Source organism: Macaca fascicularis, chromosome X (genome assembly GCF_037993035.2).
Source record: "Macaca fascicularis isolate 582-1 chromosome X, T2T-MFA8v1.1".
NCBI classification, from domain to species: Eukaryota; Metazoa; Chordata; class Mammalia; order Primates; family Cercopithecidae; genus Macaca; species Macaca fascicularis.
This window is the reverse complement of record NC_088395.1, coordinates 67,041,199-68,194,631: the sequence shown is the minus strand read 5'-3', so window position 1 is coordinate 68,194,631 and position 1,153,433 is coordinate 67,041,199.

Here is a 1,153,433-nt window from a genome sequence, read left to right as displayed (position 1 = left end):
GTTTCATCTGAGGATATTTCCTTTTTCATCATAGCCCTCTTTGGGCTTCCAAATATCACTTTGCCCATAACAGAAGAACTGTCTTAGTGAAAGGCTTCTTGAGGGGAAAGCTGTAACTCTGTGAGATGATTTCACAGAACACAAAGAAGTTTCTCAGAAAGCTTCTTTCTCTTTGTTATCGGAGGATATTTCCTTTGGCCCTATAGTCTTCAAAGGGATCCGAAATATCTGTTCTCAGATTCCACAGAAATAAGGCTAGCAAAGAGATCCACGAAATACAGATGTAACTCTGTGAGTGGAAGTCACACATCACAGAGCAGTTTCTCAGAAAGCTTCTTTCCAGATTTCATCTGAGGATATTTCCTTTTTCACCATAGCCCTCTTAGGGCTCCCAAATATCACTTTGCCAATTACACAAGAACTGTCTTAGCGAAACCCTTCTTGAGTGGAAAGCTGTAACTCTGTGAGATGATATCACAGAACACAAAGAAGTTTCTCAGTAAGCTTCTTTCTCTTTTTTATCGGAGGATATTTCCTTTGACCCTATCGTCTTCAAAGGGATCGGAAATATCTGTTCTCCGATTCCACAGAAAAAAGGCTAGCAAAGAGATCCACGATATACACATGTAACTCTGTGAGTGGAAGTCAGACATCACAGAGCAGTTTCTCAGAAAGCTTCTTTCCAGATTTCATCTGAGGATATTTCCTTTTTCACCATAGCCCTCTTTGTGCTTCCGATATCACATTGCCAATTCCACAACAACTGTGTTAGCGAAAGGCTTCTTGAGGGGAAAGCTGTAACTCTGTGAGATGATTTCACAGAAAACAAAGAAGTTTCTCAGAATGCTTCTTTCTCTTTGTTATCGGAGGATATTTCCTTTGACCCTAAAGTCTTCAAAGGGATCCGAAATATCTGTTCGCACATTCCACAGAAAAAAGGCTAGCAAAGAGATCCACGAAATACAGATGTAACTATGTGAGTGGAAGTCACACATCACAGAGCAGTTTCACAGAGAGCTTCTTTCCAGATTTCATCGGAGGATATTTCCTTTTTCAACATAGCCCTCTACGGGCTTCCAAATATCACTTTGCCAATTCCACAAGAACTGTCGTAGCGAAAGGCTTCTTGAGGGGAAAGCTGTAACTCTGTGAGATGATTTCACAGAACACAAAGTTTCTCAGAAAGCTTCTTTCTCTTAGTCATCGGAGGATATTTCCTTTGGCCCTATAGTCTTCAAAGGGATCCGAAATATCTGTTCTCAGAATCCACAGAAATAAGGCTAGCAAAGAGATCCACGAAATACAGATGTAACTCTGTGAGATGAATTAACAGAACACTAAGCAGTTTCTCAGAAAGTTTCTTTCTCTTTGTTATCAGAGGATATTTCATTTGTCCCTATAGTCTTCAAAGGGATCCGAAATATCTGTTCTCAGATTCCACAGAAATAAGGCTAGCAAAGAGATCCACGAAATACAGATGTAATTCTGTGAGTGGAAGTCACACATCACAGAGCACTTTCTCAGACAGCTTCTTTCCAGATTTCATCTGAGGATATTTACTTTTTCACCATAGCCCTCTATGGGCTTCCAAATATCACTTTGCCAATTCCACAAGAACTGTCTTAGCGAAAGGCTTCTTGAGGGGAAAGCTGTAACTCTGTGAGATGATTTCACAGAACACAAAGAAGTTTCTCAGAAAGCTTCTTTCTCTTTGTTATCGGAGGATATTTCCTTTGGCCCTATAATCTTCAAAGGGATCCGAAATATCTGTTCTCAGATTCCACAGAAATAAGGCTAGCAAAGAGATCCACGAAATACAGATGTAACTCTGTGAGTGGAAGTCACACATCACAGAGCAGTTTCTCAGAAAGCTTCTTTCCAGATTTCATCTGAGGATATTTCCTTTTTCACCATAGCCCTCTATGGGCTTCCAAATATCACTTTGCCAATTCCACAAGAACTGTCTTAGCGAAAGGCTTCTTGAGGGGAAAGCTGTAACTCTCTGAGATGATATCACAGAACACAAAGAAGTTTCTCAGAAAGCTTCTTTCTCTTTGTTATCGGAGCATATTTCCTTTGGCCCTATAGTCTTCAAAGGGATCCGAAATATCTGTTCTCAGATTCCACAGAAATAAGGCTAGCAAAGAGATCCACGAAATACAGATGTAACTCTGTGAGATGAATTAACAGAACACTAAGGAGTTTCTCACAAAGCTTCTTTCCAGATTTCATCTGAGGATATTTCCTTTTTCACCATAGCCCTCTATGGGCTTCCAAATATCACTTTGCGAATTCCACAAGAACTCTTTTAGCGAAAGGCTTCTTGAGGGGAAAGCTGTAACTCTGTGAGATGATTTCACAGAACACAAAGAAGTTTGTCAGAAAGCTTCTTTCTCTTTGTTATCGGAGGATATTTCCTTTCGCCCTATAGTCTTCAAATGGATCCGAAATATCTGTTCTCAGATTCCACAGAAATAAGGCTAGCAAAGAGATCCACGAAATACAGATGTAATTTTGTGAGTGGAAGTCACACATCACAGAGCAGTTTCTCAGAAAGCTTCTTTCCAGATTTCATCTGAGGATATTTCCTTTTTCACCATAGCCCTCTATGGGCTTCCAAATATCACTTTGCCAATTCCACAAGAACTGTCTTAGCGAAAGGCTTCTTGAGGGGAAAGCTGTAACTCTGTGAGATGATATCACAGAACACAAAGAAGTTTCTCAAAAAGCTTCTTTCTCTTTGTTATCGGAGGATATTTCCTTTGGCCCTACAGTCTTCAAAGGGATCCGAAATATCTGTTCTCAGATTCCACAGAAATAAGGCTAGCAAAGAGATCCACGAAATACAGATGTAACTCTTTGAGTAGAAGTCAGACATCACAGAGCAGTTTCTCATAAAGCTTCTTTCCAGATTTCATCTGAGGATATTTTCTTTTTCACCATAGCCCTCTATGGGCTTCCAAATATCACATTGCCAATTCCACAAGAACTGTGTTAGCGAAAGGCTTCTTGAGGGGAAAGATGTAACTCTGTGAGATGATTTCACAGAACACAAAGAAGTTTCTCAGAAAGCTTCTTTCTCTTTGTTTTCGGAGGATATTTCCTTTGGCCCTATAGTCTTCAAAGGGATCCGAAATATCTGTTCTGCGATTCCACAGAAATAAGGCTAGCAAAGATGTGTACGAAATACAGACGTAACTCTGTGAGATGAATTAACAGAACACTAAGCAGTTTCTCAGAAAGCTTCTCTCCAGATTTCATCTGAGGATATTTCCTTTTTCAACATAGCCCTCTATGGGCTTCCAAATATCACTTTGCCAATACCACAAGAACTATCTTAGCGAAATCCTTCTTGAGGGGAAAGCTGTAACTCTGTGAGATGATTTCACAGAACACAAAGAAGTTTCTCAGAAAGCTTCTTTCTCTTTTGTTATCGGAGTATATTTCCTTTGGCCCTATAGTCTTCAAAGGGATCCGAAATATCTGTTCTCAGATTCCACAGAAATAAGGCTAGCAAAGAGATCCACGAAATACAGATGTAACACTGTGAGTGGAAGTCACACATCACAGAGCAGTTTCTCAGAGAGCTTCTTTCCAGATTTCATCTGAGGATATTTCCTTTTTCAACATAGCCCTCTACGGGCTTCCAAATATCACTTTGCCAATTCCACAAGAACTGTCTTAGCGAAAGGCTTCTTGAGGGGAAAGCTGTAACTCTGTGAGATGATTTCACAGAACACAAAGAAGTTTCTCAGAAAGCTTCTTTCTCTTTGTTATCGGACGATATTTCCTTTGTCCCTATAGTCTTCAAAGGGATCCGAAATATCTGTTCTCAGATTCCACAGAAATAAGGCTAGCAAAGAGATCCACGAAATACAGATGTAACTCTGTGAGATGAATTAACAGAACACTAAGCAGTTTCTCAGAAAGCTTCTTTCCAGATTTCATCTGAGGATATTTCCTTTTTCACCATAGCCCTCTATGGGCTTCCAAATATCACTTTGCCAATTCCACAAGAAATGTCTTAGCGAAAGGCTTCTTGAGGGGAAAGCTGTAACTCTGTGAGATGATTTCACAGAACACAAAGAAGTTTGTGCGAAAGCTTCTTTCTCTTTGTTATCGGAGGATATTTCCTTTCGCCCTATAGTTTTCAAATGGATCCGAAATATCTGTTCTCAGATTCCACAGATATAAGGCTAGCAAAGAGATCCACGAAATACAGATGTAACTCTGTGAGATGTACTAACAGAACACTAAGCAGTTTCTCAGAAAGCTTCTTTCCAGATTTCATCTGAGGATATTTCCTTTTTCAACATAGCCCTCTATGGGCTTCCAAATATCACTTTGCCAATTACACAAGAACTGTCTTAGCGAAAGACTTCAGGAGGGGAAAGCTTTAACTCTGTGAGATGATTTCACAGAACACAAAGAAGTTTCTCAGAAAGCTTCTTTCTCTTTGTTATCGGAGGATATTTCCTTTGTCCCCATAGTCTTCAAAGGGATCCGAAACATCTGTTCTCAGATTCCACAGAAATAAGGCTAGCAAAGAGATTCACCAAATGCAGATGTAACTCTGTGAGTGGAAGTCACACATCAGAGAGCATTTTCTCAGAAAGCTTCTTTCCAGGTTTCATCTGAGGATATTTCCTTTTTCACCATAGCCCTCTATGGGCTTCCAAATATCACTTTGCCAATTCCACAAGAACTGTCTTAGCGAAACTCTTCTTGAGAGGAAAGCTGTAACTCTGTGAGATGATTTCACAGAACACAAAGAAGTTTCTCAGTAAGCTTCTTTCTCTTTGTTATCGGAGGATATTTCCTTTGGCCCTATAGTCTTCAAAGGGATCCGAAATATCTGTTCTCAGATTCCACAGAAATAAGGCTACCAAAGAGATCCACGAAATACAGATGTAACTCTTTGAGTGGAAGTCAGACATCACAGAGCAGTTTCTCAGAAAGTTTCTTTCCAGATTACATCTGAGGATATTTCCTTTTTCACCATAGCCCTCTATGGGCTTCAAAATATCACTTTGCCAATTCCACAAGAACTGTATTAGTGAAAGGCTTCTTGAGGGGAAAGCTGTAACTCTGTGAGATGATTTCACAGAACACAAAGAAGTTTCTCAGAAAGCTTCTTTCTCTTTGTTTTCGGAGGATATTTCCTTTGGCCCTATAGTCTTCAAAGTGATCCGAAATATCTGTTCTCAGATTCCACAGAAATAAGGCTAGCAAAGAGATCCACGAAATACAGACGTAACTCTGTGAGATGAATTCACAGAACACTAAGCAGTTTCTCAGAAAGCTTCTCTCCAGATTTCATCTGAGGATATTTCCTTTTTCACCATAGCCCTCTATGGGCTTCCAAATATCACTTTGCCAATACCACAAGAATAATCTTAGCGAAAGCCTTCTTGAGGGGAAAGCTGTAACTCTGTGAGATGATTTCACAGAACACAAAGAAGTTTCTCAGAAAGCTTCTTTCTCTTTGTTATCGGACGATATTACCTTTGGCCCTATAGTCTTCAAAGGGATCCGAAATATCTGTTCTCAGATTCCACAGAAATAAGGCTAGCAAAGAGATCCACGAAATACAGATGTAACCCTGTGAGATGAATTAACAGAACACTAAGCAGTTTCTCAGAAAGCTTCTTTCCAGATTTCATCTGAAGATATTTCCTTTTTCACCATAGCCTTCTAAGGGCTTCCAAATATCACTTGGCCAATTCCACAAGAACTGTCTTAGCGAAAGGCTTCAGGAGGGGAAAGCTTTAACTCTGTGAGTTGATTTCACAGAACACAAAGAAGTTTGTCAGAAAGCTTCTTTCTCTTTGTTATCGGAGGATATTTCCTTTGGCCCTATAGTCTACAAAGGGATCCGAAATATCTGTTCTCAGATTCCACAGAAATAAGGCTAGCAAAGAGATCCACGAAATACAGATGTAACTCTGTGAGTGGAAGTCACACATCACAGAGCAGTTTCTCAGAGAGCTTCTTTCCAGATTTCATCGGAGGATATTTCCTTTTTCAACATAGCCCTCTATGGGCTTCCAAATATCACTTTGCCAATTCCACAAGAACTGTCTTGGCGAAAGGCTTCTTGAGGGGAAAGCTGTAACTCTGTGAGATGATATCACAGAACACAAAGAAGTTTCTCAGAAAGCTTCTTTCTCTTTGTTATCGGACGATATTTCCTTTGGCCCTATAGTCTTCAAAGGGATCCGAAATATCTGTTCTCAGATTCCACAGAAATAAGGCTAGCAAAGAGATCCACGAAATACAGATGTAACTCTGTGAGATGAATTAACAGAACACTAAGCAGTTTCTCAGAAAGCTTCTTTCCAGATTTCATCTGAGGATATTTCCTTTTTCACCATAGCCCTCTATGGGCTTCCAAATATCACTTTGCCAATTCCACAAGAAATGTCTTAGCGAAAGGCTTCTTGAGGGGAAAGCTGTAACTCTGTGAGATGATTTCACAGAACACAAAGAAGTTTGTGCGAAAGCTTCTTTCTCTTTGTTATCGGAGGATATTTCCTTTCGCCCTATAGTTTTCAAATTGATCCGAAATATCTGTTCACAGATTCCACAGATATAAGGCTAGCAAAGAGATCCACGAAATACAGATGTAACTCTGTGAGATGTACTAACAGAACACTAAGCAGTTTCTCAGAAAGCTTCTTTCCAGATTTCATCTGAGGATATTTCCTTTTTCAACATAGCCCTCTATGGGCTTCCAAATATCACTTTGCCAATTCCACAAGAACTGTCTTGGCGAAAGGCTTCTTGAGGGGAAAGCTGTAACTCTGTGAGATGATTTCACAGAACACAAAGAAGTTTCTCAGAAAGCTTCTTTCTCTTTGTTATCGGAGGATATTTCCTTTGGCCCTATAGTCTTCAAAGGGATCCGAAATATCTGTTCTCAGATTCCACAGAAATAAGGCTAGCAAAGAGATCCACGAAATACAGATGTAAACCTGTGAGTGGAAGTCACACATCACAGAGCAGTTTCTCAGAGAGATTCTTTCCAGATTTCATCGGAGGATATTTCCTTTTTCAACACAGCCCTCTATGGGCTTCCAAATATCACTTTGCCAATTCCACAAGAACTGTCTTAGCCAAAGGCTTCTTGAGGGGAAAGCTGTAACTCTGTGAGATGATTTCACAGAACACAAAGAAGTTTCTCAGAAAGCTTCTTTCTCTTTGTTATCGGAGGATATTTCCTTTGACCCTAAAGTCTTCAAAGGGATCCGAAATATCTGTTCTCAGATTCCACAGAAAAAAGGCTAGCAAAGAGATCCACGAAATACAGATGTAACTCTGTGAGTGGAAGTCACACATCACAGAGCAGTTTCTCAGAAAGCTTCTTTCCAGATTTCATCTGAGGATATTTCCTTTTTCACCATAGCCCTCTATGGGCTTCCAAATATCACTTTGCCAATTCCACAAGAACTGTCTTAGCGAAAGGCTTCAGGAGGGGAAAGCTATAACTCTGTGAGTTGATTTCACAGAACACAAAGAAGTTTCTCAGAAAGCTTATTTCTCTTTGTTTTCGGAGGATATTTCCTTTGGCCCTATAGTCTTCAAAGTGATCCGAAATATCTGTTCTCAGATTCCACAGAAATAAGGCTAGCAAAAATGTCCACGAAATACAGACGTAACTCTGTGAGATGAATTAACAGAACACTAAGCAGTTTCTCAGAAAGCTTCTCTCCAGATTTCATGTGAGGATATTTCCTTTTTCACCATAGCCCTCTATGGGCTTCCAAATATCACTTTGCCAATACCACAAGAACTATCTTAGCGAAATCCTTCTTGAGGGGAAAGCTGTAACTCTGTGAGATGATTTCACAGAACACAAAGAAGTTTCTCAGAAAGCTTCTTTCTCTTTGTTATCGGACGATATTTCCTTTGGCCCTATAGTCTTCAAAGGGATCCGAAATATCTGTTCTCACATTTCACAGAAATAAGGCTAGCAAAGAGATCCACGACATACAGATGTAACTCTGTGAGTGGAAGTCACACATCACAGAGCAGTTTCTCAGAGAGCTTCTTTCCAGATTTCATCGGAATATATCCTTTTTCAACATAGCCCTCTACGGGCTTCCAAATATCACTTTGCCAATTCCACAAGAACTGTCTTAGCGAAAGGCTTCTTGAGGGGAAAGCTGTAACTCTGTGAGATGATTTCAGAGAACACAAAGAAGTTTCTCAGAAAGCTTCTTTCTCTTAGTCATCGGAGGATATTTCCTTTGGCCCTATAGTCTTCAAAGGGATCCGAAATATCTGTTCTCAGATTCCACAGAAATAAGGCTAGCAAAGAGATCCACGACATACAGATGTAACCCTGTGAGTGGAAGTCACACATCACAGAGCAGTTTCTCAGAGAGATTCTTTCCAGATTTCATCGGAGGATATTTCCTTTTTCACCATAGCCCTCTATGGGCTTCCAAATATCACTTTGCCAATTCCACAAGAACTGTCTTAGCGAAAGGCTTCTTGAGGGGAAAGCTGTAACTCTCTGAGATGATTTCACAGAACACAAAGAAGTTTCTCAGAAAGCTTCTTTCTGTTTGTTATCGGAGGATATTTCCTTTGGCCCTATAGTCTTCAAAGGGATCCGAAATATCTGTTCTCAGATTCCACAGAAATAAGGCTAGCAAAGAGATCCACGAAATACAGATGTAACTCTGTGAGATGAATTAACAGAACACTAAGCAGTTTCTCAGAAAGTTTCTTTCCAGATTTCATCTGAGGATATTTCCTTTTTCAACATAGCCCTCTATGGGCTTCCAAATATCACTTTGCCAATTCCACAAGAACTGTCTTAGCCAAAGGCTTCTTGAGGGGAAAGCTGTAACTCTGTGAGATGATTTCACAGAACACAAAGAAGTTTCTCAGAAAGCTTCTTTCTCTTTGTTATCGGAGGATATTTCCTTTGGCCCTATAGTCTTCAAAGGGATCCGAAATATCTGTTCGCAGATTCCACAGAAATAAGGCTAGCAAAGAGATCCACGAAATACAGATGTAACCCTGTGAGTGGAAGTCACACATCACAGAGCAGTTTCTCAGAGAGCTTCTTTTCAGATTTCATCGGAGGATATTTCCTTTTTCAACATAGCCCTCTATGGGCTTCCAAATATCATTTTGCCAATTCCACAAGAACTGTCTTAGCCAAAGGCTTCTTGAGGGGAAAGCTGTAACTCTGTGAGATGATTTCACAGAACACAAAGAAGTTTCTCAGAAAGCTTCTTTCTCTTTGTTATCGGAGGATATTTCCTTTGACCCTAAAGTCTTCAAAGGGATCCGAAATATCTGTTCTCAGATTCCACAGAAAAAAGGCTAGCAAAGAGATCCACGAAATACAGATGTAACTCTGTGAGTGGAAGTCACACATCACAGAGCAGTTTCTCAGAAAGCTTCTTTCCAGAATTCATCTGAGGATATTTCCTTTTTCACCATAGCCCTCTATGGGCTTCCAAATATCACTTTGCCAATTCCACAAGAACTGTCTTAGCGAAAGGCTTCAGGAGGGGAAAGCTATAACTCTGTGAGTTGATTTCACAGAACACAAAGAAGTTTGTCAGAAAGCTTCTTTCTCTTTGTTATCGGAGGATATTTCCTTTGGCCCTATAGTCTTCAAAGGGATCCGAAATATCTGTTCTCAGATTCCACAGAAATAAGGCTAGCAAAGAGATCCACGAAACACAGATGTAACTGCGTGAGTGGAAGTCACACATCACAGAGCAGTTTCTCAGACAGCTTCTTTCCAGATTTCATCGGAGGATATTTTCTTTTTCAACATAGCCCTCTATGGGCTTCCAAATATCACTTTGCCAATTACACAAGAACTGTCTTAGCGAAAGACTTCAGGAGGGGAAAGCTTTAACTCTGTGAGATGATTTCACAGAACACAAAGAAGTTTCTCAGAAAGCTTCCTTCTCTTTGTTATCGGAGGATATTTCCTTTGTCCCCATAGTCTTCAAAGGGATCCGAAATACCTGTTCTCAGATTCCACAGAAAAAAGGCTAGCAAAGAGATCCACCAAATACAGATGTAACTCTGTGAGTGGTAGTCACACATCACAGAGCATTTTCTCAGAAAGCTTCTTTCCAGATTTCATCTGAGGATATTTCCTTTTTCACCATAGCCCTCTATGGGCTTCCAAATATCACTTTGCCAATTCCACAAGAACTGTCTTAGCGAAACTCTTCTTGAGGGGAAAGCTGTAACTCTGTGAGATGATTTCACAGAACACAAAGAAGTTTCTCAGTAAGCTTCTTTCTCTTTGTTATCGGAGGATATTTCCTTTGGCCCTATAGTCTTCAAAGGGATCCGAAATATCTGTTCTCAGATTCCACAGAAATAAGGCTAGCAAAGAGATCCACGAAATACAGATGTAACTCTTTGAGTGGAAGTCAGACATCACAGAGCAGTTTCTCATAAAGCTTCTTTCCAGATTTCATCTGAGGATATTTTCTTTTTCACCATAGCCCTCTATGGGCTTCCAAATATCACATTGCCAATTCCACCAGAACTGTGTTAGCGAAAGGCTTCTTGAGGGGAAAGCTGTAACTCTGTGAGATGATTTCACAGAACACAAAGAAGTTTCTCAGAAAGCTTCTTTCTCTTTGTTTTCGGAGGATATTTCCTTTGGCCCTATAGTCTTCAAAGGGATCCGAAATATCTGTTCTCAGATTCCACAGAAATAAGGCTAGCAAAGATGTGTACGAAATACAGACGTAACTCTGTGAGATGAATTAACAGAACACTAAGCAGTTTCTCAGAAAGCTTCTCTCCAGATTTCATCTGAGGATATTTCCTTTTTCACCATAGCCCTCTATGGGCTTCCAAATATCACTTTGCCAATACCACAAGAACTATCTTAGCGAAATCCTTCTTGAGGGGAAAGCTGTAACTCTGTGAGATGATTTCACAGAACACAAAGAAGTTTCTCAGAAAGCTTCTTTCTCTTTGTTATCGGAGGATATTTCCTTTGGCCCTATAGTCTTCAAAGGGATCCGAAATATCTGTTCTCAGATTCCACAGAAATAAGGCTAGCAAAGAGATCCACGAAATACAGATGTAACTCTGTGAGATGAATTAACAGAACACTAAGCAGTTTCTCAGAAAGCTTCTTTCCAGATTTCATCCGAGGATATTTCCTTTGTCACCATAGTCCTCTATGGGCTTCCACATATCACTTTGCCAATTCCACAAGAACTGTCTTAGCGAAAGGTTTCTTGAGGGGAAAGCTGTAACTCTGTGAGATGATTTCACAGAACACAAAGAAGTTTCTCAGAAAGCTTCTTTCTCTTTGTTATCAGAGGATATTTCATTTGGGCCTATAGTCTTCAGAGGGATCCGAAATATCTGTTCTCAGATTCCACAGAAATAAGGCTAGCAGAGAGATCCACGAAATACAGATGTAATTCTATGAGTGGAAGTCACACATCACAGAGCAGTTTCTCAGAAAGCTTCTTTCCAGATTTCATCTGAGGATATTTCCTTTTTCACCATAGCCCTCTATGGACTTCCAAATATCACTTTGCCAATTCCACAAGAACTGTCATAGCGAAAGGGTTCAGGAGGGGAAAGCTTTAACTCTGTGAGATGATTTCACAGAACACAAAGAAGTTTGTCAGAAAGCTTCTTTCTCTTTGTTATCGGAGGATATTTCCTTTGGCCCTATAGTCTTCAAAGGGATCCGAAATATCTGTTCTCAGATTCCACAGAAATAAGGCTAGCAAAGAGATCCACGAAATACAGATGTAACACTGTGAGTGGAAGTCACACATCACAGAGCAGTTTCTCAGAGAGCTTCTTTCCAGATTTCATCGGAGGATATTTCCTTTTTCAACATAGCCCTCTACGGGCTTCCAAATATCACTTTGCCAATTCCACAAGAACAGTCTTAGCGAAAGGCTTCTTGAGGGGAAAGCTGTAACTCTGTGAGATGATTTCACAGAACACAAGTAAGTTTCTCAGAAAGCTTCTTTCTCTTTGCCATCGGAGGATATTTCCTTTGGCCCTATAGTCTTCAAAGGGATCCGAAATATCTGTTCTCAGATTCCACAGAAATAAGGCTAGCAAAGAGATCCACGAAATACAGATGTAACTCTGTGAGATGAATTAACAGAACACTAAGCAGTTTCTCAGAAAGCTTCTTTCCAGATTTCATCTGAGGTTATTTCCTTTTTCACCATAGCCCTCTATGGGCTTCCAAATATCACTTTGCCAATTCCACAAGAACTGTCTTAGCGAAAGGCTTCTTGAGGGGAAAGCTGTAACTCTGTGAGATGATATCACAGAACACAAAGAAGTTTCTCAGAAAGCTTCTTTCTCTTTGTTATCGGAGGATATTTCCTTTGGCCCTATAGTCTTCAAAGGGATCCGAAATATCTGTTCTCAGATTCCACAGAAATAAGGCTAGCAAAGAGATCCACGAAATACAGATGTAACTCTGTGAGATGAATTAACAGAACACTAAGCAGTTTCTCAGAAAGCTTCTTTCCAGATTTCATCTGAGGATATTTCCTTTTTCAACATAGCCCTCTATGGGCTTCCAAATATCACTTTGCCAATTCCACAATAAATGTCTTAGCAAAAGGCTTCTTGAGGGGAAAGCTGTAACTCTGTGAGATGATTTCACAGAACACAAAGAAGTTTGTGCGAAAGCTTCTTTCTCTTTGTTATCGGAGGATATTTCCTTTCGCCCTATAGTCTTCAAATGGATCCGAAATATCTGTTCTCAGATTCCACACATATAACGCTAGCAAAGAGATCCACGAAATACAGATGTAACTCTGTGAGATGTACTAACAGAACACTAAGCAGTTTCTCAGAAAGCTTCTTTCCAGATTTCATCTGAGGATATTTCCTTTTTCACCATAGCCCTCTATGGGCTTCCAAATATCACTTTGCCAATTACACAAGAACTGTCTTAGCGAAAGACTTCAGGAGGGGAAAGCTTTAACTCTATGAGATGATTTCACAGAACACAAAGAAGTTTCTCAGTAAGCTTCTTTCTCTTTGTTATCGGAGGATATTTCCTTTGTCCCCATAGTCTTCATAGGGATCCGAAATATCTGTTCTCAGATTCCACAGAAATAAGGCAAGCAAAGAGATTCACCAAATGCAGATGTAACTCTGTGAGTGGAAGTCACACATCAGAGAGCATTTTCTCAGAAAGCTTCTTTCCAGGTTTCATCTGAGGATATTTCCTTTTTCACCATAGCCGTCTATGGGCTTCCAAATATCACTTTACCAATTCCACAAGAACTGTCTTAGCGAAACTCTTCTTGAGGTGAAAGCTGTAACTCTGTGAGATGATTTCACAGAACACAAAGAAGTTTCTCAGTAAGCTTCTTTCTCTTTGTTATCGGAGGATATTTCCTTTGGCCCTATAGTCTTCAAAGGGATCCGAAATATCTGTTCTCAGATTCCACAGAAATAAGGCTAGCAAAGAGATCCACGAAATACAGATGTAACTCTTTGAGTGGAAGTCAGACATCACAGAGCAGTTTCTCAGAAAGTTTCTTTCCAGATTTCATCTGAGGATATTTCCTTTTTCACCATAGCCCTCTATGGGCTTCAAAATATCACTTTGCCAATTCCACAAGAACTGTATTAGTGAAAGGCTTCTTGAGGGGAAAGCTGTAACTCTGTGAGATGATTTCACAGAACACAAAGAAGTTTCTCAGAAAGCTTCTTTCTCTTTGTTTTCGGAGGATATTTCCTTTGGCCCTATAGTCTTCAAAGTGATCCGAAATATCTGTTCTCAGATTCCACAGAAATAAGGCTAGCAAAGAGATCCACGAAATACAGACGTAACTCTGTGAGATGAATTAACAGAACACTAAGCAGTTTCTCAGAAAGCTTCTCTCCAGATTTCATCTGAGGATATTTCCTTTTTCACCATAGCCCTCTATGGGCTTCCAAATACCACTTTGCCAATACCACAAGAACAATCTTAGCGAAATCCTTCTTGAGGGGAAAGCTGTAACTCTGTGAGATGATTTCACAGAACACAAAGAAGTTTCCCAGAAAGCTTCTTTCTCTTTGTTATAGGAGGATATTTCCTTTGGCCCTATAGTCTTCAAAGGGATCCGAAATATCTGTTATCAGATTCCACAGAAATAAGGCTAGCAAAGAGATCCACGAAATACAGATGTAACCCTGTGAGATGAATTAACAGAACACTAAGCAGTTTCTCAGAAAGCTTCTTTCCAGATTTCATCTGAAGATATTTCCTTTTTCACCTTTGCCCTCTAAGGGCTTCCAAATATCACTTGGCCAATTCCACAAGAACTGTCTTAGCGAAAGGCTTCAGGAGGGGAAAGCTTTAACTCTGTGAGTTGATTTCACAGAACACAAAGAAGTTTGTCAGAAAGCTTCTTTCTCTTTGTTATCGGAGGATATTTCCTTTGGCCCTATAGTCTTCAAAGGGATCCGAAATATCTGTTCTCAGATTCCACAGAAATAAGGCTAGCAAAGAGATCCACGAAATACAGATTTAACTCTGTGAGTGGAAGTCACACATCACAGAGCAGTTTCTCAGAGAGCTTCTTTCCAGATTTCATCGGAGGATATTTCCTTTTTCACCATAGCCCTCTGGGGGTTCCAAATATCACTTTGCCAATTCCACAAGAACTGTCTTAGCGAAAGTCTTCTTGAGGGGAAAGCTGTAACTCTGTGAGATGATTTCACAGAACACAAAGTTTCTCAGAAAGCTTCTTTCTCTTAGTCATCGTAGGATATTTCCTTTGTCCCTATAGTCTTCAAAGGGATCCGAAATATCTGTTCTCAGATTCCACAGAAATAAGGCTAGCAAAGAGATCCACGAAATACAGATGTAACTCTGTGAGATGAATTAACAGAACACTAAGCAGTTTCTCAGAAAGCTTCTTTCCAGATTTCATCTGAGGATATTTCCTTTTTCACCATAGTCCTCTATGGGCTTCCAAATATCACTTTGCCAATTCCACAAGAACTGTCTTAGCGAAAGGTTTCTAGAGGGGAAAGCTGTAACTCTGTGAGATGATTTCACAGAACACAAAGAAGTTTCCCAGAAAGCTTCTTTCTCTTTGTTATCAGAGGATATTTCATTTGGCCCTATAGTCTTCAGAGGGATCCGAAATATCTGTTCTCAGATTCCACAGAAATAAGGCTAGCAGAGAGATCCACGAAATACAGATGTAATTCTGTGAGTGGAAGTCACACATCACAGAGCAGTTTCTCAGAAAGCTTCTTTCCAGATTTCATCTGAGGATATTTCCTTTTTCACCATAGCCCTCTATGGGCTTCCAAATATCACTTTGCCAATTCCACAAGAACTGTCTCAGCGAAACTCTTCTTGAGGGGAAAGCTGTAACTCTGTGAGATGATTTCACAGAACACAAAGAAGTTTCTCAGTAAGCTTCTTTCTCTTTGTTATCGGAGGATATTTCCTTTGGCCCTATAGTCTTCAAAGGGATCCGAAATATCTGTTCTCAGATTCCACAGAAATAAGGCTAGCAAAGAGATCCACGAAATACAGATGTAACTCTGTGAGATGAATTAACAGAACACTAAGCAGTTTCTCAGAAAGCTTCTTTCCAGATTTCATCTGAGGATATTTCCTTTTTCACCATAGCCCTCTATGGGCTTCCAAATATCACTTTGCCAATTCCACAAGAACTGTCTTAGCGAAAGGCTTCTTGAGGGGAAAGCTGTAACTCTGTGAGATGATTTCACAGAACACAAAGAAGTTTGTGCGAAAGCTTCTTCTCTTTGTTATCGGAGGATATTTCCTTTCACCCTATAGTCTTCAAATGGATCCGAAATATCTGTTCTCAGATTCCACAGATATAAGGCTAGCAAAGAGATCCACGAAATACAGATGTAACTCTGTGAGAAGTACTAACAGAACTCTAAGCAGTTTCTCAGAAAGCGTCTTTCCAGATTTCATCTGAGGATATTTCCTTTTTCACCATAGCCCTCTATGGGCTTCCAAATATCACTTTGCCAATTACACAAGAACTGTCTTAGCGAAAGACTTCAGGAGGGGAAAGCTTTAACTCTGTGAGATGATTTCACAGAACACAAAGAAGTTTCTCAGAAAGCTTCTTTCTCTTTGTTATCGGAGGATATTTCCTTTGTCCCCATAGTCTTCAAAGGAATCCGAAATATCTGTTCTCAGATTCCACAGAAATAAGGCTAGCAAAGAGATTCACCAAATGCAGATGTAACTCTGTGAGTGGAAGTCACACATCACAGAGCATTTTCTCAGAAAGCTTCTTTCCAGACTTCATCTGAGGATATTTCCTTTTTCACCATAGCCCTCTATGGGCTTCAAAATATCACTTTGCCAAATCCACAAGAACTGTATTAGTGAAAGGCTTCTTGAGGGGAAAGCTGTAACTCTGTGAGATGATTTCACAGAACACAAAGAAGTTTCTCAGAAAGCTTCTTTCTCTTTGTTTTCGGAGGATATTTCCTTTGGCCCTATAGTCTTCAAAGTGATCCGAAATATCTGTTCTCAGATTCCACAGAAATAAGGCTAGGAAAGAGATCCACGAAATACAGACGTAACTCTGTGAGATGAATTAACAGAACACTAAGCAGTTTCTCAGAAAGCTTCTCTCCAGATTTCATCTGAGGATATTTCCTTTTTCACCATAGCCCTCTATGGGCTTCCAAATATCACTTTGCCAATACCACAAGAACAATCTTAGCGAAATCCTTCTTGAGGGGAAAGCTGTAACTCTGTGAGATGATTTCACAGAACACAAAGAAGTTTCTCAGAAAGCTTCTTTCTCTTTGTTATCGGACGATATTTCCTTTGGCCCTATAGTCTTCAAAGGGATCCGAAATATCTGTTCTCAGATTCCACAGAAATAAGGCTAGCAAAGAGATCCACGAAATACAGATGTAACCCTGTGAGATGAATTAACAGAACACTAAGCAGTTTCTCAGAAAGCTTCTTTCCAGATTTCATCTGAAGATATTTCCTTTTTCACCATAGCCCTCTAAGGGCTTCCAAATATCACTTGGCCAATTCCACAAGAACTGTCTTAGCGAAAGGCTTCAGGAGGGGAAAGCTTTAACTCTGTGAGTTGATTTCACAGAACACAAAGAAGTTTGTCAGAAAGCTTCTTTCTCTTTGTTATCGGAGGATATTTCCTTTGGCCCTATAGTCTTCAAAGGGATCCGAAATATCTGTTCTCAGATTCCACAGAAATAAGGCTAGCAAAGAGAACCACGAAATACAGATGTAAGTCTGTGAGTGGAAGTCACACATCACAGAGCAGTTTCTCAGAGAGCTTCTTTCCAGATTTCATCGGAGGATATTTCCTTTTTCACCATAGCCCTCTATGGGCTTCCAAATATCACTTTGCCAATTCCACAAGAACTGTCTTAGCGAAAGGCTTCAGGAGGGGAAAGCTATAACTCTGTGAGTTGATTTCACAGAACAAAAAGAAGTTTGTCAGAAAGCTTCTTTCTCTTTGTTATCGGAGGATATTTCCTTTGGCCCTATAGTCTTCAAAGGGATCCGAAATATCTGTTCTCAGATTCCACAGAAATAAGGCTAGCAAAGAGATCCACGAAATACAGATGTAACTCTTTGAGTGGAAGTCAGACATCACAGAGCAGTTTCTCAGAAAGTTTCTTTCCAGATTTCATCTGAGGATATTTCCTTTTTCACCATAGCCCTCTATGGGCTTCAAAATATCACTTTGCCAATTCCACAAGAACTGTATTAGTGAAAGGCTTCTTGAGGGGAAAGCTGTAACTCTGTGAGATGATTTCACAGAACACAAAGAAGTTTCTCAGAAAGCTTCTTTCTCTTTGTTTTCGGAGGATATTTCCTTTGGCCCTATAGTCTTCAAAGTGATCCGAAATATCTGTTCTCAGATTCCACAGAAATAAGGCTAGCAAAGAGATCCACGAAATACAGACGTAACTCTGTGAGATGAATTAACAGAACACTAAGCAGTTTCTCAGAAAGCTTCTCTCCAGATTTCATCTGAGGATATTTCCTTTTTCACCATAGCCCTCTATGGGCTTCCAAATACCACTTTGCCAATACCACAAGAACAATCTTAGCGAAATCCTTCTTGAGGGGAAAGCTGTAACTCTGTGAGATGATTTCACAGAACACAAAGAAGTTTCTCAGAAAGCTTCTTTCTCTTTGTTATAGGAGGATATTTCCTTTGGCCCTATAGTCTTCAAAGGGATCCGAAATATCTGTTCTCAGATTCCACAGAAATAAGGCTAGCAAAGAGATCCACGAAATACAGATGTAACCCTGTGAGATGAATTAACAGAACACTAAGCAGTTTCTCAGAAAGCTTCTTTCCAGATTTCATCTGAAGATATTTCCTTTTTCACCATTGCCCTCTAAGGGCTTCCAAATATCACTTGGCCAATTCCACAAGAACTGTCTTAGCGAAAGGCTTCAGGAGGGGAAAGCTTTAACTCTGTGAGTTGATTTCACAGAACACAAAGAAGTTTGTCAGAAAGCTTCTTTCTCTTTGTTATCGGAGGATATTTCCTTTGGCCCTATAGTCTTCAAAGGGATCCGAAATATCTGTTCTCAGATTCCACAGAAATAAGGCTAGCAAAGAGATCCACGAAATACAGATTTAACTCTGTGAGTGGAAGTCACACATCACAGAGCAGTTTCTCAGAGAGCTTCTTTCCAGATTTCATCGGAGGATATTTCCTTTTTCACCATAGCCCTCTGGGGGTTCCAAATATCACTTTGCCAATTCCACAAGAACTGTCTTAGCGAAAGTCTTCTTGAGGGGAAAGCTGTAACTCTGTGAGATGATTTCACAGAACACAAAGTTTCTCAGAAAGCTTCTTTCTGTTAGTCATCGGAGGATATTTCCTTTGTCCCTATAGTCTTCAAAGGGATCCGAAATATCTGTTCTCAGATTCCACAGAAATAAGGCTAGCAAAGAGATCCACGAAATACAGATGTAACTCTGTGAGATGAATTAACAGAACACTAAGCAGTTTCTCAGAAAGCTTCTTTCCAGATTTCATCTGAGGATATTTCCTTTTTCACCATAGTCCTCTATGGGCTTCCAAATATCACTTTGCCAATTCCACAAGAACTGTCTTAGCGAAAGGTTTCTAGAGGGGAAAGCTGTAACTCTGTGAGATGATTTCACAGAACACAAAGAAGTTTCCCAGAAAGCTTCTTTCTCTTTGTTATCAGAGGATATTTCATTTGGCCCTATAGTCTTCAGAGGGATCCGAAATATCTGTTCTCAGATTCCACAGAAATAAGGCTAGCAGAGAGATCCACGAAATACAGATGTAATTCTGTGAGTGGAAGTCACACATCACAGAGCAGTTTCTCAGAAAGCTTCTTTCCAGATTTCATCTGAGGATATTTCCTTTTTCACCATAGCCCTCTATGGGCTTCCAAATATCACTTTGCCAATTCCACAAGAACTGTCTTAGCGAAACTCTTCTTGAGGGGAAAGCTGTAACTCTGTGAGATGATTTCACAGAACACAAAGAAGTTTCTCAGTAAGCTTCTTTCTCTTTGTTATCGGAGGATATTTCCTTTGGCCCTATAGTCTTCAAAGGGATCCGAAATATCTGTTCTCAGATTCCACAGAAATAAGGCTAGCAAAGAGATCCACGAAATACAGATGTAACTCTGTGAGATGAATTAACAGAACACTAAGCAGTTTCTCAGAAAGCTTCTTTCCAGATTTCATCTGAGGATATTTCCTTTTTCACCATAGCCCTCTATGGGCTTCCAAATATCACTTTGCCAATTCCACAAGAACTGTCTTAGCGAAAGGCTTCTTGAGGGGAAAGCTGTAACTCTGTGAGATGATTTCACAGAACACAAAGAAGTTTGTGCGAAAGCTTCTTCTCTTTGTTATCGGAGGATATTTCCTTTCACCCTATAGTCTTCAAATGGATCCGAAATATCTGTTCTCAGATTCCACAGATATAAGGCTAGCAAAGAGATCCACGAAATACAGATGTAACTCTGTGAGAAGTACTAACAGAACTCTAAGCAGTTTCTCAGAAAGCGTCTTTCCAGATTTCATCTGAGGATATTTCCTTTTTCACCATAGCCCTCTATGGGCTTCCAAATATCACTTTGCCAATTACACAAGAACTGTCTTAGCGAAAGACTTCAGGAGGGGAAAGCTTTAACTCTGTGAGATGATTTCACAGAACACAAAGAAGTTTCTCAGAAAGCTTCTTTCTCTTTGTTATCGGAGGATATTTCCTTTGTCCCCATAGTCTTCAAAGGGATCCGAAATATCTGTTCTCAGATTCCACAGAAATAAGGCTAGCAAAGAGATTCACCAAATGCAGATGTAACTCTGTGAGTGGAAGTCACACATCACAGAGCATTTTCTCAGAAAGCTTCTTTCCAGACTTCATCTGAGGATATTTCCTTTTTCACCATAGCCCTCTATGGGCTTCAAAATATCACTTTGCCAAATCCACAAGAACTGTATTAGTGAAAGGCTACTTGAGGGGAAAGCTGTAACTCTGTGAGATGATTTCACAGAACACAAAGAAGTTTCTCAGAAAGCTTCTTTCTCTTTGTTTTCGGAGGATATTTCCTTTGGCCCTATAGTCTTCAAAGTGATCCGAAATATCTGTTCTCAGATTCCACAGAAATAAGGCTAGGAAAGAGATCCACGAAATACAGACGTAACTCTGTGAGATGAATTAACAGAACACTAAGCAGTTTCTCAGAAAGCTTCTCTCCAGATTTCATCTGAGGATATTTCCTTTTTCACCATAGCCCTCTATGGGCTTCCAAATATCACTTTGCCAATACCACAAGAACAATCTTAGCGAAATCCTTCTTGAGGGGAAAGCTGTAACTCTGTGAGATGATTTCACAGAACACAAAGAAGTTTCTCAGAAAGCTTCTTTCTCTTTGTTATCGGACGATATTTCCTTTGGCCCTATAGTCTTCAAAGGGATCCGAAATATCTGTTCTCAGATTCCACAGAAATAAGGCTAGCAAAGAGATCCACGAAATACAGATGTAACCCTGTGAGATGAATTAACAGAACACTAAGCAGTTTCTCAGAAAGCTTCTTTCCAGATTTCATCTGAAGATATTTCCTTTTTCACCATAGCCCTCTAAGGGCTTCCAAATATCACTTGGCCAATTCCACAAGAACTGTCTTAGCGAAAGGCTTCAGGAGGGGAAAGCTTTAACTCTGTGAGTTGATTTCACAGAACACAAAGAAGTTTGTCAGAAAGCTTCTTTCTCTTTGTTATCGGAGGATATTTCCTTTGGCCCTATAGTCTTCAAAGGGATCCGAAATATCTGTTCTCAGATTCCACAGAAATAAGGCTAGCAAAGAGAACCACGAAATACAGATGTAAGTCTGTGAGTGGAAGTCACACATCACAGAGCAGTTTCTCAGAGAGCTTCTTTCCAGATTTCATCGGAGGATATTTCCTTTTTCACCATAGCCCTCTATGGGCTTCCAAATATCACTTTGCCAATTCCACAAGAACTGTCTTAGCGAAAGGCTTCAGGAGGGGAAAGCTATAACTCTGTGAGTTGATTTCACAGAACAAAAAGAAGTTTGTCAGAAAGCTTCTTTCTCTTTGTTATCGGAGGATATTTCCTTTGGCCCTATAGTCTTCAAAGGGATCCGAAATATCTGTTCTCAGATTCCACAGAAATAAGGATAGCAAAGAGATCCACGAAATACAGATGTAACTCTGTGAGTGGAAGTCACACATCACAGAGCAGTTTCTCAGAGAACTTCTTTCCAGATTTCATCGGAGGATATTTCCTTTTTCAACATAGCCCTCTCCGGGCTTCCAAATATCACTTTGCCAATTCCACAAGAACTGTCTTAGCGAAAGTCTTCTTGAGGGGAAAGCTGTAACTCTGTGAGATGATTTCACAGAACACAAAGTTTCTCAGAAAGCTTCTTTCTCTTAGTCATCGGAGGATATTTCCTTTGTCCCTATAGTCTTCAAAGGGATCCGAAATATCTGTTCTCAGATTCCACAGAAATAAGGCTAGCAAAGAGATCCACGAAATACCGATGTAACTCTGTGAGATGAATTAACAGAACACTTAGCAGTTTCTCAGAAAGCTTCTTTCCAGATTTCATCTGAGGATATTTCCTTTTTCACCATAGTCCTCTATGGGCTTCCAAATATCACTTTGCCAATTCCACAAGAACTGTCTTAGCGAAAGGTTTCTTGAGGGGAAAGCTGTAACTCTGTGAGATGATTTCACAGAACACAAAGAAGTTTCTCAGAAAGCTTCTTTCTCTTTGTTATCAGAGGATATTTCATTTGGCTATATAGTCTTCAGAGAAATCCGAAATATCTGTTCTCAGATTCCACAGAAATAAGGCTAGCAGAGAGATCCACGAAATACAGATGTAATTTTGTGAGTAGAAGTCACACATCACAGAGCAGTTTCTCAGAAAGCTTCTTTCCAGATTTCATCTGAGGATATTTCCTTTTTCACCGTAGCCCTCTATGGGTTTCCAAATATCACTTTGCCAATTCCACAAGAACTGTCTTAGCGAAAGGGTTCAGGACGGGAAAGCTTTAACTCTGTGAGATGATTTCACAGAACACAAAGAAGATTGTCAGAAAGCTTCTTTCTCTTTGTTATCGGAGGATATTTCCTATGGCCCTATAGTCTTCAAAGGGATCCGATATATCTGTTCTCAGATTCCACAGAAATAAGGCTAGCAAAGAGATCCACGAAATACAGATGTAACACTGTGAGTGGAAGTCACACATCACAGAGCAGTTTCTCATAGAGCTTCTTTCCAGATAACATCTGAGGATATTTCCTTTTTCATCATAGCCCTCTATGGGCGTCCAATTATCACTTTGCCAATTCCACAAGAACTGTGTTAGCGAAAGGCTTCTTGAGGGGAAAGGTGTAACTCTGTGAGATGATTTCACAGAACACAAAGAAGTTTCTCAGAAAGCTTCTTTCTCTTTGTTATCGGAGGATATTTCCTTTGGCCCTATAGTCTTCAAAGGGATCCGAAATATCTGTTCTCAGATTCCACAGAAATAAGGCTAGCAAAGAGATTCACCAAATGCAGATGTAACTCTGTGAGTGGAAGTCACACATCACAGAGCATTTTCTCAGAAAGCTTCTTTCCAGACTTCATCTGAGGATATTTCCTTTTTCACCATAGCCCTCTATGGGCTTCAAAATATCACTTTGCCAAATCCACAAGAACTGTATTAGTGAAAGGCTTCTTGAGGGGAAAGCTGTAACTCTGTGAGATGATTTCACAGAACACAAAGAAGTTTCTCAGAAAGCTTCTTTCTCTTTGTTTTCGGAGGATATTTCCTTTGGCCCTATATTCTTCAAAGTGATCCGAAATATCTGTTCTCAGATTCCACAGAAATAAGGCTAGGAAAGAGATCCACGAAATACAGACGTAACTCTGTGAGATGAATTAACAGAACACTAAGCAGTTTCTCAGAAAGCTTCTCTCCAGATTTCATCTGAGGATATTTCCTTTTTCACCATAGCCCTCTATGGGCTTCCAAATATCACTTTGCCAATACCACAAGAACAATCTTAGCGAAATCCTTCTTGAGGGGAAAGCTGTAATTCTGTGAGATGATTTCACAGAACACAAAGAAGTTTCTCAGAAAGCTTCTTTCTCTTTGTTATCGGACGATATTTCCTTTGGCCCTATAGTCTTCAAAGGGATCCGAAATATCTGTTCTCAGATTCCACAGAAATAAGGCTAGCAAAGAGATCCACGAAATACAGATGTAACCCTGTGAGATGAATTAACAGAACACTAAGCAGTTTCTCAGAAAGCTTCTTTCCAGATTTCATCTGAAGATATTTCCTTTTTCACCATAGCCCTCTAAGGGCTTCCAAATATCACTTGGCCAATTCCACAAGAACTGTCTTAGCGAAAGGCTTCCGGAGGGGAAAGCTTTAACTCTGTGAGTTGATTTCACAGAACACAAAGAAGTTTGTCAGAAAGCTTCTTTCTCTTTGTTATCGGAGGATATTTCCTTTGGCCCTATAGTCTTCAAAGGGATCCGAAATATCTGTTCTCTGATTCCACAGAAATAGGGCTAGCAAAGAGAACCACGAAATACAGATGTAAGTCTGTGAGTGGAAGTCACACATCACAGAGCAGTTTCTCAGAGAGCTTCTTAACAGATTTCATCGGAGGATATTTCCTTTTTCACCATAGCCCTCTATGGGCTTCCAAATATCACTTTGCCAATTCCACAAGAACTGTCTTAGCGAAAGGCTTCAGGAGGGGAAAGCTATAACTCTGTGAGTTGATTTCACAGAACAAAAAGAAGTTTGTCAGAAAGCTTCTTTCTCTTTGTTATCGGAGGATATTTCCTTTGGCCCTATAGTCTTCAAAGGGATCCGAAATATCTGTTCTCAGATTCCACAGAAATAAGGATAGCAAAGAGATCCACGAAATACAGATGTAACTCTGTGAGTGGAAGTCACACATCACAGAGCAGTTTCTCAGAGAACTTCTTTCCAGATTTCATCGGAGGATATTTCCTTTTTCAACATAGCCCTCTCCGGGCTTCCAAATATCACTTTGCCAATTCCACAAGAACTGTCTTAGCGAAAGTCTTCTTGAGGGGAAAGCTGTAACTCTGTGAGATGATTTCACAGAACACAAAGTTTCTCAGAAAGCTTCTTTCTCTTAGTCATCGGAGGATATTTCCTTTGTCCCTATAGTCTTCAAAGGGATCCGAAATATCTGTTCTCAGATTCCACAGAAATAAGGCTAGCAAAGAGATCCACGAAATACCGATGTAACTCTGTGAGATGAATTAACAGAACACTAAGCAGTTTCTCAGAAAGCTTCTTTCCAGATTTCATCTGAGGATATTTCCTTTTTCACCATAGTCCTCTATGGGCTTCCAAATATCACTTTGCCAATTCCACAAGAACTGTCTTAGCGAAAGGTTTCTTGAGGGGAAAGCTGTAACTCTGTGAGATGATTTCACAGAACACAAAGAAGTTTCTCAGAAAGCTTCTTTCTCTTTGTTATCAGAGGATATTTCATTTGGCTATATAGTCTTCAGAGAAATCCGAAATATCTGTTCTCAGATTCCACAGAAATAAGGCTAGCAGAGAGATCCACGAAATACAGATGTAATTTTGTGAGTGGAAGTCACACATCACAGAGCAGTTTCTCAGAAAGCTTCTTTCCAGATTTCATCTGAGGATATTTCCTTTTTCACCGTAGCCCTCTATGGGTTTCCAAATATCACTTTGCCAATTCCACAAGAACTGTCTTAGCGAAAGGGTTCAGGACGGGAAAGCTTTAACTCTGTGAGATGATTTCACAGAACACAAAGAAGATTGTCAGAAAGCTTCTTTCTCTTTGTTATCGGAGGATATTTCCTATGGCCCTATAGTCTTCAAAGGGATCCGATATATCTGTTCTCAGATTCCACAGAAATAAGGCTAGCAAAGAGATCCACGAAATACAGATGTAACACTGTGAGTGGAAGTCACACATCACAGAGCAGTTTCTCATAGAGCTTCTTTCCAGATTTCATCTGAGGATATTTCCTTTTTCATCATAGCCCTCTATGGGCGTCCAATTATCACTTTGCCAATTCCACAAGAACTGTGTTAGCGAAAGGCTTCTTGAGGGGAAAGGTGTAACTCTGTGAGATGATTTCACAGAACACAAAGAAGTTTCTCAGGAAGCTTCTTTCTCTTTGCCATCGGAGGATATTTCCTTTGGCCCTATAGTCTTCAAAGGGATCCGAAATATCTGTTCTCAGATTCCACAGAAATAAGGCTAGCAAAGAGATCCACGAAATACAGATGTAACTCTGTGAGATGAATTAACAGAACACTAAGCAGTTTCTCAGAAAGCTTTTTTCCAGATTTCATCTGAGGATATTTCCTTTTTCACCATAGCCCTCTATGGGCTTCCAAATATCACTTTGCCAATTCCACAAGAACGGTCTTAGCGAAAGGCTTCTTGAGGGGAAAGCTGTAACTCTGTGAGATGATATCACAGAACACAAAGAAGTTTCTCAGAAAGCTTCTCTCTCTTTGTTATCGGAGGATATTTCCTTTGGCCCTATAGTCTTCAAAGGGATCCGAAATATCTGTTCTCAGATTCCACAGAAATAAGGCTAGCAAAGAGATCCACGAAATACAGATGTAACTCTGTGAGATGAATTAACAGAACACTAAGCAGTTTCTCAGAAAGCTTCTTTCCAGATTTCATCTGAGGATATTTCCTTTTTCACCATAGCCCTCTATGGGCTTCCAAATATCACTTTGCCAATTCCACAAGAACTGTCTTAGCGAAAGGCTTCTTGAGGGGAAAGCTGTAACTTTGTGAGATGATTTCACAGAACAGAAAGAAGTTTCTCAGAAAGCTTCTTTCTCTTTGTTATCGGAGGATATTTCCGTTGGCCCTATAGTCTTCAAAGGGATCCGAAATATCTGTTCTCAGATTCCACAGAAATAAGGCTAGCAAAGAGATCCACGAAATACAGATGTACTCTGTGAGATGAATTAACAGAACACTAAGCAGTTTCTCAGAAAGCTTCTTTCCAGATTTCATTTGAGGATATTTCCTTTTTCAACATAGTCCTCTATGGGCTTCCAAATATCACTTTGCCAATTCCACAAGACCTGTCTTAGAGAAAGGTTTCTTGAGGGGAAAGCTGTAACTCTGTGAGATGATTTCACAGAACACAAAGAAGTTTCTCAGAAAGCTTCTTTCTCTTTGTTATCGGAGGATATTTCCTTTGCCCCTAAAGTCTTCAAAGGGATCCGAAATATCTGTTCTCAGATTCCACAGAAAAAAGGCTAGCAACGAGATCCACGAAATACAGATATTACTCTGTGAGTGGAAATCACACATCACAGAGCAGTTTCTCAGAAAGTTTCTTTCCAGATTTCATCTGAGGATATTTCCTTTTTCAACATAGCCCTCTACGGGCTTCCAAATATCACTTTGCCAATTCCACAAGAACTGTCTTAGCGAAAGGCTTCTTGAGGGGAAAGCTGTAACTCTGTGAGATGATTTCACAGAACACAAAGAAGTTTCTCAGAAAGCTTCTTTCTCTTTGTTATCGGAGGATATTTCCTTTGGCCCTATAGTCTTCAAAGGGATCCGAAATATCTGTTCTCAGATTCCACAGAAATAAGGCTAGCAAAGAGATCCACGAAATACAGATGTAACTCTTTGAGTTGAATTAACGGAACACTAAGCAGTTTCTCAGAAAGCTTCTCTCCAGATTTCATCTGAGGATATTTCCTTTTTCACCATACCCCTCTAGGGGTTCCAAATATCACTTTGCCAATACCACAAGAACTATCTTAGTGAAAGGATTCTTGAGGGGAAAGCTGTAACTCTGTGAGATGATTACACAGAACACAAAGAAGTTTCTCAGAAAGCTTCTTTCTCTTTGTTATCGGAGGATATTTCCTTTGGCCCTATACTCTTCAAAGGGATCCGAAATATCTGTTCTCAGATTCCACAGAAATAAAGCTAGCAAAGACATCCACGAAATACAGATGTAACTCTGTGAGTGAAAGTCACACATCACAGAGCAGTTTCTCAGAGAGCTTCTTTCCAGATTTCATAGGAGGATATTTCGTTTTTCAACATAGCCCACCATGGGCTTCCAAATATCACTTTGCCAATTCCACAAGAACTGTCTTAGCGAAAGTCTTCTTGAGGGGAAAGCTGTAACTCTGTGAGATGATTTCACAGAACACAAAGCAGTTTCTCAGAAAGCTTCTTTCCAGATTTCATCTGAAGATATTTCCTTTTTCACCACAGCCCTCTATGGGCTTCCAAATATCACTTTGCCAATTCTACAACAACTGTCTTAGCGAAAGACTTCCGGAGGGGAAAGCTTTAACTCTGTGAGATGATTTCACAGAACTCAAAGTAGTTTCTCAGAAAGCTTCTTTCTCTTTGTTATCGAAGGATATTTCCTTTGTCCCCATAGTCTTCAAAGGGATCCGAAATATCTGTTCTCAGATTCCACAGAAATAAGGCTAGCAAAGAGATCCACGAAATACAGATGTAACTCTGTGAGTGGAAGTCAGACATCACAGAGCAGTTTCTCAGAAAGCTTCTTTCCAGATTTCATCTGAGGATATTTCCTTTTTCACCATAGCCCTCTAAAGGGCTTCCAAATATCACTTTGCCAATTCCACAAGAACTGTCTTAGCGAAACCCTTCTTGAGGGGAAAGCTGTAACTCTGTGAGATGATTTCACAGAACACAAAGAAGTTTCTCAGTAAGCTTCTTTCTCTTTTTTATCGGAGGATATTTCCTTTGGCCCTATAGTCTTCAAAGGGATCCGAAATATCTGTTCTCAGATTCCACAGAAATAAGGCTAGCAAAGAGATCCACGATATACACATGTAACTCTGTGAGTGGAAGTCAGACATCACAGAGCAGTTTCTCAGAAAGCTTCTTTCCAGATTTCATCTGAGGATATTTCCTTTTTCACCATAGCCCTCTATGTGCTTCCGATATCACATTGCCAATTCCACAACAACTGTGTTAGCGAAAGGCTTCTTGAAGGGAAAGCTGTAACTCTGTGAGATGATTTCACAGAACACAAAGAAGTTTCTCAGAATGCTTCTTTCTCTTTGTTATCGGAGGATATTTCCTTTGACCCTAAAGTCTTCAAAGGGATCCGAAATATCTGTTCGCAGATTCCACAGAAAAAAGGCTAGCAAAGAGATCCACGAAATACAGATGTAACTCTGTGAGTGGAAGTCACACATCACAGAGCAGTTTCTCAGAAAGCTTCTTGCCAGATTTCATCGGAGGATATTTCCTTTTTCACCATAGCCCTCCATGGGCTTCCAAATATCACTTTGCCAATTCCACAAGAACTGTCTTAGCGAAAGTCTTCTTGAGGGGAAAGCTGTAACTCTGTGAGATGATTTCACAGAACACAAAGAAGTTTCTCAGGAAGCTTCTTTCTCTTTGTTGTCGGAGGATATTTCCTTTGTCCCCAGAGTCTTCAAAGGGATCCGAAATATCTGTTCTCAGATTCCACAGAAATAAGGCTAGCAAAGAGATCCACGAAATAAAGATGTAACTCTGTGAGATGAATTAACAGAACACTAAGCAGTTTCTCAGAAAGCTTCTTTCCAGATTTCATTTGAGGATATTTCCTTTTTCAACATAGTCCTCTATGGGCTTCCAAATATCACTTTGCCCATAACAGAAGAACTGTCTTAGTGAAAGGCTTCTTGAGGTGAAAGCTGTAACTCTGTGAGATGATTTCACAGAACACAAAGAAGTTTCTCAGAAAGCTTCTTTCTCTTTGTTATCGGAGGATATTTCCTTTGGCCCTATAGTCTTCAAAGGGATCCGAAATATCTGTTCTCAGATTCCACAGAAATAAGGCTAGCAAAGAGATCCACGGAATACAGATGTAACTCTGTGAGTGGAAGTCACACATCACAGAGCAGTTTCTCAGAAAGCTTCTTTCCAGATTTCATCTGAGGATATTTCCTTTTTCACCATAGCCCTCTATGGGCTTCCAAATATCACTTTGCCAATTCCACAAGAACTGTCTTAGCGAAAGGGTTCAGGAACGGAAAGCTTTAACACTGTGAGTTTATTTCACAGAACACAAAGAAGTTTGTCAGAAAGTTTCTTTCTTTTTGTTATCAGAGGATATTTCCTTTGGCCCTATAGTCTTCAAAGGGATCCGAAATATCTGTTCTCAGATTCCACAGAAATAAGGCTAGCAAAGAGATCCACGAAATACAGATGTAACTCTGTGAGTGGAAGTCACACATCACAGAGCAGTTTCTCAGAGAGCTTCTTTCCAGATTTCATCGGAGGATATTTCCTTTTTCAACATAGCCCTCTACGGGCTTCCAAATATCACTTTGCCAATTCCACAAGAACTGTCTTATCGAAAGGCTTGTTGAGGGGAAAGCTGTAACTCTATGAGATGATATCACAGAACACAAAGAAGTTTGTCAGAAAGTTTCTTTCTCTTTGTTATCGGAGCATATTTCCTTTGGCCCTATAGTCTTCAAAGGGATCCGAAATATCTGTTCTCAGATTCCACAGAAATAAGGCTAGCAAAGAGATCAATGAAATACAGATGTAACTCCGTGAGATGAATTAACAGAACACTAAGCAGTTTCTCAGAAAGCTTCTTTCCAGATTTCATCTGAAGATATTTCCTTTTTCACCACAGCCCTCTATGGGCTTCCAAATATCACTTTGCTAATTCCACAACAACTGTCTTAGCGAAAGACTTCAGGAGGGGAAAGCTTTAACTCTGTGAGATGATTTCACAGAACTCAAAGTAGTTTCTCAGAAAGCTTCTTTCTCTTTGTTATCGACGGGTATTTCCTTTGTCCCCATAGTCTTCAAAGGGATCCGAAATATCTGTTCTCAGATTCCACAGAAATAAGGCTAGCAAAGAGATCCACGAAATACAGATTTAACTCTGTGAGTGGAAGTCAGACATCACAGAGCAGTTTCTCAGAAAGTTTCTTTCCAGATTTCATCTGAGGATATTTCCTTTTTCACCATAGCCCTCTAAGAGCTTACAAATATCACTTTGCCAATTCCACAAGAACTGTCTTAGCGAAACCCTTCTTGAGGGGAAAGCTGTAACTCTGTGAGATGATTTCACAGAACACAAAGAAGTTTCTCAGTAAGCTTCTTTCTCTTTTTTATCGGAGGATATTTCCTTTGGCCCTATAGTCTTCAAAGGGATCCGAAATATCTGTTCTCAGATTCCACAGAAATAAGGCTAGCAAAGAGATCCACTATATACACATGTAACTCTGTGAGTGGAAGTCAGACATCACAGAGCAGTTTCTCAGAGAGCTTCTTTCCAGATTTCATCTGAGGATATTTCCTTTTTCACCATAGCCCTCTATGTGCTTCCGATATCACATCGCCAATTCCACAACAACTGTGTTAGCGAAAGGCTTCTTGAAGGAAAAGCTGTAACTCTGTGAGATGATTTCACAGAACACAAAGAAGTTTCTCAGAAAGCTTCTTTCTCTTTGTTTTCGGAGGATATTTCCTTTGGCCCTATAGTATTCAAAGGGATCCGAAATATCTGTTCTCAGATTCCACAGAAATAAGGCTAGCAAAGAGATCCACGAAATACAGACGTAACTCTGTGAGATGAATTAACAGAACACTTAGCAGTTTCTCAGAAAGCTTCTCTCCAGATTTCATCTGAGGATATTTCCTTTATCACCACAGCCCTCTATGGGCTTCCAAATATCACTTTGCCAATACCAAAAGAACTATCTTAGTGAAAGCCTTCTTGAGGGGAAAGCTGTAACTCTGTGAGATGATTTCACAGAACACAAAGAAGTTTCTCAGAAAGCTTCTTTCTCTTTGTTATCGGAGGATATTTCCTTTGGCCCTATAGTCTTCAAAGTGATCCGAACTATCTGTTCTCAGATTCCACAGAAATAAGGCTAGCAAAGAGATGCACGAAATACAGATGTAACTCTGTGAGTGGAAGTCACACATCACAGAGCAGTTTCTCAGAGAGCTTCTTTCCAGATTTCATCGGAGGATATATCCTTTTTCAACATAGCCCTCTACGGGCTTCCAAATATCACTTTGCCAATTCCACAAGAACTGTCTTAGCGAAAGGCTTCTTGAGGGGAAAGCTGTAACTCTGTGAGATGATTTCACAGAACACAAAGAAGTTTCTCAGAAAGCTTCTTTCTCTTTTTTATCGGAGGATATTTCCTTTGGCCCTATAGTCTTCAAAGGGATCCGAAATATCTGTTCTCAGATTCCACAAAAATAAGGCTAGCAAAGAGATCCACGAAATACAGATGTAACTCTTTGAGTTGAATTAACGGAACACTAAGCAGCTTCTCAGAAAGCTTCTCTCCAGATTTCCTCTGAGGATATTTCCTTTTTCACCATAGTCCTCTATGGGCTTCCAAATATCACTTTGCCAATACCACAAGAACTATCTTAGTGAAAGGCTTCTTGAGGGGAAAGCTGTAACTCTGTGAGATGATTTCACAGAACACAAAGAAGTTTCTCAGAAAGCTTCTTTCTCTTTGTTATCGGAGGATATTTCCTTTGGCCCTATAGTCTTCACAGGGATCCGAAATATCTGTTCTCAGATTCCACAGAAATAATGCTAGCAAAGACATCCACGAAATACAGATGTAACTCTGTGAGTGGAAGTCACACATCACAGAGCAGTTTCTCAGAGAGCTTCTTTCCAGATTTCATAGGAGGATATTTCCTTTTTCAACATAGCCCTTCATGGGCTTCCAAATATCACTTTGCCAATTCCACAAGAACTGTCTTAGCGAAAGTCTTCTTGAGGTGAAAGCTGTAACTCTGTGAGATGATTTCACAGAACACAAAGAAGTTTCTCAGAAAGCTTCTTTCTCTTTGTCATCGGAGGATATTTCCTTTGGCCCTATAGTCTTCAAAGGGATCCCAAACATGTGTTCTCAGATTCCACAGAAATAAGGTTAGCAAAGAGATCCACGACATACAGATGTAACTCTGTGAGATGAATTAACAGAACACTAAGCAGTTTCTCAGAAAGCTTCTTTCCAGATTTCATCTGAGGATATTTCCTTTTTCACCATAGCCCTCTATGGGCTTCCAAATATCACTTTGCCAATTCCACAAGAACTGTCTTAGCGAAAGGGTTCAGGAGGGGAAAGCTTTATCTCAGTGAGTTTATTTCACAGAACACAAAGAAGTTTCTCAGAAAGCTTCTTTCTCTTTGTTATCGGAGGATATTTCCTTTGGCCCTATAGTCTTCAAAGTGATCCGAAATATCTGTTCTCAGATTCCACAGAAATAAGGCTAGCAAAGAGATCCACGAAATACAGATGTAACTCTGTGAGTGGAAGTCACACATCACAGAGCAGTTTCTCAGAGAGCTTCTTTCCAGATTTCATCGGAGGATATTTCCTTTTTCAACATAGCCCTCTACGGGCTTCCAAATATCACTTTGCCAATTCCACAAGAACTGTCTTAGCGAAAGGCTTCTTGAGGGGAAAGCTGTAACTCTGTGAGATGATTTCACAGAACACAAAGAAGTTTCTCAGAAAGCTTCTTTCTCTTTGTCATCAGAGGATATTTCCTTTGGACCTATAGTCTTCAAAGGGATCCGAAATATCTGTTCTCAGATTCCACAGAAATAAGGCTAGCAAAGAGATCCACGAAATACAGATGTAACTCTGTGAGATGAATTAACAGAACACTAAGCAGTTTCTCAGAAAGCTTCTTTCCAGATTTCATCTGAGGATATTTCCTTTTTCACCATAGTCCTCTATGGGCTTCCAAATATCACTTTGCCAATTCCACAAGAACTGTCTTAGCGAAAGGCTTCTTGAGGGGAAAGCTGTAATTCTGTGAGATGATCTCACAGATTACAAAGAAGTTTCTCAGAAAGCTTCTTTCTCTTTGTTATCAGAGGATATTTCCTTTGACCCTAAAGTCTTCAAAGGGATCCGAAATATCTGTTCTCAGATTCCACAGAAAAAAGGCTAGCAAAGAGATCCACGAAATACAGATATAACTCTGTGAGTGGAAGTCACACATCACAGAGCAGTTTCTCAGAAAGCTTCTTTCCAGATTTCATCTGAGGATATTTCCTTTTTCACCATAGCCCTCTATGGGCTTCAGATATCACTTTGCCAATTCCACAAGAACTCTCTTAGCGAAAGGCTTCTTGAGGGGAAAGCTGTAACTCTGTGAGATGATTTCACAGAACACAAAGAAGTTTCTCAGAAAGCTTCTTTCTCTTTGTTATCGAAGGATATTTCCTTTGGCCCTTTAGTCTTCAAAGGGATCCGAAATATCTGTTCTCAGATTCCACAGAAATAAGGCTAGCAAAGAGATCCACGAAATATAGATGTAACTCTGTGAGATGAATTAACAGAACACTAAGCAGTTTCTCAGAAAGCTTCTTTCCAGATTGCATCTGAGGATATTTCCTTTTTCACCATAGCCCTCTATGGGCTTCCAAATATCACTTTGCCAATTCCACAAGAACTGTCTTAGCGAAAGGCTTCTTGAGGGGAAAGCTGTAACTCTGTGAGATGATTTCACAGAACACAAAGAAGTTTGTCAGAAAGCTTCTTTCTCTTTGTTATCGGAGGATATTTCCTATGGCCCTATAGTCTTCAAATGGATCCGAAATATATGTTCACAGATTCCACAGAAATAAGCCTAGCAAACAGACCCACGAAATACAGATGTAACACTGTGAGTTGAAGTCACACATCACAGAGCAGTTTCTCAGAAAGTTTCTTTCCAGATTTCATCTGAGGATATTTCCTTTTTAACCATAGCCCTCTATGGGCTTCCAAATATCACTTTGCCAAATCCACAAGAACTGTATTAGCGAAAGGCTTCTTGAGGGGAAAGCTGTAACTCTGTGAGATGATTTCACAGAACACAAAGAAGTTTCCCAGAAAGCTTCTTTGTCTTTGATTTCGGAGGATATTTCCTTTGGCCCTATAGTCTTCAAAGGAATCCGAAATATCTGTTCTCAGATTCCACAGAAATAAGGCTAGCAAAGAGATCCACGAAATACAGATGTAACTCTGTGTGTTGAAGTCACACATCACGGAGCAGTTTCTCAGAAAGCTTCTTTCCAGATTTCATCTGAGGATATTTCCTTTTTCACCATAGCCCTCTATGGGCTTCCAAATATTACTTTGCCAATTCCACAAGAACTGTCTTAGCGAAAGGCTTCTTGATGGGAAAGCTGTAACTCTCTCAGGTGATATCACAGAACACAAAGAAGTTTCTCAGAAAGGTTCTTTCTCTTTGTTATAGGAGGATATTTCCTTTGGCCCTATAGTCTTCAAAGGGATCCGAAATATCTGTTCTCAGATTCCACAGAAATAATGCTAGCAAAGGGATCCACGAAATACACATGTAACTCTGTGAGATGAATTAACAGAACGCTAAGCAGTTTCTCAGAAAGCTTCTTTCCAGATTTCATCTGCGGATATTTCCTTTTTCACCATAGCCTTCTATGGGCTTCCAAATATACTTTGCCAATTCCACAAGAACTGTCTTAGCCAAAGGCTTCTTGAGGGGAAACCTGTAACTCTGTGAGATGATTTCACAGAACACAAAGAAGTTTCTCAGAAAGCTTCTTTCTCTTTGTCATCGGAGGATATTTCCTTTGGCCCTATAGTCTTCAAAGGGATCCGAAATATCTGTTCTCAGATTCCACAGAAATAAGGCTAGCAAAGAGATCCACGAAATACAGATGTAACTCTGTGAGATTAATTAACAGAACACTAAGCAGTTTCTCAGAAAGCTTCTTTCCAGATTTCATCTGAGGATATTTCCTTTTTCAACATAGCCCTCTATGGGCTTCCAAATATCACTTTGCCAATTCCCCAAGAACTGTCTTAGGGAAAGGCTTCAGGAGGGGAAAGCTTTAACAATGTGAGTTGATTTCACAGAACACAAAGAAGTTTGTCAGAAAGCTTCTTTCTCTTTGTTATCGGAGGATATTTCCTTTGGCCGTATAGTCTTCAAAGGGATCCGAAATATCTGTTCTCAGATTCCACAGAAATAAGGCTAGCAAAAAGATCCACGAAATACAGATGTAACTCTGTGAGTGGAAGTCACACATCACAGAGCAGTTTCTCAGAGAGCTTCTTTCCAGATTTCATCGGAGGATATTTCCTTTTTCAACATAACCCTCTATGGGCTTCCAAATATCACTTTGCCAATTCCACAAGAACTGTCTTAGCCAAAGGCTTCTGGAGGGCAAAGCTGTAACTCTGTGAGACGAATTAAAAGAACACTAAGCAGTTTCTCAGAAAGCTTCTTTCTCTTTTTTATCGGAGGATATTTCCTTTGACCCTAAAGTCTTCAAAGGGATCCGAAATATCTTTTCTCAGATTCCACAGAAATAAGGCTAGCAAAGAGATCCACGAAATACAGATGTAACTCTGTGAGTGGAAATCACACATCACAGAGCAGTTTCCCAGAAAGGTTCTTTCCAGATTTCATCTGAGGATATTTCCTTTTTCACCATAGCCCTCTCAGGGCTTCCAAATATCACTTTGCCAATTCCACAAGAACTGTCTTAGCGAAAGGCTTCAGGAGGGGAAAGCTTTAACTCTGTGAGTTGATTTCACAGAACACAAAGAAGTTTGTCAGAAAGCTTCTTTCTCTTTGTTATCGGAGGATACTTCCTTTGGCCCTATAGTCTTCAAAGGGATCCGAAATATCTGTTCTCAGATTCCACAGAAATAAGGCTAGCAAAGAGATCCACGAAATACAGATGTAACTCTGTGAGTGGAAGTCACACATCACAAAGCAGTTTCTCAGAGAGCTTCTTTCCAGATTTCATCGGAGGATATTTCCTTTTTCAACATAGCCCTCTAGGGGCTTCCAAATATCACTTTGCCAATTCCACAAGAACTGTCTTAGCGAAAGGCTTCTTGAGGGGAAAGCTGTAACTCTGTGAGATGATTTCACAGAACACAAAGTTTCTCAGAAAGCTTCTTTCTCTTAGTCATCGGAGGATATTTCCTTTGTCCCTATAGTCTTCAAAGGAATCCGAAATATCTGTTCTCAGATTCCACAGAAATAAGGCTAGCAAAGAGATCCACGAAATACAGATGTAACTCTGTGAGATGAATTAACAGAACACTAAGCAGTTTCTCAGAAAGCTTCTTTCCAGATTTCATCTGAGGATATTTCCTTTTTCACCATAGTCCTCTATGGGCTTCCAAATATCACTTTGCCAATTCCACAAGAACTGTCTTAGCGAAAGGTTTCTTGAGGGGAAAGCTGTAACTCTGTTAGATGATTTCACAGAACACAAAGAAGTTTCTCAGAAAGCTTCTTTCTCTTTGTTATCAGAGGATATTTCCTTTGTCCCTATAGTCTTCAAAGGGATCCGAAATATCTGTTCTCAGATTCCACAGAAATAAGGACAGCAAAGAGATCCACGAAATACAGATGTAACTCTGTGAGTGGAAGTCACACATCACAGAGCAGTTTCTCAGAAAGCTTCTTTCCAGATTTCATCTCAGGATATTTCCTTTTTCACCATAGCCCTCTATGGGCTTCCAAATATCACTTTGCCAATTCCACAAGAACTGTCTTAGCGAAAGGCTTCAGGAGGGGAAAGCTGTAACTCTGTGAGTTGATTTCACAGAACACAAAGAAGTTTGTCAGAAAGCTTCTTTCTCTTTGTTATCGGAGGATATTTCCTTTGGCCCTATAGTCTTCAAAGTGATCCGAAATATCTGTTCTCAGATTCCACAGAAATAAGGCTAGCAAAGAGATCCACGAAATACAGATGTAACTCTGTGAGTGGAAGTCACACATCACAGAGCAGTTTCTCAGAGAGCTTCTTTCCAGATTTCATCGGAGGATATTTCCTTTTTCAACATAGCCCTCTACGGGCTTCCAAATATCACATTGCCAATTCCACAAGAACTGTCTTAGCGAAAGGCTTCTTGAGGGGAAAGCTGTAACTCTGTGAGATGATTTCACAGAACACAAAGAAGTTTCTCAGAAAGCTTCTTTCTCTTTGTCATCAGAGGATATTTCCTTTGGCCCTATACTCTTCAAAGGGATCCGAAATATCTGTTCTCAGATTCCACAGAAAAAAGGCTAGCAAAGAGATCCACGAAATACAGATATAACTCTGTGAGTGGAAGTCACACATCACAGAGAAGTTTCTCAGAAAGCTTCTTTCCAGATTTCATCTGAGGATATTTCCTTTTTCACCATAGCCCTCTTTGGGCTTCCGATATCACTTTGCCAATTCCACAAGAACTCTCTTACCGAAAGGCTTCTTGAGGGGAAAGCTGTAACTCTGTGAGATGATTTCACAGAACACAAAGAAGTTTCTCAGAAAGCTTCTGTCTCTTTGTTATCGGAGGATATTTCCTTTGGCCCTATAGTCTTCAAAGGGATCCGAAATATCTGTTCTCAGATTCCACATAAATATCGCTAGCAAAGATATCCACGAAATACAGATGTAACTAAGTGAGATGAATTAACAGAACACTAAGAAGTTTCTCAGAAAGATTCTTTCCCGATTTCATCTGAGGATATTTCCTTTTTCACCATATCCCTCTATGGGCTTCCAAATATCACTTTGCCAATACCACAAGAACTATCTTAGCGAAAGGCTTCTTGAGGGGAAAGTTGTAACTCTGTGAGATGATTTCACAGAACACAAAGAAGTTTCTCAGAAAGCTTCTTTCTCTTTGTTATAGGAGGATATTTCCTTTGGCCCTATAGTCTCAAAGGGATCTGAAATATCTGTTCTCAGATTCCACAGAAATAAGGCTAGCAAAGAGATCCACGAAATACAGATGTAACTCTGTGAGATGAATTAACAGAACACTAAGCAGTTTCTCAGAAAGCTTCTTTCCAGATTTCATCTGAGGATATTTCCTTTTTCACCATAGCCCTCTATGGGGTTCCAAATATCACTTTGCCAATTCCACAAGAACTGTCTTAGCGAAAGGCTTCTTGAGGGGAAAGCTGTAACTCTGTGAGATGATTTCACAGAACACAAAGAAGTTTGTCAGAAAGCTTCTTTCTCTTTGTTATCGGAGGATATTTCCTATGGCCCTATAGTCTTCAAATGGATCCGAAATATATGTTCTCAGATTCCACAGAAATAAGCCTAGCAAAGAGAACCACGAAATACAGATGTAACTCTGTGAGGTGAACTAACAGAACACTAAGCAGTTTCTCAGAAAGCTTCTTTCCAGATTTCATCTGAGGATATTTCCTTTTTCACCATAGCCCTCTATGGGCTTCCAAGTATCACTTTGCCAATTCCACAAGAACTGTCTTAGCGAAAGGCTTCTTGAGGGGAAAGCTGTAACTCTGTGAGATGATTTCACAGAACACAAAGAAGTTTCTCAGAAAGCTTCTTTCTCTTTGTTATCGGAGGATATTTCCTTTGACCCTAATGTCCTCCAAGGGATCCGAAATATCTGTTCTCAGATTCCACAGAAAAAAGGCTAGCAAAGAGATCCACGAAATGCAGATGTAACTCTGTGAGTGGAAGTCACACATCACAGAGCAGTTTCTCAGAAAGCTTCTTTCCAGATTTCATCTGAGGATATTTCCTTTTTCACCACAGCCTTCTATGGGCTTCCAAATATCACTTTGCCAATTCCACAAGAACTGTCTTAGCGAAAGGCTTCTTGAGGGGAAAGCTGTAATTCTGTGAGATGATCTCACAGATTACAAAGAAGTTTCTCAGAAAGCTTCTTTCTCTTTGTTATCAGAGGATATTTCCTTTGACCCTAAAGTCTTCAAAGGGATCCGAAATATCTGTTCTCAGATTCCACAGAAAAAAGGCTAGCAAAGAGATCCACGAAATACAGATATAACTCTGTGAGTGGAAGTCACACATCACAGAGCAGTTTCTCAGAAAGCTTCTTTCCAGATTTCATCTGAGGATATTTCCTTTTTCACCATAGCCCTCTATGGGCTTCAGATATCACTTTGCCAATTCCACAAGAACTCTCTTAGCGAAAGGCTTCTTGAGGGGAAAGCTGTAACTCTGTGAGATGATTTCACAGAACACAAAGAAGTTTCTCAGAAAGCTTCTTTCTCTTTGTTATCGAAGGATATTTCCTTTGGCCCTTTAGTCTTCAAAGGGATCCGAAATATCTGTTCTCAGATTCCACAGAAATAAGGCTAGCAAAGAGATCCACGAAATATAGATGTAACTCTGTGAGATGAATTAACAGAACACTAAGCAGTTTCTCAGAAAGCTTCTTTCCAGATTGCATCTGAGGATATTTCCTTTTTCACCATAGCCCTCTATGGGCTTCCAAATATCACTTTGCCAATTCCACAAGAACTGTCTTAGCGAAAGGCTTCTTGAGGGGAAAGCTGTAACTCTGTGAGATGATTTCACAGAACACAAAGAAGTTTGTCAGAAAGCTTCTTTCTCTTTGTTATCGGAGGATATTTCCTATGGCCCTATAGTCTTCAAATGGATCCGAAATATATGTTCACAGATTCCACAGAAATAAGCCTAGCAAACAGACCCACGAAATACAGATGTAACACTGTGAGTTGAAGTCACACATCACAGAGCAGTTTCTCAGAAAGTTTCTTTCCAGATTTCATCTGAGGATATTTCCTTTTTAACCATAGCCCTCTATGGGCTTCCAAATATCACTTTGCCAAATCCACAAGAACTGTATTAGCGAAAGGCTTCTTGAGGGGAAAGCTGTAACTCTGTGAGATGATTTCACAGAACACAAAGAAGTTTCCCAGAAAGCTTCTTTGTCTTTGATTTCGGAGGATATTTCCTTTGGCCCTATAGTCTTCAAAGGAATCCGAAATATCTGTTCTCAGATTCCACAGAAATAAGGCTAGCAAAGAGATCCACGAAATACAGATGTAACTCTGTGTGTTGAAGTCACACATCACGGAGCAGTTTCTCAGAAAGCTTCTTTCCAGATTTCATCTGAGGATATTTCCTTTTTCACCATAGCCCTCTATGGGCTTCCAAATATTACTTTGCCAATTCCACAAGAACTGTCTTAGCGAAAGGCTTCTTGATGGGAAAGCTGTAACTCTCTCAGGTGATATCACAGAACACAAAGAAGTTTCTCAGAAAGGTTCTTTCTCTTTGTTATAGGAGGATATTTCCTTTGGCCCTATAGTCTTCAAAGGGATCCGAAATATCTGTTCTCAGATTCCACAGAAATAATGCTAGCAAAGGGATCCACGAAATACACATGTAACTCTGTGAGATGAATTAACAGAACGCTAAGCAGTTTCTCAGAAAGCTTCTTTCCAGATTTCATCTGCGGATATTTCCTTTTTCACCATAGCCTTCTATGGGCTTCCAAATATACTTTGCCAATTCCACAAGAACTGTCTTAGCCAAAGGCTTCTTGAGGGGAAACCTGTAACTCTGTGAGATGATTTCACAGAACACAAAGAAGTTTCTCAGAAAGCTTCTTTCTCTTTGTCATCGGAGGATATTTCCTTTGGCCCTATAGTCTTCAAAGGGATCCGAAATATCTGTTCTCAGATTCCACAGAAATAAGGCTAGCAAAGAGATCCACGAAATACAGATGTAACTCTGTGAGATTAATTAACAGAACACTAAGCAGTTTCTCAGAAAGCTTCTTTCCAGATTTCATCTGAGGATATTTCCTTTTTCAACATAGCCCTCTATGGGCTTCCAAATATCACTTTGCCAATTCCCCAAGAACTGTCTTAGGGAAAGGCTTCAGGAGGGGAAAGCTTTAACAATGTGAGTTGATTTCACAGAACACAAAGAAGTTTGTCAGAAAGCTTCTTTCTCTTTGTTATCGGAGGATATTTCCTTTGGCCGTATAGTCTTCAAAGGGATCCGAAATATCTGTTCTCAGATTCCACAGAAATAAGGCTAGCAAAAAGATCCACGAAATACAGATGTAACTCTGTGAGTGGAAGTCACACATCACAGAGCAGTTTCTCAGAGAGCTTCTTTCCAGATTTCATCGGAGGATATTTCCTTTTTCAACATAACCCTCTATGGGCTTCCAAATATCACTTTGCCAATTCCACAAGAACTGTCTTAGCCAAAGGCTTCTGGAGGGCAAAGCTGTAACTCTGTGAGACGAATTAAAGAACACTAAGCAGTTTCTCAGAAAGCTTCTTTCTCTTTTTTATCGGAGGATATTTCCTTTGACCCTAAAGTCTTCAAAGGGATCCGAAATATCTTTTCTCAGATTCCACAGAAATAAGGCTAGCAAAGAGATCCACGAAATACAGATGTAACTCTGTGAGTGGAAATCACACATCACAGAGCAGTTTCCCAGAAAGGTTCTTTCCAGATTTCATCTGAGGATATTTCCTTTTTCACCATAGCCCTCTCAGGGCTTCCAAATATCACTTTGCCAATTCCACAAGAACTGTCTTAGCGAAAGGCTTCAGGAGGGGAAAGCTTTAACTCTGTGAGTTGATTTCACAGAACACAAAGAAGTTTGTCAGAAAGCTTCTTTCTCTTTGTTATCGGAGGATACTTCCTTTGGCCCTATAGTCTTCAAAGGGATCCGAAATATCTGTTCTCAGATTCCACAGAAATAAGGCTAGCAAAGAGATCCACGAAATACAGATGTAACTCTGTGAGTGGAAGTCACACATCACAAAGCAGTTTCTCAGAGAGCTTCTTTCCAGATTTCATCGGAGGATATTTCCTTTTTCAACATAGCCCTCTAGGGGCTTCCAAATATCACTTTGCCAATTCCACAAGAACTGTCTTAGCGAAAGGCTTCTTGAGGGGAAAGCTGTAACTCTGTGAGATGATTTCACAGAACACAAAGTTTCTCAGAAAGCTTCTTTCTCTTAGTCATCGGAGGATATTTCCTTTGTCCCTATAGTCTTCAAAGGAATCCGAAATATCTGTTCTCAGATTCCACAGAAATAAGGCTAGCAAAGAGATCCACGAAATACAGATGTAACTCTGTGAGATGAATTAACAGAACACTAAGCAGTTTCTCAGAAAGCTTCTTTCCAGATTTCATCTGAGGATATTTCCTTTTTCACCATAGTCCTCTATGGGCTTCCAAATATCACTTTGCCAATTCCACAAGAACTGTCTTAGCGAAAGGTTTCTTGAGGGGAAAGCTGTAACTCTGTTAGATGATTTCACAGAACACAAAGAAGTTTCTCAGAAAGCTTCTTTCTCTTTGTTATCAGAGGATATTTCCTTTGTCCCTATAGTCTTCAAAGGGATCCGAAATATCTGTTCTCAGATTCCACAGAAATAAGGACAGCAAAGAGATCCACGAAATACAGATGTAACTCTGTGAGTGGAAGTCACACATCACAGAGCAGTTTCTCAGAAAGCTTCTTTCCAGATTTCATCTCAGGATATTTCCTTTTTCACCATAGCCCTCTATGGGCTTCCAAATATCACTTTGCCAATTCCACAAGAACTGTCTTAGCGAAAGGCTTCAGGAGGGGAAAGCTGTAACTCTGTGAGTTGATTTCACAGAACACAAAGAAGTTTGTCAGAAAGCTTCTTTCTCTTTGTTATCGGAGGATATTTCCTTTGGCCCTATAGTCTTCAAAGTGATCCGAAATATCTGTTCTCAGATTCCACAGAAATAAGGCTAGCAAAGAGATCCACGAAATACAGATGTAACTCTGTGAGTGGAAGTCACACATCACAGAGCAGTTTCTCAGAGAGCTTCTTTCCAGATTTCATCGGAGGATATTTCCTTTTTCAACATAGCCCTCTACGGGCTTCCAAATATCACATTGCCAATTCCACAAGAACTGTCTTAGCGAAAGGCTTCTTGAGGGGAAAGCTGTAACTCTGTGAGATGATTTCACAGAACACAAAGAAGTTTCTCAGAAAGCTTCTTTCTCTTTGTCATCAGAGGATATTTCCTTTGGCCCTATAGTCTTCAAAGGGATCCGAAATATCTGTTCTCAGATTCCACAGAAAAAAGGCTAGCAAAGAGATCCACGAAATACAGATATAACTCTGTGAGTGGAAGTCACACATCACAGAGAAGTTTCTCAGAAAGCTTCTTTCCAGATTTCATCTGAGGATATTTCCTTTTTCACCATAGCCCTCTTTGGGCTTCCGATATCACTTTGCCAATTCCACAAGAACTCTCTTACCGAAAGGCTTCTTGAGGGGAAAGCTGTAACTCTGTGAGATGATTTCACAGAACACAAAGAAGTTTCTCAGAAAGCTTCTGTCTCTTTGTTATCGGAGGATATTTCCTTTGGCCCTATAGTCTTCAAAGGGATCCGAAATATCTGTTCTCAGATTCCACATAAATATCGCTAGCAAAGATATCCACGAAATACAGATGTAACTAAGTGAGATGAATTAACAGAACACTAAGAAGTTTCTCAGAAAGATTCTTTCCCGATTTCATCTGAGGATATTTCCTTTTTCACCATATCCCTCTATGGGCTTCCAAATATCACTTTGCCAATACCACAAGAACTATCTTAGCGAAAGGCTTCTTGAGGGGAAAGTTGTAACTCTGTGAGATGATTTCACAGAACACAAAGAAGTTTCTCAGAAAGCTTCTTTCTCTTTGTTATAGGAGGATATTTCCTTTGGCCCTATAGTCTCAAAGGGATCTGAAATATCTGTTCTCAGATTCCACAGAAATAAGGCTAGCAAAGAGATCCACGAAATACAGATGTAACTCTGTGAGATGAATTAACAGAACACTAAGCAGTTTCTCAGAAAGCTTCTTTCCAGATTTCATCTGAGGATATTTCCTTTTTCACCATAGCCCTCTATGGGGTTCCAAATATCACTTTGCCAATTCCACAAGAACTGTCTTAGCGAAAGGCTTCTTGAGGGGAAAGCTGTAACTCTGTGAGATGATTTCACAGAACACAAAGAAGTTTGTCAGAAAGCTTCTTTCTCTTTGTTATCGGAGGATATTTCCTATGGCCCTATAGTCTTCAAATGGATCCGAAATATATGTTCTCAGATTCCACAGAAATAAGCCTAGCAAAGAGAACCACGAAATACAGATGTAACTCTGTGAGGTGAACTAACAGAACACTAAGCAGTTTCTCAGAAAGCTTCTTTCCAGATTTCATCTGAGGATATTTCCTTTTTCACCATAGCCCTCTATGGGCTTCCAAGTATCACTTTGCCAATTCCACAAGAACTGTCTTAGCGAAAGGCTTCTTGAGGGGAAAGCTGTAACTCTGTGAGATGATTTCACAGAACACAAAGAAGTTTCTCAGAAAGCTTCTTTCTCTTTGTTATCGGAGGATATTTCCTTTGACCCTAATGTCCTCCAAGGGATCCGAAATATCTGTTCTCAGATTCCACAGAAAAAAGGCTAGCAAAGAGATCCACGAAATGCAGATGTAACTCTGTGAGTGGAAGTCACACATCACAGAGCAGTTTCTCAGAAAGCTTCTTTCCAGATTTCATCTGAGGATATTTCCTTTTTCACCACAGCCTTCTATGGGCTTCCAAATATCACTTTGCCAATTCCACAAGAACTGTCTTAGCGAAAGGCTTCAGGAGGGGAATGCTTTAACTCTGTGAGTTGATTTCACAGAACACAAAGAAGTTTGTCAGAAAGCTTCTTTCTCTTTGTTATCGGAGGATATTTCCTTTGTCCCTATAGTCTTCAAAGGGATCCGAAATATCTGTTCTCAGATTCCACAGAAATAAGGCTAGCAAAGAGATCCACGAAATACAGATGTAACTCTGTGAGTGGAAGTCACACATCACAGAGCAGTTTCTCAGAGAGCTTCTTTCCAGATTTCATCGGAGGATATTTCCTTTTTCAACATAGCCCTCTATGGGCTTCCAAATATCACTTTGTCAATTCCACAAGAACTGTCTTAGCTAAAGGCTTCTTGAGGGGAAAGCTGTAACTCTGTGAGATCATTTCACAGAACACAAAGAAGTTTCTCAGAAAGCTTCTTTCTCTTTGTTATGGGAGGATATTTCCTTTGACCCTAAAGTCTTCAAAGGGATCCGAAATATCTGTTCTCAGATTCCACAGAAAAAAGGCTAGCAAAGAGATCCACGAAATACAGATGTAACTCTGTTAGATGAATTAACAGAACACTAAGCAGTTTCTCAGAAAGCTTCTTTCCAGATATCATCTGAGGATACTTCCTTTTTCACCATAGTCCTCTATGGGCTTCCAAATATCACTTTGCCAATTCCACAAGAGCTGTCTTAGCGAAAGGTTTCTTGAGGGGAAAGCTGTAACTCTGTGAGATGATTTCACAGAACACAAAGAAGTTTCTCAGAAAGCTTCTTTCTCTTTGTTATCAGAGGATATTTCATTTGGCCCTATAGTCTTCAAAGGGATCCGAAATATCTGTTCTCAGATTCCACAGAAATAAGGCTAGCAAAGAGATCCACGAAATACAGATGTAATTCTGTGAGTGGAAGTCACACATCACAGAGCAGTTTCTCAGAGAGCTTCTTTCCAGATTTCATCTGAGTATATTTCCATTTTCACCATAGCCCTGTATGGGCTTCCAAATATCACTTTGCCAATTCCACAAGAACTGTCTTAGCCAAAGGCTTCTTGAGGGGAAAGCTGTAACTCTGTCAGATGATATCACAGAACACACAGAAGTTTCTCAGAAAGCTTCTTTCTCTTTGTTATCGGAGGATATTTCCTTTGGCCCTATAGTCTTCAAAGGGATCCGAAATATCTGTTCTCAGATTCCACAGAAATAAGGCTAGCAAAGAGATCCACGAAATACAGATGTAACTCTGTGAGATGAATTAACAGAACACTAAGCAGTTTCTCAGAAAGCTTCTTTCCAGATTTCATCTGAGGATATTTCCTTTTTCACCATAGCCCTCTATGGGCTTCCAAATATCACTTTGCCAATTCCACAAGAACTGTCTTAGTGAAAGGCTTCAGGAGGGGAAAGCTGTAACTCTGTGAGTTTTTTTCACAGAACACAAAGAAGTTTGTCAGAAAGCTTCTTTCTCTTTGTTATCAGAGGATATTTCCTTTGGCCCTATAGTCTTCAAAGGGATCCGAAATATCTGTTCTCAGATTCCACAGACATAAGGCTAGCAAAGAGATCGACGGAATACAGATGAAACTCTGTGAGTGGAACTCACACATCACAGAGCAGTTTCTCAGAAAGCTTCTTTCCAGATTTCATCTGAGGATATTTCCTTTTTCACCATAGTCCTCTATGGGCTTCCAAATATCACTTTTCCAATTCCACAAGAACTGTCTTAGCGAAAGGGTTCAGGAGGGGAAAGCTTTAACTCTGTGAGTTTATTTCACAGAACACAAAGAAGTTTGTCAGAAAGTTTCTTTCTCATTGTTATCCGAGGATATTTCCTTTGGCCCTATAGTCTTCAAAGGGATCCGAAATATCTGTTCTCAGATTCCACAGAAATAAGGCTAGCAAAGAGATCCACGAAATACAGATGTAACTCTGGGAGTGGAAGTCACACGTCACAGAGCAGTTTTTCAGAAAACTTCTTTCCAGATTTCATCTGAGGATATTTCCTTTTTCAACTTAGCCCTCTATGGGCTTCCAAATGTCACTTTGCCAATTCGACAAGAACTGTCTTAGCGAAAGGGTTCAGGAGGGGAAAGCTTTAACTCTGTGAGATGATTTCACAGAACACAAAGAAGTTTCTCAGAAAGCTTCTTTCTCTTTGATTTCGGAGGATATTTCCTTTGGCCCTATAGTCTTCAAAGTGATCCGAAATATCTGTTCTCAGATTCCACAGAAATAAGGCTAGCAAAGAGATCCACGAAATACAGACGTAACTCTGTGAGATGAATTAACAGAACACTAAGCAGTTTCTCAGAAAGCTTCTCTCCAGATTTCATCTGAGGATATTTCCTTTTTCACCATAGCCCTCTATGGGCTTCCAAATATCACTTTGCCAATACCACAAGAACTATCTTAGTGAAAGCCTTCTTGAGGGGAAAGCTGTAACTGTGTGAGATGATTTCACAGAACACAAAGAAGTTTGTCAGAAAGCTTCTTTCTCTTTGTTATCGGAGGATATTTCCTTTGGCCCTATAGTCTTCAAAGGGATCCGAAATATCTGTTCTCAGATTCCACAGAAATAAGGCTAGCAAAGAGATCCACGAAATACAGATGTAACACTGTAAGATGAATTAACAGAACACTAAGCAGTTTCTCAGAAAGCTTCTTTCCAGATTTCATCTGAGGATATTTCCTTTTTCACCATAGCCCTCTATGGGCTTCCAAATATCACTTTGCCAATACCACAAGAACAGTCTTAGTGAAAGGGTTCTTGAGGGGAAAGCTGTAACTCTGTGAGATGATTTCACAGAACACAAAGAAGTTTCTCAGAAAGCTTCTTTCTCTTTGTTATCGGAGGATATTTCCTTTGGCCCTATAGTCTTCAAATGGATCCGAAATATCTGTTCTCAGATTCCACAGAAATAAGGCTAGCAAAGAGATCCACGAAATACAGATGTAACTCTGTGAGTGGAAGTCACACATCACAGAGCAGTTTCTCAGAGAGCTTCTACCCAGATTTCATCGGAGGATATATCCTTTTTCAACATAGCCCTCTACGGGCTTCCAAATATCACTTTGCCAATTCCACAAGAACTGTCTTAGCGAAAGGCTTCTTGAGGGGAAAGCTGTAACTCTGTGAGATGATTTCACAGAACACAAAGAAGTTTCTCAGAAAGCTTCTTTCTCTTAGTCATCGGAGGATATTTCCTTTGGCCCTTTAGTCTTCAAAGGGATCCGAAATATCTGTTCTCAGATTCCACAGAAATAAGGCTAGCAAAGAGATCCACGACATACAGATGTAACTCTGTGAGTGGAAGTCACACATCACAGAGCAGTTTCTCAGAAAGCTTCTTTCCAGATTTCCTCTGAGGAAATTTCCTTTTTCACCATAGCCCTCTATGGGCTTCCAAATATCACTTTTCCAATTCCACAAGAACTGTCTTAGCGAAAGGCTTCTTGAGGGGAAAGCTGTAACTCTCTGAGATGATATCACAGAACACAAAGAAGTTTCTCAGAAAGCTTCTTTCTCTTTGTTATTGGAGGATATTTCCTTTGGCCCTATAGTCTTCAAAGGGATCCGAAATATCTGTTCTCAGATTCCACAGAAATAAGGCTAGCAAAGAGATCCACGAAATACAGATGTAACTCGGTGAGATGAATTAACAGAACACTAAGCAGTTTCTCAGAAAGCTTCTTTCCAGATTTCATCTGAGGATATGTCCTTTTTCAACGTAGCCCTCTAGGGGCTTCCAAATATCACTTTGCCAATTCCACAAGAACTGTCTTAGCGAAAGGCTTCTTGAGGGGAAAGCTGTAACTCTGTGAGATGATTTCACAGAACACAAAGTTTCTCAGAAAGCTTCTTTCTCTTAGTCATCGGAGGATATTTCCTTTGTCCCTATAGTCTTCAAAGGAATCCGAAATATCTGTTCTCAGATTCCACAGAAATAAGGCTAGCAAAGAGATCCACGAAATACAGATGTAACTCTGTGAGATGAATTAACAGAACACTAAGCAGTTTCTCAGAAAGCTTCTTTCCAGATTTCATCTGAGGATATTTCCTTTTTCACCATAGTCCTCTATGGGCTTCCAAATATCACTTTGCCAATTCCACAAGAACTGTCTTAGCGAAAGGTTTCTTGAGGGGAAAGCTGTAACTCTGTTAGATGATTTCACAGAACACAAAGAAGTTTCTCAGAAAGCTTCTTTCTCTTTGTTATCAGAGGATATTTCCTTTGTCCCTATAGTCTTCAAAGGGATCCGAAATATCTGTTCTCAGATTCCACAGAAATAAGGACAGCAAAGAGATCCACGAAATACAGATGTAACTCTGTGAGTGGAAGTCACACATCACAGAGCAGTTTCTCAGAAAGCTTCTTTCCAGATTTCATCTCAGGATATTTCCTTTTTCACCATAGCCCTCTATGGGCTTCCAAATATCACTTTGCCAATTCCACAAGAACTGTCTTAGCGAAAGGCTTCAGGAGGGGAAAGCTGTAACTCTGTGAGTTGATTTCACAGAACACAAAGAAGTTTGTCAGAAAGCTTCTTTCTCTTTGTTATCGGAGGATATTTCCTTTGGCCCTATAGTCTTCAAAGTGATCCGAAATATCTGTTCTCAGATTCCACAGAAATAAGGCTAGCAAAGAGATCCACGAAATACAGATGTAACTCTGTGAGTGGAAGTCACACATCACAGAGCAGTTTCTCAGAGAGCTTCTTTCCAGATTTCATCGGAGGATATTTCCTTTTTCAACATAGCCCTCTACGGGCTTCCAAATATCACATTGCCAATTCCACAAGAACTGTCTTAGCGAAAGGCTTCTTGAGGGGAAAGCTGTAACTCTGTGAGATGATTTCACAGAACACAAAGAAGTTTCTCAGAAAGCTTCTTTCTCTTTGTCATCAGAGGATATTTCCTTTGGCCCTATAGTCTTCAAAGGGATCCGAAATATCTGTTCTCAGATTCCACAGAAAAAAGGCTAGCAAAGAGATCCACGAAATACAGATATAACTCTGTGAGTGGAAGTCACACATCACAGAGCAGTTTCTCAGAAAGCTTCTTTCCAGATTTCATCTGAGGATATTTCCTTTTTCACCATAGCCCTCTTTGGGCTTCCGATATCACTTTGCCAATTCCACAAGAACTCTCTTACCGAAAGGCTTCTTGAGGGGAAAGCTGTAACTCTGTGAGATGATTTCACAGAACACAAAGAAGTTTCTCAGAAAGCTTCTGTCTCTTTGTTATCGGAGGATATTTCCTTTGGCCCTATAGTCTTCAAAGGGATCCGAAATATCTGTTCTCAGATTCCACATAAATATCGCTAGCAAAGATATCCACGAAATACAGATGTAACTAAGTGAGATGAATTAACAGAACACTAAGAAGTTTCTCAGAAAGATTCTTTCCCGATTTCATCTGAGGATATTTCCTTTTTCACCATATCCCTCTATGGGCTTCCAAATATCACTTTGCCAATACCACAAGAACTATCTTAGCGAAAGGCTTCTTGAGGGGAAAGTTGTAACTCTGTGAGATGATTTCACAGAACACAAAGAAGTTTCTCAGAAAGCTTCTTTCTCTTTGTTATAGGAGGATATTTCCTTTGGCCCTATAGTCTCAAAGGGATCTGAAATATCTGTTCTCAGATTCCACAGAAATAAGGCTAGCAAAGAGATCCACGAAATACAGATGTAACTCTGTGAGATGAATTAACAGAACACTAAGCAGTTTCTCAGAAAGCTTCTTTCCAGATTTCATCTGAGGATATTTCCTTTTTCACCATAGCCCTCTATGGGCTTCCAAATATCACTTTGCCAATTCCACAAGAACTGTCTTAGCGAAAGGCTTCTTGAGGGGAAAGCTGTAACTCTGTGAGATGATTTCACAGAACACAAAGAAGTTTGTCAGAAAGCTTCTTTCTCTTTGTTATCGGAGGATATTTCCTATGGCCCTATAGTCTTCAAATGGATCCGAAATATATGTTCTCAGATTCCACAGAAATAAGCCTAGCAAAGAGAACCACGAAATACAGATGTAACTCTGTGAGGTGAACTAACAGAACACTAAGCAGTTTCTCAGAAAGCTTCTTTCCAGATTTCATCTGAGGATATTTCCTTTTTCACCATAGCCCTCTATGGGCTTCCAAGTATCACTTTGCCAATTCCACAAGAACTGTCTTAGCGAAAGGCTTCTTGAGGGGAAAGCTGTAACTCTGTGAGATGATTTCACAGAACACAAAGAAGTTTCTCAGAAAGCTTCTTTCTCTTTGTTATCGGAGGATATTTCCTTTGACCCTAATGTCCTCCAAGGGATCCGAAATATCTGTTCTCAGATTCCACAGAAAAAAGGCTAGCAAAGAGATCCACGAAATGCAGATGTAACTCTGTGAGTGGAAGTCACACATCACAGAGCAGTTTCTCAGAAAGCTTCTTTCCAGATTTCATCTGAGGATATTTCCTTTTTCACCACAGCCTTCTATGGGCTTCCAAATATCACTTTGCCAATTCCACAAGAACCGTCTTAGCGAAAGGCTTCAGGAGGGGAATGCTTTAACTCTGTGAGTTGATTTCACAGAACACAAAGAAGTTTGTCAGAAAGCTTCTTTCTCTTTGTTATCGGAGGATATTTCCTTTGTCCCTATAGTCTTCAAAGGGATCCGAAATATCTGTTCTCAGATTCCACAGAAATAAGGCTAGCAAAGAGATCCACGAAATACAGATGTAACTCTGTGAGTGGAAGTCACACATCACAGAGCAGTTTCTCAGAGAGCTTCTTTCCAGATTTCATCGGAGGATATTTCCTTTTTCAACATAGCCCTCTATGGGCTTCCAAATATCACTTTGTCAATTCCACAAGAACTGTCTTAGCTAAAGGCTTCTTGAGGGGAAAGCTGTAACTCTGTGAGATCATTTCACAGAACACAAAGAAGTTTCTCAGAAAGCTTCTTTCTCTTTGTTATGGGAGGATATTTCCTTTGACCCTAAAGTCTTCAAAGGGATCCGAAATATCTGTTCTCAGATTCCACAGAAAAAAGGCTAGCAAAGAGATCCACGAAATACAGATGTAACTCTGTTAGATGAATTAACAGAACACTAAGCAGTTTCTCAGAAAGCTTCTTTCCAGATATCATCTGAGGATACTTCCTTTTTCACCATAGTCCTCTATGGGCTTCCAAATATCACTTTGCCAATTCCACAAGAGCTGTCTTAGCGAAAGGTTTCTTGAGGGGAAAGCTGTAACTCTGTGAGATGATTTCACAGAACACAAAGAAGTTTCTCAGAAAGCTTCTTTCTCTTTGTTATCAGAGGATATTTCATTTGGCCCTATAGTCTTCAAAGGGATCCGAAATATCTGTTCTCAGATTCCACAGAAATAAGGCTAGCAAAGAGATCCACGAAATACAGATGTAATTCTGTGAGTGGAAGTCACACATCACAGAGCAGTTTCTCAGAGAGCTTCTTTCCAGATTTCATCTGAGTATATTTCCATTTTCACCATAGCCCTGTATGGGCTTCCAAATATCACTTTGCCAATTCCACAAGAACTGTCTTAGCCAAAGGCTTCTTGAGGGGAAAGCTGTAACTCTGTCAGATGATATCACAGAACACACAGAAGTTTCTCAGAAAGCTTCTTTCTCTTTGTTATCGGAGGATATTTCCTTTGGCCCTATAGTCTTCAAAGGGATCCGAAATATCTGTTCTCAGATTCCACAGAAATAAGGCTAGCAAAGAGATCCACGAAATACAGATGTAACTCTGTGAGATGAATTAACAGAACACTAAGCAGTTTCTCAGAAAGCTTCTTTCCAGATTTCATCTGAGGATATTTCCTTTTTCACCATAGCCCTCTATGGGCTTCCAAATATCACTTTGCCAATTCCACAAGAACTGTCTTAGTGAAAGGCTTCAGGAGGGGAAAGCTGTAACTCTGTGAGTTTTTTTCACAGAACACAAAGAAGTTTGTCAGAAAGCTTCTTTCTCTTTGTTATCAGAGGATATTTCCTTTGGCCCTATAGTCTTCAAAGGGATCCGAAATATCTGTTCTCAGATTCCACAGACATAAGGCTAGCAAAGAGATCGACGGAATACAGATGAAACTCTGTGAGTGGAACTCACACATCACAGAGCAGTTTCTCAGAAAGCTTCTTTCCAGATTTCATCTGAGGATATTTCCTTTTTCACCATAGTCCTCTATGGGCTTCCAAATATCACTTTTCCAATTCCACAAGAACTGTCTTAGCGAAAGGGTTCAGGAGGGGAAAGCTTTAACTCTGTGAGTTTATTTCACAGAACACAAAGAAGTTTGTCAGAAAGTTTCTTTCTCATTGTTATCCGAGGATATTTCCTTTGGCCCTATAGTCTTCAAAGGGATCCGAAATATCTGTTCTCAGATTCCACAGAAATAAGGCTAGCAAAGAGATCCACGAAATACAGATGTAACTCTGGGAGTGGAAGTCACACGTCACAGAGCAGTTTTTCAGAAAACTTCTTTCCAGATTTCATCTGAGGATATTTCCTTTTTCAACTTAGCCCTCTATGGGCTTCCAAATGTCACTTTGCCAATTCGACAAGAACTGTCTTAGCGAAAGGGTTCAGGAGGGGAAAGCTTTAACTCTGTGAGATGATTTCACAGAACACAAAGAAGTTTCTCAGAAAGCTTCTTTCTCTTTGATTTCGGAGGATATTTCCTTTGGCCCTATAGTCTTCAAAGTGATCCGAAATATCTGTTCTCAGATTCCACAGAAATAAGGCTAGCAAAGAGATCCACGAAATACAGACGTAACTCTGTGAGATGAATTAACAGAACACTAAGCAGTTTCTCAGAAAGCTTCTCTCCAGATTTCATCTGAGGATATTTCCTTTTTCACCATAGCCCTCTATGGGCTTCCAAATATCACTTTGCCAATACCACAAGAACTATCTTAGTGAAAGCCTTCTTGAGGGGAAAGCTGTAACTGTGTGAGATGATTTCACAGAACACAAAGAAGTTTGTCAGAAAGCTTCTTTCTCTTTGTTATCGGAGGATATTTCCTTTGGCCCTATAGTCTTCAAAGGGATCCGAAATATCTGTTCTCAGATTCCACAGAAATAAGGCTAGCAAAGAGATCCACGAAATACAGATGTAACACTGTAAGATGAATTAACAGAACACTAAGCAGTTTCTCAGAAAGCTTCTTTCCAGATTTCATCTGAGGATATTTCCTTTTTCACCATAGCCCTCTATGGGCTTCCAAATATCACTTTGCCAATACCACAAGAACAGTCTTAGTGAAAGGGTTCTTGAGGGGAAAGCTGTAACTCTGTGAGATGATTTCACAGAACACAAAGAAGTTTCTCAGAAAGCTTCTTTCTCTTTGTTATCGGAGGATATTTCCTTTGGCCCTATAGTCTTCAAATGGATCCGAAATATCTGTTCTCAGATTCCACAGAAATAAGGCTAGCAAAGAGATCCACGAAATACAGATGTAACTCTGTGAGTGGAAGTCACACATCACAGAGCAGTTTCTCAGAGAGCTTCTACCCAGATTTCATCGGAGGATATATCCTTTTTCAACATAGCCCTCTACGGGCTTCCAAATATCACTTTGCCAATTCCACAAGAACTGTCTTAGCGAAAGGCTTCTTGAGGGGAAAGCTGTAACTCTGTGAGATGATTTCACAGAACACAAAGAAGTTTCTCAGAAAGCTTCTTTCTCTTAGTCATCGGAGGATATTTCCTTTGGCCCTTTAGTCTTCAAAGGGATCCGAAATATCTGTTCTCAGATTCCACAGAAATAAGGCTAGCAAAGAGATCCACGACATACAGATGTAACTCTGTGAGTGGAAGTCACACATCACAGAGCAGTTTCTCAGAAAGCTTCTTTCCAGATTTCCTCTGAGGAAATTTCCTTTTTCACCATAGCCCTCTATGGGCTTCCAAATATCACTTTTCCAATTCCACAAGAACTGTCTTAGCGAAAGGCTTCTTGAGGGGAAAGCTGTAACTCTCTGAGATGATATCACAGAACACAAAGAAGTTTCTCAGAAAGCTTCTTTCTCTTTGTTATTGGAGGATATTTCCTTTGGCCCTATAGTCTTCAAAGGGATCCGAAATATCTGTTCTCAGATTCCACAGAAATAAGGCTAGCAAAGAGATCCACGAAATACAGATGTAACTCGGTGAGATGAATTAACAGAACACTAAGCAGTTTCTCAGAAAGCTTCTTTCCAGATTTCATCTGAGGATATGTCCTTTTTCAACATAGCCCTCTAGGGGCTTCCAAATATCACTTTGCCAATTCCACAAGAACTGTCTTAGCGAAAGGCTTCAGGAGGGGAATGCTTTAACTCATAGTTGATTTCACAGAACACAAAGAAGTTTGTCAGAAAGCTTCTTTCTCTTTGTTATCGGAGGATATTTCCTTTGGCCCTATAGTCTTCAAAGGGATCCGAAATATCTGTTCTCAGATTCCACAGAAATAAGGCTAGCAAAGAGATCCACGAAATACAGATGTAACTCTGTGAGATGAATTAACAGAACACTAAGCAGTTTCTCAGAAAGCTTCTTTCCAGATTTCATCTGAGGATATTTCCTTTTTCACCATAGCCCTCTATGGGCTTCCAAATATCACTTTGCCAATACCACAAGAACTGTCTTAGTGAAAGGCTTCAGGAGGGGAAAGCTGTAACTCTGTGAGATGATTTCACAGAACACAAAGAAGTTTCTCAGAAAGCTTCTTTCTCTTTGTTATCGGAGGATATTTCCTTTGGCCCTATAGTCTTCAAAGGGATCCGAAATATCTGTTCTCAGATTCCACAGAAATAAGGCTAGCAAAGAGATCCACGAAATACAGATGTAACTCTGTGAGTGGAAGTCACACATCACAGAGCAGTTTCTCAGAGAGCTTCTTCCCAGATTTCGTCGGAGATTATATCCTTTTTCAACATAGCCCTCTACGGGCTTCCAAATATCACTTTGCCAATTCCACAAGAACTGTCTAAGCGAAAGGCTTCTTGAGGGGAAAGCTGTAACTCTGTGAGATGATTTCACAGAACACAAAGAAGTTTCTCAGAAAGCTTCTTTCTCTTTGTTATCGGAGGATATTTCCTTTGACCCTAAAGTCTTCAAAGGGATCCGAAATATCTGTTCTCAGATTCCACAGAAAAAAGGCTAGCAAAGAGATCCAAGAAACGCAGATGTAGTTCTGTGAGTGGAAGTCACACATCACAGAGCAGTTTCTCAGAAAGCTTCTTTCCAGATTTCATCTGAGGATATTTCCTTTTTCACCATAGCCCTCTAGGGGCTTCCAAATATCACTTTGCCAATTCCACAAGAACTGTCTTAGCGAAAGGCTTCAGGAGGGGAATGCTTTAACTCTGTGCGTTGATTTCACAGAACACAAAGAAGTTTGTCAGAAAGCTTCTTTCTCTTTGTTATCGGAGGATATTTCCTTTGGCCCTATAGTCTTCAAAGGGATCCGAAATATCTTTTCTCAGATTCCACATAAATAAGACTAGCAAAGAGATCCACGAAATACAGATGTAACTCTGTGAGTGGAAGTCACACATCACAGAGCAGTTTCTCAGAGAGCTTCTTTCCAGATTTCATCGGAGGATATTTCCTTTTTCAACATAGCCCTCTATGGGCTTCCAAATATCACTTTTCCAATTCCACAAGAACTGTCTTAGCCAAAGGCTTCTTGAGGGGAAAGCTGTAACTCTGTGAGATGATTTCACAGAACACAAAGAAGTTTCTCAGAAACCTTCTTTCTCTTTGTTATCGGAGGATATTTCCTTTTAACCTAAAGTCTTCAAAGGGATCCGAAATATCTGCTCTCAGATTCCACAGAAAAAAGGCTAGCAAAGAGATACACGAAATACAGATGTAACTCTGTGAGTGGAAGTCACACATCACAGAGCAGTTTCTCAGAAAGCTTCTTTCCAGATTTCATCTGAGGATATTTCCTTTTTCACCATAGCCCTCTATGGGCTTCCAAATATCACTTTGCCAATACCACAAGAACTGTCTTAGCGAAAGGCTTCAGGAGGGGAAAGCTTTAATTCTGTGAGTTGATTTCACAGAACACAAAGAAGTTTGTCAGAAAGCTTCTTTCTCTTTGTTATCGGAGGATATTTCCTTTGGCCCTATACTCTTCAAAGTAATCCGAAATATCTGTTCTCAGATTCCACAGAAATAAGGCTAGCAAAGAGATCCACGAAATACACATGTAGCTCTGTGAGTGGAAGTCACACATCACAGAGCAGTTTCTCAGAGAGCTTCTTTCCAGATTTCATCGGAGGATATTTTCTTTTTCAACATAGCTCTCTCCGTGCTTCCAAATATCACTTTGCCAATTCCACACGAACTGTCTTAGCGAAAAGCTTCTTGAGGGGAAAGGTGTAAGTCTGTGAGATGATTTCACAGAGGGCAAAGAAGTTTCTCAGAAAGCTCTTTCTCTTTGTTATCGGAGGATATTTCCTTTGGCCCTATAGTCTTCAAAGGAATCCGAAATATCTGTTCTCAGATTCCACAGAAATAAGGCTAGCAAAGAGATCCACGAAATACAGATGTAACTCTGTGAGTGGAAGTCACACATCACAGAACAGTTTCTCAGAAAGCTTCTTCCCAGATTTCATCTGAGGATATTTCCTTTTTCACAATAGCCCTCTATGGGTTTCCAAATATCACTTTGCCATTTCCACAAGAACTGTCTTAGCGAAAGGCTTCTTGAGGGGAAAGCTCTAACTCTGTGAATTGATTTCACAGAACACAAAGAATTTTCTCAGAAAGCTTCTTTCTCTTTGTTAGCGGAGGATATTTCCTTTGTCCCTATAGTCTTCAAAGGGATCCGAAATATCTGTTCTCAGATTCCACAGAAATAAGGCTAGCAAAGAGATCCACGAAATACAGATGTAACTCCGTGAGATGAATTAACAGAACACTAAGCAGTTTCTCAGAAAGCTTCTTTCCAGATTTCATCTGAGGATATTTCCTTTTTCACCAGAGCCCTCAATGGGCTTCCAAATATCACTTTGCCAATTCCACAACAACTGTCTTAGCGAAAGGCTTCTTGAGTGGAAAGCTATAACTCTGTGAGATGATTTCACAGAACACAAAGAAGTTTCTCAGAAAGCTTCTTTCTCTTTGTTATCGGAGGATATTTCCTTTGGCCCTATAGTCTTCAAAGGGATCCAAAATATCTGTTCTCAGATTCCACAGAAATAAGGCTAGAAAAGAGATCCACGAAATACAGATGTAACTCTGTGAGATGAATTAACAGAACACTAAGCAGTTTCTCAGAAAGCTTCTTTCCAGATTTCATCTGAGGATATTTCCTTTTTCACCATAGCCCTCTATGGGCTTCCAAATATCACTTTGCCAAATCCACAAGAACTGTCTTAGCGAAAGGCTTCTTGAGGGGAAAGCTGTAACTCTGTGAGATGATTTCACAGAACACAAAGAAGTTTCTCAGAAAGCTTCTTTCTCTTTGTTATCGGAGGATATTTCCTTTGGCCCTATAGTCTTCAAAGGGATACGAAATATCTGTTCTCAGATACCACAGAAATAAAGCTAGCTAAGAGATCCACGAAATACAGATGTAACTCCGTGAGATGAATTAACAGAACACTAAGCAGTTTCTCAGAAAGCTTCTTTCCAGATTTCATCTGAGGATATTTCCTTTTTCACCATAGCCCTCTATGGGCTTCCAAATATCCCTTTGCCAATTCCACAAGAACTGTCTTAGAGAAAGGCTTCTTGAGGGGAAAGCTGTAACTCTGTGAGATGATTTCACAGAACACAAAGAAGTTTCTCAGAAAGCTTCTTTCTCTTTTTTATCGAAGGATATTTCCTTTGGCCCTATAGTCTTCAAAGGGATGCGAAATATCTGTTCTCAGATTCCACAGAAATAAGGCTAGCAAAGAGATCCACGAAATACAGATGTAACTCTGTGAGATGAATTAACAGAACACTAAGCAGTTTCTCAGAAAGCTTCTTTCCAGATTTCATCTGAGGATATTTCCTTTTTCACCATAGCCCTCTATGGGCTTCCAAATATCACTTTGCCAATACCACAAGAACTGTCTTAGTGAAAGGCTTCCTGAGGGGAAAGCTGTAACTCAGTGAGATGATTTCACAGAACACAAAGAAGTTTCTCAGAAAGCTTCTTTCTCTTTGTTATCGGAGGATATTTCCTTTGGCCCTATAGTCTTCAAAGGGATCCGAAATATCTCTTCTTGATTCCACAGAAATAAGGCTATCAAAGAGATCCACGAAATACAGATGTAACTCTGTGAGTGGAAGTCACACATCACAGAGCAGTTTCTCAGAAAGCTTCTTTCCAGATTTCATCTGAGGATATTTCCTTTTTCACCATAGCCCTCTATGGGCTTCCAAATATCACTTTGCCAATACCACAAGAACTGTCTTAGCGAAAGGCTTCTTGAAGGGAAAGCTGTAACTCTTTGAGATGATTTCACAGAACACAAAGAAGTTTCTCAGAAAGCTTCTTTCTCTATGTTATCAGAGGATATTTCCTTTGGCCCTATACTCTTCAAAGGGATGCGAAATATCTGTTCTCAGATTCCACAGAAATAAGGCTAGCAAAGAGATCCACGAAATACAGATGTAACTCTGTGAGTGGAAGTCACACATCACAGAGCAGTTTCTCAGAAAGTTTCTTTCCAGATTTCATCTGAGGATATTTCCTTTTTCACCATAGCCCTCTATGGGCTTCCAAATATCACTTGGCCCATTCCACAAGAACTGTCTTAGCGAAAGGCATCTTGAGGTGAAAGCTGTAACTCTGTGAGATGATTGCACAGAACACAAACAAGTTTCTCAGAAAGCTTCTTTCTCTTTGTTATCGGAGGATATTTCCTTTGGCCCTATAGTCTTCAAAGGGAACCGAAATATCTGTTCTCAGAATCCACAGAAATAAGGCTAGCAAAGAGATCCACGAAATACAGATGTAACTCTGTGAGTGGAAGTCACACATCACAGAGCAGTTTCTCAGAAAGCTTCTTTGCACATTTCATCTGAGGATATTTCCTTTTTCACCACAGCCCTCTATGGGTTTCCAAATATCACTTTGCCATTTCCACAAGAACTCTCTTAGCGAAAGGCTTCTTGAGGGGAAAGCTCTAACTCTGTGAATTGATTTCACAGAACACAAAGAAGTTTCTCAGAAAGCTTCTTTCTCTTTGTTATCGGAGGATATTTCCTTTGGCCCTAGAGTCTTCAAAGGGATCCGAAATATCTGTTCTCAGATTCCCCAGAAATAAGGCTAGCAAAGAGATCCACGAAATACAGATGTAACTCCGTGAGATGAATTAATAGAACACTAAGCAGTTTCTCAGAAAGCTTCTTTCCAGATTTCATCTGAGGATATTTCCTTTTTCACCATAGACCTCTATGGGCTTCCAAATATCACTTTGCCAATTCCACAAGAACTGTCTTAGCGAAAGGCTTCTTCAGCGGAAAGATGTAACTCAGTGAGATGATTTCACAGAACACAAAGAAGTTTCTCAGAAGCTTCTTTCTCTTTGTTATCGGAGGATATTTCCTTTGGCCCTATAGTCTTCAAAGGGTTCCGAAATATCTGTTCTCAGATTCCACAGAAATAAGGCTAGTAAAGAAAGCCACGAAATACAGATGTCACTCTGTGAGTGGAAGTCACACATCACACAGGAGATTCTCAGAAAACTTCTTTCCAGATTTCATCTGAGGATATTTCCTTTTTCACCATAGCCCTCTATGGGCTTCCAAATATCACTTTTCCAATTCCACAAGAACTGTCTTAGTGAAAGGGTTCTAGAGGGAAAAGCTGTAACTGTGTGAGATGATTTCACAGAACAAAAAGAAGTTTCTCAGTAAGCTTCTTTCTCTTTGTTATCGGAGGATAATTCCTTTGGCCCTATAGTCTTCAAAGGGATCCGAAATATCTGTTCTCAGATTCCACAGAAATAAGGCTAGCAAAGATATCCACAAAATACAGATGTAACTCTGTGAGATGAATTAACAGAATACTAAGCAGTTTCTCAGAAAGCTTCTTTCCAGATTTCATCTGAGGATATTTCCTTTTTCACCAGAGCCCTCTATGGGCTTCCAAATATCACTTTGCCAATTCCACACGAACTGTCTTATCGAAAAGCTTCTTGAGGGGAAAGGTGTAAGTCTGTGACATGATTTCACAGAAGGCAAAGAAGTTTCTCAGAAAGCTCTTTCTCTTTGTTATCGGAGGATATTTCCTTTGGCCCTATAGTCTTCAAAGGGATCCGTAATATCTGTACTCATATTCCACAGAAATAAGGCTAGAAGGAGATCCACGAAATACAGATGTAACTCCGTGAGATGAATTAACAGAACACTAAGCAGTTTCTCAGAAAGCTTCTTTCCAGATTTCATCTGAGGATATTTCCTTTTTCACCATAGCCCTCTATGGGCTTCCAAATATCACTTTGCCATTTCCACAAGAACTGTCTTAGCGAAAGGCTTCTTGAGGGGAAAGCTCTAACTCTGTGAATTGATTTCACAGAACACAAAGAAGTTTCTCGGAAAGCTTCTTTCTCTTTGTTATCGGAGGATATTTCCTTTGGCCCTATAGTCTTCAAAGGGATCCGAAATATCTGTTCTCAGATTCCTCAGAAATAAGGCTAGCAAAGAGATACACGAAATACAGACGTAACTCCGTGAGATGAATTAACAGAACACTAAGCAGTTTCTCAGAAAGCTTCTTTCCAGATTTCATCTGAGGACATTTCCTTTTTCACCATAGCCCTCTATGGGCTTCCAAATATCACTTTGCCAATTCCACAAGAACTGTCTTAGCTAAAGGCTTCTTGAGGGGAAAGCTGTAACTCTGTGAGATGATTTCACAGAACACAAAGAAGTTTCTCAGAAAGCTTCTTTCTCTTTGTTATCAGAGGATATTTCCTTTGGCCCTATAGTCTTCAAAGGGATCCGAAATATCTGTTCTCAGATTCCACAGAAATAAGGCTAGCAAAGAGATCCACGAAATACAGATGTAACAATGTGAAATGAATTAACAGAACACTAAGCAGTTTCTAAGAAAGCTTCTTTCCAGATTTCATCTGAGGATATTTCCTTTTTCACCGTAGCCCTCTGGGAGTTCCAAATATCACTTTGCCAATTCCACAAGAACTGTCTTAGCGAAAGTCTTCTGGAGGGGAAAGCTGTAACTCTGTGAGATGATTTCACAGAACACAAAGAAGTTTCTCAGAAAGCTTCTTTCTCTTTCTTATCAGAGGATATTTCCTTTGGCCCTATAATCTTCAAAGGGATCCGAAATATCTGTTCTCAGATTCCACAGAAATAAGGCTAGCAAAGAGATCCACGAAATACAGATATAACTCTGTGAGATGAATTAACAGAACACTAAGCAGTTTCTCAGAAAGCTTCTTTCCAGATTTCATCTGAGGGTATTTCCTTTTTCACAATAGCACTCTAAGGGCTTCCAAATATCACTTTGCCAATTCCACAAGAACTGTCTTAGTGAAAGGCGTCTTGAGGGGAAAGCTGTAACTCAGTGAGATGATTTCACAGAACACAAAGAAGTTTCTCAGAAAGCTTCTTTCTCTTTGTTATCGGAGGATATTTCCTTTGGCCCTATAGTCTTCAAAGGGATCCGAAATATCTGTTCTAGATTCCACAGAAATAAGGCTAGCAAAGAGATCCACGAAATACAGATGTAACTCTGTGAGTGGAAGTCACACATCACAGAGCAGTTTCTCAGAAAGCTTCTTTCCAGATTTCATCTGAGGATATTTCCTTTTTCACCATAGCCCTCTATGGGGTTCCAAATATCACTTTGCCATTTCCACAAGAACTGTCTTAGCGAAAGGCTTCTTGAGGGGAAATCTCTAACTCTGTGAATTGATTTCACAGAACACAAAGAAGTTTCTCAGAAAGCTTCTTTCTCTTTGTTATCGGAGGATATTTCCTTTGGCCCTATAGTCTTCAAAGGGATCCGAAATATCTGTTCTCAGATTGCACAGAAATAAGGCTAGCAAAGAGATCCACGAAATACAGATGTAACTCTGTGAGTGGAAGTCACACATCACAGAGCAGTTTCTCAGAAAGCTTCTTTCCAGATTTCATCTGAGGATATTTCCTTTTTCACCATAGCCCTCTATGGGCTTCCAAATATCACTTTGCCAATACCACAAGAACTGTCTTAGCGAAAGGCTTCTTGAGGGGAAAGCTGTAACTCTTTAAGATGATTTCACAGAACACAAAGAAGTTTCTCAGAAAGCTTCTTTCTCTTTGTTATCAGAGGATATTTCCTTTGGCCCTATACTCTTCAAAGGGATGCGAAATATCTGTTCTCAGATTCCACAGAAATAAGGCTAGCAAAGAGATCCACGAAATACAGATGTAACTCTGTGAGTGGAAGTCACACATCACAGAGCAGTTTCTCAGAAAGTTTCTTTCCAGATTTCATCTGAGGATATTTCCTTTTTCACCATAGCCCTCTATTGGCTTCCAAATATCACTTGGCCCATTCCACAAGAACTGTCTTAGCGAAAGGCTTCTTCAGGTGAAAGCTGTAACTCTGTGAGATGATTGCACAGAACACAAACAAGTTTCTCAGAAAGCTACTTTCTCTTTGTTATCGGAGGATATTTCCTTTGGCCCTATAGTCTTCAAAGGGATCCGAAATATCTGTTCTCAGAATCCACAGAAATAAGGATACCAAAGAGACCCACGAAATACAGATGTAACTCTGTGAGTGGAAGTCACACATCACAGAGCAGTTTCTCAGAAAGCTTCTTTGCACATTTCATCTGAGGATATTTCCTTTTTCACCATAGCCCTCTATGGGTTTCCAAATATCACTTTGCCATTTCCACAAGAACTCTCTTAGCGAAAGGCTTCTTGAGGGGAAAGCTCTAACTCTGTGAATTGATTTCACAGAACACAAAGAAGTTTCTCAGAAAGCTTCTTTCTCTTTGTTATCGGAGGATATTTCCTTTGGCCCTAGAGTCTTCAAAGGGATCCGAAATATCTGTTCTCAGATTCCCCAGAAATAAGGCTAGCAAAGAGATCCACGAAATACAGATGTAACTCCGTGAGATGAATTAACAGAACACTAAGCAGTTTCTCAGAAAGCTTCTTTCCAGATTTCATCTGAGGATATTTCCTTTTTCACCATAGACCTCTATGGGCTTCCAAATATCACTTTGCCAATTCCACAAGAACTGTCTTAGCGAAAGGCTTCTTCAGCGGAAAGATGTAACTCAGTGAGATGATTTCACAGAACACAAAGAAGTTTCTCAGAAAGCTTCTTTCTCTTTGTTATCGGAGGATATTTCCTTTGGCCCTGTAGTCTTCAAAGGGTTCCGAAATATCTGTTCTCAGATTCCACAGAAATAAGGCTAGTAAAGAAAGCCACGAAATACAGATGTCCCTCTGTGAGTGGAAGTCACACATCACACAGGAGATTCTCAGAAAACTTCTTTCCAGATTTCATCTGAGGATATTTCCTTTTTCACCATAGCCCTCTATGGGCTTCCAAATATCACTTTTCCAATTCCACAAGAACTGTCTTAGCGAAAGGGTTCTTCAGGGAAAAGCTGTAACTCTGTGAGATGATTTCACAGAACAAAAAGAAGTTTCTCAGAAAGCTTCTTTCTCTTTGTTATCGGAGGATAATTCCTTTGGCCCTATAGTCTTCAAAGGGATCCGAAATATCTGTTCTCAGATTCCACAGAAATAAGGCTAGCAAAGAGATCCACGAAATACAGATGTAACTCTGTGAGATGAATTAACAGAATACTAAGCAGTTTCTCAGAAAGCTTCTTTCCAGATTTCATCTGAGGATATTTCCTTTTTCACCAGAGACCTCTATGGGCTTCCAAATATCACCTTGCCAATTCCACACGAACTGTCTTAGCGAAAAGCTTCTTGAGGGGAAAGGTGTAAGTCTGTGAGATGATTTCACAGAAGGCAAAGAAGTTTCTCAGAAAGCTCTTTCTCTTTGTTATCGGAGGATATTTCCTTTGGCCCTATAGTCTTCAAAGGGATCCGTAATATCTGTTCTCATATTTCACAGAAATAAGGCTAGAAGGAGATCCACGAAATACAGATGTAACTCCGTGAGATGAATTAACAGAACACTAAGCAGTTTCTCAGAAAGCTTCTTTCCAGATTTCATCTGAGGACATTTCCTTTTTCACCATAGCCCTCTGGGAGTTCCAAATATCACTTTGCCAATTCCACAAGAACTGTCTTAGCGAAAGTCTTCTGGAGGGGAAAGCTGTAACTCTGTGAGATGATTTCACAGAACACAAAGAAGTTTCTCAGAAAGCTTCTTTCTCTTTGTTATCAGAGGATATTTCCTTTAGCCCTATAGTCTACAAATGGATCCGAAATATCTGTTCTCAGATTCCACAGAAATAAGGCTAGCAAAGAGATCCACGAAATACAGATGTAACTCTGTGAGTGGAAGTCACACATCACAGAGCAGTTTCTCAGAAAGCTTCTTTCCAGATTTCATCTGAGGATATTTCCTTTTTCACCATAGCCCTCTATGGGGTTCCAAATATCACTTTGCCATTTCCACAAGAACTGTCTTAGCGAAAGGCTTCTTGAGGGGAAATCTCTAACTCTGTGAATTGATTTCACAGAACACAAAGAAGTTTCTCAGAAAGCTTCTTTCTCTTTGTTATCGGAGGATATTTCCTTTGGCCCTATAGTCTTCAAAGGGATCCGAAATATCTGTTCTCAGATTGCACAGAAATAAGGCTAGCAAAGAGATCCACGAAATACAGATGTAACCCTGTGAGTGGAAGTCACACATCACAGAGCAGTTTCCCAGAAAGCTTCTTTCCAAATTTCATTTGAGGATATTTCCTTTTTCACCAGCCCTCTATGGGCTTCCAAATATCACTTTGCCAATTCCACAAGAACTGTCTTAGCGAAAGGCTTCTTGAGGGGAAAGCTGTAACTCTGTGAGATGATTTCACAGAACAGAAAGAAGTTTCTCAGAAAGCTTCTTTCTCTTCGTTATCGGAGGATATTTCCTTTGGCCCTATAGTCTTCAAAGGGATCCGAAATATCTGTTCTCAGATTCCACAGAAATAAGGCTAGCAAAGAGATCCACGAAATACAGATGTAACTCCGTGAGATGAATTAACAGAACACTAAGCAGTTTCTCAGAAAACTTCTTTCCAGATTTCATCTGAGGATATTTCCTTTTTCACCATAGCCCTCTATGTTCTTCCAAATAACACTTTGCCAATTCCAAAAGAACTGTATTAGCGAAAGGCTTCTTGAGGGGAAAGCTGTAACTCTGTGAGATGATTTCACAGAACACAAAGAAGTTTCTCAGAAAGCTTCTTTCTGTTTGTTATCGGAGGATATTTCCTTTGGCCCTATAGTCTTCAAAGGGATCCGAAATATCTGTTCTCAGATTCCACAGAAATAAGGCTAGCAAAGAGATCCACGAAATACAGATGTAACTCCGTGAGATGAATTAACAGAACACTAAGCAGTTTCTCAGAAAGCTTCTTTCCAGATTTCATCTGAGGATATTTCCTTTTTCACCAGAGCCCTCTATGGGCTTCCAAATATCGCTTTGCCATTCCACAAGAACTGTCTTAGCGAAAGACTTCTTGAGGGCAAAGCTGTAACTCTGTGAGATGATTTCACAGAACACAAAGAAGTTTCTCAGAAAGCTTCTTTCTCTTTGTTATCGGAGGATATTTCCTTTGGCCCTATAGTCTTCAAAGGGATCCGAAATATCTGTCCTCAGATTCCACAGAAATAAGGCTAGAAAAGCGATCCACGAAATACAGATGTAACTCTGTGAGATGAATTAACAGAACACTAAGCAGTTTCTCAGAAAGCTTCCTTCCAGATTTCATCTGAGGATATTTCCTTTTTCACCATAGCCCTCTATGGGCTTCCAAATATCACTTTGCCAATTCCACAAGAACTGTCTTAGTGAAAGGCTTCCTGAGGGGAAAGCTGTAACTCAGTGAGATGATTTCACAGAACACAAAGAAGTTTCTCAGAAAGCTTCTTTCTCTTTGTTATTGGAGGATATTTCCTTTGGCCCTATAGTCTTCAAAGGGATCCGAAATATCTGTTCTTGATTCCACAGAAATAAGGCTAGCAAAGAGATCCACGAAATACAGATGTAACTCTGTGAGTGGAAGTCACACATCACAGAGCAGTTACTCAGAAAGCTTCTTTCCAGATTTCATCTGAGGATATTTCCTTTTTCACCATAGCCCTCTATGGGCTTCCAAATATCACTTTGTCAATTCCTCAAGAACTGTCTTAGCGAAAGGCTTCTTCAGGGGAAAGGTGTAACTCTGTGAGATGATTTCACAGAACACAAAGAAGTTTCTCAGAAAGCTTCTTTCTCTTTGTTATCGGAGGATATTTCCTTTGGCCCTATAGTCTTCAAAGGGATCCGAAATATCTGTTCTAGATTCCACAGAAATAAGGCTAGCAAAGAGACCCACGAAATACAGATGTAACTCTGTGAGTGGAAGTCACACATCACAGAGCAGTTTCTCAGAAAGCTTCTTTCCAGATTTCATCTGAGCATATTTCCTTTTTCACCATAGCCCTCTACGGGCTTCCAAATATCACTTTGCCGTTTCCACAAGAACTGTCTTAGCGAAAGGCTTCTTGAGGGGAAATCTCTAACTATGTGAATTGATTTCACAGAACACAAAGAAGTTTCTCAGAAAGCTTCTTTCTCTTTGTTATCGGAGGATATTTCCTTTGGCCCTATAGTCTTCAAAGGGATCCGAAATATCTGTTCTCAGATTGCACAGAAATAAGGCTAGCAAAGAGATCCACGAAATACAGATGTAACCCTGTGAGTGGAAGTCACACATCACAGAGCAGTTTCTCAGAAAGCTTCTTTCCAAATTTCATTTGAGGATATTTCCTTTTTCACCAGCACTCTATGGGCTTCCAAATATCACTTTGCCAATTCCACAAGAACTGTCTTAGCGAAAGGCTTCTTGAGGGGAAAGCTGTAACTGTGTGAGATGATTTCACAGAACATAAAGAAGTTTCTCAGAAAGCTTCTTTCTCTTTGTTATCGGAGGATATTTCCTTTGGCCCTATAGTCTTCAAAGGGATCCGAAATATCTGTTCTCAGATTCCACAGAAATAAGGCTAGCAAAGAGATCCACGAAGTACAGATGTAACTCCGTGAGATGAATTAACAGAACACTAAGCAGTTTCTCAGAAAACTACTTTCCAGATTTCATCTGAGGATATTTCCTTTTTCACCATAGCCCTCTATGTTCTTCCAAATATCACTTTGCCAATTCCACAAGAACTGTCTTAGCGAAAGACTTCTTGAGGGGAAAGCTGTAACTCTGTGAGATGATTTCACAGAACACAAAGAAGTTTCTCAGAAAGCTTCTTTCTGTTTGTTATCGGAGGATATTTCCTTTGGCCCTATAGTCTTCAAAGGGATCCGAAATATCTGTTCTCAGATACCACAGAAATAAGGCTAGCAAAGAGATCCACGAAATACAGATGTAACTCCGTGAGATGAATTAACAGAACACTAAGCAGTTTCTCAGAAAGCTTCTTTCCAGATTTCATCTGAGGATATTTCCTTTTTCACCAGAGCCCTCCATGGGCTTCCAAATATCACTTTGCCAATTCCACAACAACTGTCTTAGCGAAAGGCTTCTTGAGTGGAAAGCTGTAACTCTGTGAGATGATTTCACAGAACACAAAGAAGTTTCTCAGAAAGCTTCTTTCTCTTTGTTATCGGAGGATATTTCCTTTGGCCCTATAGTCTTCAAAGGGATCCAAAATATCTGTTCTCAGATTCCACAGAAATAAGGCTAGCAAAGAGATCCACGAAGTACAGATGTAACTCCGTGAGATGAATTAACAGAACACTAAGCAGTTTCTCAGAAAACTACTTTCCAGATTTCATCTGAGGATATTTCCTTTTTCACCATAGCCCTCTATGTTCTTCCAAATATCACTTTGCCAATTCCACAAGAACTGTCTTAGCGAAAGACTTCTTGAGGGGAAAGCTGTAACTCTGTGAGATGATTTCACAGAACACAAAGAAGTTTCTCAGAAAGCTTCTTTCTGTTTGTTATCGGAGGATATTTCCTTTGGCCCTATAGTCTTCAAAGGGATCCGAAATATCTGTTCTCAGATACCACAGAAATAAGGCTAGCAAAGAGATCCACGAAATACAGATGTAACCCCGTGAGATGAATTAACAGAACACTAAGCAGTTTCTCAGAAAGCTTCTTTCCAGATTTCATCTGAGGATATTTCCTTTTTCACCAGAGCCCTCTATGGGCTTCCAAATATCACTTTGACAATTCCACAAGAACTGTCTTAGCGAAAGGCTTCTTGAGGGGAAAGCTGTAACTCTGTGAGATGATTTCACAGAACACAAAAAAGGTTCTCAGAAAGCTTCTTTCTCTTTGTTATCGGAGTATATTTCCTTTGGCCCTATAGTCTTCAAAGGGATCCGAAATATCTGTTTCCAGATTCCACAGAAATAAGGCTAGCAAAGAGATCCACGAAATACAGATGTAACTCCGTGAGATGAATTAACAGAACACTAAGCAGTTTCTCAGAAAGCTTCTTTCCAGATTTCATCTGAGGATATTTCCTTTTTCACCATAGCCCTCTATGGGCTTCCAAATATCACTTTGCCAATTCCACAAGAACTGTCTTAGCGAAAGGCTTCTTGAGGGGAAAGCTGTAACTCTGTGAGATGATTTCGCAGAACACAAAGAAGTTTCTCAGAAAGCTTCTTTCTCTTTGTTATGGGAGGATATTTCCTTTAGCCCTATAGTCTTCAAAGGGATCCGAATTATCTGTTCTCAGATTCCACAGAAAGAAGGCTAGCAAAGAGATCCACGAAATACAGATGTAACCCTGTGAGTGGAAGTCACACATCACAGAGAAGTTTCTCAGAAAGCTTCTTTCCAAATTTCATTTGACGATATTTCCTTTTTCACTACAGCCTTCTATGGGCTTCCAAATATCACTTTGCCAATTCCACAAGAACTGTCTTATCGAAAGGCTTCTTGAGGGGAAAGCTGGAACTCTGTGAGATGATTACAGAGAACACAAAGAAGTTTCTCAGAAAGCTTCTTTCTCTTTGTTTTCGGAGGATATTTCCTTTGGCCCTATAGTCTTCAAAGGGATCCGAAATATCTGTTCTCAGATTCCACAGAAATAAGGCTAGCAAAGAGATACACGAAATAAAGATGTAACTCCGTGAGACGAATTAACAGAACACTAAGCAGTTTTTCACAAAGCTTCTTTCCAGATTTCATCTGAGGATATTTCCTTTTTCATTATAGCCCTCTATGGGCTTCCAAATATCACTTTGCCAATTCCACAAGAACTGTCTTAGCGAAAGGCTTCTTGAGGGGAAAGCTGTAACTCTGTGAGATGATTTCACAGAACACAAAGAAGTTTCTCAGAAAGCTTCTTTCTCTTTGTTATCGGAGGATATTTCCTTTGGCCCTATAGTCTTCAAATGGATCCGAAATATCTGTTCTCAGATTCCACAGAAATAAGGCTAGCAAAGAGATCCACGAAATACAGATGTAACTCTGTGAAATGAATTAACAGAACACTAAGCAGTTTCTAAGAAAGCTTCTTTCCAGATTTCATCTGAGGATATTTCCTTTTTCACCATAGCCCTCTGGGAGTTCCAAATATCACTTTGCCAATTCCACAAGAACTGTCTTAGCGAAAGTCTTCTTGAGGGGAAAGCTGTAACTCTGTGAGATGATTTCACAGAACACAAAGAAGTCTCTCAGAAAGCTTCTTTCTCTTTCTTATCGGAGGATATTTCCTTTGGCCCTATAATTTTCAAAGGGATCCGAAATATCTGTTCTCAGATTCCACAGAAATAAGGCTAGCAAAGAGATCCACGAAATACAGATATAATTCTGTGAGTGAATTAACAGAACACTAAGCAGTTTCTCAGAAAGCTTCTTTCCAGATTTCATCTGAGGATATTTCCTTTTTCACCATAGCCCTCTATGGGCTTCCAAATATCACTTTGCCAATTCCACAAGAACTGTCTTAGTGAAAGGCTTCTTGAGGGGAAAGCTGTAACTCAGTGAGATGATTTCACAGAACACAAAGAAGTTTCTCAGAAAGCTTCTTTCTCTTTATTATCGGAGGATATTTCCTTTGGCCCTATAGTCTTCAAAGGGATCCGAAATATCTCTTCTAGATTCCACAGAAATAAGGCTAGCAAAGAGATCCACGAAATACAGATGTATCTCTGTGAGTGGAAGTCACACATCACAGAGCAGTTTCTCAGAAAGCTTCTTTCCAGATTTCATCTGAGGATATTTCCTTTTTCACCATAGCCCTCTATGGGCTTCCAAATATCACTTTGCCATTTCCACAAGAACTGTCTTAGCGAAAGGCTTCTTGAGGGGAAATCTCTAACTCTGTGAATTGATTTCTCAGAACACAAAGAAGTTTCTCAGAAAGCTTCTTTCTCTTTGTTATCGGAGGATATTTCCTTTCTCCCTAGAGTCTTCAAAGGGATCCGAAATATCTGTTCTCAGATTCCACAGAAATAAGGCTAGCAAACAGATCCACGAAATAGAGATGTAACTCCGTGAGATGAATTAACAGAACACTAAGCAGTTTCTCAGAAAGCTTCTTTCCAGATTTCATCTGAGGTTATTTCCTTTTTCACCATAGCCCTCTATGGGCTTCCAAATATCACTTTGACAATTCCACAAGAACTGTCTTAGCGAAAGGCTTCTTGAGGGGAAAGCTGTAACTCAGTGAGATGATTTCAAAGAACCCAAAGAAGTTTCTCAGAAAGCTTCTTTCTCTTTGTTATCGGAGGATATTTCCTTTGGCCCTGTAGTCTTCGAAGGGTTCCGAAATATCTGTTCTCAGATTCCCCAGAAATAAGGCTAGTAAAGAAAGCCACGAAATACAGATGTCACTCTGTGAGTGGAAGTCACACATCACACAGGAGATTCTCAGAAAACTTCTTTCAGGATTTCATCTGAGGATATTTCCTTTTTCACCATAGCCCTCTATGGGCTTCCAAATATCACTTTTCCAATTCCACAAGAACTGTCTTAGCGAAAGGGTTCTTCAGGGAAAAGCTGTAACTCTGTGAGATGATTTCACAGAACAAAAAGAAGTTTCTCAGTAAGCTTCTTTCTCTTTGTTATCGGAGGATAATTCCTTTGGCCCTATAGTCTTCAAAGGGATCCGAAATATCTGTTCTTAGATTCCACAGAAATAAGGCTAGCAAAGAGATCCACGAAATACAGATGTAACTCTGTGAGTGGAAGTCACACATCACAGAGCAGTTTCTCAGAAAGCTTCTTTCCAGATTTCATCTGAGGATATTTCCTTTTTCACCATAGCCCTCTATGGGGTTCCAAATATCACTTTGCCATTTCCACAAGAACTGTCTTAGCGAAAGGCTTCTTGAGGGGAAATCTCTAACTCTGTGAATTGATTTCACAGAACACAAAGAAGTTTCTCAGAAAGATTCTTTCTCTTTGTTATCGGAGGATATTTCCTTTGGCCCTATAGTCTTCAAAGGGATCCGAAATATCTGTTCTCAGTTTGCACAGAAATAAGGCTAGCAAAGACATCCACGAAATACAGATGTAACCCTGTGAGTGGAAGTCACACATCACAGAGCAGTTTCTCAGAAAGCTTCTTTCCAAATTTCATTTGAGGATATTTCCTTTTTCACCAGCCCTCTATGGGCTTCCAAATATCACTTTGCCAATTCCACAAGAACTGTCTTAGCGAAAGGCTTCTTGAGGGGAAAGCTGTAACTCTGTGAGATGATTTCACAGAACACAAAGAAGTTTCTCAGAAAGCTTCTTTCTCTTTGTTATCGGAGGATATTTCCTTTGGCCCTATAGTCTTCAAAGGGATCCGAAATATCTGTTCTCATATTCCACAGAAATAAGGCTAGCAAAGAGATCCACGAAATACAGATGTAACTCCGTGAGATGAATTCACAGAACACTAAGCAGTTTCTCAGAAAACTTCTTTCCAGATTTCATCTGAGGATATTTCCTTTTTCACCATAGCCCTCTATGTTCTTCCAAATAACACTTTGCCAATTCCAAAAGAACTGTATTAGCGAAAGGCTTCTTGAGGGGAAAGCTGTAACTCTGTGAGATGATTTCACAGAACACAAAGAAGTTTCTCAGAAAGCTTCTTTCTGTTTGTTATCGGAGGATATTTCCTTTGGCCCTATAGTCTTCAAAGGGATCCGAAATATCTGTTCTCAGATTCCACAGAAATAAGGCTAGCAAAGAGATCCACGAAATACAGTTGTAACTCCGTGAGATGAATTAACAGAACACTAAGCAGTTTCTCAGAAAGCTTCTTTCCAGATTTCATCTGAGGATATTTCCTTTTTCACCAGAGCCCTCTATGGGCTTCCAAATATCACTTTGCCATTCCACAAGAACTGTCTTAGCGAAAGACTTCTTGAGGGGAAATCTGTAACTCTGTGAGATGATTTCACAGAACACAAAGAAGTTTCTCAGAAAGCTTCTTTCTCTTTGTTATCGGACGATATTTCCTTTGGCCCTATAGTCTTCAAAGGGATCCGAAATATCTGTTCTCAGATTCCACAGAAATAAGGCTAGAAAAGAGATCCACGAAATACAGATGTAACTCTGTGAGATGAATTAACAGAACACTAAGCAGTTTCTCAGAAAGCTTCTTTCCAGATTTCATCTGAGGATATTTCCTTTTTCACCATAGCCCTCTATGGGCTTCCAAATATCACTTTGCCAATTCCACAAGAACTGTCTTAGTGAAAGGCTTCCTGAGGGGAAAGCTGTAACTCAGTGAGATGATTTCACAGAACACAAAGAAGTTTCTCAGAAAGCTTCTTTCTCTTTCTTATTGGAGGATATTTCCTTTGGCCCTATAGTCTTCAAAGGGATCCGAAATATCTGTTCTTGATTCCACAGAAATAAGGCTAGCAAAGAGATCCACGAAATACAGATGTAACTCTGTGAGTGGAAGTCACACATCACAGAGCAGTTTCTCAGAAAGCTTCTTTCCAGATTTCATCTGAGGATATTTCCTTTTTCACCATAGCCCTCTATGGGCTTCCAAATATCACTTTGTCAATTCCTCAAGAACTGTCTTAGCGAAAGGCTTCTTCAGGGGAAAGCTTTAACTCTGTGAGATGATTTCACAGAACACAAAGAAGTTTCTCAGAAAGCTTCTTTCTCTTTGTTATCGGAGGATATTTCCTTTGGCCCTATAGTCTTCAAAGGGATCCGAAATATCTGTTCTAGATTCCACAGAAATAAGGCTAGCAAAGAGATCCACGAAATACAGATGTAACTCTGTGAGTGGAAGTCACACATCACAGAGCAGTTTCTCAGAAAGCTTCTTTCCAGATTTCATCTGAGGATATTTCCTTTTTCACCATAGCCCTCTACGGGCTTCCAAATATCACTTTGCCATTTCCACAAGAACTGTCTTAGCGAAAGGCTTCTTGAGGGGAAATCTCTAACTATGTGAATTGATTTCACAGACCACAAAGAAGTTTCTCAGAAAGCTTCTTTCTCTTTGTTATCGGAGGATATTTCCTTTGGCCCTATAGTCTTCAAAGGGATCCGAAATATCTGTTCTCAGATTGCACAGAAATAAGGCTAGCAAAGAGATCCACGAAATACAGATGTAACCCTGTGAGTGGAAGTCACACATCACAGAGCAGTTTCTCAGAAAGCTTCTTTCCAAATTTCATTTGAGGATATTTCCTTTTTCACCAGCACTCTATGGGCTTCCAAATATCACTTTGCCAATTCCACAAGAACTGTCTTAGCGAAAGGTTTCTTGAGGGGAAAGCTGTAACTCTGTGAGATGATTTCACAGAACACAAAGAAGTTTCTCAGAAAGCTTCTTTCTCTTTGTTATCGGAGGATATTTCCTTTGGCCCTATAGTCTTCAAAGGGATCCGAAATATCTGTTCTCATATTCCACAGAAATAAGGCTAGCAAAGAGATCCACGAAATACAGATGTAACTCCGTGAGATGAATTCACAGAACACTAAGCAGTTTCTCAGAAAACTTCTTTCCAGATTTCATCTGAGGATATTTCCTTTTTCACCATAGCCCTCTATGTTCTTCCAAATAACACTTTGCCAATTCCAAAAGAACTGTATTAGCGAAAGGCTTCTTGAGGGGAAAGCTGTAACTCTGTGAGATGATTTCACAGAACACAAAGAAGTTTCTCAGAAAGCTTCTTTCTGTTTGTTATCGGAGGATATTTCCTTTGGCCCTATAGTCTTCAAAGGGATCCGAAATATCTGTTCTCAGATTCCACAGAAATAAGGCTAGCAAAGAGATCCACGAAATACAGTTGTAACTCCGTGAGATGAATTAACAGAACACTAAGCAGTTTCTCAGAAAGCTTCTTTCCAGATTTCATCTGAGGATATTTCCTTTTTCACCAGAGCCCTCTATGGGCTTCCAAATATCACTTTGCCATTCCACAAGAACTGTCTTAGCGAAAGACTTCTTGAGGGGAAAGCTGTAACTCTGTGAGATGATTTCACAGAACACAAAGAAGTTTCTCAGAAAGCTTCTTTCTCTTTGTTATCGGACGATATTTCCTTTGGCCCTATAGTCTTCAAAGGGATCCGAAATATCTGTTCTCAGATTCCACAGAAATAAGGCTAGAAAAGAGATCCACGAAATACAGATGTAACTCTGTGAGATGAATTAACAGAACACTAAGCAGTTTCTCAGAAAGCTTCTTTCCAGATTTCATCTGAGGATATTTCCTTTTTCACCATAGCCCTCTATGGGCTTCCAAATATCACTTTGCCAATTCCACAAGAACTGTCTTAGTGAAAGGCTTCCTGAGGGGAAAGCTGTAACTCAGTGAGATGATTTCACAGAACACAAAGAAGTTTCTCAGAAAGCTTCTTTCTCTTTCTTATTGGAGGATATTTCCTTTGGCCCTATAGTCTTCAAAGGGATCCGAAATATCTGTTCTTGATTCCACAGAAATAAGGCTAGCAAAGAGATCCACGAAATACAGATGTAACTCTGTGAGTGGAAGTCACACATCACAGAGCAGTTTCTCAGAAAGCTTCTTTCCAGATTTCATCTGAGGATATTTCCTTTTTCACCATAGCCCTCTATGGGCTTCCAAATATCACTTTGTCAATTCCTCAAGAACTGTCTTAGCGAAAGGCTTCTTCAGGGGAAAGCTTTAACTCTGTGAGATGATTTCACAGAACACAAAGAAGTTTCTCAGAAAGCTTCTTTCTCTTTGTTATCGGAGGATATTTCCTTTGGCCCTATAGTCTTCAAAGGGATCCGAAATATCTGTTCTAGATTCCACAGAAATAAGGCTAGCAAAGAGATCCACGAAATACAGATGTAACTCTGTGAGTGGAAGTCACACATCACAGAGCAGTTTCTCAGAAAGCTTCTTTCCAGATTTCATCTGAGGATATTTCCTTTTTCACCATAGCCCTCTACGGGCTTCCAAATATCACTTTGCCATTTCCACAAGAACTGTCTTAGCGAAAGGCTTCTTGAGGGGAAATCTCTAACTATGTGAATTGATTTCACAGACCACAAAGAAGTTTCTCAGAAAGCTTCTTTCTCTTTGTTATCGGAGGATATTTCCTTTGGCCCTATAGTCTTCAAAGGGATCCGAAATATCTGTTCTCAGATTGCACAGAAATAAGGCTAGCAAAGAGATCCACGAAATACAGATGTAACCCTGTGAGTGGAAGTCACACATCACAGAGCAGTTTCTCAGAAAGCTTCTTTCCAAATTTCATTTGAGGATATTTCCTTTTTCACCAGCACTCTATGGGCTTCCAAATATCACTTTGCCAGTTCCACAAGAACTGTCTTAGCGAAAGGCTTCTTGAGGGGAAAGCTGTAACTCTGTGAGATGATTTCACAGAACACAAAGAAGTTTCTCAGAAAGATTCTTTCTCTTTGTTATCGGAGGATATTTCCTTTGGCCCTATAGTCTTCAAAGGGATCCGAAATATCTGTTCTCAGATTCCACAGAAATAAGGCTAGCAAAGAGATCCACGAAGTACAGATGTAACTCCGTGAGATGAATTAACAGAACACTAAGCAGTTTCTCAGAAAACTTCTTTCCAGATTTCATCTGAGGATATTTCCTTTTTCACCATAGCCCTCTATGTTCTTCCAAATATCACTTTGCCAATTCCACAAGAACTGTCTTAGCGAAAGGCTTCTTGAGGGGAAAGCTGTAACTCTGTGAGATGATTTCACAGAACACAAAGAAGTTTCTCAGAAAGCTTCTTTCTCTTTGTTATCGGAGGATATTTCCTTTGGCCCTATAGTCTTCAAAGGGATCCAAAATATCTGTTCTCAGATTCCACAGAAATAAGGCTAGAAAAGAGATCCACGAAATACAGATGTAACTCTGTGAGATGAATTAACAGAACACTAAGCAGTTTCTCAGAAAGCTTCTTTCCAGATTTCATCTGAGGATATTTCCTTTTTCACCATAGCCCTGTATGGGCTCCAAATATCACTTTGCCAATTCCACAAGAACTGTCTTAGTGAAAGGCTTCCTGAGGGGAAAGCTGTAACTCAGTGAGATGATTTCACAGAACACAAAGAAGTTTCTCAGAAACCTTCTTTCTCTTTGTTATTGGAGGATATTTCCTTTGGCCCTATAGTCTTCAAAGGGATCCGAAATATCTGTTCTTGATTCCACAGAAATAAGGCTAGCAAAGAGATCCACGAAATACAGATGTAACTCTGTGAGTGGAAGTCACACATCACAGAGCAGTTTCTCAGAAAGCTTCTTTCCAGATTTCATCTGAGGATATTTCCATTTTCACCATAGCCCTCTATGGGGTTCCAAATATCACTTTGCCATTTACACAAGAACTGTCTTAGCGAAAGGCTTCTTGAGGGGAAAGCTCTAACTCTGTGAATTGATTTCTCAGAACACAAAGAAGTTTCTCAGAAAGCTTCTTTCTCTTTGTTATCGGAGGATATTTCCTTTCGCCCTAGAGTCTTCAAAGGGATCCGAAATATCTGTTCTCAGATTCCACAGAAATAAGGCTAGAAAAGAGATCCACGAAATACAGATGTAACTCCGTGAGATGAATTATCAGAACACTAAGCAGTTTCTCAGAAAGCTTCTTTCCAGATTTCATCTGAGGATATTTCCTTTTTCACCATAGCCCTCTATGGGCTTCCAAATATCACTTTGACAATTCCACAAGAACTGTCTTAGCGAAAGGCTTCTTGAGGGGAAAGCTGTAACTCTGTGAGATGATTTCACAGAACACAAAAAAGGTTCTCAGAAAGCTTCTTTCTCTTTGTTATCGGAGGATATTTCCTTTGGCCCTATAGTCTTCAAAGGGATCCGAAATATCTGTTTCCAGATTCCACAGAAATAAGGCTAGCAAAGAGATCCACGAAATACAGATGTAACTCCGTGAGATGAATTAACAGAACACTAAGCAGTTTCTCAGAAAGCTTCTTTTCAGATTTCATCTGAGGATATTTCCTTTTTCACCATAGCCCTCTATGGGCTTCCAAATATCACTTTGCCAATTCCACAAGAACTATCTTAGCGAAAGGCTTCTTGAGGGGAAAGCTGTAACTCTGTGAGATGATTTCACAGAACACAAAGAAGTTTCTCAGAAAGCTTCTTTCTCTTTGTTATGGGAGGATATTTCCTTTAGCCCTATAGTCTTCAAAGGGATCCGAATTATCTGTTCTCAGATTCCACAGAAAGAAGGCTAGCAAAGAGATCCACGAAATACAGATGTAACCCTGTGAGTGGAAGTCACACATCACAGAGAAGTTTCTCAGAAACCTTCTTTCCAAATTTCATTTGACGATATTTCCTTTTTCACTATAGCCTTCTATGGGTTTCCAAATATCACTTTGCCAATTCCACAAGAACTGTCTTATCGAAAGGCTTCTTGAGGGGAAAGCTGGAACTCTGTGAGATGATTACAGAGAACACAAAGAAGTTTCTCAGAAAGCTTCTTTCTCTTTGTTTTCGGAGGATATTTCCTTTGGCCCTATAGTCTTCAAAGGGATCCGAAATATCTGTTCTCAGATTCCACAGAAATAAGGCTAGCAAAGAGATACACGAAATAAAGATGTAACTCCGTGAGACGAATTAACAGAACACTAAGCAGTTTCTCAGAAAGCTTCTTTCCAGATTTCATCTGAGGATATTTCCTTTTTCACCATAGCCCTCTATGGGCTTCCAAATATCACTTTGCCAATTCCAGAAGAAGTGTCTTAGCGAAACGCTTCTTGAGAGGAAAGGTGTAAGTCTGTGAGATGATTTCACAGAAGACAAAGAAGTTTCTCAGAAAGCTCTTTCTTTTGTTATCGGAGGATATTTCCTTTGGCCCTATAGTCTTCAAATGGATCCGAAATATCTGTTCTCAGATTCCACAGAAATAAGGCTAGCAAAGAGATCCTCGAAATACAGTTGTAACTCCGTGAGATGAATTAACAGAACACTAAGCAGTTTCTCAGAAAGCTTCTTTCCAGATTTCATCTGAGGATATTTCCTTTTTCACCAGAGCCCTCTATGGGCTTCCAAATATCACTTTGCCATTCCACAAGAACTGTCTTAGCGAAAGACTTCTTGAGGGGAAAGCTGTAACTCTGTGAGATGATTTCACAGAACACAAAGAAGTTTCTCAGAAAGCTTCTTTCTCTTTGTTATGGGACGATATTTCCTTTGGCCCTATAGTCTTCTAAGGGATCCGAAATATCTGTTCTCAGATTCCACAGAAATAAGGCTAGAAAAGAGATCCACGAAATACAGATGTAACTCTGTGAGATGAATTAACAGAACACTAAGCAGTTTCTCAGAAAGCTTCTTTCCAGATTTCATCTGAGGATATTTCCTTTTTCACCATAGCCCTCTATGGGCTTCCAAATATCACTTTGCCAATTCCACAAGAACTGTCTTAGTGAAAGGCTTCCTGAGGGGAAAGCTGTAACTCAGTGAGATGATTTCACAGAACACAAAGAAGTTTCTCAGAAAGCTTCTTTCTCTTTCTTATTGGAGGATATTTCCTTTGGCCCTATAGTCTTCAAAGGGATCCGAAATATCTGTTCTTGATTCCACAGAAATAAGGCTAGCAAAGAGATCCACGAAATACAGATGTAACTCTGTGAGTGGAAGTCACACATCACAGAGCAGTTTCTCAGAAAGCTTCTTTCCAGATTTCATCTGAGGATATTTCCTTTTTCACCATAGCCCTCTATGGGCTTCCAAATATCACTTTGTCAATTCCTCAAGAACTGTCTTAGCGAAAGGCTTCTTCAGGGGAAAGCTTTAACTCTGTGAGATGATTTCACAGAACACAAAGAAGTTTCTCAGAAAGCTTCTTTCTCTTTGTTATCGGAGGATATTTCCTTTGGCCCTATAGTCTTCAAAGGGATCCGAAATATCTGTTCTAGATTCCACAGAAATAAGGCTAGCAAAGAGATCCACGAAATACAGATGTAACTCTGTGAGTGGAAGTCACACATCACAGAGCAGTTTCTCAGAAAGCTTCTTTCCAGATTTCATCTGAGGATATTTCCTTTTTCACCATAGCCCTCTACGGGCTTCCAAATATCACTTTGCCATTTCCACAAGAACTGTCTTAGCGAAAGGCTTCTTGAGGGGAAATCTCTAACTATGTGAATTGATTTCACAGACCACAAAGAAGTTTCTCAGAAAGCTTCTTTCTCTTTGTTATCGGAGGATATTTCCTTTGGCCCTATAGTCTTCAAAGGGATCCGAAATATCTGTTCTCAGATTGCACAGAAATAAGGCTAGCAAAGAGATCCACGAAATACAGATGTAACCCTGTGAGTGGAAGTCACACATCACAGAGCAGTTTCTCAGAAAGCTTCTTTCCAAATTTCATTTGAGGATATTTCCTTTTTCACCAGCACTCTATGGGCTTCCAAATATCACTTTGCCAATTCCACAAGAACTGTCTTAGCGAAAGGCTTCTTGAGGGGAAAGCTGTAACTCTGTGAGATGATTTCACAGAACACAAAGAAGTTTCTCAGAAAGCTTCTTTCTCTTTGTTATCGGAGGATATTTCCTTTGGCCCTATAGTCTTCAAAGGGATCCGAAATATCTGTTCTCAGATTCCACAGAAATAAGGCTAGCAAAGAGATCCACGAAGTACAGATGTAACTCCGTGAGATGAATTAACAGAACACTAAGCAGTTTCTCAGAAAACTTCTTTCCAGATTTCATCTGAGGATATTTCCTTTTTCACCATAGCCCTCTATGTTCTTCCAAATATCACTTTGCCAATTCCACAAGAACTGTCTTAGCGAAAGGCTTCTTGAGGGGAAAGCTGTAACTCTGTGAGATGATTTCACAGAACACAAAGAAGTTTCTCAGAAAGCTTCTTTCTCTTTGTTATCGGAGGATATTTCCTTTGGCCCTATAGTCTTCAAAGGGATCCAAAATATCTGTTCTCAGATTCCACAGAAATAAGGCTAGAAAAGAGATCCACGAAATACAGATGTAACTCTGTGAGATGAATTAACAGAACACTAAGCAGTTTCTCAGAAAGCTTCTTTCCAGATTTCATCTGAGGATATTTCCTTTTTCACCATAGCCCTGTATGGGCTTCCAAATATCACTTTGCCAATTCCACAAGAACTGTCTTAGTGAAAGGCTTCCTGAGGGGAAAGCTGTAACTCAGTGAGATGATTTCACAGAACACAAAGAAGTTTCTCAGAAACCTTCTTTCTCTTTGTTATTGGAGGATATTTCCTTTGGCCCTATAGTCTTCAAAGGGATCCGAAATATCTGTTCTTGATTCCACAGAAATAAGGCTAGCAAAGAGATCCACGAAATACAGATGTAACTCTGTGAGTGGAAGTCACACATCACAGAGCAGTTTCTCAGAAAGCTTCTTTCCAGATTTCATCTGAGGATATTTCCATTTTCACCATAGCCCTCTATGGGGTTCCAAATATCACTTTGCCATTTACACAAGAACTGTCTTAGCGAAAGGCTTCTTGAGGGGAAAGCTCTAACTCTGTGAATTGATTTCTCAGAACACAAAGAAGTTTCTCAGAAAGCTTCTTTCTCTTTGTTATCGGAGGATATTTCCTTTCGCCCTAGAGTCTTCAAAGGGATCCGAAATATCTGTTCTCAGATTCCACAGAAATAAGGCTAGAAAAGAGATCCACGAAATACAGATGTAACTCCGTGAGATGAATTATCAGAACACTAAGCAGTTTCTCAGAAAGCTTCTTTCCAGATTTCATCTGAGGATATTTCCTTTTTCACCATAGCCCTCTATGGGCTTCCAAATATCACTTTGACAATTCCACAAGAACTGTCTTAGCGAAAGGCTTCTTGAGGGGAAAGCTGTAACTCTGTGAGATGATTTCACAGAACACAAAAAAGGTTCTCAGAAAGCTTCTTTCTCTTTGTTATCGGAGGATATTTCCTTTGGCCCTATAGTCTTCAAAGGGATCCGAAATATCTGTTTCCAGATTCCACAGAAATAAGGCTAGCAAAGAGATCCACGAAATACAGATGTAACTCCGTGAGATGAATTAACAGAACACTAAGCAGTTTCTCAGAAAGCTTCTTTTCAGATTTCATCTGAGGATATTTCCTTTTTCACCATAGCCCTCTATGGGCTTCCAAATATCACTTTGCCAATTCCACAAGAACTATCTTAGCGAAAGGCTTCTTGAGGGGAAAGCTGTAACTCTGTGAGATGATTTCACAGAACACAAAGAAGTTTCTCAGAAAGCTTCTTTCTCTTTGTTATGGGAGGATATTTCCTTTAGCCCTATAGTCTTCAAAGGGATCCGAATTATCTGTTCTCAGATTCCACAGAAAGAAGGCTAGCAAAGAGATCCACGAAATACAGATGTAACCCTGTGAGTGGAAGTCACACATCACAGAGAAGTTTCTCAGAAAGCTTCTTTCCAAATTTCATTTGACGATATTTCCTTTTTCACTATAGCCTTCTATGGGTTTCCAAATATCACTTTGCCAATTCCACAAGAACTGTCTTATCGAAAGGCTTCTTGAGGGGAAAGCTGGAACTCTGTGAGATGATTACAGAGAACACAAAGAAGTTTCTCAGAAAGCTTCTTTCTCTTTGTTTTCGGAGGATATTTCCTTTGGCCCTATAGTCTTCAAAGGGATCCGAAATATCTGTTCTCAGATTCCACAGAAATAAGGCTAGCAAAGAGATACACGAAAAAAAGATGTAACTCCGTGAGACGAATTAACAGAACACTAAGCAGTTTCTCAGAAAGCTTCTTTCCAGATTTCATCTGAGGATATTTCCTTTTTCACCATAGCCCTCTATGGGCTTCCAAATATCACTTTGCCAATTCCAGAAGAAGTGTCTTAGCGAAACGCTTCTTGAGAGGAAAGGTGTAAGTCTGTGAGATGATTTCACAGAAGACAAAGAAGTTTCTCAGAAAGCTCTTTCTTTTGTTATCGGAGGATATTTCCTTTGGCCCTATAGTCTTCAAATGGATCCGAAATATCTGTTCTCAGATTCCACAGAAATAAGGCTAGGAAAGAGATCCTCGAAATACAGATGTAACTCTGTGAAATGAATTAACAGAACACTAAGCAGTTTCTAAGAAAGCTTCTTTCCAGATTTCATCTGAGGATATTTCCTTTTTCACCATAGCCCTCTGGGAGTTCCAAATATCACTTTGCCAATTCCACAAGAACTGTCTTAGCGAAAGTCTTCTTGAGGGGAAAGCTGTAACTCTGTGAGATGATTTCACAGAACACAAAGAAGTTTCTCAGAAAGCTTCTTTCTCTTTGTTATCGGAGGATATTTCCTTTGGCCCTATAGTCTTCAAAGGGATCCGAAATATCTCTTCTAGATTCCACAGAAATAAGGCTAGCAAAGAGATCCACGAAATACAGATGTAACTCTGTGAGTGGAAGTCACACATCACAGAGCAGTTTCTCAGAAAGCTTCTTTCCAGATTTCATCTGAGGATATTTCCTTTTTCACCATAGCCCTCTATGGGCTTCCAAATATCACTTTGCCAATTCCACAAGAACTGTCTTAGCGAAAGGCTTCTTGAGGGGAAAGCTGTAACTCTGTGAGATGATTTCACAGAACACAAACAAGTTTCTCAGACAGCTTCTTTCTCTTTGTTATCGGAGGATATTTCCTTTGGCCCTGTAGTCTTCAAAGGGATCCGAAATATCTGTTCTCAGATTCCACAGAAATAAGGCTAGCAAAGAGATCCACGAAATACAGATGTAACTCTGTGACTGGAAGTCACACATCACAGAGCAGTTTCTCAGAAAGCTTCTTTCCAGATTTCATCTGAGGATATTTCCTTTTTCACCGTAGACCTCTATGGGCTTCCAAATATCACTTTGCCAATTCCACAAGAACTGTCTTAGCGAAAGGCTTCTTCAGGGGAAAGCTGTAACTCTGTGAGATGATTTCACAGAACACAAAGAAGTTTCTCAGAAAGCTTCTTTCTCTTTGTTATCGGAGGATATTTCCTTTGCCCCTATAGTCTTCAAAGGGTTCCGAAATATCTGTTCTCAGATTCCACAGAAATAAGGCTAGTAAAGAAAGCCACGAAATACAGATGTAACTCTGTGAGTGGAAGTCACACATCACACAGGAGATTCTCAGAAAGCTTCTTTCCAGATTTCATCTGAGGATATTTCCTTTTTCACCATAGCCCTCTATGGGCTTCCAAATATCACTTTGCCAATTCCACAAGAACTGTCTTAGCGAAAGGGTTCTTGAGGGAAAAGCTGTAACTCTGTGAGATGATTTCACAGAACAAAAAGAAGTTTCTCAGAAAGCTTCTTTCTCTTTGTTATCGGAGGATAATTCCTTTGGCCCTATAGTCTTCAAAGGGATCCGAAATATCTGTTCTCAGATTCCACAGAAATAAGGCTAGCAAAGAGATCCACGAAATACAGATGTAACTCTGTGAGATGAATTAACAGAACACTAAGCAGTTTCTCAGAAAGCTTCTTTCCAGATTTCATCTGAGGATATTTCCTTTTTCACCAGAGCCCTCTATGGGCTTCCAAATATCACTTTGCCAATTCCACAAGAACTGTCTTAGCGAAAAGCTTCTTGAGGGGAAAGGTGTAAGTCTGTGAGATGATTTCACAGAAGGCAAAGAAGTTTCTCAGAAAGCTCTTTCTCTTTGTTATCGGAGGATATTTCCTTTGGCCCTATAGTCTTCAAAGAGATCCGTAATATCTGTTCTCATATTCCACAGGAATAAGGCTAGAAAGAGATCCACGAAATACAGATGTAACTCCGTGAGATGAATTAACAGAACACTAAGCAGTTTCTCAGAAAGCTTCTTTCCAGATTTCATCTGAGGATATTTCCTTTTTCATTATAGCCCTCCAAGGGCTTCCAAATATCACTTTGGCAATTCCACAAGAACTGTCTTAGCGAAAGGCTTCTTGAGGGGAAAGCTGTAACTCTGTGAGATGATTTCACAGAAGGCAAAGAAGTTTCTCAGAAAGCTCTTTCTCTTTGTTATCGGAGGATATTTCCTTTGTCCCTATAGTCTTCAAATGGATCCGAAATATCTGTTCTCAGATTCCACAGAAATAAGGCTAGCAAAGAGATCCACGAAATACAGATGTAACTGTGTGAGTGGAAGTCACACATCACAGAGCAGTTTCTCAGAAAGATTCTTTCCAAATTTCATTTGACGATATTTCCTTTTTCACTATAGCCCTCTATGGGATTCCCAATATCACTTTGCCAATTCCACAAGAACTGTCTTAGAGAAAAGCTTCTTGAGGGGAAAGCTGTAACTCTTTGAGATGATTTCACAGAACACAAAGAAGTTTCTCAGAAAGCTTCTTTCTCTTTGTTATCGGAGGATATTTCCTTTGGCCCTATAGTCTTCAAAGGGATCCGAAATATCTGTTCTCAGATTCCACAGAAATAAGGCTAGCAAGAGATCCACGAAATACAGATGTAACACTGTGACATGAAGTAACAGAACACTAAGCAGTTTCTCAGAAAGCTTCTTTCCAGATTTCATCTGAGGATATTTCCTTTTTCACCATAGCCCTCTGGGGTTTCCAAATATCACTTTGCCAATTCCACAAGAACTGTCTTAGCGAAAGGCTTCTTGAGGGGAAAGCTGTAACTCTTTGAGAAGATTTCACAGAACACAAAGAAGTTTCTCAGAAAGCTTCTTTCTCTTTGTTATCGGAGGATATTTCCCTTGGCCCTATAGTCTTCAAAGGGATGCGAAATATCTGTTCTCAGATTCCACAGAAATAAGGCTAGCAAAGAGATCCACGAAATACAGATGTAACTCTGTGAGTGGAAGTCACACATCACAGAGCAGTTTCTCAGAAAGCTTCTTTCAAGATTTCATCTGAGGATATTTCCTTTTTCACCATAGCCCTCTAAGGGCTTCCAAATATCACTTTGCCAATTCCACAAGAACTGTCTTAGCGAAAGGTTTCTTCAGGGGAAAGCTGTAACTATGTGAGATGATTTCACAGAACACAAACAAGTTTCTCAGACAGCTTCTTTCTCTTTGTTATCGGAGGATATTTCCTTTGGCCCTGTAGTCTTCAAAGGGATCCGAAATATCTGTTCTCAGATTCCACAGAAATAAGGCTAGCAAAGAGATCCACGAAATACAGATGTAACTCTGTGACTGGAAGTCACATATCACAGAGCAGTTTCTCAGAAAGCTTCTTTCCAGATTTCATCTGAGGATATTTCCTTTTTCACCGTAGACCTCTACGGGCTTCCTAATATCACTTTGCCAATTCCACAAGAACTGTCTTAGCGAAAGGCTTCTTCAGGGGAAAGCTGTAACTCTGTGAGATGATTTCACAGAACACAAAGAAGTTCCTCAGAAAGCTTCTTTCTCTTTGTTATCGGAGGATAATTCCTTTGGCCCTATAGTCTTCAAAGGGATCCGAAATATCTGTTCTCAGATTCCACAGAAATAAGGCTAGCAAAGAGATCCACGAAATACAGATGTAACTCTGTGAGATGAATTAACAGAACACTACGCAGTTTCTCAGAAAGCTTCTTTCCAGATTTCATCTGAGGATATTTCCTTTTTCACCAGAGCCCTCTATGGGCTTCCAAATATCACTTTGCCAATTCCACAAGAACTGTCTTAGCGAAAGGTTTCTTCAGGGGAAAGCTGTAACTCTGTGAGATGATTTCACAGAACACAAACAAGTTTCTCAGACAGCTTCTTTCTCTTTGTTATCGGAGGATATTTCCTTTGGCCCTGTAGTCTTCAAAGGGATCCGAAATATCTGTTCTCAGATTCCACAGAAATAAGGCTAGCAAAGAGATCCACGAAATACAGATGTAACTCTGTGAGATGAATTAACAGAACACTAAGCAGTTTCTCAGAAAGCTTCTTTCCAGATTTCATCTGAGGATATTTCCTTTTTCACCAGAGCCCTCTATGGGCTTCCAAATATCACTTTGCCAATTCCACAAGAACTGTCTTAGCGAAAAGCTTCTTGAGGGGAAAGGTGTAAGTCTGTGAGATGATTTCACAGAAGGCAAAGAAGTTTCTCAGAAAGCTCTTTCTCTTTGTTATCGGAGGATATTTCCTTTGGCCCTATAGTCTTCAAAGGGATCCGTAATATCTGTTCTCATTTTCCACAGGAATAAGGCTAGAAAGAGATCCACGAAATACAGATGTAACTCCGTGAGATGAATTAACAGAACACTAAGCAGTTTCTCAGAAAGCTTCTTTCCAGATTTCATCTGAGGATATTTCCTTTTTCATTATAGCCCTCCAAGGGCTTCCAAATATCACTTTGCCAATTCCACAAGAACTGTCTTAGCGAAAGGCTTCTTGAGGGGAAAGCTGTAACTCTGTGAGATGATTTCACAGAACACAAAGAAGTTTCTCAGAAAGCTTCTTTCTCTTTGTTATCGGAGGATATTTCCTTTGGCCCTATAGTCTTCAAAGGGATCCGAAATATCTGTTCTCAGATTCCACAGAAATAAGGCTAGCAAAGAGATCCACGAAATACAGATGTAACTCTGTGAGTGGAAGTCACACATCACAGAGCAGTTTCTCAGAAAGCTTCTTTCCAGATTTCATCTGAGGATATTTCCTTTTTCACCATAGCCCTCTAAGGGTTTCCAAATATCACTTTGCCATTTCCACAAGAACTGTCTTAGCGAAAGGCTTCTTGAGGGGAAAGCTCTAACTCTATGAATTGATTTCACAGAACACAAAGAAGTTTCTCAGAAAGCTTCTTTCTCTTTGTTATCGGAGTATATTTCCTTTGGCCCTAGAGTCTTCAAAGGGATCCGAAATATCTGTTCTCAGATTCCACAGAAATAAGGCTAGCAAAGAGATCCACGAAATACAGATGTAACTCTGTGAGTGGAAGTCACACATCACAGAGCAGTTTCTCAGAAAGCTTCTTTCCAGATTTCATCTGAGGATATTTCCTTTTTCACCATAGACCTCTATGGGTTTCCAAATATCACTTTGCCAATTCCACAAGAACTGTCTTAGCGAAAGGTTTCTTCAGGGGAAAGCTGTAACTCTGTGAGATGATTTCACAGAACACAAAGAAGTTTCTCAGAAAGCTTCTTTCTCTTTCTAATCGGAGGATATTTCCTATGGCCCTATAGTCTTCAAAGGGTTCCGAAATATCTGTTCTCAGATTCCACAGAAATAAGGCTAGTAAAGAAAGCCAAGAAATGCAGATGTCACTCTGTGAGTGGAAGTCACACAACACACAGGAGATTCTCAGAAAACTTCTTCCCAGATTTCATCTGAGGATATTTCCTTTTTCACCATAGCCCTCTATGGGCTTCCAAATATCACTTTTCCAATTCCACAAGAACTGTCTTAGCGAAAGGGTTCTTGAGGGAAAAGCTGTAACTCTGTGAGATGATTTCACAGAACACAAAGAAGTTTCTCAGTAAGCTTCTTTCTCTTTGTTATCGGAGGATAATTCCTTTGGCCCTATAGTCTTCAAAGGGATCCGAAATATCTGTTCTCAGATTCCACAGAAATAAGGCTAGCAAAGAGATCCACGAAATACAGATGTAACTCTGTGAGATGAATTAACAGAACACTAAGCAGTTTCTCAGAAAGCTTCTTTCCAGATTTCATCTGAGGATATTTCCTTTTTCATTATAGCCCTCTATGGGCTTCCAAATATCACTTTGCCAATTCCACAAGAACTGTCTTAGCGAAAGGCTTCTTGAGGGGAAAGCTGTAACTCTGTCAGATGATTTCACAGAACACAAAGAAGTTTCTCAGAAAGTTCTTTCTCTTTGTTATCGGAGGATATTTCCTTTGGCCCTATAGTCTTCAAAGGATCCGAATTATCTGTTCTCAGATTCCACAGAAATAAGGCTAGCAAAGAGATCCACGAAATACAGATGTAACTCTGTGAGTGGAAGTCACACATCACAGAGCAGTTTCTCAGAGAGCTTCTTTCCAGATTTCATCGGAGGATATTTCCTTTTTCAACATAGTCCTCTATGGGCTTCCAAATATCACTTTGCCAATTACACAAGAACAGACTTAGCGAAAGGCTTCTTGAGGGGAAAGCTGTAACTCTGTGAGATGATTTCACAGAACACAAAGAAGTTTCTCAGAAAGCTTCTTTCTCTTTGTTATCGGAGGATATTTCCTTTGGCCATATAGTCTTCAAAGGGATCCGAAATATCTGTTCTCAGATTGCACAGAAATAAGGCTAACAAAGAGATGCACGAAATACAGATGTAACTCTGTGAGTGGAAGTCACACATCACAGAGCAGTTTCTCAGAAAGCTTCTTTCCTGATTTCATCTGTGGATATTTCCTTTTTCACCATAGCCCTCTATGAGCTTCCAAATATCACGATGCCAATTCCACAACAACTGTCTTAGCGAAAGGCTTCTTGAGGGGAAAGCTCCTACTCTGTGAATTGATTTCACAGAACACAAAGAAGTTTCTCCGAAAGCTTCTTTCTCTTTGTTATCGGAGGATATTTCCTTTGGCCCTATAGTATTCAAAGGGATCCGAAATATCTGTTCTCAGATTCCACAGAAATACGGCTAGCAAAGAAATCCACGAAATACAGATGTAACCCTGTGAGTGGAAGTCGCACATCACAGAACATTTTCTCAGAAAGATTCTTTCCAAATTTCATTTGACGATATTTCCTTTTTCACTATAGCCCTCTATGGGCTTCCAAATATCACTTCGCCAATTCCACAAGAACTGTCTTAGCGAAAGGCTTCTTGAGGGGAAAGCTGTAACACTTTGAGATGATTTCACAGAACACAAAGAAGTTTCTCAGAAAGCTTCTTTCTCTTTGTTATCGGAGGATATTTCCTTTGGCCCTATAGTCTTCAAAGGGATCCGAAATATCTGTTCTCAGTTTCCACAGAATTAAGGCTAGCAAGAGATCCACGAAATACAGATGTAACACTGTGAGATGAATTAACAGAACACTAAGCAGTTTCTCAGAAAGCTTCTTCCCAGATTTCATCTGAGGATATTTCCTTTTTCACCATAGCCCGCTGAGGTTTCCAAATATCACTTTGCCAATTCCAGAAGAACTGTCTTAGCGAAAGGCTTCTTGAGGGGAAAGCTGTAACTCTTTGAGATGATTTCACAGAACACAAAGAAGTTTCTCAGAAAGCTTCTTTCTCTTTGTTATCGGAGGATATTTCCCTTGGCCCTATAGTCTTCAAAGGGATGCGAAATATCTGTTCTCAGATTCCACAGAAATAAGGCTAGCAAAGAGATCCACGAAATACAGATGTAACTCTGTGAGTGGAAGTCACACATCACAGAGCAGTTTCTCAGAAAGCTTCTTTCCAGATTTCATCTGAGGATATTTCCTTTTTCACCATAGCCCTCTAATGGCTTCCAAATGTCACTTTGCCAATTCCACAAGAACTGTCTTAGCGAAAGGCTTCTTCAGGGGAAAGCTGTAACTCTGTGAGATGATTTCACAGAACACAAAGAAGTTTCTCGGAAAACTTCTTTCTCTTTGTTATCGGAGAATATTTCCTTTGGCCTTATAGTCTTCAAAGGGTTCCGAAATATCTGTTCTCAGATTCCACAGAAATAAGGCTAGTAAAGAAAGCCATGAAATACAGATATAACTATGTGAGTGGAAGTCACACATCACACAGGAGATTCTCAGAAAGCTTCTTTCCAGATTTCATCTGAGGATATTTCCTTTTTCACCATAGCCCTCTATGGGCTTCCAAATATCACTTTGCCAATTCCACAAGAACTGTCTTAGCGAAAGGGTTCTTGAGGGAAAAGCTGTAACTCTGTGCGACGATTTCACAGAACAAAAAGAAGTTTCTCAGAAAGCTTCTTTCTCTTTGTTATCGGAGGATAATTCCTTTGGCCCTATAGTCTTCAAAGGGATCCGAAATATCTGTTCTCAGATTCCACAGAAATAAGGCTAGCAAAGAGATCCACGAAATACAGATGTAACTCTGTGAGATGAATTAACAGAACACTAAGCGGTTTCTCAGAAAGCTTCTTTCCAGATTTCATCTGAGGATATTTCCTTTTTCAACAGAGCCCTCTATGGGCTTCCAAATATCACTTTGCCAATTCCACAAGAACTGTCTTAGCGAAAAGCTTCTTGAGGGGAAAGGTGTAAGTCTGTTAGATGATTTCACAGAAGGCAAAGAAGTTTCTCAGAAAGCTCTTTCTCTTTGTAATCGGAGGATATTTCCTTTGGCCCTATAGTCTTCAAAGGGATCTGTAATATCTGTTCTCATATTCCACAGGAATAAGGCTAGAAAGAGATCCACGAAATACAGAAGTAACTCCGTGAGATGAATTAACAGAACACTAAGCAGTTTCTCAGAAAGCTTCTTTCCAGATTTCATCTGAGGATATTTCCTTTTTCACCATAGCCCTCTATGGGCTTCCAAATATCACTTTGCCAATACCAGAAGAACTGTCTTAGTGAAAGGCTTCTTGAGGGGAAAGCTGTAACTCAGTGAGATGATTTCACAGAACACAAAGAAGTTTCTCAGAAAGCTTCTTTCTCTTTGTTATCAGAGGATATTTCCTTTGTCCCTATAGTCTTCAAAGGGATCCGAAATATCTGTTCTAGATTCCACAGAAATAAGGCTAGCAAAGAGACCCACGAAATACAGATGTAACTATGTGAGTAGAAGTCACACATCACACAGCAGTTTCTCAGAAAGCTTCTTTCCAGATTTCATCTGAGGATATTTCCTTTTTCACCATAGCCCTCTACGGGCTTCCAAATATCACTTTGCCAATTCCACAAGAACTGTCTTAGCGATAGGCTTCTTGAGGGGAAAGCTGTAACTCTGTGAGATGATTTCACAGAACACAAAGAAGTTTCTCAGAAAGCTTCTTTCTCTTTGTTATCGGAGGATATTTCCTTTGGCCCTAGAGTCTTCAAAGGGATCCGAAATATCTGTTCTCAGATTCCACAGAAATAAGGCTAGCAAAGAGATCCACGAAATACAGATGTTACTCTGTGAGTGGAAGTCAAACATCACAGAGCAGTTTCTCAGAAAGCTTCTTTCCAGATTTCATCTGAGGATATTTCCTTTTTCACCATAGCCCTCTATGGGGTTCCAAATATCACTTTGCCATTTCCACAAGAACTGTCTTAGCGAAAGGCTTCTTGAGGGGAAAGCTCTAACTCTGTGAATTGATTTCACAGAACACAAAGAAGTTTCTCAGAAAGCTTCTTTCTCTTTGTTATCGGAGGATATTTCCTTTCGCCCTAGAGTCTTCAAAGGGATCCGAAATATCTGTTCTCAGATTGCACAGAAATAAGGCTAGCAAAGAGATCCACGAAATACAGATGTAACCCTGTGAGTGGAAGTCACACATCACAGAGCAGTTTCTCAGAAAGCTTCTTTCCAAATTTCATTTGAGGATATTTCCTTTTTCACCAGCCCTCTATGGGCTTCCAAATATCACTTTGCCAATTCCACAAGAACTGTCTTAGCGAAAGGCTTCTTGAGGGGAAAGCTGTAACTCTGTGAGATGATTTCACAGAACACAAAGAAGTTACTCAGAAAGCTTCTTTCTCTTTGTTATCGGAGGATATTTACTTTGGCCCTATAGTCTTCAAAGGGATCCGAAATATTTGTTCTCAGATTCCACAGAAATAAGGCTGGCAAAGAGATCCACGAAATACAGATGTAACTCTGTGAGATGAATTAACAGAACACTAAGCAGTTTCTCAGAAAGCTTCTTTCCAGATTTCATCTGAGGATATTTCCTTTTTCACCAGAGCCCTCTATGGGCTTCCAAATATCACTTTGCCAATTCCACAAGAACTGTCTTAGCGAAAAGCTTCTTGAGGGGAAAGGTGTAAGTCTGTGAGATGATTTCACAGAAGGCAAAGAAGTTTCTCAGAAAGCTCTTTCTCTTTGTTATCGGAGGATATTTCCTTTGGCCCTATAGTCTTCAAAGTCATCCGAAATATCTGTTCTCAGATTCCACAGAAATAAGGCTAGCAAAGAGATACACGAAATACAGATGTAACTCCGTGAGATGAATTAACAGAACACTAAGCAGTTTCTCAGAAAGCTTCTTTCCAGATTTCATCTGAGGATATTTCCTTTTTCACCATAGCCCTCTATGGGCTTCCAAATATCACTTTGCCAATACCACAAGAACTGTCTTAGCGAAAGGCTTCTTGAGGGGAAAGCTGTAACTCTTTGAGATGATTTCGCAGAACACAAAGAAGTTTATCAGAAAGCTTCTTTCTCTTTGTTATCGGAGGATATTTCCTTTGGCCCTATAGTCTTCAAAGGGATGCGAAATATCTGTTCTCAGATTCCACAGAAATAAGGCTAGCAAAGAGATCCACGAAATACAGATGTAACTTTGTGAATGGAAGTCACACATCACACAGCCGTTTCTCAGAAAGCTTCTTTCCAGATTTCATCTGAGGATATTTCCATTTTCACCATAGCCCTCTATGGGCTTCCAAATATCACTTTTCCAATTCCACAAGAACTGTCTTAGCGAAAGGCTTCTTGAGGGGAAAGCTGTAACTCTGTGAGATGATTTCACAGAACACAAAGAAGTTTCTCAGAAAGCTTCTTTCTCTTTATTATGGGAGGATATTTCCTTTGGCCCTATAGTCTTCAAAGGGATCCGAAATATCTGTTCTCAGATTCCACAGAAATAAGGCTAGTAAAGAAAGCCACGAAATACACATGTAACTCTGTGAGTGGAAGTCACACATCACACAGGAGATTCTCAGAAAGCTTCTTTCCAGATTTCATCTGAGGATATTTCCTTTATCACCATAGCCCTCTATTGGCTTCCAAATATCACTTTGCCAATTCCACAAGAATTGTCTTAGCGAAAGGGTTCTTGAGGGAAAAGCTGTAACTCTGTGAGATGATTTCCCAGAACACAAAGAAGTTTCTCTGGAAGCTTCTTTCTCTTTGTTATCGGAGGATAATTCCTTTGGCCCTATAGTCTTCAAAGGGATCCGAAATATCTGTTCTCAGATTCCACAGAAATAAGGCTAGCAAAGAGATGCACGAAATAGAGATGTAACTCTGTGAGATGAATTAAGAGAACACTAAACAGTTTCTCAGAAAGCTTCTTTCCAGATTTCATCTGAGGATATATCCTTTTTCACCAGAGCCCTCTATGGGCTTCCAAATATCACTTTGCCAATTCCACAAGAACTGTCTTAGCGAAAAGCTTCTTGAGAGGAAAGGTGTAAGCCTGTGAGATGATTTCACAGAAGACAAGGAAGTTTCTCAGAAAGCTGTTTCTCTTTGTTATCGGAGGATATTTCCTTTGGCCCTATAGTCTTCAAAGCGATCCGTAATATCTGTTCTCATATTCCACACAAATAAGGCTAGAAAGAGATCCACGAAATACAGATGTAACTCCGTGAGATGAATTAACAGAACACTAAGCAGTTTCTCAGAAAGCTTCTTTCCAGATTTCATCTGAGGATATTTCCTTTTTCATTAGAGCCCTCTATGGGCTTCCAAATATCACTTTGCCAATTCCACAAGAAGTGTCTTAGCGAAACGCTTCTTGAGGGGAAAGCTGTAACTCTGTGAGATGATTTCACAGAATACAAAGAAGTTTCTCAGAAAGCTTCTTTCTCTTTGTTTTCGGAGGATATTTCCTTTGGCCCTATAGTCTTCAAAGGGATCCGAAGTATCTGTTCTCAGATTCCACAGAAATAAGGCTAGCAAAGAGATCCACGAAATACAGATGTAACTCTGTGAGTGGAAGTCACACATCACAGAGCAGTTTCTCAGAGAGCTTCTTTCAAGATTTCATCGGAGGATATTTCCTTTTTCAACATAGCCCTCTATGGGCTTCCAAATATCACTTTGCCAATTCCACAAGAACTGTCTTAGCGAAAGGCTTCTTGAGGGGAAAGCTGTAACTCTGTGAGATGATTTCACAGAACACAAAGAAGTTTTTCAGAAAGCTTCTTTCTCTTTGTTATCGGAGGATATTTCCTTTGGCCATATAGTCTTCAAAGGGATCCGAAATATCTGTTCTCAGATTCCACAGAAATAAGGCTAGCAAAGAGATCCACGAAATACAGATGTAACTCTGTGAGTGGAAGTCACACATCACAGAGCAATTTCCCAGAAAGCTTCTTTCCTGATTTCATCTGTGGATATTTCCTTTTTCACCGTAGCCCTCTATGAGCTTCCAAATATCACGTTGCCAATTCCACAAGAACTGTCTTAGCGAAAGGCTTCTTGAGGGGAAAGCTCTAACTCTGTGAATTGATTTCACAGAACACAAAGAAGTTTCTCCGAAAGCTTCTTTCTCTTTGTTTTCGGAGGATATTTCCTTTGGCCCTATAGTCTTCAAAGGGATCCGAATTATCTGTTCTCAGATTCCACAGAAATAAGGCTAGCAAAGAGATCCACGAAATACAGATGTAACCCTGTGAGTGGAAGTCACATATCACAGAGCAGTTTCTCAGAAAGATTCTTTCCAAATTTCATTTGATGATATTTCCTTTTTCACTATAGCCCTCTATGGGCTTCCCAATATCACTTTGCCAATTCCACAAGAACTGTCTTAGCGAAAGGCTTCTTGAGGGGAAAGCTGTAACTCTGTGAGATGATTTCACAGAACACAAAGAAGTTTCTCAGAAAGCTTCTTTCTCTTTGTTATCGGAGGATATTTCCTTTGGCCCTATAGTCTTCAAAGGGATCCGAAATATCTGTTCTCAGATTCCACAGAAATAAGGCTAGCAAGAGATCCACGAAATACAGATGTAACACTGTGAGATGAATTAACAGAACACTAAGCAGTTTCTCAGAAAGCTTCTGTCCTGATTTCATCTGAGGATATTTCCTTTTTCACCATAGCCCTCTGGGGTTTCCAAATATCACTTTGCCAATTCCACAAGAACTGTCTTAGCGAAAGGCTTCTTGAGGGGAAAGCTGTAACTCTTTGAGATGATTTCACAGAACACAAAGAAGTTTCTCAGAAAGCTTCTTTCTCGGGGCGGAGCAAGATGGCCGAATAGGAGCAGCTCCAGTCTCCAACTCCCAGCGCGAGCGACACAGAAGACCGGTGATTTCTGCATTTTCAACTGAGGTACTGGGTTCATCTCACTGGGGAGTGCCGGACGATAGGTGCTGGTCAGCTGCTGCAGCCCGACCAGCGAGAGCTGAAGCAGGGCGAGGCATTGCCTCACCTGGGAAGCGCAAGGGGGAAGGGAGTCCCTTTTCCCAGCCAGGGGAACTGAGACACACAACACCTGGAAAATCGGGTAACTCCCACCCCAATACTGCGCTTTAGGAAACAGGCACACCAGGAGATCATATCCCACACCTGGCCGGGAGGGTCCCACACCCAGGGAGCCTCCCTCATTGCTAGCACAGCAGTCTGTGATCTACCGGCAAGGCAGCAGCGAGGCTGGGGGAGGGGCGCCCGCCATTGCTGAGGCTTAAGTAGGTAAACAAAGCTGCTGGGAAGCTCGAACTGGGTGGAGCTCACAGCAGCTCAAGGAAACCTGCCTGTCTCTGTAGACTCCACCTCTGGGGACAGGGCACAGTAAACTAAGACACACAGACACCTCTGCACAGACGCAAACGACTCTGTCTGACAGCTTTGAAGAGAGCAGTGGATCTCCCAACACGGAGGCTGAGATCTGAGAAGGGACAGACTCCCTGCTCAAGTGGGTCCCTGACCCCTGAGTAGCCTAACTGGGAGACATCCCCCACTAGGGGCAGTCTGACACCCCACACCTCACAGGGAGGAGTACACCCCTGAGAGGAAGCTTCCAAAGCAAGAATCAGACAGGTACACTCGCTGTTCAGAAATATTCTATCTTCTGCAGCCTCTGCTGCTGATACCCAGGCAAACAGGGTCTGGAGTGGACCTCAAGCAATCTCCAACAGACCTACAGCTGAGGGTCCTGACTGTTAGAAGGAAAACTATCAAACAGGAAGGACACCTACACCAAAACCCCATCAGTACATCACCATCATCAAAGACCAGAGGCAGATAAAACCACAAAGATGGGGAAAAAGCAGGGCAGAAAAGCTGGAAATTCCAAAAATAAGAGTGCATCTCCCCCGGCAAAGGAGCGCAGCTCATCGCCAGCAACGGATCAAAGCTGGACGGAGAATGACTTTGACGAGATGAGAGAAGAAGGCTTCAGTCCATCAAATTTCTCAGAGCTGAAGGAGGAATTACGTACCCAGCGCAAAGAAACTAAAAATCTTGAAAAAAAAGTGGAAGAATTGATGGCTAGAGTAATTAATGCAGAGAAGGTCCTAAACGAAATGAAAGAGATGAAAACCATGACACGAGAAATACGTGACAAATGCACAAGCTTCAGTAACCGACTCGATCAACTGGAAGAAAGAGTATCAGCGATTGAGGATCAAATGAATGAAATGAAGCGAGAAGAGAAACCAAAAGAAAAAAGAAGAAAAAGAAATGAACAAAGCCTGCAAGAAGTATGGGATTATGTAAAAAGACCAAATCTACGTCTGATTGGGGTGCCTGAAAGTGAGGGGGAAAATGGAACCAAGTTGGAAAACACTCTTCAGGATATCATCCAGGAGAACTTCCCCAACCTAGTAGGGCAGGCCAACATTCAAATCCAGGAAATACAGAGAACGCCACAAAGATACTCCTCGAGAAGAGCAACTCCAAGACACATAATTGCCAGATTCACCAAAGTTGAAATGAAGGAAAAAATCTTAAGGGCAGCCAGAGAGAAAGGTCGGGTTACCCACAAAGGGAAGCCCATCAGACTAACAGCAGATCTCTCAGCAGAAACTCTACAAGCCAGAAGAGAGTGGGGGCCAATATTCAACATTCTTAAAGAAAAGAATTTTAAACCCAGAATTTCATATCCAGCCAAACTAAGTTTCATAAGTGAAGGAGAAATAAAATCCTTTACAGATAAGCAAATGCTTAGAGATTTTGTCACCACTAGGCCTGCCTTACAAGAGACCCTGAAGGAAGCACTAAACATGGAAAGGAACAACCGGTACCAGCCATTGCAAAAACATGCCAAAATGTAAAGACCATTGAGGCTAGGAAGAAACTGCATCAACTAATGAGCAAAATAACCAGTTAATATCATAATGGCAGGATCAAGTTCACACATAACAATATTAACCTTAAATGTAAATGGACTAAATGCTCCAATTAAAAGACACAGACTGGCAAACTGGATAAAGAGTCAAGACCCATCAGTCTGCTGTATTCAGGAGACCCATCTCACACGCAGAGACATACATAGGCTCAAAATAAAGGGATGGAGGAAGATTTACCAAGCAAATGGAGAACAAAAAAAAGCAGGGGTTGCAATACTAGTCTCTGATAAAACAGACTTTAAACCATCAAAGATCAAAAGAGACAAAGAAGGCCATTACATAATGGTAAAGGGATCAATTCAACAGGAAGAGCTAACTATCCTAAATATATATGCACCCAATACAGGAGCACCCAGATTCATAAAGCAAGTCCTTAGAGACTTACAAAGAGACTTAGACTCCCATACAATAATAATGGGAGACTTCAACACTCCACTGTCAACATTAGACAGATCAACGAGACAGAAAGTTAACAAGGATATCCAGGAATTGAACTCATCTCTGCAGCAAGCAGACCTAATAGACATCTATAGAACTCTCCACCCCAAATCAACAGAATATACATTCTTCTCAGCACCACATCATACTTACTCCAAAATTGACCACGTAATTGGAAGTAAAGCACTCCTCAGCAAATGTACAAGAACAGAAATTATAACAAACTGTCTCTCAGACCACAGTGCAATCAAACTAGAACTCAGGACTAAGAAACTCACTCAAAACCGCTCAACTACATGGAAACTGAACAACCTGCTCCTGAATGACTACTGGGTACATAACGAAATGAAGGCAGAAATAAAGATGTTCTTTGAAACCAATGAGAACAAAGATACAACATACCAGAATCTCTGGGACACATTTAAAGCAGTGTGTAGAGGGAAATTTATAGCACTAAATGCCCACAAGAGAAAGCAGGAAAGATGCAAAATTGACACTCTAACATCGCAATTAAAAGAACTAGAGAAGCAAGAGCAAACACATTCGAAAGCTAGCAGAAGGCAAGAAATAACTAAGATCAGAGCAGAACTGAAGGAGATAGAGACACAAAAAACCCTCCAAAAAATCAATGAATCCAGGAGTTGGTTTTTTGAAAAGATCAACAAAATTGACAGACCACTAGCCAGACTAATAAAGAAGAAAAGAGAGAAGAATCAAATCGACGCAATTAAAAATGATAAAGGGGATATCACCACCGACCCCACAGAAATACAAACTACCATCAGAGAATACTATAAACACCTCTACGCAAATAAACTGGAAAATCTAGAAGAAATGGATAATTTCCTGGACACTTACACTCTTCCAAGACTAAACCAGGAAGAAGTTGAATCCCTGAATAGACCAATAGCAGGCTCTGAAATTGAGGCAACAATTAATAGCCTACCAACCAAAAAAAGTCCAGGACCAGATGGATTCACAGCTGAATTCTACCAGAGGTACAAGGAGGAGTTGGTACCATTCCTTCTGAAACTATTCCAATCAATAGAAAAAGAGGGAATCCTCCCTAACTCTTTTTATGAGGCCAATATCATCCTGATACCAAAGCCTGGCAAGGACACAACAAAAAAAGAGAATTTTAGACCAATATCTCTGATGAACATCGATGCAAAAATCCTCAATAAAATACTGGCAAACCGGATTCAGCAACACATCAAAAAGCTTATCCACCATGATCAAGTGGGCTTCATCCCTGGGATGCAAGGCTGGTTCAACATTCGCAAATCAATAAACATAATCCAGCATATAAACAGAACCAAAGACAAGAACCACATGATTATCTCAATTGATGCAGAAAAGGCTTTTGACAAAATTCAACAGCCCTTCATGCTAAAAACGCTCAATAAATTCGGTATTGATGGAATGTACCTCAAAATAATAAGAGCTATTTATGACAAACCCACAGCCAATATCATACTGAATGGGCAAAAACTGGAAAAATTCCCTTTGAAAACTGGCACAAGACAGGGATGCCCTCTCTCACCACTCCTATTCAACATAGTGTTGGAAGTTCTGGCTAGGGCAATCAGGCAAGAGAAAGAAATCAAGGGTATTCAGTTAGGAAAAGAAGAAGTCAAATTGTCCCTGTTTGCAGATGACATGATTGTATATTTAGAAAACCCCATTGTCTCAGCCCAAAATCTCCTTAAGCTGATAAGCAACTTCAGCAAAGTCTCAGGATACAAAATTAATGTGCAAAAATCACAAGCATTCTTATACACCAGTAACAGACAAACAGAGAGCCAAATCAGGAATGAACTTCCATTCACAATTGCTTCAAAGAGAATCAAATACCTAGGAATCCAACTTACAAGGGATGTAAAGGACCTCTTCAAGGAGAACTACAAACCACTGCTCAGTGAAATAAAAGAGGACACAAACAAATGGAAGAACATACCATGCTCATGGATAGGAAGAATCAATATCGTGAAAATGGCCATACTGCCCAAGGTAATTTATAGATTCAATGCCATCCCCATCAAGCTACCAATGAGTTTCTTCACAGAATTGGAAAAAACTGCTTTAAAGTTCATATGGAACCAAAAAAGAGCCCGCATCTCCAAGACAATCCTAAGTCAAAAGAACAAAGCTGGAGGCATCACGCTACCTGACTTCAAACTATACTACAAGGCTACAGTAACCAAAACAGCATGGTACTGGTACCAAAACAGAGATATAGACCAATGGAACAGAACAGAGTCCTCAGAAATAATACCACACATCTACAGCCATCTGATCTTTGACAAACCTGAGAGAAACAAGAAATGGGGAAAGGATTCCCTATTTAATAAATGGTGCTGGGAAAATTGGCTAGCCATAAGTAGAAAGCTGAAACTGGATCCTTTCCTTACTCCTTATACGAAAATTAATTCAAGATGGATTAGAGACTTAAATGTTAGACCTAATACCATAAAAATCCTAGAGGAAAACCTAGGTAGTACCATTCAGGACATAGGCATGGGCAAAGATTTCATGTCTAAAACACCAAAAGCAATGGCAGCAAAAGCCAAAATTGACAAATGGGATCTCATTAAACTAAAGAGCTTCTGCACAGCAAAAGACACTACCATCAGAGTGAACAGGCAACCTACAGAATGGGAGAAAATTTTTGCAATCTACTCATCTGACAAAGGGCTAATATCCAGAACCTACAAAGAACTCAAACAAATTTACAAGAAAAAAACAAACAACCCCATCAAAAAGTGGGCAAAGGACATGAACAGATATTTCTCAAAAGAAGACATTCATACAGCCAACAGACACATGAAAAAATGCTCATCATCACTGGCCATCAGAGAAATGCAAATCAAAACCACAATGAGATACCATCTCACACCAGTTAGTATGGCAATCATTAAAAAGTCAGGAAACAACAGGTGCTGGAGAGGATGTGGAGAAATAGGAACACTTTTACACTGTTGGTGGGATTGTAAGCTAGTTCAACCATTATGGAAAACAGTATGGCGATTCCTCAAGGATCTAGAACTAGATGTACCATATGACCCAGCCATCCCATTACTGGGTATATACCCAAAGGATTATAAATTATGCTGCTATAAAGACACATGCACACGTATGTTTATTGCAGCACTATTCACAATAGCAAAGACTTGGAATCAACCCAAATGTCCCTCAGTGACAGATTGGATTAAGAAAATGTGGCACATATACACCATGGAATACTATGCAGCCATCAAAAAGGATGAGTTTGCGTCCTTTGTAGGGACTTGGATGCAGCTGGAATCCATCATTCTTAGCAAACTATCACAAGAACAGAAAACCAAACACCGCATGTTCTCACTCATAGGTGGGAACTGAACAATGAGATCACTCGGACTCAGGAAGGGGAACATCACACACCGGGGCCTATCATGGGGAGGGGGGAGGGGGGAGGGATTGCATTGGGAGTTATACCTGATGTAAATGACGAGTTGATGGGTGCAGCACAGCAACATGGCACAAGTATACATATGTAACAAAACTGCACGTTATGCACATGTACCCTACAACTTAAAGTATAATAATAATAAATAAATTAAAAAAAAAAAAAAAAAAAAAAAGAAAGCTTCTTTCTCTTTGTTATCAGAGGATATTTCCCTTGGCCCTATAGTCTTCAAAGGGATGCGAAATATCTGTTCTCAGATTCCACAGAAATAAGTGTAGCAAAGAGATCCACGAAATACAGATGTAACTCTGTGAGTGGAAGTCACACATCACAGAGCAGTTTCTCAGAAAGCTTCTTTCCAGATTTCATCTGAGGATATTTCCTTTTTCACCATAGCCCTCTATGGGCTTCCAAATATCACTTTGCCAATTCCACAAGAACTGTCTTAGCGAAAGGCTTCTTGAGTGGAAAGCTGTAACTCTGTGAGATGATTTCACAGAACCCAAACAAGTTTCTCAGACAGCTTCTTTCTCTTTGTTATCGGAGCATATTTCCTTTGGCCCTGTAGTCTTCAAAGGGATCCGAAATATCTGTTCCCAGATTCCACAGAAATAAGGCTAGCAAAGAGATCCACGAAATACAGATGTAACTCTGTGAGTGGAAGTCACATATCACAGAGCAGTTTCTCAGAAAGCTTCTTTCCAGATTTCATCTGAGGATATTTCCTTTTTCACCATAGACCTCTATGGGCTTCCAAATATCACTTTGCCAATTCCACAAGAACTGTCTTAGCGAAAGGCTTCTTCGGGGGAAAGCTGTAACTCTGTGAGATGATTTCACAGAACACAAAGAAGTTTCTCAGAAAGCTTCTTTCTCTTTGTTATCGGAGGATATTTCCTTTGGCCCAATAGTCTTCAAAGGGTTCCGAAATATCTGTTCTCAGATTCCACAGAAATAAGGCTAGTAAAGAGATCCACGAAATACAGATGTAACTCTGTGAGTGGAAGTCACACATCACACAGGAGATTCTCAGAAAGCTTCTTTCCAGATTTCATCTAAGGATATTTCCTTTTTCACCATAGCCCTCTATGGGCTTCCAAATATCACTTTGTCAATTCCACAAGAACTGTCTTAGCGAAAGGGTTCTTGAGGGAAAAGCTGTAACTCTGTGAGATGATTTCACAGAACACAAAGAAGTTTCTCAGTAAGCTTCTTTCTCTTTGTTATCGGAGGATAATTCCTTTGGCCCTATAGTCTTCAAAGGGATCCGAAATATCTGTTCTCAGATTCCACAGAAATAAGGCTAGCAAAGAGATCCACGAAATACAGATGTCACTCTGTGAGATGAATTAACAGAACACTAAGCAGTTTCTCAGAAAGCTTCTTTCCAGATTTCATCTGAGGATATTTCCTTTTTCACCAGAGCCCTCTATGGGCTTCCAAATATCATTTGCCAATTCCACAAGAACTGTCTTAGCGAAAAGCTTCTTGAGGGGAAAGGTGTAAGTCTGTGAGATGATTTCACAGAAGGCAAAGAAGTTTCTCAGAAAGCTCTTTCTCTTTGTTATCGGAGGATATTTCCTTTGGCCCTGTAGTCTTCAAAGGGATCCGAAATATCTGTTCTCAGATTCCACAGAAATAAGGCTAGCAAAGAGATCCACGAAATACAGATGTAACTCCGTGAGATGAATTAACAGGACACTAAGCAGTTTCTCAGAAAGCTTCTTTCCAGATTTCATCTGAGGATATTTCCTTTTTCACCATAGCCCTCTATGGGCTTCCAAATATCACTTTGCCAATTCCACAAGAACTGTCTTAGCTAAAGGCTTCTTGAGGGGAAAGCTGTAACTCTGTGAGATGATTTCACAGAACACAAAGAAGTTTCTCAGAAAGCTTCTTTCTCTTTGTTATCAGAGGATATTTCCTTTGGCCCTATAGTCTTCAAAGGGATCCGAAATATCTATTCTCAGATTCCACAGAAATAAGGCTAGCAAAGAGATCCACGAAATACAGGTGTAACACTGTGAAATGAATTAACAGAACACTAAGCAGTTTCTCAGAAAGCTTCTTTCCAGATTTCATCTGAGGATATTTCCTTTTTCACCATAGCCCTCTGGGGGTTCCAAATATCACTTTGCTAATTCCACAAGAACTGTCTCAGCGAAAGGCTTCTTGAGGGGAAAGCTGTAACTCTGTGAGATGATTTCCCAGAACACAAAGAAGTTTCTCAGAAAGCTTCTTTCTCTTTCTTATCGGAGGATATTTCCTTTGGCCCTATAGTCTTCAAAGGGATCCGAAGTATCTGTTCTCAGATTCTACAGAAATAAGGCTAGCAAAGAGATCCACGAAATACAGATGTAACTCTGTGAGATGAATTAACACAACACTAAGCAGTTTCTCAGAAAGCTTCTTTCCAGATTTCATCTGAGGATATTTCCTTTTTCACCATAGCCCTCTATGGGCTTCCAAATATCACTTTGCCAATACCAGAAGAACTGTCTTAGTGAAAGGCTTCTTGAGGGGAAAGCTGTAACTCAGTGAGATGATTTCACAGAACACAAAGAAGTTTCTCAGAAAGCTTCTTTCTCTTTGTTATCGGAGGATATTTCCTTTGGCCCTATAGTCTTCAGAGGGATCAGAAATATCTGTTCTACTTTCCACAGAAATAAGGCTAGCAAAGAGACCCACGAAATACAGAAGTAACTCTGTGAGTGGAAGTCACACATCACACAGCAGTTTCTCAGAAAGCTTCTTTCCAGATTTCATCTGAGGATATTTCCTTTTTCACCATAGCCCCCTACGGGCTTCCAAATATCACTTTGCCAATTCCACAAGAACTGTCTTAGCGATAGGCTTCTTGAGGGGAAAGCTGTAACTCTGTGAGATGATTTAACAGAACACAAAGAAGTTTCTCAGAAAGCTTCTTTCTCTTTGTTATCGGAGGATATTTCCTTTGACCCTATAGTCTTCAAAGTGATCCGAAATATCTGTTCTAAGATTCCACAGAAATAAGGCTAGCAAAGAGATCCACGAAATACAGATGTAACTCTGTGAGTGGAAGTCAAACATCACAGAGCAGTTTCTCAGAAAGCTTCTTTCCAGATTTCATCTGAGGATATTTCCTTTTTCACCATAGCCCTCTATGGGGTTCCTAATATCACTTTGCCATTTCCACAAGAACTGTCTTAGCGAAAGGCTTCTTGAGGGGAAAGCTCTAACTCTGTGAATTGAGTTCACAGAACACAAAGAACTTTCTCAGAAAGCTTCTTTCTCTTTGTTATCGGAGGATATTTCCTTTCGCCCTAGAGTCTTCAAAGGGATCCGAAATATCTGTTCTCAGATTGCACAGAAATAAGGCTAGCAAAGAGATCCACGAAATACAGATGTAACCCTGTGAGTGGAAGTCACACATCACAGAGCAGTTTCTCAGAAAGCTTCTTTCCAAATTTCATTTGAGGATATTTCCTTTTTCACCAGCCCTCTATGGGCTTCCAAATATCACTTTGCCAATTCCACAAGAACTGTCTTAGCGAAAGGCTTCTTGAGGGGAAAGCTGTAACTCTGTGAGATGATTTCACAGAACACAAAGAAGTTTCTCAGAAAGCTTCTTTCTCTTTGTTATCGGAGGATATTTCCTTTGGCCCTATGGTCTTCAAAGGGATCCGAAATATCTGTTCTCAGATACCACAGAAATAAGGCTAGCAAAGAGATCCACGAAATGCAGATGTAACTCCGTGAGATGAATTAACAGAACACTAAGCAGTTTCTCAGAAAGCTTCTTTCCAGATTTCATCCGAGGATATTTCCTTTTTCACCATAGCCCTCTATGGGCTTCCAAATATCACTTTGCCAATTCCACAAGAACTGTCTTAGCGAAAGGCTTCTTGAGGGGAAAGCTGTAACTCTGTGAGAGGATTTCACAGAACACAAAGAAGTTTCTTAGAAAGCTTCTTTCTCTTTGATATCGGAGTATATTTCCTTTGGCCCTATAGTCTTCAAAGGGATCCGTAATATCTGTTCTCAGATTCCACAGAAATAAGGCTAGCAAGAGATCCACGAAATACAGATGTAACACTGTGAGATGAATTAACAGAACACTAAGCAGTTTCTTAGAAAGCTTCTTTCCAGATTTCATCTCAGGATATTTCCTTTTTCACCATAGCCCTCTATGGGCTTCCAAATATCACTTTGCCAATTCCACAAGAACTGTCTTAGCGAAAGGCTTCTTGAGGGGAAAGCTGTAACTCTTTGAGATGATTTCACAGAACACAAAGAAGTTTCTCAGAAAGCTTCTTTCTCTTTGTTATCGGAGGATATTTCCCTTGGCCCTATAGTCTTCAAAGGGATGCGAAATATCTGTTCTCAGATTCCACAGAAATAAGGCTAGCAAAGAGATCCACGAAATACAGATGTAACTCTGTGAGTGGAAGTCACACATCACAGAGCAGTTTCTCAGAAAGCTTCTTTCCAGATTTCATCTGAGGATATTTCCTTTTTCACCATAGCCCTCTATGGGCTTCCAAATATCACTTTGCCAATTCCACAAGAACTGTCTTAGCGAAAGGCTTCTTGAGTGGAAAGCTGTAACTCTGTGAGATGATTTCACAGAACCCAAACAAGTTTCTCAGACAGCTTCTTTCTCTTTGTTATCGGAGGATATTTCCTTTGGCCCTGTAGTCTTCAAAGGGATCCGAAATATCTGTTCTCAGATTCCACAGAAATAAGGCTAGCAAAGAGATCCACGAAATACAGATGTAACTCTGTGAGTGGAAGTCACACATCACAGAGCAGTTTCTCAGAAAGCTTCTTTCCAGATTTCATCTGAGGATATTTCCTTTTTCACCATAGCCCTCTATGGGCTTCGAAATATCACTTTGCCAATTCCACAAGAACTGTCTTAGCGAAAGGCTCCTTGAGGGGAAAGCTGTAACTCTTTGAGATGATTTCACAGAACACGAAGAAATTTCTCAGAAAGCTTCTTTCTCTTTGTTATCGGAGGATATTTCCTTTGGCCCTATAGTCTTCAAAGGGTTCCGAAATATCTGTTCTCAGATTCCGCAGAAATAAGGCTAGTAAAGAAAGCCACGAAATACAGATGTAACTCTGTGAGTGGAAGTCACACATCACACAGGAGATTCTCAGAAAGCTTCTTTCCAGATTTCATCTGAGGTTATTTCCTTTTTCACCATAGCCCTCTATGGGCTTCCAAATATCACTTTGTCAATTCCACAAGAACTGTCTTAGCGAAAGGGTTCTTGAGGGAAAAGCTGTAACTCTGTGAGATGATTTCACAGAACACAAAGAAGTTTCTCAGTAAGCTTCTTTCTCTTTGTTATCGGAGGATAATTCCTTTGGCCCTATAGTCTTCAAAGGGATCCGAAATATCTGTTCTCAGATTCCACAGAAATAAGGCTAGCAAAGAGATCCACGAAATACAGATGTAACTCTGTGAGATGAATTAACAGAACACTAAGCAGTCTCTCAGAAAGCTTCTTTCCAGATTTCATCTGAGGATATTTCCTTTTTCACCAGAGCCCTCTATGGGCTTCCAAATATCACTTTGCCAATTCCACAAGAACTGTCTTAGCGAAAAGCTTCTTGAGGGGAAAGGTGTAAGTCTGTGAGATGATTTCACAGAAGGCAAAGAAGTTTCTCAGAAAGCTCTTTCTCTTTGTTATCGGAGGATATTTACTTTGGCCCTATAGTCTTCAAAGGGATCCGAAATATCTGTTCTCAGATTCCAAGAAATAAGGCTAGCAAAGAGATCCACGAAATACAGATGTAACTCCGTGAGATGAATTAACAGAACACTAAGCAGTTTCTCAGAAAGCTTCTTTCCAGATTTCATCTGAGGATATTTCCTTTTTCACCATAGCCCTCTATGGGCTTCCAAATATCACTTTGCCAATTCCACAAGAACTGTCTTAGCGAAAGGCTTCCCTTGGGGAAAGCTGTAACTCTGTGAGATGATTTCACAGAACACAAAGAAGTTTCTCAGAAAGCTTCTTTCTCTTTGTTATCAGAGGATATTTCCTTTGGCCCTATAGTCTTCAAAGGGATCCGAAATATCTGTTCTCAGATTCCACAGAAATAAGGCTAGCAAAGAGATCCACGAAATACAGGTGTAACACTGTGAAATGAATTAACAGAACACTAAGCAGTTTCTCAGAATGCTTCTTTCCAGATTTCATCTGCGGATATTTCCTTTTTCACCATAGCCCTCTGGGGGTTCCAAATATCACTTTGCTAATTCCACAAGAACTGTCTTAGCGAAAGGCTTCTTGAGGGGAAAGCTGTAACTCTGTGAGATGATTTCCCAGAACACAAAGAAGTTTCTTAGAAAGCTGCTTTCTCTTTCTTATCGGAGGATATTTCCTTTGGCCCTATAGTCTTCAAAGGGATCCGAAGTATCTGTTCTCAGATTCTACAGAAATAAGGCTAGCAAAGAGATCCACGAAATACAGATGTAACTCTGTGAGGTGAATTAACACAACACTAAGCAGTTTCTCAGAAAGCTTCTTTCCAGATTTCATCTGAGGATATTTCCTTTTTCACCATAGCCCTCTATGGGCTTCCAAATATCACTTTGCCAATACCAGAAGAAATGTCTTAGTGAAAGGCTTCTTGAGGGGAAAGCTGTAACTCAGTGAGATGATTTCACAGAACACAAAGAAGTTTCTCAGGAAGCTTCTTTCTCTTTGTTATCGGAGGATAATTCCTTTGGCCCTATAGTCTTCAGAGGGTTCCGAAATAGCTGTTCTAGATTCCACAGAAATAAGGCTAGCAAAGAGACCCACGAAATACAGATGTAACTCTGTGAGTGGAAGTCACACATCACACAGCAGTTTCTCAGAAAGCTTCTTTCCAGATTTCATCTGAGGATATTTCCTTTTTCACCATAGCCCTCTACGGGCTTCCAAATATCACTTTGCCAATTCCACAAGAACTGTCTTAGCGATAGGCTTCTTGAGGGGAAAGCTGTAACTCTGTGAGATGATTTCACAGAACACAAAGAAGTTTCTCAGAAAGCTTCTTTCTCTTTGTTATCGGAGGATATTTCCTTTGGCCCTATAGTCTTCAAAGGGATCCGAAATATCTGTTCTCAGATTCCACAGAAATAAGGCTAGCAAGAGATCCACGAAATACAGATGTAACACTGTGAGATGAATTAACAGAAAACTAAGCAGTTTCTCAGAAAGCTTCTTTCCAGATTTCATCACAGGATATTTCCTTTTTCACCATAGCCCTCTATGGGCTTCCAAATATCACTTTGCCAATTCCACAAGAACTGTCTTAGCGAAAGGCTTCTTGAGGGGAAAGCTGTAACTCTTTGAGATGATTTCACAGAACACAAAGAAGTTTCTCAGAAAGCTTCTTTCTCTTTGTTATCGGAGGATATTTCCCTTGGCCCTATAGTCTTCAAAGGGATGCGAAATATCTGTTCTCAGATTCCACAGAAATAAGGCTAGCAAAGAGATCCACGAAATACAGATGTAACTCTGTGAGTGGAAGTCACACATCACAGAGCAGTTTCTCAGAAAGCTTCTTTCCAGATTTCATCTGAGGATATTTCCTTTTTCACCATAGCCCTCTATGGGCTTCCAAATATCACTTTGCCAATTCCACAAGAACTGTCTTAGCGAAAGGCTTCTTGAGTGGAAAGCTGTAACTCTGTGAGATGATTTCACAGAACCCAAACAAGTTTCTCAGACAGCTTCTTTCTCTTTGTTATCGGAGGATATTTCCTTTGGCCCTGTAGTCTTCAAAGGGATCCGAAATATCTGTTCTCAGATTCCACAGAAATAAGGCTAGCAAAGAGATCCACGAAATACAGATGTAACTCTGTGAGTGGAAGTCACACATCACAGAGCAGTTTCTCAGAAAGCTTCTTTCCAGATTTCATCTGAGGATATTTCCTTTTTCACCATAGCCCTCTATGGGCTTCCAAATATCACTTTGCCAATTCCACAAGAACTGTCTTAGCGAAAGGCTCCTTGAGGGGAAAGCTGTAACTCTTTGAGATGATTTCACAGAACACGAAGAAGTTTCTCAGAAAGCTTCTTTCTCTTTGTTATCGGAGGATATTTCCTTTGGCCCTATAGTCTTCAAAGGGTTCCGAAATATCTGTTCTCAGATTCCGCAGAAATAAGGCTAGTAAAGAAAGCCACGAAATACAGATGTAACTCTGTGAGTGGAAGTCACACATCACACAGGAGATTCTCAGAAAGCTTCTTTCCAGATTTCATCTGAGGTTATTTCCTTTTTCACCATAGCCCTCAATGGGCTTCCAAATATCACTTTGTCAATTCCACAAGAACTGTCTTAGCGAAAGGGTTCTTGAGGGAAAAGCTGTAACTCTGTGAGATGATTTCACAGAACACAAAGAAGTTTCTCAGTAAGCTTCTTTCTCTTTGTTATCGGAGGATAATTCCTTTGGCCCTATAGTCTTCAAAGGGATCCGAAATATCTGTTCTCAGATTCCACAGAAATAAGGCTAGCAAAGAGATCCACGAAATACAGATGTAACTCTGTGAGATGAATTAACAGAACACTAAGCAGTTTCTCAGAAAGCTTCTTTCCAGATTTCATCTGAGGATATTTCCTTTTTCACCAGAGCCCTCTATGGGCTTCCAAATATCACTTTGCCAATTCCACAAGAACTGTCTTAGCGAAAAGCTTCTTGAGGGGAAAGGTGTAAGTCTGTGAGATGATTTCACAGAAGGCAAAGAAGTTTCTCAGAAAGCTCTTTCTCTTTGTTATCGGAGGATATTTACTTTGGCCCTATAGTCTTCAAAGGGATCCGAAATATCTGTTCTCAGATTCCAAGAAATAAGGCTAGCAAAGAGATCCACGAAATACAGATGTAACTCCGTGAGATGAATTAACAGAACACTAAGCAGTTTCTCAGAAAGCTTCTTTCCAGATTTCATCTGAGGATATTTCCTTTTTCACCATAGCCCTCTATGGGCTTCCAAATATCACTTTGCCAATTCCACAAGAACTGTCTTAGCTAAAGGCTTCTTGAGGGGAAAGCTGTAACTCTGTGAGATGATTTCACAGAACACAAAGAAGTTTCTCAGAAAGCTTCTTTCTCTTTGTTATCAGAGGATATTTCCTTTGGCCCTATAGTCTTCAAAGGGATCCGAAATATCTGTTCTCAGATTCCACAGAAATAAGGCTAGCAAAGAGATCCACGAAATACAGGTGTAACACTGTGAAATGAATTAACAGAACACTAAGCAGTTTCTCAGAATGCTTCTTTCCAGATTTCATCTGCGGATATTTCCTTTTTCACCATAGCCCTCTGGGGGTTCCAAATATCACTTTGCTAATTCCACAAGAACTGTCTTAGCGAAAGGCTTCTTGAGGGGAAAGCTGTAACTCTGTGAGATGATTTCCCAGAACACAAAGAAGTTTCTTAGAAAGCTGCTTTCTCTTTCTTATCGGAGGATATTTCCTTTGGCCCTATAGTCTTCAAAGTGATCCGAAGTATCTGTTCTCAGATTCTACAGAAATAAGGCTAGCAAAGAGATCCACGAAATACAGATGTAACTCTGTGAGATGAATTAACACAACACTAAGCAGTTTCTCAGAAAGCTTCTTTCCAGATTTCATCTGAGGATATTTCCTTTTTCACCATTTCCCTCTATGGGCTTCCAAATATCACTTTGCCAATACCAGAAGAAATGTCTTAGTGAAAGGCTTCTTGAGGGGAAAGCTGTAACTCAGTGAGATGATTTCACAGAACACAAAGAAGTTTCTCAGGAAGCTTCTTTCTCTTTGTTATCGGAGGATAATTCCTTTGGCCCTATAGTCTTCAGAGGGTTCCGAAATAGCTGTTCTAGATTCCACAGAAATAAGGCTAGCAAAGAGACCCACGAAATACAGATGTAACTCTGTGAGTGGAAGTCACACATCACACAGCAGTTTCTCAGAAAGCTTCTTTCCAGATTTCATCTGAGGATATTTCCTTTTTCACCATAGCCCTCTACGGGCTTCCAAATATCACTTTGCCAATTCCACAAGAACTGTCTTAGCGATAGGCTTCTTGAGGGGAAAGCTGTAACTCTGTGAGATGATTTCACAGAACACAAAGAAGTTTCTCAGAAAGCTTCTTTCTCTTTGTTATCGGAGGATATTTCCTTTGGCCCTATAGTCTTCAAAGGGATCCGAAATATCTGTTCTCAGATTCCACAGAAATAAGGCTAGCAAGAGATCCACGAAATACAGATGTAACACTGTGAGATGAATTAACAGAAAACTAAGCAGTTTCTCAGAAAGCTTCTTTCCAGATTTCATCTCAGGATATTTCCTTTTTCACCATAGCCCTCTATGGGCTTCCAAATATCACTTTGCCAATTCCACAAGAACTGTCTTAGCGAAAGGCTTCTTGAGGGGAAAGCTGTAACTCTTTGAGATGATTTCACAGAACACAAAGAAGTTTCTCAGAAAGCTTCTTTCTCTTTGTTATCGGAGGATATTTCCCTTGGCCGTATAGTCTTCAAAGGGATGCGAAATATCTGTTCTCAGATTCCACAGAAATAAGGCTAGCAAAGAGATCCACGAAATACAGATGTAACTCTGTGAGTGGAAGTCACACATCACAGAGCAGTTTCTCAGAAAGCTTCTTTCCAGATTTCATCTGAGGATATTTCCTTTTTCACCATAGCCCTCTATGGGCTTCCAAATATCACTTTGCCAATTCCACAAGAACTGTCTTAGCGAAAGACTTCTTGAGTGGAAAGCTGTAACTCTTTGAGATGATTTCACAGAACCCAAACAAGTTTCTCAGACAGCTTCTTTCTCTTTGTTATCGGAGGATATTTCCTTTGGCCCTGTAGTCTTCAAAGGGATCCGAAATATCGGTTCTCAGATTCCACAGAAATAAGGCTAGCAAAGAGATCCACGAAATACAGATGTAACTCTGTGAGTGGAAGTCACACATCACAGAGCAGTTTCTCAGAAAGCTTCTTTCCAGATTTCATCTGAGGATATTTCCTTTTTCACCATAGACCTCTATGGGCTTCCAAATATCACTTTGCCAATTCCACAAGAACTGTCTTAGCGAAAGGCTTCTTCAGGGGAAAGCTGTAACTCTGTGAGATGATTCCACAGAACACGAAGAAGTTTCTCAGAAAGCTTCTTTCTCTTTGTTATCGGAGGATATTTCCTTTGGCCCTATAGTCTTCAAAGGGTTCCGAAATATCTGTTCTCAGATTCCGCAGAAATAAGGCTAGTAAAGAAAGCCACGAAATACAGATGTAACTCTGTGAGTGGAAGTCACACATCACACAGGAGATTCTCAGAAAGCTTCTTTCCAGATTTCATCTGAGGTTATTTCCTTTTTCACCATAGCCCCCTATGGGCTTCCAAATATCACTTTGTCAATTCCACAAGAACTGTCTTAGCGAAAGGGTTCTTGAGGGAAAAGCTGTAACTCTGTGAGATGATTTCACAGAACACAAAGAAGTTTCTCAGAAAGCTTCTTTCTCTTTGTTATCGGAGGATATTTCCTTTGGCCCTATAGTCTTCACAGGAATGCGTAATATCTGTTCTCAGATTCCACAGAAATAACGCTAGCAAAGAGATCCACGAAATACAGATGTAACTCTGTGAGTGGAAGTCACACATCACAGAGCAGTTTCTCAGAAAGCTTCTTTCCAGATTTCAATTGAGGATATTTCCTTTTTCACCATAGCCCTCTATGGGGTTCCAAATATCACTTTGCCAATTCCACAAGAACTGTCTTAGCGAAAGGCTTCTTGAGGGGAAAGCTCTAACTCTATGAATTGATTTCACAGAACACAAAGAAGTTTCTCAGAAAGCTTCTTTCTCTTTGTTATCGGAGGATATTTCCTTTGGCCCTATAGTCTTCTAAGGGATCCGAAATATCTGTTCTCAGATTCCACAGAAATAAGGCTAGCAAAGAGATCCACGAAATACAGATGTAACTCCGTGAGATGAATTAACAGAACACTAAGCAGTTTCTCAGAAAGCTTCTTTCCAGATTTGATCTGAGGATATTTCCTTTTTCACCATAGCCCTCTATTGGCTTCCAAATATCACTTTGCCAATTCCAGAAGAACTGTCTTAGCTAAAGGCTTCTGGAGGGGAAAGCTGTAACTCTGTGTGATGATTTCACAGAACACAAAGAAGTTTCTCAGAAAGCTTCTTTCTCTTTGTTATCGGAGGATATTTCCTTTGGCCCTATAGTCTTCAAAGGGATCCGAAATATCTGTTCTCAGATTCCACAGAAATAAGGCTAGCAAAGAGATCCACGAAATACAGATGTAACTCTGTGAGATGAATTAACAGAACACTAAGCAGTTTCTCAGAAAGCTTCTTTCCAGATTTCATCTGAGGATATTTCCTTTTTCACCATAGCCCTCTGGGGGTTCCAAATATCACTTTGCTAATTCCACAAGAACTGTCTTAGCGAAAGGCTTCTTGAGGGGAAAGCTGTAACTCTGTGAGATGATTTCACAGAACACAAAGAAGTTTCTTAGAAAGCTTCTTTCTCTTTCGTATCGGAGGATATTTCCTTTGGCCCTATAGTCTTCAAAGGGATCCGAAGTATCTGTTCTCAGATTCTACAGAAATAAGGCTAGCAAAGAGATCCACGAAATACAGATGTAACTCTGTGAGATGAATTAACACAACACTAAGCAGTTTCTCAGAAAGCTTCTTTCCAGATTTCATCTGAGGATATTTCCTTTTTCACCATAGCCCTCTATGGGCTTCCAAATATCACTTTGCCAATACCAGAAGAACTGTCTTAGTGAAAGGCTTCTTGAGGGGAAAGCTGTAACTCAGTGAGATGATTTCACAGAACACAAAGAAGTTTCTCAGAAAGCTTCTTTCTCTTTGTTATCGGAGGATATTTCCTTTGGCCCTATAGTCTTCAGAGGGATCCGAAATATCTGTTCTAGATTCCACAGAAATAAGGCTAGCAAAGAGACCCACGAAATACAGATGTAACTCTGTGAGTGGAAGTCACACATCACACAGCAGTTTCTCAGAAAGCTTCTTTCCAGATTTCATCTGAGGATATTTCCTTTTTCACCATAGCCCTCTATGGGCTTCGAAATATCACTTTGCCAATTCCACAAGAACTGTCTTAGCGATAGGCTTCTTGAGGGGAAAGCTGTAACTCTGTGAGATGATTTCACAGAACACAAAGAAGTTTCTCAGAAAGCTTCTTTCTCTTTGTTATCGGAGGATATTTACTTTGGCCCTATAGTCTTCAAAGGGATCCGAAATATCTGTTCTCAGATACCACAGAAATAAGGCTAGCAAAGAGATCCACGAAATACAGATGTAACTCCGTGAGATGAATTAACAGAACACTAAGCAGTTTCTCAGAAAGCTTCTTTCCAGATTTCATCCGAGTATATTTCCTTTTTCACCATAGCCCTCTATGGGCTTCCAAATATCACTTTGCCAATTCCACAAGAACTGTCTTAGCGAAAGGCTTCTTGAGGGGAAAGCTGTAACTCTGAGAGATGATTTCACAGAATACAAAGAAGTTTCTCAGAAAGCTTCTTTCTCTTTGTTATCGAAAGATATTTCCTTTGGCCCTATAGTCTTCAAAGGGATCCGAAATATCTGTTCTCAGATTCCACAGAAATAAGGCTAGCAAAGAGATCCACGAAATACAGATGTAACACTGTGAGATGAATTAACAGAACACTAAGCAGTTTCTCAGAAAGCTTCTTTCCAGATTTGATCTGAGGATATTTCCTTTTTCACCATAGCCCTCTATGGGCTTCCAAATATCACTTTGCCAATACCACAAGAACTGTCTTAGTGAAAGGCTTCCTGAGGTGAAAGCTGTAACTCAGTGAGATGATTTCACAGAACACAAAGAAGTTTCTCAGAAAGCTTCTTTCTCTTTGTTATCGGAGGATATTTCCTTTGGCCCTATAGTCTTCAAAGGGATGCGAAATATCTGTTCTCAGATTCCACAGAAATAAGGCTAGCAAAGAGATCCACGAAATACAGATGTAACACTGTGAGGTGAATTAACAGAACACTAAGCAGTTTTTCAGAAAGCTTCTTTCCAGATTTCATCTGAGGATATTTCCTTTTTCACCATAGCCCTCTACGGGCTTCCAAATATCACTTTGCCAATACCACAAGAACTGTCTTAGTGAAAGGCTTCCTGAGGGGAAAGCTGTAACTCAGTGAGATGATTTCACGGAACACAAAGAAGTTTCTCAGAAAGCTTCTTTCTCTTTGTTATCGGAGGATATTTCCTTTGGCCCTATAGTCTTCAAGGGGATCCGAAATATCTGTTCTTGATTCCACAGAAATAAGGCTAGCAAAGAGATCCACGAAATACAGATGTAACTCTGTGAGTGGAAGTCACACATCACAGAGCAGTTTCTCACAAAGCTTCTTTCCAGATATCATCTGAGGATATTTCCTTTTTCACCATAGCCCTCCATGGGCTTCCAAATATCACTTTGACAATTCCACAAGAACTGTCTTAGCGAAAGGCTTCTTGAGGAGAAAGCTGTAACTCTGTGAGATGATTTCACAGAACACAAAGAAGTTTCTCAGAAAGCTTCTTTCTCTTTGTTATCGGAGGATATTTCCTTTGGCCCTATAGTCTTCACAGGGATGCGAAATATCTGTTCTCAGATTCCGCAGAAATAACGCTAGCAAAGAGATCCACGAAATACAGATGTAACTCTGTGAGTGGAAGTCACAGATCACAGAGCAGTTTCTCAGAAAGCTTCTTTCCAGATTTCATCTGAGGATATTTCCTTTTTCACCATAGCCCTCTATGGGGTTCCAAATATCACTTTGCCAGTTCCACAAGAACTGTCGTAGCGAAAGCCTTCTTGAGGGGAAAGCTCTAACTCTGTGAATTGATTTCACAGAACACAAAGAAGTTTCTCAGAAAGCTTCTTTCTCTTTGTTATCGGAGGATATTTCCTTTCGCCCTAGAGTCTTCAAAGGGATCCGAAATATCTGTTCTCAGATTCCACAGAAATAAGGCTAGCAAAGAGATCCACGAAATACAGATGTAACTCCGTGAGATGAATTAACAGAACACTAAGCAGTTTCTCAGAAAGCTTCTTTCCAGATTTGATCTGAGGATATTTCCTTTTTCACCATAGCCCTCTATTGGCTTCCAAATATCACTTTGCCAATTCCAGAAGAACTATCTTAGCTAAAGGCTTCTGGAGGGGAAAGCTGTAACTCTGTGAGATGATTTCACAGAACACAAAGAAGTTTCTCAGAAAGCTTCTTTCTCTTTGTTATCAGAGGATATTTCCTTTGGCCCTATAGTCTTCAAAGGGATCCGAAATATCTGTTCTCAGATTCCACAGAAATAAGGCTAGCAAAGAGATCCACGAAATACAGATGTAACTCCGTGAGATGAATTAACAGAACACTAAGCAGTTTCTCAGAAAGCTTCTTTCCAGATTTCATCTCAGGATATTTCCTTTTTCACCATAGCCCTCTATGGGCTTCCAAATATCACTTTGCCAATTCCACAAGAACTGTCTTAGCGAAAGGCTTCTTGAGGGGAAAGCTGTAACTCTGAGAGATGATTTCACAGAATACAAAGAAGTTTCTCAGAAAGCTTCTTTCTCTTTTTTATCGGAGGATATTTCCTTTGGCCCTATAGTCTTCAAAGGGATCCGAAATATCTGTTCTCAGATTCCACAGAAATAAGGCTAGCAAAGAGATCCACGAAATACAGATGTAACTCTGTGAGTGGAAGTCACACATCACCGAGCAGTTTCTCAGAGAGCTTCTTTCCAGATTTCATCGGAGGATATTTCCTTTTTCCCCATAGCCCTCTATGGGCTTCCAAATATCACTTTGCCATTTCCACAAGAACTGTCTTAGCGAAAGGCTTCTTGAGGGGAAAGCTCTAACTCTGTGAATTGATATCACAGAACACAAAGAAGTTTCTCAGAAAGCATCTTTCTCTTTGTTATCGGAGGATATTTCCTTTGGCCCTATAGTCTTCAAAGGGATCCGAAATATCTGTTCTCAGATTCCACAGAAATAAGGCTAGCAAAGAGATCCACGAAATACAGATGTAACTCTGTGAGTGGAAGTCACACATCACAGAGCAGTTTCTCAGAAAACTTCTTTCCAGATTTCATCTGAGGATATTTTCTTTTTCACCATAACCCTCTAGGGGCTTCCAAATATCACTTTGCCAATTCCACAAGAACTGTCTTAGCGAAAGGCTTCCTGAGGGGAAAGCTGTAACTCTGTGAGATGATTTCACAGAACACAAAGAAGTTTCTCAGAAAGCTTCTTTCTCTTTGTTATCAGAGGATATTTCCTTTGGCCATAAAGTCTTCAAAGGGATCCGAAATATCTGTTCTCAGATTCCACAGAAATAAGGCTAGCAAAGAGATCCACGAAATACAGATGTAACTCTGTGAGTGGAAGTCACACATAACTGAGCAGTTTCTCAGATTGCTTCTTTCCAGATTTCATCGGAGGATATTTCCTTTTTCAACATAGCCCTCTATGTGCTTCCAAATATCACTTTGCCAATTCCACAAGAACTGTCTTAGCGAAAGGCTTCTTGAGGGGAAAGCTGTAACTCTGTGAGATAATTTCACAGAATACAAAGAAGTTTCTCAGAAAGCTTCTTTCCCTTTGTTATCGGACGATATTTCCTTTGGCCCTATAGTCTTCAAAGGGATCCGAAATATCTGTTCTCAGATTCCACAGAAATAAGGCTAGCAAAGAGATCCACGAAACACAGATGTAACTCTGTGAGTGGAAGTCGCACATCACAGAGCAGTTTCTCAGAGAGCTTCTTTCCAGATTTCATCGGAGGATATTTCCTTTTTCAACATAGCCCTCTATGGGCTTCCAAATATCACTTTGCCAATTCCTCAAGAACTGTCTTAGCGAAAGGCTTCTTGAGGGGAAAGCTGTAACTCTGTGAGATGATTTCACAGAACACAAAGAAGTTTCTCAGAAAGCTTCTTTCTCTTTGTTATCGGAGGATATTTCCTTTGGCCATAAAGTCTTCAAAGGGATCTGAAATATCTGTTCTCAGATTCCAAAAAATGAGGCTAGCAAAGAGATCCACGAAATACAGATGTAACTCTTTGAGTGAAGTCACACATCACAGAGCAGTTTCTCAGAAAGCTTCTTTCCAGATTTCATCTGAGGATATTTCCTTTTTCAACATAGCCCTCTTTGGGCTTCGAAATATAACTTTGCCAATTCCACAAGAACTGTCTTAGCGAAAGGCTTCTTGAGGGGAAAGCTCTAACTCTGTGAATTGATTTCACAGAACACAAAGAAGTTTCTCAGAAAGCTTCTTTCTCTTTGTTATCGGAGGATATTTCCTTTGGCCCTATAGTCTTCAAAGGGATCCGAATTATCTCTTCTCAGATTCCACAGAAATAAGGCTAGCAAAGAGATCCAGGAAATACAGATTTAACCCTGTGAGTGGAAGTCACACATCACAGAGCAGTTTCTCAGAAAGCTTCTTTCCAAATTTCATTTGACGATATTTCCTTTTCACTATAGCCCTCTATGGGCTTCCAAATATCACTTTGCCATTTCCAAAAGAACTGTCTTAGAGAAAGGCTTCTTGAGGGGAAAGGTCTAACTCTGTGAATTGATATCACAGAACACAAAGAAGTTTCTCAGAAAGCTTCTTTCTCTTTGTTATCGGAGGATATTTCCTTTGGCCCTATAGTCTTCAAAGGGATCCGAAATATCTGTTCTGAGATTCCACAGAAATAAGGCTAGCAAAGAGATCCACGAAATACAGATGTAACTCTGTGAGTGGAAGTCACACATCACAGATCAGTTTCTCAGAAAACTTCTTTCCAGATTTCATCTGAGGATATTTCGTTTTTCAACATAGCCCTCTATGGGCTTCCAAATATCACTTTGCCAATTCCACAAGAACTGTCTTAGCGAAAGGCTTCTTGAGGGGAAAGCTGTAACTCTGTGAGATGATTTCATAGAACACAAAGAAGTTTCGCAGAAAGCTTCTTTCTCTTTCTTATCGGAGGATATTTCCTTTGGCCCTATAGTCTTCAAAGGGATACGAAATATCTGTTCTCAGATTCCACAGAAATAAGGCTAGCAAAGAGATCCACGAAATACAGATGTAACTCTGTGAGTGGAAGTCACACATCACAGAGCAGTTTATCAGAGAGCTTCTTTCCAGATTTCATCTGAGGATATTTCCTTTTTCAACATAGCCCTCTATGGGCTTCCAAATATCACTTTGCCAATTCCTCAAGAACTGTCTCAGCGAAAGGCTTCTTGAGGGGAAAGCTGTAACTCTGTGAGATGATTTCACAGAACACAAAGAAGTTTCTCGGAAAGCTTCTTTCTCTTTGTTATCGGAGGATATTTCCTTTGGCCATAAAGTCTTCAAAGGGATCCGAAATATCTGTTCTCAGATTCCAAAAAAATAAGGCTAGCAAAGAGATCCACGAAATACAGATGTAACTCTGTGAGTGGAAGTCACACATCACAGAGCAGTTTCTCAGAAAGCTTCTTTCCAGATTTCCTCTGAGGATATTTCCTTTTTCAACATAGCCCTCTTTGGGCTTCCAAATATAACTTTGCCAATTCCACAAGAACTGTCTTAGCGAAAGGCTTCTTGAGGGGATAGCTGTAACTCTGTGAGATGATTTCACAGAACACAAAGAAGTTTCTCAGAAAGCTTCTTTCTCTTTGTTATCGGAGGATATTTCCTTTGGCCATAAAGTCTTCAAAGGGATCCGAAATATCTCTTCTCAGATTCCAAAAAATAAGGCTAGCAAAGAGATCCACGAAATACATATGTAACTCTTTGAGTGGAAGTCACACATCAAAGAGCAGTTTCTCAGAAAGCTTCTTTCCAGATTTCATCTGAGGATATTTCCTTTTTCAACATAGCCCTCTTTGGGCTTCCAAATATAACTTTGCCAATTCCACAAGAACTGTCTTAGCGAAAGGCTTCTTGAGGGGAAAGCTCTAACTCTGTGAATTGATTTCACAGAACACAAAGAAGTTTCTCAGAAAGCTTCTTTCTCTTTGTTATCGGAGGATATTTCCTTTGGCCCTATAGTCTTCAAAGGGATCCGAATTATCTCTTCTCAGATTCCACAGAAATAAGGCTAGCAAAGAGATCCAGGAAATACAGATTTAACCCTGAGAGTGGAAGTCACATATCACAGAGCAGTTTCTCAGAAAGCTTCTTACCAAATTTCATTTGACGATATTTCCTTTTCACTATAGCCCTCTATGGGCTTCCAAATATCACTTTGCCAATTCCACAAGAACTGTCTTAGCGAAAGGCTTCTTGAGGGGAAAGGTGTAACTCTGTGAGATGATTTCACAGAACACAAAGAAGTTTCTCAGAAAGCTTCTTTCTCTTTGTTATCGGAGGATATTTCCTTTGGCCCTATAGTCTTCAAAGGGATCCGAAATATCTGTTCTCAGATTCCACAGAAATAAGGCTAGGAAAGAGATCCAAGAAATACAGATGTAACTCCGTGAGATGAATTAACAGAACACTAAGCAGTTTCTCAGAAATCTTCTTTCCAGATTTCATCTGAGGATATTTCCTTTTTCACCATAGCCCTCTATGGGCTTCCAAATATCACTTTGCCAATTCCACAAGAACTGTCTTAGCGAAAGGCTTCTTGAGGGGAAAGCTGTAACTCAGTGAGATGATTTCACAGAATACAAAGAAGTTTCTCAGAAATCTTCTTTCTCTTTGTTATCGAAAGATATTTCCTTTGGCCCTATAGTCTTCAAAGGGATCCGAAATATCTGTTCTCAGATTCCACAGAAATAAGGCTAGCAAAGAGATCCAAGAAATACAGATGTAACTCTGTGAGTGGAAGTCACACATCACAGAGCAGTTTCTCAGAGAGCTTCTTTCCAGATTTCATCGGAGGATATTTCCTTTTTCACCATAGCCCTCTATGGGCTTCCAAATATCACTTTGCCATTTCCGCAAGAACTGTCTTAGCGAAAGGCTTCTTGAGGGGAAAGCTCTAACTCTGTGAATTGATATCACAGAACACAAAGAAGTTTCTCAGAAAGCTTCTTTCTCTTTGTTATCGGAGGATATTTCCTTTGGCCCTATAGTCTTCAAAGGGATCCGAAATATCAGTTCTCAGATTCCACAAAAATAAGGCTAGCAAAGATATCCACGAAATACAGATGTAACTCTGTGAGTGGACGTCAACATCACAGAGCAGTTTCTCAGAAAGCTTCTTTCCAGATTTCATCTGAGGATATTTTCTTTTTCACCATAACCCTGTATGGGCTTCCAAATATCACTTTGCCAATTCCACAAGAACTGTCTTAGCGAAAGGTTTCATGAGGGGAAAGCTGTATCTCTGTGATATGATTTCACAGAACACAAAGAAGTTTCTCAGAAAGCTTCTTTCTCTTTGTTATCGGAGGATATTTCCTTTGGCCATATAGTCTTCAAAGGGATCCGAAATATCTGATCTCAGATTCCACAGAAATAAGGGTAGCAAAGAGATCCACGAAATACAGATGTAACTCTGTGAGTGGAAGTCACACATCACAGAGCAGTTTCTCAAAGAGCTTCTTTCCAGATTTCATCTGAGGATATTTCGTTTTTCAACATAGCCCTCTATGGGCTTCCAAATATCACTTTGCCAATTCCACAAGAACTGTCTTAGCGAAAGGCTTCTTGAGGGGAAAGCTGTAACTCTGTGAGATGATTTCATAGAACACAAAGAAGTTTCTCAGAAAGCTTCTGTCTCTTTGTTATCGGAGGATATTTCCTTTGGCCCTATAGTCTTCAAAGGGATCCGAATTATCTCTTCTCAGATTCCACAGAAATAAGGCTAGCAAAGAGATCCAGGAAATACAGATTTAACCCTGTGAGTGGAAGTCACACATCACAGAGCAGTTTCTCAGAAAGCTTCTTTCCAAATTTCATTTGACGATCTTTCCTTTTCACTATAGCCCTCTATGGGCTTCCAAATATCACTTTGCCAATTCCACAAGAACTGTCTTAGCGAAAGGCTTCTTGAGGGGAAAGGTGTAACTCTGTGAGATGATTTCACAGAACACAAAGAAGTTTCTCAGAAAGCTTCTTTCTCTTTGTTATCGGAGGATATTTCCTTTGGCCCTGTAGTCTTCAAAGGGATCCGAAATATCTGTTCTCAGATTCCACAGAAATAAGGCTAGCAAAGAGATCCACGAAATACAGATGTATCTCCGTGAGATGAATTAACAGAACACTATGCAGTTTCTCAGAAAGCTTCTTTCCAGATTTCATCTGAGGATATTTCCTTTTTCACCATAGCCCTCTATGGGCTTCCAAATATCACTTTGCCAATTCCACAAGAACTGTCTTAGCGAAAGGCTTCTTGAGGGGAAAGCTCTAACTCTGAGAGATGATTTCACAGAATACAAAGAAGTTTCTCAGAAAGCTTCTTTCTCTTTTTTATTGGAGGATATTTCCTTTGGCCCTATAGTCTTCAAAGGGATCCGAAATATCTGTTCTCAGATTCCACAGAAATAAGGCTAGCAAAGAGATCCACGAAATACAGATGTAACTCTGTGAGTGGAAGTCACACATCACAGAGCAGTTTCTCAGAGAGCTTCTTTCCAGATTTCATCTGAGGATATTTCCTTTTTCACCATAGCCCTCTATGGGCTTCCAAATATCACTTTGCCATTTCCACAAGAACTGTCTTAGCGAAGGCTTCTTGAGGGGAAAGCTCTAACTCTATGAATTGATATCACAGAACACAAAGAAGTTTCTCAGAAAGCTTCTTTCTCTTTGTTATCGGAGGATATTTCCTTTGGCCCTAGAGTCTTCAAAGGGATCCGAAATATCTGTTCTCAGATTCCACAGATATAAGGCTAGCAAAGAGATCCACGAAATACAGATGTAACTCTGTGTGTGGAAGTCAGACATCACAGAGCAGTTTCTCAGAAAGCTTCTCTCCAGATTTCATCTGAGGATATTTTCTTTTTCACCATAACCCTCTATGGGCTTCCAAATATCACTTTGCCAATTCCACAAGAACTGTCTTAGCGAAAGGCTTCTTGAGGGGAAAGCTGTAACTCTGTGAGATGATTTCACAGAACACAAAGAAGTTTCTCAGAAAGCTTCTTTCTCTTTGTTATCGGAGGATATTTCCTTTGGCCATATAGTCTTCAAAGGGATCCGAAATATCTGTTCTCAGATTCCACAGAAATAAGGCTAGCAAAGAGATCCACGAAATACAGATGTAACTCTGTGAGTGGAAATCACACATCACAGAGCAGTTTCTCAGAGAGCTTCTTTCCAGATTTCATCGGACGATATTTCCTTTTTCAACATAGCCCTCTATGGGCTTCCAAATATCACTTTGCCAATTCCTCAAGAACTGTCTCAGCGAAAGGCTTCTTGAGGGGAAAGCTGTAACTCTGTGAGATGATTTCACAGAACACAAAGAAGTTTCTCAGAAAGCTTCTTTCTCTTTGTTATCAGAGGATATTTCCTTTGGCCATAAAGTCTTCAAAGGGATCCGAAATATCTGTTCTCAGATTCCAAAAAAATCAGGCTAGCAAAGAGATCCACGAAATACAGATGTAACTCTGTGAGTGGAAGTCACACATCACAGAGCAGTTTCTCAGAAAGCTTCTTTCCAGATTTCCTCTGAGGATATTTCCTTTTTCAACATAGCCCTCTTTGGGCTTCCAAATATAACTTTGCCAATTCCACAAGAACTGTCTTAGAGAAAGGCTTCTTGAGGGGAAAGCTCTAACTCTGTGAAATGATTTCACAGAACACAAAGAAGTTTCTCAGAAAGCTTCTTTCTCTTTGTTATCGGAGGATATTTCCTTTGGCCCTATAGTCTTCAAAGGGATCCGAATTATCTCTTCTCAGATTCCACAGAAATAAGGCTAGCAAAGAGATCCAGGAAATACAGATTTAACCCTGTGAGTGGAAGTCACACATCACAGAGCAGTTTCTCAGAAAGCTTCTTTCCAAATTTCATTTGACGATATTTCCTTTTTCACCATAGCCCTCTATGGGCTTCCAAATATCACTTTGCCAACTCCACAAGAACTGTCTTAGCGAAAGGCTTCTTGAGGGGAAAGCTGTAACTCTGTGAGATGATTTCACAGAACACAAAGAAGTTTCTCAGAAAGCTTCTTTCTCTTTGTTATCGGAGGATATTTCCTTTGGCCCTATAGTCTTCAAAGGGATCCGAAATATCTGTTCTCAGATTCCACAGAAATAAGCCAACAAAGAGATCCACGAAATACAGATGTAACTCCGCGAGATGAATTAACAGAACACTATGCAGTTTCTCAGAAAGCTTCTTTCCAGATTTCATCTGAGGATATTTCCTTTTTCACCATAGCCCTCTATGGGCTTCCAAATATCACTTTGCCAATTCCACAAGAACTGTCTTAGCGAAAGGCTTCTAGAGGGGAAAGCTGTATCTCTGAGAGATGATTTCACAGAATACAAAGAAGTTTCTCAGAAAGCTTCTTTCTCTTTTTTATCGGAGGATATTTCCTTTGGCCCTATAGTCTTCAAAGGGATCCGAAATATCTGTTCTCAGATTCCACAGAAATAAGGCTAGCAAAGAGATCCACGAAATACAGATGTAACTCTGTGAGTGGAAGTCACACATCACAGAGCAGTTTCTCAGAGAGCTTCTTTCCAGATTTCATCTGAGGATATTTCCTTTTTCACCATAGCCCTCTATGGGCTTCGAAATATCACTTTGCCATTTCCACAAGAACTGTCTTAGCGAAAGGCTTCTTGAGGGGAAAGCTCTAACTCTGTGAATTGATATCACAGAACACAAAGAAGTTTCTCAGAAAGCTTGTTTCTCTTTGTTATCGGAGGATATTTCCTTTGGCCCTAGAGTCTTCAAAGGGATCCGAAATATCTGTTCTCAGATTCCACAGAAATAAGGCTAGCAAAGAGATCCACGAAATACAGATGTAACTCTGTGAGTGGAAGTCACACATCACAGAGCAGTTTCTCAGAAAGCTTCTTTCCAGATTTCATCTGAGGATATTTTCTTTTTCACCATAACCCTCTATGGGCTTCCAAATATCACTTTGCCATTTCCACAAGAACTGTCTTAGCGAAAGGCTTCTTGAGGGGAAAGCTCTAACTCTATGAATTGATATCACAGAACACAAAGAAGTCTCTCAGAAAGCTTCTTTCTCTTTGTTATCGGAGGATATTTCCTTTGGCCCTAGAGTCTTCAAAGGGATCCGAAATATCTGTTCTCAGATTCCACAGAAATAAGGCTAGCAAAGAGATCCACGAAATACAGATGTAACTCTGTGTGTGGAAGTCACACATCACAGAGCAGTTTCTCAGAAAGCTTCTCTCCAGATTTCATCTGAGGATATTTTCTTTTTCACCATAACCCTCTATGGGCTTCCAAATATCACTTTGCCAATTCCACAAGAACTGTCTTAGCGAAAGGCTTCTTGAGGGGAAAGCTGTAACTCTGTGAGATGATTTCACAGAACACAAAGAAGTTTCTCAGAAAGCTTCTTTCTCTTTGTTATCGGAGGATATTTCCTTTGGCCATATAGTCTTCAAAGGGATCCGAAATATCTGTTCTCAGATTCCACAGAAATAAGGCTAGCAAAGAGATCCACGAAATACAGATGTAACTCTGTGAGTGGAAATCACACATCACAGAGCAGTTTCTCAGAGAGCTTCTTTCCAGATTTCATCGGACGATATTTCCTTTTTCAACATAGCCCTCTATGGGCTTCCAAATATCACTTTGCCAATTCCTCAAGAACTGTCTCAGCGAAAGGCTTCTTGAGGGGAAAGCTGTAACTCTGTGAGATGATTTCACAGAACACAAAGAAGTTTCTCAGAAAGCTTCTTTCTCTTTGTTATCAGAGGATATTTCCTTTGGCCATAAAGTCTTCAAAGGGATCCGAAATATCTGTTCTCAGATTCCAAAAAAATCAGGCTAGCAAAGAGATCCACGAAATACAGATGTAACTCTGTGAGTGGAAGTCACACATCACAGAGCAGTTTCTCAGAAAGCTTCTTTCCAGATTTCCTCTGAGGATATTTCCTTTTTCAACATAGCCCTCTTTGGGCTTCCAAATATAACTTTGCCAATTCCACAAGAACTGTCTTAGAGAAAGGCTTCTTGAGGGGAAAGCTCTAACTCTGTGAAATGATTTCACAGAACACAAAGAAGTTTCTCAGAAAGCTTCTTTCTCTTTGTTATCGGAGGATATTTCCTTTGGCCCTATAGTCTTCAAAGGGATCCGAATTATCTCTTCTCAGATTCCACAGAAATAAGGCTAGCAAAGAGATCCAGGAAATACAGATTTAACCCTGTGAGTGGAAGTCACACATCACAGAGCAGTTTCTCAGAAAGCTTCTTTCCAAATTTCATTTGACGATATTTCCTTTTTCACCATAGCCCTCTATGGGCTTCCAAATATCACTTTGCCAACTCCACAAGAACTGTCTTAGCGAAAGGCTTCTTGAGGGGAAAGCTGTAACTCTGTGAGATGATTTCACAGAACACAAAGAAGTTTCTCAGAAAGCTTCTTTCTCTTTGTTATCGGAGGATATTTCCTTTGGCCCTATAGTCTTCAAAGGGATCCGAAATATCTGTTCTCAGATTCCACAGAAATAAGCCAACAAAGAGATCCACGAAATACAGATGTAACTCCGTGAGATGAATTAACAGAACACTATGCAGTTTCTCAGAAAGCTTCTTTCCAGATTTCATCTGAGGATATTTCCTTTTTCACCATAGCCCTCTATGGGCTTCCAAATATCACTTTGCCAATTCCACAAGAACTGTCTTAGCGAAAGGCTTCTAGAGGGGAAAGCTCTAACTCTGAGAGATGATTTCACAGAATACAAAGAAGTTTCTCAGAAAGCTTCTTTCTCTTTTTTATCGGAGGATATTTCCTTTGGCCCTATAGTCTTCAAAGGGATCCGAAATATCTGTTCTCAGATTCCACAGAAATAAGGCTAGCAAAGAGATCCACGAAATACAGATGTAACTCTGTGAGTGGAAGTCACACATCACAGAGCAGTTTCTCAGAGAGCTTCTTTCCAGATTTCATCTGAGGATATTTCCTTTTTCACCATAGCCCTCTATGGGCTTCGAAATATCACTTTGCCATTTCCACAAGAACTGTCTTAGCGAAAGGCTTCTTGAGGGGAAAGCTCTAACTCTGTGAATTGATATCACAGAACACAAAGAAGTTTCTCAGAAAGCTTGTTTCTCTTTGTTATCGGAGGATATTTCCTTTGGCCCTAGAGTCTTCAAAGGGATCCGAAATATCTGTTCTCAGATTCCACAGAAATAAGGCTAGCAAAGAGATCCACGAAATACAGATGTAACTCTGTGAGTGGAAGTCACACATCACAGAGCAGTTTCTCAGAAAGCTTCTTTCCAGATTTCATCTGAGGATATTTTCTTTTTCACCATAACCCTCTATGGGCTTCCAAATATCACTTTGCCAATTCCACAAGAACTGTCTTAGCGAAAGGCTTCTTGAGGGGAAAGCTGTAACTCTGTGAGATGATTTCACAGAACACAAAGAAGTTTCTCAGAAAACTTCTTTCTCTTTGTTATCGGAGGATATTTCCTTTGGCCATATAGTCTTCAAAGGGATCCGAAATATCTGTTCTCAGATTCCACAGAAATAAGGCTAGCAAAGAGATCCACGAAATACAGATGTAACTCTGTGAGTGGAAGTCACACATCACAGAGCAGTTTCTCAAAGAGCTTCTTTCCAGATTTCATCTGAGGATATTTCGTTTTTCAACATAGCCCTCTATGGGCTTCCAAATATCACTTTGCCAATTCCACAAGAACTGTCTTAGTGAAAGGCTTCTTGAGGGGAAAGCTGTAACTCTTTGAGATGATTTCATAGAACACAAAGAAGTTTCTCAGAAAGCTTCTTTCTCTTTCTTATCGGAGGATATTTCCTTTGGCCCTATAGTCTTCAAAGGGATCCGAAATATCTGTTCTCAGATTCCACAGAAATAAGGCTAGCAAAGAGATCCACGAAATACAGATGTAACTCTGTGAGTGGAAATCACACATCACAGAGCAGTTTCTCAGAGAGCTTCTTTCCAGATTTCATCGGAGGATATTTCCTTTTTCAACATAGCCCTCTATGGGCTTCCAAATATCACTTTGCCAATTCCTCAAGAACTGTCTCAGGGAAAGGCTTCTTGAGGGGAAAGCTGTAACTCTGTGAGATGATTTCACAGAACACAAAGAAGTTTCTCAGAAAGCTTCTTTCTCTTTGTTATCAGAGGATATTTCCTTTGGCCATAAAGTCTTCAAAGGGATCCGAAATATCTGTTCTCAGATTCCAAAAAAATCAGGCTAGCAAAGAGATCCACGAAATACAGATGTAACTCTGTGAGTGGAAGTCACACATCACAGAGCAGTTTCTCAGAAAGCTTCATTCCAGATTTCCTCTGAGGATATTTCCTTTTTCAACATAGCCCTCTTTGGGCTTCCAAATATAACTTTGCCAATTCCACAAGAACTGTCTTAGAGAAAGGCTTCTTGAGGGGAAAGCTCTAACTCTGTGAAATGATTTCACAGAACACAAAGAAGTTTCTCAGAAAGCTTCTTTCTCTTTGTTATCGGAGGATATTTCCTTTGGCCCTATAGTCTTCAAAGGGATCCGAATTATCTCTTCTCAGATTCCACAGAAATAAGGCTAGCAAAGAGATCCAGGAAATACAGATTTAACCCTGTGAGTGGAAGTCACACATCACAGAGCAGTTTCTCAGAAAGCTTCTTTCCAAATTTCATTTGACGATATTTCCTTTTTCACCATAGCCCTCTATGGGTTTCCAAATATCACTTTGCCAACTCCACAAGAACTGTCTTAGCGAAAGGCTTCTTGAGGGGAAAGCTGTAACTCTGTGAGATGATTTCACAGAACACAAAGAAGTTTCTCAGAAAGCTTCTTTCTCTTTGTTATCGTAGGATATTTCCTTTGGCCCTATAGTCTTCAAAGGGATCCGAAATATCTGTTCTCAGATTCCATAGAAGTAAGGCTAGCAAAGAGATCCACGAAATACAGATGTAACTCCGTGAGATGAATTAACAGAACACTAAGCAGTTTCTCAGAAAGCTTCTTTCCAGATTTCATCTGAGGATATTTCCTTTTTCACCATAGCCCTCTATGGGCTTCCAAATATCACTTTGCCAATTCCACAAGAACTGTCTTAGCGAAAGGCTTCTTGAGGGGAAAGCTGTAACTCTGTGAGATGATTTCACAGAACACAAAGAAGTTTCTCAGAAACCTTCTTTCTCTTTGTTATCGGAGGATATTTCCTTTGGCCCTATAGTCTTCAAAGGGATCCGAAATATCTGTTCTCAGATTCCACAGAAATAAGGCTAGCAAAGAGATCCACGAAATGCAGATGTAACTCTGTGAGATGAATTAACAGAACACTAAGCAGTTTCTCAGAAAGCTTCTTTCCCGATTTCATCTGAGGATATTTCCTTTTTCACCATAGCCCTCTATGGGCTTCAAAATATCACCTTGCGAATTCCACATGAACTCTCTTAGCGAAAGGCTTCTTGAGGGGAAAGCAGTAACTCTGTGAAATGATTTCACAGAACACAAAGAAGTTTCTCAGAAAGCTTCTTGCTCTTTGTTATCGGAGGATATATCCTTTGGCCCTGTAGTCTTCAAAGGGATCCGAAATATCTGTTCTCAGATTCCACAGAAATAAGGCTAGCAAAGAGATCCACGAAATACAGGTGTAACTCTGTGAGTGGAAGTCACACATCACAGAGCAGTTTCTCAGAAAGCTTCTTTCCAGATTTCATCTGAGGATATTTCCTTTTTCACCATAGCCCTCTATGGGTTTCCAAATATCACTTTGCCAATTCCACAAGAACTGTCTTAGCGAAAGGCTTCTTGAGGGGAAAGCTCTAACTCTGTGAATAGATTTCACAGAACACAAAGAAGTTTCTCAGAAAGCTTCTTTCTCTTTGTTATCGGAGGATATTTCCTTTCGCCCTATAGTCTTCAAAGGGATCCGAAATATCTGTTCTAAGATTCCACAGAAATAAGGCTAGCAAAGAGATCCACGAAATACAGATGTAACTCCGTGAGCTGAATTAACAGAACACTTAGCAGTTTCTCAGAAAGCTTCTTTCCAGATTTCATCTGAGGATATTTCCTTTTTCACCATAGCCCTCTATGGGCTTCCAAATATGACTTTGCCAATTCCACAAGAACTGTCTTAGCGAAAGGCTTCTTGAGGGGAAAGCTGTAACTCTGTGAGATGATTTCACAGAACACAAAGAAGTTTCTCCGAAAGCTTCTTTCTCTTTGTTATGGGAGGATATTTCCAATGGCCCTATAATCTTCAAAGGGATCCGAAATATCTGTTCCCAGATTCCACAGAAATAAGGCTAGCAAAGAGATCCACGAAATACAGATGGAACTCCGTGAGATGAAATAAGAGAACACTAAGCAGTTTCTCAGAAAGCATCATTCCAGATTTCATCTGAGGATATTTCCTTTTTCACCATAGCCCACTATGGGCTTCCAAATATCACTTTGCCAATTCCACAAGAACTGTCTTAGCGAAAGGTTTCTTGAGGGGAAAGCTGTAACTCTGTGAGATGATTTCACAGAACACAAAGAAGTTTCTCAGAAAGCTTCTTTCTCTTTGTTATCGGAGGATATTTCCTTTGGCCCTATAGTCTTCAAAGGGATCCGAATATCTGTTCTGAGATTCCACAGAAATAAGGCTAGCAAAGAGATCCACGAAATACAGATGTAACCCTGTGAGTGGAAGTCACACATCACAGAGCAGTTTCTCAGAAAGCTTCTTTCCAAATTTCATTTGAGGATATTTCCTTTTTCACCATAGCCCTCTATGGGCTTCCAAATATCACTTTGCCAACTCCACAAGAACTGTCTTAGCGAAAGGCTTCTTGACGGGAAACCTGTAACTCTGTGAGATGATTTCACAGAACACAAAGAAGTTTCTCAGAAAGCTTCTTTCTCTTTGTTATCGTAGGATATTTCCTTTGGCCCTATAGTCTTCAAAGGGATCCGAAATATCTGTTCTCAGATTCCATAGAAGTAAGGCTAGCAAAGAGATCCACGAAATACAGATGTAACTCCGTGAGATGAATTAACAGAACATTAAGCAGTTTCTCAGAAAGCTTCTTTCCAGATTTCATCTAAGAATATTTCCTTTTTCACCATAGCCCTCTATGGGCTACCAAATATCACTTCGCCAATTCCACAAGAACTGTCTTAGCGAAAGGCTTCTTCAGAGGAAAGGTGTAACTCTGTGAGATGATTTCACAGAACACAAAGAAGTTTTTCAGAAAGCTTCTTTCTCTTTGTTATCGGAGGATATTTCCTTTGGCCCTATAGTCTTCAAAGGGATATGAAATATCTGTTCTCAGATTCCACAGAAATAAGGCTAGCAAAGAGATCCACGAAATACAGATGTAACTCTGTGAGTGGAAGTCACACATCACAGAGCTCTTTCTCAGAAAGCTTCTTTCCAGATTTCATCTGAGGATATTTCCTTTTTCACCATAGCCCTCTATGGGCTTCCAAATATCACTTTGCCAATACCACAACACCTGTCTTAGTGAAAGGCTTCTTTAGGGGAAAGCTGTAACTCAGTGAGATGATTTCACAGAACACAAAGAAGTTTCTCAGAAAGCTTCTTTCTCTTTGTTATCGGAGGATATTTCCTTTGGCCCTATAGTCTTCAAAGGGATCCGAAATATCTGTTCTCAGATTCCACAGAAATAAGGCTAGCAAAGAGATCCACGAAATACAGATGTAACTCTGTGAGTGGAAGTCACACATCACAAAGCAGTTTCTCAGAAAGCTTATTTCCAGATTTCATCTGAGGATATTTCCTTTTTCACCATAGCCCTCTATGGGCTTCCAAATATCACTTTGCCATTTCCACAAGAACTGTCTTAGCGAAAGGCTTCTTGAGGGGAAAGCTCTAACTCTATGAATTGATTTCACAGAACACAAAGAAGTTTCTCAGAAAGCTTCTTTCTCTTTGTTATCGGAGGATATTTCCTTTCGCCCTAGAGTCTTCAAAGGGATCCGAAATATCTGTTCTCAGATTCCACAGAAATAAGGCTAGCAAAGAGATCCACGAAATACAGATGTAACCCTGTGAGCGGAAGCCACATCACAGAGCAGTTTCTCAGAAAGCTTCTTTCCAAATTTCAATTGAGGATATTTCCTCTTTCATCATAGCCCTGTATGGGCTTCCAAATATCACTTTGCCAATTCCACAAGAACTGTCTTAGCGAAAGGCTTCTTGAGGGGAAAGCTGTAACTCTGTGAAATGATTTCACAGAACACAAAGAAGTTTCTCAGAAAGCTTCTTTCTCTTTCTTATCGGAGGATATTTCCTTTGGCCCTATAGTCTTCAAAGGGATCCGAAATATCTTTTCTCAGATTCCACAGAAATAAGGCTAGGAAAGAGATCCACGAAATACAGATGTAACTCTGTGAGTGGAAGTCACACATCACAGAGCAGTTTCTCAGAGAGCTTCTTTCCAGATTTCATCGGAGGATATTTGCTTTTTCACCATAGCCCTCTATGGGCTTCCAAATATCACTTTGCCAATTCCACAAGAACTCTCTCAGCGAAAGGCTTCTTGAGGGGAAAGCTGTAACTCTGTGAGATTATTTCACAGAACACAAAGAAGTTTATCAGAAAGCTTCTTTCTCTTTGTTATCAGAGGATATTTCCTTTGGCCCTATAGTCTTCAATGGGATCCGTAATATCTGTTCTCAGATTCCACAGAAGTAAGGCTAGCAAAGAGATCCACGAAATACAGATGTAACTCTGTGAGATGAATTAACAGAACACTAAGCAGTTTCTCACAAAGTTTTTTTCCAGATTTCATCTGAGGATATTTCCTTTTTCACCAAAGCCCTCTATGGGCTTCCAAATATCACTTTGCCAACTCCACAAGAACTGTCTTAGCGAAAGGCTTCTTGAGGGGAAAGCAGTAACTCTGAGAGATGATTTCACAGAACACCAAGAAGTTTCTCAGAAAGCTTCTTTCTCTTTGTTATCGTAGGATATTTCCTTTGGCCCTATAGTCTTCAAAGGGATCCGAAATATCTGTTCTCAGATTCCACAGAAATAAGGCTAGCAAAGAGATCCACGAAATACAGATGTAACTCTGTGAGTGGAAGTCACACATCACAGAGCAGTTTCTCAGAAAGCTTCTTTCCAGATTTCATCTGAGGATATTTCCTTTTTCACCATAGCCCTCTATGGGCTTCCAAATATCACTTTGCCATTTCCACAAGAACTGTCTCAGCGAAAGGCTTCTTGAGGGGAAAGCTGTAACTCTGTGAATTTATTTCACAGAACACAAAGAAGTTTCTCAGAAAGCTTCTTTCTCTTTGTTATCGGAGGATATTTCCTTTGGCCCTATAGTCTTCAAAGGGATCCGAAATATCTGTTCTCAGATTCCACAGAAATAAGGCTAGCAAAGAGATCCACGAAATACAGATGTAAACTCCGTGAGATGAATTAACGGAACACTAAGCAGTTTCTCAGAAAGCTTCTTTCCAGATTTCATCTAAGGATATTTCCTTTTTCACCATAGCCCTCTACGGGCTACCAAATATCACTACGTCAATTCCACAAGAACTGTCTTAGCGAAAGGCTTCTTGAGGGGAAAGCTGTAACTCTGTGAGATGATTTCACAGAACACAAAGAAGTTTCTCAGAAAGCTTCTTTCTCTTTGTTATCGGAGGATATTTCCTTTGGCCCTATAGTCTTCAAAGGGATATGAAATATCTGTTCTCAGATTCCACAGAAATAAGGCTAGCAAAGAGATCCACGAAATGCAGATGTAACTCTGTGAGATGAATTAACAGAACACTAAGCAGTTTCTCAGAAAGCTTCTTTCCAGATTTCATCGGAGGATATTTCCTTTTTCACCGTAGCCCTCTATGGGCTTCCAAATATCACTTTGCCAATTCCAAAAGAACGGTCTTAGCGAAAGGCTTCTTGAGGGGAAAGCTGTAACTCTGTGAGATAATTTCACAGAACACAAAGAAGTTTCTCAGAAAGCTTCTTTCCCTTTGTTATCAGAGGATATTTCCTTTGGCCATAAAGTCTTCAAAGGGATCCGAAATATCTGTTCTCAGATTCCAAAAAAATCAGGCTAGCAAAGAGATCCACGAAATACAGATGTAACTCTGTGAGTGGAAGTCACACATCACAGAGCAGTTTCTCAGAAAGCTTCTTTCCAGATTTCCTCTGAGGATATTTCCTTTTTCAACATAGCCCTCTTTGGGCTTCCAAATATAACTTTGCCAATTCCACAAGAACTGTCTTAGAGAAAGGCTTCTTGAGGGGAAAGCTCTAACTCTGTGAAATGATTTCACAGAACACAAAGAAGTTTCTCAGAAAGCTTCTTTCTCTTTGTTATCGGAGGATATTTCCTTTGGCCCTATAGTCTTCAAAGGGATCCGAATTATCTCTTCTCAGATTCCACAGAAATAAGGCTAGCAAAGAGATCCAGGAAATACAGATTTAACCCTGTGAGTGGAAGTCACACATCACAGAGCAGTTTCTCAGAAAGCTTCTTTCCAAATTTCATTTGACGATATTTCCTTTTTCACCATAGCCCTCTATGGGCTTCCAAATATCACTTTGCCAACTCCACAAGAACTGTCTTAGCGAAAGGCTTCTTGAGGGGAAAGCTGTAACTCTGTGAGATGATTTCACAGAACACAAAGAAGTTTCTCAGAAAGCTTCTTTCTCTTTGTTATCGGAGGATATTTTCTTTGGCCCTATAGTCTTCAAAGGGATCCGAAATATCTGTTCTCAGATTCCACAGAAATAAGCCAACAAAGAGATCCACGAAATACAGATGTAACTCCGTGAGATGAATTAACAGAACACTATGCAGTTTCTCAGAAAGCTTCTTTCCAGATTTCATCTGAGGATATTTCCTTTTTCACCATAGCCCTCTATGGGCTTCCAAATATCACTTTGCCAATTCCACAAGAACTGTCTTAGCGAAAGGCTTCTAGAGGGGAAAGCTCTAACTCTGAGAGATGATTTCACAGAATACAAAGAAGTTTCTCAGAAAGCTTCTTTCTCTTTTTTATCGGAGGATATTTCCTTTGGCCCTATACTCTTCAAAGGGATCCGAAATATCTGTTCTCAGATTCCACAGAAATAAGGCTAGCAAAGAGATCCACGAAATACAGATGTAACTCTGTGAGTGGAAGTCACACATCACAGAGCAGTTTCTCAGAGAGCTTCTTTCCAGATTTCATCTGAGGATATTTCCTTTTTCACCATAGCCCTCTATGGGCTTCGAAATATCACTTTGCCATTTCCACAAGAACTGTCTTAGCGAAAGGCTTCTTGAGGGGAAAGCTCTAACTCTGTGAATTGATATCACAGAACACAAAGAAGTTTCTCAGAAAGCTTGTTTCTCTTTGTTATCGGAGGATATTTCCTTTGGCCCTAGAGTCTTCAAAGGGATCCGAAATATCTGTTCTCAGATTCCACAGAAATAAGGCTAGCAAAGAGATCCACGAAATACAGATGTAACTCTGTGAGTGGAAGTCACACATCACAGAGCAGTTTCTCAGAAAGCTTCTTTCCAGATTTCATCTGAGGATATTTTCTTTTTCACCATAACCCTCTATGGGCTTCCAAATATCACTTTGCCAATTCCACAAGAACTGTCTTAGCGAAAGGCTTCTTGAGGGGAAAGCTGTAACTCTGTGAGATGATTTCACAGAACACAAAGAAGTTTCTCAGAAAGCTTCTTTCTCTTTGTTATCGGAGGATATTTCCTTTGGCCATATAGTCTTCAAAGGGATCCGAAATATCTGTTCTCAGATTCCACAGAAATAAGGCTAGCAAAGAGATCCACGAAATACAGATGTAACTCTGTGAGTGGAAGTCACACATCACAGAGCAGTTTCTCAAAGAGCTTCTTTCCAGATTTCATCTGAGGATATTTCGTTTTTCAACATAGCCCTCTATGGGCTTCCAAATATCACTTTGCCAATTCCACAAGAACTGTGTTAGCGAAAGGCTTCTTGAGGGGAAAGCTGTAACTCTTTGAGATGATTTCATAGAACACAAAGAAGTTTCTCAGAAAGCTTCTTTCTCGTTCTTATCGGAGGATATTTCCTTTGGCCCTATAGTCTTCAAAGGGATCCGAAATATCTGTTCTCAGATTCCACAGAAATAAGGCTAGCAAAGAGATCCACGAAATACAGATGTAAATCTGTGAGTGGAAATCACACATCACAGAGCAGTTTCTCAGAGAGCTTCTTTCCAGATTTCATCGGAGGATATTTCCTTTTTCAACATAGCCCTCTATGGGCTTCCAAATATCACTTTGCCAATTCCTCAAGAACTGTCTCAGCGAAAGGCTTCTTGAGGGGAAAGCTGTAACTCTGTGAGATGATTTCACAGAACACAAAGAAGTTTCTCAGAAAGCTTCTTTATCTTTGTTATCAGAGGATATTTCCTTTGGCCATAAAGTCTTCAAAGGGATCCGAAATATCTGTTCTCAGATTCCAAAAAAATCAGGCTAGCAAAGAGATCCACGAAATACAGATGTAACTCTGTGAGTGGAAGTCACACATCACAGAGCAGTTTCTCAGAAAGCTTCTTTCCAGATTTCCTCTGAGGATATTTCCTTTTTCAACATAGCCCTCTTTGGGCTTCCAAATATAACTTTGCCAATTCCACAAGAACTGTCTTAGAGAAAGGCTTCTTGAGGGGAAAGCTCTAACTCTGTGAAATGATTTCACAGAACACAAAGAAGTTTCTCAGAAAGCTTCTTTCTCTTTGTTATCGGAGGATATTTCCTTTGGCCCTATAGTCTTCAAAGGGATCCGAATTATCTCTTCTCAGATTCCACAGAAATAAGGCTAGCAAAGAGATCCAGGAAATACAGATTTAACCCTGTGAGTGGAAGTCACACATCACAGAGCAGTTTCTCAGAAAGCTTCTTTCCAAATTTCATTTGACGATATTTCCTTTTTCAACATAGCCCTCTATGGGCTTCCAAATATCACTTTGCCAACTCCACAAGAACTGTCTTAGCGAAAGGCTTCTTGAGGGGAAAGCTGTAACTCTGTGAGATGATTTCACAGAACACAAAGAAGTTTCTCAGAAAGCTTCTTTCTCTTTGTTATCGTAGGATATTTCCTTTGGCCCTATAGTCTTCAAATGGATCCGAAATATCTGTTCTCAGATTCCATAGAAGTAAGGCTAGCAAAGAGATCCACGAAATACAGATGTAACTCCGTGAGATGAATTAACAGAACACTAAGCAGTTTCTCAGAAAGCTTCTTTCCAGATTTCATCTGAGGATATTTCCTTTTTCACCATAGCCCTCTATGGGCTTCCAAATATCACTTTGCCAATTCCACAAGAACTGTCTTAGCGAAAGGCTTCTTGAGGGGAAAGCTGTAACTCTGTGAGATGATTTCACAGAACACAAAGAAGTTTCTCAGAAACCTTCTTTCTCTTTGTTATCGGAGGATATTTCCTTTGGCCCTATAGTCTTCAAAGGGATCCGAAATATCTGTTCTCAGATTCCACAGAAATAAGGCTAGCAAAGAGATCCACGAAATACAGATGTAAACTCCGTGAGATGAATTAACGGAACACTAAGCAGTTTCTCAGAAAGCTTCTTTCCAGATTTCATCTTAGGATATTTCCTTTTTAACCATAGCCCTCTACGGGCTACCAAATATCACTTCGTCAATTCCACAAGAACTGTCTTAGCGAAAGGCTTCTTGAGGGGAAAGCTGTAACTGTGTGAGATGATTTCAGAGAACACAAAGAAGTTTCTCAGAAAGCTTCTTTCTCTTTGTTATCGGAGGATATTTCCTTTGGCCCTATAGTCTTCAAAGGGATATGAAATATCTGTTCTCAGATTCCACAGAAATAAGGCTAGCAAAGAGATCCACGAAATGCAGATGTAACTCTGTGAGATGAATTAACAGAACACTAAGCAGTTTCTCAGAAAGCTTCTTTCCAGATTTCATCGGAGGATATTTCCTTTTTCACCGTAGCCCTCTATGGGCTTCCAAATATCACTTTGCCAATTCCAAAAGAACGGTCTTAGCGAAAGGCTTCTTGAGGGGAAAGCTGTAACTCTGTGAGATAATTTCACAGAACACAAAGAAGTTTCTCAGAAAGCTTCTTTCCCTTTGTTATCAGAGGATATTTCCTTTGGCCATAAAGTCTTCAAAGGGATCCGAAATATCTGTTCTCAGATTCCAAAAAAATCAGGCTAGCAAAGAGATCCACGAAATGCAGATGTAACTCTGTGAGTGGAAGTCACACATCACAGAGCAGTTTCTCAGAAAGCTTCTTTCCAGATTTCCTCTGAGGATATTTCCTTTTTCAACATAGCCCTCTTTGGGCTTCCAAATATAACTTTGCCAATTCCACAAGAACTGTCTTAGAGAAAGGCTTCTTGAGGGGAAAGCTCTAACTTTGTGAAATGATTTCACAGAACACAAAGAAGTTTCTCAGAAAGCTTCTTTCTCTTTGTTATCGGAGGATATTTTCTTTGGCCCTATAGTCTTCAAAGGGATCCGAATTATCTCTTCTCAGATTCCACAGAAATAAGGCTAGCAAAGAGATCCAGGAAATACAGATTTAACCCTGTGAGTGGAAGTCACACATCACAGAGCAGTTTCTCAGAAAGCTTCTTTCCAAATTTCATTTGACGATATTTCCTTTTTCACCATAGCCCTCTATGGGCTTCCAAATATCACTTTGCCAACTCCACAAGAACTGTCTTAGCGAAAGGCTTCTTGAGGGGAAAGCTGTAACTCTGTGAGATGATTTCACAGAACACAAAGAAGTTTCTCAGAAAGCTTCTTTCACTTTATTATCGGAGGATATTTCCTTTGGCCCTATAGTCTTCAAAGGGATCCGAAATATCTGTTCTCAGATTCCACAGAAATAAGCCAACAAAGAGATCCACGAAATACAGATGTAACTCCGTGAGATGAATTAACAGAACACTATGCAGTTTCTCAGAAAGCTTCTTTCCAGATTTCATCTGAGGATATTTCCTTTTTCACCATAGCCCTCTATGGGCTTCCAAATATCACTTTGCCAATTCCACAAGAACTGTCTTAGCGAAAGGCTTCTAGAGGGGAAAGCTGTAACTCTGAGAGATGATTTCACAGAATACAAAGAAGTTTCTCAGAAAGCTTCTTTCTCTTTTTTATCGGAGGATATTTCCTTTGGCCCTATAGTCTTCAAAGGGATCCGAAATATCTGTTCTCAGATTCCACAGAAATAAGGCTAGGAAAGAGATCCACGAAATACAGATGTAACTCTGTGAGTGGAAGTCACACATCACAGAGCAGTTTCTCAGAGAGCTTCTTTCCAGATTTCATCTGAGGATATTTCCTTTTTCACCATAGCCCTCTATGGGCTTCGAAATATCACTTTGCCATTTCCACAAGAACTGTCTTAGCGAAAGGCTTCTTGAGGGGAAAGCTCTAACTCTGTGAACTGATATCACAGAACACAAAGAAGTTTCTCAGAAAGCTTGTTTCTCTTTGTTATCGGAGGATATTTCCTTTGGCCCTAGAGTCTTCAAAGGGATCCGAAATATCTGTTCTCAGATTCCACAGAAATAAGGCTAGCAAAGAGATCCACGAAATACAGATGTAACTCTGTGAGTGGAAGTCACACATCACAGAGCAGTTTCTCAGAAAGCTTCTTTCCAGATTTCATCTGAGTATATTTTCTTTTTCACCATAACCCTCTATGGGCTTCCAAATATCACTTTGCCAATTCCACAAGAACTGTCTTAGCTAAAGGCTTCTTGAGGAGAAAGCTGTAACTCTGTGAGATGATTTCACAGAACACAAAGAAGTTTCTCAGAAAGCTTCTTTCTCTTTGTTATCGGAGGATATTTCCTTTGGCCATATAGTCTTCAAAGGGATCCGAAATATCTGTTCTCAGATTCCACAGAAATAAGGCTAGCAAAGAGATCCACGAAATACAGATGTAACTCTGTGAGTGGAAGTCACACATCACAGAGTAGTTTCTCAAAGAGCTTCTTTCCAGATTTCATCTGAGGATATTTCGTTTTTCAACATAGTCCTCTATGGGCTTCCAAATATCACTTTGCCAATTCCACAACAACTGTCTTAGCGAAAGGCTTCTTGAGGGGAAAGCTGTAACTCTTTGAGATGATTTCATAGAACACAAAGAAGTTTCTCAGAAAGCTTCTTTCTCTTTCTTATCGGAGGATATTTCCTTTGGCCCTATAGTCTTCAAAGGGATCCGAAATATCTGTTCTCAGATTCCACAGAAATAAGGCTAGCAAAGAGATCCACGAAATACAGATGTAACTCTGTGAGTGGAAATCACACATCACAGAGCAGTTTCTCAGAGAGCTTCTTTCCAGATTTCATCGGAGGATATTTCCTTTTTCAACATAGCCCTCTATGGGCTTCCAAATATCACTTTGCCAATTCCTCAAGAACTGTCTCAGCGAAAGGCTTCTTGAGGGGAAAGCTGTAACTCTGTGAGATGATTTCACAGAACACAAAGAAGTTTCTCAGAAAGCTTCTTTCTCTTTGTTATCAGAGGATATTTCCTTTGGCCATAAAGTCTTCAAAGGGATCCGAAATATCTGTTCTCAGATTCCAAAAAAATAAGGCTAGCAAAGAGATCCACGAAATGCAGATGTAACTCTGTGAGTGGAAGTCACACATCACAGAGCAGTTTCTCAGAAAGCTTCTTTCCAGATTTCCTCTGAGGATATTTCCTTTTTCAACATAGCCCTCTTTGGGCTTCAAAATATAACTTTGCCAATTCCACAAGAACTGTCTTAGAGAAAGGCTTCTTGAGGGGAAAGCTCTAACTCTGTGAAATGATTTCACAGAACACAAAGAAGTTTCTCAGAAAGCTTCTTTCTCTTTGTTATCGGAGGATATTTCCTTTGGCCCTATAGTCTTCAAAGGGATCCGAATTATCTCTTCTCAGATTCCACAGAAATAAGGCTAGCAAAGAGATCCAGGAAATACAGATTTAACCCTGTGAGTGGAAGTCACACATCACAGAGCAGTTTCTCAGAAAGCTTCTTTCCAAATTTCATTTGACGATATTTCCTTTTTCACCATAGCCCTCTATGGGCTTCCAAATATCACTTTGCCAACTCCACAAGAACTGTCTTAGCGAAAGGCTTCTTGAGGGGAAAGCTGTAACTCTGTGAGATGATTTCACAGAACACAAAGAAGTTTCTCAGAAAGCTTCTTTCTCTTTGTTATCGTAGGATATTTCCTTTGGCCCTATAGTCTTCAAAGGGATCCGAAATATCTGTTCTCAGATTCCATAGAAGTAAGGCTAGCAAAGAGATCCACGAAATACAGATGTAACTCCGTGAGATGAATTAACAGAACACTAAGCAGTTTCTCAGAAAGCTTCTTTCCAGATTTCATCTGAGGATATTTCCTTTTTCACCATAGCCCTCTATGGGCTTCCAAATATCACTTTGCCAATTCCACAAGAACTGTCTTAGCGAAAGGCTTCTTGAGGGGAAAGCTGTAACTCTGTGAGATGATTTCACAGAACACAAAGAAGTTTCTCAGAAACCTTCTTTCTCTTTGTTATCGGAGGATATTTCCTTTGGCCCTATAGTCTTCAAAGGGATCCGAAATATCTGTTCTCAGATTCCACAGAAATAAGGCTAGCAAAGAGATCCACGAAATACAGATGTAACACTGTGAGTGGAAGTCACACATCACAGAGCAGTTTCTCAGAGAACTTCTTTCCAGATTTCATCGGAGGATATTACCTTTTTCACCTTAGCCCTCTCGTGGCTTCCAAATATCACTTTGCCAATTCCACAAGAACTGTCTTAGCGAAAGGCTTTTGAGGGGAAAGCTGTAACTCTGTGGGATGATTTCACAGAACACAAAGAAGTTTCTCAGAAAGCTTCTTTCTCTTTGTCATCGGAGGATATTTCCTTTGGCCCTATAGTCTTCAAAGGGATCCGAAATATCTGTTCTCAGATTCCACAGAAATAAGGCTAGCAAAGAGATCCACGAAATGCAGATGTAACTCTGTGAGATGAATTAACAGAACACTAAGCAGTTTCTCAGAAAGCTTCTTTCCCGATTTCATCTGAGGATATTTCCTTTTTCACCATAGCCCTCTATGGGCTTCAAAATATCACCTTGCGAATTCCACATGAACTCTCTTAGCGAAAGGCTTCTTGAGGGGAAAGCAGTAACTCTGTGAAATGATTTCACAGAACACAAAGAAGTTTCTCAGAAAGCTTCTTGCTCTTTGTTATCGGAGGATATATCCTTTGGCCCTGTAGTCTTCAAAGGGATCCGAAATATCTGTTCTCAGATTCCACAGAAATAAGGCTAGCAAAGAGATCCACGAAATACAGGTGTAACTCTGTGAGTGGAAGTCACACATCACAGAGCAGTTTCTCAGAAAGCTTCTTTCCAGATTTCATCTGAGGATATTTCCTTTTTCACCATAGCCCTCTATGGGTTTCCAAATATCACTTTGCCAATTCCACAAGAACTGTCTTAGCGAAAGGCTTCTTGAGGGGAAAGCTCTAACTCTGTGAATAGATTTCACAGAACACAAAGAAGTTTCTCAGAAAGCTTCTTTCTCTTTGTTATCGGAGGATATTTCCTTTCGCCCTATAGTCTTCAAAGGGATGCGAAATATCTGTTCTAAGATTCCACAGAAATAAGGCTAGCAAAGAGATCCACGAAATACAGATGTAACTCCGTGAGATGAATTAACAGAACACTAAGCAGTTTCTCAGAAAGCTTCTTTCCAGATTTCATCTGAGGATATTTCCTTTTTCACCACAGCCCTCTATGGGCTTCAAAATATCACTTTGCCAATTCCACAAGAACTGTCTTAGCGAAAGGCTTCTTGAGGGGAAAGCTGTAACTCTGTGAGATGATTTCACAGAACTCAAAGAAGTTTCTCAGAAAGCTTCTTTCTCTTTGTTATCGGAGAATATTTCCTTTGGCCCTATAGTCTTCAAAGGGATCCGAAATATCTGTTCTCAGATTCCACAGAAATAAGGCTAGCAAAGAGATCCACGAAATACAGATGTAACTCTGTGAGTGGAAGTCACACATCACAGAGCAGTTTCTCCGAAAGCTTCTTTCCAGATTTCATCTGAGGATATTTTCTTTTTCACCATAACCCTCTTTGGGCTTCCAAATATCACTTTGTCAATTCCACAACAACTGTCTTAGCGAAAGGCTTCTTGAGGGGAAAGCTGTAACTCTGTGAGATGGTTTCACAGAACACAAAGAAGTTTCTAAGAAAGCTTCTTTCTCTTTGTTATCGGAGGATATTTCCTTTGGCCATATAGTCTTCAAAGGGATCCGAAATATCTGTTCTCAGATTCCACAGAAATAAGGCTAGCAAAGAGATCCACGAAATACAGATGTAACTCTGTGAGTGGAAGTCACACATCACAGAGCAGTTTCTCAAAGAGCTTCTTTCCAGATTTCATCTGAGGATATTTCGTTTTTCAACATAGCCCTCTATGGGCTTCCAAATATCACTTTGCCAATTCCACAAGAACTGTCTTAGCGAAAGGCTTCTTGAGGGGAAAGCTGTAACTCTGTGAGATGATTTCACAGAACACAAAGAAGTTTCTCAGAAAGCTTCTTTCTCTTTGTTATCGGAGGATATTTCCTTTGGCCCTATAGTCTTCAAAGGGATCCGAAATATCTGTTCTCAGATTCCACAGAAATAAGGCTAGCAAAGAGATCCACGAAATACAGATGTAACTCTGTGAGTGGAAGTCACACATCACAGAGCAGTATCTCAGAGAGCTTCTTTCCAGATTTCATCGGAGGATATTTCCTTTTTCAACATAGCCCTCTATGGGCTTCCAAATATCACTTTGCCAATACCTCAAGAACTGTCTTAGCGAAAGGCTTCTTGAGGGGAAAGCTGTAACTCTGTGAGATGATTTCACAGAACACAAAGAAGTTTCTCAGAAGGCTTCTTTCTCTTTGTTATCGGAGGATATTTCCTTTGGCCATAAAGTCTTCAAAGGGATCCGAAATATCTGTTCTCAGAGTCCACAGAAATAAGGCTAGCAAAGAGATACACGAAATACAGTTGTAACTCCGTGATATGAATTAACAGAACACTAAGCAGTTTCTCAGAAAGCTTCTTTCCAGATTTCATCCGGGGATATTTCCTTTTTCAACCTAGCCCTCTATGGGCTTCCAAATATCACTTTGCCATTTCCACAAGAACTGTCTTAGCGAAAGGCTTCTTGAGGGGAAAGCTGTAACTCTGTGAGATGATTTCACAGAACACAAAGAAGTTTCTCAGAAAGCTTCTTTCTCTTTGTTATCGGAGGATATTTCCTTTCGCCCTAGAGTCTTCAAAGGGATCCGAAATATGTGTTCTCAGATTCCACAGAAATAAGGCTAGCAAAGAGATCCACGAAATACAGATGTAACTCCGTGAGCTGAATTAACAGAACACTTAGCAGTTTCTCAGAAAGCTTCTTTCCAGATTTCATCTGAGGATATTTCCTTTTTCACCATAGCCCTCTATGGGCTTCAAATATCACTTTGCCAATTCCACAAGAACTGTCTTAGCGAAAGGCCTCTTGAGGGGAAAGCTGTAACTCTGTGAGATGATTTCACAGAACACAAAGAAGTTTCTCCGAAAGCTTCTTTCTCTTTGTTATGGGAGGATATTTCCAATGGCCCTATAATCTTCAAAGGGATCCGAAATATCTGTTCCCAGATTCCACAGAAATAAGGCTAGCAAAGAGATCCACGAAATACAGATGGAACTCCGTGAGATGAAATAAGAGAACACTAAGCAGTTTCTCAGAAAGCTTCTTTCCAGATTTCATCTTAGGATATTTCCTTTTTCACCATAGCCCCCTATGGGCTTCCAAATATCACTTTTCCAATTCCACATGAACTGTCTTAGCGAAAGGCTTCTTGAGGGGAAAGCTGTAACTCTGTGAGATGATTTCACAGAACACAAAGAAGTTTCGCAGAAAGCTTCTTTCTCTTTGTTATCGGAGGATATTTCCTTTGGCCCTATAGTCTTCAAAGGGATCCGAAATATCTGTTCTCAGATTCCACAGAAATAAGGCTAGCAAAGAGATCCACGAAATACAGATGTAACTCTGTGAGTGCAAGTCACACGTCACAGAGCAGTTTCTCAGAGAGTTTCCTTCCAGATTTCATCGGTGGATATTTCCTTTTTCACCATAGCCCTCTATGGGCTTCCAAATATCACTTTGCCAATTCCACAAGAACTGTCTTAGCGAAAGGCTTCTTGAGGGGAAAGCTGTAACTCTGTGAGATGATTTCACAGAACACAAAGAAGTTTCTCAGAAAGCTTCTTTCTCTTTGTTATCGGAGGATATTTCCTTTGGCCCTATAGTCTTCAAAGGGATCCGAATATCTGTTCTGAGATTCCACAGAAATAAGGCTAGCAAAGAGATCCACGAAATACAGATGTAACCCTGTGAGTGGAAGTCACACATCACAGAGCAGTTTCTCAGAAAGCTTCTTTCCAAATTTCATTTGAGGATATTTCCTTTTTCACCATAGCCCTCTATGGGCTTCCAAATATCACTTTGCCAATTCCACAAGAACTGTCTTAGCGAAAGGCTTCTTGAGGGGAAAGCTGTAACTCTGTGAGATGATTTCACAGAACACAAAGAAGTTTCTCAGAAAGCTTCTTTCTCTTTGTTATCGTAGGATATTTCCTTTGGCCCTATAGTCTTCAAAGGGATCTGAAATATCCGTTCTCAGATTCCATAGAAGTAAGGCTAGCAAAGAGATCCACGAAATACAGATGTAACTCCGTGAGATGAATTAACAGAACATTAAGCAGTTTCTCAGAAAGCTTCTTTCCAGATTTCATCTAAGAATATTTCCTTTTTCACCATAGCCCTCTATGGGCTACCAAATATCACTTCGCCAATTCCACAAGAACTGTCTTAGCGAAAGGCTTCTTCAGAGGAAAGGTGTAACTCTGTGAGATGATTTCACAGAACACAAAGAAGTTTTTCAGAAAGCTTCTTTCTCTTTGTTATCGGAGGATATTTCCTTTGGCCCTATAGTCTTCAAAGGGATATGAAATATCTGTTCTCAGATTCCACAGAAATAAGGCTAGCAAAGAGATCCACGAAATACAGATGTAACTCTGTGAGTGGAAGTCACACATCACAGAGCTCTTTCTCAGAAAGCTTCTTTCCAGATTTCATCTGAGGATATTTCCTTTTTCACCATAGCCCTCTATGGGCTTCCAAATATCACTTTGCCAATACCACAACACCTGTCTTAGTGAAAGGCTTCTTGAGGGGAAAGCTGTAACTCAGTGAGATGATTTCACAGAACACAAAGAAGTTTCTCAGAAAGCTTCTTTCTCTTTGTTATCGGAGGATATTTCCTTTGGCCCTATAGTCTTCAAAGGGATCCGAAATATCTGTTCTCAGATTCCACAGAAATAAGGCTAGCAAAGAGATCCACGAAATACAGATGTAACTCTGTGAGTGGAAGTCACACATCACAAAGCAGTTTCTCAGAAAGCTTATTTCCAGATTTCATCTGAGGATATTTCCTTTTTCACCATAGCCCTCTATGGGCTTCCAAATATCACTTTGCCATTTCCACAAGAACTGTCTTAGCGAAAGGCTTCTTGAGGGGAAAGCTCTAACTCTGTGAATTGATTTCACAGAACACAAAGAAGTTTCTCAGAAAGCTTCTTTCTCTTTGTTATCGGAGGATATTTCGTTTCGCCCTAGAGTCTTCAAAGGGATCCGAAATATCTGTTCTCAGATTCCACAGAAATAAGGCTAGCAAAGAGATCCACGAAATACATATGTAACCCTGTGAGCGGAAGCCACATCACAGAGCAGTTTCTCAGAAAGCTTCTTTCCAAATTTCAATTGAGGATATTTCCTTTTTCACCATAGCCCTGTATGGGCTTCCAAATATCACTTTGCCAATTCCACAAGAACTGTCTTAGCGAAAGGCTTCTTGAGGGGAAAACTGTAACTCTGTGAGATGATTTCACAGAACACAAAGAAGTTTCTCAGAAAGCTTCTTTCTCTTTCTTATCGGAGGATATTTCCTTTGGCCCTATAGTCTTCAAAGGGATCCGAAATATCTTTTCTCAGATTCCACAGAAATAAGGCTAGGAAAGAGATCCACGAAATACAGATGTAACTCTGTGAGTGGAAGTCACACATCACAGAGCAGTTTCTCAGAGAGCTTCTTTCCAGATTTCATCGGAGGATATTTGCTTTTTCACCGTAGCCCTCTATGGGCTTCCAAATATCACTTTGCCAATTCCACAAGAACTCTCTCAGCGAAAGGCTTCTTGAGGGGAAAGCTGTAACTCTGTGAGATTATTTCACAGAACACAAAGAAGTTTATCAGAAAGCTTCTTTCTCTTTGTAATCAGAGGATATTTCCTTTGGCCCTATAGTCTTCAATGGGATCCGTAATATCTGTTCTCAGATTCCACAGAAGTAAGGCTAGCAAAGAGATCCACGAAATACAAATGTAACTCTGTGAGATGAATTAACAGAACACTAAGCAGTTTCTCACAAAGTTTTTTTCCAGATTTCATCTGAGGATATTTCCGTTTTCACCAAAGCCCTCTATGGGCTTCCAAATATCACTTTGCCAACTCCACAAGAACTGTCTTAGCGAAAGGCTTCTTGAGGGGAAAGCAGTAACTCTGAGAGATGATTTCACAGAACACCAAGAAGTTTCTCAGAAAGCTTCTTTCTCTTTCTTATCGGAGCATATTTCCTTTGGCCCTATAGTCTTCAAAGGGATCCGAAATATCTGTTCTCCGATTCCACAGAAAGAAGGCTAGCAAAGAGATCCACGAAATACAGATGTAACTCTGTGAGTGGAAGTCACACATCACAGAGCAGTTTCTCAGAAAGCTTCTTTCCAGATTTCATCTGAGGATATTTCCTTTTTCACCATAGCCCTCTATGGGCTTGCAAATATCACTTTGCCATTTCCACAAGAACTGTCTCAGCGAAAGGCTTCCTGAGGGGAAAGCTGTAACTCTGTGAATTTATTTAACAGAACACAAAGAAGTTTCTCAGAAAGCTTCGTTCTCTTTGTTATCGGAGGATATTTCCTTTGGCCCTATAGTCTTCAAAGGGATCCGAAATATCAGTTCTCAGATTCCATAGAAATAAGGCTAGCAAAGAGATCCACGAAATACAGATGTAACTCCGTGAGATGATTAACGGAATACTAAGCAGTTTCTCAGAAAGCTTCTTTCCAGATTTCATCTAAGGATATTTCCTTTTTCACCATAGCCCTCTACGGGCTATCAAATATCACTTCGCCAATTCCACAAGAACTGTCTTAGCGAAAGGCTTCTTGAGGGGAAAGCTGTAACTCTGTGAGATGATTTCACAGAACACAGGGAAGTTTCTCAGAAAGATGCTTTCTCTTTGTTATCGGAGGATATTTCCTTTGGCCCTATAGTCTTCAAAGGGATCCGAAATATCTGCTCTCAGATTCCACAGAAATAAGGCTAGCAAAGAGATCCACGAAATACAGATGTAACTCTGTGAGTGGAAGTCACACATCACAGAGCAGTTTCTCAGAGAGCTTCTTTCCAGATTTCATCGGAGGATATTTCCTTTTTCAACATAGCCCTCTATGGGCTTCCAAATATCACTTTGCCAATTCCACAAGAACTGTCTTGGCGAAAGGCTTCTTGAGGGGAAAGCTGTACCTCTGTGAGATGATTTCGCAGAACACAAAGAAGTTCCTCAGAAAGCTTCTTTCTCTGTGTCATCGGAGGATATTTCCTTTGGCCCTATAGTCTTCAAAGGGATCCGAAATATCTGTTCTCAGATTCCACAGAAATAAGGCTCGCAAAGAGATCCACGAAATACGGATGTAACTGTGTGAGATGAATTAACAGAACAGTAAGCAGTTTCTCAGATAGCTTCTTTCCAGATTTCATCTGAGGATATTTCCTTTTTCACCATAGCCTTCTATGGGCTTCCAAATATACTTTGCCAATTCTACAAGAACTGTCTTAGTCAAAGGCTTCTTGAGGGGAAAGCTGTAACTCGATGAGATGATTTGACAGAACACAAAGAAGTTTCTCAGAAAGCTTCTTTCTCTTTGTTATCGGAGGATATTTCCTTTGACCCTAAAGTCTTCAAAGGGATCCGAAATATCTGTTCTCAGATTCCACAGAAATAAGACTAGCAAAGAGATCCACGAAATACAGATGTAACTCCGTGGACGAATTAACAGAACACTAAGCAGTTTCTCAGAAAATATCTTTCCAGGCTTCATCTGAGGATATTTCCTTTTTCACCATAACCCTCTATGGGCTTCCAAATATCACTTTGCCAATACCACAAGAACTGTCTTAGCGAAAGGCTTCTTGAGGGGAAAGCTGTAACTCTGTGAGATGACTTCACAGAACACAAAGAAGTTTCTCAGAAAGCTTCTTTCTCTCTGTTATCGGAGGATATTTCCTTTGGCCCTATAGTTTTCAAAGGGATACGAATTATCTGTTCTCAGATTCCACAGAAATAAGGCTAGCAAAGAGATCCATGAAATACAGATTTAACCCTGTGAGTGGAAGTCACACATCACAGAGCAGTTTCTCAGAAAGCTTCTTTCCAAATATCATTTGACGATATTTCCTTTTTCACTATAGCCCTCTAGGGGTTCCAAATATCACTTTGCCGATTCCACAAGAACTGTCTTAGCGAAAGACTTCTTGAGGGGAAAGCTGTAACTCAGTGAGATGATTTCACAGAACACAAAGGAGTTTCTCAGAAAGCTTCTTTCTCTTTGTTATCGGAGGATATTTCCTTTGGCCCTATAGTCTTCAAAGGGATCCGAAATATCTGTTCTCAGATTCGACAGAAATAAGGCTAGCAAAGAGATCCACGAAATACAGATGTAACTCTGTGAGTGGAAGTCACACATCACAGAGCAGTTTCTCAGAAAGCTTCTTTCCACATTTCATCTGAGGATATTTCCTTTTTCAGCATAACCCAATATGGGCTTCCAAATATCACTTTGCCAATTCCACAAGAACTGTCTTAGCGAAAGGCTTCTTGAGGGGAAAGCTCTAACTCTGTGAATTGATTTCACAGAACACAAAGAAGTTTCTCAGAAAGCTTCTTTCTCTTTGTTATCGGAGGATATTTCCTTTGGCCCTATAGTCTTCAAAGGGATCCGAATTATCTCTTCTCAGATTCCACAGAAATAAGGCTAGCAAAGAGATCCACGAAATACAGATGTAACCCTGTGAGTGGAAGTCACACATCACAGAGCAGTTTCTCAGAAAGCTTCTTTCCAAATTTCATTTGACGATATTTCCTTTTTCACTATAGCCCTCTATGGGCTTCCAAATATCACTTTGCCAATTCCACAAGAACTGTCTTAGCGAAAGGCTTCTTGAGGGGAAAGCTGTAACTCTGTGAGATGATTTCACAGAACACAAAGAAGTTTCTCAGAAAGCTTCTTTCTCTTTGTTATCGGAGGATATTTCCTTTGGCCCTATAGTCTTCAAAGGGATCCGAAATATCTGTTCTCAGATTCCACAGAAATAAGGCTAGAAAAGAGATCCACGAAATACAGATGTAACTACGTGAGATGAATTAACAAAACACTAAGCAGTTTCTCAGAGAGCTTCTTTCCAGATTGCATCTGAGGATATTTCCTTTTTCAACATAGCCCTCTATGGGCTTCCAAATATCTCTTTGCCAATTCCACAAGAACTGTCTTAGCGAAAGGCTACTTGAGGGGAAAGCTGTAACTTTGTCAGATGATTTCACAGAATACAAAGAAGTTTCTCAGAAAGCTTCTTTCTCTTTTTTATCGGAGGATATTTCCTTTGGCCCTATAGTCTTCAAAGGGATCCGAAATATCTGTTCTCAGATTCCACGGAAATAAGACTAGCAAAGAGATCCACGAAATACAGATGTAACTCTGTAAGTGGAAGTCACACATCCCAGAGAAGTTTCTCAGAGAGCTTCTTTCCAGATTTCATCGGAGGATATTTCGTTTTTCACCATAGCCCTCTATGGGCTTCCAAATATCACTTTGCCAATTCCACAAGAACTTTCTCAGCGAAAGGCTTCTTGAGGGGAAAGGTGTAACTCTGTGACATGATTTCACAGAACACAAAGAAGTTTATCAGAAAGCTTCTTTCTCTTTGTTATCAGAGGATATTTCCTTTGGCCCTATAGTCTTCAATGGGATCCGTAATATCTGTTCTCAGATTCCACAGAAGTAAGGCTAGCAAAGAGATCCACGAAATACAGATGTAACTCTGTGAGATGAATTAACAGAACACTAAGCAGTTTCTCACAAAGTTTCTTTCCAGATTTCATCTGAGGATATTTCCTTTTTCACCAAAGCCCTCTATGGGCTTCCAAATATCACCTTGTGAATGCCACATGAACTCTCTTAGCGAAAGGCTTCTTGAGGGGAAAGCAGAAACTCTGTGAGATGATTTCACAGAACACCAAGAAGTTTCTCAGAAAGCTTCTTTCTCTTTGTTATCGGAGGATATTTCCTTTGGCCCCATAGTCTTCAAAGGGATCCGAAATATCTGTTCTCAGATTCCACAGAAATAAGGCTAGCAAAGAGATCCACGAAATACAGATGTAACTCTGTGAGTGGAAGTCACACATCACAGAGCAGTTTCTCAGAAAGCTTCTTTCCAGATTTCATCTGAGGATATTTCCTTTTTCACCATAGCCCTCTATGGGCTTCCAAATATCACTTTGCCATTTCCACAAGAACTGTCTCAGCGAAAGGCTTATTGAGGGTAAAGCTGTAACTCTGTGAATTTATTTCACAGAACACAAAGAAGTTTCCCAGAAAGATTCTTTTCTTTGTTATCGGAGGATATTTCCTTTGGCCCTATAGTCATCAAAGGGATCCGGAATATCTGTTCTCAGATTCCACAGAAATAAGGCTAGCAAAGAGATCCACGAAATACAGATGTAACCCTGTGAGTGGAAGTCACACATCACAGAGCAGTTTCTCAGAAAGCTTCTTTCCAAATTTCATTTGAGGATATTTCCTTTTTCACCATAGCCCTCTATGGGCTTCCAAATATCACTTTGCCAACTCCACAAGAACTGTCTTAGCGAAAGGCTTCTTGAGGTGAAAGCGATAACTCTGTGAGATGATTTCACAGAACACAAAGAAGTTTCTCAGAAAGCTTCTTTCTCTTTGTTATCGTAGGAAATTTCCTTTGGCCCTAGAGTCTTCAAAGGGATCCGAAATATCAGTTCTCAGATTCAATAGAAATAAGGCTAGCAAAGAGATCCACGAAATACAGATGTAACTCCGTGAGATGAATTAACGGAACACTAAGCAGTTTCTCAGAAAGCTTCTTTCCAGATTTCATCTAAGGATATTTCCTTTTTCACCATAGCCCTCTACGGGCTACCAAATATCACTTCGCCAATTCCACAAGAACTGTCTTAGCGAAAGGCTTCTTGAGGGGAAAGCTGTAACTCTGTGAGATGATTTCACAGAACACAAAGAAGTTTCTCAGAAAGCTTCTTTCTCTTTGTTATCGGAGGATATTTCCTTTGGCCCTATAGTCTTCAAAGTGATATGAAATATCTGTTCTCAGATTGCACAGAAATAAGGCTAGCAAAGAGATCCACGAAATACAGATGTAACTCTGTGAGTGGAAGTCACACATCACAGAGCAGTTGCTCAGAGAGCTTCTTTCCAGATTTCATCGGAGGATATTTCCTTTTTCAACATAGCCCTCTATGGGCTTCCAAATATCACTTTGCCAATTCCACAAGAACTGTCTTAGCGAAAGGCTTCTTGAGGGGAAAGCTGTAACTCTGTGAGATGATTTCACAGAACACAAAGAAGTTTCTCAGAAAGCTTCTTTCTCTTTGTTATCGGAGGATATTTCCTTTGGCCCTATAGTCTTCAAAGGGATCCGAAATATCTGTTCTCAGATTCCACAGAAATAAGGCTAGCAAAGAGATCCACGAAATACAGATGTAACTCTGTGAGTGGAAGTCACACATCACAGAGCAGTTTCTCAGAAAGCTTCTTTCCAGATTTCATCTGAGGATATTTCCTTTTTCACCATAGCCATCTATGGGCTTCCAAATATCACTTTGCCAATTCCACAAGAACTGTCTCAGCGAAAGGCTTCTTGAGGGGAAAGCTCTAACTCTGTGAATTGATTTCACAGAACACAAAGAAGTTTCTCAGAAAGCTTCTTTCTCTTTGTTATCGGAGGATATTTTCTTTGGCCCTATAGTCTTCAAAGGGATCCGAATCATCTGTTCTCAGATTCCACAGAAATAAGGCTAGCAAAGAGATCCACGAAATACAGATGTAACTCTGTGAGTGGAAGTCACACATCACAGAACAGTTTCTCAGAAAGCTTCTTTCCAGATTTCATCTGAGGATATTTCCTTTTTCACCATAGCCATCTATGGGCTTCCAAATATCACTTTGCCAATTCCACAAGAACTGTCTTAGCGAAAGGCTTCTTGAGGGGAAAGCTGTAACTCTGTGAGATGATTTCACAGAACACAAAGAAGTTTCTCAGAAAGCTTCTTTCTCTTTGTTATCGGAGGATATTTCCTTTGGCCCTATAGTCTTCAAAGGGATCCGAAATATCTGTTCTCAGATTCCACAGAAATAAGGCTAGCAAAGAGATCCACGAAATGCAGATGTAACTCTGTGAGATGAATTAACAGAACACTAAGCAGTTTCTCAGAAAGCTTCTTTCCAGATTTCATCGGAGGATATTTCCTTTTTCACCGTAGCCCTCTATGGGCTTCCAAATATCACTTTGCCAAATCCACAAGAACGGTCTTAGCGAAAGGCTTCTTGAGGGGAAAGCTGTAACTCAGTGAGATGATTTCACAGAACACAAAGAAGTTTCTCAGAAAGCTTCTTTCTCTTTGTTATCGGAGTATATTTCCTTTGTCCCTATACACTTCAATGGGTTCCGAAATATCTGTTCTCAGACTCCACAGAAATAAGGCTAGCAAAGAGATCCACGAAATACAGATGTAAGTCTGTGAGTGGAAGTCACACATCACAGAGCAGTTTCTCAGAAAGCTTCTTTCCAGATTTCATCTGAGGATATTTCCTTTTTCACCATAGCCCTCTATGGGCTTCCAAATATCACTTTGCCAATTCCACAAGAACTGTCTTATCGAAAGGCTTCTTGAGGGGAAAGCAGTAACACTTTGGGATGATTTCACAGAACACAAAGAAGTTTCTCAGCAAGCTTCTTTCTCTTTGTTATTGGAGGATATTTCCTTTAGCCCTATAGTCTTCAAAGGGATCCGAAATATCTGTTCTCAGATTCAACAGAAATAAAGCTCGCAAAGAGATCCACGAAATACGGTTGTAACTGTGTGAGATGAATTAACAGAACACTAAGCAGTTTCTCAGAAAGCTTCTTTCCAGATTTCATCTGAGGATATTTCCTTTTTCACCATAGCCCTCTATGGCCTTCCAAATATCACTTTGCCAATTCCACAAGAACTGTCTTAGCGAAAGGCTTCTTGAGGGGAAAGCTGTAACTCTGTGAGATGATTTCACAGAACACAAAGAATTTTCTCAGAAAGCTTCTTTCTCTTTGTTATCAGAGGATATTTCCTTTGGCCCTATTGTCTTCAAAGGGATCCGAAATATCTGTTCTCAGATTCCACAGAAATAAGGCTAGCAAAGAGATCCACGAAATACAGATGTAACCCTGTGAGTGGAAGTCACACATCACAGAGCAGTTTCTCAGAAAGCTTCTTTCCAAATTTCATTTGAGGATATTTCCTTTTTCACCATAGCCCTCTATGGGCTTCCAAATATCATTTGCCAACTCCACAAGAACTGTCTTAGCGAAAGGCTTCTTGAGGTGAAAGCGATAACTCTGTGAGATGATTTCACAGAACACAAAGAAGTTTCTCAGAAAGCTTCTTTCTCTTTGTTATCGTAGGAAATTTCCTTTGGCCCTAGAGTCTTCAAAGGGATCCGAAATATCAGTTCTCAGATTCAATAGAAATAAGGCTAGCAAAGAGATCCACGAAATACAGATGTAACTCCGTGAGATGAATTAACGGAACACTAAGCAGTTTCTCAGAAAGCTTCTTTCCAGATTTCATCTAAGGATATTTCCTTTTTCACCATAGCCCTCTACGGGCTACCAAATATCACTTCGCCAATTCCACAAGAACTGTCTTAGCGAAAGGCTTCTTGAGGGGAAAGCTGTAACTCTGTGAGATGATTTCACAGAACGCAAAGAAGTTTCTCAGAAAGCTTCTTTCTCTTTGTTATCGGAGGATATTTCCTTTGGCCCTATAGTCTTCAAAGTGATATGAAATATCTGTTCTCAGATTGCACAGAAATAAGGCTAGCAAAGAGATCCACGAAATACAGATGTAACTCTGTGAGTGGAAGTCACACATCACAGAGCAGTTGCTCAGAGAGCTTCTTTCCAGATTTCATCGGAGGATATTTCCTTTTTCAACATAGCCCTCTATGGGCTTCCAAATATCACTTTGCCAATTCCACAAGAACTGTCTTAGCGAAAGGCTTCTTGAGGGGAAAGCTGTAACTCTGTGAGATGATTTCACAGAACACAAAGAAGTTTCTCAGAAAGCTTCTTTCTCTTTGTTATCGGAGGATATTTCCTTTGGCCCTATAGTCTTCAAAGGGATCCGAAATATCTGTTCTCAGATTCCACAGAAATAAGGCTAGCAAAGAGATCCACGAAATACAGATGTAACTCTGTGAGTGGAAGTCACACATCACAGAGCAGTTTCTCAGAAAGCTTCTTTCCAGATTTCATCTGAGGATATTTCCTTTTTCACCGTAGCCATCTATGGGCTTCCAAATATCACTTTGCCAATTCCACAAGAACTGTCTCAGCGAAAGGCTTCTTGAGGGGAAAGCTCTAACTCTGTGAATTGATTTCACAGAACACAAAGAAGTTTCTCAGAAAGCTTCTTTCTCTTTGTTATCGGAGGATATTTCCTTTGGCCATATAGTCTTCAAAGGGATCCGAATCATCTGTTCTCAGATTCCACAGAAATAAGGCTAGAAAAGAGATCCACGAAATACAGATGTAACTCTGTGAGTGGAAGTCACACATCACAGAACAGTTTCTCAGAAAGCTTCTTTCCAGATTTCATCTGAGGATATTTCCTTTTTCAACATAGCCATCTATGGGCTTCCAAATATCACTTTGCCAATTCCACAAGAACTGTCTTAGCGAAAGGCTTCTTGAGGGGAAAGCTGTAACTCTGTGAGATGATTTCACAGAACACAAAGAAGTTTCTCAGAAAGCTTCTTTCTCTTTGTTATCGGAGGATATTTTCTTTGGCCCTATAGTCTTCAAAGGGATCCGAAATATCTGTTCTCAGATTCCACAGAAATAAGGCTAGCAAAGAGATCCACGAAATGCAGATGTAACTCTGTGAGATGAATTAACAGAACACTAAGCAGTTTCTCAGAAAGCTTCTTTCCAGATTTCATCGGAGGATATTTCCTTTTTCACCGTAGCCCTCTATGGGCTTCCAAATATCACTTTGCCAAATCCACAAGAACGGTCTTAGCGAAAGGCTTCTTGAGGGGAAAGCTGTAACTCAGTGAGATGATTTCACAGAACACAAAGAAGTTTCTCAGAAAGCTTCTTTCTCTTTGTTATCGGAGTATATTTCCTTTGTCCCTCTACACTTCAATGGGTTCCGAAATATCTGTTCTCAGATTCCACAGAAATAAGGCTAGCAAAGAGATCCACGAAATACAGATGTAAGTCTGTGAGTGGAAGTCACACATCACAGAGCAGTTTCTCAGAAAGCTTCTTTCCAGATTTCATCTGAGGATATTTCCTTTTTCACCATAGCCCTCTATGGGCTTCCAAATATCACTTTGCCAATTCCACAAGAACTGTCTTATCGAAAGGCTTCTTGAGGGGAAAGCAGTAACACTTTGGGATGATTTCACAGAACACAAAGAAGTTTCTCAGCAAGCTTCTTTCTCTTTGTTATCGGAGGATATTTCCTTTGGCCCTATAGTCTTCAAAGGGATCCGAAATATCTGTTCTCAGATTCAACAGAAATAAAGCTCGCAAAGAGATCCACGAAATACGGTTGTAACTGTGTGAGATGAATTAACAGAACACTAAGCAGTTTCTCAGAAAGCTTCTTTCCAGATTTCATCTGAGGATATTTCCTTTTTCACCATAGCCCTCTATGGGCTTCCAAATATCACTTTGCCAATTCCACAAGAACTGTCTTAGCGAAAGGCTTCTTGAGGGGAAAGCTGTAACTCTGTGAGATGATTTCACAGAACACAAAGAATTTTCTCAGAAAGCTTCTTTCTCTTTGTTATCAGAGGATATTTCCTTTGGCCCTATAGTCTTCAAAGGGATCCGAAATATCTGTTCTCAGATTCCACAGAAATAAGGCTAGCAAAGAGATCCACGAAATACAGATGTAACTCTGTGAGATGAATTAACAGAACACTAAGCAGTTTCTCAGAAAGCTTCTTTCCAGATTTCATCTGAGGATATTTCCTTTTTCACCATAGCCCTCTGGGGTTTCCAAATATCACTTTGCCAATTCCACAAGAACTGTCTTAGAGAAAGGCTTCTTGAGGGGAAAGCTGTAACTCTTTGAGATGATTTCACAGAACACAAAGAAGTTTCTCAGAAAGCTTCTTTCTCTTTGTTATCGGAGGATATTTCCTTTGGCCCTATAGTCTTCAAAGGGATCCGAAATATCTGTCCTCCGATTCCACAGAAATAAGGCTAGCAAAGAGATCCACGAAATACAGATGTAACTCTGTGAATGGAAGTCACACATCACAGAGCAGTTTCTCAGAAAGCTTCATTCCAGATTTCATCTGAGGATATTTCCTTTTTCACCATGGCCCTCTATGGGCTTCCAAATATCACTTTTCCAATTCCACAAGAACTTTCTTAGCGAAAGGCTTCTTGATGGGAAAGCTGTAACTCTGTGAGATCATTTCACAGAACACAAAGAAGTTTCTCAGAAAGCTTCTTTCTCTTTGTTATCGGAGGATATTTCCTTTGGCCCTATAGTCTTCAAAGGGATCCGAAATATCTGTTCTCAGATTCCACAGAAATAAGGCTAGCAAAGAGATCCACGAAATGCAGATGTAACTCTGTGAGATGAATTAACAGAACACTAAGCAGTTTCTCAGAAAGCTTCTTTCCAGATTTCATCGGAGGATATTTCCTTTTTCACCGTAGCCCTCTATGGGCTTCCAAATATCACTTTGCCAAATCCACAAGAACGGTCTTAGCGAAAGGCTTCTTGAGGGGAAAGCTGTAACTCAGTGAGATGATTTCACAGAACACAAAGAAGTTTCTCAGAAAGCTTCTTTCTCTTTGTTATCGGAGTATATTTCCTTTGTCCCTATAGTCTTCAAAGGGATCCGAAATATCTGTTCTTACATTCCACAAAAAAAAAGGCTAGCAAAGAGATCCACGAAATACAGATGTAACTCTGTGAGTGGAAGTCACACATCACAGAGCTGTTTCTTAGAAAGCTTCGTTCCCGATTTCATCTGAGGATATTTCCTTTTTCACCATAGCCCTCTATGGGCTTCCAAATATCACTTTGCCAATTCCACAAGAACTGTCTTACCGAAAGGTTTCTTGAGGGGAAAGCTGAAACTCTGTGAGATGATTTCACAGAACACAAAGAAGTTTCTCAGAAAGCTCCTTTCTCTTTGTTATCGGAGGATATTTCCTTTGGCCATATAGTCTTCAAAGGGATCCGAAATATCTGCTCTCAGATTCCACAGAAATAAGGCTAGCAAAGAGAAAACTGAAATACAGATGAACTCTGTGAGTTGAAGTCACACATCACAGAGCAGTTTCTCAGAAAGCTTCTTTCCAGATTTCATCTGAGGATATTTCCTTTTGCACCATAGCCCTCTATGGGCTTCCAAATATCACTTTGCCAATTCCACAGAAACTGTCTTAGCGAAAGGCTTCTTGAGGGGAAAGCTGTAACTCTGTGAGATGATTTCACAGAACACAAAGAAGTTTCTCAGAAAGCTTCTTTCTCTTTGTTATCGGAGGATATTTCCTTTGGCCCTATAGTCTTCAAAGGGATCCGAAATATCTGTTCTCAGATTCCACAGAAATAAGGCTAGCAAAGAGATCCACGAAATACAGATGTAACTTTGTGAGATGAATTAACAGAACACTAAGCAGTTTCTCAGAAAGCTTCTTTCCAGATTTCATCTCAGGATATTTCCTTTTTCACCATAGCCCTCTATGTGCTTCCAAATATCACTTTGCCAATTCCACAAGAACCGTCTTAGCGAAAGGCTTCTTGAGGGGAAAGGTGTAACTCTGTGAGATGATTTCACAGAACACAAAGAAGTTTCTCAGAAAGCTTCTTTCTCTTTGTTATCGGAGGATATTTCCTTTGGCCCTAGAGTCTTCAAAGGGATCCGAAATATCTGTTCTCAGATTCCACAGATAGAAGGCTAGCAAAGAGATCCACGAAATACAGATGTAACTCTGTGAGGTGAATTTACAGAACACTAAGCAGTTTCTCAGAAAGCTTCTTTCCATATTTCATCTGAGGATATTTCCTTTTTCACCATAGCCCTCTAGGGACCTCCAAATATCACCTTGCCATTTCCACAAGAACTGTGTTAGCGAAAGGCTACTTGAGGGGAAAGCTGTAACTCTGTGAGTTGATTTCACAGAACACAAGGAAGTTTCTTCGAAAGCTTCTTTCTCTTTGTTATCGGAGGATATTTCCTTAGGCCCTATAGTCTTCAAAGGGATCCGAAATATCTGTTCTCAGAATCCACAGAAATAAGGCTAGCAAACAGATCCACGAAAAACAGATGTAACCCTGTGAGTGGAAGTCACACGTCACAGAGCAGTTTCACAGAGAGCTTCTTTCCAGATTTCATCTGAGGATATTTCCTTTTTCACCATAGCCCTCTATGGGCTTCCAAAATCACTTTTCCAATACCACAAGAACTGTCTTAGTGAAAGGCTTCTTGAGGGGAAAGCTGTAACTCTGTGAGATGATTTCACAGATTACAAAGAAGTTTCTCAGAAAGCTTCTTTCTCTTTGTTATCGGAGGATATTTCCTTTTGCCCTATAGTCTTCAAAGGGATCCGAAATATCTGTTCTCAGATTCCACAGAAATAAGGCTAGCAAAGAGATCCATGAAATACAGATGTAACTCTGTGAGTGGAAGTCACACATCACAGAGCAGTTTCTCAGAAAGCTTCTTTCCAGATTTCACCTGAGGATATTTACTTTTTCACCATAGCCGTCTATGGGCTTCCAAATATCACTTTGCCAATTCCACGAGAACTGTCTTAGCGAAAGGCTTCTTGAGGGGAAAGCTGTAATTCTGTGTGATGATTTCACAGAACACGAAGAAGGTTCTCAGTAAGCTTCTTTCTCTTTGTTATCGGAGGATATTTCCTTTGGCCCTATAGTCTTCAAAGGGATCCGAAATAATTGTTCTCAGATTCCACAGAAATAAGGCTAGCAAAGAGATCCACGAAATACAGATGTACCTCTGTGAGATGAATTAAGAAAACACTAAGCAGTTTCTCAGAAAGCTTCTTTCCAGAATTCATCTGAGGATATTTTCTTTTTCTCCTTACCCTCTATGGGCTTCCAAATATCACTTTGCCAATTCCACAAGAACTGTCTTAGCGAAAGGCTTCTTGAGGGGAAAGCTGTAACTCTGTGAGATGATTTCACAGAACACAAAGAAGTTTCTCAGAAAGCTTCTTTCTCTTTGTTATCGGAGGATATTTCCTTTGGCCCTATAGTATACAAAGGGATCCGAAATATCTGTTCTCATATTCCACAGAAATAAGGGTAGGAAAGAGATACACGAAATACAGATATAACTCTGTGAGATGAATTAACAGAACACTAGGCAGTTTCTCAGAAAGCTTCTTTCCAGATTTCTTCTGAGGATATTTCCTTTTTCACCATAGCCCTCTATGGGCTTCCAAATATCACTTTGCCAATTCAACAAGAACTGTCTTAGCGAAAGGCTTCTTGAGGGGAAAGCTGTAACTCTGTGAGATGATTTCCCAGAACACAAAGAAGTTTCTCAGAAAGCTTCTTTCTCTTGTTATCGGAGGATATTTCCTTTGGCCCTATATTCTTCAAAGGGATCCGAAATATCTATTCTCAGAATGCACAGAAATAAGGCTAGCAAGGAGATCAACGAAATACAGATGTAATTCTGTGAGATGAATGAACAGAACACTAAGCAGTTTCTCAGAAAGCTTCTTTCCATATTTCATCTGAGGATATTTCCTTTTTCACCATAGCCCTCTATGGGCTTCCAAATATCATTTTGCCAGTACCACAAGAACTGTCTTAGCGAAAGGCTTCTTAAGGGGAAGCTGTAACTCTCTGAGATGATTTCACAGAACACAAAGTAGTTTCTCAGAAAGCTTCTTTCTCTTTGTTATCGGAGGATATTTCCTTTGGCCCTATAGTCTTCAAAGGGATCCGAAATATCTGTTCTCAGATTCCACAGAAATAAGGCTAGCAGAGAGATCCACGAAATACAGATGTAACTCTGTGAGTGGAAGTCACTCATCACAGAGCAATTTCTCAGAAATCTTCTTTCCAGATTTCATCTGAGGATAATTCCTTTTTCACCATAGCCCTCTATGGGCTTCCAAATATCACTTTGCCAATACCACAAGAACTGTCTTAGCAAAAGGCTTCTAGAGGGGAAAGCTGTAACTCTGTGAGATGATTTCACAGAACACAAAGATGTTTCTCAGAAAGCTTCTTTCTCTTTGTTATCGGAGGATATTTCCTTTGGCCCTATAGTCTTCAAAGGGATCCGAAATATCTGTTCTCAGATTCCACAGAAATAAGGCTAGCAAAGAGATCCACGAAATACAGATGTAACTCTGTGAATGGAAGTCACACATCACAGAGCAGTTTCTCAGAAAGCTTCTTTCCACATTTCATCTGAGGATATTTCCTTTTTCACCATAGCCCTCTATGGGCTTCCAAATATCACTTTGCCAATTACACAAGAACTGTCTTAGTGAAAGGCTTCTTGAGGGGAAAGCTGAAACTCTGTGAGATGATTTCACAGAACACAAAGAACTTTCTCAGTAAACTTCTTTCTCTTTGTAATCGGAGGATATTTCCCTTGGCACTATAGTCTTCAAAGGGATCCGAAATATCTGTTCTCAGATTCCACAGAAATAAGGCTAGCAAAGAGTTCCACGAAATACAGATGTAACTCCGTGAGATGAATTAACAGAACACTAAGCAGTTTCTCAGAAAGCTTCTTTCCAGATTTCATCTGAGGATATTTCCTTTTTCAACATAGCCCTCTATGGGCTTCCAAATATCACTTTGCCAATTCCACAAGAACTGTCTTAGCGAAAGGCTTCTTGAGGGGAAAGCTGTAACTCTGTGAGATGATTTCACAGAACACAAAGAAGTTTCTCAGAAAGCTTCTTTCTCTTTGTTATCGGAGGATATTTCCTTTGGCCCTATAGTCTTCAAAGAGATCCGAAATATCTGTTCTCAGATTCCAAAGAAATAAGGCTAGCAAAGAGATCCACGAAATACACATGTAACTCTGTGAGTGGAAGTCACACATCACAGAGCAGTTTCTCAGAAAGCTTCTTTCCAGATTTCATCTGAGGATATTTCCTTTTACACCATATTCCTCTATGGGCTTCCAAGTATCACTTTGCCAATTCCACAAGAACTGTCTTAGCGAAAGGCTTCTTGAGGGGAAAGCTGTAACTCTGTGAGATGATTTCACAGAACACAAAGAAGTTTCTCAGAAAGCTTCTTTCTCTTTGTTATCGGAGGATGTTTCCTTTGGCCCTATAGTCTTCAAAGGGATCCGAAATATCTGTTCTCAGATTCCACAGAAAGAAGGCTAGCAAAGAGATTCACGAAATACAGATGTAACTCTGTGAGATGAATTAACATGACACTAAGCAGTTTCTCAGAAAGCTTCTTTCCAGATTCCATCTGAGGATATTTCCTTTTTCACCGTAGCCCTGTATGGGCTTCAAATTATCACTTTGCATATTCCACTAGAACTGTCTTAGCGAAAGGCTTCTTGAGGGGAAAGCTGTAACTCTGTGAGATGATTTCACAGAACACAAAGAAGTTTCTCACTAAGCTTCTTTCTCTTTGTCATCGGAGGATATTTCCTTCGGCACTATAGTCTTCAAAGGGATCCGAAATATCTGTTCTCAGATTCCACAGAAATAAGGCTAGCAAAGAGATCCACGAAATACAGATGTAACTCTGTGAGATGAATTAACAGAACACTAAGCAGTTTCTCAGAAAGCTTCTTTCCAGATTTCATCTGAGGACATTTCCTTTTTCACCATAGTACTCTATGGGCTTCCAAATATCACTTTGCCAATTCCACAAGAACTGTCTTAGCGAAAGTGTTCTTGAGGGGAAAGCTGTAACTCTGTGAGATGATTTCACAGAACACAAAAAAGTTTCTCAGAAAGCTTCTTTCTCTTTGTTATAGGAGGATATTTGCTTTGGCTCTATAGTCTTCAAAGGGATCCGAAATATCTGTTCTCAGATTCCACAGAAATAAGGCTAGCAAAGAGATCCACGAAATACAGATGTAACTCTGTGAGTGGAAGTCAAACATCACATAGCAGTTTCTCAGAAAGCTTCTTTCCAGATTTCATCTGAGGATATTTCGTTTTACACCATAGCCCTCTATGGGCTTCCAAATATCACTTTGCCAATTCCACAAGAACTGTCTTAGCGAAAGGCTTCTTGAGGGGAAAGCTGTAACTCTGTGAGATGATTTCACAGAATACAAAGAAGTTTCTGAGAAAGCTTCTTTCTCTTTGTTATCGGAGGATATTTCCTTTGGCCCTATAGTCTTCAAAGGGATCCGAAATATCTGTTCTCAGATTCCACAGAAATAAGGCTAGCAAAGACATCCACGAAATACAGATGTAACTCTGTGAGATGAATTAAGAAAACACTAAGCAGTTTCTCAGAAAGCTTCTTTCCAGAATTCATCTGAGGATATTTCCTTTTTCACCATACGCTCTATGGGCTTCCAAATATCACTTTGCCAATTCCACAAGAACTGTCTTAGCGAAAGGCTTCTTGAGGGGAAAGCTGTAACTCTGTGAGATGATTTCACAGAACACAAAGAAGTTTCTCAGAAAGCTTCTTTCTCTTTGTTATCGGAGGATATTTACTTTGGCCCTATAGTATACAAAGGGATCCGAAATATCTGTTCTCATATTCCACAGAAATAAGGCTAGCAAAGAGATACCCGAAATACAGATATAACTCTGTGAGATGAATTAACAGAACACTAGGCAGTTTCTCAGAAAGCTTCTTTCCAGATTTCTTCTGAGGATATTTCCTTTTTCACCATAGCCCTCTATGGGCTTCCAAATATCACTTTGCCAATTCAACAAGAACTGTCTTAGCGAAAGGCTTCTTGAGGGGAAAGCTGTAACTCTGTGAGATGATTTCCCAGAACACAAAGAAGTTTCTCAGAAAGCTTCTTTCTCTTGTTATCGGAGGATATTTCCTTTGGCCCTATATTCTTCAAAGGGATCCGAAATATCTATTCTCAGAATGCACAGAAATAAGGCTAGCAAAGAGATCAACGAAATACAGATGTAATTCTGTGAGATGAATTAACAGAACACTAAGCAGTTTCTCAGAAAGCTTCTTTCCATATTTCATCTGAGGATATTTCCTTTTTCACCATTGCCCGCTATGGGCTTCCAAATATCACTTTGCCAATTACACAAGAACTGTCTTAGTGAAAGGCTTCTTGAGGGGAAAGCTGTAACTCTGTGAGATGAATTCACAGAACACAAAGAACTTTCTCACTAAGCTTCTTTCTCTTTGTCATCGGAGGATATTTCCTTTGGCACTATAGTCTTCAAAGGGATCCGAAATATCTGTTCTCAGATTCCACAGAAATAAGGCTAGCAAAGAGATCCACGAAATACAGATGTAACTCCGTGATATGAATTAACAGAACACTAAGCAGTTTCTCAGAAAGCTTCTTTCCAGATTTCATCTGAGGATATTTCCTTTTTCAACATAGCCCTCTATGGGCTTCCAAATATCACTTTGCCAATTCCACAAGAACTGTCTTAGCGAAAGGCTTCTTGAGGGGAAAGCTGTAACTCTGTGAGATGTTTTCACAGAACACAAAGAAGTTTCTCAGAAAGCTTCTTTCTCTCTGTTTTCGGAGGATATTTCCTTTGGCCCTATAGTCTTCAAAGAGATGCGAAATATCTGTTCTCAGACTCCAAAGAAATAAGGCTAGCAAAGAGATCCAAGAAATACACATGTAACTCTGTGAGTGGAAGTCACACATCACAGAGCAGTTTCTCAGAAAGCTTCTTTCCAGATTTCATCTGAGGATATTTCCTTTTACACCATATTCCTCTATGGGCTTCCAAGTATCACTTTGCCAATTCCACAAGAACTGTCTTAGCGAAAGGCTTCTTGAGGGGAAAGCTGTAACTCTGTGAGATGATTTCACAGAACATAAAGAAGATTCTCAGAAAGATTCTTTCTCTTTGTTATCGGAGGATGTTTCCTTTGGCCCTATAGTCTTCAAAGGGATCCGAAATATCTGTTCTCAGATTCCACAGAAATAAGGCTAGCAAAGAGATTCACGAAATACAGATGTAACTCTGTGAGATGAATTAACATGACACTAAGCAGTTTCTCAGAAAGCTTCTTTCCAGATTCCATCTGAGGATATTTCCTTTTTCACCGTAGCCCTGTATGGGCTTCAAAATATCACTTTGCCAATTCCACTAGAACTGTCTTAGCGAAAGGCTTCTTGAGGGGAAAGCGGTAACTCTGTGAGATGATTTCACAGAACACAAAGAAGTTTCTCACTAAGCTTCTTTCTCTTTGTCATCGGAGGATATTTCCTTCGGCACTATAGTCTTCAAAGGGATCCGAAATATCTGTTCTCAGATTCCACAGAAATAAGGCTAGCAAAGTGATCCACGAAATACAGATGTAACTCTGTGAGATGAATTAACAGAACACTAAGCAGTTTCTCAGAAAGCTTCTTTCCAGATTTCATCTGAGGACATTTCCTTTTTCACCATAGTACTCTATGGGCTTCCAAATATCACTTTGCCAATTCCACAAGAACTGTCTTTGCGAAAGGGTTCTTGAGGGGAAAGCTGTAAGTCTGTGAGATGATTTCACAGAACACAAAGAAGTTTCTCAGAATGCTTCTTTCTCTTTGTTATAGGAGGATATTTGCTTTGGCCCTATAGTCTTCAAAGGGATCCGAAATATCTGTTCTCAGATTCCACAGAAATAAGGCTAGCAAAGAGATCCACGAAATACAGATGTAACTCTGTGAGTGGAAGTCACACATCACATAGCAGTTTCTCAGAAAGCTTCTTTCCAGATTTCATCTGAGGATATTTCCTTTTACACCATAGCCCTCTATGGGCTTCCAAATATCACTTTGCCAATTCCACAAGAACTGTCTTAGCGAAAGGCTTCTTGAGGGGAAAGCTGTAACTCTGTGAGATGATTTCACAGAACACAAAGAAGTTTCTGAGAAAGGTTCTTTCTCTTTGTTATCGGAGGATATTTCCTTTGGCCCTATAGTCTTCAAAGGGATCCGAAATATCTGTTCTCAGATTCCACAGAAATAAGGCTAGCAAAGAGATCCACGAAATACAGATGTAACTCTGTGAGATGAATTAAGAAAACACTAAGCAGTTTCTCAGAAAGCTTCTTTCCAGAATTCATCTGAGGATATTTCCTTTTTCACCATACCCTCTATGGGCTTCCAAATATCACTGCCAATTCAACAAGAACTGTCTTAGCGAAAGGCTTCTTGAGGGGAAAGCTGTAACTCTGTGAGATGATTTCCCAGAACACAAAGAAGTTTCTCAGAAAGCTTCTTTCTCTTGTTATCGGAGGATATTTCCTTTGGCCCTATATTCTTCAAAGGGATCCGAAATATCTATTCTCAGAATGCACAGAAATAAGGCTAGCAAAGAGATCAACGAAATACAGATGTAATTCTGTGAGATGAATTAACAGAACACTAAGCAGTTTCTCAGAAAGCTTCTTTCCATATTTCATCTGAGGATATTTCCTTTTTCACCATAGCCCTCTATGGGCTTCCAAATATCACTTTGCCAGTACCACAAGAACTGTCTTAGCGAAAGGCTTCTTGAGTGGAAAGCTGTAACTCTGTGAGAAGATTTCACAGAACACAAAGTAGTTTCTCAGAAACCTTCTTTCTCTTTGTTATCGGAGGATATTTCCTTTGGCCCCATAGTCTTCAAAGGGATCCGAAATATCTGTTCTCAGATTCCACAGAAATAAGGCTAGCAAAGAGACCCACGAAATACAGATGTAACTCTGTGAGTGGAAGTCACTCATCACAGAGCAATTTCTCAGAAAGCTTCTTTCCAGTTTTCATCTGAGGATAATTCCTTTTTCACCATAGCCCTCTATGGGCTTCCAAATATCACTTTGCCAATACCAAAAGAACTGTCTTAGCAAAAGGCTTCTAGAGGGGAAAGCTGTAACTCTGTGAGATGATTTCACAGAACGCAAAGAAGTTTCTCAGAAAGCTTCTTTCTCTTTGTTATCGGAGGATATTTCCTTTGGCAATATAGTCTTCAAAGGGATCCGAAATATCTGTTCTCAGATTCCACAGAAGTAAGGCTAACAAAGAGATCCAAGAAATACAGATGTAACTCTGTGAATGGAAGTCACACATCACAGAGCAGTTTCTCAGAAAGCTTCTTTCCAGATTTCATCTGAGGATATTTCCTTTTTCACAATAGCCCTCTATGGGCTTCCAAATATCACTTTGCCAATTCCACAAGAACTGTCTTAGTGAAAGGCTTCTTGAGGGGAAAGCTGTAACTCTGTGAGATGATTTCACAGAACACAAAGAAGTTTCTCAGAAAGCTTCTTTTCTTTGTTATCGGAGGATATTTCCTTTGGCCCTATAGTCTTCAAAGGGATCCGAAATATCTGTTCTCAGATTCCACAGAAAAAAGGCTAGCAAAGAGAACCACGAAATGCAGATGTAACTCTGTGAGTGGAAGTCACCCATCACAGAGCAGTTTCTCAGAAAGCTTCTTTCCAGATTTCATCTGAGGACATTTCCTTTTTCACCATAGCCCTCTATGGGCTTCCAAATATCACTTTGCCAATTCCACAAGAACTGTCTTAGCGAAAGGCTTCTTGAGGGGAAAGCTGTATCTCTGTGAGATGATTTCACAGAACACAAAGAAGTTTCTCAGAAAGCTTCTTTCTCTTTGTTATCGGAGGATATTTCCTTTGGCCCTAGAGTCTTCAAAGGGATCCGAAATATCTGTTCTCAGATTCCACAGAAATAAGGCTAGCAAAGAGATCCACGAAATACAGATGTAACTCTGTGAGTGGAAGTCACACATCACATAGCAGTTTCTCAGAAAGCTTCTTTCCAGATTTCATCTGAGGACATTTCCTTTTTCACCATAGCCCTCTATGGGCTTCCAAATATCACTTTGCCAATTCCACAAGAACTGTCTTAGCGAAAGGCTTCTTGAGGGGAAAGCTGTAACTCTGTGAGATGCTTTCACAGAACACAAAGAAGTTTCTCAGAAAGCTTCTTTGTCTTTGTTATCGGAGGATATTTCCTTTGGCCCTATAGTATACAAAGGGATCCGAAATATCTGTTCTCATATTCCACAGAAATAAGGCTAGCAAAGAGATACCCGAAATACAGATATAACTCTGTGAGATGAATTAACAGAACACTAGGCAGTTTCTCAGAAAGCTTCTTTCCAGATTTCTTCTGAGGATATTTCCTTTTTCAACATAGCCCTCTATGGGCTTCCAAATATCACTTTGCCAATTCCACAAGAACTGTCTTAGCGAAAGGCTTCTTGAGGGGAAAGCTGTAACTCTGTGAGATGATTTCCCAGAACACAAAGAAGTTTCTCAGAAAGCTTCTTTCTCTTGTTATCGGAGGATATTTCCTTTGGCCCTATATTCTTCAAAGGGATCCGAAATATCTATTCTCAGAATGCACAGAAATAAGGCTAGCAAAGAGATCAACGAAATACAGATGTAATTCTGTGAGATGAATTAACAGAAAACTAAGCAGTTTCTCAGAAAGCTTCTTTCCATATTTCATCTGAGGATATTTCCTTTTTCACCATAGCCCTCTATGGGCTTCCAAATATCACTTTGCCAGTACCACAAGAACTGTCTTAGCGAAAGGCTTCTTGAGGGGAAAGCTGTAACTCTGTGAGAAGATTTCACAGAACACAAAGTAGTTTCTCAGAAAGCTTCTTTCTCTTTGTTATCGGAGGATATTTCCTTTGGCCCCATAGTCTTCAAAGGGATCCGAAATATCTGTTCTCAGATTCCACAGAAATAAGGCTAGCAAAGAGACCCACGAAATACAGATGTAACTCTGTGAGTGGAAGTCACTCATCACAGAGCAATTTCTCAGAAAGCTTCTTTCCAGTTTTCATCTGAGGATAATTCCTTTTTCACCATAGCCCTCTATGGGCTTCCAAATATCACTTTGCCAATACCAAAAGAACTGTCTGAGCAAAAGGCTTCTAGAGGGGAAAGCTGTAACTCTGTGAGATGATTTCACAGAACGCAAAGAAGTTTCTCAGAAAGCTTCTTTCTCTTTGTTATCGCAGGATATTTCCTTTGGCCCTATAGTCTTCAAAGGGATCCGAAATATCTGTTCTCAGATTCCACAGAAATAAGGCTAGCAAAGAGATCCAAGAAATACAGATGTAACTCTGTGAATGGAAGTCACACATCACAGAGCAGTTTCTCAGAAAGCTTCTTTCCACATTTCATCTGAGGATATTTCCTTTTTCACCATAGCCCTCTATGGGCTTCCAAATATCACTTTGCCAATTCCACAAGAACTGTCTTAGTGAAAGGCTTCTTTAGGGGAAAGCTGTAACTCTGTGAGATGATTTCACAGAACACAAAGAAGGTTCTCAGTAAGCTTCTTTCTCTTTGTTATCGGAGGATATTTCCTTTGGCCCTATAGTCTTCAAAGGGATCCGAAATATCTGTTCTCTGATTCCACAGACATAAGGCTAGCAAAGAGATCCACGAAATACAGATGTAACTCTGTAAGGTGAATTAACAGAACACTAAGCAGTTTCTCATAAAGCTTCTTTCCATATTTCATCTGAGGATATTTCCTTTTTCACCATAGCCCTCTATGGGCTTCCAAATATCACTTTGCCAATTCCACAAGAACTGTCTTAGTGAAAGGCTTCTTGAGGGGAAAGCTGTAACTCTGTGAGATGATTTCACAGAACACAAAGAAGTTTCTCAGAAAGCTTCTTTTCTTTGTTATCGGAGGATATTTCCTTTGGCCCTATAGTCTTCAAAGGGATCCGAAATATCTGTTCTCAGATTCCACAGAAAAAAGGCTAGCAAAGAGAACCACGAAATACAGATGTAACTCTGCGAGTGGAAGTCACCCATCACAGAGCAGTTTCTCAGAAAGCTTCTTTCCAGATTTCATCTGAGGACATTTCCTTTTTCACCATAGCCCTCTATGGGCTTCCAAATATCACTTTGCCAATTCCACAAGAACTGTCTTAGCGAAAGGCTTCTTGAGGGGAAAGCTGTATCTCTGTGAGATGATTTCACAGAACACAAAGAAGTTTCTCAGAAAGCTTCTTTCTCTTTGTTATCGGAGGATATTTCCTTTGGCCCTAGAGTCTTCAAAGGGATCCGAAATATCTGTTCCCAGATTCCACAGATATAAGGCTAGCAAAGAGATACACGAAATACAGATGTAACTCTGTGAGGTGAATTAACAGAACACTAAGCAGTTTCTCATAAAGCTTCTTTCCATATTTCATCTGAGGATATTTCCTTTTTCACCATAGACCTCTATGGACTTCCAAATATCACCTTGCCAATTCCACAAGAACTGTCTTAGCGAAAGGCTACTTGAGGGGAAAGCTGTAACTCTGTGAGATGATTTCACAGAACACAAAGAAGTTTCTTAGAAAGCTTCTTTCTCTTTGTGATCAGAGGATATTTCCTTTGGCCCTATAGTCTTCAAAGGGATCCGAAATATCTGTTCTCAGATTCCACAGAAATAAGGCTAGCAAAGAGATCCACGAAATACAGATGTAACTCTGTGAGATGAATTAACAGAACACTTAGCAGTTTCTCAGAAAGGTTCTTTCCAGATTTCATCTGAGGACATTTCCTTTTTCACCATAGCCCTCTATGGGCTTCCAAATATCACTTTGCCATTTCCACAAGAACTGTCTTAGCGAAAGGCTTCTTGAGGGGAAAGCTGTAACTCTGTGAGATGATTTCACAGAACACAAAGAAGTTTCTCAGAAAGCTTCTTTCTCTTTGTTATCTGTGGATATTTCCTTTGGCCCTAGAGTCTTCAAAGGGATCCGAAATATCTGTTCTCAGATTCCACAGATATAAGGCTAGCAAAGAGATCCACGAAATACAGATGTAACTCTATGAGGTGAATTAACAGAACACTAAGCAGTTTCTCATAAAGCTTCTTTCCATATTTCATCTGAGGATATTTCCTTTCTCACCATAGCCCTCTATGGACTTGCAAATATCACCTCGCCAATTCCACAAGAACTGTCTTAGCGAAAGGCTACTTGAGGGGAAAGCTGTAACTCTGTGAGATAATTTCACAGAACACAAAGAAGTTTCTTAGAAAGCTTCTTTCTCTTTGTGATCAGAGGATATTTCCTTTGGCCCTATAGTCTTCAAAGGGATCCGAAATATCTGTTCTCAGATTCCACAGAAATAAGGCTAGCAAAGAGATCCACGAAATACAGATGTAACTCTGTGAAATGAATTAACAGATCACTAAGCAGTTTCTCAAAAAGCTTCTTTCCAGATTTCATCTGAGGATATTTCCTTTTTCACCATAGCCCTCTATGGGCTTCCAAATATCACTTTGCCAATTCCACAAGAACTGTCTTAGCGAATGGCTTCTGGAGGGGAAAGCTGTAACTCTGTGAGATGATTTCACAGAACACAAAGAAGTTTCTCAGAAAGCTTCTTTCTCTTTGTTATCGGAGGATATTTCCTTTGGCCCTATAGTCTTCAAAGGGATCCGAAATATCTGTTCTCAGATTCCACAGAAATAAGGCTAGCAAAGAGATCCACGAAATACAGATGTAACTCTGTGAGATGAATTAACAGATCACTAAGCAGTTTCTCAAAAAGCTTCTTTCCAGATTTCATCTGAGGATATTTACTTTTTCACCATAGCCCTCTATGGGCTTCCAAATATCACTTTGCCAATTCCACAAGAACTGTCTTAGTGAATGGCTTCTTGTGGGGAAAGCTGTAACTCTGTGAGATGATTTCACAGAAGACAAAGAAGTTTCTCAGAAAGCATCTGTCTCTTTGTTATTGGAGGATATTTCCTTTGGCCCTATTGTCTTCAAAGGGATCCGAAATATCTGTTCTCAGATTCCACAGAAATAAGGCTAGAAAAGAGATCCACGAAATACAGATGTAACCCTGTGATTGGAAGTCACACATCACAGAGCAGTTTCTCAGAAAGCTTCTTTCCAGATTTCATCTGAGGATATTTTCTTTTTCACCGTAACCCTCTATGGGCTTCCAAATATCACTTTTCCAATTCCACAAGAACTGTCTTAGCGAAAGGCTTCTTGAGGGGAAAGCTGTAACTCTGTGAGATGATTTCACAGAACACAAAGAAGATTCTCAGAAAGCTTCTTTCTCTTTGTTATCGGAGGATATTTCTTTGGCCCTGTAGTCTTCAAAGGGATCCGAAATATCTGTTCTCGGATTCCACAGAAATAATTCTAGCAAACAGATCCACGAAATACAGATGTAACTCTGTGAGTGGAAGTCACACATCCAGAGCAGTTTCTCAGAGAGCTTCTTTCCAGATTTCATCGGAGGATATTTCCTTTTTCAACATAGCCCTCTATGGGCTTCCAAATATCACTTTGCCAATTCCACAAGAACTGTCTTAGCGAAAGGCTTTTTGAGGGGAAAGCTGTAACTCTGTGACATGATTTCACAGAAGACAAAGAAGTTTTTCAGAAAGCTTCTTTCTCTTTGTTATCGGAGGATATTTCCTTTGGCCCTATAGTCTTCAAAGGGATCCGAAATATCTGTTCTCAGATTCCACAGAAATAAGGCTAGCAAAGAGATCCACGAAATACAGATGTAACTCTGTGAGATGAATTAACAGAACACTAAGCAGTATCTCAGAAAGCTTTTTTCCAGATTTCATCTTAGGATATTTCTTTTTCAGCATAGCCCTCTATGGGCTTCCAAATATCACTTTGCCAATTCCACAAGAACTGTCTTAGCGAAAGGCTTCTTGAGGGGAAAGGTGTAACTCTGTGAGATGATTTCAGAGAACACAAAGAAGTTTCTCAGAAAGCTTCTTTCTCTTTGTTCTCGGAGGATATTTCCTTTGGCCCTATAGTCTACAAAGGGATCCGAAATATCCGTTCTCAGATTCCACATAAATAAGGCTAGCAAAGAGATCCACGAAATACAGATGTAACTCTGTGAGATGAATTAACAGAACACTAAGCAGTTTCTCAAAAAGCTTCTTTCCAGATTTCAACTGAGGATATTTCCTTTTTCACCATAGCCCTCTATGGGCTTCCAAATATCACTTTGCCAATTCCACAAGAACTGTCTTAGCGAAAGGCTTCTTGAGGGGAAAGCTGTAACGCTGTGAGATGATTTCACAGAACATAAAGAAGTTTCTCAGAAAGCTTCTTTCTCTTTGTTATCGGAGGATATTTCCTTTGGCCCTGTAGTCTTCAAAGGGATCCGAAATATCTGTTCTCAGATTCCACAGAAATAAGGCAAGCAAACAGATCCACGAAATACAGATGTAACTCTGTGAGTGAAAGTCACACATCACAGAGCAGTTTCTCAGAGAGCTTCTTTCCAGATTTCATCGGAGGATATTTCCTTTTTCAACATAGCCCTCTATGGGCTTCCAAATATCACTTTGCCAATTCCACAAGAACTGTCTTAGCGAAAGGCTTCTTGAGGGGAAAGCTGTAACTCTGTGACATGATTTCACAGAAGACAAAGAAGTTTCTCAGAAAGCTTCTTTCTCTTTGTTATCGGAGGATATTTCCTTTGGCCCTATAGTCTTCAAAGGGATCCGAAATATCTGTTCTCAGATTCCACAGAAATAAGGCTAGCAAAGAGATCCATGAAATACAGATGTAACTCTGTGAGTGGAAGTCACACATCACAGAGCAGTTTCTCAGAAAGCTTCTTTCCAGATTTCACCTGAGGATATTTACTTTTTCACCATAGCCGTCTATGGGCTTCTAAATATCACTTTGCCAATTCCACGAGAACTGTCTTAGCGAAAGGCTTCATGAGGGGAAAGCTGTAATTCTGTGTGATGATTTCACAGAACACGAAGAAGGTTCTCAGTAAGCTTCTTTCTCTTTGTTATCGGAGGATATTTCCTTTGGCCCTATAGTCTTCAAAGGGATCCGAAATAATTGTTCTCAGATTCCACAGAAATAAGGCTAGCAAAGAGATCCACGAAATACAGATGTACCTCTGTGAGATGAATTAAGAAAACACTAAGCAGTTTCTCAGAAAGCTTCTTTCCAGAATTCATCTGAGGATATTTCCTTTTTCTCCTTACCCTCTATGGGCTTCCAAATATCACTTTGCCAATTCCACAAGAACTGTCTTAGCGAAAGGCTTCTTGAGGGGAAAGCTGTAACTCTGTGAGATGATTTCACAGAACACAAAGAAGTTTCTCAGAAAGCTTCTTTCTCTTTGTTATCGGAGGATATTTCCTTTGGCCCTATAGTATACAAAGGGATCCGAAATATCTGTTCTCATATTCCACAGAAATAAGGCTAGGAAAGAGATACACGAAATGCAGATATAACTCTGTGAGATGAATTAACAGAACACTAGGCAGTTTCTCAGAAAGCTTCTTTCCAGATTTCTTCTGAGGATATTTCCTTTTTCACCATAGCCCTCTATGGGCTTCCAAATATCACTTTGCCAATTCAACAAGAACTGTCTTAGCGAAAGGCTTCTTGAGGGGAAAGCTGTAACTCTGTGAGATGATTTCCCAGAACACAAAGAAGTTTCTCAGAAAGCTTCTTTCTCTTGTTATCGGAGGATATTTCCTTTGGCCCTATATTCTTCAAAGGGATCCGAAATATCTATTCTCAGAATGCACAGAAATAAGGCTAGCAAGGAGATCAACGAAATACAGATGTAATTCTGTGAGATGAATGAACAGAACACTAAGCAGTTTCTCAGAAAGCTTCTTTCCATATTTCATCTGAGGATATTTCCTTTTTCACCATAGCCCTCTATGGGCTTCCAAATATCATTTTGCCAGTACCACAAGAACTGTCTTAGCGAAAGGCTTCTTAAGGGGAAGCTGTAACTCTCTGAGATGATTTCACAGAACAGAAAGTAGTTTCTCAGAAAGCTTCTTTCTCTTTGTTATCGGAGGATATTTCCTTTGGCCCTATAGTCTTCAAAGGGATCCGAAATATCTGTTCTCAGATTCCACAGAAATAAGGCTAGCAGAGAGATCCACGAAATACAGATGTAACTCTGTGAGTGGAAGTCACTCATCACAGAGCAATTTCTCAGAAATCTTCTTTCCAGATTTCATCTGAGGATAATTCCTTTTTCACCATAGCCCTCTATGGGCTTCCAAATATCACTTTGCCAATACCACAAGAACTGTCTTAGCAAAAGGCTTCTAGAGGGGAAAGCTGTAACTCTGTGAGATGATTTCACAGAACACAAAGATGTTTCTCAGAAAGCTTCTTTCTCTTTTTTATCGGAGGATATTTCCTTTGGCCCTATAGTCTTCAAAGGGATCCGAAATATCTGTTCTCAGATTCCACAGAAATAAGGCTAGCAAAGAGATCCACGAAATACAGATGTAACTCTGTGAATGGAAGTCACACATCACAGAGCAGTTTCTCAGAAAGCTTCTTTCCACATTTCATCTGAGGATATTTCCTTTTTCACCATAGCCCTCTATGGGCTTCCAAATATCACTTTGCCAATTACACAAGAACTGTCTTAGTGAAAGGCTTCTTGAGGGGAAAGCTGTAACTCTGTGAGATGATTTCACAGAACACAAAGAACTTTCTCAGTAAACTTCTTTCTCTTTGTAATCGGAGGATATTTCCTTTGGCACTATAGTCTTCAAAGGGATCCGAAATATCTGTTCTCAGATTCCACAGAAATAAGGCTAGCAAAGAGATCCACGAAATACAGATGTAACTCCGTGAGATGAATTAACAGAACACTAAGCAGTTTCTCAGAAAGCTTCTTTCCAGATTTCATCTGAGGATATTTCCTTTTTCAACATAGCCCTCTATGGGCTTCCAAATATCACTTTGCCAATTCCACAAGAACTGTCTTGGCGAAAGGCTTCTTGAGGGGAAACCTGTAACTCTGTGAGATGATTTCACAGAACACAAAGAAGTTTCTCAGAAAGCTTCTTTCTCTTTGTTATCGGAGGATATTTCCTTTGGCCCTATAGTCTTCAAAGAGATCCGAAATATCTGTTTTCAGACTCCAAAGAAATAAGGCTAGCACAGAGATCCACGAAATACACATGTAACTCTGTGAGTGGAAGTCACACATCACAGAGCAGTTTCTCAGAAAGCTTCTTTCCAGATTTCATCTGAGGATATTTCCTTTTACACCATATTCCTCTATGGGCTTCCAAGTATCACTTTGCCAATTCCACAAGAACTGTCTTAGCGAAAGGCTTCTTGAGGGGAAAGCTGTAACTCTGTGAGATGATTTCACAGAACACAAAGAAGTTTCTCAGAAAGCTTCTTTCTCTTTGTTATCGGAGGATGTTTCCTTTGGCCCTTTAGTCTTCAAAGGGATCCGAAGTATCTGTTCTCAGATTCCACAGAAAGAAGGCTAGCAAAGAGATTCACGAAATACAGATGTAACTCTGTGAGATGAATTAACATGACACTAAGCAGTTTCTCAGAAAGCTTCTTTCCAGATTCCATCTGAGGATATTTCCTTTTTCACCGTAGTCCTGTATGGGCTTCAAAATATCACTTTGCATATTCCACTAGAACTGTCTTAGCGAAAGGCTTCTTGAGGGGAAAGCTGTAACTCTGTGAGATGATTTCACAGAACACAAAGAAGTTTCTCACTAAGCTTCTTTCTCTTTGTCATCGGAGGATATTTCCTTCGGCACTATAGTCTTCAAAGGGATCCGAAATATCTGTTCTCAGATTCCACAGAAATAAGGCTAGCAAAGAGATCCACGAAATACAGATGTAACTCTGTGAGATGAATTAACAGAACACTAAGCAGTTTCTCAGAAAGCTTCTTTCCAGATTTCATCTGAGGACATTTCCTTTTTCACCATAGTACTCTAGGGGCTTCCAAATATCACTTTGCCAATTCCACAAGAACTGTCTTAGCGAAAGGGTTCTTGAGGGGAAAGCTGTAACACTGTGAGATGATTTCACAGAACACAAAGAAGTTTCTCAGAAAGCTTCTTTCTCTTTGTTATAGGAGGATATTTGCTTTGGCCCTATAGTCTTCAAAGGGATCCGAAATACCTGTTCTCAGATTCCACAGAAATACGGCTAGCAAAGAGATCCACGAAATACAGATGTAACTCTGTGAGTGAAAGTCACACATCACAGAGCAGTTTCTCAGAAAGCTTCTTTCCAGATTTCATCGGAGGATATTTCCTTTTTCAACATAGCCCTCTATGGGCTTCCAAATATCACTTTGCCAATTCCACAAGAACTGTCTTAGCGAAAGGCTTCTTGAGGGGAAAGCTGTAACTCTGTGACATGATTTCACAGAAGACAAAGAAGTTTCTCAGAAAGCTTCTTTCTCTTTGTTATCGGAGGATATTTCCTTTGGCCCTATAGTCTTCAAAGGGATCCGAAATATCTGTTCTCAGATTCCACAGAAATAAGGCTAGCAAAGAGATCCATGAAATACAGATGTAACTCTGTGAGTGGAAGTCACACATCACAGAGCAGTTTCTCAGAAAGCTTCTTTCCAGATTTCACCTGAGGATATTTACTTTTTCACCATAGCCGTCTATGGGCTTCCAAATATCACTTTGCCAATTCCACGAGAACTGTCTTAGCGAAAGGCTTCATGAGGGGAAAGCTGTAATTCTGTGTGATGATTTCACAGAACACGAAGAAGGTTCTCAGTAAGCTTCTTTCTCTTTGTTATCGGAGGATATTTCCTTTGGCCCTATAGTCTTCAAAGGGATCCGAAATAATTGTTCTCAGATTCCACAGAAATAAGGCTAGCAAAGAGATCCACGAAATACAGATGTACCTCTGTGAGATGAATTAAGAAAACACTAAGCAGTTTCTCAGAAAGCTTCTTTCCAGAATTCATCTGAGGATATTTCCTTTTTCTCCTTACCCTCTATGGGCTTCCAAATATCACTTTGCCAATTCCACAAGAACTGTCTTAGCGAAAGGCTTCTTGAGGGGAAAGCTGTAACTCTGTGAGATGATTTCACAGAACACAAAGAAGTTTCTCAGAAAGCTTCTTTCTCTTTGTTATCGGAGGATATTTCCTTTGGCCCTATAGTATACAAAGGGATCCGAAATATCTGTTCTCATATTCCACAGAAATAAGGCTAGGAAAGAGATACACGAAATACAGATATAACTCTGTGAGATGAATTAACAGAACACTAGGCAGTTTCTCAGAAAGCTTCTTTCCAGATTTCTTCTGAGGATATTTCCTTTTTCACCATAGCCCTCTATGGGCTTCCAAATATCACTTTGCCAATTCAACAAGAACTGTCTTAGCGAAAGGCTTCTTGAGGGGAAAGCTGTAACTCTGTGAGATGATTTCCCAGAACACAAAGAAGTTTCTCAGAAAGCTTCTTTCTCTTGTTATCGGAGGATATTTCCTTTGGCCCTATATTCTTCAAAGGGATCCGAAATATCTATTCTCAGAATGCACAGAAATAAGGCTAGCAAGGAGATCAACGAAATACAGATGTAATTCTGTGAGATGAATGCACAGAACACTAAGCAGTTTCTCAGAAAGCTTCTTTCCATATTTCATCTGAGGATATTTCCTTTTTCACCATAGCCCTCTATGGGCTTCCAAATATCATTTTGCCAGTACCACAAGAACTGTCTTAGCGAAAGGCTTCTTAAGGGGAAGCTGTAACTCTCTGAGATGATTTCACAGAACACAAAGTAGTTTCTCAGAAAGCTTCTTTCTCTTTGTGATCGGAGGATATTTCCTTTGGCCCTATAGTCTTCAAAGGGATCCGAAATATCTGTTCTCAGATTCCACAGAAATAAGGCTAGCAGAGAGATCCACGAAATACAGATGTAACTCTGTGAGTGGAAGTCACTCATCACAGAGCAATTTCTCAGAAATCTTCTTTCCAGATTTCATCTGAGGATAATTCCTTTTTCACCATAGCCCTCTATGGGCTTCCAAATATCACTTTGCCAATACCACAAGAACTGTCTTAGCAAAAGGCTTCTAGAGGGGAAAGCTGTAACTCTGTGAGTTTTTTTCACAGAACACAAAGATGTTTCTCAGAAAGCTTCTTTCTCTTTGTTATCGGAGGATATTTCCTTTGGCCCTATAGTCTTCAAAGGGATCCGAAATATCTGTTCTCAGATTCCACAGAAATAAGGCTAGCAAAGAGATCCACGAAATACAGATGTAACTCTGTGAATGGAAGTCACACATCACAGAGCAGTTTCTCAGAAAGCTTCTTTCCACATTTCATCTGAGGATATTTCCTTTTTCACCATAGCCCTCTATGGGCTTCCAAATATCACTTTGCCAATTACACAAGAACTGTCTTAGTGAAAGGCTTCTTGAGGGGAAAGCTGTAACTCTGTGACATGATTTCACAGAACACAAAGAACTTTCTCAGTAAACTTCTTTCTCTTTGTAATCGGAGGATATTTCCTTTGGCACTATAGTCTTCAAAGGGATCCGAAATATCTGTTCTCAGATTCCACAGAAATAAGGCTAGCAAAGAGATCCACGAAATACAGATGTAACTCCGTGAGATGAATTAACAGAACACTAAGCAGTTTCTCAGAAAGCTTCTTTCCAGATTTCATCACAGGATATTTCCTTTTTCACCATAGCCCTCTATGGGCTTCCAAATATCACTTTGCCAATTCCACAAGAACTGTCTTGGCGAAAGGCTTCTTGAGGGGAAAGCTGTAACTCTGTGAGATGATTTCACAGAACACAAAGAAGTTTCTCAGAAAGCTTCTTTCTCTTTGTTATCGGAGGATATTTCCTTTGGCCCTATAGTCTTCAAAGAGATCCGAAATATCTGTTCTCAGACTCCAAAGAAATAAGGCTAGCAAAGAGATCCACGAAATACACATGTAACTCTGTGAGTGGAAGTCACACATCACAGAGCAGTTTCTCAGAAAGCTTCTTTCCAGATTTCATCTGAGGATATTTCCTTTTACACCATATTCCTCTATGGGCTTCCAAGTATCACTTTGCCAATTCCACAAGAACTGTCTTAGCGAAAGGCTTCTTGAGGGGAAAGCTGTAACTCTGTGAGATGATTTCACAGAACACAAAGAAGTTTCTCAGAAAGCTTCTTTCTCTTTGTTATCGGAGGATGTTTCCTTTGGCCCTATAGTCTTCAAAGGGATCCGAAATATCTGTTCTCAGATTCCACAGAAAGAAGGCTAGCAAAGAGATTCACGAAATACAGATGTAACTCTGTGAGATGAATAAACATGACACTAAGCAGTTTCTCAGAAAGCTTATTTCCAGATTCCATCTGAGGATATTTCCTTTTTCACCGTAGTCCTGTATGGGCTTCAAAATATCACTTTGCATATTCCACTAGAACTGTCTTAGCGAAAGGCTTCTTGAGGGGAAAGCTGTAACTCTGTGAGATGATTTCACAGAACACAAAGAAGTTTCTCACTAAGCTTCTTTCTCTTTGTCATCGGAGGATATTTCCTTCGGCACTATAGTCTTCAAAGGGATCCGAAATATCTGTTCTCAGATTCCACAGAAATAAGGCTAGCAAAGAGATCCACGAAATACAGATGTAACTCTGTGAGATGAATTAACAGAACACTAAGCAGTTTCTCAGAAAGCTTCTTTCCAGATTTCATCTGAGGACATTTCCTTTTTCACCATAGTACTCTAGGGGCTTCCAAATATCACTTTGCCAATTCCACAAGAACTGTCTTAGCGAAAGGGTTCTTGAGGGGAAAGCTGTAACTCTGTGAGATGATTTCACAGAACACAAAGAAGTTTCTCAGAAAGCTTCTTTCTCTTTGTTATAGGAGGATATTTGCTTTGGCCCTATAGTCTTCAAAGGGATCCGAAATATCTGTTCTCAGATTCCACAGAAATACGGCTAGCAAAGAGATCCACGAAATACAGATGTAACTCTGTGAGTGGAAGTCACACATCACATAGCAGTTTCTCAGAAAGCTTCTTTCCAGATTTCATCTGAGGATATTTCGTTTTACACCATAGCCCTCTATGGGCTTCCAAATATCACTTTGCCAATTCCACAAGAACTGTCTTAGCGAAAGGCTTCTTTAGGGGAAATCTGTAACTCTGTGAGATGATTTCACAGAACACAAAGAAGTTTCTGAGAAAGCTTCTTTCTCTTTGTTATCGGAGGATATTTCCTTTGGCCCTATAGTCTTCAAAGGGATCCGAAATATCTGTTCTCAGATTCCACAGAAATAAGGCTAGCAAAGAGATCCACGAAATACAGATGTAACTCTGTGAGATGAATTAAGAAAACACTAAGCAGTTTCTCAGAAAGCTTCTTTCCAGAATTCATCTGAGGATATTTCCTTTTTCACCATACGCTCTATGGGCTTCCAAATATCACTTTGCCAATTCCACAAGAACTGTCTTAGCGAAAGGCTTCTTGAGGGGAAAGCTGTAAGTCTGTGAGATGATTTCACAGAACACAAAGAAGTTTCTCCGAAAGCTTCTTTCTCTTTGTTATCGGAGGATATTTACTTTGGCCCTATAGTATACAAAGGGATCCGAAATATCTGTTCTCATATTCCACAGAAATAAGGCTAGCAAAGAGATACCCGAAATACAGATATAACTCTGTGAGATGAATTAACAGAACACTAGGCAGTTTCTCAGAAAGCTTCTTTCCAGATTTCTTCTGAGGATATTTCCTTTTTCACCATAGCCCTCTATGGGCTTCCAAATATCACTTTGCCAATTCATCAAGAACTGTCTTAGCGAAAGGCTTCTTGAGGGGAAAGCTGTAACTCTGTGAGATGATTTCCCAGAACACAAAGAAGTTTCTCAGAAAGCTTCTTTCTCTTGTTATCGGAGGATATTTCCTTTGGCCCTATATTCTTCAAAGGGATCCGAAGTATCTATTCTCAGAATGCACAGAAATAAGGCTAGCAAAGAGATCAACGAAATACAGATGTAATTCTGTGAGATGAATTAACAGAACACTAAGCAGTTTCTCAGAAAGCTTCTTTCCATATTTCATTTGAGGATATTTCCTTTTTCACCATAGCCCGCTATGGGCTTCCAAATATCACTTTGCCAGTACCACAAGAACTGTCTTAGCGAAAGGCCTCTTGAGGGGAAAGCTGTAACTCTGTGAGAAGATTTCACAGAAAACAAAGTAGTTTCTCAGAAAGCTTCTTTCTCTTTGTTATCGGAGGATATTTCCTTTGGCCCTATAGTCTTCAAAGGGATCCGAAATATCTGTTCTCAGATTCCACAGAAATAAGGCTAGCAGAGAGATCCACGAAATACAGATGTAACTCTGTGAGTGGAAGTCACTCATCACAGAGCAATTTCTCAGAAATCTTCTTTCCAGAATTCATCTGAGGATAATTCCTTTTTCACCATAGCCCTCTATGGGCTTCCAAATATCACTTTGCCAATACCACTAGAACTGTCTTAGCAAAAGGCTTCTAGAGGGGAAAGCTGTAACTCTGTGAGATGATTTCACAGAACACAAAGATGTTTCTCAGAAATCTTCTTTCTCTTTGTTATCGGAGGATATTTCCTTTGGCCCTATAGTCTTCAAAGGGATCTGAAATATCTGTTCTCAGATTCCACAGAAATAAGGCTAGCAAAGAGATCCACGAAATACAGATGTAACTCTGTGAATGGAAGTCACACATCACAGAGCAGTTTCTCAGAAAGCTTCTTTCCACGTTTCATCTGAGGATATTTCCTTTTTCACCATAGCCGTCTATGGGCTTCCAAATATCACTTTGCCAATTACACAAGAACTGTCTTAGTGAAAGGCTTCTTGAGGGGAAAGCTGTAACTCTGTGAGATGATTTCACAGAACACAAAGAACTTTCTCACTAAGCTTCTTTCTCTTTGTCATCGGAGGATTTTTCCTTTGGCACTATAGTCTTCAAAGGGATCCGAAATATCTGTTCTCAGATTCCACAGAAATAAGGCTAGCAAAGAGATCCACGAAATACAGATGTAACTCCGTGAGATGAATTAACAGAACACTAAGCAGTTTCTCAGAAAGCTTCCTTCCAGATTTCATCTGAGGATATTTCCTTTTTCAACATAGCCCTCTATGGGCTTCCAAATATCACTTTGCCAATTCCACAAGAACTGTCTTAGCGAAAGGCTTCTTGAGGGGAAAGCTGTAACTCTGTGAGATGATTTCACAGAACACAAAGAAGTTTCTCAGAAAGCTTCTTTCTCTCTGTTATCGGAGGATATTTCCTTTGGCCCTATAGTCTTCAAAGAGATCCGAAATATCTGTTCTCAGACTCCAAAGAAATAAGGCTAGCAAAGAGATCCACGAAATACACATGTAACTCTGTGAGTGGAAGTCACACATCACAGAGCAGTTTCTCAGAAAGCTTCTTTCCAGATTTCATCTGAGGATATTTCCTTTTACACCATATTCCTCTATGGGCTTCCAAGTATCACTTTGCCAATTCCACAAGAACTGTCTTAGCGAAAGGCTTCTTGAGGGGAAAGCCGTAACTCTGTGAGATGATTTCACAGAACACAGAGAAGTTTCTCAGAAAGCTTCTTTCTCTTTGTTATCGGAGGATGTTTCCTTTGGCCCTATAGTCTTCAAAGGGATCCGAAATATCTGTTCTCAGATTCCACAGAAATAAGGCTAGCAAAGAGATTCACGAAATACAGATGTAACTCTGTGAGATGAATTAACATGACACTAAGAAGTTTCTCAGAAAGCTTCTTTCCAGATTCCATCTGAGGATATTTCCTTTTTCACCGTAGCCCTGTATGGGCTTCAAAATATCACTTTGCCAATTCCACTAGAACTGTCTTAGCGAAAGGCTTCTTGAGGGGAAAGCTGTAACTCTGTGAGATGATTTCACAGAACACAAAGAAGTTTCTCACTAAGCTTCTTTCTCTTTTTCATCGGAGGATATTTCCTTCGGCACTATAGTCTTCAAAGGGATCCGAAATATCTGTTCTCAGATTCCACAGAAATAAGGCTAGCAAAGAGATCCACGAAATACAGATGTAACTCTGTGAGATGAATTAACAGAACACTAAGCAGTTTCTCAGAAAGCTTCTTTCCAGATTTCATCTGAGGACATTTCCTTTTTCACCATAGTACTCTATGGGCTTCCAAATATCACTTTGCCAATTCCACAAGAACTGTCTTTGCCAAAGGGTTCTTGAGGGGAAAGCTGTAACTCTGTGAGATGATTTCACAGAACACATAGAAGTTTCTCAGAATGCTTCTTTCTCTTTGTTATAGGAGAATATTTGCTTTGGCCCTATAGTCTTCAAAGGGATCCGAAATATCTGTTCTCAGATTCCACAGAAATAAGGCTAGCAAAGAGATCCACGAAATACAGATGTAACTCTGTGAGTGGAAATCACACATCACATAGCAGTTTCTCAGAAAGCTTCTTTCCAGATTTCATCTGAGGATATTTCCTTTTACACCATAGCCCTCTATGGGCTTCCAAATATCACTTTGCCAATTCCACAAGAACTGTCTTAGCGAAAGGCTTCTTGAGGGGAAAGCTGTAACTCTGTGAGATGATTTCACAGAACACAAAGAAGTTTCTGAGAAAGCTTCTTTCTCTTTGTTATCGGAGGATATTTCCTTTGGCCCTATAGTCTTCAAAGGGATCCGAAATATCTGTTCTCAGATTCCACAGAAATAAGGCTAGCAAAGAGATCCACGAAATACAGATGTAACTCTGTGAGATGAATTAAGAAAACACTAAGCAGTTTCTCAGAAAGCTTCTTTCCAGAATTCATCTGAGGATATTTCCTTTTTCACCATACCCTCTATGGGCTTCCAAATATCACTTTGCCAATTCCACAAGAACTGTCTTAGCGAAAGGCTTCTTGAGGGGAAAGCTGTAACTCTGTGAGATGCTTTCACAGAACACAAAGAAGTTTCTCAGAAAGCTTCTTTCTCTTTGTTATCGGAGGATATTTCCTTTGGCCCTATAGTATACAAAGGGATCCGAAATATCTGTTCTCATATTCCACAGAAATAAGGCTAGCAAAGAGATACCCGAAATACAGATATAACTCTGTGAGATGAATTAACAGAACACTAGGCAGTTTCTCAGAAAGCTTCTTTCCAGATTTCTTCTGAGGATATTTCCTTTTTCACCATAGCCCTCTATGGGCTTCCAAATATCACTTTGCCAATTCAACAAGAACTGTCTTAGCGAAAGGCTTCTTGAGGGGAAAGATGTAACTCTGTGAGATGATTTCCCAGAACACAAAGAAGTTTCTCAGAAAGCTTCTTTCTCTTGTTATCGGAGGATATTTCCTTTGGCCCTATATTCTTCAAAGGGATCCGAAATATCTATTCTCACAATGCACAGAAATATGGCTAGCAAAGAGATCAACGAAATACAGATGTAATTCTGTGAGATGAATTAACAGAACACTAAGCAGTTTCTCAGAAAGCTTCTTTCCATATTTCATCTGAGGATATTTCCTTTTTCACCATAGCCCTCTATGGGCTTCCAAATATCACTTTGCCAGTACCACAAGAACTGTCTTAGCGAAAGGCTTCTTGAGGGGAAAGCTGTAACTCTGTGAGAAGATTTCACAGAACACAAAGTAGTTTCTCAGAAAGCTTCTTTCTCTTTGTTATCGGAGGATATTTCCTTTGGCCCTATAGTCTTCAAAGGGATCCGAAATATCTGTTCTCAGATTCCACAGAAATAAGGCTAGCAAAGAGATCCACGAAATACAGATGTAACTCTGTGAGTGGAAGTCACTCATCACAGAGCAATTTCTCAGAAAGCTTCTTTCCAGTTTTCATCTGAGGATAATTCCTTTTTCACCATAGCCCTCTATGGGCTTCCAAATATCACTTTGCCAATACCAAAAGAACTGTCTTAGCAAAAGGCTTCTAGATGGGAAAGCTGTAACTCTGTGAGATGATTTCACAGAACGCAAAGAAGTTTCTCAGAAAGCTTCTTTCTCTTTGTTATCGGAGGATATTTCCTTTGGCCCTATAGTCTTCAAAGGGATCCGAAATATCTGTTCTCAGATTTCACAGAAATAAGGCTAGCAAAGAGATCCAAGAAATACAGATGTAACTCTGTGAATGGAAGTCACACATCACAGAGCAGTTTCTCAGAAAGCTTCTTTCCACATTTCATCTGAGGATATTTCCTTTTTCACCATAGCCCTCTATGGGCTTCCAAATATCACTTGGCCAATTCCACAAGACCTGTCTTAGTGAAAGCTTCTTTAGGGGAAAGCTGTAACTCTGTGGGATGATTTCACAGAACACAAAGAAGGTTCTCAGTAAGCTTCTTTCTCTTTGTTATCGGAGGATATTTCCTTTGGCACTATAGTCTTCAAAGGGATCCGAAATATCTGTTCTCAGATTCCACAGAAATAAGGCTATCAAAGAGATTCACGAAATACAGATGTAACTCTGTGAGATGAATTAACATGACACTAAGCAGTTTCTCAGAAAGCTTCTTTCCAGATTCCATCTGAGGATATTTCCTTTTTCACCGTAGCCCTGTATGGGCTTCAAAATATCACTTTGCCAATTCCCCTAGAATTGTCGTAGCGAAAGGCTTCTTGAGGGGAAGCTGTAACTCTGTGAGATGATTTCACAGAACACAAAGAAGTTTCTCAGTAAGCTTCTTTCTCTTTGTCATCGGAGGATATTTCCTTCGGCACTATAGTCTTCAAAGGGATCCGAAATATCTGTTCTCAGATTCCACAGAAATAAGGCTAGCAAAGAGATCCACGAAATACAGATGTAACTCTGTGAGATGAATTAACAGAACACTAAGCAGTTTCTCAGAAAGCTTCTTTCCAGATTTCATCTGAGGATATTTCCTTTTTCACCATAGTACTCTATGGGCTTCCAAATATCACTTTGCCAATTCCACAAGAACTGTCTTAGCGAAAGGCTTCTTGAGGGGAAAGCTGTAACTCTGTGAGATGATTTCACAGAACACAAAGAAGTTTCTCAGAATGCTTCTTTCTCTTTGTTATAGAAGGATATTTGCTTTGGCCCTATAGTCTTCAAAGGGATTCGAAATATCTGTTCTCAGATTCCACAGAAATAAGGCTAACAAAGAGATCCACGAAATACAGATGTAACTCTGTGAGTGGAAGTCACACATCACATAGCAGTTTCTCAGAAAGCTTCTTTCCAGATTTCATCTGAGGATATTTCCTTTTACACCATAGCCCTCTATGGGCTTCCAAATATCACTTTGCCAATTCCACAAGAACTGTCTTAGCGAAAGGCTTCTTGAGGGGAAAGCTGTAACTCTGTGAGATGATTTCACAGAACACAAAGAAGTTTCTGAGAAAGCTTCTTTCTCTTTGTTATCGGAGGATATTTCCTTTGGCCCTATAGTCTTCAAAGGGATCCGAAATATCTGTTCTCAGATTCCACAGAAATAAGGCTAGCAAAGAGATCCACGAAAGAGAGATGTAACTCTGTGAGATGAATTAACAGAACACTAAGCAGTTTCTCAGAAAGCTTCTTTCCAGATTCCATCTGAGGATATTTCCTTTTTCACCGTACCCCTCTATGGGCTTCCAAATATCACTTTGCCAATTCCACAAGAACTGTCTTAGCGAAAGGCTTCTTGAGGGGAAAGCTGTAACTCTGTGAGATGATTTCACAGAACACAAAGAAGTTTCTCAGAAAGCTTCTTTCTCTTTGTTATCAGAGGATATTTCCTTTGGCCCTATAGTCTTCAAAGGGATCCGAAATATCTGTTCTCATATTCCACAGAAATAAGGCTAGCAAAGAGATACCCGAAATACAGATATAACTCTGTGAGATGAATTAACAGAACACTAGGCAGTTTCTCAGAAAGCTTCTTTCCAGATTTCTTCTGAGGATATTTCCTTTTTCACCATAGCCCTCTATGGGCTTCCAAATATCACTTTGCCAATTCAACAAGAACTGTCTTAGCGAAAGGCTTCTTGAGGGGAAAACTGTAACTCTGTGAGATGATTTCACAGAAGACAAAGAAGTTTCTCAGAGACCTTCTTTCTCTTTGTTATCGAGGATATTTCCTTTGGTCCTATAGTCTTCAAAGGGATCCGACATATCTGTTCTCAGATTCCACAGAAATAAGGCTAGCAAGGAGATCCACGTAATACAGATGTAACTCCGTGAGATGAATTAACAGAACACTAAGCAGTATCTCAGAAAGCTTCTTTCCAGATTTCATCTGAGGATATTTCCTTTTTCACCATAGCCCTCTATGGGCTTCCAAATATCACTTTGTCAATTCCTCAAGAACTGTCTTAGCGAATGTCTTCTTGAGGGGAAAGCTGTAACTCTGTGAGATGATTTCACAGAACACAAAGAAGTTTCTCAGAAAACTTCTTTCTCTTTGTTATCGGAGGATATTTCCTTTGGCCCTAAGGTCTTCAAAGGGGTCCGAAATATCTGTTCTCAGATTCCACAGAAATAAGGCTAGCAAAGAGATCCACGAAATCTTGATGTAACTCTGCGAGATGAATTAACAGTACACTAAGCATTTTCTCAGAAAGCTTCTTTCCAGATTTCATCTGAGAATATTTCCTTTTTCACCATAGCCCTCTATGGGCTTCCAAATATCACTTTGCCAATTACACAAGAACTGTCTTAGCGAAAGGCTTCTTGAGGGGAAAGATGTAACTCTGTGAGATGATTTCAAAGAACACTAAGAAGTTTCTCAGAAAGCTCCTTTCTCTTTGTTATCGGAGGATACTTCCTTTGGCCCTATAGTCTTCAAAGGGATCCGAAATATCTGTACTCAGATTCCACAGAAATAAGGCTAGCAAAGAGATCCACGAAATACAGATGTAACTCTGTGAGATGAATTAACAGAACACTAAGCAGTTTCTCAGAAAGCTTCTTACCAGATTTCATCTGAGGATATTTCCTTTTTCACCTTAGCCCTATATGGGCTTCCAAATATCACCTTGCCAATTCCACAAGAACTGTCTTAGCGAAAGGCTACTTGAGGGGAAAGCTGTAACTCTGTGAGATGATTTCACAGAACACAAGGAAGTTTCTTCGAAAGCTTCTTTCTCTTTCTTATCGGAGGATATTTCCTTTAGCCCTATGGTCTTCAAAGGGATCCGAAATATCTGTTCTCAGAATCCACAGAAATAAGGCTAGCAAAGAGATCCACGAAATACAGATGTAACTCTGTGAGATGAATTAACAGAACACTAAGCAGTTTCTCAGAAAGCTTCTTTCCAAATTTCATCTGAGGATATTTCCTTTTTCACCGTAGTCGTCTATGGGCTTCCAAATATCACTTTGCCAATTCCACAAGAACCGTCTTAGCAAGAGGCTTCTTGAGGGGAAAGCTGTAACTCTCTGAGATGATTTCAGAGAATACAAAGAAGTTTCTCAGAAAGCTTCTTTCTCTTTGTTATCGGAGGATATTTCCTTTGGCCCTATAGTCTTCAAAGGGATCCGAAATATCTGTTCTCAGATTCCACAGATATAAGGCTAGCAAAGAGACCCACGAAATACAGATGTAACTCTGTGATTGAATTAACAGAACACTAAGCAGTTTCTCAGAAAGCTTCTTTCCAGATTTCATCTGAGGATATTTCTTTTTCACCATAGCCCTCTATGGGCTTCCAAATATCACTTTGCCAATTCCACAAGAACTGTCTTAGCGAAAGGCTTCTTGATGGGAAATCTGTAATTCTGTGAGATGATAACACAGAACACAAAGAAGTTTCTCAGAAAGCTTCTTTCTCTTCGTTATCGGAGGATATTTCCTTTGGCCCTGTAGTCTTCAAAGGGATCCGAAATATCTGTTCTCAGATTCCACAGAAATAAGGCTAGCAAACAGATCCACGAAATACAGATGAAACCCTGTGAGTGGACGTCACACGCCACAGAGCAGTTTCACAGAGAGCTTCTTTCCAGATTTCATCTGAGGATATTTCCTTTTTCACCATAGCCCTCTATGGGCTTCGAAATATCACCTTGCCAATTCCACAAGAACTGTCTTAGGGAAAGGCTACTTGAGGGAAAAGTTGTAACTCTGTGAGATGATTTCACAGAACATAAAGAAGTTTCTTCGAAAGCTTGTTTCTCTTTGTTTGCAGAGGATATTTCCTTTGTCCCTATAGTCTTCAAAGGGATCCGAAATATCTGTTCTCTGATTCCACAGAAATAAGGCTAGCAAAGAGATCCACGAAATACAGATGTAACTCTGTGCGATGAATTAACAGAACACTAAGCAGTTTCTCAGAATGCTTCTTTCCAGATTTCATCTGAGGATATTTCCTTTTTCACCATAGCCCTCTATGGGCTTCCAAATATCACTTTGCCAATTCCACAAGAACTGTCTAAGCGAAAGGCTTCTTGAGGGGAAAGCTGTAACTCTGTGAGATGATTTCTCAGAACACAAAGAAGTTTCTCAGAAAGCTTCTTTCTCTTTGTTATCGGAGGATATTTCCTTTGGCCCCATAGTCTTCAAAGGGATCCGAAATATCTGTTCTCAGATTCCACAGAAATAAGGCTAGCAAAGGAATCCACGAAATGCAGATGTAACACCGTGAGTGGAAGTCACACATCACAGAGCAGTTTCTCAGAAAGCTTCTTTCCAGAATTCATCTGAGGATATTTCCTTTTTCACCATAGCCCTCTATGGGCTTCCAAATATCACCTTGCCAATTCCACAAGAACTGTCTTAGGGAAAGGCTACTTGAGGGGAAAGCTGTAACTCTGTGAGATGATTTCACAGAACACAAAGAAGTTTCTCAGAAACCTTCTTTCTCTTTGTTATCGGAGGATATTTCCTTTGGCCCTATAGTCTTCAAAGGGATCCGAAATATCTGTTCTCAGATTCCACAGAAATAAGGTTAGCAAAGAGATCCACAAAATACAGATGTAACTCTGTGAGATGAATTAACAGATCACTAAGCAGTTTCTCAGAAAGCTTCTTTCCAGATTTCATCTGAGGATATTTACTTTTTCACCATAGCCCTCTATGGGCTTCCAAATATCACTTTGCCAATTCCACAGGAACTGTCTTAGCGAAAGGCTTCTTGAGGGGAAAGCTGTAACTCTGTGAGATGATTTCACAGAACACAAAGAAGTTTCTCAGAAAGCTTCTTTCTCTTTGTTATCGGAGGATATTTCCTTTGGCCCTATAGTCTTCAAAGGGATCCGAAATATCTGTTCTCAGATTCCACAGAAATAAGGCTAGCAAAGAGATCCAGGAAATACAGATGTAACTCTGTGAGATGAAATAACAGAACACTAAGCAGTTTCTCAGAAAGCTTCTTTCCAGATTTCATCTGAGGATATTTCCTTTTTCACCATAGCCCTCTATGGGCTTCCAAATATCACTTTGCCAATACCACAAGAACTGTCTTAGCGAAAGGCTTCTTGAGGGGAAAGGTGTAACTCTGTGAGATGATTTCACAGAACACAAAGAAGTTTCTCAGAAAGCTTCTTTCTCTTTTCTATGGGAGGATATTTCCTTTGGCCCTATAGTCTTCAAAGGGATCCGAAATATCTGTTCTCAGATTCCACAGAAATAAGGCTAGCAAAGAGATCCACGAAATACAGATGTAACTCTGTGAGATGAATTAACAGATCACTAAGCAGTTTCTCAAAAAGCTTCTTTCCAGATTTCATCTGAGGATATTTCCTTTTTCACCATACCCTCTATGGGGTTCCAAATATCACTTTGCCAATTCCACAAGAACTATCTTAGCGAAAGGCTTCTTGAGGGGAAAGCTGTAACTCTGTGAGATGATTTCACAGAACACAAAGAAGTTTCTCAGAAAGCTTCTTTCTCTTTGTTATCGGAGGATATTTCCTTTGGCCCTATAGTCTTCAAAGGGATCCGAAATATCTGTTCTCAGATTCCACAGAAATAAGGCTAGCAAAGAGATCCACGAAATACAGATGTAACTCCGTGAGATATATTAACAGAACACTAAGCAGTTTCTCAGAAAGTTTCTTTCCATATTTCATCTGAGGATATTTCCTTTTTCATCATAGCCCTCTAAGGGCTTCCAAATATCACTTTGCCAATTCCATAAGAACTGTCTTAGCGAATGGCTTCTTGAGGGGAAAGCTGTAAGTCTGTGAGATGATTTCACAGAACACAAAGAAGTTTATCAGAAAGCATCTTTCTATTTGTTGTCGGATGATATTGCCTTTGGCCCTATAGTCTTCAAAGGGATCCGAAATATCTGTTCTGAGATTCTACAGAAATAAGGCTAGCAACGAGATCCACGAAACACAGATGTAACTCTGTGAGATGAATTAACAGAACACTCGGCAGTTTCTCAGAAAGCTTCTTTCCAGATTTCTTCTGAGGATATTTCATTTTTCAACATAGCCTTCTATGGGCTTCCAAATATCACTTTGCCAATTCCACAAGAACTGTCTTAGCAAAGGGCTTCTTGAGGGGAAAGCTGTAACTCTGTGAGATGATTTCACAGAACAAAAAGAAGTTTCTCAGAAAGCTTCTTTCTCTTTGTTATCGGAGGAGATTTCCTTTGGCCCTATAGTCTTCAAAGGGATCCGAAATATCTGTTCTCAGATTCCACAGAAATAAGGCTAGCAAAGAGATCCACGAAATACAGATGTAACTCTGTGAGTGGAAGTCACACAACACAGAGCACTTTCTCAGAAAGCTTCTTTCGAGATTTCATCTGAGGATATTTCCTTTTTCACCCTAGCCCTCTATGGGCTTCCAAATATCACTTTGCCAATTCCACAAGAACTGTCTTAGCGAAAGGCTTCTGGAGGCGAAAGCTGTAACTCTTTGAGATGATTTCACAGAACACAAAGACGTTTCTCAGAAAGTTTATTTCTCTTTGTTGTCGGAGGATATTTCCTTTGGCCCTATAGTCTTCAAAGGGATCCGAAATATCTGTTCTCAGATTCCACAGAAATAAGGCTAGCAAAGAGATCCACGAAATACAGATGTAACACTGTGAGTGGAAGTCACACATCACAGAACAGTTTCTCAGAGAGCTTCTTTCCAGATTTCATCGGAGGATATTTCCTTTTTCAACATAGCCCTCTTTGGGATTCCAAATATCACTTTGCACATACCACAAGAACTGTCTTAGTGAAAGGCTTCTTGAAGGGAAAGCTGTAACTCTGTGAGATGATTTCACAGAAGACAAAGAAGTTTCTCAGAAAGCTTCTTTCTCTTTGTTATCGGAGGATATTTCCTTTGGCCCTATTGTCTTCAAAGGGATCCGAAATATCTGTTCTCAGATTCCACAGAAATAAGGCTAGCAAAGAGATCCACGAAATACAGATGTAACCCTGTGAGTGGAAGTCACACATCACAGAGCAGTTTCTCAGAAAGCTTCTTTCCAGATTTCATCTGAGGATATTTCCTTTTTCACCATAGCCCTCTAAGGGCTTCCAAATATCACTTTGCCAATTCCAGAAGAACTGTCTTAGCGAAAGGCTTCTTGAGGGGAAAGCTGTAACTCTGTGAGATGATTTCACAGAACACAAAGAAGTTTCTCAGAAAGCTTCTTTCTCTTTGTTATCGGAGGATATTTCCTTTGGCCCTATAGTCTTCAAAGGGATCCGAAATGTCTGTTCTCAGATTCCACAGAAATAAGGCTAGCAAAGAGATCCATGAAATACAGATGTAACTCCGTGAGATGTATTAACAGAACACTAACCAGTTTCTCAGAAAGTTTCTTTCCATATTTCATCTGAGGATATTCCCTTTTTCATCATAGCCCTCTATGGGCTTCCAAATATCACTTTGCCAATTCCATAAGAACTGTCTTAGCGAAAGGCTTCTTGAGGGGAAAGCTGTAACTCTGTGAGATGATTTCACAGAACACAAAGAAGTTTCTCAGAAAGCATCTTTCTCTTTGTTGTCGGAGGATATTGCCTTTGGCCCTATAGTCTTCAAAGGGATCCGAAATATCTGTTCTGAGATTCTACAGAAATAAGGCTAGCAAAGAGATCCACGAAACACAGATGTAACTCTGTGAGATGAATTAACAGAACACTCAGCAGTTTCTCAGAAAGCTTCTTTCCAGATTTCTTCTGAGGATATTTCCTTTATCAACATAGCCTTCTATGGGCTTCCAAATATCACTTTGCCAATTCCACAAGAACTGTCTTAGCGAAGGGCTTCTTGAGGGGAAAGCTGTAACTCTGTGAGATGATTTCACAGAACAAAAAGAAGTTTCTCAGAAAGCTTCTTTCTCTTTGTTATCGGAGGATATTTCCTTTGGCCCAATAGTCTTCAAAGGGATCCGAAATATCTGTTCTCAGATTCCACAGAAATAAGGCTAGCAAAGAGATCCACGAAATACAGATGTAACTCTGTGAGTGGAAGACACACAACACAGAGCACTTTCTCAGAAAGCTTCTTTCGAGATAACATCTGAGGATATTTCCTTTTTCACCCTAGCCATGTATGGGCTTCCAAATATCACTTTGCCAATTCCACAAGAACTGTCTTAGCGAAAGGCTTCTGGAGGCGAAAGCTGTAACTCTGTGAGATGATTTCTCATAACACAAAGACGTTTCTCAGAAAGCTTCTTTCTCTTTGTTATCGGAGGATATTTCCTTTGGCCCTGTAGTCTTCAAAGGGATCCGAAATATCTGTTCTCAGATTCCACAGAAATAAGGCTAGCAAACAGATCCACGAAATACAGATGTAACTCTGTGAGTGGAAGTCACACATCACAGAGCAGTTTCTCAGAGAGCTTCTTTCCAGATTTCATCGGAGGATATTTCCTTTTTCAACATAGCCCTCTATGGTCTTCCAAATATCACTTTGCCAATTCCACAAGAACTGTCTTAGCGAAAGGCTTCTTGAGGGGAAAGCTGTAACTCTGTGACATGATTTCACAGAAGACAAAGAAGTTTCTCAGAAAGCTTCTTTCTCTTTGTTATCGGAGGATATTTCCTTTGGCCCTATTGTCTTCAGAGGGATCCGAAATATCTGTTCTCAGATTCCACAGAAATAAGGCTAGCAAAGAGATCTACGAAATACAGATGTAACTCTGTGAGATGAATTAGCAGAACAGTAAGCAGTTTCTCAGAAAGCTTCTTTCCAGATTTCATCTGAGAATATTTCTTTTTCAGCATAGCCCTCTATGGGCTTCCAAATAACACTTTGCCAATTCCACAAGAGCTGTCTTAGTGAAAGGCTTCTTGAGGGGAAAGCTGTAACTCTGTGAGATGATTTCACAGAACACAAAGAAGTTTCTCAGAAAACTTCATTGTCTTTGTCATCGGAGCATATTTCCTTTGGCCCTATAGTCTTCAAAGGGATGCAAAATATCTGTTCTCAGATTCCACAGAAATAAGGCTAGCAAAGAGATACACGAAATACAGATGTAACTCTGTGAAATGAATTAACAGATCACTAAGCAGTTTCTCAAAAAGCTTCTTTCCTGATTTCGTCTGAGGATATTTCCTTTTTCACCATAGCCCTCTATGGGCTTCCAAATATCACTTTGCCAATTCCACAAGAACCGTCTTAGCGAAAGGCTTCTTGAGGGGAAGCTGTAACTCTGTGAGATGATTTCACAGAACACAAAGAAGTTTCTCAGAAAGCTTCTTTCTCTTTGTTATCGGAGGATATTTGCATTTGCCCTAGAGTCTTCAAAGGAATCCGAAATATCTGTTCTCTGATTCCACAGATATAAGGCTAGCAAAGAGATCCACGAAATACAGATGTAACTCTGTAAGGTAAATTAACAGAACACTAAGCAGTTTCTCATAAAGCTTCTTTCCATATTTCATCTGAGGATATTTCCTTTTTCACCATAGCCCTCTATGGGCTTCCAAATATCACTTTGCCAATACCACAAGAACTGTCTTAGTGAAAGGCTTCTTGAGGGGAAAGCTGTAACTCTCTAAGATGATTTCACAGAACACAAAGAAGTTTCTCGGAAAGCTTCTTTTCTTTGTTATCGGAGGATATTTCCTTTGGCCCTATAGTCTTCAAAGGGATCCGAAATATCTGTTCTCAGATTCCACAGAAAAAAGGCTAGCAAAGAGATCCACGAAATACAGATGTAACTCTGTGAGTGGAAGTCACACATCACAGAGCAGTTTCTCAGAAAGCTTCTTTCCATATTTCATCTGAGGACATTTCCTTTTTCACCATAGCCCTCTATGGGCTTCCAAATATCACTTTGCCAATTCCACAAGAACTGTCTTAGCGAAAGGCTTCTTGAGGGGAAAGCTGTAACTCTGTGAGATGATTTCACAGAACACAAAGAAGTTTCTCAGAAAGCTTCTTTCTCTTTGTTATCGGAGGATATTTCCTTTGGCCCTAGAGTCTTCAAAGGGATCCGAAATATCTGTTATCAGATTCCACAGATACAAGGCTAGCAAAGAGATCCACGACATACAGATGTAACTCTGTGAGGTGAATTAACAGAACACTAAGCAGTTTCTCATAAAGCTTCTTTCCAGTTTTCATCTGAGGATATTTCCTTTTTCACCATAGCCCTCTATGGACTTCCAAATATCACCTTGCCAATTCCACAAGAACTGTCTTAGCGAAAGGCTACTTGAGGGGAAAGCTGTAACTCTGTGAGATGATTTCACAGAACACAAAGAAGTTTCTTAGAAAGCTTCCTTCTCTTTGTGATCAGAGGATATTTCCTTTGGCCCTATAGTCTTCAAAGGGATCCGAAATATCTATTCTCAGATTCCACAGAAATAAGGCTAGCAAAGAGATCCACGAAATACAGATGTAACTCTGTGAGATGAATTAACAGAACACTAAGCAGTTTCTCAGAAAGCTTCTTTCCTGATTTCATCTGAGGATATTTCCTTTTTCACCATAGCCCTCTATGGACTTCAAAATATCACCTCGCCAATTCCACAAGAACTGCCTTAGCGAAAGGCTACTTGAGGGGAAAGCTGTAACTCTGTTGGATGATTTCACAGAACACGAAGAAGTTTCTCAGAAAGCTTCTTTCTCTTTTCTATCGGAGGATATTTCCTTTGGCCCTATAGTCTTCAAAGGGATCCGAAATATCTGTTCTCAGATTCCACAGAAATAAGGCTAGCAAAGAGATCCACGAAATACAGATGTAACTCTGTGAAATGAATTAACAGATCACTAAGCAGTTTCTCAAAAAGCTTCTTTCCTGATTTCATCTGAGGATATTTCCTTTTTCACCATAGCCCTCTAGGGGCTTCCAAATATCACTTTGCCAATTCCACAAGAAACGTCTTACCGAAAGGCTTCTTGAGGGGAAAGCTGTAACTCTGTGAGATGATTTCACAGAACACAAAGAAGTTTCTCAGAAAGCATCTTTCTCTTTGTTGTCGGAGGATATTGCCTTTGGCCCTATAGTCTTCAAAGGGATCCGAAATATCTGTTCTGAGATTCTACAGAAATAAGGCTAGCAAAGAGATCCACGAAATACAGATGTAACTCTGTGAGATGAATTAACAGAACACTCAGCAGTTTCTCAGAAAGCTTCTTTCCAGATTTCTTCTGAGGATATTTCCTTTTTCAACATAGCCTTGTATGGGCTTCCAAATATCACTTTGCCAATTCCAGAAGAACTGTCTTAGCGAAGGGCTTCTTGAGGGGAAACCTGTAACTCTGTGAGATGATTTCACAGAACACAAAGAAGTTTCTCAGAAATCTTCTTTCTCTTTGTTATCGGAGGATATTTCCTTTGGCCCTATAGTCTTTAAAGGGATCCGAAATATCTGTTCTCAGATTCCACAGAAATAAGGCTAGCAAAGAGATCCACGAAATACAGATGTAACTCTGTGAGTGGAAGTCACACAACACAGAGCAGTTTCTCAGAAAGCTTCTTTCGAGATTTCATCTGAGGATATTTCCTTTTTCACCATAGCCCTCTATGGGCTTCCAAATATCACTTTGCCAATTCCACAAGAACTGTCTTAGCGAAAGGCTTCTGGAGGCGAAAGCTGTAACTCTGTGAGATGATTTCACAGAACACAAAGACGTTTCTCAGAAAGTTTCTTTCTCTTTGATGTCGGAGGATATTTCCTTTGGCCCTATAGTCTTCAAAGGGATCCGAAATATCTGTTCTCAGATTCCACAGAAATAAGGCTAGCAAAGAGATCCACGAAATACAGATGTAACTCTGTGAGTGGAAGTCACACATCACAGAACAGTTTCTCAGAGAGCTTCTTTCCAGATTTCATCTGAGGATATTTCCTTTTTCAACATAGCCCTCTCTGGGATTCCAAATATCACTTTGCAAATACCACAAGAGCTGTCTTAGTGAAAGGCTTCTTGAAGGGAAAGCTGTAACTCTGTGAGATGATTTCACAGAAGACAAAGAAGTTTCTCAGAAAGCTTCTTTCTCTTTGTTATCGGAGGATATTTCCTTTGGCCCTATTGTCTTCAAAGGGATCCGAAATATCTGTTCTCAGATTCCACAGAAATAAGGCTAGCAAAGAGATCCACGAAATACAGATGTAACCCTGTGAGTGGAAGTCACACATCACAGAGCAGTTTCTCAGAAAGCTTCTTTCCAGATTTCATCTGAGGACATTCCTTTTTCACCGTAGCCCTCTATGGGCTTCCAAATATCACTTTTCCAATTCCACAAGAACTGTCTTAGCGAAAGGCTTCTTGAGGGGAAAGCTGTAACTCTGTGAGATGATTTCACAGAACACAAAGAAGTTTCTCAGAAAGCTTCTTTCTCTTTGTTATCGGAGGATATTTCCTTTGGCCCTGTAGTCTTCAAAGGGATCCGAAATATCTGTTCTCAGATTCCACAGAAATAAGGCTAGCAAACAGATCCACGAAATACAGATGTAACTCTGTGAGTGGAAGTCACACATCACAGAGCAGGTTCTCAGAGAGCTTCTTTCCAGATTTCATCGGAGGATATTTCCTTTTTCAACATAGCCCTCTATGGTCTTCCAAATATCACTTTGCCAATTCCACAAGAACGGTCTTAGCGAAAGGCTTCTTGAGGGGAAAGCTGTAACTCTGTGACATGATTTCACAGAAGACAAAGAAGTTTCTCAGAAAGCTTCTTTCTCTTTGTTATCTGAGGATATTTCCTTTGGCCCTATTGTCTTCAAAGGGATCCGAAATATCTGTTCTCAGATTCCACAGAAATAAGGCTAGCAAAGAGATCCACGAAATACAGATGTAACTCTGTGAGATGAATTAGCAGAACAGTAAGCAGTTTCTCAGAAACCTTCTTTCCAGATTTCATCTGAGGATATTTCTTTTTCAGCATAGCCCTCTATGGGCTTCCAAATAACACTTTGCCAATTCCACAAGAGCTGTCTTAGTGAAAGGCTTCTTGAGGGGAAAGCTGTAACTCTGTGAGATGATTTCACAGAACACAAAGAAGTTTCTCAGAAAGCTTCATTGTCTTTGTTATCGGAGCATATTTCCTTTGGCCCTATAGTCTTCAAAGGGATCCGAAATATCTGTTCTCAGATTCCACAGAAATAAGGCTAGCAAAGAGTTCCACGAAATACAGATGTAACTCTGTGAGTGGAAGTCACACATCACAGAGCAGTTTCTCAGAAAGCTTCTTTCCAGATTTCATCTGAGGAGATTTCCTTTTTCACCATAGCCCTCTATGGGCTTCCAAATATCACTTTGCCAATTCCAGAAGAACTGTCTTAGCGAAAGGCTTCTTGAAAGGGAAAGCTGTAACTCTGTGAGATGATTTCACAGAACACAAAGAAGTTTCTCAGAAAGCTTCTTTCTCTTTGTTATCGGAGGATATTTCCTTTGGCCCAAGAGTCTTCAAAGGGATCCGAAATATCTGTTCTCAGATTCCACAGAAATAAGGCTAGCAAAGAGATCCACGAAATACAGATGTAACTCTGTGAGGTGAATTAACAGAACACTAAGCAGTTTCTCATAAAGCTTCTTTCCATATTTCATCTGAGGATATTTCCTTTTTCACCATAGCCCTCTATGGGCTTCCAAATATCACCTTGCCAATTCCACAAGAACTGTCTTAGCGAAAGGCTTCTTGAGGGGAAAGCTGTAATTCTGTGAGATGATTTCACAGAACACAAAGAAGTTTCTCAGAAAGCTTCTTTCTCTTTGTTATCGGTGGATATTTCCTTTGGCCCTGGAGTCTTCAAAGGGATCCGAAATATCTGTTCTCAGATTCCACAGATATAAGGCTAGTAAAGAGATCCACGAAATACAGATGTAACTCTATGAGGTGAATTAACAGAACACTAAGCAGTTTCTCAGAAAGCTTCTTTCCAGATTTCATCTGAGGATATTTCCTTTTTCACCATAGCCCTCTATGGGCTTCCAAATATCACTTTGCCAATAACACAAGAACTGTCTTAGCGAAAGGCTTCTTGAGGGGAAAGCTGTAACTCTGTGAGATGATTTCACAGAACACAAAGAAGTTTCTCAGAAAGCTTCTTTCTCTTTTCTATCGGAGGATATTTCCTTTGGCCCTAAAGTCTTCAAAGGGATCCGAAATATCTGTTCTCAGATTCCACAGAAATAAGGCTAGCAAAGAGATCCACGAAATACAGATGTAACTCTGTGAGATGAATTAACAGATCACTAAGCAGTTTCTCAAAAAACTTCTTTCCAGATTTCATCTGAGGATATTTCCTTTTTCACCATAGCCCTCTATGGGCTTCCAAATATCACTTTGCCAATTCCACAAGAACCGTCTTAGCGAAAGGCTTCTTGAGGGGAAAGCTGTAACTCTGTGAGATGATTTCACAGAACACAAAGAAGTTTCTTAGAAAGCTTCTTTCTCTTTGTGATCAGAGGATATTTCCTTTGGCCCTATAGTCTTCAAATTGATCCGAAATATCTGTTCTCAGATTCCACAGAAATAAGGCTAGCAAAGAGATCCACGAAATACAGATGTAACTCTGTGAGATAAATTAACAGAACACTAAGTAGTTTCTCAGAAAGCTTCTTTCCAGATTTCATCTGAGGATATTTCCTTTTTCACCATAGCCCTATATGGGCTTCCAAATATCACCTTGCCAATTCCACAATAATTGTCTTAGCGAAAGACTACTTGAGGGGAAAGCTGTAACTCTGTGAGATGATTTCACAGAACACAAGGAAGTTTCTTAGAAAGCTTCTTTCTCTCTGTTATCACAGGATATTTCCTTTGGCCCTATAGTCTTCAAAGGGATCCGAAATATCTGTTCTCAGATTCCACAGAAATAAGGCTAGCAAAGAGATCCACGAAATACAGATGTAACTCTGTGAGATGAATTAACAGAACAGTAAGCAGTTTCTCAGAAAGCTTCTTTCCAGATTTCATCTGAGAATATTTCTGTTTCACCATAGCCCTATATGGGCTTCCAAATATCACCTTGCCAATTCCACAAGAACTGTCTTAGCGAAAGGCTACTTTTGGGGAAAGCTGTAACTCTGTGAGATAATTTCTCAGAACACAAGGAAGTTTCTTAGAAAGCTTCTTTCTCTTTGTTATCGGAGGATATTTCCTTTGGCCCTAAAGTCTTCAAAGGGATCCGAAATATCTGTTCTCAGATTCCAAAGAAATAAGGCTAGCAAAGAGATCCACGAAATACAGATGTAACTCTGTGAGATGAATTAACAGATCACTAAGCAGTTTCTCAAAAAGCTTCTTTCCTGATTTCATCTGAGGATATTTCCTTTTTCACCATAGCCCTCTATGGGCTTCCAAATATCACTTTGCCAATTCCACAAGAACTGTCTTAGCGAAAGGCTTCTTGAGGGGAAAGCTGTAACTCTGTGAGGTGATTTCACAGAACACAAAGAAGTTTCTCAGAAAGCTTCTTTCTCTTTGTTATCGGAGGATACTTCCTTTGGCCCTATAGTCTTCGAAGGGATCCGAAATATCTGTTCTCAGATTCCACAGAAATAAGGCTAGCAAAGAGATCCACGAAATACAGATGTAACTCTGTGAGTGGAAGTCACACATCACAGAGCAGTTTCTCAGAAAGCTTCTTTCCATATTTCATCTGAGGACATTTCCTTTTTCACCATAGCCCTCTATGGGCTTCCAAATATCACCTTGCCAATTCCACAAGAACTGTCTTAGCGAAAGGATACTTGAGGGGAAAGCTGTAACTCTGTGAGATGATTTCACAGAACACAAAGAAGTTTCTTAGAAAGCTTCCTTCTCTTTGTGATCAGAGGATATTTCCTTTGGCCCTATAGTCTTCAAAGGGATCCGAAATATCTGTTCTCAGATTCCGCAGAAATAAGGCTAGCAAAGAGATCCACGAAATACAGATGTAACTCTGTGAAATGAATTAACAGATCACTAAGCAGTTTCTCAAAAAGCTTCTTTCCTGATTTCATCTGAGGATATTTCCTTTTTCACCATAGCCCTCTATGGGCTTCCAAATATCACTTTGCCAATTCCACAAGAACCGTCTTAGCGAAAGGCTTCTTGAGGGGAAAGCTGTAACTCTGTGAGATGATTTCACAGAACACAAAGAAGTTTCTCAGAAAGCTTCTTTCTCTTTGTTATCGGAGGATATTTCCTTTGGCCCTATAGTCTTCAAAGGGATCCGAAATATCTGTTCTCAGATTCCACAGAAATAAGGCTAGCAAAGAGATCCACGAAATACAGATGTAACTCTGTGAGATGAATTAACAGAACACTAAGCAGTTTCTCAGAAAGCTTCTTTCCAGATTTCATCTGAGGATATTTCCTTTTTCACCATAGCCCTCTATTTGCTTCCCAATATCACCTTGCCAATTCCACAAGAACTGTCTTAGCGAAAGGCTACTTGAGGGGAAAGCTATAAATCTGTGAGATAATTTCACAGAACACAAGGAAGTTTCTTAGAAAGCTTCTTTCTCCTTGTTATCGGAGGATATTTCCTTTGGCCCTAAAGTCTTCAAAGGGATCCGAAATATCTGTTCTGAGATTCCACAGAAATAAGGCTAGCAAAGAGATCCACGAAATACAGATGTAATTCTGTGAGATGAAATAACAAAACACTAAGCAGTTTCTCAGAAAGCTTCTTTCCAGATTTCATCTGAGGATATTTCCTTTTTCACCATAGCCCTCTATGGGCTTCCAAATATCGCTTTGCCAATTCCACAAGAACCGTCTTAGCGAAAGGCTTCTTGAGGGGAAAGCTGTAACTCTGTGACATGATTTCACAGAACACAAAGAAGTTTCTCAGAAAGCTTCTTTCTCTTTGTTATCGGAGGATATTTCCTTTTGCCCTAGAGTCTTCAAAGGGATCCGAAATATCTGTTCTCTGAATCCACAGATATAAGGCTAGCAAAGAGATCCACGAAATACAGATGTAACTCTGTAAGGTGAATTAACAGAACACTAAGCAGTTACTCATAAAGCTTCTTTCCATATTTCATCTGAGGATATTTCCTTTTTCACCATAGCCCTCTATGGGCTTCCAAATATCACTTTGCCAATACCACAAGAACTGTCTTAGTGAAAGGCTTCTTGAGGGGAAAGCTGTAACTCTGTGAGATGATTTCACAGAACACAAAGAACTTTCTCAGAAAGCTTCTTTTCTTTGTTATCGGAGGATATTTCCTTTGGCCCTATAGTCTTCAAAGGGATCCGAAATATCTGTTCTCAGATTCCATAGAAAAAAGGCTAGCAAAGAGATCCACGAAATACAGATGTAACTCTGTGAGTGGAAGTCACACATCACAGAGCAGTTTCTCAGAAAGCTTCTTTCCAGATTTCATCTGAGGATATTTCCTTTTTCACCATAGCCCTATATGGGCTTCCAAATATCACTTTGCCAATTCCAGAAGAACTGTCTTAGTGAAAGGCTTCTTTAGGGGAAAGCTGTAACTCTGTGAGATGATTTCACAGAACACAAAGAAGGTTCTCAGTAAGCTTCTTTTCTTTTCTATCGGAGGATATTTCCTTTGGCCCTATAGTCTTCAAAGGGATCCAAAATATCTGTTCTCAGATTCCACAGAAAAAAGGCAGCAAAGAGATCCACGAAATACAGATGTAACTCTGTGAGTGGAAGTCACACATCACAGAGCAGTTTCTCAGAAAGCTTCTTTCCAGATTTCATCTGAGGACATTTCCTTTTTCACCATAGCCCTCTATGGGCTTCCAAATATCACTTTGCCAATTCCACAAGAAGTGTATTAGCGAAAGGCTTCTTGAGGGGAAAGCTGTAACTCTGTGAGATGATTTCACAGAACACAAAGAAGTTTCTCAGAAAGCTTCTTTCTCTTTGTTATCGGAGGATATTTCCTTTGGCCCTAGAGTCTTCAAAGGGATCCGAAATATCTGTTCTCAGATTCCACAGATATAAGGCTAGCAAAGAGATCCCCGAAATACAGATGTAATTCTGTGAGGTGAATTAACAGAACACTAAGCAGTTTCTCATAAAGCTTCTTTCCAGATTTCATCTGAGGATATTTCCTTTTTCACCATAACCCTCTATGGACTTCCAAATATCACCTTGCCAATTCCACAAGAACCGTCTTAGCGAAAGGCTACATGAGGGGAAAGCTGTACCTCTGTGAGATGATTTCACAGAACACAAAGAAGTTTCCTAGAAAGCTTCTTTCTCTTTGTGATAAGAGGATATTTCCTTTGGCCCTATAGTCTTCAAAGGGATCCGAAATATCTGTTCTCAGATTCCACAGAAATAAGGCTAGCAAAGAGATCCACGAAATACAGATGTAACTCTGTGAGATGAATTAACAGAACACTAAGCAGTTTCTCAGAAAGCTTCTTTCCAGATTTCATCTGAGAATATTTCTTTTTCACCATAGCCCTATATGGGCTTCCAAATATCACCTTGCCAATTCCACAAGAACTGTCTTAGCGAAAGGCTACTTTTGGGGAAAGCTGTAACCCTGTGAGATAATTTCACAGAACACAAGGAAGTTTCTTAGAAAGCTTCTTTCTCTTTGTGATCGGAGGATATTTCCTTTGGCCCTATAGTATTCAAAGGGATCCGAAATATCTGTTCTCAGATTCCATAGAAATAAGGCTAGCAAAGAGATCCACGAAATACAGATGTAACTCTGTGAAATGAATTAACAGATCACTAAGCATTTTCTCAAAAAGCTTCTTTCCTGATTTCATCTGAGGACATTTCCTTTTTCACCATAGCCCTCTATGGCCTTCCAAATATCACTTTGCCAATTCCACAAGAAGTGTATTAGCGAAAGGCTTCTTGAGGGGAAAGCTGTAACTCTGTGAGATGATTTCACAGAACACAAAGAAGTTTCTCAGAAAGCTTCTTTCTCTTTGTTATCGGAGGATATTTCCTTTGGCCCTAGAGTCTTCAAAGGGATCCGAAATATCTGTTCTCAGATTCCACAGATATAAGGCTAGCAAAGAGATCCCCGAAATACAGATGTAATTCTGTGAGGTGAATTAACAGAACACTAAGCAGTTTCTCATAAAGCTTCTTTCCAGATTTCATCTGAGGATATTTCCTTTTTCACCATAACCCTCTATGGACTTCCAAATATCACCTTGCCAATTCCACAAGAACCGTCTTAGCGAAAGGCTACTTGAGGGGAAAGCTGTACCTCTGTGAGATGATTTCACAGAACACAAAGAAGTTTCTTAGAAAGCTTCTTTCTCTTTGTGATAAGAGGATATTTCCTTTGGCCCTATAGTCTTCAAAGGGATCCGAAATATCTGTTCTCAGATTCCACAGAAATAAGGCTAGCAAAGAGATCCACGAAATACAGATGTAACTCTGTGAGATGAATTAACAGAACACTAAGCAGTTTCTCAGAAAGCTTCTTTCCAGATTTCATCTGAGAATATTTCTTTTTCACCATAGCCCTATATGGGCTTCCAAATATCACCTTGCCAATTCCACAAGAACTGTCTTAGCGAAAGGCTACTTTTGGGGAAAGCTGTAACCCTGTGAGATAATTTCACAGAACACAAGGAAGTTTCTTAGAAAGCTTCTTTCTCTTTGTGATCGGAGGATATTTCCTTTGGCCCTATAGTATTCAAAGGGATCCGAAATATCTGTTCTCAGATTCCATAGAAATAAGGCTAGCAAAGAGATCCACGAAATACAGATGTAACTCTGTGAAATGAATTAACAGATCACTAAGCATTTTCTCAAAAAGCTTCTTTCCTGATTTCATCTGAGGATATTTCCTTTTTCACCATAGCCCTCTATGGGCTTTCAAATATCACTTTGCCAATTCCACAAGAACCGTCTTAGCGAAAGGCTTCTTGAGGGGAAAGCTGTAACTCTGTGAGATGATTTCACAGAACACAAAGAAGTTTCTCAGAAAGCTTCTTTCTCTTTGTTATCGGAGGATATTTCCTTTGGCCCTAGAGTCTTCAAAGGGATCCGAAATATCTGTTCTCTGATTCCACAGATATAAGGCTATCAAAGAGATCCACAAAATACAGATGTAACTCTGTAAGGTGAATTAACAGAACACAAAGCAGTTTCTCATAAAGCTTCTTTCCATATTTCATCTGAGGATATTTCCTTTTTCACCATAGCCCTCTATGGGCTTCCAAATATCACTTTGCCAATACCACAAGAACTGTCTTAGTGAAAGGCTTCTTGAGGGGAAAGCTGTAACTCTGTGAGATGATTTCACAGAACACAAAGAAGTTTCTCAGAAAGCTTCTTTTCTTTGTTATCGGAGTATATTTCCTTTGGCCCTATAGTCTTGAAAGGGATCCGAAATATCTGTTCTCAGATTCCACAGAAAAAAGGTATCAAAGAGATCCACGAAATACAGATGTAACTCTGTGAGTGGAAGTCACACATCACAGAGCACTTTCTCAGAAAGCTTCTTTCCAGATTTCATCTGAGGACATTTCCTTTTTCACCATAGCCCTCTATGGGCTTCCAAATATCACTTTGCCAATACCACAAGAACTCTCTTAGTGAAAGGCTTCTTGAGGGGAAAGCTGTAACTCTGTGAGATGATTTCACAGAACGCAAAGAAGTTTCTCAGAAAGCTTCTTTTCTTTGTTATCGGAGGATATTTCCTTTGGCCCTATAGTCTTCAAAGGGATCCGAAATATCTGTTCTCAGATTCCACAGAAAAAAGGCTAGCAAAGAGATCCAAGAAATACAGATGTAACTCTGTGAGTGGAAGTCACACATCACAGAGCAGTTTCTCAGAAAGCTTCTTTCCAGATTTCATCTGAGGACATTTCCTTTTTCACCATAGCCCTCTATGGCCTTCCAAATATCACTTTGCCAATTCCACAAGAACTGTCTTAGCGAAAGGCTTCTTGAGGGGAAAGCTGTAACTCTGTGAGATGATTTCACAGAACACAAAGAAGTTTCTCAGAAATCTTCTTTCTCTTTGTTATCGGAGGATATTTCCTTTGGCCCTAGAGTCTTCAAAGGGATCCGAAATATCTGTTCTCAGATTCCACAGATATAAGGCTAGCAAAGAGATCCCCGAAAAACAGATGTAACTCTGTGAGGTGAATTAACAGAAGACTAAGCAGTTTCTCATAAAGCTTCTTTCCAGATTTCATCTGAGGATATTTCCTTTTTAACCATAGCCCTCTATGGACTTCCAAATATCACGTTGCCAATTCCACAAGAACTGTCTTAGCGAAAGGCTACTTGAGGGGAAAGCTGTAACTCTGTGAGATGATTTCACAGAACACAAAGAAGTTTCTTAGAAAGCTTCTTTCTCTTTGTGATCAGAGGATATTTCCTTTGGCCCTATAGTCTTCAAAGGGATCCGAAATATCTGTTCTCAGATTCCACAGAAATAAGGCTAGCAAAGAGATCCACGAAATACAGATGTAACGCTGTGAGATGAATTAACAGAACACTAAGCAGTTTCTCAGAAAGCTTCTTTCCAGATTTCATCTGAGAATATTTCTTTTTCACCATAGCCCTATATGGGCTTCCAAATATCACCTTGCCAATTCCACAAGAACTGTCTTAGCGAAAGGCTACTTTTGGGGAAAGCTGTAACTCTGTGAGATAATTTCACAGAACACAAGGAAGTTTCTTAGAAAGCTTCTTTCTCTTTGTTATCGGAGGATATTTCCTTTGGCCCTAAAGTCTTCAAAGGGATCCGAAATATCTGTTCTCAGATTCCACAGAAATAAGGCTAGCAAAGAGATCCACGAAATACAGATGTAACTCTGTGAGATGAATTAACAGATCACTAAGCAGTTTCTCAAAAAGCTTCTTTCCTGATTTCATCTGAGGATATTTCCTTTTTCACCATAGCCCTCTATGGGCTTCCAAATATCACTTTGCCAATTCCACAAGAACCGTCTTAGCGAAAGGCTTCTTGAGGGGAAAGCTGTAACTCTGTGAGATGATTTCAAAGAACACAAAGAAGTTTCTCAGAAAGCTTCTTTCTCTTTGTTATCGGAGGATATTTCCTTTTACCCTAGAGTCTTCAAAGGGATCCGAAATATCTGTTCTCTGATTCCACTGAAATAAGGCTAGCAAAGAGATCCACGAAATACAGATGTAACTCTGTGAGGTCAATTAACAGATCACTAAGCGGTTTCTCATAAAGCTTCTTTCCAGATTTCATCTGAGGATATTTCCTTTTTCACCATAGCCCTCTATGGGCTTCCAAATATCACTTTGCCAATTCCACAAGAACTGTCTTAGCGAAAGGCTTCTTGAGCGGAAAGCTGTAACTCTGTGAGGTGATTTCATAGAACACAAAGAAGTTTCTCAGAAAGCTTCTTTCTCTTTGTGATCGGTGGATATTTCCTTTGGCCCTATAGTCTTCAAAGGGATCCGAAATATCTGTACTCAGATTCCACAGAAATAAGGCCAGCAAAGAGATCCACGAAATACAGATGTAATTCTGTGAGTGGAAGTCACACATCACATAGCAGTTTCTCAGAGAGCTTCTTTCCAGAATTCATTTGAGGATATTTCCTTTTTCAACATAGCCCTCTAAGGGCTTCCAAATATCACTTTGCAAACACCAAAAGAAGTGTCTTAGTGAAAGGCTTCTTGAGGGGAAAGCTGTAACTCTGTGAGATGATTTCACAGAAGACAAAGAAGTTTCTCAGAAAGCTTCTTTCTCTTTGTTATCGGAGGATATTTCCTTTGGCCCTATTGTCTTCAAAGGGATCCGAAATATCTGTTCTCAGATTCCACAGAAATAAGGCTAGCAAAGAGATCCACGAAATACAGATGTAACTCTGTGAGATGAATTAAGAGAACACTAAGCAGTTTCTCAGAAAGCTTCTTTCCAGATTTCATCTGAGGATATTTCCTTTTTCACCGTAGCCCTCTAGGGGCTTCCAAATATCACTTTGCCAATTCCACATGAACTGTCTTAGCGAAAGACTTCTTGAGGGGAAAGGTGTAACTCTGTGAGATGATTTCACAGAACACAAAGAAGTTTCTCAGAAAGCTTCTTTCTCTTTGTTATCGGAGGATATTTCCTTTGTCCCTATAGTCTTCAAAGGGATCCGAAATATCTGTTCTCAGATTCCACAGAAATAATGCTAGCAAAGAGATCCACGAAATACAGATGTAACACTGTGAGATGAATTAACAGAACACTAAGCAATTTCTCAGAAAGCTGTTTTACAGATTTCATCTGAGGATATTTGTTTTTTCACCATAGCCCTCTATGGGCTTCCAAATATCACTTTGCCAATTCCACAAGAACTGTCTTAGCGAAAGGCTTCTTGAGGGGAAAGCTGTAACTCTGTGAGATGATTTCACAGAACACAAAGAAGTTTCTCAGAAAGCTTCTTTCTCTTTGTTATCGGAGGATATTTCCTTTGGCCCTATAGTCTTCAAAGGGATCCGAACTATCTGTTCTCCGATTCCACAGAAATAAGGCTAGCAAAGAGATCCACGAAATACAGATGTAACTCTGTGAGTGGAAGTCACACATCACAGAGCAGTTTCTCAGAAAGCTTCTTTCCAGATTTCATCTGAGGATATTTCCTTTTTCACCATAACCCTCTATGGACTTCCAAATATCACCTTGCCAATTCCACAAGAACGGTCTTAGCGAAACGCTACTTGAGGGGAAAGCTGTACCTCTGTGAGATGATTTCACAGAACACAAAGAAGTTTCTTAGAAAGCTTCTTTCTCTTTGTGATAAGAGGATATTTCCTTTGGCCCTATAGTCTTCAAAGGGATCCGAAATATCTGTTCTCAGATTCCACAGAAATAAGGCTAGCAAAGAGATCCACGAAATACAGATGTAACTCTGTGAGATGAATTAACAGAACACTAAGCAGTTTCTCAGAAAGCTTCTTTCCAGATTTCATCTGAGAATATTTCTTTTTCACCATAGCCCTATATGGGCTTCCAAATATCACCTTGCCAATTCCACAAGAACTGTCTTAGCGAAAGGCTACTTTTGGGGAAAGCTGTAACCCTGTGAGATAATTTCACAGAACACAAGGAAGTTTCTTAGAAAGCTTCTTTCTCTTTGTGATCGGAGGATATTTCCTTTGGCCCTATAGTATTCAAAGGGATCCGAAATATCTGTTCTCAGATTCCATAGAAATAAGGCTAGCAAAGAGATCCACGAAATACAGATGTAACTCTGTGAAATGAATTAACAGATCACTAAGCATTTTCTCAAAAAGCTTCTTTCCTGATTTCATCTGAGGATATTTCCTTTTTCACCATAGCCCTCTATGGGCTTTCAAATATCACTTTGCCAATTCCACAAGAACCGTCTTAGCGAAAGGCTTCTTGAGGGGAAAGCTGTAACTCTGTGAGATGATTTCACAGAACACAAAGAAGTTTCTCAGAAAGCTTCTTTCTCTTTGTTATCGGAGGATATTTCCTTTGGCCCTAGAGTCTTCAAAGGGATCCGAAATATCTGTTCTCTGATTCCACAGATATAAGGCTATCAAAGAGATCCACAAAATACAGATGTAACTCTGTAAGGTGAATTAACAGAACACAAAGCAGTTTCTCATAAAGCTTCTTTCCATATTTCATCTGAGGATATTTCCTTTTTCACCATAGCCCTCTATGGGCTTCCAAATATCACTTTGCCAATACCACAAGAACTGTCTTAGTGAAAGGCTTCTTGAGGGGAAAGCTGTAACTCTGTGAGATGATTTCACAGAACACAAAGAAGTTTCTCAGAAAGCTTCTTTTCTTTGTTATCGGAGTATATTTCCTTTGGCCCTATAGTCTTGAAAGGGATCCGAAATATCTGTTCTCAGATTCCACAGAAAAAAGGTATCAAAGAGATCCACGAAATACAGATGTAACTCTGTGAGTGGAAGTCACACATCACAGAGCAGTTTCTCAGAAAGCTTCTTTCCAGATTTCATCTGAGGACATTTCCTTTTTCACCATAGCCCTCTATGGGCTTCCAAATATCACTTTGCCAATACCACAAGAACTCTCTTAGTGAAAGGCTTCTTGAGGGGAAAGCTGTAACTCTGTGAGACGATTTCACAGAACGCAAAGAAGTTTCTCAGAAAGCTTCTTTTCTTTGTTATCGGAGGATATTTCCTTTGGCCCTATAGTCTTCAAAGGGATCCGAAATATCTGTTCTCAGATTCCACAGAAAAAAGGCTAGCAAAGAGATCCAAGAAATACAGATGTAACTCTGTGAGTGGAAGTCACACATCACAGAGCAGTTTCTCAGAAAGCTTCTTTCCAGATTTCATCTGAGGACATTTCCTTTTTCACCATAGCCCTCTATGGCCTTCCAAATATCACTTTGCCAATTCCACAAGAACTGTCTTAGCGAAAGGCTTCTTGAGGGGAAAGCTGTAACTCTGTGAGATGATTTCACAGAACACAAAGAAGTTTCTCAGAAAGCTTCTTTCTCTTTGTTATCGGAGGATATTTCCTTTGGCCTTGGAGTCTTCAAAGGGATCCGAAATATCTGTTCTCAGATTCCACAGATATAAGGCTAGCAAAGAGATCCCCGAAATACAGATGTAACTCTGTGAGGTGAATTAACAGAACACTAAGCAGTTTCTCATAAAGCTTCTTTCCAGATTTCATCTGAGGATATTTCCTTTTTAACCATAGCCCTCTATGGACTTCCAAATATCACGTTGCCAATTCCACAAGAACTGTCTTAGCGAAAGGCTACTTGAGGGGAAAGCTGTAACTCTGTGAGATGATTTCACAGAACACAAAGAAGTTTCTTAGAAAGCTTCTTTCTCTTTGTGATCAGAGGATATTTCCTTTGGCCCTATAGTCTTCAAAGGGATCCGAAATATCTGTTCTCAGATTCCACAGAAATAAGGCTAGCAAAGAGATCCACGAAATACAGATGTAACGCTGTGAGATGAATTAACAGAACACTAAGCAGTTTCTCAGAAAGCTTCTTTCCAGATTTCATCTGAGAATATTTCTTTTTCACCATAGCCCTATATGGGCTTCCAAATATCACCTTGCCAATTCCACAAGAACTGTCTTAGCGAAAGGCTACTTTTGGGGAAAGCTGTAACTCTGTGAGATAATTTCACAGAACACAAGGAAGTTTCTTAGAAAGCTTCTTTCTCTTTGTTATCGGTGGATATTTCCTTTGGCCCTAAAGTCTTCAAAGGGATCCGAAATATCTGTTCTCAGATTCCACAGAAATAAGGCTAGCAAAGAGATCCACGAAATACAGATGTAACTCTGTGAGATGAATTAACAGATCACTAAGCAGTTTCTCAAAAAGCTTCTTTCCTGATTTCATCTGAGGATATTTCCTTTTTCACCATAGCCCTCTATGGGCTTCCAAATATCACTTTGCCAATTCCACAAGAACCGTCTTAGCGAAAGGCTTCTTGAGGGGAAAGCTGTAACTCTGTGAGATGATTTCAAAGAACACAAAGACGTTTCTCAGAAAGCTTCTTTCTCTTTGTTATCGGAGGATATTTCCTTTTACCCTAGAGTCTTCAAAGGGATCCGAAATATCTGTTCTCTGATTCCACAGAAATAAGGCTAGCAAAGAGATCCACGAAATACAGATGTAACTCTGTGAGGTCAATTAACAGATCACTAAGCGGTTTCTCATAAAGCTTCTTTCCAGATTTCATCTGAGGATATTTCCTTTTTCACCATAGCCCTCTATGGGCTTCCAAATATCACTTTGCCAATTCCACAAGAACTGTCTTAGCGAAAGGCTTCTTGAGCGGAAAGCTGTAACTCTGTGAGGTGATTTCATAGAACACAAAGAAGTTTCTCAGAAAGCTTCTTTCTCTTTGTGATCGGTGGATATTTCCTTTGGCCCTATAGTCTTCAAAGGGATCCGAAATATCTGTACTCAGATTCCACAGAAATAAGGCCAGCAAAGAGATCCACGAAATACAGATGTAATTCTGTGAGTGGAAGTCACACATCACATAGCAGTTTCTCAGAGAGCTTCTTTCCAGAATTCATTTGAGGATATTTCCTTTTTCAACATAGCCCTCTAAGGGCTTCCAAATATCACTTTGCAAATACCAAAAGAAGTGTCTTAGTGAAAGGCTTCTTGAGGGGAAAGCTGTAACTCTGTGAGATGATTTCACAGAAGACAAAGAAGTTTCTCAGAAAGCTTCTTTCTCTTTGTTATCGGAGGATATTTCCTTTGGCCCTATTGTCTTCAAAGGGATCCGAAATATCTGTTCTGAGATTCCACAGAAATAAGGCTAGCAAAGAGATCCACGAAATACAGATGTAACTCTGTGAGATGAATTAAGAGAACACTAAGCAGTTTCTCAGAAAGCTTCTTTCCAGATTTCATCTGAGGATATTTCCTTTTTCACCGTAGCCCTCTAGGGGCTTCCAAATATCACTTTGCCAATTCCACATGAACTGTCTTAGCGAAAGACTTCTTGAGGGGAAAGGTGTAACTCTGTGAGATGATTTCACAGAACACAAAGAAGTTTCTCAGAAAGCTTCTTTCTCTTTGTTATCGGAGGATATTTCCTTTGTCCCTATAGTCTTCAAAGGGATCCGAAATATCTGTTCTCAGATTCCACAGAAATAATGCTAGCAAAGAGATCCACGAAATACAGATGTAACACTGTGAGATAAATTAACAGAACAATAAGCAATTTCTCAGAAAGCTGTTTTACAGATTTCATCTGAGGATATTTGTTTTTTCACCATAGCCCTCTATGGGCTTCCAAATATCACTTTGCCAATTCCACAAGAACTGTCTTAGCGAAAGGCTTCTTGAGGGGAAAGCTGTAACTCTGTGAGATGATTTCACAGAACACAAAGAAGTTTCTCAGAAAGCTTCTTTCTCTTTGTTATCGGAGGATATTTCCTTTGGCCTTATAGTCTTCAAAGGGATCCGAACTATCTGTTCTCCGATTCCACAGAAATAAGGCTAGCAAAGAGATCCACGAAATACAGATGTAACTCTGTGAGTGGAAGTCACACATCACAGAGCAGTTTCTCAGAAAGCTTCTTTCCAGATTTCATCTGAGGATATTTCCTTTTTCACCATAGCCCTCTATGGGCTTCCAAATATCACTTTGCCAATTCCACAGGAACTGTCTTAGAGAAAGGCTTCTTGAGGGGAAAGCTGTAACTCTGTGAGATGATTTCACAGAACACAAGAAGTTTCTCAGAAAGCTTCTTTCTCTTTGTTATCAGAGGATATTTCCTTTGGCCCTATAGTCTTCAAAGGGATCCGAAATATCTGTTCTCAGATTCCACAGAAATAAGGCTAGCAAAGAGATCCACCAAATACAGATGTAACTCTGTGAGATGAATTAACAGAACACTAAGCAGTTTCTCAGAAAGCTTCTTTCCAGATTTCATCTGAGGATATTTCCTTTTTTAACCGTAGCCCTCTTTGGGCTTCCAAATATCACTTTTCCAATTCCACAAGAACTGTCTTAGCGAAAGGCTTCTTGAGGGGAAAGCTGTAACTCTGTGAGATGATTTCAGAGAACACAAAGAAGTTTCTCAGATAGCTTCTTTCTCTTTGTTATCGGAGGATATTTCCTTTGGCCCTATAGTCTTCAAAGGGATCCGAAATATCTGTTCTCAGATTCCACAGAAATAAGGCTAGCAAAGAGATCCACCAAATACAGATGTAACTCTGTGAGATGAATTAACAGAACACTAAGCAGTTTCTCAGAAAGCTTCTTTCCAGATTTCATCTGAGGATATTTCCTTTTTCATCATAGCCCTCTATGGGCTTCCAAATATCACTTTGCCAATTCCACAAGAACTGTCTTAGCGAAGGGCTTCTTGAGGGGAAAGCTGTAACTCTGTGAGATGATTTCACAGAACAAAAAGAAGTTTCTCAGAAAGCTTCTTTCTCTTTGTTATCGGAGGATATTTCCTTTGTCCCTATGGTCTTCAAAGGGATCCGAAATATCTGTTCTCAGATTCCACAGAAATAAGGCTAGCAAAGAGTTCCACGAAATACAGATGTAACTCTGTGAGTGGAAGTCACACATCACAGAGCAGTTTCTCAGAAAGCTTCTTTCCAGATTTCATCGGAGGATATTTCCTTTTTCACCATAGCCCTCTATGGGCTTCCAAATATCACTTTGCCAATTCCACAAGAACTGTCTTAGCGAAAGGCTTCTTGAGGGGAAAGCTTTAACTCTGTGAGATGATTTCACAGAACACAAAGAAGTTTCTCAGAAAGCTTCTTTCTCTTTGTTATCGGAGGATATTTCCTTTGGCCCTATAGTCATCAAAGGGATCCGAAATATCTGTTCTCAGATTCCAGAGAAATAATGCTAGCAAAGAGATCCACGAAATACAGATGTAACACTGTGAGATGAATTAACAGAACACTAAGCAATTTCTCAGAAAGCTGTTTTACAGATTTCATCTGAGGATATTTGTTTTTTCACCATAGCCCTCTATGGGCTTCCAAATATCACTTTGCCAATTCCACAAGAACTGTCTTAGCGAAAGGCTTCTTGAGGGGAAAGCTGTAACTCTGTGAGATGATTTCACAGAACACAAAGAAGTTTCTCAGAAAGCTTCTTTCTCTTTGTTATCGGAGGATATTTCCTTTGGCCCTATAGTCTTCAAAGGGATCCGAACTATCTGTTCTCCGATTCCACAGAAATAAGGCTAGCAAAGAGATCCACGAAATACAGATGTAACTCTGTGAGTGGAAGTCACACATCACAGAGCAGTTTCTCAGAAAGCTTCTTTCCAGATTTCATCTGAGGATATTTCCTTTTTCAACATAGCTCTCTATGGGCTTCCAAATATCACTTTGCCAATTCCACAAAAACCGTCTTAGAGAGAGGCTTCTTGAGGGGAAAGCTGTAACTCTGTGAGATGATTTCAGAGAACACAAAGAAGTTTCTCAGAAAGCTTCTTTCTCTTTGTTATCGGAGGATATTTCCTTTGGCCCTATAGTCTTCAAAGGTATCCGAAATATCTGTTCTCAGATTCCACAGAAATAAGGCTAGCAAAGAGATCCACGAAATATAGATGTAACTCTGTGAGATGAATTAACAGAACACTAAGCAGTTTCTCAGAAAGCTTCTTTCCAGATTTCATCTGAGGATATTTCCTTTTTCACCATAGCCCTCTATGGGCTTCCAAATATCACTTTGCCAATTCCACAAGAACCGTCTTAGCGAAAGGCTTCTTGAGGGGAAAGCTGTAACTCTGTGAGATGATTTCAGAGAACACAAAGAAGTTTCTCAGAAAGCTTCTTTCTCTTTGGTATCGGAGGATATTTCCTTTGGCCCTATAGTCTTCATAGAGATCCGAAATATCTGTTCTCAGATTCCACAGAAATAAGGCTAGCAAAGAGATCCACGAAATATAGATGTAACTCTGTGAGATGAATTAACAGAACACTAAGCAGTTTCTCAGAAAGCTTCTTTCCAGATTTCATCTGAGGATATTTCCTTTTTCACCATAGCCCTCTATGGGCTTCCAAATATCACTTTGCCAATTCCACAAGAACCGTCTTAGTGAAAGGCTCCTTGAGGTGAAAGCTGTAACTCTGTGAGATGATTTCACAGAACACAAAGGAGTTTCTCAGAAAGCTTCTTTCTCTTTGTTATCGGTGGTTATTTCCTTTGGCCCTATAGTCTTCAAAGGGATCCGAAATATCTGTTCTCAGATTCCACAGAAATAAGGCTAGCACAGAAATCCACGAAATACAGATGTAACTCTGGGAGTGGAAGTCACACATCACAGAGCAGTTGCTCAGAGAGCTTCTTTCCAGATTTCATCGGAGGATATTTCCTTTTTCAACATAGCCCTCTATGGGCTTCCAAATATCACTTTGCCAATTCCCCAAGAACTGTCTTAGCGAAAGGCTTCTTCAGGGGAAGCTGTATCTCTGTGAAATGATTTCACAGAACACAAAGAAGTTTCTCAGAAAACTTCTTTGTCTTTGTTATCAGAGGATATTTCCTTTGGCCGTATAGTCTTCAAAGGGATCCGAAATATCTGTTCTCAGATTCCACAGAAATAAGGCTAGCAAAGAGATCCACGAAATACAGATGTAACTCGGTGAGATGAATTAACAGAACACTAAGCAGTTTCTCAGAAAGCTTCTTTCCAGATTTCATCTGAGGATATTTCCTTTTTCAACATAGCCCTCAATGGGCTTCCAAACATCACTTTGCCAGTTCCACAAGAACTGTCTTAGAGAAAGGCTTCTTGAGGGGAAAGCTGTAACTCTGTGAGATAATTTCACAGAACACAAAGAAGTTTCTCAGTAAGCTTCTTTCTCTTTGCCATCGGAGGATATTTCCTTTGGCCCTATAGTCTTCAAAGGGATCCGAAATATCTGTTCTCAGATTCCACAGAAATAAGGCTAGCAAAGAGATCCACGAAATACAGATGTAACTCTGTGAGATGAATTAACAGAACACTAAGCAGTTTCTCAGAAAGCTTCTTTCCAGATTTCATCTGAGGTTATTTCCTTTTTCACCATAGCCCTCTAAGGGCTTCCAAATATCTCTTTGCCAATACGACCAGAACTGTCGTAGTGAAAGGCTTCTTGAGGGGAAAGCTTTAACTCTGTGAGATGATTTCACAGAAGACAAAGAAGTTTCTCAGAAAGCTTCTTTCTCTTTGTTATCGGAGGATATTTCCTTTGGCCCTATAGTCTTCAAAGGGATCCGAAATATCTGTTCTCAGATTCCACAGAAATAAGTCTAGCACAGAGATCCACAAAATACAGATGTAACTCTGTGAGATGAATTAACAGAACACTAAGCAGTTTCTCAGAAAGCTTGTTTCCAGATTTCATCTGAGGATATTTCCTTTTTCACAATAGCCCTCTGTGGGCTTCCAAATATCACTTTGCCAATTCCACAAGAACTGTCTTAGCGAAAGGCTTCTTGAGGGGAAAGCTGTAACTCTGTGAGATGATTTCACAGAACACAAAGAAGTTTCTCAGAAAGCTTCTTTCTCTTTGTTATCGGAGGATATTTCCTTTGGCCCTATAGTCTTCAAAGGGATCCGAACTATCTGTTCTCCGATTCCACAGAAATAAGGCTAGCAAAGAGATCCACGAAATACAGATGTAACTCTGTGAGATGAATTAACAGAACACTAAGCAGTTTCTCAGAAAGCTTCTTTCCAGATTTCATCTGAGGTTATTTCCTTTTTCACCATAGCCCTCTACGGGCTTCCAAATATCTCTTTGCCAATACGACAAGAACTGTCGTAGTGAAAGGCTTCTTGAGGGGAAAGCTTTAACTCTGTGAGATGATTTCACAGACAACAAAGAAGTTTCTCAGAAAGCTTCTTTCTCTTTGTTATCGGAGGATATTTCCTTTGGCCCTATAGTCTTCAAAGGGATCCGAAATATCTGTTCTCAGATTCCACAGAAATAAGGCTAGCACAGAGATCCACAAAATACAGATGTAACTCTGTGAGATGAATTAACAGAACACTAAGCAGTTTCTCAGAAAGCTTGTTTCCAGATTTCATCTGAGGATATTTCCTTTTTCACAATAGCCCTCTGTGGGCTTCCAAATATCACTTTGCCAATTCCACAAGAACTGTCTTAGCGAAAGGCTTCTTGAGGGGAAAGCTGTAACTCTGTGAGATGATTTCACAGAACACAAAGAAGTTTCTCAGAAAGCTTCTTTCTCTTTGTTATCGGAGGATATTTCCTTTGGCCCTATAGTCTTCAAAGGGATCCGAACTATCTGTTCTCCGATTCCACAGAAATAAGGCTAGCAAAGAGATCCACGAAATACAGATGTAACTCTGTGAGTGGAAGTCACACATCACAGAGCAGTTTCTCAGAAAGCTTCTTTCCAGATTTCATCTGAGGATGTTTCCTTTTTCAACATAGCCCTCTATGGGCTTCCAAATATCACTTTGCCAATTCCACAAAAACCGTCTTAGAGAAAGGCTTCTTGAGGGGAAAGCTGTAACTCTGTGAGATGATTTCAGAGAACACAAAGAAGTTTCTCAGAAAGCTTCTTTCTCTTTGTTATCGGAGGATATTTCCTTTGGCCCTATAGTCTTCAAAGGGATCCGAAATATCTGTTCTCAGATTCCACAGAAATAAGGCTAGCAAAGAGATCCACGAAATATAGATGTAACTCTGTGAGATGAATTAACAGAACACTAAGCAGTTTCTCAGAAAGCTTCTTTCCAGATTTCATCTGAGGATATTTCCTTTTTCACCATAGCCCTCTATGGGCTTCCAAATATCACTTTGCCAATTCCACAAGAACCGTCTTAGCGAAAGGCTTCTTGAGGGGAAAGCTGTAACTCTGTGAGATGATTTCAGAGAACACAAAGAAGTTTCTCAGAAAGCTTCTTTCTCTTTGTTATCGGAGGATATTTCCTTTGGCCCTACAGTCTTCATAGAGATCCGAAATATCTGTTCTCAGATTCCACAGAAATAAGGCTAGCAAAGAGATCCACGAAATATAGATGTAACTCTGTGAGATGAATTAACAGAACACTAAGCAGTTTCTCAGAAAGCTTCTTTCCAGATTTCATCTGAGGATATTTCCTTTTTCACCATAGCCCTCTATGGGCTTCCAAATATCACTTTGCCAATTCCACAAGAACCGTCTTAGTGAAAGGCTCCTTGAGGGGAAAGCTGTAACTCTGTGAGATGATTTCACAGAACACAAAGGAGTTTCTCAGAAAGCTTCTTTCTCTTTGTTATCGTGGTTATTTCCTTTGGCCCTATAGTCTTCAAAGGGATCCGAAATATCTGTTCTCAGATTCCACAGAAATAAGGCTAGCACAGAAATCCACGAAATAGAGATGTAACTCTGGGAGTGGAAGTCACACATCACAGAGCAGTTTCTCAGAGATCTTCTTTCCAGATTTCATCGGAGGATATTTCCTTTTTCAACATAGCCCTCTATGGGCTTCCAAATATCACTTTGCCAATTCCACAAGAACTGGCTTAGCGAAAGGCTTCTTGAAGGGAAAGCTGTAACTCTGTGAGATGATTTCACAGAACACAAAGAAGTTTCTCAGAAAGCTTCTTTCTCTTTGTTATCGGAGGATATTTCCTTTGGCCCTGTAGTCTTCAAAGGGATCCGAAATATCTGTTCTCAGATTCCACAGAAATAAGGCTAGCAAACAGATCCACGAAATACAGATGTAACTCTGTGAGTGGAAGTCACACATCACAGAGCAGTTTCTCAGAGAGCTTCTTTCCAGATTTCATCGGAGGATATTTCCTTTTGCAACATAGCCCTCTATGGGCTTCCAAGTATCACTTTGCCAATTCCACATTAACTGTCTTAGCGAAAGGCTTCGTTAGGGGAAAGCTGTAACTCTGTGACATGATTTCACAGAAGACAAAGAAGTTTCTCAGAAAGCTTCTTTCTCTTTGTTATCGGAGGATATTTCCTTCGGCCCTATAGTCTTCAAAGGGATCCGAAGTATCTGTTCTCAGATTCCACAGAAATAAGGGTAGCAAAGAGATCCACGAAATACAGATGTAACTCTGTGAGATGAATTAACAGAACACTAAGCAGTTTCTCAGAAAGCTTCTTTCCAGATTTCATCTTAGGATATTTCTTTTTCAGCATAGCCCTCTATGGGCTTCCAAATATCACTTTGCCAATTCCACAAGAACTGTCTTAGGGAAAGGCTTCTTGAGGGGAAAGGTGTAACTCTGTGAGATGATTTCACAGAACACAAAGAAGTTTCTCAGAAAGCTTCTTTCTCTTTGTTGTCGGAGGATATTTCCTTTGGCCCTATAGTCTTCAAAGGGATCCGAAATATCTGTTCTCAGATTCCACAGAAATAAGGCTAGCAAAGAGATCCACGAAATACAGATGTAACTCTGTGAGTGGAAGTCACACATCACAGAGCAGTTTCTCAGAAAGCTTCATTCCAGATTTCATCTGAGGATATTTCCTTTTTCACCATAGCCCTCTAAGGGCTTCCAAATATCACATTGCCAATTCCACAAGAACTGTCTTAGCGAAAGGCTTCTTGAGGGGAAAGCTGTAACTCTGTGACATGATTTCACAGAACACAAAGAAGTTTCTCAGAAAGCTTCTTTCTCTTTGTTATTGGGGTATATTTCCTTTGGCCCTATAGTCTTCAAAGGGATCCGAAATATCTGTTCTCAGATTCCACAGAAATAAGGCTAGCAAAGAGATCCACGAAATACAGATGTAACTCTGTGAGATGAATTAACAGAACACTAAGCAGTTTCTCAGAAAGCTTCTTTCCAGATTTCATCTGAGGATATTTCCTTTTTCACCGTAGTCCTCTATGGGCTTCCAAATATCACTTTGCCAATTCCACAACAACTGTCTTAGCGAAAGGCTTCTTGAGGGGAAAGCTGTAACTCTGTGACATGATTTCACAGAACACAAAGAAGTTTCTCAGAAAGCTTCTTTCTCTTTGTTATCGGGGGCTATTTCCTTTGGCCCTATAGTCTTCAAAGGGATCCGAAATATCTGTTCTCAGATTCCACAGAAATAAGGCTAGCAAAGAGATCCACGAAATACAGATGTAACTCTGTGAGATGAATTAACAGATCAGTAAGCAGTTTCATAAAAAGCTTCTTTCCAGATTTCATCTGAGGATATTTCCTTTTTCACCATAGCCCTCTATGGGCTTCCAAATATCACTTTGCCAATTCCACAGGAACTGTCTTAGAGAAAGGCTTCTTGAGGGGAAAGCTGTAACTCTGTGAGATGATTTCACAGAACACAAAGAAGTTTCTCAGAAAGCTTCTTTCTCTTTGTTATCAGAGGATATTTCCTTTGGCCCTATAGTCTTCAAAGGGATCCGAAATATCTGTTCTCAGATTCCACAGAAATAAGGCTAGCAAAGACATCCACGAAATACAGATGTAACTCTGTGAGATGAATTAACAGAACACTAAGCAGTTTCTCAGAAAGCTTCTTTCCAGATTTCATCTTAGGATATTTCTTTTTCAGCATAGCCCTCTATGGGCTTCCAAATATCACTTTGCCAATTCCACAAGAACTGTCTTAGCGAAAGGCTTCTTGAGGGGAAAGGTGTAACTCTGTGAGATGATTTCACAGAACACAAGGAAGTTTCTCAGAAAGCTTCTTTCTCTTTGTTGTCGGAGGATATTTCCTTTGGCCCTATAGTCTTCAAAGGGATCTGAAATATCTGTTCTCAGATTCCACAGAAATAAGGCAAGCAAAGAGATCCACGAAATACAGATGTAACTCTGTGAGATGAATTAACAGAACACTAAGCAGTTTCTCAGAAAGCTTCTTTCCAGATTTCATCTGAGGATATTTCCTTTTTCACCATAGCCCTCTATGGGCTTCCAAATATCACTTTGCCAATTCCACAAGAACTGGCTTAGCGAAAGGCTTCTTGAAGGGAAAGCTGTAACTCTGTGAGATGATTTCACAGAACACAAAGAAGTTTCTCAGAAAGCTTCTTTCTCTTTGTTATCGGAGGATATTTCCTTTGGCCCTGTAGTCTTCAAAGGGATCCGAAATATCTGTTCTCAGATTCCACAGAAATAAGGCTAGCAAACAGATCCACGAAATACAGATGTAACTCTGTGAGTGGAAGTCACACATCACAGAGCAGTTTCTCAGAGAGCTTCTTTCCAGATTTCATCGGAGGATATTTCCTTTTGCAACATAGCCCTCTATGGGCTTCCAAGTATCACTTTGCCAATTCCACATTAACTGTCTTAGCGAAAGGCTTCGTTAGGGGAAAGCTGTAACTCTGTGACATTATTTCACAGAAGACAAAGAAGTTTCTCAGAAAGCTTCTTTCTCTTTGTTATCGGAGGATATTTCCTTTGGCCCTATAGTCTTCAAAGGGATCCGAAGTATCTGTTCTCAGATTCCACAGAAATAAGGGTAGCAAAGAGATCCACGAAATACAGATGTAACTCTGTGAGACGAATTAACAGAACACTAAGCAGTGTCTCAGAAAGCTTCTTTCCAGATTTCATCTTAGGATATTTCTTTTTCAGCATAGCCCTCTATGGGCTTCCAAATATCACGTTGCCAATTCCACAAGAACTGTCTTAGGGATAGGCTTCTTGAGGGGAAAGGTGTAACTCTGTGAGATGATTTCACAGAACACAAAGAAGTTTCTCAGAAAGCTTCTTTCTCTTTGTTGTCGGAGGATATTTCCTTTGGCCCTATAGTCTTCAAAGGGATCCGAAATATCTGTTCTCAGATTCCACAGAAATAAGGCTAGCAAAGAGATCCACGAAATACAGATGTAACTCTGTGAGTGGAAGTCACACATCACAGAGCAGTTTCTCAGAAAGCTTCATTCCAGATTTCATCTGAGGATATTTCCTTTTTCACCATAGCCCTCTAAGGGCTTCCAAATATCACATTGCCAATTCCACAAGAACTGTCTTAGCGAAAGGCTTCTTGAGGGGAAAGCTGTAACTCTGTGACATGATTTCACAGAACACAAAGAAGTTTCTCAGAAAGCTTCTTTCTCTTTGTTATTGGGGGATATTTCCTTTGGCCCTATAGTCTTCAAAGGGATCCGAAATATCTGTTCTCAGATTCCACAGAAATAAGGCTAGCAAAGAGATCCACGAAATACAGATGTAACTCTGTGAGATGAATTAACAGAACACTAAGCAGTTTCTCAGAAAGCTTCTTTCCAGATTTCATCTGAGGATATTTCCTTTTTCACCATAGCCCTCTATGGGCTTCCAAATATCACTTTGCCAATTCCACAAGAACTGTCTTAGCGAAAGGCTTCTTGAGGGGAAAGCTGTAACTCTGTGAGATGATTTCACAGAACACAAAGAAGTTTCTCAGAAAGCTTCTTTCTCTTTGTTATCGGAGGATATTTCCTTTGGCCCTGTAGTCTTCAAAGGGATCCGAAATATCTGTTCTCAGATTCCACAGAAATAAGGCTAGCAAAGACATCCACGAAATACAGATGTAACTCTGTGAGTGGAAGTCACACATCACAGAGCAGTTTCTCAGAGAGCTTCTTTCCAGATTTCATCGGAGGATATTTCCTTTTTCAACATAGCCCTCTATGGGCTTCCAAGTATCACTTTGCCAATTCCACAAGAACTGTCTTAGCGAAAGGCTTCGTTAGGGGAAAGCTGTAACTCTGTGACATGATTTCACAGAAGACAAAGAAGTTTCTCAGAAAGCTTCTTTCTCTTTGTTATCGGAGGATATTTCCTTTGGCCCTATAGTTTTCAAAGGGATCCGAAATATCTGTTCTCAGATTCCACAGAAATAAGGCTAGCAAAGAGATCCACGAAATACAGATGTAACTCTGTGAGATGAATTAACAGAACACTAAGCAGTTTCTCAGAAAGCTTCTTTCCAGATTTCATCTGAGGTTATTTCCTTTTTCACCATAGCCCTCTATGGGCTTCCAAATATCTCTTTGCCAATACGACAAGAACTGTCGTAGTCAAAGGCTTCTTGAGGGGAAAGCTTTAACTCTGTGAGATGATTTCACAGAAGACAAAGAAGTTTCTCAGAAAGCTTCTTTCTCTTTGTTATCGGAGGATATTTCCTTTGACCCTATAGTCTTCAAAGGGATCCGAAATATCTGTTCTCAGATTACACAGAAATAAGGCTAGCAAAGAGATCCACGAAATACAGATGTAACTCTGTGAGATGAATTAACAGATCACTAAGCAGTTTCTCAAAAAGCTTCTTTCCAGATTTCATCTGAGGATATTTCCTTTTTCACCATAGCCCTCTATGGGCTTCCAAATATCACTTTGCCAATTCCACAAGAACTGTCTTAGCGAATGGCTTCTTGAGGGGAAAGCTGTAACTCTGTGAGATGATTTCACAGAACACAAAGAAGTTTCTCAGAAAGCTTCTTTCTCTTTGTTATCGGAGGATATTTCCTTTGGCCCTATAGTCTTCAAAGGGATCCGAAATATCTGTTCTCACATTCCACAGAAATAAGGCTAGCAAAGAGATCCACGAAATACAGATGTAACTCTGTGAGATGAATTAACAGATCACTAAGCAGTTTCTCATAAAGCTTCTTTCCAGATTTCATCTGAGTATATTTCCTTTTTCACCATAGCCCTCTATGGGCTTCCAAATATCACTTTGCCAATTCCACAGGAACTGTCTTAGCGAAAGGCTTCTTGAGGGGAAAGCTGTAACTCTGTGAGATGATTTCACAGAACACAAAGAAGTTTCTCAGAAAGCTTCTTTCTCTTTGTTATCGGTGGATATTTCCTTTGGTCCTATAGTCTTCAAAGGGATCCGAAATATCTGTTCTCAGATTCCACAGAAATAAGGCTAGCAAAGAGTTCCACGAAATACAGATGTAACTCTGTGAGATGAATTAACAGAACACTAAGAAGTTTCTCAGAAAGCTTCTTTCCAGATTTCATCTGAGGATATTTCCTTTTTCACCATAGCCCTCTATGGGCTTCCAAATATCACTTTGCAAATACCACAAGAACTGTCTTAGTGAATGGCTTCTTGAGGGGAAAGCTGTAACTCTGTGAGATGATTTCACAGAAGACAAAGAAGTTTCTCAGAAAGAATCTTTCCCTTTGTTATTGGAGGATATTTCCTTTGGCCCTATTGTCTTCAAAGGAATCCGAAATATCTGTTCTCAGATTCCACAGAAATAAGGCTAGCAAAGAGATCCACGAAATACAGATGTAACCCTGTGATTGGAAGTCACACATCACAGAGCAGTTTCTCAGTAACCTTCTTTCCAGATTTCATCTGAGGATATTTCCTTTTTCACCGTAGCCCTCTATGGGCTTCCAAATATCACTTTGACAATTCCACAAGAACTGTCTTAGCGAAAGGCTTCTTGAGGGGAAAGGTGTAACTCTGTGAGATGATTTCAGAGAACACAAAGAAGTTTCTCAGAAAGCTTCTTTCTCTTTGTTATCGGAGGATATTTCCTTTGGCCCTATAGTCTTCATAGGGATCCGAAATATCTGTTCTCAGATTCCACAGAAATAAGGCTAGCAAAGAGATCCACGAAATATAGATGTAACTCTGTGAGATGAATTAACAGAACACTAAGCAGTTTCTCAGAAAGCTTCTTGTCAGATTTCATCTGAGGATATTTCCTTTTTCACCATAGCCCTCTATGGGCTTCCAAATATCACTTTGCCAATTCCACAACAACCGTCTTAGTGAAAGGCTCCTTGAGGGGAAAGCTGTAACTCTGTGAGATGATTTCACAGAACACAAAGGAGTTTCTCAGAAAGCTTCTTTCTCTTTGTTATCGGTGGTTATTTCCTTTGGCCCTATAGTCTTCAAAGGGATCCGAAATATCTGTTCTCAGATTCCACAGAAATAAGGCTAGCACAGAGATCCACGAAATAGAGATGTAACTCTGGCAGTGGAAGTCACACATCACAGAGCAGTTTCTCAGAGAGCTTCTTTCCAGATTTCATCGGAGGATATTTCCTTTTTCAACATAGCCCTCTATGGGCTTCCAAATATCACTTTGCCAATTCCACAAGAACTGTCTTAGCGAAAGGCTTCTTGAGGGGAAGCTGTATCTCTGTGAAATGATTTCACAGAACACAAAGAAGTTTCTCAGAAAACTTCTTTGTCTTTGTTATCAGAGGATATTTCCTTTGGCCGTATGGTCTTCAAAGGGATCCGAAATATCTGTTCTCAGATTCCACAGAAATAAGGCTAGCAAAGAGATCCATGAAATACAGATGTAACTGTGTGAGATGAATTAACAGAACACTAAGCAGTTTCTCAGAAAGCTTCTTTCCAGATTTCATCTGAGGATATTTCCTTTTTCACCATAGCCCTCTAGGGGCTTCCAAATTTCACTTTGCCTATTCCACATGAACTGTCTTAGCGAAAGACTTCTTGAAGGGAAAGGTGTAACTCTGTGAGATGATTTCACAGAACACAAAGAAGTTTCTCAGAAAGCTTCTTTCTCTTTGTTATCGGAGGATATTTCCTTTGGCCCTATAGTCTTCAAAGGGATCCGAAGTATCTGTTCTCAGATTCCACAGAAATAAGGGTAGCAAAGAGATCCACGAAATACAGATGTAACTCTGTGAGATGAATTAACAGAACACTAAGCAGTTTCTCAGAAAGCTTCTTTCCAGATTTCATCTTAGGATATTTCTTTTTCAGCATAGCCCTCTATGGGCTTCCAAATATCACTTTGCCAATTCCACAAGAACTGTCTTACGGAAAGGCTTCTTGAGGGGAAAGGTGTAACTCTGTGAGATGATTTCACAGAACACAAAGAAGTTTCTCAGAAAGCTTCTTTCTCTTTTCTGTCGGAGGATATTTCCTTTGGCCCTATAGTCTTCAAAGGGATCCGAAATATCTGTTCTCAGATTCCACAGAAATAAGGCTAGCAAAGAGATCCACGAAATACAGATGTAACTCTGTGAGTGGAAGTCACACATCACAGAGCAGTTTCTCAGAAAGCTTCATTCCAGATTTCATCTGAGGATATTTCCTTTTTCACCATAGCCCTCTAAGGGCTTCCAAATATCACATTGCCAATTCCACAAGAACTGTCTTAGCGAAAGGCTTCTTGAGGGGAAAGCTGTAACTCTGTGACATGATTTCACAGAACACAAAGAAGTTTCTCAGAAAGCTTCTTTCTCTTTGTTATCGAGGATATTTCCTTTGGCCCTATAGTCTTCAAAGGGATCCGAAATATCTGTTCTCAGATTCCACAGAAATAAGGCTAGCAAAGAGATCCACGAAATACAGATGTAACTCTGTGAGATGAATTAACAGAACACTAAGCAGTTTCTCAGAAAGCTTCTTTCCAGATTTCATCTGAGGATATTTCCTTTTTCACCATAGCCCTCTATGGGCTTCCAAATATCACTTTGCCAATTCCACAAGAACTGTCTTAGCGAAAGGCTTCTTGAGGGGAAAGCTGTAACTCTGTGAGATGATTTCACAGAACACAAAGAAGTTTCTCAGAAAGCTTCTTTCTCTTTGTTATCGGAGGATATTTCCTTTGGCCCTGTAGTCTTCAAAGGGATCCGAAATATCTGTTCTCAGATTCCACAGAAATAAGGCTAGCAAACAGATCCACGAAATACACATGTAACTCTGTGAGTGGAAGTCACACATCACAGAGCAGTTTCTCAGAGAGCTTCTTTCCAGATTTCATCGGAGGATATTTCCTTTTTCAACATAGCCCTCTATGGGCTTCCAAGTATCACTTTGCCAATTCCACAAGAACTGTCTTAGCGAAAGGCTTCGTTAGGGGAAAGCTGTAACTCTGTGACATGATTTCACAGAACACAAAGAAGTTTCTCAGAAAGCTTCTTTCTCTTTGTTATCGGAGGATATTTCCTTTGGCCCTATAGTCTTCAAAGGGATCCGAAATATCTGTTCTCAGATTCCACAGAAATAAGGCTAGCAAAGAGATCCACGAAATACAGATGTAACTCTGTGAGATGAATTAACAGAACACTAAGCAGTTTCTCAGAAAGCTTCTTTCCAGATTTCATCTGAGGTTATTTCCTTTTTCACCATAGCCCTCTATGGGCTTCCAAATATCTCTTTGCCAATACGACAAGAACTGTCGTAGTCAAAGGCTTCTTGAGGGGAAAGCTTTAACTCTGTGAGATGATTTCACAGAAGACAAAGAAGTTTCTCAGAAAGCTTCTTTCTCTTTGTTATCGGAGGATATTTCCTTTGGCCCTATAGTCTTCAAAGGGATCCGAAATATCTGTTCTCAGATTACACAGAAATAAGGCTAGCAAAGAGATCCACGAAATACAGATGTAACTCTGTGAGATGAATTAACAGATCACTAAGCAGTTTCTCAAAAAGCTTCTTTCCAGATTTCATCTGAGGATATTTCCTTTTTCACCATAGCCCTCTATGGGCTTCCAAATATCACTTTGCCAATTCCACAAGAACTGTCTTAGCGAATGGCTTCTTGAGGGGAAAGCTGTAACTCTGTGAGATGATTTCACAGAACACAAAGAAGTTTCTCAGAAAGCTTCTTTCTCTTTGTAATCGGAGGATATTTCCTTTGGCCCTATAGTCTTCAAAGGGATCCGAAATATCTGTTCTCACATTCCACAGAAATAAGGATAGCAAAGAGATCCACGAAATACAGATGTAACTCTGTGAGATGAATTAACAGATCACTAAGCAGTTTCTCAAAAAGCTTCTTTCCAGATTTCATCTGAGGATATTTCCTTTTTCACCATAGCCCTCTATGGGCTTCCAAATATCACTTTGCCAATTCCACAGGAACTGTCTTAGCGAAAGGCTTCTTGAGGGGAAAGCTGTAACTCTGTGAGATGATTTCACAGAACACAAAGAAGTTTCTCAGAAAGCTTCTTTCTCTTTGTTATCGGAGGATATTTCCTTTGGTCCTATAGTCTTCAAAGGGATCCGAAATATCTGTTCTCAGATTCCACAGAAATAAGGCTAGCAAAGAGATCCACGAAATACAGATGTAACTCTGTGAGATGAATTAACAGAACACTAAGAAGTTTCTCAGAAAGCTTCTTTCCAGATTTCATCTGAGGATATTTCCTTTTTCACCATAGCCCTCTATGGGCTTCCAAATATCACTTTGCAAATACCACAAGAACTGTCTTAGTGAATGGCTTCTTGAGGGGAAAGCTGTAACTCTGTGAGATGATTTCACAGAAGACAAAGAAGTTTCTCAGAAAGAATCTTTCCCTTTGTTATTGGAGGATATTTCCTTTGGCCCTATTGTCTTCAAAGGAATCCGAAATATCTGTTCTCAGATTCCACAGAAATAAGGCTAGCAAAGAGATCCACGAAATACAGATGTAACCCTGTGATTGGAAGTCACACATCACAGAGCAGTTTCTCAGTAACCTTCTTTCCAGATTTCATCTGAGGATATTTCCTTTTTCACCGTAGCCCTCTATGGGCTTCCAAATATCACTTTGACAATTCCACAAGAACTGTCTTAGCGAAAGGCTTCTTGAGGGGAAAGGTGTAACTCTGTGAGATGATTTCAGAGAACACAAAGAAGTTTCTCAGAAAGCTTCTTTCTCTTTGTTATCGGAGGATATTTCCTTTGGCCTTATAGTCTTCATAGGGATCCGAAATATCTGTTCTCAGATTCCACAGAAATAAGGCTAGCAAAGAGATCCACGAAATATAGATGTAACTCTGTGAGATGAATTAACAGAACACTAAGCAGTTTCTCAGAAAGCTTCTTGTCAGATTTCATCTGAGGATATTTCCTTTTTCACCATAGCCCTCTATGGGCTTCCAAATATCACTTTGCCAATTCCACAACAACCGTCTTAGTGAAAGGCTCCTTGAGGGGAAAGCTGTAACTCTGTGAGATGATTTCACAGAACACAAAGGAGTTTCTCAGAAAGCTTCTTTCTCTTTGTTATCGGTGGTTATTTCCTTTGGCCCTATAGTCTTCAAAGGGATCCGAAATATCTGTTCTCAGATTCCACAGAAATAAGGCTAGCACAGAGATCCACGAAATAGAGATGTAACTCTGGCAGTGGAAGTCACACATCACAGAGCAGTTTCTCAGAGAGCTTCTTTCCAGATTTCATCGGAGGATATTTCCTTTTTCAACATAGCCCTCTATGGGCTTCCAAATATCACTTTGCCAATTCCACAAGAACTGTCTTAGCGAAAGGCTTCTTGAGGGGAAGCTGTATCTCTGTGAAATGATTTCACAGAACACAAAGAAGTTTCTCAGAAAACTTCTTTGTCTTTGTTATCAGAGGATATTTCCTTTGGCCGTATGGTCTTCAAAGGGATCCGAAATATCTGTTCTCAGATTCCACAGAAATAAGGCTAGCAAAGAGATCCATGAAATACAGATGTAACTGTGTGAGATGAATTAACAGAACACTAAGCAGTTTCTCAGAAAGCTTCTTTCCAGATTTCATCTGAGGATATTTCCTTTTTCACCATAGCCCTCTAGGGGCTTCCAAATTTCACTTTGCCTATTCCACATGAACTGTCTTAGCGAAAGACTTCTTGAAGGGAAAGGTGTAACTCTGTGAGATGATTTCACAGAACACAAAGAAGTTTCTCAGAAAGCTTCTTTCTCTTTGTTATCGGAGGATATTTCCTTTGGCCCTATAGTCTTCAAAGGGATCCGAAGTATCTGTTCTCAGATTCCACAGAAATAAGGGTAGCAAAGAGATCCACGAAATACAGATGTAACTCTGTGAGATGAATTAACAGAACACTAAGCAGTTTCTCAGAAAGCTTCTTTCCAGATTTCATCTTAGGATATTTCTTTTTCAGCATAGCCCTCTATGGGCTTCCAAATATCACTTTGCCAATTCCACAAGAACTGTCTTACGGAAAGGCTTCTTGAGGGGAAAGGTGTAACTCTGTGAGATGATTTCACAGAACACAAAGAAGTTTCTCAGAAAGCTTCTTTCTCTTTTTTGTCGGAGGATATTTCCTTTGGCCCTATAGTCTTCAAAGGGATCCGAAATATCTGTTCTTAGATTCCACAGAAATAAGGCTAGCAAAGAGATCCACGAAATACAGATGTAACTCTGTGAGTGGAAGTCACACATCACAGAGCAGTTTCTCAGAAAGCTTCATTCCAGATTTCATCTGAGGATATTTCCTTTTTCACCATAGCCCTCTAAGGGCTTCCAAATATCACATTGCCAATTCCACAAGAACTGTCTTAGCGAAAGGCTTCTTGAGGGGAAAGCTGTAACTCTGTGACATGATTTCACAGAACACAAAGAAGTTTCTCAGAAAGCTTCTTTCTCTTTGTTATCGAGGATATTTCCTTTGGCCCTATAGTCTTCAAAGGGATCCGAAATATCTGTTCTCAGATTCCACAGAAATAAGGCTAGCAAAGAGATCCACGAAATACAGATGTAACTATGTGAGATGAATTAACAGAACACTAAGCAGTTTCTCAGAAAGCTTCTTTCCAGATTTCATCTGAGGATATTTCCTTTTTCACCATAGCCCTCTATGGGCTTCCAAATATCACTTTGCCAATTCCACAAGAACTGTCTTAGCGAAAGGCTTCTTGAGGGGAAAGCTGTAACTCTGTGAGATGATTTCACAGAACACAAAGAACTTTCTCAGTACGCTTCTTTCTCTTTGTCATCGGAGGATATTCCCTTTGGCACTATAGTCTTCAAAGGGATCCGAAATATCTGTTCTCAGATTCCACAGAAATAAGGCTAGCAAACAGATCCACGAAATACAGATGTAACTCTGTGAGTGGAAGTCACACATCACAGAGCAGTTTCTCAGAGAGCTTCTTTCCAGATTTCATCGGAGGATATTTCCTTTTTCAACATAGCCCTCTATGGGCTTCCAAGTATCACTTTGCCAATTCCACAAGAACTGTCTTAGCGAAAGGCTTCGTTAGGGGAAAGCTGTAACTCTGTGACATGATTTCACAGAAGACAAAGAACTTTCTCAGAAAGCTTCTTTCTCTTTGTTATCGGAGGATATTTCCTTTGGCCCTATAGTCTTCAAAGGGATCCGAAATATCTGTTCTCAGATTCCACAGAAATAAGGCTAGCAAAGAGATCCACGAAATACAGATGTAACTCTGTGAGATGAATTAACAGAACACTAAGCAGTTTCTCAGAAAGCTTCTTTCCAGATTTCATCTGAGGTTATTTCCTTTTTCACCATAGCCCTCTATGGGCTTCCAAATATCTCTTTGCCAATACGACAAGAACTGTCGTAGTCAAAGGCTTCTTGAGGGGAAAGCTTTAACTCTGTGAGATGATTTCACAGAAGACAAAGAAGTTTCTCAGAAAGCTTCTTTCTCTTTGTTATCGGAGGATATTTCCTTTGGCCCTATAGTCTTCAAAGGGATCCGAAATATCTGTTCTCAGATTACACAGAAATAAGGCTAGCAAAGAGATCCACGAAATACAGATGTAACTCTGTGAGATGAATTAACAGATCACTAAGCAGTTTCTCAAAAAGCTTCTTTCCAGATTTCATCTGAGGATATTTCCTTTTTCACCATAGCCCTCTATGGGCTTCCAAATATCACTTTGCCAATTCCACAAGAACTGTCTTAGCGAATGGCTTCTTGAGGGGAAAGCTGTAACTCTGTGAGATGATTTCACAGAACACAAAGAAGTTTCTCAGAAAGCTTCTTTCTCTTTGTAATCGGAGGATATTTCCTTTGGCCCTATAGTCTTCAAAGGGATCCGAAATATCTGTTCTCACATTCCACAGAAATAAGGATAGCAAAGAGATCCACGAAATACAGATGTAACTCTGTGAGATGAATTAACAGATCACTAAGCAGTTTCTCAGAAAGCTTCTTTCCAGATTTCATCTGAGGATATTTCCTTTTTCACCATAGCCCTCTATGGGCTTCCAAATATCACTTTGCCAATTCCACAGGAACTGTCTTAGCGAAAGGCTTCTTGAGGGGAAAGCTGTAACTCTGTGAGATGATTTCACAGAACACAAAGAAGTTTCTCAGAAAGCTTCTTTCTCTTTGTTATCGGAGGATATTTCCTTTGGTCCTATAGTCTTCAAAGGGATCCGAAATATCTGTTCTCAGATTCCACAGAAATAAGGCTAGCAAAGAGATCACGAAATACAGATGTAACTCTGTGAGATGAATTAACAGAACACTAAGAAGTTTCTCAGAAAGCTTCTTTCCAGATTTCATCTGAGGATATTTCCTTTTTCACCATAGCCCTCTATGGGCTTCCAAATATCACTTTGCAAATACCACAAGAACTGTCTTAGTGAATGGCTTCTTGAGGGGAAAGCTGTAACTCTGTGAGATGATTTCACAGAAGACAAAGAAGTTTCTCAGAAAGAATCTTTCCCTTTGTTATTGGAGGATATTTCCTTTGGCCCTATTGTCTTCAAAGGAATCCGAAATATCTGTTCTCAGATTCCACAGAAATAAGGCTAGCAAAGAGATCCACGAAATACAGATGTCACCCTGTGATTGGAAGTCACACATCACAGAGCAGTTTCTCAGTAACCTTCTTTCCAGATTTCATCTGAGGATATTTCCTTTTTCACCGTAGCCCTCTATGGGCTTCCAAATATCACTTTGCCAATTCCACAAGAACTGTCTTAGCGAAAGGCTTCTTGAGGGGAAAGGTGTAACTCTGTGAGATGATTTCAGAGAACACAAAGAAGTTTCTCAGAAAGCTTCTTTCTCTTTGTTATCGGAGGATATTTCCTTTGGCCCTATAGTCTTCATAGGGATCCGAAATATCTGTTCTCAGATTCCACAGAAATAAGGCTAGCAAAGAGATCCACGAAATATAGATGTAACTCTGTGAGATGAATTAACAGAACACTAAGCAGTTTCTCAGAAAGCTTCTCGTCAGATTTCATCTGAGGATATTTCCTTTTTCACCATAGCCCTCTATGGGCTTCCAAATATCACTTTGCCAATTCCACAACAACCGTCTTAGTGAAAGGCTCCTTGAGGGGAAAGCTGTAACTCTGTGAGATGATTTCAGAGAACACAAAGGAGTTTCTCAGAAAGCTTCTTTCTCTTTGTTATCGGTGGTTATTTCCTTTGGCCCTATAGTCTTCAAAGGGATCCGAAATATCTGTTCTCAGATTCCACAGAAATAAGGCTAGCACAGAGATCCACGAAATAGAGATGTAACTCTGGGAGTGGAAGTCACACATCACAGAGCAGTTTCTCAGAGAGCTTCTTTCCAGATTTCATCGGAGGATATTTCCTTTTTCAACATAGCCCTCTATGGGCTTCCAAATATCACTTTGCCAATTCCACAAGAACTGTCTTAGCGAAAGGCTTCTTGAGGGGAAGCTGTATCTTTGTGAAATGATTTCACAGAACAAAAAGAAGTTTCTCAGAAAACTTCTTTGTCTTTGTTATCAGAGGATATTTCCTTTGGCCGTATGGTCTTCAAAGGGATCCGAAATATCTGTTCTCAGATTCCACAGAAATAAGGCTAGCAAAGAGATCCATGAAATACAGATGTAACTCTGTGAGATGAATTAACAGAACACTAAGCAGTTTCTCAGAAAGCTTCTTTCCAGATTTCATCTGAGGATATTTACTTTTTCACCATAGCCCTCTAGGGGCTTCCAAATATCACTTTGCCAATTCCACATGAACTGTCTTAGCGAAAGACTTCTTGAGGGGAAAGGTGTAACTCTGTGAGATGATTTCACAGAACACAAAGAAGTTTCTCAGAAAGCTTCTTTCTCTTTGTTATCGGAGGATATTTCCTTTGGCCCTATAGTCTTCAAAGGGATCCGAAATATCTGTTCTCAGATTCCACAGAAATAATGCTAGCAAAGAGATCCACGAAATGCAGATGTCACACTGTGAGATGAATTAACAGAACACTAAGCAATTTCTCAGAAAGCTGTTTTCCAGATTTCATCTGAGGATATTTGTTTTTTCACCATAGCCCTCTATGGGCTTCCAAATATCACTTTGCCAATTCCACAAGAACTGTCTTAGCGAAAGGCTTCTTGAGGGGAAAGCTGTAACTCTGTGAGATGATTTCACAGAACACAAAGAAGTTTCTCAGAAAGCTTCTTTCTCTTTGTTATCGGAGGATATTTCCTTTGGCCCTATAGTCTTCAAAGGGATCCGACCTATCTGTTCTCCGATTCCACAGAAATAAGGCTAGCAAAGAGATCCACGCAATACAGATGTAACTCTGTGAATGGAAGTCACACATCACAGAGCAGTTTCTCAGAAAGCTTCTTTCCAGATTTCATCTGAGGATATTTCCTTTTTCACCGTAGTCCTCTATGGGCTTCCAAATATCACTTTGCCAATTCCACAACAACTGTCTTAGCGAAAGGCTTCTTGAGGGGAAAGCTGTAACTCTGTGACATGATTTCACAGAACACAAAGAAGTTTCTCAGAAAGCTTCTTTCTCTTTGTTATCGGGGGCTATTTCCTTTGGCCCTATAGTCTTCAAAGGGATCCGAAATATCTGTTCTCAGATTCCACAGAAATAAGGCTAGCAAACAGATCCACGAAATACAGATGTAACTCTGTGAGATGAATTAACAGATCAGTAAGCAGTTTCATAAAAAGCTTCTTTCCAGATTTCATCTGAGGATATTTCCTTTTTCATCATAGCCCTCTATGGGCTTCCAAATATCACTTTGCCAATTCCACAGGAACTGTCTTAGAGAAAGGCTTCTTGAGGGGAAAGCTGTAACTCTGTGAGATGATTTCACAGAACACAAAGAAGTTTCTCAGAAAGCTTCTTTCTCTTTGTTATCAGAGGATATTTCCTTTGGCCCTATAGTCTTCAAAGGGATCCGAAATATCTGTTCTCAGATTCCACAGAAATAAGGCTAGCAAACAGATCTACGAAATACAGATGTAACTCTGTGAGTGGAAGTCACACATCACAGAGCAGTTTCTCAGAGAGCTTCTTTCCAGATTTCATTGGAGGATATTTCCTTTTGCAACATAGCCCTCTATGGGCTTCCAAGTATCACTTTGCCAATTCCACATTAACTGTCTTAGCGAAAGGCTTCGTTAGGGGAAAGCTGTAACTCAGTGACATGACTGCACAGAAGACAAAGAAGTTTCTCAGAAAGCTTCTTTCTCTTTGTTGTCGGAGGATATTTCCTTTGGCACTATAGTCTTCAAAGGGATCCGAAGTATCTGTTCTCAGATTCCACAGAAATAAGGGTAGCAAAGAGATCCACGAAATACAGATGTAACTCTGTGAGATGAATTAACAGAACACTAAGCAGTTTCTCAGAAAGCTTCTTTCCAGATTTCATCTTAGGATATTTCTTTTTCAGCATAGCCCTCTATGGGCTTCCAAATATCACTTTGCCAATTCCACAAGAACTGTCTTAGGGAAAGGCTTCTTGAGGGGAAAGGTGTAACTCTGTGAGATGATTTCACAGAACACAAAGAAGTTTCTCAGAAAGCTTCTTTCTCTTTGTTGTCGGAGGATATTTCCTTTGGCCCTATAGTCTTCAAAGGGATCCGAAATATCTGTTCTCAGATTCCACAGAAATAAGGCTAGCAAAGAGATCCACGAAATACAGAAGTAACTCTGTGAGTGGAAGTCACACATCACAGAGCAGTTTCTCAGAAAGCTTCATTCCAGATTTCATCTGAGGATATTTCCTTTTTCACCATAGCCCTCTAAGGTCTTCCAAATATCACATTGCCAATTCCACAAGAACTGTCTTAGCGAAAGGCTTCTTGAGGGGAAAGCTGTAACTCTGTGACATGATTTCACAGAACACAAAGAAGTTTCTCAGAAAGCTTCTTTCTCTTTGTTATTGGGGGATATTTCCTTTGGCCCTATAGTCTTCAAAGGGATCCGAAATATCTGTTCTGAGATTCCACAGAAATAAGGCTAGCAAAGAGATCCACGAAATACAGATGTAACTCTGTGAGATGAATTAACAGAACACTAAGCAGTTTCTCAGAAAGCTTCTTTCCAGATTTCATCTGAGGATATTTCCTTTTTCACCATAGCCCTCTATGGGCTTCCAAATATCACTTTGCCAATTCCACAAGAACTGTCTTAGCGAAAGGCTTCTTGAGGGGAAAGCTGTAACTCTGTGAGATGATTTCACAGAACACAAAGAAGTTTCTCAGAAAGCTTCTTTCTCTTTGTTATCGGAGGATATTTCCTTTGGCCCTGTAGTCTTCAAAGGGATCCGAAATATCTGTTCTCAGATTCCACAGAAATAAGGCTAGCAAACAGATCCACAAAATACAGATGTAACTCTGTGAGTGGAAGTCACACATCACAGAGCAGTTTCTCAGAGAGCTTCTTTCCAGATTTCATCGGAGGATATTTCCTTTTTCAACATAGCCCTCTATGGGCTTCCAAGTATCACTTTGCCAATTCCACAAGAACTGTCTTAGCGAAAGGCTTCGTTAGGGGAAAGCTGTAACTCTGTGACATGATTTCACAGAACACAAAGAAGTTTCTCAGAAAGCTTCTTTCTCTTTGTTATCGGAGGATATTTCCTTTGGCCCTATAGTCTTCAAAGGGATCCGAAATATCTGTTCTCAGATTCCACAGAAATAAGGCTAGCAAAGAGATCCACGAAATACAGATGTAACTCTGTGAGATGAATTAACAGAACACTAAGCAGTTTCTCAGAAAGCTTCTTTCCAGATTTCATCTGAGGTTATTTCCTTTTTCACCATAGCCCTCTATGGGCTTCCAAATATCTCTTTGCCAATACGACAAGAACTGTCGTAGTCAAAGGCTTCTTGAGGGGAAAGCTTTAACTCTGTGAGATGATTTCACAGAAGACAAAGAAGTTTCTCAGAAAGCTTCTTTCTCTTTGTTATCGGAGGATATTTCCTTTGACCCTATAGTCTTCAAAGGGATCCGAAATATCTGTTCTCAGATTACACAGAAATAAGGCTAGCAAAGAGATCCACGAAATACAGATGTATCTCTGTGAGATGAATTAACAGATCACTAAGCAGTTTCTCAAAAAGCTTCTTTCCAGATTTCATCTGAGGATATTTCCTTTTTCACCATAGCCCTCTATGGGCTTCCAAATATCACTTTGCCAATTCCACAAGAACTGTCTTAGCGAATGGCTTCTTGAGGGGAAAGCTGTAACTCTGTGAGATGATTTCACAGAACACAAAGAAGTTTCTCAGAAAGCTTCTTTCTCTTTGTTATCGGAGGATATTTCCTTTGGCCCTATAGTCTTCAAAGGGATCCGAAATATCTGTTCTCACATTCCACAGAAATAAGGCTAGCAAAGAGATCCACGAAATACAGATGTAACTCTGTGAGATGAATTAACAGATCACTAAGCAGTTTCTCAAAAAGCTTCTTTCCAGATTTCATCTGAGGATGTTTCCTTTTTCACCATAGCCCTCTATGGGCTTCCAAATATCACTTTGCCAATTCCACAGGAACTGTCTTAGCGAAAGGCTTCTTGAGGGGAAAGCTGTAACTCTGTGAGATGATTTCACAGAACACAAAGAAGTTTCTCAGAAAGCTTTTTTCTCTTTGTTATCGGAGGATATTTCCTTTGGTCCTATAGTCTTCAAAGGGATCCGAAATATCTGTTCTCAGATTCCACAGAAATAAGGCTAGCAAAGAGATCCACGAAATACAGATGTAACTCTGTGAGATGAATTAACAGAACACTAAGAAGTTTCTCAGAAAGCTTCTTTCCAGATTTCATCTGAGGATATTTCCTTTTTCACCATAGCCCTCTATGGGCTTCCAAATATCACTTTGCAAATACCACAAGAACTGTCTTAGTGAATGGCTTCTTGAGGGGAAAGCTGTAACTCTGTGAGATGATTTCACAGAAGACAAAGAAGTTTCTCAGAAAGAATCTTTCCCTTTGTTATTGGAGGATATTTCCTTTGGCCCTATTGTCTTCAAAGGAATCCGAAATATCTGTTCTCAGATTTCACAGAAATAAGGCTAGCAAAGAGATCCACGAAATACAGATGTAACCCTGTGATTGGAAGTCACACATCACAGAGCAGTTTCTCAGTAACCTTTCCAGATTTCATCTGAGGATATTTCCTTTTTCACCGTAGCCCTCTATGGGCTTCCAAATATCACTTTGCCAATTCCACAAGAACTGTCTTAGCGAAAGGCTTCTTGAGGGGAAAGGTGTAACTCTGTGAGATGATTTCAGAGAACACAAAGAAGTTTCTCAGAAAGCTTCTTTCTCTTTGTTATCGGAGGATATTTCCTTTGGCCCTATAGTCTTCATAGGGATCCGAAATATCTGTTCTCAGATTCCACAGAAATAAGGCTAGCAAAGAGATCCACGAAATATAGATGTAACTCTGTGAGATGAATTAACAGAACACTAAGCAGTTTCTCAGAAAGCTTCTTGTCAGATTTCATCTGAGGATATTTCCTTTTTCACCATAGCCCTCTATGGGCTTCCAAATATCACTTTGCCAATTCCACAACAACCGTCTTAGTGAAAGGCTCCTTGAGGGGAAAGCTGTAACTCTGGAGATGATTTCACAGAACACAAAGGAGTTTCTCAGAAAGCTTCTTTCTCTTTGTTATCGGTGGTTATTTCCTTTGGCCCTATAGTCTTCAAAGGGATCCGAAATATCTGTTCTCAGATTCCACAGAAATAAGGCTAGCACAGAGATCCACGAAATAGAGATGTAACTCTGGGAGTGGAAGTCACACATCACAGAGCAGTTTCTCAGAGAGCTTCTTTCCAGATTTCATCGGAGGATATTTCCTTTTTCAACATAGCCCTCTATGGGCTTCCAAATATCACTTTGCCAATTCCACAAGAACTGTCTTAGCGAAAGGCTTCTTGAGGGGAAGCTGTATCTCTGTGAAATGATTTCACAGAACACAAAGAAGTTTCTCAGAAAACTTCTTTGTCTTTGTTATCAGAGGATATTTCCTTTGGCCGTATGGTCTTCAAAGGGATCCGAAATATCTGTTCTCAGATTCCACAGAAATAAGGCTAGCAAAGAGATCCATGAAATACAGATGTAACTCTGTGAGATGAATTAACAGAACACTAAGCAGTTTCTCAGAAAGCTTCTTTCCAGATTTCATCTGAGGATATTTCCTTTTTCACCATAGCCCTCTAGGGGCTTCCAAATTTCACTTTGCCTATTCCACATGAACTGTCTTAGCGAAAGACTTCTTGAGGGGAAAGGTGTAACTCTGTGAGATGATTTCACAGAACACAAAGAAGTTTCTCAGAAAGCTTCTTTCTCTTTGTTATCGGAGGATATTTCCTTTGGCCCTATAGTCTTCAAAGGGATCCGAAATATCTGTTCTCCGATTCCACAGAAATAATGCTAGCAAAGAGATCCACGAAATACAGATGTCACACTGTGAGATGAATAAACAGAACACTAAGCAATTTCTCAGAAAGCTGTTTTCCAGATTTCATCTGAGGATATTTGTTTTTTCACCATAGCCCTCTATGGGCTTCCAAATATCACTTTGCCAATTCCACAAGAACTGTCTTAGCGAAAGGCTTCTTGAGGGGAAAGCTGTAACTCTGTGAGATGATTTCACAGAACACAAAGAAGTTTCTCAGAAAGCTTCTTTCTCTTTGTTATCGGAGGATATTTCCTTTGGCCCTATAGTCTTCAAAGGGATCCGACCTATCTGTTCTCCGATTCCACAGAAATAAGGCTAGCAAAGAGATCCACGCAATACAGATGTAACTCTGTGAATGGAAGTCACACATCACAGAGCAGTTTCTCAGAAAGCTTCTTTCCAGATTTCATCTGAGGATATTTCCTTTTTCACCGTAGTCCTCTATGGGCTTCCAAATATCACTTTGCCAATTCCACAACAACTGTCTTAGCGAAAGGCTTCTTGAGGGGAAAGCTGTAACTCTGTGACATGATTTCACAGAACACAAAGAAGTTTCTCAGAAAGCTTCTTTCTCTTTGTTATCGGGGGCTATTTCCTTTGGCCCTATAGTCTTCAAAGGGATCCGAAATATCTGTTCTCAGATTCCACAGAAATAAGGCTAGCAAAGAGATCCACGAAATACAGATGTAACTCTGTGAGATGAATTAACAGAACACTAAGCAGTTTCTCAGAAAGCTTCTTTACAGATTTCATCTGAGGATATTTCCTTTTTCACCACAGCCCTCTATGGGCTTCCAAATATCACTTTGCCAATTCCACAAGAACTGTCTTAGCGAAAGGCTTCTTGAGGGGAAAGCTGTAACTCTGTGGGATGATTTCACAGAACACAAAGAAGTTTCTCAGAAAGCTTCTTTCTCTTTGTTATCGGAGGATATTTCCTTTGACCCTATAGTCTTGAAAGGGATCCGAAATATCTGTTCTCAGATTCCACAAAAATAAGGCTATCAATGAGATCAGCGAAATACAGATGTAACTCTGTGAGATGAATTAACAGAACACTAAGCAGTTTCTCAGAAAGCTTCATTCCAGATTTCATCTGAGGATATTTCCTTTTTCACCATAGCCCTCTATGGGCTTCCAAATATCACTTTGCCAATTCCACAAGAACTGTCTTATCGAAAGTCTTCTTCAGGGGAAAGCTGTAACTCTGTGAGATGATTTCACAGAACACAAAGAAGTTTCTCAGAAAGCTTCTTTCTCTTTGTTATCGGAGGATATTTCCTTTGGCCCTATAGTCTTCAAAGGGATCCGAAATATCTGTTCTCAGATTCCACAGAAATAAGCGTAGCACAGAGATCCACGAAATACAAATGTAATTCCGTGAGATGAATTAACAGAACACTAAGCAGTTTCTCAGAAAGCTTTTTTCCAGATTTCATCTGAGGATATTTCCTTTTTCACCATATCCCTCTATGGGCTTCCAAATATCACTTTGCCAACTCCACAAGAACTGTCTTAGCGAAAGGCTTCTTGAGGGGAAAGCTGTAACTCTGTGAGATGATTTCACAGAAGACAAAGAAGTTTCTCAGCAACCTTCTTTCTCTTTGTTATCGGAGGATATTTCCTTTGGCCCTATAGTCTTCAAAGGGATCCGAAATATCTGTTCTCAGATTCCACAGAAATAAGGCTAGCAAAGAGATCCACGAAATACAGATGTAACTCCGTGAGATGAATTAACAGAACACTAAGCAGTTTCCCAGGAAGCTTCTTTCCAGATTTCATGTGAGGTTATTTCCTTTTTCACCGTAGCCCTCTATGGGCTTCCAAATATCACTTTGCCAATTCCACAAGAACTGTCTTAGCGAAAGGCTTCTTGAGGAGAAAGATGTATCTCTGTGAGATGATTTCACAGAACAGAAAGAAGTTTCGCAGAAAGCTTCTTTCTCTTTGGTACCGGAGGATATTTCCTTTGGCCCTAAAGTCTTCAAAGGGATCCGAAATATCTGTTCTCAGATTCCACAGAAATAAGGCTAGCAAGGAGATCCACGTAATACAGATGTAACTCCATGAGATGAATTAACAGAACACTAAGCAGTTTCTCAGAAAGCTTCTTTCCAGATTTCATCTGAGGATATTTCCTTTTTCAACATAGCCCTCTATGGGCTTCCAAATATCACTTTGTCAATTCCCCAAGAACTGTCTTAGCGAATGTCTTCTTGAGAGGAAAGTTGTAACTCTGTGAGATGATTTCACAAAACACAAAGAAGTTTCTCAGAAAGCTTCTTTCTCTTTGTTATCGGAGGATATTTCCTTTGGCCCTATAGTCTTCAAAGGGGTCCGAAATATCTGTTCTCATATTGCACAGAAATAAGGCTAGCACAGAGATCCACGAAAACCGATGTAACTCTGTGAGTGGAAGTCACATATCACAGAGCAGTTTCTCAGAAAGCTTCTTTCCAGATTTCATCTGAGGATATTTCCTTTTTCACCACAGCACTCTATGGGCTTCCAAATATCACTTTGCCAATTCCACAAGAACTGTCTTAGCGAAAGGCTTCTTGAGGGGAAAGCTGTAACTCTGTGAGATGATTTCACAGAACACAAAGAAGTTTCTCCGAAAGCTTCTTTCTCTTTGTTATCGGAGGATATTTCCTTTGGCCATATAGTCTTCAAAGGGATCCGAAATATCTGTTCTCAGATTCCACAGAAATAAGGCTAGCAAAGAGATCCACGAAATCCAGATGTAACTCTGCGAGATGAATTAACAGAACACTAAGCAGTTTCTCAGAAAGCTTCTTTCCAGATTTCATCTGAGGATATTTCCTTTTTCAACATAACCCTCTATGGGCTTCCAAATATCACTTTGCCAATTCCACAAGAACTGTCTTAGCGAAAGGCTTGTTGAGGGGAAATCTGTAACTCTGTGAGATGATTTCAGAGAACACAAAGAAGTTTCTCAGAAAGCTTCTTTCTCTTTGTTATCGGAAGATATTTCCTTTGGCCCTATAGTCTTCAAAGGGATCCGAAATATCTGTTCTCAGATTCCACAGAAATAAGGCTAGCAAAGAGATCCACGAAATACAGATGTAACTCTGGGAATGGAAGTCACACATCACAGAGCAGTTTCTCAGAAAGCTTCTTTCCAGATTTCATCTGAGGATATTTCCTTTTTCACCATAGCCCTCTATGGGCTTCCAAATATCACTTTGCCAATTCCACAAGAACTGTCTTAGCGAAAGGCTTCTTCAGGGGAAAGCTGTAAGTCTGTGAGATGATTTCACAGAACACAAAGAACTTTCTCAGTAAGCTTCTTTCTCTTTGTCATCGGAGGATATTTCCTTTGGCCCTATAGTCTTCAAAGGGATCCGAAATATCTGTTCTCCGATTCCACAGAAATAAGGCTAGCAAAGAGATCTACGAAATACAGATGTAACTCTGTGAGTGGAAGTCACACATCACAGAGCAGTTTCTCAGAAAGCTTCTTTCCAGATTTCATCTGAGGATATTTCCTTTTTCACCATAGCCCTCTATGGGCTTCCAAATATCACTTTTCCAATTCCACAAGAACTGTCTTAGCGAAAGGCTTCTTGAGGGGAAAGCTGTAACTCTGTGAGATGATTTCACAGAACACAAAGAAGTTTCTCAGAAAGCTTCTTTCTCTTTGTTATCGGAGGATATTTCCTTTGGCCCTATAGTCTTCAAAGGGATCCGTAATATCTGTTCTCAGATTCCACAGAAATAAGGCTAGCAAAGAGAACCACGAAATACAGATGTAACTCTGTGAGATGAATTAACAGAACACTAAGCAGTTTCTCAGAAAGCTTCTTTCCAGATTCATCTGAGGATATTTCCTTTTTCACCATAGCCCTCTATGGGCTTCCAAATATCACTTTGCCAGTACCACAAAAACTGTCTTAGGGAAAGGTTTCTTTAGGGGAGAGCTGTAACTCTGTGAGATGATTTCACAGAACACAAAGAAGTTTCTCAGAAAGCTTCTTTCTCTTTGTTATCGGAGGATATTTCCTTTGGCCCTATAGTCTTCAAAGGGACCCGAAATATCTGTTCTCAGATTCCACAGAAATAAGGCTAGCAAAGAGATCCACGAAATACAGATGTAACTCTGTGAGATGAATTAAGAGAACACTAAGCAGTTTCTCAGAAAGCTTCTTTCCAGATTTCATCTGAGGATATTTCCTTTTTCACCATAGCCCTCTATGGGCTTCCAAATATCACTTTGCCAGTATCACAAGAACTGTCTTAGCGAAAGGCTTCTTGAGGGGAAGCTGTAACTCTCTGAGATGATTTCACAGAACACAAAGTAGTTTCTCAGAAAGCTTCTTTCTCTTTGTTATCGGAGGATATTTCCTTTGGCCCTATAGTCTTCAAAGGGATCCGAAATATTTGTTCTCAGATTCCACAGAAATAAGGCTAGCAAAGAGATCCACGAAATACAGATGTAACTCTGGGAGTGGAAGTCACTCATCACAGAGCAATTTCTCAGAAAGCTTCTTTCCAGATTTCATCTGAGGATAATTCCTTTTTCACCATAGCCCTCTATGGGCTTCCAAATATCACTTTGCCAATACCACAAGAACTGTCTTAGCAAAAGGCTTCTAGAGGGGAAAGCTGTAACTCTGTGAGATGATTTCACAGAACACAAAGAAGTTTCTCAGAAAGCTTCTTTCTCTTTGTTATCGGAGGATATTTCCTGTGGCCCTAGAGTCTTCAAAGGGATTCGAAATATCTGTTCTCAGAATCCACAGAAATAAGGCTAGCAAAGAGATCCACGAAATACAGATGTAACTCTCTGAATGGAAGTCACACATCACAGAGCATTTTCTCAGAAAGCTTCTTTCCACATTTCATCTGAGGATATTTCCTTTTTCACCATAGCCCTCTATGGGCTTCCAAATATCACTTTGCCAATTCCACAAGAACTGTCTTAGTGAAAGGCTTCTTGAGGGGAAAGCTGTAACTCTGTGAGATGATTTCACAGAACACAAAGAACTTTCTCAGTAAGCTTCTTTCTCTTTGTCATCGGAGGATATTCCCTTTGGCACTATAGTCTTCAAAGGGATCCGAAATATCTGTTCTAAGATTCCACAGAAATAAGGCTAGCAAAGAGATCCACGAAATACAGATGTAACTCCGTGAGATGAATTAACAGAACACTAAGCAGTTTCTCAGAAAGCTTCTTTCCAGATTTCATCTGAGGATATTTCCTTTTTCACCATAGCCCTCTATGGGCTTCCAAATATCACTTTGCCAATTCCACAAGAACTATCTTAGCGAAAGGCTTCTTGAGGGGAAAGCTGTAACTCTGTGAGATGATTTCACAGAACACAAAGAAGTTTCTCGGAAAGCTTCTTTCTCTTTGTTATCGGAGGATATTTCCTTTGGCCCTATAGTCTTCAAAGAGATCCGAAATATCTGTTCTCAGACTCCAAAGATATAAGGCTAGCAAAGAGATCCACGAAATACAGATGTAACTCTGTGAGTGGAAGTCACACATCACAGAGCAGTTTCTCAGAAAGCTTCTTTCCTGATTTCATCTGAGGATATTTCCTTTTACACCATAGCCCTCTATGGGCTTCCAAGTATCACTTTGCCAATTCCACAAGAACTGTCTTAGCGAAAGGCTTCTTGAGGGGAAAGCTGTAACTCTGTGAGATGATTTCAGAGAACACAAAGAAGTTTATCAGAAAGCTTCTTTCTCTTTGTTATCGGAGGATATTTCCTTTGGCCCTATAGTCTTCAAAGGGATCCGAAATATCTGTTCTCAGATTCCACAGAAATAAGGCTAGCAAAGAGATTCACGAAATACAGATGTAACTCTGTGAGATGAATTAACATGACACTCAGCAGTTTCTCAGAAAGCTTCTTTCCAGATTCCATCTGAAGATATTTCCTTTTTCACCGTAGCCCTGTATGGGCTTCATAATATCACTTTGCCAATTCCACTAGAACTATCTTAGCGAAAGACTTCTTGAGGGGAAAGCTGTAACTCTATGAGATGATTACACAGAACACAAAGAAGTTTCTCAGTAAGCTTCTTTCTCTTTGTCATCGGAGGATATTTCCTTCGGCACTATACTCTTCAAAGGGATCCGAAATATCTCTTCTCAGATTCCACAGAAATAAGGCTAGCAAAGAGATCCACGAAATACAGATGTAACTCTGTGAGATGAATTAACAGAACACTAAGCAGTTTCTCAGGAAGCTTCTTTCCAGATTTCATGTGAGGATATTTCCTTTTTCACCATAGTCCTCTATGGGCTTCCAAATATCACTTTCCCAATTCCACAAGAACTGTCTTAGCGAAAGGCTTCTTGAGGAGAAAGATGTAACTCTGTGAGGTGATTTCACAGAACACAAAGAGGTTTCGTAGAAAGCTTCTTTCTCTTTGGTACCGGAGGATATTTCCTTTGGCCCTTTAGTCTTCAAAGGGATCCGAAATATCTGTTCTCAGATTCCACAGAAATAAGGCTAGCAAAGAGATCCACGAAATACAGATGTAACTCTGTGAGATGAATTAACAGAACACTAAGCAGTTTCTCAGAAAGCTTCTTTCTCTTTGTTATCGGAGGATATTTCCTTTGGCCCTATAGTCTTCAAAGGGGTCCGAAATATCTGTTCTCATATTGCACAGAAATAAGGCTAGCACAGAGATCCACGAAAACCGATGTAACTCTGTGAGTGGAAGTCACACATCACAGAGCAGTTTCTCAGAAAGCTTCTTTCCAGATTTCATCTGAGGATATTTCCTTTTTCACCACAGCACTCTATGGGCTTCCAAATATCACTTTGCCAATTCCACAAGAACTGTCTTAGCGAAAGGCTTCTTGAGGGGAAAGTTGTAACTCTGTGAGATGATTTCACAGAACACAAAGAAGTTTCTCCGAAAGCTTCTTTCTCTTTGTTATCGGAGGATATTTCCTTTGGCCATATAGTCTTCAAAGGGATCCGAAATATCTGTTCTCAGATTCCACAGAAATAAGGCTAGCAAAGAGATCCACGAAATCCAGATGTAACTCTGCGAGATGAATTAACAGAACACTAAGCAGTTTCTCAGAAAGCTTCTTTCCAGATTTCATCTGAGGATATTTCCTTTTTCAACATAGCCCTCTATGGGCTTCCAAATATCACTTTGCCAATTCCACAAGAACTGTCTTAGCGAAAGGCTTGTTGAGGGGAAATCTGTAACTCTGTGAGATGATTTCAGAGAACACAAAGAAGTTTCTCAGAAAGCTTCTTTCTCTTTGTTATCGGAGGATATTTCCTTTGGCCCTATAGTCTTCAAAGGGATCCGAAATATCTGTTCTCAGATTCCACAGAAATAAGGCTAGCAAAGAGATCCACGAAATACAGATGTAACTCTCTGAATGGAAGTCACACATCACAGAGCAGTTTCTCAGAAAGCTTCTTTCCAGATTTCATCTGAGGATATTTCCTTTTTCACCATAGCCCTCTATGGGCTTCCAAATATCACTTTGCCAATTCCACAAGAACTGTCTTAGCGAAAGGCTTCTTCAGGGGAAAGCTGTAAGTCTGTGAGATGATTTCACAGAACACAAAGAACTTTCTCAGTAAGCTTCTTTCTCTTTGTCATCGGAGGATATTTCCTTTGGCACTATAATCTTCAAAGGGATCCGAAATATCTGTTCTCAGATTCCACAGAAATAAGGCTAGCAAAGAGATCCACGAAATACAGATGTAACTCTGTGAGATGAATTAACAGAACACTAAGCAGTTTCTCAGAAAGCTTCTTTTCAGATTTCATCTGAGGATATTTCCTTTTTCACCGTAGCCCTCTATGGGCTTCCAAATATCAGTTTGCCAATTCCATAAGAACTGTCTTAGCGAAAGGCTTCTTGCGGGGAAAGCTGTAACTCTCTGAGATGATTTCACGAAACACAAAGAAGTTTCTCAGAAAGCTTCTTTTCTTTGTTATCGGAGGATATTTCCTTTGGCCCTATAGTCTTCAAAGGGATCCGAAATATCTGTTCTCCGATTCCACAGAAATAAGGCTAGCAAAGAGTTCTACGAAATACAGATGTAACTCTGTGAGTGGAAGTCACACATCACAGAGCAGTTTCTCAGAAAGCTTCTTTCCAGATTTCATCTGAGGATATTTCCTTTTTCACCATAGCCCTCTATGGGCTTCCAAATATCACTTTGCCAATTCCACAAGAACTGTCTTAGCGAAAGGCTTCTTGAGGGGAAAGCTGTAACTCTGTGAGATGATTTCACAGAACACAAAGAAGTTTCTCAGAAAGCTTCTTTCTCTTTGTTATCGGAGGATATTTCCTTTGGCCCTATAGTCTTCAAAGGGATCCGTAATATCTGTTCTCAGATTCCACAGAAATAAGGCTAGCAAAGAGAACCACGAAATACAGATGTAACTCTGTGAGATGAATTAACAGAACACTAAGCAGTTTCTCAGAAAGCTTCTTTCCAGATTCATCTGAGGATATTTCCTTTTTCACCATAGCCCTCTATGGGCTTCCAAATATCACTTTGCCAGTACCACAAAAACTGTCTTAGGGAAAGGTTTCTTTAGGGGAGAGCTGTAACTCTGTGAGATGATTTCACAGAACACAAAGAAGTTTCTCAGAAAGCTTCTTTCTCTTTGTTATCGGAGGATATTTCCTTTGGCCCTATAGTCATCAAAGGGACCCGAAATATCTGTTCTCAGATTCCACAGAAATAAGGCTAGCAAAGAGATCCACGAAATACAGATGTAACTCTGTGAGATGAATTAAGAGAACACTAAGCAGTTTCTCAGAAAGCTTCTTTCCAGATTTCATCTGAGGATATTTCCTTTTTCACCATAGCCCTCTATGGGCTTCCAAATATCACTTTGCCAATTCCACAAGAACCGTCTTAGCGAAAGGCTTCTTGAGGGGAATGCTGTAACTCTGAGAGATAATTTCACGGAACACACAGAAGTTTCTCAGTAAGCTTCTTTCTCTTTGCCATCGGAGGATATTTCCTTTGGCCCTATAGTCTTCAAAGGGATCCGAAATATCTGTTCTCAGATTCCACAGAAATAAGGCTAGCAAAGAGATCCACGAAATACAGATGTAACTCTGTGAGATGAATTAACAGAACACTAAGCAGTTTCTCAGAAAGCTTCTTTCCAGATTTCATCTGAGGTTATTTCCTTTTCCACCATAGCCCTCTAAGGGCTTCCAAATATCTCTTTGCCAATACCACAAGAACTGTCGTAGTGAAAGGCTTCTTGAGGGGAAAGCTTTAACTCTGTGAGATGATTTCACAGAAGACAAAGAAGTTTCTCAGAAAGCTTCTTTCTCTTTGTTATCGGAGGATATTTCCTTTGGCCCTATAGTCTTCAAAGGGATCCGAAATATCTGTTCTCAGATTCCACAGAAATAAGGCTAGCAAAGAGATCCACGAAATACAGATGTAACCCTGTGAGTGGAAGTCACACATCACAGAGCAGTTTCTCAGAAAGCTTCTTTCCAGATTTCATCTGAGGATATTTCCTTTTTCACCATAGCCCTCTATGGGCTTCCAAATATCACTTTGCCAGTATCACAAGAACTGTCTTAGCGAAAGGCTTCTTGAGGGGAAGCTGTAACTCTCTGAGATGATTTCACAGAACACAAAGTAGTTTCTCAGAAGGCTTCTTTCTCTTTGTTATCGGAGGATATTTCCTTTGGCCCTATAGTCTTCAAAGGGATCCGAAATATTTGTTCTCAGATTCCACAGAAATAAGGCTAGCAAAGAGATCCACGAAATACAGATGTAACTCTGGGAGTGGAAGTCACTCATCACAGAGCAATTTCTCAGAAAGCTTCTTTCCAGATTTCATCTGAGGATAATTCCTTTTTCACCATAGCCCTCTATGGGCTTCCAAATATCACTTTGCCAATAACACAAGAACTGTCTTAGCAAAAGGCTTCTAGAGGGGAAAGCTGTAACTCTGTGAGATGATTTCACAGAACACAAAGAAGTTTCTCAGAAAGCTTCTTTCTCTTTGTTATCGGAGGATATTTCCTGTGGCCCTAGAGTCTTCAAAGGGATTCGAAATATCTGTTCTCAGAATCCACAGAAATAAGGCTAGCAAAGAGATCCACGAAGTACAGATGTAACTCTCTGAATGGAAGTCACACATCACAGAGCATTTTCTCAGAAAGCTTCTTTCCACATTTCATCTGAGGATATTTCCTTTTTCACCATAGCCCTCTATGGGCTTCCAAATATCACTTTGCCAATTCCACAAGAACTGTCTTAGTGAAAGGCTTCTTGAGGGGAAAGCTGTAACTCTGTGAGATGATTTCACAGAACACAAAGAACTTTCTCAGTAAGCTTCTTTCTCTTTGTCATCGGAGGATATTCCCTTTGGCACTATAGTCTTCAAAGGGATCCGAAATATCTGTTCTAAGATTCCACAGAAATAAGGCTAGCAAAGAGATCCACGAAATACAGATGTAACTCCGTGAGATGAATTAACAGAACACTAAGCAGTTTCTCAGAAAGCTTCTTTCCAGATTTCATCTGAGGATATTTCCTTTTTCACCATAGCCCTCTATGGGCTTCCAAATATCACTTTGCCAATTCCACAAGAACTATCTTAGCGAAAGGCTTCTTGAGGGGAAAGCTGTAACTCTGTGAGATGATTTCACAGAACACAAAGAAGTTTCTCGGAAAGCTTCTTTCTCTTTGTTATCGGAGGATATTTCCTTTGGCCCTATAGTCTTCAAAGAGATCCGAAATATCTGTTCTCAGACTCCAAAGATATAAGGCTAGCAAAGAGATCCACGAAATACAGATGTAACTCTGTGAGTGGAAGTCACACATCACAGAGCAGTTTCTCAGAAAGCTTCTTTCCTGATTTCATCTGAGGATATTTCCTTTTACACCATAGCCCTCTATGGGCTTCCAAGTATCACTTTGCCAATTCCACAAGAACTGTCTTAGCGAAAGGCTTCTTGAGGGGAAAGCTGTAACTCTGTGAGATGATTTCAGAGAACACAAAGAAGTTTATCAGAAAGCTTCTTTCTCTTTGTTATCGGAGGATATTTCCTTTGGCCCTATAGTCTTCAAAGGGATCCGAAATATCTGTTCTCAGATTCCACAGAAATAAGGCTAGCAAAGAGATTCACGAAATACAGATGTAACTCTGTGAGATGAATTAACATGACACTCAGCAGTTTCTCAGAAAGCTTCTTTCCAGATTCCATCTGAAGATATTTCCTATTTCACCGTAGCCCTGTATGGGCTTCATAATATCACTTTGCCAATTCCACTAGAACTATCTTAGCGAAAGACTTCTTGAGGGGAAAGCTGTAACTCTGTGAGATGATTACACAGAACACAAAGAAGTTTCTCAGTAAGCTTCTTTCTCTTTGTCATCGGAGGATATTTCCTTCGGCACTATACTCTTCAAAGGGATCCGAAATATCTGTTCTCAGATTCCACAGAAATAAGGCTAGCAAAGAGATCCACGAAATACAGATGTAACTCTGTGAGATGAATTAACAGAACACTAAGCAGTTTCTCAGGAAGCTTCTTTCCAGATTTCATGTGAGGATATTTCCTTTTTCACCATAGTCCTCTATGGGCTTCCAAATATCACTTTCCCAATTCCACAAGAACTGTCTTAGCGAAAGGCTTCTTGAGGAGAAAGATGTAACTCTGTGAGGTGATTTCACAGAACACAAAGAGGTTTCGCAGAAAGCTTCTTTCTCTTTGGTACCGGAGGATATTTCCTTTGGCCCTTTAGTCTTCAAAGGGATCCGAAATATCTGTTCTCAGATTCCACAGAAATAAGGCTAGCAAAGAGATCCACGAAATACAGATGTAACTCTGTGAGATGAATTAACAGAACACTAAGCAGTTTCTCAGAAAGCTTCTTTCCAGATTCATCTGAGGATATTTCCTTTTTCACCATAGCCCTCTATGGGCTTCCAAATATCACTTTGCCAGTACCACAAGAACTGTCTTAGTGAAAGGCTTCTTTAGGGGAAAGCTGTAACTCTGTGAGATGATTTCACAGAACACAAAGAAGTTTCTCAGAAAGCTTCTTTCTCTTTGTTATCGGAGGATATTTCCTTTGGCCCTATAGTCTTCAAAGGGATCCGAAATATCTGTTCTCAGATTCCACAGAAATAAGGCTAGCAAAGAGATCCACGAAATACAGATGTAACTCTGTGAATGGAAGTCACACATCACAGAGCAGTTTCTCAGAAACCTTCTTTCCAGATTTCATCTGAGGATATTTGCTTTTTCACCATAGCCCTCTATGGGCATCCAAATATCACATTGCCAATTCCACAAGAACTGTCTTAGCGAAAGGCTTCTTGAGGGGAAAGCTGTAACTCTTTGAGATGATTTCACAGAAGACAAAGAAGTTTCTCAGAAACCTTCTTTCTCTTTGTTATCGAGGATATTTCCTTTGGCCCTATAGTCTTCAAAGGGATCCGAAATATCTGTTCTCAGATTCCACAGAAATAAGGCTAGCAAACAGATCCACGAAATACAGATGTAACTCCGTGAGATAAATTAACAGAACACTAAGCAGTTTCTCAGGAAGCTTCTTTCCAGATTTCATGTGAGGATATTTCCTTTTTCACCATAGCCCTCTATGGGCTTCCAAATATCACTTTGCCAATTCCACAAGAACTGTCTTAGCGAAAGGCTTCTTGAGGAGAAAGATGTAACTCTGTGAGATGATTTCACAGAACACAAAGAAGTTTCGCAGAAAGCTTCTTTCTCCTTGGTACCGGAGGATATTTCCTTTGGCCCTATAGTCTTCAAAGGGATCCGAAATATCTGTTCTCAGATTCCATAGAAATAAGGCTAGCAAGGAGATCCACGTAATACAGATGTAATTCCGTGAGATGAATTAACAGAACACTAAGCAGTATCTCAGAAAGCTTCTTTCCAGATTTCATCTGAGGATATTTCCTTTTTCACCATAGCCCTCTAAGGGCTTCCAAATATCACTTTGTCAATTCCTCAAGTACTGTCTTAGCGAATGTCTTCTTGAGGGGAAAGCTGTAACTCTGTGAGATGATTTCACAAAACACAAAGAAGTTTCTCAGAAAACTTCTTTCTCTTTGTTATCGGAGGATATTTCCTTTGGCCCTATAGTCTTCAAAGGAGTCCGAAATATCTGTTCTCAGATTCCACAGAAATAAGGCTAGCACAGAGATCCACGAAAACCGATGTAACTCTGTGAGTGGAAGTCACACATCACAGAGCAGTTTCTCAGAAAGCTTCTTTCCAGATTTCATCTGAGGATATTTCCTTTTTCACCATAGCCCTCTATGGGCTTCCAAATATCACTTTGCCAATTCCACAACAACTGTCTTAGCGAAAGGATTCTTGAGGGGAAAGCTGTAACTCTGTGAGGTGATTTCACAGAACACAAGGAAGTTTCTCAGAAAGCATCTTTCTCTTTGTTATCGGAGGGTATTTCCTTTGGCCCTATAGTCTTCAAAGGGATCCTAAATATCTGTTCTCAGATTCCACAGAAATAAGGCTAGCAAAGAGATCGAAGAAATACAGACGTAACTCTGTGAGTGGAAGTCACACATCACAGAGCAGTTTCTCAGAAAGCTTCTTTCCAGATATCAACTGAGGAGATTTCCTTTTACACCATAGCCCTGTATGGGCTTACAAATATCACTTTGCCAATTCCACAAGAACTGTCTTAGCGAAAGGCTTCTTGAGGGGAAAGCTGTAACTCTGTGACATGATTTCACAGAACACAAAGAAGTTTCTCAGAAAGCTTCTTTCTCTTTGTTATCGGAGGATATTTCCTTTGGCCCTATAGTCTTCAAAGGGATCCGAAATATCTGTTCTCAGATTCCACAGAAATAAGGCTAGCAAAGAGATTCACGAAATACAGATGTAACTCTGTGAGATGAATTAACATGACACTCAGCAGTTTCTCAGAAAGCTTCTTTCCAGATTCCATCTGAAGATATTTCCTTTTTCACCGTAGCCCTGTATGGGCTTCATAATATCACTTTGCCAATTCCACTAGAACTATCTTAGCGAAAGACTTCTTGAGGGGAAAGCTGTAACTCTGTGAGATGATTACACAGAACACAAAGAAGTTTCTCAGTAAGCTTCTTTCTCTTTGTCATCGGAGGATATTTCCTTCGGCACTATACTCTTCAAAGGGATCCGAAATATCTGTTCTCAGATTCCACAGAAATAAGGCTAGCAAAGAGATCCACGAAATACAGATGTAACTCTGTGAGATGAATTAACAGAACACTAAGCAGTTTCTCAGGAAGCTTCTTTCCAGATTTCATGTGAGGATATTTCCTTTTTCACCATAGTCCTCTATGGGCTTCCAAATATCACTTTCCCAATTCCACAAGAACTGTCTTAGCGAAAGGCTTCTTGAGGAGAAAGATGTAACTCTGTGAGGTGATTTCACAGAACACAAAGAGGTTTCGCAGAAAGCTTCTTTCTCTTTGGTACCGGAGGATATTTCCTTTGGCCCTTTAGTCTTCAAAGGGATCCGAAATATCTGTTCTCAGATTCCACAGAAATAAGGCTAGCAAAGAGATCCACGAAATACAGATGTAACTCTGTGAGATGAATTAACAGAACACTAAGCAGTTTCTCAGAAAGCTTCTTTCCAGATTCATCTGAGGATATTTCCTTTTTCACCATAGCCCTCTATGGGCTTCCAAATATCACTTTGCCAGTACCACAAGAACTGTCTTAGTGAAAGGCTTCTTTAGGGGAAAGCTGTAACTCTGTGAGATGATTTCACAGAACACAAAGAAGTTTCTCAGAAAGCTTCTTTCTCTTTGTTATCGGAGGATATTTCCTTTGGCCCTATAGTCTTCAAAGGGATCCGAAATATCTGTTCTCAGATTCCACAGAAATAAGGCTAGCAAAGAGATCCACGAAATACAGATGTAACTCTGTGAATGGAAGTCACACATCACAGAGCAGTTTCTCAGAAACCTTCTTTCCAGATTTCATCTGAGGATATTTGCTTTTTCACCATAGCCCTCTATGGGCATCCAAATATCACATTGCCAATTCCACAAGAACTGTCTTAGCGAAAGGCTTCTTGAGGGGAAAGCTGTAACTCTTTGAGATGATTTCACAGAAGACAAAGAAGTTTCTCAGAAACCTTCTTTCTCTTTGTTATCGAGGATATTTCCTTTGGCCCTATAGTCTTCAAAGGGATCCGAAATATCTGTTCTCAGATTCCACAGAAATAAGGCTAGCAAAGAGATCCACGAAATACAGATGTAACTCCGTGAGATAAATTAACAGAACACTAAGCAGTTTCTCAGGAAGCTTCTTTCCAGATTTCATGTGAGGATATTTCCTTTTTCACCATAGCCCTCTATGGGCTTCCAAATATCACTTTGCCAATTCCACAAGAACTGTCTTAGCGAAAGGCTTCTTGAGGAGAAAGATGTAACTCTGTGAGATGATTTCACAGAACACAAAGAAGTTTCGCAGAAAGCTTCTTTCTCCTTGGTACCGGAGGATATTTCCTTTGGCCCTATAGTCTTCAAAGGGATCCGAAATATCTGTTCTCAGATTCCATAGAAATAAGGCTAGCAAGGAGATCCACGTAATACAGATGTAATTCCGTGAGATGAATTAACAGAACACTAAGCAGTATCTCAGAAAGCTTCTTTCCAGATTTCATCTGAGGATATTTCCTTTTTCACCATAGCCCTCTAAGGGCTTCCAAATATCACTTTGTCAATTCCTCAAGTACTGTCTTAGCGAATGTCTTCTTGAGGGGAAAGCTGTAACTCTGTGAGATGATTTCACAAAACACAAAGAAGTTTCTCAGAAAACTTCTTTCTCTTTGTTATCGGAGGATATTTCCTTTGGCCCTATAGTCTTCAAAGGAGTCCGAAATATCTGTTCTCAGATTCCACAGAAATAAGGCTAGCACAGAGATCCACGAAAACCGATGTAACTCTGTGAGTGGAAGTCACACATCACAGAGCAGTTTCTCAGAAAGCTTCTTTCCAGATTTCATCTGAGGATATTTCCTTTTTCACCATAGCCCTCCATGGGCTTCCAAATATCACTTTGCCAATTCCACAAGAACTGTCTTAGCGAAAGGCTTCTTGAGGGGAATGCTATAACACTGTGAGATGATTTCACAGAACACAAAGAAGTTTCTCAGAAAGCTTCTTTCTCTTTGTTATCGGAGGATATTTCCTTTGGCCATATAGTCTTCAAAGGGATCCGAAATATCTGTTCTCAGATTCCACAGAAATAAGGCTAGCAAAGAGATCCACGAAATCCTGATGTAACTCTGCGAGATGAATTAACAGAACACTAAGCAGTTTCTCAGAAAGCTTCTTTCCAGATTTCATCTGAGGATATTTCCTTTTTCACCATAGCCCTCTATGGGCTTCCAAATATCACTTTGCCAATTCCACAACAACTGTCTTAGCGAAAGGATTCTTGAGGGGAAAGCTGTAACTCTGTGAGGTGATTTCACAGAACACAAGGAAGTTTCTCAGAAAGCATCTTTCTCTTTGTTATCGGAGGGTATTTCCTTTGGCCCTATAGTCTTCAAAGGGATCCTAAATATCTGTTCTCAGATTCCACAGAAATAAGGCTAGCAAAGAGATCGAAGAAATACAGACGTAACTCTGTGAGTGGAAGTCACACATCACAGAGCAGTTTCTCAGAAAGCTTCTTTCCAGATATCAACTGAGGAGATTTCCTTTTACACCATAGCCCTGTATGGGCTTACAAATATCACTTTGCCAATTCCACAAGAACTGTCTTAGCGAAAGGCTTCTTGAGGGGAAAGCTGTAACTCTGTGACATGATTTCACAGAACACAAAGATGTTTCTCAGAAACCTTCTTTCTCGTTGTTATCGGAGGATATTTCCTTTGGCCCTATAGTCTTCAAAGGGATCCGAAATATCTGTTCTCAGATTCCACAGAAATAAGGCTAGCAAAGAGATCCACGAAATACAGATGTAACTCTGTGAGATGAATTAACAGAACGCTAAGCAGTTTCTCAGAAAGCTTCTTTCCAGATTGCATCTGAGGATATTTCCTTTTTCACTGTAGCCCTCTATGGGCTTCCAAATATCACTTTGCCAATTCCACAAGAACTGTCTTAGCGAAAGGCTTCTTGAGCGGAAAGCTGTAACTCTGTGAGATGATTTCACAGAACACAAAGAAGTTTCTCAGAAAGCTTCTTTCTCTTTGTTATCGAGGATATTTCCGTTGGCCCTATAGTCTTCAAAGGGATCCGAAATATCTGTTCTCAGATTCCACAGAAATAAGGCTAGCAAAGAGATCCATGAAATACAGATGTAACTCTGTGAGTGGAAGTCACACATCACAGAGCAGTTTCTCAGAAAGCTTCTTTCCAGATTTCATCTGAGGATATTTACTTTTTCACCATAGCCCTCTATGGGCTTCCAAATATCACTTTGCCAATTCCACGAGAACTGTCTTAGCGAAAGGCTTCTTGAGGGGAAAGCTGTAATTCTGTGAGATGATTTCCCAGAGCACAAAGAAGGTTCTCAGTAAGCTTCTTTCTCTTTGTTATCGGAGGATATTTCCTTTGGCCCTATAGTCTTCAAAGGGATCCGAAAAAATTGTTCTCAGATCCCACAGAAATAAGGCTAGCAAAGAGATCCACGAAATACAGATGTACCTCTGTGAGATGAATTAGGAAAACACTAAGCAGTTTCTCAGAAAGCTTCTTTCCAGAATTCATCTCAGGATATTTCCTTTTTCACCATACCCTCTATGGGCTTCCAAATATCACTTTGCCAATTCCACAAGAACTGTCTTAGCGAAAGTCTTCTTGAGGGGAAAGCTGTAACTCTGTGAGATGATTTCACAGAACACAAAGAAGTTTCTCAGAAAGCTTCTTTCTCTTTGTTATCGGAGGATATTTCCTTTGGCCCTATAGTATACAAAGGGATCCGAAATATCTGTTCTCATATTCCACAGAAATAAGGCTAGCAAAGAGATACACGAAATACAGATATAACTCTGTGAGATGAATTAACAGAACACTAGGCAGTTTCTCAGAAAACTTCTTTCCAGATTTCTTCTGAGAATATTTCCTTTTTCACCATAGCCCTCTATGGGCTTCCAAATATCACTTTGCCAATTCCACAAGAACTGTCTTAGCGAAAGGCTTCTTGAGGGGAAAGCTGTAACTCTGTGAGATGATTTCCCAGAACACAAAGAAGTTTCTCAGAAAGCTTCTTTCTCTTGTTATCGGAGGATATTTCCTTTGGCCCTATATTCTTGAAAGGGTTCCGAAATATCTATTCTCAGAATGCACAGAAATAAGGCTAGCAAAGAGATCAACGAAATACAGTTGTAATTATGTGAGATGAATTAACAGAACACTAAGCAGTTTCTCAGAAAGCTTCTTTCCAGATTTCATCTGAGGATATTTCCTTTTTCACCATAGCCCTCTATGGGCTTCCAAATATCACTTTGCCAATACCACAAGAACTGTCTTAGTGAAAGGCTTCTTGAAGGGAAAGCTGTAACTCTGTGAGATGATTTCACAGAACATAAAGAAGTTTCTCAGAAAGCTTCTTTCTTTTGTTTTCGGAGGATATTTCCTTTGGCCCTATAGTCTTCAAAGGGATCCGAAATATCTGTTCTCAGATTCCACAGAAATAAGGCTAGCAAAGAGATCCACGAAATACAGATGTAACTCTGTGAATGGAAGTCACACATCACAGAGCAGTTTCTCAGAAAGCTTCTTTCCAGATTTCGTCTGAGGATATTTCCTTTTTCACCATAGCCCTCTATGGGCTTCCAAATATCACTTTGCCAATTCCACAAGAACTGTCTTAGCAAAAGACTTCTTGAGGGGAATGCTGTAACTCTGTGAGATGATTTCACAGAACACAAAGAAGTTTCTCAGAAAGCTTCTTTCTCTTTGTCATCGGAGGATATTTCCTTTGGCCCTATAGTCTTCAAAGGGATCCGAAATATCTGTTCTGAGATTCCACAGAAATAAGGCTAGCAAAGAGATCCGGGAAATACAGATGTAACTCTTTGAGATGAATTAACATAACACTATGCAGTTTCTCAGAAAACTTCTTTCCAGATTTCATCTGAGGATATTTCCTTTCTCACCATAGCCCTCTATGGGCTTAAAAATATCACTTTGCCAATTCCACAAGAACTGTCTTAGCGAAAGGCTTCTTGAGGTGAAAGCTGTAACTCTGTGAGTTGATTTCACAGAACACAAAGAAGTTTCTAAGAAAGCTTCTGTCTCTTTGTTATCGGAGGACATTTCCGTTGGCCCTATAGTCTTCAAAGGGATTCGAAATATCTGTTCTCAGATTCCAAAGAAATAAGGCTAGCAAAGACCTCCACGAAATACAGATGTAACCCTGTGAGAGGAAGTCACACATCACAGAGCAGTTTCTCAGAAAGCTTCTTTCCAGATTTCATCTGAGGATATTTCCTTTTTCACCATAGTCCTCTATGGGCTTCCAAATATCACTTTGCCAATTCCACAAGAACTGTCTTAGCGAAAGGCTTCTTGAGGGGAAAGCTGTAGCTCTGTGACATGATTTCACAGAATACAAAGAAGTTTCTCAGAAAGCTTCTTTCTCTTTGTTATCGGAGGATATTTCCTTTGGCCCTATAGTCTTCAAAGGGATCCGAAATATCTGTTCTCAGATTCCACAGAAATAAGGCTAGCAAAGAGATCCACGAAATACAGATGTAACTCTGTGAGTGGAAGTCACACATCACAGAGCAGTTTCTCAGACAGCTTCTTTCCAGATTTCATCTGAGGATACTTCCTTTTTCACCGTAGCCCTCTATGGGCTTCCAAATATCACTTTGCCAATTCCACAAGAACTGTCTTAGCGAAAGGCTTCTTGAGGGGAAAGCTGTAACTCTGTGAGATTATTTCACAGAACACAAAGAAGTTTCTCAGAAAGCTTCTTTCTCTCTGTTATCGAGGATATTTCCGTTGGCCCTATAGTCTTCAAAGGGATCCGAAATATCTGTTCTCAGATTCCACAGAAATAAGGCTAGCAAAGAGATCCGGGAAATACAGATGTAACTCTGTGAGATGAATTAACAGAACACTATGCAGTTTCTCAGAAAGCTTCTTTCCAGATTTCATCTGAGGATATTTCCTTTTTCACCAGAGCCCTCTATGGGCTTCCAAATATCACTTTGCCAATACCACAAGAACTGTCTCAGTGAAAGGCTTCTTGAGGGGAAAGCTGTAATTCTGTGAGATGATTTCACAGAACACAAAGAAGTTTCTCAGAAAGTTTCTTTCTCTTTTTCATCGGAGGATATTTCCTTTGGCCCTATAGTCTTCGAAGGGATCCGAAATATCTGCTCTCAGATTCCAAAGAAATAAGGCAAGCAAAGAGATCCACGATATGCAGATGTAACTCTGTGAGTGGAAGTCACACATCACAGAGCAGTTTCTCAGAAAGCTTCTTTCCACATTTCATCTGAGGATATTTCCTTTTTCATCATAGCCCTCTATGGGCGTCCAAATGTCACTTTGCCAATTCCACAAGAACTGTCTTAGCGAAAGGCTTCTTGAGGGGAAATCTGTAAATCTGTGAGATGATTTCACAGAACAGAAAGAAGTTTCTCAGAAAGCTTCTTTCTCTTTGTCATCGCAGGATATTTCCTTTGGCCCTGTAGTCTTCAAAGGGATCCAAAATATCTGTTCTCAGATTCCACAGAAATAAGGCTAGCAAAGAGATCCACGAAATACAGATGTAACTCTGTGAGATGAATTACCAGAACACTAAGCAGTTTCTCAGAAAGCTTCTTTACAGATTTCATCTGAGGATATTTCCTGTTTCACCATATCCCTCTATGGGCTTCCAAATATCACTTTGCCAATACCACAGGAACTGTCTTAGCGAAAGGCTTCTTGAGGGGAAAGCTGTAACCCTGTGAGATGATTTCACAGAACACAAAGAAGTTTCTCAGAAAGCTTCTTTCTCTTTGTTATCGGGGGATATTTCCTTTGGCCCTATAGTCTTCAAAGGGATCCGAAATATCTACTAACAGATTCCACGGAAATAAGGCAAGCAAAGAGATCCACGAAATACAGATGTAACTCTGTGAGTGGAAGTCACACATCACAGAGCAGTTTCTCAGAATGCTTATTTCCAGATTTCATCTGAGGATATTTCCTTTTTCACCATAGCCATCTAGGGCCTTCCAAATATCACTTTGCCAATTCCACAAGAACTGTCTTAGCGAAAGGCTTCTTGAGGGGAAAGCTGTAACTCTGTGAGATGATTACACAGAACACAAAGAAGTTTCTCAGAAAGCTTCTTTCTCTTTATTATCGGAGGATATTTCCTTTGGCCCTATAGTCTTCAAAGGGATCCGAAATATCTGTTCTCAGATTCCACAGAAATAAGGCTAGCAAAGAGATCCACGAAATACAGATGTAAGTCCGTGAGACGAATTAACAGAACACTAAGCAGTTTCTCAGAAAGCTTCTTTCCAGATTTCATCTGAGGATATTTCCTTTTTCACCATAGCCCTCTATGGGCTTCCAAATATCACTTTGCCAATTCCACAAGAACTGTCTTAGCGAAAGCCTTCCTGAGGGGAAAGCTGTAACTCTGTGAGATGATTTCACAGAACACAAAGAAGTTTCTCAGAAATCTCCTTTCTCTTTGTTATCGGAGGATATTTCCTTTGGCCCTATAGTCTTCAAAAGGATCCGAAATATCTTTTCTCAGATTCCCCAGAAATAAGGCTAGCAAAGAGATCCACGAAATACAGATGTAACTCTGTGAGATGAATTAACAGAACACTAAGCAGTTTCTCAGAAAGCTTCTATCCAGATTTCATCTGAGGATATTTCCTTTTTCACCATAGACCTCTATGGGCTTCCAAATATCACTTTGCCAATTCCACAAGAACTGTCTTAGTGAAAGGCTTCTTTAGGGGAAAGCTGTAACTCTGTGAGATGATTTCACAGAACACAAAGAAGTTTCTCAGAAAGCTTCTTTCTCTTTGTTATCGGAGGATATTTCCTTTGGCCCTATAGTCTTCAAAGGGATCCGAAATATCTGTTCTCAGATTCCACTGAAATAAGGCTAGCAAAGAGATCCACAAAATGCAGATGTAACTCTGTGAGATGAATTAACAGAACACTAAGCAGTTTCTCAGAAAACTTCTTTCCAGATTTCATCTGAGGATATTTCCTTTTTCACCATAGCCCTCTATTGGCTTCCAAATATCACTTTGCCAATTCCACAAGAACTCTCTTAGCGAAAGGCTTCTTGAGGGGAAAGCTGTAACTCTGTGAGATGATTTCACAGAACACAAAGAAGTTTCTCAGAAAGCTTCTTTCTCTTTGTTATCGGAGGATATTTCCTTTGGCCCTATAGTCTTCAAAGGGATCCGAAATATCTGTTCTCAGATTCCACAGAAATAAGGCTAGCAAAGAGATACACGAAATACAGACGTAACTCTGTGAGATGAATTAACAGAACACTAAGCAGTTTCTCAGAAAACTTCTTTCCAGATTTCATCTGAGGATATTTCCTTTTTCACCATAGGCCTCTATGGGCTTCCAAATATCACTTTGCCAATTCCAAAAGAACTGTCTTAGCGAAACGCTTCTTGAGGGGAAAGCTGTAACTCTGTGAGATGATTTCACAGAACACAAAGAAGTTTCTCAGAAAGCTTCTTTCTTTTTGTTATCGGAGGATATTTCCTTTGGCCCTATAGTCTTCAAAGGTATCCGAAATATCTGCTCTCAGATTCCACAGAAATAAGGCTAGCAAAGAGATCCACGAAATACAGATGTAAATCTGTGAGTGGAAGTCACACATCCCAGAGCAGTTTCTCAGAAAGCTTCTTTCCAGATTTCATCTGAGGATATTTCCTTTTTCACCATAGCCCTCTAGGGGCTTCCAAATATCACCTTGCCAATTCCACAAGAACTGTCTTAGCGAAAGGCTTCTTGAGGGGAAAGCTGTAACTCTGTGAGATGATTTCACAGAACACAAAGAAGTTTGTCAGAAAGCTTCTTTCTCTTTGTTATCGGAGGATATTTCCTTTGGCCCTATAGTCTTCAAAGGGATCCGAAATATCTGTTCTCAGATTCCACAGAAATAAGGCTAGCAAAGAGTTACACGAAATACAGATGTAACTCTGTGAGATGAATTAACAGAACACTAAGCAGTTTCTCAGAAAACTTCTTTCCAGATTTCATCTGAGGATATTTCCTTTTTCACCATAGGCCTCTATGGGCTTGCAAATATCACTTTGCCAATTCCACAAGAACTGTCTTAGCGAAACGCTTCTTGAGGGGAAAGCTGTAACTCTGTGAGATGATTTCACAGAACACAAAGAAGTTTCTCAGAAAGCTTCTTTCTCTTTGTTATCGGAGGATATTTCCTTTGGCCCTATAGTCTTCAAAGGGATCCGAAATATCTGCTCTCAGATTCCACAGAAATAAGGCTAGCAAAGAGATCCACGAAATACAGATGTAACTCTGTGAGATGAATTAACAGAACACTAAGCAGTTTCTCAGAAAACTTCTTTCCAGATTTCATCTGAGGATATTTCCTTTTTCACCATAGCCTACTATGGGCTTCCAAATATCACTTTGCCAATACCACTAGAACTGTCTTAGCGAAAGACTTCTAGAGGGGAAAGCTGTATCTCTGAGAGATGACTTCACAGAACACAAAGAACTTTCTCAGAAAGCTTCTTTCTCTTTGTTATCGGAGGATATTTCCTTTGGCCCTATAGTCTTCAAAGGGACCCGAAATATCTGTTCTCAGATTCCACAGAAATAAGGCTAGCAAAGAGATCCACGAAATACAGATGTAACTCTGTGAGTGGAAGCCACACATCACAGAGCAGTTTCTCAGAAAGCTTCTTTCTAGATTTCATCTGAGGATATTTCTTTTTTCACCATAGCCCTCTATGGGCTTCCAAATATCACTTTGCCAATTCCACAAGAACTGTCTTAGCGAAAGACTTCCTGAGGGGAAAGCTGTAGCTCTGTGAGATGATTTCACAGAACACAAAGAAGTTTCTCAGAAAGCTTCTTTCTCTTTGTTATCGGAGGATATTTCCTTTGGCCCTATAGTCTTCAAAGGGATCCGAAATATCTGTTCTCCGATTCCACAGAAATAAGGCTAGCAAAGAGATCCACGAAATACAGATGTAACTCTGTGAGTGAAAGTCACACATCACAGAGCAGTTTCTCAGAAAGCTTCTTTCCAGATTTCATCTGAGGATATTTCCTTTTTCACCATAGCCCTTTATGGGCTTCCAAATATCACTTTGCCAATTCCACAAGAACTGTCTTAGAGAAAGGCTTCTTGAGGGGAAAGCTGTAACTCTGTGAGATGATTTCACAGAACACAAAGAAGTTTCTCAGAAAGCTTCTTTCTCTTTGTCATCGGAGGATATTTCCTTTGGCCCTATAGTCTTCAAAGGGATCCGAAATATCTGTTCTCAGATTCCACAGAAATAAGGCTAGCAAAGAGATCCACGAAATACAGATGTAAGTCCGTGAGACGAATTAACAGAACACTAAGCAGTTTCTCAGAAAGCTTCTTTCCAGATTTCATCTGAGGATATTTCCTTTTTCACCATAGCCCTCTATGGGCTTCCAAATATCACTTTGCCAATTCCACAAGAACTGTCTTAGCGAAAGCCTTCCTGAGGGGAAAGCTGTAACTCTGTGAGATGATTTCACAGAACACAAAGAAGTTTCTCAGAAAGCTTCTTTCTCTTTATTATCGGAGGATATTTCCTTTGGCCCTATAGTCTTCAAAGGGATCCGAAATATCTGTTCTCAGATTCCACAGAAATAAGGCTAGCAAAGAGATCCACGAAATACAGATGTAAGTCCGTGAGACGAATTAACAGAACACTAAGCAGTTTCTCAGAAAGCTTCTTTCCAGATTTCATCTGAGGATATTTCCTTTTTCACCATAGCCCTCTATGGGCTTCCAAATATCACTTTGCCAATTCCACAAGAACTGTCTTAGCGAAAGCCTTCCTGAGGGGAAAGCTGTAACTCTGTGAGATGATTTCACAGAACACAAAGAAGTTTCTCAGAAATCTCCTTTCTCTTTGTTATCGGAGGATATTTCCTTTGGCCCTATAGTCTTCAAAAGGATCCGAAATATCTTTTCTCAGATTCCCCAGAAATAAGGCTAGCAAAGAGATCCACGAAATACAGATGTAACTCTGTGAGATGAATTAACAGAACACTAAGCAGTTTCTCAGAAAGCTTCTATCCAGATTTCATCTGAGGATATTTCCTTTTTCACCATAGACCTCTATGGGCTTCCAAATATCACTTTGCCAATTCCACAAGAACTGTCTTAGTGAAAGGCTTCTTGAGGGGAAAGCTGTAACTCTGTGAGATGATTTCACAGAACACAAAGAAGTTTCTCAGAAAGCTTCTTTCTCTTTGTTATCGGAGGATATTTCCTTTGGCCCTATAGTCTTCAAAGGGATCCGAAATATCTGTTCTCAGATTCCACTGAAATAAGGCTAGCAAAGAGATCCACAAAATGCAGATGTAACTCTGTGAGATGAATTAACAGAACACTAAGCAGTTTCTCAGAAAACTTCTTTCCAGATTTCATTAGAGGATATTTCCTTTTTCACTATAGCCCTCTATTGGCTTCCAAATATCACTTTGCCAATTCCACAAGAACTCTCTTAGCGAAAGGCTTCTTGAGGGGAAAGCTGTAACTCTGTGAGATGATTTCACAGAACACAAAGAAGTTTCTCAGAAAGCTTCTGTCTCTTTGTAATCAGAGGATATTTCCTTTGGCCCTATAGTCTTCAAAGGGATGCCAAATATCTGTTCTCAGAATCCACAGAAATAAGGCTAGCAAAGAGATCCACGAAATACAGATATAACTCTGTGAGTGGAAGTCACTCATCACAGAGCAGTTTCTCAGAAAGCTTCTTTCCAGATTTCATCTGAGGATATTTCCTTTTTCACCATAGCCCTCTATGGGCTTCCAAATATCACTTTGCCAATTCCACAAGAACTGTCTTAGCGAAAGGCTTCTTGAGGGGAAAGCTGTAACTCTGTGAGATGATTTCACAAAAAACAAAGAAGTTTCTCAGTAAGCTTCTTTCTCTTTGTTATCGGAGGATATTTCCTTTGGCCCTATAGTCTTCAAAGGGATCCGAAATATTTGTTCTCAGATTCCACAGAAATAAGGCTAGCAAAGAGATACACGAAATACAGACGTAACTCTGTGAGATGAATTAACAGAACACTAAGCAGTTTCTCAGAAAACTTCTTTCCAGATTTCATCTGAGGATATTTCCTTTTTCACCATAGGCCTCTATGGGCTTCCAAATATCACTTTGCCAATTCCAAAAGAACTGTCTTAGCGAAACGCTTCTTGAGGGGAAAGCTGTAACTCTGTGAGATGGTTTCACAGAACACAAAGAAGTTTCTCAGAAAGCTTCTTTCTTTTTGTTATCGGAGGATATTTCCTTTGGCCCTATAGTCTTCAAAGGTATCCGAAATATCTGCTCTCAGATTCCACAGAAATAAGGCTAGCAAAGAGATCCACGAAATACAGATGTAAATCTGTGAGTGGAAGTCACACATCCCAGAGCAGTTTCTCAGAAAGCTTCTTTCCAGATTTCATCTGAGGATATTTCCTTTTTCACCATAGCCCTCTAGGGGCTTCCAAATATCACCTTGCCAATTCCACAAGAACTGTCTTAGCGAAAGGCTTCTTGAGGGGAAAGCTGTAACTCTGTGAGATGATTTCACAGAACACAAAGAAGTTTGTCAGAAAGCTTCTTTCTCTTTGTTATCGGAGGATATTTCCTTTGGCCCTATAGTCTTCAAAGGGATCCGAAATATCTGTTCTCAGATTCCACAGAAATAAGGCTAGCAAAGAGTTACACGAAATACAGATGTAACTCTGTGAGATGAATTAACAGAACACTATGCAGTTTCTCAGAAAACTTCTTTCCAGATTTCATCTGAGGATATTTCCTTTTTCACCATAGGCCTCTATGGGCTTCCAAATATCACTTTGCCAATTCCACAAGAACTGTCTTAGCGAAACGCTTCTTGAGGGGAAAGCTGTAACTCTGTGAGATGATTTCACAGAACACAAAGAAGTTTCTCAGAAAGCTTCTTTCTCTTTGTTATCGGAGGATATTTCCTTTGGCCCTATAGTCTTCAAAGGGATCCGAAATATCTGCTCTCAGATTCCACAGAAATAAGGCTAGCAAAGAGATCCACGAAATACAGATGTAACTCTGTGAGATGAATTAACAGAACACTAAGCAGTTTCTCAGAAAACTTCTTTCCAGATTTCATCTGAGGATATTTCCTTTTTCACCATAGCCTACTATGGGCTTCCAAATATCACTTTGCCAATACCACTAGAACTGTCTTAGCGAAAGACTTCTAGAGGGGAAAGCTGTATCTCTGAGAGATGACTTCACAGAACACAAAGAACTTTCTCAGAAAGCTTCTTTCTCTTTGTTATCGGAGGATATTTCCTTTGGCCCTATAGTCTTCAAAGGGATCCGAAATATCTGTTCTCAGATTCCACAGAAATAAGGCTAGCAAAGAGATCCACGAAATACAGATGTAACTCTGTGAGTGGAAGCCACACATCACAGAGCAGTTTCTCAGAAAGCTTCTTTCTAGATTTCATCTGAGGATATTTCTTTTTTCACCATAGCCCTCTATGGGCTTCCAAATATCACTTTGCCAATTCCACAAGAACTGTCTTAGCGAAAGACTTCCTGAGGGGAAAGCTGTAGCTCTGTGAGATGATTTCACAGAACACAAAGAAGTTTCTCAGAAAGCTTCTTTCTCTTTGTTATCGGAGGATATTTCCTTTGGCCCTATAGTCTTCAAAGGGATCCGAAATATCTGTTCTCCGATTCCACAGAAATAAGGCTAGCAAAGAGATCCACGAAATACAGATGTAACTCTGTGAGTGAAAGTCACACATCACAGAGCAGTTTCTCAGAAAGCTTCTTTCCAGATTTCATCTGAGGATATTTCCTTTTTCACCATAGCCCTTTATGGGCTTCCAAATATCACTTTGCCAATTCCACAAGAACTGTCTTAGAGAAAGGCTTCTTGAGGGGAAAGCTGTAACTCTGTGAGATGATTTCACAGAACACAAAGAAGTTTCTCAGAAAGCTTCTTTCTCTTTGTCATCGGAGGATATTTCCTTTGGCCCTATAGTCTTCAAAGGGATCCGAAATACCTGTTCTCAGATTCCACAGAAATAAGGCTAGCAAAGAGATCCACGAACTACAGATGTAACTCTGTGAGATGAATAACCAGAACACTAAGCAGTTTCTCAGAAAGCTTCTTTCCAGATTTCATCTGAGGATATTTCCTTTTTCACCAGAGCCCTCTATGGGCTTCCAAATATCACTTTGCCAATACCACAAGAACTGTCTTAGTGAAAGGCTTCTTGACGGGAAAGCTGTAATTCTGTGAGATGATTTCACAGAACACAAAGAAGTTTCACAGAAAGTTTCTTTCTCTTTTTCATCGGAGGATATTTCCTTTGGCCCTATAGTCTTCTAAGGGATCCGAAATATCTGCTCTCAGATTCCAAAGAAATAAGGCAAGCAAAGAGATCCACGATATGCAGATGTAATTCTGTGAGTGGAAGTCACACATCACAGAGCAGTTTCTCAGAAAGCTTCTTTCCACATTTCATCTGAGGATATTTCCTTTTTCATCATAGCCCTCTATGGGCGTCCAAATATCACTTTGCCAATACCACAAGAACTGTCTTAGCGAAAGGCTTCTTGAGGGGAAATCTGTAAATCTGTGAGAAGATTTCACAGAACAGAAAGAAGTTTCTCAGAAAGCTTCTTTCTCTTTGTCATCGCAGGATATTTCCTTTGGCCCTATAGTCTTCAAAGGGATCCGAAATATCTGTTCTCAGATTCCACAGAAATAAGGCTAGCAAAGAGATCCACGAAATACAGATGTAACTCTGTGAGATGAATTACCAGAACACTAAGCAGTTTCTCAGAAAGCTTCTTTCCAGATTTCATCTGAGGATATTTCCTGTTTCACCATATCACTCTATGGGCTTCCAAATATCACTTTGCCAATACCACAGGAACTGTCTTAGCGAAAGGCTTCTTGAGGGGAAAGCTGTAACTCTGTGAGATGATTTCACAGAACACAAAGAAGTTTCTCAGAAAGCTTCTTTCTGTTGGTTATCGGGGGATATTTCCTTTGGCCCTATAGTCTTCAAAGGGATCCGAAATATCTACTCACAGATTCCACGGAAATAAGGCAAGCAAAGAGATCCACGAAATACAGATGTAACTCCGTGAGTGGAAGTCACACATCACAGAGCAGTTTCTCAGAATGCTTATTTCCAGATTTCATCTGAGGATATTTCCTTTTTCACCATAGCCATCTAGGGCCTTCCAAATATCACTTTGCCAATTCCACAAGAACTGTCTTAGCGAAAGGCTTCTTGAGGGGAAAGCTGTAACTCTGTGAGATGATTTCACAGAACAGAAAGAAGTTTCTCAGAAAGCTTCTTTCTCTTTGTCATCGCAGGATATTTCCTTTGGCCCTATAGTCTTCAAAGGGATCCCAAATATCTGTTCTCAGATTCCACAGAAATAAGGCTAGCAAAGAGATCCACGAAATACAGATGTAACTCTGTGAGATGAATTACCAGAACACTAAGCAGTTTCTCAGAAAGCTTCTTTCCAGATTTCATCTGAGGATATTTCCTGTTTCACCATATCCCTCTATGGGCTTCCAAATATCACTTTGCCAATACCACAGGAACTGTCTGAGCGAAAGGCTTCTTGAGGGGAAAGCTGTAACCCTGTGAGATGATTTCACAGAACACAAACAAGTTTCTCAGAAAGCTTCTTTCTGTTTGTTATCGGGGGATATTTCCTTTGGCCCTATAGTCTTCAAAGGGATCCGAAATATCTACTCAGAGATTCCACGGAAATAAGGCAAGCAAAGAGATCCACGATATACAGATGTAACTCTGTGAGTGGAAGTCACACATCACAGAGCAGTTTCTCAGAATGCTTATTTCCAGATTTCATCTGAGGATATTTCCTTTTTCACCATAGCCATCTAGGGCCTTCCAAATATCACTTTGCCAATTCCACAAGAACTGTCTTAGCGAAAGGCTTCTTGAGGGGAAAGCTGTAACTCTGTGAGATGATTTCACAGAACACAAAGAAGTTTCTCAGAAAGCTTCTTTCTCTTTATTATCGGAGGATATTTCCTTTGGCCCTATAGTCTTCAAAGGGATCCGAAATATCTGTTCTCAGATTCCACAGAAATAAGGCTAGCAAAGAGATCCACGAAATACAGATGTAAGTCTGTGAGATGAATTAACAGAACACTAAGCAGTTTCTCAGAAAGCTTCTTTCCAGATTTCATCTGAGGATATTTCCTTTTTCACCATAGCCCTCTATGGGCTTCCAAATATCACTTTGCCAATTCCACAAGAACTGTCTTAGCGAAAGCCTTCTTGAGGGGAAAGCTGTAACTCTGTGAGATGATTTCACAGAACACAATGAAGTTTCTCAGAAATCTGCTTTCTCATTGTTATCGGAGGATATTTCCTTTGGCCCTATAGTCTTCAAAGGGATCCGAAATATCTTTTCTCAGACTCCCCAGAAATAAGGGTAGCAAAGAGATCCACGAAATACAGATGTTACTCTGTGAGATGAATTAAGAGAACACTAAGCAGTTTCTCAGAAAGCTTCCATCCAGATTTCATCTGAGGATATTTCCTTTTTCACCATAGACCTCTATGGGCTTCCAAATATCACTTTGCCAATTCCACAAGAACTGTCTTAGTGAAAGGCTTCTTGAGGGGAAAGCTGTAACTCTGTGAGATGATTTCACAGAAGACAAAGAAGTTTCTCAGAAAGCTTCTTTCTCTTTGTTATCGGAGGATATTTCCTTTGGCCCTATAGTCTTCAAAGGGATCCGAAATATCTGTTCTCAGATTCCACTGAAATAAGGCTAGCAAAGAGATCGACGAAATACAGATGTAACTCTGTGAGATGAATTAACAGAACACTAAGCAGTTTCTCAGAAAGCTTCTTTCCAGATTTCATCTGAGGATATTTCCTTTTTCACCATAGCCCTCTATGGGCTTCCAAATATCACTTTGCCAATTCCACAAGAACTGTCTTAGCGAAAGGCTTCTTGAGGGTAAAGCTGTAACTCTGTGAGATGATTTCACAGAACACAAAGGTGTTTCTCAGAAAGCCTCTGTCTCTTTGTGATCAGAGGATATTTCCTTTGGCCCTATAGTCTTCAAAGGGATCCGAAATATCTGTTCTCAGATTCCACAGAAATAAGGCTAGCAAAGAGATCCACGAAATACAGATGTAACTCTGTGAGTGGAAGTCACTCATCACAGAGCAGTTTCTCAGAAAGCTTCTTTCCAGATTTCATCTGAGGATATTTCCTTTTTCACCATAGCCCTCTATGGGCTTCCAAATATCACTTTGCCAATTCCACAAGAACTGTCTTAGCGAAAGGCTTCTTGAGGGGAAAGCTGTAACTCTGTGAGATGATTTCACAGAACACAAAGAAGTTTCTCAGAAAGCTTCTTTCTCTTTGTTATCGGAGGATATTTCCTTTGGCCCTATAGTCTTCAAAGGGATCCGAAATATCTGTTCTCCGATTCCACAGAAATAAGGCTAGCAAAGAGATCCACGAAATACAGATGTAACTCCGTGAGATGAATTAACAGAACACTAAGAAGTTTCTCAGAAAGCTTCTTTCCAGATTTCATCTGAGGATATTTCCTTTTTCATCATAGCCCTCTATGGGCGTCCAAATATCACTTTGCCAATTCCACAAGAACTGTCTTAGTGAAAGGCTTCTTGAGGGGAAAGCTTAAACCCCGTGAGATAATTTCACAGAACACAAAGAAGTTTCTCAGAAAGCTTCTTTCTCTTTGTTATCGGAGGATATTCCCTTTGGCCCTATAGTCTTCAAAGGGATCCGAAATAACTGTTCTCAGATTCCACAGAAAAAACGCTAGCAAAGAGATCCACGAAATACAGATTTAACTCTGTGAGTGGAAGTCACACATCACAGAGCAGTTTCTCAGAAAGCTTCTTTCCAGATTTCATCTGAGGATATTTCCTTTTTCACCATAGCCCTTTATGGGCTTCCAAATATCACTTTGCCAATTCCACAAGAACTGTCTTAGAGAAAAGCTTCTTGAGGGGAAAGCTGTAACTCTGTGAGATGATTTCACAGAACACAAAGAAGTTTCTCAGAAAGCTGCTTTCTCTTTGTCATCAGAGGATATTTCCTTTGGCCCTATAGTCTTCAAAGGGATCCGAAATACCTGTTTTCAGATTCCACAAAAAGAAGGCTAGCAAAGAGATCCACGAAATACAGATGTAACTCTGTGAGATGAATTACCAGAACACTAAGCAGTTTCTCAGAAAACTTCTTTCCAGATTTCATCTGAGGATATTTCCTTTTTCACCATAGCCCTCTAGGGGCTTCCAAATATCACCTTGCCAATTCCACAAGAACTGTCTTAGCGAAAGGCTTCTTGAGGGGAAAGCTGTAACTCTGTGAGATGATTTCACAGAACACAAAGAAGTTTGTCAGAAAGCTTCTTTCTCTTTGTTATCGGAGGATATTTCCTTTGGCCCTATAGTCTTCAAAGGGATCCGAAATATCTGTTCTCAGATTCCACAGAAATAAGGCTAGCAAAGAGTTACACGAAATACAGATGTAACTCTGTGAGATGAATTAACAGAACACTAAGCAGTTTCTCAGAAAACTTCTTTCCAGATTTCATCTGAGGATATTTCCTTTTTCACCATAGGCCTCTATGGGCTTCCAAATATCACTTTGCCAATTCCACAAGAACTGTCTTAGCGAAACGCTTCTTGAGGGGAAAGCTGTAACTCTGTGAGATGATTTCACAGAACACAAAGAAGTTTCTCAGAAAGCTTCTTTCTCTTTGTTATCGGAGGATATTTCCTTTGGCCCTATAGTCTTCAAAGGGATCCGAAATATCTGCTCTCAGATTCCACAGAAATAAGGCTAGCAAAGAGATCCACGAAATACAGATGTAACTCTGTGAGATGAATTAACAGAACACTAAGCAGTTTCTCAGAAAACTTCTTTCCAGATTTCATCTGAGGATATTTCCTTTTTCACCATAGCCTACTATGGGCTTCCAAATATCACTTTGCCAATACCACTAGAACTGTCTTAGCGAAAGACTTCTAGAGGGGAAAGCTGTATCTCTGAGAGATGACTTCACAGAACACAAAGAACTTTCTCAGAAAGCTTCTTTCTCTTTGTTATCGGAGGATATTTCCTTTGGCCCTATAGTCTTCAAAGGGATCCGAAATATCTGTTCTCAGATTCCACAGAAATAAGGCTAGCAAAGAGATCCACGAAATACAGATGTAACTCTGTGAGTGGAAGCCACACATCACAGAGCAGTTTCTCAGAAAGCTTCTTTCTAGATTTCATCTGAGGATATTTCTTTTTTCACCATAGCCCTCTATGGGCTTCCAAATATCACTTTGCCAATTCCACAAGAACTGTCTTAGCGAAAGACTTCCTGAGGGGAAAGCTGTAGCTCTGTGAGATGATTTCACAGAACACAAAGAAGTTTCTCAGAAAGCTTCTTTCTCTTTGTTATCGGAGGATATTTCCTTTGGCCCTATAGTCTTCAAAGGGATCCGAAATATCTGTTCTCCGATTCCACAGAAATAAGGCTAGCAAAGAGATCCACGAAATACAGATGTAACTCTGTGAGTGAAAGTCACACATCACAGAGCAGTTTCTCAGAAAGCTTCTTTCCAGATTTCATCTGAGGATATTTCCTTTTTCACCATAGCCCTTTATGGGCTTCCAAATATCACTTTGCCAATTCCACAAGAACTGTCTTAGAGAAAGGCTTCTTTAGGGGAAAGCTGTAACTCTGTGAGATGATTTCACAGAACACAAAGAAGTTTCTCAGAAAGCTTCTTTCTCTTTGTCATCGGAGGATATTTCCTTTGGCCCTATAGTCTTCAAAGGGATCCGAAATACCTGTTCTCAGATTCCACAGAAATAAGGCTAGCAAAGAGATCCACGAACTACAGATGTAACTCTGTGAGATGAATAACCAGAACACTAAGCAGTTTCTCAGAAAGCTTCTTTCCAGATTTCATCTGAGGATATTTCCTTTTTCACCAGAGCCCTCTATGGGCTTCCAAATATCACTTTGCCAATACCACAAGAACTGTCTTAGTGAAAGGCTTCTTGACGGGAAAGCTGTAATTCTGTGAGATGATTTCACAGAACACAAAGAAGTTTCACAGAAAGTTTCTTTCTCTTTTTCATCGGAGGATATTTCCTTTGGCCCTATAGTCTTCTAAGGGATCCGAAATATCTGCTCTCAGATTCCAAAGAAATAAGGCAAGCAAAGAGATCCACGATATGCAGATGTAATTCTGTGAGTGGAAGTCACACATCACAGAGCAGTTTCTCAGAAAGCTTCTTTCCACATTTCATCTGAGGATATTTCCTTTTTCATCATAGCCCTCTATGGGCGTCCAAATATCACTTTGCCAATACCACAAGAACTGTCTTAGCGAAAGGCTTCTTGAGGGGAAATCTGTAAATCTGTGAGAAGATTTCACAGAACAGAAAGAAGTTTCTCAGAAAGCTTCTTTCTCTTTGTCATCGCAGGATATTTCCTTTGGCCCTATAGTCTTCAAAGGGATCCGAAATATCTGTTCTCAGATTCCACAGAAATAAGGCTAGCAAAGAGATCCACGAAATACAGATGTAACTCTGTGAGATGAATTACCAGAACACTAAGCAGTTTCTCAGAAAGCTTCTTTCCAGATTTCATCTGAGGATATTTCCTGTTTCACCATATCACTCTATGGGCTTCCAAATATCACTTTGCCAATACCACAGGAACTGTCTTAGCGAAAGGCTTCTTGAGGGGAAAGCTGTAACTCTGTGAGATGATTTCACAGAACACAAAGAAGTTTCTCAGAAAGCTTCTTTCTGTTTGTTATCGGGGGATATTTCCTTTGGCCCTATAGTCTTCAAAGGGATCCGAAATATCTACTCACAGATTCCACGGAAATAAGGCAAGCAAAGAGATCCACGAAATACAGATGTAACTAAGTGAGTGGAAGTCACACATCACAGAGCAGTTTCTCAGAATGCTTATTTCCAGATTTCATCTGAGGATATTTCCTTTTTCACCATAGCCATCTAGGGCCTTCCAAATATCACTTTGCCAATTCCACAAGAACTGTCTTAGCGAAAGGCTTCTTGAGGGGAAAGCTGTAACTCTGTGAGATGATTTCACAGAACAGAAAGAAGTTTCTCAGAAAGCTTCTTTCTCTTTGTCATCGCAGGATATTTCCTTTGGCCCTATAGTCTTCAAAGGGACCCCAAATATCTGTTCTCAGATTCCACAGAAATAAGGCTAGCAAAGAGATCCACGAAATACAGATGTAACTCTGTGAGATGAATTACCAGAACACTAAGCAGTTTCTCAGAAAGCTTCTTTCCAGATTTCATCTGAGGATATTTCCTGTTTCACCATATCCCTCTATGGGCTTCCAAATATCACTTTGCCAATACCACAGGAACTGTCTGAGCGAAAGGCTTCTTGAGGGGAAAGCTGTAACCCTGTGAGATGATTTCACAGAACACAAACAAGTTTCTCAGAAAGCTTCTTTCTGTTTGTTATCGGGGGATATTTCCTTTGGCCCTATAGTCTTCAAAGGGATCCGAAATATCTACTCAGAGATTCCACGGAAATAAGGCAAGCAAAGAGATCCACGATATACAGATGTAACTCTGTGAGTGGAAGTCACACATCACAGAGCAGTTTCTCAGAATGCTTATTTCCAGATTTCATCTGAGGATATTTCCTTTTTCACCATAGCCATCTAGGGCCTTCCAAATATCACTTTGCCAATTCCACAAGAACTGTCTTAGCGAAAGGCTTCTTGAGGGGAAAGCTGTAACTCTGTGAGATGATTTCACAGAACACAAAGAAGTTTCTCAGAAAGCTTCTTTCTCTTTATTATCGGAGGATATTTCCTTTGGCCCTATAGTCTTCAAAGGGATCCGAAATATCTGTTCTCAGATTCCACAGAAATAAGGCTAGCAAAGAGATCCACGAAATACAGATGTAAGTCCGTGAGATGAATTAACAGAACACTAAGCAGTTTCTCAGAAAGCTTCTTTCCAGATTTCATCTGAGGATATTTCCTTTTTCACCATAGCCCTCTATGGGCTTCCAAATATCACTTTGCCAATTCCACAAGAACTGTCTTAGCGAAAGCCTTCTTGAGGGGAAAGCTGTAACTCTGTGAGATGATTTCACAGAACACAATGAAGTTTCTCAGAAATCTGCTTTCTCATTGTTATCGGAGGATATTTCCTTTGGCCCTATAGTCTTCAAAGGGATCCGAAATATCTTTTCTCAGACTCCCCAGAAATAAGGGTAGCAAAGAGATCCACGAAATACAGATGTTACTCTGTGAGATGAATTAAGAGAACACTAAGCAGTTTCTCAGAAAGCTTCCATCCAGATTTCATCTGAGGATATTTCCTTTTTCACCATAGACCTCTATGGGCTTCCAAATATCACTTTGCCAATTCCACAAGAACTGTCTTAGTGAAAGGCTTCTTGAGGGGAAAGCTGTAACTCTGTGAGATGATTTCACAGAAGACAAAGAAGTTTCTCAGAAAGCTTCTTTCTCTTTGTTATCGGAGGATATTTCCTTTGGCCCTATAGTCTTCAAAGGGATCCGAAATATCTGTTCTCAGATTCCACTGAAATAAGGCTAGCAAAGAGATCCACGAAATACAGATGTAACTCTGTGAGATGAATTAACAGAACACTAAGCAGTTTCTCAGAAAGCTTCTTTCCAGATTTCATCTGAGGATATTTCCTTTTTCACCATAGCCCTCTATGGGCTTCCAAATATCACTTTGCCAATTCCACAAGAACTGTCTTAGCGAAAGGCTTCTTGAGGGTAAAGCTGTAACTCTGTGATATGATTTCACAGAACACAAAGGTGTTTCTCAGAAAGCCTCTGTCTCTTTGTGATCAGAGGATATTTCCTTTGGCCCTATAGTCTTCAAAGGGATCCGAAATATCTGTTCTCAGATTCCACAGAAATAAGGCTAGCAAAGAGATCCACGAAATACAGATGTAACTCTGTGAGTGGAAGTCACTCATCACAGAGCAGTTTCTCAGAAAGCTTCTTTCCAGATTTCATCTGAGGATATTTCCTTTTTCACCATAGCCCTCTATGGGCTTCCAAATATCACTTTGCCAATTCCACAAGAACTGTCTTAGCGAAAGGCTTCTTGAGGGGAAAGCTGTAACTCTGTGAGATGATTTCACAGAACACAAAGAAGTTTCTCAGAAAGCTTCTTTCTCTTTGTTATCGGAGGATATTTCCTTTGGCCCTATAGTCTTCAAAGGGATCCGAAATATCTGTTCTCCGATTCCACAGAAATAAGGCTAGCAAAGAGATCCACGAAATACAGATGTAACTCCGTGAGATGAATTAACAGAACACTAAGAAGTTTCTCAGAAAGCTTCTTTCCAGATTTCATCTGAGGATATTTCCTTTTTCATCATAGCCCTCTATGGGCGTCCAAATATCACTTTGCCAATTCCACAAGAACTGTCTTAGTGAAAGGCTTCTTGAGGGGAAAGCTTAAACCCCGTGAGATAATTTCACAGAACACAAAGAAGTTTCTCAGAAAGCTTCTTTCTCTTTGTTATCGGAGGATATTCCCTTTGGCCCTATAGTCTTCAAAGGGATCCGAAATAACTGTTCTCAGATTCCACAGAAAAAACGCTAGCAAAGAGATCCACGAAATACAGATTTAACTCTGTGAGTGGAAGTCACACATCACAGAGCAGTTTCTCAGAAAGCTTCTTTCCAGATTTCATCTGAGGATATTTCCTTTTTCACCATAGCCCTTTATGGGCTTCCAAATATCACTTTGCCAATTCCACAAGAACTGTCTTAGAGAAAAGCTTCTTGAGGGGAAAGCTGTAACTCTGTGAGATGATTTCACAGAACACAAAGAAGTTTCTCAGAAAGCTGCTTTCTCTTTGTCATCAGAGGATATTTCCTTTGGCCCTATAGTCTTCAAAGGGATCCGAAATACCTGTTCTCAGATTCCACAAAAAGAAGGCTAGCAAAGAGATCCACGAAATACAGATGTAACTCTGTGAGATGAATTACCAGAACACTAAGCAGTTTCTCAGAAAACTTCTTTCCAGATTTCATCTGAGGATATTTCCTTTTTCACCATATCCCTCTATGGGCTTCCAAATATCACTTTGCCAATTCCACAAGAACTGTCTTAGCGAAAGGCTTCTTGAGGGGAAAGCTGTAACTCTCTGAGATGATTTAACAGAACACAAAGAAGTTTCTCAGAAAGCTTCCTTCTCTTTGTTATCGGAGGATATTTCCTTTGGCCCTATAGTCTTCAAAGGGATCCGAAATATCTGTTCTCAGATTCCACAGAAATAAGGCTAGCAAAGAGATCCACGAAATACAGATGTAACTCTGTGAGTGGAAGTCACTCATCACAGAGCAGTTTCTCAGAAAGCTTCTTTCCAGATTTCATCTGAGGATATTTCCTTTTTCACCATAGCCCTCTATGGGCTTCCAAATATCACTTTGCCAATTCCACAAGAACTGTCTTAGCGAAAGGCTTCTTGAGGGGAAAGCTGTAACTCTGTGAGATGATTTCACAGAACACAAAGAAGTTTCTCAGAAAGCTTCTTTCTCTTTGTTATCGGAGGATATTTCCTTTGGCCCTATAGTCTTCAAAGGGATCCGAAATATCTGTTCTCCGATTCCACAGAAATAAGGCTAGCAAAGAGATCCACGAAATACAGATGTAACTCCGTGAGATGAATTAACAGAACACTAAGAAGTTTCTCAGAAAGCTTCTTTCCAGATTTCATCTGAGGATATTTCCTTTTTCATCATAGCCCTCTATGGGCGTCCAAATATCACTTTGCCAATTCCACAAGAACTGTCTTAGTGAAAGGCTTCTTGAGGGGAAAGCTTAAACCCCGTGAGATAATTTCACAGAACACAAAGAAGTTTCTCAGAAAGCTTCTTTCTCTTTGTTATCGGAGGATATTCCCTTTGGCCCTATAGTCTTCAAAGGGATCCGAAATAACTGTTCTCAGATTCCACAGAAAAAACGCTAGCAAAGAGATCCACGAAATACAGATTTAACTCTGTGAGTGGAAGTCACACATCACAGAGCAGTTTCTCAGAAAGCTTCTTTCCAGATTTCATCTGAGGATATTTCCTTTTTCACCATAGCCCTTTATGGGCTTCCAAATATCACTTTGCCAATTCCACAAGAACTGTCTTAGAGAAAAGCTTCTTGAGGGGAAAGCTGTAACTCTGTGAGATGATTTCACAGAACACAAAGAAGTTTCTCAGAAAGCTGCTTTCTCTTTGTCATCAGAGGATATTTCCTTTGGCCCTATAGTCTTCAAAGGGATCCGAAATACCTGTTCTCAGATTCCACAAAAAGAAGGCTAGCAAAGAGATCCACGAAATACAGATGTAACTCTGTGAGATGAATTACCAGAACACTAAGCAGTTTCTCAGAAAACTTCTTTCCAGATTTCATCTGAGGATATTTCCTTTTTCACCATATCCCTCTATGGGCTTCCAAATATCACTTTGCCAATTCCACAAGAACTGTCTTAGCGAAAGGCTTCTTGAGGGGAAAGCTGTAACTCTCTGAGATGATTTAACAGAACACAAAGAAGTTTCTCAGAAAGCTTCCTTCTCTTTGTTATCGGAGGATATTTCCTTTGGCCCTATAGTCTTCAAAGGGATCCGAAATATCTGTTCTCAGATTCCACAGAAATAAGGCTAGCAAAGAGATCCACGAAATACAGATGTAACTCTGTGTGGAACACACATCACAGAGCAGTTTCTCAGAAAGCTTCTTTCCAGATTTCATCTGAGATTATTTCCTTTTTCACCATAGCCCTCTATGGGCTTCCAAATATCACTTTGCCAATTCCAGAAGAACTGTCTTAGCGAAAGTCTTCTTGAGGCGAAAGCTGTAACTATGTGAGATGATTTCACAGAACACCAAGAAGTTTCTCAGAAAGCTTCTTTCTCTTTGTTATCGGAGGATATTTCCTTTGGCCCTATAGTCTTCAAAGGTATCCGAAATATCTGTTCTCAGATTCCACAGAAATAAGGCTAGCAAAGAGATCCACGAAATACAGATGTAACTCTGTGAATGGAAGTCACATATCACAGAGCAGTTTCTCAGAAAGCTTCTTTCCAGATTTCATCTGAGGACATTTCCTTTTTCACCATAGCTCTCTAGGGGCTTCCAAATATCACTTTGCCAATTCCACAAGAACTGTCTTGGTGAAAGGCTTCTTGAGGGGAAAGCTGTAACTCTGTGAGATGATTTCACAGAACACAAAGAACTTTCTCAGTAAGCTTCTTTCTCTTTGTCATCGGAGGATATTTCCTTTGGCCCTATAGTCTTCAAAGGGATCCGAAATATCTGTTCCCAGATTCCACAGAAATAAGGCTAGCAAAGAGATCCACGAATTACAGATGTAACTCTGTGATATGAATTAACAGAACACTAAGCAGTTTCTCAGAAAGCTTCTTTCCAGATTTCATCTGAGGATATTTCCTTTTTCACCATAGCCCTCTATGGGCTTCCAAATATCACTTTGCCAATTCCACAAGAACTGTCTTAGCGAAAGGCTGCTTGAGAGGAAAGCTGTAACTCTGTGAGATGATTTCACAGAACACAAAGATGTTTCTCAGAAAGCTTCTTTCTATTTGTAATCGGAGGATATTTCCTTTGGCCCTATAGTCTTCAAAGGGATCCGAAATATCTGTTCTCCGATTCCACAGAAGTAAGGCTAGCAAAGAGATCCACGAAATACAGATGTAACTCTGTGAGTGGAAGTCACACATCACAGAGCAGTTTCTCAGAAAGCTTCTTTCCATATTTCATCTGAGGATATTTCCTTTTTCACCGTAGCCCTCTAGGGGCTTCCAAATATCACTTTGCCAATTCCACAGGAACTGTCTTAGCGAAAGGCTTCTTGCGGGGAAAGCTGTACCTCTGTCAGATGACATCACAGAACACAAAGAAGTTTCTCAGAAAGCTTCTTTCTCTTTGTTATCGGAGGATATTTTCTTTGGCCCTATAGTCTTCAAAGGGATCCGAAATATCTGTTCTCAGATTCCACAGAAATAAGGCTAGCAAAGAGATCCACGAAATACAGATGTAACTCTGTAAGATGAATTAACAGAACACTAAGCAGTTTCTCAGAAAGCTTCTTTCCAGATTTCATCTGAGGATATTTTCTTTTTCACCATAGCCCTCTATGGGCTTCCAAATATCACTTTGCCAATACCACAAGAACTGTCTTAGTGCAAGGTTTCTTGAGGGGAATGCTGTAACTCTGTGACATGATTTCACAGAACACCAAGAAGTTTCTCAGAAAGCTTCTTTCTCTTTGTTATCGGAGGGTATTTCCTTTGGCCCTTTAGTCTTCAAAGGGATCCGAAATATCTGTTCTCAGATTCCACAGAAATAAGGCTAGCAAAGAGATCCAAGAAATGCAGATGTAACTCTGTGAGTGGAAGTCACACATCAGAGAGCAGTTTCTCAGAAAGATTCTTTCCAGATTTCATCTGAGAATATTTCCTTTTTCACCATAGCCCTCTATGGGCTTCCAAATATCACTTTGCCAATTCCACAAGCACTGTCTTAGCGAAAGGCTTCTTGATGGGAAAGCTGTAACTCTGTGAGATGATTTCACAGAACACAAAGAACTTTCTCAGTAAGCTTCTTTCTCTTTGTCACCGGAGGATATTTCCTTTGGCCCTATAGTCTTCAAAGGGATCCGCAATATCTGTTCTCAGATTCCACAGAAATAAGGCTAGCAAAGAGATCCACGAAACAGATGTAACTCTGTGATATGAATTAACAGAACACTAAGCAGTTTATCAGAAAGCTTCTTTCCAGATTTCATCTGAGGATATTTCCTTTTTCACCGTAGCCCTCTAGGGGCTTCCAAATATCACTTTGCCAATTCCACATGAACTGTCTTAGCGAAAGGCTTCTTGAGGGGAAACTTGTAACTCTGTGAGACGATTTCACAGAACACAAAGAAGTTTCTCAGAAAGCTTCTTTCTCTTTGTTATCGGAGGATATTTCCTTGGGCGCTATAGTCTTCAAAGGGATCCGAAATATCTGTTCTCAGATTCCACAGAAATAAGGCTAGCAAAGAGATCCAGGAAATACAGATGTAACTCTGTGAGTGGAAGTCACACATCACAGAGCAGTTTCTCAGAAAGCTTCTTTCCAGATTTCATCTGAGGATATTTCCTTTTTCACCATAGCCCTCTATGGGCTTACAAATATCACTTTGCCAATTCCACAAGAACTGTCTTAGCGAAAGGCTTCTTGAGGGGAAAGCTGTAACTCTGTGAGATGATTTCACGGAACACAAAGAAGTTTCTCAGAAAGCTTCTTTCTCTTTGTTATCGGAGGATATTTCCTTTGGCCCTATAGTCTTCAAAGGGATCCGCAATATCTGTTCTCATATTCCACAGAAATAAGGCTAGCAAAGAGATCCACGAAATACAGATATAACTCTGTGAGATGAATTAACAGAACACTAAGCAGTTTCTCAGAATGCTTCTTTCTATATTTCATCCGAGGATATTTCCTTTTTCACCATAGCCCTCTATGGGCTTCCAAATATCACTTTGCCAATTCCACAAGAACTGTCTTAGCGAAAGGCTTCCCTAGGGGAAAGCTGTAACTCTGTGAGATGATTTCACAGAACACAAAGAAGTTTCTCAGAAAACTTCTGTCTCTTTGTTATCAGAGGATATTTCCTTTGGCCATATAGTCTTCAAAGGGATCCGAAATATCTGTTCTCAGATTCCACAGAAATAAGGCTAGCAAAGCGATCCACGAAATACAGATGTAACTCTGTGAGTGGAAGTCACACATCACAGAGCAGTTTCTCAGAAAGCTTCTTTCCAGATTTCATCTGAGGATATTTCCTTTTTCACCATAGCCCTCTATGGGCTTCCAAATATCACTTTGCCAATTCCACAAGAACTGTCTTCGCGAAAGGCTTCTTGAGGGGAAAGCTGTAACTCTGTGAGATGATTTCACAGAACACAAAGAAGTTTCTCAGAAAGCTTCTTTCTCTTTGTTATCGGAGGATATTACCTTTGGCCCTCTAGTCTTCAAAGGGATCCGAAATATCTGTTCTCAGATTCCACAGAAATAAGGCTAGCAAAGAGATCCCCGAAATACAGATGTAACTCTGTGAGATGAATTAACAGAACACTAAGCAGTTTCTCAGAAAGCTTCTTTCCAGATTTCATCTGAGGATATTTCCTTTTTCACCATAGCCCTCTATGGGCTTCCAAATATCACTTTGCCAATACCACATGAACTGTCTTAGTGCAAGGTTTCTTGAGGGGAAAACAGTAACTCTGTGACATGATTTCACAGAACACCAAGAAGATTCTCAGAAAGCTTCTTTCTCTTTGTTATCGGAGGATATTTCCTTTGGCCCTAGAGTCTTCAAAGGGATCCGAAATATCTGTTCTCAGATTCCACAGAAATAAGGCTAGCAAAGAGATCCACGAAATACAGATGTAACTCTGTGAGTGGAAGTCACACATCACAGAGCAGTTTCTCAGACAGCTTCTTTCCAGATTTCATCTGAGGATATTTCCTTTTTCACCATAGCCCTCTATGGGCTTCCAAATGTCACTTTGCCAATTGCCCAAGAACTGTCTTAGCGAAAGGCTTCTTGAGGGGAAAGCTGTAACTCTGTGAGATGATTTCACAGAACACGAAGAAGTGTGTCAGAAAGCTTCTTTCTCTTTGTTATGGGAGGATATTTCCTTTGGCCCTATAGTCTTCAAAGGGATCCGAAATATCTGTTCTCAGATTCCACAGAAATAAGGCTAGCAAAGAGATCCACGAAATACAGATGTAACTCTGTGAATGGAAGTCACACATCACAGAACAGTTTCTCAGAAAGCTTCTTTCCAGATTTCATCTGAGGATATTTCCTTTTTCACCATAGCCCTCTATGGGCTTCCAAATATCACTTTGCCAATTCCACAAGAACTGTCTTAGCGAAAGGATTCTTGAGGGGAAAGCTGTAACTCGGTGAGATGATTTCACAGAACACAAAGAACTTTCTCAGTAAGCTTCTTTCTCTCTGTCATCGGAGGATATATCCTTTGGCCCTATAGTCTTCAAGGGATCCGAAATATCTGTTCTCAGATTCCACAGAAATAAGGCTAGCAAAGAAATCCACGAAATACAGATGTAACTCTGTGATATGAATTAACAGAACACTAAGCAGTTTCTCAGAAAGCTTCTTTCCATATTTCATCTGAGGATATTTCCTTTTTCACCAGAGCCCTCTATGGGCTTTCAATTATCACTTTGCCAATTCCACAAGAACTGTCTTAGCGAAAGGCTACTTGAGGGAAAAGCTGTAACTCTGTGAGATGACTTCACGGAACACAAAGAAGTTTCTCAGAAAGCTTCTTTCTCTTTGTTATCGGAGGATATTTCCTTTGGCCCTATATTCTTCAAAGGGATCCGAAATATCTGTTCTCAGATTCCACAGAAATAAGGCTAGCAAAGAGATCCACGAAATACAGATGTAACTCTGTGAGTGGAAGTCACACATCACAGAGCAGTTTCTCAGAAAGCTTCTTTCCAGATTTCATCTGAGGATATTTCCTTTTTCACCATAGCCCTCTATGGGCTTCCAAATGTAACTTTTCCAATTGCCCAAGAACAGTCTTACCGAAAGGCTTCTTGAAGGGGAAGCTGTAACTCTGTGAGATGATTTCACAGAACACGAAGAAGTTTCTCAGAAAGCTTCTTTCTCTTTGTTATAGGAGGATATTTCCTTTGGCCCTATAGTCTTCAAAGGGATCCGAAATATCTGTTCTCAGATTCCGCAGAAATAAGGTTAGCAAAGAGATCCACGAAATACAGATGTAACTCCGTGAGATGAATTAAGAGAACACTAAGCAGTTTCTCAGAAAGCTTCTTTCCAGATTTCATCTGAGAATATTTCCTTTTTCACCATAGCCCTCTATGGACTTCCAAATATCACTTTGCCAATTCCACAAGAACTGTCTTCGCGAAAGTCTTCTTGAGGCGAAAGCTGTAACTGTGTGAGATGATTTCACAGAACACAAAGAAGTTTCTCAGAAAGCTTCTTTCTCTTTGTTATCGGAGGATATTTCCCTTGGCCCTATAGTCTTCGAAGGGATCCGAAATATCTGTTCTCAGATTCCACAGAAATAAGGCTAGCAAAGAGATCCAAGAAATACAGATGTAACTCTGTGAATGGAAGTCACACATCACAGAGCAGATTCTCAGAAAGCTTCTTTCCAGATTTCATCTGAGATTATTTCGTTTTTCACCATAGCCCTCTATGGGCTTCCAAATATCACTTTGCCAATTCGACAAGAACTGTCTTAGCGAAAGGCTTCCTGAAGGGAAAGCTGTAACTCTGTGAGATTATTTCACAGAACACAAAGAACTTTCTCAGTAAGCTTCTTTCTCTTTGTTATCGGAGGATATTTCCTTTGGCCCGCTAGTCTTCAATGGGATCCGAAATATCTGTTCTCAGATTCCACAGAAATAAGGCTAGCAAAGAGATCCACGAAATACAGATATAACTCTGTGAGATGAATTAACAGAACACTAAGCAGTTTCTCAGAATGCTTCTTTCTATATTTCATCTGAGGATATTTCCTTTTTCACCATAGCCCTCTATGGGCTTCCAACTATCACTTTGCCAATTCCACAAGAACTGTCTTAGCGAAAGGCTTCTTGAGGGGAAAGCTGTAACTCTGTGAGATGATTTCACAGAACACAAAGAAGTTTCTCAGAAAGCTTCTTTCTCTTTGTTATCGGAGGATATTTCCTTTGGCCCTATAGTCTTCAAAGGGATCCGAAATATCTGTTCTCAGATTCCACAGAAATTAGGCTAGCAAAGAGATGCACGAAATACAGATGTAACTCTGTGAGTGGAAGTCACACATCACAGAGCAGTTTCTCAGAAAGCTTCTTTCCAGATTTCATCTGAGGATATTTCCTTTTTAAACATAGCCCTCTATGGGCTTCCAAATGTCACTTTGCCAATTGCCCAAGAACTGTCTTAGCGAAAGGCTTCTTGAAGGGAAAGCTGTAACTCTGTGAGATGATTTCACAGAACACGAAGAAGTTTGTCAGAAAGCTTCTTTCTCTATGTTATAGGAGGATATTTCCTTTGGCCCTATAGTCTTCAAAGGGATCCGAAATATCTGTTCTCAGATTCCACAGAAATAAGGCTAGCAAAGAGATCCACGAAATACAGATGTAACTCCGTGAGATGAATTAACAGAACACTAAGCAGTTTCTCAGAAAGCTTCTTTCCAGATTTCATCTGAGGATATTGCCTTTTTCACCATGGCCCTCTATGGGCTTCCAAATATCACTTTGCCAATTCCACAAGAACTGTCTTCGCGAAAGTCTTCTTGAGGCGAAAGCTGTAACACTGTGAGATGATTTCACAGAACACAAAGAAGTTTCTCAGAAAGCTTCTTTCTCTTTGTTATCGGAGGATATTTCCTTTGGCCCTATAGTCTTCAAAGGGATCCGAAATATCTGTTCTCAGATTCCACAGAAATAAGGCTAGCAAAGAGATCCACGAAATACAGATGTAACTCTGTGAGTGGAAGTCACACATCACAGAGCAGTTTCTCAGAAAGCTTCTTTCCAGATTTCATCTGAGGATATTTCCTTTTGACCATAGCTCTCTATGGGCTTCCAAATATCACTTTGCCAGTTCCACAAGAACTGTCTTAGCGAAAGGCTTCTTGAGGGGAAAGCTGTAACTCGGTGAGATGATTTCACAGAACACAAAGAACTTTCTCAGTAAGCTTCTTTCTCTTTGTCATCGGAGGATATATCCTTTGGCCCTATAGTCTTCAAAGGGATCCGAAATATCTGTTCTCAGATTCCACAGAAATAAGGCTAGCAAAGAGATCCACGAAATACAGATGTAACTCTGTGATATGAATTAACAGAACACTAAGCAGTTTCTCAGAAAGCTTCTTTCCAGATTTCATCTGAGGATATTTACTTTTTCACCACAGCCCTCTATGGGCTTCCAAATATCACTTTGCCAATTCCACAAGAACTGTCTTATCGAAAGGCTTCTTGAGGGGAAAGCTGTAACTCTGTGAGATGATTTCACGGAACAGAAAGAAGTTTCTCAGAAAGCTTCTTTCTCTTTGTTATCGGAGGATATTTCCTTTGGCCCTATAGTCTTCAAAGGGATCCGAAATATCTGTTCTTAGATTCCACAGAAATAAGGCTTGCAAAGAGATCCACGAAATACAGATGTAACTCTGTGAATGGAAGTCACCCATCACAGAGCAGTTTCTCAGAAAGTTTCTTTCCAGATTTCATCTGAGGATATTTCCTTTTTCACCATAGCCCTCTATGGGCTTCCAAATATCACTTTGCCAATTCGACAAGAACTGTCTAAGCGAAAGGGTTCTTGAGGGGAAAGCTGTAACTCTGTGAGATGATTTCAAAGAACACAAAGAACTTTTTCAGTAAGCTTCTTTCTCTGTTATCGGAGGACATTTCCTTTGGCCCGCTAGTCTTCAAAGGGATCCGAAATATCTGTTCTCAGATTCCACAGAAATAAGGCTAGCAAAGAGATCCACGAAATACAGATATAACTCTGTGAGACGAATTAACAGAACACTAAGCAGTTTCTCAGAATGCTTCTTTCTATATTTCATCTGAGGATATTTCCTTTTTCACCATAGCCCTCTATGGGCTTCCAAATATCACTTTGCCAATTCCACAATAACTGTCTTAGCGAAAGGATTCTTGAGGGGAAAGCTGTAACTCTGTGAGATGATTTCACAGAACACAAAGAACTTTCTCAGTAAGCTTCTTTCTCTTTGTCATCGGAGGATATTTCCTTTGGCCCTATTGTCTTCAAAGGGAACCGAAATATCTGTTCTCATATTCCACAGAAATAAGGCTAGCAAAGAGATCCACGAAATACAGATGTAACTCTGTGATATGAATTAACAGAACACTAAGCAGTTTCTCAGAACGCTTCTTTCCAGATTTCATCTGAGGATATTTCTTTTTTCACCAGAGCCCTCTATGGGCTTCCAAATATCACTTTGCCAATTCCACAAGAACTGTCTTAGCGAAAGGCTTCTTGCGGGGAAAGTTGTTACTCAGTGAGATGATTTCACAGAACACAAAGAAGTTTCTCAGAACGCTTCTTTCTCTTTGTCATCGGAGGATATTTCCTTTGGCCCTATATTTTTCCAAGGGATCCGAAATATCTGTTCTCAGATTCCACAGAAATAAGGCTAGCAAACAGATCCACGAAATACAGATGCAACTCTTTGAGATGAATTAACAGAACACTAAGCAGTTTCTCAGAAAGCTTCTTTCCAGATTTCATCTGAGGATATTTCCTTTTTCACCAAAGACCTCTAAAGGCTTCCAAATATCACTTTGCCAATTCCACATGAACTGTCTTAGCGAAAGGCTTCTTGAGGGGAAAGTTGTAACTCTGTGAGATGATTTCACAGAACACAAAGAAGTTTCTCAGAAAGCTTCTTTCTCTTTGTTTTCGGAGGATATTTCCTTTGGCCCTATAGTCTTCAAAGGGATCCGAAATATCTGTTCTCAGATTCCACAGAAATAAGGCTAGCAAAGAGATCCACGAAATACAGATGTAACTCTGTGAGTGGAAGTCACACATCACAGAGCAGTTTCTCAGAAAGCTTCTTTCCAGTTTTCATCTGAGGATATTTAATTTTTCACCATAGCCCTCTATGGGCTTCCAAATATCACTTTGCCAATTCCACATGAAATGTCTTAGCGAAAGGCTTCTTGAGGGGAAAGCTGTAACTCAGTGAGATGATTTCACAGAACACAAAGAAGTTTCTCAGAAAGCCTCTTTCTCTTTGTTATCGGAGGATATTTCCTTTGGCCCTATAGTCTTCAAAGGGATCCGAAATATCTGTTCTCCCATTCAACAGAAATAAGGCTAGCAAAGAGATCCACGAAAAACAGATGTAACTCTGTGAGTGGAAGTCACACATCACAGAGCAGTTTCTCAGAAAGCTTCTTTCCAGATTTCATCTGAGGATATTTCCTTTTTCACCATAGCCCTCTAAGGGCTTCCAAATATCACTTTGTCAATTCCTCAAGAACTGTCTTAGCGAATGTCTTCTTGAGGGGAAAGCTGTAACTCTGTGAGATGATTTCACAAAACACAAAGAAGTTTCTCAGAGAACTTCTTTCTCTTTGTTATCGGAGGATATTTCCTTTGGCCCTATAGTCTTCAAAGGAGTCCGAAATATCTGTTCTCAGATTCCACAGAAATAAGGCTAGCACAGAGATCCACGAAAACCGATGTAACTCTGTGAGTGGAAGTCACACATCACAGAGCAGTTTCTCAGAAAGCTTCTTTCCAGATTTCATCTGAGGATATTTCCTTTTTCACCATAGCCCTCCATGAGCTTCCAAATATCACTTTGCCAATTCCACAAGAACTGTCTTAGCGAAAGGCTTCTTGAGGGGAATGCTATAACACTGTGAGATGATTTCACAGAACACAAAGAAGTTTCTCAGAAAGCTTCTTTCTCTTTGTTATCGGAGGATATTTCCTTTGGCCATATAGTCTTCAAAGGGATCCGAAATATCTGTTCTCAGATTCCACAGAAATAAGGCTAGCAAAGAGATCCACGAAATACAGATGTAACTCTGCGAGATGAATTAACAGAACACTAAGCAGTTTCTCAGAAAGCTTCTTTCCAGATTTCATCTGAGGATATTTCCTTTTTCACCATAGCCCTCTATGGGCTTCCAAATATCACTTTGCCAATTCCACAACAACTGTCTTAGCGAAAGGCTTCTTGAGGGGAAAGCTGTAACTCTGTGAGGTGATATCACAGAACACAAGGAAGTTTCTCAGAAAGCATCTTTCTTTTTGTTATCGGAGGATATTTCCTTTGGCCCTATAGTCTTCAAAGGGATCCGAAATATCTGTTCTCAGATTCCACAGAAATAAGGCTAGCAAAGAGATCCAAGAAATACAGACGTAACTCTGTGAGTGGAAGTCACACATCACAGAGCAGTTTCTCAGAAAGCTTCTTTCCAGATATCAACTGAGGAGATTTCCTTTTACACCATAGCCCTGTATGGGCTTACAAATATCACTTTTCCAATTCCACAAGAACTGTCTTAGCGAAAGGCTTCTTGAGGGGAAAGCTGTAACTCTGTGACATGATTTCACAGAACACAAAGATGTTTCTCAGAAACCTTCTTTCTCGTTGTTATCGGAGGATATTTCCTTTGGCCCTATAGTCTTCAAAGGGATCCGAAATATCTGTTCTCAGATTCCACAGAAATAAGGCTAGCAAAGAGATCCACGAAATACAGATGTAACTCTGTGAGATGAATTAACAGAACGCTAAGCAGTTTCTCAGAAAGCTTCTTTCCAGATTGCATCTGAGGATATTTCCTTTTTCACCGTAGCCCTCTATGGGCTTCCAAATATCACTTTGCCAATTCCACAAGAACTGTCTTAGCGAAAGGCTTCTTGAGGGGAAAGCTGTAACTCTGTGAGATGATTTCACAGAACACAAAGAAGTTTCTCAGAAAGCTTCTTTCTCTTTGTTATCGAGGATATTTCCGTTGGCCCTATAGTCTTCAAAGGGATCCGAAATATCTGTTCTCAGATTCCACAGAAATAAGGCTAGCAAAGAGATCCATGAAATACAGATGTAACTCTGTGAGTGGAAGTCACACATCACAGAGCAGTTTCTCAGAAAGCTTCTTTCCAGATTTCATCTGAGGATATTTACTTTTTCACCATAGCCCTCTATGGGCTTCCAAATATCACTTTGCCAATTCCACGAGAACTGTCTTAGCGAAAGGCTTCTTGAGGGGAAAGCTGTAATTCTGTGAGATGATTTCCCAGAACACAAAGAAGGTTCTCAGTAAGCTTCTTTCTCTTTGTTATCGGAGGATATTTCCTTTGGCCCTATAGTCTTCAAAGGGATCCGAAAAAATTGTTCTCAGATCCCACAGAAATAAGGCTAGCAAAGAGATCCACGAAATACAGATGTACCTCTGTGAGATGAATTAGGAAAACACTAAGCAGTTTCTCAGAAAGCTTCTTTCCAGAATTCATCTCAGGATATTTCCTTTTTCACCATACCCTCTATGGGCTTCCAAATATCACTTTGCCAATTCCACAAGAACTGTCTTAGCGAAAGTCTTCTTGAGGGGAAAGCTGTAACTCTGTGAGATGATTTCACAGAACACAAAGAAGTTTCTCAGAAAGCTTCTTTCTCTTTGTTATCGGAGGATATTTCCTTTGGCCCTATAGTATACAAAGGGATCCGAAATATCTGTTCTCATATTCCACAGAAATAAGGCTAGCAAAGAGATACACGAAATACAGATATAACTCTGTGAGATGAATTAACAGAACACTAGGCAGTTTCTCAGAAAACTTCTTTCCAGATTTCTTCTGAGAATATTTCCTTTTTCACCATAGCCCTCTATGGGCTTCCAAATATCACTTTGCCAATTCCACAAGAACTGTCTTAGCGAAAGGCTTCTTGAGGGGAAAGCTGTAACTCTGTGAGATGATTTCCCAGAACACAAAGAAGTTTCTCAGAAAGCTTCTTTCTTTTGTTTTCGGAGGATATTTCCTTTGGCCCTATAGTCTTCAAAGGGATCCGAAATATCTGTTCTCAGATTCCACAGAAATAAGGCTAGCAAAGAGATCCACGAAATACAGATGTAACTCTGTGAGTGGAAGTCACACATCACAGAGCAGTTTCTCAGAAAGCTTCTTTCCAGATTTCATCTGAGGATATTTCCTTTTTCACCATAGCCCTCTATGGGCTTCCAAATATCACTTTGCCATTTCCACAAGAACTGTCTTAGCAAAAGACTTCTTGAGGGGAATGCTGTAACTCTGTGAGATGATTTCACAGAACACAAAGAAGTTTCTCAGAAAGCTTCTTTCTCTTTGTCATCGGAGGATATTTCCTTTGGCCCTATAGTCTTCAAAGGGATCCGAAATATCTGTTCTGAGATTCCACAGAAATAAGGCTAGCAAAGAGATCCGGGAAATACAGATGTAACTCTTTGAGATGAATTAACATAAAACTATGCAGTTTCTCAGAAAACTTCTTTCCAGATTTCATCTGAGGATATTTCCTTTCTCACCGTAGCCCTCTATGGGCTTAAAAATATCACTTTGCCAATTCCACAAGAACTGTCTTAGCGAAAGGCTTCTTGAGGTGAAAGCTGTAACTCTGTGAGTTGATTTCACAGAACACAAAGAAGTTTCTAAGAAAGCTTCTGTCTCTTTGTTATCGGAGGACATTTCCGTTGGCCCTATAGTCTTCAAAGGGATTCGAAATATCTGTTCTCAGATTCCAAAGAAATAAGGCTAGCAAAGACCTCCACGAAATACAGATGTAACCCTGTGAGAGGAAGTCACACATCACAGAGCAGTTTCTCAGAAAGCTTCTTTCCAGATTTCATCTGAGGATATTTCCTTTTTCACCATAGTCCTCTATGGGCTTCCAAATATCACTTTTCCAATTCCACAAGAACTGTCTTAGCGAAAGGCTTCTTGAGGGGAAAGCTGTATCTCTGTGACATGATTTCACAGAATACAAAGAAGTTTCTCAGAAAGCTTCTTTCTCTTTTCTATCGGAGGATATTTCCTTTGGCCCTATAGTCTTCAAAGGGATCCGAAATATCTGTTCTCAGATTCCACAGAAATAAGGCTAGCAAAGAGATCCACGAAATGCAGATGTAACTCTGTGAGTGGAAATCACACATCACAGAGCAGTTTCTCAGACAGCTTCTTTCCAGATTTCATCTGAGGATACTTCCTTTTTCACCGTAGCCCTCTATGGGCTTCCAAATATCACTTTGCCAATTCCACAAGAACTGTCTTAGCGAAAGGCTTCTTGAGGGGAAAGCTGTAACTCTGTGAGATTATTTCACAGAACACAAAGAAGTTTCTCAGAAAGCTTCTTTCTCTTTGTTATCGAGGATATTTCCGTTGGCCCTATAGTCTTCAAAGGGATCCGAAATATCTGTTCTCAGACTCCACAGAAATAAGGCTAGCAAAGAGATCCGGGAAATACAGATATAACTCTGTGAGATGAATTAACAGAACGCTAAGCAGTTTCTCAGAAAGCTTCTTTCCAGATTTCATCTGAGGATATTTCCTTTTTCACCATAGCCCTCTATGGGCTTCCAAATATCACTTTGCCAATTCCACAAGAACTGTCTTAGCGAAAGGATTCTTGAGGGGAAAGCTGTAACTCTGTGAGATGATTTCACAGAACACAAAGAAGTTCCTCAGAAAGCTTCTTTCTCTTTGTTATCGAGGATATTTCCGTTGGCCCTATAGTCTTCAAAGGGATCCGAAATATCTGTTCTCAGATTCCACAGAAATAAGGCTAGCAAAGAGTTCCACGAAATACAGATATAACTCTGTGAGATGAATTAACAGAACGCTAAGCAGTTTCTCAGAAAGCTTCTTTCCAGATTTCATCTGAGGATATTTCCTTTTTCACCATAGCCCTCTATGGGCTTCCAAATATCACTTTACCAATTCCACAAGAACTGTCTTAGCGAAAGGCTTCTTGAGGGGAAAGCTGTAACTCTGTGAGATGATTTCAGAGAACACAATGAAGTTTCTCAGAAAGCTTCATTCTCTTTGTTATCGGAGGATATTATCTTTGGCCCTATAGTCTTCAAAGGGATCCGAAATATCTGTTCTCCGATTACACAGAAATAAGGCTAGCAAAGAGATCCACGAAATACAGATGAAACTCTGTGAGTGGAAGTCACACATCACAGAGCAGTTTCTCAGAAAGCTTCTTTCCAGATTTCATCTGAGGATATTTCCTTTTTCACCATAGCCCTCTATGGGCTTCCAAATATCACTTTGCCAATTCCACAAGAACTGTCTTATCGAAAGGCTCCTTGAGGGGAAAGCTGTAACTCTGTGAGATGATTTCACAGAACACAAAGAAGTTTCTCCGAAAGCTTCTTTCTCTTTGTTATCGGAGAATATTTCCTTTGGCCCTATAGTCTTCAAAGGGATCCGAAATATCTGTTCTCAGATTCCACAGAAATAAGGCTAGCAAAGAGATCCACGAAATACAGATGTACCTCTGTGAGATGAATTAACAGAACACTAAGCAGTTTCTCAGAAAGCTTCTTTCCAGATTTCATCTGAGGATATTTCCTTTTTCACCATAGCCCTCTATGGGCTTCCACATATCACTTTGCCAATTCCACAAGAACTGTCTTAGCGAAAGGCTTCTTCAGGGGAAGCTGTATCTCTGTGAAATGATTTCACAGAACACAAAGAAGTTTCTCAGAAAACTTCTTTCTCTTTGTTATCAGAGGATATTTCCTTTGGCCGTATAGTCTTCAAAGGGATCCGAAATATCTGTTCTCAGATTCCACAGAAATAAGGCTAGAAACGAGATCCACGAAATACAGATGTAACTCTGTGAGATGAATTAACAGAACACTAAGCAGTTTCTCAGAAAGCTTCTTTCCAGATTTCATCTGAGGATATTTCCTTTTTCACCATAGCCCTCTATGGGCTTCCAAATATCACTTTGCCAATTCCACAAGAACTATCTTAGCGAAAGGCTTCTTGAGGGGAAAGCTGTAACTCTGTGAGATGATTTCACAGAACACAAAGAAGTTTCTCAGAAAGCTTCTTTCTCTTTGTTATCGGAGGATATTTCCTTTGGCCCTATAGTCTTCAAAGGGATCCGAAATATCTGTTCTCCGATTCCACAGAAATAAGGCTAGCAAAGAGATCCACGAAATACAGATGTAACTCTGTGAGTGGAAGTCACCCATCACAGAGCAGTTTCTCAGAAAGTTTCTTTCCAGATTTCATCTGAGGATATTTCCTTTTTCACCATAGCCCTCTATGGGCTTCCACATATCACTTTGCCAATTCCACAAGAACTGTCTTAGAGAAGGTCTTCTTGAGGGGAAAGCTGTAAATCTGTGAGATGATTTCACAGAACACAAAGAAGTTTCTCCGAAAGCTTATTTCTCTTTGTTATCGGAGGGTATTTCCTTTGGCCCTACAGTCTTCAAAGGGATCCGAAATATCTGTTCTCAGATTCCACAGAAATAAGGCTAGCAAAGAGATCCACGAAATACAGATGTAACTCTGTGAGATGAATTAACAGAACACTAAGCAGTTTCACAGAAAGATTCTTTCCAGATTTCATCTGAGGATATTTCCTTTTTCACCATAGCCCTCTATGGGCTTCCAAATATCACTTTGCCAATTCCACAAGAACTGTCTTAGCGAAAGGCTTCTTGAGGGGAAAGCTGTAACTCTGTGAGATGATTTCACAGAACACAAAGAACTTTCTCAGTAAGCGTCTTTCTCTTTGTCATCGGAGGATATTTCCTTTGGCCCTATAGTCTTCAAAGGGATCCGAAATATCTCTTCTCAGATTCCACAGAAATAAGGCTAGCAAAGAGATCCACGAAATACAGATGTAACTCAGTGAGATGAACTAACAGATCACTAAGCAGTTTCTCAGAAAGCTTCTTTCCAGATTTCATCTGAGGATATTTCCTTTTTCACCATAGCCCTCTATGGGCTTCCAAATATCACTTTGCCAATTCCACAAGAACTGTCTTAGCGAAAGGCTTCTTGAGGGGAAAGCTGTAACTCTGTGAGATGATTTCACAGAACACAAAGAAGTTTCTCAGAATGCTTCTCTCTTTGTTATCGGAGGATATTTCCTTTGGCCCTATAGTCTTCAAAGGGATCGGAAATAACTGTTCTCAGATTCCACAGAAATAAGGCTAGCAGAGAGACCCACGGAATACAGATGTAACTCCGTGAGATGAATTAACAGAACACTAAGCAGTTTCTCAGGAAGCTTCTTTCCAGATTTCATCTGAGGATATTTCCTTTTTTATCATAGCCCTCTAAGGGCTTCCAAATATCAATTAGACAATTCAACTGGAACTGTCTTAGCGAAAGCCTTCTTGAGGGGAAAGCTGTAACTCTGTGAGATGATTTCACAGAACACAAAGAAGTTTTTCAGAAAGCTTCTTTCTCTTTGTTATCGGACGATATTTCCTTTGGCCCTATAGTCTTCAAAGGGATCCGAAATATCTGTTCTCAGATTCCACAGAAATAAGGCTAGCAAAGAGATGCACGAAATACACATGTAACTCCGTGAGATGAATTAACAGAACACTAAGCAGTTTCTCAGAAAGCTTCTTTGCAGATTTCATCTGAGGATATTTCCTTTTTCACCATAGCCCTCTATGGGCTTCCAAATATCACTTTCCCAATTCCACAAGAACTGTCTTTGCGAAAGGCTTCTTGAGGGGAAAGCTGTAACTCTGTGAGATGATTTCACAGAAGACAAAGAAGTTTCTCAGAAACCTTCTTTCTCTTTTTTATCGGAGGATATTTCCTTTGGCCCTATAGTCTTCAAAGGGATCCGAAATATCTGTTCTCAGATTACACAGAAATAAGGCTAGCAAAGAGATCCACGAAATACAGATGTAACTACGTGAGATGAATTAACAGAACACTAAGCAGTTTCTCAGGAAGCTTCTTTCCAGATTTCATCTGAGGATATTTCCTTTTTTATCATATCCCTCTATGGGCTTCCAAATATCACTTTGCCGATTCAACTGGAACTGTCTTAGCGAAAGGCTTTTTGAGGGGAAAGCTGTAACTCTGTGAGATGATTTCACAGAACACAAAGAAGTTTGTCAGAAAGCTTCTTTCTCTTTGTTATCGGAGGATATTTCCTTTGGCCCTAGAGTCTTCAAAGGGATCCGAAATATCTGTTCTCCGATTCCACAGAAATAAGGCTAGCAAAGAGATCCACGAAATACAGATGTAACTCCGTGAGATGAATTAAAAGAACACTAAGCAGTTTCTCAGAAAGCTTCTTTCCAGATTTCATCTGAGGATATTTCGTTTTTCACCATAGCCCTCTATGGGCTTCCAAATATCACTTTGCCAATTCCACAAGAACTGTCTTAGCGAAAGGCTTCTTGAGGGGAAAGCTGTAACTCTGTGAGGTGATTTCACAGAACACAAAGAAGTTTCTCAGAAACCTTCTTTCTCTTTGTTATCGGAGGATATTTCCTTTGGCCCTATAGTCTTCAAAGGGATCCGAAATATCTGCTCTCAGATTCCACAGAAAGAAGGCTAGCAAAGAGATCCACGAAATACAGATGTAACTCTGTGAGTGGAAGTCACACATCACAGAGCAGTTTCTCAGAAAGCTTCTTTCCAGATTTCATCTGAGGATATTTCCTTTTTCACCATAGCCCTCTATGGGCTTCCAAATATCATTTTGCCAATTCCACAAGAACTGTCTTAGCGAAAGGCTTCTTGAGGGGAAAGCTGTAACTCTGTGAGATGATTTCACAGAACACAAAGAAGTTTCTCAGAAAGCTTCTTTCTCTTTGTTATCGGAGGATATTTCCTTTGCCCCTATAGTTTTCAAAGGGATCCGAAATATCTGTTCTCAGATTCCACAGAAATAAGGCTAGCAAAGAGATCCACGAAATACAGATATAACTCTGTGAGACGAATTAAAAGAACACTAAGCAGTTTCTCAGAAATCTTCTTTCCAGATTTCATCTGAGGATATTTCCTTTTTCACAATAGCCCTCTAAGGGCTTCCAAATATCTCTTTGCCAATTCCAGAAGAACTGTCTTAGCGAAAGGCTTCTTGAGGGGAAAGCTGTAACTCTGTGAGATGATTTCACAGAACACAAAGAAGTTTCTCAGAATGCTTCTCTCTTTGTTATTGGAGGATATTTCCTTTGGCCCTATAGTCTTCAAAGGGATCCGAAATAACTGTTCTCAGATTCCACAGAAATAAGGCTAGCAAAGAGATCCACGAAATACAGATGTAAGTCCGTGAGATGAATTAACAGAACACTAAGCAGTTTCTCAGAAAGCTTCTTTCCAGATTTCATCTGAGGATATTTCCTTTTTCACCATAGCCCTCTATGGGCTTCCAAATATCACTTTGCCAATTCCACAAGAACTGTCTTAGCGAAAGGCTTCTTGAGGGGAAAGCTGTAACTCTGTGAGATGATTTCACAGAACACAAAGAAGTTTCTCAGAAAGCTTCTGTCTCTTTGTAATCAGAGGATATTTCCTTTGGCCCTATAGTCTTCAAAGGGATGCCAAATATCTGTTCTCAGAATCCACAGAAATAAGGCTAGCAAAGAGATCCACGAAATACAGATATAACTCTGTGAGTGGAAGTCACTCATCACAGAGCAGTTTCTCAGAAAGCTTCTTTCCAGATTTCATCTGAGGATATTTCCTTTTTCAGCATAGCCCTCTATGGGCTTCCAAATATCACTTTGCCAATTCCACAAGAACTGTCTTAGCGAAAGGCTTCTTGAGGGGAAAGCTGTAAGTCTGTGAGATGATTTCACAAAAAACAAAGAAGTTTCTCAGTAAGCTTCTTTCTCTTTGTTATCGGAGGATATTTCCTTTGGCCCTATAGTCTTCAAAGGGATCCGAAATATCTGTTCTCAGATTCCACAGAAATAAGGCTAGCAAAGAGATACACGAAATACAGATGTAACTCTGTGAGATGAATTAACAGAACACTAAGCAGTTTCTCAGAAAACTTCTTTCTAGATTTCATCTGAGGATATTTCCTTTTTCACCATAGGCCACTATGGGCTTCCAAATATCACTTTGCCAATTCCAAAAGAACTGTCTTAGCGAAACGCTTCTTGATGGGAAAGCTGTAACTCTGTGAGACGGTTTCACAGAACACAAAGAAGTTTCTCAGAAAGCTTCTTTCTCTTTGTTATCGGAGGATATTTCCTTTGGCCCTATAGTCTTCAAAGGTATCCGAAATATCTGCTCTCAGATTCCACAGAAATAAGGCTAGCAAAGAGATCCACGAAATACAGATGTAACTCTGTGAGTGGAAGTCACACATCACAGAGCAGTTTCTCAGAAAGCTTCTTTCCAGATTTCATCTGAGGATATTTCCTTTTTCACCATAGCCCTCTAGGGGCTTCCAAATATCACCTTGCCAATTCCACATGAACTGTCTTAGCGAAAGGCTTCTTGAGGGGAAAGCTGTAACTCTGTGAGATGATTTCACAGAACACAAAGAAGTTTGTCAGAAAGCTTCCTTCTCTTTGTTATCGGAGGATATTTCCTTTGGCCCTATAGTCTTCAAAGGGATCCGAAATATCTGTTCTCCGATTCCACAGAAATAAGGCTAGCAAAGAGATCCACGAAATACAGATGTAACTCTGTTAGTGAAAGTCACACATCACAGAGCAGTTTCTCAGAAAGCTTCTTTCCAGATTTCATCTGAGGATATTTCCTTTTTCACCGTAGCCCTTTATGGGCTTCCAAATATCACTTTCCCAATTCCACAAGAACTGTCTTAGTGAAAGGCTTCTTGAGGGGAAAGCTGTAACTCTGTGAGATGATTTCACAGAACACAAAGAAGTTTCTCAGAAAGCTTCTTTCTCTTTGTCATCGGAGGATATTTCCTTTGGCCCTATAGTCTTCAAAGGGATCCGAAATACCTGTTCTCAGATTCCACAGAAATAAGGGTAGCAAAGAGATCCACGAACTACAGATGTAACTCTGTGAGATGAATAACCAGAACACTAAGCAGTTTCTCAGAAAGCTTCTTTCCAGATTTCATCTGAGGATATTTCCTTTTTCACCAGAGCCCTCTATGGGCTTCCAAATATCACTTTGCCAATACCACAAGAACTGTCTTAGTGAAAGGCTTCTTGAGGGGAAAGCTGTAATTCTGTGAGATGATTTCACAGAACACAAAGAAGTTTCTCAGAAAGTTTCCTTCTCTTTTTCATCGGAGGATATTTCCTTTGGCCCTATAGTCTTCGAAGGGATCCGAAATATCTGCTCTCAGATTCCAAAGAAATAAGGCAAGCAAAGAGATCCACGATATGCAGATGTAACTCTGTGAGTGGAAGTCACACATCACAGAGCAGTTTCTCAGAAAGCTTCTTTCCACATTTCATCTGAGGATATTTCCTTTTTCATCATAGCCCTCTATGGGCGTCCAAATGTCACTTTGCCAATTCCACAAGAACTGTCTTAGCGAAAGGCTTATGAGGGGAAATCTGTAAATCTGTGAGATGATTTCACAGAACAGAAAGAAGTTTCTCAGAAAGCTTCTTTCTCTTTGTCATCGCAGGATATTTCCTTTGGCCCTGTAGTCTTCAAAGGGATCCGAAATATCTGTTCTCAGATTCCACAGAAATAAGGCTAGCAAAGAGATCCACGAAATACAGATGTAACTCTGTGAGATGAATTACCAGAACACTAAGCAGTTTCTCAGAAAGCTTCTTTCCAGATTTCATCTGAGGATATTTCCTGTTTCACCATATCCCTCTATGGGCTTCCAAATATCACTTTGCCAATACCACAGGAACTGTCTTAGCGAAAGGCTTCTTGAGGGGAAAGCTGTAACCCTGTGAGATGATTTCACAGAACACAAAGAAGTTTCTCAGAAAGCTTCTTTCTCTTTGTTATCGGGGGATATTTCCTTTGGCCCTATAGTCTTCAAAGGGATCCGAAATATCTACTCACAGATTCCACGGAAATAAGGCAAGCAAAGAGATCCACGAAATACAGATGTAACTCTGTGAGTGGAAGTCACACATCACAGAGCAGTTTCTCAGAATGCTTATTTCCAGATTTCATCTGAGGCTATTTCCTTTTTCACCATAGCCATCTAGGGCCTTCCAAATATCACTTTGCCAATTCCACAAGAACTGTCTTAGCGAAAGGCTTCTTGAGGGGAAAGCTGTAACTCTGTGAGATGATTTCACAGAACACAAAGAAGTTTCTCAGAAAGCTTCTTTCTCTTTATTATCGGAGGATATTTCCTTTGGCCCTATAGTCTTCAAAGGGATCCGAAATATCTGTTCTCAGATTCCACAGAAATAAGGCTAGCAAAGAGATCCACGAAATACAGATGTAAGTCCGTGAGACGAATTAACAGAACACTAAGCAGTTTCTCAGAAAGCTTCTTTCCAGATTTCATCTGAGGATATTTCCTTTTTCACCATAGCCCTCTATGGGCTTCCAAATATCACTTTGCCAATTCCACAAGAACTGTCTTAGCGAAAGCCTTCCTGAGGGGAAAGCTGTAACTCTGTGAGATGATTTCACAGAACACAAAGAAGTTTCTCAGAAATCTCCTTTCTCTTTGTTATCGGAGGATATTTCCTTTGGCCCTATAGTCTTCAAAGGGATCCGAAATATCTTTTCTCAGATTCCCCAGAAATAAGGCTAGCAAAGAGATCCACGAAATACAGATGTAACTCTGTGAGATGAATTAACAGAACACTAAGCAGTTTCTCAGAAAGCTTCTATCCAGATTTCATCTGAGGATATTTCCTTTTTCACCATAGACCTCTATGGGCTTCCAAATATCACTTTGCCAATTCCACAAGAACTGTCTTAGTGAAAGGCTTCTTGAGGGGAAAGCTGTAACTCTGTGAGATGATTTCACAGAAGACAAAGAAGTTTCTCAGAAAGCTTCTTTCTCTTTGTTATCGGAGGATATTTCCTTTGGCCCTATAGTCTTCAAAGGGATCCGAAATATCTGTTCTCAGATTCCACTGAAATAAGGCTAGCAAAGAGATCCACAAAATGCAGATGTAACTCTGTGAGATGAATTAACAGAACACTAAGCAGTTTCTCAGAAAACTTCTTTCCAGATTTCATCTGAGGATATTTCCTTTTTCACTATAGCCCTCTATTGGCTTCCAAATATCACTTTGCCAATTCCACAAGAACTGTCTTAGCGAAAGGCTTCTTGAGGGGAAAGCTGTAACTCTGTGAGATGATTTCACAGAACACAAAGAAGTTTCTCAGAAAGCTTCTGTCTCTTTGTAATCAGAGGATATTTCCTTTGGCCCTATAGTCTTCAAAGGGATGCCAAATATCTGTTCTCAGAATCCACAGAAATAAGGCTAGCAAAGAGATCCACGAAATACAGATATAACTCTGTGAGTGGAAGTCACTCATCACAGAGCAGTTTCTCAGAAAGCTTCTTTCCAGATTTCATCTGAGGATATTTCCTTTTTCAGCATAGCCCTCTATGGGCTTCCAAATATCACTTTGCCAATACCACTAGAAGTGTCTTAGCGAAAGACTTCTAGAGGGGAAAGCTGTATCTCTGAGAGATGACTTCACAGAACACAAAGAACTTTCTCAGAAAGCTTCTTTCTCTTTGTTATCGGAGGATATTTCCTTTGGCCCTATAGTCTTCAAAGGGATCCGAAATATCTGTTCTCAGATTCCACAGAAATAAGGCTAGCAAAGAGATCCACGAAATACAGATGTAACTCTGTGAGTGGAAGCCACACATCACAGAGCAGTTTCTCAGAAAGCTTCTTTCCAGATTTCATCTGAGGATATTTCTTTTTTCACCATAGCCCTTTATGGGCTTCCAAATATCACTTTGCCAATTCCACAAGAACTGTCTTAGCGAAAGGCTTCTTGAGGGGAAAGGTGTAACTCTGTGAGATGATTTCACAGAACACAAAGAAGTTTCTCAGAAAGCTTCTTTCTCTTTGTCATCGGAGGATATTTCCTTTGGCCCTATAGTCTTCAAAGGGATCCGAAATACCTGTTCTCAGATTCCACAGAAATAAGGCTAGCAAAGAGATCCACGAACTACAGATGTAACTCTGTGAGATGAATAACCAGAACACTAAGCAGTTTCTCAGAAAGCTTCTTTCCAGATTTCATCTGAGGATATTTCCTTTTTCACCAGAGCCCTCTATGGGCTTCCAAATATCACTTTGCCAATACCACAAGAACTGTCTTAGTAAAAGGCTTCTTGAAGGGAAAGCTGTAATTCTGTGAGATGATTTCACAGAACACAAAGAAGTTTCTCAGAAAGTTTCTTTCTCTTTTTCATCGGAGGATATTTCCTTTGGCCCAATAGTCTTCGAAGGGATCCGAAATATCTGCTCTCAGATTCCAAAGAAATAAGGCAAGCAAAGAGATCCACGATATGCAGATGTAACTCTGTGAGTGGAAGTCACACATCACAGAGCAGTTTCTCAGAAAGCTTCTTTCCACATTTCATCTGAGGATATTTCCTTTTTCATCATAGCCCTCCATGGGCGTCCAAATATCACTTTGCCAATACCACAAGAACTGTCTTAGCGAAAGGCTTCTTGAGGGGAAATCTGTAAATCTGTGAGAAGATTTCACAGAACAGAAAGAAGTTTCTCAGAAAGCTTCTTTCTCTTTGTCATCGCAGGATATTTCCTTTGGCCCTATAGTCTTCAAAGGGATCCGAAATATCTGTTCTCAGATTCCACAGAAATAAGGCTAGCAAAGAGATCCACGAAATACAGATGTAACTCTGTGAGATGAATTACCAGAACACTAAGCAGTTTCTCAGAAAGCTTCTTTCCAGATTTCATCTGAGGATATTTCCTGTTTCACCATATCACTCTATGGGCTTCCAAATATCACTTTGCCAATACCACAGGAACTGTCTTAGCGAAAGGCTTCTTGAGGGGAAAGCTGTAACTCTGTGAGATGATTTCACAGAACACAAAGAAGTTTCTCAGAAAGCTTCTTTCTGTTTGTTATCGGGGGATATTTCCTTTGGCCCTATAGTCTTCAAAGGGATCCGAAATATCTACTCACAGATTCCACGGAAATAAGGCAAGCAAAGAGATCCACGAAATACAGATGTAACTCCGTGAGTGGAAGTCACACATCACAGAGCAGTTTCTCAGAATGCTTATTTCCAGATTTCATCTGAGGATATTTCCTTTTTCACCATAGCCATCTAGGGCCTTCCAAATATCACTTTGCCAATTCCACAAGAACTGTCTTAGCGAAAGGCTTCTTGAGGGGAAAGCTGTAACTCTGTGAGATGATTTCACAGAACACAAAGAAGTTTCTCAGAAAGCTTCTTTCTCTTTATTATCGGAGGATATTTCCTTTGGCCCTATAGTCTTCAAAGGGATCCCAAATATCTGTTCTCAGATTACACAGAAATAAGGCTAGCAAAGAGATCCACGAAATACAGATGTAAGTCCGTGAGATGAATTAACAGAACACTAAGCAGTTTCTCAGAAAGCTTCTTTCCAGATTTCATCTGAGGATATTTCCTTTTTCACCATAGCCCTCTGTGGGCTTCCAAATATCACTTTGCCAATTCCACAAGAACTGTCTTAGCGAAAGCCTTCCTGAGGGGAAAGCTGTAAGTCTGTGAGATGATTTCGCAGAACACAAAGAAGTTTCTCAGAAATCTCCTTTCTCTTTGTTACCGGAGGATATTTCCTTTGGCCCTATAGTCTTCAAAGGGATCCGAAATATCTTTTCTCAGATTCCCCAGAAATAAGGCTAGCAAAGAGATCCACGAAATACAGATGTAACTCTGTGAGATGAATTAACAGAACACTTAGCAGTTTCTCAGAAAGCTTCTATCCAGATTTCATCTGAGGATATTTCCTTTTTCACCATAGACCTCTATGGGCTTCCAAATATCACTTTGCCAATTCCACAAGAACTGTCTTAGTGAAAGGCTTCTTGAGGGGAAAGCTGTAACTCTGTGAGATGATTTCACAGAAGACAAAGAAGTTTCTCAGAAAGCTTCTTTCTCTTTGTTATCGGAGGATATTTCCTTTGGCCCTAGAGTCTTCAAAGGGATCCGAAATATCTGTTCTCAGATTCCACTGAAATAAGGCTAGCAAAGAGATCCACAAAATGCAGATGTAACTCTGTGAGATGAATTAACAGAACACTAAGCAGTTTCTCAGAAAGCTTCTTTCCAGATTTCATCTGAGGATATTTCCTTTTTCACCATAGCCCTCTATTGGCTTCCAAATATCACTTTGCCAATTCCACAAGAACTGTCTTAGCGAAAGGCTTCTTGAGGGGAAAGCTGTAACTCTGTGAGATGATTTCACAGAACACAAAGATGTTTCTCAGAAAGCTTCTGTCTCTTTGTGATCAGAGGATATTTCCTTTGGCCCTATAGTCTTCAAAGGGATCCGAAATATCTGTTCTCAGATTCCACAGAAATAAGGCTAGCAAAGAGATCCACGAAATACAGATGTAACTCTGTGAGTGGAAGTCACTCATCACAGAGCAGTTTCTCAGAAAGCTTCTTTCCAGATTTCATCTGAGGATATTTCCTTTTTCACCATAGCCCTCTATGGGCTTCCAAATATCACTTTGCCAATACCACAAGAACTGTCTTAGTGAAAGGCTTCTTGAGGGGAAAGCTGTAATTCTGTGAGATGATTTCACAGAACACAAAGAAGTTTCTCAGAAAGTTTCTTTCTCTTTTTCATCGGAGGATAATTCCTTTGGCCCTATAGTCTTCGAAGGGATCCGAAATATCTGCTCTCAGATTCCAAAGAAATAAGGCAAGCAAAGAGATCCACGATATGCAGATGTAACTCTGTGAGTGGAAGTCACACATCACAGAGCAGTTTCTCAGAAAGCTTCTTTCCACATTTCATCTGAGGATATTTCCTTTTTCATCATAGCCCTCTATGGGCGTCCAAATATCACTTTGCCAATTCCACAAGAACTGTCTTAGCGATAGGCTTCTTGAGGGGAAATCTGTAAATCTGTGAGATGATTTCACAGAACAGAAAGAAGTTTCTCAGAAAGCTTCTTTCTCTTTGTCATCGCAGGATATTTCCTTTGGCCCTATAGTCTTCAAAGGGATCCGAAATATCTGTTCTCAGATTCCACAGAAATAAGGCTAGCAAAGAGATCCACGAAATACAGATGTAACTCTGTGAGATGAATTACCAGAACACTAAGCAGTTTCTCAGAAAGCTTCTTTCCAGATTTCATCTGAGGATATTTCCTGTTTCACCATATCCCTCTATGGGCTTCCAAATATCACTTTGCCAATACCACAGGAACTGTCTGAGCGAAAGGCTTCTTGAGGGGAAAGCTGTAACCCTGTGAGATGATTTCACAGAACACAAACAAGTTTCTCAGAAAGCTTCTTTCTGTTTGTTATCGGGGGATATTTCCTTTGGCCCTATAGTCTTCAAAGGGATCCGAAATATCTACTCAGAGATTCCACGGAAATAAGGCAAGCAAAGAGATCCACGATATACAGATGTAACTCTGTGAGTGGAAGTCACACATCACAGAGCAGTTTCTCAGAATGCTTATTTCCAGATTTCATCTGAGGATATTTCCTTTTTCACCATAGCCATCTAGGGCCTTCCAAATATCACTTTGCCAATTCCACAAGAACTGTCTTAGCGAAAGGCTTCTTGAGGGGAAAGCTGTAACTCTGTGAGATGATTTCACAGAACACAAAGAAGTTTCTCAGAAAGCTTCTTTCTCTTTATTATCGGAGGATATTTCCTTTGGCCCTATAGTCTTCAAAGGGATCCGAAATATCTTTTCTCAGACTCCCCAGAAATAAGGCTAGCAAAGAGATCCACGAAATACAGATGTAACTCTGTGAGATGAATTAACAGAACACTAAGCAGTTTCTCAGAAAGCTTCTATCCAGATTTCATCTGAGGATATTTCCTTTTTCACCATAGACCTCTATGGGCTTCCAAATATCACTTTGCCAATTCCACAAGAACTGTCTTAGTGAAAGGCTTCTTGAGGGGAAAGCTGTAACTCTGTGAGATGATTTCACAGAAGACAAAGAAGTTTCTCAGAAAGCTTCTTTCTCTTTGTTATCGGAGGATATTTCCTTTGGCCCTATAGTCTTCAAAGGGATCCGAAATATCTGTTCTCAGATTCCACTGAAATAAGGCTAGCAAAGAGATCCACGAAATACAGATGTAACTCTGTGAGATGAATTAAGAGAACACTAAGCAGTTTCTCAGAAAGTTTCTTTCCAGATTTCATCTGAGGATATTTCCTTTTTCACCATAGCCCTCTATGGGCTTCCAAATATCACTTTGCCAATTCCACAAGAACTGTCTTAGCGAAAGGCTTCTTGAGGGTAAAGCTGTAACTCTGTGAGATGATTTCACAGAACACAAAGGTGTTTCTCAGAAAGCCTCTGTCTCTTTGTGATCAGAGGATATTTCCTTTGGCCCTATAGTCTTCAAAGGGATCCGAAATATCTGTTCTCAGATTCCACAGAAATAAGGCTAGCAAAGAGATCCACGAAATACAGATGTAACTCTGTGAGTGGAAGTCCCTCATCACAGAGCAGTTTCTCAGAAAGCTTCTTTCCAGATTTCATCTGAGGATATTTCCTTTTTCACCATAGCCCTCTATGGGCTTCCAAATATCACTTTGCCAATTCCACAAGAACTGTCTTAGCGAAAGGCTTCTTGAGGGGAAAGCTGTAACTCTGTGAAATGATTTCACAGAACACAAAGAAGTTTCTCAGAAAGCTTCTTTCTCTTTGTTATCGGAGGATATTTCCTTTGGCCCTATAGTCTTCAAAGGGATCCGAAATATCTGTTCTCCGATTCCACAGAAATAAGGCTAGCAAAGAGATCCACGAAATACAGATGTAACTCCGTGAGATGAATTAACAGAACACTAAGAAGTTTCTCAGAAAGCTTCTTTCCAGATTTCATCTGAGGATATTTCCTTTTTCATCATAGCCCTCTATGGGCGTCCAAATATCACTTTGCCAATTCCACAAGAACTGTCTTAGTGAAAGGCTTCTTGAGGGGAAAGCTTAAACCCCGTGAGATAATTTCACAGAACACAAAGAAGTTTCTCAGAAAGCTTCTTTCTCTTTGTTATCGGAGGATATTTCCTTTGGCCCTATAGTCTTCAAAGGGATCCGAAATAACTGTTCTCAGATTCCACAGAAAAAACGCTAGCAAAGAGATCCACGATATGCAGATGTAACTCTGTGAGTGGAAGTCACACATCACAGAGCAGTTTCTCAGAAAGCTTCTTTCCAGATTTCATCTGAGGATATTTCCTTTTTCACCATAGCCCTTTATGGGCTTCCAACTATCATTTTGCCAATTCCACAAGAACTGTCTTAGCGAAAGGCTTCTTGAGGGGAAAGCTGTAACTCTGTGAGATGATTTCACAGAACACAAAGAAGTTTCTCAGAAAGCTGCTTTCTCTTTGTCATCAGAGGATATTTCCTTTGGCCCTATAGTCTTCAAAGGGATCCGAAATACCTGTTCTCAGATTCCACAAAAAGAAGGCTAGCAAAGAGATCCACGAAATACAGATGTAACTCTGTGAGATGAATTACCAGAACACTAAGCAGTTTCTCAGAAAACTTCTTTCCAGATTTCATCTGAGGATATTTCCTTTTTCACCATATCCCTCTACGGGCTTCCAAATATCACTTTGCCAATTCCACAAGAACTGTCTTAGCGAAAGGCTTCTTGAGGGGAAAGCTGTAACTCTCTGAGATGATTTAACAGAACACAAAGAAGTTTCTCAGAAAGCTTCCTTCTCTTTGTTATCGAAGGATATTTCCTTTGGCCCGATAGTCTTCAAAGGGATCCGAAATATCTGTTCTCAGATTCCACAGAAATAAGGCTAGCAAAGAGATCCACGAAATACAGATGTAACTCTGTGTGGAACACACATCACAGAGCAGTTTCTCAGAAAGCTTCTTTCCAGATTTCATCTGAGATTATTTCCTTTTTCACCATAGCCCTCTATGGGCTTCCAAATATCACTTTGCCAATTCCAGAAGAACTGTCTTAGCGAAAGTCTTCTTGAGGCGAAAGCTGTAACTCTGTGAGATGATTTCACAGAACACCAAGAAGTTTCTCAGAAAGCTTCTTTCTCTTTGTTATCGGAGGATATTTCCTTTGGCCCTATAGTCTTCAAAGGTATCCGAAATATCTGTTCTCAGATTCCACAGAAATAAGGCTAGCAATGAGATCCAAGAAATACAGATGTAACTCTGTGAATGGAAGTCACATATCACAGAGCAGTTTCTCAGAAAGCTTCTTTCCAGATTTCATCTGAGGACATTTCCTTTTTCACCATAGCTCTCTAGGGGCTTCCAAATATCACTTTGCCAATTCCACAAGAACTGTCTTGGTGAAAGGCTTCTTGAGGGGAAAGCTGTAACTCTGTGAGATGATTTCACAGAACACAAAGAACTTTCTCAGTAAGCTTCTTTCTCTTTGTCATCGGAGGATATTTCCTTTGGCCCTATAGTCTTCAAAGGGATCCGAAATATCTGTTCCCAGATTCCACAGAAATAAGGCTAGCAAAGAGATCCACGAATTACAGATGTAACTCTGTGATATGAATTAACAGAACACTAAGCAGTTTCTCAGAAAGCTTCTTTCCAGATTTCATCTGAGGATATTTCCTTTTTCACCATAGCCCTCTATGGGCTTCCAAATATCACTTTGCCAATTCCACAAGAACTGTCTTAGCGAAAGGCTGCTTGAGAGGAAAGCTGTAACTCTGTGAGATGATTTCACAGAACACAAAGATGTTTCTCAGAAAGCTTCTTTCTATTTGTAATCGGAGGATATTTCCTTTGGCCCTATAGTCTTCAATGGGATCCGAAATATCTGTTCTCCGATTCCACAGAAGTAAGGCTAGCAAAGAGATCCACGAAATACAGATGTAACTCTGTGAGTGGAAGTCACACATCACAGAGCAGTTTCTCAGAAAGCTTCTTTCCATATTTCATCTGAGGATATTTCCTTTTTCACCATAGCCCTCTAGGGGCTTCCAAATATCACTTTGCCAATTCCACAGGAACTGTCTTAGCGAAAGGCTTCTTGCGGGGAAAGCTGTACCTCTGTCAGATGACATCACAGAACACAAAGAAGTTTCTCAGAAAGCTTCTTTCTCTTTGTTATCGGAGGATATTTTCTTTGGCCCTATAGTCTTCAAAGGGATCCGAAATATCTGTTCTCAGATTCCACAGAAATAAGGCTAGCAAAGAGATCCACGAAATACAGATGTAACTCTGTAAGATGAATTAACAGAACACTAAGCAGTTTCTCAGAAAGCTTCTTTCCAGATTTCATCTGAGGATATTTTCTTTTTCACCATAGCCCTCTATGGGCTTCCAAATATCACTTTGCCAATACCACAAGAACTGTCTTAGTGCAAGGTTTCTTGAGGGGAAAGCTGTAACTCTGTGACATGATTTCACAGAACACCAAGAAGTTTCTCAGAAAGCTTCTTTCTCTTTGTTATCGGAGGGTATTTCCTTTGGCCCTTTAGTCTTCAAAGGGATCCGAAATATCTGTTCTCAGATTCCACAGAAATAAGGCTAGCAAAGAGATCCAAGAAATACAGATGTAACTCTGTGAGTGGAAGTCACACATCAGAGAGCAGTTTCTCAGAAAGATTCTTTCCAGATTTCATCTGAGAATATTTCCTTTTTCACCATAGCCCTCTATGGGCTTCCAAATATCACTTTGCCAATTCCACAAGCACTGTCTTAGCGAAAGGCTTCTTGATGGGAAAGCTTTAACTCTGTGAGATGATTTCACAGAACACAAAGAACTTTCTCAGTAAGCTTCTTTCTCTTTGTCACCGGAGGATATTTCCTTTGGCCCTATAGTCTTCAAAGGGATCCGAAATATCTGTTCTCAGATTCCACAGAAATAAGGCTAGCAAAGAGATCCACGAAACAGATGTAACTCTGTGATATGAATTAACAGAACACTAAGCAGTTTATCAGAAAGCTTCTTTCCAGATTTCACTGAGGATATTTCCTTTTTCACCGTAGCCCTCTAGGGGCTTCCAAATATCACTTTGCCAATTCCACATGAACTGTCTTAGCGAAAGGCTTCTTGAGGGGAAACTTGTAACTCTGTGAGACGATTTCACAGAACACAAAGAAGTTTCTCAGAAAGCTTCTTTCTCTTTGTTATCGGAGGATATTTCCTTGGGCGCTATAGTCTTCAAAGGGATCCGAAATATCTGTTCTCAGATTCCACAGAAATAAGGCTAGCAAAGAGATCCACGAAATACAGATGTAACTCTGTGAGTGGAAGTCACACATCACAGAGCAGTTTCTCAGAAAGCTTCTTTCCAGATTTCATCTGAGGATATTTCCTTTTTCACCATAGCCCTCTATGGGCTTACAAATATCACTTTGCCAATTCCACAAGAACTGTCTTAGCGAAAGGCTTCTTGAGGGGAAAGCTGTAACTCTATGAGATGATTTCACGGAACACAAAGAAGTTTCTCAGAAAGCTTCTTTCTCTTTGTTATCGGAGGATATTTCCTTTGGCCCTATAGTCTTCAAAGGGATCCGCAATATCTGTTCTCATATTCCGCAGAAATAAGGCTAGCAAAGAGATCCACGAAATACAGATATAACTCTGTGAGATGAATTAACAGAACACTAAGCAGTTTCTCAGAATGCTTCTTTCTATATTTCATCCGAGGATATTTCCTTTTTCACCATAGCCCTCTATGGGCTTCCAAATATCACTTTGCCAATTCCACAAGAACTGTCTTAGCGAAAGGCTTCCCTAGGGGAAAGCTGTAACTCTGTGAGATGATTTCACAGAACACAAAGAAGTTTCTCAGAAAGCTTCTGTCTCTTTGTTATCAGAGGATATTTCCTTTGGCCATATAGTCTTCAAAGGGATCCGAAATATCTGTTCTCAGATTCCGCAGAAATAAGGCTAGCAAAGCGATCCATGAAATACAGATGTAACTCTGTGAGTGGAAGTCACACATCACAGAGCAGTTTCTCAGAAAGCTTCTTTCCAGATTTCATCTGAGGATATTTCCTTTTTCACCATAGCCCTCTATGGGCTTACAAATATCACTTTGCCAATTCCACAAGAACTGTCTTCGCGAAAGGCTTCTTGAGGGGAAAGCTGTAACTCTGTGAGATGATTTCAAAGAACACAAAGAACTTTTTCAGTAAGCTTCTTTCTCTGTTATCGGAGGACATTTCCTTTGGCCCGCTAGTCTTCAAAGGGATCCGAAATATCGGTTCTCAGATTCCACAGAAATAAGGCTAGCAAAGAGATCCACGAAATACAGATATAACTCTGTGAGATGAATTAACAGAACACTAAGCAGTTTCTCAGAATGCTTCTTTCTATATTTCATCTGAGGATATTTCCTTTTTCACCATAGCCCTCTATGGGCTTCCAAATATCACTTTGCCAATTCCACAAGAACTGTCTTAGCGAAAGGATTCTTGAGGGGAAAGCTGTAACTCTGTGAGATGATTTCACAGAACACAAAGAACTTTCTCAGTAAGCTTCTTTCTCTTTGTCATCGGAGGATATTTCCTTTGGCCCTATTGTCTTCAAAGGGAACCGAAATATCTGTTCTCATATTCCACAGAAATAAGGCTAGCAAAGAGATCCACGAAATACAGATGTAACTCTGTGATATGAATTAACAGAACACTAAGCAGTTTCTCAGAACGCTTCTTTCCAGATTTCATCTGAGGATATTCCTTTTTTCACCAGAGCCCTCTATGGGCTTCCAAATATCACTTTGCCAATTCCACAAGAACTGTCTTAGCGAAAGGCTTCTTGCGGGGAAAGTTGTTACTCTGTGAGATGATTTCACAGAACACAAAGAAGTTTCTCAGAACGCTTCTTTCTCTTTGTCATCGGAGGATATTTCCTTTGGCCCTATAGTTTTCCAAGGGATCCGAAATATCTGTTCTCAGATTCCACAGAAATAAGGCTAGCAAACAGATCCACGAAATACAGATGCAACTCTGTGAGATGAATTAACAGAACACTAAGCAGTTTCTCAGAAAGCTTCTTTCCAGATTTCATCTGAGGATATTTCCTTTTTCACCAAAGACCTCTAAAGGCTTCCAAATATCACTTTGCCAATTCCACATGAACTGTCTTAGCGAAAGGCTTCTTGAGGGGAAAGTTGTAACTCTGTGAGATGATTTCACAGAACACAAAGAAGTTTCTCAGAAAGCTTCTTTCTCTTTGTTTTCGGAGGATATTTCCTTTGGCCCTATAGTCTTCAAAGGGATCCGAAATATCTGTTCTCAGATTCCACAGAAATAAGGCTAGCAAAGAGATCCACGAAATACAGATGTAACTCTGTGAGTGGAAGTCACACATCACAGAGCAGTTTCTCAGAAAGTTTCTTTCCAGTTTTCATCTGAGGATATTTCCTTTTTCACCATAGCCCTCTATGGGCTTCCAAATATCACTTTGCCAATTCCACAAGAAATGTCTTAGCGAAAGGCTTCTTGAGGGGAAAGCTGTAACTCAGTGAGATGATTTCACAGAACACAAAGAAGTTTCTCAGAAAGCCTCTTTCTCTTTGTTATCGGAGGATATTTCCTTTGGCCCTATAGTCTTCAAAGGGATCCGAAATATCTGTTCTCCCATTCAACAGAAATAAGGCTAGCAAAGAGATCCACGAAAAACAGATGTAACTCTGTGAGTGGAAGTCACACATCACAGAGCAGTTTCTCAGAAAGCTTCTTTCCAGATTTCATCTGAGGATATTTCCTTTTTCACCATAGCCCTCTATGGGCTTCCAAATATCACTTTGCCAATTCCACAAGAACTGTGTTAGCGAAAGGCTTCTTGAGGGGAAAGCTGTAACTCTGTGAGATGATTTCACAGAACACAAAGAAGTTTCTCAGAAAGCTTCTTTCTCTTTGTTATCGGAGGATATTTCCTTTGGCCCTATAGTCTTCAAAGGGATCCGAAATATCTGTTCTCAGATTCCACTGAAATAAGGCTAGCAAAGTGATCCACGAAATACAGATGTAACTCTGTGAGATGAATTAACAGAACACTAAGCAGTTTCTCAGAAAGCTTCTTTCCAGATTTCATCTGAGGATATTTCCTTTTTCACCATAGCCCTCTATGGGCTTCCAAATATCACTTTGCCAATTCCACAAGAACTGTCTTAGCGAAAGGTTTCTTGAGGGGAAAGCTGTAACTCGGTGAGATGATTTCACAGAACACAAAGAACTTTCTCAGTAAGCTTCTTTCTCTCTGTCATCGGAGGATATATCCTTTGGCCCTATAGTCTTCAAGGAATCCGAAATATCTGTTCTCAGATTCCACAGAAATAAGGCTAGCAAAGAGATCCACGAAATACAGATGTAACTCTGTGATATGAATTAACAGAACACTAAGCAGTTTCTCAGAAAGCTTCTTTCCATATTTCATCTGAGGATATTTCCTTTTTCACCAGAGCCCTCTATGAGCTTCCAATTATCACTTTGCCAATTCCACAAGAACTGTCTTAGCGAAAGGCTACTTGAGGGAAAAGCTGTAACTCTGTGAGATGACTTCACGGAACACAAAGAAGTTTCTCAGAAAGCTTCTTTCTCTTTGTTATCGGAGGATATTTCCTTTGGCCCTATAGTCTTCAAAGGGATCCGAAATATCTGTTCTCAGATTCCACAGAAATAAGGCTAGCAAAGAGATCCACGAAATACAGATGTAACTCTGTGAGTGGAAGTCACACATCACAGAGCAGTTTCTCAGAAAGCTTCTTTCGAGATTTCATCTGAGGATATTTCCTTTTTCACCATAGCCCTCTATGGGCTTCCAAATGTAACTTTTCCAATTGCCAAAGAACTGTCTTAGCGAAAGGCTTCTTGAAGGGGAAGCTGTAACTCTGTGAGATGATTTCACAGAACACGAAGAAGTTTCTCAGAAAGCTTCTTTCTCTTTGTTATAGGAGGATATTTCCTTTGGCCCTATAGTCTTCAAAGGGATCCGAAATATCTGTTCTCAGATTCCACAGAAATAAGGCTAGCAAAGAGATCCACGAAATACAGATGTAACTCCGTGAGATGAATTAACAGAACACTAAGCAGTTTATCAGAAAGCTTCTTTCCAGATTTCATCTGAGGATATTTCCTTTTTCACCGTAGCCCTCTAGGGGCTTCCAAATATCACTTTGCCAATTCCACATGAACTGTCTTAGCGAAAGGCTTCTTGAGGGGAAACTTGTAACTCTGTGAGACGATTTCACAGAACACAAAGAAGTTTCTCAGAAAGCTTCTTTCTCTTTGTTATCGGAGGATATTTCCTTGGGCGCTATAGACTTCAAAGGGATCCGAAATATCTGTTCTCAGATTCCACAGAAATAAGGCTAGCAAAGAGATCCACGAAATACAGATGTAACTCTGTGAGTGGAAGTCACACATCACAGAGCAGTTTCTCAGAAAGCTTCTTTCCAGATTTCATCTGAGGATATTTCCTTTTTCACCATAGCCCTCTATGGGCTTACAAATATCACTTTGCCAATTCCACAAGAACTGTCTTAGCGAAAGGCTTCTTGAGGGGAAAGCTGTAACTCTGTGAGATGATTTCACGGAACACAAAGAAGTTTCTCAGAAAGCTTCTTTCTCTTTGTTATCGGAGGATATTTCCTTTGGCCCTATAGTCTTCAAAGGGATCCGCAATATCTGTTCTCATATTCCACAGAAATAAGGCTAGCAAAGAGATCCACGAAATACAGATATAACTCTGTGAGATGAATTAACAGAACACTAAGCAGTTTCTCAGAATGCTTCTTTCTATATTTCATCCGAGGATATTTCCTTTTTCACCATAGCCCTCTATGGGCTTCCAAATATCACTTTGCCAATTCCACAAGAACTGTCTTAGCGAAAGGCTTCCCTAGGGGAAAGCTGTAACTCTGTGAGATGATTTCACAGAACACAAAGAAGTTTCTCAGAAAGCTTCTGTCTCTTTGTTATCAGAGGATATTTCCTTTGGCCATATAGTCTTCAAAGGGATCCGAAATATCTGTTCTCAGATTCCGCAGAAATAAGGCTAGCAAAGCGATCCATGAAATACAGATGTAACTCTGTGAGTGGAAGTCACACATCACAGAGCAGTTTCTCAGAAAGCTTCTTTCCAGATTTCATCTGAGGATATTTCCTTTTTCACCATAGCCCTCTATGGGCTTCCAAATATCACTTTGCCAATTCCACAAGTACTGTCTTCGCGAAAGGCTTCTTGAGGGGAAACTGTAACTCTGTGAGATGATTTCACGGAACACAAAGAAGTTTCTCAGAAAGCTTCTTTCTCTTTGTTATCGGAGGATATTACCTTTGGCCCTCTAGTCTTCAAAGGGATCCGAAATATCTGTTCTCAGATTCCACAGAAATAAGGATAGCAAAGAGATCCACGAAATACAGATGTAACTCTGTGAGATGAATTAACAGAACACTAAGCAGTTTCTCAGAAAGCTTCTTTCCAGATTTCATCTGAGGATATTTCCTTTTTCACCATAGCCCTCTATGGGCTTCCAAATATCACTTTGCCAATACCACATGAACTGTCCTAGTGCAAGGTTTCTTGAGGGGAAAACAGTAACTCTGTGACATGATTTCACAGAACACCAAGAAGATTCTCAGAAAGCTTCTTTCTCTTTGTTATCGGAGGATATTTCCTTTGGCCCTATAGTCTTCAAAGGGATCCGAAATATCTGTTCTCAGATTCCACAGAAATAAGGCTAGCAAAGAGATCCACGAAATACAGATGTAACTCTGTGAGTGGAAGTCACACATCACAGAGCAGTTTCTCAGACAGCTTCTTTCCAGATTTCATCTGAGGATATTTCCTTTTTCACCATAACCCTCTATGGGCTTCCAAATGTCACTTTGCCAATTGCCCAAGAACTGTCTTAGCGAAAGGCTTCTTGAGGGGAAAGCTGTAACTCTGTGAGATGATTTCACAGAACACGAAGAAGTGTGTCAGAAAGCTTCTTTCTCTTTGTTATGGGAGGATATTTCCTTTGGCCCTATAGTCTTCAAAGGGATCCGAAGTATCTGTTCTCAGATGCCACAGAAATAAGGCTAGCAAAGAGATCCACGAAATACAGATGTAACTCCGTGAGATGAATTAAGAAAACACTAAGCAGTTTCTCAGAAAGCTTCTTTCCAGATTTCATCTGAGGATATTTCCTTTTTCACCAGAGCCCTCTTTGGGCTTCCAAATATCACTTTGCCAATTCCACAAGAACTGTCTTAGCGAAAGGCTTCTTGAGGGGAAAGCTGTAACTCTGTGAGATGATTTCACGGAACACAAAGAAGTTTCTCAGAAAGCTTCTTTCTCTTTGTTATCGGAGGATATTTCCTTTGGCCCTATAGTCTTCAAAGGGATCCGAAATATCTGTTCTCAGATTCCACAGAAATAAGGCTAGCAAAGAGATCCACGGAATACAGATGTAACTCTGTGAATGGAAGTCACACATCACAGAGCAGATTCTCAGAAAGCTTCTTTCCAGATTTCATCTGAGGATATTTCCTTTTTCACCATAGCCCTCTATGGGCTTCCAAATATCACTTTGCCAATTCGACAAGAACTGTCTTAGCGAAAGGCTTCTTGAGGGGAAAGCTGTAACTCTGTGAGATGATTTCACAGAACACAAAGATCTTTCTCAGTAAGTTTCTTTCTCTTTGTTATTGGAGGATATTTCCTTTGGCCCTCTAGTCTTCAAAGGGATCCGAAATATCAGTTCTCAGATTCCACAGAAATAAGGCTAGCAAAGAGATCCACGAAATACAGATATAACTCTGTGAGATGAATTAATAGAACACTAAGCAGTTTCTCAGAATGATTCTTTCTGTATTTCATCTGAGGATATTTCGTTTTTCACCATAGCCCTCTATGGGCTTCCAAATATCACTTTGCCAATTCCACAAGAACTGTCTTAGCGAAAGGCTTCTTGAGGCGAAAGCTGTAACTCTGTGAGATGATTTCACAGAACACTAAGAAGTTTCTCAGAAAGCTTCTTTCTCTTTGTTATCGGAGGATATTTCCTTTGGCCCTCTAGTCTTCAAAGGGATCCGAAATATCTGTTCTCAGATTCCACAGAAATAAGGCTAGCAAAGTGATCCACGAAATACAGATGTAACTCTGTGAGATGAATTAACAGAACACTAAGCAGTTTCTCAGAAAGCTTCTTTCCAGATTTCATCTGAGGATATTTCCTTTTTCACCATAGCCCTCTATGGGCTTCCAAATATCACTTTGCCAATTCCACAAGAACTGTCTTAGCGAAAGGATTCTTGAGGGGAAAGCTGTAACTCGGTGAGATGATTTCACAGAACACAAAGAACTTTCTCAGTAAGCTTCTTTCTCTCTGTCATCGGAGGATATATCCTTTGGCCCTATAGTCTTCAAGGGATCCGAAATATCTGTTCTCAGATTCCACAGAAATAAGGCTAGCAAAGAAATCCACGAAATACAGATGTAACTCTGTGATATGAATTAACAGAACACTAAGCAGTTTCTCAGAAAGCTTCTTTCCATATTTCATCTGAGGATATTTCCTTTTTCACCAGAGCCCTCTATGGGCTTTCAATTATCACTTTGCCAATTCCACAAGAACTGTCTTAGCGAAAGGCTACTTGAGGGAAAAGCTGTAACTCTGTGAGATGACTTCACGGAACACAAAGAAGTTTCTCAGAAAGCTTCTTTCTCTTTGTTATCGGAGGATATTTCCTTTGGCCCTATATTCTTCAAAGGGATCCGAAATATCTGTTCTCAGATTCCACAGAAATAAGGCTAGCAAAGAGAACCACGAAATACAGATGTAACTCTGTGAGTGGAAGTCACACACCACAGAGCAGTTTCTCAGAAAGCTTCTTTCCAGATTTCATCTGGGGATATTTCCTTTTTCACCATAGCCCTCTATGGGCTTCCAAATGTAACTTTTCCAATTGCCCAAGAACTGTCTTAGCGAAAGGCTTATTGAAGGGGAAGCTGTAACTCTGTGAGATGATTTCACAGAAAACGAAGAAGTTTCTCAGAAAGCTTCTTTCTCTTTGTTATAGGAGGATATTTCCTTTGGCCCTATAGTCTTCAAAGGGATCCGAAATATCTGTTCTCAGATTCCACAGAAATAAGGTTAGCAAAGAGATCCACGAAATACAGATGTAACTCCGTGAGATGAATTAAGAGAACACTAAGCAGTTTCTCAGAAAGCTTCTTTCCAGATTTCATCTGAGAATATTTCCTTTTTCACCATAGCCCTCTATGGACTTCCAAATATCACTTTGCCAATTCCACAAGAACTGTCTTCGCGAAAGTCTTCTTGAGGCGAAAGCTGTAACTGTGTGAGATGATTTCACAGAACACAAAGAAGTTTCTCAGAAAGCTTCTTTCTCTTTGTTATCGGAGGATATTTCCCTTGGCCCTATAGTCTTCAAAGGGATCCGAAATATCTGTTCTCAGATTCCACAGAAATAAGGCTAGCAAAGAGATCCACGAAATACAGATGTAACTCTGTGAATGGAAGTCACACATCACAGAGCAGTTTCTCAGAAAGCTTCTTTCCAGATTTCATCTGAGATTATTTCGTTTTTCACCATAGCCCTCTATGGGCTTCCAAATATCACTTTGCCAATTCGACAAGAACTGTCTTAGCGAAAGGCTTCCTGAAGGGAAAGCTGTAACTCTGTGAGATTATTTCACAGAACACAAAGAACTTTCTCAGTAAGCTTCTTTCTCTTTGTTATCGGAGGATATTTCCTTTGGCCCCCTAGTCTTCAAAGGGATCCGAAATATCTGTTCTCAGATTCCACAGAAATAAGGCTAGCAAAGAGATCCACGAAATACAGATATAACTCTGTGAGATGAATTAACAGAACACTAAGCAGTTTCTCAGAATGCTTCTTTCCAGATTTCATCTGAGGATATTTCCTTTTTCACCATAGCCCTCTATGGGCTTCCAACTATCACTTTGCCAATTCCACAAGAACTGTCTTAGCGAAAGGCTTCTTGAGGGGAAAGCTGTAACTCTGTGAGATGATTTCACGGAACAGAAAGAAGTTTCTCAGAAAGCTTCTTTCTCTTTGTTATCGGAGGATATTTCCTTTGGCCCTATAGTCTTCAAAGGGATCCGAAATATCTGTTCTCAGATTCCACAGAAATAAGGCTTGCAAAGAGATCCACGAAATACAGATGTAACTCTGTGAATGGAAGTCACCCATCACAGAGCAGTTTCTCAGAAAGTTTCTTTCCAGATTTCATCTGAGGATATTTCCTTTTTCACCATAGCCCTCTATGGGCTTCCAAATATCACTTTGCCAATTCGACAAGAACTGTCTAAGCGAAAGGGTTCTTGAGGGGAAAGCTGTAACTCTGTGAGATGATTTCAAAGAACACAAAGAACTTTTTCAGTAAGCTTCTTTCTCTGTTATCGGAGGACATTTCCTTTGGCCCGCTAGTCTTCAAAGGGATCCGAAATATCTGTTCTCAGATTCCACAGAAATAAGGCTAGCAAAGAGATCCACGAAATACAGATATAACTCTGTGAGATGAATTACCAGAACACTAAGCAGTTTCTCAGAATGCTTCTTTCTATATTTCATCTGAGGATATTTCCTTTTTCACCATAGCCCTCTATGGGCTTCCAAATATCACTTTGCCAATTCCACAAGAACTGTCTTAGCGAAAGGATTCTTGAGGGGAAAGCTGTAACTCTGTGAGATGATTTCACAGAACACAAAGAACTTTCTCAGTAAGCTTCTTTCTCTTTGTCATCGGAGGATATTTCCTTTGGCCCTATTGTCTTCAAAGGGAACCGAAATATCTGTTCTCATATTCCACAGAAATAAGGCTAGCAAAGAGATCCACGAAATACAGATGTAACTCTGTGATATGAATTAACAGAACACTAAGCAGTTTCTCAGAACGCTTCTTTCCAGATTTCATCTGAGGATATTTCTTTTTTCACCAGAGCCCTCTATGGGCTTCCAAATATCACTTTGCCAATTCCACAAGAACTGTCTTAGCGAAAGGCTTCTTGCGGGGAAAGTTGTTACTCTGTGAGATGATTTCACAGAACACAAAGAAGTTTCTCAGAACGCTTCTTTCTCTTTGTCATCGGAGGATATTTCCTTTGGCCCTATAGTTTTCCAAGGGATCCGAAATATCTGTTCTCAGATTCCACAGAAATAAGGCTAGCAAACAGATCCACGAAATACAGATGCAACTCTGTGAGATGAATTAACAGAACACTAAGCAGTTTCTCAGAAAGCTTCTTTCCAGATTTCATCTGAGGATATTTCCTTTTTCACCAAAGACCTCTAAAGGCTTCCAAATATCACTTTGCCAATTCCACATGAACTGTCTTAGCGAAAGGCTTCTTGAGGGGAAAGTTGTAACTCTGTGAGATGATTTCACAGAACACAAAGAAGTTTCTCAGAAAGCTTCTTTCTCTTTGTTTTCGGAGGATATTTCCTTTGGCCCTATAGTCTTCAAAGGGATCCGAAATATCTGTTCTCAGATTCCACAGAAATAAGGCTAGCAAAGAGATCCACGAAATACAGATGTAACTCTGTGAGTGGAAGTCACACATCACAGAGCAGTTTCTCAGAAAGCTTCTTTCCAGTTTTCATCTGAGGATATTTCCTTTTTCACCATAGCCCTCTATGGGCTTCCAAATATCACTTTGCCAATTCCACAAGAAATGTCTTAGCGAAAGGCTTCTTGAGGGGAAAGCTGTAACTCAGTGAGATGATTTCACAGAACACAAAGAAGTTTCTCAGAAAGCCTCTTTCTCTTTGTTATCGGAGGATATTTCCTTTGGCCCTCTAGTCTTCAAAGGGATCCGAAATATCAGTTCTCAGATTCCACAGAAATAAGGCTAGCAAAGAGATCCACGAAATACAGATATAACTCTGTGAGATGAATTAATAGAACACTAAGCAGTTTCTCAGAATGATTCTTTCTGTATTTCATCTGAGGATATTTCGTTTTTCACCATAGCCCTCTATGGGCTTCCAAATATCACTTTGCCAATTCCACAAGAACTGTCTTAGCGAAAGGCTTCTTGAGGCGAAAGCTGTAACTCTGTGAGATGATTTCACAGAACACTAAGAAGTTTCTCAGAAAGCTTCTTTCTCTTTGTTATCGGAGGATATTTCCTTTGGCCCTCTAGTCTTCAAAGGGATCCGAAATATCTGTTCTCAGATTCCACAGAAATAAGGCTAGCAAAGTGATCCACGAAATACAGATGTAACTCTGTGAGATGAATTAACAGAACACTAAGCAGTTTCTCAGAAAGCTTCTTTCCAGATTTCATCTGAGGATATTTCCTTTTTCACCATAGCCCTCTATGGGCTTCCAAATATCACTTTGCCAATTCCACAAGAACTGTCTTAGCGAAAGGATTCTTGAGGGGAAAGCTGTAACTCGGTGAGATGATTTCACAGAACACAAAGAACTTTCTCAGTAAGCTTCTTTCTCTCTGTCATCGGAGGATATATCCTTTGGCCCTATAGTCTTCAAGGGATCCGAAATATCTGTTCTCAGATTCCACAGAAATAAGGCTAGCAAAGAAATCCACGAAATACAGATGTAACTCTGTGATATGAATTAACAGAACACTAAGCAGTTTCTCAGAAAGCTTCTTTCCATATTTCATCTGAGGATATTTCCTTTTTCACCAGAGCCCTCTATGGGCTTTCAATTATCACTTTGCCAATTCCACAAGAACTGTCTTAGCGAAAGGCTACTTGAGGGAAAAGCTGTAACTCTGTGAGATGACTTCACGGAACACAAAGAAGTTTCTCAGAAAGCTTCTTTCTCTTTGTTATCGGAGGATATTTCCTTTGGCCCTATATTCTTCAAAGGGATCCGAAATATCTGTTCTCAGATTCCACAGAAATAAGGCTAGCAAAGAGATCCACGAAATACAGATGTAACTCTGTGAGTGGAAGTCACACACCACAGAGCAGTTTCTCAGAAAGCTTCTTTCCAGATTTCATCTGGGGATATTTCCTTTTTCACCATAGCCCTCTATGGGCTTCCAAATGTAACTTTTCCAATTGCCCAAGAACTGTCTTAGCGAAAGGCTTATTGAAGGGGAAGCTGTAACTCTGTGAGATGATTTCACAGAAAACGAAGAAGTTTCTCAGAAAGCTTCTTTCTCTTTGTTATAGGAGGATATTTCCTTTGGCCCTATAGTCTTCAAAGGGATCCGAAATATCTGTTCTCAGATTCCACAGAAATAAGGTTAGCAAAGAGATCCACGAAATACAGATGTAACTCCGTGAGATGAATTAAGAGAACACTAAGCAGTTTCTCAGAAAGCTTCTTTCCAGATTTCATCTGAGAATATTTCCTTTTTCACCATAGCCCTCTATGGACTTCCAAATATCACTTTGCCAATTCCACAAGAACTGTCTTCGCGAAAGTCTTCTTGAGGCGAAAGCTGTAACTGTGTGAGATGATTTCACAGAACACAAAGAAGTTTCTCAGAAAGCTTCTTTCTCTTTGTTATCGGAGGATATTTCCCTTGGCCCTATAGTCTTCAAAGGGATCCGAAATATCTGTTCTCAGATTCCACAGAAATAAGGCTAGCAAAGAGATCCACGAAATACAGATGTAACTCTGTGAATGGAAGTCACACATCACAGAGCAGTTTCTCAGAAAGCTTCTTTCCAGATTTCATCTGAGATTATTTCGTTTTTCACCATAGCCCTCTATGGGCTTCCAAATATCACTTTGCCAATTCGACAAGAACTGTCTTAGCGAAAGGCTTCCTGAAGGGAAAGCTGTAACTCTGTGAGATTATTTCACAGAACACAAAGAACTTTCTCAGTAAGCTTCTTTCTCTTTGTTATCGGAGGATATTTCCTTTGGCCCCCTAGTCTTCAAAGGGATCCGAAATATCTGTTCTCAGATTCCACAGAAATAAGGCTAGCAAAGAGATCCACGAAATACAGATATAACTCTGTGAGATGAATTAACAGAACACTAAGCAGTTTCTCAGAATGCTTCTTTCCAGATTTCATCTGAGGATATTTCCTTTTTCACCATAGCCCTCTATGGGCTTCCAACTATCACTTTGCCAATTCCACAAGAACTGTCTTAGCGAAAGGCTTCTTGAGGGGAAAGCTGTAACTCTGTGAGATGATTTCACGGAACAGAAAGAAGTTTCTCAGAAAGCTTCTTTCTCTTTGTTATCGGAGGATATTTCCTTTGGCCCTATAGTCTTCAAAGGGATCCGAAATATCTGTTCTCAGATTCCACAGAAATAAGGCTTGCAAAGAGATCCACGAAATACAGATGTAACTCTGTGAATGGAAGTCACCCATCACAGAGCAGTTTCTCAGAAAGTTTCTTTCCAGATTTCATCTGAGGATATTTCCTTTTTCACCATAGCCCTCTATGGGCTTCCAAATATCACTTTGCCAATTCGACAAGAACTGTCTAAGCGAAAGGGTTCTTGAGGGGAAAGCTGTAACTCTGTGAGATGATTTCAAAGAACACAAAGAACTTTTTCAGTAAGCTTCTTTCTCTGTTATCGGAGGACATTTCCTTTGGCCCGCTAGTCTTCAAAGGGATCCGAAATATCTGTTCTCAGATTCCACAGAAATAAGGCTAGCAAAGAGATCCACGAAATACAGATATAACTCTGTGAGATGAATTACCAGAACACTAAGCAGTTTCTCAGAATGCTTCTTTCTATATTTCATCTGAGGATATTTCCTTTTTCACCATAGCCCTCTATGGGCTTCCAAATATCACTTTGCCAATTCCACAAGAACTGTCTTAGCGAAAGGATTCTTGAGGGGAAAGCTGTAACTCTGTGAGATGATTTCACAGAACACAAAGAACTTTCTCAGTAAGCTTCTTTCTCTTTGTCATCGGAGGATATTTCCTTTGGCCCTATTGTCTTCAAAGGGAACCGAAATATCTGTTCTCATATTCCACAGAAATAAGGCTAGCAAAGAGATCCACGAAATACAGATGTAACTCTGTGATATGAATTAACAGAACACTAAGCAGTTTCTCAGAACGCTTCTTTCCAGATTTCATCTGAGGATATTTCTTTTTTCACCAGAGCCCTCTATGGGCTTCCAAATATCACTTTGCCAATTCCACAAGAACTGTCTTAGCGAAAGGCTTCTTGCGGGGAAAGTTGTTACTCTGTGAGATGATTTCACAGAACACAAAGAAGTTTCTCAGAACGCTTCTTTCTCTTTGTCATCGGAGGATATTTCCTTTGGCCCTATAGTTTTCCAAGGGATCCGAAATATCTGTTCTCAGATTCCACAGAAATAAGGCTAGCAAACAGATCCACGAAATACAGATGCAACTCTGTGAGATGAATTAACAGAACACTAAGCAGTTTCTCAGAAAGCTTCTTTCCAGATTTCATCTGAGGATATTTCCTTTTTCACCAAAGACCTCTAAAGGCTTCCAAATATCACTTTGCCAATTCCACATGAACTGTCTTAGCGAAAGGCTTCTTGAGGGGAAAGTTGTAACTCTGTGAGATGATTTCACAGAACACAAAGAAGTTTCTCAGAAAGCTTCTTTCTCTTTGTTTTCGGAGGATATTTCCTTTGGCCCTATAGTCTTCAAAGGGATCCGAAATATCTGTTCTCAGATTCCACAGAAATAAGGCTAGCAAAGAGATCCACGAAATACAGATGTAACTCTGTGAGTGGAAGTCACACATCACAGAGCAGTTTCTCAGAAAGCTTCTTTCCAGTTTTCATCTGAGGATATTTCCTTTTTCACCATAGCCCTCTATGGGCTTCCAAATATCACTTTGCCAATTCCACAAGAAATGTCTTAGCGAAAGGCTTCTTGAGGGGAAAGCTGTAACTCAGTGAGATGATTTCACAGAACACAAAGAAGTTTCTCAGAAAGCCTCTTTCTCTTTGTTATCGGAGGATATTTCCTTTGGCCCTCTAGTCTTCAAAGGGATCCGAAATATCAGTTCTCAGATTCCACAGAAATAAGGCTAGCAAAGAGATCCACGAAATACAGATATAACTCTGTGAGATGAATTAATAGAACACTAAGCAGTTTCTCAGAATGATTCTTTCTGTATTTCATCTGAGGATATTTCGTTTTTCACCATAGCCCTCTATGGGCTTCCAAATATCACTTTGCCAATTCCACAAGAACTGTCTTAGCGAAAGGCTTCTTGAGGCGAAAGCTGTAACTCTGTGAGATGATTTCACAGAACACTAAGAAGTTTCTCAGAAAGCTTCTTTCTCTTTGTTATCGGAGGATATTTCCTTTGGCCCTCTAGTCTTCAAAGGGATCCGAAATATCTGTTCTCAGATTCCACAGAAATAAGGCTAGCAAAGTGATCCACGAAATACAGATGTAACTCTGTGAGATGAATTAACAGAACACTAAGCAGTTTCTCAGAAAGCTTCTTTCCAGATTTCATCTGAGGATATTTCCTTTTTCACCATAGCCCTCTATGGGCTTCCAAATATCACTTTGCCAATTCCACAAGAACTGTCTTAGCGAAAGGATTCTTGAGGGGAAAGCTGTAACTCGGTGAGATGATTTCACAGAACACAAAGAACTTTCTCAGTAAGCTTCTTTCTCTCTGTCATCGGAGGATATATCCTTTGGCCCTATAGTCTTCAAGGGATCCGAAATATCTGTTCTCAGATTCCACAGAAATAAGGCTAGCAAAGAAATCCACGAAATACAGATGTAACTCTGTGATATGAATTAACAGAACACTAAGCAGTTTCTCAGAAAGCTTCTTTCCATATTTCATCTGAGGATATTTCCTTTTTCACCAGAGCCCTCTATGGGCTTTCAATTATCACTTTGCCAATTCCACAAGAACTGTCTTAGCGAAAGGCTACTTGAGGGAAAAGCTGTAACTCTGTGAGATGACTTCACGGAACACAAAGAAGTTTCTCAGAAAGCTTCTTTCTCTTTGTTATCGGAGGATATTTCCTTTGGCCCTATATTCTTCAAAGGGATCCGAAATATCTGTTCTCAGATTCCACAGAAATAAGGCTAGCAAAGAGATCCACGAAATACAGATGTAACTCTGTGAGTGGAAGTCACACACCACAGAGCAGTTTCTCAGAAAGCTTCTTTCCAGATTTCATCTGGGGATATTTCCTTTTTCACCATAGCCCTCTATGGGCTTCCAAATGTAACTTTTCCAATTGCCCAAGAACTGTCTTAGCGAAAGGCTTATTGAAGGGGAAGCTGTAACTCTGTGAGATGATTTCACAGAAAACGAAGAAGTTTCTCAGAAAGCTTCTTTCTCTTTGTTATAGGAGGATATTTCCTTTGGCCCTATAGTCTTCAAAGGGATCCGAAATATCTGTTCTCAGATTCCACAGAAATAAGGTTAGCAAAGAGATCCACGAAATACAGATGTAACTCCGTGAGATGAATTAAGAGAACACTAAGCAGTTTCTCAGAAAGCTTCTTTCCAGATTTCATCTGAGAATATTTCCTTTTTCACCATAGCCCTCTATGGACTTCCAAATATCACTTTGCCAATTCCACAAGAACTGTCTTCGCGAAAGTCTTCTTGAGGCGAAAGCTGTAACTGTGTGAGATGATTTCACAGAACACAAAGAAGTTTCTCAGAAAGCTTCTTTCTCTTTGTTATCGGAGGATATTTCCCTTGGCCCTATAGTCTTCAAAGGGATCCGAAATATCTGTTCTCAGATTCCACAGAAATAAGGCTAGCAAAGAGATCCACGAAATACAGATGTAACTCTGTGAATGGAAGTCACACATCACAGAGCAGTTTCTCAGAAAGCTTCTTTCCAGATTTCATCTGAGATTATTTCGTTTTTCACCATAGCCCTCTATGGGCTTCCAAATATCACTTTGCCAATTCGACAAGAACTGTCTTAGCGAAAGGCTTCCTGAAGGGAAAGCTGTAACTCTGTGAGATTATTTCACAGAACACAAAGAACTTTCTCAGTAAGCTTCTTTCTCTTTGTTATCGGAGGATATTTCCTTTGGCCCCCTAGTCTTCAAAGGGATCCGAAATATCTGTTCTCAGATTCCACAGAAATAAGGCTAGCAAAGAGATCCACGAAATACAGATATAACTCTGTGAGATGAATTAACAGAACACTAAGCAGTTTCTCAGAATGCTTCTTTCCAGATTTCATCTGAGGATATTTCCTTTTTCACCATAGCCCTCTATGGGCTTCCAACTATCACTTTGCCAATTCCACAAGAACTGTCTTAGCGAAAGGCTTCTTGAGGGGAAAGCTGTAACTCTGTGAGATGATTTCACGGAACAGAAAGAAGTTTCTCAGAAAGCTTCTTTCTCTTTGTTATCGGAGGATATTTCCTTTGGCCCTATAGTCTTCAAAGGGATCCGAAATATCTGTTCTCAGATTCCACAGAAATAAGGCTTGCAAAGAGATCCACGAAATACAGATGTAACTCTGTGAATGGAAGTCACCCATCACAGAGCAGTTTCTCAGAAAGTTTCTTTCCAGATTTCATCTGAGGATATTTCCTTTTTCACCATAGCCCTCTATGGGCTTCCAAATATCACTTTGCCAATTCGACAAGAACTGTCTAAGCGAAAGGGTTCTTGAGGGGAAAGCTGTAACTCTGTGAGATGATTTCAAAGAACACAAAGAACTTTTTCAGTAAGCTTCTTTCTCTGTTATCGGAGGACATTTCCTTTGGCCCGCTAGTCTTCAAAGGGATCCGAAATATCTGTTCTCAGATTCCACAGAAATAAGGCTAGCAAAGAGATCCACGAAATACAGATATAACTCTGTGAGATGAATTACCAGAACACTAAGCAGTTTCTCAGAATGCTTCTTTCTATATTTCATCTGAGGATATTTCCTTTTTCACCATAGCCCTCTATGGGCTTCCAAATATCACTTTGCCAATTCCACAAGAACTGTCTTAGCGAAAGGATTCTTGAGGGGAAAGCTGTAACTCTGTGAGATGATTTCACAGAACACAAAGAACTTTCTCAGTAAGCTTCTTTCTCTTTGTCATCGGAGGATATTTCCTTTGGCCCTATTGTCTTCAAAGGGAACCGAAATATCTGTTCTCATATTCCACAGAAATAAGGCTAGCAAAGAGATCCACGAAATACAGATGTAACTCTGTGATATGAATTAACAGAACACTAAGCAGTTTCTCAGAACGCTTCTTTCCAGATTTCATCTGAGGATATTTCTTTTTTCACCAGAGCCCTCTATGGGCTTCCAAATATCACTTTGCCAATTCCACAAGAACTGTCTTAGCGAAAGGCTTCTTGCGGGGAAAGTTGTTACTCTGTGAGATGATTTCACAGAACACAAAGAAGTTTCTCAGAACGCTTCTTTCTCTTTGTCATCGGAGGATATTTCCTTTGGCCCTATAGTTTTCCAAGGGATCCGAAATATCTGTTCTCAGATTCCACAGAAATAAGGCTAGCAAACAGATCCACGAAATACAGATGCAACTCTGTGAGATGAATTAACAGAACACTAAGCAGTTTCTCAGAAAGCTTCTTTCCAGATTTCATCTGAGGATATTTCCTTTTTCACCAAAGACCTCTAAAGGCTTCCAAATATCACTTTGCCAATTCCACATGAACTGTCTTAGCGAAAGGCTTCTTGAGGGGAAAGTTGTAACTCTGTGAGATGATTTCACAGAACACAAAGAAGTTTCTCAGAAAGCTTCTTTCTCTTTGTTTTCGGAGGATATTTCCTTTGGCCCTATAGTCTTCAAAGGGATCCGAAATATCTGTTCTCAGATTCCACAGAAATAAGGCTAGCAAAGAGATCCACGAAATACAGATGTAACTCTGTGAGTGGAAGTCACACATCACAGAGCAGTTTCTCAGAAAGCTTCTTTCCAGTTTTCATCTGAGGATATTTCCTTTTTCACCATAGCCCTCTATGGGCTTCCAAATATCACTTTGCCAATTCCACAAGAAATGTCTTAGCGAAAGGCTTCTTGAGGGGAAAGCTGTAACTCAGTGAGATGATTTCACAGAACACAAAGAAGTTTCTCAGAAAGCCTCTTTCTCTTTGTTATCGGAGGATATTTCCTTTGGCCCTATAGTCTTCAAAGGGATCCGAAATATCTGTTCTCCCATTCAACAGAAATAAGGCTAGCAAAGAGATCCACGAAAAACAGATGTAGCTCTGTGAATGGAAGTCACACATCACAGAGCAGTTTCTCAGAAAGCTTCTTTCCAGATTTCATCTGAGGATATTTCCTTTTTCACCATAGCCCTCTATGGGCTTCCAAATATCACTTTGCCAATTCCACAAGAACTGTCTTAGCGAAAGGCTTCTTGAGGGGAAAGCTGTAACTCTGTGAGATGATTTCACAGAACACAAAGAAGTTTCTCAGAAAGCTTCTTTCTCTTTGTTATCGGAGGATATTTCCTTTGGCCCTATAGTCTTCAAAGGGATCCGAAATATCTGTTCCCAGATTCCACTGAAATAAGGCTAGCAAAGTGATCCACGAAATACAGATGTAACTCTGTGAGATGAATTAACAGAACACTAAGCAGTTTCTCAGAAAGCTTCTTTCCAGATTTCATCTGAGGATATTTCCTTTTTCACCATAGCCCTCTATGGGCTTCCAAATATCACTTTGCCAATTCCACAAGAACTGTCTTAGCGAAAGGTTTCTTGAGGGGAAAGCTGTAACTCGGTGAGATGATTTCACAGAACACAAAGAACTTTCTCAGTAAGCTTCTTTCTCTCTGTCATCGGAGGATATATCCTTTGGCCCTATAGTCTTCAAGGAATCCGAAATATCTGTTCTCAGATTCCACAGAAATAAGGCTAGCAAAGAGATCCACGAAATACAGATGTAACTCTGTGATATGAATTAACAGAACACTAAGCAGTTTCTCAGAAAGCTTCTTTCCATATTTCATCTGAGGATATTTCCTTTTTCACCAGAGCCCTCTATGAGCTTCCAATTATCACTTTGCCAATTCCACAAGAACTGTCTTAGCGAAAGGCTACTTGAGGGAAAAGCTGTAACTCTGTGAGATGACTTCACGGAACACAAAGAAGTTTCTCAGAAAGCTTCTTTCTCTTTGTTATCGGAGGATATTTCCTTTGGCCCTATAGTCTTCAAAGGGATCCGAAATATCTGTTCTCAGATTCCACAGAAATAAGGCTAGCAAAGAGATCCACGAAATACAGATGTAACTCTGTGAGTGGAAGTCACACATCACAGAGCAGTTTCTCAGAAAGCTTCTTTCGAGATTTCATCTGAGGATATTTCCTTTTTCACCATAGCCCTCTATGGGCTTCCAAATGTAACTTTTCCAATTGCCCAAGAACTGTCATAGCGAAAGGCTTCTTGAAGGGGAAGCTGTAACTCTGTGAGATGATTTCACAGAACACGAAGAAGTTTCTCAGAAAGCTTCTTTCTCTTTGTTATAGGAGGATATTTCCTTTGGCCCTATAGTCTTCAAAGGGATCCGAAATATCTGTTCTCAGATTCCACAGAAATAAGGCTAGCAAAGAGATCCACGAAATACAGATGTAACTCCGTGAGATGAATTAACAGAACACTAAGCAGTTTATCAGAAAGCTTCTTTCCAGATTTCATCTGAGGATATTTCCTTTTTCACCGTAGCCCTCTAGGGGCTTCCAAATATCACTTTGCCAATTCCACATGAACTGTCTTAGCGAAAGGCTTCTTGAGGGGAAACTTGTAAGTCTGTGAGACGATTTCACAGAACACAAAGAAGTTTCTCAGAAAGCTTCTTTCTCTTTGTTATCGGAGGATATTTCCTTGGGCGCTATAGTCTTCAAAGGGATCCGAAATATCTGTTCTCAGATTCCACAGAAATAAGGCTAGCAAAGAGATCCACGAAATACAGATGTAACTCTGTGAGTGGAAGTCACACATCACAGAGCAGTTTCTCAGAAAGCTTCTTTCCAGATTTCATCTGAGGATATTTCCTTTTTCACCATAGCCCTCTATGGGCTTACAAATATCACTTTGCCAATTCCACAAGAACTGTCTTAGCGAAAGGCTTCTTGAGGGGAAAGCTGTAACTCTGTGAGATGATTTCACGGAACACAAAGAAGTTTCTCAGAAAGCTTCTTTCTCTTTGTTATCGGAGGATATTTCCTTTGGCCCTCTAGTCTTCAAAGGGATCCGAAATATCTGTTCTCAGATTCCACAGAAATAAGGCTAGCAAAGAGATCCACGAAATACAGATGTAACTCTGTGAGATGAATTAACAGAACACTAAGCAGTTTCTCAGAAAGCTTCTTTCCAGATTTCATCTGAGGATATTTCCTTTTTCACCATAGCCCTCTATGGGCTTCCAAATATCACTTTGCCAATACCACATGAACTGTCTTAGTGCAAGGTTTCTTGAGGGGAAAACAGTAACTCTGTGACATGATTTCACAGAACACCAAGAAGATTCTCAGAAAGCTTCTTTCTCTTTGTTATCGGAGGATATTTCCTTTGGCCCTATAGTCTTCAAAGGGATCCGAAATATCTGTTCTCAGATTCCACAGAAATAAGGCTAGCAAAGAGATCCACGAAATACAGATGTAACTCTGTGAGTGGAAGTCACACATCACAGAGCCGTTTCTCAGACAGCTTCTTCCAGATTTCATCTGAGGATATTTCCTTTTTCACCATAGCCCTCTATGGGCTTCCAAATGTCACTTTGCCAATTGCCCAAGAACTGTCTTAGCGAAAGGCTTCTTGAGGGGAAAGCTGTAACTCTGTGAGATGATTTCACAGAACACGAAGAAGTGTGTCAGAAAGCTTCTTTCTCTTTGTTATGGGAGGATATTTCCTTTGGCCCTATAGTCTTCAAAGGGATCCGAAATATCTGTTCTCAGATGCCACAGAAATAAGGCTAGCAAAGAGATCCACGAAATACAGATGTAACTCCGTGAGATGAATTAAGAGAACACTAAGCAGTTTCTCAGAAAACTTCTTTCCAGATTTCATCTGAGGATATTTCCTTTTTCACCAGAGCCCTCTTTGGGCTTCCAAATATCACTTTGCCAATTCCACAAGAACTGTCTTAGCGAAAGGCTTCTTGAGGGGAAAGCTGTAACTCTGTGAGATGATTTCACGGAACACAAAGAAGTTTCTCAGAAAGCTTCTTTCTCTTTGTTATCGGAGGATATTTCCTTTGGCCCTCTAGTCTTCAAAGGGATCCGAAATATCAGTTCTCAGATTCCACAGAAATAAGGCTAGCAAAGAGATCCACGAAATACAGATATAACTCTGTGAGATGAATTAATAGAACACTAAGCAGTTTCTCAGAATGATTCTTTCTGTATTTCATCTGAGGATATTTCGTTTTTCACCATAGCCCTCTATGGGCTTCCAAATATCACTTTGCCAATTCCACAAGAACTGTCTTAGCGAAAGGCTTCTTGAGGCGAAAGCTGTAACTCTGTGAGATGATTTCACAGAACACTAAGAAGTTTCTCAGAAAGCTTCTTTCTCTTTGTTATCGGAGGATATTTCCTTTGGCCCTCTAGTCTTCAAAGGGATCCGAAATATCTGTTCTCAGATTCCACAGAAATAAGGCTAGCAAAGTGATCCACGAAATACAGATGTAACTCTGTGAGATGAATTAACAGAACACTAAGCAGTTTCTCAGAAAGCTTCTTTCCAGATTTCATCTGAGGATATTTCCTTTTTCACCATAGCCCTCTATGGGCTTCCAAATATCACTTTGCCAATTCCACAAGAACTGTCTTAGCGAAAGGATTCTTGAGGGGAAAGCTGTAACTCGGTGAGATGATTTCACAGAACACAAAGAACTTTCTCAGTAAGCTTCTTTCTCTCTGTCATCGGAGGATATATCCTTTGGCCCTATAGTCTTCAAGGGATCCGAAATATCTGTTCTCAGATTCCACAGAAATAAGGCTAGCAAAGAAATCCACGAAATACAGATGTAACTCTGTGATATGAATTAACAGAACACTAAGCAGTTTCTCAGAAAGCTTCTTTCCATATTTCATCTGAGGATATTTCCTTTTTCACCAGAGCCCTCTATGGGCTTTCAATTATCACTTTGCCAATTCCACAAGAACTGTGTTAGCGAAAGGCTACTTGAGGGAAAAGCTGTAACTCTGTGAGATGACTTCACGGAACACAAAGAAGTTTCTCAGAAAGCTTCTTTCTCTTTGTTATCGGAGGATATTTCCTTTGGCCCTATATTCTTCAAAGGGATCCGAAATATCTGTTCTCAGATTCCACAGAAATAAGGCTAGCAAAGAGATCCACGAAATACAGATGTAACTCTGTGAGTGGAAGTCACACACCACAGAGCAGTTTCTCAGAAAGCTTCTTTCCAGATTTCATCTGAGGATATTTCCTTTTTCACCATAGCCCTCTATGGGCTTCCAAATGTAACTTTTCCAATTGCCCAAGAACTGTCTTAGCGAAAGGCTTCTTGAAGGGGAAGCTGTAACTCTGTGAGATGATTTCACAGAAAACGAAGAAGTTTCTCAGAAAGCTTCTTTCTCTTTGTTATAGGAGGATATTTCCTTTGGCCCTATAGTCTTCAAAGGGATCCGAAATATCTGTTCTCAGATTCCACAGAAATAAGGTTAGCAAAGAGATCCACGAAATACAGATGTAACTCCGTGAGACGAATTAAGAGAACACTAAGCAGTTTCTCAGAAAGCTTCTTTCCAGATTTCATCTGAGAATATTTCCTTTTTCACCATAGCCCTCTATGGACTTCCAAATATCACTTTGCCAATTCCACAAGAACTGTCTTCGCGAAAGTCTTCTTGAGGCGAAAGCTGTAACTGTGTGAGATGATTTCACAGAACACAAAGAAGTTTCTCAGAAAGCTTCTTTCTCTTTGTTATCGGAGGATATTTCCCTTGGCCCTATAGTCTTCAAAGGGATCCGAAATATCTGTTCTCAGATTCCACAGAAATAAGGCTAGGAAAGAGATCCACGAAATACAGATGTAACTCTGTGAATGGAAGTCACACATCACAGAGCAGTTTCTCAGAAAGCTTCTTTCCAGATTTCATCTGAGATTATTTCGTTTTTCACCATAGCCCTCTATGGGCTTCCAAATATCACTTTGCCAATTCGACAAGAACTGTCTTAGCGAAAGGCTTCCTGAAGGGAAAGCTGTAACTCTGTGAGATTATTTCACAGAACACAAAGAACTTTCTCAGTAAGCTTCTTTCTCTTTGTTATCGGAGGATATTTCCTTTGGCCCGCTAGTCTTCAAAGGGATCCGAAATATCTGTTCTCAGATTCCACAGAAATAAGGCTAGCAAAGAGATCCACGAAATACAGATATAACTCTGTGAGATGAATTAACAGAACACTAAGCAGTTTCTCAGAATGCTTCTTTCCAGATTTCATCTGAGGATATTTCCTTTTTCACCATAGCCCTCTATGGGCTTCCAACTATCACTTTGCCAATTCCACAAGAACTGTCTTAGCGAAAGGCTTCTTGAGGGGAAAGCTGTAACTCTGTGAGATGATTTCACGGAACAGAAAGAAGTTTCTCAGAAAGCTTCTTTCTCTTTGTTATCGGAGGATATTTCCTTTGGCCCTATAGTCTTCAAAGGGATCCGAAATATCTGTTCTCAGATTCCACAGAAATAAGGCTTGCAAAGAGATCCACGAAATACAGATGTAACTCTGTGAATGGAAGTCACCCATCACAGAGCAGTTTCTCAGAAAGTTTCTTTCCAGATTTCATCTGAGGATATTTCCTTTTTCACCATAGCCCTCTATGGGCTTCCAAATATCACTTTGCCAATTCGACAAGAACTGTCTAAGCGAAAGGGTTCTTGAGGGGAAAGCTGTAACTCGGTGAGATGATTTCAAAGAACACAAAGAACTTTTTCAGTAAGCTTCTTTCTCTGTTATCGGAGGACATTTCCTTTGGCCCGCTAGTCTTCAAAGGGATCCGAAATATCTGTTCTCAGATTCCACAGAAATAAGGCTAGCAAAGAGATCCACGAAATACAGATGTAACTCTGTGAGATGAATTAACAGAACACTAAGCAGTTTCTCAGAAAGCTTCTTTCCAGATTTCATCTGAGGATATTTCCTTTTTCACCATTGCCCTCTATGGGCTTTCAAATATCACTTTGCCAATTCCACAAGAACTGTCTTAGCGAAATGCTTCTTGAGGGGAAAGCTCTAACTCTCTGAGATGATTTCACAGAACACAAAGAAGTTTCTCAGAAAGCTTCTTTCTCTTTGTTATCGGAGGATATTTCCTTTGGCCCTATAGTCTTCAAAGGGATCCGAAATATCTGTTCTCAGATTCCACAGAAATAAGGCTAGCAAAGACATTAACGAAGTACAGATGTAACTCTGTGAGTGGAAGTCACACATCACAGAGCAGTTTCTCAGAAAGCTTCTTTCCAGATTTCATCTGAGGATATTTCCTTTTTCACCATAGCCCTCTATGGGCTTCCAAATATCACTTTGCCAATACCACATGAACTGTCTTAGTGCAAGGTTTTTGAGGGGAAAGCTGTAACTCTGTGACATGATTTCACAGAACACAAAGAAGTTTCTCAGAACGCTTCTTTCTCTTTGTCATCGGAGGATATTTCCTTTGGCCCTATAGTCTTCAAAGGGATCCGAAATATCTGTTCTCAGATTCCACAGAAATTAGGCTAGCAAAGAGATGCACGAAATACAGATGTAACTCTGTGAGTGGAAGTCACACATCACAGAGCAGTTTCTCAGAAAGCTTCTTTCCAGATTTCATCTGAGGATATTTCCTTTTTAAACATAGCCCTCTATGGGCTTCCAAATGTCACTTTGCCAATTGCCCAAGAATTGTCTTAGCGAAAGGCTTCTTGAAGGGAAAGCTGTAACTCTGTGAGATGATTTCACAGAACACGAAGAAGTTTGTCAGAAAGTTTCTTTCTCTGTTATCGGAGGATATTTCCTTTGGCCCGCTACTCTTCAAAGGGATCCGAAATATCTATTCTCAGATTCCACAGAAATAAGGCTAGCAAAGAGATCCACGAAATACAGATGCAACTCTGTGAGATGAATTAACAGAACACTAAGCAGTTTCTCAGAAAGCTTCTTTCCAGATTTTATCTGAGGATATTTCCTTTTTCACCAAAGACCTCTAAAGGCTTCCAAATATCACTTTGCCAATTCCACATGAACTGTCTTAGCGAAAGGCTTCTTGAGGGGAAAGTTGTAACTCTGTGAGATGATTTCACAGAACACAAAGAAGTTTCTCAGAAAGCTTCTTTCTCTTTGTTTTCGGAGGATATTTCCTTTGGCCCTATAGTCTTCAAAGGGATCCGAAATATCTGTTCTCAGATTCCACAGAAATAAGGCTAGCAAAGAGATCCACGAAATACAGATGTAACTCTGTGAGTGGAAGTCACACATCACAGAGCAGTTTCTCAGAAAGCTTCTTTCCAGTTTTCATCTGAGGATATTTCCTTTTTCACCATAGCCCTCTATGGGCTTCCAAATATCACTCTGCCAATTCCACAATAAATGTCTTAGCGAAAGGCTTCTTGAGGGGAAAGCTGTAACTCAGTGAGTTGATTTCACAGAACACAAAGAAGTTTCTCAGAAAGCCTCTTTCTTTTTGTTATCGGAGGATATTTCCTTTGGCCCTATAGTCTTCAAAGGGATCCGAAATATCTGTTCTCCCATTCAACTGAAATAAGGCTAGCAAAGAGATCCACGAAAAACAGATGTAACTCTGTGAGTGGAAGTCACACATCACAGAGCAGTTTCTCAGAAAGCTTCTTTCCAGATTTCATCTGAGGATATTTCCTTTTTCACCATAGCCCTCTATGGGCTTCCAAATATCACTTTGCCAATTCCACAAGAACTGTCTTAGCAAAAGGCTTCTTGAGGGAAAGCTGTAACTCCGTGAGATGGTTTCACGGAACACAAAGAAGTTTCTCAGAAAGCTTCTTTCTCTTTGTTATCGGAGGATATTTCCTTTGGCCCTATAGTCTTCAAAGGGATCCGAAATATCTGTTCTCAGATTCCACAGAAATAAGGCTAGCAAAGAGATCCACTAAATACAGATGTAACTCTGTGAATGGAAGTCACACATCACAGAGCAGTTTCTCAGAAAGCTTCTTTCCAGATTTCATCTGAGGATATTTCCTTTTTCACCATAGCCCTCTATGGGTTTCCAAATATCACTTTGCCAATTAGACAAGAACTGTCTTAGCGAAAGGCTTCTTGAGGGGAAAGCTGTAACTCTGTGAGATGATTTCACAGAACACAAAGAACTTTCTCTGGAAGCTTCTTTCTCTTTGTTACCGGAGGATATTTCCTTTGGCCCTCTAGTCTTCAAAGGGATCCGAAGTATCTGTTCTCAGATTCTACAGAAATAAGGCTAGCAAAGAGATCCACGAAGTACAGATATAACCCTGTGAGATGAATTAACAGAACACTAAGCAGTTTCTCAGAATGCTTCTTTCTATATTTCATCCTAGGATATTTCGTTTTTCACCATAGCCCTCTATGGGCTTCCAAATATCACTTTGCCAATTCCACAAGAACTGTCTTAGCGAAAGGCTTCTTGAGGGGAAAGCTGTAACTCTGTGAGATGATTTCACAGAACACAAAGAAGTTTCTCAGAAAGCTTCTTTTTCTTTGTTATCGGAGGATATTTCCTTTGGCCCTATAGTCTTCAAAGGTATCCGAAATATCTGTTGTCAGATTCCACAGAAATAAGGCTAGCAAAGAGATCCACGAAATACAGATGTAACTCTGTGAATGGAAGTCACACATCACAGAGCAGTTTTTCAGAAATATTCTTTCCAGATTTCATCTGAGGATATTTCATTTTTCACCATAGCTCTCTATGGGCTTCCAAATATCACTTTGCCAATTCCACAAGAACTGTCTTAGCGAAAGGCTTCTTGAGGGGAAAGCTGTAACTCTGTGAGATGATTTCACAGAACACAAAGAACTTTCTCAGTAAGCTTCTTTCTCTTTGTCATCGGAGGATATTTCCTTTGGCCCTATAGTCTTCAAAGGGATCCGAAATATCTGTTCTCAGATTCCACAGAAATAAGGCTAGCAAAGAGATCCACGAAATACAGATGTAACTCTGTGAGATGAATTAACAGAACACTAAGCAGTTTCTCAGAAAGCTTCTTTCCAGATTTCATCTGAGGATATTTCCTTTTTCACCAGAGCCCTCTATGGGCTTCCAAATATCACTTTGCCAATTCCACAAGAACTGTCTTAGGGAAAGGCTTCTTGAGGGGAAAGCTGGAACTCTGTGAGATGATTTCACAGAACACAAAGAAGTTTCTCAGAACGCTTCTTTCTCTTTGTCATCGGAGGATATTTCCTTTGGCCCTATAGTCTTCAAAGGGATCCGAAGTATCTGTTCTCAGATTCCACAGAAATAAGGCTAGCAAAGAGATCCACGAAATACAGATGTAACTCTGTGAGATGAATTAACACAACACTAAGCAGTTTCTCAGAAAGCTTCCTTCCAGATTTAATCTGAGGATATTTCCTTTTTCACCATAGACCTCTAAGGGCTTCCAAATATCACTTTGCCAATTCCACAAGAACTGTCTTAGCGAAAGGCTTCTTCAGGGGAAAGTTGTAACTCTGTGAGATGATTTCACAGAACAGGAAGAAGTTTCTCAGAAAGCTTCTTTCTCTTTGTTATCGGAGGATTTTTCCTTTAGCCCTGTAGTCTTCAAAGGGATCCGAAATATCTTTCTCAGATTCCACAGAAATAAGGCTAGCAAAGAGATCCAGGAAATACAGATGTAACTCTGTGAGTGGAAGTCATACATCACAGAGCAGTTTCTCAGAAAGCTTCTTTCCAGATTTCATCTGAAGATATTTCCCTTTTCACCATAGCCCTTTATGGGCTTCCAAATATCACTTTGCCAATTCCACAAGAACTGTCTTAGCGAAAGACTTATTGAGGGGAAAGCTGTAACTCTTTGAGATGATTTCACAGAATACAAAGAAGTTTCTCAGAAAGCTTCCTTCTCTTTGTTATCGGAGGATATTTCCTTTGGCCCTACAGTCTTCAAAGGGATCCGAAATATCTGTTCTCAGATTCCACAGAAATAAGGCTAGGAAAGAGATCCACGAAATACAGATGTAACTCTGTGAGTGGTAGTCACACATCACAGAGCAGTTTCTCACAAAGCTTCTTTCCAGATTTCATCTGAGGATATTTCCTTTTTCACCATAGCCCTCTATGGGCTTCCAAATATCACTTTGCCAATTCCACAAGAACTGTCTTAGCGAAAGGCTTCTTGAGGGGAAAGCTGTAACTCTGTGAGATGATTTCACAGAACACAAAGAAGTTTCTCAGAAAGCTTCTTTCTCTTTGTTATCGGAGGATATTTCCTTTGGCCCTATAGTCTTCAAAGGGATCCGAAATATCTGTTCTCCCATTCCACAGAAATAAGGTAGCAAAGAGATCCACGAAATACAGATGTAACTCTTTGAATGGAAGTCTCACATCACAGAGCAGTTTCTCACAAAGCTTCTTTCCAGATTTCATCTGAGGATATTTCCTTTTTCACCATAGCCCTCTATGGGCTTCCAAATATCACTTTGCCAATTCGACAAGAACTGTCTTAGCGAAAGGCTTCTTGAGGGGAAAGCTGTAACTCAGTGAGATGATTTCACAGAACACAAAGAACTTTCTCAGTAAGCTTCTTTCTCTTTGTCATCGGAGGATATTTCCTTTGGCCCTATCGTCTTCAAAGGGATCCGAAATATCTGTTCTCAGATTCCACAGAAATAAGGCTAGCAAAGAGATCCACGAAATACAGATGTAACTCTGTGATATGAATTAACAGAACACTAAGCAGTTTCTCAGAAAGCTTCTTTCCAGATTTCATCTGAGGATATTGCCTTTTTCACCAGAGCCCTCTATGGGCTTCCAAATATCACTTTGCCAATTCCACAAGAACTGTCTTAGCGAAAGGCTTCTTGAGGGGAAAGGTGTAACCCTGTGAGATGATTTCACAGACACAAATAAGTTTCTCAGAACGCTTCTTTCTCTTTGACATCGGAGGATATTTCCTTTGGCCCTATAGTCTTCAAAGGGATCCGAAATATCTGTTCTCAGATTCCACAGAAATAAGGCTAGCAAAGAGATCCACGAAATACAGATGTAACTCTGTGAGATGAATTAACAGAACACTAAGCAGTTTCTCAGAAAGTTTCCTTCCAGATTTCATCTGAGGATATTTCCTTTTTCACCAAAGACCTCTAAGGGCTTCCAAATATCACTTTGCCAATTCCACAAGAACTGTCTTAGCGAAAGGCTTCTTGAGGGGAAAGGTGTTACTCTGTGAGATGATTTCACAGAACACAAAGAAGTTTCTCAGAACGCTTCTTTCTCTTTGTCATCGGAGGATATTTCCTTTGGCCCTATAGTTTTCCAAGGGATCCGAAATATCTGTTCTCAGATTCCACAGAAATAAGGCTAGCATAGAGATCCACGAAATACAGATGCAACTCTCTGAGATGAATTAACAGAACACTAAGCAGTTTCTCAGAAAGCTTCTTTCCAGATTTCATCTTAGGATATTTCCTTTTTCACCAAAGACCTCTAAGGGCTTCCAAATATCACTTTGCCAATTCCACATGAACTGTCTTAGCGAAAGGCTTCTTGAGGGGAAAGTTGTCACTCTGTGAGATGATTTCACAGAACACAAAGAAGTTTCTCAGAAAGCTTCTTTCTGTTTGTTATCGGAGGATATTTCCTTTGGCCCTATAGTCTTCAAAGGGATCCGAAATATCTGTTCTCAGATTCCACAGAAATAAGGCTAGCAAAGAGATCCACGAAATACAGGTGTAACTCTGTGAGTGGAAGTCACATATCACAGAGTAGTTTCTCAGAAATCTTCTTTCCAGTTTTCATCTGAGGATATTTCCTTTTTCACCATAGCCCTCTATGGGCTTCCAAATATCACCTTGCCAATTCCACAAGAAATGTCTTAGCGAAAGGCTTCTTGAGGGGAAAGCTGTAACTCAGTGAGATGATTTCACAGAACACAAAGAAGTTTCTCAGAAAGCCTCTTTCTCTTTGTTATCGGAGGATATTTCCTTTGGCCCTATAGTCTTCAAAGGGATCCGAAATATCTGTTCTCCCATTCCACAGAAATAAGGCTAGCAAAGAGATCCACGAATTACAGATGTAACTCTGTGAATGGAAGTCACACATCACAGACTAGTTTCTCAGAATGCTTCTTTCCAGATTTCATCTGAGGATATTTCCTTTTTCACCATAGCCCTCTATGGGCTTCCAAATATCACTTTCCCAATTCCACAAGAACTGTCTAAGCGAAATGCTTCTTGAGGGAAAGCTGTAACTCTGTGAGATGATTTCACAGAACACAAAGAAGTTTCTCAGAAAGCTTCTTTCTCTTTGTTATCGGAGGATATTTCCTTTGGCCCTGTAGTCTTCAAAGGGATCCGAAGTATCTGTTCTCAGATTCCACAGAAAAAAGCTAGCAAAGAGATCCACGAAATACAGACATAACACTGTGAGATGAATTAACAGAACACTAAGCAGTTTCTCAGAAAGCTTCTTTCCAGATTTCATCTGAGGATATTTCCTTTTTCACCATAACCCTATATGGGCTTCCAAATATCACTTTGCCAATACCACATGAACTGTCTTAGTGCAAGGTTTCTTGAGGGGAAAGCTGTAACTCTGTGACATGATTTCACAGAACACCAAGAAGTCTCTCAGAAAGCTTCTTTCTCTTTGTTATCGGAGGATATTTCCTTTGGCCCTATAGTCTTCAAAGGGATCCGAAATATCTGTTCTCAGATTCCACAGAAATAAGGCTAGCAAAGAGATCCACGAAATACAGATGTAACTCTGTGAGTGGAAGTCACACATCAGAGAGCAGTTTCTCAGAAAAACTTCTTTCCAGATTTCATCTGAGATTATTTCCTTTTTCACCATAGCCCTCTATGGGCTTCCAAATATCACTTTGCCAATTCCACAAGAACTGTCTTAGCGAAAGTCTTCTTGAGGAGAAAGCTGTAACTCTGTGAGATGATTTCACAGAACACAAAGAAGTTTCTCAGAAAGCTTCTTTCTCTTTGTTATCCGAGGATATTTCCTTTGGCCCTGTAGTCTTCAAAGGGATCCGAAATATCTGTTCTCAGATTCCACAGAAATAAGGCTAGCAAAGAGATCCACGAAATACAGATATAACACTGTGAGTAGATTTAACAGAACACTAAGAAGTTTCTCAGAAAGCTTCTTTTCAGATTTCATCTGAGGATATTTCCTTTTTCACCATAGCCCTATAGGGCTTCCAAATATCACTTTGCCAATACCACATGAACTGTCTTAGTGCAAGGTTTCTTGAGGGGAAAGCTGTAACTCTGTGACATGATTTCACAGAACACCAAGAAGTCTCTCAGAGAGCTTCTTTCTCTTTGTTATCGGAGGATATTTCCTTTGGCCCTATAGTCTTCAAAGGGATCCGAAATATCTGTTCTCAGATTCCACAGAAATAAGGCTAGCAAAGAGATCCACGAAATACACTTGTAACTCTGTGAGTGGAAGTCACACATCACAGAGCAGTTTCTCAGAAAGCTTCTTTCCAAATTTCATCTGAGATTATTTCCTTTCTCACCATAGCCCTCTATGGGCTTCCAAATATCACTTTGCCAATTCCACAAGAACTGTCATAGCGAAAGTCTTCTTGAGGGGAAAGCTGTAACTCTATTAGATGATTTCAAAGAACACAAAGAAGTTTCTCAGAAAGCTTCTTTCTCTTTGTTATAGGAGGATATTTCCTTTGGCCCTATAGTCTTCAAAGGTATCCGAAATATCTGTTCTCAGATTCCACAGAAATAAGGCTAGCAAAGAGATCCACGAAATACAGATGTAACTCTGTGAGTGCAAGTCACACATCACAGAGCAGTTTCTCAGAAAGCTTCTTTCCAGATTTCATCTGAGGATAACTCCTTTTTCACCATAGCCCTCTATGGGCTTCCAAATATCACTTTGCCAATTCCACAAGAACTGTCTTAGCGAAAGGCTTCTTGAGGGAAAGCTGTAACTCTGTGAGATGATTTCGCGGAACACAAAGAAGTTTCTCAGAAAGCTTCTTTCTCTTTGTTATCGGAGGATATTTCCTTTGGCCCTATAGTCTTCAAAGGGATCCGAAATATCTGTTCTCAGATTCCACAGAAATAAGGCTAGCAAAGAGATCCACGAAATACAGATATAACACTGTGAGATGAATTAACAGAACACTAAGCAGTTTCTCAGAAAGCTTCTTTCCAGATCTCATCTGAGGATATTTCCTTTTTCACCATAGCCCTCTATGGGCTTCCAAATATCACTTTGCCAATTCTACAAGAACTGTCTTAGCGAAAGGCTTCTTGAGGGGAAGGCTGTAAGTCTGTGAGATGATTTCACAGAACACAAAGAAGTTTCTAAGAAAGCTTCTTTCTCTTTGTTATCGGAGGATATTTCCTTTGGCCCTATAGTCTTCAAAGGGATCCGAAATATCTGTTCTCCCATTCCACAGAAATAAGGTAGCAAAGAGATCCACGAAATACAGATGTAGCTCTGTGAATGGAAGTCACACATCACAGAGCAGTTTCTCAGAAAGCTTCTTTCCAGATTTCATCTGAGGATATTTCCTTTTTCACCATAGCCCTCTATGGGCTTCCAAATATCACTTTGCCAATTCCACAAGAACTGTCCTAGCGCAAAGGCTTCTTGAGGGGAAAGCTGTAACTCTGTGAGATGATTTCACAGAACAGAAAGAACTTTCTCAGTAAGCTTCTTTCTCTTTGTTATCGGAGGATATTTCCTTTGGCCCTCTAGTCTTCAAAGGGATCCGAAATATCTGTTCTCAGATTCCACAGAAATAAGGCTAGCAAAGAGATCCACGAAATACAGATATAACTCTGTGAGATGAATTAACAGAACACTAAGCAGTTTCTCAGAATGCTTCTTTCTATATTTCATCCGAGGATATTTCGTTTTTCACCATAGCCCTCTATGGGGTTCCAAATATCACTTTGCCAATTCCACAAGAACTGTCTTAGCGAAAGCCTTCTTGAGGGGAAAGCTGTAACTCTGTGAGATCATTTCACAGACCACAAAGTAGTTTCTCAGAAAGCTTCTGTCTCTTTGTTACCAGAGGATATTTCCTTTGGCCATATAGTCTTCAAAGGGATCCGAAATATCTGTTCTCAGATTCCACAGAAATAAGGCTAGCAAAGAGATCCACGAAATACAGATGTAACTCTGTGAGTGGAAGTCACACATCACAGAGCAGTTTCTCAGAAAGCTTCTTTCCAGATTTCATCTGAGGATATTTCCTTTTTCACCATAGCCCTCTAAGGGCTTCCAAATATCACTTTGCCAATTCCACAAGAACTGTCTTAGCGAAAGGCTTCTTGAGGGGAAAGCTCTAACTCTGTGACATGATTTCACAGAACACAAAGAAGTTTCTCAGAAAGCTTCTTTCTCTTTGTTATCGGAGGATATTTCCTTTGGCCCTATAGTCTTCAAAGGTATCCGAAATATCTGTTCTCAGATTCCACAGAAATAAGGCTAGCAAAGAGATCCACGAAATACAGATGTAACTCTATGAGATGAATTAACAGAACACTAAGCAGTTTCTCAGAAAGCTTCTTTCCAGATTTCATCTGAGGATATTTCCTTTTTCACCATAGCTCTCTATGGTCTTCCAAATATCACTTTGCCAATTCCACAAGAACTGTCTTAGCGAAAGGCTTCTTGAGGGGAAAGTTGTAACTCTGTGAGATGATTTCACAGAACACAAAGAAGTTTCTCAGAAAGCTTCTTTCTCTTTGTTATCGGAGGATATTTCCTTTGGCCCTATAGTCTTCAAAGGAATCCGAAATATCTTTCTCAGATTCCACAGAAATAAGGCTAGCAAAGAGATCCACGAAATACAGCTGTAACTCTGTGAATGGAAGTCACACTTCACAGAGCAGTTTCTCAGAAAGCTTCTTTCCAGATTTCATCTGAGGATATTTCCTTTTTCACCATAACTCTCTATGGGCTTCCAAATATCACTTTGCCAATTCAACAAGAACTGTCTTAGCGGAAGGCTTCTTGAGGGGAAAACTGTAACTCTGTGAGATGATTTCAGAGAACACAAAGAACTTTCTCAGAAAGCTTCTTTCTCTCCGTCATGTTAGGATATTTCCTTTGGCCCTATAGTCTTCAAAGGGATCTGAAATATCTGTTCTCAGATTCCACAGAAATAAGGCTAGCAAAGAGATCCACGAAATACAGATGTAACTCTGTGAGATGAATTAACAGAACACTAAGCAGTTTCTCAGAAAGTTTCTTTCCAGATTTCATCTGAGGATATTTCCTTTTTCACCAAAGACCTCTAAGGGCTTCCAAATATCACTTTGCCAATTCCACAAGAACTGTCTTAGCGAAAGGCTTCTTGAGGGGAAAGGTGTTACTCTGTGAGATGATTTCACAGAACACAAAGAAGTTTCTCAGAACGCTTCTTTCTCTTTGTCATCGGAGGATATTTCCTTTGGCCCTATAGTTTTCCAAGGGATCCGAAATATCTGTTCTCAGATTCCACAGAAATAAGGCTAGCATAGAGATCCACGAAATACAGATGCAATTCTCTGAGATGAATTAACAGAACACTAAGCAGTTTCTCAGAAAGCTTCTTTCCAGATTTCACCTTAGGATATTTCCTTTTTCACCAAAGACCTCTAAGGGCTTCCAAATATCACTTTGCCAATTCCACATAAACTGTCTTAGCGAAAGGCTTCTTGAGGGGAAAGTTGTAACTCTGTGACATGATTTCACAGAACACCAAGTAGTTTCTCAGAAAGCTTCTTTCTCTTTGTTATCGGAGGATATTTCCTTTGGCCCTATAGTCTTCAAAGGGATCCGAAATATCTGTTCTCAGATTCCACAGAAATAAGGCTAGCAAAGAGATCCACGAAATACAGATGTAACTCTGTGAGTGGAAGTCACACATCAGAGAGCAGTTTCTTTTTTTTTTTTTTTTTTTTTTTGAGACGGAGTCTCGCTCTGTCACCCAGGCTGGAGTGCAGTGGCCGGATCTCAGCTCACTGCAAGCTCCGCCTCCCGGGTTCACGCCATTCTCCTGCCTCAGCCTTCTGAGTAGCTGGGACTACAGGCGCCCGCCGCCTCGCCCGGCTAGTTTTTTGTATTTTTTAGTAGAGACGGGGTTTCACCGTGTTATCCAGGATGGTCTCGATCTCCTGACCTCGTGATCCGCCCATCTCGGCCTCCCAAAGTGCTGGGATTACAGGCGTGAGCCACCGCGCCCGGCCTAGAGAGCAGTTTCTCAGAAAAACTTCTTTCCAGATTTCATCTGAGATTATTTCCTTTTTCACCATAGCCCTCTATGGGCTTCCAAATATCACTTTGCCAATTCCACAAGAACTGTCTTAGCGAAAGTCTTCTTGAGGAGAAAGCTGTAACTCTGTGAGATGATTTCACAGAACACAAAGAAGTTTCTCAGAAAGCTTCTTTCTCTTTGTTATCGGAGGATATTTCCTTTGGCCCTATAGTCTTCAAAGGTATCCGAAATATCTGTTCTCAGATTCCACAGAAATAAGGCTAGCAAAGAGATCCACGAAATACAGATGTAACTCTGTGAATGGAAGTCACACATCACAGAGCAGTTTCTCAGAAAGCTTCTTTCCAGATTTCATCTGAGGATATTTCCTTTTTCACCATAGCTCTCTATGGTGTTCCAAATATCACTTTGCCAATTCCACAAGAACTGTCTTAGCGAAAGGCTTCTTGAGGGGAAAGTTGTAACTCTGTGAGATGATTTCACAGAACACAAAGAAGTTTCTCAGAAAGCTTCTTTCTCTTTGTTATCGGAGGATATTTCCTTTGGCCCTATAGTCTTCAAAGGAATCCGAAATATCTTTCTCAGATTCCACAGAAATAAGGGTAGCAAAGAGATCCACGAAATACAGATGTAACTCTGTGAGTGGAAGTCACACATCACAGAGCAGTTTCTCAGAAAGCTTCTTTCCAGATTTCATCTGAAGATATTTCCTTTTTCACCATAGCCCTCTATGGGCTTCCAAATATCACTTTGCCAATTCCACAAGAACTGTCTTAGCGAAAGTCTTCTTGAGGGGAAAGCTGTAACTCTTTGAGATGATTTCACAGAATACAAAGAAGTTTCTCAGAAAGCTTCTTTCTCTTTGTTATCGGAGGATATTTCCTTTGGCCCTATAGTCTTCAAAGGGATCCGAAATATCTGTTCTCAGATTCCACAGAAATAAGGCTAGCAAAGAGATCCACGAAATACAGATGGAACTCTGTGAGTGGTAGTCACACATCACAGAGCAGTTTCTCACAAAGCTTCTTTCCAGATTTCATCTGAGGATATTCCCTTTTTCACCATACCCTCTATGGGCTTCCAAATATCACTTTGCCAATTCCAAAAGAACAGTCTTAGCGAAAGGCTTCTTGAGGGGAAAGCTGTAACTCTGTGAGATGATTTCACAGAACACAAAGAACTTTCTCAGTAAGCTTCTTTCTCTTTGTTATCGGAGGATATTTCCTTTGGCCCTCTAGTCTTCAAAGGGATCCGAAATATCTGTTCTCAGATTCCACAGAAATAAGGCTAGCAAAGAGATCCACGAAATACAGATATAACTCTGTGAGATGAATTAACAGAACACTAAGCAGTTTCTCAGAATGCTTCTTTCTATATTTCATCCGAGGATATTTCGTTTTTCACCATAGCCCTCTATGGGCTTCCAAATATCACTTTGCCAATTCCACAAGAACTGTCTTAGCGAAAGGCTTCTTGAGGGGAAAGCTGTAACTCTGTGAGATCATTTCACAGACCACAAAGTAGTTTCTCAGAAAGCTTCTGTCTCTTTGTTACCGGAGGATATTTCCTTTGGCCATATAGTCTTCAAAGGCATCCGAAATATCTGTTCTCAGATTCCACAGAAATAAGGCTAGCAAAGAGATCCACGAAATACAGATGTAACTCTGTGAGTGGAAGTCACACATCACAGAGCAGTTTCTCAGAAAGCTTCTTTCCAGATTTCATCTGAGGATATTTCCTTTTTCACCATAGCCCTCTATGGGCTTCCAAATATCACTTTGCCAATTCCACAAGAACTGTCTTAGCGAAATGCTTCTTGAGGGGAAAGCTCTAACTCTGTGACATGATTTCACAGAACACAAAGAAGTTTCTCAGAAAGCTTCTTTCTCTTTGTTATCGGAGGATATTTCCTTTGGCCCTATAGTCTTCAAAGGGATCCGAAATATCTGTTCTCAGATTCCACAGAAATAAGGCTAGCAAAGAGATCCACGAAATACAGATGTAACTCTATGAGATGAATTAACAGAACACTAAGCAGTTTCTCAGAAAGCTTCTTTCCAGATTTCATCTGAGGATATTTCCTTTTTCACCATAGCCCTCTATGGGCTTCCAAATATCACTTTGCCAATAACACATGAAGTGTCTTCGTGCAAGGTTTCTTGAGGGGAAAGCTATAACCCTGTGACATGATTTCACAGAACACCAAGAAGTTTCTCAGAAAGCTTCTTTCTCTTTGTTATCGGAGGATATTTCCTTTGGCCCTATAGTCTTCAAAGGGATCCGAAATATCTGTTCTCAGATTCCACAGAAGTAAGGCTAGCAAAGAGATCCACGAAATACAGATGTAACTCTGTGAATGGAAGTCACACATCACAGAGCAGTTTCTCAGAAAGCTTCTTTCCAGATTTCATCTGAGGATATTTCCTTTTTCACCATAGCTCTCTATGGTCTTCCAAATATCACTTTGCCAATTCCACAAGAACTGTCTTAGCGAAAGGCTTCTTGAGGGGAAAGTTGTAACTCTGTGAGATGATTTCACAGAACACAAAGAAGTTTCTCAGAAAGCTTCTTTCTCTTTGTTATCGGAGGATATTTCCTTTGGCCCTATAGTCTTCAAAGGAATCCGAAATATCTTTCTCAGATTCCACAGAAATAAGGCTAGCAAAGAGATCCACGAAATACAGCTGTAACTCTGTGAATGGAAGTCACACTTCACAGCGCAGTTTCTCAGAAAGCTTCTTTCCAGATTTCATCTGAGGATATTTCCTTTTTCACCATAACTCTTTATGGGCTTCCAAATATCACTTTGCCAATTCAACAAGAACTGTCTTAGCGGAAGGCTTCTTGAGGGGAAAACTGTAACTCTGTGAGATGATTTCAGAGAACACAAAGAACTTTCTCAGAAAGCTTCTTTCTCTCTGTCATGTTAGGATATTTCCTTTGGCCCTATAGTCTTCAAAGGGATCCGAAATATCTGTTCTCAGATTCCACAGAAATAAGGCTAGCAAAGAGATCCACGAAATACAGATGTAACTCTGTGAGATGAATTAACAGAACACTGAGCAGTTTCTCAGAAAGTTTCTTTCCAGATTTCATCTGAGGATATTTCCTTTTTCACCAAAGACCTCTAAGGGCTTCCAAATATCACTTTGCCAATTCCACAAGAACTGTCTTAGCGAAAGGCTTCTTGAGGGGAAAGGTGTTACTCTGTGAGATGATTTCACAGAACACAAAGAAGTTTCTCAGAACGCTTCTTTCTCTTTGTCATCGGAGGATATTTCCTTTGGCCCTATAGTTTTCCAAGGGATCCGAAATATCTGTTCTCAGATTCCACAGAAATAAGGCTAGCATAGAGATCCACGAAATACAGATGCAACTCTCTAAGATGAATTAACAGAACACTAAGCAGTTTCTCAGAAATCTTCTTTCCAGATTTCACCTTAGGATATTTCCTTTTTCACCAAAGACCTCTAAGGGCTTCCAAATATCACTTTGCCAATTCCACATGAACTGTCTTAGCGAAAGGCTTCTTGAGGGGAAAGTTGTAACTCTGTGACATGATTTCACAGAACACCAAGAAGTTTCTCAGAAAGCTTCTTTCTCTTTGTTATCGGAGGATATTTCCTTTGGCCCTATAGTCTTCAAAGGGATCCGAAATATCTGTTCTCAGATTCCACAGAAATAAGGCTAGCAAAGAGATCCACGAAATACAGATGTAACTCTGTGAGTGGAAGTCACACATCAGAGAGCAGTTTCTCAGAAAAACTTCTTTCCAGATTTCATCTGAGATTATTTCCTTTTTCACCATAGCCCTCTATGGGCTTCCAAATATCACTTTGCCAATTCCACAAGAACTGTCTTAGCGAAAGTCTTCTTGAGGAGAAAGCTGTAACTCTTTGAGATGATTTCACAGAACACAAAGAAGTTTCTCAGAAAGCTTCTTTCTCTTTGTTATCGGAGGATATTTCCTTTGGCCCTATAGTCTTCAAAGGTATCCGAAATATCTGTTCTCAGATTCCACAGAAATAAGGCTAGCAAAGAGATCCACGAAATACAGATGTAACTCTGTGAATGGAAGTCACACATCACAGAGCAGTTTCTCAGAAAGCTTCTTTCCAGATTTCATCTGAGGATATTTCCTTTTTCACCATAGCTCTCTATGGTCTTCCAAATATCACTTTGCCAATTCCACAAGAACTGTCTTAGCGAAAGGCTTCTTGAGGGGAAAGTTGTAACTCTGTGAGATGATTTCACAGAACACAAAGAAGTTTCTCAGAAAGCTTCTTTCTCTTTGTTATCGGAGGATATTTCCTTTGGCCCTATAGTCTTCAAAGGAATCCGAAATATCTTTCTCAGATTCCACAGAAATAAGGCTAGCAAAGAGATCCACGAAATACAGATGTAACTCTGTGAGTGGAAGTCACACATCACAGAGCAGTTTCTCAGAAAGCTTCTTTCCAGATTTCATCTGAAGATATTTCCTTTTTCACCATAGCCCTCTATGGGCTTCCAAATATCACTTTGCCAATTCCACAAGAACTGTCTTAGCGAAAGTCTTCTTGAGGGGAAAGCTGTAACTCTTTGAGATGATTTCACAGAATACAAAGAAGTTTCTCAGAAAGCTTCTTTCTCTTTGTTATCGGAGGATATTTCCTTTGGCCCTATAGTCTTCAAAGGGATCCGAAATATCTGTTCTCAGATTCCACAGAAATAAGGCTAGCAAAGAGATCCACGAAATACAGATGGAACTCTGTGAGTGGTAGTCACACATCACAGAGCAGTTTCTCACAAAGCTTCTTTCCAGATTTCATCTGAGGATATTCCCTTTTTCACCATACCCTCTATGGGCTTCCAAATATCACTTTGCCAATTCCAAAAGAACTGTCTTAGCGAAAGGCTTCTTGAGGGGAAAGCTGTAACTCTGTGAGATGATTTCACAGAACACAAAGAAGTTTCTCAGAAAGCTTCTTTCTCTTTGTTATCGGAGGATATTTCCTTTGGCCCTGTAGTTTTCAAAGGGATCCGAAATATCTGTTCTCCCATTCCACAGAAATAAAGTAGCAAAGAGATCCACGAAAAACAGATGTAACTCTTTGAATGGAAGTCTCACATCACAGAGCAGTTTCTCAGAAAGCTTCTTTCCAGATTTCATCTGAGGATATTTCCTTTTTCACCATAGCCCTCTATGGGCTTCCAAATATCACTTTGCCAATTCGACAAGAACTGTCTTAGCGAAAGGCTTCTTGAGGGGAAAGCTGTAACTCTGTGAGATGATTTCACAGAACACAAAGAACTTTCTCAGTAAGCTTCTTTCTCTTTGTTATCGGAGGATATTTCCTTTGGCCCTCTAGTCTTCAAAGGGATCCGAAATATCTGTACTCAGATTCCACAGAAATAACGCTAGCAAAGAGATCCACGAAATACAGATATAACTCTGTGAGATGAATTAACAGAACACTAAGCAGTTTCTCAGAATGCTTCTTTCTACATTTCATCCGAGGATATTTCGTTTTTCACCATAGCCCTCTATGGGCTTCCAAATATCACTTTGCCAATTCCACAAGAACTGTCTTAGCGAAAGGCTTCTTGAGGGGAAAGGTGTTACTCTGTGAGATGATTTCACAGAACACAAAGAAGTTTCTCAGAACGCTTCTTTCTCTTTGTCATCGGAGGATATTTCCTTTGGCCCTATAGTTTTTCAAGGGATCCGAAATATCTGTTCTCAGATTCCACAGAAATAAGGCTATCATAGAGATCCACGAAATACAGATGCAACTCTCTGAGATGAATTAACAGAACACTAAGCAGTTTCTCAGAAAGCTTCTTTCCAGATTTCATCTTAGGATATTTCCTTTTTCACCAAAGACCTCTAAGGGCTTCCAAATATCACTTTGCCAATTCCACATGAACTGTCTTAGCGAAAGGCTTCTTGAGGGGAAAGGTGGCACTCTGTGAGATGATTTCACAGAACACAAAGAAGTGTCTCAGAAAGCTTCTTTCTCTTTGTTATCGGAGGATATTTCCTTTGGCCCTATATTCTTCAAAGGGATCCGAAATATCTGTTCTCAGATTCCACAGAAATAAGGCTAGCAAAGAGATCCACGAAATACAGATGTAACTCTGTGAGTGGAAGTCACACATCACAGAGCAGTTTCTCAGAAATATTCTTTCCAGTTTTCATCTGAGGATATTTCCTTTTTCACCATAGCCCTCTATGGGCTTCCAAATATCACTTTGCCAATTCCACTAGAAATGTCTTAGCGAAAGGCTTCTTGAGGGGAAAGCTGTGACTCAGTGAGATGATTTCACAGAACACAAAGAAGTTTCTCAGAAAGCCTCTTTCTCTTTGTTATCGGAGGATATTTCCTTTGGCCCTATAGTCTTCAAAGGGATCCGAAATATCTGTTCTCAGATTCCACAGAAATAAGGCTAGCAAAGAGATCCACGAAATACAGATATAACACTGTGAGATGAATTAACAGAACACTAAGCAGTTTCTCAGAAAGCTTCTTTCCAGATTTCATCTGAGATTATTTCCTTTTTCACCATAGCCCTCTATGGGCTTCCAAATATCACTTTGCCAATTCCACAAGAACTGTCTTAGCGAAAGGCTTCTTGAGGGGAAAGCTGTAACTCTGTGAGATGATTTCACAGAACACAAAGAAGTTTCTCAGAAAGCTTCTTTCTCTTTGTTATCGGAGGATATTTCCTTTGGCCCTATAGTCTTCAAAGGGATCCGAAATATCTGTTCTCAGATTCCACAGAAATAAGGCTAGCAAAGAGATCCACGAAATACAGATGTAACTCTGTGAATGGAAGTCACACTTCACAGAGCAGTTTCTCAGAAAGCTTCTTTCCAGATTTCATCTGAGGATTTTTCTTTTTTCACCATAGCTCTCTAGGGGTTTCCAAATATCACTTTGCCAATTCAACAAGAACTCTATTAGCGGAAGGCTTCTTGAGGGGAAAACTGTAACTCTGTGTGATGATTTCAGAGAACACAAAGAACTTTCTCAGAAAGCTTCTTTCTCTTTGTCATGTTAGGATATTTCCTTTGGCCCTATAGTCTTCAAAGGGATCCGAAATATCTGTTCTCAGATTCCACAGAAATAAGGCTAGCAAAGACATCCACTAAATACAGATGTAACTCTGTGAGATGAATTAACAGAACACTAAGCAGTTTCTCAGAAATCTTCTTTCCAGATTTCATCTGAGGATATTTCCTTTTTCACCATAGCCCTCTATGGGCTTCCAAATATCACTTTGCCAATTCCACATGAACTGTCTTAGCGAAAGGCTTCTTGAGGGGAAAGTTGTAACTCTGTGAGATGATTTCACAGAACACAAAGAAGTTTCTCAGAATGCTTCTTTCTCTTTGTTATCGGAGGATATTTCCTTTGGCCCTATAGTCATCAAAGGGATCCGAAATATCTGTTCTCAGATTCCACAGAAATAAGGCTAGCACAGTGATCCACGAAATACAGATGTAACTCTGTGAGTGGAAGTCACACATCACAGAGCAGTTTCTCAGAAAGCTTCTTTCCAGATTTCATCTGAGGATATTTCCTTTTTCACCATAGCCCTCTGTGGGCTTCCAAATATCTCTTTGCCAATTCCACAAGAACTGTCTTAGCGAAAGGCTTCTTGAGGGGAAATCAGTAACTCTGTGAGATGATTTCACAGAACACAAAGAAGTTTCTCAGAAAGCTTCTTTCTCTTTGTTATCGGAGGATATTTCCTTTGGCCCTATAGTTTTCAAAGGGATCCGAAATATCTGTTCTCAGATTCCACAGAAATAAGGCTAGCAAAGAGATCCACGAAATACAGATGTAACTCTGTGAGATGAATTAACAGATCACTAAGCAGTTTCTCAGAGAGCTTCTTTCCAGATTTCATCTGAGGATATTTCCTTTTTCACCATAGCCCTCTATGGGCTTCCAAATATCACTTTGCCAATTCCACAAGAACTGTCTTAGCGAAAGGCTTCTTGAGGGGAAAGGTGTAACTCTGTGAGATGATTTCACAGAACACAAAGAAGTTTCTCAGAAAGCTTCTTTGTCTTTGTCATCGGAGGATATTTCCTTTGGCCCTATAGTCTTCAAAGGGATCCAAAATATCTGTTCTCAGATTCCACAGAAATAAGGCTAGCAAAGACATCCACTAAATACAGATGTAACTCTGTGAGATGAATTAACAGAACACTAAGCAGTTTCTCCGAAAGCTTCTTTCCAGATTTCATCTGAGGATATTTCCTTTTTCACCATAGCCCTCTATGGGCTTGCAAATATCACTTTGCCAATTCCACATGAACTGTCTTAGCGAAAGGCTTCTTGATGGGAAAGTTGTAACTCTGTGAGATGATTTCACAGAACACAAAGAAGTTTCTCAGAAAGCTTCTTTCTCTTTGTTATGGGAGGATATTTCCTTTGGCCCTATAGTCTTCAAAGGGATCCGAAATATCTGTTCTCAGATTCCACAGAAATAAGGCTAGCAAAGAGATCCACGAAATACAGATGAAACTCTGTGAGTGGAAGTCACACATCACAGAGCAGTTTCTCAGAAACCTTCTTTCCAGATTTCATCTCAGGATATTTCCTTTTTCACCATAGCCCTCTATGGGCTTCCAAATATCACTTTGACAATACCACAAGAACTGTCTTAGCGAAAGGCTTCTTGAGGGGAAAGCTGTAACTCTGTGAGATGATTTCCCGGAACACAAAGAAGTTTCTCAGAAAGCTTCTTTCTCTTTGTTATCGGAGGATATTTCCTTTGGCCCTATAGTTTTCAAAGGGATCCGAAATATCAGTTCTCAGATTCCACAGAAATAAGGCTAGCAAAGAGATCCACGAAACATAGATGTAACTCTGTGAATGGAAGTCACACTTCACAGAGCAGTTTCTCAGAAAGCTTCTTTCCAGATTTCATCTGAGGATATTTCCTTTTTCACCATAGCCCTCTATGGGCTTCCAAATATCACTTTGCCAATTCCACATGAACTGTCTTAGCGAAAGGCTTCCTGAGGGGAAAGCTGTAACTCTTTGAGATGATTTCACAGAACACAAAGAAGCTTCTCAGAAAGCTTCTTTCTCTTTGTTATCGGAGGATATTTCCTTTGGCCCTATAGTCTTCAAAAGGATCCGAAATAACTGTTCTCAGATTCCACAGAAATAAGGCTAGCAAAGAGATCCACGAAATACAGATGTAACTCTGTGAGATGAATTAACAGAACACTAAGCACTTTCTCAGAAAACTTCTTTCCAGATTTCATCTGAGGATATTTCCTTTTTCACCATAGCCCTCTATGGGCTTCCAAATATCACTTTGCCAATTCCACAAGAACTGTCTTAGCGAAAGGCTTCTTGAGGGGAAAGCTGTAACTCTGTGAGATGATTTCACAGAACACAGAGAAGTGTCTCAGAAAGCTTCTTTCTCTTTGTTATCGGAGGATATTTCCTTTGGCCCTATAGTCTTCAAAGGGATCCGAAATATCTGTTCTCAGATCCAGAGAAATAAGGCTAGCAAAGAGATCCACGAAATACAGATGTAACTCCGTGAGATGAATTAACAGAATACTAAGCAGTTTCTCAGAAAGCTTCTTTACAGATTTCATCTGAGGATATTTCCTTTTTCATTATAGCCCTCTAGCGGCTTCCAAATATCACTTTGCCAATTCCACAAGAACTGTCTTAGCGAAAGGCTTCTTGAGGAGAAAGCTGTAACTCCGAGAGATAATTTCAGAGAACACAAAGAAGTTTCTCAGAAAGCTTCTTTCTCTTTGTTATCGGAGGATATTTCCTTTGGCCCTATCGTCTTCAAAGGGATCCTAAATATCTGTTCTCAGATTCCACAGAAAAAAGGCTAGCAAAAAGATCCAGGAAATACAGATTTAACTCTGTGAGTGAAAGTCACACATCACAGAGCTGTTTCTCAGAAAGCTTCTTTCCAGATTTTATCTGAGGATAATTCCTTTTTCACCATGGCCCTCTATGGGCTTCCAAATATCACTTTGCCAATTCCACAAGAACGGTCTTAGCGAAAGGCTTCTTGAGGGGAAAGCTGTAACTCTGTGAGATGATTTCACAGAACACAAAGAAGTTTCTCAGAAAGCTTCTTTCTCTTTGTTATCGGAGGATATTTCCTTTGGCCCTATAGTCTTCAAAATGATCCGAAATAACTGTTCTCAGATTCCACAGAAATAAGGCTAGCAAAGAGATCCACGAAATACAGATGTAACTTTGTGAGATGAATTAACAGGACACTAAGCAGTTTCTCAGAAAACTTCTTTCCAGATTTCATCTGAGTATATTTCCTTTTTCACCATAGCCCTCCATGGGCTTCCAAATATCACTTTGCCAATTCCACAAGAACTGTCTTAGCGAAAGGCTTCTTGAGGGGAAAGCTGTAACTCTGTGAGATGATTTCACAGAACACAAAGAAGTGTCTCAGAAAGCTTCTTTTTCTTTGTTATTGGAGGTTATTTCCTTTGGCCCTATAGTCTTCAAAGGGATCCGAAATATCTGTTCTCCGATTCCACAGAAATAAGGCTAGCAAAGAGATCCACGAAATACAGATGTAACTCTGTGAGTGGAAGTCACACATCACAGAGTAGTTTCTCAGAAAACTTCTTTCCAGATTTCATCTGAGGATATTTCCTTTTTCACCATAGCCCTCTATGGGCTTCCAAATATCACTTTGCCAATTCCACACGAACTGTCTTAGCGAAAGGCTTCTTGAGGGGAAAGCTGTAACTCTGTGAGATGATTTCACAGAACACAAAGAACTTTCTCAGATAGCTTCTTTCTCTTTGTCATCGGAGGATATTTCCTTTTTCCCTGTAGTCTTCAAAGCGATCCGACATATCTGTTCTCAGATTCCACATAAATAAGGCTAGCAAAGAGATCCACGAAATACAGATGTAACTCTGTGAGATGAATTAACAGAACACTAAGCAGTTTCTCAGAAAGCTTCTTTCCAGATTTCGTCTCAGGATATTTCCTTTTTCACCATAGCCCTCTAAGGGCTTCCAAATATCACTTTTCCACTTCCACAAGAACTGTCTTAGCGAAAGGCTTCTTCAGGGGAAAGCTGTAATTCTGTGAGATGATTTCACAGAAGACAAAGAAGTTTCTCAGAAAGCTTCTTTCTCTTTGTTATCGGAGGATATTTCCTTTGGCCCTATAGTCTTCAAAGGGATCCGAAATAACTGTTCTCAGATTCCACAGAAATAAGGCTAGCAAACAGATCCACGAAATACAGATGTAACTCTGTGAGATGAATTAACAGAACACTAAGCAGTTTCTCAGAAAGCTTCTTTCCAGATTTCATCTGAGGATATTTCCTTTTCCATCATAGCCCTCTATGGGCTTCCAAATATCACTTTGCCAATTCCACAAGAACTGTCTTAGCGAAAGGCTTCTTGAGGGGAAAGCTGTAACTCTGTGAGATGATTTCACAGAACACAAAGAAGTTTCTCAGAAAGCTTCTTTCTCTTTGTTATCGGAGGATATTTCCTTTGGCCCTATAGTCTTCAAAGGGATCCGAAATATCTGTTCTCAGATTGCACAGAAAAAAGGCTAGCAAAGAGATCCACGAAATACAGATGTAACTCCGTGAGTGGAAGTCACGCATCACAGAGCAGTTTCTGACAAAGCTTCTTTCCAGATTTCATCTGAGGATATTTCCTTTTTCACCATAGCCCTCTATGGGCTTCCAAATATCACTTTGCCAATTCCAGAAGAACTGTATTAGCGAAAGGGTTCTTGAGGGGAAAGCTGTAACTCTGTGAGATGATTTCACAGAACACAAAGAAGTTTCTCAGAAAGCTTCTTTCTCTTTGTCATCGGAGGATATTTCCTTTGGCCCTATAGTCTTCAAAGGGATTCGAAATATCTGTTCTCAGATTCCACAGAAATAAGGCTAGCAAAGAGATCCACGAAATACAGATGTAACTCTGTGAGTGGAAGTCACATATCACAGAGCATTTTCTCAGAAAGCTTCTTTCCAGATTTCATCTGAGGATATTTCCTTTTTCACCATAGCCCTCTATGGGCTTCCAAATATCTCTTTGCCAATTCCACAAGAACTGTCTTACCGAAAGGCTTCTTGAGGGGAAATCAGTAACTCTGTGAGATGATTTCACAGAACACAAAGAAGTTTCTCAGAAAGCTTCTTTCTCTTTGTTATCGGAGGATATTTCCTTTGGCCCTACAGTTTTCAAAGGGATCCGAAATATCTGTTCTCAGATTCCACAGAAATAAGGCTAGCAAAGAGATCCACGAAATACAGATGTAACTCTGTGAGATGAATTAACAGATCACTAAGCAGTTTCTCAGAAAGCTTCTTTCCAGATTTCATCTGAGGATATTTCCTTTTTCACCATAGCCCTCTATGGGCTTCCAAATATCACTTTGCCAATTCCACAAGAACTGTCTTAGCGAAAGGCTTCTTGAGGGGAAAGGTGTAACTCTGTGAGATGATTTCACAGAACACAAAGAAGTTTCTCAGAAAGCTTCTTTGTCTTTGTCATCGGAGGATATTTCCTTTGGCCCTATAGTCTTCAAAGGGATCCGAAATATCTGTTCTCAGATTCCACAGAAATAAGGCTAGCAAAGACATCCACTAAATACAGATGTAACTCTGTGAGATGAATTAACAGAACACTAAGCAGTTTCTCAGAAAGCTTCTTTCCAGATTTCATCTGAGGATATTTCCTTTTTCACCATAGCCCTCTATGGGCTTGCAAACATCACTTTGCCAATTCCACATGAACTGTCTTAGCGAAAGGCTTCTTGATGGGAAAGTTGTAACTCTGTGAGATGATTTCACAGAACACAAAGAAGTTTCTCAGAAAGCTTCTTTCTCTTTGTTATGGGAGGATATTTCCTTTGGCCCTATAGTCTTCAAAGGGATCCGAAATATCTGTTCTCAGATTCCACAGAAATAAGGCTAGCAAAGAGATCCACGAAATACAGATGAAACTCTGTGAGTGGAAGTCACACATCACAGAGCAGTTTCTCAGAAAGCTTCTTTCCAGATTTCATCTCAGGATATTTCCTTTTTCACCATAGCCCTCTATGGGCTTCCAAATATCACTTTGACAATACCACAAGAACTGTCTTAGCGAAAGGCTTCTTGAGGGGAAAGCTGTAACTCTGTGAGATGATTTCCCGGAACACAAACAAGTTTCTCAGAAAGCTTCTTTCTCTTTGTTATCGGAGGATATTTCCTTTGGCCCTATAGTTTTCAAAGGGATCCGAAATATCTGTTCTCAGATTCCATAGAAATAAGGCTAGCAAAGAGATCCACGAAACATAGATGTAACTCTGTGAATGGAAGTCACACTTCACAGAGCAGTTTCTCAGAAAGCTTCTTTCCAGATTTCATCTGAGGATATTTCCTTTTTCACCATAGCCCTCTATGGGCTTCCAAATATCACTTTGCCAATTCCACATGAACTGTCTTAGCGAAAGGCTTCCTGAGGGGAAAGCTGTAACTCTTTGAGATGATTTCACAGAACACAAAGAAGCTTCTCAGAAAGCTTCTTTCTCTTTGTTATCGGAGGATATTTCCTTTGGCCCTATAGTCTTCAAAAGGATCCGAAATAACTGTTCTCAGATTCCACAGAAATAAGGCTAGCAAAGAGATCCACGAAATACAGATGTAACTCTGTGAGATGAATTAACAGAACACTAAGCACTTTCTCAGAAAACTTCTTTCCAGATTTCATCTGAGGATATTTCCTTTTTCACCATAGCCCTCTATGGGCTTCCAAATATCACTTTGCCAATTCCACAAGAACTGTCTTAGCGAAAGGCTTCTTGAGGGGAAAGCTGTAACTCTGTGAGATGATTTCACAGAACACAGAGAAGTGTCTCAGAAAGCTTCTTTCTCTTTGTTATCGGAGGATATTTCCTTTGGCCCTATAGTCTTCAAAGGGATCCGAAATATCTGTTCTCAGATCCACAGAAATAAGGCTAGCAAATAGATCCACGAATACAGATGTAACTCTGTGAGTGGAAGTCACACATCACAGAGCAGTTTCTCAGAAAACTTCTTTCCAGATTTTATCAGAGGATATTTCCTTTTTCACCATAGCCCTCTATGGGCTTCCAAATATCACTTTGCCAATTGCACAAGAACTGTCTTAGCGAAAGGCTTCTTGAGGGGAAAGCTGTAACTCTGTGAGATGATTTCACAGAACACAAAGAAGTGTCTCAGAAAGCTTCTTTTTCTTTGTTATCGGAGGATATTTCCTTTGGCCCTATAGTCTTCAAAGGGATCCGAAATATCTGTTCTCCGATTCCACAGAAATAAGGCTAGCAAAGAGATCCACGAAATACAGATGTAACTCTGTGAGTGGAAGTCACACATCACAGAGTAGTTTCTCAGAAAACTTCTTTCCAGATTTCATCTGAGGATATTTCCTTTTTCACCATAGCCCTGTATGGGCTTCCAAATATCACTTTCTCAATTCCACACGAACTGTCTTAGCGAAAGGCTTCTTGAGGGGAAAGCTGTAACTCTGTGAGATGATTTCAGAGAACACAAAGAAGTTTCTCAGATAGATTCTTTCTCTTTGTCATCGGAGGATATTTCTTTTGGCCCTATAGTCTTCAAAGGGATCCGAAATATCTGTTCTCAGATTCCACAGAAATAAGGCTAGCAAAGTGATCCACGAAATACAGATGTAACTCTGTGAGATGAATTAACAGAACACTAAGCAGTTTCTCAGAAAGCTTCTTTCCAGATTTCATCAGAGGATATTTCCTTTTTCACCATAGCCCTCTATTGGCTTCCAAATATCACTTTGCCAAATCCACAAGAACTCTCTTAGCGAAAGGCTTCTTGAAGGGAAAGCTGTAACTCTGTGAGATGATTTCACAGAACTCAAAGAAGTTTCTCAGAAAGCTTCTTTCTCTTTGTTATCGCAGGATATTTCCTTTGGCCCTATAGTCTTCAAAGGGATCCGAAATATCTGTTCTCCGATTCCACAGAAATAAGGCTAGCAAAGAGATCCACGAAATACAGATGTAACTCCGTGAGATGAATTAACAGAATACTAAGCAGTTTCTCAGAAAGCTTCTTTACAGATTTCATCTGAGGATATTTCCTTTTTCATTATAGCCCTCTAGCGGCTTCCAAATATCACTTTGCCAATTCCACAAGAACTGTCTTAGCGAAAGGCTTCTTGAGGAGAAAGCTGTAACTCCGAGAGATAATTTCAGAGAACACAAAGAAGTTTCTCAGAAAGCTTCTTTCTCTTTGTTATCGGAGGATATTTCCTTTGGCCCTATCGTCTTCAAAGGGATCCTAAATATCTGTTCTCAGATTCCACAGAAAAAAGGCTAGCAAAAAGATCCAGGAAATACAGATTTAACTCTGTGAGTGAAAGTCACACATCACAGAGCTGTTTCTCAGAAAGCTTCTTTCCAGATTTTATCTGAGGATAATTCCTTTTTCACCATGGCCCTCTATGGGCTTCCAAATATCACTTTGCCAATTCCACAAGAACGGTCTTAGCGAAAGGCTTCTTGAGGGGAAAGCTGTAACTCTGTGAGATGATTTCACAGAACACAAAGAAGTTTCTCAGAAAGCTTCTTTCTCTTTGTTATCGGAGGATATTTCCTTTGGCCCTATAGTCTTCAAAGGGATCCGAAATATCTGTTCTCAGATTCCACAAAAATAAGGCTAGCAAAGAGATCCACGAAATACAGATGTAACTGAGTGAGATGAATTAACAGGACACTAAGCAGTTTCTCAGAAAGCTTCTTTCCAGATTTCATCTGAGGATATTTCCTTTTTCACCATAGCCCTCTATGGGCTTCCAAATATCACTTTGCCAATTCCACAAGAACTGTCTTAGCGAAAGGCTTCTTGAGGGGAAAGCTGTAACTCTGTGAGATGATTTCACAGAACACAGAGAAGTGTCTCACAAAGCTTCTTTCTCTTTGTTATCGGAGGATATTTCCTTTGGCCCTATAGTCTTCAAAGGGATCCGAAATATCTGTTCTCAGATCCACAGAAATAAGGCTAGCAAATAGATCCACGAAATACAGATGTAACTCTGTGAGATGAATTAACAGAACACTGAGCAGTTTCTCAGAAAACTTCTTTCCAGATTTCATCTGAGGATATTTCCTTTTTCACCATAGCCCTCTACGGGCTTCCAAATATCACTTTGCCAATTCCACAAGAACTGTCTTAGCGAAAGGCTTCTTGAGGGGAAAGCTGTAACTCTGTGAGATGATTTCACAGAACACAGAGAAGTGTCTCAGAAAGCTTCTTTCTCTTTGTTATCGGAGGATATTTCCTTTGGCCCTGTAGTCTTCAAAGGGATCCGAAATATCTGTTCTCAGATCCACAGAAATAAGGCTAGCAAATAGATCCACGAAATACAGATGTAACTCTGTGAGTGGAAGTCACACATCACAGAGCAGTTTCTCAGAAAACTTCTTTCCAGATTTCATCTGAGGATATTTCCTTTTTCACCATAGCCCTCTATGGGCTTCCAAATATCACTTTGCCAATTCCACAAGAACTGTCTTAGCGAAAGGCTTCTTGAGGGGAAAGCTGTAACTCTGTGAGATGATTTCACAGAACACAAAGAAGTGTCTCAGAAAGCTTCTTTTTCTTTGTTATCGGAGGATATTTCATTTGGCCCTATAGTCTTCAAAGGGATCCGAAATATCTGTTCTCCGATTCCACAGAAATAAGCCTGGCAAAGAGATCCACGAAATACAGATGTAACTCTGTGAGTGGAAGTCACACATCACAGAGTAGTTTCTCAGAAAACTTCTTTCCAGATTTCATCTGAGGATATTTCCTTTTTCACCATAGCCCTCTATGGGCTTCCAAATATCACTTTGTCAATTCCACACGAACTGTCTTAGCGAAAGGCTTCTTGAGGGGAAAGCTGTAACTCTGTGAGATGATTTCAGAGAACACAAAGAAGTTTCTCAGATAGATTCTTTCTCTTTGTCATCGGAGGATATTTCTTTTGGCCCTATAGTCTTCAAAGGGATCCGAAATATCTGTTCTCAGATTCCACAGAAATAAGGCTAGCAAAGAGATCCACGAAATACAGATGTAACTCTGTGAGATGAATTAACAGAACACTAAGCAGTTTCTCAGAAAGCTTCTTTCCAGATTTCATCAGAGGATATTTCCTTTTTCACCATAGCCCTCTATTGGCTTCCAAATATCACTTTGCCAATTCCACAAGAACTGTCTTAGCGAAAGGCTTCTTGAGGGGAAAGCTGTAACTCTGTGAGATGATTTCACAGAACTCAAAGAAGTTTCTCAGAAAGCTTCTTTCTCTTTGTTATCGGAGGATATATCCTTTAGCCCTATAGTCTTCAAAGGGATCCGAAGTTTCTGTTCTCAGATTCCAGAGAAATAGGGCTGGCAAAGAGATCCACGAAATACAGATGTCACTCTGTGAGTTGAATTAACAGAACACTAAGCAGTTTCTCAGAAAACTTCTTTCCAGATTTCATCTGAGGATATTTCCTTTTTCACCATAGCCCTCTATGGGCTTCCAAATATCACTTTGCCAATTCCACAAGAACTGTATTAGCGAAAGGCTTCTTGAGGGGAACGCTGTAGCTCTGTGAGATGATTTCACAGAATACAAAGAAGTTTCTCAGAAAGCTTCTTTCTCTTTGTTATCGGAGGATATTTCCTTTGGCCCTATAGTCTTCAAAGGGATACGAAATATCTGTTTTCAGATTCCACAGAAATAAGGCTAGCAAAGAGATCCACGAAATACAGATGTAACTCTGTGAGATGAATTAACAGAACACTAAGCAGTTTCTCAGAAAACTTCTTTCCAGATTTCATCTGAGGATATTTCCTTTTTCACCATAGCCCTCTAAGGGCTTCCAAATATCACTTTGCCAATTCCAAAAGAGCAGTCTTAGCGAAAGGCTTTTTGAGGGGAAAGCTGGAACTCCGTGAGATAATTTCCAGAACACAAAGAAGTTTCTCAGAAATCTTCTTTCTCTTTGTTGTCGGAGGATATTTCCTTTGGCCCTATAGTCTTCAAAGGGATCCGAAATATCTGTTCTCAGATTCCACAGAAATAAGGCTAGCAACGAGATCCACGAAATACAGATGTAACTCTGTGAATGGAAGTCACCCATCACAGAGAAGTTTGTCAGAAATCTTTCCAGATTTCATCCGAGGATATTTCCTTTTTCACCGTAGCCATCTATGGGCTTCCAAATATCACTTTGCCAATTCCACAAGAACTGTCTTAGCGAAAGGCATCCCTAGGAGAAAGCTGTAACTCTGTGAGATGATTTCGCAGAACACAAAGAAGTTTCTCAGAAAGCTTCTTTCTCTTTATTATCGGAGGATATTTCCTTTGGCCCTATAGTCTTCAAAGGGATCCGAAATATCTGTTCTCAGATTCCACAGAAATAAGGCTAGCAACGAGATCCACGAAATACAGATGTAACTCTGTGAATGGAAGTCACCCATCACAGAGAAGTTTGTCAGAAATCTTTCCAGATTTCATCCGAGGATATTTCCTTTTTCACCGTAGCCATCTATGGGCTTCCAAATATCACTTTGCCAATTCCACAATAACTGTCTTAACGAAAGTCTTCTTGAGGGGAAAGCTGTAACTCTGTGAGATGATTTCACAGAACACAAAGAAGTTTCTCAGAAAGCTTCTTTCTCTTAGTTATCGGAGGATATTTCCTTTGGCCCTATAGTCTTCAAAGGGATCCGAAATATCTGTTTTCAGATTCCACAGAAATAAGGCTAGCAAAGAGATCAGGAAATACAGATGTAACTCTGTGAGATGAATTAACAGACACTAAGCAGTTTCGCAGAAAGCTTCTTTCCAGATTTCATCTGAGGATATTTCCTTTTTCACCATAGCCCTCTATGGGCTTCCAAATATCACTTTGCCAATTCCACAAGAACTGTCTTAGCAAAAGGCTTCCCTAGAGGAAAACTGTAACTCTGTGAGATGATTTCACAGAACACAAAGAAGTTTCTCAGAAAGCTTCTTTCTCTTTGTTATCGGAGGATATTTCCTTTGGCCCTATAGTCTTCAAAGGGATCCGAAATATCTGTTCTCAGATTCCACAGAAATAAGGCTAGCAAAGAGAACCACGAAATACAGATGTAACTCTGTGAGTGGCATTCTCACATCACAGAGCAGTTTCACAGAAAGCTTCGTTCCAGATTTCATCTGAGGATATTTCCTTTTTCACCATAGCCCTCTATGGGCTTCCAAATATCACTTTGCCAATTCCACAAGAACTGTCTTAGCGAAGGGTTTCTTGAGGGGAAAGCGGTAACTCTGTGAGATGATTTCACAGAACACAAAGAAGTTTCTCAGAAACCTTCTTTCTCTTTGTTATCGGAGGATATTTCCTTTGGCCCTATAGTCTTCAAAGGGATCCGAAATATCTGTTCTCAGATTCCACACAAATAAGGCTATCAAAGACATCCACGAAATACAGATGTAACTCTGTGAGTGGAAGTCACACATGAAAGAGCAGTTTCTCAGAAAGCTTCTTTCCAGATTTTATCTGAGGATATTTCTTTTATCACCAAAGCCCTCTAAGGGCTTCCAAATATCACTTTGCCAATTCCACAAGAACTGTCTTAGCGAAAGGCTTCTTGAGGGGAAAGCTGTAACTCTGTGAGATGATTTCACAGAACACAAAGAAGTTTCTCAGAAAGCTTCTTTCTCTTTGTTATCGGAGGATATTTCCTTTGGCCCTATAGTCTTCAAAGGGATCCGAAATATCTGTTCTCAGATTCCACAGAAATAAGTCTAGCAAAGAGATCCACGAAACACAGATGTAACTCTGTGAGAAGAATTAACAGAACACTAAGCAGTTTCTCAAAAAGCTTGTTTACAGATTTCATCTGAGGATATTTCCTTTTTTACCATAGCCCTCTATGGGCTTCCAAATAACACTTTGCGAATACCACAAGAACTGTCTTAGCGAAAGGCTTCTTGAGGGGAAAGCTGTAACTCTGTGAGATGATTTCACAGAACACAAAGAAGTTTCTCAGAAAGCTTCTTTCTCTTTGTTATCGGGGGATATTTCCTTTGGCCCTATAGTCTTCAAAGGGATCCGAAATATCTGTTCTCAGATTCCAGAGAAATAAGCGTAGCAAAGAGATTCACGAAATACAGATGTAACTCTGTGAGTGGAAGTCACACTTCACAGAGCAGTTTCTCAGAAAGCTTCTTTCCAGATTTCATCTGAGGATATTTCCTTTTTCACCGTCGCCCTCTATGGGCTTCCAAATATCACTTTGCCAATTCCACAAGAACTGTCTTAGCGAAAGGCTTCTTGAGGGGAAAGCTGAAACTCTGTGAGATGATTTCACAGAACACAAAGAAGTTTCTCAGAAAGCTTCTTTCTCTTTGTTATCGGAGGATATTTCCTTTGGCCCTATTGTCTTCAAAGGGATCCGAAATATCTGTTCTCAGATTCCACAGAAATAAGGCTAGCAATGAGATCAACGAAATACAGATGTAACTATGTGAGAGGAATTAACAGGACTCTAAGCAGTTTCTCAGAAAGCTTCTTTCCAGATTTCATCTGAGGATATTTCCTTTTACACCATAGCCCTCTATGGGCTTCCAAATATCACTTTGCCAATTCCACAAGAACTGTCTTAGAGAAAGGCTTCTATAGCGGAAAGCTGTAACTCTGTGAGATGATTTCACAGAACACAAAGAAGTTTCTCAGAAAGCTTCTTTCTCTATGTTATCGGAGGATATTTCCTTTGGCCCTATAGTCTTCAAAGGGATCCGAAATATCTGTTCTCAGACTCCACATAAATAAGGCTACCAAAGAGATCCACGAAATACAGTTGTAACTCTGTGATTGGAAGTCACACATCACAGAATAGTTTCTCAGAAAGCTTCTTTCCAGATTTCATCTGAGGATATTTCCTTTTTCACCATAGCCCTCTATGGGCTTCCAAATATCACTTTGCCAATTACACAACAACTGTCTTAGCGAAAGGCTTCTTGAAGGGAAAGCTGTAACTCAGTGAGATGATTTCACAGAACACAAACAAGTTTCTCACAAAGCTTCTTTCTCTTTCTTATTGGAGGATATTTCCTTTGGCCCTATAGTCATCAAGGAATCCGAAATATCTGTTCTCAGATTCCACAGAAATAAGGCTAGCAAAGATATCCACGAAATACAGATGTAACTCTGTGAGATAAATTAACAGAACACTAATCAGTTTCTCAGAAAGCTTCTTTCCAGATTTCATCTGAGGATATTTCCTTTTACACCATAGCCTTCTAGGGGCTTCCAAATATAACTTTGCCAATTCCACAAGAAGTGTCTTAGCGAAAGGCTTCTATAGCGGAAAGCTGTAACTCTGTGAGATGATTTCACAGAACACAAAGAAGTTTCTCAGAAAGCTTCTTTCTCTTTGTTATCAGAGGATATTTCCTTTGGCCCTATAGTCTTCAAAGGGATCCGAAATATCTGTTCTCAGATTCCACAGAAATAAGGTTAGCAAAGAGATCCACGAAATACAGATGTAACTCTGTGAGATGAATTAACAGAACACTAAGCAGTTTCTCAAAAAGCTTCTTTCCAGATTTCATCTGAGGATATTTCCTTTTTCACCATAGCCATCTATGGGCTTCAAAATATCACTTTGACAATTCCACAAGAACTGTCTTAGCGAAAGGCTTCCCTTGGGGAAAGCTGTAACTCTGTGACATGATTTCACAGAATACAAAGAAGTTTCTCAGAAAGCTTCTTTCTCTTTGTTTTTCGAGGATATTTCCTTTTGCCCTATAGTCTTCAAAGGGATCCGAAATATCTGTTCTCAGATTCCACAGAAATAAGGCTAGCGAAGACATCCACGAAATACAGATGTAACTCTTTGAGTGGAAGTCACACACCACAGAGCCGTTTCTCAGAAAGCTTCTTTCCAGATTTCATCTGAGGATATTTCCTTTCTCACCATAGCCCTCTATGGGCTTCCAAATAACACTTTGCGAATTCCACAAGAACTGTCTTAGCGAAAGGCTTCTTGAGGAGAAAGTTGTAACTCTGTGAGATGATTTCACAGAACACAAAGAAGTTTCTCAGAAAGCTTCTTTCTCTTTGTTATCGGAGTACATTTCCTTTGGACCTATAGTCTTCAAAGGGATCCGAAATATCTGTTGTCAGGTTCCACAGAAATAAGCGTAGCAAAGAGATCCACGAAATACAGATGTAACTCTGTGAGTGGAAGTCACACATCACAGAGCAGTTTCTCAGAAAGCTTCTTTCCAGATTTCTTCTGAGGATATTTCCTTTTTCACCATAGCCCTCTATGGGCTTCCAAATATCACTTTGCCAATTCCACAAGAACTGTCTTAGCGAAAGGCTTCTTGAGTGGAAAGCTGTAACTCTGTGACATGATTTCACAGAACACAAAGCAGTTTCTCAGGAAGCTTCTTTCTCTTTGTTACCGGAGGATATTTCCTTTGGCCCTATAGTCTTCAAAGAGATCCGAAATATCTGTTCTCAGATTCCACAGAAATAAGGCTAGCAAAGAGATCCACGAAATACAGATGTACCTCTGTAAGATGAATTAACAGAACACTAAGCAGTTTCTCAGAAAGCTTCTTTCCAGATTTCATCTGAGGATATTTCCTTTTTCACCATAGCCATCTATGGGCTTCCAAATATCACTTTGCCAATTCCACAAGAACTGTGTTAGCGAAAAGCTTCCCTTGGGGAAAGCTGTAACTCTGTGAAATGATTTCACAGAACACAAAGAAGTTTCTCAGAAAGCTTCTTTCTCTTTGTTTTTCGAGGATATTTCCTTTGGCCCTATAGTCTTCAAAGGGATCCAAAATATCTGTTCTCAGATTCCACAGAAATAAGGCTAGCAAAGACATCCACGAAATACAGATGTAACTCTTTGAGTGGAAGTCACACATGACAGAGCAGTTTCTCAGAAAGCTTCTTTCCAGATTTCATCTGAGGATATTTCCTTTTTCACCATAGCCCTCTATGGGCTTCCAAATGTCACTTTGCCAATTCCACAAGAACTGTCTTAGCGAAAGGCTTCCCTAGGGTAAAGCAGTAACTCTGTTACATGATTTCACAGAACACAAAGATGTTTCTCAGAAAGCTTCTTTCTCTTTGTTATCGGAGGATATTTCCTTTGGCCCTATAGTCTTCAAAGGGATCCGAAATATCTGTTCTCAGATTCCACAGAAATAAGGCTAGCAAAGAGATCCACGAAACACAGATGTAACTCTGTGAGAAGAATTAACAGAACACTAAGCAGTTTCTCAAAAAGCTTCTTTCCAGATTTCATCTGAGGATTTTTCCTTTTTTACCATAGCCCTCTATGGGATTCCAAATAACACTTTGCGAATTCCACAAGAACTGTCTTAGCGAAAGGCTTCTTGAGGGGAAAGCTGTAACTCTGTGAGATGATTTCACAGAACACAAAGAAGTTTCTCAGAAAGCTTCTTTCTCTTTGTCATCGGGGGATATTTCATTTGGCCCTATGGTCTTCAAAGGGATCCGAAATATCTGTTCTCAGATTCCAGAGAAATAAGCGTAGCAAAGAGATTCACGAAATACAGATGTAACTCTGTGAGTGGAAGTCACACTTCACAGAGCAGTTTCTCAGAAAGCTTCTTTCCAGATTTCATCTCAGGATATTTCCTTTTTCACCGTAGCCCTCTATGGGCTTCCAAATATCACTTTGCCAATTCCACAAGAACTGTCTTAGTGAAAGGCTTCTTTAGTTGAAAGCTGTAACTCTGTGACATGATTTCACAGAACACAAAGCAGTTTCTCAGAAAGCTTCTTTCTCTTTGTTATCGGAGGATATTTCCTTTGGCCCTATAGTCTTCAAAGGGATCCGAAATATCTCTTCTCAGATTCCACAGAAATAAGGCTAGCAAAGAGATCCACGAAATACAGATGATCCTCTGTGAGTGCAAGTCACACATCACAGATCAGTTTCTCAGAAAGCTTCTTTCCACTTTTCATCTGAGTATATTTCCTTTTTCACCATAGCCTTCTATGGGCTGCGAAATATCACTTTGCCAATTCCACAAGAAATGTCTTAGCGAAAGGCTTTTGAGGGGACAGCTGTAACTCTGTGAGATGATTTCACAGAACACAAAGAAGTTTCTCAGAAAGCTTCTTTCTCTTTGTTATCGGAGGATATTTCCTTTGGCCCTATAGTCTTCAAAGGGATCCGAAATATCTGTTCTCATATTCCACAGAAATAAGGCTAGCAAAGCGATCCACGAAATAGAGATGTAACTCTGTGAGCTGAATAAACAAAACACTAAGCAGGTTCTCAGAAAGGTTCTTTCCAGATTTCATCTGAGGATATTTCCTTTTTCACTATAGCCCTCTATGGGCTTCCAAATATCACTTTGCCAATTCCACAAGAACTGTCTTAGCGAAAGGCTTCATGAGGGTAAAGCTGTAACTCTGTGAGATGATTTCACAGAACACCAAGAAGTTTCTCAGAAAGTTTCTTTCTCTTTGTTATCGGAGGATATTTCCTTTGGCCCTATAGTCTTCAAAGGGATCCGAAATATCTGTCTCAGATTCCACAGAAGTAATGATAGCAAAGAGATCTACGAAATACAGATATACCTCTGTGAGATGAATTAACAGAACACTAAGAAGTTTCTCAGAAACTTTCTTTCCAGATTTCATCTGAGGATATTTCCTTTTTCACCATAGCCCTCTATGGGCTTCCAAATGTCTCTTTGCCAATTCCACAAGAACTGTCTTAGCGAAAGGTTTCCCTAGGGGATAGCTGTAACTCTGTGAGATGATTTCACAGAACACAAAGAAGTTTCTCAGAAAGCTTCTTTCTGTTTGTTATCGGAGGATATTTCCTTTGGCCCTATAGTCTTCAAAGGTTTCCAAATATCTGTTATCAGGTTCCACAGAAATAAGGCTAGCAATGAGATCAACGAAATACAGATGTAACTCTGTGAGATGAATTAACAGAACACTAAGCAGTTTCTCAGAAAGCTTCTTTCCAGACTTCATATGAGGATATTTCCTTTTTCAACATAGCCCTCTATGGGATGCGAAATATCACTTTGTCAATTCCACAAGAACTGTCTTAGCGAAAGGCTTCTTGAGGGGAAAGCTGTAACTCTGTGAGATGATTTCACAGAACACAAAGAAGTTTCTCATAAAGCTTCTTTCTCTTCGTTGTCGGAGGATATTTCCTTTGGCCCTAAAGTCTTCAAAGGGATCCGAAATATCTGTTCTCAGATTCCTCAGAAATAATGCTAGCAAAGAGATCCACGAAATACAGATGTAACTCTGTGAGATGAATTAACAGAACACGAAGCTTCTTTCCAGATTTCCTCGGAGGATATTTCCTTTTACACCGTAGCTCTCTATGGGCTTCCAAATATCACCTTGCCAATTCCACAAGAACTGTCTTAGCGAAAGGCTACATGAGGGGAAAGCTGTAACTCTGTGAGATAATTTCACAGAACACAAGGAAGTTTCTTAGAAAGCTTCTTTCTCTTTGTTATCGGAGGATATTTCCTTTGGCACTATAGTCTTCAAAGGGATCCGAAATATTTGTTCTCAGATTCCACAGAAAAAAGGCTAGCAAAGAGATCCACGACATACAGATGTAACTCTATGAGATGAAATAACAGAACACTAAGCAGTTTCTCAGAAAGCTTCTTTCCAGTTTTCATCTGAGGATATTTCCTTTTTCACCATAGCCCTCTATGGGCTTCCAAATATCACTTTGCCAATACCACAAGAACTGTCTTAGCGAAAGGCTTCTTGAGGGGAAAGCTGTAACTCTGTGAGATGATTTCACAGAACACAAAGAAGATTCTCAGAAAGCTTCTTTCTCTTTTCTATCGGAGGATATTTCCTTTGGCCCTATAGTCTTCAAAGCGATCCAAAATATCTGTTCTCAGATTTCACAGAAATAAGGCTAGCAAAGAGATCCACGAAATACAGATGTAACTCTGTGAGATGAATTAAGAGATCACTAAGCAGTTTCTCAAAAAGCTTCTTTCCAGATTTCATCTGAGGATATTTCCTTTTTCACCATAGCCCTCTATGGGCTTCCAAATATCACTTTGCCAATTCCACAAGAACTGTCTTAGCGAAAGGCTTCTGGAGGGGAAAGCTGTAATTCTGTGACATGATTTCACAGAACACAAAGAAGTTTCTCAGAAAGCTTCTTTCTCTTTGTTATCGGTGGATATTTCCTTTGGCCCTAGAGTCTTCAAAGGGATCCGAAATATCTGTTCTCAGATTCCACAGATTTAAGGCTAGCAAAGAGATCCACGAAATACAGATGTAACTCTATGAGGTGAATTAACAGAACACTAAGCAGTTTCTCATAAAGCTTCTTTCCATATTTCATCTGAGGATATTTCCTTTCTCACCATAGCCCTCTATGGACTTCCAAATATCACCTCGCCAATTCCACAAGAACTGTCTTAGCGAAAGGCTACTTGAGGGGAAAGCTGTAACTCTGTGAGATGATTTCACAGAACACAAAGTAGTTTCTTAGAAAGCTTCTTTCTCTTTGTGATCAGAGGATATTTCCTTGGCCCTATAGTCTTCAAAGGGATCCGAAATATCTGTTCTCAGATTCCACAGAAATAAGGCTAGCAAAGAGATCCACGAAATACAGATGTAACTCTGTGAGGTGAATTAACAGAACACTAAGCAGTTTCTCATAAAGCTTCTTTCCATATTTCATCTGAGGATATTTCCTTTTTCACCATAGCCCTCTATGGACTTCCCAATATCACCTTGCCAATTCCACAAGAACTGTCTTAGCGAAAGGCTTCTTGAGGGGAAAGCTGTAACTCTGTGAGATGATTTCACAGAACACAAAGAAGTTTCTCAGAAAGCTTCTTTCTCTTTGTTATCGGAGGATATTTCCTTTTGCCCTAGAGTCTTCAAAGGGATCCGAAATATCTGTTCTCAGATTCCACAGATATAAGGCTAGCAAAGAGATCCACGAAATACAGATGTAACTCTGTAAGGTGAATTAACAGAACACTAAGCAGTTTCTCATAAAGCTTCTTTCCATATTTCATCTGAGGATATTTCCTTTTTCACCATAGCCCTCTATGGGCTTCCAAATATCACTTTGCCAATACCACAAGAACTGTCTTAGTGAAAGGCTACTTGAGGGGAAAGCTGTAACTCTGTGAGATGATTTCACAGAACACAAAGAAGTTTCTTAGAAAGCTTCTTTCTCTTTGTGATCGGAGGATATTTCCTTTGGCCCTATAGTCTTCAACGGGATCCGAAATATCTGTTCTCAGATTCCACAGAAATAAGGCTAGCAAAGAGATCCACGAAATACAGATGTAACTCTGTGAGTGGAAGTCACACATCACAGAGGAGTTTCTCAGAAAGCTTCTTTCCAGATTTCATCTGAGGATATTTCCTTTTTTCACCATAGCCCTCTATGGGCTTCCAAACATCACTTGGCCAATTCCACAAGAACTGTCTCATCGAACAGCTTCTTGAGGGGAAAGCTGTAACTCTGTGAGATGATTTCAGAGAACACAAAGAAGTTTCTCACAAAGCTTCTTTCTCTTTGTTATCGGAGGATATTTCCTTTGGCCCTATAGTCTTCAAAGGGATCCGAAATATCTGTTCTGAGATTCCACAGAAATAAGGCCAGCAAAGAGATCCACGAAATACAGATGTAACTCTGTGAGATGAATTAACAGAACACTAAGCAGTTTCTCAGAAAGATTCTTTCCAGATTTCATCTGAGGATATTTCCTTTTTCACCATAGCCCTCTATGGGCTTCCAAATATCACTTTGCCAATTCCGCAAGACTGTCTTAGCGAAAGGCTTCTTGAGGGGAAAGCTGTAACTCTGTGAGATGATTTCACAGAACACAAAGAAGTTTCTCAGAATGCTTCTTTCTCTTTGTTATCGGAGGATATTTCCTTTGGCCCTGTAGTCTTCAAAGGGATCCGAAATGTCTCTTCTCATATTCCACAGAAATAAGGCTAGCAAAGAGATCCACGAAATACAGATGTAACTCTGTGAGATGAATTAACAGAACACTAAGCAGTTTCTCAGAAAGCTTCATTCCAGATTTCATCTGAGGATATTTCCTTTTTCACCATACCCCTCTATGGGCGTCCAAATATCACTTTGCCAATTCCACAAGAACTGTCTTAGCGAAAGGCTTCCTAGGGGAAAGCTGTAACTCTGTGAGATGATTTCACAGAACACAAAGAAGCTTCTCAGAAAGCTTCTTTCTCTTTGTTATCGGAGGATATTTCCTTTGGCCCTATAGTCTTCAAAGGGATCCGAAATATCTCTTCTCAGATTCCACAGAAATAAGGCTAGCAAAGAGATCCACGAAATACAGATGTAACTCTGTGAGTGGAAGTCACCCATCACAGAGAAGTTTGTCAGAAATCTTTCCAGATTTCATCCGAGGATATTTCCTTTTTCACCAAGCCCTCTATGGGCTTCCAAATATCACTTTGCCAATTCCACAAGAACTGTCTTAGAGAAACGCTACTTGAGGGGAAAGCTGTAACTCTGTGAGATGATTTCACAGAACACAAAGAAGTTTCTTAGAAAGCTTCTTTCTCTTTGTGATCAGAGTATATTTCCTTGGCCCTATAGTCTTCAAAGGGATCCGAAATATCTGTTCTCAGATTCCACAGAAATAAGGCTAGCAAAGAGATCCACGAAATACAGATATAACTCTGTGAGGTGAATTAACAGAACACTAAGCAGTTTCTCATAAAGCTTCTTTCCATATTTCATCTGAGGATATTTCCTTTTTCACCATAGCCCTCTATGGACTTCTAAATATCGCCTTGCCAATTCCACAAGAACTGTCTTAGCGAAAGGCTTCTTGAGGGGAAAGCTGTAACTCTGTGAGATGATTTCACAGAACACAAAGAAGTTTCTTAGAAAGCTTCTTTCTCTTTGTGATCAGAGGATATTTCCTTTGGCCCTATAGTCTTCAAAGGGATCCAAAATATCTGTTCTCAGATTCCACAGAAATAAGGCTAGCAAAGAGATCCACGAAATACAGATGTAACTCTGTGAGATGAATTAACAGAACACTAAGCAGTTTCTCAGAAAGCTTCTTTCCAGATTTCATCTGAGGATATTTCCTTTTTCATCATAGCCCTATATGGGCTTCCAAATATCACCTTGCCAATTCCACAAGAACTGTCTTAGCGAACGGCTACATGAGGGGAAACCTGTAACTTTGTGAGATAATTTCACGGAACACAAGGAAGTTTCTCAGAAAGCTTCTTTCTCTTTGTTATCGGAGGATATTTCCTTTGGCCCTATAGTCTTCAAAGGGATCCAATATATCTGTTCTCAGATTCCACAGAAATAAGGCTAGCAAAGAGATCCACGAAATACAGATGTAACTCTGTGAGATGAATTAACAGAACACTAAGCAGTTTCTCAGAAAGATTCTTTCCAGATTTCATCTGAGGATATTTCCTTTTTCACCATAGCCCTCTATGGGCTTCCAAATATCACTTTGCCAATTCCGCAAGACTGTCTTAGCGAAAGGCTTCTTGAGGGGAAAGCTGTAACTCTGTGAGATGATTTCACAGAACACAAAGAAGTTTCTCAGAATGCTTCTTTCTCTTTGTTATCGGAGGATATTTCCTTTGGCCCTGTAGTCTTCAAAGGGATCCGAAATGTCTCTTCTCATATTCCACAGAAATAAGGCTAGCAAAGAGATCCACGAAATACAGATGTAACTCTGTGAGATGAATTAACAGAACACTAAGCAGTTTCTCAGAAAGCTTCATTCCAGATTTCATCTGAGGATATTTCCTTTTTCACCATACCCCTCTATGGGCGTCCAAATATCACTTTGCCAATTCCACAAGAACTGTCTTAGCGAAAGGCTTCCTAGGGGAAAGCTGTAACTCTGTGAGATGATTTCACAGAACACAAAGAAGCTTCTCAGAAAGCTTCTTTCTCTTTGTTATCGGAGGATATTTCCTTTGGCCCTATAGTCTTCAAAGGGATCCGAAATATCTCTTCTCAGATTCCACAGAAATAAGGCTAGCAAAGAGATCCACGAAATACAGATGTAACTCTGTGAGTGGAAGTCACCCATCACAGAGAAGTTTGTCAGAAATCTTTCCAGATTTCATCCGAGGATATTTCCTTTTTCACCAAGCCCTCTATGGGCTTCCAAATATCACTTTGCCAATTCCACAAGAACTGTCTTAGAGAAACGCTACTTGAGGGGAAAGCTGTAACTCTGTGAGATGATTTCACAGAACACAAAGAAGTTTCTTAGAAAGCTTCTTTCTCTTTGTGATCAGAGTATATTTCCTTGGCCCTATAGTCTTCAAAGGGATCCGAAATATCTGTTCTCAGATTCCACAGAAATAAGGCTAGCAAAGAGATCCACGAAATACAGATATAACTCTGTGAGGTGAATTAACAGAACACTAAGCAGTTTCTCATAAAGCTTCTTTCCATATTTCATCTGAGGATATTTCCTTTTTCACCATAGCCCTCTATGGACTTCTAAATATCGCCTTGCCAATTCCACAAGAACTGTCTTAGCGAAAGGCTTCTTGAGGGGAAAGCTGTAACTCTGTGAGATGATTTCACAGAACACAAAGAAGTTTCTTAGAAAGCTTCTTTCTCTTTGTGATCAGAGGATATTTCCTTTGGCCCTATAGTCTTCAAAGGGATCCGAAATATCTGTTCTCAGATTCCACAGAAATAAGGCTAGCAAAGAGATCCACGAAATACAGATGTAACTCTGTGAGATGAATTAACAGAACACTAAGCAGTTTCTCAGAAAGCTTCTTTCCAGATTTCATCTGAGGATATTTCCTTTTTCATCATAGCCCTATATGGGCTTCCAAATATCACCTTGCCAATTCCACAAGAACTGTCTTAGCGAACGGCTACATGAGGGGAAACCTGTAACTTTGTGAGATAATTTCACGGAACACAAGGAAGTTTCTCAGAAAGCTTCTTTCTCTTTGTTATCGGAGGATATTTCCTTTGGCCCTATAGTCTTCAAAGGGATCCAATATATCTGTTCTCAGATTCCACAGAAATAAGGCTAGCAAAGAGATCCACGAAATACAGATGTAACTCTGTGAGATGAATTAACAGATCACTAAGCAGTTTCTCAAAAAGCTTCTTTCCTGATTTCATCTAAGGATATTTCCCTTTTCACCATAGCCCTCTATGGGCTTCCAAATATCACTTTGCCAATTCCACAAGAACCGTCTTAGCGAAAGGCTTCTTGACGGGAAAGCTGTAACTCTGTGAGATGATTTCACAGAACACAAAGAAGTTTCTCAGAAAGCTTCTTTCTCTTTGTTATCGGAGGATATTTCCTTTTGCCCTAGAGTCTTCAAAGGGATCCGAAATATCTGTTCTCAGATTCCACAGATATAAGGCTAGCAAAGAGATCCACGAAATACAGATGTAACTCTGTAAGGTGAATTAACAGAACACTAAGCAGTTTCTCATAAAGCTTCTTTCCATATTTCATCTGAGGATATTTCCTTTTTCACCATAGCCCTCTATGGGCTTCCAAATATCACTTTGCCAATACCACAAGAACTGTCTTAGTGAAAGGCTACTTGAGGGGAAAGCTGTAACTCTGTGAGATGATTTCACAGAACACAAAGAAGTTTCTTAGAAAGCTTCTTTCTCTTTGTGATCGGAGGATATTTCCTTTGGCCCTATAGTATTCAAAGGGATCCGAAATATCTGTTCTCAGATTCCACAGAAATAAGGCTAGCAAAGAGATCCACGAAATACAGATGTAACTCTGTGAGTGGAAGTCACACATCACAGAGGAGTTTCTCAGAAAGCTTCTTTCCAGATTTCATCTGAGGATATTTCCTTTTTTCACCATAGCCCTCTATGGGCTTCCAAACATCGCTTGGCCAATTCCACAAGAACTGTCTCATCGAACGGCTTCTTGAGGGGAAAGCTGTAACTCTGTGAGATGATTTCAGAGAACACAAAGAAGTTTCTCACAAAGCTTCTTTCTCTTTGTTATCGGAGGATATTTCCTTTGGCCCTATAGTCTTCAAAGGGATCCGAAATATCTGTTCTGAGATTCCACAGAAATAAGGCCAGCAAAGAGATCCACGAAATACAGATGTAACTCTGTGAGATGAATTAACAGAACACTAAGCAGTTTCTCAGAAAGCTTCTTTCCAGATTTCATCTGAGGATATTTCCTTTTTCACCATAGCCCTCTATGGACTTCCAAATATCACTTTGCCAATTCCACAAGAACTGTCTTAGCGAGAGGCTTCTTGAGGGGAAAGCTGTAACTCTGTGGATCATTTCACAGAACACAAAGAAGTTTCTCAGAAAGCTTCTTTCTCTTTGTTATGGGAGGTTATTTCCTTTGTCCCAAGAGTCTTCAAAGGGATCCGAAATATCTGTTCTCAGATTCCACAGAAATAAGGCTAGCAAAGAGATCCACGAAATACAGATGTAACTCTGTAAGAGGAAGTCACCTATCACAGAGTAGTTTGTCAGAAATCTTTCCAGATTTCATTGGAGGATATTTCCTTTTTCACCAAGCGCACTATGGGCTTCCAAAGATCACGTTGCCAATTCCACAAGAACTGTCTTAGCGAAAGGGTTCTTGAGGAGAAAGCTGTAACTCTGTGAGATGATTTCACTGAAAACAAAGAAGTTTCTCACAAAGCTTCTTTCTCTTTGTTGTTGGAGGATATTTCCTTTGGCTCCATAGTCATCAAGGGATCCGAAATATCTGTTCTCAGATTCCACAGAAATAAGGCTAGCAAAGAGATCCACGAAATACAGTTGTAACTCTGTGAGTGGAAGACACACATCACAGAGCAGTTTCTCAGTAAGGTTCTTTCCAGATTTCACCTGAGGATATTTCCTTTTTCACCATAGCCCTCTATGGACTTGCAAATATCACTTTGCCAATTCCACAAGAACTGTCTTAGCGAAAGGCTTCCCTTGGGGAAAGCTGTAACTCTGTGACCTGATTTCACAGAACACAAAGAAGTTTCTCAGAAAGCTTCTTTCTCTTTGTTATCGGAGGATATTTCCTTTGGCCCTATAGTCTTCAAAGGGATCCGAAATATCTATTCTCAGGTTCCACAGAAATAAGGGTAACAAAGACATCCACGAAATACAGATGTAACTCTGTGAGTGGAAGTCACACATCACAGAGCAGTTTCTCAGAAAGCTTCTTTCCATATTTTATCTGAGGATATTTCTTTTATCACCATAGCCCTCTATGGGCTTCCAAATATCACTTTGCCAATTCCACAAGAACTGTCTTAGCGAAAGGCTTCTTGAGGGGAAAGCTGTAACTCTGTGAGATGATTTCACAGAACACAAAGAAGTTTCTCAGCAAGCTTCTTTCTCTTTGTTATCGGAGGATATTTCCTTTGGCCCTATAGTCTTAAAGGGATCCGAAATATCTATTCTCAGATTCCACAGAAATAAGGCTAGCAAAGAGATCCACGAAATACAGATGTAACTCTGTGAGATGAATTAACAGAACACTAAGCAGGTTCTCAGAAAGGTTCTTTCCAGATTTCATCTGAGGATATTTCCTTTTTCACCGTAGCCCTCTGTGGGCTCCCACATATCACTTTGCAAATTCCACAAGAACTGTCTTAGCGAAAGGCTTCTTGAGGGGAAAGCTGTATCTCTGTGAGATGATTTCACAGAGCACAAAGAAGTTTATCAGAAAGCTTCTTTCTCTTTGTTAGTGGAGGATATTTCCTTTGGCCCTATAGTCTTCAAAGGGATCCGAAATATCTGTTCTCAGATTCCACAGAAATAAGGCTGGCAAAGAGATCCACGAAATACAGATGTACCTCTATGAGATGAATTAACAGAACACTAAGCAGTTTCTCAGAAAGCTTCTTTCCAGATTTCATCTGAGGATATTTCCTTTTTCACCATAGACCTCTATGGGCTTCGAAATATCACTTTGCCAATTCCACAAGAACTGTCTTAATGAAAGACTTCTTGAGGGGAAAGCTGTAACTCTGTGAGATGATTTCACAGAACACAAAGGAGTTTCTCAGCAAGCTTCTTTCTCTTTTTTATCGGAGGATATTTCCTTTGGCCCTATAGTCTTAAAGGGATCCGAAATATCTGTTCTCAGATTCCACAGAAATAAAGCTAGCAAAGAGATCCACGAAATACAGATGTAACTCTGTGAGTGGAAGTCACATATCACAGAGCAGTTTCTCAGAAAGATTCTTTCCAGATTTCATCTGAGGATATTTCCTTTTTCACCACAGCCCTCTATGGGCTTCCAAATGTCACTTTGCCAATTCCACAAGAACTGTCTTAGCGAAAGGCTTCCCTAGGGTAAAGATGTAACTCTGTGAGATGATTTCACAGAACACAAAGGAGTTTCCAGAAATCTTCTTTCTGTTTGTTATCGGAGGATATTTCCTTTGGCCCTATAGTCATCAAGGGATCCGAAATATCTGTTCTCAGATACCACAGAAATAAGTCTAGCAAAGAAATCCACGAAACACAGATATTACTCTGTGAGTGGAAGACACACATCACAGAGCAGTTTCTCAGAAAGGTTCTTTCCAGATTTCATCTGAGGATATTTCCTTTTTCACCATAGCCCTCTATGGGCTTCAAACTATCACTTTGCAATTCCACAAGAACTCTCTTAGCGAAAGGCTTCCCTTGGGGAAAGCTGTAACTCTGTGACATGATTTCACAGAACACAAAGAAGTTTCTCAGAAAGCTTCTTTCTCTTTGTTATCGGAGGATATTTCCTTTGGCCCTATAGTCTTCAAAGGGATCCGAAATATCTGTTCTCAGATTCCACAGAAATAAGGCTAGCAATGAGATCCACGTAATACAAATGTAACTCTGTGAGATGAATTAACAGAACAGTAAGCAGTTTCTCAGAAAGCTTCTTTCCACATTTCATCTGAGGATATTTCCTTTTTCACCATAGCCCTCTATGGGCTTCCAAATATCACTTTGCCAATTCCACAAGAACTGTCTTAGCGAAAGGCTTCTTGAGGGGAAAGCTGTAACTCTGTGAGATGATTTCACATAACACAAAGAAGTTTCTCAGCAAGCTTCTTTCTCTTTGTTATCGGAGGATATTTCCTTTGTCCCTATAGTCTTAAAGGGATCCGAAATATCTGTTCTCAGATTCCAGAGAAATAAGGCTAGCAAAGAGATCCACGAAATACAGATGTAACTCTGTGAGCTGAATTAACAGAACACTAAGCAGGTTCTCAGAAAGGTTCTTTCCAGATTTCATCTGAAGATATTTCCTTTTTCACCATAGCCCTCTATGGGCTTCCGAATATCACTTTGCCAATTCCACAAGAACTGTCTTAGCGAAAGGCTTCCCTAGGGGAAAGCTGTAACTCTGTGAGATGATTTCACAGAACACAAAGAAGTTTCTCAGAAAGCTTCTTTCTCTTTGTTATCGGAGGATATTTCCTTTGGTCCTTTAGTCTTCAAAGGGATCCGAAATATCTGTTCTCAGATTCCACAGAAATAAGGCTAGGAAAGAGATCCACGAAATACAGATGTAACTCTGTGAGTGGAAGTCACACATCACAGAGAACTTTGTCAGAAATCTTTCCAGATTTCATCCGAGGATATTTCCTTTTTCACCAAGCCCTCTATGGGCTTTCAAATATCACTGTGCCAATTCCACAAGAACTGTTTTAGCGAAAGGCTTCTTGAGGGGAAAGCTGTAACTCTGTGAGATGATTTCACAGAACACAAAGAAGTTTCTCACAAAGCTTCTTTCTGTTTGTTATCGGAGGATATTTCCTTTGGCTCCATAGTCATCAAGGGATCCGAAATATCTGTATTCAGATTCCACAGAAATAAGGCTAGCAAAGAGATCCACGAAATACAGATGTAACTCTGTGAGATGTATTAACAGAACACTAAGCAGTTTCTCAGAAAGCTTCTTTCCAGATTTCATCTGAGGATATTTCCTTTTTCACTATAGCCCTCTATGGGCTTCCAAATGTCTCTTTGCCAATTCCACAAGAACTGTCTTCGCGAAAGGCTTCCCTAGTGGAAAGATGTAACTCTGTGAGATGATTTCACAGAACACAAAGAAGTTTCTCAGAAAGCTTCTTTCTCTTTGTTATCGGAGGATATTTCCTTTGGCCCTATAGTCTTCTAAGGGATCCGAAATATCTGTTCTCAGATTCCACAGAAATAAGGGTAGCAATGAGATCCACGAAATACAGATGTAACTCTGTGAGATGAATTAACAGAACACTAAGCAGTTTCTCAGAAAGGTTCTTTCCAGATTTCATCTGAGGATATTTCCATTTTCACCATAGCCCTCTATGGGCTTCCAAATATCACTTTGCCAATTCCACAACAACTGTCTTAGCGAAAGGCTTCCCTAGGGGAAAGCTGTAACTCTGTGAGATGATTTCACAGAACACAAAGAAGTTTCTCAGAAAGCTTCTTTCTCTTTGTTATTGGAGAATATTTCCTTTGGCCCTATAGTCTTCAAAGGGTTCCGAAATATCTGTTCTAAGATTCCACAGAAATAAGGCTAGCAAAGAGATCCACGAAATACAGATGTAACTCTGTGAGTGGAAGTCACACATCACAGAGCAGTTTCTCAGAAAGCTTCTTTCCAGATTTCATCTGAGGATATTTCCTTTTTCACCATAGCCCTCTATGGGCTACCAAACATCACTTTGCCAATTCCACAAGAACTGTCTCAGCGAACGGCTTCTTGAGGGGAAAGCTGTAACTCTGTGAGATGATTTCACAGAAAACAAAGAAGTTTCTCACAAAGTTTCTTTCTCTTTGTTATCGGAGGATATTTCCTTTGGCCCTATAGTCTTCAAAGGGATCCGAAATATCTGTTCTCAGATTCCACAGAAATAAGGCTAGCAAAGAGATCCACGAAATACAGATGTAACTCTGTGAGATGAATTAACAGAACACTAAGCAGTTTCTCAGAAAGATTCTTTCCAGATTTCATCTGAGGATATTTCCTTTTTCACCATAGCCCTCTATGGGCTTCCAAATATCACTTTGCCAATTCGACAAGAACTGTCTTAGCGAAAGGCTTCCCTAGGGGAAAGCTGTAACTCTGTGAGATGATTTCACAAAACACAAAGAAGTTTCTCAGAAAGCTTCTTTCTCTTTGTTATCGGAGGATATTCCCTTCGGCCCTATTGCCTTCAAAGGGATCCGAAATATCTGTTCTCAGATTCCACAGAAATAAGGCTAGCAAAGAGATCCATGAAATACATTTGTAACCCTGTGAGATGAATTAACAGAACACTAAGCAGTTTCTCAGAAGTCTTCTTTCGAGATTTCATCTGAGGATATTTCCTTTTTCACCATAGCCCTCTATGGGCTGCGAAATATCACTTTACCAATTCCACAAGAACTGTCTTAGCGAAAGGCTTCTTGAGGGGAAAGCTGTAACTCTGGGAGATGATTTCACAGAACACAAAGAAGTTTCTCAGAAAGCTTCTTTCTCTTTGTTGTCGGAGGATATTTCCTTTGGCTCCATAGTCATCAAGGGATCCGAAATATCTGTTCTCAGATTCCACAGAAATAAGGCTAGCAAAGAGATCCACGAACTACAGATGTAACTCTGTGAGATGTATTAACAGAACACTAAGCAGTTTCTCAGAAAGCTTCTTTCCAGATTTCATCTGAGGATATTTCCTTTTTCACCATAGCCCTCTATGGGCTTCCAAATATCTCTTTGCCAATTCCACAAGAACTGTCTTCGCGAAAGGCTTCCCTAGGGGAAAGTTGTAACTCTGTGAGATGATTTTTCAGAACACAAAGAAGTTGCTCAGAAAGCTTCTTTCTCTTTGTTATTGGAGGATATTTCCTTTGGCCCTATAGTCTTCAAAGGGATCTGAAATATCTGTTCTCAGATTCCACAGAAATAAGGCTAGCAATGAGATCCACGAAATACAGATGTAAAACTGTGAGATGAATTAACAGAACACTAAGCAGTTTCTCAGAAAGCTTCTTTCCAGATTTCATCTGAGGATATTTCCATTTTCACCATAGCCCTCTACGGGCTTCCAAATATCACTTTGACAATTCCACAAGAACTGTCTTAGCGAAAGGCTTCCCTAGGGGAAAGCTGTAACTCTGTGAGATGATTTCACAGAACACAAAGAAGTTTCTCAAAAAGCTTCTTTCTCTTTGTTATCGGAGGATATTTCCTTTGGCCCTATAGTCGTCAAAGGATTCCGAAATATCTGTTCTAAGATTCCACAGAAATAAGGCTAGCAAAGAGATCCACGAAATACAGATGTAACTCTGTGAGTGGAAGTCACAAATCACAGAGCAGTTTCTCAGAAAGCTTCTTTCCAGATTTCATCTGAGGACATTTCCTTTTTCAACATAGCCCTCTATGGGCTTCCAAACATCCCTTGGCCAATTCCACAAGAACTGTCTCAGCGAACGGCTTCTTGAGGGGAAAGCTGTAACTCTGTGAGATGATTTCACAGAACACAAAGAAGTTTCTCACAAAGCATCTTTCTCTTTGTTATCGGAGTATATTTGCTTTGGCCCTACAGACTTCAAAGGGATCCGAAATATCTGTTCTAAGATTCCACAGAAATAAGGCTAGCAAAGAGATCCACGAAATACCGATGTAACTCTGTGAGATGAATTAACAGAACACTAAGCAGTTTCTCAGAAAGATTCTTTCCAGATTTCATCTGAGGATATTTCCTTTTTCTCCATAGCCTTCTATGGGCTTCCAAATATCACTTTGCCAATTCCACAAGAACTGTCTTAGCGAAAGTCTTCTTGAGGGGAAAGCTGTAACTCTGTGAGATGATTTCGCAGAACACAAAGAAGTTTCTCAGAAAGCTTCTTTCTCTTTGTTATCGGAGGATATTTCCTTTGGCCCTATTGCCTTCAAAGGGATCCGAAATATCTGGTCTCAGATTCCACAGAAATAAGGCTAGCAAAGAGATCCATGAAATACAGATGTAACCCTATGAGATGAATTAACAGAACACTAAGCAGTTTCTCAGAAGTCTTCTTTCCAGATTTCATCTGAGGATATTTCCTTTTTCACCGTAGCCCTCTATGGGCTGCGAAATATCACTTTGCCAATTCCACAAGAACTGTCTTAGCGAAAGGCTTCTTGAGGGGAAAGCTGTAACTCTGTGAGATGATTTCACAGAACACAAATAAGTTTCTCAGAAAGCTTCTTTCTCTTTGTTATCGGAGGATATTTCCAGTGGCCCTATATTCTTCAAAGGGAACCGAAAGATCTGTTCTCAGATTCCACAGAAATAAGCGTAGCAAAAAGATACCCGAAATACAGATGTAACTCTGTGAGTTGAAGTGACACATCACAGAGCAGATTCTCAGAAAGCTTCTTTACAGATTTCATCTGAGGATATTTCCTTTTTCACCATAGCCCTCTATGGGCTTCCAAATATCACTTTGCCAATTCCACAAGAACTGTCTTAGCGAAAGGCTTCTTGAGTGGAAAGCTGTAACTCTGTGACATGATTTCACAGAACACAAAGCAGTTTCTCAGAAAGCTTCTTTCTCTTTGTTATCGGAGGATATTTCCTTTGACCCTATAGTCTTCAAAGGGATCCGAAATATCTGTTCTCAGATTCCACAGAAATAAGGCTAGCAATGAGATCCACGAAATACAGAGGTAACTCTGTGAGATGAATTAACAGAACACTAAGCAGTTTCTCAGAAAGCTTCTTTCCAGATTTCATCTGAGGATATTTCCATTTTCACCATAGCCCTCTATGGGCTTCCAAATATCACTTTGCCAATTCCACAAGAACTGTCTTAGCGAAAGGCTTCATGAGGGGAAAGCTGTAACTCTGTGAGATGATTTCACAGAACACAAAGAAGTTTCTCAAAAAACTTCTTTCTATTTGTTATCGGAGGATATTTCCTTTGGCCTATAGTGTTCAAAGGGTTCTGAAATATCTGTTCTAACATTCCACAGAAATAAGGCTAGCAAAGAGATCCACGAAATACAAATGTAACTCTGTGAGTGGAAGTCACACGTCACAGAGCAGTTTCTCAGAAAGCTTCTTTCCAGATTTCATCTGAGGAAATTTCCTTTTTCACCATAGCCCTCTATGGGCTTCCAAACATCACTTGGCCAATTCCATAAGAACTGTCTCAGCGAACGGCTTCTTGAGGGGAAAGCTGTAACTCTGTGAGATGATTTCACAGAATACAAAGAATTTCTCACAAAGTTTCTTTCTCTTTGTTATCGGAGGATATTTCCTTTGGCCCTATAGTCTTCAAAGGGATCCGAAATATCTGTTCTCAGATTCCACAGAAAAAAGGCTAGCAAAGAGATCCACGAAATACAGATGTAACTCTGTGAGATGAATTAACAGAACACTAAGCAGTTTCTCAGAAAGATTCTTTCCAGATTTCATCTGAGGATATTTCCTTTTTCACCATAGCCCTCTATGGGCTTCCAAATATCACTTTGCCAATTCCACAAGAACTGTCTTAGCGAAAGGCTTCCCTAGGGGAAAGCTGTAACTCTGTGAGATGATTTCACAGAACACAAAGAAGTTTCTCAGAAAGCTTCTTTCTCTTTGTTATCGGAGGATATTTCTTTTGGTCCTTTAGTCTTCAAAGGGAACCGAAATATCTGTTCTCAGATTCCACAGAAATAAGGCTAGGAAAGAGATCCGCGAAATACAGATGTAACTCTGTGAGTGGAAGTCACAAATCACAGAGAACTTTGTCAGAAATCTTCCCAGATTTCATCCGAGGATATTTCCTTTTACACCAAGCCCTCTATGGGCTTCCAAATATCACTTTGCCAATTCCACAAGAACTGTCTTAGCGAAAGGCTTCTTGAGGGGAAAGCTGTAACTCTGTGAGATGATTTCACAGAACACAAAGAAGTTTCTCAGAAAGCTTCTTTCTCTTTGTTATCGGAGGATATTTCCTGTGGCCCTATAGTCTTCAAAGGGATTTGAAATATCTGTTCTCAGATTCCACAGAAATAAGCGTAGCTAAAAGATACCCGAAATACAGATGTAACTCTGTGAGTGGAAGTGACACATCACAGAGCAGTTTTTCAGAAAGCTTCTTTCCAGATTTCATCTGAGTATATTTCCTTTTTCACCATAGCCCTCTATGGGCTTCCAAATATCACTTTGCCAATACCACAAGAATTGTCTTTGTGAAAGGCTTCTTGAGGGGAAAGCTGTAACTCTGTGAGGTGATTTCACAGAACACAAAGAAGTTTCTCAGAAAGCTTCTTTCTCTTTTCTATCGGAGGATATTTCCTTTGGCCCTATAGTCTTCAAAGGGATCCAATATATCTGTTCTCAGATTCCACAGAAATAAGGCTAGCAAAGAGATCCACGAAATACAGATGTAACTCTGTGAGATGAATTAACAGATCACTAAGCAGTTTCTCAAAAAGCTTCTTTCCTGATTTCATCTAAGGATATTTCCCTTTTCACCATAGCCCTCTATGGGCTTCCAAATATCAGTTTGCCAATTCCACAAGAACCGTCTTAGCGAAAGGCTTCTTGACGGGAAAGCTGTAACTCTGTGAGATGATTTCACAGAACACAAAGAAGTTTCTCAGAAAGCTTCTTTCTCTTTGTTATCGGAGGATATTTCCTTTTGCCCTAGAGTCTTCAAAGGGATCCGAAATATCTGTTCTCAGATTCCACAGATATAAGGCTAGCAAAGAGATCCACGAAATACAGATGTAACTCTGTAAGGTGAATTAACAGAACACTAAGCAGTTTCTCATAAAGCTTCTTTCCATATTTCATCTGAGGATATTTCCTTTTTCACCATAGCCCTCTATGGGCTTCCAAATATCACTTTGCCAATACCACAAGAACTGTCTTAGTGAAAGGCTACTTGAGGGGAAAGCTGTAACTCTGTGAGATGATTTCACAGAACACAAAGAAGTTTCTTAGAAAGCTTCTTTCTCTTTGTGATCGGAGGATATTTCCTTTGGCCCTATAGTCTTCAAAGGGATCCGAAATATCTGTTCTCAGATTCCACAGAAATAAGGCTAGCAAAGAGATCCACGAAATACAGATGTAACTCTGTGAGTGGAAGTCACACATCACAGAGGAGTTTCTCAGAAAGCTTCTTTCCAGATTTCATCTGAGGATATTTCCTTTTTTCACCATAGCCCTCTATGGGCTTCCAAACATCACTTGGCCAATTCCACAAGAACTGTCTCATCGAACGGCTTCTTGAGGGGAAAGCTGTAACTCTGTGAGATGATTTCAGAGAACACAAAGAAGTTTCTCACAAAGCTTCTTTCTCTTTGTTATCGGAGGATATTTCCTTTGGCCCTATAGTCTTCAAAGGGATCCGAAATATCTGTTCTGAGATTCCACAGAAATAAGGCCAGCAAAGAGATCCACGAAATACAGATGTAACTCTGTGAGATGAATTAACAGAACACCAAGCAGTTTCTCAGAAAGATTCTTTCCAGATTTCATCTGAGGATATTTCCTTTTTCACCATAGCCCTCTATGGGCTTCCAAATATCACTTTGCCAATTCCACAAGACTGTCTTAGCGAAAGGCTTCTTGAGGGGAAAGCTGTAACTCTGTGAGATGATTTCACAGAACACAAAGAAGTTTCTCAGAATGCTTCTTTCTCTTTGTTATCGGAGGATATTTCCTTTCGCCCTATAGTCTTCAAAGGGATCCGAAATGTCTCTTCTCAGATTCCACAGAAATAAGGCTAGCAAAGAGATCCACGAAATACGGATGTAAACCTGTGAGATGAATTAACAGAACACTAAGAAGTTTCTCAGAAGTCTTCTTTCCAGATTTCATCTGAGGATAATTCCTTTTTCACCATTGCCCTCTAAGGGCTGCGAAATATCACTTTGGCAATTCCACAAGAACTGTCTTAGTGAAAGGCTTCTTGAGGGGAAAGCTGTAACTCTGTGAGATGATTTCACAGAACACAAAGAAGTTTCTCAGAGAGCTTCTTTCTCTTTGTTTTCGGAGGATATTTACTTTGGCCCTACAGTCTTAAAGGGATCCGAAATATCTGTTCTCAGATTCCACAGAAATAAGGCTAGCAAAGAGATCCACGAAATACAGATGTAACTCTGTGAGATGAATTAACAGAACACTAAGCAGTTTCTCAGAAAGTTTCTTTCCAGATTTCATCGGAGGATATTTCCTTTTTCACCGTAGCCCTCTATGGGCTTCCAAATATCACTTTGCCAATTCCACAAGAACTGTCTTAGCGAAAGGCTTCTTGAGGGGAAAGCTGTAACTCTGTGAGATGATTTCACAGAACACAAAGAAGTATCTCAGCAAGCTTCTTTCTCTTTGTTATCGGAGGATATGTCCTTTGCCCTATAGTCTTAAAGGGAACCGAAATATCTGTTCTCAGATTCCACAGAAATAACGCTAGCAAAGAGATCCAAGAAATACAGATGTAACCCTGTGAGCTGAATTAACAGAACACTAAGCAGGTTCTCAGAAAGGTTCTTTCCAGATTTCATCTGAGGATATTTCCTTTTTCACCATAGCCCTCTATTGGCTTCCAAATATCACATTGCCAATTCCACAAGAACTGTCTTAGCGAAAGGATTCATGAGGTGAAAGCTGTATCTCTGTGAGATGATTTCACAGAACACAAAGAAGTTTCTCAGAAAGCTTCTTTCTCTTTGTTATCGGAGGATAATTCCTTTGGCCCTATAGTCTTCAAAGGGATACGAAATATCTGTTCTCAGATTCCACAGAAATAATGCTAGCAAAGAGATCCACGAAATACAGATGTAACTCTGTGAGATGAATTAACAGAACACTAAGCAGTTTCTCAGAAAGCTTCTTTCCAGATTTCATTTGAGGATATTTCCTTTTTCACCATAACCCTCTATGGGCTTCCAAATATCACTTTGCCAATTCCACAAGAACTGTCTTAGTGAAAGGCTTCTTGATGGGAAAGCTGTAACTCTGTGAGATGATTTCACAAAACACAAAGGAGTTTCTCAGCAAGCTTCTTTCTCTTTGTCATCGGAGGATATTTCCTTTGGCCCTAGTGTCTTCAACGGGATCCGAAATATCTGTTCTCAGATTCCACAGAAATAAGGCTAGCAAAGAGATCCACGAAATGCAGATGTAACTCTGTGAGATGAATTAACAGAACACTAAGCAGTTTCTCAGAAAGCTTCATTCCAGATTTCATCTGAGGATATTTCCTTTTTCACCATAGCCCTCTATGGGCTTCCAAATATCACTTTCCCAATTCCACAAGAACTGTCTTAGCGAAAGGCTTCCTAGGGGAAAGCTGTAACTCTGTGAGATGATTTCACAGAACACAAAGAAGCTTCTCAGAAAGCTTCTTTCTCTTTGTTATCGGAGGATATTTCCTTTGGCCCTATAGTCTTCAAAGGGATACGAAATATCTCTTCTCAGATTCCACAGAAATAAGGCTAGCAAAGAGATCCACGAAATACAGATGTAACTCTGTGAGTGGAAGTCACCCATCACAGAGAAGTTTGTCAGAAATCTTTCCAGATTTCATCCGAGGATATTTCCTTTTTCACCAAGCCCTCTATGGGCTTCCAAATATCACTTTGCCAATTCCACAAGAACTGTCTTAGCGAAAGGCTTCTTGAGTGGAAAGCTGTAACTCTGTGACATGATTTCACAGAACACAAAGCAGTTTCTCAGAAAGCTTCTTTCTCTTTGTTATCGGAGGATATTTCCTTTGACCCTATAGTCTTCAAAGGGATCCGAAATATCTGTTCTCAGATTCCACAGAAATAAGGCTAGCAATGAGATCCACGAAATACAGAGGTAACTCTGTGAGATGAATTAACAGAACACTAAGCAGTTTCTCAGAAAGCTTCTTTCCAGATTTCATCTGAGGATATTTCCATTTTCACCATAGCCCTCTATGGGCTTCCAAATATCACTTTGCCAATTCCACAAGAACTGTCTTAGCGAAAGGCTTCATGAGGGGAAAGCTGTAACTCTGTGAGATGATTTCACAGAACACAAAGAAGTTTCTCAAAAAACTTCTTTCTATTTGTTATCGGAGGATATTTCCTTTGGCCTATAGTGTTCAAAGGGTTCTGAAATATCTGTTCTAACATTCCACAGAAATAAGGCTAGCAAAGAGATCCACGAAATACAAATGTAACTCTGTGAGTGGAAGTCACACGTCACAGAGCAGTTTCTCAGAAAGCTTCTTTCCAGATTTCATCTGAGGAAATTTCCTTTTTCACCATAGCCCTCTATGGGCTTCCAAACATCACTTGGCCAATTCCATAAGAACTGTCTCAGCGAACGGCTTCTTGAGGGGAAAGCTGTAACTCTGTGAGATGATTTCACAGAATACAAAGAATTTCTCACAAAGTTTCTTTCTCTTTGTTATCGGAGGATATTTCCTTTGGCCCTATAGTCTTCAAAGGGATCCGAAATATCTGTTCTCAGATTCCACAGAAAAAAGGCTAGCAAAGAGATCCACGAAATACAGATGTAACTCTGTGAGATGAATTAACAGAACACTAAGCAGTTTCTCAGAAAGATTCTTTCCAGATTTCATCTGAGGATATTTCCTTTTTCACCATAGCCCTCTATGGGCTTCCAAATATCACTTTGCCAATTCCACAAGAACTGTCTTAGCGAAAGGCTTCCCTAGGGGAAAGCTGTAACTCTGTGAGATGATTTCACAGAACACAAAGAAGTTTCTCAGAAAGCTTCTTTCTCTTTGTTATCGGAGGATATTTCTTTTGGTCCTTTAGTCTTCAAAGGGAACCGAAATATCTGTTCTCAGATTCCACAGAAATAAGGCTAGGAAAGAGATCCGCGAAATACAGATGTAACTCTGTGAGTGGAAGTCACAAATCACAGAGAACTTTGTCAGAAATCTTCCCAGATTTCATCCGAGGATATTTCCTTTTACACCAAGCCCTCTATGGGCTTCCAAATATCACTTTGCCAATTCCACAAGAACTGTCTTAGCGAAAGGCTTCTTGAGGGGAAAGCTGTAACTCTGTGAGATGATTTCACAGAACACAAAGAAGTTTCTCAGAAAGCTTCTTTCTCTTTGTTATCGGAGGATATTTCCTGTGGCCCTATAGTCTTCAAAGGGATTTGAAATATCTGTTCTCAGATTCCACAGAAATAAGCGTAGCTAAAAGATACCCGAAATACAGATGTAACTCTGTGAGTGGAAGTGACACATCACAGAGCAGTTTTTCAGAAAGCTTCTTTCCAGATTTCATCTGAGTATATTTCCTTTTTCACCATAGCCCTCTATGGGCTTCCAAATATCAGTTTGCCAATTCCACAAGAACCGTCTTAGCGAAAGGCTTCTTGACGGGAAAGCTGTAACTCTGTGAGATGATTTCACAGAACACAAAGAAGTTTCTCAGAAAGCTTCTTTCTCTTTGTTATCGGAGGATATTTCCTTTTGCCCTAGAGTCTTCAAAGGGATCCGAAATATCTGTTCTCAGATTCCACAGATATAAGGCTAGCAAAGAGATCCACGAAATACAGATGTAACTCTGTAAGGTGAATTAACAGAACACTAAGCAGTTTCTCATAAAGCTTCTTTCCATATTTCATCTGAGGATATTTCCTTTTTCACCATAGCCCTCTATGGGCTTCCAAATATCACTTTGCCAATACCACAAGAACTGTCTTAGTGAAAGGCTACTTGAGGGGAAAGCTGTAACTCTGTGAGATGATTTCACAGAACACAAAGAAGTTTCTTAGAAAGCTTCTTTCTCTTTGTGATCGGAGGATATTTCCTTTGGCCCTATAGTCTTCAAAGGGATCCGAAATATCTGTTCTCAGATTCCACAGAAATAAGGCTAGCAAAGAGATCCACGAAATACAGATGTAACTCTGTGAGTGGAAGTCACACATCACAGAGGAGTTTCTCAGAAAGCTTCTTTCCAGATTTCATCTGAGGATATTTCCTTTTTTCACCATAGCCCTCTATGGGCTTCCAAACATCACTTGGCCAATTCCACAAGAACTGTCTCATCGAACGGCTTCTTGAGGGGAAAGCTGTAACTCTGTGAGATGATTTCAGAGAACACAAAGAAGTTTCTCACAAAGCTTCTTTCTCTTTGTTATCGGAGGATATTTCCTTTGGCCCTATAGTCTTCAAAGGGATCCGAAATATCTGTTCTGAGATTCCACAGAAATAAGGCCAGCAAAGAGATCCACGAAATACAGATGTAACTCTGTGAGATGAATTAACAGAACACCAAGCAGTTTCTCAGAAAGATTCTTTCCAGATTTCATCTGAGGATATTTCCTTTTTCACCATAGCCCTCTATGGGCTTCCAAATATCACTTTGCCAATTCCACAAGACTGTCTTAGCGAAAGGCTTCTTGAGGGGAAAGCTGTAACTCTGTGAGATGATTTCACAGAACACAAAGAAGTTTCTCAGAATGCTTCTTTCTCTTTGTTATCGGAGGATATTTCCTTTGGCCCTATAGTCTTCAAAGGGATCCGAAATGTCTCTTCTCAGATTCCACAGAAATAAGGCTAGCAAAGAGATCCACGAAATACGGATGTAAACCTGTGAGATGAATTAACAGAACACTAAGAAGTTTCTCAGAAGTCTTCTTTCCAGATTTCATCTGAGGATAATTCCTTTTTCACCATTGCCCTCTAAGGGCTGCGAAATATCACTTTGGCAATTCCACAAGAACTGTCTTAGTGAAAGGCTTCTTGAGGGGAAAGCTGTAACTCTGTGAGATGATTTCACAGAACACAAAGAAGTTTCTCAGAGAGCTTCTTTCTCTTTGTTTTCGGAGGATATTTACTTTGGCCCTACAGTCTTAAAGGGATCCGAAATATCTGTTCTCAGATTCCACAGAAATAAGGCTAGCAAAGAGATCCACGAAATACAGATGTAACTCTGTGAGATGAATTAACAGAACACTAAGCAGTTTCTCAGAAAGTTTCTTTCCAGATTTCATCGGAGGATATTTCCTTTTTCACCGTAGCCCTCTATGGGCTTCCAAATATCACTTTGCCAATTCCACAAGAACTGTCTTAGCGAAAGGCTTCTTGAGGGGAAAGCTGTAACTCTGTGAGATGATTTCACAGAACACAAAGAAGTATCTCAGCAAGCTTCTTTCTCTTTGTTATCGGAGGATATGTCCTTTGCCCTATAGTCTTAAAGGGAACCGAAATATCTGTTCTCAGATTCCACAGAAATAACGCTAGCAAAGAGATCCAAGAAATACAGATGTAACCCTGTGAGCTGAATTAACAGAACACTAAGCAGGTTCTCAGAAAGGTTCTTTCCAGATTTCATCTGAGGATATTTCCTTTTTCACCATAGCCCTCTATTGGCTTCCAAATATCACATTGCCAATTCCACAAGAACTGTCTTAGCGAAAGGATTCATGAGGTGAAAGCTGTATCTCTGTGAGATGATTTCACAGAACACAAAGAAGTTTCTCAGAAAGCTTCTTTCTCTTTGTTATCGGAGGATAATTCCTTTGGCCCTATAGTCTTCAAAGGGATACGAAATATCTGTTCTCAGATTCCACAGAAATAATGCTAGCAAAGAGATCCACGAAATACAAATGTAACTCTGTGAGATGAATTAACAGAACACTAAGCAGTTTCTCAGAAAGCTTCTTTCCAGATTTCATTTGAGGATATTTCCTTTTTCACCATAACCCTCTATGGGCTTCCAAATATCACTTTGCCAATTCCACAAGAACTGTCTTAGTGAAAGGCTTCTTGATGGGAAAGCTGTAACTCTGTGAGATGATTTCACAAAACACAAAGGAGTTTCTCAGCAAGCTTCTTTCTCTTTGTCATCGGAGGATATTTCCTTTGGCCCTAGTGTCTTCAACGGGATCCGAAATATCTGTTCTCAGATTCCACAGAAATAAGGCTAGCAAAGAGATCCACGAAATGCAGATGTAACTCTGTGAGATGAATTAACAGAACACTAAGCAGTTTCTCAGAAAGCTTCATTCCAGATTTCATCTGAGGATATTTCCTTTTTCACCATAGCCCTCTATGGGCTTCCAAATATCACTTTGCCAATTCCACAAGAACTGTCTTAGCGAAAGGCTTCCTAGGGGAAAGCTGTAACTCTGTGAGATGATTTCACAGAACACAAAGAAGCTTCTCAGAAAGCTTCTTTCTCTTTGTTATCGGAGGATATTTCCTTTGGCCCTATAGTCTTCAAAGGGATACGAAATATCTCTTCTCAGATTCCACAGAAATAAGGCTAGCAAAGAGATCCACGAAATACAGATGTAACTCTGTGAGTGGAAGTCACCCATCACAGAGAAGTTTGTCAGAAATCTTTCCAGATTTCATCCGAGGATATTTCCTTTTTCACCAAGCCCTCTATGGGCTTCCAAATATCACTTTGCCAATTCCACAAGAACTGTCTTAGCGAAAGGCTTCTTGAGGGGAAAGCTGTAACTCTGTGAGATGATTTCACAGAACACAAAGAAGTTTCTCAGCAAGCTTCTTTCTCTTTGTTATCGGAGGATATTTCCTTTGGCCCTATAGTCTTCAAAGGGATCCGAAATAACTGTTCTCAGATTCCACAGAAATAAGGCTAACAAAGACATCCACGAAATACAGATGTAACTCTGTGAGTGGAAGTCACACATCACAGAGCAGTTTCTCAGAAAGCTTCTTTCCAGATTTCATCTGAGGATATTTACTTTTTCACCTTAGCCCTCTATCGGCTTCCAAATATCACATTGCCAATTCCACGAGAACTGTCTTAGCAAAAGGCTTCTTGAGGGGAAAGCTGTAACTCTGTGAGATGATTTCACAGAACACAAAGAAGTTTCTCAGCAAGCTTCTTTCTCTTTGTTATCGGAGGATATTTCCTTTGGCCCTATAGTCTTAAAGGGATCCGAAATATCTGTTCTCAGATTCCACAGAAATAACGCTAGCTATGAGATCAACGAAATACAGATGTAACTCTGTGAGATGAATTTACAGAACACTAAGCAGTTTCTCAGAAAGCTTCTTTCCAGATTTCATCTGAGGATATTTCCTTTTTCACCATAGCCCTCTATGGACTTCCAAATATCACTTTGCCAATTCCACAAGAACTGTCTTAGCGAGAGGCTTCTTGAGGGGAAAGCTGTAACTCTGTGGATCATTTCACAGAACACAAAGAAGTTCCTCCGAAAGCTTCTTTCTCTTTGTTATGGGAGGTTATTTCCTTTGTCCCAAGAGTCTTCAAAGGGATCCGAAATATCTGTTCTCAGATTCCACAGAAATAAGGCTAGCAAAGAGATCCACGAAATACAGATGTAACTCTGTGAGTGGAAGTCACATATCACAGAGCAGTTTCTCAAAAAGCTTCTTTCCAGATTTCATCTGAGGATATTTCCTTTTTCACCATAGCCCTCTATGGGCTTCCAAATATCACTTGGCCAATTCCACAAGAACTGTCTTAGCGAAAGGCTTCTTGAGGGGAAAGCTGTAACTCTGTGAGATGATTTCACAGAACACAAAGAAGTTTCTCAGAAAGGTTCTTTCTCTTTGTTATCGGAGGATATTTCCTTTGGCCCTATAGTCTTCAAAGGGATCCGAAATATCTGTTCTCAGATTCCACAGAAATAAGGCTAGCAAAGAGATCCACGAAATACAGATGTAACTCTGTGAGATGAATTAACAGTACACTAAGCAGTTTCTCAGAAAGCTTCTTTCCATATTTCATCTGAGGATATTTCCTTTTTCACCATAGCCCTCTATGGGCTTCCAAATATCACTTTGCCAATACCACAAGAACTGTCTTAGTGAAAGGCTACTTGAGGGGAAAGCTGTAACTCTGTGAGATGATTTCACAGAACACAAAGAAGTTTCTTAGAAAGCTTCTTTCTCTTTGTGATCGGAGGATATTTCCTTTGGCCCTATAGTCTTCAAAGGGATCCGAAATATCTGTTCTCAGATTCCACAGAAATAAGGCTAGCAAAGAGATCCACGAAATACAGATGTAACTCTGTGAGTGGAAGTCACACATCACAGAGGAGTTTCTCAGAAAGCTTCTTTCCAGATTTCATCTGAGGATATTTCCTTTTTTCACCATAGCCCTCTATGGGCTTCCAAACATCACTTGGCCAATTCCACAAGAACTGTATCATCGAACGGCTTCTTGAGGGGAAAGCTGTAACTCTGTGAGATGATTTCAGAGAACACAAAGAAGTTTCTCACAAAGCTTCTTTCTCTTTGTTATCGGAGGATATTTCCTTTGGCCCTATAGTCTTCAAAGGGATCCGAAATATCTGTTCTGAGATTCCACAGAAATAAGGCCAGCAAAGAGATCCACGAAATACACATGTAACTCTGTGAGATGAATTAACAGAACACCAAGCAGTTTCTCAGAAAGATTCTTTCCAGATTTTATCTGAGGATATTTCCTTTTTCACCATAGCCCTCTATGGGCTTCCAAATATCACTTTGCCAATTCCACAAGACTGTCTTAGCGAAAGGCTTCTTGAGGGGAAAGCTGTAACTCTGTGAGATGATTTCACAGAACACAAAGAAGTTTCTCAGAATGCTTCTTTCTCTTTGTTATCGGAGGATATTTCCTTTGGCCCTATAGTCTTCAAAGGGATCCGAAATGTCTCTTCTCAGATTCCACAGAAATAAGGCTAGCAAAGAGATCCACGAAATACGGATGTAAACCTGTGAGATGAATTAACAGAACACTAAGAAGTTTCTCAGAAGTCTTCTTTCCAGATTTCATCTGAGGATATTTCCTTTTTCACCATTGCCCTCTAAGGGCTGCGAAATATCACTTTGGCAATTCCACAAGAACTGTCTTAGTGAAAGGCTTCTTGAGGGGAAAGCTGTAACTCTGTGAGATGATTTCACAGAACACAAAGAAGTTTCTCAGAGAGCTTCTTTCTCTTTGTTTTCGGAGGATATTTACTTTGGCCCTACAGTCTTAAAGGGATCCGAAATATCTGTTCTCAGATTCCACAGAAATAAGGCTAGCAAAGAGATCCACGAAATACAGATGTAACTCTGTGAGATGAATTAACAGAACACTAAGCAGTTTCTCAGAAAGTTTCTTTCCAGATTTCATCGGAGGATATTTCCTTTTTCACCGTAGCCCTCTATGGGCTTCCAAATATCACTTTGCCAATTCCACAAGAACTGTCTTAGCGAAAGGCTTCTTGAGGGGAAAGCTGTAACTCTGTGAGATGATTTCACAGAACACAAAGAAGTATCTCAGCAAGCTTCTTTCTCTTTGTTATCGGAGGATATGTCCTTTGCCCTATAGTCTTAAAGGGAACCGAAATATCTGTTCTCAGATTCCACAGAAATAACGCTAGCAAAGAGATCCAAGAAATACAGATGTAACCCTGTGAGCTGAATTAACAGAACACTAAGCAGGTTCTCAGAAAGGTTCTTTCCAGATTTCATCTGAGGATATTTCCTTTTTCACCATAGCCCTCTATTGGCTTCCAAATATCACATTGCCAATTCCACAAGAACTGTCTTAGCGAAAGGATTCATGAGGTGAAAGCTGTATCTCTGTGAGATGATTTCACAGAACACAAAGAAGTTTCTCAGAAAGCTTCTTTCTCTTTGTTATCGGAGGATAATTCCTTTGGCCCTATAGTCTTCAAAGGGATACGAAATATCTGTTCTCAGATTCCACAGAAATAATGCTAGCAAAGAGATCCACGAAATACAGATGTAACTCTGTGAGATGAATTAACAGAACACTAAGCAGTTTCTCAGAAAGCTTCTTTCCAGATTTCATTTGAGGATATTTCCTTTTTCACCATAACCCTCTATGGGCTTCCAAATATCACTTTGCCAATTCCACAAGAACTGTCTTAGTGAAAGGCTTCTTGATGGGAAAGCTGTAACTCTGTGAGATGATTTCACAAAACACAAAGGAGTTTCTCAGCAAGCTTCTTTCTCTTTGTCATCGGAGGATATTTCCTTTGGCCCTAGTGTCTTCAACGGGATCCGAAATATCTGTTCTCAGATTCCACAGAAATAAGGCTAGCAAAGAGATCCACGAAATGCAGATGTAACTCTGTGAGATGAATTAACAGAACACTAAGCAGTTTCTCAGAAAGCTTCATTCCAGATTTCATCTGAGGATATTTCCTTTTTCACCATAGCCCTCTATGGGCTTCCAAATATCACTTTGCCAATTCCACAAGAACTGTCTTAGCGAAAGGCTTCCTAGGGGAAAGCTGTAACTCTGTGAGATGATTTCACAGAACACAAAGAAGCTTCTCAGAAAGCTTCTTTCTCTTTGTTATCGGAGGATATTTCCTTTGGCCCTATAGTCTTCAAAGGGATACGAAATATCTCTTCTCAGATTCCACAGAAATAAGGCTAGCAAAGAGATCCACGAAATACAGATGTAACTCTGTGAGTGGAAGTCACCCATCACAGAGAAGTTTGTCAGAAATCTTTCCAGATTTCATCCGAGGATATTTCCTTTTTCACCAAGCCCTCTATGGGCTTCCAAATATCACTTTGCCAATTCCACAAGAACTGTCTTAGCGAAAGGCTTCTTGAGGGGAAAGCTGTAACTCTGTGAGATGATTTCACAGAACACAAAGAAGTTTCTCAGCAAGCTTCTTTCTCTTTGTTATCGGAGGATATTTCCTTTGGCCCTATAGTCTTCAAAGGGATCCGAAATAACTGTTCTCAGATTCCACAGAAATAAGGCTAACAAAGACATCCACGAAATACAGATGTAACTCTGTGAGTGGAAGTCACACATCACAGAGCAGTTTCTCAGAAAGCTTCTTTCCAGATTTCATCTGAGGATATTTACTTTTTCACCTTAGCCCTCTATCGGCTTCCAAATATCACATTGCCAATTCCACGAGAACTGTCTTAGCAAAAGGCTTCTTGAGGGGAAAGCTGTAACTCTGTGAGATGATTTCACAGAACACAAAGAAGTTTCTCAGCAAGCTTCTTTCTCTTTGTTATCGGAGGATATTTCCTTTGGCCCTATAGTCTTAATGGGATCCGAAATATCTGTTCTCAGATTCCACAGAAATAACGCTAGCAATGAGATCAACGAAACACAGATGTAACTCTGTGAGATGAATTTACAGAACACTAAGCAGTTTCTCAGAAAGCTTCTTTCCAGATTTCATCTGAGGATATTTCCTTTTTCACCATAGCCCTCTATGGACTTCCAAATATCACTTTGCCAATTCCACAAGAACTGTCTTAGCGAGAGGCTTCTTGAGGGGAAAGCTGTAACTCTGTGGATCATTTCACAGAACACAAAGAAGTTCCTCCGAAAGCTTCTTTCTCTTTGTTATGGGAGGTTATTTCCTTTGTCCCAAGAGTCTTCAAAGGGATCCGAAATATCTGTTCTCAGATTCCACAGAAATAAGGCTAGCAAAGAGATCCACGAAATACAGATGTAACTCTGTGAGTGGAAGTCACATATCACAGAGCAGTTTCTCAAAAAGCTTCTTTCCAGATTTCATCTGAGGATATTTCCTTTTTCACCATAGCCCTCTATGGGCTTCCAAATATCACTTGGCCAATTCCACAAGAACTGTCTTAGCGAAAGGCTTCTTGAGGGGAAAGCTGTAACTCTGTGAGATGATTTCACAGAACACAAAGAAGTTTCTCAGAAAGGTTCTTTCTCTTTGTTATCGGAGGATATTTCCTTTGGCCCTATAGTCTTCAAAGGGATCCGAAATATCTGTTCTCAGATTCCACAGAAATAAGGCTAGCAAAGAGATCCACGAAATACAGATGTAACTCTGTGAGATGAATTAATAGTACACTAAGCAGTTTCTCAGAAAGCTTCTTTCCATATTTCATCTGAGGATATTTCCTTTTTCACCATAGCCCTCTATGGGCTTCCAAATATCACTTTGCCAATACCACAAGAACTGTCTTAGTGTAAGGCTACTTGAGGGGAAAGCTGTAACTCTGTGAGATGATTTCACAGAACAAAAAGAAGTTTCTTAGAAAGCTTCTTTCTCTTTGTGATCGGAGGATATTTCCTTTGGCCCTATAGTCTTCAAAGGGATCCGAAATATCTGTTCTCAGATTCCACAGAAATAAGGCTAGCAAAGAGATCCACGAAATACAGATGTAACTCTGTGAGTGGAAGTCACACATCACAGAGGAGTTTCTCAGAAAGCTTCTTTCCAGATTTCATCTGAGGATATTTCCTTTTTTCACCATAGCCCTCTATGGGCTTCCAAACATCACTTGGCCAATTCCACAAGAACTGTCTCATCGAACGGCTTCTTGAGGGGAAAGCTGTAACTCTGTGAGATGATTTCAGAGAACACAAAGAAGTTTCTCACAAAGCTTCTTTCTCTTTGTTATCGGAGGATATTTCCTTTGGCCCTATAGTCTTCAAAGGGATCCGAAATATCTGTTCTGAGATTCCACAGAAATAAGGCCAGCAAAGAGATCCACGAAATACAGATGTAACTCTGTGAGATCAATTAACAGAACACCAAGCAGTTTCTCAGAAAGATTCTTTCCAGATTTTATCTGAGGATATTTCCTTTTTCACCATAGCCCTCTATGGGCTTCCAAATATCACTTTGCCAATTCCACAAGACTGTCTTAGCGAAAGGCTTCTTGAGGGGAAAGCTGTAACTCTGTGAGATGATTTCACAGAACACAAAGAAGTTTCTCAGAATGCTTCTTTCTCTTTGTTATCGGAGGATATTTCCTTTGGCCCTATAGTCTTCAAAGGGATCCGAAATGTCTCTTCTCAGATTCCACAGAAATAAGGCTAGCAAAGAGATCCACGAAATACGGATGTAAACCTGTGAGATGAATTAACAGAACACTAAGAAGTTTCTCAGAAGTCTTCTTTCCAGATTTCATCTGAGGATATTTCCTTTTTCACCATTGCCCTCTAAGGGCTGCGAAATATCACTTTGGCAATTCCACAAGAACTGTCTTAGTGAAAGGCTTCTTGAGGGGAAAGCTGTAACTCTGTGAGATGATTTCACAGAACACAAAGAAGTTTCTCAGAGAGCTTCTTTCTCTTTGTTTTCGGAGGATATTTACTTTGGCCCTACATTCTTAAAGGGATCCGAAATATCTGTTCTCAGATTCCACAGAAATAAGGCTAGCAAAGAGATCCACGAAATACAGATGTAACTCTGTGAGATGAATTAACAGAACACTAAGCAGTTTCTCAGAAAGTTTCTTTCCAGATTTCATCGGAGGATATTTCCTTTTTCAACGTAGCCCTCTATGGGCTTCCAAATATCACTTTGCCAATTCCACAAGAACTGTCTTAGCGAAAGGCTTCTTGAGGGGAAAGCTGTAACTCTGTGAGATGATTTCACAGAACACAAAGAAGTATCTCAGCAAGCTTCTTTCTCTTTGTTATCGGAGGATATGTCCTTTGCCCTATAGTCTTAAAGGGAACCGAAATATCTGTTCTCAGATTCCACAGAAATAACGCTAGCAAAGAGATCCAAGAAATACAGATGTAACCCTGTGAGCTGAATTAACAGAACACTAAGCAGGTTCTCAGAAAGGTTCTTTCCAGATTTCATCTGAGGATATTTCCTTTTTCACCATAGCCCTCTATTGGCTTCCAAATATCACATTGCCAATTCCACAAGAACTGTCTTAGCGAAAGGATTCATGAGGTGAAAGCTGTATCTCTGTGAGATGATTTCACAGAACACAAAGAAGTTTCTCAGAAAGCTTCTTTCTCTTTGTTATCGGAGGATAATTCCTTTGGCCCTATAGTCTTCAAAGGGATACGAAATATCTGTTCTCAGATTCCACAGAAATAATGCTAGCAAAGAGATCCACGAAATACAGATGTAACTCTGTGAGATGAATTAAAAGAACACTAAGCAGTTTCTCAGAAAGCTTCTTTCCAGATTTCATCTGAGGATATTTCCTTTTTCACCATAACCCTCTATGGGCTTCCAAATATCACTTTGCCAATTCCACAAGAACTGTCTTAGTGAAAGGCTTCTTGATGGGAAAGCTGTAACTCTGTGAGATGATTTCACAAAACACAAAGGAGTTTCTCAGCAAGCTTCTTTCTCTTTGTCATCGGAGGATATTTCCTTTGGCCCTAGTGTCTTCAACGGGATCCGAAATATCTGTTCTCAGATTCCACAGAAATAAGGCTAGCAAAGAGATCCACGAAATGCAGATGTAACTCTGTGAGATGAATTAACAGAACACTAAGCAGTTTCTCAGAAAGCTTCATTCCAGATTTCATCTGAGGATATTTCCTTTTTCACCATAGCCCTCTATGGGCTTCCAAATATCACTTTGCCAATTCCACAAGAACTGTCTTAGCGAAAGGCTTCCTAGGGGAAAGCTGTAACTCTGTGAGATGATTTCACAGAACACAAAGAAGCTTCTCAGAAAGCTTCTTTCTCTTTGTTATCGGAGGATATTTCCTTTGGCCCTATAGTCTTCAAAGGGATACGAAATATCTCTTCTCAGATTCCACAGAAATAAGGCTAGCAAAGAGATCCACGAAATACAGATGTAACTCTGTGAGTGGAAGTCACCCATCACAGAGAAGTTTGTCAGAAATCTTTCCAGATTTCATCCGAGGATATTTCCTTTTTCACCAAGCCCTCTATGGGCTTCCAAATATCACTTTGCCAATTCCACAAGAACTGTCTTAGCGAAAGGCTTCTTGAGGGGAAAGCTGTAACTCTGTGAGATGATTTCACAGAACACAAAGAAGTTTCTCAGCAAGCTTCTTTCTCTTTGTTACCGGAGGATATTTCCTTTGGCCCTATAGTCTTCAAAGGGATCCGAAATAACTGTTCTCAGATTCCACAGAAATAAGGCTAACAAAGACATCCACGAAATACAGATGTAACTCTGTGAGTGGAAGTCACACATCACAGAGCAGTTTCTCAGAAAGCTTCTTTCCAGATTTCATCTGAGGATATTTACTTTTTCACCTTAGCCCTCTATCGGCTTCCAAATATCACATTGCCAATTCCACAAGAACTGTCTTAGCAAAAGGCTTCTTGAGGGGAAAGCTGTAACTCTGTGAGATGATTTCACAGAACACAAAGAAGTTTCTCAGCAAGCTTCTTTCTCTTTGTTATCGGAGGATATTTCCTTTGGCCCTATAGTCTTAATGGGATCCGAAATATCTGTTCTCAGATTCCACAGAAATAACGCTAGCAATGAGATCAACGAAATACAGATGTAACTCTGTGAGATGAATTTACAGAACACTAAGCAGTTTCTCAGAAAGCTTCTTTCCAGATTTCATCTGAGGATATTTCCTTTTTCACCATAGCCCTCTATGGACTTCCAAATATCACTTTGCCAATTCCACAAGAACTGTCTTAGCGAGAGGCTTCTTGAGGGGAAAGCTGTAACTCTGTGGATCATTTCACAGAACACAAAGAAGTTTCTCCGAAAGCTTCTTTCTCTTTGTTATGGGAGGTTATTTCCTTTGTCCCAAGAGTCTTCAAAGGGATCCGAAATATCTGTTCTCAGATTCCACAGAAATAAGGCTAGCAAAGAGATCCACGAAATACAGATGTAACTCTGTGAGTGGAAGTCACATATCACAGAGCAGTTTCTCAAAAAGCTTCTTTCCAGATTTCATCTGAGGATATTTCCTTTTTCACCATAGCCCTCTATGGGCTTCCATATATCACTTGGCCAATTCCACAAGAACTGTCTTAGCGAAAGGCTTCTTGAGGGGAAAGCTGTAACTCTGTGAGATGATTTCACAGAACACAAAGAAGTTTCTCAGAAAGGTTCTTTCTCTTTGTTATCGGAGGATATTTCCTTTGGCCCTATAGTCTTCAAAGGGATCCGAAATATCTGTTCTCAGATTCCACAGAAATAAGGCTAGCAAAGAGATCCACGAAATACAGATGTAACTCTGTGCGATGAATTAACAGTACACTAAGCAGTTTCTCAGAAAGTTTCTTTCCAGATTTCATCTGAGGATACTTCCTTTTTCACCATAGCCCTCTATGGGCTTCCAAATATCACTTTGCCAAATCCACAAGAACTGTCTTAGCGAAAGGCTTCCCTAGGGGAAAGCTGTAACTCTGTGAGATGATTTCACAGAACAAAGAAGTTTCTCAGAAAGCTTCTTTCTCTTTGTTATCGGAGGATATTTCTTTGGCCCTATAGTCTTCAAATGGATCCGAAATATCTGTTCTCGGATTCCAAAGAAATAAGGCTAGCACAGAGATCCACGAAATACAGATGTAACTCTGTAAGAGGAAGTCACCCATCACAGAGTAGTTTGTCAGAAATCTTTCCAGATTTCATCCGAGGATATTTCCTTTTTCACCAAGCCCACTATGGGCTTCCAAAGATCACGTTGCCAATTCCACAAGAACTGTCTTAGCGAAAGGGTTCTTGAGGAGAAAGCTGTAACTCTGTGAGATGATTTCACAGAAAACAAAGAAGTTTCTCACAAAGCTTCTTTCTCTTTGTTGTTGGAGGATATTTCCTTTGGCTCCATAGTCATCAAGGGATCCGAAATATCTGTTCTCAGATTCCACAGAAATAAGGCTAGCAAAGAGATCCACGAAATACAGTTGTAACTCTGTGAGTGGAAGACACACATCACAGAGCAGTTTCTCAGAAAGGTTCTTTCCAGATTTCACCTGAGGATATTTCCTTTTTCACCATAGCCCTCTATGGACTTGCAAATATCACTTTGCCAATTCCACAAGAACTGTCTTAGCGAAAGGCTTCCCTTGGGGAAAGCTGTAACTCTGTGACATGATTTCACAGAACACAAAGAAGTTTCTCAGAAAGCTTCTTTCTCTTTGTTATCGGAGGATATTTCCTTTGGCCCTATGGTCTTCAAAGGGATCCGAAATATCTATTCTCAGATTCCACAGAAATAAGGGTAACAAAGACATCCACGAAATACAGATGTAACTCTGTGAGTGGAAGTCACACATCACAGAGCAGTTTCTCAGAAAGCTTCTTTCCATATTTTATCTGAGGATATTTCTTTTATCACCATAGCCATCTATGGGCTTCCAAATATCACTTTGCCAATTCCACAAGAACTGTCTTAGCGAAAGGCTTCATGAGGGGAAAGCTGTAACTCTTTGAGATGATTTCACAGAACACAAAAAAGTTTCTCAGAAAGATTCTTTCTCTTTCTTATCGGAGGATATTTCCCTTGGCCCTAGAGTCTTCAAAGGGATCCGAAATATCTGTTCTCAGATTCCACAGAAATAAGGCTAGCAAAGAGATCCACGAAATACATATGTAACTCTGTGAGCTGAATTAACAGAACACTAGGCAGGTTCTCAGAAAGGCTCTTTCCAGATTTTATCTGAGGATATTTCCTTTTTCACCATAGCCCTCTATGGGTTTCCAAATATCACTTTGCCAATTCCACAAGAACTGCCTTAGTGAAAGGCTTCTTGAGGGGAAAGCTGTAACTCTGTGAGATGATTTCACAGAACACAAAGAAGTTTCTCAGAAAGCTTCTTTCCCTTTGTTATCGGAGGATATTTCCTTTGGCCCTATAGTCTTCAAGGGATCCGAAATATCTGTTCTCAGATTCCACAGAAATAAAGCTAGCAAAGAGATCCTCGAAATACAGATGTAACTCTGTGAGTGGAAGTCACATATCACAGAGCAGTTTCTCAGAAAGATTCTTTCCAGATTTCATCTGAGGATATTTCCTTTTTCACCACAGCACTCTATGGGCTTCCAAATGTCACTTTGCCAATTCCACAAGAACTGTCTTAGCGAAAGGCTTCCCTAGGGTAAAGATGTAACTCTGTGAGATGATTTTGCAGAACACAAAGAGGTTTCTCGGAAAGCTTCTTTCTCTTTGTTATTGGAGGATATTTCCTTTGGCCCTATAGTCTTCAAAGGGATCTGAAATATCTGTTCTCAGATTCCACAGAAATAAGGCTAGCAATGAGATCCACGAAATACAGATGTAAAACTGTGAGATGAATTAACAGAACACTAAGCAGTTTCTCAGAAAGCTTCTTTCCAGATTTCATCTGAGGATATTTCCATTTTCACCATAGCCCTCTACGGGCTTCCAAATATCACTTTGACAATTCCACAAGAACTGTCTTAGCGAAAGGCTTCCCTAGGGGAAAGCTGTATCTCTGTGAGATGATTTCACAGAACACAAATAAGTTTCTCAGAAAGCTTCTTTCTCTTTGTTATCGGAGGATATTTCCAGTGGCCCTATATTCTTCAAAGGGAACCGAAAGATCTGTTCTCAGATTCCACAGAAATAAGCGTAGCAAAAAGATACCCGAAATACAGATGTAACTCTGTGAGTTGAAGTGGCACATCACAGAGCAGAATCTCAGAAAGCTTCTTTCCAGATTTCATCTGAGGATATTTCCTTTTTCACCATAGCCCTCTATGGGCTTCCAAATATCACTTTGCCAATTCCACAAGAACTGTCTTAGCGAAAGGCTTCTTGAGTGGAAAGCTGTAACTCTGTGACATGATTTCACAGAACACAAAGCAGTTTCTCAGAAAGCTTCTTTCTCTTTGTTATCGGAGGATATTTCCTTTGGCCCTATAGTCTTCAAAGGGATCCGAAATATCTGTTCTCAGATTCCACAGAAATAAGGCTAGCAATGAGATCCACGAAATACAGAGGTAACTCTGTGAGATGAATTAACAGAACACTAAGCAGTTTCTCAGAAAGCTTCTTTCCAGATTTCATCTGAGGATAATTCCATTTTCACCATAGCCCTCTATGGGCTTCCAAATATCACTTTGCCAATTCCACAAGAACTGTCTTAGCGAAAGGCTTCATGAGGGGAAAGCTGTAACTCTGTGAGATGATTTCACAGAACACAAAGAAGTTTCTCAAACAACTTCTTTCTATTTGTTATCGGAGGATATTTCCTTTGGCCTATAGTGTTCAAAGGGTTCTGAAATATCTGTTCTAACATTCCACAGAAATAAGGCTAGCAAAGATATCCACGAAATACAAATGTAACTCTGTGAGTGGAAGTCACACATCACAGAGCAGTTTCTCAGAAAGCTTCTTTCCAGATTTCATCTGAGGATATTTCCTTTTTCACCATAGCCCTCTATGGGCTTCCAAACATCACTCGGCCAATTCCATAAGAACTGTCTCAGCGAACGGCTTCTTGAGGGGAAAGCTGTAACTCTGTGAGATGATTTCACAGAATACAAAGAATTTCTCACAAAGTTTCTTTCTCTTTGTTATCGGAGGATATTTCCTTTGGCCCTATAGTCTTCAAAGGGATCCGAAATATCTGTTCTCAGATTCCACAGAAAAAAGGCTAGCAAAGAGATCCACGAAATACAGATGTAACTCTGTGAGATGAATTAACAGAACACTAAGCAGTTTCTCAGAAAGATTCTTTCCAGATTTCATCTGAGGATATTTCCTTTTTCACCATAGCCCTCTATGGGCTTCCAAATATCACTTTGCCAATTCCACAAGAACTGTCTTCGCGAAAGGCTTCCCTAGGGGAAAGCTGTAACTCTGTGAGATGATTTCACAGAACACAAAGAAGTTTCTCAGAAAGCTTCTTTCTCTTTGTTATCGGAGGATATTTCTTTTGGTCCTTTAGTCTTCAAAGGGAACCGAAATATCTGTTCTCAGATTCCACAGAAATAAGGCTAGCAATGAGATCCACGAAATACAGATGTAAAACTGTGAGATGAATTAACAGAACACTAAGCAGTTTCTCAGAAAGCTTCTTTCCAGATTTCATCTGAGGATATTTCCATTTTCACCATAGCCCTCTACGGGCTTCCAAATATCACTTTGACAATTCCACAAGAACTGTCTTAGCGAAAGGCTTCCCTAGGGGAAAGCTGTAACTCTGTGAGATGATTTCACAGAACACAAAGAAGTTTCTCAAAAAGCTTCTTTCTCTTTGTTATCGGAGGATATTTCCTTTGGCCCTATAGTCGTCAAAGGATTCCGAAATATCTGTTCTAAGATTCCACAGAAATAAGGCTAGCAAAGAGATCCACGAAATACAGATGTAACTCTGTGAGTGGAAGTCACAAATCACAGAGCAGTTTCTCAGAAAGCTTCTTTCCAGATTTCATCTGAGGACATTTCCTTTTTCAACGTAGCCCTCTATGGGCTTCCAAACATCCCTTGGCCAATTCCACAAGAACTGTCTCAGCGAACGGCTTCTTGAGGGGAAAGCTGTAACTCTGTGAGATGATTTCACAGAACACAAAGCAGTTTCTCAGAAAGCATCTTTCTCTTTGTTATCGGAGTATATTTGCTTTGGCCCTATAGTCTTCAAAGGGATCCGAAATATCTTTTCTCAGATTCCACAGAAATAAGGCTAGGAATGAGATCCAGGAAATGCAGATGTAACTCTGTGAGATGAATTAACAGAACACTAAGCAGTGTCTCAGAAAGTTTCTTTCCAGATTTCATCGGAGGATATTTCCTTTTTCACCATAGCCCTCTACGGGCTTCCAAATATCACTTTGCCAATTCCACAAGAACTGTCTTAGCGAAAGGCTTCTGGAGGGGAAAGCTGTAACTCTGTGAGATGATTTCACAGAACACAAAGAAGTCTGTCAGCAAGCTTCTTTCTCTTTGTTATCGGAGGATATTTCCTTTGGTCCTATAGTCTTAAAGGGAACCGAAATATCTGTTCTCAGATTCCACAGAAATAAGGCTAGCAAAGAGATCCACGAAATACAGATGTAACTCTGTGAGCTGAATTAACAGAACACTAAGCAGGTTCTCAGAAAGGTTCTTTCCAGAATTCATCTGAGGATATTTCCTTTTTCACCATAGCCCTTTAAGGGCTGCGAAATATCACTTTGCCAATTCCACAAGAAATGTCTTAGCGAAAGGCTACTTGAGGGGAAAGCTGTAACTCTGTGAGATGATTTCACAGAACACAAAGAAGTTTCTCAGAAAGCTTCTTTCTCTTTGTTATCGTAGGATATTTCCTTTGGCCCTATAGTCTTCAAATGGATCCGAAATATCTGTTCTCAGATTCCACAGAAATAATGCTATCAAAGACATTCACGAAATAGAGATGTAACTCTGTGAGTGGAAGTCACACATCACAGAGCAGTTTCTCAGAAAGCTTCTTTCCAGATTTCATCTGAGGATATTTCCTTTTTCAAAACAGCCCTCTATGGGCTTCCAAATGTCACTTTGCCAATTCCACAAGAACTGTCTTAGGGAAAGCCTTTCCTAGGGTAAAGCTGTAACTCTGTGAGATGATTTCACAGAACACAAAGAAGTTTCTCAGAAAGCTTCTTTCTCTTTGTTATCGGAGGATATTTCCTTTGGCCGTATAGTCTTCAAAGGGATCCGAAATATCTGTTCTCAGATTCCACAGAAATAAGGCTAGCAAAGACACCCACGAAATACAGATGTAACTCTGTGAGTGGAAGTCACCCATCACAGAGCAGTTTCTCAGAAAGCGTCTTTCCACATTTCATCTGAGGATATTGCCTTTTTCACCGTAGCCTTCTAAGGGCTTCCAAATATAACTTTGCCAATTACACAAGAACTGTCTTAGCGAAAGTCTTCCCTAGCAGAAAGCTGTAACTCTGTGATATGATTTCACAGAACACAAAGAGGTTTCTCAGAAAGCTTCTTTCTCTTTGATATCGGAGGATATTTCCTTTGGCCCTATAGTCTTCAAAGGGATCCGAAATATCTGTTCTCAGATTCCACAGAAATAAGGCTAGCAAAGAGATCCATGAAATACAGATGTAACTCTGTGAGCGGAAGTCACACATCACAGAGCAGTTTCTGAGAAAGCTTCTTTCCAGATTTCATGTGAGGATATTTCCTTTTTCACCATAGCCCTCTATGGGCTTCCAAATATCACTTTGCCAATTCCACAAGAACTGTCTTAGCGAAAGGCTTCATGAGGGGAAAGCTGTAACTCTTTGAGATGATTTCACAGAACACAAAAAAGTTTCTCAGAAAGATTCTTTCTCTTTCTTATCGGAGGATATTTCCCTTGGCCCTAGAGTCTTCAAAGGGATCCGAAATATCTGTTCTCAGATTCCACAGAAATAAGGCTAGCAAAGAGATCCACGAAATACATATGTAACTCTGTGAGCTGAATTAACAGAACACTAGGCAGGTTCTCAGAAAGGCTCTTTCCAGATTTTATCTGAGGATATTTCCTTTTTCACCATAGCCCTCTATGGGTTTCCAAATATCACTTTGCCAATTCCACAAGAACTGCCTTAGTGAAAGGCTTCTTGAGGGGAAAGCTGTAACTCTGTGAGATGATTTCACAGAACACAAAGAAGTTTCTCAGAAAGCTTCTTTCCCTTTGTTATCGGAGGATATTTCCTTTGGCCCTATAGTCTTAAAGGGATCCGAAATATCTGTTCTCAGATTCCACAGAAATAAAGCTAGCAAAGAGATCCTCGAAATACAGATGTAACTCTGTGAGTGGAAGTCACATATCACAGAGCAGTTTCTCAGAAAGATTCTTTCCAGATTTCATCTGAGGATATTTCCTTTTTCACCACAGCACTCTATGGGCTTCCAAATGTCACTTTGCCAATTCCACAAGAACTGTCTTAGCGAAAGGCTTCCCTAGGGTAAAGATGTAACTCTGTGAGATGATTTTGCAGAACACAAAGAGGTTTCTCGGAAAGCTTCTTTCTCTTTGTTATTGGAGGATATTTCCTTTGGCCCTATAGTCTTCAAAGGGATCTGAAATATCTGTTCTCAGATTCCACAGAAATAAGGCTAGCAATGAGATCCACGAAATACAGATGTAAAACTGTGAGATGAATTAACAGAACACTAAGCAGTTTCTCAGAAAGCTTCTTTCCAGATTTCATCTGAGGATATTTCCATTTTCACCATAGCCCTCTACGGGCTTCCAAATATCACTTTGACAATTCCACAAGAACTGTCTTAGCGAAAGGCTTCCCTAGGGGAAAGCTGTATCTCTGTGAGATGATTTCACAGAACACAAATAAGTTTCTCAGAAAGCTTCTTTCTCTTTGTTATCGGAGGATATTTCCAGTGGCCCTATATTCTTCAAAGGGAACCGAAAGATCTGTTCTCAGATTCCACAGAAATAAGCGTAGCAAAAAGATACCCGAAATACAGATGTAACTCTGTGAGTTGAAGTGGCACATCACAGAGCAGAATCTCAGAAAGCTTCTTTCCAGATTTCATCTGAGGATATTTCCTTTTTCACCATAGCCCTCTATGGGCTTCCAAATATCACTTTGCCAATTCCACAAGAACTGTCTTAGCGAAAGGCTTCTTGAGTGGAAAGCTGTAACTCTGTGACATGATTTCACAGAACACAAAGCAGTTTCTCAGAAAGCTTCTTTCTCTTTGTTATCGGAGGATATTTCCTTTGGCCCTATAGTCTTCAAAGGGATCCGAAATATCTGTTCTCAGATTCCACAGAAATAAGGCTAGCAATGAGATCCACGAAATACAGAGGTAACTCTGTGAGATGAATTAACAGAACACTAAGCAGTTTCTCAGAAAGCTTCTTTCCAGATTTCATCTGAGGATAATTCCATTTTCACCATAGCCCTCTATGGGCTTCCAAATATCACTTTGCCAATTCCACAAGAACTGTCTTAGCGAAAGGCTTCATGAGGGGAAAGCTGTAACTCTGTGAGATGATTTCACAGAACACAAAGAAGTTTCTCAAACAACTTCTTTCTATTTGTTATCGGAGGATATTTCCTTTGGCCTATAGTGTTCAAAGGGTTCTGAAATATCTGTTCTAACATTCCACAGAAATAAGGCTAGCAAAGATATCCACGAAATACAAATGTAACTCTGTGAGTGGAAGTCACACATCACAGAGCAGTTTCTCAGAAAGCTTCTTTCCAGATTTCATCTGAGGATATTTCCTTTTTCACCATAGCCCTCTATGGGCTTCCAAACATCACTCGGCCAATTCCATAAGAACTGTCTCAGCGAACGGCTTCTTGAGGGGAAAGCTGTAACTCTGTGAGATGATTTCACAGAATACAAAGAATTTCTCACAAAGTTTCTTTCTCTTTGTTATCGGAGGATATTTCCTTTGGCCCTATAGTCTTCAAAGGGATCCGAAATATCTGTTCTCAGATTCCACAGAAAAAAGGCTAGCAAAGAGATCCACGAAATACAGATGTAACTCTGTGAGATGAATTAACAGAACACTAAGCAGTTTCTCAGAAAGATTCTTTCCAGATTTCATCTGAGGATATTTCCTTTTTCACCATAGCCCTCTATGGGCTTCCAAATATCACTTTGCCAATTCCACAAGAACTGTCTTCGCGAAAGGCTTCCCTAGGGGAAAGCTGTAACTCTGTGAGATGATTTCACAGAACACAAAGAAGTTTCTCAGAAAGCTTCTTTCTCTTTGTTATCGGAGGATATTTCTTTTGGTCCTTTAGTCTTCAAAGGGAACCGAAATATCTGTTCTCAGATTCCACAGAAATAAGGCTAGCAATGAGATCCACGAAATACAGATGTAAAACTGTGAGATGAATTAACAGAACACTAAGCAGTTTCTCAGAAAGCTTCTTTCCAGATTTCATCTGAGGATATTTCCATTTTCACCATAGCCCTCTACGGGCTTCCAAATATCACTTTGACAATTCCACAAGAACTGTCTTAGCGAAAGGCTTCCCTAGGGGAAAGCTGTAACTCTGTGAGATGATTTCACAGAACACAAAGAAGTTTCTCAAAAAGCTTCTTTCTCTTTGTTATCGGAGGATATTTCCTTTGGCCCTATAGTCGTCAAAGGATTCCGAAATATCTGTTCTAAGATTCCACAGAAATAAGGCTAGCAAAGAGATCCACGAAATACAGATGTAACTCTGTGAGTGGAAGTCACAAATCACAGAGCAGTTTCTCAGAAAGCTTCTTTCCAGATTTCATCTGAGGACATTTCCTTTTTCAACGTAGCCCTCTATGGGCTTCCAAACATCCCTTGGCCAATTCCACAAGAACTGTCTCAGCGAACGGCTTCTTGAGGGGAAAGCTGTAACTCTGTGAGATGATTTCACAGAACACAAAGCAGTTTCTCAGAAAGCATCTTTCTCTTTGTTATCGGAGTATATTTGCTTTGGCCCTATAGTCTTCAAAGGGATCCGAAATATCTGTTCTAAGATTCCACAGAAATAAGGCTAGCAAAGAGATCCACGAAATACAGATGTAACTCTGTGAGATGAATTAACAGAACACTAAGCAGTTTCTCAGAAAGATTCTTTCCAGATTTCATCTGAGGATATTTCCTTTTTCACCATAGCCTTCTATGGGCTTCCAAATATCACTTTGCCAATTCCACAAGAACTGTCTTAGCAAAAGTCTTCTTGAGGGGAAAGCTGTAACTCTGTGAGATGATTTCGCAGAACACAAAGAAGTTTCTCAGAAAGCTTCTTTCTCTTTGTTATCGGAGGATATTTCCTTTGGCGCTATTGCCTTCAAAGGGATCCGAAATATCTGGTCTCAGATTCCACAGAAATAAGGCTAGCAAAGAGATCCATGAAATACAGATGTAACCCTATGAGATGAATTAACAGAACACTAAGCAGTTTCTCAGAAGTCTTCTTTCCAGATTTCATCTGAGGATATTTCCTTTTTCACCGTAGCCCTCTATGGGCTGCGAAATATCACTTTGCCAATTCCACAAGAACTGTCTTAGCGAAAGGCTTCTTGAGGGGAAAGCTGTAACTCTGTGAGTTGATTTCACAGAACACAAATAAGTTTCTCAGAAAGCTTCTTTCTCTTTGTTATCGGAGGATATTTCCAGTGGCCCTATATTCTTCAAAGGGAACCGAAAGATCTGTTCTCAGATTCCACAGAAATAAGCGTAGCAAAAAGATACCCGAAATACAGATGTAACTCTGTGAGTTGAAGTGACACATCACAGAGCAGATTCTCAGAAAGCTTCTTTACAGATTTCATCTGAGGATATTTCCATTTTCACCATAGCCCTCTATGGGCTTCCAAATATCACTTTGCCAATTCCACAAGAACTGTCTTAGCGAAAGGCTTCTTGAGTGGAAAGCTGTAACTCTGTGACATGATTTCACAGAACACAAAGCAGTTTCTCAGAAAGCTTCTTTCTCGTTGTTATCGGAGGATATTTCCTTTGGCCCTATAGTCTTCAAAGGGATCCGAAATATCTGTTCTCAGATTCCACAGAAATAAGGCTAGCAATGAGATCCACGAAATACAGAGGTAACTCTGTGAGATGAATTAACAGAACACTAAGCAGTTTCTCAAAAAGCTTCTTTCCAGATTTCATCTGAGGATATTTCCATTTTCACCATAGCCCTCTATGGGCTTCCAAATATCACTTTGCCAATTCCACAAGAACTGTCTTAGCGAAAGGCTTCATGAGGGGAAAGCTGTAACTCTGTGAGATGATTTCACAGAACACAAAGAAGTTTCTCAAAAAACTTCTTTCTATTTGTTATCGGAGGATATTTCCTTTGGCCTATAGTGTTCAAAGGGTTCTGAAATATCTGTTCTAACATTCCACAGAAATAAGGCTAGCAAAGAGATCCACGAAATACAAATGTAACTCTGTGAGTGGAAGTCACACATCACAGAGCAGTTTCTCAGAAAGCTTCTTTCCAGATTTCATCTGAGGATATTTCCTTTTTCACCATAGCCCTCTATGGGCTTCCAAACATCACTTGGCCAATTCCATAAGAACTGTCTCAGCGAACGGCTTCTTGAGGGGAAAGCTGTAACTCTGTGAGATGATTTCACAGAATACAAAGAATTTCTCACAAAGTTTCTTTCTCTTTGTTATCGGAGGATATTTCCTTTGGCCCTATAGTCTTCAAAGGGATCCGAAATATCTGTTCTCAGATTCCACAGAAAAAAGGCTAGCAAAGAGATCCACGAAATACAGATGTAACTCTGTGAGATGAATTAACAGAACACTAAGCAGTTTCTCAGAAAGATTCTTTCCAGATTTCATCTGAGGATATTTCCTTTTTCACCATAGCCCTCTATGGGCTTCCAAATATCACTTTGCCAATTCCACAAGAACTGTCTTAGCGAAAGGCTTCCCTAGGGGAAAGCTGTAACTCTGTGAGATGATTTCACAGAACACAAAGAAGTTTCTCAGAAAGCTTCTTTCTCTTTGTTATCGGAGGATATTTCTTTTGGTCCTTTAGTCTTCAAAGGGAACCGAAATATCTGTTCTCAGATTCCACAGAAATAAGGCTAGGAAAGAGATCCGCGAAATACAGATGTAACTCTGTGAGTGGAAGTCACAAATCACAGAGAACTTTGTCAGAAATCTTTCCAGATTTCATCCGAGGATATTTCCTTTTTCACCAAGCCCTCTATGGGCTTCCAAATATCACTTTGCCAATTCCACAAGAACTGTCTTAGCGAAAGGCTTCATGAGGGGAAATCTGTAACTCTGTGAGTTGATTTCACAGAACACAAAGAAGTTTCTCACAAAGCTTCTTTCTCTTTGTTGTCGGAGGATATTTCCTTTGGCTCCATAGTCATCAAGGGATCCGAAATATCTGTTTTCAGATTCCACAGAAATAAGGCTAGCAAAGAGATCCACGAAATACAGATGTAACTCTCTGAGATGTATTAACAGAACACTAAGTAGTTTCTCAGAAAGCTTCTTTCCAGATTTCATCTGAGGATATTTCCTTTTTCACTATAGCCCTCTATGGGCTTCCAAATGTCTCTTTGCCAATTCCACAAGAACTGTCTTCGCGAAAGGCTTCCCTAGTGGAAAGTTGTAACTCTGTGAGATGATTTCACAGAACACAAAGAAGTTTCTCAGAAAGCTTCTTTCTCTTTGTTATCGGAGGATATTTCCTTTGGCCCTACAGTCTTCTAAGGGATCCGAAATATCTGTTCTCAGATTCCACAGAAATAAGGGTAGCAATGAGATCCACGAAATACAGATGTAACCCTGTGAGATGAATTAACAGAACACTAAGCAGTTTCTCAGAAGTCTTCTTTCCAGATTTCATCTGAGGATATTTCCTTTTTCACCATAGCCCTCTATGGGCTACGTAATATCACTTTGCCAATTCCACAAGAACTGTCTTAGCGAAAGGCTTCTTGAGGGGAAAGCTGTAACTCTGTGAGATGATTTCACAGAACACAAAGAAGTTTCTCAGAAAGCTTCTTTCTCTTTGTTATCGGAGGATATTTCCTGTGGCCCTATAGTCTTCAAAGGGATTTGAAATATCTGTTCTCAGATTCCACAGAAATAAGCGTAGCTAAAAGATACCCGAAATACAGATGTAACTCTGTGAGTGGAAGTGACACATCACAGAGCAGTTTTTCAGAAAGCTTCTTTCCAGATTTCATCTGAGTATATTTCCTTTTTCACCATAGCCCTCTATGGGCTTCCAAATATCACTTTGCCAATTCCACAAGAACTGTCTTAGCGAAAGGCTTCATGAGGGGAAATCTGTAACTCTGTGAGTTGATTTCACAGAACACAAAGAAGTTTCTCACAAAGTTTCTTTCTCTTTGTTGTCGGAGGATATTTCCTTTGGCTCCATAGTCATCAAGGGATCCGAAATATCTGTTTTCAGATTCCACAGAAATAAGGCTAGCAAAGAGATCCACGAAATACAGATGTAACTCTGTGAGATGTATTAACAGAACACTAAGCAGTCTCTCAGAAAGCGTATTTCCAGATTTCATCTGAGGATATTTCCTTTTTCACCATAGCCCTCTATGGGCTTCCAAATGTCTCTTTGCCAATTCCACAAGAACTGTCTTCGCGAAAGGCTTCCCTAGGGGAAAGTTGTAACTCTGTGAGATGATTTCAGAGAACACAAAGAAGTTTCTCAGAAAGCTTCTTTCTCTTTGTTATCAGAGGATATTTCCTTTGGCCCTATAGTCTTCTAAGGTATCCGAAATATCCGTTCTCAGATTACACAGAAATAAGGGTAGCAATGAGATCCACGAAATACAGATGTAATTCTGTGAGATGAATTAACAGAACACTAAGCAGTTACTCAGAAAGCTTCTTTCCAAATTTCATCTGAGGATATTTCCATTTTCACCATAGCCCTCTATGGGCTTCCAAATATCACTTTGCCAATTGCACAAGAACTGTCTTAGCGAAAGGCTTCCCTAGGGGAAAGCTGTAACTCTGTGAGATGATTTCACAGAACACAAAGAAGTTTCTCAGAAACCTTCTTTCTCTTTGTTATCGGAGGACATTTCCTTTGGCCCTATAGTCTTCAAAGGGTTCCGAAATATCTGTTCTAAGATTCCACAGAAATAAGGCTAGCAAAGAGATCCACGAAATACAGATGTAACTCTGTGAGTGGAAGTCACACATCACAGAGCAGTTTCTCAGAAAGCTTCTTTCCAGATTTCATCTGAGGATATTTCCTTTTTCACCATAGCCGTGTATGGGCTTCCAAACATCACTTGGCCAATTCCACAAGAACTGTCTCAGCGAACGGCTTCTTGAGCGGAAAGCTGTAATTCTGTGAGATGATTTCACAGAACATAAAGAAGTTTCTCAAAAAGCTTCTTTCTCTTTGTTATCGGAGGATATTTCCTTTGGCCCAATAGTCTTCAAAGGGATCCGAAATATCTGTTCTAAGATTCCACAGAAATAAGGCTAGCAAAGAGATCCCCGAAATACAGAGGTAACTCTGTGAGATGAATTAACAGAACACTAAGCAGTTTCTCAGAAAGCTTCTTTCCAGATTTCATCTGAGGATATTTCCATTTTCACCATAGCCCTCTATGGGCTTCCAAATATCTCTTTGCCAATTCCACAAGAACTGTGTTAGCGAAAGGCTTCCCTAGGGTAAAGCTGTAACTCTGTGAGATGATTTCTAGAACACAAAGAAGTTTCTCAGAAAGCTTCTTTCTCTTTGTTATTGGAGGATACTTCCTTTTGGCCCTATAGTCATCAAGGGATCCGAAATATCTGTTCTCAGATTCCACAGAAATAAGGCTAGCAAAGACATCCACGAAATACAGATGTAATTCTGTCAGTGGGAGACACACATCACAGAGCAGTTTCTCAGAAAGGTTCTTTCCAGATTTCATCTGACGATATTTCCCTTTTCACCATAGCCCTCTATGGGCTTCCAAATATCACTTTGCCAATTCCACAAGAACTGTCTTAGCGAGAGGCTTCTTGAGGGGAAAGCTGTAACTCTGTGAGATGATTTCACAGAACACAAAGACGTTTCTCAGAAAGCTTCTTTCTCTTCGTTATCGGAGGATATTTCCTTTGGTCCTATAGTCTTCAAAGGGATCCGAAATATCTGTTGTCAGATTCCACAGAAATAAGGCTAGCAAAGACATCCAGGAAATACAGATGTAACTCTGTGAATGGAAGTCACACATCAAAGAGCAGTTTCTCAGAAAGCTTCTTTCCATATTTTATCTGAGGATATTTCTTTTATCACCGTAGCCCGCTAAGGGCTTCCAAATATCACTTTCCCAATTCCACAAGAACTGTCTTAGCGAAAGGCTTCTTGAGGGGAAAGCTGTAACTCTCTGAGATGATTTCACAGAACACAAAGAAGTTTTTCAGAAAGCTTCTTTCTCTTTGTTATCGGAGGATATTTCCTTTGGCCCTATAGTCTTCAAAGGGATCCGAAATATCTGTTCTCAGATTCCACAGAAATAAGGCTAGCAATGAGATCAACGAAATACAGATGTAACTCTGTTAGATGAATTAACAGAACACTGAGCAGTTTCTCAGAAAGCTTCTTTCCATTTTTCATCTGAGGATATTTCCTTTTTCACCATAGCCCTCTATGGGCTTCCAAATTTCAATTTGCCAACTCCACAAGAACTGTCTTAGCGAAAAGCTTCAATAGCGGAAAGCTGTAACTCTGTGAGATGATTCCACAGAACACAAAGAAGTTTCTCAGAAAGCTTCTTTCTCTTTGTTATCGGAGGATATTTCCTTTGGCCCTATAGTCTTCAAAGGGATCCGAAATATCTATTCTCAGATTCCACAGAAATAAGGCTAGCAAAGAGATCCACGAAATACAGATGTAATTCTGTGAGATGAATTAACAAAACACTAAGCAGTTTCTCAAAAAGCTTCTTTCCAGATTTCATCGGAGGATATTTCCTTTTTCACCATAGCCCTCTATGGGCTTCCAAATGTCACTTTGCCAATTCCACAAGAAATGTCTTAGCGAAAGGCTTCCCTAGGGTAAAGCTGAAATTCTGTGAGATGATTTCACAGGACACAAAGAAGTTTCTCAGAAAGCTTTTTTCTCTGTGTTATCGGAGGATATTTCCTTTGGCCCTTTAGTCTTCAAAGGGATCCGAAATATCTGTTCTCAGATTCCACAGAAGTAAGGCTAGCAAAGAGATCCACAAAATACAGAAGTAACTCTGTGAGTGGCAGTCACACATCAAAGAGCAGTTTCTCAGAAAGCTTCGTTCGAGATTGCATCTGAGGATATTTCCTTTTTCACCATAGCCCTCTATGGGCTTCCAAATATCACTTTGCCAATTCCACAAGAACTGTCTTAGCGAAAGGCTTCTTGAGGGGAAAGCTGTAACTCTGTGAGATGATTTCTCAGAGCACAAAGAGGTCTCTGAGCAAGCTTCTTTCTCTTTGTTATCGGAGGATATTTCCTTTGGCCCTGTAGTCTTAAAGGGAACCGAAATATCTGTTCTCAGATTCCACAGAAATAAGGCTAGCAAAGAGATCCACGAAATACAGATGTAACTCTGTGAGCTGAATTAACAGAACACTAGGCAGGTTCTCAGAAAGATTCTTTCCAGATTTCATCTTAGGATATTTCCTTTTTCACCATAGCCCTCTAAGGGCTTCCAAATATCACTTTGTCAATTCCACAAGAACTGTCTTAGCGAAAGGGTTCATGACGGGAAAGCTGTAACTCTGTGAGATGATTTCACAAAACACAAAGAAGTTTCTCAGAAAGCTTCTTTCTCTTTGTTATCGGAGGATATTTCCTTTGGCCCTATAGTCTTCAAAGGGAACCGAAATATCTGTTCTCAGATTCCACAGAAATAAGGCTAGCAAAGAGATCCACGAAATACAGATGTAACTCTGTGAGTGGAAGTCACAATTCACAGAGCAGTTTCTCAGAAAGCTTCTTTCTCTTTGTTATCTGAGGATATTTCCTTTGGCCCTAGAGTCTTCAAAGGGATCCGAAATATCTGTTCTCAGATTCCACAGAAATAATGCTAGCAAAGAGATCCACGAAATACAGATGTAACTCTGTGAGATGAATTAACAAAACACTAAGCAGTTTCTCAAAAAGCTTCTTTCCAGATTTCATCGGAGGATATTTCCTTTTTCACCATAGCCCTCTATGGGCTTCCAAATGTCACTTTGCCAATTCCACAAGAAATGTCTTAGCGAAAGGCTTCCCTAGGGTAAAGCTGAAATTCTGTGAGATGATTTCACAGGACACAAAGAAGTTTCTCAGAAAGCTTTTTTCTCTGTGTTATCGGAGGATATTTCCTTTGGCCCTTTAGTCTTCAAAGGGATCCGAAATATCTGTTCTCAGATTCCACAGAAGTAAGGCTAGCAAAGAGATCCACAAAATACAGAAGTAACTCTGTGAGTGGCAGTCACACATCAAAGAGCAGTTTCTCAGAAAGCTTCGTTCGAGATTACATCTGAGGATATTTCCTTTTTCACCATAGCCCTCTATGGGCTTCCAAATATCACTTTGCCAATTCCACAAGAACTGTCTTAGCGAAAGGCTTCTTGAGGGGAAAGCTGTAACTCTGTGAGATGATTTCTCAGAGCACAAAGAGGTCTCTGAGCAAGCTTCTTTCTCTTTGTTATCGGAGGATATTTCCTTTGGCCCTGTAGTCTTAAAGGGAACCGAAATATCTGTTCTCAGATTCCACAGAAATAAGGCTAGCAAAGAGATCCACGAAATACAGATGTAACTCTGTGAGCTGAATTAACAGAACACTAGGCAGGTTCTCAGAAAGATTCTTTCCAGATTTCATCTTAGGATATTTCCTTTTTCACCATAGCCCTCTAAGGGCTTCCAAATATCACTTTGTCAATTCCACAAGAACTGTCTTAGCGAAAGGGTTCATGACGGGAAAGCTGTAACTCTGTGAGATGATTTCACAAAACACAAAGAAGTTTCTCAGAAAGCTTCTTTCTCTTTGTTATCGGAGGATATTTCCTTTGGCCCTATAGTCTTCAAAGGGAACCGAAATATCTGTTCTCAGATTCCACAGAAATAAGGCTAGCAAAGAGATCCACGAAATACAGATGTAACTCTGTGAGTGGAAGTCACAATTCACAGAGCAGTTTCTCAGAAAGCTTCTTTCTCTTTGTTATCTGAGGATATTTCCTTTGGCCCTAGAGTCTTCAAAGGGATCCGAAATATCTGTTCTCAGATTCCACAGAAATAATGCTAGCAAAGAGATCCACGAAATACAGATATAACTCTGTGAGATGAATTAACAGAACACGAAGCAGTTTCTCAGAAAGTTTCTTTCCAGATTTCATCTGAGGATATTTCCTTTTTCACCATAGCCCTCTATGGGCTTCCAAATGTCTCTTTGCCTATTCCACAAGAACTGTCTTAGCGAAAGGCTTCCCTAGAGGAAAGCTGTAACTCTGTGAGATGATTTCACAGAACACAAAGAAGTTTCTCAGAAAGCTTCTTTCTCTTTGTTTTCGGAGGATATTTCCTTTGGCCCTATAGTCTTCATAGGGTTCCGAAATATCTGTTCTCAGATTCCACAGAAATAAGGCTAGCAAAGAGATCCACGAAAAACAGATGTAACCCTGTGAGATGAATTAACAGAACACTAAGGAGTTTCTCAGAAAGCTTCTTTCCAGATTTCATCTGAGGATATTTCCTTTTTCACCCTAGCCCTCTTTGGGCTTCCAAATATCACTTTGCCAATTCCACAAGAACTGTCTTAGCGAAACTCTTCTTGAGGCGAAATCTGTAACTCTGTGAGATGATTTCACAGAACACAAAGAAGTTTCTCAGAAAGTTTCTTTCTCTTTGTTACTGGAGGATATTTCCTTGGTCCCTATATTCTTCAAAGGGATCCGAAATATCTGTTCTCAGATTCCACAGAAATAAGGCTAGCAAAGAGATCCACGAAATACACATGTAACTCTCTGAGAGGAAGTCACACATCACAGAGCAGTTTCTCAGAAAGCTTCTTTCCAGATTTCAGCTGAGGACATTTCCTTTTTCACCGTAGCCCTCTATGGGCTTCCAAATATCACTTTGCCAATTCCACAAGAACTTTCTTAGCGAAAGGCTTCTTGAGGGGAAAGCTGTAACTCTGTGAGATGATTTCACAGAACACAAAGAAGTTATTCAGAAAGCTTCTTTCTCTTTGTTATCGGAGGATATTTCCTTTGGCCCTATAGTCTTCAAAGGGATCCGAAATATCTTTTCTCAGATTCCACAGAAATAAGGCTAGGAATGAGATCCAGGAAATGCAGATGTAACTCTGTGAGATGAATTAACAGAACACTAAGCAGTGTCTCAGAAAGTTTCTTTCCAGATTTCATCGGAGGATATTTCCTTTTTCACCATAGCCCTCTACGGGCTTCCAAATATCACTTTGCCAATTCCACAAGAACTGTCTTAGCGAAAGGCTTCTGGAGGGGAAAGCTGTAACTCTGTGAGATGATTTCACAGAACACAAAGAAGTCTGTCAGCAAGCTTCTTTCTCTTTGTTATCGGAGGATATTTCCTTTGGTCCTATAGTCTTAAAGGGAACCGAAATATCTGTTCTCAGATTCCACAGAAATAAGGCTAGCAAAGAGATCCACGAAATACAGATGTAACTCTGTGAGCTGAATTAACAGAACACTAAGCAGGTTCTCAGAAAGGTTCTTTCCAGAATTCATCTGAGGATATTTCCTTTTTCACCATAGCCCTTTAAGGGCTGCGAAATATCACTTTGCCAATTCCACAAGAAATGTCTTAGCGAAAGGCTACTTGAGGGGAAAGCTGTAACTCTGTGAGATGATTTCACAGAACACAAAGAAGTTTCTCAGAAAGCTTCTTTCTCTTTGTTATCGTAGGATATTTCCTTTGGCCCTATAGTCTTCAAATGGATCCGAAATATCTGTTCTCAGATTCCACAGAAATAATGCTATCAAAGACATTCACGAAATAGAGATGTAACTCTGTGAGTGGAAGTCACACATCACAGAGCAGTTTCTCAGAAAGCTTCTTTCCAGATTTCATCTGAGGATATTTCCTTTTTCAAAACAGCCCTCTATGGGCTTCCAAATGTCACTTTGCCAATTCCACAAGAACTGTCTTAGGGAAAGCCTTTCCTAGGGTAAAGCTGTAACTCTGTGAGATGATTTCACAGAACACAAAGAAGTTTCTCAGAAAGCTTCTTTCTCTTTGTTATCGGAGGATATTTCCTTTGGCCGTATAGTCTTCAAAGGGATCCGAAATATCTGTTCTCAGATTCCACAGAAATAAGGCTAGCAAAGACACCCACGAAATACAGATGTAACTCTGTGAGTGGAAGTCACCCATCACAGAGCAGTTTCTCAGAAAGCGTCTTTCCACATTTCATCTGAGGATATTGCCTTTTTCACCGTAGCCTTCTAAGGGCTTCCAAATATAACTTTGCCAATTACACAAGAACTGTCTTAGCGAAAGTCTTCCCTAGCAGAAAGCTGTAACTCTGTGATATGATTTCACAGAACACAAAGAGGTTTCTCAGAAAGCTTCTTTCTCTTTGATATCGGAGGATATTTCCTTTGGCCCTATAGTCTTCAAAGGGATCCGAAATATCTGTTCTCAGATTCCACAGAAATAAGGCTAGCAAAGAGATCCATGAAATACAGATGTAACTCTGTGAGCGGAAGTCACACATCACAGAGCAGTTTCTGAGAAAGCTTCTTTCCAGATTTCATGTGAGGATATTTCCTTTTTCACCATAGCCCTCTATGGGCTTCCAAATATCACTTTGCCAATTCCACAAGAACTGTCTTAGCGAAAGGCTTCATGAGGGGAAAGCTGTAACTCTTTGAGATGATTTCACAGAACACAAAAAAGTTTCTCAGAAAGATTCTTTCTCTTTCTTATCGGAGGATATTTCCCTTGGCCCTAGAGTCTTCAAAGGGATCCGAAATATCTGTTCTCAGATTCCACAGAAATAAGGCTAGCAAAGAGATCCACGAAATACATATGTAACTCTGTGAGCTGAATTAACAGAACACTAGGCAGGTTCTCAGAAAGGCTCTTTCCAGATTTTATCTGAGGATATTTCCTTTTTCACCATAGCCCTCTATGGGTTTCCAAATATCACTTTGCCAATTCCACAAGAACTGCCTTAGTGAAAGGCTTCTTGAGGGGAAAGCTGTAACTCTGTGAGATGATTTCACAGAACACAAAGAAGTTTCTCAGAAAGCTTCTTTCCCTTTGTTATCGGAGGATATTTCCTTTGGCCCTATAGTCTTCAAGGGATCCGAAATATCTGTTCTCAGATTCCACAGAAATAAGGCTAGAAAAGAGATCCAAGAAATACAGATGTAACTTTGTGAGTGGAAATCACACATCACAGAGCAGTTTCTCAGAAAGCTTCTTTCCAGATTTCATCTGAGGATATTTCCTTTTTCACCATAGCCCTCTATGGGCTTCCAAATATCACTTTGCCAATTCCACAAGAACTGTCTTAGCGAAAGGCTTCTTGAGGGGAAAGCTGTAACTCTGTGAGATGATTTCACAGAAGACAAAGAAGTTTCTCAGAAAGCTTCTTTCTCTTTGTTATCGGAGGATATTTCCTTTGGCCCTATAGTCTTCAAAGGGATCCGAAATATCTGTTCTCCGATTCCACAGAAATAAGGCTAGCAAAGAGATCCACGAAATACAGATGTAACTCCGTGAGATGAATTAACAGAACACTAAGCAGTTTCTCAGAAAGCTTCTTTACAGATTTCATCTGAGGATATTTCCTTTTTCATTATAGCCCTCTAGCGGCTTCCAAATATCACTTTGCCAATTCCACAAGAACTGTCTTAGGGAAAGGCTTCTTGAGGCGAAAGCTGTAACTCCGAGAGATAATTTCAGAGAACACAAAGAAGTTTCTCAGAAAGTTTCTTTCTCTTTGTTATCGGAGGATATTTCCTTTGGCCCTATCGTCTTCAAAGGGATCCTAAATATCTGTTCTCAGATTCCACAGAAAAAAGGCTAGCAAAGAGATCCAGGAAATACAGATTTAACTCTGTGAGTGAAAGTCACACATCACAGAGCAGTTTCTCAGAAAGCTTCTTTCAAGATTTCATCTGAGGATATTTCCTTTTTCACCATAGCCCTCTATGGGCTTCCAAATATCACTTTGCCAATTCCACAAGAACTGTCTTAGCCAAAGGCTTCTTGAGGGGAAAGCTGTAACTCTGTGAGATGATTTCACAGAACACAGAGAAGTGTCTCAGAAAGCTTCTTTCTCTTTGTTATCGGAGGATATTTCCTTTGGCCCTATAGTCTTCAAAAGGATCCGAAATAACTGTACTCAGATTCCACAGAAATAAGGCTAGCAAAGAGATCCACGAAATACAGATGTAACTCTGTGAGATGAATTAACAGAACACTAAGCACTTTCTCAGAAAACTTCTTTCCAGATTTCATCTGAGGATATTTCCTTTTTCACCATAGCCCTCTATGGGCTTCCAAATATCACTTTGCCAATTCCACAAGAACTGTCTTAGCGAAAGGCTTCTTGAGGGGAAAGCTGTAACTCTGTGAGATGATTTCACAGAACACAGAGAAGTGTCTCAGAAAGCTTCTTTCTCTTTGTTATCGGAGGATATTTCTTTGGCCCTATAGTCTTCAAAGGGATCCGAAATATCTGTTCTCAGATTCCACAGAAATAAGGCTAGCAAAGAGATCCACGAAATACAGATGTAACTCTGTGAATGGAAGTCACCCATCACAGAGAAGTTTGTCAGAAATCTTTCCAGATTTCATCCGAGGATATTTCCTTTTTCACCATAGCCATCTATGGGCTTCCAAATATCACTTTGCCAATTCCACAATAACTGTCTTAACGAAAGTCTTCTTGAGGGGAAAGCTGTAACTCTGTGAGATGATTTCACAGAACACAAAGAAGTTTCTCAGAAAGCTTCTTTCTATTAGTATCGGAGGATATTTCCTTTGGCACTATAGTCTTCAAAGGGATACGAAATATCTGTTCTCAGATTCCACAGAAATAAGGCTAGCAAAGAGATCCACGAAATACAGATGTAATTCTGTGAGTGGCAGTCTCACATCACAGAGCAGTTTCACAGAAAGCTAAGTTCCAGATTTCATCTGAGGATATTTCCTTTTTCACCAGCCTTCTATGGGCTTCCAAATATCACTTTGCCAATTCCACAAGAACTGTCTTAGGGAAAGGCTTCCCTAGGGTAAAGCTGTAACTCTGTGAGATGATTTCACAGAATACAAAGAAGTTTCTCAGAAAGCTTCTTTTTCTATGTTATCGGAGGATATTTCCTTTGGCCCTATAGTCTTCAAAGGGATCCGAAATATCTGTTCTCAGATTCCACAGAAATAAGGTTAGCAAAGAGATCCACGAAATACAGATGTAACTCTGTGAGATGAATTAACAGAACACTAAGCAGTTTCTCAGAAAGCTTCTTTCCAGATTTCATCTGAGGATAATTCCTTTTTCACCATAGCCCTCTATGGGCTTCCAAATATCACTTTGCCAATTCCACAAGAACTGTCTTAGCGAAAGGCTTCTTGAGGGGAAAGCTGTAACTCTGTGAGATGATTTCACAGAACACAAAGAAATTTCTCAGAAAGCTTCTTTCTCTTTGTTATCGGAGGATATTTCCTTTGGCCCTATAGTCTTCCAAGGGATCCGAAATATCTGTTCTCACATTCCACAGAAATAAGGCTAGCAAAGAGATCCACGAAATACAGATGTAACTCTGTGAGTGGAAGTCACCCATCACAGAGAAGGTTTACAGAAATCTTTCCAGATTTCATCCGAGGATATTTCCTTTTTCACCAAAGCCCTCTATGGGCTTCCAAATATCATTTTGCCAATTCCACAAGAACTGTCTTTGTGAAAGTCTTCTTTAGGGAAAGCTGTAACTCTGTGAGATGATTTCACAGAACACAAAGGAGTTTCTCAGAAAGCTTCTTTCTCTTAGTTATCGGAGGATATTTACTTTGGCCCTATAGTCTTCAAAGGGATACGAAATATCTGTTCTCAGATTCCACAGAAATAAGGCTAGCAAAGAGATCCACGAAATACAGATGTAATTCTGTGAGTGTCAGTCTCACATCACAGAGCAGTTTCACAGTAAGCTTCATTCCAGATTTCATCTGAGGATATTTCCTTTTTCACCATAGCCCTCTATGGGCTTCCAAATATCACTTTGCCAATTCCACAAGAACTGTCTTAGCGAAAGGCTTCCCTAGGGTAAAGCTGTAACTCTGTGAGATGATTTCGCAGAACACAAAGAAGTTTCTCAGAAAGCTTCTTTCTCTTTCTTATAGGAGGATATTTCCTTTGGCCATATAGTCTTCAAAGGGATCCGAAATATCTGTTCTCAGATTCCACAGAAATAAGGCTAGCAAAGAGATGAACGAAATACAGATGTAACTCTGTGAGTGGAAGTCACCCATCACAGAGAAGTTTGTCAGAAATCTTTCCAGATTTCATCCGAGGATATTTCCTTTTTCACCATAGCCATCTATGGGCTTCCAAATATCACTTTGCCAATTCCACAAGAACTGTCTTATCGAAAGTCTTCTTGAGAGGAAAGCTGTAACTCTGTGAGATGATTTCACAGAACACAAAGAAGTTTCTCAGAAAGCTTCTTTCTCTTAGTTATCGGAGGATATTTCCTTTGGCCATATAGTCTTCAAAGGGATACGAAATATCTGTTCTCAGATTCCACAGAAATAAGGCTAGCAAAGAGATTCACGAAATACAGATGTAATTCTGTGAGTGTCAGTCTCACATCACAGAGCAGTTTCACAGTAAGCTTCATTCCAGATTTCATCTGAGGATATTTCCTTTTTCACCATAGCCCTCTATGGGCTTCCAAATATCACTTTGCCAATTCCACAAGAACTGTCTTAGCGAAAGGCTTCCCTAGGGTAAAGCTGTAACTCTGTGAGATGATTTCGCAGAACACAAAGAAGTTTCTCAGAAAGCTTCTTTCTCTTTCTTATAGGAGGATATTTCCTTTGGCCATATAGTCTTCAAAGGGATCCGAAATATCTGTTCTCAGATTCCACAGAAATAAGGCTAGCAAAGAGATGAACGAAATACAGATGTAACTCTGTGAGTGGAAGTCACCCATCACAGAGAAGTTTGTCAGAAATCTTTCCAGATTTCATCCGAGGATATTTCCTTTTTCACCATAGCCATCTATGGGCTTCCAAATATCACTTTGCCAATTCCACAAGAACTGTCTTATCGAAAGTCTTCTTGAGAGGAAAGCTGTAACTCTGTGAGATGATTTCACAGAACACAAAGAAGTTTCTCAGAAAGCTTCTTTCTCTTAGTTATCGGAGGATATTTCCTTTGGCCCTATAGTCTTCAAAGGGATACGAAATATCTGTTCTCAGATTCCACAGAAATAAGGCTAGCAAAGAGATCCACGAAATACAGATGTAATTCTGTGAGTGGTAGTCTCACATCACAGAGCAGTTTCACAGAAAGCTTCGTTCCAGATTTCATCTGAGGATATTTCCTTTTTCACCAGCCTTCTACGGGCTTCAAATATCACTTTGCCAATTCCACAAGAACTGTCTTAGCAAAAGGCATCCCTAGGGTAAAGCTGTAACTCTGTGAGATGATTTCACAGAACACAAAGATGTTTCTCAGAAAGCTTCTTTCTCTTTGTTATCGGAGGATATTTCCTTTGGCCCTATAGTCTTCAAAGGGATCCGAAATATCTGTTCTCACATTCCACAGAAATAAGACTAGCAAAGAGATCCACGAAATACAGATGTAACTCTGTGAGTGGAAGTCACCCATCACAGAGAAATTTGTCAGAAATCTTTCCAGATTTCATCGGAGGATATTTCCTTTTTCACCATAGCCCTCTATGGGCTTCCAAATATCACTTGGCCAATTCCACAAGAAGTGTCTTAGCGAAGGTGTTCTTGAGGGGAAAGCTGTAACTCTGTGAGATGATTTCACAGAACACAAAGAAGTTTCTCAGAAAGCTTCTTTCTCTTTGTTATCAGAGGATATTTCCTTTGGCCCTATAGTCTTCAAAGGGATCCGAAATATCTGTTCTCAGATTCCACAGAAATAAGGTTAGCAAAGAGATCCACGAAATACAGATGTAACTCTGTGAGATGAATTAACAGAACACTAAGCAGTTTCTCAAAAAGCTTCTTTCCAGATTTCATCGGAGGATATTTCCTTTTTCACCATAGCCATCTATGGGCTTCCAAATATCACTTTGCCAATTCCACAAGAACTGTCTTAGCGAAAGGCTTCCCTTGGGGAAAGCTGTAACTCTGTGACATGATTTCACAGAATACAAAGAAGTTTCTCAGAAAGCTTCTTTCTCTTTGTTTTTCGAGGATATTTCCTTTTGCCCTATAGTGTTCAAAGGGATCCGAAATATCTGTTCTCAGATTCCACAGAAATAAGGCTAGCAAAGACATCCACGAAATACAGATGTAACTCTTTGAGTGGAAGTCACACACCACAGAGCAGATTCTCAGAAAGCTTCTTTCCAGATTTCATCTGAGGATATTTCCTTTTTCACCATAGCCCTCTATGGGGTTCTAATATCACTTTGACAATTACACAAGAACTGTCTTAGCGAAAAACTTCTTGAGTTGAAAGCTGTAACTCTGTGACATGATTTCACAGAACACAAAGCAGTTTCTCAGAAAGCTGCTTTCTCTTTGTTATTGGAGGATATGTCCTTTGACCCTATAGTCTTCAAAGGGATCCGAAATATCTGTTCTCAGATTCCACAGAAATAAGGCTAGCAATGAGAAACACGAAATACAGATGTAACTCTGTGAGCTGAATTAACAGAACACTAAGCAGTTTCTCAAAAAGCTTCTTTCCAGATTTCATCTGAGGATATTTCCTTTTTCACCATAGCCCTCTATGGGCTTCCAAATAACACTTTGCGAATTCCACAAGAACTGTCTTAGCGAAAGGCTTCTTGAGGAGAAAGTTGTAACTCTGTGAGAAGAATTAACAGAACACTAAGCAGTTTCTCAAAAAGCTTCTTTCCAGATTTCATCGGAGGATATTTCCTTTTTTACCATAGCCCTCTATGGGCTTCCAAATAACACTTTGCGAATTCCACAAGAACTGTCTTAGCGAAAGGCTTCTTGAGGGGAAAGCTGTAACTCTGTGAGATGATTTCACAGAACACAAAGAAGTTTCTCAGAAAGCTTCTTTCTCTTTGTTATCGGGGGATATTTCCTTTGGCCCTATGGTCTTCAAAGGGATCCGAAATATCTGTTCTCAGATTCCAGAGAAATAAGCGTAGCAAAGAGATTCACGAAATACAGATGTAACTCTGTGAGTGGAAGTCACACTTCACAGAGCAGTTTCTCAGAAAGCTTCTTTCCAGATTTCATCTCAGGATATTTCCTTTTTCACCGTAGCCCTCTATGGGCTTCCAAATTTCACTTTGCCAATTCCACAAGAACTGTCTTAGTGAAAGGCTTCTTGAGTTGAAAGCTGTAACTCTGTGACATGATTTCACAGAACACAAAGCAGTTTCTCAGAAAGCTTCTTTCTCTTTGTTATCGGAGGATATTTCCTTTGGCCCTATAGTCTTCAAAGGGATCCGAAATATCTCTTCTCAGATTCCACAGAAATAAGCCTAGCAAAGAGATCCACGAAATACAGATGTACCTCTGCGAGTGCAAGTCACACATCACAGATCAATTTCTCAGAAAGCTTCTTTCCACTTTTCATCTGAGTATATTTCCTTTTTCACCATAGCCTTCCATGGGCTTCCAAATATCACTTTGCCAATTCCAAAAGAAATGTCTTAGCGAAAGGCTTCTTGAGGGGACAGCTGTAACTCTGTGAGATGATTTCACAGAACACAAAGAAGTTTCTCAGAGGGCTTCTTTCTCTTTTTTATCGGAGGATATTTCCTTTGGCCCTATAGTCTTCAAAGGGATCCGAAGTATCTGTTCTCAGATTCCACATAAATAAGGCTAGCAAAGAGATCCACGAAATACAGTTGTAACTCTGTGATTGTAAGTCACACATCACAGAGCATTTTCTCAGAAAGCTTCTTTCCAGATTTCATCTGAGGATATTTCCTTTTTCACCATAGCCCTCTATGGGCTTCCAAATATCACTTTTCCAATTACACAACAACTGTCTTAGCAAAAGGCTTCTTGAAGGGAAAGCTGTAACTCTGTGAGATGATTTCACAGAACACAAAGAAGTTTCTCACAAAGCTTCTTTCTCTTTCTTATCGGAGGATATTTCCTTTGGCCCTATAGTCATCAAGGAATACGAAATATCTGTTCTCAGATTCCACAGAAATAAGGCTAGCAAAGAGATCCACGAAATACAGATGTAACTCTGTGAGATTAATTAACAGAACACTAAGCAGTTTCTCAGAAAGCTTCTTTCCAGATTTCATCTGAGGATATTTCCTTTTTCACCATAGCCCTCTAGGGGCTCCCAAATATCACTTTTTCAATTCCACAAGAACTGTCTTAGCGAAAGGCTTCATGAGGGGAAAGCTGTAACTCTGTGACATGATTTCACAGAACACAAAGACGTTTCTCAGAAAGCTTCTTTCTCTTTGTTTTTCGAGGATATTTCCTTTGGCCCTATAGTCTTCAAAGGGATCCGAAATATCTGTTCTCAGATTCCACAGAAATAAGGCTAGCAAAGACATCCACGAAATACAGATGTAACTCTGTGAGTGGAAGTCACACACCACAGAGCAGTTTCTCAGAAAGCTTCTTTCCAGATTTCATCTGAGGATATTTCCTTTTTCACCATAGCCCTCTATGGGCTTCCAAATGTCACTTTGCCAATTCCACAAGAACTGTCTAAGCGAAAGGCTTCCCTAGTGTAAAGCTGTAACTCTGTTAGATGATTTCACAGAACACAAAGAAGCTTCTCAGAAAGCTTCTTTCTCTTTGTTATCGGAGGATATTTCCTTTGGCCCTATAGTCTTCAAAGGGATCCGAAACATCTCTTCTCAGATTCCACAGAAATAAGGCTAGCTATGAGATCCACGAAATACAGATGTATCTCTGTGAGTGCAAGTCACACATCACAGAGCAGTTTCTCAGAAAGCTTCTTTACAGATTTCATCTGAGGATATTTCCTTTTTCACCATAGCCTTTTATGGGCTTCCAAATATCAGTTTGCCAATTCCACAAGAACTGTCTTAGCGAAAGACTTCTGGAGGGGAAAGCTGTAACTCTGTGAGATGATTTCACAGAACACAAAGAAGTTTCTCACAAAGCTTCTTTCTCTTTGTTATCGGAGGATATTTCCTTTGGCTCTATAGTCATCAAGGGATCCGAAATATCTGTTCTCAGATTCCACAAAAATAAAGCTAGCAAAGAGATCGACGAAATACAGATGTAACTCTGTGAATTGAATTAACAGAACACTAAGCAGTTTCTCAGAAAGCTTCTTTCCAGATTTCATCTGAGGATATTTCCTTTTTCACCATAGCCCTCTATGGGCTTCCAAATATCACTTTGCCAATTCCACAAAAACTGTCTTAGCGAAAGGCTTCATGAGGGGAAAGCTGTAACTCTGTGAGTTGATTTGACAGAACACAAAGAAGTTTCTCAGAAAGCTTCTTTCTCTTTGTTATCAGAGGATATTTCCGTTGGCCCTAGAGTCTTCAAAGGGATCCGAAATATCTGTTCTCAGATTCCACAGAAATAAGCCTAGCAATGAGATCCACGAAATACAGAGGTAACTCTGTGAGATGAATTAACAGAACACTAAGCAGTTTCTCAGAAAGCTTCTTTCCAGATTTCATCTGAGGATATTTCCTTTTTCACCACACCCCTCTATGGGCGTCCAAATGTCACTTTTCCAATTCCACAAGAACTGTCTTAGCGAAACGCTTCCCTAGGGTAAAGCTGTAACTCTGTGAGATGATTTCACAGAACACAAAGAAGTTTCTCAGAAAGCTTCTTTCTCTTTTTTATCGGAGGATATTTCCTTTGGCCCTATAGTCATCAAGGGATCCGAAATATCTGTTCTCAGATTCCACAGAAATAAGGCTAGCAAAGACATCCACGAAATACAGATGTAACTCTGTGAGTGGAAGTCACACATCACAGAGCAGTTTCTCAGAAAGCTTCTTTCCAGATTACATCTGAGGATATTTCCTTTTTCACCATAGCCCTCTATGGGCTTCCAAATATCACTGTGCCAATTCCACAAGAACTGGCTTAGCGAGAGGCTTCTTGATGGGAAAGCTGTAACTCTGTGGACGATTTCACAGAACACAAAGAAGTTTCTCAGAAAGCTTCTTTCTCTTTTTTATGGGAGGATATTTCCTTGTCCCAAGAGTCTTCAAAGGGATCCGAAATATCTGTTCTCAGATTCCACAGAAATAAGTCTAGCAAAGAGATCAACGAAATACAGATGTAATTCTGTTAGATGAATTAACAGAACACTAAGCAGTTTCTCAGAAAGCTTCTTTCCTTTTTTCATCTGAGGATATTTCCTTTTTCACCATAGCCCTCTATGGGCTTCCAAATATCACTTTGCCAATTCCACAAGAAGTGTCTTAGCGAAACTCTTCTTGAGGGGAAAGCTGTAACTCTGTGAGATGATTTCACAGAACACAAAGAAGTTTCTCAGAAAGCTTCTTTCTCTTTGTTATCAGAGGATATTTCCTTTGGCCCAAGAGTCTTCAAAGGGATCCGAAATATCTGATCTCAGATTCCGCAGAAATAAGGCTAGCAATGAGATCAACGAAATACAGATGTAATTCTGTTAGATGAATTAACGGAACACTAAGCAGTTTCTCAGAAAGCTTCTTTCCATTTTTCATCCAAGGATATTTCTTTTTTCACCGCAGCCCTCAATGGGCTTCCAAATGTCACTTTGCCAATTCCACAAGAACTATCTTAGCGAAAGGCTTTCCTAGGGTAAAGCTGTAACAATGTGAGATGATTTCACAGAACACAAAGAAGTTTCTCAGAAATATTCTTTCTCTTTGTTATCGGAGGATATTTCCTTTGGCCCAATAGTCTTCAAAGGGATCCGAAATATCTGTTCTCAGATTCCACAGAAATAAGGCTAGCAAAGACATCCACGAAATACAGATGTAACTCTTTGAGTGGAAGACACACATCACAGAGCAGTTTCTCAGAAAGCTTCTTTCCAGATTTCATCTGAGGATATTTCCTTTTTCACCATAGCCCTCTATGGGCTTCCAAATGTCACTTTGCCAATTCCACAAGAACTGTCTTAGCGAAAGGCTTCTTGAGGGGACAGCTGTAACTCTGTGAGATGATTTCACAGAACACAAAGAAGTTTCTCAGAAAGCTTCTTTCTCTTTGTTATCGGAGGATATTTCCTTTGGCCCTATAGTCTTCAAAGGGATCCGAAACATCTCTTCTCAGATTCCACAGAAATAAGGCTAGCAATGAGATCCACGAAATACAGATGTACCTCTGTGAGTGCAAGCCACACATCACAGAGCAGTTTCTCAGAAAGCTTCTTTACAGATTTCATCTGAGGATATTTCCTTTTTCACCATAGCCTTTTATGGGCTTCCAAATATCAGTTTGCCAATTCCACAAGAACTGTCTTAGCGAAAGGCTTCTTGAGGGGGAACCTGTAACTCTGTGAGACGATTTCACAGAACACAAAGAAGTTTCTCAGAAAGCTTCTTTCTCTTTGTTATCGGAGGATATTTCCTTTGGCTCTATAGTCATCAAGGCATCCGAAATATCTGTTCTCAGATTCCACAAAAATAAAGCTAGCAAAGAGATCCAGGAAATACAGATATAACTCTGTGAATTGAATTAACAGAACACTAAGCAGTTTCTCAGAAAGCTTCTTTCCATTTTTCATCTGAGGATATTTCCTTTTTCACCATAGCCCTCTATGGGCTTCCAAATATCACTTTGCCAATTCCACAAGAACTGTCTTAGCGAAAGGCTTCATGAGGGGAAAGCTGTAACTCTGTGAGATGATTTGACAGAACACAAACAAGTTTCTCAGAAAACTTCTTTCTCTTTGTTATCAGAGGATATTTCCTTTGGCCCTAGAATCTTCAAAGGGATCCGAAATATCTGTTCTCAGATTCCACAGAAATAAGGCTAGCAATGAGATCCACGAAATACAGATGTAATTCTGTTAGATGAATTAACAGAACACTAAGCAGTTTCTCAGAAAGCTTCTTTCCATTTTTCATCCCAGGATATTTCTTTTTTCACCACATCCCTCTAAGGGCTTCCAAATGTCACTTTGCCAATTCCACAAGAACTATCTTAGCGAAAGGCTTTCCTAGGGTAAAGCTGTAACTATGTGAGATGATTTCACAGAACACAAAGAAGTTTCTCAGAAAGCTTCTTTCTCTTTGTTATCGGAGGATATTTCCTTTGGCCCTATAGTCGTCAACGGTATCCGAAATATCTCTTCTCCGATTCCACAGAAATAAGGCTAGCAAAGAGTTCCACGAAATACAGATGTACCTCTGTGAGTGGAAGTCACACATCACAGAGCAGTTTCTCAGAAAGCTTCTTTCCAGATTTCATCTGAGGATATTTCCTTTTTCACCATAGCCCTCTATGGGCTTCCAAATATCATTTTGCCAATTCCCCAAGAACTGTCTTAGCGAAAGGCTTCTTGAGGGGAAAGCTGTAACTCTGTGAGATGATTTCACAGAACACAAAGAAGTTTCTCACAAAGCTTCTTTCTCTTTGTTATCGGAGGATATTTCCTTTGGCTCTATAGTCATCAAGGGATCCGAAATATCTGTTCTCAGATTACACAAAAATAAGGCTAGCAAAGAGATACACGAAATACAGATGTAACTCTGTGAATTGAATTAACAGAACACTAAGCAGTTTCTCAGAAAGCTTCTTTCCAGATTTCATCTGAGGATATTTCCTTTTTCACCATAGCCCTCTATGGGCTTCCAAATGTCACTTTACCCATTCCACAAGAACTCTCTTAGCCAAAGGCTTCTTGAGGAGAAAGCTGTAACTCTGTGAGATGATTTCACAGAACACAAAGAAGTTTCTCAGAAAGCATCTTTCTCTTTGTTATCGGAGGATATTTCCTTTGGCCCTAGAGTCTTCAAAGGGATCCGAAATATCTGTTCTCAGATTCCACAGAAATAAGGCTAGCAATGAGATCCACGAAATACAAATGTAACTGTGTGAGATGAATTAACAGAACACTAAGCAGTTTCTCAGAAAGCTTCTTTCCACATTTCATCTGAGGATATTTCCTTTTTCACCATAGCCCTCTATGGGCTTCCAAATATCCCTTGGCCAATTCCACAAGAACTGTCTTCACGAAAGGCTTCTTGAGGGGAAAGCTGTAACTCTGTGAGATGATTTCACAGAACACAAAGAAGTTTCTCAGAAAGCTTCTTTCTCTTTGTTATCGGAGGATATTTCCTTTGGCCCTAGAGTCTTCAAAGGGATCCGAAATATCTGTTCTCAGATTACACAGATATAAGGCTAGCAATGAGATCCACGAAATACAGATGTAACTCTGTGAGATGAATTAACAAAACACTAAGCAGTTTCTCAGAAAGCTTCTTTCCAGATTTCATCTGAGGATATTTCCTTTTTCACCATAGCCCTCTATGGGCTTCCAAATATCACCTTGCCAATTCCACAAGAACTGTCTTAGCGAAAGGCTTCTTGAGGCGAAATCTGAAACTCTGTGAGATGATTTCACAGAACACAAAGAAGTTTCTCAGAAAGCTTCTTTCTCTTTGTTATCGGAGGATATTTCCTTTGGCCGTATAGTCTTCAATGGGATCCGAAATATCTGTTCTCAGATTCCACAGAAATAAGGATAGCAAAGAGATCCACGAAATACAGATGAAACTCTGTGAGATGAATTAACAGAACACTAAGCAGATTCTCAGAAAGCTTCTTTCCAGATTTAATCTGAGGATATTTCCTTTTAAACCATAGCCCTCTATGGGCTTCCAAATATCACTTTGCCAATTCCACAAGAACTGTCTTAGCGAAAGGGTTCTTGAGGCGAAAGCTGTATCTCTGTGACATGATTTCACAGAACACAAAGAAGTTTCTCAGAAAACTTCTTTCTCTTTGTTATTGGAGGATATTTCCTTGGTCCCTATATTCTTCAAGGGGATCCGAAATATCTGTTCTCAGATTCCACAGAAATAAGGCTAGCAAAGGGATCCACGAAATACACATGTAACTCTCTGAGTGGAAGTCACACATCACCGAGCAGTTTCTCAGAAAGCTTCTTTCCAGATTTCATCCGAGGATATTTCCTTTTTCACCGTAACCCTCTATAGGCTTCCAAATATCACTTTGCCAATTCCACAAGAACTGTCTTAGCGAAAGGCTTCTTGAGGGGAAAGCTGTAACTCTGTGAGATGATTTCACAGAACACAAAGAAGTTTCTCAGAAAGCTTCTTTCTCTTTGTTATCGGAGGATATTTCCTTTGCCCCTATAGTCTTCAAAGGGATCCGAAATATCTGTTCTCAGATTCCACAGAAATAAGGCTAGCAAAGAGATCCACGAAATACAGATGTAACTCTGTGAGATGAATTAACAGAACACTAAGCTTCTTTCCAGATTTCCTGGGAGGATATTTCCTTTTACACCGTAGCTCTCTATGGGCTTCCAAATATCACTTTGCCAATTCCACAAGAACTGTCTTATCGAAAGGCTTCCCTAGGGGAAAGCTGTAACTCTCTGAGATGATTTCACAGAACACAAAGAAGTTTCTCAGAAAGCTTCTTTCTCTTTGTTATCGGAGGATATTTCCTTTGGCCCTATAGTCTTCAAAGGGATCCGAAATATCTGTTCTCAGATTCAAAAGAAATAAGGCTAGCAATGAGATCCACGACATACAGAGGTAACTCTGTGAGATGAATTAACAGAACACTAAGCAGTTTCTCAGAAAGCTTCTTTCCAGTTTTCATCAGAGGATATTTCCTTTTTCATCATAGCCCTTTATGGGCTTCCAAATATCACTTTGCCAATTCCAGAAGAACTGTTTTAGCGAAAGGCTTCATGAGGCGAAAGCTGTAACTCTGTGAGATGATTTCACAGAACACAAAGAAGTTTCTCAGGAAGCTTCTTTCTCTTTTCTTGGGAGGATATTTCCTTTCGCCCTATAGTCTTAAAGGGATCCGAAATACCTGTTCTCAGATTCCACAGAAATAAAGCTCTCAAAGAGATCCACGAAATACAGATGTAACTCTGTGAGCTGAATTAACAGAACACTAAGCAGGTTTTCAGAAAGGTTCTTTCCAGATTTCATCTGAGGATATTTCCTTTTTCACCATAGCCCTCTATGGGCTTCCAAATATCACATTGCCAATTCCACAAGAACTGTCTTAGCGAAAGGCTTCCCTAGGGGGAAGCTGTATCTCTGTGAGATGATTTCACAGAACACAAAGAAGTTTATCAGAAAGCTTCTTTCTCTTTGTTATCGGAGGATATTTCCTTTGGCCCTTTAGTCTTCAAAGGGACCCGAAATATCTGTTCTCAATTTCCACAGAAATAAGGTTAGCAAAGAGATCCACGAAATACAGATGTAACTCTGTGAGTGGAAGTCACACATCACAGAGCAGTTTCTTAGAAAGCTTCTTTCCAGATTTCATCTGAGGAAATTTCCTTTTTCACCATAGCCCTCTATGGGCTTCCAAATATCACTTTGCCAATTCCACAAGAACTGTCTTAGCGAAAGGCTTCTTGAGGGGAAAGCTGTAACTCTGTGAGATGATTTCACAGAACACAAAGAAGTTTCTCAGAAAGCTTCTTTCTCATTGTTATCGGAGGATATTTCCTTTGGCCCTATATTCTTCAAAGGGATCCGAAATATCTGTTCTCAGATTCCACAGAAATAAGGCTAGCAATGAGATCCACGAAATGCAGATGTAACTCTGTGAGATGAATTAACAGAGCACTAAGCAGTTTCTCAGAAAGTTTCTTTCCAGATATCATCAGAGGATATTTCCTTTTTCACCATAGCCCTCAAGGGCTTCCAAATATCACTTTGCCAATTCCACAAGAACTGTCTTAGAGAAAGGTTTCCCTAGGGGAAAGCTGTAACTCTGTGAGATGATTTCACAGAACACAAAGAAGTTTCTCAGAAAGCTTCTTTCTCTTTGTTATCGGAGGATATTTCCTTTGGCCCTAGAGTCTTAAAGGGAACCGAAATATCTGTTCTCAGATTCCACAGAAATGAGGCTAGCAAAGAGATCCACGAAATACAGATGTAACTATGTGAGCTGAATTAACAGAACACTAAGCAGGTTCTCAGAAAGGTTCTTTACAGATTTCATCTGAGGATATTTCCTTTTTCACCATAGCCCTCAATGGGCTTCCAAATGTCACTTTGCCAATTCCACAAGAACTGTCTTAGCGAAAGGCTTCCCTAGGGTAAAGCTGTAACTCTTTGAGATGATTTCACAGAACACAAAGAAGTTTCTCAGAAAGCTTCTTTCTCTTTGTTATCGGAGGATATTTCCTTTGGGCCTACAGTCTTCAAAGGGATCCGAAATATCTGTTCTCAGATTCCACAGAAATAAGGCTAGCAAAGAGACGCACGAAATACAGATGTAACTCTGTGATTGGCAGTCTCAAATCACAGTGCAGTTTCTCAGAAAGCTTCGTTCCAGATTTCATCTGAGGATTTTTCCTTTTTCAACATAGCCCTTTATGGGCTTCCAAATATCACTTTGCCAATTCCACAAGAATTGTCTTAGCGAAAGGCTTCTTGAGGGGAAAGCTGTAACTCTGTGAGATGATTTCACAGAACACAAAGAAGTTTCTCAGCAAGCTTCTTTCTCTTTGTCTTGGGAGGATATTTCCTTTCGCCCTATAGTCTTAAAGGGATCCGAAATACCTGTTCTCAGATTCCACAGAAATAAAGCTAGCAAAGAGATCCACGAAATACAGTTGTTACTATGTGAGCTGAATTAACAGAACACTAAGCAGGTTTTCAGAACGCTTCTTTCCAGATTTCATCTGAGGAAATTTCCATTTTCACCCTAGCCCTCTATGGGCTTCCAAATATCACTTTGCCAATTCCACAAGAACTGTCTTAGCGAAAGGCTTCTTGAGGGGAAAGCTGTAACTCTGTGAGATGATTTCACAGAACACAAAGAAGTTTCTCAGAAAGCTTCTTTCTCTTTGTTATCGGAGGATATTTCCTTCGGCCCTATATTCTTCAAAGGGATCCGAAATATCTGTTCTCAGATTCCACAGAAATAAGGCTAGCAATGAGATCCACGATATGCAGATGTAACTCTGTGAGATGAATTAACAGAACACTAAGCAGTTTCTCAGAAAGTTTCTTTCCAGATATCATCAGTGGAAATTTCCTTTTTCACCATAGCCCTCTATGGGCTTTCAAATACCACTTGGCCAATTCCACAAGAACTGTCTTAGCGAAAGGCTTCTTGAGGGGAAAGCTGTAACTCTCTGAGATGATTTCACAGAACACAAAGAAGTTTCTCAGAAAGCTTCTTTCTCTTTGTTATCGGAGGATATTTCCTTTGGCCCTATAGTCTTCAAAGGGATCCGAAATATCTGTTCTCAGATTCAACAGAAATAAGGCTAGCAAAGAGTTCCACGAAATACAGATGTTACTCTGTGAGTGGAAGTCACACATAACAGAGCAGTTTCTCAGAAAGCTTCTTTCCAGATTTCATCTGAGGATATTTCCTTTTTCACCATAGCCCTCTATGGGCTTCCAAATGTCACTTTGCCAATTCCACAAGAACTGTCTTAGCGAAAGGCTTCCCTAGGGTAAAGCTGTAACTCTTTGAGATGATTTCACAGAACACAAAGAAGTTTCTCAGAAAGCTTCTTTCTCTTTGTTATCGGAGGATATTTCCTTTGGGCCTATAGTCTTCAAAGGGATCCGAAATATCTGTTCTCAGATTCCACAGAAATAAGGCTAGCAAAGAGATCCACGAAATACAGATGTAACTCTGTGATTGGCAGTCTCAAATCACAGTGCAGTTTCTCAGAAAGCTTCGTTCCAGATTTCATTTGAGGATTTTTCCTTTTTCAACATAGCCCTTTATGGGCTTCCAAATATCACTTTGCAAATTCCACAAGAACTGTCTTAGCGAAAGGCTTCTTGAGGGGAAAGCTGTAACTCTGTGAGATGATTTCACAGAACACAAAGAAGTTTCTCAGCAAGCTTCTTTCTCTTTGTCTTGGGAGGATATTTCCTTTCGCCCTATAGTCTTAAAGGGATCCGAAATACCTGTTCTCAGATTCCACAGAAATAAAGCTAGCAAAGAGATCCACGAAATACAGTTGTAACTATGTGAGCTGAATTAACAGAACACTAAGCAGGTTTTCAGAACGCTTCTTTCCAGATTTCATCTGAGGAAATTTCCATTTTCACCCTAGCCCTCTATGGGCTTCCAAATATCACTTTGCCAATTCCACAAGAACTGTCTTAGCGAAAGGCTTCTTGAGGGGAAAGCTGTAACTCTGTGAGATGATTTCACAGAACACAAAGAAGTTTCTCAGAAAGCTTCTTTCTCTTTGTTATCGGAGGATATTTCCTTTGGCCCTATATTCTTCAAAGGGAACCGAAATATCTGTTCTCAGATTCCACAGAAATAAGGCTAGCAATGAGATCCACGATATGCAGATGTAACTCTGTGAGATGAATTAACAGAACACTAAGCAGTTTCTCAGAAAGTTTCTTTCCAGATATCATCAGTGGATATTTCCTTTTTCACCATATCCCTCTATGGGCTTCCAAATATCATGTTGCCAATTCCACAAGAACTGTCTTAGCGAAAGGCTTCATGAGGGGAAAGCTGTAACTCTGTGAGATGATTTTACAGAACACAAAGAAGTTTCTCAGAAAGCTTCTTTCTCTTTGTTATCGGAGGATATTTCCTTTGGCCCTAGAGTCTTCAAATTGATCCGAAATATCTGTTCTCAGATTCCACAGAAATAAGGCTAGCAAAGAGATCCACGAAATACAGAAGTAACTCTGTGAGATGAATTAACAGAACACTAAGCAAGTTCTCAGAAAGCTTCTTTCCAGATTTAATCTGAGGATATTTCCTTTTTCACCATAGCCTTCTAAGGGCTTGCAAATATCACTTTGCCAATTCCACAAGAACTGTCTTAGCGAAAGGCTTCCCTTGGGGAAAGCTGTAACTCTGTGAGATGATTTCACAGAACACAAAGAAGTTTCTCAGAAAGCTTCTTTCTCTTTGTAATCGGAGGATATTTCCTTTGGCCCTATAGTTTTCAAAGGGGTCCGAAATATCTGTTCTCAGATTCCACAGAAATAAGGCTAGCAGAGAGATCCACGAAATACAGATGTAACTCTGTTAGTGGAAGTCACACATCAAAGAGCAGTTTCTCAGAAAGCTTCTTTCCAGATTTCATCTGAGGATATTTCCTTTTACACCATAGCCCTCTATGGGCTTCCAAATATAACTTTGCCAATTCCACAAGAACTGTCTTAGCGAAAGGCTTCAATAGCGGAAAGCTGTAACTCTGTGAGATGATTTCAGAGAACACAAAGAAGTTTCTCAGAAAGCTTCTTTCTCTTTGTTATCGGAGGATATTTCCTTTGGCCCTATAGACTTCAAAGAGATCCGAAATATATGTTCTCAGATTCCACAGAAATAAGGCTAGCAAAGAGATCCACGAAATACAGATGTAACTCTGTGAGAGGAATTACCAGAACACTAAACAGTTTCTCAAAAAGCTTCTTTCCAGATTTCATCTGAGGATATTTCCTTTTTTACCATAGCCCTCTATGGGCTTCCACATAACACTTTTCGAATTCCACAAGAACTGTCTTAGCGAAAGGCTTCTTGAGGTGAAAGCTCTAACTCTGTGAGATGATTTCACAGAACACAAAGAAGTTTCTCAGAAAGCTTCTTTCTCTTTCTTATCGGAGGATATTTCCTTTGGCCTCATAGTCTTCAAAGGGATCCGAAATATCTGTTCTCAGATTCCACAGAAATAAGCGTAACAAAGATATCCACGAAATACAGATGTAACTCTGTGAGTGGAAGTCACACATAACAGAGCAGTTTCTCAGAAAGCTTCTTTCCAGATTTCATCTGAGGATATTTCCTTTTTCACCATAGCCCTCTATGGGCTTCCAAATGTCACTTTGCCAATTCCACAAGAACTGTCTTAGCGAAAGACTTCCCTAGGGTAAAGCTGTAACTCTTTGAGATGATTTCACAGAACACAAAGAAGTTTCTCAGAAAGCTTCTTTCTCTTTGTTATCGGAGGATATTTCCTTTGGGCCTATAGTCTTCAAAGGGATCCGAAATATCTGTTCTCAGATTCCACAGAAATAAGGCGAGCAAAGAGATCCACGAAATACAGATGTAACTCTGTGATTGGCAGTCTCAAATCACAGTGCAGTTTCTCAGAAAGCTTCGTTCCAGATTTCATCTGAGGATTTTTCCTTTTTCAACATAGCCCTTTATGGGCTTCCAAATATCACTTTGCCAATTCCACAAGAACTGTCTTAGCGAAAGGCTTCTTGAGGGGAAAGCTGTAACTCTGTGAGATGATTTCACAGAACACAGAGAAGTTTCTCAGCAAGCTTCTTTCTCTTTGTCTTGGGAGGATATTTCCTTTCGCCCTATAGTCTTTAAGGGATCCGAAATACCTGTTCTCAGATTCCACAGAAATAAAGCTAGCAAAGAGATCCACGAAATACAGTTGTAACTATGTGAGCTGAATTAACAGAACACTAAGCAGGTTTTCAGAAAACTTCTTTCCAGATTTCATCTGAGGAAATTTCCATTTTCACCCTAGCCCTCTATGGGCTTCCAAATATCACTTTGCCAATTCCACAAGAACTGTCTTAGCGAAAGGCTTCTTGAGGGGAAAGCTGTAACTCTGTGAGATGATTTCACAGAACACAAAGAAGTTTCTCAGAAAGCTTCTTTCTCTTTGTTATCGGAGGATATTTCCTTTGGCCCTATAGTCTTCAAAGGGATCCGAAATATCTGTTCTCAGATTCAACAGAAATAAGGCTAGCAAAGAGTTCCACGAAATACAGATGTTACTCTGTGAGTGGAAGTCACACATAACAGAGCAGTTTCTCAGAAAGCTTCTTTCCAGATTTCATCTGAGGATATTTCCTTTTTCACCATAGCCCTCTATGGGCTTCCAAATGTCACTTTGCCAATTCCACAAGAACTGTCTTAGCGAAAGGCTTCCCTAGGGTAAAGCTGTAACTCTTTGAGATGATTTCACAGAACACAAAGAAGTTTCTCAGAAAGCTTCTTTCTCTTTGTTATCGGAGGATATTTCCTTTGGGCCTATAGTCTTCAAAGGGATCCGAAATATCTGTTCTCAGATTCCACAGAAATAAGGCTAGCAAAGAGATCCACGAAATACAGATGTAACTCTGTGATTGGCAGTCTCAAATCACAGTGCAGTTTCTCAGAAAGCTTCGTTCCAGATTTCATTTGAGGATTTTTCCTTTTTCAACATAGCCCTTTATGGGCTTCCAAATATCACTTTGCAAATTCCACAAGAACTGTCTTAGCGAAAGGCTTCTTGAGGGGAAAGCTGTAACTCTGTGAGATGATTTCACAGAACACAAAGAAGTTTCTCAGCAAGCTTCTTTCTCTTTGTCTTGGGAGGATATTTCCTTTCGCCCTATAGTCTTAAAGGGATCCGAAATACCTGTTCTCAGATTCCACAGAAATAAAGCTAGCAAAGAGATCCACGAAATACAGTTGTAACTATGTGAGCTGAATTAACAGAACACTAAGCAGGTTTTCAGAAAGCTTCTTTCCAGATTTCATCTGAGGAAATTTCCATTTTCACCCTAGCCCTCTATGGGCTTCCAAATATCACTTTGCCAATTCCACAAGAACTGTCTTAGCGAAAGGCTTCTTGAGGGGAAAGCTGTAACTCTGTGAGATGATTTCACAGAACACAAAGAAGTTTCTCAGAAAGCTTCTTTCTCTTTGTTATCGGAGGATATTTCCTTTGGCCCTATATTCTTCAAAGGGATCCGAAATATCTGTTCTCAGATTCCACAGAAATAAGGCTAGCAATGAGATCCACGATATGCAGATGTAACTCTGTGAGATGAATTAACAGAACACTAAGCAGTTTCTCAGAAAGTTTCTTTCCAGATATCATCAGTGGATATTTCCTTTTTCACCATATCCCTCTATGGGCTTCCAAATATCATGTTGCCAATTCCACAAGAACTGTCTTAGCGAAAGGCTTCATGAGGGGAAAGCTGTAACTCTGTGAGATGATTTTACAGAACACAAAGAAGTTTCTCAGAAAGCTTCTTTCTCTTTGTTATCGGAGGATATTTCCTTTGGCCCTAGAGTCTTCAAATTGATCCGAAATATCTGTTCTCAGATTCCACAGAAATAAGGCTAGCAAAGAGATCCACGAAATACAGAAGTAACTCTGTGAGATGAATTAACAGAACACTAAGCAAGTTCTCAGAAAGCTTCTTTCCAGATTTCATCTGAGGATATTCCCTTTTTCACCATAGCCTTCTAAGGGCTTGCAAATATCACTTTGCCAATTCCACAAGAACTGTCTTAGCGAAAGGCTTCCCTTGGGGAAAGCTGTAACTCTGTGAGATGATTTCACAGAACACAAAGAAGTTTCTCAGAAAGCTTCTTTCTCTTTGTAATCGGAGGATATTTCCTTTGGCCCTATAGTTTTCAAAGGGGTCCGAAATATCTGTTCTCAGATTCCACAGAAATAAGGCTAGCAGAGAGATCCACGAAATACAGATGTAACTCTGTTAGTGGAAGTCACACATCAAAGAGCAGTTTCTCAGAAAGCTTCTTTCCAGATTTCATCTGAGGATATTTCCTTTTACACCATAGCCCTCTATGGGCTTCCAAATATCACTTTGCCAATTCCACAAGAACTGTCTTAGCGAAAGGCTTCAATAGCAGAAAGCTGTAACTCTGTGAGATGATTTCAGAGAACACAAAGAAGTTTCTCAGAAAGCTTCTTTCTCTTTGTTATCGGAGGATATTTCCTTTGGCCCTATAGACTTCAAAGAGATCCGAAATATATGTTCTCAGATTCCACAGAAATAAGGCTAGCAAAGAGATCCACGAAATACAGATGTAACTCTGTGAGAGGAATTACCAGAACACTAAACAGTTTCTCAAAAAGCTTCTTTCCAGATTTCATCTGAGGATATTTCCTTTTTTACCATAGCCCTCTATGGGCTTCCACATAACACTTTTCGAATTCCACAAGAACTGTCTTAGCGAAAGGCTTCTTGAGGTGAAAGCTCTAACTCTGTGAGATGATTTCACAGAACACAAAGAAGTTTCTCAGAAAGCTTCTTTCTCTTTCTTATCGGAGGATATTTCCTTTGGCCTCATAGTCTTCAAAGGGATCCGAAATATCTGTTCTCAGATTCCACAGAAATAAGCGTAACAAAGATATCCACGAAATACAGATGTAACTCTGTGAGTGGAAGTCACACATAACAGAGCAGTTTCTCAGAAAGCTTCTTTCCAGATTTCATCTGAGGATATTTCCTTTTTCACCATAGCCCTCTATGGGCTTCCAAATGTCACTTTGCCAATTCCACAAGAACTGTCTTAGCGAAAGACTTCCCTAGGGTAAAGCTGTAACTCTTTGAGATGATTTCACAGAACACAAAGAAGTTTCTCAGAAAGCTTCTTTCTCTTTGTTATCGGAGGATATTTCCTTTGGGCCTATAGTCTTCAAAGGGATCCGAAATATCTGTTCTCAGATTCCACAGAAATAAGGCGAGCAAAGAGATCCACGAAATACAGATGTAACTCTGTGATTGGCAGTCTCAAATCACAGTGCAGTTTCTCAGAAAGCTTCGTTCCAGATTTCATCTGAGGATTTTTCCTTTTTCAACATAGCCCTTTATGGGCTTCCAAATATCACTTTGCCAATTCCACAAGAACTGTCTTAGCGAAAGGCTTCTTGAGGGGAAAGCTGTAACTCTGTGAGATGATTTCACAGAACACAAAGAAGTTTCTCAGCAAGCTTCTTTCTCTTTGTCTTGGGAGGATATTTCCTTTCGCCCTATAGTCTTTAAGGGATCCGAAATACCTGTTCTCAGATTCCACAGAAATAAAGCTAGCAAAGAGATCCACGAAATACAGTTGTAACTATGTGAGCTGAATTAACAGAACACTAAGCAGGTTTTCAGAAAACTTCTTTCCAGATTTCATCTGAGGAAATTTCCATTTTCACCCTAGCCCTCTATGGGCTTCCAAATATCACTTTGCCAATTCCACAAGAACTGTCTTAGCGAAAGGCTTCTTGAGGGGAAAGCTGTAACTCTGTGAGATGATTTCACAGAACACAAAGAAGTTTCTCAGAAAGCTTCTTTCTCTTTGTTATCGGAGGATATTTCCTTTGGCCCTATATTCTTCAAAGGGATCCGAAATATCTGTTCTCAGATTCCACAGAAATAAGGCTAGCAATGAGATCCACGATATGCAGATGTAACTCTGTGAGATGAATTAACAGAACACTAAGCAGTTTCTCAGAAAGTTTCTTTCCAGATATCATCAGTGGATATTTCCTTTTTCACCATAGCCCTCTATGGGCTTCCAAATATCATGTTGCCAATTCCACAAGAACTGTCTTAGCGAAAGGCTTCATGAGGGGAAAGCTGTAACTCTGTGAGATGATTTTACAGAACACAAAGAAGTTTCTCAGAAAGCTTCTTTCTCTTTGTTATCGGAGGATATTTCCTTTGGCCCTAGACTCTTCAAATTGATCCGAAATATCTGTTCTCAGATTCCACAGAAATAAGGCTAGCAAAGAGATCCACGAAATACAGATGTAACTCTGTGAGATGAATTAACAGAACACTAAGCAAGTTCTCAGAAAGCTTCTTTCCAGATTTCATCTGAGGATATTTCCTTTTTCACCATAGCCTTCTAAGGGCTTCCAAATATCACTTTGCCAATTCCACAAGAACTGTCTTAGCGAAAGGCTTCCCTTGGGGAACGCTGTAACTCTGTGAGATGATTTCACAGAACACAAAGAAGTTTCTCAGAAAGCTTCTTTCTCTTTGTAATCGGAGGATATTTCCTTTGGCCCTATAGTTTTCAAAGGGGTCCGAAATATCTGTTCTCAGATTCCACAGAAATAAGGCTAGCAAAGAGATCCACGAAATACAGATGTAACTCTGTTAGAGGAAGTCACACATCGAAGAGCAGTTTCTCAGAAAGCTTCTTTCCAGATTTCATCTGAGGATATTTCCTTTTACACCATAGCCCTCTATGGGCTTCCAAATATAACTTTGCCAATTCCACAAGAACTGTCTTAGCGAAAGGCTTCAATAGCGGAAAGCTGTAACTCTGTGAGATGATTTCAGAGAACACAAAGAAGTTTCTCAGAAAGCTTCTTTCTCTTTGTTATCGGAGGATATTTCCTTTGGCCCTATAGACTTCAAAGAGATCCGAAATATATGTTCTCAGATTCCACAGAAATAAGGCTAGCAAAGAGATCCACGAAATACAGATGTAACTCTGTGAGAGGAATTAACAGAACACTAAACAGTTTCTCAAAAAGCTTCTTTCCAGATTTCATCTGAGAATATTTCCTTTTTTACCATAGCCCTCTATGGGCTTCCACATAACACTTTTCGAATTCCACAAGAACTGTCTTAGCGAAAGGCTTCTTGAGGTGAAAGCTCTAACTCTGTGAGATGATTTCACAGAACACAAAGAAGTTTCTCAGAAAGCTTCTTTCTCTTTCTTATCGGAGGATATTTCCTTTGGCCTCATAGTCTTCAAAGGGATCCGAAATATCTGTTCTCAGATTCCACAGAAATAAGCGTAACAAAGATATCCACGAAATACAGATGTAACTCTGTGAGTGGAAGTCACACATCACAGAGTAGTTTCTCAGAAAGCTTCTTTCCAGATTTCATCTGCGAATATTTCCTTTTTCACCATAGCCCTCTATGGGCTTCCAAATATCACTTTGCCAATTCCACAAGAACTGTCTTAGCGAAAGGCTTCTTGAGGGGAAAGCTGTAACTCTGTGAGATGATTTCACAGAACACAAAGAAGTTTCTCAGCAAGCTTCTTTCTCTTTGTCTTGGGAGGATATTTCCTTTCGCCCTATAGTCTTAAAGGGATCCGAAATACCTGTTCTCAGATTCCACAGAAATAAAGCTAGCAAAGAGATCCACGAAATACAGTTGTAACTATGTGAGCTGAATTAACAGAACACTAAGCAGGTTTTCAGAAAACTTCTTTCCAGATTTCATCTGAGGAAATTTCCATTTTCACCCTAGCCCTCTATGGGCTTCCAAATATCACTTTGCCAATTCCACAAGAACTGTCTTAGCGAAAGGCTTCTTGAGGGGAAAGCTGTAACTCTGTGAGATGATTTCACAGAACACAAAGAAGTTTCTCAGAAAGCTTCTTTCTCTTTGTTATCGGAGGATATTTCCTTTGGCCCTATATTCTTCAAAGGGATCCGAAATATCTGTTCTCAGATTCCACAGAAATAAGGCTAGCAAAGAGATCCACCAAATATAGATGTAACTCTGTGAGTGGAAGTCACATATCACTGAGCAGTCTCTCAGAAAGCTTCTTTCCAGATTTCATCTGAGGATATTTCCTTTTTCACCATAGCCCTCTATGGGCTTCCACATAACACTTTTCGAATTCCACAAGAACTGTCTTAGCGAAAGGCTACTTGAGGTGAAAGCTCTAACTCTGTGAGATGATTTCACAGAACACAAAGAAGTTTCTCAGAAAGCTTCTTTCTCTTTCTTATCGGAGGATATTTCCTTTGGCCTCATAGTCTTCAAAGGGATCCGAAATATCTGTTATCAGATTCCACAGAAATAAGCGTAACAACGATATCCACGAAATACAGATGTAACTCTGTGAGTGGAAGTCACACATCACAGAGTAGTTTCTCAGAAAGCTTCTTTCCAGATTTCATCTGCGAATATTTCCTTTTTCACCATAGCCCGCTATGGGCTTCCAAATATCACTTTGCCAATTCCACAAGAACTGTCTTAGTGAAAGGCTTCATGAGGGGAAAGCTGTAACTCTGTGAGATGATTTCAAAGAACACAAAGAAGTTTCTCAGCAAGCTTCTTTGTCTTTGTTATCGGAGGATATTTCCTTTGGCCCTATAGTCTTCAAAGGGATCCGAAATTTCTGTTCTCACATTCCACAGAAATAAGGCTAGAAATAAGATCAACGAAATACAGATGTAACTCTGGTAGATGAATTAACAGTACACTAAGCAGTTTCTCAGAAAGCTTCTTTCCATTTTTCATCTGAGGATATTTCCTTTTACACCATAGCCCTCTGTGGGCTTCCAAATATAACTTTGCCAATTCCACAAGAACGGTCTTAGCAAAAGGCTTCAATAGCGGAAAGCTGTAACTCTGTGAGATGATTTCAGAGAACACAAAGAAGTTTCTCAGAAAGCTTCTTTCTCTTTGTTATCGGAGGATATTTCCTTTGGCCCTATAGACTTCAAGGAGATCCGAAATCTTTGTTCTCAGATTCCACAGAAATATGGCTAGCAAAGAGATCCACGAAATACAGATGTACCTCTGTGAGTGCAAGTCACACATCAAAGAGCAGTTTCTCAGAAAGCTTCGTTCGAGATTTCACCTGAGGATATTTCCTTTTTCACCATAGCCCTCTATGGGCTCCCAAATATCACTTTGCCAATTCCACAAGAACTGTAGTAGCGAAAGGATTCTTGAGGAGAAAGCTGTAACTCTGTGAGATGATTTCACAGAACCCAAAGAAGTTTCTCAGATAGCTTCTTTCTCTTTGTTATCGGAGGATATTTCCTTTGGCCCTATAGTCTTCAAAGGGATCCGAAATATCTGTTCTCAGATTCCACAGAAATAAGGCTAGCAAAGAGATCCACGAAATACAGATGTAACCCAGTGAGATGAATTAACAGAACACTAAGCAGTTTCTCAGAAGCCTTCTTTAGAGATTTCATCTGAGGATATTTCCTTTTTCACCATAGCCCTTTAAGGGCTGCGAAATAGCACTTTGCCAATTCCACAAGAAATGTCTTAGCGAAAGGCTTCTTGAGGGGAAAGCTGTAACTCTGTGAGATGATTTCACAGAACACAAAGAAGTTTCTCAGAAAGCTTCTTTCTCTTTGTTATCGGAAGATATTTCCTTTGGCCCTATTGTCTTCAAAGGGATCCGAAATATCTGTTCTCAGATTCCACAGAAATAAGGCTAGCAAAGAGATCCACGAAATACAGATGTAACTCTGTGAGTGGAAGTCACACATCACAGAGCAGTTTCACAGAAAGCTTCTTTCCAGATTTCATGTGAGGATATTTCCTTTTTCACCATAGCCCTCTATGGGCTTCCAAATATCACTTTGCCAATTCCACAAGAACTGTCTTAGCGAAAGGCTTCAAGAGGGGAAAGCTGTAACTCGGTGAGATGATTTCACAGAACACAAAGAAGTTTCTCAGAAAGCTTCTTTCTCTATGTTATCGGAGGATATTTCCTTTGGCCCTATAGTCTTCAAAGGGATCCGAAATATCTGTTCTCAGATTCCACAGAAATAAGGCTAGCAAAGAGATCCACGACATACAGATGTAACTCTGTGAGATGAATTAACAGAACACTAAGCAGTTTCTCAGAAAGCTTCTTTCCAGATTTCATCTGAGGATATTTCCTTTTTCACCATTGCCCTCTATGGGCTTCCAAATATCACTTTCCCAATTCCACAAGAACTGTCTTATCGAAAGTCTTCCCTAGGGGAAAGCTGTAACGCTGTGAGATGATTTCACAGAACACAAAGAAGTTTCTCAGAAAACTTCTTTCTCTTTGTTATCGGAGGATATTTCCTTTGGCCCTATAGTCTTCAAAGGGATCCGAAATATCTGTTCTCAGATTCCACAGAAATAAGGCTAGCAAAGAGATCCACGAAATACAGATGTAACCCTGTGAGACGAATTAACAGAACACTAAGCAGTTTCTCAGAAGTCTTCTTTCCAGATTTCCTCTGAGGATATTTCCTTTTTCACCGTAGCTCTCTATGGGCTGCGAAATATCACTTTGCAAATTCCACAAGAACTGTCTTAGCGAAAGGCTTCTTGAGGAGAAAGCTGTAACTCTGTGAGATGATGTCACAGAACACAAAGAAGTTTCTCAGAAAGATTCTTTCTCTTTGTTATCGGAGGATATTTCCTTTGGCCCTATAGTCTTCAAAGGGATCCGAAATATCTGTTCTCAGATTCCACAGAAATAAGCGTAGCAAAAAGATCCACGAAATACAGATGTAACTCTGTGAGTGGAAGTCACACATCACAGAGCAGTTTCTCAGAAAGCTTCTTTCCAGATTTCATCTGAGAATATTTCCTTTTTCAACATAGACATCTATGGGCATCCAAGTATCACTTTGCCTATTCCACAACAACTGTCTTAGCGAAAGGCTTCCTGAGGGGAAAGCTGTAACTCTGTGAGATGATTTCACAGAACACAAAGAAGTTTCTCACAAAGCTTCTTTCTCTTTGTTATCGGAGGATATTTCCTTTGGCACTATAGTCATCAAGGGATCCGAAATATCTGTTCTCAGATTCCACAGAAATAAGGCTAGCAAAGAAATCCACAAAATACAGATGTAACTCTGCGAGTGGAAGACACACATCACAGAGCAGTTTCTCAGAATGGTTTTTTCCAGATTTCATCTGAGGATATTTCCTTTTTCAGCATAGCCCTCTATGGGCTTCCAAATGTCACTTTGCCAATTCCACAAGAACTGTCTTAGCGAATGGCTTCCCTAGGGGAAACCTGTAAATCTGTGACATGATTTCACAGAACCCAAGGAAGTTTCTCAGAAAGCTTCTTTCTCTTTGTTATTAGAGGATATTTCTTTTGGCCCTATAGCCTTCAATGGGATCCGAAATATCTGTTCTCAGATTCCACAGAAATAAGTTAAGCAATGAGATCCACGAAATACAGATGTAACTCTGTGAGTGGAAGTCACACATCACAGAGCAGTTTCTCAGAAAGCTTCTTTCCAGATTTCATCTGAGGATATTTCCTTTTTCACCACAGCCCTCTATGGGCTTCCTAATGTCATTTTGCCAATTCCACAAGAAGTGTCTTAGCGAAAGGCTTCCCTAGAGTAAAGATGTAACTCTGTGAGATGATTTCACCGAACACAAAGAAGTTTCTCAGAAAGCTTCTTTCTCTTTGTTATCGGAGGATATTTCCTTTGGCCTTATAGTCTTCAAAGGGATCCGAAATATCTGTTCTCAGATTCCACAGAAATAAGGCTAGCAAAGAGATCCAGGAAATACAGATGTAACTCTCTGAGTGGAAGTCACACATCACAGAGCAGTTTCTCAGAAAACTTCTTTCCAGATTTCATCTGAGGATATTTCCTTTTTCACCATAGCCCTCTATGGCCTCCAAATATCACTTTGCCATTTCCAAAAGAAGTGTCTTAGCGAAAGGCTTCTTGTAGGGAAAGCTGTAACTCTATGAGATGATTTCACAGAACACAAAGAAGTTTCTCACAAAGCTTCTTTCTCTTTGTTATCGGAGGATATTTCCTTTGGCCGTATAGTCATCAAGTGATCCGAAATATCTGTTCTCAGATTCCACAGAAATAAGGTTAGCAAAGAGATCCACGAAATACAGATGTAACTCTGTGAGTTGAATTAACAGAACACTAAGCAGTTTCTCAGAAAGCTTCTTTCCAGATTTCATCTGAGGATATTTCCTTTTTCACCATATCCCTCTATGGGCTTCCAAATATCACTTTGCCAATTCCACAAGAACTGTCTTAGCGAAAGGCTTCTTGAGGGGAAAGCTGTAACTGTGTGAGATGATTTCACAGAACACAAAGAAGTTTCTCAGAAAGCTTCTTTCTCTTTGTTATCGGAGGATATTTCCTTTGGCCCTATAGTCTTCAAAGGGATCCGAAATATCTGTTCTCAGAATCCACAGAAATAAGGCTAGCAATGAGATCCACGAAATACAGATGTAACTCTGTGAGATATATTAACAGAACACTAAGCAGTTTCTAAGAAAGCTTCTTTCCAGATTTCAACTGAGGATATTTCCTTTTTCACCATAGCCCTCTATGGGCTTCCTAATATCACTTTTCCCATTCCACAAGAACTGTCTTAGCGAAAGGCTTCTTGAGGGGAAAGCTGTAACTCTGTGAGATGATTTCACAGAACACAAAGAAGTTCCTCAGCAAGCTTTTTCTCTTTGTTATCGGAGGATATTTCCTTTGGCCCCATACTCTTAAAGGGATCCGAAATATCTGTTCTCAGATTCCACAGAAATAAGGCTAGCAAAGAGATCCACGAAATACAGATGTAACCCTGTGAGACGAATTAACAGAACACTAAGCAGTTTCTCAGAAGTCTTCTTTCCAGATTTCATCTGAGGATATTTCCTTTTTCACCGTAGCTCTCTATGGGCTGCGAAATATCACTTTGCAAATTCCACAAGAACTGTCTTAGCGAAAGGCTTCTTGAGGGGAAAGCTGTAACTCTGTGAGATGATGTCACAGAACACAAAGAAGTGTCTCAGAAAGATTCTTTCTCTTTGTTATCGGAGGATATTTCCTTTGGCCCTATAGTCTTCAAAGGGATCCGAAATATCTGTTCTCAGATTCCACAGAAATAAGCGTAGCAAAAAGATCCACGAAATACAGATGTAACTCTGTGAGTGGAAGTCACACATCACAGAGCAGTTTCTCAGAAAGCTGCTTTCCAGATTTCATCTGAGAATATTTCCTTTTTCAACATAGACATCTATGGGCATCCAAATATCACTTTGCCTATTCCACAACAACTGTCTTAGCGAAAGGCTTCCTGAGGGGAAAGCTGTAACTCTGTGAGATGATTTCACAGAACACAAAGAAGTTTCTCACAAAGCTTCTTTCTCTTTGTTATCGGAGGATATTTCCTTTGGCACTATAGTCATCAAGGGATCCGAAATATCTGTTCTCAGATTCCACAGAAATAAGGCTAGCAAAGAAATCCACAAAATACAGACGTAACTCTGCGAGTGGAAGACACACATCACAGAGCAGTTTCTCAGAATGGTTTTTTCCAGATTTCATCTGAGGATATTTCCTTTTTCAGCATAGCCCTCTAGGGGCTTCCAAATGTCACTTTGCCAATTCCACAAGAACTGTCTTAGCGAATGGCTTCCCTAGGGGAAACCTGTAAATCTGTGACATGATTTCACAGAACCCAAAGAAGTTTCTCAGAAAGCTTCTTTCTCTTTGTTATTAGAGGATATTTCTTTTGGCCCTATAGCCTTCAATGGGATCCGAAATATCTGTTCTCAGATTCCACAGAAATAAGTTAAGCAATGAGATCCACGAAATACAGATGTAACTCTGTGAGTGGAAGTCACACATCACAGAGCAGTTTCTCAGAAAGCTTCTTTCCAGATTTCATCTGAGGATATTTCCTTTTTCACCACAGCCCTCTATGGGCTTCCTAATGTCATTTTGCCAATTCCACAAGAAGTGTCTTAGCGAAAGGCTTCCCTAGAGTAAAGATGTAACTCTGTGAGATGATTTCACCGAACACAAAGAAGTTTCTCAGAAAGCTTCTTTCGCTTTGTTATCGGAGGATATTTCCTTTGGCCTTATAGTCTTCAAAGGGATCCGAAATATCTGTTCTCAGATTCCACAGAAATAAGGCTAGCAAAGAGATCCAGGAAATACAGATGTAACTCTCTGAGTGGAAGTCACACATCACAGAGCAGTTTCTCAGAAAACTTCTTTCCAGATTTCATCTGAGGATATTTCCTTTTTCACCATAGCCCTCTATGGCCTCCAAATATCACTTTGCCATTTCCACAAGAAGTGTCTTAGCGAAAGGCTTCTTGTAGGGAAAGCTGTAACTCTGTGAGATGATTTCACAGAACACAAAGAAGTTTCTCACAAAGCTTCTTTCTCTTTGTTATCGGAGGATATTTCCTTTGGCCGTATAGTCATCAAGTGATCCGAAATATCTGTTCTCAGATTCCACAGAAATAAGGTTAGCAAAGGGATCCACGAAATACAGATGTAACTCTGTGAGATGAATTAACAGAACACTAAGCAGTTTCTCAGAAAGCTTCTTTCCAGCTTTCATCTGAGGATATTCCCTTTGTCACCATATCCCTCTAAGGGCTTCCAAATATCACTTTGCCAATTCCACAAGAACTGTCTTAGCGAAAGGCTTCTTGAGGGTAAAGCTGTAACTCTGTGAGATGATTTCACATCACACAAAGAAGTTTCTCAGAAAGCTTCTTTCTCTTTGTTTCGGAGGATATTTCCTTTGGCCCTATAGTCTTAAAGGGATCCGAAATATCTGTTCTCAGATTCCACAGAAATAAGGCTAGCAAAGAGATCCACGAAATAGACATGTAACTCTGTGAGCTGAATTAACAGAACACTAGGCAGGTTTTCAGAAAGGCTCTTTCCAGATTTCAGCTGAGGATACTTCCTTTTTCAACGTAGCCCTCTATGGGCTTCCAAATATCACTTTCCCAATTCCACAAGATATGTCTTAGCAAAAGGCTTCTTCAGGGGAAAGCTGTAACTCTGTGAGAAGATATCACAGAACACAAAGAAGTTTCTAAGAAAGCTTCTTAATCTTTGTTATCGGAGGATATTTCCTATGGCCCTACAGTCTTCAAAGGGATCCGAAATATCTGTTCTCAGATTCCACAGAAGTAAGGCTGGCAATGAGATCCACGAAATACAGATGTAACTCTCTGAGTGGAAGTCACACATCACATAGCAGTTTCTTAGAAAGCTTCTTTCCGGATTTCATCTGAGGATATTTCATTTTTCACCATAGGCCACTATGGGCTTCCAAATATCACTTTGCCAATTCCACAAGAACTGTCTTAGCGAAAGGCTTCTTGAGGGGAAAGCTGTAACTCTGCGAGATGATTTCACAGAACGCAAAGAAGTTTCTCAGAAAGCTTCTTTCTCTTTGTTATCGGAGGATATTTCCTTTGGCCCTATAGTCTTCAAAGGGATCCGAAATATCTGTTCTCAGAATCCACAGAAATAAGGCTAGCAATGAGATCCACGAAATACAGATGTAACTCTGTGAGATATATTAACAGAACACTAAGCAGTTTCTAAGAAAGCTTCTTTCCAGATTTCAACTGAGGATATTTCCTTTTTCACCATAGCCCTCTATGGGCTTCCTAATATCACTTTGCCCATTCCACAAGAACTGTCTTAGCGAAAGGCTTCTTGAGGGGAAAGCTGTAACTCTGTGAGATGATTTCACAGAACACAAAGAAGTTCCTCAGCAAGCTTTTTCTCTTTGTTATCGGAGGATATTTCCTTTGGCCCCATACTCTTAAAGGGATCCGAAATATCTGTTCTCAGAATCCACAGAAATAAGGCTAGCAAAGATATCCACGAAATACATATGTAACGCTGTGAGCTGAATTAACAGAACACTAGGCAGGTTCTCAGAAAGGCTCTTTCCAGATTTCATCTGAGGATACTTCCTTTTTCACCGTAGCCCTCTATGGGCTTTCAAATATCACTTTGCCAATTCCACAAGAACCGTCTTAGCGAAAGGCTTCTTGAGGGGAAAGCTGTAACTCTGTGAGATGATTTCACAGAACACAAAGAAGTTTCTCAGAAAGCTTCTTTCTCTTTGTTATCGGAGGATATTTCCTTTGGCCCTATAGTCTTCAAAGGGATCCGAAATATCTGTTCTCAGATTCCACAGAAATAAGGCTAGCAAAGAGATCCACGAAATACAGATGTAACTGTGTGAGATGAATTAACAGGACACTAAGCAGTTTCTCAGAAAGCTTCTTTCAAGATTTCATCTGAGGATATTTCCTTTTTCACCATAGCCCTCTATGGGCTTCCAAATATCACTTTGCCAATTCCACAAGAACAGTCTTAGCGAAAGGCTTCATGAGGGGAAAGCTGTAACTCTGTGACATGATTTCACAGAACACAAAGAACCTTCTCAGAAAGCTTCTTTCTCTTTGTTATCGGAGGATATTTCCTTTGGCCCTATAGTCTTCAAAAGGATCCGAAATAACTGTACTCAGATTCCACAGAAATAAGGCTAGCAAAGAGATCCACGAAATACAGATGTAACTCTGTGAGATGAATTAACAGAACACTAAGCACTTTCTCAGAAAACTTCTTTCCAGATTTCATCTGAGGATATTTCCTTTTTCACCATAGCCCTCTATGGGCTTCCAAATATCACTTTGCCAATTCCACAAGAACTGTCTTAGCGAAAGGCTTCTTGAGGGGAAAGCTGTAACTCTGTGAGATGATTTCACAGAACACAGAGAAGTGTCTCAGAAAGCTTCTTTCTCTTTGTTATCGGAGGATATTTCTTTGGCCCTATAGTCTTCAAAGGGATCCGAAATATCTGTTCTCAGATTCCACAGAAATAAGGCTAGCAAAGGGATCCACGAAATACAGATGTAACTCTGTGAGATGAATTAACAGAACACTAAGCAGTTTCTCAGAAAGCTTCTTTCCAGCTTTCATCTGAGGATATTCCCTTTTTCACCATATCCCTCTAAGGGCTTCCAAATATCACTTTGCCAATTCCACAAGAACTGTCTTAGCGAAAGGCTTCTTGAGGGTAAAGCTGTAACTCTGTGAGATGATTTCACATCACACAAAGAAGTTTCTCAGAAAGCTTCTTTCTCTTTGTTTCGGAGGATATTTCCTTTGGCCCTATAGTCTTAAAGGGATCCGAAATATCTGTTCTCAGATTCCACAGAAATAAGGCTAGCAAAGAGATCCACGAAATAGACATGTAACTCTGTGAGCTGAATTAACAGAACACTAGGCAGGTTTTCAGAAAGGCTCTTTCCAGATTTCAGCTGAGGATACTTCCTTTTTCAACGTAGCCCTCTATGGGCTTCCAAATATCACTTTCCCAATTCCACAAGATATGTCTTAGCAAAAGGCTTCTTCAGGGGAAAGCTGTAACTCTGTGAGAAGATATCACAGAACACAAAGAAGTTTCTAAGAAAGCTTCTTAATCTTTGTTATCGGAGGATATTTCCTATGGCCCTTCAGTCTTCAAAGGGATCCGAAATATCTGTTCTCAGATTCCACAGAAGTAAGGCTGGCAATGAGATCCACGAAATACAGATGTAACTCTCTGAGTGGAAGTCACACATCACATAGCAGTTTCTTAGAAAGCTTCTTTCCGGATTTCATCTGAGGATATTTCATTTTTCACCATAGGCCACTATGGGCTTCCAAATATCACTTTGCCAATTCCACAAGAAATGTCTTAGCGAAAGGCTTCTTGAGGGGAAAGCTGTAACTCTGCGAGATGATTTCACAGAACGCAAAGAAGTTTCTCAGAAAGCTTCTTTCTCTTTGTTATCGGAGGATATTTCCTTTGGCCCTATAGTCTTCAAAGGGATCCGAAATATCTGTTCTCAGAATCCACAGAAATAAGGCTAGCAATGAGATCCACGAAATACAGATGTAACTCTGTGAGATATATTAACAGAACACTAAGCAGTTTCTAAGAAAGCTTCTTTCCAGATTTCAACTGAGGATATTTCCTTTTTCACCATAGCCCTCTATGGGCTTCCTAATATCACTTTGCCCATTCCACAAGAACTGTCTTAGCGAAAGGCTTCTTGAGGGGAAAGCTGTAACTCTGTGAGATGATTTCACAGAACACAAAGAAGTTCCTCAGCAAGCTTTTTCTCTTTGTTATCGGAGGATATTTCCTTTGGCCCCATACTCTTAAAGGGATCCGAAATATCTGTTCTCAGAATCCACAGAAATAAGGCTAGCAAAGATATCCACGAAATACATATGTAACGCTGTGAGCTGAATTAACAGAACACTAGGCAGGTTCTCAGAAAGGCTCTTTCCAGATTTCATCTGAGGATACTTCCTTTTTCACCGTAGCCCTCTATGGGCTTTCAAATATCACTTTGCCAATTCCACAAGAACCGTCTTAGCGAAAGGCTTCTTGAGGGGAAAGCTGTAACTCTGTGAGATGATTTCACAGAACACAAAGAAGTTTCTCAGAAAGCTTCTTTCTCTTTGTTATCGGAGGATATTTCCTTTGGCCCTATAGTCTTCAAAGGGATCCGAAATATCTGTTCTCAGATTCCACAGAAATAAGGCTAGCAAAGAGATCCACGAAATACAGATGTAACTGTGTGAGATGAATTAACAGGACACTAAGCAGTTTCTCAGAAAGCTTCTTTCAAGATTTCATCTGAGGATATTTCCTTTTTCACCATAGCCCTCTATGGGCTTCCAAATATCACTTTGCCAATTCCACAAGAACAGTCTTAGCGAAAGGCTTCATGAGGGGAAAGCTGTAACTCTGTGACATGATTTCACAGAACACAAAGAACCTTCTCAGAAAGCTTCTTTCTCTTTGTTATCGGAGGATATTTCCTTTGGCCCTATAGTCTTCAAAAGGATCCGAAATAACTGTACTCAGATTCCACAGAAATAAGGCTAGCAAAGAGATCCACGAAATACAGATGTAACTCTGTGAGATGAATTAACAGAACACTAAGCACTTTCTCAGAAAACTTCTTTCCAGATTTCATCTGAGGATATTTCCTTTTTCACCATAGCCCTCTATGGGCTTCCAAATATCACTTTGCCAATTCCACAAGAACTGTCTTAGCGAAAGGCTTCTTGAGGGGAAAGCTGTAACTCTGTGAGATGATTTCACAGAACACAGAGAAGTGTCTCAGAAAGCTTCTTTCTCTTTGTTATCGGAGGATATTTCTTTGGCCCTATAGTCTTCAAAGGGATCCGAAATATCTGTTCTCAGATTCCACAGAAATAAGGCTAGCAAAGAGATCCACGAAATACAGATGTAACTCTGTGAATGGAAGTCATCCATCACAGAGATGTTTGTCAGAAATCTTTCCAGATTTCATCCGAGGATATTTCCTTTTTCACCATAGCCATCTATGGGCTTCCAACTATCACTTTGCCAGTTCCACAATAACTGTCTTAACGAAAGTCTTCTTGAGGGGAAAGCTGTAAATCTGTGAGAGGATTTCACAGAACACAAAGAAGTTTCTCAGAAAGCTTGTTTCTATTAGTATCGGAGGATATTTCCTTTGGCACTATAGTCTTCAAAGGGATACGAAATATCTGTTCTCAGATTCCACAGAAATAAGGCTAGCAAGGAGATCCAAGAAATACAGATGTAATTCTGTGAGTGGCATTCTCACATCACAGAGCAGTTTCACAGAAAGCTTCGTTCCAGATTTCATCTGAGGATATTTCCTTTTTCACCAGCCTTCTATGGGCTTCCAAATATCACTTTGCCAATTCCACAAGAACTGTCTTAGGGAAAGGCTTCCCTAGGGTAAAGCTGTAACTCTGTGAGATGATTTCACAGAATACAAAGAAGTTTCTCAGAAAGCTTCTTTTTCTATGTTATCGGAGGATATTTCCTTTGGCCCTATAGTCTTCAAAGGGATCCGAAATATCTGTTCTCAGATTCCACAGAAATAAGGTTAGCAAAGAGATCCACGAAATACAGATGTAACTCTGTGAGATGAATTAACAGAACACTAAGCAGTTTCTCAGAAAGCTTCTTTCCAGATTTCATGTGAGGATAATTCCTTTTTCACCATAGCCCTCTATGGGCTTCCAAATATCACTTTGCCAATTCCACAAGAACTGTCTTAGCGAAAGGCTTCTTGAGGGGAAAGCTGTAACTCTGTGAGATGATTTCACAGAACACAAAGAAATTTCTCAGAAAGCTTCTTTCTCTTTGTTATCGGAGGATATTTCCTTTGGCCCTATAGTCTTCAAAGGGATACGAAATATCTGTTCTCAGATTCCACAGAAATAAGGCTATCAAAGAGATGAACGAAATACAGATGTAACTCTGTGAGTGGAAGTCACCCATCACAGAGAAGTTTGTCAGAAATCTTTCCAGATTTCATCCGAGGATATTTCCTTTTTCACCATAGCCATCTATGGGCTTCCAAATATCACTTTGCCAATTCCACAAGAACTCTCTTAGCGAAAGTCTTCTTGAGAGGAAAGCTGTAACTCTGTGAGATGATTTCACAGAACACAAAGAAGTTTCTCAGAAAGCTTCTTTCTCTTAGTTATCGGAGGATATTTCCTTTGGCCCTATAGTCTTCAAAGGGATACGAAATATCTGTTCTCAGATTCCACAGAAATAAGGCTAGCAAAGAGATCCACGAAATACAGATGTAATTCTGTGAGTGGTAGTCTCACATCACAGAGCAGTTTCACAGAAAGCTTCGTTCCAGATGTCATCTGAGGATATTTCCGTTTTCACCAGCCTTCTATGGGCTTCCAAATATCACTTTGCCAATTCCACAAGAACTGTCTTAGCAAAAGGCTTCCCTAGGGTAAAGCTGTAACTCTGTGAGATGATTTCACAGAACACAAAGAAGTTTCTCAGAAAGCTTCTTTCTCTTTGTTATCGGAGGATATTTCCTTTGGCCCTATAGTCTTCAAAGGGATCCGAAATATCTGTTCTCACATTCCACAGAAATAAGACTAGCAAAGAGATCCACGAAATACAGATATAACTCTGTGAGTGGAAGTCACCCATCACAGAGAAATTTGTCAGAAATCTTTCCAGATTTCATCGGAGGATATTTCCTTTTTCACCATAGCCCTCTATGGGCTTCCAAATATCACTTGGCCAATTCCACAAGAAGTGTCTTAGCGAAGGTGTTCTTGAGGGGAAAGCTGTAACTCTGTGAGATGATTTCACAGAACACAAAGAAGTTTCTCAGAAAGCTTCTTTCTCTTAGTTATCAGAGGGTATTTCCTTTGGCCCTATAGTCTTCAAAGGGATCCGAAATATCTGTTCTCAGATTCCACAGAAATAAGGCTAGCAAAGAGATCCACGAAATACAGATGTAACTCTGTGTGATGAATTAACAGAACACTAAGCAGTTTCTCAGAAAGCTTCTTTCCAGATTTCATCTGAGGATATTTCCTTTTTCACCATAGCCCTCTATGGGCTTCCAAATATCACTTTGCCAATTCCACAAGAACTATCTTAGCGAAAGGCCTCCCTAGAGGAAAACTGTAACTCTGTGACATGATTTCACAGAACACAAAGAAGTTTCTCAGAAAGCTTCTTTCTCTTTGTTATCGGAGGATATTTCCTTTGGCCCTATAGTCTTCAAAGGGATCCGAAATATCTGTTCTCAGATTCCACAGAAATAAGGCTAGCAAAGAGATCCACGAAACACAGATGTAACTCTGTGAGATGAATTAACAGAACACTAAGCAGTTTCTCAAAAATCTTCTTTCCAGATTTCATCTGAGGATATTTCCTTTTACACCATAGCCCTCTATGGGCTTCCAAATATAACTTTGCCAATTCCATAAGAAGTGTCGTAGCGAAAGGCTTCTATAGCGGAAAGCTGTAACTCTGTGAGATGATTTCACAGAACACAAAGAAGTTTCTCAGAAAGCTTCTTTCTCTTTGTTATCAGAGGATATTTCCTTTGGCCCTATAGTCTTCAAAGGGATCCGAAATATCTGTTCTCAGCTTCCACAGAAATAAGGTTAGCAAAGAGATCCACGAAATACAGATGTTACTCTGTGAGATGAATTAACAGAACACTAAGCAGTTTCTCAAAAAGCTTCTTTCCAGATTTCATCGGCGGATATTTCCTTTTTCACCATAGCCATCTATGGGCTTCCAAATATCACTTTTCCAATTACACAACAACTGTCTTAGCAAAAGGCTTCTTGAAGGGAAAGCTGTAACTCTGTGAGATGATTTCACAGAACACAAAGAAGTTTCTCACAAAGCTTCTTTCTCTTTCTTATCGGAGGATATTTCCTTTGGCCCTATAGTCATCAAGGAATACGAAATATCTGTTCTCAGATTCCACAGAAATAAGGCTAGCAAAGAGATCCACGAAATACAGATGTAACTCTGTGAGATTAATTAACAGAACACTAAGCAGTTTCTCAGAAAGCTTCTTTCCAGATTTCATCTGAGGATATTTCCTTTTTCACCATAGCCCTCTAGGGGCTCCCAAATATCACTTTTTCAATTCCACAAGAACTGTCTTAGCGAAAGGCTTCATGAGGGGAAAGCTGTAACTCTGTGACATGATTTCACAGAACACAAAGACGTTTCTCAGAAAGCTTCTTTCTCTTTGTTTTTCGAGGATATTTCCTTTGGCCCTATAGTCTTCAAAGGGATCCGAAATATCTGTTCTCAGATTCCACAGAAATAAGGCTAGCAAAGTCATCCACGAAATACAGATGTAACTCTGTGAGTGGAAGTCACACACCACAGAGCAGTTTCTCAGAAAGCTTCTTTCCAGATTTCATCTGAGGATATTTCCTTTTTCACCATAGCCCTCTATGGGCTTCCAAATGTCACTTTGCCAATTCCACAAGAACTGTCTTAGCGAAAGGCTTCCCTAGGGTAAAGCTGTAACTCTGTTAGATGATTTCACAGAACACAAAGAAGTTTCTCAGAAAGCTTCTTTCTCTTTGTTATCGGAGGATATTTCCTTTGGCCCTATAGTCTTCAAAGGGATCCGAAACATCTCTTCTCAGATTCCACAGAAATAAGGCTAGCTATGAGATCCACGAAATACAGATGTATCTCTGTGAGTGCAAGTCACACATCACAGAGCAGTTTCTCAGAAAGCTTCTTTACAGATTTCATCTGAGGATATTTCCTTTTTCACCATAGCCTTTTATGGGCTTCCAAATATCAGTTTGCCAATTCCACAAGAACTGTCTTAGCGAAAGACTTCTGGAGGGGAAAGCTGTAACTCTGTGAGATGATTTCACAGAACACAAAGAAGTTTCTCACAAAGCTTCTTTCTCTTTGTTATCGGAGGATATTTCCTTTGGCTCTATAGTCATCAAGGGATCCGAAATATCTGTTCTCAGATTCCACAAAAATAAAGCTAGCAAAGAGATCCACGAAATACAGATGTAACTCTGTGAATTGAATTAACAGAACACTAAGCAGTTTCTCAGAAAGCTTCTTTCCAGATTTCATCTGAGGATATTTCCTTTTTCACCATAGCCCTCTATGGGCTTCCAAATATCACTTTGCCAATTCCACAAAAACTGTCTTAGCGAAAGGCTTCATGAGGGGAAAGCTGTAACTCTGTGAGATGATTTGACAGAACACAAAGAAGTTTCTCAGAAAGCTTCTTTCTCTTTGTTATCAGAGGATATTTCCGTTGGCCCTAGAGTCTTCAAAGGGATCCGAAATATCTGTTCTCAGATTCCACAGAAATAAGCCTAGCAATGAGATCCACGAAATACAGAGGTAACTCTGTGAGATGAATTAACAGAACACTAAGCAGTTTCTCAGAAAGCTTCTTTCCAGATTTCATCTGAGGATATTTCCTTTTTCACCACAGCCCTCTATGGGCGTCCAAATGTCACTTTTCCAATTCCACAAGAACTGTCTTAGCGAAACGCTTCCCTAGGGTAAAGCTGTAACTCTGTGAGATGATTTCACAGAACACAAAGAAGTTTCTCAGAAAGCTTCTTTCTCTTTTTTATCGGAGGATATTTCCTTTGGCCCTATAGTCATCAAGGGATCCGAAATATCTGTTCTCAGATTCCACAGAAATAAGGCTAGCAAAGACATCCACGAAATACAGATGTAACTCTGTGAGTGGAAGTCACACATCACAGAGCAGTTTCTCAGAAAGCTTCTTTCCAGATTTCATCTGAGGATATTTCCTTTTTCACCATAGCCCTCTATGGGCTTCCAAATATCACTGTGCCAATTCCACAAGAACTGGCTTAGCGAGAGGCTTCTTGAGGGGAAAGCTGTAACTCTCTGGACGATTTCACAGAACACAAAGAAGTTTCTCAGAAAGCTTCTTTCTCTTTGTTATGGGAGGATATTTCCTTGTCCCAAGAGTCTTCAAAGGGATCCGAAATATCTGTTCTCAGATTCCACAGAAATAAGTCTAGCAATGAGATCAACGAAATACAGATGTAATTCTGTTAGATGAATTAACAGAACACTAAGCAGTTTCTCAGAAAGCTTCTTTCCATTTTTCATCTGAGGATATTTCCTTTTTCACCATAGCCCTCTATGGGCTTCCAAATATCACTTTGCCAATTCCACAAGAACTGTCTTAGCGAAACTCTTCTTGAGGGGAAAGCTGTAACTCTGTGAGATGATTTCACAGAACACAAAGAAGTTTCTCAGAAAGCTTCGTTCTCTTTGTTATCAGAGGATATTTCCTTTGGCCCAAGAGTCTTCAAAGGGATCCGAAATATCTGTTCTCAGATTCCACAGAAATAAGGCTAGCAATGAGATCAACGAAATACAGATGTAATTCTGTTAGATGAATTAACAGAACACTAAGCAGTTTCTCAGAAAGCTTCTTTCCATTTTTCATCCAAGGATATTTCTTTTTTCACCGCAGCCCTCTATGGGCTTCCAAATGTCACTTTGCCAATTCCACAAGAACTATCTTAGCGAAAGGCTTTCCTAGGGTAAAGCTGTAACTATGTGAGATGATTTCACAGAACACAAAGAAGTTTCTCAGAAATATTCTTTTTCTTTGTTATCGGAGGATATTTCCTTTGGCCCAATAGTCTTCAAAGGGATCCGAAATATCTCTTCTCAGATTCCACAGAAATAAGGCTAGCAAAGAGTTCCACGAAATACAGATGTACCTCTGTGAGTGGAAGTCACACATCACAGAGCAGTTTCTCAGAAAGCTTCTTTCCAGATTTCATCTGAGGATATTTCCTTTTTCACCATAGCCCTCTATGGGCTTCCAAATGTCACTTTGCCAATTCCACAAGAACTGTCTTAGCCAAAGGCTTCTTGAGATGAAAGCTGTAACTCTCTGAGATGATTTCACAGAACACAAAGAAGTTTCTCAGAAAGCTTCTTTCTCTTTGTTTTTCGAGGATATTTCCTTTGGCCCTATAGTCTTCAAAGGGATCCGAAATATCTGTTCTCAGATTCCACAGAAATAAGGCTAGCAAAGACATCCACGAAATACAGATGTAACTCTTTGAGTGGAAGTCACACATCACAGAGCAGTTTCTCAGAAAGCTTCTTTCCAGATTTCATCTGAGGATATTTCCTTTTTCACCATAGCCCTCTATGGGCTTCCAAATGTCACTTTGCCAATTCCACAAGAACTGTCTTAGCGAAAGGCTTCTTGAGGGGACAGCTGTAACTCTGTGAGATGATTTCACAGAACACAAAGAAGTTTCTCAGAAAGCTTCTTTCTCTTTGTTATCAGAGGATATTTCCTTTGGCCCTGTAGTCTTCAAAGGGATCCGAAACATCTCTTCTCAGATTCCACAGAAATAAGGCTAGCAATGAGATCCACGAAATACAGATGTACCTCTGTGAGTGCAAGCCACACATCACAGAGCAGTTTCTCAGAAAGCTTCTTTACAGATTTCATCTGAGGATATTTCCTTTTTCACCATAACCTTTTATGGGCTTCCAAATATCAGTTTGCCAATTCCACAAGAACTGTGTTAGCGAAAGGCTTCTTGAGGGGAAACCTGTAACTCTGTGAGACGATTTCACAGAACACAAAGAAGTTTCTCAGAAAGCTTCTTTCTCTTTGTTATCGGAGGATATTTCCTTTGGCTCTATAGTCATCAAGGGATCCGAAATATCTGTTCTCAGATTCCACAAAAATAAAGCTAGCAAAGAGATCCATGAAATACAGATATAACTCTGTGAATTGAATTAACAGAACACTAAGCAGTTTCTCAGAAAGCTTCTTTCCATTTTTCATCTGAGGATATTTCCTTTTTCACCATAGCCCTCTATGGGCTTCCAAACATCACTTTGCCAATTCCACAAGACTGTCTTAGCGAAAGGCTTCTTGAGGGGAAAGCTGTAACTCTGTGAGATGATTTCACAGAACACAAAGAAGTTTCTCAGAATGCTTCTCTCTCTTTGTTATCGGAGGATATTTCCTTTGGCCCTATAGTCTTCAAAGGGATCCGAAATGTCTCTTCTCAGATTCCACAGAAATAAGGCTAGGAAAGAGATCCACGAAATACAGATGTAACCCTGTGAGATGAATTAACAGAACACTAAGCAGTTTCTCAGAAGTCTTCTTTCCAGATTTCATCTGAGGATATTTCCTTTTTCACCATTGCCCTCTAAGGGCTGCGAAATATCACTTTGGCAATTCCACAAGAACTGTCTTAGTGAAAGGCTTCTTGAGGGGAAAGCTGTAACTCTGTGAGATGATTTCACAGAACACAAAGAAGTTTCTCAGAAAGTTTCTTTCTCTTTGTTATCGGAGGATATTTCCTTTGGCCCTATAGTCTTCAACGGGATCCGAAATATCTGTCTCAGATTCCACAGAAATAATGATAGCAAAGAGATCCACGAAATACAGATATAACTCTGTGAGATGAATTAACAGAACACTAAGAAGTTTCTCAGAAACTTTCTTTCCAGATTTCATCTGAGGATATTTCCTTTTTCACCATAGCCCTCTATGGGCTTCCAAATGTCTCTTTGCCAATTCCACAAGAACTGTCTTAGCGAAAGGCTTCCCTAGGGGATAGCTGTAACTCTGTGAGATGATTTCACAGAACACAAAGAAGTTTCTCTGAAAGCTTCTTTCTCTTTGTTAAGGGAGGATATTTCCTTTGGCCCTATAGTCTTCAAAGGGATCCAAATATCTGTTCTCAGATTCCACAGAAATAAGGCTAGCAATGAGATCAACGAAATACAGATGTAACTCTGTGAGATGAATTAACAGAACACTAAGCAGTTTCTCAGAAAGCTTCTTTCCAGACTTCATCTGAGGATATTTCCTTTTTCAACAAAGCCCTCTATGGGATGCGAAATATCACTTTGTCAATTCCACAAGAACTGTCTTAGCGAAAGGCTTCTTGAAGGGAAAGCTGTAACTCTGTGAGATGATTTCACAGAACACAAAGAAGTTTCTCAGAAAGCTTCTTTCTCTTTGTTATCGGAGGATATTTCCTTTGGCCCTATAGTCTTCAAAGGGATCCGAAATATCTGTTCTCAGATTCCACAGAAATAAGGCTAGCAAAGAGATCCACGAAATACAGATGTAACTGTGTGAGATGAATTAACAGGACACTAAGCAGTTTCTCAGAAAGCTTCTTTCAAGATTTCATCTGAGGATATTTCCTTTTTCACCATAGCCCTCTATGGGCTTCCAAATATCACTTTGCCAATTCCACAAGAACAGTCTTAGCGAAAGGCTTCATGAGGGGAAAGCTGTAACTCTGTGACATGATTTCACAGAACACAAAGAACCTTCTCAGAAAGCTTCTTTCTCTTTGTTATCGGAGGATATTTCCTTTGGCCCTATAGTCTTCAAAAGGATCCGAAATAACTGTACTCAGATTCCACAGAAATAAGGCTAGCAAAGAGATCCACGAAATACAGATGTAACTCTGTGAGATGAATTAACAGAACACTAAGCACTTTCTCAGAAAACTTCTTTCCAGATTTCATCTGAGGATATTTCCTTTTTCACCATAGCCCTCTATGGGCTTCCAAATATCACTTTGCCAATTCCACAAGAACTGTCTTAGCGAAAGGCTTCTTGAGGGGAAAGCTGTAACTCTGTGAGATGATTTCACAGAACACAGAGAAGTGTCTCAGAAAGCTTCTTTCTCTTTGTTATCGGAGGATATTTCTTTGGCCCTATAGTCTTCAAAGGGATCCGAAATATCTGTTCTCAGATTCCACAGAAATAAGGCTAGCAAAGAGATCCACGAAATACAGATGTAACTCTGTGAATGGAAGTCATCCATCACAGAGATGTTTGTCAGAAATCTTTCCAGATTTCATCCGAGGATATTTCCTTTTTCACCATAGCCATCTATGGGCTTCCAACTATCACTTTGCCAGTTCCACAATAACTGTCTTAACGAAAGTCTTCTTGAGGGGAAAGCTGTAAATCTGTGAGAGGATTTCACAGAACACAAAGAAGTTTCTCAGAAAGCTTGTTTCTATTAGTATCGGAGGATATTTCCTTTGGCACTATAGTCTTCAAAGGGATACGAAATATCTGTTCTCAGATTCCACAGAAATAAGGCTAGCAAGGAGATCCAAGAAATACAGATGTAATTCTGTGAGTGGCATTCTCACATCACAGAGCAGTTTCACAGAAAGCTTCGTTCCAGATTTCATCTGAGGATATTTCCTTTTTCACCAGCCTTCTATGGGCTTCCAAATATCACTTTGCCAATTCCACAAGAACTGTCTTAGGGAAAGGCTTCCCTAGGGTAAAGCTGTAACTCTGTGAGATGATTTCACAGAATACAAAGAAGTTTCTCAGAAAGCTTCTTTTTCTATGTTATCGGAGGATATTTCCTTTGGCCCTATAGTCTTCAAAGGGATCCGAAATATCTGTTCTCAGATTCCACAGAAATAAGGTTAGCAAAGAGATCCACGAAATACAGATGTAACTCTGTGAGATGAATTAACAGAACACTAAGCAGTTTCTCAGAAAGCTTCTTTCCAGATTTCATGTGAGGATAATTCCTTTTTCACCATAGCCCTCTATGGGCTTCCAAATATCACTTTGCCAATTCCACAAGAACTGTCTTAGCGAAAGGCTTCTTGAGGGGAAAGCTGTAACTCTGTGAGATGATTTCACAGAACACAAAGAAATTTCTCAGAAAGCTTCTTTCTCTTTGTTATCGGAGGATATTTCCTTTGGCCCTATAGTCTTCCAAGGGATCCGAAACATCTGTTCTCACATTCCACAGAAATAAGGCTAGCAAAGAGATCCACGAAATACAGATGTAACTCTGTGAGTGGAAGTCACCCATCACAGAGAAGTTTTACAGAAATCTTTCCAGATTTCATCCGAGGATATTTCCTTTTTCACCAAAGCCCTCTATGGGCTTCCAAATATCATTTTGCCAATTCCACAAGAACTGTCTTTGCGAAAGTCTTCTTTAGGGAAAGCTGTAACTCTGTGAGATGATTTCACAGAACACAAAGGAGTTTCTCAGAAAGCTTCTTTCTCTTAGTTATCGGAGGATATTTCCTTTGGCCCTATAGTCTTCAAAGGGATACGAAATATCTGTTCTCAGATTCCACAGAAATAAGGCTATCAAAGAGATGAACGAAATACAGATGTAACTCTGTGAGTGGAAGTCACCCATCACAGAGAAGTTTGTCAGAAATCTTTCCAGATTTCATCCGAGGATATTTCCTTTTTCACCATAGCCATCTATGGGCTTCCAAATATCACTTTGCCAATTCCACAAGAACTCTCTTAGCGAAAGTCTTCTTGAGAGGAAAGCTGTAACTCTGTGAGATGATTTCACAGAACACAAAGAAGTTTCTCAGAAAGCTTCTTTCTCTTAGTTATCCGAGGATATTTCCTTTGGCCCTATAGTCTTCAAAGGGATACGAAATATCTGTTCTCAGATTCCACAGAAATAAGGCTAGCAAAGAGATCCACGAAATACAGATGTAATTCTGTGAGTGGTAGTCTCACATCACAGAGCAGTTTCACAGAAAGCTTCGTTCCAGATGTCATCTGAGGATATTTCCGTTTTCACCAGCCTTCTATGGGCTTCCAAATATCACTTTGCCAATTCCACAAGAACTGTCTTAGCAAAAGGCTTCCCTAGGGTAAAGCTGTAACTCTGTGAGATGATTTCACAGAACACAAAGAAGTTTCTCAGAAAGCTTCTTTCTCTTTGTTATCGGAGGATATTTCCTTTGGCCCTATAGTCTTCAAAGGGATCCGAAATATCTGTTCTCACATTCCACAGAAATAAGACTAGCAAAGAGATCCACGAAATACAGATATAACTCTGTGAGTGGAAGTCACCCATCACAGAGAAATTTGTCAGAAATCTTTCCAGATTTCATCGGAGGATATTTCCTTTTTCACCATAGCCCTCTATGGGCTTCCAAATATCACTTGGCCAATTCCACAAGAAGTGTCTTAGCGAAGGTGTTCTTGAGGGGAAAGCTGTAACTCTGTGAGATGATTTCACAGAACACAAAGAAGTTTCTCAGAAAGCTTCTTTCTCTTAGTTATCAGAGGGTATTTCCTTTGGCCCTATAGTCTTCAAAGGGATCCGAAATATCTGTTCTCAGATTCCACAGAAATAAGGCTAGCAAAGAGATCCACGAAATACAGATGTAACTCTGTGTGATGAATTAACAGAACACTAAGCAGTTTCTCAGAAAGCTTCTTTCCAGATTTCATCTGAGGATATTTCCTTTTTCACCATAGCCCTCTATGGGCTTCCAAATATCACTTTGCCAATTCCACAAGAACTATCTTAGCGAAAGGCCTCCCTAGAGGAAAACTGTAACTCTGTGACATGATTTCACAGAACACAAAGAAGTTTCTCAGAAAGCTTCTTTCTCTTTGTTATCGGAGGATATTTCCTTTGGCCCTATAGTCTTCAAAGGGATCCGAAATATCTGTTCTCAGATTCCACAGAAATAAGGCTAGCAAAGAGATCCACGAAACACACATGTAACTCTGTGAGATGAATTAACAGAACACTAAGCAGTTTCTCAAAAATCTTCTTTCCAGATTTCATCTGAGGATATTTCCTTTTACACCATAGCCCTCTATGGGCTTCCAAATATAACTTTGCCAATTCCATAAGAAGTGTCGTAGCGAAAGGCTTCTATAGCGGAAAGCTGTAACTCTGTGAGATGATTTCACAGAACACAAAGAAGTTTCTCAGAAAGCTTCTTTCTCTTTGTTATCAGAGGATATTTCCTTTGGCCCTATAGTCTTCAAAGGGATCCGAAATATCTGTTCTCAGCTTCCACAGAAATAAGGTTAGCAAAGAGATCCACGAAATACAGATGTTACTCTGTGAGATGAATTAACAGAACACTAAGCAGTTTCTCAAAAAGCTTCTTTCCAGATTTCATCGGCGGATATTTCCTTTTTCACCATAGCCATCTATGGGCTTCCAAATATCACTTTTCCAATTACACAACAACTGTCTTAGCAAAAGGCTTCTTGAAGGGAAAGCTGTAACTCTGTGAGATGATTTCACAGAACACAAAGAAGTTTCTCACAAAGCTTCTTTCTCTTTCTTATCGGAGGATATTTCCTTTGGCCCTATAGTCATCAAGGAATACGAAATATCTGTTCTCAGATTCCACAGAAATAAGGCTAGCAAAGAGATCCACGAAATACAGATGTAACTCTGTGAGATTAATTAACAGAACACTAAGCAGTTTCTCAGAAAGCTTCTTTCCAGATTTCATCTGAGGATATTTCCTTTTTCACCATAGCCTTCTAGGGGCTCCCAAATATCACTTTTTCAATTCCACAAGAACTGTCTTAGCGAAAGGCTTCATGAGGGGAAAGCTGTAACTCTGTGACATGATTTCACAGAACACAAAGACGTTTCTCAGAAAGCTTCTTTCTCTTTGTTTTTCGAGGATATTTCCTTTGGCCCTATAGTCTTCAAAGGGATCCGAAATATCTGTTCTCAGATTCCACAGAAATAAGGCTAGCAAAGTCATCCACGAAATACAGATGTAACTCTGTGAGTGGAAGTCACACACCACAGAGCAGTTTCTCAGAAAGCTTCTTTCCAGATTTCATCTGAGGATATTTCCTTTTTCACCATAGCCCTCTATGGGCTTCCAAATGTCACTTTGCCAATTCCACAAGAACTGTCTTAGCGAAAGGCTTCCCTAGGGTAAAGCTGTAACTCTGTTAGATGATTTCACAGAACACAAAGAAGTTTCTCAGAAAGCTTCTTTCTCTTTGTTATCGGAGGATATTTCCTTTGGCCCTATAGTCTTCAAAGGGATCCGAAACATCTCTTCTCAGATTCCACAGAAATAAGGCTAGCTATGAGATCCACGAAATACAGATGTATCTCTGTGAGTGCAAGTCACACATCACAGAGCAGTTTCTCAGAAAGCTTCTTTACAGATTTCATCTGAGGATATTTCCTTTTTCACCATAGCCTTTTATGGGCTTCCAAATATCAGTTTGCCAATTCCACAAGAACTGTCTTAGCGAAAGACTTCTGGAGGGGAAAGCTGTAACTCTGTGAGATGATTTCACAGAACACAAAGAAGTTTCTCACAAAGCTTCTTTCTCTTTGTTATCGGAGGATATTTCCTTTGGCTCTATAGTCATCAAGGGATCCGAAATATCTGTTCTCAGATTCCACAAAAATAAAGCTAGCAAAGAGATCCACGAAATACAGATGTAACTATGTGAATTGAATTAACAGAACACTAAGCAGTTTCTCAGAAAGCTTCTTTCCAGATTTCATCTGAGGATATTTCCTTTTTCACCATAGCCCTCTATGGGCTTCAAAATATCACTTTGCCAATTCCACAAAAACTGTCTTAGCGAAAGGCTTCATGAGGGGAAAGCTGTAACTCTGTGAGATGATTTGACAGAACACAAAGAAGTTTCTCAGAAAGCTTCTTTCTCTTTGTTATCAGAGGATATTTCCGTTGGCCCTAGAGTCTTCAAAGGGATCCGAAATATCTGTTCTCAGATTCCACAGAAATAAGCCTAGCAATGAGATCCACGAAATACAGAGGTAACTCTGTGAGATGAATTAACAGAACACTAAGCAGTTTCTCAGAAAGCTTCTTTCCAGATTTCATCTGAGGATATTTCCTTTTTCACCACAGCCCTCTATGGGCGTCCAAATGTCACTTTTCCAATTCCACAAGAACTGTCTTAGCGAAACGCTTCCCTAGGGTAAAGCTGTAACTCTGTGAGATGATTTCACAGAACACAAAGAAGTTTCTCAGAAAGCTTCTTTCTCTTTTTTATCGGAGGATATTTCCTTTGGCCCTATAGTCATCAAGGGATCCGAAATATCTGTTCTCAGATTCCACAGAAATAAGGCTAGCAAAGACATCCACGAAATACAGATGTAACTCTGTGAGTGGAAGTCACACATCACAGAGCAGTTTCTCAGAAAGCTTCTTTCCAGATTTCATCTGAGGATATTTCCTTTTTCACCATAGCCCTCTATGGGCTTCCAAATATCACTGTGCCAATTCCACAAGAACTGGCTTAGCGAGAGGCTTCTTGAGGGGAAAGTTGTAACTCTCTGGACGATTTCACAGAACACAAAGAAGTTTCTCAGAAAGCTTCTTTCTCTTTGTTATGGGAGGATATTTCCTTGTCCCAAGAGTCTTCAAAGGGATCCGAAATATCTGTTCTCAGATTCCACAGAAATAAGTCTAGCAATGAGATCAACGAAATACAGATGTAATTCTGTTAGATGAATTAACAGAACACTAAGCAGTTTCTCAGAAAGCTTCTTTCCATTTTTCATCTGAGGATATTTCCTTTTTCACCATAGCCCTCTATGGGCTTCCAAATATCACTTTGCCAATTCCACAAGAACTGTCTTAGCGAAACTCTTCTTGAGGGGAAAGCTGTAACTCTGTGAGATGATTTCACAGAACACAAAGAAGTTTCTCAGAAAGCTTCGTTCTCTTTGTTATCAGAGGATATTTCCTTTGGCCCAAGAGTCTTCAAAGGGATCCGAAATATCTGTTCTCAGATTCCACAGAAATAAGGCTAGCAATGAGATCAACGAAATACAGATGTAATTCTGTTAGATGAATTAACAGAACACTAAGCAGTTTCTCAGAAAGCTTCTTTCCATTTTTCATCCAAGGATATTTCTTTTTTCACCGCAGCCCTCTATGGGCTTCCAAATGTCACTTTGCCAATTCCACAAGAACTATCTTAGCGAAAGTCTTTCCTAGGGTAAAGCTGTAACTATGTGAGATGATTTCACAGAACACAAAGAAGTTTCTCAGAAATATTCTTTTTCTTTGTTATCGGAGGATATTTCCTTTGGCCCAATAGTCTTCAAAGGGATCCGAAATATCTCTTCTCAGATTCCACAGAAATAAGGCTAGCAAAGAGTTCCACGAAATACAGATGTACCTCTGTGAGTGGAAGTCACACATCACAGAGCAGTTTCTCAGAAAGCTTCTTTCCAGATTTCATCTGAGGATATTTCCTTTTTCACCATAGCCCTCTATGGGCTTCCAAATGTCACTTTGCCAATTCCACAAGAACTGTCTTAGCCAAAGACTTCTTGAGATGAAAGCTGTAACTCTCTGAGATGATTTCACAGAACACAAAGAAGTTTCTCAGAAAGCTTCTTTCTCTTTGTTTTTCGAGGATATTTCCTTTGGCCCTATAGTCTTCAAAGGGATCCGAAATATCTGTTCTCAGATTCCACAGAAATAAGGCTAGCAAAGACATCCACGAAATACAGATGTAACTCTTTGAGTGGAAGTCACACATCACAGAGCAGTTTCTCAGAAAGCTTCTTTCCAGATTTCATCTGAGGATATTTCCTTTTTCACCATAGCCCTCTATGGGCTTCCAAATGTCACTTTGCCAATTCCACAAGAACTGTCTTAGCGAAAGGCTTCTTGAGGGGACAGCTGTAACTCTGTGAGATGATTTCACAGAACACAAAGAAGTTTCTCAGAAAGCTTCTTTCTCTTTGTTATCAGAGGATATTTCCTTTGGCCCTGTAGTCTTCAAAGGGATCCGAAACATCTCTTCTCAGATTCCACAGAAATAAGGCTAGCAATGAGATCCACGAAATACAGATGTACCTCTGTGAGTGCAAGCCACACATCACAGAGCAGTTTCTCAGAAAGCTTCTTTACAGATTTCATCTGAGGATATTTCCTTTTTCACCATAACCTTTTATGGGCTTCCAAATATCAGTTTGCCAATTCCACAAGAACTGTGTTAGCGAAAGGCTTCTTGAGGGGAAACCTGTAACTCTGTGAGACGATTTCACAGAACACAAAGAAGTTTCTCAGAAAGCTTCTTTCTCTTTGTTATCGGAGGATATTTCCTTTGGCTCTATAGTCATCAAGGGATCCGAAATATCTGTTCTCAGATTCCACAAAAATAAAGCTAGCAAAGAGATCCATGAAATACAGATATAACTCTGTGAATTGAATTAACAGAACACTAAGCAGTTTCTCAGAAAGCTTCTTTCCATTTTTCATCTGAGGATATTTCCTTTTTCACCATAGCCCTCTATGGGCTTCCAAACATCACTTTGCCAATTCCACAAGACTGTCTTAGCGAAAGGCTTCTTGAGGGGAAAGCTGTAACTCTGTGAGATGATTTCACAGAACACAAAGAAGTTTCTCAGAATGCTTCTCTCTCTTTGTTATCGGAGGATATTTCCTTTGGCCCTATAGTCTTCAAAGGGATCCGAAATGTCTCTTCTCAGATTCCACAGAAATAAGGCTAGGAAAGAGATCCACGAAATACAGATGTAACCCTGTGAGATGAATTAACAGAACACTAAGCAGTTTCTCAGAAGTCTTCTTTCCAGATTTCATCTGAGGATATTTCCTTTTTCACCATTGCCCTCTAAGGGCTGCGAAATATCACTTTGGCAATTCCACAAGAACTGTCTTAGTGAAAGGCTTCTTGAGGGGAAAGCTGTAACTCTGTGAGATGATTTCACAGAACACAAAGAAGTTTCTCAGAAAGTTTCTTTCTCTTTGTTATCGGAGGATATTTCCTTTGGCCCTATAGTCTTCAACGGGATCCGAAATATCTGTCTCAGATTCCACAGAAATAATGATAGCAAAGAGATCCACGAAATACAGATATAACTCTGTGAGATGAATTAACAGAACACTAAGAAGTTTCTCAGAAACTTTCTTTCCAGATTTCATCTGAGGATATTTCCTTTTTCACCATAGCCCTCTATGGGCTTCCAAATGTCTCTTTGCCAATTCCACAAGAACTGTCTTAGCGAAAGGCTTCCCTAGGGGATAGCTGTAACTCTGTGAGATGATTTCACAGAACACAAAGAAGTTTCTCTGAAAGCTTCTTTCTCTTTGTTAAGGGAGGATATTTCCTTTGGCCCTATAGTCTTCAAAGGGATCCAAATATCTGTTCTCAGATTCCACAGAAATAAGGCTAGCAATGAGATCAACGAAATACAGATGTAACTCTGTGAGATGAATTAACAGAACACTAAGCAGTTTCTCAGAAAGCTTCTTTCCAGACTTCATCTGAGGATATTTCCTTTTTCAACAAAGCCCTCTATGGGATGCGAAATATCACTTTGTCAATTCCACAAGAACTGTCTTAGCGAAAGGCTTCTTGAAGGGAAAGCTGTAACTCTGTGAGATGATTTCACAGAACACAAAGAAGTTTCTCATAAAGCTTCTTTCTCTTCGTTATCGGAGGATATTTCCTTTGGCCCTATTGTCTTCAAAGGGATCCGAAATATCTGTTCTCAGATTCCTCAGAAATAATGCTAGCAAAGAGATCCACGAAATACAGATGTAACTCTGTGAGATGAATTAACAGAACACTAAGCTTCTTTCCAGATTTCCTGGGAGGATATTTCCTTTTACACCGTAGCTCTCTATGGGCTTCCAAATATCACTTTGCCAATTCCAGAAGAACTGTTTTAGCGAAAGGCTTCATGAGGCGAAAGCTGTAACTCTGTGAGATGATTTCACAGAACACAAAGAAGTTTCTCAGGAAGCTTCTTTCTCTTTTCTTGGGAGGATATTTCCTTTCGCCCTGTAGTCTTAAAGGGATCCGAAATACCTGTTCTCAGATTCCACAGAAATAAAGCTCTCAAAGAGATCCACGAAATACAGATGTAACTCTGTGAGCTGAATTAACAGAACACTAAGCAGGTTTTCAGAAAGGTTCTTTCCAGATTTCATCTGAGGATATTTCCTTTTTCACCATAGCCCTCTATGGGCTTCCAAATATCACATTGCCAATTCCACAAGAACTGTCTTAGCGAAAGCCTTCCCTAGGGGGAAGCTGTATCTCTGTGAGATGATTTCACAGAACACAAAGAAGTTTATCAGAAAGCTTCTTTCTCTTTGTTATCGGAGGATATTTCCTTTGGCCCTTTAGTCTTCAAAGGGACCCGAAATATCTGTTCTCAATTTCCACAGAAATAAGGTTAGCAAAGAGATCCACGAAATACAGATGTAACTCTGTGAGTGGAAGTCACACATCACAGAGCAGTTTCTTAGAAAGCTTCTTTCCAGATTTCATCTGAGGAAATTTCCATTTTCACCATAGCCCTCTATGGGCTTCCAAATATCACTTTGCCAATTCCACAAGAACTGTCTTAGCGAAAGGCTTCTTGAGGGGAAAGCTGTAACTCTGTGACATGATTTCACAGAACACAAAGAAGTTTCTCAGAAAGCTTCTTTCTCATTGTTATCAGAGGATATTTCCTTTGGCCCTATATTCTTCAAAGGGATCCGAAATATCTGTTCTCAGATTCCACAGAAATAAGGCTAGCAATGAGATCCACGAAATGCAGATGTAACTCTGTGAGATGAATTAACAGAACACTAAGCAGTTTCTCAGAAAGTTTCTTTCCAGATATCATCAGAGGATATTTCCTTTTTCACCATAGCCCTCAAGGGCTTCCAAATATCACTTTGCCAATTCCACAAGAACTGTCTTAGCGAAAGGTTTCCCTAGGGGAAATCTGTAACTCTGTGAGATGATTTCACAGAACACAAAGAAGTTTCTCAGAAAGCTTCTTTCTCTTTGTTATCGGAGGATATTTCCTTTGGCCCTATAGTCTTAAAGGGAACCGAAATATCTGTTCTCAGATTCCACAGAAATAAGGCTAGCAAAGAGATCCACGAAATACAGATGTAACTATGTGAGCTGAATTAACAGAACGCTAAGCAGGTTCTCAGAAAGGTTCTTAACAGATTTCATCTGAGGATATTTCCTTTTTCACCATAGCCCTCTAAGGGCTTCCAAATATCACTTTGCCAATTCTACAAGAACTGTCTTAGCGAAAGGATTCATGAGGGGAAAGATGTATCTCTGTGAGATGATTTCACAGAACACAAAGAAGTTTATCAGAAAGCTTCTTTCTGTTTGTTATCGGAGGATATTTCCTTTGGCCCTATAGTCTTCAAAGGGATCCGAAATATCTGTTCTCAGATTCCACAGAAATAAGGCTAGCAAAGAGATCCACGAAATACAGATGTACCTCTGTGAGATGAATTAACAGAACACTAAGCAGTTTCTCAGAAAGCTTCTTTCCAGATTTCATCTGAGGATATTTCCTTTTTCACCATAGCCCTCTATGGGCTTCCATATATCACTTTGCCAATTCCACAAGAACTGTCTTAGCGAAAGGTTTCTTGAGGGGAAAGCTGTAACTCTGTGAGATGATTTCACAGAACTCAAAGAAGTTTCTCAGCAAGCTTCTTTCTCTTTGTTATCGGAGGATATTTCCTTTGGCCCTATAGTCTTAAAGGGATCCGAAATATCTGTTCTCAGATTCCACAGAAATAAGGCTAGCAAAGAGATCCACGAAATACAGTTGTAACTCTGTGAGCTGAATTAACAGAACACTAAGCAGGTTCTCACAAAGGTTCTTTCCAGATTTCATCTGAAGATATTTCCTTTTTCAACATAGCCCTCTATGGGATGCGAAATATCACTTTGCCAATTCCACAAGAACTGTCTTAGCGAAAGGCTTCTTGAGGGGAAAGCTGTAACTCTGTGAGATGATTTCACAGAACACAAAGAAGTTTCTCAGAAAGCTTCTTTCTCTTTGTTATCGGAGGATATTTCCTTTGGCCCTATAGTCTTCAAAGGAATCCGAAATATCTGTTCTCAGATTCCACAGAAATAAGGCTAGCAATGAGATACACGAAATACAGAGGTAACTCTCTGATATGAATTAACAGAACACTAAGCAGTTTCTCAGAAAGCTTCTTTCAAGTTTTCATCTAAGTATATTTCCTTTTTCATCATAGCCTTCTAAGGGCTTCCAAATATCACTTTGTCAATTCCACAAGAACTGTTTTAGCGAAAGGCTTCATGAGGCGAAAGCTGTATCTCTGTGAGATGATTTCACAGAACACAAAGAAGTTTATCAGAAAGCTTCTTTCTCTTTGTTATCGGAGGATATTTCCTTTGGCCCTATAGTCTTCAAAGGGATCCGGAATATCTGTTCTCAGATTCCACAGAAATAAGGCTAGCAAAGAGATCCACGAAATACAGATGTACCTCTGTGAGATGAGTTAACAGAACACTAAGCAGTTTCTCAGAAAGCTTCTTTCTAGATTTCATCTGAGGATATTTCCTTTTTCACCATAGCACTCTATGTGCTTCCAAATATCACTTTGCCAATTCCACAAGAACTGTCTTAGTGAAAGGCTTCTTGAGGGGACAGCTGTAACTCTGTGAGATGATTTCACAGAACACGAAGAAGTTTCTCAGCAAGCTTCTTTCTCTTTGTCTTCGGAGGATATTTCCTTTGGCCCTGTATTCTTAAAGGGATCCGAAATACCTGTTCTCAGATTCCACAGAAATAAAGCTAGCAAAGAGATCCACAAAATACAGATGTAACTCTGTGAGATGAATTAAAAGAACACTAAGCAGTTTCTCAGAAAGCTTCCTTCCAGATTTCATCTGAGGATATTTCCTTTTTCACCATAGCCCTCTATGGGCTTCCAAATATCACTTTTCCAATTCCACAAGAACTGTCTTAGCGAAAGGCTTCCCTAGGGGAAAGCTGTAACTCTGTGAGATGATTTCACAGAACACAAAAAGTTTCTCAAAAAGCTTCTTTCTCTTTGTTATTGGAGGATATTCCCTTTGGCCCTATATTCTTCAAAGTGTTCCCAAATATCTGTTCTAAGATTCCACAGAAATAAGGCTAGCAAAGAGATCCACAAATACAGATGTAACTCTGTGAGTGGAAGTCACACATCACAGAGCAGTTTCTCAGAAAGCTTCTTTCCAGATTTCATCTGAGGAAATTTCCTTTTTCACCATAGCCCTCTATGGGCTGCGAAATATCACTTTGCCAATTCCACAAGAACTGTCTTATCGAAAGGCTTCTTGAGGGGAAAGCTGTAACTCTCTGAGATGATTTCACAGAACACAAAGAAGTTTCTCAGAAAGCTTCTTTCTCTTTGTTATCGGAGGATATTTCCTTTGGCCCTATAGTCTTCAAAGGGATCCGAAATATCTGTTCTCAGATTCAACAGAAATAAGGCTAGCAAAGAGTTCCACGAAATACAGATGTTACTCTGTGAGTGGAAGTCACACATAACAGAGCAGTTTCTCAGAAAGCTTCTTTCCAGATTTCATCTGAGGATATTTCCTTTTTCACCATAGCCCTCTATGGGCTTCCAAATGTCACTTTGCCAATTCCACAAGAACTGTCTTAGCGAAAGGCTTCCCTAGGGTAAAGCTGTAACTCTTTGAGATGATTTCACAGAACACAAAGAAGTTTCTCAGAAAGCTTCTTTCTCTTTGTTATCGGAGGATATTTCCTTTGGGCCTATAGTCTTCAAAGGGATCCGAAATATCTGTTCTCAGATTCCACAGAAATAAGGCTAGCAAAGAGATCCACGAAATACAGATGTAACTCTGTGATTGGCAGTCTCAAATCACAGTGCAGTTTCTCAGAAAGCTTCGTTCCAGATTTCATCTGAGGATTTTTCCTTTTTCAACATAGCCCTTTATGGGCTTCCAAATATCACTTTGCAAATTCCACAAGAACTGTCTTAGCGAAAGGCTTCTTGAGGGGAAAGCTGTAACTCTGTGAGATGATTTCACAGAACACAAAGAAGTTTCTCAGCAAGCTTCTTTCTCTTTTTCTTGGGAGGATATTTCCTTTCGCCCTATAGTCTTAAAGGGATCCGAAATACCTGTTCTCAGATTCCACAGAAATAAAGCTAGCAAAGAGATCCACGAAATACAGTTGTAACTATGTGAGCTGAATTAACAGAACACTAAGCAGTTTCTCAGAAAGCTTCTTTCCAGATTTCATCTGAGGAAATTTCCATTTTCACCCTAGCCCTCTATGGGCTTCCAAATATCACTTTGCCAATTCCACAAGAACAGTCTTAGCGAAAGGCTTCTTGAGGGGAAAGCTGTAACTCTCTGAGATGATTTCACAGAACACAAAGAAGTTTCTCAGAAAGCTTCTTTCTCTTCGTTATCGGAGGATATTTCCTTTGGCCCTATAGTCTTCAAAGGGATCCGAAATATCTGTTCTCAGATTCAACAGAAATAAGGCTAGCAAAGAGTTCCACGAAATACAGATGTTACCCTGTGAGTGGAAGTCACACATAACAGAGCAGTTTCTCAGAAAGCTTCTTTCCAGATTTCATCTGAGGATATTTCCTTTTTCTCCATAGCCCTCTATGGGCTTCCAAATGTCACTTTGCCAATTCCACAAGAACTGTCTTAGCGAAAGGCTTCCCTAGGGTAAAGCTGTAACTCTTTGAGATGATTTCACAGAACACAAAGAAGTTCCTCAGAAAGCTTCTTTCTCTTTGTTATCGGAGGATATTTCCTTTGGGCCTACAGTCTTCAAAGGGATCCGAAATATCTGTTCTCAGATTCCACAGAAATAAGGCTAGCAAAGAGATCCACGAAATACAGATGTAACTCTGTGATTGGCAGTCTCAAATCACAGTGCAGTTTCTCAGAAAGCTTCGTTCCAGATTTCAACTGAGGATTTTTCCTTTTTCAACATAGCCCTTTATGGGCTTCCAAATATCACTTTGCCAATTCCACAAGAACTGTCTTAGCGAAAGGCTTCTTGAGGGGAAAGCTGTAACTCTGTGAGATGATTTCACAGAACACAAAGAAGTTTCTCAGCAAGCTTCTTTCTCTTTGTCTTGGGAGGATATTTCCTTTCGCCCTATAGTCTTAAAGGGATCCGAAATACCTGTTCTCAGATTCCACAGAAATAAAGCTAGCAAAGAGATCCACGAAATACAGTTGTAACTCGGTGAGCTGAATTAACAGAACACTAAACAGTTTCTCAAAAAGCTTCTTTCCAGATTTCATCTGAGGATATTTCCTTTTTTACCATAGCCGTCTATGGGCTTCCACATAACACTTTTCGGATTCCACAAGAACTGTCCTAGCGAAAGGCTTCTTGAGGGGAAAGCTCTAACTCTGTGAGATGATTTCACAGAACACAAAGAAGTTTCTCAGAAAGCTTCTTTCTCTTTCTTATCGGAGGATATTTCCTTTGGCCTCATAGTCTTCAAAGGGATCCGAAATATCTGTTCTCAGATTTCACAGAAATAAGCGTAACAAAGATATCCACGAAATACAGATGTAACTCTATGAGTGGAAGTCACACATCACAGAGTAGTTTCTCAGAAAGCTTCTTTCCAGATTTCATCTGCGAATATTTCCTTTTTCACCATAGCCCTCTATGGGCTTCCAAATATCACTTTGCCAATTCCACAAGAACTGTCTTAGTGAAAGGCTTCATGAGGGGAAAGCTGTAACTCTGTGAGATGATTTCACAGAACACAAAGAAGTTTCTCAGCAAGCTTCTTTCTCTTTGTTATCGGAGGATATTTCCTTTGGCCCTATAGTCTTCAAAGGGATCCGAAATTTCTGTTTTCACTTTCCACAGAAATAAGGCTAGAAATGAGATCAACGAAATACAGATGTAACTCTGGTAGATGAATTAACAGTACACTAAGCAGTTTCTCAGAAAGCTTCTTTCCATTTTTCATCTGAGGATATTTCCTTTTACACCATAGCCCTCTGTGGGCTTCCAAATATAACTTTGCCAATTCCACAAGAACGGTCTTAGCAAAAGTCTTCAATAGCGGAAAGCTGTAACTCTGTGAGAAGATTTCAGAGAACAGAAAGAAGTTTCTCAGAAAGCTTCTTTCTCTTTGTTATCGGAGGATATTTCCTTTGGCCCTATAGACTTCAAGGAGATCCGAAATATTTGTTCTCAGATTCCACAGAAATATGGCTAGCAAAGAGATCCACGAAATACAGATGTACCTTTGTGAGTGCAAGTCACACATCAAAGAGCAGTTTCTCAGAAAGCTTCTTTCCAGATTTCATCTGAGTATATTTCCATTTTCACCATAGCCTTCTATGGGCTTCCAAACATCACTTGGCCAATTCCACAAGAACTGTCTCATCGAACGGCTTCTTGAGGGGAAAGCTGTAACTCTGTGAGATGATTTCAGAGAACACAAAGAAGTTTCTCACAAAGTTTCTTTCTCTTTGTTATCGGAGGATATTTTCTTTGGCCCTATAGTCTTCAAAGGGATCCGAAATATCTGTTCTCAGATTCCACAGAAAAAAGGCTAGCAAAGAGATCCACGAAATACAGATGTAACTCTGTGAGATGAATTAACAGAACACTAAGCAGTTTCTCAGAAAGATTCTTTCCAGATTTCATCTGAGGATATTTCCTTTTTCACCATAGCCCTCTATGGGCTTCCAAATATCACTTTGCCAATTCCACAAGAACTGTCTTAGCGATAGGCTTCCCTAGGGGAAAGCTGTAATTCTGTGAGATGATTTCACAAAACACAAAGAAGTTTCTCAGAAAGCTTCTTTCTCTTTGTTATAGGAGGATATTTCCTTCGGCCCTATTGCCTTCAAAGGGATCCGAAATATCGGTTCTCAGATTCCAGAGAAATAAGGCTAGCAAAGAGATCCATGAAATACATTTGTAACCCTGTGAGATGAATTAACAGAACACTAAGCAGTTTCTCAGAAGTCTTCTTTCCAGATTTCATCTGAGGATATTTCCTTTTTCACCATAGCCCTCTATGGGCTGCGAAATATCACTTTGCCAATTCCACAAGAACTGTCTTTGCGAAAGGCTTCTTGAGGGGAAAGCTGTAACTCTGTGAGATGATTTCACAGAACACAAAGAAGTTTCTCAGAAAGCTTCTTTCTCTTTGTTATCGGAGGATATTTCCTGTGGCCCTATAGTCTTCAAAGGGATTTAAAATATCTGTTCTCAGATTCCACAGAAATAAGCGTAGCTAAAAGATACCCGAAATACAGATGTAACACTGTGAGTGGAAGTGACACATCACAGAGCAGTTTTTCAGAAAGCTTCTCTCCAGATTTCATCTGAGTATATTTCCTTTTTCACCATAGCCCTCTATGGGCTTCCAAATATCACTTTGCCAATTCCACAAGAACTGTCTTAGCGAAAGGCTTCATGAGGGGAAATCTGTAACTCTGTGAGTTGATTTCACAGAACACAAAGAAGTTTCTCACAAAGCTTCTTTCTCTTTGTTGTCGGAGGATATTTCTTTGGCTCCATAGTCATCAAGGGATCCGAAATATCTGTTCTCAGATTCCACAGAAATAAGGCTAGAAATGAGATCAACGAAATACAGATGTAACTCTGTGAGATGAATTAACAGAACACTAAGTAGTTTCTCAGAAAGCTTCTTTCCAGATTTCATCTGAGGATATCTCCTTTTTCACCATAGCCCTCTATGGGCTTCCAAATATCACTTTGCCAATTCCACAAGAACTGTCTTAGCGAAAGGCTTCAATAGTGGAAAGCTGTAACTCTGTGAGATGATTTTACAGAACACAAAGAAGTTTCTCAGAAAGCTTCTTTCTCTTTGTTATCGGAGGATATTTCCTTTGGCCCTATAGTCTTCAAAGGGATCCGAAATATCTGTTCTCAGACTCCACAGAAATAAGGCTAGCAAAGAGATCCACGAAATACAGATGTAACTCTGTGAGATGAATTAACAGAACACTAAGCAGGTTATCAGAAAGGTTCTTTCCAGATTTCAACTGAGCATATTTCCTTTTTCACCATAGCCTTCTATGGGCTTCCAAATGTCACTTTGCCAATTCCACAAGAACTGTCTTAGTGAAAGGCTTCATGAGGGGAAATCTGTAACTCTGGAAGATGATTTCAGAGAACACAAAGAAGTTTCTCAGAAATCTTCTTTCTCTTTGTTATCGGAGGATATTTCCTTTGGCCCTATAGTCTTCAACGGGATCCGAAATATCTGTTCTCAGATTCCACAGAAATAATGCTAGCAAAGAGATCCACGAAATGCAGATATAACTCTGTGAGATGAATTAACAGAACACTAAGCAGTTTCTCAGAAAGGTTCTTTCCAGATTTCATCTGAGGATATTTCCTTTTCCACCATATCCCTCTATGGGCTTCCAAATATCACTTTGCCAATTCCACAAGAACTGTCTTAGCTAAAGGCTTCTTGAGGGGAAAGCTGTAACTCTGTGAGATGATTTCTCAGAACACAAAGAGGTCTCTCAGCAAGCTTCTTTCTCTTTGTTATCGGAGGATATTTCCTATGGCCCTGTAGTCTTAAAGGGATCCGAAATATCTGTTCTCAGATTCCACAGAAATAAGGCTAGCAAAGAGATCCACGAAATACAGATGTAACTCTGTGAGTGGAAGTCACACATCACAGAGCAGTTTCTCAGAAAGCTTCTTTCCAGATTTCATGTGTGGATATTTCCTTTTTCACCATAGCCCTCTATGGGCTTCCAAATATCACTTTGCCAATTCCCCAAGAACAGTCTTAGTGAAAGGCTTCATGAGGGGAAAGCTGTAACTCTTTGAGATGATTTCACAGAACACAAAAAAGTTTCTCAGAAAGATTCTTTCTCTTTCTTATCGGAGGATATTTCCCTTGGCCCTAGAGTCTTCAAAGGGATCCGAAATATCTGTTCTCAGATTCCACAGAAATAAGGCTAGCAAAGAGATCCAAGAAATGAAGATGTAACTCTTTGAGCTGAATTAACAGAACACTAAGCAAGTTCCCCGAAAGGTTCTTTCCAGATTTCATCTGAGGATATTTCCTTTTTCACTATAGCCCTCTATGGGCTTCCAAATATCACTTTGCCAATTCCACAAGAACTGTCTTAGCGAAAGGCTTCTTGAGGGGAAAGCTGTAACTCTGTGAGATGATTTCACAGAACACAAAGAAGTTTCTCACAAAGCTTCTTTCTATTTGTTATCGGAGGATATTTCGTTTGGCTCTATAGTCATCAAGTTATCCGAAATATCTGTTCTCAGATTCCACAGAAATAAGGCTAGCAAAGCGAACCACGAAATACACATCTAACTCTGTGAGATGTATTAACAGAACACTTAGCAGTTTCTCAGAAAGCTTCTTTCCAGATTTCATCTGAGGATATTTCCTTTTCCACCATTGCCTCTATGGGCTTCCAAATATCACTTTGCCAATTCCACAAGAACTGTCTTAGCCAAAGGCTTCTTGAGGAGAAAGCTGTAACTCTGTTAGATGATTTCACAAAACACAAAAAAGTTTCTCAGAAAGCATCTTTCTCTTTTTTATCGGAGGATATTTCCTTTGGCCCTATAGTCTTCAAAGGGATCCGAAATATCTCTTCTCAGATTCCACAGAAATAAGACTAGTAATGAGATCCACGAAACACAAATGTAACTCTGTGAGATGAATTAACAGAACACTAAGCAGTTTCTCAGAAAGCTTCTTTCCAGATTTCATCGGAGGATATTTCCTTTTTCACCATAGCCCTCTATGGGCTTCCAAATATCACTTTGCCAATTCCAAAAGAACTGTCTTAGCGAAAGGCTTCTTGAGGGGAAATCTGTAACTCTGTGAGATGATTTCACAGAACACAAAGAAGTTTCTCAGAAAGCTTCTTTCTCTTTGTTATCGGAGGATATTTCCTTTGGCCCTATAGTCTTCAAAGGGATCCGAAATATCTGTTCTCAGATTCCACAGAAATAATGCTAGCAAAGAGATCCACGAAATACAGATATAACTCTGTGAGATGAATTAACAGAACACTAAGCAGTTTCTCAGAAAGCTTCTTTCCAGATTTCATCTGAGGATATTTCCTTTTCCACCATATCCCTCTATGGGCTTCCAAATATCACTTTGCCAATTTCACAAGAACTGTCTTAGCTAAAGGCTTCTTGAGGGGAAAGCTGTAACTCTGTTAGATGATTTCTCAGAACACAAAGAGGTCTCTCAGCAAGCTTCTTTCTCTTTGTTATCGGAGGATATTTCCTTTGGCCCTATAGTCTTAAAGGGAACCGAAGTATCTGTTCTCAGATTCCACAGAAATAAGGCCAGCAAAGAGATCCACGAAATACAGATGTAACTCTGTGAGTGGAAGTCACACATCACAGAGCAGTTTCTCAGAAAGCTTCTTTCCAGATTTCATGTGAGGATATTTCCTTTTTCACCATAGCCCTCTATGGGCTTCCAAATATCACTTGGCCAATTCCACAAGAACTGTCTTAGCGAAAGGCTTCATGAGGGGAAAGCTGTAACTCTTTGAGATGATTTCACAGAACACAAAATAGTTTCTCAGAAAGATTCTTTCTCTTTCTTATCGGAGGATATTTCCCTTGGCCCCAGAGTCTTCAAAGGGATCCGAAATATCTGTTCTCAGATTCCACAGAAATAAGGCTAGGAATGAGATCCAGGAAATGCAGGTGTAACTCTGTGAGATGAATTAACAGAACACTAAGTAGTGTCTCAGACAGTTTCTTTCCAAATTTCATCGGAGGATATTTCCTTTTTCACCATAGCCCTCTATGGGCTTCCAAATATCACTTTGCCAATTCCACAAGAACTGTCTTAGCGAAAGGCTTCTGGAGGGGAAAGCTGTAACACTGTGAGATGATTTCACAGAACACAAAGAAGTCTCTCAGCAAGCTTCTTTCTCTTTGTTATCGGAGGATATTTCCTTTGGCCCTATAGTCTTAAAGGGAACCGAAATATCTGTTCTCAGATTCCACAGAAATAAGGCTAGCAAAGAGATCCACAAACTACACATGTAACTCTGTGAGCTGAATTAACAGAACACTAAGCAGGTTCTCAGAAAGGTTCTTTCCAGAATTCATCTGAGGATATTTCCTTTTTCACCTTAGCCCTCTATTGGCTTCCAAATATCACATTGCCAATTCCACAAGAACTGTCTTAGCGAAAGGATTCATGAGGGGAAAGCTGTAACCCTGTGAGATGATTTCACAGAACACAAAGAAGTTTCTCAGAAAGCTTCTTTATCTTTGTTATCGGAGGATATTTCCTTTGGCCCTATAGTCTTCAAAGGGATACGAAATATCTGTTCTCAGATTCCACAGAAATAATGCTAGCAAAGAGATCCACGAAATACGGATGTAACTCTGTGAGATGAATTAACAGAACACTAAGCATTTTCTCAGAAAGCTTCTTTCTAGATTTCATCTGAGGATATTTCCTTCTTCACCATAGCCCTCTATGGGCTTCCAAATATCACTTTGCCAATTCCACAAGAACTGTCTTAGCGAAAGGCTTCCTTGGGGAAAGCTGTAACTCTGTGAGATGATTTCACAGAACACAAAGAAGTTTCTCAGAAAGCTTCTTTCTCTTTGTTATCGGAGGATATTTCCTTTGGCCCTGTAGTCTTCAAAGGGATCCGAAATATCTGTTCTCAGATTCCACAGAAATAAGGCGAGCAAAGAGATCCACGAAATACAGATGTAACTCTGTGAGTGGAAGTGACACATCACAGAGAAGTTTGTCAGAAATTTTTCCAGATTTCATGCGAGGATAATTCCTTTTTCACCAAGCCCTCTATGGGCTTCCAAATATCACTTTGCCAATTCCACAAGCACTGTCTTTGCGAAAGGCTTCTTGAGGGGAAAGCTGTAACTCTGTGAGATGATTTCACAGAACACAAAGAAGTTTCTCACAAAGCTTCTTCCTCTTTGTTATCGGAGGATATTTCCTTTGGCTCTATAGTCATCAAGGGATCCGAAATATCTGTTCTCAGATTCCACAGAAATAAGGCTAGCAAAGCGAACAACGAAATACAGATGTAACTCTGTGAGATGTATTAACAGAACACTAAGCAGTTTCTCAGAAAGCTTCTTTCCTGATTTCATCTGAGGATATTTCCTTTTTCACCATAGCCCTCTATGGGCTTCCAAATATCCCTTTGCCAATTCCACAAGAACTGTCTTAGCCAAAAGCTTCTTGAGGAGAAAGCTGTAACTCTGTTAGATGATTTCACAAAACACAAAAAAGTTTCTCAGAAAGCATCTTTCTCTTTGTTATCGGAGGATATTTCCTTTGGCCCTATAGTCTTCAAAGGGATCCGAAATATCTCTTCTCAGATTCCACAGAAATAAGGCTAGTAATGAGATCCACGAAATACAAATGTAACTCTGTGAGATGAATTAACAGAACACTAAGCAGTTTCTCAGAAAGCTTCTTTCCACATTTCATCGGAGGATATTTCCTTTTTCACCATAGCCCACTAGGGGCTTCCAAATATCACTTTGCCAATTCCACAAGAACTGTCTTTGCGAAAGGCTTCTTGAGGGGAACGCTGTAACTCTGTGAGATGATTTCACAGAACACAAAGAAGTTTCTCAGAAAGCTTCTTTCTCTTTGTTATCGGAGGACATTTCCTTTGGCCCTATAGTCTTAAAGGGATCCGAAATATCTGTTCTCAGATTCTACAGAAATAAGGTTAGCAAAGAGATCCACGAAATACAAATGTAACTCTGTGAGCTGAATTAGCAGAACACTAAGCAGGTTCTCAGAAAGGTTCTTTCCAGATTTCAACTGAGCATATTTCCTTTTTCACCATAGCCTTCTACGGGCTTCCAAACATCACTTTGCCAATTCCACAAGAACTGTCTTAGCGAAAGGCTTTATGAGGGGAAAGCTGTAACTCTGTGAGTTGATTTCACAGAACACAAAGGAGTTTCTCAGAAAGCTTCTTTCTCTTTGTTATCGGAGGATATTTCCTTTTTCCCTATAGTCTTCAAAGGGTTCCGAAATATCTGTTCTCAGATTCCACAGAAATAATGCTAGCAAAGAGATCCACAAAATACAGAAGTAACTCTGTGAGTGGCAGTCACACATCAAAGAGCAGTTTCTCAGAAAGCTTCGTTCGAGATTTCACCTGAGGATATTTCCTTTTTCACCATAGCCCTCTATGGGCTTCCAAATATCACTTTGCCAATACCACAAGAACTGTAGTAGCGAAAGGCTTCTTGAGGAGAAAGCTGTAACTCTGTGAGATGATTTCACAGAACGCAAAAAAGTTTCTCAGATAGCTTCTTTCTCTTTGTTATCGGAGGATATTTCCTTTGGCCCTATAGTCTTCAAAGGGATCCGAAATATCTGTTCTCAGATTCCACAGAAATAAGGCTAGCAAAGAGATCCACGAAATACAGATGTAACCCAGTGAGATGAATTAACAGAACACTAAGCAGTTTCTCAGAAGCCTTCTTTAGAGATTTCATCTGAGGATATTTCCTTTTTCACCATAGCCCTTTAAGGGCTCTGAAATATCAGTTTGCCAATTCCACAAGAAATGTCTTAGCGAAAGGCTTCTTGAGGGGAAAGCTGTAACTCTGTGAGATGATTTCACAGAACACAAAGAAGTTTCTCAGAAAGCTTCTTTCTCTTTGTTATCGGAGGATATTTCCTTTGGCCCTATAGTCTTCAAAGGGATCCGAAATATCTGTTCTCAGATTCCACAGAAATAAGGCTAGCAAAGACACCCACGAAATACAGATGTAACTCTGTGAGTGGAAGTCACACATCACAGAGCAGTTTCTCAGAAAGCGTCTTTCCACATTTCATCTGAGTATATTTCCTTTTTCACCGTAGCCTTCTAAGGGCTTCCAAATATCACTTTGCCAATTACACAAGAACTGTCTTAGCGAAAGGCTTCCCTAGCGGAAAGCTGTAATTCTGTGAGATGATTTCACAGAACACAAAGAAGTTTCTCAGAAAGCTTCTTTCTCTTTGTTTTCGGAGGATATTTCCTTTGGCCCTATAGTCTTCAAAGGGATCCGAAATATCTGTTCTCAGATTCCACAGAAATAAGGCTAGCAAAGAGATCCAAGAAATGAACATGTAACTCTTTGAGCTGAATTAACAGAACACTAAGCAAGTTCCCAGAAAGGTTCTTTCCAGATTTCATCTGAGGATATTTCCTTTTTCACAATAGCCCTCTATGGGCTTCCAAATATCACTTTGCCAATTCCACAAGAACTGTCTTAGCGAAAGGCTTCTTGAGGGGAAAGCTGTAACTCTGTGAGATGATTTCACAGAACACAAAGAAGTTTCTCACAAAGCTTCTTTCTATTTGTTCTCGGAGGATATTTCCTTTGGCTCTATAGTCATCAAGGGATCCGAAATATCTGTTCTCAGATTCCACAGAAATAAGGCTAGCAAAGCGAACCACGAAATACAGATCTAACTCTGTGAGATGTATTAACAGAACACTTAGCAGTTTCTCAGAAAACTTCTTTCCATATTTCATCTGAGGATATTTCCTTTTTCACCATTGCCCTCTATGGGCTTCCAAATATCACTTTGCCAATTCCACAAGAACTGTCTTAGCCAAAGGCTTCTTGAGGAGAAAGCTGTAACTCTGTTAGATGATTTCAAAAAACACAAAAAAGTTTCTCAGAAAGCATCTTTCTCTTTTTTATCGGAGGATATTTCCTTTGGCCCTATAGTCTTCAAAGGGATCCGAAATGTCTCTTCTCAGATTCCACAGAAATAAGGCTAGTAATGAGATCCACGAAACACAAATGTAACTCTGTAAGATGAATTAACAGAACACTAAGCAGTTTCTCAGAAAGCTTCTTTCCACATTTCATCGGAGGATATTTCCTTTTTCACCATAGCCCTCTATGGGCTTCCAAATATCACTTTGCCAATTCCACAAGAACTGTCTTAGCGAAAGGCTTCTTGAGGGGAAAGCTGTAACTCTGTGAGATGATTTCACAGAACACAAAGAAGTTTCTCAGCAAGCTTCTTTCTCTTTGTTATCGGAGGATATTTCCTTTGGCCCTATAGTCTTAAAGGGATCCGAATTATCTGTTCTCAGATTCCACAGAAATAAGGCTAGCAAAGAGATCCATGAAATACAGATGTAACTCTGTGAGATGAATTAACAGAACACTAAGCAGGTTCTCAGAAAGGTTCTTTCCAGATTTCAACTGAGCATATTTCCTTTTTCACCATAGCCTTCTATGGGCTTCCAAATATCACTTTGCCAATTCCACAAGAACTGTCTTAGTGAAAGGCTTCATGAGGGGAAATCTGTAACTCTGTGAGATGATTTCACAGAACACAAAGAAGTTTCTCAGAAAGCTTCTTTCTCTTTGTTATCGGAGGATATTTCCTTTGGCCCTATAGTCTTCAAAGGGATCCGAAATATCTGTTCTCAGATTCCACAGAAATAATGCTAGCAAAGAGATCCACGAAATACAGATATAACTCTGTGAGATGAATTAACAGAACACTAAGCAGTTTCTCAGAAAGCTTCTTTCCAGATTTCATCTGAGGATATTTCCTTTTCCACCATATCCCTCTATGGGCTTCCAAATATCACTTTGCCAATTCCACAAGAACTGTCTTAGCTAAAGGCTTCTTGAGGGGAAACCTGTAACTCTGTGAGATGATTTCTCAGAACACAAAGAGGTCTCTCAGCAAGCTCCTTTCTCTTTGTTATCGGAGGATATTTCCTTTGGCCCTATAGTCTTCAAAGGGATCCGAAATATCTCTTCTCAGATTCCACAGAAATAAGGCTAGTAATGAGATCCACGAAATACAAATGTAACTCTGTGAGATGAATTAACAGAACACTAAGCAGTTTCTCAGAAAGCTTCTTTCCACATTTCATCGGAGGATATTTCCTTTTTCACCATAGCCCACTAGGGGCTTCCAAATATCACTTTGCCAATTCCACAAGAACTGTCTTTGCGAAAGGCTTCTTGAGGGGAACGCTGTAACTCTGTGAGATGATTTCACAGAACACAAAGAAGTTTCTCAGAAAGCTTCTTTCTCTTTGTTATCGTAGGACATTTCCTTTGGCCCTATAGTCTTAAAGGGATCCGAAATATCTGTTCTCAGATTCTACAGAAATAAGGTTAGCAAAGAGATCCACGAAATACAAATGTAACTCTGTGAGCTGAATTAGCAGAACACTAAGCAGGTTCTCAGAAAGGTTCTTTCCAGATTTCAACTGAGCATATTTCCTTTTTCACCATAGCCTTCTACGGGCTTCCAAACATCACTTTGCCAATTCCACAAGAACTGTCTTAGCGAAAGGCTTCATGAGGGGAAAGCTGTAACTCTGTGAGTTGATTTCACAGAACACAAAGGAGTTTCTCAGAAAGCTTCTTTCTCTTTGTTATCGGAGGATATTTCCTTTTTCCCTATAGTCTTCAAAGGGTTCCGAAATATCTGTTCTCAGATTCCACAGAAATAATGCTAGCAAAGAGATCCACAAAATACAGAAGTAACTCTGTGAGTGGCAGTCACACATCAAAGAGCAGTTTCTCAGAAAGCTTCGTTCGAGATTTCACCTGAGGATATTTCCTTTTTCACCATAGCCCTCTATGGGCTTCCAAATATCACTTTGCCAATACCACAATAACTGTAGTAGCGAAAGGCTTCTTGAGGAGAAAGCTGTAACTCTGTGAGATGATTTCACAGAACGCAAAAAAGTTTCTCAGATAGCTTCTTTCTCTTTGTTATCGGAGGATATTTCCTTTGGCCCTATAGTCTTCAAAGGGATCCGAAATATCTGTTCTCAGATTCCACAGAAATAAGGCTAGCAAAGAGATCCACGAAATACAGATGTAACCCAGTGAGATGAATTAACAGAACACTAAGCAGTTTCTCAGAAGCCTTCTTTAGAGATTTCATCTGAGGATACTTCCTTTTTCACCATAGCCCTTTAAGGGCTCTGAAATATCAGTTTGCCAATTCCACAAGAAATGTCTTAGCGAAAGGCTTCTTGAGGGGAAAGCTGTAACTCTGTGAGATGATTTCACAGAACACAAAGAAGTTTCTCAGAAAGCTTCTTTCTCTTTGTTATCGGAGGATATTTCCTTTGGCCCTATAGTCTTCAAAGGGATCCGAAATATCTGTTCTCAGATTCCACAGAAATAAGGCTAGCAAAGACACCCACGAAATACAGATGTAACTCTGTGAGTGGAAGTCACACATCACAGAGCAGTTTCTCAGAAAGCGTCTTTCCACATTTCATCTGAGTATATTTCCTTTTTCACCGTAGCCTTCTAAGGGCTTCCAAATATCACTTTGCCAATTACACAAGAACTGTCTTAGCGAAAGGCTTCCCTAGCGGAAAGCTGTAATTCTGTGAGATGATTTCACAGAACACAAAGAAGTTTCTCAGAAAGCTTCTTTCTCTTTGTTTTCGGAGGATATTTCCTTTGGCCCTATAGTCTTCAAAGGGATCCGAAATATCTGTTCTCAGATTCCACAGAAATAAGGCTAGCAAAGAGATCCAAGAAATGAAGATGTAACTCTTTGAGCTGAATTAACAGAACACTAAGCAAGTTCCCAGAAAGGTTCTTTCCAGATTTCATCTGAGGATATTTCCTTTTTCACCATAGCCCTCTATGGGCTTCCAAATATCACTTTGCCAATTCCACAAGAACTGTCTTAGCCAAAGGCTTCTTGAGGAGAAAGCTGTAACTCTGTTAGATGATTTCAAAAAACACAAAAAAGTTTCTCAGAAAGCATCTTTCTCTTTTTTATCGGAGGATATTTCCTTTGGCCCTATAGTCTTCAAAGGGATCCGAAATATCTCTTCTCAGATTCCACAGAAATAAGGCTAGTAATGAGATCCACGAAACACAAATGTAACTCTGTGAGATGAATTAACAGAACACTAAGCAGTTTCTCAGAAAGCTTCTTTCCACATTTCATCGGAGGATATTTCCTTTTTCACCATAGCCCTCTATGGGCTTCCAAATATCACTTTGCCAATTCCACAAGAACTGTCTTAGCGAAAGGCTTCTTGAGGGGAAAGCTGTAACTCTGTGAGATGATTTCACAGAACACAAAGAAGTTTCTCAGCAAGCTTCTTTCTCTTTGTTATCGGAGGATATTTCCTTTGGCCCTATAGTCTTAAAGGGATCCGAAATATCTGTTCTCAGATTCCACAGAAATAAGGCTAGCAAAGAGATCCACGAAATACAGATGTAACTCTGTGAGATGAATTAACAGAACACTAAGCAGGTTCTCAGAAAGGTTCTTTCCAGATTTCAACTGAGCATATTTCCTTTTTCACCATAGCCTTCTATGGGCTTCCAAATATCACTTTGCCAATTCCACAAGAACTGTCTTAGTGAAAGGCTTCATGAGGGGAAATCTGTAACTCTGTGAGATGATTTCACAGAACACAAAGAAGTTTCTCAGAAAGCTTCTTTCTCTTTGTTATCGGAGGATATTTCCTTTGGCCCTATAGTCTTCAAAGGGATCCGAAATATCTGTTCTCAGATTCCACAGAAATAATGCTAGCAAAGAGATCCACGAAATACAGATATAACTCTGTGAGATGAATTAACAGAACACTAAGCAGTTTCTCAGAAAGCTTCTTTCCAGATTTCATCTGAGGATATTTCCTTTTCCACCATATCCCTCTATGGGCTTCCAAATATCACTTTGCCAATTCCACAAGAACTGTCTGAGCTAAAGGCTTCTTGAGGGGAAACCTGTAACTCTGTGAGATGAATTCTCAGAACACAAAGAGGTCTCTCAGCAAGCTTCTTTCTCTTTGTTATCGGAGGATATTTCCTTTGGCCCTGTAGTCTTAAAGGGAACCGAAATATCTGTTCTCAGATTCCACAGAAATAAGGCTAGCAAAGAGATCCACGAAATACAGATGTAACTCTGTGAGCTGAATTAACAGAACACTAAGCAGGTTCTCAGAAACATTCTTTCCAGATTTCATCTGAGGATATTTCCTTTTTCAACATAGCCCTCTAAGGTCTTCCAAATATCACTTTGTCAATTCCACAAGAACTGTCTTAGCGAAAGGTTTCATGACGGGAAAGCTGTAACCCTGTGAGATGATTTCGCAAAACACAAAGAAGTTTCTCAGAAAGCTTCTTTCTCTTTGTTATCGGAGGATATTTCCTTTGGCCCTATAGTCTTCAAAGGGATCCGAAATATCTGTTCTCAGATTCCACAGAAATAAAGCTAACAAAGAGATCCACGAAATACAGATGTAACTCTGTGAGATGAATTAACAGAACACTAAACAGTTTCTCAGAAAGCTTCTTTCCAGATTTCATCTGAGGATATTTCCTTTTTCACCATAGCCCTCTATGGGCTTCCAAATATCACTTTGCCAATTCCACAAGAACTGTCTTAGTGAAAGGCTTATTAAGGGGAAAGCTGTAACTCTGTGAGATGATTTCACAGAACACAAAGAAGTTTCTCAGCAAGCTTCCTTCTCTTTGTCATCGGAGGATATTTCCTTGGGCCCTATAGTCTTAAAGGGATCCGAAATATCTGTTCTCAGATTCCACAGAAATAAGGCTAGCAAAGAGATCCACGAAATACAGATGTAACTCTGTGAGTGGAAGTCACACATCACAGAGCAGTTTCTCAGAAAGCTTCTTTCCAGATTTCATGTGAGGATATTTCCTTTTTCACCATAGCCCTCTATGGGCTTCCAAATATCACTTTGCCAATTCCACAAGAACTGTCTTAGCGAAAGGCTTCATGAGGGGAAAGCTGTAACTCTTTGAGATGATTTCACAGAACACAAAAAAGTTCCTCAGAAAGATTCTTTCTCTTTCTTATCGGAGGACATTTCCCTTGGCCCTAGAGTCTTCAAAGGGATCCGAAATATCTGTTCTCAGATTCCACAGAAATAAGGCTAGCAAAGAGATCCAAGAAATGAAGATGTAACTCTTTGAGCTGGATTAACAGAACACTAAGCAAGTTCCCAGAAAGGTTCTTTCTAGATTTCATCTGAGGATATTTCCTTTTTCACAATAGCCCTCTATGGGTTTCCCAATATCACTTTGCCAATTCCACAAGAACTGTCTTAGCGAAAGTCTTCTTGAGGGGAAAGCTGTAACTCTGTGAGGTGATTTCACAGAACACAAAGAAGTTTCTCAGAAAGCTTCTTTCTATTTGTTATCGGAGGATATTTCCTATGGCTCTATAGTCATCAAGGGATCCGAAATATCTGTTCTCAGATTCCACAGAAATAAGGCTAGCAAAGCGAACCACGAAATACAGATCTAACTCGGTGAGATGTATTAACAGAACACTTAGCAGTTTCTCAGAAAGCTTCTTTCCAGATTTCATCTGAGGATATTTCCTTTTTCACCATTGCCCTGTATGGGCTTCCAAATATCACTTTGCCAATTCCACAAGAACTGTCTTAGCCAAAGGCTTCTTGAGGAGAAAGCTGTAACTCTGTTAGATGATTTCACAAAACACAAAAAAGTTTCTCAGAAAGCATCTTTCTCTTTTTTATCGGAGGATATTTCCTTTGGCCCTATAGTCTTCAAAGGGATCCGAAATATCTCTTCTCAGATTCCACAGAAATAAGGCTAGTAATGAGATCCACGAAACACAAATGTAACTCTGTGAGATGAATTAACAGAACACTAAGCAGTTTCTCAGAAAGCTTCTTTCCAGATTTCATCGGAGGATATTTCCTTTTTCACCATAGCTCTCTATGGGATTCCAAATATCACTTTGCCAATTCCATAAGAACTGTCTTAGGTAAAGGCTTCTTGAGGGGAAAGCTGTAACTCTGTGAGATGATTTCTCAGAACACAAAGAGGTCTCTCAGCAAGCTTCTTTCTCTTTGTTATCGGAGGATATTTCCTTTGGCCCTGTAGTCTTAAAGGGAACCGAAATATCTGTTCTCAGATTCCACAGAAATAAGGCTAGCAAAGAGATCCACGAAATACAGATGTAACTCTGTGAGCTGAATTAACAGAACACTAAGCAGGTTCTCAGAAAGATTCTTTCCAGATTTCATCTGAGGATATTTCCTTTTTCACCATAGCCCTCTAAGGGCTTCCAAATATCACTTTGTCAATTCCACAAGAACTGTCTTAGCGAAAGGATTCATGACGGGAAAGCTGTAACCCTGTGAGATGATTTCGCAAAACACAAAGAAGTTTCTCAGAAAGCTTCTTTCTCTTTGTTATCGGAGGATATTTCCTTTGGCCCTATTGTTTTCAAAGGGATCCGAAATATCTGTTCTCAGATTCCACAGAAATAATGCTAACAAAGAGATCCACGAAATACAGATGTAACTCTGTGAGATGAATTAACAGAACACTAAGCAGTTTCTCAGAAAGCTTCTTTCCAGATTTCATCTGAGGATATTTCCTTTTTCACCATAGCCCTCTATGGGCTTCCAAATATCACTTTGCCAATTCCACAAGAACTCTCTTAGTGAAAGGCTTATTAAGGGGAAAGCTGTAACTCTGTGAGATGATTTCACAGAACACAAAGAAGTTTCTCAGCAAGCTTCCTTCTCTTTGTCATCGGAGGTTATTTCCTTGGGCCCTATAGTCTTAAAGGGATCCGAAATATCTGTTCTCAGATTCCACAGAAATAAGGCTAGCAAAGAGATCCACGAAATACAGATGTAACTCTGTGAGTGGAAGTCACACATCACAGAGCAGTTTCTCAGAAAGCTTCTTTCCAGATTTCATGTGAGGATATTTCCTTTTTCACCATAGCCCTCTATGGGCTTCCAAATATCACTTTGCCAATTCCACAAGAACTGTCTTAGCGAAAGGCTTCATGAGGGGAAAGCTGTAACTCTTTGAGATGATTTCACAGAACACAAAAAAGTTCCTCAGAAAGATTCTTTCTCTTTCTTATCGGAGGACATTTCCCTTGGCCCTAGAGTCTTCAAAGGGATCCGAAATATCTGTTCTCAGATTCCACAGAAATAAGGCTAGCAAAGAGATCCAAGAAATGAAGATGTAACTCTTTGAGCTGGATTAACAGAACACTAAGCAAGTTCCCAGAAAGGTTCTTTCTAGATTTCATCTGAGGATATTTCCTTTTTCACAATAGCCCTCTATGGGCTTCCCAATATCACTTTGCCAATTCCACAAGAACTGTCTTAGCGAAAGTCTTCTTGAGGGGAAAGCTGTAACTCTGTGAGGTGATTTCACAGAACACAAAGAAGTTTCTCAGAAAGCTTCTTTCTATTTGTTATCGGAGGATATTTCCTATGGCTCTATAGTCATCAAGGGATCCGAAATATCTGTTCTCAGATTCCACAGAAATAAGGCTAGCAAAGCGAACCACGAAATACAGATCTAACTCGGTGAGATGTATTAACAGAACACTTAGCAGTTTCTCAGAAAGCTTCTTTCCAGATTTCATCTGAGGATATTTCCTTTTTCACCATTGCCCTGTATGGGCTTCCAAATATCACTTTGCCAATTCCACAAGAACTGTCTTAGCCAAAGGCTTCTTGAGGAGAAAGCTGTAACTCTGTTAGATGATTTCACAAAACACAAAAAAGTTTCTCAGAAAGCATCTTTCTCTTTTTTATCGGAGGATATTTCCTTTGGCCCTATAGTCTTCAAAGGGATCCGAAATATCTCTTCTCAGATTCCACAGAAATAAGGCTAGTAATGAGATCCACGAAACACAAATGTAACTCTGTGAGATGAATTAACAGAACACTAAGCAGTTTCTCAGAAAGCTTCTTTCCACATTTCATCGGAGGATATTTCCTTTTTCACCATAGCTCTCTATGGGATTCCAAATATCACTTTGCCAATTCCATAAGAACTGTCTTAGCTAAAGGCTTCTTGAGGGGAAAGCTGTAACTCTGTGAGATGATTTCTCAGAACACAAAGAGGTCTCTCAACAAGCTTCTTTCTCTTTGTTATCGGAGGATATTTCCTTTGGCCCTGTAGTCTTAAAGGGAACCGAAATATCTGTTCTCAGATTCCACAGAAATAAGGCTAGCAAAGAGATCCACGAAATACAGATGTAACTCTGTGAGCTGAATTAACAGAACACTAAGCAGGTTCTCAGAAAGATTCTTTACAGATTTCATCTGAGGATATTTCCTTTTTCACCATAGCCCTCTAAGGGCTTCCAAATATCACTTTGTCAATTCCACAAGAACTGTCTTAGCGAAAGGATTCATGACGGGAAAGCTGTAACCCTGTGAGATGATTTCGCAAAACACAAAGAAGTTTCTCAGAAAGCTTCTTTCTCTTTGTTATCGGAGGATATTTCCTTTGGCCCTATTGTTTTCAAAGGGATCCGAAATATCTGTTCTCAGATTCCACAGAAATAATGCTAACAAAGAGATCCACGAAATACAGATGTAACTCTGTGAGATGAATTAACAGAACACTAAGCAGTTTCTCAGAAAGCTTCTTTCCAGATTTCATCTGAGGATATTTCCTTTTTCACCATAGCCCTCTATGGGCTTCCAAATATCACTTTGCCAATTCCACAAGAACTGTCTTAGTGAAAGGCTTATTAAGGGGAAAGCTGTAACTCTGTGAGATGATTTCACAGAACACAAAGAAGTTTCTCAGCAAGCTTCCTTCTCTTTGTCATCGGAGGATATTTCCTTGGGCCCTATAGTCTTAAAGGGATCCGAAATATCTGTTCTCAGATTCCACAGAAATAAGGCTAGCAAAGAGATCCACGAAATACAGATGTAACTCTGTGAGTGGAAGTCACACATCACAGAGCAGTTTCTCAGAAAGCCTCTTTCCAGATTTCATGTGAGGATATTTCCTTTTTCACCATAGCCCTCTATGGGCTTCCAAATATCACTTTGCCAATTCCACAAGAACTGTCTTAGCGAAAGGCTTCATGAGGGGAAAGCTGTAACTCTTTGAGATGATTTCACAGAACACAAAAAAGTTCCTCAGAAAGATTCTTTCTCTTTCTTATCGGAGGACATTTCCCTTGGCCCTAGAGTCTTCAAAGGGATCCGAAATATCTGTTCTCAGATTCCACAGAAATAAGGCTAGCAAAGAGATCCAAGAAATGAAGATGTAACTCTTTGAGCTGGATTAACAGAACACTAAGCAAGTTCCCAGAAAGGTTCTTTCTAGATTTCATCTGAGGATATTTCCTTTTTCACAATAGCCCTCTATGGGCTTCCCAATATCACTTTGCCAATTCCACAAGAACTGTCTTAGCGAAAGTCTTCTTGAGGGGAAAGCTGTAACTCTGTGAGATGATTTCACAGAACACAAAGAAGTTTCTCAGAAAGCTTCTTTCTATTTGTTATCGGAGGATATTTCCTATGGCTCTATAGTCATCAAGGGATCCGAAATATCTGTTCTCAGATTCCACAGGAATAAGGCTAGCAAAGCGAACCACGAAATACAGATCTAACTCGGTGAGATGTATTAACAGAACACTTAGCAGTTTCTCAGAAAGCTTCTTTCCAGATTTCATCTGAGGATATTTCCTTTTTCACCATTGCCCTCTATGGGCTTCCAAATATCACTTTGCCAATTCCACAAGAACTGTCTTAGCCAAAGGCTTCTTGAGGAGAAAGCTGTAACTCTGTTAGATGATTTCACAAAACACAAAAAAGTTTCTCAGAAAGCATCTTTCTCTTTTTTATCGGAGGATATTTCCTTTGGCCCTATAGTCTTTAAAGGGATCCGAAATATCTCTTCTCAGATTCCACAGAAATAAGGCTAGTAATGAGATCCACGAAACACAAATGTAACTCTGTGAGATGAATTAACAGAACACTAAGCAGTTTCTCAGAAAGCTTCTTTCCACATTTCATCGGAGGATATTTCCTTTTTCACCATAGCTCTCTATGGGATTCCAAATATCACTTTGCCAATTCCATAAGAACTGTCTTAGCTAAAGGCTTCTTGAGGGGAAAGCTGTAACTCTGTGAGATGATTTCTCAGAACACAAAGAGGTCTCTCAGCAAGCTTCTTTCTCTTTGTTATCGGAGGATATTTCCTTTGGCCCTGTAGTCTTAAAGGGAACCGAAATATCTGTTCTCAGATTCCACAGAAATAAGGCTAGCAAAGAGATCCACGAAATACAGATGTAACTCTGTGAGCTGAATTAACAGAACACTAAGCAGGTTCTCAGAAAGATTCTTTCCAGATTTCATCTGAGGATATTTCCTTTTTCACCATAGCCCTCTAAGGGCTTCCAAATATCACTTTGTCAATTCCACAAGAACTGTCTTAGCGAAAGGATTCATGACGGGAAAGCTGTAACCCTGTGAGATGATTTCGCAAAACACAAAGAAGTTTCTCAGAAAGCTTCTTTCTCTTTGTTATCGGAGGATATTTCCTTTGGCCCTATTGTTTTCAAAGGGATCCGAAATATCTGTTCTCAGATTCCACAGAAATAATGCTAACAAAGAGATCCATGAAATACAGATGTAACTCTGTGAGATGAATTAACAGAACACTAAGCAGTTTCTCAGAAAGCTTCTTTCCAGATTTCATCTGAGGATATTTCCTTTTTCACCATACCCCTCTATGGGCTTCCAAATATCACTTTGCCAATTCCACAAGAACTGTCTTAGTGAAAGGCTTATTAAGGGGAAAGCTGTAACTCTGTGAGATGATTTCACAGAACACAAAGAAGTTTCTCAGCAAACTTCCTTCTCTTTGTCATCGGAGGATATTTCCTTGGGCCCTATAGTCTTAAAGGGATCCGAAATATCTGTTCTCAGATTCCACAGAAATAAAGCTAGCAAAGAGATCCATGAAATACAGATGTAACTCTGTGAGCGGAATTAACAGAACAGTAAGCAGGTTCTCAGAATGGTTCTTTCCAGATTTCCTCTGAGGATATTTCCTTTTTCACCATAGCCCGATATGGGCTTCGAAATATCACTTTGCCAATTCCACAAGAACTGTCTTAGAGAAAGGATTCATGAGGTGAAAGCTGTAACTCTGTGAGATGATTTCACAGAAAACAATGAAGTTTCTCAGAAAGCTTCTTTCTCTTTGTTATCGGAGGATATTTCCTTTGGCCCTATAGTCTTCAAAGGGTTCCGAAATATCTGTTCTAAGATTCCACAGAAATAAGGCTAGCAAAGAGATCCACGAAATACAGATGTAACTCTGTAAGTGGAAGTCACACATCACAGAGCAGTTTCTCAGAAAGCTTCTTTCCAGATTTCATCTGAGGATATTTCCTTTTTCACCATAGCCCTCTATCGGCTTCCAAATATCACTTGGCGAATTCCACAAGAACTGTCTTAGCGAAAGTCTTCTTGAGGGGAAAGCTGTAACTCTGTGAGATGATTTCACAGAACACGAAGAAGTTTCTCAGAAAGCTTCTTTCTCTTTGTTATCGGTGGATATTTCCTTTGGCCCTGTAGTCTTCAAAGGGATCCGAAATATCTGTTCTCAGATTCCACAGAAATAAGGCTAGCAAAGAGATCCACGAAATACAGATGTAACTCTGTGAGATGAATTAACAGAACACTAAGCAGTTTCTCAGAAATCTTCTTTCCAGATTTCATGTGAGGATATTTCCTTTTTCACCACTGCCCTCTTTGGGATTCCAAATATCACTTTGCCAATTCCACAAGAACTGTCTTAGAGAAAGGCTTCATGAGGGGAAAACTGTAACTCTGTGAGATAATTTCACAGAACACAAAGAAGTCTCTCAGAAAGCTTCTTTCTCTTTGTTATCGGAGGATATTTCCTTTGGCCCTATAGTCTTCAAAGGGATCCGAAATATCTGTTCTCAGATTCCACAGAAATAAGGCTAGCAAAGAGATCCACGAAATACAGATGTAACCCTGTGAGATGAATTAACAGAACACTAAGCAGTTTCTCAGATGTCTTCTTTCCAGATTTCAACTGAGGATATTTCCTTTTTCACCATAGCACTCTAAGGGCTGCGAAATATCACTTTGCAAATTCCACAAGAACTGTCTTAGCGAAAGGCTTCTTGAGGGGAAAGTTGTAACTCTGTGAGATGATATCACAGAACACAAAGAAGTTTCTCAGAAAGATTCTTTCTCTTTGTTATCGGAGGATATTTCCTTTGGCCCTATAGTCTTCAAAGGGATCCGAAATATCTGTTCTCAGATTCCACAGAAATAAGGCGAGCAAAGAGATCCACGAAATACAGATGTAACTCTGTGAGTGGAAGTCACCCATTACAGAGAAGTTTGTCAGAAATCTTTCCAGATTTCATCCGAGGATATTTCCTTTTTCACCAAGCCCTCTATGGGCTTCCAAATATCACTTTGCCAATTCCACAAGAACTGTCTTAGCGAAAGGCTTCTTGAGGGGAAAGCTGTAACTCTGTGAGATGATTTCACAGAACACAAAGAACTTTCTCAGTAAGCTTCTTTCTCTTTGTTATCGGAGGATATTTCCTTTGGCCCTATAGTCTTCAAAGGGATCCGAAATATCTGTTCTCAGATTCCACAGAAATAAGGCTAGCAAAGAGATCCACGAAATACAGATGTAACTCTGTGAGTGGAAGTCACAATTCACAGAGCAGTTTCTCAGAAAGCTTCTTTCTCTTTGTTATCGGAGGATATTTCCTTTGGCCCTAGAGTCTTCAAAGGGATCTGAAATATCTGTTCTCAGATTCCACAGAAGTAATGCTAGCAAAGAGATCCACGAAATACAGATATAACTCTGTGAGATGAATTAACAGAACACGAAGCAGTTTCTCAGAAAGTTTCTTTCCAGATTTCATCTGAGGATATTTCCTTTTTCACCATAGCCCTCTATGGGCTTCCAAATGTCTCTTTGCCAATTCCACAAGAACTGTCTTAGCGAAAGGCTTCCCTAGAGGAAAGCTGTAACTCTGTGAGATGATTTCACAGAACACAAAGAAGTTTCTCAGAAAGCTTCTTTCTCTTTGTTATCGGAGGATATTTCCTTTGGCCCTATAGTCTTCAAAGGGTTCCGAAATATCTGTTCTCAGATTCCACAGAAATAAGGCTAGCAAAGAGATCCACGAAATACAGATGTAACCCTGTGAGATGAATTAACAGAACACTAAGCAGTTTCTCAGAAAGTTTCTTTCCAGATTTCATCTGAGGATATTTCCTTTTTCACCGTAGCCCTCTATGGGCTTCCAAATATCACTTTGCCAATTCCACAAGAACTGTCTTAGCGAAAGGCTTCTTGAGGGGAAAGCTGTAACTCTGTGAGTTGACTTCACAGAACCCAAAGAAGTTTCTCAGAAAGCTTCCTTCTCTTTGTTATCGGAGGATATTTCCTTTGGCCCTATACTCTTCAAAGGGTTCCGAAATATCTGTTCTAAGATTCCACAGAAATAAGGTCAGCAAAGAGATCCACGAAATACAGATGTAACTCTGTGAGTGGAAGTCACATATCAAAGAGCAGTTTCTCAGAAGTCTTCTTTCCGGATTTCAACTGAGGATATTTCCTTTTTCACCATAGCCCTCTATGGGCTTCCAAATATCACTTGGCCAATTCCACAAGAACTGTCTTAGCGAAAGGCTTCTTGAGGGGAAAGCTGTAACTCTGTGAGATGATTTCACAGAACACAAAGAAGTTTCTCAGAAAGCTTCTTTCTCTTTGTTATCGGAGGATATTTCCTTTGGCCCTATAGTCTTCAAAGGGATCCGAAATATCTGTTCTCAGATTCCACAGAAATAATGCTAGCAAAGAGATCCACGAAATACAGATGTACCGCTGTGAGATGAATTAAGAGAACACTAAGCAGTTTCTCAGAAAGCTACTTTCCAGATTTCATCTGAGGATATTTCCTTTTTCACCATTGCCCTCTATGGGCTTCCAAATATCACTTTGCCAATTCCACAAGAACTGTCTTAGAGAAAGGCTTCATGAGGGGAAAACTGTAACTCTGTGAGATGATTTCACAGAACACAAAGAAGTCTCTCAGAAAGCTTCTTTCTCTTTGTTATCGGAGGATATGTCCTTTGGCCCTATAGTCTTCAAAGGGATCCGAAATATCTGTTCTCAGATTCCACAGAAATAAGGCTAGCAAAGAGATCCACGAAATACAGATGTAACCCAGTGAGATGAATTAGCAGAACACTAAGCAGTTTCTCAGATGTCTTCTTTCCAGATTTCAACTGAGGATATTTCCTTTTTCACCATAGCCCTCTAAGGGCTGCGAAATATCACTTTGCAAATTGCACAAGAACTGTCTTAGCGAAAGGCTTCTTGAGGGTAAAGTTGTAACTCTGTGAGATGATATCACAGAACACAAAGAAGTTTCTCAGAAAGATTCTTTCTCTTTGTTATCGGAGGATATTTCCTTTGGCCCTATAGTCTTCAAAGGGATCCGAAATATCTGTTCTCAGATTCCACAGAAATAAGGCGAGCAAAGAGATCCACGAAATACAGATGTAACTCTGTGAGTGGAAGTCACCCATCACAGAGAAGTTTGTCAGAAATCTTTCCAGATTTCATCCGAGGATATTTCCTTTTTCACCAAGCCCTCTATGGGCTTCCAAATATCACTTTGCCAATTCCACAAGAACTGTCTTAGCGAAAGGCTTCTTGAGGGGAAAGCTGTAACTCTGTGAGATGATTTCACAGAACACAAAGAACTTTCTCAGTAAGCTTCTTTCTCTTTTTTATCGGAGGATATTTCCTTTGGCCCTATAGTCTTCAAAGGGATCCGAAATATCTGTTCTCAGATTCCACAGAAATAAGGCTAGCAAAGAGATCCACGAAATACAGATGTAACTCTGTGAATGGAAGTCACAATTCACAGAGCAGTTTCTCAGAAAGCTTCTTTCTCTTTGTTATCGGAGGATATTTCCTTTGGCCCTAGAGTCTTCAAAGGGATCCGAAATATGTGTTCTCAGACTCCACAGAAATAATGCTAGCAAAGAGATCCACGAAATACAGATATAACTCTGTGAGATGAATTAACAGAACACGAAGCAGTTTCTCAGAAAGTTTCTTTCCAGATTTCATCTGAGGATATTTCCTTTTTCACCATAGCCCTCTATGGGCTTCCAAATGTCTCTTTGCCTATTCCACAAGAACTGTCTTAGCGAAAGGCTTCCCTAGAGGAAAGCTGTAACTCTGTGAGATGATTTCACAGAACACAAAGAAGTTTCTCAGAAAGCTTCTTTCTCTCTGTTATCGGAGGATATTTCCTTTGGCCCTATAGTCTTCAAAGGGTTCCGAAATATCTGTTCTCAGATTCCAGAGAAATAAGGCTAGCAAAGAGATCCACGAAATACAAATGTAACCCTGTGAGATGAATTAACAGAACACTAAGCAGTTTCTCAGAAAGTTTCTTTCCGGATTTCATCTGAGGATATTTCCTTTTTCACCGTAGCCCTCTATGGGCTTCCAAATATCACTTTGCAATTCCACAAGAACTGTCTTAGCAAAAGGCTTCTTGAGGGGAAAGCTGTAACTCTGTGAGATGACTTCACAGAACCCAAAGAAGTTTCTCAGAAAGCTTCTTTCTCTTTGTTATCGGAGGATATTTCCTTTGGCCCTATAGTCTTCAAAGGGTTCCGAAATATCTGTTCTAAGATTCCACAGAAATAAGGTCAGCAAAGAGATCCACGAAATACAGATGTAACTCTGTGAGTGGAAGTCACACATCAAAGAGCAGTTTCTCAGAAGTCTTCTTTCCGGATTTCAACTGAGGATATTTCCTTTTTCACCATAGCCCTCTATGGGCTTCCAAATATCACTTGGCCAATTCCACAAGAACTGTCTTAGCGAAAGGCTTCTTGAGGGGAAAGCTGTAACTCTGTGAGATGATTTCACAGAACACAAAGAAGTTTCTCAGAAAGCTTCTTTCTCTTTGTTATCGGAGGATATTTCCTTTGGCCCTATAGTCTTCAAAGGGATCCGAAATATCTGTTCTCAGATTCCACAGAAATAAGGCTAGCAAAGAGATCCACGAAATACAGATGTACCGCTGTGAGATGAATTAACAGAACACTAAGCAGTTTCTCAGAAAGCTACTTTCCAGATTTCATCTGAGGATATTTCCTTTTTCACCATAGCCCTCTTTGGGCATCCAAATATCACTTTGCCAATTCCACAAGAACTGTCTTAGCGAAACGCTTCTTGAGGCGAAAGCTGTAACTCTGTGAGATGATTTCACAGAACACAAAGAAGTTTCTCAGAAAGCTTCTTTCTCTTTGTTATTGGAGGATATTTCCTTGGTCCCTATATTCTTCAAAGGGATCCGAAATATCTGTTCTCAGATTCCACAGAAATAAGGCTAGCAAAGAGATCCACGAAATACACATGTAACTCTCTGAGAGGAAGTCACACATCACAGAGCAGTTTCTCAGAAAGCTTCTTTCCAGATTTCATCTGAGGATATTTCCTTTTTCACCGTAGCCCTCTATGGGCTTCCAAATATCACTTTGCCAATTCCACAAGAACTGTCTTAGCGAAAGGCTTCTTGAGGGGAAAGCTGTAACTCTGTGAGATGATTTCACAGAACACAAAGAAGTTTCTCAGAAAGCTTCTTTCTCTTTGTTATCGGAGGATATTTCCTTTGGCCCTATAGTCTTCAAAGGGATCCGAAATATCTGTTCTCAGATTCCACAGAAATAAGGCTAGGAATGAGATCCAGGAAATGCAGATGTAACTCTGTGAGATGAATTAACAGAACACTAAGCAGTGTCTCAGAAAGTTTCTTTCCAGATTTCATCGGAGGATATTTCCTTTTTCACCATAGCCCTCTATGGGCTTCCAAATATCACTTTGCCAATTCCACAAGAACTGTCTTAGCGAAAGGCTTCTGGAGGGGAAAGCTGTAACTCTGTGAGATGATTTCACAGAACACAAAGAAGTCTCTCAGCAAGCTTCTTTCTCTTTGTTATCGGAGGATATTTCCTTTGGCCCTATAGTCTTAAAGGGAACCGAAATATCTGTTCTCAGATTCCACAGAAATAAGGCTAGCAAAGAGATCCACGAAATACAGATGTAACTCTGTGAGCTGAATTAACAGAACACTAAGCAGGTTCTCAGAAAGGTTCTTTCCAGAATTCATCTGAGGATATTTCCTTTTTCACCATAGCCCTCTATTGGCTTCCAAATATCACTTTGCCAATTCCACAAGAACTGTCTTAGCGAAAGGATTCATGAGGGGAAAGCTGTAACCCTGTGAGGTGATTTCACAGAACACAAAGAAGTTTCTCACAAAGCTTCTTTCTCTTTGTTATCGGAGGATATTTCCTTTGGCCCTGTAGTCTTAAAGGGAACCGAAATATCTGTTCTCAGATTCCAGAGAAATAAGGCTAGCAAAGAGATCCACGAAATACAGATGTAACTCTGTGAGCTGAATTAACAGAACACTAAGCAGGTTCTCAGAAAGATTCTTTCCAGATTTCATCTGAGGATATTTCCTTTTTCACCATTGCCCTCTAAGGGCTTCCAAATATCACTTTGCCAATTCCACAAGAACTGTCTTAGCGAAAGGATTCATGAGGCGAAAGCTGTAACTCTGTGAGATGATTTCACAGAACACAAAGAAGTTTCTCAGAAAGCTTCTTTCTCTTTTTTATCGGAGGATATTTCCTTTGGCCCTATAGTCTTCAAAGGGATCCGAAATATCTGTTCTCAGATTCCACAGAAATAATGCTAGCAAAGAGATCCACGAAATACAGATGTAACTCTGTGAGATGAATTAACAGAACACTAAGCAGTTTCTCAGAAAGCTTCTTTCCAGATTTCATCTGAGGATATTTCCTTTTTCACCATACCCCTCTATGGGCTTCCAAATATCACTTTGCCAATTCCACAAGAACTGTCTTAGTGAAAGGCTTCTTGAGGGGAAAGCTGTAACTCTGTGAGATGATTTCACAGAACACAAAGGAGTTTCTCAGCAAGCTTCCTTCTCTTTGTCATCGGAGGATATTTCCTTGGTCCCTGTATTCTTAAAGGGATCCGAAATATCTGTTCTCAGATTCCACAGAAATAGAGCTAGCAAAGAGATCCATGAAATACAGATGTAACTCTGCAAGCTGAATTAACAGAACACTAAGCAGGTTCTCAGAAAGGTTCTTTCCAGATTTCTTCTGAGGATATTTCCTTTTTCACCATAGCCCTCTATGTGCTTCCAAATATCACCTTGCCAATTCCACAAGAACTGTCTTAGCGAAAGGCTTCTTGAGGGGAAAGCTGTAACTCTGTGAGATGATTTCACAGAACACAAAGAAGTTTCTCAAAAAGCTTCTTTCTCTTTGTTATCGGAGGATATTTCCTTTGGCCCTATAGTCTTCAAAGGGTTCCGAAACATCTGTTCTAAGATTTCGCAGAAATAAGGCTAGCAAAGAGATCCATGAAATACAGATATAACTCTGTGAGTGGAAGTCACACATCACAGAGCAGTTTCTCAGAAAGCTTCTTTCCAGATTTCATCTGAGGATATTTCCTTTTTCACCATAGCCGTCTATGGGCTTCCAAATATCACTTGGCCAATTCCACAAGAACTGTCTTAGCGAAAGGCTTCTTGAATGGAAAGCTGTAAATCGGTGAGATGATTTCACAGAACACAAAGAAGTTTCTCAGAAAGCTTCTTTCTCTTTGTTATCGGAGGATATTTCCTTTGGCCCTATAGTCTTCAAAGGGATCTGAAATATCTGTTCTCAGATTCCACAGAAATAATGCTAGCAAAGAGATCCACGAAATACAGATGTACCGCTGTGAGATGAATTAAGAGAACACTAAGCAGTTTCTCAGAAAGCTACTTTCCGGATTTCATCTGAGGATATTTCCTTTTTCACCATTGCCCTCTATGGGCTTCCAAATATCACTTTGCCAATTCCACAAGAACTGTCTTAGAGAAAGGCTTCATGAGGGGAAAACTGTAACTCTGTGAGATGATTTCACAGAACACAAAGAAGTCTCTCAGAAAGCTTCTTTCTCTTTGTTATCGGAGGATATGTCCTTTGGCCCTATAGTCTTCAAAGGGATCCGAAATATCTGTTCTCAGATTCCACAGAAATAAGGCTAGCAAAGAGATCCACGAAATACAGATATAACTCTGTGAGATGAATTAACAGAACACGAAGCAGTTTCTCAGAAAGTTTCTTTCCAGATTTCATCTGAGGATATTTCCTTTTTCACCATAGCCCTCTATGGGCTTCCAAATATGACTTTCCCAATTCCACAAGATCTGTTTAAGGAAAAGGCTTCTTGAGGGGAAAGCTGTAACTCTGTGAGATGATTTCACAGAACACAAAGAAGTTTCTCAGAAAACTTCTTTCTCTTTGTTATCGGACGATAATTCCTATGGCCCTATATTCTTCAATGGGTCCGATATATCTGTTCTCAGATTTCACAGAAGTAAGCCTAGCAATGAGATCCACGAAATACAGATATAACTCTATGAGTGGAAGTCACACATCACATAGAAGTTTCTCAGAAAGCTTCTTTCCAGATTTCATCTGAGGATATTTCTTTTTTCACCATAGCCCTCTATGGGTTTCCAAACATCACTTTGCCAATTCCACAAGAACTGTCTTAGCGAAAGGCTTCTTGAGGGGAAAACTGTAACTCTATGAGATGATATCACAGAACACAAAGAAGTTTCTCAGAAAGCTTCTTTCTCTTTGTTATCGGAGGATATTTCCTTTGGCCCTATAGTCTTCAAAGGGATCCGAAATATCTGTTCTCAGATTCCACAGATATAAGGCTAGCAAAGAGATCCACGAAATACATATGTAACTCGGGGAGCTGAATTAACAGAACACTAGGCAGGTTCTCAGAAAGGCTCTTTCCAGATTTCAACTGAGGATACTTGCTTTTTCACCATAGCCCTCTATGGGCTTCCAAATATCACTTTCCCAATTCCACAAGATCTGTTTAAGCAAAAGGCTTCTTGAGGGGAAAGCTGTAACTCTGTCAGATGATTTCAGGGAACACAAAGAAGTTTCTCAGAAAGCTTCTTTCTCTTTGTTATCGGACGATATTTCCTATGGCCCTATAGTCTTCAATGGGTCCGAAATATCTGTTCTCAGATTCCACAGAAGTAAGGCTAGCAATGAGATCCACGAAATACAGATATAACTCTCTGAGTGGAAGTCACATATCACATAGCAGTTTCTCAGAAAGCTTCTTTCCAGATTTCATCTGAGGATATTTCCTTTTTCACCATAGCCCTCTATGGGCTTCCAAATATCACTTTGCCAATTCCACAAGAACTGTCTTAGCGAAAGGCTTCTTGAGGGGAAAGCTGTAACTATGTGAGATGACTTCACAGAACACAAAGAAGTTTCTCAGAAAGCTTCTTTCTCTTTGTTATCGGAGGATATTTCCTTTGGCCCTATAGTCCTCAAAGGGATCCGAAGTATCTGTTCTCAGAATCCACAGAAATAAGGCTAGCAAAGAGATCCACGAAATACAGATGTAACTCTGTGAGCTGAATTAACAAAACACTAGGCAGGTTCTCAGAAAGGCACTTTCCAGATTTCATCTGAGGATACTTCCTTTTTCACCATAGTCCTCTAAGGGCTTCAAAATATCACTTTCCCAATTACACAATATCTGTCTTAGCAAATGACTTCTTGAGGGGAAAACTGTAACTCTGTGAGATGATTTCACAGAACAGCAAGAAGTTTCTCAGAAAGCTTCTTTCTCTTTATTATCAGAGGATATTTCCTTTGGCCCTATAGTCTTCAAAGGGATCCGAAATATCTGTTCTCAGATTCCACAGAAATAAGGCTAGCAAAGAGATCCACGAAATACAGATGTAACTCTGTGAGATGAATTAACAGAACACTAAGCAGTTTCTGAGAAAGCTTCTTTCCAGATTTCATCTGTGGATTTTTCGTTTTTTCACCATAGCCCTCTATGGGCTTCCAAATATCACTTTGCCAAATCCACATGAACTGTCTTAGTTCAAGGCTTCTTGAGGGGAGAGCTGTAACTCTGTGTGATGATTTCGCAGAACACAAAGAAGTTTCTCAGAAAGCTTCTTTCTCTTTGTTATCGCAGCATATTTCCTTTGGCACTATAGTCTTTAAGGGATCCGAAATATCTGTTCTCAGATTCCACAGAAATAACGCTAGCAATGAGATCCACGGAATACACATGTAACTCTGTGAGATGAATTAACAGAACACTAAGCAGTTTCTCAGAAAGCTTCTTTCCAGATTTCATGTAAGGATATTTCCTTTTTCACCATAGCCCTCTATGGGCTTCCAAATATCACTTTGCCAATTCCACAAGAACTGTCTTAGCGAAAGGCTTCTTGAGGGGAAAGCTGTAACTCTGTGAGATGATTTCACAGAACACAAAGAAGTTTCTCAGAAAGCTTCTTTCTCTTTGTTATCGGAGGATATTTTCTTTGGCGCTATAGTCTTAAAGGGATCCGAAATATCTGTTCTCAGATTCCACAGAAATAAGGCTAGCTAAGAGATCCACGAAATACAGATGTACCTCTGTGGGAAGAGTTAACAGAACACTAAGCAGTTTCTCAGAAACTTCTTTCCAGATTTCATCTGAGGATATTTCCTTTTTCACCGTAGCCCTCTATGGGATTCCAAATATCACTTAGCCAATTCCACAAGAACTGTCTTAACGAAAGGCTTCATGAGGGGAAAGCTGTAACTCTGTGAGATGATTTCACAAAACACAAAGAAGTTTCTCAGAAAGCTTCTTTCTCTTTGTTATCGGAGGATGTTTCCTTTGGCCCTATAGTCTTCAAAGAGATCCGAAATATCTGTTCTCAGATTCCACAGAAATAAGGCTAGCAAAGAGATCCACGAAATACTGATGTACCTCTGTAAGATGAATTAACAGAACACTAAGCAGTTTCACAGAATGCTTCTTTCCAGATTTCATCTGAGGATATTTCCTTTTTCACCATAGCCCTCTATGGGCTTCCAAATATCACTTTGCCAATTACACAAGAACTGTCTTAGTGAAAGGCTTCCTTAGGGGAAAGCTGTAACTCTTTGAGATCATTTCACAGATCACAAAGAAGTTTCTCAGCAAGCTTCTTTCTCTTTGTTATCGGAGGACATTTCCTCTGCCCCTATAGTCTTAAAGGGATCCGAAATACCTGTTCTCAGATTCCACGGAAGTAAGGCTAGCAAAGAGATCCACGAAATACAGTTGTAACTCTGTGAGCTGAATTAAAAGAACACTAAGCAGGTTCTCAGAAAGGTTCTTTCCAGATTTCATCTGAGGATATTTCCTTTTTCACCATAGCCCTCTATGGGCTTCCAAATATCACTTTGCCAATTCCACAAGAACTGTCTTAGCGAAAGGCTTCATGAAGGGAAAGCTGTAACTCTGTGGGATGATTTCACAGAACGCAAAGAAGTTTCTCAGAAAGCTTCTTTCTCTTTGTTATCGGAGGATATTTCCTTTGGCCCTAGAGTCTTCAAAGGGATCCGAAATACCTGTTCTCAGATTCCACAGAAATAAGGCTAGCAATGAGATCCACGAAATACAGATGTAACTCTGTGAGCTGAATTAACAGAACACTAGGCAGGTTCTCAGAAAGGCACTTCCCAGATTTCATCTGAGGATACTTCCTTTTTCACCATAGGCCTCTAAGGGCTTCCAAATATCACTTTCCCAATTACACAAGATCTGTCTTAGCAAAAGGCTTCTTGAGGGGAAAGCTGTAACTCTGTGAGATGATTTCACAGAACACAAAGAAGTTTCTCAGAAAGCTTCTTTCTCTTTGTTATCGGAGGATATTTCCTATGGCCCTATAGTCTTCAAAGGGATCTGAAATATCTGTTCTCAGATTCCACAAAAGTAAGGCTAGCAATGAGATTCACGAAATACAGATGTAACTCTCTGAGTGGAAGTGACACATCACACAGCAGTTTCTCAGAAAGCTTCTTTCCAGATTTCATCAGAGGATATTTCATTTTTCACCATAGTCCTCTATGGCCTTCCATATATCACTTTGCCTATTCCACAAGAACTGTCTTAGCGAAAGGCTTCTTGAGGGGAAAGCTGTAACTCTGTAAGATGATTTCACAGAACACAAAGAAGTTTCTCAGAAAGCTTCTTTCTCTTTCTTATCGGAGGATATTTCCTTTGGCCCTGTAGTCTTAAAAGGGATCGGAAATATCTGTTCTCAGATTCCACAGAAATACGGCTAGCAAAGAGATCCACGAAATACAGAAGTAACCCTGTGAGGTGAATTAACAGAACACGAAGAGGTCTCAGAAAGCTTCTTTCCAGATTTCATCTTAGGATATTTCCTTTTTCACCATAGCCCTCTATGGGCTTCCAAATATCACTTTGCCAATTCCACAAGAACTGTCTTAGCGAAAGGCTTCTTGAGGGGAAAGCTGTAACTCTGTGAGATGATTTCAGAGAACACAAAGAAGTTTCTCAGCAAGCTTCTTTCTCTTTGTAATGGGAGGATATTTCCTTTGGCCCTATAGTCTTAAAAGGATCCGAAATATCTGTTCTCAGATTCCACAGAAATAAGGCTAGCAAAGAGATCCACGAAATACAGATGTAACTCTGTGAGCTGAATTAACAGAACACAAAGAAGGTTCTCAGAAATGTTCTTTCCAGATGTCATCTGAGGATATTTCCTTTTTCACCATTGCCCTCTATGGGCTTCCAAATATCACTTTGCCAATTCCACAAGAACTGTCTTAGCGAAAGGATTCATGAGGGGAAAGCTGTAACTCTGTGAGATGATTTCACAGAACACAAAGAAGTTTCTCAGAAAGCTTCTTTCTCTTTGTTATCGGAGGATATTTCCTTTGGCCCTATAGTCTTCAAAGAGATCCGAAATATCTGTTCTCAGATTCCACAGAAATAAGGCTAGCAAAGAGATCCACGAAATACTGATGTACCTCTGTAAGATGAATTAACAGAACACTAAGCACTTTCACAGAAAGCTTCTTTCCAGATTTCATCTGATGATATTTCCTTTTTCACCATAGCCCTCTTTGGGCTTCCAAATATCACTTTGCCAATTACACAAAAACTGTCTTAGTGAAAGGCTTCTTAAGGCGAAAGCTGTAACTCTTTGAGATGATTTCACAGATCACAAAGAAGTTTCTCAGAAAGCTTCTTTCTCTTTGTTATCGGAGGATATTTCCTTTGCCCCTATAGTCTTAAAGGGATTCGAAATACCTGTTCTCAGATTCCACGGAAATAAGGCTATCAAAGAGATCCACGAAATACAGTTGTAACTCTGTGAGCTGAATTAACAGAACACTAAGCAGGTTCTCAGAAAGGTTCTTTCCAGATTTCATCTGAGGATATTTCCTTTTTCACCATAGCCCTCTATGGGCTTCCAAATATCACTTTGCCAATTCCACAAGAACTGTCTTAGCGAAAGGCTTCATGAGGGGAAAGCTGTAACTCTGTGAGATGATTTCACAGAATGCAAAGAAGTTTCTCAGAAAGCTTCTTTCTCTTTGTTATCGGAGGATATTTCCTTTGGCCCTAGAGTCTTCAAAGGGATCCGAAATACCTGTTCTCAGATTCCACAGAAATAAGGCTAGCAATGATATCCACAAAATACAGATGTAACTCTGTGAGTGGAAGTCACACATCACAGAGCAGTTTCTCATTAAGCTTCTTTCCAGATTTCATCTGAGGATATTTCCTTTTTCACCATCGCCCTCTATGGGCTTCCAAATATCACTTTGCCAATTCCACAAGAACTGACTTAGTGAAAGGCTTTTTGAGGGGAAAGCTGTAACTCTGTGAGATGATTTCACAGAACACAAAGAAGTTTCTCAGAAAGCTTCTTTCTCTTTGTTATCGGAGGATATTTCCTTTGGCCCTATAGTCCTCAAAGGGATCCGAAGTATCTGTTCTCAGAATCCACAGAAATAAGGCTAGCAATGAGATCCACGAAATGCAGATGTAACTCTGTGAGATGAATTAACAGAACACTAAGCAGTTTCTCAGAAAGCTTCTTTACAGATTTCAACTGAGGATATTTCCTTTTTCACCATAGCCCTCTATGGGCTTCCAAATATCACTTTGCCAATTCCACAAGAACTGACTTAGCGAAAGGCTTCTTGAAGGGAAAGCTGTAACTCTGTGAGATGATTTCACAGAACACAAAGAAGTTTCTCAGCAAGCTTTTTCTCTTTGTTATAGGAGGATATTTCCTTGTCCCCATAGTCTTAAAGGGATCTGAAATATCTGTTCTCAGATTCCACAGAAATAAGGCTAGCAAAGAGATTCATGAAATACAGATGTAACTCTGTGAGCTGAATTAACAGAACACTAGGCAGGTTCTCAGAAAGGCACTTTCCAGATTTCATCTGAGGATATTTCCTTTTTCACCATAGCCCTCTATGAGCTTCCAAATATCACTTTGCCAATTCCACAAGAACTGTCTTAGCGAAAGGCTTCTTGAGGGGAAAGCTGTAACTCTGTGAGATGATTTCACAGAACACAAAGAAGTTTCTCAGAAAACTTCTTTCTCTTTGTTATCGGACGATAATTCCTATGGCCCTATATTCTTCAATGGGTCCGATATATCTGTTCTCAGATTTCACAGAAGTAAGCCTAGCAATGAGATCCACGAAATACAGATATAACTCTATGAGTGGAAGTCACACATCACATAGAAGTTTCTCAGAAAGCTTCTTTCCAGATTTCATCTGAGGATATTTCTTTTTTCACCATAGCCCTCTATGGGTTTCCAAACATCACTTTGCCAATTCCACAAGAACTGTCTTAGCGAAAGGCTTCTTGAGGGGAAAACTGTAACTCTATGAGATGATATCACAGAACACAAAGAAGTTTCTCAGAAAGCTTCTTTCTCTTTGTTATCGGAGGATATTTCCTTTGGCCCTATAGTCTTCAAAGGGATCCGAAATATCTGTTCTCAGATTCCACAGATATAAGGCTAGCAAAGAGATCCACGAAATACATATGTAACTCTGGGAGCTGAATTAACAGAACACTAGGCAGGTTCTCAGAAAGGCTCTTTCCAGATTTCAACTGAGGATACTTGCTTTTTCACCATAGCCCTCTATGGGCTTCCAAATATCACTTTCCCAATTCCACAAGATCTGTTTAAGCAAAAGGCTTCTTGAGGGGAAAGCTGTAACTCTGTCAGATGATTTCAGGGAACACAAAGAAGTTTCTCAGAAAGCTTCTTTCTCTTTGTTATCGGACGATATTTCCTATGGCCCTATAGTCTTCAATGGGTCCGAAATATCTGTTCTCAGATTCCACAGAAGTAAGGCTAGCAATGAGATCCACGAAATACAGATATAACTCTCTGAGTGGAAGTCACATATCACATAGCAGTTTCTCAGAAAGCTTCTTTCCAGATTTCATCTGAGGATATTTCCTTTTTCACCATAGCCCTCTATGGGCTTCCAAATATCACTTTGCCAATTCCACAAGAACTGTCTTAGCGAAAGGCTTCTTGAGGGGAAAGCTGTAACTATGTGAGATGACTTCACAGAACACAAAGAAGTTTCTCAGAAAGCTTCTTTCTCTTTGTTATCGGAGGATATTTCCTTTGGCGCTATAGTCCTCAAAGGGATCCGAAGTATCTGTTCTCAGAATCCACAGAAATAAGGCTAGCAATGAGATCCACGAAATACATATGTAACTCTGTGAGATGAATGAACAGAACACTAAGCAGTTTCTCAGAGAGCTTCTTTACAGATTTCAACTGAGGATATTTCCTTTTTCACCTTAGCCCTCTATGGGCTTCCAAATATCACATTGCCAATTCCACAAGAACTGTGTTAGCGAAAGGCTTCTTGAGGGGAAAGCTGTAACTCTGTGAGATGATTTCACAGAACACCAAGAAGTTTCTCAGCATGCTTTTTCTCTTTGTTATCGGAGTATATTTCCTTGGCCCCATAATCATAAAGTTATCCGAAATATCTCTTCTCAGATTCCACAGAAATAAGGCTAGCAAAGAGATCCACGAAATACAGATGTAACTCTGTGAGCTGAATTAACAAAACACTAGGCAGGTTCTCAGAAAGGCACTTTCCAGATTTCATCTGAGGATACTTCCTTTTTCACCATAGTCCTCTAAGGTCTTCAAAATATCACTTTCCCAATTACACAATATCTGTCTTAGCAAATGACTTCTTGAGGGGAAAGCTGTAACTCTGTGAGATGATTTCACAGAACACCAAGAAGTTTCTCAGAAAGCTTCTTTCTATTTATTATCGGAGGATATTTCCTTTGGCCCTATAGTCTTCAAAGGGATCCGTAATATCTGTTCTCAGATTCCACAGAAATAAGGCTAGCAAAGAGATCCACGAAATACAGATGTAACTCTGTGAGATGAATTAACAGAACACTAAGCAGTTTCTCAGAAAGCTTCTTTCCAGATTTCATCTGTGGATTTTTCGTTTTTTCACCATAGCCCTCTATGGGCTTCCAAATATCACTTTGCCAAATCCACATGAACTGTCTTAGTTCAAGGCTTCTTGAGGGGAGAGCTGTAACTCTGTGTGATGATTTCGCAGAACACAAAGAAGTTTCTCAGAAAGCTTCTTTCTCTTTGTTATCGCAGCATATTTCCTTTGGCACTATAGTCTTTAAGGGATCCGAAATATCTGTTCTCAGATTCCACAGAAATAAGGCTAGCAATGAGATCCACGGAATACACATGTAACTCTGTGAGATGAATTAACAGAACACTAAGCAGTTTCTCAGAAAGCTTCTTTCCAGATTTCATGTAAGGATATTTCCTTTTTCACCATAGCCCTCTATGGGCTTCCAAATATCACTTTGCCAATTCCACAAGAACTGTCTTAGCGAAAGGCTTCTTGAGGGGAAAGCTGTAACTCTGTGAGATGATTTCACAGAAAACAAAGAAGTTTCTCAGAAAGCTTCTTTCTCTTTGTTATCGGAGGATATTTTCTTTGGCGCTATAGTCTTAAAGGGATCCGAAATATCTGTTCTCAGATTCCACAGAAATAAGGCTAGCTAAGAGATCCACGAAATACAGATGTACCTCTGTGGGAAGAGTTAACAGAACACTAAGCAGTTTCTCAGAAACTTCTTTCCAGATTTCATCTGAGGATATTTCCTTTTTCACCATAGCCCTCTATGGGATTCCAAATATCACTTAGCCAATTCCACAAGAACTGTCTTAACGAAAGGCTTCATGAGGGGAAAGCTGTAACTCTGTGAGATGATTTCACAAAACACAAAGAAGTTTCTCAGAGAGCTTCTTTCTCTTTGTTATCGGAGGATGTTTCCTTTGGCCCTATAGTCTTCAAAGAGATCCGAAATATCTGTTCTCAGATTCCACAGAAATAAGGCTAGCAAAGAGATCCACGAAATACTGATGTACCTCTGTAAGATGAATTAACAGAACACTAAGCAGTTTCACAGAATGCTTCTTTCCAGATTTCATCTGAGGATATTTCCTTTTTCACCATAGCCCTCTATGGGCTTCCAAATATCACTTTGCCAATTACACAAGAACTGTCTTAGTGAAAGGCTTCCTTAGGGGAAAGCTGTAACTCTTTGAGATCATTTCACAGATCACAAAGAAGTTTCTCAGCAAGCTTCTTTCTCTTTGTTATCGGAGGACATTTCCTTTGCCCCTATAGTCTTAAAGGGATCCGAAATACCTGCTCTCAGATTCCACGGAAGTAAGGCTAGCAAAGAGATCCACGAAATACAGTTGTAACTCTGTGAGCTGAATTAAAAGAACACTAAGCAGGTTCTCAGAAAGGTTCTTTCCAGATTTCATCTGAGGATATTTCCTTTTTCACCATAGCCCTCTATGGGCTTCCAAATATCACTTTGCCAATTCCACAAGAACTGTCTTAGCGAAAGGCTTCATGAAGGGAAAGCTGTAACTCTGTGGGATGAGTTCACAGAACGCAAAGAAGTTTCTCAGAAAGCTTCTTTCTCTTTGTTATCGGAGGATATTTCCTTTGGCCCTAGAGTCTTCAAAGGGATCCGAAATACCTGTTCTCAGATTCCACAGAAATAAGGCTAGCAATGAGATCCACGAAATACAGATGTAACTCTGTGAGCTGAATTAACAGAACACTAGGCAGGTTCTCAGAAAGGCACTTCCCAGATTTCATCTGAGGATACTTCCTTTTTCACCATAGGCCTCTAAGGGCTTCCAAATATCACTTTCCCAATTACACAAGATCTGTCTTAGCAAAAGGCTTCTTGAGGGGAAAGCTGTAACTCTGTGAGATGATTTCACAGAACACAAAGAAGTTTCTCAGAAATCTTCTTTCTCTTTGTTATCGGAGGATATTTCCTATGGCCCTATAGTCTTCAAAGGGATCTGAAATATCTGTTCTCAGATTCCACAAAAGTAAGGCTAGCAATGAGATTCACGAAATACAGATGTAACTCTCTGAGTGGAAGTGACACATCACACAGCAGTTTCTCAGAAAGCTTCTTTCCAGATTTCATCTGAGGATATTTCATTTTTCACCATAGCCCTCTATGGCCTTCCAAATATCACTTTGCCTATTCCACAAGAACTGTCTTAGCGAAAGGCTTCCTGAGGGGAAAGCTGTAACTCTGTAAGATGATTTCACAGAACACAAAGAAGTTTCTCAGAAAGCTTCTTTCTCTTTCTTATCGGAGGATATTTCCTTTGGCCCTGTAGTCTTAAAAGGGATCGGAAATATCTGTTCTCAGATTCCACAGAAATACGGCTAGCAAAGAGATCCACGAAATACAGAAGTAACCCTGTGAGGTGAATTAACAGAACACGAAGAGGTCTCAGAAAGCTTCTTTCCAGATTTCATCTTAGGATATTTCCTTTTTCACCATAGCCCTCTATGGGCTTCCAAATATCACTTTGCCAATTCCACAAGAACTGTCTTAGCGAAAGTCTTCTTGAGGGGAAAGCTGTAACTCTGTGAGATGATTTCAGAGAACACAAAGAAGTTTCTCAGCAAGCTTCTTTCTCTTTGTTATGGGAGGATATTTCCTTTGGCCCTATAGTCTTAAAAGGATCCGAAATATCTGTTCTCAGATTCCACAGAAATAAGGCTAGCAAAGAGATCCACGAAATACAGATGTAACTCTGTGAGCTGAATTAACAGAACACAAAGAAGGTTCTCAGAAATGTTCTTTCCAGATTTCATCTGAGGATATTTCCTTTTTCACCATAGCCCTCTATGGGCTTCCAAATATCACTTTGCCAATTCCAGAAGAACTGTCTTAGCGAAAGGATTCATGAGGGGAAAGCTGTAACTCTGTGAGATGATTTCACAGAACACAAAGAAGTTTCTCAGAAAGCTTCTTTCTCTTTGTTATCGGAGGATATTTCCTTTGGCCCTATAGTCTTCAAAGAGATCCGAAATATCTGTTCTCAGATTCCACAGAAATAAGGATAGCAAAGAGATCCACGAAATACTGATGTACCTCTGTAAGATGAATTAACAGAACACTAAGCACTTTCACAGAAAGCTTCTTTCCAGATTTCATCTGATGATATTTCCTTTTTCACCATAGGCCTCTTTGGGCTTCCAAATATCACTTTGCCAATTACACAAAAAATGTCTTAGTGAAAGGCTTCTTAAGGTGAAAGCTGTAACTCTTTGAGATGATTTCACAGATCACAAAGAAGTTTCTCAGCAAGCTTCTTTCTCTTTGTTATCGGAGGATATTTCCTTTGCCCCTATAGTCTTAAAGGGATTCGAAATACCTGTTCTCAGATTCCACGGAAATAAGGCTATCAAAGAGATCCACGAAATACAGTTGTAACTCTGTGAGCTGAATTAACAGAACACTAAGCAGGTTCTCAGAAAGGTTCTTTCCAGATTTCATCTGAGGATATTTCCTTTTTCACCATAGCCCTCTATGGGCTTCCAAATATCACTTTGCCAATTCCACAAGAACTGTCTTAGCGAAAGGCTTCATGAGGGGAAAGCTGTAACTCTGTGAGATGATTTCACAGAATGCAAAGAAGTTTCTCAGAAAGCTTCTTTCTCTTTGTTATCGGAGGATATTTCCTTTGGCCCTAGAGTCTTCAAAGGGATCCGAAATACCTGTTCTCAGATTCCACAGAAATAAGGCTAGCAATGATATCGACAAAATACAGATGTAACTCTGTGAGTGGAAGTCACACATCACAGAGCAGTTTCTCATTAAGCTTCTTTCCAGATTTCATCTGAGGATATTTCCTTTTTCACCATCGCCCTCTATGGGCTTCCAAATATCACTTTGCCAATTCCACAAGAACTGACTTAGCGAAAGGCTTTTTGAGGGGAAAGCTGTAACTCTGTGAGATGATTTCACAGAACACAAAGAAGTTTCTCAGAAAGCTTCTTTCTCTTTGTTATCGGAGGATATTTCCTTTGGCCCTATAGTCCTCAAAGGGATCCGAAGTATCTGTTGTCAGAATCCACAGAAATAAGGCTAGCAATGAGATCCACGAAATGCAGATGTAACTCTGTGAGATGAATTAACAGAACACTAAGCAGTTTCTCAGAAAGCTTCTTTACAGATTTCAACTGAGGATATTTCCTTTTTCACCATAGCCCTCTATGGGCTTCCAAATATCACTTTGCCAATTCCACAAGAACTGACTTAGCGAAAGGCTTCTTGAAGGGAAAGCTGTAACTCTGTGAGATGATTTCACAGAACACAAAGAAGTTTCTCAGCAAGCTTTTTCTCTTTGTTATAGGAGGATATTTCCTTGTCCCCATAGTCTTAAAGGGATCTGAAATATCTGTTCTCAGATTCCACAGAAATAAGGCTAGCAAAGAGATTCATGAAATACAGATGTAACTCTGTGAGCTGAATTAACAGAACACTAGGCAGGTTCTCAGAAAGGCACTTTCCAGATTTCATCTGAGGATACTTCCTTTTTCACCATAGGCCTCTAAGGGCTTCCAAATATCACTTTCCCAATTACACAAGATCTGTCTTAGCAAAAGGCTTCTTGAGGGGAAAGCTGTAACTCTGTGAGATGATTTCACAGAACACAAAGTAGTTTCTCACAAAGCTTCTTTCTCTTTGTTATCGGAGGATATTTCCTATGGCCCTATAGTCTTCAAAGGGATCCGAAATATCTGTTCTCAGATTCCACAAAAGTAGGGCTAGCAATGAGATTCACGAAATACAGATGTAACTCTCTGAGTGGAAGTCACACATCACATAGCAGTTTCTCAGAAAGCTTCTTTCCAGATTTCATCTGAGGATATTTCATTTTTCACAACAGCCCACTATGGCCTTCCAAATATCACTTTGCCTATTCCACAAGAACTGTCTTAGCGAAAGGCTTCTTGAGGCGAAAACTGTAACTCTATGAGATGATATCACAGAACACAAAGAAGTTTCTCAGAAAGCTTCTTTCTCTCTGTTATCGGAGGATATTTCCTTTGGCCCTATAGTCTTAAAGGGATCCGAAATATCTCTTCTCAGATTCCACAGAAATAAGGCTAGCAAAGAGATCCACGAAATACAGATGTACCTCTGTAAGATGAATTAACAGAATACTAGGCAGTTTCTCAGAAAGCTTCTTTCCAGATTTCATCTGAGGATATTTCCTTTTTCATCATAGCCCTCTATGGGCTTCCAAGTATAACTTTGCCAATTCCACAAGAACTATCTTAGCGAATGCTTCTTGAGGGGAAAGCTGTAACTCTTTGACATGATTTCACAGAACACAAAGAAGTGTCTCAGAAAGCTTCTTTCTCTTTGTTATAGGAGGATATTTCCATTGGCCCTAGAGTCTTCAAAGGGATCCGAAATATCTGTTCTCAGATTCCACAGAAATAAGGCTAGCAAGGAGATCCACGAATTACAGATGTAACTCTGTGAGCTCATTTAACAGAACACTAAGCAAGTTCTCAGAAAGGTTCTTTCCAGATGTCATCTGAGGATATTCCCTTTTTCACCATAGCCCTCTATGGGCTTCCAAATATCACTTTGCCTATTCCACAAGAACTGTATTAGCGAAAGGCTTCTTGAGTGGAAAGCTATAACTCTGTGAGATGATTTCACAGAACACAAAGAATTGTCTCAGAAAGCTTCTTTCTCTTTGTTATAGGAGGATATTTCCATTGGCCCTAGAGTCTTCAAAGGGATCCGAAATATCTGTTCTCAGATTCCACAGAAATAAGGCTAGCAAAGAGATCCACGAAATACAGATGTAACTCTGTTAGCTGAATTAACAGAACACTAAGCAGGTTCTCAGAAAGGTTCTTTTCAGATTTCATTTGACAATATTTCCTTTTTCACCATAGCCCGCTATGGGATTCCAAATACCACTTTGCCAATTCCACAAGAACTGTCTTAGCGAAAGGCTTCATGAGGGGAAAGCTGTAACTCTGTGAGATGATTTCACAGAACACAAAGAAGTTTCTCAGCAAGCTTCTTTCTCTTTTTTATCGGAGAAGATTTCCTTTGGCACTATAGTCTTCAAAGGGATCCGAAATATCTGTTCTCAGATTCCACAGAAATAAGGCTAGCAAACAGATCCACGAAATACAGATGTAACTCTGAGAGTGGAAGTCAAACATCACAGAGCAGTTTCTCAGAAAGCTTCTTTCCAGATTTCATCTGAGGATATTTCCTTTTTCACCATAGCCCTCTATGGGCTTCCAAATATCACATTGCCAATTCCACAAGAACTGTCTTAGCGAAAGGCTTCTTGAAGAGAAAGCTTTAACTCTGTGTGATGATTTCACAGAATACAAAGAAGTGTCTCAGAAAACTTATTTCTCTTTGTTATCGGAGGATATTTACTTTGGCCCTATTGTCTTCAAAGGGGTCCGAAATATCTGTTCTCAGATTCCACAGAAATAAGGCTAGCAAAGAGATCCACGAAATACAGATGTAACTCTGTGAGATGAATTAACAGAACACAAAGCAGTTTCCAGAAAGCTTCTTTCCAGATTTCATGTGAGGATATTTTATTTTTCACCATAGCCCTCTATGGGCTTCCAAATATCACATTGCCAATTCCACAAGAACTGTCTTAGCCAAAGGCTTCTTGAGGGGAAAGCTGTAACTCTGTGAGATGATTTCACAGAACACAAAGAAGTTCCTCAGAGGGCTTCTTTCTCTTTGTTATCGGAGGATATTTCCTTTGGCCCTAGAGTCTTCAAAGGGATCCGAAATATCTGTTCTCAGATTCCACAGAAATAAGGCTAGCAAGGAGATCCACGAAATACAGATGTAACACTGTGAGATGAATTAACAGAACACTAAGCAGTTTCTCAGAAAGCTTCTTTCCAGATTTCATCGGAGGATATTTCCTTTTTCACCATAGCCCTCCATGGGCTTCCAAATATCACTTTGTCAATTCCACAAGAACTGTATTAGCGAAAGGCTTCATGAGGGGAAAGCTGTAACTCTGTGAGATGATTTCACAGAACACAAAGAAGTTTCTCAGAAGGCTTCTTTCTCTTTGTTATCGGAGGATATTCCTTTAGCCCTATAGTCGTAAAGGAATCCGAAATATCTGTTCTCAGATTCCAAAGAAATAAGGCTAGCAAAGAGATCCACGAAATACAGATGTAACTCTGTGAGATGAATTAACAGAACACTAAGCAAGTTCTCAGAAAGGTTCTTTCCAGATTTCATCTGAGGATATTTCCTTTTTCACCATAGCCCTCTATCGGTTTCAAAATATCACTTTGCCAATTCCACAAGAACTGTCTTAGCGAAAGTCTTCTTGAGGGGATAGCTGTAACTCTGTGAGTTGATTTCACAGAACACAAAGAAGTTTCTCAGAAACATTCTTTCTCTTTGTTATCAGGGTATATTTCCTTTGGCCCTATAGTCTTCAAAGGGATCCGAAATATCTGTTCTCAGATTCCACAGAAATAAGGCTAGCAAAGAGATCCACGAAATACAGATGTAACTCTGTGAGTGGAAGTCACACATCACAGAGCAGTTTCTCAGAAACCTTCTTTCCAGATTTCATCTGAGGATATTTCCTTTTCACCATAGCCCTCTATGGGCTTCCAAATATTACTTTGCCAATTCCACAACAACTGTCTTAGCGCAAGGCTTCTTCAGGGGAAAGCTGTAATTCTGTGAGATGATTTCACAGAACACAAAGAAGTTTCTCAGAAAGCTTCTTTCTCTTTGTTATCGGAGGATATTTCCTTTTGGCCCTAGAGTCTTCAAAGGGATCCGAAATATCTGTTCTCAGATTCCACAGAAATAAGGCTAGCAAAGAGATCCACGAATTAAACATGTAACTCTGTGAGCTGAATTAACAGAACACTAAGCAAGTTCTCAGAAAGGTTCTTTCCAGATTTGATCTGAGGATATTTCCTTTTTCGCCATAGCCCTCTATGGGTTTCCAAATATCACTTTGCCAATTCCACAAGAACTGTCTTAGCGAAAGGCTTCTCGAGGGGAAAGCTGTAACTCTGTGAGATGATTTCACACAACACAAAGAAGTTTCTCAGAAACCTTCTTTCTCTTTGTTATCAGGGGATATTTCCTTTGGCCCTATAGTCTTAAAAGGGATCCGAAATATCTGTTCTCAGATTCCACAGAAATAAGGCTAGCAAAGAGATCCACGAAATACAGATGTAACTCTGTGAGTGGAAGTCACACGTCACAGAGCCGTTTCCCAGAAAGCTTCTTTCCAGATTTCATCTGAGGATATTTCCTTTTTCGCCATAGCCCTCTATGGGCTTCCAAATACCACTTTGCCAATTTCACAAGAACTGTCTTAGCGAAAGGCTTCTTGAGGGGAAAGCTGTAAGTCTGTGAGATGATTTCACGGAACACAAAGAAGTTTCTCAGAAAGGTTCTTTCTCTTTGTTATCGGAGGATATTTCCTTTGGTCTATAGTCCTCAAAGGGATCCGAAATATCTGTTCTCAGATTCCACAGAAATAAGGGTAGCAAAGAGATCCACGAAATACAGATGTAACTCCGTAAGATAAATTAACAGAAGACTAAGCAGTTTCTCAGAAAGCTTCTTTCCAGATTTCATCTGAGTATATTTCCTTTTTCACCATAGCCTACTATGGGCTTCCAAATATCACTTTGGCAATTCCACAAGACTTGTCTTATCGAAAGGCTTCTTGAGGGGAAAGCTGTAACTCTGTGAGATGATTTCACAGAACACAAAGAAGTTTCTCAGAAAGCTTCTTTCTCTTTGTTATCGGAGGATATTTCCTTTGGCCCTAGAGTCTTCAAAGGGATCCGAAATATCTGTTCTCAGATTCCACAGAAATGAGGCTAGCCAAGAGATGCACGAAATACAGATGTAACTCTGTGAGTGGAAGTCATCCATCACAGAGCAGTTTCTCAGAAAGCTTCTTTCCAGATTTCATCTGAGGATATTTCCTTTTTCACCATAGCCGTCTATGTGCTTCCAAATATCACTTTGCCAATTCCACAAGAATTGTCTTAGCGAAAGGCTTCTTGAGGGGAAAGCTGAAACTCTGTGAGATGATTTCACAGAATACCAAGAAGTTTCTCAGATAGCTTCTTTCTCTTTGTTATCGGAGGATATTTCCTTTGGCCCTAGAGTCTTCAAAGGGATCCGAAAAATCTGTTCTCAGATTCCACAGAAATAAGGCTAGCAAAGAGATCCAAGAAATACAGATGTAATTCTGCGAGATGAATTAACAGAACACTAAGCAGTTTCTCAGAAAGCTTCTTTCCAGATTTCTTCTGAGGATATTTCCTTTTTCAACATAGCCTTCTAAGGGCTTCCAAATATCACTTTACCAATTCCACCAGAACTGTCTTAGCGAAAGGCTTCTTGAGGGGAAAGCTGTAACTCTGTGAGATGATTTCACAGAACACAAAGAAGTTTCTCAGAAAGCTTCTTTCTCTTTGTTATCGGAGGATATTTCCTTTGGCCCTATAGTTTTCCAAGGGATCAGAAATATCTGTTTCAGACTCCACAGAAATGAGGCTAGCAATGAGATCCACGAAATACAGATGTAACTCTGTGAGTGGAAGTCTCACATCAAAGAGCAGTTTCTCAGAAAGCTTCCTTCCAGATTTCATCTGAGGATATTTCCTTTTTCACCATAGCCCTCTATGGGCTTCGAAATATCACTTTGCCAATTCCACAAGAATTGTCTTAGCGAAAGGCTTCTGGAGGGGAAAGCTGTAACTCTTTGAGATAACTTCAGAGAACACAAAGAAGTTTCTCAGAAAACTTCTTTCTCTTTGTTATCGGAGGATATTTCCTTTGGCCTTAGAGTCTTCAAATGGATCCGAAATATCTGTTCTGAGATTCCACAGAAATAAGGCTAGCAAAGAGATCCACGAAATACAGATGTAACTCTGTAAGATGAATTAACAGAACACTAAACAGTTTCTCAGAAAGCTTCTTTCCAGATTTCTTCTGAGGATATTTCCTTTTTCACCATAGCACTCTATGGGCTTCCAAATATCCCTTTGCGAATTCAACAAGAACTGTCTTAGCGAAAGGCTTCTTGAGGGGAAAGGTGTAACTCTGTGAGGTGATTTCACAGAACACAAAGAAGTTTCTCAGAAAGCTTCTTTCTCTTTGTTATCGGAGTATATTTCCTTTGGCCCTAGAGTCTTCAAAGGGATCCGAAATATTTCTTCTCAGATTACAGAGAAATAAGGCTAGCAAAGAGATCCACGAAATACAGATGTAACTCTGTGAGTGGAAGTCACCCATCACAGAGAAGTTTCTCAGAATGCTTCTTTCCTGATTTCATCTGAGGATATTTCCTTTTTCACCATAGCCCTCTATGGGCTTCCAAATATCACTTTGCCAATTCCACAAGAACTGTCTTAGCGAAAGGCTTCTTGAGGGGAAAGCTGTAACTCTGTGAGATGATTTCACAGAACACAAAGAAGTTTCTCAGAAAGCTTCGTTCTCTTTGTTATCGGAGGATATTTCTTTTGGCCCTATAGTCATCAAAGGGATCCGAAATATCTGTTCTCAAATTCCACAGAAATAAGGCTAGCAAAGAGATCCAAGAAATACAGATGTACCTCTGTAAGATGAATTAACAGAACACTAAGGAGTTTCTCAGAAAGATTCTTTCCAGATTTCATCTGAGGATATTTCCTTTTTCACCATAGCCCTCTATGGGCTTCCAAATATCACTTTGCCAATTGCACAAGAACTGTCTTAGCGAAATGCTTCTTGAGGGGAAAGCTGTAACTCTGTGAGATGATTTCACAGAACAGAAAGAAGTTTCTCAGAAAGCTTCTTTCTCTTTGTTATCGGAGGATATTTCCTTTGGCCCTAGAGTCTTCAAAGAGACCCGAAATATCTGTTCTCAGATTCCAGAGAAATAAGGCTAGCAAACAGATCCACGAAATACAGATGTAACTCTGTGAGTGGAAGTCACTCATCACAGAGCAGTTTCTGAGTAAGCTTCTTTCCAGATTTCATCTGAGGATATTTCCTTTTTCACCATAGCCCTCTATGGTCTTCCAAATATCACTTTTCCAATTCCACAAGAACTGTCTTAGCGAAAGGCTTCTTGAGGGGAAAACTGTAACTCTGTGAGATGATTTCACAGAACACAAAGAAGTTTCTAAGAAAGCTTCTTTCTCTTTGTTTTTGGAGGATATTTCCTTTGGCCCTAGAGTCTTCAAAGGGATCCGAAATATCTGTTCTCAGATTCCTGAGAAATAAGGCTAGCAAAGAGATCCAAGAAATACAGATGTAACTCTGTAAGATGAATTAACAGAACACTAAGCAGTTTCTCAGAAAGCTTCTTTCCAGATTTCATCTGAGGATATTTCCTTTTTCACCATAGCCCTCTAAGGGCTTCCAAATATCACTTTGCCATTTGCAGAAGAACTGTCTTATCGAAAGGCTTCTTGAGGGGAAAGCTGTAATTCTGTGAGGTGATTTCACAGAACACAAAGAAGTTTCTCAGAAAGCTTCTTTCTCTTTGTTATCGGAGGATATTTCTTTTGGCCCTAGAGTCTTCAAAGGGATCCGAAATATCTGTTCTCAGATTCCACAGAAATAAGGCTAGCAAAGAGGTCCAGAAAATACAGATGTAACTCTGTGAGTGGAAGTCACCCATCACAGAGAAGTTTCTCAGAAAACTTCTTTCCAGATTTCATCTGAGGATATTTCCTTTTTCACCATAGCCCTCTATGGGCTTCCAAATATCACTTTGCCAATTCCCCAAGAACTCTCTTAGCGAAAGGCTTCTTGAGGGGAAAGCTGTAACTCTGTGACATGATTTCAAGGAACACAAGGAAGTTTCTTAGAAAGATTCTTTCTCTTTGTTATCGGAGAATATTCCCTTTGGCCCTATAGTCTTTAAAGGGATCCGAAATATCTGTTCTCAGATTCCACAGAAATAAGGCTAGCAAAGAGATCCACGAAATACAGATGTAACTCTGCAAGATGAATTACCAGAACACTAAGCAGTTTCTCTGAAAGCTTCTTTCCAGATTTCATCTGAGGATATTTCCTTTTTCACCATAGACCTCTATGGGCTTCCAAATATCACTTTGCCAATTGCACAAGAACTGTCTTAGCGAAAGGCTTCTTGAGGGGAAAGCTGTAACTCTGTGAGATGATTTCGCAAACACAAAGAAGTTTCCAAATATCACTTTGCCAGTTCCACAAGAACTGTCTTAGCGAAAGGCTTCTTGACGGGAAAGGTGTAACTCTGTGAGATGATTTCACAGAACACAAAGAAGTTTCTCAGAAAGCTTCTTTCTCTTTGTTATCGGAGGATATTTCCTTTCACCCTATAGTTCTTCAAAGGGATCCGATATATCTGTTTTCAGATTCCACAGAAATAAGGCTAGCAAAGAGACCACGAAATACAGATGTAACTCTGTGAGTGGAAGTCACCCATCACAGAGCATTTTCTCAGAAAGCTTCTTTCCAGATTTCATCTGAGGATATTTCCTTTTCACCATAGCATTCTCTGGGCTTCCAAATATCACTTTGCAACTTCCACAAGAACTGTCTTAGCGAAAGGCTTCTTGAGGGGAAAGCTGTAACTCTGTGAGATGATTTCTCACAAAACAAAGAAGTTTCTCAGAAAGCTTCTTTCTCTTTGTTATCGGAGGATATTTCCTTTGGCCCTATAGTCTTCAAAGGGATCCGAATTATCTGTTCTCAGATTCCACAGAAATAAGGCTCGCAAAGAGATCCACGAAATACAGATGTAACTTTGTGGGAGAGGTCACCCATCACAGAGCAGTTTCTCAGAAAGCTTCTTTCCAGATTTCATCTGAGGATATTTCCTTTTTCACCATAGCCCTCTATGGGCTTCCAAATATCACTTTGCCAATTCCACAAGAACTATCTTAGCGAAAGGCTTCTTGAGGGGAAAGCTGTAACTCTGTGAGATGATTTCACAGAACAGAAAGAAGTTTCTCAGAAAGCATCTTTCTCTTTGTTATCGGAGGATATTTCCTTTGGCCCTATAGTCTTCAAAGGGATCCGAAATATCTATTCTCAGACTCCACAGAAATGAGGCTAGCAATGAGATTCACGAAATACAGATGTAACTCTGTGAGTGGAAGTCTCACATCAAAGAGCAGTTTCTCAGAAAGCTTCTTTTCAGATTTCATCTGAGGATATTTCCCTTTTCACCATAGCCCTATATGGGCTTCCAAATATCACTTTGCCAATTCAACAAGAACTGTCTTAGCGAAAGGCTTATTGAGGCGAAAGCTGTAACTCTGTGAGATGATTTCAAGGAACACAAAGAAGTTTCTCAGAAAGATTCTTTCTCTTTGTTATCGGAGGATATTTCCTTTGGCCCTATAGTCTTCCAAGGGATCCGAAATATCTGTTCTCAGATTCCACAGAAATAAGGCTAGCAAAGAGATCCACGAAATACAGACGTAACTCTGTGTGTGGAAGTCACCCATCACAGAGCAGTTTCTAAGAAAACTTCTTTCCAGATTTCATCTGAGGATATTTCCTTTTTCACCATAGCCCTCTATGGGCTTCCAAATATCACTTTGCCAATTCCACAAGAACTCTCTTATCGAAAGTCTTCTTGAGTTGAAAGCTGAAACTCTGTGAGGTTATTTCACAGAACACAAAGAAGTTTCTCAGAAAGCTTCTTTCTCTTTGTTATCGGAGGATATTTCCTTTGGCCCTATATTCTTCAAAGGGATCCGAAATATCTGTTCTCAGATTCCACAGAAATAAGGCTCGCAAAGAGATCCACGAAATACAGATGTAACTCTGTGAGACGAATTAAGAGAACACTAAGCAGTTTCTCAGAAAGCTTCTTTCCAGATTTCATCTGAGGATATTTCCTTTTTCACCATAGCCCTCTATGGGCTTCCAAATATCACTTTGCCAATTCCACAAGAACTGTCTTAGCGAAAGGCTTCTTGAGGGGAAAGCTGTAACTCTGTGAGATGATTTCGCAGAACACAAAGAAGTTTCCAAATATCACTTTGCCAATTCCACAAGAACTGTCTTAGCGAAAGGCTTCTTGAGGGGAAAGCTGTAACTCTGTGAGATGATTTCACAGACACAAAGAAGATTCTCAGAAAGCTTCTTTCTCTTTGTTATCGGAGGATATTTCCTTTGGCCCTATAGTCTTCAAAGGGATCCGAAATATCTGTTCTCAGACTCCGCAGAAATGAGGCTAGCAATGAGTTCCACGAAAAGGAGATGTAACTCTGTGAGTGGAAGTCTAACATCAAAGAGCAGTTTCTCAGAATGCTTCTTTCCAGATTTCATCTGAGGATATTTCCTTTTTCACCATAGCCCTCTATGGGCTTCCAAATATCACTTTGCCAATTCCACAAGAACTGTCTTCGCGAAAGGCTTCTGGAGGGGAAAGCTGTAACTCTTTGAGATAACTTCACAGAACACAAAGAAGTTTCACAGAAAGCTTCTTTCTCTTTGTTATCGGAGGATATTTCCTTTTTCCCTATAGTCTTCAAAGGGATCCAAAATATCTGTTCTCAGATTCCACAGAAATAAGGCTAGCAAAGAGATCCACGAAATACAGATGTAACTCTGTGAGTGGAAGTCCCCCATCACAGAGCAGCTTCTCAGAAAACTTCTTTCCAGATTTCATCTGAGGATATTTCCTTTTTCACCATAGCCCTCTATGGGCTTCCAAATATCACTTTGCCAATTCCACAAGAACTGTCTTAGCGAAAGGCTTCTTGAGGGGAAAGCTGTAACTCTGTGAGATGATTTCAAGGAACACAAAGAAGTTTCTCAGAAAGATTCTTTCTCTTTGTTATCGGAGGATATTTCCTTTGGCCCTAGAGTCTTCAAAGGGATCCGAAATATCTGTTCTCAGATTCCACAGAAATAAGGCTAGCAAAGAGATCCACGAAATACAGATGTAACTCTGTGAGACGAATTAAGAGAACACTAAGCAGTTTCTCAGAAAACTTTTTTCCAGATTTCATCTGAGGATATTTCCTTTTTCACCATAGCCCTCTATGGGCTTCCAAATATCACTTTGCCAATTCCACAAGAACTGTCTTAGCGAAAGGCTTCTTGAGGGGAAAGCTGTAACTCTGTGAGATGATTTCACAGAACACAAAGAAGTTTCTCAGAAAGCTTCTTTCTCTTTGTTATCGGAGGATATTTCCTTTGGCCCTATAGTCTTCAAAGGGATCCGAAATATCTGTTGTCCGACTCCACAGAAATGAGGCTAGCAAAGACATCCTCGAAATACAGATGTACCTCTGTGAGTGAAAGTCACACATCACAGAGCAGTTTCTCAGAAAGCTTCTTTCCAGATTTCATCTGAGGATATTTCCTTTTTCACCATAGCCCTCTGTGGGCTACCAAATATCACTTTGCCAATCCACAAGAACTGTCTTAGCGAAAGGCTCCTTGACGGGAAAGCTGTAACTCTGTAAGATGATTTCACAGAACACAAAGAAGTTTCTCAGAAAGCTTCTTTCTCTTTGTTATCGTAGGATATTTCCTTTGGAAATATAGTCTTCAAAGGGATCTGAAATATCTGTTCTCAGATTCCAAAGAAATGAGGCTAGCAAAGAGATCCACGAAATACAGATGTAATTCTGTGAGTGTAAGTCACCCATCACAGAGCAGTTTCTGAGAAAGCTTCTTTCCAGATTTCATCTGAGGATATTTCCTTTTTCAACATAGCCTTCTATGGGCTTCCAAATATCACTTTACCAATTCCACAAGAACTGTCTTAGCGAAAGGCTTCTTGAGGGGAAAGCTGTAACTCTGTGAGATGATTTCACAGAACTCAAAGAAGTTTCTCAGAAAGCTTCTTTCTCTTTGTTATCGGAGGATATTTCCTTTGGCCCCATAGTCTTCAAAGGGATCCGAATTATCTGTTCTCAGATTCCACAGAAATAAGGCTAGCAAAGAGATCCACGAAATACAGATGTAACTCTGTGAGTGGAAGTCACCCATCACAGAGCAGTTTCTCAGAAAGCTTCTTTCCAGATTTCATCTGAGGATATATCCTTTTTCACCATAGCCCTCTATGGGCTTCCAAATATCACTTTGCCAATTGCACAAGAACTGTCTTAGTGAAAGGCTTCTTGAGGGGAAAGCTGTAACTCTGTGAGATGATTTCGCAGAACACAAAGAAGTTTCCAAATATCACTTTGCCAATTCCACAAGATCTGTCTTAGCGAAAGGCTTCTTGAGGGGAAAGCTGTAACTCTGTGAGATGATTTCAAGGAACACAAAGAAGTTTCTCAGGAAGATTCTTTCTCTTTGTTATCGGAGGATATTTCCTTTGGCCTTAGAGTCTTCAAAGGGATCCGAAATATCTGTTCTCAGATTCCACAGAAATAAGGCTAGCAAAGAGATCCACGAAATACAGATGTAAGTCTGTGAGTGGAAGTCACCCATCACAGGGAAGTTTCTCAGAAAGCTTCTTTCCAGATTTCAACAGAGGACATTTCCTTTTTCACCATAGCCCTCTATGGGCTTCCAAATATCACTTTGCCATTTCCACAAGAACTGTCTTAGCGAAAGGCTTATTGAGGGGAAAGGTGTAACTGTGTGAGATGATTTCACAGAACACAAAGAAGTTTCTCAGAAAGCTTCTTTCTCTTTGTTATCGGAGGATATTTCCTTTGGCCCTATAGACTTCAAAGGGATCCGAAATATCTGTTCTCAGATTCCACAGAAATAAGGCTAGCAAAGAGATCCACGAAATACAGATGTAACTCTGTGAGTGGAAGTCACCCATCACAGAGAAATTTCTCAGAAAGCTTCTTTCCAGATTTCATCTGAGGATATTTCCTTTTTCACCATAGCCCTCTAAGGGCTTCCAAATATCACTTTGCCAATTCCACAAGAACTGTCTTAGCGAAAGGCTTCTTGAGGGGAGCGCTGTAACTCTGTGAGATGATTTCACAGAACACATAGCAGTTTCTCAGAAAGCTTCTTTCTCTTTGTTATCCGAGGATATTTCCTTTGGCCCTATAGTCTTCAAAGGGATCCGAAATATCTGTTCTCAGATTCCACAGAAATAAGGCTAGCAAAGAGATCCACGAAATACAGATGTACCTCTGTATGATGAATTAACAGAACAGTAAGCAGCTTTTCAGAAAGCTTCTTTCCAGATTTCATCTGAGGATATTTCCTTTTTCACCATAGCCCTCAATGGTCTTCCAAATATCACTTTGCCAATTCCGCAAGAACTGTCTCAGCGAAAGGCTTCTTGAGGGGAAAGCTGTAACTCTGTGAGATGATTTCACAGAACACAAGGAAGTTTCTTAGAAAGCTTCTTTCTCTTTGTTATCGGAAGATATTTCCTTTGGCCCTATAGTCTTCAAAGGGATCCGAAATGTCTGATCTCAGGCTCCACAGAAATGAGGCTAACAATGAGATAAACGAAATACAGATGTAACTCTGTGAGTGGAAGTCTCACATCAAAGAGCAGTTTCTCAGAAAGCTTCTTTCCAGATTTCATCTGAGGATATTTCCTTTTTCACCGTAGCCCTATATGGGCTTCCAAATATCACTTTGCCAATTCCCCAAGAACTGTCTTAGCGAAAGGCTTCTTGAGGGGAAAGCTGTAACTCTGTGAGATGATTTCAAGGAACACAAAGAAGTTTCTCAGAAAGATTCTTTCTCTTTGTTATCGGAGGATATTTCCTTTGGCCCTAGAGTCTTCAAAGGGATCCGAAATATCTGTTCTCAGATTCCACAGAAATAAGGCTAGCAAAGAGGTCCACGAAATACAGATGTACCTCTGTATGATGAATTAACAGAACAGTAAGCAGCTTCTCAGAAAGCTTCTTTCCAGATTTCATCTGAGGCTATTTCCTTTTTCACCATAGCCCTCTATGGGCTTCCAAATATCACTTTGCCAATTCCACAAGAACTATCTTAGCGAAAGGCTTCTTGAGTGCAAAGCTGTAACTCTGTGAGATGATTTCACAGAACACAAAGAAGTTTCTAAGAAAGCTTCTTTCTCTTTCTTATCGGATGATATTTCCTTTGGCCCTAGAGTCTTCAAAGGGATCCGAAATATCTGTTCTCAGATTCCACAGAAATAAGGCTAGCAAAGAGATCCAAGAAATACAGATGTAACTCTGTGAGATGAATTAACAGAACACTAAGAAATTTCTCAGAAAGCTTCTTTCCAGATTTCATCTGAGGATATTTCCTTTTTCACCATAGCCCTCTATGGGCTTCCAAATATCACTTTGCCAATTCCACAAGAACTGTCTTAGCGAAAGGCTTCTTGAGGGAAGCGCTGTAACTCTGTGAGATGATTTCACAGAACAGAAAGAAGTTTCTCAGAAAGCTTCTTTCTCTTTGTTATCGGAGGATATTTCCTTTGGCCCTATAGTCGTCAAAGGGATCCGAAATATCAGTTCTCAGATTCCACAGAAATAAGGCTACCAAGGAGATCCACGAAATACAGATATAACTCTGTGTGTGGAAGTCACACATCACAGAGCAGCTTATCAGACAGCTTCTTTCCAGATTTCATCTGAGGATAATTCCTTTTTCACCATAGCCCTCTATGGCCTTCCAAATATCACTTTGCCAATTCCACAAGAACTGTTTTAGCGAAAGGCTTCTTGAGTGGAAAGCTGTAAATCTGTGAGATGATTTCACAGAACACAAAGAAGTTTCTCAGAAAGCTTCTTTCTCTTTGTTATCGGAGGATATTTCCTTTGACCCTATAGTCTTCAAAGGGATCCGAAATATCTGTTCTCAGATTCCACAGAAATAAGGCTAGCAAGGAGATCCACGAAATACAGACGTAACTCTGTGAAATGATTTAACAGAACACTAAGCAGTTTCTCAGAAAGCTTCTTTCCAGATTTCATCTGAGGATATTTCCTTCTTCACCTTAGCCCTCTATGGGCTTCCAATTATCACTTTGCCAATTCCACAAGAACTGTCTTAGCGAAAGGCTTCTTGAGGGGAAAGCTGTAACTCTCTAAGATGATTTCACAGATCACAAAGACGTTTCTCAAAAAGCTTCTTTCTCTTTGTTATGAGAGGATATTTCCTTTGGCCCTATAGTCTTCAAAGGGATCCGAAATATCTGTTCTCATATTCCACAGAAATAAGAATAGCAAAGAGATCCACGAAACACAGATGTAAGTCTGTGTGGAAGTCACACATCACAGAGCAGTTTCTCAGAAAGCTTCTTTCCAGATTTCATCTGAGGATATTTCCTTTTTCACCATAGCCCTCTATGGGCTTCCAAATATCCCCTTGCCAATTCCACAAGAACTGTCTCAGCGAAAGGCTTCTTGAGGGGAAAGCTTTAACTCTGTGAGATGATTTCACAGAACACAAAGAAGTTTCTCAGAAAGCTTCTTTCTCTTTGTTATCGGAGGAAATTTCCTTTGGCCCTATAGTCTTCAAAGGGATCCGAAATATCTGTTCTCTGATTCCACAGAAATAAGGCCAGCCAAGAGATCCACGAAATACAGATGTAACTCTGTGAGATGATTTAACAGGACACTAAGCAGTTTCTCAGAAAGCTTCTTTCCAGATTTCATCTGAGGATATTTCCTTTTTCACCATAGCCCTATATAAGCTTCCAAATATCACTTTGCCAATTCCACAAGAACTGTCTTAGCGAAAGGCTTCTTGAGGGAAAAGGTGTAAGTCTGTGAGATGATTTCACAGAACACAAAGAAGTTTCTCAGAAAGCTTCTTTCTCTTTGTTATCGGAGGATATTTCCTTTGGCCCCACATTCTTCAAAGCGATCAAAAATATCTGTTCTCAGAATCCACAGAAATAAGGCTAGCAAAGAGATCCACGAAACACAGATGTAACTCTGTGTGTGGAAGTCACACATCACAGAGCAGTTTCTCTGAAAGCTTCTTTCCAGATTTCATCTAAGGATAATTCCTTTTTCACCATAGCCCTCTATGGTATTCCAAATATCACTTTGCCAATTCCACAAGAACTGTTTTAGCAAAAGGCTTCTTGAGGGGAAAGCTGTAACTCTGTGAGATTATTTCACAGAAAACAAAGAAGTTTCTCAGAAAGCTTCTTTCTCTTTGTTATCGGAGGATATTTCCTTTGGCCCTATAGTCTTCAAAGGGATCGGAAATATCTGTTCTCAGATTCCACAGAAATAAGGCTAGCAAAAAGATCCACGAAATACAGATGTAACTCTCTGAGATGAATTAACAGAACACTAACAGTTTCCCAGAAAGCTTCTTTCCAGATTTCATCGGAGCATATTTCCTCTTTCTCCATACCCCTCTATGGGCTTCCAAATATCACTTTACCAATTCCACAACAACTGTCTTAGCGAAAGGCTTCGTGAGGGGAAAGCTGTAACTCTGTGAGATGATTTCACAGAACACAAAGAAGTTTCTCAGAAAGCTTCTTTCTCTTTGTTATCGGAGGATATTTCCTTTGGCCCTGTAGTCTTCAAAGGGATCCGAAATATCTTTTCTCAAATTCCACAGAAATAAGGCTAGCAAGGAGATCCACAAAATACAGACGTAACTCTGTGAAATGATTTAACAGAACACTAAGCAGTTTCTCAGAAAGCTTCTTTCTCTTTGTTATCGGAGGATATTTCCTTTGGCCCTGGAGTCTTCAAAGGGATCCGAAATATGTGTTCTCAGATTCCACAGAAATAAGGCTAGCAAAGAGATCCACGAAATACAGATGTAACACTGTGAGTGGAAGTCACACATCACAGAGCAGTTTCTCAGAAAGCTTCTTTCCATATTTCATCTGAGGATATTTCCTTTTTCAACATAGCCCTCTAAGGGCTTCCAAATATCACTTTGCCAATTCCACAAGAACTGTCTTAGCGAAAGGCTTCTTGAGGGGAAAGCTGTATCTCTGTGAGATGATTTCACAGAACACAAAGAAGTTTCTCAGAATGCTTCTTTCTCTTTGTTATCCAAGGATATTTCCTTTGGCCCTATAGTCTTCAAAGGGATCCGAAATATCTGTTCTCAGATTCCACAGAAATAAGGCTAGCAAAGAGATCCACGAAATAGAGATGTAACTCTATGAGTAGAAGTCACACATCACAGAGCAGTTTCTCAAAAAGCTTCTTTCCAGATTTCATCTGAGGATATTTCCTTTTTCACCCTAGCCCTCTATGGGTTTCCATATATCACTTTGCCAATTCCAAAAGAACTGTATCAGCGAAAGGCTTCTTGAGGGGAAAGCTGTAGCTCTGTGAGATGATTTCACAGAACACAAAGAAGTTTCTGAGAAAGCTTCTTTCTCTTTGTTATCCGAGGATATTTCCTTTGGCCCTATAGTCTTCAAAGGGATCCGAAATATCTGTTCTCAGATTCCACAGAAATAAGGGTTGCAAAGAGATCCACGAAATACAGATGTAACTCTGTGAAATGAATAAACAGAACACTAAGCAGTTTCTCAGAAAGCTTCTTTCCAGATTTCATCGGAGGATATTTACTTTTTCACCGTAGCCCTCTATGGGCTTACAAACATCACTTTGCCAATTCCACAAGAACTGTCTTAGCGAAAGGCTTTTTGAGGGGAAAGCTGTAACCCTGTGAGATGATTTCACAGAACACAAAGAAGATTCTAAGAAAGCTTCTTTCTCTTTGTTATCGGAGGATATTTCCTTTGGCCCTATATCTTCAAAGGGATCGGAAATATCTGTTCTCAGATTCCACAGAAATAAGGCTAGCAAAGACATCCACGAAATAGAGATGTAACTCTGTGAGTGGAAGTCACACATCACAGAGTAGTTTCTCAGAAAGCTTCTTTCCAGATTTCATCTGAGGATATTTCCTTTTTCACCATAGCCCTCTATGGGCTTCCAAATATCACTTTGCCAATTCCACAAGAACTGTCTTAGCGAAAGGCTTCTTGAGGGGAAAGCTGTAACTCTGTGAGATGATTTCACAGAACACAAAGAAGTTTCTCAGAAAGCTTCTTTCTCTTTGTTATCGGAGGATATTTCCTTTGGCCCTGGAGTCTTCAAAGGGATCCGAAATATCTGTTCTCAGATTCCACAGAAATAAGGCTAGCAAAGAGATCCACGAAATACAGATGTAACACTGTGAGTGGAAGTCACACATCACAGAGCAGTTTCTCAGAAAGCTTCTTTCCATATTTCATCTGAGGATATTTCCTTTTTCAACATAGCCCTCTAAGGGCTTCCAAATATCACTTTGCCAATTCCACAAGAACTGTCTTAGCGAAAGGCTTCTTGAGGGGAAAGCTGTATCTCTGTGAGATGATTTCACAGAACACAAAGAAGTTTCTCAGAATGCTTCTTTCTCTTTGTTATCGGAGGATATTTCCTTTGGCCCTATAGTCTTCGAAGGGATCCGAAATATCTGTTCTCAGATTCCACAGAAATAAGGCTAGCAAAGAGATCCACCAAATATAGATGTAACTCTGTGAGTGGAAGTCACATATCACTGAGCAGTCTCTCAGAAAGCTTCTTTCCAGATTTCATCTGAGGATATTTCCTTTTTCACCACTGCCCTCTATGGGCTTCCAAATATAACTTTGCCAATTCCAAAAGAACTGTATCAGCGAAAGGCTTCTTGAGGGGAAAGCTGTAGCTCTGTGAGATGATTTCACAGAAATCAAAGAAGTTTCTGAGAAAGCTTCTTTCTCTTTGTTATCCGAGGATATTTCCTTTGGCCCTATAGTCTTCAAAGGGATCCGAAATATCTGTTCTCAGATTCCACAGAAATAAGGGTTGCAAAGAGATCCACGAAATACAGATGTAACTCTGTGAAATGAATAAACAGAACACTAAGCAGTTTCTCAGAAAGCTTCTTTCCAGATTTCATCGGAGGATATTTACTTTTTCACCGTAGCCCTCTATGGGCTTACAAACATCACTTTGCCAATTCCACAAGAACTGTCTTAGTGAAAGGCTTTTTGAGGGGAAAGCTGTAAATCTGTGAGATGATTTCACAGAACACAAAGAAGATTCTAAGAAAGCTTCTTTCTCTTTGTTATCGGAGGATATTTCCTTTGGCCCTATATCTTCAAAGGGATCGGAAATATCTGTTCTCAGATTCCACAGAAATAAGGCTAGCAAAGTCATCCACGAAATACAGATGTAACTCTGTGAGTGGAAGTCACACATCACAGAGTAGTTTCTCAGAAAGCTTCTTTCCAGATTTCATCTGAGGATATTTCCTTTTTCACCATAGCCCTCTAAGGGCTTCCAAATATCACTTTGCCAATTCCAAAAGAACTGTATTAGCAAAAGGTTTCTTGAGGGGAAAGCGGTAACTCTGTGAGATGATTTCACAGAATACAAAGAAGTTTCTCAGGAAGGTTCTTTCTCTTTGTTATCGGAGGATTTTTCCTTTGGTCCTATAGTCTTCAAAGGGATCCGAAATATCTTTTCTCAGATTCCACAGAAATAAGGCTAGCAAAGAGATCCACGAAATACAGATATAATTCTGTGAGATGAATTAAAGAACACTAAGCAGTTTCTCAGAAAGCTACTTTCCAGATTTCATCTGAGTATATTTCCGTTTTCACTATAGCCCTCTATGGGCTTCCTAATATCACTTTGCCAATACCACAAGAAATGTCTTAGCGAAAGGCTTCTTGAGGGGAACGTTGTAACTCTGTGAGATGATTTCAAAGAACACAAAGAAGTTTCTCAGAAAGCTTCTTTCTCTTTGTTATCGGAGGATATTTCCTTTGGCCCTATAGTCTTCGAAGGGATCCGAAATATCTGTTCTCAGATTCCACAGAAATAAGGCTAGCAAAGAGATCCACCAAATATAGATGTAACTCTGTGAGTGGAAGTCACGTATCACTGAGCAGTCTCTCAGAAAGCTTCTTTCCAGATTTCATCTGAGGACATTTCCTTTTTCACCACAGCCCTCTATGGGCTTCCAAATATCACTTTGCCAATTCCAAAAGAACTGTATCAGCGAAAGGCTTCTTGAGGGGAAAGCTGTAGCTCTGTGAGATGATTTCACAGAACACAAAGAAGTTTCTGAGAAAGCTTCTTTCTCTTTGTTATCCGAGGATATTTCCTTTGGCCCTATAGTCTTCAAAGGGATCCGAAATATCTGTTCTCAGATTCCACAGAAATAAGGGTTGCAAAGAGATCCACGAAATACAGATGTAACTCTGTGAAATGAATTAACAGAACACGAAGCAGTTTCTCAGAAAGCTTCTTTCCAGATTTCATCGGAGGATATTTACTTTTTCACCGTAGCCCTCTATGGGCTTACAAACATCACTTTGCCAATTCCACAAGAACTGTCTTAGCGAAAGGCTTTTTGAGGGGAAAGCTGTAACTCTGTGAGATGATTTCACAGAACACAAAGAAGATTCTAAGAAAGCTTCTTTCTCTTTGTTATCGGAGGATATTTCCTTTGGCCCTATATCTTCAAAGGGATCGGAAATATCTGTTCTCAGATTCCACAGAAATAAGGCTAGCAAAGAGATCCACGAAATACAGATGTAACTCTGTGAGATGAATTAACAGAACACTAAACAGTTTCTCAGAAAGCTTCTTTCCAGATTTCATCTGAGGATATTTCCTTTTTCACCGTAGCCCTCAATGGGCTTCCAAATATCACTTTGCCAATTCCACAAGAATTGTCTTAGCGAAAGGCTTCTTGAGGCGAAAGCTGTAACTCTGTGAGATGATTTCACAGAACAAAAAGAAGTTTCTCAGAAAGCTACTTTTTCTTTGTTATCCGAGGATATTTCATTTTGGCCCTATAGTCTTCAAAGGGATCCGAAATATCTGTTCTCAGATTCCACAGAAATAAGGCTAGCAAAGAGATCCACGAAATACAGACGTAACTCAGTGAATGGAAGTCACACATCACAGAGCACTTTCTCAGAAAGCTTCTTTACAGATTTCATCTGAGGATATTTCCTTTTTCACCATAGCCCTCTATGGGCTTCCAAATATTACTTTGCCAATTCCACAAGAACTGTCTTAACGAAAGGCTTCTTGAGGAGAAAGCTGTAACTCTGTGAGATGATTTCACAGAACACAAAGAAGTTTCTCAGAAAGCTTCTTTCTCTTTGTTATCGGAGGATATTTCCTTTGGCCCTATAGTCTTCAAAGGGATCCGAAATATCTGTTCTCAGATTCCACAGAAATAAGGCTAGCAAAGAGATCCAGGCAATACAGATGTAACTCAGTGAATGGAAGTCACACATCACAGAGCAGTTTCTCAGAAAGCTTCTTTCCAGATTCCATCGGAGGATATTTCCTTTTTCACCATAGCCCTCCATGGGCTTCCAAATATCACTTTCCCAATTCCACAAGAACTGTCTCAGCGAAAGCCATCTTTAGGGGAAAGCTTTAACTCTGTGAGATGATTTCCCAGAACACAAAGAAGTTTCTCAGAAAGCTTCTTTCTCTTTGTTATCGGATGATATTTCCTTTGGGCCTATAGTCTTCAAAGGGATCCGAAATATCTGTTCTCAGATTCCACAGAAATAAGGCTAGCATAGAGATCCACGAAATACAGATGTAACTCTGTGAGTGGAAGTCACACATCACAGAGCAGTTTCTCAGAAAGCTTCTTTCCAGATTTCATCTGAGGATATTTCCTTTTTCACCCTAGCCCTCTATGGGTTTCCAAATATCACTTTGCCAATTCCACAACAACTGTATCAGCAAAAGGTTTCTTGAGGGGAAAGCGGTAACTCTGTGAGATGATTTCACAGAACACAAAGAAGTTTCTCAGAAAGGTTCTTTCTCTTTGTTATCGGAGGATTTTTCCTTTGGTCCTATAGTCTTCAAAGGGATCCGAAATATCTTTTCTCAGATTCCACAGAAATAAGGCTAGCAAAGAGATCCACGAAATACAGATGTAATTCTGAAATGAATTAACAGAACACTAAGCAGTTTCTCAGAAAGCTACTTTCCAGATTTCATCTGAGGATATTTCCTTTTTCAACATAGCCCTCTATGGGCTTCCTAATATCACTTTGCCAATTCCACAAGAACTGTCTTAGCGAAAGGCTTCTTGAGGGGAACGTTGTAACTCTGTGAGATGATTTCAAAGAACACAAAGAAGTTTCTCAGAAAGCTTCTTTCTCTTTGTTATCGGAGGATATTTCCTTTGGCCCTATAGTCTTCGAAGGGATCCGAAATATCTGTTCTCAGATTCCACAGAAATAAGGCTAGCAAAGAGATCCACCAAATAGAGATGTAACTCTGTGAGTGGAAGTCACATATCACTGAGCAGTCTCTCAGAAAGCTTCTTTCCAGATTTCATCTGAGGATATTTCCTTTTTCACCATAGCCCTCTATGGGCTTCCAAATATCACTTTGCCAATTCCAAAAGAACTGTATCAGCGAAAGGCTTCTTGAGGGGAAAGCTGTAGCTCTGTGAGATGATTTCACAGAACACAAAGAAGTTTCTCAGAAAGCTTCTTTCTCTTTGTTATCCGAGGATATTTCCTTTGGCCCTATAGTCTTCAAAGGGATCCAAAATATCTGTTCTCAGATTCCACAGAAATAAGGGTAGCAAAGAGATCCACGGAATACAGATGTAACTCTGTGAAATGAATAAACAGAACACTAAGCAGTTTCTCAGAAAGCTTCTTTCCAGATTTCATCGGAGGATATTTACTTTTTCACCATAGCCCTCTATGGGCTTACAAACATCACTTTGCCAATTCCACAAGAACTGTCTTAGCCAAAGGCTTTTTGAGGGGAAAGCTGTAACTCTGTGAGATGATTTCACAGAACACAAATAAGTTTCGAAGAAAGCTTCTTTCTCTTTGTTATCGGAGGATATTTCCTTTGGCCCTATATCTTCAAAGGGATCGGAAATATCTGTTCTCAGATTCCACAGAAATAAGGCTAGCAAAGACATCCACGAAATACAGATGTAACTCTGTGAGTGGAAGTCACACATCACAGAGTAGTTTCTCAGAAAGCTTCTTTCCAGATTTCATCTGAGGGTATTTCCTTTTTCACCATAGCCCTCTATGGGCTTCCAAATATCACTTTTCCAATTCCACAAGAACTGTCTTAGCGAAAGGCTTCTTGAGGGGAAAGCTGTAACTCTGTGAGATGATTTCACAGAACACAAAGAAGTTTCTCAGAAAGCTTCTTTCTCTTTGTTATCGGAGGATATTTCCTTTGGCCCTGGAGTCTTCAAAGGGATCCGAAATATCTGTTCTCAGATTCCACAGAAATAAGGCTAGCAAAGAGATCCACGAAATACAGATGTAACACTGTGAGTGGAAGTCACACATCACAGAGCAGTTTCTCAGAAAGCTTCTTTCCATATTTCATCTGAGGATATTTCCTTTTTCAACATAGCCCTCTAAGGGCTTCCAAATATCACTTTCCCAATTCCACAAGAACTGTCTTAGCGAAAGGCTTCTTGAGGGGAAAGCTGTATCTCTGTGAGATGATTTCACAGAACACAAAGAAGTTTCTCAGAATGCTTCCTTCTCTTTGTTATCCAAGGATATTTCCTTTGGCCCTCTAGTCTTCAAAGGGATCCGAAATATCTGTTCTCAGATTCCACAGAAATAAGGCTAGCAAAGAGATCCACGAAATAGAGATGTAACTCTATGAGTAGAAGTCACACATCACAGAGCAGTTTCTCAAAAAGCTTCTTTCCAGATTTCATCTGAGGATATTTCCTTTTTCACCCTAGCCCTCTATGGGTTTCCAAATATCACTTTGCCAATTCCACAAGAACTGTATTAGCAAAAGGTTTCTTGAGGGGAAAGCGGTAACTCTGTGAGATGATTTCACAGAACACAAAGAAGTTTCTCAGAAAGGTTCTTTCTCTTTGTTATCGGAGGATTTTTCCTTTGGTCCTATAGTCTTCAAAGGGATCCGAAATATCTTTTCTCAGATTCCACAGAAATAAGGCTAGCAAAGAGATCCACGAAATACAGATATAATTCTGTGAGATGAATTAAAGAACACTGAGCAGTTTCTCAGAAAGCTACTTTCCAGATTTCATCTGAGTATATTTCCGTTTTCACCATAGCCCTCTATGGGCTTCCTAATATCACTTTGCCAATTCCACAAGAACTGTCTTAGCGAAACGCTTCTTGAGGGGAAAGCTGTAACTCTGTGAGATGATTTCACAGAACACAAAGAAGTTTCTCAGAAAGCTTCTTTCTCTTTGTTATCGGAGGATATTTCCTTTGGCCCTGGAGCCTTCAAAGGGATCCGAAATATCTGTTCTCAGATTCCACAGAAATAAGGCTAGCAAAGGGATCCACGAAATACAGATGTAACACTGTGAGTGGAAGTCACACATCACAGAGCAGTTTCTCAGAAAGCTTCTTTCCATATTTCATCTGAGGATATTTCCTTTTTCAACATAGCCCTCTAAGGGCTTCCAAATATCACTTTGCCAATTCCACAAGAACTGTCTTAGCGAAAGGCTTCTTGAGGGGAAAGCTGTATCTCTGTGAGATGATTTCACAGAACACAAAGAAGTTTCTCAGAATGCTTCTTTCTCTTTGTTATCGGAGGATATTTCCTTTGGCCCTATAGTCTTCGAAGGGATCCGAAATATCTGTTCTCAGATTCCACAGAAATAAGGCTAGCAAAGAGATCCACCAAATATAGATGTAACTCTGTGAGTGGAAGTCACATATCACTGAGCAGTCTCTCAGAAAGCTTCTTTCCAGATTTCATCTGAGGATATTTCCTTTTTCACCACAGCCCTCTATGGGCTTCCAAATATAACTTTGCCAATTCCAAAAGAACTGTATCAGCGAAAGACTTCTTGAGGGGAAAGCTGTAGCTCTGTGAGATGATTTCACAGAACACAAAGAAGTTTCTGAGAAAGCTTCTTTCTCTTTGTTATCCGAGGATATTTCCTTTGGCCCTATAGTGTTCAAAGGGATCCGAAATATCTGTTCTCAGATTCCACAGAAATAAGGGTTGCAAAGAGATCCACGAAATACAGATGTAACTCTGTGAAATGAATAAACAGAACACTAAGCAGTTTCTCAGAAAGCTTCTTTCCAGATTTCATCGGAGGATATTTACTTTTTCACCGTAGCCCTCTATGGGCTTACAAACATCACTTTGCCAATTCCACAAGAACTGTCTTAGCGAAAGGCTTTTTGAGGGGAAAGCTGTAACTCTGTGAGATGATTTCACAGAACACAAAGAAGATTCTAAGAAAGCTTCTTTCTCTTTGTTATCGGAGGATATTTCCTTTGGCCCTATATCTTCAAAGGGATCGCAAATATCTGTTCTCAGATTCCACAGAAATAAGGCTAGCAAAGACATCCACGAAATACAGATGTAACTCTGTGAGTGGAAGTCACACATCACAGAGAAGTTTCTCAGAAAGCTTCTTTCCAGATTTCATCTGAGGATATTTCCTTTTTCACCATAGCCCTCTAAGGGCTTCCAAATATCACTTTGCCAATTCCACAAGAACTGTCTTAACGAAAGGCTTCTTGAGGGGAAAGCTGTAACTCTGTGAGATGATTTCACAGAACACAAAGAAGTTTCTCAGAAAGCTTCTTTCTCTTTGTTATCGGAGGATATTTCCTTTGGCCCTGGAGTCTTCAAAGGGATCCGAAATATCTGTTCTCAGATTCCACAGAAATAAGGCTAGCAAAGAGATCCACGAAATACAGATGTAACACTGTGAGTGGAAGTCACACATCACAGAGCAGTTTCTCAGAAAGCTTCTTTCCATATTTCATCTGAGGATATTTCCTTTTTCAACATAGCCCTCTAAGGGCTTCCAAATATCACTTTGCCAATTCCACAAGAACTGTCTTATCGAAAGGCTTCTTGAGGGGAAAGCTGTATCTCTGTGAGATGATTTCACAGAACACAAAGAAGTTTCTCAGAATGCTTCTTTCTCTTTGTTATCGGAGGATATTTCCTTTGGCCCTATAGTCTTCGAAGGGATCCGAAATATCTGTTCTCAGATTCCACAGAAATAAGGCTAGCAAAGAGATCCACCAAATATAGATGTAACTCTCTGAGTGGAAGTCACATATCACTGAGCAGTCTCTCAGAAAGCTTCTTTCCAGATTTCATCTGAGTATATTTCCTTTTTCACCACAGCCCTCTATGGGCTTCCAAATATAACTTTGCCAATTCCAAAAGAACTGTATCAGCGGAAGGCTTCTTGAGGGGAAAGCTGTAGCTCTGTGAGATGATTTCACAGAACACAAAGAAGTTTCTGAGAAAGCTTCTTTCTCTTTGTTATCCGAGGATATTTCCTTTGGCCCAATAGTATTCAAAGGGATCCGAAATATCTGTTCTCAGATTCCACAGAAATAAGGCTAGCAAAGAGATCCACGAAATACAGATGTAACACTGTGAGTGGAAGTCACACATCACAGAGCAGTTTCTCAGAAAGCTTCTTTCCATATTTCATCTGAGGATATTTCCTTTTTCAACATAGCCCTCTAAGGGCTTCCAAATATCACTTTGCCAATTCCACAAGAACTGTCTTAGCGAAAGGCTTCTTGAGGGGAAAGCTGTATCTCTGTGAGATGATTTCACAGAACACAAAGAAGTTTCTCAGAATGCTTCTTTCTCTTTGTTATCCAAGGATATTTCCTTTGGACCTATAGTCTTCAAAGGGATCCGAAATATCTGTTCTCAGATTCCACAGAAATAAGGCTAGCAAAGAGATCCACGAAATAGAGATGTAACTCTATGAGTAGAAGTCACACATCACAGAGCAGTTTCTCAAAAAGCTTCTTTCCAGATTTCATCTGAGGATATTTCCTTTTTCACCCTAGCCCTCTATGGGTTTCCAAATATCACTTTGCCAATTCCAAAAGAACTGTATCAGCGAAAGGCTTCTTGAGGGGAAAGCTGTAGCTCTGAAGAGATGATTTCACAGAACACAAAGAAGTTTCTGAGAAAACTTCTTTCTCTTTGTTATCCGAGGATATTTCCTTTGGCCCTATAGTCTTCAAAGGGATCCGAAATATCTGTTCTCAGATTCCACAGAAATAAGGGTTGCAAAGAGATCCACGAAATGCAGATGTAACTCTGTGAAATGAATAAACAGAACACTAAGCAGTTTCTCAGAAACCTTCTTTCCAGATTTCATCGGAGGATATTTTCTTTTTCACCGTAGCCCTCTATGGGCTTACAAACATCACTTTGCCAATTCCACAAGAACTGTATAAGCGAAAGGCTTTTTGAGGGGAAAGCTGTAACTCTGTGAGATGATTTCACAGAACACAAAGAAGATTCTAAGAAAGCTTCTTTCTCTTTGTTATCCGAGGATATTTCCTTTGGCCCTATATCTTCAAAGGGATCGGAAATATCTGTTCTCAGATTCCACAGAAATAAGGCTAGCAAAGAGATCCACGAAATACAGATGTAACTCTGTGAGTGGAAGTCACACATCACAGAGTAGTTTCTCAGAAAGCTTCTTTCCAGATTTCATCTGAGGATATTTCCTTTTTCACCATAGCCCTCTATGGGCTTCCAAATATCACTTTGCCAATTCCACAAGAACTGTCTTAGCGAAAGGCTTCTTGAGGGGAAAGCTGTAACTCTGTGAGATGATTTCACAGAACACAAAGAAGTTTCTCAGAAAGCTTCTTTCTCTTTGTTATCGGAGGATATTTCCTTTGGCCCTGGAGTCTTCAAAGGGATCCGAAATATCTGTTCTCAGATTCCACAGAAATAAGGCTAGCAAAGAGATCCACGATATACAGATGTAACACTGTGAGTGGAAGTCACACATCACAGAGCAGTTTCTCAGAAAGCTTCTTTCCATATTTCATCTGAGGATAATTCCTTTTTCAACATAGCCCTCTAAGGGCTTCCAAATATCACTTTGCCAATTCCACAAGAACTGTCTTAGCGAAAGGCTTCTTGAGGGGAAAGCTGTATCTCTGTGAGATGATTTCACAGAACACAAAGAAGTTTCTCAGAATTCTTCTTTCTCTTTGTTATCCAAGGATATTTCCTTTGGCCCTATAGTCTTCAAAGGGATCCGAAATATCTGTTCTCAGATTCCACAGAAATAAGGCTAGCAAAGAGATCCACGAAATAGAGATGTAACTCTATGAGTAGAAGTCACACATCACAGAGCAGTTTCTCAAAAAGATTCTTTCCAGATTTCATCTGAGGATATTTCCTTTTTCACCCTAGCCCTCTATGGGTTTCCAAATAACACTTTGCCAATTCCACAAGAACTGTATTAGCAAAAGGTTTCTTGAGGGGAAAGCGGTAACTCTGTGAGATGATTTCACAGAACACAAAGAAGTTTCTCAGAAAGGTTCTTTCTCTTTGTTATCGGAGGATTTTTCCTTTGGTCCTATAGTCTTCAAAGGGATCCGAAATATCTTTTCTCAGATTCCACAGAAATAAGGCTAGCAAAGAGATCCACGAAATACAGATATAATTCTGTGAGATGAATTAAAGAACACTAAGCAGTTTCTCAGAAAGCTACTTTCCAGATTTCATCTGAGTATATTTCCGTTTTCACCATAGCCCTCTATGGGCTTCCTAATATCACTTTGCCAATTCCATAAGAAATGTCTTAGCGAAAGGCTTCTTGAGGGGAACGTTGTAACTCTGTGAGATGATTTCAAAGAACACAAAGAAGTTTCTCAGAAAGCTTGTTTCTCTTTGTTATCGAAGGATATTTCCTTTGGCCCTATAGTCTTCGAAGGGATCCGAAATATCTGTTCTCAGATTCCACAGAAACAAGACTAGCAAAGAGATCCACCAAATATAGATGTAACTCTGTGAGTGGAAGTCACGTATCACTGAGCAGTCTCTCAGAAAGCTTCTTTCCAGATTTCATCTGAGGACATTTCCTTTTTCACCACAGCCCTCTATGGGCTTCCAAATATCACTTTGCCAATTCCAAAAGAACTGTATCAGCGAAAGGCTTCTTGAGGGGAAAGCTGAAGCTCTGTGAGATGATTTCACAGAACACAAAGAAGTTTCTGAGAAAGCTTCTTTCTCTTTGTTATCCGAGGATATTTCCTTTGGCCCTATAGCCTTCAAAGGGATCCAAAATATCTGTTCTCAAATTCCACAGAAATAAGGGTAGCAAAGAGATCCACGAAATACAGATGTGACTCTGTGAGATGAATTAACAGAACACTAAGCAGTTTCTCAGAAAGCTTCTTTCCAGATTTCATCGGAGGATACCTCCTTTTTCACCATACCCCCTATGGGCTTCCAAATATCACTTTGCCAATTCCAAAAGAACTGTCTTAGCGAAAGGCTTTTTGAGGGGAAAGCTGTAACACTGTGAGATGATTTCACAGAACACAAAGAAGTTTCTCAGAACGCTTCTTTCTCTTTGTTATCGGAGGATATTTCCTTTGGTCCTGTAGTCTTCAAAGGGATCCGAAATATCTTTTCTCAGATTCCACAGAAATAAGGCTAGCAAAGAGATCCGCGAAATACAGATGTAATTCTGTGAGATGAATTAACAGAACACTAAGCAGTTTCTCAGAAAGCTTCTTTCCAGATTTCATCTGAGGATATTTCCTTTTTCACCATAGCCCTCTATGGGCTTCCTAATATCACTTTGCCAATTCCACAAGAACTGTCTTAGCGAAAGTCTTCTTGAGGGGAAAGCTGTAACTCTGTGAGATGATTTCACAGAACACAAAGAAGTTTCTCAGAAAGCTTCTTTCTCTTTGTTATCGGAGAATATTTCCTTTGGCACTATACTCTTCACAGGGTTCCGAAATATCTGTTCTCAGATTCCACAGAAAAAAGGCTAGCAAAGAGATCCACGAAATACAAATGTAACTCTGTGAGTGGAAATCACACATCACAGAGCCGTTTCTCGGAAAGCTTCTTTTCAGATTTCATCTGAGGATATTTCCTTTTTCACGATAGCCCTCTATGGGCTTCCAAATATCACTTTTCCAATTCCACAAGAACTGTCCTAGCGAAAGGCTTCTTGAGGGGAAAGCTGTAACACTGTGAGATGATTTCACAGAACACAAAGAAGTTTCTCAGAAAGCTTCTTTCTCTTTGTTATCGGAGATATTTCCTTTGGCCCTATAGTCTTCAAAGGGATCCGAAATATCTGTTCTCAGATTCCACAGAAATAACGCTAGCAAAGAGATCCAAGAAATACAGATGTAACTCTGTGAGTGGAAGTCACACATCACAGAGCAGTTTCTCAGAAAGCTTCTTTCCAGGTTTCATCTCAGGATATTTCCTTTTTCACCATATCCCTCTGTGGGCTTCCAAATATCACTTTGCCATTTCCACAAGAACTGTCTTAGCGAAAGGCTTCTTGAGGGCAACGTTGTAACTCTGTGAGATGAATTCAAAGAACACAAAGAAGTGTCTCAGAAAGCTTCTTTCTCTTTGTTATCGGAGGATATTTCCTTTGGCCCTATAGTCTTCGAAGGGATCCGAAATATCTGTTCTCAGATTCCACAGAAATAAGGCTAGCAAAGAGATCCACCAAATATAGATGTAACTCTGTGAGTGGAAGTCACATATCACTGAGCAGTCTCTCAGAAAGCTTCTTTCCAGATTTCATCTGAGGATATTTCCTTTTTCACCATAGCCCTCTAAGGGCTTCCAAATATCGCTTTGCCAATTCCACAAGAACTGTCTTAGCGAATGTCTTCTTGAGAGGAAAGCTGTACCACTCTGAGATGATTTCACAGAACACAAAGAAGTTTCTCAGAAAGCTTCTTTCTCTTTGTTATCGGAGCATATTTCCTTTGGCCCTATAGTATTCAAAGGGATCCGAAATATCTGTTCTCAGATTCCACAGAAATAAGGCTAGCAAAGAGATCCACGAAATACAGATGTAAGTCTATGAGTGGAAGTCACACATCACAGAGCAGTTTCTCAGAAAGCTTCTTTCCAGATTTCATCGGAGGATATTTCCTTTTTCACCATAGCCCTCTATGGGCTTCCAAATATCACTTTGCCAATTCCACAAGAACTGTCTTAGCGAAAGGCTTCTTGAGGGGAACGCTGTAACTCTGTGAGATGATTTCACAGAACACAAAGAAGTTTCTCAGAAAGCTTCTTTCTCTTCGTTATCGGAGGATATTTCCTTTGGCGCTATAGTCTTCAAAGGGATCCGAAATATCTGTTCTCAGATTCCACAGAAATAATGCTAGCAAACAGATGCACGAAATACAGATGTAACTCTGTGAGATGAATTAACAGAACACTAAGCAGTTTCTCAGAAAGCTTCTTTCCAGATTTCATCTGAGGATATTTCCTTTTTCACCATAGCCCTCTATGGGCTTGCAAATATCACTTTGCCAATTCCACAAGAAATGTCTTAGAGAAAGGCTTCTTGAGGGGAAAGCTGTAACTGTGTGAGATGATTTCACAGAAAACAAAGAAGTTTCTCAGAAAGCTTCTTTCTCTTTGTTATCGAAGAATATTTCCTTTTACCCTATAGTCTTCAAAGGTATCCGAAATATCTGTTCTCAGATGAATTAAGAGAAAGACGCTTTCTGAGAAACTTCTTTGTGTTCTGTGAAATCATCTCACAGTGTTACAGCTTTCTCCTCAAGAAGCCTTTCGCTAAGACAGTTCTTGTGGAATTTGCAAGGTGACATTAGGAAGCCCATAGAGGGATATGTTGAAAAAGGAAATATCCTCCGATGAAATCTGGAAAGAAGCTTTCTGAGAAACTTCTTAGTGTTCTGTTAATTCATCTCACAGAGTTACATCTGTATTTCGTGGATCTCTTTGCTAGCCTTATTTCTGTGGAATCTGAGAACAGATACTTCGGATCCACTTGAAGACTCTAGGGCCAAAGGAAATATCCTCCGATAACAAAGAGAAAGAAGCTTTCTGAGAAACTTCTTTGTGTTCTTTGAAATCATCTCACAGAGTTACAGCTTTCTCCTCAAGAAGCCTTTAGATAAGACAGTTCTTGTGGAATTGGGAAAGTGATATTTGGAGGCCCATAGAGGGCTATGGTGAAAAAGGAAATATCCTCAGATAAAATCTGGAAAGAGCTGATAAGCAACTTCAGCAAAGTCTCAGGATACAAAATTAATGTGCAAAAATCACAAGCATTCTTATACACCAGTAACAGACAAACAGAGAGCCAAATCAGTAATGAACTTCCATTCACAATTGCTTCAAAGAGAATAAAATACCTAGGAATCCAACTTACAAGGGATGTAAAGGACCTCTTCAAGGAGAACTACAAACCACTGCTCAGTGAAATCAAAGAGGACACTAACTAATGGAAGAACATACCATGCTCATGGATAGGAAGAATCAATATCGTGAAAATGGCCATACTGCCCAAGGTAATTTATAGATTCAATGCCATCCCCATCAAGCTACCAATGAGTTTCTTCACAGAATTGGAAAAAACTGCTTTAAAGTTCATATGGAACCAAAAAAGAGCCCGCATCTCCAAGACAATCCTAAGTCAAAAGAACAAAGCTGGAGGCATCACACTACCTGACTTCAAACTATACTACAAGGCTACAGTAACCAAAACAGCATGGTACTGGTACCGAAACAGAGATATAGACCAATGGAACAGAACAGAGCCCTCAGAAATAATACCACACATCTACAGCCATCTGATCTTTGACAAACCTGAGAGAAACAAGAAATGGGGAAAGGATTCCCTATTTAATAAATGGTGCTGGGAAAATTGGCTAGCCATAAGTAGAAAGCTGAAACTGGATCCTTTCCTTACTCCTTATACGAAAATTAATTCAAGATGGATTAGAGACTTAAATGTTAGACCTAATACCATAAAAATCCTAGAGGAAAACCTAGGTAGTACCATTCAGGACATAGGCATGGGCAAAGATTTCATGTCTAAAACACCAAAAGCAACGGCAGCAAAAGCCAAAATTGACAAATGGGATCTCATTAAACTAAAGAGCTTCTGCACAGCAAAAGACACTACCATCAGAGTGAACAGGCAACCTACAGAATGGGAGAAAATTTTTGCAATCTACTCATCTGACAAAGGGCTAATATCCAGAACCTACAAAGAACTCAAACAAATTTACAAGAAAAAAACAAACAACCCCATCAAAAAGTGGGCAAAGGATATGAACAGACATTTCTCAAAAGAAGACATTCATACAGCCAAGAGACACATGAAAAAATGCTCATCATCACTGGCCATCAGAGAAATGCAAATCAAAACCACAATGAGATACCATCTCACACCAGTTAGAATGGCAATCATTAAAAAGTCAGGAAACAACAGGTGCTGGAGAGGATGTGGAGAAATAGGAACACATTTACACTGTTGGTGGGATTGTAAACTAGTTCAACCATTATGGAAAACAGTATGGCGATTCCTCAAGGATCTAGAACTAGATGTACCATATGACCCAGCCATCCCATTACTGGGTATATACCCAAAGGATTATAAATTATGCTGCTATAAAGACACATGCACACGTATGTTTATTGCAGCACTATTCACAATAGCAAAGACTTGGAATCAACCCAAATGTCCATCAGTGACAGATTGGATTAAGAAAATGTGGCACATATACACCATGGAATACTATGCAGCCATAAAAAAGGATGAGTTTGAGTCCTTTGTAGGGACTTGGATGCAGCTGGAATCCATCATTCTTAGCAAACTAACACAAGAACAGAAAACCAAACACCGCATGTTCTCACTCATTGGTGGGAACTGAACAATGAGATCACTCGGACTCAGGAAGGGGAACATCACACACTGGGGCCTATCATGGGGAGGGGGGAGGGGGGAAGGGATTGCATTGGGAGTTATACCTGATGTAAATGACGAGTTGATGGGTGCAGCACAGCAACATGGCACAAGTATACATATGTAACAAACCTGCACGTTATGCACATGTACCCTACAACTTAAAGTACAATAAAAATAAATAAACTTTAAAAAAAAAAAAAAAAAAAAGAAGCTTTCTGAGAAACTGCTCTGTGATATGTGACTTCCACTCACAGAGTTACATCTATATTTCGTGGATCTCTTTGCTAGCCTAATTTCTGCGGAATCTGAGAACAGATATTTTGGATCCCTTTGAAGACTATGTGTTCAAAGGAAATATCCTCCGATAACAAAGAGAAAGAAGCTTTCTAGGAAACTTCTTTGTTTTCCGTGAAATCATCTCACAGAGCTACAGCTTCCCCTCAAGAAATCTTTCGCTAAGGCAGTTCTTGTGGAATTGGCCAAGTAATATTTGGAAGCCCATAGAGGGCTATGGTGAAAAAGGAAATATCCTCAGATGAAATCTGGAAAGAAGCTTTCTGAGAAACTGCTCTGTGATGTGTGACTTCCACTCTCAGAGTTACATCTGTATTTCGTGGATCTCTTTGCTAGCCTTATTTTTGTGGAATCTGAGAACAGATATTTCGGATCCCTTTGAAGAGTATAGGGCCAAAGGAAATATCCTCCGATAACAAAGAGAAAAAAGCTTTCCGTGAAACTTCTTTGTGATCTGTGAAATCATCTCACAGAGTTACAGCTTTCCCCTCAAGTAGCCTTTCGCTAAGACAGTTCTTGTGGAATTGGCAAAGTGATATTTGGAAGCCCATAGAGCGCTATGGTGAAAAAGGAAATATCCTCATATGAAATCCGGAAAGAAGCTTTCTGAGAAACTGCTTACTATTCTGTTAATTCAGCTAACAGAGTTACATCTTTATTTCGTGGATCTCTTTGCTAGCCTTATTTCTGTGGAATCTGAGAACAGATATTTCGGATCCCTTTGAAGACTATAGGGCCAAAGGAAATATCCTCCGATAAAAAAGAGAAAGAAACTTTCTGAGAAACTTCTTTGTGTTCTGTGAAATCATTTCACAGAGTTACAGCTTTCCCCTCAAGAAGGCTTCCACTAAGATAGTTCTTGTGTAATTGGCAAAGTGATATTTGGAAGCCCATAGAGGGCTATGGTGAAAAAGGAAATATCCTCAGATGAAATATGGAAAGAAGCTTTCTGAGAAACTGCTCTGTGATGTGTGACTTCCACTCACAGAGTTACATCTGTATTTCGTGGATCTCTTTGCTAACCTTATTTCTGTGGAAATGAGAGCAGATATTTCGGATCCCTTTGAAGACTATAGGGCCAAAGGAAATATTCTCCTTTAAAAAAGAGAAAGAAGCCTTCTGAGAAACTTCTTTGTGTTCTGTGAAATCATCTCACAGAGTTACAGCATTCCCCTCAAGAAGCCTTTCGCAAAGACAGTTCTTGTGGAAATGGCAAAGTGATATTTGGAAGCCCATAGAGGGCTATGGTGAAAAAGGAAATATCCTCAGATGAAATCTGGAAAGAAGCTTTCTGAGAAACTGCTCTGTGATGTGTGACTTCCACTCACAGAGTTACATCTGTATTTTGTGGATCTCTTTGCAAGCCTTATTTCTGTGGAATCTGATAAGAGATATTTCGGATCCCTTTGAAGACTATAGGGCCAAAGGAAATATCCTCCGATAACAAAGAGAAAGAAGCCTTCTGAGAAACTTCTTTGTGTTCTGTGAAATCATCTCACAGAGTTACAGCTTTCCCCTAAGAAGCCTTTCGCTAAGACAGTTGTTGTGGAATGGGCAAAGTAATATTTGGAAGCCCATAGAGGGCTATGGTGAAAAAGGAAATATCCTCAGATGAAATCTGGAAAGAAGCTTTCTGAGAAACTGCTCTATGATGTGTGACTTCCACTCACAGAGTTACATCTGTATTTCGTGGATCTCTTTTCAAGCCTTATTACTGTGGAATCTGAGAACAGATAATTCAGATCCCTTTGAAGTCTATAGGGCCAAAGGAAATATCCTCCGATAACAAAGAGAAAGAAGCTTTTTGAGAAACTTCTTTGTGTTCTGTGAAATCATCTCACAGAGTTACAGCTTTCCCCTCAAGAAGCCTTTCGCTAAGACAGTTCTTCTGGAATTGGCAAAGTGATATTTGGAAGCCCATAGAGGGCTATGGTGAAAAAGGAAATATCCTCAGATGACATCTCGAAAGGAGCTTTCTGAGAAACTGCTTAGTGTTCTGTTAATTCATCTCAGAGAGTTACACCTGTATTTCGTGGATCTCTTTGCTAGCCATATTTCTGTGGAATCTGAGAACAGATATTTCGGATCCCTTTGAAGACTATAGGGTCAAAGGAAATATCCTCCGATAACAAAGAGAAAGAAGCCTTCTGAGAAACTTCTTTGTGTTCTGTGAAATCATCTCACAGAGTTACAGCTTTCCCCTCAAGAAGCCTTTCGCTAAGACAGTTCTTGTGGTATTGGCAAAGTGATATTTGGAAGCCCCTAGAGGGCTACGTTGAAAAAATAAATATCCTCTGATGAAATATGGAAAGAAGCTTTCTGAGAAACTGCTTAGTGTTCTGCTAATTCATCTCATAGAGTTACATCTGTATTTCGTGGATCTCTTTGCTAGCCTTATTTCTGCGGAATCTGAGAACAGATATTTCGGATCCCTTTGAAGACTATTGGGCCAAAGGAAATATCCTCCGGTAAAAAAGAGAAAGAAGCTTTCTGAGAAACTTCTTTGTTGTCTGTGAAATCATCCCACAGAGGTACAGCTTTCCCCACAAGAAGCCTTTCGAAAAGCCAGTTCTTGTGGAATTGGCAAAGTGATATTTGGAAGCCCATAGAGGGCTATGGTGAAAAAGGAAATATCCTCAGATGAAATCTGGAAAGAAGCTTTCTGAGAAAGTGCTCTGTGATGTGTGACTTCCACTCACAGAGTTATATCTGTATTTCGAGGATCTCTTTGCTAGCCCCATTTCTGTGGAATCTGAGAATAGATATTTCGGATCCCTTTGAAGACTATAGGGCCAAAGGAAATATCCTCCGATAACAAAGAGAAAGAAGGTTTCTGAGACACTTCTTTGTGTTCTGTGAAATCATCCCACAGAGTTACAGCTTTCCCCTCAAGAAGCCTTTCGCTAAGACAGTTCTTGTGGAATTGGACAAGTGATATTTGGAAGCCCATAGAGGGCTATGGTGAAAAAGGAAATATCCTCAGATGAAATCTGGAAAGAAGCTTTCTGAGAAACTGCTCTGTGATGTGTGACTTCCCCTCACAGAGTTACACCTGTATTTCGTGGATCTCTTTGCTAGTCTTATTTCTGTGGAATCTGAGAACAGATATTTCGGATCCCTTTGAAGACTATAGGGCCAAAGGAAATATCCTCCGATAACAAAGAGAAAGAAGCATTCTGAGAAACTTCTTTGTGTTCTGTGAAATCATCTCACAGAGTTACAGCTTTCTCCTCAAGAAGCCTTTCGCTAAGACAGTTCTTGTGGAATTGGCAAAGTGATATTTGGAAGCCCATAGAGGGCTATAGTGAAAAAGGAAATACCTTCCGATGAAATCTGGAAAGAAGCTTTCTGAGAAACTGCTCTGTGATGTGTGACTTCCACTCACAGAGTTACATCTGTATTTCGTGGATCTCTTTGCTAGCCTTATTTCTGTGGAATCTGAGAACAGATATTTCGGATCCCTTTGAAGACTATAGGGCCAAAGGAAATATCCTCCGATAACAAAGAGAAAGAAGCCTTCTGAGAAACTTCTTTGTGTTCTTTGAAATCATCTCACAGAGTTACAGCTTTCCCCTCAAGAAGCCTTTCGCTAAGACAGTTGTTGTGGAATTGGCAAAGTGATATTTGGAAGCCCATAGAGGGCTATGGTGAAAAAGGAAATATCCTCAGATGAAATCTGGAAAGAAGTTTTCCGAGAAACTGCTCTGTGATGTGTGACTTCCACTCACAGAGTTACACCTGTATTTCGTCGATCTCTTTGCTAGCCATATTTCTGTGGAATCAGAGAACAGATATTTCGGATCCCTTTGAAGACTATAGGGTCAAAGGAAATATTCTCCGATAACAAAGAGAAAGAAGCCTTCTGAGAAACTTCTTCGTGTTCTGTGAAATCATCTCACAGAGTTACAGCTTTCCCCTCAAGAAGCCTTTCGCTAAGACAGTTCTTGTGCAATTGGCAAAGTGATATTTGGAAGCCCTTAGAGGGCTACGGTGAAAAAGGAAACATCCTCAGATGAAATCTGGAAAGAAGCTTTCTGAGAAACTGCTTAGTGTTCTGTTAATTCATCTCACAGAGTTACATCTGTATTTCGTGGATCTCTTTGCTAGCCTTATTTCTGTGGAATCTGAGAACAGATATTTGGGATCCCTTTGAAGAATATAGGGCCAAAGGAAATATCCTCCGATAACAAAGAGAAAGAAGCTTTCTGAGAAACTTCTTCGTGTTCTGTGAAATCATCTCACAGAGTTACAGCTTTCACCTCAAGAAGCCTTTCGCTAAGACAGTTCTTGTGGAATTGATAAAGTGATATTTGGAAGCCCATATAGGGCTACGGTGAAAAAGGAAGTATCGTCAGAAGAAATCTGTAAAGAAGCTTTCTGAGAAACTGCTCTATGATGTGTGACTTCCACTCACAGAGTTACACCTGTATTTCGTGGATCTCTTTGCTAGCCATATTTCTGTGGAATCTGACAACAGATATTTCGGATCCCTTTGAAGACTATAGGGCCAAAGGAAATATCCGCCGATAACAAAGAGAAAGAAGCTTTCTGAGAAACTTCTTTGTGTTCTGTGAAATCATCTCACAGAGTTACAGCTTTCCCCTCAAGAAGCCTTTCGCTAAGACAGTTCTTGTGGAATTGGCAAAGTGATATTTGGAAGCCCATAGAGGGCTATGGTGAAAAAGGAAATATCCTCAGATGAAATCTGGAAAGAAGCTTTCTGAGAAACTGCTCTGTGAGGTGTGACTTCCACTCTCAGAGTTACATCTCTATTTCGTGGATCTCTTTGCTAGCGTTATTTTCGTGGAATCTGAGAACAGATATTTCGGATCCCTTTGAAGAGTATAGGGCCAAAGGAAATATCCTCCGATAACAAACAGAAAGAAGCTTTCTGAGAAACTTCTTTGTGATCTTTGAAATCATCTCACAGAGTTACAGCTTTCCCCTCAAGTAGCCTTTCGCTAAGACAGTTCTTGTGGAATTGGCAAAGTGATATTTGGAAGCCCATAGAGGGCTATGGTGAAAAAGGAAATATCCTCATATGAAATCTCGAAAGAAGCTTTCTGAGAAACTGCTTACTGTTCTGTTAATTCAGCTCACTGAGTTACATCTGTATTTCGTGGATCTCTTTGCTTGCCTTGTTTCTGTGGAATCTGAGAACAGATATTTCGGATCCCTTTGAAGACTACAGGGACAAATGAAATATCCTCCGATAATAAAGAGAAAGAAACTTTCTGAGAAACTTCTTTGTGTTCTGTGAAATCATTTCACAGAGTTACAGCTTTCTCCTCAAGAAGCCTTTCGCTATGACAGTTCTTGTGGAATTGGCAAACTGATATTTGGAAGCCCTTAGAGGGCTATGATGAAAAAGGAAATATCCTCAGATGACATCTGGAAAGAAGCTTTCTGAGAAACTGCTTAGTGTTCTGTTAATTCATCTCAGAGAGTCACAACTGTATTTCGTGGATCTCTTTGCAAGCCTTATTTCTGTGGAATCTGAGAACAGATATTTCGGATCCCTTTGAAGACTATAGGGCCAAAGGAAATATCCTCCGATAGCAAAGAGAAAGAAGCTTTCTGAGAAATTTCGTTGTGTTCTGTGAAATCATCTCACAGAGTTACAGCTTTCCCCTCAAGAAGCCTTTTGCTAAGACAGTTCTTGTGGAATTGGCAAAGTGATATTTGGAAGCCCATAGAGGGCTACGGTGAAAAAGGAAATATCCTCAGATGAAATCTCTAAAGAAACTTTCTGAGAAACTGCTCTGTGATGTGTGAGTTCCACTCTCAGAGTTACATCTGTATTTCGTGGATGTCTTTGCTAGCCTTATTTCTGTGGAATCTGAGAACAGATATTTTGGATCCCTATGAAGACTATAGGGCCAAAGGAAATATCCTCCGATAACAAAGAGAAAGAAGCTTTCTGAGAAACTTCTTTGTGATCTGTGAAATCATCTCACAGACTTACAGCTTTCCCCTCAAGAAGCCATTCGCTAAGACAGTTCTTGTGGAATTGGCAAAGTGATATTTGGAAGCCCATAGAGGGCTATGGTGAAAAAGGAAATATCCTCAGATGAAATCTGGAAAGAAGCTTTCTGAGAAACTTCTTAGTGTTCTGTTATTTCAGCTCACTGAGTTACATCTGTATTTCGTGGATCTCTTGGCTAACCTTATTTCTGTGGAAATGAGAGCATATATTTCGGATCCCTTTGAAGACTATGGGGCCAAAGGAAATATTCTCCGATAACAAAGAGAAAGAAGCCTTCTGAGAAACTTCTTTGTGTTCTGTGAAATCATCTCACAGAGTTACAGCATTCCCCACAAGAAGCCTTTCGCAAAGACAGTTCTTGTGGAAATGGCAAAGTGATATTTGGAAGCCCATAGAGGGCTACGGTGAAAAAGGAAATATGCTCAGATGAAATCTGGAAAGAAGATTTCTGAGAAACTGCTCTGTGATGTGTGACTTCCCCTCACAGAGTTACATCTGTATTTTGTGGATCTCTTTGCAAGCCTTATTGCTGTGGAATCTGAGAACAGATATTTCGGATCCCTTTGAAGACTATAGAGCCAAAGGAAATATCCTCCGATAACAAAGAGAAAGAAGCTTTCTGAGAAACTTCTTTGTGTTCTGTGAAATCATCTCACAGAGTTACAGCTTTCCCCTCAAGAAGCCTTTCGCTAAGACAGTTCTTGTGGAATTGGCAAAGTGATATTTGGAAGCCCATAGAGGGCTACGGTGAAAAAGGAAATATCCTCAGATGAAATATGGAAAGAAGCTTTCTGAGAAACTGCTCTGTGATGTGTCACTTCAACTCACAGAGTTACATCTGTATTTCGTGGATCTCATTGCTAGCCTTATTTCTGTGGAATCTGAGAACAGATATTTCGGATCCCTTTGAAGACTATAGGGCAAAAGGAAATATCCTCCGATAACAAAGAGAAAGAAGCCTTCTGAGAAACTTCTATGTGTTCTGTGAAATCATCTCACAGAGTTACAGCTTTCCCCTCAAGAAGTCTTTCGCTAAGACAGTTCTTGTGGAATTGGCAAAGTGATATTTGGAAGCCCATAGAGGGCTATGTTGAAAAAGGAAATATCCTCAGATGAAATCTGGAAAGAAGCTTTCTGAGAAACTTCTTAGTGTTCTGTTAATTCAGCTCACGTAGTTACATCTGTATTTCGTGGATCTCTTTGCTAACCTTAATTCTGTGGAAATGAGAGCAGATATTTCGGATCCCTTTGAAGACTATAGGGCCAAAGGAAATATTCTCCGATAACAAAGAGAAAGAAGCCTTCTGAGAAACTTCTTTGTGTACTGTGAAATCATCTCACAGAGTTACAGCATTCCCCTCAAGAAGCCTTTCGCAAAGATAGTTCTTGTGGAAATGGCAAAGTGATATTTGGAAGCCTATAGAGGGCTATGGTGAAAAAGGAAATATCCTCAAATGAAATCTTGAAAGAAGCTTTCTGAGAAACTGCTCTGTGATGTGTGACTTCCACTCACAGATTTACATCTGTATTTTGTGGATCTCTTTGCAAGCCTTATTTCTGTGGAATCTGATAACAGATATTTCGGATCCCTTTGAAGACTATAGGGCCAAAGGAAATATCCTCCGATAACAAAGAGAAAGAAGCCTTATGAGAAACTTCTTTGTGTTCTGAGAAATCATCTCACAGAGTTACAGCTTTCCCCTCAAGAAGACTTTCGTTAAGACAGTTCTTGTGCAATTGGCATAGTGATATTTGGAAGCCCTTAGAGGGCTATGGTGAAAAAGGAAATATCCTCAGATGAAATATGGAAAGAAGCCCTCTGAGAAACTGCTTAGTGTTCTGTTAATTCATCTCACAGAGTTACATCTGTATTTCGTGGATCTCTTTGCTAGCCTTATTTCTGCGGAATCTGAGAACAGATATTTCGGATCCCTTTGAAGACTATAGGGCCAAAGGAAATATCCTCCGGTAAAAAAGAGAAAGAAGCTTTCTGAGAAACTTCTTTGTTGTCTGTGAAATCATCCCACAGAGGTACAGCTTTCCCCACAAGAAGCTTTTCGAAAAGCCAGTTCTTGTGGAATTGGCAAAGTGATATTTGGAAGCCCATAGATGGCTATGGTGAAAAAGGAAATATCCTCAGATGAAATCTGGAAAGAAGCTCTCTGAGAAAGTGCTCTGTGATGTGCGACTTCCACTAACAGAGTTATATCTCTATTTCGAGGATCTCTTTGCTAGCCTTATTTCTGTGGAATCTGAGATCAGATATTTCGGATCCCTTTGAAGACTATAGGGCCAAAGGAAATATCCTAGGATAACAAAGAGAAAGAAGCTTTCTGAGAAACTTCTTTGTGTTCTGTGAAATCATCCCACAGAGTTACAGCTTTCCCCTCAAGAAGCCTTTCGCTAAGACAGTTCTTGTGGAATTGGACAAGTGATATTTGTAAGCCCATAGAGGGCTATGGTGAAAAAGGAAATATCCTCAGATGAAATGTGGAAAGAAGCTTTCTGAGAAACTGCTCTGTGATGTGTGACTTCCACTCACAGAGTTACATCTGTATTTCGTGGATCTCTTTGCTCGCCTAATTTCTGTGGAATCTGAGAACAGACATTTTGGATCCCTTTGAAGACTATGAGGCCAAAGGAAATATCCTCCGATAACAAAGAGAAAGAAGGTTTCTGGGAAACTTCTTTGTGTTCTGTGAAATCATCTCACAGAGCTACAGCTTTCCCCTCAAAAAGCCTTTCGCTAAGACAGTTCTTGTGGAATTGGCAAAGTGATATTTGGAACCCCTAGAGGGCTATGGTGAAAAAGGAAATATCCTCAGATGAAATCTGGAAAGAAGTTATCTGAGAGACTGCTCTGTGAGGTGTGATTTCCACTCACAGAGTTACATCTGTGTTTCGTGGATCTCTTTGCTAGCCTTATTTCTGTGGAATCTGAGAACAGATATTTCGGATCCCTTTGAATACTATAGGGCCAAAGGAAATATCCTCCGTTAACAAAGAGAAAGAAGCCTTCTGAGAAACTTCTTTGTGTTCTGTGAAATCATCTCACAGAGTTACAGCTTTCCCCTCAAGAAGCCTTTCGCTAAGACAGTTCTTTTGGAATTGGAAAAGTGATATTTGGAAGCCTATAGAGGGCTATGGTGAAAAAGGAAATATCCTCAGATGAAATCTGGAAAGAAGTTTTCTCAGAAACTGCTTACTGTTCTGTTAATTCATCTCAGAGAGTTACATCTGTATTTCGTGGATCTCTTTGCTATCCTTATTTCTGTGGAATCTGAGAACAGATATTTCGGATGCCTTTGAAGACTATAGGGCCAAAGGAAATATCCTCCGATAACAACGAGAAAGAAGCTCTCTGAGAAACTTCTTTGTGTTGTGTGAAATCATCACACAGAGTTACACCTTTCCCCTCAATAAGCCTTTCGCTAAGACAGTTCTTGTGGAATTGGCAAAGTGATATTTGGAAGCCCATAGAGGGCTATGGTGAAAAAGGAAATATCCTCAGATGAAATCTGGAAAGAAGCTTTCTGAGAAACTGCTCTGTGATGTGTGACTTCCACTCACAGAGTTACATCTGTATTTTGTGGATCTCTTTGCAAGCCTTATTTCTGTGGAATCTGAGAACAGATATCTCGGATCCCTTTGAAGACTATAGGGCCAAAGGAAATATCCTCCGATAACAAAGAGAAAGAAGCTTTCTGAGAAACTTCTTTGTGTTCTGTGAAATCATCTCACAGAGTTACAGCTTTCCCCTCAAGAAGGCTTTCGCTAAGACAGTTCTTGTGGAATTGGCAAAGTGATATTTGGAAGCCCATAGAGGGCTATGGTGAAAAAGGAAATATCCTCAGATGAAATCTGGAAAGAAGCTTTCTGAGAAACTGCTCTGTGATGTGTGACTTCCACTCACAGAGTTACATCTGTATTTCGTGGATCTCTTTGCTAGCCTTATTTCTTTGGAATCTGAGAACAGATACTTCGGATCCCTTTGAAGACTATAGGGCCAAAGGAAATATCCTCCGATAACAAAGAGAAAGAAGCTTTCTGAGAAACTTCTTTGTGTTCTTTGAAATCATCTTACAGAGTTACAGCTTTCCCCTCAAGAAGCCTTTCGCTAAGACAGTTCTTGTGGAATTGGCAAAGTGATATTTGGAAGCCCATAGAGGGCTATGGTGAAAAAGGAAATATCCTCAGATGAAATCTGGAAAGAAGCTTTATGAGAAACTTCTTAGTGTTCTGTTAATTCAGCTCACAGAGTTACATCTGTATTTCGTGGATCTCTTTGCTAACCTTATTTCTGTGGAAAAGAGAGCAGATATTTCGGATCCCTTTGAAGACTCTAGGGCCAAAGGAAATATCCTCCGATAACAAAGAGAAAGAAGCCTTCTGAGAAACTTCTTTGTGTTCTCTGAAATCATCTCACAGAGTTACAGCTTTCCCCTCAAGAAGCCTTTCGCAAAGACAGTTCTTGTGGATATGGCAAAGTGATATTTGGAAGCCCATAGAGGGCTATGGTGAAAAAGGAAATATCCTCAGAAGAAATCTGGAAAGAAGCTTTCTGAGAAACTGCTCTGTGATGTGTGACTTCCATTCACAGAGTTACATCTGTATTTTGTGGATCTCTTTGCAAGCCTTATTTCTGTGGAATCTGAGAACAGATATTTCGGATCCCTTTGAAGACTATAGGGCCAAAGGAAATATCCTCCGATAACAAAGAGAAAGAAGCTTTCTGAGAAACTTCTTTGTGTTCTGTGAAATCATCTCACAGAGTTACAGCTTTCCCCTCAAGAAGCCTTTCGCTAAGACAGTTCTTGTGGAATTGGCAAAGTGATATTTGGAAGCCCATAGAGGGCTATGGAGAAATAGGAAATATCCTCATATGATATCTGGAAAGAACCTTTCTGAGAAACTACTTAGTGTTCTGTTAATTCAGCTCACAGAGTTACACCTGTATTTCGTGGATCTCTTTGCTAGCCTTATTTCTGTGGAATCTGAGAACAGATATTTCGGATCCCTTTGAAGACTATAGGGCCAAAGGAAATATCCTCCGATAACAAAGAGAAAGAAGCTTTCTGAGAAACTTCTTTGTGTTCTGTGAAATCATCTCACAGAGTTACAGCTTTCCCCTCAAGAAGCCTTTCGCTAAGACAGTTCTTGTGGAATTGGCAAAGTGATATTTGGAAGCCCCTAGAGGGCTATGGTGAAAAAGGAAATATCCTCAGATTACATCTGGAAAGGAGCTTTCTGAGAAACTGCTTAGTGTTCTGTTAATTCATCTCAGAGAGTCAAATCTGTATTTCGTTGATCTCTTTGCTAGCCTTACTTCTGTGGAATCTGAGAACAGATATTTCGGATCCCTTTGAAGACTATACTGCCAAGGGAAATATCCTCCGATAAAAAGAGAAAGAAGCTTTCTGAGAAACTTCTTTGTGCTCTGTGAAATCATGCCAGAGAGTTACAGCTTTCCCCTCAAGAAGCGTTTCGCTAAGAAAGTTCTTGTGGAATTGGCCAAGTGATATTTGGAAGCCCATAGAGGGCTATGGTGAAAAAGGAAATATCCTCAGATGAAAACTGGAAGAAGCTTTCTGAGAAACTGCTCTCTGATGTGTGACTTCCCCTCACAGAGTTACACCTGTATTTCGTGGAGCTCTTTGCTAGCATTATTTCTGTGGAATCTGAGAAGAGATATTTCGGATCCCTTTGAATACAATAGGGCCAAAGGAAATATCCTCCGATAATAAAGAGAAAGAAGCTTTCGGAGAAACTTCTTTGTGTTCTGTGAAATCATCTCACAGAGTTACAGCTTTCCCCTCAAGAAGCCTTTCGCTAAGACAGTTCTTGTGCAACTGGCAAAGTGATATTTGGAAGCCCACTGAGGTCTATGTTGAAAAAATAAATATCCTCAGATGAAATCTGGAAAGAAGCTTTCTGAGAAACTGCTTAGTGTTCTGTGAATTCATCTCACAGAGTTACATGTGTATTTCGTGGATCTCTTTGCCTGTCTTATTTCTGTGGAATCTGAGAACAGATATTTCGGATCCCTTTGAAGACTATAGGGCCAAAGGAAATATCCTCCGATAACAAAGAGAAAGAAGCTTTCTGAGAAACTTCTTTGTGATCTGTGAAATCATCTCACACAGTTACAGCTTTCCCCTCAAGAAGCCTTTCGCTAAGACAGTTCTTGTGGAATTGGCAAAGTGATATTTGGAAGCCCATAGAGGGCTACGGTAAAAAAGGAAATATCCTCAGATGAAATCTGGAAAGAAGCTTTATGAGAAACTTCTTAGTGTTCTGTTAATTCAGCTCACAGAGTTACATCTGTATTTCGTGGATCTCTTTGCTAACCTTATTTCTGTGGAAATGAGAGCAGATATTTCGGATCCCTTTGAAGACCCTAGGGCCAAAGGAAATATCCTCCGATAACAAAGAGAAAGAAGCCTTCTGAGAAACTTCTTTGTGTTCTGTGAAATCATCTCACAGAGTTACAGCTTTCCCCTCAAGAAGCCTTTCGCAAAGACAGTTCTTGTGGATATGGCAAAGTGATATTTGGAAGCCCATAGAGGGCTATGGTGAAAAAGGAAATATCCTCAGATGAAATCTGGAAAGAAGCTTTCTGAGAAACTGCTCTGTGATGTGTGACTTCCACTCACAGAGTTACATCTGTATTTTGTGGATCTCTTTGCAAGCCTTATTTCTGTGGAATCTGAGAACAGATATTTCGGATCCCTTTGAAGACTATAGGGCCAAAGGAAATATCCTCCGATAACAAAGAGAAAGAAGCTTTCTGAGAAACTTCTTTGTGTTCTGTGAAATCATCTCACAGAGTTACAGCTTTCCCCTCAAGAAGCCTTTCGCTAAGACAGTTCTTGTGGAATTGGCAAAGTGATATTTGGAAGCCTCTAGAGGGCTATGTTGAAAAAATAAATATCTTCAGATGAAATCTGGATAGAAGCTTTCTGAGAAACTGCTTAGTGTTCTGATAATTCATCTCAGAGAGTTACATCTGTATTTCCTGGATCTCTTTGCTAGCCTTATTTCTGTGGAATCTGAGAACAGATATTTCGGATCCCTTTGAAGAATATAGGGCCAAAGGAAATATCCTCCGATAACAAAGAGGTAGAAGCTTTCTGAGAACTTCTTTGTTTTCTGTGAAATCATCTCACAGAGTTACAGCTTTTCCCTCAAGAAGCCTTTCGCTAAGACAGTTCTTGTGGAATTGGCAAAGTGATATTTGGAAGCCCATAGAGGGCTATGGTGAAAAAGGAAATATCCTCAGATGAAATCTGGAAAGAAGCTTTCTGAGAAACTGCTCTGTGATGTGTGACTTCCACTCACAGAGTTACATCTGTATTTCGTGGATCTCTTTGCTAGCCTTATTTCTTTGGAATCTGAGAACAGATACTTCGGATCCCTTTGAAGACTATAGGGCCAAAGGAAATATCCTCCGATAACAAAGAGAAAGAAGCTTTCTGGGAAACTTCTTTGTGTTCTGTGAAATCATCTCACAGAGTTACAGCTTTCCCCTCAAGAAGCCTTTCGCTAAGACAGTTCTTGTGGAATTGCCAAAGTGATATATGGAAGCCCGTAGTGGTCTATGGTGAAAAAGGAAATATCCTCAGATGAAATCTGGAAAAAAGGTTTCTGAGAAACTGCTCTGTGATGTGTGACTTCCACTCTCAGAGTTACATCTGTATTTCGTGGTTCTCTTTGCTAGCCTTATTTCTGGTGAATCTGAGAACAGATATTTCGGATCCCTTTGAAGATTATAGGGCCAAAGGAAGTATCCTCCGATAACAAAGAGAAAGAAGGTTTCTGAGAAACTTCTTCGTGTTCTGTGAAATCATCTCACAGAGTTACAGCTTTCCCCTCAAGAAGCCTTTCGCCAAGACAGTTCTTGTGGAATTGGCAAAGTAATATTTGGAAGCCCATAGAGGGCTATGGTGAAAAAGGAAATATCCTCAGATGAAATCTGGAAAGAAGCTTTCTGAGAAACTGCTTAGTGTTCTGTGAATTCATCTCACAGAGTTACATGTGTATTTCGTGGATCTCTTTGCCTGTCTTATTTCTGTGGAGTCTGAGAACAGATATTTCGGATCCCTTTGAAGACTATAGGGCCAAAGGAAATATCCTCCGATAACAAAGAGAAAGAAGCTTTCTGAGAAACTTCTTTGTGATCTGTGAAATCATCTCACAGAGTTACAGCTTTCCCCTCAAGAGGCCTTTGGCTAAGACAGTTCTTGTGGATATGGCAAAGAGATATTTGGAAGCCCATAGAGGGCTATGGTGAAAAAGGAAATATCCTCAGATGAAATCTGGAAAGAAGCCTTCTGAGAAACTGCTCTGTGATGTGTGACTTCCACTCACAGAGTTACATCTGTATTTTGTGGATCTCTTTGCAAGCCTTATTTCTGTGGAATCTGAGAACAGATATTTCGGATCCCTTTGAAGACTATAGGGCCAAAGGAAATATCCTCCGATAACAAAGAGAAAGAAGCTTTCTGAGAAACTTCTTTGTGTTCTGTGAAATCATCTTACAGAGTTACAGCTTTCCCCTCAAGAAGCCTTTCGCTAAGACAGTTCTTGTGGAATTGGCAAAGTGATATTTGGAAGCCCATAGAGGGCTATGGAGAAAAAGGAAATATCCTCATATGATATCTGGAAAGAACCTTTCTGAGAAACTACTTAGTGTTCTGTTAATTCAGCTCACAGAGTTACACCTGTATTTCGTGGATCTCTTTGCTAGCCTTATTTCTGCGGAATCTGAGAACAGATATTTCGGATCCCTTTGAAGACTATAGGGCCAAAGGAAATATCCTCCGGTAAAAAAGAGAAAGAAGCTTTCGTAGAAACTTCTTTGTTGTCTGTGAAATCATCCCACAGAGTTACAGCTTTCCCCCAAGAATCCTTTCGCTAAGCCAGTTCTTGTGGAATTGGCAAAGTGATATTTGGAAGCCCATAGAGGGCTATGGTGAAAAAGGAAATATCCTCAGATGAAATCTGGAAAGAAGCTTTCTGAGAAACTGCTCTGTGATGTGTGACTTCCACTCACAGAGTTACATCTGTATTTCGAGGATCTCTTTGCTAGCCTTATTTCTGTGGAATCTGAGAACAGATATTTCGGATCCCTTTGAAGACTATAGGGCCAAAGGAAATATCCTCCGATAACAAAGAGAAAGAAGCTTTCTGAGAAACTTCTTTGTGTTCTGTGAAATCATCTCACAGAGTTACAGCTTTCCCCTCAAGAAGCCTTTCGCTAAGACAGTTCTTGTGGAATTGGCAAAGTGATATTTGGAAGCCTCTAGAGGGCTATGTTGAAAAAATAAATATCTTCAGATGAAATCTGGATAGAAGCTTTCTGAGAAACTGCTTAGTGTTCTGATAATTCATCTCAGAGAGTTACATCTGTATTTCTTGGATCTCTTTGCTAGCCTTATTTCTGTGGAATCTGAGAACAGATATTTCGGATCCCTTTGAAGAATATAGGGCCAAAGGAAATATCCTCCGATAACAAAGAGGTAGAAGCTTTCTGAGAAACTTCTTTGTTTTCTGTGAAATCATCTCACAGAGTTACAGCTTTTCCCTCAAGAAGCCTTTCGCTAAGACAGTTCTTGTGGAATTGGCAAAGTGATATTTGGAAGCCCATAGAGGGCTATGGTGAAAAAGGAAATATCCTCAGATGATATCTGGAAAGAAGCTTTCTGAGAAACTGCTCTGTGATGTGTGACTTCCACTCACAGAGTTACATCTGTATTTCGTGGATCTCTTTGCTAGCCTTATTTCTTTGGAATCTGAGAACAGATACTTCGGATCCCTTTGAAGACTATAGGGCCAAAGGAAATATCCTCCGATAACAAAGAGAAAGAAGCTTTCTGGGAAACTTCTTTGTGTTCTGTGAAATCATCTCACAGAGTTACAGCTTTCCCCTCAAGAAGCCTTTCGCTAAGACAGTTCTTGTGGAATTGCCAAAGTGATATATGGAAGCCCGTAGTGGTCTATGGTGAAAAAGGAAATATCCTCAGATGAAATCTGGAAAAAAGCTTTCCGAGAAACTGCTCTGTGATGTGTGACTTCCACTCTCAGAGTTACATCTGTATTTCGTGGTTCTCTTTGCTAGCCTTATTTCTGTGGAATCTGAGAACAGATATTTCGGATCCCTTTGAAGATTATAGAGCCAAAGGAAGTATCCTCCGATAACAAAGAGAAAGAAGGTTTCTGAGAAACTTCTTTGTGTTCTGTGAAATCATCTCACAGAGTTACAGCTTTCCCCTCAAGAGGCCTTTCGCCAAGACAGTTCTTGTGGAATTGGCAAAGTAATATTTGGAAGCCCATAGAGGGCTATGGTGAAAAAGGAAATATCCTCAGATGAAATCTGGAAAGAAGCTTTCTGAGAAACTGCTTAGTGTTCTGTGAATTCATCTCACAGAGTTACATGTGTATTTCGTGGATCTCTTTGCCTGTCTTATTTCTGTGGAGTCTGAGAACAGATATTTCGGATCCCTTTGAAGACTATAGGGCCAAAGGAAATATCCTCCGATAACAAAGAGAAAGAAGCTTTCTGAGAAACTTCTTTGTGATCTGTGAAATCATCTCACAGAGTTACAGCTTTCCCCTCAAGAGGCCTTTGGCTAAGACAGTTCTTGTGGATATGGCAAAGAGATATTTGGAAGCCCATAGAGGGCTATGGTGAAAAAGGAAATATCCTCAGATGAAATCTGGAAAGAAGCCTTCTGAGAAACTGCTCTGTGATGTGTGACTTCCACTCACAGAGTTACATCTGTATTTTGTGGATCTCTTTGCAAGCCTTATTTCTGTGGAATCTGAGAACAGATATTTCGGATCCCTTTGAAGACAATAGGGCCTAAGGAAATATCCTCCGATAACAAAGAGAAAGAAGCTTTCTGAGAAACTTCTTTGTGTTCTGTGAAATCATCTTACAGAGTTACAGCTTTCCCCTCAAGAAGCCTTTCGCTAAGACAGTTCTTGTGGAATTGGCAAAGTGATATTTGGAAGCCCATAGAGGGCTGTGGAGAAAAAGGAAATATCCTCATATGATATCTGGAAAGAACCTTTCTGAGAAACTACTTAGTGTTCTGTTAATTCAGCTCACAGAGTTACACCTGTATTTCGTGGATCTCTTTGCTAGCCTTATTTCTGCGGAATCTGAGAACAGATATTTCGGATCCCTTTGAAGACTATAGGGCCAAAGGAAATATCCTCCGGTAAAAAAGAGAAAGAAGCTTTCGTAGAAACTTCTTTGTTGTCTGTGAAATCATCCCACAGAGTTACAGCTTTCCCCCAAGAATCCTTTCGCTAAGCCAGTTCTTGTGGAATTGGCAAAGTGATATTTGGAAGCCCATAGAGGGCTATGGTGAAAAAGGAAATATCCTCAGATGAAATCTGGAAAGAAGCTTTCTGAGAAACTGCTCTGTGATGTGTGACTTCCACTCACAGAGTTACATCTGTATTTCGAGGATCTCTTTGCTAGCCTTATTTCTGTGGAATCTGAGAACAGATATTTCGGATCCCTTTGAAGACTATAGGGCCAAAGGAAATATCCTCCGATAACAAAGAGAAAGAAGGTTTCTGAGAAACTTCCTTGTGTTCTGTGAAATCATCCCACAGAGTTACAGCTTTCCCCTCAAGAAGCCTTTCGCTAAGACACTTCTTGTGCAATTGGCCAAGTGATATTTGGAAGCCCATAGAGGGCTATGGTGAAAAAGGAAATATCTTCAGATGAAATCTGGAAAGAAGCTTTCTGAGAAACTGCTCTGTGATGTGTGACTTCCCCTCACAGAGTTACACCTGTATTTCGTGGATCTCTTTGCTAGCCTTATTTCTGTGGAATCTGAGAACTGATATTTCGGATCCCTTTGAAGACTATAGGGCCAAAGGAAATATCCTCCGATAACGAAGAGAAAGAAGCCTTCTGAGAAACTTCTTTGTGTTCTGTGAAATCATCTCACAGAGTTACAGCTTTCCCCTCAAGAAGCCTTTCGCTGACACAGTTCTTGTGGAATTGGCAAAGTGATATTTGTAAGCCCATAGAGGGCTATGGTGAAAAAGTAAATATCCTAAGATGACATCTGGAAAGAAGCTTTCTGAGAAACTGCTTAGTGTTCTGTTAATTCAACTCAGAGAGTCACAACTGTATTTCGTGGATCTCTTTGCTAGCCTTATTTCTGTGGAATCTGAGAACAGATATTTCGGATCCCTTTGAAGACTATAGGGCCAATGGCAATGTCCTTCGATAGCAAAGAGAAAGTAGCTTTCTGAGAAACTTCTTTGTGTTCTGTGAAATCGTCTCACAGAGCTACAGCTTTCCCCTCAAGAAGCCTTTCTCTAAGACAGTTCTTGTGGAATTGGAAAAGTGATATTTGGAAGCCCATAGAGGGCTATGGTGAAAAAGGAAATATCCTCAGATGAAATCTGGAAAGAAGCTTTCTGAGAAACTGCTCTGTGATGTGTGACTTCCACTCACAGAGTTACACCTGTATTTCGTGGATCTCTTTGCTAGCCTTATTTCTGTGAAATCTGAGAACAGATATTTCGGATCCCTTTGAAGACTATAGGGCCAAAGGAAATATCCTCCGATAACAAAGAGAAAGAAGCTTTCTGAGAAACTTCTTTGTGTTCTGTGAAATCATCTCACAGAGTTACAGCTTTCCCCTCAAGAAGCCTTTCGCTAAGACAGTTCTTGTGGAATTGGCAAAGTGATATGTGGAAGCCCATAGAGGGCTATGGTGAAAAAGGAAATATCCTCAGATGAAATCTGTAAAGAAACTTTCTGAGAAACTGCTCTATGATGTGAGACTTCCACTCACAGAGTTACATCTGTATTTCGTGGATCTCTTTACTAGCGTTATTTCTGTGGAATCAGAGAACAGATAATTCGGATCCCTTTGAAGTCTATAGGGCCAAAGGAAATATCCCCCAATAACAAAGAGAAAGAAGCTTTCTGAGAAACTTCTTTGTGTTCAGTGAAATCATCTCACAGTGTTACAGCTTTCCCCTCAAGAAGCCTTTCGCTAAGACAGTTCTTGTGGAATTGGCAAAGTGATATTTGGAAGCCCCTAGAGGGCTATGGTGAAAAAGGAAATATCCTCAGATGACATCTGGAAAGGAGCTTTCTGAGAAACTGCTTAGTGTTCTGTTAATTCATCTCAGAGAGTCAAATCTGTATTTAGTTGATCTCTTTGCTAGCCTTACTTCTGTGGAATCTGAGAACAGATATTTCGGATCCCTTTGAAGACTATAGGGCCAAGGGAAATATCCTCCGATAAAAAGAGAAAGAAGCTTTCTGAGAAACTTCTTTGTGTTCTTTGAAATCATCTCTCAGAGTTACAGCCTTCCCCTCAAGAAGCCTTTCTCTAAGGTAGTTCTTGTGGAATTGGCAAAGTGATATTTGGAAGCCCCTAGAGGGCTATGGTGAAAAAGGAAATATCCTCACACGAAATCTGGAAAGAAGCTTTCTGAGAAACTGCTCTGTGATGCTTGACTTCCACTCACAGCGTTACATCTGTATTTCGAGGATCTCTTTGCTAGCCTTATTTCTGTGGAATATGAGAACAGATATTTCGGATCCCTTTGAAGACTATAAGGCCAAAGGAAATATCCTCCGATAACAAAGAGAAAGAAACTTTTTGAGAAACTTCTTTGCGTTCTGTGAAATCATGCCACAGAGTTACAGCTTTCCCCTCAAGAAGCCTTTCGCTAAGACAGTTCTTGTGGAATTGGCAAACTGATATTTGGAAGTCCATAGAGGGCTATGGTGAAAAAGGAAATATCCTCAGATGAAATCTGGAAAGAAGCTTTCTGAGAAACTGCTCTGTGATGTGTGACTTCCACTCACAGAGTTACATCTGTATTTCGTGGATCTCTTTGCTAGCATTATTTCTGTGGAATCTGAGAACAGATATTTCGAATCCATTTGAAGACTATAGGGCCAAAGGAAATATCCTCCGATAACAAAGAGAAAGAAGCATTCTGAGAAACTTCTTTGTGTTCTGTGAAATCATCTCACAGAGTTACAGCTTTCCCCTCAAGAAGCCTTTCGCTAAGACAGTTCTTGTAGAATTGGCAAAGTGATATTTGGAAGCCCTTAGAGGGCTATGGTGAAAAAGGAAATATCCTCAGATGAAATCTGGAAAGAAGCTTTCTGAGAAACTGCTTAGTGTTCTGTTAATTCATCTCACAGAGTTAAACCTATATTTCGTGGATCTCTTTGTTAGCCTCTTTTCTGTGGAGTCTGAGAACAGATATTTCGGATCCCTTTGAAGACTATAGGGCCAAAGGAAATATGCTCCGATAACAAAGAGAAAGAAGCTTTCTGAGAAACTTCTTTGTGTTCTGTGAAATCATCTCACAGAGTTACAGCTTTCCCCTCAAGAAGCCTTTCGCTAAGATAGTTCTTGTGGAATTGGCAAAGTGATATTTGGAAGCCCATAGAGGGCTATGGTGAAAAAGGAAATACCCTCAGATGAAATCTGGAAAGAAGCTTTCTGAGAAAGGGCTCTGTGATGTGTGAATTCCACTCACAGAGTTACATCGGTATTTCGTGGATCTCTTTGCTAGCCTTATTTCTGCGGAATCTGAGAACAGATATTTCGGATCCCTTTGAAGACTATAGGGCCAAAGGAAGTATCCTCCGGTAAAAAAGAGAAAGAAGCCTTCTGAGAAACTTCTTTGTGTTCTCTGAAATCATCTCACAGAGTTACAGCTTTCCCTTCAAGAAGCCTTTCACTAAGACAGTTCTTGTGGAATTGGCAAAGTGATATTTGGAAGCCCATAGAGTGCTATAGTGAAAAAGGAAATATCCTCAGATGAAATCTGGAAAGAAGCTTTCTGAGAAACGGCTCTGTGATGTGTGACTTCCACTCACAGAGTTACATCTGTATTTCGTGGATCTCTTTGCTACCCTTATTTCTGTGGAAACTCAGAACGGATATTTTGGATCCCTTTGAAGACTATGGGTCCAAAGGAAATATCTTCCGATAACAAACAGAAAGAAGCTTTCTGGGAAACTTCTTTGTGTTCAGTGAAATCATCTCACAGAGTTACAGGTTTCCCCTCAAGAAGCCTTTCGCTAACACAGTTGTTGTGGAATTGGCAAAGTGATATTTGGAAGCCCATTGTGGGCTATGGTGAAAAAGGAAATATCCTCAGATTAAATCTGGAAAGAAGCTTTCTGAGAAATTGCTTAGTGTTCTGTTAATTCAGCTCACAGAGTTACATCTGTATTTCGTGGAACTCTTTGCTAGCCTTATTTCTATGGAATGAGAACAGATATTTCGGATCCCTTTGAAGACTATAGGGCCGAAGGAAATATCCTCCGATAACAAAGAGAAAGAAGCTTTCTGAGAAACTTCTTTATCTTATGTGAAATCATCTCACAGAGTTACAGCTTTCCCATCAAGAAGCCTTTCGCTGAGACAGTTCTTGTGGAATTGGAAAAGTGATATTTGGAAGCCCATAGAGGGCTATGTTGAAAAAGGTAATATCCTCAGATGAAATCTGGAAAGAAGCTTTCTGAGAAACTGCTTAGTGTTCTGTTAATTCATCTCACAGAGTTACATCTGTATTTCGTGGATCTCTTTGCTAACCTTATTTCTGTGGAAATGAGAACAGATATTTCGGATCCCTTTAAGATTATAGGGCCAAAGGAAATATCCTCCGATAACAAAGAGAAAGAAGCCTTCTGAGAAACTTCTTTGTGTTCTGTGAAATCATCTCACAGAGTTACAGCATTACCCTCAAGAAGCCTTTCGCAAAGACAGTTCTTGTGGAAATGGCAAAGTGATATTTTGAAGCCCTTAGTGGGCTATGGTGAAAAAGGAAATATCCTCAGATGAAATCTGGAAAGAAGCTTTCTGAGAAACTGCTCTGTGAAGTGTGACTTCCACTCACAGAGTTACATCTGTATTTTGTGGATCTCTTTGCAAGCCTTATTTCTGTGGAATCTGAGAACAGATATTTCGGATCCCTTTGAAGACTATAGGGCCAAAGGAAATATCCTCCGATAACAAAGAGAAAGAAGCTTTCTGAGAAACTTCTTTGTGTTCTGTGAAATTATCTCACAGAGTTACAGCTTTCCCCTCAAGAAGCCTTTCGCTAAGACAGTTCTTGTGGAATTGGCAAAGTGATATTTGGAAGCCCGTAGAGGGCTATGGTGAAAAAGGAAATATGCTCAGATGACATCTGGAAAGAAGCTTTCTGAGAAACTGCTTAGTGTTCTGTTAATTCATTTCAGAGAGTCACAACTGTATTTCGTGGATCTCTTTGCTAGGCTTATTTCTGTGGAATCTGAGAACAGATATTTCGGATCCCTTTGAAGACTATAAGGCCAAAGGAAATATCCTCCGATAACAAAGAGAAAGAAGGTTTCTGGGAAACTACTTTGTGCTCTGTGAAATCATCCCACAGAGTTACAGCTTTCCCCTCAAGAAGCCTTTCGCTAAGACAGTTCTTGTGGAATTGGCAAAGTGATATTTGGAAGCCCTTTGAGGGGTATAGTGAAAAAGGAAATATCCTCAGATGAAATCTGGAAAGAAGCTTTCTGAGAAACTGCTCTGTGATGTGTGACTTCCACTCACAGAGTTACATATGTATTTCGTGGATCTCTTTGCTAGCCTTATTTCTGTGGACTCTAAGAACAGATATTTCGGATCCCATTGAAGACTATAGGGCCAAAGGAAATATCCTCCGATAACAAAGAGAAAGAAGCCTTCTGAGAAACTTCTTTGTGTTCTGTGAAATCATCTCACAGAGTTACAGATTTCCCCTCAAGAAGCCTTTCGCTAAGACAGTTCTTGTGGAATTGGCAAAGTGATATTTGGAAGCCCCTAGAGGGCTATGGTGAAAAAGGAAATACCCTCGGATGAAATCTGGAAAGAAGCTTTCTGAGAAACGGCTCTGTGATGTGTGACTTCCACTCACAGAGTTACATCTGTATTTCGTGGATCTCTTTGCTAGCCTTATTTCTGTGGAATCTGAGAACAGATATTTCGGATCCCTTTGAAGACTATAGGGCCAATGGAAATATCCTCCGATAACAAAGAGAAAGAAGCTTTCTGAGAAACTTCTTTGTGTTCTGTGAAATCATCTCACAGAGTTACAGCTTTCCCCTCAAGAAGCCTTTCTCTAAGACTGTTCTTGTGGAATTGGCAAAGTGATATTTGTAAGCCCAAAGAGGGCTATGGTGAAAAAGGAAATATCCTCAGATGAAATCTGGAAAGAAGCTTTCCGAGAAACTGCTCTGTGATATGTGACCTCCACTCACAGATTTACACCTGTATTTCGTGGATGTCTTTGCTAGCCTTATTTCTGTGGAATCTGAGAACAGATATTTCGGATCCCTTTGAAGACTATAGGGCCAAAGGAAATATCCTCCGATAGCAAAGAGAAAGAAGCTTTCTGAGAAACTTCTTTGTGTTCTGTGAAATCATCTCACAGAGTTACAGCTTTCCCCTTAAGAAGCCTTTCGCTAACACAGTTCTTGTGGAATTGGCAAAGTGATATTCGGAAGCTCATAGAGGGCTATGGTGAAAAAGGAAATATCCTCAGATGAAATCTGGAAAGAAGCTTTCTGAGAAACTGCTTAGTGTTCTGTGAATTCATCTCACAGAGTTACATGTGTATTTCGTGGATCCCTTTGCCTGTCTTATTTCTGTGGAGTCTGAGAACAGATATTTCGGATCCCTTGGAAGACTATAGGGCCAAAGGAAATATCCTCCGATAACAAAGAGAAAGAAGATTTCTGAGAAACTTCTTTGTGATCTGTGAAATCATCTCACAGAGTTACAGCTTTCCCCTCAAGAAGCCTTTCGCTAAGACAGTTTTTGTGGAATGGGCAAAGTGATATTTGGAAGCCCATAGAGGGCTATGGTGAAAAAGGAAATATCCTCAGATGAAATCTGGAAAGAAGCTTTATGAGAAACTTCTTAGTGTTCTGTTAATTCAGCTCACAGAGTTACATCTGTATTTCGTGGATCTCTTTGCTAACCGTATTTCTGTGGAAATGAGAGCAGATATTTCGGATCCCTTTGAAGACTCTAGGGCCAAAGGAAATATCCTCCGATAACAAAGAGAAAGAAGCCTTCTGAGAAACTTCTTTGTGTTCTGTGAAATCATCTCACAGAGTTACAGCTTTCCCCTCAAGAAGCCTTTCGCAAAGACAGTTCTTGTGGATATGGCAAAGTGATATTTGGAAGCCCATAGAGGGCTATGGTGAAAAAGGAAATATCCTCAGATGAAATCTGGAAAGAAGCTTTCTGAGAAACTGCTCTGTGATGTGTGACTTCCGTTCAAAGAGTTACATCTGTATTTTTTGGATCTCTTTGCAAGCCTTATTTCTGTGGAATCTGAGAACAGATATTTCGGATCCCTTTGAAGACTATAGGGCCAAAGGAAATATCCTCCGATAACAAAGAGAAAGAAGCTTTCTGAGAAACTTCTTTGTGTTCTGTGAAATCATCTCACAGAGTTACAGCTTTCCCCTCAAGAAGCCTTTCGCTAAGACAGTTCTTGTGGAATTGGCAAAGTGATATTTGGAAGCCCATAGAGGGCTATGGAGAAAAAGGAAATATCCTCATATGATATCTGGAAAGAACCTTTCTGAGAAACTACTTAGTGTTCTGTTAATTCAGCTCACAGAGTTACACCTGTATTTCGTGGATCTCTTTGCTAGCCTTATTTCTGTGGAATCTGAGAACAGATATTTCGGATCCCTTTCAAGACTATAGGGCCAAAGGAAATATCCTCCGATAACAATGAGAAAGAAGCCTTCTGAGAAACTTCTTTGTGTTCTGTGAAATCATCTTACAGAGTTACAGCTTTCCCCTCAAGAAGCCTTTCGCTAAGACAGTTCTTGTGGAATTGGCAAAGTGATATTTGGAAGCCCATAGAGGGCTACGGTGAAAAAGGAAATATCCTCAGATGAAATCTGGAAAGAAGGTTTCTGAGAAACGGCTCTGTGATGTGTGACTTCCACTCACAGAGTTACATCTGTATTTCGTGGATCTCTTTGCTAGCCTTATTTCTGTGAAATCTGAGAACAGATATTTCGGATCCCTTTGAAGACTATAGGGCCAAAGGAAATATCCTCCGATAACAAAGAGAAAGAAGCTTTCTGAGAAACTTCTTTGTGTTCTGTGAAATCATCTCACAGAGTTACAGCTTTCCCCTCAAGAAGCCTTTCGCTAAGACAGTTCTTGTGGAATTGACAAAGTGATATTTGGAAGCCCATAGAGGGCTATGGTGAAAAAGGAAATATCCTCAGATGACATCTGGAAAGGAGCTTTCTGAGAAACTGCTTAGTGTTCTGTTAATTCATCTCAGAGAGTCAAATCTGTATTTCGTTGATCTCTTTGCTAGCCTTACTTCTGTGGAATCTGAGAACAGATATTTCGGATCCCTTTGAAGACTATACTGCCAAGGGAAATATCCTCCGATAAAAAGAGAAAGAAGCTTTCTGAGAAACTTCTTTGTGCTCTGTGAAATCATGCCAGAGAGTTACAGCTTTCCCCTCAAGAAGCCTTTCGCTAAGAAAGTTCTTGTGGAATTGGCCAAGTGATATTTGGAAGCCCATAGAGGGCTATGGTGAAAAAGGAAATATCCTCAGATGAAAACTGGAAGAAGCTTTCTGAGAAACTGCTCTCTGATGTGTGACTTCCCCTCACAGAGTTACACCTGTATTTCGTGGAGCTCTTTGCTAGCATTATTTCTGTGGAATCTGAGAACAGATATTTCGGATCCCTTTGAATACAATAGGGCCAAAGGAAATATCCTCCGATAATAAAGAGAAAGAAGCTTTCGGAGAAACTTCTTTGTGTTCTGTGAAATCATCTCACAGAGTTACAGCTTTCCCCTCAAGAAGCCTTTCGCTAAGACAGTTCTTGTGCAACTGGCAAAGTGATATTTGGAAGCCCACTGAGGTCTATGTTGAAAAAATAAATATCCTCAGATGAAATCTGGAAAGAAGCTTTCTGAGAAACTGCTTATTGTTCTGTTAATTCATCTCACAGAGTTACATGTGTATTTCGTGGATCTCTTTGCCTGTCTTATTTCTGTGGAATCTGAGAACAGATATTTCGGATCCCTTTGAAGACTATAGGGCCAAAGGAAATATCCTCCGATAACAAAGAGAAAGAAGCTTTCTGAGAAACTTCTTTGTGATCTGTGAAATCATCTCACAGAGTTACAGCTTTCCCCTCAAGAAGCCTTTCGCTAAGACAGTTCTTGTGGAATTGGCAAAGTGATATTTGGAAGCCCATAGAGGGCTACGTTAAAAAAGGAAATATCCTCAGATGAAATCTGGAAAGAAGCTTTATGAGAAACTTCTTAGTGTTCTGTTAATTCAGCTCACAGAGTTACATCTGTATTTCGTGGATCTCTTTGCTAACCTTATTTCTGTGGAAATGAGAGCAGATATTTCGGATCCCTTTGAAGACCCTAGGGCCAAAGGAAATATCCTCCGATAACAAAGAGAAAGAAGCCTTCTGAGAAACTTCTTTGTGTTCTGTGAAATCATCTCACAGAGTTACAGCTTTCCCCTCAAGAAGCCTTTCGCAAAGACAGTTCTTGTGGATATGGCAAAGTGATATTTGGAAGCCCATAGAGGGCTATGGTGAAAAAGGAAATATCCTCAGATGAAATCTGGAAAGAAGCTTTCTGACAAACTGCTCTGTGATGTGTGACTTCCACTCACAGAGTTACATCTGTATTTTGTGGATCTCTTTGCAAGCCTTATTTCTGTGGAATCTGAGAACAGATATTTCGGATCCCTTTGAAGACTATAGGGCCAAAGGAAATATCCTCCGATAACAAAGAGAAAGAAGCTTTCTGAGAAACTTCTTTGTGTTCTGTGAAATCATCTCACAGAGTTACAGCTTTCCCCTCAAGAAGCCTTTCGCTAAGACAGTTCTTGTGGAATTGGCAAAGTGATATTTGGAAGCCCATAGAGGGCTATGGTGAAAAAGGAAATATCCCCAGATGAAATCTGGAACGACGCTTTCTGAGAAACTGCTCTATGATGTGTGACTTCCACTCACAGAGTTACATCTGTATTTCGTGGATCTCTTTGCTAGCCTTATTTCTGTGGAATCTGAGAACAGATAATTCGGATCCCTTTGAAGTCTATAGGGCCCAAGGAAATATCCTCCGATAAAAAAGAGAAAGAAGCTTTCTGAGAAACTTCTTTGTGTTCTGTGAAATCATCTCACAGAGTTACAGCTTTCCCCTCAAGAAGCCTTTCGCTAAGATAGTTCTTGTGGAATTGGCAAAGTGATATTTGGAAGCCTCTAGAGGGCTATGTTGAAAAAATAAATATCTTCAGATGAAATCTGGATAGAAGCTTTCTGAGAAACTGCTTAGTGTTCTGATAATTCATCTCAGAGAGTTACATCTGTATTTCTTGGATCTCTTTGCTAGCCTTATTTCTGTGGAATCTGAGAACAGATATTTCGGATCCCTTTGAAGAATATAGGGCCAAAGGAAATATCCTCCGATAACAAAGAGGTAGAAGCTTTCTGAGAAACTTCTTTGTTTTCTGTGAAATCATCTCACAGAGTTACAGCTTTTCCCTCAAGAAGCCTTTCGCTAAGACAGTTCTTGTGGAATTGGCAAAGTGATATTTGGAAGCCCATAGAGGGCTATGGTGAAATAGGAAATATCCTCAGATGAAATCTGGAAAGAAGCTTTCTGAGAAACTGCTCTGTGATGTGTGACTTCCACTCACAGAGTTACATCTGTATTTCGTGGATCTCTTTGCTAGCCTTATTTCTTTGGAATCTGAGAACAGATACTTCGGATCCCTTTGAAGACTATAGGTCCAAAGGAAATATCCTCCGATAACAAAGAGAAAGAAGCTTTCTGGGAAACTTCTTTGTGTTCTGTGAAATCATCTCACAGAGTTACAGCTTTCCCCTCAAGAAGCCTTTCGCTAAGACAGTTCTTGTGGAATTGCCAAAGTGATATATGGAAGCCCGTAGTGGTCTATGGTGAAAAAGGAAATATCCTCAGATGAAATCTGGAAAAAAGGTTTCTGAGAAACTGCTCTGTGATGTGTGACTTCCACTCTCAGAGTTACATCTGTATTTCGTGGTTCTCTTTGCTAGCCTTATTTCTGTGGAATCTGAGAACAGATATTTCGGATTCCTTTGAAGATTATAGGGCCAAAGGAAATATCCTCCGATAACAAAGAGAAAGAAGGTTTCTGAGAAACTTCTTTGTGTTCTGTGAAATCATCTCACAGAGTTACAGCTTTCCCCTCAAGAAGCCTTTCGCCAAGACAGTTCTTGTGGAATTGGCAAAGTAATATTTGGAAGCCCATAGAGGGCTATGGTGAAAAAGGAAATATCCTCAGATGAAATCTGGAAAGAAGCTTTCTGAGAAACTGCTTAGTGTTCTGTGAATTCATCTCACAGAGTTACATGTGTATTTCGTGGATCTCTTTGCCTGTCTTATTTCTGTGGAGTCTGAGAACAGATATTTCGGATCCCTTTGAAGACTATAGGGCCAAAGGAAATATCCTCCGATAACAAAGAGAAAGAAGCTTTCTGAGTAACTTCTTTGTGATCTGTGAAATCATCTCACAGAGTTACAGCTTTCCCCTCAAGAGGCCTTTGGCTAAGACAGTTCTTGTGGATATGGCAAAGAGATATTTGGAAGCCCATAGAGGGCTATGGTGAAAAAGGAAATATCCTCAGATGAAATCTGGAAAGAAGCCTTCTGAGAAACTGCTCTGTGATGTGTGACTTCCACTCACAGAGTTACATCTGTATTTTGTGGATCTCTTTGCAAGCCTTATTTCTGTGGAATCTGAGAACAGATATTTCGGATCCCTTTGAAGACTATAGGACCAAAGGAAATATCCTCCGATAACAAAGAGAAAGAAGCTTTCTGAGAAACTTCTTTGTGTTCTCTGAAATCATCTTACAGAGTTACAGCTTTCCCCTCAAGAAGCCTTTCGCTAAGACAGTTCTTGTGGAATTGGCAAAGTGATATTTGGAAGCCCATAGAGGGCTATGGAGAAAAAGGAAATATCCTCATATGATATCTGGAAAGAACCTTTCTGAGAAACTACTTAGTGTTCTGTTAATTCAGCTCACAGAGTTACACCTGTATTTCGTGGATCTCTTTGTTAACCTTATTTCTGTGGAATCTGAGAACCGATCTTTCGGATCCCTTTGAATACTATAGGGCCAAAGTAAATATCCTCCGATAACAAAGAGAAAGAAGCCTTCTGAGAATCTTCTTTGTGTTCTGTGAAATCATCTCACAGAGTTACAGCTTTCCCCTCAAGAAGCCTTTAGCTAAGACAGTTCTTGTGGAATTGGCAAAGTGATATTTGGAAGCCCCTAGAGGGCTATGGTGAAAAAGGAAATACCCTCGGATGAAATCTGGAAAGAAGCTTTCTGAGAAACGGCTCTGTGATGTGTGACTTCCACTCACAGAGTTACATCTGTATTTCGTGGATCTCTTTGCTAGCCTTATTTCTGTGGAATCTGAGAACAGATATTTCGGATCCCTTTGAAGACTATAAGGCCAATGGAAATATCCTCCGATAACAAAGAGAAAGAAGCTTTCTGAGAAACTTCTTTGTGTTCTGTGAAATCATCTCACAGAGTTACAGCTTTCCCCTCAAGAAGCCTTTCTCTAAGACTGTTCTTGTGGAATTGGAAAAGTGATATTTGTAAGCCCAAAGAGGGCTATGGTGAAAAAGGAAATATCCTCCGATGAAATCTGGAAAGAAGCTTTCCGAGAAACTGCTCTGTGATGTGTGACCTCCACTCACAGATTTACACCTGTATTTCGTGGATCTCTTTGCTAGCCTTATTTCTGTGGAATCTGAGAACAGATATTTCGGATCCCTTTGAAGACTATAGGGCCAAAGGAAATATCCTCCGATAGCAAAGAGAAAGAAGCTTTCTGAGAAACTTCTTTGTGTTCTGTGAAATCATCTCACAGAGTTACAGCTTTCCCCTCAAGAAGCCTTTCGCTAAGACAGTTCTTGTGGAATTGGCAAAGTGATATTTGGAAGCCCAAGGAAGGCTATGGTGAAAAAGGAAATACTCTCAGATGAAATCTGGAAAGAAGCTTTCTGAGAAACTGCTCTGTGATGTGAGACTTCCACTCACAGAGTTACATGTGTATTTCGTGGATCTCCTTGCTAGTCTTATTTCTGTGGAATCTGAGAACAGATATTTCGGATCCCTTTGAAGACTATAGGGCCAAAGGAAATATCCTCCGATAACAAAGAGAAAGAAGCTTTCTGAGAAACTTCTTTGTGTTCTGTGAAATCATCTCACAGAGTTACAGCTTTCCCCTCAAGAAGACTTTCGCTAAGACAGTTCTTGTGGAATTGGCAAAGTGATATTTGGAAACCCATTGAGGGCTATGGAGAAAAAGGAAATATCCTCAGATGAAATCTGGAAAGAAGATTTCTGAGAACCTGCTCCGTGAGGTGTGATTTCCACTCACAGAGTTACATCTGTATTTCGTGGATCTCTTTGCTAGCCTTATTTCTGTGGAATCTGAGAACAGATATTTCGGATCCCTTTGAAGACTATAGGGCAAAAGGAAATATCCTCCGATACAAAGAGAAAGAAGCCTTCTGAGAAACTTCTTTGTGTTCTGTGAAATCATCTCACAGAGTTAGAGCTTTCCCCTCAAGAAGCCTTTCGCTAAGACAGTTCTTGTGGAATTGGCAAGGTGATATTTGGAAGCCCATAGAGGGCTAAGGTGAAAAAGGAAATATCCTCAGATGAAATCTAGAAAGAAGCTTTCTGAGAAACTGCTCTGTGATGTGTGCCGTCCACTCTCAGAGTTACATCTGTATTTCGTGGATCTCTTTGCTAGCCTTATTTTTGTGGAATCTGAGAACAGATATTTCGGATCCCTTTGAAGAGTATAGGGCCAAATGAAATATCCTCCGATATCAAAGAGAAAGAAGCTTTCTGAGAAACTTCTTTGTGATCTGTGAAATCATCTCACAGAGTTACAGCTTTCCCCTCAAGAAGCCTTTCGCTAAGACAGTTCTTGTGGAATTGGCAAAGTGATATTTGGAAGCCCATAGAGGGCTATGGTGAAAAAGGAAATACCCTCAGATGAAATCTGGAAAGAAGCTTTCTGAGAAACTCCTTACTGTTCTGTTAATTCAGCTCACAGAGTTACATCTGTATTTCGTTGATCTCTTTGCTAGCCTTATTTCTGTGGAATCTGAGAACACATATTTCGGATCCCTTTGAAGACTATAGGGCCAAAGGAAATATCCTCCGATAACAAAGAGAAAGAAACTTTTTGAGAAACTTCTTTGCGTTCTGTGAAATCATTTCACAGAGTTACAGCTTTCCCCTCAAGAAGCCTTTCGATAAGACAGTTCTTGTGGAATTGGCAAACTGATATTTGGAAGTCCATAGAGGGCTATGGTGAAAAAGGAAATATCCTCAGATGAAATCTGGAAAGAAGCTTTCTGAGAAACTGCTCTGTGATGTGTGACTTCCCCTTACAGAGTTACACCTCTATTTCGTGGATCTCTTTGCTTGCCTTTTTTCTGTGGAATCTGAGAACAGATATTTCGGATCCCTTTGAAGACTATAGGGCCAAAGGAAATATCCTCCGATAACAAAGAGAAAGAAGCTTTCTGAGAAACTTCTTTGTGTTCTGTGAAATCGTCTCACAGAGTTACAGCTTTCCCCTCAAGAAGCCTTTCGCTAAGACAGTTCTTGTGCAATTGGCAAAGTGATATTTGGAAGCCCATAGAGGGCTATGGTGAAAAAGGAAATATATTCAGATGAAATCTGGAAAGAATCTTTCTGAGAAACGGCTCTGTGATGGGTGACTTCCACTCACAGAGTTACATCTGTATTTTGTGGATCTCTTTGCTAGCCTTATTTCTGCGGAATCTGAGAACAGATATTTCGGATCCCTTTGAAGACTATAGGGCCAAAGGAAATATCCTCCGGTAAAAAAGAGAAAGAAGCTTTCTGAGAAACTTCTTTGTTGTCTGTGAAATCATCCCACAGAGTTACAGCTTTCACCTCAAGAAGCCTTTCTCTAAGACAGTTCTTGTGGAATTGGCAAAGTGATATTTGGAAGCCCCCAGAGGGCTATGGTGAAAAAGGAAATATCCTCAGATGAAATCTGGAAAGAAGCTTTCTGAGAAACTGCTCTGTGATGTGTGACTTCCACTCACAGAGTTACATCTGTATTTTGTGGATCTCTTTGCAAGCCTTATTTCTGTGGAATCTGAGAACAGATATTTCGGATACCTTTGAAGACTATAGGGCCAAAGAAATATCCTCCGATAACAAAGAGAAAGAAGCCTTCTGAGAAAATTCTTTGTGTTCTTTCAAATCATCCCACAGAGTTACAGCTTTCCCCTCAAGAAGCCTTTCGCTAAGACAGTTCTTGTGCAATTGGCAAAGTGATATTTGGAACCCCTTAGAAGGCTATGGTGAAAAAGGAAATATCCTCAGATGAAATCTGGAAAGAAGCTCTGAGAAACTGCTTAGTGTTCTGTTAATTCATCTCACAGAGTTACATCTGTATTTCGTGGATCTCTTTGCTAGCCTTATTTCTGTGGAATCTGAGAACAGATATTTCGGATCCCCTTGAAGACTATAGGGCCAAAGGAAATATCCTCCGATAACAAGGAGAAAGAAGCTTTCTGAGAAACTTCTTTGTGTTCTGTGTAGTCATCTCACAGAGTTACACTTTCCCCTCAAGAATACTTTCGCTAAGACAGGTCTTGTGGAATTGGCTAAGTGATATTTGGAAGCCCATAGAGGGCTATGGTGAAAAAGGAACTATCCTGAGATGAAATCTGGAAAGAAGCTTTCTGAGAAACTGCTCTGTGATGGGTGACTTCCATTCTCAGAGTTACATCTGTATTTCATGGATCTCTTTGCTAGCCTTATTTCTGTGGAATCTGAGAACAGATATTTCGGATCCCTTTGAAGACTATAGGGCCAAAGGAAATAACCTCCGTAAACAAAGTGAAGGAAGCTTTCTGAGAAACTTCTTTGTTTTCTGTGTAGTCATCTCACAGAGTTACAGCTTTACCCACAAGAAGCCTTTCGCTAAGACAGTTCTTGTGGAATTGGCAAAGTGATACTTGGAAGCCCATAGAGGGCTACGGTGAAAAAGGAAATATCCTCAGATGAAATCTGGAAAGAAGCTTTCGGAGAAACTGCTTAGTGTTTTGCTAATTAATCTCAGAGAGTTACATCTGTATTTCGTGGATCTCTTTGCTAGCCTTATTTCTGTGGAATCTGAGAACAGATATTTCGGATCCCTTTGAATACTATAGGGCCAAAGGAAATATCCTCCGATAACAAAGAGAAAGAAGCTTTCTGAGAAACTTCTTTGTGTTCTTTGAAATCATCTCACAGAGTTACAGCTTTCCCCTCAAGAAGCCTTTGTCTAAGGCAGTTTTTGTGGAATTGGCAAAGTGATATTTGGAAGCCCAAGGAAGGCTATGGTGAAAAAGGAAATATCCTCAATGAAATCTGGAAAGAAGCTTTCTGAGAAACTGCTCTGTGAATTTTGACTTCCACTCACAGAGTTACACCTATATTTCGTGGATCTCTTTGTTAACCTTATTTCTGTGGAATCTGAGAACCGATATTTCGGATCCCTTTGAATACTATAGGGCCAAAGTAAATATCCTCCGATAACAAAGAGAAAGAAGCCTTCTGAGAATCTTCTTTGTGTTCTGTGAAATCATCTCACAGAGTTACAGCTTTCCCCTCAAGAAGCCTTTAGCTAAGACAGTTCTTGTGGAATTGGCAAAGTGATATTTGGAAGCCCCTAGAGGGCTATGGTGAAAAAGGAAATACCCTCGGATGAAATCTGGAAAGAAGCTTTCTGAGAAACGGCTCTGTGATGTGTGACTTCCACTCACAGAGTTACATCTGTATTTCGTGGATCTCTTTGCTAGCCTTATTTCTGTGGAATCTGAGAACAGATATTTCGGATCCATTTGAAGACTATAGGGCCAATGGAAATATCCTCCGATAACAAAGAGAAAGAAGCTTTCTGAAAAACTTCTTTGTGTTCTGTGAAATCATCTCACAGAGTTACAGCTTTCCCCTCAAGAAGCCTTTCTCTAAGACTGTTCTTGTGGAATTGGAAAAGTGATATTTGTAAGCCCAAAGAGGGCTATGGTGAAAAAGGAAATATCCTCAGATGAAATCTGGAAAGAAGCTTTCCGAGAAACTGCTCTGTGATGTGTGACCTCCACTCACAGATTTACACCTGTATTTCGTGGATCTCTTTGCTAGCCTTATTTCTGTGGAATCTGAGAACAGATATTTCGGATCCCTTTGAAGACTATAGGGCCAAAGGAAATATCCTCCGATAGCAAAGAGAAAGAAGCTTTCTGAGAAACTTCTTTGTGTTCTGTGAAATCATCTCACAGAGTTACAGCTTTCCCCTCAAGAAGCCTTTCGCTAAGACAGTTCTTGTGGAATTGGCAAAGTGATATTTGGAAGCCCAAGGAAGGCTATGGTGAAAAAGGAAATACTCTCAGATGAAATCTGGAAAGAAGCTTTCTGAGAAACTGCTCTGTGATGTGAGACTTCCACTCACAGAGTTACATGTGTATTTCGTGGATCTCCTTGCTAGTCTTATTTCTGTGGAATCTGAGAACAGATATTTCGGATCCCTTTGAAGACTATAGGGCCAAAGGAAATATCCTCCGATAACAAAGAGAAAGAAGCTTTTTGAGAAACTTCTTTGTGTTCTGTGAAATCATCTCACAGAGTTACAGCTTTCTCCTCAAGAAGACTTTCGCTAAGACAGTTCTTGTGGAATTGGCAAAGTGATATTTGGAAGCCCATTGAGGGCTATGGAGAAAAAGGAAATATCCTCAGATGAAATCTGGAAAGAAGATTTCTGAGAACCTGCTCCGTGAGGTGTGATTTCCACTCACAGAGTTACATCTGTATTTCGTGGATCTCTTTGCTAGCCTTATTTCTGTGGAATCTGAGAACAGATATTTCGGATCCCTTTGAAGACTATAGGGCCAAAGGAAATATCCTCCGATACAAAGAGAAAGAAGCCTTCTGAGAAACTTCTTTGTGTTCTGTGAAATCATCTCACTGAGTTAGAGCTTTCCCCTCAAGAAGCCTTTCGCTAAGACAGTTCTTGTGGAATTGGCAAGGTGATATTTGGAAGCCCATAGAGGGCTAAGGTGAAAAAGGAAATATCCTCAGATGAAATCTAGAAAGAAGCTTTCTGAGAAACTGCTCTGTGATGTGTGCCTTCCACTCTCAGAGTTACATCTGTATTTCGTGGATCTCTTTGCTAGCCTTATTTTTGTGGAATCTGAGAACAGATATTTCGGATCCCTTTGAAGAGTATAGGGCCAAATGAAATATCCTCCGATATCAAAGAGAAAGAAGCTTTCTGAGAAACTTCTTTGTGTTCTGTGAAATCATCTCACAGAGTTACAGCTTTCCCCTCAAGAAGCCTTTCGCTAAGACAGTTCTTGTGGAATTGGCAAAGTGATATTTGGAAGCCCATTGAGGGCTATGGTGAAAAAGGAAATACCCTCAGATGAAATCTGGAAAGAAGCTTTCTGAGAAACTCCTTACTGTTCTGTTAATTCAGCTCACAGAGTTACATCTGTATTTCGTTGATCTCTTTGCTAGCCTTATTTCTGTGGAATCTGAGAACACATATTTCGGATCCCTTTGAACACTATAGGGCCAAAGGAAATATCCTCCGATAACAAAGAGAAAGAAACTTTTTGAGAAACTTCTTTGCGTTCTGTGAAATCATTTCACAGAGTTACAGCTTTCCCCTCAAGAAGCCTTTCGATAAGACAGTTCTTGTGGAATTGGCAAACTGATATTTGGAAGTCCATAGAGGACTATGGTGAAAAAGGAAATATCCTCAGATGAAATCTGGAAAGAAGCTTTCTGAGAAACTGCTCTGTTATGTGTGACTTCCATTCACAGAGGTACATGTGTATTTCGTGGATCTCTTTGCTAGTCTTATTTCTGTGGAATCTGAGAACAGATATTTCGGATCCCTTTGAAGACTATAGGGCCAAAGGAAATATCCTCCGATAACAAAGAGAAAGAATCTTTCTGAGAAACTTCTTTGTGTTCTGTGAAATCATCTCACAGAGTTACAGCTTTCCCCTCAAGAAGACTTTCGCTAAGACAGTTCTTGTGGAATTGGCAAAGTGATATTTGGAAGCCCATTGAGGGCTATGGAGAAAAAGGAAATATCCTCAGATGAAATCTGGAAAGAAGATTTCTGAGAACCTGCTCCGTGAGGTGTGATTTCCACTCACAGAGTTACATCTGTATTTCGTGGATCTCTTTGCTAACCTTATTTCTGTGGAATCTGAGAACAGATATTTCGGATCCCTTTGAAGACTATAGGGCCAAAGGAAATATCCTCCGATAACAAAGTGAAAGAAGCTTTCTGGGAAACTTCTTTGTGTTCTGTGAAATCATCTCACAGAGTTACAGCTTTCCCCTCAAGAAGCCTTTCGCTGAGACAGTTCTTGTGGAATTGGCAAAGTGATATTTGGAAGCCCATAGAGGGCTATGGTAAAAAAGGAAATATCCTCAGATGAAATCTGGAAAGAAGCTTTCTGAGAAACTGCTCTGTGATGTGTGACTTCCACTCACAGAGTTACATCTGTATTTCGTGGATCTCTGTGCTAGCCTTATTTCTGTGGAATCTGAGAACAGATATTTTGGATCCCTTTGAAGACTATGGGTCCAAAGGAAATATCCTCCGATAACAAAGAGAAAGAAGCTTTCTGGGAAACTTCTTTGTGTTCTGTGAAATCATCTCACAGAGTTACAGCTTTCCCCTCAAGAAGCCTTTCGCTGAGACAGTTCTTGTGGAATTGGCAAAGTGATATTTGGAAGCCCATAGAGGGCTATGGTGAAAAAGGAAATATCCTCAGATGAAATCTTGAAAGAAGATTTCTTAGAAACTGCTTAGTGTTCTGTTAATTCATCTCACAGAGTTACATCTGTATTTCGTGGATCTCTTTGCTAGCCTTATTTCTGTGGAATCTGAGAACAGATATTTCGGATCCCTTTGAAGACTATAGGGCCAAAGGAAATAACCTCCGATAACAAAGAGAAAGAAGCTTTCTGAGAAACTTCTTTGTGTTCTGTGTAGTCATCTCACAGAGTTACAGCTTTCCCCACAAGAAGCCTTTCGCTAAGACAGTTCTTGTGGAATTGGCAAAGTGATATTTGGAAGCCCATAGAGGGCTATGTTGAAAAAGGAAATATCCTCAGATGAAATCTGGAAAGAAGCTTTCTGAGAAACTGCTCTATGATGTGTGACTTCCACTCACAGAGTTACATCTGTATTTCGTGGATCTCTTTGCTAGCCTTATTTCTGTGGAATCTGAGAACAGATATTTCGGATCCCTTTGAAGACTATTGGGCCAATGGAAATATCCTCCGATAACAAAGAGAAAGAAGCTTTCTGAGAAACTTCTTTGTGTTCTGTGAAATCATCTCACAGAGTTAGAGCTTTCCCCTCAAGAAGCCTTTCGCTAAGACAGTTCTTGTGGAATTGGTAAAGTGATAGTTGGAAGCCCCTAGAGGGCTATGTTGAAAAAATAAATATCCTCAGATGAAATCTGGAAAGAAGCTTTCTGAGAAACTGCTTAGTGTTCTGCTAATTCATCTCAGAGAGTTACATCTGTATTTCGTGGATCTCTTTGCTAGCCTTATTTCTGTGGAATCTGAGAACAGATATTTCGGATCCCTTTGAAGACTATAGGGCCAAAGGAAATAACCTCCGATAACAAAGAGAAAGAAGCTTTCTGAGAAACTTCTTTGTGTTCTTAGAAATCATCTCACAGAGTTACAGCTTTCCACTCAAGAAGCCTTTCTCTAAGGCAGTTTTTGTGGAATTTGCAAAGTGATATTTGGAAGCCCAAGGAAGGCTATGGTGAAAAACGAAATACCCTCAGATGAAATCTGGAAAGCAGCTTTCTGAGAAACTGCTCTGTGATGTGAGACTTCCACTCACAGAGTTACATCTGTATTTCGTGGACCTCTTTGCTAGCCTTATTTCTGTAAAATCTGAGAACAGATATTTCGGATGCGTTTGAAGACTATAGGGCCAAAGGAAATATCCTCCGATAACAAAGAGGAAGAAGCCTTCTGAGAAACTTCTTTGTGTTCTGTGAAATCATCTCACAGAGTTACAGCTTTCCCCTCAAGAAGCCTTTCGCTAAGACAGTTCTTGTAGAATTGGCAAATTGATATTTTGAAGCCCATTCAGGGCTAAGTTGAAAAAGGAAATATCCTCAGATGAAATCTAGAAAGAAGCTTTCTGAGAAACTGCTCTGTGATGTGTGACTTCCACTCTCAGAGTTACATCTGTATTTCGTGGATCTCTTTGCTAGTCTTATTTTTGTGGAATCTGAGAACAGATATTTCGGAACCCTTTGAAGAGTACAGGGCCAAAGGAAATATCCTCCGATAACAAAGAGAAAGAAGCTTTCTGAGAAACTTCTTTGTGTTCTGTGAAATCATCTCACAGAGTTACAGCATTCCCCTCAAGAAGCCTTTCGCTAAGACAGTTCTTGTGGAATTGGCAAAGTGATATTTGGAAGCCCATAGAGGGCTATGGTGAAAAAGGAAATATCCTCAGATGAAATCTGGAAAGAAGCTTTATGAGAAACTGCTCTGTGATGTGTGACTTCCACTCACAGAGTTACATCTGTATTTCGTGGATCTCTTTGCTAGCCTTATTTCTGTGGAATCTGAGAACAGATATTTTGGATCCCTTTGAAGACTATGGGTCCAAAGGAAATCTCCTCCGATAACAAAGAGAAAGAAGATTTCTGGGAAAGTTCTTTGTGTTCTGTGAAATCATCTCACAGAGTTACAGCTTTCCCCTCAAGAAGCCTTTCGCTAAGACAGTTCTTGTGGAATTGGCAAAGTGATATTTGGAAGCCCATAGAGGGCTATGTTGAAAAAGGAAATATCCTCAGATGAAATCTGGAAAGAAGCTTTCTGAGAAACTGCTTAGTGTTCTGTTAATTCAGCTCACAGAGTTACGTCTGTATTTCGTGGATGTCTTTGTTAGCCTTGTTTCTATGGAATCTGAGAACAGATATTTCGGATCCCTTTGAAGACTATAGGGCCAAAGGAAATATCCTCCGATAACAAAGAGAAAGAATCTTTCTGAGAAACTTCTTTGTGTTCTGTGAAATCGTCTCACAGATTTACAGCTTTCCCCCCAAGAAGACTTTCCCTAAGACAGTTCTTGTGGAATTGGCAAAGAGATATTTGGAAGCCCATAGAGGGCTATGGTGAAAAAGGAAATATCCTCAGATGAAATCTGGAAAAAAGCTTTTTGAGAAACTGCTCTGTGATGGGTGACTTCCATTCTCAGAGTTACATCTGTATTTCGTGGATCTCTTTGCTAGCCTTATTTCTGTGGAATCTGAGAACAGATATTTCGGATCCCTTTGAAGACTATAGGGCCAAAGGAAATATCCTCCAATAACAAAGAGAAAGAAGCTTTCAGTGAAACTTCTTCGTGATCTGTGAAAACATCTCACAGAGTTACAGCTTTCCCCTCAAGAAGCCTTTCGCTAAGACAGTTCTTGTGGAATTGGCAAAGTGATATTTGTAAGCCCATAGAGGGCTATGGTGAAAAAGGAAATATCCTCAGATGAAATCTGGAAAGAAGCTTTCTGAGAAACTGCTTAGTGTTCTGTTAATTCAGCTCACAGAGTTACATCTGTATTTCGTGGATCTCTTTGCTTGCCTTATTTCTGTGGAATCTGAGAACAGATATTTCGGATCACTTTGAAGACTATAGGGCCAAAGGAAATATCCTCCGATAACAAAGAGAAAGAAGCTTTCTGAGAAACTTCTTTGTGTTCTGTGAAATCATCTGACAGAGTTACAGCTTTCCCCTCAAGAAGCCTTTCGCTAAGACAGTTCTTATGGAATTGGCAAAGTGATATTTGGAAGCCCATAGGGGGCTATGGTGAAAAAGGAAATATCCTCAGATGAAATCTGGAAAGAAGCTTTCTGAGAAACGGCTCTGTGATGTGTGACTTCCACTCACCGAGTTACATCTGTATTTCGTGGATTTCTTTGCTAGCCTTATTTCTGTGGAATCTGAGAACAGATATTTCGGATCCATTTGAAGACTATAGGGCCAAAGGAAATATCCTCCGATAACAAAGAGAAAAAAGCATTCTGAGAAACTTCTTTGTGTTCTGTGAAATCATCTCACAGAGTTACAGCTTTCCCCTCAAGAAGCCTTTCGCTAAGACAGTTCTTGTAGAATTGGCAAAGTGATATTTGGAAGCCCATAGACGGCTATGGTGAAAAAGGAAATATCCTCAGATGAAATCTGGAAAGAAGCTTTCTGAGAAACTGCTTAGTGTTCTGTTAATTCAGCTCACAGAGTTACATCTGTATTTCGTGGATCTCTTTGCTAGCTTTATTTCAGTGGAATCTGAGGACAGATATTTCGGATCCCTTTGAAGACTATAGGGCCAAAGGAAATATCCTCCGATAACAAAGAGAAAGAAGCTTTCTGAGAAACTTCTTTGTGTTCTGTGAAATCATCTCATAGAGTTACAGCTTTCCCCTCAAGAAGCCTTTCGCTAAGACAGTTCTTGTAGAATTGGCAAAGTGATATTTGGAAGCCCGTAGACGGCTATGGTGAAATAGGAAATATACTCAGATGAAATCTTGAAAGAAGTTTTCTGAGAAACTGCTCTGTGAGGTGTGACTTCCATTCACAGAGTTACATCTGTATTTCGTGGATCTCTTTGCTAGCCTTATTTCTGTGGAATCTGAGAACAGATATTTCGGATCCTTTAGAAGACTATAGGGCCAAAGGAAATATCCTCCGATAACAAAGAGAAAGAAGCTTTCTGAGAAACTGCTTTGTGTTCTGTGAAATCATCTCACAGAGTTACAGCTTTCCCCTCAAGAAGCCTTTCGCTAAGACAGTTCTTGTAGAATTGGCAAAGTGATATTTGGAAGCCCATAGACGGCTATGGTGAAAAAGGAAATATACTCAGATGAAATCTGGAAAGAAGTTTTCTGAGAAACTGCTCTGTGAGGTGTGACTTCCACTCACAGAGTTACATCTGTATTTCGTGGATCTCTTTGCTAGCCTTATTTCTGTGGAATCTGAGAACAGATATTTCGGATCCATTAGAAGACTATAGGGCCAAAGGAAATATCCTCCGATAACAAAGAGAAAAAAGCATTCTGAAAAACTGCTTTGTGTTCTGTGAAATCATCTCACAGAGTTACAGCTTTCCCCTCAAGAAGCCTTTCGCTAAGACAGTTCTTGTGGAATTGGCAAAATGATATTTGGAAGCCCATAGAGGGCTATGGTGAAAAAGGAAATACCCTCAGATGAAATCTGGAAAGAAGCTTTCTGAGAAACTGCTCTGTGATGTGTGACTTCCACTCACAGAGTTACATCTGTATTTCGTGGATCTCTTTGCTGGCCTTATTTCTGCGGAATCTGAGAACAGATATTTCGGATCCCTTTGAAGACTATAGGACCAAAGGAAATATCCTCCGATAACAAAGAGAAAGAAGCTTTCTGAGAAACTTCTTTGTGTTCTGTGAAATCATCTCACAGAGTTACAGCTTTCCCCTCAAGAAGCGTTTCGCTAAGACAGTTCTTGTGGAATTGGCAAAGTGATATTTGGAAGACCATAGGGGGCTATGGTGAAAAAGGAAATATCCTCAAATGAAATCTAGAAAGAAGATTTCTGAGAAACGGCTCTGTGATTGTGACTTCCACTCACCGAGTTACATCTGTATTTCGTGGATCACTTTGCTAGCCTTATTTCTGTGGAATCTGAGAACAGATATTTCGTATCCATTTGAAGTCTATAGGGCCAAAGGAAATATCCTCCGATAACAAAGAGAAAGAAGCTTTCTGAGAAACTTCTTTGTGTTCTGTGAAATCATCTCACAGAGTTACAGCTTTCCCCTCAAGAAGCCTTTCGCTAACACAGTTCTTGTGGAATTGGCAAAGTGATATTTGGAAGCCCATTGAGGGCTATGGTGAAAAAGGAAATATCCTCAGATGAAATCTGGAAAGAAGTTTTCTGAGAAACTGCTCTGTTAGGTGTGATTTCCACTCACAGAGTTACATCTGTATTTCGTGGATCTCTTTGCTAGCCTTATTTCTGTGGAATCTGAGAACAGATATTTCGGATCCCTTTGAATACTATAGGGCCAAAGGAAATATCCTCCGATAACAAAGAGAAAGAAGCCTTCTGAGAAACTTCTTTGTGTTCTGTGAAATCATCTCACAGAGTTACAGCTTTCCCCTCAAGAAGCCTTTCGCTAAGACAGTTCTTGTGGAATTGGCAAAGTGATATTTGGAAGCCCATAGAGGGCTAGGGTGAAAAAGGAAATACCCTCAGATGAAATCTGGAAAGAAGCTTTCTGAGAAACGGCTCTGTGATGTGTGACTTCCACTCACCGAGTTACATTTGTATTTCGTGGATCTCTTTGCTAGCCTTATTTCTGCGGAATCTGAGAACAGATATTTCGGATCCCTTTGAAGAATATAGGGCCAAAGGAAATATCCTCCGGCAAAAAAGAGAAAGAAGCTTTCTGAGAAACTTCTTTGTTGTCTGTGAAATCATCCCACAGAGTTACAGCTTTCCCCTCAAGAAGCTTTTCGCTAAGCCAGTTCTTGTGGAATTGGCAAAGTGATATTTGGAAGCCCATAGAGGGCTACGGTGAAAAAGGAAATATCCTCAGATGAAATCTGCAAAGAAGCTTTCTGAGAAACTGCTCTGTGATGTGTGACTTCCACTCACAGAGTTACTTCTGAATTTCCTGGATCTCTTTGCTAGCCTTATTTCTGTGGAATCTGAGAACAGATATTTCGGATCCCTTTGAAGTCTATAGGGCCAAAGGAAATATCCTCCGATAACAAAGAGAAAGAAGCTTTCTGAGAAACTTCTTTGTGTTCTGTGAAATCATCTCACAGAGTTACAGCTTTCCCCTCAAGAAGCCTTTCGCTAAGACAGTCCTTGTGCAATTGGCAAAGTGATATTTGGAATCCCATAGAGGGCTATGTTGAAAAAATAAATATCCTCAGATGAAATCTGGAAAGAAGCTTTCTGAGAAACTGCTTAGTGTTCTGATAATTCATCTCAGAGAGCTTTATCTGTATTTCGTGGATCTCTTTGCTAGCCTTATTTCTGTGGAATCTGAGAACAGATATTTCGGATCCCTTTGAAGACTATAGGGCCAAAGTAAGTATCCTCCGATAACAAAGAGAAAGAAGCTTTCTGAGAAACTTCTTTGTGTTCTGTGAAATCATCTCACAGAGTTACAGCTTTCCCCTCAAGAAGCCTTTCGCTAAGACAGTTCTTGTAGAATTGGAAAAGTGATATTTGGAAGCCCATAGTCGGCTATGGTGAAAAAGGAAATATACTCAGATGAAATCTGGAAAGAAGTTTTCTGAGAAACTGCTCTGTGAGGTGTGACTTCCACTCACAGAGTTACATCTGTATTTCGTGGATCTCTTTGCTAGCCTTATTTCTGTGGAATCTGAGAACAGATATTTCGGATCCATTAGAAGACTATAGGGCCAAAGGAAATATCCTCCGATAACAAAGAGAAAGAAGCTTTCTGAGAAACTGCTTTGTGTTCTGTGAAATCATCTCACAGAGTTACAGCTTTCCCCTCAAGAAGACTTTCGCTAAGACAGTTCTTGTAGAATTGGCAAAGTGATATTTGGAAGCCCGTAGACGGCTAAGGTGAAAAAGGAAATATACTCAGATGAAATCTGGAAAGAAGTTTTCTGAGAAACTGCTCTGTGAGGTGTGACTTCCACTCACAGAGTTACATCTGTATTTCGTGGATCTCTTTGCTAGCCTTATTTCTGTGGAATCTGAGAACAGATATTTCGGATCCCTTTGAAGACTATAGGGCCAAAGGAAATATCCTCCGATAACAAAGAGAAAAAAGCATTCTGAGAAACTGCTTTGTGTTCTGTGAAATCATCTCACAGAGTTACAGCTTTCCCCTCAAGAAGCCTTTCGCTAAGACAGTTCTTGTGGAATTGGCAAAATGATATTTGGAAGCCCATAGAGGGCTATGGTGAAAAAGGAAATACCCTCAGATGAAATCTGGAAAGAAGCTTTCTGAGAAACTGCTCTGTGATGTGTGACTTCCACTCACAGAGTTACATCTGTATTTCGTGGATCTCTTTGCTGGCCTTATTTCTGCGGAATCTGAGAACAGATATTTCGGATCCCTTTGAAGACTATAGGGCCAAAGGAAATATCCTCCGATAACAAAGAGAAAGAAGCTTTCTGAGAAACTTCTTTGTGTTCTGTGAAATCATCTCACAGAGTTACAGCTTTCCCCTCAAGAAGCGTTTCGCTAAGACAGTTCTTGTGGAATTGGCAAAGTGATATTTGGAAGACCATAGGGGGCTATGGTGAAAAAGGAAATATCCTCAGATGAAATCTGGAAAGAAGATTTCTGAGAAACTGCTCTGTGATGTGAGACTTCCACTCACAGAGTTACATCTGTATTTCGTGGATCTCTTTGCTAGCTTTATTTCTGTGGAATCTGAGGACAGATATTTCGGATACCTTTGAAGACTATGAGACCAAAGGAAATATCCTCCGATAACAAAGAGAAAGAAGCTTTCTGGGAAACTTCTTCGTGTTCTGTGAAATCATCTCACAGAGTTACAGCTTTCCCCTCAAGAAGCCTTTCGCTAACACAGTTCTTGTGGAATTGGCAAAGTGATATTTGGAAGCCCATTGAGGGCTATGGTGAAAAAGGAAATATCCTCAGATGAAATCTGGAAAGAAGTTTTCTGAGAAACTGCTCTGTTAGGTGTGATTTCCACTCACAGAGTTACATCTGTATTTCGTGGATCTCTTTGCTAGCCTTATTTCTGTGGAATCTGAGAACAGATATTTCGGATCCCTTTGAATACTATAGGGCCAAAGGAAATATCCTCCGATAACAAAGAGAAAGAAGCCTTCTGAGAAACTTCTTTGTGTTCTGTGAAATCATCTCACAGAGTTACAGCTTTCCCCTCAAGAAGCCTTTCGCTAAGACAGTTCTTGTGGAATTGGCAAAGTGATATTTGGAAGCCCATAGAGGGCTAGGGTGAAAAAGGAAATACCCTCAGATGAAATATGGAAAGAAGCTTTCTGAGAAACGGCTCTGTGATGTGTGACTTCCACTCACCGAGTTACATTTGTATTTCGTGGATCTCTTTGCTAGCCTTATTTCTGCGGAATCTGAGAACAGATATTTCGGATCCCTTTGAAGAATATAGGGCCAAAGGAAATATCCTCCGGCAAAAAAGAGAAAGAAGCTTTCTGAGAAACTTCTTTGTTGTCTGTGAAATCATCCCACAGAGTTACAGCTTTCCCCTCAAGAAGCTTTTCGCTAAGCCAGTTCTTGTGGAATTGGCAAAGTGATATTTGGAAGCCCATAGAGGGCTACGGTGAAAAAGGAAATATCCTCAGATGAAATCTGCAAAGAAGCTTTGTGAGAAACTGCTCTGTGATGTGTGACTTCCACTCACAGAGTTACTTCTGTATTTCCTGGATCTCTTTGCTAGCCTTATTTCTGTGGAATCTGAGAACAGATATTTCGGATCCCTTTGAAGTCTATAGGGCCAAAGGAAATATCCTCCGATAACAAAGAGAAAGAAGCTTTCTGAGAAACTTCTTTGTGTTCTGTGAAATCATCTCACAGAGTTACAGCTTTCCCCTCAAGAAGCCTTACGCTAAGACAGTCCTTGTGCAATTGGCAAAGTGATATTTGGAATCCCATAGAGGGCTATGTTGAAAAAATAAATATCCTCAGATGAAATCTGGAAAGAAGCTTTCTGAGAAACTGCTTAGTGTTCTGATAATTCATCTCAGAGAGCTTTATCTGTATTTCGTGGATCTCTTTGCTAGCCTTATTTCTGTGGAATCTGAGAACAGATATTTCGGATCCCTTTGAAGACTATAGGGCCAAAGTAAGTATCCTCCGATAACAAAGAGAAAGAAGCTTTCTGAGAAACTTCTTTGTGTTCTGTGAAATCATCTCACAGAGTTACAGCTTTCCCCTCAAGAAGCCTTTCGCTAAGCCAGTTCTTGTGGAATTGGCAAAGTGATATTTGGAAGCCCATAGAGGGCTATGGAGAAAAAGGAAATATCCTCAGATGAAATCTGCAAAGAAGCTTTCTGAGAAACTGCTCTGTGATGTGTGACTTCCACTCACAGATTTACATCTGTATTTCCTAGATCTCTTTGCTAGCCTTATTTCTGTGGCATCTGAGAACAGATATTTCGGATCCCTTTGAAGACTATAGGGCCAAAGGAAATATCCTCCGATAACAAAGAAAAAGAAGCTTTCTGAGAAACTTCTTTGTGTTCTGTGAAATCATCTCACAGAGTTACAGCTTTCCCCTCAAGAAGCCTTTCGCTAAGACAGTTCTTGTGCAATTGGCAAAGTGATATTTGGAATCCCATAGAGGGCTATGTTGAAAAAACAAATATCCTCAGATGAAATCTGGAAAGAAGCTTTCTGAGAAACTGCTTTGTGTTCTGATAATTAATCTCAGAGAGTTACATCTGTATTTCGTGGATCTCTTTGCTAGCCTTATTTCTGTGGAATCTGAGAACAGATATTTCGGATCCCTTTGAATACTATAGGGCCAAAGGAAATATCCTCCGATAACAAAGAGAAAGAAGCTTTCTGAGAAACTTCTTTGTGTTCTTTGAAATCATCTCACAGAGTTACAGCTTTCCCCTCAAGAAGCCTTTGTCTAAGGCAGTTTTTGTGGAATTGGCAAAGTGATATTTGGAAGCCCAAGGAAGGCTATGGTGAAAAAGGAAATATCCTCAATGAAATCTGGAAAGAAGCTTTCTGAGAAACTGCTCTGTGAATTTTGACTTCCACTCACCGAGTTACACCTATATTTCGTGGATCTCTTTGTTAACCTTATTTCTGTGGAATCTGAGAACCGATCTTTCGGATCCCTTTGAATACTATAGGGCCAAAGTAAATATCCTCCGATAACAAAGAGAAAGAAGCCTTCTGAGAATCTTCTTTGTGTTCTGTGAAATCATCTCACAGAGTTACAGCTTTCCCCTCAAGAAGCCTTTAGCTAAGACAGTTCTTGTGGAATTGGCAAAGTGATATTTGGAAGCCCCTAGAGGGCTATGGTGAAAAAGGAAATACCCTCGAATGAAATCTGGAAAGAAGCTTTCTGAGAAACGGCTCTGTGATGTGTGACTTCCACTCACAGAGTTACATCTGTATTTCGTGGATCTCTTTGCTAGCCTTATTTCTGTGGAATCTGAGAACAGATATTTCGGATCCCTTTGAAGACTATAGGGCCAATGGAAATATCCTCCGATAACAAAGAGAAAGAAGCTTTCTGAGAAACTTCTTTGTGTTCTGTGAAATCATCTCACAGAGTTACAGCTTTCCCCTCAAGAAGCCTTTCTCTAAGACTGTTCTTGTGGAATTGGCAAAGTGATATTTGTAAGCCCAAAGAGGGCTATGGTGAAAAAGGAAATATCCTCAGATGAAATCTGGAAAGAAGCTTTCCGAGAAACTGCTCTGTGATGTGTGACCTCCACTCACAGATTTACACCTGTATTTCGTGGATCTCTTTGCTAGCCTTATTTCTGTGGAATCTGAGAATAGATATTTCGGATCCCTTTGAAGACTATAGGGCCAAAGGAAATATCCTCCGATAACAAAGAGAAAGAAGCTTTCTGAGAAACTTCTTTGTGTTCTGTGATATCATCTCACAGAGTTACAGCTTTCCCCTCAAGAAGACTTTCGCTAAGACAGTTCTTGTGGAATTGGCAAAGTTATATTTGGAAGCCCATTGAGGGCTATGGAGAAAAAGGAAATATCCTCAGATGAAATCTGGAAAGAAGATTTCTGAGAACCTGCTCCGTGAGGTGTGATTTCCACTCACAGAGTTACATCTGTATTTCGTGGATCTCTTTGCTAGCCTTATTTCTGTGGAATCTGAGAACAGATATTTCGGATCCCTTTGAAGACTATAGGGCCAAAGGAAATATCCTCCGATACAAAGAGAAAGAAGCCTTCTGAGAAACTTCTTTGTGTTCTGTGAAATCGTCTCACAGATTTACAGCTTTCCCCCCAAGAAGAGTTTCCCTAAGACAGTTCTTGTGGAATTGGCAAAGTGATATTTGGAAGCCCATAGAGGGCTATGGTGAAAAAGGAAATATCCTCAGATGAAATCTGGAAAGAAGCTTTTTGAGAAACTGCTCTGTGATGGGTGACTTCCATTCTCAGAGTTACATCTGTATTTCGTGGATCTCTTTGCTAGCCTTATTTCTGTGGAATCTGAGAACAGATATTTCGGATCCCTTTGAAGAGTATAGGGCCAAATGAAATATCCTCCAATAACAAAGAGAAAGAAGCTTTCTGAGAAACTTCTTTGTGATCTGTGAAATCATCTCACAGAGTTACAGCTTTCCCCTCAAGCAGCCTTTCGCTAAGACAGTTGTTGTGGAATTGGCAAAGTGATATTTGTAAGCCCATAGAGGGCTATGGTGAAAAAGGAAATATCCTCAGATGAAATCTGGAAAGAAGCTTTCTGAGAAACTGCTTAGTGTTCTGTTAATTCAGCTCACAGAGTTACATCTGTATTTCGTGGATCTCTTTGCTTGCCTTATTTCTGTGGAATCTGAGAACAGATATTTCGGATCACTTTGAAGACTATAGGGCCAAAGGAAATATCCTCCGATAACAAAGAGAAAGAAGCTTTCTGAGAAACTTCTTTGTGTTCTGTGAAATCATCTGACAGAGTTACAGCTTTCCCCTCAAGAAGCCTTTCGCTAAGACAGTTCTTATGGAATTGGCAAAGTGATATTTGGAAGCCCATAGGGGGCTATGGTGAAAAAGGAAATATCCTCAGATGAAATCTGGAAAGAAGCTTTCTGAGAAACGGCTCTGTGATGTGTGACTTCCACTCACCGAGTTACATCTGTATTTCGTGGATTTCTTTGCTAGCCTTATTTCTGTGGAATCTGAGAACAGATATTTCGGATCCATTTGAAGACTATAGGGCCAAAGGAAATATCCTCCGATAACAAAGAGAAAAAAGCATTCTGAGAAACTTCTTTGTGTTCTGTGAAATCATCTCACAGAGTTACAGCTTTCCCCTCAAGAAGCCTTTCGCTAAGACAGTTCTTGTAGAATTGGCAAAGTGATATTTGGAAGCCCATAGACGGCTATGGTGAAAAAGGAAATATCCTCAGATGAAATCTGGAAAGAAGCTTTCTGAGAAACTGCTTAGTGTTCTGTTAATTCAGCTCACAGAGTTACATCTGTATTTCGTGGATCTCTTTGCTAGCTTTATTTCAGTGGAATCTGAGGACAGATATTTCGGATCCCTTTGAAGACTATAGGGCCAAAGGAAATATCCTCCGATAACAAAGAGAAAGAAGCTTTCTGAGAAACTTCTTTGTGTTCTGTGAAATAATCTCACAGAGTTACAGCTTTCCCCTCAAGAAGCCTTTCGCTAAGACAGTTCTTGTAGAATTGGCAAAGTGATATTTGGAAGCCCGTAGAGGGCTATGGTGAAAAAGGAAATATACTCAGATGAAATCTGGAAAGAAGTTTTCTGAGAAACTGCTCTGTGAGGTGTGACTTCCACTCACAGAGTTACATCTGTATTTCGTGGATCTCTTTGCTAGCCTTATTTCTGTGGAATCTGAGAACAGATATTTCGGATCCTTTAGAAGACTATAGGGCCAAAGGAAATATCCTCCGATAACAAAGAGAAAGAAGCTTTCTGAGAAACTGCTTTGTGTTCTGTGAAATCATCTCACAGAGTTACAGCTTTCCCCTCAAGAAGCCTTTCGCTAAGACAGTTCTTGTAGAATTGGCAAAGTGATATTTGGAAGCCCATAGACGGCTATGGTGAAAAAGGAAATATACTCAGATGAAATCTGGAAAGAAGTTTTCTGAGAAACTGCTCTGTGAGGTGTGACTTCCACTCACAGAGTTACATCTGTATTTCGTGGATCTCTTTGCTAGCCTTATTTCTGTGGAATCTGAGAACAGATATTTCGGATCCATTAGAAGACTATAGGGCCAAAGGAAATATCCTCCGATAACAAAGAGAAAAAAGCATTCTGAAAAACTGCTTTGTGTTCTGTGAAATCATCTCACAGAGTTACAGCTTTCCCCTCAAGAAGCCTTTCGCTAAGACAGTTCTTGTGGAATTGGCAAAGTGATATTTGGAAGCCCATAGAGGGCTAGGGTGAAAAAGGAAATACCCTCAGATGAAATCTGGAAAGAAGCTTTCTGAGAAACGGCTCTGTGATGTGTGACTTCCACTCACCGAGTTACATTTGCATTTCGTGGATCTCTTTGCTAGCCTTATTTCTGCGGAATCTGAGAACAGATATTTCGGATCCCTTTGAAGAATATAGGGCCAAAGGAAATATCCTCCGGCAAAAAAGAGAAAGAAGCTTTCTGAGAAACTTCTTTGTTGTCTGTGAAATCATCCCACAGAGTTACAGCTTTCCCCTCAAGAAGCTTTTCGCTAAGCCAGTTCTTGTGGAATTGGCAAAGTGATATTTGGAAGCCCATAGAGGGCTACGGTGAAAAAGGAAATATCCTCAGATGAAATCTGCAAAGAAGCTTTGTGAGAAACTGCTCTGTGATGTGTGACTTCCACTCACAGAGTTACTTCTGAATTTCCTGGATCTCTTTGCTAGCCTTATTTCTGTGGAATCTGAGAACAGATATTTCGGATCCCTTTGAAGTCTATAGGGCCAAAGGAAATATCCTCCGATAACAAAGAGAAAGAAGCTTTCTGAGAAACTTCTTTGTGTTCTGTGAAATCATCTCACAGAGTTACAGCTTTCCCCTCAAGAAGCCTTTCGCTAAGACAGTCCTTGTGCAATTGGCAAAGTGATATTTGGAATCCCATAGAGGGCTATGTTGAAAAAATAAATATCCTCAGATGAAATCTGGAAAGAAGCTTTCTGAGAAACTGCTTAGTGTTCTGATAATTCATCTCAGAGAGCTTTATCTGTATTTCGTGGATCTCTTTGCTAGCCTTATTTCTGTGGAATCTGAGAACAGATATTTCGGATCCCTTTGAAGACTATAGGGCCAAAGTAAGTATCCTCCGATAACAAAGAGAAAGAAGCTTTCTGAGAAACTTCTTTGTGTTCTGTGAAATCATCTCACAGAGTTACAGCTTTCCCCTCAAGAAGCCTTTCGCTAAGACAGTTCTTGTAGAATTGGCAAAGTGATATTTGGAAGCCCATAGACGGCTATGGTGAAAAAGGAAATATACTCAGATGAAATCTGGAAAGAAGTTTTCTGAGAAACTGCTCTGTGAGGTGTGACTTCCACTCACAGAGTTACATCTGTATTTCGTGGATCTCTTTGCTAGCCTTATTTCTGTGGAATCTGAGAACAGATATTTCGGATCCATTAGAAGACTATAGGGCCAAAGGAAATATCCTCCGATAACAAAGAGAAAGAAGCTTTCTGAGAAACTGCTTTGTGTTCTGTGAAATCATCTCACAGAGTTACAGCTTTCCCCTCAAGAAGCCTTTCGCTAAGACAGTTCTTGTAGAATTGGCAAAGTGATATTTGGAAGCCCATAGACGGCTAAGGTGAAAAAGGAAATATACTCAGACGAAATCTGGAAAGAAGTTTTCTGAGAAACTGCTCTGTGAGGTGTGACTTCCACTCACAGAGTTACATCTGTATTTCGTGGATCTCTTTGCTAGCCTTATTTCTGTGGAATCTGAGAACAGATATTTCGGATCCATTAGAAGACTATAGGGCCAAAGGAAATATCCTCCGATAACAAAGAGAAAAAAGCATTCTGAGAAACTGCTTTGTGTTCTGTGAAATCATCTCACAGAGTTACAGCTTTCCCCTCAAGAAGCCTTTCGCTAAGACAGTTCTTGTGGAATTGGCAAAATGATATTTGGAAGCCCATAGAGGGCTATGGTGAAAAAGGAAATACCCTCAGATGAAATCTGGAAAGAAGCTTTCTGAGAAACTGCTCTGTGATGTGTGACTTCCACTCACAGAGTTACATCTGTATTTCGTGGATCTCTTTGCTGGCCTTATTTCTGCGGAATCTGAGAACAGATATTTCGGATCCCTTTGAAGACTATAGGGCCAAAGGAAATATCCTCCGATAACAAAGAGAAAGAAGCTTTCTGAGAAACTTCTTTGTGTTCTGTGAAATCATCTCACAGAGTTACAGCTTTCCCCTCAAGAAGAGTTTCGCTAAGACAGTTCTTGTGGAATTGGCAAAGTGATATTTGGAAGACCATAGGGGGCTATGGTGAAAAAGGAAATATCCTCAGATGAAATCTGGAAAGAAGATTTCTGAGAAACGGCTCTGTGATTGTGACTTCCACTCACCGAGTTACATCTGTATTTCGTGGATCACTTTGCTAGCCTTATTTCTGTGGAATCTGAGAACAGATATTTCGTATCCATTTGAAGTCTATAGGGCCAAAGGAAATATCCTCCGATAACAAAGAGAAAGAAGCTTTCTGAGAAACTGCTTTGTGTTCTGTGAAATCATCTCACAGAGTTACAGCTTTCCCCTCAAGAAGCCTTTAGCTAAGACAGTTCTTGTAGAATTGGCAAAGTGATATTTGGAAGCCCATAGACGGCTATGGTGAAAAAGGAAATATCCTCAGATGAAATCTGGAAAGAAGCTTTCTTAGAAACTGCTCTGTGATGTGAGACTTCCACTCACAGAGTTACATCTGTATTTCGTGGATCTCTTTGCTAGCTTTATTTCTGTGGAATCTGAGGACAGATATTTCGGATACCTTTGAAGACTATGAGGCCAAAGGAAATATCCTCCGATAACAAAGAGAAAGAAGCTTTCTGGGAAACTTCTTCGTGTTCTGTGAAATCATCTCACAGAGTTACAGCTTTCCCCTCAAGAAGCCTTTCGCTAACACAGTTCTTGTGGAATTGGCAAAGTGATATTTGGAAGCCCATTGAGGGCTATGGTGAAAAAGGAAATATCCTCAGATGAAATCTGGAAAGAAGTTTTCTGAGAAACTGCTCTGTTAGGTGTGATTTCCACTCACAGAGTTACATCTGTATTTCGTGGATCTCTTTGCTAGCCTTATTTCTGTGGAATCTGAGAACAGATATTTCGGATCCCTTTGAATACTATAGGGCCAAAGGAAATATCCTCCGATAACAAAGAGAAAGAAGCCTTCTGAGAAACTTCTTTGTGTTCTGTGAAATCATCTCACAGAGTTACAGCTTTCCCCTCAAGAAGCCTTTCGCTAAGACAGTTCTTGTGGAATAGGCAAAGTGATATTTGGAAGCCCATAGAGGGCTAGGGTGAAAAAGGAAATACCCTCAGATGAAATATGGAAAGAAGCTTTCTGAGAAACGGCTCTGTGATGTGTGACTTCCACTCACCGAGTTACATTTGTATTTCGTGGATCTCTTTGCTAGCCTTATTTCTGCGGAATCTGAGAACAGATATTTCGGATCCCTTTGAAGAATATAGGGCCAAAGGAAATATCCTCCGGCAAAAAAGAGAAAGAAGCTTTCTGAGAAACTTCTTTGTTGTCTGTGAAATCATCCCACAGAGTTACAGCTTTCCCCTCAAGAAGCTTTTCGCTAAGCCAGTTCTTGTGGAATTGGCAAAGTGATATTTGGAAGCCCATAGAGGGCTACGGTGAAAAAGGAAATATCCTCAGATGAAATCTGCAAAGAAGCTTTGTGAGAAACTGCTCTGTGATGTGTGACTTCCACTCACAGAGTTACTTCTGTATTTCCTGGATCTCTTTGCTAGCCTTATTTCTGTGGAATCTGAGAACAGATATTTCGGATCCCTTTGAAGTCTATAGGGCCAAAGGAAATATCCTCCGATAACAAAGAGAAAGAAGCTTTCTGAGAAACTTCTTTGTGTTCTGTGAAATCATCTCACAGAGTTACAGCTTTCCCCTCAAGAAGCCTTACGCTAAGACAGTCCTTGTGCAATTGGCAAAGTGATATTTGGAATGCCATAGAGGGCTATGTTGAAAAAATAAATATCCTCAGATGAAATCTGGAAAGAAGCTTTCTGAGAAACTGCTTAGTGTTCTGATAATTCATCTCAGAGAGCTTTATCTGTATTTCGTGGATCTCTTTGCTAGCCTTATTTCTGTGGAATCTGAGAACAGATATTTCGGATCCCTTTGAAGACTATAGGGCCAAAGTAAGTATCCTCTGATAACAAAGAGAAAGAAGCTTTCTGAGAAACTTCTTTGTGTTCTGTGAAATCATCTCACAGAGTTACAGCTTTCCCCTCAAGAAGCCTTTCGCTAAGCCAGTTCTTGTGGAATTGGCAAAGTGATATTTGGAAGCCCATAGAGGGCTATGGTGAAAAAGGAAATATCCTCAGATGAAATCTGCAAAGAAGCTTTCTGAGAAACTGCTCTGTGCTGTGTGACTTCCACTCACAGATTTACATCTGTATTTCCAAGACCTCTTTGCTAGCCTTATTTCTGTGGAATCTGAGAACAGATATTTCGGATCCCTTTGAAGACTATAGGGCCAAAGGAAATATCCTCCGATAACAAAGAAAAAGAAGCTTTCTGAGAAACTTCTTTGTGTTCTGTGAAATCATCTCACAGAGTTACAGCTTTCCCCTCAAGAATCCTTTCGCTAAGACAGTTCTTGTGCAATTGGCAAAGTGATATTTGGAATCCCATAGAGGGCTATGTTGAAAAAACAAATATCCTCAGATGAAATCTGGAAAGAAGCTTTCTGAGAAACTGCTTAGTGTTCTGATAATTCATCTCAGAGAGTTACATCTGTATTTCGTGGATCTCTTTGCTAGCCTTATTTCTGTGGAATCTGAGAACAGATATTTCGGATCCCTATGAAGACTATAGAGCCAAAGTAAATATCCTCCGATAACAAAGAGAAAGAAGCTTTCTGAGAAACTTCTTTGTGTTCTTTGAAATCATCTCACAGAGTTACAGCTTTCCCCGCAAGAAGCCTTTCTCTAAGGCAGTTTTTGTGGAATTGGCAAAGTGATATTTGGAAGCCCAAGGAAGGCTATGGTGAAAAAGGAAATATCCTCAGATGAAATCTGGAAAGAAGCTTTCTGAGAAACTGCTCTGTGAAGTTTGACTTCCACTCACAGAGTTACACCTATATTTCGTGGATCTCTTTGTTAGTCTTATTTCTGTGGAATCTGAGAACAGATATTTCGGATCCCTTTGAAGACTATAGGGCCAAAGGAAATATCCTCCGATAACAAAGAGAAAGAAGCTTTCTGAGAATCTTCTTTGTGTTCTGTGAAATCATCTCACAGAATTACAGCTTTCCCCTCAAGAAGCCTTTCGCTAAGACAGTTCTTGTGGAATTGGCAAAGTGATATTTCGAAGCCCATAGAGGGCTATGGTGAAAAAGGAAATACCCTCAGATGAAATCTGGAAAGAAGCTTTCTGAGAAACGGCTCTGTGATGGGTGACTTCCACTCACAGAGTTACGTCTGTATTTCTTGATCTCTTTGCTAGCCTTATTTCTGCGGAATCTGAGAACAGATATTTCGGATCCCTTTGAAGACTATAGGGCCAAAGGAAATATCCTCCGGTAAAAAAGAGAAAGAAGCTTTCTGAGAAACTTCTTCGTTGTTTGTGAAATCATCCCACAGAGTTACAGCTTTCCCCTCAAGAAGCCTTTCTCTAAGACAGTTCTTGTGGAATTGGCAAAGTGATATTTGGAAGCCCACAGAGGGCTATGGTGAAAAAGGAAATATCCTCAGATGAAATCTGGAAAGAAGCTTTCTGAGAAACTGCTCTGTGATGTGTGACTTCCACTCACAGAGTTACATGTGTATTTTGTGGATCTCTTTGCAAGCCTTATTTCTGTGGAATGTGAGAACAGATATTTCGGATACCTTTGAAGACTATAGGGCCAAAGGAAATATCCTCCGATAACAAAGAGAAAGAAGCCTTCTGAGAAAATTCTTTGTGTTCTTTGAAATCATCACACAGAGTTACAGCTTTCCCCTCAAGAAGCCTTTCGCTAAGACAGTTCTTGTGCAATTGGCAAAGTGATATTTGGAACCCCTTAGAAGGCTACGGTGAAAAAGGAAATATCCTCAGATGAAATCTGGAAAGAAGCTCTGAGAAACTGCTTAGTGTTCTGTTAATTCATCTCACAGAGTTACATCTGTATTTCGTGCCTCTCTTTGCTAGCCTTATTTCTGTGGAATCTGAGAACAGATATTTCGGATCCCTTTGAAGGCTATAGGGCCAATGGAAATATCCTCCGATAACAAAGAGAAAGAAGCTTTCTGAGAAACTTCTTTGTGTTCTGTGAAATCATCTCACAGAGTTACAGCTTTCCCCTCAAGAAGCCTTTCTCTAAGACAGTTCTTGTGGAATTGGCAAAGTGATATTTGGAAGCCCATAGAGGGCTATGATGAAAAACGAAATATCCTCAGATGAAATCTGGAAAGAAGATTTCCGAGAAACTGCTCTGTGATGTGTGACTTCCACTCACAGAGTTACACCTGAATTTCGTGGATCTCTTTGCTAGCCTTATTTCTGTGGAATCTAAGAACAGATATTTCGGATCCCTTTGAAGACTATAGGGCCAAAGGAAATATCCTCCAATAACAAAGAGAAAGAAGCTTTCTGAGAAACTTCTTTGTGTTCTGTGAAATCATCTCACAGAGTTACAGCTTTCCCCTCAAGAATCCTTTCGCTAAGACAGTTCTTGTGGTATTGGCAAAGTGATATTTGGAAGCCCCTAGAGGGCTATGTTGAAAAAATAAATATCCTCAGATGAAATCTGGAAAGAAGCTTTCGGAGAAACTGCTTAGTGTTTTGCTAATTAATCTCAGAGAGTTACATCTGTATTTCGTGGATCTCTTTGCTAGCCTTATTTCTGTGGAATCTGAGAACAGATATTTCGGATCCCTTTGAATACTATCGGGCCAAAGGAAATATCCTCGGATAACAAAGAGAAAGAAGCTTTCTGAGAAACTTCTTTGTGTTCTTTGAAATCATCTCACAGAGTTACAGCTTTCCCGTCAAGAAGCCTTTGTCTAAGGCAGTTTTTGTGGAATTGGCAAAGTGATATTTGGAAGCCCAAGGAAGGCTATGGTGAAAAAGGAAATATCCTCAATGAAATCTGGAAAGAAGCTTTCTGAGAAACTGCTCTGTGAAGTTTGACTTCCACTCACAGAGTTACACCTATATTTCGTGGATATCTTTGTTAGCCTTATTTCTGTGGAATCTGAGAACCGATATTTCGGATCCCTTTGAATACTATAGGGCCAAAGGAAATATCCTCCGATAACAAAGAGAAAGAAGCCTTCTGAGAATCTTCTTTGTGTTCTGTGAAATCATCTCACAGAGTTACAGCTTTCCCCTCAAGAAGCCTTTCGCTAAGACAGTTCTTGTGGAATTGGCAAAGTGATATTTGGAAGCCCATAGAGGCTATGGTGAAAAAGGAAATACCCTCGGATGAAATCTGGAAAGAAGCTTTCTGAGAAACGGCTCTGTGATGTGTGACTTCCACACACAGAGTTACATCTGTATTTCGTGGATCTCTTTGCTAGCCTTATTTCTGTGGAATCTGAGAACAGATATTTCGGATCCCTTTGAAGACTGTAGGGCCAATGGAAATATCCTCCGATAACAAAGAGAAAGAAGCTTTCTGAGAAACTTCTTTGTGTTCTGTGAAATCATCTCACAGAGTTACAGCTTTCCCCTCAAGAAGCCTTTCTCTAAGACTGTTCTTGTGGAATTGGCAAAGTGATATTTGTAAGCCCAAAGAGGGCTATGGTGAAAAAGGAAATATCCTCAGATGAAATCTGGAAAGAAGCTTTCCGAGAAACTGCTCTGTGATGTGTGACCTCCACTCACAGATTTACAAGTGTATTTCGTGGATCTCTTTGCTAGCCTTATTTCTGTGGAATCTGAGAAGAGATATTTCGGATCCCTTTGAAGACTATAGGGCCAAAGGAAATATCCTCCGATAACAAAGAGAAAGAAGCTTTCTGAGAAACTTCTTTGTGTTCTGTGAAATCATCTCAGAGAGTTACAGCTTTCCCCTCAAGAAGCCTTTCGCTAAGACAGTTCTTGTGGAATTGGCAAAGTGATATTTGGAAGCCACTAGAGGGCTATGTTGAAAAAATAAATATCCTCACATGAAATCTGGAAAGAAGCTTTCTGAGAAACTGCTTAGTGTTCTGATAATTCATCTCAGAGAGCTTTATCTGTATTTCGTGGATCTCTTTGCTAGCCTTATTTCTGTGGAATCTGAGAACAGATATTTCGGATCCCTTTGAAGACTATAGGGCCAAAGTAAGTATCCTCCGATAACAAAGAGAAAGAAGCTTTCTGAGAAACTTCTTTGTGTTCTGTGAAATCATCTCACAGAGTTACAGCTTTCCCCTCAAGAAGCCTTTCGCTAAGCCAGTTCTTGTGGAATTGGCAAAGTGATATTTGGAAGCCCATAGAGGGCTATGGTGAAAAAGGAAATATCCTCAGATGAAATCTGCAAAGAAGCTTTCTGAGAAACTGCTCTGTGATATGTGACTTCCACTCACAGAGTTACTTCTGTATTTCCTGGATCTCTTTGCTAGCCTTATTTCTGTGGAATCTGAGAACAGATATTTCGGATCCCTTTGAAGACTATAGGGGCAAAGGAAATATCCTCCGATAACAAAGAGAAAGAAGCTTTCAGAGAAACTTCTTTGTGTTCTGTGAAATCATCTCACAGAGTTACAGCTTTCCCCTCAAGAAGCCTTTCGCTAAGACAGTCCTTGTGCAATTGGCAAAGTGATATTTGGAATCCCATAGAGCGCTATGTTGAAAAAATAAATATCCTCAGATGAAATCTGGAAAGAAGCTTTCTGAGAAACTGCTTAGTGTTCTGATAATTCATCTCAGAGAGCTTTATCTGTATTTCGTGGATCTCTTTGCTAGCCTTATTTCTGTGGAATCTGAGAACAGATATTTCGGATCCCTTTGAAGACTATAGGGCCAAAGTAAGTATCCTCCGATAACAAAGAGAAAGAAGCTTTCTGAGAAAATTCTTTGTGTTCTGTGAAATCATCTCACAGAGTTACAGCTTTCCCCTCAAGAAGCCTTTCGCTAAGCCAGTTCTTGTGGAATTGGCAAAGTGATATTTGGAAGCCCATAGAGGGCTATGGTGAAAAAGGAAATATCCTCAGATGAAATCTGCAAAGAAGCTTTCTGAGAAACTGCTCTGTGATGTGTGACTTCCACTCACAGATTTACATCTGTATTTCCTAGATCTCTTTGCTAGCCTTATTTCTGTGGAATCTGAGAACAGATATTTCGGATCCCTTTGAAGACTATAGGGCCAAAGGAAATATCCTCCGATAACAAAGAGAAAGAAGCTTTCTGAGAAACTTCTTTGTGTTCTGTGAAATCATCTCACAGAGTTACAGCTTTCCCCTCAAGAAGCCTTTCGCTAAGACAGTTCTTGTGCAATTGGCAAAGTGATATTTGGAATCCCAAAGAGGGCTATGTTGAAAAAACAAATATCCTCAGATGAAATCTGGAAAGAAGCTTTCTGAGAAACTGCTTAGTGTTCTGATAATTCATCTCAGAGAGTTACATCTGTATTTCGTGGATCTCTTTGCTAGCCTTATTTCTGTGGAATCTGAGAACAGATATTTCGGATCCCTATGAAGACTATAGAGCCAAAGTAAATATCCTCCGATAACAAAGAGAAATAAGCTTTCTGAGAAACTTCTTTGTGTTCTTTGAAATCATCTCACAGAGTTACAGCTTTCCCCGCAAGAAGCCTTTCTCTAAGGCAGTTTTTGTGGAATTGGCAAAGTGATATTTGGAAGCCCAAGGAAGGCTATGGTGAAAAAGGAAATATCCTCATATGAAATCTGGAAAGAAGCTTTCTGAGAAACTGCTCTGTGAAGTTTGACTTCCACTCACAGAGTTACACCTATATTTCGTGGATCTCTTTGTTAGCCTTATTTCTGTGGAATCTGAGAACAGATATTTCGGATCCCTTTGAAGACTATAGGGCCAAAGGAAATATCCTCCGATAACAAAGAGAAAGAAGCTTTCTGTGAATCTTCCTTGTGTTCTGTGAAATCATCTCACAGAATTACAGCTTTCCCCTCAAGAGGCCTTTCGCTAAGACAGTTCTTGTGGAATTGGCAAAGTGATATTTGGAAGCCCTTAGAGGGCTATGGTGAAAAAGGAAATACCCTCAGATGAAATCTGGAAAGAAGCTTTCTGAGAAACGGCTCTGTGATGGGTGACTTCCACTCACAGCGTTACATCTGTGTTTCGTGGATCTCTTTGCTAGCCTTATTTCTGCGGAATCTGAGAACAGATATTTCGAATCCCTATGAAGACTATAGGGCCAAAGGAAATTTCCTCCGATAACAAAGAGAAAGAAGCTTTCTGAGAAACTTCTTTGTGTTCTGTGAAATCATCTCACAGAGTTACAGCTTTCCCCTCAAGAAGCCTTTCGCTAACACAGTTCTTGTGGAATTGGCAAAGTGATATTTGGAAGCTACTAGAGGGCTATGTTGAAAAAAAAATATCCTCAGATGAAATCTGGAAAGAAGCTTTCTGAGAAACTGCTTAGTGTTCTGCTAATTCTTCTCAGAGAGTTACATCTGTATTTCGTGCATCTCTTTGCTAGCCTTATTTCTGTGGAATCTGAGAACAGATATTTCAGATCCCTTTGAAGACTATAGGGCCAAAGGAAATATCCTCCGATAACAAAGAGAAAGAAGCTTTCTGAGAAACTTCTTTGTGTTCTGTGAAATCATCCCACAGAGTTACAGCTTTCCCCTCAAGAAGCCTTTCGCTAAGACAGTTCTTGTGGAATTGGCAAAGTGATATTTGTAAGCCCATAGAGGGCTATGGTGAAAAAGGAAATATCCTCAGATGAAATCTGGAAAGAAGCTTTCTGAGAAACTGCTTAGTGTTCTCTTAATTCAGATCACAGAGTTACATCTGTGTTTCGTGGATCTCTTTGCTAGCCTTATTTCTGTGGAATCTGAGAACAGATATTTCGGATCCCTTTGAAGACTATAGAGCCAATGGAAATATCCTCCGATAACAAAGAGAAAGAAGCTTTCTCAGAAACTTCTTTGTGTTCTTTGAAATCATCTCACAGAGTTACAGCTTTCCCCTCAAGAAGCCTTTCTCTAAGGCATTTCTTGTGGAATTGGCAAAGTGATATTTGGAAGCCCATAGAGGGCTATGGTGAAAAAGGAAATATCCTCACATGAAATCTGGAAAGAAGCTTTCTGAGAAACTGCTCTGTGATGTTTGACTTCCACTCACAGAGTTACATCTGTATTTCGAGGATCTCTTTGCTAGCCTTATTTCTGTGGAATCTGAGAACAGATATTTCAGATCCCTTTGAAGAGTCTAGGGCCAAAGGAAATATTCTCCGTTAACAAAGAGAAAGAAGCCTTCTGAGAAACTTCTTTGTGTTCTGTGAAATCAACTCACAGAGTTACAGCGTTCTCCTCAAGAAGTCTTTCGCTAAGACAGTTCTTGTGGAATTGGCAATGTAATATTTGGCAGCCCATAGAGGGCTAAGGTGAAAAAGGATATATCCTCAGATGAAATCTAGTAAGAAGCTTTCTGAGAAACTGCTCTGTGATGTGTGACTTCCACTCTCAGAGTTACATCTGTATTTCGTGGATCTCTTTGCTAGCCTTATTTCTGTGGAATCTGAGAACAGATATTTCGGATCCCTTTGAAGAGTAAAGGGCCAAAGGAAATATCCTCCGATAAGAAAGAGAAAGAAGCTTTCTGAGAAACTTCTTTGTGATCTGCGAAATCATCTCACAGAGTTACAGCTTTCCCCTCAAGAAGCCTTTCGCTAAGACAGTTCTTCTGGAATTGGCAAAGTGATAGGTGGAAGCCCATAGAGGGCTAAGGTGAAAAAGGAAATATCCTCAAATGAAATCTGGAAAGAAGCTTTCTGAGAAACTGCGTACTGTTCTATTAATTCAGCTCACAGAGTTACATCTGTATTTCGTGGATCTCTTTGCTAGCCTTATTTCTGTGGAATCTGAGAACAGTTAGTTCGGATCCCTTTGAAGACTATAGGGCCAAAGGAAATATCCTCCGATAACAAAGAGAAAGAAACTTTCTGAGAAACTTCTTTGTGTTCTGTGAAATCATTTCACAGAGTTACAGCTTTCCCCTCAAGAAGCCTTTCGCAAAGACAGTTCTTGTGGAATTGGCAAAGTGATATTTGGAAGTCCATAGAGGGCTATGGTGAAAAAGGAAATATTCTCAGATGAAATCTGGAAAGAAGCTTTCTGAGAAACTGCTCTGTGATGTGTGACTTCCACTCACAGAGTTACATGTGTATTTCGTGGATCTCTTTGCTAGCCTTATTTCTGTGGAATCTGAGAACAGATATTTTGGATCCCTTTGAAGACTATGGGTCCAAAGGAAATATCCTCCGATAACAAAGAGAAAGAAGCTTTCTGGGAAACTTCTTTGTGTTCTGTGAAATCATCTCACAGAGTTACAGCTTTCCACTCAAGAAGCCTTTCGCTAAGACAGTTCTTGTGGAATTGGCAAAGTGATATTTGGAAGCCCGTAGAGGGCTATGGTGAAAAAGGAAATATCCTCAGATGAAATCTGGAAAGAAGCTTTCTGAGAAACTGCTTAGTGTTCTCTTAATTCAGATCACAGAGTTACATCTGTGTTTCGTGGATCTCTTTGCTAGCCTTATTTCTATGGAATCTGAGAACAGATATTTCGGATCCCTTTGAAGACTATAGGGCCAAAGGAAATATCCTCCGATAAGAAAGAGATAGAAGCTTTCTGAGAAACTTCTTTGTGTTCTGTGAAATCGTCTCACAGAGTTAAAGCTTTCCCCTCAAGAAGCCTTCGCTAAGACAGTTCTTGTGGAATTGGCAAAGTGATATTTGGAAGCCCATAGAGGGCTATGGTGAAAAAGGCAATATCCTCAGATGAAATCTGGAAAGAAGGTCTGAGAAACTGCTTAGTGCTCTGTTAATTCAGCTCACAGAGTTACATCTGTATTTCGTGGATCTCTTTGCTAGCCTTATTTCTGTGGAATCTGAGAACAGATATTTCGGATCCCTTTGAAGACTATAGGGCCAAAGGAAATAACCTCCGATAACAAAGAGAAAGAAGCTTTCTGAGAAACTTCTTTGTGTTCTGTAAAATCATCTCACGGAGTTACAGCTTTCCCCTCAAGAAGCCTTTCGCTAAGACAGTTCTTGTGGAATTGGCAAAGTGATATTTGGAAGCCCATAGAGGGCTATGGTGAAAAAGGAAATATCCTCAGATGAAATCTGGAAAGAAGCTTTCTGGGAAACTGCTTAGTGTTCTGTTAATTCAGCTCACAGAGTTACATCTGTATTTCGTGGATCTCTTTGTTCGCCTAATTTTGTGGAATCTGAGAACAGATATTTCGGATCCCTTTGAAGACTGCAGGACCAAAGGAAATATCCTCCAATAACAAAGAGAAAGAAGCTTTCTGAGAAACTTCTTTGTGTTCTGTGAAATCATCTCACAGAGTTACAGCTTTCCCCTCAAGAACCCTTCGCTAAGACAGTTCTTGTGGAAGTGGCAAAGTGATATTTGGAAGCCCATAGGGGGCTATGGTGAAAAAGGAAATATCCTCAGATGAAATCTGGAAAGAAGCTTTCTGAGAAACGGCTCTGTGATGTGTGACTTCCACTCAACGAGTTACATCTGTATTTCGTGGATCTCTATGCTAGCCTTATTTCTGTGGAATCTGAGAACAGAAATTTCGGATCCATTTAAAGATTATAGGGCCAAAGGAAATATCCTCCGATAACAAAGAGAAAGCAGCTTTCTGAGAAACTTCTTTGTGTTCTGTGAAATCATCTCACAGAGTTACAGCTTTCCCCTCAAGAAGCCTTTCGCTAAGACAGTTCTTGTAGAATTGGCAAAGTGATATTTGGAAGCCCATAGAGGGCTATGGTGAAAAAGGAAATATCCTCAGATGAAATCTGCAAAGAAGCTTTCTGAGAAACTGCTTAGTGTTCTCTTAATTCATCTCAGAGAGTCACAACTGTATTTCGTGGATCTCTTTGCTAGCCTTATTTCTGTGAAATCTGAGAACAGATATTTCGGATCCCTTTGAAGACTATAGGGCCAATGGAAATATCCTCCGATAACAAAGAGAAAGAAGCTTTCTGAGAAACTTCTTTGTGTTCTGTGAAATCATCTCACAGAGTTACAGCTTTCCCCTCAAGAAGCCTTTCTCTAAGACAGTTCTTGTGGAATTGGCAAATTGAGATTTGGAAGCCCATAGAGGGCTATGGTGAAAAAGGAAATATCCTGAGATGAAATCTGGAAAGAAACTTTCTGAGAAACTGCTCTGTGATGTGTGACTTCCACTCACAGAGTTACACCTGTATTTCGTGGATCTCTTTGCTAGCCTTATTTCTGTGGAATCTGAGAACAGATATTTTGGATCCCTTTGAAGACTATAGGGCCAAAGGAAATATCCTCCGATAACAAAGAGAAAGAAGCTTTCTGAGAAACTTCTTGGTGTTCTGTGAAATCATCTCACAGAGTCACAGCTTTCCCCTCAAGAAGCCTTTCGCTAAGACAGTTCTTGTGGAATTGGCAAAGTGATATTTGGAAGCCCATAGAGGGCTATGGTGAAAAAGGAAATATCCTCAGATGAAATCTGTAAAGAAGCTTTCTGAGAAACTGCTCTATGATGTGAGACTTCCTCTCACAGAGTTACATCTGTATTTCGTGGATCTCTTTGTTAGCGTTATTTCTGTGGAATCTGAGAACAGATAATTCGGATCCCTTTGAAGTCTATAGGGCCAAAAAAATATCCTCCAATAACAAAGAGTAAGCAGGTTTCTGAGAAACTTCTTTGTGTTCTGTGAAATCATCTCACAGAGTTACAGCTTTCCCCTCAAGAAGCCTTTCGCTAACACAGTTCTTGTGGAATTGGCAAAGTGATATTTTGAAGCTACTAGAGGGCTATGTAGAAAAAAATATATCCTCAGATGAAATCTGGAAAGAAGCTTTCTGAGAAACTGCTTAGTGTTCTGCTAATTCATCTCAGAGAGTTACATCTGTATTTCGTGGATCTCTTTGCTAGCCTTATTTCTGTGGAATCTGAGAACAGATATTTCAGATCCCTTTGAAGACTATAGGGCCAAAGGAAATATCCTCCGATAACAAAGAGAAAGAAGCTTTCTGACAAACTTCTTTGTGTTCTCTGAAATCATCTCACAGAGTTACAGCTTTCCCCTCAAGAAGCCTTTCGCTAAGACAGTTCTTGTGGAATTGGCAAAGTGATATTTGGAAGCCCATTGAGGGCTATGGAGAAGAAGGAAATATCCTCAGATGAAATCTGAAAGAAGCTTTCTGAGAAACTGCTTAGTGTTCTGTTAATTCAGCTCACAGAGTTACATCTGTATTTCGTGGATCTCTTTGCTAGCCTTATTTCTGTGGAATCTGAGAACAGATATTTCGGATCCCTTTGATGACTATAGGGCCAAAGGAAATATCCTCCGGTAACAAAGAGAAAGATGCTTTCTGAGAAACTTCTTTGTGTTCTGTGAAATCATCTCACAGAGTTACAGCTTTCCCCTCAAGAAGCCTTTCTCTAAGACTGTTCTTGTTTAATTGGCAATGTGATATTTGGAAGCCCATAGAGGGCTATGGTGAAAAAGGAAATATCCTCAGATGAAATCTGGAAAGAAGCTTTCTGAGAAACTACTCTCTGATGTGTGACTTCCACTCACAGAGTTACATCTGTATTTCGTGGATCTCTTTGCTAGCCTTATTTCTGTGGAATCTGAGAACAGATATTTCGGATCCCTTTGAAGACTATAGGGCCAAAGGAAATATCCTCCGATAACAAAGAGAAAGAAGCTTTCTGAGAAACTTCTTTGTGTTCTTTGAAATCATCTCACAGAGTTACAGCTTTCCCCTCAAGAAGCCTTTCGCTAAGGCAGTTCTTGTGGAATTGGCAAAGTGATATTTGGAAGCCCATAGAGGGCTAAGGTGAAAAAGGAAATATCCTCACATGAAATCTGGAAAGGAGCTTTCTGAGAAACTGCTCTGTGATGTTTGACTTCCACTCACAGAGTTACATCTGTATTTCGAGGATCTCTTTGCTAGCCTTATTTCTGTGGAATCTGAGAACAGATAATTCGGATCCCTTTGAAGACTATAGGGCCAAAGGAAATATTCTCCGATAACAAAGAGAAAGAAGCCTTCTGAGAAACTTCTTTGTGTTCTGTGAAAGCATCTCACAGAGTTACAGCGTTCCACTCAAGAAGTCTTTCGCTAAGACAGTTCTTGTGGAATTAGCAAAGTGATATTTGGAAGCCCATAGAGGGCTATTGTGAAAAAGGAAATATCCTCAGATGAAATCTGGAAAGAAGCTTTCCGAGAAACTGCTCTGTGATGTGTGACTTCCACTCTCATAGTTACATCTGTATTTCGTGGATCTCTTTGTTAGCCTTATTTCTGTGGAATCTGAGAACAGATATTTCGGATCCCTTTGAAGACTATAGGGCCAAAGAAAATATCCTCCGGTAACAAAGAGAAAGAAGCTTTCTGCGCAACTTCTTTGTGTTCTGTGAAATCATCTCACAGAAATACAGCTTTCCCCTCAAGAAGCCTTTCGCTAAGACAGTTCTTGTGGAATTGGCAAAGTGATATTTGGAAGCCCATTGAGGGCTATGGAGAACAAGGAAATATCCTCAGATGAAATCTGAAAGAAGCTTTCTGAGAAACTGCTTAGTGTTCTGTTAATTCAGCTCACAGAGTTACATCTGTATTTCGTGGATCTCTTTGCTAGTCTTTTTTCTGTGGAATCTGAGAACAGTTATTTTGGATCCCTTTGAAGACCATGGGGCCAAAGGAAATATTCTCCGATAACAAAGAGAAAGAAAGTTTCTGGGAAACTTCTTTGTGTTCTGTGAAATCATCTCACAGAGTTACAGCTTTCCCCTCAAGAAGCCTTTCGCTAAGACAGTTCTTGTGGAATTGGCAAAGTGATATTTGGAACACCTAGAGGGCTATGGTGAAAAAGGAAATATCCTCAGATGAAATCTGGAAAGAAGCTTTCTGAGAAACTGCTTAGTGTTCTGTTAATTCATCTCACAGAGTTACATCTGTATTTCGTGGATCTCTTTGCTAGCCTTATTTCTGTGGAATCTGAGAACAGATATTTCGGATCCCTTTGAAGACTATGGGGCCAAAGGAAATATCCTCCGATAACAAAGAGAAAGAAGCTTTCTGAGAAACTTCTTTGTGTTCTGTGAAATCATCTCACAGAGTTACAGCTTTCCCCTCAAGAAGACTTCGCTAAGACAGTTCTCTTGGAATTGGCAAAGTGATATTTGGAAGCCCATAGAGGGCTATGGTGAAAAAGGAAATATCCTCAGATGAAATCTGGAAAGAAGCTTTCTGAGAAACTGCTCTGTGATGTGTGATTTCCACTCTCAGAGTTACATCTGTATTTCGTGGATCTCTTTGCTAGCCTTATTTCTGTGGAATCTGAGAACAGATATTTCGGATCCCTTTGAAGACTATAGGGCCAAAGGAAATATCCTCCGTTAACAAAGAGGAAGAAGCTTTTTGAGAAACTTCTTTGTGTTCTGTAAAATCATCTCACGGAGTTACAGCTTTCCCCTCAAGAAGCCTTTCGCTAGGACAGACCTTGTGGAATTGGCAAAGCGATATTTTGAAGCCCATAGAGGGCTATGGTGAAAAAGGAAATATCCTCAGATGAAATCTGGAAAGAAGCTTTCTGAGAAACTGCTTAGTGTTCTGTTAATTCATCTCACAGAGTTACATCTGTATTTCGTGGATCTCTTTGCTAGCCTTATTTCTGTGGAATCTGAGAACAGATATTTCAGATCCCTTTGAAGACTATAGGGCCAAAGGAAATATCCTCCGATAACAAAGAGATAGAAGCTTTCTGAGAAACTTCTTGGTGTTCTGTGAAATCATCTCACAGAGTTACAGCTTTCTCCTAAAGAAGCCTTTCGCTAAGACAGTTCTTCTGGAATGGGCAAAGTGATATTTGGAAGCCCATAGAGGGCTCTGGTGAAAAAGGAAATATCCTCAGATGAAAGCTGGAAAGAAGCTTTTTGAGAAACTGCTCTGTGACGTGTGACTTCCACTCACAGTGTTACATCTGTATTTCGTGGATCTCTTTGCTAGCCTTATTTCTGTGGAATCTGAGAATAGATATTTCGGATCCCTTTGAAGACTATAGGGCCAAAGGAAATATCCTCCCATAACAAAGAGAAAGATGCTTTCTGAGAAACTTCTTTGTGTTCTGTGAAATCATCTCACAGAGTTACAGCTTTCCCCTCAAGAAGACTTTCTCTAAGACAGTTCTTGTGTAATTGGCAAAGTGATATTTGGAAGCCCAAAGAGGGCTATGGTGAAAAAGGAAATATCCTCAGATGAAATCTGGAAAGAAGCTTTCTGAGAAACTGCTCTGTGATGTGTGACTTCCACTCACAGAGTTACATCTGTATTTCGTGGATCTCTTTGCTAGCCTTATTTCTGTGGAATCTGAGAACAGATATTTCAGATCCCTTTGAAGACTATAGGGCCAAAGGAAATATCCTCCGATAACAAAGAGAAATAAGCTTTATGAGAAACTTCTTTGTGTTCTTTGAAATCATCTCACAGAGTTACAGCTTTCCCCTCAAGAAGCCTTTCTCTACGGCAGTTCTTGTGGAATTGGCAAAGTGATATTTGGAAGCCCATAGAGGGCTAAGGTGAAAAAGGAAATATCCTCACATGAAATCTGGAAAGGAGCTTTCTGAGAAACTGCTCTGTGATGTTTGACTTCCACTCACAGAGTTACATCTGTATTTCGAGGATCTCTTTGCTAGCCTTATTTCTGTGGAATCTGAGAACAGATAATTCGGATCCCTTTGAAGACTATAGGGCCAAAGGAAATATTCTCCGATAACAAAGAGAAAGAAGCCTTCTGAGAAACTTCTTTGTGTTCTGTGAAATCATCTCACAGAGTTACAGCGTTCCCCTCAAGAAGTCTTTTGCTAAGACACTTTTTGTGGAATTAGCAAAGTGATATTTGGAAGCCCATAGAGAGCTATTGTGAAAAAGGAAATATCCTCAGATGAAATCTGGAAAGAAGCTTTCTGAGAAACTGCTCTGTGATGTGTGACTTCCACTCTCATAGTTACATCTGTATTTCGTGGATCTCTTTGCTAGCCTTATTTCTGTGGAATCTGAGAACAGATATTTCGGATCCCTTTGAAGACTATAGGGCCAAAGAAAATATCCTCCGATAACAAAGAGAAAGAAGCTTTCTGCGAAACTTCTTTGTGTTCTGTGAAATCATCTCACAGATTTGCAGCTTTCCCCTCCAGAAGCCTTTCGCTAAGACAGTTCTTGTGGAATTGGCAAAGTGATATTTGGAAGCCTATAGAGGGCTATGGTGAAAAAGGAAATATCCTCAGATGACATCTGAAAGAAGCTTTCTGAGAAACTGCTTAGTGTTCTGTTAATTCAGCTCACAGAGTTACATCTGTATTTCATGGATCTCTTTGCTAGCCTTATTTCTGTGGAATCTGAGAACAGATATTTTGGATCCCTTTGAAGACCATGGGGCCAAAGGAAATATCCTCCGATAACAAACAGAAAGAAGGTTTCTGGGAAACTTCTTTCTGTTCTGTGAAATCATCTCACAGAGTTACAGCTTTCCCCTCAAGAAGCCTTTCGCTAAGACAGTTCTTGTGGAATTGGCAAAGTGATATTTGGAACACCTAGAGGGCTATGTTGAAAAAGGAAATATCCTCAGATGAAATCTGGAAAGAAGCTTTCTGAGAAACTGCTTAGTGTTCTGTTAATTCAGCTCACAGAGTTACATCTGTATTTCATGGATCTCTTTGCTAGCCTTATTTCTGTGGAATCTGAGAACAGATATTTTGGATCCCTTTGAAGACCATGGGGCCAAAGGAAATATCCTCCGATAACAAACAGAAAGAAGGTTTCTGGGAAACTTCTTTCTGTTCTGTGAAATCATCTCACAGAGTTACAGCTTTCCCCTCAAGAAGCCTTTCGCTAAGACAGTTCTTGTGGAATTGGCAAAGTGATATTTGGAACACCTAGAGGGCTATGTTGAAAAAGGAAATATCCTCAGATGAAATCTGGAAAGAAGCTTTCTGAGAAACTGCTTAGTGTTCTGTTAATTCATCTCACAGAGTTACATCTGTATTTCGTGGATCTCTTTGCTAGCCTTATTTCTGTGGAATCTGAGAACAGATATTTCGGATCCCTTGGAAGACTATGGGGCCAAAGCAAACATCCTCCGATAACAAAGAGAAAGAAGCTTTCTGAGAAACTTCTTTGTGTTCTGTGAAATCATCTCACAGAGTTACAGCTTTCCCCTCAAGAAGCCTTCGCTAAGACAGTTCTCTTGGAATTGGCAAAGTGATATTTGGAAGCCCATAGAGGGCTATAGTGAAAAAGGAAATATCCTCAGATGAAATCTGGAAAGAAGCTTTCTGAGAAACTGCTCTGTGATGTGTGACTTCCACTCTCAGAGTTACATCTGTATTTTGTGGATCTCTTTGCTAGCCTTATTTCTGTGGAATCTGAGAACAGATATTTCGGATCCCTTTGAAGACTATAGGGCCAAAGGAAATATCCTCCGTTAACAAAGAGAAAGAAGCATTCTGAGAAACTTCTTTGTGTTCTGTAAAATCATCTCACGGAGTTACAGCTTTCCCCTCAAGAAGCCTTTCGCTACGACAGACCTTGTGGAATTGGCAAAGTGATATTTTGAAGCCCATAGAGGGCTATGGTGAAAAAGGAAATATCCTCAGATGAAATCTGGAAAGAAGCTTTCTGAGAAAATGCTTAGTGTTCTGTTAATTCAGCTCACAGAGTTACATCTGTATTTGGTGGATCTCTTTGCTAGACTTATTTCTGTGGAATCTGAGAACAGATATTTCAGATCCCTTTGAAGACTATAGGGCCAAAGGAAATATCCTCCGATAACAAAAGGAAAGAAGCTTTCTGAGAAACTTCTTGGTGTTCTGTGAAAACATCTCACAGAGTTACAGCTTTCTCCTCAAGAAGCCTTTCACTAAGACAGTTTTTCTGGAATTGGCAAAGTGATATTTGGAAGCCCATAGAGGGCTATGGTGAAAAAGGAAATATCCTCAGATGAAATCTGGAAAGAAGCTTTCTGAGAAACTGCTTAGTGTTCCGTTAATTCAGCTCAAAGAGTTAAATCTGTATTTCGTGGATCTCTTTGCTAGCCTTATTTCTGTGGAATCTGAGAACAGATATTTCGGATCCCTTTGAAGACTATAGGGCCAAAGTAAATATCCTCCGATAACAAAGAGAAAGAAGCTTTCTGAGAAACTTCTTTGTGTTCTGTGAAATCATCTCACAGAGTTACAGCTTTCCCCTCAAGAAGCCTTTCGCTAACACAGTTCTTGTGGAATTGGCAAAGTGATATTTGGAATCTACTAGAGGGCTATGTTGAAAAAAAAATATCCTGAGATGAAATCTGGAAAGAAGCTTTCTGAGAAACCGCTTAGTGTTCTCCTAATTCATCTCAGAGAGTTACATCTGTATTTCGTGGATCTCTTTGCTAGCCTTATTTCTGTGGCATCTGAGAACAGATATTTCAGATCCCTTTGAAGACTCTAGGGCCAAAGGAAATATCCTCCGATAACAAAGAGAAAGAAGCTTTCTGAGAAACTTCTTTGTGTTCTGTGAAATCATCCCACAGAGTTACAGCTTTCCACTCAAGAAGCCTTTCGCTAAGACAGTTCTTGTGGAATTGGCAAAGTGATATTTGGAAGCCCATAGAGGGCTATGGTGAAAAAGGAAATATCCTCAGATGTAAGCTGGAAAGAAGCTTTTTGAGAAACTGCTCTGTGACGTGTGACTTCCACTCACAGTGTTACATCTGTATTTCGTGGATCTCTTTGCTAGCCTTATTTCTGTGGAATCTGAGAACAGATATTTCGAATCCCTTTGAAGACTATAGGGCCAAAGTAAATATCCTCCGGTAACAAAGAGAAAGATGCTTTCTGAGAAACTTCTTTGTGTTCTGTGAAATCATCTCATAGAGTTACAGCTTTCCCCTCAAGAAGCCTTTCTCTAAGACAGTTCTTGTGTAATTGGAAAAGTGATATTTGGAAGCCCATAGAGGGCTAAGGTAAAAAAGGAAATATCCTCAGATGAAATCTAGTAAGAAGCTTTCTGATAAACTGCTCTGTGATGTGTGACTTCCACTCTCAGAGTTACATCTGTATTTCGTGGATCTCTTTGTTCGCATTATTTCTGTGGAATCTGAGAACAGATATTTCGGATCCCTTTGAAGACTATAGGGCCAAAGGAAATATCCTCCGATAACAAAGAGAAAGAAGCTTTCTGAGAAAATTCTTTGTGTTCTGTGAAATCCTCTCACCGAGTTACAGCTTTCCCCTCAAGAACCCTTCGCTAAAACAGTTCTTGTGGAAGTGGCAAAGTGATATTTGGAAGCCCATAGGGGGCTATGGTGAAAAAGGAAATATCCTCAGATGAAATCTGGAAAGAAGCTTTCTGAGAAACGGCTCTGTGATGTGTGACTTCCACTAAACGAGTTACATCTGTATTTTGTGGATCTCTTTGCTAGCCTTATTTCTGTGGAATCTGAGAACAGATATTTCGGATCCATTTGAAGATTATAGGGCCAAAGGAAATATCCTCCGATAACAAAGAGTAAGCAGGTTTCTGAGAAACTTCTTTGTGTTCTGTGAAATCATCTCACAGAGTTACAGCTTTCCCCTCAAGAAGCCTTTCGCTAAGACAGTTCTTCTGGAATTGGCAAAGTGATATTTTGAAGCTACTAGAGGGCTATGTAGAAAAAAAAATATCCTCAGATGAAATCTGGAAAGAAGCTTTCTGAGAAACTGCTTAGTGTTCTGTTAATTCAGCTCACAGAGTTACATCTGTATTTCGTGGATCTCTTTGCTAGCCTTATTTCTGTGGAATCTGAGAACAGATATTTCGGATCCCTTTGAAGACTATAGGGCCAAAGGAAATATCCTCCGATAACAAAGAGAAAGAAGCTTTCTGAGAAACTTCTTTGTGTTCTGTGAAATCATCTCACAGAGTTACAGCTTTCTCCTCAAGAAGCCTTCGCTAAGACAGTTCTTGTGGAATTGGCAAAGTGATATTTGGAAGCACATAGAGGGCTATGGTGAAAAAGGAAATATCCTCAGATGAAATCTGGAAAGAAGCTTTCTGAGAAACTGCTCTGTGATGTGTGACTTCCACTCTCAGAGTTACATCCGTATTTTGTGGATCTCTTTGCTAGCCTCATTTCTGTGGAATCTGAGAACAGATATTTCGGATCCCTTTGAAGACTATAGGGCCAAAGGAAATATCCTCCGTTAACAAAGAGAAAGAAGCTTTCTGAGAAACTTCTTTGTGTTCTGTAAAATCATCTCACGGAGTTACAGCTTTGCCCTCAAGAAGCCTTTCGCTAAGACAGTTCTTGTGGAATTGGCAAAGTGATATTTGGAAGCCCATAGAGGGCTATGGTGAAAAAGGAAATATCCTCAGATGAAATCTGGAAAGAAGCTTTTTGAGAAACTGCTCTGTGACGTGTGACTTCCACTCACAGTGTTACATCTGTATTTCGTGGATCTCTTTGCTAGCCTTATTTCTGTGGAATCTGAGAACAGATATTTCGGATCCCTTTGAAGACTATCGGGCCAAAGGAAATATCCTCCGGTAACAAAGAGAAAGAAGCTTTCTGCGAAACTTCTTTGTGTTCTGTGAAATCATCTCACAGAATTACAGCTTTCCCCTCCAGAAGCCTTTCTCTAAGACAGTTCTTGTGTAATTGGCAAAGTGATATTTGGAAGCCCATAGAGGGCTATGGTGAAAAAGGAAATATCCTTAGATGAAATCTGGAAAGAAGCTTTCTGAGAAACTGTTCTCTGATTTGTGACTTCCACTCACAGAGTTACATCTGTATTTCGTGGATCTCTTTGCTAGCCTTATTTCTGTGGAATCTGAGAACAGATAATTCGGATCCCTTTGAAGACTATAGGGCCAAAGGAAATATTCTCCGATAACAAAGAGAAAGAAGCCTTCTGAGAAACTTCTTTGTGTTCTTTGAAATCATCTCACAGAGTTACAGCTTTCCCCTCAAGAGCCTTTCTCTAAGGCAGTTCTTGTGGAATTGGCAAAGTGATATTTGGAAGCCCATAGACGGCTAAGGTGAAAAAGGAAATATCCTCACATGAAATCTGGAAAGGAGCTTTCTGAGAAACTGCTCTGTGATGTTTGACTTCCACTCACATAGTTACATCTGTATTTCGAGGATCTCTTTGCTAGCCTTATTTCTGTGGAATCTGAGAACAGATAATTCGGATCCCTTTGAAGACTATAGGGCCAAAGGAAATATTCTCCGATAACAAAGAGAAAGAAGCCTTCTGAGAAACTTCTTTGTGTTCTGTGAAATCATCTCACAGAGTTACAGCGTTCCCCTCAAGAAGTCTTTCGCTAAGACACTTCTTGTGGAATTAGCAAAGTGATATTTGGAAGCCCATAGAGGGCTATTGTGAAAAAGGAAATATCCTCAGATGAAATCTGGAAAGAAGCTTTCTGAGAAACTGCTCTGTGATGTGTGACTTCCACTCTCAGAGTTACATCTGTATTTTGTGGATCTCTTTGCTAGCCTTATTTCTGTGGAATCTGAGAACAGATATTTCGGATCCCTTTGAAGACTATAGGGCCAAAGGAAATATCCTCCGGTAACAAAGAGAAAGAAGCTTTCTGCGAAACTTCTTTGTGTTCTGTGAAATCATCTCACAGAATTACAGCTTTCCCCTCAAGAAGCCTTTCGCTAAGACAGTTCTTGTGGAATTGGCAAAGTGATATTTGGAAGCCTATAGAGGGCTATGGTGAAAAAGGAAATATCCTCAGATGACATCTGAAAGAAGCTTTCTGAGAAACTACTTAGTGTTCTGTTAATTCAGCTCACAGAGTTACATCTGTATTTCGTGGATCTCTTTGCTAGCCTTATTTCTGTGGAATCTGAGAACAGATATTTCAGATCCCTTTGAAGACTATAGGGCCAAAGGAAATATCCTCCGATAACAAAGAGAAAGAAGCTTTCTGAGAAACTTCTTGGTGTTCTGTGAAATCATCTCACCTAGTTACAGCTTTCTCCTCAAGAAGCCTTTCGCTAAGACAGTTCTTCTGGAATTGGCAAAGTGATATTTGGAAGCCCATAGAGGGCTATGGTGAAAAAGGAAATATCCTCAGATGAAATCTGGAAGGAAGCTTTCTGAGAAACTGCTTAGTGTTCCGTTAATTCAGCTCAAAGAGTTAAATCTGTATTTCGTGGATCTCTTTGCTAGCCTTATTTCTGTGGAATCTGAGAACAGATATTTCGGATCCCTTTGAAGACTATAGGGCCAAAGGAAATAACCTCCGATAACAAAGAGAAAGAAGCTTTCTGAGAAACTTCTTTGTGTTCTGTGAAATCGTCTCACAGAGTTACAGCTTTCCCCTCAAGAAGCCTTTCGCTAAGACAGTTCTTGTGGAATTGGCAAAGTGATACTTGGAAGCCCATAGAGGGCTATGGTGAGAAAGGAAATATCCTCAGATGAAATCTGGAAAGAAGCTTTCTGAGAAACTGCTTAGTGTTCTGTTAATTCAGCTCACAGAGTTACATCTCTATTTCGTGGATCTCTTTGCTAGCCTTATTTCTGTGGAATCTGAGAACAGATATTTCGGATCCCTTTGAAGACTATAGGGCCAGAGGAAATATGCTCCGATAACAAAGAGAAAGAAGCTTTCTGTGAAACTTCTTTGTGTTCTGTGAAATGATCTCACAGAGTTACAGCTTTCCCCTCCAGAAGCCTTTCGCTAAGACAGTTCTTGTGGAATTGGCAAAGTGATATTTGGAAGCCCATAGAGGGCTATGGTGAAAAAGGAAATATCCTCAGATGAAATCTGGAAAGAAGCTTTCTGAGAAACTGCTTAGTGTTCTGTTAATTCAGCTCACAGAGTTACATCTGTATTTCGTGGATCTCTTTGCTAGCCTTATTTCTGTGGAATCTGAGAACAGAGATTTCGGATCCCTTTGAAGACTATAGGGCCAAAGGAATTATCGTCCGATAACAAAGAGAAAGAAGCTTTCTGAGAAACTTCTTTGTGTTCTGTGAAATCATCTCACAGAGTTACAGCTTTCCCCTCAAGAAGCCTTCGCTAAGACAGTTCTTGTGGAATTGGCAAAGTGATATTTGGAAGCCCATCGAGAGCTATGGTGAAAAAGGAAATATCCTCAGATTAAATCTGGAAAGAAGCTTTCTGAGAAACTGCTTAGTGTTCTGTTAATTCAGCTCACAGAGTTACATCTGTATTTCGTGGATGTCTTTGTTCGCCTTATTTCTGTGGAATCTGAGAACAGATATTTCGGATCCCTTTGAAGACTATAGGGCCAAAGGAAATATCCTCCGATAACAAAGAGAAAGAAGCTTTCTGAGAAACTTCTTTGTGTTCTGTGAAATCCTCTCACAGAGTTACAGCTTTCCCCCTCAGTAAGCCTTCGCTAAGACAGTTCTTCTGGAATTGACAAAGTGATATTTGGAAGGCCATAGAGGGCTATGGTGAAAAAGGAAATATCCTCAGATGAAATCTGGAAAGAAGCTTTCTGAGAAACTGGTAGTGTTCTGTTAATTCAGCTCACAGAGTTACATCTGTATTTCGTGGATCTCTTTGCTAGCCTTATTTCTGTGGAATCTGAGAACAGATATTTCGGATCCCTTTGAAGACTACAGGGCCAAAGGAAATATTCTCCTATAACAAAGAGAAAGGTGCTTTCTGAGAAACTTCTTTGTGTTCTGTGAAATCATCTCACAGAGTTACAGCTTTCCCCTCAGGAAGCCTTCGCTAAGACAGTTCTTGTGGAATTGGCAAAGTGATATTTGGAAGCCCATAGAGGGCTATGCTGAAAAAGGAAATATCCTCAGATGAAATCTGGAAAGAAGCTTTCTGAGAAACTGCTCTGTGATGTGTGATTTCCACTCTCAGAGTTACATCTGTATTTCGTGGATCTCTTTGCTAGCCTTATATCTGTGGAGTCTGAGAACAGATATTTCGGATCCCTTTGAAGGCTATAGGGCCAATGGAAATATCCTCCGATAACAAAGAGAAAGAAGCTTTCTGAGAAACTTCTTTTTTGTTCTGTGAAATCATCTCACAGAGTTACAGCTTTCCCCTCAAGAAGCCTTTCTCTAAGACAGTTCTTGTGGAATCTCAAAGTGATATTTGGAAGCCCATAGAGGGCTATGGTGAAAAAGGAAATATCCGGAGATGAAATCTGGAAAGAAGCTTTTTGACAAAGTGCTCGGTGATGTGTGACTTCCACTCCCAGAGTTACACCTGTATTTCGTGGATCTCTTTGCTAGCCTTATTTCTGTGGAATCTGAGAACAGATATTTCGGATTCCTTTGAAGACTATAGGGCCAAATGAAATATCCTCCGAAAACAAAGAGAAAGAAGCTTTCTGAGAAACTTCTTGGTATTCTGTGAAGTCATCTCACAGAGTTACAGCTTTCCCCTCAAGAAGCCTTTCCCTAAGACAGTTCTTGTGGTATTGGCAAAGTGATATTTGGAAGCCCATAGAGGTCTATGGTAAAAAAGGAAATATCCTCAGATGAAATCTGTAAAGAAGCTTTCTGAGAAACTGCTCTATGATGTGAGACTTCCTCTCACAGAGTTACATCTGTATTTCTTGGATCTCTTTGTTAGCGTTATTTCTGTGGAATCTGAGAACAGATAATTCGGATCCCTTTGAAGTCTACAGTGCCAAAGGAAATAACCTCTGATAACAAAGAGAAAGAAGCTTTCTGAGAAACTTCTTTGTGTTCTGTGAAATCATCTCACAGAGTTACAGCTTTCCCCTCAAGAAGCCTTTCGCTAACACAGTTCTTGTGGAATTGGCAAAGTGATACTTGGAAGCTACTAGAGGGCTATGTTGAAAAAAAATTATCCTCAGATGAAATCTGGAAAGAAGTTTCTGAGAAACTGCTTAGTGTTCTGCTAATTCATCTCAGAGAGTTACATCTGTATATCGTGGATCTCTTTGCTAGCCCTATTTCTGTGGAATCTGAGAACAGATATTTCAGATCCCTTTGAAGACTACAGGGCCAAAGGAAATATCCTCCGATAACAAAGAGAAAGAAGCTTTCTGAGAAACTTCTTTGTGTTCTGTGAAATCATCCCACAGAGTTACAGCTTTCCCCTCAAGAAGCCTTTCTCTAAGACAGTTCTTGTGTAATTGGCAAAGTGATATTTGGAAGCCCATAGAGGGCTATGGTGAAAAAGGAAATATCCTCAGATGAAATCTGGAAAGAAGCATTCTGAGAAACTGCTCTCTGATGTGTGACTTCCACTCATAGAGTTACATCTGTATTTCGTGGATCTCTTTGCTAGCCTTATTTCCGTGGAATCTGAGAACAGATAATTCGGATCCCTTTGAAGACTATAGGGCCAAAGGAAATATCCTCCGATAACAAAGAGAAAGAAGCTTTCTGAGAAACTTCTTTGTGTTCTTTGAAATCATCTCACAGAGTTACAGCTTTCCCCTCAAGAAGCCTTTCTCTAAGGCAGTTCTTGTGGAATTGGCAAAGTGATATTTGGAAGCCCATAGAGGGCTATGGTGAAAAAGGAAATATCCTCACATGAAATCTGGAAAGAAGCTTTCTGAGAAACTGCTCTGTGATGTTTGACTTCCACTCACAGAGTTACATCTGTATTTCGAGGATCTCTTTGCTAGCCTTATTTCTGTGGAATCTGAGAACAGATATTTCGGATCCCTTTGAAGACTATAGGGCCAAAGGAAATATTCTCCGATAACAAAGAGAAAGAAGCCTTCTGAGAAACTTATTTGGGTTCTGTGAAATCATCTCACAGAGTTACAGCGTTCTCCTCAAGAAGTCTTTCGCTAAGACAGTTCTTGTGGAATTAGCAAAGTGATATTTGGAAGCCCATAGAGGGCTATTGTGAAAAAGGAAATATCCTCAGATGAAATCTGGAAAGAAGCTCTCTGAGAAACTTCTCTGTGATGTGTGACTTCCACTCTCAGAGTTACATCTGTATTTCGTGGATATCTTTGTTAGCCTTATTTCTGTGGAATCTGAGAACAGATATTTCGGATCCCTTTGAAGACTATAGGGCCAAAGGAAATACCCTCCGGTAACAAAGAGAAAGAAGCTTTCTGCGAAACTTCTTTATGTTCTGTGAAATCATCTCACAGAATTACAGCTTTCCCCTCAAGAAGCCTTTCGCTAAGACAGTTCTTGTGGAATTGGCAAAGTGATATTTGGAAGCCTATAGAGGGCTATGGTGAAAAAAAAATATCCTCAGATGAAATCTGGAAAGAAGCTTTCTGAGAAACTGCTTAGTGTTCTGCTAATTCATCTCAGAGAGTTATATCTGTATATCGTGGATCTCTTTGCTAGCCTTATTTCTGTGGAATCTGAGAACAGATATTTCAGATCCCTTTGAAGACTACAGGGCCAAAGGAAATATCCTCCGATAACAAAGAGAAAGAAGCTTTCTGAGAAACTTCTTTGTGTTCTGTGAAATCCTATCACAGAGTTACAGCTTTCCCCTCAAGAAGCCTTCGCTAAGACAGTTCTTGTGGAATTGGCAAAGTGATACTTGAAAGCCCATAGAGGGCTATGGTGAAAAAGGAAATATCCTCAGATCTAATCTGGAAAGAAGCTTTCTGAGAAACTGCTCTGTGATGTGTGATTTCCACTCTCAGAGTTACATCTGTATTTCGTGGATCTCTTTGTTAGCCTTATATCTGTGGAATCTGAGAACAGATATTTCGGATCCCTTTGAAGGCTATAGGGCCAATGGAAATATCCTCCGATAACAAAGAGAAAGAAGCTTTCTGAGAAACTTCTTTTTTCTTCTGTGAAATCATCTCACAGAGTTACAGCTTTCCCCTCAAGAAGCCTTTCTCTAAGACAGTTCTTGTGGAATTCTCAAAGTGATATTTGGAAGCCCATAGAGGGCTATGGTGAAAAAGGAAATATCCTGAGATGAAATCTGGAAAGAAGCTTTTTGAGAAACTGCTTAGTGCTCTGTTAATTCAGCTCTCAGAGTTACACCTGTATTTCGTGGATCTCTTTGCTAGCCTTATTTCTGTGGAATCTGAGAACAGATATTTCGGATCCCTTTGAAGACTATAGGGCCAAAGGAAATAACCTCCGATAACAAAGAGAAAGAAGCTTTCTGAGAAACTTCTTTGTGTTCTGTAAAATCATCTCACGGAGTTACAGCTTTCGCCTCAAGAAGCCTTTCGCTAAGACAGTTCTTGTGGAATTGGCAAAGTGATATTTGGAAGCCCATAGAAGGCTATGGTGAAAAAGGAAATATCCTCAGATGAAATCTGGAAAGAAGCTTTCTGAGAAACTGCTTAGTGTTCTGCTATTTCAGCTCACAGAGTTACATCTGTATTTCTTGGATCTCTTTGTTTACCTTATTTCTGTGGAATCTGAGAACAGATATTTCGGATCCCTTTGAAGACTATAGGGCCAAAGGAAATAACCTCCGATAACAAAGAGAAAGAAGCTTTCTGAGAAACTTCTTTGTGTTCTGTGAAATCCTCTCACAGAGTTACAGCTTTCCCCTCAAGAAGCCTTCGCTAAGACAGTTCTTGTGGAATTGAAAAAGTGATATTTGGAAGCCCATAGAGGGCTATGGTGAAAAAGGAAATATCCTCAGATGAAATCTGGAAAGAAGCTTTCTGAGAAACTGCTTAGTGTTCTGTTAATTCAGCTCACAGAGTTACATCTGTGTTTCGTGGATTTCTTTGCTAGCCTTATTTCTGTGGAATCTGAGAACAGATATTTCGGATCCATTTGAAGACTACAGGGCCAAAGGAAATATCCTCCAATAACAAAGAGAAAGAAGCTTTCTGAGAAACTTCTTTGTGTTCTGTGAAATCATCTCACAGTGTTACAGCTTTCCCCTCAAGAACCCTTCGCTAAGACAGTTCTTGTGGAAGTGGCGAAGTATTATTTGGAAGCCCATAGGGGGCTATGGTGAAAAAGGAAATATCCTCAGATGAAATCTGGAAAGAAGCTTTCTGAGAAACGGCTCTGTGTTGTGTGACTTCCACTCAACGAGTTACATCTGTATTTCGTGAATCTCTTTGCTAGCCTTATTTCTGTGGAATCTGAGAAGAGATATTTCGGATCCATTTGAAGATTATAGGGCCAAAGGAAATATCCTCCGATAACAAAGAGAAAGCAGCTTTCTGAGAATCTTCTTTGTGTTCTGTGAAATCATCTCACAGAGTTACAGCTTTCCCCTCAAGAAGCCTTTCGCTAAGACAGTTCTTGTAGAATTGGCAAAGTGATATTTGGAATCTACTAGAGGGCTATGGTGAAAAAGGAAATATCCTCAGATGAAATCTGGAAAGAAGCTTTCTGAGAAACTGCTTAGTGTTCTGTTAATTCATCTCAGAGAGTCACAACTGTATTTCCTGGATCTCTTTGCTAGCCTTATTTCTGTGGAATCTGAGAACAGATATTTCGGATCCATTTGAAGACTATAGGGCCAATGGAAATATCCTCCGATAACAAAGAGAAAGAAGCTTTCTGAGAAACTTCTTTGTGTTCTGTGAAATCATCTCACAGAGTTACAGCTTTCCCCTCAAGAAGCCTTTCTCCAAGACAGTTCTTGTGGAATTGGCAAAGTGATATTTGGAAGCCCATAGAGGGCTATGGTGAAAAAGGAAATATCCTGAGATGATATATGGAAAGAAGCTTTTTGAGAAACTGCTCTGTGATGTGTGACTTCCACTCACAGAGTTACACCTGTATTTCGTGGATCTCTTGGTAGCCTTATTTCTGTGGAATCTGAGAACAGATATTTTGGATCCCTTTGAAGACTATAGGGCCAAAGGAAATATCCTCCGATAACAAAGAGAAAGAAGCTTTCTGAGAAACTTCTTGGTGTTCTGTGAAATCATCTCACAGAGTTACAGCTTTCCCCTCAAGAAGCCTTTCGCTAAAACAGTTCTTGTGGAATTGGCAAAGTGATATTTGGAAGCCCATAGAGGGCTATGGTGAAAAAGGAAATATCCTCAGATGAAATCTGTAAAGAAGATTTCTGAGAAACTGCTCTATGATGTGAGACTTCCTCTCACAGAGTTACATCTGTATTTCGTGGATCTCTTTGTTCGCGTTATTTCTGTGGAATCTGAGAACAGATAATTCGGATCCCTTTGAAGTCTATAGGGCCAAAGGAAATATCCTCCGATAACAAAGAGAAAGAAGCTTTCTGAGAAACTTCTTTGTTGTCTGTGAAATCATCCCACAGAGTTACAGCTTTCGCCTCAAGAAGCCTTTCGCTAAGACAGTTCTTGTGGAATTGGCAAAGTGATATTTGGAAGCCCACAGAGGGCTATGGTGAAAAAGGAAATATCCTCAGATGAAATCTGGAAAGAAGCTTTCTGAGAAACTGCTCTGTGATGTGTGACTTCAACTCACAGAGTTACATCTGTATTTCGAGGATCGCTTTGCTAGCCTTATTTCTGTGGAATCTGAGAACAGATATTTCGGATCCCTTTGAAGACTATAGGGCCAAAGGAAATATGCTCCGATAACAAAGAGGAAGAAGCTTTCTGAGAAACTTCTTTGTGTTCCGTGAAATCGTCTCACAGAGTTACAGCTTTCCCCTCAAGAAGCCTTTCGCTAAGACAGTTCTTGTGGAATGGCAAAGTGATATTTGGAAGCCCGTAGAGGGCTATGGTGAAAAAGGAAATGTCCTCAGATGAAATCTGGAAAGAAGCTTTCTGAGAAACTGCTTAGTGTTCTGTTAATTCAGCTCACAGAGTTACATCTGTATTTCGTGGATCTCTTTGCTAGCCTTATTTCTATGGAATCTGAGAACAGATATTTCGGATCCCTTTGAAGACTACAGGGCCAAAGGAAATATCCTCCGATAAGAAAGAGAAAGAAGCTATCTGAGAAACTTCTTTGTGTTCTGTGAAATCTTCTCACAGAGTTACAGCTTTCCTCTCAAAAAGCCTTTCGCTAAGACAGTTCTTGTGGAATTGGCAAAGTGATATTTGGAAGCCCATAGAGGGCTATGGTGAAAAAGGAAATATCCTCAGATGAAATCTGGAAAGAAGCTTTCTGAGAAACTGCTCTGTGATGGGTGACTTCCATTCTCAGAGTTACGTCTGTATTTCGTGGATCACTTTGCTAGCCTTATTTCTGTGGAATCTGAGAACAGATATTTCGGATCCCTTTGAAGTGTATAGGGCCAAAGGAAATATCCTCCGATAACAAAGAGAAAGAAGCTTTCTGAGAAACTTCTTTGTGTTCTGTGAAATCATCTCACAGAGTTACAGCTTTCCCCTCAAGAAGCCTTTCGCTAACACAGTTCTTGTGGAATTGGCAAAGTGATATTTGGAAGCTACTAGAGGGCTATGTTGAAAAAAAAATATCCTCAGATGAAATCTGGAAAGAAGCTTTCTGAGAAACTGCTTAGTGTTCTGCTAATTCATCTCAGAGAGTTACATCTGTATTTCGTGGATCTCTTTGCTAGCCTTATTTCTGTGGAATCTGAGAACAGATATTTCAGATCCCTTTGAAGACTATAGGGCCAAAGGAAATATCCTCCGATAACAAACAGAAAGAAGCTTTCTGAGAAACTTCTTTGTGTTCTGTGAAATCATCTCACAGAGTTACAGCTTTCCCCTCAGGAAGCCTTCGCTAAGACAGTTCTTGTGGAATTGGCAAAGTGATATTTGGAAGCCCATAGAGGGCTATGGTGAAAAAGGAAATATCCTCAGATGAAATCTGTAAAGAAGCTTTCTGAGAAACTGCTCTGTGATGTGTGATTTCCACTCTCAGAGTTACATCTGTATTTCGTGGATCTCTTTGCTAGCCTTATATCTGTGGAATCTGAGAACAGATATTTCGGATCCCTTTGAAGGCTATAGGGCCAATGGAAATATCCTCCGATAACAAAGAGAAAGAAGCTTTCTGAGAAACTTCTTTTTTGTTCTGTGAAATCATCTCACAGAGTTACAGCTTTCCCCTCAAGAAGCCTTTCTCTAAGACAGTTCTTGTGGAATCTCAAAGTGATATTTGGAAGCCCATAGAGGGCTATGGTGAAAAAGGAAATATCCTGAGATGAAATCTGGAAAGAAGCTTTTTGAGAAAATGCTCGGTGATGTGTGACTTCCACTCACAGAGTTACACCTGTATTTCGTGGATCTCTTTGCTAGCCTTATTTCTGTGGAATCTGAGAACAGATATTTCGGATTCCTTTGAAGACTATAGGGCCAAATGAAATATCCTCCGAAAACAAAGAGAAAGAAGCTTTCTGAGAAACTTCTTGGTGTTCTGTGAAGTCATCTCACAGAGTTACAGCTTTCCCCTCAAGAAGCCTTTCCCTAAGACAGTTCTTGTGGAATTGGCAAAGTGATATTTGGAAGCCCATAGAGGGCTATGGTAAAAAAGGAAATATCCTCAGATGAAATCTGTAAAGAAGCTTTCTGAGAAACTGCTCTATGATGTGAGACTTCCTCTCACAGAGTTACATCTGTATTTCTTGGATCTCTTTGTTAGCGTTATTTCTGTGGAATCTGAGAACAGATAATTCGGATCCCTTTGAAGTCTATAGTGCCAAAGGAAATAACCTCTGATAACAAAGAGAAAGAAGCTTTCTGAGAAACTTCTTTGTGTTCTGTGAAATCATCTCACAGAGTTACAGCTTTCCCCTCAAGAAGCCTTTCGCTAACACAGTTCTTGTGGAATTGGCAAAGTGATACTTGGAAGCTACTAGAGGGCTATGTTGAAAAAAAATTATCCTCAGATGAAATCTGGAAAGAAGCTTTCTGAGAAACTGCTTAGTGTTCTGCTAATTCATCTCAGAGAGTTACATCTGTATATCGTGGATCTCTTTGCTAGCCCTATTTCTGTGGAATCTGAGAACAGATAATTCAGATCCCTTTGAAGACTACAGGGCCAAAGGAAATATCCTCCGATAACAAAGAGAAAGAAGCTTTCTGAGAAACTTCTTTGTGTTCTGTGAAATCATCCCACAGAGTTACAGCTTTCCCCTCAAGAAGCCTTTCGCTAAGACAGTTCTTGTGGAATTGGCAAAGTGATATTTGGAAGCCCATAGAGGGCTATGGTGAAAAAGGAAATATCCTCAGATGAAATCTGGAAAGAAGCTTTTTGAGAAACTGCTCTGTGACGTGTGACTTCCACTCACAGTGTTACATCTGTATTTCGTGGATCTCTTTGCTAGCCTTATTTCTGTGGAATCTGAGAACAGATATTTCGGATCCCTTTGAAGACTATAGGGCCAAAGGAAATATCCTCCGGTAACAAAGAGAAAGGTGCTTTCTGAGAAACTTCTTTGTGTTCTGTGAAATCATCTCACAGAGTTACAGCTTTCCCCTCAAGAAGCCTTTCTCTAAGACAGTTCTTGTGTAATTGGCAAAGTGATATTTGGAAGCCCATAGAGGGCTATGGTGAAAAAGGAAATATCCTCAGATGAAATCTGGAAAGAAGCATTCTGAGAAACTGCTCTCTGATGTGTGACTTCCACTCATAGAGTTACATCTGTATTTCGTGGATCTCTTTGCTAGCCTTATTTCTGTGGAATCTGAGAACAGATATTTCGGATCCCTTTGAAGACTATAGGGCCAAAGGAAATATCCTCCGATAACAAAGAGAAAGAAGCTTTCTGAGAAACTTCTTTGTGTTCTTTGACATCATCTCACAGAGTTACAGCTTTCCCCTCAAGAAGCCTTTCTCTAAGGCAGTTCTTGTGGAATTGGCAAAGTGATATTTGGAAGCCCATAGAGGGCTATGGTGAAAAAGGAAATATCCTCACATGAAATCTGGAAAGAAGCTTTCTGAGAAACTGCTCTGTGATGTTTGACTTCCACTGACAGAGTTACATCTGTATTTCGAGGATCTCTTTGCTAGCCTTATTTCTGTGGAATCTGAGAACAGATATTTCGGATCCCTTTGAAGACTATAGGGCCAAAGGAAATATCCTCCGATAACAAAGAGAAAGAAGCTTTCTGAGAAACTTCTTTGTGTTCTGTGAAATCCTATCACAGAGTTACAGCTTTCCCCTCAAGAAGCCTTCGCTAAGACAGTTCTTGTGGAATTGGCAAAGTGATACTTGAAAGCCCATAGAGGGCTATGGTGAAAAAGGAAATATCCTCAGATGAAATCTGGAAAGAAGCTTTCTGAGAAACTGCTCTGTGATGTGTGATTTCCACTCTCAGAGTTACATCTGTATTTCGTGGATCTCTTTGTTAGCCTTATATCTGTGGAATCTGAGAACAGATATTTCGGATCCCTTTGAAGGCTATAGGGCCAATGGAAATATCCTCCGATAACAAAGAGAAAGAAGCTTTCTGAGAAACTTCTTTTTTGTTCTGTGAAATCATCTCACAGAGTTACAGCTTTCCCCTCAAGAAGCCTTTCTCTAAGACAGTTCTTGTGGAATTCTCAAAGTGATATTTGGAAGCCCATAGAGGGCTATGGTGAAAAAGGAAATATCCTGAGATGAAATCTGGAAAGAAGCTTTTTGAGAAACTGCTTAGTGCTCTGTTAATTCAGCTCTCAGAGTTACACCTGTATTTCGTGGATCTCTTTGCTAGCCTTATTTCTGTGGAATCTGAGAACAGATATTTCGGATCCCTTTGAAGACTATAGGGCCAAAGGAAATAACCTCCGATAACAAAGAGAAAGAAGCTTTCTGAGAAACTTCTGTGTGTTCTGTAAAATCATCTCACGGAGTTACAGCTTTCCCCTCAAGAAGCCTTTCGCTAAGACAGTTCTTGTGGAATTGGCAAAGTGATATTTGGAAGCCCATAGGGGGCTATGGTGAAAAAGGAAATATCCTCAGATGAAATCTGGAAAGAAGCTTTCTGAGAAACTGCTTAGTGTTCTGCTATTTCAGCTCACAGAGTTACATCTGTATTTCTTGGATCTCTTTGTTTACCTTATTTCTGTGTAATCTGAGAACAGATATTTCGGATCCCTTTGAAGACTATAGGGTCAAAGGAAATAACCTCCGATAACAAAGAGAAAGAAGCTTTCTGAGAAACTTCTTTGTGTTCTGTGAAATCCTCTCACAGAGTTACAGCTTTCCCCTCAAGAAGCCTTCGCTAAGACAGTTCTTGTGGAATTGAAAAAGTGATATTTGGAAGCCCATAGGGGGCTATGGTGAAAAAGGAAATATCCTGAGATGATATATGGAAAGAAGCTTTTTGAGAAACTGCTCTGTGATGTGTGACTTCCACTCACAGAGTTACACCTGTATTTCGTGGATCTCTTTGGTAGCCTTATTTCTGTGGAATCTGAGAACAGATATTTTGGATCCCTTTGAAGACTATAGGGCCAAAGGAAATATCCTCCGATAACAAAGAGAAAGAAGCTTTCTGAGAAACTTCTTGGTGTTCTGTGAAATCATCTCACAGAGTTACAGCTTTCCCCTCAAGAAGCCTTTCGCTAAAACAGTTCTTGTGGAATTGGCAAAGTGATATTTGGAAGCCCATAGAGGGCTATGGTGAAAAAGGAAATATCCTCAGATGAAATCTGTAAAGAAGATTTCTGAGAAACTGCTCTATGATGTGAGACTTCCTCTCACAGAGTTACATCTGTATTTCGTGGATCTCTTTGTTCGCGTTATTTCTGTGGAATCTGAGAACAGATAATTCGGATCCCTTTGAAGTCTATAGGGCCAAAGGAAATATCCTCCGATAACAAAGAGAAAGAAGCTTTCTGAGAAACTTCTTTGTGTTCTGTGAAATCATCTCACAGAGTTACAGCTTTCCCCTCAAGAAGCCTTTCGCTAACACAGTTCTTGTGGAATTGGCAAAGTGATATTTTGAAGCTACTAGTGGGCTATGTAGAAAAAAAAATACCCTCAGATGAAATCTGGAAAGTAGCTTTCTGAGAAACTGCTTAGTGTTCTGCTAATTCATCTCAGAGAGTTACATCTGTATTTCGTGGATCTCTTTGCTAGCCTTATTTCTGTGGAATCTGAGAACAGATATTTCAGATCCCTTTGAAGACTATAGGGCCAAAGGAAATATCCTCCGATAACAAAGAGAAAGAAGCTTTCTGAGAAACTTCTTTGTGTTCTGTGAAATCATCCCACAGAGTTACAGCTTTCCCCTCAAGAAGCCTTTCGCTAAGACAGTTCTTGTGGAATTGGCAAAGTGATATTTGGAAGCCCATAGAGGGCTATGGTGAAAAAGGAAATATCCTCAGATGAAATCTGGAAAGAAGCTTTTTGAGAAACAGTTCTGTGACGTGTGACTTCCACTCACAGTGTTACATCTGTATTTCGTGGATCTCTTTGCTAGCCTTATTTCTGTGGAATCTGAGAACAGATATTTCGGATCCCTTTGAAGACTATAGGGCCAAAGGAAATATCCTCCGGTAACAAAGAGAAAGATGCTTTCTGAGAAACTTCTTTGTGTTCTGTGAAATCATCTGACAGAGTTACAGCTTTCCCTTCAAGAAGCCTTTCGCTAAGACAGTTCTTGTGGAATTGGCAAAGTGATATTTGGAAGCCCATAGAGAGCTATGGTGAAAAAGGAAATAGCCTCAGATGAAATCTGGAAAGAAGCTTTCTGAGAAACTGCTCTCTGATGTGTGACTTCCACTCACAGAGTTACATCTGTATTTCGTGGATCTCTTTGCTAGCCTTATTTCTGTGGAATCTGAGAACAGATATTTCGGATCCCTTTGAAGACTATAGGGCCAAAGGAAATATCCTCCGATAACAAAGAGAAAGAAGCTTTCTGAGAATCTTCTTTGTGTTCTGTAAAATCATCTCACAGAATTACAGCTTTCCCCTCAAGAAGCCTTTCGCTAGGACAGTTCTTCTGGAATTGGCAAAGTGATATTTGGAAGCCCTTAGAGGGCTATGGTGAAAAAGGAAATACCCTCAGATGAAATCTGGAAAGAAGCTTTCTGAGAAACGGCTCTGTGATGGGTGACTTCCACTCACAGAGTTACATCTGTGTTTCGTGGATCTCTTTGCTAGCCTTATTTCTGCGGAATCTGAGAACAGATATTTCGGATCCCTTTGAAGACTATAGGGCCAAAGGACATATCCTCCGGTAAAAAAGAGAAAGAAGCTTTCTGAGAAACTTCTTTGTTGTCTGTGAAATCATCCCACAGAGTTACAGCTTTCGCCTCAAGAAGCCTTTCGCTAAGACAGTTCTTGTGGAATTGGCAAAGTGATATTTGGAAGCCCACAGAGGGCTATGGTGAAAAAGGAAATATCCTCAGATGAAATCTGGAAAGAAGCTTTCTGAGAAACTGCTCTGTGATGTGTGACTTCAACTCACAGAGTTACATCTGTATTTCGAGGATCGCTTTGCTAGCCTTATTTCTGTGGAATCTGAGAACAGATATTTCGGATCCCTTTGAAGACTATAGGGCCAAAGGAAATATGCTCCGATAACAAAGAGGAAGAAGCTTTCTGAGAAACTTCTTTGTGTTCTGTGAAATCGTCTCACAGAGTTACAGCTTTCCCCTCAAGAAGCCTTTCGCTAAGACAGTTCTTGTGGAATTGGCAAAGTGATATTTGGAAGCCCGTAGAGGGCTATGGTGAAAAAGGAAATGTCCTCAGATGAAATCTGGAAAGAAGCTTTCTGAGAAACTGCTTAGTGTTCTGTTAATTCAGCTCACAGAGTTACATCTGTATTTCGTGGATCTCTTTGCTAGCCTTATTTCTATGGAATCTGAGAACAGATATTTCGGATCCCTTTGAAGACTACAGGGCCAAAGGAAATATCCTCCGATAAGAAAGAGAAAGAAGCTATCTGAGAAACTTCTTTGTGTTCTGTGAAATCTTCTCACAGAGTTACAGCTTTCCTCTCAAAAAGCCTTTCGCTAAGACAGTTCTTGTGGAATTGGCAAAGAGATATTTGGAAGCCCATAGAGGGCTAGGGTGAAAAAGGAAATACCCTCAGATGAAATCTGGAAAGAAGCTTTCTGAGAAACTGCTCTGTGATGGGTGACTTCCATTCTCAGAGTTACATCTGTATTTCTTGGATCACTTTGCTCGCCTTATTTCTGTGGAATCTGAGAACAGATATTTCGGATCCCTTTGAAGTCTATAGGGCCAAAGGAAATATCCTCCGATAACAAAGAGAAAGAAGATTTCTGAGAAACTTCTTTGTGTTCTGTGAAATCATCTCACAGAGTTACAGCTTTCCCCTCAAGAAGCCTTTCGCTAACACAGTTCTTGTGGAATTGGCAAAGTGATATTTGGAAGCTACTAGAGGGCTATGTTGAAAAAAAAATATCCTCAGATGAAATCTGGAAAGAATCTTTCTGAGAAACTGCTTAGTGTTCTGCTAATTCATCTCAGAGAGTTACATCTGTATTTCGTGGATCTCTTTGCTAGCCTTATTTCTGTGGAATCTGAGAACAGATATTTCAGATCCCTTTGAAGACTATAGGGCCAAAGGAAATATCCTCCGATAACAAAGAGAAAGAAGCTTTCTGAGAAACTTCTTTGTGTTCTGTGAAATCATCCCACAGAGTTACAGCTTTCCCCTCAAGAATCCTTTCGCTAAGACAGTTCTTGTGGAATTGGCAAAGTGATATTTGGAAGCCCATAGAGGGCTATGGTGAAAAAGGAAATATCCTCAGATGAAAGCTGGAAAGAAGCTTTTTGAGAAACTGCTCTGTGACGTGTGACTTCCACTCACAGTGTTACATCTGTATTTCGTGGATCTCTTTGCTAGCCTTATTTCTGTGGAATCTGAGAACAGATATTTCGGATCCCTTTGAAGACTATAGGGCCAAAGGAAATATCCTCCGGTAACAAAGAGAAAGATGCTTTCTGAGAAACTTCTTTGTGTTCTGTGAAATCATCTCACAGAGTTACAGCTTTCCCCTCAAGAAGCCTTTCTCTAAGACAGTTCTTGTGTAATTGGCAAAGTGATATTTGGAAGCCCATAGAGGGCTATGGTGAAAAAGGAAATATCCTCAGATGAAATCTGGAAAGAAGCTTTCTGAGAAACTGCTCTCTGATGTGTGACTTCCACTCACAGAGTTACATCTGTATTTCGTGGATCTCTTTGCTAGCCTTATTTCTGTGGAATCTGAGAACAGATATTTCGGATCCCTTTCAAGACTATAGGGCCAAAGGAAATATCCTCCGATAACAAAGAGAAAGAAGCTTTCTGAGAAACTTCTTTGTGTTCTTTGAAATCATCTCACAGAGTTACAGCTTTCCCCTCAAGAAGCCTTTCACTAAGGCAGTTCTTGTGGAATTGGCAAAGTGATATTTGGAAGCCCATAGAGGGCTAAGGTGAAAAAGGAAATATCCTCACATGAAATCTGGAAAGGAGCTTTCTGAGAAACTGCTCTGTGATGTTTGACTTCCACTCACAGAGTTACATCTGTATTTCGAGGATCTCTTTGCTAGCCTTATTTCTGTGGAATCTGAGCACAGATAATTCGGATCCCTTTGAAGACTATAGGGCCAAAGGAAATATTTTCCGATAACAAAGAGAAAGAAGCCTTCTGAGAAACTTCTTTGTGTTCTGTGAAATCATCTCACAGAGTTACAGCGTTCCCCTCAATAAGTCTTTCGCTAAGACAGTTCTTGTGGAATTAGCAAAGTGATATTTGGAAGCCCATAGAGGGCTACTGTGAAAAAGGAAATATCCTAAGATGAAATCTGGAAAGAAGCTTTCTGAGAAACTGCTCTGTGATGTGTGACTTCCACTCTCAGAGTTACATCTATATTTCGTGGATCTCTTTGTTAGCCTTATTTCTGTGGAATCTGAGAACAGATATTTCGGATCCCTTTGAAGACTATAGGGCCAAAGAAAATATCCTCCGGTAACAAAGAGAAAGAAGCTTTCTGCGAAACTTCTTTGTGTTCTGTGAAATCATCTCACAGAATTACAGCTTTCCCCTCAAGAAGCCTTTCGCTAAGACAGTTCTTGTGGAATTGGCAAAGTGATATTTGGAAGCCTATAGAGGGCTATGGTGAAAAAGGAAATATCCTCAGATGACATCTGAAAGAAGATTTCTGAGAAACTGCTTAGTGTTCTGTTAATTCAGCTCACAGAGTTACATCTGTATTTCGTGGATCTCTTTGCTAACCTTATTTCTGTGGAATCTGAGAACAGATATTTCGGATCCCTTTGAAGACTATAGGGCCAAAGGAAATATCCTCCGATAACAAAGAGAAAGAAGCTTTCTGAGAAACTTCTTTGTGTTCTGTGAAATCATGTCACAGAGTTACAGCTTTCCCCTCAAGAAGCCTTCGCTAAGACAGTTCTTGTGGAATTGGCAAAGTGATATTTGGAAGCACATAGAGGGCTATGGTGAAAAAGGAAATATCCTCAGATGAAATCTGAAAAGAAGGTCTGAGAAACTTCTTAGTGCTCTGTTAATTCAGCTCACAGAGTTATATCTGTATTTCGTGGATCTCTTTGCTAGCCTTATTTCTGTGGAATCTGACAACAGATATTTCGGATCCCTTTGAAGACTATAGGGCCAAAGGAAATATCCTCCGTTAACAAAGAGAAAGAAGCTTTCTGAGAAACTTCTTTGTGTTCTGTAAAATCATCTCACGGAGTTACAGCTTTCCCCTCAAGAAGCCTTTCGCTACGACAGACCTTGTGGAATTGGCAAAGCGATATTTTGAAGCCCATAGAGGACTATGGTGAAAAAGGAAATATCCTCAAATGAAATCTGGAAAGAAGCTTTCTGAGAAACTGCTTAGTGTTCTCTTAATTCAGCTCACAGAGTTACATCTGTATTTCGTGGATCTCTTTGCTAGCCTTATTTCTGTGGAATCTGAGAACAGATATTTCAGATCCCTTTGAAGACTATAGGGCCAAAGGAAATATCCTCCGATAACAAGGAGAAAGAAGCTTTCTGAGAAACTTCTTGGTGTTCTGTGAAATCATCTCACAGAGTTACAGCTTTCTCCTCAAGAAGCCTTTCGCTAAGACAGTTCTTCTGGAATTGGCAAAGTGATATTTGGAAGCCCATAGAGGGCTATGGTGAAAAAGGAAATATACTCAGATGAAATCTTGAAAGAAGCTTTCTGAGAAACTGCTTAGTGTTCTGTTAATTCAGCTCAAAGAGTTAAATCTGTATTTCGTGGATCTCTTTGCTAGCCTTATTTCTGTGGAATCTGAGAACAGATATTTCGGATCCCTTTGAAGACTATAGGGCGAAAGTAAATATCCTCCGATAACAAAGAGAAAGAAGCTTCCTGAGAAACTTCTTTGTGTTCTGTGAAATCATCTCACAGAGTTACAGCTTTCCCCTCAAGAAGCCTTTCGCTAAGACAGTTCTTGTGGAATTGGCAAAGTGATATTTGGAAGCCCATAGAGGGCTACGGTGAAAAAGGAAATATCCTCAGATGAAATCTGGAAAGAAGCTTTTTGAGAAACAGCTCTGTGACGTGTGACTTCCACTCACAGAGTTACATCTGTATTTCGTGGATCTCTTTGCTAGCCTTATTTCTGTGGAATCTGAGAACAGATATTTCGGATCCCTTTGAAGACTATAGGGCCAAAGGAAATATCCTCCCATAACAAAGAGAAAGATGCTTTCTGAGAAACTTCTTTGTGTTCTGTGAAATCATCTCACAGAGTTATAGCTTTCCCCTCAAGAAGACGTTCTCTAAGACAGTTCTTGTGTAATTGGCAAAGTGATATTTGGAAGCCCATAGAGGGCTATGGTGAAAAAGGAAATATCCTCAGATGAAATCTGGAAAGAAGCTTTCTGAGAAACTGCTCTCTGATGTGTGACTTCCACTCACAGAGTTACATCTGTATTTCGTGGATCTCTTTGCTAGCCTTATTTCTGTGGAATCTGAGAACAGATATTTCGGATCCCTTTGAAGACTATAGGGCCAAAGGAAATATCCTCCGATAACAAAGAGAAAGAAGCTTTATGAGAAACTTCTTTGTGTTCTTTGAAATCATCTCACAGAGTTACAGCTTTCCCCTCAAGAAGCCTTTCTCTAATGCAGTTCTTGTGGAATTGGCAAAGTGATATTTGGAAGCCCATAGAAGGCTATGCTGAAAAAGGAAATATCCTCACATGAAATCTGGAAAGGAGCTTTCTGAGAAACTGCTCTGTGATGTTTGACTTCCACTCACAGAGTTACATCTGTATTTCGAGGGTCTCTTTGCTAGCCTTATTTCTGTGGAATCTGAGAACAGATAATGCGGATCCCTTTGAAGACTATAGGGCCAAAGGAAATATTCTCCGATAACAAAGAGAAAGAAGCCTTCTGAGAAACTTCTTTGTGTTCTGTGAAATCATCTCACAGAGTTACAGCGTTCCCCTCAATAAGTCTTTCGCTAAGACACTTCTTGTGGAATTAGCAAAGTGATATTTGGAAGCCCATAGAGGGCTATTGTGAAAAAGGAAATATCCTCAGATGAAATCTGGAAAGAAGCTTTCTGAGAAACTGCTCTGTGATGTGTGACTTCCACTCTCAGAGTTACATCTGTATTTTGTGGATCTCTTTGCTAGCCTTATTTCTGTGGAATCTGAGAACAGATATTTCGTATCCCTTTGAAGACTATAGGGCCAAAGGAAATATCCTCCGATAACAAAGAGAAAGAAGCTTTCTGAGAAACATCTTTGTGTTCTGTAAAATCATCTCACGGAGTTACAGCTTTCCCCTCAAGAAACCTTTCGCTACGACAGACCTTGTGGAATTGGCAAAGTGATATTTTGAAGCCCATAGAGGGCTATGGTGAAAAAGGAAATATCCTCAGATGAAATCTGGAAAGAAGCTTTCTGAGAAACTGCTTAGTGTTCTGTTAATTCAGCTGACAGAGTTACATCTGTATTTCGTGGATCTCTTTGCTAGCCTTATTTCTGTGGAATCTGAGAACAGATATTTCAGATCCCTTTGAAGACTATAGGGCCAAAGGAAATATCCTCCGATAACAAAGAGAAAGAAGCTTTCTGAGAAACTTCTTGGTGTTCTGTGAAATCATCTCACAGAGTTACAGCTTTTTCCTCAAGAAGCCTTTCGCTAAGACAGTTCTTCTGGAATTGGCAAAGTGATATTTGGAAGCCCATAGAGGGCTATGGTGAAAAAGGAAATATCCTCAGATGAAATCTGGAAAGAAGCTTTCTGAGAAACTGCTTAGTGTTCCGTTAATTCAGCTCAAAGATTTAAATCTGTATTTCGTGGATCTCTTTGCTAGCCTTATTTCTGTGGAATCTGAGAACAGATAATTCGGATCCCTTTGAAGACTATAGGGCCAAAGTAAATATCCTCCGATAACAAAGAGAAAGAAGCTTTCTGAGATACTTCTTTGTGTTTTGTGAAATCATCTCACAGAGTTACAGCTTTCCCCTTAAGAAGCCTTTCGCTAAGACAGTTCTTGTGGAATTGGCAAAGTGATATTTGGAAGCCCATAGAGGGCTATGGTGAAAAAGGAAATATCCTCAGATGAAATCTGGAAAGAAGCTTTCTGAGAAACTGCTTAGTGTTCTGTTAATTCAGCTCACAGAGTTACATCTCTATTTCGTGGATCTCTTTGCTAGCCTTATTTCTGTGGAATCTGAGAACAGATATTTCGGATCCCTTTGAAGACTATAGGGCCAAAGGAAATATGCTCCGATAACAAAGAGAAAGAAGCTTACTGAGAAACTTCTTTGTGTTCTGTGAAATAATCTCACAGAGTTACAGCTTTCCCCTCAAGAAGCCTTTCGCTAAGACAGTTCTTGTGGAATTGGCAAAGTGATATTTGGAAGCCCATAGAGGGCTACGGTGAAAAAGGAAATATCCTCAGATGAAATCTGGAAAGAAGCTTTCTGAGAAACTGCTTAGTGTTCTGTTAATTCAGCTCACAGAGTTACATCTGTATTTCGTGGATCTCTTTGCTAACCTTATTTCTGTGGAATCTGAGAACAGATATTTCGGATCCCTTTGAAGACTATGGGGCCAAAGGAAATATCCTCCGATAACAAAGAGAAAGAAGCTTTCTGAGAAACTTCTTTGTGTTCTGTGAAATCATCTCACAGAGTTACAGCTTTCCCCTCAAGAAGCCTTCGCTAAGACAGTTCTTGTGGAATTGGCAAAGTGATATTTGGAAGCACATAGAGGGCTATGGTGAAAAAGGAAATATCCTCAGATGAAATCTGAAAAGAAGGTCTGAGAAACTTCTTAGTGCTCTGTTAATTCAGCTCACAGAGTTATATCTGTATTTCGTGGATCTCTTTGCTAGCCTTATTTCTGTGGAATCTGACAACAGATATTTCGGATCCCTTTGAAGACTATAGGGCCAAAGGAAATATCCTCCGTTAACAAAGAGAAAGAAGCTTTCTGAGAAACTTCTTTGTGTTCTGTAAAATCATCTCACGGAGTTACAGCTTTCCCCTCAAGAAGCCTTTCGCTACGACAGACCTTGTGGAATTGGCAAAGCGATATTTTGAAGCCCATAGAGGACTATGGTGAAAAAGGAAATATCCTCAAATGAAATCTGGAAAGAAGCTTTCTGAGAAACTGCTTAGTGTTCTGTTAATTCAGCTGACAGAGTTACATCTGTATTTCGTGGATCTCTTTGCTAGCCTTATTTCTGTGGAATCTGAGAACAGATATTTCAGATCCCTTTGAAGACTATAGGGCCAAAGGAAATATCCTCCGATAACAAAGAGAAAGAAGCTTTCTGAGAAACTTCTTGGTGTTCTTTGAAATCATCTCACAGAGTTACAGCTTTCTCCTCAAGAAGCCTTTCGCTAAGACAGTTCTTCTGGAATTGGCAAAGTGATATTTGGAAGCCCATAGAGGGCTATGGTGAAAAAGGAAATATCCTCAGATGAAATCTGGAAAGAAGCTTTCTGAGAAACTGCTTAGTGTTCTGTTAATTCAGCTCAAAGAGTTAAATCTGTATTTCGTGGATCTCTTTGCTAGCCTTATTTCTGTGGAATCTGAGAACAGATATTTCGGATCCCTTTGAAGACTATAGGGCGAAAGTAAATATCCTCCGATAACAAAGAGAAAGAAGCTTTCTGAGAAACTTCTTTGTGTTCTGTGAAATCATCTCACAGAGTTACAGCTTTCCCCTCAAGAAGCCTTTCGCTAAGACAGTTCTTGTGGAATTGGCAAAGTGATATTTGGAAGCCCATAGAGGGCTACGGTGAAAAAGGAAATATCCTCAGATGAAATCTGGAAAGAAGCTTTTTGAGAAACAGCTCTGTGACGTGTGACTTCCACTCACAGAGTTACATCTGTATTTCGTGGATCTCTTTGCTAGCCTTATTTCTGTGGAATCTGAGAACAGATATTTCGGATCCCTTTGAAGACTATAGGGCCAAAGGAAATATCCTCCCATAACAAAGAGAAAGATGCTTTCTGAGAAACTTCTTTGTGTTCTGTGAAATCATCTCACAGAGTTACAGCTTTCCCCTCAAGAAGACTTTCTCTAAGACAGTTCTTGTGTAATTGGCAAAGTGATATTTGGAAGCCCATAGAGGGCTATGGTGAAAAAGGAAATATCCTGAGATGAAATCTGGAAAGAAGCTTTCTGAGAAACTGCTCTCTGATGTGTGACTTCCACTCACAGAGTTACATCTGTATTTCGTGGATCTCTTTGCTAGCCTTATTTCTGTGGAATCTGAGAACAGATAATTCGGATCCCTTTGAAGACTATAGGGCCAAAGGAAATATCCTCCGATAACAAAGAGAAAGAAGCTTTATGAGAAACTTCTTTGTGTTCTTTGAAATCATCTCACAGAGTTACAGCTTTCCCCTCAAGAAGCCTTTCTCTAATGCAGTTCTTGTGGAATTAGCAAAGTGATATTTGGAAGCCCATAGAGGGCTACTGTGAAAAAGGAAATATCCTAAGATGAAATCTGGAAAGAAGCTTTCTGAGAAACTGCTCTGTGATGTGTGACTTCCACTCTCAGAGTTACATCTATATTTCGTGGATCTCTTTGTTAGCCTTATTTCTGTGGAATCTGAGAACAGATATTTCGGATCCCTTTGAAGACTATAGGGCCAAAGAAAATATCCTCCGGTAACAAAGAGAAAGAAGCTTTCTGCGAAACTTCTTTGTGTTCTGTGAAATCATCTCACAGAATTACAGCTTTCCCCTCAAGAAGCCTTTCGCTAAGACAGTTCTTGTGGAATTGGCAAAGTGATATTTGGAAGCCTATAGAGGGCTATGGTGAAAAAGGAAATATCCTCAGATGACATCTGAAAGAAGATTTCTGAGAAACTGCTTAGTGTTCTGTTAATTCAGCTCACAGAGTTACATCTGTATTTCGTGGATCTCTTTGCTAACCTTATTTCTGTGGAATCTGAGAACAGATATTTCGGATCCCTTTGAAGACTATAGGGCCAAAGGAAATATCCTCCGATAACAAAGAGAAAGAAGCTTTCTGAGAAACTTCTTTGTGTTCTGTGAAATCATGTCACAGAGTTACAGCTTTCCCCTCAAGAAGCCTTCGCTAAGACAGTTCTTGTGGAATTGGCAAAGTGATATTTGGAAGCACATAGAGGGCTATGGTGAAAAAGGAAATATCCTCAGATGAAATCTGAAAAGAAGGTCTGAGAAACTTCTTAGTGCTCTGTTAATTCAGCTCACAGAGTTATATCTGTATTTCGTGGATCTCTTTGCTAGCCTTATTTCTGTGGAATCTGACAACAGATATTTCGGATCCCTTTGAAGACTATAGGGCCAAAGGAAATATCCTCCGTTAACAAAGAGAAAGAAGCTTTCTGAGAAACTTCTTTGTGTTCTGTAAAATCATCTCACGGAGTTACAGCTTTCCCCTCAAGAAGCCTTTCGCTACGACAGACCTTGTGGAATTGGCAAAGCGATATTTTGAAGCCCATAGAGGACTATGGTGAAAAAGGAAATATCCTCAAATGAAATCTGGAAAGAAGCTTTCTGAGAAACTGCTTAGTGTTCTCTTAATTCAGCTCACAGAGTTACATCTGTATTTCGTGGATCTCTTTGCTAGCCTTATTTCTGTGGAATCTGAGAACAGATATTTCAGATCCCTTTGAAGACTATAGGGCCAAAGGAAATATCCTCCGATAACAAGGAGAAAGAAGCTTTCTGAGAAACTTCTTGGTGTTCTGTGAAATCATCTCACAGAGTTACAGCTTTCTCCTCAAGAAGCCTTTCGCTAAGACAGTTCTTCTGGAATTGGCAAAGTGATATTTGGAAGCCCATAGAGGGCTATGGTGAAAAAGGAAATATACTCAGATGAAATCTTGAAAGAAGCTTTCTGAGAAACTGCTTAGTGTTCTGTTAATTCAGCTCAAAGAGTTAAATCTGTATTTCGTGGATCTCTTTGCTAGCCTTATTTCTGTGGAATCTGAGAACAGATATTTCGGATCCCTTTGAAGACTATAGGGCGAAAGTAAATATCCTCCGATAACAAAGAGAAAGAAGCTTCCTGAGAAACTTCTTTGTGTTCTGTGAAATCATCTCACAGAGTTACAGCTTTCCCCTCAAGAAGCCTTTCGCTAAGACAGTTCTTGTGGAATTGGCAAAGTGATATTTGGAAGCCCATAGAGGGCTACGGTGAAAAAGGAAATATCCTCAGATGAAATCTGGAAAGAAGCTTTTTGAGAAACAGCTCTGTGACGTGTGACTTCCACTCACAGAGTTACATCTGTATTTCGTGGATCTCTTTGCTAGCCTTATTTCTGTGGAATCTGAGAACAGATATTTCGGATCCCTTTGAAGACTATAGGGCCAAAGGAAATATCCTCCCATAACAAAGAGAAAGATGCTTTCTGAGAAACTTCTTTGTGTTCTGTGAAATCATCTCACAGAGTTATAGCTTTCCCCTCAAGAAGACTTTCTCTAAGACAGTTCTTGTGTAATTGGCAAAGTGATATTTGGAAGCCCATAGAGGGCTATGGTGAAAAAGGAAATATCCTCAGATGAAATCTGGAAAGAAGCTTTCTGAGAAACTGCTCTCTGATGTGTGACTTCCACTCACAGAGTTACATCTGTATTTCGTGGATCTCTTTGCTAGCCTTATTTCTGTGGAATCTGAGAACAGATATTTCGGATCCCTTTGAAGACTATAGGGCCAAAGGAAATATCCTCCGATAACAAAGAGAAAGAAGCTTTATGAGAAACTTCTTTGTGTTCTTTGAAATCATCTCACAGAGTTACAGCTTTCCCCTCAAGAAGCCTTTCTCTAATGCAGTTCTTGTGGAATTGGCAAAGTGATATTTGGAAGCCCATAGAAGGCTATGCTGAAAAAGGAAATATCCTCACATGAAATCTGGAAAGGAGCTTTCTGAGAAACTGCTCTGCGATGTTTGACTTCCACTCACAGAGTTACATCTGTATTTCGAGGGTCTCTTTGCTAGCCTTATTTCTGTGGAATCTGAGAACAGATAATGCGGATCCCTTTGAAGACTATAGGGCCAAAGGAAATATTCTCCGATAACAAAGAGAAAGAAGCCTTCTGAGAAACTTCTTTGTGTTCTGTGAAATCATCTCACAGAGTTACAGCGTTCCCCTCAATAAGTCTTTCGCTAAGACACTTCTTGTGGAATTAGCAAAGTGATATTTGGAAGCCCATGGAGGGCTATTGTGAAAAAGGAAATATCCTCAGATGAAATCTGGAAAGAAGCTTTCTGAGAAACTGCTCTGTGATGTGTGACTTCCACTCTCAGAGTTACATCTGTATTTTGTGGATCTCTTTGCTAGCCTTATTTCTGTGGAATCTGAGAACAGATATTTCGTATCCCTTTGAAGACTATAGGGCCAAAGGAAATATCCTCCGATAACAAAGAGAAAGAAGCTTTCTGAGAAACATCTTTGTGTTCTGTAAAATCATCTCACGGAGTTACAGCTTTCCCCTCAAGAAACCTTTCGCTACGACAGACCTTGTGGAATTGGCAAAGTGATATTTTGAAGCCCATAGAGGGCTATGGTGAAAAAGGAAATATCCTCAGATGAAATCTGGAAAGAAGCTTTCTGAGAAACTGCTTAGTGTTCTGTTAATTCAGCTGACAGAGTTACATCTGTATTTCGTGGATCTCTTTGCTAGCCTTATTTCTGTGGAATCTGAGAACAGATATTTCAGATCCCTTTGAAGACTATAGGGCCAAAGGAAATATCCTCCGATAACAAAGAGAAAGAAGCTTTCTGAGAAACTTCTTGGTGTTCTGTGAAATCATCTCACAGAGTTACAGCTTTTTCCTCAAGAAGCCTTTCGCTAAGACAGTTCTTCTGGAATTGGCAAAGTGATATTTGGAAGCCCATAGAGGGCTATGGTGAAAAAGGAAATATCCTCAGATGAAATCTGGAAAGAAGCTTTCTGAGAAACTGCTTAGTGTTCCGTTAATTCAGCTCAAAGATTTAAATCTGTATTTCGTGGATCTCTTTGCTAGCCTTATTTCTGTGGAATCTGAGAACAGATAATTCGGATCCCTTTGAAGACTATAGGGCCAAAGTAAATATCCTCCGATAACAAAGAGAAAGAAGCTTTCTGAGATACTTCTTTGTGTTTTGTGAAATCATCTCACAGAGTTACAGCTTTCCCCTTAAGAAGCCTTTCGCTAAGACAGTTCTTGTGGAATTGGCAAAGTGATATTTGGAAGCCCATAGAGGGCTATGGTGAAAAAGGAAATATCCTCAGATGAAATCTGGAAAGAAGCTTTCTGAGAAACTGCTTAGTGTTCTGTTAATTCAGCTCACAGAGTTACATCTCTATTTCGTGGATCTCTTTGCTAGCCTTATTTCTGTGGAATCTGAGAACAGATATTTCGGATCCCTTTGAAGACTATAGGGCCAAAGGAAATATGCTCCGATAACAAAGAGAAAGAAGCTTACTGAGAAACTTCTTTGTGTTCTGTGAAATAATCTCACAGAGTTACAGCTTTCCCCTCAAGAAGCCTTTCGCTAAGACAGTTCTTGTGGAATTGGCAAAGTGATATTTGGAAGCCCATAGAGGGCTACGGTGAAAAAGGAAATATCCTCAGATGAAATCTGGAAAGAAGCTTTCTGAGAAACTGCTTAGTGTTCTGTTAATTCAGCTCACAGAGTTACATCTGTATTTCGTGGATCTCTTTGCTAACCTTATTTCTGTGGAATCTGAGAACAGATATTTCGGATCCCTTTGAAGACTATGGGGCCAAAGGAAATATCCTCCGATAACAAAGAGAAAGAAGCTTTCTGAGAAACTTCTTTGTGTTCTGTGAAATCATCTCACAGAGTTACAGCTTTCCCCTCAAGAAGCCTTCGCTAAGACAGTTCTTGTGGAATTGGCAAAGTGATATTTGGAAGCACATAGAGGGCTATGGTGAAAAAGGAAATATCCTCAGATGAAATCTGAAAAGAAGGTCTGAGAAACTTCTTAGTGCTCTGTTAATTCAGCTCACAGAGTTATATCTGTATTTCGTGGATCTCTTTGCTAGCCTTATTTCTGTGGAATCTGACAACAGATATTTCGGATCCCTTTGAAGACTATAGGGCCAAAGGAAATATCCTCCGTTAACAAAGAGAAAGAAGCTTTCTGAGAAACTTCTTTGTGTTCTGTAAAATCATCTCACGGAGTTACAGCTTTCCCCTCAAGAAGCCTTTCGCTACGACAGACCTTGTGGAATTGGCAAAGCGATATTTTGAAGCCCATAGAGGACTATGGTGAAAAAGGAAATATCCTCAAATGAAATCTGGAAAGAAGCTTTCTGAGAAACTGCTTAGTGTTCTGTTAATTCAGCTGACAGAGTTACATCTGTATTTCGTGGATCTCTTTGCTAGCCTTATTTCTGTGGAATCTGAGAACAGATATTTCAGATCCCTTTGAAGACTATAGGGCCAAAGGAAATATCCTCCGATAACAAAGAGAAAGAAGCTTTCTGAGAAACTTCTTGGTGTTCTTTGAAATCATCTCACAGAGTTACAGCTTTCTCCTCAAGAAGCCTTTCGCTAAGACAGTTCTTCTGGAATTGGCAAAGTGATATTTGGAAGCCCATAGAGGGCTATGGTGAAAAAGGAAATATCCTCAGATGAAATCTGGAAAGAAGCTTTCTGAGAAACTGCTTAGTGTTCTGTTAATTCAGCTCAAAGAGTTAAATCTGTATTTCGTGGATCTCTTTGCTAGCCTTATTTCTGTGGAATCTGAGAACAGATATTTCGGATCCCTTTGAAGACTATAGGGCGAAAGTAAATATCCTCCGATAACAAAGAGAAAGAAGCTTTCTGAGAAACTTCTTTGTGTTCTGTGAAATCATCTCACAGAGTTACAGCTTTCCCCTCAAGAAGCCTTTCGCTAAGACAGTTCTTGTGGAATTGGCAAAGTGATATTTGGAAGCCCATAGAGGGCTACGGTGAAAAAGGAAATATCCTCAGATGAAATCTGGAAAGAAGCTTTTTGAGAAACAGCTCTGTGACGTGTGACTTCCACTCACAGAGTTACATCTGTATTTCGTGGATCTCTTTGCTAGCCTTATTTCTGTGGAATCTGAGAACAGATATTTCGGATCCCTTTGAAGACTATAGGGCCAAAGGAAATATCCTCCCATAACAAAGAGAAAGATGCTTTCTGAGAAACTTCTTTGTGTTCTGTGAAATCATCTCACAGAGTTACAGCTTTCCCCTCAAGAAGACTTTCTCTAAGACAGTTCTTGTGTAATTGGCAAAGTGATATTTGGAAGCCCATAGAGGGCTATGGTGAAAAAGGAAATATCCTGAGATGAAATCTGGAAAGAAGCTTTCTGAGAAACTGCTCTCTGATGTGTGACTTCCACTCACAGAGTTACATCTGTATTTCGTGGATCTCTTTGCTAGCCTTATTTCTGTGGAATCTGAGAACAGATAATTCGGATCCCTTTGAAGACTATAGGGCCAAAGGAAATATCCTCCGATAACAAAGAGAAAGAAGCTTTATGAGAAACTTCTTTGTGTTCTTTGAAATCATCTCACAGAGTTACAGCTTTCCCCTCAAGAAGCCTTTCTCTAATGCAGTTCTTGTGGAATTGGCAAAGTGATATTTGGAAGCCCATAGAAGGCTAAGCTGAAAAAGGAAATATCCTCACATGAAATCTGGAAAGGAGCTTTCTGAGAAACTGCTCTGTGATGTTTGACTTCCACTCACAGAGTTACATCTGTATTTCGAGGATCTCTTTGCTAGCCTTATTTCTGTGGAATCTGAGAACAGATAATGCGGATCCCTTTGAAGACTATAGGGCCAAAGGAAATATTCTCCGATAACAAAGAGAAAGAAGCCTTCTGAGAAACTTCTTTGTGTTCTGTGAAATCATCTCACAGAGTTACAGCGTTCCCCTCAATAAGTCTTTCGCTAAGACACTTCTTGTGGAATTAGCAAAGTGATATTTGGAAGCCCATAGAGGGCTATTGTGAAAAAGGAAATATCCTCAGATGAAATCTGGAAAGAAGCTTTCTGAGAAACTGCTCTGTGATGTGTGACTTCCACTCTCAGAGTTACATCTGTATTTTGTGGATCTCTTTGCTAGCCTTATTTCTGTGGAATCTGAGAACAGATATTTCGTATCCCTTTGAAGACTATAGGGCCAAAGGAAATATCCTCCGATAACAAAGAGAAAGAAGCTTTCTGAGAAACTTCTTTGTGTTCTGTAAAATCATCTCACGGAGTTACAGCTTTCCCCTCAAGAAGCCTTTCGCTACGACAGACCTTGTGGAATTGGCAAAGTGATATTTTGAAGCCCATAGAGGGCTATGGTGAAAAAGGAAATATCCTCAGATGAAATCTGGAAAGAAGCTTTCTGAGAAACTGCTTAGTGTTCTGTTAATTCAGCTGACAGAGTTACATCTGTATTTCGTGGATCTCTTTGCTAGCCTTATTTCTGTGGAATCTGAGAACAGATATTTCAGATCCCTTTGAAGACTATAGGGCCAAAGGAAATATCCTCCGATAACAAAGAGAAAGAAGCTTTCTGAGAAACTTCTTGGTGTTCTGTGAAATCATCTCACAGAGTTACAGCTTTTTCCTCAAGAAGCCTTAAGCTAAGACAGTTCTTGTGGAATTGGCAAAGTGATATTTGGAAGCCCATAGACGGCTATGGTGAAAAAGGAAATATCCTCAGATGAAATCTGGAAAGAAGCTTTCTGAGAAACTGCTTACTGTTCCGTTAATTCAGCTCAAAGATTTAAATCTGTATTTCGTGGATCTCTTTGCTAGCCTTATTTCTGTGGAATCTGAGAACAGATAATTCGGATCCCTTTGAAGACTATAGGGCCAAAGTAAATATCCTCCGATAACAAAGAGAAAGAAGCTTTCTGAGATACTTCTTTGTGTTTTGTGAAATCATCTCACAGAGTTACAGCTTTCCCCTTAAGAAGCCTTTCGCTAAGACAGTTCTTGTGGAATTGGCAAAGTGATATTTGGAAGCCCATAGAGGGCTATGGTGAAAAAGTAAATATCCTCAGATGAAATCTGGAAAGAAGCTTTCTGACAAACTGCTCTCTGATGTGTGACTTCCACCCACAGAGTTACATCTGTATTTCGTGGATCTCTTTCCTAGCCTTATTTCTGTGGAATCTGAGAACAGAAATTTCGAATACCTTTGAAGAATATAGGGCCAAAGGAAATATCCTCCGATAACAAAGAGAAAGAGGCTCTCTGAGAAACTTCTTTGTGTTCTGTGAAATCATCTCACAGAGTTACAGCTTTCCCCTCAAGAAGCCTTTCGCTAAGACAGTTCTTGTGGAATTGGCAAATGATATTTGGAAGCCCATAGAGGGCTATGGTAAAAAGGAAATAACCTCAGATGAAATCTGGAAAGAAGCTTTCTGAGAAACTGCTCTGTGATGTTTCACTTCCACTCACAGTGTTATATCTGTATTTCATGTATCTCTTTGCTAGCCTCATTTCTGTGGAATCTGAGAACAGATATTTCGGATCCCTTTGAAGACTATAGGGCCAAAGGAAATATCCTCCGATAACAAAGAGAAAGAAGCTTTCTGAGAAACTTTTTGTGTTCTGTGAAATCATCTCACAGAGTTACAGCTTTCCCCTCAAGAAACCTTTCGCTAAGACAGTTCTTGTGGAATAGGCAAAGTGATATTTGGAAGCCCTTAGAGGGCTATGCTGAAAAAGGAAATATCCTGCAATGAAACCTGGAAAGAAGTTTTCTGAGAAACTGCTTAGTGTTCTGTTAATTCAGCTCACAGAGTTACATCTATATTTCGTGGATCTCTTTTCCAGCCTTATTTCAGTGGAATCTGAAAACAGATATCTCGGATCCCTTTGAAGACTATAGGGACAAAGGAAATATCCTCCGATAACAAAGAGAAAGAAGATTTCTGAGAAACTTCTTTGTGTTCTGTGAAATCATCTCACAGAGTTACAGCTTTCCCCTCAAGAAGCCTTTCGCTAAGACAGTTCTTGTGGAATTGGCAAAGTGACATTTGGAAGCCCATAGAGGGCTACGGTGAAAAAGGAAATATCCTCAGATGAAATGTGGAAAGAAGCTTTCTGAGAAACTGCTTAGTGTTCTGTTCATTCAGCTCACAGAGTTACATCTGTATTTCGTGGATCCCTTTGCTAGCCTTATTTCTGTGGAAACTGAGAACAGATATTTCGAATAATTTGAAGACTATAGGGCCAAAGGAAATATCCTCCGATAACAAAGAGAAAGAAGCTTTCTGATAAACTTCTTTCTGTTCTGTGAAATCATCTCACAGAGATACAGCTTTCCCCTCAAGAAGCCTTTCGCTAAGACAGTTCTTGTGGAATTGGCAAACGATATTTGGAAGCCCAAAGAGGGCTATGGTAAAAAGGAAATATCCTCAGATGAAATCTGGAAAGAAGCTTTCTGATAAACTGCTCTGTGACGTTTGACTTCCATTCACAGAGTTACATCTGTATTTGGTGGATCTCTTTGCTAGCCTCATTTCTGTGGAATCTGAGATCAGATATTTCGGATCCCTTAGAAGGCTATAGGGCCAAAGTAAATATCCTCCGATAACAATGAGAAAGAAGCTTTCTGAGAAACTGCTTTGTGTTCTGTGAAATCATCTCACAGAGTTACAGCTTTCCCCTAAAGAAGCCTTTCGCTAAGACAGTTCTTGTGGAATTGGCAAAGTGATATTTGGAAGCCCATAGAGGGCTATGGTAAAAAAGGAAATATCCTCCGATGAAATCTGGAAAGAAGCTTTCTGAGAAACTGCTCTCTGATGTGTGACTTCCACTCACAGAGTTACATCTGTATTTCGTGGTTCTCTTTGCTAGCCTTATTTCTGTGGAATCTGAGAACAGATATTTCGGATCCCTTTGAATACTATAGGGCCAAAGGAAATATCCTCCGATAACAAAGAGAAAGAAGCTTTCTGAGAAACTTCTTTGTGTTCTGTTAAATCATCTCACAGAGTTACAGCTTTCCCCTCAAGAAGCCTTTCGCTAAGAGAGTTCTTGTGGAATTGGCAAAGTGATATTTGGAAGCCCATTGAGGGCTATTTTGAAAAAGGAAATATCCTCAGATGAAATCTCGAAAGAACCTTTCTGAGACACTCCTTAGTGTTCTGTTAATTCCGCTCACAGAGTTACATCTGTATTTCGTGGATCTCTTTGCTAGCCTTATTTCTGTGGAATCAGAGAACAGATATTTCGGATCCTGTTGTAGACTATAGAGCCAAAGGATATATCCTCCGATAACAAAGAGAAAGAAGCCTTCTGAGAAACTTTTTTGTGTTCTGTGAAATCATCTCACAGAGTTACAGCATTCCCATTAAGAAGCCTTTCGCAAATACAGTTCTTGTGGAAATGGAAGAGTGATATTTGGAAGCCCATAGAGGGCTATGGTGAAAAAGGAAATATCCTCAGATGAAATCTGGAAAGAAGCTTTCTGAGAAACTGCTCGGTGATGTGTGACTTCCACTCACAGAGTTACATCTGTATTTCGTGGATCTCATTGCTAGCCTTATTTCTGTGAAATCTGAGAAACGATATTTCGGATCCCTTTGAATACTATAGTACCAAAGGCAATATCCTCCGATAACAAAGAGAAAGAAGCTTTCTGAGAAACTTCTTTGTGTTTTGTGAAATCATCTCACAGAGTTACAGCTTTCCCCTCAAGAAGTCTTTCGCTAAGACAGTTCTTGTGGAATTGGCAAAGTGACATTTGGAAGCCCATAGAGGGCTATGCTGAAAAAGGAAATATCCTCAGATGAAATCTGGAAAGAAGCTTTCTGAGAAACAGCTTAGTGTTCTTTGAATTCATCTCACAGAGTTACATCTGTATTTCGTGGATCTCTTTGCTAGCCTTATTTCTGTGGAATCTGAGAACAGATATTTCGGATCCATTTGAAGACTATAGGTCCAAAGGAAATATCCTCCGTTAAGAAAGGGAAAGAAGCTTTCTGAGAAACTTTTTGTGTTCTGTGAAATCATCTCAGAGTTACAGCTTTCCCCTCAAGAAGCCTTTCCCTAAGACAGTTCTTGTGGAATTGACAAGGTGATATTTGGAAGCCCATAGAGGGCTATGGTGAAAAAGGAAATATCCTGAAATGAAATCTGGAAAGAAGCTTTCTGAGAAACTGCTCTGTGATATGTGACTTCCACTCAAAGAGTTACATCTGTGTTTCGTGGATCTCTTTGCTAGCCTTATTTCTCTGGAATCTGAGAACAGTTATTTCGGATCCCTTTGAAGACTATAGGCCCAAGGAAATATCCTCCGATAACAAATAGAAAGAAGCTTTCTGCGCAACTTCTTTGTGTTCTGTGAAATCATCTCACAGAAATACAGCTTTCCCCTCCAGAAGCCGTTCGCTAAGACAGTTCTTGTGGAATTGGCAAAGTGATATTTGGAAGCCCATAGAGGGCTATGGTGAAAAAGGAAATATCCTCAGATGAAATCTGGAAAGAAGCTTTCTGAGAAACTGCTCTGTGATGTGTGACTTCCACTCACAGAGTTACATCTGTGTTTCGTGGATCTCTTTGCTAGCCTTATTTCTGTGGAATCTGAGATCAGATATTTCGGATCCCTTCGAAGACTATAGGGTCAAAGGAAATATCCTCCGATAACAAAGAGAAAGAAGCTTTCTGAGAAACTTCTTTGTGTTCTGTGAAATCATCTCACAGAGTTACAGCTTTCCCCTCAAGAAGCCTTTCGCTAAGACAGTTCTTGTGGAATTGGCAAAGTGATATTTGGAAGCCCATAGAGGGCTATGCTGAAAAAGGAAATATCCTCAGATGAAATCTGGAAAGAAGCTTTCTGAGAAACTGCTTACTGTTCTGTTAATTCAGCTCACAGAGTTACATCTGTATTTCGTGGATCTCTTTGCAGCCTTATTTCTGTGGAATCTGAGAACAGATATTTCGGATCCCGTTGAAGACTATAGGGCCAAAGGAAATATCCTACGATAACAAAGAGAAAGAAACTCTCCGAGCAACTTCTTTGTGTTCTGCGAAATCATCTCTCAGAGTTACAGCTTTCCTCTCAAGAAGCCTTTCACTAAGAAAGTTCTTGTGGAATTGGCAAAGTGATATTTGGAAGCCCATAGAGGGCTATGGTGAAAAAGGAAATATCCTCATTTGAAATTTGGAAAGAAGCTTTCTGAGAAACTGCTCTGTGATGTGTGACTTCCACTCACACAGTTACATCTGTATTTCGAGGATCTCTTTGCTAGCCTTATTTCTGTGGAATTGAGAACAGATATTTCGGATCCCTTTGAAGACTATAGGGCCAAAGGAAATATCCTCCGATAAGAAAGAGAAAGAACCTTTCTGAGAAACTTCTTTGTGTTCTGTGAAATCATCTCACAGAGTTACACCTTTCCCCTGAAGAAGTATTTCGCTATGACAGTTCTTGTGGAATTGGCAAAGTGATATTTGGAAGCCCAAAGAGGGTTATGGTGAAAAAGGAAATATCCTCAGATGAAATCTGGAAAGAAGATTTCTGAGAAACTGCTCTGTGATGTGTAACTTCCACTCACAGAGTTACATCTGTATTTCGTGGATCTCTTTGCTAGCCTTATTTCTGTGGAATCTGAGAACAGATATTTCGGATCGCTTTGAATACTATAGGGCCAAAGAAATATCCTCCGTTAACAAAGAGAAAGAAGATTTCTGAGAAACTTCTTTGTGTTCTGTGAAATCATCTCACAGAGTTACAGCTTTCCCCTCAAGAAGCCTTTCGCTAAGACAGTTCTTGTGGAATTGGCAAAGTGACATTTGGAAGCCCATAGAGGGCTATGGTGAAAAAGGAAATATCCTCAGAGGAAATCTGGAATGAAGATTTCTGAGAAACTGCTTCGTGTTCTGTTAATTCAGCTCACAGGGTTACATCTGTATTTCGTGGATCTCTTTGCTAGCCTTATTTCTGTGGAATCTGAGAACAGATATTTCGGATCCCTTTGAAGACTATAGGGCCAAGGGAAATATCCTCCGATAACAAAGAGAAAGAAGGTTTCTGTGAAACTTCTTTGTGTTCTGTGAAATAATCTCACAGAGTTACAGCGCTCCCCTCAAGAAGCCTTTCGCTAAGACAGTTCTTGTGGAATTGACAAAGTGATATTTGGAAGCCCATAGAGGGCTAGGGTGAAAAAGGAAATATCCTCAGATGAAATCTGGAAGGAAGCTATCTGAGAAACTGCTCTGTGACGTGTGACTTCCACTCACAGAGTTACATCTGTATTTCGTGGATCTCTTTGCTAGCCTTATTTCTGTGGAATCTGAGAACAGATATTTCGGATCCCTTTGAAGACTATAGGGCCAAAGGAAGTATCCTCCGATAACAAAGAAAAAGAAGGTTCCTGAGAAACTTCTTTGTGTTCTGTGAAGTCGTCTCACAGAGTTACAGCTTTCCCCTGAAGTAGCCTTTCGCTAAGACAGTTCTTGTGGAATTGGCAAAGTGATATTTGGAAGCCCTTAGAGGGCTATGGTGAAAAAGGAAATATCCTCAGATGAAATCTGGAAAGAAGCTTTCTGAGAAACTGCTTAGGGTACTGTTAACTCATCTCACAGAGTTACATCTGTATTTCGTGGATGTCTTTGCAAGCCTTATTTCTGTGGAATCTGAGAACAGATATTTCGGATCCCTTTGAAGACGATAGGGCCAAAGGAAATATCCTCCGATAACAAAGAGAAAGAAGCTTTGTGAGAAACTTCTTTGTGTTCTGTGAAATCATCTCACAGAGTTACAGCTTTACCCTCAAGAAGCCTTTCGCTAAGACAGTTCTTGTGGAATTGGCAAAGTGATATTTGGAAGCCCATAGAGGGCTATGGTGAAAAAGGAAATATCCTCAGATGAAATCTGGAAAGAAGCTTTCTGAGAAACTGCTTAGTGTTCTGTTAATTCATCTCACAGATTTACATCTGTATTTCGTGGATCTCTTTGCTACCCTTATTTCTGTGGAATCTGAGAACAGATATTTCGGATGCCTTTGAAGACTATAGGGCCAAAAGAAATATCCTCCTATAACAAAGAGGAAGAACCTTTCTGAGAAACTTCTTTTTGTTCTGTGAAATCATCTCACAGAGTTACAGCTTTCCCCTCAAGAAGCCTTTCGCTAAGACAGTTCTTGTGGAATTGGTAAAGTGACATTTGGAAGCCCATAGAGGGCTACGGTGAAAAAGGAAATATCCTCAGATGAAATCTGGAAAGAAGCTTTCTGAGAAACTGCTCTGTGGTGTGTGACTTAAACTCACAGAGTTACATCTGTATTTCGTGGATCTCTTTGCTAGCCTTATTTCTGTGGAATCTGAGAACAGATATTTCGGATCCCTTTGAAGACTCTAGGGCCAAAGGAAATATCCTCTGATAACAAAGAAAAAGAAGCTTCCTGAGAAACTTGTTTGTGTTCTGTGAAATCATCTCACAGAGTTACAGCTTTCCCCTCAAGAAGGCTTTCGCTAAGACATTTCTTGTGGAATTGGCAAAATGATATTTGGAAGCCCATAGAGGGCTATGGTAAAAAGGAAATAACCTCAGATGAAATCTGGAAAGAAGCTTTCTGAGAACCTGCTCTGTGATGTTTCACTTCCACTCACAGAGTTATATCTGTATTTCGTGTATCTCTTTGCTAGCCTCATTTCTGTGGAATCTGAGAACAGATATTTCGGATCCCTTTGAAGACTATAGGTCCAAAGTAAATATCCTCCGATAACAAATAGAAAGAAGCTTTCTGAGAAACTTCTTTTTGTTCTGTGAAATCATTTCACAGAGTTACAGCTTTCCCCTCAAGAAGCCTTTCGCTAAGACAGTTCTTGTGGAATTGGCAAAGTGATATTTGGAAGCCCATAGAGGGCTATGGTGAAAAAGGAAATATCCTCATTTGAAAACTGGAAAGAAGCTTTCTGAGAAACTGCTTAGTGTTCTGTTAATTCAGCTCACAGAGTTACATCTGTATTTCGTGGATCTCTTTGCTAGCCTTATTTCTGTGGAATCTGAACACAGATATTTCAGATCCCGTTGAAGACTATAGGGCCGAAGGAAATATCCTCCGATAACAAAGAGAAAGAAACTCTCTGAGAAACTTCTTTGTGTTCTGTGAAATCATCTCACAGAGTTACAGCTTTCATCTCAAAAACCTTTCGCTAAGACAGTTCTTGTGGAATTGGCAAAGTGATATTTGGAAGCCCATTGAGGGCTATGGGGAAAAAGGAAATATCCTCAATTGAAATCTGGAAAGAAGCTTTCTGAGAAACTGCTTAGTGTGCTGTTAATTCATCACACAGAGTTACATCTGAATTTCGTGGATCTCTTTGCTAGCCTTATTTCTGTGGAATCTGAGAACAGATATTTCGGATCCCTTTGAAGACTATAGGGCCAAAGGAAATATCCTCCGATAACAAAGAGAAAGAAGCTTTCTGAGAAACTCTTTGTGTTCTGTGAAATCATCTCACAGAGTTACAGCTTTCCCCTCAAGAAACCTTTCGCTAAGACAGTTCTTGTGGAATTGGCAAAGTGACATTTGGAAGCCCATAGAGGGCTACGGTGAAAAAGGAAATATCCTCAGATGAAATGTGGAAAGAAGCTTTCTGAGAAACTGCTTAGTGTTCTGTTCATTCAGCTCACAGAGTTACATCTGTATTTCGTGGATCCCTTTGCTAGCCTTATTTCTGTGGAAACTGAGAACAGATATTTCGGATAATTTGAAGACTATAGGGCCAAAGGAAATATCCTCCGATAACAAAGAGAAAGAAGCTTTCTGATAAACTTCTTTCTGTTCTGTGAAATAATCTCACAGAGATACAGCTTTCCCCTCAAGAAGCCTTTCGCTAAGACAGTTCTTGTGGAATTGGCAAACGATATTTGGAAGCCCAAAGAGGGCTATGGTAAAGAGGAAATATCCTCAGATGAAATCTGGAAAGAAGCTTTGTGATAAACTGCTCTGTGATGTTTGACTTCCATTCACACAGTTACATCTGTATTTCGTGGATCTCTTTGGTAGCCTCATTTCTGTGGAATCTGAGATCAGATATTTCGGATCCCTTAGAAGGCTATAGGGCCAAAGTAAATATCCTCCGATAACAATGAGAAAGAAGCTTTCTGAGAAACTGCTTTGTGTTCTGTGAAATCATCTCACAGAGTTACAGCTTTCCCCTAAAGAAGCCTTTCACTAAGACAGTTCTTCTGGAATTGGCAAAGTGATATTTGGAAGCCCATAGAGGGCTATGGTGAAAAAGGAAATATCCTCCGATGAAATCTGGAAAGAAGCTTTCTGAGAAACTGCTCTCTGATGTGTGACTTCCACTCACAGAGTTACATCTGTATTTCGTGGTTCTCTTTGCTAGCCTTATTTCTGTGGAATCTGAGAACAGATATTTCGGATCCCTTTGAATACTATAGGGCCAAAGGAAATATCCTCCGATAACAAAGAGAAAGAAGCTTTCTGAGAAACTTCTTTGTGTTCTGTTAAATCATCTCACAGAATTACAGCTTTCCCCTCAAGAAGCCTTTCGCTAAGAGAGTTCTTGAGGAATTGGCAAAGCGATATTTGGAAGCCCATAGAGGGCTATGGTGAAAAAGGAAATATCCTCAGATGAAATCTGGAAAGAACCTTTCTGAGACACTCCTTAGTGTTCTGTTAATTCCGCTCACAGAGTTACATCTGTATTTCGTGGATCTCTTTGCTAGCCTTATTTCTGTGGAATCAGAGAACAGATATTTCGGATCCCGTTGTAGACTATAGGGCCAAAGGAAATATCCTCCGATAACAAAGAGAAAGAAACTCTCTGAGAAACTTCTTTGTGTTCTGTGAAATCAAATCTCAGAGTTACAGCTATCCTCTCAAGAAGCCTTTCGCTAATAAAGTTCTTGTGGAATTGGTAAAGTGATATTTGGAAGCCCATAGAGGGCTATGGTGAAAAAGGAAATATCCTCAGATGAAATCGGGAAAGAAGCTTTCTGAGAAACTGCTTAGTGTTCTGTTAATTCAGCTCTCAGTGTTACATCTGTATTTCCTGGATCTCTTTGCAGCGTTATTTCTGTGGAATCTGAGAACAGATATTTCGGATCCCTTTGAAGACTATAGGGCCACAGGAAATATCCTCCGGTAACAAAGAGAAAGAAGCTTTCTGAGAAACTTTTTGTGTTCTGAGAAACGTTTTGTGTTCTGTGAAATCATCTCACAGAGTTACAGCTTTCCCCGGAAGAAGACTTTCGCTTAGACAGTTCTTGTGGAATTGGCAAAGTGACATTTGGAAGCCCATAGAGGGCTATGGTGAAAAAGGAAATATCCTCACATGAAATCTGGAAAGAAGCTTTCTGAGAAACCGCTCTGTGATGTGTGACTTCCACTCACAGAGTTACATCTGTATTTCCTGGATCTCTTTGCTAGCCTTATTTCTGTGGAATCTGAGAACAGATATTTCGGATCCCGTGGAAGACTATAGGGCCAAAGGAAATATCCTCCGATAACAAAGAGAAAGAAACTCTCAGAGAAACTTCTTTGTGTTCTGTGAAATCATCTCACAGAGTTACAGCTTTCCTCTCAAGAAGCCTTTCGCTAAGAGTTCTTGTGGAATTGGCAAAGTGATATTTGGAAGCCCAAAGAGGGCTATGGTGAAAAAGGAAATATCCTGAAATGAAACCTGGAAAGAAGTTTTCTGAGAAACTGCTTAGTGTTCTGTTAATTCAGCTCACAGAGTTACATCTGTATGTCTTGGATCCCTTTTCCAGCCTTATTTCTGTGGAATCTGAGAAGAGATATTTCGGATCCCTTTGAAGACTATAGGGACAAAGGAAATATCCTCGGATAACAAAGAGAAAGAAGCTTTCTGAGAAACTTCTTTGTGTTCTGTGAAATCATCTCACAGAGTTACAGCTTTCCCCTCAAGAAGACTTTCGCTAAGACAGTTCTTGTGGAATTGCAAAGTGACATTTGGAAGCCCTTTGAGGGCTATGTTGAAAAAGGAAATATCCTCAGATGAAATCTGGAAAGAAGCTTTCTGAGAAACTGCTTAGTGTTCTGTTCATTCAGCTCACAGAGTTACATCTGTATTTCGTGGATCTCTTTGCTAACCTTATTTCTGTGGAAATGAGAACAGATATTTCGGATCCCTTTAAGACTATAGGGCCAAAGGAAATATCCTCCGATAACAAAGAGAAAGAAGCCTTCTGAGAAACTTTTTTGTGTTCTGTGAAATCATCTCACAGAGTTACAGCATTCCCATTAAGAAGCCTTTCGCAAAGACAGTTCTTGCGGAAATGGCAAAGTGATATTTGGAAGCCCATAGAGGGCTATGGTGAAAAAGGAAATATCCTCATATGAAATCTGGAAAGAAGCTTTCTGAGAAACTGCTCGGTGATGTGTGACTTCCACTCACAGAGTTACATCTGTATTTCGTGGATCTCATTGCTAGCCTTATTTCTGTGAAATCTGAGAAAAGATATTTCGGATCCCTTTGAAGACTATAGGGCCAAAGGAAATATCCTCCTATAACAAAGAGAAAGAAGCATTCTGAGAAACTTCTTTGTGTTTTGTGAAATCATCTCACAGAGTTACAGCTTTCCCCTAAAGAAGCCTTTCGCTAAGAGAGTTCTTGAGGAATTGGCAAAGCGATATTTGGAAGCCCATAGAGGGCTATGGTGAAAAAGGAAATATCCTCAGATGAAATCTGGAAAGAACCTTTCTGAGACACTCCTTAGTGTTCTGTTAATTCCGCTCACAGAGTTACATCTGTATTTCGTGGATCTCTTTGCTAGCCTTATTTCTGTGGAATCAGAGAACAGATATTTCGGATCCCGTTGTAGACTATAGGGCCAAAGGAAATATCCTCCGATAACAAAGAGAAAGAAACTCTCTGAGAAACTTCTTTGTGTTCTGTGAAATCAAATCTCAGAGTTACAGCTATCCTCTCAAGAAGCCTTTCGCTAATAAAGTTCTTGTGGAATTGGTAAAGTGATATTTGGAAGCCCATAGAGGGCTATGGTGAAAAAGGAAATATCCTCAGATGAAATCGGGAAAGAAGCTTTCTGAGAAACTGCTTAGTGTTCTGTTAATTCAGCTCTCAGTGTTACATCTGTATTTCCTGGATCTCTTTGCAGCGTTATTTCTGTGGAATCTGAGAACAGATATTTCGGATCCCTTTGAAGACTATAGGGCCACAGGAAATATCCTCCGGTAACAAAGAGAAAGAAGCTTTCTGAGAAACTTTTTGTGTTCTGAGAAACGTTTTGTGTTCTGTGAAATCATCTCACAGAGTTACAGCTTTCCCCGGAAGAAGACTTTCGCTTAGACAGTTCTTGTGGAATTGGCAAAGTGACATTTGGAAGCCCATAGAGTGCTATGGTGAAAAAGGAAATATCCTCAGATGAAATCTGGAAAGAAGCTTTCTGAGAAACCGCTCTGTGATGTGTGACTTCCACTCACAGAGTTACATCTGTATTTCCTGGATCTCTTTGCTAGCCTTATTTCTGTGGAATCTGAGAACAGATATTTCGGATCCCGTGGAAGACTATAGGGCCAAAGGAAATATCCTCCGATAACAAAGAGAAAGAAACTCTCAGAGAAACTTCTTTGTGTTCTGTGAAATCATCTCACAGAGTTACAGCTTTCCTCTCAAGAAGCCTTTCACTAAGAGTTCTTGTGGAATTGGCAAAGTGATATTTGGAAGCCCAAAGAGGGCTATGGTGAAAAAGGAAATATCCTGAAATGAAACCTGGAAAGAAGTTTTCTGAGAAACTGCTTAGTGTTCTGTTAATTCAGCTCACAGAGTTACATCTGTATGTCTTGGATCCCTTTTCCAGCCTTATTTCTGTGGAATCTGAGAAGAGATATTTCGGATCCCTTTGAAGACTATAGGGACAAAGGAAATATCCTCGGATAACAAAGAGAAAGAAGCTTTCTGAGAAACTTCTTTGTGTTCTGTGAAATCATCTCACAGAGTTACAGCTTTCCCCTCAAGAAGACTTTCGCTAAGACAGTACTTGTGGAATTGCAAAGTGACATTTGGAAGCCCTTTGAGGGCTATGTTGAAAAAGGAAATATCCTCAGATGAAATCTGGAAAGAAGCTTTCTGAGAAACTGCTTAGTGTTCTATTCATTCAGCTCACAGAGTTACATCTGTATTTCGTGGATCTCTTTGCTAACCTTATTTCTGTGGAAATGAGAACAGATATTTCGGATCCCTTTAAGACTATAGGGCCAAAGGAAATATCCTCCGATAACAAAGAGAAAGAAGCCTTCTGAGAAACTTTTTTGTGTTCTGTGAAATCATCTCACAGAGTTACAGCATTCCCATTAAGAAGCCTTTCGAAAAGACAGTTCTTGCGGAAATGGCAAAGTGATATTTGGAAGCCCATAGAGGGCTATGGTGAAAAAGGAAATATCCTCATATGAAATCTGGAAAGAAGCTTTCTGAGAAACTGCTCGGTGATGTGTGACTTCCACTCACAGAGTTACATCTGTATTTCGTGGATCTCATTGCTAGCCTTATTTCTGTGAAATCTGAGAAAAGATATTTCGGATCCCTTTGAATACTATAGTACCAAAGGCAATATCCTCCGATAACAAAGAGAAAGAAGCTTTCTGAGAAACTTCTTTGTGTTTTGTGAAATCATCTCACAGAGTTACAGGTTTCCCCTCAAGAAGTCTTTCGCTAAGACAGTTCTTGTGGAATTGGCAAAGTGACATTTGTAAGCCCATAGAGGGCTATGGTGAAAAAGGAAATATCCTCATTTGAAATTTGGAAAGAAGCTTTCTGAGAAACAGCTTAGTGTTCTTTGAATTCATCTCACAGAGTTACATCTGTGTTTCGTGGATCTCTTTGCTAGCCTTATTTATGTGGAATCTGAGAACAGATATTTCGGATCCCTTCGAAGACTATAGGGTCAAAGGAAATATCCTCCGATAACAAAGAGAAAGAAGCTTTCCGAGAAACTTCTTTGTGTTCTGTGAAATCATCTCACAGAGTTACAGCTTTCCCCTCAAGAAGCCTTTCGCTAAGACAGTTCTTGTGGAATTGGCAAAGTGATATTTGGAAGCCCATAGAGGGCTATGCTGAAAAAGGAAATATCCTCAGATGAAATCTGGAAAGAAGCTTTCTGAGAAACTGCTTAGTGTTCTGTTAATTCAGCTCACAGAGTTACATCTGTATTTCGTGGATCTCTTTGCAGCCTTATTTCTGTGGAATCTGAGAACAGATATTTCGGATCCCGTTGAAGACTATAGGGCCAAAGGAAATATCCTACGATAACAAAGAGAAAGAAACTCTCCGAGCAACTTCTTTGTGTTCTGCGAAATCATCTCTCAGAGTTACAGCTTTCCTCTCAAGAAGCCTTTCACTAAGAAAGTTCCTTTGGAATTGGCAAAGTGATATTTGGAAGCCCATAGAGGGCTATGGTGAAAAAGGAAATATCCTCATTTGAAATTTGGAAGGAAGCTTTCTGAGAAACTGCTCTGTGATGTGTGACTTCCACTCACACAGTTACATCTGTATTTCGACGATCTCTTTGCTAGCCTTATTTCTGTGGAATCTGAGAACAGATATTTCGGATCCCTTTGAAGACTATAGGGCCAAAGGAAATATCCTCCGATAAGAAAGAGAAAGAACCTTTCTGAGAAACTTCTTTGTGTTCTGTGAAATCATCTCACAGAGTTACACCTTTCCCCTGAAGAAGTATTTCGCTATGAGAGTTCTTGTGGAATTGGCAAAGTGATATTTGGAAGCCCAAAGAGGGTTATGGTGAAAAAGGAAATATCCTCAGATGAAATCTGGAAAGAAGATTTCTGAGAAACTGCTCTGTGATGTGTAACTTCCACTCACAGAGTTACATCTGTATTTCGTGGATCTCTTTGCTAGCCTTATTTCTGTGGCATCTGAGAACAGATATTTCGGATCCTTTGAAGACTGTAGGGCCAAAGGCAATATCCTCCGATAACAAAGAGAAAGAAGGTTTATGAGAAACTTCTTTGTGTACTGTGAAATCATCTCACAGAGTTACAGCTTTCCCCTCAAGAAGCCTTTCGCTAAGACAGTTCTTGTGGAATTGGCAAAGTGATATTTGGAAGCCCATAGAGGGCTATGGTGAAAATGGAAATATCCTCAGAGGAAATCTGGAAAGAAGATTTCTGAGAAACTGCTTCGTGTTCTGTTAATTCAGCTCACAGGGTTACATCTGTATTTCGTGGATCTCTTTGCTAGCCTTATTCTGTGGAATCTGAGAACAGATATTTCGGATCCCTTTGAAGACTATGGGGCCAAGGGAAATATCCTCCGATAACAAAGAGAAAGAAGGTTTCTGTGAAACTACTTTGTGTTCTGTGAAATCATCTCACAGAGTTACAGCGCTCCCCTCAAGAAGCCTTTCGCTAAGACAGTTCTTGTGGAATTGACAAAGTGATATTTGGAAGCCCATAGAGGGCTATGTTGAAAAAGGAAATATCCTCAGATGAAATCTGGAAGGAAGCTATCTGAGAAACTGCTCTGTGATGTGTGACTTCCACTCACAGAGTTACATCTGTATTTCGTGGATCTCTTTGCGAGCCTTATTTCTGTGGAATCTGAGAACAGATATTTCGGATCCCTTTGAAGACTATAGGGCCAAAGGAAGTATCCTCCGATAACAAAGAAAAAGAAGGTTCCTGAGAAACTTCTTTGTGTTCTGTGAAATCATCTCACAGAGTTACAGCTTTCTCCTGAAGTAGCCTTTCGCTAAGACAGTTCTTGTGGAATTGGCAAAGTGATATTTGGAAGCCCATAGAGGGCTATGGTGAAAAAGGAAATATCCTCAGATGAAATCTGGAAAGAAGCTTTCTGAGAAACTGCTTAGGGTACTGTTAACTCATCTCACAGAGTTACATCTGTATTTCGTGGATGTCTTTGCAAGCCTTATTTCTGTGGAATCTGAGAACAGATATTTCGGATCCCTTTGAAGACTATAGGGCCAAAGGAAATACCCTCCGATAACAAAGAGAAAGAAGCTTTGTGAGAAACTTCTTTGTGTTCTGTGAAATCATCTCACAGAGTTACAGCTTTCCCCTCAAGAAGCCTTTCGCTAAGACAGTTCTTGTGGAATTGGCAAAGTGATATTTGGAAGCCCATAGAGGGCTATGGTGAAAAAGGAAATATCCTCAGATGAAATCTGGAAAGAAGCTTTCTGAGAAACTGCTTAGTGTTCTGTTAATTCATCTCACAGAGTTACATCTGTATTTCGTGGATCTCTTTGCTAGCCTTATTTCTGTGGAATCTGAGAACAGATATTTCGGATCCCTTTGAAGACTATAGGGCCAAAAGAAATATCCTCCTATAACAAAGAGGAAGAACCTTTCTGAGAAACTTCTTTTTGTTCTGTGAAATCATCTCACAGAGTTACAGCTTTCCCCTCAAGAAGCCTTTCGCTAAGACAGTTCTTGTGGAATTGGTAAAGTGACATTTGGAAGCCCATAGAGGGCTATGGTGAAAAAGGAAATATCCTCAGATGAAATCTGGAAAGAAGCTTTCTGAGAAACTGCTCTGTGGTGTGTGACTTCCACTCACAGAGTTACATCTGTATTTCGTGGATCTCTTTGCTAGCCTTTTTTCTGTGGAATCTGAGAACAGATATTTCGGATCGCTTTGAAGACTATAGGGCAAAAGGAAATATCCTCCGATAACAAAGAGAAAGAAGCTTTCTGAGAAACTTCTTTGTGTTCTGTGAAATCATCTCACAGAGTTACAGCTTTCCCCGCAAGAAGCCTTTCACTAAGACACCTGTTGTGGAATTGGCAAAGTGATATTTGGAAGCCCATAGAGGGCTATGTTGAAAAAATAAATATTCTCAGATGAAATCTGGAAAGAAGGTTTCTGAGAAACTGCTCTGTGATGTATGACTTCCACTCACAGAGTTACATCTGCATTTCGTGGATCTCTTTGCTAGCCTTATTTCTTTGGAATCTGAGAACAGATATTTCGGATCCCTTTGAAGATAAAGGGCCAAAGGAAATATCCTCCGATAACAAAGAGAAAGAAGCTTTCTGAGAAACTTCTTTGTGTTCTGTGAAATCATCTCACAGAGTTACAGCTTTCCTCTCAAGAAGCCTTTCGCTAAGATAGTTCTTGTGGAATTGGCAAAGTGATATTTGGAAGCCCATAGAGGGCTATGGTGAAAAAGGAAATATCCTCAGATGAAATCTGGAAAGAAGCTTTCTGAGAAACTGCTTAGAGTTCTGTTAATTCAGCTCACAGAGTTACATCTGTATTTCGTGCATCTCTTTGCTAGCCTTATTTCAGTTATATCTGAGAACAGATATTTCGGATCCCTTTGAAGACTATAGGGTCAAAGAAAATATCCTCCGATAACAAAGAGAAAGAAGCTTTCTGAGGAACTTCTTTGTGTTCTGTGAAATCATCTCACAGAGTTACAGCTTTCCCCTCAAGAATCCTTTCGCTAAGACAGTTCTTGTGGAATTAGCAAAGTGATATTTGGAAGCCCATAGAAGGCTATGGTGAAAAAGGAAATATCCTCAGATGAAATCTGGAAAGAAGCATTCTGAGAAACTGCTTAGTGTTCTGTTAATTCAACTCACAGAGTTACATCTGTATTTCTTGGATCTCTTTGCTAGCCTTATTTCTGTGGATTCTGAGAACAGATATATCTGATCCCTTTGAAGACTATAGGGCCAAAGGAAATATCCTCTGATAACAAAGAAAAAGAAGCTTCCTGAGAAACTTCTTTGTGTTCTGTGAAATCATCTCACAGAGTTACAGCTTTCCCCTCAAGAAGGCTTTCGCTAAGACATTTCTTGTGGAATTGGCAAAATGATATTTGGAAGCCCATAGAGGGCTATGGTGAAAAAGGAAATATCCTCAGATGAAATCTGGAAGGGAGCTTTCTGAGAAACGGCTCTGTGATGTCTGACTTCCACTCAAAGAGTTACATCTGTATTTCGTAGATCTCTTTGCTAGCCTTATTTCTGTGGAATCTGAGAACAGATATTTCGGATCCCTTTGAAGACTATAGGGCCAAAGGAAATATCCTCCGATAACAAAGAAAAAGAAGGTTCCTGAGAAACTTCTTTGTGTTCAGTGAAATCAACTCACAGAGTTACAGCTTTCCCCTGAAGTAGCCTTTCGCTAAGACAGTTCTTGTGGAATTGGCAAAGTGGTATTTGGAAGCCCATAGAGGGCTATGGTGAAAAAGGAAATATCCTCAGATGAAATCTGGAAAGAAGCTTTCTGAGAAACTGCTTGGGGTACTGTTAACTCATCTCACAGAGTTACATCTGTATTTCGTGGATGTCTTTGCAAGCCTTATTTCTGTGGAATCTGAGAACAGGTATTTCGGATCCCTTTGAAGACTATAGGGCCAAAGGAAATATCCTCCGATAACAAAGAGAAAGAAGCTTTGTGAGAAACTTCTTTGTGTTCTGTGAAATCATCTCACAGAGTTACAGCTTTCCCCTCAAGAAGCCTTTCGCTAGGACAGTTCTTGTGGAATTGGCAAAGTGATATTTGGAAGCCCATAGAGGGCTATGGTGAAACAGGAAATATCCCCAGATGAAATCTGGAAAGAAGCTTTCTGAGAAACTGCTTAGTGTTCTGTTAATTCATCTCACAGAGTTACATCTGTATTTCGTGGATCTCTTTGCTAGCCTTATTTCTGTGGAATCTGAGAACAGATATTTCGGATCCCTTTGAAGACTATAGGGCCAAAAGAAATATCCTCCTATAACAAAGAGGAAGAACCTTTCTGAGAAACTTCTTTGTGTTCTGTGAAATCATCTCACAGAGTTACAGCTTTCCCCTCAAGATGCCTTTCGCTAAGACAGTTCTTGTGGAATTGGTAAAGTGACATTTGGAAGCCCATAGAGGGCTATGGTGAAAAAGGAAATATCCTCAGATGAAATCTGGAAAGAAGCTTTCTGAGAAACAGCTCTGTGGTGTGTGACTTCCACTCACAGAGTTACATCTGTATTTCGTGGATCTCTTTGCTAGCCTTTTTTCTGTGGAATCTGAGAACAGATATTTCGGATCCCTTTGAAGACTATAGGGCCAAAGGAAATATCCTCTGATAACAAAGAGAAAGAAGCCTTCTGAGAAACTTCTTTGTGTTCTGTGAAATTTTCTCACAGAGTTACAGCTTTCCCCGCAAAGAGCCTTTCACTAAGACACCTGTTGTGGAATTGGCAAAGTGATATTTGGAAGCCCATAGAGGGCTATGTTGAAAAAATAAATATTCTCAGATGAAATCTGGAAAGAAGGTTTCTGAGAAAGTGCTCTGTGATGTATGACTTCCACTCACAGAGTTACATCTGCATTTCGTGGATCTCTTTGCTAGCCTTATTTCTGTGGAATCTGAGAACAGATATTTCGGATCCCTTTGAAGATAAAGGGCCAAAGGAAATATCCTCCGATAACAAAGAAAAGGAAGCTTTCTGAGAAACTTCTTTGTGTTCTGTGAAATCATCTCACAGAGTTACAGCTTTCCCCTCAAGAAGCCTTTCTCTAGGACAGTTCTTGTGGAATTGGCAAAGTGATATTTGGAAGCCCATAGAGGGCTATGGTGAAAAAGGATATATCCTCAGATGACATCTGGAAAGAAGTTTTCTGAGAAACTGATTAGTGTTCTGTTAATTCATCTCAGAGAGTCACATCTGTATTTCGTGGATCTCTTTGCTAGACTTATTTCTGTGGAATCTGAGAACAGATATTTCGGATCCCTTTTGAAGTCTGTAGGGCCAAAGGAAATATCCTCCGATAAAAATGAGAAAGAAGCTTTCTGAGAAACTTCTTTGTGTTCTGTGAAATCATCTCACAGAGTTACAGCTTTCCCCTCAAGAAGCCTTTCGCTAAGACAGTTCTTGTGGAATTGGCAAAGTGATATTAGGAAGCCCATAGAGTGCTTTGCTGAAAAAGGAGATATCCTCAGATGAAATCTGGAAAGAAGCTTTCTGAGAAACTGCTCTGTGATGTGTGACTTCCACTCACAGAGTTACATCTATATTTCTTGGATCTCTTTGCTATCCTTATTTCTGTGGAATCTGAGAACAGATATTTCGGATCCCTTTGAAGACTATAGGGCCAAAGGAAATATCCTCCAATAACAAAGAGAAAGAAGCTTTCTGAGAAACTTCTTTGTGTTCTGTGAAATCATCTCACAGAGTTACAGCTCTCCCCTCAAGAAGCCTTTCGCTAAGACAGTTCTTGTGGAATTGGCAAAGTGACATTTGGAAGCCCATGGAGGGCTATGCTGAAAAAGGAAATATCCTCAGATGAAATCTGGAAAGAAGCTTTCTGAGAAACTGCTTAGTGTTCTATTCATTCAGCTCACAGAGTTACATCTGTATTTCGTGGATCTCTTTGCTAACCTTATTTCTGTGGAAATGAGAACAGATATTTCGGATCCCTTTAAGACTATAGGGCCAAAGGAAATATCCTCCGATAACAAAGAGAAAGAAGCCTTCTGAGAAACTTTTTTGTGTTCTGTGAAATCATCTCACAGAGTTACAGCATTCCCATTAAGAAGCCTTTCGAAAAGACAGTTCTTGCGGAAATGGCAAAGTGATATTTGGAAGCCCATAGAGGGCTATGGTGAAAAAGGAAATATCCTCATATGAAATCTGGAAAGAAGCTTTCTGAGAAACTGCTCGGTGATGTGTGACTTCCACTCACAGAGTTACATCTGTATTTCGTGGATCTCATTGCTAGCCTTATTTCTGTGAAATCTGAGAAAAGATATTTCGGATCCCTTTGAATACTATAGTACCAAAGGCAATATCCTCCGATAACAAAGAGAAAGAAGCTTTCTGAGAAACTTCTTTGTGTTTTGTGAAATCATCTCACAGAGTTACAGGTTTCCCCTCAAGAAGTCTTTCGCTAAGACAGTTCTTGTGGAATTGGCAAAGTGACATTTGTAAGCCCATAGAGGGCTATGGTGAAAAAGGAAATATCCTCATTTGAAATTTGGAAAGAAGCTTTCTGAGAAACAGCTTAGTGTTCTTTGAATTCATCTCACAGAGTTACATCTGTGTTTCGTGGATCTCTTTGCTAGCCTTATTTCTGTGGAATCTGAGAACAGATATTTCGGATCCCTTCGAAGACTATAGGGTCAAAGGAAATATCCTCCGATAACAAAGAGAAAGAAGCTTTCCGAGAAACTTCTTTGTGTTCTGTGAAATCATCTCACAGAGTTACAGCTTTCCCCTCAAGAAGCCTTTCGCTAAGACAGTTCTTGTGGAATTGGCAAAGTGATATTTGGAAGCCCATAGAGGGCTATGCTGAAAAAGGAAATATCCTCAGATGAAATCTGGAAAGAAGCTTTCTGAGAAACTGCTTAGTGTTCTGTTAATTCAGCTCACAGAGTTACATCTGTATTTCGTGGATCTCTTTGCAGCCTTATTTCTGTGGAATCTGAGAACAGATATTTCGGATCCCGTTGAAGACTATAGGGCCAAAGGAAATATCCTACGATAACAAAGAGAAAGAAACTCTCCGAGCAACTTCTTTGTGTTCTGCGAAATCATCTCTCAGAGTTACAGCTTTCCTCTCAAGAAGCCTTTCACTAAGAAAGTTCCTTTGGAATTGGCAAAGTGATATTTGGAAGCCCATAGAGGGCTATGGTGAAAAAGGAAATATCCTCATTTGAAATTTGGAAGGAAGCTTTCTGAGAAACTGCTCTGTGATGTGTGACTTCCACTCACACAGTTACATCTGTATTTCGACGATCTCTTTGCTAGCCTTATTTCTGTGGAATCTGAGAACAGATATTTCGGATCCCTTTGAAGACTATAGGGCCAAAGGAAATATCCTCCGATAAGAAAGAGAAAGAACCTTTCTGAGAAACTTCTTTGTGTTCTGTGAAATCATCTCACAGAGTTACACCTTTCCCCTGAAGAAGTATTTCGCTATGAGAGTTCTTGTGGAATTGGCAAAGTGATATTTGGAAGCCCAAAGAGGGTTATGGTGAAAAAGGAAATATCCTCAGATGAAATCTGGAAAGAAGATTTCTGAGAAACTGCTCTGTGATGTGTAACTTCCACTCACAGAGTTACATCTGTATTTCGTGGATCTCTTTGCTAGCCTTATTTCTGTGGCATCTGAGAACAGATATTTCGGATCCTTTGAAGACTGTAGGGCCAAAGGCAATATCCTCCGATAACAAAGAGAAAGAAGGTTTATGAGAAACTTCTTTGTGTACTGTGAAATCATCTCACAGAGTTACAGCTTTCCCCTCAAGAAGCCTTTCGCTAAGACAGTTCTTGTGGAATTGGCAAAGTGATATTTGGAAGCCCATAGAGGGCTATGGTGAAAATGGAAATATCCTCAGAGGAAATCTGGAAAGAAGATTTCTGAGAAACTGCTTCGTGTTCTGTTAATTCAGCTCACAGGGTTACATCTGTATTTCGTGGATCTCTTTGCTAGCCTTATTCTGTGGAATCTGAGAACAGATATTTCGGATCCCTTTGAAGACTATGGGGCCAAGGGAAATATCCTCCGATAACAAAGAGAAAGAAGGTTTCTGTGAAACTACTTTGTGTTCTGTGAAATCATCTCACAGAGTTACAGCGCTCCCCTCAAGAAGCCTTTCGCTAAGACAGTTCTTGTGGAATTGACAAAGTGATATTTGGAAGCCCATAGAGGGCTATGTTGAAAAAGGAAATATCCTCAGATGAAATCTGGAAGGAAGCTATCTGAGAAACTGCTCTGTGATGTGTGACTTCCACTCACAGAGTTACATCTGTATTTCGTGGATCTCTTTGCGAGCCTTATTTCTGTGGAATCTGAGAACAGATATTTCGGATCCCTTTGAAGACTATAGGGCCAAAGGAAGTATCCTCCGATAACAAAGAAAAAGAAGGTTCCTGAGAAACTTCTTTGTGTTCTGTGAAATCATCTCACAGAGTTACAGCTTTCTCCTGAAGTAGCCTTTCGCTAAGACAGTTCTTGTGGAATTGGCAAAGTGATATTTGGAAGCCCATAGAGGGCTATGGTGAAAAAGGAAATATCCTCAGATGAAATCTGGAAAGAAGCTTTCTGAGAAACTGCTTAGGGTACTGTTAACTCATCTCACAGAGTTACATCTGTATTTCGTGGATGTCTTTGCAAGCCTTATTTCTGTGGAATCTGAGAACAGATATTTCGGATCCCTTTGAAGACTATAGGGCCAAAGGAAATACCCTCCGATAACAAAGAGAAAGAAGCTTTGTGAGAAACTTCTTTGTGTTCTGTGAAATCATCTCACAGAGTTACAGCTTTCCCCTCAAGAAGCCTTTCGCTAAGACAGTTCTTGTGGAATTGGCAAAGTGATATTTGGAAGCCCATAGAGGGCTATGGTGAAAAAGGAAATATCCTCAGATGAAATCTGGAAAGAAGCTTTCTGAGAAACTGCTTAGTGTTCTGTTAATTCATCTCACAGAGTTACATCTGTATTTCGTGGATCTCTTTGCTAGCCTTATTTCTGTGGAATCTGAGAACAGATATTTCGGATCCCTTTGAAGACTATAGGGCCAAAAGAAATATCCTCCTATAACAAAGAGGAAGAACCTTTCTGAGAAACTTCTTTTTGTTCTGTGAAATCATCTCACAGAGTTACAGCTTTCCCCTCAAGAAGCCTTTCGCTAAGACAGTTCTTGTGGAATTGGTAAAGTGACATTTGGAAGCCCATAGAGGGCTATGGTGAAAAAGGAAATATCCTCAGATGAAATCTGGAAAGAAGCTTTCTGAGAAACTGCTCTGTGGTGTGTGACTTCCACTCACAGAGTTACATCTGTATTTCGTGGATCTCTTTGCTAGCCTTTTTTCTGTGGAATCTGAGAACAGATATTTCGGATCGCTTTGAAGACTATAGGGCAAAAGGAAATATCCTCCGATAACAAAGAGAAAGAAGCTTTCTGAGAAACTTCTTTGTGTTCTGTGAAATCATCTCACAGAGTTACAGCTTTCCCCGCAAGAAGCCTTTCACTAAGACACCTGTTGTGGAATTGGCAAAGTGATATTTGGAAGCCCATAGAGGGCTATGTTGAAAAAATAAATATTCTCAGATGAAATCTGGAAAGAAGGTTTCTGAGAAACTGCTCTGTGATGTATGACTTCCACTCACAGAGTTACATCTGCATTTCGTGGATCTCTTTGCTAGCCTTATTTCTTTGGAATCTGAGAACAGATATTTCGGATCCCTTTGAAGATAAAGGGCCAAAGGAAATATCCTCCGATAACAAAGAGAAAGAAGCTTTCTGAGAAACTTCTTTGTGTTCTGTGAAATCATCTCACAGAGTTACAGCTTTCCTCTCAAGAAGCCTTTCGCTAAGATAGTTCTTGTGGAATTGGCAAAGTGATATTTGGAAGCCCATAGAGGGCTATGGTGAAAAAGGAAATATCCTCAGATGAAATCTGGAAAGAAGCTTTCTGAGAAACTGCTTAGAGTTCTGTTAATTCAGCTCACAGAGTTACATCTGTATTTCGTGCATCTCTTTGCTAGCCTTATTTCAGTTATATCTGAGAACAGATATTTCGGATCCCTTTGAAGACTATAGGGTCAAAGAAAATATCCTCCGATAACAAAGAGAAAGAAGCTTTCTGAGGAACTTCTTTGTGTTCTGTGAAATCATCTCACAGAGTTACAGCTTTCCCCTCAAGAATCCTTTCGCTAAGACAGTTCTTGTGGAATTAGCAAAGTGATATTTGGAAGCCCATAGAAGGCTATGGTGAAAAAGGAAATATCCTCAGATGAAATCTGGAAAGAAGCATTCTGAGAAACTGCTTAGTGTTCTGTTAATTCAACTCACAGAGTTACATCTGTATTTCTTGGATCTCTTTGCTAGCCTTATTTCTGTGGATTCTGAGAACAGATATATCTGATCCCTTTGAAGACTATAGGGCCAAAGGAAATATCCTCTGATAACAAAGAAAAAGAAGCTTCCTGAGAAACTTCTTTGTGTTCTGTGAAATCATCTCACAGAGTTACAGCTTTCCCCTCAAGAAGGCTTTCGCTAAGACATTTCTTGTGGAATTGGCAAAATGATATTTGGAAGCCCATAGAGGGCTATGGTGAAAAAGGAAATATCCTCAGATGAAATCTGGAAGGGAGCTTTCTGAGAAACGGCTCTGTGATGTCTGACTTCCACTCAAAGAGTTACATCTGTATTTCGTAGATCTCTTTGCTAGCCTTATTTCTGTGGAATCTGAGAACAGATATTTCGGATCCCTTTGAAGACTATAGGGCCAAAGGAAATATCCTCCGATAACAAAGAAAAAGAAGGTTCCTGAGAAACTTCTTTGTGTTCAGTGAAATCAACTCACAGAGTTACAGCTTTCCCCTGAAGTAGCCTTTCGCTAAGACAGTTCTTGTGGAATTGGCAAAGTGGTATTTGGAAGCCCATAGAGGGCTATGGTGAAAAAGGAAATATCCTCAGATGAAATCTGGAAAGAAGCTTTCTGAGAAACTGCTTGGGGTACTGTTAACTCATCTCACAGAGTTACATCTGTATTTCGTGGATGTCTTTGCAAGCCTTATTTCTGTGGAATCTGAGAACAGGTATTTCGGATCCCTTTGAAGACTATAGGGCCAAAGGAAATATCCTCCGATAACAAAGAGAAAGAAGCTTTGTGAGAAACTTCTTTGTGTTCTGTGAAATCATCTCACAGAGTTACAGCTTTCCCCTCAAGAAGCCTTTCGCTAGGACAGTTCTTGTGGAATTGGCAAAGTGATATTTGGAAGCCCATAGAGGGCTATGGTGAAACAGGAAATATCCCCAGATGAAATCTGGAAAGAAGCTTTCTGAGAAACTGCTTAGTGTTCTGTTAATTCATCTCACAGAGTTACATCTGTATTTCGTGGATCTCTTTGCTAGCCTTATTTCTGTGGAATCTGAGAACAGATATTTCGGATCCCTTTGAAGACTATAGGGCCAAAAGAAATATCCTCCTATAACAAAGAGGAAGAACCTTTCTGAGAAACTTCTTTGTGTTCTGTGAAATCATCTCACAGAGTTACAGCTTTCCCCTCAAGATGCCTTTCGCTAAGACAGTTCTTGTGGAATTGGTAAAGTGACATTTGGAAGCCCATAGAGGGCTATGGTGAAAAAGGAAATATCCTCAGATGAAATCTGGAAAGAAGCTTTCTGAGAAACAGCTCTGTGGTGTGTGACTTCCACTCACAGAGTTACATCTGTATTTCGTGGATCTCTTTGCTAGCCTTTTTTCTGTGGAATCTGAGAACAGATATTTCGGATCCCTTTGAAGACTATAGGGCCAAAGGAAATATCCTCTGATAACAAAGAGAAAGAAGCCTTCTGAGAAACTTCTTTGTGTTCTGTGAAATTTTCTCACAGAGTTACAGCTTTCCCCGCAAAGAGCCTTTCACTAAGACACCTGTTGTGGAATTGGCAAAGTGATATTTGGAAGCCCATAGAGGGCTATGTTGAAAAAATAAATATTCTCAGATGAAATCTGGAAAGAAGGTTTCTGAGAAAGTGCTCTGTGATGTATGACTTCCACTCACAGAGTTACATCTGCATTTCGTGGATCTCTTTGCTAGCCTTATTTCTGTGGAATCTGAGAACAGATATTTCGGATCCCTTTGAAGATAAAGGGCCAAAGGAAATATCCTCCGATAACAAAGAAAAGGAAGCTTTCTGAGAAACTTCTTTGTGTTCTGTGAAATCATCTCACAGAGTTACAGCTTTCCCCTCAAGAAGCCTTTCTCTAGGACAGTTCTTGTGGAATTGGCAAAGTGATATTTGGAAGCCCATAGAGGGCTATGGTGAAAAAGGATATATCCTCAGATGACATCTGGAAAGAAGTTTTCTGAGAAACTGATTAGTGTTCTGTTAATTCATCTCAGAGAGTCACATCTGTATTTCGTGGATCTCTTTGCTAGACTTATTTCTGTGGAATCTGAGAACAGATATTTCGGATCCCTTTTGAAGTCTGTAGGGCCAAAGGAAATATCCTCCGATAAAAATGAGAAAGAAGCTTTCTGAGAAACTTCTTTGTGTTCTGTGAAATCATCTCACAGAGTTACAGCTTTCCCCTCAAGAAGCCTTTCGCTAAGACAGTTCTTGTGGAATTGGCAAAGTGATATTAGGAAGCCCATAGAGTGCTTTGCTGAAAAAGGAGATATCCTCAGATGAAATCTGGAAAGAAGCTTTCTGAGAAACTGCTCTGTGATGTGTGACTTCCACTCACAGAGTTACATCTATATTTCTTGGATCTCTTTGCTATCCTTATTTCTGTGGAATCTGAGAACAGATATTTCGGATCCCTTTGAAGACTATAGGGCCAAAGGAAATATCCTCCAATAACAAAGAGAAAGAAGCTTTCTGAGAAACTTCTTTGTGTTCTGTGAAATCATCTCACAGAGTTACAGCTCTCCCCTCAAGAAGCCTTTCGCTAAGACAGTTCTTGTGGAATTGGCAAAGTGACATTTGGAAGCCCATGGAGGGCTATGCTGAAAAAGGAAATAACCTCAGATGAAATCTGGAAAGAAGCTTTCTGAGAAACTGCTTAGTTTTCTGTTAATTCATCTCACAGATTTACATCTATATTTCGTGGATCTCTTTACTAGCCTTATTTGTGAGGAATCTGAGAACAGATATTTCGGATCCCTTTGAAGACTGCAGGGCCAAAGGAAATATCCTCCGATAACAAAGAGAAAGAAGCTTTCTGAGAAACTTCTTTGTGTTCTGTGAAATCATCTCACAGAGTTACAGCTTTCCTCTCAAGAAGCCTTTCGCTAAGACAGACTTGTGGAATTGGCAAAGTGATATTTGGAAACCCATAGAGGGCTATGCTGAAAAAGGAAATATCCTCCTATGAAATCTGGAAAGAAGCTTTCTGAGAAACTGCTTAGGGTTCTGTTAATTCATCTCACAGTGTTACATCAGTGTTTCGTGGATATCTTTGCTAGCCTTATTTCTGTGGCATCTGAGAACAGATATTTCGGATCCCTTTGAAGATTATAAGGCCAAAGGAAATATCCTCCTGTTACAAAGAGAAAGAAGCTTTCTGAGAAACTTCTTTTTGTTCTGTGAAATCATCTCACAGAGTTACAGCTTTCCCCTCAGGAAGCCTTTCTCTTAGACAGTTCTTGTGGAATTGGCAAAGTGATATTTGGAAGCCTACAGAGGGCTATGGTGAAAAAGGAAATATCATCAGATGAAATCTGGAAAGAAAATCTCTGAGAAACTGCTTAGTGTTCTGTTAATTCATCTCACAGAGTTACATCTGTATTTCGTGGATCTCTTTGCTAGCCTTATTTCTGTGGAATCTGAGAACAGATATTTCGGTTGCCTTCGAAGGCTATACGACCAAAGGAAATATCCTCCGTTAACAAAGAGAAAGGAGATTTTTGAGAAACTTCTTTGTGTTCTGTGAAATCATCTCACAGAGTTACAGCTTTCCCCTCAAGAAGCCTTTGGCTAAGACAGTTCTTGTGGAATTGGCTAAGTGATATTTGGAAGCCCAAAGAGGGCTATGGTGAAAAAGGAAATATCCTCAGATGAAATCTGAAAAGAAGCTTTCTGAGAAACTGCTCTGTGATGTGATACTTCCACTCACAGAGTTACATCTGTATTTCGTGGATCTCTTTGCTAGCCTTATTTCTGTGGAATCTGAGAACAGATATTTCGAATCCCTTTGAAGACTATAGGGCCAAAGGAAATATCCTCCGATAACAATGAGAAAGAAGCCTTCTGAGAAACGTCTTTGTGTTCTGTGAAATCATCTCACAGAGTTACAGCTTTCCCCTCAAGAACCCTTTCGCTAAGACAGTTCTTGTGGAATTGGCAAAGTGATGTTGGGAAGCCCATAGAGGGCTATGATGAAAAAGGAAATATCCTCAGATGAAATCTGGAAAGAACATTTCTGTGAAACTGCTTAGTGTTCTGTTAATTCATCTCACAGATTTACATCTGTATTTCGTTGATCTCTTTGTTAGCCTTATTTCAGTGGAATCTGAGAACAGATATTTCGGATCCCTTAGAAGACTATAGGGCCATAGTAAATATCCTCCGATAACAAAGAGAAAGAAGCTTTCTGGAAACCTCTTTGTGTTCTGTGAAATCATCTCACAGAGTTACAGCTTTCCCCTCAAGAAGCCTTTCGCTATTTGGAAGCCCCTAGAGGGCTATGCTGAAAAAGGAAATATCCTCAGATGAAATCGGGAAAGAAGATTTCTGAGAAAATGCTTCGAGTTCTGTTACTTCAGCTCACAGTGTTACATCTGTAGATCGTGGATCACTTTGCTAGCCTTATTTCTGTGGAATCTGAGAACAGATATTTCGGATCCCTTTAAGACTATAGGGCGAAAGGAAATATCCTCCGATAACAAAGAGAAAGAAGCTTTCTGAGAAACTTCTTTGTGTTCTGTGAAATCATCTCACAGAGTTACAGCTTTCCCCTCAAGAAGCCTTTCGCTAAGACAGTTCTTGTGGAATTGGCAAAGTGATATTAGGAAGCCCAGAGAGGGCTATGCTGAAAAAGGAAATATCCTCAGATGAAATCTGGAAAGAAGCTTTCTGAGAAACTGCTTAGTGTTCTCTTCATTCATCTCACAGATTTACATCTGTATTTCGTGGATCTCTTTGCTAGACTTATTTCTGTGGAATCTGAGAACAGATATTTCGGATCCCTTGGAAGACTATAGGGCCAAAGTAAATACCCTGCGATAACAAAGAGAAAGAAGCTTTCTGAGAAACCTATTTGTGTTCTGTGAAATCATCTCACAGAGTTACAGCTTTTCCACCTAGAAGCCTTTCACTAAGACAGTTCTTGTGGAATTGGCAACGTGATATTTGGAAGCTTGTAGAGGGCTATGTTGAAAAAATAAATATTCTCATATGAAATCTAGAAAGAAGCTTTCTGAGAAACTGCTCTGTGATATATGACTACCACTCACAGAGTTACATCTGTATTTCGTGGATCTCTTTGCTAGCCTTATTTCTGTGGAATCTGAGAACAGATATTGCGGATCCCTTAGAAGACTATAGAACCAAAGGAAATATCCTCCGATGACAAAGAGAAAGAAGCTTTGAGAAACTTCTTTGTGTTCTGTGAAATCATTTCACAGAATTACAGCTTTCCACTCAAGAAGACTTTCGATAAGACAGTTCTTGTGGAATTGGCAAGTGATATTAGGAAGCCCATAGAGGGCTACGGTGAAAAAGGAAATATCCTCAGATGAAAACTGTAAGAAGGTTTCTGAGAAAGTGCTTAGTGTTCTGTTAATTCATATCACAGAGTTACATCGGTATTTTGTGGATCTCTTTGCTAGCCTTATTTCTGTGGAATCTGAGAACAGATAATTCAGATCCCTGGAAGAGTATAGGGCCAAAGGAAATATCCTCCGATAACAAAGAAAAAGAAGCTTTCTGAGAAACTTCTTTGTGTTCTGTGAAATCATCTCACAGAGTTACAACTTTCCCCTCAAGAAGCCTTTCGCTAAGACAGTTCTTGTGGAATTGGCAAAGTGATATTTGGAAGCCCATAGAGGGCTATGGCGAAAGAGGAAATATCCTCCGATGAAATCTGCAAAAAACCTTTCTGATAAACGGCGCTGTGATGTGTGACTTCCACACACAAAGTTACATCTGTATTCCGTGGATCTCTTTGCTAGCCTTATTTCTGTGGAATCGGAGAACAGATATTTCGGTTCCCTTTGAAGACTATAGGGCCAATGGAAATATCTTCTGATAACAAATAGAAAGAAGCTTTCTGAGAAACTTCTTTGGGTTCTGTGAAATCATCTCACAGAGTTACAGCTTTCCCCTCAAGAAGCCTTTTGCTAAGACAGTTCTTGTGCAATTGGCAAAGTGATATTTGGAAGCCCATAGAGGGCTATGGTTAAAAAGGAAATATCCTCAGATGAAATCTGGAAAGAAGCTTTCTGAGAAACCGCTCTGTGATGTGTGACTTCCACTCATAGAGTTACAGCGGTATTTCGTGGATCTCTTTGCTAGCCTTATTTCTGTGGATTCTGAGAACAGATATTTCTGATCCCTTTGAAGACTATAGGGCCAAAGGAAATAACCTCCGATAACAAAGAGAAAGAAGCTTTCTGAAAAACTTCTTTGTGTTCTGTGAAATCATCTCACAGAGTTACAGCTTTCCCCTCAAGAAGCCTTTCGCTAAGACAGTTCTTGTGGAATTGTCAAAGTGATATTAGGAAGCCCATAGAGTGCTTTGGTGAAAAAGGAAATATCCTCAGATGAAATCTGGAAAGAAGATTTTTGAGAAACTGCTCTGTGATGTGTGACTTCCACTCACAGAGTTACATCTGTATTTCGTGGATCTCTTTGCTAGCCTTATTTCTGTGGAATCTGAGAACAGATATTTCGGATCCCTTCGAAGACTATAGGGCCAAAGTAAATATCCTCTGATAACAATGAGAAAGAAGCTTTCTGAGAAACTTATTTGTGTTCTGTGAAATCATCTCACAGAGTTACAGCTTTCCCCTCAAGAAGCCTTTCGCTAAGACAGTTCTTGTGGAATTGGCAAAGTGATATTTGGAAGCCCATAGAGGGCTATGGTGAAAAAGGAAATATCCTCAGATGAAACCTGGAAAGAAGCTTTCTGAGAAACTGCTCTGTGATGTGTGACTTCCACTCACAGAGTTACATCCGTATTTCGAGGATCTCTTTGCTAGCCTTATTTCTGTGGAATCTGAGAACAGATATTTCGGATCCCTTGGAAGACTATAGGGCCAAAGGAAATATCCTCCGATAACAAAGAGAAAGAAGCTTTCTGAAAAACTTCTTTGTGTTCTGTGAAATCATCTCACAGAGTTACAGCTTTCCCCTCAAGAAGCCTTTCGCTAAGACAGTTCTTGTGGAATTGGCAAAGTGATATTAGGAAGCCCATAGAGTGCTTTGGTGAAAAAGGAAATATCCTCAGATGAAATCTGGAAAGAAGATTTCTGAGAAACTGCTTAGTGTTCTGTTAATTCATCTCACAGATTTACACCTCTATTTCGTGGATCTCTTTTCTAGCCTTATTTCTATAGAATCTGAGAACAGTTATTTAGGATCCCTTTGAAGACTATAGTCGAAAGGAAATATCCTCCGATAACAAAGAGAAAGATGTTTTCTGAAAAACTTCTTCTTGTTCTGGAAATCATCTCACAGAGTTACAGCTCTCCCCTCAAGAAGCCTTTCGTTAAGACAGTTCTTGTGGAATTGGCAAAGTGACATTTGGAAGCCCATAGAGGGCTATGCTGAAATAGGAAATATCCTCAGATGAAATCTGGAAAGAAGCTTTCTGAGAAACTGCTTAGTGTTCTGTTAACTCAGCTCACAGAGTTACAACTGTATTTCGTGGATCTCTTTGCTAGCCTTATTTCAGAGGAATCTGAAAACAGATATTTCGGATCCCTTTGAAGAATGCAGGGCCAAAGGAAATATCCTCCGAAAACAAAGAGAAAGAAGCTTTCTGAGAATCTTCTTTGTGTTCTCTGAAATCATCTCACAGAGTTACAGCTTTCCCCTCAAGAAGCCTTTCGCTAAGACAGTTCTTGTGGAATTGGCAAAGTGATATTTGGAACCCCTAGAGGGATATGGTGTAAAAGGAAATATCCTCAGATGAAATCTGGAAAGAAACTTTCTGAGAAACTGCTTAGTGTTCCGTTAATACATCTCAGAGAGTTACATCTGTATTTCGTGGATCTCTTTGCTAGCCGTATTTCTGTGGAATCTGAGAACAGATATTTCGGATCCCTTTGAAGACTTTAGGGCCAAAGGAAATATCCTCCGATAACAAAGAGAAAGAAGGTTTCTGTGAAACTTCTTTGTGTTCGGTGAAATCATCTCACAGAGTTACAGCTTTCCCCTCAAGAATCCTTTCGCTAAGACAGTTCTTGTGGAATTGGCAAAGTGATATTTGGAAGCCCATAGAGGGCTATGGTGAAAAAGGAATATCCTCAGATGAAATCTGGAAAGAAGCTTTCTGAGAAACTGCTCTGTGATGTGTGTCTTCCACTCACAGAGTTACATCTGTATTTCGAGGATCTCTTCGCTAGCCTTATTTGTGAGGAATCTAGGAACAGATACTTCGGGTCCCTTAGAATACTATAGGGCCAAAGTAAATTCCCTGCGATAACAAAGAGAAAGAAGCTTTCTGAGAAACTACTTTGTGTTCTGTGAAATCATCTCACAGAGTTACAGCTTTTCCACCTAGAAGCCTTTCACTAAGACAGTTCTTGTGGAATTGGCAAAGTGATATTTGGAAGCTTGTAGAGGGCTATGTTGAAAAAATAAATATTCTCATATGAAATCTAGAAAGAAGCTTTCTGAGAAACTGCTCTGTGATATATGACTACCACTCACAGAGTTACATCTGTATTTCGTGGATCTCTTTGCTAGCCTTATTTCTGTGGAATCTGAGAACAGATATTGCGGATCCCTTTGAAGACTATAGAACCAAAGGAAATATCCTCCGATGACAAAGAGAAAGAAGCTTTGAGAAACTTCTTTGTGTTCTGTGAAATCATTTCACAGAATTACAGCTTTCCACTCAAGAAGCCTTTCGATAAGACAGTTCTTGTGGAATTGGCAAGTGATATTTGGAAGCCCATAGAGGGCTATGGTGAAAAAGGAAATATCCTCAGATGAAATCTGGAAAGAAGCTTTGTGAGAAACTGCTCTGTGATGTGTGACTTCCACTCACAGAGTTACATCTGTATTTCGTGGATCTCTTTGCCAGCCTTATTTCTGTTGAATCTGAGAACAGATATTTCGGATCCCTTTGAAGACTATAGGGCCTAAGGAAATATCCTCCGATAAAAAAGAGAAAGAAGCTTTCTGAGAAACTTATTTGTGTTCTGTGACATCATCTCACAGAGTTACAGCTTTCCCCTCAAGAAGCCTTACGCCAAGACAGTTCTTGTGGATTTGGCAAAGTGATATTTGGAAGCCCATAGTGGGCTATGTTGAAAAAGGAAATATCCTCAGATGAAATCTGGAAAGAAGCTTTCTGAGAAACTGCTCTGTGATGTGTGACTTCCACTCACAGAGTTACATCTGTATTTCTTGGATCTCTTTGCTAGCCTTATTTCTGTGGAATCTGAGAACAGATATTTCAGATCCCTTTGAAGAATATAGGGTGAAAGGAAATATCCTCCGATAACAAAGAGAAAGAAGCTCTCTGAAAAACTTCTTTGTGTTCTGTGAAATCATCTCATAGAGTTACAGCTTTCCTCTCAAGAAGCCTTTCGCTAAGACAGTTCTTGTGGAATTGGCAAAGAGATATTTGGAAGCCCATAGAGGGCTATGGTGAAAAAGGAAATATCCTCAGTTGATATCAGGAAAGAAGCTTTCTGAGAAACTGCTTAGTGTCCTGTTAATTCATCTCACAGAGTTACATCTGTATTTCGTGGATCTCTTTCCTAGCCTTATTTCTCTGGAATCTGAGAACAGATATTTCGGATCCCTTTGAAGACTATAGGGCCAAAGGAAATGTCCTCCGATAACAAAGAGAAAGAAGCTTTCTGAGAAACTTCTTTGTGTTCTGTGAAATCATCTCACAGAGTTACAGCTTTCCCCTCAAGAAGCCTTTCGCTAAAACAGTTCTTGTGCAATTGGCAAAGTGATATTTGGAAGCCCATAGAGGGCTTTGGTGAAAAAGGAAATATCCTAAGATGAAATGTGGAAAGAAGCTTTCTGAGAAACTACTTAGTGTTCTGTTAATTCAGCTCACAGAGTTACATCTGTATTTCGTGGATCTCTTTGCTAGCCTTATTTCTGTGGAATCTGAGAACAGATATTTCGGATCCCGTTGAAGACTATAGGGCCATAGTAAAATATCCTCCGATAACAAAGAGAAAGAAGCTTTCTGAGAAACTTCTTGTTGTTCTGTGAAATCATCTCAGGGAGTTACACCTTTCCCCTCAAGAAGCCTTTCGCTAAGACAGTTCTTGTGGAATTGGCAAAGTGATATTTGGAAGCCCATAGAGGGCTATGGTGTAAGAGGAAATATCCTCTGATGAAATCTGGAAAGGAGCTTTCTGAGAAACTGCTCTGTGATGTGTGACTTCCACTCACAGGTTTACATCTGTATTTCGTGGATCTATTTGCTAGCCTTATTTCTCTGGACTCTGAGAACAGGTATTTCGGATCCCTTTGAAGACTATAGGGCCAAAGGAAATATCCTCCGATAACAAAGAGAAAGAAGCTTTCTGAGAAACTTCTTTGTGTTCTGTGAAATCATCTCACAGAGTTACAGCTTTCTCTTCAAGAAGCCTTTCGCTAAGACAGTTCTTGTGGAATTCGCAAAGTGATATTTGGAAGCCCATTGAAGGCTGTGTTGAAAAAGGAAATATCCTCAGAAGAAATCTGGAAAGAAGCTTTCTGAGAAACTGCTCTATGATGTGTGACTTCCACTCACAGAGTTACATCTGTATTTCGTGGATCTCCTTGCTAGCCTTATTTCTGTGGAATCTGAGAACAGATATATCGGATCCCTTTGAAAACTATAGAGCCAAAGGAAATATCCTCCGATAACAAAGAGAAAGAAGCTTTGAGAAACTTCTTTGTGTTCTGTGAAATCATCTCACAGAGTAACAGCTCTCCCCTCAAGAAGACTTTCGCTAAGACAGTTTTTGTGGAATTGGAAAAGTGATATTTGGAAGCGCTTAGAGGGCCATGGTGAAGAAGGAAATATCGTCAGATGAAATCTGGAACGAAGCTTTCTCAGAAACTGCTTAGTGTTCTGTTAATTCATCTCACAGAGTTATAACAGTATTTCTTTGATCTCTTTTCTAGCCTTATTTCTGTGGAATCTGAGAAACAGATATTTCGGATGCCTTTGAAGCCTACAGGTCCAAAGAAACTATCCTCCGATAACAACGAGAAAGAAGCTTTCTGAGAAACTTTTTGGGTTCTGTGAAATCATCTCACAGAGTTACAGCTTTCCCCTCAAGAAGCCTTTCGCTACGACAGATCTTGTGCAATTGGCAAAGTGATATTTGGAAGCCCATAGAGTTCTATGGTGAAAAAAGGAATAGCCTCTGATGGAATCTGGAAAGAAGCTTTCTGAGAAACTGCTCTGTGATGTGTGACTTCCACTCACAGGGTTACATCTGTATTTCGTGGATCTATTTGCTAGCCTTATTTCTCTGGACTCTGAGAACAGATATTTCGGATATCTTTGAAGACGATAGGGCCAAAGGAAATATCCTCTGATAACAAAGAGAAAGAAGCTTTCTGAGAAACTTCTTTGTGTTCTGTGAAATCATCTCACAGAGTTACAGCTTTCCCCTCAAGAAGCCTTTCGCTAAGACAGTTCTTGTGGAATTGGCAAAGTGATATTTGGAAGCCCATAGAGGGCTATGGTGAAAAAGGAAATATCCTCAGATGAAATCTGGAAAGAACGTTTCTGAGAAACTGCTTAGTGTTCTGATAATTCAGCTCACAGAGTTACATCTGTATTTCGTGGATCTCTTTGCTAGCCTTATTTCTGTGTAATCTGAGAACAGATATTGCGGATCCCTTTGAAGACTATACAGCCAAAGGAAATATCCTCCGATAACAAAGAGAAAGAAGCTTTGAGAAACTTCTTTGTGTTCTGTGAAATCATCTCACAGAGTAACAGCTCTCACCTCAAGAAGCCTTTCGCTAAGACAGTTTTTGTGGAATTGGAAAAGTGATATTTGGAAGCGCTTAGAGGGCTATGGTGAAGAAGGAAATATCGTCAGATGAAATCTGGAACGAAGCTTTCTCAGAAACTGCTTAGTGTTCTGTTAATTCATCTCACAGAGTTATACCAGTATTTCGTGGATCTCTTTTCCAGCCTTATTTCTGTGGAATCTGAGAACAGATATTTCGGATCCCTTTGAAGACTACAGGGCCAAAGAAAATATCCTCCGATAACAAAGAGAAAGAAGCTTTCCGAGAAACTTCTTTGTATTCTGTGAAATCATCTCACAGAGTTACAGCTTTCCCATCAAGAAGCCTTTCGCTAAGACATTTCTTGTGGAATTGAAAAAGTGATATTTGGAAGCCCATAGAAGGCTATGGTGAAAAAGGAAATATCCTCAGATGAAATCTGGAAAGAAGCTTTCTAAGAAACTGCTCTGTGATGTGTGACTTCCACTCACAGTGTTACATCTGTATTTCGTGGATCACTTTGCTAGCCTTATTTCTGTGGAATCTGAGAACAGATATTTCGGATCCCTTTGAAGACTCCAGGGCCAAAGGAAACATCCTCCGATAACAAAGAGAAAGAAGCTTTCTGAGAAACTTCTTTGTGTTCTGTGAAATTATCTCACAGAGTTACAGCTTTGCCCTCAAGAAGCCTTTCGCTAAGACAGTTCTTGTGGAATTGGCAAAGTGATATTTTGAAGCCCATTGAGGGCTATGGTGAAAAAGGAAATATCCTCAGATGAAATCTGGAAAGAAGCTTAATGAGAAACTGCTTAGTGTTCTGTTAATTCATCTCACCGAGTTACTTCTGAATTTCGTGGACCTCTTTGCTAGCCTTATTTCTGTGGAATCTGAGAACAGATATTTCGGATCCCTTTGAAGACTATAGGGCCAAAGGAAATATCCTCCGATAAAAAAGAGAAAGAAGATTTCTGAGAAACTTCTTTGTGTTCTGTGAAATCATCTCACAGAGTTACAGCTTTCCCCTCAAGAAGCCTTTCGCTAAGACAGTTCTTGTGGAACTGGCCAAGTGATATTTGGAAGACCAGGGAGGTCTATGGTGAAAAAGGAAATATCCTCAGATGAAATTGGGAAAGAAGCTTTCTGAGAAACTGCTCTATGATGTGTGACTTCCACTCACAGAGTTACATCTGTATTTCGTGGATCTCTTTGCTAGCCTTATTTCTGTGGAATCTGAGAACAGATATTTCTGATCTCTTTGAAGAATATAGAGCCAAAGGAAATATCCTCCGATAACAAAGAGAAAGAAGCTTTCTGAGAAAGTTCTTTGTGTTCTGTGAAATCATCTCACAGAGTTACAGCGCTACCCTCAAGCAGCCTTTTGCTAAGACAGTTCTTGTGGAATTGGCAAAGTGATATTTGGAAGCCCATAGAGGTCTATGGTGAAAAAGGAAATATCCTCAGATGAAATCTGGAAAGAAGCTTTCTGAGAAACTGCTTAGTGTTCTGTTTCTTAATCTCACAGAGTTTCATCTGTATTTCGTTGATCTCTTTGCTAGCCATATTTCTGTGGAATCTGAGAACAGATATTTCGGATCCCTTTGAAGACTATAGGGCTATAGGAAATATCCTCTGATAACAAAGAAAAAAACACTTTCTGGGAAACTTCTTTGTGTTCTGTGAAATCATCTCACAGAGTTACAGCTTTTCCCTTAAGAAGCCTTTCGCTAAGACAGTTCTTGTGGAATTGGCAAAGTGATATTTGGAAGCCCATAGAGGGCTATGATGATAAAGGAAATATCCTCAGATGAAATCTGGAAAGAAAGTTTCTGAGAAACTACTTAGTGTTCTGTTAATTCGGCTCATAGAGTTACATCCGTGTTTCATGTATCTCTTTACTAGCCTTATTTCTGTGGAATCTGAGAACAGATATTTCGGATACCTTTGAAGACTATAGGGCCAAAGGAAATATCCTCCGATTACAAAGAGAAGAGGCGCTCTGAGAAACTTCTTTGTGTTCTGTGAAATCATCTCACAGAGTTTCAGCTTTCCCCTCAAGAAGACTTTCGCTAAGACAGTTCTTGTGAAATTGGCAAAGTGATATTTTGAAGCCCATAGAGGTCTATGGTGAAAAAGGAAATATCCTCAGATGAAATCTGCAAAGAAGCTTTTTGAGAAACGGCTCTGTGATGTGTGACTTCCATTCTCAGATTTACATCTGTATTTCGTGGATCTCTTTGCTAGCCTTATTTCTGTGGAATCTGAGAACAGATATTTCGGATCCCTTTGAAAACTATAGGGCCCAAGGAAATATTCTCCGATAACAAAGAGAAAGTAACTTTCTGAGAAACTTCTTTGTGTTCTGTGAAATCATCTCACAGAGTTACAGCTTTCCCCTCAAGAAGCCTTCCGCTAAGACAGTTCTTGTGGTATTGGCAAACTGATATTTGGAAGCCCATAGAGGGCTATGGTGAAAAAGGAAATATCCTCAGATGAAATCTGGAAAGAAGCTTTCTGAGAAACTGCTTAGTGTTCTGTTAATTCATCTCACAGTGTTACATCTGTGTTTCGTGGATCTCTTTGCTAGCCTTATTTCTGTGGAATCTGATACCAGATATTTCGGATCCCTTTGAAGACTATAGGGCCAAAGGAAATATCCTCCGATAACAAAGAGAAAGAAGCTTTCTGAAAAACTTCTTTGCGTTCTGTGAAATCATCTCACAGAGTTACAGCTCTCCCCTCAAGAAGCCTTTCGCTAACACAGTTCTTGTGGAATTGGCAAAGTGATATTTGAAGCCCTTAGAGGGCTCTGGTGAAAAAGGAAATATCCTCACATGAAATCTGGAACGAAGCTTTCCCAGAAACTCCTTTGTGTTCTGTTAATTCATCTCACAGAGTTATATCTATATTTCTTGGATCTCTTTTCTTGCCTTATTTCTGTGGAATCTGAGAACAGATATTTCGGATCCCTTTGAAGCCTACAGTGCCAAAGAAAATATCCTCCGATAACAAAGGGAAAGAAGCTTTCTGAGAAACTTCTTTGTGTTCTGTGAAATCATCTCACAGAGTTACAGCTTTCCCCTCAAGAAGCCTTTCGCTAAGACAGTTCTTGTGGAATTGGCAAAGTGATATTTGGAAGCCCTTAGAGGGCTATGTTGAAAAAGGAAATATCCTCAGATGAAATCTGGAAAAAAGCTTTCTGAGAAACTGCTCTGTGATGTGTGACTACCTCTCACAGAGTTACATCTGTATTTCGTGGATCTCTTTGCTACCCTTATTTCTGTGGAATCTGAGAACAGATATTTCGGATCCCTTTGAAGTCTACAGGGCCAAAGGAAATATCCTCCGATAACAAAGAGAAAGAAGCTTTCTGAGAAACTGCTCTGTGATGTGTGACTTCCACTCACAGAGTTACATCTGTATTTCTTGGATCTCTTTGCTAGCCTTATTTCTGTGGAATCTGAGAACAGATATTTCAGATCCCTTTGAAGAATATAGGGTGAAAGGAATTATCCTCCGATAACAAAGAGAAAGAAGCTCTCTGAAAAACTTCTTTGTGTTCTGTGAAATCATCTCATAGAGTTACAGCTTTCCTCTCAAGAAGCCTTTCGCTAAGACAGTTCTTGTGGAATTGGCAAAGAGATATTTGGAAGCCCATAGAGGGCTATGGTGAAAAAGGAAATATCCTCAGTTGATATCAGGAAAGAAGCTTTCTGAGAAACTGCTTAGTGTCCTGTTAATTCATCTCACAGAGTTACATCTGTATTTCGTGGATCTCTTTCCTAGCCTTATTTCTCTGGAATCTGAGAACAGATATTTCGGATCCCTTTGAAGACTATAGGGCCAAAGGAAATGTCCTCCGATAACAAAGAGAAAGAAGCTTTCTGAGAAACTTCTTTGTGTTCTGTGAAATCATCTCACAGAGTTACAGCTTTCCCCTCAAGAAGCCTTTCGCTAAAACAGTTCTTGTGCAATTGGCAAAGTGATATTTGGAAGCCCATAGAGGGCTTTGGTGAAAAAGGAAATATCCTAAGATGAAATGTGGAAAGAAGCTTTCTGAGAAACTACTTAGTGTTCTGTTAATTCAGCTCACAGAGTTACATCTGTATTTCGTGGATCTCTTTGCTAGCCTTATTTCTGTGGAATCTGAGAACAGATATTTCGGATCCCGTTGAAGACTATAGGGCCATAGTAAAATATCCTCCGATAACAAAGAGAAAGAAGCTTTCTGAGAAACTTCTTGTTGTTCTGTGAAATCATCTCAGGGAGTTACACCTTTCCCCTCAAGAAGCCTTTCGCTAAGACAGTTCTTGTGGAATTGGCAAAGTGATATTTGGAAGCCCATAGAGGGCTATGGTGTAAGAGGAAATATCCTCTGATGAAATCTGGAAAGGAGCTTTCTGAGAAACTGCTCTGTGATGTGTGACTTCCACTCACAGGTTTACATCTGTATTTCGTGGATCTATTTGCTAGCCTTATTTCTCTGGACTCTGAGAACAGGTATTTCGGATCCCTTTGAAGACTATAGGGCCAAAGGAAATATCCTCCGATAACAAAGAGAAAGAAGCTTTCTGAGAAACTTCTTTGTGTTCTGTGAAATCATCTCACAGAGTTACAGCTTTCTCTTCAAGAAGCCTTTCGCTAAGACAGTTCTTGTGGAATTCGCAAAGTGATATTTGGAAGCCCATTGAAGGCTGTGTTGAAAAAGGAAATATCCTCAGAAGAAATCTGGAAAGAAGCTTTCTGAGAAACTGCTCTATGATGTGTGACTTCCACTCACAGAGTTACATCTGTATTTCGTGGATCTCCTTGCTAGCCTTATTTCTCTGGACTCTGAGAACAGATATTTCGGATCCCTTTGAAGACTATAGGGCCAAAGGAAATATCCTCCGATAACAAAGAGAAAGAAGCTTTCTGAGAAACTTCTTTGTGTTCTGTGAAATCATCTCACAGAGTTACAGCTTTTCCCTCAAGAAGCCTTTCGTTAAGACAGTTCTTGAGGAATTGGAAAAGTGATATTTGGAAGACCATAGAGGGCTATGGTGAAAAAATAAATATCCTCAGATGAAATCTGGAAAGAAGCTTTCTGAGAAACTGCTCTGTGATGTACGACTTCCACTCACAGAGGTACATCTGTATTTCGTAGATCTCTTTGCTAGCCTTATTTCTGTGGAATCTGAGAACAGATATTTCGGATCCCGTTGAAGACTATAGGGCCAAAGGAAATATCCTACGATAAAAAAGAGAAAGAAGCTTTCTGAGAAACTTCTTTGTGTTCTGTGAAATCAACTCACACAGTTACACCTTTCCCCTCAAGAAGCCTTTCGCTAAGACAGTTCTTGTGGAATTGGCAAAGTGATATTTGGAAGCCCATAGAGGGCTATGGTGAAAAAGGAAATATCCTCGGATGAAATCTGGAAAGAAGCTTTCTGAGAAACTGCTCTGTGATGTGTGACTTCCACTCACAGAGTTACATCTGTATTTCATGGATTTCTTTGCTAGCTTTATTTCTGTGGAATCTGAGAACAGATATTTCGGATCCCTTTGAAGACTATAGGGCCAAAGGAAATATCCTCCGATAACAAAGAGAAAGAAGCTTTCTGAGAAATTTCTTTGTGTTCTGTGAAATCATCTCACAGAGTTACAGCTTTCCCCTCAAGAAGGCTTTCGCTAAGACAGTTCTTGTGGGATTGGCAAAGTGATATTTGGAAGCCCATAGAGGGCTATGGTGAAAAAGGAAATATCCTCTGATGAAATCTGGAAAGAAGCTTTCTAAGAAACTGCTCTGTAATGGGTGACTTCCACTCACAGAGTTACATCTGTATTTCCTGGTTCTATTTGCTAGCCTTATTTCTATGGACTCTGAGAACAGATATTTCGGATCCCTTTGAAGACTATAGGGCCAAAGGAAATATCCTCCGATAACAAAGAGAAAGAAGCTTTCTGAGAAACTTTTTGGGTTCTGTGAAATCATCTCACAGAGTTACAGCTTTCCCCTCAAGAAGCCTTTCGCTACGACAGATCTTGTGCAATTGGCAAAGTGATATTTGGAAGCCCATAGAGTTCTATGGTGAAAAAAGGAATAGCCTCTGATGGAATCTGGAAAGAAGCTTTCTGAGAAACTGCTCTGTGATGTGTGACTTCCACTCACAGGGTTACATCTGTATTTCGTGGATCTATTTGCTAGCCTTATTTCTCTGGACTCTGAGAACAGATATTTCGGATATCTTTGAAGACGATAGGGCCAAAGGAAATATCCTCTGATAACAAAGAGAAAGAAGCTTTCTGAGAAACTTCTTTGTGTTCTGTGAAACCATCTCACAGAGTTACAGCTTTCCCCTCAAGAAGCCTTTCGCTAAGACAGTTCTTGTGGAATTGGCAAAGTGATATTTGGAAGCCCATAGAGGGCTATGGTGAAAAAGGAAATATCCTCAGATGAAATCTGGAAAGAACGTTTCTGAGAAACTGCTTAGTGTTCTGATAATTCAGCTCACAGAGTTACATCTGTATTTCGTGGATCTCTTTGCTAGCCTTATTTCTGTGTAATCTGAGAACAGATATTGCGGATCCCTTTGAAGACTATACAGCCAAAGGAAATATCCTCCGATAACAAAGAGAAAGAAGCTTTGAGAAACTTCTTTGTGTTCTGTGAAATCATCTCACAGAGTAACAGCTCTCACCTCAAGAAGCCTTTCGCTAAGACAGTTTTTGTGGAATTGGAAAAGTGATATTTGGAAGCGCTTAGAGGGCTATGGTGAAGAAGGAAATATCGTCAGATGAAATCTGGAACGAAGCTTTCTCAGAAACTGCTTAGTGTTCTGTTAATTCATCTCACAGAGTTATACCAGTATTTCGTGGATCTCTTTTCCAGCCTTATTTCTGTGGAATCTGAGAACAGATATTTCGGATCCCTTTGAAGACTACAGGGCCAAAGAAAATATCCTCCGATAACAAAGAGAAAGAAGCTTTCCGAGAAACTTCTTTGTATTCTGTGAAATCATCTCACAGAGTTACAGCTTTCCCATCAAGAAGCCTTTCGCTAAGACATTTCTTGTGGAATTGAAAAAGTGATATTTGGAAGCCCATAGAAGGCTATGGTGAAAAAGGAAATATCCTCAGATGAAATCTGGAAAGAAGCTTTCTAAGAAACTGCTCTGTGATGTGTGACTTCCACTCACAGTGTTACATCTGTATTTCGTGGATCACTTTGCTAGCCTTATTTCTGTGGAATCTGAGAACAGATATTTCGGATCCCTTTGAAGACTCCAGGGCCAAAGGAAACATCCTCCGATAACAAAGAGAAAGAAGCTTTCTGAGAAACTTCTTTGTGTTCTGTGAAATTATCTCACAGAGTTACAGCTTTGCCCTCAAGAAGCCTTTCGCTAAGACAGTTCTTGTGGAATTGGCAAAGTGATATTTTGAAGCCCATTGAGGGCTATGGTGAAAAAGGAAATATCCTCAGATGAAATCTGGAAAGAAGCTTAATGAGAAACTGCTTAGTGTTCTGTTAATTCATCTCACCGAGTTACTTCTGAATTTCGTGGACCTCTTTGCTAGCCTTATTTCTGTGGAATCTGAGAACAGATATTTCGGATCCCTTTGAAGACTATAGGGCCAAAGGAAATATCCTCCGATAAAAAAGAGAAAGAAGATTTCTGAGAAACTTCTTTGTGTTCTGTGAAATCATCTCACAGAGTTACAGCTTTCCCCTCAAGAAGCCTTTCGCTAAGACAGTTCTTGTGGAACTGGCCAAGTGATATTTGGAAGACCAGGGAGGTCTATGGTGAAAAAGGAAATATCCTCAGATGAAATTGGGAAAGAAGCTTTCTGAGAAACTGCTCTATGATGTGTGACTTCCACTCACAGAGTTACATCTGTATTTCGTGGATCTCTTTGCTAGCCTTATTTCTGTGGAATCTGAGAACAGATATTTCTGATCTCTTTGAAGAATATAGAGCCAAAGGAAATATCCTCCGATAACAAAGAGAAAGAAGCTTTCTGAGAAAGTTCTTTGTGTTCTGTGAAATCATCTCACAGAGTTACAGCGCTACCCTCAAGCAGCCTTTTGCTAAGACAGTTCTTGTGGAATTGGCAAAGTGATATTTGGAAGCCCATAGAGGTCTATGGTGAAAAAGGAAATATCCTCAGATGAAATCTGGAAAGAAGCTTTCTGAGAAACTGCTTAGTGTTCTGTTTCTTAATCTCACAGAGTTTCATCTGTATTTCGTTGATCTCTTTGCTAGCCATATTTCTGTGGAATCTGAGAACAGATATTTCGGATCCCTTTGAAGACTATAGGGCTATAGGAAATATCCTCTGATAACAAAGAAAAAAACACTTTCTGGGAAACTTCTTTGTGTTCTGTGAAATCATCTCACAGAGTTACAGCTTTTCCCTTAAGAAGCCTTTCGCTAAGACAGTTCTTGTGGAATTGGCAAAGTGATATTTGGAAGCCCATAGAGGGCTATGATGATAAAGGAAATATCCTCAGATGAAATCTGGAAAGAAAGTTTCTGAGAAACTACTTAGTGTTCTGTTAATTCGGCTCATAGAGTTACATCCGTGTTTCGTGTATCTCTTTACTAGCCTTATTTCTGTGGAATCTGAGAACAGATATTTCGGATACCTTTGAAGACTATAGGGCCAAAGGAAATATCCTCCGATTACAAAGAGAAGAGGCGCTCTGAGAAACTTCTTTGTGTTCTGTGAAATCATCTCACAGAGTTTCAGCTTTCCCCTCAAGAAGACTTTCGCTAAGACAGTTCTTGTGAAATTGGCAAAGTGATATTTTGAAGCCCATAGAGGGCTATGGTGAAAAAGGAAATATCCTCAGATGAAATCTGCAAAGAAGCTTTTTGAGAAACGGCTCTGTGATGTGTGACTTCCATTCTCAGATTTACATCTGTATTTCGTGGATCTCTTTGCTAGCCTTATTTCTGTGGAATCTGAGAACAGATATTTCGGATCCCTTTGAAAACTATAGGGCCCAAGGAAATATTCTCCGATAACAAAGAGAAAGTAACTTTCTGAGAAACTTCTTTGTGTTCTGTGAAATCATCTCACAGAGTTACAGCTTTCCCCTCAAGAAGCCTTCCGCTAAGACAGTTCTTGTGGTATTGGCAAACTGATATTTGGAAGCCCATAGAGGGCTATGGTGAAAAAGGAAATATCCTCAGATGAAATCTGGAAAGAAGCTTTCTGAGAAACTGCTTAGTGTTCTGTTAATTCATCTCACAGTGTTACATCTGTGTTTCGTGGATCTCTTTGCTAGCCTTATTTCTGTGGAATCTGATACCAGATATTTCGGATCCCTTTGAAGACTATAGGGCCAAAGGAAATATCCTCCGATAACAAAGAGAAAGAAGCTTTCTGAAAAACTTCTTTGCGTTCTGTGAAATCATCTCACAGAGTTACAGCTCTCCCCTCAAGAAGCCTTTCGCTAACACAGTTCTTGTGGAATTGGCAAAGTGATATTTGAAGCCCTTAGAGGGCTCTGGTGAAAAAGGAAATATCCTCACATGAAATCTGGAACGAAGCTTTCCCAGAAACTCCTTTGTGTTCTGTTAATTCATCTCACAGAGTTATATCTATATTTCTTGGATCTCTTTTCTTGCCTTATTTCTGTGGAATCTGAGAACAGATATTTCGGATCCCTTTGAAGCCTACAGTGCCAAAGAAAATATCCTCCGATAACAAAGGGAAAGAAGCTTTCTGAGAAACTTCTTTGTGTTCTGTGAAATCATCTCACAGAGTTACAGCTTTCCCCTCAAGAAGCCTTTCGCTAAGACAGTTCTTGTGGAATTGGCAAAGTGATATTTGGAAGCCCTTAGAGGGCTATGTTGAAAAAGGAAATATCCTCAGATGAAATCTGGAAAAAAGCTTTCTGAGAAACTGCTCTGTGATGTGTGACTACCTCTCACAGAGTTACATCTGTATTTCGTGGATCTCTTTGCTACCCTTATTTCTGTGGAATCTGAGAACAGATATTTCGGATCCCTTTGAAGTCTACAGGGCCAAAGGAAATATCCTCCGATAACAAAGAGAAAGAAGCTTTCTGAGAAACTTCTTTGTGTTCTGTGAAATCATCTCACAGAATTACAGCTTTCCCCTCAAGAAGCCTTTCGCTGAGACAGTTCTTGTGGAATGGCAAAGTGATATTTGGAAGCCCATAGAGGGCTACGGTGAAATAGGAAATGTCCTCAGATGAAATCTGGAAAGAAGCTTTCTGAGAAACTGCTCTATGAGGTGTGACTTCCACTCACAGAGTTACATCTGTATTTCGTGGATCTCTTTGCTAGCCTTATTTCTGTGGAATCTGAGAACAGATATTTCGGATCCCTTTGAAAACTATTGGGCCAAAGGAAATAACCTCCGATAACAAAGAGAAAGAAGCTTTCTGAGAAACTTCCTTGTGTTCTGTGAAATCATCTCACAGAGTTTCAGCTTTCCCCTCAAGAGACCTTTCGCTAAGACAGTTCTTGTGGAATTGGCAAAGTGATATTTGGAAGCCCATAGAGGGCTATGCTGAAAAAGGAAGTATCCTCAGATGAAATCTGGAAAGAATCGTTCTGAGAAACGGCTCTGTGATATGTGACTTCCACTCTCAGAATTACATCTGTATTCCGTGGATCTCTTTGCTAGCCTTATTTCTATGGAATCTGAGAACAGATATTTCGGATCCCTTTGAAGACTATAGGGCCAAAGGATATCCTCCGATAACAAAGGGAAAGAAGCTTTCTGAGAAACTTCTTTGTGTTCTGTGAAATCGTCTCACAGAGTTACAGCTTTCCCCTCAAGGAGCCTTTCGCTAAGACAGTTCTTGAGCAAGATGGCCGAATAGGAACAGTTCCAGTCTCCAACTCCCAGCGCGAGCGACACAGAAGACCGGTGATTTCTGCATTTTCAACTGAGGTACTGGGTTCATCTCACTGGGGAGTGCCGGACGATCAGTGCTGGTCAGCTGCTGCAGCCTGACCAGCGAGAGCTGAAGCAGGGCGAGGCATTGCCTCACCTGGGAAGCGCAAGGGGGTAGGAATCCCTTTTCCTAGCCAGGGGAACTGAGACTCACAACACCTGGAAAATCAGGTAACTCCCACCCCAATACTGCGCTTTAAGCAAACAGGCACACCAGGAGATCATATCCCACACCTGGCCGGGAGGGTCCCACACTCACGGAGCCTCCCTCATTGCTAGCACAGCAGTCTGTGATCTACCGGCAAGGCAGCAGCGAGGCTGGGGGAGGGGCGCCCGCCATTGCTGAGGCTTAAGTAGGTAAACAAAGCTGCTGGGAAGCTCGAACTGGGTGGAGCTCACAGCAGCTCAAGGAAACCTGCCTGTCTCTGTAGACTCCACCACTGGGGACAGGGCAATAACAAACACAGCCGAAACCTCTGCGGACGCAAACGACTCTGTCTGACAGCTTTGAAGAGAGCAGTGGATCTCCCAACACGGAGGTTGAGATCTGAGAAGGGACAGACTCCCTGCTCAAGTGGGTCCCTGATCCCTGAGTAGCCTAACTGGGAGACATCCCCCACTAGGGGCAGTCTGACACCCCACACCTCACAGGGTGGAGTACACCCCTGAGAGGAAGCTTCCACAGCAAGAATCAGACGGGTACACTCGCTGTTCAGAAATATTCTATCTTCTGCAGCCTCTGCTGCTGATACCCAGGCAAACAGGGTCTGGAGTGGACCTCAAGCAATCTCCAACAGACCTACAGCTGAGGGTCCTGACTGTTAGAAGGAAAACTATCAAACAGGAAGGACACCTACACCAAAACCCCATCAGTACATCACCATCATCAAAGACCAGAGGCAGATAAAACCACAAAGATGGGGAAAAAGCAGGGCAGAAAAGCTGGAAATTCAAAAAATAAGAGCGCATCTCCCCCGGCAAAGGAGCGCAGCTCATCGCCAGAAACGGATCAAAGCTGGACAGAGAATGACTTTGACGAGATGAGAGAAGAAGGCTTCAGTCCATCAAATTTCTCAGAGCTAAAGGAGGAATTACGTACCCAGCGCAAAGAAACTAAAAATCTTGAAAAAAAAGTGGAAGAATTGATGGCTAGAGTAATTAATGCAGAGAAGGTCATAAACGAAATGAAAGAGATGAAAACCATGACACGAGAAATACGTGACAAATGCACAAGCTTCAGTAACCGACTCGATCAACTGGAAGAAAGAGTATCTGCGATTGAGGATCAAATGAATGAAATGAAGCGAGAAGAGAAACCAAAAGAAAAAAGAAGAAAAAGAAATGAACAAAGCCTGCAAGAAGTATGGGATTATGTAAAAAGACCAAATCTACGTCTGATTGGGGTGCCTGAAAGTGAGGGGGAAAATGGAACCAAGTTGGAAAACACTCTTCAGGGTATCATCCAGGAGAACTTCCCCAACCTGGTAGGGCAGGCCAACATTCAAATCCAGGAAATACAGAGAACGCCACAAAGATACTCCTCGAGAAGAGCAACTCCAAGACACATAATTGCCAGATTCACCAAAGTTGAAATGAAGGAAAAAATCTTAAGGGCAGCCAGAGAGAAAGGTCGGGTTACCCACAAAGGGAAGCCCATCAGACTAACAGCAGATCTCTCGGCAGAAACTCTCCAAGCCAGAAGAGAGTGGGGGCCAATATTCAACATTCTTAAAGAAAAGAATTTTAAACCCAGAATTTCATATCCAGCCAAACTAAGTTTCATAAGTGAAGGAGAAATAAAATCCTTTACAGATAAGCAAATGCTTAGAGATTTTGTCACCACTAGGCCTGCCTTACAAGAGACCCTGAAGGAAGCACTAAACATGGAAAGGAACAACCGGTACCAGCCATTGCAAAAACATGCCAAAATGTAAAGACCATCGAGGCTAGGAAGAAACTGCATCAACTAACGAGCAAAATAACCAGTTAATATCATAATGGCAGGATCAAGTTCACACATAACAATCTTAACCTTAAATGGAAATGGACTAAATTCTCCAATTAAAAGACACAGACTGGCAAACTGGATAAAGAGTCAAGACCCATCAGTCTGCTGTATTCAGGAGACCCATCTCACACGCAGAGACATACATAGGCTCAAAATAAAGGGATGGAGGAAGATTTACCAAGCAAATGGAGAACAAAAAAAAGCGGGGGTTGCAATACTAGTCTCTGATAAAACAGACTTTAAACCATCAAAGATCAAAAGAGACAAAGAAGGCCATTACATAATGGTAAAGGGATCAATTCAACAGGAAGAGCTAACTATCCTAAATATATATGCACCCAATACAAGAGCACCCAGATTCATAAAGAAAGTCCTTAGAGACTTACAAAGAGACTTAGACTCCCATACAATAATAATGGGAGACTTCAACACTCCACTGTCAACATTAGACAGATCAACGAGACAGAAAGTTAACAAGGATATCCAGGAATTGAACTCATCTCTGCAGCAAGCAGACCTAATAGACATCTATAGAACTCTCCACCCCAAATCAACAGAATATACATTCTTCTCAGCACCACATTGTACTTACTCCAAAATTGACCACATAATTGGAAGTAAAGTACTCCTCAGCAAATGTACAAGAACAGAAATTATAACAAACTGTCTCTCAGACCACAGTGCAATCAAACTAGAACTCAGGACTAAGAAACTGAATCAAAACCGCTCAACTACATGGAAACTGAACAACCTGCTCCTGAATGACTACTGGGTACATAACGAAATGAAGGCAGAAATAAAGATGTTCTTTGAAACCAATGAGAACAAAGATACAACATACCAGAATCTCTGGGACACATTTAAAGCAGTGTGTAGAGGGAAATTTATAGCACTAAATGTACACAAGAGAAAGCAGGAAAGATCTAAAATTGACACTCCAACATCGCAATTAAAAGAACTAGAGAAGCAAGAGCAAACACATTCGAAAGCTAGCAGAAGGCTAGAAATAACTAAGATCAGAGCAGAACTGAAGGAGATAGAGACACAAAAAACTCTCCAAAAAATCAATGAATCCAGGAGTTGGTTTTTTGAAAAGATCAACAAAATTGACAGACCACTAGCAAGACTAATAAAGAAGAAAAGAGAGAAGAATCAAATCGACGCAATTAAAAATGATAAAGGAGATATCACCACCAACCCCACAGAAATACAAACTACCATCAGAGAATACTATAAAGACCTCTACGCAAATAAACTGGAAAATCTAGAAGAAATGGATAATTTCCTGGACACTTACACTCTTCCAAGACTAAACCAGGAAGAAGTTGAATCCCTGAATAGACCAATAGCAGGCTCTGAAATTGAGGCAATAATTAATAGCCTACCAACCAAAAAAAGTCCGGGACCAGATGGATTCACAGCTGAATTCTACCAGAGGCACAAGGAGGAGTTGGTACCATTCCTTCTGAAACTATTCCAATCAATAGAAAAAGAGGGAATCCTCCCTAACTCATTTTATGAGGCCAACATCATCCTGATACCAAAGCCTGGCAGAGACACAACAAAAAAAAGAGAATTTTAGACCAATATCCCTGATGAACATCGATGCAAAAATCCTCAATAAAATACTGGCAAACCGGATTCAGCAACACATCAAAAAGCTTATCCACCATGATCAAGTGGGCTTCATCCCTGGGATGCAAGGCTGGTTCAACATTCGCAAATCAATAAACATAATCCAGCATATAAACAGAACCAAAGACAAGAACCACATGATTATCTCAATAGATGCAGAAAAGGCTTTTGACAACATTCAACAGCCCTTCATGCTAAAAACGCTCAATAAATTCGGTATTGATGGAACGTACCTCAAAATAATAAGAGCTATTTATGACAAACCCACAGCCAACATCATACTGAATGGGCAAAAACTGGAAAAATTCCCTTTGAAAACTGGCACAAGACAGGGATGCCCTCTCTCACCACTCCTATTCAACATAGTGTTGGAAGTTCTGGCTAGGGCAATTAGGCAAAAGAAAGAAATCAAGGGTATTCAGTTAGGAAAAGAAGAAGTCAAACTGTCCCTGTTTGCAGATGACATGATTGTATATTTAGAAAACCCCATTGTCTCAGCCCAAAATCTCCTTAAGCTGATAAGCAACTTCAGCAAAGTCTCAGGATACAAAATTAATGTGCAAAAATCACAAGCATTCTTATACACCACTAACAGACAAACCGAGAACCAAATCATGAATGAACTTCCATTCACAATTGCTTCAAAGAGAATAAAATACCTAGGAATCCAACTTACAAGGGATGTAAAGGACCTCTTCAAGGAGAACTACAAACCACTGCTCAGTGAAATAAAAGAGGACACAAACAAATGGAAGAACATACCATGCTCATGGATAGTAAGAATCAATATAGTGAAAATGGCCATACTGCCCAAGGTAATTTATAGATTCAATGCCATCCCCATCAAGCTACCAATGAGTTTCTTCACAGAATTGGAAAAAACTGCTTTAAAGTTCATATGGAACCAAAAAAGAGACCGCATCTCCAAGACAATCCTAAGTCAAAAGAACAAAGCTGGAGGCATCACGCTACCTGACTTCAAACTATACTACAAGGCTACAGTAACCAAAACAGCATGGTACTGGTACCAAAACAGAGATATAGACCAATGGAACAGAACAGAGTCCTCAGAAATAATACCACACATCTACAGCCATCTGATCTTTGACAAACCTGAGAGAAACAAGAAATGGGGAAAGGATTCCCTATTTAATAAATGGTGCTGGGAAAATTGGCTAGCCATAAGTAGAAAGCTGAAACTGGATCCTTTCCTTACTCCTTATACGAAAATTAATTCAAGATTGATTAGAGACTTAAATGTTAGACCTAATACCATAAAAATCCTAGAGGAAAACCTAGGTAGTACCATTCAGGACATAGGCATGGGCAAAGACTTCATGTCTAAAACACCAAAAGCAACGGCAGCAAAAGCCAAAATTGACAAATGGGATCTCATTAAACTAAAGAGCTTCTGCACAGCAAAAGAAACTACCATCAGAGTGAACAGGCAACCTACAGAATGGGAGAAAATTTTTGCAATCTGCTCATCTGAAAAAGGGCTAATATCCAGAACCTACAAAGAACTCAAACAAATTTACAAGAAAAAAACAAACAACCCCATCAAAAAGTGGGCAAAGGATATGAACAGACATTTCTCAAAAGAAGACATTCATACAGCCAACAGACACATGAAAAAATGCTCATCATCACTGGCCATCAGAGAAATGCAAATCAAAACCACAATGAGATACCATCTCACACCAGTTAGAATGGGATCATTAAAAAGTCAGGAAACAACAGGTGCTGGAGAGGATGTGGAGAAATAGGAACACTTTTACACTGTTGGTGGGATTGTAAACTAGTTCAACCATTATGGAAAACAGTATGGCGATTCCTCAAGGATCTAGAACTAGATGTACCATATGACCCAGCCATCCCATTACTGGGTATATACCCAAAGGATTATAAATTATGCTGCTATAAAGACACATGCACTCGTATGTTTATTGCAGCACTATTCACAATAGCAAAGACTTGGAATCAACCCAAATGTCCATCAGTGACAGATTGGATTAAGAAAATGTGGCACATATACACCATGGAATACTATGCAGCCATCAAAAAGGATGAGTTTGTGTCCTTTGTAGGGACATGGATGTAGCTGGAAACCATCATTCTTAGCAATCTATCACAAGAACAGAAAACCAAACACCGCATGTTCTCACTCATAGGTGGCAACTGAACAATGAGATCACGTGGACTCAGGAAGGGGAACATCACATACAGGGGCCTGACATGGGGAGGGGGGAGGGGGGAGGGATTGCATTGGCAGTTATACCTGATGTAAATGACGAGTTGATGGGTGCAGCACACCAACATGGCACAAGTATACGTATGTAACAAACCTGCACGTTATGCACATGTACCCTACAACTTAAAGTATAATAATAATAATAATAAAATTAAAAAAAAAAGAAACACACACACACAAAAAAAAGACAATTCTTGTGGAATTGGCAAAGTGATATTTGGAAGCCCTTAGAGGGCTATGGTGAAAAAGGAAATATCCTCAGGTGAAATCTGGAAAGAAGCTTTCTGAGAAACTGCTCTGTGATGTGTGACTTCCACTCACAGAGTTACATCTGTATTTCGTGGATCTCTTTGCTAGCCTTATTTCTGTGGACTCTGAGAACAGATATTTCGGATCCCTTTGAAGACTATAGGGCCAAAGGAAATATCCTCCGATAACAAAGAGAAAGAAGCTATCTAAGAAACTTCTTTGTGATCTGTGAAATCATCTCACAGAGTTACAGCTTTCCCCTCAAGAAGCCTTTCGCTACGACAGATCTTGTGGAATTCGTAAAGTGATATTTGGAAGCCCATAGAGGGCTATGGTGAAAAAGGGAATAGCCTCTGATGGAATCTGGAAAGAAGCTTTCTGAGAAACTGCTCTGTGATGTGTGACTTCCACTCACAGGGTTACATCTGTATTTCGTGGATCTATTTGCTAGCCTTATTTCTCTGGACTCTGAGAACAGATATTTCGGATCCCTTTGAAGACTATAGGGCCAAAGGAAATATCCTCCGATAACAAAGAGAAAGAAGCTTTCTGAGAAACTTCTTTGTGTTCTGTGAAATCATCTCACAGAGTTACAGCTTTTCCCTCAAGAAGCCTTTCGTTAAGACAGTTCTTGAGGAATTGGAAAAGTGATATTTGGAAGACCATAGAGGGCTATGGTGAAAAAATAAATATCCTCAGATGAAATCTGGAAAGAAGCTTTCTGAGAAACTGCTCTGTGATGTACGACTTCCACTCACAGAGGTACATCTGTATTTCGTAGATCTCTTTGCTAGCCTTATTTCTGTGGAATCTGAGAACAGATATTTCGGATCCCGTTGAAGACTATAGGGCCAAAGGAAATATCCTACGATAAAAAAGAGAAAGAAGCTTTCTGAGAAACTTCTTTGTGTTCTGTGAAATCAACTCACACAGTTACACCTTTCCCCTCAAGAAGCCTTTCGCTAAGACAGTTCTTGTGGAATTGGCAAAGTGATATTTGGAAGCCCATAGAGGGCTATGGTGAAAAAGGAAATATCCTCGGATGAAATCTGGAAAGAAGCTTTCTGAGAAACTGCTCTGTGATGTGTGACTTCCACTCACAGAGTTACATCTGTATTTCATGGATTTCTTTGCTAGCTTTATTTCTGTGGAATCTGAGAACAGATATTTCGGATCCCTTTGAAGACTATAGGGCCAAAGGAAATATCCTCCGATAACAAAGAGAAAGAAGCTTTCTGAGAAATTTCTTTGTGTTCTGTGAAATCATCTCACAGAGTTACAGCTTTCCCCTCAAGAAGGCTTTCGCTAAGACAGTTCTTGTGGGATTGGCAAAGTGATATTTGGAAGCCCATAGAGGGCTATGGTGAAAAAGGAAATATCCTCTGATGAAATCTGGAAAGAAGCTTTCTAAGAAACTGCTCTGTAATGGGTGACTTCCACTCACAGAGTTACATCTGTATTTCCTGGTTCTATTTGCTAGCCTTATTTCTATGGACTCTGAGAACAGATATTTCGGATCCCTTTGAAGACTATAGGGCCAAAGGAAATATCCTCCGATAACAAAGAGAAAGAAGCTTTCTGAGAAACTTTTTGGGTTCTGTGAAATCATCTCACAGAGTTACAGCTTTCCCCTCAAGAAGCCTTTCGCTACGACAGATCTTGTGCAATTGGCAAAGTGATATTTGGAAGCCCATAGAGTTCTATGGTGAAAAAAGGAATAGCCTCTGATGGAATCTGGAAAGAAGCTTTCTGAGAAACTGCTCTGTGATGTGTGACTTCCACTCACAGGGTTACATCTGTATTTCGTGGATCTATTTGCTAGCCTTATTTCTCTGGACTCTGAGAACAGATATTTCGGATATCTTTGAAGACGATAGGGCCAAAGGAAATATCCTCTGATAACAAAGAGAAAGAAGCTTTCTGAGAAACTTCTTTGTGTTCTGTGAAACCATCTCACAGAGTTACAGCTTTCCCCTCAAGAAGCCTTTCGCTAAGACAGTTCTTGTGGAATTGGCAAAGTGATATTTGGAAGCCCATAGAGGGCTATGGTGAAAAAGGAAATATCCTCAGATGAAATCTGGAAAGAACGTTTCTGAGAAACTGCTTAGTGTTCTGATAATTCAGCTCACAGAGTTACATCTGTATTTCGTGGATCTCTTTGCTAGCCTTATTTCTGTGTAATCTGAGAACAGATATTGCGGATCCCTTTGAAGACTATACAGCCAAAGGAAATATCCTCCGATAACAAAGAGAAAGAAGCTTTGAGAAACTTCTTTGTGTTCTGTGAAATCATCTCACAGAGTAACAGCTCTCACCTCAAGAAGCCTTTCGCTAAGACAGTTTTTGTGGAATTGGAAAAGTGATATTTGGAAGCGCTTAGAGGGCTATGGTGAAGAAGGAAATATCGTCAGATGAAATCTGGAACGAAGCTTTCTCAGAAACTGCTTAGTGTTCTGTTAATTCATCTCACAGAGTTATATCAGTATTTCGTGGATCTCTTTTCCAGCCTTATTTCTGTGGAATCTGAGAACAGATATTTCGGATCCCTTTGAAGACTACAGGGCCAAAGAAAATATCCTCCGATAACAAAGAGAAAGAAGCTTTCCGAGAAACTTCTTTGTATTCTGTGAAATCATCTCACAGAGTTACAGCTTTCCCATCAAGAAGCCTTTCGCTAAGACATTTCTTGTGGAATTGAAAAAGTGATATTTGGAAGCCCATAGAAGGCTATGGTGAAAAAGGAAATATCCTCAGATGAAATCTGGAAAGAAGCTTTCTAAGAAACTGCTCTGTGATGTGTGACTTCCACTCACAGTGTTACATCTGTATTTCGTGGATCACTTTGCTAGCCTTATTTCTGTGGAATCTGAGAACAGATATTTCGGATCCCTTTGAAGACTCCAGGGCCAAAGGAAACATCCTCCGATAACAAAGAGAAAGAAGCTTTCTGAGAAACTTCTTTGTGTTCTGTGAAATTATCTCACAGAGTTACAGCTTTGCCCTCAAGAAGCCTTTCGCTAAGACAGTTCTTGTGGAATTGGCAAAGTGATATTTTGAAGCCCATTGAGGGCTATGGTGAAAAAGGAAATATCCTCAGATGAAATCTGGAAAGAAGCTTAATGAGAAACTGCTTAGTGTTCTGTTAATTCATCTCACCGAGTTACTTCTGAATTTCGTGGACCTCTTTGCTAGCCTTATTTCTGTGGAATCTGAGAACAGATATTTCGGATCCCTTTGAAGACTATAGGGCCAAAGGAAATATCCTCCGATAAAAAAGAGAAAGAAGATTTCTGAGAAACTTCTTTGTGTTCTGTGAAATCATCTCACAGAGTTACAGCTTTCCCCTCAAGAAGCCTTTCGCTAAGACAGTTCTTGTGGAACTGGCCAAGTGATATTTGGAAGACCAGGGAGGTCTATGGTGAAAAAGGAAATATCCTCAGATGAAATTGGGAAAGAAGCTTTCTGAGAAACTGCTCTATGATGTGTGACTTCCACTCACAGAGTTACATCTGTATTTCGTGGATCTCTTTGCTAGCCTTATTTCTGTGGAATCTGAGAACAGATATTTCTGATCTCTTTGAAGAATATAGAGCCAAAGGAAATATCCTCCGATAACAAAGAGAAAGAAGCTTTCTGAGAAAGTTCTTTGTGTTCTGTGAAATCATCTCACAGAGTTACAGCTCTACCCTCAAGCAGCCTTTTGCTAAGACAGTTCTTGTGGAATTGGCAAAGTGATATTTGGAAGCCCATAGAGGTCTATGGTGAAAAAGGAAATATCCTCAGATGAAATCTGGAAAGAAGCTTTCTGAGAAACTGCTTAGTGTTCTGTTTCTTAATCTCACAGAGTTTCATCTGTATTTCGTTGATCTCTTTGCTAGCCATATTTCTGTGGAATCTGAGAACAGATATTTCGGATCCCTTTGAAGACTATAGGGCTATAGGAAATATCCTCTGATAACAAAGAAAAAAACACTTTCTGGGAAACTTCTTTGTGTTCTGTGAAATCATCTCACAGAGTTACAGCTTTTCCCTTAAGAAGCCTTTCGCTAAGACAGTTCTTGTGGAATTGGCAAAGTGATATTTGGAAGCCCATAGAGGGCTATGATGATAAAGGAAATATCCTCAGATGAAATCTGGAAAGAAAGTTTCTGAGAAACTACTTAGTGTTCTGTTAATTCGGCTCATAGAGTTACATCCGTGTTTCGTGTATCTCTTTACTAGCCTTATTTCTGTGGAATCTGAGAACAGATATTTCGGATACCTTTGAAGACTATAGGGCCAAAGGAAATATCCTCCGATTACAAAGAGAAGAGGCGCTCTGAGAAACTTCTTTGTGTTCTGTGAAATCATCTCACAGAGTTTCAGCTTTCCCCTCAAGAAGACTTTCGCTAAGACAGTTCTTGTGAAATTGGCAAAGTGATATTTTGAAGCCCATAGAGGGCTATGGTGAAAAAGGAAATATCCTCAGATGAAATCTGCAAAGAAGCTTTTTGAGAAACGGCTCTGTGATGTGTGACTTCCATTCTCAGATTTACATCTGTATTTCGTGGATCTCTTTGCTAGCCTTATTTCTGTGGAATCTGAGAACAGATATTTCGGATCCCTTTGAAAACTATAGGGCCCAAGGAAATATTCTCCGATAACAAAGAGAAAGTAACTTTCTGAGAAACTTCTTTGTGTTCTGTGAAATCATCTCACAGAGTTACAGCTTTCCCCTCAAGAAGCCTTCCGCTAAGACAGTTCTTGTGGTATTGGCAAAGTGATATTTGGAAGCCCATAGAGGGCTATGGTGAAAAAGGAAATATCCTCAGATGAAATCTGGAAAGAAGCTTTCTGAGAAACTGCTTAGTGTTCTGTTAATTCATCTCACAGTGTTACATCTGTGTTTCGTGGATCTCTTTGCTAGCCTTATTTCTATGGAATCTGATACCAGATATTTCGGATCCCTTTGAAGACTATAGGGCCAAAGGAAATATCCTCCGATAACAAAGAGAAAGAAGCTTTCTGAAAAACTTCTTTGCGTTCTGTGAAATCATCTCACAGAGTTACAGCTCTCCCCTCAAGAAGCCTTTCGCTAACACAGTTCTTGTGGAATTGGCAAAGTGATATTTGAAGCCCTTAGAGGGCTCTGGTGAAAAAGGAAATATCCTCACATGAAATCTGGAACGAAGCTTTCCCAGAAACTCCTTTGTGTTCTGTTAATTCATCTCACAGAGTTATATCTATATTTCTTGGATCTCTTTTCTTGCCTTATTTCTGTGGAATCTGAGAACAGATATTTCGGATCCCTTTGAAGCCTACAGTGCCAAAGAAAATATCCTCCGATAACAAAGGGAAAGAAGCTTTCTGAGAAACTTCTTTGTGTTCTGTGAAATCATCTCACAGAGTTACAGCTTTCCCCTCAAGAAGCCTTTCGCTAAGACAGTTCTTGTGGAATTGGCAAAGTGATATTTGGAAGCCCTTAGAGGGCTATGTTGAAAAAGGAAATATCCTCAGATGAAATCTGGAAAAAAGCTTTCTGAGAAACTGCTCTGTGATGTGTGACTACCTCTCACAGAGTTACATCTGTATTTCGTGGATCTCTTTGCTACCCTTATTTCTGTGGAATCTGAGAACAGATATTTCGGATCCCTTTGAAGTCTACAGGGCCAAAGGAAATATCCTCCGATAACAAAGAGAAAGAAGCTTTCTGAGAAACTTCTTTGTGTTCTGTGAAATCATCTCACAGAATTACAGCTTTCCCCTCAAGAAGCCTTTCGCTGAGACAGTTCTTGTGGAATGGCAAAGTGATATTTGGAAGCCCATAGAGGGCTACGGTGAAATAGGAAATGTCCTCAGATGAAATCTGGAAAGAAGCTTTCTGAGAAACTGCTCTATGAGGTGTGACTTCCACTCACAGAGTTACATCTGTATTTCGTGGATCTCTTTGCTAGCCTTATTTCTGTGGAATCTGAGAACAGATATTTCGGATCCCTTTGAAAACTATTGGGCCAAAGGAAATAACCTCCGATAACAAAGAGAAAGAAGCTTTCTGAGAAACTTCCTTGTGTTCTGTGAAATCATCTCACAGAGTTTCAGCTTTCCCCTCAAGAGACCTTTCGCTAAGACAGTTCTTGTGGAATTGGCAAAGTGATATTTGGAAGCCCATAGAGGGCTATGCTGAAAAAGGAAGTATCCTCAGATGAAATCTGGAAAGAATCGTTCTGAGAAACGGCTCTGTGATATGTGACTTCCACTCTCAGAATTACATCTGTATTCCGTGGATCTCTTTGCTAGCCTTATTTCTATGGAATCTGAGAACAGATATTTCGGATCCCTTTGAAGACTATAGGGCCAAAGGATATCCTCCGATAACAAAGGGAAAGAAGCTTTCTGAGAAACTTCTTTGTGTTCTGTGAAATCGTCTCACAGAGTTACAGCTTTCCCCTCAAGGAGCCTTTCGCTAAGACAGTTCTTGAGCAAGATGGCCGAATAGGAACAGTTCCAGTCTCCAACTCCCAGCGCGAGCGACACAGAAGACCGGTGATTTCTGCATTTTCAACTGAGGTACTGGGTTCATCTCACTGGGGAGTGCCGGACGATCAGTGCTGGTCAGCTGCTGCAGCCTGACCAGCGAGAGCTGAAGCAGGGCGAGGCATTGCCTCACCTGGGAAGCGCAAGGGGGTAGGAATCCCTTTTCCTAGCCAGGGGAACTGAGACTCACAACACCTGGAAAATCAGGTAACTCCCACCCCAATACTGCGCTTTAAGCAAACAGGCACACCAGGAGATCATATCCCACACCTGGCCGGGAGGGTCCCACACTCACGGAGCCTCCCTCATTGCTAGCACAGCAGTCTGTGATCTACCGGCAAGGCAGCAGCGAGGCTGGGGGAGGGGCGCCCGCCATTGCTGAGGCTTAAGTAGGTAAACAAAGCTGCTGGGAAGCTCGAACTGGGTGGAGCTCACAGCAGCTCAAGGAAACCTGCCTGTCTCTGTAGACTCCACCACTGGGGACAGGGCAATAACAAACACAGCCGAAACCTCTGCGGACGCAAACGACTCTGTCTGACAGCTTTGAAGAGAGCAGTGGATCTCCCAACACGGAGGTTGAGATCTGAGAAGGGACAGACTCCCTGCTCAAGTGGGTCCCTGATCCCTGAGTAGCCTAACTGGGAGACATCCCCCACTAGGGGCAGTCTGACACCCCACACCTCACAGGGTGGAGTACACCCCTGAGAGGAAGCTTCCACAGCAAGAATCAGACGGGTACACTCGCTGTTCAGAAATATTCTATCTTCTGCAGCCTCTGCTGCTGATACCCAGGCAAACAGGGTCTGGAGTGGACCTCAAGCAATCTCCAACAGACCTACAGCTGAGGGTCCTGACTGTTAGAAGGAAAACTATCAAACAGGAAGGACACCTACACCAAAACCCCATCAGTACATCACCATCATCAAAGACCAGAGGCAGATAAAACCACAAAGATGGGGAAAAAGCAGGGCAGAAAAGCTGGAAATTCAAAAAATAAGAGCGCATCTCCCCCGGCAAAGGAGCGCAGCTCATCGCCAGAAACGGATCAAAGCTGGACAGAGAATGACTTTGACGAGATGAGAGAAGAAGGCTTCAGTCCATCAAATTTCTCAGAGCTAAAGGAGGAATTACGTACCCAGCGCAAAGAAACTAAAAATCTTGAAAAAAAAGTGGAAGAATTGATGGCTAGAGTAATTAATGCAGAGAAGGTCATAAACGAAATGAAAGAGATGAAAACCATGACACGAGAAATACGTGACAAATGCACAAGCTTCAGTAACCGACTCGATCAACTGGAAGAAAGAGTATCTGCGATTGAGGATCAAATGAATGAAATGAAGCGAGAAGAGAAACCAAAAGAAAAAAGAAGAAAAAGAAATGAACAAAGCCTGCAAGAAGTATGGGATTATGTAAAAAGACCAAATCTACGTCTGATTGGGGTGCCTGAAAGTGAGGGGGAAAATGGAACCAAGTTGGAAAACACTCTTCAGGGTATCATCCAGGAGAACTTCCCCAACCTGGTAGGGCAGGCCAACATTCAAATCCAGGAAATACAGAGAACGCCACAAAGATACTCCTCGAGAAGAGCAACTCCAAGACACATAATTGCCAGATTCACCAAAGTTGAAATGAAGGAAAAAATCTTAAGGGCAGCCAGAGAGAAAGGTCGGGTTACCCACAAAGGGAAGCCCATCAGACTAACAGCAGATCTCTCGGCAGAAACTCTCCAAGCCAGAAGAGAGTGGGGGCCAATATTCAACATTCTTAAAGAAAAGAATTTTAAACCCAGAATTTCATATCCAGCCAAACTAAGTTTCATAAGTGAAGGAGAAATAAAATCCTTTACAGATAAGCAAATGCTTAGAGATTTTGTCACCACTAGGCCTGCCTTACAAGAGACCCTGAAGGAAGCACTAAACATGGAAAGGAACAACCGGTACCAGCCATTGCAAAAACATGCCAAAATGTAAAGACCATCGAGGCTAGGAAGAAACTGCATCAACTAACGAGCAAAATAACCAGTTAATATCATAATGGCAGGATCAAGTTCACACATAACAATCTTAACCTTAAATGGAAATGGACTAAATTCTCCAATTAAAAGACACAGACTGGCAAACTGGATAAAGAGTCAAGACCCATCAGTCTGCTGTATTCAGGAGACCCATCTCACACGCAGAGACATACATAGGCTCAAAATAAAGGGATGGAGGAAGATTTACCAAGCAAATGGAGAACAAAAAAAAGCGGGGGTTGCAATACTAGTCTCTGATAAAACAGACTTTAAACCATCAAAGATCAAAAGAGACAAAGAAGGCCATTACATAATGGTAAAGGGATCAATTCAACAGGAAGAGCTAACTATCCTAAATATATATGCACCCAATACAAGAGCACCCAGATTCATAAAGAAAGTCCTTAGAGACTTACAAAGAGACTTAGACTCCCATACAATAATAATGGGAGACTTCAACACTCCACTGTCAACATTAGACAGATCAACGAGACAGAAAGTTAACAAGGATATCCAGGAATTGAACTCATCTCTGCAGCAAGCAGACCTAATAGACATCTATAGAACTCTCCACCCCAAATCAACAGAATATACATTCTTCTCAGCACCACATTGTACTTACTCCAAAATTGACCACATAATTGGAAGTAAAGTACTCCTCAGCAAATGTACAAGAACAGAAATTATAACAAACTGTCTCTCAGACCACAGTGCAATCAAACTAGAACTCAGGACTAAGAAACTGAATCAAAACCGCTCAACTACATGGAAACTGAACAACCTGCTCCTGAATGACTACTGGGTACATAACGAAATGAAGGCAGAAATAAAGATGTTCTTTGAAACCAATGAGAACAAAGATACAACATACCAGAATCTCTGGGACACATTTAAAGCAGTGTGTAGAGGGAAATTTATAGCACTAAATGTACACAAGAGAAAGCAGGAAAGATCTAAAATTGACACTCCAACATCGCAATTAAAAGAACTAGAGAAGCAAGAGCAAACACATTCGAAAGCTAGCAGAAGGCTAGAAATAACTAAGATCAGAGCAGAACTGAAGGAGATAGAGACACAAAAAACTCTCCAAAAAATCAATGAATCCAGGAGTTGGTTTTTTGAAAAGATCAACAAAATTGACAGACCACTAGCAAGACTAATAAAGAAGAAAAGAGAGAAGAATCAAATCGACGCAATTAAAAATGATAAAGGAGATATCACCACCAACCCCACAGAAATACAAACTACCATCAGAGAATACTATAAAGACCTCTACGCAAATAAACTGGAAAATCTAGAAGAAATGGATAATTTCCTGGACACTTACACTCTTCCAAGACTAAACCAGGAAGAAGTTGAATCCCTGAATAGACCAATAGCAGGCTCTGAAATTGAGGCAATAATTAATAGCCTACCAACCAAAAAAAGTCCGGGACCAGATGGATTCACAGCTGAATTCTACCAGAGGCACAAGGAGGAGTTGGTACCATTCCTTCTGAAACTATTCCAATCAATAGAAAAAGAGGGAATCCTCCCTAACTCATTTTATGAGGCCAACATCATCCTGATACCAAAGCCTGGCAGAGACACAACAAAAAAAAGAGAATTTTAGACCAATATCCCTGATGAACATCGATGCAAAAATCCTCAATAAAATACTGGCAAACCGGATTCAGCAACACATCAAAAAGCTTATCCACCATGATCAAGTGGGCTTCATCCCTGGGATGCAAGGCTGGTTCAACATTCGCAAATCAATAAACATAATCCAGCATATAAACAGAACCAAAGACAAGAACCACATGATTATCTCAATAGATGCAGAAAAGGCTTTTGACAACATTCAACAGCCCTTCATGCTAAAAACGCTCAATAAATTCGGTATTGATGGAACGTACCTCAAAATAATAAGAGCTATTTATGACAAACCCACAGCCAACATCATACTGAATGGGCAAAAACTGGAAAAATTCCCTTTGAAAACTGGCACAAGACAGGGATGCCCTCTCTCACCACTCCTATTCAACATAGTGTTGGAAGTTCTGGCTAGGGCAATTAGGCAAAAGAAAGAAATCAAGGGTATTCAGTTAGGAAAAGAAGAAGTCAAACTGTCCCTGTTTGCAGATGACATGATTGTATATTTAGAAAACCCCATTGTCTCAGCCCAAAATCTCCTTAAGCTGATAAGCAACTTCAGCAAAGTCTCAGGATACAAAATTAATGTGCAAAAATCACAAGCATTCTTATACACCACTAACAGACAAACCGAGAACCAAATCATGAATGAACTTCCATTCACAATTGCTTCAAAGAGAATAAAATACCTAGGAATCCAACTTACAAGGGATGTAAAGGACCTCTTCAAGGAGAACTACAAACCACTGCTCAGTGAAATAAAAGAGGACACAAACAAATGGAAGAACATACCATGCTCATGGATAGTAAGAATCAATATAGTGAAAATGGCCATACTGCCCAAGGTAATTTATAGATTCAATGCCATCCCCATCAAGCTACCAATGAGTTTCTTCACAGAATTGGAAAAAACTGCTTTAAAGTTCATATGGAACCAAAAAAGAGACCGCATCTCCAAGACAATCCTAAGTCAAAAGAACAAAGCTGGAGGCATCACGCTACCTGACTTCAAACTATACTACAAGGCTACAGTAACCAAAACAGCATGGTACTGGTACCAAAACAGAGATATAGACCAATGGAACAGAACAGAGTCCTCAGAAATAATACCACACATCTACAGCCATCTGATCTTTGACAAACCTGAGAGAAACAAGAAATGGGGAAAGGATTCCCTATTTAATAAATGGTGCTGGGAAAATTGGCTAGCCATAAGTAGAAAGCTGAAACTGGATCCTTTCCTTACTCCTTATACGAAAATTAATTCAAGATTGATTAGAGACTTAAATGTTAGACCTAATACCATAAAAATCCTAGAGGAAAACCTAGGTAGTACCATTCAGGACATAGGCATGGGCAAAGACTTCATGTCTAAAACACCAAAAGCAACGGCAGCAAAAGCCAAAATTGACAAATGGGATCTCATTAAACTAAAGAGCTTCTGCACAGCAAAAGAAACTACCATCAGAGTGAACAGGCAACCTACAGAATGGGAGAAAATTTTTGCAATCTGCTCATCTGAAAAAGGGCTAATATCCAGAACCTACAAAGAACTCAAACAAATTTACAAGAAAAAAACAAACAACCCCATCAAAAAGTGGGCAAAGGATATGAACAGACATTTCTCAAAAGAAGACATTCATACAGCCAACAGACACATGAAAAAATGCTCATCATCACTGGCCATCAGAGAAATGCAAATCAAAACCACAATGAGATACCATCTCACACCAGTTAGAATGGGATCATTAAAAAGTCAGGAAACAACAGGTGCTGGAGAGGATGTGGAGAAATAGGAACACTTTTACACTGTTGGTGGGATTGTAAACTAGTTCAACCATTATGGAAAACAGTATGGCGATTCCTCAAGGATCTAGAACTAGATGTACCATATGACCCAGCCATCCCATTACTGGGTATATACCCAAAGGATTATAAATTATGCTGCTATAAAGACACATGCACTCGTATGTTTATTGCAGCACTATTCACAATAGCAAAGACTTGGAATCAACCCAAATGTCCATCAGTGACAGATTGGATTAAGAAAATGTGGCACATATACACCATGGAATACTATGCAGCCATCAAAAAGGATGAGTTTGTGTCCTTTGTAGGGACATGGATGTAGCTGGAAACCATCATTCTTAGCAATCTATCACAAGAACAGAAAACCAAACACCGCATGTTCTCACTCATAGGTGGCAACTGAACAATGAGATCACGTGGACTCAGGAAGGGGAACATCACATACAGGGGCCTGACATGGGGAGGGGGGAGGGGGGAGGGATTGCATTGGCAGTTATACCTGATGTAAATGACGAGTTGATGGGTGCAGCACACCAACATGGCACAAGTATACGTATGTAACAAACCTGCACGTTATGCACATGTACCCTACAACTTAAAGTATAATAATAATAATAATAAAATTAAAAAAAAAAGAAACACACACACACAAAAAAAAGACAATTCTTGTGGAATTGGCAAAGTGATATTTGGAAGCCCTTAGAGGGCTATGGTGAAAAAGGAAATATCCTCAGGTGAAATCTGGAAAGAAGCTTTCTGAGAAACTGCTCTGTGATGTGTGACTTCCACTCACAGAGTTACATCTGTATTTCGTGGATCTCTTTGCTAGCCTTATTTCTGTGGACTCTGAGAACAGATATTTCGGATCCCTTTGAAGACTATAGGGCCAAAGGAAATATCCTCCGATAACAAAGAGAAAGAAGCTATCTAAGAAACTTCTTTGTGATCTGTGAAATCATCTCACAGAGTTACAGCTTTCCCCTCAAGAAGCCTTTCGCTACGACAGATCTTGTGGAATTCGTAAAGTGATATTTGGAAGCCCATAGAGGGCTATGGTGAAAAAGGGAATAGCCTCTGATGGAATCTGGAAAGAAGCTTTCTGAGAAACTGCTCTGTGATGTGTGACTTCCACTCACAGGGTTACATCTGTATTTCGTGGATCTATTTGCTAGCCTTATTTCTCTGGACTCTGAGAACAGATATTTCGGATCCCTTTGAAGACTATAGGGCCAAAGGAAATATCCTCCGATAACAAAGAGAAAGAAGCTTTCTGAGAAACTTCTTTGTGTTCTGTGAAATCATCTCACAGAGTTACAGCTTTTCCCTCAAGAAGCCTTTCGTTAAGACAGTTCTTGAGGAATTGGAAAAGTGATATTTGGAAGACCATAGAGGGCTATGGTGAAAAAATAAATATCCTCAGATGAAATCTGGAAAGAAGCTTTCTGAGAAACTGCTCTGTGATGTACGACTTCCACTCACAGAGGTACATCTGTATTTCGTAGATCTCTTTGCTAGCCTTATTTCTGTGGAATCTGAGAACAGATATTTCGGATCCCGTTGAAGACTATAGGGCCAAAGGAAATATCCTACGATAAAAAAGAGAAAGAAGCTTTCTGAGAAACTTCTTTGTGTTCTGTGAAATCAACTCACACAGTTACACCTTTCCCCTCAAGAAGCCTTTCGCTAAGACAGTTCTTGTGGAATTGGCAAAGTGATATTTGGAACCCCATAGAGGGCTATGGTGAAAAAGGAAATATCCTCGGATGAAATCTGGAAAGAAGCTTTCTGAGAAACTGCTCTGTGATGTGTGACTTCCACTCACAGAGTTACATCTGTATTTCATGGATTTCTTTGCTAGCTTTATTTCTGTGGAATCTGAGAACAGATATTTCGGATCCCTTTGAAGACTATAGGGCCAAAGGAAATATCCTCCGATAACAAAGAGAAAGAAGCTTTCTGAGAAATTTCTTTGTGTTCTGTGAAATCATCTCACAGAGTTACAGCTTTCTCTTCAAGAAGGCTTTCGCTAAGACAGTTCTTGTGGGATTGGCAAAGTGATATTTGGAAGCCCATAGAGGGCTATGGTGAAAAAGGAAATATCCTCTGATGAAATCTGGAAAGAAGCTTTCTAAGAAACTGCTCTGTGATGGGTGACTTCCACTCACAGAGTTACATCTGTATTTCCTGGTTCTATTTGCTAGCCTTATTTCTATGGACTCTGAGAACAGATATTTCGGATCCCTTTGAAGACTATAGGGCCAAAGGAAATATCCTCCGATAACAAAGAGAAAGAAGCTTTCTGAGAAAGTTTTTGGGTTCTGTGAAATCATCTCACAGAGTTACAGCTTTCCCCTCAAGAAGCCTTTCGCTACGACAGATCTCGTGCAATTGGCAAAGTGATATTTGGAAGCCCATAGAGTTCTATGGTGAAAAAAGGAATAGCCTCTGATGGAATCTGGAAAGAAGCTTTCTGAGAAACTGCTCTGTGATGTGTGACTTCCACTCACAGGGTTACATCTGTATTTCGTGGATCTATTTGCTAGCCTTATTTCTCTGGACTCTGAGAACAGATATTTCGGATATCTTTGAAGACTATAGGGCCAAAGGAAATATCCTCCGATAACAAAGAGAAAGAAGCTTTCTGAAAAACTTCTTTGTGTTCTGTGAAATCATCTCACAGAGTTACAGCTTTCCCCTCAAGAAGCCTTTCGCTAAGACAGTTCTTGTGGAATTGGCAAAGTGATATTAGGAAGCCCATAGAGTGCTTTGGTGAAAAAGGAAATATCCTCAGATGAAATCTGGAAAGAAGATTTCTGAGAAACTGCTTAGTGTTCTGTTAATTCATCTCACAGATTTACACCTCTATTTCGTGGATCTCTTTTCTAGCCTTATTTCTATAGAATCTGAGAACAGTTATTTAGGATCCCTTTGAAGACTATAGTCGAAAGGAAATATCCTCCGATAACAAAGAGAAAGATGTTTTCTGAAAAACTTCTTCTTGTTCTGGAAATCATCTCACAGAGTTACAGCTCTCCCCTCAAGAAGCCTTTCGTTAAGACAGTTCTTGTGGAATTGGCAAAGTGACATTTGGAAGCCCATAGAGGGCTATGCTGAAATAGGAAATATCCTCAGATGAAATCTGGAAAGAAGCTTTCTGAGAAACTGCTTAGTGTTCTGTTAACTCAGCTCACAGAGTTACAACTGTATTTCGTGGATCTCTTTGCTAGCCTTATTTCAGAGGAATCTGAAAACAGATATTTCGGATCCCTTTGAAGAATGCAGGGCCAAAGGAAATATCCTCCGAAAACAAAGAGAAAGAAGCTTTCTGAGAAACTTCTTTGTGTTCTCTGAAATCATCTCACAGAGTTACAGCTTTCCCCTCAAGAAGCCTTTCGCTAAGACAGTTCTTGTGGAATTGGCAAAGTGATATTTGGAACCCCTAGAGGGATATGGTGAAAAAGGAAATATCCTCAGATGAAATCTGGAAAGTAACTTTCTGAGAAACTGCTTAGTGTTCCGTTAATACATCTCAGAGAGTTACATCTGTATTTCGTGGATCTCTTTGCTAGCCGTATTTCTGTGGAATCTGAGAACAGATATTTCGGATCCCTTTGAAGACTTTAGGGCCAAAGGAAATATCCTCCGATAACAAAGAGAAAGAAGGTTTCTGTGAAACTTCTTTGTGTTCGGTGAAATCATCTCACAGAGTTACAGCTTTCCCCTCAAGAAGCCTTTCGCTAAGACAGTTCTTGTGGAATTGGCAAAGTGATATTTGGAAGCCCATAGAGGGCTATGGTGAAAAAGGAATATCCTCAGATGAAATCTGGAAAGAAGCTTTCTGAGAAACTGCTCTGTGATGTGTGTCTTCCACTCACAGAGTTACATCTGTATTTCGAGGATCTCTTCGCTAGCCTTATTTGTGAGGAATCTAGGAACAGATACTTCGGGTCCCTTAGAATACTATAGGGCCAAAGTAAATACCCTGCGATAACAAAGAGAAAGAAGCTTTCTGAGAAACTACTTTGTGTTCTGTGAAATCATCTCACAGAGTTACAGCTTTTCCACCTAGAAGCCTTTCACTAAGACAGTTCTTGTGGAATTGGCAAAGTGATATTTGGAAGCTTGTAGAGGGCTATGTTGAAAAAATAAATATTCTCATATGAAATCTAGAAAGAAGCTTTCTGAGAAACTGCTCTGTGATATATGACTACCACTCACAGAGTTACATCTGTATTTCGTGGATCTCTTTGCTAGCCTTATTTCTGTGGAATCTGAGAACAGATATTGCGGATCCCTTTGAAGACTATAGAACCAAAGGAAATATCCTCCGATGACAAAGAGAAAGAAGCTTTGAGAAACTTCTTTGTGTTCTGTGAAATCATTTCACAGAATTACAGCTTTCCACTCAAGAAGCCTTTCGATAAGACAGTTCTTGTGGAATTGGCAAGTGATATTTGGAAGCCCATAGAGGGCTATGGTGAAAAAGGAAATATCCTCAGATGAAATCTGGAAAGAAGCTTTGTGAGAAACTGCTCTGTGATGTGTGACTTCCACTCACAGAGTTACATCTGTATTTCGTGGATCTCTTTGCCAGCCTTATTTCTGTTGAATCTGAGAACAGATATTTCGGATCCCTTTGAAGACTATAGGGCCTAAGGAAATATCCTCCGATAAAAAAGAGAAAGAAGCTTTCTGAGAAACTTATTTGTGTTCTGTGACATCATCTCACAGAGTTACAGCTTTCCCCTCAAGAAGCCTTACGCCAAGACAGTTCTTGTGGATTTGGCAAAGTGATATTTGGAAGCCCATAGAGGGCTATGTTGAAAAAGGAAATATCCTCAGATGAAATCTGGAAAGAAGCTTTCTGAGAAACTGCTCTGTGATGTACGACTTCCACTCACAGAGTTACATCTGTATTTCTTGGATCTCTTTGCTAGCCTTATTTCTGTGGAATCTGAGAACAGATATTTCAGATCCCTTTGAAGAATATAGGGTGAAAGGAAATATCCTCCGATAAAAAAGAGAAAGAAGCTCTCTGAAAAACTTCTTTGTGTTCTGTGAAATCATCTCATAGAGTTACAGCTTTCCTCTCAAGAAGCCTTTCGCTAAGACAGTTCTTGTGGAATTGGCAAAGAGATATTTGGAAGCCCATAGAGGGCTATGGTGAAAAAGGAAATATCCTCAGTTGATATCAGGAAAGAAGCTTTCTGAGAAACTGCTTAGTGTCCTGTTAATTCATCTTACAGAGTTACATCTGTATTTCGTGGATCTCTTTCCTAGCCTTATTTCTCTGGAATCTGAGAACAGATATTTCGGATCCCTTTGAAGACTATAGGGCCAAAGGAAATGTCCTCCGATAACAAAGAGAAAGAAGCTTTCTGAGAAACTTCTTTGTGTTCTGTGAAATCATCTCACAGAGTTACAGCTTTCCCCTCAAGAAGCCTTTCGCTAAAACAGTTCTTGTGCAATTGGCAAAGTGATATTTGGAAGCCCATTGAGGGCTTTGGTGAAAAAGGAAATATCCTAAGATGAAATGTGGAAAGAAGCTTTCTGAGAAACTACTTAGTGTTCTGTTAATTCAGCTCACAGAGTTACATCTGTATTTCGTGGATCTCTTTGCTAGCCTTATTTCTGTGGAATCTGAGAACAGATATTTCGGATCCCGTTGAAGACTATAGGGCCATAGGAAATATCCTCCGATAACAAAGAGAAAGAAGCTTTCTGAGAAACTTCTTGTTGTTCTGTGAAATCATCTCAGGGAGTTACACCTTTCCCCTCAAGAAGCCTTTCGCTAAGACAGTTCTTGTGGAATTGGCAAAGTGATATTTGGAAGCCCATAGAGGGCTATGGTGTAAGAGGAAATATCCTCTGATGAAATCTGGAAAGGAGCTTTCTGAGAAGCTGCTCTGTGATGTGTGACTTCCACTCACAGGTTTACATCTGTATTTCGTGGATCTATTTGCTAGCCTTATTTCTCTGGACTCTGAGAACAGGTATTTCGGATCCCTTTGAAGACTATAGGGCCAAAGGAAATATCCTCCGATAACAAAGAGAAAGAAGCTTTCTGAGAAACTTCTTTGTGTTCTGTGAAATCATCTCACAGAGTTACAGCTTTCTCTTCAAGAAGCCTTTCGCTAAGACAGTTCTTGTGGAATTCGCAAAGTGATATTTGGAAGCCCATTGAAGGCTGTGTTGAAAAAGGAAATATCCTCAGAAGAAATCTGGAAAGAAGCTTTCTGAGAAACTGCTCTATGATGTGTGACTTCCACTCACAGAGTTACATCTGTATTTCGTGGATCTCCTTGCTAGCCTTATTTCTGTGTAATCTGAGAACAGATATATCGGATCCCTTTGAAAACTATAGAGCCAAAGGAAATATCCTCCGATAACAAAGAGAAAGAAGCTTTGAGAAACTTCTTTGTGTTCTGTGAAATCATCTCACAGAGTAACAGCTCTCCCCTCAAGAAGACTTTCGCTAAGACAGTTTTTGTGGAATTGGAAAAGTGATATTTGGAAGCGCTTAGAGGGCCATGGTGAAGAAGGAAATATCGTCAGATGAAATCTGGAACGAAGCTTTCTCAGAAACTGCTTAGTGTTCTGTTAATTCATCTCACAGAGTTATAACAGTATTTCTTTGATCTCTTTTCTAGTCTTATTTCTGTGGAATCTGAGAAACAGATATTTCGGATGCCTTTGAAGCCTACAGGTCCAAAGAAACTATCCTCCGATAACAACGAGAAAGAAGCTTTCCGAGAAACTTCTTTGTATTCTGTGAAATCATCTCACAGAGTTACAGCTTTCCCATCAAGAAGCCTTTCGCTAGGACATTTCTTGTGGAATTGGCAAAGTGATATTTGGAAGCCCATAGAAGGCTACGGTGAAAGAGGAAATATCCTCAGATGAAATCTGGAAAGAAGCTTTCTGAGAAACTGCTCTGTGATGTGTGACTTCCACTCACAGTGTTACATCAGTATTTCGTGGATCACTTTGCTAGCCTTATTTCTATGGACTCTGAGAACAGATATTTCGGATCCCTTTGAAGACTATAGGGCCAAAGGAAATATCCTCCGAAAAAAAGAGAAAGAACCTTTCTGAGAAACTTCTTTGTGTTCTGTGAAATCATCTCACAGAGTTACAGCTTTCCCCTCAAGAAGCCTTTCGTTAAGACAGTTCTTGTGAAATTGGCAAAGTGATATTTGGAGGCCCATAGAGGGCTATGGTGAAAAAGGAAATATCCTCAGATGAAATCTCGAAAGAAGCTTTCTGAGAAACTGCTTAGTGTTCTGTTAATTCATCTCACAGAGTTACATGTGTATTTCATGGATCTCTTTGCTAGCCTTATTTCTGTGGAATCTGAGAACAGATATTTCGGATCCCTTTGAAGACTATAGGGCCAAAGGAAATACCCTCCGAAAACAAAGAGAAAGAAGCTTTCTGAGAAATTTCTTTGTGTTCTGTGAAATCATCTCACAGAGTTACAGCTTTCCCCTCTAGAAGGCTTTCGCTACGACAGTTCTTGTGGAATTGGCAAAGTGATATTTGGAAGCCCATAGAGGGCTATGGTGAAAAAGGGAATATCCTCTGATGAAATCTGGAAAGAAGCTTTCTAAGAAAATGCTCTGTGATGTGTGACTTCCACTCACAGAGTTACATCTGTATTTCCTGGATCTATTTTCTAGCCTTATTTCTGTGGACTCTGAGAACAGATATTTCGGATCCCTTTGAAGACTATAGGGCCAAAGGAAATATCCTCCGATAACAAAGAGAAAGAAGCTTTCTGAGAAACTTCTTGGTGTTCTGTGAAATCATCTCACAGAGTTACAGCTTTTCCCTCAAGAAGCCTTTCGTTAAGACATTTCTTGAGGAATTGGCAAAGTGATATTTGGAAGCCCACAGAGGGCGATGGTGAAAAAATAAATATCCTCAGATGAAATCTGGAAAGAAGCTTTCTGAGAAACTGCTGTGTGATGTATGACTTCCACTCACAGAGTTCCATCTGTATTTCGTGGATCTCTTTGCTAGCCTTATTTCTTTGGAATCTGAGAACAGATATTTCAGATCCCTTTAAGGACTATAGAGCCAAAGGAAATATCCTCCGATAGCAAAGAGAAAGAAGCTTTCTGAGAAACTTGTTTGTGTTCTGTGAAATCATCTCACAGAGTTACAGCTTTCCCCTCAAGAAGCCTTTCGCTAAGACAGTTCTTGTGGAATTGGCAAAGTGATATTTGGAAGCCCCTACAGGGCTATGGTGAAAAAGGAAATATCCTCTGATGGAATCTGGAAAGAAGCTTTCTGAGAAACTGCTCTGTGATGTGTGACTTCCACTCACAGAGTTACATCTGTATTTCGTGGGTCTATTTGCTAGCCTTATTTCTGTGGACTCTGAGAATAGATATTTCGGATCCCTTTGAAGACTATAGGGCCAAAGGAAATATCCTCCGACAACAAAGAGAAAGAAGATTTCTGAGAAACTTCTTTGTGTTCTGTGAAATCATCTCACAGAGTTACAGCTTTCCCCTCAAGAAACCATTCGCTTAGACAGTTCTTGTGAAATTGGCAAAGTGATATTTGGAAGCCCATAGAGGGCTATGGTGAAAAAGGAATTATCCTCAGATGAAATCTCGAAAGAAGCTTTCTGAGAAACTGCTCTGTGATGTGTGACTTCCACTCACAGAGTTACATCTGTATTTCATGGATCTCTTTGCTAGCCTTATTTCTGTGGAATCTGAGAACACATATTTCGGATCCCTTTGAAGACTATAATGCCAAAGGAAATATCCTCCGAAAACAAAGAGAAAGAAGGGTTCTGAGAAACTTCTTTGTGTTCTGTGAAATCATCTCACAGAGTTACAGCTTTCCCCTCTAGAAGGCTTTCGCTAAGACAGTTCTTGTGGAATTGGCAAAGTGATATTTGGAAGCCCATAGAGGGCTATGGTGAAAAAGGAAATATCCTCTGATGAAATCTGGAAAGAAGCTTTCTAAGAAACTGCTCTGTGACGTGTGACTTCCACTCACAGAGTTACATCTGTATTTCATGGATCTATTTTCTAGCCTTATTTCTGTGGAATCTGAGAACAGATATTTCGGATCCCTTTGAAGACTATAGGGCCAAAGGAAATATCCTCCGATAACAAAGAGAAAGAAGCTTTCTGAGAAACTTCTTTGTGTTCTGTGAAATCATCTCACAGAGTTACAGCTTTTCCCTCCAGAAGCCTTTCGTTAAGACAGTTCTTGAGGAATTGGCAAAGTGATATTTGGAAGCCCATAGAGGGCGATGGTGAAAAAATAAATATCCTCAGATGAAATCCGGAAAGAAGCTTTCTGAGAAACTGCTTAGTGTTCTGTTGATTCATCTCACAGAGTTACATGTGTATTTCGTGGATCTCCTTGCTAACATTATTTCTGTGTAATCTGAGAACAGATATTTCAGATCCCTTTGAAGACTATAGGGCCAAAGGAAATATCCTCCGAAAACAAAGAGAAAGAAGCTTTCTGAGAAACTTTTTCGTGTTCTGTGAAATCATCTCACAGAGTTACAGCTTTCCCCTCAAGAAGCCTTTCGCTAAGACAGTTCTTGTGGAATTGGAAAAGTGATATTTGGAAGCCCATAGAGGGCTATGGTGAAAAAGGAAATATCCTCTGATGAAATCTGGAAAGAAGCTTTCTGAGAAACTGCTCTGTGATGTGTGACTTCCACTCACAGAGTTACATCTGTATTTCGTGGATCTCTTTGCTAGCCTTATTTCAATGGAATCTGAGAACAGATATTTCGGATCCCTTTGAAGACTATAGGGCCAAAGGAAATATCCTCCGATAACAAAGAGAAAGAAGCTTTCTGAGAAACTTCTTTGTGTTCTGTGAAATCATGTCACAGAGTTACAGCTTTTCCCTCCAGAAGCCTTTCGTTAAGACAGTTCTTGAGGAATTGGCAAAGTGATATTTGGAAGCCCATAGAGGGCGATGGTGAAAAAATAAATATCCTCAGATGAAATCTGGAAGGAAGCTTTCTGAGAAACTGCTCTGTGATGTATGACTTCCACTCACAGAGTTCCATCTGTATTTCGTGGATCTCTTTGCTAGCCTTATTTCTGTGGAATCTGAGAACAGATATTTCAGATCCCTTTCAGGACTATAGGGCCAAAGGAAATATCCTCCGATAACAAAGAGAAAGAAGCTTTCTGAGAAACTTCTTTGTGTTCTGTGAAATCATCTCACAGAGTTACAGCTTTTCCCTCAAGAAGCCTTTCGTTAAGACAGTTCTTGAGGAATTGGCAAAGTGATATTTGGAAGCCTATAGAGGGCGAGGGTGAAAAAATACATATCCTCAGATGAAATCTGGAAAGAAGCTTTCTGAGAAACTTCTCTGTGATGTATGACTTCCACTCACAGTGTTCCATCTGTATTTCGTGGATCTCTTTGCTAGCCTTATTTCTGTGGAATCTGAGAACAGATAGTTCGGATCCCTTTGAAGACTATAGAGCCAAAGGAAATATCCTACGACAAAAAAGATAAAGAAGCTTTCTGAGAAACTTCTTTCTGTTCTGTGAAATCAACTCACACAGTTACAGCTCTCCCCTCAAGAAGCCTTTCGCTAAGACAGTTCTTGTGGAATTGGCAAAGTGATATTTGGAAGCCCATAGAGGGCTATGGTGAAAAAGGAAATATCCTCTGATGAAATCTGGAAAGAAGCTTTCTGAGAAACTGCTCTGTGATGTGTGACTTCCACTCACAGAGTTAAATCTGTATTTCATGGATTTCTTTGCGAGCTTTATTTCTGTGGAATCTGAAAACAGATATTTCGGATCCCTTTGAAGACTATATGGCCAAAGGAAATATCCTCCGATAACAAAGAGAAAGAAGCTTTCTGAGAAACTTCTTTGTGTTCTGTGAAATCATCTCACAGAGTTACAGCTTTTCCCTCAAGAAGCCTTTCGGTAAGACAGTTCTTGAGGAATTGGCAAAGTGATATTTGGAAGCCCATAGAGGGCGATGGTGAAAAAATAAATATACTCAGATGAAAACTGGAAAGAAGCTTTCTGAGAAACTGCTCTGTGATGTATGACTTCCACTCACAGAGTTCCATCTGTTTTTCGTGGATCTCTTTACTAGCCTTATTTCTGTGGATACTGAGAAAAGATATTTCGGATCCCTTTGAAGACTATAGTGCCAAAGGAAATATCCTCCGATAACAAAGAGAAAGAAGATTTTTTAGAAACTTCTTTGTGATCTGTGAAGTCATCTCACAAAGTTACAGCTTTCCCCTCAAGAAGCCTTTCGCTACGACAGATCTTGTGGAATTGGCAAAGTGATATTTGGAAGCCCATAGAGGGCTATGGTGAGAAAGGAAATATCCTCAGATGAAATCTGGAAAGAAGCTTTTTGAGAAACCGCTCTGTGATGTGTGAATTCCACTCACAGAGTTACATCTGTATTTCATGGATCTCTTTGCTTGCCTTATTTCTGTGGAATCTGAGAACAGATATTTCGGATCGCTTTGAAGACTATAGGGCCAAAGTAAATATCCTCCGATAACAAAGAGAAAGAAGCTTTCTGAGAAACTTCTTTGTGTTCTGTGAAATCATCTCACAGAGTTACAGCTTTTGCCTCAAGAAGCCTTTCGCTAAGACAGTTCTTGTGGACTTGGCAAAGTGATATTTGGAAGCCCATAGAAGGCTATGGTGAAAAAGGAAATATCCTCAGATGAAATCTGGAAAGAAGCTTTCTGAGAAACTGCTTAGTGTTCTGTTAATTCATCTCACAGAGTTACCTGTGTATTTCGTGGATCTCCTTGCTAACATTATTTCTGTGTAATCTGAGAACAGATATTTCAGATCCCTTTGAAGACTATAGGGCCAAAGGAAATATCCTCCGAAAACAAAGAGAAAGAAGCTTTCTGAGAAACTTTTTCGTGTTCTGTGAAATCATCTCACAGAGTTACAGCTTTCCCCTCAAGAAGCCTTTCGCTAAGACAGTTCTTGTGGATTGGAAAAGTGATATTTGGAAGCCCATAGAGGGCTATGGTGAAAAAGGAAATATCCTCTGATGAAATCTGGAAAGAAGCTTTCTGAGAAACTGCTCTGTGATGTGTGACTTCCACTCACAGAGTTACATCTGTATTTCGTGGATCTCTTTGCTAGCCTTATTTCTGTGGAATCTGAGAACAGGTATTTCGGATCCCTTTGAAGACTATAGGGCCAAATGAAATATCCTCCGATAACAAAGAGAAAGAAGCTTTCTGAGAAACTTCTTTGTGTTCTGTGAAATCATCTCACAGAGTTACAGCTTTCCCCTCAAGAAGCCTTTCGCTAAGACTGTTCTTGAGGAATTGGCAAAGTGATATTTAGAAGCCCATAGAGGGCTATGCTGAAAAAGGAAATATCCTCCGATGAAATCTGGAAAGATGATTTCTCCGAAACTGCTTAGTGTTCTGTTAATTCATCTCACAGAGTTACATCTGTATTTCGTGGATCTCTTTGCTAGCTTTATTTCTGTGGAATCTGAGAACAGAGATTTCGGATCCCATTGAAGACTATAGGGCCAAAGGAAATATCCTCCGATAACAAAGAGAAAGAAGCTTGCTGAGAAACTTCTTTGTGTTCTGTGAAATCAACTCACAGAGTTACAGCTTTCCCCGCAAGAAGCCTTTCGCTTAGACAGTTCTTGTGGAATTGGCCAAGTGATATTTGGAAGACAATAGAGGGCTCTGGTGAAAAAGGAAAAATCCTCAGATGAAATCTGGAAAGAAGCTTTTGAGAAATTGCTCTGTGATGTGTGACTTCCACTCACAGAGTTGCATCTGAATTTCGTGGATCTCTTTGCTATCCTTATTTTTGTGGAATCTGAGAAGAGATATTTCGGACGCCTTTGAAGACCATAGGGCCAAAAGAAATATCCTCCGATAACAAAGAGAAAGAAGCCTTCTGAGAAACTACTTTGTGTTCTGTGAAATTATCTCATAGAGTTACAGCTTTCCACCAAGAAGCCTTTCCCTAAGACAGTTCTTGTGGAATTAGCAAAGTGATATTTGGAAGCCCTTAGAGGGCTATGTTGAAAAAGGAAATATCCTCACCTGAAATCTGGAAGGAAGCTTTCTGAGAAACTGCTTAGTGTTCTGTTAATTCATCTCACCGAGTTACATCTGTATTTCGTGGATCTCTTTGCTAGCCTTATTTCTGTGGAATCTGAGAACAGATATTTCGGATCCCTTTGAAGACTACAGGGCCAAAGGAAATATCCTCCGGTAAAAAAGAGAAATAAGCTTTCCGAGAAACTTCTTTGTGTTCTGTGAAATCATCTCACAGAGTTTCAGCTATCCCCTCAAGAAGCCTTTCGCTAAGACAGTTCTTGTGGAATTGGCAAAGTGATATTTGGAAGCCCATAGAGGGCTATCATGAAAAAGGAAATATCCTCAGATGAAATCTGGAAAGAAGCTTTCTGAGAAACTGCTCTGTGATGTGTGACTTCCACTCACAGAGTTACATCTGTATTTCATGGATCTCTTTGCTAGCCTTATTTCTGTGGAATCCGAGAACAGATATTTCAGATCCCTTTGAGGACTACAGAGCCAAAGGAAATATCCTCCGATAGCAAAGAGAAAGAAGCTTTCTGAGAAACTTATTTGTGTTCTGTGAAATCAACTCACAGAGTTACATCTTTTTCCTCAAGAAGCCTTTCGCTAAGGCAGTTCTTGTGGAACTGGCAAAGTGATATTTGGAAGCCTATAGAGGTCTACGGTGAAAAAGGAAATATCCTCAGATGAAATTGGGAAAGAAGCTTTCTATGAAACTGCTCTGTGATGTGTGACTTCCACTCACTGAGTTACATCTGTATTTCGTGGATCTATTTGCTAGCCTTATTTCTGTGGACTCTGAGAACAGATATTTCAGATCCCTTTGAAGACTATAGGGCCAAAGGAAATATCCTCCGATAACAAAGAGAAAGAAGCTTTCTAAGAAACTTCTTTGTGTTCTGTGAAATCTTGTCACAGAGTTACATCTTTTCCCTCAAGAAGCCTTTCGTTAAGACAGTTCTTGAGGAATTGGCAAAGTGATATTTGGAAGCCCATAGAGGGTGATGGTGAAAAAATAAATATCCTCAGATGAAATCTGGAAACAAGCTTTCTGAGAAACTGCTCTGTGATGTATGACTTCCACTCACAGAGTTCCATCTGTATTTCGTGGATCTCTTTGCTAGCCTTATTTCTGTGGAATCTGAGAACAGATATTTCGGATCCCTTTGAAGACTATAGAGACAAAGGAAATATCCTACGATAACAAAGAGAAAGAAGCTTTCTGAGAAACTTCTTTGTGTTCTGTGAAATCATCTGACATAGTTACAGCTTTCCCCTCAAGAAGCCTTTCGATAAGACAGTTCTGGTGGAATTGGCCAAGTGATATTTGGAAGCCCATAGAGGGCTATGGTGAAAAAGGAAATATCCTCAGATGAAATCTGGAAAAAAGCTTTCTGAGAAACTGCTCTGTGATGTGTGACTTCCACTCACAGAGTTACATCTGTATTTCATGGACCTCTTTGATAGTCTTATTTCTGTGGAATCTGAGAACAGATATTTCGGATCCCTTTGAAGACTATAGGGCCAAAGGAAATATCCTCCGATAACAAAGAGAAAGAAGCTTTCTAAGAAACTTCTTTGTGTTCTGTGAAATCATCTCACAGAGTTACAGCTTTCTCTTCAAGAAGCCTTTCGCTACGACAGTTCTTGTGGAATTAGCAAAGTGATATTTGGAAGCCCATTCAGGGCTATTGTGAAAAAGGAAATAGCCTCTGATGGAATCTGGAAAGAAGTTTTCTGAGAAACTGCTCTGTGATTTGTGACTTCCACTCACAGAGTTACATCTGTATTTCGTGGATCTATATGCTAGCCTTATTTCTGTGGACTCTGAGAACAGATATTTCGGATCCCATTGAAGACTATAGGGCCAAAGGAAATATCCTCCGATAACATAGAGAAAGAAGCTTTCTGAGAAACTTCTTTGTGTTATGTGAAATCATCTCACAGAGTTACAGCTTTTCCCTCAAGAAGCCTTTCGTTAAGACAGTTCTTGAGGAATTGGCAAAGTGATATTTGGAAGCCCATAGAGGGTGATGGTGAAAAAATAAATATCCTCAGATGAAATCTGGAAACAAGCTTTCTGAGAAACTGCTCTGTGATGTATGACTTCCACTCCCAGAGTTCCATCTGTATTTCGTGGATCTCTTTGCTAGCCTTATTTCTGTGGAATCTGAGAACAGATATTTCGGATCCCTTTGAAGACTATAGAGACAAAGGAAATATCCTACGATAACAAAGAGAAAGAAGCTTTCTGAGAAACTTCTTTGTGTTCTGTGAAATCATCTGACATAGTTACAGCTTTCCCCTCAAGAAGCCTTTCGATAAGACAGTTCTGGTGGAATTGGCAAAGTGATATTTGGAAGCCCATAGAGGGCTATGGTGAAAAAGGAAATATCCTCAGATGAAATCTGGAAAAAAGCTTTCTGAGAAACTACTCTGTGATGTGTGACTACCACTCACAGAGTTACATCTGTATTTCGTGGATATTTTTGCTAGCCTTATTTCTGTGGAATCTGAGAACAGATATTTCGGATCCCTCTGAAGACTACAGGGCCAAAGGTAATATCCTCCGATAACAAAGAGAAAGAAGCTTTCTGAGAAACTTCTTTGCGTTCTGTGAAATCATCTCACAGAGTTACAGCTTTCCCCTCAAGACGCCTTTCGCTAAGACAGTTCTTGTGGAATTGGCAAAGTGATATTTGGAAGCCCATAAAGGGCTATGGTGAAAAAGGAAATATCCTTAGATGAAATCTGTAAAGAAGCTTTCTGAGAGACTGCTTAGAGTTCTGTTAATTCATCTCACAGAGTTACATCTGTGTTTTGTGGATCTCTTTGCTAGCCTTATTTCTGTGGGATCTGAGAACAGATATTTCGGATCCCTTTGAAGACTATAGGGCCAAAGGAAATATCCTCCGATAACAAAGAGAAAGAAGCTTTTTGAGAAACTTCTTTGTTTTCTATGAAATCATCTCACACAGTTACAGCTTTCCCCTCAAGAAGCCTTTCGCTAAGACAGTTCTTGTGGAATTGGCAAAGTGATATTTGGAAGCCCATAGAGGGCTATGGTGAAACAGGAAATATCCACAGATGAAATCTGGAAAGAAGCTTTCAGAGAAACTGCTCTGTCATGTGTGTCTTCCACACACAGAGTTACATCTGTATTTCGTTGATCTCTTTGCTAGCCTTATTTCTGTGGATTCTGAGAACAGATATTTCGGATCCCATGAAGAATGTAGGGCCAAAGGAAATATCCTCCGATAATAAAGAGAAAGAAGCTTTCTGAGACACTTCTTTGTGTTCTGTGAAATCATCTCACAGACTTACAGCTTTCCCCTCAAGAAGCCTTTCGCTAAGACAGACTTGTGGAATTTGCAAAGTGATATTTCGAAGCCCATAGAGGGCTATGGTGAAAAAGGAAATATCCTCAGATGAAATCTGGAAGGAAGCTTTCTGAGGAACTGCTCTGTGACGTGTTACTTTCACTCACAGAGTTACATCTGTATTTCTTCGATGTCTTTGCTAGCCTTATTTCTGTGGAATCTGAGAACAGATATTTCGGATCCCTTTGAAGACTATAGGGCCAAAGGAAATATCCTCCGATAACAAAGAGAAAGAAGCTTTCTGAGAAACTACTTTGCGTTCTGTGAAATCATCTCACAGAGTTACAGCTTTCCCCTCAAGAAGCCTTTCGCTAAGACAGTTCTTGTGGAATTGGCAACGTGATATTTGGAAGCCCATAAAGGGCTATGGTGAGAAAAGGAAATATCCTCAGATGAAATCTGCAAAGAAGCTTTCTGAGAAACTGCTTTGTGTTCTGTTTATTCATCTCACAGATACATCTGTATTTCGTGGATCTCTTTGCTAGCCTTATTTCTGTGGAATCTGAGAACAGATATTTCGGATCCCTTTGAAGACTTCAGGGCCAAAGGTAATATCCTCCGATAACAAAGAGAAAGAAGCTTGCTGAGAAACTTCTTTATGTTCTGTGAAATAATCTCACAGAGTTACAGCTTTCCCCTCAAGACGCCTTTCGCTAAGACAGTTCTTGTGGAATTGGCAAAGTGATATTTGGAAGCCCATAGAGGGCTATGGTGAAAAAGGAAATATCCTTAGATGAAATCTGTAAAGAAGCTTTCTGAGTAACTGCTTAGTGTTTTCTTAATTCATCTCAGAGTGTTACATCTGTATTTTGTGGATCTCTTTGCTACCCTTATTTCTGTGGAATCTGAGAACAGATATTTCGGATCCCTTTGAAGACCATAGGGCCAAAGGAAATATCCTCCAATAACAATGAGAAAGAAGCTTTCTGAGAAACTTATTTGTGTTCTATGAAATCATCTCACAAAGTTACAGCTTTGCCCTCAAGAAGCCTTTCGCTAAGACAGTTTTTGTGGAATTGGCAAAGTGATATTTGGAAGCCCATAGAGGGCTATGGTGAAACAGGAAATATCCTCAGATGAAATCTGGAAAGAAGCTTTCAGAGAAACTGCTGGGTGATGTGTGACTTCCACACACAGAGTTACATCTGTATTTCTTGGATCTCTTTGCTAGCCTTATTTCTGTGGAATCTGAGAACAGATATTTCGGATCCCTTTCAAGACTATAGGGCCAAAGGAAATATCCTCCGATAACAAAGAGAAAGAAGCTGTCTGAAAAACTTGTTTGTGTTCTATGAAATCATCTCACAGAGTTACAGCTTTCCCCTCAAGAAGCCTTTCGCTAAGACAGTTCTTGTGGAATTGGCAAAGTGATATTTGGAAGCCCATAGAGGGCTCTGGTGAAAACGGAAATATCCTCAGATGAAATCTGGAAAGAAGATTTCTGAGAATCTGCTTAGTGTTCTGTTAATTCAGCTCACAGAGTTACATCTGTATTTCGTGGATCTCTTTGCTAGCCTTATTTCTGTGGAATCTGAGAACAGATATTTCGGATCCCTTTGAAGAATGTAGGGTCCAAGGAAATATCCTCCGATAACAAAGACAAAGAAACTTTCTGAGAAACTTCTTTGTGTTCTGTGAAATCATCTCACACAGTTACAGCTTTCCCCTAAGAAGCCTTTCGCTAAGACAGTTCTTGTGGAATTGGCAAAGTGATATTTGGAAGCCCATAGAGGGCTATGGTGAAAAAGGAAATATCCTCTGACGAAATCTGTAAAGAAGCTTTCTGAGAAACTGCTTAGTGTTCTGTTAAATCATTTCACAGAGTTACGTCTGTATTTCGTGGATCTCCTTGCTAGCCTTCTTTCTGTGGAATCTGAGAACAGATATTTCGGATCCCTTTGAAGACTACAGGGCCAAAGGAAATATCCTCCGATAACAAAGAGAAAGAAGCTTTCTGAGAAACTTCTTTGTGTTTTGTGAAATCATCCCACAGAGTTACAGCTTTCCTCTCAAGAAGCCTTTCGCTAAGACAGTTTTTTGGAATTGGCAAAGTGATATTTGGAAGCCCACAGAGGGCTATGGTGAAAAAGGAAATATCCTCAGATGAAATCTGGAAAGAAGCTTTCTGAGAAATTACTCTGTGATGTGTGACTACCACTCACAGAGTTACATCTGTATTTCGTGGATCTCTTTGCTAGCCTTATTTCTGTGGAATCTGAGAACAGATATTTCGGATCCCTTTGAAGACTACAGGGCCAAAGGAATATCCTCCGATAACAAAGAGAAAGAAGCTTTCTGAGAAACTTTTTTGTTTTCTGTGAAATCATCTCACAGAGTTACAGCTTTCCCCTCAAGAAGCCTTTCGCTAAGACAGTTATTGTGGAATTGGCAAAGTGATATTTTGAAGCCCATAGAGGGCTATGGTGAAAAAGGAAATATCCTCAGATGAAATCTGGAAAGAAGCTTTCTGAGAAACTGCTCTGTGATGTGTTACTTCCACACACAGACTTACATCTGTATTTCGAGGATCTCTTTGCTATCCTTATTTCTGTGGAATATGAGAACAGATATTTCGGATCCCTTTGAAGACTATAGGGCCAAAGGAAATATCCTCAGATAACAAAGAGAAAGAAGCTTTCTGAGAAACGTCTTTGTGATCTGTGAAATCATCTCACAGAGTTACAGCTTTGCCCTCAAGAAGCCTTTCGCTAAGACAGTTCTTGTGGAATTGGCAAAGTGATATTTGGAAGCCCATAGAGGACTAAGTTGAAGAAGGAATTATCCTCAGATGAAATCTGGAAGGAAGCTTTCTGAGAAACTGCTTAGTGTTCTGTTAAATCTTTTCACAGATTTACGTCTGTATTTCGGGGATCTCCTTGCTAGCCTTATTTCTGTGGAATCTGAGAACAGATATTTCGGATACCTTTGAAGACTACAGGGCCAAAGGAAATATCCTCCGATAACAAATAGAAAGAAGCTCTCTGAGAAACTTCTTTGTGTTCTGTGAAATCATCTCACAGAGTTACAGCTTTCCCCTCACGAAGCTTTTCGCTAAGACAGTTCTTGTGGAATTGGAAAAGTGATAATTGGAAGCCCATACAGGGCTATGTTGAAAAAGGAAATATCCACTGATGGAATCTGGAAAGAAGCTTTATGAGAAACTCCTCTGTGATGTGTGACTTCCAGTCACAGAGTTACATCTGTATTTCGTGTATCTATTTGCTAGCCTTATTTCTGTGGACTCTGAGAACAGATATTTCGGATCCCTTTGAAGACTATAGGGCCAAAGGAACTATCCTCCTATACCAAAGAGAAAGAAGCTTTCTGAGAAACTTTTTTGTGTTCTGTGAAATCATCTCACGGAGTTACAGCGTTTCCCTCAAGAAGCCTTTCGTTTAGACAGGTCTTGTGGAATTGGCAACGTGATATTTGGAAGCCCATAGAGGGCTATGGTGAAAAAGGAAGGATCCTCAGATGAAATCTGGAAAGAAGCTTTGTGAGAAACTGCTTAGTGTTCTGTTAATTCATCTCACCGACTTGCATCTGTATTTCGTGGATCTCTTTGCTAGCCTTATTTCTGTGGAATCTGAGAACAGATATTTCGGATCCCTTTGAAGACTACAGGGCCAAAGGAAATATCCTCCGATAACAAAGAGAAAGAAACTTTCTGAGAAACTTCTTTGTGTTCTGTGAAATCATCTCACAGAGTTACAGCTTTCCCCTCAAGAAGGCTTTCGCTACGACAGTTCTTGTGGAATTGGCAAGTGATATTTGGAAGCCCATAGCGGGCTATGGTGAAAAAGGAAATATCCTCTGATGAAATCTGGAAAGAAGCTTTCTAAGAAACTGCTCTGTCATGTGTGACTTCCACTCACAGAGTTACATCTGTATTTCGTGGATCTATTTTCTAGCCTTATTTCTGTGGACTCTGAGAACAGATATTTCGGATCACTTTGAAGACTATAGGGCCAAAGGAAATATCCTCCGATAACAAAGAGAAAGAAGCTTTCTGAGAAACTTCTTTGTGTTCTGTGAAATCATCTCACAGAGTTACAGCTTTTCCCTCAAGAAGCCTTTCGTTAAGACAGTTCTTGAGACATTGGCAAAGTGATTTTGGAAGCCCATAGAGGGTGATGGTGAAAAAATAAATATCCTCAGATGAAATCTGGAAAGAAGCTTTCTGAGAATCTGCTTAGTGTTCTGTTAAATAATCTCACAGAGTTACATCTGTATTTCGTGGATCTCTTTGCTAGCCTTCTTTCTGTGAAATCTGAGAAGAGATATTTCGGATCCCTTTGAAGACTATGGGGCCAAAGGAAATACCCTCCGATAACAAAGAGAAAGAAGCTTTCCGAGAAACTTCTTTGAGTTCTGTGAAATCATCTCACAGAGTTACAGCTTTCCCCTCAAGAAGCCTTTCGCTAAGACAGTTCTTGTGGAATTGGCAAAGTGATATTTGCAAGCACATAGAGGGCTATGGTGAAAAAGGAAATATCCTCCGATGAAATCTGGAAAGAAGCTTTCTGAGAAACTGCTCTGTGATGAGTGACTTCCACTCACAGAGTTACATCTGTATTTCGTGGATCTCTTTGCTAGCCTTATTTCTGTGGAATCTGAGAACAGATATTTCGGATGGCTTTGAAGACTACAGGGCCAAAGGAAATATCCTCCGATAACAAAGAGAAAGAAGCTTTCTGAGAAACTTCTTTGTGTTCTGTGAAATCATCTCCCAGAGTTACAGCTTTCCCCTCAAGAAGACTTTCGCTAAGACAGTTCTTGTGGAATTGGCAAAGTGATATTTGAAAGCCCATAGAGGACTATGGTGAAAAAGGAAATATCCTCAGATGAAATCTGTAAAGAAGCTTTCTGAGAAACTGCATAGTGTTCTGTAAATTCATCTCACAGATTTACATCTGTATTTTGTGGATCTGTTTGCTAGCCTTATATCTCTGGAATCAGAACAGATATTTCGGATCCCTTTGAAGACTATAGGGCCAAAGGAAATATCCTCCGATAACAAAGAGAAAGAAGCTTGCTGAGAAATATTTTGTGTTCTGTGAAATCATCTCACAGAGATACAGCTTTCCCCTCAAGAATCCTTTCGCTAAGACAGTTCTTGTGGAATTGGAAAAGTGATATTTGGAAGCCCATTGAGGGCTATGATGAAAAAGGAAATATCCTCCGATGAAATCTGGAAAGTAGCTTTGTGAAAAACTGCTTAGTGTTCTGTTAATTCAGCTCACAGAATTACATCTGTGTTTCGTGGATCTCTTTGCTAGCCTTATTTCTGTGGAATCTGAGAACAGATATTTCGGATCCCTTTGAAGACTATAGGGCCAAAGGAAATACTCTCCCATAAAAAAGGGAAAGATGCTTTCTGAGAAACTTCTTTGTGTTCTGTGAAATCATCTCACAGAGTTACAGCTTTCCCCTCAAGAAGCCTTTCGGTAAGACAGCTCTTGTGGAATTGGCAAAGTGATATTTGGAAGCCCGTAGAGGGCTATGGTGAAAAAGGAAATACCCTCAGATGAAATTTGGAAAGAAGCTTTCTGAGAAACTGCTCTGTGATGTCTGACTTCCACACACAGAGTTACGTCTGTATTTCGTGGATCTCTTTGGTAGCCTTATTTCTGTAGATTCTGAGAACAAATATTTCAGATCCCTTTGAAGAATGTAGGGCCAAAGGAAATATCCTCCGATAACAAAGAGAAAGAAGCTTTCTGAGAAACTACTTTGTGTTCTGTGAAATCATCTCACAGAGTTACAGCTTTCCCCTCAAGAAGCCTTTCGATAAGACAGTTCTTTTGGAATTGGCAAAGTGATATTTGGAAGCCCATAGAGGGCTATGATGAAAAAGGAAATATCCTCAGATGAAATCTGGAAATAAGTTTTCTGAGAAACTGCTTAGTGTTCTGTTTATTCATCTCACAGAGTTACATCTGTATTTCGTGGATCTCTTTGCTAGCCTTATTTCTGTGGAATCTGAGAACAGATATTTCGGATCCCTTTGAAGACTACAGGGCCAAAGGTAATATCCTCCGATAACAAAGAGAAAGAAGCTAGCTGAGAAACTTCTTTGTGTTCTGTGAAATCATCTCACAGATTTACAGCTATCCCCTCAAGAAGCCTTTCGCTAAGACAGTTCTTGTGGAATTGACAAAGTGATATTTGGAACCCCATAGAGGGCTATGGTGAAAAAGGAAATATCCTCAGATGAAATCTGGAAAGAAGCTTTCTGAGAAACTGCTTTGTGTTCTGTTTACTCATCTCACAGAGTTTCATCTGTATTTCGTGGAAATCTTTGCTAGCCTTATTTCTGTGGAATCTGAGAACAGAAAATTCAGATCCCTTTGAAAACTGTAGGGCCAAAGGAAATATCCTCCGATAACAATGAGAAAGAAGCCTTCTGAGAAACTTCTTTGTGTTCTGTGAAATCATATCACAGAGTTACAGCTTTCCCCTCAAGAAGCCTTTCTCCAAGACAGTTCTTGTGGAATTGGCAAAGTGATATTTGGAAGCCCATAGAGGGCTATGGTGAAAAAGGAAATATCCTCAGATGAAATCTGGAAAGAAGCTTTCTGAGAAACTGAACTGTGATATGTGCCTTACACTCACAGAGCTACATCTGTATTTCGTGGATCTCTTTGCTAGCCTTAGTACTGTGGAATCTGAAAACAGATATTTCGGATCCCCTTGAAGATTAGAGGGCCAAAGGAAATATCCTCCGATAACAAAGAGAAAGATGCTTTCTGAGAAACTTCTTTGTTTTCTGTGAAATCATCTCACAGAATTACAGGTTTCCCCTCAAGAAGCCTTTCGCTAAGACAGTTCTTGTGGAATTGGCAAAGTGATATTTGGAAGCTTATAGAGGACTATGGTGAAAAAGGAAATATCCTCAGATGAAATCTGGAAAGAAGCTTTCTGAGAAACTGCTTAGTGTTCTGTTAAATTATCTCACAGAGTTACATCTGTATTTCGTGGATCTCTTTGCTAGCCTTATTTCTGTGAAATCTGAGAACAGATATTTCGGATCCCTTTGAAGACTATAGGGCCAAAGGAAATATACTCCAATAACAAAGAGAAAGAAGCTTTCTGAGAAACTTCTTTGTGTTCTGTGAAATCATCTCACAGAGTTACAGCTTTCCCCTCAAGAAGCCTTTCGCTAAGACAGTTCTTGTGGAATTGGCAAAGTGATATTTGGAAGCACATAGAGGGCTATGGTGAAAAAGGAAATATCCTCAGATGAAATCTGGAAAGAAGCTTTCTGTGAAACTGCTCTGTGATGTGTGACTTCCACTCACAGAGTTACATCTGTATTTCGTGGATCTCTTTGCTAGCCTTATTTCTGTGGAATCTGAGAACAGATATTTCGGATGGCTTTGAAGACTACAGGGCCAAAGGAAATATCCTCCGATAACAAAGAGAAAGAAGCTTTCTAAGAAACTTCTTTGTGTTCTGTGAAATAATCTCACAGATTTACAGCTTTCCCCTCAAGAAGCCTTTCGCTAAGACAGTTCTTGTGGAATTGGCAAAGTGATATTTGGAAGCCCATAGAGGGCTATGGTGAAAAAGGAAATATCCTCCGGTGATATCTGGAAAGAAGCTTTGTGAAAAACTGCTTAGTGTTCTGTTAATTCAGCTCACAGAATTACATCTGTGTTTCGTGGATCTCTTTGCTAGCCTTATTTCTGTGGAATCTGAGAACAGATATTTCGGATCCCTTTGAAGAATATAGGGCCAAAGGAAATACCCTCCGATAACAAAGAGAAAGAAGCTTTCTGAGAAACTTCTTTGGTTCTGTGAAATCATCTCACAGAGTTACAGCATTCCCCTCAAGAAACCTTTCGGTAAGACAGCTCTTGGGGAATTGGCAAAGTGATATTTGGAAGCCCATAGAGGGCTGTGGTGAAAAAGGAAATACCCTCAGATGAAATTTGGAAAGAAGCTTTCTGAGAAACTGCTCTGTGATGTGTGACTTCCACACACAGACTTACATCTGTATTTCTTGGATCTCTTAGCTAGCCTTATTTCTGTGGATTCTGAGAACAGATATTTCGGATCCCCTTGAAGACTATAGGGCCAAAGGAAATATCCTCCTATAACAAAGAGAAAGAAGCTTTCTGAGAAACTTCTTTGTGTTCTGTGAAATCATCTCACAGAGTTACAGCTTTCCCCTCAAGAAGCCTTTCGATAAGACAGTTCTTGTGGAATTCGCAAAGTGATATTTGGAAGCCCATAGACGGCTATGGTGAAAAAGGAAATATCCTCAGACGAAATCTGGAAAGAAGCTTTCTGAGAAACTGCTTAGTGTTCTGTAAATTCATCTCACCGACTTACTTCTGTATTTCGTGGATCTCTTTGCTAGCCTTATTTCTGTGGAATCTGAGAACAGATATTTCGGATCCCTTTGAAGACTATAGGGTCAAAGGAAATATCCTCCGATAACAAAGAGAAAGAAGCTTTCTGAGAAACTTCTTTGTGTTCTGTGAAATCATCTTACAGAGTTACAGCTTTCCCCTCAAGAAGCCTTTCGCTAAGAAAGTTCTTGTGTAATTGGCAAAGTGTTATTTGGAAGCCCATAGAGAGCTATGGTGAAAAAGGAAATATCCTCAGATGAAATCTGGAAAGAAGCTTTCTGAGAAACTGCTCTGTGATGTGTGACTTCCATTCACAGAGTTACATCTGTATTTCGTGGATCTCTTTGCTAGCCTTCTTTCTATGGAATCTGAGAACAGATATTTCGGATCCCTTTGAAGACTATAGGACCAAAGGAAATACTCTCCGATAACAAAGGGAAAGAAGCTTTCTGAGAAACTTCTTTGTGTTCTGTGAACTCATCTCACAGAGTTACAGCATTCCCCTCAAGAAGCCTTTCGGTAAGACAGCTCTTGTGGAATTGGCATGGTGATATTTGGAAGCCCATAGAGGGCTATGGTGAAAAAGGAAATACCCTCAGATGAAATTTGGAAAGAAGCTTTCTGAGAAACTGCTCTGTGATGTCTGACTTCCACACACAGAGTTACTTCTGTATTTCGTGGATCTCTATGCTAGCCTTATTTCTGTAGATTCTGAGAACAAATATTTCAGATCCCTTTGAAGAATGAAGGGCTAAAGGATATATCCTCCGATAACAAAGAGAAAGAAGCTTTCTGAGAAACTTCTTTGTGTTCTGTGAAATCATCTCACAGAGTTACAGCTTTCCGCTCAAGAAGCCTTTCGCTAAGACAGTTCTTTTGGAATTGGCAAAGTGATATTTGGAAGCCCATAGAGGGCTATGGTGAAAAAGGAAATATCCTCAGATGAAATCTGGAAATAAGCTTTCTGAGAAACTGCTTAGTGTTGTGTTTATTCATCTCACAGAGTTACTTCTGTATTTCGTGGATCCCTTTGCTAGCCTTATTTCTGTGGAATCTGAGAACAGATATTTCGGATCCCTTTGAAGACTACAGGGCCAAAGGTAATATTCTCCAATAACAAAGAGAAAGAAGCTTTCTGGGAAACTTCTTTGTGTTCTGTGAAATCATCTCACAGAGTTACAGCTTTCCCCTCAAGAAGCCTTTCGCTAAGACAGTTCTTGTGGAATTGGCAAAGTGATATTTGGAAGCACATAGAGGGCTATGGTGAAAAAGGAAATATCCTCAGATGAAATCTGGAAAGAAGCTTTCTGTGAAACTGCTCTGTGATGTGTGACTTCCACTCACAGAGTTACATCTGTATTTCGTGGATCTCTTTGCTAGCCTTATTTCTGTGGAATCTGAGAACAGATATTTCGGATGGCTTTGAAGACTACAGGGCCAAAGGAAATATCCTCCGATAACAAAGAGAAAGAAGCTTTCTAAGAAACTTCTTTGTGTTCTGTGAAATAATCTCACAGATTTACAGCTTTCCCCTCAAGAAGCCTTTCGCTAAGACAGTTCTTGTGGAATTGGCAAAGTGATATATGGAAGCCCATAGAGGGCTATGGTGAAAAAGGAAATATCCTCCGGTGATATCTGGATAGAAGCTTTGTGAAAAACTGCTTAGTGTTCTGTTAATTCAGCTCACAGAATTACATCTGTGTTTCGTGGATCTCTTTGCTAGCCTTATTTCTGTGGACTCTGAGAACAGATATTTCGGATCCCTTTGAAGAATATAGGGCCAAAGGAAATACCCTCCGATAACAAAGAGAAAGAAGCTTTCTGAGAAACTTCTTTGGTTCTGTGAAATCATCTCACAGAGTTACAGCATTCCCCTCAAGAAGCCTTTCGGTAAGACAGCTCTTGGGGAATTGGCAAAGTGATATTCGGAAGCCCATAGAGGGCTGTGGTGAAAAAGGAAATACCCTCAGATGAAATTTGGAAAGAAGCTTTCTGTGAAACTGCTCTGTGATGTGTGACTTCCACACACAGAGTTACATCTGTATTTCGTGGATCTCTTTGCTAGCCTTATTTCTGTGGATTCTGAGAACAGATATTTCGGATCCCCTTGAAGACTATAGGGACAAAGGAAATATCCTCCTATAACAAAGAGAAAGAAGCTTTCTGAGAAACTTCTTTGTGTTCTGTGAAATCATCTCACAGAGTTACAGCTTTCCCCTCAAGAAGCCTTTCGATAAGACAGTTCTTGTGGAATTCGCAAAGTGATATTTGGAAGCCCATAGAGGGCTATGGTGAAAAATTAAATATCCTCAGACGAAATCTGGAAAGAAGCTTTCTGAGAAACTGCTTAGTGTTCTGTAAATTCATCTCACCGACTTACTTCTGTATTTCGTGGATCTCTTTGCTAGCCTTATTTCTGTGGAATCTGAGAACAGATATTTCGGATCCCTTTGAAGACTATAGGGTCAAAGGAAATATCCTCCGATAACAAAGAGAAAGAAGCTTTCTGAGAAACTTCTTTGTGTTCTGTGAAATCATCTTACAGAGTTACAGCTTTCCCCTCAAGAAGCCTTTCGCTAAGAAAGTTCTTGTGTAATTGGCAAAGTGTTATTTGGAAGCCCATAGAGAGCTATGGTGAAAAAGGAAATATCCTCAGATGAAATCTGGAAAGAAGCTTTCTGAGAAACTGCTCTGTGATGTGTGACTTCCATTCACAGAGTTACATCTGTATTTCGTGGATCTCTTTGCTAGCGTTCTTTCTGTGGAATCTGAGAACAGATATTTCGGATCCCTTTGAAGACTATAGGACCAAAGGAAATACTCTCCGATAACAAAGGGAAAGAAGCTTTCTGAGAAACTTCTTTGTGTTCTGTGAAATCATCTCACAGAGTTACAGCATTCCCTTCAAGAAGCCTTTCGGTAAGACAGCTCTTGTGGAATTGGCATGGTGATATTTGGAAGCCCATAGAGGGCTATGGTGAAAAAGGAAATACCCTCAGATGAAATTTGGAAAGAAGCTTTCTGAGAAACTGCTCTGTGATGTCTGACTTCCAAACACAGAGTTACTTCTGTATTTCGTGGATCTCTTTGCTAGCCTTATTTCTGTAGATTCTGAGAACAAATATTTCAGATCCCTTTGAAGAATGTAGGGCCAAAGGAAATATCCTCCGATAACAAAGAGAAAGAAGCTTTCTGAGAAACTTCTTTGTGTTCTGTGAAATCATCTCACAGAGTTACAGCTTTCCCCACAAGAAGCCTTTCGCTAAGACAGTTCTTTTGGAATTGGCAAAGTGATATTTGGAAGCCCATAGAGGGCTATGGTGAAAAAGGAAATATCCTCAGATGAAATCTGGAAATAAGCTTTCTGAGAAACTGCTTAGTGTTGTGTTTATTCATCTCACAGAGTTACTTCTGTATTTCGTGGATCCCTTTGCTAGCCTTTTTTCTGTGGAATCTGAGAACAGATATTTCGGATCCCTTTGAAGACTACAGGGCCAAAGGTAATATTCTCCGATAACAAAGAGAAAGAAGCTTTCTGAGAAACTTCTTTGTGTTCTGTGAAATCATCTCACAGATTTACAGCTTTCCCCTCAAGAAGCCTTCGCTAAGACAGTTCTTGTGGAATTGACAAAGTGATATTTGGAACCCCATAGAGGGCTATGGTGAAAAAGGAAATATCCTCAGATGAAATCTGGAAAGAAGCTTTCTGAGAAACTGCTTTGTGTTCTGTTTACTCATCTCACAGAGTTTCATCTGTATTTCGTGGATATCTTTGCTAGCATTATTTCTGTGGAATCTGAGAACAGAAAATTCAGATCCCTTTGAAAACTGTAGGGCCAAAGGAAATATCCTCCGATAAAAAAGAGAAAGAAGCTTTCTGAGAAACCTCTTGGTGTTCTGTGAAATCATCTCACAGAGTTACAGCTTTCCCCTCAAGAAGCCTTTCGCTAAGACAGTTCTTGTGGAATTGGCAAGGTGATATTTGGAAGACCATAGAGGGCTATGGTGAAAAAGGAAATATCCTCAGATGAAATCTGGAAAGAAGATTTCTGAGAAACTGCTTAGTGTTCTGTTAATTCAGCTCACAGAGTTACATCTGTATTTCGTGGATCTCTTTGCTAGCCTTATTTCTGTGGAATCTGAGAACAGATATTTCGTATCCCTTTGAAGACTATAGGGCCAAAGGAAATATCCTCCGATAACAAAGAGAAAGAAGCTGTCTGAGAAACTACTTTGTGTTCTGTGAAACTATCTCACAGAGTTACAGCTTTTCCCTCAAGAAGCCTTTCGCTAAGACAGTTCTTGTGGAATTGCCAAAGTGATATTTGGAAGCCCATAGAGGGATACGGTGAAAAAGGAAATATCCTCAGATGAAATCTGGAAAGAAGCATTCTGAGTAACTGCTTAGTGTTCTGTTAATTCATCTCACAGAGTTACATCTGTATTTCGTGGATCTCTTTGCTATCCTTATTTCTGTGGAATCTGAGAACAGATATTTCGGATCCCTTTGAAGACTATAGAGCCATAGGAAATATCCTCCAATAACAAAGAGAAAGAAGCTTTCTGAGAAACTTCTTTGTGTTCTCTGAAATCACCTCACAGAGTTACAGCTTTCCCCTCAAGAAGCCTTTCGCTGAGACAGTTCGTGTGGAATTGGCAAAGTGATATTTGGAAGCCCATAGAGGGCTATGGTGAAAAAGGAAATATCCTCAGATGAAATCTGGAAAGATGCTTTCTGGGAAACTGTTAGTGTTCTGTTAATTCATCTCACAGAGTTACATATGTATTTCGTGGATCTCTTTGCTAGCCTTATTTCTGTGGAATCTGAGAACAGATATTTCGGATCCCTTTGAAGACTATAGGGCCAAAGGAAATATCCTCCGATAACAATGAGAAAGAAGCCTTCTGAGAAACTTCTTTGTGTTCTGTGAAATCATATCACAGAGTTACAGATTTCCCCTCAAGGAGCCTTTCGCTAAGACAGTTCTTGTGGAATTGGCAAAGTGATATTTGGTAGCCCATAGAGGGCTATGGTGAAAAAGGAAATATCCTCAGATGAAATCTGGAAAGAAGCTTTCTGAGAAACTGCTCTGGGATGTGTGACTTCCACTCTCAGAGGTACATCGGTATTTCGTGGATCTCTTTGATAGTCTTATTTCTGTGGAATCTGAGAACAGATATTTCGGATCCCTTTGAAGACTATAGGGCCAAAGGAAATAACCTCCGATAAAAAAGAGAAAGAAGCTTTCTAAAAAACTTCTTTGTGTTCTGTGAAATCATCTCACAGATTTACAGCTTTCCCCTCAAGAATCCTTTCGCTAAGACAGTTCTTGTGGAATTGGCAAAGTGATATTTGGAAGCCCATAAAGGGATAAGGCGAAAAAGGAAATATCCTCAGATGAAATCTGGAAAGAAGCTTTCTGGGAAATTGCTTAGTGTTCTGTTTATTCGTCTCACAGAGTCATATCTGTATTTCGTGGATTTCTTTGCTAGCCTTACTTCTGTGGAATCTGAGAACAGATATTTCGGATCCCTTTGAAGACTATAGGGCAAAAGAAACATCCTCCGATAACAAAGAGAAAGAAGTTTTCTGAGAAACTTCTTTGTGTTCTCTGAAATCATCTGACATAGTTACAGCTTTTCCCTCAGGAAGCCTTTAGCTAAGACAGTTCTTGTGGAATTGGCAAAGTGATAATTGGAAGCCCATAGAGGGCTGTGGTGAAAAAGGAAATATCCTCAGATGAAATCTGGAAAGAAGCTTTCTGAGAAACTGAACTGTGATATGTGCCTTCCACTCACAGAGCTACATCTGTATTTCGTGGATCTCTTTGCTAGCCTTAGTACTGTGGAATCTGAAAACAGATATTTCGGATCCCCTTGAAGACTGGAGGGCCAAAGGAAATATCCTCCGATAACAAAGAGAAAGAAGCTTTCTGAGAAACTTCTTTGTTTTCTGTGAAATCATCTCACAGAATTACAGGTTTCCCCTCAAGAAGCCTTTCGCTAAGACAGTTCTTGTGGAATTGGCAAAGTGATATTTGGAAGCTTATACAGGACTATGGTGAAAAAGGAAATATCCTCAGATGAAATCTGGAAAGAAGCTTTCTGAGAAACTGCTTAGTGTTCTGTTAAATTGTCTCACAGAGTTACATCTGTATTTCGTGGATCTCTTTGCTAGCCTTATTTCTGTGAAATCTGAGAACAGATATTTCGGATCCCTTTGAAGACTATAGGGCAAAAGGAAATATCCTCCGATAACAAAGAGAAAGAAGCTTTCTGAGAAACTTCTTAGAGTTCTGTGAAATCATCTCACAGAGTTACAGCTTTCCCCTCAAGAAGCCTTTCGCTAAGACAGTTCTTGTGGAATTGGCAAAGTGATATTTGGAAGCACATAGAGGGCTATGGTGAAAAAGGAAATATCCTCCGATGAAATCTGGAAAGAAGCTTTCTGTGAAACTGCTCTGTGATGTGTGACTTCCACTCACAGAGTTACATCTGTATTTCGTGGATCTCTTTGCTAGCCTTATTTCTGTGGAATCTGAGAACAGATATTTCGGATGGCTTTGAAGACTACAGGGCCAAAGGAAATATCCTTCGATAACAAAGAGAAAGAAGCTTTCTAAGAAACTTCTTTGTGTTCTGTGAAATAATCTCACAGATTTACAGCTTTCCCCTCAAGACGCCTTTCGCTAAGACAGTTCTTGTGGAATTGGCAAAGTGATATTTGGAAGCCCATAGAGGGCTATGGTGAAAAAGGAAATATCCTCCCGTGAAATCTGGAAAGAAGCTTTGTGAAAAACTGCTTAGTGTTCTGTTAATTCAGCTCACAGAATTACATCTGTGTTTCGTGGATCTCTTTGCTAGCCTTATTTCTGTGGACTCTGAGAACAGATATTTCGGATCCCTTTGAAGAATATAGGGCCAAAGGAAATACCCTCCGATAACAAAGAGAAAGAAGCTTTCTGAGAAACTTCTTTGGTTCTGTGAAATCATCTCACACAGTTACAGCATTCCCCTCAAGACGCCTTTCGGTAAGACAGCTCTTGTGGAATTGGAAAAGTGATATTTGGAAGCCCATAGAGGGCTATGGTGAAAAAGGAAATATCCTCAGATGAAATCTGGAAAGAATCTTCCTGAGAAACTACTCTGTGATGTGTGACTACCACTCACAGAGTTACATCTGCATTTCGTGGATCTCTTTGCTATCCTTATTTCTGTGGAATCTGAGAACAGATATTTCGGATCCCTTTGAAGACTACAGGGCCAAAGGAATATCCTCCGATAACAAAGAGAAAAAAGCTTTCTGAGAAACTTTTTTGTTTTCTGTGAAATCATCTCACAGAGTTACAGCTTTCCCCTTAATAAGCCTTTCGCTGAGAAAGTTCTTGTGGAATTGGCAAAGTGATATTTGGAAGCCTATAGAGGGCTATGGTGAAAAAGGAAATATCCTCAGATGAAATCTGCAAAGAAACTTTCTGAGAAGCTACTCTGTGATGTGTGACTTCCACTCACAGAGTTACATCTGTATTTCGTGGAACTCTTTGCTAGCCTAATTTCTGTGGAATCTGAGTACAGATATTTCGGATCCCTTTGAAGACTATAGGGCCAAAGGAAATACCCTCCGATAACAAAGGGAAAGAAGCTTTCTGAGAAACTTGTTTGTGTTCTGTGAAATTATCTCACAGAGTTACAGCTTTCCCCTCAAGAAGCCTTTCGCTAAGACAGTTCCTGTGGGATATTTGGAAGCCCCTAGAGGGCTAGGGTGAAAAAGGAAATATCCTCAGATGAAATCTGGAAAGAAGCTTTCTGAGAAACTGCTCTGTGATGTGTGACTTCCACACACAGAGTTACATCTGTATTTCGTGGATCTCTTTGCTAGCCTTATTTCTGTGGAATATGCTAACAGATATTTCGGATCCCTTTGAAGACTATAGGGCCAAAGTAAATATCCTCTGATAACAAAGAGAAAGAAGCTTTCTGAGAAACGTCTTTCTGATCTGTGAAATCATCTCAAAGAGTTACAGCTTTCCCCTCAAGAAGCCTTTCGCTAAGACAGTTCTTGTGGAATTGGCAAAGTGATATTTGGAAGCCCATAGAGGGCTAAGGTGAAAAAGGAATTATCCTCAGATGAAATCTGGAAAGAAGCTTTCTGAGAAACTGCTTAGTGTTCTGTTAAATCATTTCACAGAGTTACGTCTGTATTTCGTGGATCTCCTTGCTAGCCTTATTTCTGTGGAATCTGAGAACAGATATTTCGGATCCCTTTGAAGACTATAGGGCCAAAGGAAATATCCTCCGATAACAAAGAGAAAGAAGCTTTCTGAGAACCTTCCTTGCGTTCTGTGAAATCATCTCACAGAGTTACAGCTTTCCCCTCAAGAAGCCTTTCGCTAAGACAGTTCTTGTGGAATTGGCAAAGTGATATTTGGAAGCCCATAGAGGGCTATGGTGAAAAAGGAAATATCCTCAGATGCAATCTGGAAAGAAGTTTCTGAGAAACTGCTCTGTGATGTGTGACTTCCACACAGAGAGTTACATCTGTATTTCTTGGATCTCTTTGCTAGCCTTATTTCTGTGGATTCTGAGAACAGATATTTCGGATCCCTTTGAAGACTATAGGGCCAAAGGAAATATCCTCCGATAACAAAGAGAAAGAAGCTTTCTGAGAACCTTCCTTGCGTTCTGTGAAATCATCTCACAGAGTTACAGCTTTCCCCTCAAGAAGCCTTTCGCTAAGACAGTTCTAGTGGAATTGGCAAAGTGATATTTGGAAGCCCATAGAGGGCTATGGTGAAAAAGGAAATATCCTCCGATGAAATCTGGAAAGAAGCTTTCTGAGTAACTGCTTAGTGTTCTGTTTATTCATCTCACAGAGTTACATCTGTATTTCATGGATCTCTTTGCTAGCCTTATTTCTGTGGAATCTGAGAATAGATATTTCGGATCTCTTTAAAGACTATAGGGCCAAAGGAAATACCTACGATAACAAATAGAAAGACGCTTTCTGAGAAACTCTTTGTGTTCTGTGAAATCATTTCACAGAGTTAAAGCTTTCCCCTCAAGAAGCCTTTCGCTGAGACAGTTCTTGTGGAATTGGCAAGGGGATATTTGGAAGCCCATAGAGGGCTATGGTGAAAAAGGAAATATCCTCAGATGAAATCTGGAAAGAAGCTTTCTGAGAAACTGCTCTGTGATGTGTGACTTCCACACACAGACTTACATCTGTATTTCGTGAATCTCTTTGCTATCCTTATTTCTGTGGAATATGAGAACAGATATTTCGGATCCCTTTGAAGACTATAGGGCCAAAGGAAATATCCTCTGACAACAAAGAGAAAGAAGCTTTCTGAGAAACATCTTTGTGATCTGTGAAATCATCTCACAGAGTTACAGCTTTCCCCTCAAGAAGCCTTTCGCTAAGACAGTTCTTGTGGAATTGGCAAAGTGATAATTGGAAGCCCATAGAGGGCTAAGGTGAAAAAGGAATTGTTCTCAGATGAAATCTGGAAAGAATGTTTCTGAGAAACTGCTTAGTGTTCTGTTAAATCATTTCACAGAGTTACGTCTGTATTTCGTGGATCACATTGCTAGCCTTATTTCTGTGGAATCTGAGAACAGATATTTCGGTTCCCTTTGAAGACTACAGGGCCAAAGGAAATATCCTCCGATAACAAAGAGAAAGAAGCTTTCTGAGAAACTTCTTTGTGTTTTGTGAAATCATCTCACAGAGTTACAGCTTTCCTCTCAAGAAGCCTTTCGCTAAGACAGTTCTTTTGGAATTGGCAAAGTGATATTTGGAAGCCCACAGAGGGCTATTGTGAAAAAGGAAATAGCCTCAGATGAAATCTGGAAAGAAGCTTTCTGAGAAATTACTCTGTGATGTGTGACTACCACTCACAGAGTTACATCTGTATTTCGTGGATCTCTTTGCTAGCCTTATTTCTGTGGAATCTGAGAACAGATATTTCGGATCCCTTTGAAGACTACAGGGCCAAAGGAATATCCTCCGATAACAAAGAGAAAGAAGCTTTCTGAGAAACTTTTTTGTTTTCTGTGAAATCGTCTCACAGAGATACAGCTTTCCCCTCAAGAAGCCTTTCGCTAAGACAGTTCTTGTGGAATTGGCAAAGTGATATTTGGAAGCCCATAGAGGGCTATGGTGAAGAAGGAAATATCCTCAGATGAAATCTGGAAAGAAGCTTTCTGAGAACCTGCTTAGTGTTCTGTTAAATCATTTCACAGAGTTACGTCTGTATTTCGTGGATCTCCTTGCTAGCCTTATTTCTGTGGAATCTGAGAACAGATATTTCGGATCCCTTTGAAGAATGTAGGGCCAAAGGAAATATCCTCCGACAACAAAGAGAAAGAAGCTTTCTGAGAAGCTTCTTGTGTTCTGTGAAATCATCTCACAGAGTTACAGCTTACACCTCACGAAGACTTTCGCTAAGACAGTTCTTGTGGAATTGGTAAAGTGATATTTGGAAGCCCATAGAGGGCTATGGTGACAAAAGGAAATATCCTCAGATGAAATCTGCAAAGAAGCTTTCTGAGAAACTGCTTTGTGTTCTGTTTATTCATCTCACAGAGTTACATCTGTATTTCGTGGATCTCTTTGCTAGCCTTATTTCTGTGGAATCTGAGAACAGATAATTCAGATCCCATTGAAAACTATTGGGCCAAAGGAAATATCCTCCGATAACAAAGAGAAAGAAGTTTTCTGAGAAACTTCTTTGTGTTCTCTGAAATCATCTCACGGAGTTACAGCTCTCCCTTCAAGAAGCCTTTCGCTAAGATAGTTCTTGTGGAATTGACAAGGTGATATTTGGAAGCCCATAGAGGGCTGTGTTGAAAAAGGAAATATCCTCCGATGAAATCTGGAAAGAAGCCTTCTGAGTAACTGCTTAGTGTTCTGTTTATTCATCTCACAGAGTTACATCTGTATTTCGTGGATCTCTTTGCTAACCTTATTTCTGTGGAATCTGAGAACAGATATTTCGGATCTCTTTGAAGACTATAGGGCCAAAGGAAATACCTCCGATAACAAACAGAAAGACGCTTTCTGAGAAACTTCTTTGTGTTCTGTGAAATCACCTCCCAGAGTTACAGCTTTCCCGTCAGTAGCCTTTCGCTAAGACAGTTGTTGTGGAATTGGTAAAGTGATATTTGGAAGCCCATAGAGGGCTATGGTGAAAAAGGAAATATCCTCAGATGAAATCTGGAAAGATGCTTTCTGGGAAACTGTTAGTGTTCTGTTAATTCATCTCAGAGAGTTACATCTGTATTTCGTGGATCTTTTTGCTAGCCTTATTTCTGGGGAATCTGAGAACAGATATTTCGGATCCCTTTGAAGACTATAGGGCCAAAGAAAATATCCTCCGATAACAAAGAGAAAGAAGCTTGCTGAGAAACTTCTTTGTGTTCTGTGAAATCATCTCACAGAGTTACAGCTTTACCCTCAAGAAGCCTTTTGCTAAAACAGTTCTTGTGGAATTGGCAAAGTGATATTTGGAATCCCATAGAGGGCTATGGTGAAAAAGGAATTATCCTCAGATGAAATCTGGAAAGAAGCTTTCTGAGAAGCTGCTCTGTGATGTGTGACTTCCACACACAGAGTTATATCTGTATTTCGTGGATCTCTTTGCTAGCCTTATTGCTGTGGAATCTGAGAACAGATATTTCGGATCCCTTTGAAGACTATAGGGCCAAAGGAAATATCCTCCGATAACAAAGAGAAAGAAGCTTTCTAAGAACCTTCTTTGCGTTCTGTGAAATCATCTCACAGAGTTACAGCTTTCCCCTCAAGAAGCCTTTCACTAAGACAGTTCTCGTCGAATTGGCAAAGTGATATTTGGAAGCCCATAGAGGGCTATGGTGAAAAAGGAAATATCCTCAGATGAAATCTGGAAAGAAGCTTTCTGAGAAACTGCTCTGTGATGTTTGACTTCCACACACCGAGTTACATCTGTATTTCGTGGATCTCTTTGCTAGCCTTATTTCTGTGGATTCTGAGAACAGATATTTCGGAACCCTTTGAAGAATGTAGGGCCAAAGGAAATATCCTCCGATAACAAAGAGAAAGAAGCTTTCTGAGAAACTTTTTTGTGTTCTGTGAAATCATCTCACAGAGTTACAGCTTTCCCCTCAAGAAGCCTTTCGCTAAGACAGTTCTTGTGGAATTGGCAAAGGGATATTTGGAAGCCCACAGAGGGCTATGGTGAAAAAGGAAATATCCTCAGATGAAATCTGGAAAGAATCTTCCTGAGAAACTACTCTGTGATGTGTGACTACCACTCACAGAGTTACATCTCCATTTCGTGGATCTCTTTGCTAGCCTTATTTCTGTGGAATCTGAGAACAGATATTTCGGATCCCTTTGAAGACTACAGGGCCAAAGGAATATCCTCCGATAACAAAGAGAAAAAAGCTTTCTGAGAAACTTTTTTGTTTTCTCTGAAATCATCTCACAGAGTTACAGCTTTCCCCTCAATAAGCCTTTCGCTGAGAAAGTTCTTGTGGAATTGGCAAAGTGATATTTGGAAGCCTATAGAGTGCTATGGTGAAAAAGGAAATATCCTCAGATGACATCTGGAAAGAAACTTTCTGAGAAGCTGCTCTGTGATGTGTGGCTTCCACTCACAGAGTTACATCTGTATTTCGTGGATCTCTTTGCTAGCCTTATTTCTGTGGAATCTGAGAACAGATATTTCGGATCCCTTTGAAGACGATAGGGCCAAAGGAAATATCCTCCGATAACAAAGAGAAAGAAGCTTGCTGAGAAACTTCTTTGTGTTCTGTGAAATCACCTCACAGAGTTACAGCTTTCCCCTCAAGAAGACTTTCGCTAAGACAGTTCTTGTGGAATTGGCAAAGTGATATTTGGAATCCCCTAGAGAGCTATGGTGAAAAAGGAAATATCCTCAGAAGAAATCTGGTAAGAAGCTTTATGAGAAACTGCTTAGTGATCTGTTAATTCATCTCACGGAGTTACATCTGTATTTCGTGGAACTCTTTGCTAGCCTAATTTCTGTGGAATCTGAGAACAGATATTTCGGATCCCTTTGAAGACTATAGGGCCAAAGGAAATACCCTCCGATAACAAAGGGAAAGAAGCTTTCTGAGAAACTTCTTTGTGTTCTGTGAAATCATCTCACAGAGTTACAGCTTTCCCCTCAAGAAGCCTTTCGCTAAGACAGTTCTTGTGGAATTGGCAAAGTGATATTTGGAAGCCCCTAGAGGGCTAGGGTGAAAAAGGAAATATCCTCAGATGAAATCTGGAAAGAAGCTTTCTGAGAAACTGCTCTGCGATGTGTGACTTCCACACACAGAGTTACATCTGTATTTCTTGGATCTCTTTGCTAGCCTTATTTCTGTGGATTCTGAGAAGAGATATTTCGGATCCCTTCAAAGAATGTAGGGCGAAAGGAAATATGCTCCGATAACAAAGAGAAAGAAGCTTTCTGAGAAACTTCTTTGTGTTCTGTGAAATCATCTCACAGAGTTACAGCTTTCCCCTCAAGAAGCCTTTCGCTAAGACAGTTCTTGTGGAATTGAAAAGTGATATTTCGAAGCCCATAGCGGGCTATGGTGAAAAAGGAAATATCCTTAGAAGAAATCTGGAAAGAAGCTTTCCGAGGAACTGCTCTGTGATGTGTTACTTCCACTCACAGAGTTAAATCTGTATTTCGTGGATCTCTTTGCTAGCCTTTTTTCTGTGGAATCTGAGAACAGCTATTTCGGATCCCTTTGCAGACTATAGGGCCAAAGGAAATATCCTCCGATAACAAAGAGAAAGAAGCCTTCTGAGAAACTTCTTTGTGTTCTGTGAAATCATCTCACAGAGTTACAGCTTTCCCCTCAAGACGCCTTTCGCTAAGACAGTTCTTGTGGAATTGGCAAAGTGATATTTGGAAGCCCTTAGAGGGCTATGGTGAAAAAGGAAATATCCTCAGATGAAATCTGGAAAGCAGCTTTCTGAGAAGCTGCTCTGTGATGTGTGACTTCCACTCACAGAGTTACATCTTTATTTCGTGGATCTCTTTGCTAGCCTTATTTCTTTGGAATCTGAGAACAGATATTTCGGAATCCTTTGAAGACTATAGGGCCAAAGGAAATATCCTCCGAAAACAAAGAGAAAGAAGCTTTCTGAGAAACTTCTTTGTGTTCTGTGAAATCATCTCACAGAGTTACAGCTATCCCCTCAAGAAGCCTTTCGCTAAGACAGTTCTTGTGGAATTGGCAAAATGATATTTCGAAGCCAAAAGAGTTCTATGGTGAAAAAGAAAATATCCTCAGATGAAATCTGGAAAGAAGATTTCTGAGGAACTGCTCTGTGATGTGTTACTTCCACTCACAGAGTTACATCTGTATTTCGTGGATCTCTTTACTAGCCTTATTTCTGTGGAATCTGAGAACAGATATTTCGGATCCCTTTGAAGAACTATAGGGCCAAAGGAAATACCTCTGATAACAAATAGAAAGAAGCTTTCTGAGAAACTTCTTTGTGTTCTGTGAAATCACCTCACAGAGTTACAGCTTTCCCGTCAAGAAGCCTTTCGCTAAGACAGTTGTTGTGGAATTGGCAAAGTGATATTTGGAAGCCCATAGAGGGATATGGTGAAGAAGGAAATATCCTCAGATGAAATCTGGAAAGAAGCTTTCTGGGAAACTGTTAGTGTTCTGTTAATTCATCTCAGAGAGTTACATCTGTATTTCGTGGATCTCTTTGCTAGCCTTATTTCTGTGGAATCTGAGAACAGATATTTCGGATCCCTTTGAAGACTACAGGGCCAAAGGAATTATCCTCCGATAACAAAAAGAAAGAAGCTTTCTGAGAAACTTCTTTGTGTTCTGTGAAATCATCTCACAGAGTTACAGCTTTCCCCTCAAGAAGCCTTTCGCTAAAACAGTTCTTGTGGAATTGGCAAAGTGATATTTGGAAGCCCATAGAGGGCTATGGTGAAAAAGGAATTATCCTCAGATGAAATCTGGAAAGAAGCTGTCTGATAGGCTGCTCTGTGATGTGTGACTTCCACACACAGAGTTATATCTGTATTTCGTGGATCTCTTTGGTAGCCTTATTTCTGTGGAATCTGAGAACAGATATTTCGGATCCCTTTGAAGACTATAGGGCCAAAGGAAATATCCTCCGATAACAAAGAGAAAGAAGCTTTCTGAGAAACTTCTTTGTGTTCTGTGAAATCATCTCACAGAGTTACAGCTTTCCCCTCAAGAAGCCTTTCGCTAAGACAGTTCTTGTGGAATTGGCAAAGTGATATTTGGAAGCCCATAGAGGGCTATGGTGAAAAAGGAAGTATCCTCAGATGAAATCTGGAAAGAAGCTTTTTGAGAAACTGCTCTGTGATGTGTGACTTCCACACACCGAGTTACATCTGTATTTCGTGGATCTCTTTGCTAACCTTATTTCTGTGGATTCCGAGAACAGATATTTCGGATCCCTTTGAAGAATGTAGGGCCAAAGGAAATATCCTCCGATAACAAGAGAAAGAAGCTTTCTGAGAAACCTCTTTGTGTTCTGTGAAATCATGTCACAGAGTTACAGCTTTCCCCTCAAGAAGCCTTTCTCTAAGACCGTTCTTGTGGAATTGGCAAAGTGATATATTGGAAGCTTATAGACGGCTATGGTGAAAAAGGAAATATCCTCCGATGAAATCTGGAAAGAAGGTTTCTTAGAAACTGCTCTGTGATGTGTCACTTCCACTGAGAGAGTTACATCTGTATTTCGTGGATGTCTTTGTAGCCTTATTTCTGTGGAATCTGAGAACAGATATTTCGGATCCCTTTGAAGTCTATAGGGCCAAAGGAAATATCCTCCGATAACAAAGAGAAAGAAGCTTTCTGAGAACCTTCTCTGTGTTCTGTGAAATCATCTCACAGAGTTACAGCTTTCCCCTCAAGAAGACTTTCGCTAAGACAGTTCTTGTGGAATTGGCAAAGTGACGTTTGGAACCCCTAGAGGGCTATGGTGAAAAAGGAAATATCCTCAGATGAAATCTGGAAAGAAGCTTTCTGAAAAACTGCTTAGTGTTCTGTTAATTCATCTCACAGAGTTACATCTGTATTTCGTGGATCTCTTTGCTAGCCTTATTTCTGTGGAATCTGAGAACAGATATTTCGGATCCCTTAGAAGAATATAGGGCCAAAGGAAATATCCTCCGATAACAAAGAGAAAGAAGCATTCTGAGAAACTTCTTGGTGTTCTGTGAAATCATCTCACAGAGTTACAGCTTTTCCCTCATGAAGCCGTTCGCTAAGACAGTTCTTGTGGAATTGGCAAAGTAATATTTGGAAGCCCATAGAGGTCTATGTGGAAAAATGAAATATCCTCCGATGAAATCTGGAAAGAAGCTTTCAGAGAAACTGCTCTGTGATGTGTGAATTCCACACACAGAGTTACATCTGTATTTCGTGGATCTCTTTGCTCTCCTTATTTCTGTGGATTCTGAGAACAGATATTTTTGATCGCTTTGAAGAATGTAGGGCCAAAGGAAATATCCTCCGATAACAAAGAGAAAGAAGCTTTCTGAGAAACTTCTTTGTGTTCTGTGAAATCATCTCACAGACTTACGGCTTTTCCCTCAAGAAGCCTTTCGCTAAGACAGTTCTTGTGGAATTGGCAAAGTGATATTTGGAAGCTTATAAAGGGCTATGGTGAAAAAGGAAATATCCTCAGATGAAATCTGGAAAGAAGCTTTCTGAGAAATTGCGTAGTGTTCTGTTAAATCATTTCACAGAGTTACGTCTGTATTTCGTGGATCTCCTTGCTAGCCTTATTTCTGTGGAATCTGAGAACAGATATTTCGGATCCCTTTGAAGACTACAGGGCCAAAGGAAATATCCTCCGGTAACAAAGAGAAAGAAGCTTTCTGAGAAACTGCTTTGTGTTCTGGGAAATCATCTCACAGAGTTACAGCTTTCCTCTCAAGAAACCTTTCGCTAAGACAGTTCTTTTGGAATTTGCAAAGTGATATTTGGAAGCCCACAGAGGGCTATGGTGAAAAAGGAAATAGCCTCAGATGAAATCTGGAAAGAAGCTTTCTGAGAAATTACTCTGTGATGTGTGACTACCACTCACAGAGTTACATCTGTATTTCGTGGATCTCTTTGCTAGCCTTATTTCTGTGGAATCTGAGAACAGATATTTCGGATCCCTTTGAAGACTACAGGGCCAAAGGAATATCCTCCGATAACAAAGAGAAAGAAGCTTTCTGAGAAACTTTTTTGTTTTCTGTGAAATCATCTCACAGAGTTACAGCTTTCCCCTCAAGTAGCCTTTCGCTAAGACAGTTCTTGTGGAATTGGCAAAGTGATATTTGGAAGCCCATAGAGGGCTATGGTGAAAAAGGAAATATCCTCAGATGAAATCTGGAAAGAAGCTTTCTGAGAAACTGCTTAGTGTTCTGTTAAATCATTTCACAGAGTTACGTCTGTATTTTGTGGATCTCCTTGCTAGCCTTATTTCTGTGGAATTTGAGAAAAGATATTTCGGATCCCTTTGAACACTACAGGGCCAAAGGAAATATCCTCCGATAACAAAGAGAAAGAAGCTTTCTGAGAAACTTCTTTGTGTTCTGTGAAATCATCTCACAGAGTTACAGCTTTCCCCTCACGAAGCCTTTCGCTAAGACAGTTGTTGTGGAATTGGTAAAGTGATATTTGGAAGCCCATAGAGGGCTATGGAGAAAGAGGAAATATCCTCCGATGAAATCTGGAAAGAAGCTTTCCTGAAACTGTTAGTGTTCTGTTAATTCATCTCAGAGAGTTACATCTGTATTTCGTGGATCTTTTTGCTAGCCTTATTTCTGTGGAATCTGAGAACAGATATTTCCGATCCCTTTGAAGACTATAGGGCCAAAGGAAATATCCTCCGATAACAAAGAGAAAGAAGCTTTCTGAGAAACTTCTTTGTTTTCTGTGAAATAATCTCACAGAGTTACAGCTTTCCCCTCAAGAAGCCTTTTGCTAAAACAGTTCTTGTGGAATTGGCAAAGTGATATTTGGAATACCATAGAGGGCTATGGTGAAAAAGGAATTATCCTCAGATGAAATCTGGAAAGAAGCTTTCAGAGAAACTGCTCTGTGATGTGTGACCTCCACACACAGAGTTACATCTGTGTTTCGTGGATCTCTTTGCTAGCCTTATTTCTGTGGATTCTGAGAACAGATATTTTTGATCGCTTTGAAGAATGTAGGGCCAAAGGAAATATCCTCCGATAACAAAGAGAAAGAAGCTTTCTGAGAAACTTCTTTGTGTTCTGTGAAATCATCTCACAGACTTACGGCTTTTCCCTCAAGAAGCCTTTCGCTAAGACAGTTCTTCTGGAATTGGCAAAGTGATATTTGGAAGCTTATAAAGGGCTATGTTGAAAAAGGAAATATCCTCAGATGAAATCTGGAAAGAAGCTTTCTGAGAAACTGCTTAGTGTCCTGTTAAATCATCTCACAGAGTTACATCTGTATTTCGTGGATCTCTTTGCTGGCCTTATTTCTGTGGAATCAGAGAACAGATATTTCGGATCCCTTTGAAGACTATAGGGCCAAAGGAAATTTCCTCCGATAACAAAGAGAAAGAAGCTTTCTGAGAAACTTCTTTGTGTTCTGTGAAATCATCTCACAGAGTTAAAGCTTTCCCCTCAAGAAGCCTTTCGCTAAGACAGTTCTTGTGGAATTGGCAAGGAGATATTTGGAAGCCCATAGAGGGCTATGGTGAAAAAAGAATTATCCTCAGATGAAATCTGGAAAGAAGCTTTCTGAGAAACTGCTCTGTGATGTGTGACTTCCACACACAGACTTACATCTGTATTTCGTGGATCTTTTTGCTATCCTTATTTCTGTGGAATATGAGAACAGATATTTCGGATCCCTTTGAAGACTATAGGGCCAAAGGAAATATCCTCTGATAACAAAGAGAAAGAAGCTTTCTGAGAAACGTCTTTGTGATCTGTGAAATCATCTCACAGAGTTACAGCTTTCCCCTCAAGAAGCCTTTCGCTAAGACAGTTCTTGTGGAATTGGCAAAGTGATAATTGGAAGCCCATAGAGGGCTAAGGTGAAAAAGGAAATATCCTCAGATGAAATCTGGAAAGAAGCTTTCTTAGAAATTGCGTAGTGTTCTGTTAAATCATTTCACAGAGTTACGTCTGTATTTCGTGGATCTCCTTGCTAGCCTTATTTCTGTGGAATCTGAGAACAGATATTTCGGATCCCTTTGAAGACTACAGGGCCAAAGGAAATATCCTCCGGTAACAAAGAGAAAGAAGCTTTCTGAGAAACTGCTTTGTGTTTTGTGAAATCATCTCACAGAGATACAGCTTTCCTCTCAAGAAGCCTTTCGCTAAGACAGTTCTTTTGGAATTTGCAAAGTGATATTTGGAAGCCCACAGAGGGCTATGGTGAAAAAGGAAAGAGCCTCAGATGAAATCTGGAAAGAAGCTTTCTGAGAAATTACTCTGTGATGTTTGACTACCACTCACAGAGTTACATCTGTATTTCGTGGATCCCTTTGCTAGCCTTATTTCTGTGGAATCTGAGAACAGATATTTCGGATCCCTTTGAAGACTACAGGGCCAAAGGAATATCCTCCGATAACAAAGAGAAAGAAGCTTTCTGAGAAACTTTTTTGTTTTCCGTGAAATCATCTCACAGAGTTACAGCTTTCCCCTCAAGAAGCCTTTCGCTAAGACAGTTCTTGTGGAATTGGCAAACTGATATTTGGAAGCCCATAGAGGGCTATGGTGAAAAAGGAAATATCCTCAGATGAAATCTGGAAAGAAGCTTTCTGAGAAACTGCTTAGTGTTCTGTTAAATCATTTCACAGAGTTACGTCTGTATTTTGTGGATCTCCTTGCTAGCCTTATTTCTGTGGAATTTGAGAAAAGATATTTCGGATCCCTTTGAAGACTACAGGGCCAAAGGAAATATCCTCCGATAACAAAGAGAAACAAGCTTTCTGAGAAACTTCTTTGTGTTCTGTGAAATCATCTCACAGAGTTACAGCTTTCCCCTCACGAAGCCTTTCGCTAAGACAGTTGTTGTGGAATTGGTAAAGTGATATTTGGAAGCCCATAGAGGGCTATGGAGAAAGAGGAAATATCCTCCGATGAAATCTGGAAAGAAGCTTTCTGGGAAACTGTTAGTGTTCTGTTAATTCATCTCAGAGAGTTACATCTGTATTTCGTGGATCTTTTTGCTAGCCTTATTTCTGTGGAATCTGAGAACAGATATTTCCGATCCCTTTGAAGACTATAGGGCCAAAGGAAATATCCTCCGATAACAAAGAGAATGAAGCTTTCTGAGAAACTTCTTTGTTTTCTGTGAAATAATCTCACAGAGTTACAGCTTTCCCCTCAAGAAGCCTTTTGCTAAAACAGTTCTTGTGGAATTGGCAAAGTGATATTTGGAATACCATAGAGGGCTATGGTGAAAAAGGAATTCTCCTCAGATGAAATCTGGAAAGAAGCTTTCAGAGAAACTGCTCTATGATGTGTGACTTCCACACACAGAGTTACATCTGTGTTTCGTGGATCTCTTTGCTAGCCTTATTTCTGTGGAATCAGAGAACAGATATTTCGGATCCCTTTGAAGACTATAGGGCCAAAGGAAATTTCCTCCGATAACAAAGAGAAAGAAGCTTTCTGAGAATCTTCTTTGTGTTCTGTGAAATCATCTCACAGAGTTAAAGCTTTCCCCTCAAGAAGCCTTTCGCTGAGACAGTTCTTGTGGAATTGGCAAGGGGATATTTGGAAGCCCATAGAGGGCTATGGTGAAAAAGGAAATATCCTCAGATGAAATCTGGAAAGAAGCTTTCTGAGAAACTGCTCTGTGATGTGTGACTTCCACACAGACTTACATCTGTGTTTCGTGGATCTCTTTGCTATTCTTATTTCTGTGGAATATGAGAACAGATATTTCGGATCCCTTTGAAGACTATAGGGCCAAAGGAAATATCCTCTCATAACAAAGAGAAAGAAGCTTTTTGAGAAACGTCTTTGTGATCTGTGAAATCATCTTAGAGAGTTACAGCTTTCCCCTCAAGAAGCCTTTCGCTAAGACAGTTCTTGTGGAATTGGCAAAGTGATAATTGGAAGCCCATAGAGGGCTAAGGTGAAAAAGGAAATATCCTCAGATGAAATCTGGAAAGAAGCTTTCTTAGAAATTGCGTAGTGTTCTGTTAAATCATTTCACAGAGTTACGTCTGTATTTCGTGGATCTCCTTGCTAGCCTTATTTCTGTGGAATCTGAGAACAGATATTTCGGATCCCTTTGAAGACTACAGGGCCAAAGGAAATATCCTCCGGTAACAAAGAGAAAGAAGCTTTCTGAGAAACTGCTTTGTGTTTTGTGAAATCATCTCACAGAGATACAGCTTTCCTCTCAAGAAGCCTTTCGCTAAGACAGTTCTTTTGGAATTTGCAAAGTGATATTTGGAAGCCCACAGAGGGCTATGGTGAAAAAGGAAAGAGCCTCAGATGAAATCTGGAAAGAAGCTTTCTTTGAAATTACTCTGTGATGTTTGACTACCACTCACAGAGTTACATCTGTATTTCGTGGATCCCTTTGCTAGCCTTATTTCTGTGGAATCTGAGAACAGATATTTCGGATCCCTTTGAAGACTACAGGGCCAAAGGAATATCCTCCGATAACAAAGAGAAAGAAGCTTTCTGAGAAACTTTTTTGTTTTCCGTGAAATCATCTCACAGAGTTACAGCTTTCCCCTCAAGAAGCCTTTCGCTAAGACAGTTCTTGTGGAATTGGCAAACTGATATTTGGAAGCCCATAGAGGGCTATGGTGAAAAAGGAAATATCCTCAGATGAAATCTGGAAAGAAGCTTTCTGAGAAACTGCTTAGTGTTCTGTTAAATCATTTCACAGAGTTACGTCTGTATTTTGTGGATCTCCTTGCTAGCCTTATTTCTGTGGAATTTGAGAAAAGATATTTCGGATCCCTTTGAAGACTACAGGGCCAAAGGAAATATCCTCCGATAACAAAGAGAAAGAAGCTTTCTGAGAAACTTCTTTGTGTTCTGTGAAATCATCTCACAGAGTTACAGCTTTCCCCTCACGAAGCCTTTCGCTAAGACAGTTGTTGTGGAATTGGTAAAGTGATATTTGGAAGCCCATAGAGGGCTATGGAGAAAGAGGAAATATCCTCCGATGAAATCTTGGAAGAAGCTTTCTGGGAAACTGTTAGTGTTCTGTTAATTCATCTCAGAGAGTTACATCTGTATTTCGTGGATCTTTTTGCTAGCCTTATTTCTGTGGAATCTGAGAACAGATATTTCCGATCCCTTTGAAGACTATAGGGCCAAAGGAAATATCCTCCGATAACAAAGAGAATGAAGCTTTCTGAGAAACTTCTTTGTTTTCTGTGAAATAATCTCACAGAGTTACAGCTTTCCCCTCAAGAAGCCTTTTGCTAAAACAGTTCTTGTGGAATTGGCAAAGTGATATTTGGAATACCATAGAGGGCTATGGTGAAAAAGGAATTCTCCTCAGATGAAATCTGGAAAGAAGCTTTCAGAGAAACTGCTCTGTGATGTGTGACTTCCACACACAGAGTTACATCTGTGTTTCGTGGATCTCTTTGCTAGCCTTATTTCTGTGGAATCAGAGAACAGATATTTCGGATCCCTTTGAAGACTATAGGGCCAAAGGAAATTTCCTCCGATAACAAAGAGAAAGAAGCTTTCTGAGAATCTTCTTTGTGTTCTGTGAAATCATCTCACAGAGTTAAAGCTTTCCCCTCAAGAAGCCTTTCGCTGAGACAGTTCTTGTGGAATTGGCAAGGGGATATTTGGAAGCCCATAGAGGGCTATGGTGAAAAAGGAAATATCCTCAGATGAAATCTGGAAAGAAGCTTTCTGAGAAACTGCTCTGTGATGTGTGACTTCCACACAGACTTACATCTGTGTTTCGTGGATCTCTTTGCTATTCTTATTTCTGTGGAATATGAGAACAGATATTTCGGATCCCTTTGAAGACTACAGGGCCAAAGGAAATATCCTCTCATAACAAAGAGAAAGAAGCTTTTTGAGAAAAGTCTTTGTGATCTGTGAAATCATCTTAGAGAGTTACAGCTTTCCCCTCAAGAAGCCTTTCGCTAAGACAGTTCTTGTGGAATTGGCAAAGTGATAATTGGAAGAACATAGAGGGCTAAGGTGAAGAAGGAAATATCCTCAGATGAAATCTGGAAAGAAGCTTTCTGAGAAACTGCTTAGTGTTCTGTTAAATCATTTCACTGAGTTACGTCTGTATTTCGTGGATCTCCTTGCTAGCATTATTTCTGTGGAATCTGAGAACAGATATTTCGGATCCCTTTGAAGACTATAGGGCCAAAGGAAATATCCTCCGATAACAAAGAGAAAGAAGCTTTCTGAGAAACTTCTTCGTTTTCTGTGAAATAATCTCACAGAGTTAGATTTCCCCTCAAGAAGCCTTTTGCTAAAACAGTTCTTGTGGAATTGGCAAAGTGATATTTGGAATACCATAGAGGGCTATGGTGAAAAAGGAATTATCCTCAGATGAAATCTGGAAAGAAGCTTTCTGAGAAGCTGCTCTGTGATGTGTGACTTCCGCACACAGAGTTATATCTGTATTTCGTGGATCTCTTTGCTAGCCTTATTTCTGTGGAATCTGAGAACAGATATTTCGGATCCCTTTGAAGACTACAGGGCCAAAGGAAATATCCTCCGATAACAAAGAGAAAAAGCCTTCTGAGAAACTTCTTTATGTTCTGTGAAATCATCTCACAGAGTTACAGCTTTCCTCTCAAGAAGCCTTTCGCTAAGACAGTTCTTGTGGAATTGGCAAAGTGATATTTGGAAGCCCCTAGAGAGCTATGGTGAAAAAGGAAATATCCTCAGAAGAAATCTGGAAAGAAGCTTTATGAGAAACTGCTTAGTGATCTGTTAATTCAGCTCACAGAGTTACATCTGTATTTCGTGGATCTCTTTGCTAGCCTTATTTCTGTGGAATCTGAGAACAGATATTTCGGATCCCTTTGAAGACTATAGGGCCAAAGGAAATACCCTCCGATAACAAAGGTAAAGAAGCTTTCTGAGAAACTTGTTTGTGTTCTGTGAAATCATCTCACAGAGTTACAGCTTTCCCCTCAAGAAGCCTTTCGCTAAGACAGTTCTTGTGGAATTGGCAAAGTGATATTTGGAAGCCCATAGAGGGCTAGGGTGAAAAAGGAAATATCCTCCGATGAAATCTGGAAAGAAGCTTTCTGAGAAACTGCTCTGTGATGTGTGACTTCCACACACAGAGTTACATCTGTATTTCGTGGATCTCTTTGCTAGCCTTATTTCTGTGGAATATGCTAACAGATATTTCGGATCCCTTTGAAGACTGTAGGGCCAAAGTAAATATCCTCTGATAACAAAGAGAAAGAAGCTTTCTGAGAAACGTCTTTCAGACCTGTGAAATCATCTCACAGAGTTACAGCTTTCCCCTCAAGAAGCCTTTCGCTAAGACAGTTCTTGTGGAATTGGCAAAGTGATATTTGGAAGCCCATAGAGGGCTGAGTTGAAATTGGAATTATCCTCAGATGAAATCTGGAAAGAAGCTTTCTGAGAAACTTCTTTGTGTTCTGTGAAATCATCTCACAGAGTTACAGCTTTCCCCTCAAGAAGCCTTACGCTAAGACAGTTCTTGTGGAATTGGCAAAGTGATATTTGGAAGCCCATAGAGAGCTATGTTGAAAAAGGAAATATCCTCCGATGAAATCTGGAAAGAGGTTTCTGAGAAACTGCTTTGTGTTCTGTTTATTCATCTCTCAGAGTTACATCGGTATTTCGTGGATCTCTTTGCTACCCTTACTTCTGTGGAATCTGAGAACAGATATTTCGGATACCTTTGAAGACTATAGGACCAAGGGAAATACCCTCCGATAACAAAGAGAAAGAAGCTTTCTGAGAAACTTCTTTGTGTTCTGTGAAATCATCTCACAGAGTTACAGCTTTCCTCTCAAGAAGCCTTTCGCTAAGACAGTTCTTTTGGAATTGGCAAAGTGATATTTGGAAGCCCACAGAGGGCTATGGTGAAAAAGGAAATATCCTCAGTTGAAATCTGGAAAGAAGCTTTCTGAGAAACTACTCTGTGATGTGTGACTACCACACACAAAGTTATATCTGTATTTCGTGGATCTCTGCTAGCCTTCTTTCTGTGGAATCTGAGAACAGATATTTCGGATCCCTTTGAAGACTATAAGGCCAAAGGAAATATCCTCTGATAACAAAGAGAAAGAAGCTTTCTGAGAAACTTCTTTGTGTTCTGTGAAATCATCTCACAGAGTTACAGCTTTCCCCTCAAGACGCCTTTCGCTAAGACAGCTCTTGTGGAATTGGCAAAGTGATATTTCGAAGCCCATAGCGGGCTATGGTGAAAAAGGAATTATCCTCAGATGAAATCTGGAAAGAAGCTTTCTGATAAGCTGCTCTGTGATGTGTGACTTCCACACACAGAGTTATATCTGTATTTCGTGGATCTCTTTGCTAGCCTTATTTCTGTGGAATCTGAGAACAGATATTTCGGATCCCTTTGAAGACTATAGGGCCAAAGGAAATATCCTCCGATAACAAAGAGAAAGAAGCTTTCTGAGAACCTTCTTTGCGTTCTGTGAAATCATCTCACAGAGTTACAGCTTTCCCCTCAAGGAGACTTTCGCTAAGACAGTTCTTGTGGAATTGGCAAAGTGATATTTGGAAGCCCATAGAGGGCTATGGTGAAAAACGAAATATCCTCAGATGAAATCTGGAAAGAAGCTTTCTGAGAAACTGCTCTGTGATGTGTGACTTCCACACACAGAGTTACATCTGTATTTCCTGGATCTCTTTGCTAGCCTTATTTCTGTGGAATCTGAGAACAGATATTTCGGATCCCTTTGAAGACTACAGGGCCAAAGGAATTATCCTCCGATAACAAAAAGAAAGAAGCTTTCTGAGAAACCTCTTTGTGTTCTGTGAAATCATCTCACAGAGTTACAGCTTTCCCCTCAAGAAGCCTTTCTCTAAGACCGTTCTTGTGGAATTGGCAAAGTGATATTTGGAAGCTTATAGACGGCTATGGTGAAAAAGGAAATATCCTCCGATGAAATCTGGAAAGAAGCTTTCTTAGAAACTGCTCTGTGATGTGTCACTTCCACTGACAGAGTTACATCTGTATTTCGTGGATGTCTTTGTAGCCTTATTTCTGTGGAATCTGAGAACAGATATTTCGGATCCCTTTGAAGTCTATAGGGCCAAAGGAAATATCCTCCGATAACAAAGAGAAAGAAGCTTTCTGAGAAACTTCTCTGTGTTCTGTGAAATCATCTCACAGAGTTACAGCTTTCCCCTCAAGAAGACTTTCGCTAAGACAGTTCTTGTGGAATTGGCAAAGTGACGTTTGGAACCCCTAGAGGGCTATGGTGAAAAAGGAAATATCCTCAGATGAAATCTGGATAGAAGCTTTCTGAAAAACTACTTAGTGTTCTGTTAATTCATCTAACAGAGTTACATCTGTATTTCGTGGATCTCTTTGCTAGCCTTATTTCTGTGGAATCTGAGAACAGATATTTCGGATCCCTTAGAAGAATATAGGGCCAAAGGAAATATCCTCCGATAACAAAGAGAAAGAAGCATTCTGAGAAACTTCTTGGTGTTCTGTGAAATCATCTCACAGAGTTACAGCTTTTCCCTCATGAAGCCTTTCGCTAAGACAGTTCTTGTGGAATTGGCAAAGTAATATTTGGAAGCCCATAGAGGTCTATGTGGAAAAAGGAAATATCCTCCGATGAAATCTGGAAAGAAGCTTTCAGAGAAACTGCTCTGTGATGTGTGAATTCCACACACAGAGTTACATCTGTATTTCGTGGATCTCTTTGCTATCCTTATTTCTGTGGATTCTGAGAACAGATATTTTTGATCGCTTTGAAGAATGTAGGGCCAAAGGAAATATCCTCCGATAACAAAGAGAAAGAAGCTTTCTGAGAAACTTCTTTGTGTTCTGTGAAATCATCTCACAGACTTACGGCTTTTCCCTCAAGAAGCCTTTCGCTAAGACAGTTCTTGTGGAATTGGCAAAGTGATATTTGGAAGCTTATAAAGGGCTCTGGTGAAAAAGGAAATATCCTCAGATGAAATCTGGAAAGAAGCTTTCTGAGAAACTGCTTAGTGTCCTGTTAAATCATCTCACAGAGTTACATCTGTATTTCGTGGATCTCTTTGCTGGCCTTATATCTGTGGAATCAGAGAACAGATATTTCGGATCCCTTTGAAGACTATAGGGCCAAAGGAAATTTCCTCCGATAACAAAGAGAAAGAAGCTTTCTGAGAAACTTCTTTGTGTTCTGTGAAATCATCTCACAGAGTTAAAGCTTTCCCCTCAAGAAGCCTTTCGCTAAGACAGTTCTTGTGGAATTGGCAAGGGGATATTTGGAAGCCCATAGAGGGCTATGGTGAAAAAGGAAATATCCTCAGATGAAATCTGGAAAGAAGCTTTCTGAGAAACTGCTCTGCGATGTGTGACTTCCACACACAGACTTACATCTGTATTTCGTGGATCTCTTTGCTATCCTTATTTCTGTGGAATATGAGAACAGATATTTCGGATCCCTTTGAAGACTATAGGGCCAAAGGAAATATCCTCTGATAACAAAGAGAAAGAAGCTTTCTGAGAAACGTCTTTGTGATCTCTGAAATCATCTCACAGAGTTACAGCTTTCCCCTCAAGAAGCCTTTCGCTAAGACAGTTCTTGTGGAATTGACAAAGTGATAATTGGAAGCCCATAGAGGGCTAAGGTGAAAAAGGAATTATCCTCAGATGAAATCTGGAAAGAAGCTTTCGGAGAAATTGCGTAGTGTTCTGTTAAATCATTTCACAGAGTTACGTCTGTATTTCGTGGATCTCCTTGCTAGCCTTATTTCTGTGGAATCTGAGAACAGATATTTCGGATCCCTTTGAAGACTACAGGGCCAAAGGAAATATCCTCCGGTAACAAAGAGAAAGAAGCTTTCTGAGAAACTGCTTTGTGTTTTGTGAAATCATCTCACAGAGTTACAGCTTTCCTCTCAAGAAGCCTTTCGCTAAGACAGTTCTTTTGGAATTTGCAAAGTGATATTTGGAAGCCCACAGAGGGCTATGGTGAAAAAGGAAATAGCCTCAGATGAAATCTGGAAAGAAGCTTTCTGAGAAATTACTCTGTGATGTGTGACTACCACTCACAGAGTTACATCTGTATTTCGTGGATCTCTTTGCTAGCCTTATTTCTGTGGAATCTGAGAACAGATATTTCGGATCCCTTTGAAGACTATAGGGCCAAAGGAAATATCCTCCGATAACAAAGAGAAAGAAGCTTTCTGAGAAACTTCTTTGTGTTCTGTGAAATCATCTCACAGAGTTACAGCTTTCCCCTCAAGAAGCATTACGCTAAGACAGTTCTTGTGGAACTGGCAAAGTGATATTTGGAAGCCCATAGAGGGCTATGTTGAAAAAGGAAATATCCTCCGATGAAATCTGGAAAGAGGTTTCTGAGAAACTGCTTTGTGTTCTGTTTATTCATCTCTCAGAGTTACATCGGTATTTCGTGGATCTCTTTGCTAGCCTTACTTCTGTGGAATCTGAGAACAGATATTTCGGATCCCTTTGAAGACTATAGGACCAAGGGAAATATCCTCCGATAACAAAGAGAAAGAAGCTTTCTGATAAACTTCTTTGTGTTCTGTGAAATCATCTCACAGAGTTACAGCTTTCCTCTCAAGAAGCCTTTCGCTAAGACAGTTCTTTTGGAATTGGCAAAGTGATATTTGGAAGCCCACAGAGGGCTATGTTGAAAAAGGAAATATCCTCAGTTGAAATCTGGAAAGAAGCTTTCTGAGAAACTACTCTGTGATGTGTGACTACCACACACAAAGTTATATCTGTAATTCGTGGATCTCTGCTAGCCTTCTTTCTGTGGAATCTGAGAACAGATATTTCGGATCCCTTTGAAGACTATAAGGCCAAAGGAAATATCCTCCGATAACAAAGAGAAAGAAGCTTTCTGAGAAACTTCTTTGTGTTCTGTGAAATCATCTCACAGAGTTACAGCTTTCCCCTCAAGACGCATTTCGCTAAGACAGCTCTTGTGGAATTGGCAAAGTGATATTTCGAAGGCCATAGCGGGCTATGGTGAAAAAGGAATTATCCTCAGATGAAATCTGGAAAGAAGCTTTCTGATAAGCTGCTCTGTGATGTGTGACTTCCACACACAGAGTTATATCTGTATTTCGTGGATCTCTTTGCTAGCCTTATTTCTGTGGAATCTGAGAACAGATATTTCGGATCCCTTTGAAGACTATAGGGCCAAAGGAAATATCCTCCGATAACAAAGAGAAAGAAGCTTTCTGAGAACCTTCTTTGCGTTCTGTGAAATCATCTCACAGAGTTACAGCTTTCCCCTCAAGGAGACTTTCGCTAAGACAGTTCTTGGGGAATTGGCAAAGTGATATTTGGAAGCCCATAGAGGGCTATGGTGAAAAAGGAAATATCCTCAGATGAAATCTGAAAAGAAGCTTTCTGAGAAACTGCTCTGTGATGTGTGACTTCCACACACAGAGTTACATCTGTATTTCCTGGATCTCTTTGCTAGCCTTATTTCTGTGGATTCTGAGAACACATATTTCGGATCCCTTCAAAAAATGTAGGGCCATAGGAAATATCCTCCGATAACATAGAGAAAGAAGCCTTCTGAGAAACTTCTTTGTGTTCTGTGAAATCATCTCACAGAGTTACAGCTTTCCCCTCAAGACGCCTTTCCATAAGACAGTTCTTGTGGAATTGACAAAGTGATATTTGGAAGCCCTTAGAGGGCTATGGTGAAAAAGGAAATATCCGCAGATGAAATCTGGAAAGCAGCTTTCTGAGAAGCTGCTCTACGATGTGTGACTTCCACTCACAGAGTTACATCTTTATTTCGTGGATCTCTTTGCTAGCCTTATTTCTGTGGAATCTGAGAACAGATATTTCGGAATCCTTTGAAGACTATAGGGCCAAAGGAAATATCCTCCGAAAACAAAGAGAAAGAAGTTTTCTGAGAAACTTCTTTGTGTTCTGTGAAATCATTTCACAGAGTTACAGCTTTCCCCTCACGAAGCCTTTCGCTAAGACAGTTCTTGTGGAATTGGCAAGGTGATATTTGGAAGCCCATAGAGGGCTACGGTGAAAAAGGAAATATCCTCAGATGAAATCTGGAAAGAAGCTTTCTGAGAAACTGCTTAGTGTTCTGTTAAATCATTTCACAGAGTTACATCTGTATTTCGTGGATCTCTTTGCTAGCCTTATTTCTGTGTAATCTGAGTACAGATATTTCGGATCCCTTTGAAGACTATAGGGCCAAAGGAAATACCTCCGATAACAAATAGAAAGAAGCTTTCTGAGAAACTTCTTTGTGTTCTGTGAAATCACCTCACAGAGTTACAGCTTTCCCCTCAAGAAGCCTTTCGCTAAAACAGTTCTTGTGGAATTGGCAAAGTGATATTTGGAAGCCCGTAGAGGGCTATGGTGAAAAAGGAATTATCCTCAGATGAAATCTGGAAAGAAGCTTTCTGAGAAGCTGTTCTGTGATGTGTGACTTCCACACACAGAGTTATATCTGTATTTCGTGGATCTCTTTGCTAGCCTTATTTCTGTGGAATCTGAGAAGAGATATTTCGGATCCCTTTGAAGACTATAGGGCCAAAGGAAATATCCTGTGATAACAAAGAGAAAGAAGCTTTCTGAGAAACTTCTTTGTGTTCTATGAAATCATCTCACAGAGTTACAGCTTTCCCCTCAAGAAGCCTTTCGCTAAGACAGTTCTTGTGGAATTGGCAAAGTGATATTTGGAAGCCCATAGAGGGCTAAGGTGAAGAAGCAAATATCCTCAGATGAAATCTGGAAAGAAGCTTTCTGAGAAACTGCTTAGTGTTCTGTTAAATCATTTCACAGAGTTACGTCTGTATTTTGTGGATCTCCTTGCCAGCCTTATTTCTGTGGAATTTGAGAAAAGATATTTCGGATCCCTTTGAAGACTACAGGGCCAAAGGAAATATCCTCCGATAACAAAGAGAAAGAAGCTTTCTGAGAAACTTCTTTGTGTTCTGTGAAATCATCTCACAGAGCTACAGCTTTCCCCTCACGAAGCCTTTCGCTAAGACAGTTGTTGTGGAATTGGTAAAGTGATATTTGGAAGCCCATAGAGTGGTATGGAGAAAGAGGAAATATGCTCCGATGAAATCTGGAAAGAAGCTTTCTGGGAAACTGTTAGTGTTCTGTTAATTCATCTCAGAGAGTTACATCTGTATTTCGTGGATCTTTTTGCTAGCCTTATTTCTGTGGAATCTGAGAACAGATATTTCCGATCCCTTTGAAGACTATAGGGCCAAAGGAAATATCCTCCGATAACAAAGAGAAAGAAGCTTTCTGAGAAACTTCTTTCTTTTCTGTGAAATAATCTCACAGAGTTACAGCTTTCCCCTCAAGAAGCCTTTTGCTAAAAGAGTTCTTGTGGAATTGGTAAAGTGATATTTGGAATACCATAGAGGGCTATGGTGAAAAAGGAATTATCCTTAGATGAAATCTGGAAAGAAGCTTTCAGAGAAACTGCTCTGTGATGTGTGACTTCCACACACAGAGTTACATCTGTGTTTCGTGGATCTCTTTGCTAGCCTTATTTCTGTGGAATCTGAGAACAGATATTTCGGATCCCTTTGAAGACTACAGGGCCAAAGGAAATATCCTCCGATAACAAAGAGAAAGAAGCCTTCTGAGAAACTTCTTTATGTTCTGTGAAATCATCTCACAGAGTTACAGCTTTCCTCTCAAGAAGCCTTTCGCTAAGACAGTTCTGTTGTGGAATTGGCAAAGTGATATTTGGAAGCCCCTAGAGAGCTATGGTGAAAAAGGAAATATCCTCAGAAGAAATCTGGAAAGAAGCTTTATGAGAAACTGCTTAGTGATCTGTTAATTCAGCTCACAGAGTTACATCTGTATTTCGTGGATCTCTTTGCTAGCCTTATTTCTGTGGAATCTGAGAACAGATATTTCGGATCCGTTTGAAGACTATAGGGCCAAAGGAAATACCCTCCGATAACAAAGGGAGAGAAGCTTTCTGAGAAACTTGTTTGTGTTCTGTGAAATCATCTCACAGAGTTACAGCTTTCCCCTCAAGAAGCCTTTCGCTAAGACAGTTCTTGTGGAATTGGCAAAGTGATATTTGGAAGCCCATAGAGGGCTGAGGTGAAATTGGAATTATCCTCAGATGAAATCTGGAAAGAAGCTTTCTGAGAAACTGCTTAGTGTTCTCTTAAATCATTTCACAGAGTTACGTCTGTATTTCTTGGATCTCCTTGCTAGCCTTATTTCTGTGGAATCTGAGAACAGATATTTCGGATCCCTTTGAAGACTATAGGGCCAAAAGAAATATCCTCCGATAACAAAGAGAAAGAATCTTTCTGAGAAACTTCTTTGTGTTCTGTGAAATCATCTCACAGAGTTACAGCTTTCCCCTCAAGAAGCCTTACGCTAAGACAGTTCTTGTGGAACTGGCAAAGTGATATTTGGAAGCCCATAGAGGGCTATGTTGAAAAAGGTAATATCCTCCGATGAAATCTGGAAAGAGGTTTCTGAGAAACTGCTTTGTGTTCTGTTTATTCTTCTCTCAGAGTTACATCGGTATTTCGTGGATCTCTTTGCTAGCCTTACTTCTGTGGAATCTGAGAACAGATATTTCGGATCCCTTTGAAGACTATAGGACCAAGGGAAATATCCTCTGATAACAAAGAGAAAGAAGCTTTCTGAGAAACTTCTTTGTGTTCTGTGAAATCATCTCACAGAGTTACAGCGTTCCTCTCAAGAAGCCTTTCGCTAAGACAGTTCTTTTGGAATTGGCAAAGTGATATTTGGAAGCCCACAGAGGGCTATGTTGAAAAAGGAAATATCCTCAGTTGAAATCTGGAAAGAAGCTTTCTGAGAATCTACTCTGTGATGTGTGACTACCACACACAAAGTTATATCTGTGTTTCGTGGATCTCTGCTAGCCTTCTTTCTGTGGAATCTGAGAACAGATATTTCGGATCCCTTTGAAGACTATAAGGCCAAAGGAAATATCCTCCGATAACAAAGAGAAAGAAGCTTTCTGAGAAACTTCTTTGTGTTCTGTGAAATCATCTCACAGAGTTACAGCTTTCCCCTCAAGACGCATTTCGCTAAGACAGCTCTTGTGGAATTGGCAAAGTGAGATTTCGAAGCCCATAGCGGGCTATGGTGAAAAAGGAATTATCCTCAGATGAAATCTGGAAAGAAGCTTTCTGATAAGCTGCTCTGTGATGTGTGACTTCCACACTCAGAGTTATATCTGTATTTCGTGGATCTCTTTGTTAGCCTTATTTCTGTGGAATCTGAGAACAGATATTTCGGATCCCTTTGAAGACTATAGGGCCAAAGGAAATATCCTCCGATAACAAAGAGAAAGAAGCTTTCTGAGAACCTTCTTTGCGTTCTGTGAAATCATCTCACAGAGTTACAGCTTTCCCCTCAAGGAGACTTTCGCTAAGACAGTTCTTGGGGAATTGGCAAAGTGATATTTGGAAGCCCATAGAGGGCTATGGTGAAAAAGGAAATATCCTCAGATGAAATCTGAAAAGAAGCTTTCTGAGAAACTGCTCTGTGATGTGTGACTTCCACACACAGAGTTACATCTGTATTTCCTGGATCTCTTTGCTAGCCTTATTTCTGTGGATTCTGAGAACATATATTTCGGATCCCTTCGAAAAATGTAGGGACAAAGGAAATATCCTCCGATAACATAGAGAAAGAAGCCTTCTGAGAAACTTCTTTGTGTTCTGTGAAATCATCTCACAGAGTTACAGCTTTCCCCTCAAGACGCCTTTCGCTAAGACAGTTCTTGTGGAATTGACAAAGTGATATTTGGAAGCCCTTAGAGGGCTATGGTGAAAAAGGAAATATCCGCAGATGAAATCTGGAAAGCAGCTTTCTGAGAAGCTGCTCTATGATGTGTGACTTCCACTCACAGAGTTACATCTTTATTTCGTGGATCTCTTTGCTAGCCTTATTTCTGTGGAATCTGAGAACAGATATTTCGGAATCCTTTGAAGACTATAGGGCCAAAAGAAATATCCTCCGAAAACAAAGAGAAAGAAGATTTCTGAGAAACTTCTTTGTGTTCTGTGAAATCATCTCACAGAGTTACAGCTTTCCCCTCACGAAGCCTTTCGCTAAGACAGTTCTTGTGGAATTGGCAAGGTGATATTTGGAAGCCCATAGAGGGCTACGGTGAAAAAGGAAATATCCTCCGATGAAATCTGGAAAGAAGCTTTCTGAGTAACTGCTTAGTGTTCTGTTAATTCATCTCACAGAGTTACATGTGTATTTCGTGGATCTCTTTGCTAGCCTTATTTCTGTGGAATCTGAGAAAAGATATTTCGGATCCCTTTGAAGACTGTAGGGCCAAAGGAAATACCTCTGATAACAAATAGAAAGAAGCTTTCTGAGAAACTTCTTTGTGTTCTGTGAAATCACCTCACAGAGTTACAGCTTTCCCGTCAAGAAGCCTTTCGCTAAGACAGTTGTTGTGGAATTGGCAAAGTGATATTTGGAAGCCCATAGAGGGCTATGGTGAAAAAGGAATTATCCTCAGATGAAATCTGGAAAGAAGCTTTCTGGGAAACTGTTAGTGTTCTGTTAATTCATCGCAGAGTGTCACATCTGTATTTCGTGGATCTCTTTGCTAGCCTTATTTCTGTGGAATCTGAGAACAGATATTTCGGATCCCTTTGAAGACTACAGGGCCAAAGGAAATATCCTCCGATAACAAAGAGAAAGAAGCCTTCTGAGAAACTTCTTTATGTTCTGTGAAATCATCTCACAGAGTTACAGCTTTCCTCTCAAGAAGCCTTTCGCTAAGACAGTTCTTGTGGAATTGGCAAAGTGATATTTGGAAGCCCCTAGAGAGCTATGGTGAAAAAGGAAATATCCTCAGAAGAAATCTGGAAAGAAGCTTTATGAGAAACTGCTTAGTGATCTGTTAATTCAGCTCACAGAGTTACATCTGTATTTCGTGGATCTCTTTGCTAGCCTTATTTCTGTGGAATCTGAGAACAGATATTTCGGATCCGTTTGAAGACTATAGGGCCAAAGGAAATACCCTCCGATAACAAAGGGAGAGAAGCTTTCTGAGAAAATTGTTTGTGTTCTGTGAAATCATCTCACAGAGTTACAGCTTTCCCCTCAAGAAGCCTTTCGCTAAGACAGTTCTTGTGGAATTGGCAAAGTGATATTTGGAAGCCCATAGAGGGCTGAGGTGAAATTGGAATTATCCTCAGATGAAATCTGGAAAGAAGCTTTCTGAGAAACTGCTTAGTGTTCTCTTAAATCATTTCACAGAGTTACGTCTGTATTTCTTGGATCTCCTTGCTAGCCTTATTTCTGTGGAATCTGAGAACAGATATTTCGGATCCCTTTGAAGACTATAGGGCCAAAAGAAATATCCTCCGATAACAAAGAGAAAGAAGCTTTCTGAGAAACTTCTTTGTGTTCTGTGAAATCATCTCACAGAGTTACAGCTTTCCCCTCAAGAAGCCTTACGCTAAGACAGTTCTTGTGGAACTGGCAAAGTGATATTTGGAAGCCCATAGAGGGCTATGTTGAAAAAGGTAATATCCTCCGATGAAATCTGGAAAGAGGTTTCTGAGAAACTGCTTTGTGTTCTGTTTATTCTTCTCTCAGAGTTACATCGGTATTTCGTGGATCTCTTTGCTAGCCTTACTTCTGTGGAATCTGAGAACAGATATTTCGGATCCCTTTGAAGACTATAGGACCAAGGGAAATATCCTCCGATAACAAAGAGAAAGAAGCTTTCTGAGAAACTTCTTTGTGTTCTGTGAAATCATCTCACAGAGTTACAGCGTTCCTCTCAAGAAGCCTTTCGCTAAGACAGTTCTTTTGGAATTGGCAAAGTGATATTTGGAAGCCCACAGAGGGCTATGTTGAAAAAGGAAATATCCTCAGTTGAAATCTGGAAAGAAGCTTTCTGAGAAACTACTCTGTGATGTGTGACTACCACACACAAAGTTATATCTGTATTTCGTGGATCTCTGCTAGCCTTCTTTCTGTGGAATCTGAGAACAGATATTTCGGATCCCTTTGAAGACTATAAGGCCAAAGGAAATATCCTCCGATAACAAAGAGAAAGAAGCTTTCTGAGAAACTTCTTTGTGTTCTGTGAAATCATCTCACAGAGTTACAGCTTTCCCCTCAAGACGCATTTCGCTAAGACAGCTCTTGTGGAATTGGCAAAGTGAGATTTCGAAGCCCATAGCGGGCTATGGTGAAAAAGGAATTATCCTCAGATGAAATCTGGAAAGAAGCTTTCTGATAAGCTGCTCTGTGATGTGTGACTTCCACACACAGAGTTATATCTGTATTTCGTGGATCTCTTTGCTAGCCTTATTTCTGTGGAATCTGAGAACAGATATTTCGGATCCCTTTGAAGACTATAGGGCCAAAGGAAATATCCTCCGATAACAAAGAGAAAGAAGCTTTCTGAGAACCTTCTTTCCGTTCTGTGAAATCATCTCACAGAGTTACAGCTTTCCCCTCAAGGAGACTTTCGCTAAGACAGTTCTTGGGGAATTGGCAAAGTGATATTTGGAAGCCCATAGAGGGCTATGGTGAAAAAGGAAATATCCTCAGATGAAATCTGAAAAGAAGCTTTCTGAGAAACTGCTCTGTGATGTGTGACTTCCACACACAGAGTTACATCTGTATTTCCTGGATCTCTTTGCTAGCCTTATTTCTGTGGATTCTGAGAACATATATTTCGGATCCCTTCGAAAAATGTAGGGCCAAAGGAAATATCCTCCGATAACATAGAGAAAGAAGCCTTCTGAGAAACTTCTTTGTGTTCTGTGAAATCATCTCACAGAGTTACAGGTTTCCCCTCAAGACGCCTTTCGCTAAGACAGTTCTTGTGGAATTGACAAAGTGATATTTGGAAGCCCTTAGAGGGCTATGGTGAAAAAGGAAATATCCGCAGATGAAATCTGGAAAGCAGCTTTCTGAGAAGCTGCTCTATGATGTGTGACTTCCACTCACAGAGTTACATCTTTATTTCGTGGATCACTTTGCTAGCCTTATTTCTGTGGAATCTGAGAACAGATATTTCGGAATCCTTTGAAGACTATAGGGCCAAAGGAAATATCCTCCGAAAACAAAGAGAAAGAAGATTTCTGAGAAACTTCTTTGTGTTCTGTGAAATCATCTCACAGAGTTACAGCTTTCCCCTCACGAAGCCTTTCGCTAAGACAGTTCTTGTGGAATTGGCAAGGTGATATTTGGAAGCCCATAGAGGGCTACGGTGAAAAAGGAAATATCCTCCGATGAAATCTGGAAAGAAGCTTTCTGAGTAACTGCTTAGTGTTCTGTTAATTCATCTCACAGAGTTACATGTGTATTTCGTGGATCTCTTTGCTAGCCTTATTTCTGTGGAATCTGAGAAAAGATATTTCGGATCCCTTTGAAGACTGTAGGGCCAAAGGAAATACCTCTGATAACAAATAGAAAGAAGCTTTCTGAGAAACTTCTTTGTGTTCTGTGAAATCACCTCACAGAGTTACAGCTTTCCCGTCAAGAAGCCTTTCGCTAAGACAGTTGTTGTGGAATTGGCAAAGTGATATTTGGAAGCCCATAGAGGGCTACGGTGAAAAAGGAATTATCCTCAGATGAAATCTGGAAAGAAGCTTTCTGGGAAACTGTTAGTGTTCTGTTAATTCATCGCAGAGTGTTACATCTGTATTTCGTGGATCTCTTTGCTAGCCTTATTTCTGTGGAATCTGAGAACAGATATTTCGGATCCCTTTGAAGACTACAGGGCCAAAGGAAATATCCTCCGATAACAAAGAGAAAGAAGCTTTCTGAGAAACTTCTTTGAGTTCTGTGAAATCATCTCACAGAGTTACAGCTTTCCCCTCAAGAAGCCTTTCGCTAAAACAGTTCTTGTGGAATTGGCAAAGTGATATTTGGAAGCCCATAGCGGGCTATGGTGAAAAAGGAATTATCCTCAGATGAAATCTGGAAAGAAGCTTTCTGATAAGCTGCTCTGTGATGTGTGACTTCCACACACAGAGTTATATCTGTATTTCGTGGATCTCTTTGCTAGCCTTATTTCTGTGGCATCTGAGAACAGATATTTCGGATCCCTTTGAAGACTATAGGGCCAAAGGAAATATCCTCCGATAACAAAGAGAAAGAAGCTTTCTGAGAACCTTCTTTGTGTTCTGTGAAATCATCTCACAGAGTTAGAGCTTTCCCCTCAAGAAGCCTTTCGCTAAGACAGTTGTTGTGGAATTGGCAAAGTGATATTTGGAAGCCCATAGAGGGCTATGGTGAAAAAGGAAATATCCTCAGATGAAATCTGGAAAGAAGCTTTCTGGGAAACTGTTAGTGTTCTGTTAATTTATCTCAGAGAGTTACATCTGTATTTCGTGGATCTCTTTGCTAGCCTTATTTCTGTGGAATATGCTAACAGATATTTCGGATCCCTTTGAAGACTGTAGGGCCAAAGGAAATATCCTCTGATAACAAAGAGAAAGAAGCTTTCTGAGAACCGTCTTTCAGACCTGTGAAATCATCTCACAGAGTTACAGCTTTCCCCTCAAGAAGCCTTTCGCTAAGACAGTTCTTGTGGAATTGGCAAAGTGATATTTGGAAGCCCATAGAGGGCTGAGGTGAAATTGGAATTATCCTCAGATGAAATCTGGAAAGAAGCTTTCTGAGAAACTGCTTAGTGTTCTCTTAAATCATTTCACAGAGTTACGTCTGTATTTCGTGGATCTCCTTGCTAGCCTTATTTCTGTGGAATCTGAGAACAGATATTTCGGATCCCTTTGAAGACTATAGGGCCAAAGGAAATATCCTCCGATAACAAAGAGAAAGAAGCTTTCTGAGAAACTTCTTTGTGTTCTGCGAAATCATCTCACAGAGTTACAGCTTTCCCCTCAAGAAGCATTACGCTAAGACAGTTCTTGTGGAACTGGCAAAGTGATATTTGGAAGCCCATAGAGGGCTATGTTGAAAAAGGAAATATCCTCCGATGAAATCTGGAAAGAGGTTTCTGAGAAACTGCTTTGTGTTCTGTTTATTCATCTCTCAGAGTTACATCGGTATTTCGTGGATCTCTTTGCTAGCCTTACTTCTGTGGAATCTGAGAACAGATATTTCGGATCCCTTTGAAGACTATAGGACCAAGGGAAATATCCTCCGATAACAAAGAGAAAGAAGCTTTCTGATAAACTTCTTTGTGTTCTGTGAAATCATCTCACAGAGTTACAGCTTTCCTCTCAAGAAGCCTTTCGCTAAGACAGTTCTTTTGGAATTGGCAAAGTGATATTTGGAAGCCCACAGAGGGCTATGTTGAAAAAGGAAATATCCTCAGTTGAAATCTGGAAAGAAGCTTTCTGAGAAAATACTCTGTGATGTGTGACTACCACACACAAAGTTATATCTGTATTTCGTGGATTTCTGCTAGCCTTCTTTCTGTGGAATCTGAGAACAGATATTTCGGATCCCTTTGAAGACTATAAGGCCAAAGGAAATATCCTCCGATAACAAAGAGAAAGAAGCTTTCTGAGAAACTTCTTTGTGTTCTGTGAAATCATCTCACAGAGTTACAGCTTTCCCCTCAAGACGCATTTCGCTAAGACAGCTCTTGTGGAATTGGCAAAGTGATATTTCGAAGGCCATAGCGGGCTATGGTGAAAAAGGAATTATCCTCAGATGAAATCTGGAAAGAAGCTTTCTGATAAGCTGCTCTGTGATGTGTGACTTCCACACACAGAGTTATATCTGTATTTCGTGGATCTCTTTGCTAGCCTTATTTCTGTGGAATCTGAGAACAGATATTTCGGATCCCTTTGAAGACTATAGGGCCAAAGGAAATATCCTCCGATAACAAAGAGAAAGAAGCTTTCTGAGAACCTTCTTTGCGTTCTGTGAAATCATCTCACAGAGTTACAGCTTTCCCCTCAAGGAGACTTTCGCTAAGACAGTTCTTGGGGAATTGGCAAAGTGATATTTGGAAGCCCATAGAGGGCTATGGTGAAAAAGGAAATATCCTCAGATGAAATCTGAAAAGAAGCTTTCTGAGAAACTGCTCTGTGATGTGTGACTTCCACACACAGAGTTACATCTGTATTTCCTGGATCTCTTTGCTAGCCTTATTTCTGTGGATTCTGAGAACATATATTTCGGATCCCTTCGAAAAATGTAGGGCCAAAGGAAATATCCTCCGATAACATCGAGAAAGAAGCCTTCTGAGAAACTTCTTTGTGTTCTGTGAAATCATCTCACAGAGTTACAGCTTTCCCCTCAAGACGCCTTTCGCTAAGACAGTTCTTGTGGAATTGACAAAGTGATATTTGGAAGCCCTTAGAGGGCTATGGTGAAAAAGGAAATATCCGCAGATGAAATCTGGAAAGCAGCTTTCTGAGAAGCTGCTCTACGATGTGTGACTTCCACTCACAGAGTTACATCTTTATTTCGTGGATCTCTTTGCTAGCCTTATTTCTGTGGAATCTGAGAACAGATATTTCGGAATCCTTTGAAGACTATAGGGCCAAAGGAAATATCCTCCGAAAACAAAGAGAAAGAAGTTTTCTGAGAAACTTCTTTGTGTTCTGTGAAATCATTTCACAGAGTTACAGCTTTCCCCTCACGAAGCCTTTCGCTAAGACAGTTCTTGTGGAATTGGCAAGGTGATATTTGGAAGCCCATAGAGGGCTACGGTGAAAAAGGAAATATCCTCCGATGAAATCTGGAAAGAAGCTTTCTGAGTAACTGCTTAGAGTTCTGTTAATTCATCTCACAGAGTTACATGTGTATTTCGTGGATCTCTTTGCTAGCCTTATTTCTGTGGAATCTGAGAACAGATATTTCGGATCCCTTTGAAGACTATAGGGCCAAAGGAAATACCTCTGATAACAAATAGAAAGAAGCTTTCTGAGAAACTTCTTTTTGTTCTGTAAAATCACCTCACAGAGTTACAGCTTTCCCGTCAAGATGCCTTTCGCTAAGACAGTTGTTGTGGAATTGGCACAGTGATATTTGGAAGCCCATACAGGGCTATGGTGAAAAAGGAATTATCCTCAGATGAAATCTGGAAAGAAGCTTTCTGGGAAACTGTTAGTGTTCTGTTAATTCATCTCAGAGTGTTATATCTGTATTTCGTGGATCTCTTTGCTAGCCTTATTTCTGTGGAATCTGAGAACAGATATTTCGGATCCCTTTGAAGACTATAGGGCCAAAGGAAATATCCTCCGATAACAAAGAGAAAGAAGCTTTCTGAGAACCTTCTTTGTGTTCTGTGAAATCATCTCACAGAGTTAGAGCTTTCCCCTCAAGAAGCCTTTCGCTAAGACAGTTGTTGTGGAATTGGCAAAGGGATATTTGGAAGCCCATAGGGGGCTATGGTGAAAAAGGAAATATCCTCAGATGAAATCTGGAAAGAAGCTTTCTGGGAAACTGTTAGTGTTCTGTTAATTTATCTCAGAGAGTTACATCTGTATTTCGTGGATCTCTTTGCTAGCCTTATTTCTGTGGAATATGCTAACAGATATTTCGGATCCCTTTGAAGACTGTAGGGCCAAAGGAAATATCCTCTGATAACAAAGAGAAAGAAGCTTTCTGAGAAACGTCTTTCAGACCTGTGAAATCATCTCACAGAGTTACAGCTTTCCCCTCAAGAAGCCTTTCGCTAAGACAGTTCTTGTGGAATTGGCAAAGTGATATTTGGAAGCCCATAGAGGGCTAAGGTGAAATTGGAATTATCCTCAGATGAAATCTGGAAAGAAGCTTTCTGAGAAACTGCTTAGTGTTCTCTTAAATCATTTCACAGAGTTACGTCTGTATTTCGTGGATCTCCTTGCTAGCCTTATTTCTGTGGAATCTGAGAACAGATATTTCGGATCCCTTTGAAGACTATAGGGCCAAAGGAAATATCCTCCGATAACAAAGAGAAAGAAGCTTTCTGAGATACTTCTTTGTGTTCTGTGAAATCAACTCATAGAGTTACAGCTTTCCCCTCAAGAAGCCTTACGCTAAGACAGTTCTTGTGGAATTGGCAAAGTGATATTTGGAAGCCCATAGAGGGCTATGTTGAAAAAGGAAATATCCTTCGATGAAATCTGGAAAGAGGTTTCTGAGAAACTGCTTTGTGTTCTGTTTATTCATCTCTCAGAGTTACATCGGTATTTCTTGGATCTCTTTGCTACCCTTACTTCTGTGGAATCTGAGAACAGATATTTCGGATCCCTTTGAAGAGTATAGGACCAAAGGAAATATCCTCCGATAACAAAGAGAAAGAAGCTTTCTGAGAAACTTCTTTGTGTTCTGTGAAATCATCTCAGTGAGTTACAGCTTTCCTCTCAAGAAGCCTTTCGCTAAGACAGTTCTTTTGGAATTGGCAAAGTGATATTTGGAAGCCCACAGAGGGCTATGGAGAAAAAGGAAATATCCTCAGTTGAAATCTGGAAAGAAGCTTTCTGAGAAACTACTCTGTGATGTGTGACTACCACACACAGAGTTATATCTGTATTTCGTGGATCTCTTTGCTAGCCTTATTTCTGTGGAATCTGAGAACAGATATTTCGGATCCCTTTGAAGACTATAGGACCAAAGGAAATATCCTCCGATAACAAAGAGAAAGAAGCTTTCTGAGAACCTTCTTTGCGTTCTGTGAAATCATCTCACAGAGTTACAGCTTTCCCCTCAAGGAGACTTTCGCTAAGACAGTTCTTGTGGAATTGGCAAAGTGATATTTGGAAGCCCATAGAGGGCTATGGTGAAAAAGGAAATATCCTCAGATGAAATCTGAAAAGAAGCTCTCTGCGAAACTGCTCTGTGATGTGTGACTTCCACACACAGAGTTACATCTGTATTTCCTGGATCTCTTTGCTAGCCTTATTTCTGGGGATTCTGAGAACATATATTTCGGATCCCTTCGAAGAATGTAGGGCCAAAGGAAATATAATCCGATAACATAGAGAAAGAAGCCTTCTGAGAAACTTCTTTGTGTTCTGTGAAATCATCTCACAGAGTTACAGCTTTCCCCTCAAGACGTCTTTCGCTAAGACAGTTCTTGTGGAATTGGCAAAGTGATATTTGGAAGCCCTTAGAGGGCTATGGTGAAAAAGGAAATATCCTCCGATGAAATCTGGAAAGAAGCTTTCTGAGTAACTGCTTAGAGTTCTGTTAATTCATCTCACAGATTTACATGTGTATTTCGTCGATCTCTTTGCTAGCCTTATTTCTGTGGCATCTGAGAACAGATATTTCGGATCCCTTTGAAGACTATAGGGCCAAAGGAAATACCTCTGATAACAAATAGAAAGAAGCTTTCTGAGAAACTTCTTTTTGTTCTGTAAAATCACCTCACAGAGTTACAGCTTTCCCGTCAAGATGCCTTTCGCTAAGACAGTTGTTGTGGAATTGGCACAGTGATATTTGGAAGCCCATACAGGGCTATGGTGAAAAAGGAATTATCCTCAGATGAAATCTGGAAAGAAGCTTTCTGGGAAACTGTTAGTGTTCTGTTAATTCATCTCAGAGAGTTACATCTGTATTTCGTGGATCTCTTTGCTAGCCTTATTTCTGTGGAATCTGAGAACAGATATTTCGGTTCCCTTTGAAGACTACAGGGCCAAAGGAAATATCCTCCGATAACAAAGAGAAAGAAGCTTTCTGAGAAACTTCTTTGTGTTCTGTGAAATCATCTCACAGAGTTACAGCTTTCCCCTCAAGAAGCCTTTCGCTAAAACAGTTCTTGTGGAATTGGCAAAGTGATATTTGGAAGCCCATAGAGGGCTATGGTGAAAAAGGAATTATCCTCAGATGAAATCTGGAAAGAAGCTTTCTGATAAGCTGCTCTGTGATGTGTGACTTCCACACACAGAGTTATATCTGTATTTCGTGGATCTCTTTGCTAGCCTTATTTCTGTGGAATCTGAGAACAGATAATTCGGATCCCTTTGAAGACTATAGGGCCAAAGGAAATATCCTCCGATAACAAAGAGAAAGAAGCTTTCTGAGAACCTTCTTTGTGTTCTGTGAAATCATCTCACAGAGTTACAGCTTTCCCCTCAAGAAGCCTTTCGCTAAGACAGTTCTTGTGGAATTGGCAAAGTGATATTTGGAAGCCCATAGAGGGCTATGGTGAAAAAGGAAATATCCTCAGGTGAAATCTGGAAAGAAGTTTCTGAGAAACTGCTTAGTGTCCTGTAAAATCATCTCACAGAGTTACATCTGTATTTCGTGGGTCTCTTTGCTAGCCTTATTTCTGTGGAATCTGAGAACAGATATTTCGGATCCCTTTGAAGACTATAGGGCCAAAGGAAATATCCTCCGATAACAAAGAGAAAGAAGGTTTCTGAGAAACTTCTTTGTGTTCTGTGAAATCATCTCACAGAGTTACAGCTTTCCCCTCAAGAAGCCTTTCGCTAAGACAGTTCTTGTGGAATTGGCAAAGTGATATTTCGAAGCCCATAGAGGGCTATGGTGAAAAAGGAAATATCCTCACATGAAATCTGGAAAGAAGCTTTCTGAGAAACTGCTCTGTGATGTGTTACTTCCACTCACAGAGTTACATCTGTATTTCGTGTATCTCTTTGCTAGCCTTATTTCTGTGGAATCTGAGAACAGATATTTCGGATCCCTTTGAAGACTATAGGGCCAGAGGAAATATCCTCCGATAACAAAGAGAAAGAAGCTTTCTGAGAACCTTCTGTGTGTTCTGTGAAATCATCTCACAGAGTTACAGCTTTCCCCTCAAGATCCTTTCTCTAAGACAGTTCTTGTGGAATTGGCAAAGTGATATTTGGAAGCCCATAGAGGGCTATGGTGAAAAAGGAAGTATCCTCAGATGAAATCTGGAAAGAAGCTTTCTGAGAAACTGCTCTGCGATGTGTGACTTCCACACCAGAGTTACATCTGTATTTCGTGGATCTCTTTGCTAGCCTTATTTCTGTGGATTCCGAGAACAGATATTTCGGATCCCTTTGAAGAATGTAGGGCCAAAGGAAATATCCTCCGATAACAAAGAGAAAGAAGCTTTCTGAGAAACTTCTTTGTGTTCTGTGAAATCATCTCACAGAGTTACAGCTTTCCCCTCAAGAAGCCTTTCGCTAAGACAGTTCTTGTGGAATTGGCAAAGTGATAATTCGAAGCCCATAGAGGGCTATGGTGAAAAAGGAAATATCCTCACATGAAATCTGGAAAGAAGCTTTCTGAGAAACTGCTCTGTTATGTGTTACTTCCACTCACAGAGTTACATCTGTATTTCGTGGATCTCTTTGCTAGCCTTATTTCTGTGCAATCTGAGAAGAGATATTTCGGATACCTTTGAAGACTATAGGGCCAAAGGAAATATCCTGCGATAACAAAGAGAAAGAAGCTTTCTGAGAAACTTCTTTGGGTTCTGTGAAATCATGTCACAGAGTTACAGCTTTCCCCTCAAGAAGCTTTTCGCTAACAGTTCTTGTGGAATTGGCAACGTGATATTTGGAAGCCCATAGAGGGCAATGGTGAAAAAGGAAATATCCTCAGATGTAATTTGGAATGATGCTTTCTGAGAAACTTCTCTGTGATATATGTCTTCCACTCACAGAGTTACATCTTTATTTCGTGGATCTCTTTGCTAGCCTTATTTCTGTGGAATCTGAGAACAGATATTTCGGAATCCTTTGAAGACTATAGGGCCAAAGGAAATATCCTCCGAAAACAAAGAGAAAGAAGTTTTCTGAGAAACTTCTTTGTGTTCTGTGAAATCATCTCACAGAGTTACAGCTTTCCCCTCAAGAAGCCTTTCGCTAAGACAGTTCTTGTGGAATTGGCAAGGTGATATTTGGAAGCCCATAGAGGGCTACGGTGAAAAAGGAAATATCCTCCGATGAAATCTGGAAAGAGGCTTTCTGAGTAACTGCTTAGAGTTCTGTTAATTCATCTCACAGATTTACATGTGTATTTCGTCGATCTCTTTGCTAGCCTTATTTCTGTGGCATCTGAGAACAGATATTTCGGATCCCTTTGAAGACTATAGGGCCAAAGGAAATACCTCTGATAACAAATAGAAAGAAGCTTTCTGAGAAACTTCTTTTTGTTCTGTAAAATCACCTCACAGAGTTACAGCTTTCCCGTCAAGATGCCTTTCGCTAAGACAGTTGTTGTGGAATTGGCACAGTGATATTTGGAAGCCCATACAGGGCTATGGTGAAAAAGGAATTATCCTCAGATGAAATCTGGAAAGAAGCTTTCTGGGAAACTGTTAGTGTTCTGTTAATTCATCTCAGAGTGTTACATCTGTATTTCGTGGATCTCTTTGCTAGCCTTATTTCTGTGGAATCTGAGAACAGATATTTCGGTTCCCTTTGAAGACTACAGGGCCAAAGGAAATATCCTCCGATAACAAAGAGAAAGAAGGTTTCTGAGAAACTTCTTTGTGTCCTGTGAAATCATCTCACAGAGTTACAGCTTTCCCCTCAAGAAGCCTTTCGCTAAAACAGTTCTTGTGGAATTGGCAAAGTGATATTTGGAAGCCCATAGAGGGCTATGGTGAAAAAGGAATTATCCTCAGATGAAATCTGGAAAGAAGCTTTCTGATAAGCTGCTCTGTGATGTGTGACTTCCACACACAGAGTTATATCTGTATTTCGTGGATCTCTTTGCTAGCCTTATTTCTGTGGAATCTGAGAACAGATAATTCGGATCCCTTTGAAGACTATAGGGCCAAAGGAAATATCCTCCGATAACAAAGAGAAAGAAGCTTTCTGAGAACCTTCTTTGTGTTCTGTGAAATCATCTCACAGAGTTACAGCTTTCTCCTCAAGAAGCCTTTCGCTAAGACAGTTCTTGTGGAATTGGCAAATGATATTTGGAAGCCCATAGAGGGCTATGGTGAAAAAGGAAATATCCTCAGATGAAATCTGGAAAGAAGTTTCTGAGAAACTGCTTAGTGTCCTGTAAAATCATCTCACAGAGTTACATCTGTATTTCGTGGGTCTCTTTGCTAGCCTTATTTCTGTGGAATCTGAGAACAGATATTTCGGATCCCTTTGAAGACTATAGGGCCTAAGGAAATATCGTCCGATAACAAAGAGAAAGAAGGTTTCTGAGAAACTTCTTTGTGTTCTGTGAAATCATCTCACAGAGTTACAGCTTTCCCCTCAAGAAGCCTTTCGCTAAGACAGTTCTTGTGGAATTGGCAAAGTGATATTTCGAAGCCCATAGAGGGCTATGGTGAAAAAGGAAATATCCTCACATGAAATCTGGAAAGAAGCTTTCTGAGAAACTGCTCTGTGATGTGTTACTTCCACTCACAGAGTTACATCTGTATTTCGGGTATCTCTTTGCTAGCCTTATTTCTGTGGAATCTGAGAACAGATATTTCGGATCCCTTTGAAGACTATAGGGCCAGAGGAAATATCCTCCGATAACAAAGAGAAAGAAGCTTTCTGAGAACCTTCTGTGTGTTCTGTGAAATCATCTCACAGAGTTACAGCTTTCCCCTCAATATCCTTTCTCTAAGACAGTTCTTGTGGAATTGGCAAAGTGATATTTGGAAGCCCATAGAGGGCTATGGTGAAAAAGGAAGTATCCTCAGATGAAATCTGGTAAGAAGCTTTCTGAGAAACTGCTCTGTGATGTGTGACTTCCACACCAGAGTTACATCTGTATTTCGTAGATCTCTTTGCTAGCCTTATTTCTGTGGATTCCGAGAACAGATATTTCGGATCCCTTTGAAGAATGTAGGGCCAAAGGAAATATCCTCCGATAACAAAGAGAAAGAAGCTTTCTGAGAAACTTCTTTGTGTTCTGTGAAATCATCTCACAGAGTTACAGCTTTCCCCTCAAGAAGCCTTTCGCTAAGACAGTTCTTGTGGAATTGGCAAAGTGATAATTCGAAGCCCATAGAGAGCTATGGTGAAAAAGGAAATATCCTCACATGAAATCTGGAAAGAAGCTTTCTGAGAAACTGCTCTGTTATGTGTTACTTCCACTCACAGAGTTACATCTGTATTTCCTGGATCTCTTTGCTAGCCTTATTTCTGTGCAATCTGAGAAGAGATATTTCGGATACCTTTGAAGACTATAGGGCCAAAGGAAATATCCTGCAATAACAAAGAGAAAGAAGCTTTCTGAGAAACTTCTTTGGGTTCTGTGAAATCATGTCACAGAGTTACAGCTTTCCCCTCAAGAAGCTTTTCGCTAACAGTTCTTGTGGAATTGGCAACGTGATATTTGGAAGCCCATAGAAGGCAATGGTGAAAAAGGAAATATCCTCAGATGTAATTTGGAATGATGCTTTCTGAGAAACTGCTCTGTGATATATGTCTTCCACTCACAGAGTTACATCTGTATTTCGTGGATCACTTTGCTAGCCTTATTTCTGTGGAATCTGAGAACAGATATTTCGGAATCCTTTGAAGACTATAGGGCCAAAGGAATTATCCTCCGAAAACAAAGAGAAAGAAGTTTTCTGAGAAACTTCTTTGTGTTCTGTGAAATCATCTCACAGAGTTACAGCTTTCCCCTCAAGAAGCCTTTCGCTAAGACAGTTCTTGTGGAATTGGCAAGGTGATATTTGGAAGCCCATAGAGGGCTACGGTGAAAAAGGAAATATCCTCCGATGAAATCTGGAAAGAAGCTTTCTGAGTAACTGCTTAGAGTTCTGTTAATTCATCTCACAGATTTACATGTGTATTTCGTCGATCTCTTTGCTAGCCTTATTTCTGTGGCATCTGAGAACAGATATTTCGGATCCCTTTGAAGACTATAGGGCCAAAGGAAATACCTCTGATAACAAATAGAAAGAAGCTTTCTGAGAAACTTCTTTTTGTTCTGTAAAATCACCTCACAGAGTTACAGCTTTCCCGTCAAGATGCCTTTCGCTAAGACAGTTGTTGTGGAATTGGCACAGTGATATTTGGAAGCCCATACAGGGCTATGGTGAAAAAGGAATTATCCTCAGATGAAATCTGGAAAGAAGCTTTCTGGGAAACTGTTAGTGTTCTGTTAATTCATCTCAGAGAGTTACATCTGTATTTCGTGGATCTCTTTGCTAGCCTTATTTCTGTGGAATCTGAGAACAGATATTTCGGTTCCCTTTGAAGACTACAGGGCCAAAGGAAATATCCTCCGATAACAAAGAGAAAGAAGCTTTCTGAGAAACTTCTTTGTGTTCTGTGAAATCATCTCACAGAGTTACAGCTTTCCCCTCAAGAAGCCTTTCGCTAAAACAGTTCTTGTGGAATTGGCAAAGAGATATTTGGAAGCCCATAGAGGGCTATGGTGAAAAAGGAATTATCCTCAGATGAAATCTGGAAAGAAGCTTTCTGATAAGCTGCTCTGTGATGTGTGACTTCCACACACAGAGTTATATCTGTATTTCGTGGATCTATTTGCTAGCCTTATTTCTGTGGAATATGAGAACAGATAATTCGGATCCCTTTGAAGACTATAGGGCCAAAGGAAATATCCTCCGATAACAAAGAGAAAGAAGCTTTCTGAGAACCTTCTTTGTGTTCTGTGAAATCATCTCACAGAGTTACAGCTTTCCCCTCAAGAAGCCTTTCGCTAAGACAGTTCTTGTGGAATTGGCAAAGTGATATTTGGAAGCCCATAGAGGGCTATGGTGAAAAAGGAAATATCCTCAGATGAAATCTGGAAAGAAGTTTCTGAGAAACTGCTTAGTGTCCTGTAAAATCATCTCACAGAGTTACATCTGTATTTCGTGGGTCTCTTTGCTAGCCTTATTTCTGTGGAATCTGAGAACAGATATTTCGGATCCCTTTGAAGACTATAGGGCCTAAGGAAATATCCTCCGATAACAAAGAGAAAGAAGGTTTCTGAGAAACTTCTTTGTGTTCTGTGAAATCATCTCACAGAGTTACAGCTTTCCCCTCAAGAAGCCTTTCGCTAAGACAGTTCTTGTGGAATTGGCAAAGTGATATTTCGAAGCCCATAGAGGGCTATGGTGAAAAAGGAAATATCCTCACATGAAATCTGGAAAGAAGCTTTCTGAGAAACTGCTCTGTGATGTGTTACTTCCACTCACAGAGTTACATCTGTATTTCGGCTATCTCTTTGCTAGCCTTATTTCTGTGGAATCTGAGAACAGATATTTCGGATCCCTTTGAAGACTATAGGGCCAGAGGAAATATCCTCCGATAACAAAGAGAAAGAAGCTTTCTGAGAACCTTCTGTGTGTTCTGTGAAATCATCTCACAGAGTTACAGCTTTCCCCTCAAGATCCTTTCTCTAAGACAGTTCTTGTGGAATTGGCAAAGTGATATTTGGAAGCCCATAGAGGGCTATGGTGAAAAAGGAAGTATCCTCAGATGAAATCTGGAAAGAAGCTTTCTGAGAAACTGCTCTGTGATGTGTGACTTCCACACCAGAGATACATCTGTATTTCGTGGATCTCTTTGCTAGCCTTATTTCTGTGGATTCCGAGAACAGATATTTCGGATCCCTTTGAAGAATGTAGGGCCAAAGGAAATATCCTCCGATAACAAAGAGAAAGAAGCTTTCTGAGAAACTTCTTTGTGTTCTGTGAAATCATCTCACAGAGTTACAGCTTTCCCCTCAAGAAGCCTTTCGCTAAGACAGTTCTTGTGGAATTGGCAAAGTGATAATTCGAAGCCGATAGAGGGCTATGGTGAAAAAGGAAATATCCTCACATGAAATCTGGAAAGAAGCTTTCTGAGAAACTGCTCTGTTATGTGTTACTTCCACTCACAGAGTTACATCTGTATTTCGTGGATCTCTTTGCTAGCCTTATTTCTGTGCAATCTGAGAAGAGATATTTCGGATACCTTTGAAGACTATAGGGCCAAAGGAAATATCCTGCGATAACAAAGAGAAAGAAGCTTTCTGAGAAACTTCTTTGGGTTCTGTGAAATCATGTCACAGAGTTACAGCTTTCCCCTCAAGAAGCTTTTCGCTAACAGTTCTTGTGGAATTGGCAACGTGATATTTGGAAGCCCATAGAGGGCAATGGTGAAAAAGGAAATATCCTCAGATGTAATTTGGAATGATGCTTTCTGAGAAACTGCTCTGTGATATATGTCTTCCACTCACAGAGTTACATCTGTATTTCGTGGATCTCTTTGCTAGCCTTATTTCTGTGGAATCTGAGAACAGATATTTCGGATCCCTTTGAAGACTATAGGGCCAAAGGAAATATCCTCCGATAACAAAGAGAAAGAAGCTTTCTGAGAAACTTCTTTGTGTTCTGTGAAATCATCTCACAGAGTTACAGCTTTCCCCTCAAGAAGGCTTTTGGTTAGACAGTTGTTGTGGAATTGGCAAAGTGATATTTGGAAGCCCATAGAGGGCTATGGTGAAAAAGGAAATATCCTCCGATGAAATCTGGAAAGAAGGTTTCTTAGAAACTGCTCTGTGATGTGTCACGTCTACTGACAGAGTTACATCTGTATTTCGTGGATCTCTTTGCTAGCCTTATTTCTGTGGAATCTGAGAGCAGATACTTCGGATCCTTGGAAGACTATAGGGCCAAAGGAAATATCCTCCGATAACAAAGAGAAAGAAGCTTTCTGAGAAACTTCTTTGTGTTCTGTGAAATCATCTCAGAGAGCTACAGCTTTCCTCTCAAGAAGCCTTTCTTTAAGACAGTTCTTGTGGAATTGGCAAGGTGATATTTGGAAGCCCATAGAGGGCTATGGTGAAAAAGGAAATATCCTCCGATGAAATCTGGAAAGAAGGTTTCTGAGTAACTGCTTAGTGTTTTGTTAATTCATCTCACAGAGTTACATCTGTATTTCGTGGATCTCTTTGCTAGCCTTATTTCTGTGGAATCTGAGAACAGATATTTCGGATCCCTTTGAAGAGTATAGGGCCAAAGGAAATATCCTCCGATAACAAAGAGAAAGAAGCTTTCTGAGAAACTTCTTTGTGTTCTGTGAAATCACCTCACAGAGTTACAGCTTTCCCGTCAAGAAGCCTTTCGCTAAGACAGTTGTTGTGGAATTGGCAAAGTGATATTTGGAAGCCCATAGAGGGCTATGGTGAAAAAGGAAATATCCTCAGATGAAATCTGGAAAGAAGCTTTCTGGGAAACTGTTAGTGTTCTGTTAATTCATCTCAGAGAGTTACATCTGTATTTCGTGGATCTCTTTGCTAGCCTTATTTCTGTGGAATCTGAGAACAGATATTTCGAATCCCTTTGAAGACTATAGGGCCAAAGGAAATATCCTCCGATAACAAAGAAAGAAGCTTTCTGAGAAACTGCTCTGTGATATATGACTTCCACTCACAGAGTTACATCTGTATTTCGTGGATCTCTTTGCTAGCCTTATTTCTGTGGAATCTGAGAACAGATATTGTGGATCCCTTTGAAGACTATAGAGTCAAAGGAAATATCCTCCGATAACAAAGAGAAAGACGCTTTCTGAGAAACTTCTTGATGTTCTGTGAAATCATCTCACAGAGTTACACCTTTCCCCTCAAGAAGCCTTTCGCTAAGAGGGTTTTGTGGAATTGGCAAAGTGATATTTGGAAGCCCATAGAGGGCTATGGTGAAAAAGGAAATATCCTCTGATGAAATCTGGAAAGGAGCTTTCTGAGAAACTGCTCTGTGATGTGTGACTTCAACTCACAGAGTTACATCTGTATTTCGTGCATCTATTTGCTAGCCTTATTTCTGTGGACTCTCAGAACAGATATTTCGGATCCCTTTGAAGACTATAGGGCCAAAGGAAATATCCTCCGATAACAAAGAGAAAGAAGCTTTCTGAGAAACTTCTTTGTGTTCTGTGAAATCATCTCACAGAGTTACAGCTTTCCCTTCAAGAAGCCTTTCGCTAAGACAGTTCTTGTGGAATTTGCAAAGTGATATTTGGAAGCCCTTTGAGGCCTATGTTGAAAAAGGAAATATCCTCACATGAAATCTGGAAAGAAGCTTTCTGAGAAACTGCTCTATGATATGTGACTTCCACGCACAGAGTTACATCTGTATTTCGTGGATCTCCTTGCTAGCCTTATTTCTGTGGAATGTGAGAACAAATATTTCGGATTCCTTTGAAGACAATAGGGCCAAAGGAAATATCCTCCGATAACAAAGAGAAAGAAGCTTTCTGAGAAACTTTTTTGTGTTCTGTGAAATCCTCTCACAGATATACAGCTTTCCCGTCAAGAAGCCTTTCGCTAGAACAGTTCTTGTGGAATTGGCAAAGTGATATATGGAACCCCATAGAGGGCTATGGTGAAAAAGGAAATATCCTCAGATGAAATCTGGAAAGATGCTTTCTGGGAAACTGTTAGTGTTCTGTTAATTCATCTCAAAGAGTTACATCTGTATTTCGTGGATCTCTCTGCTAGCCTTATTTCTCTGGAATCTGAGAACAGATATTTCGGATTCCTTTGAAGACTATAGGGCCAAAGGAAATATCCTCCGATAACAAAGAGAAAGAAGCTTTCTGAGAAACTTCTTTGTGTTCTGTGAAATCATCTCACAGAGTTACAGCTTTCCCCTAAAGAAGCCTTTCGCTAAGACAGTTCTTGTGGAATTGGCAAAGTGATATTTGGAAGCCCATAGAGGGCTATGGTGAAAAAGGAAATATCCTCAGATGAAAACTGGAAAGAAGCTTTCTGAGAAACTGGTCTGTGATGTGTTACTTCCACTCACAGAGTTACATCTGTATTTCGTGGATGTCTTTGCTAGCCTTATTTCTGTGGAATCTGAGAAGAGATATTTCGAATCCCTTTGAAGACTATAGGGCCAAAGGAAATATCCTCCGATAACAAAGAAAGAAGCTTTCTGAGAAACTGCTCTGTGATATATGACTTCCACTCACAGAGTTACATCTGTATTTCGTGGATCTCTTTGCTAGCCTTATTTCTGTGGAATCTGAGAACAGATATTGCGGATCCCTATGAAGACTATAGAGCCAAAGGAAATATCCTCCGATAACAAAGAGAAAGACGCTTTCTGAGAAACTTCTTGATGTTCTGTGAAATCATCTCACAGAGTTACACCTTTCCCCTCAAGAAGCCTTTCGCTAAGAGAGTTCTTGTGGAGTTGGCAAAGTGATATTTGGAAGCCCATAGAGGGCTATAGTGAAAAAGGAAATATCCTCTGATGAAATCTGGAAAGGAGCTTTCTGAGAAACTGCTCTGTGATATGTGACTTCAACTCACAGAGTTACATCTGTATTTCGTGGATCTATTTGCTTGCCTTATTTCTGTGGACTCTGAGAACAGATATTTCGGATCCCTTTGAAGACTATAGGGCCAAAGGAAATATCCTCCGATAACAAAGAGAAAGAAGCTTTCTGAGAAATTTCTTTGTGTTCTGTGAAATCATCTCACAGAGTTACAGCTTTCCCTTCAAGAAGCCTTTCGCTAAGACAGTTCTTGTGGAATTTGGAAAGTGATATTTGGAAGCCCATTGAGGGCTATGTTGAAAAAGGAAATATCCTCAGATGAAATCTGGAAAGAAACTTTCTGAGAAACTGCTCTATGATGTGCGACTTCCACTCACAGAGTTACATCTGTATTTCGTGGATCTCCTTGCTAGCCTTATTTCTGTGGAATCTGAGAACAGATATATCGGATCCCTTTGAATACTACAGAGCCAAAGGAAATATCCTCCGATAACAAAGAGAAAGAAGCTTTCTGAGAAACTTCTTTGTGTTCTGTGAAATCATCTCACAGAGTTACAGCTTTCCCCTCAAGAAGCCTTTCGCTAAGACAGTTCTTGTGGAATGGCAAAGTGATATTTGGAAGCCCATAGTGGGCTATAGTGAAAAAGGAAATATCCTCAGATGAAATCTGGAAAGAAGCTTTCTGAGAAACTGCTCTGTGATGTGTGACTTCCACTCACAGAGTTACATCTGTATTTCGTGGATCTCCTTGCTAGCCTTATTTCTGTGGAATGTGAGAACAGAGATTTCGGATTCCTTTGAAGACAATAGGGCCAAAGGAAATATCCTCCGATAACAAAGAGAAAGAATCTTTCTGAGAAACTTTTTTGTGTTCTGTGAAATCCTCTCACAGATATACAGCTTTCCCGTCAAGAAGCCTTTCGCTAGAACAGTTCTTGTGGAATTGGCAAAGTGATATATGGAACCCCATAGAGGGCTATGGTGAAAAAGGAAATATCCTCAGATGAAATCTGGAAAGATGCTTTCTGGGAAACTGTTAGTGTTCTGTTAATTCATCTCAAAGAGTTACATCTGTATTTCGTGGATCTCTTTGCTAGCCTCATTTCTCTGGAATCTGAGGACAGATATTTCGGATCCCTTTGAAGACTATAGGGCCAAAGGAAATATCCTCCGATAACAAAGAGAAAGAAGCTTTCTGAAAAACTTCTTTGTGTTCTGTGAAATCATCTCACAGAGTTACAGCTTTGCCCTCAAGAAGCCTTTCGCTAAGAGAGTTCTTGTGGAATTGGCAAAGTGATATTTCGAAGCCCATACAGGGCTATGGTGAAAAAGGAAATATCCTCAGATGAAATCTGGAAAGAAGGTTTCTGAGAAACTGCTCTGTGATGTGTTACTTTCACTCACAGAGTTACATCTGTAGTTCGTGGATCTCTTTGCCAGCCTTATTTCTGTGGAATCTGAGAACAGATATTTCGGACACCTTTGAAGACTATAGGGCCAAAGGAAATATCCTCCGATAACAAAGAGAAAGAAGCTTTCTGAGAAACTTCTTTGCGTTCTGTTAAATCATCTCACAGAGTTACAGCTTTCCCCTCAAGAAGCTTTTCGCTAAGACAGTTCTTGTGGAATTGGCAACGTGATATTTGGAAGCCCATAGAGGGCTATGGTGAAAAAGGAAATATCCTCAGATGAAATATGGAATGATGCTTTCTGAGAAACTGCTCTGTGATATATGTCTTCCACTCACAGAGTTACATCTGTATTTCGTGGATCTCTATGCTAGCCTTATTTCTGTGGAATCTGAGAAAAGATATTTCGGATCCTTTTGAAGACTATAGGGCCAAAGGAAATATCCTCCGATAACAAAGAGAAAGAAGCTTTCTGAGAAACTTCTTTGTGTTCTGTGAAATCATCTCACAGAGTTACAGCTTTCCCCTCAAGAAGGCGTTTGGTTAGATAGTTCTTGTGGAATTGGCAAAGTGATATTTGGCAGCCTGTAAAGGTCTATGGTGAAAAAGGAAATATCCTCAGATGAAATCTGGAAAGAAGCTTTCTGAGAAGCTGCTCTGTGATGTTTGACTTCCACTCACAGAGTTACATCTGTATTTCGTGAATCTCTTTGATAGCCTTATTTCTGTGGAATCTGAGAACAGATATTTCGGATCCCTTTGAAGACTATAGGGCCAAAGGAAATATCCTCCGATAACAAAGAGAAAGTAGCTTTCTGAGAAACTTCTTTGTGTTCTGTGAAATCATCTCACAGATATACAGCTTTCCCGTCAGGAAGCCTTTCGCTAGAACAGTTCTTGTGGAATTGGCAAAGTGATATATGGAACTCCATAGAGGGCTATGGTGAAAAAGGAAATATCCTCAGATGACATCAGGAAAGATGCTTTCTGGGAGACTGTTAGTGTTCTGTTAATTCATCTCACAGAGTTACATCTGTATTTCGTGGATCTCTCTGCTAGCCTTATTTCTCTGGAATCTGAGAACAGATATTTCGGATTCCTTTGAAGACTATAGGGCCAAAGAAAGAAGCTTTCTGAGAAACTTCTTTGTGTTCTGTGAAATCATCTCACAGAGTTACAGCTTTCCCGTAAAGAAGCCTTTCGCTAAGACAGTTTTTGTGGAATTGGCAAAGTGATATTTGGAAGCCCATAGAGGGCTATGGTGAAAAAGGAAATATCCTCAGATGAAAACTGGAAAGAAGCTTTCTGAGAAACTGGTCTGTGATGTTTTACTTCCACTCACAGAGTTACATCTGTATTTCGTGGATCTCTTTGCTAGCCTTATTTCTGTGGAATCTGAGAACAGATATTTCGAATCCCTTTGAAGACTATAGGGCCAAAGGAAATATCCTCCGATAACAAAGAAAGAAGCTTTCTGAGAAACTGCTCTGTGATATATGACTTCCACTCACAGAGTTACATCTGTATTTCGTGGATCTCTTTGCTAGCCTTATTTCTGTGGAATCTGAGAACAGATATTGCGGATCCCTATGAAGACTATAGAGCCAAAGGAAATATCCTGCGATAACAAAGAGAAAGACGCTTTCTGAGAAACTTCTTGATGTTCTGTGAAATCATCTCACAGAGTTACACCTTTCCCCTCAAGAAGCCTTTCGCTAAGAGAGTTCTTGTGGAGTTGGCAAAGTGATATTTGGAAGCCCATAGAGGGCTATGGTGAAAAAGGAAATATCCTCTGATGAAATCTGGAAAGGAGCTTTCTGAGAAACTGCTCTGTGATGTGTGACTTCAACTCACAGAGTTACATCTGTATTTCGTGGATCTATTTGCTTGCCTTATTTCTGTGGAATCTGAGAACAGATATTTCGGATCCCTTTGAAGACTATAGGGCCAAAGGAAATATCCTCCGATAACAAAGAGAAAGAAGCTTTCTGAGAAACTTCTTTGTGTTCTGTGAAATCATCTCACAGAGTTACAGCTTTCCCTTCAAGAAGCCTTTCGCTAAGACAGTTCTTGTGGAATTTGGAAAGTGATATTTGGAAGCCCATTGAGGGCTATGTTGAAAAAGGAAATATCCTCAGATGAAATCTGGAAAGAAACTTTTGAGAAACTGCTCTATGATGTGCGACTTCCACTCACAGAGTTACATCTGTATTTCCTGGATCTCCTTGCTAGCCTTATTTCTGTGGAATCTGAGAACAGATATATCGGATCCCTTTGAATACTACAGAGCCAAAGGAAATATCCTCCGATAACAAAGAGAAAGAAGCTTTCTGAGAAACTTCTTTGTGTTCTGTGAAATCATCTCACAGAGTTACAGCTTTCCCCTCAAGAAGCCTTTCGCTAAGACAGTTCTTGTGGAATGGCAAAGTGATATTTGGAAGCCCATAGTGGGCTATAGTGAAAAAGGAAATATCCTCAGATGAAATCTGGAAAGAAGCTTTCTGAGAAACTGCTCTGTGATGTGTGACTTCCACTCACAGAGTTACATCTGTATTTCGTGGATCTCTTTGCTAGCCTTATTTCTGTGGAATCTGAGTACAGATATTTCGGATCCCTTTGAAGACTATAGGGCCATAGGAAATATCCTCTGATAACAAAGAGAAAGAAGATTTCTGAGAAACATATTTGTGTTCTGTGAAATCATCTCACAGAGTTACAGCTTTCCCCTCAAGAAACCTTTCGCAAAGACAGTTCTTGTGGAATTGGCAAAGTGATATTTGGAAGCCCATAGAGGGCTATGGTGAAAAAGGAAATATCGTCAGATGAAATCTGGAAAGAAGGTTTCTGAGAAACTGCTTAGTGTTCTGATAATTCAGCTCACAGAGTTACATCTGTATTTCGTGGATCTCTTTGCTAGCCTTATTTCTGTGGAATCTGAGAACAGATATTTCGGATGCCTTTGAAGACTATAGGGCCTAAGGAAATATCCTCCGATAACAAAGAGAAAGAAGCTTTCTGAGAAACTTCTTTGTTTTCCGCGAAATCATCTCACAGAGTTACAGCTTTCCCCTAAAGAAGCCTTTCGCTAAGACAGTTCTTGTGGAATTGGCATAGAGATATTTGCAAGCCCATAGAGGGCGAAGTTGAAAAAGGAAATATCCTCAGAGGAAATCTGGAAAGAAGCTTTCTGAGAAACTGCTCTGTGATGTGTGACTTCCACTCACAGAGTTACATCTGTATTTCGTGGATCTCTTTGCTAGCCTTATTTCTGTGGAATCTGAGAACAGATATTTCGGATCCCTTTGAAGACTGTAGGGACAAAGGAAATATCCTCCGATAGCAAAGAGAAAGAAGCTTTCTGAGAAACTTCTTTGTGTTCTGTGAAATCATCTCACAGAGTTACAGCTTTCCCCTCAAGAAGCCTTTCACTAACACAGTTTTTGTGGAATTGGCAAAGTGATATTTGGAAGCCCACAGAGGGCTATGGTGAAAAAGGAAATATCCTCAGATGAAATCTGGAAAGAAGCTTTCTGAGAAACTGCTTTGTGTTCTGTTAATTCATCTCACAGAGTTACATCTGTATTTCGTGGATCTCTTTGCTCGCCTTATTTCTGTGGAATCTGAGAACAGATATTTCGGATCCCTTTGAAGACTATAGGGCCAAAGGAAATATCCTCCGATGACAAAGAGAAAGAAGCTTTCTGAGAATCTTCTTTGTGTTCTGTGAAATCATCTCACAGAGTTACAGCTTTCCCCTCAAGAAGCCTTTCGCTAAGACAGTTCTTGTGGAATTGGCAAAGTGATATTTGGAAGGCCATAGAGGGCTATGTTGAAAAAGGAAATATCCTCCGATGAAATCTGGAAAGAAGCTCTCTGAGAAACTGCTCTGTGATGTGTGACTTCCACTCACAGAGATACATCTGTATTTCGTGGATCTCTTTGCTCGCCTTATTTCTGTGGAATCTGAGAACAGATTTTTCGGATCCCTTGGAAGACTATAGGGCCAAAGGAAATATCATCTGATAACAAAGAGAAAGAAGCTTTCTGAGAAACTTCTTTGTGTTCTGTGAAATCAACTCACAGAGTTAAAGCGTTCCCCTCCAGAAGCCTTTCGCTAAGACAGTTCTTGTGGAATTGGCAAAGTGATATTTGGAAGCCCATAGAGGGCTATGGTGAAAAAGGAAATATCCTCAGATGAAATCTGGAAAGAAGCTTTCTGAGAAACTGCTCTGTGATGTGTGACTTCCACTCACAGATTTACATCTGTATTTCGTGGATCTCTTTGCAAGCCTTATTTCTGTGGAATCTGAGAACAGATATTTCGGATCCCTTTGAAGACTATAGGGCCAAAGGAAATATCCTCCGATAACAAAGAGAAAGAAGCTTTCTGAGAAACTTCTTTGTGTTCTGTGAAATCATCTCACAGAGTTACAGCTTTCCCCTCAAGAAGCCTTTCGCTAAGACAGTTCTTGTGGAATTGGCAAAGTGATATTTGGAAGCCCATAGAGGGCTATGGTGAAAAAGGAAATATCCTCAGATGAAATCTGGAAAGAAGCTTTCTGAGAAACTGCTCTGTTTTGTGTGACTTCCACTCACAGAGTTACATCTGTATTTCGTGGATCTCTTTGCAAGCCTTATTTCTGTGGAATCTGAGAACAGATATTTCGGATCCCTTTGAAGACTATAGGGCCAAAGGAAATATCCTCCGATAACAAAGAGAAAGAAGCTTTCTGAGAAACTTCTTTGTGTTCTGTGAAATCATCTCACAGAGTTACAGCTTTCCCCTCCAGAAGCCTTTCGCTAAGACAGTTCTTGTGGAATTGGCAAAGTGATATTTGGAAGCCCATAGAGGGCTATTGTGAAAAAGGAAATATCCTCAGATGAAATCTGGAAAGAAGCTTTCTGAGAAACTGCTTAGTGTTCTGTTAATTCATCTCAAGGAGTTACATCTGTATTTCGTGGATCTCTTTGCTAGCCTTATTTCTGTGGAATCTGAGAACAGATATTTAAGATCCCTTTGAAGACTATAGGGCCAAAGGAAATATCCTCCGATAACAAAGAGAAAGAAGCTTTCTGAGAAACTTCTTTGTGTTCTGTGAAATCATCTCACAGACTTACAGCTTTCCCCTCAAGAAGCCTTTCGCTAAAACAGTTCTTGTGGAATTAGGAAAGTGATATTTGGAAGAACATAGAGGGCTCTGGTGAAAAAGGAAATATCCTCAGATGAAATCTGGAAAGAAGCTTTCTGAGAAACTGCTCTGTTTTGTGTGACTTCCACTCACAGAGTTACATCTGTATTGCGTGGATCTCTTTGCTAGCCTTATTTCTGTGGAATCTGAGAACAGATATTTCGGATCCCTTTGAAGACTATAGGGCCAAAGGAAATATCCTCCGATAACAAAGAGAAAGAAGCTTTCTGAGAAACTTCTTTGTGTTCTGTGAAATCATCTCACAGAGTTACAGCTTTCCCCTCAAGAAGCATTTCGCTAAGACAGTTCTTGTGGAATTGGCAAAGTGATATTTGGAAGCCCATAGAGGGCTAAGGTGAAAAAGGAAATATCCACAGATGACATCTGGAAAGAAGCTTTCTGAGAAACTGCTTAATGTTCTGTTAATTCATCTCACAGAGTTACATCTGTATTTCGTGGATCTCTTTGCTAGCCTTATTTCTGTGGAATCTGAGAACAGATATTTCTGATCCCTTTGAAGACTATAGGGCCAAAGGAAATATCCTGCGATAACAAAGAGAAAGAAGCTTCCTGAGAAACTTCTTTGTGTTCTGTGAAATCATCTCACAGAGTTACAGCTTTCCCCTCAAGAAGCCTTTCGCTAAGACAGTTCTTGTGAAATTGGCAAAGTGATATTTGGAAGCCCATAGAAGGCTATGGTGAAAAAAGAAATATCCTCAGATGAAATCTGGAAAGAAGCTTTCTGAGAAACTGCTTAGTGTTCTGTTAATTTATCTCACAGTGTTACATCTGTATTTCGTGGATCTCTTTGCTAGCCTTATTTCTGAGGAATCTGAGTACAGATATTTCGGATCCCTTTGAAGACTATAGGGCCAAAGGAAATATCCTCCGATAACAAAGAGAAAGAAGCTTTCTGAGAAACTTCTTTGTGTTCTGTGAAATCATCTCACAGAGTTACAGCTTTCCCCTCCAGAAGCCTTTCGCTAAGACAGTTCTTGTGGAATTGGCAAAGTAATATTTGGAAGCCCATAGAGGGCTACGGTGAAAAAGGAAATATCCTCAGATGAAATCTGGAAAGAAGTTTTCTGAGAAACTGCTCTGTTTTGTGTGACTTCCACTCACAGAGTTACATCTGTATTTCGTGGATCTCTTTGCAAGCCTTATTTCTGTGGAATCTGAGAACAGATATTTCGGATCCCTTTGAAGACTATAGGGCCAAAGGAAATATCCTCCGATAACAAAGAGAAAGAAGTTTCCTGAGAAACTTCTTTGTGTTCTGTGAAATCATCTCACAGAGTTACAGCTTTCCCCTCAAGAAGCATTTCGCTAAGACAGTTCTTGTGAAATTGGCAAAGTGATATTTGGAAGCCCGTAGAGGGCTATGTTGAAAAAGGAAATATCCTCAGATGAAATCTGGAAAGAAGCTTTCTGAGAAACTGCTTAGTGTTCTGTTAATCAGTCTCACAGTGTTACATCTGTATTTCATGGATCTCTTTGCTAGCCTTATTTCTGAGGAATCTGAGTACAGATATTTCGGATCCCTTTGAAGACTATAGGGCCAAAGGAAATATACTCCGATAACAAAGAAAAAGAAGCTTTCTGAGAAACTTCTTTGTGTTCTGTGAAATCATCTCACAGAGTTACAGCTTTCCCCTCCAGAAGCCTTTCGCTAAGACAGTTCTTGTGGAATTGGCAAAGTGATATTTGGAAGCCCGTAGAGGGCTATGGTGAAAAAGGAAATATCCTCAGATGAAATCTGGAAAGAAGCTTTCTGAGAAACTGCTTAGTTTTCTGTTAATTCATCTCACAGAGTTACATCTGTATTTCGTGGATCTCTTTTCTAGCCTTATTTCTGTGGAATCTCAGAACAGATATTTCGATCCCTTTGAAGACTATAGGGCCAAAGGAAATATCCTCCGATAACAAAGAGAAAGAAGCTTTCTGAGAAACTTCTTTGTCTTCTGTGAAATCATCTCACAGAGTTACAGCTTTCCCCTCAAGAAGCCTTTCGCTAAGACAGTTCTTGTGGAATTGGCAAAGTGATATTTGGAAGCCCATAGAGGGCTATGGTGAAAAAGGAAATATCCTCAGATGAAATCTGGAAAGAAGCTTTCTGAGAAACTGCTCTGTTTTGTGTGACTTCCACTGACAGAGTTACATCTGTATTTCGTGGATCTCTTTGCTAGCCTTATTTCTGTGGAATCTGAGAACAGATATTTCGGATCCCTTTGAAGACTATAGGGCCAAAGGAAATATCCTCCGATAACAAAGAGAAAGAAGCTTTCGGAGAAACTTCTTTGTGTTCTGTGAAATCATCTCACAGAGTTACAGCTTTCCCCTCAAGAAGCCTTTCGCTAAGACAGTTCTTGTGGAATTGGCAAAGTGATATTTGGAAGCCCATAGAGGGCTATTGTGAAAAAGGAAATATCCTCAGATGAAATCTGGAAAGAAGGTTTCTGAGAAACTGCTTAGTGTTCTGTTAATTCATCTCACAGAGTTACATCTGTATTTCGTGGATCTCTTTGCTAGCCTTATTACTGTGGAATATGAGAACAGATATTTCGATCCCTTTGAAGACTATAGGGCCAAAGGAAATATCCTCTGATAACAAAGAGAAAGCAGCTTTCAGAGAAACTTCTTTGTGTTCTGTGAAATCATCTCACAGAGTTACAGCTTTCCCCTCAAGAAGCCTTTCGCTAAGACAGTTCTTGTGGAATTGGCAAAGTGATATTTGGAAGCCCATAGAGGGCTATGGTGAAAAAGGAAATATCCTCAGATGAAATCTGGAAAGAAGCTTTCTGAGAAACTGCTCTGTTTTGTGTGACTTCCACTCACAGAGTTACATCTGTATTTCGTGGATCTCTTTGCAAGCCTTATTTCTGTGGAATCTGAGAACAGATATTTCTGATCCCTTTGAAGACTATAGGGCCAAAGGAAATATCCTCCGATAACAAAGAGAAAGAAGCTTTCTGAGAAACTTCTTTGTGTTCTGTGAAATCATCTCACAGAGTTACAGCTTTCCCCTCAAGAAGCATTTCGCTAAGACAGTTCTTGTGGAATTGGCAAAGTGATATTTGGAAGCCCATAGAGGGCTATGGTGAAAAAGGAAATATCCTCAGATGAAATGTGGAAAGAAGGTTTCTGAGAAACTGCTTAGTGTTCTGTTAATTCATCTCACAGTGTTACATCTGTATTTCATGGATCTCTTTGCTAGCCTTATTTCTGAGGAATCTGAGTACAGATATTTCAGATCCCTTTGAAGAGTATAGGGCCAAAGGAAATATCCTCCGATAACAAAGAGAAAGAAGCTTTCTGAGAAACTTCTTTGTGTTCTGTGAAATCATCTCACAGAGTTACAGCTTTCCCCTCAAGAAGCCTTTCGCTAAGACAGTTCTTGTGGAATTGGCAAAGTGATATTTGGAAGCCCATAGAGGGCTATGATGAAAAAGGAAATATCCTCAGATGAAATCTGGAAAGAAGCTTTCTGAGAAACTGCTCTGTTTTGTGTGACTTCCACTCACAGAGTTACATCTGTATTTCGTGGATCTCTTTGCAAGCCTTATTTCTGTGGAATCTGAGAACAGATATTTCGGATCCCTTTGAAGACTATAGGGCCAAAGGAAATATCCTCCGATAACAAAGAGAAATAAGATTTCTGAGAAACTTCTTTGTGTTCTGTGAAATCATCTCACAGAGTTACAGCTTTCCCCTCAAGAAGCATTTCGCTAAGACAGTTCTTGTGAAATTGGCAAAGTGATAATTGGAAGCCCGTAGAGGGCTATGGTGAAAAAGGAAATATCCTCAGATGAAATCTGGAAAGAAGCTTTCTGAGAAACTGCTTAGTGTTCTGTTAATCAATCTCACAGTGTTACATCTGTATTTCATGGATCTCTTTGCTAGCCTTATTTCTGAGGAATCTGATTACAGATATTTCGGATCCCTTTTAAGACTATAGGGCCAAAGGAAATATACTGCGATAACAAACAAAAAGAAGCTTTCTGAGAAACTTCTTTGTGTTCTGTGAAATCATCTCACAGAGTTACAGCTTTCCCCTCCAGAAGCCTTTCGCTAAGACAGTTCTTGTGGAATTGGCAAAGTGATATTTGGAAGCCCATAGAGGGCTATTGTGAAAAAGGAAATATCCTCAGATGAAATCTGGAAAGAAGCTTTCTGAGAAACTGCTTAGTGTTCTGTTAATTCATCTCACAGAGTTACATGTGTATTTCGTGGATCTCTTTGCTAGCCTTATTTCTGTGGAATCTCAGAACAGATATTTCGATCCCATTGAAGACTATAGGGCCAAAGGAAATATCCTCCGATAACAAAGAGAAAGAAGCTTTCTGAGAAACTTCTTTGTCTTCTGTGAAATCATCTCACAGAGTTACAGCTTTCCCCTCAAGAAGCCTTTCGCTAAGACAGTTCTTGTGGAATTGGCAAAGTGATATTTGGAAGCCCATAGAGGGCTATGGTGAAAAAGGAAATATCCTCAGATGAAATCTGGAAAGAAGCTTTCTGAGAAACTGCTTAGTGTTCTGTTAATTCATCTCAAGGGGTTACATCTGTATTTCGTGGATCTCTTTGCTCGCCTTATTTCTGTGGAATCTGAGAACAGATATTTAAGATCCCTTTGAAGACTATAGGGCCAAAGGAAAGATCCTCCGATAACAAAGAGAAAGAAGCTTTTTGAGAAACTTCTTTGTGTTCTGTGAAATCATCTCACAGAGTTACAGCTTTCCCCTCAAGAAGCCTTTCGCGAAGACAGTTCTTGTGGAATTGGCAAAGTGATATTTGGTAGCCCATAGAGGGCTATTTTGAAAAAGGAAATATCCTCGGATGAAATCTGGAAAGAAGCTTTCTGAGAAACTGCTCTGTTTTGTGTGACTTCCACTGACAGAGTTACATCTGTATTTCGTGGATCTCTTTGCTAGCCTTATTTCTGTGGAATCTGAGAACAGATATTTCGGATCCCTTTGAAGGCTTTAGGGCCAAAGGAAATATCCTCCGATAACAAAGAGAAAGAAGCTTTCTGAGAAACTTCTTTGTGTTCTGTGAAATCATCTCACAGAGTTACAGCTTTCCCCTCAAGAAGCATTTCGCTAAGACAGTTCTTGTGGAACTGGCAAAGTGATATTTGGAAGCCCGTAGAGGGCTATGGTGAAAAAGTTAATATCCTCAGATGAAATCTGGAAAGAAGCTTTCTGAGAAACTGCTTAGTGTTCTGTTAATTCATCTCACAGAGTTACATCTGTATTTCGTGGATCTCTCTGCTAGCCTTATTTCTGTGGAATTTGAGAACAAATATTTCGGATCCCTTTGAAGACTATAGGGCCAAAGGAAATATCCTCCGATAACAAAGAGAAAGAAGCTTCCTGAGAAACTTCTTTGTGTTCTGTGAAATCATCTCACAGAGTTACAGCTTTCCCCTAAAGAAGCCTTTCGCTAAGACAGTTCTTGTGGAATTGGCAAAGTGATATTTGGAAGCCCAGAGAGGGCTATGGTGAAAAAGGAAATATCCTCAGATGAAATCTGGAAAGAAGCTTTCTGAGAAACTGCTCTGTTTTGTGTGACTTCCACTCACAGAGTTACATCTGTATTTCGTGGATCTCTTTGCAAGCCTTATTTCTGTGGAATCTGAGAACAGATATTTCGGATCCCTTTGAAGACTATAGGGCCAAAGGAAATATCCTCCGATAACAAAGAGAAAGAAGCTTTCTGAGAAACTTCTTTGTGTTCTGTGAAATCATCTCACAGAGTTACAGCTTTCCCCTCAAGAAGCGTTTCGCTAAGACAGTTCTTGTGGAATTGGCAAAGTGATATTTGGAAGCCCATAGAGGGCTATGGTGAAAAAGGAAATATCCTCAGATGAAATCTGGAAAGAAGGTTTCTGAGAAACTGCTTAGTGTTCTGTTAATTCATCTCACAGTGTTACATCTGTATTTCGTGGATCTCTTTGCTAGCCTTATTTCTGAGGAATCTGAGTGCAGATATTTCGGATCCCTTTGAAGACTATAGGGCCAAAGGAAATATCCTCCGATAACAAAGAGAAAGAAGCTTTCTGAGAAACTTCTTTGTGTTCTGTGAAATCATCTCACAGAGTTACAGCTTTCCCCTCAAGAAGCCTTTCGCTAAGACAGTTCTTGTGGAATTGGCAAAGTGATATTTGGAAGCCCATGGAGGGCTATGGTGAAAAAGGAAATATCCTCAGATGAAATCTGGAAAGAAGCTTTCTGAGAAACTGCTCTGTTTTGTGTGACTTCCACTCACAGAGTTACATCTGTATTTCGTGGATCTCTTTGCAAGCCTTATTTCTGTGGAATCTGAGAACAGATATTTCGGATCCCTTTGAAGACTATAGGGCCAAAGGAAATATCCTCCGATAACAAAGAGAAAGAAGCTTTCTGAGAAACTTCTTTGTGTTCTGTGAAATCATCTCACAGAGTTACAGCTTTCCCCTCAAGAAGCATTTCGCTAAGACAGTTCTTGTGAAATTGGCAAAGTGATATTTGGAAGCCCGTAGAGGGCTATGGTGAAAAAGGAAATATCCTCAGATGAAATCTGGAAAGAAGCTTTCTGAGAAACTGCTTAGTGTTCTGTTAATTCATCTCACAGTGTTACATCTGTATTTCATAGATCTCTTTGCAAGCCTTATTTCTGAGGAATCTGTTTACAGATATTTCGGATCCCTTTGAAGACTATAGGGCCAAAGGAAACATACTCCGATAACAAAGAAAAGGAATCTTTCTGAGAAACTTCTTTGTGTTCTGTGAAATCATCTCACAGAGTTACAGCTTTCCCCTCAAGAAGCCTTTCGCTAAGATAGTTCTTGTGGAATTGGCAAAGTGATATTTGGAAGCCCATAGAGGGCTATGGTGAAAAGGAAATATCCTCAGATGAAATCTGGAAAGAAGCTTTCTGAGAAACTGCTTAGTGTTCTGTTAATTCATCTCACGTAGTTACATCTGTATTTCGTGGATCTCTTTGCTAGCCTTATTTCTGTGGAATCTGAGAACAGATATTTCGGATCCCTTTGAAGACTATAGGGCCAAAGGAAATATCCTCCGATAACAAAGAGAAAGAAGCTTTCTGAGAAACTTCTTTGTGTTCTGTGAAATCATCTCACAGAGTTACAGCTTTCCCCTCAAGAAGCCTTTCGCTAAGACAGTTCTTGTGGAATTGGCAAAGTGATATTTGGAAGCCCATAGAGGGCTATGGTGAAAAAGGAAATATCCTCAGATGAAATCTGGAAAGAAGCTTTCTGAGAAACTGCTTAGTGTTCTGTTAATTCGTCTCACAGAGATACATCTGTATTTCGTGGATCTATTTGCTAGCCTTATTTCTGTGGAAACTGAGAACAGATATTTCGGATCCCTTTGAAGATTATAGGGCCAAAGGAAATATCCTCCGATAACAAAGAGAAAGAATCTTTCTGAGAAACTTCTTTGTGTTCTGTGAAATCATCTCACAGAGTTACAGCTTTCCCCTCAAGAAGCCTTTCGCGAAGACAGTTCTTGTGGAATTGGCAAAGTGATATTTGGTAGCCCATAGAGGGCTATGTTGAAAAAGGAAATATCCTCAGATGAAATCTGGAAAGAAGCTTTCTGAGAAACTGCTCTATTTTGTGTGACTTCCACTCACAGAGTTACATCTGTATTTCGTGGATCTCTTTGCAAGCCTTATTTCTGTGGAATCTGAGAACAGATATTTCGGATCCCTTTGAAGACTATAGGGCCAAAGGAAATATCCTCCGATAACAAAGAGAAAGAAGCTTTCTGAGAAACTTCTTTGTGTTCTGTGAAATCATCTCACAGAGTTACAGCTTTCCCCTCAAGAAGCATTTCGCTAAGACAGTTCTTGTGAAATTGGCAAAGTGATATTTGGAAGCCCGTAGAGGGCTATGGTGAAAAAGGAAATATCCTCAGATGAAATCTGGAAAGAAGCTTTCTGAGAAACTGCTTAGTGTTCTGTTAATCAATCTCACAGTGTTACATCTGTATTTCATGGATCTCTTTGCTAGCCTTATTTCTGAGGAATCTGAGTACAGATATTTCGGTTCCCTTTGAAGACTATAGGGCCAAAGGAAATATACTGCGATAACAAAGAAAAAGAAGCTTTCTGAGAAACTTCTTTGTGTTCTGTGAAATCATCTCACGGAGTTACAGCTTTTCCCTCCAGAAGCCTTTCGCTAAGACAGTTCTTGTGGAATTGGCAAAGTGATATTTGGAAGCCCATAGAGGGCTATTGTGAAAAAGGAAATATCCTCAGATGAAATATGGAAAGAAGCTTTCTGAGAAACTGCTTAGTGTCCTGTTAATTCATCTCACAGAGTTACATCTGTATTTCGTGGATCTCTTTGCTAGCCTTATTTCTGTGGAATCTCAGAACAGATATTTCGATCACTTTGAAGACTATAGGGCCAAAGGAAATATCCTCCGATAACAAAGAGAAAGAAGCTTTATGAGAAACTTCTTTGTCTTCTGTGAAATCATCTCACAGAGTTACAACTTTCCCCTCAAGAAGCCTTTCGCTAAGACAGTTCTTGTGGAATTGGCAAAGTGATATTTGGAAGCCCATAGAGGGCTACGGTGAAAAAGGAAATCTCCTCAGATGAAATCTGGAAAGAAGCTTTCGGAGAAACTGCTTAGTGTTCTGTTAATACGTCTCACAGAGATACATCTGTATTTCTTGGATCTATTTGCTAGCTTTATTTCTGTGGAAACTGAGAACAGATATTTCGGATCCCTTTAAGATTATAGGACCTAAGGAAATATCCTCCGATAACAAAGAGAAAGAAGCTTTCTGAGAAACATCTTTGTGTTCTGTGAAATCATCTCACAGAGTTACAGCTTTCCCCTCAAGAAGCCTTTCGCGAAGACAGTTCTTGTGGAATTGGCAAAGTGATATTTGGAAGCCCATAGAGGGCTATGTTGAAAAAGGAAATATCCTCAGATGAAATCTGGAAAGAAGCTTTCTGAGAAACTGATCTGTTTTGTGTGACTTCCACTGACAGAGTTACATCTGTATTTCGTGGATGTCTTTGCTAGCCTTATTTCTGTGGAATCTGAGAACAGATATTTCGGATCCCTTTGAAGGCTATAGGGCCAAAGGTAATATCCTCCGATAACAAAGAGAAAGAAGCTTTCTGAGAAACTTCTTTGTGTTCTGTGAAATCATCTCACAGAGTTACAGCTTTCCCCTCAAGAAGCATTTCGCTAAGACAGTTCTTGTGGAATTGGCAAAGTGATATTTGGAAGCCCGTAGAGGGCTATGGTGAAAAAGTTAATATCCTCAGATGAAATCTGGAAGGAAGCTTTCTGAGAAACTGCTTAGTGTTCTGTTAATTCATCTCACAGAGTTACATCTGTATTTCGTGGATCTCTCTGCTAGCCTTATTTCTGTGGAATTTGAGAACAAATATTTCGGATCCCTTTGAAGACTATAGGGCCAAAGGAAATATCCTCCGATAACAAAGAGAAAGAAGCTTCCTGAGAAACTTCTTTGTGTTCTGTGAAATCATCTCACAGAGTTACAGCTTTCCCCTCAAGAAGCCTTTCGCTAAGACAGTTCTTGTGGAATTGGCAAAGTGATATTTGGAAGCCCAGAGAGGGCTATGGTGAAAAAGGAAATATCCTCAGATGAAATCTGGAAAGAAGCTTTCTTAGAAACTGCTCTGTTTTGTGTGACTTCCACTCACAGAGTTACATCTGTATTTCGTGGATCTCTTTGCAAGCCTTATTTCTGTGGAATCTGAGAAGAGATATTTCGGATCCCTTTGAAGACTATAGGGCCAAAGGAAATATCCTCCGATAACAATGAGAAATAAGCTTTCTGAGAAACTTCTTTGTGTTCTGTGAAATCATCTCACAGAGTTACAGCTTTCCCCTCAAGAAGCGTTTCGCTAAGACAGTTCTTGTGGAATTGGCAAAGTGATATTTGGAAGCCCATAGAGGGCTATGGTGAAAAAGGAAATATCCTCAGATGAAATCTGGAAAGAAGGTTTCTGAGAAACTGCTTAGTGTTCTGTTAATTCATCTCACAGTGTTACATCTGTATTTCGTGGATCTCTTTGCTAGCCTTATTTCTGAGGAATCTGAGTGCAGATATTTCGGATCCCTTTGAAGACTATAGGGCCAAAGGAAATATCCTCCGATAACAAAGAGAAAGAAGCTTTCTGAGAAACTTCTTTGTGTTCTGTGAAATCATCTCACAGAGTTACAGCTTTCCCCTCAAGAAGCCTTTCGCTAAGACAGTTCTTGTGGAATTGGCAAAGTGATATTTGGAAGCCCATGGAGGGCTATGGTGAAAAAGGAAATATCCTCAGATGAAAGCTGGAAAGAAGCTTTCTGAGAAACTGCTCTGTTTTGTGTGACTTCCACTCACAGAGTTACATCTGTATTTCGTGGATCTCTTTGCAAGCCTTATTTCTGTGGAATCTGAGAACAGATATTTCGGATCCCTTTGAAGACTATAGGGCCAAAGGAAATATCCTCCGATAACAAAGAGAAAGAAGCTTTCTGAGAAACTTCTTTGTGTTCTGTGAAATCATCTCACAGAGTTACAGCTTTCCCCTCAAGAAGCATTTCGCTAAGACAGTTCTTGTGAAATTGGCAAAGTGATATTTGGAAGCCCGTAGAGGGCTATGGTGAAAAAGGAAATATCCTCAGATGAAATCTGGAAAGAAGCTTTCTGAGAAACTGCTTAGTGTTCTGTTAATTCATCTCACAGTGTTACATCTGTATTTCATAGATCTCTTTGCAAGCCTTATTTCTGAGGAATCTGTGTACAGATATTTCGGATCCCTTTGAAGACTATAGGGCCAAAGGAAACATACTCCGATAACAAAGAAAAGGAATCTTTCTGAGAAACTTCTTTGTGTTCTGTGAAATCATCTCACAGAGTTACAGCTTTCCCCTCAAGAAGCCTTTCGCTAAGATAGTTCTTGTGGAATTGGCAAAGTGATATTTGGAAGCCCATAGAGGGCTATGGTGAAAAGGAAATATCCTCAGATGAAATCTGGAAAGAAGCTTTCTGAGAAACTGCTTAGTGTTCTGTTAATTCATCTCACGTAGTTACATCTGTATTTCGTGGATCTCTTTGCTAGCCTTATTTCTGTGGAATCTGAGAACAGATATTTCGGATCCCTTTGAAGACTATAGGGCCAAAGGAAATATCCTCCGATAACAAAGAGAAAGAAGCTTTCTGAGAAACTTCTTTGTGTTCTGTGAAATCATCTCACAGAGTTACAGCTTTCCCCTCAAGAAGCCTTTCGCTAAGACAGTTCTTGTGGAATTGGCAAAGTGATATTTGGAAGCCCATAGAGGGCTATGGTGAAAAAGGAAATATCCTCAGATGAAATCTGGAAAGAAGCTTTCTGAGAAACTGCTTAGTGTTCTGTTAATTCGTCTCACAGAGATACATCTGTATTTCGTGGATCTATTTGCTAGCCTTATTTCTGTGGAAACTGAGAACAGATATTTCGGATCCCTTTGAAGATTATAGGGCCAAAGGAAATATCCTCCGATAACAAAGAGAAAGAATCTTTCTGAGAAACTTCTTTGTGTTCTGTGAAATCATCTCACAGAGTTACAGCTTTCCCCTCAAGAAGCCTTTCGCGAAGACAGTTCTTGTGGAATTGGCAAAGTGATATTTGGTAGCCCATAGAGGGCTATGTTGAAAAAGGAAATATCCTCAGATGAAATCTGGAAAGAAGCTTTCTGAGAAACTGCTTAGTGTTCTGTTAATTCATCTCAAGGTGTTACATCTGTATTTCGTTGATCTCTTTGCTAGCCTTATTTCTGTGGAATCTGAGAACAGATATTTAAGATCCCTTTGAAGACTACAGGGCCAAAGGAAATATCCTCCGATAACAAATAGAAAGAAGCTTTCTGAGAAACTTCTTTGTGTTCTGTGAAATCATCTCACAGAGTTACAACTTTCCCCTCAAGAAGCCTTTCGCTAAGACAGTTCTTGTGGAATTGGCAAAGTGATATTTGGAAGCCCAGAGAGGGCTATGGTGAAAAAGGAAATATCCTCAGATGAAATCTGGAAAGAAGCTTTCTGAGAAACTGCTCTATTTTGTGTGACTTCCACTCACAGAGTTACGTCTGTATTTCGTGGATCTCTTTGCAAGCCTTATTTCTGTGGAATCTGAGAACAGATATTTCGGATCCCTTTGAAGACTATAGGGCCAAAGGAAATATCCTCCGATAACAAAGAGAAAGAAGCTTTCTGAGAAACTTCTTTGTGTTCTGTGAAATCATCTCACAGAGTTACAGCTTTCCCCTCAAGAAGCATTTCGCTAAGACAGTTCTTGTGAAATTGGCAAAGTGATATTTGGAAGCCCGTAGAGGGCTATGGTGAAAAAGGAAATATCCTCAGATGAAATCTGGAAAGAAGCTTTCTGAGAAACTGCTTAGTGTTCTGTTAATCAATCTCACAGTGTTACATCTGTATTTCATGGATCTCTTTGCTAGCCTTATTTCTGAGGAATCTGAGTACAGATATTTCGGTTCCCTTTGAAGACTATAGGGCCAAAGGAAATATACTGCGATAACAAAGAAAAAGAAGCTTTCTGAGAAACTTCTTTGTGTTCTGTGAAATCATCTCACGGAGTTACAGCTTTTCCCTCCAGAAGCCTTTCGCTAAGACAGTTCTTGTGGAATTGGCAAAGTGATATTTGGAAGCCCATAGAGGGCTATTGTGAAAAAGGAAATATCCTCAGATGAAATATGGAAAGAAGCTTTCTGAGAAACTGCTTAGTGTCCTGTTAATTCATCTCACAGAGTTACATCTGTATTTCGTGGATCTCTTTGCTAGCCTTATTTCTGTGGAATCTCAGAACAGATATTTCGATCACTTTGAAGACTATAGGGCCAAAGGAAATATCCTCCGATAACAAAGAGAAAGAAGCTTTATGAGAAACTTCTTTGTCTTCTGTGAAATCATCTCACAGAGTTACAACTTTCCCCTCAAGAAGCCTTTCGCTAAGACAGTTCTTGTGGAATTGGCAAAGTGATATTTGGAAGCCCATAGAGGGCTACGGTGAAAAAGGAAATCTCCTCAGATGAAATCTGGAAAGAAGCTTTCGGAGAAACTGCTTAGTGTTCTGTTAATACGTCTCACAGAGATACATCTGTATTTCTTGGATCTATTTGCTAGCTTTATTTCTGTGGAAACTGAGAACAGATATTTCGGATCCCTTTAAGATTATAGGACCTAAGGAAATATCCTCCGATAACAAAGAGAAAGAAGCTTTCTGAGAAACATCTTTGTGTTCTGTGAAATCATCTCACAGAGTTACAGCTTTCCCCTCAAGAAGCCTTTCGCGAAGACAGTTCTTGTGGAATTGGCAAAGTGATATTTGGAAGCCCATAGAGGGCTATGTTGAAAAAGGAAATATCCTCAGATGAAATCTGGAAAGAAGCTTTCTGAGAAACTGATCTGTTTTGTGTGACTTCCACTGACAGAGTTACATCTGTATTTCGTGGATGTCTTTGCTAGCCTTATTTCTGTGGAATCTGAGAACAGATATTTCGGATCCCTTTGAAGGCTATAGGGCCAAAGGTAATATCCTCCGATAACAAAGAGAAAGAAGCTTTCTGAGAAACTTCTTTGTGTTCTGTGAAATCATCTCACAGAGTTACAGCTTTCCCCTCAAGAAGCATTTCGCTAAGACAGTTCTTGTGGAATTGGCAAAGTGATATTTGGAAGCCCGTAGAGGGCTATGGTGAAAAAGTTAATATCCTCAGATGAAATCTGGAAGGAAGCTTTCTGAGAAACTGCTTAGTGTTCTGTTAATTCATCTCACAGAGTTACATCTGTATTTCGTGGATCTCTCTGCTAGCCTTATTTCTGTGGAATTTGAGAACAAATATTTCGGATCCCTTTGAAGACTATAGGGCCAAAGGAAATATCCTCCGATAACAAAGAGAAAGAAGCTTCCTGAGAAACTTCTTTGTGTTCTGTGAAATCATCTCACAGAGTTACAGCTTTCCCCTCAAGAAGCCTTTCGCTAAGACAGTTCTTGTGGAATTGGCAAAGTGATATTTGGAAGCCCATGGAGGGCTATGGTGAAAAAGGAAATATCCTCAGATGAAATCTGGAAAGAAGCTTTCTGAGAAACTGCTCTGTTTTGTGTGACTTCCACTCACAGAGTTACATCTGTATTTCGTGGATCTCTTTGCAAGCCTTATTTCTGTGGAATCTGAGAACAGATATTTCGGATCCCTTTGAAGACTATAGGGCCAAAGGAAATATCCTCCGATAACAAAGAGAAAGAAGCTTTCTGAGAAACTTCTTTGTGTTCTGTGAAATCATCTCACAGAGTTACAGCTTTCCCCTCAAGAAGCATTTCGCTAAGACAGTTCTTGTGAAATTGGCAAAGTGATATTTGGAAGCCCGTAGAGGGCTATGGTGAAAAAGGAAATATCCTCAGATGAAATCTGGAAAGAAGCTTTCTGAGAAACTGCTTAGTGTTCTGTTAATTCATCTCACAGTGTTACATCTGTATTTCATAGATCTCTTTGCAAGCCTTATTTCTGAGGAATCTGTGTACAGATATTTCGGATCCCTTTGAAGACTATAGGGCCAAAGGAAACATACTCCGATAACAAAGAAAAGGAATCTTTCTGAGAAACTTCTTTGTGTTCTGTGAAATCATCTCACAGAGTTACAGCTTTCCCCTCAAGAAGCCTTTCGCTAAGATAGTTCTTGTGGAATTGGCAAAGTGATATTTGGAAGCCCATAGAGGGCTATGGTGAAAAGGAAATATCCTCAGATGAAATCTGGAAAGAAGCTTTCTGAGAAACTGCTTAGTGTTCTGTTAATTCATCTCACGTAGTTACATCTGTATTTCGTGGATCTCTTTGCTAGCCTTATTTCTGTGGAATCTGAGAACAGATATTTCGGATCCCTTTGAAGACTATAGGGCCAAAGGAAATATCCTCCGATAACAAAGAGAAAGAAGCTTTCTGAGAAACTTCTTTGTGTTCTGTGAAATCATCTCACAGAGTTACAGCTTTCCCCTAAAGAAGCCTTTCGCTAAGACAGTTCTTGTGGAATTGGCAAAGTGATATTTGGAAGCCCATAGAGGGCTATGGTGAAAAAGGAAATATCCTCAGATGAAATCTGGAAAGAAGCTTTCTGAGAAACTGCTTAGTGTTCTGTTAATTCGTCTCACAGAGATACATCTGTATTTCGTGGATCTATTTGCTAGCCTTATTTCTGTGGAAACTGAGAACAGATATTTCGGATCCCTTTGAAGATTATAGGGCCAAAGGAAATATCCTCCGATAACAAAGAGAAAGAATCTTTCTGAGAAACTTCTTTGTGTTCTGTGAAATCATCTCACAGAGTTACAGCTTTCCCCTCAAGAAGCCTTTCGCGAAGACAGTTCTTGTGGAATTGGCAAAGTGATATTTGGTAGCCCATAGAGGGCTATGTTGAAAAAGGAAATATCCTCAGATGAAATCTGGAAAGAAGCTTTCTGAGAAACTGCTTAGTGTTCTGTTAATTCATCTCAAGGTGTTACATCTGTATTTCGTTGATCTCTTTGCTAGCCTTATTTCTGTGGAATCTGAGAACAGATATTTAAGATCCCTTTGAAGACTACAGGGCCAAAGGAAATATCCTCCGATAACAAATAGAAAGAAGCTTTCTGAGAAACTTCTTTGTGTTCTGTGAAATCATCTCACAGAGTTACAACTTTCCCCTCAAGAAGCCTTTCGCTAAGACAGTTCTTGTGGAATTGGCAAAGTGATATTTGGAAGCCCAGAGAGGGCTATGGTGAAAAAGGAAATATCCTCAGATGAAATCTGGAAAGAAGCTTTCTGAGAAACTGCTCTATTTTGTGTGACTTCCACTCACAGAGTTACATCTGTATTTCGTGGATCTCTTTGCAAGCCTTATTTCTGTGGAATCTGAGAACAGATATTTCGGATCCCTTTGAAGACTATAGGGCCAAAGGAAATATCCTCCGATAACAAAGAGAAAGAAGCTTTCTGAGAAACTTCTTTGTGTTCTGTGAAATCATCTCACAGAGTTACAGCTTTCCCCTCAAGAAGCATTTCGCTAAGACAGTTCTTGTGAAATTGGCAAAGTGATATTTGGAAGCCCGTAGAGGGCTATGGTGAAAAAGGAAATATCCTCAGATGAAATCTGGAAAGAAGCTTTCTGAGAAACTGCTTAGTGTTCTGTTAATCAATCTCACAGTGTTACATCTGTATTTCATGGATCTCTTTGCTAGCCTTATTTCTGAGGAATCTGAGTACAGATATTTCGGTTCCCTTTGAAGACTATAGGGCCAAAGGAAATATACTGCGATAACAAAGAAAAAGAAGCTTTCTGAGAAACTTCTTTGTGTTCTGTGAAATCATCTCACGGAGTTACAGCTTTTCCCTCCAGAAGCCTTTCGCTAAGACAGTTCTTGTGGAATTGGCAAAGTGATATTTGGAAGCCCATAGAGGGCTATTGTGAAAAAGGAAATATCCTCAGATGAAATATGGAAAGAAGCTTTCTGAGAAACTGCTTAGTGTCCTGTTAATTCATCTCACAGAGTTACATCTGTATTTCGTGGATCTCTTTGCTAGCCTTATTTCTGTGGAATCTCAGAACAGATATTTCGATCACTTTGAAGACTATAGGGCCAAAGGAAATATCCTCCGATAACAAAGAGAAAGAAGCTTTATGAGAAACTTCTTTGTCTTCTGTGAAATCATCTCACAGAGTTACAACTTTCCCCTCAAGAAGCCTTTCGCTAAGACAGTTCTTGTGGAATTGGCAAAGTGATATTTGGAAGCCCATAGAGGGCTACGGTGAAAAAGGAAATCTCCTCAGATGAAATCTGGAAAGAAGCTTTCGGAGAAACTGCTTAGTGTTCTGTTAATACGTCTCACAGAGATACATCTGTATTTCTTGGATCTATTTGCTAGCTTTATTTCTGTGGAAACTGAGAACAGATATTTCGGATCCCTTTAAGATTATAGGACCTAAGGAAATATCCTCCGATAACAAAGAGAAAGAAGCTTTCTGAGAAACATCTTTGTGTTCTGTGAAATCATCTCACAGAGTTACAGCTTTCCCCTCAAGAAGCCTTTCGCGAAGACAGTTCTTGTGGAATTGGCAAAGTGATATTTGGAAGCCCATAGAGGGCTATGTTGAAAAAGGAAATATCCTCAGATGAAATCTGGAAAGAAGCTTTCTGAGAAACTGATCTGTTTTGTGTGACTTCCACTGACAGAGTTACATCTGTATTTCGTGGATGTCTTTGCTAGCCTTATTTCTGTGGAATCTGAGAACAGATATTTCGGATCCCTTTGAAGGCTATAGGGCCAAAGGTAATATCCTCCGATAACAAAGAGAAAGAAGCTTTCTGAGAAACTTCTTTGTGTTCTGTGAAATCATCTCACAGAGTTACAGCTTTCCCCTCAAGAAGCATTTCGCTAAGACAGTTCTTGTGGAATTGGCAAAGTGATATTTGGAAGCCCGTAGAGGGCTATGGTGAAAAAGTTAATATCCTCAGATGAAATCTGGAAGGAAGCTTTCTGAGAAACTGCTTAGTGTTCTGTTAATTCATCTCACAGAGTTACATCTGTATTTCGTGGATCTCTCTGCTAGCCTTATTTCTGTGGAATTTGAGAACAAATATTTCGGATCCCTTTGAAGACTATAGGGCCAAAGGAAATATCCTCCGATAACAAAGAGAAAGAAGCTTCCTGAGAAACTTCTTTGTGTTCTGTGAAATCATCTCACAGAGTTACAGCTTTCCCCTCAAGAAGCCTTTCGCTAAGACAGTTCTTGTGGAATTGGCAAAGTGATATTTGGAAGCCCAGAGAGGGCTATGGTGAAAAAGGAAATATCCTCAGATGAAATCTGGAAAGAAGCTTTCTTAGAAACTGCTCTGTTTTGTGTGACTTCCACTCACAGAGTTACATCTGTATTTCGTGGATCTCTTTGCAAGCCTTATTTCTGTGGAATCTGAGAAGAGATATTTCGGATCCCTTTGAAGACTATAGGGCCAAAGGAAATATCCTCCGATAACAATGAGAAATAAGCTTTCTGAGAAACTTCTTTGTGTTCTGTGAAATCATCTCACAGAGTTACAGCTTTCCCCTCAAGAAGCATTTCGCTAAGACAGTTCTTATGAAATTGGCAAAGTGATATTTGGAAGCCCGTAGAGGGCTATGGTGAAAAAGGAAATATCCTCAGATGAAATCTGGAAAGAAGCTTTCTGAGAAACTGCTTAGTGTTCTGTTAATCAATCTCACAGTGTTACATCTGTATTTCATGGATCTCTTTGCTAGCCTTATTTCTGAGGAATCTGAGTACAGATATTTCGGATCCCTTTGAAGACTATAGGGCCAAAGGAAATATACTGCGATAACAAAGAAAGAGAAGCTTTCTGAGAAACTTCTTTGTGTTCTGTGAAATGATCTCACAGAGTTACAGCTTTCCCCTCCAGAAGCCTTTCGCTAAGACAGTTCTTGTGGAATTGGCAAAGTGATATTTGGAAGCCAATAGAGGGCTATGGTGAAAAAGGAAATATCCTCAGATGAAATCTGGAAAGAATCTTTCTGAGAAACTGCTTAGTGTTCTGTTAATTCATCTCACAGAGTTACATCTGTATTTCGTGGATCTCTTTGCTAGCCTTATTTCTGTGAAATCTCAGAACAGATATTTCGATCCCTTTGAAGACTATAGGGCCAAAGGAAATATCCTCCGATAACAAAGAGAAAGAAGCTTTCTGAGAAACTTCTTTGTCTTCTGTGAAATCATCTCACAGAGTTACAACTTTCCCCTCAAGAAGCCTTTCGCTAAGACAGTTCTTGTGGAATTGGCAAAGTGATATTTGGAAGCCCATAGAGGGCTATGGTGAAAAAGGAAATATCCTTAGATGAAATCTGGAAAGAAGCTTTCTGAGAAACTGCTTAGTGTTCTGTTAATTCATCTCAAGGGGTTAAATCTGTATTTCGTGGATCTCTTTGCTAGCCTTATTTCTGTGGAATCTGAGAACAGATATTTAAGATCCTTTGAAGACTATAGGGCCAAAGGAAAGATCCTCCGATAACAAAGAGAAAGAAGCTTTTTGAGAAACTTCTTTGTGTTCTGTGAAATCATCTCACAGAGTTACAGCTTTCCCCTCAAGAAGCCTTTCGCTAAGACAGTTCTTGTGGAATTGGCAAAGTGATATTTGGAAGCCCATAGAGGGCTATGGTGAAAAAGGAAATATCCTCAGATGAAATCTGGAAAAAAGCTTTCTGAGAAACTGCTTAGTGTTCTGTTAATTCGTCTCACAGATATACATCTGTATTTCGTGGATCTATTTGCTAGCCTTATTTCTGTGGAAACTGAGAACAGATATTTCGGATCCCTTTGAAGATTATAGGGCCAAAGGAAATATCCTCCGATAACAAAGAGAAAGAAGCTTTCTGAGAAACTTCTTTGTGTTCTGTGAAATCATCTCACAGAGTTACAGCTTTCCCCTCAAGAAGCCTTTCGCGAAGACAGTTCTTGTGGAATTGGCAAAGTGATATTTGGAAGCCCGTAGAGGGCTATGGTGAAAAAGTTAATATCCTCAGATGAAATCTGGAAAGAAGCTTTCTGAGAAACTGCTTAGTGTTCTGTTAATTCATCTCACAGAGTTACATCTGTATTTCGTGGATCTCTCTGCTAGCCTTATTTCTGTGGAATTTGAGAGCAAATATTTCGGATCCCTTTGAAGACTATAGGGCCAAAGGAAATATCCTCCGATAACAAAGAGAAAGAAGCTTCCTGAGAAACTTCTTTCTGTTCTGTGAAATCATCTCACAGAGTTACAGCTTTCGCCTCAAGAAGCCTTTCGCTAAGACAGTTCTTGTGGAATTGGCAAAGTGATATTTGCAAGCCCATAGAGGGCTATGGTGAAAAAGGAAATATCCTCAGATGAAATCTGGAAAGAAGCTTTCTGAGAAACTGCTCTGTTTTGTGTGACTTCCACTCACAGAGTTACATCTGTATTTCGTGGATCTCCTTGCTTGCCTTTTTTCTGTGGAATCTGAGAACAGATATTTCGGATCCCTTTGAAGACTATAGGGCCAAAGGAAATATCCTCCGATAACAAAGAGAAAGAAGCTTTCTGAGAAACTTCTTTGTGTTCTGTGAAATCATCTCACAGAGTTACAGCTTTCACCTCAAGAAGCCTTTCTCTAAGGCAGTTCTTGTGCAATTGGCAAAGTGACATTTGGAAGCCCCTAGAGGGCTATGGTGAAAAAGGAAATATCCTCAGATGAAATCTGGAAAGAAGCTTTCTGAGAAACTGCTTAGTGTTCTGTTAATCAATCTCACAGTGTTACATCTGTATTTCATGGATCTCTTTGCTAGCCTTGTTCTGAGGAATCTGAGTACAGATATTTCGGATCCCTTTGAAGACTATAGGGCCAAAGGAAATATACTCCGATAACAAAGAAAAAGAAGCTTTCTGAGAAACTTCTTTGTGTTCTGTGAAATCATCTCACAGAGTTACAGCTTTCCCCTCCAGAAGCCTTTCGCTAAGACAGTTCTTGTGGAATTGGCAAAGTGATATTTGGAAGCCCATAGAGGGCTATTGTGAACAAGGAAATATCCTCAGATGAAATCTGGAAAGAAGCTTTCTGAGAAACTGCTTAGTGTTCTGTTTATTCATCTCACAGAGTTACATCTGTATTTCGTGGATCTCTTTGCTAGCCTTATTTCTGAGGAATCTCAGAACAGATATTTCCATCCCTTTGAAGACTACAGGGTCAAAGGAAATATGCTCCGATAACAAAGAGAAAGAAGCTTCCTGAGAAACTTCTTTCTGTTCTGTGAAATCATCTCACAGAGTTACAGCTTTCGCCTCAAGAAGCCTTTCGCTAAGACAGTTCTTGTGGAATTGGCAAAGTGATATTTGCAAGCCCATAGAGGGCTATGGTGAAAAAGGAAATATCCTCAGATGAAATCTGGAAAGAAGCTTTCTGAGAAACTGCTCTGTTTTGTGTGACTTCCACTCACAGAGTTACATCTGTATTTCGTGGATCTCCTTGCTTGCCTTTTTTCTGTGGAATCTGAGAACAGATATTTCGGATCCCTTTGAAGACTATAGGGCCAAAGGAAATATCCTCCGATAACAAAGAGAAAGAAGCTTTCTGAGAAACTTCTTTGTGTTCTGTGAAATCATCTCACAGAGTTACAGCTTTCACCTCAAGAAGCCTTTCTCTAAGGCAGTTCTTGTGCAATTGGCAAAGTGACATTTGGAAGCCCCTAGAGGGCTATGGTGAAAAAGGAAATATCCTCAGATGAAATCTGGAAAGAAGCTTTCTGAGAAACTGCTTAGTGTTCTGTTAATCAATCTCACAGTGTTACATCTGTATTTCATGGATCTCTTTGCTAGCCTTGTTCTGAGGAATCTGAGTACAGATATTTCGGATCCCTTTGAAGACTATAGGGCCAAAGGAAATATACTCCGATAACAAAGAAAAAGAAGCTTTCTGAGAAACTTCTTTGTGTTCTGTGAAATCATCTCACAGAGTTACAGCTTTCCCCTCCAGAAGCCTTTCGCTAAGACAGTTCTTGTGGAATTGGCAAAGTGATATTTGGAAGCCCATAGAGGGCTATTGTGAACAAGGAAATATCCTCAGATGAAATCTGGAAAGAAGCTTTCTGAGAAACTGCTTAGTGTTCTGTTTATTCATCTCACAGAGTTACATCTGTATTTCGTGGATCTCTTTGCTAGCCTTATTTCTGAGGAATCTCAGAACAGATATTTCCATCCCTTTGAAGACTACAGGGTCAAAGGAAATATGCTCCGATAACAAAGAGAAAGAAGCTTTCTAGAAACTCCTTTGTTTTCTGTGAAATCATCTCACAGAGTACCAGCTTTCCCCTCAAGGAGCCTTTCGCTAAGACAGTTCTTGTGGAATTGGCAAAGTGATATTTGGAAGCCCATTGAGGGCTATGGTGAAAAGGAAATATCCTCAGATGAAATCTGGAAAGAAGCTTTCTGAGAAACTGCTTAGTGTTCTGTTAATTCATCTCACGTAGTTACATCTGTATTTCGTGGATCTCTTTGCTAGCCTTATTTCTGTGGAATCTGAGAACAGATATTTCGGATCCCTTTGAAGACTATAGGGCCAAAGGAAATATCCTCCGATAACAAAGAGAAAGAAGCTTTCTGAGAAACTTCTTTGTGTTTTGTGAAATCATCTCACAGAGTTACAGCTTTCCCCTCAAGAAGCCTTTCGCTAAGACAGTTCTTGTGGAATTGGCAAAGTGATATTTGGAAGCCAATAGAGGGCTGTGGTGAAAAAGGAACTATCATCAGATGAAATCTGGAAAGAAGTTTTCTGAGAAACTCCTCTGTGATGTGTGACTTCCACTCACAGGGTTCATCTGTATTTCGGGGATCTCTTTGCTAGCCTTATGTATGTGGAATCTGAGAACAGATATTTCGGATCCCTTTGAAGACTATAGGGCCAAAGGAAATATCCTCCGATGACAAAGAGAAAGAAGCTTACTGAGAAACTTCTTTGTGTTCTGTGAAATCATCTCACAGAGTTACAGCTTTCCCCTCAAGAAGCCTTTCGCTAAGAAAGTTCTTGTGGAATTGGCAAAGTGATATTTGGAAGCCCATAGAGGGCTATGGTGAAAAAGGATATACCCTCAGATGAAATCTGGAAAGAAGCTTTCTAAGAAACTGCTCTGGGATGTGTGACTTCCATTCACAGAGTTACATCTGTATTTCGTGGGTTTCTTTGTAGCCTTATTTCTGTGGAATCTGAGAGCAGATATTTCGGATCCCTTTGAAGACTACAGGGTCAAAGGAAATATGCTCCGATAACAAAGAGAAAGAAGCTTTCTAGAAACTTCTTTGTTTTCTGAGAAATCATCTCACAGAGTAACAGCTTTCCCCTCAAGAAGCCTTTCGCTAAGACAGTTCTTGTGGAATTGGCAAAGTGATATTTCAAAGCCCATAGAGGGCTATGGTGAAAAAGGAAATATCCTCCGATGAAATCTGGAAAGAAGCTTTCTGAGAAACTGCTTAGTGTTCTGTTAATTCATCTCACAGAGTTACATCTGTATTTCGTGGATCTCTTTGCTAGCCTTATTTCTGTGGAATCTGAGAACAGATATTTCGGATCCCTTTGAAGACTATAGGGCCACAGGAAATATCCTCCGATAACAAAGAGAAAGAAGCTTTCTGAGAAACATCTTTGTGTTCTGTGAAATCATCTCACAGAGTTACAGCTTTCCACTCAAGAAGCCGTTCGCTAAGACAGTTCTTGTGGAATTGGCAAAGTGATATTTGGAAGCCCAAAGAGGGCTATGATGAAAAAGGAAATATCCTCAGATGAAATCTGGAAAGAAGCTTTCTGAGAAACTGCTCTGTGATGTGTGACTTCCACTCACAGGGTTACATCTGTATTTCGTGGATCTCTTTGCTAGCCTTATTTCTGTGGAATCTGAGAACGGACATTTCGGATCCCTTTGAAGACTATAGGGCCAAAGGAAATATCCTCCGATAACTAAGAGAAAGAAGCTTTCTGAGAAACTTCTTTGTGTTCTGTGAAATCATCTCACAGAATTACAGCTTTCCCCTCAGGAAACCTTTCGCTAAGACAGTTCTTGTGGAATTGGCAAAGTGATATTTGGAAGCCCATAGAGGGCTATGGTGAAAAAGGAAATATCCTCAGATGAAATCTGGAAAGAAGCTTTCTGAGAAACTGCTCCGTTATGTGTGACTTCCACTCACAGAGTTACATCTGTATTTCGTGGATCTCTTTGCTAGCCTTTTTTCTGTGGAATCTGAGAACAGATATTTCGGATCCCTTTGAAGACTATAGGGCCAAAGGAAATATCCTCCGATAACAAAGAGAAAGAAGCTTTCTGAGAAACTTGTTTGTGTTGTGTGAAATCATCTCACAGAGTTACAGCTTTCACCTCAAGAAGCCTTTCGCTAAGACAGTTCTTGTGCAATTGGCAAAGTGACATTTGGAAGCCCCTAGAGGGCTATGGTGAAAAAGGAAATATCCTCAGATGAAATCTGGATAGAAGCTTTCTTAGAAACTGCTTAGTGTTCTGTTAATTCATCTCACAGAGTTACATCTGTATTTTGTGGATCTATTTGCTAGCCTTATTTCTGTGGAATATGAGAACAGATATTTCGGATCCCTTTGAAGGCTATAGGGCCAAAGGAAATGTCCTCCGATAAGAAAGAGAAAGAAGCTTTCTGAGAAACTTGTTTCTGTTCTGTGAAATCATCTCACAGAGTTACAGCTTTCCCCTTAAGAAGCCTTTTGCTAAGACAGTTCTTGTGGAATTGGCAAAGTGATATTTGGAAGCCCATAGAGGGCTATGGTGAAAAAGGAAATATCCTCAGATGAAATCTGGAAAGAAGCTTTCTGAGAAACTGCTTAGTGTTCTGTTAATTCATCTCACAGAGTTACATCTGTATTTCGTGGATCTCTTTCCTAGCCTTATTTCTGTGGAATCTCAGAACAGATATTTTCGATCCCTTTGAAGACTATAGGGCCAAAAGAAATATACTCCGATAACAAAGAGAAAGAAGCTTTCTGAGAAACTTCTTTGTGTTCTGTGAAATCATCTCACAGAGTTACAGCTTTCCCCTCAAGGAGCCTTTCGCTAAGACAGTTCTTGTGGAATTGGCAAAGTGATATTTGGAAGCCCATAGAGGGCTAAGGTGAAAAAGGAAATATCCTCAGATGAAATCTAGAAAGAAGCTTTCTGAGAAACTGCTTAGTGTTCTGTTAATTCATCTCACATAGTTACATCTGTATTTCATGGATCTCTTTGCTAGCCTTATTTCTGTGGAATCTGAGAACAGATATTCCGGATCCCTTTGAAGACTATAGGGCCAAAGGAAATATCTTTCCGATAACAAAGAGAAAGAAGCTTTCTGAGAAACTTCTTTGTCTTCTGTGAAATCATCTCACAGAGTTACAGCTTTCCCTTCAAGAAGCCTTTCGCTAATACAGTTCTTGTGGATTTGGCAAAGTGATATTTGGAAGCCCATAGAGGGCTATGGTGAAAAAGGAAATATCCTCAGATGAAATCTGGAAAGAAGCTTTCTGAGAAACTGCTTAGTGTTCTGTTAATTCATCTCACGGAGTTACATCTGTATTTCGTGGATCTCTTTGCTAGCCTTATTTCTGTGGAATCTGAGAACAGATATTTCGGATCCCTTTGAAGACTATAGGGCCAAAGGAAATATCCTCCGATAACAAAGAGAAAGAAGCTTTCTGAGAAACTTCTTTGTGTTCTGTGAAATCATCTCACAGAGATACAGCTTTCCCCTCAAGAAGCCTTTCGCTAAGACAGTTCTTGTGGAATTGGCAAAGTGATATTTGCAAGCCCTTAGAGGGCTATAGTGAAAAAGCAAATATCCTCAGATGAAATCTGGAAAGAAGCTTTCTGAGAAACTGCTCTGTGATGTGTGACTTCCACTCACAGGGTTACATCTGTATTTCGTGGATCTCTTTGCTAGCCTTATTTCTGTGGAATCTGAGAACAGATATTTCGGATCCCTTTGAAGACTATAGGGCCAAAGGAAATATCCTCCGATAACAAAGAGAAAGAAGCTTTCTGAGAAACTTCTTTGTGTTCTGTGAAATCATCTCACAGAGTTACAGCATTCCCCTCAAGAAGCCTTTCGCTAAGACAGTTCTTGTGGAATTGGCAAAGTGATATTTGGAAGCCCAAAGAGGGCTATGGTGAAAAAGGAAATATCCTCAGATGAAATCTGGAAAGAAGCTTTGTGAGAAACTGCTTAGTGTTCTGTTAATTCATCTCACAGAGTTACATCTGTATTTCGTGGATCTCTTTGCTAGCCTTATTTCTGTGGAATATGAGAACAGATATTTCGGATCCCTTTGAAAACTATAGGGCCAAAGGAAATTTCCTCCGATAAAAAGGAGAAAGAAGCTTTCTGAGAAACTTCTTTGTGTTCTGTGAACTCATCTCACAGAGTTACAGCTTTCCCCTCAAGAAGCCTTTCGCTAAGACAGTTCTTGTGGAATTGGCAAAGTGATATTTGCAAGCCCATAGAGGGCTATGGTGAAAAAGGAAATATCCTCAAATGAAATTTGGAAAGAAGCTTTCTGAGACACTGCTCTCTGATGTGTGACTTCCACTCACAGGGTTACATCTGTATTTCGTGGATCCCTTTGCTAGCCTTATTTCTGTGGAATCTGAGAACAGATATTTCGGATCCCTTTGAAGACTATAGCGCCAAAGGAAATATCCTCCGATAACAAAGAGAAAGAAGCTTTCTGAGAAACTTGTTTGTGTTCTGTGAAATCATCTCACAGAGTTACAGCTTTCCCCTCAAGAAGCCTTTCGCTAAGACAGTTATTGTGGAATTGGCAAAGTGATATTTGGAAGCCCATAGAGGGCTACGGTGAAAAAGGAAATATCCTCAGATGAAATCTGGAAAGAAGATTTCTGAGAAACTGCTCTGTTTTGTGTGACTTCCACTCACAGAGTTACATCTGTATTTCGTGGATCTCCTTGCTTGCCTTTTTTCTGTGGAATCTGAGAACAGATATTTCGGATCCCTTTGAAGACTATAGGGCCAAAGGAAATATCCTCCGATAACAAAGAGAAAGAAGCTTTCTGAGAAACTTCTTTGTGTTCTGTGAAATCATCTCACAGAGTTACAGCTTTCACCTCAAGAAGCCTTTCGCTAAGGCAGTTCTTGTGCAATTGGCAAAGTGACATTTGGAAGCCCCTAGAGGGCTATGGTGAAAAAGGAAATATCCTCAGATGAAATCTGGATAGAAGCTTTCTTAGAAACTGCTTAGTGTTCTGTTAATTCATCTCACAGAGTTACATCTGTATTTCGTGGATCTATTTCCTAGCCTTATTTCTGTGGAATCTGAGAACAGATATTTCGGATCCCTTTGAAGGCTATAGGGCCAAAGGAAATGTCCTCCGATAACAAAGAGAAAGAAGCTTTCTGAGAAACTTCTTTGTGTTCTGTGAAATCATCTCACAGAGTTACAGCTTTCGCCTCAAGAAGCCTTTCGCTAAGACAGTTCTTGTGGAATTGGCAAAGTGATATTTGGAAGCCCATAGAGGGCTCTGGTGAAAAAGGAAATATCCTCAGATGAAATCTGGAAAGAAGCTTTCTGAGAAACTGCTTAGTGTTCTGTTAATTCATCTCACAGAGATACATCTGTATTTCGTGGATCTCTTTGCTAGCCTTATTTCTGTGGAATCTGAGAACAGATATTTCGGATCCCTTTGAAGACTATAGGGCCAAAGGAAATTTCCTCCGATAAAAAAGAGAAAGAAGCTTTCTGAAAAACTTCTTTGTGTTCTGTGAACTCATCTCACAGAGTTACAGCTTTCCCCTCAAGAAGCCTTTCGCTAAGACAGTTCTTTTGGAATTGGCAAAGTGATATTTGGAAGCCCATAGAGGGCTATGGTGAAAAAGGAAATATCCTCAAATGAAATTTGGAAAGAAGCTTTCTGAGAAACTGCTCTCTGATGTGTGACTTCCACTCACAGGGTTACATCTGTATTTCGCGGATCTCTTTGCTAGCCTTATTTCTGTGGAATCTGAGAACAGATATTTCGGATCCCTTTGAAGACTATTGGGCCAAAGGAAATATCCTCCGATAACAAAGAGAAAGAAGCTTTCTGAGAAACTTGTTTCTGTTCTGTGAAATCATCTCACAGAGTTACAGCTTTCCCCTCAAGATGCCTTTCGCTAAGACAGTTCTTGTGGAATTGGCAAAGTGATATTTGGAAGCCCATAGAGGGCTATGGTGAAAAAGGAAATATCGTCAGATGAAATCTGGAAAGAAGCTTTCTGAGAAACTGCTTAGTGTTCTGTTAATTCATCTCACAGAGTTACACCTGTATTTCATGGATCTCTTTGCTAGCCTTATTTCTGAGGAATCTGAGTACAGATATTTCGGATCCCTTTGAAGACTATAGGGCCTAAGGAAATATACTCCGATAACAAAGAAAAAGAAGCTTTCTGAGAAACTTCTTTGTGTTCTGTGAAATCATCTCACAGAGTTACAGCTTTCCCCTCAAGAAGCCTTTCGCTAAGACAGTTCTTGTGGAAATGGCAAAGTGATATTTGGAAGCCCATAGAGGGCTATTGTGAAAAAGGTAATATCCTCAGATGAAATCTGGAAAGAAGCTTTCTGAGAAACTGCTTAGTGTTCTGTTAATTCATCTCGCAGAGTTACATCTGTATTTCGTGGATCTCTTTGCTAGCCTTATTTCTGTGGAATCTCAGAACAGATATTTCCATCCCTTTGAAGAGTATAGGGCCAAAGGAAATATCCTCCGATAACAAAGAGAAAGAAGCTTTCTGAGAAACTTCTTTGTGTTCTGTGAAATCATCTCACAGAGTTACAGCTTTCCCCTCAAGAAGCCTTTCGCTAAGACATTTCTTGTGGAATTGGCAAAGTGATATTTGGAAGCCCATAGAGGGCTATGGTGAAAAAGGAAATATCCTCAGATGAAATCTGGAAAGAAGCTTCTGAGAAAGGGCTTAGTGTTCTGTTAATTCATCTCAAGGAGTTACATCTGTATTTCGTGGATCTCTTTGCTAGCCTTATTTCTCTGGAATCTGAGGACAGATATTTCGGATCCCTTTGAAGACTATAGGGCCACAGGAAATATCCTCCGATAACAAAGAGAAAGAAGCTTTCTGAGAAACTTCTTTGTGTTCTGTGAAACCATCTCACAGAGTTACAGCTTTCCCCTCAAGGAGCCTTTCGCTAAGACAGTTCTTGTGGAATTAGGAAAGTGATATTTGGAAGCCCGTAGAGGGCTATGGTGAAAAAGGAAATATCCTCAGATGAAATCTGGAAAGAAGCTTTCTGAGAAACTGCTCTGTGATGTGTGACTTCCACTCACAGAGTTACATCTGTATTGCGTGGATCTCTTTGCTAGCCTTATTTCTGTGGATTCTGAGGACATATATTTCGGATCCCTTCGAAGAATGTAGGGCCAAAGGAAATATCCTCCGATAACAAAGAGAAAGAAGCCTTCTGAGAAACTTCTTTGTGTTCTGTGAAATCATCTCACAGAGTTACAGCTTTCCCCTCAAGACGCCTTTCGCTAAGACAGTTCTTGTGGAATTGGCAAAGTGATATTTGGAAGCCCTTAGAGGGCTACGGTGAAAAAGGAAATATCCTCAGATGAAATCTGGAAAGCAGCTTTCTGAGAAGCTGCTCTGTGATGTGTGACTTCCACTCACAGAGTTACATCTGTATTTCGTGGATCTCTTTGCTAGCCTTATTTCTGTGGATTCCGAGAACAGATATTTCGGAACCCTTTGAAGAATGTAGGGCCAAAGGAAATATCCTCCGATAACAAAGAGAAAGAAGCTTTCTGAGAAACCTGTTTGTGTTCTGTGAAATCATCTCACAGAGTTACAGCTTTCCCCTCAAGAAGCCTTTCGCTAAGACAGTTCTTGTGGAATTGGCAAAGTGATATTTGGAAGCTTATAGACGGCTATGGTGAAAAAGGAAATATCCTCAGATGAAATCTGGAAAGAAGCTTTCTGAGAAACTGCTTCTGGTCCTGTAAAATCATCTCACAGAGTTTCATCTGTATTTCGTGGGTCTCTGTGCTAGCCTTATTTCTGTGGTATCTGAGAACAGATATTTCGGATCCCTTTTAAGACTATAGGGCCAAAGGAAATATCCTCCGATAACAAAGAGAAAGAAGCTTTCTGAGAAACTTCTTTGTGTTCTGTGAAATCATCTCACAGAGTTACAGCTTTCCCCTCAAGAAGCCTTTCGCTAAGACAGTTCTTGTGGAATTGGCAAAGTGATATTTGGAAGCCCATACAGGGCTATGGAGAAAAAGGAAATATCCTCACATGAAATCTGGAAAGAAGCTTTCTGAGAAACTGCTCTGTGATGTGTTACTTCCACTCACAGAGTTACATCTGTATTTCGTGGATCTCTTTGCTAGCTTTATTTCTGTGGAATCTGAGAAGAGATATTTCGGATACCTTTGAAGACTATAGGGCCAAAGGAAATATCCTCCGATAAGAAAGAGAAAGAAGCTTTCTGAGAAACTTCTTTGCGTTCTGTGAAATCATCTCACAGAGTTACAGCTTTCCCCTCAAGAAGCTTTTCGCTAACAGTTCTTGTGGAATTGGCAACGTGATATTTGGAAGCCCATAGAGGGCAATGGTGAAAAAGGAAATATCCTCAGATGAAATTTGGAATGATGCTTTCTGAGAAACTGCTCTGTGATATATGTCTTCCACTCACAGAGTTACTTCTGTATTTCGTGGATCTCTATGCTAGCCTTATTTCTGTGGAATCTGAGAACAGATATTTCGGATCCCTTTGAAGTCTATAGGGCCAAAGGAAATATCCTCCGATAACAAAGAGAAAGAAGCTTTCTGAGAAACTTCTTTGTGTTCTGTGAAATCATCTCACAGAGTTACAGCTTTCCCCTCAAGAAGGCTTTTGGTTAGACAGTTCTTGTGGAATTGGCAAAGTGATATTTGGAAACCCATAGAGGACTATGGTGAAAAAGGAAATATCCTCCGATGAAATCTGGAAAGAAGCTTCCTTAGAAACTGCTCTGTGATGTGTCACTTCTACTGACAGAGTTACATCTGTATTTCGTGGATCTCTTTGCTAGCCTTATTTCTGTGGAATCTGAGAGCAGATACTTCGGATCCCTTGGAAGACTATAGGGCCAAAGGAAATATCCTCCGATAACAAAGAGAAAGAAGCTTTCTGAGAAACTTCTTTGTGTTCTGTGAAATCATCTCAGAGAGCTACAGCTTTCCTCTCAAGAAGCCTTTCCTTAAGACAGTTCTTGTGGAATTGGCAAGGTGATATTTGGAAGCCCATAGAGGGCTATGGTGAAAAAGGAAATATCCTCCGATGAAATCTGGAAAGAAGCTTTCTGAGTAACTGCTGAGTGTTCTGTTAATTCATCTCACAGAGTTACATCTGTATTTCGTGGATCTCTTTGCTAGCCTTATTTCTGTGGAATCTGAGAACAGATATTTCGGATCCCTTTGAAGAGTATAGGGCCAAAGGAAATATCCTCCGATAACAAAGAGAAAGAAGCTTTCTGAGAAACTTCTTTGTGTTCTGTGAAATCATCTCACAGAGTTACAGCTTTCCCCTCAAGAAGGCTTTTGGTTAGACAGTTCTTGTGGAATTGGCAAAGTGATATTTGGAAACCCATAGAGGACTATGGTGAAAAAGGAAATATCCTCCGATGAAATCTGGAAAGAAGCTTCCTTAGAAACTGCTCTGTGATGTGTCACTTCTACTGACAGAGTTACATCTGTATTTCGTGGATCTCTTTGCTAGCCTTATTTCTGTGGAATCTGAGAGCAGATACTTCGGATCCCTTGGAAGACTATAGGGCCAAAGGAAATATCCTCCGATAACAAAGAGAAAGAAGCTTTCTGAGAAACTTCTTTGTGTTCTGTGAAATCATCTCAGAGAGCTACAGCTTTCCTCTCAAGAAGCCTTTCCTTAAGACAGTTCTTGTGGAATTGGCAAGGTGATATTTGGAAGCCCATAGAGGGCTATGGTGAAAAAGGAAATATCCTCCGATGAAATCTGGAAAGAAGCTTTCTGAGTAACTGCTGAGTGTTCTGTTAATTCATCTCACAGAGTTACATCTGTATTTCGTGGATCTCTTTGCTAGCCTTATTTCTGTGGAATCTGAGAACAGATATTTCGGATCCCTTTGAAGAGTATAGGGCCAAAGGAAATACCTCTGATAACAAATAGAAAGAAGCTTTCTGAGAAACTTCTTTGTGTTCTGTGAAATCATCTCACAGAGTTACAGCTTTTCCCTCAAGAAGCCTTTCGCTAAGACAGTTGTTGTGGAATTGGCAAAGTGATATTTGGAAGCCCATAGAGGGCTATGGTGAAAAAGGAAATATCCTCAGATGAAATCTGGAAAGAAGCTTTCTGGGAAACTGTTAGTGTTCTGTTAATTCATCTCAGAGAGTTACATCTGTATTTCGTGGATCTCTTTGGTAGCCTTATTTCTGTGGAATCTGAGAACAGATATTTCGGATCCCTTTGAAGACTACAGGGCCACAGGAAATATCCTCCGATAACAAAGAGAAAGAAGCTTTCTGAGAAACTTCTTTGTGTTCTGTGAAACCATCTCACAGAGTTACAGCTTTCCCCTCAAGGAGCCTTTCGCTAAGACAGGTCTTGTGGAATTAGGAAAGTGATATTTGGAAGAACATATAGGGCTATGGTGAAAAAGGAATTATCCTCAGATGAAATCTGGAAAGAAGCTGTCTGATAAGCTGCTCTGTGAAGTGTGACTTCCACACACAGAGTTATATCTGTATTTCGTGGATCTCTTTGGTAGCCTTATTTCTGTGGAATCTGAGAACAGATATTTCGGATCCCTTTGAGGACTATAGGGCCAAAGGAAATATCCTCCGATAACAAAGAGAAAGAAGCTTTCTGAGAAACTTCTTTGTGTTCTGTGAAATCATCTCACAGAGTTACAGCTTTCCCCTCAAGAAGCCTTTCGCTAAGACAGTTCTTGTGGAATTGGCAAAGTGATATTTGGAAGCCCAAAGAGGGCTATGGTGAAAAAGGAATTATCCTCAGATGAAATCTGGAAAGAAGCTTTCTGATAAGCTGCTCTGTGATGTGTGACTTCCACACACAGAGTTTTATCTGTATTTCGTGGATCTCTTTGCTAGCCTTATTTCTGTGGAATCTGAGAACAGATATTTCGGATCCCTTTGAAGACTATAGGGCCAAAGGAAATATCCTCCGATAACAAAGAGAAAGAAGCTTTCTGAGAACCTTCTTTGTGTTCTGTGAAATCATCTCACAGAGTTACAGCTTTCCCCTCAAGAAGCCTTTCGCTGAGACAGTTCTTGTGGAATTGGCAAAGTGATATTTGGAAGCCCATAGAGGGCTATGGTGAAAAAGGAAGTATCCTCAGATGAAATCTGGAAAGAAGCTTTCTGAGAAACTGCTCTGTGATGTGTGACTTCCACACACAGAGTTACATCTGTATTTCGTGGATCTCTTTGCTAGCCTTATTTCTGTGGATTCCGAGAACAGATATTTCGGAACAATTGAAGAATGTAGGGCCAAAGGAAATATCCTCAGATAACAAAGAGAAAGAAGCTTTCTGAGAAACCTGTTTGTGTTCTGTGAAATCATCTCACAGAGTTACAGCTTTCCCCTCAAGAAGCCTTTCGCTAAGACAGTTCTTGTGGAATTGGCAAAGTGATATTTGGAAGCTTATAGACGGCTATGGTGAAAAAGGAAATATCCTCAGATGAAATCTGGAAAGAAGCTTTCTGAGAAACTGCTTCTTGTCCTGTAAAATCATCTCACAGAGTTACATCTGTATTTCGTGGGTCTCTTTCCTAGCCTTATTTCTGTGGTATCTGAGAACAGATATTTCGGATCCCTTTGAAGACTATAGGGCCAAAGGAAATATCCTCCGATAACAAAGAGAAAGAAGCTTTCTGAGAAACTTCTTTGTGTTCTGTGAAATCATCTCACAGAGTTACAGCTTTCCCCTCAAGAAGCCTTTCGCTAAGACAGTTCTTGTGGAATTGGCAAAGTGATATTTCGAAGCCCATACAGGGCTATGGAGAAAAAGGAAATATCCTCACATGAAATCTGGAAAGAAGCTTTCTGAGAAACTGCTCTGTGATGTGTTACTTCCACTCACAGAGTTACATCTGTATTTCGTGGATCTCTTTGCTAGCCTTATTTCTGTGGAATCTGAGAACAGATATTTCGGATACCTTTGAAGACTATAGGGCCAAAGGAAATATCCTCCGATAAGAAAGAGAAAGAAGCTTTCTGAGAAACTTCTTTGCGTTCTGTGAAATCATCTCACAGAGTTACAGCTTTCCCCTCAAGAAGCTTTTCGCTAACAGTTCTTGTGGAATTCGCAACGTGATATTTGGAAGCCCATAGAGGGCAATGGTGAAAAAGGAAATATCCTCAGATGAAATTTGGAATGATGCTTTCTGAGAAACTGCTCTGTGATATATGTCTTCCACTCACAGAGTTACATCTGTATTTCGTGGATCTCTATGCTAGCCTTATTTCTGTGGAATCTGAGAAAAGATATTTCGTATCCTTTTGAAGACTATAGGGCCAAAGGAAATAAACTCCGATAACAAAGAGAAAGAAGCTTTCTGAGAAACTTCTTTGTGTTCTGTGAAATCATCTCACAGAGTTACAGCTTTCCCCTCAAGAAGGCTTTTGGTTAGACAGTTCTTGTGGAATTGGCAAAGTGATATTTGGAAACCCATAGAGGACTATGGAGAAAAAGGAAATATCCTCCGATGAAATCTGGAAAGAAGCTTCCTTAGAAACTGCTCTGTGATGTGTGACTTCAACTCACAGAGTTACATCTGCATTTCCTGGATCTCTTTGCTAGCCTTTTTTCTGTGGAATCTGAGAACAGATATTTCGGATCCCTTTCAAGACTGTATGTCCAAAGGAAATATCGTCCGATAACAAAGAGAAAGAAGCTATCTGAGAAACTTCTTTGTGTTCTGTGAAATCATCTCACAGAGTTACAGCTTTCCCCTCAAGAAGCCTTTCGCTAAGACAGTTCTTGTGGAATTGGCAAAGTGATATTTGGAAGCCCATAGAGGGATATGTTGAAAAAGGAAATATCCTCAGATGAAATCTGGAAAGAAGCTTTCTGAGAAACTGCTTAGTGTTCTGTTAATTCATCTCACAGAATTACATCTGTATTTTGTGGATCTCTTTGCTAGCCTTATTTCTGTGGAATCTGAGAACAGATATTTCGGATACCTTTGAATACTATAGGGCCAAAGGAAAAATCCTCCGATAACAAAGAGAAAGAAGCTTTCTGAGAAACTTTTTTGTGTTCTGAGAAATCTTCTCACAGAGTTACAGCTTTCCCCTCAAGAAGCCTTTCGCTAAGACTGTTCTTGTGGAATTGGCAAAGTGATATTTGGAAGCCCATAGAGGGCTATGGTGAAAAAGGAAATATCCTCAGATGAAATCTGGAAAGAAGCTTTCTGAGAAACTGCTTAGTGTTCTGTTAATTCATCTCACAGAGTTACATGTGTATTTCGTGGATCTCTTTGCTAGCCTTATGTCTGTGGAATCTGAGAACAGATATTTCGGATCCCTTTGAAGACTATAGGGCCAAAGGAAATATCCTCCGATGACAAAGAGAAAGAAGCTTTCTGAGAAACTTCTTTGTGTTCTGTGAAATCATCTCGCAGAGTTAAAGCGTTCCCCTCCAGAAGCCTTTCGCTAAGACAGTTCTTGTGGAATTGGCAAAGTGATATTTGGAAGCCCATAGAGGGCTATGATGAAAAAGGAAATATCCTCAGATGAAATCTGAAAAGAAGCTTTCTGAGAAACTGCTCTGTGATGTGTGACTTCCACTCACAGAGTTACAGCTGTAATTCGTGGATCTCTTTGCTAGCCTTATTTCTGTGGAATCTCAGAACAGATATTTCGGATCCCTTTGAAGACTATAGGGCCAAAGGAAATATCCTCCGATAACAAAGAGAAAGAAGCTTTCTGAGAAACTTCTTTGTCTTCTGTGAAATCATCTCACAGAGTTACAGCTTTCCCCTCTAGAAGCTTTTCACTAAGACATTTCTTGTGGTATTGGCAAAGTGATATTTGGAAGCCCATAGAGGGCTATGGTGAAAAAGGAAATATCCTCAGATGAAATCTGGAAAGAAGCTTTCTGAGAAACTGCTTAGTGTTCTGTTAATTCATCTCACAGAGTTACATCTGTATTTCGTGGATCTCTTTGCTATCCTTATTTCTGTGGAATTTGAGAACAGATATTTCGGATCCCTTTGAAGACTATAGGGCCAAAGGAAATATCCCCCGATAACAAAGAGAAAGAAGCTTTCAGAGAAACTTCTTTGTGTTCTGTGAAATCATCTCACAGAGTTACAGCTTTCCCCTCAAGAAGCCTTTCGCTAAGACAGTTCTTGTGGAATTGGAAAAGTGATATTTGGAAGCCCATAGAGGGCTATGGTGAAAAAGGAAATATCCTCAAATGAAATTTGGAAAGAAGCTTTCTGAGAAACTGCTCTGTGATGTGTGACTCCCACTCACAGGGTTACATCTGTATTTCGTGGATCTCTTTGCTAGCCTTATTTCTGTTGAATCCGAGAACAGATATATCGGAAACCTTTGAAGACTATAGGGCCAAAGGAAATATCCTCCGATAACAAAGAGAAAGAAGTTTTCTGAGAAAGTTCTTTGTGTTCTGTGAAATCATCTCACAGAGGTACAGCTTTCCCCTCAAGAAGCCTTTCGCTAAGACAGTTCTAGTGGAATTGGCAAAGTGATATTTGGAAGCCCATAGAGGGCTATGGTGAAAAAGGAAATATCCTCAGATGAAATCTGGAAAGAAGCTTTCTGAGAAACTGCTTAGTGTTCTGTTAATTCATCTCACAGAGTTACATCTGTATTTCGTGGATCTCTTTGCTAGCCTTATTTCTGTGTAATCTGAGAACAGATATTTCGGATCCCTTTGAAGACTATAGGGCCAAAGGAAATATCCTCCGATGACAAAGAGAAATAAGCTTTCTGAGAAACTTCTTTGTGTTCTGTGAAATCATCTCACAGAGTTACAGCTTTCCCCTCAAGAAGCCTTTCGCTAAGACAGTTCTTGTGGAATTGGGAAAGTGATATTTAGAAGCCCATAGAGGGCTATATTGAAAAAGGAAATATCCTCCGATGAAATCTGGAAAGAAGGTCTCTGAGAAACTGCTCTGTGATGTGTGACTTCCACTCACAGAGTTACATCTGTATTTCGTGGATCTCTTTGCTAGCCTTATTTCTGTGGAATCTGAGAACAGATATTTCGGATCCCTTTCAAGACTATTGGGCCAAAGGAAATATCCTCCGATAACAAAGAAAAACAAGCTTTCTGAGAAAACTTCTTTGTATTCTGTGAAATCATCTCACAGAGTTACAGCTTTCCCCTCAAGAAGCCTTTCGCTATGATAGTTCTTGTGGAATTGGCAAAGTGATATTTGGAATTCCATAGAGGGCTATATTGAAAAAGGAAATATCCTTCGATGAAATCTGGAAAGAAGCTCTCTGAGAAACTGCTCTGTGATGTGTAACTTCCACTCACCGAGTTACATCTGTATTTCGTGGATCTCTTTGCTAGCCTTATTTCTGTGGAATCTGAGAACAGATATTTCGGATCACTTTCAAAACAATAGGGCCAAAGGAAATATCCTCCGATAACAAAGAGAAAGAAGCTTTCTGAGAAACTTCTTTGTGTTCTGTGAAATCATCTCACAGAGTTACAGCTTTCCCCTCAAGAAGCCTTTCGCTAAGACAGTTCTTGTGGAATTGGCAAAGAGATATTTGGAAGCCCCTAGAGGGCTATAGTGAAAAAGGAGATATCCTCAGATGAAATCTGGAAAGAAGCTTTCTGAGAAACTGCTTAGTGTTCTGTTAATTCATCTCACAGAGTTACTTCTGTATTTCGTGGATCTCTTTGCTAGCCTTATTTCTGTGGAATCTGAGAACAGATATTTCGGATCCCTTTGAAGACTATAGGGCCAAAGGAAATATCCTCCGATAACAAAGAGAAAGAAGCTTTCTGAGAAACTTCTTTGTGTTCTGTGAAATCATCTCACAGAGTTACAGCTTTCCCCTCAAGAAGCCTTTCGCTAAGACAGTTCTTGTGGAATTGGAAAAGTGATATTTGGAAGCCCATAGGGGGCTATGGTGAAAAAGGAAATATCCTCAGATGAAATCTGGAAAGAAGCTTTCTGAGAAACTGCTCTGTGATGTGTGACTTCCACTCACAGAGTTACATCTGCATATCCTGGATCTCTTTGCTAGCCTTTTTTCTGTGGAATCTGAGAACAGATATTTCGGATCCCTTTGAAGACTATAGGGTCTTAGGAAGAATCCTCCGATAACAAAGAGAAAGAAGCTTTCTGAGAAACTTCTTTGTGTTCTGTGAAATCAACTCACAGAGTTACATATTTCCCCTCAAGAAGCCTTTCGCTAAGACAGTTCTTGTGGAATTGGCAAAGTGATATATGGAAGCCCATAGAGGGCTATGGTGAAAAAGGAAATATCCTCAGATGAAATCTGGAAAGAAGCTTTCTGAGAAACTAGTCTGTGATGTGTGACTTCCACTCACTGAGTTACATCTGTATTTCGTGGATCTCTTTGCTAGCCTTATTTCTGTGGAATTTGAGAACAGATATTTCGGATCCCTTTGAAGAGTATAGGGCCAAATTAAATACCCTCCGATAACAAAGGGAATGAAGCTTTCTGAGAAACTTCTTTGTGTTCTGTGAAATCATCTCACAGAGTTAGCTTTCCCCTCAAGAAGCCTTTCGCTAAGACAGTTCTTGTGGAATTGGCAAAGTGATATTTGGAAGCCCATAGAGGGCTATGGTGAAACAGGAAATATCCTCAGATGAAATCTGGAAAGAAGCTTTCTGAGAAACTGCTCTGTGATGTGTGACTTCCACACACAGAGTTACATCTGTATTTCGTGGATCTCTTTGCTACCCTTATTTCTCTGGATTCTGAGAACAGATATTTCGGATCCCTTTGAAGATTGTAGGGCCAAAGGAAATATCCTCCGATAACAAAGAGAAAGAAGCTTTCTGAGAAACTACTTTGTGTTCTGTGAAATCATCTCACAGACTTACAGCTTTTCCCTCAAGAAGCCTTTCGCTAAGACAGTTCTTGTGGAATTGGCAAAGTGATATTTGGAAGCTTATAAAGGGCTATGGTGTAAAAGGAAATATCCTCAGCTGAAATCTGGAAAGAAGCTTTCTGAGAAACTGCTTAGTGTCCTGTTAAATCATCTCACACAGTTACAACTGTATTTCGTGGATCTCTTTTCTGGCCTTATTTCTGTGGAATCAGAGAACAGATATTTCGGATCCCTTTGAAGACTATAGGGCCAAAGGAAATATCCTCCGATAACAAAGAGAAAGAAGCTTTCTGAGAAACTTCTTTGTGTTCTGTGAAATCATCTCACAGAGTTTCAGCTTTCCCCTCAAGAAGCCTTTCGCTAAGACAGTTCTTTTGGAATTGGCAAAGTGATATTTGGAAGCCCATAGAGGGCTATGGTGAAAAAGGAAATATCCTCAGATGAAATCTGGAAATAAGCTTTCTGAGAAACTGCTTAGTGTTCTGTTTATTCATCTCACAGAGTTAAATGTGTATTTCGTGGATCTCTTTGCTAGCCTTATTTCTGTGGAATCTGAGGACAGATATTTCGGATCCCTTTGAAGACTATAGGGCCAAAGGAAATATCCTCCGATAACAAAGAGAAAGAAGCTTTCTGAGAAACTCCTTTGTGTTCTGTGAAATCATCTCACAGAGTTACAGCTTTCCCCTCAAGAAGCCTTTCGCTAAGACAGTTCTTGTGGAATTGGCAAAGTGATATTTGGAAGCCCATAGAGGTCTATGGTGAAAAAGGAAATATCCTCCGATGAATTCTGGAAAGAAGCTTTCTGAGAAACTGCTTAGTGTTCTGTTAATTCAGCTCACAGAGTTACATTTGTGTTTCGTGAATCTCTTTGCTAGCCTTATTTCTGTGGAATCTGATAACAGATATTTCGGATCCCTTTGAAGACTATAGGGCCAAAGGAAATACTCTCCGATAACAAAGGGAAAGAAGCTTTCTGAGAAACTTCTTTCTGTTCTGTGAAATCATCTCACAGAGTTACAGCATTCCCCTCAAGAAGCCTTTCGGTAAGACAGCTCTTGTGGAATTGGCAAAGTGATATTTGGACGCCCATACAGGGCTGTGTTGAAAAAGGAAATATCCTCAGATGAAATTTGGAAAGAAGCTTTCTGAGAAACTGCTCTGTGGTGTGTGACCTTCACACACAGATTTACATCCGTATTTCGTGGATCTCTTTGCTAGCCTTATTTCTGTAGATTCTGAGAAGAGATATTTCGGATCCCTTTGAAGAATGTAGGGCCAAAGGAAATATCCTCCGATAACAAAGAGAAAGAAGCTTTCTGAGAAACTTCTTTGTGTTCTGTGAAATCATCTCACAGAGTTACAGCTTTCCCCTCAAGAAGCCTTTCACTAAGACAGTTCTTGTGGAATTGGCAAAGTGATATTAGGAAGCCCATAGAGGGCTATATTGAAAAAGGAAATATCCTCCGATGAAATCTGGAAAGAAGGTCTCTGAGAAACTGCTCTGTGATGTGTGACTTCCACTCACAGAGTTACAGCTGTAATTCGTGGATCTCTTTGCTAGCCTTATTTCTGTGGAATCTCAGAACAGATATTTCGGATCCCTTTGAAGACTATAGGGCCAAAGGAAATATCCTCCGATAACAAAGAGAAAGAAGCTTTCTGAGAAACTTCTTTGTCTTCTGTGAAATCATCTCACAGAGTTACAGCTTTCCCCTCTAGAAGCTTTTCACTAAGACATTTCTTGTGGTATTGGCAAAGTGATATTTGGAAGCCCATAGAGGGCTATGGTGAAAAAGGAAATATCCTCAGATGAAATCTGGAAAGAAGCTTTCTGAGAAACTGCTTAGTGTTCTGTTAATTCATCTCACAGAGTTACATCTGTATTTCGTGGATCTCTTTGCTATCCTTATTTCTGTGGAATTTGAGAACAGATATTTCGGATCCCTTTGAAGACTATAGGGCCAAAGGAAATATCCCCCGATAACAAAGAGAAAGAAGCTTTCAGAGAAACTTCTTTGTGTTCTGTGAAATCATCTCACAGAGTTACAGCTTTCCCCTCAAGAAGCCTTTCGCTAAGACAGTTCTTGTGGAATTGGAAAAGTGATATTTGGAAGCCCATAGAGGGCTATGGTGAAAAAGGAAATATCCTCAAATGAAATTTGGAAAGAAGCTTTCTGAGAAACTGCTCTGTGATGTGTGACTCCCACTCACAGGGTTACATCTGTATTTCGTGGATCTCTTTGCTAGCCTTATTTCTGTTGAATCCGAGAACAGATATATCGGAAACCTTTGAAGACTATAGGGCCAAAGGAAATATCCTCCGATAACAAAGAGAAAGAAGTTTTCTGAGAAAGTTCTTTGTGTTCTGTGAAATCATCTCACAGAGGTACAGCTTTCCCCTCAAGAAGCCTTTCGCTAAGACAGTTCTAGTGGAATTGGCAAAGTGATATTTGGAAGCCCATAGAGGGCTATGGTGAAAAAGGAAATATCCTCAGATGAAATCTGGAAAGAAGCTTTCTGAGAAACTGCTTAGTGTTCTGTTAATTCATCTCACAGAGTTACATCTGTATTTCGTGGATCTCTTTGCTAGCCTTATTTCTGTGTAATCTGAGAACAGATATTTCGGATCCCTTTGAAGACTATAGGGCCAAAGGAAATATCCTCCGATGACAAAGAGAAATAAGCTTTCTGAGAAACTTCTTTGTGTTCTGTGAAATCATCTCACAGAGTTACAGCTTTCCCCTCAAGAAGCCTTTCGCTAAGACAGTTCTTGTGGAATTGGGAAAGTGATATTTAGAAGCCCATAGAGGGCTATATTGAAAAAGGAAATATCCTCCGATGAAATCTGGAAAGAAGGTCTCTGAGAAACTGCTCTGTGATGTGTGACTTCCACTCACAGAGTTACATCTGTATTTCGTGGATCTCTTTGCTAGCCTTATTTCTGTGGAATCTGAGAACAGATATTTCGGATCCCTTTCAAGACTATTGGGCCAAAGGAAATATCCTCCGATAACAAAGAAAAACAAGCTTTCTGAGAAAACTTCTTTGTATTCTGTGAAATCATCTCACAGAGTTACAGCTTTCCCCTCAAGAAGCCTTTCGCTATGATAGTTCTTGTGGAATTGGCAAAGTGATATTTGGAAGCCCATAGAGGGCTATATTGAAAAAGGAAATATCCTTCGATGAAATCTGGAAAGAAGCTCTCTGAGAAACTGCTCTGTGATGTGTAACTTCCACTCACCGAGTTACATCTGTATTTCGTGGATCTCTTTGCTAGCCTTATTTCTGTGGAATCTGAGAACAGATATTTCGGATCACTTTCAAAACAATAGGGCCAAAGGAAATATCCTCCGATAACAAAGAGAAAGAAGCTTTCTGAGAAACTTCTTTGTGTTCTGTGAAATCATCTCACAGAGTTACAGCTTTCCCCTCAAGAAGCCTTTCGCTAAGACAGTTCTTGTGGAATTGGCAAAGAGATATTTGGAAGCCCCTAGAGGGCTATAGTGAAAAAGGAGATATCCTCAGATGAAATCTGGAAAGAAGCTTTCTGAGAAACTGCTTAGTGTTCTGTTAATTCATCTCACAGAGTTACTTCTGTATTTCGTGGATCTCTTTGCTAGCCTTATTTCTGTGGAATCTGAGAACAGATATTTCGGATCCCTTTGAAGACTATAGGGCCAAAGGAAATATCCTCCGATAACAAAGAGAAAGAAGCTTTCTGAGAAACTTCTTTGTGTTCTGTGAAATCATCTCACAGAGTTACAGCTTTCCCCTCAAGAAGCCTTTCGCTAAGACAGTTCTTGTGGAATTGGAAAAGTGATATTTGGAAGCCCATAGGGGGCTATGGTGAAAAAGGAAATATCCTCAGATGAAATCTGGAAAGAAGCTTTCTGAGAAACTGCTCTGTGATGTGTGACTTCCACTCACAGAGTTACATCTGCATTTCCTGGATCTCTTTGCTAGCCTTTTTTCTGTGGAATCTGAGAACAGATATTTCGGATCCCTTTGAAGACTATAGGGTCTTAGGAAGAATCCTCCGATAACAAAGAGAAAGAAGCTTTCTGAGAAACTTCTTTGTGTTCTGTGAAATCAACTCACAGAGTTACATATTTCCCCTCAAGAAGCCTTTCGCTAAGACAGTTCTTGTGGAATTGGCAAAGTGATATATGGAAGCCCATAGAGGGCTATGGTGAAAAAGGAAATATCCTCAGATGAAATCTGGAAAGAAGCTTTCTGAGAAACTAGTCTGTGATGTGTGACTTCCACTCACTGAGTTACATCTGTATTTCGTGGATCTCTTTGCTAGCCTTATTTCTGTGGAATTTGAGAACAGATATTTCGGATCCGTTTGAAGAGTATAGGGCCAAATTAAATACCCTCCGATAACAAAGGGAATGAAGCTTTCTGAGAAACTTCTTTGTGTTCTGTGAAATCATCTCACAGAGTTAGCTTTCCCCTCAAGAAGCCTTTCGCTAAGACAGTTCTTGTGGAATTGGCAAAGTGATATTTGGAAGCCCATAGAGGGCTATGGTGAAACAGGAAATATCCTCAGATGAAATCTGGAAAGAAGCTTTCTGAGAAACTGCTCTGTGATGTGTGACTTCCACACACAGAGTTACATCTGTATTTCGTGGATCTCTTTGCTACCCTTATTTCTCTGGATTCTGAGAACAGATATTTCGGATCCCTTTGAAGATTGTAGGGCCAAGGGAAATATCCTCCGATAACAAAGAGAAAGAAGCTTTCTGAGAAACTACTTTGTGTTCTGTGAAATCATCTCACAGACTTACAGCTTTTCCCTCAAGAAGCCTTTCGCTAAGACAGTTCTTGTGGAATTGGCAAAGTGATATTTGGAAGCTTATAAAGGGCTATGGTGTAAAAGGAAATATCCTCAGCTGAAATCTGGAAAGAAGCTTTCTGAGAAACTGCTTAGTGTCCTGTTAAATCATCTCACACAGTTACAACTGTATTTCGTGGATCTCTTTTCTGGCCTTATTTCTGTGGAATCAGAGAACAGATATTTCGGATCCCTTTGAAGACTATAGGGCCAAAGGAAATATCCTCCGATAACAAAGAGAAAGAAGCTTTCTGAGAAACTTCTTTGTGTTCTGTGAAATCATCTCACAGAGTTTCAGCTTTCCCCTCAAGAAGCCTTTCGCTAAGACAGTTCTTTTGGAATTGGCAAAGTGATATTTGGAAGCCCATAGAGGGCTATGGTGAAAAAGGAAATATCCTCAGATGATATCTGGAAATAAGCTTTCTGAGAAACTGCTTAGTGTTCTGTTTATTCATCTCACAGAGTTACATGTGTATTTCGTGGATCTCTTTGCTAGCCTTATTTCTGTGGAATCTGAGGACAGATATTTCGGATCCCTTTGAAGACTATAGGGCCAAAGGAAATATCCTCCGATAACAAAGAGAAAGAAGCTTTCTGAGAAACTCCTTTGTGTTCTGTGAAATCATCTCACAGAGTTACAGCTTTCCCCTCAATAAGCCTTTCGCTAAGACAGTTCTTGTGGAATTGGCAAAGTGATATTTGGAAGCCCATAGAGGTCTATGGTGAAAAAGGAAATATCCTCCGATGAATTCTGGAAAGAAGCTTTCTGAGAAACTGCTTAGTGTTCTGTTAATTCAGCTCACAGAGTTACATTTGTGTTTCGTGAATCTCTTTGCTAGCCTTATTTCTGTGGAATCTGATAACAGATATTTCGGATCCCTTTGAAGACTATAGGGCCAAAGGAAATACTCTCCGATAACAAAGGGAAAGAAGCTTTCTGAGAAACTTCTTTGTGTTCTGTGAAATCATCTCACAGAGTTACAGCATTCCCCTCAAGAAGCCTTTCGGTAAGACAGCTCTTGTGGAATTGGCAAAGTGATATTTGGACGCCCATACAGGGCTGTGTTGAAAAAGGAAATATCCTCAGATGAAATTTGGAAAGAAGCTTTCTGAGAAACTGCTCTGTGGTGTGTGACCTTCACACACAGATTTACATCCGTATTTCGTGGATCTCTTTGCTAGCCTTATTTCTGTAGATTCTGAGAAGAGATATTTCGGATCCCTTTGAAGAATGTAGGGCCAAAGGAAATATCCTCCGATAACAAAGAGAAAGAAGCTTTCTGAGAAACTTCTTTGTGTTCTGTGAAATCATCTCACAGAGTTACAGCTTTCCCCTCAAGAAGCCTTTCACTAAGACAGTTCTTGTGGAATTGGCAAAGTGATATTAGGAAGCCCATAGAGGGCTATATTGAAAAAGGAAATATCCTCCGATGAAATCTGGAAAGAAGGTCTCTGAGAAACTGCTCTGTGATGTGTGACTTCCACTCACAGAGTTACATCTGTATTTCGTGGATCTCTTTGCTAGCCTTATTTCTGTGGAATCTGAGAACAGATATTTCGAATCCCTTTCAAGACTATAGGGCCAAAGGAAATATCCTCCGATAACAAAGAGAAAGAAGCTTTCTGAGAAAACTTCTTTGTATTCTGTGAAATCATCTCACAGAGGTACAGCTTTACCCTCAAGAAGCCTTTCGCTATGATAGTTCTTGTGGAACTGGCAAAGTGATATTTGGAAGTCCATAGAGGGCTATATTGAAAAAGGAAATATCCTTCGATGAAATCTGGAAAGAAGCTCTCTGAGAAACTGCTCTGTGATGTGTGACTTCCACTCACCGAGTTACATCTGTATTTCGTGGATCTCTTTGCTAGCCTTATTTCTGTGGAATCTGAGAACAGATATTTCGGATCCCTTTGAAGACTATAGGGCCAAAGGAAATATCCTCCGATAACAAAGAGAAAGAAGCTTTCTGAGAAACTTCTTTGTGTTCTGTGAAATCATCTCACAGAGTTACAGCTTTCCCCTCAAGAAGCCTTTCGCTAAGACAGTTCTTGTGGAATTGGAAAAGTGATATTTGGAAGCCCATAGGGGGCTATGGTGAAAAAGGAAATATCCTCAGATGAAATCTGGAAAGAAGCTTTCTGAGAAACTGCTCTGTGATGTGTGACTTCAACTCACAGAGTTACATCTGCATTTCCTGAATCTCTTTGCTAGCCTTTTTTCTGTGGAATCTGAGAACAGATATTTCGGATCCCTTTCAAGACTGTATGTCCAAAGGAAATATCGTCCGATAACAAAGAGAAAGAAGCTATCTGAGAAACTTCTTTGTGTTCTGTGAAATCATCTCACAGAGTTACAGCTTTCCCCTCAAGAAGCCTTTCGCTAAGACAGTTCTTGTGGAATTGGCAAAGTGATATTTGGAAGCCCATAGAGGGATATGTTGAAAAAGGAAATATCCTCAGATGAAATCTGGAAAGAAGCTTTCTGAGAAACTGCTTAGTGTTCTGTTAATTCATCTCACAGAATTACATCTGTATTTTGTGGATCTCTTTGCTAGCCTTATTTCTGTGGAATCTGAGAACAGATATTTCGGATACCTTTGAATACTATAGGGCCAAAGGAAAAATCCTCCGATAACAAAGAGAAAGAAGCTTTCTGAGAAACTTCTTTGTGTTCTGTGAAATCATCTCACAGAGTTACAGCTCTCCCCTCAAGAATCCTTTCGCTAAGACAGTTCTTGTGGAATTGGCAAAGTGATATTTGGAAGCCCATAGAGGGCTATGGTGAAAAAGGAGATATCCTCAGATGAAATCTGGAAAGAAGCTTTTTGAGAAACTGCTTAGTGTTCTGTTAATTCATCTCACAGAGTTACATCTGTATTTCGTGGATCTCTTTGCTAGCCTTATTTCTGTGGAATCTGAGAACAGATATTTCGGATCCCTTTGAAGACTATAGGGCCAAAGGAAATATCCTCCGATAACAAAGAGAAAGAAGCTTACTGAGAAACTTCTTTGTGTTCTGTGAAATCATCTCACAGAGTTACAGCTTTCCCCTCAAGAAGCCTTTCGCTAAGACAGTTCTTGTGGAATTGGCAAAGTGATATTTGGAAGCCCATAGTGGGATATGGTGAAAAAGGAAATATCCTGAGATGAAATCTGGAAAGAAGCTTTCTGAGAAACTGCTCTGTGATGTGTGACTTCCACTCACAGAGTTACATCTGTATTTCGTGGATCTCTTTGCTAGCCTTATTTCTGTGGAATCTGAGAACAGATATTTCGGATCCCTTTGAAGACTATAGGGCCAAAGGAAATATCCTCCGATAAGAAAGAGAAAGAAGCTTTCTGAGAAACTTCTTTGTGTTCTGTGAAATCATCTCACACAGTTACAGCTTTCCCCTCAAGAAGCCATTCGCTAAGACAGTTCTGGTGGAATTGGCAAAATGATATTTGGAAGCACATAGAGGGCTATGGTGAAAAAGGAAATATCCTCAGATGAAATCTGGAAAGAAGCTTTCTGAGAAACTGCTTAGTGTTCTGTTAATTCCTCTCACAGAGTTACTTCTGTATTTCGTGGATCTCTTTGCTATCCTTATTTCTGTGGAATTTGAGAACAGATATTTCGGATCCCTTTGAAGACTATAGGGCCAAAGGAAATATCCTCCGATAACAAAGAGAAAGAAGCTTTCAGAGAAACTTCTTTGTGTTCTGTGAAATCATCTCACAGAGTTACAGCTTTCCCCTCAAGAAGCCTTTCGCTAAGACAGTTCTTGTGGAATTGGAAAAGTGATATTTGGAAGCCCATAGAGGGCTATGGTGAAAAAGGAAATATCCTCAAATGAAATTTGGAAAGAAGCTTTCTGAGAAACTGCTCTGTGATGTGTGACTCCCACTCACAGGGTTACATCTGTATTTCGTGGATCTCTTTGCTAGCCTTATTTCTGTTGAATCCGAGAACAGATATATCGGAAACCTTTGAAGACTATAGGGCCAAAGGAAATATCCTCCGATAACAAAGAGAAAGAAGTTTTCTGAGAAAGTTCTTTGTGTTCTGTGAAATCATCTCACAGAGGTACAGCTTTCCCCTCAAGAAGCCTTTCGCTAAGACAGTTCTAGTGGAATTGGCAAAGTGATATTTGGAAGCCCATAGAGGGCTATGGTGAAAAAGGAAATATCCTCAGATGAAATCTGGAAAGAAGCTTTCTGAGAAACTGCTTAGTGTTCTGTTAATTCATCTCACAGAGTTACACCTGTATTTCGTGGATCTCTTTGCTAGCCTTATTTCTGTGTAATCTGAGAACAGATATTTCGGATCCCTTTGAAGACTATAGGGCCAAAGGAAATATCCTCCGATGACAAAGAGAAATAAGCTTTCTGAGAAACTTCTTTGTGTTCTGTGAAATCATCTCACAGAGTTACAGCTTTCCCCTCAAGAAGCCTTTCGCTAAGACAGTTCTTGTGGAATTGGGAAAGTGATATTTAGAAGCCCATAGAGGGCTATATTGAAAAAGGAAATATCCTCCGATGAAATCTGGAAAGAAGGTCTCTGAGAAACTGCTCTGTGATGTGTGACTTCCACTCACAGAGTTACATCTGCATTTCCTGGATCTCTTTGCTAGCCTTTTTTCTGTGGAATCTGAGAACAGATATTTCGGATCCCTTTGAAGACTATAGGGTCTTAGGAAGAATCCTCCGATAACAAAGAGAAAGAAGCTTTCTGAGAAACTTCTTTGTGTTCTGTGAAATCAACTCACAGAGTTACATATTTCCCCTCAAGAAGCCTTTCGCTAAGACAGTTCTTGTGGAATTGGCAAAGTGATATATGGAAGCCCACAGAGGGCTATGGTGAAAAAGGAAATATCCTCAGATGAAATCTGCAAAGAAGCTTTCTGAGAAACTAGTCTGTGATGTGTGACTTCCACTCACTGAGTTACATCTGTATTTCGTGGATCTCTTTGCTAGCCTTATTTCTGTGGAATTTGAGAACAGATATTTCGGATCCCTTTCAAGACTATAGGGCCAAAGGAAATATCCTCCGATAACAAAGAGAAAGAAGCTTTCTGAGAAACTTCTTTGTGTTCTGTGAAATCATCTCACAAAGTTACAGCTTTCCCCTCAAGAAGCCTTTCGCTAAGACAGTTCTTGTGGAATTGGCAAAGTGATATTTGGAAACCCATAGAGGGCTATGGTGAAAAAGGAAATATCCTCAGATGAATTCCGGAAAGAAGCTTTCTCAGAAACTGCTTAGTGTTCTGTTAATTCATCTCACAGGGTTACATCTGTATTTTGTGGATCTCTTTGCTAGCCTTATTTCTGTGGAATCTGAGAACAGATATTTCGGATCCCTTTGAAGACTATAGGGCCAAAGGAAATATCCTCCGATAACAAAGAGAAAGAAGCTTTCTGAGAAACTTCTTTGTGTTCTGTGAAATCATTCTCACAGAGTTACAGCTTTCCCCGCAAAAATCCCCTCGCCTAGACAGTTCTTGTGGAATTGGCAAAGTGATATTTGGAAGCACATAGAGGGCTAGGGTAAAAAAGGAAATATCCTCAGATGAAATTTGGAAAGAAGCTTTTTGAGAAACTGCTTAGTGTTCTGTTAATTCATCTCACAGAGTTACATCTGTATTTCGTGAATCTCTTTGCTAGCCTTATTTCTGTGGAATCTGAGAACAGATATTTCGGATCCCTTTGAAGACTATAGGGCCAAAGGAAATACTCTCCGATAACACAGGGAAAGAAGCTTTCTGAGAAACTTCTTTGTGTTCTGTGAAATCATCTCACAGAGTTACAGCATTCCCCTCAAGAAGCCTTTCGGTAAGACAGCTCTTGTGGAATTGGCAAAGTGATATTTGGACGCCCATACAGGGCTGTGTTGAAAAAGGAAATATCCTCAGATGAAATTTGGAAAGAAGCTTTCTGAGAAACTGCTCTGTGGTGTGTGACCTTCACACACAGATTTACATCCGTATTTCGTGGATCTCTTTGCTAGCCTTATTTCTGTAGATTCTGAGAAGAGATATTTCGGATCCCTTTGAAGAATGTAGGGCCAAAGGAAATATCCTCCGATAACAAAGAGAAAGAAGCTTTCTGAGAAACTTCTTTGTGTTCTGTGAAATCATCTCACAGAGTTACAGCTTTCCCCTCAAGAAGCCTTTCACTAAGACAGTTCTTGTGGAATTGGCAAAGTGATATTAGGAAGCCCATAGAGGGCTATATTGAAAAAGGAAATATCCTCCGATGAAATCTGGAAAGAAGGTCTCTGAGAAACTGCTCTGTGATGTGTGACTTCCACTCACAGAGTTACATCTGTATTTCGTGGATCTCTTTCCTAGCCTTATTTCTGTGGAATCTGAGAACAGATATTTCGGATCCCTTTCAAGACTATAGGGCCAAAGGAAATATCCTCCGATAACAAAGAGAAAGAAGCTTTCTGAGAAAACTTCTTTGTATTCTGTGAAATCATCTCACAGAGGTACAGCTTTACCCTCAAGAAGCCTTTCGCTATGATAGTTCTTGTGGAACTGGCAAAGTGATATTTGGAAGTCCATAGAGGGCTATATTGAAAAAGGAAATATCCTTCGATGAAATCTGGAAAGAAGCTCTCTGAGAAACTGCTCTGTGATGTGTGACTTCCACTCACCGAGTTACATCTGTATTTCGTGGATCTCTTTGCTAGCCTTATTTCTGTGGAATCTGAGAACAGATATTTCAGATCACTTTCAAAACAATAGGGCCAAAGGAAATATCCTCCGATAACAAAGAGAAAGAAGCTTTCTGAGAAACTTCTTTGTGTTCTGTGAAATCATCTCACAGAGTTACAGCTTTCCCCTCAAGAATCCTTTCGCTAAGACAGTTCTTGTGGAATTGGCAAAGTGATATTTGGAAGCCCATAGAGGGCTGTAGTGAAAAAGGAGATATCCTCAGATGAAATCTTGAAAGAAGCTTTCTGAGAAACTGCTTAGTGTTCTGTTAATTCATCTCACAGAGTTACTTCTGTATTTCGTGGATCTCTTTGCTAGCCTTATTTCTGTGGAATCTGAGAACAGATATTTCGGATCCCTTTGAAGACTATAGGGCCAAAGGAAATATCCTCCGATAACAAAGAGAAAGAAGCTTTCTGAGAAACTTCTTTGTGTTCTGTGAAATCATCTCACAGAGTTACAGCTTTCCCCTCAAGAAGCCTTTCGCTAAGACAGTTCTTGTGGAATTGGAAAAGAGATATTTGGAAGCCCATAGGGGGCTATGGAGAAAAAGGAAATATCCTCAGATGAAATCTGGAAAGAAGCTTTCTGAGAAACTGCTCTGTGATGTGTGACTTCAACTCACAGAGTTACATCTGCATTTCCTGGATCTCTTTGCTAGCCTTTTTTCTGTGGAATCTGAGAACAGATATTTCGGATCCCTTTCAAGACTATATGTCCAAAGGAAATATCCTCCGATAACAAAGAGAAAGAAGCTATCTGAGAAACTTCTTTGTGTTCTGTGAAATCATCTCACAGAGTTACAGCTTTCCCCTCAAGAAGCCTTTCGCTAAGACAGTTCTTGTGGAATTGGCAAAGTGATATTTGGAAGCCCATAGAGGGATATGTTGAAAAAGGAAATATCCTCAGATGAAATCTGGAAAGAAGCTTTCTGAGAAACTGCTTAGTGTTCTGTTAATTCATCTCACAGAATTACATCTGTATTTTGTGGATCTCTTTGCTAGCCTTATTTCTGTGGAATCTGAGAACAGATATTTCGGATACCTTTGAATACTATAGGGCCAAAGGAAAAATCCTCCGATAACAAAGAGAAAGAAGCTTTCTGAGAAACTTCTTTGTGTTCTGTGAAATCATCTCACAGAGTTACAGCTTTCCCCTCAAGAATCCTTTCGCTAAGACAGTTCTTGTGGAATTGGCAAAGTGATATTTGGAAGCCCATAGAGGGCTATGGTGAAAAAGGAGATATCCTCAGATGAAATCTGGAAAGAAGCTTTTTGAGAAACTGCTTAGTGTTCTGTTAATTCATCTCACAGAGTTACATCTGTATTTCGTGGATCTCTTTGCTAGCCTTATTTCTGTGGAATCTGAGAACAGATATTTCGGATCCCTTTGAAGACTATAGGGCCAAAGGAAATATCCTCCGATAACAAAGAGAAAGAAGCTTACTGAGAAACTTCTTTGTTTCTGTGAAATCATCTCACAGAGTTACAGCTTTCCCCTCAAGAAGCCTTTCGCTAAGACAGTTCTTGTGGAATTGGCAAAGTGATATTTGGAAGCCCATAGTGGGATATGGTGAAAAAGGAAATATCCTGAGATGAAATCTCGAAAGAAGCTTTCTGAAAAACTGCTCTGTGATGTGTGACTTCCACTCACAGAGTTACATCTGTATTTCGTGGATCTCTTTGCTAGCCTTATTTCTGTGGAATCTGAGAACAGATATTTCGGATCCCTTTGAAGACTATAGGGCCAAAGGAAATATCCTCCGATAAGAAAGAGAAAGAAGCTTTCTGAGAAACTTCTTTGTGTTCTGTGAAATCATCTCACAGAGTTACAGCTTTCCCCTCAAGAAGCCATTCGCTAAGACAGTTCTGGTGGAATTGGCAAAATGATATTTGGAAGCCCATAGAGGGCTATGGTGAAAAAGGAAATATCCTCAGATGAAATCTGGAAAGAAGCTTTCTGAGAAACTGCTTAGTGTTCTGTTAATTCCTCTCACAGAGTTACTTCTGTATTTCGTGGATCTCTTTGTTAGCCTTATTTCTGTGGAATCTGAGAACAGATATATCGGATCCCTTTGAAGACTATAGGGCCAAAGGAAATATCCTCCGATAACAAAGAGAAAGAAGCTTTCTGAGAAACTTTTTTGTGTTCTGAGAAATCTTCTCACAGAGTTACAGCTTTCCCCTCAAGAAGCCTTTCGCTAAGACTGTTCTTGTGGAATTGGCAAAGTGATATCTGGAAGCCCATAGAGGGCTATGGTGAAAAAGGAAATATCCTCAGATGAAATCTGAAAAGAAGCTTTCTGAGAAACTGCTCTGTGATGTGTGACTTCCACTCACAGAGTTACATCTGTATTTCGTGGATCTCTTTGCTAGCCTTATTTCTGTGGAATCTGAGAACAAATATTTCGGATCCATTTGAAGACTATAGGGCCAAAGGAAATATCCTCCGATAACAAAGAGAAAGAATCTTTCTGAGAAACTTCTTTGTGTTCTGTGAAATCATCTCACAGAGTTACAGCTTTCCCCTCAAGAAGCCTTTCGCTAAGACAGTTCTTGTGGAATTGGGAAAGTGATATTTGGAAGCCCAAAGAGGGCTATGGTGAAAAAGGAAATATCCTCAAATGAAATTTGGAAAGAAGCTTTCTGAGAAACTGCTCTGTGATGTGTGACTTCCACTCACAGGGTCACATCTGTATTTCGTGGATCTCTTTGCTAGCCTTATTTCTGTGGAATGTGAGAACAGATATTTCGGATCCCTTTGAAGACTACAGGGCCAAAGGAAATTTCCTCCGATAACAAAGAGAAAGAAGCTTTCTGAGAAACTTCTTTGTGTTCTGTGAAATCATCTCACAGAGTTACAGCTTTCCCCTCAAGAAGCCTTTCGCTAAGACAGTTCTTGTGGAATTGGCAAAGTGATATTTGGAAGCCAATAGAGGGCTATGGTGAAAAAGGAAATATCCTCAGATGAAATCTGTAAAGAAGCTTTCTGCGAAACTGCTTAGTGTTCTGTTAATTCATCTCACAGAGTTACATCTGTATTTCGTGGATCTCTTTGCTAGCCTTATTTCTGTGGAATCTGAGAACAGATATTTGGAATCCCTTTGAAGACTATAGGGCCAAAGGAAATATCCTCCGATAACAAAGAGAAAGAAGCTTTCTGAGGAACTTCTTTGTGTTCTGTGAAATCTTCGCACAGAGTTACAGCTTTCCCCTCAAGAATCCTTTCGCTAAGACAGTTCTTGTGGAATTGGCACAGTGATATTTGGAAGCCCATAGAGGGCTATGGTGAAAAAGGAAATATCCTCAGATGAAATCTGGAAAGAAGCTTAATAAGAAACTGCTTAGTGTTCTTTTAATTCATCTCACAGAGTTACATCTGCATTTCGTGGATCTCTTTGCTAGCCTTATTTCTGTGGAATCTGAGAACAGATATTTCGGATCCCTTTGAAGACTATAGGGCCAAAGGAAATATCCTCCGATGACAAAGAGAAAGAAGCTTTCTGAGAAACTTCTTTGTGTTCTGTGAAATCATCTCACAGAGATACAACTTTCCCCTCAAGAAGCCTGTCGCTAAGACAGTTCTTGTGGAATTGGCAGAGTGATATTTGGAAGCCCATAGAGGGCTATGGTGAAAAAGGAAATATCCTCCGATGAAATCTTGAAAGAAGCTCTCTGAGAAACTGCTCTGTGATGTGTGACTTCCACTCACAGAGTTACATCTGTATTTCGTGGATCTCTTTGCTAGCCTTATTTCTGTGGAATCTGAGAACAGATATTTCGAATCCCTTTGAAGACTATAGGGCCAAAGGAAATATCCTCCGATAATAAAGAGAAAGAAGCTTTCTGAGGAACTTCTTTGTGTTCTGTGAAATCTTCGCACAGAGTTACAGCTTTCCCCTCAAGAATCCTTTCGCTAAGACAGTTCTTGTGGAATTGGCACAGTGATATTTGGAAGCCCATAGAGGGCTATGGTGAAAAAGGAAATATCCTCAGATGAAATCTGGAAAGAAGCTTAATAAGAAACTGCTTAGTGTTCTTTTAATTCATCTCACAGAGTTACATCTGCATTTCGTGGATCTCTTTGCTAGCCTTATTTCTGTGGAATCTGAGAACAGATATTTCGGATCCCTTTGAAGACTATAGGGCCAAAGGAAATATCCTCCAATAAAAAACAGAAAGAAGCTTTCTGAGAAACTTCTTTGTGGTCTGTGAAATCATCTCACAGAGTTACAGCTTTCCCCTCAAGAAGCCTTTCGCTAAGACAGTTCTTGTGGAATTGGCACAGTGATATTTGGAAGCCCATAGAGGGCTATGGTGAAAAAGGAAATATCCTCAGATGAAATCTGGAAAGAAGCTTTCTAAGAAACTGCTTAGTGTTCTTTTAATTCATCTCACAGAGTTACATCTGCATTTCATGGATCTCTTTGCTAGCCTTATTTCTATGGAATCTGAGAACAGATATTTCGGATCCGTTTGAAGACTATAGGGCCAAAGGAAATATCCTCCGATAACAAAGAGAAAGAAGCTTTGTGAGAAACTTCTTTGTGGTCTGTGAAATCATCTCACAGAGTTACAGCTTTCCCCTCAAGAAGCCTTTCGCTAAGACAGTTCTTGTAGAATTGGCAAAGTGATATTTGGAAGGCCATAGAGGGCTATGTTGAAAAAGGAAATATCCTCAGATGAAATCTGGAAAGAAACTTTCTGAGAAACTGCTTAGTGTTCTGTTAATTCATCTCACAGAGTTACATCTGTATTTCGTGGATCTCTTTGCTAGCCTTATTTCTGTGGAATCTGAGAACAGATATTTCGGATCCCTTTGAAGACTATAGGTCCAAAGGAAATATCCTCCGATGACAAAGAGAAAGAAGCTTTCTGAGAAACTTCTTTGTGTTCTGTGAAATCATCTCACAGAGATTCAGCTTTCCCCTCAAGAAGCCTGTCGCTAAGACAGTTCTTGTGGAATTGGCAAAGTGATATTTGGAAGCCCATAGAGGGCTATGTTGAAAAAGGAAATATCCTCCGATGAAATCTGGAAAGAAGCTCTCTGAGAAACTGCTCTGTGATGTGTGACTTCCACTCACAGAGTTACATCTGTATTTCGTGGATCTCTTTGCTAGCCTTATTTCTGTGGAATCTGAGAACAGATATTTCGGATCCCTTTGAAGACTATATGGCCAAAGGAAATATCCTCCGATAACAAAGAGAAAGAAGCTTTCTGAGAAACTTCTTTGTGTTCTGTGAAATCATCTCACAGAGTTACAGCTTTCCCCTCAAGAAGCCTTTCGCTAAGACAGTTCTTGTGGAATTGGGAAAGTGATATTTGGAAGACCATAGAGGGCTATGGTGAAAAGGAAATACCCTCTAAAAAAATTTGGAAAGAAGCTTTCTGAGAAACTGCTCTGTGATATGTGACTTCCACTCACAGGGTTACATCTGTATTTCGTGGATCTCTTTCCTAGCCTTATTTCTGTGGAATGTGAGAACAGATATTTCAGAACCCTTTGAAGACTACAGGGCCAAAGGAAATATCCTCCGATAACAAAGAGAAAGAAGCTTTCTTAGAAACTTCTTTGTGTTCTGTGAAATCATCTCACAGAGTTACAGCTTTCCCCTCAAGAAGCCTTTCGCTAAGACAGTTCTTGTGGAATTGGCAAAGTGATATTTGGAAGCCAATAGAGGGCTATGGTGAAAAAGGAAATATCCTCAGATGAAATCTGTAAAGAAGCTTTCTGCGAAACTGCTTAGTGTTCTGTTAATTCATCTCACAGAGTTACATCTGTATTTCGTGGATCTCTTTGCTCGCCTTATTTCTGTGGAATCTGAGAACAGATATTTCGAATCCCTTCGAAGACTATAGGGCCAAAGGAAATATCCTCCGATAACAAAGAGAAAGAAGCTTTCTGAGGAACTTCTTTGTGTTCTGTGAAATCATCGCACAGAGTTACAGCTTTCCCCTCAAGAAGCCTTTCGCTAAGTCAGTTCTTGTAGAATTGCCAAAGTGATATTTGGAAGCCCATAGAGGGCTATGGTGAAACATGAAATATCCTCAGATGACATCTGGAAAGAAGCTTTCTGAGAAACTGCTCTGTGATGTGTGACTTCCACTCACAGAGTTACATCTGTATATCGTGGATCTCTTTGCTAGCCTTATTTCTGTGGAATCTGAGAACAGATATTTCGGATCCCTTTGAAGAGTATAAGGCCAAAGGAAATATCCTCCGATAAAAAAGGGAAAGAAGCTTTCTGAGAAACTTCTTTGTGTTCTGTGAAATCATCTCACAGAGTTACAGCTTTCCCCTCAAGAAGCCGTTCGCTAAGACAGTTCTTGTGGAATTGGCAAAGTGATATTTGGAAGCCAATAGAGGGCTATGGTGAAAAAGGAAATATCCTCAGATGAAATCTGTAAAGAAGCTTTCTGAGAAACTGCTTAGTGTTCTGTTAATTCATCTCACAGAGTTACATCTGTATTTCGTGGATCTCTTTGCTAGCCTTATTTCTGTGGAATCTGAGAACAGATATTTCGAATCCCTTTGAAGACTATAGGGCCAAAGGAAATATCCTCCGATAACAAAGAGAAAGAAACTTTCTGAGGAACTTCTTTATGTTCGTGAAATCATCGCATAGAGTTACAGTTTTCCCCTCAAGAATCCTTTCGCTAGGAGAGTTCTTGTGGAATTGGCACAGTGATATTTGGAAGCCCATAGAGGGCTATGTTGAAAAAAGAATTATGCTCTGATGAAATCTGGAAAGAAGCTCTCTGAGAAACTGCTCTGTGATGTGTGACTTCCACTCACAGAGTTACATCTGTATTTCGTGGATCTCTTTGCTAGCCTTATTTCTGTGGAATCTGAGAACAGATATTTCGGATCCCTTTGAAGACTATAGGGCCAAAGGAAATATCCTCCGATAACAAAGAGAAAGAAGCTTTCTGAGAAACTTCTTTGTGTTCTGTGAAATCATCTCACAGAGTTACAGCTTTCCCCTCAAGAAGCCTTTCGCTAAGTCAGTTCTTGTAGAATTGGCAAAGTGATATTTGGAAGCCCATAGAGGGCTATGGTGAAACAGGAAATATCCTCAGATGACATCTGGAAAGAAGCTTTCTGAGAAACTGCTCTGTGATGTGTGACTTCCACTCACAGAGTTACATCTGTATATCGTGGATCTCTTTGCTAGCCTTATTTCTGTGGAATCTGAGAACAGATATTTCGGATCCCTTTGAAGACTATAAGGCCAAAGGAAATATCCTCCGATAAAAAAGTGAAAGAAGCAATCTGAGAAACTTCTTTGTGTTCTGTGAAATCATCTCACAGAGTTACAGCTTTCCCCTCAAGAAGCCGTTCGCTAAGACAGTTCTTGTGGAATTGGCAAAGTGATATTTGGAAGCCAATAGAGGGCTATGGTGAAAAAGGAAATATCCTCAGATGAAATCTGTAAAGAAGCTTTCTGCGAAACTGCTTAGAGTTCTGTTAATTCATCTCACAGAGTTACATCTGTATTTCGTGGATCTCTTTGCTAGCCTTATTTCTATGGAATCTGAGAACAGATATTTCGAATCCCTTTGAAGACTATAGGGCCAAAGGAAATATCCTCCGATAACAAAGACAAAGAAGCTTTCTGAGGAACTTCTTTATGTTCGTGAAATCATCGCATAGAGTTACAGCTTTCCCCTCAAGAATCCTTTCGCTAAGAGAGTTCTTGTGGAATTGGCACAGTGATATTTGGAAGCCCATAGAGGGCTATGGTGAAAAAGGAAATATCCTCAGATGAAATCTGGAAAGAAGCTTTCTAAGAAACTGCTTAGTGTTCTTTTAATTAATCTCACAGAGTTACATCTGCATTTCGTGGATCTCTTTGCTAGCCTTATTTCTATGGAATCTGAGAACAGATATTTCGGATCCCTTTGAAGACTATAGGGCCAAAGGAAATATCCTCCGATAACAAAGAGAAAGAAGATTTGTGAGAAACTTCTTTGTGTTCTGTGAAATCATCTCACAGAGTTACAGCTTTCCCCTCAAGAAGCCTTTCACTAAGACAGTTCTTGTAGAATTGGCAAAGTGATATTTGGAAGGCCATAGAGGGCTATGTTGAAAAAGGAAATATCCTCAGATGAAATCTGGAAAGAAACTTTCTGAGAAACTGCTTAGTGTTCTGTTAATTCATCTCACAGAGTTACATCTGTATTTCGTGGATCTCTTTGCTAGCCTTATTTATGTGGAATCTGAGAACAGATATTTCGGATCTCTTTGAAGACTATAGGTCCAAAGGAAATATCCTCCGATGACAAAGAGAAAGAAGCTTTCTGAGAAACTTCTTTGTGTTCTGTGAAATCATCTCACAGAGATTCAGCTTTCCCCTCAAGAAGCCTGTCGCTAAGACAGTTCTTGTGGAATTGGCAAAGTGATATTTGGAAGCCCATAGAGGGCTATGTTGAAAAGGAAATACCCTCAAATGAAATTTGGAAAGAAGCTTTCTGAGAAACTGCTCTGTGATGTGTGACTTCCACTCACAGGGTTACATCTGTATTTCGTGGATCTCTTTCCTAGCCTTATATTTGTGGAATGTGAGAACAGATATTTCAGATCCCTTTGAAGACTACAGGGCCAAAGGAAATATCCTCCGATAACAAAGAGAAAGAAGCTTTCTTAGAAACTTCTTTGTGTTCTGTGAAATCATCTCACAGAGTTACAGCTTTCCCCTCAAGAAGCCTTTCGCTAAGACAGTTCTTGTGGAATTGGCAAAGTGATATTTGGAAGCCAATAGAGGGCTATGGTGAAAAAGGAAATATCCTCAGATGAAATCTGTAAAGAAGCTTTCTGCGAAACTGCTTAGTGTTCTGTTAATTCATCTCACAGAGTTACATCTGTATTTCGTGGATCTCTTTGCTCGCCTTATTTCTGTGGAATCTGAGAACAGATATTTCGAATCCCTTTGAAGACTATAGGGCCAAAGGAAATATCCTCCGATAACAAAGAGAAAGAAGCTTTCTGAGGAACTTCATTGTGTTCTGTGAAATCATCGCACAGAGTTACAGCTTTCCCCTCAAGAAGCCTTTCGCTAAGTCAGTTCTTGTAGAATTGGCAAAGTGATATTTGGAAGCCCATAGAGGGCTATGGTGAAACAGGAAATATCCTCAGATGACATCTGGAAAGAAGCTTTCTGAGAAACTGCTCTGTGATGTGTGACTTCCACTCACAGAGTTACATCTGTATATCGTGGATCTCTTTGCTAGCCTTATTTCTGTGGAATCTGAGAACAGATATTTCGGATCCCTTTGAAGACTATAAGGCCAAAGGAAATATCCTCCGATAAAAAAGTGAAAGAAGCTTTCTGAGAAACTTCTTTGTGTTCTGTGAAATCATCTCACAGAGTTACAGCTTTCCCCTCAAGAAGCCTTTCGCTAAGACAGTTCTTGTGGAATTGGCAAAGTGATATTTGGAAGCCCTTAGAGGGCTATAGTGAAAAAGGAAATATCCTCAGATGAAATCTGTAAAGAAGCTTTCTGCGAAACTGCTTAGTGATCTGTTAATTCATCTCACAGAGTTACATCTGTATTTCGTGGATCTCTTTGCTAGCCTTATTTCTGTGGAATCTGAGAACAGATATTTCGAATCCCTTTGAAGACTATAGGGCCAAAGGAAATATCCTCCGATAACAAAGAGAAAGAAGCTTTCTGAGGAACTTCTTTATGTTCGTGAAATCATCGCATAGAGTTACAGCTTTCCCCTCAAGAATCCTTTCGCTAAGAGAGTTCTTGTGGAATTGGCACAGTGATATTTGGAAGCCCATAGAGGGCTATGGTGAAAAAGGAAATATCCTCAGATGAAATCTGTAAAGAAGCTTTCTAAGAAACTGCTTAGTGTTCTTTTAATTCATCTCACAGAGTTACATCTGCATTTCGTGGATCTCTTTGCTAGCCTTATTTCTATGGAATCTGAGAACAGATATTTCGGATCCCTTTGAAGACTATAGGGCCAAAGGAAATATCCTCCGATAACAAAGAGAAAGAAGCTTTGTGAGAAACTTCTTTGTGTTCTGTGAAATCATCTCACAGAGTTACAGCTTTCCCCTCAAGAAGCCTTTCACTAAGACAGTTCTTGTAGAATTGGCAAAGTGATATTTGGAAGGCCATAGAGGGCTATGTTGAAAAAGGAAATATCCTCAGATGAAATCTGGAAAGAAACTTTCTGAGAAACTGCTTATTGTTCTGTTAATTCATCTCACAGAGTTACATCTATATTTCGTGGATCTCTTTGCTAGCCTTATTTCTGTGGAATCTGAGAACAGATATTTCGGATCCCTTTGAAGACTATAGGTCCAAAGGAAATATCCTCCGATGACAAAGAGAAAGAAGCTTTCTGAGAAACTTCTTTGTGTTCTGTGAAATCATCTCACAGAGATTCAGCTTTCCCCTCAAGAAGCCTGTCGCTAAGACAGTTCTTGTGGAATTGGCAAAGTGATATTTGGAAGCCCATAGAGGGCTATGTTGAAAAAGGAAATATCCTCCGATGAAATCTGGAAAGAAGCTCTCTGAGAAACTGCTCTGTGATGTGTGACTTCCACTCACAGAGTTACATCTGTATTTCGTGGATCTCTTTGCTAGCCTTATTTCTGTGGAATCTGAGAACAGATATTTCGGATCCCTTTGAAGACTATATGGCCAAAGGAAATATCCTCCGATAACAAAGAGAAAGAAGCTTTCTGAGAAACTTCTTTGTGTTCTGTGAAATCATCTCACAGAGTTACAGCTTTCCCCTCAAGAAGCCTTTCGCTAAGACAGTTCTTGTGGAATTGGGAAAGTTATATTTGGAAGACCATAGAGGGCTATGGTGAAAAGGAAATACCCTCAAATGAAATTTGGAAAGAAGCTTTCTGAGAAACTGCTCTGTGATGTGTGACTTCCACTCACAGGGTTACATCTGTATTTCGTGGATCTCTTTCCTAGCCTTATTTCTGTGGAATGTGAGAACAGATATTTCAGATCCCTTTGAAGACTACAGGGCCAAAGGAAATATCCTCCGATAACAAAGAGAAAGAAGCTTTCTTAGAAACTTCTTTGTGTTCTGTGAAATCATCTCACAGAGTTACAGCTTTCCCCTCAAGAAGCCTTTCGCTAAGACAGTTCTTGTGGAATTGGCAAAGTGATATTTGGAAGCCAATAGAGGGCTATGGTGAAAAAGGAAATATCCTCAGATGAAATCTGTAAAGAAGCTTTCTGCGAAACTGCTTAGTGTTCTGTTAATTCATCTCACAGAGTTACATTTGTATTTCGTGGATCTCTTTGCTCGCCTTATTTCTTTGGAATCTGAGAACAGATATTTCGAATCCCTTTGAAGACTATAGGGCCAAAGGAAATATCCTCCGATAACAAAAAGAAAGAAGCTTTCTGAGGAACTTCTTTGTGTTCTGTGAAATCATCGCACAGAGTTACAGCTTTCCCTTCAAGAAGCCTTTCGCTAAGTCAGTTCTTGTAGAATTGGCAAAGTGATATTTGGAAGCCCATAGAGGGCTATGGTGAAACAGGAAATATCCTCAGATGACATCTGGAAAGAAGCTTTCTGAGAAACTGCTCTGTGATGTGTGACTTCCACTCACAGAGTTACATCTGTATATCGTGGATCTCTTTGCTAGCCTTATTTCTGTGGAATCTGAGAACAGATATTTCGGATCCCTTTGAAGACTATAAGACCAAAGGAAATATCCTCCGATAAAAAAGTGAAAGAAGCTTTCTGAGAAACTTCTTTGTGTTCTGTGAAATCATCTCACAGAGTTACAGCTTTCCCCTCAAGAAGCCGTTCGCTAAGACAGTTCTTGTGGAATTGGCAAAGTGATATTTGGAAGCCAATAGCGGGCTACGGTGAAAAAGGAAATATCCTCAGATGAAATCTGTAAAGAAGCTTTCTGCGAAACTGCTTAGTGTTCTGTTAATTCATCTCACAGAGTTACATCTGTATTTCGTGGATCTCTTTGCTAGCCTTATTTCTGTGGAATCTGAGAACAGATATTTCGAATCCCTTTGAAGACTATAGGGCCAAAGGAAATATCCTCCGATAACAAAGAGAAAGATGCTTTCTGAGGAACTTCTTTATGTTCGTGAAATCATCGCATAGAGTTACAGCTTTCCCCTCAAGAATCCTTTCGCTAAGAGAGTTCTTGTGGAATTGGCACAGTGATATTTGGAAGCCCATAGAGGGCTATGGTGAAAAAGGAAATATCCTCAGATGAAATCTGTAAAGAAGCTTTCTAAGAAACTGCTTAGTGTTCTTTTAATTCATCTCACAGAGTTACATCTGCATTTCGTGGATCTCTTTGCTAGCCTTATTTCTGTGGAATCTGAGAACAGATATTTCCGATCCCTTTGAAGAGTATAGGGCCAAAGGAAATATCCTCCGATGACAAAGAGAAAGAAGCTTTCTGAGAAACTTCTTTGTGTTCTGTGAAATCATCTCACAGAGTTACAGCTTTCCCCTCAAGAAGCCTTTCGCTAAGACAGTTCTTGTGGAATTGGAAAAGTGATATTTGGAAGCCCATAGAGGGCTATGTTGAAAAAAGAATTATGCTCTGATGAAATCTGGAAAGAAGCTCTCTGAGAAACTGCTCTGTGATGTGTGACTTCCACTCACAGAGTTACATCTGTATTTCGTGGATCTCTTTGCTAGCCTTATTTCTGTGTAATCTGAGAACAGATATTTCGGATCCCTTTGAAGACTATAGGGCCAAAGGAAATATCCTCCGATAACAAAGAGAAAGAAGCTTTCTGAGAAACTTCTTTGTGTTCTGTGAAATCATCTCACAGAGTTACAGCTTTCCCCTCAAGAAGCCTTTCGCTAAGTTAGTTCTTGTAGAATTGGCAAAGTGATATTTGGAAGCCCATAGAGGGCTATGGTGAAAAAGGAAATATCCTCAAATGAATTTTGGAAAGAAGCTTTCGGAGAAACTGCTCTGTGATGTGTGACTTCCACCCACAGTGTTACATCTGTATTTCGTGGATCCCTTGCTAGCCTTATTTCTGTGGAATCTGAGAACAGATATTTCGGATCCCTTTGAAGATTACAGGGCCAAAGGAAATATCGTCCGATAACAAAGAGAAAGAAGCTTTCTGAGAAACTTCTTTGTGTTCTGTGAAATCATCTCACAGAGTTACAGCTTTACCCTCAAGAAGCCTTTCGCTAAGACAGTTATTGTGGAATTGGCAAAGTGATATTTGGAAGCCCTTAGAGGGCTATGGTGAAAAAGGAAATATCCTCAGATGAAATCTGGAAAGAAGCTTTCTGAGAAACTGCTTAGTGTTTTGTTAATTCATCTCACAGAGTTACATCTGTATTTCGTGGATCTCTTTGCTAGCCTTATTTCTGTGGAATCTGAGAACAGATATATCGGATCCCTTTGAAGACTATAGGGCCAAATTAAATATCCTCCGATAACAAAGAGAAAGAAGCTTTCTGAGAAACTTTCATTGTGTTCTGTGAAATCATCTCACAGAGTTACAGCTTTCCCCTCAAGAAGCCTTTCGCTAAGACAGTTCTTGTGGAATTGGCAAAGTGATATTTGGAAGCCCATAGAGGGCTATTGTGAAAAAGGAAATATCCTCAGATGAAATCTGGAAAGAAGCCTTCTGAGAAACTGCTTAGTGTTCTGTTAATTTATCTCACAGGGTTACATCTGTATTTCGTGGACCTCTTTGCTAGCCTTTTTTCTGTGGAATCTGAGAAAACATATTTCGGATCCCTTTGAAGACTATGGGGCCAAAGGAAATATCCTCCGATAACAAAGAGAAAGAAGCTTTCTGAGAAACTTCTTTGTCTTCTGTGAAATCATCTCACAGAGTTACAGCTTTCCCCTCAAGAAGCCTTTCGCTATGACAGTTCTTGTGGAATTGGCAAAGTGATATTTGGAAGCCCAGGGAGGGCTATGGTGAAAAAGGAAATATCCTCAGAAGAAATCTGGAAAGAAGCTTTCTGAGAAACTGCTTAGTGTTCTATTAATTCATCTCACGGAGTTACATCTGTATTTCGTGGATCTCTTTGCTAGCCTTATTTCTGTGGAATCTGAGAACAGATATTTCGGATCCCTTTGAAGACTATAGGGCCAAAGGAAATATCCTCCGATAACAAAGAGAAAGAAGCTTTCTGAGAAACTTCTTTGTTTTCTGTGAAATCATCTCACAGAGTAACAGCTTTCCCCTCAAGAAGCCTTTCGCTAAGACAGTTCTTGTGGAATTGGCAAAGTGATATTTGGAAGCCCATAGAGGGCTATGGTGAAAAAGGAAATATCCTCAGATGAAATCTGGAAAGAAGCTTTCTGAGAAACTACTCTGTGATGTGTCACTTCCACTCACAGAGTTACATCTCTATTTCGTGGATCTCTTTGCTACCCTTATTTCTGTGGAATCTTAGAACAGATATTTCGGATCCCTTTGAAGACTATAGGGCCAAAGGAAATATCCTCCGATAACAAAGAGAATGAAGGTTTCTGAGAAACTTCTTTGTTTCTGTGAAATCATCTCACAGAGATACAGCTTTCCCCTCAAGAAGCCTTTCGCTAAGACAGTTCTTGTGGAATTGGCAAAGTGATATTTGGAAGCCCATAGAGGGCTATGTTGAAAAAAGAATTATGCTCTGATGAAATCTGGAAAGAAGCTCTCTGAGAAACTGCTCTGTGATGTGTGACTTCCACTCACAGAGTTACATCTGTATTTCGTGGATCTCTTTGCTAGCCTTTTTTCTGTGGAATCTGAGAAGAGATATTTCGGATCCCTTTGAAGACTATAGGGCCAAAGGAAATATCCTCCGATAACAAAGAGAAAGAAGCTTTCTGAGAAACTTCTTTGTGTTCTTTGAAATCATCTCACAGAGTTACAGCTTTCCCCTCAAGAAGCCTTTCGCTAAGTCAGTTCTTGTAGAATTGGCAAAGTGATATTTGGAAGCCCATAGAGGGCTATGGTGAAACAGGAAATATCCTCAGATGACATCTGGAAAGAAGCTTTCTGAGAAACAGCTCTGTGATGTGTGACTTCCACTCACAGAGTTACATCTGTATATTGTGGATCTCTTTGCTAGCCTTATTTCTGTGGAATCTGAGAACAGATATTTCGGATCCCTTTGAAGACTATAAGGCCAAAGGAAATATCCTCCGATAAAAAAGTGAAAGAAGCTTTCTGAGAAACTTCTTTATGTTCTGTGAAATCATCTCACAGAGTTACAGCTTTCCCCTCAAGAAGCCGTTCACTAAGACAGTTCTCGTGGAATTGGCAAAGTGATATTTGGAAGCCAATAGAGGGCTATGGTGAAAAAGGAAATATCCTCAGATGAAATCTGTAAAGAAGCTTTCTGCGAAACTGCTTAGTTTTCTGTTAATTCATCTCACAGAGTTACATCTGTATTTCGTGGATCTCTTTGCTAGCCTTATTTCTGTGGAATCTGAGAACAGATATTTCGAATCCCTTTGAAGACTATAGGGCCAAAGGAAATATCCTCCGATAACAAAGAGAAAGAAGCTTTCTGAGGAACTTATTTATGTTCGTGAAATCATCGCATAGAGTTACAGCTTTCCCCTCAAGAATCCTTTCGCTAAGAGAGTTCTTGTGGAATTGGCACAGTGATATTTGGAAGCCCATAGAGGGCTATGGTGAAAAAGGAAATATCCTCAGATGAAATCTGTAAAGAAGCTTTCTAAGAAACTGCTTAGTGTTCTTTTAATTCATCTCACAGAGTTACATCTGCATTTCGTGGATCTCTTTGCTAGCCTTATTTCTATGGAATCTGAGAACAGATATTTCGGATCCCTTTGAAGACTATAGGGCCAAAGGAAATATCCTCCGATAACAAAGAGAAAGAAGCTTTGTGAGAAACTTCTTTGTGTTCTGTGAAATCATCTCACAGAGTTACAGCTTTCCCCTCAAGAAGCCTTTCACTAAGACAGTTCTTGTAGAATTGGCAAACTGATATTTGGAAGGCCATAGAGGGCTAAGTTGAAAAAGGAAATATCCTCAGATGAAATCTGGAAAGAAACTTTCTGAGAAACTGCTTAGTGTTCTGTTAATTCATCTCACAGAGTTACATCTGTATTTCGTGGATCTCTTTGCTAGCCTTATTTCTGTGGAATCTGAGAACAGATATTTCGGATCCCTTTGAAGACTATAGGTCCAAAGGAAATATCCTCCGATGACAAAGAGAAAGAAGCTTTCTGAGAAACTTCTTTGTGTTCTGTGAAATCATCTCACAGAGATTCAGCTTTCCCCTCAAGAAGCCTGTCGCTAAGACAGTTCTTGTGGAATTGGCAAAGTGATATTTGGAAGCCCATAGAGGGCTATGTTGAAAAAGGAAATATCCTCCGATGAAATCTGGAAAGAAGCTCTCCGAGAAACTGCTCTGTGATGTGTGACTTCCACTCACAGAGTTACATCTGTATTTCGTGGATCTCTTTGCTAGCCTTATTTCTGTGGAATCTGAGAACAGATATTTCGGATCCCTTTGAAGACTATAGGGCCAAAGGAAATATCCTCCGATAACAAAGAGAAAGAAGCTTTCTGAGAAACTTCTTTGTGTTCTGTGAAATCATCTCACAGAGTTACAGCTTTCCCCTCAAGAAGCCTTTCGCTAAGTCAGTTCTTGTAGAATTGGGAAAGTGATATTTGGAAGCCCATAGAGGGCTATGGTGAAAAAGGAAATATCCTCAAATGAATTTTGGAAAGAAGCTTTCTGAGAAACTGCTCTGTGATGTGTGACTTCCACTCACAGAGTTACATCTGTATTTCGTGTATCTCTTTGCTAGCCTTATTTCTGTGGAATCTTAGAACAGATATTCCGGATCCCTTTGTAGACAATAGGGCCAAAGGAAATATCCTACGATAACAAAGAGAAAGTAGCTTTCTGAGAAACTTCTTTGTGTTCTTTGAAATCATCTCACAGAGTTACAGCTTTCCCCTCAAGAAGCCTTTCCCTAAGAGAGTTCTTGTGGAATTGGCAGAGTGATATTTGGAAGCCCATAGAGGGCTATGGTGAAAAAGGAAATATCCTCAGATGAAATCTGGAAAGAAGCTTTCTGAGAAACTGCTCTGTGATGTGTGACTTCCACTCACAGAGTTACATCTGTATTTCGTGGATCTCTTTACTAGCCTTATTTCTGTGGAATCGAAAACAGATATTTCGGATCCCTTTGAAGACTATAGGGCCAAAGGAAATATCCTCTGATAACAAAGAGTAAGAAGCTTCCTGAGAAACTTCTTTGTGTTCTGTGAAATCATCTCACAGAGTTACAGCTTTCCCCTCAAGAAGCCTTTCACTAAGACAGTTCTTGTGGTATTGGCAAAGTGATATTTGGAAGCCCATAGAGGGCTATGGTGAAAAAGGAAATATCCTCAGATGAAATCTGGAAAGAAGCTTTCTGAGAAACTGCTTAGTGTTCTGTTAATTCATCTCAGAGAGTTAAATCTGTATTTCGTGGATCTCTTTGCTAGCCTTATTTCTGTGGAATCTGAGAACAGATATTTCGGATCCCTTTGAAGACTATAGGGCCAAAGGAAATATCCTCCGATAACAAAGAGAAAGAAGCTTTCTGAGAAACTTCTTTGTTTTCTGTGAAATCATCTCACAGAGTAACAGCTTTCCCCTCAAGAAGCCTTTCGCTAAGACAGTTCTTGTGGAATTGGCAAAGTGATATTTGGAAGCCCATAGAGGGCTATGGTGAAAAAGGAAATATCCTCAGATGAAATCTGGAAAGAAGCTTTCTGAGAAACTACTCTGTGATGTGTCACTTCCACTCACAGAGTTACATCTCTATTTCGTGGATCTCTTTGCTACCCTTATTTCTGTGGAATCTTAGAACAGATATTTCGGATCCCTTTGAAGACTATAGGGCCAAAGGAAATATCCTCCGATAACAAAGAGAATGAAGGTTTCTGAGAAACTTCTTTGTTTCTGTGAAATCATCTCACAGAGATACAGCTTTCCCCTCAAGAAGCCTTTGCTAAGACAGTTCTTGTGGAATTGGGAAAGTGATATTTGGAAGCCCATAGAGGGCTATGGTGAAAAAGGAAATATCGTCAAATGAAATTTGGAAAGAAGCTTTCTGAGAAACTGCTCTGTGATATGTGACTTCCACTCACAGGGTTACATCTGTATTTCGTGGATCTCTTTGCTAGCCTTATTTCTGTGGAATGTGAGAACAGATATTTCGGATCCCTTTGAAGACTACAGGGCCAAAGGAAATATCCTCCGATAACAAAGAGAAAGAAGCTTTCTGAGGAACTTCTTTGTGTTCTGTGAAATCATCGCACAGAGTTACAGCTTTCCCCTCAAGAAGCCTTTCGCTAAGTCAGTTCTTGTAGAATTGGCAAAGTGATATTTGGAAGCCCATAGAGGGCTATGGTGAAACAGGAAATATCCTCAGATGAAATCTGTAAAGAAGCTTTCTGCGAAACTGCTTAGTGTTCTGTTAATTCATCTCACAGAGTTACATCTGTATTTCGTGGATCTCTTTGCTCGCCTTATTTCTGTGGAATCTGAGAACAGATATTTCGAATCCCTTTGAAGACTATAGGGCCAAAGGAAATATCCTCCGATAACAAAGAGAAAGAAGCTTTCTGAGAAACTTCTTTGTGTTCTGTGAAATCATCTCACAGAGTTACAGCTTTCCCCTCAAGAAGCCTTTCGCTAAGACAGTTCTTGTGGAATTGGCAAAGTGATATTTGGAAGCCCATAGAGGGCTATGTTGAAAAAAGAATTATGCTCTGATGAAATCTGGAAAAAAGCTCTCTGAGAAACTGCTCTGTGATATGTGACTTCCACTCACAGAGTTACATCTGTATTTCGTGGATCTCTTTGCTAGCCTTTTTTCTGTGGAATCTGAGAAGAGATATTTCGGATCCCTTTGAAGACTATAGGGCCAAAGGAAATATCCTCCGATAACAAAGAGAAAGAAGCTTTCTGAGAAACTTCTTTGTGTTCTGTGAAATCATCTCACAGAGTTACAGCTTTCCCCTCAAGAAGCCTTTCGCTAAGTCAGTTCTTGTAGAATTGGCAAAGTGATATTTGGAAGCCCATAGAGGGCTATGGTGAAACAGGAAATATCCTCAGATGACATCTGGAAAGAAGCTTTCTGAGAAACAGCTCTGTGATGTGTGACTTCCACTCACAGAGTTACATCTGTATATCGTGGATCTCTTTGCTAGCCTTATTTCTGTGGAATCTGAGAACAGATATTTCGGATCCCTTTGAAGACTATAAGGCCAAAGGAAATATCCTCCGATAAAAAAGTGAAAGAAGCTTTCTGAGAAACTTCTTTGTGTTCTGTGAAATCATCTCACAGAGTTACAGCTTTCCCCTCAAGAAGCCGTTCGCTAAGACAGTTCTTGTGGAATTGGCAAAGTGATATTTGGAAGCCAATAGAGGGCTATGGTGAAAAAGGAAATATCCTCAGATGAAATCTGTAAAGAAGCTTTCTGCGAAACTGCTTAGTGTTCTGTTAATTCATCTCACAGAGTTACATCTGTATTTCGTGGATCTCTTTGCTAGCCTTATTTCTGTGGAATCTGAGAACAGATATTTCGAATCCCTTTGAAGACTATAGGGCCAAAGGAAATATCCTCCGATAACAAAGAGAAAGAAGCTTTCTGAGGAACTTCTTTATGTTCGTGAAATCATCGCATAGAGTTACAGCTTTCCCCTCAAGAATCCTTTCGCTAAGAGAGTTCTTGTGGAATTGGCACAGTGATATTTGGAAGCCCAGAGAGGGCTATGGTGAAAAAGGAAATATCCTCAGATGAAATCTGTAAAGAAGCTTTCTAAGAAACTGCTTAGTGTTCTTTTAATTCATCTCACAGAGTTACATCTGCATTTCGTGGATCTCTTTGCTAGCCTTATTTCTATGGAATCTGAGAACAGATATTTCGGATCCCTTTGAAGACTATAGGGCCAAAGGAAATATCCTCCGATAACAAAGAGAAAGAAGCTTTGTGAGAAACTTCTTTGTGTTCTGTGAAATCATCTCACAGAGTTACAGCTTTCCCCTCAAGAAGGCTTTCACTAAGACAGTTCTTGTAGAATTGGCAAAGTGATATTTGGAAGGCCATAGAGGGCTATGTTGAAAAAGGAAATATCCTCAGATGAAATCTGGAAAGAAACTTTCTGAGAAACTGCTTAGTGTTCTGTTAATTCATCTCACAGAGTTACATCTGTATTTCGTGGATCTCTTTGCTAGCCTTATTTCTGTGGAATCTGAGAACAGATATTTCGGATCCCTTTGAAGACTGTAGGTCCAAAGGAAATATCCTCCGATGACAAAGAGAAAGAAGCTTTCTGAGAAACTTCTTTGTGTTCTGTGAAATCATCTCACAGAGATTCAGCTTTCCCCTCAAGAAGCCTGTCGCTAAGACAGTTCTTGTGGAATTGGCAAAGTGATATTTGGAAGCTCATAGAGGGCTATGTTGAAAAAGGAAATATCCTCCGATGAAATCTGGAAAGAAGCTCTCCGAGAAACTGCTCTGTGATGTGTGACTTCCACTCACAGAGTTACATCTGTATTTTGTGGATCTCTTTGCTAGCCTTATTTCTGTGGAATCTGAGAACAGATATTTCGGATCCCTTTGAAGACTACAGGGCCATAGGAAATTTCCTCCGATAACAAAGAGAAAGAAGCTTTCGTAGAAACTTCTTTGTGTTCTGTGAAATCATCTCACAGAGTTACAGCTTTCCCCTCAAGAAGCCTTTCGCTAAGACAGTTCTTGTGGAATTGGCAAAGTGATATTTGGAAGCCCATAGAGGGCTATGGTGAAAAAGGAAATATCCTCAGATGAAATCTGGAAAGAAGCTCTCTGAGAAACTGCTTAGTGTTCTGTTAATTCATCTCATAGAGTTACATCTGTATTTCGAGGATCTCTTTGCTGGCCTTATTTCTGTGGAATCTGAGAACAGATATTTCGGATCCCTTTGAAGACTATAGGGCCAAAGGAAATATCCTCCGATAACAAAGAGAAAGAAGCTTTCTGAGAAACTTCTTTGTGTTCTGTGAAATCATCTCACAGAGTTACAGCTTTCCCCTCAAGAAGCCTTTCGCTAAGTCAGTTCTTGTAGAATTGGGAAAGTGATATTTGGAAGCCCATAGAGGGCTATGGTGAAAAAGGAAATATCCTCAAATGAATTTTGGAAAGAAGCTTTCTGAGAAAGTGCTCTGTGATGTGTGACTTCCACTCACAGAGTTACATCTGTATTTCGTGTATCTCTTTGCTAGCCTTATTTCTGTGGAATCTTAGAACAGATATTCCGGATCCCTTTGTAGACAATAGGGCCAAAGGAAATATCCTACGATAACAAAGAGAAAGTAGCTTTCTGAGAAACTTCTTTGTGTTCTTTGAAATCATCTCACAGAGTTACAGCTTTCCCCTCAAGAAGCCTTTCCCTAAGAGAGTTCTTGTGGAATTGGCAGAGTGATATTTGGAAGCCCATAGAGGGCTATGGTGAAAAAGGAAATATCCTCAGATGAAATCTGGAAAGAAGCTTTCTGAGAAACTGCTCTGTGATGTGTGACTTCCACTCACAGAGTTACATCTGTATTTCGTGGATCTCTTTACTAGCCTTATTTCTGTGGAATCGAAAACAGATATTTCGGATCCCTTTGAAGACTATAGGGCCAAAGGAAATATCCTCTGATAACAAAGAGTAAGAAGCTTCCTGAGAAACTTCTTTGTGTTCTGTGAAATCATCTCACAGAGTTACAGCTTTCCCCTCAAGAAGCCTTTCACTAAGACAGTTCTTGTGGTATTGGCAAAGTGATATTTGGAAGCCCATAGAGGGCTATGGTGAAAAAGGAAATATCCTCAGATGAAATCTGGAAAGAAGCTTTCTGAGAAACTGCTTAGTGTTCTGTTAATTCATCTCAGAGAGTTAAATCTGTATTTCGTGGATCTCTTTGCTAGCCTTATTTCTGTGGAATCTGAGAACAGATATTTCGGACCCTTTTGAAGACTATTGGGCCAAAGGAAATATCCTCCGATAACAAAGAGAAAGAAGCTTTCTGAGAAACTTTTTGTGTTCCGTGAAATGATCTCACAGAGTTACAGCTTTCCCCAAAAGAAGCCTTTCGCTAAGACAGTTCTTGTGGAATTGGCAAAGTGATATTTGGAAGCCCATAGAGGGCTATGGTGAAAAAATAAATATCCTCAGATGAAATCTGGAAAGAAGCTTTCTGAGAAACTGCTCTGTGATGTGTGACTTCTACTCACAGAGATACATCTGTATTTCGTGGATCTCCTTGCTTGCCTTTTTTCTGTGGAATCTGAGAAGAGATATTTCGGATCCCTTTTTAGACTATAGGGCCAAAGGAAATATCCTCTGATAACAAAGAGAAAGAAGCTTTCTGAGAAAATTCTTTGTGTTCTTTGAAATCATCTCACAGAGTTACAGCTTTCCCCTGAAGAAGCCTTTCGCTAAGACAGTTCTTGTGGAATTGGCAAAGTGATATTTGGAAGCCCATAGAGGGCTATGGTGAAAAAGGAAATATCCTCAAATGAAATTTGGAAAGAAGCTTTCTGAGAAACTGCTCTGTGATGTGTGACTTCCACTCACAGGGTTACATCTGTATTTCGTGGATCTCTTTGCTAGCCTTATTTCTGTGGAATCTGAGAAGAGATATTTCGGATCCCTTTGAAGACTACAGGGCCAAAGGAAATTTCCTCCGATAACAAAGAGAAAGAAGCTTTCGTAGAAACTTCTTTGTGTTCTGTGAAATCATCTCACAGAGTTACAGCTTTCCCCTCAAGAAGCCTTTCGCTAAGACAGTTCTTGTGGAATTGGCAAAGTGATATTTGGAAGCCCATAGAGGGCTACGGTGAAAAAGGAAATATCCTCAGATGAAATCTGGAAAGAAGCTTTCTGCGAAACTGCTTACAGTTCTGTTAATTCATCTCACAGAGTTATATCTGTATTTCCTGGATCTCTTTGCTAGCCTTATTTCTGTGGAATCAGAGTACAGATATTTCGGATCCCTTTGAAGACTATAGGGCCAAAGCAAATATCCTCCGATAACAAAGAGAAAGAAGCTTTCCGAGAAACTTCTTTGTGTTCTGTGAAATCATCTCACAGAGTTACAGCTTTCCCCTCAAGAAGCCTTTCGCTAAGACAGTTCTTGTGGAATTGGCAAAGTGATATTTGGAAGCCCATAGAGGGCTATGGTGAAAAAGGAAATATCCTCAGATGAAATCTGGAAAGAATCTTTCTGAGAAACTGCTTAGTGTTCTCTTAATTCATCTCACAGAGTTACATCTATATTTCGTGGATCTCTTTGCTAGCCTTATTTCTGTGGAATCTGAGAACAGATATTTCCGATCCCTTTGAAGAGTATAGGGCCAAAGGAAATATCCTCCGATGACAAAGAGAAAGAAGCTTTCTGAGAAACTTCTTTGTGTTCTGTGAAATCATCTCACAGAGTTTCAGCTTTCCCCTCAAGAAGCCTGTCGCTAAGACAGTTCTTGTGGAATTGGAAAAGTGATATTTGGAAGCCCATAGAGGGCTATGTTGAAAAAAGAATTATGCTCTGATGAAATCTGGAAAGAAGCTCTCTGAGAAACTGCTCTGTGATGTGTGACTTCCACTCACAGAGTTACATCTGTATTTCGTGGATCTCTTTGCTAGCCTTATTTCTGTGTAATCTGAGAACAGATATTTCGGATCCCTTTGAAGACTATAGGGCCAAAGGAAATATCCTCCGATAACAAAGAGAAAGAAGCTTTCTGAGAAACTTCTTTGTGTTCTTTGAAATCATCTCACAAAGTTACAGCTTTCCCCTCAAGAAGCCTTTCGCTAAGTTAGTTCTTGTAGAATTGGCAAAGTGATATTTGGAAGCCCATAGAGGGCTATGGTGAAAAAGGAAATATCCTCAAATGAATTTTGGAAAGAAGCTTTCGGAGAAACTGCTCTGTGATGTGTGACTTCCACCCATAGTGTTACATCTGTATTTCGTGGATCCCTTGCTAGCCTTATTTCTGTGGAATCTGAGAACAGATATTTCGGATCCCTTTGAAGATTACAGGGCCAAAGGAAATATCGTCCGATAACAAAGAGAAAGAAGCTTTCTGAGAAACTTCTTTGTGTTCTGTGAAATCATCTCACAGAGTTACAGCTTTACCCTCAAGAAGCCTTTCGCTAAGACAGTTATTGTGGAATTGGCAAAGTGATATTTGGAAGCCCTTAGAGGGCTATGGTGAAAAAGGAAATATCCTCAGATGAAATCTGGAAAGAAGCTTTCTGAGAAACTGCTTAGTGTTTTGTTAATTCATCTCACAGAGTTACATCTGTATTTCGTGGATCTCTTTGCTAGCCTTATTTCTGTGGAATCTGAGAACAGATATATCGGATCCCTTTGAAGACTATAGGGCCAAATTAAATATCCTCCGATAACAAAGAGAAAGAAGCTTTCTGAGAAACTTCATTGTGTTCTGTGAAATCATCTCACAGAGTTACAGCTTTCCCCTCAAGAAGCCTTTCGCTAAGACAGTTCTTGTGGAATTGGCAAAGTGATATTTGGAAGCCCATAGAGGGCTACGGTGAAACAGGAAATATCCTCAGATGACATCTGGAAAGAAGCCTTCTGAGAAACTGCTTAGTGTTCTGTTAATTTATCTCACAGGGTTACATCTGTATTTCGTGGACCTCTTTGCTAGCCTTTTTTCTGTGGAATCTGAGAAAAGATATTTCGGATCCCTTTGAAGACTATAGGGCCAAAGGAAATATCCTCCGATAACAAAGAGAAAGAAGCTTTCTGAGAAACTTCTTTGTCTTCTGTGAAATCATCTCACAGAATTACAGCTTTCCCCTCAAGAAGCCTTTCGCTATGACAGTTCTTGTGGAATTGGCAAAGTGATATTTGGAAGCCCAGGGAGGGCTATGGTGAAAAAGGAAATATCCTCAGATGAAATCTGGAAAGAAGCTTTCTGAGAAACTACTCTGTGATGTGTCACTTCCACTCACAGAGTTACATCTCTATTTCGTGGATCTCTTTGCTAGCCTTATTTCTGTGGAATCTTAGAACAGATATTTCGGATCCCTTTGAAGACTATAGGGCCAAAGGAAATATCCTCCGATAACAAAGAGAATGAAGGTTTCTGAGAAACTTCTTTGTTTCTGTGAAATCATCTCACAGAGATACAGCTTTCCCCTCAAGAAGCCTTTCGCTAAGACAGTTCTTGTGGAATTGGGAAAGTGATATTTGGAAGCCCATAGAGGGCTATGGTGAAAAAGGAAATATCGTCAAATGAAATTTGGAAAGAAGCTTTCTGAGAAACTGCTCTGTGATGTGTGACTTCCACTCACAGGGTTACATCTGTATTTCGTGGATCTCTTTGCTAGCCTTATTTCTGTGGAATGTGAGAACAGATATTTCGGATCCCTTTGAAGACTACAGGGCCAAAGGAAATATCGTCCGATAACAAAGAGAAAGAAGCTTTCGTAGAAACTTGTTTGTGTTCTGTGAAATCATCTCACAGAGTTACAGCTTTCCCCTCAAGAAGCCTTTCTCTAAGACAGTTCTTGTGGAATTGGCAAAGTGATATTTGGAAGCCAATAGAGGGCTATGGTGAAAAAGGAAATATCCTCAGACGAAATCTGGAAAGAAGCTTTCTGAGAAACTGCTTAGTGTTCTCTTAATTCATCTCACAGAGTTACATCTGTATTTCGTGGATCTCTTTGCTAGCCTTATTTCTGTGGAATCTGAGAAAAGATATTTCGGATTCCTTTGAAGACTATAGGGCCAAAGGAAATATCCTCCGATAACAAAGAGAAAGAAGCTTTCTGAGAAACTTCTTTGTGTTCTGTGAAATCATCTCACAGAGTTACAGCTTTCCCCTCAAGAAGCCTTTCGCTAAGACAGTTCTTGTGGAATTGGCAAAGTGATATTTGGAAGCCCATAGAGGGCTATGTTGAAAAAAGAATTATGCTCTGATGAAATGTGGAAAGAAGCTCTCTGAGAAACTGCTCTGTGATGTGTGACTTCCACTCACAGAGTTACATCTGTATTTCGTGGATCTCTTTGCTAGCCTTATTTCTGTGGAATCTGAGAAGAGATATTTCGGATCCCTTTGAAGACTATAGGGCCAAAAGAAATATCCTCCGATAACAAAGAGAAAGAAGCTTTCTGAGAAACTTCTTTGTGTTCTGTGAAATCATCTCACAGAGTTACAGCTTTCCCCTCAAGAAGCCTTTCGCTAAGCCAGTTCTTGTAGAATTGGCAAAGTGATATTTGGAAGCCCATAGAGGGCTATGGTGAAACAGGAAATATCCTCAGATGACATCTGGAAAGAAGCTTTCTGAGAAACAGCTCTGTGATGTGTGACTTCCACTCACAGAGTTACGTCTGTATATCGTGGATCTCTTTGCTAGCCTTATTTCTGTGGAATCTGAGAACAGATATTTCGGATCCCTTTGAAGACTATAAGGCCAAAGGAAATATCCTCCGATAAAAAAGTGAAAGAAGCTTTCTGAGAAACTTCTTTGTGTTCTGTGAAATCATCTCACAGAGTTACAGCTTTCCCCTCAAGAAGCCGTTCGCTAAGACAGTTCTTGTGGAATTGGCAAAGTGATATTTGGAAGCCAATAGAGGGCTATGGTGAAAAAGGAAATATCCTCAGATGAAATCTGTAAAGAAGCTTTCTGCGAAACTGCTTAGTGTTCTGTTAATTCATCTCACAGAGTTACATCTGTATTTCGTGGATGTCTTTGCTAGCCTTATTTCTGTGGAATCTGAGAACAGATATTTCGAATCCCTTTGAAGACTATAGGGCCAAAGGAAATATCCTCCGATAACAAAGAGAAAGAAGCTTTCTGAGGAACTTCTTTATGTTCGGAAATCATCGCATAGAGTTACAGCTTTCCCCTCAAGAATCCTTTCGCTAAGAGAGTTCTTGTGGAATTGGCACAGTGATATTTGGAAGCCCATAGAGGGCTATGGTGAAAAAGGAAATATCCTCAGATGAAATCTGGAAAGAAGCTTTCTAAGAAACTGCTTAGTGTTCTTTTAATTCATCTCACAGAGTTACATCTGCATTTCGTGGATCTCTTTGCTAGCCTTATTTCTATGGAATCTGAGAACAGATATTTCGGATCCCTTTGAAGACTATAGGGCCAAAGGAAATATCCTCCGATAACAAAGAGAAAGAAGCTTTGTGAGAAACTTCTTTGTGTTCTGTGAAATCATCTCACAGAGTTACAGCTTTCCCCTCAAGAAGCCTTTCACTAAGACAGTTCTTGTAGAATTGGCAAAGTGATATTTTGAAGACCATAGAGGGCTATGGTGAAAAGGAAATACCCTCAAATGAAATTTGGAAAGAAGCTTTCTGAGAAACTGCTCTGTGATGTGTGACTTCCACTCACAGGGTTACATCTGTATTTCGTGGATCTCTTTCCTAGCCTTATTTCTGTGGAATGTGAGAACAGATATTTCAGATCCCTTTGAAGACTACAGGGCCAAAGGAAATATCCTCCGATAACAAAGAGAAAGAAGCTTTCTTAGAAACTTCTTTGTGTTCTGTGAAATCATCTCACAGAGTTACAGCTTTCCCCTCAAGAAGCCTTTCGCTAAGACAGTTCTTGTGGAATTGGCAAAGTGATATTTGGAAGCCAATAGAGGGCTATGGTGAAAAAGGAAATATCCTCCGATGAAATCTGGAAAGAAGCTCTCTGAGAAACTGCTCTTTGATGTGTGACTTCCACTCACAGAGTTACATCTGTATTTCGTGGATCTCTTTGCTAGCCTTATTTCTGTGGAATCTGAGAACAGATATTTCGGATCCCTTTGAAGACTATAGGGCCAAAGGAAATATCCTCCGATAACAAAGAGAAAGAAGCTTTCGTAGAAACTTCTTTGTCTTCTGTGAAATCATCTCACAGAGTTACAGCTTTCCCCTCTAGAAGCTTTTCACTAAGACATTTCTTGTGGTATTGGCAAAGTGATATTTGGAAGCCCATAGAGGGCTATGGTGAAAAAGGATATATCCTCAGATGAAATCTGGAAAGAAGCTTTCTGAGAAACTGCTTAGTGTTCTGTTAATTCATCTAACAGAGTTACATCTGTATTTCGTGGATCCCTTTGCTAGCCTTATTTCTGTGGAATTTGAGAACAGATATTTCGGATCCCTTTGAACACTATAGGGCCAAAGGAAATATCCTCCGATAAGAAAGAGAAAGAAGCTTTCTGAGAAACTTCTTTGTGTTCTGTGAAATAATCTCACAGAGTTACAGCTTTCCCCTCAAGAAGCCTTTCGCTAAGACAGTTCTTGTGGAATTGGCAAAGTGATATTTGGAAGCCTATAGAGGGCTATGGTGAAAAAGGAAATATCCTCAGATGAAATCTGGAAAGAAGCTTTCTGAGAAACTGCTTAGTGTTCTTTTAATTCATCTCACAGAATTACATCTGCATTTCGTGGATCTCTTTGCTAGCCTTATTTCTGTGGAATCTGAGAACAGATATTTCGGATCCCTTTGAAGAATATAGGGCCAAAGGAAATATCCTCCGATAACAAAGAGAAAGAAGCTTTCTGAGAAACTTCTTTGTGTTCTGTGAAATCATCTCACAGAGTTACAGCTTTCCCCTGAAGAAGCCTTTCGCTAAGACAGTTCTTGTAGGATTGGCAAAGTGATATTTGGAAGCCCATAGAGGGCTATGGTGAAAAAGGAAATATCCTCAGATGAAATCTGCAAAGAAGCTTTCTGAGAAACTGCTTAGTGTTCTGTTAATTCATCTCACAGAGTTACATCTGTATTTCGTGGATCTCTTTGCTAGCCTTATTTCTGTGGAATCTGAGAACAGATATTTCGGATCCCTTTGAAGACTATAGGGCCAAAGGAAATATCCTCCGATAACAAAGAGAAAGAAGCTTTCTGAGAAACTTCTTTGTGTTCTGTGAAATCATATCACAGAGATGCAGCTTTCCCCTCAGGAAGCATGTCGCTAAGACAGTTCTTGTGGAATTGGCAGAGTGATATTTGGAAGCCCATAGAGGACTATAGTGAAAAAGGAAATATCCTCCGATGAAATCTGGAAAGAAGCTCGCTGAGAAACTGCTCTGTGACGTGTGACTTCCACTCACAGAGTTACATCTGTATTTCGTGGATCTCTTTGCTAGCCTTATTTCTGTGGAATCTGAGAACAAATATTTCGGATCCCTTTGAAGACTATAGGGCCAAAGGAAATATCCTCCGATAACAAAGATAAAGAATCTTTCTGAGAATCTTCTTTGTGTTCTGTGAAATCATCTCACAGAGTTACAGCTTTCCCCGCAAGAAGCCTTTCGCTAAGACAGTTCTTGTGGAATTGGCAAAGTGATATTTGGAAGCCCATAGAGGGCTATGGTGAAAAAGGAAATATCCTCAAATGAAATTTGGAAAGAAGCTTTCTGAGAAACTGCTCTGTGATGTGTGACTTCCACTCACAGGGTTACATCTGTATTTCGTGGATCTCTTTCCTCGCCTTATTTCTGTGGAATGTGAGAACAGATATTTCGGATCCCTTTGAAGACTACAGGGCCAAAGGAAATTTCCTCCGATAACAAAGAGAAAGAAGCTTTCGTAGAAACTTCTTTCTGTTCTGTGAAATCATCTCACAGAGTTACAGCTTTCCCCTCAAGAAGCCTTTCGCTAAGACAGTTCTTGTGGAATTGGCAAAGTGATATTTGGAAGCCCATAGAGGGCTATGGTGAAAAAGGAAATATCCTCAGATGAAATCTGGAAAGAAGCTTTCTGAGAAACTGCTTAGTGTTCTCTTAATTCATCTCACAGAGTTACATCTGTATTTCGTGGATCTCTTTGCTAGCCTTATTTCTGTGGAATCTGAGAACAGATATTTCCGATCCCTTTGAAGAGTATAGGGCCAAAGGAAATATCCTCCGATGACAAAGAGAAAGAAGCTTTCTGAGAAACTTCTTTGTGTCCTGTGAAATCATCTCACAGAGTTACACCTTTCCCCTCAAGAAGCCTTTCGCTAAGACAGTTCTTGTGGAATTGGCAAAGTGATATTTGGAAGCCCATAGAGGGCTATGTTGAAAAAGAATTATGCTCTGATGAAATCTGGAAAGAAGCTCTCTGAGAAACTGCTCTGTGATGTGTGACTTCCACTCACAGAGTTACATCTGTATTTCGTGGATCTCTTTGCTAGCCTTATTTCTGTGGAATCGAAAACAGATATTTCGGATCCCTTTGAAGACTATAGGGCCAAAGGAAATATCCTCTGATAACAAAGAGTAAGAAGCTTCCTGAGAAACTTCTTTGTGTTCTGTGAAATCATCTCACAGAGTTACAGCTTTCCCCTCAAGAAGCCTTTCACTAAGACAGTTCTTGTGGTATTGGCAAAGTGATATTTGGAAGCCCATAGAGGGCTATGGTGAAAAAGGAAATATCCTCAAATGAATTTTGGAAAGAAGCTTTCTGAGAAACTGCTCTGTGCTGTGTGACTTCCACTCACAGAGTTACATCTGTATTTCGTGTATCTCTTTGCTAGCCTTATTTCTGTGGAATCTTAGAACAGATATTCCGAATCCCTTTTTAGACAATAGGGCCAAAGGAAATATCCTCCGATAACAAAGAGAAAGAAGCTTTCTGAGAAACTTCTTTGTGTTCTTTGAAATCATCTCACAGAGTTACAGCTTTCCCCTCAAGAAGCCTTTCCCTAAGAGAGTTCTTGTGGAATTGGCAAAGTGATATTTGGAAGCCCATAGAGGGCTATGGTGAAAAAGGAAATATCCTCAGATGAAATCTGGAAAGAAGCTTTCTGAGAAACTGCTCTGTGATGTGTGACTTCCACTCAAAGAGTTACATCTGTATTTCGTGGATCTCTTTGCTAGCCTTACTTCTGTGGAATCGAAAACAGATATTTCGGATCCCTTTGAAGACTATAGGGCCAAAGGAAATATCCTCTGATAACAAAGAGTAAGAAGCTTCCTGAGAAACTTCTTTGTGTTCTGTGAAATCATCTCACAGAGTTACAGCTTTCCCCTCAAGAAGCCTTTCACTAAGACAGTTCTTGTGGTATTGGCAAAGTGATATTTGGAAGCCCATAGAGGGCTATGGTGAAAAAGGAAATATCCTCAGATGAAATCTGGAAAGAAGCTTTCTGAGAAACTGCTTAGTCTTCTGTTAATTCATGTCACAGAGTTACATCTGAATTTCGTGGATCTCTGTGCTAGCCTTATTTCTGTGGAATCTGAGAAAAGATATTTCGGACCCCTTTGAAGACTATAGGGCCAAAGGAAATATCCTCCGATAACAAAGAGAAAGAAGCTTTCTGAGAAACTTCTTTGTGTTCTGTGAAATCATCTCACAGAGTTACAGCTTTCCCCTCAAAAAGCCTTTCGCTAAGTCAGTTCTTGTAGAATTGGGAAAGTGATATTTGGAAGCCCATAGAGGGCTATGGTGAAAAAGGAAATATCCTCAAATGAATTTTGGAAAGAAGCTTTCTGAGAAACTGCTCTGTGATGTGTGACTTCCACTCACAGAGTTACATCTGTATTTCGTGTATCTCTTTGCTAGCCTTATTTCTGTGGAATCTTAGAACAGATATTCCGGATCCCTTTGTAGACAATAGGGCCAAAGGAAATATCCTACGATAACAAAGAGAAAGTAGCTTTCTGAGAAACTTCTTTGTGTTCTTTGAAATCATCTCACAGAGTTACAGCTTTCCCCTCAAGAAGCCTTTCCCTAAGAGAGTTCTTGTGGAATTGGCAGAGTGATATTTGGAAGCCCATGGAGGGCTATGGTGAAAAAGGAAATATCCTCAGATGAAATCTGGAAAGAAGCTTTCTGAGAAACTGCTCTGTGATGTGTGACTTCCACTCACAGAGTTACATCTGTATTTCGTGGATCTCTTTACTAGCCTTATTTCTGTGGAATCGAAAACAGATATTTCGGATCCCTTTGAAGACTATAGGGCCAAAGGAAATATCCTCTGATAACAAAGAGTAAGAAGCTTCCTGAGAAACTTCTTTGTGTTCTGTGAAATCATCTCACAGAGTTACAGCTTTCCCCTCAAGAAGCCTTTCACTAAGACAGTTCTTGTGGTATTGGCAAAGTGATATTTGGAAGCCCATAGAGGGCTATGGTGAAAAAGGAAATATCCTCAGATGAAATCTGGAAAGAAGCTTTCTGAGAAACTGCTTAGTGTTCTGTTAATTCATCTCAGAGAGTTAAATCTGTATTTCGTGGATCTCTTTGCTAGCCTTATTTCTGTGGAATCTGAGAACAGATATTTCGGACCCTTTTGAAGACTATTGGGCCAAAGGAAATATCCTCCGATAACAAAGAGAAAGAAGCTTTCTGAGAAACTTTTTGTGTTCCGTGAAATGATCTCACAGAGTTACAGCTTTCCCCAAAAGAAGCCTTTCGCTAAGACAGTTCTTGTGGAATTGGCAAAGTGATATTTGGAAGCCCATAGAGGGCTATGGTGAAAAAATAAATATCCTCAGATGAAATCTGGAAAGAAGCTTTCTGAGAAACTGCTCTGTGATGTGTGACTTCTACTCACAGAGATACATCTGTATTTCGTGGATCTCCTTGCTTGCCTTTTTTCTGTGGAATCTGAGAAGAGATATTTCGGATCCCTTTTTAGACTATAGGGCCAAAGGAAATATCCTCTGATAACAAAGAGAAAGAAGCTTTCTGAGAAAATTCTTTGTGTTCTTTGAAATCATCTCACAGAGTTACAGCTTTCCCCTGAAGAAGCCTTTCGCTAAGACAGTTCTTGTGGAATTGGCAAAGTGATATTTGGAAGCCCATAGAGGGCTATGGTGAAAAAGGAAATATCCTCAAATGAAATTTGGAAAGAAGCTTTCTGAGAAACTGCTCTGTGATGTGTGACTTCCACTCACAGGGTTACATCTGTATTTCGTGGATCTCTTTCCTAGCCTTATTTCTGTGGAATGTGAGAACAGATATTTCGGATCCCTTTGAAGACTACAGGGCCAAAGGAAATTTCCTCCGATAACAAAGAGAAAGAAGCTTTCGTAGAAACTTCTTTGTGTTCTGTGAAATCATCTCACAGAGTTACAGCTTTCCCCTCAAGAAGCCTTTCGCTAAGACAGTTCTTGTGGAATTGGCAAAGTGATATTTGGAAGCCCATAGAGGGCTGTGGTGAAAAAGGAAATATCCTCAGATGAAATCTGGAAAGAAGCTTTCTGAGAAACTGCTTACAGTTCTGTTAATTCATCTCACAGAGTTATATCTGTATTTCCTGGATCTCTTTGCTAGCCTTATTTCTGTGGAATCTGAGTACAGATATTTCGGATCCCTTTGAAGACTATAGGGCCAAAGGAAATATCCTCCGATAACAAAGAGAAAGAAGCTTTCCGAGAAACTTCTTTGTGTTCTGTGAAATCATCTCACAGAGTTACAGCTTTCCCCTCAAGAAGCCTTTCGCTAAGACAGTTCTTGTGGAATTGGCAAAGTGATATTTGGAAGCCCATAGAGGGCTATGGTGAAAAAGGAAATATCCTCAGATGAAATCTGGAAAGAATCTTTCTGAGAAACTGCTTAGTGTTCTCTTAATTCATCTCACAGAGTTACATCTGTATTTCGTGGATCTCTTTGCTAGCCTTATTTCTGTGGAATCTGAGAACAGATATTTCCGATCCCTTTGAAGAGTATAGGGCCAAAGGAAATATCCTCCGATGACAAAGAGAAAGAAGCTTTCTGAGAAACTTCTTTGTGTTCTGTGAAATCATCTCACAGAGTTTCAGCTTTCCCCTCAAGAAGCCTTTCGCTAAGACAGTTCTTGTGGAATTGGAAAAGTGATATTTGGAAGCCCTTAGAGGGCTATGTTGAAAAAAGAATTATGCTCTGATGAAATCTGGAAAGAAGCTCTCTGAGAAACTGCTCTGTGATGTGTGACTTCCACTCACAGAGTTACATCTGTATTTCGTGGATCTCTTTGCTAGCCTTATTTCTGTGTAATCTGAGAACAGATATTTCGGATCCCTTTGAAGACTATAGGGCCAAAGGAAATATCCTCCGATAACAAAGAGAAAGAAGCTTTCTGAGAAACTTCTTTGTGTTCTGTGAAATCATCTCACAGAGTTACAGCTTTCCCCTCAAGAAGCCTTTCGCTAAGTTAGTTCTTGTAGAATTGGCAAAGTGATATTTGGAAGCCCATAGAGGGCTATGGTGAAAAAGGAAATATCCTCAAATGAATTTTGGAAAGAAGCTTTCGGAGAAACTGCTCTGTGATGTGTGACTTCCACCCATAGTGTTACATCTGTATTTCGTGGATCCCTTGCTAGCCTTATTTCTGTGGAATCTGAGAACAGATATTTCGGATCCCTTTGAAGATTACAGGGCCAAAGGAAATATCGTCCGATAACAAAGAGAAAGAAGCTTTCTGAGAAACTTCTTTGTGTTCTGTGAAATCATCTCACAGAGTTACAGCTTTACCCTCAAGAAGCCTTTCGCTAAGACAGTTATTGTGGAATTGGCAAAGTGATATTTGGAAGCCCTTAGAGGGCTATGGTGAAAAAGGAAATATCCTCAGATGAAATCTGGAAAGAAGCTTTCTGAGAAACTGCTTAGTGTTTTGTTAATTCATCTCACAGAGTTACATCTGTATTTCGTGGATCTCTTTGCTAGCCTTATTTCTGTGGAATCTGAGAACAGATATATCGGATCCCTTTGAAGACTATAGGGCCAAATTAAATATCCTCCGATAACAAAGAGAAAGAAGCTTTCTGAGAAACTTCATTGTGTTCTGTGAAATCATCTCACAGAGTTACAGCTTTCCCCTCAAGAAGCCTTTCGCTAAGACAGTTCTTGTGGAATTGGCAAAGTGATATTTGGAAGCCAATAGAGGGCTATGGTGAAAAAGGAAATATCCGCAGATGAAATCTGGAAAGAAGCCTTCTGAGAAACTGCTTAGTGTTCTGTTAATTTATCTCACAGGGTTACATCTGTATTTCGTGGACCTCTTTGCTAGCCTTTTTTCTGTGGAATCTGAGAAAAGATATTTCGGATCCCTTTGAAGACTATAGGGCCAAAGGAAATATCCTCCGATAACAAAGAGAAAGAAGCTTTCTGAGAAACTTCTTTGTCTTCTGTGAAATCATCTCACAGAGTTACAGCTTTCCCCTCAAGAAGCCTTTCGCTATGACAGTTCTTGTGGAATTGGCAAAGTGATATTTGGAAGCCCAGGGAGGGCTATGGTGAAAAAGGAAATATCCTCAGAAGAAATCTGGAAAGAAGCTTTCTGAGAAACTGCTTAGTGTTCTGTTAATTCATCTCACGGAGTTACATCTGTATTTCGTGGATCTCTTTGCTAGCCTTATTTCTGTGGAATCTGAGAACAGATATTTCGGATCCCTTTGAAGACTATAGGGTCAAAGGAAATATCCTCCGATAACAAAGAGAAAGAAGCTTTCTGAGAAACTTCTTTGTTTTCTGTGAAATCATCTCACAGAGTAACAGCTTTCAACTCAAGAAGCCTTTCGCTAAGACAGTTCTTGTGGAATTGGCAAAGTGATATTTGGAAGCCCATAGAGGGCTATGGTGAAAAACGAAATATCCTCAGATGAAATCTGGAAAGAAGCTTTCTGAGAAACTACTCTGTGATGTGTCACTTCCACTCACAGAGTTACATCTCTATTTCGTGGATCTCTTTGCTAGCCTTATTTCTGTGGAATCTTAGAACAGATATTTCGGATCCCTTTGAAGACTATAGGGCCAAAGGAAATATCCTCCGATAACAAAGAGAATGAAGGTTTCTGAGAAACTTCTTTGTTTCTGTGAAATCATCTCACAGAGATACAGCTTTCCCCTCAAGAAGCCTTTCGCTAAGACAGTTCTTGTGGAATTGGGAAAGTGATATTTGGAAGCCCATAGAGGGCTATGGTGAAAAAGGAAATATCGTCAAATGAAATTTGGAAAGAAGCTTTCTGAGAAACTGCTCTGTGATGTGTGACTTCCACTCACAGGGTTACATCTGTATTTCGTGGATCTCTTTGCTAGCCTTATTTCTGTGGAATGTGAGAACAGATATTTCGGATCCCTTTGAAGACTACAGGGCCAAAGGAAATATCGTCCGATAACAAAGAGAAAGAAGCTTTCGTAGAAACTTGTTTGTGTTCTGTGAAATCATCTCACAGAGTTACAGCTTTCCCCTCAAGAAGCCTTTCTCTAAGACAGTTCTTGTGGAATTGGCAAGGTGATATTTGGAAGCCAATAGAGGGCTATGGTGAAAAAGGAAATATCCTCAAACGAAATCTGGAAAGAAGCTTTCTGAGAAACTGCTTAGTGTTCTCTTAATTCATCTCACAGAGTTACATCTGTATTTCGTGGATCTCTTTGCTAGCCTTATTTCTGTGGAATCTGAGAACAGATATTTCGGATTCCTTTGAAGACTATAGGGCCAAAGGAAATATCCTCCGATAACAAAGAGAAAGAAGCTTTCTGAGAAACTTCTTTGTGTTCTGTGAAATCATCTCACAGAGTTACAGCTTTCCCCTCAAGAAGCCTTTCGCTAAGACAGTTCTTGTGGAATTGGCAAAGTGATATTTGGAAGCCCATAGAGGGCTATGTAGAAAAAAGAATTATGCTCTGATGAAATCTGGAAAGAAGCTCTTTGAGAAACTGCTCTGTGATGTGTGACTTCCACTCACAGAGTTACGTCTGTATATCGTGGATCTCTTTGCTAGCCTTATTTCTGTGGAATCTGAGAACAGATATTTCGGATCCCTTTGAGGACTATAAGGCCAAAGGAAATATCCTCCGATAAAAAAGTGAAAGAAGCTTTCTGAGAAACTTCTTTGTGTTCTGTGAAATCATCTCACAGAGTTACAGCTTTCCCCTCAAGAAGCCGTTCGCTAAGACAGTTCTTGTGGAATTGGCAAAGTGATATTTGGAAGCCAATAGAGGGCTATGGTGAAAAAGGAAATATCCTCAGATGAAATCTGTAAAGAAGCTTTCTGCGAAACTGCTTAGTGTTCTGTTAATTCATGTCACAGAGTTACATCTGTATTTCGTGGATCTCTTTGCTAGCCTTATTTCTGTGGAATCTGAGAACAGATATTTCGGATCCCTTTGAAGACTAGAGGGCCAAAGGAAATATCCTCCGATAACAAAGAGAAAGAAGCTTTCTGAGGAACTTCTTTATGTTCGTGAAATCATCGCATAGAGTTACAGCTTTCCCCTCAAGAATCCTTTCGCTAAGAGAGTTCTTGTGGAATTGGCACAGTGATATTTGGAAGCCCATAGAGGGCTATGGTGAAAAAGGAAATATCCTCAGATGAAATCTGGAAAGAAGCTTTCTAAGAAACTGCTTAGTGTTCTTTTAATTCATCTCACAGAGTTACATCTGCATTTCGTGGATCTCTTTGCTAGCCTTATTTCTATGGAATCTGAGAACAGATATTTCGGATCCCTTTGAAGACTATAGGGCCAAAGGAAATATCCTCCGATAACAAAGAGAAACAAGCTTTGTGAGAAACTTCTTTGTGTTCTGTGAAATCATCTCACAGAGTTACAGCTTTCCCCTCAAGAAGCCTTTCACTAAGACAGTTCTTGTAGAATTGGCAAAGTGATATTTGGAAGGCCATAGAGGGCTATGTTGAAAAAGGAAATATCCTCCGAAGAAATCTGGAAAGAAGCTCTCTGAGAAACTGCTCTGTGATGTGTGACTTCCACTCACAGAGTTACATCTGTATTTCGTGGATCTCTTTGCTAGCCTTATTTCTGTGGAATCTGAGAACAGATATTTCGGATCCCTTTGAAGACTATATGGCCAAAGGAAATATCCTCCGATAACAAAGAGAAAGAAGCTTTCTGAGAAACTTCTTTGTGTTCTGTGAAATCATCTCACAGAGTTACAGCTTTCCCTTCAAGAAGCCTTTCGCTAAGACAGTTCTTGTGGAATTGGCAAAGTGATATTTGGAAGCCCATAGAGGGCTATGGTGAAAAAGGAAATATCCTCAGATGAAATTTGGAAAGAAGCTTTCTGAGAAACTGCTCTGTGATGTGTGACTCCCACTCACAGGGTTACATCTGTATTTCGTTGATCTCTTTGCTAGCCTTATTTCTGTGGAATCTGAGAACAGATATTTCGGATCCCTTTGAAGACTACAGGGCCAAAGGAAATATCCTCCGATGACAAAGAGAAAGAAGCTTTCTGAGAAACTTCTTTGTGTTCTGTGAAATCATCTCACAGAGTTACAGCTTTCCCCTCCAGAAGCCTTTCGCTAAGACAGTTCTTGTGGAATTGGCAAAGTGATATTTGAAGCCCATAGAGGGCTATGGTGAAAAAGGAAATATCCCCAGATGAAATCTGGAAAGAAGCTTTCTGAGAAACTGCTTAGTGTTCTGTTAATTCATCTCACAGAGTTACATCTGTATTTCGTGGATCTCTTTGCTAGCCTTATTTCTGTGTAATCTGAGAACAGATATTTCGGATCCCTTTGAAGACTATAGGGCCAAAGGAAATATCCTCCGATGACAAAGAGAAATAAGCTTTCTGAGAAACTTCTTTGTGTTCTGTGAAATCATCTCACAGAGTTACAGCTTTCCCCTCAAGAAGCCTTTCGCTAAGACAGTTCTTGTGGAATTGGCAAAGTGATATTTAGAAGCCCATAGAGGGCTATATTGAAAAGGAAATATCCTCCGATGAAATCTGGAAAGAAGGTCTCTGAGAAACTGCTCTGTGATGTGTGACTTCCACTCACAGAGTTACATCTGTATTTCGTGGATCTCTTTGCTAGCCTTATTTCTGTGGAATCTGAGAACAGATATTTCGGATCACTTTCAAAACAATAGGGCCAAAGGAAATATCCTCCGATAACAAAGAGAAAGAAGCTTTCTGAGAAACTTCTTTGTGTTCTGTGAAATCATCTCACAGAGTTACAGCTTTTCCCTCAAGAAGCCTTTCGCTAAGACAGTTCTTGTGGAATAGGCAAAGAGATACTTGGAAGCCCCTAGATGGCTATAGTGAAAAAGGAGATATCCTCAGATGAAATCTGGAAAGAAGCTTTCTGAGAAACTGCTTAGTGTTCTGTTAATTCATCTCACAGAGTTACTTCTGTATTTCGTGGATCTCTTTGCTAGCCTTATTTCTGTGGAATCTGAGAACAGATATTTCGGATCCCTTTAAAGACTATAGGGCCAAAGGAAATATCCTCCGATAACAAAGAGAAAGAAGCTTTCTGAGAAACTTCTTTGAGTTCTGTGAAATCATCTCACAGAGTTACAGCTTTCCCCTCAAGAAGCCTTTCGCTAACACAGTTCTTGTGGAATTGGGAAAGTGATATTTGGAAGACCATAGAGGGCTATGGTGAAAAGGAAATACCCTCAAATGAAAATTGGAAAGAAGCTTTCTGAGAAACTGCTCTGTGATGTGTGACTTCCACTCACAGGGTTACATCTGTATTTCGTGGATCTCTTTCCTAGCCTTATTTCTGTGGAATGTGAGAATAGATATTTCGGATCCCTTTGAAGACTACAGGGCCAAAGGAAATATCCTCCAATAACAAAGAGAAAGAAGCTTTCTGAGAAACTTCTTTGTGTTCTGTGAAATCATCTCACAGAGTTACAGCTTTCCCCTCAAGAAGCCGTTCGCTAAGACAGTTCTTGTGGAATTGGCAAAGTGATATTTGGAAGCCAATAGAGGGCTATGGTGAAAAAGGAAATATCCTCAGATGAAATCTGTAAAGAAGCTTTCTGCGAAACTGCTTAGTGTTCTGTTAATTCATGTCACAGAGTTACATCTGTATTTCGTGGATCTCTTTGCTAGCCTTATTTCTGTGGAATCTGAGAACAGATATTTCGGATCCCTTTGAAGACTAGAGGGCCAAAGGAAATATCCTCCGATAACAAAGAGAAAGAAGCTTTCTGAGGAACTTCTTTATGTTCGTGAAATCATCGCATAGAGTTACAGCTTTCCCCTCAAGAATCCTTTCGCTAAGAGAGTTCTTGTGGAATTGGCACAGTGATATTTGGAAGCCCATAGAGGGCTATGGTGAAAAAGGAAATATCCTCAGATGAAATCTGGAAAGAAGCTTTCTAAGAAACTGCTTAGTGTTCTTTTAATTCATCTCACAGAGTTACATCTGCATTTCGTGGATCTCTTTGCTAGCCTTATTTCTATGGAATCTGAGAACAGATATTTCGGATCCCTTTGAAGACTATAGGGCCAAAGGAAATATCCTCCGATAACAAAGAGAAACAAGCTTTGTGAGAAACTTCTTTGTGTTCTGTGAAATCATCTCACAGAGTTACAGCTTTCCCCTCAAGAAGCCTTTCACTAAGACAGTTCTTGTAGAATTGGCAAAGTGATATTTGGAAGGCCATAGAGGGCTATGTTGAAAAAGGAAATATCCTCCGATGAAATCTGGAAAGAAGCTCTCTGAGAAACTGCTCTGTGATGTGTGACTTCCACTCACAGAGTTACATCTGTATTTCGTGGATCTCTTTGCTAGCCTTATTTCTGTGGAATCTGAGAACAGATATTTCGGATCCCTTTGAAGACTATATGGCCAAAGGAAATATCCTCCGATAACAAAGAGAAAGAAGCTTTCTGAGAAACTTCTTTGTGTTCTGTGAAATCATCTCACAGAGTTACAGCTTTCCCTTCAAGAAGCCTTTCGCTAAGACAGTTCTTGTGGAATTGGCAAAGTGATATTTGGAAGCCCATAGAGGGCTATGGTGAAAAAGGAAATATCCTCAGATGAAATTTGGAAAGAAGCTTTCTGAGAAACTGCTCTGTGATGTGTGACTCCCACTCACAGGGTTACATCTGTATTTCGTTGATCTCTTTGCTAGCCTTATTTCTGTGGAATCTGAGAACAGATATTTCGGATCCCTTTGAAGACTACAGGGCCAAAGGAAATATCCTCCGATGACAAAGAGAAAGAAGCTTTCTGAGAAACTTCTTTGTGTTCTGTGAAATCATCTCACAGAGTTACAGCTTTCCCCTCCAGAAGCCTTTCGCTAAGACAGTTCTTGTGGAATTGGCAAAGTGATATTTGAAGCCCATAGAGGGCTATGGTGAAAAAGGAAATATCCCCAGATGAAATCTGGAAAGAAGCTTTCTGAGAAACTGCTTAGTGTTCTGTTAATTCATCTCACAGAGTTACATCTGTATTTCGTGGATCTCTTTGCTAGCCTTATTTCTGTGTAATCTGAGAACAGATATTTCGGATCCCTTTGAAGACTATAGGGCCAAAGGAAATATCCTCCGATGACAAAGAGAAATAAGCTTTCTGAGAAACTTCTTTGTGTTCTGTGAAATCATCTCACAGAGTTACAGCTTTCCCCTCAAGAAGCCTTTCGCTAAGACAGTTCTTGTGGAATTGGCAAAGTGATATTTAGAAGCCCATAGAGGGCTATATTGAAAAGGAAATATCCTCCGATGAAATCTGGAAAGAAGGTCTCTGAGAAACTGCTCTGTGATGTGTGACTTCCACTCACAGAGTTACATCTGTATTTCGTGGATCTCTTTGCTAGCCTTATTTCTGTGGAATCTGAGAACAGATATTTCGGATCACTTTCAAAACAATAGGGCCAAAGGAAATATCCTCCGATAACAAAGAGAAAGAAGCTTTCTGAGAAACTTCTTTCTGTTCTGTGAAATCATCTCACAGAGTTACAGCTTTTCCCTCAAGAAGCCTTTCGCTAAGACAGTTCTTGTGGAATAGGCAAAGAGATATTTGGAAGCCCCTAGATGGCTATAGTGAAAAAGGAGATATCCTCAGATGAAATCTGGAAAGAAGCTTTCTGAGAAACTGCTTAGTGTTCTGTTAATTCATCTCACAGAGTTACTTCTGTATTTCGTGGATCTCTTTGCTAGCCTTATTTCTGTGGAATCTGAGAACAGATATTTCGGATCCCTTTAAAGACTATAGGGCCAAAGGAAATATCCTCCGATAACAAAGAGAAAGAAGCTTTCTGAGAAACTTCTTTGAGTTCTGTGAAATCATCTCACAGAGTTACAGCTTTCCCCTCAAGAAGCCTTTCGCTAAGACAGTTCTTGTGGAATTGGGAAAGTGATATTTGGAAGACCATAGAGGGCTATGGTGAAAAGGAAATACCCTCAAATGAAAATTGGAAAGAAGCTTTCTGAGAAACTGCTCTGTGATGTGTGACTTCCACTCACAGGGTTACATCTGTATTTCGTGGATCTCTTTCCTAGCCTTATTTCTGTGGAATGTGAGAATAGATATTTCGGATCCCTTTGAAGACTACAGGGCCAAAGGAAATATCCTCCAATAACAAAGAGAAAGAAGCTTTCTTAGAAACTTCTTTGTGTTCTGTGAAATCATCTCACAGAGTTACAGCTTTCCCCTCAAGAAGCCTTTCGCTAAGACAGTTCTTGTGGAATTGGCAAAGAGATATTTGTAAGCCAATAGAGGGCTATGGTGAAAAAGGAAATATCCTCAGATGAAATCTGTAAAGAAGCTTTCTGCGAAACTGCTTAGTGTTCTGTTAATTCATCTCACAGAGTTACATCTGTATTTCGTGGATCTCTTTGCTAGCCTTATTTCTGTGGAATCTGAGAACAGATATTTCGAATCCCTTTGAAGACTATAGGGCCAAAGGAAATATCCTCCGATAATAAAGAGAAAGAAGCTTTCTGAGGAACTTCTTTGTGTTCTGTGAAATCTTCGCACAGAGTTACAGCTTTCCCCTCAAGAATCCTTTCGCTAAGACAGTTCTTGTGGAATTGGCACAGTGATATTTGGAAGCCCATAGAGGGCTATGGTGAAAAAGGAAATATCCTCAGATGAAATCTGGAAAGAAGCTTTCTAAGAAACTGCTTAGTGTTCTTTTAATTCATCTCACAGAGTTACATCTGCATTTCGTGGATCTCTTTGCTAGCCTTATTTCTGTGGAATCTGAGAACAGATATTTCGGATCCCTTTGAAGACTATAGGGCCAAAGGAAATATCCTCCAATAAAAAACAGAAAGAAGCTTTCTGAGAAACTTCTTTGTGGTCTGTGAAATCATCTCACAGAGTTACAGCTTTCCCCTCAAGAAGCCTTTCGCTAAGACAGTTCTTGTAGAATTGGCAAAGTGATATTTGGAAGCCCATAGAGGGCTATGTTGAAAAAGGAAATATCCTCAGATGAAATCTGGAAAGAAACTTTCTGAGAAACTGCTTAGTGTTCTGTTAATTCATCTCACAGAGTTACATCTGTGTTTCGTGGATCTCTTTGCTAGCCTTATCTCTGTGGAGTCTGAGAACAGATATTTCGGATCCCTTTGAAGACTATAGGGCCAAAGGAAATATCCTCCGATGACAAAGAGAAAGAAGCTTTCTGAGAAACGTCTTTGTGTTCTGTGAAATCATCTCACAGAGATACAACTTTCCCCTCAAGAAGCCTGTCGCTAAGACAGTTCTTGTGGAATTGGCAGAGTGATATTTGTAAGCCCATAGAGGGCTATGGTGAAAAAGGAAATATCCTCAGATGAAATCTGGAAAGAAGCTCTCTGAGAAACTGCTCTGTGATGTGTGACTTCCACTCACAGAGTTACATCTGTATTTCGTGGATCTCTTTGCTAGCCTTATTTCTGTGGAATCTGAGAACAAATATTTCGGATCCATTTGAAGACTATAGAGCCAAAGGAAATATCCTCCGATAACAAAGATAAAGAATCTTTCTGAGAAACTTCTTTGTGTTCTGTGAAATCATCTCACAGAGTTACAGCTTTCCCCTCAAGAAGCCTTTCGCTAAGACAGTTCTTGTGGAATTGGGAAAGTGATATTTGGAAGCCCAAAGAGGGCTATGGTGAAAAAGGAAATATCCTCAAATGAAATTTGGAAAGAAGCTTTCTGAGAAACTGCTCTGTGATGTGTGACTTCCACTCACAGGGTCACATCTGTATTTCGTGGATCTCTTTGCTAGCCTTATTTCTGTGGAATGTGAGAACAGATATTTCGGATCCCTTTGAAGACTACAGGGCCAAAGGAAATTTCCTCCGATAACAAAGAGAAAGAAGCTTTCGTAGAAACTTCTTTGTGTTCTGTGAAATCATCTCACAGAGTTACAGCTTTCCCCTCAAGAAGCCTTTCGCTAAGACAGTTCTTGTGGAATTGGCAAAGTGATATTTGGAAGCCAATAGAGGGCTATGGTGAAAAAGGAAATATCCTCAGATGAAATCTGTAAAGAAGCTTTCTGCGAAACTGCTTAGTGTTCTGTTAATTCATCTCACAGAGTTACATCTGTATTTCGTGGATCTCTTTGCTAGCCTTATTTCTGTGGAATCTGAGAACAGATATTTGGAATCCCTTTGAAGACTATAGGGCCAAAGGAAATATCCTCCGATAACAAAGAGAAAGAAGCTTTCTGAGGAACTTCTTTGTGTTCTGTGAAATCTTCGCACAGAGTTACAGCTTTCCCCTCAAGAATCCTTTCGCTAAGACAGTTCTTGTGGAATTGGCACAGTGATATTTGGAAGCCCATAGAGGGCTATGGTGAAAAAGGAAATATCCTCAGATGAAATCTGGAAAGAAGCTTAATAAGAAACTGCTTAGTGTTCTTTTAATTCATCTCACAGAGTTACATCTGCATTTCGTGGATCTCTTTGCTAGCCTTATTTCTGTGGAATCTGAGAACAGATATTTCGGATCCCTTTGAAGACTATAGGGCCAAAGGAAATATCCTCCAATAAAAAACAGAAAGAAGCTTTCTGAGAAACTTCTTTGTGGTCTGTGAAATCATCTCACAGAGTTACAGCTCTCCCCTCAAGAAGCCTTTCGCTAAGACAGTTCCTGTAGAATTGGCAAAGTGATATTTGGAAGCCCATAGAGGGCTATGTTGAAAAAGGAAATATCCTCACATGAAATCTGGAAAGAAACTTTCTGAGAAACTGCTTAGTGTTCTGTTAATTCATCTCACAGAGTTATATCTGTATTTCGTGGATCTCTTTGCTAGCCTTATCTCTGTGGAATCTGAGAACAGATATTTCGGATCCCTTTGAAGACTATAGGGCCAAAGGAAATATCCTCCGATGACAAAGAGAAAGAAGCTTTCTGAGAAACTTCTTTGTGTTCTGTGAAATCATCTCACAGAGATACAACTTTCCCCTCAAGAAGCCTGTCGCTAAGACAGTTCTTGTGGAATTGGCAGAGTGATATTTGGAAGCCCATAGAGGGCTATGGTGAAAAAGGAAATATCCTCCGATGAAATCTGGAAAGAAGCTCTCTGAGAAACTGCTCTGTGATGTGTGACTTCAGCTCACAGAGTTACATCTGTATTTCGTGGATCTCTTTGCTAGCCTTATTTCTGTGGAATCTGAGAACAGATATTTCGGATCCCTTTGAAGACTATAGGGCCAAAGGAAATATCCTCCGATAACAAAGAGAAAGAAGCTTTCTGAGAAACTTCTTTGTTTCTGTGAAATCACCTCACAGAGTTACAGCTTTCCCCTCAAGAAGCCTTTCGCTAAGACAGTTCTTGTGGAATTGAGAAAGTGATATTTGGAAGACCATAGAGGGCTATGGTGAAAAAGGAAATATCGTCAAATGAAATTTGGAAAGAATCTTTCTGAGAAACTGCTCTGTGATGTGTGACTTCCACTCACAGGGTTACATCTGTATTTCGTGGATCTCTTTGCTAGCCTTATTTCTGTGGAATGTGAGAACAGATATTTCGGATCCCTTTGAAGACTACAGGGCCAAAGGAAATATCCTCCGATAACAAAGAGAAAGAAGCTTTCTGAGAAACTTCTTTGTGTTCTGTGATATCATCTCACAGAGTTACAGCTTTCCCCTCAAGAAGCCTTTCGCTAAGACAGTTCTTGTGGAATTGGCAAAGTGATATTTGGAAGCCCATAGAGGGCTATGGTGAAAAAGGAAATATCCTCCGATGAAATCTGGAAAGAAGCTCTCTGAGAAACTGCTCTGTGACGTGTGACTTCCACTCACAGAGTTACATCTGTATTTCATGGATCTCTTTCCTAGCCTTATTTCTGTGGAATGTGAGAACAGATATTTCGGATCCCTTTGAAGACTACAGGGCCAAAGGAAATTTCCTCCGATAACAAAGAGAAAGAAGCTTTCGTAGAAACTTCTTTGTGTTCTGTGAAATCATCTCACAGAGTTACAGCTTTCCCCTCAAGAAGCCTTTCGCTAAGACAGTTCTTGTGGAATTGGCAAAGTGATATTTGGAAGCCCATAGAGGGCTATGGTGAAAAAGGAAATATCCTCAGATGAAATCTGGAAAGAAGCTCTCTGAGAAACTGCTTAGTGTTCTGTTAATTCATCTCACAGAGTTACATCTGTATTTCGAGGATCTCTTTGCTAGCCTTATTTCTGTGGAATCTGAGAACAGATATTTCGGATCCCTTTGAAGACTATAGGGCCAAAGGAAATATCCTCCGATAACAAAGAGAAAGAAGCTTTCTGAGAAACTTCTTTGTGTTCTGTGAAATCATCTCACAGAGTTACAGCTTTCCCCTCAAGAAGCCTTTCGCTAAGTCAGTTCTTGTAGAATTGGGAAAGTGATATTTGGAAGCCCATAGAGGGCTATGGTGAAAAAGGAAATATCCTCCAATGAATTTTGGAAAGAAGCTTTCTGAGAAACTGCTCTGTGATGTGTGACTTCCACTCACAGAGTTACATCTGTATTTCGTGTATCTCTTTGCTAGCCTTATTTCTGTGGAATCTTAGAACAGATATTCCGGATCCCTTTGTAGACAATAGGGCCAAAGGAAATATCCTACGATAACAAAGAGAAAGTAGCTTTCTGAGAAACTTATTTGTGTTCTTTGAAATCATCTCACAGAGTTACAGCTTTCCCCTCAAGAAGCCTTTCCCTAAGAGAGTTCTTGTGGAATTGGCAGAGTGATATTTGGAAGCCCATAGTGGGCTATGGTGAAAAAGGAAATATCCTCCGATGAAATCTGGAAAGAAGCTCTCTGAGAACCTGCTCTGTGATGTGTGACTTCCACTCACAGAGTTACATCTGTATTTCGTGGATCTCTTTGCTAGCCTTATTTCTGTGGAATCTGAGAACAGATATTTCGAATCCCTTTGAAGACTATAGGGCCAAAGGAAATATCCTCCGATAACAAAGAGAAAGAAGCTTTCTGAGGAACTTCTTTATGTTCGTGAAATCATCGCATAGAGTTACAGCTTTCCCCTCAAGAATCCTTTCGCTAAGAGAGTTCTTGTGGAATTGGCACAGTGATATTTGGAAGCCCATAGAGGGCTATGGTGAAAAAGGAAATATCCTCAGATGAAATCTGTAAAGAAGCTTTCTAAGAAACTGCTTAGTGTTCTTTTAATTCATCTCACAGAGTTACATCTGCATTTCGTGGATCTCTTTGCTAGCCTTATTTCTATGGAATCTGAGAACAGATATTTCGGATCCCTTTGAAGACTATAGGGCCAAAGGAAATATCCTCCGATAACAAAGAGAAAGAAGCTTTCTGAGAAACTTCTTTGTGTTCTGTGAAATCATCTCACAGAGTTACAGCTTTCCCCTCAAGAAGCCTTTCACTAAGACAGTTCTTGTAGAATTGGCAAAGTGATATTTGGAAGGCCATAGAGGGCTATTGTGAAAAAGGAAATATCCTCAGATGAAATCTGGAAAGAAGCCTTCTGAGAAACTGCTTAGTGTTCTGTTAATTTATCTCACAGGGTTACATCTGTATTTCGTGGACCTCTTTGCTAGCCTTTTTTCTGTGGAATCTGAGAAAACATATTTCGGATCCCTTTGAAGACTATAGGGCCAAAGGAAATATCCTCCGATAACAAAGAGAAAGAAGCTTTCTGAGAAACTTCTTTGTCTTCTGTGAAATCATCTCACAGAGTTACAGCTTTCCCCTCAAGAAGCCTTTCGCTATGACAGTTCTTGTGGAATTGGCAAAGTGATATTTGGAAGCCCAGGGAGGGCTATGGTGAAAAAGGAAATATCCTCAGAAGAAATCTGGAAAGAAGCTTTCTGAGAAACTGCTTAGTGTTCTGTTAATTCATCTCACGGAGTTACATCTGTATTTCGTGGATCTCTTTGCTAGCCTTATTTCTGTGGAATCTGAGAACAGATATTTCGGATCCCTTTGAAGACTATAGGGCCAAAGGAAATATCCTCCGATAACAAAGAGAAAGAAGCTTTCTGAGAAACTTCTTTGTTTTCTGTGAAATCATCTCACAGAGTAACAGCTTTCCCCTCAAGAAGCCTTTCGCTAAGACAGTTCTTGTGGAATTGGCAAAGTGATATTTGGAAGCCCATAGAGGGCTATGTTGAAAAAAGAATTATGCTCTGATGAAATCTGGAAAGAAGCTCTCTGAGAAACTGCTCTGTGATGTGTGACTTCCACTCACAGAGTTACATCTGTATTTCGTGGATCTCTTTGCTAGCCTTTTTTCTGTGGAATCTGAGAAGAGATATTTCGGATCCCTTTGAAGACTATAGGGCCAAAGGAAATATCCTCCGATAACAAAGAGAAAGAAGCTTTCTGAGAAACTTCTTTGTGTTCTGTGAAATCATCTCACAGAGTTACAGCTTTCCCCTCAAGAAGCCGTTCGCTAAGACAGTTCTTGTGGAATTGGCAAAGTGATATTTGGAAGCCAATAGAGGGCTATGGTGAAAAAGGAAATATCCTCAGATGAAATCTGTAAAGAAGCTTTCTGCGAAACTGCTTAGTGTTCTGTTAATTCATCTCACAGAGTTACATCTCTATTTCGTGGATTTCTTTGCTACCCTTATTTCTGTGGAATCTTAGAACAGATATTTCGGATCCCTTTGAAGACTATAGGGCCAAAGGAAATATCCTCCGATAACAAAGAGAATGAAGGTTTCTGAGAAACTTCTTTGTTTCTGTGAAATCATCTCACAGAGATACAGCTTTCCCCTCAAGAAGCCTTTCGCTAAGACAGTTCTTGTGGAATTGGGAAAGTGATATTTGGAAGCCCATAGAGGGCTATGGTGAAAAAGGAAATATCGTCAAATGAAATTTGGAAAGAAGCTTTCTGAGAAACTGCTCTGTGATGTGTGACTTCCACTCACAGGGTTACATCTGTATTTCGTGGATCTCTTTGCTAGCCTTATTTCTGTGGAATGTGAGAACAGATATTTCGGATCCCTTTGAAGACTACAGGGCCAAAGGAAATATCCTCCGATAACAAAGAGAAAGAAGCTTTCTGAGGAACTTCTTCGTGTTCTGTGAAATCAACGCACAGAGTTACAGCTTTCCCCTCAAGAAGCCTTTCGCTAAGTCAGTTCTTGTAGAATTGGCAAAGTGATATTTGGAAGCCCATAGAGGGCTATGGTGAAACAGGAAATATCCTCAGATGAAATCTGTAAAGAAGCTTTCTGCGAAACTGCTTAGTGTTCTGTTAATTCATCTCACAGAGTTACATCTGTATTTCGTGGATCTCTTTGCTCGCCTTATTTCTGTGGAATCTGAGAACAGATATTTCGAATCCCTTTGAAGACTATAGGGCCAAAGGAAATATCCTCCGATAACAAAGAGAAAGAAGCTTTCTGAGAAACTTCTTTGTGTTCTGTGAAATCATCTCACAGAGTTACAGCTTTCCCCTCAAGAAGCCTTTCGCTAAGACAGTTCTTGTGGAATTGGCAAAGTGATATTTGGAAGCCCATAGAGGGCTATGTTGAAAAAAGAATTCTGCTCTGATGAAATCTGGAAAAAAGCTCTCTGAGAAACTGCTCTGTGATGTGTGACTTCCACTCACAGAGTTACATCTGTATTTCGTGGATCTCTTTGCTAGCCTTTTTTCTGTGGAATCTGAGAAGAGATATTTCGAATCCCTTTGAAGACTATAGGGCCAAAGGAAATATCCTCCGATAACAAAGAGAAAGAAGCTTTCTGAGAAACTTCTTTGTGTTCTGTGAAATCATCTCACAGAGTTACAGCTTTCCCCTCAAGAAGCCTTTCGCTAAGTCAGTTCTTGTAGAATTGGCAAAGTGATATTTGGAAGCCCATAGAGGGCTATGGTGAAACAGGAAATATCCTCAGATGACATCTGGAAAGAAGCTTTCTGAGAAACAGCTCTGTGATGTGTGACTTCCACTCACAGAGTTACATCTGTATATCGTGGATCTCTTTGCTAGCCTTATTTCTGTGGAATCTGAGAACAGATATTTCGGATCCCTTTGAAGACTATAAGGCCAAAGGAAATATCCTCCGATAAAAAAGTGAAAGAAGCTTTCTGAGAAACTTCTTTGTGTTCTGTGAAATCATCTCACAGAGTTACAGCTTTCCCCTCAAGAAGCCGTTCGCTAAGACAGTTCTTGTGGAAATGGCAAAGTGATATTTGGAAGCCAATAGAGGGCTATGGTGAAAAAGGAAATATCCTCAGATGAAATCTGTAAAGAAGCTTTCTGCGAAACTGCTTAGTGTTCTGTTAATTCATCTCACAGAGTTACATCTGCATTTCGTGGATCTCTTTGCTAGCCTTATTTTATGGAATCTGAGAACAGATATTTCGGATCCCTTTGAAGACTATAGGGCCAAAGGAAATATCCTCCGATAACAAAGAGAAAGAAGCTTTGTGAGAAACTTCTTTGTGTTCTGTGAAATCATCTCACAGAGTTACAGCTTTCCCCTCAAGAAGGCTTTCACTAAGACAGTTCTTGTAGAATTGGCAAAGTGATATTTGGAAGGCCATAGAGGGCTATGTTGAAAAAGGAAATATCCTCAGATGAAATCTGGAAAGAAACTTTCTGAGAAACTGCTTAGTGTTCTGTTAATTCATCTCACAGAGTTACATCTGTATTTCGTGGATCTCTTTGCTAGCCTTATTTCTGTGGAATCTGAGAACAGATATTTCGGATCCCTTTGAAGACTATAGGTCCAAAGGAAATATCCTCCGATGACAAAGAGAAAGAAGCTTTCTGAGAAACTTCTTTGTGTTCTGTGAAATCATCTCACAGAGATTCAGCTTTCCCCTCAAGAAGCCTGTCGCTAAGACAGTTCTTGTGGAATTGGCAAAGTGATATTTGGAAGCCCATAGAGGGCTATGTTGAAAAAGGAAATATCCTCCGATGAAATCTGGAAAGAAGCTCTCCGAGAAACTGCTCTGTGATGTGTGACTTCCACTCACAGAGTTACATCTGTATTTCGTGGATCTCTTTGCTAGCCTTATTTCTGTGGAATCTGAGAACAGATATTTCGGATCCCTTTGAAGACTACAGGGCCATAGGAAATTTCCTCCGATAACAAAGAGAAAGAAGCTTTCGTAGAAACTTCTTTGTGTTCTGTGAAATCATCTCACAGAGTTACAGCTTTCCCCTCAAGAAGCCTTTCGCTAAGACAGTTCTTGTGGAATTGGCAAAGTGATATTTGGAAGCCCATAGAGGGCTATGGTGAAAAAGGAAATATCCTCAGATGAAATCTGGAAAGAAGCTTTCTGAGAAACTGCTTAGTGTTCTGTTAATTCATCTCACAGAGTTACATCTGTATTTCGAGGATCTCTTTGCTGGCCTTATTTCTGTGGAATCTGAGAACAGATATTTCGGATCCCTTTGAAGACTATAGGGCCAAAGGAAATATCCTCCGATAACAAAGAGAAAGAAGCTTTCTGAGAAACTTCTTTGTGTTCTGTGAAATCATCTCACAGAGTTACAGCTTTCCCCTCAAGAAGCCTTTCGCTAAGTCAGTTCTTGTAGAATTGGGAAAGTGATATTTTGAAGCCCATAGAGGGCTATGGTGAAAAAGGAAATATCCTCAAATGAATTTTGGAAAGAAGCTTTCTGAGAAACTGCTCTGTGATGTGTGACTTCCACTCACAGAGTTACATCTGTATTTCGTGTATCTCTTTGCTAGCCTTATTTCTGTGGAATCTTAGAACAGATATTCCGGATCCCTTTGTAGACAATAGGGCCAAAGGAAATATCCTACGATAACAAAGAGAAAGTAGCTTTCTGAGAAACTTCTTTGTGTTCTTTGAAATCATCTCACAGAGTTACAGCTTTCCCCTCAAGAAGCCTTTCCCTAAGAGAGTTCTTGTGGAATGGCAGAGTGATATTTGGAAGCCCATAGAGGGCTATGGTGAAAAAGGAAATATCCTCAGATGAAATCTGGAAAGAAGCTTTCTGAGAAACTGCTCTGTGATGTGTGACTTCCACTCACAGAGTTACATCTGTATTTCGTGGATCTCTTTACTATCCTTATTTCTGTGGAATCGAAAACAGATATTTCGGATCCCTTTGAAGACTATAGGGCCAAAGGAAATATCCTCTGATAACAAAGAGTAAGAAGCTTCCTGAGAAACTTCTTTGTGTTCTGTGAAATCATCTCACAGAGTTACAGCTTTCCCCTCAAGAAGCCTTTCACTAAGACAGTTCTTGTGGTATTGGCAAAGTGATATTTGGAAGCCCATAGCGGGCTATGGTGAAAAAGGAAATATCCTCAGATGAAATCTGGAAAGAAGCTTTCTGAGAAACTGCTTAGTGTTCTGTTAATTCATCTCAGAGAGTTACATCTGTATTTCGTGGATCTCTTTGCTAGCCTTATTTCTGTGGAATCTGAGAACAGATATTTCGGATCCCTTTGAAGACTATAGGGCCAAAGGAAATATCCTCCGATAACAAAGAGAAAGAAGCTTTCTGAGAAACTTCTTTGTTTTCTGTGAAATCATCTCACAGAGTAACAGCTTTCCCCTCAAGAAGCCTTTCGCTAAGACAGTTCTTGTGGAATTGGCAAAGTGATATTTGGAAGCCCATAGAGGGCTATGGTGAAAAAGGAAATATCCTCAGATGAAATCTGGAAAGAAGCTTTCTGAGAAACTACTCTGTGATGTGTCACTTCCACTCACAGAGTTACATCTCTATTTCGTGGATTTCTTTGCTACCCTTATTTCTGTGGAATCTTAGAACAGATATTTCGGATCCCTTTGAAGACTATAGGGCCAAAGGAAATATCCTCCGATAACAAAGAGAATGAAGGTTTCTGAGAAACTTCTTTGTTTCTGTGAAATCATCTCACAGAGATACAGCTTTCCCCTCAAGAAGCCTTTCGCTAAGACAGTTCTTGTGGAATTGGGAAAGTGATATTTGGAAGCCCATAGAGGGCTATGGTGAAAAAGGAAATATCGTCAAATGAAATTTGGAAAGAAGCTTTCTGAGAAACTGCTCTGTGATGTGTGACTTCCACTCACAGGGTTACATCTGTATTTCGTGGATCTCTTTGCTAGCCTTATTTCTGTGGAATGTGAGAACAGATATTTCGGATCCCTTTGAAGACTACAGGGCCAAAGGAAATATCCTCCGATAACAAAGAGAAAGAAGCTTTCTGAGGAACTTCTTTGTGTTCTGTGAAATCAACGCACAGAGTTACAGCTTTCCCCTCAAGAAGCCTTTCGCTAAGTCAGTTCTTGTAGAATTGGCAAAGTGATATTTGGAAGCCCATAGAGGGCTATGGTGAAACAGGAAATATCCTCAGATGAAATCTGTAAAGAAGCTTTCTGCGAAACTGCTTAGTGTTCTGTTAATTCATCTCACAGAATTACATCTGTATTTCGTGGATCTCTTTGCTCGCCTTATTTCTGTGGAATCTGAGAACAGATATTTCGAATCCCTTTGAAGACTATAGGGCCAAAGGAAATATCCTCCGATAACAAAGAGAAAGAAGCTTTCTGAGAAACTTCTTTGTGTTCTGTGAAATCATCTCACAGAGTTACAGCTTTCCCCTCAAGAAGCCTTTCGCTAAGACAGTTCTTGTGGAATTGGCAAAGTGATATTTGGAAGCCCATAGAGGGCTATGTTGAAAAAAGAATTCTGCTCTGATGAAATCTGGAAAAAAGCTCTCTGAGAAACTGCTCTGTGATGTGTGACTTCCACTCACAGAGTTACATCTGTATTTCGTGGATCTCTTTGCTAGCCTTTTTTCTGTGGAATCTGAGAAGAGATATTTCGAATCCCTTTGAAGACTATAGGGCCAAAGGAAATATCCTCCGATAACAAAGAGAAAGAAGCTTTCTGAGAAACTTCTTTGTGTTCTGTGAAATCATCTCACAGAGTTACAGCTTTCCCCTCAAGAAGCCTTTCGCTAAGTCAGTTCTTGTAGAATTGGCAAAGTGATATTTGGAAGCCCATAGAGGGCTATGGTGAAACAGGAAATATCCTCAGATGACATCTGGAAAGAAGCTTTCTGAGAAACAGCTCTGTGATGTGTGACTTCCACTCACAGAGTTACATCTGTATATCGTGGATCTCTTTGCTAGCCTTATTTCTGTGGAATCTGAGAACAGATATTTCGGATCCCTTTGAAGACTATAAGGCCAAAGGAAATATCCTCCGATAAAAAAGTGAAAGAAGCTTTCTGAGAAACTTCTTTGTGTTCTGTGAAATCGTCTCACAGAGTTACAGCTTTCCCCTCAAGAAGCCGTTCGCTAAGACAGTTCTTGTGGAAATGGCAAAGTGATATTTGGAAGCCAATAGAGGGCTATGGTGAAAAAGGAAATATCCTCAGATGAAATCTGTAAAGAAGCTTTCTGCGAAACTGCTTAGTGTTCTGTTAATTCATCTCACAGAGTTACATCTGTATTTCGTGGATCTCTTTGCTAGCCTTATTTCTGTGGAATCTGAGAACAGATATTTCGAATCCCTTTGAAGACTATAGGGCCAAAGGAAATATCCTCCGATAACAAAGAGAAAGAAGCTTTCTGAGGAACTTCTTTATGTTCGTGAAATCATCGCATAGAGTTACAGCTTTCCCCTCAAGAATCCTTTCGCTAAGAGAGTTCTTGTGGAATTGGCACAGTGATATTTGGAAGCCCATAGAGGGCTATGGTGAAAAAGGAAATATCCTCAGATGAAATCTGTAAAGAAGCTTTCTAAGAAACTGCTTAGTGTTCTTTTAATTCATCTCACAGATTTACATCTGCATTTCGTGGATCTCTTTGCTAGCCTTATTTTATGGAATCTGAGAACAGATATTTCGGATCCCTTTGAAGACTATAGGGCCAAAGGAAATATCCTCCGATAACAAAGAGAAAGAAGCTTTGTGAGAAACTTCTTTGTGTTCTGTGAAATCATCTCACAGAGTTACAGCTTTCCCCTCAAGAAGGCTTTCACTAAGACAGTTCTTGTAGAATTGGCAAAGTGATATTTGGAAGGCCATAGAGGGCTATGTTGAAAAAGGAAATATCCTCAGATGAAATCTGGAAAGAAACTTTCTGAGAAACTGCTTAGTGTTCTGTTAATTCATCTCACAGAGTTACATCTGTATTTCGTGGATCTCTTTGCTAGCCTTATTTCTGTGGAATCTGAGAACAGATATTTCGGATCCCTTTGAAGACTATAGGGCCAAAGGAAATATCCTCCGATGACAAAGAGAAAGAAGCTTTCTGAGAAACTTCTTTGTGTTCTGTGAAATCATCTCACAGAGATTCAGCTTTCCCCTCAAGAAGCCTGTCGCTAAGACAGTTCTTGTGGAATTGGCAAAGTGATATTTGGAAGCCCATAGAGGGCTATGTTGAAAAAGGAAATATCCTCCGATGAAATCTGGAAAGAAGCTCTCCGAGAAACTGCTCTGTGATGTGTGACTTCCACTCACAGAGTTACATCTGTATTTCGTGGATCTCTTTGCTAGCCTTATTTCTGTGGAATCTGAGAACAGATATTTCGGATCCCTTTGAAGACTACAGGGCCATAGGAAATTTCCTCCGATAACAAAGAGAAAGAAGCTTTCGTAGAAACTTCTTTGTGTTCTGTGAAATCATCTCACAGAGTTACAGCTTTCCCCTCAAGAAGCCTTTCGCTAAGACAGTTCTTGTGGAATTGGCAAAGTGATATTTGGAAGCCCATAGAGGGCTATGGTGAAAAAGGAAATATCCTCAGATGAAATCTGGAAAGAAGCTCTCTGAGAAACTGCTTAGTGTTCTGTTAATTCATCTCACAGAGTTACATCTGTATTTCGAGGATCTCTTTGCTGGCCTTATTTCTGTGGAATCTGAGAACAGATATTTCGGATCCCTTTGAAGACTATAGGGCCAAAGGAAATATCCTCCGATAACAAAGAGAAAGAAGCTTTCTGAGAAACTTCTTTGTGTTCTGTGAAATAATCTCACAGAGTTACAGCTTTCCCCTCAAGAAGCCTTTCGCTAAGTCAGTTCTTGTAGAATTGGGAAAGTGATATTTGGAAGCCCATAGAGGGCTATGGTGAAAAAGGAAATATCCTCAAATGAATTTTGGAAAGAAGCTTTCTGAGAAACTGCTCTGTGATGTGTGACTTCCACTCACAGAGTTACATCTGTATTTCGTGTATCTCTTTGCTAGCCTTATTTCTGTGGAATCTTAGAACAGATATTCCGGATCCCTTTGTAGACAATAGGGCCAAAGGAAATATCCTACGATAACAAATAGAAAGTAGCTTTCTGAGAAACTTCTTTGTGTTCTTTGAAATCATCTCACAGAGTTACAGCTTTCCCCTCAAGAAGCCTTTCCCTAAGAGAGTTCTTGTGGAATTGGCAGAGTGATATTTGGAAGCCCATAGAGGGCTATGGTGAAAAAGGAAATATCCTCAGATGAAATCTGGAAAGAAGCTTTCTGAGAAACTGCTCTGTGATGTGTGACTTCCACTCACAGAGTTACATCTGTATTTCGTGGATCTCTTTACTAGCCTTATTTCTGTGGAATCGAAAACAGATATTTCGGATCCCTTTGAAGACTATAGGGCCAAAGGAAATATCCTCTGATAACAAAGAGTAAGAAGCTTCCTGAGAAACTTCTTTGTGTTCTGTGAAATCATCTCACAGAGTTACAGCTTTCCCCTCAAGAAGCCTTTCACTAAGACAGTTCTTGTGGTATTGGCAAAGTGATATTTGGAAGCCCATAGAGGGCTATGGTGAAAAAGGAAATATCCTCAGATGAAATCTGGAAAGAAGCTTTCTGAGAAACTGCTTAGTGTTCTGTTAATTCATCTCAGAGAGTTAAATCTGTATTTCGTGGATCTCTTTGCTAGCCTTATTTCTGTGGAATCTGGGAACAGATATTTCGGATCCCTTTGAAGACTATAGGGCCAAAGGAAATATCCTCCGATAACAAAGAGAAAGAAGCTTTCTGAGAAACTTCTTTGTTTTCTGTGAAATCATCTCACAGAGTAACAGCTTTCCCCTCAAGAAGCCTTTCGCTAAGACAGTTCTTGTGGAATTGGCAAAGTGATATTTGGAAGCCCATAGAGGGCTATGGTGAAAAAGGAAATATCCTCAGATGAAATCTGGAAAGAAGCTTTCTGAGAAACTACTCTGTGATGTGTCACTTCCACTCACAGAGTTACATCTCTATTTCGTGGATTTCTTTGCTACCCTTATTTCTGTGGAATCTTAGAACAGATATTTCGGATCCCTTTGAAGACTATAGGGCCAAAGGAAATATCCTCCGATAACAAAGAGAATGAAAGTTTCTGAGAAACTTCTTTGTTTCTGTGAAATCATCTCACAGAGATACAGCTTTCCCCTCAAGAAGCCTTTCGCTAAGACAGTTCTTGTGGAATTGGGAAAGTGATATTTGGAAGCCCATAGAGGGCTATGGTGAAAAAGGAAATATCGTCAAATGAAATTTGGAAAGAAGCTTTCTGAGAAACTGCTCTGTGATGTGTGACTTCCACTCACAGGGTTACATCTGTATTTCGTGGATCTCTTTGCTAGCCTTATTTCTGTGGAATGTGAGAACAGATATTTCGGATCCCTTTGAAGACTACAGGGCCAAAGGAAATATCCTCCGATAACAAAGAGAAAGAAGCTTTCTGAGGAACTTCTTTGTGTTCTGTGAAATCAACGCACAGAGTTACAGCTTTCCCCTCAAGAAGCCTTTTGCTAAGTCAGTTCTTGTAGAATTGGCAAAGTGATATTTGGAAGCCCATAGAGGGCTATGGTGAAACAGGAAATATCCTCAGATGAAATCTGTAAAGAAGCTTTCTGCGAAACTGCTTAGTGTTCTGTTAATTCATCTCACAGAGTTACATCTGTATTTCGTGGATCTCTTTGCTCGCCTTATTTCTGTGGAATCTGAGAACAGATATTTCGAATCCCTTTGAAGACTATAGGGCCAAAGGAAATATCCTCCGATAACAAAGAGAAAGAAGCTTTCTGAGAAACTTCTTTGTGTTCTGTGAAATCATCTCACAGAGTTACAGCTTTCCCCTCAAGAAGCCTTTCGCTAAGACAGTTCTTGTGGAATTGGCAAAGTGATATTTGGAAGCCCATAGAGGGCTATGGTGAAAAAAGAATTATGCTCTGATGAAATCTGGAAAAAAGCTCTCTGAGAAACTGCTCTGTGATGTGTGACTTCCACTCACAGAGTTACATCTGTATTTCGTGGATCTCTTTGCTAGCCTTTTTTCTGTGGAATCTGAGAAGAGATATTTCGGATCCCTTTGAAGACTATAGGGCCAAAGGAAATATCCTCCGATAACAAAGAGAAAGAAGCTTTCTGAGAAACTTCTTTGTGTTCTGTGAAATCATCTCACAGAGTTACAGCTTTCCCCTCAAGAAGCCTTTCGCTAAGTCAGTTCTTGTAGAATTGGCAAAGTGATATTTGGAAGCCCATAGAGGGCTATGGTGAAACAGGAAATATCCTCAGATGACATCTGGAAAGAAGCTTTCTGAGAAACAGCTCTGTGATGTGTGACTTCCACTCACAGAGTTACATCTGTATATCGTGGATCTCTTTGCTAGCCTTATTTCTGTGGAATCTGAGAACAGATATTTCGGATCCCTTTGAAGACTATAAGGCCAAAGGAAATATCCTCCGATAAAAAAGTGAAAGAAGCTTTCTGAGAAACTTCTTTGTGTTCTGTGAAATCATCTCACAGAGTTACAGCTTTCCCCTCAAGAAGCCGTTCGCTAAGACAGTTCTTGTGGAATTGGCAAAGTGATATTTGGAAGCCAATAGAGGGCTATGGTGAAAAAGGAAATATCCTCAGATGAAATCTGTAAAGAAGCTTTCTGCGAAACTGCTTAGTGTTCTGTTAATTCATCTCACAGAGTTACATCTGTATTTCGTGGATCTCTTTGCTAGCCTTATTTCTGTGGAATCTGAGAACAGATATTTCGAATCCCTTTGAAGACTATAGGGCCAAAGGAAATATCCTCCGATAACAAAGAGAAAGAAGCTTTCTGAGGAACTTCTTTATGTTCGTGAAATCATCGCATAGAGTTACAGCTTTCCCCTCAAGAATCCTTTCGCTAAGAGAGTTCTTGTGGAATTGGCACAGTGATATTTGGAAGCCCATAGAGGGCTATGGTGAAAAAGGAAATATCCTCAGATGAAATCTGTAAAGAAGCTTTCTAAGAAACTGCTTAGTGTTCTTTTAATTCATCTCACAGAGTTACATCTGCATTTCGTGGATCTCTTTGCTAGCCTTATTTTATGGAATCTGAGAACAGATATTTCGGATCCCTTTGAAGACTATAGGGCCAAAGGAAATATCCTCCGATAACAAAGAGAAAGAAGCTTTGTGAGAAACTTCTTTGTGTTCTGTGAAATCATCTCACAGAGTTACAGCTTTCCCCTCAAGAAGGCTTTCACTAAGACAGTTCTTGTAGAATTGGCAAAGTGATATTTGGAAGGCCATAGAGGGCTATGTTGAAAAAGGAAATATCCTCAGATGAAATCTGGAAAGAAACTTTCTGAGAAACTGCTTAGTGTTCTGTTAATTCATCTCACAGAGTTACATCTGTATTTCGTGGATCTCTTTGCTAGCCTTATTTCTGTGGAATCTGAGAACAGATATTTCGGATCCCTTTGAAGACTATAGGGCCAAAGGAAATATCCTCCGATGACAAAGAGAAAGAAGCTTTCTGAGAAACTTCTTTGTGTTCTGTGAAATCATCTCACAGAGATTCAGCTTTCCCCTCAAGAAGCCTGTCGCTAAGACAGTTCTTGTGGAATTGGCAAAGTGATATTTGGAAGCCCATAGAGGGCTATGTTGAAAAAGGAAATATCCTCCGATGAAATCTGGAAAGAAGCTCTCCGAGAAACTGCTCTGTGATGTGTGACTTCCACTCACAGAGTTACATCTGTATTTCGTGGATCTCTTTGCTAGCCTTATTTCTGTGGAATCTGAGAACAGATATTTCGGATCCCTTTGAAGACTACAGGGCCATAGGAAATTTCCTCCGATAACAAAGAGAAAGAAGCTTTCGTAGAAACTTCTTTGTGTTCTGTGAAATCATCTCACAGAGTTACAGCTTTCCCCTCAAGAAGCCTTTCGCTAAGACAGTTCTTGTGGAATTGGCAAAGTGATATTTGGAAGCCCATAGAGGGCTATGGTGAAAAAGGAAATATCCTCAGATGAAATCTGGAAAGAAGCTCTCTGAGAAACTGCTTAGTGTTCTGTTAATTCATCTCACAGAGTTACATCTGTATTTCGAGGATCTCTTTGCTGGCCTTATTTCTGTGGAATCTGAGAACAGATATTTCGGATCCCTTTGAAGACTATAGGGCCAAAGGAAATATCCTCCGATAACAAAGAGAAAGAAGCTTTCTGAGAAACTTCTTTGTGTTCTGTGAAATCATCTCACAGAGTTACAGCTTTCCCCTCAAGAAGCCTTTCGCTAAGTCAGTTCTTGTAGAATTGGGAAAGTGATATTTGGAAGCCCATAGAGGGCTATGGTGAAAAAGGAAATATCCTCAAATGAATTTTGGAAAGAAGCTTTCTGAGAAACTGCTCTGTGATGTGTGACTTCCACTCACAGAGTTACATCTGTATTTCGTGTATCTCTTTGCTAGCCTTATTTCTGTGGAATCTTAGAACAGATATTCCGGATCCCTTTGTAGACAATAGGGCCAAAGGAAATATCCTACGATAACAAAGAGAAAGTAGCTTTCTGAGAAACTTCTTTGTGTTCTTTGAAATCATCTCACAGAGTTACAGCTTTCCCCTCAAGAAGCCTTTCCCTAAGAGAGTTCTTGTGGAATTGGCAGAGTGATATTTGGAAGCCCATAGAGGGCTATGGTGAAAAAGGAAATATCCTCAGATGAAATCTGGAAAGAAGCTTTCTGAGAAACTACTCTGTGATGTGTCACTTCCACTCACAGAGTTACATCTCTATTTCGTGGATTTCTTTGCTACCCTTATTTCTGTGGAATCTTAGAACAGATATTTCGGATCCCTTTGAAGACTATAGGGCCAAAGGAAATATCCTCCGATAACAAAGAGAATGAAGGTTTCTGAGAAACTTCTTTGTTTCTGTGAAATCATCTCACAGAGATACAGCTTTCCCCTCAAGAAGCCTTTCGCTAAGACAGTTCTTGTGGAATTGGGAAAGTGATATTTGGAAGCCCATAGAGGGCTATGGTGAAAAAGGAAATATCGTCAAATGAAATTTGGAAAGAAGCTTTCTGAGAAACTGCTCTGTGATGTGTGACTTCCACTCACAGGGTTACATCTGTATTTCGTGGATCTCTTTGCTAGCCTTATTTCTGTGGAATGTGAGAACAGATATTTCGGATCCCTTTGAAGACTACAGGGCCAAAGGAAATATCCTCCGATAACAAAGAGAAAGAAGCTTTCTGAGGAACTTCTTTGTGTTCTGTGAAATCAACGCACAGAGTTACAGCTTTCCCCTCAAGAAGCCTTTCGCTAAGTCAGTTCTTGTAGAATTGGCAAAGTGATATTTGGAAGCCCATAGAGGGCTATGGTGAAACAGGAAATATCCTCAGATGAAATCTGTAAAGAAGCTTTCTGCGAAACTGCTTAGTGTTCTGTTAATTCATCTCACAGAATTACATCTGTATTTCGTGGATCTCTTTGCTCGCCTTATTTCTGTGGAATCTGAGAACAGATATTTCGAATCCCTTTGAAGACTATAGGGCCAAAGGAAATATCCTCCGATAACAAAGAGAAAGAAGCTTTCTGAGAAACTTCTTTGTGTTCTGTGAAATCATCTCACAGAGTTACAGCTTTCCCCTCAAGAAGCCTTTCGCTAAGACAGTTCTTGTGGAATTGGCAAAGTGATATTTGGAAGCCCATAGAGGGCTATGTTGAAAAAAGAATTCTGCTCTGATGAAATCTGGAAAAAAGCTCTCTGAGAAACTGCTCTGTGATGTGTGACTTCCACTCACAGAGTTACATCTGTATTTCGTGGATCTCTTTGCTAGCCTTTTTTCTGTGGAATCTGAGAAGAGATATTTCGAATCCCTTTGAAGACTATAGGGCCAAAGGAAATATCCTCCGATAACAAAGAGAAAGAAGCTTTCTGAGAAACTTCTTTGTGTTCTGTGAAATCATCTCACAGAGTTACAGCTTTCCCCTCAAGAAGCCTTTCGCTAAGTCAGTTCTTGTAGAATTGGCAAAGTGATATTTGGAAGCCCATAGAGGGCTATGGTGAAACAGGAAATATCCTCAGATGACATCTGGAAAGAAGCTTTCTGAGAAACAGCTCTGTGATGTGTGACTTCCACTCACAGAGTTACATCTGTATATCGTGGATCTCTTTGCTAGCCTTATTTCTGTGGAATCTGAGAACAGATATTTCGGATCCCTTTGAAGACTATAAGGCCAAAGGAAATATCCTCCGATAAAAAAGTGAAAGAAGCTTTCTGAGAAACTTCTTTGTGTTCTGTGAAATCATCTCACAGAGTTACAGCTTTCCCCTCAAGAAGCCGTTCGCTAAGACAGTTCTTGTGGAAATGGCAAAGTGATATTTGGAAGCCAATAGAGGGCTATGGTGAAAAAGGAAATATCCTCAGATGAAATCTGTAAAGAAGCTTTCTGCGAAACTGCTTAGTGTTCTGTTAATTCATCTCACAGAGTTACATCTGTATTTCGTGGATCTCTTTGCTAGCCTTATTTCTGTGGAATCTGAGAACAGATATTTCGAATCCCTTTGAAGACTATAGGGCCAAAGGAAATATCCTCCGATAACAAAGAGAAAGAAGCTTTCTGAGGAACTTCTTTATGTTCGTGAAATCATCGCATAGAGTTACAGCTTTCCCCTCAAGAATCCTTTCGCTAAGAGAGTTCTTGTGGAATTGGCACAGTGATATTTGGAAGCCCATAGAGGGCTATGGTGAAAAAGGAAATATCCTCAGATGAAATCTGTAAAGAAGCTTTCTAAGAAACTGCTTAGTGTTCTTTTAATTCATCTCACAGAGTTACATCTGCATTTCGTGGATCTCTTTGCTAGCCTTATTTTATGGAATCTGAGAACAGATATTTCGGATCCCTTTGAAGACTATAGGGCCAAAGGAAATATCCTCCGATAACAAAGAGAAAGAAGCTTTGTGAGAAACTTCTTTGTGTTCTGTGAAATCATCTCACAGAGTTACAGCTTTCCCCTCAAGAAGGCTTTCACTAAGACAGTTCTTGTAGAATTGGCAAAGTGATATTTGGAAGGCCATAGAGGGCTATGTTGAAAAAGGAAATATCCTCAGATGAAATCTGGAAAGAAACTTTCTGAGAAACTGCTTAGTGTTCTGTTAATTCATCTCACAGAGTTACATCTGTATTTCGTGGATCTCTTTGCTAGCCTTATTTCTGTGGAATCTGAGAACAGATATTTCGGATCCCTTTGAAGACTATAGGGCCAAAGGAAATATCCTCCGATGACAAAGAGAAAGAAGCTTTCTGAGAAACTTCTTTGTGTTCTGTGAAATCATCTCACAGAGATTCAGCTTTCCCCTCAAGAAGCCTGTCGCTAAGACAGTTCTTGTGGAATTGGCAAAGTGATATTTGGAAGCCCATAGAGGGCTATGTTGAAAAAGGAAATATCCTCCGATGAAATCTGGAAAGAAGCTCTCCGAGAAACTGCTCTGTGATGTGTGACTTCCACTCACAGAGTTACATCTGTATTTCGTGGATCTCTTTGCTAGCCTTATTTCTGTGGAATCTGAGAACAGATATTTCGGATCCCTTTGAAGACTACAGGGCCATAGGAAATTTCCTCCGATAACAAAGAGAAAGAAGCTTTCGTAGAAACTTCTTTGTGTTCTGTGAAATCATCTCACAGAGTTACAGCTTTCCCCTCAAGAAGCCTTTCGCTAAGACAGTTCTTGTGGAATTGGCAAAGTGATATTTGGAAGCCCATAGAGGGCTATGGTGAAAAAGGAAATATCCTCAGATGAAATCTGGAAAGAAGCTCTCTGAGAAACTGCTTAGTGTTCTGTTAATTCATCTCACAGAGTTACATCTGTATTTCGAGGATCTCTTTGCTGGCCTTATTTCTGTGGAATCTGAGAACAGATATTTCGGATCCCTTTGAAGACTATAGGGCCAAAGGAAATATCCTCCGATAACAAAGAGAAAGAAGCTTTCTGAGAAACTTCTTTGTGTTCTGTGAAATAATCTCACAGAGTTACAGCTTTCCCCTCAAGAAGCCTTTCGCTAAGTCAGTTCTTGTAGAATTGGGAAAGTGATATTTGGAAGCCCATAGAGGGCTATGGTGAAAAAGGAAATATCCTCAAATGAATTTTGGAAAGAAGCTTTCTGAGAAACTGCTCTGTGATGTGTGACTTCCACTCACAGAGTTACATCTGTATTTCGTGTATCTCTTTGCTAGCCTTATTTCTGTGGAATCTTAGAACAGATATTCCGGATCCCTTTGTAGACAATAGGGCCAAAGGAAATATCCTACGATAACAAATAGAAAGTAGCTTTCTGAGAAACTTCTTTGTGTTCTTTGAAATCATCTCACAGAGTTACAGCTTTCCCCTCAAGAAGCCTTTCCCTAAGAGAGTTCTTGTGGAATTGGCAGAGTGATATTTGGAAGCCCATAGAGGGCTATGGTGAAAAAGGAAATATCCTCAGATGAAATCTGGAAAGAAGCTTTCTGAGAAACTGCTCTGTGATGTGAGACTTCCACTCACAGAGTTACATCTGTATTTCGTGGATCTCTTTACTAGCCTTATTTCTGTGGAATCGAAAACAGATATTTCGGATCCCTTTGAAGACTATAGGGCCAAAGGAAATATCCTCTGATTACAAAGAGTAAGAAGCTTCCTGAGAAACTTCTTTGTGTTCTGTGAAATCATCTCACAGAGTTACAGCTTTCCCCTCAAGAAGCCTTTCACTAAGACAGTTCTTGTGGTATTGGCAAAGTGATATTTGGAAGCCCATAGAGGGCTATGGTGAAAAAGGAAATATCCTCAGATGAAATCTGGAAAGAAGCTTTCTGAGAAACTGCTTAGTGTTCTGTTAATTCATCTCAGAGAGTTAAATCTGTATTTCGTGGATCTCTTTGCTAGCCTTATTTCTGTGGAATCTGGGAACAGATATTTCGGATCCCTTTGAAGACTATAGGGCCAAAGGAAATATCCTCCGATAACAAAGAGAAAGAAGCTTTCTGAGAAACTTCTTTGTTTTCTGTGAAATCATCTCACAGAGTAACAGCTTTCCCCTCAAGAAGCCTTTCGCTAAGACAGTTCTTGTGGAATTGGCAAAGTGATATTTGGAAGCCCATAGAGGGCTATGGTGAAAAAGGAAATATCCTCAGATGAAATCTGGAAAGAAGCTTTCTGAGAAACTACTCTGTGATGTGTCACTTCCACTCACAGAGTTACATCTCTATTTCGTGGATTTCTTTGCTACCCTTATTTCTGTGGAATCTTAGAACAGATATTTCGGATCCCTTTGAAGACTATAGGGCCAAAGGAAATATCCTCCGATAACAAAGAGAATGAAAGTTTCTGAGAAACTTCTTTGTTTCTGTGAAATCATCTCACAGAGATACAGCTTTCCCCTCAAGAAGCCTTTCGCTAAGACAGTTCTTGTGGAATTGGGAAAGTGATATTTGGAAGCCCATAGAGGGCTATGGTGAAAAAGGAAATATCGTCAAATGAAATTTGGAAAGAAGCTTTCTGAGAAACTGCTCTGTGATGTGTGACTTCCACTCACAGGGTTACATCTGTATTTCGTGGATCTCTTTGCTAGCCTTATTTCTGTGGAATGTGAGAACAGATATTTCGGATCCCTTTGAAGACTACAGGGCCAAAGGAAATATCCTCCGATAACAAAGAGAAAGAAGCTTTCTGAGGAACTTCTTTGTGTTCTGTGAAATCAACGCACAGAGTTACAGCTTTCCCCTCAAGAAGCCTTTCGCTAAGTCAGTTCTTGTAGAATTGGCAAAGTGATATTTGGAAGCCCATAGAGGGCTATGGTGAAACAGGAAATATCCTCAGATGAAATCTGTAAAGAAGCTTTCTGCGAAACTGCTTAGTGTTCTGTTAATTCATCTCACAGAGTTACATCTGTATTTCGTGGATCTCTTTGCTCGCCTTATTTCTGTGGAATCTGAGAACAGATATTTCGAATCCCTTTGAAGACTATAGGGCCAAAGGAAATATCCTCCGATAACAAAGAGAAAGAAGCTTTCTGAGAAACTTCTTTGTGTTCTGTGAAATCATCTCACAGAGTTACAGCTTTCCCCTCAAGAAGCCTTTCGCTAAGACAGTTCTTGTGGAATTGGCAAAGTGATATTTGGAAGCCCATAGAGGGCTATGTTGAAAAAAGAATTATGCTCTGATGAAATCTGGAAAAAAGCTCTCTGAGAAACTGCTCTGTGATGTGTGACTTCCACTCACAGAGTTACATCTGTATTTCGTGGATCTCTTTGCTAGCCTTTTTTCTGTGGAATCTGAGAAGAGATATTTCGGATCCCTTTGAAGACTATAGGGCCAAAGGAAATATCCTCCGATAACAAAGAGAAAGAAGCTTTCTGAGAAACTTCTTTGTGTTCTGTGAAATCATCTCACAGAGTTACAGCTTTCCCCTCAAGAAGCCTTTCGCTAAGTCAGTTCTTGTAGAATTGGCAAAGTGATATTTGGAAGCCCATAGAGGGCTATGGTGAAACAGGAAATATCCTCAGATGACATCTGGAAAGAAGCTTTCTGAGAAACAGCTCTGTGATGTGTGACTTCCACTCACAGAGTTACATCTGTATATCGTGGATCTCTTTGCTAGCCTTATTTCTGTGGAATCTGAGAACAGATATTTCGGATCCCTTTGAAGACTATAAGGCCAAAGGAAATATCCTCCGATAAAAAAGTGAAAGAAGCTTTCTGAGAAACTTCTTTGTGTTCTGTGAAATCATCTCACAGAGTTACAGCTTTCCCCTCAAGAAGCCGTTCGCTAAGACAGTTCTTGTGGAATTGGCAAAGTGATATTTGGAAGCCAATAGAGGGCTATGGTGAAAAAGGAAATATCCTCAGATGAAATCTGTAAAGAAGCTTTCTGCGAAACTGCTTAGTGTTCTGTTAATTCATCTCACAGAGTTACATCTGTATTTCGTGGATCTCTTTGCTAGCCTTATTTCTGTGGAATCTGAGAACAGATATTTCGAATCCCTTTGAAGACTATAGGGCCAAAGGAAATATCCTCCGATAACAAAGAGAAAGAAGCTTTCTGAGGAACTTCTTTATGTTCGTGAAATCATCGCATAGAGTTACAGCTTTCCCCTCAAGAATCCTTTCGCTAAGAGAGTTCTTGTGGAATTGGCACAGTGATATTTGGAAGCCCATAGAGGGCTATGGTGAAAAAGGAAATATCCTCAGATGAAATCTGTAAAGAAGCTTTCTAAGAAACTGCTTAGTGTTCTTTTAATTCATCTCACAGAGTTACATCTGCATTTCGTGGATCTCTTTGCAAGCCTTATTTTATGGAATCTGAGAACAGATATTTCGGATCCCTTTGAAGACTATAGGGCCAAAGGAAATATCCTCCGATAACAAAGAGAAAGAAGCTTTGTGAGAAACTTCTTTGTGTTCTGTGAAATCATCTCACAGAGTTACAGCTTTCCCCTCAAGAAGGCTTTCACTAAGACAGTTCTTGTAGAATTGGCAAAGTGATATTTGGAAGGCCATAGAGGGCTATGTTGAAAAAGGAAATATCCTCAGATGAAATCTGGAAAGAAACTTTCTGAGAAACTGCTTAGTGTTCTGTTAATTCATCTCACAGAGTTACATCTGTATTTCGTGGATCTCTTTGCTAGCCTTATTTCTGTGGAATCTGAGAACAGATATTTCGGATCCCTTTGAAGACTATAGGGCCAAAGGAAATATCCTCCGATGACAAAGAGAAAGAAGCTTTCTGAGAAACTTCTTTGTGTTCTGTGAAATCATCTCACAGAGATTCAGCTTTCCCCTCAAGAAGCCTGTCGCTAAGACAGTTCTTGTGGAATTGGCAAAGTGATATTTGGAAGCCCATAGAGGGCTATGTTGAAAAAGGAAATATCCTCCGATGAAATCTGGAAAGAAGCTCTCCGAGAAACTGCTCTGTGATGTGTGACTTCCACTCACAGAGTTACATCTGTATTTCGTGGATCTATTTGCTAGCCTTATTTCTGTGGAATCTGAGAACAGATATTTCGGATCCCTTTGAAGACTACAGGGCCATAGGAAATTTCCTCCGATAACAAAGAGAAAGAAGCTTTCGTAGAAACTTCTTTGTGTTCTGTGAAATCATCTCACAGAGTTACAGCTTTCCCCTCAAGAAGCCTTTCGCTAAGACAGTTCTTGTGGAATTGGCAAAGTGATATTTGGAAGCCCATAGAGGGCTATGGTGAAAAAGGAAATATCCTCAGATGAAATCTGGAAAGAAGCTCTCTGAGAAACTGCTTAGTGTTCTGTTAATTCATCTCACAGAGTTACATCTGTATTTCGAGGATCTCTTTGCTGGCCTTATTTCTGTGGAATCTGAGAACAGATATTTCGGATCCCTTTGAAGACTATAGGGCCAAAGGAAATATCCTCCGATAACAAAGAGAAAGAAGCTTTCTGAGAAACTTCTTTGTGTTCTGTGAAATCATCTCACAGAGTTACAGCTTTCCCCTCAAGAAGCCTTTCGCTAAGTCAGTTCTTGTAGAATTGGGAAAGTGATATTTGGAAGCCCATAGAGGGCTATGGTGAAAAAGGAAATATCCTCAAATGAATTTTGGAAAGAAGCTTTCTGAGAAACTGCTCTGTGATGTGTGACTTCCACTCACAGAGTTACATCTGTATTTCGTGTATCTCTTTGCTAGCCTTATTTCTGTGGAATCTTAGAACAGATATTCCGGATCCCTTTGTAGACAATAGGGCCAAAGGAAATATCCTACGATAACAAAGAGAAAGTAGCTTTCTGAGAAACTTCTTTGTGTTCTTTGAAATCATCTCACAGAGTTACAGCTTTCCCCTCAAGAAGCCTTTCCCTAAGAGAGTTCTTGTGGAATTGGCAGAGTGATATTTGGAAGCCCATAGAGGGCTATGGAGAAAAAGGAAATATCCTCAGATGAAATCTGGAAAGAAGCTTTCTGAGAAACTGCTCTGTGATGTGTGACTTCCACTCACAGAGTTACATCTGTATTTCGTGGATCTCTTTACTAGCCTTATTTCTGTGGAATCGAAAACAGATATTTCGGATCCCTTTGAAGACTATAGGGCCAAAGGAAATATCCTCTGATAACAAAGAGTAAGAAGCTTCCTGAGAAACTTCTTTGTGTTCTGTGAAATCATCTCACAGAGTTACAGCTTTCCCCTCAAGAAGCCTTTCACTAAGACAGTTCTTGTGGTATTGGCAAAGTGATATTTGGAAGCCCATAGAGGGCTATGGTGAAAAAGGAAATATCCTCAGATGAAATCTGGTAAGAAGCTTTCTGAGAAACTGCTTAGTGTTCTGTTAATTCATCTCAGAGAGTTAAATCTGTATTTCGTGGATCTCTTTGCTAGCCTTATTTCTGTGGAATCTGAGAACAGATATTTCGGACCCTTTTGAAGACTATTGGGCCAAAGGAAATATCCTCCGATAACAAAGAGAAAGAAGCTTTCTGAGAAACTTTTTGTGTTCCGTGAAATGATCTCACAGAGTTACAGCTTTCCCCAAAAGAAGCCTTTCGCTAAGACAGTTCTTGTGGAATTGGCAAAGTGATATTTGGAAGCCCATAGAGGGCTATGGTGAAAAAATAAATATCCTCAGATGAAATCTGGAAAGAAGCTTTCTGAGAAACTGCTCTGTGATGTGTGACTTCTACTCACAGAGATACATCTGTATTTCGTGGATCTCCTTGCTTGCCTTTTTTCTGTGGAATCTGAGAAGAGATATTTCGGATCCCTTTTTAGACTATAGGGCCAAAGGAAATATCCTCTGATAACAAAGAGAAAGAAGCTTTCTGAGAAAATTCTTTGTGTTCTTTGAAATCATCTCACAGAGTTACAGCTTTCCCCTGAAGAAGCCTTTCGCTAAGACAGTTCTTGTGGAATTGGCAAAGTGATATTTGGAAGCCCATAGAGGGCTCTGGTGAAAAAGGAAATATCCTCAAATGAAATTTGGAAAGAAGCTTTCTGAGAAACTGCTCTGTGATGTGTGACTTCCACTCACAGGGTTACATCTGTATTTCGTGGATCTCTTTCCTAGCCTTATTTCTGTGGAATGTGAGAACAGATATTTCGGATCCCTTTGAAGACTACAGGGCCAAAGGAAATTTCCTCCGATAACAAAGAGAAAGAAGCTTTCGTAGAAACTTCTTTGTGTTCTGTGAAATCATCTCACAGAGTTACAGCTTTCCCCTCAAGAAGCCTTTCGCTAAGACAGTTCTTGTGGAATTGGCAAAGTGATATTTGGAAGCCCATAGAGGGCTACAGTGAAAAAGGAAATATCCTCAGATGAAATCTGGAAAGAAGCTTTCTGAGAAACTGCTTACAGTTCTGTTAATTCATCTCACAGAGTTATATCTGTATTTCCTGGATCTCTTTGCTAGCCTTATTTCTGTGGAATCTGAGTACAGATATTTCGGATCCCTTTGAAGACTATAGGGCCAAAGGAAATATCCTCCGATAACAAAGAGAAAGAAGCTTTCCGAGAAACTTCTTTGTGTTCTGTGAAATCATCTCACAGAGTTACAGCTTTCCCCTCAAGAAGCCTTTCGCTAAGACAGTTCTTGTGGAATTGGCAAAGTGATATTTGGAAGCCCATAGAGGGCTATGGTGAAAAAGGAAATATCCTCAGATGAAATCTGGAAAGAATCTTTCTGAGAAACTGCTTAGTGTTCTCTTAATTCATCTCACAGAGTTACATCTGTATTTCGTGGATCTCTTTGCTAGCCTTATTTCTGTGGAATCTGAGAACAGATATTTCCGATCCCTTTGAAGAGTATAGGGCCAAAGGAAATATCCTCCGATGACAAAGAGAAAGAAGCTTTCTGAGAAACTTCTTTGTGTTCTGTGAAATCATCTCACAGAGTTTCAGCTTTCCCCTCAAGAAGCCTTTCGCTAAGACAGTTCTTGTGGAATTGGCAAAGTGATATTTGGAAGCCCATAGAGGGCTATGTTGAAAAAAGAATTATGCTCTGATGAAATCTGGAAAGAAGCTCTCTGAGAAACTGCTCTGTGATGTGTGACTTCCACTCACAGAGTTACATCTGTATTTCGTGGATCTCTTTGCTAGCCTTATTTCTGTGTAATCTGAGAACAGATATTTCGGATCCCTTTGAAGACTATATGGCCAAAGGAAATATCCTCCGATAACAAAGAGAAAGAAGCTTTCTGAGAAACTTCTTTGTGTTCTTTGAAATCATCTCACAGAGTTACAGCTTTCCCCTCAAGAAGCCTTTCGCTAAGTTAGTTCTTGTAGAATTGGCAAAGTGATATTTGGAAGCCCATAGAGGGCTATGGTGAAAAAGGAAATATCCTCAAATGAATTTTGGAAAGAAGCTTTCGGAGAAACTGCTCTGTGATGTGTGACTTCCACCCATAGTGTTACATCTGTATTTCGTGGATCCCTTGCTAGCCTTATTTCTGTGGAATCTGAGAACAGATATTTCGGATCCCTTTGAAGATTACAGGGCCAAAGGAAATATCGTCCGATAACAAAGAGAAAGAAGCTTTCTGAGAAACTTCTTTGTGTTCTGTGAAATCATCTCACAGAGTTACAGCTTTACCCTCAAGAAGCCTTTCGCTAAGACAGTTATTGTGGAATTGGCAAAGTGATATTTGGAAGCCCTTAGAGGGCTATGGTGAAAAAGGAAATATCCTCAGATGAAATCTGGAAAGAAGCTTTCTGAGAAACTGCTTAGTGTTTTGTTAATTCATCTCACAGAGTTACATCTGTATTTCGTGGATCTCTTTGCTAGCCTTATTTCTGTGGAATCTGAGAACAGATATATCGGATCCCTTTGAAGACTATAGGGCCAAATTAAATATCCTATGATAACAAAGAGAAAGAAGCTTTCTGAAAAACTTCATTGTGTTCTGTGAAATCATCTCACAGAGTTACAGCTTTCCCCTCAAGAAGCCTTTCGCTAAGACAGTTCTTGTGGAATTGGCAAAGTGATATTTGGAAGCCAATAGAGGGCTATGGTGAAAAAGGAAATATCCTCAGATGAAATCTGGAAAGAAGCCTTCTGAGAAACTGCTTAGTGTTCTGTTAATTTATCTCACAGGGTTACATCTGTATTTCGTGGACCTCTTTGCTAGCCTTTTTTCTGTGGAATCTGAGAAAAGATATTTCGGATCCCTTTGAAGACTATAGGGCCAAAGGAAATATCCTCCGATAACAAAGAGAAAGAAGCTTTCTGAGAAACTTCTTTGTCTTCTGTGAAATCATCTCACAGAATTACAGCTTTCCCCTCAAGAAGCCTTTCGCTATGACAGTTCTTGTGGAATTGGCAAAGTGATATTTGGAAGCCCAGGGAGGGCTATGGTGAAAAAGGAAATATCCTCAGAAGAAATCTGGAAAGAAGCTTTCTGAGAAACTGCTTAGTGTTCTGTTAATTCATCTCACGGAGTTACATCTGTATTTCGTGGATCTCTTTGCTAGCCTTATTTCTGTGGAATCTGAGAACAGATATTTCGGATCCCTTTGAAGACTATAGGGCCAAAGGAAATATCCTCCGATAACAAAGAGAAAGAAGCTTTCTGAGAAACTTCTTTGTTTTCTGTGAAATCATCTCACAGAGTAACAGCTTTCCCCTCAAGAAGCCTTTCGCTAAGACAGTTCTTGTGGAATTGGCAAAGTGATATTTGGAAGCCCATAGAGGGCTATGGTGAAAAAGGAAATATCCTCAGATGAAATCTGGAAAGAAGCTTTCTGAGAAACTACTCTGTGATGTGTCACTTCCACTCACAGAGTTACATCTCTATTTCGTGGATCTCTTTGCTAGCCTTATTTCTGTGGAATCTTAGAACAGATATTTCGGATCCCTTTGAAGACTATAGGGCCAAAGGAAATATCCTCCGATAACAAAGAGAATGAAGGTTTCTGAGAAACTTCTTTGTTTCTGTGAAATCATCTCACAGAGATACAGCTTTCCCCTCAAGAAGCCTTTCGCTAAGACAGTTGTTGTGGAATTGGGAAAGTGATATTTGGAAGCCCATAGAGGGCTATGGTGAAAAAGGAAATATCGTCAAATGAAATTTGGAAAGAAGCTTTCTGAGAAACTGCTCTGTGATGTGTGACTTCCACTCACAGGGTTACATCTGTATTTCGTGGATCTCTTTGCTAGCCTTATTTCTGTGGAATGTGAGAACAGATATTTCGGATCCCTTTGAAGACTATAGGTCCAAAGGAAATATCGTCCGATAACAAAGAGAAAGAAGCTTTCGTAGAAACTTGTTTGTGTTCTGTGAAATCATCTCACAGAGTTACAGCTTTCCCCTCAAGAAGCCTTTCTCTAAGACAGTTCTTGTGGAATTGGCAAAGTGATATTTGGAAGCCAATAGAGGGCTATGGTGAAAAAGGAAATATCCTCAGACGAAATTTGGAAAGAAGCTTTCTGAGAAACTGCTTAGTGTTCTCTTAATTCATCTCACAGAGTTACATCTGTATTTCGTGGATCTCTTTGCTAGCCTTATTTCTGTGGAATTTGAGAAAAGATATTTCGGATTCCTTTGAAGACTATAGGGCCAAAGGAAATATCCTCCGATAACAAAGAGAAAGAAGCTTTCTGAGAAACTTCTTTGTGTTCTGTGAAATCATCTCACAGAGTTACAGCTTTCCCCTCAAGAAGCCTTTCGCTAAGACAGTTCTTGTGGAATTGGCAAAGTGATATTTGGAAGCCCATAGAGGTCTATGTTGAAAAAAGAATTATGCTCTGATGAAATGTGGAAAGAAGCTCTCTGAGAAACTGCTCTGTGATGTGTGACTTCCACTCACAGAGTTACATCTGTATTTCGTGGATCTCTTTGCTAGCCTTATTTCTGTGGAATCTGAGAAGAGATATTTCGGATCCCTTTGAAGACTATAGGGCCAAAGGAAATATCCTCCGATAACAAAGAGAAAGAAGCTTTCTGAGAAACTTCTTTGTGTTCTGTGAAATCATCTCACAGAGTTACAGCTTTCCCCTCAAGAAGCCTTTCGCTAAGCCAGTTCTTGTAGAATTGGCAAAGTGATATTTGGAAGCCCATAGAGGGCTATGGTGAAACAGGAAATATCCTCAGATGACATCTGGAAAGAAGCTTTCTGAGAAACAGCTCTGTGATGTGTGACTTCCACTCACAGAGTTACGTCTGTATATCGTGGATCTCTTTGCTAGCCTTATTTCTGTGGAATCTGAGAACAGATATTTCGGATCCCTTTGAAGACTATAAGGCCAAAGGAAATATCCTCCGATAAAAAAGTGAAAGAAGCTTTCTGAGAAACTTCTTTGTGTTCTGTGAAATCATCTCACAGAGTTACAGCTTTCCCCTCAAGAAGCCGTTCGCTAAGACAGTTCTTGTGGAATTGGCAAAGTGATATTTGGAAGCCAATAGAGGGCTATGGTGAAAAAGGAAATATCCTCAGATGAAATCTGTAAAGAAGCTTTCTGCGAAACTGCTTAGTGTTCTGTTAATTCATCTCACAGAGTTACATCTGTATTTCGTGGATCTCTTTGCTAGCCTTATTTCTGTGGAATCTGAGAACAGATATTTCGAATCCCTTTGAAGACTATAGGGCCAAAGGAAATATCCTCCGATAACAAAGAGAAAGAAGCTTTCTGAGGAACTTCTTTATGTTCGTGAAATCATCGCATAGAGTTACAGCTTTCCCCTCAAGAATCCTTTCGCTAAGAGAGTTCTTGTGGAATTGGCACAGTGATATTTGGAAGCCCATAGAGGGCTATGGTGAAAAAGGAAATATCCTCAGATGAAATCTGGAAAGAAGCTTTCTAAGAAACTGCTTAGTGTTCTTTTAATTCATCTCACAGAGTTACATCTGCATTTCGTGGATCTCTTTGCTAGCCTTATTTCTGTGGAATCTGAGAACAGATATTTCGGATCCCTTTGAAGACTATAGGGCCAAAGGAAATATCCTCCGATAACAAAGAGAAAGAAGCTTTGTGAGAAACTTCTTTGTGTTCTGTGAAATCATCTCACAGAGTTACAGCTTTCCCCTCAAGAAGCCTTTCACTAAGACAGTTCTTGTAGAATTGGCAAAGTGATATTTGGAAGGCCATAGAGGGCTATGTTGAAAAAGGAAATATCCTCAGATGAAATCTGGAAAGAAACTTTCTGAGAAACTGCTTAGTGTTCTGTTAATTCATCTCACAGAGTTACATCTGTATTTCGTGGATCTCTTTGCTAGCCTTATTTCTGTGGAATCTGAGAACAGATATTTCGGATCCCTTTGAAGACTATAGGGCCAAAGGAAATATCCTCCGATGACAAAGAGAAAGAAGCTTTCTGGGAAACTTCTTTGTGTTCTGTGAAATCATCTCACAGAGATTCAGCTTTCCCCTCAAGAAGCCTGTCGCTAAGACAGTTCTTGTGGAATTGGCAAAGTGATATTTGGAAGCCCATAGAGGGCTATGTTGAAAAAGGAAATATCCTCCGATGAAATCTGGAAAGAAGCTCTCTGAGAAACTGCTCTGTGATGTGTGACTTCCACTCACAGAGTTACATCTGTATTTCGTGGATCTCTTTGCTAGCCTTATTTCTGTGGAATCTGAGAACAGATATTTCGGATCCCTTTGAAGACTATATGGCCAAAGGAAATATCCTCCGATAACAAAGAGAAAGAAGCTTTCTGAGAAACTTCTTTGTGTTCTGTGAAATCATCTCACAGAGTTACAGCTTTCCCCTCAAGAAGCCTTTCGCTAAGACAGTTCTTGTGGAATTGGGAAAGTGATATTTTGAAGACCATAGAGGGCTATGGTGAAAAGGAAATACCCTCAAATGAAATTTGGAAAGAAGCTTTCTGAGAAACTGCTCTGTGATGTGTGACTTCCACTCACAGGGTTACATCTGTATTTCGTGGATCTCTTTCCTAGCCTTATTTCTGTGGAATGTGAGAACAGATATTTCAGATCCCTTTTAAGACTACAGGGCCAAAGGAAATATCCTCCGATAACAAAGAGAAAGAAGCTTTCTTAGAAACTTCTTTGTGTTCTGTGAAATCATCTCACAGAGTTACAGCTTTCCCCTCAAGAAGCCTTTCGCTAAGACAGTTCTTGTGGAATTGGCAAAGTGATATTTGGAAGCCAATAGAGGGCTATGGTGAAAAAGGAAATATCCTCCGATGAAATCTGGAAAGAAGCTCTCTGAGAAACTGCTCTGTGATGTGTGACTTCCACTCACAGAGTTACATCTGTATTTCGTGGATCTCTTTGCTAGCCTTATTTCTGTGGAATCTGAGAACAGATATTTCGGATCCCTTTGAAGACTATAGGGCCAAAGGAAATATCCTCCGATAACAAAGAGAAAGAAGCTTTCTGAGAAACTTCTTTGTCTTCTGTGAAATCATCTCACAGAGTTACAGCTTTCCCCTCTAGAAGCTTTTCACTAAGACATTTCTTGTGGTATTGGCAAAGTGATATTTGGAAGCCCATAGAGGGCTATGGTGAAAAAGGATATATCCTCAGATGAAATCTGGAAAGAAGCTTTCTGAGAAACTGCTTAGTGTTCTGTTAATTCATCTAACAGAGTTACATCTGTATTTCGTGGATCCCTTTGCTAGCCTTATTTCTGTGGAATTTGAGAACAGATATTTCGGATCCCTTTGAATACTATAGGGTCAAAGGAAATATCCTCCGATAAGAAAGAGAAAGAAGCTTTCTGAGAAACTTCTTTGTGTTCTGTGAAATCATCTCACAGAGTTACAGCTTTCCCCTCAAGAAGCCTTTCGCTAAGACAGTTCTTGTGGAATTGGCAAAGTGATATTTGGAAGCCCATAGAGGGCTATGGTGAAAAAGGAAATATCCTCAGATGACATCTGGAAAGAAGCTTTCTGAGAAACTGCTTAGTGTTCTTTTAATTCATCTCACAGAATTACATCTGCATTTCGTGGATCTCTTTGCTAGCCTTATTTCTGTGGAATCTGAGAACAGATATTTCGGATCCCTTTGAAGAATATAGGGCCAAAGGAAATATCCTCCGATAACAAAGAGAAAGAAGCTTTCTGAGAAACTTCTTTGTGTTCTGTGAAATCATCTCACAGAGTTACAGCTTTCCCCTGAAGAAGCCTTTCGCTAAGACAGTTCTTGTAGGATTGGCAAAGTGATATTTGGAAGCCCATAGAGGGCTATGGTGAATAAGGAAATATCCTCAGATGAAATCTGCAAAGAAGCTTTCTGAGAAACTGCTTAGTGTTCTGTTAATTCATCTCACAGAGTTACATCTGTATTTCGTGGATCTCTTTGCTAGCCTTATTTCTGTGGAATCTGAGAACAGATATTTCGGATCCCTTTGAAGACTATAGGGCCAAAGGAAATATCCTCCGATGACAAAGAGAAAGAAGCTTTCTGAGAAACTTCTTTGTGTTCTGTGAAATCATCTCACAGAGATGCAGCTTTCCCCTCAGGAAGCCTGTCGCTAAGACAGTTCTTGTGGAATTGGCAGAGTGATATTTGGAAGCCCATAGAGGACTATGGTGAAAAAGGAAATATCCTCCGATGAAATCTGGAAAGAAGCTCGCTGAGAAACTGCTCTGTGACGTGTGACTTCCACTCACAGAGTTACATCTGTATTTCGTGGATCTCTTTGCTAGCCTTATTTCTGTGGAATCTGAGAACAGATATTTCGGATCCCTTTGAAGACTATAGGGCCAAAGGAAATATCCTCCGATAACAAAGAGAAAGAAGCTTTCTGAGAAACTTCTTTGTTTTCTGTGAAATCATCTCACAGAGTAACAGCTTTCCCCTCAAGAAGCCTTTCGCTAAGACAGTTCTTGTGGAATTGGCAAAGTGATATTTGGAAGCCCATAGAGGGCTATGGTGAAAAAGGAAATATCCTCAGATGAAATCTGGAAAGAAGCTTTCTGAGAAACTACTCTGTGATGTGTCACTTCCACTCACAGAGTTACATCTCTATTTCGTGGATCTCTTTGCTAGCCTTATTTCTGTGGAATCCTAGAACAGATATTTCGGATCCCTTTGAAGACTATAGGGCCAAAGGAAATATCCTCCGATAACAAAGAGAATGAAGGTTTCTGAGAAACTTCTTTGTTTCTGTGAAATCATCTCACAGAGATACAGCTTTCCCCTCAAGAAGTCTTTCGCTAAGACAGTTCTTGTGGAATTGGGAAAGTGATATTTGGAAGCCCATAGAGGGCTATTTTGAAAAAGGAAATATCGTCAAATGAAATTTGGAAAGAAGCTTTCTGAGAAACTGCTCTGTGATGTGTGACTTCCACTCACAGGGTTACATCTGTATTTCGTGGATCTCTTTGCTAGCCTTATTTCTGTGGAATGTGAGAACAGATATTTCGGATCCCTTTGAAGACTACAGGGCCAAAGGAAATATCGTCCGATAACAAAGAGAAAGAAGCTTTCGTAGAAACTTGTTTGTGTTCTGTGAAATCATCTCACAGAGTTACAGCTTTCCCCTCAAGAAGCCTTTCTCTAAGACAGTTCTTGTGGAATTGGCAAAGTGATATTTGGAAGCCAATAGAGGGCTATGGTGAAAAAGGAAATATCCTCAGACGAAATCTGGAAAGAAGCTTTCTGAGAAACTGCTTAGTGTTCTCTTAATTCATCTCACAGAGTTACATCTGTATTTCGTGGATCTCTTTGCTAGCCTTATTTCTGTGGAATTTGAGAAAAGATATTTCGGATTCCTTTGAAGACTATAGGGCCAAAGGAAATATCCTCCGATAACAAAGAGAAAGAAGCTTTCTGAGAAACTTCTTTGTGTTCTGTGAAATCATCTCACAGAGTTACAGCTTTCCCCTCAAGAAGCCTTTCGCTAAGACAGTTCTTGTGGAATTGGCAAAGTGATATTTGGAAGCCCATAGAGGTCTATGTTGAAAAAAGAATTATGCTCTGATGAAATGTGGAAAGAAGCTCTCTGAGAAACTGCTCTGTGATGTGTGACTTCCACTCACAGAGTTACATCTGTATTTCGTGGATCTCTTTGCTAGCCTTATTTCTGTGGAATCTGAGAAGAGATATTTCGGATCCCTTTGAAGACTATAGGGCCAAAGGAAATATCCTCCGATAACAAAGAGAAAGAAGCTTTCTGAGAAACTTCTTTGTGTTCTGTGAAATCATCTCACAGAGTTACAGCTTTCCCCTCAAGAAGCCTTTCGCTAAGCCAGTTCTTGTAGAATTGGCAAAGTGATATTTGGAAGCCCATAGAGGGCTATGGTGAAACAGGAAATATCCTCAGATGACATCTGGAAAGAAGCTTTCTGAGAAACAGCTCTGTGATGTGTGACTTCCACTCACAGAGTTACGTCTGTATATCGTGGATCTCTTTGCTAGCCTTATTTCTGTGGAATCTGAGAACAGATATTTCGGATCCCTTTGAAGACTATAAGGCCAAAGGAAATATCCTCCGATAAAAAAGTGAAAGAAGCTTTCTGAGAAACTTCTTTGTGTTCTGTGAAATCATCTCACAGAGTTACAGCTTTCCCCTCAAGAAGCCATTCGCTAAGACAGTTCTTGTGGAATTGGCAAAGTGATATTTGGAAGCCAATAGAGGGCTATGGTGAAAAAGGAAATATCCTCAGATGAAATCTGTAAAGAAGCTTTCTGCGAAACTGCTTAGTGTTCTGTTAATTCATCTCACAGAGTTACATCTGTATTTCGTGGATCTCTTTGCTAGCCTTATTTCTGTGGAATCTGAGAACAGATATTTCGAATCCCTTTGAAGACTATAGGGCCAAAGGAAATATCCTCCGATAACAAAGAGAAAGAAGCTTTCTGAGGAACTTCTTTATGTTCGTGAAATCATCGCATAGAGTTACAGCTTTCCCCTCAAGAATCCTTTCGCTAAGAGAGTTCTTGTGGAATTGGCACAGTGATATTTGGAAGCCCATAGAGGGCTATGGTGAAAAAGGAAATATCCTCAGATGAGATCTGGAAAGAAGCTTTCTAAGAAACTGCTTAGTGTTCTTTTAATTCATCTCACAGAGTTACATCTGCATTTCGTGGATCTCTTTGCTAGCCTTATTTCTATGGAATCTGAGAACAGATATTTCGGATCCCTTTGAAGACTATAGGGCCAAAGGAAATATCCTCCGATAACAAAGAGAAAGAAGCTTTGTGAGAAACTTCTTTGTGTTCCGTGAAATCATCTCACAGAGTTACAGCTTTCCCCTCAAGAAGCCTTTCACTAAGACAGTTCTTGTAGAATTGGCAAAGTGATATTTGGAAGGCCATAGAGGGCTATGTTGAAAAAGGAAATATCCTCAGATGAAATCTGGAAAGAAACTTTCTGAGAAACTGCTTAGTGTTCTGTTAATTCATCTCACAGAGTTACATCTGTATTTCGTGGATCTCTTTGCTAGCCTTATTTCTGTGGAATCTGAGAACAGATATTTCGGATCCCTTTGAAGACTATAGGGACAAAGGAAATATCCTCCGATGACAAAGAGAAAGAAGCTTTCTGGGAAACTTCTTTGTGTTCTGTGAAATCATCTCACAGAGATTCAGGTTTCCCCTCAAGAAGCCTGTCGCTAAGACAGTTCTTGTGGAATTGGCAAAGTGATATTTGGAAGCCCATAGAGGGCTATGTTGAAAAAGGAAATATCCTCCGATGAAATCTGGAAAGAAGCTCTCTGAGAAACTGCTCTGTGATGTGTGACTTCCACTCACAGAGTTACATCTGTATTTCGTGGATCTCTTTGCTAGCCTTATTTCTGTGGAATCTGAGAACAGATATTTCGGATCCCTTTGAAGACTATATGGCCAAAGGAAATATCCTCCGATAACAAAGAGAAAGAAGCTTTCTGAGAAACTTCTTTGTGTTCTGTGAAATCATCTCACAGAGTTACAGCTTTCCCCTCAAGAAGCCTTTCGCTAAGACAGTTCTTGTGGAATTGGGAAAGTGATATTTTGAAGACCATAGAGGGCTATGGTGAAAAGGAAATACCCTCAAATGAAATTTGGAAAGAAGCTTTCTGAGAAACTGCTCTGTGATGTGTGACTTCCACTCACAGGGTTACATCTGTATTTCGTGGATCTCTTTCCTAGCCTTATTTCTGTGGAATGTGAGAACAGATATTTCAGATCCCTTTGAAGACTACAGGGCCAAAGGAAATATCCTCCGATAACAAAGAGAAAGAAGCTTTCTTAGAAACTTCTTTGTGTTCTGTGAAATCATCTCACAGAGTTACAGCTTTCCCCTCAAGAAGCCTTTCGCTAAGACAGTTCTTGTGGAATTGGCAAAGTGATATTTGGAAGCCAATAGAGGGCTATGGTGAAAAAGGAAATATCCTCCGATGAAATCTGGAAAGAAGCTCTATGAGAAACTGCTCTGTGATGTGTGACTTCCACTCACAGAGTTACATCTGTATTTCGTGGATCTCTTTGCTAGCCTTATTTCTGTGGAATCTGAGAACAGATATTTCGGATCCCTTTGAAGACTATAGGGCCAAAGGAAATATCCTCCGATAACAAAGAGAAAGAAGCTTTCTGAGAAACTTCTTTGTCTTCTGTGAAATCATCTCACAGAGTTACAGCTTTCCCCTCTAGAAGCTTTTCACTAAGACATTTCTTGTGGTATTGGCAAAGTGATATTTGGAAGCCCATAGAGGGCTATGGTGAAAAAGGATATATCCTCAGATGAAATCTGGAAAGAAGCTTTCTGAGAAACTGCTTAGTGTTCTGTTAATTCATCTAACAGAGTTACATCTGTATTTCGTGGATCCCTTTGCTAGCCTTATTTCTGTGGAATTTGAGAACAGATATTTCGGATCCCTTTGAATACTATAGGGCCAAAGGAAATATCCTCCGATAAGAAAGAGAAAGAAGCTTTCTGAGAAACTTCTTTGTGTTCTGTGAAATCATCTCACAGAGTTACAGCTTTCCCCTCAAGAAGCCTTTCGCTAAGACAGTTCTTGTGGAATTGGCAAAGTGATATTTGGAAGCCCATAGAGGGCTATGGTGAAAAAGGAAATATCCTCAGATGAAATCTGGAAAGAAGCTTTCTGAGAAACTGCTTAGTGTTCTTTTAATTCATCTCACAGAATTACATCTGCATTTCGTGGATCTCTTTGCTAGCCTTATTTCTGTGGAATCTGAGAACAGATATTTCGGATCCCTTTGAAGAATATAGGGCCAAAGGAAATATCCTCCGATAACAAAGAGAAAGAAGCTTTCTGAGAAACTTCTTTGTGTTCTGTGAAATCATCTCACAGAGTTACAGCTTTCCCCTGAAGAAGCCTTTCGCTAAGACAGTTCTTGTAGGATTGGCAAAGTGATATTTGGAAGCCCATAGAGGGCTATGGTGAAAAAGGAAATATCCTCAGATGAAATCTGCAAAGAAGCTTTCTGAGAAACTGCTTAGTGTTCTGTTAATTCATCTCACAGAGTTACATCTGTATTTCGTGGATCTCTTTGCTAGCCTTATTTCTGTGGAATCTGAGAACAGATATTTCGGATCCCTTTGAAGACTATAGGGCCAAAGGAAATATCCTCCGATGACAAAGAGAAAGAAGCTTTCTGAGAAACTTCTTTGTGTTCTGTGAAATCATCTCACAGAGATGCAGCTTTCCCCTCAGGAAGCCTGTCGCTAAGACAGTTCTTGTGGAACTGGCAGAGTGATGTTTGGAAGCCCATAGAGGACTATAGTGAAAAAGGAAATATCCTCCGATGAAATCTGGAAAGAAGCTCGCTGAGAAACTGCTCTGTGACGTGTGACTTCCACTCACAGAGTTACATCTGTATTTCGTGGATCTCTTTGCTAGCCTTATTTCTGTGGAATCTGAGAACAAATATTTCGGATCCCTTTGAAGACTATAGGGCCAAAGGAAATATCCTCCGATAACAAAGATAAAGAATCTTTCTGAGAATCTTCTTTGTGTTCTGTGAAATCATCTCACAGAGTTACAGCTTTCCCCGCAAGAAGCCTTTCGCTAAGACAGTTCTTCTGGAATTGGCAAAGTGATATTTGGAAGCCCATAGAGGGCTATGGTGAAAAAGGAAATATCCCCAAATGAAATTTGGAAAGAAGCTTTCTGAGAAACTGCTCTGTGATGTGTGACTTCCACTCACAGGGTTACATCTGTATTTCGTGGATCTCTTTCCTAGCCTTATTTCTGTGGAATGTGAGAACAGATATTTCGGATCCCTTTGAAGACTACAGGGCCAAAGGAAATTTCCTCCGATAACAAAGAGAAAGAAGCTTTCTGAGAAACTTGTTTCTGTTCTGTGAAATCATCTCACAGAGTTACAGCTTTCCCCTCAAGAAGCCTTTCGCTAAGACAGTTCTTGTGGAATTGGCAAAGTGATATTTGGAAGCCCATAGAGGGCTATGGTGAAAAAGGAAATATCCTCAGATGAAATCTGGAAAGAAGCTTTCTGAGAAACTGCTTAGTGTTCTCTTAATTCATCTCACAGAGTTACATCTGTATTTCGTGGATCTCTTTGCTAGCCTTATTTCTGTGGAATCTGAGAACAGATATTTCCGATCCCTTTGAAGAGTATAGGGCCAAAGGAAATATCCTCCGATGACAAAGAGAAAGAAGCTTTCTGAGAAACTTCTTTGTGTCCTGTGAAATCATCTCACAGAGTTACACCTTTCCCCTCAAGAAGCCTTTCGCTAAGACAGTTCTTGTGGAATTGGCAAAGTGATATTTGGAAGCCCATAGAGGGCTATGTTGAAAAAGAATTATGCTCTGATGAAATCTGGAAAGAAGCTCTCTGAGAAACTGCTCTGTGATGTGTGACTTCCACTCACAGAGTTACATCTGTATTTCGTGGATCTCTTTGCTAGCCTTATTTCTGTGGAATCGAAAACAGATATTTCGGATCCCTTTGAAGACTATAGGGCCAAAGGAAATATCCTCTGATAACAAAGAGTAAGAAGCTTCCTGAGAAACTTCTTTGTGTTCTGTGAAATCATCTCACAGAGTTACAGCTTTCCCCTCAAGAAGCCTTTCACTTAGACAGTTCTTGTGGTATTGGCAAAGTGATATTTGGAAGCCCATAGAGGGCTATGGTGAAAAAGGAAATATCCTCAAATGAATTTTGGAAAGAAGCTTTCTGAGAAACTGCTCTGTGCTGTGTGACTTCCACTCACAGAGTTACATCTGTATTTCGTGTATCTCTTTGCTAGCCTTATTTCTGTGGAATCTTAGAACAGATATTCCGGATCCCTTTTTAGACAATAGGGCCAAAGGAAATATCCTCCGATAACAAAGAGAAAGAAGCTTTCTGAGAAACTTCTTTGTGTTCTTTGAAATCATCTCACAGAGTTACAGCTTTCCCCTCAAGAAGCCTTTCCCTAAGAGAGTTCTTGTGGAATTGGCAGAGTGATATTTGGAAGCCCATAGAGGGCTATGGTGAAAAAGGAAATATCCTCAGATGAAATCTGGAAAGAAGCTTTCTGAGAAACTGCTCTGTGATGTGTGACTTCCACTCACAGAGTTACATCTGTATTTCGTGGATCTCTTTACTAGCCTTATTTCTGTGGAATCGAAAACAGATATTTCGGATCCCTTTGAAGACTATAGGGCCAAAGGAAATATCCTCTGATAACAAAGAGTAAGAAGCTTCCTGAGAAACTTCTTTGTGTTCTGTGAAATCATCTCACAGAGTTACAGCTTTCCCCTCAAGAAGCCTTTCACTAAGACAGTTCTTGTGGTATTGGCAAAGTGATATTTGGAAGCCCATAGAGGGCTATGGTGAAAAAGGAAATATCCTCAGATGAAATCTGGAAAGAAGCTTTCTGAGAAACTGCTTAGTGTTCTGTTAATTCATCTCAGAGAGTTAAATCTGTATTTCGTGGATCTCTTTGCTAGCCTTATTTCTGTGGAATCTGAGAACAGATATTTCGGACCCTTTTGAAGACTATTGGGCCAAAGGAAATATCCTCCGATAACAAAGAGAAAGAAGCTTTCTGAGAAACTTTTTGTGTTCCGTGAAATGATCTCACAGAGTTACAGCTTTCCCCAAAAGAAGCCTTTCGCTAAGACAGTTCTTGTGGAATTGGCAAAGTGATATTTGGAAGCCCATAGAGGGCTATGGTGAAAAAATAAATATCCTCAGATGAAATCCGGAAAGAAGCTTTCTGAGAAACTGCTCTGTGATGTGTGACTTCTACTCACAGAGATACATCTGTATTTCGTGGATCTCCTTGCTTGCCTTTTTTCTGTGGAATCTGAGAAGAGATATTTCGGATCCCTTTTTAGACTATAGGGCCAAAGGAAATATCCTCTGATAACAAAGAGAAAGAAGCTTTCTGAGAAAATTCTTTGTGTTCTTTGAAATCATCTCACAGAGTTACAGCTTTCCCCTGAAGAAGCCTTTCGCTAAGACAGTTCTTGTGGAATTGGCAAAGTGATATTTGGAAACCCATAGAGGGCTATGGTGAAAAAGGAAATATCCTCAAATGAAATTTGGAAAGAAGCTTTCTGAGAAACTGCTCTGTGATGTGTGACTTCCACTCACAGGGTTACATCTGTATTTCGTGGATCTCTTTCCTAGCCTTATTTCTGTGGAATGTGAGAACAGATATTTCGGATCCCTTTGAAGACTACAGGGCCAAAGGAAATTTCCTCCGATAACAAAGAGAAAGAAGCTTTAGTAGAAACTTCTTTGTGTTCTGTGAAATCATCTCACAGAGTTACAGCTTTCCCCTCAAGAAGCCTTTCGCTAAGACAGTTCTTGTGGAATTGGCAAAGTGATATTTGGAAGCCCATAGAGGGCTACGGTGAAAAAGGAAATATCCTCAGATGAAATCTGGAAAGAAGCTTTCTGAGAAACTGCTTACAGTTCTGTTAATTCATCTCACAGAGTTATATCTGTATTTCCTGGATCTCTTTGCTAGCCTTATTTCTGTGGAATCTGAGTACAGATATTTCGGATCCCTTTGAAGACTATAGGGCCAAAGGAAATATCCTCCGATAACAAAGAGAAAGAAGCTTTCCGAGAAACTTCTTTGTGTTCTGTGAAATCATCTCACAGAGTTACAGCTTTCCCCTCAAGAAGCCTTTCGCTAAGACAGTTCTTGTGGAATTGGCAAAGTGATATTTGGAAGCCCATAGAGGGCTATGGTGAAAAAGGAAATATCCTCAGATGAAATCTGGAAAGAATCTTTCTGAGAAACTGCTTAGTGTTCTCTTAATTCATCTCACAGAGTTACATCTGTATTTCGTGGATCTCTTTGCTAGCCTTATTTCTGTGGAATCTGAGAACAGATATTTCCGATCCCTTTGAAGAGTATAGGGCCAAAGGAAATATCCTCCGATGACAAAGAGAAAGAAGCTTTCTGAGAAACTTCTTTGTGTTCTGTGAAATCATCTCACAGAGTTTCAGCTTTCCCCTCAAGAAGCCTTTCGCTAAGACAGTTCTTGTGGAATTGGAAAAGTGATATTTGGAAGCCCATAGAGGGCTATGTTGAAAAAAGAATTATGCTTTGATGAAAACTGGAAAGAAGCTCTCTGAGAAACTGCTCTGTGATGTGTGACTTCCACTCACAGAGTTACATCTGTATTTCGTGGATCTCTTTGCTAGCCTTATTTCTGTGTAATCTGAGAACAGATATTTCGGATCCCTTTGAAGACTATAGGGCCAAAGGAAATATCCTCCGATAACAAAGAGAAAGAAGCTTTCTGAGAAACTTCTTTGTGTTCTGTGAAATCATCTCACAGAGTTACAGCTTTCCCCTCAAGAAGCCTTTCGCTAAGTTAGTTCTTGTAGAATTGGCAAAGTGATATTTGGAAGCCCATAGAGGGCTATGGTGAAAAAGGAAATATCCTCAAATGAATTTTGGAAAGAAGCTTTCGGAGAAACTGCTCTGTGATGTGTGACTTCCACCCATAGTGTTACATCTGTATTTCGTGGATCCCTTGCTAGCCTTATTTCTGTGGAATCTGAGAACAGATATTTCGGATCCCTTTGAAGATTACAGGGTCAAAGGAAATATCGTCCGATAACAAAGAGAAAGAAGCTTTGAGAAACTTCTTTGTGTTCTGTGAAATCATCTCACAGAGTTACAGCTTTACCCTCAAGAAGCCTTTCGCTAAGACAGTTATTGTGGAATTGGCAAAGTGATATTTGGAAGCCCTTAGAGGGCTATGGTGAAAAAGGAAATATCCTCAGATGAAATCTGGAAAGAAGCTTTCTGAGAAACTGCTTAGTGTTTTGTTAATTCATCTCACAGAGTTACATCTGTATTTCGTGGATCTCTTTGCTAGCCTTATTTCTGTGGAATCTGAGAACAGATATATCGGATCCCTTTGAAGACTATAGGGCCAAATTAAATATCCTCCGATAACAAAGAGAAAGAAGCTTTCTGAGAAACTTCATTGTGTTCTGTGAAATCATCTCACAGAGTTACAGCTTTCCCCTCAAGAAGCCTTTCGCTAAGACAGTTCTTGTGGAATTGGCAAAGTGATATTTGGAAGCCAATAGAGGGCTATGGTGAAAAAGGAAATATCCTCAGATGAAATCTGGAAAGAAGCCTTCTGAGAAACTGCTTAGTGTTCTGTTAATTTATCTCACAGGGTTACATCTGTATTTCGTGGACCTCTTTGCTAGCCTTTTTTCTGTGGAATCTGAGAAAAGATATTTCGGATCCCTTTGAAGACTATAGGGCCAAAGGAAATATCCTCCGATAACAAAGAGAAAGAAGCTTTCTGAGAAACTTCTTTGTCTTCTGTGAAATCATCTCACAGAGTTACAGCTTTCCCCTCAAGAAGCCTTTCGCTATGACAGTTCTTGTGGAATTGGCAAAGTGATATTTGGAAGCCCAGGGAGGGCTATGGTGAAAAAGGAAATATCCTCAGAAGAAATCTGGAAAGAAGCTTTCTGAGAAACTGCTTAGTGTTCTGTTAATTCATCTCACGGAGTTACATCTGTATTTCGTGGATCTCTTTGCTAGCCTTATTTCTGTGGAATCTGAGAACAGATATTTCGGATCCCTTTGAAGACTATAGGGCCAAAGGAAATATCCTCCGATAACAAAGAGAAAGAAGCTTTCTGAGAAACTTCTTTGTTTTCTGTGAAATCATCTCACAGAGTAACAGCTTTCCCCTCAAGAAGCCTTTCGCTAAGACAGTTCTTGTGGAATTGGCAAAGTGATATTTGGAAGCCCATAGAGGGATATGGTGAAAAAGGAAATATCCTCAGATGAAATCTGGAAAGAAGCTTTCTGAGAAACTACTCTGTGATGTGTCACTTCCACTCACAGAGTTACATCTCTATTTCGTGGATCTCTTTGCTAGCCTTATTTCTGTGGAATCTTAGAACAGATATTTCGGATCCCTTTGAAGACTATAGGGCCAAAGGAAATATCCTCCGATAACAAAGAGAATGAAGGTTTCTGAGAAACTTCTTTGTTTCTGTGAAATCATCTCACAGAGATACAGCTTTCCCCTCAAGAAGCCTTTCGCTAAGACAGTTCTTGTGGAATTGGGAAAGTGATATTTGGAAGCCCATAGAGGGCTATGGTGAAAAAGGAAATATCGTCAAATGAAATTTGGAAAGAAGCTTTCTGAGAAACTGCTCTGTGCTGTGTGACTTCCACTCACAGGGTTACATCTGTATTTCGTGGATCTCTTTGCTAGCCTTATTTCTGTGGAATGTGAGAACAGATATTTCGGATCCCTTTGAAGACTACAGGGCCAAAGGAAATATCGTCCGATAACAAAGAGAAAGAAGCTTTCGTAGTAACTTGTTTGTGTTCTGTGAAATCATCTCACTGAGTTACAGCTTTCCCCTCAAGAAGCCTTTCTCTAAGACAGTTCTTGTGGAATTGGCAAAGTGATATTTGGAAGCCAATAGAGGGCTATGGTGAAAAAGGAAATATCCTCAGACGAAATCTGGAAAAAAGCTTTCTGAGAAACTGCTTAGTGTTCTCTTAATTCATCTCACAGAGTTACATCTGTATTTCGTGGATCTCTTTGCTAGCCTTATTTCTGTGGAATCTGAGAACAGATATTTCGGATTCCTTTGAAGACTATAGGGCCAAAGGAAATATCCTCCGATAACAAAGAGAAAGAAGCTTTCTGAGAAACTTCTTTGTGTTCTGTGAAATCATCTCACAGAGTTACAGCTTTCCCCTCAAGAAGCCTTTCGCTAAGACAGTTCTTGTGGAATTGGCAAAGTGATATTTGGAAGCCCATAGAGGGCTATGTTGAAAAAAGAATTATGCTCAGATGACATCTGGAAAGAAGCTTTCTGAGAAACAGCTCTGTGATGTGTGACTTCCACTCACAGAGTTACGTCTGTATATCGTGGATCTCTTTGCTAGCCTTATTTCTGTGGAATCTGAGAACAGATATTTCGGATCCCTTTGAAGACTATAAGGCCAAAGGAAATATCCTCCGATAAAAAAGTGAAAGAAGCTTTCTGAGAAACTTCTTTGTGTTCTGTGAAATCATCTCACAGAGTTACAGCTTTCCCCTCAAGAAGCCGTTCGCTAAGACAGTTCTTGTGGAATTGGCAAAGTGATATTTGGAAGCCCATAGAGGGCTATGGTGAAAAAGGAAATATCCTCAGATGAAATCTGTAAAGAAGCTTTCTGCGAAACTGCTTAGTGTTCTGTTAATTCATCTCACAGAGTTACATCTGTATTTCGTGGATCTCTTTGCTAGCCTTATTTCTGTGGAATCTGAGAACAGATATTTCGAATCCCTTTGAAGACTATAGGGCCAAAGGAAATATCCTCCGATAACAAAGAGAAAGAAGCTTTCTGAGGAACTTCTTTATGTTCGTGAAATCATCGCATAGAGTTACAGCTTTCCCCTCAAGAATCCTTTCGCTAAGAGAGTTCTTGTGGAATTGGCACAGTGATATTTGGAAGCCCATAGAGGGCTATGGTGAAAAAGGAAATATCCTCAGATGAAATCTGGAAAGAAGCTTTCTAAGAAACTGCTTAGTGTTCTTTTAATTCATCTCACAGAGTTACATCTGCATTTCGTGGATCTCTTTGCTAGCCTTATTTCTATGGAATCTGAGAACAGATATTTCGGATCCCTTTGAAGACTATAGGGCCAAAGGAAATATCCTCCGATAACAAAGAGAAAGAAGCTTTGTGAGAAACTTCTTTGTGTTCTGTGAAATCATCTCACAGAGTTACAGCTTTCCCCTCAAGAAGCCTTTCACTAAGACAGTTCTTGTAGAATTGGCAAAGTGATATTTGGAAGGCCATAGAGGGCTATGTTGAAAAAGGAAATATCCTCAGATGAAATCTGGAAAGAAACTTTCTGAGAAACTGCTTAGTGTTCTGTTAATTCATCTCACAGAGTTACATCTGTATTTCGTGGATCTCTTTGCTAGCCTTATTTCTGTGGAATCTGAGAACAGATATTTCGGATCCCTTTGAAGACTATAGGGCCAAAGGAAATATCCTCCGATGACAAAGAGAAAGAAGCTTTCTGGGAAACTTCTTTGTGTTCTGTGAAATCATCTCACAGAGATTCAGCTTTCCCCTCAAGAAGCCTGTCGCTAAGACAGTTCTTGTGGAATTGGCAAAGTGATATTTGGAAGCCCATAGAGGGCTATGTTGAAAAAGGAAATATCCTCCGATGAAATCTGGAAAGAAGCTCTCTGAGAAACTGCTCTGTGATGTGTGACTTCCACTCACAGAGTTACATCTGTATTTCGTGGATCTCTTTGCTAGCCTTATTTCTGTGGAATCTGAGAACAGATATTTCGGATCCCTTTGAAGACTATATGGCCAAAGGAAATATCCTCCGATAACAAAGAGAAAGAAGCTTTCTGAGAAACTTCTTTGTGTTCTGTGAAATCATCTCACAGAGTTACAGCTTTCCCCTCAAGAAGCCTTTCGCTAAGACAGTTCTTGTGGAATTGGGAAAGTGATATTTTGAAGACCATAGAGGGCTATGGTGAAAAGGAAATACCCTCAAATGAAATTTGGAAAGAAGCTTTCTGAGAAACTGCTCTGTGATGTGTGACTTCCACTCACAGGGTTACATCTGTATTTCGTGGATCTCTTTCCTAGCCTTATTTCTGTGGAATGTGAGAACAGATATTTCAGATCCCTTTGAAGACTACAGGGCCAAAGGAAATATCCTCCGATAACAAAGAGAAAGAAGCTTTCTTAGAAACTTCTTTGTGTTCTGTGAAATCATCTCACAGAGTTACAGCTTTCCCCTCAAGAAGCCTTTCGCTAAGACAGTTCTTGTGGAATTGGCAAAGTGATATTTGGAAGCCAATAGAGGGCTATGGTGAAAAAGGAAATATCCTCCGATGAAATCTGGAAAGAAGCTCTCTGAGAAACTGCTCTGTGATGTGTGACTTCCACTCACAGAGTTACATCTGTATTTCGTGGATCTCTTTGCTAGCCTTATTTCTGTGGAATCTGAGAACAGATATTTCGGATCCCTTTGAAGACTATAGGGCCAAAGGAAATATCCCCCGATAACAAAGAGAAAGAAGCTTTCTGAGAAACTTCTTTGTCTTCTGTGAAATCATCTCACAGAGTTACAGCTTTCCCCTCTAGAAGCTTTTCACTAAGACATTTCTTGTGGTATTGGCAAAGTGATATTTGGAAGCCCATAGAGGGCTATGGTGAAAAAGGATATATCCTCAGATGAAATCTGGAAAGAAGCTTTCTGAGAAACTGCTTAGTGTTCTGTTAATTCATCTAACAGAGTTACATCTGTATTTCGTGGATCCCTTTGCTAGCCTTATTTCTGTGGAATTTGAGAACAGATATTTCGGATCCCTTTGAATACTATAGGGCCAAAGGAAATATCCTCCGATAAGAAAGAGAAAGAAGCTTTCTGAGAAACTTCTTTGTGTTCTGTGAAATCATCTCACAGAGTTACAGCTTTCCCCTCAAGAAGCCTTTCGCTAAGACAGTTCTTGTGGAATTGGCAAAGTGATATTTGGAAGCCCATAGAGGGCTATGGTGAAAAAGGAAATATCCTCAGATGAAATCTGGAAAGAAGCTTTCTGAGAAACTGCTTAGTGTTCTTTTAATTCATCTCACAGAATTACATCTGCATTTCGTGGATCTCTTTGCTAGCCTTATTTCTGTGGAATCTGAGAACAGATATTTCGGATCCCTTTGAAGAATATAGGGCCAAAGGAAATATCCTCCGATAACAAAGAGAAAGAAGCTTTCTGAGAAACTTCTTTGTGTTCTGTGAAATCATCTCACAGAGTTACAGCTTTCGCCTGAAGAAGCCTTTCGCTAAGACAGTTCTTGTAGAATTGGCAAAGTGATATTTGGAAGCCCATAGAGGGCTATGGTGAAAAAGGAAATATCCTCAGATGAAATCTGCAAAGAAGCTTTCTGAGAAACTGCTTAGTGTTCTGTTAATTCATCTCACAGAGTTACATCTGTATTTCGTGGATCTCTTTGCTAGCCTTATTTCTGTGGAATCTGAGAACAGATATTTCGGATCCCTTTGAAGACTATAGGGCCAAAGGAAATATCCTCCGATGACAAAGAGAAAGAAGCTTTCTGAGAAACTTCTTTGTGTTCTGTGAAATCATCTCACAGAGATGCAGCTTTCCCCTCAGGAAGCCTGTCGCTAAGACAGTTCTTGTGGAATTGGCAGAGTGATATTTGGAAGCCCATAGAGGACTATAGTGAAAAAGGAAATATCCTCCGATGAAATCTGGAAAGAAGCTCGCTGAGAAACTGCTCTGTGACGTGTGACTTCCACTAACAGAGTTACATCTGTATTTCGTGGATCTCTTTGCTAGCCTTATTTCTGTGGAATCTGAGAACAAATATTTCGGATCCCTTTGAAGACTATAGGGCCAAAGGAAATATCCTCCGATAACAAAGATAAAGAATCTTTCTGAGAATCTTCTTTGTGTTCTGTGAAATCATCTCACAGAGTTACAGCTTTCCCCGCAAGAAGCCTTTCGCTAAGACAGTTCTTGTGGAATTGGCAAAGTGATATTTGGAAGCCCATAGAGGGCTATGGTGAAAAAGGAAATATCCTCAAATGAAATTTGGAAAGAAGCTTTCTGAGAAACTGCTCTGTGATGTGTGACTTCCACTCACAGGGTTACATCTGTATTTCGTGGATCTCTTTCCTAGCCTTATTTCTGTGGAATGTGAGAACAGATATTTCGGATCCCTTTGAAGACTACAGGGCCAAAGGAAATTTCCTCCGATAACAAAGAGAAAGAAGCTTTCGTAGAAACTTCTTTCTGTTCTGTGAAATCATCTCACAGAGTTTCAGCTTTCCCCTCAAGAAGCCTTTCGCTAAGACAGTTCTTGTGGAATTGGCAAAGTGATATTTGGAAGCCCATAGAGGGCTATGGTGAAAAAGGAAATATCCTCAGATGAAATCTGGAAAGAAGCTTTCTGAGAAACTGCTTAGTGTTCTCTTAATTCATCTCACAGAGTTACATCTGTATTTCCTGGATCTCTTTGCTAGCCTTATTTCTGTGGAATCTGAGAACAGATATTTCCGATCCCTTTGAAGTGTATAGGGCCAAAGGAAATATCCTCCGATGACAAAGAGAAAGAAGCTTTCTGAGAAACTTCTTTGTGTCCTGTGAAATCATCTCACAGAGTTACACCTTTCCCCTCAAGAAGCCTTTCGCTAAGACAGTTGTTGTGGGATTGGCAAAGTGATATTTGGAAGCCCATAGAGGGCTATGTTGAAAAAGAATTATGCTCTGATGAAATCTGGAAAGAAGCTCTCTGAGAAACTGCTCTGTGCTGTGTGACTTCCACTCACAGAGTTACATCTCTATTTCGTGTATCTCTTTGCTAGCCTTATTTCTGTGGAATCTTAGAACAGATATTCCGGATCCCTTTTTAGACAATAGGGCCAAAGGAAATATCCTCCGATAACAAAGAGAAAGAAGTTTTCTGAGAAACTTCTTTGTGTTCTTTGAAATCATCTCACAGAGTTACAGCTTTCCCCTCAAGAAGCCTTTCCCTAAGAGAGTTCTTGTGGAATTGGCAAAGTGATATTTGGAAGCCCATAGAGGGCTATGGTGAAAAAGGAAATATCCTCAGATGAAATCTGGAAAGAAGCTTTCTGAGAAACTGCTCTGTGATGTGTGACTTCCACTCAAAGAGTTACATCTGTATTTCGTGGATCTCTTTGCTAGCCTTACTTCTGTGGAATCGAAAACAGATATTTCGGATCCCTTTGAAGACTATAGGGCCAAAGGAAATATCCTCTGATAACAAAGAGTAAGAAGCTTCCTGAGAAACTTCTTTGTGTTCTGTGAAATCATCTCACAGAGTTACAGCTTTCCCCTCAAGAAGCCTTTCACTAAGACAGTTCTTGTGGTATTGGCAAAGTGATATTTGGAAGCCCATAGAGGGCTATGGTGAAAAAGGAAATATCCTCAGATGAAATCTGGAAAGAAGCTTTCTGAGAAACTGCTTAGTGTTCTGTTAATTCATGTCACAGAGTTACATCTGAATTTCGTGGATCTCTGTGCTAGCCTTATTTCTGTGGAATCTGACAAAAGATATTTCGGACCCCTTTGAAGACTATAGGGCCAAAGGAAATATCCTCCGATAACAAAGAGAAAGAAGCTTTCTGAGAAACTTTTTGTGTTCCGTGAAATCATCTCACAGAGTTACAGCTTTCCCCAAAAGAAGCCTTTCGCTAAGACAGTTCTTGTGGAATTGGCAAAGTGATATTTGGAAGCCCATAGAGGGCTATGGTGAAAAAATAAATATCCTCAGATGAAATCTGGAAAGAAGCTTTCTGAGAAACTGCTCTTTGATGTGTGACTTCCACTCACAGAGTTACATCTGTATTTCGTGGATCTCCTTGCTTGCCTTTTTTCTGTGGAATCTGAGAAGAGATATTTCGGATCCCTTTGTAGACTATAGGGCCAAAGGAAATATCCTCTGATAACAAAGAGAAAGAAGCTTTCTGAGAAACTTCTTTGTGTTCTGCGAAATCATCTCACAGAGTTACAGCTTTCCCCTCAAGAAGCCTTTCGCTAAGTTAGTTCTTGTAGAATTGGCAAAGTGATATTTGGAAGCCCATAGAGGGCTATGGTGAAAAAGGAAATATCCTCAAATGAATTTTGGAAAGAAGCTTTCTGAGAAACTGCTCTGTGATGTGTGACTTCCACCCACAGTGTTACATCTGTATTTCGTGGATCCCTTGCTAGCCTTATTTCTGTGGAATCTGAGAACAGATATTTCGGATCCCTTTGAAGATTACAGGGCCAAAGGAAATATCCTCCGATAACAAACAGAAAGAAGTTTTCTGAGAAACTTCTTTGTGTTCTGTGAAATCATCTCACAGAGTTACAGCTTTACCCTCAAGAAGCCTTTCGCTAAGACAGTTATTGTGGAATTGGCAAAGTGATATTTGGAAGCCCATAGAGGGCTATGGTGAAAAAGGAAATATCCTCAGATGAAATCTGGAAAGAAGCTTTCTGAGAAACTGCTTAGTGTTTTGTTAATTCATCTCACAGAGTTACATCTGTATTTCGTGGATCTCTTTGCTAGCCTTATTTCTGTGGAATCTGAGAACAGATATTTCCGATCCCTTTGAAGAGTATAGGGCCAAAGGAAATATCCTCCGATGACAAAGAGAAAGAAGCTTTCTGAGAAACTTCTTTGTGTTCTGTGAAATCATCTCACAGAGTTACAGTTTTCCCTCAAGAAGCCTTTCGCTAAGACAGTTCTTGTGGAATTGGAAAAGTGATACTTGGAAGCCCATAGAGGGCTATGTTGAAAAAAGAATTATGCTCTGATGAAATCTGGAAAGAAGCTCTCTGAGAAACTGCTCTGTGATGTGTGACTTCCACTCACAGAGTTACATCTGTATTTCGTGGATCTCTTTGCTAGCCTTATTTCTGTGGAATCTGAGAACAGATATTTCGGATCCCTTTGAAGACTATAGGGCCAAAGGAAATATCCTCCGATAACAAAGAGAAAGAAGCTTTCTGAGAAACTTCTTTGTGTTCTGTGAAATCATCTCACAGAGTTACAGCTTTCCCCTCAAGAAGCCTTTCGCTAAGTTAGTTCTTGTAGAATTGGCAAAGTGATATTTGGAAGCCCATAGAGGGCTATGGTGAAAAAGGAAATATCCTCAAATGAATTTTGGAAAGAAGCTTTCGGAGAAACTGCTCTGTGATGTGTGACTTCCACCCACAGTGTTACATCTGTATTTCGTGGATCCCTTGCTAGCCTTATGTCTGTGGAATCTGAGAACAGATATTTCGGATCCCTTTGAAGATTACAGGGCCAAAGGAAATATCGTCCGATAACAAAGAGAAAGAAGCTTTCTGAGAAACTTCTTTGTGTTCTGTGAAATCATCTCACAGAGTTACAGCTTTCCCCTCAAGAAGCCTTTCGCTAAGACAGTTATTGTGGAATGGGCAAAGTGATATTTGGAAGCCCTTAGAGGGCTACGGTGAAAAAGGAAATATCCTCAGATGAAATGTGGAAAGAAGCTTTCTGAGAAACTGCTTAGTGTTTGTTAATTCATCTCACAGAGTTACATCTGTATTTCGTGGATCTCTTTGCTAGCCTTATTTCTGTGGAATCTGAGAACAGATATATCGGATCCCTTTGAAGACTATAGGGCCAAATTAAATATCCTCCGATAACAAAGAGAAAGAAGCTTTCTGAGAAACTTCATTGTGTTCTGTGAAATCATCTCACAGAGTTACAGCTTTCCCCTCAAGAAGCCTTTCGCTAAGACAGTTCTTGTGGAATTGGCAAAGTGATATTTGGAAGCCCATAGAGGGCTATTGTGAAAAAGGAAATATCCTCAGATGAAATCTGGAAAGAAGCCTTCTGAGAAACTGCTTAGTGTTCTGTTAATTTATCTCACAGGGTTACATCTGTATTTCGTGGACCTCTTTGCTAGCCTTTTTTCTGTAGAATCTGAGAAAAGATATTTCGGATCCCTTTGAAGACTATAGGGCCAAAGGAAATATCCTCCGATAACAAAGAGAAAGAAGCTTTCTGAGAAACTTCTTTGTCTTCTGTGAAATCATCTCACAGAGTTACAGCTTTCCCCTCAAGAAGCCTTTCGCTATGACAGTTCTTGTGGAATTGGCAAAGTGATATTTGGAAGCCCAGGGAGGGCTATGGTGAAAAAGGAAATATCCTCAGAAGAAATCTGGAAAGAAGCTTTCTGAGAAACTGCTTAGTGTTCTGTTAATTCATCTCACGGAGTTACATCTGTATTTCGTGGATCTCTTTGCTAGCCTTATTTCTGTGGAATCTGAGAACAGATATTTCGGATCCCTTTGAAGACTATAGGGCCAAAGGAAATATCCTCCGATAACAAAGAGAAAGAAGCTTTCTGAGAAACTTCTTTGTTTTCTGTGAAATCATCTCACAGAGTAACAGCTTTCCCCTCAAGAAGCCTTTCGCTAAGACAGTTCTTGTGGAATTGGCAAAGTGATATTTGGAAGCCCATAGAGGGCTATGGTGAAAAAGGAAATATCCTCAGATGAAATCTGGAAAGAAGCTTTCTGAGAAACTACTCTGTGATGTGTCACTTCCACACACAGAGTTACATCTCTATTTCGTGGATCTCTTTGCTAGCCTTATTTCTGTGGAATCTTAGAACAGATATTTCGGATCCCTTTGAAGACTATAGGGCCAAAGGAAATATCCTCCGATAACAAAGAGAATGAAGGTTTCTGAGAAACTTCTTTGTTTCTGTGAAATCATCTCACAGAGATACAGCTTTCCCCTCAAGAAGCCTTTCGCTAAGACAGTTCTTGTGGAATTGGGAAAGTGATATTTGGAAGCCCATAGAGGGCTATGGTGAAAAAGGAAATATCGTCAAATGAAATTTGGAAAGAAGCTTTCTGAGAAACTGCTCTGTGATGTGTGACTTCCACCCACAGGGTTACATCTGTATTTCGTGGATCTCTTTGCTAGCCTTATTTCTGTGGAATGTGAGAACAGATATTTCGGATCCCTTTGAAGACTACAGGGCCAAAGGAAATATCGTCCGATAACAAAGAGAAAGAAGCTTTCGTAGAAACTTCTTTGTGTTCTGTGAAATCATCTCACAGAGTTACAGCTTTCCCCTCAAGAAGCCTTTCTCTAAGACAGTTCTTGTGGAATTGGCTAAGTGATATTTGGAAGCCAATAGAGGGCTATGGTGAAAAAGGAAATATCCTCAGACGAAATCTGGAAAGAAGCTTTCTGAGAAACTGCTTAGTGTTCTCTTAATTCATCTCACAGAGTTACATCTGTATTTCGTGGATCTCTTTGCTAGCCTTATTTCTGTGGAATCTGAGAACAGATATTTCGGATTCCTTTGAAGACTATAGGGCCAAAGGAAATATCCTCCGATAACAAAGAGAAAGAAGCTTTCTGAGAAACTTCTTTGTGTTCTGTGAAATCATCTCACAGAGTTACAGCTTTCCCCTCAAGAAGCCTTTCGCTAAGACAGTTCTTGTGGAATTGGCAAAGTGATATTTGGAAGCCCATAGAGGGCTATGTTGAAAAAAGAATTATGCTCTGATGAAATCTGGAAAGAAGCTCTCTGAGAAACTGCTCTGTGATGTGTGACTTCCACTCACAGAGTTACATCTGTATTTCGTGGATCTCTTTGCTAGCCTTATTTCTGTGGAATCTGAGAAGAGATATTTCGGATCCCTTTGAAGACTATAGGGCCAAAGGAAATATCCTCCGATAACAAAGAGAAAGAAGCTTTCTGAGAAACTTCTTTGTGTTCTGTGAAATCATCTCACAGAGTTACAGCTTTCCCCTCAAGAAGCCTTTCGCTAAGTCAGTTCTTGTACAATTGGCAAAGTGATATTTGGAAGCCCATAGAGGGCTATGGTGAAACAGGAAATATCCTCAGATGACATCTGGAAAGAAGCTTTCTGAGAAACTGCTCTGTGATGTGTGACTTCCACTCACAGAGTTACATCTGTATATCGTGGATCTCTTTGCTAGCCTTATTTCTGTGGAATCTGAGAACAGATATTTCGGATACCTTTGAAGACTATAAGGCCAAAGGAAATATCCTCCGATAACAAAGAGAAAGAAGCTTTCTGAGAAACTTCTTTGTGTTCTGTGAAATCATCTCACAGAGTTACAGCTTTCCCCTCAAGAAGACTTTCGCTAAGACAGTTCTTGTGGAATTGGCAAAGTGATATTTGGAAGCCCATAGAGGGCTATGGTGAAAAAGGAAATATCCTCAGATGAAATCTGGAAAGAAGCTTTCTGAGAAACTGCTTAGTGTTCTGTTGATTCATCTCACAGAGTTACATCTGTATTTCGTGGATCTCTTTGCTAGCCTTATTTCTGTGGAATCTGAGAACAGATATATCGGATCCCTTTGAAGACTATAGGGCCAAATTAAATATCCTCCGATAACAAAGAGAAAGAAGCTTTCTGAGAAACTTCATTGTGTTCTGTGAAATCATCTCACAGAGTTACAGCTTTCCCCTCAAGAAGCCTTTCGCTAAGACAGTTCTTGTGGAATTGGCAAAGTGATGTTTGGAAGCCCAGGGAGGGCTATGGTGAAAAAGGAAATATCCTCAGATGAAATCTGGAAAGAAGCTTTCTGAGAAACTGCTTAGTGTTCTGTTAATTCATCTCACGGAGTTACATCTGTATTTCGTGGATCTCTTTGCTAGCCTTATTTCTGTGGAATCTGAGAACAGATATTTCGGATCCCATTGAAGACTATAGGGCCAAAGGAAATATCCTCCGATAACAAAGAGAAGGAAGCTTTCTGAGAAACTTCTTTGTGTTCTGTGAAATCATCTCACAGAGTTACAGCTTTCCCCTCAAGAAGCCTTTCGCTAAGACAGTTCTTGTGGAATTGGCAAAGTGATATTTGGAAGCCCATAGAGGGCTATGGTGAAAAAGGAAATATCCTCAGATGAAATCTGGAAAGAAGCTTTCTGAGAAACTACTCTGTGATGTGTCACTTCCACTCACAGAGTTACATCTGTATTTCGTGGATCTCTTTGCTAGCCTTATTTCTGTGGAATCTTAGAACAGATATTTCGGATCCCTTTGAAGACTATAAGGCCAAAGGAAATATCCTCCAATAACAAAGAGAAAGAAGCTTTCTGAGAAACTTCTTTGTGTTCTTTGAAATCATCTCACAGAGTTACAGCTTTCGCCTCCAGAAGCCTTTCCTTAAGAGAGTTCTTGTGGAATTGGCAAAGTGATATTTAGAAGCCCAAAGAGGGCTCTGATGAAAAAGGAAATATCCTCAGATGAAATCTGGAAAGAAGCTTTCTTAGAAACTGCTTACTGTTCTGTTAATTCATCTCACAGAGTTATATCTGTATTTCGTGGATCTCTTTGCTAGCCTTATTTCTGTGGAATCTGAGAACAGATATTTCGGATCCCTTTGAAGACTATAGGGCCAAAGGAAATATCCTCCTATAACAAAGAGAAAGAAGCTTTCTGAGAAACTTCTTTGTGTTCTGTGAAATCATCTCACAGAGTTACAGCTTTCCCCTCAAGAAGCCTTTCGCTAAGACAGTTCTTGTGGTACTGGCAAAGTGATATTTGGAAGCCCATAGAGGGCTACGGTGAAAAAGGAAATATCCTCAGATGAAATCTGGAAAGAAGCTTTCTGAGAAACTGCTCTGTGATGTGTGACTTCCACTCACAGAGTTACACCTGTATTTCGTGGATCTCTTTGCTAGCTTTATTTCTGTGGAATCTGAGAACAGATATTTCGGATCCCTTTGAAGACTATAGAGCCAAAGGAAATATCCTCCGATAACAAAGAGAAAGAAGCTTTCTGAGAAACTTCTTTGTGTTCTGTGAAATCATCTCACAGAGTTACAGCTTTCCCCTCAAGAAGCCTTTCGCTAAGACAGTTCTTGTGGAATTGGCAAAGTGATATTTGGAAGCCCATAGAGGGCTATGGTGAAAAAGGAAATATACTCAGATGAAATCTGGAAAGAAGCTTTCTGAGAAACTGCTCTGTGATGTGTGACTTCCACTCACAGAGTTACATCTGTATTTCGTGGATCTCTTTGCTAGCCTTATTCCTGTGGAATCTGAGAACAGATATGTCGGATCCCTTTGAAGATTATAGGGCCAAAGGAAATATCCTCCGATAACAAAGGGTAAGAAGCTTCCTGAGAAACTTCTTTGTATTCTGTGAATTCATCTCACAGAGATACAGCTTTCCCCTCAAGAAGCCTTTCACTAAGACAGTTCTTGTGGTATTGGCAAAGAGATATATGGACTCCCATAGAGGGCTATGGTGAAAAAGGAAATATCCTCAGGTGAAATCTGGAAAGAAGCTTTCTGAGAAACTGCTTAGTGTTCTCTTAATTCATCTCACGGAGTTACATGTGTATTTTGTGGATCTCTTTCTAGCCTTATTTCTGTGGAATCTGAGAACAGATATTTCGGATCCCTTTGAAGATTATAGGGCCAAAGGAAATATCCTCCGATATCAAAGAGAAAGAGCTTTCTGAGAAACTTCTTTGTGTTCTGTGAAATCATCTCACAGATTTACACCATTCCCCTCAAGAAGCCGTTAGCTAAAACAGTTCTTGCGGAATTGGCAAAGTGATATTTGGAAGCCCATAGAGGGCTCTGGTGAAAAAGGAAATATCCTCAGATGAAATCTGGAAAGAAGCTTTCTGAGAAACTGCTCTGTGATGTATCACTTCCACTCACAGGGTTACATCTATATTTCTTGGATGTCTTTGCTAGCCTTATTTCTGTGGATTTTGAGAACAGATATTTCGGATCCCTTTGAAGACTATAGGGCCAAAGGAAATGTCCTCCGATAACAAAGAGAAAGAAGCTTACTGAGAAACTTCTTTGTGTTCTGTGAAATCATCTCACTGAGTTACAGCTTTCCCCTCAAGAAGCCTTTCGCTAAGACAGTTCTTGTGGAATTGGCAAAGTGATATTTGGAAGCCCATAGAGGGCTATGGTGAAAAGGGAAATATACTCAGATGAAATCTGGAAAGAAGCTTTCTGAGAAACTGCTCTGTGATGTGTGACTTCCATTCACAGAGTTACATCTGTATTTCGTGGGTTTATTTGTAGCCTTATTTCTCTGGAATCTGAGAACAGATATATCGGATCCCTTTGAAGACTATAGGGCCAAAGGAAATATCCTCCGGAAACAAAGAGAAAGAAGCTTTCTGAGAAACTTCTTTGTCTTCTGTGAAATCATCTCACAGAGTTTCAGCTTTCCCCTCAAGAAGCCTTTCGTTAAGACAGTTCTTGTGGAATTGGCAAAGTGATATTTGGAAGGCCATAGAGGGCTATGGTGAAAAAGGAAATATCCTCACATGAAATCTGGAAAGAAGCTTTCGGAGAAACTGCTTAGTGTTCTGTTAATTCATTTCACGGAGTTACATCTGTATTTCGTGGATCTCTTTGCTAGCCTTATTTCTGTGGAATCTGAGAACAGATATTTCGGATCCCTTTGAAGACTATAGGGCCAAAGGAAATATCCTCTGATAACAAAGAGAAGGAAGCTTTCTGAGAAACTTCCTTGTGTTCTGTGAAATCATCTCACAGAATTACAGCTTTCACCTCAAGAAACCTTTCGCTAAGACAGTTCTTGTGGAATTGGCAAAGTGATATTTGGAAGCCCATAGAGGGCTATGGTGAAAAAGGAAATATCCTCAGATGAAATCTGGAAAGAAGTCTTCTGAGAAACTGCTCCGTTATGTGTGACTTCCACTCTCAGAGTTACATATGTATTTCGTGGATCTCTTTGCTAGCCTTTTTTCTGTGGAATCTCAGAACAGATATTTCGGATCCCTTTGAAGACTATAGGGCCAAAGGAAATATCCTCCGATAACAAAGAGAAAGAAGCTTCCTGAGAAACTTCTTTGTGTTCTGTGAAATCATCTCACAGAGTTACAGCTTTCCCCTCAAGAAGCCTTTCGCTAAGACAGTTCTTTTGGAATTGGCAAAGTGATATTTGGAAGCCAATAGAGGGCTATGGTGAAAAAGGAAATATCCTCAGATGAAATTTGGAAAGAAGCTTTCTGAGAAACTGCTTAGTGTTCTGTTAATTCATCTCACAAAGTTACATCTGTATTTCGTGGATCTCTTTGCTAGCCTTATTTCTGTGGAATCTGAGAACAGATATTTCGGATCCCTTTGAAGACTATAGGGCCAAAGGAAATATCCTCCGATAACAAAGAGAAAGAGGCTTACTGAGAAACTTCTTTGTGTTCTGTGAAATCATCTCACAGAGTTACAGCTTTCCCCTCAAGAAGCCTTTCGCTAAGACAGTTCTTGTGGAATTGGCAAAGTGATATTTGGAAGCCCATAGAGGACTATGGTGAAAAAGGAAATATCCTCAGATAAAATCTGGAAAGAAACTTTCTGAGAAACTGCTTAGTGTTCTGTTAATTCATCTCACAGAGTTACATCTGTATTTCGTGGATCTCTTTGCTAGCCTTATTTCTGTGGAATCTGATAACAGATATTTCGGATCCCTTTGAAGACTATAGGGCCAAAGGAAATATCCTCCGATAACAAAGAGAAAGAAGCTTTCTGAGAAACTTCTTTGTGTTCTGTGAAATCATCTCACAGAGTTACAGCTTTCCGCTCAAGAAGCCTTTCGCTAAGAAAGTTCTTGTGGAATTGGCAAAGTGATATTTGGAAGCCCATAGAGGGCTATGGTGAAAAAGGAAATATACTCAGATGAAATCTGGAAAGAAGCTTTCTGAGAAACTGCTCTGTGATGTGTGACTTCCACTCACAGGGTTACATCTGTATTTCGTGGATCTCTTTGCTAGCCTTATTTCTGTGGAATCTGAGAACGGATATTTCGGATCCCTTTGAAGACTATAGGGCCAAAGGAAATATCCTCCGATAACAAAGAGAAAGAAGCTTTCTGAGAAACTTCCTTGTGTTCTGTGAAATCATCTCACAGAATTACAGCTTTCACCTCAAGAAACCTTTCGCTAAGACAGTTCTTGTGGAATTGGCAAAGTGATATTTGGAAGCCCATAGAGGGCTATGGTGAAAAAGGAAATATCCTCAGATGAAATCTGGAAAGAAGCTTTCTGAGAAACTGCTTAGTGTTCTGTTAACTCATCTCACAGAGTTACATCTGTATTTCGTGGATCCCTTTGCTAGCCTTATTTCTGTGGAATTTGAGAACAGATATTTCGGATCCCTTTGAATACTATAGGGCCAAAGGAAATATCCTCCGATAAAAAGAGAAAGAAGCTTTCTCAGAAACTTCTTGGTGTTCTGTGAAATCATCTCAGAGAGTTACAGCTTTCCCCTCAAGAAGCCTTTCGCTAAGACAGTTCTTTTGGAATTGGCAAAGGGATATTTGGAAGCCCATAGAGGGCTATGGTGAAAAAGGATATATCCTCAGATGAAATCTGGAAAGAAGCTTTCTGAGAAACTGCTTAGTGTTCTGTTAACTCATCTCACAGAGTTACATCTGTATTTCGTGGATCTCTTTGCTAGCCTTATTTCAGTGGAATCTGAGAACAGATTTTAAGGATTCCTTTGAACACTATAGTGCCAAAGGAAATATCCTCCAATAACAAAGAGAAAGAAGCTTTCTGAGAAACTTCTTTGTGTTCTGTGAAATCATCTCACAGAGTTACAGCTTTCCCCTCAAGAAGACTTTCGCTAAGACAGTTCTTCTGGAATTGGCAAAGTGATATTTGGAAGCCCATAGAGGGCTACGGTGAAAAAAAAAATATCCTCAGATGAAATCTGGAAAGAAGTTTTCTGAGAAACTGCTCTGTGATGTGTGACTTCCACTCACAGAGTTACATGTGTATTTCGTGCATCTCTTTGCTAGCCTTATTTCTGTGGATTCTGAGAACACATATTTCGGATCCCTTTGAAGACTACAGGGCCAAAGGAAATAATCTCCGATATCAAAGAGAAAGAAGCTTTCTGAGAAACTTTTTGTGTTCTTTGAAAACATCTCACAGAGTTACAGCTTTCCCCTCAAGAAGCTTTTCCCTAAGAGAGTTCTTGTCGAATTGGCAAAGTGATATTTGGAAGCCCATAGAGGGCTATGATGAAAAAGGAAATATTTAGATGAAATTTGGAAAGAAGCTTTCTGAGAAACTGCTTAGTGTTCTGTTAATTCATCTCACAGAGTTACATCTGTATTTCGTGGATCTCTTTGCTAGCCTTATTTCTGTGGAATTTGAGAACAGATATTTCGGATCCCTTTGAAGACTATAGGGCCAAAGGAAATATCCTCCGATAACAAAGAGAAAGAAGTTTTCTGAGAAACTTCTTTGTGTTCTGTGAAATCATCTCACAGAGTTACAGCTTTCCCCTCAAGAAGCCTTTCGCTAAGTCAGTTCTTGTAGAATTGGCAAAGTGATATTTGGAAGCCCATAGAGGGCTACGGTGAAAAAGGAAATATCCTCAAATGAAATATGGAAAGAAGCTTTCTGAGAAACTGCTCTGTGATGTGTGACTTCCACTCACAGTGTTACATCTGTATTTCGTGGATCTCTTTGCTAGCCTTATTTCTGTGGAATCTGAGAACAGATATTTCGGATCCCTTTGAAGACTACAGGGTCAAAGGAAATATCCTCCGATAACAAAGAGAAAGAAGGTTTCTGAGAAACTTCTTTGTGTTCTGTGAAATCATCTCACAGAGTTACAGCTTTCCCCTCAAGAGCCTTTCTCTAAGACAGTTCTTGTGGAATTGGCAAACTGATATTTGGAAGCCCATAGAGGGCTTTGGTGAAAAAGGAAATATACTCAGATGAAATCTGGAAAGAAGCTTTCTGAGAAACTGCTTAGTACTCTGTTAATTCATCTCAAGGAGTTACATCTGTATTTCGTGGATCTCTTGGCTAGCCTTATTTCTGTGGAATCTGCTAACAGATATTTCGGATCCCTTTGAAGACTATAGGGTCAAAGGAAATATCCTCCGATAACAAAGAGAAAGAATCTTTCTGAGAAACTTCTTTGTCTTCTGTGAAATCATCTCACAGAGTTACAGATTTCCCCTGAAGAAACCTTTCGCTAAGACAGTTCTTGTGGAATTGGCAAAGTGATATTTGGAAGCCCATAGAGGGCTATGGTGAAAAAGGAACTATCATCAGATGAAATCTGGAAAGAAGCTTTCTGAGAAACTGCTCTGTGATGTGTGACTTCCATTCACAGAGTCACATCTGTATTTCGTGGATGTCTTTGCTAGCCTTATTTCTGTGGAATCTGAGAACAGATATTTCCGATCCCTTTGAAGACTATAGGGCCAAAGGAAATATCCTCCGATAACAAAGAGAAAGAAGCTTTCTGAGAAACTTCTTTGTGTTCTGTGAAATCATCTCATAGAGTTACAGCTTTCCCCTCAGGAAGCCTTTCGCTAAGACAGTTCTTGTGGAATTGGCAAAGTGATATTTGGAAGCCCATAGAGGGCTATGGTGAAAAAGGAAATATCCTCAGATGAAATCTGGAAAGAAGCTTTCTGAAAAACTGCTTAGTGTTCTGTTAATTCACCTCAAAGAGTTACATGTGTATTTCGTGGATCTCTTTGCAAGCCTTATTTCTGTGGAATCTGAGAACAGATATTTCGGATCCCTTTGAAGACTATAGGGCCAAAGGAAATATCCTCCGATAACAAAGAGAAAGAAGCTTTCTGAGAAACTTCTTTGTGTTCTGTGAAAGCATCTCACAGAGTTACAGCTTTCCCCTCAAGAAGCCTTTCGCTAAGACAGTTCTTGTGGAATTGGCAAAGTGATATTTGGAAGTCCATAGAGGGCTATGGTGAAAAATTAAATATCCTCAAATGAAATTTGGAAAGAAGCTTTCTGAGAACCTGCTTAGTGTTCTGTTAATTCATCTCACAGAGTTACATCTGTATTTCGTGGATCTCTTTGCTAGCCTTATTTCTGTGGAATCTGAGAACAGATATTTCGGATCCCTTTGAAGACTATAGGGCCAAAGGAAATATCCTCCGATGACAAAGAGAAAGAAGCTTTCTGAGAAACTTCTTTGTGTTCTGTGAAATCATCTCACAGAGATAGAGCTTTCCCCTCAAGAAGCCTTTCGCTAAGACAGTTCTTGTGGAATTGGCAAAGTGATATTTGGTAGCCCATAGAGGGCTATGTTGAAAAAGAAAATATCCTCCGATGAAATATGGAAAGAAGCTCTCTGAGAAACTGCTCTGTGATGTGTGACTTCCACTCGCAGAGTTACATCTGTATTTCGTGGATCTCTTTGCTAGCCTTATTTCTGTGGAATCTGAGAACAGATATTTCGGATCCCTTTGAAGACTATAGGGCCAAAGGAAATATCCTCCGATAACAAAGAGAAAGAAGCTTTCTGAGAAACTTCTTTGTCTTCTGTGAAATCATCAAACAGAGTTACAGCTTTCCCCTCTAGAAGCTTTTCACTAAGACATTTCTTATAGTATTGGCAAAGTGATATTTGGAAGCGCATAGAGGGCTATGGTGAAAAAGGATATATCCTCAGATGAAATCTGGAAAGAAGCTCTCTAAGAAACTACTCTGTGATGTGTGACTTACACTCACAGAGTTACATCTGTATTTCGTGGATCTCTTTGCTAGCCTTATTTCAGTGGAATCTGAGAACAGATTTTAAGGATTCCTTTGAACACTATATTGCCAAAGGAAATATCCTCCAATAACAAAGAGAAAGAAGCTTTCTGAGAAACTTCTTTGTGTTCTGTGAAATCATCTCACAGAGTTACAGCTTTCCCCTCAAGAAGACTTTCGCTAAGACAGTTCTTCTGGAATTGGCAAAGTGATATTTGGAAGCCCATAGAGGGCTACGGTGAAAAAAAAAATATCCTCAGATGAAATCTGGAAAGAAGTTTTCTGATAAACTGCTCTGTGATGTGTGACTTCCACTCACAGAGTTACATGTGTATTTCGTGCATCTCTTTGCTAGCCTTATTTCTGTGGATTCTGAGAACAGATATTTCGGATCCCTTTGAAGACTACAGGGCCAAAGGAAATAATCTCCGATAACAAAGAGAAAGAAGCTTTCTGGGAAACTTCTTTGTGTTCTTTGAAAACATCTCACAGAGTTACAGCTTTCCCCTCAAGAAGCCTTTCGCTAAGACAGTTATTGTGGAATTGGCAAAGTAATATTTGGAAGCCCTTAGAGGGATATGGTGAAAAAGGAAATATCCTCAGATGAAATCTGGAAAGAAGCTTTCTGAGAAACTGCTTAGTGTTCTGTTAATTCATCTCACGGAGTTACATGTGTATTTCGTGGATCTCTTGCTAGCCTTATTTCTGTGGTATCTGAGAACAGATATTTCGGATCCTTTTGATGACTATAGGGCCAAAGGAAATATCCTCCGATATCAAAGAGAAAGAGCTTTCTGAGAAACTTCTTTGTGTTCTGTGAAATCATCTCACAGATTTACACCATTCCCCTCAAGAAGCCGTTAGCTAAAACAATTCTTGCAGAATTGGCAAAGTGAAATTTGGAAGCCCATAGAGGGCTCTGGTGAAAAAGGAAATATCCTCAGATGAAATCTGGAAAGAAGCTTTCTGAGAAACTGCTCTGTGATGTATCACTTCCACTCACAGGGTTACATCTATATTTCTTGGATGTCTTTGCTAGCCTTATTTCTGTGGAACTTGAGAACAGATATTTCGGATCCCTTTGAAGACTATAGGGCCAAAGGAAATATCCTCCGTTAACAAAGAGAAAGAAGCTTCCTGAGAAACTTCTTTGTGTTCTGTGAAATCATCTCACAGAGTTACAGCTTTCCCCTCAAGAAGCCTTTCGCTAAGACAGTTCTTTTGGAATTGGCAAAGTGATATTTGGAAGCCAATAGAGGGCTATGGTAAAAAAGGAAATATCCTCAGATGAAATTTGGAAAGAAGCTTTCTGAGAAACTGCTTAGTGTTCTGTTAATTCATCTCACAAAGTTACATCTGTATTTCGTGGATCTCTTTGCTAGCCTTATTTCTGTGGAATCTGAGAACAGATATTTCGGATCCCTTTGAAGACTATAGGGCCAAAGGAAATATCCTCCGATAACAAAGAGAAAGAAGCTTACTGAGAAACTTCTTTGTGTTCTGTGAAATCATCTCACAGAGTTACAGCTTTCCCGTCAAGAAGACTTTCGCTAAGACAGTTCTTGTGGAATTGGCAAAGTGATATTTGGAAGCCCATAGAGGGCTATGGTGAAAAAGGAAATATCCTCAGATAAAATCTGGAAAGAAGCTCTCTGAGAAACTGTTTAGTGTTCTGTTAATTCATCTCACAGAGTTACATCTGTATTTCGTGGATCACTTTGCTAGCCTTATTTCTGTGGAATCTGAGAACAGATATTTCGGATCCCTTTGAAGACTACAGGCCCAAAGTAAATATCCTCCGATAACAAAGAGAAAGAAGCTTTCTGAGAAACTTCTTTTTGTTCTGTGAAATCATCTCACAGAGTTACAGCTTTCCCCTCAAGAAGCCTTTCGCTAAGAAAGTTCTTGTGGAATTGGCAAAGTGATATTTGGAAGCCCATAGAGGGCTATGGTGAAAAACGAAATATCCTCAGATGAAATCTGGAAAGAAGCTTTCTGAGAAACTGCTCTGTGATGTGTGACTTCCACTCATAGGGTTACATCTGTATTTCGTGGATCTCTTTGCTAGCCTTATTTCTGTGGAATCTGCGAACGGATATTTCGGATCCCTTTGAAGACTATAGGGCCAAAGGAAATATCCTCCGATAACAAAGAGAAAGAAGCTTTCTGAGAAACTTCTTTGTGTTCTGTGAAATCATCTCACAGAATTACATCTTTCCCCTCAAGGAGCCTTTCGCTAAGACAGTTCTTGTGGAATTGGCAAAGTGATATTTGGAATCCCATAGAGGGTTGTGGTGAAAAAGGAAATATCCTCAGATGAAATCTGTAAAAAAGCTTTCTGAGAAACTGCTCTGTGATGTGTGACTTCCACTCACAGAGTTACATCTGTATTTCGTGGATCCCTTTGCTAGCCTTATTTCTGTGGAATCTGAGAACAGATATTTCGGAACCCTTTGAAGACTATAGGGCCAAAGGAAATATCCTCCGATAACAAAGAGAAAGAAGCTTTCTGAGAAACTTCTTTGTGTTCTGTGAAATCATCTCACAGAGTTACAGCTTTCCCCTCAAGAAGCCTTTCGCTAAGACAGTTCTTGTGGAATTGGCAAAGTGATTTTTGGAATCCCATAGAGGGCTATGGTGAAAAAGGAAATATCCTCAGATGAAATCTGGAAAGAAGCTTTCTGAGAAACTGCTTAGTGTTCTGTTAATTCATCTCACAGAGTTACATCTGTATTTCATGAATCTCTGCTAGCCTTATTTCTGTGGAATCTGAGAACAGATATTTCGGATCCCTTTGAAGACTATAGGGCCAAAGGAAATATCCTCCGATAACAAAGAGAAAGAAGGTTTTTGAGAAACTTCTTTGTGTTCTGTGAAATCATCTCACAGAGTTACAGCTTTCCCCTCAAGAAGCCTTTCGCTAAGACAGTTCTTGTGGAATTGGCAAATTGATATTTGGAAGCCCATAGAGGGCTATGGTGAAAAAGGAAATATCCTCAGATGAAATCTGGAAAGAAGCTTTCTGAGAAACTGCTTAGTGTTCTGTTGATTCATCTCACAGAGTTACATCTGTATTTCGTGGATGTCTTTGCTAGCCTTATTCCTGTGGAATCTGAGAACAGATATTTCGGATCCCTTTGAAGATTATAGGGCCGAAGGAAATATCCTCCGATAACAAAGGGTAAGAAGCTTCCTGAGAAACTTCTTTGTATTCTGTGAATTCATCTCACAGAGTTACAGCTTTCCCCTCAAGAAGCCTTTCACTAAGACAGTTCTTGTGGTATTGGCAAAGTGATATATGGACTCCCATAGAGGGCTATGGTGAAAAAGGAAATATCCTCAGGTGAAATCTGGAAAGAAGCTTTCTGAGAAACTGCTTAGTGTTCTCTTAATTCATCTCACAGAGTTACATCTGTATTTCGTGGATCTCTTTGCTAGCCTTATTTCTGTGGAATCTGAAAACAGATATTTCGGATCCCTTTGAAGACTATAGGGCCAAAGGAAATATCCTCCGATAACAAAAAGAAAGAAGCTTTCTGAGAAACTTCTTTGTGTTCTGTGAAATCATCTCACAGAGTTACTGCTTTCCCCTCAAGAAGCCCTTCGCTAAGACAGTTCATGTGGAATTCGCAAAGTGATATTTGGGAGCCCATAGAGGGCTATGGTGAAAAAGGAAATATCCTCAGATGAAATCTGGAAAGAAGCTTTCTGAGAAACTGCTTAGTGTTCTGTTAATTCATCTCACAGAGTTACATCAGTATTTCGTGGATCTCTTTGCTAGCCTTATTTCTGTGGAATCTGAGAACAGATATTTCGGATCCCTTTGAAGACTATAGGGCCAAAGGAAATATCCTCCGATAACAAAGAGAAAGAAGCTTACTGAGAAACTTCTTTGTGTTCTGTGAAATCATCTCACAGAGTTACAGCTTTCCCCTCAAGAAGCCTTTCGCTAAGACAGTTCTTGTGGAATTGGCAAAGTGATATTTGGAAGCCCATAGAGGGATATGGTGAAAAAGGAAATATCCTCAGATGAAATCTGGAAAGAAGCTTTCTGAGAAACTGCTTAGTGTTCTGTTAATTCATCTCACGGAGTTAAATGTGTATTTCGTGGATCTCTTTCTAGCCTTGTTTCTGTGGTATCTGAGAACAGATATTTCGGATCCTTTTGAAGACTATAGGGCCAAAGGAAATATCCTCCGATATCAAAGAGAAAGAGCTTTCTGAGAAACTTCTTTGTTTTCTGTGAAATCATCTCACAGATTTACACCATTCCCCTCAAGAAGCCGTTAGCTAAAACAGTTCTTGCGGAATTGGCAAAGTGATATTTGGAAGCCCATAGAGGGCTCTGGTGAAAAAGGAAATATCCTCAGATGAAATCTGGAAAGAAGCTTTCTGAGAAACTGCTCTGTGATGTATCACTTCCACTCACAGGGTTACATCTATATTTCTTGGATGTCTTTGCTAGCCTTATTTCTGTGGAATTTGAGAACAGATATTTCGGATCCCTTTGAAGACTATAGGGCCAAAGGAAATATCCTCCGATAACAAAGAGAAAGAAGCTTCCTGAGAAACTTCTTTGTGTTCTGTGAAATCATCTCACAGAGTTACAGCTTTCCCCTCAAGAAGCCTTTCGCTAAGACAGTTCTTTTGGAATTGGCAAAGTGATATTTGGAAGCCAATAGAGGGCTATGGTGAAAAAGGAAATATCCTCAGATGAAATTTGGAAAGAAGCTTTCTGAGAAACTGCTTAGTGATCTGTTAATTCAACTCACAAAGTTACATCTGTATTTCGTGGATCTCTTTGCTAGCCTTATTTCTGTGGAATCTGAGAACAGATATTTCGGATCCCTTTGAAGACTATAGGGCCAAAGGAAATGTCCTCCGATAACAAAGAGAAAGAAGCTTACTGAGAAACTTCTTTGTGTTCTGTGAAATCATCTCACAGAGTTACAGCTTTCCCCTCAAGAAGACTTTCGCTAAGACAGTTCTTGTGGAATTGGCAAAGTGATATTTGGAAGCCCATAGAGGGCTATGGTGAAAAAGGAAATATCCTCAGATAAAATCTGGAAAGAAGCTTTCTGAGAAACTGCTTAGTGTTCTGTTAATTCATCTCACAGAGTTACATCTGTATTTCGTGGATCTCTTTGCTAGCCTTGTTTCTGTGAAATCTGATAACAGATATTTCGGATCCCTTTGAAGACTATAGGGCCAAAGGAAATATCCTCCGATAACAAAGAGAAAGAAGCTTTCTGAGAAACTTCTTTGTGTTCTGTGAAATCATCTCACAGAGTTACAGCGTTCCGCTCAGGAAGCCTATCGCTAAGACAGTTCTTGTGGAATTGGAAAAGTGATATTTGGAAGCCCATAGAGGGCTATGTTGAAAAAGGAAATATCCTCAGATGAAATCTGGAAAGAAGCTCTCTGAGAAACTGCTTAGTGTTCTGTTAATTCATCTCACAGAGTTACATCTGTATTTCGTGGATCTCTTTGCTAGCCTTATTTCTGTGGAATCTGAGAACAGATATTTCGGATCCTTTGAAGACATAGGGCCAAAGGAAATATCCTCCGATAACAAAGGGAAAGAAGCTTTCTAAGAAACTTCTTTGTGTTCTGTGAAATCATCTCACAGAGTTACAGCTTTCCCCTCAAGAAGCCTTTCGCTAAGACAGTTCTTGTGGAATTGGCAAAGTGATATTTGGAAGCCCATAGAGGGCTATGGTGAAAAAGGAAATATACTCAGATGAAATCTGGAAAGAAGCTTTCTGAGAAACTGCTCTGTGATGTGTGACTTCCATTCACAGAGTTACATCTGTATTTCGTGGGTTTCTTTGTAGCCTTATTTCTCTGGAATCTGAGAACAGATATTTCCGATCCCTTTGAAGACTATAGGGCCAAAGGAAATATCCTCCAGAAACAAAGAGAAAGAAGCTTTCTGAGAAACTTCTTTGTCTTCTGTGAAATCATCTCACAGAATTTCAGCTTTCCCCTCAAGAAGCCTTTCGTTAAGACAGTTCTTGTGGAATTGGCAAAGTGATATTTGGAAGGCCATAGAGGGCTATGGTGAAAAAGGAAATATCCTCACATGAAATCTGGAAAGAAGCTTTCGGAGAAACTGCTTAGTGTTCTGTTAATTCATCTCACGGAGTTACATCTGTATTTCGTGGATCTCTTTGCTAGCCTTATTTCTGTGGAATCTGAGAACAGATATTTCGGATCCCTTTGTAGACTATAGGGCCAAAGGAAATATCCTCCGATAACAAAGAGAAAGAAGCTTTCTGAGAAACTTCTTTGTGTTCTGTGAAATCATCTCACAGAATTACAGCTTTCCCCTCAAGCAGCCTTTCGCTAAGACTGTTCTTGTGGAATTGGCAAAGTGATATTTGGAAGCCCAAAGAGGGCTATGGTGAAAAAGGAAATATCCTCAGATGAAATCTGGAAAGAAGCTTTCTGGGAAACTGCTCTGTGATGTGTGACTTCCACTCACAGGGTTACATCTGTATTTCGTGGATCTCTTTGCTAGCCTTATTTCTGTGGAATCTGAGAACGGATATTTCGGATCCCTTTGAAGACTATAGGGCCAAAGGAAATATCCTCCGATAACAAAGAGAAAGAAGCTTTCTGAGAAACTTCCTTGTGTTCTGTGAAATCATCTCACAGAATTACAGCTTTCACCTCAAGAAACCTTTCGCTAAGACAGTTCTTGTGGAATTGGCACAGTGATATTTGGAAGCCCATAGAGGGCTATGGTGAAAAAGGAAATATCCTCAGATTAAATTTGGAAAGAAGCATTCTGAGAAACTGCTTAGTGTTCTGTTAATTCACCTCAGAGAGTTACATCTGTATTTCGTGGATCTCTTTGATAGCCTTTTTTCTGTGGAATCTGAGAACAGATATTTCGGATCCCTTTGAAGACTATAGGGCCAAAGGAAATATCCTCCGATAACAACGAGAAAGAAGCTTTCTGAGAAACTTCTTTGTGTTCTGTAAAATCATCTCACAGAGTTACATCTTTCCCCTCAAGAAGCCTTTCGCTAAGACAGTTCTTGTGGAATTGGCAAAGTGATATTTGGAATCCCATAGAGGGTTGTGGTGAAAAACGAAATATCCTCAGATGAAATCTGGAAAAAAGCTTTCTGAGAAACTGCTCTGTGATGTGTGACTTCCACTCACAGTGTTACATCTGTATTTCGTGGATCCCTTTGCTAGCCTTATTTCTGTGGAATCTGAGAACAGATATTTCGGAACCCTTTGAAGACTATAGGGCCAAAGGAAATATCCTCCGATAACAAAGAGAAAGAAGCTTTCTGAGAAACTTCTTTGTGTTCTGTGAAATCATCTCACAGAATTACAGCTTTCCCCTCAAGAAGCCTTTCGCTAAGACAGTTCTTGTGGAATTGGCAAAGTGATATTTGGAATCCCATAGAGGGCTATGGTGAAAAAGGAAATATCCTCAGGTGAAATCTGGAAAGAAGCTTTCTGAGAAACTGCTTAGTGTTCTGTTAATTCATCTCACAGAGTTACATCTATATTTCATGAATCTCTGCTAGCCTTATTTCTGTGGAATCTGAGAACAGATATTTCGGATCCCTTTGAAGACTATGGGGCCAAAGGAAATATCCTCCGATAACAAAGAGAAAGAAGGTTTCTGAGAAACTTCTTTGTGTTCTGTGAAATCATCTCACAGAATTATAGCTTTCCCCTCAAGAAGCCTTTCGCGAAGACAGTTCTTGTGGAATTGGCAAATTGATATTTGGAAGCCCATAGAGGGCTATGGTGAAAAAGGAAATATCCTCAGATGAAATCTGGAAAGAAGCTTTCTGAGAAACTGCTTAGTGTTCTGTTGATTCATCTCACAGAGTTACATCTGTATTTCGTGGATCTCTTTGCTAGCCTTATTTCTGTGGAATCTGAGAACAGATATTTCGGATCCCTTTGAAGACTACAGGGCCAAAGGAAATATCCTCCGATGACAAAGAGAAAGAAACTTTCTGAGAAACTTCTTTGTGTTCTGTGAAATCATCTCACAGAGTTACAGCTTTCCCCTCAAGAAACCTTTCGCTAAGACAGTTCTTGTGGAATAGTCAAAGTGATATTTGGAAGCCCATAGAGGGCTATGTTGAAAAAGGAAATATCCTCCGATGAAATCTGGAAAGAAGCTCTCTGAGAAACTGCTCTGTGATGTGTGACTTCCACTCACAGAGTTACATCTGTATTTAGTGGATCTCTTTGCTAGCCTTATTTCTGTGAAATCTGAGAACAGATATTTCGGATCCCTTGAAGACTATAGGGCCAAAGGAAATATCCTCCGATAACAAAGAGAAAGAAGCTGACTGAGAAACTTCTTTGTGTTCTGTGAAATCATCTCACAGAGTTACAGCTTTCCCCTCAAGAAGCCTTTCGCTAAGACATTTCTTGTGGAATTGGCAAAGTGATATTTGGAAGCCCATAGAGAGCTATGGTGAAAAAGGAAATATCCTCAGATGACATCTGGAAAGAAGCTTTCTGAGAAAGTGCTCTGTGATGTGTGACTTCCACTCACAGAGTTACATCTGTATTTCGTGGATCTCTTTGCTAGCCTTATTTCTGTGGAATCTGAGAACAGATATTTCGGATCCCTTTGAAGACTATAGGGCCAAAGGAAATATCCTCCGAAAACAAAGAGAAAGAAGCTTTCTGAGAAACTTCTCTGTGTTCTGTGAAATCATCTCACAGAGTTACAGCTTTCCCCTCAAGAAGCCTTTCACTAAGACAGTTCTTGTGGTATTGGCAAAGTGATATTTGGAAGCCCATAGAGGGCTATGGTGAAAAAGGAAATATCCTCAGATTAAATTTGGAAAGAAGCATTCTGAGAAACTGCTTAGTGTTCTGTTAATTCACCTCACAGAGTTACATCTGTATTTCGTGGATCTCTTTACTAGCCTTGTTTCTGTGGAATCTGAGAACAGATATATCGGATCCCTTTGAAGACTATAGGGCCAAAGGAAATATCCTCCGATAACAAAGAGAAAGAAGCTTTCTGAGAAAATTCTTTGTGTTCTGTGAAATCATCTCACAGAGTTACAGCTTTTCTCTCAAGAAGCCTTTCGCTAAGACAGTTCTTGTGGAATTGGCAAAGTGATATTTGGAAGCCCATAGAGAGCTATGGTGAAAAAGGAAATATCCTCAGATGAAATCTGGAAAGAAGCTTTCTGAGAAACTGCTTAGTGTTCTGTTAATTAACCTCACAGAGTTACAGCTGTATTTCGTGCATCTCTTTACTAGCCTTATTTCTGTGGAATCTGATAAGAGATATATCGCATCCCTTTGAAGACTATAGGGCCAAAGGAAGTATCCTCCGATAACAAAGAGAAAGAAGCTGACTGAGATACTTCTTTGTGTTCTGTGAAATCATCTCACAGAGTTACAGCTTTCCCCTCAAGAAGCCTTTCGCTAAGACAGTTCTTGTGGAATTGGCAAAGTGATATTTGGAAGCCCAAAGAGGGCTATGGTAAAAAAGGAAATATCCTCAGATGAAATCTGGAAAGAAGCTTTCTGAGAAACTGCTCTGTGATGTGTGACTTCCACTCACAGAGTTACATCTGTATTTCTTGGATCTCTTTGCTAGCCTTATTTCTGTGAAATCTGAGAACAGATATTTCGGATCCCTTTGAAGACTATAGGGCCAAAGGAAATATCCTCCGATGACAAAGAGAAAGAAGCTTTCAGAGAAACTTCTTTGTGTTCTGTGAAATCATCTCACAGAGTTACAGCTTTCCCCTCAAGAAGCCTTTCGCTAAGACAGTTCTTGTGGTATTGGCAAAGTGATATTTGGAAGCCCATAGAGGGCTATGGTGAAAAAGGAAATATCCTCAGATGAAATCTGGAAAGAAGCTTTCTGAGAAACTGCTTAGTGTTCTGTTGATTCATCTCACAGAGTTACATCTGTATTTCGTGGATCTCCTTGCTAGACTTATTTCTGTGGAATCTGAGAACAGATATTTCGGATCCCTTTGAAGACTCTAGGGCCAAAGGAAATATCCTCCGATGACAAAGAGAAAGAAGCTTTCTGAGAAACTTCTTTGTGTTCTGTGAAATCATCTCACAGAGTTACAGCTTTCCCCTCAAGAAGCCTTTCGCTAAGACAGTTCTTGTGGAATTGGCAAAGTGATATTTGGAAGCCCATAGAGGGCTATGTTGAAAAAGGAAATATCCTCCGATGAAATCTGGAAAGAAGCTCTCTGAGAAAGTGCTCTGTGATGTGTGACTTCCACTCACAGGGTTACATCTGTATTTCGTGGATCTCTTTGCTAGCCTTATTTCTGTGGAATCTGAGAAGTGATATTTCGGATCCCTTTGAAGACTATAGGGCCAAAGGAAATATCCTCCGATAACAAAGAGAAAGAAGCTTTCTGAGAAACTTCTTTGTCTTCTGTGAAATCATCAAACAGAGTTACAGCTTTCCCCTCTAGAAGCTTTTCACTAAGACATTTCTTATAGTATTGGCAAAGTGATATTTGGAAGCGCATAGAGGGCTATGGTGAAAAAGGATATATCCTCAGATGAAATCTGGAAAGAAGCTTTCTGAGAAACTGCTTAGTGTTCTGTTAACTCATCTCACAGAGTTACATCTGTATTTCGTGGATCCCTTTGCTAGCCTTATTTCTGTGGAATTTGAGAACAGATATTTCGGATCCCTTTGAATACTATAGGGCCAAAGGAAATATCCTCCGATAAAAAGAGAAAGAAGCTTTCTCAGAAACTTCTTGGTGTTCTGTGAAATCATCTCAGAGAGTTACAGCTTTCCCCTCAAGAAGCCTTTCGCTAAGACAGTTCTTTTGGAATTGGCAAAGGGATATTTGGAAGCCCATAGAGGGCTATGGTGAAAAAGGATATATCCTCAGATGAAATCTGGAAAGAAGCTTTCTGAGAAACTGCTTAGTGTTCTGTTAACTCATCTCACAGAGTTACATCTGTATTTCGTGGATCTCTTTGCTAGCCTTATTTCAGTGGAATCTGAGAACAGATTTTAAGGATTGCTTTGAACACTATAGTGCCAAAGGAAATATCCTCCAATAACAAAGAGAAAGAAGCTTTCTGAGAAACTTCTTTGTGTTCTGTGAAATCATCTCACAGAGTTACAGCTTTCCCCTCAAGAAGACTTTCGCTAAGACAGTTCTTGTGGAATTGGCAAAGTGATATTTGGAAGCCCATAGAGGGCTACGGTGAAAAAAAAAATATCCTCTGATGAAATCTGGAAAGAAGTTTTCTGAGAAACTGCTCTGTGATGTGTGAATTCCACTCACAGAGTTACATGTGTATTTCGTGCATCTCTTTGCTAGCCTTATTTCTGTGGATTCTGAGAACAGATATTTCGGATCCCTTTGAAGACTACAGGGCCAAAGGAAATAATCTCCGATAACAAAGAGAAAGAAGGTTTCTCAGAAACTTCTTTGTGTTCTGTGAAATCATCTCACAGAGTTACAGCTTTCCCCTCAAGAGCCTTTCTCTAAGACAGTTCTTGTGGAATTGGCAAACTGATATTTGGAAGCCCATAGAGGGCTATGGTGAAAAAGGAAATATACTCAGATGAAATCTGGAAAGAAGCTGTCTGAGAAACTGCTTATTGTTCTGTTAATTCATCTCACAGAGTTACATCTGTATTTCGTGGATCTCTTTGCTAGCCTTATTTCTGTGGAATCTGAGAACAGATATATCGGATCCCTTTGAAGACTACAGGGCCAAATTAAATATCCTCCGATAAAAAAGAGAAAGAAGCTTTCTGAGAAACTTCTTGGTGTTCTGTGAAATCATCTCACAGAGTTACAGCCTTCCCCTCAAGAAGCCTCTCGCTAAGACAGTTCTTGTGGAATTGCCAAAGAGATATTTGGAAGCCCATAGAGGGTTATGGTGAAAAAGGAAATATCCTCAGATGAAATCGGGAAAGAAGCTTTCTGAGAAACTGCTTAGTGTTCTGTTATTTCATCTCACAGAGTTACATCTGTATTTCGTGGATCTCTTTGCTAGCCTTATTTCTGTGGAATCTGAGAACAGATATATCGGATCCCTTTGAAGTCTATAGGGCCAAAGGAAATATCCTCCGATAACAAAGAGAAAGAAGCTTTCTGAGAAACTTCTTTGTGTCCTGTGAAATCATCTCAGAGAGTTACAGCTTTCACCTCAAGAAGCCTTTCGCTAAGACAGTTCTTGTGGAATTGGCAAAGTGATATTTGGAAGCCCAATGAGTTCTATGGTGAAAAAGGAAATATCCTCAAATGAAATTTGGAAAGAAGCTTTCTAGGAAACTGCTCTGTGATGTGTGACTTCCACTCACAGGGTTACATCTGTATTTCGTGGATCTCTTTGCTAGCCTTATTTCTGTGGAATCTGAGAACAGATATTTCGGATCCCTTTGAAGACTATAGGGTCAAAGGAAATATCCTCCGATAACAAAGAGAAAGAATCTTTCTGAGAAACTTCTTTGTCTTCTGTGAAATCATCTCACAGAGTTACAGCTTTCCCCTGAAGAAGCCTTTCGCTAAGACAGTTCTTGTGGAATTGGCAAAGTGATATTTGGAAGCCCATAGAGGGCTATGGTGAAAAAGGAACTATCATCAGATGAAATCTGGAAAGAAGTTTTCTGAGAAACTGCTCGGTGATGTGTGACTTCCACTCACAGGTTTACATCTGTATTTCTGGGATCTCTTTGCTAGCTTTATTTCTGTGGAATCTGAGAACAGATATTTCGGATCCCTTTGAAGACTATAGGGCCAAAGGAAACATCCTCCGATGACAAAGAGAAAGAATCTTTCTGAGAAACTTCTTTGTGTTCTGTGAAATCATCTCACAGAGTTACAGCTTTCCCCTCAAGAAGCCTTTCGCTAAGACAGTTCTTGTGGAATTGGCAAAGTGATATTTGGAAGCCCATAGAGGGCTACGGTGAAAAAGGAAATATCCTCCGATGAAATCTGGAAAGAAGCTCTCTGAGAAACTACTCTGTGATGTGTGACTTACACTCACAGAGTTACATCTGTATTTCGTGGATCTCTTTGCTAGCCTTATTTCTGTGGAACCTGAGAACAAATATTTCGCATTCCTTTGAAGACTATAGGGCCAAAGGAAATATCCTCCAATAACAAAGAGAAAGAGGCTTTCTGAGAAACTTCTTTTTGTTATGTGAAATCATCTCACAGAGTTACAGCTTTCCCCTCAAGAAGCCTTTCGCTAAGACAGTTCTTGTGGAATTGGCAAAGTGATATTTGGAAGCCCATAGAGGACTACGGTGAAAAAGGAAATATCCTCAGATGAAATCTCGAAAGAAGCTTTCTGAGAAACTGCTCTGTGATGTGTGACTTCCATTCACAGAGTCACATCTGTATTTCGTGGATGTCTTTGCTAGCCTTATTTCTGTGGATTCTGAGAACAGATATTTCGGATCCCTTTGAAGACTATAGGGCCAAAGGAAATAATCTCCGATAACAAAGAGAAAGAAGCTTTCTGAGAAACTTCTTTGTGTTCTGTGAAATCATCTCAGAGAGTTACAGGTTTCCCCTCAAGAAGCCTGTCGCTAAGACAGTTCTTGTGGTATTGGCAAAGTGATATTTGGAAGCCCATAGAGGGCTATGGTGAAAAAGGAAATATCCTCAGATGAAATCTGGAAAGAAGCTTTCTGAGAAACTGCTTAGTACTCTGTTAATTCATCTCACGGAGTTACATCTGTATTTCGTGGATATCTTGGCTAGCCTTATTTCAGTGGAATCTGAGAACAGATATTTCGGATCCCTTTGAAGACTATAGGGTCAAAGGAAATATCCTCCGATAACAAAGAGAAAGAAGCTTTCTGAGAAACTTCTTTGTCTTCTGTGAAATCATCTCACAGAGTTACAGCTTTCCCCTGAAGAAGCCTTTCGCTAAGACAGTTCTTGTGGAATTGGCAAAGTGATATTTGGAAGCCCATAGAGGGCTATGGTGAAAAAGGAAATATCCTCAGATGAAATCTGGAAAGAAGCTTTCTGAGAAACTGCTCTGTGATGTGTGACTTCTACTCACAGAGTTACATCTGTATTTCGTGGATCTCTTTGCTAGCCTTTTTTCTGTGGAATCTGAGAATAGATATTTCGGATCCCCTTGAAGACTATAGGGCCAAAGCAAATATCCTCCGATAACAAAAGAAAGAAGCTTACTGAGAAACTTCTTTGTGTTCCGTGAAATCATCTCACAGAGTTACAGTTTTCCCCTCAAGAAGCCTTTCGCTAAGACAGTTCTTGTGGAATTGGCAAAGTGATATTTGGAAGCCCATAGAGGGCTATGGTGAAAAAGGAAATATCCTCAGATGAAATCTGGAAAGAATCTTTTTGAGAAACTGCTCTGTGATGTGTGACTTCCACTCACAGAGTTACATCTGTATTTCGTGGATCTCTTTGATAGCCTTTTTTCTGTGGAATCTGAGAACAGATATTTCGGATCCCTTTGAAGACTATAGGGTCAAAGTAAATATCCTCCGATTAGAAAGAGAAAGAAGCTTTCTGAGAAACTTCTTTGTGTTCTGTGAAATCATCTCACAGAGTTACAGCTTTCCCCTCAAGAAGCCTTTCGCTAAGACAGTTCTTGTGGAAATGGCAAAGTGATATTTGGAAGCCCATAGAGGGCTATGGTGAAAAAGGATATATCCTCAGATGAAATATGTAAAGAAGCATTCTGAGACACTGCTTAGTGTTCTGCTAATTCATCTCACAGAGTTACATCAGTATTTCGTGGATCTCTTTGCTAGCCTTATTTCTGTGGAATTTGAGAACAGATATTTCGGATCCCTTTGAATACTATAGGGCCAAAGGAAATATCCTCCGATAACAAAGAGAAAGAAGCTTTCTGAGAAACTTCTTTGTGTTCTGTGAAATCATCTCACAGAGTAACAGCTTTCCCCTCAAGAAGCCTTTCGCTAAGACAGTTCTTGTGGAATTGGCAAAGTGATATTTGGAAGCCCATAGAGGGCTATGGTGAAAAAGGAAATTTCCTCAGATGAAATCTGGAAAGGAGCTTTCTGAGAAACTGCTTAGTGTTCTGTTAATTCATCTCACTGAGTTACATCTGTATTTCGTGGATCTCTTTGCTAGCCTTATTTCTGTGGAATCTGAGAACAGATATTTCGGATCCCTTTGAAGACTATAGGGCCAAAGGAAATATCCTCCGATAACAAAGAGAAACAAGCTTTCTGAAAAACTTCTTTGTGTTCTGTGAAATCATCTCACAGAGTTACAGCTTTCCCCTCAAGAAGACTTTCGCTAAGACAGTTTTTGTGGAATTGGCAAAGTGATATTTGGAAGCCAATAGAGGGCTGTGGTGAAAAAGGAACTATCATCAGATGAAATCTGGAAAGAAGTTTTCTGAGAAACTGCTCTGTGATGTGTGACTTCCACTCACAGGGTTCATCTGTATTTCGGGGATCTCTTTGGTAGCCTTATTTCTGTGGAATCTGAGAACAGATATTTCGGATCCCTTTGAAGACTATAGGGCCAAAGAAAATATCCTCCGATAACAAAGAGAAAGAAGCTTTCTGAGAATCTTCTTTGTGTTCTGTGAAATCATCTCACAGTGTTACAGCTTTCCCCTCAAGAAGCCTTTCGCTAAGACAGTTCTTGTGGAATTGGCAAAGTGATATTTGGAAGCCCATAGAGGGCTATGGTGAAAAGGGAAATATCCTCAGATGAAATCTGGAAAGAAGCTTACTGAGAAACTGCTTAGTGTTCTCTTAATTCATCTCACAGAGTTACATCTGTATTTCGTGGATCTCTTTGCTAGCCTTATTTCTGTGGAATCTGAGAACAGATATTTCCGATCACTTTGAAGAGTATAGGGCCAAAGGAAATATCCTCTGATGACAAAGAGAAAGAAGGTTTCTGAGAAACTTCTTTGTGTTCTGTGAAATCATCACACAGAGTTACAGCTTTCCCCTCAAGAATCCTTTCGCTATGACAGTTCTTGTGGAATTGGCAAAGTGATATTTGGAAGCCCATAGAGGGCTATGGTGAAAAAGGAAATATCCTCAGATGAAATCTGGAAAGAAGCTTTCTGAGAAACTGCTTAGTGTTCTGTTAATTCATCACACAGAGTTACATCTGTATTTCGTGGATCTCTTTGCTAGCCTTATTTCTGTGGAATCTGAGAACAGATATTTCGGATCCCTTTGAAGACTATAGGGCCAAAGGAAATATCCTCCGATGACAAAGAGAAAGAAGCTTTCTGAGAAACTTCTTTGTGTTCTGTGAAATCATCTCACAGAGTTACAGCTTTCCCCTCAAGAAGCCTTTCGCTAAGACAGTTCTTGTGGAATTGGCAAAGTGATATTTGGAAGCCCATAGAGGGCTATGGTGAAAAAGGAAATATCCTCAGATGAAATCTGGAAAGAAGCTTTCTGAGAAACTGCTTAGTGTTCTGTTAATTCACCTCACAGAGTTACATCTGTATTTCGTGGATCTCTTTGCTAGCCTTATTTCTGTGGAATCTGAGAACAGATATTTCCGATCACTTTGAAGAGTATAGGGCCAAAGGAAATATCCTCTGATGACAAAGAGAAAGAAGGTTTCTGAGAAACTTCTTTGTGTTCTGTGAAATCATCACACAGAGTTACAGCTTTCCCCTCAAGAATCCTTTCGCTATGACAGTTCTTGTGGAATTGGCAAAGTGATATTTGGAAGCCCATAGAGGGCTATGGTGAAAAAGGAAATATCCTCAGATGAAATCTGGAAAGAAGCTTTCTGAGAAACTGCTTAGTGTTCTCTTAATTCATCTCACAGAGTTACAACTGTATTTCGTGGATCTCTTTGCTAGCCTTATTTCTGTGGAATCTGAGAACAGATATTTCGGATCCCTTTGAAGACTATAGGGCCAAAGGAAATATCCTCCGATGACAAAGAGAAAGAAGCTTTCTGATAAACTGCTTTGTGTTCTGTGAAATCATCTCACAGAGTTACAGCTTTCCCCTCAAGAACCCTTTCGCTAAGACAGTTCTTGTGGAATTGGCAAAGTGATATTTGGAAGCCCATAGAGGGCTATGTTGAAAAAGGAAATATCCTCCGATGAAATCTGGAAAGAAGCTCTCTGAGAAACTGCTCTGTGATGTGTGACTTCCACTCACAGAGTTACATCTGTATTTCGTGGATCTCTTTGCTAGCCTTATTTCTGTGGAATCTGAGAACAGATATTTCGGATCCCTTTGAAGACTATAGGGCCAAAGGAAATATCCTCCGATAACAAAGAGAAACAAGCTTTCTGAGAAACTTTTGTGTTCTGTGAAATCATCTCACAGAGTTAAAGCTTTCCCCTCCGGAAGCCTTTCGCTAAGACAGTTCTTGTGGAATTGGCAAAGTGATATTTGGAAGCCCATAGAGGGCTATGGTGAAAAAGGAAATATCCTCAGATGAAATCTGGAAAGAAGCTTTCTGAGAAACTGCTTAGTGTTCTGTTAATTCATCTCACAGAGTTACGTCTGTATTTCGTGTATCTCTTTGCTAGCCTTATTTCTGTGGAATCTGAGAACAGATATTTCGAATCCCTTTGAAGACTATAGGGCCAAAGGAAATATCCTCCGATAACAAAGAGAAAGAAGCTTTCTGAGAAACTTCTTTGTGTTCTGTGAAATCATCTCACAGAGTAACAGCTTTCCCCTCAAGAAGCCTTTCGCTAAGACAGTTCTTGTGGAATTGGCAAAGTGATATTTGGAAGCCCATAGAGGGCTATGGTGAAAAAGGAAATTTCCTCAGATGAAATCTGGAAAGAAGCTTTCTGAGAAACTGCTTAGTGTTCTGTTAATTCATCTCACTGAGTTACATCTGTATTTCGTGGATCTCTTTGCTAGCCTTATTTCTGTGGAATCTGAGAACAGATATTTCGGATCCCTTTGTAGAGTATAGGGCCAAAGGAAATATCCTCTGATAACAAAGAGAAAGAAGCTTTCTGAGAAACTTCTTTGTGTTCTTTGAAATCATCTCACAGAGTTACAGCTTTCCGCTCAAGAAGCCTTTCCCTAAGAGAGTTCTTGTGGATTTGGCAAAGTGATATTTGGAAGCCCATAGAGGGCTATGGTGAAAAAGGAAATATCCTCAGATGAAATCTGGAAAGAAGCTTGCTGAGAAACTACTTACTGTTCTGTTAATTCATCTCACAGAGATATATCTGTATTTCCTGGATCTCTTTGCTAGCCTTATTTCTGTGGAATCTGAGAACAGATATTTCGGATCCCTTGAAGACTATAAGGCCAAAGAAAATATCCTCCGATAACAAAGAGAAAGAAGCTTTCTGAGAATCTTCTTTGTGTTCTGTGAAATCATCTCACAGTGTTACAGCTTTCCCCTCAAGAAGCCTTTCGCTAAGACAGTTCTTGTGGAATTGGCAAAGTGATATTTGGAAGCCCATAGAGGGCTATGGTGAAAAAGGAAATATCCTCAGATGAAATCTGGAAAGAAGCTTTCTTAGAAACTGCTTAGTGTTCTCTTAATTCATCTCACAGAGTTACATGTGTAATTCATGGATCTCTTTGCTAGCCTTATTTCTGTGGAATCTGAGAACAGATATTTCCGATCACTTTGAAGAGTATAGGGCCAAAGGAAATATCCTCTGATGACAAAGAGAAAGAAGGTTTCTGAGAAACTTCTTTGTGTTCTGTGAAATCATCACACAGAGTTACAGCTTTCCCCTCAAGAATCCTTTCGCTATGACAGTTCTTGTGGAATTGGCAAAGTGATATTTGGAAGCCCATAGAGGGCTATGTTGAAAAAGGAATTATCCTCCGATGAAATCTGGAAAGAAGCTCTCTGAGAAACTGCTCTGTGATGTGTGACTTCCGCTCACAGAGTTACATCTGTATTTCGTGGATCTCTTTGCTAGCCTTATTTCTGTGGAATCTGAGAACAGATATTTCGGATCCCTTTGAAGACTATAGGGCCAAAGGAAATATCCTCCGATAACAAAGAGAAAGAAGGTTTCTGAGAAACTTCCTTGTGTTTTGTGAAATCATCTCATAGAGTGACAGCTTTCCCCTCTAGAAGCTTTTCACTAAGACATTTCTTGTGGTATTGGCAAAGTGATATTTGGAAGCCCATAGAGGGCTATGGTGAAAAAGGAAATATCCTCAGATGAAATCTGGAAAGAAGCTTTCTGAGAAACTGCTTAGTATTCTGTTAATTCATCTCACAGGGGTACATCTGTATTTCGTGGATCTCTTTGCTAGCCTTATTTCTGTGTAATCTGAGAACAGATATTTCGGATCCCTTTGAAGACTATAGGGCCAAAGGAAATATCCTCCGATAACAAAGAGAAAGAAGCATTCTGAGAAACTTCTTTGTGTTTTGTGAAATCATCTCACAGAGTTACAGCTTTCCCCTCGAGAAGCCTTTCGCTAAGACAGTTCTTGTGGAACTGGCAAAGCGATACTTGGAAGCCCCTAGAGGGCTCTGGTGAAAAAGGAAATATCCTCAGATGAAATCTGGAAAGAAGCTTTCTGAGAAACTGCTTAGTGTTCTTTTAATTCATCTCACAGAGTTACATCTGCATTACGTGGATCTCTTTTCTAGCCTTATTTCTGTGGAATCTGAGAACAGATATTTCGGATCCCTTTGAAGACTATAGGGCCAAAGGAAATATCCTCCGATAACAAAGAGAAAGAAGCTTTCTGAGAAACTTCTTTGTGTTCTGTGAAATAATCTCACAGAGTTACAGCTTTCCCCTGAAGAAGCCTTTCGTTAAGTCAGTTCTTGTAGAATTGGCTAAGTGATATTTGGAAGCCCATAGAGGGCTATGGTGAAAAAAGAAATATCCTCAAAGAAATTTGGAAAGAAGCTTTCTGAGAAACTGCTCTGTGATGTGTGACTTCCACTCACAGTGTTACATCTGTATTTCATGGATCTCTTTGCTAGCCTTATTTCTGTGGAATCTGAGAACAGATATTTCGGATCCCTTTGAAGACTATAGGGCCAAAGGAAATATCCTCCGATAACAAAGAGAAAGAAGCTTTCTGAGAAACTTCTTTGTCTTTTGTGAAATCATCTCACAGAGTTACAGCTTTCCCCTCAAGAAGCCTTTCGCTAAGATAGTTCTTGTGGAATTGGCAAAGTGATATTTGGAAGCCCATAGAGGGCTATGGTGAAAAAGGAAATATCCTCTGATGAAATCTGGAAAGAAGCTTTCTGAGAAACTGCTCTGTTATGTGTGACTTCAATTCACAGAGTTACATCTGTATTTCGTGGATCTCATTGCTAGCCTTATTTATGTGGAATCTGAGAACAGATATTTCGGATCCCTTTGAAGACTACAGGGTCAAAGGAAATATGCTCCGATAACAAAGAGAAAATAGCTTTCTAGAAACTTCTTTGTTTTCTGTGAAATCATCTCACAGAGTAACAGCTTTCCCCTCAAGAAGCCTTTCGCTAAGACAGTTCTTGTGGAATTGGCAAAGTGATATTTGGAAGCCCATAGAGGGCTATCGTGAAAAAGGAAATATCCTCAGATGAAATCTGGAAAGAAGCTTTCTGAGAAACAACTTAGTGTTCTGTTAATTCATCTCACAGAGTTAAATCTGTATTTCGTGGATCTCTTTGCTAGCCTTATTTCTGTGGAATCTGAGAACAGATATTTCGGATCCCTTTGAAGACTATAGGGCCAAAGGAAATATCCTCCGATAACAAAGAGAAAGAAGCTTTCTGAGAAACTTCTTTGTGTTCCGTGAAATCATCTCACAGAGTTACAGCTTTCCCCTCAAGAAGCCTTTTGCTAAGACAGTTCTTGTGGAATTGGCAAAGTGATATTTGGAAGCCCATAGAGGGCTATGGTGAAAAAGGAAATATCCTCAGATGAAATCTGGAAAGAAGCTCTCTGAGAAACTGCTTAGTGTTCTGTTAATTCACCTGACAGAGTTACATCTGTATTTCGTGGATCTCTTTGCTAGCCTTATTTCTGTGGAATCTGAGAACAGATATTTCCGATCACTTTGAAGAGTATAGGGCCAAAGGAAATATCCTCTGATGACAAAGAGAAAGAAGGTTTCTGAGAAACTTCTTTGTGTTCTGTGAAATCATCACACAGAGTTACAGCTTTCCCCTCAAGAATCCTTTCGCTATGACAGTTCTTGTGGAATTGGCAAAGTGATATTTGGAAGCCCATAGAGGGCTATGGTGAAAAAGGAAATATCCTCAGATGAAATCTGGAAAGAAGCTTTCTGAGAAACTGCTTAGTGTTCTCTTAATTCATCTCACAGAGTTACAACTGTATTTCGTGGATCTCTTTGCTAGCCTTATTTCTGTGGAATCTGAGAACAGATATTTCGGATCCCTTTGAAGACTATAGGGCCAAAGGAAATATCCTCCGATGACAAAGAGAAAGAAGCTTTCTGATAAACTGCTTTGTGTTCTGTGAAATCATCTCACAGAGTTACAGCTTTCCCCTCAAGAACCCTTTCGCTAAGACAGTTCTTGTGGAATTGGCAAAGTGATATTTGGAAGCCCATAGAGGGCTATGTTGAAAAAGGAAATATCCTCCGATGAAATCTGGAAAGAAGCTCTCTGAGAAACTGCTCTGTGATGTGTGACTTCCACTCACAGAGTTACATCTGTATTTCGTGGATCTCTTTGCTAGCCTTATTTCTGTGGAATCTGAGAACAGATATTTCGGATCCCTTTGAAGACTATAGGGCCAAAGGAAATATCCTCCGATAACAAAGAGAAACAAGCTTTCTGAGAAACTTTTGTGTTCTGTGAAATCATCTCACAGAGTTAAAGCTTTCCCCTCCGGAAGCCTTTCGCTAAGACAGTTCTTGTGGAATTGGCAAAGTGATATTTGGAAGCCCATAGAGGGCTATGGTGAAAAAGGAAATATCCTCAGATGAAATCTGGAAAGAAGCTTTCTGAGAAACTGCTTAGTGTTCTGTTAATTCATCTCACAGAGTTACGTCTGTATTTCGTGTATCTCTTTGCTAGCCTTATTTCTGTGGAATCTGAGAACAGATATTTCGAATCCCTTTGAAGACTATAGGGCCAAAGGAAATATCCTCCGATAACAAAGAGAAAGAAGCTTTCTGAGAAACTTCTTTGTGTTCTGTGAAATCATCTCACAGAGTAACAGCTTTCCCCTCAAGAAGCCTTTCGCTAAGACAGTTCTTGTGGAATTGGCAAAGTGATATTTGGAAGCCCATAGAGGGCTATGGTGAAAAAGGAAATTTCCTCAGATGAAATCTGGAAAGAAGCTTTCTGAGAAACTGCTTAGTGTTCTGTTAATTCATCTCACTGAGTTACATCTGTATTTCGTGGATCTCTTTGCTAGCCTTATTTCTGTGGAATCTGAGAACAGATATTTCGGATCCCTTTGTAGAGTATAGGGCCAAAGGAAATATCCTCTGATAACAAAGAGAAAGAAGCTTTCTGAGAAACTTCTTTGTGTTCTTTGAAATCATCTCACAGAGTTACAGCTTTCCGCTCAAGAAGCCTTTCCCTAAGAGAGTTCTTGTGGATTTGGCAAAGTGATATTTGGAAGCCCATAGAGGGCTATGGTGAAAAAGGAAATATCCTCAGATGAAATCTGGAAAGAAGCTTGCTGAGAAACTACTTACTGTTCTGTTAATTCATCTCACAGAGATATATCTGTATTTCCTGGATCTCTTTGCTAGCCTTATTTCTGTGGAATCTGAGAACAGATATTTCGGATCCCTTGAAGACTATAAGGCCAAAGAAAATATCCTCCGATAACAAAGAGAAAGAAGCTTTCTGAGAATCTTCTTTGTGTTCTGTGAAATCATCTCACAGTGTTACAGCTTTCCCCTCAAGAAGCCTTTCGCTAAGACAGTTCTTGTGGAATTGGCAAAGTGATATTTGGAAGCCCATAGAGGGCTATGGTGAAAAAGGAAATATCCTCAGATGAAATCTGGAAAGAAGCTTTCTTAGAAACTGCTTAGTGTTCTCTTAATTCATCTCACAGAGTTACATCTGTAATTCATGGATCTCTTTGCTAGCCTTATTTCTGTGGAATCTGAGAACAGATATTTCCGATCACTTTGAAGAGTATAGGGCCAAAGGAAATATCCTCTGATGACAAAGAGAAAGAAGGTTTCTGAGAAACTTCTTTGTGTTCTGTGAAATCATCACACAGAGTTACAGCTTTCCCCTCAAGAATCCTTTCGCTATGACAGTTCTTGTGGAATTGGCAAAGTGATATTTGGAAGCCCATAGAGGGCTATGTTGAAAAAGGAATTATCCTCCGATGAAATCTGGAAAGAAGCTCTCTGAGAAACTGCTCTGTGATGTGTGACTTCCGCTCACAGAGTTACATCTGTATTTCGTGGATCTCTTTGCTAGCCTTATTTCTGTGGAATCTGAGAACAGATATTTCGGATCCCTTTGAAGACTATAGGGCCAAAGGAAATATCCTCCGATAACAAAGAGAAAGAAGGTTTCTGAGAAACTTCCTTGTGTTTTGTGAAATCATCTCATAGAGTGACAGCTTTCCCCTCTAGAAGCTTTTCACTAAGACATTTCTTGTGGTATTGGCAAAGTGATATTTGGAAGCCCATAGAGGGCTATGGTGAAAAAGGAAATATCCTCAGATGAAATCTGGAAAGAAGCTTTCTGAGAAACTGCTTAGTATTCTGTTAATTCATCTCACAGGGGTACATCTGTATTTCGTGGATCTCTTTGCTAGCCTTATTTCTGTGTAATCTGAGAACAGATATTTCGGATCCCTTTGAAGACTATAGGGCCAAAGGAAATATCCTCCGATAACAAAGAGAAAGAAGCATTCTGAGAAACTTCTTTGTGTTTTGTGAAATCATCTCACAGAGTTACAGCTTTCCCCTCGAGAAGCCTTTCGCTAAGACAGTTCTTGTGGAACTGGCAAAGCGATACTTGGAAGCCCCTAGAGGGCTCTGGTGAAAAAGGAAATATCCTCAGATGAAATCTGGAAAGAAGCTTTCTGAGAAACTGCTTAGTGTTCTTTTAATTCATCTCACAGAGTTACATCTGCATTACGTGGATCTCTTTTCTAGCCTTATTTCTGTGGAATCTGAGAACAGATATTTCGGATCCCTTTGAAGACTATAGGGCCAAAGGAAATATCCTCCGATAACAAAGAGAAAGAAGCTTTCTGAGAAACTTCTTTGTGTTCTGTGAAATAATCTCACAGAGTTACAGCTTTCCCCTGAAGAAGCCTTTCGTTAAGTCAGTTCTTGTAGAATTGGCTAAGTGATATTTGGAAGCCCATAGAGGGCTATGGTGAAAAAAGAAATATCCTCAAAGAAATTTGGAAAGAAGCTTTCTGAGAAACTGCTCTGTGATGTGTGACTTCCACTCACAGTGTTACATCTGTATTTCGTGGATCTCTTTGCTAGCCTTATTTCTGTGGAATCTGAGAACAGATATTTCGGATCCCTTTGAAGACTATAGGGCCAAAGGAAATATCCTCCGATAACAAAGAGAAAGAAGCTTTCTGAGAAACTTCTTTGTCTTTTGTGAAATCATCTCACAGAGTTACAGCTTTCCCCTCAAGAAGCCTTTCGCTAAGATAGTTCTTGTGGAATTGGCAAAGTGATATTTGGAAGCCCATAGAGGGCTATGGTGAAAAAGGAAATATCCTCTGATGAAATCTGGAAAGAAGCTTTCTGAGAAACTGCTCTGTTATGTGTGACTTCAATTCACAGAGTTACATCTGTATTTCGTGGATCTCATTGCTAGCCTTATTTATGTGGAATCTGAGAACAGATATTTCGGATCCCTTTGAAGACTACAGGGTCAAAGGAAATATGCTCCGATAACAAAGAGAAAATAGCTTTCTAGAAACTTCTTTGTTTTCTGTGAAATCATCTCACAGAGTAACAGCTTTCCCCTCAAGAAGCCTTTCGCTAAGACAGTTCTTGTGGAATTGGCAAAGTGATATTTGGAAGCCCATAGAGGGCTATCGTGAAAAAGGAAATATCCTCAGATGAAATCTGGAAAGAAGCTTTCTGAGAAACAACTTAGTGTTCTGTTAATTCATCTCACAGAGTTAAATCTGTATTTCGTGGATCTCTTTGCTAGCCTTATTTCTGTGGAATCTGAGAACAGATATTTCGGATCCCTTTGAAGACTATAGGGCCAAAGGAAATATCCTCCGATAACAAAGAGAAAGAAGCTTTCTGAGAAACTTCTTTGTGTTCCGTGAAATCATCTCACAGAGTTACAGCTTTCCCCTCAAGAAGCCTTTTGCTAAGACAGTTCTTGTGGATTTGGCAAAGTGATATTTGGAATCCCATAGAGGGCTGTGGTGAAAAAGGAAATATCCTCAGATGAAATCTGGAAAGAAGCTTTCTGAGAAACTGCATAGTATTCTGTTAATTTATCTCACAGAGTTACATCTGTATTTCGTGGACGTCTTTGCTAGCCATTTTTTCTGTGGAATCTGAGAACAGATATTTCGGATCCCTTTGAAGACTACAGGGTCAAAGGAAATATGCTCCGATAACAAAGGGAAAGAAGCTTTCTGGGAAACTTCTTTGTGTTCCCTGAAATCATCTCACAGAGTTACAGCTTTCCCCTCAAGAAGCCTTTTGCTAAGACAGTTCTTGTGGATTTGGCAAAGTGATATTTGGAAGCCCATAGAGGGCTATGGTGAAAAAGGAAATATCCTCAGATGAAATCTGGAAAGAAGCTTTCTGAGAAACTGCTTAGTGTTCTGTTCATTCATCTCACAGAGTTACATCTGTATTTCGTGGATCTCTTTGCTAGCCTTTTTTCTTTGGAATCTGAGAACAGATATTTCGGATCCCTTTGTAGACTATAGGGCCAAAGGAAATATCCTCTGATAACAAAGAGAAAGAAGCTTTCTGAGAAACTTCTTTGTGTTCTTTGAAATCATCTAAAAGAGTTACAGCTTTCCGCTCAAGAAGCCTTTCCCTAAGAGAGTTCTTGTGGAATTGGCAAAGTGATATTTGGAAGCCAATAAAGGGCTATGGTGAAAAAGGAAATATCCTCAGATGAAATCTGGAAAGAAGCTTGCTGAGAAACTACTTACTGTTCTGTTAATTCATCTCACAGAGATATATCTGTATTTCCTGGATCTCTTTGCTAGCCTTATTTCTGTGGAATCTGAGAACAGATATTTCGGATCCCTTTGAAGACTATAGGGCCAAAGAAAATATCCTCCGATAACAAAGAGAAAGAAGCTTTCTGAGAATCTTCTTTGTGTTCTGTGAAATCATCTCACAGAGTTACAGCTTTCCCCTCAAGAAGCCTTTCGCTAAGACAGTTCTTGTGGAATTGGCAAAGTGATATTTGGAAGCCCTTAGAGGGCTATGGTGAAAAAGGAAATATCCTCAGATGAAATCTGGAAAGAAGCTTTCTGAGAAACTGCTTAGTGTTCTCTTAATTCATCTCACAGAGTTACATCTGTATTTCGTGGATCTCTTTGCTAGCCTTATTTCTGTGGAATCTGAGAACAGGTATTTCCGATCACTTTGAAGAGTATAGGGCCAAAGGAAATATCCTCTGATGACAAAGAGAAAGAAGGTTTCTGAGAAACTTCTTTGTGTTCTGTGAAATCATCACCCAGAGTTACAGCTTTCCCCTCAAGAAGCCTTTCGCTAAGACAGTTCTTGTGGAATTGGCAAAGTGATATTTGGAAGCCCATAGAGGGCTACGGTGAAAAAGGAATTATCCTCCGATGAAATCTGGAAAGAAGCTCTCTGAGAAACTGCTCTGAGATGTGTGACTTCCGCTCACAGAGTTACATCTGTATTTCGTGGATCTCTTTGCTAGCCTTATTTCTGTGGAATCTGAGAACAGATATTTCGGATCCCTTTGAAGACTATAGGGCCAAAGGAAATATCCTCCGATAACAAAGAGAAAGAAGGTTTCTGAGAAACTTCTTTGTGTTTTGTGAAATCATCTCATAGAGTTACAGCTTTCCCCTTTAGAAGCTTTTCACTAAGACATTTCTTGTGGTATTGGCAAAGTGATATTTGGAAGCCCATAGAGGGCTATGGTGAAAAAGGAAATATCCTCAGATGAAATCTGGAAAGAAGCTTTCTGAGAAACTGCTTAGTATTCTGTTAATTCATCTCACAGAGGTACATCTGTATTTCGTGGATCTCTTTGCTAGCCTTATTTCTGTGGAATCTGAGAACAGATATTTCGGATCCCTTTGAAGACTATAGGGCCAAAGGAAATATCCTCCAATAACAAAGAGAAAGAAGCATTCTGAGAAACTTCTTTGTGTTTTCTGAAATCATCTCACAGAGTTACAGCTTTCCCCTCGAGAAGCCTTTCGCTAAGACAGTTCTTGTGGAATTGGCAAAGTGATACTTGGAAGCCCCTGGAGGGCTATGGTGAAAAAGGAAATATCCTCAGATGAAATATGGAAAGAAGCTTTCTGAGAACCTGCTTAGTGTTCTTTTAATTCATCTCACAGAGTTACATCTGCATTACGTGGATCTCTTTGCTAGCCTTATTTCTGTGGAATCTGAGAACAGATATTTCGGATCCCTTTGAAGACTATAGGGCCAAAGGAAATATTCTCCGATAAGAAAGAGAAAGAAGCTTTCTGAGAAACTTCTTTGTGTTCTGTGAAATAATCTCACAGAGTTACAGCTTTCCCCTCAAGAAGCCTTTCGCTAAGTCAGTTCTTGTAGAATTGGCAAAGTGATATTTGGAAGCCCATAGAGGGCTATGGTGAAAAAAGAAATATCCTCAAAGAAATTTGGAAAGAAGCTTTCTGAAAAACTGCTCTGTGATGTGTGACTTCCACTCACAGAGTTACATCTGTATTTCATGGATCTCTTTGCTAGCCTTATTTCTGTGGAATCTGAGAACAGATATTTCGGATCCCTTTGAAGACTATAGGGCCAAAGGAAATATCCTCCGATAACAAAGAGAAAGAAGCATTCTGAGAAACTTCTTTGTGTTTTGTGAAATCATCTCACAGAGTTACAGCTTTCCCCTCGAGAAGCCTTTCGCTAAGACAGTTCTTGTGGAATTGGAAAAGTGATACTTGGAAGACCCTAGAGGGCTATGGTGAAAAAGGAAATATCCTCAGATGAAATCTGGAAAGAAGCTTTCTGAGAAACTGCTTAGTGTTCTTTTAATTCATCTCAGAGAGTTACATCTGCATTACGTGGATCTCTTTGCTAGCCTTATTTCTGTGGAATCTGAGAACAGATATTTCGGATCCCTTTGAAGACTATAGGGCCAAAGGAAATATCCTCCGATAACAAAGAGAAAGAAGCTTTCGGAGAAACTTCTTTGTGTTCTGTGAAATAATCTCACAGAGTTACAGCTTTCCCCTCAAGAAGCCTTTCGCTAAGTCAGTTCTTGTAGAATTGGCAAAGTGATATTTGGAAGCCCATAGAGGGCTTTGGTGAAAAAAGAAATATCCTCAAAGAAGTTTGGAAAGAAGCTTTCTGAGAAACTGCTCTGTGATGTGTGACTTCCACTCACAGTGTTACATCTGTATTTCGTGGATCTCTTTGCTAGCCTTATTTCTGTGGAATCTGAGAACAGATATTTCGGATCCCTTTGAAGACTATAGGGCCAAAGGAAATATCCTCCGATGACAAAGAGAAAGAAGCTTACTGAGAAACTTCTTTGTGTTCTGTGAAATCATCTCACTGAGTTACAGCTTTCCCCTCAAGAAGCCTTTCGCTAAGAAAGTACTTGTGGAATTGGCAAAGTGATATTTGGAAGCCCATAGAGGGCTATGGTGAAAAAGGAAATATCCTCAGATGAAATCTGGAAAGAAGCTTTCTGAGAAACTACTCTGTGATGTGTGACTTCCATTCACAGAGTTACATCTGTATTTCGTGGGTTTCTTTGTAGCCTTATTTCTGTGGAATCTGAGAACAGATATTTCGGATCCCTTTGAAGACTACAGGGTCAAAGGAAATATGCTCCGATAACAAAGAGAAAACAGCTTTCTAGAAACTTCTTTGTTTTCTGTGAAATCATCTCACAGAGTAACAGCTTTCCCCTCAAGAAGCCTTTCGCTAAGACAGTTCTTGTGGAATTGGCAAAGTGATATTTGGAAGCCCATAGAGGGCTATGGTGAAAAAGGAAATATCCTCAGATGAAATCTGGAAAGAAGCTTTCTGAGAAACAACTTAGTGTTCTGTTAATTCATCTCACAGAGTTAAATCTGGATTTCGTGGATCTCTTTGCTAGCCTTATTTCTGTGGAATCTGAGAACAGATATTTCGGATACCTTTGAAGACTATAGGGCCAAAGGAAATATCCTCCGATAACAAAGAGAAAGAAGCTTTCTGAGAAACTTCTTTGTGTTCCGTGAAATCATCTCACAGAGTTACAGCTTTCCCCTCAAGAAGCCTTTTGCTAGACAGTTCTTGTGGATTTGGCAAAGTGATATTTGGAAGCCCATAGAGGGCTGTGGTGAAAAAGGAAATATCCTCATATGAAATCTGGAAAGAAGCTTTCTGAGAAACTGCATAGTGTTCTGTTAATTTATCTCACAGAGTTACATCTGTATTTCGTGGACCTCTTTGCTAGCCTTTTTTCTGTGGAATCTGAGAACAGATATTTCGGATCCCTTTGAAGAATATAGGGCCAAAGGAAATATCCTCCGATAACAAAGAGAAAGAAGCTTTCTGAGAAACTTCTTTATCTTCTGTGAAATCATCTCACAGAGTTACAGCTTTCCCCTCAAGAAGCCTTTCGCTAAGACAGTTCTTGTGGAATTGGCAAAGTGATATTTGGAAGCCCATAGAGGGCTATGGTGAAAAAGGAAATATCCTCAGATGAAATCTGGAAAGAAGCTTTCTGAGAAACTGCTTAGTGTTCTGTTAATTCATCTCACAGAGTTACATCTGTATTTCGTGGATCTCTTTGCTAGCCTTATTTCTGGGAATCTGAGAACAGATATTTCGGATCCCTTTGAAGACTATAGGGCCAAAGGAAATATCCTCCGATGACAAAGAGAAAGAAGCTTACTGAGAAACTTCTTTGTGTTCTGTGAAATCATCTAACAGAGTTACAGCTTTCCCCGCAAGAAGCCTTTCGCTAAGAAAGTTCTTGTGGAATTGGCAAAGTGATATTTGGAAGCCCATAGAGGGCTATGGTGAAAAAGGAAATAACCTCAGATGAAATCTGGAAAGAAGCTTTCTGAGAAACTACTCTGTGATGTGTGACTTCCATTCACAGAGTTACATCTGTATTTCGTGGGTTTCTTTGTAGCCTTATTTCTGTGTAATCTGAGAACAGATATTTCGGATCCCTTTGAAGACTACAGGGTCAAAGGAAATATGCTCCGATAACAAAGAGAAAATAGCTTTCTAGAAACTTCTTTGTTTTCTGTGAAATCATCTCACAGAGTAACAGCTTTCCCCTCAAGAAGCCTTTCGCTAAGACAGTTCTTGTGGAATTGGCAAAGTGATATTTGGAAGCCCATAGAGGGCTTTGGTGAAAAAGGAAATATCCTCAGATGAAATCTGGAAAGAAGCTTTCTGAGAAACAACTTAGTGTTCTGTTAATTCATCTCACAGAGTTAAATCTGGATTTCGTGGATCTCTTTGCTAGCCTTATTTCTGTGGAATCTGAGAACAGATATTTCGGATACCTTTGAAGACTATAGGGCCAAAAGAAATATCCTCCGATAACAAAGAGAAAGAAGCTTTCTGAGAAACTTCTTTGTGTTCCGTGAAATCATCTCACAGAGTTACAGCTTTCCCCTCAAGAAGCCTTTTGCTAGACAGTTCTTGTGGATTTGGCAAAGTGATATTTGGAAGCCCATAGAGGGCTGTGGTGAAAAAGGAAATATCCTCATATGAAATCTGGAAAGAAGCTTTCTGAGAAACTGCATAGTGTTCTGTTAATTTATCTCACAGAGTTACATCTGTATTTCGTGGACCTCTTTGCTAGCCTTTTTTCTGTGGAATCTGAGAACAGATATTTCGGATCCCTTTGAAGAATATAGGGCCAAAGGAAATATCCTCCGATAACAAAGAGAAAGAAGCTTTCTGAGAAACTTCTTTATCTTCTGTGAAATCATCTCACAGAGTTACAGCTTTCCCCTCAAGAAGCCTTTCGCTAAGACAGTTCTTGTGGAATTGGCAAAGTGATATTTGGAAGCCCATAGAGGGCTATGGTGAAAAAGGAAATATCCTCAGATGAAATCTGGAAAGAAGCTTTCTGAGAAACTGCTTAGTGTTCTGTTAATTCATCTCACAGAGTTACATCTGTATTTCGTGGATCTCTTTGCTAGCCTTATTTCTGTGGAATCTGAGAACAGATATTTCGGATCCCTTTGAAGACTATAGGGCCAAAGGAAATATCCTCCGATAACACAGCGAAAGAAGCTTTGTGAGAAACTTCTTGGTGTTCTGTGAAATCATCTCACAGAGTTACAGCTTTCCCCTCAAGAAGCCTTTCGCTAAGACAGTTCTTGTGGAATTGGCAAAGTGATATTTGGAAGCCAATAGAGGGCTGTGGTGAAAAAGGAACTATCATCAGATGAAATCTGGAAAGAAACTTTCTGAGAAACTGCTCTGTGATGTGTGACTTCCACTCACAGTGTTCATCTGTATTTCGGGGATCTCTTTGCTAGCCTTATTTCTGTGGAATCTGAGAACAGATATTTCGGATCCCTTTGAAGACTATAGGGCCAAAGGAAATATCCTCCGATGACAAAGAGAAAGAAGCTTACTGAGAAACTTCTTTGTGTTCTGTGAAATCATCTCACAGAGTTACAGCTTTCCCCTCAAGAAGCCTTTCGCTAAGAAAGTTCTTGTGGAATTGGCAAAGTGATATTTGGAAGCCCATAGAGGGCTATGGTGAAAAAGGAAATATCCTCAGATGAAATCTGGAAAGAAGCCTTCTGAGAATCTGCTCTGTGATGTGTGACTTCAATTCACAGAGTTACATCTGTATTTCGTGGGTTTCTTTGTAGCCTTATTTCTGTGGAATCTGAGAACAGATATTTCGGATCCCTTTGAAGACTACAGGGTCAAAGGAAATATGCTCCGATAACAAAGAGAAAATAGCTTTCTAGAAACTTCTTTGTTTTCTGTGAAATCATCTCACAGAGTAACAGCTTTCCCCTCAAGAAGCCTTTCGCTAAGACAGTTCTTGTGGAATTGGCAAAGTGATATTTGGAAGCCCCTAGAGTGCTATGGTGAAAAAGGAAATATCCTCAGATGAAATCTGGAAAGAAGCTTTCTGAGAAACAACTTAGTGTTCTGTTAATTCATCTCACAGAGTTAAATCTGTATTTCGTGGATCTCTTTGCTAGCCTTATTTCTGTGGAATCTGAGAACAGATATTTCGGATCCCTTTGAAGACTATAGGGCCCAAGGAAATATCCTCCGATAACAAAGAGAAAGAAGCTTTCTGAGAAACTTCTTTGTGTTCTGTGAAATCATCTCACAGAGTTACAGCTTTCCCCTCAAGAAGCCTTTCGCTATGATAGTTCTTGAGGAATTGGCAAAGTGATATTTGGAAGCCCATAGAGGGCTATGGTGAAAAAGGAAATATCCTCAAATGAAATTTGGAAAGAAGTTTCTGAGAAACTGCTCTGTGATGTGTGACTTCCACTCACAGGGTTACATCTCTATTTCGTGGATCTCTTTCCTAGCCTTATTTCTGTGGAACCTGAGAACAGATATTTCGGATCCCTTTGAAGACTACAGGCCCAAAGTAAATATCCTCTGATAACAAAGAGAAAGAAGCTTTCTGAGAAACTTCTTTGTGTTCTGTGAAATCATCTCACAGAGTTACAGCTTTCCCTTCAAGAACCCTTTCGCTAAGACAGTTCTTGTGGAATTGGCAAAGTGATATTTGGAAGCCAATAGAGGGCTACGGTGAAAAAGGAAATTTCCTCAGATGAAATCTGGAAAGAAGATTTCTGAGAAACTGCTTAGTGTTCTGTTAATTCACCTCACAGAGTTACATCTGTATTTCGTGGATCTCTTTGCTAGCCTTATTTCTGTGGAATCTGAGAACAGATATTTCGGATCCCTTTGAAGACTATAGGGCCAAAGGAAATATCCTCCAATAACAAAGAGAAAGAAGCTTTCTGAGAAACTTCTTTGTCTTCTGTGAAATCATCTCACAGAGTTACAGCTTTCCCCTCAAGAAGCCTTTCGCTAAGACAGTTCTTGTGGAATTGGCAAAGTGATATTTGGAAGCCCATAGAGGGCTATGGTGAAAAGGAAATATCCTCAGATGAAATCTGGAAAGAATGTTTCTGAGAAACTGCTTAGTGTTCTGTTAATTCATCTCACGTAGTTACATCTGTATTTCGTGGATCTCTTTGCCAGCCTTATTTCTGTGGAATCTGAGAATATATTTCGGATCCCTTTGAAGACTATAGGGCAAAAGGAAATATCCTCCGATAAAAAAGAGAAAGAAGCTTTCTGAGAAACTTCTTTGTGTTCTGTGAAATCATCTCACAGAGTTACTGCTTTCCCCTCAAGAAGCCGTTCGCTAAGACAGTTCTTGTGGAATTGGCAAAGTGATATTTGGAAGCCCAAAGAGGGCTGTGGTGAAAAAGGAACTATCACCAGATGAAATCTGGAAAGAAGTTTTCTGAGAAACTGCTCTGTGGTATGTGACTTCCACTCACGGGGTTCATCTGTATTTCGGGGATCTCTTTGCTAGCCTTATTTCTGTGGAATATGAGAACAGATATTTCGGATCCCTTTGAAGACTATAAGGCCAAAGGAAATATCCTCCGATAACAAAGAGAAAGAAGCTTTCTGAGAAACTTCTTTGTGTTCCGTGAAATCATCTCACAGAGTTACAGCTTTCCCCTCAAGAAGCCTTTCGCTAAGACAGTTCTTTTGGAATTGGCAAAGTGATATTTGGAAGCCCATAGAGGGCTATGGTGAAAAAGGAAATATCCTCAGATGAAATCTGGAAAGAAGCTTTCTGAGAAACTGCTCTGTGATGTGTGACTTCCACTCACAGGGTTACATCTGTATTTCGTGGATCTCTTTGCTAGCCTTATTTCTGTGGAATCTGCGAACGGATATTTCGGATCCCTTTGAAGACTATAGGGCCAAAGGAAATATCCTCCGATAACAAAGAGAAAGAAGCTTTCTGAGAAACTTCCTTGTTTTCTGTGAAATCATCTCACAGAATTACAGCTTTCACCTCAAGAAACCTTTCGATAAGACAGTTCTTGTGGAATTGGCAAAGTGATATTTGGAAGCCCATTGAGGGCTATGGTGAAAAAGGAAATATCCTCAGATGAAATCTGGAAAGAAGCCTTCTGAGAAACTGCTCCGTTATGTGTGACTTCCACTCACAGAGTTACATATGTATTTCGTGGATCTCTTTGCTAGCCTTTTTTCTGTGGAATCTGAGAACAGATATTTCGGATCCCTTTGAAGACTATAGGGCCAAAGGAAATATCCTCCGATAACAAAGAGAAAGAAGCTTTCTGAGAAACTTCTTTGTGTTCTGTGAAATCATCTCACAGAGTTACATCTTTCCCCTCAAGTAGCCTTTCGCTAAGACAGTTCTTGTGGAATTGGCAAAGTGATATTTGGAATCCCATAGAGGGTTGTGGTGAAAAAGGAAATATCCTCAGATGAAATCTGTAAAAAAGCTTTCTGAGAAACTGCTCTGTGATGTGTGACTTCCACTCACAGAGTTACATCTGTATTTCGTGGATCCCTTTGCTAGCCTTATTTCTGTGGAATCTGAGAACAGATATTTCGGAACCCTTTTAAAACTATAGGGCCAAAGGAAATATCCTCCGATAACAAAGAGAAAGAAGCTTTCTGAGAAACTTCTTTGTGTTCTGTGAAATCATCTCACAGAGTTACAGCTTTCCCCTCAAGAAGCCTTTCGCTAAGACAGTTCTTGTGGAATTGGCAAAGTGATATTTGGAATCCCTTAGAGGGCTATGGTGAAAAAGGAAATATCCTCAGATGAAATCTGGAAAGAAGCTTTCTGAGAAACTGCTTAGTGTTCTGTTAATTCATCTCACAGAGTTACATCTGTATTTCATGAATCTCTGCTAGCCTTATTTCTGTGGAATCTGAGAACAGATATTTCGGATCCCTTTGAAGACTATAGGGCCAAAGGAAATATCCTCCGATAACAAAGAGAAAGAAGGTTTTTGAGAAACTTCTTTGTGTTCTGTGAAATCATCTCACAGAGTTACAGCTTTCCCCTCAAGAAGCCTTTCGCTAAGACAGTTCTTGTGGAATTGGCAAATTGATATTTGGAAGCCCATAGAGGGCTATGGTGAAAAAGGAAATATCCTCAGATGAAATCTGGAAAGAAGCTTTCTGAGAAACTGCTTAGTGTTCTGTTGATTCATCTCACAGAGTTACATCTGTATTTCGTGGATCTCTTTGCTAGCCTTATTTCTGTGGAATCTGAGAACAGATATATCGGATCCCTTTGAAGACTATAGGGCCAAATTAAATATCCTCCGATAACAAAGAGAAAGAAGCTTTCTGAGAAACTTCATTGTGTTCTGTGAAATCATCTCACAGAGTTACAGCTTTCCCCTCAAGAAGCCTTTTGCTAAGACAGTTCTTGTGGAATTGGCAAAGTGATGTTTGGAAGCCCAGGGAGGGCTAGGGTGAAAAAGGAAATATCCTCAGATGAAATCTGGAAAGAAGCTTTCTGAGAAACTGCTTAGTGTTCTGTTAATTCATCTCACGGAGTTACATCTGTATTTCGTGGATCTCTTTGCTAGCCTTATTTCTGTGGAATCTGAGAACAGATATTTCGGATCCCATTGAAGACTATAGGGCCAAAGGAAATATCCTCCGATAACAAAGAGAAGGAAGCTTTCTGAGAAACTTCTTTGTGTTCTGTGAAATCATCTCACAGAGTTACAGCTTTCCCCTCAAGAAGCCTTTCGCTAAGACAGTTCTTGTGGAATTGGCAAAGTGATATTTGGAAGCCCATAGAGGGCTATGGTGAAAAAGGAAATATCCTCAGATGAAATCTGGAAAGAAGCTTTCTGAGAAACTACTCTGTGATGTGTCACTTCCACTCACAGAGTTACATCTGTATTTCGTGGATCTCTTTGCTAGCCTTATTTCTGTGGAATCTTAGAACAGATATTTCGGATCCCTTTGAAGACTATAAGGCCAAAGGAAATATCCTCCAATAACAAAGAGAAAGAAGCTTTCTGAGAAACTTCTTTGTGTTCTTTGAAATCATCTCACAGAGTTACAGCTTTCGCCTCAAGAAGCCTTTCCCTAAGAGAGTTCTTGTGGAATTGGCAAAGTGATATTTAGAAGCCCATAGATGGCTATGATGAAAAAGGAAATATCCTCAGATGAAATCTGGAAAGAAGCTTTCTTAGAAACTGCTTACTGTTCTGTTAATTCATCTCACAGAGTTATATCTGTATTTCGTGGATCTCTTTGCTAGCCTTATTTCTGTGGAATCTGAGAACAGATATTTCGGATCCCTTTGAAGACTATAGGGCCAAAGGAAATATCCTCCGATAACAAAGAGAAAGAAGCTTTCTGAGAAACTTCTTTGTGTTCTGTGAAATCATCTCACAGAGTTACAGCTTTCCCCTCAAGAAGCCTTTCGCTAAGACAGTTCTTGTGGTACTGGCAAAGTGATATTTGGAAGCCCATAGAGGGCTATGGTGAAAAAGGAAATATCCTCAGATGAAATCTGGAAAGAAGCTTTCTGAGAAACTGCTCTGTGATGTGTGACTTCCACTCACAGAGTTACATCTGTATTTCGTGGATCTCTTTGCTAGCATTATTTCTGTGGAATCTGAGAACAGATATTTCGGATCCCTTTGAAGACTATAGAGCCAAAGGAAATATCCTCCGGTAACAAAGAGAAAGAAGCTTTCTGAGAAACTTCATTGTGTTCTGTGAAATCATCTCACAGAGTTACAGCTTTCCCCTCAAGAAGCCTTTCGCTAAGACAGTTCTTGTGGAATTGGCAAAGTGATGTTTGGAAGCCCAGGGAGGGCTATGGTGAAAAAGGAAATATCCTCAGATGAAATCTGGAAAGAAGCTTTCTGAGAAACTGCTTAGTGTTCTGTTAATTCATCTCACGGAGTTACATCTGTATTTCGTGGATCTCTTTGCTAGCCTTATTTCTGTGGAATCTGAGAACAGATATTTCGGATCCCATAGAAGACTATAGGGCCAAAGGAAATATCCTCCGATAACAAAGAGAAGGAAGCTTTCTGAGAAACTTCTTTGTGTTCTGTGAAATCATCTCACAGAGTTACAGCTTTCCCCTCAAGAAGCCTTTCGCTAAGACAGTTCTTGTGGAATTGGCAAAGTGATATTTGGAAGCCCATAGAGGGCTATGGTGAAAAAGGAAATATCCTCAGATGAAATCTGGAAAGAAGCTTTCTGAGAAACTACTCTGTGATGTGTCACTTCCACTCACAGAGTTACATCTGTATTTCGTGGATCTCTTTGCTAGCCTTATTTCTGTGGAATCTTAGAACAGATATTTCGGTTCCCTTTGAAGACTATAAGGCCAAAGGAAATATCCTCCAATAACAAAGAGAAAGAAGCTTTCTGAGAAACTTCTTTGTGTTCTTTGAAATCATCTCACAGAGTTACAGCTTTCGCCTCCAGAAGCCTTTCCTTAAGAGAGTTCTTGTGGAATTGGCAAAGTGATATTTAGAAGCCCAAAGAGGGCTCTGATGAAAAAGGAAATATCCTCAGATGAAATCTGGAAAGAAGCTTTCTTAGAAACTGCTTACTGTTCTGTTAATTCATCTCACAGAGTTATATCTGTATTTCGTGGATCTCTTTGCTAGCCTTATTTCTGTGGAATCTGAGAACAGATATTTCGGATCCCTTTGAAGACTATAGGGCCAAAGGAAATATCCTCCGATAACAAAGAGAAAGAAGCTTTCTGAGAAACTTCTTTGTGTTCTGTGAAATCATCTCACAGAGTTACAGCTTTCCCCTCAAGAAGCCTTTCGCTAAGACAGTTCTTGTGGTACTGGCAAAGTGATATTTGGAAGCCCATAGAGGGCTACGGTGAAAAAGGAAATATCCTCAGATGAAATCTGGAAAGAAGCTTTCTGAGAAACTGCTCTGTGATGTGTGACTTCCACTCACAGAGTTACATCTGTATTTCGTGGATCTCTTTGCTAGCTTTATTTCTGTGGAATCTGAGAACAGATATTTCGGATCCCTTTGAAGACTATAGAGCCAAAGGAAATATCCTCCGATAACAAAGAGAAAGAAGCTTTCTGAGAAACTTCTTTGTGTTCTGTGAAATCATCTCACAGAGTTACAGCTTTCCCCTCAAGAAGCCTTTCGCTAAGACAGTTCTTGTGGAATTGGCAAAGTGATATTTGGAAGCCCATAGAGGGCTATGGTGAAAAAGGAAATATACTCAGATGAAATCTGGAAAGAAGCTTTCTGAGAAACTGCTCTGTGATGTGTGACTTCCACTCACAGAGTTACATCTGTATTTCGTGGATCTCTTTGCTAGCCTTATTCCTGTGGAATCTGAGAACAGATATGTCGGATCCCTTTGAAGATTATAGGGCCAAAGGAAATATCCTCCGATAACAAAGGGTAAGAAGCTTCCTGAGAAACTTCTTTGTATTCTGTGAATTCATCTCACAGAGATACAGCTTTCCCCTCAAGAAGCCTTTCACTAAGACAGTTCTTGTGGTATTGGAAAAGTGATATATGGACTCCCATAGAGGGCTATGGTGAAAAAGGAAATATCCTCAGGTGAAATCTGGAAAGAAGCTTTCTGAGAAACTGCTTAGTGTTCTCTTAATTCATCTCACGGAGTTACATGTGTATTTCGTGGATCTCTTTCTAGCCTTATTTCTGTGGAATCTGAGAACAGATATTTCGGATCCCTTTGAAGATTATAGGGCCAAAGGAAATATCCTCCGATATCAAAGAGAAAGAGCTTTCTGAGAAACTTCTTTGTGTTCTGTGAAATCATCTCACAGATTTACACCATTCCCCTCAAGAAGCCGTTAGCTAAAACAGTTCTTGCGGAATTGGCAAAGTGATATTTGGAAGCCCATAGAGGGCTCTGGTGAAAAAGGAAATATCCTCAGATGAAATCTGGAAAGAAGCTTTCTGAGAAACTGCTCTGTGATGTATCACTTCCACTCACAGGGTTACATCTATATTTCTTGGATGTCTTTGCTAGCCTTATTTCTGTGGAATTTGATAACAGATATTTCGGATCCCTTTGAAGACTATAGGGCCAAAGGAAATATCCTCCGATAACAAAGAGAAAGAAGCTTCCTGAGAAACTTCTTTGTGTTCTGTGAAATCATCTCACAGAGTTACAGCTTTCCCCTCAAGAAGCCTTACGCTAAGACAGTTCTTTTGGAATTGGCAAAGTGATATTCGGAAGCCAATAGAGGGCTATGGTGAAAAAGGAAATATCCTCAGATGAAATTTGGAAAGAAGCTTTCTGAGAAACTGCTTAGTGATCTGTTAATTCAACTCACAAAGTTACATCTGTATAGCGTGGATCTCTTTGCTAGCCTTATTTCTGTGGAATCTGAGAACAGATATTTCGGATCCCTTTGAAGACTATAGGGCCAAAGGAAATGTCCTCCGATAACAAAGAGAAAGAAGCTTACTGAGAAACTTCTTAGTGTTCTGTGAAATCATCTCACTGAGTTACAGCTTTCCCCTCAAGAAGCCTTTCGCTAAGACAGTTCTTGTGGAATTGGCAAAGTGATATTTGGAAGCCCATAGAGGGCTATGGTGAAAAAGGAAATATACTCAGATGAAATCTGGAAAGAAGCTTTCTGAGAAACTGCTCTGTGATGTGTGACTTCCATTCACAGAGTTACATCTGTATTTCGTGGGTTTATTTGTAGCCTTATTTCTCTGGAATCTGAGAACAGATATATCGGATCCCTTTGAAGACTATAGGGCCAAAGGAAATATCCTCCGGAAACAAAGAGAAAGAAGCTTTCTGAGAAACTTCTTTGTCTTCTGTGAAATCATCTCACAGAGTTTCAGCTTTCCCCTCAAGAAGCCTTTCGTTAAGACAGTTCTTGTGGAATTGGCAAAGTGATATTTGGAAGGCCATAGAGGGCTATGGTGAAAAAGGAAATATCCTCACATGAAATCTGGAAAGAAGCTTTCTGAGAAACTGCTTAGTGTTCTGTTAATTCATTTCACGGAGTTACATCTGTATTTCGTGGATCTCTTTGCTAGCCTTATTTCTGTGGAATCTGAGAACAGATATTTCGGATCCCTTTGAAGAGTATAGGGCCAAAAGAAATATCCTCCGATAACAAAGAGAAAGAAGCTTTCTGAGAAACTTCTTTGTGTTCTGTGAAATCATCTCACACAATTACAGCTTTCCCCTCAAGTAGCCTTTCGCTAGGACTGTTCTTGTGGAATTGGCAAAGTGATATTTGGAAGCCCAAAGAGGGCTATGGTGAAAAAGGAAATATCCTCAGATGAAATCTGGAAAGAAGCTTTCTGGGAAACTGCTCTGTGATGTGTGACTTCCACTCACAGGGTTACATCTGTATTTCGTGGATCTCTTTGCTAGCCTTATTTCTGTGGAATCTGAGAACGGATATTTCGGATCCCTTTGAAGACTATAGGGCCAAAGGAAATATCCTCCGATAACAAAGAGAAAGAAGCTTTCTGAGAAACTTCCTTGTGTTCTGTGAAATCATCTCACAGAATTACAGCTTTCACCTCAAGAAACCTTTCGCTAAGACAGTTCTTGTGGAATTGGCAAAGTGATATTTGGAAGCCCATAGAGGGCTATGGTGAAAAAGGAAATATCCTCAGATGAAATCTGGAAAGAAGTCTTCTGAGAAACTGCTCCGTTATGTGTGACTTCCACTCTCAGAGTTACATATGTATTTCGTGGATCTCTTTGCTAGCCTTTTTTCTGTGGAATCTGAGAACAGATATTTCGGATCCCTTTGAAGACTATAGGGCCAAAGGAAATATCCTCCGATAACAAAGAGAAAGAAGCTTTCTGAGAAACTTCTTTGTGTTCTGTAAAATCATCTCACAGAGTTACATCTTTCCCCTCAAGAAGCCTTTCGCTAAGACAGTTCTTGTGGAATTGGCAAAGTGATATTTGGAAGCCCATAGAGGGCTATGTTGAAAAAGGAAATATCCTCAGATGAAATCTGGAAAGAAGCTTTCTGAGAAACTGCTCTGTGATGTATCACTTCCACTCACAGGGTTACATCTATATTTCTTGGATGTCTTTGCTAGCCTTATTTCTGTGGAATTTGAGAACAGATATTTCGGATCCCTTTGAAGACTATAGGGCCAAAGGAAATATCCTCCGATAACAAAGAGAAAGAAGCTTCCTGAGAAACTTCTTTGTGTTCTGTGAAATCATCTCACAGAGTTACAGCTTTCCCCTCAAGAAGCCTTTCGCTAAGACAGTTCTTTTGGAATTGGCAAAGAGATATTTGGAAGCCAATAGAGGGCTATGGTGAAAAAGGAAATATCCTCAGATGAAATTTGGAAAGAAGCTTTCTGAGAAACTGCTTAGTGTTCTGTTAATTCATCTCACAAAGTTACATCTGTATTTCGTGGATCTCTTTGCTAGCCTTATTTCTGTGGAATCTGAGAACAGATATTTCGGATCCCTTTGAAGACTATAGGGCCAAAGGAAATATCCTCCGATAACAAAGAGAAAGAAGCTTACTGAGAAACTTCTTTGTGTTCTGTGAAATCATCTCACAGAGTTACAGCTTTCCCCTCAAGAAGCCTTTCGCTAAGACAGTTCTTGTGGAATTGGCAAAGTGATATTTGGAAGCCCATAGAGGACTATGGTGAAAAAGGAAATATCCTCAGATAAAATCTGGAAAGAAGCTTTCTGAGAAACTGCTTAGTGTTCTGTTAATTCATCTCACAGAGTTACATCTGTATTTCGTGGATCTCTTTGCTAGCCTTATTTCTGTGGAATCTGATAACAGATATTTCGGATCCCTTTGAAGACTATAGGGCCAAAGGAAATATCCTCCGATAACAAAGAGAAAGAAGCTTTCTGAGAAACTTCTTTGTGTTCTGTGAAATCATCTCACAGAGTTACAGCTTTCCGCTCAAGAAGACTTTCGCTAAGAACGTTCTTGTGGAATTGGCAAAGTGATATTTGGAAGCCCATAGAGGGCTGTGGTGAAAAAGGAAATATACTCAGATGAAATCTGGAAAGAAGCTTTCTGAGAAACTGCTCTGTGATGTGTGACTTCCACTCACAGGGTTACATCTGTATTTCGTGGATCTCTTTGCTAGCCTTATTTCTGTGGAATCTGAGAACGGATATTTCGGATCCCTTTGAAGACTATAGGGCCAAAGGAAATATCCTCCGATAACAAAGAGAAAGAAGCTTTCTGAGAAACTTCCTTGTGTTCTGTGAAATCATCTCACAGAATTACAGCTTTCACCTCAAGAAACCTTTCGCTAAGACAGTTCTTGTGGAATTGGCAAAGTGATATTTGGAAGCCCATAGAGGGCTATGGTGAAAAAGGAAATATCCTCAGATGAAATCTGGAAAGAAGCTTTCTGAGAAACTGCTTAGTGTTCTGTTAACTCATCTCACAGAGTTACATCTGTATTTCGTGGATCCCTTTGCTAGCCTTATTTCTGTGGAATTTGAGAACAGATATTTCGGATCCCTTTGAATACTATAGGGCCAAAGGAAATATCCTCCGATAAAAAGAGAAAGAAGCTTTCTCAGAAACTTCTTGGTGTTCTGTGAAATCATCTCAGAGAGTTACAGCTTTCCCCTCAAGAAGCCTTTCGCTAAGACAGTTCTTTTGGAATTGGCAAAGGGATATTTGGAAGCCCATAGAGGGCTATGGTGAAAAAGGATATATCCTCAGATGAAATCTGGAAAGAAGCTTTCTGAGAAACTGCTTAGTGTTCTGTTAACTCATCTCACAGAGTTACATCTGTATTTCGTGGATCTCTTTGCTAGCCTTATTTCAGTGGAATCTGAGAACAGATTTTAAGGATTCCTTTGAACACTATAGTGCCAAAGGAAATATCCTCCAATAACAAAGAGAAAGAAGCTTTCTGAGAAACTTCTTTGTGTTCTGTGAAATCATCTCACAGAGTTACAGCTTTCCCCTCAAGAAGACTTTCGCTAAGACAGTTTTTCTGGAATTGGCAAAGTGATATTTGGAAGCCCATAGAGGGCTACGGTGAAAAAAAAAATATCCTCAGATGAAATCTGGAAAGAAGTTTTCTGAGAAACTGCTCTGTGATGTGTGACTTCCACTCACAGAGTTACATGTGTATTTCGTGCATCTCTTTGCTAGCCTTATTTCTGTGGATTCTGAGAACAGATATTTCGGATCCCTTTGAAGACTACAGGGCCAAAGGAAATAATCTCCGATATCAAAGAGAAAGAAGCTTTCTGAGAAACTTTTTGTGTTCTTTGAAAACATCTCACAGAGTTACAGCTTTCCCCTCAAGAAGCTTTTCCCTAAGAGAGTTCTTGTCGAATTGGCAAAGTGATATTTGGAAGCCCATAGAGGGCTATGATGAAAAAGGAAATATTTAGATGAAATTTGGAAAGAAGCTTTCTGAGAAACTGCTTAGTGTTCTGTTAATTCATCTCACAGAGTTACATCTGTATTTCGTGGATCTCTTTGCTAGCCTTATTTCTGTGGAATTTGAGAACAGATATTTCGGATCCCTTTGAAGACTATAGGGCCAAAGGAAATATCCTCCGATAACAAAGAGAAAGAAATTTTCTGAGAAACTTCTTTGTGTTCTGTGAAATCATCTCACAGAGTTACAGCTTTCCCCTCAAGAAGCCTTTCGCTAAGTCAGTTCTTGTAGAATTGGCAAAGTGATATTTGGAAGCCCATAGAGGGCTATGGTGAAAAAGGAAATATCCTCAAATGAAATATGGAAAGAAGCTTTCTGAGAAACTGCTCTGTGATGTGTGACTTCCACTCACAGTGTTACATCTGTATTTCGTGGATCTCTTTGCTAGCCTTATTTCTGTGGAATCTGAGAACAGATATTTCGGATCCCTTTGAAGACTACAGGGTCAAAGGAAATATCCTCCGATAACAAAGAGAAAGAAGGTTTCTGAGAAACTTCTTTGTGTTCTGTGAAATCATCTCACAGAGTTACAGCTTTCCCCTCAAGAGCCTTTCTCTAAGACAGTTCTTGTGGAATTGGCAAACTGATATTTGGAAGCCCATAGAGGGCTATGGTGAAAAAGGAAATATACTCTGATGAAATCTGGAAAGAAGCTGTCTGAGAAACTGCTTATTGTTCTGTTAATTCATCTCACAGAGTTACATCTGTATTTCGTGGATCTCTTTGCTAGCCTTATTTCTGTGGAATCTGAGAACAGATATATCGGATCCTTTTGAAGACTACAAGGCCAAATTAAATATCCTCCGATAACAAAGAGAAAGAAGCTTTCTGAGAAACTTCTTGGTGTTCTGTGAAATCATCTCACAGAGTTACAGCTTTCCCCTCAAGAAGCCTCTCGCTAAGACAGTTCTTGTGGAATTGCCAAAGAGATATTTGGAAGCCCATAGAGGGTTATGGTGAAAAAGGAAACATCCTCAGATGAAATCTGGAAAGAAGCTTTCTGAGAAACTGCTTAGTGTTCTGTTATTTCATCTCACAGAGTTACATCTGTATTTCGTGGATCTCTTTGCTAGCCTTATTTCTGTGGAATCTGAGAACAGATATATCGGATCCCTTTGAAGTCTATAGGACCAAAGGAAATATCCTCCTATAACAAAGAGAAAGAAGCTTTCTGAGAAACTTCTTTGTGTCCTGTGAAATCATCTCACAGAGTTACAGCTTTCTCCTCAAGAAGCCTTTCGCTAAGACAGTTCTTGTGGAATTGGCAAAGTGATATTTGGAAGCCCAATGAGGGCTATGGTGAAAAAGGAAATATCCTCAAATGAAATTTGGAAAGAAGCTTTCTAGGAAACTGCTCTGTGATGTGTGACTTCCACTCACAGGGTTACATCTGTATTTCGAGGATCTCTTTGCTAGCCTTATTTCTGTGGAATCTGAGAACAGATATTTCGGATCCCATTGAAGACTATAGGGCCAAACAAAATATCCTCCGATAACAAAGAGAAAGAAGCTTTCTGAGAAACTTCTTTGTCTTCTGTGAAATCATCTCACAGAGTTACAGCTTTCCCCTCAAGAAGCCTTTCGCTAAGACAGTTCTTGTGGAATTGGCAAAGTGATATTTGGAAGCCCATAGAAGGCTATGGTGAAAAAGGAAATATCCTCAGATGAAATCTGGAAAGAAGCTTTCTGAGAAACTGCTTAGTACTCTGTTAATTCATCTCAAGGAGTTACATCTGTATTTCGTGGATCTCTTGGCTAGCCTTATTTCTGTGGAATCTGCTAACAGATATTTCGGATCCCTTTGAAGACTATAGGGTCAAAGGAAATATCCTCCGATAACAAAGAGAAAGAATCTTTCTGAGAAACTTCTTTGTCTTCTGTGAAATCATCTCACAGAGTTACAGCTTTCCCCTGAAGAAGCCTTTCGCTAAAACAGTTCTTGTGGAATTGGCAAAGTGATATTTGGAAGCCCATAGAGGGCTATGGTGAAAAAGGAACTATCATCAGATGAAATCTGGAAAGAAGTTTTCTGAGAAACTGCTCGGTGATGTGTGACTTCCACTCACAGGTTTACATCTGTATTTCGGGGATCTCTTTGCTAGCTTTATTTCTGTGGAATCTGAGAACAGATATTTCGGATCCCTTTGAAGACTATAGGGCCAAAGGAAACATCCTCCGATGACAAAGAGAAAGAATCTTTCTGAGAAACTTCTTTGTGTTCTGTGAAATCATCTCACAGAGTTACAGCTTTCCCCTCAAGAAGCCTTTTGCTAAGACAGTTCTTGTGGAATTGGCAAAGTGATATTTGGAAGCCCATAGAGGGCTACGGTGAAAAAGGAAATATCCTCCGATGAAATCTGGAAAGAAGCTCTCTGAGAAACTACTCTGTGATGTGTGACTTACACTCACAGAGTTACATCTGTATTTCGTGGATCTCTTTGCTAGCCTTATTTCTGTGGAATCTGAGAACAAATATTTCGCATTCCTTTGAAGACTATAGGGCCAAAGGAAATATCCTCAAATAACAAAGAGAAAGAGGCTTTCTGAGAAACTTCTTTTTGTTCTGTGAAATCATCTCACAGAGTTACAGCTTTCCCCTCAAGAAGCCTTTCGCTAAGACAGTTCTTGTGGAATTGGCAAAGTGATATTAGTAAGCCCATAGAGGACTACGGTGAAAAAGGAAATATCCTCAGATGAAATCTCGAAAGAAGCTTTCTGAGAAACTGCTCTGTGATGTGTGACTTCCATTCACAGAGTCACATCTGTATTTCGTGGATGTCTTTGCTAGCCTTATTTCTGTGGAATCTGAGAACAGATATTTCCGATCCCTTTGAAGACTATAGGGCCAAAGGAAATATCCTCCGATAACAAAGAGAAAGAAGCTTTCTGAGAAACTTCTTTGTGTTCTGTGAAATCATCTCATAGAGTTACAGCTTTCCCCTCAGGAAGCCTTTCGCTAAGACAGTTCTTGTGGAATTGGCAAAGTGATATTTGGAAGCCCATAGAGGGCTATGGTGAAAAAGGAAATATCCTCAGATGAAATCTGGAAAGAAGCTTTCTGAAAAACTGCTTAGTGTTCTGTTAATTCATCTCAAAGAGTTACATCTGTATTTCGTGGATCTCTTTGCAAGCCTTATTTCTGTGGAATCTGAGAACAGATATTTCGGATCCCTTTGAAGACTATAGGGCCAAAGGAAATATCCACCGATAACAAAGAGAAAGAAGCTTTCTGAGAAACTTCTTTGTGTTCTGTGAAAGCATCTCACAGAGTTACAGCTTTCCCCTCAAGAAGCCTTTCGCTAAGACAGTTCTTGTGGAATTGGCAAAGTGATATTTGGAAGTCCATAGAGGGCTATGGTGAAAAATTAAATATCCTCAAATGAAATTTGGAAAGAAGCTTTCTGAGAACCTGCTTAGTGTTCTGTTAATTCATCTCACAGAGTTACATCTGTATTTCGTGGATCTCTTTGCTAGCCTTATTTCTGTGGAATCTGAGAACAGATATTTCGGATCCCTTTGAAGACTATAGGGCCAAAGGAAATATCCTCCGATGACAAAGAGAAAGAAGCTTTCTGAGAAACTTCTTTGTGTTCTGTGAAATCATCTCACAGAGATAGAGCTTTCCCCTCAAGAAGCCTTTCGCTAAGACAGTTCTTGTGGAATTGTCAAAGTGATATTTGGTAGCCCATAGAGGGCTATGTTGAAAAAGAAAATATCCTCCGATGAAATATGGAAAGAAGCTCTCTGAGAAACTGCTCTGTGATGTGTGACTTCCACTCGCAGAGTTACATCTGTATTTCGTGGATCTCTTTGCTAGCCTTATTTCTGTGGAATCTGAGAACAGATTTTAAGGATTCCTTTGAACACTATATTGCCAAAGGAAATATCCTCCAATAACAAAGAGAAAGAAGCTTTCTGAGAAACTTCTTTGTGTTCTGTGAAATCATCTCACAGAGTTACAGCTTTCCCCTCAAGAAGACTTTCGCTAAGACAGTTCTTCTGGAATTGGCAAAGTGATATTTGGAAGCCCATAGAGGGCTACGGTGAAAAAAAAAATATCCTCAGATGAAATCTGGAAAGAAGTTTTCTGATAAAATGCTCTGTGATGTGTGACTTCCACTCACAGAGTTACATGTGTATTTCGTGCATCTCTTTGCTAGCCTTATTTCTGTGGATTCTGAGAACAGATATTTCGGATCCCTTTGAAGACTACAGGGCCAAAGGAAATAATCTCCGATAACAAAGAGAAAGAAGCTTTCTGGGAAACTTCTTTGTGTTCTTTGAAAACATCTCACAGAGTTACAGCTTTCCCCTCAAGAAGCTTTTCCCTAAGAGAGTTCTTGTGGAATTGGCAAAGTGATATTTGGAAGTCCATGGAGGGCTATGATGAAAAAGGAAATATTTAGATGAAATTTGGAAAGAAGCTTTCTGAGAAACTGCTTAGTGTTCTGTTAATTCATCTCACAGAGTTACATCTGTATTTCGTGGATCTCTTTGCTAGCCTTATTTCTGTGGAATTTGAGAACAGATATTTCGGATCCCTTTGAAGACTATAGGGCCAAAGGAAATATCCTCCAATAACAAAGAGAAAGAAGTTTTCTGAGAAACTTCTTTGTGTTCTGTGAAATCATCTCACAGAGTTACAGCTTTCCCCTCAAGAAGCCTTTCGCTAAGTCAGTTCTTGTAGAATTGGCAAAGTGATATTTGGAAGCCCGTAGAGGGCTATGGTGAAAAAGGAAATATCCTCGAATGAAATATGGAAAGAAGCTTTCTGAGAAACTGCTCTGTGATGTGTGACTTCCACTCACAGTGTTACATCTGTATTTCGTGGATCTCTTTGCTAGCCTTATTTCTGTGGCATCTGAGAACAGATATTTCGGATCCCTTTGAAGACTATAGGGCCAAAGGAAATATCCTCCGATAACAAAAAGAAAGAAGCTTTCTGAGAAACTTCTTTGTGTTCTGTGAAATCATCTCACAGAGTTACTGCTTTCCCCTCAAGAAGCCCTTCGCTAAGGCAGTTCATGTGGAATTCGCAAAGTGATATTTGGGATCCCATAGAGGGCTATGGTGAAAAAGGAAATATCCTCTGATGAAATCTGGAAAGAAGCTTTCTGAGAAACTGCTTAGTGTTCTGTTAATTCATCTCACAGAGTTACATCAGTATTTCGTGGATCTCTTTGCTAGCCTTATTTCTGTGGAATCTGAGAACAGATATTTCGGATACCTTTGCAGACTATAGGGCCAGAGGAAATATCCTCCGATAACAAAGAGAAAGAAGCCTTCTGAGAAACTTCTTTGTGTTCTGTGAAATCATCTCACAGAGTTACAGCTTTCCCCTCAAGAAGCCTTTCGCTAAGACAGTTCTTGTGGAATTGGCAAAGTAATATTTGGAAGCCCTTAGAGGGATATGGTGAAAAAGGAAATATCCTCAGATGAAATCTGGAAAGAAGCTTTCTGAGAAACTGCTTAGTGTTCTGTTAATTCATCTCACGGAGTTACATGTGTATTTCGTGGATCTCTTGCTAGCCTTATTTCTGTGGTATCTGAGAACAGATATTTCGGATCCTTTTGATGACTATAGGGCCAAAGGAAATATCCTCCGATATCAAAGAGAAAGAGCTTTCTGAGAAACTTCTTTGTGTTCTGTGAAATCATCTCACAGATTTACACCATTCCCCTCAAGAAGCCGTTAGCTAAAACAATTCTTGCAGAATTGGCAAAGTGATATTTGGAAGCCCATAGAGGGCTCTGTTGAAAAAGGAAATATCCTCAGATGAAATCTGGAAAGAAGCTTTCTGAGAAACTGCTCTGTGATGTATCACTTCCACTCACACGGTTACATCTATATTTCTTGGATGTCTTTGCTAGCCTTATTTCTGTGGAACTTGAGAACAGATATTTCGGATCCCTTTGAAGACTATAGGGCCAAAGGAAATATCCTCCGTTAACAAAGAGAAAGAAGCTTCCTGAGAAACTTCTTTGTGTTCTGTGAAATCATCTCACAGAGTTACAGCTTTCCCGTCAAGAAGCCTTTCGCTAAGACAGTTCTTTTGGAATTGGCAAAGTGATATTTGGAAGCCAATAGAGGGCTATGGTAAAAAAGGAAATATCCTCAGATGAAATTTGGAAAGAAGCTTTCTGAGAAACTGCTTAGTGTTCTGTTAATTCATCTCACAAAGTTACATCTGTATTTCGTGGATCTCTTTGCTAGCCTTATTTCTGTGGAATCTGAGAACAGATATTTCGGATCCCTTTGAAGACTATAGGGCCAAAGGAAATATCCTCCGATAACAAAGAGAAAGAAGCTTACTGAGAAACTTCTTTGTGTTCTGTGAAATCATCTCACAGAGTTACAGCTTTCCCGTCAAGAAGACTTTCGCTAAGACAGTTCTTGTGGAATTGGCAAAGTGATATTTGGAAGCCCATAGAGGGCTATGGTGAAAAAGGAAATATCCTCAGATGAAATCTGGAAAGAAGCTTTCTGAGAAACTGCTCTGTGATGTGTGACTTCCACTCACAGGGTTACATCTGTATTTCGTGGATCTCTTTGCTAGCCTTATTTCTGTGGAATCTGCGAACGGATATTTCGGATCCCTTTGAAGACTATAGGGCCAAAGGAAATATCCTCCGATAACAAAGAGAAAGAAGCTTTCTGAGAAACTTCCTTGTGTTCTGTGAAATCATCTCACAGAATTACAGCTTTCACCTCAAGAAACCTTTCGATAAGACAGTTCTTGTGGAATTGGCAAAGTGATATTTGGAAGCCCATAGAGGGCTACGGTGAAAAAGGAAATATCCTCAGATGAAATCTGGAAAGAAGCCTTCTGAGAAACTGCTCCGTTATGTGTGACTTCCACTCACAGAGTTACATATGTATTTCGTGGATCTCTTTGCTTGCCTTTTTTCTGTGGAATCTGAGAACAGATATTTCGGATCCCTTTGAAGACTATAGGGCCAAAGGAAATATCCTCCGATAACAAAGAGAAAGAAGCTTTCTGAGAAACTTCTTTGTGTTCTGTGAAATCATCTCACAGAGTTACATCTTTCCCCTCAAGGAGCCTTTCGCTAAGACAGTTCTTGTGGAATTGGCAAAGTGATATTTGGAATCCCATAGAGGGTTGTGGTGAAAAAGGAAATATCCTCAGATGAAATCTGTAAAAAAGCTTTCTGAGAAACTGCTCTGTGATGTGTGACTTCCACTCACAGAGTTACATCTGTATTTCGTGGATCCGTTTGCTAGCCTTATTTCTGTGGAATCTGAGAACAGATATTTCGGAACCCTTTGAAGACTATAGGGCCAAAGGAAATATCCTCCGATAACAAAGAGAAAGAAGCTTTCTGAGAAACTTCTTTGTGTTCTGTGAAATCATCTCACAGAGTTACAGCTTTCCCCTCAAGAAGCCTTTCGCTAAGACAGTTCTTGTGGAATTGGCAAAGTGATTTTTGGAATCCCATAGAGGGCTATGGTGAAAAAGGAAATATCCTCAGTTGAAATCTGGAAAGAAGCTTTCTGAGAAACTGCTTAGTGTTCTGTTAATTCATCTCACAGAGTTACATCTGTATTTCATGAATCTCTGCTAGCCTTATTTCTGTGGAATCTGAGAACAGATATTTCGGATCCCTTTGAAGACTATAGGGCCAAAGGAAATATCCTCCGATAACAAAGAGAAAGAAGGTTTTTGAGAAACTTCTTTGTGTTCTGTGAAATCATCTCACAGAGTTACAGCTTTCCCCTCAAGAAGCCTTTCGCTAAGACAGTTCTTGTGGAATTGGCAAATTGATATTTGGAAGCCCATAGAGGGCTATGGTGAAAAAGGAAATATCCTCAGATGAAATCTGGAAAGAAGCTTTCTGAGAAACTGCTTAGTGTTCTGTTGATTCATCTCACAGAGTTACATCTGTATTTCGTGGATCTCTTTGCTAGCCTTATTTCTGTGGAATCTGAGAACAGATATATCGGATCCCTTTGAAGACTATAGGGCCAAATTAAATATCCTCCGATAACAAAGAGAAAGAAGCTTTCTGAGAAACTTCATTGTGTTCTGTGAAATCATCTCACAGAGTTACATCTTTCCCCTCAAGGAGCCTTTCGCTAAGACAGTTCTTGTGGAATTGGCAAAGTGATATTTGGAATCCCATAGAGGGTTGTGGTGAAAAAGGAAATATCCTCAGATGAAATCTGTAAAAAAGCTTTCTGAGAAACTGCTCTGTGATGTGTGACTTCCACTCACAGAGTTACATCTGTATTTCGTGGATCCGTTTGCTAGCCTTATTTCTGTGGAATCTGAGAACAGATATTTCGGAACCCTTTGAAGACTATAGGGCCAAAGGAAATATCCTCCGATAACAAAGAGAAAGAAGCTTTCTGAGAAACTTCTTTGTGTTCTGTGAAATCATCTCACAGAGTTACAGCTTTCCCCTCAAGAAGCCTTTCGCTAAGACAGTTCTTGTGGAATTGGCAAAGTGATTTTTGGAATCCCATAGAGGGCTATGGTGAAAAAGGAAATATCCTCAGATGAAATCTGGAAAGAAGCTTTCTGAGAAACTGCTTAGTGTTCTGTTAATTCATCTCACAGAGTTACATCTGTATTTCATGAATCTCTGCTAGCCTTATTTCTGTGGAATCTGAGAACAGATATTTCGGATAACTTTGAAGACTATAGGGCCAAAGGAAATATCCTCCGATAACAAAGAGAAAGAAGGTTTTTGAGAAACTTCTTTGTGTTCTGTGAAATCATCTCACAGAGTTACAGCTTTCCCCTCAAGAAGCCTTTCGCTAAGACAGTTCTTGTGGAATTGGCAAATTGATATTTGGAAGCCCATAGAGGGCTATGGTGAAAAAGGAAATATCCTCAGATGAAATCTGGAAAGAAGCTTTCTGAGAAACTGCTTAGTGTTCTGTTGATTCATCTCACAGAGTTACATCTGTATTTCGTGGATCTCTTTGCTAGCCTCATTTCTGTGGAATCTGAGAACAGATATATCGGATCCCTTTGAAGACTACAGGGCCAAATTAAATATCCTCCGATAACAAAGAGAAAGAAGCTTTCTGAGAAACTTCATTGTGTTCTGTGAAATCATCTCACAGAGTTACAGCTTTCCCCTCAAGAAGCCTTTCGCTAAGACTGTTCTTGTGGAATTGGCAAAGTGATGTTTGGAAGCCCAGGGAGGGCTATGGTGAAAAAGGAAATATCCTCAGATGAAATCTGGAAAGAAGCTTTCTGAGAAACTGCTTAGTGTTCTGTTAATTCATCTCACGGAGTTACATCTGTATTTCGTGGATCTCTTTGCTAGCCTTATTTCTGTGGAATCTGAGAACAGATATTTCGGATCCCATTGAAGACTATAGGGCCAAAGGAAATATCCTCCGATAACAAAGAGAAGGAAGCTTTCTGAGAAACTTCTTTGTGTTCTGTGAAATCATCTCACAGAGTTACAGCTTTCCCCTCAAGAAGCCTTTCGCTAAGACAGTTCTTGTGGAATAGGCAAAATGATATTTGGAAGCCCATAGAGGGCTATGGTGAAAAAGGAAATATCCTCAGATGAAATCTGGAAAGAAGCTTTCTGAGAAACTACTCTGTGATGTGTCACTTCCACTCACAGAGTTACATCTGTATTTCGTGGATCTCTTTGCTAGCCTTATTTCTGTGGAATCTTAGAACAGATATTTCGGATCCCTTTGAAGACTATAAGGCCAAAGGAAATATCCTCCGATAACAAAGAGAAAGAAGCTTTCTGAGAAACTTCTTTGTGTTCTTTGAAATCATCTCACAGAGTTACAGCTTTCGCCTCAAGAAGCCTTTCCCTAAGAGAGTTCTTGTGGAATTGGCAAAGTGATATTTAGAAGCCCATAGAGGGCTATGATGAAAAAGGAAATATCCTCAGATGAAATCTGGAAAGAAGCTTTCTTAGAAACTGCTTACTGTTCTGTTAATTCATCTCACAGAGTTATATCTGTATTTCGTGGATCTCTTTGCTAGCCTTATTTCTGTGGAATCTGAGAACAGATATTTCGGATCCCTTTGAAGACTATAGGGCCAAAGGAAATATCCTCCGATAACAAAGAGAAAGAAGCTTTCTGAGAAACTTCTTTGTGTTCTGTGAAATCATCTCACAGAGTTACAGCTTTCCCCTCAAGAAGCCTTTCGCTAAGACAGTTCTTGTGGTACTGGCAAAGTGATATTTGGAAGCCCATAGAGGGCTATGGTGAAAAAGGAAATATCCTCAGATGAAATCTGGAAAGAAGCTTTCTGAGAAACTGCTCTGTGATGTGTGACTTCCACTAACAGAGTTACATCTGTATTTCGTGGATCTCTTTGCTAGCCTCATTTCTGTGGAATCTGAGAACAGATATTTCGGATCCCTTTGAAGACTATAGAGCCAAAGGAAATATCCTCCGATAACAAAGAGAAAGAAGCTTTCTGAGAAACTTCTTTGTGTTCAGTGAAATCATCTCACAGAGTTACAGCTTTCCCCTCAAGAAGCCTTTCGCTAAGACAGTTCTTGTGGAATTGGCAAAGTGATATTTGGAAGCCCATAGAGGGCTATGGTGAAAAAGGAAATATACTCAGATGAAATCTGGAAAGAAGCTTTCTGAGAAACTGCTCTGTGATGTGTGACTTCCACTCACAGAGTTACATCTGTATTTCGTGGATCTCTTTGCTAGCCTTATTCCTGTGGAATCTGAGAACAGATATTTCGGATCCCTTTGAAGATTATAGGGCCAAAGGAAATATCCTCCGATAACAAAGGGTAAGAAGCTTCCTGAGAAACTTCTTTGTATTCTGTGAATTCATCTCACAGAGTTACAGCTTTCCCCTCAAGAAGCCTTTCACTAAGACAGTTCTTGTGGTATTGGCAAAGTGATATATGGACTCCCATAGAGGGCTATGGTGAAAAAGGAAATATCCTCAGGTGAAATCTGGAAAGAAGCTTTCTGAGAAACTGCTTAGTGTTCTCTTAATTCATCTCACAGAGTTACATCTGTATTTCGTGGATCTCTTTGCTAGCCTTATTTCTGTGGAATCTGAGAACAGATATTTCGGATCCCTTTGAAGACTATAGGGCCAAAGGAAATATCCTCCGATAACAAAGAGAAAGAAGCTTACTGAGAAACTTCTTTGTGTTCTGTGAAATCATCTCACAGAGTTACAGCTTTCCCCTCAAGAAGCCTTTCGCTAAGACAGTTCTTGTGGAATTGGCAAAGTGATATTTGGAAGCCCATAGAGGGATATGGTGAAAAAGGAAATATCCTCAGATGAAATCTGGAAAGAAGCTTTCTGAGAAACTGCTTAGTGTTCTGTTAATTCATCTCACGGAGTTACATGTGTATTTCGTGGATCTCTTTCTAGCCTTATTTCTGTGGTATCTGAGAACAGATATTTCGGATCCTTTTGAAGACTATAGGGCCAAAGGAAATATCCTCCGATATCAAAGAGAAAGAGCTTTCTGAGAAACTTCTTTGTTTTCTGTGAAATCATCTCACAGATTTACACCATTTCCCTCAAGAAGCCGTTAGCTAAAACAGTTCTTGCGGAATTGGCAAAGTGATATTTGGAAGCCCATAGAGGGCTCTGGTGAAAAAGGAAATATCCTCAGATGAAATCTGGAAAGAAGCTTTCTGAGACACTGCTCTGTGATGTATCACTTCCACTCACAGGGTTACATCTATATTTCTTGGATGTCTTTGCTAGCCTTATTTCTGTGGAATTTGAGAACAGATATTTCGGATCCCTTTGAAGACTATAGGGCCAAAGGAAATATCCTCCGATAATAAAGAGAAAGAAGCTTCCTGAGAAACTTCTTTGTGTTCTGTGAAATCATCTCACAGAGTTACAGCTTTCCCCTCAAGAAGCCTTTCGCTAAGACAGTTCTTTTGGAATTGGCAAAGTGATATTTGGAAGCCAATAGAGGGCTATGGTGAAAAAGGAAATATCCCCAGATGAAATTTGGAAAGAAGCTTTCTGAGAAACTGCTTAGTGATCTGTTAATTCAACTCACAAAGTTACATCTGTATTTCGTGGATCTCTTTGCTAGCCTTATTTCTGTGGAATCTGAGAACAGATATTTCGGATCCCTTTGAAGACTATAGGGCCAAAGGAAATGTCCTCCGATAACAAAGAGAAAGAAGCTTACTGAGAAACTTCTTTGTGTTCTGTGAAATCATCTCACAGAGTTACAGCTTTCCCCTCAAGAAGACTTTCGCTAAGACAGTTCTTGTGGAATTGGCAAAGTGATATTTGGAAGCCCATAGAGGGCTATGGTGAAAAAGGAAATATCCTCAGATAAAATCTGGAGAGAAGCTTTCTGAGAAACTGCTTAGTGTTCTGTTAATTCATCTCACAGAGTTACATCTGTATTTCGTGGATCTCTTTGCTAGCCTTGTTTCTGTGAAATCTGATAACAGATATTTCGGATCCCTTTGAAGACTATAGGGCCAAAGGAAATATCCTCCGATAACAAAGAGAAAGAAGCTTTCTGAGAAACTTCTTTGTGTTCTGTGAAATCATCTCACAGAGTTACAGCGTTCCGCTCAGGAAGCCTATCGCTAAGACAGTTCTTGTGGAAATGGAAAAGTGATATTTGGAAGCCCATAGAGGGCTATGTTGAAAAAGGAAATATCCTCAGATGAAATCTGGAAAGAAGCTCTCTGAGAAACTGCTTAGTGTTCTGTTAATTCATCTCACAGAGTTACATCTGTATTTCGTGGATCTCTTTGCTAGCCTTATTTCTGTGGAATCTGAGAACAGATATTTCGGATCCCTTTGAAGACATAGGGCCAAAGGAAATATCCTCCGATAACAAAGGGAAAGAAGCTTTCTAAGAAACTTCTTTGTGTTCTGTGAAATCATCTCACAGAGTTACAGCTTTCCCCTCAAGAAGCCTTTCGCTAAGACAGTTCTTGTGGAATTGGCAAAGTGATATTTGGAAGCCCATAGAGGGCTATGGTGAAAAAGGAAATATACTCAGATGAAATCTGGAAAGAAGCTTTCTGAGAAACTGCTCTGTGATGTGTGACTTCCATTCACAGAGTTACATCTGTATTTCGTGGGTTTCTTTGTAGCCTTATTTCTCTGGAATCTGAGAACAGATATTTCGGATCCCTTTGAAGACTATAGGGCCAAAGGAAATATCCTCCAGAAACAAAGAGAAAGAAGCTTTCTGAGAAACTTCTTTGTCTTCTGTGAAATCATCTCACAGAGTTTCAGCTTTCCCCTCAAGAAGCCTTTCGTTAAGACAGTTCTTGTGGAATTGGCAAAGTGATATTTGGAAGGCCATAGAGGGCTATGGTGAAAAAGGAAATATCCTCACATGAAATCTGGAAAGAAGCTTTCGGAGAAACTGCTTAGTGTTCTGTTAATTCATCTCACGGAGTTACATCTGTATTTCGTGGATCTCTTTGCTAGCCTTATTTCTGTGGAATCTGAGAACAGATATTTCGGATCCCTTTGAAGACTATAGGGCCAAAGGAAATATCCTCCGATAACAAAGAGAAAGAAGCTTTCTGAGAAACTTCTTTGTGTTCTGTGAAATCATCTCACAGAATTACAGCTTTCCCCTCAAGAAGCCTTTCGCTAAGACTGTTCTTGTGGAATTGGCAAAGTGATATTTGGAAGCCCAAAGAGGGCTAAGGTGAAAAAGGAAATATCCTCAGATGAAATCTGGAAAGAAGCCTTCTGGGAAACTGCTCTGTGATGTGTGACTTCCACTCACAGGGTTACATCTGTATTTCGTGGATCTCTTTGCTAGCCTTATTTCTGTGGAATCTGAGAACGGATTTCGGATCCCTTTGAAGACAATAGGGCCAAAGGAAATATCCTCCGATAACAAAGAGAAAGAAGCTTTCTGAGAAACTTCCTTGTGTTCTGTGAAATCATCTCACAGAATTACAGCTTTCACCTCAAGAAACCTTTCGCTAAGACAGTTCTTGTGGAATTGGCACAGTGATATTTGGAAGCCCATAGAGGGCTATGGTGAAAAAGGAAATATCCTCAGATGAAATCTGGAAAGAAGTCTTCTGAGAAACTGCTCCGTTATGTGTGACTTCCACTCTCAGAGTTGCATATGTATTTCGTGGATCTCTTTGCTAGCCTCTTTTCTGTGGAATCTGAGAACAGATATTTCGGATCCCTTTGAAGACTATAGGGCCAAAGGAAATATCCTCCGATAACAAAGAGAAAGAAGCTTTCTGAGAAACTTCTTTGTGTTCTGTAAAATCATCTCACAGAGTTACATCTTTCCCCTCAAGAAGCCTTTCGCTAAGACAGTTCTTGTGGAATTGGCAAAGTGATATTTGGAAGCCCATAAGGGCTATGTTGAAAAAGGAAATATCCTCAGATGAAATCTGGAAAGAAGCTTTCTGAGAAACTGCTCTGTGATGTATCACTTCCACTCACAGGGTTACATCTATATTTCTTGGATGTCTTTGCTAGCCTTATTTCTGTGGAATTTGAGAACAGATATTTCGGATCCCTTTGAAGACTATAGGGCCAAAGGAAATATCCTCCGATAACAAAGAGAAAGAAGCTTCCTGAGAAACTTCTTTGTGTTCTGTGAAATCATCTCACAGAGTTACAGCTTTCCCTTCAAGAAGCCTTTCGCTAAGACAGTTCTTTTGGAATTGGCAAAGTGATATTTGGAAGCCAATAGAGGGCTATGGTGAAAAAGGAAATATCCTCAGATGAAATTTGGAAAGAAGCTTTCTGAGAAACTGCTTAGTGTTCTGTTAATTCATCTCACAAAGTTACATCTGTATTTCGTGGATCTCTTTGCTAGCCTTATTTCTGTGGAATCTGAGAACAGATATTTCGGATCCCTTTGAAGACTATAGGGTCAAAGGAAATATCCTCCGATAACAAAGAGAAAGAAGCTTACTGAGAAACTTCTTTGTGTTCTGTGAAATCAACTCACAGAGTTACAGCATTCCCCTCAAGAAGCCTTTCGCTAAGACAGTTCTTGTGGAATTGGCAAAGTGATATTTGGAAGCCCATAGAGGGCTATGGTGAAAAAGGAAATATCCTCAGATAAAATCTGGAAAGAAGCTTTCTGAGAAACTGCTTAGTGTTCTGTTAATTCATCTCACAGAGTTACATCTGTATTTCGTGGATCTCTTTGCTAGCCTTTTTTCTGTGGAATCTGATAACAGATATTTCGGATCCCTTTGAAGACTATAGGGCCAAAGGAAATATCCTCCGATAACAAAGAGAAAGAAGCTTTCTGAGAAACTTCTTTGTGTTCTGTGAAATCATCTCACAGAGTTACCGCTTTCCGCTCAAGAAGCCTTTCGCTAAGACAGTTCTTGTGGAATTGGCAAAGTGATATTTGGAAGCCCATAGAGGGCTATGTTGAAAAAGGAAATATCCTCAGATGAAATCTGGAAAGAAGCTCTCTGAGAAACTGCTTAGTGTTCTGTTAATTCATCTCACAGAGTTACATCTGTATTTCGTGGATCTCTTTGCTAGCCTTATTTCTGTGGAATCTGAGAACAGATATTTCGGATCCCTTTGAAGACATAGGGCCAAAGGAAATATCCTCCGATAACAAAGAGAAAGAAGCTTTCTGAGAAACTTCTTTGTGTTCTGTGAAATCATCTCACAGAGTTACAGCTTTCCCCTCAAGAAGCCTTTCGCTAAGAAAGTTCTTGTGGAATTGGCAAAGTGATATTTGGAAGCCCATAGAGGGCTATGGTGAAAAAGGAAATATACTCAGATGAAATCTGGAAAGAAGCTTTCTGAGAAACTGCTCTGTGATGTGTGACTTCCATTCACAGAGTTACATCTGCATTTCGTGGGTTTCTTTGTAGCCTTATTTCTCTGGAATCTGAGAACAGATATTTCGGATCCCTTTGAAGACTATAGGGCCAAAGGAAATATCCTCCGAAAACAAAGAGAAAGAACCTTTCTGAGAAACTTCTTTGTCTTCTGTGAAATCATCTCACAGAGTTACAGCTTTCCCCTCAAGAAGCCTTTCGTTAAGACAGTTCTTGTGGAATTGGCAAAGTGATATTTGGAAGGCCATAGAGGGCTATGGTGAAAAAGGAAATATCCTCACATGAAATCTGGAAAGAAGCTTTCGGAGAAACTGCTTAGTGTTCTGTTAATTCATCTCAGGGAGTTACATCTGTATTTCGTGGATCTCTTTGCTAGCCTTTTTTCTGTGGAATCTGAGAACAGATATTTCGGATCCCTTTGAAGACTATAGGGCCAAAGGAAATATCCTCCGATAACAAAGAGAAAGAAGCTTTCAGAGAAACTTCTTAGTGTTCTGTGAAATCATCTCACAGAATTACAGCTTTCCCGTCAAGAAGCCTTTCGCTAAGACTGTTCTTGTGGAATTGGCAAAGTGATATTTGGAAGCCCAAAAAGGGCTATGGTGAAAAAGGAAATATCCTCAGATGAAATCTGGAAAGAAGCTTTCTGAGAAACTGCTCTGTGATGTGTGACTTCCACTCACAGGGTTACATCTGTATTTCGTGGATCTCTTTGCTAGCCTTATTTCTGTGGAATCTGAGAAGTGATATTTCGGATCCCTTTGAAGACTATAGGGCCAAAGGAAATATCCTCCGATAACAAAGAGAAAGAAGCTTTCTGAGAAACTTCATTGTGTTCTGTGAAATCATCTCACAGAATTACAGCTTTCACCTCAAGAAACCTTTCGCTAAGACAGTTCTTGTGGAATTGGCAAAGTGATATTTGGAAGCCCATAGAGGGCTATGGTGAAAAAGGAAATATCCTCAGATTAAATTTGGAAAGAAGCATTCTGAGAAACTGCTTAGTGTTCTGTTAATTCACCTCAGAGAGTTACATCTGTATTTCGTGGATCTCTTTGATAGCCTTTTTTCTGTGGAATCTGAGAACAGATATTTCGGATCCCTTTGAAGACTATAGGGCCAAAGGAAATATCCTCCGATAACAAAGAGAAAGAAGCTTTCTGAGAAACTTCTTTGTGTTCTGTAAAATCATCTCACAGAGTTACATCTTTCCCCTCAAGAAGCCTTTCGCTAAGACAGTTCTTGTGGAATTGGCAAAGTGATATTTGGAATCCCATAGAGGGTTGTGGTGAAAAACGAAATATCCTCAGATGAAATCTGGAAAAAAGCTTTCTGAGAAACTGCTCCGTGATGTGTGACTTCCACTCACAGTGTTACATCTGTATTTCGTGGATCCCTTTGCTAGCCTTATTTCTGTGGAATCTGAGAACAGATATTTCGGAACCCTTTGAAGACTATAGGGCCAAAGGAAATATCCTCCGATAACAAAGAGAAAGAAGCTTTGTGAGAAACTTCTTTGTGTTCTGTGAAATCATCTCACAGAATTACAGCTTTCCCCTCAAGAAGCCTTTCGCTAAGACGGTTCTTGTGGAATTGGCAAAGTGATATTTGGAATCCCATAGAGGGCTATGGTGAAAAAGGAAATATCCTCAGGTGAAATCTGGAAAGAAGCTTTCTGAGAAACTGCTTAGTGTTCTGTTAATTCATCTCACAGAGTTACATCTATATTTCATGAATCTCTGCTAGCCTTATTTCTGTGGAATCTGAGAACAGATATTTCGGATCCCTTTGAAGACTATAGGGCCAAAGGAAATATCCTCCGATAACAAAGAGAAAGAAGGTTTCTGAGAAACTTCTTTGTGTTCTGTGAAATCATCTCACAGAATTACAGCTTTCCCCTCAAGAAGCCTTTCGCGAAGACAGTTCTTGTGGAATTGGCAAATTGATATTTGGAAGCCCATAGAGGGCTATGGTGAAAAAGGAAATATCCTCAGATGAAATCTGGAAAGAAGCTTTCTGAGAAACTGCTTAGTGTTAGGTGATTCATCTCACAGAGTTACATCTGTATTTCGTGGATCTCTTTGCTAGCCTTATTTCTGTGGAATCTGAGAACAGATATTTCGGATCCCTTTGAAGACTATAGGGCCAAAGGAAATATCCTCCGATGACAAAGAGAAAGAAACTTTCTGAGAAACTTCTTTGTGTTCTGTGAAATCATCTCACAGAGTTACAGCTTTCCCCTCAAGAAACCTTTCGCTAAGACAGTTCTTGTGGAATAGTCAAAGTGATATTTGGAAGCCCATAGAGGGCTATGTTGAAAAAGGAAATATCCTCCGATGAAATCTGGAAAGAAGCTCTCTGAGAAACTGCTCTGTGATGTGTGACTTCCACTCACAGAGTTACATCTGTATTTAGTGGATCTCTTTGCTAGCCTTATTTCTGTGAAATCTGAGAACAGATATTTCGGATCCCTTGAAGACTATAGGGCCAAAGGAAATATCCTCCGATAACAAAGAGAAAGAAGCTGACTGAGAAACTTCTTTGTGTTCTGTGAAATCATCTCACAGAGTTACAGCTTTCCCCTCAAGAAGCCTTTCGCTAAGACAGTTCTTGTGGAATTGGCAAAGTGATATTTGGAAGCCCATAGAGAGCTATGGTGAAAAAGGAAATATCCTCAGATGACATCTGGAAAGAAGCTTTCTGAGAAAGTGCTCTGTGATGTGTGACTTCCACTCACAGAGTTACATCTGTATTTCGTGGATCTCTCTGCTAGCCTTATTTCTGTGGAATCTGAGAACAGATATTTCGGATCCCTTTGAAGACTATAGGGCCAAAGGAAATATCCTCCGAAAACAAAGAGAAAGAAGCTTTCTGAGAAACTTCTCTGTGTTCTGTGAAATCATCTCACAGAGTTACAGCTTTCCCCTCAAGAAGCCTTTCACTAAGACAGTTCTTGTGGTATTGGCAAAGTGATATTTGGAAGCCCAAAGAGGGCTATGGTAAAAAAGGAAATATCCTCAGATGAAATCTGGAAAGAAGCTTTCTGAGAAACTGCTCTGTGATGTGTGACTTCCACTCACAGAGTTACATCTGTATTTCTTGGATCTCTTTGCTAGCCTTATTTCTGTGAAATCTGAGAACAGATATTTCGGATCCCTTTGAAGACTATAGGGCCAAAGGAAATATCCTCCGATGACAAAGAGAAAGAAGCTTTCAGAGAAACTTCTTTATGTTCTGTGAAATCATCTCACAGAGTTACAGCTTTCCCCTCAAGAAGCCTTTCGCTAAGACAGTTCTTGTGGTATTGGCAAAGTGATATTTGGAAGCCCATAGAGGGCTATGGTGAAAAAGGAAATATCCTCAGATGAAATCTGGAAAGAAGCTTTCTGAGAAACTGCTTAGTGTTCTGTTGATTCATCTCACAGAGTTACATCTGTATTTCGTGGATCTCTTTGCTAGCCTTATTTCTGTGGAATCTGAGAACAGATATTTCGGATCCCTTTGAAGACTCTAGGGCCAAAGGAAATATCCTCCGATGACAAAGAGAAAGAAGCTTTCTGAGAAACTTCTTTGTGTTCTGTGAAATCATCTCACAGAGTTACAGCTTTCCCCTCAAGAAGCCTTTCGCTAAGACAGTTCTTGTGGAATTGGCAAAGTGATATTTGGAAGCCCATAGAGGGCTATGTTGAAAAAGGAAATATCCTCCGATGAAATCTGGAAAGAAGCTCTCTGAGAAAGTGCTCTGTGATGTGTGACTTCCACTCACAGGGTTACATCTGTATTTCGTGGATCTCTTTGCTAGCCTTATTTCTGTGGAATCTGAGAAGTGATATTTCGGATCCCTTTGAAGACTATAGGGCCAAAGGAAATATCCTCCGATAACAAAGAGAAAGAAGCTTTCTGAGAAACTTCTTTGTCTTCTGTGAAATCATCAAACAGAGTTACAGCTTTCCCCTCTAGAAGCTTTTCACTAAGACATTTCTTATAGTATTGGCAAAGTGATATTTGGAAGCGCATAGAGGGCTATGGTGAAAAAGGATATATCCTCAGATGAAATCTGGAAAGAAGCTTTCTGAGAAACTGCTTAGTGTTCTGTTAACTCATCTCACAGAGTTACATCTGTATTTCTTGGATCCCTTTGCTAGCCTTATTTCTGTGGAATTTGAGAACAGATATTTCGGATCCCTTTGAATACTATAGGGCCAAAGGAAATATCCTCCGATAAAAAGAGAAAGAAGCTTTCTCAGAAACTTCTTGGTGTTCTGTGAAATCATCTCAGAGAGTTACAGCTTTCCCCTCAAGAAGCCTTTCGCTAAGACAGTTCTTTTGGAATTGGCAAAGGGATATTTGGAAGCCCATAGAGGGCTATGGTGAAAAAGGATATATCCTCAGATGAAATCTGGAAAGAAGCTTTCTGAGAAACTGCTTAGTGTTCTGTTAACTCATCTCACAGAGTTACATCTGTATTTCGTGGATCTCTTTGCTAGCCTTATTTCAGTGGAATCTGAGAACAGATTTTAAGGATTGCTTTGAACACTATAGTGCCAAAGGAAATATCCTCCAATAACAAAGAGAAAGAAGCTTTCTGAGAAACTTCTTTGTGTTCTGTGAAATCATCTCACAGAGTTACAGCTTTCCCCTCAAGAAGACTTTCGCTAAGACAGTTCTTGTGGAATTGGCAAAGTGATATTTGGAAGCCCATAGAGGGCTACGGTGAAAAAAAAAATATCCTCAGATGAAATCTGGAAAGAAGTTTTCTGAGAAACTGCTCTGTGATGTGTGAATTCCACTCACAGAGTTACATGTGTATTTCGTGCATCTCTTTGCTAGCCTTATTTCTGTGGATTCTGAGAACAGATATTTCGGATCCCTTTGAAGACTACAGGGCCAAAGGAAATAATCTCCGATAACAAAGAGAAAGAAGGTTTCTGAGAAACTTCTTTGTGTTCTGTGAAATCATCTCACAGAGTTACAGCTTTCCCCTCAAGAGCCTTTCTCTAAGACAGTTCTTGTGGAATTGGCAAACTGATATTTGGAAGCCCATAGAGGGCTATGGTGAAAAAGGAAATATACTCAGATGAAATCTGGAAAGAAGCTGTCTGAGAAACTGCTTATTGTTCTGTTAATTCATCTCACAGAGTTACATCTGTATTTCGTGGATCTCTTTGCTAGCCTTATTTCTGTGGAATCTGAGAACAGATATATCGGATCCCTTTGAAGACTACAGGGCCAAATTAAATATCCTCCGATAAAAAAGAGAAAGAAGCTTTCTGAGAAACTTCTTGGTGTTCCGTGAAATCATCTCACAGAGTTACAGCTTTCCCCTCAAGAAGCCTCTCGCTAAGACAGTTCTTGTGGAATTGCCAAAGAGATATTTGGAAGCCCATAGAGGGTTATGGTGAAAAAGGAAATATCCTCAGATGAAATCTGGAAAGAAGCTTTCTGAGAAACTGCTTAGTGTTCTGTTATTTCATCTCACAGAGTTACATCTGTATTTCGTGGATCTCTTTGCTAGCCTTATTTCTGTGGAATCTGAGAACAGATATATCGGATCCCTTTGAAGTCTATAGGGCCAAAGGAAATATCCTCCGATAACAAAGAGAAAGAAGCTTTCTGAGAAACTTCTTTGTGTCCTGTGAAATCATCTCACAGAGTTACAGCTTTCACCTCAAGAAGCCTTTCGCTAAGACAGTTCTTGTGGAATTGGCAAAGTGATATTTGGAAGCCCAATGAGGGCTATGGTGAAAAAGGAAATATCCTCAAATGAAATTTGGAAAGAAGCTTTCTAGGAAACTGCTCTGTGATGTGTGACTTCCACTCACAGGGTTACATCTGTATTTCGTGGATCTCTTTGCTAGCCTTATTTCTGTGGAATCTGAGAACAGATATTTCGGATCCCTTTGAAGACTATAGGGCCAAAGGAAACATCCTCCGATGACAAAGAGAAAGAATCTTTCTGAGAAACTTCTTTGTGTTCCGTGAAATCATCTCACAGAGTTACAGCTTTCCCCTCAAGAAGCCTTTCGCTAAGACAGTTCTTGTGGAATTGGCAAAGTGATATTTGGAAGCCCATAGAGGGCTACGGTGAAAAAGGAAATATCCTCCGATGAAATCTGGAAAGAAGCTCTCTGAGAAACTACTCTGTGATGTGTGACTTACACTCACAGAGTTACATCTGTATTTCGTGGATCTCTTTGCTAGCCTTATTTCTGTGGAACCTGAGAACAAATATTTCGCATTCCTTTGAAGACTATAGGGCCAAAGGAAATATCCTCCAATAACAAAGAGAAAGAGGCCTTCTGAGAAACTTCTTTTTGTTATGTGAAATCATCTCACAGAGTTACAGCTTTCCCCTCAAGAAGCCTTTCGCTAAGACAGTTCTTGTGGAATTGGCGAAGTGATATTTGGAAGCCCATAGAGGACTACGGTGAAAAAGGAAATATCCTCAGATGAAATCTCGAAAGAAGCTTTCTGAGAAACTGCTCTGTGATGTGTGACTTCCATTCACAGAGTCACATCTGTATTTCGTGGATGTCTTTGCTAGCCTTATTTCTGTGGATTCTGAGAACAGATATTTCGGATCCCTTTGAAGACTATAGGGCCAAAGGAAATAATCTCCGATAACAAAGAGAAAGAAGCTTTCTGAGAAACTTCTTTGTGTTCTGTGAAATCATCTCAGAGTGTTACAGGTTTCCCCTCAAGAAGCCTGTCTCTAAGACAGTTCTTGTGGTATTGGCAAAGTGATATTTGGAAGCCCATAGAGGGCTATGGTGAAAAAGGAAATATCCTCAGATGAAATCTGGAAAGAAGCTTTCTGAGAAACTGCTTAGTACTCTGTTAATTCATCTCACGGAGTTACATCTGTATTTCGTGGATCTCTTGGCTAGCCTTATTTCAGTGGAATCTGAGAACAGATATTTCGGATCCCTTTGAAGACTATAGGGTCAAAGGAAATATCCTCCGATAACAAAGAGAAAGAAGCTTTCTGAGAAACTTCTTTGTCTTCTGTGAAATCATCTCACAGAGTTACAGCTTTCCACTGAAGAAGCCTTTCGCTAAGACAGTTCTTGTGGAATTGGCAAAGTGATATTTGGAAGCCCTTAGAGGGCTATGGTGAAAAAAGAACTATCATCAGATGAAATCTGGAAAGAAGTTTTCTGAGAAACTGCTCTGTGATGTGTGACTTCCAATCACAGGTTTTCATCTGAATTTCGGGGATCTCTTTGCTAGCTTTATTTCTGTGGAATCTGAGAACAGATATTTCGGATCCCTTTGAAGACTACAGGGCCAAAGGAAGTATCCTCCAATAACAAAGAGAAAGAAGCTTTCTGAGAAACTTCTTTTTGTTCTGTGAAATCATCTCACAGAGTTACAGCTTTCCCCTCAAGAAGCCTTTCGCTAAGACAGTTATTGTGGAATTAGCAAAGTGATATTTGGAAGCCCATTATGGGCTACGGTGAAAAAGGAAATATCCTCAGATGAAATCTGGATAGAAGCTTTCTGAGAAACTGCTCTGTGATGTGTGACTTCCATTCACAGAGTCACATCTGTATTTCGTGGATCTCTTTGCTAGCCTTATTTCTGTGGATTGTGAGAACAGATATTTCGGATCCCTTTGAAGACTATAGGGCCAAAGGAAATATCCTCCGATAACAAAGATAAAGAAGCTTTCTGAGAAACTTCTTTGTGTTCTGTGAAATCATCTCACAGAGTTACAGCTTTCCCCTCTAGAAGCTTTTCACTAAGACATTTCTTGTGGTATTGGCAAAGTGATATTTCGAAGCCCATACAGGGCTATGGTGAAAAAGTATATATCCTCAGATGTAATCTGGAAAGAATCTTTATGAGACACTGCTTAGTGTTCTGTTAATTCATCTCACAGAGTTACATCTGTATTTCGTGGATCTCTTTGCTAGCCTTATTTCTGTGGAATCTGAGAACAGATATTTCGGATCCCTTTGAAGACTATAGGGCCAAAGTAAATATCCTCCGATAACAAAGAGAAAGAAGCTTTCTGAGAAACTTCTTTGTCTTCTATTAAATCATCTCACAGAGTTACAGCTTTCCCCTCAAGAAGTCTTTAGCTAAGACAGTTCTTGTGGAATTGGCAAAGTGATATTTGGAAGCCCTTAGAGGGCTCTGGTGAAAAAGGAAATATCCTCAGATGAAATCTGGAAAGAAGCTTTCTGAGAAACTGCTTAGTGTTCTGTTAATTCATCTCACATAGTTACATCTGTATTTCGTGGATCTCTTTGCTAGCCTTATTTCTGTGGAATCTGAGAACAGATATTTCGGATCCCTTTGAAGACTACAGGGCCAAAGGAAATATCCTCCGATAACAAAGAGAAAGAAGCTTTCTGAGAAACTTCTTTGTGTTCTGTGTAATCATGTCACAGAGTTACAGCTTTCCCCTCAAGAAGCCTTTTGCTAAGACAGTTCTTGTGTAATTGGCAAAGTGATATTTGGAAGCCCATAGAGGGCTATGGTGAAAAGGGAACTATCATCAGATGAAATCTGGAAAGAAGATTTCTGAGAAACTGCTCTGTGATGTGTGACTTCCACTCACAGGGTTACATCTGTATTTCGGGAATCTCTTTGCTAGCCTTATTTCTGTGGAATCTGAGAACAGATATTTCGGATCCCTTTGAAGACTATAGGGCCAAAGGAAATATCCTCCGATAACAAAGAGAAAGAAGCTTTCTGAGAAACTTCTTTGTGATCTGTGAAATCATCTCACAGAGTTACAGCTTTCCCCTCAAGAAGCCTTTCGCTAAGACAGTTCTTGTGGAATTGGCAAAGAGATATTTGGAAGCCCATAGAGGGCTATGGTGAAAAAGGAAATATCCTCCGATGAAATCTGGAAAGAAGCTCTCTGAGAAACTACTCTGTGATGTCTGACTTACACTCACAGAGTTACATCTGTATTTCGTGGATCTCTTTGCTAGCCTTATTTCTGTGGAATCTGAGAACAGATATTTCGGATTCCTTTGAACACTCTAGGGCCAAAGGAAATATCCTCCAATAACAAAGAGAAAGAAGCTTTCTGAGAAACTTCTTTGTGTCTGTGAAATCATCTCACAGAGTTACAGCTTTCCCCTCAAGAAGCCTTTCGCTAAGACAGTTCTTGTGCAATTGGCAAAGTGATATTTGGAAGGCCATAGAGGGCTATGGTGAAAAAGGAAATATCCTCAGATGAAATCTGGAAAGAAGCTTTCTGAGAAACTGCTCTGTGATGTGTGACTTCTACTCACAGAGTTACATCTGTATTTCGTGGATCTCTTTGCTAGCCTTTTTTCTGTGGAATCTGAGAACAGATATTTCGGATCCCCTTGAAGACTATAGGGCCAAAGCAAATATCCTCCGATAACAAAAGAAAGAAGCTTACTGAGAAACTTCTTTGTGTTCCGTGAAATCATCTCACAGAGTTACAGTTTTCCCCTCAAGAAGCCTTTCGCTAAGACAGTTCTTGTGGAATTGGCAAAGTGATATTTGGAAGCCCATAGAGGGCTATGGTGAAAAAGGAAATATCCTCAGATGAAATCTGGAAAGAATCTTTTTGAGAAACTGCTCTGTGATGTGTGACTTCCACTCACAGAGTTACATCTGTATTTCGTGGATCTCTTTGATAGCCTTTTTTCTGTGGAATCTGAGAACAGATATTTCGGATCCCTTTGAAGACTATAGGGTCAAAGTAAATATCCTCCGATTACAAAGAGAAAGAAGCTTTCTGAGAAACTTCTTTGTGTTCTGTGAAATCATCTCACAGAGTTACAGCTTTCCCCTCAAGAAGCCTTTCGCTAAGACAGTTCTTGTGGAAATGGCAAAGTGATATTTGGAAGCCCATAGAGGGCTATGGTGAAAAAGGATATATCCTCAGATGAAATATGTAAAGAAGCATTCTGAGACACTGCTTAGTGTTCTGCTAATTCATCTCACAGAGTTACATCAGTATTTCGTGGATCTCTTTGCTAGCCTTATTTCTGTGGAATTTGAGAACAGATATTTCGGATCCCTTTGAAGACTATAGGGCCAAAGGAAATATCCTCCGATAACAAAGAGAAACAAGCTTTCTGAGAAACTTCTTTGTGTTCTGTGAAATCATCTCACAGAGTTACAGCTTTCCCCTCAAGAAGCCTTTCGCTAAGACAGTTTTTGTGGAATTGGCAAAGTGATATTTGGAAGCCAATAGAGGGCTGTGGTGAAAAAGGAACTATCATCAGATGAAATCTGGAAAGAAGTTTTCTGAGAAACTGCTCTGTGATGTGTGACTTCCACTCACAGGGTTCATCTGTATTTCGGGGATCTCTTTGGTAGCCTTATTTCTGTGGAATCTGAGAACAGATATTTCGGATCCCTTTGAAGACTATAGGGCCAAAGAAAATATCCTCCGATAACAAAGAGAAAGAAGCTTTCTGAGAATCTTCTTTGTGTTCTGTGAAATCATCTCACAGTGTTACAGCTTTCCCCTCAAGAAGCCTTTCGCTAAGACAGTTCTTGTGGAATTGGCAAAGTGATATTTGGAAGCCCATAGAGGGGTCTGGTGAAAAAGGAAATATCCTCAGATGAAATCTGGAAAGAAGCTTTCTGAGAAACTGCTTAGTGTTCTCTTAATTCATCTCACAGAGTTACATCTGTATTTCGTGGATCTCTTTGCTAGCCTTATTTCTGTGGAATCTGAGAACAGATATTTCCGATCACTTTGAAGAGTATAGGGCCAAAGGAAATATCCTCTGATGACAAAGAGAAAGAAGGTTTCTGAGAAACTTCTTTGTGTTCTGTGAAATCATCACACAGAGTTACAGCTTTCTCCTCAAGAATCCTTTCGCTATGACAGTTCTTGTGGAATTGGCAAAGTGATATTTGGAAGCCCATAGAGGGCTATGGTGAAAAAGGAAATATCCTCAGATGAAATCTGGAAAGAAGCTTTCTGAGAAACTGCTTAGTGTTCTGTTAATTCATCACACAGAGTTACATCTGTATTTCGTGGATCTCTTTGCTAGCCTTATTTCTGTGGAATCTGAGAACAGATATTTCGGATCCCTTTGAAGACTATAGGGCCAAAGGAAATATCCTCCGATGACAAAGAGAAAGAAGCTTTCTGATAAACTGCTTTGTGTTCTGTGAAATCATCTCACAGAGTTACAGCTTTCCCCTCAAGAAGCCTTTCGCTAAGACAGTTCTTGTGGAATTGGCAAAGTGATATTTGGAAGCCCATAGAGGGCTATGGTGAAAAAGGAAATATCCTCAGATGAAATCTGGAAAGAAGCTTTCTGAGAAACTGCTTAGTGTTCTGTTAATTCACCTCACAGAGTTACATCTGTATTTCGTGGATCTCTTTGCTAGCCTTATTTCTGTGGAATCTGAGAACAGATATTTCCGATCACTTTGAAGAGTATAGGGCCAAAGGAAATATCCTCTGATGACAAAGAGAAAGAAGGTTTCTGAGAAACTTCTTTGTGTTCTGTGAAATCATCACACAGAGTTACAGCTTTCCCCTCAAGAATCCTTTCGCTATGACAGTTCTTGTGGAATTGGCAAAGTGATATTTGGAAGCCCATAGAGGGCTATGGTGAAAAAGGAAATATCCTCAGATGAAATCTGGAAAGAAGCTTTCTGAGAAACTGCTTAGTGTTCTCTTAATTCATCTCACAGAGTTACAACTGTATTTCGTGGATCTCTTTGCTAGCCTTATTTCTGTGGAATCTGAGAACAGATATTTCGGATCCCTTTGAAGACTATAGGGCCAAAGGAAATATCCTCCGATGACAAAGAGAAAGAAGCTTTCTGATAAACTGCTTTGTGTTCTGTGAAATCATCTCACAGAGTTACAGCTTTCCCCTCAAGAACCCTTTCGCTAAGACAGTTCTTGTGGAATTGGCAAAGTGATATTTGGAAGCCCATAGAGGGCTATGTTGAAAAAGGAAATATCCTCCGATGAAATCTGGAAAGAAGCTCTCTGAGAAACTGCTCTGTGATGTGTGACTTCCACTCACAGAGTTACATCTGTATTTCGTGGATCTCTTTGCTAGCCTTATTTCTGTGGAATCTGAGAACAGATATTTCGGATCCCTTTGAAGACTATAGGGCCAAAGGAAATATCATCCGATAACAAAGAGAAAGAAGCTTTCTGAGAAACTTTTGTGTTCTGTGAAATCATCTCACAGAGTTAAAGCTTTCCCCTCCGGAAGCCTTTCGCTAAGACAGTTCTTGTGGAATTGGCAAAGTGATATTTGGAAGCCCATAGAGGGCTATGGTGAAAAAGGAAATATCCTCAGATGAAATCTGGAAAGAAGCTTTCTGAGAAACTGCTTAGTGTTCTGTTAATTCATCTCACAGAGTTACATCTGTATTTCGTGTATCTCTTTGCTAGCCTTATTTCTGTGGAATCTGAGAACAGATATTTCGGATCCCTTTGAAGACTATAGGGCCAAAGGAAATATCCTCCGATAACAAAGAGAAAGAAGCTTTCTGAGAAACTTCTTTGTGTTCTGTGAAATCATCTCACAGAGTAACAGCTTTCCCCTCAAGAAGCCTTTCGCTAAGACAGTTCTTGTGGAATTGGCAAAGTGATATTTGGAAGCCCATAGAGGGCTATGGTGAAAAAGGAAATTTCCTCAGATGAAATCTGGAAAGAAGCTTTCTGAGAAACTGCTTAGTGTTCTGTTAATTCATCTCACTGAGTTACATCTGTATTTCGTGGATCTCTTTGCTAGCCTTATTTCTGTGGAATCTGAGAACAGATATTTCGGATCCCTTTGAAGACTATAGGGCCAAAGGAAATATCCTCCGATAACAAAGAGAAAGAAGCTTTCTGAGAAACTTCTTTGTGTTCTGTGAAATCATCTCACAGAGTTACAGCTTTCCCCTCAAGAAGCCTTTCGCTAAGACAGTTTTTGTGGAATTGGCAAAGTGATATTTGGAAGCCAATAGAGGGCTGTGGTGAAAAAGGAACTATCATCAGATGAAATCTGGAAAGAAGCTTTCTGAGAAACTGCTCTGTGATGTGTGACTTCCACTCACAGGGTTCATCTGTATTTCGGGGATCTCTTTGCTAGCCTTATTTCTGTGGATTCTGAGAACAGATATTTCGGATCCCTTTGAAGACTATAGGGCCAAAGGAAATATCCTCCGATGACAAAGAGAAAGAAGCTTTCTGAGAAACTTCTTTGTGTTCTGTGAAATCATCTCACAGAGTTACACCTTTCCCCTCAAGAAGCCTTTCGCTAAGACAGTTCTTGTGGAATTGGCAAAGTGATATTTGGAAGCCCATAGAGGGCTATGGTGAAAAAGGAAATATCCTCAGATGAAATCTGGAAAGAAGCTTTCTGAGAAACTGCTCTGTGATGTGTGACTTCCACTCACAGAGTTACATCTGTATTTCGTGGATCTCTTTACTAGCCTTTTTTCTTTGGAATCTGAGAACAGATATTTCGGATCCCTTTGTAGAGTATAGGGCCAAAGGAAATATCCTCTGATAACAAAGAGAAAGAAGCTTTCTGAGAAACTTCTTTGTGTTCTTTGAAATCATCTCACACAGTTACAGCTTTCCGCTCAAGAAGCCTTTCCCTAAGAGAGTTCTTGTGTATTTGGCAAAGTGATATTTGGAAGCCCATAGAGGGCTATGGTGAAAAAGGAAATATCCTCAGATGAAATCTGGAAAGAAGCTTGCTGAGAAACTACTTACTGTTCTGTTAATTCATCTCACAGAGATATATCTGTATTTCCTGGATCTCTTTGCTAGCCTTATTTCTGTGGAATCTGAGAACAGATATTTCGGATCCCTTTGAAGACTATAAGGCCAAAGAAAATATCCTCCGATAACAAAGAGAAAGAAGCTTTCTGAGAATCTTCTTTGTGTTCTGTGAAATCATCTCACAGTGTTACAGCTTTCCCCTCAAGAAGCCTTTCGCTAAGACAGTTCTTGTGGAATTGGCAAAGTGATATTTGGAAGCCCATAGAGGGCTATGGTGAAAAAGGAAATATCCTCAGATGAAATCTGGAAAGAAGCTTTCTTAGAAACTGCTTAGTGTTCTCTTAATTCATCTCACAGAGTTACATCTGTAATTCATGGATCTCTTTGCTAGCCTTATTTCTGTGGAATCTGAGAACAGATATTTCCGATCACTTTGAAGAGTATAGGGCCAAAGGAAATATCCTCTGATGACAAAGAGAAAGAAGGTTTCTGAGAAACTTCTTTGTGTTCTGTGAAATCATCACACAGAGTCACAGCTTTCCCCTCAAGAATCCTTTCGCTATGACAGTTCTTGTGGAATTGGCAAAGTGATATTTGGAAGCCCATAGAGGGCTATGTTGAAAAAGGAATTATCCTCCGATGAAATCTGGAAAGAAGCTCTCTGAGAAACTGCTCTGTGATGTGTGACTTCCGCTCACAGAGTTACATCTGTATTTCGTGGATCTCTTTGCTAGCCTTATTTCTGTGGAATCTGAGAACAGATATTTCGGATCCCTTTGAAGACTATAGGGCCAAAGGAAATATCCTCCGATAACAAAGAGAAAGAAGGTTTCTGAGAAACTTCCTTGTGTTTTGTGAAATCATCTCATAGAGTGACAGCTTTCCCCTCTAGAAGCTTTTCACTAAGACATTTCTTGTGGTATTGGCAAAGTGATATTTGGAAGCCCATAGAGGGCTATGGTGAAAAAGGAAATATCCTCAGATGAAATTTGGAAAGAAGCTTTCTGAGAAACTGCTTAGTATTCTGTTAATTCATCTCACAGGGGTACATCTGTATTTCGTGGATCTCTTTGCTAGCCTTATTTCTGTGTAATCTGAGAACAGATATTTCGGATCCCTTTGAAGACTATAGGGTCAAAGGAAATATCCTCCGATAACAAAGAGAAAGAAGCATTCTGAGAAACTTCTTTGTGTTTTGTGAAATCATCTCACAGAGTTACAGCTTTCCCCTCGAGAAGCCTTTCGCTAAGACAGTTCTTGTGGAACTGGCAAAGCGATACTTGGAAGCCCCTAGAGGGCTCTGGTGAAAAAGGAAATATCCTCAGATGAAATCTGGAAAGAAGCTTTCTGAGAAACTGCTTAGTGTTCTTTTAATTCATCTCACAGAGTTACATCTGCATTACGTGGATCTCTTTCCTAGCCTTATTTCTGTGGAATCTGAGAACAGATATTTCGGATCCCTTTGAAGACTATAGGGCCAAAGGAAATATCCTCCGATAACAAAGAGAAAGAAGCTTTCTGAGAAACTTCTTTGTGTTCTGTGAAATAATCTCACAGAGTTACAGCTTTCCCCTGAAGAAGCCTTTCGCTAAGTCAGTTCTTGTAGAATTGGCTAAGTGATATTTGGAAGCCCATAGAGGGCTATGGTGAAAAAAGAAATATCCTCAAAGAAATTTGGAAAGAAGCTTTCTGAGAAACTGCTCTGTGATGTGTGACTTCCACTCACAGTGTTACATCTGTATTTCGTGGATCTCTTTGCTAGCCTTATTTCTGTGGAATCTGAGAACAGATATTTCGGATCCCTTTGAAGACTATAGGGCCAAAGGAAATATCCTCCGATAACAAAGAGAAAGAAGCTTTCTGAGAAACTTCTTTGTCTTTTGTGAAATCATCTCACAGAGTTACAGCTTTCCCATCAAGAAGCCTTTCGCTAAGATAGTTCTTGTGGAATTGGCAAAGTGATATTTGGAAGCCCATAGAGGGCTATGGTGAAAAAGGAAATATCCTCAGATGAAATCTGGAAAGAAGCTTTCCGAGAAACTGCTCTGTTATGTGTGACTTCAATTCACAGAGTTACATCTGTATTTCGTGGATCTCTTTGCTAGCCTTATTTATGTGGAATCTGAGAACAGATATTTCGGATCCCTTTGAAGACTACAGGGTCAAAGGAAATATGCTCCGATAACAAAGAGAAAATAGCTTTCTAGAAACTTCTTTGTTTTCTGTGAAATCATCTCACAGAGTAACAGCTTTCCCCTCAAGAAGCCTTTCGCTAAGACAGTTCTTGTGGAATTGGCAAAGTGATATTTGGAAGCCCATAGAGGGCTATCGTGAAAAAGGAAATATCCTCAGATGAAATCTGGAAAGAAGCTTTCTGAGAAACAACTTAGTGTTCTGTTGATTCATCTCACAGAGTTAAATCTGTATTTCGTGGATCTCTTTGCTAGCCTTATTTCTGTGGAATCTGGGAACAGATATTTCGGATCCCTTTGAAGACTATAGGGCCAAAGGAAATATCCTCCGATAACAAAGAGAAAGAAGCTTTCTGAGAAACTTCTTTGTGTTCCGTGAAATCATTTCACAGAGTTACAGGTTTCCCCTCAACAAGCCTTTTGCTAAGACAGTTCTTGTGGATTTGGCAAAGTGATATTTGGAATCCCATAGAGGGCTGTGGTGAAAAAGGAAATATCCTCAGATGAAATCTGGAAAGAAGCTTTCTGAGAAACTGCATAGTATTCTGTTAATTTATCTCACAGAGTTACATCTGTATTTCGTGGACGTCTTTGCTAGCCATTTTTTCTGTGGAATCTGAGAACAGATATTTCGGATCCCTTTGAAGACTACAGGGTCAAAGGAAATATGCTCCGATAACAAAGGGAAAGAAGCTTTCTGAGAAACTTCTTTGTGTTCCCTGAAATCATCTCACAGAGTTACAGCTTTCCCCTCAAGAAGCCTTTTGCTAAGACAGTTCTTGTGGATTTGGCAAAGTGATATTTGGAAGCCCATAGAGGGCTATGGTGAAAAAGGAAATATCCTCAGATGAAATCTGGAAAGAAGCTTTCTGAGAAACTGCTTAGTGTTCTGTTAATTCATCTCACAGAGTTACATCTGTATTTCGTGGATCTCTTTGCTAGCCTTTTTTCTTTGGAATCTGAGAACAGATATTTCGGATCCCTTTGTAGACTATAGGGCCAAAGGAAATATCCTCTGATAACAAAGAGAAAGAAGCTTTCTGAGAAACTTCTTTGTGTTCTTCGAAATCATCTAAAAGAGTTACAGCTTTCCGCTCAAGAAGCCTTTCCCTAAGAGAGTTCTTGTGGAATTGGCAAAGTGATATTTGGAAGCCCATAGAGGGCTATGGTGAAAAAGGAAATATCCTCAGATGAAATCTGGAAAGAAGCTTTCTGAGAAACTGCTTAGTGTTCTGTTAATTCATCTCACAGAGTTACATCTGTATTTCGTGGATCTCTTTGCTAGCCTTATTTCTGGGAATCTGAGAACAGATATTTCGGATCCCTTTGAAGACTATAGGGCCAAAGGAAATATCCTCCGATGACAAAGAGAAAGAAGCTTACTGAGAAACTTCTTTGTGTTCTGTGAAATCATCTGACAGAGTTACAGCTTTCCCCGCAAGAAGCCTTTCGCTAAGAAAGTTCTTGTGGAATTGGCAAAGTGATATTTGGAAGCCCATAGAGGGCTATGGTGAAAAAGGAAATAACCTCAGATGAAATCTGTAAAGAAGCTTTCTGAGAAACTACTCTGTGATGTGTGACTTCCATTCACAGAGTTACATCTGTATTTCGTGGGTTTCTTTGTAGCCTTATTTCTGTGTAATCTGAGAACAGATATTTCGGATCCCTTTGAAGACTACAGGGTCAAAGGAAATATGCTCCGATAACAAAGAGAAAATAGCTTTCTAGAAACTTCTTTGTTTTCTGTGAAATCATCTCACAGAGTAACAGCTTTCCCCTCAAGAAGCCTTTCGCTAAGACAGTTCTTGTGGAATTGGCAAAGTGATATTTGGAAGCCCATAGAGGGCTTTGGTGAAAAAGGAAATATCCTCAGATGAAATCTGGAAAGAAGCTTTCTGAGAAACAACTTAGTGTTCTGTTAATTCATCTCACAGAGTTAAATCTGGATTTCGTGGATCTCTTTGCTAGCCTTATTTCTGTGGAATCTGAGAACAGATATTTCGGATACCTTTGAAGACTATAGGGCCAAAAGAAATATCCTCCGATAACAAAGAGAAAGAAGCTTTCTGAGAAACTTCTTTGTGTTCCGTGAAATCATCTCACAGAGTTACAGCTTTCCCCTCAAGAAGCCTTTTGCTAGACAGTTCTTGTGGATTTGGCAAAGTGATATTTGGAAGCCCATAGAGGGCTGTGGTGAAAAAGGAAATATCCTCATATGAAATCTGGAAAGAAGCTTTCTGAGAAACTGCATAGTGTTCTGTTAATTTATCTCACAGAGTTACATCTGTATTTCGTGGAACTCTTTGCTAGCCTTTTTTCTGTGGAATCTGAGAACAGATATTTCGGATCCCTTTGAAGACTATAGGGCCAAAGGAAATATCCTCCGATGACAAAGAGAAAGAAGCTTACTGAGAAACTTCTTTGTGTTCTGTGAAATCATCTCACAGAGTTACAGCTTTCCCCTCAAGAAGCCTTTCGCTAAGAAAGTTCTTGTGGAATTGGCAAAGTGATATTTGGAAGCCCATAGAGGGCTATGGTGAAAAAGGAAATATCCTCAGATGAAATCTGGAAAGAAGTCTTCTGAGAATCTGCTCTGTGATGTGTGACTTCAATTCACAGAGTTACATCTGTATTTCGTGGGTTTCTTTGTAGCCTTATTTCTGTGGAATCTGAGAACAGATATTTCGGATCCCTTTGAAGACTACAGGGTCAAAGGAAATATGCTCCGATAACAAAGAGAAAATAGCTTTCTAGAAACTTCTTTGTTTTCTGTGAAATCATCTCACAGAGTAACAGCTTTCCCCTCAAGAAGCCTTTCGCTAAGACAGTTCTTGTGGAATTGGCAAAGTGATATTTGGAAGCCCCTAGAGTGCTATGGTGAAAAAGGAAATATCCTCAGATGAAATCTGGAAAGAAGCTTTCTGAGAAACAACTTAGTGTTCTGTTAATTCATCTCACAGAGTTAAATCTGTATTTCGTGGATCTCTTTGCTAGCCTTATTTCTGTGGAATCTGAGAACAGATATTTCGGATCCCTTTGAAGACTACAGGGTCAAAGGAAATATGCTCCGATAACAAAGAGAAAATAGCTTTCTAGAAACTTCTTTGTTTTCTGTGAAATCATCTCACAGAGTAACAGCTTTCCCCTCAAGAAGCCTTTCGCTAAGACAGTTCTTGTGGAATTGGCAAAGTGATATTTGGAAGCCCATAGAGGGCTATGGTGAAAAAGGAAATATACTCAGATGAAATCTGGAAAGAAGCTTTCTGAGAAACTGCTCTGTTTTGTGTGACTTACACTCACAGAGTTACATCTGTATTTCGTGGATCTCCTTGCTTGCCTTTTTTCTGTGGAATCTGAGAAAAGATATTTCGGATCCCTTTGAAGACTATAGGGCCAAAGGAAATATCCTCCGATAACAAAGAGAAAGAAGCTTCCTGAGAAACTTCTTTGTGTTCTGTGAAATCATCTCACAGAGTTACAGCTTTCCCCTAAAGAAGCCTTTCGCTAAGACAGTTCTTGTGGAATTGGCAAAGTGATATTTGGAAGCCCATAGAGGGCTATGGTGAAAAAGGAAATATCCTCAGATGAAATCTGGAAAGAAGCTTTCTGAGAAACTGCTTAGTGTTCTGTTAATTCATGTCACGGAGTTACATCTGTATTTTGTGGATCTCTTTGCTAGCCTCATTTCTGTGGAATCTCAGAACAGATATTTCGGATCCCTTTGAAGACTATGGGGCCAAAGGAAATATCCTCCGATAACAAAGAGAAAGAAGCTTTCTGAGAAACTTCTTTGTGTTCTGTGAAATCATCTCACAGAGTTACAGCTTTCCCCTCAAGAAGCCTTTCGCTAAGACAGTTCTTGTGGAATTGGCAAAGTGATATTTGGAAGCCCTTAGAGGGCTATAGTGAAAAAGGAAATATCCTCAGATGAAATCTGGAAAGAAGCTTTCTGAGAAACTGCTCTGTGATGTGTGACTTCCACTCACAGGGTTACATCTGTATTTCGTGGATCTCTTTGCTAGCCTTATTTCTGTGGAATCTGAGAACATATATTTCGGATCCCTTTGAAGACTATAGGGCCAAAGGAAATATCCTCCGATAACAAAGAGACAGAAGCTTTCTGAGAAACTTCTTTGTGTTCTGTGAAATCATCTCACAGAGTTACAGCTTTCCCCTCAAGAAGCATTTCGCTAAGACAGTTCTTGTGGAATTGGCAAAGTGATATTTGGAAGCCCATAGAGGGCTATGGTGAAAAAGGAAATATCCTCAGATGAAATCTGGAAAGAAGCTTTCTGAGAAACTGCTTAGTGTTCTGTTAATCAATCTCACAGTGTTACATCTGCATTTCATGGATCTCTTTGCTAGCCTTATTTCTGTGGAATCTGAGAACAGATATTTCGGATCCCTTTGAAGACTATAGGGCCAAAGGAAATATACTCCGATAACAAAGAAAAAGAAGCTTTCTGAGAAACTTCTTTGTGTTCTGTGAAATCATCTCACAGAGTTACAGCTTTCCCCTCCAGAAGTCTTTCGCTAAGACAGTTCTTGTGGAATTGGAAAAGTGATATTTGGAAGCCCATAGAGGGCTATTGTGAAAAAGGAAATATCCTCAGATGAAATCTGGAAAGAAGCTTTCTGAGAAACTGCTTAGTGTTCTGTTAATTCATCTCACAGAGTTACATCTGTATTTCGTCGATCTCTTTGCTAGCCTTATTTCTGTGGAATCTCAGAACAGATATTTCGATCCCTTTGAAGACTATAGGGCCAAAGGAAATATCACCCGATAACAAAGAGGAAGAAGCTTTCTGAGAAACTTCTTTGTGTTCTGTGAAATCATCTCACAGAGTTACAGCTTTCCCCTCAAGAAGCCTTTCGCTAAGACAGTTCTTGTGGAATTGGCAAAGTGATATTTGGAAGCCAATAGAGGGCTATGGTGAAAAAGGAAATATCCTCAGATGAAATCTGGAAAGAAGCTTTCTGAGAAACTGCTTAGTGTTCTGTTATTTCATCTCACAGTGTTACATCTGTATTTCATGGATCTCTTTGCAAGCCTTATTTCTGAGGAATCTGTGTACAGATATTTCGGATCCCTTTGAAGACTATAGGGCCAAAAAAAATATACTCCGATAACAAAGAAAAAGAATCTTTCTGAGAAACTTCTTTGTGTTCTGTGAAATCATCTCACAGAGTTACAGCTTTCCCCTCAAGAAGCCTTTCGCTAAGACAGTTCTTGTGGAATTGGCAAAGTGATATTTGGAAGCCCATAGAGGGCTATGGTGAAAAAGGAAATATCCTCAGATGAAATCTGGAAAGAAGCTTTCTGAGAAACTGCTTAGTGTTCTGTTAATTCATCTCACAGAGTTACATCTGTATTTCGTGGATCTCTTTGCTAGCCTTATTTCTGTGGAATCTCAGAACAGATATTTCCATCCCTTTGAAGACTACAGGGTCAAAGGAAATATGCTCCGATAACAAAGAGAAAGAAGCTTTCTAGAAACTCCTTTGTTTTCTGTGAAATCATCTCACAGAGTATCAGCTTTCTCCTCAAGAAGCCTTTCGCTAAGACAGTTCTTGTGGAATTGGCAAAGTGATATTTGGAAGCCCATAGAGGGCTATGGTGAAAAAGGAAATATCCTCAAATGAAATTTGGAAAGAAGCTTTCTGAGAAACTGCTCTGTGATGTGTGACTTCCACTCACAGGGTTACATCTCTATTTCATGGATCTCTTTCCTAGCCTTATTTCTGTGGAACCTGAGAACAGATATTTCGGATCCCTTTGAAGACTACAGGCCCAAAGTAAATATCCTCCGATAACAAAGAGAAAGAAGCTTTCTGAGAAACTTCTTTGTGTTCTGTGAAATCATCTCACAGAGTTACAGCTTTCCCCTCAAGAAGCCTTTCGCTAAGAATGTTCTTGTGGAATTGGCAAAGTGATATTGGGAAGCCAATAGAGGGCTATGGTGAAAAGGAAATATCCTCAGATGAAATCTGGAAAGAAGCTTTCTGAGAAACTGCTCTGTTATGTGTGACTTCAATTCACAGAGTACATCTGTATTTCGTGGATCTCTTTGCTAGCCTTATTTCTGTGGAATCTGAGAACAGATATTTCGGATCCCTTTGAAGACTATAGGGCCAAAGGAAATATCATCCGATAACAAAGAGAAAGAAGCTTTCTGAGAAACTTTTGTGTTCTGTGAAATCATCTCACAGAGTTAAAGCTTTCCCCTCCGGAAGCCTTTCGCTAAGACAGTTCTTGTGGAATTGGCAAAGTGATATTTGGAAGCCCATAGAGGGCTATGGTGAAAAAGGAAATATCCTCAGATGAAATCTGGAAAGAAGCTTTCTGAGAAACTGCTTAGTGTTCTGTTAATTCATCTCACAGAGTTACATCTGTATTTCGTGTATCTCTTTGCTAGCCTTATTTCTGTGGAATCTGAGAACAGATATTTCGGATCCCTTTGAAGACTATAGGGCCAAAGGAAATATCCTCCGATAACAAAGAGAAAGAAGCTTTCTGAGAAACTTCTTTGTGTTCTGTGAAATCATCTCACAGAGTAACAGCTTTCCCCTCAAGAAGCCTTTCGCTAAGACAGTTCTTGTGGAATTGGCAAAGTGATATTTGGAAGCCCATAGAGGGCTATGGTGAAAAAGGAAATTTCCTCAGATGAAATCTGGAAAGAAGCTTTCTGAGAAACTGCTTAGTGTTCTGTTAATTTATCTCACTGAGTTACATCTGTATTTCGTTGATCTCTTTGCTAGCCTTATTTCTGTGGAATCTGAGAACAGATATTTCGGATCCCTTTGAAGACTATAGGGCCAAAGGAAATATCCTCCGATAACAAAGAGAAAGAAGCTTTCTGAGAAACTTCTTTGTGTTCTGTGAAATCATCTCACAGAGTTACAGCTTTCCCCTCAAGAAGCCTTTCGCTAAGACAGTTTTTGTGGAATTGGCAAAGTGATATTTGGAAGCCAATAGAGGGCTGTGGTGAAAAAGGAACTATCATCAGATGAAATCTGGAAAGAAGCTTTCTGAGAAACTGCTCTGTGATGTGTGACTTCCACTCACAGGGTTCATCTGTATTTCGGGGATCTCTTTGCTAGCCTTATTTCTGTGGATTCTGAGAACAGATATTTCGGATCCCTTTGAAGACTATAGGGCCAAAGGAAATATCCTCCGATGACAAAGAGAAAGAAGCTTTCTGAGAAACTTCTTTGTGTTCTGTGAAATCATCTCACAGAGTTACACCTTTCCCCTCAAGAAGCCTTTCGCTAAGACAGTTCTTGTGGAATTGGCAAAGTGATATTTGGAAGCCCATAGAGGGCTATGGTGAAAAAGGAAATATCCTCAGATGAAATCTGGAAAGAAGCTTTCTGAGAAACTGCTCTGTGATGTGTGACTTCCACTCACAGAGTTACATCTGTATTTCGTGGATCTCTTTACTAGCCTTTTTTCTTTGGAATCTGAGAACAGATATTTCGGATCCCTTTGTAGAGTATAGGGCCAAAGGAAATATCCTCTGATAACAAAGAGAAAGAAGCTTTCTGAGAAACTTCTTTGTGTTCTTTGAAATCATCTCACAGAGTTACAGCTTTCCGCTCAAGAAGCCTTTCCCTAAGAGAGTTCTTGTGGATTTGGCAAAGTGATATTTGGAAGCCCATAGAGGGCTATGGTGAAAAAGGAAATATCCTCAGATGAAATCTGGAAAGAAGCTTGCTGAGAAACTACTTACTGTTCTGTTAATTCATCTCACAGAGATATATCTGTATTTCCTGGATCTCTTTGCTAGCCTTATTTCTGTGGAATCTGAGAACAGATATTTCGGATCCCTTTGAAGACTATAAGGCCAAAGAAAATATCCTCCGATAACAAAGAGAAAGAAGCTTTCTGAGAATCTTCTTTGTGTTCTGTGAAATCATCTCACAGTGTTACAGCTTTCCCCTCAAGAAGCCTTTCGCTAAGACAGTTCTTGTGGAATTGGCAAAGTGATATTTGGAAGCCCATAGAGGGCTATGGTGAAAAAGGAAATATCCTCAGATGAAATCTGGAAAGAAGCTTTCTTAGAAACTGCTTAGTGTTCTCTTAATTCATCTCACAGAGTTACATCTGTAATTCATGGATCTCTTTGCTAGCCTTATTTCTGTGGAATCTGAGAACAGATATTTCCGATCACTTTGAAGAGTATAGGGCCAAAGGAAATATCCTCTGATGACAAAGAGAAAGAAGGTTTCTGAGAAACTTCTTTGTGTTCTGTGAAATCATCACACAGAGTCACAGCTTTCCCCTCAAGAATCCTTTCGCTATGACAGTTCTTGTGGAATTGGCAAAGTGATATTTGGAAGCCCATAGAGGGCTATGTTGAAAAAGGAATTATCCTCCGATGAAATCTGGAAAGAAGCTCTCTGAGAAACTGCTCTGTGATGTGTGACTTCCGCTCACAGAGTTACATCTGTATTTCGTGGATCTCTTTGCTAGCCTTATTTCTGTGGAATCTGAGAACAGATATTTCGGATCCCTTTGAAGACTATAGGGCCAAAGGAAATATCCTCCGATAACAAAGAGAAAGAAGGTTTCTGAGAAACTTCCTTGTGTTTTGTGAAATCATCTCATAGAGTGACAGCTTTCCCCTCTAGAAGCTTTTCACTAAGACATTTCTTGTGGTATTGGCAAAGTGATATTTGGAAGCCCATAGAGGGCTATGGTGAAAAAGGAAATATCCTCAGATGAAATCTGGAAAGAAGCTTTCTGAGAAACTGCTTAGTATTCTGTTAATTCATCTCACAGGGGTACATCTGTATTTCGTGGATCTCTTTGCTAGCCTTATTTCTGTGTAATCTGAGAACAGATATTTCGGATCCCTTTGAAGACTATAGGGCCAAAGGAAATATCCTCCGATAACAAAGAGAAAGAAGCATTCTGAGAAACTTCTTTGTGTTTTGTGAAATCATCTCACAGAGTTACAGCTTTCCCCTCGAGAAGCCTTTCGCTAAGACAGTTCTTGTGGAACTGGCAAAGCGATACTTGGAAGCCCCTAGAGGGCTCTGGTGAAAAAGGAAATATCCTCAGATGAAATCTGGAAAGAAGCTTTCTGAGAAACTGCTTAGTGTTCTTTTAATTCATCTCACAGAGTTACATCTGCATTACGTGGATCTCTTTTCTAGCCTTATTTCTGTGGAATCTGAGAACAGATATTTCGGATCCCTTTGAAGACTATAGGGCCAAAGGAAATATCCTCCGATAACAAAGAGAAAGAAGCTTTCTGAGAAACTTCTTTGTGTTCTGTGAAATAATCTCACAGAGTTACAGCTTTCCCCTGAAGAAGCCTTTCGCTAAGTCAGTTCTTGTAGAATTGGCTAAGTGATATTTGGAAGCCCATAGAGGGCTATGGTGAAAAAAGAAATATCCTCAAAGAAATTTGGAAAGAAGCTTTCTGAGAAACTGCTCTGTGATGTGTGACTTCCACTCACAGTGTTACATCTGTATTTCGTGGATCTCTTTGCTAGCCTTATTTCTGTGGAATCTGAGAACAGATATTTCGGATCCCTTTGAAGACTATAGGGCCAAAGGAAATATCCTCCGATAACAAAGAGAAAGAAGCTTTCTGAGAAACTTCTTTGTCTTTTGTGAAATCATCTCACAGAGTTACAGCTTTCCCCTCAAGAAGCCTTTCGCTAAGATAGTTCTTGTGGAATTGGCAAAGTGATATTTGGAAGCCCATAGAGGGCTATGGTGAAAAAGGAAATATCCTCAGATGAAATCTGGAAAGAAGCTTTCTGAGAAACTGCTCTGTTATGTGTGACTTCAATTCACAGAGTTACATCTGTATTTCGTGGATCTCTTTGCTAGCCTTATTTATGTGGAATCTGAGAACAGATATTTCGGATCCCTTTGAAGACTACAGGGTCAAAGGAAATATGCTCCGATAACAAAGAGAAAATAGCTTTCTAGAAACTTCTTTGTTTTCTGTGAAATCATCTCACAGAGTAACAGCTTTCCCCTCAAGAAGCCTTTCGCTAAGACAGTTCTTGTGGAATTGGCAAAGTGATATTTGGAAGCCCATAGAGGGCTATCGTGAAAAAGGAAATATCCTCAGATGAAATCTGGAAAGAAGCTTTCTGAGAAACAACTTAGTGTTCTGTTAATTCATCTCACAGAGTTAAATCTGTATTTCGTGGATCTCTTTGCTAGCCTTATTTCTGTGGAATCTGGGAACAGATATTTCGGATCCCTTTGAAGACTATAGGGCCAAAGGAAATATCCTCCGATAACAAAGAGAAAGAAGCTTTCTGAGAAACTTCTTTGTGTTCCGTGAAATCATCTCACAGAGTTACAGGTTTCCCCTCAACAAGCCTTTTGCTAAGACAGTTCTTGTGGATTTGGCAAAGTGATATTTGGAATCCCATAGAGGGCTGTGGTGAAAAAGGAAATATCCTCAGATGAAATCTGGAAAGAAGCTTTCTGAGAAACTGCATAGTATTCTGTTAATTTATCTCACAGAGTTACATCTGTATTTCGTGGACGTCTTTGCTAGCCATTTTTTCTGTGGAATCTGAGAACAGATATTTCGGATCCCTTTGAAGACTACAGGGTCAAAGGAAATATGCTCCGATAACAAAGGGAAAGAAGCTTTCTGAGAAACTTCTTTGTGTTCCCTGAAATCATCTCACAGAGTTACAGCTTTCCCCTCAAGAAGCCTTTTGCTAAGACAGTTCTTGTGGATTTGGCAAAGTGATATTTGGAAGCCCATAGAGGGCTATGGTGAAAAAGGAAATATCCTCAGATGAAATCTGGAAAGAAGCTTTCTGAGAAACTGCTTAGTGTTCTGTTAATTCATCTCACAGAGTTACATCTGTATTTCGTGGATCTCTTTGCTAGCCTTTTTTCTTTGGAATCTGAGAACAGATATTTCGGATCCCTTTGTAGACTATAGGGCCAAAGGAAATATCCTCTGATAACAAAGAGAAAGAAGCTTTCTGAGAAACTTCTTTGTGTTCTTTGAAATCATCTAAAAGAGTTACAGCTTTCCGCTCAAGAAGCCTTTCCCTAAGAGAGTTCTTGTGGAATTGGCAAAGTGATATTTGGAAGCCAATAAAGGGCTATGGTGAAAAAGGAAATATCCTCAGATGAAATCTGGAAAGAAGCTTGCTGAGAAACTACTTACTGTTCTGTTAATTCATCTCACAGAGATATATCTGTATTTCCTGGATCTCTTTGCTAGCCTTATTTCTGTGGAATCTGGGAACAGATATTTCGGATCCCTTTGAAGACTATAGGGCCAAAGAAAATATCCTCCGATAACAAAGAGAAAGAAGCTTTCTGAGAATCTTCTTTGTGTTCTGTGAAATCATCTCACAGTGTTACAGCTTTCCCCTCAAGAAGCCTTTCGCTAAGACAGTTCTTGTGGAATTGGCAAAGTGATATTTGGAAGCCCTTAGAGGGCTATGGTGAAAAAGGAAATATCCTCAGATGAAATCTGGAAAGAAGCTTTCTGAGAAACTGCTTAGTGTTCTCTTAATTCATCTCACAGAGTTACATCTGTATTTCGTGGATCTCTTTGCTAGCCTTATTTCTGTGGAATCTGAGAACAGGTATTTCCGATCACTGAAGAGTATAGGGCCAAAGGAAATATCCTCTGATGACAATGAGAAAGAAGGTTTCTGAGAAACTTCTTTGTGTTCTGTGAAATCATCACCCAGAGTTACAGCTTTCCCCTCAAGAAGCCTTTCGCTAAGACAGTTCTTGTGGAATTGGCAAAGTGATATTTGGAAGCCCATAGAGGGCTACGGTGAAAAAGGAATTATCCTCCGATGAAATCTGGAAAGAAGCTCTCTGAGAAACTGCTCTGTGATGTGTGACTTCCGCTCACAGAGTTACATCTGTATTTCGTGGATCTCTTTGCTAGCCTTATTTCTGTGGAATCTGAGAACAGATATTTCGGATCCCTTTGAAGACTATAGGGCCAAAGGAAATATCCTCCGATAACAAAGAGAAAGAAGGTTTCTGAGAAACTTCTTTGTGTTTTGTGAAATCATCTCATAGAGTTACAGCTTTCCCCTTTAGAAGCTTTTCACTAAGACATTTCTTGTGGTATTGGCAAAGTGATATTTGGAAGCCCATAGAGGGCTATGGTGAAAAAGGAAATATCCTCAGATGAAATCTGGAAAGAAGCTTTCTGAGAAACTGCTTAGTATTCTGTTAATTCATCTCACAGAGGTACATCTGTATTTCGTGGATCTCTTTGCTAGCCTTATTTCTGTGGAATCTGAGAACAGATATTTCGGATCCCTTTGAAGACTATAGGGCCAAAGGAAATATCCTCCAATAACAAAGAGAAAGAAGCATTCTGAGAAACTTCTTTGTGTTTTCTGAAATCATCTCACAGAGTTACAGCTTTCCCCTCGAGAAGCCTTTCGCTAAGACAGTTCTTGTGGAATTGGCAAAGTGATACTTGGAAGCCCCTGGAGGGCTATGGTGTAAAAGGAAATATCCTCAGATGAAATATGGAAAGAAGCTTTCTGAGAACCTGCTTAGTCTTCTTTTAATTCATCTCACAGAGTTACATCTGCATTACGTGGATCTCTTTGCTAGCCTTATTTCTGTGGAATCTGAGAACAGATATTTCGGATCCCTTTGAAGACTATAGGGTCAAAGGAAATATTCTCCGATAAGAAAGAGAAAGAAGCTTTCTGAGAAACTTCTTTGTGTTCTGTGAAATAATCTCACAGAGTTACAGCTTTCCCCTCAAGAAGCCTTTCGCTAAGTCAGTTCTTGTAGAATTGGCAAAGTGATATTTGGAAGCCCATAGAGGGCTATGGTGAAAAAAGAAATATCCTCAAAGAAATTTGGAAAGAAGCTTTCTGAGAAACTGCTCTGTGATGTGTGACGTCCACTCACAGAGTTACATCTGTATTTCATGGATCTCTTTGCTAGCCTTATTTCTGTGGAATCTGAGAACAGATATTTCGGATCCCTTTGAAGACTATAGGGCCAAAGGAAATATCCTCCGATAACAAAGAGAAAGAAGCATTCTGAGAAACTTCTTTGTGTTTTGTGAAATCATCTCACAGAGTTACAGCTTTCCCCTCGAGAAGCCTTTCGCTAAGACAGTTCTTGTGGAATTGGAAAAGTGATACTTGGAAGACCCTAGAGGGCTATGGTGAAAAAGGAAATATCCTCAGATGAAATCTGGAAAGAAGCTTTCTGAGAAACTGCTTAGTGTTCTTTTAATTCATCTCAGAGAGTTACATCTGCATTACGTGGATCTCTTTGCTAGCCTTATTTCTGTGGAATCTGAGAACAGATATTTCGGATCCCTTTGAAGACTATAGGGCCAAAGGAAATATCCTCCGATAACAAAGAGAAAGAAGCTTTCTGAGAAACTTCTTTGTGTTCTGTGAAATAATCTCACAGAGTTACAGCTTTCCCCTCAAGAAGCCTTTCGCTAAGTCAGTTCTTGTAGAATTGGCAAAGTGATATTTGGAAGCCCATAGAGGGCTTTGGTGAAAAAAGAAATATCCTCAAAGAAATTTGGAAAGAAGCTTTCTGAGAAACTGCTCTGTGATGTGTGACTTCCACTCACAGTGTTACATCTGTATTTCGTGGATCTCTTTGCTAGCCTTATTTCTGTGGAATCTGAGAACAGATATTTCGGATCCCTTTGAAGACTATAGGGCCAAAGGAAATATCCTCCGATGACAAAGAGAAAGAAGCTTTCTGAGAAACTTCTTTGTGTTCTGTGAAATCATCTCACTGAGTTACAGCTTTCCCCTCAAGAAGCCTTTCGCTAAGAAAGTACTTGTGGAATTGGCAAAGTGATATTTGGAAGCCCATAGAGGGCTATGGTGAAAAAGGAAATATCCTCAGATGAAATCTGGAAAGAAGCTTTCTGAGAAACTACTCTGTGATGTGTGACTTCCATTCACAGAGTTACATCTGTATTTCGTGGGTTTCTTTGTAGCCTTATTTCTGTGGAATCTGAAAACAGATATTTCGGATCCCTTTGAAGACTACAGGGTCAAAGGAAATATGCTCCGATAACAAAGAGAAAATAGCTTTCTAGAAACTTCTTTGTTTTCTGTGAAATCATCTCACAGAGTTACAGCTTTCCCCTCAAGAAGCCTTTCGCTAAGACAGTTCTTGTGGAATTGGCAAAGTGATATTTGGAAGCCCATAGAGGGCTATGGTGAAAAAGGAAATATCCTCAGATGAAATCTGGAAAGAAGCTTTCTGAGAAACAACTTAGTGTTCTGTTAATTCATCTCACAGAGTTAAATCTGGATTTCGTGGATCTCTTTGCTAGCCTTATTTCTGTGGAATCTGAGAACAGATATTTCGGATACCTTTGAAGACTGTAGGGCCAAAGGAAATATCCTCCGATAACAAAGAGAAAGAAGCTTTCTGAGAAACTTGTTTGTGTTCTGTGAAATCATCTCACAGAGTAACAGCTTTCCCCTCAAGAAGCCTTTCGCGAAGACAGTTCTTGTGGAATTGGCAAAGTGATATTTGGAAGCCCATAGAGGGCTATGGTGAAAAAGGAAATATCCTCAAATGAAATTTCGAAAGAAGCTTTCTGAGAAACTGCTCTCTGATGTGTGACTTCCACTCACAGGGTTACATCTGTATTTCGTGGATCTCTTTGCTAGCCTTATTTCTGTGGAATCTGAGAACAGATATTTCGGATCCCTTTGAAGACGATAGGGCCAAAGGAAATATCCTCCGATAACAAAGAGAAAGAAGCATTCTGAGAAACTTGTTTCTGTTCTGTGAAATCACCTCACAGAGTTACAGCTTTCCCCTCAAGAAGTCTTTCGCTAAGACAGTTCTTGTGGAATTGGCAAAGTGATATTTGGAAGCCCATAGAGGGCTATGGTGAAAAAGGAAATATCCTCCGATGAAATCTGGAAAGAAGCTTTCTGAGAAACTGCTTAGTGTTCTGTTAATTCATCTCAAGGGGTTACATCTGTATTTCGTTGATCTCTTTGCTAGCCTTATTTCTGTGGAATCTGAGAACAGATATTTAAGATCCCTGTGAAGAATACGGGGCCAAAGGAAATATCCTTCGATAACAAAGAGAAAGAAGCTTTCTGAGAAACTTCTTTGTGTTCTGTGAAATCATCTCACAGAGTTACAGCTTTCCCCTCAAGAAGCCTTTCGCTAAGACAGTTCTTGTGGAATTGGCAAAGTGATATTTGGATGCCCACAGATGGCTATGGTGAAAAAGGAAATATCCTCAGATGAAATCTGGAAAGAAGCTTTCTGAGAATCTGCTCTGTTTTGGGTGACTTCCACTCACAGTGTTACGTCTGTATTTCGTGGATCTCTTTGCAAGCCTTATTTCTGTGGAATCTGAGAACAGATATTTCGGATCCCTTTGAAGACTATAGGGCCAAAGGAAATATCCTCCGATAACAAAGAGAAAGAAGCTTTCTGAGAAACTTCTTTGTGTTCTGTGAAATCACCTCACAGAGTTACAGCTTTCCCCTCAAGAAGCATTTCGCTAAGACAGTTCTTGTGGAATTGGCAAAGTGATATTTGGAAGCCCATAGAGGGCTACGGTGAAAAAGGAAATATCCTCAGATGAAATCTGGAAAGAAGCTTTCTGAGAAACTGCTTAGTGTTCTGTTAATTCATCTCACAGTGTTACATCTGTATTTCATGGATCTCTTTGCTAGCCTTATTTCTGAGGAATCTGAGTACAGATATTTCGGATCCTTTTGAAGACTATAGGGCCAAAGGAAATATCCTCCGATAACAAAGAGAAAGAAGCTTTCTGAGAAACTTCTTTGTGTTCTGTGAAATCATCTCACAGAGTTACAGCTTTCCCCTCAAGAAGCCTTTCGCTAAGACAGTTCTTGTGGAATTGGCAAAGTGATACTTGGAAGCCCATAGAGGGCTATGGTGAAAAAGGAAATATCCTCAGAGGAAATCTGGAAAGAAGCTTTCTGAGAAATTGCTCTGTTTTGTGTGACTTCCACTCACAGAGTTACATCTGTATTTCGTGGATCTCTTTGCAAGCCTTATTTCTGTGGAATCTGAGTACAGATATTTCGCATCCCTTTGAAGACTATAGGGCCAAAGCAAATATACTCCGATAACAAAGAAAAAGAAGCTTTCTGAGAAACTTCTTTGTGTTCTGTGAAATCATCTCACAGAGTTACAACTTTCCCCTCAAGAAGCCTTTCGCTAAGACAGTTCTTGTGGAATTGGCAAAGTGATATTTGGAAGCCCATAGAGGGCTATGGTGAAAAAGGAAATATCCTCAGAGGAAATCTGGAAAGAAGCTTTCTGAGAAACTGCTCTGTTTTGTGTGACTTCCACTCACAGTGTTACATCTGTATTGCGTGGATCTCTTTGCGAGCCTTATTTCTGTGGAATCTGAGAACAGATATTTCGGATCCCTTTGAAGACTATAGGGCCAAAGGAAATATCCTCCGATAACAAAGAGAAAGAAGCTTTCTGAGAAACTTCTTTGTCTTCTGTGAAATCATCTCACAGAGTTACAGCTTTCCCCTCAAGAAGCCTTTCGCTAAGACAGTTCTTGTGGAATTGGCAAGTGGTATTTGGAAGCCCATAGAGGGCTATAGTGAAAAAGGAAATATCCTCAGATGAAATCTGGAAAGAAGCTTTCTGAGAAACTGCTTAGTGTTCTGTTAATTCATCTCACAGTGTTACATCTGTATTTCATGGATCTCTTTGCAAGCCTTATTTCTGAGGAATCTGTGTACAGATATTTCGGATCCCTTTGAAGACTATAGGGCCAAAGGAAATATACTCCGATAACAAAGAAAAAGAATCTTTCTGAGAAACTTCTTTGTGTTCTGTGAAATCATCTCACAGAGTTACAGCTTTCCCCTCAAGAAGCCTTTCGCTAAGACAGTTCTTGTGGAATTGGCAAAGTGATATTTGGAAGCCCATAGAGGGCTATGGTGAAAAAGGAAATATCCTCGGATGAAATCTGGAAAGAAGCTTTCTGAGAAACTACTTAGTGTTCTGTTAATTCATCTCACAGAGTTTCATCTGTATTTCATGGATCTCTTAGCTAGCCTTTTTTCTGAGGAATCTGAGAACAGATATTTCGGATCCCTTTGAACACTATAGGGCCAAAGGAAATATCCTCCGATAAAAAAGAGAAAGAAGCTTTCTAAGAAACTTCTTTGTCTTCTGTGAAATCATCTCACAGAGTTACAGCTTTCCCCTCAAGAAGCCTTTCGCTAAGACAGTTCTTGTGGAATTGGCAAAGAGATATTTGGAAGCCCTTTGAGGGCTATTGTGAAAGAGGAAATATCCTCAGATGACATCTGGAAAGAAGCTTTCTAAGAAGCTGCTTAGTGTTCTGTTAATTCATCTCACGGAGTTACATCTGTATTTCGTGGATCTCTTTGCTAGCCTTATATCTGAGGAATCAGAGAACAGATATTTCGGATCCCTTTGAAGACTATAGGGCCAAAGGAAATATCCTCCGATAACAAAGAGAAAGAAGCTTTCTGAGAAACATCTTTGTGTTCTGTGAAATCATCTCACAGAGTTACAGCTTTCCCCTCAAGAAGCCTTTCGCTAAGACAGTTCTTGTGGAATTGGCAAAGTGGTATTTGGAAGCCCATAGAGGGCTATAGTGAAAAAGGAAATATCCTCAGATGAAATCTGGAAAGAAGCTTTCTGAGAAACTGCTTAGTGTTCTGTTAATTCATCTCACAGTGTTACATCTGTATTTCATGGATCTCTTTGCAAGCCTTATTTCTGAGGAATCTGTGTACAGATATTTCGGATCCCTTTGAAGACTATAGGGCCAAAGGAAATATACTCCGATAACAAAGAAAAAGAATCTTTCTGAGAAACTTCTTTGTGTTCTGTGAAATCATCTCACAGACTTACAGCTTTCCCCTCAAGAAGCCTTTCGCTAAGACAGTTCTTGTGGAATTGGCAAAGTGATATTTGGAAGCCCATAGAGGGCTATGGTGAAAAAGGAAATATCCTCGGATGAAATGTGGAAAGAAGCTTTCTGAGAAACTACTTAGTGTTCTGTTAATTCATCTCACAGAGTTTCATCTGAATTTCATGGATCTCTTAGCTAGCCTTTTTTCTGAGGAATCTGAGAACAGATATTTCGGATCCCTTTGAACACTATAGGGCCAAAGGAAATATCCTCCGATAAAAAAGAGAAAGAAGCTTTCTAAGAAACTTCTTTGTCTTCTGTGAAATCATCTCACAGAGTTACAGCTTTCCCCTCAAGAAGCCTTTCGCTAAGACAGTTCTTGTGGAATTGGCAAAGTGATATTTGGAAGCCCATTGAGGGCTATTGTGAAAGAGGAAATATCCTCAGATGAAATCTGGAAAGAAGCTTTCTAAGAAGCTGCTTAGTGTTCTGTTAATTCATCTCACGGAGTTACATCTGTATTTCGTGGATCTCTTTGCAAGCCTTATTTCTGAGGAATCAGAGAACAGATATTTCGGATCCCTTTGAAGACTATAGGGCCAAAGGAAATATCCTCCGATAACAAAGAGAAAGAAGCTTTCTGAGAAACATCTTTGTGTTCTGTGAAATCATCTCACAGAGTTACAGCTTTCCCCTCAAGAAGCCTTTCGCTAAGACAGTTCTTGTGGAATTGGCAAAGTGATATTTGGAAGCCCATAGAGGGCTATGGTGAAAAAGGAAATATCCTCAGATGAAATCTGGAAAGAAGCTTTCTGAGAAACTGCTTAGTGCTCTGTTAATTCATCTCAAGGAGTTACATCTGTATTTCGTGGATCTCTTTGCTAGCCTTATTTCTGTGGAATCTGAGAACAGATATTTCGGATCCCTTTGAAGAGTATAGGGCCAAAGGAAATATCCTCCGATAACAAAGAGAAAGAAGCTTTCTGAGAAACTTCTTTGTGTTCTGTGAAATCATCTCACAGAGTTACAGCTTTCCCCTCAAGAAGCCTTTCGCTAAGACAGTTCTTGTGGAATTAGGAAAGTGATATTTGGAAGAACATATAGGGCTATGGTGAAAAAGGAAATATCCTCAGATGAAATCTGGAAAGAAGCTTTCTGAGAAACTGCTCTGTTTTGTGTGACTTCCACTCACAGAGTTACATCTGTATTGCGTGGATCTCTTTGCTAGCCTTATTTCTGTGGAATCTGAGAACAGATATTTCGGATCCCTTTGAAGACTATAGGGCCAAAGGAAATATCCTGCGATAACAAAAAGAAAGAACGTTCCTGAGAAACTTTTTTGTGTTCTGTGAAATCATCTCACAGAGTTACAGCTTTCCCCTCAAGAAGCCTTTCGCTAAGACAGTTCTTGTGGAATTGGCAAAGTGATATTTGGAAGCCCATAGAGGGCTATGGTGAAAAAGGAAATATCCTCAGATGAAATCTGGAAAGAAGCTTTCTGAGAAACTGCTTAGTGTTCTGTTAATTCATCTCACAGTGTTACATCTGTATTTCATGGATCTCTTTGCAAGCCTTATTTCTGAGGAATCTGTGTACAGATATTTCGGATCCCTTTGAAGACTATAGGGCCAAAGGAAATATACTCCGATAACAAAGAAAAAGAATCTTTCTGAGAAACTTCTTTGTGTTCTGTGAAATCATCTCACAGCGTTACACCTTTCCCCTCAAGAAGCCGTTCGCTAAGACAGTTCTTGTGGAATTGGCAAACTGATATTTGGAAGCCCCTAGAGGGCTATGGTGAAAAAGGAAATATCCTCAGATGAAATCTGGAAAGAAGCTTTCTGAGAAACTGCTTAGTGTTCTGTTAATTCATCTCACAGAGTTACATCTGTATTTCGTGGATCTCTTTGCTAGCCTTATTTCTGTGGAATCTCAGAACAGATATTTCCATCCCTTTGAAGACTATAGGGCCAAAGGAAATATCCTCCGATAACAAAGAGAAAGAAGCTTTCTGAGAAACTTCTTTGTGTTCTGTGAAATCATCTCACAGAGTTACAGCTTTCCCCTCAAGAAGCCTTTCGCTAAGACAGTTCTTGTGGAATTGGCAAAGTGATATTTGGAAGCCCATAGAGGGCTATGGTGAAAAAGGAAATATCCTCGGATGAAATCTGGAAAGAAGCTTTCTGAGAAACTACTTAGTGTTCTGTTAATTCATCTCACAGAGTTACATCTGTATTTCATGGATCTCTTAGCTAGCCTTTTTTCTGAGGAATCTGAGAACAGATATTTCGGATCCATTTGAACACTGTAGGGCCAAAGGAAATATCCTCCGATAAAAAAGAGAAAGAAGCTTTCTGAGAAACTTCTTTGTCTTCTGTGAAATCATCTCACACAGTTACAGCTTTCCCCTCAAGAAGCCTTTTGCTAAGACATTTCTTGTGGAATTGGCAAAGTGATATTTGGAAGCCCATTGAGGGCTATTGTGAAAAAGGAAATATCCTCAGATGAAATCTGGAAAGAATCTTTCTAAGAAGCTGCTTAGTGTTCTGTTAATTCATCTGACGGAGTTTCATCTGTATTTCGTGGATCTCTTTGCTAGTCTTATTTCTGTGGAATCGGAGAACAGATATTTCGGATCCCTTTGAAGACACTAGGGCCAAAGGAATTATCCTCAGATAACAAAGAGAAAGAGCTTTCTGAGAAACTTCTTTGTGTTCTGTGAAATCATCTCACAGAGTTACACCTTTCCCCTCAAGAAGCCGTTCGCTAAGACAGTTCTTGTGGAATTGGCAAAGTGATATTCGGAAGCCCATAGAGGGCTCTGGTGAAAAAGGAAATATCCTCAGATGAAATCTGGAAAGAAACTTTCTGAGAAACTGCTCTGTGATGTGTCACTTCCACTCACAGGGTTACATCTATATTTCGTGGATCTCTTTGCTAGCCTTATTTCTGTGGAATTTGAGAACAGATATTTCGGATCCCTTTGAAGACTATAGGGCCAAAGGAAATATCCTCCGATGACAAAGAGAAAGTAGCTTCCTGAGAAATTTCTTTGTGTTCTGTGAAATCATCTCACAGAGTTACAGCTTTCCCCTCAAGAAGCCTTTCGCTAAGACAGTTCTTGTGGAATTGGCAAAGTGGTATTTGGAAGCCCCTAGAGGGCTATAGTGAAAAAGGAAATATCCTCAGATGAAATCTGGAAAGAAGCTTTCTGAGAAACTGCTCTGTGATGTGTGACTTCCACTCACAGGGTTACATCTGTATTTCGTGGATCTCTTTGCTAGCCTTATTTCTGTGGAATCTGAGAACAGATATTTCGGATCCCTTTGAAGACTATAGGGCCAAAGGAAATATCCTCCGATAACAAAGAGAAAGAAGCTTTCTGAGAAACTTCTTTGTGTTCTGTGAAATCATCTCACAGAGTTACAGCTTTCCCCTCAAGAAGCCTTTCGCTAAGACAGTTCTTGTGGAATTAGGAAAGTGATATTTGGAAGAACATATAGGGCTATGGTGAAAAAGGAAATATCCTCAGATGAAATCTGGAAAGAAGCTTTCTGAGAAACTGCTCTGTTTTGTGTGACTTCCACTCACAGAGTTACATCTGTATTGCGTGGATCTCTTTGCTAGCCTTATTTCTGTGGAATCTGAGAACAGATATTTCGGATCCCTTTGAAGACTATAGGGCCAAAGGAAATATCCTGCGATAAGAAAAAGAAAGAACGTTCCTGAGAAACTTTTTTGTGTTCTGTGAAATCATCTCACAGAGTTACAGCTTTCCCCTCAAGAAGCCTTTCGCTAAGACAGTTCTTGTGGAATTGGCAAAGTGATATTTGGAAGCCCTTAGAGGGCTATGGTGAAAAAGGAAATATCCTCAGATGAAATCTGGAAAGAAGCTTTCTGAGAAACTGCTTAGTGTTCTGTTAATTCATCTCACAGTGTTACATCTGTATTTCATGGATCTCTTTGCAAGCCTTATTTCTGAGGAATCTGTGTACAGATATTTCGGATCCCTTTGAAGACTATAGGGCCAAAGGAAATATACTCCGATAACAAAGAAAAAGAATCTTTCTGAGAAACTTCTTTGTGTTCTGTGAAATCATCTCACAGCGTTACACCTTTCCCCTCAAGAAGCCGTTCGCTAAGACAGTTCTTGTGGAATTGGCAAACTGATATTTGGAAGCCCCTAGAGGGCTATGGTGAAAAAGGAAATATCCTCAGATGAAATCTGGAAAGAAGCTTTCTGAGAAACTGCTTAGTGTTCTGTTAATTCATCTCACAGAGTTACATCTGTATTTCGTGGATCTCTTTGCTAGCCTTATTTCTGTGGAATCTCAGAACAGATATTTCCATCCCTTTGAAGACTATAGGGCCAAAGGAAATATCCTCCGATAACAAAGAGAAAGAAGCTTTCTGAGAAACTTCTTTGTGTTCTGTGAAATCATCTCACAGAGTTACAGCTTTCCTCTCAAGAAGCCTTTCGCTAAGACAGTTCTTGTGGAATTGGCAAAGTGATATTTGGAAGCCCATAGAGGGCTATGGTGAAAAAGGAAATATCCTCGGATGAAATCTGGAAAGAAGCTTTCTGAGAAACTACTTAGTGTTCTGTTAATTCATCTCACAGAGTTACATCTGTATTTCATGGATCTCTTAGCTAGCCTTTTTTCTGAGGAATCTGAGAACAGATATTTCGGATCCCTTTGAACACTGTAGGGCCAAAGGAAATATCCTCCGATAAAAAAGAGAAAGAAGCTTTCTGAGAAACTTCTTTGTCTTCTGTGAAATCATCTCACACAGTTACAGCTTTCCCCTCAAGAAGCCTTTTGCTAAGACAGTTCTTGTGGAATTGGCAAAGTGATATTTGGAAGCCCATTGAGGGCTATTGTGAAAAAGGAAATATCCTCAGATGAAATCTGGAAAGAATCTTTCTTTTTTTTTTTTTTTTTTTTTTTAATTTATTTATTATTATTATACTTTAAGTTGTAGGGTACATGTGCATAACGTGCAGGTTTGTTACATATGTATACTTGTGCCATGTTGCTGTGCTGCACCCATCAACTCGTCATTTACATCAGGTGTAACTCCCAATGCAATCCCTTCCCCCTCCCCCCTCCCCATGATAGGCCCCGGTGTGTGATGTTCCCCTTCCTGAGTCCGAGTGATCTCATTGTTCAGTTCCCACCTATGAGTGAGAACATGCGGTGTTTGGTTTTCTGTTCTTGTGATAGTTTGCTAAGAATGATGGATTCCAGCTGCATCCAAGTCCCTACAAAGGACTCAAACTGATCCTTTTTTATGGCTGCATAGTATTCCATGGTGTATATGTGCCACATTTTCTTAATCCAATCTGTCACTGATGGACATTTGGGTTGATTCCAAGTCTTTGCTATTGTGAATAGTGCTGCAATAAACATACGTGTGCATGTGTCTTTATAGCAGCATAATTTATAATCCTTTGGGTATATACCCAGTAATGGGATGGCTGGGTCATACGGTACATCTAGTTCTAGATCCTTGAGGAATCGCCATACTGTTTTCCATAATGGTTGAACTAGTTTACAATCCCACCAACAGTGTAAAAGTGTTCCTATTTCTCCACATCCTCTCCAGCACCTGTTGTTTCCTGACTTTTTAATGATTGCCATGAACAGACATTTCTCAAAAGAAGACATTCATACAGCCAACAGACACATGAAAAAATGCTCATCATCACTGGCCATCAGAGAAATGCAAATCAAAACCACAATGAGATACCATCTCACACCAGTTAGAATGGAAAGAATCTTTCTAAGAAGCTGCTTAGTGTTCTGTTAATTCATCTGACGGAGTTTCATCTGTATTTCGTGGATCTCTTTGCTAGTCTTATTTCTGTGGAATCGGAGAACAGATATTTCGGATCCCTTTGAAGACACTAGGGCCAAAGGAATTATCCTCAGATAACAAAGAGAAAGAGCTTTCTGAGAAACTTCTTTGTGTTCTGTGAAATCATCTCACAGAGTTACACCTTTCCCCTCAAGAAGCCGTTCGCTAAGACAGTTCTTGTGGAATTGGCAAAGTGATATTTGGAAGCCCATAGAGGGCTCTGGTGAAAAAGGAAATATGCTCAGATGAAATCTGGAAAGAAACTTTCTGAGAAACTGCTCTGTGATGTGTCACTTCCACTCACAGGGTTACATCTATATTTCGTGGATCTCTTTGCTAGCCTTATTTCTGTGGAATTTGAGAACAGATATTTCGGATCCCTTTGAAGACTATAGGGCCAAAGGAAATATCCTCCGATAACAAAGAGAAAGTAGCTTCCTGAGAAATTTCTTTGTGTTCTGTGAAATCATCTCACAGAGTTACAGCTTTCCCCTCAAGAAGCCTTTCGCTAAGACAGTTCTTGTGGAATTGGCAAAGTGGTATTTGGAAGCCCTTAGAGGGCTATAGTGAAAAAGGAAATATCCTCAGATGAAATCTGGAAAGAAGCTTTCTGAGAAACTGCTCTGTGATGTGTGACTTCCACTCACAGGGTTACATCTGTATTTCGTGGATCTCTTTGCTAGCCTTATTTCTGTGGAATCTGAGAACAGATATTTCGGATCCCTTTGAAGACTATAGGGCCAAAGGAAATATCCTCCGATAACAAAGAGAAAGAAGCTTTCTGAGAAACTTGTTTGTGTTCTGTGAAATCATCTCACAGAGTTACAGCATTCCCCTCAAGAAGCCTTTCGCTAAGACAGTTCTTGTGGAATTGGCAAAGTGATATTTGGAAGCCCATAGAGGGCTATGGTGAAAAAGGAAATATCCTCAGATGAAATCTGGAAAGAAGCTTTCTGAGAAACTGCTCTGTGGTTTGTGACTTCCAATCACAGAGTTACATCTGTATTTCGTGGATCTCTTTGCTAGCCTTTTTTTCTGTGGAATCTGAGAACAGATATTTCGGATCCCTTTGAAGACTATAGGGCCAAAGGAAATATCCTCCGATAACAAAGGGAAAGAAACTTTCTGAGAAACTTCTTTGTGTTCCGTGAAATCATCTCACAGAGTTACAGCTTTATCCTCAAGAAGCCTTTCGCTAGGACAGTTCTTGTGGAATTGGCAAAGTGATATTTGGAACCCCATAGAGAGCTATGGTGAAAAAGGAAATATCCTCAGATGAAATCTGGAAAAAAGCTTTCTGAGAAACTGCTCTCTGGTGTGTGACTTCCACTCACAGAGTTACTTCTGTATTTCGTGGATCTCATTGCTAGCCTTTTCTCTGTGGAATCTGAGAACAGATATTTCGGATCCCTTTGAAGACTATAGGGCCAAAAGAAATATCCTCCGATAACAAAGAGAAAGAAGCTTTCTGAGAAACTTCTTTGTGTTCCGTGAAATCATCTCACAGAGTTACAGCTTTCCCCTCAAGAAGCCTTTCACTAAGACAGTTCTTGTGGAATTGGCAAAGTGATATTTGGAAGCCCATAGAGGGCTATGGTGAAACAGGAAATATCCTAAGATGAAATCTGGAAAGAAGCTTTCTGAGAAACTGCTCTGTGCTGTGTGACTTCCACTCACAGAGTTACATCTGTATTTTTGGATCTCTTTGCTAGCCTTTTTTCTGTGGAATCTGAGAACAGATATTTCGGATCCCTTTGAAGACTATAGGGCCAAAGGAAATATCCTCCGATAACAAAGAGAAAGAAGCTTTCTGAAAAACTTCTTTGTGTTCTCTGAAATAATCTCACAGAGTTACAGCTTTCCCCTGAAGAATCCTTTCGCTAAGACAGTTCTTGTGGAATTGGCAAAGTGATATTTGGAAGCCCTTAGAGGGCTATGGTGAAAAAGGAAATATCCTCAGATGAAATCTGGAAAGAAGCTTTCTGAGAAACTGCTTAGTGTTCTGTTAATTCATCTCACAGAGTTACAGTTGTGTTTCGTGGATCTCTTTGCTAGCCTTATTTCTGTGGAATATGAGAACAGATATTTCGGATCCCTATGAAGACTATAGGGCCAAAGGAAATATCCTCCGATAACAAAGAGAAAGAAGCTTTCTGAGAAACTTCTTTGTGTTCTGTGATATCATCTCACACAGTTACAGGTTTCCCCTCAAGAAGCCTTTCGCTAAGACAGTTCTTGTGGAATTGTCAAAGTGATATTTGGAAGCCCATAGTGGGCCATGGTGAAAAAGGAAGTATCCTCAGATGAAATCTGGAAAGACGCTTTCTGAGAATCTGCTTAGTGTTCTGTTAATTCATCTCACAGTGTTACATCTGTATTTCGTGGATCTCTTTGGTAGACTTATTTCTGTGGAATCTGAGAACAGATATTTCGGATCCCTTTGAAGACTATAGGGCCAAAGGAAATATCCTCCGATAACAAAGAGATAGAAGCTTTCTGAGAAACTTCTTTGTGTTCTGTGAAATCATCTCACAGAGTTACAGCTTTCCCTCAAGAAGCCTTTCGCTAAGACAGTTCTTGCGGAATTGGCAAAGTGATATTTGGAAGCCCATAGAGGGCAATGGTGAAAAAGGAAATATCCTCAGATGGAATATTGAAGGAAGCTTTCTGAGAAACTGCTCTGTGGTTTGTGACTTCCAATCACAGAGTTACATCTGTATTTCGTGGATCTCTTTGCTAGCCTTATTTCCGTGGAATCTGAGAACAGATATTTCGGATCCCCTTGAAGATTGTAGGGAAAAAGGAAATATCCTCCGATAACAAAGAGAAAGAAGCTTTCTGAGAAACTTCTTTGTGTTCCGTGAAATCATCTCACAGAGTTACAGCTTTCCCCTCAAGAAGCCTTTCGCTAAGACAGTTCTTGTGGAATTGGCAAAGTGATATTTGGAAGCCCATAGAGGGCTATGGTGAAACAGGAAATATCCTAAGATGACATCTGGAAAGAAGCTTTCTGAGAAACTGCTCTGTGGTGTGTGACTTCCACTCACAGAGTTACATCTGTATTTCGTGGATCTCTTTGCTAGCCTTATTTCCGTGGAATCTGAGAACAGATATTTCGGATCCCTTTGAAGACTATAGGGCCAAAGGAAATATCCTCCGATAACAAAGAGAAAGAAGCTTTCTGAGAAACTTCTTTTTGTTCCGTGAAATCATCTCACAGAGTTACAGCTTTCCCCTCAAGAAGCCTTTCGCTAAGACAGTTCTTGTGGAATTGGCAAAGTGATATTTGGAAGCCCATAGAGGGCTATGGTGAAACAGGAAATATCCTAAGATGAAATCTGGAAAGAAGCTTTCTGAGAAACTGCTGTGTGGTGTGTGACTTCCACTCACAGAGTTACATCTGTATTTCGTGGATCTCTTTGCTAGCCTTTTTTCTGTGGAATCTGAGAACAGATATTTCGGATCCCTTTGAAGACTATAGGGCCAAAGGAAATATCCTCCGATAACAAAGAGAAAGAAGCTTTCTGAGAAACTTCTTTTTGTTCTGTGAAATCATGTCACAGAGTTACAGCTTTCCCCTCAAGAAGCCTTTCGCTAAGACAGTTCTTGTGGAATTGGCAAAGTGATATTTGGAAGCCCATAGAGGGCTATGGTGAAAAAGGAAATATCCTCAGATGAAATCTGGAAAGAAGCTTTCTGAGAAACTGCTTAGTGTTCTGTTAATTCATCTCACAGAGTTACAGTTGTATTTCGTGGATCTCTTTGCTAGCCTTATATCTGTGGAATCTGAGAACAGATATTTCGGATCCCTTTGAAGACTATAGGGCCAAAGGAAATATCCTCCTATAACAAAGAGAAAGAAGCTTTCTGAGAAACTTCTTTGTGTTCTGTGGAATCATCTCACAGAGTTACAGCTTTCCCCTCAAGAAGCCTTTCGCTAAGACAGTTCTTGTGGAATTGGCAAAGTGATATTTGGAAGCCCATAGATGGCTATGGTGAAAAAGGAAATATCCTCAAATGAAATCTGGAAAGAAGCTTTCTGAGAAACTGCTTAGAGTTCTGTTAATTCATCTCACAGAGTTACGGTTGTATTTCGTGGATCTCTTTGCTAGCCTTATTTCTGTGGAATCTGAGAACAGATATTTCGGATCCCTTTGAAGACTATAGGGCCAAAGGAAATATCCTCCTATAACAAAGAGAAAGAAGCTTTCTGAGAAACTTCTTTGTGTTCTGTGGAATCATCTCACAGAGTTACAGCTTTCCCCTCAAGAAGCCTTTCGCTAAGACAGTTCTTGTGGAATTGGCAAAGTGATATTTGGAAGCCCGTAATGGGCCGTGGTGAAAAAGGAAATATCCTCAGATGAAATCTGGAAAGAAGCTTTCTGAGAATCTGCTTAGTGTTCTGTTAATTCATCTCACAGAGTTACATCTGTATTTCGTGGATCTCTTTGCTAGCCTTATTTCTGTGGAATCTGAGAACAGATATTTCGGATCCCTTTGAAGACTATAGGGCCAAAGGAAATATCCTCCGATAACAAAGGGAAAGAAATTTTCTGAGAAACGTCTTTGTGTTCCGTGAAATCATCTCACAGAGTTACAGCTATCCCCTCAACAAGCATTTCGCTAAGAGACTTCTTGTGGAATTGGCAAAAGGATATTTGGAGGCCCATAGAGAGCTATGGTGAAAAAGGAAATATCCTCAGATGAAATCTGGAAAAAAGCTTTCTGAGAAACTGCTCTGTGGTGTGTGACTTCCACTCACAGAGTTACTTCTGTATTTCGTGGATCTCTTTGCTAGCCTTTTCTCCTTGGAATCAGAGAACAGATATTTCGGATCCCTTTGAAGACTATAGGGCCAAAAGAAATATCCTCCGATAACAAAGAGAAAGAAGCTTTCTGAGAAACTTCTTTGTGTTCCGTGAAATCATCACACAGAGTTACAGCTTTCCCCTCAAGAAGCCTTTCGCTAAGACAGTTCTTGTGGAATTGGCAAAGTGATATTTGAAAGCCCATAGAGGGCTATGGTGAAAAAGGAAATATCCTCAGATGAAATCTGGAAAGAAGCTTTCTGAGAAACTGCTTAGTGTTCTGTTAATTCATGTCACAGAGTTACATCTGAATTTCGTGGATCTCTGTGCTAGCCTTATTTCTGTGGAATCTGAGAACAGATATTTCGGATCCCTTTGAAGACAATAGAGCCAAAGGAAATATCCTCCGATAACAAAGAGAAAGAAGCTTTCTGAGAAACTTCTTTGTGTTCCGTGAAATCATCTCAAAGAGTTACAGCTTTCCCCTCAAGAAGCCTTTCGCTAAGACAGTTCTTGTGGAATTGGCAAAGTGATATTTGGAAGCCCTTAGAGGGCTATGGTGAAAAAGGAAATATCCTCAGATGAAATATTGAAAGAAGCTTTCTGAGAAACTGCTCTGTGGTTTGTGACTTCCAATCACAGAGTTACATCTGTATTTCGTGGATCTCTTTGCTAGCCTTATTTCTGTGGAATCTGAGAACAGATATTTCGGATCCCCTTGAAGATTGTAGGGAAAAAGGAAATATCCTCCGATAACAAAGAGAAAGAAGCTTTCTGAGAAACTTCTTTGTGTTCCGTGAAATCATCTCACAGAGTTACAGCTTTCCCCTCAAGAAGCCTTTCGCTAAGACAGTTCTTGTGGAATTGGCAAAGTGATATTTGGAAGCCCATAGAGGGCTATGGTGAAACAGGAAATATCCTCAGATGAAATCTGGAAAGAAGCTTTCTGAGAAACTGCTCTGTGGTGTGTGACTTCCACTCACAGAGTTACAGCTGTATTTCGTTGATCTCTTTGCTAGCCTTTTTTCTGTGGAATCTGAGAACAGATATTTCGGATCCCTTTGAAGACTATAGGGCCAAAGGAAATATCCTCCGATAACAAAGAGAAAGAAGCTTTCTGAGAAACTTCTTTGTGTTCTGTGAAATCATCTCACAGAGTTACATCTTTCCCCTCAAGAAGCCTTTCGCTAAGACAGTTCTTGTGGAATTGGCAAAGTGATATTTGGAAGCCCATAGAGTGCTATGGTGAAAAAGGAAATATCCTCAGATGAAATCTGGAAAGAAGCTTTCTGAGAAACTGCTTAGTGTTCTGTTAATTCATCTCACAGAGTTACAGTTGTATTTCGTGGATCTCTTTGCTAGCCTTATTTCTGTGGAATCTGAGAACAGATATTTCGGATCCCTTTGAAGACTATAGGGCCAAAGGAAATATCCTCCGATAACAAAGAGAAAGAAGCTTACAGAGAAACTACTTTGTGTTCTGTGAAATCTTCTCACAGAGGTACAGCTTTCCCCTCAAGAAGCCTTTGGCTAAGACAGTTCTTGTGGAATTGGCAAAGTGATATTCGGAAGCACATTGAGGGCTATGATGAAAAAGGAAATATCCGCAGATGAAATATGGAAAGAAGCTTTCTGAGAACCTGCTCTGTGATGTGTGACTTCCACTCACAGAGTTACATCTGTATTTCGTGGATCTCTTTGCTAGCCTTTTTTCTGTGGAATCTGAGAACAGATATTTCGGATCCCTTTGAAGACTATAGGGCCAAAGGAAATATCCTCCGATAACAAAGAGAAAGAAGCTTTCTGAGAAACTTCTTTGTGTTCTGTGAAATCATCACACAGAGTTACAGCTTTCCCCTCAAGAAGCCTTTCGCTAAGACAGTTCTTGTGGAATTGGCAAAGTGATATTTGGAAGCACATAGAGGGCTATGGTGAAAAAGGAAATATCCTCAGATGAAATCTGGAAAGAAGCTTTGTGAGAAACTGCTTAGTGTTCTGTTAATTCATGTCATAGAGTTACATCTGAATTTCGTGGATCTCTGTGCTAGCCTTTTTTCTGTGGAATCTGAGAACAGATATTTCGGATCCCTTTGAAGACAATAGAGCCAAAGGAAATATCCTCCGATAACAAAGAGAAAGAAGCTTTCTGAGAAACTCCTTTGTGTTCCGTGAAATCATCTCAAAGAGTTACAGCTTTCCCCTCAAGAAGCCTTTCGCTAAGACAGTTCTTGTGGAATTGGCAAAGTGATATTTGGAAGCCCTTAGAGTGCTAAGGTGAAAAAGGAAATATCCTCAGATGAAATATTGAAAGAAGCTTTCTGAGAAACTGCTCTGTGGTTTGTGACTTCCAATCACAGAGTTACATCTGTATTTCGTGGATCTCTTTGCTAGCCTTATTTCTGTGGAATCTGAGAACAGATATTTCGGATCCCCTTGAAGATTGTACGGAAAAAGGAAATATCCTCCGATAAAAAAGAGAAAGAAGCTTTCTGAGAAACTTCTTTGTGTTCCGTGAAATCATCTCACAGAGTTACAGCTTTCCCCTCAAGAAGCCTTTCGCTAAGACAGTTCTTGTGGAATTGGCAAAGTGATATTTGGAAGCCCATAGAGGGCTATGGTGAAACAGGAAATATCCTCAGATGAAATCTGGAAAGAAGCTTTCTGAGAAACTGCTCTGTGGTGTGTGACTTCCACTCACAGAGTTACATCTGTATTTCGTGGATCTCTTTGCTAGCCTTTTTTCTGTGGAATCTGAGAACAGATATTTCGGATCCCTTTGAAGACTATAGGGCCAAAGGAAATATCCTCCGATAACAAAGAGAAAGAAGCTTTCTGAGAAACTTCTTTGTGTTCTGTGGAATCATCTCACAGAGTTACAGCTTTCCCCTCAAGAAGCCTTTCGCTAAGACAGTTCTTGTGGAATTGGCAAAGTGATATTTGGAAGCCCATAGTGGGCCATGGTGAAAAAGGAAATATCCTCAGATGAAATCTGGAAAGAAGCTTTCTGAGAATCTGCTTAGTGTTCTGTTAATTCATCTCACAGAGTTACATCTGTATTTCGTGGATGTCTTTGCTAACCTTATTTCTGTGGAATCTGAGAACAAATATTTCGTCTCCCTTTGAAGACTATAGGGCCAAAGGAAATATCCTCCGATAACAAAGGGAAAGCAACTTTCTGAGAAACTTCTTTGTGTTCCGTGAAATCATCTCACAGAGTTACAGCTTTCCCCTCAAGAAGCATTTCGCTAAGAGACTTCTTGTGGAATTGGCAAAAGGATATTTGGAAGCCCATAGAGAGCTATGGTGAAAAAGGAAATATCCTCAGATGAAATCTGGAAAAAAGCTTTCTGAGAAACTGCTCTGTGGTGTGTGACTTCCACTCACAGAGTTAATTCTGTATTTCGTGGATCTCTTTGCTAGCCTTTTCTCTGTGGAATCTGAGAACAGATATTTCGGATCCCTTTGAAGACTATAGGGCCAAAAGAAATATCCTCCGATAACAAAGAGAAAGAAGCTTTCTGAGAAACTTCTTTTTGTTCCGTGAAATCATCTCACAGAGTTAGAGCTTTGCCCTCAAGAAGCCTTTCGCTAAGACAGTTCTTGTGGAATTGGCAAAGTGATATTTGGAAGCCCATAGAGGGCTAAGGTGAAACAGGAAATATCCTCAGATGAAATCTGGAAAGAAGCTTTCTGAGAAACTGCTCTGTGCTGTGTGACTTCCACTCAGAGAGTTACATCTGTATTTCGTGGATCTCTTTGCTAGCCTTTTTTCTGTGGAATCTGAGAACAGATATTTCGGATCCCTTTGAAGACTATAGGGCCAAAGGAAATATCCTCCGATAACAAAGAGAAAGAAGCTTTCTGAAAAACTTCTTTGTGTTCTCTGAAATAATCTCACAGAGATACAGCTTTCCCCTGAAGAATCCTTTCGCTAAGAAAGTTCTTGTGGAATTGGCAAAGTGATATTTGGAAGCCCATAGAGGGCTATGGTGAAAAAGGAAATATCCTCAGACGAAATCTGGAAAGAAGCTTTCTGAGAAACTGCTTATTGCTCTGTTAATTCATCTCACAGAGTTACATCTGTATTTCGTGGATCTCTTTGCTAGACTTATTTCTGTGGAATCTGAGAAGAGATATATCGGATCCCTTTGAAGACTATAGGGCCAAAGGAAATATCCTCCGATAACAAAGAGAAAGAAGCTTTCTGAGGAACTTCTTTGTGTTCTGTGAAATCATCTCACAGAGTTACAGCTGTCCCCTCAAGAAGCCTTTCGCTAAGACAGTTCTTGTGGAATTGGCAAAGTGATATTTGGAAGCCCATAGAGGGCTATGGTGAAAAAGGAAATATCCTCAGATGAAATCTGCAAAGAAGCTTTCTGAGAAACTGCTTAGTGTTCTGTTAGTTCATCTCACCGAGTTACATCTGTATTTCGTGGATCTCTTTGCTAGCCTTATTTCTGTGGAATCTGAGAACAGATATTTCGGATCCCTTTGAAGACTATAGGGCCAAAGGAAATATCCTCCGATAACAAAGAGAAAGAAGCTTTCTGAGAAACTTCTTTGTGTTCCGTGAAATCATCTCACAGAGTTACAGCTTTCCCCTCAAGAAGCCTTTCGCTAAGACAGTTCTTGTGGAATTGGCAAAGTGATATTTGGAAGCCCATAGAGGGCTATGGTGAAACAGGAAATATCCTCAGATGAAATCTGGAAAGAAGCTTTCTGAGAAACTGCTCTGTGCTGTGTGACTTCCACTCACAGAGTTACATCTGTATTTCGTGGATCTCTTTGCTAGCCTTTTTTCTGTGGAATCTGAGAACAGATATTTCGGATCCCTTTGAAGACTATAGGGCCAAAGGAAATATCCTTCGATAACAAAGAGAAAGAAGCTTTCTGAGAAACTTCTTTGTGTTCTGTGAAATCATCTCACAGAGTTACAGCTTTCCCCTCAAGAAGCCTTTCGCTAAGACAGTTCTTGTGGAATTGGCAAAGTGATATTTGGAAGCCCATAGAGGGCTATGGTGAAAAAGGAAATATCCTCAGATGAAATCTGGAAAGAAGCTTTCTGAGAAACTGCTTAGTGTTCTGTTAAATTATCTCACAGAGTTACATCTGTATTTCGTGTATCTCTTTGCTAGCCTTATTTCTGTGAAATCTGAGAACAGATATTTCGGATGCCTTAGAGGACTTTAGGGCCAAAGGAAATATCCTCCGATAACAAAGAGAAAGAAGCTTTCTGAGGAACTTCTTTGTGTTCTGTGAAATCATCTCACAGAGTTACAGCTGTCCCCTCAAGAAGCCTTTCGCTAAGACAGTTCATGTGTAATTGGCAAAGTGATATTTGGAAGCCCATAGAGGGCTATGGTGAAACAGGAAATATCCTCAGATGAAATCTAGAAAGAAGCTTTCTGAGAAATTGCTCTGTGGTGTGTGACTTCCACTCACAGAGTTACATCTGTATTTCGTGGATCTCTTTGCTAGCCTTATTTCTGTGGAATCTGAGAACAGATATTTCGATTCCCTTTGAAGACTATAGGGGCAAAGGAAATATCCTCCGATAACAAAGACAAAGAAACTTTCTGAGAAACTTCTTTGTGTTCTCTGAAATCATCTCACAGAGTTACAGCTTTCCCCTCAAGAAGCCTTTCGCTAAGAGAGTTCTTGTGGAATTGGCAAAGTGATATTTGGAAGCCCATAGAGGGCTATGGTGAAAAAGGAAATAACCTCAGATGAAATCTGGAAAGAAGCTTTCTGAGAAACTGCTTAGTGTTCTGTTAATTCATGTCACAGAGTTACATCTGAATTTCGTGGATCTCTGTGCTAGCCTTATTTCTGTGGAATCTGAGAACAGATATTTCGGATCCCTTTGAAGACAATAGAGCCAAAGGAAATATCCTGCGATAACAAAGAGAAAGAAGCTTTCTGAGAAACTTCTTTGTGTTCCGTGAAATCATCTCACAGAGTTACAGCTTTCCCCTCAAGAAGCCTTTCGCTAAGACAGTTCTTGTGTAATTGGCAAAGTGATATTTCGAAGCCCATAGAGGGCTATGGTGAAAAAGGAAATATCCTCAGATGAAATATTGAAAGAAACTTTCTGAGAAACTGCTCTGTGGTTTGTGACTTCCAATCACAGAGTTATATCTGTATTTCGTGGATCTCTTTGCTAGCCATATTTCTGTGGAATCTGAGAACAGATATTTCGGATCCCCTTGAAGATTGTAGGGAAAAAGGAAATATCCTCCGATAACAAAGAGAAAGAAGCTTTCTGAGAACCTTCTTTGTGTTCCGTGAAATCATCTCACAGAGTTACAGCTTTCCCCTCAAGAAGCCTTTCGCTAAGACAGTTCTTGTGGAATTGGCAAAGTGATATTTGGAAGCCCATAGAGGGCTATGGTGAAAAAGGAAATATCCTCAGATGAATTCTGGAAAGAAGCTTTCTGAGAAACTGCTTAGTGTTCTGTTAATTCATCTCACAGAGTTACATCTGTATTTCCTGGATCTCTTTACTAGCCTTATTTCTGTGGAATCTGAGAACAGATATTTCGGATCCCTTTGAAGACTATAGGGCCAAAGGAAATATCCTCCGATAACAAAGAGAAAGAAGCTTTCTGAGAAAATTCTTTGTGTTCTGTGAAATCATCTCACAGAGTTACAGCTTTCCCCTCAAGAAGCCTTTCACTAAGACAGTCCTTGTGGTATTGGCAAAGTGATATTTGGAAGCCCACAGAGGGCTATGGTGAAAAAGGAAATATCCTCAGATGAAATCTGGAAAGAAGCTTTCTGAGAAAGTGCTTAGTGTTCTGTTAATTCATCTCACAGAGTTACATCTGTATTTTGTGGATCTCTTTCTTAGCCTTATTTCTGTGGAATCTGAGAACAGATATTTCCGATCCCTTTGAAGACTATAAGGCCAAAGGAAATATCCTCCGATAACAAAGAGAAAGAAGCTTACTGAGAAACTTCTTTGTGTTCTGTGAAATCATCTCACAGAGTTACAGCGTTCCCCTCAAGAAGCCTTTCGCTAACACAGTTCTTGTGGAATTGGCAAAGTGATATTTGGAAGCTCATAGAGGGCTATGGTGAAAAAGGAAATATCCTCAGATGAAATCTGGAAAGAAGCTTTCTGAGAAACTGCTCTGTGATGTGTGACTTCCACTCACAGAGTTACATCTGTATTTCGTGGATCTCTTTGCTACCCTTATTTCTGTGGAATGTGAGAACAGATATTTAGGATCCCTTTGAAGAATATAGGGTCAAAGGAAATATCCTCCGATAACAAAGAGAAAGAAGCTTTCTGAGAAACTTCTTTGTGTTCTGTGAAATCATCCAACAGAGTTACAGCTTTCCCCTCAAGAAGCCTTTCACTAAGACAGTTCTTGTGGCATTGGCATAGTGATATTTGGAAGTCCGTAGAGGGCTATGGTGAAAAAGGAAATATCCTCAGATGAAATCTGGAAATAAGCTTTCTGAGAAACTGCTTAGTGTTCTGTTAATTCATCTCACAGAGTTACATCTGTATTTCGTGGATCTCTTTGCTAGCCTTATTTCTGTGGAATCTGAGAACAGATATTTCAGATCCCTTTGAAGACTATGGGGCCAAAGGAAATATCCTCCGATAACAAAGAGAAAGAAGCTTTATGAGAAACTTCTTTGTGTTCTGTGAAATCATCTCACAGAGTTACAGCTTTCCCCTCAAGAAGCCTTTCGCTAAGACAGTTCTTGTGGAATTGGCAAAGTGATATTTGGAAGCCCATAGAGGGCTATGGTGAAAAAGAAAATATCCTCAGATGAAATCTGGAAAGAAGCTTTCTGAGAAACTGCTTAGTGTTCTGTTAATTCATCTCACAGAGTTACATCTGTATTTCGTGGATCTCTTTGCTAGCCTTATTTCTGTGGAATCTGAGAACAGATATTTCGGATCCCTTTGAAGACCATAGGGCCAAAGGAAATATCCTCCGATAACAAAGAGAAAGAAGCTGACTGAGAAACTTCTTTGTGTTCTGTGAAATCATCTCACAGAGTTACAGCTTTCCCTTCAAAAAGCCTTTCGCTAAGACAGTTCTTGTGGAATTGGCAAAGTGATATTCGGAAGCACATAGAGGGCTATGATGTTAAAGGAAATATCCCCAGATGAAATCTGGAAAGAAGCTTTCTGAGAACCTGCTCGGTGATGTGTGACTTCCACTCACAGAGTTACATCTGTATTTCGTGGATCTCTTTGCTATCCTTATTTCTTTGGAATCTGAGAACAGATATTTCGGATCCCTTTGAAGACTATAGGGCCAAAGGAAATATCCTCCGAAAACAGCGAGAAAGAAGCTTACTGAGAAACTTCTTTGTGTTCTGTGAAATCATCTCACAGAGTTACAGCTTTCCCCTCAAGAAGCCTTTCGCTAAGACAGTTCTTGTGGAATTGGCAAAGTGATATTCGGAAGCACATAGAAGGCTATGGTGAAAAAGGAAATATCCTCAGATGAAATCTGGAAAGAAGCTTTCTCAGAAACTGCTCTGTGTTGTGTGACTTCCACTCACAGAGTTACATCTGTATTTCGTGGATCTCTTTGCTAGCCTTATTTTTGTGGAATCTGAGAACAGATATTTCGGATCCCTTTGAAGACTATAGGGCCAAAGGAAATATCCTCCGATAACAAAGAGAAAGAAGCTTACTGAGAAACTTCTTAGTGTTCTGTGAAATCATCTCACAGAGTTACAGCTTTCTCCTCAAGAAGCCTTTCGCTAAAACATTCCTGTGGAATTGGCAGAGTGGTATTCGGAAGCCCATAGAGGGCTACGGTGAAAAAGGAAATATCCTCAGATGAAATCTGGAAAGAAGTTTTCTGAGAAACTGCTCTGTGATGTGTGACTTCCACTCACAGACTTACATCTGTATTTCCTGGATCTCTTTGCTATCCTTATTTCTGTGGAATCTGAGAACAGATATTTCGGAACCATTTGAAGACTATAGGGCCAAAGGAAATATCCTCCGATAACAAAGAGAAAGAAGCTCACTGAGATACTTCTTTGTGTTCTGTGAAATCATGTCACAGAGTTACAGCTTTCCCCTGAAGAAGCCTTTCGCTAAGACAGTTCTTGTGGAATTGGCAAAGTGATATTCGGAAGCACATAGAGGGCTATGGTGAAAAAGGAAATATCCTCAGATGAATTCTGGAAAGAAGCTTTCTGAGAAACTGTTCTGTGGTGTGTGACTTCCACTCACAGAGTTACATCTGTATTTCGTGGATGTCTTTGCTAGCCTTTTCTCTGTGGAATCTGAGAACAGATATTTCGGATCCCTTTGAAGAGTATAGGGCCAAAAGAAATATCAGCCGATACAAAGAGAAAGAAGCTTTCTGAGAAACTTCTTTGTGTGCCGTGAAATCATCTCACAGAGTTACAGCTTTCCCCTCAAGAAGCCTTTCGCTAAGACAGTTCTTGTGGAATTGGCAAAGTGATATTTGGAAGCCCATAGAGGGCTATGGTGAAACACGAAATATCCTCAGATGAAATCTAGAAAGAAGCTTTCTGAGAAATTGCTCTGTGGTGTGTGACTTCCACTCACAGAGTTACATCTGTATTTCGTGGATCTCTTTGCTAGCCTTATTTCTGTGGAATCTGAGAACAGATATTTCGATTCCCTTTGAAGACTATAGGGCCAAAGGAAATATCCTCCGATAACAAAGAGAAAGAAACTTTCTGAGAAACTTCTTTGTGTTCTCTGAAATCATCTCACAGAGTTACAGCTTTCCCCTCAAGAAGCCTTTCGCTAAGACAGTTCTTGTGGAATTGGCAAAGTGATATTTGGAAGCCCATAGAGGGCTATGGTGAAAAAGGAAATATCCTCAGATGAAATCTGGAAAGAAGCTTTCTGAGAAACTGCTTAGTGTTCTGTTAATTCATGTCACAGAGTTACATCTGAATTTCGTGGATCTCTGTGCTAGCCTTATTTCTGTGGAATCTGAGAACAGATATTTCGGATCCCTTTGAAGACTATAGAGCCAAAGGAAATATCCTCCGATAACAAAGAGAAAGAAGCTTTCTGAGAAACTTCTTTGTGTTCCGTGAAATCATCTCACAGAGTTACAGCTTTCCCCTCAAGAAGCCTTTCGCTAAGACAGTTCTTGTGGAATTGGCAAAGTGATATTTGGAAGCCCATAGAGGGCTAAGGTGAAAAAGGAAATATCCTCAGATGAAATATTGAAAGAAACTTTCTGAGAAACTGCTCTGTGGTTTGTGACTTCCAATCACAGAGTTATATCTGTATTTCGTGGATCGCTTTGCTAGCCATATTTCTGTGGAATCTGAGAACAGATATTTCGGATCCCCTTGAAGATTGTAGGGAAAAAGGAAATATCCTCCGATAACAAAGAGAAAGAAGCTTTCTGAGAACCTTCTTTGTGTTCCGTGAAATCATCTCACAGAGTTACAGCTTTCCCCTCAAGAAGCCTTTCGCTAAGACACTTCTTGTGGAATTGGCAAAGTGATATTTGGAAGCCCATAGACGGCTATGGTGAAAAAGGAAATATCCTCAGATGAATTCTGGAAAGAAGCTTTCTGAGAAACTGCTTAGTGTTCTGTTAATTCATCTCACAGAGTTACATCTGTATTTCCTGGATCTCTTTACTAGCCTTATTTCTGTGGAATCTGAGAACAGATATTTCGGATCCCTTTGAAGACTATAGGGCCAAAGGAAATATCCTCCGATAACAAAGAGAAAGAAGATTTCTGAGAAAATTCTTTGTGTTCTGTGAAATCATCTCACAGAGTTACAGCTTTCCCCTCAAGAAGCCTTTCACTAAGACAGTCCTTGTGGTATTGGCAAAGTGATATTTGGAAGCCCACAGAGGGCTATGGTGAAAAAGGAAATATCCTCAGATGAAATCTGGAAAGAAGCTTTCTGAGAAAGTGCTTAGTGTTCTGTTAATTCATCTCACAGAGTTACATCTGTATTTCGTGGATCTCTTTGTTAGCCTTATTTCTGTGGAATCTGAGAACAGATATTTCCGATCCCTTTAAAGACTATAAGGCCAAAGGAAATATCCTCCGATAACAAAGAGAAAGAAGCTTACTGAGAAACTTCTTTGTGTTCTGTGAAATCATCTCACAGAGTTACAGCGTTCCCCTCAAGAAGCCTTTCGCTAACACAGTTCTTGTGGAATTGGCAAAGTGATATTTGGAAGCTCATAGAGGGCTATGGTGAAAAAGGAAATATCCTCAGATGAAATCTGGAAAGAAGCTTTCTGAGAAACTGCTCTGTGATGAGTGACTTCCACTCACAGAGTTACATCTGTATTTCGTGGATCTCTTTGCTACCCTTATTTCTGTGGAATGTGAGAACAGATATTTCGGATCCCTTTGAAGACTATAGGGTCAAAGGAAATATCCTCCGATAACAAAGAGAAAGAAGCTTTCTGAGAAACTTCTTTGTGTTCTGTGAAATCATCCAACAGAGTTACAGCTTTCCCCTCAAGAAGCCTTTCACTAAGACAGTTCTTGTGGCATTGGCAAAGTGATATTTGGAAGTCCGTAGAGGGCTATGGTGAAAAAGGAAATATCCTCAGATGAAATCTGGAAATCAGCTTTCTGAGAAACTGCTTTGTGTTCTGTTAATTCATCTCACAGAGTTACATCTGTATTTCGTGGATCTCTTTGCTAGCCTTATTTCTGTGGAATCTGAGAACAGATATTTCAGATCCCTTTGAAGACTATGGGGCCAAAGGAAATATCCTCCGATAACAAAGAGAAAGAAGCTTTATGAGAAACTTCTTTGTGTTCTGTGAAATCATCTCACAGAGTTACAGCTTTCCCCTCAAGAAGCCTTTCGCTAAGACAGTTCTTGTGGAATTGGCAAAGTGATATTTGGAAGCCCATAGAGGGCTATGGTGAAAAAGAAAATATCCTCAGATGAAATCTGGAAAGAAGCTTTCTGAGAAACTGCTTAGTGTTCTGTTAATTCATCTCACAGATTTACATCTGTATTTCGTGGATCTCTTTGCTAGCCTTATTTCTGTGGAATCTGAGAACAGATATTTCGGATCCCTTTGAAGACCATAGGGCCAAAGGAAATATCCTCCGATAACAAAGAGAAAGAAGCTGACAGAGAAACTTCTTTGTGTTCTGTGAAATCATCTCACAGAGTTACAGCTTTCCCTTCAAGAAGCCTTTCGCTAAGACAGTTCTTGTGGAATTGGCAAAGTGATATTCGGAAGCACATAGAGGGCTATGATGTTAAAGGAAATATCCCCAGATAAAATCTGGAAAGAAGCTTTCTGAGAACCTGCTCGGTGATGTGTGACTTCCACTCACAGAGTTACATCTGTATTTCGTGGATCTCTTTGCTATCCTTATTTCTTTGGAATCTGAGAACAGATATTTCGGATCCCTTTGAAGACTATAGGGCCAAAGGAAATATCCTCCGATAACAAAGAGAAAGAAGCTTTCTGAGAAACTTCTTTGTGTTCTGTGAAATCATCTCACAGAGTTACAGATATCCCCTAAAGAAGCCTTTCAATAAGACAGTTCTTGTGGAATTGGAAAAGTGATATTTGGAAGCCCATAGAGGGCTACGGTGAAAAAGGAAATATCCTCATATGAAATCTGGAAAGAAGTTTTCTGAGAAACTGCTCTGTGATGTGTGACTTCCACTCACAGAGTTACATCTATATTTCGTGGATCTTTTTGCTGGCCTTATTTCTGTGGAATCGGAGAACAGATTTTTCAGATCCCTTTGAAGACTATGGGGCCAAAGGATATATCCTCCGATAACAAAGAGAAAGAAGCTTTCTGAGAAATTTCTTAGTGTTCTGTGAAATCATCTCACAGAGTTACAGCTTTCCCCTCAAGAAGCCTTTCGCTAAGACAGTTCTTGTGGAATTGGAAAAGTGATATTTGGAAGCCCATATAGGGCTATGGTGAAAAAGGAAATATCCTCAGATGAAATCTGGAAAGAAGCTTTCTGAGAAACTGCTTATTTTTCTGTTAATTCATATCACAGTGTTACATCTGTATTTCGTGCATCTCTTTGCTAGCCTCATTTCTGTGGAATCTGAGAACAGATATTTCGGATCCCTTTGAAGACTACAGGGCCAAAGGAAATATCCTCCGATAACAAAGAGAAAGCAGCTTTCTGAGAAACATCTTTGTGTTCTGTGAAATCATCTCACAGAGTTACAGCTTTCTCCTCAAGAAGCCTTACGCTAAGACAGTTCTTGTGGAATTGGCAAAGTGATATTCCGAAGCCCATAGAGGGCTATGGTGAAAAAGGAAATATCCTCAGATCAAATCTGGAAAGAAGTTTTCTGAGAAACTGCTCTGTGATGTGTGACTTCCACTCACAGACTTACATCTGTATTTCGTGGATCTCTTTGCTAGCCTTATTTCTGTGGAATCTGAGAACAGATATTTCGGATCCCTTTGAAGACTATAGGGCCAAAGGAAATATCCTCCGAAAACAGCGAGAAAGAAGCTTTCTGAGAAACTTCTTTGTGTTCTGTGAAATCATCTCACAGAGTTACAGCTTTCCCCTCAAGAAGCCTTTCGCTAAGACAGTTCTTGTGGAATTGGCAAAGTGATATTCGGAAGCACATAGAAGGCTATGGTGAAAAAGGAAATATCCTCAGATGAAATCTGGAAAGAAGCTTTCTCAGAAACTGCTCTGTGATGTGTGACTTCCACTCATAGAGTTACATCTGTATTTCGTGGATCTCTTTGCTAGCCTTATTTTTGTGGAATCTGAGGACAGATATTTCGGATCCCTTTGAAGACTATAGGGCCTAAGAAAATATCCTCCGATAACAAAGAGAAAGAAGCTTTCTGAGAAACTTCTTTGTGTTCTGTGAAATCATCTCACAGAGTTACAGCTTTCTCCTCAAGAAGCCTTTCGCTAATACAGTTCCTGTGGAATTGGCAGAGTGGTATTCGGAAGCCCATAGAGGGCTACGGTGAAAAAGGAAATATCCTCAGATGAAATCTGGAAAGAAGTTTTCTGAGAAACTGCTCTGTGATGTGTGACTTCCACTCACAGACTTACATCTGTATTTCCTGGATCTCTTTGCTAGCCTTATTTCTGTGGAATCTGAGAACAGATATTTCGGATCCCTTTGAAGACTATAGGGCCAAAGGAAATATCCTCCCATAACAAAGAGAAAGAAGCTTACTGAGAAACTTCTTAGTGTTCTGTGAAATCATCTCACAGAGTTACAGCTTTCCCCTCAAGAAGCCTTTCGCTAGGACATTTCTTGTGGAATTGGCAAAGTGATATTCGGAAGCCCATAGAGGGCTATGGTGAAAAAGGAAATATCCTCAGATGAAATCTGGAAAGAAGTTTTCTGAGAAACTGCTCTGTGAAGTGTGACTTCCTCTCACAGACTTACATCTGTATTTCTTGGATCTCTTTGCTAACCTTATTTCTGTGGAATCCGAGAACAGATATTTCGGATCCCTTTGAAGACTATAGGGCCAAAGGAAATATCGTCCGATAACAAAGAGAAAGAAGATTTCTGAGAAACTTCTTTGTGTTCTGTGAAATCATCTCACAGAGTTACAGCTTTCCTCTCAAGAAGCCTTTCCCTAAGACAGTTCTTGTGGAATTGGCAAAGTGATATTCGGAAGCACATAGAGGGCTATGGTGAAAAAGGAAATATCCGCAGATGAAATCTGGAAAGAAGCTTTCTGAGAAACTGCTCTGTGATGTGTCACCTCCACTGACAGAGTTACATGTGTATTTCGTGGATCTCTTTGCTAGCCTTATTTCTGTGGAATCGGAGAACAGATATTTCGGATCCCTTTGAAGACTATAGGGCCCAAGGAAATATCCTCCGATAACAAACAGAAAGAAGCTTCCACAGAAACTTCTTTGTGTTCTGTGAAATCATCTCACAGAGTTACAGCTTTCCCCTCAAGAAACCTTTCGCTAAGACAGTTCTTGTGGAATTTGCAAAGTGATATTTGGAAGCCCATGGAGGGCTATCGTGAAAAAGGAAATATCCTCAGATGAAATCTGGAAAGAAGCTTTCTGAGAAACTGCTCTGTGATGTGTGACTTCCACTCACAGAGTTACATCTGTATTTCGTGGATCTCTTTGCTAGCCTTGTTTCTGTGGAATCTGAGAAGAGATATTTCGGATCCCTTTGAAAACTATAGGGCCAAAGTAAATATCCTCCGATAAGAAAGAGAAGGAAGCTTTCTGAGAAACTTCTTTGTGTTCTGTGAAATCATCTCACAGAGTTACAACTTTCCCCTCAAGAAGCCCTTCGCTAAGACAGTTCTTGTGGAATTGCAAAGTGATATTCGGAAGCCCATACAGGGTTATGGTGAAAAAGGAAATATCCTCAGATGAAATCTGGAAAGAGGCTTTCTGAGAAACTGCTTAGTATTCTGTTAATTCATATCACAGTGTTACATCTGTATTTCGTGCATCTCTTAGCTAGCCTTATTTCTGTGGAATCTGAGAACAGATATTTCGGATCCCTTTGAAGACTACAGGGCCAAAGGAAATATCCTCCGATAACAAAGAGAAAGAAGCTTTCTGAGAAACTTCTTGGTGTTCTGTGAAATCATCTCACAGAGTTACAGCTTTCTCCTCAAGAAGCCATTCGCTAAGACAGTTCTTGTGGAATTGGCAAAGTGATATTCGGAAGCCCATAGAGGACTATGGTGAAATAGGAAGTATCCTCAGATGAAATCTGGAAAGAAGCTTTCTGAGAAACTGCTCTGTGATGTGTCACCTCCACTCACAGAGTTACATCTGTATTTCGTGGATCTCTTTGCTAGCCTTATTTCTGTGGAATCGGAGAACAGATATTTCGGATCCCTTTGAAGACTATAGGGCCAAAGTAATTATCCTCCGATAACAAAGAGAAAGAAGCTTTCTGAGAATCTTCTTTGTATTCAGTGAAATCATCTCAAAGAGTTACAGCTGTCCCCTCAAGAAGCCTTTCCCTAAGACAGTTCTTCTGGAATTGGCAAAGTGATATTTGGAAGCCCATAGAGGGCTATCGTGAAAAAGGAAATATCCTCAGATGAAATCTGGAAAGCAGCTTTCTGAGAAACTGCTCTGTGATGTGTGACTTCCAATCACAGAGTTACATCTGTATTTCGTGGATCTCTTTGCTAGCCTTATTTCTGTGGAATCTGAGAACAGATATTTCGGATCCCTTTGAAGACTATAGGGCCAGAGGAAATATCCTCCGATAATAAAGAGAAAGAAGCTTTCTGAGAAACTTCTTTGTGTTCTGTGAAATCGTCTCACAGAGTTACAGCTTTCCCCTCATGAAGCCTTTCGCTAAGACAGTTCTTGTGGAATTGGCAAAGTGATATTTGGAAGCCCACAGAGGGCTACGGTGAAAAAGGAAATATCCTCAGATGAAATCTGGAAAGAAGCTTTCTGAGAAATTGCTTAGTGTTCTGTTAATTTATCTCACAGAGTTACATCTGTATTTCGTGGATCTCTTGGCTAGCCTTATTTCTGTGGAATCTGAGAACAGATATTTCGGATCCCTTTGAAGACTATAGGGCCAAAGGAAATATCCTCCGATAACAAAGAGAAAGAAGCTTTCTGAAAAATTCTTTGTGTTCTGTGAAATCATCGCACTGAGTTACAGCTTACCCCACAAGAAGCCTTTCGCTAAGACAGTTCTTGTGGAATTGCAAAGTGATATTCGGAAGCCCATAGAAGGCTATGGTGAAAAAGGAAATATCCTCAGGTGAAATCTGGAAAGAAGCTTTCTGAGAAACTGCTTATTGTTCTGTTAATTCATATTACAGAGTTACATCTCTATTTCGTGGATCTCTTTGCTGGCCTTATTTCTGTGGAATCTGAGAACAGATATTTCGGATCCTTTTGAAGACTATAGGGCCAAAGGAAATATCCTCCGATAACAAAGAGAAAGAAGCTTTCTGAGAAACTTCTTTGTGTTCTGTGAAATCATCTCACAGAGTTACAACTTTCCCCTCAAGAAGCCTTTCGCTAAGACAGTTCTTGAGGAATTGCAAAGTGATATTCGGAAGCCCATAGGGGCTTATGATGTAAAAGGAAATATCCTCAGATGAAATCTGGAAAGAGGGTTTCTGAGAAACTGCTTATTGTTCTGTTAATTCATATTGGAGGGTTACATCTGTATTTCGTGGATCTCTTTGCTGGCCTTATTTCTGTGGAATCTGAGAACAGATATTTCGGATCCCTTTGAGGACTATAGGACCAAAGGAAATATCCTCCGATAACAAAGAGAAAGAAGCTTTCTGAGAAACTTCTTTGTTTTCTGTGAAATCATCTCACAGAGTTATAGCTTTCCCCTCCAGAAGCCTTTCGCTAAGACAGTTCTTGTGGAATTGGCAAAGTGATATTTGGAAGCCCATAGAGGGCTATGGTGAAAAAGGAAATATCCTCTGATGAAATCTGGAAAGAAGCTTTCCGAGAAACTGCTTAGTGTTCTGTTAATTCATCTCACAGAGTTTCATCTGTATTTCGTGGATCTCTTTGCTAGCCTTATTTCTCTGTAATTGGAGAACAGATACTTGGGTTCCCTTTGAAGTCTACAGGGCCAAAGGAAATATCCTCCGATAACAAAGAAAAAGAAGCTTTCTGAGAAACTTCTTTGTGTTCTGTGAAATCATCTCACAGAGTTACAGCTTTCCCTTCAAGAATCCTTTCGCTAAGACAGTTCTTGTGGAATTGGCAAAGTGACCTTTGGAAGCCCATAGAGGGCTATGGTGAAAAAGGAAATATCCTCAGATGAAATCTGGAAAGAAGCTTTCTGAGAAACTGCTTAGTGTTCTGTTAATTCGTCTCACAAAGTTACATCAGTATTTCGTGGATCTCTTTGCTAGCCTTATTTCTGTGAAATCGGAGAACAGATATTTCGGATCCCTTTGAAGACTATAGGGCCAAAGGAAATATCTTCCGATAACAAAGAGAAGAAGCTTTCTGAGAAACTTCTTTGTGTTCCGTGAAATCATCTCACAGAGTTACAGCTTTCCCCTCAAGAAGCCTTTCGGTAAGACACTTCTTGTGGAATTGGCAAAGTGATATTTGGAAGCCTATAGAGGGCTATGGTGAAAAAGGAAATATCCTCAGATTAAATCTGGAAAGAAGCTTTCTGAGAAACTGCTTAGTGTTCTGTTAATTCGTCTCACAAAGTTACATCAGTATTTCGTGGATCTCTTTGCTAGCCTTATTTCTGTGAAATCGGAGAACAGATATTTCGTATCCCTTTGAAGACTATAGGGCCAAAGGAAATATCCTCCGATAACAAAGAGAAAGAAGCTTACAGAGAAACTACTTTGTGTTCTGTGAAATCATCTCACAGAGTTACAGCTTTCCCCTCAAGAAGCCTTTCGCTAAGACACTTCTTGTGGAATTGGCAAAGTGATATTTGGAAGCCCATAGAGGGCTAGGGTGAAAAAGGAAATATCCTCAGATGAAATCTGGAAAGAAGATTTCTGAGAAACTGCTCTGTGATGTGTGGCTTCCACTCACAAAGTTACATCTGTATTTCGTGCATCTCTTTGCTAGCCTTATCTTTGTGGAATCTGAGAACAGATATTTCGGATCCCTTTGAAGACTATAGGGCCAAAGGAAATATCCTCCGATAACAAAGAGAAAGAAGCTTACTGAGAAACTTCTTAGTGTTCTGTGAAATCATCTCACAGAGTTACAGCGTTCTCCTCAAGAAGCCTTTCGCTAAGACAGTTCCTGTGGAATTGTAAAAGTGGTATTCGGAAGCCCATAGAGGGCTACGGTGAAAAAGGAAATATCCTCAGATGAAATCTGGAAAGAAGTTTTCTGAGAAACTGCTCTGTGATGTGTGACTTCCACTCACAGACTTACATCTGTATTTCCTGGATCTCTTTGCTAGCCTTATTTCTGTGGAATCTGAGAACAGATATTTCGGATCCATTTGAAGACTATAGGGCCAAAGGAAATATCCTCCGATAACAAAGAGAAAGAAGCTTTCTGAGAAACTTCTTTGTGTTCTGTGAAATCATCTCACAGAGTTACAGCTTTCCCCTCAAGAAGCCGTTCGCTAAGACAGTTCTTGTGGAATTGGCAAAGTGATATTCGGAAGCACATAGAGGGCTATGGTGAAACAGGAAATATCCTCAGATGAAATCTGAAAAGAAGCTTTCTGAGAAACTGCTTAGTGTTCTGTTAATTCATCTCACAGACTTACATCTATATTTCGTGCATCTCTTTGCTAGCCTTATTTCTGTGGAATCAGAGAACAGATATTTCGGATCCCTTTGAAGACTATAGGGCCAAAGGAAATATCTTCCGATAACAAAGAGAAAGAAGCTTTCTGAGAAACTTCTTAGTGTTCTGTGATATCATCTCACAGAGTTACAGCTTTCCCCTCAAGAAGCCTTTCGCTAAGACAGTTCTTGTGGAATTGGCAAAGTGATATTTGGAAGCCCATAGAGGGCTACCGTGATAAAGGAAACATCCTCAGATGAAATCTGGAAAGAAGCTTTCTGAGAAACTGCTTAGTGTTCTGTTTATTCATATCACAGTGTTACATCTGTATTTCGTGCATCTCTTTGCTAGCCTTATTTCTGTGGAATCTGAGAACAGATATTTCGGATCCCTTGAAGACTATAGGGCCAAAGGAAATATCCTCCGATAACAAAGAGAAAGAATCTTTCTGAGAAACTTCTTTGTGTTCTGTGAAATCATCTCACAGAGTTACAGCTTTCTCCTCAAGAAGCCTTTCGCTAAGACAGTTCTTGTGGAATTGGCAAAGTGATATTCGGAAGCCCATAGAGGTCTATGGTGAAAAAGGAAATATCCTCAGATGAAATCTGGAAAGAAGCTTTCTGAGAAACTGCTTAGTGTTCTGTTAATTCATCTCACAGAGTTACATCTGTATTTCGTGGATCTCTTTGCTAGCCTTATTTCTGTGGAATCTGAGAACAGATATTTCGGATCCCTTTAAAGACTATAGGGCCAAAGGGAATATCCTCAGATAACAAAGAGAAAGAAGCTTTCTGAGAAACTTCTTTGTGTTCTGTGAAATCATCTCACAGAGTTACAGCTTTCCCCTCAAGAAGCCTTTCGCTAAGACAGTTCTTGTGGAATTGCAAAGTGATATTCGGAAGCCCATAGAGGGCTATGGTGAAAAAGGAAATATCCTCAGGTGAAATCTGGAAAGAAGCTTTCTGAGAAACTGCTTATTGTTCTGTTAATTCATATTACAGAGTTACATCTGTATTTCGTGGATCTCTTTGCTGGCCTTATTTCTGTGGAATCTGAGAACAGATATTTCGAATCCCATTGAAGACTACAGGGCCAAAGGAAATATCATCCGATAACAAAGAGAAAGAAGCTTTCTGACAAACTTCTTTGTGTTCTGTGAAATCATCTCACAGAGTTACAGCTTTCCCCTCAAGAAGCCTTTCGCTAAGACAGTTCTTGTGGAATTGGCAAAGTGACATTTGCAAGCCCATAGAGCGCTATGGTGAAAAACGAAATATCCTCAGATGAAATCTGGAAAGAAGCTTTCTGAGAAACTGCTTAGTGTTCTGTTAATTCATCTCACAGAGTTACACCTGTATTTCGTGTATCTCTTTGCTAACCTTGTTTCTGTGGAATCTGAGAACAGATATTTCGGATCCCTTTGAAGACTATAGGGCCAAACGAAATATCCTCCGATAACAAAGAAAAAGAAGCCTACTGAGAAACTTCTTTTTGTTCTGTGAAATCATCTCACAGAGTTACAGCTTTCCTCTCAAGAAGCCTTTCGCTAAGACAGTTCTTGTGGAATTGGCAAAGTGACATTTGGAAGCCCTTAGAGGGCGATGGTGAAAAAGGAAATATCCTCAGATGAAATCTGGAAAGAAGCTTTCTGAGAAACTGCTTAGTGTTCTGTTAATTCATCTCACAGAGTTACATCTATATTTCGTGGATCTCTTTGCTAGCCTTATTTCTGTGGAATCTGAGAACAGATATTTCGGATCCCTTTGAAGACTATAGGGCCAAAGGAAATATCCTCCCATAACAAAGAGAAAGAAGCTTACTGAGAAACTTCTTAGTGTTCTGTGAAATCATCTCACAGAGTTACAGCTTTCCCCTCAAGAAGCCTTTCGCTAGGACAGTTCTTGTGGAATTGGCAAAGTGATATTCGGAAGCCCATAGAGGGCTATGGTGAAAAAGGAAATATCCTCAGATGAAATCTGGAAAGAAGTTTTCTGAGAAACTGCTCTGTGAAGTGTGACTTCCTCTCAAAGACTTACATCTGTATTTCTTGGATCTCTTTGCTAACCTTATTTCTGTGGAATCCGAGAACAGATATTTCGGATCCCTTTGAAGACTATAGGGCCAAAGGAAATATCGTCCGATAACAAAGAGAAAGAAGCTTTCTGAGAAACTTCTTTGTGTTCTGTGAAATCATCTCACAGAGTTACAGCTTTCCTCTCAAGAAGCCTTTCCCTAAGACAGTTCTTGTGGAATTGGCAAAGTGATATTCGGAAGCACATAGAGGGCTATGGTGAAAAAGGAAATATCCGAAGATGAAGTCTGGAAAGAAGCTTTCTGAGAACCTGCTCTGTGATGTGTCACCTCCACTCACAGAGTTCCATCTATATTTCGTGGATCTTTTTGCTAGCCTTATTTCTGTGGAATCGGAGAACAGATATTTCGGATCCCTTTGAAGACTATAGGGCCAAAGGATATATCCTCCGATAACAAAGAGAAAGAAGCTTTCTGAGAAACTTCTTAGTGTTCTGTGAAATCATCTCACAGAGTTACAGCTTTCCCCTCAAGAAGCCTTTCGCTAAGACAGTTCTTGTGGAATTGGCAAAGTGATATTCGGAAGTCCATAGAGGGCTACGCTGAAAAAGGAAATATCCTCAGATGAAATCTGGAAAGAAGCTTTCTGAGAGAATGCTTAGTGTTCTGTTAATTCATATCACAGTGTTACATCTGTATTTCGTGGATCTCTTTGCTAGCCTTATTTCTGTGGAATCTGAGAACAGATATTTCAGATCCCTTTGAAGACTACAGGGCCAAAGGAAATATCCTCCGATAACAAAGAGAAAGAAGCTTTCTGAGAAACTTCTTTGTGTTCAGTGAAATCATCTCAAAGAGTTACAGCTGTCCCCTCAAGAAGCCTTTCGCTAAGACAGTTCTTGTGGAAAGGGCAAAGTGATATTTGGAAGCCCATAGAGGGCTATCGTGAAAAAGGAAATATCCTCAGATGAAATCTGGAAAGCAGCTTTCTGAGAAACTGCTCTGTGATGTGTGACTTCCACTCACAGAGTTACATCTGTATTTCGTGGATCTCTTTGCTAGCCTTATTTCTGTGGAATCTGAGAACAGATTTTTCGGATCCCTTTGAAGACTATAGGGCCAAAGGAAATATCCTCCGATAAGAAAGAGAAAGAAGCTTTCTGAGAAACTACTTTGTGTTCTGTGAAATCATCTCACAGAGTTACAGCTTTCCCCTCAAGAAGCCTTTCGCTAAGACAGTTCTTGTGGAATTTCGAAGTGATATTCGGAAGCCCATAGAGGGCTATGCTGAAAAAGGAAATATCCTCAGATGAAATCTGGAAAGAGGCTTTCTGAGAAACTGCTTATTGTTCTGTTAATTCATATTACAGGGTTACATCTGTATTTCGTGGATCTCTTTGCTGGCCTTATTTCTGTGGAATCTTAGAACAGATATTTCGGATCCCTTTGAAGACTATAGGGCAAAAGGAAATATCCTCCGATAACAAAGAGAAAGAAGGTTTCTGAGAAACTTATTGTGTTCTGTGAAATCATCTCACAGAGTTACAGCTTTCCCCTCAAGAAGCGTTTCGCTAAATCAGGTCTTGTGGTATTGGCAAAGTGATATTTGAAACCCCATAGTGGGCTATGGTGAAAAAGGAAATATCCTCAGATGAAATCTGGAAAGAAGCTTTCTGAGAAACTGCTCTGTGATGTTTGACTTCCACTCACAGAGGTACATCTGTATTTCGTGGATCTCTTTGCTAGCCTTATTTCTGTGGAATCTGAGAACAGATATTTCGGATCCCTTTGAAGACTATAGGGCCAAAGGAAATATCCTCCGATAACAAAGAGAAAGAAGCTTTCTGAGAAACTTCTTTGTGTTCTGTGAAATCATCTCACAGAGTTACAGCTTTCCCTTCACGAAGCCTTTCGCTAAGACAGTTCTTGTGGAATTGGCAAAGTGATATTTGGAATCCCACAGAGGGCTATGGTGAAAAAGGAAATATCCTCAGATGAAATCTGGAAAGAAGCTTTCTGAGAAACTGCTTAGTGTTCTGTTAACTTATCTCACAGAGTTACATCTGTATTTCGTGGATCTCTTTGCTAGCCTTATTTCTGCGGAATCTGAGAACAGATATTTCGGATCCCTTTGAAGACTATAGGGTCAAAGGAAATATCCTCCGATAACAAAGAGAAAGAAGCTTTCTGAGAAACTTCTTTGTGTTCTGGGAAATCATCTCACAGAGTTACAGCTTTCCCCTCCAGAAGCCTTTCGCTAAGACAGTTCTTGTGGAATTGGCAAAGTGATATTTGGAAGCCCATAGAGGGCTATCGTGAAAAAGGAAATATCCTCAGATGAAATCTGAAAAGAAGCTTTCTGAGAAACTGCTCTGTGATGTGTGACTTCCACTCACAGAGTTACATCTGTATTTCGTGGATCTCTTTGCTAGCCTTATTTCTGTGGAATCTGAGAACAGATATTTCGGTTCCCTTTGAAGACTATAGGTCCAAAGGAAATATCCTCCGATAACAAAGAGAAAGAAGCTTTCTGAGAAACTTCTTTGTGTTCTCTGAAATCGTCTCACAGAGTTACAGCTTTCCCCTCATGAAGCCTTTCGCTTAGACAGTTCTTGTGTAATTGGCAAAGTGATATTTGGAAGCCCACAGAGGGCTATGGTGAAAAAGGAAATATCCTCAGATGAAATCTGGAAAGAAGCTTTCTGAGAAACTGCTTAGTGTTCTGTTAATTCATCTCACAGAGTTACATCTGTATTTCGTGGATCTCTTTGCTAGCCTTATTTCTGTGGAATCTGAAAACAGATATTTCGGATCCCTTTAAAGACTATAGGGCCAAAGGGAATATCCACCGATAACAAAGAGAAAGAATCTTTCTGAGAAACTTCTTTGTGTTCTGTGAAATCATCTCACAGAGTTACAGCTTTCTCCTCAAGAAGCCTTTCGCTAAGACAGTTCTTGTGGAATTGGCAAAGTGATATTCGGAAGCCCATAGAGGTCTATGGTGAAAAAGGAAATATCCTCAGATGAAATCTGGAAAGAAGCTTTCTGAGAACCTGCTCTGTGATGTGTCACCTCCACTGACAGAGTTACATCTGTATTTCGTGGATCTCTTTGCTAGCCTTATTTCTGTGGAATCGGAGAACAGATATTTCGGATCCCTTTGAAGACTATAGGGCCAAAGGAATTATCCTCCGATAACAAAGAGAAAGAAGCTTTCTGAGAAACTTCTTTTTGTTCTGGGAAATCATCTCACAGAGTTACAGCTTTCCCCTCCAGAAGCCTTTCGCTAAGACAGTTCTTGTGGAATTGGCAAAGTGATATTTGGAAGCCCGTAGAGGGCTATCGTGAAAACGGAAATATCCTCAGATGAAATCTGAAAAGAAGCTTTCTGAGAAACTGCTCTGTGATGTGTGAGTTCCACTCACAGAGTTACATCTGTATTTCGTGGATCTCTTTGCTAGCCTTATTTCTGTGGAATCTGAGAACAGATATTTCGGTTCCCTTTGAAGACTATTGGTCCAAAGGAAATATCCTCCGATAACAAAGAGAAAGAAGCTTTCTGAGAAACTTCTTTGTGTTCTCTGAAATCGTCTCACAGAGTTACAGCTTTCCCCTCATGAAGCCTTTCGCTTAGACAGTTCTTGTGTAATTGGCAAAGTGATATTTGGAAGCCCACAGAGGGCTATGGTGAAAAAGGAAATATCCTCAGATAAAATCTGGAAAGAAGCTTTCTGAGAAACTGCATAGTGTTCTGTTAATTCATCTCACAGAGTTACATCTGTATTTCGTGGATCTCTTTGCTAGCCTTATTTCTGTGGAATCTGAGAACTGATATTTCAGATCCCTTTAAAGACTATAGGGCCAAAGGGAATATCCTCCGATAACAAAGAGAAAGAAGCTTTCTGAGAAACTTCTTTGTGTTCTGTGAAATCATCTCACAGAGTTACAGCTTTCCCCTCAAGACGCCTTTCGCTAAGACAGTGCTTGTGGAATTGCAAAGTGATATTCGGAAGCCCATAGAGGGCTATGGTGAAAAAGGAAATATCCTCAGGTGAAATCTGGAAAGAAGCTTTCTGAGAAACTGCTTATTGTTCTGTTAATTCATATTACAGAGTTACATCTGTATTTCGTGGATCTCTTTGCTGGCCTTATTTCTGTGGAATCTGAGAACAGATATTTCGAATCCCATTGAAGACTACAGGGCCAAAGGAAATATCCTCCGATAACAAAGAGAAAGAAGCTTTCTGACAAACTTCTTTGTGTTCTGTGAAATCATCTCACAGAGTTACAGCTTTCCCCTCAAGAAGCCTTTCGCTAAGACAGTTATTGTGGAATTGGCAAAGTGACTTTTGCAAGCCCATAGAACGCTATGGTGAAAAACGAAATATCCTCAGATGAAATCTAGAAAGAAGCTTTCTGAGAAACTGCTTAGTGTTCTGTTAATTCATCTCACAGAGTTACACCTGTATTTCGTGTATCTCTTTGCTAACTTTATTTCTGTTGAATCTGAGAACAGATATTTCGGATCCCTTTGAAGACTATAGGGCCAAACGAAATATCCTCCGATAACAAAGAAAAAGAAGCCTACTGAGAAACTTCTTTTTGTTCTGTGAAATCATCTCACAGAGTTACAGCTTTCCTCTCAAGAAGCCTTTCGCTAAGACAGTTCTTGTGGAATTGGCAAAGTGACATTTGGAAGCCCATAGAGGGCTATGGTGAAAAAGGATATATCCTCAGATGAAATCTGGAAAGAAGCCTTCTGAGAAACTGCTTAGTGTTCCGTTAATTCATCTCACAGAGTTACATCTGTTTTTCGTGGATCTCTTTGCTAGCCTTATTTCTGTGGTATCTGAAAACAGATATTTCGGATCCCTTTGAAGACTATAGGGCCAAAGTAAATATCCTCCGATAACAAAGAGAAAGAAGCTTTCTGAGAAACTTCTTTGTGTTCTGTGAAATCATCGCACAGAGTTACAGCTTTCTCCTCAAGAAGGCTTTCGCTAAGACAGTTCTTGTGGAATTGGCAAAGTGACATTTGGAAGACCTTAGAGGGCGATGGTGAAAAAGGAAATATCCTCAGATGAAATCTGGAAAGAAGCTTTCTGAGAAACTGCTTAGTGTTCTGTTAATTCATCTCACAGAGTTACATCTATATTTCGTGGATCTCTTTGCTAGCCTTATTTCTGTGGAATCTGAGAACAGATATTTCGGATCCCTTTGAAGACTATAGGGCCAAAGAAAATATCCTCCCATAACAAAGAGAAAGAAGCTTACCGAGAAACTTCTTAGTGTTCTGTGAAATCATCTCACAGAGTTACAGCTTTCCCCTCAAGAAGCCTTTCGCTAGGACATTTCTTGTGGAATTGGCAAAGTGATATTCGGAAGCCCATAGAGGGCTATGGTGAAAAAGGAAATATCCTCAGATGAAATCTGGAAAGAAGTTTTCTGAGAAACTGCTCTGTGAAGTGTGACTTCCTCTCACAGACTTACATCTGTATTTCTTGGATCTCTTTGCTAACCTTATTTCTGTGGAATCCGAGAACAGATATTTCGGATCCCTTTGAAGACTATAGGGCCAAAGGAAATATCGTAAGATAACAAAGAGAAAGAAGCTTTCTGAGAAACTTCTTTGTGTTCTGTGAAATCATCTCACAGAGTTACAGCTTTCCTCTCAAGAAGCCTTTCCCTAAGACAGTTCTTGTGGAATTGGCAAAGTGATATTCGGAAGCACATAGAGGGCTATGGTGAAAAAGGAAATATCCGCAGATGAAATCTGGAAAGAGGCTTTCTGAGAACCTGCTCGGTGATGTGTCACCTCCACTGACAGAGTTACATCTGTATTTCGTGGATCTCTTTGCTAGCCTTATTTCTGTGGAATCGGAGAACAGATATTTCGGATCCCTTTGAAGACAATAGGGCCAAAGGAATTATCCTCCGATAACAAAGAGAAAGAAGCTTTCTGAGAAACTTCTTTGTGTTCTGGGAAATCATCTCACAGAGTTACAGCTTTCCCCTCAAGAAGCCTTTTGCTAAGACAGTTCTTGTGGAATTGGCAAAGTGATATTCGGAAGCCCAAAGAGGGCTATGGTGAAAAAGGAAATATCCTCAGATGAAATCTGGAAAGAAGCTTTTTGAGAAACTGCTCTGTGATGTGTGACTTCCACTCACAGAGTTACATCTGTATTTCGTGGATCTCTTGCTAGCATTCTTTCTGTGGAATCTGAGAACAGATATTTCGGATCTCTTTGAAGAGTATAGGGACAAAGGAAATTTGCTCCTATAACAAAGAGAAAGAATCGTTCTGAGAAACTTCTTTGTGTTCTCTGAAATCGTCTCACAGAGTTACAGCTTTCCCCTCAAGAAGCCTTTCGCTAAGACAGTTCTTGTGGAATTGGCAAAGTGTTAGTTGGAAGCCCATAGAGGGCTATGGTGAAAAAGGAAATATCCTCAGATGAAATCTGGAAAGAAGCTTTCTGAGAAACTGCTTACTGTTCTGTTAATTTATCTCACAGAGTTACATCTGTATTTCGTGGATCTCTTTGCTAGCCTTATTTATGTGGAATCTGAGAACAGATATTTCGGATCCCTCTGAAGACTATAGGGCCAAAGGGAATATCCTCCGATAACAAAGAGAAAGAAGCTTTCTGAGAAACTTCTTTGTGTTCTGTGAAATCATCTCACAGAGTTACAGTTTTCCTCTCAAGAAGCCTTTCGCTAAGACAGTTCTTGTGGATTTGGCAAAGTGATATTCGGAAGCCCATAGAGGGCTATGGTGAAAAAGGAAATATCCTCAGATGAAATCTGGAAAGAAGCTTTCTGAGAATCTGCTCTGTGATGTGTCACCTTCACTGACAGAGTTACATGTGTATTTCGTGGATCTCTTTGCTAGCCTTATTTCTGTGGAATCGGAGAACAGATATTTCGGATCCCTTTGAAGACTCTAGGGCCCAAGGAAATATCCTCCGATAACAAACAGAAAGAAGCTTCCACAGAAACTTCTTTGTGTTCTGTGAAATCATCTCACAGAGTTACAGCTTTCCCCTCAAGAAACCTTTCGCTAAGACAGTTCTTGTGGAATTGGCAAAGTGATATTTGGAAGCCCATTGAGGGCTATCGTGAAAAAGGAAATATACTCAGATGAAATCTGGAAAGAAGCTTTCTGAGAAACTGCTCTGTGATGTGTGACTTCCACTCACAGAGTTACATCTGTATTTCGTGGATCTCTTTGCTAGCCTTATTTCTGTGGAATCTGAGAAGAGATATTTCGGATCCCTTTGAAAACTATAGGGCCAAAGTAAATATCCTCCGATAAGAAAGAGAAAGAAGCTTTCTGAGAAACTTCTTTGTGTTCTGTGAAATCATCTCACAGAGTTACAGCTTTCTCCTCAAGAAGCCTTTCGCTAAGACAGTTCTTGTGGAATTGGCAAAGTGATATTCGGAAGCCCATAGAGGTCTATGGTGAAAAAGGAAATATCCTCAGATGAAATCTGGAAAGAAGCTTTCTGAGAACCTGCTCTGTGATGTGTCACCTCCACTGACAGAGTTACATCTGTATTTCGTGGATCTCTTTGCTAGCCTTATTTCTGTGGAATCGGAGAACAGATATTTCGGATCCCTTTGAAGACTATAGGGCCAAAGGAATTATCCTCCGATAACAAAGAGAAAGAAGCTTTCTGAGAAACTTCTTTTTGTTCTGGGAAATCATCTCACAGAGTTACAGCTTTCCCCTCCAGAAGCCTTTCGCTAAGACAGTTCTTGTGGAATTGGCAAAGTGATATTTGGAAGCCCATAGAGGGCTATCGTGAAAACGGAAATATCCTCAGATGAAATCTGAAAAGAAGCTTTCTGAGAAACTGCTCTGTGATGTGTGAGTTCCACTCACAGAGTTACATCTGTATTTCGTGGATCTCTTTGCTAGCCTTATTTCTGTGGAATCTGAGAACAGATATTTCGGTTCCCTTTGAAGACTATTGGTCCAAAGGAAATATCCTCCGATAACAAAGAGAAAGAAGCTTTCTGAGAAACTTCTTTGTGTTCTCTGAAATCGTCTCACAGAGTTACAGCTTTCCCCTCATGAAGCCTTTCGCTTAGACAGTTCTTGTGTAATTGGCAAAGTGATATTTGGAAGCCCACAGAGGGCTATGGTGAAAAAGGAAATATCCTCAGATAAAATCTGGAAAGAAGCTTTCTGAGAAACTGCATAGTGTTCTGTTAATTCATCTCACAGAGTTACATCTGTATTTCGTGGATCTCTTTGCTAGCCTTATTTCTGTGGAATCTGAGAACTGATATTTCAGATCCCTTTAAAGACTATAGGGCCAAAGGGAATATCCTCCGATAACAAAGAGAAAGAAGCTTTCTGAGAAACTTCTTTGTGTTCTGTGAAATCATCTCACAGAGTTACAGCTTTCCCCTCAAGACGCCTTTCGCTAAGACAGTGCTTGTGGAATTGCAAAGTGATATTCGGAAGCCCATAGAGGGCTATGGTGAAAAAGGAAATATCCTCAGGTGAAATCTGGAAAGAAGCTTTCTGAGAAACTGCTTATTGTTCTGTTAATTCATATTACAGAGTTACATCTGTATTTCGTGGATCTCTTTGCTGGCCTTATTTCTGTGGAATCTGAGAACAGATATTTCGAATCCCATTGAAGACTACAGGGCCAAAGGAAATATCCTCCGATAACAAAGAGAAAGAAGCTTTCTGACAAACTTCTTTGTGTTCTGTGAAATCATCTCACAGAGTTACAGCTTTCCCCTCAAGAAGCCTTTCGCTAAGACAGTTATTGTGGAATTGGCAAAGTGACTTTTGCAAGCCCATAGAACGCTATGGTGAAAAACGAAATATCCTCAGATGAAATCTAGAAAGAAGCTTTCTGAGAAACTGCTTAGTGTTCTGTTAATTCATCTCACAGAGTTACACCTGTATTTCGTGTATCTCTTTGCTAACTTTATTTCTGTTGAATCTGAGAACAGATATTTCGGATCCCTTTGAAGACTATAGGGCCAAACGAAATATCCTCCGATAACAAAGAAAAAGAAGCCTACTGAGAAACTTCTTTTTGTTCTGTGAAATCATCTCACAGAGTTACAGCTTTCCTCTCAAGAAGCCTTTCGCTAAGACAGTTCTTGTGGAATTGGCAAAGTGACATTTGGAAGCCCATAGAGGGCTATGGTGAAAAAGGATATATCCTCAGATGAAATCTGGAAAGAAGCCTTCTGAGAAACTGCTTAGTGTTCCGTTAATTCATCTCACAGAGTTACATCTGTTTTTCGTGGATCTCTTTGCTAGCCTTATTTCTGTGGTATCTGAAAACAGATATTTCGGATCCCTTTGAAGACTATAGGGCCAAAGTAAATATCCTCCGATAACAAAGAGAAAGAAGCTTTCTGAGAAACTTCTTTGTGTTCTGTGAAATCATCGCACAGAGTTACAGCTTTCTCCTCAAGAAGGCTTTCGCTAAGACAGTTCTTGTGGAATTGGCAAAGTGACATTTGGAAGACCTTAGAGGGCGATGGTGAAAAAGGAAATATCCTCAGATGAAATCTGGAAAGAAGCTTTCTGAGAAACTGCTTAGTGTTCTGTTAATTCATCTCACAGAGTTACATCTATATTTCGTGGATCTCTTTGCTAGCCTTATTTCTGTGGAATCTGAGAACAGATATTTCGGATCCCTTTGAAGACTATAGGGCCAAAGAAAATATCCTCCCATAACAAAGAGAAAGAAGCTTACCGAGAAACTTCTTAGTGTTCTGTGAAATCATCTCACAGAGTTACAGCTTTCCCCTCAAGAAGCCTTTCGCTAGGACATTTCTTGTGGAATTGGCAAAGTGATATTCGGAAGCCCATAGAGGGCTATGGTGAAAAAGGAAATATCCTCAGATGAAATCTGGAAAGAAGTTTTCTGAGAAACTGCTCTGTGAAGTGTGACTTCCTCTCACAGACTTACATCTGTATTTCTTGGATCTCTTTGCTAACCTTATTTCTGTGGAATCCGAGAACAGATATTTCGGATCCCTTTGAAGACTATAGGGCCAAAGGAAATATCGTAAGATAACAAAGAGAAAGAAGCTTTCTGAGAAACTTCTTTGTGTTCTGTGAAATCATCTCACAGAGTTACAGCTTTCCTCTCAAGAAGCCTTTCCCTAAGACAGTTCTTGTGGAATTGGCAAAGTGATATTCGGAAGCACATAGAGGGCTATGGTGAAAAAGGAAATATCCGCAGATGAAATCTGGAAAGAGGCTTTCTGAGAACCTGCTCGGTGATGTGTCACCTCCACTGACAGAGTTACATCTGTATTTCGTGGATCTCTTTGCTAGCCTTATTTCTGTGGAATCGGAGAACAGATATTTCGGATCCCTATGAAGACAATAGGGCCAAAGGAATTATCCTCCGATAACAAAGAGAAAGAAGCTTTCTGAGAAACTTCTTTGTGTTCTGGGAAATCATCTCACAGAGTTACAGCTTTCCCCTCAAGAAGCCTTTTGCTAAGACAGTTCTTGTGGAATTGGCAAAGTGATATTCGGAAGCCCAAAGAGGGCTATGGTGAAAAAGGAAATATCCTCAGATGAAATCTGGAAAGAAGCTTTTTGAGAAACTGCTCTGTGATGTGTGACTTCCACTCACAGAGTTACATCTGTATTTCGTGGATCTCTTGCTAGCATTCTTTCTGTGGAATCTGAGAACAGATATTTCGGATCTCTTTGAAGAGTATAGGGACAAAGGAAATTTGCTCCTATAACAAAGAGAAAGAATCGTTCTGAGAAACTTCTTTGTGTTCTCTGAAATCGTCTCACAGAGTTACAGCTTTCCCCTCAAGAAGCCTTTCGCTAAGACAGTTCTTGTGGAATTGGCAAAGTGTTAGTTGGAAGCCCATAGAGGGCTATGGTGAAAAAGGAAATATCCTCAGATGAAATCTGGAAAGAAGCTTTCTGAGAAACTGCTTACTGTTCTGTTAATTTATCTCACAGAGTTATATCTGTATTTCGTGGATCTCTTTGCTAGCCTTATTTATGTGGAATCTGAGAACAGATATTTCGGATCCCTCTGAAGACTATAGGGCCAAAGGGAATATCCTCCGATAACAAAGAGAAAGAAGCTTTCTGAGAAACTTCTTTGTGTTCTGTGAAATCATCTCACAGAGTTACAGTTTTCCTCTCAAGAAGCCTTTCGCTAAGACAGTTCTTGTGGATTTGGCAAAGTGATATTCGGAAGCCCATAGAGGGCTATGGTGAAAAAGGAAATATCCTCAGATGAAATCTGGAAAGAAGCTTTCTGAGAATCTGCTCTGTGATGTGTCACCTTCACTGACAGAGTTACATGTGTATTTCGTGGATCTCTTTGCTAGCCTTATTTCTGTGGAATCGGAGAACAGATATTTCGGATCCCTTTGAAGACTATAGGGCCCAAGGAAATATCCTCCGATAACAAACAGAAAGAAGCTTCCACAGAAACTTCTTTGTGTTCTGTGAAATCATCTCACAGAGTTACAGCTTTCCCCTCAAGAAACCTTTCGCTAAGACAGTTCTTGTGGAATTGGCAAAGTGATATTTGGAAGCCCATTGAGGGCTATCGTGAAAAAGGAAATATACTCAGATGAAATCTGGAAAGAAGCTTTCTGAGAAACTGCTCTGTGATGTGTGACTTCCACTCACAGAGTTACATCTGTATTTCGTGGATCTCTTTGCTAGCCTTATTTCTGTGGAATCTGAGAAGAGATATTTCGGATCCCTTTGAAAACTATAGGGCCAAAGTAAATATCCTCCGATAAGAAAGAGAAAGAAGCTTTCTGAGAAACTTCTTTGTGTTCTGTGAAATCATCTCACAGAGTTACAACTTTCCCCTCAAGAAGCCCTTCGCTAAGACAGTTCTTGTGGAATTGCAAAGTGATATTCGGAAGCCCATACAGGGTTATGATGAAAAAGGAAATATCCTCAGATAAAATCTGGAAAGAGGCTTTCGGAGAAACTGCTTATTGTTCTGTTAATACATATTAGAGGGTTACATCTGTATTTCGTGGATATCTTTGCTGGCCTTATTTCTGTGGAATCTGAGAACAGATATTTCGGATCCCTTTGAAGACTATAGGGCCAAAGGAAATATCCTCCGATAACAAAGAGAAAGAAGCTTTCTGAGAAACTTCTTTGTGTTCTGTGAAATCATCTCACAGAGTTACAGCTTTCCCCTCAAGAAGCCTTTCGCTAAGACAGTTCTTGTGGAATTGGCAAAGTGATATTTGGAAGCCCATAGAGGGCTATGGTGAAAAAGGAAATATCCTCAGATGAAATCTGGAAAGAAGCTTTCTGAGAAACTGCTTAGTGTTCTGTTAATTCATCTCACAGAGTTACTTCTATATTTCGTGGATCTCTTTGCTACCCTTATTTCTGTGTAATCGGAGAACAGATATTTCGGATTCCTTTGAAGACTATAGGGCCAAAGGAAATATCCTCCGATAACAAAGAGAAAGAAGCTTTCTGAGAAACTTCTTTGTGTTCTGTGAAATCAACCCACAGAGTTACAGCTTTCCCCTCAAGAAGCCTTTCGCCAAGACAGTTCTTGTGGAATTGGCAAAGTGACATTTGGAAGCCCATAGAGGGCTATGGTGAAAAAGGAAATATCCTCAGATGAAATCTGGAAAGAAGCTTTCTGAGACACTGCTCTGTGATGTGTGACTTCCACTCACAGATTTACATCTGTATTTCGTGTATCTTTTTGCTAGCCTTATTTCTGTGGAATCTGAGAACAGATATTTCGGATCCCTTTGAAGACTATAGGGCCAAAGGAAATATCCTCCGATAACAAAGAGAAAGAAGCTTTCTGAGAAACTTCTTTGCGTTCTGTGAAATCATCTCACAGAGTTACAGCTTTCCCCTCAAGAAGCCTTTCGCTAAGACAGTTCTTGTGGAATGGGCAAAGTGATATTCGGAAGCCCATAGAGGGCTATGGTGAAAAAGGAAATATCCTCAGATGAAATCTGGAAAGAAGCTTTCTGAGAAACTGCTCTGTGATGTGTGACTTCCACTCACAGAGTTACATCTGTGTTTCGTGGATCTCTTTGCTAGCATTATTTCTGTGGAATCTGAGAACAGATATTTCGGATCCTTTTGAAGACCATAGGGCCAAAGGATATATCCTCTGATAAGAAAGAGAAAGAAGCTTTCTGAGAAACTTCTTTGTGTTCTGTGAAATCATCTCACAGAGTTACAGCTTTCCCCTCAAGAAGCCTTTCGCTAAGACAGTTCTTGTGGAATTGCAAAGTGATATTCGGAAGCCCATAGTGGGATATAGTGAAAAAGGAAATATCCTCAGATGAAATCTGGAAAGAAGCTTTCTGAGAAACTACTTATTGTTCTGTTAATTCATATTACAGGGTTACATCTGTATTTCGTGGATCTCTTTGCTGGCCTTATTTCTGTGGTCTTAGAACAGATATTTCGGATCCCTTTGAAGACTATAGGGCCAAAGGAAATATCCTCCGATAACAAAGAGAAAGAATCTTTCTGAGAAACTTCTTTGTGTTCTGTGAAATCATCTCACAGAGTTACAGCTTTCCCCTCAAGAAGCCTTTCGCTAAGACAGTTCTTGTGGATTGGCAAAGTGATATTTGGAAGCCCATAGAGGGCTATGGTGAAAAAGGAAATATCCTCAGATGAAATCTGGAAAGAAGCTTTCTGAGAAACTGCTTAGTGTTCTGTTAATTTATCTCACAGAGTTACATCTGTATTTCGTGGATCTGTTTGCTAGCCTTATTTCTGTGGAATCTGAGAACAGATATTTCGGATCCCTTTGAAGACTACAGGGCCAAAGGAAATATCCTCCGATAAAAAAGAGAAAGAAGCTTTCTGAGAAACTTCTTTGTGTTCTGTGAAATCATCTCACAGAGTTACAACTTTCCCCTCAAGAAGCCTTTCGCTAGGACAGTTCTTGAGGAATTGCAAAGTGATATTCGGAAGCCCATAGAGGCTTATGGTGTAAAAGGAAATATTCTCAGATGAAATCTGGAAAGAGGCTTTCTGAGAATCTGCTTATTGTTCTGTTAATTCATATTAGAGGGTTACATCTGTATTTCGTGGATAGCTTTGCTGGCCTTTTTTCTGTGGAATCTCAGAACAGATACTTCGCATCCCTTTGAAGACTATAGGGCCAAAGGAAATATCCTCCGATAACAAAGAGAAAGAAGCTTTCTGAGAAACTTGTTTGTGTTCTGTGAAATCATCTCACAGAGTTACAGCTTTCCCCTCAAGAAGCCTTTCGCTAAGACAGTTCTTGTGGAATTGGCAAAGTGACATTTGGAAGCCCATAGAAGGTTATTGTGAAAAAGGAAATATCCTCAGATGAAATCTGGAAAGAAGCTTTCTGAGAAACTGCTCTGTGATGTGTGACTTCCACTTACAGAGTTACATCTGTATTTCATGGATCTCTTTGCTAGCCTTATTTCTGTGGAATCTGAGAACAGATTTTTCGGATCCCTTTGAAGACTATAGGGCCAAAGGAAATATCCTACGACAAGAAAGAGAAAGAAGCTTTCTGAGAAACTACTGTGTGTTCTGTGAAATCATCTCACAGAGTTACAGCTTTCCCCTCAAGAGGCCTTTCGCTAAGACAGTTCTTGAGAATTGCAAAGTGATATTCGGAAGCCCATAGAGGGCTATGGTGAAAAAGCAAATATCCTCAGATGAAATCTGGAAAGAAGCTTTCTGAGAAACTGCTCTGTGATGTGTGACTTCCACTTACAGAGTTACATCTGTATTTCATGGATCTCTTTGCTAGCCTTATTTCTGTGGAATCTGAGAACAGATTTTTCGGATCCCTTTGAAGACTATAGGGCCAAAGGAAATATCCTACGACAAGAAAGAGAAAGAAGCTTTCTGAGAAACTACTGTGTGTTCTGTGAAATCATCTCACAGAGTTACAGCTTTCCCCTCAAGAGGCCTTTCGCTAAGACAGTTCTTGAGAATTGCAAAGTGATATTCGGAAGCCCATAGAGGGCTATGGTGAAAAAGCAAATATCCTCAGATGAAATCTGGAAAGAAGCTTTCTGAGAAACTGCTTATTGTTCTGTTAATTCATATTACAGGGTTACATCTGTATTTCGTGGATCTCTTTGCTGGCCTTATTTCTGTGGAATCTTAGAGCAGATATTTCGGATCCCTTTGAAGACTATAGGGCCAAAGGAAATATCCTCCGATAACAAAGAGAAAGAAGGTTTCTGAGAAACTTCTTTGTGTTCTGTGAAATCATCTCACAGAGTTACAGCTTTCCCCTCAAGAAGCCTTTCGCTAAGACAGTTCTTGAGGAATTGCAAAGTGATATTCGGAAGCCCATAGAGGCTTATGGTGTAAAAGGAAATATTCTCAGATGAAATCTGGAAAGAGGCTTTCTGAGAAACTGCTTATTGTTCTGCTAATTCATATTAGAGGGTTACATCTGCATTTCGTGGATATCTTTGCTGGCCTTATTTCTGTGGAATCTGAGAACAGATATTTCGGATCCCTTTGAAGATTATAGGGCCAAAGGAAATATCCTCCGATAACAAAGAGAAAGAAGCTTTCTGAGAAACTTCTTTGTGTTCTGTGAAATCATCTCACAGAGTTACACCTTTCCCCTCAAGAAGCCTTTCGCCAAGACAGTTCTTGTGGAATTGGCAAAGTGACATTTGGAAGCCCATAGAGGGCTATGGTGAAAAAGGAAGCATCCTCAGATGAAATCTGGAAAGAAGCTTTCTGGGAAAATGCTTAGTGTTCTGTTAATTCATCTCACAGAGTTACATCTGTATTTCGTGGATCTCTGTGCTAGCCTTATTTCTGTGGAATCTGAGAACAGATATTTCGGATCCCTTTGAAGACTATAGGGCCAAAGGAAATATCCTCCGAGAACAAAGAGGAAGAAGCTTTCTGAGAAACTTCTTAGTGTTCTGTGAAATCATCTCACAGAGTTACAGCCTTCCCCTCAAGAATCCTTTCGCTAAGACAGTTCTTGTGGAATTGGCAAAGTGATATTTGGAAGCCCATAGAGGGCTATGGTGAAAAAGGAAATATCCTCAGATGAAATCTGGAAAGAAGCTTTCAGAGAAACTGCTCTGTGATGTGTGACTTCCACTCACAGAGTTACATCTGTATTTCGTGGATCTCTTGCTAGCATTCTTTCTGTGGAATCTGAGAACAGATATTTCGGATCCCTTTTAAGACTATAGGGACAAAGGAAATTTCCTCCTATAACAAAGAGAAAGAAGCATTCTGAGAAACTTCTTTGTGTTCTGTGAAATCATCTCACAGAGTTACAGGTTTCCCCTCAAGATGCCTTTCACTAAGACAGTTCTTGTTTTATTGGCAAAGTGATATTTGGAAGCCCATAGAGGGCTACGGTGTAAAAGGAAATATCCTCAGATGAAATCTGGAAAGAAACTTTCTGAGAAACTGCTTAGTCTTCTGTTAATTCATCTCACAGAGTTACATCTGTATTTCGTGGATCTCTTTGCTAGCCCTATTTCTGTGGAATCTGAGAACAGATATTTCGGATCCCTTTGAAGACTATAGGGCCAAAGGAAATATCCTCCGATAACAAAGAGAAAGAAGCTTTCTGAGAAACTTCTTTGTATTCTGTGAAATCATCTCACAGAGTTACAGCTTTCCCCTCCAGAAGCCTTTCGCTAAGACAGTTCTTGTGGAATGGGCAAAGTGATATTTGGAAGCCCATAGAGGGCTATGGTGAAAAAGGAAATATCCTCAGATGAAATCTGGAAAGAAGCTTTCTGAGAAACTGCTTAGTGTTCTGTTAATTCATCTCAAAGAGTTACATCTGTATTTCGTGGATCTCTTTGCTAGCCTTATTTCTGTGGAATCTGAGAACAGATATTTCGGATCCCTTTGAAGACTATAGGGCCAAAGGAAATATCCTCCGATAACAAAGAGAAAGAAGCTTTCTGAGAAACTTCTTTGTGTTCTGTGAAATCATCTCACAGAGTTACAGCTTTCCCCTGAAGAAGCCTTTCGCTAAGACAGTTCTTGTGGAATTGGCAAAGTGACATTTGGAAGCCCATAGAGGGCTATGGTGAAAAAGGAAATATCCTCAGATGAAATCTGGAAAGAAGCTTTCTGAGAAACTGCTTAGTGTTCTCTGAATTCATCTCACAGAGTTACATCTGTATTTCGTGGATCTCTTTGCTAGCCTTATTTCTGTGGAATCTGAGAACAGATATTTCGGATCTCTTTGAAGACTACAGGGCCAAAGGAAATATCCTCCGATAACAAAGAGAAAGAAGCTTTCTGAGAATCTTCTTTGTGTTCTCTGAAATCATCTCACAGAGTTACAGCTTTCCCCTCAAGAAGCCTTTCGCTAAGACAGTTCTTGTGGAATTGGCAAAGTGATATTTGGAAGCCCATAGAGGGCTATGGTGAAAAAGGAAATATCCTCAGATGAAATCTGGAAAGAAGCTTTCTGAGAAACTGCTTAGTGTTCTGTTAATTCATCTCACAAGTTACATCTGTATTTCGTGGATCTCTTTGCTAGCCTTTTTTCTGTGGAATCTGAGAACAGATATTTCGCAACCCTTGAAGAATATAGGGCCAAAGGAAATATCCTCCAACAACAAAGAGATAGAAGCTTACTGAGAAACTTCTTTGTGTTCTATGAAATCATCTCACCGAGTTACAGCTTTCCCCTCAAGAAGCCTTTCGCTTAGACAGTTCTTGTAGAATTGGCAAAGTGATATTTGGAAGCCCATAGAGGGCTATGGTGAAAAAGGAAATATCCTCAGATTAATTCTGGAAAGAAGCTTTCTGAGAAACTGCTCTGTGATGTGTGACTTCCACTCACAGAGTTACATCTGTATATCGTGGATCTCTTTGATAGCTTTATTTCTGTGGAATCTGAAAACAGTAATTTCGGAACCCTTGAAGAATATAGGGCCAAAGGAAATATCCTCCGACAACAAAGATAAAGAAGCTTTCTGAGAAACTTCTTTGTGTTCTGTGAAATCATCTCACAGAGTTACAGCTTTCCCCTGAAGAAGCCTTTCACAAAGACAGTTCTTGTGGAATTGGCAAAGTGATATTCGGAAGCCCAAAGAGGGCTATGGTGAAAAAGGAAATATCCTCAGATGAAATCTGGAAAGAAGCTTTTTGAGAAACTGCTCTGTGATGTGTGACTTCCACTCACAGAGTTACATCTGTATTTCGTGGATCTCTTGCTAGCATTCTTTCTGTGGAATCTGAGAACAGATATTTCGGATCTCTTTGAAGAGTATAGGGACAAAGGAAATTTGCTCCTATAACAAAGAGAAAGAATCGTTCTGAGAAACTTCTTTGTGTTCTCTGAAATCATCTCACAGAGTTACAGCTTTCCCCTCAAGAAGCCTTTCGCTAAGACAGTTCTTGTGGAATTGGCAAAGTGTTAGTTGGAAGCCCATAGAGGGCTATGGTGAAAAAGGAAATATCCTCAGATGAAATCTGGAAAGAAGCTTTCTGAGAAACTGCTCTGTGATGTGTGACTTCCACTGACAGAGTTACATCTGCATTTCGTGGATCTCTTTGCTATCCTTATTTCTGTGGAATCTGAGAACAGATATTTCGGATCCCTCTGAAGACTATAGGGCCAAAGGAAATATCCTCCGATAACAAAGAGAAAGAAGCTTTCTGAGAAACTTCTTTGTGTTCTGTGAAATCATCTCACAGAGTTACAGCTTTCCCCTGAAGAAGCCTTTCGCTAAGACAGTTCTTGTGGTATTGGCAAAGTGATATTTGGAAGCCCATAGAGGGCTATGGTGAAAAAGGAAATATCCTCAGATGAAATCTGGAAAGAAGCTTTCTGAGAAACTGCTTAGTGTTCTGTTAATTCATCACACAGAGTTACATCTGTATTTCGTGGATCTCTTTGCTAGCCTTATTTCTGCGGAATCTGAGAACAGATATTTCGGATCCCTTTGAAGACTATAGGGCCAAAGGAAATATCCTCCGATAACAAAGAGAAAGAAGCTTTCTGAGAAACTTCTTTGTATTCTGTGAAATCATCTCACAGAGTTACAGCTTTATCCTCAAGAAGCCTTTCGCTAAGACAGTTCTTGTGAAATTTGCAAAGTGATATTTGGAATCCCATAGAGGGCTATGGTGAAAAAGGAAATATCCTCAGATGAAATCTGGAAAGAAACTTTCTGAGAAACTGCTCTGTGATGTGTGACTTCCACTCACAGAGTTACATCTGTATTTCGTTGATCTCTTTGCTAGCCTTATTTCTGTGGAATCTGAGAACAGATATTTCGGATCCCTTTGAAGAATATAGGGCCAAAGGAAATATCCTCCGATAACAAAGGGAAAGAAGCTTTCTGAAAAACTTCTTTGTGTTCTGTGAAATCATCTCACAGAGTTACAGCTTTCCCCTCCGGAAGCCTTTCGCTAAGACAATTCTTGTGGAATTGGCAAAGTGACATTTGGAAGCCCATAGAGGGCTATGGTGAAGAAGGAAATATACTCAGATGAAATCTGGAAAGAAGCTTTCTGAGAAACTGCTTATTTTTCTGTTAATTCGTCTCAAAGAGTTACATCTGTATTTCGTGGATCTCTTTGCTAGCCTTATTTCAGTGGAATCTGAGAACAGATATTTCGGATCCCTTTGAAGACTATAGGGCCAAAGGAAATATCCTCCGATAACAAAGAGAGAGAAGCTTTCTGAGAAACTTCTTTGTGTTCTGTGAAATCATCTCACAGAGTTACAGCTTTCCCCTGAAGAAGCCTTTCGCTAAGACAGTTCTTGTGGAATTGGCAAAGTGTTATTTGGAAGCCCATAGAGGGCTATGGTGAAAAAGGAAATATCCTCAGATGAAATCTGGAAAGAAGCTTTCTGAGAAACTGCTTAGTGTTCTGTTAATTCATCTCACAGAGTTACATCTGTATTTCGTGGATCTCTTTGCTAGCCTTACTTCTGTGGAATCTGAGAACAGATATTTCGGATCCCTTTGAAGACTATAGGGCCAAAGGAAATATCCTCCGATAACAAAGAGAAAGAAGCTTTCTGAGAAACTTCTTTGTGTTCTGTGAAATCATCTCACAGAGTTTCAGCTTTCGACTCAAGAAGCCTTTCGCTAAGACAGTTCTTGTGGAATGGGCAAAGTGATATTTGGAAGCCCAAAGAGGGCTATGGTGAAAAAGGAAATATCCTCAGATGAAATCTGGAAAGAAGCTTTCTGAGAAACTGCTTAGTGTTCTGTTAATTCATCTCACAGAGTTACATCTGTATTTCGTGGATCTCTTTGCTAGCCTTATTTCTGTGGAATCTGAGAACAGATATTTCGGATCCCTTTGAAGACTATAGGGCCAAAGGAAATATCCTCTGAAACAAAGAGAAAGAAGCTTTCTGAGAAACTTCTTTGTGTTCTGTGAAATCGTCTCACAGAGTTACAGCTTTCCCCTCAAGAAGCCTTTCGCTAAGACAGTTCTTGTGGAATTTCCAAAGTGATATTTGGAAGCCCATTGAGGGCTATGGTGAAAAAGGAAATATCCTCAGATGAAATCTGGAAAGAAGCTTTCTGAGAAACTGCTCTGTGATGTGTGGCTGCCACTCACAGAATTACATCTGCATTTCGTCGCTCTCTTTGCTATCCTTATTTCTGTGGAATCTGAGAACAGATATTTCGGATCCCTTTGAAGACTACAGGACCAAAGGAAATATCCTCCGATAACAAAGAGAAAGAAGCTTTCTGAGAAACTTCTTTGTGTTCTGTGAAATCATCTCACAGAGTTACAGCTTTCCCCTGAAGAAGCCTTTCGCTTAGACAGTTCTTGTGGTATTGGCAAAGTGATATTTGGAAGCCCATTGAGGGCTATGGTGAAAAAGGAAATATCCTCAGATGAAATCTGGAAAGAAGCTTTCTGAGAAACTGCTTAGTGTTTTGTTAATTCATCACACAGAGTTACATCTGTATTTCGTGGATCTCTTTGCTAGCCTTATTTCTGCGGAATCTGAGAACAGATATTTCGGATCTCTTTGAAGACTACAGGGCCGAAGGAAATATCCTCCGATAACAAAGAGAAAGAAGCTTTCTGAGAATCTTCTTTGTGTTCTCTGAAATCATCTCACAGAATTACAGCTTTCCCATCAAGAAGCCTTTCGCTAAGACAGTTCTTGTGGAATTGGCAAAGTGATATTTGGAAGCCCATAGAGGGCTATGGTGAAAAAGGAAATATCCTCAGATGAAATCTGTAAAGAAGCTTTCTGAGAAACTGCTTAGTGTTCTGTTAATTCATCTCACCGAGTTACATCTGTATTTCGTGGATCTCTTTGCTAGCCTTACTTCTGTGGAATCTGAGAACAGATATTTCGGATCCCTTTGAAGACTATAGGGCCAAAGGAAATATCCTCCGATAACAAATAGAAAGAAGCTTTCTGAGAAACTTCTTTGTGTTCTGTGAAATCATCTCACAGAGTTACAGCTTTCCCCTCAAGAAGCCTTTCGCTAAGACAGTTCTTGTGGAATTGGCAAAGTGATATTTGGAAGCCCATAGAGGGCTATGGTGAAAAAGGAAATATCCTCAGATGAAATCTGGAAAGAAGCTTTCTGAGAAACTGCTTATTTTTCTGTTAATTCATATTACAGAGTTACATCTGTATTTCGTGGATCTCTTTGCTGGCCTTATTTCTGTGGAATCTGAGAACAGATATTTCGGATCCCTTTGAAGATTATAGGGCCAAAGGAAATATCCTCCGATAACAAAGAGAAAGAAGCTTTCTGAGAAACTTCTTTGTGTTCTGTGAAATCATCTCACAGAGTTACAGCTTTCCCCTCAAGAAGCCTTTCGCCAAGACAGTTCTTGTGGAATTGGCAAAGTGACATTTGGAAGCCCATAGAGGGCTATGGTGAAAAAGGAAGCATCCTCAGATGAAATCTGGAAAGAAGCTTTCTGGGAAAATGCTTAGTGTTCTGTTAATTCATCTCACAGAGTTACATCTGTATTTCGTGGATCTCTGTGCTAGCCTTATTTCTGTGGAATCTGAGAACAGATATTTCGGATCCCTTTGAAGACTATAGGGCCAAAGGAAATATCCTCCGAGAACAAAGAGGAAGAAGCTTTCTGAGAAACTTCTTAGTGTTCTGTGAAATCATCTCACAGAGTTACAGCCTTCCCCTCAAGAATCCTTTCGCTAAGACAGTTCTTGTGGAATTGGCAAAGTGATATTTGGAAGCCCATAGAGGGCTATGGTGAAAAAGGAAATATCCTCAGATGAAATCTGGAAAGAAGCTTTCAGAGAAACTGCTCTGTGATGTGTGACTTCCACTCACAGAGTTACATCTGTATTTCGTGGATCTCTTGCTAGCATTCTTTCTGTGGAATCTGAGAACAGATATTTCGGATCCCTTTTAAGACTATAGGGACAAAGGAAATTTCCTCCTATAACAAAGAGAAAGAAGCGTTCTGAGAAACTTCTTTGTGTTCTGTGAAATCATCTCACAGAGTTACAGGTTTCCCCTCAAGATGCCTTTCACTAAGACAGTTCTTGTTTTATTGGCAAAGTGATATTTGGAAGCCCATAGAGGGCTACGGTGTAAAAGGAAATATCCTCAGATGAAATCTGGAAAGAAACTTTCTGAGAAACTGCTTAGTCTTCTGTTAATTCATCTCACAGAGTTACATCTGTATTTCGTGGATCTCTTTGCTAGCCCTATTTCTGTGGAATCTGAGAACAGATATTTCGGATCCCTTTGAAGACTATAGGGCCAAAGGAAATATCCTCCGATAACAAAGAGAAAGAAGCTTTCTGAGAAACTTCTTTGTATTCTGTGAAATCATCTCACAGAGTTACAGCTTTCCCCTCCAGAAGCCTTTCGCTAAGACAGTTCTTGTGGAATGGGCAAAGTGATATTTGGAAGCCCATAGAGGGCTATGGTGAAAAAGGAAATATCCTCAGATGAAATCTGGAAAGAAGCTTTCTGAGAAACTGCTTAGTGTTCTGTTAATTCATCTCAAAGAGTTACATCTGTATTTCGTGGATCTCTTTGCTAGCCTTATTTCTGTGGAATCTGAGAACAGATATTTCGGATCCCTTTGAAGACTATAGGGCCAAAGGAAATATCCTCCGATAACAAAGAGAAAGAAGCTTTCTGAGAAACTTCTTTGTGTTCTGTGAAATCATCTCACAGAGTTACAGCTTTCCCCTGAAGAAGCCTTTCGCTAAGACAGTTCTTGTGGAATTGGCAAAGTGACATTTGGAAGCCCATAGAGGGCTATGGTGAAAAAGGAAATATCCTCAGATGAAATCTGGAAAGAAGCTTTCTGAGAAACTGCTTAGTGTTCTCTGAATTCATCTCACAGAGTTACATCTGTATTTCGTGGATCTCTTTGCTAGCCTTATTTCTGTGGAATCTGAGAACAGATATTTCGGATCTCTTTGAAGACTACAGGGCCAAAGGAAATATCCTCCGATAACAAAGAGAAAGAAGCTTTCTGAGAATCTTCTTTGTGTTCTCTGAAATCATCTCACAGAGTTACAGCTTTCCCCTCAAGAAGCCTTTCGCTAAGACAGTTCTTGTGGAATTGGCAAAGTGATATTTGGAAGCCCATAGAGGGCTATGGTGAAAAAGGAAATATCCTCAGATGAAATCTGGAAAGAAGCTTTCTGAGAAACTGCTTAGTGTTCTGTTAATTCATCTCACAAGTTACATCTGTATTTCGTGGATCTCTTTGCTAGCCTTTTTTCTGTGGAATCTGAGAACAGATATTTCGCAACCCTTGAAGAATATAGGGCCAAAGGAAATATCCTCCAACAACAAAGAGATAGAAGCTTACTGAGAAACTTCTTTGTGTTCTATGAAATCATCTCACCGAGTTACAGCTTTCCCCTCAAGAAGCCTTTCGCTTAGACAGTTCTTGTAGAATTGGCAAAGTGATATTTGGAAGCCCATAGAGGGCTATGGTGAAAAAGGAAATATCCTCAGATTAATTCTGGAAAGAAGCTTTCTGAGAAACTGCTCTGTGATGTGTGACTTCCACTCACAGAGTTACATCTGTATATCGTGGATCTCTTTGATAGCTTTATTTCTGTGGAATCTGAAAACAGTAATTTCGGAACCCTTGAAGAATATAGGGCCAAAGGAAATATCCTCCGACAACAAAGATAAAGAAGCTTTCTGAGAAACTTCTTTGTGTTCTGTGAAATCATCTCACAGAGTTACAGCTTTCCCCTGAAGAAGCCTTTCACAAAGACAGTTCTTGTGGAATTGGCAAAGTGATATTCGGAAGCCCAAAGAGGGCTATGGTGAAAAAGGAAATATCCTCAGATGAAATCTGGAAAGAAGCTTTTTGAGAAACTGCTCTGTGATGTGTGACTTCCACTCACAGAGTTACATCTGTATTTCGTGGATCTCTTGCTAGCATTCTTTCTGTGGAATCTGAGAACAGATATTTCGGATCTCTTTGAAGAGTATAGGGACAAAGGAAATTTGCTCCTATAACAAAGAGAAAGAATCGTTCTGAGAAACTTCTTTGTGTTCTCTGAAATCATCTCACAGAGTTACAGCTTTCCCCTCAAGAAGCCTTTCGCTAAGACAGTTCTTGTGGAATTGGCAAAGTGTTAGTTGGAAGCCCATAGAGGGCTATGGTGAAAAAGGAAATATCCTCAGATGAAATCTGGAAAGAAGCTTTCTGAGAAACTGCTCTGTGATGTGTGACTTCCACTGACAGAGTTACATCTGCATTTCGTGGATCTCTTTGCTATCCTTATTTCTGTGGAATCTGAGAACAGATATTTCGGATCCCTCTGAAGACTATAGGGCCAAAGGAAATATCCTCCGATAACAAAGAGAAAGAAGCTTTCTGAGAAACTTCTTTGTGTTCTGTGAAATCATCTCACAGAGTTACAGCTTTCCCCTGAAGAAGCCTTTCGCTAAGACAGTTCTTGTGGTATTGGCAAAGTGATATTTGGAAGCCCATAGAGGGCTATGGTGAAAAAGGAAATATCCTCAGATGAAATCTGGAAAGAAGCTTTCTGAGAAACTGCTTAGTGTTCTGTTAATTCATCACACAGAGTTACATCTGTATTTCGTGGATCTCTTTGCTAGCCTTATTTCTGCGGAATCTGAGAACAGATATTTCGGATCCCTTTGAAGACTATAGGGCCAAAGGAAATATCCTCCGATAACAAAGAGAAAGAAGCTTTCTGAGAAACTTCTTTGTATTCTGTGAAATCATCTCACAGAGTTACAGCTTTATCCTCAAGAAGCCTTTCGCTAAGACAGTTCTTGTGAAATTTGCAAAGTGATATTTGGAATCCCATAGAGGGCTATGGTGAAAAAGGAAATATCCTCAGATGAAATCTGGAAAGAAACTTTCTGAGAAACTGCTCTGTGATGTGTGACTTCCACTCACAGAGTTACATCTGTATTTCGTTGATCTCTTTGCTAGCCTTATTTCTGTGGAATCTGAGAACAGATATTTCGGATCCCTTTGAAGAATATAGGGCCAAAGGAAATATCCTCCGATAACAAAGGGAAAGAAGCTTTCTGAAAAACTTCTTTGTGTTCTGTGAAATCATCTCACAGAGTTACAGCTTTCCCCTCCGGAAGCCTTTCGCTAAGACAATTCTTGTGGAATTGGCAAAGTGACATTTGGAAGCCCATAGAGGGCTATGGTGAAGAAGGAAATATACTCAGATGAAATCTGGAAAGAAGCTTTCTGAGAAACTGCTTATTTTTCTGTTAATTCGTCTCAAAGAGTTACATCTGTATTTCGTGGATCTCTTTGCTAGCCTTATTTCAGTGGAATCTGAGAACAGATATTTCGGATCCCTTTGAAGACTATAGGGCCAAAGGAAATATCCTCCGATAACAAAGAGAGAGAAGCTTTCTGAGAAACTTCTTTGTGTTCTGTGAAATCATCTCACAGAGTTACAGCTTTCCCCTGAAGAAGCCTTTCGCTAAGACAGTTCTTGTGGAATTGGCAAAGTGTTATTTGGAAGCCCATAGAGGGCTATGGTGAAAAAGGAAATATCCTCAGATGAAATCTGGAAAGAAGCTTTCTGAGAAACTGCTTAGTGTTCTGTTAATTCATCTCACAGAGTTACATCTGTATTTCGTGGATCTCTTTGCTAGCCTTACTTCTGTGGAATCTGAGAACAGATATTTCGGATCCCTTTGAAGACTATAGGGCCAAAGGAAATATCCTCCGATAACAAAGAGAAAGAAGCTTTCTGAGAAACTTCTTTGTGTTCTGTGAAATCATCTCACAGAGTTTCAGCTTTCGACTCAAGAAGCCTTTCGCTAAGACAGTTCTTGTGGAATGGGCAAAGTGATATTTGGAAGCCCAAAGAGGGCTATGGTGAAAAAGGAAATATCCTCAGATGAAATCTGGAAAGAAGCTTTCTGAGAAACTGCTTAGTGTTCTGTTAATTCATCTCACAGAGTTACATCTGTATTTCGTGGATCTCTTTGCTAGCCTTATTTCTGTGGAATCTGAGAACAGATATTTCGGATCCCTTTGAAGACTATAGGGCCAAAGGAAATATCCTCTGAAACAAAGAGAAAGAAGCTTTCTGAGAAACTTCTTTGTGTTCTGTGAAATCGTCTCACAGAGTTACAGCTTTCCCCTCAAGAAGCCTTTCGCTAAGACAGTTCTTGTGGAATTTCCAAAGTGATATTTGGAAGCCCATTGAGGGCTATGGTGAAAAAGGAAATATCCTCAGATGAAATCTGGAAAGAAGCTTTCTGAGAAACTGCTCTGTGATGTGTGGCTGCCACTCACAGAATTACATCTGCATTTCGTGGCTCTCTTTGCTATCCTTATTTCTGTGGAATCTGAGAACAGATATTTCGGATCCCTTTGAAGACTACAGGACCAAAGGAAATATCCTCCGATAACAAAGAGAAAGAAGCTTTCTGAGAAACTTCTTTGTGTTCTGTGAAATCATCTCACAGAGTTACAGCTTTCCCCTGAAGAAGCCTTTCGCTTAGACAGTTCTTGTGGTATTGGCAAAGTGATATTTGGAAGCCCATTGAGGGCTATGGTGAAAAAGGAAATATCCTCAGATGAAATCTGGAAAGAAGCTTTCTGAGAAACTGCTTAGTGTTTTGTTAATTCATCACACAGAGTTACATCTGTATTTCGTGGATCTCTTTGCTAGCCTTATTTCTGCGGAATCTGAGAACAGATATTTCGGATCTCTTTGAAGACTACAGGGCCGAAGGAAATATCCTCCGATAACAAAGAGAAAGAAGCTTTCTGAGAATCTTCTTTGTGTTCTCTGAAATCATCTCACAGAATTACAGCTTTCCCATCAAGAAGCCTTTCGCTAAGACAGTTCTTGTGGAATTGGCAAAGTGATATTTGGAAGCCCATAGAGGGCTATGGTGAAAAAGGAAATATCCTCAGATGAAATCTGTAAAGAAGCTTTCTGAGAAACTGCTTAGTGTTCTGTTAATTCATCTCACCGAGTTACATCTGTATTTCGTGGATCTCTTTGCTAGCCTTACTTCTGTGGAATCTGAGAACAGATATTTCGGATCCCTTTGAAGACTATAGGGCCAAAGGAAATATCCTCCGATAACAAATAGAAAGAAGCTTTCTGAGAAACTTCTTTGTGTTCTGTGAAATCACCTCACAGAGTTACAGCTTTCCCCTCAAGAAGCCTTTCGCTAAGACAGTTCTTGTGGAATTGGCAAAGTGATATTTGGAAGCCCATAGAGGGCTATGGTGAAAAAGGAAATATCCTCAGATGAAATCTGGAAAGAAGCTTTCTGAGAAACTGCTTATTTTTCTGTTAATTCATATTACAGAGTTACATCTGTATTTCGTGGATCTCTTTGCTGGCCTTATTTCTGTGGAATCTGAGAACAGATATTTCGGATCCCTTTGAAGACTATAGGGCCAAAGGAAATATCCTCCGATAACAAAGAGAAAGAAGCTTTCTGAGAAACTTCTTTGTGTTCTGTGAAATCATCTCCCAGATTTACAGCTTTCCCCTCAAGAAGCCTTTCGCTAAGACAGTTCTTGTGGAATTGGCAAAGTGATATTTGGAAGCCCTTAGAGGGCTATGGTGAAAAAGGAAATATCCTCAGATGAAATCTGGAAAGAAGCTTTCTGAGAAACTGCTTAGTGTTCTGTTAATTCATCTCACAGAGTTACATCTGTATTTCGTGGATCTCTTTGCTAGCCTTATTTCTGTGGAATCTGAGAACAGATATTTCGGAACCCTTGAAGAATATAGGGCAGAAGGAAATATCCTCCGACAACAAAGAGAAAGAAGCTTACTGAGAAACTTCTTTGGTTCTATGAAATCATCTCACAGAGTTACAGCTTTCCCCTCAAGAAGCCTTTCGCTTAGACAGTTCTTGTGGAATTGGCAAAGTGATATTTGGAAGCCCATAGAGGGCTATGTTGAAAAAGGAAATATCCTCAGATGAAATCTGGAAAGAAGCTTTCTGAGAAACTGCTCTGTGATGTGTGACTTCCACTGACAGAGTTACATCTGCATTTCGTGGATCTCTATGCTATCCTTATTTCTGTGGAATCTGAGAACAGATATTTCGGATCCCTTTGAAGACTATAGGGCCAAAGGAAATATCCTCCGATAACAAAGAGAAAGAAGCTTTCTGAGAAACTTCTTTGTGTTCTGTGAAATCATCTCACAGAGTTACAACTTTCCCCTGAAGAAGCCTTTCGCTAAGACAGTTCTTGTGGTATTGGCAAAGTGATATTTGGAAGCCCATAGAGGGCTATGGTGAAAAAGGAAATATCCTCAGATGAAATCTGGAAAGAAGCTTTGTGAGAAACTGCTTAGTGTTTTGTTAATTCATCACACAGAGTTACATCTGTATTTCGTGGATCTCTTTGCTAGCCTTATTCTGCGGAATCTGAGAACAGATATTTCGGATCCCCTTGAAGACTATAGGGCCAAAGGAAATATCCTCCGATAAGAAAGAGAACGAAGCTTTCTGAGAAACTTCTTTGTATTCTGTGAAATCATCTCACAGAGTTACAACTTTATCCTCAAGAAGCCTTTCGCTAAGACAGTTCTTGTGAAATTTACAAAGTGATATTTGGAATCCCATAGAGGGCTATGGTGAAAAAGGAAATATCCTCAGATGAAATCTGGAAAGAAGCTTTCTGAGAAAGTGCTCTGTGATGTGTGACTTCCACTCACAGAGTTACATCTGTATTTCGTGGATCTCTTTGCTAGCCTTATTTCTGTGGAATCTGAGAACAGATATTTCGGATCCCTTTGAAGACTATAGGGCCAAAGGAAATATCCTCCGATAACAAAGAGAAAGAAGCTTTCTGAAAAACTTCTTTGTGTTCTGTGAAATCATCTCACAGAGTTACAGCTTTCCCCTCAGGAAGCCTTTCGCTAAGACAATTCTTGTGGAATTGGCAAAGTGACATTTGGAAGCCCATAGAGGGCTGTGGTGAAGAAGGAAATATACTCAGATGAAATCTGGAAAGAAGCTTTCTGAGAAACTGCTGGGTGTTCTGTTAATTCATCTCACAGAGTTACATCTGTATTTCGTGGATCTCTTTGCTAGCCTTATTTCTGTGGAATCTGAGAACAGATATTTCGGATCCCTTTGAAGACTATAGGGCCAAAGGAAATATCCTCCGATAACAAAGAGAAAGAAGCTTTCTGAGAAACTTCTTTCTGTTCTGTGAGATCATCTCACAGAGTTACAGGTTTCCCCTCAAAAAGCCTTTCACTAAGACAGTTCTTGTTTTATTGGCAAAGTGATATTTGGAAGCCCATAGACGGCTATGGTGAAAAAGGAAATATCCTCAGATGAAAGCTGGAAAGAAGCTTTCTGAGAAACTGGTTAGTGTTCTGTTAATTCATCTCAAAGAGTTACATCTGTATTTCGTGGATCTCTTTGCTAGCCTTATTTCTGTGGAATCTGAGAACAGATATTTCAATCCCTTTGAAGACTACAGGGCCAAAGGAAATATCCTCCGATAACAAAGAGAAAGAAGCTTTCTGAGAAACTTCTTTGTGTTCTGTGAAATCATCTCACACAGTTACAGCTTTCCCCTCAAGAAGCCTTTCGCTAAGACAGTTCTTGTGGAATTGGCAAAGTGACATTTGGAAGCCCATAGAGGGCTATGGTGAAAAAGGAAATATCCTCAGATGAAATCTGGAAAGAAGCTTTCTGAGAAACTGCTTAGTGTTCTGTTAATTCATCTCACAGAGTTACATCTGTATTTCGTGGATCTCTTTGCTAGCCTTACTTCTGTGGAATCTGAGAACAGATATTTCGGATCCCTTTGAAGACTATAGGGCCAAAGGAAATATCCTCCGATAACAAAGAGAAAGAAGCTTTCTGAGAAACTTCTTTGTGTTCTGTGAAATCATCTCACAGAGTTACAGCTTTCGACTCAAGAAGCCTTTCGCTAAGACAGTTCTTGTGGAATGGGCAAAGTGATATTTGGAAGCCCATAGAGGTCTATGGTGAAAAAGGAAATATCCTCAGATGAAATCTGGAAAGAAGCTTTCTGAGAAACTGCTCTGTGATGTGTGACTTCCACTCACAGAGTTACATCTGTATTTCGTGGATCTCTTTGCTAGCCTTATTTCTGTGGAATCTGAGAACAGATATTCGGATCCCTTTGAAGACTATAGGGCCAAAGGAAATATCCTCCGATAACAAAGAGAAAGAAGCTTTCTGGGAAACTTCTTTGTGTTCTGTGAAATCATCTCACAGAGTTACAGCTTTCCCCTCAAGAAGCCTTTCGCTAAGACAGTTCTTGTGGAATGGGCAAAGTGATATTTGGAAGCCCATAGAGGTCTATGGTGAAAAAGGAAATATCCTCAGATGAAATCTGGAAAGAAGCTTTCTGAGAAACTGCTTAGTGTTCTGTTAATTCATCTCACAGAGTTACATCTGTATTTCGTGGATCTCTTTGCTAGCCTTATTTCTGCGGAATCTGAGAACAGATATTTCGGATCTCTTTGAAGACTACAGGGCCAAAGGAAATATCCTCCGATAACAAAGAGAAAGAAGCTTTCTGAGAATCTTCTTTGTGTTCTCTGAAATCATCTCACAGAGTTACAGCTTTCCCCTCAAGAAGCCTTTCGCTAAGACAGTTCTTGTGGAATTGGCAAAGTGATATTTGGAAGCCCATAGAGGGCTATGGTGAAAAAGGAAATATCCTCAGATGAAATCTGGATAGCAGCTTTCTGAGAAACTGCTTAGTGTTCTGTTAATTCATCTCACAGAGTTACATCTGTATTTCGTGGATCTCTTTGCTAGCCTTACTTCTGTGGAATCTGAGAACAGATATTTCGGATCCCTTTGAAGACTATAGGGCCAAAGGAAATATCCTCCGATAACAAAGAGAAAGAAGCTTTCTGAGAAACTTCTTTGTGTTCTGTGAAATCATCTCACAGAGTTACAGCTTTCCCCTCAAGAAGCCTTTCGCTAAGACAGTTCTTGTGGAATTGGCAAAGTGATATTTGGAAGCCCAAAGAGGGCTATCGTGAAAAAGGAAATATCCTCAGATGAAATCTGGAAAGAAGCTTTCTGAGAAACTGCTTATTTTTCTGTTAATTCATATTACAGAGTTACATCTGTATTTCGTGGATCTCTTTGCTGGCCTTATTTCTGTGGAATCTGAGAACAGATATTTCGGATCCCTTTGAAGACTATAGGGCCAAAGGAAATATCCTCCGATAACAAAGAGAAAGAAGCTTTCTGAGAAACTTCTTTGTGTTCTGTGAAATCATCTCCCAGATTTACAGCTTTCCCCTCAAGAAGCCTTTCGCTAAGACAGTTCTTGTGGAATTGGCAAAGTGATATTTGGAAGCCCTTAGAGGGCTATGGTGAAAAAGGAAATATCCTCAGATGAAATCTGGAAAGAAGCTTTCTGAGAAACTGCTTAGTGTTCTGTTAATTCATCTCACAGAGTTACATCTGTTTTTCGTGGATCTCTTCGCTAGCCTTATTTCTGTGGAATCTGAGAACAGATATTTCGGAACCCTTGAAGAATATAGGGCAGAAGGAAATATCCTCCGACAACAAAGAGAAAGAAGCTTACTGAGAAACTTCTTTGGTTCTATGAAATCATCTCACAGAGTTACAGCTTTCCCCTCAAGAAGCCTTTCGCTTAGACAGTTCTTGTGGAATTGGCAAAGTGATATTTGGAAGCCCATAGAGGGCTACGGTGAAAAAGGAAATATCCTCAGATGAAATCTGGAAAGAAGATTTCTGAGAAACTGCTCTGTGATGTGTGACTTCCACTGACAGAGTTACATCTGCATTTCGTGGATCTCTTTGCTATCCTTATTTCTGTGGAATCTGAGAACAGATATTTCGGATCCCTTTGAAGACTATAGGGCCAAAGGAAATATCCTCCGATAACAAAGAGAAAGAAGCTTTCTGAGAAACTTCTTTGTGTTCTGTGAAATCATCTCACACAGTTACAGCTTTCCCCTCAAGAAGCCTTTCGCTAAGACAGTTCTTGTGGAATTGGCAAAGTGACATTTGGAAGCCCATAGAGGGCTATGGTGAAAAAGGAAATATCCTCAGATGAAATCTGGAAAGAAGCTTTCTGAGAAACTGCTTAGTGTTCTGTTAATTCATCTCACAGAGTTACATCTGTATTTCGTGGATCTCTTTGCTAGCCTTACTTCTGTGGAATCTGAGAACAGATATTTCGGATCCCTTTGAAGACTATAGGGCCAAAGGAAATATCCTCCGATAACAAAGAGAAAGAAGCTTTCTGAGAAACTTCTTTGTGTTCTGTGAAATCATCTCACAGAGCTACAGCTTTCGACTCAAGAAGCCTTTCGCTAAGACAGTTCTTGTGGAATGGGCAAAGTGATATTTGGAAGCCCATAGAGGTCTATGGTGAAAAAGGAAATATCCTCAGATGAAATCTGGAAAGAAGCTTTCTGAGAAACTGCTCTGTGATGTGTGACTTCCACTCACAGAGTTACATCTGTATTTCGTGGATCTCTTTGCTAGCCTTATTTCTGTGGAATCTGAGAACAGATATTCGGATCCCTTTGAAGACTATAGGGCCAAAGGAAATATCCTCCGATAACAAAGAGAAAGAAGCTTTCTGGGAAACTTCTTTGTGTTCTGTGAAATCATCTCACAGAGTTACAGCTTTCCCCTCAAGAAGCCTTTCGCTAAGACAGTTCTTGTGGAATGGGCAAAGTGATATTTGGAAGCCCATAGAGGTCTATGGTGAAAAAGGAAATATCCTCAGATGAAATCTGGAAAGAAGCTTTCTGAGAAACTGCTTAGTGTTCTGTTAATTCATCTCACAGAGTTACATCTGTATTTCGTGGATCTCTTTGCTAGCCTTATTTCTGCGGAATCTGAGAACAGATATTTCGGATCTCTTTGAAGACTACAGGGCCAAAGGAAATATCCTCCGATAACAAAGAGAAAGAAGCTTTCTGAGAATCTTCTTTGTGTTCTCTGAAATCATCTCACAGAGTTACAGCTTTCCCCTCAAGAAGCCTTTCGCTAAGACAGTTCTTGTGGAATTGGCAAAGTGATATTTGGAAGCCCATAGAGGGCTATGGTGAAAAAGGAAATATCCTCAGATGAAATCTGGATAGCAGCTTTCTGAGAAACTGATTAGTGTTCTGTTAATTCATCTCACAGAGTTACATCTGTATTTCGTGGATCTCTTTGCTAGCCTTACTTCTGTGGAATCTGAGAACAGATATTTCGGATCCCTTTGAAGACTATAGGGCCAAAGGAAATATCCTCCGATAACAAAGAGAAAGAAGCTTTCTGAGAAACTTCTTTGTGTTCTGTGAAATCATCTCACAGAGTTACAGCTTTCCCCTCAAGAAGCCTTTCGCTAAGACAGTTCTTGTGGAATTGGCAAAGTGATATTTGGAAGCCCAAAGAGGGCTATCGTGAAAAAGGAAATATCCTCAGATGAAATCTGGAAAGAAGCTTTCTGAGAAACTGCTTATTTTTCTGTTAATTCATATTACAGAGTTACATCTGTATTTCGTGGATCTCTTTGCTGGCCTTATTTCTGTGGAATCTGAGAACAGATATTTCGGATCCCTTTGAAGACTATAGGGCCAAAGGAAATATCCTCCGATAACAAAGAGAAAGAAGCTTTCTGAGAAACTTCTTTGTGTTCTGTGAAATCATCTCACAGAGTTACAGCTTTCCCCTCAAGAAGCCTTTCGCTAAGACAGTTCTTGTGGAATTGGCAAAGTGATAGTTGGAAGCCCATAGGGGGCTATGGTGAAAAAGGAAATATCCTCATATGAAATCTAAAAGAGGCTTTCTGAGAAACTGCTTAGTGTTCTGTTAATTCATCTCACAGAGTTACATCTGTATTTCGTGGATCTCTTTGCTAGCCTTATTTCTGTGGAATCTGAGAACAGATATTTTGGATCCCTTTGAAGACTATAGGGCCATAGGAAATATCCTCCCATAACAAAGAGAAAGAAGCTTACTGAGAAACTTCTTTGTGTTCTGTGAAATCATCTCACAGAGTTACAGCTTTCCTCTCAAGAAGCCTTTCGCTAAGACAGTTCTTGTGGAATTGGCAAAGTGACATTTGGAAGCCCATAGAGGGCTATGGTGAAAAAGGAAGCATCCTCAGATGAAATCTGGAAAGAAGCTTTCTGGGAAAATGCTTAGTGTTCTGTTAATTCATCTCACAGAGTTACATCTGTATTTCGTGGATCTCTGTTCTAGCCTTATTTCTGTGGAATCTGAGAACAGATATTTCGGATCCCTTTGAAGACTATAGGGCCAAAGGAAATATCCTCCGAGAACAAAGAGGAAGAAGCTTTTTGAGAAACTTCTTAGTGTTCTGTGAAATCATCTCACAGAGTTACAGCCTTCCCCTCAAGAATCCTTTCGCTAAGACAGTTCTTGTGGAATTGGCAAAGTGATATTTGGAAGCCCATAGAGGGCTATGATGAAAAAGGAAATATCCTCAGATGAAATCTGGAAAGAAGCTTTCAGAGAAACTGCTCTGTGATGTGTGACTTCCACTCACAGAGTTACATCTGTATTTCGTGGATCTCTTTGCTAGCCTTACTTCTGTGGAATCTGAGAACAGATATTTCGGATCCCTTTGAAGACTATAGGGCCAAAGGAAATATCCTCCGATAACAAAGAGAAAGAAGCTTTCTGAGAAACTTCTTTGTGTTCTGTGAAATCATCTCACAGAGTTTCAGCTTTCGACTCAAGAAGCCTTTCGCTAAGACAGTTCTTGTGGAATGGGCAAAGTGATATTTGGAAGCCCAAAGAGGGCTATGGTGAAAAAGGAAATATCCTCAGATGAAATCTGGAAACAAGCTTTCTGAGAAACTGCTTAGTGTTCTGTTAATTCATCTCACAGAGTTACATCTGTATTTCGTGGATCTCTTTGCTAGCCTTATTTCTGTGGAATCTGAGAACAGATATTTCGGATCCCTTTGAAGACTATAGGGCCAAAGGAAATATCCTCTGAAACAAAGAGAAAGAAGCTTTCTGAGAAACTTCTTTGTGTTCTGTGAAATCGTCTCACAGAGTTACAGCTTTCCCCTCAAGAAGCCTTTCGCTAAGACAGTTCTTGTGGAATTTCCAAAGTGATATTTGGAAGCCCATTGAGGGCTATGGTGAAAAAGGAAATATCCTCAGATGAAATCTGGAAAGAAGCTTTCTGAGAAACTGCTCTGTGATGTGTGACTTCCACTGACAGAGTTACATCTGCATTTCGTGGATCTCTTTGCTGGCCTTATTTCTGTGGAATCTGAGAACAGATATTTCGGATCCCTTTGAAGACTATAGGGCCAAAGGAAATATCCTCCGATAACAAAGAGAAAGAAGCTTTCTGAGAAACTTCTTTGTGTTCTGTGAAATCATCTCCCAGATTTACAGCTTTCCCCTCAAGAAGCCTTTCGCTAAGACAGTTCTTGTGGAATTGGCAAAGTGATATTTGGAAGCCCTTAGAGGGCTATGGTGAAAAAGGAAATATCCTCAGATGAAATCTGGAAAGAAGCTTTCTGAGAAACTGCTTAGTGTTCTGTTAATTCATCTCACAGAGTTACATCTGTATTTCGTGGATCTCTTTGCTAGCCTTATTTCTGTGGAATCTGAGAACAGATATTTCGGAACCCTTGAAGAATATAGGGCAGAAGGAAATATCCTCCGACAACAAAGAGAAAGAAGCTTACTGAGAAACTTCTTTGGTTCTATGAAATCATCTCACAGAGTTACAGCTTTCCCCTCAAGAAGCCTTTCGCTTAGACAGTTCTTGTGGAATTGGCAAAGTGATATTTGGAAGCCCATAGAGGGCTATGTTGAAAAAGGAAATATCCTCAGATGAAATCTGGAAAGAAGCTTTCTGAGAAACTGCTCTGTGATGTGTGACTTCCACTGACAGAGTTACATCTGCATTTCGTGGATCTCTATGCTATCCTTATTTCTGTGGAATCTGAGAACAGATATTTCGGATCCCTTTGAAGACTATAGGGCCAAAGGAAATATCCTCCGATAACAAAGAGAAAGAAGCTTTCTGAGAAACTTCTTTGTGTTCTGTGAAATCATCTCACAGAGTTACAACTTTCCCCTGAAGAAGCCTTTCGCTAAGACAGTTCTTGTGGTATTGGCAAAGTGATATTTGGAAGCCCATAGAGGGCTATGGTGAAAAAGGAAATATCCTCAGATGAAATCTGGAAAGAAGCTTTGTGAGAAACTGCTTAGTGTTTTGTTAATTCATCACACAGAGTTACATCTGTATTTCGTGGATCTCTTTGCTAGCCTTATTCTGCGGAATCTGAGAACAGATATTTCGGATCCCCTTGAAGACTATAGGGCCAAAGGAAATATCCTCCGATAAGAAAGAGAACGAAGCTTTCTGAGAAACTTCTTTGTATTCTGTGAAATCATCTCACAGAGTTACAACTTTATCCTCAAGAAGCCTTTCGCTAAGACAGTTCTTGTGAAATTTACAAAGTGATATTTGGAATCCCATAGAGGGCTATGGTGAAAAAGGAAATATCCTCAGATGAAATCTGGAAAGAAGCTTTCTGAGAACGTGCTCTGTGATGTGTGACTTCCACTCACAGAGTTACATCTGTATTTCGTGGATCTCTTTGCTAGCCTTATTTCTGTGGAATCTGAGAACAGATATTTCGGATCCCTTTGAAGACTATAGGGCCAAAGGAAATATCCTCCGATAACAAAGAGAAAGAAGCTTTCTGAAAAACTTCTTTGTGTTCTGTGAAATCATCTCACAGAGTTACAGCTTTCCCCTCAGGAAGCCTTTCGCTAAGACAATTCTTGTGGAATTGGCAAAGTGACATTTGGAAGCCCATAGAGGGCTGTGGTGAAGAAGGAAATATACTCAGATGAAATCTGGAAAGAAGCTTTCTGAGAAACTGCTGGGTGTTCTGTTAATTCATCTCACAGAGTTACATCTGTATTTCGTGGATCTCTTTGCTAGCCTTATTTCTGTGGAATCTGAGAACAGATATTTCGGATCCCTTTGAAGACTATAGGGCCAAAGGAAATATCCTCCGATAACAAAGAGAAAGAAGCTTTCTGAGAAACTTCTTTCTGTTCTGTGAGATCATCTCACAGAGTTACAGGTTTCCCCTCAAAAAGCCTTTCACTAAGACAGTTCTTGTTTTATTGGCAAAGTGATATTTGGAAGCCCATAGACGGCTATGGTGAAAAAGGAAATATCCTCAGATGAAAGCTGGAAAGAAGCTTTCTGAGAAACTGGTTAGTGTTCTGTTAATTCATCTCAAAGAGTTACATCTGTATTTCGTGGATCTCTTTGCTAGCCTTATTTCTGTGGAATCTGAGAACAGATATTTCAATCCCTTTGAAGACTACAGGGCCAAAGGAAATATCCTCCGATAACAAAGAGAAAGAAGCTTTCTGAGAAACTTCTTTGTGTTCTGTGAAATCATCTCACACAGTTACAGCTTTCCCCTCAAGAAGCCTTTCGCTAAGACAGTTCTTGTGGAATTGGCAAAGTGACATTTGGAAGCCCATAGAGGGCTATGGTGAAAAAGGAAATATCCTCAGATGAAATCTGGAAAGAAGCTTTCTGAGAAACTGCTTAGTGTTCTGTTAATTCATCTCACAGAGTTACATCTGTATTTCGTGGATCTCTTTGCTAGCCTTACTTCTGTGGAATCTGAGAACAGATATTTCGGATCCCTTTGAAGACTATAGGGCCAAAGGAAATATCCTCCGATAACAAAGAGAAAGAAGCTTTCTGAGAAACTTCTTTGTGTTCTGTGAAATCATCTCACAGAGTTACAGCTTTCGACTCAAGAAGCCTTTCGCTAAGACAGTTCTTGTGGAATGGGCAAAGTGATATTTGGAAGCCCATAGAGGTCTATGGTGAAAAAGGAAATATCCTCAGATGAAATCTGGAAAGAAGCTTTCTGAGAAACTGCTCTGTGATGTGTGACTTCCACTCACAGAGTTACATCTGTATTTCGTGGATCTCTTTGCTAGCCTTATTTCTGTGGAATCTGAGAACAGATATTCGGATCCCTTTGAAGACTATAGGGCCAAAGGAAATATCCTCCGATAACAAAGAGAAAGAAGCTTTCTGGGAAACTTCTTTGTGTTCTGTGAAATCATCTCACAGAGTTACAGCTTTCCCCTCAAGAAGCCTTTCGCTAAGACAGTTCTTGTGGAATGGGCAAAGTGATATTTGGAAGCCCATAGAGGTCTATGGTGAAAAAGGAAATATCCTCAGATGAAATCTGGAAAGAAGCTTTCTGAGAAACTGCTTAGTGTTCTGTTAATTCATCTCACAGAGTTACATCTGTATTTCGTGGATCTCTTTGCTAGCCTTATTTCTGCGGAATCTGAGAACAGATATTTCGGATCTCTTTGAAGACTACAGGGCCAAAGGAAATATCCTCCGATAACAAAGAGAAAGAAGCTTTCTGAGAATCTTCTTTGTGTTCTCTGAAATCATCTCACAGAGTTACAGCTTTCCCCTCAAGAAGCCTTTCGCTAAGACAGTTCTTGTGGAATTGGCAAAGTGATATTTGGAAGCCCATAGAGGGCTATGGTGAAAAAGGAAATATCCTCAGATGAAATCTGGATAGCAGCTTTCTGAGAAACTGCTTAGTGTTCTGTTAATTCATCTCACAGAGTTACATCTGTATTTCGTGGATCTCTTTGCTAGCCTTACTTCTGTGGAATCTGAGAACAGATATTTCGGATCCCTTTGAAGACTATAGGGCCAAAGGAAATATCCTCCGATAACAAAGAGAAAGAAGCTTTCTGAGAAACTTCTTTGTGTTCTGTGAAATCATCTCACAGAGTTACAGCTTTCCCCTCAAGAAGCCTTTCGCTAAGACAGTTCTTGTGGAATTGGCAAAGTGATATTTGGAAGCCCAAAGAGGGCTATCGTGAAAAAGGAAATATCCTCAGATGAAATCTGGAAAGAAGCTTTCTGAGAAACTGCTTATTTTTCTGTTAATTCATATTACAGAGTTACATCTGTATTTCGTGGATCTCTTTGCTGGCCTTATTTCTGTGGAATCTGAGAACAGATATTTCGGATCCCTTTGAAGACTATAGGGCCAAAGGAAATATCCTCCGATAACAAAGAGAAAGAAGCTTTCTGAGAAACTTCTTTGTGTTCTGTGAAATCATCTCCCAGATTTACAGCTTTCCCCTCAAGAAGCCTTTCGCTAAGACAGTTCTTGTGGAATTGGCAAAGTGATATTTGGAAGCCCTTAGAGGGCTATGGTGAAAAAGGAAATATCCTCAGATGAAATCTGGAAAGAAGCTTTCTGAGAAACTGCTTAGTGTTCTGTTAATTCATCTCACAGAGTTACATCTGTTTTTCGTGGATCTCTTCGCTAGCCTTATTTCTGTGGAATCTGAGAACAGATATTTCGGAACCCTTGAAGAATATAGGGCAGAAGGAAATATCCTCCGACAACAAAGAGAAAGAAGCTTACTGAGAAACTTCTTTGGTTCTATGAAATCATCTCACAGAGTTACAGCTTTCCCCTCAAGAAGCCTTTCGCTTAGACAGTTCTTGTGGAATTGGCAAAGTGATATTTGGAAGCCCATAGAGGGCTACGGTGAAAAAGGAAATATCCTCAGATGAAATCTGGAAAGAAGCTTTCTGAGAAACTGCTCTGTGATGTGTGACTTCCACTGACAGAGTTACATCTGCATTTCGTGGATCTCTTTGCTATCCTTATTTCTGTGGAATCTGAGAACAGATATTTCGGATCCCTTTGAAGACTATAGGGCCAAAGGAAATATCCTCCGATAACAAAGAGAAAGAAGCTTTCTGAGAAACTTCTTTGTGTTCTGTGAAATCATCTCACACAGTTACAGCTTTCCCCTCAAGAAGCCTTTCGCTAAGACAGTTCTTGTGGAATTGGCAAAGTGACATTTGGAAGCCCATAGAGGGCTATGGTGAAAAAGGAAATATCCTCAGATGAAATCTGGAAAGAAGCTTTCTGAGAAACTGCTTAGTGTTCTGTTAATTCATCTCACAGAGTTACATCTGTATTTCGTGGATCTCTTTGCTAGCCTTACTTCTGTGGAATCTGAGAACAGATATTTCGGATCCCTTTGAAGACTATAGGGCCAAAGGAAATATCCTCCGATAACAAAGAGAAAGAAGCTTTCTGAGAAACTTCTTTGTGTTCTGTGAAATCATCTCACAGAGCTACAGCTTTCGACTCAAGAAGCCTTTCGCTAAGACAGTTCTTGTGGAATGGGCAAAGTGATATTTGGAAGCCCATAGAGGTCTATGGTGAAAAAGGAAATATCCTCAGATGAAATCTGGAAAGAAGCTTTCTGAGAAACTGCTCTGTGATGTGTGACTTCCACTCACAGAGTTACATCTGTATTTCGTGGATCTCTTTGCTAGCCTTATTTCTGTGGAATCTGAGAACAGATATTCGGATCCCTTTGAAGACTATAGGGCCAAAGGAAATATCCTCCGATAACAAAGAGAAAGAAGCTTTCTGGGAAACTTCTTTGTGTTCTGTGAAATCATCTCACAGAGTTACAGCTTTCCCCTCAAGAAGCCTTTCGCTAAGACAGTTCTTGTGGAATGGGCAAAGTGATATTTGGAAGCCCATAGAGGTCTATGGTGAAAAAGGAAATATCCTCAGATGAAATCTGGAAAGAAGCTTTCTGAGAAACTGCTTAGTGTTCTGTTAATTCATCTCACAGAGTTACATCTGTATTTCGTGGATCTCTTTGCTAGCCTTATTTCTGCGGAATCTGAGAACAGATATTTCGGATCTCTTTGAAGACTACAGGGCCAAAGGAAATATCCTCCGATAACAAAGAGAAAGAAGCTTTCTGAGAATCTTCTTTGTGTTCTCTGAAATCATCTCACAGAGTTACAGCTTTCCCCTCAAGAAGCCTTTCGCTAAGACAGTTCTTGTGGAATTGGCAAAGTGATATTTGGAAGCCCATAGAGGGCTATGGTGAAAAAGGAAATATCCTCAGATGAAATCTGGATAGCAGCTTTCTGAGAAACTGATTAGTGTTCTGTTAATTCATCTCACAGAGTTACATCTGTATTTCGTGGATCTCTTTGCTAGCCTTACTTCTGTGGAATCTGAGAACAGATATTTCGGATCCCTTTGAAGACTATAGGGCCAAAGGAAATATCCTCCGATAACAAAGAGAAAGAAGCTTTCTGAGAAACTTCTTTGTGTTCTGTGAAATCATCTCACAGAGTTACAGCTTTCCCCTCAAGAAGCCTTTCGCTAAGACAGTTCTTGTGGAATTGGCAAAGTGATATTTGGAAGCCCAAAGAGGGCTATCGTGAAAAAGGAAATATCCTCAGATGAAATCTGGAAAGAAGCTTTCTGAGAAACTGCTTATTTTTCTGTTAATTCATATTACAGAGTTACATCTGTATTTCGTGGATCTCTTTGCTGGCCTTATTTCTGTGGAATCTGAGAACAGATATTTCGGATCCCTTTGAAGACTATAGGGCCAAAGGAAATATCCTCCGATAACAAAGAGAAAGAAGCTTTCTGAGAAACTTCTTTGTGTTCTGTGAAATCATCTCACAGAGTTACAGCTTTCCCCTCAAGAAGCCTTTCGCTAAGACAGTTCTTGTGGAATTGGCAAAGTGATAGTTGGAAGCCCATAGGGGGCTATGGTGAAAAAGGAAATATCCTCATATGAAATCTAAAAGAGGCTTTCTGAGAAACTGCTTAGTGTTCTGTTAATTCATCTCACAGAGTTACATCTGTATTTCGTGGATCTCTTTGCTAGCCTTATTTCTGTGGAATCTGAGAACAGATATTTTGGATCCCTTTGAAGACTATAGGGCCATAGGAAATATCCTCCCATAACAAAGAGAAAGAAGCTTACTGAGAAACTTCTTTGTGTTCTGTGAAATCATCTCACAGAGTTACAGCTTTCCTCTCAAGAAGCCTTTCGCTAAGACAGTTCTTGTGGAATTGGCAAAGTGACATTTGGAAGCCCATAGAGGGCTATGGTGAAAAAGGAAGCATCCTCAGATGAAATCTGGAAAGAAGCTTTCTGGGAAAATGCTTAGTGTTCTGTTAATTCATCTCACAGAGTTACATCTGTATTTCGTGGATCTCTGTTCTAGCCTTATTTCTGTGGAATCTGAGAACAGATATTTCGGATCCCTTTGAAGACTATAGGGCCAAAGGAAATATCCTCCGAGAACAAAGAGGAAGAAGCTTTTTGAGAAACTTCTTAGTGTTCTGTGAAATCATCTCACAGAGTTACAGCCTTCCCCTCAAGAATCCTTTCGCTAAGACAGTTCTTGTGGAATTGGCAAAGTGATATTTGGAAGCCCATAGAGGGCTATGATGAAAAAGGAAATATCCTCAGATGAAATCTGGAAAGAAGCTTTCAGAGAAACTGCTCTGTGATGTGTGACTTCCACTCACAGAGTTACATCTGTATTTCGTGGATCTCTTTGCTAGCCTTACTTCTGTGGAATCTGAGAACAGATATTTCGGATCCCTTTGAAGACTATAGGGCCAAAGGAAATATCCTCCGATAACAAAGAGAAAGAAGCTTTCTGAGAAACTTCTTTGTGTTCTGTGAAATCATCTCACAGAGTTTCAGCTTTCGACTCAAGAAGCCTTTCGCTAAGACAGTTCTTGTGGAATGGGCAAAGTGATATTTGGAAGCCCAAAGAGGGCTATGGTGAAAAAGGAAATATCCTCAGATGAAATCTGGAAACAAGCTTTCTGAGAAACTGCTTAGTGTTCTGTTAATTCATCTCACAGAGTTACATCTGTATTTCGTGGATCTCTTTGCTAGCCTTATTTCTGTGGAATCTGAGAACAGATATTTCGGATCCCTTTGAAGACTATAGGGCCAAAGGAAATATCCTCTGAAACAAAGAGAAAGAAGCTTTCTGAGAAACTTCTTTGTGTTCTGTGAAATCGTCTCACAGAGTTACAGCTTTCCCCTCAAGAAGCCTTTCGCTAAGACAGTTCTTGTGGAATTTCCAAAGTGATATTTGGAAGCCCATTGAGGGCTATGGTGAAAAAGGAAATATCCTCAGATGAAATCTGGAAAGAAGCTTTCTGAGAAACTGCTCTGTGATGTGTGACTTCCACTGACAGAGTTACATCTGCATTTCGTGGATCTCTTTGCTGGCCTTATTTCTGTGGAATCTGAGAACAGATATTTCGGATCCCTTTGAAGACTATAGGGCCAAAGGAAATATCCTCCGATAACAAAGAGAAAGAAGCTTTCTGAGAAACTTCTTTGTGTTCTGTGAAATCATCTCCCAGATTTACAGCTTTCCCCTCAAGAAGCCTTTCGCTAAGACAGTTCTTGTGGAATTGGCAAAGTGATATTTGGAAGCCCTTAGAGGGCTATGGTGAAAAAGGAAATATCCTCAGATGAAATCTGGAAAGAAGCTTTCTGAGAAACTGCTTAGTGTTCTGTTAATTCATCTCACAGAGTTACATCTGTATTTCGTGGATCTCTTTGCTAGCCTTATTTCTGTGGAATCTGAGAACAGATATTTCGGAACCCTTGAAGAATATAGGGCAGAAGGAAATATCCTCCGACAACAAAGAGAAAGAAGCTTACTGAGAAACTTCTTTGGTTCTATGAAATCATCTCACAGAGTTACAGCTTTCCCCTCAAGAAGCCTTTCGCTTAGACAGTTCTTGTGGAATTGGCAAAGTGATATTTGGAAGCCCATAGAGGGCTATGTTGAAAAAGGAAATATCCTCAGATGAAATCTGGAAAGAAGCTTTCTGAGAAACTGCTCTGTGATGTGTGACTTCCACTGACAGAGTTACATCTGCATTTCGTGGATCTCTATGCTATCCTTATTTCTGTGGAATCTGAGAACAGATATTTCGGATCCCTTTGAAGACTATAGGGCCAAAGGAAATATCCTCCGATAACAAAGAGAAAGAAGCTTTCTGAGAAACTTCTTTGTGTTCTGTGAAATCATCTCACAGAGTTACAGCTTTCCCCTGAAGAAGCCTTTCGCTAAGACAGTTCTTGTGGTATTGGCAAAGTGATATTTGGAAGCCCATAGAGGGCTATGGTGAAAAAGGAAATATCCTCAGATGAAATCTGGAAAGAAGCTTTGTGAGAAACTGCTTAGTGTTTTGTTAATTCATCACACAGAGTTACATCTGTATTTCGTGGATCTCTTTGCTAGCCTTATTCTGCGGAATCTGAGAACAGATATTTCGGATCCCTTTGAAGACTATAGGGCCAAAGGAAATATCCTCTGATAAGAAAGAGAAAGAAGCTTTCTGAGAAACTTCTTTGTATTCTGTGAAATCATCTCACAGAGTTACAGCTTTATCCTCAAGAAGACTTTCGCTAAGACAGTTCTTGTGAAATTTACAAAGTGATATTTGGAATCCCATAGAGGGCTATGGTGAAAAAGGAAATATCCTCAGATGAAATCTGGAAAGAAGCTTTCTGAGAAAGTGCTCTGTGATGTGTGACTTCCACTCACAGAGTTACATCTGTATTTCGTGGATCTCTTTGCTAGCCTTATTTCTGTGGAATCTGAGAACAGATATTTCGGATCCCTTTGAAGACTATAGGGCCAAAGGAAATATCCTCCGATAACAAAGAGAAAGAAGCTTTCTTAAAAACTTCTTTGTGTTCTGTGAAATCATCTCACAGAGTTACAGCTTTCCCCTCAGGAAGGCTTTCGCTAAGACAATTCTTGTGGAATTGGCAAAGTGACATTTGGAAGCCCATAGAGGGCTGTGGTGAAGAAGGAAATATACTCAGATGAAATCTGGAAAGAAGCTTTCTGAGAAGCTGCTGGGTGTTCTGTTAATTCATCTCACAGAGTTACATCTGTATTTCGTGGATCTCTTTGCTAGCCTTATTTCTGTGGAATCTGAGAACAGATATTTCGGATCCCTTTGAAGACTATAGGGCCAAAGGAAATATCCTCCGATAACAAAGAGAAAGAAGCTTTCTGAGAAACTTCTTTCTGTTCTGTGAAATCATCTCACAGAGTTACAGGTTTCCCCTCAAAAAGCCTTTCACTAAGACAGTTCTTGTTTTATTGGCAAAGTGATATTTGGAAGCCCATAGACGGCTATGGTGAAAAAGGAAATATCCTCAGATGAAAGCTGGAAAGAAGCTTTCTGAGAAACTGCTTAGTGTTCTGTTAATTCATCTCAAAGAGTTACATCTGTATTTCGTGGATCTCTTTGCTAGCCTTATTTCTGTGGAATCTGAGAACAGATATTTCAATCCCTTCGAAGACTATAGGGCCAAAGGAAATATCCTCCGATAACAAAGAGAAAGAAGCTTTCTGAGAAACTTCTTTGTGTTCTCTGAAATCATCTCACACAGTTACAGCTTTCCCCTCAAGAAGCCTTTCGCTAAGACAGTTCTTGTGGAATTGGCAAAGTGACATTTGGAAGCCCATAGAGGGCTATGGTGAAAAAGGAAATATCCTCAGATGAAATCTGGAAAGAAGCTTTCTGAGAAACTGCTTAGTGTTCTGTTAATTCATCTCACAGAGTTACATCTGTATTTCGTGGATCTCTTTGCTAGCCTTACTTCTGTGGAATCTGAGAACAGATATTTCGGATCCCTTTGAAGACTATAGGGCCAAAGGAAATATCCTCCGATAACAAAGAGAAAGAAGCTTTCTGAGAAACTTCTTTGTGTTCTGTGAAATCATCTCACAGAGTTACAGCTTTCGACTCAAGAAGCCTTTCGCTAAGACAGTTCTTGTGGAATGGGCAAAGTGATATTTGGAAGCCCATAGAGGTCTATGGTGAAAAAGGAAATATCCTCAGATGAAATCTGGAAAGAAGCTTTCTGAGAAACTGCTCTGTGATGTGTGACTTCCACTCACAGAGTTACATCTGTATTTCGTGGATCTCTTTGCTAGCCTTATTTCTGTGGAATCTGAGAACAGATATTCGGATCCCTTTGAAGACTATAGGGCCAAAGGAAATATCCTCCGATAACAAAGAGAAAGAAGCTTTCTGGGAAACTTCTTTGTGTTCTGTGAAATCATCTCACAGAGTTACAGCTTTCCCCTCAAGAAGCCTTTCGCTAAGACAGTTCTTGTGGAATGGGCAAAGTGATATTTGGAAGCCCATAGAGGTCTATGGTGAAAAAGGAAATATCCTCAGATGAAATCTGGAAAGAAGCTTTCTGAGAAACTGCTTAGTGTTCTGTTAATTCATCTCACAGAGTTACATCTGTATTTCGTGGATCTCTTTGCTAGCCTTATTTCTGCGGAATCTGAGAACAGATATTTCGGATCTCTTTGAAGACTACAGGGCCAAAGGAAATATCCTCCGATAACAAAGAGAAAGAAGCTTTCTGAGAATCTTCTTTGTGTTCTCTGAAATCATCTCACAGAGTTACAGCTTTCCCCTCAAGAAGCCTTTCGCTAAGACAGTTCTTGTGGAATTGGCAAAGTGATATTTGGAAGCCCATAGAGGGCTATGGTGAAAAAGGAAATATCCTCAGATGAAATCTGGATAGCAGCTTTCTGAGAAACTGCTTAGTGTTCTGTTAATTCATCTCACAGAGTTACATCTGTATTTCGTGGATCTCTTTGCTAGCCTTACTTCTGTGGAATCTGAGAACAGATATTTCGGATCCCTTTGAAGACTATAGGGCCAAAGGAAATATCCTCCGATAACAAAGAGAAAGAAGCTTTCTGAGAAACTTCTTTGTGTTCTGTGAAATCATCTCACAGAGTTACAGCTTTCCCCTCAAGAAGCCTTTCGCTAAGACAGTTCTTGTGGAATTGGCAAAGTGATATTTGGAAGCCCAAAGAGGGCTATCGTGAAAAAGGAAATATCCTCAGATGAAATCTGGAAAGAAGCTTTCTGAGAAACTGCTTATTTTTCTGTTAATTCATATTACAGAGTTACATCTGTATTTCGTGGATCTCTTTGCTGGCCTTATTTCTGTGGAATCTGAGAACAGATATTTCGGATCCCTTTGAAGACTATAGGGCCAAAGGAAATATCCTCCGATAACAAAGAGAAAGAAGCTTTCTGAGAAACTTCTTTGTGTTCTGTGAAATCATCTCCCAGATTTACAGCTTTCCCCTCAAGAAGCCTTTCGCTAAGACAGTTCTTGTGGAATTGGCAAAGTGATATTTGGAAGCCCTTAGAGGGCTATGGTGAAAAAGGAAATATCCTCAGATGAAATCTGGAAAGAAGCTTTCTGAGAAACTGCTTAGTGTTCTGTTAATTCATCTCACAGAGTTACATCTGTTTTTCGTGGATCTCTTCGCTAGCCTTATTTCTGTGGAATCTGAGAACAGATATTTCGGAACCCTTGAAGAATATAGGGCAGAAGGAAATATCCTCCGACAACAAAGAGAGAGAAGCTTACTGAGAAACTTCTTTGGTTCTATGAAATCATCTCACAGAGTTACAGCTTTCCCCTCAAGAAGCCTTTCGCTTAGACAGTTCTTGTGGAATTGGCAAAGTGATATTTGGAAGCCCATAGAGGGCTACGGTGAAAAAGGAAATATCCTCAGATGAAATCTGGAAAGAAGCTTTCTGAGAAACTGCTCTGTGATGTGTGACTTCCACTGACAGAGTTACATCTGCATTTCGTGGATCTCTTTGCTATCCTTATTTCTGTGGAATCTGAGAACAGATATTTCGGATCCCTTTGAAGACTATAGGGCCAAAGGAAATATCCTCCGATAACAAAGAGAAAGAAGCTTTCTGAGAAACTTCTTTGTGTTCTGTGAAATCATCTCACACAGTTACAGCTTTCCCCTCAAGAAGCCTTTCGCTAAGACAGTTCTTGTGGAATTGGCAAAGTGACATTTGGAAGCCCATAGAGGGCTATGGTGAAAAAGGAAATATCCTCAGATGAAATCTGGAAAGAAGCTTTCTGAGAAACTGCTTAGTGTTCTGTTAATTCATCTCACAGAGTTACATCTGTATTTCGTGGATCTCTTTGCTAGCCTTACTTCTGTGGAATCTGAGAACAGATATTTCGGATCCCTTTGAAGACTATAGGGCCAAAGGAAATATCCTCCGATAACAAAGAGAAAGAAGCTTTCTGAGAAACTTCTTTGTGTTCTGTGAAATCATCTCACAGAGCTACAGCTTTCGACTCAAGAAGCCTTTCGCTAAGACAGTTCTTGTGGAATGGGCAAAGTGATATTTGGAAGCCCATAGAGGTCTATGGTGAAAAAGGAAATATCCTCAGATGAAATCTGGAAAGAAGCTTTCTGAGAAACTGCTCTGTGATGTGTGACTTCCACTCACAGAGTTACATCTGTATTTCGTGGATCTCTTTGCTAGCCTTATTTCTGTGGAATCTGAGAACAGATATTCGGATCCCTTTGAAGACTATAGGGCCAAAGGAAATATCCTCCGATAACAAAGAGAAAGAAGCTTTCTGGGAAACTTCTTTGTGTTCTGTGAAATCATCTCACAGAGTTACAGCTTTCCCCTCAAGAAGCCTTTCGCTAAGACAGTTCTTGTGGAATGGGCAAAGTGATATTTGGAAGCCCATAGAGGTCTATGGTGAAAAAGGAAATATCCTCAGATGAAATCTGGAAAGAAGCTTTCTGAGAAACTGCTTAGTGTTCTGTTAATTCATCTCACAGAGTTACATCTGTATTTCGTGGATCTCTTTGCTAGCCTTATTTCTGCGGAATCTGAGAACAGATATTTCGGATCTCTTTGAAGACTACAGGGCCAAAGGAAATATCCTCCGATAACAAAGAGAAAGAAGCTTTCTGAGAATCTTCTTTGTGTTCTCTGAAATCATCTCACAGAGTTACAGCTTTCCCCTCAAGAAGCCTTTCGCTAAGACAGTTCTTGTGGAATTGGCAAAGTGATATTTGGAAGCCCATAGAGGGCTATGGTGAAAAAGGAAATATCCTCAGATGAAATCTGGATAGCAGCTTTCTGAGAAACTGATTAGTGTTCTGTTAATTCATCTCACAGAGTTACATCTGTATTTCGTGGATCTCTTTGCTAGCCTTACTTCTGTGGAATCTGAGAACAGATATTTCGGATCCCTTTGAAGACTATAGGGCCAAAGGAAATATCCTCCGATAACAAAGAGAAAGAAGCTTTCTGAGAAACTTCTTTGTGTTCTGTGAAATCATCTCACAGAGTTACAGCTTTCCCCTCAAGAAGCCTTTCGCTAAGACAGTTCTTGTGGAATTGGCAAAGTGATATTTGGAAGCCCAAAGAGGGCTATCGTGAAAAAGGAAATATCCTCAGATGAAATCTGGAAAGAAGCTTTCTGAGAAACTGCTTATTTTTCTGTTAATTCATATTACAGAGTTACATCTGTATTTCGTGGATCTCTTTGCTGGCCTTATTTCTGTGGAATCTGAGAACAGATATTTCGGATCCCTTTGAAGACTATAGGGCCAAAGGAAATATCCTCCGATAACAAAGAGAAAGAAGCTTTCTGAGAAACTTCTTTGTGTTCTGTGAAATCATCTCCCAGATTTACAGCTTTCCCCTCAAGAAGCCTTTCGCTAAGACAGTTCTTGTGGAATTGGCAAAGTGATATTTGGAAGCCCTTAGAGGGCTATGGTGAAAAAGGAAATATCCTCAGATGAAATCTGGAAAGAAGCTTTCTGAGAAACTGCTTAGTGTTCTGTTAATTCATCTCACAGAGTTACATCTGTTTTTCGTGGATCTCTTCGCTAGCCTTATTTCTGTGGAATCTGAGAACAGATATTTCGGAACCCTTGAAGAATATAGGGCAGAAGGAAATATCCTCCGACAACAAAGAGAAAGAAGCTTACTGAGAAACTTCTTTGGTTCTATGAAATCATCTCACAGAGTTACAGCTTTCCCCTCAAGAAGCCTTTCGCTTAGACAGTTCTTGTGGAATTGGCAAAGTGATATTTGGAAGCCCATAGAGGGCTACGGTGAAAAAGGAAATATCCTCAGATGAAATCTGGAAAGAAGCTTTCTGAGAAACTGCTCTGTGATGTGTGACTTCCACTGACAGAGTTACATCTGCATTTCGTGGATCTCTTTGCTATCCTTATTTCTGTGGAATCTGAGAACAGATATTTCGGATCCCTTTGAAGACTATAGGGCCAAAGGAAATATCCTCCGATAACAAAGAGAAAGAAGCTTTCTGAGAAACTTCTTTGTGTTCTGTGAAATCATCTCACAGAGTTACAGCTTTCCCCTGAAGAAGCCTTTCGCTAAGACAGTTCTTGTGGTATTGGCAAAGTGATATTTGGAAGCCCATAGAGGGCTATGGTGAAAAAGGAAATATCCTCAGATGAAATCTGGAAAGAAGCTTTCTGAGAAACTGCTTAGTGTTTTGTTAATTCATCACACAGAGTTACATCTGTATTTCGTGGATCTCTTTGCTAGCCTTATTCTGCGGAATCTGAGAACAGATATTTCGGATCCCTTTGAAGACTATAGGGCCAAAGGAAATATCCTCCGATAACAAAGAGAAAGAAGCTTTCTGAGAAACTTCTTTGTATTGTGTGAAATCATCTCACAGAGTTACAGCTTTATCCTCAAGAAGCCTTTCGCTAAGACAGTTCTTGTGAAATTTGCAAAGTGATATTTGGAATCCCATAGAGGGCTATGGTGAAAAAGGAAATATCCTCAGATGAAATCTGGAAAGAAGCTTTCTGAGAAACTGCTCTGTGATGTGTGACTTCCACTCACAGAGTTACATCTGTATTTCGTGGATCTCTTTGCTAGCCTTATTTCTGTGGAATCTGAGAACAGATATTTCGGATCCCTTTGAAGACTATAGGGCCAAAGGAAATATCCTCCGATAACAAAGAGAAAGAAGCTTTCTTAAAAACTTCTTTGTGTTCTGTGAAATCATCTCACAGAGTTACAGCTTTCCCCTCAGGAAGCCTTTCTCTAAGACAATTCTTGTGGAATTGGCAAAGTGACATTTGGAAGCCCATAGAGGGCTGTGGTGAAGAAGGAAATATACTCAGATGAAATCTGGAAAGAAGCTTTCTGAGAAACTGCTTAGTGTTCTGTTAATTCATCTCAAAGAGTTACATCTGTATTTCGTGGATCTCTTTGCTAGCCTTATTTCTGTGGAATCTGAGAACAGATATTTCAATCCCTTT